The sequence below is a fragment of the Schistocerca americana genome, chromosome 3 (assembly GCF_021461395.2).
Source record: "Schistocerca americana isolate TAMUIC-IGC-003095 chromosome 3, iqSchAmer2.1, whole genome shotgun sequence".
Classification (NCBI taxonomy): Eukaryota; Metazoa; Arthropoda; class Insecta; order Orthoptera; family Acrididae; genus Schistocerca; species Schistocerca americana.
In genome coordinates, this window is record NC_060121.1 from 626,219,384 (window position 1) to 627,372,816 (window position 1,153,433).

General features: G+C 42.5%; 5 protein-coding genes, 1 non-coding gene and 2 pseudogenes across 6 annotated transcripts; 5 read left to right on the forward strand and 3 right to left on the reverse strand.

Moving 5' to 3' along the window:
• Nucleotides 1-105,817: 105,817 nt before the first annotated feature.
• On the reverse strand, nucleotides 105,818-105,891 carry Trnak-uuu. Its single transcript has one exon. It is a non-coding gene; the product is annotated as a tRNA-Lys (tRNA).
• A 268,023-nt stretch (nucleotides 105,892-373,914) lies between these two features.
• LOC124606261 (dual oxidase) lies at nucleotides 373,915-902,036 on the forward strand. The gene is made up of 22 exons (XM_047138239.1): nucleotides 373,915-374,029; nucleotides 608,654-608,737; nucleotides 749,107-749,268; nucleotides 760,507-760,694; nucleotides 768,905-769,109; nucleotides 777,990-778,156; nucleotides 792,227-792,463; nucleotides 801,961-802,157; nucleotides 808,314-808,562; nucleotides 821,459-821,660; nucleotides 831,368-831,679; nucleotides 836,496-836,633; nucleotides 848,436-848,735; nucleotides 855,993-856,342; nucleotides 862,375-862,538; nucleotides 867,461-867,835; nucleotides 868,546-868,763; nucleotides 891,509-891,805; nucleotides 896,566-896,730; nucleotides 898,779-898,934; nucleotides 899,334-899,462; nucleotides 899,959-902,036. The coding sequence occupies exons 1-22, from the start codon at nucleotides 373,915-373,917 to the stop codon at nucleotides 900,085-900,087; spliced, it is 4,539 nt and encodes a 1,512-aa protein (XP_046994195.1). The 3' UTR covers nucleotides 900,088-902,036.
• On the forward strand, nucleotides 497,319-497,436 carry LOC124607685 (annotated as a pseudogene).
• LOC124607654 lies at nucleotides 832,902-833,019 on the reverse strand (annotated as a pseudogene).
• Nucleotides 902,037-961,950: 59,914 nt separating the features above from the next.
• Nucleotides 961,951-1,007,459, forward strand: LOC124607153 (probable serine hydrolase). Its single transcript, XM_047139364.1, has 3 exons — nucleotides 961,951-962,043; nucleotides 992,657-992,806; nucleotides 1,005,713-1,007,459. The coding sequence occupies exons 1-3, from the start codon at nucleotides 962,037-962,039 to the stop codon at nucleotides 1,006,552-1,006,554; spliced, it is 999 nt and encodes a 332-aa protein (XP_046995320.1). The 5' UTR covers nucleotides 961,951-962,036; the 3' UTR covers nucleotides 1,006,555-1,007,459.
• LOC124606262 (probable serine hydrolase) lies at nucleotides 1,007,245-1,015,184 on the forward strand. Its single transcript, XM_047138240.1, has 2 exons — nucleotides 1,007,245-1,007,275; nucleotides 1,014,343-1,015,184. The coding sequence occupies exons 1-2, from the start codon at nucleotides 1,007,245-1,007,247 to the stop codon at nucleotides 1,015,182-1,015,184; spliced, it is 873 nt and encodes a 290-aa protein (XP_046994196.1).
• A 24,312-nt stretch (nucleotides 1,015,185-1,039,496) lies between these two features.
• Nucleotides 1,039,497-1,040,123, forward strand: LOC124606263 (probable serine hydrolase). The gene has a single exon (XM_047138241.1). It carries the CDS (start codon nucleotides 1,039,497-1,039,499, stop codon nucleotides 1,040,121-1,040,123), a length of 627 nt encoding a protein of 208 aa, XP_046994197.1.
• Nucleotides 1,040,124-1,040,682: 559 nt separating this feature from the next.
• LOC124607154 (transmembrane emp24 domain-containing protein 5) lies at nucleotides 1,040,683-1,065,854 on the reverse strand. Its single transcript, XM_047139365.1, has 4 exons — nucleotides 1,065,593-1,065,854; nucleotides 1,052,052-1,052,248; nucleotides 1,048,664-1,048,730; nucleotides 1,040,683-1,041,208 (listed from the first exon to the last, which is right to left on the reverse strand). The coding sequence occupies exons 1-4, from the start codon at nucleotides 1,065,794-1,065,796 to the stop codon at nucleotides 1,040,978-1,040,980; spliced, it is 699 nt and encodes a 232-aa protein (XP_046995321.1). The 5' UTR covers nucleotides 1,065,797-1,065,854; the 3' UTR covers nucleotides 1,040,683-1,040,977.
• Between the last annotated feature and the right edge of the window lie 87,579 nt (nucleotides 1,065,855-1,153,433).

Genomic DNA, 1,153,433 nt, shown 5'->3' on the forward strand with positions numbered 1-1,153,433 from the left:
AGGAAAAAAAGTACAAATACTTACTGAACCTTCTACCATTTGTGCCTCCTGTGCATGACAGTTTTTACACAGAACACAGTTCTGCAGTCCATCCACAATAGGAATGAAATCAATTAATCCTGCAGAGGGAAACCACAAGAGAAACTAATGAGTATCAGCCCTTGTCAGCAGCATGTGCGGCACACCATCAAGAACAGTCGGTAACAGAGAGTGATAACTTGGAAGGTGAAAATGACAACATTTTTGACAGTGATTCAGATTAAGAATGCAATAATAGAAGAAAATTTTTATAGTTGTTTCCATTACTTTCCTTAATTTATTATTTTTTAAATCAAAAGGAAAGATTAGGCATTTTCAGTTTTTCTATAATTTGCAAAGAAACTTTTTTCTAGCTTTTTTCATTTAATGTTGTTACAAAGCCTGGTAGTGTATGTAAGGGGCACCTTTCAAACTCCTATACTGCTTCCTCATGTGTTATCTCTCATGCTACCATTTTTCAACATGGCGAAGCTCATCTGCTGTATAAACTGTATAATGTTGAGGACCCCAGTGGTCAACAGGATTCCAAGATCTGTTCCCAACACAATATGTGTTGGACAAGCTGTCTTTACACAACATGTTACTGATTTCAGAGTTATAGACCTACAGATCCATTGTAAGTCATCTCCTGACTGTCCAACCAATTATTTATGACTGGATAATGAAGGAAGCTGATTGGAACATATCAAATATATAGGCCTATTATTAATTTGAGTGATATATTACAGTATTACAGTGTCCATTGTAGTTTCTCTTTTTTTAGTTTTGTTTACCTCTTACTTGTGATAGCCTCATAAAATTCAACCAATATATTTTTAATTTTTTTGAAGTTTTGCCTCATATTTAATACACTACCTGACAAAAGAAGTATGAGAACACACCATGAGAAGCTATATAAATAATTAAAATTGCAGTTCTCTCTGACAGGTAGAATGTCCACCACAGTGCATTAGTGTTGCTCACATTTAATGTTGTTACAAACCCTGGTAGTGTATGTAAGGGGCTTGGACAGCATTAGATGTTGAATGATCACTGTGAAGGAGACAGAGATGCCATGTACTTGTGTGAGATAGTATTATCAGAACCTGAAGGAGTTTGAAAGGTGCCTCATTGTGGGTCTTTGGATGACTGGCTGAAATATGCAGTATGCAGATTTGTGGAGCCTTCCGATGTGACAGTGGCCCAGTGTTGGATATCATGGGAATGTGAGGGCAGACATACTTGTCGTCAAGATTCGGTCAACCACATATGACTACCATATTGGAGAACTGACATACTGTGCACCAACCACGTTGTAACCTCTCACATTTGCAACAGTCATCCAAGAACAAATAATTGACTAACTGCATCATTCTGCGACACCTCGCACCATTGGTCAGAAACTATCAGCAGCCAGAAAAGAGAATTACTGTCCCATGCATAGACTGTTGTTAACACCCCAACACAAACAGCTACAGCTGGAATAGTGCCATGACCAGGAAGGATGGACTGCTGATGAATGGTATCACATTACATTCAGTGCCGAATTGTGGTTCTGCACTATCCCAGATGACCATAATCACCGAGTATGATGGCGACCTGGGGAGATGTCCCATTTCTCCAGTGGTTTGGAGAGATATAGTGGTGTCACTCCTGTGTCAGGTGTGGGGCATCATTGGATATAACTTCTGGTCACAGCTGGTAGTGTTTCAATGAACTCTAAAAGCACAGTGGTACATACATAGACATACTGCATCCTCATGTGTTATCTCTCATGCTACCATTTTTCAACAGGGTGAAGCTCATCTGCTGTATAAACTGTATAATGTTGAGGACCCCAGTGGTCAACAGGATTCCAAGATCTGTTCCCAACACAATATGTGTTGGACAAGCTTGGATACTAACTCCATCTGAGTGCCAGCATCCAGGGTGTAAAGGACTGGATAGAACAGTTGTTGACCAGCTTGTCTCAGCAGAGAATGCAACATCTTTTTGGTATTCTTCCAAACTGATACAGCGCATTCACCCAGGCCAAAGGGGGTGTGATGTCATGACTCAATTTCGCAATCACAGAAATAACATCACATACCCTCTCAACTCTGTGAAGTTCCATTTTGTTTTCTCCCCTCTTCTAAGTGTTTCACTTCTTTGTTAGGCAGTGTACTCCATCGTTTTTGTGCCTTACATTCCAACATAATTTTTAATGTTCTTCTGTGGCAAAACTTTGCAGGTATATTCAATTTCGTCCTTTGTGGTTTTCCCACATATCATATTTGCACATTATAACATGTAAAAATAAGTAAACAAGTTGTTTTGATCAATGGAATTTATAGCCTGTAGCCAAATGTGGTGGATGTCTTTCATCAACATTTTAGCTGCATGTCCTGTAACCATGTTCTAAAAGACTATAGATTGAGTCCAGGCAGTACTATTTTGTGTACTCAGCCAGCCAGAAAATGCACCACATTTATCAAAAACTCAGACTATGCTATCTGAAAGCAATGATATAAACAACTGGTCAAATACATTGCACATTATTTACATCAAAGGACAAACCAAAGACTAGACCTGTCAAAGTGATAATAAAATATCTGTGGATCATGAATATATCAACAGAACGACACTGTCCCTTCACTACCAAAGAAAATATAGTTAAATAACTCTGAGAGCTCTAACACGGTGTTGTTGACCTACTCCTAAATTACCATAATGAGTAGATTGCTACTCACTGTAAAGATGAATGTTGAGTTACAGACAGTAACAACGAAGAGGATCAAGTAGGTAAAAAGACGAGGGCTATTAGAAACCCTTGGGTAACAGAAGATATATTGAATTTAGTTGATGATAGGAGAAAATATAAAAATGCAGTAAATGAAGCAGGCAGAAAGGAATACAAATGTCTCAAAAATGAGATCGACAGGAAGTGCAAAATGGCTAAGCAGGGATGGCTAGATGACAAATGTAAGGATGTAGAGGCTTATCTCACTAGGGGTAAGATAGATACCACCTACAGGAAAATTAAAGAGACCTTTGGAGAAAGGAGAACCACTTGTATGAATATCAAGAGCTTTGATGGAAACCCAGTTCTAAGCAAAGAAGGGAAAGCAGAAAGGTGGAAGGAGTATATAGAGGGTCTATACAAGGGTGATGTACTTGAGGACAATATTATGGAAATGGAAGAGGATGCAGATGAAGATGAAATGGGAGATATGATACTGCGTGAAGAGTTTGACAGAGCACTGAAGGACCTGAGTCAAAACAAGGCCCCCGGAGTAGACAACATTCCATTAGAACTACTGACAGCCTTGGGAGAGCCAGTCCTGACAAAACTCTACCATCTGGTGAGCAAGATTTATGAGACAGGTGAAATACCCTCAGACTTCAAGAAGAATATAATAATTCCAATCCCAAAAAAAGCAGGTGTTGACAGATGTGAAAATTACCAAACTATCAGTTTAATAAGTCACAGTTACAAAATACTAACACGAATTCTTTACAGACGAATGGAAAAACTGATAGAAGCCGACCTTGGGGAAGATCAGTTTGGATTCTGTAGCAATGTTGGAACACGTGAAGCAATACTGACTCTATGACTTATCTTAGAAGAAAGATTAAGGAAATGCAAACCTACGTTTCTAGCATTTGTTGATTGGAATACTCTCTTTCAAATTCTGAAGGTGGCAGGGATAAAATACAGGGAGAGAAAGGCTATTTATAATTTGTACAGAAACCAGATGGCAGTTATAAGAGTCGAGGGGCATGAAAGGGAAGCAGTGGTTGGGAAGGGAGTGAGACAGGGTTGTAGCCTATCCCCGATGTTATTCAATCTGTATATTGAGCAAGCAATAAAGGAAACAAAAGAAAAGTTCGGAGTAGGCATTAAAATCCATGGAGAAGAAATAAAAACTTTGAGGTTCGCTGATGACATTGTAATTCTGCCAGAGACAGCAAAGGACTTGGAAGAGCAGTTGAACGGAATGGACAGTGTCTTGAAAGGAGGGTATAAGATGAACATCAACAAAAGCAAAACGAGGATAATGGAATGTTGTCGAATTAAGTCGAGTGATGCTGAGGAAATTAGATTAGGAAATGAGACACTTAAAGTAGTAAAGGAGTTTTGCTATTTGGGGAGCAAAATAACTGATGATGGTTGAAGTAGAGAGGATATAAAATGTAGACTGGCAATGGCAAGGAAAGTGTTTCTGAAGAAGAAAAATTTGTTAACATCAAGTATAGATTTAAATGTCAGGAAGTCGTTTCTGAAAGTATTTGTACGGAGTGTAGCCATGTATGGAAGTGAAACATGGATGATAAATAGTTTGGACAAAAAGAGAATAGAAGCTTTCAAAATGTGGTGCTACAGAAGAATGCTGAAGATTAGATGGGTAGATCACATAACTAATGAGGAGGTATTGAATAGAATTGGGGAGAAGAGGAGCTTGTGGCACAACTTGACTAGAAGAAGGGATCGGTTGGTAGGACATGTTCTAAGACATCGAGGGATCACCAAATAGTATTGGAGGGCAGTGTGGAGGGTAAAAATTGTAGAGGGAAACCAAGAGATGAATACACTAAGCAGATTCAGAAGGATGTAGGCTGCAGTAGGTACTGGGAGATGAAGAAGCTTCCACAGGATGGAGTAGCATGGAGAGCTGCATCAAACCAGTCTTAGGACTGAAGACAACAACAACAACAATGAAGAGACTGTTACACACTAAGCTTTCAGTGAGTCTTCTTCAGAAAAGAAAAAACACACACACATTCTCACAATCAAGCATAACTCTCTCTCTCTCTGTCTCTCTCTCTTTCTCTCTCTCTCTCACCCACCCACGCACACACACACACACACACACACACACACACACACACATGTCTGCTCTCTTTGGCGAATCCAACCAGAATGCAACTGAAGCATGTTGAAAGGGAACAACATTCTAGAGTGGGGTGGCAAAAGGGGAGGGATAGTGTGCAATATGAGTGGGGAAAAGGAATCAGTGCTGCCTGATGGAGCATGCCAGAAATAGAGGTGGTAGGACAAGGCTGCCAGGAGCAGTGTTAGGAGACTGTGGGGGAGAAAGGTGGGTGGAAAAATCTGAGCAGAAAGGAGAAAAGTTGAGAAGGTGAAGAGACCAGAGTACATTGGCTGAGAGTGGTTCACAGTGAGGGCAAGGGGATGTGAATTAAGAGGCGATGATGGGACAGGGGAGTGGAAACAGTTGGGTGGTGGGTGCAGGGACTGTAGGTTACTGTGGGTTGAGGCAGGATGATTACAGGAGTAGAGAATGAGTTGTAGGGGTGACTCCCATCTGCACAGTACAGAAAAGCTGGTGGTGGAGGGGAGGATCCAGATGGTCCCCCTTGTGAAGCAGCCATTGAAATTAAGCATGTTATGTTAAGCTGTTGTTGTGCTGTAGAGTGATCCACTTTGCTCTTGGCCACAGTTTGGCAGTGGTGCTCATCCTGGTGGACAGCTAGTTGGTGGTCATACAAAAAGTTGAGCAATGACTGTAGCAGAGCTGGTGCATCACATTGCTGTTTTCACAAGTCATGCAGCCTCTGATGGAGTACGACAAGTCTGTGACAAGATTGGAATAGGAATTTCTTGGTGGATACATCAAGTAGGTCTTGCACCTGGGTCTGGCACAGGGATAGGATCCCAATTGCAATGGGTTGGGTTTGGAAGTGGAATAGGGATGGATTAGGATGCTGTGGAGGCTAGGTGGTGATGGAATACAGCTTTTGGATGCATGGACAGGATCTTGTGCAGGATGTCCATTTCAGGGTATGATGAAAGATATTCAAAGCCCTGATGAAGGATTTGCTTTAGTTGTTCCACTGCACAGTGGTACTGGGTGAAAAAGGGGGTGCTCCTTTGCAGCAGGTTCATGGGGGTTATGGGAGGATTAAGGGTGTGTGGGGATATGGTGGCATAGGAAATCTACTTGCAAACTAGATCAGGGGGTAGTGCTTATCTACAAAGCCTGTATGAGATCTTCAGCAAAGTGGACAAGGGATTTTTTGTCACTGAAGATATGCCATCCACACATGACTGAGCTGTATGGGAGGTATTTATTGGTGTGGAAGGGGTGGATGCTGTCAAAATGTACCAGCTCTCAACCACAACCAGCTGTCTACCAGGATGAATCGCAACTCTCATGTACCTCAACATAATATGCTTGATTTCAATGGCTCCTCACAATCAGGGCCATCTGGATCCTTCCATCCATCATCAGCATATCTGAACTGTGCGGATAGGAGTTATCCCTACAACACATTCTCTGGTCCTGAAATTATCTTGACCTCAGCCTAAGGTAACATACTGTCCGCACACCCACCACCCACTGTTTCCACACTATCTGTCCTATCAACTCCTCCCAGTTCATGCCCACTTTGCCCTCATTGTATACTGCTCTCTTCTCTGTCAATGCACTCTCTGGTCTCTTCTCTTTCCCTGCCTCTCTCCTTTCCGCTCCCTTTTTGCACCACCCCTCCCCTCCTCACAGCCTCCTCAGACTGCACATGGTAGCCTTGTCCTGAAACCTCTAGTCACTGCATGTTCCACCAGGCAGCACTGATCCCTTTTCCCCCACCTGTACCCTTCTATCCCTCCCTCTTTGCCACCACACCCCAGACAGTTGCATTCTGACCAGAGAGGCCAGAGACAGTGGTCATGTGTGTGTGTGTGTGTGTGTGTGTGTGTGTGTGTGTGTGTGTGTGTGAGGTGCACTTGTTTGCGTGAATGTGTGTATGTTTTTTTTTTTTTGTGTCATGTCCGTGGTGAGTACTACACACACACACACATACAGAGAGAGAAAGGGGGGATTTGCAATATCTTCAAAACCTAAACAGCAATAATCAAAATATAGGTTATTAACAATATTATAAAGAGGAAAGTGGCCACTCACCATATAGCAAAGATGCTGAGTCACAGATAGGCACAACAGAAAGACTGTCACAAATAAAACTTTCAGCCAGTAAGGCCTTCGTCAACAATAGATGACAGACACACACATACACACTCACGCAAATGCAACTCACACACACGATTGCAGTCTCAGGCAACTGAAACCACACTGTGAGCAGCAGCATCAGTGCATGATGGGAGTGGCAACTGGCTGGAGTCAGGAGGAGGGAGGGATAGTATGGTATGGGTAGCAGACAGTGAAGTGCTGCAGGTTAGACGGTGGGCAGGGGAGAGGTGGGGAGGGGGGGGGGCTGAAATAGTGAAAAAGGAGAGAAATAAGAAGTGTGATGATGGAATGACAGCTGTGTAGTGCTGGAATGGGGACAGGGAAGGGGATGGATGTGTGTCGATAGTGACTAATAAAACTTGACGCCAGGAGGGTTAGAGGAACGTAGGATGTATTGCAGGGAAAGTTCCTACCTGCACAATTCAGAAAAGCTGGTGCTGGTGGGAATGATCCATACGGCATAGGCTGTGAAGTAGTCACTGAAATGATGGATGTCATGTTTGGCAGCGTGCTCAGCAACAGGTTGGTCCACTTGTTTCTTGGCCACAGTTTGTCAGTGGCCATTCATGCGGACAGGAAATTTGTTCATTGTTGTGTCCACATAGGATGCAGCACAGTGGTTGCAGCTTAGCTTGTAGAGCACTTGATTGGTTGCACAGTTAGCCATGCCTTTGGTGGGATAGGTGATGTTTGTGACCAAACTGCAGTAGGTGGTGGTGGGAGAATGTATGGGACAGGTATTGCATCTAGGTCTATTACAGGGGTAAGAGCCATGAGACAGGTCTTGCATCTAGGTCTATTACAGTGGAATACACTGTGGGAGGGGTGGGAAGGATAGTGGGCAGGACATTTCTCATTTCAGGGCATGATGAGAGGTAGTCAAAACCCTGGCAGAGAATGTAATTCATTTGCTCCAGTCCTGGATGGTACTGAGTTGTGAGGAGAATGCCCCTCTGTGGCCGGAGGGTGGGACTTTGGGAGGTGGTGGGAGACTGGAAAGACAAAGCATGGGAGATTTGTTTTTGTACAAGGTTTGATGATAATTACAGTCTGTAAAGGCTTCAGTCACTCCTGAAATATACCGAGGGTCTCACTGAAGCTTTCAAAGAACATAATGATCCTCCCAACTTTGTACAAAAACAAACACAAGGTGGCATGGACTCGACTAATGTCTGAAGCAGCACTGGAGGGAATTGACATCATGAATCCTGCAGGGCTTTCCATAAGTCTGTAAGAGTATGAGAGGGTGGAGATCTTTTCAGAACAGCATGTTGCAATATGTCCCAGATATGCTCAATAAAGTTCATGCCTGGGCAGTTCGGTGGGCAGCGGAAGTGTTGTTTAAACTGAGAAGAGTGTTCCTGGAGCCACTCTGTAGCAATTCTGGCTGTGTGGGGTGTCAGATTGTCCTGCTGGAATTTCCCAAGTCTGTCAGAATGCACAATGGACATGAATGGATGTAGACAGGATGCTTACATACATCTCATCTGTCACAGTCATTTCTAGATGTATCAGGGGTCCCATATCACTCCAACTATACAGGCTCCACACCATTACAGAGCTTCCACCAGTTTGAACAGTCCCCTGCTGACATGCAGGTTCCATGGTTTCATGAGGTTGTCTCCATACCTATACATATCCATTTACTCAACACAATTTGCAATGAAACTTGTCCAACTAGGCAAAATGTTTCCTGTCATCAACAGTCCAATGTCGAGTCATAAAGCTTTGTGTCATGCAATCATCAAGGGTGCACAAGTGGGCCTTCACCTCCAAAAGCACATAACATGATGTTTGGTTGGATGGTTCACACACTGACACTTGTTGGCCCAACATTGAAATCTGCAGCAACTTGTAGAAGGGATGCCTATACCAGTTTCTTTGGCACTTCAGTGTATATCTTTATCACAGGTAGATAGCTTAACAAAATTTGGACAAAAATCGTTTAATAAACAACCAAAATACATTTTTTAATAATATCCTAACAGAATGAAAACAGAACACATGCATGGAGACTGAAATAAATTAACTCAAGTGAACTTTGTTGACAGAAGATCTGTTTACAAAGTTCTCAACAGCTTTCAAAACATGATTTTATTTCACAAGTTTTCAAAAACATCTATGAAGTTTTGCTTTTTTCAGGGGCTGCTAGTAATACAGAAGAGGAAGAGGTATACTTAGAAAAGGCCAGGAGATACAAGAAGGTTTCAGTTAGATTAGTTTCACTTAGATTTACCATGAACAGACAGAGAATCTGGAATCAGATATTGAATTTTAAGGGCAACTCTGAACTAGATGTAGACTTAGATCACAGTTAGTAATGATGACGAGTAGGCTGACGTTTAACAGACCACTCAAGAAGAATCAATGTACAAAGAAGTGGGGTGTGGAAGTATTAAGGAAAGAAGAGTTGAAGTTCTCTGAGCCTACAATAAATAGCTGTGATAATGAACTGTGATAAAGGATAGAAACTGTGATAGTGAATAGCTCATTAGGCAGTTCAGCCAAAGAGGTATGGACATCTGTAAAAGAAACCAGTCACAGAAGCTGGAAAGAAAGACATAGGCACAAGAAAGGTAACTGCAAGCGAACCATGGGTAACTTAAGAAATACTTCAGTTGATTGACAAAAGAAACAAGTACAAAAATGTTCAGGAAAATTCAGGAATACAGAAATATAGGTCACTTAGGAATAAAATAAATAGGAAAGGCAAGAAACCTAAGGTGAACGGCTGCTTGAAAAATGTGAAGAAATCAAAAAAGAAATGATCATTGGAATCACTGGCTTAGAATACAGAAAAAACAAAACAACCTCCAGCACACACTCCGCTGCAGAGTGAAAATCTCATTCTGGAAATGTCCCCCAGGATGTGGCTAAGCCATGTCTCCGCAGTATCCTTTCTTTCAGGAGTGCTAGTTTTGCAAGGTTCGCAGGAGAGCTTTTGTAAAGTTTGGAAGGTAGGAGACGAGATACTGGCAGAAGTAAAGCTGTGAGGACTGGGGGTGAGTCGTGCTTCAGTAGCTCAGATGGTAGAGCAGTTGCCTGTGAAAGCCAAAGGTCCCAAGCTCGAGTCTCAGTCAGGCACACAGGTTTCATCTGACAGGAAGTTTCAACCTCCAGTAAAATTAAAAGCAAGGTCAATGACATTAAGGGTGCAATAGGAATTTCACTGATAAATACAGACAGTGGACAGATGAAAGCAGCACACTGAAGGCCTATATAACAAGGAAGACTTGTCTGATGACATGACAGAAGAAGAAACAGGAGTTGATACAGAAGAAATAGAGGATCCAGCATTAGAGACAGAGTTTAAAAGAGCTTTGGATATCTTAAAATCAAACAAGAGATAGATAACAGTCTATCAGAATTTCTAAAATCATTGGGGGAAGAGGCAACAAAACAGGTATTCATGTTGGAGTGTAGAATGAATGGGCCTAGCAATATACCACCTGACTTTCAGAGAAACATCATCCAAACAATTCCAAAGATTGCAAGAGCCAACAAGGCTGGGCATTATCGCACAATCAGTTTAACAACTCGTGCATCAAAGTTGCTGATAAGATTAACATACAGAACAATGGAAATTAAAATTGAGGAAGTGTTAGATGATCAACAGTTTGGTTTTAGGGAATGTAAAGGCACCAGAGAGGCAGTTATGATACTGCAGTTAATAATGAAACCAAGACTGAAGAAAAATCAAGACACATTCATAGGATTTGTTGACCTGGAAAAAGCATTTGGCAATGTCAAATGATGCAAGACGTTCAAAATTCTGAGAAAAACAAGGATACGTCATAGAGAAAGACAGGTAATATACAATATATACAGGAGCCAAGGAGGAATAATAAGAGCAGAAGACCAAGAATGAATTGCTCAGATTAAAAAGGGTGTAAGACAGGGATGTAGTCATTTGCTCCTACTGTTCAATCCATACTTTGAAGGAGCAATGACAGAAATAAAAGAAAGGTTCAAGAGTGGAACTAAAATTCAAGGTGAAAGAATGAAAGGATATCAATGATCAGGACTGGTAATTATGAAGTAGATGAAGTTAAGGAAATCTGCTACCTAGGTAGCAAAATAACCCATGACTGACGGAGTAAGGACTAGGAAGGAGACTGGCACTGGCAAAAAGGGTATTCCTTGCCAAGAGAAATCTGCTTGTATCAAACATGGGCCTTAACTTGAGGAAGAAATTTCTGAGAATATATTTTTGAAGCACATCATTGTATGGTAGTGAAACTTGACCATGGGAAAATCAGAGCAGAAGATAATCAAAGCATTTGAGGTGGTGTTAAAGAAGACTGTTGAAAATTAGGTGGACTGATAATGTGAGGAATGAGGAAGTGGTCCACAAAATCAGAAAGGGAGGACATACATGAAACACTGACAATAAGAAGGGATAAGATGATAGAAAATCTGTTAAACATATTCCTTACACAATTTTGTAACACTCTGTGTGTAATACATGTGTAATTTATGTATGAATAATCTTTTATGAGGCACTAGCTGTAGTCGTTCTATATGTCAGTTGTGCAGTACATTTTATTTTGATGAACATGACTTAAAGATGGTCTGAAATGGACCAAAGACAATAGTCAAAAATAAAATAGTTATTACAGGCATTTATTGTATAATGTAGGTCTTAACACATAAAATGTGTCCAACACCACCTAAAAAGTAAAAGAAAAAAAATTATTTTGTAGATTAATGAAAACTGTGAACTATCAGCTGGTAATTATGTGTGGTTTTGTGATAATAAATGTAAATGTTTATGTTCTCAGGGTGTATTAACTGATCTATAAGATTACAGAATTCTGCCACAATCATCTTTGCCGTATGCTAATATTTTGGCTGAAAACTGTCCAAGTCGCTCAGACAATGACTGGATGCTAACACTTGTCCAAAAGAACAGATATTACACATGAAAATATGTACATACAGATATATGCAACTTGGTTGTGAAATGATATCTTCCATGTGGATACACTCACTTATCCAAACCCTTGCAGGACTCGTCTGAATAGTTGCCAACAAATAGGGGTAATGGACAGAGGAACATTCCACGTGGGAAAAATATATAAAAAAACAAAGATGCTGTAACTTACCAAATGAGAAAGTGCTGGTAGATAGACACAATAAAAAACACACACACACAAATTTCGAGCTTTCGCAACCCAAGGTTGCTTCATCAGGAAAGAGGGAAGGAAAGGGAAAGACGAAATGATGTGGGTTTTAAGGGAGAGGGTAAGGAGTCATTCCAACCCCAGGAGCAGAAAGACTTACCTTACGGGGAAAAAAGGACAGGTATACACTCGCGCACACATCCACACATATCGATCCGCACATATACAGACACAAGCAGACATATGTAAGTGCAATATGCATCATTAAACATTCTGTTCATTCATTATAGACACTGAGATCATAGTTTTGAGACATGGAATCAATTAATTAATTTTTTGAATTACACATGCATTTTTCACTGTATGTACTGACCATTAGGTGCAATTATATTCTTGAATGAGTTCTGTTGCCTTTGAAAGAGGCTAGGCCACAACAACCTGCATTTCTGTTGAGATAATGTTAAAATTTCTACTTTTGATTTCTTTTCTTTTCTCAATTCACTATTTTCAGTATTTAACATCTAATCCTCTCATAGCAGGTTCATACATTTCAACAACACCACCTCCCTCAAGGGCAATGAAACTGATGTATGAAAGTAATTCCACCTGATAATTGGCTCACAAAGCTCATACTGCATTGTGTAGTTCAGTAAATGATATTTGTGACTGGCATAAATATGTGTGTGTGTGTGTGTGTGTTTGTGTGTGTTTGGGTTTGCATAACAAACAAGTGAAGCTCAGTGACTCAGGTTACAGTGCACCTGTGATCACTATGGTTTAGTGCAGCAGCTGCATTCCAATTATATAAACACCACCACTCATTTATTTCAGCTTTCATATTATGATGGTTACCTAATTTCAGAGTCCACTGTCCTCAACATAATAGTACATACTAAAATTAACAATCACAGAATCATTTTTTTGAAACGATGGTTCTGCTTACAGTGTGATTCCACATTGTTGTACATTAGAATTCATTGTAGTTTCCTATGACTAGTGGGTTCACCATGAGGAGCTGTGTCAAAGTTTAAATCTTAAACTGTATATACTGTTTAATTTTATGAGAATTATAAGGTGAGAGTAATATATTGAGTTCAGTAGCATGGGTATTATTCTAGTTTTGCACTCATGAGCAATATAATTAAGATACTTTGCAGATGTGAAAAGCATATGGAGTCATAGAGACCCAGAACCACTCAAACACTGTCCACAACTCATGGAGTTTTGTCTGATGTGTCAACATCTCACTTGATTTCGTTCCATATATGGTCAGTATGATTGAGGATAGGTGACCAAGGGTGCCATATAAGCATACTAGCATCTGTGGAGTGTCCCTCAAACCATTCAGGACCAATTTGGAGAGAGGGGGGCACACTGTAATGCTGAAGGTACAGGTCATATAGGGGTTGTGATAGGTGAACAAGCAGAAGGACCTAACAGGTTATTATTTTTTGTTTTGGTGAGAGACAATACCAAACTTTTCAGAGTCATTGTTTCATCTGACATAAACATCCTTCACAAGAGAATAACTTCACCACCTGCCTGAATGGTGCCTTATTAACAAGTGTGATGTGGTTTTCTATGTCTCATTCTCTGACAATGACAAATTTTAACACACACTCTCTCTTGTCAGATCAGGTGACCTTCTGCGATGATTTAAATATCTAAAGATCATATCCTGCAGTCAAGTCAATCTCTAATTTTGTGGCACATGGTGAACTGAGATACAGGAGCAGGGAGGTGCATTATGTACCCCATAAAAAGGAGGTGTTTCTAGATAGTATGATTGCTCACCAGGTGTTGTTGCCCACCACTGAATTGATAAGTGATTTGCTGCACCATGATCCATCTATACATTGTTAGAATCTCCATCTGCGTCTGAAACTGTACTTCAGACCACCTTACACGCCTGCCAGAAGGAGGGTACTTGGTTTACCACTACCATGCCCATCTTTTGCATTCTAGTTGTGAGTGGTGTGCAGGAACATCAACTGTCTGTAAGTCTTCAAGTCTGATCAAATCTTTCTAATTTTGTGCAGTACCAGTATTATGTTGTCATAAAGGACAAACAACTTGGTTTACTTACTGTTTATTTAATTTTCCATCACAGTTGCATATAATCTTCACGGTGACTAGTTTCAAATGTTTTCATACATTTTTCAACCATTGCCTGCATCTCTAATATTTTACTATAACAAAATTCCAATGCAACATCTGAAATACTTGTACATACACCAGGGGAACACGACAAAATTGTTGTGATGACCTGGTGTATGAACAAGTCTTTCAGATACTCCATAAGAATTATTATACAGTCAAATATTACAGATGCAGGTGATGGTTTGAAAATGAACACAAGAGTTCAGTACTAGTCATCAACAATGATTATTTACAGCTGTGACAGAAAGGCAAATAAGCAGTAACTTTCTAATTTAATCTATATATACTGATGAGCCAAAACATAATGACCACCTGCTTAATGGTTTGTTTTTCCATCTTTGGAACGAAATACATCACTGATTCTGTGTATCTGGGGTCCAACAGTTTGTTGATAGGTTCTTGGAGGTATGTGATATTAGATGTCTACACAAAAGTCATGTAATTCACATAAATAACGAGCCCCTGATCTGTGTAAGACGGGTTCCACAGGATTTACAGCGGGCATATTTGGTCGTTGAGACATCAATCTGAGTCCACTATAATGCTCTTCAAACCACTGTAGCACTGTTTTGGTCCCGAGACACAGACAATTATACTGCTGAAGGATGACATCACCGACAGGGAAGACATCAGGCATGAAAAGATGCAGGAGGTCCACAGCTGTCAGCGTTTCTTTGATTACCACCACAGGTTCCATGCAAGCGCACGAAAATGTATCCCATAGCATAATACCACTCCCAGAGCCTGTGTCCATGGCGCACTGCACATTTCGAGCCACCTTTCACCTTGATGACGGCGTTTGTGGAGACGACCATCGACCTAGTGTAGCAAAAATGTGATTCACCCAAAGAGCCGACAAGTTTCCATTGATCAATGGTCTAATCTGTCGTTGAGACATGTGAACACGTGGGGGTGGTCTGCTGCAGAGCTCGATGTTCAAAACTGTTCAATGAATGGTTTGCTCCAAAACGCTTGTGCGTGCACTAGCACTGTGCTCTTTTGGCAGAGATGCCCTAGATCACCATCTAACCTACTTTACAGAGCAGGTAAGTCTACGAACCCCACGTTCTCTGAAGAGTCGCGGACGTCCAACCATTTAGCTCCTAGTGGTGGTTTCACTGTCATTCTACCTCCTTCTATAGATGCTCACGACAGTAGCACACGAGCATTCAACCAGCTTCGCTGTTTTCGAGATACTCGCTCACAGGCTCTGCGTAATAATAATCTGCCCTTTGCCAAAGTCGCTTATCTCAATGTATTTCGCCGTTTGCAGCCCATATCTTCGCTAGGGTGTGTCTGCTCGGCTTACATACTTTTGTTACCACGCCACACGCCTACGACGCCACCAGGCATCATCCAACGTCACGATGGCAGTGGTCATAAGGTTTCGACTTATCATTGTACACTTGTGTGCAAACTTAAAGAGGAAAGTAACTGTTGCACTGGTAAGTAATGTAGCTTGACGAAAGTTGGACCATACATATGAAAGAACGCTACAGTATAGTATAGAAGGTAACCGAAAAAAATTACAATGAGGCAGATAGAAATAACACTTTTGTTCATAGACAAGAATTACATTGTAGCCCCTGCGTTTCTTGATGGACCCCTGGATATTAAAAAAAAAGGCGAGACAACGCTCTTAATATGCCCTGTGATCGCCATGGAAGGCAATGAGTGCTCTGTAATGTGTTCCCATGTTGACCACAATACTTGTAAGCAGCTCTTGATGTAGGAGGTTCCTCTCCTGACCTGGTGCAGTTGACAACTGTTGCATGGGCGTCGGCGTATGATGGCATGCTGTAATACGTTTATCCAGCGAATCCCACAAGCACAGGATGGGGTTTAAGTCGGGGGAACAGGCAGTCCAGTCCATTCCCTAAATATTCTCTTGTTGCAAGAGCTCCTTTATTTACTCTGTTCCATGCGGTCGCTTATTGTCACCCAGGACCACTGAAAAGACGCACACAGGGAAGAAGTAAAGTGTCACAATAACATTGACCAGGGAGTGTACCATGTTCAAAGATTTGGATGCCACTACGTCCAGGCAACATTATGCCTGCTCACACCATAGCACCTGGATCAACTGAATGATCATGTTCGACAATGTTTCTGGGTGTCTTACGTGCTTCCACCTCTCATCACACCAGTTTACGTCCAACAACGTGGAACATAATCGTTTTCGTGGTGCAGGTGTTATGATGATACAGTTGATACAGTTCCCCACAATCGTTTAATGAACAAAGTAAGAGCATATGGACTATCAGACCAATTGTGTGATTGGATTGAAGAGTTCCTAGAAAACAGAACGCAGCATGTCATTCTCAATGGAGAGAAGTCTTCCGAAGTAAAAGTGATTTCAGGTGTGCCGCAGCGGGGTATCGTAGGACCGTTGCTATTCACAATATATATAAATGATCTTTTGGATAACTTTGGAAGTTCACTGAGGCTTTTTGCGGATGATGCTGTACTAGGCCTATATCGAGAGGTTGTAGTAATGGAAAATTGTACTGAAATGCAGGAGGATAAGCAACGAATTGACGCATGGTGCAGGGAATGGCAATTGAATCTCAGTGTAGACAAGTGTAACGTGCTGCGAGTGCACAAAAGAAAGATCCTTAATCATTTAGCCACAATATAGCAGGTCAGCAACTGGAAGCAGTTAATTCCATAAATTACCTGGGAGTAGGCATTAGGAGTGATCTAAAATGGAATGACCATATAAAATTAATCGTCGGTAAAGCAGATGCCACACTGAGATTCATTGGAAGAATCCTAAGGAAATGCAATCCGAAAACAAAGGAAATAGGTTACAGTACACTTGTTCGCCCACTGCTTGAATACTGGTCACCAGTGTGGGATCCGTTTCAGATAGGTTTGATAGAAGAGATAGAGAAGATCCAACGGAGAGCAGCGCGCTTCGTTACAAGATCATTTAGTAATCGAGAAAGCGTTACGGAGATGATAAACTCCAGTGGTGGGCTCTAATCTCTCTGATTTTATCCTCATGGTCTCTTCGCGAGATATACGTAAGAGGGAGCAATATACTGCTTGACTCCTCAGTGAAGGTATGTTCTCGAAACTTCAACAAAAGCCCGTGCCGAGCAACTGAGCGTCTCTCCTGCAGAGTCTTCCACTGGAGTTTATCTATCACCTCCGTAACGCTTTCGCGATTACTAAATGATCCTGTAACGAAGCGCGCTTCTTCTCTATCTCTTCTATCAACCCTATCTGGTACGGATACCACACTGCTGAGCAGCATTCAAGCAGCGGGCGAACAAGCGTACTGTAACCTACTTCCTTTGTTTTCGGATTGCATTTCCTTAGGATTCTTCCAATGAATCTCAGTCTGGCATCTGCTTTACCGACGATCAACTTTATATGATCATTCAATTTTAAATCACTCATAATGCGTACTCCCAGATAATTTATGGAATTAACTGCTTCCAGTTCCTGACCTGCTTTATTGTAGCTAAATGATAAGGGATCTTTCTTTCTATGTATTCGCAGCACATTACACTTGTCTACATTGAGATTCAATTGCCATTCTCTGCACCATGCGTCAATTCGCTGCAGATCCTCCTGCATTTCAGTACAATTTTCCACTGTTACAACCTCTCGATATACCACAGCATCATCCGCAAAAAGCCTCAGTGAACTTCCGGTGTCATCCACAAGGTCATTAATGTATATTGTGAATCGCAACGGTCCTACGACACTCCCCTGCGGCACACCTGAAATCACTTCGGAAGACTTCTCTCCGTTGAGAATGACGTGCTGCGTTCTGTTTTCTAGGAACTCTTCAATCCAACCACACAATTGGTCTGATAGTCCATGTGCGCTTACTTTGTTCATTAAACGACTGTGGGGAACTGTATCGAACGCCTTGCGGAAGTCAAGAAACACGGCACCTACCTGGGAACCCGTGTCTATGGCCCTCTGAGTCTCGTGGACGAATAGCGCGTCTTTTTCGAAACCCATGCTGATTCCTACAGAGTAAATTTCTAGTTTCCAGAAAAGTCATTTTACTCGAACAAAGTTACTTTCGTGCTTAAATTTCACACACCATTGTATTAGCTGACTCTTCTAAGAATGTACACTCTCCGAATTTTAACAGTCAACGCACTGAGATGCATATTACCTCTCTTGTAGCGTATGCTACTGGAGTTTGAGCAGCATGTCTGTGATGCTTTCATTCTTACTGAATGAACCCATGACGACATATACTGTTCTTCTGTGGAGCTTCTTCATTTCCTGTATCTATCCTGTCTGGAAGCATTCCGCGCTGAAGAGCAATAATCATGTATCAGTCAGGCGAGGATTTTGTATTGCTATCTCCTTATTCAGAATGCTTCCAATGAAGCTGTCTGGCCTCTAAATTTTCTATGAGTAATTTTATTTAGTTGTTGTACTGTAAAGAGCTCAGTACGCGTACTTCCAGGTAAAGTAGGTGCGCCAAATAAGGCCACCTTAATGTTTGGCGACTTTCCGGGGCGAAACGACTCATCCGGTTAACTTGAAACTTCACATACCTATAGGCCAGCTCTTGAGCTACCAAGGAAAAAACTGTTCCTTTAAAACAGTTCACGCATGTTATAAACTGAAATATCAAAAACGTAGAAAATGTTTCTTTTGGGGTACATGGATGCCCAATAACACCACTCCACAAGGCTATGTCAAGGTAAGGATGGATTTGACACAGTGAACTGCTGATTAAGCAGTGAAATTTTTTATTACATATTGAAAGAAGAGTAATGAGAAAAATTCAGGTCTGCGGACTGTGACTAGAACAATGCTTTTTCGCAGTGGGAGCACAACTATTTCTCAGCACCGTCTCTTTCTTTGATCCCAGGAAAGCTTACAAACATATTGAACACAATGTGAACAGTGAATCATATCTTCTACCAAAGTATCAGTGCAGACGAAGCAATACCAGGATATTGATGCATCCAGTTTTGAGATACTGGGGCCTACTTGAGAGGTTTTCCCCGAAGTTTTTGTTGTTGTCTTCCGTTATACTAGTGTTAATGTCCGATATTTATCTTAGAATAAACTTCATATTAGTTTTTTCTACATGTGATTCAAACTTTTTCTTCTGTGGTTGCGACTCCTCTTCATTTTAGGGGTTTTTAACATGTCAGTGAAGGACCACCTGCCAGATGAGGAAGGAGGGCCGAGGGTTCCATTTCAGAAGGGGATTCACACTTATCTTGCGAGATCGGTTGATTGACTTTCACCCCATCAGCTACCCGTATGTCAGCTTCATCAGGTTCCACTGCAGGCATAGCTTGCATCTCAGATCCATAAAGCAGACCAGGAGCGTTTCCATCACCACATAGGGACTCTTCATCCCCCTTTTTAAAGTCATGAAGCCTTCCATGCCACCAGTTGCTGTTTGTGTAGGTGGATAGTTTCATTCTAGAAAATTCAAGAGGAACGACATTGAGGTCAAAGGGGCAAATCCCTGTGTTTCAGAATATAGAAACTACATTGCTCAGTGTCAAAGCTAGGTCACACTTTTGAGAAAAGATTCCTTAATGACACTTTTATTATTCTCTTGTCAGGGTTAATAAATAAATGTCGTGTGACTAGAGGATTGTTTTCCTAGTATCACAAGACTTCATCGCCCCAAAATGACTCTAAGTGCTTGAGCAAATGCTCGTCCGTTGGCCGCAGGGCGTGCTATGTTGCTCGGCAGATGGTAATATCATTCTCCTCTGCTGCATCACGATGATGAGCCGAAGTTCCATCAAAAATTAACAAAGCCGTGCAAGTCGTTTTCTACTTCGCAAAATGTTTTATCCATTCAGTGAAAACCAAGGACGTCAAAGAACGTGTGTCATCAAGGTTTTTGACTCAGAAGCTAATTTTTCTGTCCATTCAGTCTTTAGTCTCTGTCCTTTGAACAGTATGATGGGAGGGGTTGATTGGCCAAGAGCCTTCGCACAATTCACAAAGTTACATTTTCTCTGTGTTCTGGAGCCACTACATGTACAGTTTCGATCTGTTTTTGGACGGAGCCATAGCTCGTGGTGTAGTTTAAGTCTGCACCCTTTTTCATCCATATTGTAAATGTAGTGTGGTTTGTTCATCACACAGGTTTCTCTCATCACTTCATGTAATTTCGTGAAGTGGTCATAACCTATCGAACAAATCAGTTTTATTGCACTTGCAGGGTTCAGGTTCTGTGCCTTTTTTTTTTTTTTTTTTTTTTTGAACACTTCTGGATTATGAATCATAAACTCACGAAATCACTTCGTTCCAGGTAAGCCTCTTACAAATGAAACTGAATGAAGAATATTATTTGCTGCACAGGACATGGACACTGACTGCCAAACAACCTTAGGTGTGATGCGCATCCAATATCAGCCATCCTGATAATCCCGAACTCAGTTCTTTTTCTTTGTCGAGAGTGAGGTATGGTAGATGTCTTACCCTTTCTACCAGAGCCCCAGAACTCAAATGATTTGTTAGGTTCTGCAAGGAATGTCGTAAATGCGAGAGGTACCTTTGACGCTAATCTTTTGTCCATAGTCCTCTTCTTGAAGGGTATTTCTTCCCTCTGACGCCATCACCTGTGAACACAACAATAAGGAAACAAATAAACTCCTAGATAAAGATATCTATATTAATCATAGAAAACGAGTTAAATAAATAAAAATTCAATTACTAAATCATTGGAGGGAAAAACAGCCGTGAGAACCCAGTAAGACCACCCTGGCCCTAATGAAAACACGTTCTTATTGGTTTGCCTACACGCAATTCTTAGTCCTTCCCTCGCATGTTTCTGCCATTTCTTACAAGACCATCTTAAAATAAATAAAAAACGCCAGTTCATAAAGCAGCCACAAAAATTAATTAGTCCAGAGCTTAGGAAAAAAATTACTTTAATAGCTTTGTAAAAAGTTCAGAAACCAAAATTTACGCCTTCAACTGAATAACATAAAACATGGCGCCTTTTCTTCTCTTTTCTCACTAGGACGTCATTTCCGGTCACGTAGGTACTGCCATCCGATGGATTTGACTGAAAGTTTCTAAAATGAAGAGAGTCGCCTTATTGGGAATACCCTGCTATTTGGCGCGCCTATGCACTTTATTTAATGGTAGTGACGGTTCCCAGTGATTTTTAGGCACTCGTTTAATGGAACAATAACAGGACTTCGAAGAAAATCATGTGAACAACTGAGAGTTGTTGATGAAACAGTCATTTATTCGCTTCCATCTGTGGTCGAAACGATTATTGTCAGGCAAGATAAAATTGTTAACCTTTAGCCTGTATAATATTATTCGTATTGTTAACGACAATAACAACAATAAAATTCATAATACAGTTACAATGGGACAGAGCTGTTGCCTATTTATTCGAAATTTACATGTTTTAATGTACATATTCGCCTTTTTTGTGCTCCAATAGCAGTGTTTTTCCGCTGGTTCCCTTCTTTTCTGTGCCACGGCAGAGCTTGTCACTCATATGAAAAGAATTTTATGGGTTGGTAAAATTTTGATAGTTATTTATGTGAAATTGTAATAACAGAAAACTAATTTTACACTTCTGAACAGACTTTAATTACACAAAAATTTTGCGTGTGCTTCAATACTGCAGTGACATAGGGTTCTCAGAAACCTTCTAATGATAACGGAAAAGACACTTTAAAGCATGTTTGTCAGTGCTACGTCACTTTATAAAGTACGTTTTCGCCCCTCATACCTGATTTTACGTGCTTATTTTACGTGTACAGGTAGAATAAATTGTTCGAAATCGTGATGTTAGGAATACAAAGTAAAAACTTCAGTCATTTTCTGTGCATAGCTGTCTTGGAATCCGCAGCTCAGTTCTTTACGAAAAAAATGTAAAGAAAACCATTGAGGTTTTCTAAAGAATCGCCCATGAACTGATGGTATCTCTATAAGCTCCCTAAGACCCACCGTAGACCGAATGCTAGCAGCGGCGATCACGAAAAAGGACGAACGCAAAATGACCGGGCTCCTGACGGCCACATGGCACTAACGAGAGGAACGACCATCGTGTTAAGACTTGGGGCTCTGTGGCATCGTTCTGCATCTGCACCAGCAATCTGAGCAGCCGTTGGCACCACAGTGACACAACGAACTGTTATAAATCGGTAACTTCACGGATGGCTCCAAGGCAGGTGCCTTGTAGGGTGTATTCCACTGAACCCCACTGCCACTTGCGACTGCAGTGGTGTCGAGAGGGAGGTCACTGGAGTGCAGGAGGGGGGGGGGGGGGGGTGGTCTGTTGTGTTTTCTGGTGACAGCAGAGTCTGCCTCAATGCCAGTGATGGCCGTGTTGGTTAGGAGGAGGCCAGTTAAGGGCCTGAAACCATCCCTTACGTGTGCTGGAACCTGTCTGTTTGCTAGACACACTGGACCTACACCTGGAGTTATGGCATGGGGTGCGATTTCGTATGACAACAGAAGCACTCCCTTGAGTATCCCACCAACCCTGACTGCAAGTTTGTACACCAATCTGGTGATTCGACCTGTTGTGTGTGCTCCATTCACGAGCAGAATTCCAGGGGTTGTTTTCCGACTGTGTAACACTCGTTCACATACCACTATTGCAACCCTTCATGCTCTACAGAGAGTTGGCATGTTTTCTTGGCCTGCTCGATCACCAGATCTGTCTGCGGTCGAGCACATGCGGGACATCATTGGACGACACCTCCAGCGCCATTCACGACCCGTATTAACCGTCCCTGTATTGATCGATCAAGTGCAACAGGCATGGAACTCCAACCCACGAACTGACATCTGACATCTGTACAGCACAATGCATGCCTGTTTGCATTCAGCATTCTGGCGGTGACGCCGGCTGTTAATATACCAGCGTCTCCCATTTGTAGTGGCCTCTCTCGCGCTTATATTAACCTGTGATCTTGCAGTGGTAATCGCCTCAATGTTTTACCAAGACAAATGTAGCCCAGAAATTGTAGAACGGCAGGATAGATGTAAGAGAGCTCCTTAGGACCGTTGTCTTGGCAAGCGAAATTACTCTACATTAATTATCTTTTGGTGTTGCGATATTCTTTCTGTCTGTGTATTTAGTATAATTCTGCCTATTACGGAAATCTTGATGAACATTTAGAGTAACTGCTAACCTTTGCTCTCTCCATTTTCCACTTCTTCCGATTATGTTTAAATTTTAAACAGTGGTATGGTGGAATGAAAAGTACCATGTATCATTCTCTTTACAACAATTTGGGGAATAGAGATTTAAAAAAACAATTATTGTTTTATTTCGCCTGCCAAGACAACGGTCCTAAGGAGCTCTCTTACATCTATCCTGCCGTTCTACAAAATTTACGTTATGGTCATAACGATTCACATGTTACAAAAAAGACTTACAATGGATACAAAAAATAGCACTTACAAGGAAACGTTACTGACTTAACCTCATATATTAAGGAGAAAAAAGCAGACTTGCAAGATATCAGTCCCAGAAATCGATTCTGCGTGAAAATTTGGCCCATACTTTTGCTAGTAAGCAGTTATGATCTCCTGAACGTTTGGCTTTTAAACATGTGCACGCATCGGCTGTCACTCGCTGCGCCCCACAACAGTCTCTTATTTCTCAAAAGCGAACTACTGTACAGTGAAGTGACTAAGAAGATTGAGAAATACTTGTTTTAGAATGGCTAATATGCTTTGTTCATTGACCCAAAGCCCGCGGTATTTCTACTGCAGCTGGTACCAGGAAGCCCTCTGCTTTTATTATTTTTATATGGTGATTCACAAATACAGTGTAAACGAGTGAAACTATTGACTGTGTCATGAGAGAAGAAGCGCAGCGCTACTTAATTATAAACATTGCTGTGATGTGTTACTTTCTTTGGATGTTAAATCTGGCACTATGAAAGTGAAGTACATTAGCAGGGGATGGGCTATTCTTCAACGTGACTTGCATGACCAAAAGTACATTGCAAATCATTGACGTAATTTCATAATAACTTAAAAATGTTCAGATGTGTGTGAAATCTTATGGGACTTAACTGCTAAGGTCATCAGTCCCTAAGCTTACACACATCTAAATTATCCTAAGGACAAACACACATACCCATGCCCGAGGGAGGACACGAACCTCCGCCGGGACCAGCCGCACAGTCCATGACTGCAGCGCCCTATACCGCTCGGCTAATCCCGCGCGGCTCATAATAACTCTTCAGTTGCTCACCTTCATTCAAAAAAAAAATAAAAAATAAAAAAAATAAGGGGCTCTGAGCACTATGGGACTTAACTTCTGTGGTCATCAGTCCCCTAGAACTTAGAACTACTTAAACCTAACTAACCTAAGGACATCACACACATACATGCCCAAGGCAGTATTCGAACTTGCGACCGTAGCGGTCGCACGGTTCCAGACTGTAGCGCCTACCTTTATTCATTTTGATTTTTAGTTTTGTATGAAGATGCAGAATATCAATACGAGAATATTGTTAAAAACATATGTGCGTGACGTTGACATATTAGACCCATATTTCTCGCGTAGAATAACATACGTTCTCGAACACGGTTTCAAAACATGTTGAGCAGATGTGTGCGCCTCCCCCTCCTCTTCTCTCTTCTTCAACATATCGCGGAGGGCTCTCGTTGTCACTCCTCCGCAAAGTACTTTGCACTCTGGCATTAGGCGGCTACAGTGTGGTGGAATTTGGCATAAACAACCGGTGCGTGCGAAGTTTCAAAGCTATTCATTCAGAAGGTCATAATTGCGTACTATCAGAAATATCGTCCAAATTTTCGCGCGAGATCGAGTCCTGGGCTAATACCTCGCAAGTGCGCTTTCTTCCTTTTAAAATATGAGATCGAGTTGATGACGCTACCTTGTCAGGAATAACTATAGTAAAAAATAGCGATAGCTATAGCAGAGAAATCCAGAGTTTATATTACTTTATGAAAAGTAGGACAACAAAGACAGAATGCAGTCAGTTAGGCTTCATATGAGGTCACTGGCAGCAATGGACGAGAGAGAAGTGGTGGTGGAGGGAAGGAGAGGGAGACGTTCTGTTGAACAAGAGCAGAGAAAAGAGAGAGACGGGGGGAATAAAGTGACGTGATAGATTAATAAAGAAAAGAGAAAAATGATGGGAAGCAGATGGAAGCATTTGCGTTACTGCTTGACCAGGGGAGACTGGTCATACGTATTAATTTTTTAGGAAAAAATCACAAGGATAACAAACGAAAGGGCTTCAGACTTTTCTTAAACGCAACAGAGCATTAAACTAAGCACAGACGGCAAGGTAGCTTGTTCCTGAAGCAAAGTTACATCCAAGTTCTTCACCTTTTTGTGATATGTTATTTGGATAGTGCCGAGAAGAATGGGAGATAATTTTTTAGTGAATTCAGAACTAATTGGGTGACACGGCGGTCGGATGGTCCCGATGGGCCACTTGTGGCCTGAAGACGGGTGCTTCAGAACTAATTAACTTTGTGCGGAATTTTAAAATTACTCGTGACTTCTTTTAATTTAAATCCTAGGATTTCAGGTCCACCTGAGACTGAAGACATGTCGTCATTTATCTGCACGATCGCAATACTGATATCTTCGGGTTTGGCACTTCAGTACATTTTCAAGTCGTCGGCAGAGACAGGCAGGAGGGCAGAGTTGACGAGATGTCGTTGACACGCAAGGAGAACAGTAGCGGACCTAACACTGAGCCCTATGGCGCTGCTGAGAGTACACTACTGGCTATTAAAATTGCTACACCAAAAAGAAATGCAGATGATAAACGGACACATATATTATACTAGAACTGACATGTCATTACATTTTCACGCAATTTGGGTGCATAGATCCTGAGAAATCAGTACCCAGAACAACCACCTCTGGCCATAATAACGCCTTTGATACTCCTGGGCATTGAGTCAAACAGAGCTTGGATAGCGTGTACAGGTACAGCTGCCCATGCAGCTTCAACACGATACCACAGTTCATCAAAAGTAGTGGCTGCCGTATTGTGACGAGCCAGTTGCTCGGCCACCATTGACCAGACGTTTTCAGTTGGTAAGAGATCTGGAGAATGTGTTGGCCAGGGCAGGAGTCGCGCATTTTCTGTATCCAGAAAGGCCCGTACAGGACCTGCAACACGCAGTCGTGCATTATCCTGCTGAAATGTAGGGTTCGGGATCGAACGAAGGGTAGAGCCACGGGTCGTAACACATCTGAAATGTAACGTCCAGTGTTCAAAGTGCCGTCAATGCGAACAAGAGGTGACCGAGACGTGTAACCAATGGTACCCCATACCATCACGCCGGGTGACACGCCAGCATGGCGATGACGAATGTACGCTTCCAATGTGCGTTCACCGCGATGTTGCCAAACACGGATGCGACCATCATGATGCTGTAAACAGAACCTGGATTCATCCGAAAAAATGACGTTTTGCCATTCGTGCACCCAGGTTCGTCGTTGAGTACACCATCGCAGGCGCTCCTATCTGTGATGCAGCGTCAAGGGTAACCGCAGCCATGGTCTCCGAGCTAATAGTCCATGCTGCTGCAAACGTCATCGAACTGTTCGTGCAGATGGTTGTTGTCTTGCAAACGTCCCCATCTGTTGACTCAGAGATCGAGACGTGGCTGCACGATCCGTTACAGCTATGCAGATAAGATGCCTGTCATCTCGACTGCTAATGATACGAAGCCGTTGGGATCCAGCACGGCGTTTCGTATTACCCTCCTGAACCCACCGATTCCATATTCTGCTAACAGTCATTGGATCTCGACCAACGTGAGCAGCATTGTCGCGAAACGATAAACCGAAATCGCGATAGGCTACAATCCGACCTTTATCAAAGTCGGAAACGTGATGGTACACATTTCTCCTCCTTATACGAGGCATCACATCATTTCACCAGGCAACGCCGGTAAACTGCCGTTTGTGTATGAGAAATCGGTTGGAAACTTTCCTCATGTCAGCACGTTGTAGGTCTCGCCACCGGCGCCAGTCTTGTGTGAATGAAAAGCTAATAATTTGCATATCACAGCATCTTCTTCCTGTCGTTTAAATTTCGCGTCTGTAGCACGTCATCATCGCGGTGTAGCAATTTTAACGGCCAGTAGTGTATAAGCTTTTCATTCCCGAAGAGAACATGGTGCTGACAGCTTTCGTTTCGACGAGCGGTCTGTACTGCAATTAGCTATTTCTGTGTCAAATCAGTTTGGTGCAGTCAGGGTAATTTTGCTAAATGACTGTGCAAGTATTGTGCCAATCTTATCACGAAAAGAAAGCAAGCAACAACAAATAAATAAAAATAAAACCGAAAGGGCGTTCTGCTTAGTCCTGTGCAGGTAGCAGGCGTTCACACGCTCCAGTGGACGCCTCGGCTGACAGTTCACCGGCAAACGGGGATGGCCGGTGTATCCGACGGCCGAGATTAATGGCCCGGTCTCGCGCCATCGCTTACGGACGTTGTCCAGTGTCCGCGGCGAACCGCGCCGCCTCCACGGCTCTCGACACGCTGTGCAGTTTTTCACCTTGCCGCAGCGTTCTGTTACGAAACACGGTGTGGATGAACACACGTTGTGGCCATGCATCACTCGGAAAATCGCGACGAGCTCTCCTTCACCAGGAAGACCTTTCTCGGTCAGGCTGTAGAAGGCTGGATCATTAGGGCCAGGAAACAAAAAAAATCGGAGGAGAAGGAGGTAAGTAAAGGCACCAGATTCTTGATGAATGTATCAGTATACATTCACAAACTGGATCATAAGAAACCAATGAAAATAGAAATCTGGTTGAATGGAGGTGGATTCAATATCGTATCGAATGAGAATGCGGTATACGGGTATTATGCGTTTCACCATTTTTCTGTGTGCGTGCTTCTGTCGATCTTGATTCGCCCTCTTATCCTGCCAGCTAACAATATAAATCACTGATACCTCACTTGTAGAACTAAATATTACCTCCTTTTATACATTTTTCGGTGCAGTCAGATGCTTCACAAGACGCCACCATTGTAATGACAGACACCTTTAAGTTAAAATCGGCCTTCTACAGTAAAGAATAATTAATGTTGATTGAATAAGCCACCTATAGACGTAATCCATCCGTCAACTGATCGGAATGTCGGTTCCAGTACGTTGACGCTATGCGTGGTCTATATCCTTTGTGGTCTAAGTTAGATATTATACGCGCAGTACCAGTTGGCATGCGGAGAACAGATATACTGTACAGAGTTTATCCGCTTCTTTAGCAAATAACACTTTTCGCATTTTCGCTGTATAGCAGTATTTTGTAAGTTGTGATTTCACTTTCGACTGTGGTAGGTGCAGTGTTAAGACATAAGGAGATTGTAGAGGATAAAACTCAGGACATTCTGCAATAAAGAACCTATAGCCGGAAATGTGAAATAAAGTTTGTACAGCGCCACGCACGTATACATCTATAGCTACATCAATACTCCACAAGCCATCTGACGGTGTGTGACTGAGGGTACTCCTTGTACAACTGACACCCAACTGTTGCACTCGCGAATGACGCTAGGGAAGAATGATTGTCGGTAAACCTCAGTATGAGCTCTAATTACTCGAATTTTTTCATCTTGGTCATTTTACGAAATATATGAGGGAGGAAGTAATATGTTGTTTGACTTTTCCCGAAAGTAGTCTCTCGAAATATCAATAGTAAACCTCTCTCAGCGATGCGCAACGCCTCTCTTGTAACGTCTGCCAATGGCGTTTGTTGAGCATCTCTGTAAAGCTTTCGCGACAAATAAACGATCCGGTCACGAAACGCGCAGCTGTTCGCTGGATCTTCCGTATCTCTTTGTCAGTCCTACCTGGTAGGGATCCCATTTTGATGATCAGTATTCAAACGCCTCGTAAGTCACTAAAAAACGTCGTGTGACTAGGGGCACCCTTTGTTCGCGGGGTGCAAGTCTTTCGATTTGACGCCACTTCGGCGACTTGCGCGTCGATAGGATGAAATGATGATGATTAGGACAACACAACGCCCAGTCCCTGAGCGGAGAAAATCTCCGACCCAGCCGGGCAGCCGGGAATCGAACCCGGGCCCTTAGGATTGACATTCTGTCGCGCTGACCACTCAGCTACCTTTTTTTTTAATTGTTCTCATTTTGTTCGATTTTGTTCGTTGCATCTGTTCGGTGCGGATGCCCCATGACACCCGTTCAAGTTTAGTGTTGAGCCGTTGACTCATTTGTTTATTACAGAGGGCAGCAAACTCTCTGACCGAACACGCTAAGCTATCGTGCCGGCAACTATCGGGGGGGGGGGCACTGTATGTCACTTCTTTCGTGGGTGAACTACATTTCCTTAAGACTATTCCTATCATCTCAGTCTGATTTTCCTACTTTTAAGATCGATCTGGGTAGTTACTCTTAGATATTTTGTAGTGGATACTGTTTCCAGCAATTTGTCGTCAGTAATGTAGTTGAGCAGCAGTGGATTTCTTTTCCCACGTTTGCGCAATATGTTACATTTATTTACGTTCAGGGAAGCTCCAGAGCTTGCACCATTCATCAGTCTTCTGTGGGCCAGTTTGAAAATCGATACTGTCTTCTGCCGTTGCTACTTTCTTATAGACAACTGCACCATCTGCGAACAGTCTTAAAGAGCTTCGGACGCTTTCTACTGAATCATTTACGTATGATTATTACCTGATATTGTCACCTGTATTCTAGGCGATCACAGAGTATAAACATACAAATACACAAAATTAAAAATGGCTACTAGTTTCGGCCAAATTAAATCGCCATCTTCAGATCATTTGTATAGAAGAAATTTTTACACGATTAATCCATTTCGTCCTTATTGACACCTCAACAAGGACACAACATGAAAGCCGCCGCGGTGGCCGAGCGGTTCTAGGCGCCTCAGTCCTGAATGAAGCGGCTGCTACGGTCGCAGGTTCGAATCCTGCCTCGGGCATGGATGTGTGTGATGTCCTTAGGTTAGTTAGGTTTAAGTAGTTCTAAGTTCTAGGTGACTGATGACCTCAGAAGTTAAGTAGCATAGTGCTCAGAGCCATTTGAAAACAACATGAAAACATTTTGTACACGTCTTACCTACTTATTGGGTGACGAGAGACTGTACTATGAAATGTTGTGTCTCTAATTTGTGTTCAGTTAATGTCAACAGTCGACGACGTGGACTGGCCCTGAAAAAATTTTTCTATGCAAATGGTCTGAAAACGGAGGCTTAAATTTCTCTGAAACTGATAATCATGGTGTATTTTTGTGTGAATAAACTTCTGTCAAAGAAGAACAACCATGTCCATTTCTGCGTATTGTAAACAGTAACGATCTTATCACGGTTCTTTGGGATTACAGCTGTAGATTTTGTTCCTTTAAGAGCTACATGTTTAGTTCTATGTGCAAGAAAGTCTTGAATTAAGTCGTAAATCTGGTCCGATACTCGATAAGGTCTTTTTTTCCCACTAGACGGCTGTGCTGGGCGGTGTCAGGTGCTTTCTTGAAGTCAAGGAACACGCGGTCAACCTGGGCGCCGTTGCCTACAGCACTAGGAACCTCAAGGAGGAGCAGAGAGAGCTGAGTTTCGCAAGATCTCTATTCCCGGAATCTATGTTAACTTTCATAGAGAACATTTTGGTTCTCCGGGAACGCCACAATGCTTGTGCGTAAAACATGTTCTATACTTATATGACAGATTGGCGTCAACGATTTAGGGCTATAATTATGTGCGCCTCTCCTACGTCCCCTATTGAAAATGGGGACGACCTGCACTTTCTTCCACTCGCTAGACATCCTTCCACGCTCCGGCGAACTATGAAAAACTGCTGCTAGAGGGGGAGGACTTTCTGCTACTCGGTAGGCTTAATCCCCTTTGAAAAACGTTAATTTATTGCAGAGTACAATCAAATACTGTAAACCGAATCCGAGGCTTCACTGCTGTAGAATAAATGTTCTCTGTGACGACCATCAGCTTGTTTACCTAACGCACAAGGACGAACTGTGTGTAGTCTGATTCCCCGTAAGATCCCACACTCCCCTCTGACGGTACCAAGAGCTCTAAAGATGTGCTCAGTAAGCTCCGGTACTCTTCCCACTGGTGTTGAGTACACAAGGAGCTCTACATGAACCTACAGGTACAAGTCAAGACGGCTGACTCAAGGGAGTGCGAAGGACAAAGGACTGGGGAACCTCTTCCAATTACCTGTAACATATGCCCTGGCGCGACGATCAAAGTGCTCTGGACAACCATCGCTCTGAAACCACGAACTAGTCCACAATTGCAAAGGATCGTCCTCCAGAAGTTCTGGCTAGGCATTCTCCAGGAAGTTCGAATACAATGACACCCCGTTCAAACGACCTGGCAATATGTCTGCTCCAGTACAGTGATGACCAAGAATTCCAGCCCGAATTTTCACTTAGAATCTCACCTGGTAACTTCTTGTATAGTTAATTGGTGGATTTTCTACAGCCAAGTGGTGGCTGTGGAAGATTTCACATTTCCGGCTGTAGGACCCTTGTATCAAAACTTTCAGAATTTCATCCTCTACAATCTCCCAAATTTTTAAAACTTCATACTGTAACATCCTGTGTAAAGTCATTTAAGCTACGTCACTGCCTTATGTCACTAATGCTTGCGTAGAGAGACAGGTGCTTGTTTATTCTACATGCTGTCTACCCAAGCCAGCAGCCTTGCCGCAATGAGTCCTTTCAGATCACAGAAGTTAAGCGCTGTCGGGCTTGGCTGGCACTTGGATGGGTGACCGTTCGGGTCTCCCGAGGACTCTTGGTAAGCGGAGTGCACTCTGTCCTTGTGAGGCCAATTGAGAAACTACTTGATGAGAAGCAGCGGCTCCGGTCACGAAAGCTGACAACTACCGGGAGAACTGTGTGCTGAAAACATGCCCTTCCATATTCGCATCCAGTGTCGCCTATGACGCCAGGATGACACGGAATTCGATCGTTACCGTTGGCCCTTCCCAGGACTTTTCGTACGGAGAGCGAGAGCAGTCTGCCCCCACAACGACACCTGTATTTGTGGGAACTCCCGCGCGAAGTACCAAGTTCCACTGTGCATTTAGTACGATTTAGATCGATACCCAGGGTGCACTCTTGTGCAGGCATCTTCATTATCAGCGCAATACGATCGTACAACCTGTTCGGATAGCTAAACGCGCCGGGAGGTAGCCAGCGAGAGGTGAGCTAGCCGCGGTGAGTTAGCAGGCGTCTATCTATCCATCGCTCAGACTCAGTGTGGTAAATAGATGATTTCCCACATTCGTGTAGGCAAAAGCAGACCGGTCTCCAATCTCTACCTCAGAGAATACGGTGCCCAAATAGGTAAAATACGCTAACACACAGAACAAAGTTTACACGATTCACAGACAGATGGCGCGCATGGCTTCTGCTCTTAGGTTACTTCCACAGCTGTGGCGTTAGGAGGGGCACGAATGTGCCAAATCATGGAAGCTATGACCTCATACGATTGTATAAATGCCAGGAAATACAGAGAAAGAGAAAGAGAAAGAGAGAGAGAGAGAGAGAGAGAGAGAGAGAGATAGTGTAATACACTCACAAAGGTTATTATGATAACGAATTGCTTTCTAACAGTACTAATCAAGCTCTCAAAGTTTGTCGGCTGTATTCGGAGATATCCTGTATTTCCTCTCTATATATAGGTCATGTGTCGTATTATCACTGATTTTAACTGAAAAACACATTCGTACTCCATTTAAAAATACGCTAAGTATTTTGTTTGTGTACTTTGTACATTACGGATGTTTTTCCTAAGTGTGAAGTTTGTGGAACGCCAGCCAATTTTTCCAGTACCTTCTTTATTTTATTCATTTATTCTTTTATTTTACAAGTCTAGTTTTGTAGGACCAAGATCAGGAACAAATAATGGAAAGTGCCAGGACATGAAATTACAACTGAAGAATAATAATAGATACAATGAAATATTTATGAATCCTAAAAAGACGTCAAGCTATAAGTTGAAATCAGCTTAATTTTTCTAGGAACTCCTCCATAGAACAATGGAGTGACCCATGAGGGAACTCCTCAGTTTAGATTTGAAATGGTGTGGATTACTGGTAAGATTTTTGAATTCTTGTCATAGTTTATTGAAAAATACTGCTCGCCTTTCTGTACAAGAGTCAAGGAAGTGCGATCGAAAACCAGATTCGATTTCTGGCTAGTGTTAACTGGTGAAAGCTGCTAATTCTTGGGAATAAGCTTATATTGTTAACAAGAAACAACAGTAGAGAATATATATATTGAGAGGCCAATGTCAGAATACTCAGACAAATGAACAGGGTATACAAGAGGTTCGCCAGCTTACACCACTTATTGGCCAAACCACGGTTTCTGAGCCGAAAATATCCTTTGAGAATGGGAAGATTTACCCAAAATATAATAATATTGTGGGTCATAAGCGAATGAAAATAAGCAAAGTAGACTACTTTTTGTGTCGAACTATCACTTACTTCAGATACTGTTCTAATGGTGAAAATGGTAGCGTTAAGTCTTTGAACCAGATTCTGAACGTGGGCTTTCCATGACAGTTTACCATGTATCTGAACACCTACAAATTTTAAATGTTCAATCAAACTAATCATATGCCCATTCTGTGTAATTAAAACGCCAAGTTTTATTGAACCGTGTGTTAGAAACTGTAAAATCCCAGTCTTATGTGATTTAGTTTGTTTTCTGCAAGTCATGAGCATATGTGTTGAAACAGTGCCAACGTTGCGCACGACGTCCTTTACTACCAAACTTATATCATCAGCAAACAGAAAATTTTTTAGAGTGAGGGGAGTATTGGTCTGATATGATAGAAGAAGAAACAGGAGCCGATTTAGAAGAGTTAGGGTATCCAGTATTACAATCAGAATTCCAGAGAGCTTTGGAGGACCTAAGATCAAATAAGGCAGGAGGGATAGATAACATTCTATTAGAATTTCTAAAAACATAGGGGGATGTGACAATAAAAATACTGTTCACGTTGGGTGTAGAATGTATGAGTCTAGCGACATACTATGTGACTTTCAGAAAAATATCACCCGCACAATTCCGAAGACTGCAAGAGTTGATAAGTGCGAGAAGAATTCGCACAATTAGCTTAATAGCTCGTGCATTAAAGTTCAAATGGTTCAAATGGCTCTGAGCACTATGGGACTCAACATCTATGGTCATCAGTCCCCCAGAACTTAGAACTACTTAAACCTAACTAACCTAAGGACATCACACAACACCCAGTCATCACGAGGCAGAGAAAATCCCTGACCCCGCCGGGAATCGAACCCGGGCGCGGGAAGCATTAAAGTTACTTACAAGAATAATATACCGAAGAATGGAGAAGAAAATTGAAGATGTGTTAGATGACGATCAGTTTGGCTTTAGGAAAGGTAAAGGTACCAGAGAGACAATCCTGATGTTACCGTTGAAAGGGGAGCAAGGATAAAGAAAAATCAAGAAACGTTCATAGGATTTGTCGACCTGGAAACAGCATTCGACAATGTCAAATGGTGCAAGAGGTTCGCAATTCTGGGAAAAATAGGAGTAAGCTATAGGAAAAGACGGGTAATATACAATGTGTGCAAGAGGCAAGACGGATTAAAATGAGAGGACGACCAAGAACGGAGTGCTAGGATTAAAAAGGGTGTAAGACAGAGTTGTAGTCTTTCGCCCGTACTGTTCAATCCGTACATCGAAGGAGCAATGATGAAAATAAAAGAAAGGTTCAGGAGTGGAATTAAAATTCAAGGTGAAAGTATGTCAATGATAGGATTCGCTGATGACATTGCTATCCTAAATGAAAGTGAAGACAAATTATTTGATCTGCTGTATGGAACGAACAGTCTAATAAGTACGGAATAACAACTGAGTGTAAATCGAAGAAAGATGAAAGTAATGAGGAGTAGCAGAAATGAGAAGAGCAAGAAACTTGACATCAGGATTGATGGTTACGAAATAGATGAGATTGAGGAATTCTGCTACCTAGGCAGCAAAGTAACCAATGACAGATAGGACAAGGAGGACATCAAAAGCAGATTAGCAATGGCAAATAGTACATTCCTAGCCAAGAGAAGTCTACTAGTATCAAACATAGACCTTGATTTGAGAACGAAATTTCTGAGAATGTACGTTTGGAGCACAGGATTGTATAGTAGTGGAACATGGACTGCGGGAAAACCGGAACAGAAAAGAATCGAAGCATTTGAGATGGGGTGCTACAGACTAATGTTGAAAATTAGGTGGACTGATAAGGTAAGGAATGAGGAGGTACTGCGCAGAATCGGAGAGGAAAGGAATATGTGGAAAACACTGACAAAAAAGATGATATAACATCTGTTAAGGCATCAGGGAATGATTTCCATGGTACTAGGTGGAGCTGTAGAGGGCAAAAACTGTGGAGGAAGACAGAGATTGGCATACATCCAGCAAATAATTGAGGACGTAGGTTGCAAATGCTACTCTGAGATGAAGAGGTTAGCAGAGGAGAGGAATTCGTGGTGGGCTGCATGAACCAGTCAGAAGACTGATGTCTCAAAAGACACTTCTAAAATGAAACTGTGCATTTGACAGCAAATTATGTGAAATGAAATGATTAATTATCCTTCATGCACAGCACTTTTAATAACTTTAGCAAACACTGATGGATAGAAAAAGGTCTAAATTTGTCTATATCATCCCTTTCTAGCTTTTTATTAATCGTTTTTACTACATAGTACTTTAATCGTTCAGGAAACGACCACTCCGAAAGGAAACATTACAAATATACCTAAGTACAGGGCTAACACGTGCAGCACACTAGTTTAGTGTTCTGCCAGATACTCCATCAAATCCATGAGATTTCTTAGACTTCAGTGATTAAATTGTTGACTCAGTCTCCCACTTGCCAGTATCACAATTTCAGATATCAGTCTCAGAAAGGCATTTTTCAAGAGAGTTGTATGATTGTCCGTAGAAACTAAGCTTTTGTTTAATTCACTAGCTATGTTCAGAAAATGATTGTTAAATATTGTCCATACGTCTGAATATCAGCAACAGAAACATTTTTACTACATACTGACTTTATATTCTCGACCTTGTGCTGCTGACCAGACGCTTCCTTCACGACTGACCATATGGTTATAATTTTATTCTTTGAATTAGCTGTTATATTTGCGTACCACATACTCTTTACCTCCAGAATAACATTTAAGTATCTTACAGTACTGTTTGTATTGGGCTACTGTAACTCGATTGTGCCTACTTCTAACATTTTGATATAATTTCCATTTCGTCCGCGGCTCGTGGTCGTGCGGTAGCGTTATCGCTTCCCGCGCCCAGGTTCCCGGGTTCGATTCCCGGCGGGGTCAGGGATTTTCTCTGCCTCGTGATGACTGGGTGTTGTGTGCTGTCCTTAGGTTAGTTAGGTTTAAGTAGTTCTAAGTTCTAGGGGACTGATGACCGTAGATGTTAAGTCCCATAGTGCTCAGAGCCATTTGAACCATTTTTTAAATTTCAATTTCCTTCTATATGAAATCCCACTAGTGAAACACCCAGGTTACGTTTTACTGCTAGTGCTGTGTGTAGAACGTTCTAATGGAAAGCAGCTTTCAAAGTGCATGAGAAATCTGTTGAGAAAGGTATTATATTTATGATCTATGTTATCAGCACTATAAACATCCTGCCACTCTCTTTTCTTAACGGCGGTTAAAAAATTCTCAGTTGCCTTTGGATCAGTTTTTCTATGTAGTTTATACAGGGTGTTTCAAAAATGACCGGTATATTTGAAACGGCAATAAAAACTAAACGAGCAGCGATAGAAATACACCGTTTGTTGCAATGTGCTTGGGACAACAGTACATTTTCAGACAGACAAACTTTCGAAATTACAGTAGTTACAATTTTCAACAACAGATGGCGCTGCGGTCTGGGAAACTCTATAATACGATATTTTCCACATATCCACCATGCGTAGCAATAATATGGCGTAGTCTCTGAATGAAATTACCCGAAACCTTTGACAACGTGTCTGGCGGAATGGCTTCACATGCAGATGAGATGTACTGCTTCACCTGTTCAATTGTTTCTGGATTCTGGCGGTACACCTGGTCTTTCAAGTGTCCCCCCAGAAAGAAGTCACAGGGGTTCATGTCTGGCGAATAGGGAGGCCAATCCACGCCGCCTCCTGTATGTTTCGGATAGCCCAAAGCAATCACACGATCATCGAAATATTCATTCAGGAAATTAAAGACGTCGGCCGTGCGATGTGGCCGGGCACCATCTTGCATAAACCACGAGGTGTTCGCAGTGTCGTCTAAGGCAGTTTGTACCGCCACAAATTCACGAAGAATGTTCAGATAGCGTGATGCAGTAATCGTTTCGGATCTGAAAAATGGGCCAATGATTCCGTTGGAAGAAATGGCGGCCCAGACCAGTACTTTTTGAGGATGCAGGGACGATGGGACTGCAACATGGGGCTTTTCGGTTCCCCATATGCGCCAGTTCTGTTTATTGACGAAGCCGTCCAGGTAAAAATAAGCTTCGTGAGTAAACCAAATGCTGCCCACATGCATATCGCCGTCATCAATCCTGTGCACTATATCGTTAGCGAATGTCTCTCGTGCAGCAATGGTAGCGGCGCTGAGGGGTTGCCGCGTTTGAATTTTGTATGGATAGAGGTGTAAATTCTGGCGCATGAGACGATACCTGGACGTTGGCGTCATTTGGACCGCAGCTGCAACACGGCGAACGGAAACCCGAGGCCGCTGTTGGATCACCTGCTGCACTAGCTGCGCGTTGCCCTCTGTGGTTGCCGTACGCGGTTGCCCTACCTTTCCAGCACGTTCATCCGTCACGTTCCCAGTCCGTTGAAATTTTTCAAACAGATCCTTTATTGTATCGCTTTTCGGTCCTTTGGTTACATTAAACCTCCGTTGAAAACTTCGTCTTGTTGCAACAACACTGTGTTCTAGGCGGTGGAATTCCAACACCAGAAAAATCCTCTGTTCTAAGGAATAAACCATATTGTCTACAGCACACTTGCACGTTGTGAACAGCACACGCTTACAGCAGAAAGACGACGTACAGAATGGCACACCCACAGACTGCGTTGTCTTCTATATCTTTCACATCACTTGCAGCGCCATCTGTTGTTGAAAATTGTAACTACTGTAATTTCGAAAGTTTGTCTGCCTGAAAATGTACTGTTGTCCCAAGCATATTGCAACAAACAGTGTATTTCTATCGCTGCTCGTTTAGTTTTTATTGCCGTTTCAAATACACCGGTCATTTTTGAAACACCCTGCAGTTATGTATAACATTTGTTTGAGTACAAAATTGTTGCATCATGTCGGCAAGGCCATTAACCCTTTTAATAACGTAATGTTTATCTAGTAATGAAAAATGAATAAAAGTATTGTCTATACTTGCACAAGTATAGACAATATTTTTATTCATTATTCATTATTAGATGGATATTCTGTTACTAAAGGGGTTAATAGCCTTTCCAACATGATGCACCAATTTTGTACTCAAACAGATGTTATGCATAATTATAAACTACATAGAAAAGCTGTTCCCCTGCGCCCTGGTTGGAAAAAATACAGTCTGCATCAGATCATATGAATTTAGGAGAGCTCCTAACATCATTTCTCTTGCGCAGTTGCGTACAGAATTATTCTTGAAGTCACCACAGAAAACTAATTTGGTACTTCCTACAACGTGAACCAAGAACCCTATCTAGTTTGAACAGAAATGTTCTGAAGTCAGAGTTAGGAGACATATAAACAACAACAACAAAAATGGTTCAAATGGCTCTGAGCACTATGGGACTTAACATCTACGGTCATCAGTCCCCTAGAACTTAGAACTACTTAAACCTAACCAACCTAAGGACATCACACAACACCCAGTCATCACGAGGCAGAGAAAATCCCTGACTCCGCCGGGAATCGAACCCGGGAACCCGGGCGCGGGAAGCGAGAACGCTACCGCACGACCACGAGCTGCGGACATAAACAACAACAATTAGAAGTTTCGGTTTACTAAATTCAACTACCCCTGCATAGCGTTCAGATACCTGTTCAGTGCAGTGTACTGATACATCTGCAGACTCAAATGGAATACTGTTTTTTGCGTACATGGCCACCCACAGAGACGTTTTGCAATATTTGAAGTCTAAATTAGATTAAGGAACGAGAAATAGCTAACGAAAGCTGAAGAAGAGGGTACATACAGGGGTAACAAAAATCATGAGATACGTCCCAATATCGTATCGGGCCTCCTTTTGCCCAGCGCAGTGCAGAAACTCGACGTGGCATGGACTCAGCAAGTCGTTAGAAGTCTCCTTCAGAAGTACTGAGCCATGCTGCCTCTAAAGCCGTCCATAATTTCTTAAGTGTTGCCGGTCGTGGATTTTGTGCACGAACTGACCTTTCGATTATGTAGTGTAAATTGTCCGTCGATCTGGGTGACCAAATCATTCGCTCGAATTTAGCAGAACGTTCTTCAAACAAGTCGCTACCAAAACTGGCCCAGCGGCTTGGTGCATTGTCATCCACAAAAATTCCATCGCTTTTTTGGTACATGGAGTTCATGAGTGGTTACAAATGGTCTCCAAGTACCCGAACATAAAAATTTCCTGTCAATGCTAGGCTTAGTTGGACCAGAGGATCCAGTCCGTTCCATGTAAACACAGCCCACACTTTTATGGAGCCATCACCAGCTTGCACAGTGCCCTGTTGACAACATGGGTCCATGGCTTCACATTCGAACCCTGCTATCACCTCTTACCAACTGAAATCGTTGACTCATCTGATCAGGCCACGGTTTTCCAGTCGTCTACGGTCCAATCGATGTAGACACGACCCCAGGAGAGGCGCTACTGGCGACATCGTGCTGTTAGCAGAGGCATTCCCGTCAGTCGTCTGCTGCCATAGCCCATTAACACCAAATTTAGGAGCACCGTCCTAATGCATACGTTCGCTATACGTCCCACATTGATTCTGCGGTTATTTCGCTTAGTGTTTCTTGTCTATTAGTCCTGACAACTTTACGCAAACGTCACCGGTTTCGGTCGTTAAGTGAAGGCCACTGGTCACTGCGTTTTCCGTGTTGAGAGATAATGCTTGAAATGTGATATGCTAGGCACATTCTGGACACTGTGGATCTCGGAATTTTGATTTCCCTGACGTTTCCTGAAATTGAATGTCCAATGCCTCTAGATCAAAATACAATTCCACATTAAAAGTCTGTTACTTCCCGTCGTGCAACCATAATCACGGCGGAAAACTTTTCACACGACTCACCTGAGTACGAAAGACAGCACGGCCAATGTACTGCCCTTTCATACCTTTAGTACCCAATACTACGGCCACCTGTGTATGTGCGTATCACTATTCCTTAAATTTGTCTCCTCTGTGTAATATTCACACCGGCAATAGTAAGAAAGGCGTTTCTGCAAAAGAGAACTTCCTTAACGTCGAATATAAATTTAAGAGTTAGGAAGTCCTTTCTGAAGATCTTTGCGTGGGATGTAGGCCTGCAAGAAGTGGGACGTGGACGATGGAGCAGTCCCCTAGAAGAGAACAGCGTCTTTTTGAAATCTGGTGCTACAGAAGAAAGCTTCACATCAGATGGGTTAATCTCCATCTGCATATACATGATTACTCTGCAACTGACAATTAAGTGCCTGGAAGAGTGTTAATCGAACCATCTTCAAGCTATTTCTCAACCGTTGCCTCTCGAGCAGCGCGTGGGAAAAATGGACACTTAAATCCTTCTATGCGAACTCTGATTCTCTGATTTTATAATGAGGGTCGTTCCTCACTATGTAGATGGGCGCCAAAAAATATTTTAACACTCTGAAGAGGAAGTTGGTGATTGAAATTTTACGACAAGGTCCTGCCGCAACGAAAAACACCTTTGTTTTAATAATTGCCACCCCAACTCACGTATCACATCCGTGGTGCTCTCTCCCACATTTCGCGATTATACAAGACGAGCTGCCCTGCTTTCAGCTTCTTCGAATCCTCCGTCGGTCCCATCTGATGGAAAAGAGGACGTACAAGCCTAGTGTAGGCAGGCTCTTTAGTAGACCTGTTACATTTTCTCGTTGTTCTCTCAAGAACCGTAGTCTTTGGTTTGCTTTACCCACAACATTATCATGTGATCGTTCCAATTTATGTTATTCGTAATTATAACCCTTAAGTATTTAGCTGAATTTGCGGCTTTTAGATTTGTGTGATTTATCGTGTTACTTACATTTAGCGGATTCCTTTTGGTACTCATGTGGATATCTTCACACTTTTCATTATTTAGAGTCAATTCCCAGTTTTCCTACGATACAGGTATCTTGTGTACATCGTTTTGCAATTTGTTTTGATCATCTGATGACTTTATAAGACGGTGAACGACAGTACGATCTACTAAATCGTTTCTGTAGATCGGGAGCAGAAGGGGGCCTATGTGATTAGAAGTGTCTCGTCAAATACGGTGTCAGAAATCTGGAAATCTAAAAATATGGAATCGGTTTGCATCCCCTGTCGATAGGATTCATTACTTCGTTAAAATAGAGAGCTAGTTGTGTTTCACAAGAACGATATTTTCTGAACCCCTTGTTGACTGTTTATCAATGAATCGTTTTCTTCGAAACAACTCACAACGCTGGAACACAGTATATCTTCCAAAATTCTACTGCAAATCGGCTTTAGCGGTATGGGTCTGTAATTTAGCGGATTACTCCTATTTCCTTTCTTGGGTATAGGTGTGAACAGTGCAACTTTCCAGTCTCTGCGTAAGGACCTTTCAACAAGCGATCGGTTGTATATGATTGCTAAATATTGTATAAGTACACTCTAAGAGGAATCTGACTGGTTTACGCTCAGCGCCGGAGGCCTTGCGTTTATTAAGTGTTTTAAGCTGCTTTACTACACCGAGGATATCTGCTTCTAATTTACTCATGTTGGTAGTTGTTTTTGGTACGAATCCTGGAATACTTGCTTCTTCTTCTTTGGTGAAGTAATTTCAGAAAATCATGTTTAGTAACTCTGCTTTCGTGGCACTGTCATCAGTATCATCATCATTGTTATCGCGCACTGATGGTATTGAATACTGGGTAATTAATGAGGAGATAGTGAATGGATATGGGGCGAAAAGATATTTATGCCAAAACTTAATTAAATGAAGCGATCGATTAGTGGACACATACCGAGACGTGAAGAAAGAGTCACTTTCAGTATGGAGTGAGCTGTGGGAAATAAAAATTACAGAAGGAGGCCAAGGCTGGTCTAGATAGGAATGTTCGTCGATGTAGGTTGCGGTAGTGATAAAGAGCTTTGCACAGGATAGAGTGGGGAGCTGCATCAAAACGGTATTCGGACTGAAGTCCATAACATCAACAGCAAGAATCACATGCTCACAATTAGTTAATTTCAGTGTCAAGTTCTTCAAACTGTTTCTGTCTCATGAAGTACTGTACACCTTTAACGACACTATGCAGTTGGGAAAAATGAGGTTAATTATTATATTACATACAATTATTGTATTTACTCTGATTGTGACTTTTTCACTATAGTGCCTGGTTATACAAGATTTCCACTCCCATTTGCATACACCTTCTCACCGTCACAATTTCGCAACTCTGAATGACCACTCTGTCATCCTTTACAATGGCTATTACCAGCACAGCACGAACGGACATATACGGCTCGCGTGGAACAATCAGAGCAATTTGACTTTCCTTTCAGGGCAGTGCTGTTTATACCGTGCTATATTGCTCAAGCACAGTTACAGAAAGCAGATAACCCACCTACGTGCGTGCCGGGCTGCAGATAAATTGCCTGACCGGTCAGGTTTAATGTTCAATGCTGTACCTTATGCCTCCGTATGCAAATCTGAGTGGGCAAATTACTCTCGGCGCGTATGTAGCAAGGTGATGTTGAGGCACATGTTTCACGCATTTTTATTTTATCGTGTATGGAGTACAAAATGGGGCCCTTATAGGCACAAATCCTCGTGTTTGCCAAGGATTATGAGCTTACGTAACAACGACAGATCGCTTTGCAGGCGCATTTCATGCAATCCAGCTCAGCTGAATTTAGTCAGTTGCGCTGTCTACCGAAAGGAAGTGGCACGACACAGCGGACGGTCCATTAAACAAGCTCTATGTTCAAATACGGTTTCATGGTAGCCACTGACAAGAATTTATATTACATACGCAATTAATTTTCCAATTATTTTGTACCTCGTAAGCCAAATGAAGGAGATACCCCGCAGAAATTTTTGTAATGTCCTCTTAAATTTGCATCCATGCTACGTGATGAACAAGTTGACGGTCTATAGAAAAGAGCAGTCCATGAAATCGCTAGTACCCGTCATTAGGCGTTCATAACCACCAGCAAGACAACGCGTCACACAACCGCTCCTAAACTGCGTAAGAATGATTTGAGGAATCCTATATTCACATTAGGGTGCTTATGTTCATTAAGCCTCCATCGCTTCCGCAACGATCACCTCAGCTCATTCCCGTTGACGGCATCTAGGATGCCATCAAGCAGGAAATGCGTGCGTTGTATTCGCCACCGACAAATGATTGTGAGCATAATGCTTCCTGTATGTGATAATATAGTTTGTTTTCATTTTCTCTTTAGTTCGTTATTTCGTCATCTAAATTACTGCGTAGCTAGTGCTACTAGCTCTATCTTCTGCCCCTTTGTTGTGCTTCATATGTTACCAAGGAGGTAGGGAGCTCGAAGTGGGTTTACGAGGAGATCCTGGAAAATCTTCAAATTTTTAAGTGAAAATTGTTAAAGCCTTCCAATTTAAAAAGAGCGGTGTTAACATTCCGTAGCTTCATTCAACATATCTACATATTTATTTCTCAGCATAATATGTATAATCAGATAAAAGAAATTATTCAGGTAGTGAAGGGAGACGAAAATTTAATAGTCATGGTGACTGGAATTCAAGAGTAAGAAAAGGGACAGAAGGAAACATAGTAGGTGAATATGGATTGGGGGCAAGAAATGAAAGAAGAAGCTGTCTGGTAGAATTTTGCATAGAGCATAACTTAATCATAGTTAACACTTGGTTCAAGAATCATAAAAGAAGGTTGTATACATGGAAGAATCCTGGAGATACTAGAAGTATCAGATAGATTATATAATAGAAAGACAGAGATTTAGGAACCAGGTTTTAAATTGTAAGACATTTCCAGGGGCAGATGTGGACTCTGACCACAATCTGTTGGTTATGAACTGTAGATTAAAACTGAAGACACTGCAAAAAGGTGGGAATTTAAGGAGATGGGACCTGGATAAACTGACTAAACCAGTGGTTGTACAGAGTCTGAGGGAGAGCATAAGGGAACAATTGACAGGAATGGGGAAAAGAACTACAGTAGAAGAAGAATGGGTAGCTCTGAGGGATGCAGTAGTGAAGACAGCAGAGGATGAAGTAGGTAAAAAGCCGAGGGCTAGTAGAAATCCTTGGGTATCAGAAGAAATATTGAATTTAATTGATGAAAGGAGAAAATATAAAAATGTAGGCAAAAAGGAATACAAACGTCTCAAAAGGAAGATTGACAGGAAATGCAAAATGGCTAAGCAGGGATGGCTAGAGGACAAACGTAAGGATGTAGAGGCTTATCTCACTAGAGGTAAGACAGATACTGCCTACAGGAAAATTAAAGAGACCTTTGGAGAAAAGAGAGCCATTTGTATGAATATCAAGAGCTCAGATGGAAACCCAGTTCTAAGCAAAGAAGGGAAAGCAGAAAGGTGGAAGGAGTATATAGAGGGTCTATACAAGGGCGATGCACTTGAGGACAATATTACGGAAGTGGAAGAGGATGTAGATGAAGATGAAATGGGAGATATGATACTGCGTGAAGAGTTTGACAGAGCACTGAAGGACCTAAGTCGAAACAAGGCCCCGGGAGTAGACAACATTCCTTTAGAACTACTGACGGCCTTGGGAGAGCCAGTCCTGACAAAACTCTACCATCTGGTGAGCATGATGTATGAGACAGGCGAAATACCCTCAGACTTCAAGAAGAATGTAATAATTCCAATCCCAAAGAAAGCAGGTGTTGACAGATGTCAAAATTACCGAACTATCAGTTTAATATGACACAGCTGCAAAATACTAACGCGTATTCTTTACAGACGAATGTAAAAACTGGTAGAAGCCGACCTCGGGGTAGATCAGTTTGGATTCCGTAGAAATGTTGGAACACGTGAGGCAATACTGACGTTACGACTTATCTTAGAAGAAAGATAAAGGAAAGGCAAACCTACGTTTCGAGCATTTTTAGACTTAGAGAAACCTTTTGACAATGTCGACTGGTATACACTCTTCCAAATTCTAAAGGTGGCAGGGGTAAAATACAGGGAGCGAAAGGCTATTTACAATTTGTACAGAAACCAGATGGCAGTTACAAGAGTCGAGGGGCATGAAAGGGAAGCAGTGGTTGGGAAGGGAGTGAGACAGGGATGTAGCCTCTCCCCAATGTTATTCAATCTGTATATTGATCAAGTAGTAAAGAAAACAAAAGAAAAATTCGGAGTATGCATTAAAATCCATGAAGAAGAAATAAAAACTTAGAGGTTCGCCAATGACATTGCAATTCTGTCAGATACAGCAAAGGACTTGGAAGAGCAGTTGAACGCAATGGACAGTGTCTTGAAAGGAGAATATAAGGTGAACATCAACATAAGCAAAACGAGGATAATGGAACGTAGGCGAATTAAGTCGGGTGATGCTGAGGGAATTAGATTAGGAAATGAGACACTTAAAGTAGTAAAGGAGGTTTGCTATTTGGGGAGCAAAATAACTGATGATGGTCTAAGTAGAGAGGATATAAAATGTAGACTAGCAAGGGCAATGAAAGCGTTTCTGAAGAAGAGATATTTGTTAACATGGAGTATAGATTTAAGTGTCAGTAAGTCGTCTCTGAAAGTATTTGTTTGGAGTGTAGCCATGTATGGAAGTGAAACATGGACGATAAATAGTTTGGACAAGAAGAGCATAGAAGCTTCCGACATGTGGTGCTACAGAAGAATGCTGAAGATTAGATGGGTAGATCACATAACTAATGAGGAGGTATTGAATTGAATTGGGAGAAGAGGAGTTTGTGGCACAACTTGAGAAAAAGAAGGGACCGGTTGGTAGGACATGTTCTGAGGCATCAAGAGATCACAAATTTAGCATTGGAGGGCAGCGTGGAGGGTATAAATCGTAGAGGGAGACCAAGAGATGAATGCACTAAGCAGATTCAGAAGGATGTAGGTTGCAGTAAGTATGGGAGATGAAGAAGCTTGCACAAGATCGGGTAGCATGGAGAGCTGCATCAAACCAGTCTCAGGACTGAAGACCACATAATCAACAACAACAACATAGTCACCCTGGCCATAAACACATTTCTGCCAATGAGAGACCAGTTAGTTGGTACCGTCTCCGTTTGTTATGGTTCACGAGGCTACAACCTCTCTTCTGCCTGCGCCGCTCCATCACTATCAAAGTGAAGTACTCGGAGGTGTTCTACAGTTTTCAGAAATGGATCAAAATCGCATGGGGCCAAGTCGAGGCTGTATGGAGAATGGTCGATGACAGTGAACCCAAGGCGTCGCATTGTTGCCCGGCACTGTCATTCTGAAGGATAAGGTGCTCCATGTGTGGATGAACTCTTCGAATTCGAAACTCGAATGCAACAAGCATTTTCTCGAACAATGACATATTTACGTTACACATCGCCATGTTACACTCTGCAGTTCAGAGTCCTATAGCGACAGAGGGCTGCAAATATGTAAAAATGAAGAACAAAAACGTAGAACGTTAATAACGGTTGTTTTACTTAAAAAAATTTTGAGTTCTCATGTAAATAATGCGAATCGCATTACTTTTTAGCACGCCCTCATAATTTTATTTGTAGAAGATCGAAGTGTCACTGCAGATAAATGGATGGCAGTTGCATAAGGGGAGAAGGGATAATACGTTATTAATTTGAAAACGGGCATCTGAACACGTAAATAAAGCAATGATAACGTATTAGCAGTCCCATAGTTAGATACGGTAATTGCTTTTGAAAGAGGCTAATTGCGCCAGAAATTGTTAAAGAAGTTACTGTTCCCATGGCTGAGAATGCTGGATGCAATGTGGGATCGTCAAGCAGTGCACGAGCTCTGTCACGACAGCTGAACATTCCATGGTCCATCAATCGAAAAGTGCTGCGAACAACTGCGAAATGGTATCTTTAGCACGGTTCCAGGCTGTCATGGGCGCAGATGGTCGTCACACTGAGCAATGTTTGTAACCAGTAGCGTCAACAAATGTTACCCTCTCACGTGGAAATTAAAATGTGTTTCTTTCAATGGTTTTATAAGTAGGCTGTTTATGTTTTCTTATTGGCAACTTTACGTAGTGCTCTGTATGAAAATCACTGGCTGTGCTAGGCTGTTTATGTTTTCTTATTGGCAACGTTACCTAGCGCTCTGTATGAAAATCACTGGCTGTGCTGTGTGCAGTCTGTGGCTAGTTTGCATTGTTGTCTGCCATTGTAGTGTTGGGCAGCTGGATGTGAACAGCGCATAGCGTTGCACAGTTGGAGGTGAGCCGCCAGCAGTGGTGGATGTGGGGAGAGAAATGGCGGAGCTTTGAAATTTGTAAGACTGGATGTCATGAACTGCTATGTATATTATGATTTTTCAACACTATTAAGGTAAATACATTGTTTGTTCTCTATCAAAATCTTTCATTTGCTAACTGTGCCTATCAGTAGTTAGTGCCTTCAGTAGTTTCAATCTTTTATTTAGCTGGCAGTAGTGGCGCTCGCTGTATTGCAGTAGTTCGAGATCGAAGATTTTTGTGAGATAAGTGATTTGTGAAAGGTATAGATTAATGTTAGTCAGGGCCATTCTTTTGTAGGGATTTTTGAAAGTCAGATTGCGTTGCATTAAAAATATTGTGTGTCAGTTTAAGGACAGTCATTTATAATTTTTCAAAGGGGATGTTTCATATGGCGACCCTGCCAGGATACCTCACTGGAATCTTCTGATTTTTTCTTGTAGTTTGTGTAATTAGTGTAGCTATTGTTTATTGCTAGTGTGTAATTGTAGAGAGAATCTCCTTTGTAGTTGCAGTCTTTCATTGTTGTTGTGGCATGCATGTAGATTTGCACCAAGTATTTCGCAGCTGCACTGGCAATTAACTAGATATTATTTTCAGTGCTATGTTAATGTGTTTTCTTATTTTGCTCTTCAAATTGTGCTTTTCTGTGTTGTCGTGTGAAATATTGTGACAATAATGGCGTGTGAAAAACGTAATACTAGGCTCCAAAGTAAACTGTCAAATGACAGTGAAGACGAAATCTGTGTGGTTAGTACCGCCGAGTAATGAATTAACTAATGTTCAAAGTAGTAATTTGGTAATTGTGCATAGGGAAATGGAGCGGGCTGCAAATAATGGCGTAGACAGTGAAACAATTAGTGAACAGGGAAGCATTATCGATCGATCGGTTTTCAATAGCTCACCTCAGGAATCCGAAAAGACAGGACACAATCTCGCAAATACTGTAGATTCAGGTTTTGCGTCCTCACCGTTTTCTCAAATAAGTCAAGACACATTTTCTGCTTGCCAAAATGTGAATGTTGCTGGTGCAAATTCACTGCCAAAAAGCACTGAGGAACATGTTTCAGACACCAGTGCATTGTTATTACAATTAATACAACAAATGGGACAAACACAGCAAAAGCTTCAAAAGTTAGACACAATGGAACAAGATCTTCGAAAGTTAGACACAGTGGAACAAAATCATAGACAAACACAGCAAAAGCTTCAAAAGTTAGACAAAATGGAAGAAAATCTTCAACAGTTAGACACAATAGAACAAAATCTTCAGAAGTTAGACACCACACTTGAACAAACACGTGAAGATTTAACTACTGAGTTACATAACATTGAATCGAAATGTCAAAAAGTCTGTAATGACGTAAAAACACAAATTTGTGAGCATTTCCAACCTATTTTTTCGCGTCATGAAAATACATTACAGAATCACAAAGCAGCCATAAAAGAACTGCAAACCATTATTCATAAAAATCATGAGACCTTGTGGGCTAAAATTGACTCAGTTGCATCTACCAATTCAGTTACGCAACTTGCAAAAACTCAGGAAAACTTAAAGGACACAGTAGATACGATTTCAACACTAATGAACACTCTGAAACTTGGTTCAGAAAAACACACAGAGGAAATAATTTCACTATCGGATAAAGTAGCTGAACTTTCAGATCAGTTCACTAACTTGTCTACAAAGGTAGATGATGATCTGAATGACACAAGACCTGTAGCCTTCATGGAGACTGAAGAGTATGAACAAATTAGAAAATTCAAACAAAATCAAAATCAAATCAATACACAGTACAAAAGAGAAATCCGGGAAGTACAAGATCAGTTGGCACAAGTAATACAAGAATTACATATTTCAGAGGACACTCGCGCTCCAGTACGGGAAGAGAGACATAGAAATACGGAACAACCACAAAATAATAACACAGGACATTTCGGAAATTATGAAAGAAATTGGCAAGGTGCACCGAATTTTGAAATGGAATCGCCGAAACGACGTAACATTGACCGATATGCGACTCGCCGACATGATGATTTTGACTATAAGCTGTTCATTACTACACATAAATTCAAAACATTTAAGAATTCCGGCAACGACATTCATCCACAAGCGTGGCTTCATCAATTCTCTCATTGTTTTCCTCCCAACTGGTCATCAGAGCACAGATTAGAATTTATGTGTTGCTATTTAGAGAATGAACCAGCTGTAAGAATGCGATCGGTCATTCACGATTATCACAGTGAAGGAGAATTTTACCATGCCTTACTCTCAGCATATTGGTCTCAAGCTACACAAGACCGAGTGAAACATAGCATCATAATGATGAAACACTTCGAACAATCTGAATTTTCCAGTCTTGTGAAATATTTTGAAGAGATGTTGCACAAGAATCAGTACCTGTCAAACCCATACAGCCCCTCAGAACTCATCCACATTTGTTTAATCAAATTACCTGAACATTTACGACATATTATTTTGACAGGACGTTGCAAAGACGACATTGAAGCTTTTCAGGGACTCTTACAAGAACTGTAAGTTGACACTGACAATCGCGGGACGCGAAAACAGCAACAACAATTACAGGTCACATCTGTCACAATTCCGCGATGAAAGAAATAATAACTGGACACGACAAAGCTATTCTTACAACGCAAATCGTGAACAAAACGGACACCTCCCATATGACAACCACTGGCAGAGTAATAGTTACACAGAAAGATCGCATTTCCGTAGTAATGAATACGACACAGACAATCACAGAAACAGACAATATGGCAACCAGAACTATTATTATCACGGGAGACAGAATAACTTCAGACACAACGGTCCACCATGCACTGATAATTCAGGGAGAAATTCTCCACCACATGACCGACAAACAAGAAACTATGTAAACTACCGACAAAACGACAGACCTGAATTCCATCAGAACTGGCGGGATTCAAACAGAGCAGGGCACTCTCGACAAGGTGAATTTGTAGAAGTTAGGTCTCCTAATCCCAATAACGACGCGCACCAACAAAGAGACAGACAATGACCCGAACCGCAGGCAGCCACGTGCGCCGGCTGGCTCGGCGGAAAATAACATAGACGCTAACCTTGAGAAAAATTTTAGCATTCCATACCGACGAATACAACATGATAATTGCTTTGAAGTTTAAACTCTGTCCACTAGGAAGAGTAAAAGATTGCCCCACATTTCACATGTAAAACCATTTATTGAGAGATAATCTGCCTTTTTAACTTAGTCTTTGAAATAAAATTTTTCACTTCACGCTACTAGTACGCGTTGTCAGACTTACAAACTGTTACCATGCAACAATGTTTGAAGTTAAATATCCAATCAAGAACCAAGAGAACTTCTTTAAACAGAAATTACGAATGCATTGTTAGAGTGAACAGACGTCACAGTGTTATTCTGTGTGTACATTCTTGCTTGTTAGTTGCACGATTATGTAATGACTATAACGCTTACATACTTAGAACATATACTGGTACTGCTAATGAGATTTTAATACAACATTTTGGTTTACTTGAAAATACATTCTGGATTTAAAGTATTTTCTGTGAGATACCAGATGACACAGTGGTTAGTTTATGTGATAGCTACACGATTTTATCACGACGCTACTAATGAGTGACAATATGCAATGATGCTTTTGCGGTGTTTCTGTTTTATATCTGCACAGTTTTTCTGAATTATTCTGGAAAGTAAAACATGTTTCAGTAGTAACTTTTGTGGTATAGCTACAATGAGACAGCCTTTTCCGTAGCACAACAATACGTTAAAGCACAGTACTTTCTTCATCACGGCAATAAGTGTAATAACTAAGATATCTATACGCAAAGCATTTCACTTTTGTTTATCATGAGGTAAGTACATTGGGTTCTGCAGAACTTAGCTTTCGGAGGACAATAACTATGACACTTCCACAGAGATTATCTTACAGCAAGACGCACATTTAGCGGTACAGGACACGTATTTGAGTGATTAATTTTGCACTTAAATCATTTATTTTTAAAGATATTTGAAGTACAATGATACAAAGGTTTTCCGTGATACATTTCATTCCATTGCTGTAATCTGTAACACCTGAGGGTATAATTACATTAATCCTCAGGGGGGTACACGCGTACTTTGTGTACCAAGTGTTTGGCAAGCACAAGGAGCCCTAGCTAATATGGTATTTGCTTATACAACCTTACACATCGGTACCATATTTCTCTAACACACAAATTACACAGCTATCTGATCATTTAAGTGAGAGGTAAACATTTTTTTTACTGCATCAGTGACACATGTTTACGCAATTACACAGTTGGGTAACTTCACACTTATGAAATTGTATTTTGTCTGTACTTTGTGAACTGTACATATTTTTTCGGAACCATTGTGATACTATGAGAGCTTTGACTGATGTATTTGGTAAGGGAGCATGATTTCAAAGTACGTTTGAGGTATGTGACACTATTGAAATGAGCAGAGAATTTTTTTATGTTTTGACATTATTGCAGAAAGCTACGACGTTTTTGAGATTTGACTGAGGTGTTATGATGTTATTTTTACGACGACGATGTGTATTATGCTGTTGAGGTATGTTTATGATCAATAAGATGATGCTACCATAAATGAGGAATTTGATTATGCTACATATTTATTTTGATGAAATATTGAAGAAGTGTCGACGAATACGGATATGAATAATGAGTAGTGTTTAGGGACTCTGATTTGTGGAAAAGGATGTTGGAAACCAAGAATCGTACTTTAAGAGTTATGAAATGCGTGTAAATGCACGAATGTATCACAATGCCGATGAAATCTTTTTGAGCACTGTTATATTCATAGGATTTTGTTTCTACACATTTGCAACGCAAATTCTCGACCTGTGAAATTTTTTATATGAGACTGTCACTGTAATGCAAACTGGTGTTGTAAATATTTCAATAAGAAAGTTAAGTGACCACCTTCACGTAATGAGTCGTGGGCACTTAGCTGCGTGACAGTCGCCTGGAAAAAGCCATTAGTGTGTGCCTTTCAGAGGCACAGGTGGAAAAAAAAGAGAGACCATTATCCTTGCTATTGACATTCCTTTGTAGAAAGCATCACAAATACGACACGCTCATTACTTGGAAACATATGATTACTCATACTTTGTGCTACTTATGCTTATGAATTGATGGGAAATATTCGCACATCTGCAAACCTGATTAGGACAAGTGTCTTTCTGCGAGAATTGAGAGAATTTCTACTAACTTATGAAATGAGTAATGACTACTGAATGATGTTTTTATGCTTTACTTTGTACATAGTTGCTTATTTCATTTGATATCTGGTTTCCAGCTGTCTTGCAGCATTGGTTTCATAAAATAAAATTAAATGCATTTGCTAATGTGAACATTTCTGTCAACAGATCTATTAAATAATTATTTTATTATCCACATTCTTCGAAAAAGGAGCTCTTGGAATGGAAAGAACAATAAGAAGGGACTAATAACAGTAACTGCATATATAATTTTCTTTTCAAGTACTTGGTAATTTTTTGTAGAATTAGTTTTTGTGGTGCACCACTTTAATTACATAGACATTACGATGTGAATATACATTTCCCTCGTCTGCATTGTTGTCTTTAGTGTAATATTTTTTTTTGCTTGAGCTATGTCATGTTTAAATATAAGTTATTCCATTTGCTGCTGCTGTTTGCCAGTCATAGTGCTACTAAATTACACTTTACATTACTCTGTTAAGCCAGTTTTACTACTGATTTATTTTTCTTGTATGCTGCTCATTGCCTTATATTAGTTGTAATATTGCTGCTTGCTTTGCCAATTTGCATTTTTTTTGTCATTGCTGTTTGTGTTAGTTGTTTTGTGCTGCTGCATTGCCTCGTCCCTTAGTTTAGCATCTGAGCTCAGTTGATTTCAGTTAGCTTAAGATGGGGTAGGCCATATAAGAGAACAAGTTGTGATGAATTGGAAGAAATGCATTGAGAAGCTATAAGAAAATGGTTTGGCCAAAAAGTATTTTGAAAGAGGATATGAACCAAAAAAGTAGGGTTTAGGGACAACAGGTCTAGGTAGGATTTTCTTGGAAATAAATGATGAGGTAAGATAATGGAAAATAAATAATGAGGTAAGAAATGTGTGAACATATAAATACAGAAAGCATGATTGGATAGAATTTTTTTGGTGGAAACAAATGTTGAAATAAGAGGAAAGATATATGGAATGAAGTTTTGGGGTGGACTGCAGTACCAAATGTCACACTGAAAACAAACCCTGTCCTGTATTTTTGTGTTATTACACTATGTGAATTTGTGTTTTTCCTGTCTTAATGTGTTTAGCTAATAAGAGTTATGTTCTAGAATTTTTCTGATAATATGTTATTTTCTTTGTAAAGATGTTTAGACATTATTTATTCTGTTCTGTTTTAATGCTCATGTGTGAAGTCGATCTTTCGAAAGTTATTCTGATCTTTTATGTATGTACTCATGTCATGATTCCTGTAACACTGATGTATATGTTATTTCGATTCTTTTGTAAAGCCTGTACTACAAATGTTATCTGTATTGTTATGTTCTTTGATGATGTATTTTGTACCTTTGTAATTGTATTCTTATGTTATAAAATTGTAATGAAACACCAGTTCATCATATTAATAACTTGTAAGTTCCATTTCACTGCACACGTTTCTGTTGGTCATAGTATATGGACAATATGTGAGAAGTAGGGACTGTTAGTGTTTGCACGTGTGTTAATAATTCAGCAAGGGACTGGATAACAGCATTGCTGGTTCTAAGGACAATTCCAAGAACTTTGTGAGTGGACAAGTGGTGGTTTATGGACTTGCTATATTCTCCGCAAGACCCTTCGATGGTGATTGTGCACCTGCACAGTCGCAGCAGATGGCTGCTGGCCATCTCTACAAGGACTACACTGGGTCTACACCTTTGATGATCGATCAATACCATTATTTCTACAAGGACTGCGGTGGGTCTGCACCTCTGGTGGCCCACCAATACCATACTCTCTACCAAGACTATAGTGGGTCTGCTCTGTGATGACGTACCTACCAATATTCTTCAAAACGTCGAATGACTCTGCTGTGGGTTTGCTCTGTTGTGGCCAATTACCCGTCAACATGTCAAGAGTCAGCACTGTCTTTCCGTTGGAAGGACAACACTACTTCTTCAAGACTGCATAGAAATCCACTACTTCCATGTGCATTGTCTTTTACTGCTCAGACATTGAGAAAATAAACGGCAATGTTACTGTGATGAATGATCAGGACTGTCTTTATGGACTGTGAGAAAATTTTAGCTTTTGACCAACATTGTATCAATAAGTGTGTGCATTTGATATCTTTGTTATTGTAATTATGAAAAATTTTATCAAATCATTATTGGCCAGTGCCCAAAACAATTTGCAAAATTTTTTGTGGGGAGCATGGGGGCTATGTAAGTAGGCTGTTTATGTTTTCTTATTGGCAACGTTACGTAGCGCTCTGCATGAAAATCACTGGCTGTGCTAGGCTGTTTATGTTTTCTTATTGGCAACATTACGTAGCGCTCTGTATGAAAATCACTGGCTGTGCTGTGTGCAGTCTGTGGCTAGTTTGCATTGTTGTCTGCCATTGTAGTGTTGGGCAGCTGGATGTGAACAGCGCATAGCGTTGCGCAGTTGGAGGTGAGCCGCCAGCAGTGGTGGATGTGGGGAGAGAAATGGCGGAGCTTTGAAATTTTTAAGACTGGATGTCATGAACTGCTATGTATATTATGATTTTTCAACACTATTAAGGTAAATACATTGTTTGTTCTCTATCAAAATCTTTCATTTGCTAACTATGCCTATCAGTAGTTAGTGCCTTCAGTAGTTTCAATCTTTTATTTAGCTGGCAGTAGTGGCGCTCGCTGTATTGCAGTAGTTCGAGATCGAAGATTTTTGTGAGGTAAGTGATTTGTGAAAGGTATAGATTAATGTTAGTCAGGGCCATTCTTTTGTAGGGATTTTTGAAAGTCAGATTGCGTTGCGTTAAAAATATTGTGTGTCAGTTTAAGGACAGTCATTTATAATTTTTCAAAGGGGACGTTTCAGTTTATTCGTTTTTTCTCTTCAGCATGTCCTTAAAAATACATCCACGAAATTTGATTGTCCTACGATCACACGTTTTTCATAAGGGCGCCTCGAGTAATGAAAGTTGTTATAACCACTAGGTATATACTTTGTACATCAGGATTCTTAAATATACATGTGCTTGTACATGCCTTTTTAGAAAAAGGAATAGCGTTGTCGGTATGGAGTGGGCCACGGTTTTGAGACGCGGTCGTAAGATTTGAGATGAAAAATTTAGTGACGCCATGTACAGTGATACAGTGTTCGCAACTTGTGTCAGTGGTTGAACCATTATGGGTCAAAGTGGTTCTCCAACGCTTTAGGCTTTCCGTAGAATCTATACTAGGATACATCGCAGCCAAAAACATAGCATCACTTAGTAAATGCCTCCTGTTATGTTTTTCATGGATCCATTTTATAATACACAACTGTAACAAAAAGACACAGCTCACAAAAAAAGTTAACACTAAATTTGTGGCCGCCTGGTTAGCCGTGCAGTCTAACGCATGGCTTTACAAACTGGGAAAGAGCGTCTGGTCACCGGCACGAATCCGGTGAGCCGACCACTCTGTGGATGATTTTTAGGCGGTTTTCCATCTGCCTCGGCGAATGCGGGCTGGTTCCCCTTATTCCGCCTCAGCTACACTATGTCTGCGATTGCTGCTCAAACAAGCTCTCCACCTACGCGTACACCACCATTACTCTACCACGCAAACATAGGTCTTGTGTGAGACGTTCCCTGGGGAGGGGGTCCAACGGGAGTCGAACCGCACAATAACCCTGAAAGAATGGTTCGGTGTGTGGGGCGGAGGGGTGAAGTGGACTGCCGTAGTCGTCGTGGGGTTGCGGACCACTGCGACTGCGGCGGGGACGGAGCCTCTCCGTCGTTTCTAGGCCCCCGGTTAACATACAATACAATACAACATTAAATTTTGCTGATAAGCTGGCTTTACTGCTGATGACAGCGTAAACAGGAAAAAATGTATGAAAATCAATACAACAAATATTTTTACAAGAACGTGTACGATATTTTCCTTAAAGTTTATATCATGTCTCTGAAATGTTTAGTGCTGGAAATAAAACTCACCGAGAAAACAAGCGCAAACAACTGATAGACTTATGAAATACGAATGCACATAAATATCAGTGCATGGTGTCTCTTCTTTCGGACATGTCTGAAAGAACAAACACCACGCGGAATCTGCAGCAGTGATACATTCATGTAAACTGAAGGTGGAGGGCGGATAAATGAAAGGGAACGATGTAGTAATAACAGCTGTATCGGGAATTTACACGGAATCAGCAGCAATGAGTGAAAATGTGTGCTGGACTGGGATTCGAACCTGGCATCTCCTGCTTACCAGGTAGTCGCGTAAACCACTGCATTACCAAGACGTGGAGTTTGCTGCAGATGCCAGGACTATCTCTGCAGGCTCCCCTGCTGATCCACACGCCCACCTAGTGCTACCTATCCACATCCACGTCTCTGTCCTCGAAGCTCGCTAACTTTAGATTCCCGCTGGAGGTAGAACGTAAATGAGCGTCCACACGGAAGGTTGTGCATTTATTGCCATTCAGACATCTACATCTTACTGCATCATACTCCGCAAGACTTCGAACGGTGTGTTGCTGAGGGTACTTTCGGTATCACTATCTGATCCCTCCAACCCTGTTCCACTCCCGAATAGTGTGTGGGAATAATGATTGTCGGTATGCCTCTGTACTAGCTCTAATTTCTCGGATTTTTTCCTCGTGGTCAATACGCGAGATGTATGTGGAGGGAAGTAATATGTTGTCCGACTCCTCCCAAAAAGTGCTGTCCCGTAATTTCCATAGTAAATCTCTCCGTGATGCACGACGCCTCTCTTGTGATGTCTGCCAGTGGGGTTTGTTTAGCATCTCCGGAACGCTCTCTCGCCAGCTGAACGATCCCGTGACGAAACGCGCCGCTCTTCTTTAGATCTTCTCTCTCCCCTCTCGTTCCTACTTGATAGGGATCCCGGACAGATGAACAATACTCAAGAATTGGGCGAACAAGCGCCTTATAAGCCACTTCTTTCGTGGATGAGTTATATTTCCTTAAGATTCTTCCGATGGATCTGAGTCTGGTGTCTTCTTTCTCGACTATCGGTTTTACACGGTCTTTCCACTTGCGGTCGCTCTGGATAGCCACGCCTAGATATTTTACGGCAGACGCTGTGTCCAGCTGTCTGTCATTTTGTAGACGAGATGTTCATTTTCCTAAAAGTCATAATTCTTGAACAAAAAACATGTTCCATAATTCTACAACAGATTGATGTCAACGATATAGGTCTATAAACGTGTGGATTTGTCTTACGCCCTTTCTTAAAAACGGGAATGACATGCGCTTTTTTCCATCGATCTACGATAAATTACTGTTAGAAGGGGAGAAAGTTCTTTCTCATAAGCTTTATAGAATCTTATAGGGATCTCATCTGGCCCTGAAGCCTTTCCACTACTAAGCGATTGTAGCTGCTCTTCAATTCCGCGATCGGTTATCTCAATATCTGCCATTTCGATGTTCGTACGACTATTGGAAGGAGGGACATTGTTACGATCTTCAGCGGTGAAACAACTTCGGAAGACCGAGTTCAGTATTTCAGCCTTCTCTCTGTTATCTTCCGTTTCGGTGTCGGTGTTTTCGCAGAGAGAATGAATAGATGATTTTAACCCACTTATTAATTTTACATACGACCAAAATGTCTTAGGGTTTTTACTCACGGTCGGTTGGTAACGTCTTACTTTAAAAATCATTGAACGCTTCTCTCATTTCTCTTCTTACGCTCGTTTTCGCAACATTCAGATTCTGTTCGTCAGCTAGGTTTTTACTCCTCTTGAATCTGAGATGAAGTGCCCTTTGATTACGTAGCGCTTCTCTAACACGGCTATTAAACCATGGTGGATCTTTCCCATCCCTTAAAACCTTACTCGGAACATACTTGTCTAGGGCATATTGAACGATGCCTTTGATTTTTTTCCATTTGTTCTCGCCATCTGTGTCCTCATCACCGAATACTTGATGCTGTCTTTTGAGATATTCTGAAATTTGTATCCTGTCACCCTTGCTGAGCAAATATATCTTCCTACCTTTCTTAAGATTCCTTGTAGGACCCGTCGTCATAGATGCTGTCATATCCTCTACGTTAACTAATTCTAGACTGGGCAGGAAAATCGTCTGCTGGCTCAACAGGAGAGGCATCCCGTGCTGGCTCAGAGTTATCATCAACACTGGGAAGCACCTCGTACCTGTTGCTAAGACGTAGGGAGCCAGCCGCACGGCCTGCTCCCTCTTTCGCCTTCCGCCCAGTGACACGCGAACCCACCTCTGTCTGCCACCCACTCTGGAGTGGGGACGGACCGGTCAGAAGCCGCAGAACGACCGGGTCACCAGAGGAATCCAGTGGCACCAAAGGTATCGCAGATCTCGTCACTGGCGTCCCGACATCACCGCAACTTTGAGCATTAGCTAGAAGCTTGTCGACGGTAGCCAACGCAGCTTCCAGCTGTTTACGCACAGCAACCAACTCTCCTTGTATTTACGGACAGCAACCAACTCTCCTCTTAGATGCTCACAACAAGCACAGTCACTATCCGTATCGTGCTGTGTATAAAATAGTACAAGGTCTCAAACAGCGTTACTAAGTTTGAAAAAATACCAAAGGAGAATAAAGTAACACTAAAAGTTGCTGTGCAGATTTCTCCTGTATTCTGAGACCGCAAGCTATTAAACAGAAACAAATTTGTCTACTGTAGTTGATCTATTTGCGGATGCCTGTTTGCCGAAAAGTTACTGCACGAGACAAATATTCAAACAAGAACGCACTGATCTAAACTGTGTACTGTCTACTAGCACAAAATTAAAACTCAGTGGCATGACGGAGTTTCTGGCGACGGGAAAATTTACACTATGGAGCCGCCCTACACAATGATACTCAGAAAACTTGGGCAAAAACAAAAACTACGATTAATATTGAGAGGCACCCACATGCCTTGCTCATACTGTGGCATCAAGCAGTCAGGCCTGCAAGATGAGTGGTCTGCCAAGCGAGTGGATTCATTCTTACTTATCGAGTAACATGAACTCTAGTACTCACACTTAAGTTACAAGTTATCCTCCTATATGATTAATACGCAACGGAAACACGCATCTGACTATCAGTAATTTACAGAACTCTGACCGTACACTACGCACTGGCAATACCACATTTTCTTTTTGTCTTTTTATTTAACGGCTTTTGTCAACACGTGGCCACCACACTGAATATTAATGGCGCACACATTATAAATTCGGGACATCATGACAACATACAATTCGAAGGAAAAGTCCACCAATCTTTTTCTTTTCACTATCTTATTTATTCCGATAAATTCTCAAACCTAAACACACAAATTCTATAACCTACAACAATAACACATGAGAAATTCCGCCCAGTGGGCATGGCTTTACAATGGTGAATCTCTATATTATGCTCTCGTAATTATTTTTAACACTACAGTGCACTTTCTGGATAGGATGTTGGATCTTTTATTATACCTCACACTTCGACTCTCACAATCATCATCACTAAACTTTCCTCCAGACCGAGCGGTACTGAAGGAACAAGCATAACCCACTAATCTTTTGAAACTACCTCGCTACTCTCCCATGCAAACCACACATACCCAAATTACATGACATACACCACACTACAACATGAAATACTACACAGAGAATAGTCACAACATTATCGCCTTCAGCTTTCCCACTTCAATCAATATTTATCCCAGTTTCACACGACACTGCCCCACTTCGTAATTCTACTTTCCTACTATGAACTCTGGAGATATATGCACGTCTTCCTGTGCAATGCAAGCCAAGTGGCGTTGCTGGATAGATGGCCGACTCACCTTGCTTCTCTCTCAGAGTTTGACTCTAGCGTCACACGGAATCATATCACGCAAAGTAATTTTAAGAACGTATTCATCACACACGCGAGTCCTCAACTGATACCACGGACGAGTACTTCTCTTTATCTTTTGTCTCATACAAAGTTTGAGACTCACACAGTACTCACCACGTGGAAGTACTCGTCTCTAATTTCAAGTCCTGCACACGCCATTTCATAAATATTTCAACTTATGGTACACACGCTATTGCTTAAATATTTCAACTTATTGTACACACGCTAGTAATTCAGCTTAACTTAAGCACACGGAAGTATTTCAACTTATTGCTACACGTGGTTTCATTGTGACCGTTGGTCACTTCCGGAGATTACTACAATACTATTAACATTACCTGCCTGACATTTAATTCTCCCCACAAAAGTTCCTGAAATAGAGAAATTAATATTTCAAACTACTCTTAAATATTCCACATGCATACTATGTCTCCACTCTTTCGTCATTACGGAGCACAACTAAAACAGGTCTTAACAGCACAAGATCCAGCGGCAGAGTGCTGAAACATGGCTGTTCTTGAGGTTCTCTCCCACCTCTGTCGAAGTGGGGGAGCACCTTTCTACCGCGTTGGTCAGCCACATTTCAGGCGCTCAAAGCTCAGGCAAATTTCATCTCTTTGGTCCCACCAAAGGTGGCCAAAGGATCGACTCAAAGATGATCATATATTCACATTCACTATCTGCGGTTACCAGACGACCATACATTCATTCATTTCACAGATCTCACCAAACTGGATGTAGGGATTTACTTTGTGGGAGTGCACATGTGATCAATTAAATAAATAAATTGTCATTCTTTCCCACACTGGTATCCGGCTTCGCTGTATTAATTGAAATTGAGTTATTTTACAAAAAAAATGTGTTCTTCTGACAAAAATAATGAAGTATGTTGTACCTATTTTCAATGTCGGGCGGTACTGTACCCTTTCAATATTCTTACCGCTAGTCAACAGAGTAAAGTACAGTTCACATCTCTGCAGAAGCAGGTTGTAACCTCCCAACAGTAAAAAGTATATAATTACATATAGCATTCACATTCAGTGTGACCTAGCAACAGTTTATTATTCCATAACATACCAATAATAAAAAGGTGACTAACCTCCTAATAAAAACTGTGACTCATATATAACCTTTCAATAACTGTGAATTTAAACTGGTAAATTTGGACGTCAGCAGTGCTGCATCATGGCCCTGAAAGATCACACTCAATAAATTGAAAATTCTTACCTCAGTAAGTTCAAATGGCTCTGAGCACTATGGGACTCAACTTCTGAGGTCATTGGTTCCCTAGAACTTAGAACTAGTTAAACCTAACTAACCTAACGACAACACACACATCCATGCCCGATGCAGGATTCGAACCTGCGACCGTAGCGGTCGCGCGGTTCCAGACTGCAGCGCCTAGAAACGCACTGCCACTTCGGCCGGCTTACTTCAATAAGTTCGCCGAATAACGCATATATATCTGCTCCTATAATAAATTTTTCTGGTACAGCCCAGTGCAATCCTGGCCGATAGTTTGTCATATATAAAAAGAAACAACTGATTTTTCTTTACAATAATCGAGATGACCATGGATTGGAGAAATTAGTGAATTCTTTAAATTGAGATGAATGACTGTCAAAAGTCAATTTTTGTAAGAAGGATTATTATTAAGAGACTTAAAAAAAACATTTACATGGGACTTGATATAACAATAGTATATATGTGCGAGGCTGCCTTTACCTTACACTACATCGCTCAGGCACCGACATCGCTCCCCACGACCGGCCCAGCCAACTCCATACACACGACTCCTCGCTACTACTTCTCCTACTGCTACTGACACTGCTCTTACTGCGTACAACAGTGCTCTTTGGTCTGAGATTCTCTTATAGCTTACATATCTCAGGCAGAGCGTGAGAAATCCATCGAAATTACATCTGCACGAGTGCACTAGCAATAAATTCCTTAGTCATGGACCTCTTACAAGGTGAACAAAAAACAAAGACTTAATTAATTTACAGTTTATCAGAGATGTGCTGCTGCTGCCCTGTTCGCGTCCTCTCGGCTCGGTGGCTTCCGTTATACTTTTCTGAAAGAACAGACATCACGCATTCATACAGTTGACTCGCCCACGGGACGCTCCCCGGCTGACTCACGCACATTCCACCTTTCCACAGCCCCTGCCCATGTCCTCCATGACAGCTGATATTAGTTTCCCTCTGGAGGTCGAATGTAAGTGTGGATCCGCACTGAATGTTGTAGATACATTGCCATTCGGACATATCCAAAAGAACAGACACCACACATTAATATAACTGATTCTTCTCGATGGACAACGAATCCGTAATCTTCGGTGCAGGTGCACGCTTACGTCCGACCTCCAGTGGGAATCTAACACCAACGAGCATGGAGGACATTTACGTGGACTGCGTATAGGTGGCGCTATGTGGAAGACTGAGTGAGTCAGCTGGGAGCGTGCTGAGACAGTCCACGCATGTGCAGTAAACATCGTGACTGGGTGGCACACTGGTTAACGCAACTCCCTAGTCTGCCGGCACGGTAGCTCAGATCGGTTTAAACCAGACACACCTTTGTGTAAAATGCCATCTGGTGGATACACTCGTCCACAGATTCACCTGTGGCGGCTGTGTGAACAACTGGTATTAGATCAGACAACAAATCGCCTTTCTCACCAGATCCTCGACGGAATATATAACGCCATCGCTCCTCCTGAGACCAGACATAACAGACTTTCCAAAATTAAAAACCAACACCATTAGCTGGTTACTGGGAAAATATGTTAGTTATGTCATCAACAAACTTGGGTCGGACAACGTGATAGAATTCCGCATTTACATGAAGTGTGAATATGCAAAACTCAGCACGTATCGCAACCACAAGAAGCACTACGGCAACATGCTGAAGATCATTTTTGAAAGAATGGGTGTCGGTTTAATATGTGGAACCACTACAACACCTTGAACGAGAACGAACATAAGAAAATTAAAAGTCACTTGTGTTCTTATTATTATTTACTATTACCTTGCTTCCGAAAATTCTATGTTACACGAAGAGTTTTTTTTTCAAAACATTTTGTTCAGAATTACTCGTGTTCGACTTCCAAAGTATTTGTGTCATTCAAGAAGAATTGTTAAGTTTTATCAGTGTTCAGTTTCTACTCAGAGAAGAGGTTTCTTTGTCTTTCTTACATCGGAGAATGGGTGTTTTGTGTTAAGATTTCTGCACACTTAGTGCTATGACCCAACAGGGGACATGAAAAAACATGAAAAAAGGGATGGGAGGCGTTTGGGCCTCGACGCACTGGCAATGCCGTGAAGAGACCCCACTACTAGTGCGGCGTGTACCACGCCCTGACCTTTCAAAAAAAAAAAAAAATAAATAAATAAAAAAAGAGAGAGAGAGACGGAACATCTACTGTATATGATTAATGCGTTGTTTGACAGTGTACAATTTTCTGAATAAAAAAAGAAAAAGGAAAAAAGTAGTCTCGCGGTAGCGTTCTGGCTTCCTGAGCACAAAAAAAAGTTGGCAGAGCACTTGCCCGCGAAAGGCAAAGGTCCCGAGTTCGAGCCTCGGTCTGGCACAAAAAAAGAAAAAAAAACTGGACACAAGTAGGCATTGTGCGTTTTGTACACAAAAAAGGGTGTTCGGTCAGAGTGCCGCTAGTCCTCTGTAATAAAAAAACTGAGTAAAGCAATCAACGATCAAATTGAACGGATGTCATGTGACATGTGACGTCCGCCGAGACCAAACGCAACAAAAAAAAAAAAAAAGGAAAAGCAGGAACTCCTGGATTCGAATCCGCATCTGACATACATTTTCACTCGTCGCTGCTGATACCACATATCGTCAGTTCCTTCCCTTTCTCCTTCCTTCACTTCAATTTATGTAACACACAGATAAAATTGGTGATTTAAGTAAGAAACAAGCGGAGATAAACCATTAAGCAGAAGAATCTTCGTTCAATAGTACAATAAAATTGACAATTTCTTACCTCCAATAAAACTAAGTTGTAAAATCTTTAAATTTCAGACGTTGGCACGTTTTACTGACTAAAACGAGAAAGATTGATTGCAGAGAAGTCTGGCAGAAGTAATAGCTGATGTTTAGTTCGCAGAGGTTTCGATTAAGGTTATTCGTGTTAACTGCACTTTCAAAACGAAATTTGCTGTAAATACTTAACCACAAATCACCGAGCGAGGTGGCGCAGTGGCTAGCACACTGGACTCGCATTCGGGAGGACGACGGTTCAATCCCGCGTCCGGCCATCCTGAGCTAGGTTTTCCCTAAATCGCTCCAGGCAAATGCCGGGATGGCTCCTTTGAAATGACGCGGCCGACTTCCTTCCTCTTCCTTCCCTAATCCGATGAGACTGATGACCTCGCTGTCTGGTCTTCTCCCTCAGACAACCCAACCCAACTTAACCACAAATCGAAAGGAATGCCCACATTTGCGATACTAGATGGACATATGCCCATATATCACAGGTGAATTGTGATTCTCAGGTAAAACACGCGAAAATATCTCTTCTTGACAACTACGTCCCTTATATGAGTCCGACTTTGTTGTACAGAAATTGTAAGGTTATGCTTTGTGAAAGGAATGATATTTACTTACTGTTTTTAAACTTGCTTATTTTTACGTACATATCGACAGCTTATTTCAGTCTATGAAAATTAATTACACCATACACATAATTAGAGTCCATCACAAAACTGATCTATGAAACGTACGTGAAACCTAATTGTAGCACCTACGTCGAGTCCTACCATAACATTCCAAAATTCTTTGTTAGTGTACAATATTACCTGTAGCACTGACACCTAGCACTGTCAAATTATTCTAAAATTCTTTGTTAGTGTACAAAATGCTCCATACCATCTTCACATCCTGGGATTGAATCTTTTGCTATGCCTTCCTTTGTTCAATTATTTTAAGTCGGTTCTGTTGCCGGTTTTCCTCCGTAATCTCCTCTGAACTCACGGTCGTAAATAAAACGAGATAAATTAGCTTAATTTCTCTTTATTGAAACATTGCCCTCGTTAACATATGTGATATGTAGTGTCTGTTTTAAGATATTCAGTGGGAAAGATTTACAAAGAGCGAGTGCGCCTCTTTCGTCTTATGCACGTTAGAAAATCAGTGGGAATACGGACGGAGTACGATTACAGCTCCACTTACACCTCTCCTCTAGGTGCAGCACAAATTACCACGTCGGCAGGACGACGCCACCGGTTAGAACCTGTGTGGGAGGTAGTTACCACAAGGAAACGTGCCCACACATCACGGAGCGTATGCTTTATGCTTCCACTTACGACGGTGGTGCCTTAAAAACCGACAGCCGGACGCCTTCCGTGGAGCAAGTATGCAAATCACTGATGATTATTAAATTTACCAACGATAAACTATAAAACCTATCGTGCTGAATTCCCAGCGCCGCTCAGATAGCTCTTTCATTACCACTTACGATCGAGAATATCTGCCTCGTAAAAACAGGCCAGTAGTACAAAGTGTTCAAAGTGGCGAAGCACATGTAGCTGGTACTCCGATATTCCCACGCTGGTGGAATATATCAATTAAAACTTCTTCCTTATAGGAGCTTATTTTCCGAGCAGAAATAGCGATGGTGTGACTAAATGTCGGCTATAGCTTTGGTCCAACGGCAATGGAGATCGCCACACAGCACGCCCACAGAAGGTGCACCTGCGTCTAATCACAAACATTCGGACATTCTGAAAGGTAGAATCATTGGCATGAGAGCCGTGACAGCGTTATACCGACAATTAACGCAAGAAGTTGGCTGTAGTGTATTTACTGCGCAGAGCGTGGTGGCGAGGTAGACCCAGGAAGGCAATATGTCGAGGAGGGTACACATTGGTCTATCAAGAAGGGTTAGACCAGGGCTACATTTCAGCCGGAATTGCCTTCCGGCTCCTCCCAAGGAATTTTTTAACTCAGTGGAACAAGTCGGCACCGGATATTTAATTTTTTCTGACTGGTTTGATGCGGCCTACCACGAATCTCTCTCCTGTGCCAACCTCCTCACCTCAGAGTAGCACTTGCAACCTACGTCCTCAATTATTTACTGGATGTATTCCAATCTCTGTGTTCCTCTACAGTCTTTGCCCTCTACAGATCCCTCTAGTACCATGGAAGTCATTCCCTCATGTCTTAACAGATGTCCTATCATCCTGTCCCTTCTCCTTATCAGTGTTTTCCACATATTCCTTTCCTCTCCGATTCTGCGTAGAACCTCCTCATTCCTTACCTTATCAGTCCACCTAATTTTCAACATTCGTCTGTAGCAACACATCTCAAATGCTTCGATTCTCTTCTGTTCCGGTTATCCCACAGTCCATGTTTCACTACCATACAATGCTGCACGCCAGACGTACATTCTCAAAAATTTCTTCTTCAAATTAAGGCCGATATTTGACATTAGCAGACTTCTCTTGGCCAGGAATGCCTTTTTTCCCATAGCTAGTCTGTTTTTCTTTGTCTTCCTTGCTCCGTCCGTCATTGATTATTTTACTTCCTAGGTAACAGAATTCCTTAATTTCATCTACTTCGTGACCAACAATCACGCTGTTCCCGTTTCTGGTACTTATCATTAACTTCGTCTTTCTTGGATTTACTCTCAATCCATACTCTGTGCTCATTAGGCTGTTCATTCCGTTCACCAGACCATGTAATTCTTCTTCGCTTTCACTCAAGATGGCAATGTGATCAGTGAATCGTATCACTGATTTCCTTTCACCTTGAATAATTCCACTCCTGAACCATTCCTTTATTTCCATCATTGCTTCCTCGATGTACAGATTGAACAATAGGGGCGAAAGGCTACATCCTTATCTTACAACCTTTTTAATGCGAGCACTTCGTTCTTGGTCGTCCACTCTTATTATTCCCTCTTGGCTGTTGTACATATTGTACATGGCCCGTCCCTCTCTATAGCATACTCCCACTTTGTTCATTATTTCGAACATCTTGCACCATTTTACATTGTCGAACGCTTTTTCCAGGTCGACACAGCCTATGAATGTGACTTGATTTTTCTTTAGTCATGCTTCCATTATTAACCGTAACGTCAGAATTGCTTCTCTCATGCCTTTACCTTTCCTAAAGTCAAACTTATCGTCATCTAGCGCATCCCCATTTTTCTTTTCCAATCTTCTGTATATCATACTTGTAAGCAACTTCGATGCATGAGCTGTTCAGCTGATTGTGCGATAATACTCGCACTCGAAATTGTGTGGATGATGCTTTTCCGAAATTCAGATGGTATGTCGCCAGACTCATACGTTCTACACACCAACGTGAATAGCCGTTTTGTTGCCACTTCCCCCAATGATTTTAGAAATTTTTATGGAATGTTATCTATTCCTTCTGCCTTATTTGATCTTAAGTCCTGCAATGCTCGTTTAAATTCTGATTCTAATACTGGATCCCCTATCTCCTCTAAATCGACTCCTGTTTCTTCTTCTATCACATCAGACAAATCTTCCCCCTTGTACAGGCTTTCGAAGTATTCTTTCCACGTATCCGCTCTCTCCTCTGCCTTTAACAATGGTATTCCCGTTGCACTTTTAATCACGCTTGCTTTTAATGTCACCGGAGGTTGTTTTGACTTTCGTGTATGCTAAATCTGTCCTTCCGACATTCATTTCTTTTCGATGTCTTCACATTCTTCCTGCAGCCATTTCGTCTTAGCTTCCCTGCACTTCCTATTTATTTCATTCCTCAGTGACTTGTATTTCTGTATTCCTGAGTTTCCCGGAACATTTTTGTACTTCCTCCTTTCATCGTTCAACTGTAGTAAGTCTTTTGTTACCCATGGTTTCTTCGCAGTTACCTTCTATGTACCTATGTTTTCCTTCCCAACTCCTGTGATGGCCCTTTTTAAAGATGTCCATTCCTCTTCAGTTGTGCTACCTATTGACCTATTTCTTATTGCTGTATCTATAGCCTTAGAGAACTTCAACCTTACCTCCTCATTCCTTAGTACTTCCGTATCCCACTTCTTTGCTTATTGATTCAGTCTACTCTTCATCATTACTATATTGTGATCTGAGTCTATATCTGCTCCTAGGTACGCCTTACAATCCAGTATCTGATTTCGGAATCTCTGTCTGACGATGATGTAATCTAACTGAAATCTTCCCGTATCACCCTGCCTTTTCCAAGTATACCTCCTTCTCTTGTGATTCTTGAACAGAGTATTCGCTATTATTAGTTGAAACTTGTTACGAATCTCAATTTGTTTTCACGTCTCTCGTTCCTTGTCCTAAGCCCATATTCTCCTGTAACCTTTTCTTCCACACCTTCCCCTGCAAATGTATTTCAGTCCGTCATGACTATTAGATTTTTATCTCCCTTTACGTACTGTATTACCCTTTCAATATCCTCATACACTTTCTGTATCTCTTCATCTTCAGCTTGCGACGTCGGCATGTATACCTGATCCACTGTTTTCGTTGTTGGTTTTCTGTCGATTCTGATAGGAAGAACCCTATCACTGAACTGTTCACAGTGCACGCTATCGGCCCTACCTTCCTATTCATAACGAAACCTACACCCGTTATACATTTTTTGCTACTGTTGATACTACCCTATACTCATCTGACCAGAAATCCTTGTCTTCTTTCCACTTCGCTTCACTGCCTCCTACTATATCTAGATTGAGCCTTTGCATTTCCCTTTTCAGATTTTCTATTTTCCCTACCACGTCCAAGCTTCTGACATTCCACGCCTCGACTCGTAGAACGTTATCCTTTCGTTGATTATTCAATTTTTTTCTCATGCTACCCTCCCCCTTGGCAATTCCTTCCCGGAGATCCGAATGGGGGAATATTCTGGAATCTCTTGCCAATGGAGACATCATTATGACACTTCTTCAGTTACAGGCCACATGTGCTGTGGATACATCTTACGTGTCTTTAATGCAGTGGTTTTCACTGCCTTCTGCACCCTCATGCTGTTGATAATTGTTTATTCTTCCTCCTTTAGGGTCAGTTTCCCACTCAAGGACAAGAGAGTGTCCTGAACCTTTGTCCGCTCCTCCGCACACTTTGACGAGGCCACTGGCAGAATGAGGGTGACTTCTTATGCCGGAAGTTTTCGGCTACGAATGCAGACAATTAATCAAGATTTATTTGGTGGTGGGCTTCGAAAAGTATTGTCAACAGTAACAATGCTGTAGGAATCGAAGAGTACAGAATTTGGATTAAAGGACAATGCAGTTCCGTTTGCCAAAACCTGCGCCTTTCCACTTGGTGAAATGACCACAGTACGTGTAGGGATCGAAGAGTGCAGAATTTTCATTAAAGGACAATGCAGTTCCGTTTGCCAAAACCTACGCCTTTCCTCTTTGTGAAATAACCACAGTAGGTTCGTCACGTAGTCGTGGAATAACAGTCGGTTTACAAATAATTTTTCCGAGTAACGTCCTAGACAGAATATGAACCTGGGTTAATCAGGTTAAGTCTATAGTGCCATGCCTCGTTTTCATGTTGCTTTATTTTTTTCGGTGAGTTCCCTAGTTTAATTCAGTTTTTATTGCCTGATTACGCGTCCGTTTCCAGAGTTTCCGTATGCAGCCGTTAGTTTTCTTGAACTGAAGAAATTCAGGAGGAATTTCGAAGATATAATTTGTGCGCCGGAATGGGGGAGGGGGGCAAGGTGCTGAGGTTTGCAGTCGTGCTCAAAAGGTCGGTAAATAATAGAACTTGCAGGTCCAGTTCTTCAAGCGTTTGTATATGAGGGATAACGTCAATTACTGTATGATGTCGGTGCTTGTGTATTTCCCAGTTAACGTCCCTTAGCGCGGCTTAATTACCTCTCTTCCTGGTGACGTACCTCCCATGGATACTAATAACGGATTATGATCAGAATTTAGGGTACAAAGAATTTCAACAGATATATATGTCGGCCCCTTTTTATAGAGAACGGTGTCTAGGAAGTCTTGTATGAACGCAGTTTTGCCGACATTTGTGGCCGAGCGGTTCTAGGCGCTTCAGTTCGGAACCGCGCGACCGCTACGGTCGCAGGTTCGAATCGTACCTCGGGCATGGATGTGTGTGATGTCCTTAGGTTAGTTGGGTTTAAGTAGTTCTAAGTTCTAGGGGACTGATGACCTCAGATGTTAAGTCCCATAGCGCTCAGAGCCATTTGAACCATTTGAACATAGTTTTGTGGGGTAATAAGTTGGTTTATATGGTGAAATAATCGCTAGATCGGAGCTGTTGTAATAGGTAACCAATATATTTCGACATTCCGGCTGAAGTGTGTCTACGGGATATAAATAACGTAAGGATTGTTTGAACATGGGCGTCTGTATAATGACTTTCCACGAAGTCTTGTTTCTTCCGTGTCATAATTTAAGCTGTAGCTGCTTATCAACAACGCTCATGGCTCAAAGTTGATTGCCTTTCGATCAGATGCTTAAACATTCTTCCACTACTTTTGCCCGTGGCTCTCAAGATGTTTTCATTTTTCCCTGCCTCGCACGCTTGTTAAGACAGGTCGACGCTCAACTTTCAGAAAGCGAAACTCGTTATTTTTGTGGCTGGGGGTGGGGGATTATGATTGATTTTAGAAATTAAAATTTAAAAATTAAGATATTAACAACAAAAAAGGAATGGTACTTTTGGAAAATTTTCCTAGAAGGACTAAGATAGCCATTGAAAAAATAATAGAACAGGCGTCCCATTTCCAATATTTTAGAAGCGACATAACTTTTGAAGAAGAGAAATAAATAAATAAGAAAACTGACACCTATCAACACATATGTGGCACAATAAGAAGAGTACTGAAGGATAAAACTGGAAGGTAAATCCAAATGAAATTTTATAGTCGTGACATTACTCACAGTACTATAAGGAGCAGGAAATTGGACATTTAGGTCAAAAAGATCTAAACCAACTTGAAATCAGAAATGAAGTTCCTTATATGAGTGAAAATCTGCACATTAGAAGACAGAATAAGAAATGAGGAAAGAACTGGGGGTACAATTACTAAATGAAAAAGTAATCCAACGAAAACAGGTTTAGAAAGAGGATTTATTGCGTCTGTCACCTCAGAGAATTTCTCGACAAGCGATGAAATACAATCCTGCTTTCGAAGGAGTGTAGGAAGGTCGAGGAAGAATTCTCGAGGCCGGAACAGGTCATAAGGCCTAATTAAGGATTGACAGGAGAGGAAGAAGCGGCACTGGTGGACTACATCGCGAGAAGACTGTGAAATTGTTCAGCTGGCTCTGGAGAATAGCCGGGTGGCAACTGCTGAAATCCGGACAGAGGTTAACCGTCTGGGACAGATTACTGAGTGCCGGGTTGAAATCTCACGTTGAAATATGTCGTTTACCGCTGGCGCCATACCACAGCCTGTAGAGATTTGCGCGGTACAGCCAGCCAGTGTCATATTCGACACCGAGTAGCATTTGGCGGCGATCAACGACGAGTCTCGCTTCTGATGGCCAAAGAGACGCCTACGTGTCCGTAGGCAACAGGAAGAACTGAACCCGAAACACGTATCTCTCCAACTCTTGGAATCATTGTTTGGGGAGTTATTGGATATGACAACAAGGCTGATTTGTTAATTGTTGAAGGAAGGCTGAATGCTCGCCGGTATTTAGTAAGAACGGTAAACCCTGCACATTTTCTAAGACCAAGGCACCAAGTGGCATGCTTCATCTAGGTAATGCAGGACCCCACACTGCAATTCACAGCATACATGCTTTGAGGAGTGTGCGGATCCCTGAGTGGCCTGTTCGGTCCTCCGATTGTTACCCCTAGAGCACGTGTGGGATGCCAAGGGCAGACGTATACATTTATGCCAGCCTCTAGCCAGCAGTCTTCAAAAACTGACGCCGCACGTGCTTAAGGCATGGCAAGACCCCTCCGAAGATTAAAGTCAGAAGCTGTTTGCTTCCAAGACACAACGAATGTGGAGTGAGTTGATGCCCAGGACAGAGAGGGGTGGGGTAGCAGGGACGGAAGTTAAATCTTAGCTTTCCGCTAATAAGCGTCTCCACCGAGCTTGATTACTACCAAACTGGTGAGTCTTGGTGTAATATTTTCCATTTTAGAGTGTGTATTAGCAATAGCACACCGAAAATTCATTTGCACATCTATTAAGAAAGCACCTATTTTGAATTTAAAATCCCGTGATATATACATGGTTTTAGGGGTATAAGTGAAGGTATTTGTATTGGTGACTGAGGCCATTGAACTTAACATTAGATCAGTACTTACTTCCTTTGCAGACTAATAATTATTGCTATTAGGAGTAATATGTTCGCCGGCCCGCGTGGCCGAGCGGTTCTAGGCGCTTCAGTCTGGACCCGCCCGACCGCTACGGTCGCAGGTTCGAATCCTGCTTCGGGCATGGACGTGTGTGATGTCCTTAGGTTAGTTAGGTTTCTAAGTTCTAGGGGACTGATGACCTCAGATGTTAAGTCCCATAGTGCTCATAGCCATTTTGAGTAATATGTTCTTGGGTCTGTTAGAACCTCCAAGTACATGTAGCAAGAGCAAACTATTATTGCTTATTTTTTCCCTGCGAAGCAGGTCAGGTGTTGAAGCGTGGAAGCAAAAAGTTAGTCTACACTGACAGACGTAGTGCACTTAGTGATAGAGTCCCAACTGCGCAGAAAACATCCGGTAGTAAGTTATGTGACACGTTTGCGGGAAGACTGTTAGACGCAGAGAAAAAAATCTAACACTCCAACATAGTATATAAATTACCAATGATCGCTATAACTGCACTTTGCCCCTATGTACTGAATATCAATAAATCGTTAACCTCGTATACGTAAATACTTAACCTTGCAAGGATTCGTGGTATTTCATATGATCTCATTACGAAGTTTAGCTGTCGTAGTATTAAATAGTCTTTCGGTGCGCCTTCCGTAGACATTTTCGCTAGCGGCGAACGTTTATTAGTCAAAATGTTCGCTTGAAATTCAGTCTAACAAATATTTCATACCTTGAGTGATTGAACGCTTTTTCGTTGATTCTCAATAGATGTAAATATTTCTGAAGACCAGCCAGGCATCTTTTCCTCTTCTGTGGCGTCATTCCGATATTTGACGGTAAAATTGGATCAGCCGCAGCTAGTAGTGGTATCTGTTAACACTGTAAGATGAACAAAGATATCGCACTTAGAGTTACTGTAATTACTTAATTTTCTTTGCTTCTGCAAAAATGAGAAAATTATTTTGGAGTGAAGGTATCTGCGCCACAGTTTCCGAAAACAACTGAAAGAACAACAAAACACATAAAAGGAAAGTCAGAGTTGAATATACAAAAAGATACTATGGAGAAACGTCGTATCTACGTGCGTCAACGATGGAGATAAACGCAGTGATATGAAGTGCTGTTCGTCCACTACAGCATCTTCGACGACGGGCTGCAATACCCCAACCCTCCTAATTTTCCTCTTGAAGCGCTCTGTTGTGTATAACGTACTAAAAATTAGCTGAGAATCACATTAATATGTCAACACGTATTAATACCCATCGTAATATTGTATGAAGATGACAGAAATGTGGAGAAAATAAAAAGCAAACTGGCAATAACAATGAAAAATTTTCTGAAAAAGATAAATACGTTAAAGTCAAATATAAATGTAAATGTTCAGTCTTTATTTCTGGATGTATTTGTAGGGCGTGTAGGATTATATCGAAGTGACACTTGGTTGATAAGTAGCACGGACAAGAAGCTTTTGAAATGTGGCAGGTTGAAATTGATGACAGTTGCAGTAGCTATACAGAGGTGAAGAGACTTGCATAAAATAGATTGCTGGGGAGAGTTGCATCAAAACAGTCATTAGACCATAGCCACAATATTTCGTGTGATCTCGTTGCAAAGTTTAGCTGTCGTAGTTTCAAATAGCTTCTACCATACGCGAACCAGCAGTCACGTACATGATCATTGCTGAAGCAATGCTGTTCATTTCTCAATTCCCATTAATGTACTTGGTAAGATTAAAAAATTGTTCAAATGGCTCTAAGCACTATGGGACTTAACATCTGAGGTCATCAGTCCCCTATACTTAAACCTAACTAACTTAAGGACATCACACACATCCATGCCCGAGGCAGGATTCGAATCTGCGACCGTAGCAACCGCGTGGTTCCGGACTGAAGCGCCTAGAACCGCTCGGCCACCGCGGCCGGCCCTAAGATTAAAAGATTCTGCAGTGGTTGTCAGTTGCTATCACGCTTTTGTGCTAGTGATACAGTATCACTGCTTTTTCATGTATTGTTCTCAAGACTTGATAACAATTCTGAAGCCTTTCTCTGTGGTTAGTTCGGATGCACTCTGTAAAAACGTATGGGGAACACCAGCAGCTATCCGGTAAATGTATTCATGAAGTTTTACGCAATTTGAGATTTCCTTCGTTCTGGTTGAAATGCAGTGTACTTTACTGATCCAGTTTGGCGAGAAAACTAAAAATATTGTTTATATTCTTGTTTGATTATAATATTATGTTGATCTTCTAAAAGATTTTATAATTCTTTTTATGGTGACGTTTGAAAACATACATAAAAAAAACTTTGATTTTACTCTATAAATGCTAATTTTTCCGCTTTTCGTGTAACAGAGGGGTAGGATACCCCGTCAATGGCATTAATCAGTAAGTTTTATATGAAACTCGAAACGTAATCGGTTTTCAGTCATTTAATATGCTCTTCAAATACGAGTTTCCACTGATAAATATCAGTATTACAACACATAAATGAATGTTGTAAGTAAACGAAGATCTTGAAATAATTGTTTTAAATTACAGCTGCAATTTTATGAATCGTATATCTTTTAATAGCGAATCAATAGATTTATTTTTAGCAGAATCGTCGTGAGTCTGTAAACAAGAGAAAGAGAAACCACTAGAATCGAGCGGGGACTCCGCCTGCCCGCGTGCATTACGAGGCGCGGGCGCTCTGTTCCTTTGCGCAACGCTGAGGTTAACCCACATCTGCATTCACGCGTGGACAAGGGTATTCTGCTGCAACGCCCTCTATCGTCAGCAACAATGATCGCTGCCTTCTCTTATACCGGTTCTTTACGGACAACGCGGGCTATTATGTATGGAAATTCGTTTCTTCTTTATAGCACAAGATTGTAATTTTCCCCTCCATCGCAAGCGAGATACGCTAAATGTCAACATTAACACTAACCCCAATATAGAGTTGAAAGAAACCTGTCATTCATCTAGGGCTTTCACCTGTGGAATATTGGCACAGGCTGTATTAGACTACAGCCGAAATGAGGTGCAAACAGACACCGACGTACTGAGATATCACCGTCAACCGCCAGCTAAGACCGCGTTACAGCAGAATGCCAGAAAGCTGTACGAATCTCATGGCTTTCTAGGAGCCAGTACTTGCGACTCTCCCTTTATCACTTTCTAAAGACCTGACGTTTACGAAACAGACGACTTTCGACGAATGCTAGAACAAAAATCACGATCGTCCATGAAACACCAGATTTCCAGGCAACGTAGACATTGTTGAACGAAATACCTTCACGTCCGTCCTATTCCACTTTTGGCAGCAATCTAGAAAATTCTAGAGAAGATAATATACTCGTAAAAACGGCGTCTTAACCGTCTGCCTACAAGTAGTGTATTACGAAAGTCACAATCTGAATTTCTAAGGAATTCTAATGTTGAGAAAGCAATTCAAACATACAGTGAGAATATGTTTAATTAGTTACACGAAAAGAGACTACTTGCATGTTCTGTGACATTCAGACAATTTACTGGGTAAATCATATCATACCAAGTAAATTAGAATATTTCAGGTAGATTGCGAGCATATTAAGTGAGTTGAAAAATTTAATACGCAATTTCCACCGTTTTGCTAGCGATTGTAGACCCATTCATATGCTGAGGAACTATAGGACCATAGGATGGTAAGGTAAGAATAAATTTGTGTTGCCAGTAAATCGCATTGTTAAAGAAGTCTTAAGATGGCGTCGGTAGCTAGACGAAAAGAAAAATCGTTTGGTTCAAATTTGTTTCGTGGCCACGCTGTCGCAGAAGAACACTCTTTTACTCTGCGCCATAGGGTTGGCGCCAGAATGGAATAGTCAGCTTAAGAGCTTTGAAGACGTCCCTGCACCGCAGCAAGGAAGGGCCGGGAGACATCAGAGCAGCAGCCTGCTATGTGACACTGACAGCATAGTTTTTATTTAAAAAAAAAAAAAAAAAAAAAAAAAAAAAAAACGGTGGTGACACTCAACCAACGTAACAAAACTAGCAGAGACACACTTTCCGCCACACTTTTACGCAGTCTTTCGTGGCGTCTGTTCGGTGTTGATCGTTTGTGAAGAACCTCCCGAAAGGCTGCCACCGTCTTATCTTCAGCAAGTTCTAACCTCTACCACCTTGAAGTCAGAATTGCAGAGATCAAATCGCGATAACAATTCGGTCACTTCGTGAGAAAATGCACTAGGTTACTGTGGATACCGCGACAATGTGAGCCCGCAGTCTGCTCTGTGGTCGACCGCGAACATCACTTTGAGACACTGCAGGGAAGCTCGTCACATACGACACCTTCTCAATGAGTGTTGATTTTTCTCAGGACAACCAGTGTCCTCACTATCTTTCTCAGAGTAATTTTATGTGCTTCAAGTCCATTTAGAACTCTAGAGGGGCTGGAACAACTTGTTCGTTAACACTACTTAGTTATCTTTTTCCCGTGGAGATAAGGTGCATGGGGGCTTAATTAAATATTAAATTTGAAAATAATTTTTAATTTTTAGTAGCTGTGTGTCGGATTGCGCTGTGTCTCGTAAACGGTTGGCCCTGACTAGTATTATTACGCTATCTGACTGCATAGAACAACAAAAAAGAATGAAATTAAAATTTTCGTTAACACAATTAATTAATTAAGTCCCCAGCAACTATGAAACCTACGAAACCAAAGCACAAGTATAATTGTTCTGTGTGTGGGAGTGTGACTCAACGTACACATCTGGCACGGTTCTTCTTCAACAAGACAAGAAATTTTAAATACCATTTATACTGACGTGATAAAAAAAATTAGAAATACTATAACTGCGCAAGAAAACCAGAATTACACTCTAATACAAGAACACATGCCAGATGCTTTGTTGACTGAACCTGTAATGACGCATTATTCAGGACACTGAAATAATGAGAGAGAAAAGAAAATTTTTTTTTACCTTCGTTTATATTGATGAAAAGCACTCTAAACATTACAATCTCTCCACACCGACTCGCTAGTACCACATCTCAACAAGAACTTTTCAGTATCACATCTCAGGAAGCACTCTCTGCTACGAGTTCTCGACCAGCACTCTTCACTAGCACATCTCAACAAGCACTGACTACTACGACATCTCAGCACAGACTATTACGAGTTCTACCCAAGCAGTGACTACTACGAGTCCTCGACAGGCACTGCCAGTGGAGGCGGCTGAATAATACTCTTTGGCGCAATCTCTGGCGCTGTGGCTCAGTGTAGCCACCTTTCAAAGGCTCTCACCACTCATAATCTGCCATTGTGAATAAGTATTTTTCCCACACAGTAAAAGCTGTCTCGCATTTCTTTTACTTAGTGAAATCAGTATAACCAAGTATTTGAATATCTGCCTATCTGTTACTTGTCTCTGATCTCACCCCCAGCCCCTAATTCTCGAAACGCTTCGTGCTTGAAACATCTACTACAGGTTCCGATTTCCGATACAGACATGGTCAAGGTGACAGGAAGATCTTTCCATCTAAGCAAATATTTACTCAAATTTACAAAGAGGAAGTAATTCTTAGCGCAGCAGGTACGATTGTCACCTTGATTAATACACCAATGAGCCAAAACATTATTGCAACGTGTTTAATAGCGTGTTGTTCCGCTTTTCAAACACAGTACAGCAGTGATTCAGCTTGTCATGCATTCTGTAAGTCCTTGACAGGATTTCAGAACTATATGGCACCAGTTGTCTACGCATAGATCAAACAATGCTGTGCTCCCGTGAATACAGATCAGGCACATTAGCTTGCCGAGACATCAATGTGAATTCACTGTAATGCCGTCCACTGGGGGCCGAACCGCACAATAGCCCTAGGTTCCTTGTGGGGCGGCAGTGGGATGAGTGGACTACTGTATCCTGTCGTGGGGTTGTGTACCGCTGAGGGCTACTGCTAGGAAGAAGCCTCTCCATCGTTTCTAGGTCCCCAGTTCCAGACAGTACAATACAATCACTGTTATTGTAGTACTGAACGCAAGAGTCATGGAAACGTGTAAAGTGGGCTTTATTTTTGCAAACAGCGAATACCGTGGGTGAATGGAACTATTGTGTTTGTAAACAAGGCACGCAGGGCATACCGTCGACATTAGCATCGTTGTGCAGATAATTTCAGACATCCAGATACAAAGATAAAGTAAGGTAAGAAATCCAATGAAACGCAATTACTATGCAACGGAACACCGGCAACCAAGTGTCCCTCATACGAAAATACTCAGAAAATATTACCGAACGGGGTCATAGCTTGAAAACATTTCCGGGGGCAGACGTATATTTTAACCATAATTTATTGGTTATAAATTTTAGATTAAAACTGAAGAATTCCGTCCTCCGCCCCATATATATATATATATATATATATATATATATATATATATATATATATACAGGGTGGCTCATTGATAGTGACCGAGCCAAATATCTCACGAAATAAACATCAAACGAAAAAACTACAAATAACGAAACTCGTCTAGCTTGAAGAGGGAAACCAGATGGCGCTAGGGTTGGTCCGCTAGATGGCGCTGCCATAGCTCAAACGGATATCAACTGCGTTTTTTTAAAATAGGAACACTCATTTTTTATTACATATTCGTGCAGTAAGTAAAGAAATATGAATGTTTTAGTTGGACCACTTTTTTGCATTGTGACAGATGGCGCTGCAATAGTCACAAACGTATAAGTACGTGGTATCACGTAACATTCCACCAGTGCGGACGGTATTTGCTTCGTGATACTTTCATCATCATCAGTTATCTGCTATATTAGCAGGTCCTTTGCCTCTCCATTTTCTGCGATCCATTGCTTCCTTCTTAAGGCTACTTTACCCGTGTTAAAATGGACCGTTTATCAATTGCGGAAAAGGTCGATATCGTGTTTATGTATGGCTATTGTGATCAAAATGCCCAACGGGCGTGTACTATGTATGCTGCTCGGTATCCTGGACGACATCATCCAAGTGTCCGGACCGTTCGCCGGATAGTTACGTTATTTAAGGTAACAGGAAGTGTTCAGCTACATGTGAAACGTCAACCACGACCTGCAACAAATGGTGATGCCCAAGTAGGTGTTTTAGCTGGTAGCCGCTAATCCGCATATCAGTAGCAGACAAATTGCACGAGAATCGGGAATCTCAAAAACGTCGGTGTTGACAATGGTACATCAACATCGATTGCAACCGTACCATATTTCTATGGACCAGGAATTGCATGGCGACGACTTTGAACGTCGTGTACAGTTCTTCAACTGGGCACAAGAGAAATTACTGGACTATGACAAATTTTTTGCACGCGTTCTATTTAGCAAGGAGGCGTCATTCACCAACAGCGGTAACGTAAACCAGCATAATATGCACTATTGGGCAACGGAAAATCCACGATGGCTGCGACAAGTGGAACATCATCGACCTCGGTGGGTTAATATATGGTGCGGCATTATGGGAGGAAGGATAATTGGCCCCATTTTATCGATGGCAATCTAAATGGTGCAATGTATGCTGATGTCCTGCGTAATGTTCTGCCGATGTTACTACAAGATGTTTCACGGCATGACAGAATGACGATGTACTTCCAACATGGTGGATGTCCGGCACATAGCTCGCGAGCGGTTGAAGCGTTATTGCTTAGCATATTTCATAACAGGTGGATTGGCCGGCACGTTCACCGGATCTGAAGTCCCCGAATTTCTTTCTGTGGGGAAAGTTGAAGGATATTGGCTATCGTGATCCACCGACAACGCATGACAACATGCGTCAGCGCATTGTTAATGCATGTGCGAACATTACAGAAGGCGAACTACTCGCTGTTTAGAGGAATGTCGTCACACGTATTGCCAAATGCATTGAAGTTGACGGACATCATTTTGAGCATTTATTGCATTAATGTGGTATTTACAGGTAATCACGCTGTAACAGCGTGCGTTCTCAGAAATGATAAGTTCACAAAGGTACATGTATCACATTGGAACAACCGAAATAAAATCTTCAAACGTACCTACGTTCTGTATTCTAAAGAAACATTTTTAATTAGCGAAAATATAAATATAGCTTATAGTAAAAGTAGATATTTGGAGAAAGGAGAAGCCGTGGTATGAATATCAAAATTCCCCCGAATAACCGCTCATATTAACGCTACCGCTTCCTGGATCTGGAGTGAGAGAGGGGGGTGCGAGGTTTAGAGGGCGGGGTATGCAGACCCCGGATCGTATCCACCCAGTGAATTAAACCAAGGTTCAGTGTGCCGGCCAGCCTGGAAGTGGGTCTTAGACGATTACCCGCATCCCGCTAAGTGAATATCGGATTCTTCTCCACGCTACGCGAACGTTTATAACATGCACGTAGAGTCTACTCTGTATGCAGATGGACTGGGTACACTGCTTCTCTCTTGGTGGGTTTATGGGAGACTAATAACCTTAGCTGTTGGGTCACCTTAAACACTTACTCAGCGCTAATCAAAGATGGAAAAGGTGAAAGGAATATATAGAGTGGTTCTATAAGGAAAATAAATCTGAATGAAGTATTATAGAAAGGTGAGTGGAATTACATGAAGACGAGATGTCAGATACGATACTGCGAGAAGAAAATGACGGAGTACTTAAAGTCCACACAAGCTCCTTGGAGCAGGAAACTTTGCCCCAGAATTACTAATTGTCCTTGGAGAGTCAGACACAGCAAAACTATTACACCTGACGCGTAAGATATATTAGGAACGAAATGCCTTCAGACTTTATGAAGAATGTAATAATTATAATTCGCAGGAAAGAAAGTGCTGTCAGGTGTGAATAGTAGCGAACTATTAGTCTGATACTGTAAGTTATGGTTGTAAAATACTTACACGATTCACTTACAGCAGAGTGGAAAAAGTGTAACATGAAAGATCACTATGGCATCCGGAGACATACAAGAAGACGATGTCTCTTAGAAGACATGTTAAAGAAAAGCAACCTTCGTTTGTAGCATTGTAGACTTAAAGAAAGCTTTTGATAATGTTGACTGAAATACACTGTTTGAAATTCTGAAGGTAGAAGCAATACAATACAGGCATTGAAAGGTTATACACAATTTGCGCAGAAAGGAATTGAATTTCAGGGAGAAGTGCTGTTGAACGGAACTGACAGTGTGTTGAAAGCAGGCCATGAGATGAACAAAGACAAAATCAAATCAATGCTAATGAAATGCAGTCGGATACAATTGGGCAATGCTGGCTGGGGGTATTAGATATTCTCGATACCGGCGCTGAATAGAGTCGTCATCCAACCTGATCACACACAAGTTCTGCCGGCGACAGATCTGGGAATCTTGATGCCACGAGAATACTTCAGAATCACGCAGATAGTTCATAGAGACACGTGCAATGTGTCGACGAGAATTGTTTTGCTGAAAAATGGCAACGCGATAATGGTGCATGTCAGGTAACACATGAGGACGCAGCATGCCTGTGACTTACCGTTGTGCCGTCAGAATTCCATCAATCATCACCATCCCTGGCCTGAAGTCATACCCAATGACTCGCCACACCACGTTGCCAGAAGTAACACCGCTGTGACTCGCCAACACATTGGAGATGGGACCTCTCCCCAGGTCGCCGTCATACTTGCTGACGACAGGCGACCGATGTAGAGCAGAACCGTGATTCATTGGTGAATACGACACGACGCTATTAACTAGCAGTCCGTGCTTCGCGGTCACGACACCATTCCAAATATAACCATTTCTGTTGTCGTGCTAACGGCAGCCTACGCGAGGGACTGTAATTCTGTCTAATGCTACGGGATGACACAGAATGTGTCTATTACTTATTCTGGGACGGTAGGCGCAGATGTGAAGGGGTTACGATGTGCTTGGCGCACAATATGGCGATTCTTCCTTGTGGTGATCGAAATCTTGACAACGAGTATGCCGGCCTTCACGTTCCCACGCAGCGCAACGTCGGACCACTTGTAATGTCTCTTGCAGCGGTCTCAACGCGATATTTTCAGAAATTTTATAAATTATATAACTCAGTACATATCTCGAAATATCTCTTCTTATCTTACCGATTATCAATGCAAAGTAGTTTCAAGCCCAATTATTCCTTGGAGCGTCCATTTACTCCATGGAACAGCTTCTCTGCTATCCATGTTTTCTCTTATGAAAAGAATGAAGGACTTCTTGCCGATTAGTCGTGAAAGAAGGAGGATGTATATGTACGTATTGTTGAGCTAGTCGCCATCTTGATGAGATTCTGTATGAGAAGGAATTTAATACATGAACTAAACTAAAGTAAGTGAGTTCGCGTATTATTTAACTGATTATTATTGACAGTGTCTGCTTACTACGCTGTGTTGCACGGGATCAGTGGAGAACGTCTGATTTACACTGGACGAACCTGCCGTTTTGTATGCTCAAGATATCGAGTTACTTCAAATAAATAGGCTAACACGGTCTTACCAGCAGATCTCCGGTCTTCCCCATGTGATCACCGAAACTTAATAATTATTACAAATGTTTCCAGAAGGTCGACTGACAATTTTCGTCTCACCGAGACTTCGAAATTGCTTCACTGCCTTATGGAATTTAAGTTAAGCTCAATTCAATCAGGATAGAACAGTATTGAACTGTGTGAATGTGATAAGCCTGCTTTGTGAATGAAAATTCCCTTAACATACGCATGTTTTTACTATCCTGATCAGTGAAGCTAAATCAGGCCGGTGTGAGAGAGGTTTTTAAATTTTTAGATCCCACACACAAAAAAATATTAAATTTGGCTTCACTGTGACAGGACACATTTTTGAGCATTACTTAAACATTGTGTGAATTTTATGTTGTGTGTGCACGAGAGAAAAGAAGACGAGGCCTGTTCCAGAAGTCACAATTTCGGCTCAACCTACGAGAATGTCGTTCAGGCCAGACAATATACAATTAAATTTTTGTAGATAGAAATTTAGAATAACTATTTAAATGTCTATCGGTTTGAATCAGATTGATTAAGTGAATGTTGGGTTGAACTTTAGACAGAAAGTGTTTATTATAAGTGAGTATTATGCAAAGTTTAGGTCTGTGACATTATTAACTCAGATGCGAGTGACTTTATATATTTGTTGTTCTGTGTATTAATGGTTCTTACTAGGGCGGCTTATAAAATGGCAATGCAACAGCAGAGCGAATCACAACAGCCCTCAGCTGTTTCTGAGGTTAGTGAAACATTAGACGCTAGCTTAACTGAAGTAGTGCCTAGCGGCAGCATTAGTCAGGCCCCACAACAAAGCTTAAGTGTTTAGATGTCATCTGAGCAGGACGAAATAAACCCATTGACTGTAATCATGCAGCAGTTAACACTGTTAGCCAAAATTGTAACAGACTTAACTAAAGCGCAAATAGAGACTAAGAGGGAATTGAATGAACAATTAGCAGCCAATCAAGTCAAAGTCCAGGAGCAATTATAAGCTAATCAAGCGGAATTAAATAATAAATTAGTAGAGAGTTTTCAGAAACTTGATGATAAATTAAATAAAACTGCGGAAGAATTGAAAATTCAGAATGAAAAGACAAAATAAAAATTAGCTGCTCAAATTGAGCAAGTCACTCAGCAGTGTAATGAAAATGCGAAGAAGTTACGCCTAGAGCTAACCGAGTATGTTGCTACTAAGCTTGATACTATTAAAGAGCAGGTCGAGTCAATCCCACAGATAGTTCAAGCACAAGAACAGATGCAATGTTCTATGGCGGTAATTCCGGTATTAGTTGAAGTTCAAGATGAATTAAAGCAACAAGTAAATGACATGTCAGCAGATATGCAAGATTTGAGACAATCACAAGACAATATCCCGAAGGACATCCAAAATTTGGATAAATTCATAAATAACATAAAGGAGAGACAAGACGAGGTTGGTCATAAGGTAAACATTCTCGCGGGAAAATTCTCGCAGTTAAGCCCCGAGAGTTCTGAAGAAAATTTATTTAATCAAGGATTTCGAGAAGCCAGAGAACAACTAGGCGAAGAACTTAAACATTGGAAAGAAAACATTGAGAGATCTTTAAATCCATCTCGAGAAGATTTGCGTTCCACGCAAGGAAATGAACCCATAACAAGATCTATCAATGAAGCTACATTATTCAACCGATCAAGTACAGGCAGGGACATTAATGCACACGTTCGTTTTTGCAATCAACATCAATCACAACACTATGAGGGTAGTCATAATAACTGTAATTGTAAACGCAATACTGAGGAGAAAATGCTGAAACAACGTCAATTCCAGATCTACAACCTAGACAAGAAAAATGTTCATCCCGTAGTGTTTATAAGAAGTTTTAGGGGAGTATTGCCAAAAAATTGGAGTGAGTGGCAAAAGGTTAGTTTCGTGACCGGTTATATTCAGGGAGCAGGAGCTATATGGGCATCTGATATATCAACTTGGGACACATCTGAAGATTTTGAACGAGCATTTTTATCCAAATACTGGTCCGAAGGAGTACAAGAACGTTTAAGGCAGGAGGTATTATACCCGGAACCTTTTCACGTGGGTCTTTAAAGATTGGCATATTAAAATCTCGCCTTCCGGCCAGCATCAGAAATAGAATGCTGTATATTAATGAGCATGACCTTGACTCTTTCATGACTACGCTTCACACTATAGATATGATCGAGGAAGATGAACATCGGCCAAGACAACCGGTTATGCAGAGGAGAGCGATTGAGGCGCCAAACGCAAACCGGAACGGAAACGGATTTAATAATTATTAAACTAGGAATAGTCAGAGATTCAACGGAAACAATTGCAACGGAAATGAAAATTTCAATAACAGTGCTGCGAGGGGCAGATTCAGAGACAATCGAACAGGTCGCAGATACAACCCAAAGTTTGAAAATGCAAGAGATTATCAGAACCAGCAGTTTTCAAATAATAATAATGCGTATAGAAATTCTGATCCTCGATTTGAAGCAAATAACACAACCAGTCATCAACAACAACCAGTCATAACAGAAGTATTAGATGATTCAAGAGGAAATAATAATCGACGATTAAACTGAAGAGGGCCGCTTTATGCTCCGTAAAGTCGGCCGGGGAATACAAAAGGGGCAAACCTGTTTTAAACGAAATTAATTCCGTGGCAATGTTGAGAGATAACGAAGGCGAATTAATGACAGATGAATTGACGAGAGACTTAGAAGCCTGTGTAGTCGAAGATAAAAGGGTTCCTGTGTCTGAGATCATCACAGAAGTGGGAGGAATTTTAACCAATGTTGTATTGGACACAGCTTCATCTACAGACGTAGTATCCGGAACTTTGTTTCGCAGAATTAGTAAAATTAAGAAAATCCCTGTCCTACCAGTAAAAAATTGCCAAGTTATAGGTGCAGTGTGAGCAAAATCCCGGAACGTCAAGATACAAACGCTTATAGAGATAAAATTTGGAAATGCAGCTAAACAATGCACATTCCTTGTAGTGGAAAAGTTGTTAGTAGATTGTATTCTTGGCATTGGAACTTTGCAAGCCTGCAATTGCAAGTTGGACTTGGTAGAAGGAAAGGTGCATTTTGAAATCGAAGATCAATTTGTTACACTGATCTTACTGAGAAAGGAGGCAGTGTATGAGTGATATTTCCGTGGTGCTGCTCTGCAGTTGATTTGTGCTGAAAATGATAATATGTACCGACTACCGACCAAGTCAATTCAAGTAGAGTATTTCAGACAAACAGTCGAACAGAAGATTGCTGAGTCAGATTGCCTAACGGATAGTCAGAGGGAACAACTATCAATATATTAACAGAGTATGAGTCAGTTTTCGATGAAAAGCCCGGAATTATTGGAGGATATGTTTGTACATTACAGATTAAGCCCCATAAGACATTTTGCCGCGCACACTATCCCATTCCCTGGCGATTAAAACAACCAGTTCAGGAAGAGATACAAAAAATGTTAAACTGGAATCTTATTGAACCGTCGAACAGCCCATATTGTTCTCCGTTGCTTGTTGAACCAAAGCCAGAAGGAAAAGTTCGATTGGTATTAGATGCAAGGGAAACTAACAAAACTATAGTACCTGTGCGCACACATCCGGAGAACATCGATGAGTTAATACAGAAATTTCAAGATGTATCGTATTTAACCAGTATTGATTTGAGAAGTTCGTACTGGCAAGTCCAGTTAGACAAGGACTCAAGAAAATATATTGCTTTTATATATGGAGGGAGAAGCTATCAGTTCAAGGTCGTTCCGTTTGGTCTCAATATCAGCTCTGGAGTTTTTATTTCTGCGTTGGACTATGCCCTAGGACCAGAACTACGTAGTCGAATAACAATTTTTGTGGACGATCTATTAATTGCTTCTAAAACTTGGGAGGAGCATGTACAACTTATTAGGAGGATTTTTGCTGTGTTCAAACAAACTGGTATAACTGCAAATCTAAAAAAAATCCCAATTTTCTCTACAGAGAATTAAATTCTTAGGACATATGATTAATGCAAAAGGCATTCTTCCAACAGAAGCGAAGATTAGTGCGATAAAAAATTTTCCAACTCCAAGAAACAGAAGACAACTGAAAGGCTTTATAAGCTTGGCTTCATTTTTTCGTCGATTTATTAAAACTCAAGCAATGAACTCTGAAGCACTAAACCGGCTCCTGAGGAAAGATGTACCATGGCAATGGTCTAATGATTGTGAAAAGGCTTTTTGTGAAATTAAGGATCAACTGATGAATGCTCCGTTATTATACCACCCTGATATCAATGTCGGATTCTGTTTAGCCACTGATTCATCAGATGTGGGATTAGGATCTTGTTTATTTCAAATTAGGTACATCGATGGTGTAAAAACCTTTTGTCCAATTGCATTTGCTAGCAGAGTTTTATCCACCTGTGAAAGAGCGTATACCGCTACGGAATTGGAAGCTTTAGCAGTTATTTGGTCTTTGAAAAGGTTTAATTATTATGTATATGGCTCAAGGATAGCCGTTTATTGTGACCACCAATCACTAGCCTTTTTACAAGCTTATAAGTTGCTGCATCCTCGCTTGTCAAGGTGGACGCTGGCGCTGCAAGAATATCAGTTTCAAATTATTCATGTAGCCGGAAAAGAAAATATTATAGCTGACGCGTTGTCAAGATCTCCAGAAGGAATAACACCTGAACTGGATGTAAATAATAAGGCAGAATTTCCAATGCTTCTTCTTCAAGAAAATAATTACAAGTTATATTATATTCATTTATATAAGACAATGGCTCAGCTTCAGAAGAAGGATCGACGATGGAGTGCTATAATACGACAATTCAATCAACAAAATCCTATGGTCAATTTGGAATACTACCGGATTGTGAATAATATTTTATTTTTTTAATCTGGGAAGGCTGAGAATCCAAAGTGGTGTGTCTGCATACCCGAAGAATATGAAGAACAATTAATTTGGTTTACACATTTGACCTGGGGTCATGTTGGTGTTGTAAAGTGTGCTAATAAGATTAGATATTATTGTTACTTCCAAAATATAAGGCGAAAAGTGCACAAAGTCATACAGAAATGTGTTCTTGTCAAAAGGCTAAGCCGGACAACAAGGGAAGTAAAATTGCGCTTCACTCAATAATACCTGAAGCACCAAGATCACTTATATCATGTGATATTTGTGGACCACTTCCTAGAGCCAGAGGTGGTGTTAAGTACATTATTGGATTCTGTGATGTGTTTACAAAATATGTTAAACTATATCCTATAAAATCAGCAACTGCAAGAGCTGCCGCAGTAAAGTTTGTAAATGACTACATTCCTCATGCAGGGATTCCAAAATCTGTAATCTCTGACAATGCGAAGATATTTACTGGATATTTATGGAGAAAATTAGTATCACAACTAGGAATAAAACAGATTTTTACATCTTGCTATCATCCACAAGGGAATTTAATTGAACGTGTTTTTCGAGAACTAAACAGATTCATGAGAACGTACTGTCATGATAAACAAACTACCTGGATAAACTATTTGACCGAGTTTGAGCAGATTTATAATAATTTACCTCATAGTTCTACAAACTTTACCCCGAATGAACTGATGTTCAGAGATAACGAAAGAAACTTTTGGGTAGATAACTTGCCTAAACTCGAGGACACCAAAATGTCATGGGAAGAAAAAATTCGCATTGCTCTCATTAATATTACGGAGAAAGCAAGACAGCGAAAGGAAATCCATGACAGAAACATCAAACGGATTCAGACTTTCAATATCGGACAGAAAATTCTTTTAAGAAGACACATCAAGTCATCAAGGTTGAAGAAGACCATCAGAAAATGGAATCTAATTTATACAGGTCCATATATAATAGTTGATATACCGAATCCTGGTGCGTATTTATTAGCATATCCGGATTCTGGAAGAATAAAAGGATTATTTCCCCATGTAGACCTAAAGAGGTACTTTTAAGGAAAGTGTTTCAAATTAAATGAAAAGTCTGTATGTTGAAAAAAAAAAATTGAAGTGCGAAGGACAGCATGCCTCAGCTACTGTGATAGGTTAAATGACAGCATGCCAAGCATCTGTGATAGTTTAATGAACGGTAAGCGATTGCTTCTGTGATAGTATAGGAATATTTAGAAAAGTAAGTGGAACTGTAGCTATTGATGCTGTGAAGACTTACGGATTATCTGTCTACACGATGACCACCAAAGAAGCTTGTGCGTGTGAAATAATATACATTCAGGGAGTGCTAATCTCCAGTGAGAATAAGTTTACTGAAACTATATGATCGAATACGGCGCTTGCGTGTAAAGTTTGTGTTTGTAAACTGACAGTTCACAGGAGAACAAACCGCGCTAGGAAATTAGAATCGATTGCTACTGTCCGCAGATATAAAGACTCGCTGGTTTTTTTTTTTTTTCTGGCGCGAACTAAATTCTATTCAAGAGAATTTAATTAACTAGCTTAGTGTGTGTTTATAAAATTAGAGTTAATAAGAAAGTTCTTCATTGAGTTTATAATAATGTGTCATTTTCCAGTTCGATTTGTTTTTTGTTATATTGCATTCATATATGTTCATGAGAAAATGCGGCAATCGGAGTATAAAAGAGAAAAATTTGATTGTCAATCAATAATAACAAAGATTAATTTCAGCTGGAGAGGTCATGCAGCAAGACTTAATTAAACATTCTCTTTCAGCAAAATTTCATTTTAATCATGTATGAGTAAGACATAATTTTTTTAAAAAATTGTCTCAAATAATAAAGTTTTTAACATTCTGACATGCTATCCACATTCGACTTGAAACCAAATTAGGAAAGATTCAGATCTACTTCCACCTGGAAAAGACAAAAAAAAATTTAAACCAGGATTAGAACCTTTCGGCTTACTCAAGAAGATGGAAGAAATTATCCATGTTTTCAAAATTGTTTTCCGATCTGGAGTTGTGATATTGTGCAATTACAGTATCGATTAAGACACCTAGGAGTGGAAAGTATAAGACGAATGGATTTTCCCATTCCTCAGATGGAAGACTGGATGGATCAGGTCCATATTTGAGTTCAAAATGAATCTGGAGAAATTCGACTAACCCTTCTCTTCCAGGAATCTTTAATAGTTGACCATTCCTTAGACGAATTTCGATTGTTTCATGCCACAATCCTGAGTACCTGTTCCTGAGGTTCCTTCTGGTCTCTCAAATCCGTTACGTCTCCTGTCCGGTACGCCAATGCGACGCCTGTCCTCCGTGCCGTGTCCCATGTTCATGTTCGATCAGTTTCACCGCAGTTCAGCAAGACATCGATGAAGAAAATTTTTCAGAAGATTGTAAAAAAAAATTTGCATGTGTAAAGATTTTTTTTTTTTGGCTATGAGGCACATTTTATCTTTCCTATGAATTCTAGAATATCTCTCAAATTTCTAAATTATTCTGTCTTTCCTATCATCTGTAATACCTAGTTGGGGTCTAAGCCTCCAGCTTTTCCTGGGTTTCCCTGTGAAGGCCAGTTCCTGAATAGGTAGACCTGATTAACAACTATATAAGTGCATCTTCCCTGGTTGTGTACGTGGGATGCGGGTATGCCCCAGTACACGTGAAAGCAACAACTAGGTATATAGGTAACGAAGATACCAAATCTCTTTCAATTCTTGTAATCAAAAAAATCTTACTAACTTCTTAAAATTTATAGGAACGTATGTTCCACAAATTCTAACGAGTTAGCTAAGCCAATACTTAGCTCGCAAAGTGGATACATATCAACTTTGCTCGCTGCGAGGGGCCATGTAATGTCTCTTGCAGCGGTCTCTACGCGATATTTTCAGAAATTTTATAAATTATATAACTCAATACATATCTCGAAATATCTCTTCTTATCTTACCGATTATCAATGCAAAGTAGTTTCAAGCCCAATTATTCCTTGGAGCGTCCATTTACTCCATGGAATAGCCTCTCTGCTATCCATGTTTTCTCTTATGAAAAGAATGAAGGACTTCTTGCCGATTAGTCGTGAAAGAAGGAGGATGTATATGTACGTATTGTTGAGCTAGCCGCCATCTTGATGAGATTCTGCATGAGAAGGAATTTAATACATGAACTAAACTAAAGTAAGTGTGTTCGCGCATTATTTAACTGATTATTATTGACAGTGTCTGCTTACTACGTTGTGTTGCACGGGATCAGTGGGGAACGTCTGATTTACACTGGACGAACCTGCCGTTTTGTATGCTCAAGATATCCAGTTACTTCAAATAAATAGGCTAACACGGTCTTACCAGCAGATCTCCGGTCTTCCCCATGTGATCATCGAAAGTTAATAATTATTACAAATGTTTCGTCGCACCGAGACTTCGAAATTGCTTTACTGCCTTACGGAATTTAAGTTAAGCTCAATTCAATCAGGATAGAACAGTATTGAACTGTGTGAATGTGATAAGCCTGCTTTGTGAATGAAAATTCCCTTAACATACGCATGTTTTTACTATCCTGATCAGTGAAGCTAAATCAGGCCGGTGTGAGAGAGGTTTTTAAATTTTTAGATCCCACACACAAAAAAATATTAAACACTGTCACACTCGAATGCCCCACATATCTGCATACTACATCATTCGACCCGGTGGTCAAATGTAGACCCACAAGGACACCCTTTTCAATCCTCTTCATGTACTGAAAACGTCGTGCCTGATGCTGACATTTTATTGTATGATCAGCGAAAATGACGTAATTGACAAACCGTCATTTATTTTGTGTTTATGTAGGGGGGGGGGGGGGGAGGCAGGAGGGATCTCAGTGAGAAAAAGTTTCGAATATATTTGAAATTGTGTGTTTAGTTTGTTGGAAGACTAAGAACGAAGTGCTCAGATTTAAAAGGTTGTAAGGCAGGGATTTTCAATCCATAACTGAAGAAGTAATGACGGAAGCAAAAGAACGGTTCAAGAGTAGGATAAAATTTAGGGTAATAGGATATCAGTGATAAGATTCGCTGATGAAATTCCTATCCTCAGTGAAAGTGAAGAAATAGGATCTGTTGTATGGAATGAATAATCTAATGAGAATGAGTACAGAGAATGGATTGAGAGTAAACCGGAAAAAGTCGAACGTAATGAGAAGCAGCATAAATGAGAGTAGCGAGAAGCTTAACAGCAAAATTTGGGATCACGAAGTAGACAAAGGTAATGATTTGTGCCATCTTGAAAGCAAAATAACTCGTGGCGGACGAAGCAAGGAGGACATAGTAAAGTAGTTCAAATGGCACTGAGCACTATGGGACTTAACATCTGAGGTCATCAGTCCCCTAGAACTTAGAACTACTTAAACCTAACTAATCTAAGGACAACACACACATCCATGCCCGAGGCTGGATTTGAACCTGCGACCGTAGCGGTCGCATGGTTCCAGACTGAAGCGCCTAGAACCGCTCGGCCACTCCGGCCGGCGACATAGTAAAGAGAAGAGGAAAAGAGAAATCTACTGTTATCAAAGATAGGTCTTAATTTGAGGAAGAAATTTCTGAAAATATACGTTGGAGCACAGCATTGTGTGATAGTGAATCACGGATAGTGCAACAGAAAATAATCCAAGAATTGTGGTGCTACAGAAGAATTAACAACTGCAGGCGTAGTAAGCAAATGCTACTCTGAGATAGAGAGGTTGGCCCTGGAAAGGAATTCATGGGGGCTGCATCAAAGCTGTCACAACACAGATGATTCAAGAGACATTTTTTTTAATCGATAAGTGCTCTCATTGTCAAATACTGAATGAATATAGTCTGCGCAGTATGCACGCTGTGAGCTACACTGCTTCTAGACATATACACGCTTCTCAACTTTAATGCACGGTTTATTGTGTGGAACCTGTTAATGAGGAGATCATAACAGCATTTTATTTTTTTTATTTCAGCCAATAAATAATTGGAATACTGGAATGTTTTTGTTGCTCCTGAAAGCCATTAGATAGCAACCTGCATCAGGGATCGTGCACCTTTTAAGACGCTCTTACTGAAGAATCTCTCTTCCCGCGCCATTATTCATTCAGAAAAGCCCTAGTTTGACCATCTGACGAGGCTGCAACGAGGCTCATCCTTGACACGATGTTTCAATGCAGCGAATACGTTTCATCACTCGAGAGCAACATGTGTCCAGCGCAGACAGGTAGTTAACGGCCTCAGAAACGCGGCGTGTAAGAACCGCGCACATTCCGTGTAAGGCTGTTCCCCGCCGGACAAGACGTCCGTGGGTGTAGTCTGATGCAGCCGGGCGAAGCCCAGTGGCGTTCTCGGTGGCCGTGTTTTCGAACGGCACCCGCCTTGACCCGCAGATACGAGATTATGTGATGGGGGCAGTGATACAGCCCAGAAAGCAGGTCAGGTGCGGCGGCGCCGAGGGGGCCTCCAGGGGACCGGAACAGCCCGGCCCAGCACCCGGCGAGTGGCGTGGCGCGCGATTTACGCAGTCGCAAGACACTTTCATATATTTTTGTTGTGCAAAATCAAAGTCGACCTCTTTTCTTCTAATTAAATTCCACGAAATGCTTCTCTTGTTAAAAGAAAAAAAAGGCCCGTGAGTAGATGTCTGCTCGGATATTCGTGAATACATCCACCGGTCGTGAAATTAAGTTAAAGAGATTAGAGTCCACACGGAGGCTTACCAACAATCGTCCTTCCCGCAAATCATTCGGGACTGGAACGGGAAAGAGGGTGTAAAGGGATATCCTCCTCTAGCATTATTTTTCCTCGACAATAGTAGTCGATACCAGAAATATTTTTCGAATTTTGGACAGGTCAACATTCTCTCAGCTGTTATCCTGAAAATTTTCATGTAATTTTATACGCAACATGTTACATTTCAAGCTAAAATTTATGAGAAGGAATTACTGTATTATCGGCGTGTGAGACAATCGACATGTACTAGCTCTGAGTGAACAGTTAAAATTGTTTTTTTTTTTTGTGAAACATTTGAAATTACTAAATATCTGTCACACTTAAAATTTATATTATTAGTTACGCAATGTAGTACTGTTTAGTATATTTATTTCTGGATTCATTTATAAGATACTATTTAAAACTAATAGAAATTCATTTGTCAAGAAATATTGTAATCCCTTTGGAATATTATTTTTACCGCAGAGTGAAGTAGTAGGTAAGCATGCCACTCATGTAATCGCACGTATACGTTGATCGTGACCGGGCCAAATATCCCGCGAAATAAGCGTCAAACGAAAAAACTACAATGAACGAAACTTGTCTAGCTTAAAGGTGGAAACCAGATGGCGCTATGGTTGGCCCGCTAGATGGCGTTGCCATTGGTGAAATGGATACAACTCCGTTTTTTTAAATAGGAACACCAATTTTTTATTACATATACGAAAAGAAATATGAATTTTTAGTTGGACCACTTTTTTCGCTTTGTGATAGGTGGCGCTGTAATGGTCACAAACATATGACTCACAATTTTAGACGAACAGTGGGTAACACGCAGGCTTTTTAAATTAAAATATAGAACGAAGGTATGTTTGAACACTTTATTTCGGTTGTTCCAATGTGATGCATGTCCTTTGAGAACTTATCATTTCTGAGAACGCTTGCTGTTACAGCGTGATTACCTGTAAATACCACATTAATGCAATAAATGTTCAAGATTATGTCCGTCAACATCAATGCATTTGGCAATACGTGTGACGACAGTCCTCTCAACAGCGAGTAGTTCGCCTTCCGTAATGTTCGCACATGCATTGACAATGCGCTGACTCATGTTGTCACGCGTTGTCGGTGGATCACGATAGCAAATATCCTTCAACTTTCCCCACAGAAAGAAATTCGGGGACTTCAGATCCGGTGAACGTGCCGGCCGTAGTATGGTGCTTCGACGACCAATCCACCTGTTATGAAATATGCTATTCAATACCGCTTCAACCGCACGCGAGCTATGTGCCGGACACCCATCATGTTGGAAGTACATCGCCATTCTGTCATGCAGTGAAACATTTTGTAGTAACATCGGTAGAACATTACGTAGGAAATCAGCATACATTGCACCATCTAGATTGCCATCGATAAAATGGAGGCCAATTATCCTTCCTCCCATAATGCCGCACCATACATTAACCCGCCAAGGTGGCTGATGTTCCACTTGTCGCAGCCATCGTGGATTTTCCGTTGCCCAATAGTGCATATTATGCCGGTTTACGTTCCCGCTGTTGGTGAATGACACTTCGTCGCTAAATAGAACGCGTGCAAAAAATCTGTCATCGTCCCGTAATTTCTCTTGTGCCCAGTGGCATAACTGTACACAACGTTCAAAGTCGTCGCCATGCAATTCCTGGTGCATAGAAATATGGTACGGGTGCAATCGATGTTGATATAGTATTCTCAACACCGACGTTTTTGAGATTCCAGATTCTCGCGCAATTTGTCTGCTATTGATGTGCGGATTAGCCGCTACCAGCTAAAACACCTACTTGGGCATCACCATTTGTTGCAGGTCGTGGTTGACGTTTCACATGTAGCTGAACACTTCCTGTTTCCTTAAATAACGTAACTATCCGGCGAGCAGCATACATAGCACCCGCCCGTTGGGCATTTTGATCACAACAGCCATACGTCAACACGATATCGACCTTTTCCGCAATTGGTAAACGGTCCATTTTAACACGGATAATGTATCACGAAGCAAATACCGTCCGCACTGGCGGAATGTTACGTGATACCACGTACTTTACGTTTGTGACTATTACAGCGCTATCTATCACAAAGCGAAAAAAGTGGTCCAACTAAAACATTCGTATTTATTTACGTACTACACGAATATGTAATAAGACATGGGGGTTCCTATTTTAAAAAACGCAGTTGATATCCGTTTGACCTATGGCAGCACCATCTAGCGGGCCAACCATAGCGCCAGCTGGTTGCCCCCTTCATGCTAGACGAGTTTCGTTCTTTGTAGTTTTTTCGTTTGATACTTATTTCGTGAGACATTTGGCCCGGCCACTATCAATGGATCACCCTGTATTTGTATTTTGTACGAACAATGTTATTTCTGGTTTGTTAATATGAAAATTCAAAAAACAGTGTGATACAGTAAAATGTGAGACAATAATTTATCGTGAAAACAAAAATTCTGCAAAGACATTATTCAAAATTATTTAGATCAACTGAACGACGAGAACCTAAAATGTGATAATTTCAGCTTCAAGAATCATACCCCTGGATATGGAGGACTGGAGCCAACTGTGCGAGAAAAGATAAGTAAAAAGCTTATTGTAAATCTTACTCCTCTCGAGAAAGACTTAACCATCATGGACAGTAGCAACAACAAGAAATGGAGGGGTAGAATGAAGGGGAAGCGACAGTGATTCACCAAGTACCCTCCGCTACACACTGAACGTTGTCTTGCAGAGTATAGCTTTAGATGCAGACATCCACAGTAATACTCTACTTTTCGAATAAAATACAGCACCGAAGTGAATATCCCCTGGTATACATGCCCATCTGCAATAAGAATCGCTTTGTGGTTCGATGAGTCTCATAAAAAAGCAAGAAAAAAGTTTGTTTCGTAAATAACTCACCTTATTCCTCTGCATAGTGTCCTGTGAGGTACGCACACTTGGTGCAGCAATCCTATATCTTTTCCATCCCATCGAAAAAGTAGGTTCTGTCAAACTCAGCAAAATACTCTTTGACTACAACTATGATTTCCTCAGTTGATGACAATTTCGTCCCAGCAAGCCGAAGTTTCAAGTTATGGAACAGGAAGGAGTCACCTGGGACAAAGTCTAGGGAAGATGGTACAAGAGGAACCAGTTCAAAACCCAGTTCATCAACATTCGCCATTGTTGTCGCTAATGTGGGATGGTGCATTATCCTGGTGAAAGAGCACGTTTTTGCGTGCCGACCTTGGTTTTTTTTTCGGCCAACGCAAGTTTCAAACGATCCAACAATGAAGCATGGTATGCAACAGTTATGGTTGTGCTTTTCTGTGCGTAATCAATGACGATTATTCCTTGAGAACCCAAAAAAAAACAGTGTCCATGACCTTGCCTTCTTTGGCACATGTTCACCGGCCTTTGTCCATTCTTTTGATTTCTGTTTTCACTCTGTCGTGTAATAATGGATCCAGGTTTTAATAACAGTCACAAATCTGCATATAAAGTCTTGTGGATTGCGATTAAACACCGCCAGACGTTGTGCTGAAACATTGTGCCGTATGCGCTTATGGTCGACTGTTAGCAATCGCGGCACTGCCTCACAGACAGCTTCTTCATAGCCAATAATCCTTCATGCAGGATATTATGCAGTCGCTCAGTTGAGATACCTACAGTCCGAAATCTCATTAATTTTTACTCGGTGGATTTGCATTACCATATCATGTATTTTGGCGATTGTTTTCCCTGTGGTCACCTCGGACCGCTGTAGCGCGCTTCCTTTTCGACGCTTGACCAACAATGTCTAAATTTATTAATCCAAAAATAAATGGGTGGAGCAGAGTCCGGGTGAAATTTATCCAATTCTGTTTCGATTTCTGTAACAGTCCAACCCCGCGAATGAAAATGTTTAATAACGGCACCAAACTCAGTTTTCTCAATTTTCAGTCGCAGTCGACGGCTCACTGACCAATAGTATGGCATTTATTGGCCGGTATATCCCCTTCGGGGTTCGGCCACCGTATTGCAGGTCTTTTTAGTTGACGCCACTCCGGAACTTGCGTGTCAATGATGATGAAAATGATGATGGACACAGAACATCCAGTCCCTTGTCGGGAATCGAACCCGGGCCCTCTTGCGTGGTAGGTGGTAACGTTACCGCTGCCCTACGGAGGCTGACTGTCGACAGTAAACTGTCTGCTCTACATTGGTGAAATTCTTTTTATGATTCTTGGCATAATCGAGCCCACCAACTATGAATTTATTACTTCTTTACTTCATTTGCAACACATTTTGCTGACAGAATTCACATATACTACTGAATTTACCTGCAAACTTACATCATTAAAAGAAATATAATTTGGGAGATACATTTTATACATGGAAGTTCGATTCTTTGAAGAATCGGGGGCAGGAAGGTATTTCCTAATGGCACAGGAAAAATTCCTTGTAGAGGCATACGACCGTCTTTGATCCAGAATCTGATGATCTTCATGGAATGCTGATAATTCCCTCCGACCCCTCCCCCTCTCTCTCATCCTATATCTATAGTTATACACACGCCACAGTGCATCCCGCGAGATGTGGCAATGGGCGTCGGGAAGAGTGGATGGCCGCCGTTTCTGTCGGAATGCAGTTTTATGCAGGCGATAAAAATGAGGAATGGCAAAGGGAAAGGGGAACAGGGAGAGGGAAGGATAAGGAGGAATAATGATATGAAGAAGAAAGAGAAGAGAAATAAGCCCTATGGTGGAAAGGGGGTAGACATGTATAAAAGGAGATCATGAGGAACTTTAGACGACATTACGCTGAGTAATAATTCCGCAAGCCCAATCTCTCCCTGGTTGTCAGCCACTTCATGTCAAGTGAAAAAGAGCACCAAAACTTTAAATAGAATAGATAGCGTTCCTTTCTTTGTTTCTTACGGCTTTCCAGTGACCGCAAATAAAACAATGAAAAAGGAATCGCGAGCGTCTACATCTACATCTATATCTACATGATTACTCTGGAATTCCTCGCATGGGATTCATCAAACAACCTTCAGATAATTTCTCCACCGTTGTACACTCAGAGAGCGAGCGGGAAAACCTACGCTTAAATCTTCCCGTGCGAGCACTGATTTTTATCATTTTATTATGATGATCATTTCACCATGTATAAGTGAGCAACAACAAAATATTTCCACATGCGGAGAAGAAAGACGGTGACTGAAATTTCGTGAAAAGATATCTCCACAACGAAACTGTTGCTGCCCGAACTCACGTACCATATCCATGATACTCTCTCCCTTATTTCGCAATAATACAATACGAATTGACCTTCTTTGATCTTTCTCGATGTCCTCTGTCAATCTTACAAGGCAAGGATCTTGTACCGAGCAGCAGTACTCCAGAAGAGGACGGAAGAGCGTAGTGTAGGTATTCTCTTTAGTAGATCTGCCGCATATTCTATACTACAAATAAGACGCAGTGTTTCGTTCGTCTTTCTCAGAACCTTTTCTTTGTGATCGATCCATTTTAAGTAGATCGTAACGGCAGTCCATAGCTATTTGCTTGATTTGGCAGCTGTTAGATTTGTGTGATTTACCGTGTAACCGAAATGTGACGGATTCCTTTTAGTTCTCATGTGAATGACCTCACATATTTCATTATTTAAAGTCAATTTCCATTCTTCCATACCTCGTCTAAATTGTTTTGCAGTTTTTTAGTCTTCTATTGACTTTACCAGACGCTAAATGACAGCACCATTGTCCGCAGCTCGTGGTCGTGCGGTAGCGTTCCTGGGTTCGATTCCCGGAGGGGTCAGGGATTTTCTCTGCCTCGTGATGACTGGGTGTTGTGTGATGTCCTTAGGTTAGTTAGGTTTAAGTAGTTCTAAGTTCTAGGGGACTGATGACCATTGATGTTAAGTCCCATAGTGCTCAGAGCCATTTGAATCATTTTTGAACAGCACCATTTTAAAACAGTCTAAGAGGGCTGCTCGTATTGTCTCTTAGGTTGTGGATGTAGATTAGCAACAGCAGAGGTCCTGCAGCACTGTTGGTATATAACACTACGATTTCGGACTGTGTGTTGTTCTATATTTGGAATATTATTGTATAAAAATAATTATTGAAATGCGTATCTTTTACTTGATTGTGAAGTTACGTTGATCTAAATGAACGGACAAGATACAAACAAAACATTGGGTGGTGATGTCGACATAAGAAGGGGGCGGAGGAGGGGGGGTTAGAGGCGCAAAGGTGAAGCTCCCTTTGGGAGCAGTTTACGCTAGTTAGACCATGGCATGTATCACACACACACACACACATTTCTACTCGGTAAATGTTAAGTGCACAACGAGCATCTTTAACTCATATTAAGCGAATAGGAGTTCTGATCCCCTTCGGGCCACTCTGGCTTAGTGTCACGCAAGGTCACTGTATTATGTAAAGTAAATATTGAAATGTAAGAGACCACAGACACCTCCTTTCCCATTTCAGACCAACCTAGTGTTCCGAGCAAGTCGAACTTTGCAGTACCATCAAGCTTCGTGTGAACTGCATAGCCTATAATTTTTACTGTTGCATTCGTTAAGCTTTCATGCTGTTCTCTTCAGCGATGGTTTGTGGATGGAGTAAGCACAGGATCAGTAGTTTGTAGATTCCGCATTGAAATTCGGTTCACGGATATTTTTACATAGCTACCGCATGGTATAAGGAACCTTTCTTCAAGTGTGCAGAAGGTGATATACAACACTGGGAGCATAGCAATTGGGATGTCGTTTAACCACATCTTTAATACAAACCCTCCTTCTTCTCGCTAAATACAGATACAGGTAACCATAAGGTCTAGAGGCCAGTTTATATAAACATGCTATGATGCTAGAGGACAACTGAAAGGATAACGTATTTGTAAAATAATTTAATCAAATGGCTCAACTCAGTAATTAATTTTACACTACCACTTCAATGCAATACTGTAGTTCGTAATATACAATGACATAATTTTTCCTTGTACCTAATTAATTCTATGTTTTGTGAGAGAGGTTGAAATATATATTATTTAATTTAACTTACAATCGTAAAAATATACTGCAGTGCTAACAAATATTAAAAATGTAAATTAAAAGCCGAACCAGTAGAAATACAATAAAATAACAGTAATCAATAGCTGTTAATTCATATATGTACATTAATGAAGTAATTGAGAACTGTGATGTTTTGTATGTGGCTATCATGTTTGTGTGTACTTTGGGTTGTTTGTACTGTCCATTAGAAACCTGAGCGACAAATGGACTTACTAACGAATATCGTGATACAAAACGCCTACACGACACATCTGCACTTTTAGGGTCTGCTGGGTATCATTTAATCACTTCGTTCTATAACCTCATTCGATTCGGATGGATGAAATATAGCAGAAGTAATATTAGTTATGTGTGATCGTTCTAGGAATGAAGATATTGATAGGTCAAACACGTAGTCACACTATGATTTCTAAGGCAAGTACCTGCATATGGATTCAGAGACCTCAAATGTTTCCATCATATTAATTTTTAAGGTGTTTGTCCTATTTATAGATCATACTATTTACAGCTGTGAGACATTATTATTCTCAGGGTGCCTACGGACAAATAATTTCTTATAGGCAGAGGAGTTTGAAAAGGGTCAGGCTGTTTGCTCAAGTGATGCAAGTGTTTATACGTTTATACACTCTGAACAAAAAGAAAAAAAGAAGACGCATCACGAAGGACTTATGAAAGTTGGTCACAAATTGAAATCTGTACATGTATCGACGGAAAATGCAGAACTGTAAACATTGACATCCAGTAGATAAATGTGTGAGGCTGCAGCGCAATTTCACCAAGCGGCTGCAAGGATAGTAAACAGGAGACATGTCGATAGGAGGGCATAAAGTCTTTGCGAATTTCATTCCGTGTACTCAGTTGGACAGTAACTATGCGTCGCAGACAGGCGAGCATACAATATACACAAATGTCACCATTTGAGAGAGGACGCGTAATTGGGCGCAAAGGAGCCAGTTGGAGTAATCGGTGAGTCGCTCGACATTTGTATAGGAATGATACCACTATTGTTGACAGGGATGGGTGAACCAGAGTCAAGAAAGAAGCGATTGAAGTACAGAAACGACAGAATGTGAGGACCGAGCAATAGTCAGAGAGGCACTTAGAGCTCAGGGTTCATCATTATCATAGATCTGACGTGAACTGGTGCTCCAGTGACCACAAGGTCCACCAATAGGCGGCTCACAGAAAGGAGGCTGAGCTCACGGTGCCCCTTGCGCCGACTACCATTGGCCTTTGAACACCATCAAACTCATTTGCAGTGGTCTCGGGCACATCCAACCAGGAATCTCATTTGCTGAGGCAGGATTATCTTCAGTGATGAGTCCCGCTTCGAACTGAGTCCCGGTAAGCAACGAAGACGTATCTGGAGACCTCGCAAACAACCCTGGGATACCAACCTTACTAATGTACGCCATACGGCCCGAAAACCGGAAGGTATGGAGTGTCATTTCATTTCAATGCAGGCCACCTACATCTACATCTACATCTATACTCCGCGAGCCACCTTACGGTGTGTGGCGGAGGGTACTTATTGTACCACTATCTGATCCCCCCTTCCCTGTTCCATTCACGAATTGTGCGTGGGAAGAACGACTGCTTGTAAGTCTCCGTATTTGCTCTAATTTCTCGGATCTTTTCGTTGTGATCATCACGCGAGATATATGTGGGCGGTAGTAATATGTTGCCCATCTATGGTTGTTACTAGTGGAACAAAACGGTTCAAGTGGCTCTAAGCTCTATGGGACTTAACGTCTGAGGTCATCAGTCCCCTAGACTTAGAAGTACTTAAACCTAACTAACCTAAGGACATCACACACATCCATGCAAGAGGCAGGATTCGAAACTTCGACCATAGCAGCAGCACGGTTCCGGACTGAAGTGCCCAGAACCGCTAGGCCACAGCGGCCGGAATTAGCGGCACCTTTACAGTACAACTGTGCTTTGACGGTGTTCTTCGCCTCGTTACACTTCATGGCAAGCCTTCCTGGCCTTACATTTCAGCAACATAATGCCCGTCCTTACACGGCGAGTTTTTACTGCTTGTCTTCGTGCTTGCCAAACCCTACCTTGGATTTCAAACCAATTGAGAACGTTTGGAGCATTGTGGCTAGGGCCCAACAATCAGCTCGGGATTTTGACGATCTAACGCACCAGTTGGACAGAGGACTTCCAACAAGCTCTTTATCTTGAATAAATCATCCATTTTTTTTGAAACTGTAGACATTTGTTTATACATACATGTACGTCACATCTACTGATATCCGTCCCATTCAGACATGATGATCACATATGTCATAATGTATCTCTAATAATGTAATTACGATTAATTGTATTGGGTCTGCATGTTATATTAGGCCGGTAAGTTAGAAGAGTGGCAGCGAGCCTATACGGCAACCAGCGTCCTGTTAGCCAGTGGATGGTGCCCTTAGAGACAGACTTCCTCGTGCTACAAGAGCTGCGTCGGGGCTCCAGTGGGTTTTCCCGCCCACTGGACTCAGGCCAAGTGGTCGGTCACCTCACTCCTGACCGTTGTATACCCTGGTGAAGGAAGGTGAATTTTTCACGGAAACTGGACAGTCGTCTGGCAGTCGTTGTCACAACATACAGTGAAGATCCAAAGCAACAGGTACACCTGCCTAATATCGTGTAGGGCCCCCACGAGCAAGCAGAGGTGCCGCAGCACGACGTGGTTTGGACTCGACTAATGTCTGAGGTAGTGCTGGAGGGAACTGACACCATGAATCCTGCAGGGCAGTCCATAAATCCGTAAGAGCGTGAGGAGTTGGAGATCTCTCCTGAACAGCACGTTGAAAGACATCCCAGATACGCTCAACAATGTCTGGGGAGCGCAATGGACATGAATAGATACGGGTGATCAGGCAGGATGCTTACGTACGTGTCATTTGCCAGAGTCGTATCTAGACGTTTCAGGTGTTCCATATCACTCTAACTACACATGTCCCACACCATTACAGAGCTTCCACCAACTTGAACAGTCCCCTGCGGACATACAGGGTCCATGAGGTTGTCTCCATACCCGTACACGTCCATCCACTCGATACAATTTGAAACTAGACTCATCCGACCAGGCAACATGCTTCCAGTCTTCAGCAGTCCAACGTCGGTGTTGACAGGCCCAGGCGAGGTGTAGAGCTTTCTGTCGTGCAGTCATCAAGGGTACATGAGTGGGTCTTCAGCTCGGAAAGACCATATTGGTGAGGTTTCGTTGAATAGTTCGCACGCAGACACTTGTTGACGGCCCAGCACTGAATTCTACAGCAACTGGCGGAAGGGTTGCGCTTGTGTCACGTTGAACGAATCTCTTCAGTCGTCGTTGCTCCCGTTCGTGCAGGATCTTTTTCGGCCGCAGCGATGTTGGAGATTTGATGTTTTACCGGATTCCTGATATTCATGGTACACTCGTGAAATGGTCGTACGGGAAAATCCCCACTTCATCGCTACCCCAGAGATGCTGTGTCCCTTCGTTCGTGCACCGACTATAACACGATGTTCAGACTCTCTTAAATCTTGATAACCTGCCATTGTAGCAGCAGTAACCGATCTAATAACTGCACCAGACACTTGTTGTCTTATATAGGCGTTGCCGACCGCAGCTCCGTATTTTGCCTGTTTACAAATCTCTGTATTTGTAACTTGCAGCATTGTGGAATAACGAAATAGCTGAAACTTCAGGTGATATGTGCATTTCTTTACACTTCGTCCTATTCATCCTATTCAGCTAAATTACCCTCTGTACTGCTTGCTGGCCAGGGGCCGAACGCTGGTAATAAAAGCACAGAGTCGGCCAATCTGGATTGGCAGTTCCTTTTAGAACCGGCGTGACTTTGTGTTGTCAGGACATGATGGTTGTTGACCTGAGTACTGACGTAGGGAGCTCAACACAGGATGACTGGACGATTTCTAAAAAAGTAGAAATAATGGGAAATTGAGCATAGTTTTCTAGGAAAGGGAAGTATAGGTTTACTCACATTGGTCTGAGCAACATCTTTTTTCGAAAGGAAACGAGAGGAGGATTGTGCTACCAGACAGATTGTAATTTTTTTAGCTTGGAAAACTAAGAGAACTGCTACGGAGTTTGCTTCGTTGTATCCCCTTGGAAAACCAGTGGCTTTTTTTCTTTTTTTAAGCTTGTCCATGGAGAACTGGGAGGAGCATTGCTTTTGAGGCACTTCTGCTTCTCAGTGTGTAGACGCACTTACCTTTCGAGTTCCATCGAGACTTCTTTGGCTCCTGGACAGCTCTTCAACTTCAGCTTCTGTGGCTACTTTGGTGCAGCTCACTTCCTCATACACAGTATTGTCGTTAGTTCAAGCTGCCTGGTGGAATGCAGGCGAAAGTTTCTTTCTAAAGTTAAGGAGATTAAGCAGACATTGTGGGTAATTACGTGGTTTTCGGTCGTTCACTCACGACTGAAGTGTTTGAAATTAGAATTATATATTAATACCTTCAGCTGCTGACGTTCGTTGATACATATCAACGGGGACAGGTGAAAATGTGTGCCCCGACCGGGACTCGAACCCGCGATCTTCTGCTTAAACGGCAGACGCTCTAACCATCTGAGCCACCGAGGGGACAGAGGATAGCGCGACTGCAGGGACTATCTCGTGCACGCCTCCCGCGAGACCCATATTCTCACCTTATATGTCCACACACTACATTTGTAGTGTCCCCACCCAAATATTCATTACTTGTGGAAGACATTCTTTCCAAGTCCCGTAAGAGTTCGGGTAATATGTGTGCATCCGCACAGAAGAGGAAGGTCATTTCCGGTATTGGCAGAACTATATAATTATATGGATATGGTGTCTGTTCTTTCGGGCATGTTCGAGAACAGACACCATATCGATATAAGTATGAAGTGTTTGAGGTTCGTGTATGTGCTTTCCTCCATTCCGCAGAGATAGATGCAGTCATCGTGTCCATAATGGAACCCTGTGTTTTATTCATTTCGGTGGGGCACCGGCTAGTTGTCCGCCTGCTTAGCTGTGTGGTAACTTGCTTGCCTCCATGCAATAGGCCTGGGTTCGATTCCCGGGTGGGTCGGAGATTTTGTCCGCTCGTGGACTGGGTGTTTGTTGTATTCATCATCACTTCATCCTCATCATCGGCCGCCAGTCGCCCAATGAGGAGCCGAATGAAATAAGACTTAGACTTGGCGGCCATACCCGAATGGGACGCCCCGGCCAACAATTCTTTTTTTTTTTTTTTCCCCCATGAACCATGGACCTTGCCGTTGGTGGTGAGGCTTGCGTGCCTCAGCGATACAGATAGCCGTACCGTAGGTGCAACCACAACGGAGGGGTATCTGTTGCGAGGCCAGACAAACGTGTGGTTCCTGAAGAGGGGCAGCAGCCTTTTCAGTAGTTGCAGGGCAACAGTCTGGATGATTGACTGATCTGGCCTTGTAACAATAACCAAAACGGCCTTGCTGTGCTGGTACTGCGAACGGCTGAAAGCAAGGGGAAACTACAGCCGTAATTTTTCCCGAGGGCATGCAGCTTTACTGCATGGTTAAATGATGATGGCGTCCTCTTGGGTAAAATACTCCGGAGGTAAAATAGTCCCCCATTCGGATCTCCGGGTGGGGACTACTCAAGTGGACGTTGTTATCAGGAGAAAGAAAACTGGCGTTCTACGGATCGGAGCGTGGAATGTCAGATCCCTTAATCGGGCAGGTAGGTTAGAAATTTAAAAAGGGAAATGGATAGGTTAAAGTCAGATATAGTGGGAATTAGTGAAGTTCGGTGGCAGGAAGAACAAGACTTTTGGTCAGGTGAATACAGGGTTGTAAATACAAAATCAAATGGGGTAATGCAGGACTACGTTTAATAATGAATAAAAAATAGTAGTGCGGGTAAGCTACTACAAACAGCATAGTTAACGCATTATTGTGGCCAAGATAGACACGAAGCCCATGCCTACTACAGTAGTACAAGTTTATATGCCTACTAGCTCTGTAGAGGATGAAGAAATTGATGAAATGTAAGATGAGATAAAAGAAATTATTCAGGTACTGAAGGGAGACGAAAATTTAATAGTCATGGGTGACTGGAATTCGAGAGTAGGAAAAGGGAGAGAAGGAAACATAGTAGGTGAATATGGATTGGGGTTAAGAAATGAAAGAGAAAGCCGCCTGGTAGAATTTTGCACAGAGCATAACTCAATCATAGCTAACACTTGGTTCAAGAATCATAAAAGAAGGTTGTATACATGGAAGAATCTTGCAAATACTAGTAGGTATCAGATAGATTACATAATGGTAAACAGAGATTTAGGAACCAGGTTTTAAATTGTAAGACATTTCCAGGGGCAGATGTGGACTCTGACCACAATCTATTGGTTATGAACTGCAGATTCAAAATGAAGAAACTGCAAAAAGGTGGGAATTTAAGGAGATGGGACCTGGATAAACTGACTAAACCAGAGGTTGTGCAGACTTTCATGGAGAGCATAAGGGAACAATTGACAGCAGTGGGGGAAAGAAGTACAGGAGAAGAAGAATGGGTAGCTCTGAGGGAAGAAGTAGTGAAGGCAGCAGATGATCAAGTAGGTAAAAAGACGAGGGCTAGTAGAAATCCTTGGGTAACAGAAGAAATATTGAATTTAATTCATGAAAGGACGAAACATAAAAACGCAGTAAATGAAGCAGGCAAACAGGAATACAAACGTCTCAAAAATGAGATCGACAGGAAGTGCAAAATGGCTAAGCAGGGATGGCTAGAGGACAAAAGTAAGGATGTAGACGCTTATCTCACTAGGAGTAAAATAGATACTGCTTACAGGAAAATTAAAGAGACCTTTGGACAAAAGAGAACCACTTGTATGGGTAGCAAGAGCTTTGATGGATACCCAGTCCTAACCAAAGAAGGGAAAGCAGAAAGGTGGAAGGAGTATTTAGAGGGTCTATACAAGGGCGATGTACTTGAGGACAATATTATAGAAATGGAAGAGAATGTAGATGAAGATGAAATTGGAGATACGATACTGTGTGAAGAGTTTGACAGAGCACTGAAAGACCTGAGCCGAAACAAGGCCCCGGGAGTAGACAACATTCCATTAGAACTACTGACGGCCTTGGGAGAGCCAGTCCTGACAAAACTCTACCATCTGGTGAGCAAGATGTATGAGACAGGCGAAGTACCCTCAGACTTCAAGAAGAATATAATAATTCCATTCCCAAAGAAAGCAGGTGTTGACAGATGTGAAAATTACCGAACTATCAGTTTAATAAGTCACAGCTGCAAAATACTAACGCGAATTCTTTACAGACGAATGGAAAAACTGGTAGAAGCCGACCTCGAGAAGGTTCAGTTTGGATTCCGTAGAAATATTGGAACACGTGAGGCAATACTGACCTTACGACTTATCTTAGAAGAAAGATTAAGGAAAGGCAGACCTACGTCTCTAGCATTTGTAGACTTAGAGAAAGCTTTTGACAATGTTGACTGGAATACTCTCTTTCAAATTCTAAAGGTGGCAGGGGTAAAATCCAGGGAGCGAAAGGCTATTTACAATTTGTACAGAAACCAAAAAGTTATAAGAGTCGAGGGACATGAAAGGGAAGCAGTGGTTGGGAAGGGAGTGAGACAGGGTTGTAGCCTCTCCCCAATGTTAATCAATCTGTATATTGAGCAAGACGTAAAGGAAACAAAAGAAAAATTCGGAGTAGGTATTAAAATCCACGGAGAAGAAATAAAAACCTTGAGGTTAGCCGATGACATTGTAATTCTGTCAGAGACAGCAAAGGACTTGGAAGAGCAGTTAAACGGAATGGACAGTGTCTTGAAAGGTGGATATAAGATGAACATCAACAAAAGCAAAACGAGGATAATGGAATGTAGTCGAATTAAGTCGGGTGATGCTGAGGGAATTAGATTAGGAAATGAGACACATAACGTAGTAAAAGAGTTTTGCAATTTGGGGGGCAAAATAACTGATGATGGTCGAAGTAGAGAAGATAATGTAGACTGACAATGGCAAGGAAAGCGTTTCTGAAGAAGAGAAATTTCTTAACAGTGAGTATAGGTTTAAGTGTCAGGAAGTCGTTTCTGAAAGTATTTGTATGGAGTGTAACCATGTATAGAAGTGAAACATGGACAATAAATAGTTTGGACAGGAAGAGAATAGAAGCTTCCGAAATGTGGTGCTACAGAACAATGCTGAAGATTAGATGGGTAGATCACATAACTAATGAAGAGGTATTGAACAGAATTGTGGAGAAGAAGAGTTTGTGGCACAACTTGACGAGAAGAAGGGACCGGTTGGTAGGACATGTTCTGAGGCATCAAGGGATCACAAATTTAGCATTGGAGGGCAGCGTGGAGGGTAAAAATCGTAGAAGGAGACCAAGAGATGAATACACTAAGCAGATTCAGAAGGATGTAGGCTGCAGTAGGTACTGGGAGATGAAGAAACTTGCACAGCATAGGGTAGCATGGAGAGCTGCATCAAACCAGTCTCAGGACTGAAGACCATAACAACAACAACAACAACAGGCCAACAACTTCATACGATCATTTCATACAGGCTGGTTACCAGATATTTACACCACCCATCTCACCACTTTTATCTCCGTTGGTTTGGAGAAGATACTGTTTGCTTATAAATAATGATTTTATTCCCCTTTTGCATTGTTATAACAAAAAACTACCCTCAAAGCAGACCTACCTTTGAATTCAATAGATATGTAAAGCCTGTAACTGCATTTAGCAGTACTCATTTTGGCAAGGACTACGCCCACGACTCAGTTGTCAGGGCCATTAGCTTCCAGATTGCTTCCGCAGCACATCACTACATCACTAGCCGGAGCGGAGGGATGGGGCGGTAGCGACCTCCATTTCAAGATGGTTCATTAGATACAGTTCAGAAGCACTCTTTATATTTAGTCGTAGCCCACTGGATTCTTGCATTGGTTTAGCGGACCCTGTCAGCATGCTTGCATTTGGTACCCTCCGGTCGCGTCAATTACATTTACGTCCTATTACATTGTCAATTATTCGATTTTTGTTCCTTTTCCACTTGATGACAGCGTAAATGATAATTATAATTGTGGGGATGCCTTTAGCACTTCGCATGCAAGATGGTGAGAAATTTGGTTTCAAGAGTATTAGTAAAGGGTAATACTACATAATTGGGGGTAGATTAATTATGTATAGTTGAAAAGCTAACAGAGAATTTTGAGATTGAGTTTAAAGAACTTTGTAAACGGGCGAGAAATAACTTATTTAGGTGGCGCATTTTATTTAATTCACGTGTTCGCTTTTCAGTTTTCTTAATTGTTTGAGGTGAGTATATCTAGGCCATCTGTGTCTGATCGACTTTATTGCGGCACTGTGATTTTGGAAGATTGTTATAATCTGGGATGTATTCAACAGATAGTATTGGTAAGGTGTACTAAGTGTGACAGCAGAGAGAACCTTAGTTTCGTTCAGAAGAAATACGTGATCCTAATTGAGAATTTGTAGGAGATAAATGTCTCAGTAACCAAAGTTGAAGAATGGACTAGTGGTCGAAAGATTAGATGAAACTATAAGGAATTTTGAAGGAACACTAGAGAAACAGATGGCAGACTATATTGTATTAGGTATGGGCAATGCAATTTAACCGGACATCGAGCGCCCTGCACTCAGTCCATGCCACCACACCAGGACTCAATACGATCTGTAGGAGATATGGTTACCTTGCTGTACATTGTGGGGAATGCTCCCGGATGAATAAGCGCCGAAGGAAATAAGAGTTACGGACGAAAGACACAGAAAGTGGAGAGGGAACTGAGGACGCAAGAGAGGCTGAAGATAAAATGCTTAACATGTAATAAATAATCGTAACAAACTTATTTAGGAAGTTCAATCCATGGTGCTCTGGGGATTACCCCCAAGTGCAATATAGCCAGGCTCCCGATGAATCAGGACGATGACAGGGGCCCCATTACACAGTTTTCTCCTTGGGTTCCTTTATGTTACTGAATAAAGTATTTAGAGTCTCAGCATAGTCATTCCTAGTGTTTCGCCTTAGTTATTTAATTTATGAGTATTATTGAACCGGCAAAATTCGATGTCATATTCTGTGAGATGCTCACAACCCCGATGAGTTGTCTACATATCGCGAGAGCATTCGGATTTCAAAAAATTTGGGAGGAAAGAGAGAGAGAGAAAACAGATCGACCCCAGGACCATAAGATAATACGCGTGGGGATCAGTGAGAAGTATGGTCTGAATGATGAGCTGAATAGTGATGAATAGACTGGCACTGTCTCCGGCTGGTTATGAGACCACATATAAGCAAGAAAATGAAGACGCAAGGGCAGATCATCTCGGGGCGAGCACACAGACAGATTCTCGCATGCGTGATGGCAGAAATGACTTAGTAGAGTCTATGGACGTGTGATTGCCAACGTGCCTGTATCTCTTAAGGTGGTTGCAGACGCAGCCCCCAGAGTTATCAACATGGAGAGCAATGGGGGAGAATCCTATCAAGTTTCTGGTTGGACGTTTGAGCGGGACCCGAGGAAGGGAACTCAAGGCTGACTTAATAACGTTGGTGCAAAACTGGATAATGGAAATACGGAGTGAATCCAAAGATAGATGGTCACGGGACGGGAGGACTGGTCAGAAGCAATAGGACTTGAAGTGAAATAAATCCTCCAGTGGTAGCAACAGATTAGCGAGGTAGGGCGCTTACAGTTTGCTCTCAATTCATACTCTGCACTCATTAAACTGTTCATTCCGCTCAGCAGATCATGTAATTCTTCTTCACTTTCAATCAGCGAATCATATCACTGATATCCTTTCACCCTGAATTTTAATTCCACACCTGAAACTTTCTTTTATTTCCATCATTGCTTCCTCGATGTACAGTCTGAACAGTAGGGGCGAAAGGCAGCATCCTTGCTTACACCCTTTTAAAACGAGGACTTCTGTCTTGGTCGTTCACTCGTATTATTCCCTCTTGGTTTTTGTACATATTGTATATGACCCGTCTCTCTCTATAGCTTACCCCTACTTTTCTCAGAATTTCGAATACCTTGCACAATTTTACATTGTCGAATGCTTTTTCCAGGTCGACGAATCCTATAAACGTGTCTTGATTTTTCTTTAGTAACGCTTCCATTATTAACCGCAACGTCAGAATTGCCTCTCATGTGTCTTTTCCTAAAGCCTAGATGATTGTCATCTAGCGCATCATCAATTTTCTTTTCCATTCTTCTGTATATTATTCTTGTAAATAACTTGGATACATGAGCTGTTAAGCTAATTGTGCGATAATTCTCGCATTTGTCAACTCTTGTCGTCTTCGGAATTGTGTGGATGATACTTTTCCGAAAGTCAGATGGTATGTCGCCAGACTCATACATTCTACACACTAACGTGAAAAGTCATTTTGTTGCCACTTCCTCCAATGGTTTTAGAAATTCTGATGGAATGTTATATGTACCCTCTGTCTTATTTGATCTTAAGTCCTCCAACGCTCTTTTAAATTCTGATTCTAATACTGGATTCCCTATCTCTTCTAAATCGACTCCTGGTTCTTCTTGTATCACATTGGACAAATCTTCCCCCTCGTAGAGTCTTTCAATGTATTCTTTCCATCTTTCCGCTCTCTCCTCTGCATTAACAGTGGAATTCCCGTTGCACTCTTTATGTTACCACCGTTGCTTTTAATGTCACCGAAGGTTGTTTTGATTCTCCTCTATGCTGAGTCTGTCCTTCCGACAATCATTTCTTTTTTTATGTCTTCACATTTTTCCTGCATCTTTTTCGTCTTAGATTCCCTGCACTTCCTATTTCTTTCATTCCTCAGCGACTTGTAATTCTGTATTCCTGAATTTCCCGCAACATTTTTGTACTTCCTCTTTTCATCGATCAATTGAAGTATTACCTCTGTTACACATGGTTTCTTCGCAGCTACCTTCTTTGTACCTATTTTCTCCTTCCCAACTTCTGTGATGGCCCTTTTTAGAGATGTCCATTCCTCTTCAACTGTACTGCCTACTGCGCTATTCCTTATTGCTGTATCTACAGCGTTAGAGAACTTCAAACATATCGCATCATTCCTTACTACTTTCGTATCCAACTTCTTTGCGTATTGATTCTTCCAGACTAATGTCTTAACTTCAGCCTGCTCTTCATCACTACTATATTGTGATCTGGGTCTACATCTGCTCTTGGGTACACCTTACAATCCACTATCTGATTTCTGAATCTCTGTCAGACCATGATGTAATCTAACGGAAGTCTTCCTGTATCACACTGCCTTTTCCAAATAAACCTTCTCCTCTTGTGATTCCTGAACAGTGTTCGCTATTACTAGCTGAAACTTGTTACAGAACTCAATTAGTCTTTCCCCTCTCTCATTCCTGGTCTGACCCCCATATTCTCCTGTAACCTTTTCTTCTACTCCTTCTCCTAAAATTGCATTCCAGTCTCCCATGACTATTAGATTTTCATTCCCCTTTACACACTGTATTACCCTTTCAATATCCTCATACATTTTCTCTATCTCTTCATCTTCAGCTTGCGATGTCGGCATGTAAACCTGAACTACTTTGTCGGTGTTGGTTTGTCGTCGATTCTTGTAAGAACGACCCTATCACTGAACTGTTCCCAGAAACACACTCTCTGCCCTACCTTCCTATTCATAACGAATCCTACTCCTGTTATACCATTTTCTGCTGCTGTTGATATTACCCTATACTCATCTGACCAGAAATCATTGTCTTCTTTACAGTTCACTTTACTGACCCCTGCTATATCTAGATAGAGCCTTTGCATTTCCCTTTTCATATTTTCTAGTTTTCCTATCACATTCAAGCTTCTGACATTCCACCCTTCGACTCGTAGAATGTGATCCTTCCATTTATTATTCAATCTTTTTCTCGTGGTCCTCCCCCTTGGTAGTCCCCTCCCATAGATCCGAATGTGGGTCTTTCCGGAATCATTTGCCAATGGAGAGATCAACATTGCGCTGGCAGAATGAGGCTGTCTTACTATGCCGGAAGTTTTCGGCCGCCAATGATGGTTAAAAATCAAAATTTAAGGAGCGGCGGGATTCTAAGCTGGGGCCGAAGACTTTTAGATTCCGAATCAAAGACGCTACCCGTAGGCCACTTTTTTTTTTGTATGATTACAATTTGGAGGAATAGAAATGATATAGGGCATGGATGGGAGGTATTAGTAGAAGAACGTAGTTGTTGTCGATTGTTTGTTTGTCTTTTGTTTTGAGAAGTAGCAACTCTGCTTTCTCTGTAAGGGAAGCATCAGTATTATCCGCTGAAACCAACCGTTCAGAAAAATCCTATTCCAATATAACCCGTGGACGGAATACCGCGTTTCCCAATTCCTGTTCCTATAATATTTACTACTTACATTGCCTTATCTATTAACCACATCTCACTGTGAATGTGTAATTTGAGTAGCAACCCTCTACCTACCAATGATACACCTGGCTTACTACCATCTAGTAGTGTTCTTTAGTGTCATCCTTGTCCCTGTAGAGAGGCAATTACCGTCTGATGTACCATGAGAAGGATGCTGAAGCCAGAGTATTATGTCTTGTACCAGTCCTAAGGACCATGACCCTGCTGCAACAATGATGGGCACCGTCGAGCCGTTGGAAATTACAACCCGAGGTGAAGGTAGCATTGGAGTAGAAGACATGGTCTGTTGAAAAGATCATCATCTTCTACGCTAATGCTCTCTTCACCTCAGGCTGTGATTCCCCAACGGGTCGAGCATGCCCTGAGGCAATGAGAGCAGTAATCAAAGATAGAGAAACACATACTTTCGATGGACGAAAGGACAATCTTCAGACCCTTGCCGTATGTCTGTGCCGTGAGTGTCATGCATGTGGAATTCCAAATCGTACCGTAGTACGTTTGAGACAGGGCAGTTGATACAAATGCATAAAATAGCTGAGCGGGCTGAAGGACTCTATATATTCACTCGTGGACGAGTCTGGTGTGGCAAAAAAAACATCAAAAGAGAAACTGAAATTTTAAATTTCGCGTTTAAGAAATCATTCACGTAGGAGGATCATACAAACATATCGTCTTTTGTCCGTTGCATAGACTGACAAATAACATACCAGGTCCGAATGGAATACTAGCTCATATTGATAGAGAGTATGCTGGAATATTGGCCCCCCACTTAAGTTGCATTTATCACAAATCTCTAGCACAGTGCAATGTCCCAAACGACTGAAGAAAAAAAGCACAGGTGACTCTTGCAAATATAAAAAAAGGAAAAGAACACACCCACATAATTACAGACCAATATCCGCAACATCGCCTTGATGCAGAATTCTTGAACACATTCTCAGTTCGAAATAATAAACTTCCTTGAGAAGAAAAGCTTCTGTCTACAAATCAGCACGGATTTAGAAGCGTCGTTCATGCAAAACCAAACTAACCCTCCTCTCGCATGACATCCTGAAAAGTGTGATGAAGGGCATCAGGCAGTATCCATATTCTTACATTTCTTGACTGCTCTTATTCTCTATGTACATAAATGATCTGACGGACTGTGTGAGCAGCAATCCGCGGCTGTTTACTGATTATGCTGTCGTGCACGGGAACGTATCGTCATTGAGTGATAGGAGGAGGATAAATGATAACTTAGAATTTATAGTTGGTGTTATGACAGTCAGCTTGCTCTAAACGTAGAAAAATGTATGTTAAAACAGATGAGTAGGAAAAACTATACTGTAATGTTCTAATACAGCATTCTGTCAATAGCCTTCTTTTGTGATTTACTGAAAAATTGAATTTTCATCACTCAGGAACACTGTCCTTCTAAATGATTGCAGTTAAACTCACAAAAATTGGTACAGATATTTCGAATGACCTCCTCTACCTCCCTTGCCTACTATTTCCTGAAAAATTTATAACATGATGATGATGTCGGTGATATTTGAGCTACATTTTGAAATATATTTGTTGTAGTAAAAAAATTACTTGTCTTTTCACAGATCAGCATCAGGGAAGGAAATTGGAGGCATAAAACAGTTATGTGAATGTTGTTTGTACTCTGACTCTTTCTCCAAGCAGGGCAGCCCAAAGAAAATGGTACCACAGTGAAACGGTTCAAATGGCTCTGAGCACTATGGGACTTAACATCTGAGGTCATCACTACCCTAGAACTTGGAACTACTTAAACCAAAACTAACCTAAGAACATCACACACATCCATGCCCAAGGCACGATTCGAATCTGCGGTCGCGCGGTTCCAGACTGAAGCTTCTAGAACCTCTCGGCCACATCGACCGGCACTGAACTAGTGTTCCGTTTTTTATACTATTATAAATATTGTTGTCAGTACCAAAATATAATAAATATCTAAATGATTTTTTGGAAAATGCTTTGACTAATGACCCTAATTGTGTCTAAGAATTTTGAGCGATCTCTCATTTACAGATCAGTTGCACTATGAGGGTGAAGGTAATGCTAAAAATTCAGCCTGTTCAGGGACGTGTCCCCTTAATTTGATTATTTTTACGCTTTTATAAGGAGTGTTTCCAGGTGTCTAATTTTTAGTATGAACAATATGCCACTCTGATAATTTTCTTAATGTCGTAAGTTAAGAATCTATCGCATATGTACCTGATGGTTACAACTAAACTGATGGTGTTCCGAGTTCTGTAGTGTGTGGTGTAAACATCACAGGAATCTGAAACATCGTAGGTATAGTCATTAATTAGTGCGCTTTCGGAGTATGCCGAAAAAAGTAATAATTACACTTTCTTCCACCAGGTGAAAATTTGGCTCTGTAACCAGTCAGAATAGTTGCATGAAAAGAGTAGAAACGATCAAACATTTGACAACAGTGGTTCTGGCACGTTTGTGAGGACATGGTCACAAGTTGCAATTTGTGCTCCCAACTCAGCAACATGCTGACGTGGCATGGTCGACAGTTGCTCGCAGCATATGTGGTTTAATCAGAGTGATAAGTCGTTATATGCTATCCTTCAGAATAGAAAGAATCTGGATACATCCATGATAGACATGAACTTTCAGATATCCTCACAACCAGAGCCACATGGATTTCGGTCGGAGGATATGGAAGGCCATACGTCCTGAAATTGACAAGCGATTACACGGTTGTTACTGAGGGTTTCTCGGAGCAAAACTTCCACGTAGCAAGCGACATGCATGAAAATAAAGACCCTGATTAACGTGTATAACTCACTGTACACCTAACAGGGCCGCGAGGTGTCATCTCCTCCAAGAAAAAAGGACCGAACATGAAAGATCTTGTGAAACCACACTGCACAGGGGCACCCGTACCCACATGCAAGGAGGTCCGGTCCCGTCCCCTAGCTCTCGCGAAAAGGAAAAAAATATATAATGCTGTCAGTTGTTTTTCTTTAAAGAAAATGGTTTAAAGTCGGTATTACGCAGGTTTTAGAAGGATTAAAACTGAAACATTTTTATGGCTACTTACAAGACTATGTTTGTCTACCAGAATATTAAATATACTCCATATGCCCAGGTCTAGTCCCCCTCACTACAAACTATGGTATGGATTCCCTTGCACAGAGTCACACAGTCACGTAATCTGAGTGCAGAGGATGCTCCTCCGCAACATGTGGCATAGTAGAGCAATAGGGCAAAGCAGCCATAAGCGCAGTTTGCATTGCTGCAAAATTTTGTCCTCCTCCCCCAGCCTGATACAGGGTTGTAGTTGTAGACGTGGCAACGTTGCAATTTAATTATGCAACTTAACCAGTTTAATTATGCAAAGTCGCCCTCCCTGCCCCCTCCCCTCCACTCCCATTCCCACTGCTCCACCTGCCCTATTGACAGGAGTTTCGAGATTTGGCGGGAAATTCAAAAAATGGTTGGAATTTCAAAAATTGGAGGAATTTCTTTGTCCCAAGGCCGTGCTGATGTCACACTCGACGCCCCAACCGGGAACTGACAGGAAATTCAAAATGGTGGGTGTTCGTTTCGGGACTCGAATCCCAGTCCTTCTGGGCAGAAAGTCTAAGTGCACTCCCTACACAGGAATACAGTCAGTCTCTGTCCAGCTGCAGGAGAGGAAGATTAGGTTAGTGTACTTTGTTTATTTTGGTTGGGAAATTGTAGTAAAGATTAATCCTAATTACGTAATTAATAATAATCTACATGCATAGCACTACACAAGAAGCTCCTAAAATCGCAATACAGCTCAAAAATATATAATCTCATGCAACTGGTATTACCTTGCTGAAAATAAATTCACAATACCACTCAAAACTAGTACTAGACATACGAGGTCTGTTCAAAAAATTCTGGAACTTTGTCCACAAAATGTTTCTCCGCTAACCTTTTACTTATTGTGCGTGATCTCCTTCAAAATATTCTCCTCTACAATTGGTATACTGCTCCCAATTCCGTTTCCACTTCCAGAAGCAGTCTTGGGATGCTCCTTGCTGGATCGCGCGAAGCGCTGTCTCCGAATTTTCTTTTATCTCGTATATCGTTGCAAATCTTCGTCCTTTAAACAGTGTTTTCAACTTGGGAAAAAAAGTTGGCGGAGGCCAGATCTGGTGGGTACGGAGTATGAGGCAGTGCAATAATTTTGTTTTGTGTGTAATAGTCACGCTCCAACAGGGATGAATGTGCAGTTGCGTTATCATGACGTAAGAGCCATCAAGCGTTTCGCCACATTTCAGACCGTTTCCTCCTCAATTTTTCTTGTAGGCGTCGCAACACATCCCGATAGTACCATAAATTAACATTTTGGCTCTTTGGAGCGAATTAATGATGAACTAGTCCTTCAAAGTCAAAGAAAACTATCAGAATCGCTTTTACATTTGAGCTGAACTGACGAGCTTCTTTTTGGTCTTGGAGAACTTGTCCGAACCGCATTGTGAAGACTGAACCTGTGTCTCAACATCATGTCCGTAACCTAACGTCTCACAACCAGTTATGATTCTCTTAAGGAACATCTCGTTCTCATTTGCGCGATGCAAAAGCTCTTCACAGACTTAAAGCTGAAGGTCTTTCTGGTCTTGTCATGAGCCGTGCGTGCATGGCAGCATCACAGTTAATTCCAAGATGTTACGTCAGAAATTATGGACATGATCCATTTTAGGTGTTACATTCTAATGCAATCTCTCGTGCAGTCTGTCTTTGATTGGCACACACAGTTTCGTTGACTTTTTTCACATAAGCGTCATTGCAAGATGTCGAAGGGCATCCTGAACGAGGGTCATCTTTAACTTCCGTCCAGCCATTTTTAAATCGTGTGAACCATTCATAACACCGATTATGGCTTAAGTACTCGTCACCGTGGGCTTTCTGCATCATTTAGTGTGCCTCTGTAAAGGTTTTCTTGAGCTTCACGCATAATTTGATGCAGACGCGTTGGTTCTCTATCCCCACCACCTTGAAATTCGCAGACTGTGTGACACAACCTGCTTCTCCATACAGCACTGAACAATAATTAACAGGTATACATCAGTGAAACTTCCAGCAGTTACCAATGGATGCCAACCACATTGCACTCCACCACACCACTGGCAAGAAATCATGAATGTTGCAGAATTTATTAAACAGATATCGTACACAAAATAGACAGTCAGGCTACACAGGATGATCTCCTTAACTATAAGTCGAAATAAACCTCTCTGCTCCACTTACGAACTGACGGGGAATAGGCTGGAGTCGAAGGTACTAGCTTTATTTTTGGTGGGAAATGTATTCAGCTGACGAGATGCTGGACAGAAGCTTAATAAGTGTAGAATGCAGCTCAGAACTGTGTCTATAGCCCCCTACACAAGGAATGGAGAGGTGACTATGGACGAGAATAGAGTGAATGAAATGAAATGAGCGTATCGCATCGTTGGCCTGGAGTCCCCATTCGGGGAAGTTCAGCCGCCAAGTGCAAGTCTTACTTCAGTCGACGCCACATTGGGCGACTTGCACGCCGGTGATGATGATGAAATGATGATGAGGACAGCACAATACCCAGTGCCCGGGCGGAGAAAATCTCCGACCCGGCGGGGAATCGAACCCGGGCCCGCTTGCATGGGAGGCGAGCACGTTGCCACCCAGCTAAGCAGGCGGACAATAGGGTGAATACTCTTCAGCAAATATTGGTAATGCAGTGGGATGGTCTGAAGGTGCCTTTCACAACTGATAGAGACTACTGCCAGTGCTGGAGCGATTGTATTTCTGAAATGCCCAGACAACCCACGTTGCAGGAGACGACTTCGCGTGCCCACCACCATCCATTTTACTGACCGCATGTGTGTCTCACTGTTTGACATCAGAGTTCGCTACAGACGGCTGCCGCTGCATTGGCGTATGCCCTACCCGACAAACGCCCCATAGCCTTGTTGCTCAAATTTCAAATAAATGATGCTCCCTTTATTTCTCGACAAGATCGTCCTATTCCACTGTCCCCGAGAGGTCGGCCTCATATAGATCTGCCGAGTAATTTGGACACTGATGCATTGTAGAAGGAACAGGGCAGCAAATCATGACTGAAGTGTAGGAAGGCCAATAAACGTTAACACAACCAACAGAAAATATTTCATTGTTATAATTACATATCGAAAGTGTAAAAAAACAGCACTCGTAAACAATGACACATAATACAATGAACTGAGAAAACCATTGTAATAACACGACTACTGCAAAAATTGACCCCAAAAGATGGCACGAGGAGAGAGTGGTAGTAGCTGCACCTGTGTTCCCCTCGATGTGCGGTCACAGTTTAACCATCCTAGAACCAGTCTTACCCCCCCCCCCTCCTTCCACTCCTCATCCTTCTCTCTCCTCACTGTAGGTAAGGATGCAGGCTTGTTCTATCCTGTCGCCGATGGTAAACAAAGAGATCCGTCTGGTGACAATCGTATACTGTTTCTGGCCTGTGGAAAACAGTCATATAGGAACAAAAGACTCAAGGACAGGACGGTTACTGCAAGGTATTAAACGAATTTTTCGGAAAGACGTTACCCCCCCCTCCCCCCTGGAAATTCTGGAGAACTCTCTCGAACACATTCTCTAACGTCTGCTGGTTGGGAAATGAGCCGCCGTCACCCACTGCTGTAGCTGTGAGCAGAGTCTTCGCGCCGAGGATGTGGCTCAGGAGGCCCATGCTATCGATGCAGACAAAAGCTACACATACGCAAGAGGCCGAAACTCCAGCAGGGCACAGAAGTGACATAAGTTGTGCCCCCCCCCACCCCCCCCCACCCCCCCAAACAAGGACAACTGTGTGTGGTGTGTCTAAAGGTGTAGTTCAGGCCACCTAAAGAAGGCACACACCATTAGCACTCGCCGCCACAAGCGCCCGCCGTTCTGAGAGAGAAAACTTTTCAGTGTAACAATTGCATGAGTATTTAATGTCAATGCAGCTCTTACAAACGAGCATCTATTAAAAACTACAATTACGATGATGATAAAACAGTCCTGTTTCCACAAAAGTAGACACAATACATTTTCTTTTAGTTTTATGAGGAAAATCGGTACAGTTTGAGCGCATTCATCGTGCAAGAGGCAATTACACTCATTTCAGAGGAAAAGCTGTATTCTCTAATCTTCGTTCACATGTTTGAAACGTTTATGATAACCACATGCATGACAGTTTATTTACAGACACTGATTTGAATGCGAGGGACGTTCTCAAATCATGTAGTTTTGTCCATCAATCTGAAAGAAATCGTTAAACATTGGTGTGTGTGTGTGTGTGTGTGTGTGTGTGTGTGTGTGTGTGTGTGTCGAAGCTTTTCCGATTTTACGCAGGGTGGACATGCGTAGAAGATGTGAGATAAGTTAATATATCTGTCAGATGTATCGCTATACATCTCCAACCTTTGTAGTTTCATCATCTGTAACTGGCGGCAATGCTGTAATATGTTCTTCACATCGTTGGATGTTACAAAATGGTGGGTGGCAGGGGCTAGTGTGTGTGTGTGTGAGAGAGAGAGAGAGAGAGAAAGAGAGAGAGAGAGAGAGAGAGGGGGGAGAGAGAGAGAGAGAGAGAGAGAGAGAGAGTGAGACGGGGGGGGGGGGGGGGGAGATGTGAATTGTATCCTGCAATCTAACGTAAAAACTGTATAGATCCGTACTATATTGATATTTCAATCATCTAAAATGAGCGTAATGCTATCTTATACAATGAATGCTCTCAAACTCTACCGATTTTGCTCATAAAAGGAAAATAAAATGAACTGTGCCTATTTTCGAGGAAACAGCTCTGCTTCATAATCATCACAATTGTGTTTTTTTGAAGCTGACATTAGATACAATTGTTACACTGAAATGTTTTCTCTCTCAGAATGGCAAACGTTTGCATGGGCGAGTGCTGATGGCTAGGTGGGCTCAGCTGTATTTTGTTCTGTGGCCTGCTGGAGTTGCGGCCTATTGTGTACGGGGTGTTCAAAAAGTCCCTCCGCAGTGCCGTGTGATTGTCAGCCGCGCCTGCTGTATACCGCAGTGAATATACCGAAATGAAACTCAGTGAAATACAAGTTATTAATTTATTGAAAATTCAATTTCTTCTTACAAATTTTCACATTAAATGTTGAAAGTGTCCCCCCTGTTGTTGAATACACAATTCAATTCATCTAATCATGTTTCCAAACACAAGCTGTAACACTTCTTCTGTAACAGAAGCAATGAAAGTGGATATTACAGTTTTCAATTCATCGATGGATTTTGGGCGGTTTTTATAGACAGTTACTTTCGCTGCGCCCCAGAAGAAAAAGTCAGGTGGTGTTAAGTCAAGCGATCGTGGAGGCCAAAGTCCCTGTGAAATTATGCGAGCACCAGAAACATCAGCAAGTAGTGACATTCAAACGCGAGCTGTATGCGCGGTTGTACTATCTTGTTGAAAATAACCGTTCAGTATTTCAACTAACACAAGTTCTCCTATGAATGGGTATAGAATATCACTGCCGTATCGTTGTGCGTTTATTGTTTCGTTCGAAAATATGGGACCCACAATCCGACGTCTAGAAATTGCAACCCAAACTCCTATTTTCACAGAATGAAATGGTTCCTCATGAATACATAATTGATTTGCAGTACTCCACATACGAGAATTATGCGAGTTCATGTACTCGGACAAAAGAAACCACGCCTCATCAGTGAAAAACGTTGCATTAATAATATCCCTTCCATTTTGTTGAACGAAATTTTTGAATCATTGACAATAATGCAATCTCTTGCCATGATCAGTATTTTCCAGTTCTTGCACGACTGTCACTTTTTATGGGAAAAGTTCTAATTTTTTCCTTACAGCTCTGCGGGCCGTTCCTTGGCGTTTTCTTACTGACTTCTTCGGACTCATGGGCATTTAGTCGGAAATATCGAGTAGTTTATCCTCAGACAAAACGCTAGAACGATAACTTCTCGGTGTATCTGTCACTGATCCCGTACTTCGAAATTTGTTAATCAGATCTCGCACAGTATCGTGATGTGGGAGTGTTGTCTCCGGGAAAACTAAATTAAATGTTTGACGAACTGAAACTGTGTATTTACAGCCAGCTTTAAACACTTGTTCGACTAAAAATACACGTTCTTCAATGGTTAGCATTTTAACAGTGACAAAAACGAAACAAACGAACGAAGGAACTAAACTTAAACGTTCGCGTCAACACGTAATGACACACACCAACGATACTACTGACGCTGGCTGGGATAAACCAAACAGTGAGATGAAACTTCCTGGCAGATTAAAACTGTGTGCCCCACCGAGACTCGAACTCGGGACCTTTGCCTGATACTGGCAGAAGTAAAGCTGTGAGTACCGGCTGTGAGTCGTGCTTCGGTAGCTCAGATGGTAGAGCACTTGCCCGCGAAAGGCAAAGGTCCCGAGTTCGAGTCTCGCTGGGGCACACAGTTTTAATCTGCCAGGAAGTTTCATATCAGCGTACACTCCGCTGCAGAGTGAAAATCTCATTCTGCAAACAGTGAAATGTTGGGAGAGTCCACTTGAAGGGAAGTAACTCAGGTAGGCGAACAATCATACGGCACGCGCGACTAACAATCATACGGCACTGCGGAGAGACTTTTTGAACACACCGTGTGTTGTGTATGTGCAGCATTTGTCTGTACGAATAATGCGGGCTCCCGAGCCAAATGCTCGGCCGCTGACGCCGTCTCCGACTGCAGCTGGCCAAAGACTCTGCTCGCAGCTACTATGGCAGTGGGCAGCGCCGGGCCGTTAGATACAGCGGCTCATTTCTCAACCAGTGGGCGTTGGACATAGCGTTCTGGAGAGTTTTCCAGAATTTATTTATTGTTCCAGGGGGCCGGTATTTCCAAGAAATATGTATAACACTTTGCAGGAAGCATCCTGTTCTTGAGTCTTTTGTCCACCTGTGACTGATTTCCACAGACTAGAAACACTGTATCACTGCCACCAGATAGCTCTCTTTGTGTACCACCATTAGCAACAGGATTGAACAAGCCACTATCCCTGCCTACAGTGAGGAGATGGAAGGATGAGGGGTGGTAGTAGGGGATGTAAGACTAGTTCTAACCTGGTTAGTCCATGAGCGCACATTGAGGTGAATACATGTGCAGCTGCCATCCCTCTCTCCTTGTGCGATCTTTTTGGGGCGGTTTTCGCAGTACTTGTCTTATTACAATGGTCTTCTCAGTTCCCAGTACGTGTGTTGCATTATGTCTATGAGTGCTGATTTTTCACAATTTCGACGTGTAGTTATAACAATGACGTATTTTCCATCAGTTGTGTTAGCGTGTATTGGCCTTCCTACAATTCGTTGATGGTTTGTTGCCTTATCCCTTCTTACAATGCATCAGTGTACAAGTTATTCAGCAGTAGTACGAAGGTGACCTCTCAATGGCAGTGGAATAGGACGAAGTTGTCGAGAAATAAAGAGAATTTATTTGAATATTGGGCAGCAGGGCTATAGGTTGTTTGTCGAGCAGAAAGTACACCTATGCAGAGGGAGGCGCCTGTAGCGAACTCCGTTGACGGACAGCGAGGCACACACGCACTCGGTAAAAAGGGATGGTGGTGGGAATGCGAAATCATCTACTACAATTTAGATTGTTTGGCCATTTCAAAAAGACAATCAACTCCTGCACGGGCAATAGTCTTTTTGAGTTGTGAAATGCATCTTCAGCCCATCGCCATTATTTGCTGAAAAGTATTCACTCTTCTCATCCAGTATCACCTCCTTCGATTCCGCATAGGGGAGGCTACAGACACAGTCTTCGCTGCGTGATTTCGGGTAATACACTTATTAAACTCCTCTCTGTGTTGTACCAGCACCTCATCAGTTGAATACATTACCCACTAAAAATAAAACTATTACCTGCCACTCCAGCCTTTTTCCCATCAATTCACAAGTGGAGCAGAGAGATTTATTTCGTCTTGTTGTTAAAGGGTTCACTCTAAGTAGAGTGACTATTCATTTTGAGTGCGTCCGCTACTAGTTTCGAGTGGTACTGTGAATTTTTTCCAGCAGAATAACACCATTTGTATGACATCATCAATATTTGAGCGGTATTGCGAATTTAGGCACTCCAAGAGTAGCGCTATGCATATAGATACGTAATTAGGACTAATCTTTATGATTAACCATGTAATTAAGACTGATCATTATTTCAGTTTCCCACTCACTAACCTAACCTGACCTTCCTCTTCTGCAGCAGGACTGAGAATGACCATTTCCCTATGTAGTGTGGTGCACTTGGATCCTCCGCCCAAAAGCACTGGGATTCTAGTCCCCAAAAGGGCACTTACCATTTTGAACTTGGGAGTTGGAGTGTGATGTCACCACAGCCTCAGCACAAAGAAATTCCGGCTATTTTGAAATTCCACCTTTTTTTTTAATTTGCTGCCAAAATTCGATTTTTCCTGCCAGTAGGGCAGGTCGAGGATGGGGTGGATGGGAGGGGAGGCCAGGAGGTGGGGGAGGACGATTATGTACAATTAAATTGATTTATTTGCATAATTAAATTGCGACAGAGCCACATCTACCACTACAACCCTGTACCAGGCTGGGGGAAGAGTAGAAAATTAATGCAGACCGTTCTCGTGGCGGCTTTGCCCTAGTATGTCTCGTATGCGACATTTCTGTGCATTCACAGCATCGTGAAAAGAAAGAATATTCGTAAGGCACATGATCTGTTGCTAAGAGTATCCAAATACGAATGACAATGTCGCGACATTGTAGCCTATCTTGAGGCTTCATTTGATGCATATTCTGAATGTTGTAAAGATTTCGTTTCTGAGTCATCAGTCTTCTGACTGATCTGATGCGGCCAGCCAAGAATTCCTATCCTGTGCCAACCTCTTCGACTATCGCTAGAAACCTACGTCCTCAATTATTAGGTGGATGTATTCCAGTCTCTGTCTTCCCCTACAGTTTTTACCCTCTACCGCCCCCTCTAGCATCAAGGACGTCATTCCCACGTGTCTTAAAAATGTTATAACCCTGTCCCTTCTCCTTGTTAGTGTTTACCATGTATTCCTTCCAGTTATGATTCTGCACTGGACCTCCTTATTCCTTACTTTATCAGTCCACGTAATCCTCAACATTCGTCTGTAGCACCACATCTCAAATCCTTCGATTCTCTTCAGTTCCGGTTTCCCACAGTCTATGTTGCACTACCATACAATGTAGTGCTCCAAACATGCATTCTAAGATATTTCCTCCTCTTATTAAGGAATATGTTTGATACCAGTAGATTGCTCTTGGGCAGGAATTCCCTTTTTGCTTTTGATGTCCTCCATTGGTTTTTTTGCTGCCTAGGGAGCAAAATTGCTTAACTTCATCTGTATCGTAACCATCAATCCTGATGTTAAGTTTATCGGCCGGAGTGGCCGAGCGGTTCAAGGCTCTACAGTCTGGAACCGCGCGACCGCTACGGTCGCAGGTTGGAACCCTGCCTCGGGCATGGATGTGTGTGATGTCCTTAGGTTAGTTAGGTTTAAGTAGTTCTAAGTTCTAGGGGACTGATGACCACAGCAGTTAAGTCCCATAGTGCTCAGAGCCATCTTGATGTTAAGTTTCTCGCAGTTCTCATTTCTGATACTTCTCATTACTTTCATATTTCTTTAATTTACTTACAGTGCGTGTTCTGTACTCATTCAACTATTCATTCCATTCAGCAGATCGTGTGATTCTTCTTCGCTTTCACTTAGGATAGCAATGTCATCAGCGAATCGTATCACTGATATCCTTTCATATTGAATTTTAATCCTAATCCTGAACTTTTAATTTATTTCCATCACTGCATCATCACCATCATCATCACCTAATACATCCTCAGTTCTATTTTCCATTCTTCTGTATTTATCATTGTCAGCAACTTGGATGAATGAGCTGTTAAGCTGAGTGTGCCATAGTACTAGCACTTGTCAGTTGTGCAACCTTCGGAATTACTTTTTCTGGGACCAGTCTTTGTGTTGATATTCCATAGATCGACGTTTCGCCTCCAGGTCTTAATGGTGTACCCACGTTTTGTCTCATGTCACTATTGAATGGAGAAAGGCGTCACCTTCATTCTCGTAAAGCGAGAGGAGCAAATTTCAAGCTTGAGCGCTTTCATTTCAGGAATTAGCATTCAGGGTACACATCGTGCACAGATCTTCCGATAGCCATAAAAAGCAATAATGTGATCCACACGTTTTTTGAAATGCCAGTTGTGCTTGCAATTTCTCTCTGAGTGATACGACGATCGTCCTGAATCAATCTGTCAACATTTTGCTTGTGAAACTCGTTGGTTGCTGTCACAGGTCGTTTGTGATGCACGTCAGATGTTCCCACCCCAACATCTTCATACTTACTCACCCAACGACGCACAGTACCACATCAACAGAATCACGATTAATTGCTTTTATTCTCTGATGAGTCTCCTTTGGGGTGATACATTCTGCTGTCAAGAATTCAATTACTGCATGTTGGTTAAATCGCATTTGCTGACCGCCTGGGCAGGGTTCCATACTTTACACTGTAACAACACAACCGTTCAATGCTTAGGCTTCCTGCCAACTGGAGCTGTGGAGAAGAGGCTATGAAACAAGCCAGTACCTGCCGCATACCAATGCTGCCAACTGTTGAAGAGTTACGAAGGTGGAGGCATTACTTTTCAGTCAACCCTCCTAATCTGTTTAATTTTTTCCTTATTTGGGGCTTCTCCTCAGATAGCTCGCGGAGGCATCGCTTGTGAGACAGGTCTACTTCTTAGTGTCTCTTTAGAGACACTTATCCTTAGAGTTCCGTCGAGACTTCTTGGCTAGAGTTCTTTGGGCTCCAGAACGAGTTTTTTGCTTCTGTGGCACTCAGACTCAGTCCACTATCTCATACACAGTATTATGGCAAATTCACGCTGCCCAGTTGAATGCCGGATGAGACTCACCAGACGGTGGTGGGAGCGTTTTTGTCTAAAGATAAGGGGTCCTTGTATGGAAAGACAAAGCATTCGATTTCTGTTCACGATTTAGGCATTTGGAGGTCAGGCATGTACTTTCCTTCAGCCCTTAAACATCTGTACATTCATCATGTTCAATACGGAGCCACGTATTTGATTAGTTTAGGTGGAGCGTGAGTTATATATCAGATTCTTTTCCCTACCATTTCCCCATAGGCCTTGCCGTTCAGTAATTGATTTTAGTTTCATTCATTGTAAAGATTTTTGTGTTCCACTTTTCTTTTACCTTCGATGATTTGGAAGATATAGTTTCATTTATAAGTCATGTTTTTGGTTCATTTCCCATTGTTATAACAATGAACTGCTGTCAAAGCAGACCTATCTTTCATTTCAGTTGATAGTTGAACGTCTCAACTTCGTGGAGTAGTATTCAAAAATGGTTCAAATGGCTCTGAGCACTATGAGACTCAACTGCTGTTGCCATTAGTCTCCTAGAACATAGAACTAGTTAAACCTAACTAACCTAAGGACATCACACACATCCATGCCCGAGGCAGGATTCGAACCTGCGACCGTAGCGGTCTCGCGGTTCCAAACTGCATCGCCAGAACCGCGCGGCCACTTCGGCCGGCGCAGTAGTATTCACACAATACTGTGCATGATATGGCCTCTACTACTTTTTCTGAAAGTGAAAGGGGAAAGAAAGGGGAAGGGGTAAGTGGGAAATTACTTCCAGCCACACAGGATATTGCGGCATTGTAATGGCGAGAGTTGAAATTTGTGGCAGACTGGGACTCGAAGCCTGATGCTCCGTTACTCTAGAACGGTCGTCTTAGCAGTCTTTTTTCTTTGTGCTAGTCAGAATTGCACCGTGATCTGGGGGTAGAGTCTTTGATTCATAATCAGAAAGTCTTCGGTCCCAGTTTCAAATCCCGCCGCAGCTCAAATTCTGATTAATAATCAGCATTGGCGGCCGAAGACTTCCGGCATAAGAAGTCACCTTCATTCTGCCAGCGGCCTTGTCAGAGAGGGCGGAGGAGCGGACACAGGTTCAGGGCACCCTCTTGTCCTGGGGCTGAGAAACTGAACCTAAAGACAGAAGAATGAGCAACGATCAACGGCATGAGAATGCAGAAAGCAATGGAGAACACTGCACTGAAGACACAAAACGTGTATACTCAGGATATTTGGCCTGTAACTGAAGAAGTGTCATAATGATCTCTCCAATGGCAAAAGATTCCGGATTAGTCCCGCGTTCGGATCTCCAGGAGGGGACTGCCAAGAGATAGGTTACCATGAGAAATAGACTGAATAATGAACGGAAGGATAACGTTCTACGAGTCGGGGTGTGGAATGTTAGAAGCTTGAAAGTTGTAGGGAAACTAGAAAAACTGAAAAGGGAAATGCAAAGGCTCAGTATAGATATAGTAGGGGCCAGTGAAGTGAAGTGGGAAGAAGACAATGATTTCTGGTCAGATGAGTATAGGGTAATATCAACAGCAGCAGAAAATGGTATAACAGGAGTAGGATTCGTTATGAATAGGAAGGTAGGGGAGAGAGTGTGTTACTGCGAACAGTTCAGTATTAGGGTTGTTCTTATCAGAATCGACAGCAAGCCACAACCGACAACGATTGTTCAGGTACACATGTCGACGTCAAAAGCTGAAGATGAAGAAAGAGAGAAAGTGTATGAGGATATTGAAAGGTCAATACAGGGGTAAAGGGATACGAAAATCTAATGGTCATGGGAGACCTGAATGCAGTAGTATCGGAAGGAGTAGGAAGAAAAGGTTACAGGAGAATATGGGCTTCAGACAAGGAATGAGAGAGGGGAAAGACTAATTGAGTTCTGTAATAAGTTTCAGCTAGTAATAGCGAATACCCTATTCAAGAATCACAAGAGGAGGAGGTGCACTTGGAAAAGGCCGGGTGGTACGGGAAGATTTCCAGTTAGATTACATCATGGTCAGACAGAGGTCTCGAAATCAGATATTGGATTGTGAGGTGTACGCAGGAGCAGACATAAACTCAGATCACAATTTAGTAGCGATGAAGAGTAGGTTGAAGTTTAAGATATTAGTCAGAAACAATCAATACGCAAAGAAGTTGGATACGAGAGTAGTAAGGAATGATGCGATATGTTTGAAGTTCTCTAACGCTGTAGATACAGCAATAAGGAATAGCGCAGTAGACAGTACAGTTGAAGAGGAATGGGCATCTCTAAAAAGGGCCATCACAGAAGTTGGGAAGGAAAACATAGGTACAAAGAAGGTAGCTGCGAAGAAACCATGGGTAACAGAATAAATACTTCAGTTGATCGATGAAAGGAGGAAGTACAAACATGTTCCGGGAAAATCAGGAATACAGAAACACAAGTCCCTGAGGAATGAAATAAACAGGAGGTGGAGGGACGAAATGACTGCAGGAAAAATGTGAAGCCATCGAAAAGAAATGAATGTCGGAAGGACAGACTCAGCATACAGGAAAGTCAAAACAACTTTTGGTGACATTAAAAGCAATGGTGGTAACATTAAGAGTGCAACGGCAATTCCACTGTTTAGTGCAGAGGAGAGAGGGGATAGGTGGAAAGAATACACTGAAAGCTTCTATGAGGGGGAAGATTTGTCTGATGTGATATAAGAACCAGGAGCCGATTTAGAAGAGATAGGGGATCCAGTATAAGAATCAGAATTTAAAAGACCTTTTGAGGACTTTGGGTCAAATAAGGCAGATGGCATAGATAACATTCCATCAGAATTTCTAAAATCATTGGAGCAAGTGGCAACGAAACGACTATTGACGTAGGTGTATAGAATGTATGAGTCTGGCGACATACCATCTGACTTTTGGAGAAACATCATCCACACAATTCCGAAGACGGTAAGAGCTGACAAGTGCGAGAGTTATCGCACAATCAGCTTAACAGCTCATGCATACAAGTTGCTTACAAGAATAATATACGGGAGAATGAAAAAGAAAGTTGAGGTTGCGCTAAATGACGATCAGTTTGGCTTTAGGAAATGTAAAGGTACTAGAGAGGCAATACTGACGTTGCAGTTAATAATGGAAGCAAGACTACAGAACAATTAACACACATCCATAGGTTTTTTCGACCTGGAAGTAGCGTTCAACAGTGCAAAATCCTGCAAGATATTCGAAATTCTGAGAAAAGTAGGGGTGAGCTATAGAGAGAGACGGGTCATATACATTATGTACAACAGCCAAGAGGGAATAATAAGAGTGGACAACCAAGAACGAAGTGTAAGCTGGGATGCTGCCTTTCGCCCCTATTGTTCAGTCTGTACATCGAGAAAGCAATGATGGAAATAAAAGAAACGTTTAGGCGTGGAATTAAAATTCGAGGTTGTAAGGATATCGATGATATGATTCGCTCATGCCATTGCTATCCTGAGTGAAAGTGAAGAATAATTACATGATCTGCTGAACGGAACGAACAGTCTAATGACTAAAGAGTATGGATTGAGAGTAAATTGAAGAAAAACGAAGGTAATGAGAAGTAGTGGAAATGAGAAAAGAGAAAAATTTTGCATGAGGATTGTTGGTCACGAAGTAGATGAAGTTAATTAATCCTGCTACCTAGGCAGTAAAATAACCAGTGATGGATAGAGAAGGAGGATATCAAAAACAGACTATCAATGGCAAAAAGGGCATTCCTGGCCAAGAGAGGTCGAATATCGGCCTTAATTTGTGGAAGAAATTTCTGCCACACAGCATTGTATGGTATGGAATGCCGGAACAGAAGAGAATCGAAGCATTCGAGATGTGGTGCTACAAATATCATCTACATCTATATCTACATGGATACTCAGCAAATCACATTTAAGTGCCTGACAAAGGGTTCATGGAACCACCTTCTCAATTCTCTATTATTCCAATCTCGTATAGGGCGTGGTAAGAACGAACACCTGTATCTTTCCGTACGAGCTCTGATTTCCCTTATTTTGTCGTGGTCCTCGTTTCTCTCTATGCATGTCGGTGTCAAGAAAATATTTTCGCATTCGAAGGAGAAAGTTGGTGATTGGAATTTCGTGAGAATATTCCGTTCCAGCGAAAAACGCCGTTCTCTTAATGATGTCCAGCCCAAATCCTGTATCATTTCTGTGCCACTCTCTCCCATATTTCGCGATGCTCTTCTTTGAACTTCTTCGATGAACTCCGTGAGCTCTATCTGGTAAGGATCCCACGCCGCGCAGCAGTATTCTAAAAGAGGACGGACAAGCGTAGTATAGGCAGTCTCCTTAATACATCTGTTACATTTTCCAAGTGTCCTGCCAATACAACGCAGTCTTTGGTTAGCCTTCCCCACAACATTTTCTGTGTGTTTCTTCCAATTTAAGCTGTTCTTAATTGTAATACTTAGGTATTTAGTTGAATTTACGGCTTTTAAATTAGACTGATTTATCGTGTAACCGAAATTTAACGAATTCCTTTTAGCATTCATATGGATGTTGAATGTTGAAAATTAGATGGACTAACAAGGTAAGGAATGAGGAGGTTCTGCGCAGAATCGGAGAGAAAAGGAATATGTGGAAAACACTGATAAGGAGAAGGGACAGGATGACAGGACATCTGTTAAGACATCAGGGAATGACTTAAATGATACTAGAGGGCGCTGTAGAGGGCAAAAACTGTATAGGAAGACAGAGATTGGAATACATCCAGGAAGTAATTGAGAACGTAGGTTGCAAGTGTTACTCTGAGATGAAGAGGTTAGCACATGAGAGGAATTCGTGGTGGGCCGCATCAAACCAGTCAGAAGACTGATGACCAAGAAAACAACTAAGGAGCACAGTCAGCGTCAGGCTGGAGGACGCACGGCAGGCAGAGGTCGAATTCCGAAATCTGGTCACGATGTCTCTCCCCCTCCCACCTCCAAGGTGCACCGTCACAGTTTTTTTTATATTAATTAAAAATCAACAATATATGGAGCCATATGCCAAAAATCGTGATATCATGTGAACTAAAAGGAGCCGTCTTGCCGACTGGTACCAAATTATCGAAGTGGGCAGCCGGTAAGATGCGGTCGTCATTTCAATGGTCATCACCAGTCGTCAACCGTCGGAGTGTCTATGACCACAGCACACAGTCAAAGACTGTTTCTGTTGCTGTCTGGGGATCGTGGAAACATCACGTCTCCAACCCAACTTCTTCTGACACCTGGCGCACCCCAGCTGTGTGGTGGGTCCATGAATGACGACCCCAAATACTTAGCATAAAGGTTCCAGTTTGCGTTCTGTTCGTTAAGATCATGAGCTCGATCATTATGTATTGCCACAAATCAAGTACATCCTTTTCACCGTCGCGGTACATGTAAAGTATCGCCGTTCCCGTTATCCAACTGATTGCATTCATCCAGGTCGTCGGGAAATAGACGGTGCGTAAAGGAGGTCCATGGGCACAGTCGGAGCAAGGGGTTGGAATTGGAGGAGAGCCAGTATCTGGCGGATCACTCTCCAGCACTCACGTGCGAGCCCACAGTGTAATCTGTATTCGTCCGTGTCTAAGGTCGCACAGCTGGGCACATGGGATCTTCAGTTAGACGAATGGCATCGAGCCTTCGTCGGACAGCCCTGTCTGACGAGCCTATTGACACGGATGGAGACGTAACGACAGCTTTTACCATAATCCTCGTGACCGCCCCATAGATCAGACGAAGCACAACAAAGCTCGTTAGTAACCACACATCATGTCGACCGCACCAAAGTGGACAGGGTGGTGCGTGGATCGCTCGCCAAACACGCGTCCAGTGGACAGTGGAGTATCGTCGTACAATGTCGTTAGCCGAATTCCAGCACTGGAGGACACTATAATAAATCTTTGCCGTCGGATTCCGTGTCTCCGGTATGACTCCCAGCGTTTAGCTGTGTTCCAAGAAAAACGTCCAAAGATGAGATAGCGGGGGCGACAAATGACTGGTATCAGTGGGCACAATGTGTGTGGGACCACCTCAGCTATCAGGGTACCAGTAAGGTTGTCTTTTAGTGCAAGCCAGAGTCGCCGCATTGAGCGAAGGTACAACGCCAGTGCTCTGTGCTTGACGTGAGTCCAACACCTTCTTTGTGATGAGTAACAAAACGGATCTTAAAACCTGCACCATCGTTCTCTGTGTGTCCAAGCACTGCCTGTATCCTGGAATCCCACGTTTCTCTCATTGGTAATACGTGGGGGTAATGGTTAAGCTGAGAAGCCATGTACACATTGACATACCGAACCCACTGCATGAAGTTCAACGGTCTAAATCTGTTAAGGCGAGCCGGTGTTCGGAGTCGTTATAAGACCTTACGATACGTAAAGGCCGCCGTACGTTTTGTTTGTCTATGGAACGATATCCCTAAACATACGAGCATTGGAACCTTTGCCAGGGGTACATCCAGTACCGCAGGCACGCCTCATACCATCTCCATGTAGCGTGATTTCCGTAAGTTGATCACACTGTTTGCCGCCGCCCCATACTGTAGGAGCCGGGAAAGCGCCGTACGTATTTCGTCACCAGTCCGCGCTAAGAACATCACATCATTAGGCATAGATGCCACATCGGAAGGTTACGGAGCGGAGGTTAAGTCCTTCCAAGCGTCGCCGCAGAGCTGGTTCGAGTGCAATGGTGAATAACATGGCGGAAAGAGGACAGTCCTGTCTGACAAACCTATTGACACGGACTGGGGCGTACTGGTATCTTTTACCATAATCCTCGTGACAGCGCCATGGATCAAACGAAGCACGACAAACGTCACACGTGTGACACCTATGTGTTCCATAACTGCATGAAGGAAGCCATGATCGACGCAATCGAAATCATGGTCAAAATCCAGGGCAACAAGAGCGCCATGGAGACGGTATGTTTGCATCAGCACGACTATGTCTCTATAGGGGCTCAAAGTTGTAAAAACTTTAGTGTTGCCTCCACGACAGGTTTTGTCAGTGTGAATGGCCGCCATTACCGTAGATTTGAGTGTCGGTGTTTAGCATTGTCAATGGACGAAAATCGACAGGGAGACAGCCTCCGTCGGGTTTGGGCACCGGAATCGAGAGCCCCTCGGTGAAGTAAGATGGTACTTGAAAAGCGTGATTCAGGAGTTTTCTATACATCTTGACACACAGTGGGCCCATAAGATCAAAAAACCGTCTTAAAGGCAGTTTTTCAGGACCTAGGGTCTTCTTGAAAGCACCACGCAACGTAGCCTCTTGTAGTCACCTATGGCAAGAGTGTAGCATCGTCTTGTGGCTTCCGAGAGACGGGTAGGTCGGGTAGGACTTCCTTGACTGCAAAATCCATGTTTAATCTCACTTATAGAGAATTGCATATGACAGTGCAGTGTGAACGCTAGGACGATATCCATTTGTGTTTCGACTCGCCATCCATCCTCCGTCTCGACTTCTATAATGAGCTGTCTCTTGCGTTATCATCATGCCGTCCTAGGCGTCTGTTACCGTCAACGTGGCGCGGCCAACGACATCGCTATATCGTCAGGAACGTGAAACGCACTCTGTATCTCCATCTCCTGCGGCCAGTCGCCCACGGAGGTCAATACTGGATCTTGAGAGGCAGACGTAGACGTGGGTGCATCCCCAGGGACGTGGCTTCAGTGATCTCCTGCATCTCCGCAACGCGCGGTCTCGACGGTAGCGGGGGAAGACATCGAGCCATGTGGTACTTTAGGATCGGCCGTGCCGGACCGGTGTGTTTGCTGACTCAACTCATCGTCGATCTCCGCTTTCTCGAGCTGCTCTACTGTCTCGGTCGCTTTGCGCCGTTTTTTTTTATGTCGCTTCAGCTATTTCTCTTTACGCTGTATCGCCTCTGTTCCGGCGCAGGGCAGGGGCTGAATGTGGCGTCCTGTTCTTCGGCTTCCACAACAAAGTCGTCTTCTTGCAGCGGTGCATGCGTGCGGTCTGAGCTCGACGGGAGGGTAACAGAGGCATCGGCGCTAGAAGACACTGGCGGTTTCTGAGGAACTGTTGCAGAATCCTCCAAGACTTGTACCAACATAGGAGAGTCGTAATAGACATCTGCAACGTACGTAATCGGCATTGAGGTCAGTATCGACGGTCGAATCCGATCGTCAGACGGTGTTGCAGGCATTCTTTATGTACATGGCCTATCTGTCCACATCCGGAACCGACCCAGGCTTGACCATCGTAAATAATTATCGCCCGGCAACCACCGATCGTGAGATATAAAGGTATATGCCGGCGCAGCTTATTGCGGATATGTCGTTTCGAAGGTCTTCCATTTTTCGGCCGTATGGTCGAGCACTGTGCCACAGCAAGGGCGACTGAATCCATCGGAACTTCAAATGGTAGCTCAGACACATGTGAGACGTTGGAAACAAGCTCATGGATACTTCAACTCAATAAAGACAAGGCAAAAATTACCAAACACAGATCCTGGCTTGCAATTTCAGATTTTATTTAACAACTGAATGACAATAGCAAACAGTTGTTACCCCATAATAATATAAAGCCCACCCCAAACAATAAATAATTTTAAAACCCTCTTTACATAAATCGTAAGAATCATACGACAATAAATCGTTTACTGAGGAAAACGCCCACAGAAGCAGGACACCTTTTAAGATATAATAGCATAAACAACTCAATTTCTCTTACAGGTATTAAAATTTCAGTGACAAGCACATCAGAGGTGCCCGAAACCTACAACTCAGATCGAGCCTGAATGAAAGCTTACATGAATGGTGGAAAAGGAAAGACGGACGCCTCGGCATCACCAGGGACAAATAACAAAATACTCAAATTCGCCGAACAACTGTCGTCTACTGATAAACACAGCGACCGCACTATCGGTTACAATTCAATTACAATTCAAACTGGCCGCCGTGAAGGCGTCGTCCCCCAGTTAAACGACCAGCTACAACGGACGATGCGCAGCGCCGATTATACCACTGAAACAATAATATAAAACCACACAGCAACTGGGGAGTATCTAGAGTAACACAGAAAAATTTTAAAACAGCAATACAATTACTCTTTGCAGCCAAATTAAATTTCTTGCAATCGCTGTCTACAACAGTTCACACTCCATTTGCACAGGAACCACGATAGATAAAAATTCACCATGAGAACACTGCAGAATGTGTAGAAACCAGAATGCATACTCTGTCTTATATTCCTAAATAATAATCACATACAAGAAGAAAAATGTCATAAATCTCTTAATTTTACAAACGAATGTCAATATAGGTGGATTACATTTAATAGCAAAAGGCACAAAGAAATATATATACTCCTTGCCAGTATCTCAAGTGCGTCCAAAAGAGGCAAACCTCATTCTCACAGGTAACCACTGTTTAGTAAGTTTTGCACCAGTGGTCAATACGAAGCAGATAACATGGGCGTCCAAACACTGGGAGAGCCGGTAATGCAAACAGCACGAAATTCAACATACATACAGGGTGTTACAAAAAGGTACGGCCAAACTTTCAGGAAACATTCCTCACACACAAAGAAAGAAAATATGTTATGTGGACATGTGTCCGGAAACGCTTACTTTATATGTTAGAGCTCATTTTATTACTTCTCTTCAAATCACATTAATCATGGAATGGAAACACACAGCAACAGAACGTACCAGAGTGACTCCAAACACTTTGTTACAGGAAATGTTCAAAATGTCCTCCGTTAGCGAGGATACATGTATCCACCCTCCATCGCATGGAATCCCTGATGCGCTGATGCAGCCCTGGAGAATGGCGTATTGTATCACAGCCGTCCACAATACGAGCACGAAGCGTCTCTACATTTGGTACCGGGGTTGCGTAGACAAGAGCTTTCAAATGCCCCCATAAAGTCAAGAGGGTTGAGGTCAGGAGAGCGTGGAGGCCCTATAATTGGTCCGCCTCTACCAATCCATCGGTCACCGAATCTGTTGTTGAGAAGCGTACGAACACTTCGACTGAAATGTGCAGGAGCTCCATCGTGTATGAACCACACGTTGTGTCGTACTTGTAAAGGCACATGTTCTAGCAGCACAGGTAGAGTATCCCGTATGAAATCATGGAGGTGAATCGAGGAAGTACAGTACATACTGACGAAACTAAAATGAGCTCTAACATGGAAATTAAGCGTTTCCGGACACATGTCCACATAACATCTTTTCTTTATTTGTGTGTGAGGAATGTTTCCTGAAAGTTTGGCCGTACCTTTTTGTAACACCCTGTATATACAGCAGGACTTCAAGAACCTGAATAATTCCCACTGTTTGATTCTGTAGCGTATCCAGTTGCACGCTGATACATTTCAAAGCCACTTTCACATGTTCACATCGTTTAGTAACACAGACGAGACCATCGCCCTCTCACTAGACGCAGCACACTCTCGCCGACCGCACCCACGTCTCCGTCCGCAACCCCATTGCCCACGTGGCAGTAAGAGGCAGAGCATACGCAAAGACCGACCGCCGGTAACCAGACTGCACACCGGAGCGCCAACCAACCGACCAAAGCTGGCCCTCTCTTCGTAGCGTCGAGTGCTTAAATAGCCGAAAAGGGACCAAAGAGGTAAACCGCGGCAACGCGATACCGAGTCTATCGCAGAGATCTTGAATACAGAGAACCTACTGGCGCCAATTACGCCACATATCAACGTGTACATTTTGTATCCCCAGTCCAGCACGTTCCAAGTGTTACCAAATCCACGTTTCCGTCAAAGTGGCAGAGTCGGTAACTTTCCGGCGAGTGGTTCAAATGGCTCTGAGCACTATGGGACTTAACATCTAGGGTCATCAGTCCCCTAGAACTTAGAACTACTTAAACCTAACTAACCTAAGGACAGCACACAACACCCAGCCATCACGAGGCAGAGAAAATCCCTGACCCCGCCGGGAATCGAACCCGGGAACTCGGGCGTGGGAAGCGAGAACGCTACCGCACGACCACGAGATGCGGGCTTTCCGGCGAGTGGCTGAGAAGTTTGTCAAAGGCCTCAGAATGGATCAAATGGCTCTGAGTACTATGGGACTCAACTGCTGAGGTCATTAGTCCCCTAGAACTTAGAACTAGTTAAACCTAACTAACCTAAGGACATCACAAACATCCATGCCCGAGGCAGGATTCGAACCTGCGACCGTAGCGGTCTTGCGGTTCCAGACTGCAGCGCTTTTAACCGCACGGCCACTTCGGCCGGCTGTCAAAGGCCTCATCGTCAGTAAACTTCAGATGTACAATGCTGGAGACGATAGACAATTGGATACCCAGGAGCTCTTTAGGATCTATGTGTACCACATCTCATAAAAATCTCTCTACTTCGTGGGTTTGTGTCTGGCGTATGGTGCATCATGGCTTTCTGATACGAAAGAGCCATAGGATGTCAAGAAGTGACAATACAAATGCGGTGGCATGGTAAACAACAACAGACACGGAAATGTCACAAAGAGCGGCCAGGGATGTCCGCACCGCTCCACAGCCAAAGGTCGACTGCCTCGGCCATCCTAATATGCCTTCCTTGCGACCCTTATTCACAACATATCGTTCGCTGCATTGAAATGTCCCTTGTCCATTATACCTCCTACTCCCATATTATTGTTTCAGGGCACAAGTACTGTTCGAAACCATACGGAAACCAATAATTTGCGAGTAGGAGGTGTAATGGATGAGGGACGCTGCAATGCAGGGTGCAATAAGTTGAGAACTTTGGTCGGAAAGAAGGCGGTTTTGGATGGCTGAGACTGTCAAGTAATGTTCCAGAGAATTGGAGCATATGGATTTGAATCCCAGTCTGTCACAAATTCTGAACTTTCATCATTGCTGTACTGCATTGTCCCATGCAGCTGGGAATTATGATTCCACATTTACCGACTTCCCTTTCTGCCATCTTCCTCTATTTCAGAAAACTATTGGTTTTGGCAAGGATAACTCCCAGAGCACAGCTGTCATGGCAATTAACTTCCAAATCGTTTCCACTGCGCACAATTTGTAGCATCATGTCTCATTTGGGGGGGGGGGGGGGGGCAGTTGCATATCGAAAGAGTTGATTCAATGCAGATCAGGGACATGTTAGCGTTTAACCATAGCCTAGTGGCACCTTGCAAGCTAAACATTGATTTCATATGAACAGAACCGTTCAATGAAGATTCCATTTAACTGCTTTTGGAACTAAAAATATCAGAATGTTTTGCTCGACTAGCAGCACTGCGAGAGAGGATACGGCGAAGTACAGCTTAATCGCATCTTAGTGTAGTACCAGATATTGTATTTCATGTGTCGACTGCCAAGAAATATTTCTTCACCATATCATCCACTGGATAACTTCTTGTTATAATTTCCCAGTAACAGTAAAGCAAACTTCGAACGTTTATGGGTTAACATTCAATGAGAATAAACAACAGATGAATAAATTAAGTAAAACATAAAACTATTGTGAAACAAGAATAAATCTATTATCAAAATAAAGGTAGTCTGTTCGAAAGGACACAGCTTTTCACTCCTCCAAATTAAAACTTGCCTGTTAAATTACAGCGAAACCTTTACAGCTGCACCACGTCCACTGTAACATGCATGATTCTTCCTTGACTTGCTGTCCGACAATACAGTCGTGACGTTGCTGCTCTAGTAAGGATGCTGGTTATCACTAAAACATCATAATTTGCTGTAATAATCGTAGAAGTCGAATAAAGATTGAAGAATTTCGACTCACTAAGTTTCAGGTCACGTAGAATCAAAATATTAAATTAAATAGGCAAATAAAACAAAACTTAGTCCATCTACCGTTCGCTGCTTTTCTCGAAAAGTGATAAGTGATTGAATATTACAAAAAATCAGCAGTATTCTCCTACTGGATCTAATTTTTTGAAATTGTGTTCAAAAATTATGTTATGATGGGATCATACTCCTATTAGGGCAGTACGAATAGTCAGTGCTAAAGGGTAAAAACTGAAGTTGAAAAACTATATTATTCCTGTTAATTTGTCCGTTTTCAAGGGCTACAAGCAGATAAAGGCGTATTATGTAGACAAGTCAGCAATTCCACTACTTTCTATTATTATACTACACTGAACAGCCAAAGAAACTGATACGCCTGCCTAATATCGTGTAGGGCCTCCGCGAGCACGCAGAAGTGCCACAATACGACTTGGAATGGACTCAACTAATGTCTGAAGGAATGCTGGAGGGAACTGACACCATGAATCCTGCAGAGCTATTTATAAATCTATAAGAGTACGACGGGGTGGAGAACTCTTCTGAACAGCACGTTGCAAGGCGTCCCAAATGTTCATGTCTGTGGAGATTGGTGGCCAGCGGAAGAATTTAAACTCAGAAGAGTGTTCGTGGAACCACTCTGTAGCAATTCTGGACGTTTGGGGTATCGCATTGTCCTGTTGGAATTGCCCAAGTCCGTCAGAATGCACAAGGGACATCAATGGATGCAGGTAATCAGACAGGATGCTTACGTACGTGTCACCTGTCAGAGTCGTATCTAGACGTATTAGGGGTCCCGTATCACTCCAACTGCATACGCTCCTCACTATTACAGAACCACCACCAGTTTTAACAGCCCCCTGCTAACATGCAGGGTCCATGGATTCATGAGGTTGTCTCCATACCCGTACAAATCCATCCACTTGATACTATTTGAAACGAAACTCATCGACTAGGTAACATGTTTCCAGTCATCAACAGACCAATGTCGGAGTTGACGGGCCCAGGCGAAGTGTACAGCTTTGAGTCGTGCAGGTATCAAATGTACACGACTGGGACTTTTGCTCCGAAAGCCCATATCGATGATGTTTCGTTGAACGCTTCGCACGCTGACACTTGTTGATGGCTCAGCATTGAAATCTGCAGCAATATGCGAAAGGGCTATGCTTCAGTCACGTTGAATGATTGTCTTCAGTCGTCATTGGTCCCGTTCTTGCAGGAGCTATTTCCGCCCGCAGCGATGCCGGAGATTTGATGTCTTACCTGATTCCTGATATTCACGGTACACTCGTGAAATGGTCGTACGGCAAAACCCCCACTTCATCGCTACCTCGGAGATGGTGTGTCCTATCGCCCGTGAGCCGACTGTAACACCACGTTCAAACTCCCTTGAATCTTGATAACCTACCGTTGCAGCAGCAGTAACGGATGTTACAACTGCACCCGACACTTGTCTTATATAGGCGTTACCGACCGCGGCGCCGTAATCTGCTTGTATCCATATTTTCCATGCGTATTTGAATATGGATGCTTACACCAGTTTCTTTGGAGCTTTAGTGTATTTCGTAAGGGTATAAAATACATAATGGACTAGTACTGAACAATGTACGGTTCTAATTATGTGCAAAACGAACAAAGAAAGAAAGAAAAACAGGTCTTCTCTCACACGTTCATTTATGTTTCCTCACTACCTGCGCTATCAGTACTACCAGTAATTTTGTCACTTTCTGTTTTATAGAGCGGGAAGCCTCGAACCTCCACGTTCTGTGACGAAGCGTGGACCTCCAACACCTACTGGTAAATTCAGCGTCTTTCCGTAGAGGCTCACGACAATAGCATACAAACAGCCGGCCAGTTCACCTGTTTCCATGACAGTCGTTCCCACGTTCACGGCAATAACAATCTTCCCTTTTTCAAAGTTGCTTCTGTCAGTGGTTTCCCACATTTTCTGATCTTATCGTCGCTAGAATGATTCCTCGTACGGTTTTAAGTCCCATCACCTCAGGATAACTTCATTGTGTCGGGTTAGGTAGGATAGGATTTCTTTATATCTTCCCTTTGGGGAGGGTGTGGAGGGTCTTTGTGGTCCGTATACCTACCACCACTGGTATGCATCAGCTGAAGGTAGCATTAATATTGCAGAATAAACGCTCACGGACTTTTGTAGAAGTGCTCCGCTACTCCCATGTCCCTCATAGTGGCTGATGGTACCTCTTAGAAACTCAGTACGTTGGTGGAAGTTCAAGAACGTTACTGAATTATTTCATAGATGGTGTTCATGATCACTTAGGTTTCGGAGTGGAGATCCACTATACTGGTGTGTCGGTGCGCTCGCAGTATCCTGCGAAGGAAAGTGATCTGTAGGACCTCTATCTTTTTGATTCGTGTTGGGTTATCTAGTCCTCGCACCGACTATCGTAAGGAATCTGTGCCAGAACGGTGGCCTTATAAAGCTAAACCGGAGCTATTGAAGAGAGGCATCAACTATCTCACTACCGCTGTGGCCATAGTGCGCAGATCCTCGACGTGGGTGTGGAAGAAGAGGAGCTTCTGAAGGAGAACGCCGAAGTATCGAACCAAGGGGCTCCGTGGAATGTCGTTATCTTGCAACTGGAGGTGGTCTAGGCGCGACGGTCTCTTGTTACTAAATTATACCACCGCCGTCTTCTCCGGGTTAAGTTTTGCTTTGTTGTGAAGGCACCATTCCCGGTCAAGCCTAATAGTCTCTGAAGTCGTCATATATTGATCACATGGAGTAAACCAGTCGTAAAGAAAGAGGTACCATCCACACACTGGGTCAGTTGGACATTTCGGGTAGCAGGTATGTCACTGACGTAAAGTGCGAACAGTATATGAGATAAAACTGAACCGTAAGACAGTTTTTGCACTCAATCTCTTTTTGGCAACCTGCACAATCACGCGCCTGTTGTGAAGAAAGGTGATGAGCAGTCGTTGGTGCCAGTTAGGTACTGTGGTCTGGCCGGCCGATGTGGCCGAGCGGTTCTAGGCGCTTTAGTCTGGAACCGCGCGACCGCTACGGTAGCAGATTCGAATCCTGCCTCGGGCATGGATGTGTATGATGTCCTTAGGTTGGATAGGTTTAAGTAGTTCTAAGATCTAGGGGACTGATGACCTCAGATGTTGAGTCCCATAGTGCTCAGAGCCATTTGAACCAACTGTGGTCTGTTCCCGTATCTTCCGCGGAAGGTTCTCACTCCACGGCTTGTCACACAGACTCACTATCAAGGAAGATCGTGGCCGTCGACTGAATCCTTCTGTTGAAGTTTGTTCTGTGGATGGTGTCGTCTGATATTAGAGATTCTTCAGTTCGCTTCAAAAAATGGCTCTGAGCACTATGCGACTTAACTTCTGAGGTCATCAGTCGCCTAGAACTTAGAACTAATTAAACCTAACTAAACTAAGGACATCACACACATCCATGCCCGAGGCAGTATTCGAACCTGCGACAGTCCGCTTATTTGAGATGCTCTTCAGTTGGTTGCTCGGGCTACTGAGCAAGATTATTGGTCGGTAGTTGTTGAGATAACTGCAGCCCTTCGCCTTCTTGGAGATTTGGATGACCAGGAAATTGGAACCGCGCGACCGCTACGGTCGCAGATTCGAATCCTGCCTCGGTCATGGATGTGTGTGATGTCCTTAGGTTAGTTAGGTTTAAGTAGTTCTAAGTTCTAGTGGTCTGATGACCTCCGATGTTAAGTCCCATAGTGGTCAGAGCCATTTTTTGAGCCAGGAAAGTAATAAGGCTGCAAATACGCGTAACTTGCACGAGCTACTAACGTGGCAATCTCTTGAGGTGGAGATTCGATAATCGTCAAGCCAAGGGACTTTGATACGATTCACTATTCCCCTCTGCTTCGCTTACACATTTCCTTCCCGCGCCACGTGCCCGCGAAGCAACGAGACTGCATTCATTCTCGCAATGGGCACTGGGCATAATGTTTTGGCTCATCAGTGCTGCGAGAAACGGCTGCAGCAGCCTTGTAAATATCCCCACTGGCCGTCCCGTAGCCATTGAACCACCGCCAGCCGTATGTTTACGTGGTCAGCATCTGTCAACGCAGTCCATCGCTGTCTCACAAAATGCAGAACGTTGTCGATCCCGTCCAGTGACTGTTCCCTAGCTCTGCTTACGTGGGAGCCTTCAAACGTTTCGCACAGACATTTTATTTATCATAAAATGAAAACTTTCACGGTTGCAATGTCACAATTAATAAAATATTCCGGGCTATAACACCGTTGTCGGGTGGATTTCCCATTTAAACCTCACATTTCGTCCCCATCTGCGGAGAACACTTTTAAGGGAGATCGTAGCTTCTTTGAATGTCCTGTTTACAGCATGCCTCGCTACTGACATGTCTTATACCCTTGTTTTCACATGTCCTACATCCTTGTTTTGACATGTCCTATATCCTTGTGAAAAGAGATCTACGGATGAATAAAGCTACTACTACTAGAATTCCGTTTAAGCGTTCTCCAGAGCAGTGGTGTGACGTCACAAGCTTTGAATATCTGGGCGCAACTGGCCGTTGTCGGTTGCCATAGTCCACTGTTACCATTACCAAATGGTGGAAGACTAGTACACATCTTTTTCGGCACCAGGATCAAGATGTCATTCAATTTCACGCCCTTCTTCTTCCTGCTGAGATTCATGAGACATTTCACAATCTCTATGGACTCACTGTATACTAACATTTTATTTTAATTTTCACTTACGAAATAATAAGAAATGCAACAGATACGCATATTTGCATTAAAAATCCCGAAAAAAGTACATTATTCACTATTTTTTTATTTTCACTCACAAAAAATATGAAATACGATAGATAAGCGTACTTTTATGAATAAAAAAATAGGAGTGCGGGTAAGCTACTACAAACAGCATAGTGAACGTATTATAGTGGCCAAGATAGACACGAAGCCCATGCCTACTACAGTAGTACAAGTTTATATGCCAACTAGCTCTGCAGATGACGAAGAAATTGGAGAAATGTATGATGAGATAAAAGAAATTATTCAGGTAGTGAAGGGAGACGAAAATTTAATAGTCATGGGAGACTGGAATTCGACAGTAGGAAAAGGGAGAGAAGGAAACATAGTAGGTGAATATGGATTGGGGCTAAGAAATGAAAGAGGAAGCCGTCTGTTAGAATTTTGCACAGAGCATAACATAATCATAGCTAACACTTGGTTCAAGAATCATGAAAGACGGTTGTATACATGGAAGAATCCTGGAGATACTAACAGGTATCAGATAGATTATATAATGGTAAACAGAGATTTAAGAACCATCTTCTAAATTCTAGGACATTTCCAGGGGCAGATGTGGACTCTGACCACAATCTACTGGTTATGAACTGTAGATTAAAACTGAAGAAATTGCAAAAAGGTGGGAATTTAAGGAGATGGGACCTGGATAAACTGACTAAACCAGAGGTTGTACAGAGTTTCAGGGAGAGCATAAAGGAACAATTGACAGGAATGGGGGAAAGAAATACAGTAGAAGACGAATGGGTAGCTCTCAGGGATGAAGTAGTGGAGGCAGCAGAGGATCAAGTAGGTAAAAAGAAGAGGGCTAGTAGAAATCCTTGGGTAACAGAAGAAATGTTGAATTTAATTGATGAAAGGAGAAAATATAAAAATGCAGTAAATGAAGCAGGCAAAAAGGAATACAAACGTCTCAAAAATGAGATCGACAGGAAGTGCAAAATGGCTAAGCAGGCATGGCTAGAGGACAAATGTAAGGATGTGGAGGCTTATCTCACTAGGGGAAAGATAAATACAGCCTACAGGAAAATTAAAGAGACCTTTGGAGAAAAGAAAGCCACTTGTATGAATATCAAGAGCTCGGATGGAAACCCAGTTCGAAGCAAAGAGGGGAAAGCAGAAAGGTGGAAGGAGTATATAGAGGGTCTATACAAGGGCGATGTACTTGCGGACAACATTATGGAAATGGAAGAGGATGTAGATGAAGATGAAATGGGAGATACGATACTGCGTGAAGAGTTTGACAGAGCACTGAAAGACCTGAGTCGAACAAGGCCCCGGGAATAGACAACATTCCATTAGAACTACTGAAGGCCTTGGGAGAGCCAGTCCTGACAAAACTCTTCCATCTGGTGAGCAAGACGTACGAGACAGGCGAAATACCATCAGACTTCAAGAATAATATAATAATTCCAATTCCAAAGAAAGCAGGTGTTGACATATGTGAAAATTACCGAACTATCAGTTTAATAAGTCACAGCTGCAAAATACTAACACGAATTATTTACAGGCGAATGGAAAAACTGATAGAAGCCGACCTCGGGGAAGATCAGTTTGGATTCCGTAGGAATGTTGGAACACGTGAGGCAATACTGACCTTAAGACTTATCTTAGAAGAAAGATTAAGGAAAGGCAAACCTACGTTTCTAGCATTTGTAGACTTAGAGAAAGCTTTTGACAATGTTGATTGGAATACTCCCTTTCAAATTCTAAAGGTGGCAGGGGTAAAATCCAGGGAGCGAAAGGCTATTTACAATTTGTACAGAAACCAGATGGCAGTTATAAGAGCCGAGGGACACGAAAGGGAAGGGAGTGAGACAGGGTTGTAGCCTCTCCCCGATGTTATTCAATCTGTTGTGGCGTAGCAAGACAGCTACGCCACACTGAAGTAGCCGAAAGGCACGCGTTAATCTAGAGAGGTCTGAAACAGGATACGTAATAAGTGGTAACAAGAAAAGTACGTAGCTGTTTTAATACTTAACTTTTAATCATCTTTGTGTACATCGTTCTTGATGAGACATTTCATACGATAACTATCAAACTATGTAAGGTTAATGGCGCCTTGCTAGGTCGTAGCCATTGACTTAGCTGAAGGCTATTCTAACTGTCTCTCGGCAAATGAGAGAAAGGCTTCGTCAGTGTAGTCGCTAGCAAAGTCGTCGTACAACTGGGCCGAGTGCTATCCCGTATCTCGAGACCTGCCTTGTGGTGGCGCTCGGTCTGCGATCACACAGTGGCGACACGCGGGTCCGACATGTACTAAATCGACCGCGGCCGATTTAAGCTACCACCTGGCAAGTGTGGTGTCTGGCGGTGACACCACACAATCTGTATATTGAGCATGCAGTAAAGGAAACAAAGGAAAAAATTCGGAGTAAGTATTAAAATCCATGGAGAAGATATAAAAACTTTGAGGTTCGCCGATGACATTGTAATTCTGTCAGAGATAGCAAAGGACCTGGAAGAGCAGTTGAACGGAATGGACAGTGTCTTGAAAGGAGGGTATAAGATGAACATCAACAAAAGCAAAACAAGGATAATGGAATGTAGTCGAATCAAGTCGGGTGATGCTGAGGGAATTAGATTAGGAAATGACACACTTAAAGTAGTAAAGGAGTTTTGCTATTTGGTGAGCAAAATAACTGATGATGGTCGAAGTAGAGAGGATATAAAAATGTAGACTGGCAATGGCAAGGAAAGCGTTTCTGAAGAAGAGAAATTTGTCAACATCGAGGATAGATTTAAGTGTCAGGAAGTCGTTTCTGAAAGTATTTGTATGGAGTGTAGCCATGTATGGAAGTGAAACATGGACAATAAATAGTTTGGACAAGAAGAGAATACAAGCTTTCGAAATGTGGTGCTAGAGAGAAGAATATTGAAGATTAGGTGTGTAGATCACGTAACGAACGAGGAGGTATCGAATAGGATTGTGGAGAAGAGAAGTTTGTGGCACAACGTGACTAGAAGAAGGGATCGACTGGTAGAACATGTCCTGAGGCATCAAGGGATCACAAATTTAGCATTGGAGGGCAGCGTGGAGGGTAAAAGTCGTAGAGGGAGACCAAGAGATGAATACACTAAGCAGATTCAGAAGGATGTAGGTTGCAGTAAGTACTGGGAGATGAAGGAGCTTGCACAGCATAGATTAGCATGGAGAGCTGCATCAAACCAGTCTCAGGACTGAAGATCACAACAACAACAACAAGCGTGCTTTTATTGAAAACCCAGAAAAACGTATATTCAGTATTATTTTTTATTTCTTCTTATATTTTTTCTTTCTCTCACAAAACATGAAATACAATAGATAGCTATGTATTAAAAAATCCATGGAAGAAATTACATTTCGGCCTTGAGCCAGTTTCTTAAGTTAGGTACAAGCGCGGAGCAGCTTATGCGAATAGTGTCTGCTAGGTGGGCGTCCGTTAATCTTGAGCGATACTTGCTCTTCAAAAATTAATTTTTGAAAATGAAGTTTCACAAATATATGTGGAGCCAAACATAGTAGATAGGTATACGGCTTTTTTTTTTCTTTTTTTTTTTTTTTTTTTTTTTTTTTGCAATTTTCACTTTCTTCTGGGACATATTTACTCGAAAATTCTTCAGTGGATGCAGTTTTATACTTGTGCAAGTTACTGTCTTCCTACAAGTCTATCATCTCCATTTAGAGTAAACGCTTCGAAAGCAGATCAACTTCGCAACCACTCTGCCACTGGAGAAACTTCAAATGTAGATTTTAAGAGTCGCGACAGCTTCTCTATTTCTGAAAAGTGTTAGACTCTTGCTCCAAATTCCTTCCTCAGATGTGACATAAAATGTGAGAATATTGAAATGTCTTTTTCTTCTGTCTGCAGTGTTAACTTGTTCGCTAGTCATTTCTTTTCCAGTCTATTATGACGATAGGAGCGGCAGAACTCTGTAGCCTACCTCTCACTACTGTACGAAGTCACACACGACACATACTAATTCAGATCATCCTTGTGCACGAACAGGAGTAGACCTCTGCGCCACTCCCCTTCTCTCCGCGGATAACATCTGTGCGTGGCGCGGCTCCAGCAGGCGCGGAGAGGCAGGGTGAAGGGTGCGGCGCGCCGCCCTCATAACTCGGGAAGGCGGCCGCGGCCCGCGGGGTCGGGTGACGGCGGCGCCGCCCTCTCGCCGCTCTCCGTGCTGTGCTGGGCTGCGCTGCGCTGCGGCCTTCGCAGCGGGAATCGAAGCCGCGGGCCACGGCTGCCGCTCGAGCCGACGCCAGCCGCACTAGAGCGGGGACGCGTTTCTCATCGCGAAACACGGCGTTCCCGGTTTCCACCGTGGTTGATACACGGCTAGAAACGAGCTGGTGCACCACACGGAAAGCGTTCCTCATCGCGATTTGCGACTGTAGCGGTCTCCAGTGGAGTTGTCAGCTGTATCTGGCTCGCAAATCAAACAGTCTATTTACAAAAAAAGGACATGCCAAAAATGCTACGTTTTCTCTGTTAAAACTAATATTTCCTCGCTTGTCCTTCGACTACCCAGTTTGTTCTGTTCGTTGTATACATAAATAATAGCTTCAATGTTGATGACTTGAGATGTCACCAGGAGGTGAAAACTCGAATTGCCGTAGCGAAGAAGGCATTCAACAGAAAGAGGAGACTCTTATGTGGCAAATTAGATAAATGACTAAGGAAAAAGCTTGGCAAATGTTTTGTCTGGAGTGTGGCACTATATGGGGCAGAAACATGGACGCTGAGACGAGAGGATGAAAAAAGGTTTGAAGCATTTGATATGTGGATGTGGTGGAGAATGGAAAGAATAAGCTGGATGGAAAGAGTGAGTAATGAAAGAATATTGGAAAGGGTTGGTGAGAGAAGATGTCTGCTGAAGGTTGTAAGAGAAAGGAAAAAGAACTGTTTGGGACATTCATTGAGAAGGGAGTGCTTGCTAGCAAATGCTTTGGAAGGATTGGTTTGTGGGAGAAGACTGAGAGGAAGGAGGAGATACAAGATGATAGACGACATAAAGGGAAGATGAAATTATGAAGACCTGAAGAGGATGGCAGAAGACCGGGCAGCCTGGAGAAGTACCATGTGAAAACCTGCCTTTTGGCAGAACACTAATGATGATGATCAATATTGATCAACGTGGTACAAGGTAAAAATCCAAGTTCCATATCCAGTCAGAATGAACAAGAGTTGCACTCTACCGAAACTACGGTTCGGAAGTTTTAGAACACTACAAAGTTGACGTAGTAAATGGTAGAATTACCGTTATTATTGGTGGATTTGGTAGGGAAATAAACATAAATGAATGTGTAGAAGAGAAACTGGGAGCTGACGATATCTCTTTGTTTTTTGTTTGGTTGGTTCTTTGGTTCACACGTAATGAGAATAAGACATTATCCATTCCTAGTACATTGGGTATTTTATGCCTTTACAGAATTTAAATTGCATTTTGTAAGAAATAAAAACTAAATTATCGCCTAACTTCTGCGCTTTCATGTAATCAAGATTTTACTTTTGATCCAAGTATAGGTTGCATGCACAAATAGTTGTTAAAAAAATGCTTCAAATGGCTCTGAGCACTATGGGACTTAACTTCTGAGGTCATCAGTCCCCTAGAACTTAGAACTACTTAAACCTAACCAACCTAAGGACAGCACACACATCCACGCCGGAGGCAATATTCGAACCTGCGATCGTAGCGGTCGCGCGGTTCCAGTCTGTAGCGCCTAGAACCGCTCGGCCACTCCGGCCGGCAATTCTTGTTAGTTTGTACTCAGCAGAACGTTCTTCATCATGATCAAAGGCAAGAGTGTCCTGTTACTATTGATAGATGCGAAAGTTGTTTACGGATAACAGAAACGTGTTTTGTATAAGTTCGACGAAGCAATGCAATATATCAAACCGTGTTTGATATATTTATGTTCTGCGATGTTTCTTATTTTACGTTATTGTTGAGAAAATTGTGTTTCTAGTGCTTATAACAAATCTGTATTGTTTTCTGTATTCACTTTCTGTATTTTCACATTATTAATCAAAAATTTAAGTAAAACCTAAATTAAACACTGACGAGTTCAATTTTACTATAAATACTGTTTATTTTTAAGTAACAGACAGGAGGATAACGATGTAGAACAAGAATGTTCTGGAAGATTTTAGAGGAATCTAGTAAGACACTGACCGTAAACGAAAAGAAAGCGATCGTTGCGAGGTAATCCATGATAGGCATTCAACAGCAATGCGAGTATGACCTTACGTGATGGAAGTTGCTAGTAAAACTACCATGGTTCATGCTTGGTTATGATATTCTACGGAAGTCTATGGTAGTTTCACAACTCTTGGAAGAACATTACCTTCTAAAACTGCAAATACCAATAGTCTTCCACATAAGGTTAAAATTATTTCAATATTCTCTCCTTTTAGCACAGCTCTAATGTCATTCTCATTAGATCACTGCTTCTCTTCAGTAGCAGAATATTTAGAACATGTGATAGGCATCATTCATCTCTCTCACTGCAGTGCAAGACTTCTAGTGGCTGAAGCCTCACTGGCTTCATGTACTGTAAAACTACTACTAAATTTTCTGTGCTTAATTTAAGTGTGTACATACGCGCGTGCGAGTGCGTGTGTGCAGGTGCGTGTGTGTGCGTGTGCGTGTGCGTGTGTGTGTGTGTGTGTGTGTGTGTGTGTGTGTGTGTGTGTGTATGTGTGTGCGTGTGAGTGCGTGTGCCACCGCGCAATCACTCTATCAATCACCAATTTAAAAAACGCCTGAATTAAACACTGAAGAGTTCAATTTTGCTATAAATACTGTTTATTTTTAATTAACAGAGAGGAGGATAACTATATACAACAAAAATTTTCCGGAAGTTTTCAGAGGAATCTAGTAAGACACTGATCGTGTAAGTAAAGAAAGCGATCGTAATCCCCAATAGGTATGCAACACAACTAACATACTGGCAACGCGGGTACGATGTTAACTGACCAAAGCAGCTAGTAAAGTTAACATAGTCCATGCCTGTAAGTGAGTAGTTGTGCACATAATTACACACAATATTTATAAAGGAACTATACATCCAACAATCTGCGAAATGTTTTGGTTGAATAAATAAATAAATCCCGAACTGCGATTCGAATCTGGCAGTGGCGTTGTGTTGGTCAATGTTCCGTGGCTTGTTCATAAAATCTAAAAAAAGTCACTCGAGAACTCTATGGGTAGTGGGAGGCGACCCAACTACATCTGCCTTGACAACTCTGCACTTCTCTCCACTACACCAAATTGGACTTGGGTTTTTAGATGACTGTGCCTATATATGTCTTTATTACTGTATCCTGAAAGCTTTAATCACCAAATGTCGCTGACTGACTTGTAATTATAACAAATCGTAACAGGAACAACACGTTTTTGGCAAATCTTTAGTGAGTCTTTGTACTGAGACAATATACTTTCAAAAAATGCAAGCTGTAATACGAAAACAACAAAATACGAAAATTCCTTAACAAAAAATATGATGTTTCCCATTATATTATTACAACAAATCGTGTCAAAATCGACGCTCTTACCACAGGTTCTCAAAGGGCTGGTGCTCTGAAACACCATACATAGGTTGTTAAGTTATAATTCAAAACCAAACAAGTACGGATTTCAACTGTAAACGAGGTAACTCAGTATAACGTCTCCCAGATTCTCCTTGAGATGTAGAATGCATTCTTTCTTCTTATTGACCAGGTTGCTCTCCACGAAACAGAAATCTCAGTTTTCTTTCTCAGGCTTTCACGCTTCGGAATGGTATGGAATATAAGTCCACGTTGTGACGTCACTAAATTTCACCAGCGCCTCATCCCCGAAAGCTTTCACGCCCCGTGTGACGACAGTTTAGCTCTACTCTCATGACACAGTGGTTGTTACAATCTGTATCCAACATCCACTGCTGTGTTGAACGACTCTTCTTGGTATAATGTTAATTTCAGCAGTATGTCGAAGAAGTGGTCCTGGCTTACATTCGTAGCACCTGAAGGCATAAAACAAACGATAGCTCAATACCCTTGTTCTGCCCTTATTCGGAGATCATAATATTAAATTATATTACGAAGCTGTCACTTGTGCGTTTCATTCTGGCATCAACAGTGATAAAATATTCGTATTAAAATATTGCAGTTTCATTTTTCACAGAAATTAGAGTACCATATTTCTCTTCCAAAGACGATCGATAAGATAGATAGATAACGGTAGTACTGATAATTTAACATCCATTGTTCTTTTAATAGCCGTTTTGTTTTAATAGGCTTGGTTGGCTGGCCTAGAGAGCCCATATAGGCTCTCTAGATTAGCCGGATTTGTTCCATCTACATAGCGAACGGCGTTGGTCATTTAGTCAAAGCTTATGGTTCATTAGAACCGGCGAACGTTTTTGTATTATCTCTCGTGACGCCTTTCTGCACGATAATTAAGAATTATGTACAATTTAGAACTAAAAATTACTATAACTCAATCCCAAAACGTATATACTTTTCCTTTCAATAGACAAATAATCACTTTTACTGAATAAAGTTGCAGCTGTAGTGGCAATAGAGGAATATTGTAATCTCAAATACAGGGCTGCAGCAATTGAACAGCATTTAATAACAACAGCTACTACACAAGAATGTTAATCAAATATTCACTGTACTTTTTGTCACAATACAGTAATAATGTCTACTGATGACGTTTATCCCGAAGCTGATCTTTTTGCAATTACAGACTAACAACGCATGTTCATACAACGGCCAGCTCTCTGGCCGTTTCTGGTCTACTCAAGTTGTACCTTGCTCGACTGCAATCTCGTGCTGTGGACATGAAATATAAAACAGCACAAAGCGAGAAATCAGTTCTTACGTTTTGCAGAAATCAATAAAGAAAATACATATTTTTTTAATTACCGGGTATTGCTGAAACGAGAAAAATAGGAGTGGCATACTATTTCATTCAAGATTGATGTACATGGGTCTTTACATAAAATCGCAGAAGTGCTGCACGGATATTCCATACGCGAACAAGTGGCACTGCTGTCTGTTTTACATAGACAAGTACATACAGGATGTCCCAAAAAAACACCGACAACGCTTATTATGTTTTGCGGGAGAGCACACTGATCGCTTTTCAAGAAGGAATCCACATCCGGAGTTGCACGGCTTGGGGGCTGGAGAGCGTCGAAGTCAGAGATGGGTGTGTGTTCCACACTACGTTAATAAACCGAACCTGACCAGCACATTGTGCTGTCTACATTACAGACGGGTTTAGAACCGCGTACCCCCTACGTCAATGCAGAGCCTACATCAGAGGTGCTGAGCCTCACACACATAAACCAATATATGCGGATCCATTTGACGTATTTCAGTCGCTCCGTGGACTTGAGCAATAAAGCTCTCCGCTGATGTAACAGGCGTGCTATACACCATACTCTTAATACTACCGCACAGAATATACTGGAGAGGTGTTAGATTGACGACCATGCTGGCCAAGAAACTGGTACCCCCCCTACTAATCCATCGACTGGGATATGTGATGTTGAGATGATTCCGTACGTCGAGATCAAAGTGTGTTGGAGCTCGTGTTGCAGCCACACGTCCATCCGAACTTTTACTGGCACTAGATCCAATAGTGTATGCAAAACATCTCTAATAAATATAAGGTAGGTGGCCCCTGTTAGTTTGTTTGGCAGTAAATATGACTCAATGATATAGTCACCGTTAATAGCGACCCTGTGATGGTGATTTTTGGATCACCTGAACACTCCGATTTCCGTCCTCCAAAACAGCTATGTTTTTTAAGTTTAATATGGCATCTCTAGAAAACTTGCGTTCACCCATGAATAGCACCAAGCTCGAGAATTGTGACTGGAGTATGCTTTGTTGTAAATACCACTGCACAAACTGTACCTGTAGTCCTCCTCCTGTAATGCCTGAAATTTCTGCAGATGGTATGCATGCAGCCGGTTCTAATGGACAACACGCCACACGGCACTCTCACCTGTGTGCAGCGCCTGTGCCACCTACCGAGTGACTGGACTCGCATTCGGGAGGACGACGGTTCAATAATCCCGCGTCCGGCCATCCTGATTTCGGTTTTCCGTGATTTCCCTAAATCGCTCCAGGCAAATGCCGGGATGGTTCCTTTCAAAGGGCACGGCTGACTTCCTTCCCCATCCTTCCCTAATCTGATGAGACCTATGACCTCGCTGTCTGGTCTCCTTCCCCCAACAAACCAACCAACCAACCTACCGAGTGCTGCCGTCTGGCATCTCATCGAACATTGTTAGCACGTTCTCCTTTAACTGTAGTGTTCATTCCGAGCCTGGACGATCCGCATCACGTTTCTGCATCTACTGTAGTAACAAGCACAAGGCAAAAAATACCTATGTGCAACTTTTTGGCTTCTCTGAGGCGTGTCTCGATGGCCAGAATGTGGAATGATGCGGCGTACATCTGTTTGGGAAATGTTCCGCATACAATCTCCAATTGCAATCCGCTTTGCCATATGCAAGCACCACGTTGGTCATTTCTGCAGCTGTGCTAGCCGGCCGTCGTGGCCGAGCGGTTCTAGGCGCTACAGTCTGGAACCGCGCGTCCGCTACGGATGCAGGTTCGAATCCTGCCTCGGGCATGGATGTGTGTGTTGTCTTTAGGTTAGTTATGTTGAAGTAGTTCTACGTTCTAGGGGACTAATGACCTCAGATGTTAAGTCCCATAGTGCTCAGAGCCATTTGAACCTTTTTTTTTTTTTTTTTTTTTTTTTTTTTTTTTTTTTTTTTTTTTTTTTTTTTTTTTTTTTTTTTGCTCTGGTACAAGTCGCACTATTATCAACTATGTTACTGTATTGGTGCACCACATAAGATCCACAGTAGCATCCGCACATTGGCTGTGTGGAGGAAAGTAGCGCATGAGCAGGAATGTTAGTCGGCTCAGGTCGTCCATCCTCAGTACAAGGGTTGCATAGTTTCCATTTTCAGACACCAAAACGAATCGGAAAAAATGGTTACAACCGTTCTTTCTCAGATTTCGCCGCTCTCCAGCGTCAAAGACATAGGTCCCTTCCTGGAAACGATCACTTTGTCTTCCCGCACAACATACAAAGCGTAGTCTTCGTTCTATTGGGACACTTTATTTGATACGACTACTCCAACAGGTTCAGAGGCAGCTAATTAGGCACTCAGTGACATTCGGATGCAGGAATATCCTGTTCGCGGTTCTTTTCATTCCACATACATGAAGAGCATCAAAAACACTTCCACGTATGTGGTATAAAAATATATAAATCATTCGCGTGCAAAATGCGAGGTGGCATCAAAAACATTTCAATTCTGTGCGCAACTGGTTCAGAGTACATTGCAATACCGCTGTGCGTCTCCCTATACGTCCTGCTTTAATCAGTGTGGCAAATAGTAGCGAGCTGAGTCGCTTCGTAAATTGTTGGTGAGCAGTTGTTCACTATCGTTTCTCCGTGAGGTTGAAGTTTGCGACGGCTGACCTCAAAGACTAGCATATCTGAATCACGTTTTGTTTCAAACTTGGGAAACCGCTACAGAAAAGCAGCAGCTGCTGACTCAAGATTCTGAAGACAACCGTTTAGATAAGCTACAGCAAGAAAAGCTCCGCTTTCTGGCTGTGAAAAGTCAGTCGGGACCGACCGACCGCCGTGACATCTTCTGGCCACGGCGGCATTTGATGACGCATGGAGAGGCTGCAAGCGTTTCAAAAAAAGAGCAGCGGCTCATGATGTTACTGTCGACCGTTAATCACACTAGAAAGTGAAAGATCTGATTTTCAACATCGTACACAGATCGTCCAAGACCTCTGCAACACCTTGGTAATAAGTTGTGGTACACGTGAACGTAATCTGTCAGAGGAATTCATTGTGAGGAGAATTGCGGAAATGTTTTTGTTGCCATCTCGCGTGAAAATGTCTAGGGAGCTTCAACAACTGCTTCAAGGCGAACCAGACTCCCTTTCGTTGGACGTCACTGGAAACGAAAGCTGGGTTTATGGCTGTGGACCTTGAATTAAGTAGCAATCATTGCAATGGAAGTCTTTCTTCCCTTCAGTCAAAAATAGCTTGACATATGAAAGTAACATTAGGTCTTCTTTGGTCTTTTTTATCTTCACGATCAATGAAGACTTCTCTTACGATATTCCACGACGATTTAGGGAGCACATAAGAAGAAAAAGTCCACGGAAGAAGGTTTACGAACGAGTGGGCGATCCACCACGACAATGGACGCTTACATTCGGCCTCCATTAATCAGGAAATTTTTACTAAAAGCAAGATGACAGTTACACCCCACCCATCTACATCTACATCTACGTGATTACTCTGCTATTCAGAATAAAGTGCCTGGCAGAGGGTTCAACGAACCACCTTCAAGCTGTCTCTCTACCGTTCCACTCTCGAGCGGCACGCGGGAAAAACCAGCACTTAAAATTTTCTGTGCGAGCCCCGATTTCTCTTATTTTATCGTGATGATCATTTCTCCCTATGTAGGTGGGTGGCAACAGAATGTTTTCGCAATCGCAGGAGAGAACTAACTAGTGACTGAAATTTCATGAGAAGATCCCGTCGAAACGAAAAACGCCTTAGTTTTAATGATTGCCACTCCAATTCACGTATCATGTCTGCGATTCTTTCTCTCATATTTCGCGATAATACAAAACGAACTGCCCTTGTTTTTACTTATTCGATGTCATCCGTCAGTCCCACCTGATGCGGATCCCACACCTCACAGCAGTACTCCAGAACAGGGCGGACAAGCGTGGTGTAAGCAGTCTCTTTTAGTAGACCTGTTGCACCTTCTAAGCGTTCTGCAAATGAATCGAAGTCTTTGGTTTGCTCTACCCACAAATTATCTATGTGATCGTTCCAATTTAGGTTATTTGTAATTGTGTTCCCTAAGTATTTAGCTGAATTTACAGCCTTCAGATTTGTGTGACTTTTCGCGTAATATAATTTAGCTGATTTCTTTTAGTACTCATGTGAATAACTACACACTTTTCTTTATTCAGGGTCATTTGCCACTTTTCACACCATACAGATATCTTATCTAAATCATTTTGCAATTCGTATTGATCATCTGATGACTTTACAAGACGGTAAATGACAGCATCATCTGCAAACAATCTAAGACGGCTACTCAGATCGTCTCCTATGTCGTTAATATAGATCAGGAACAACAGAGGGCCTATAACACTTCCCTGGGAACGCTGGATGTTACTTCTGTTTTACTCGATGACTTTTCGTCTATTACTACGAACTGTGACCTTTCTGACAGGAAATCACGAATCCAGTCGCACAACTGAGGCGATATTCCATAGGCACGCAGTTTTCTTAGAAGATGCTTGTGAGAAACAGTGTCTAAAGCCTTCTGGAAATCTAAAAATATGGAATCAATTTGACATCCCCTGTCGATACCACTCATTACTTCATAAGTATAAAGAGCTAGTTGTGTTTGGCTCAAATGGTTCAAATGGCTCTGAGCACTATGGGACTTAACTTCTGAGGTCATCAGTCCCGTAGAACTTAGAACTACTTAAACCTAACTAACCTAAGGACATCACACACATCCATGCCCGAGGCAGGATTCGAACCTGTAGCGCCTAGAACCGCTCAGCCACCCCGGCCGGCTAGTTGTGTTTCACAAGGACGATATTTTCTGAAGCCGTGCTAACTATGTGTCAATAAATCGTTTTCTTCGAGGTACTTCATAATGTTAGAATACAGTATATATTCCAAAACCCTACTGCAAACTGACGTTAATAATATAGACCTGTAATTCGCGGGTTACTCCTATTTCTCTTTTTGCGTATTGGTTTGACTTGAGCAATTTTCCAGTCTCTAGGCACGGATCTTTCTGTGAGCGAGTGGTTGTATATAATTGCTAAATATGGAGCTATTTTATCAGCGTACTCTGAGAGGAACCTAACCGGTATACAATCTGGGCCAGAGGCCTTGCCTTCATTAAGTGATTTAAGCTGCTTTGTTACACCGAGGATATCTGCTTCTATGTTTCTCATCTTGGCAGTTGTTTTTGATTGGATATTTATTTCGTCTGCTTTGGTAAAGGAGTTTCGGAAAACCGTGTTTAATAACTCTGCTTTAGTACCACTGTCATCATTGACTTCACCGTTGTTATCGCCCAGTGAAGGTATTGATTGCGTCTTGCCACTGGTGCGCTTTATGTATGACCAGAATCTCTTTGGGTTTTCTGCCAGATTTTGAGACAGAGTTTCGTTGTGGAAATTATTAAGAGCATCTCGCATTGAAGTACGCACTACATTTCGAACTTCTGTAAAACTTTGATACTCTTGGGGATTTTGCGTTCTTTTAAATTGGGCATGCTTTCTTCGTTGCTTCTGCAACAACGATCTGACCCGTTTTGTGTACCATGGGGGATCAGTACCATCACTTATTAATTTATGTGGTATATATCTCTCAATTGCCGTCGACACTATCTCTTTGAAATCATTCCACATCTTTTCAACGCTTCCATGTTCAGATCGGAAGGAGTGGAGACTGTCTCTTAAAAAGGCGTTAAGAGCATTTTTATCAGATTTTTTTAAATAGATGTACTTTGCATTTCTTTTTGATGGTTGTAGGTATTACATTATACAGCCTAGCAGCAATTGCCTTGTGGTCGCTAACCCCTGTATTCGTCATGATTCTCCTTATTTGTCCAGGATTATTTGTTGGTAAGAGATAAAATATGCTTTCGCAAACATTCATGCTTCGAGTGGGCTTATAAACTAATTGTTCAAAATAATTTTCTGAGAAAGCATTCAGTGCACTTCCGGATGATGTTTTATACCCGCCTCCGGCTTTAAACGTGTAATTTTTCCAGCATATCGAGGGTAGATTGAAGTCACCACCGACTATAATTGTATGAGAGGGGTACTTATTTGAAATGAATCTCAAGTTTTCTTTGAACTATTCAGCAACTATAACTTCTGAGTCGGGAGGGGGGCGGGGGTCGGTAAAACGATCCAATTAATAGTTTAGTCCGATTGTCAGGTATGACCTCTACCCATATTATTTCACACGAACTATCTACTTCAATTTTGCTACAAGGCAAACTACCTCTGACAGAAATAAATACTCCACCACCCACTGTATTTAATCTATTCTTTCTGAACACTATTAGACTGTTTGAAAAAATTTCGGCTGAACTTATTTCCGGCTTTAGCCAGCTCTCTGTACCTACAGATATTTGAGCTTCAGTGCTTTCTATTAGGGCTTGGAGCTCTGATTCTTTCCCAACACAGCTATGACAATTTGCAACTACAATACCAATCATTTCTACAACTACCTTACTGTGTTTTACCTGCCCACTTTTAGACGGACGTCCCTTCTGTGGTTTCCTGAGACCCTCTAACCTAAAAAGCCGCCCATTCCCTTCCACACAGGCCCTGCTACCCGTGTAGCCGCCTCCTGTATGTAGTGGACTCCTGACCTATTAAGCGGAACCCAGATACCCACCACCCGACGGCGCAAACCAAAGAATCTGCAACCTACACTGTCACAGAATCGCCTGAGCCTCTGATTCAGACCCTTCACTCGGCTCTGCACCAAAGGACCACAGTCGGTTCTATCGACGATGCTGCAGATGGTGAGTTCCTCCTTAATCTCGGAAGCAAGACTGGGAGTCTTTATCATTTCCACTAACCGCCGAAACCAGACAGAATCTGCTCCAATCCAAAGCGACACACGTCATCGGTACCGACATGAGCCACCACCTGCAGTTGGCTGCACCCTGTACTCTTCATGGCATCCAGAAGCAACCCTTTCCTCATCCGGAATGACTCCCCCCAGAATGCACACGTAGTGCACACTGGCTTCCTTCCAATCCTTAGCAGCCATTTTCCTAAGGGGCCCCATTATGCGCCTAACGTTGGAGCTTCGAATTACCAGAAAAGCCACCCTCTGTGAGTGCGCAGACCTTGCGGGCCGAGTAGTTTCCTCTGGAACAGGGTGGACGATTGGATACGGCTCAGAGACATCGTCAGCCACAGGTAACGCCCGAAACCTGCTCGTCAAATGAATCGGGGAGGCCCTACGATTGGCCCCCCAGAAAGTTTTTCGCTGCCTGCCAGACTTTGGAATGATCTCCCACTCGACCATGGGTGAGGGGTCAAGCTCAGTGCAGGCAGTACTCTAGGTGTTCACAGCAGTGGACCGATCGGAGGAAACATGGGACATGCTCGACGTCCCTCGCATCCCCGCGTTCGATCCCCCACAGTGACGCCCCTTGGCAGCAGCCTCAAGCTGTGTGACGGAAGCCAACACAGCCTGGAGCTGTGAGCGAAAGGTCGCCAACTCAGCTCGCATCTGTGCACAACAATCACAGCTCCTATCCATTACTGCAGTCGCTCCTGTTTTAAGCTCGTAAAAATGTGCAAAAAACGGTGTACTCGCCTTATTAGCAGTGGGAAATCGAAGTGCTCTCTCATTGACAGTCTAACTGACACTGAGCTGCTCCAACCAACCAAACAAAAGCGTGTACGATACGAGGATCGATACAATGGTCGATAGCAACGGCATTACTGTACACTACACTGTTACTGAAATAAAAGGTTGTGCCTAGTAAGCACTCAGATACACAAGAAATTACAAATATAAACCAATAACTACACAGGTAACTGAAAATAAGTCGCTCCTGTTTGAAGCTCGTAAAAATATGTTACAAGCGAACGGTGTACTCGCCTTATTAGTAGCAGGAACTAGCGGTGCACTCTCGCTGACGGTCTAACCGACACTCATAAAGTGTAACTCCAAGTGACTTCTTCTTTCCCAAGATGAAAATCAACTTGAAGGAGCGAAGACTAGATACTCTATAGAAGTTCTAGTGCAGTTGTAGGACATACCGAGTAATGTAAGAAAGAAAGCCTCCTAGACTGCATTTTAAAAGTGGCAGAAACGTAATTGGTGTATACTCTCCCAAGTGGAGTACTCTGCGAGTGACAGTATAGAACAGAATCTACGGACAGCATAATAATGTTACGCAATAGGAAGAAGGCCACCATCTGTTTATTGGAGATAGGTCTCAGGCATTGTGTAACTAACTTCAGCGCTGCATGACTGCAAGAACGTAACGAGAATCAGGAATACAATGTAAATGAAAACCACGTCACAATTATATCACCTTGTACAAAGTAAATTTTTATAAATTATATCCAAGTCTTAGTGACTTATCGTAAATATAATAGCACATGGTAGCACTTGACATTACAGATACCAAACATCACATAAACGGAGGTTGCTGTTTACATTTCCATGCAGATAACCTTGGCATGTTACACCAATAGTTCAAATGGTTCAAATGGCTCTGAGCACTATGGGACTTAACGTCTTAGGTCATTTGTCCCCTAGAACTTAGAACTACTCAAACCTAACTAACCTAAGGACATCACACACATCCAAGCCCGAGGCAGGATTCGAACCTGCGACCGTAGCAGTCCTGCGGTTCCGGACTGAAGCGCCTAGAACCGCACGGCCACCGCGGCCGGCTACGCCAATAGTAACTAGCTCTCTCTTTATTAATAATTTGTGTTCTACATTTCAAAAAAGTATTTAAAATGTAAAATACAATAAAAATACATTAAGTTAAAATTGTCTCTTTTTTCCCTTTATTGTTATTTTATCCCCCTCGTGCGATGTGGAAGGGGGTGGGGTGTCAACAGTACAACTGTCTGTTCTTCAGCCAAGCGAAAAAAAAATTATAATAAGAAATAGAAACCAAAGTTGGCGCTCTTTCCTATCTTAAATTAAAAATCAAAGGTGCAGATGGTTGGTCCCATAATTATTGAGAGTGGTCTCATTAAATGAAACAACAAGTTTAATGTCACCAGTCACTGTTTTTAGTTATCTCCCCGACGCGTTTCGAAGGTTTAAACCTCCATCATCAAGTGGATTTACATTTGTTAGTATGACATTTGTGTGTGTGTGTTGTGCTACGATTTTTTGGAGGAACTTGTGGCACTGTCTAGTGGAGAAAACAAAACAGTATTTCAGAACATTTTTTTTTGGGGGGGGGGTCTGTTTTGACAAAAAATTAAACGTATATCTAACGGTAAACATAAAATAAGTAAAATAGAGTACCTCCAGTGGTCACAGGCTCCTTTCGCTGTCGTAACACATCGCATGTATACTGTCATACTTTGTAAGCAAATAGGGCGTCCCGAAACTGTTGGGTGCCAGGATCGTATAGCAGAAGACATAACATTATCGCTAAGTACAAAGAATACACATCGTATTTGTTTATAAAGTATGACAGTCTACATGTAATGTGTTATGACAGCGAAAGGAGCCTGTGACCACTGCAGGTACTCTATTTTACTTATTTTATGTTTACCGTTAGATATAAGCTTAATTTTTTGTCAAAAGAAACCCAAAACCACGTTCTGAAGTAGTGTTTTGTTTTCTCCACTAGACAGTGCCACAAGTTCCCCAAAGAATTGTAACACAACACACACACACACACACACACAAATGTCATATTAACAAATGTAAATATGCCTGATGATGGAGGTTTAAACCCTTGAAACGCCTCGTGAAGTAGTTAAACAGTAACTAGAACAGTAAACTTGTTTCGTTTAATATCAGTAGTAGACACCGTAAAACCTAACCTAAAATGTTAGCATTTAAAGTTAATCTACCCAGTCAGGCAATCAAGGCTATTTTCGAGTACAAAAACAGTGCAGAAAAGCGAGCAATGACGACACAGCATAATCACTTCAATAGAAATTGTCTCAAAAATAACGTCATTCCAAATTATGTCAAGAGTGACATCAAAACAAACACGACAACTGCAAAGAAAACATTAGAAAACGCACGAAAACTCTGGGTGAAAAACGAACTGAAAGAACTTTATATTAAAAAACAAATGTTCAACACACAGCTTTATAATGCAGAATTACAGTTCGGAAAGTTGCTTCATAGACTATAATATGATTCTATAAACTAAAAAGTCAGAACGTACAGCGAGTTCATCATACAGAAAACAAAAGCTATACAGAAGAAAAAACTAGCCAGTCTTATAAAGCAACATTTACCTCCCAAACTGAACTAAAACAGCCGAAGGAAACACACATTCTACACACCTTTCCTCAACAACACGAACATAATATTCACTGCAGAAGAAGAGGCACTACCCTGCAAAGGTTTAAAACACAACGTTCAAGCTCCACTGGACCAAAAGAACGAAGAAAAGCTCATCACTAGTGTCACACAGATCTCAACCATCGTCTTTGAGAAGCAAAAAGACAGAATAGCAGCATGCCACAAAATTAACGAAATCATTGAAACGGAAATTGCAAAACAATTCCCAGCATAAGAAAGAAGAAGAAGCCCTTACACGTACTATTGAGACTAAATTAAACACGAATAATGTAATAATTGTAAAAGCTGACAAGGGTAACACAACTGTTGTAATGAACAGAGCAACATACATAGAAAAAACTTTAGACTTCTTCCAAACCAGTAACATAATAGAAATACATAAAGATCCAACAGCCAGAATACAAAAAGAGACTAAACACATTTCGAACAACAACTTTCTACTCACCATCCAAGAAGCAAGAAACATTGTAACAATGAGCTCTCAAGCACCTTGCCTTAGATCACAACCAAAGATACACAAAAATGGGACCCCAATCAGGCCTATAGTGAACTGTAGGAACAGCCCACATTGAAACTCAACAAAATGCTCTTCAGAATTCTCAAAGAAGCATACACATTCAATAATAAGAGAACACTTAAAAACACAACAGAATTTACACAAGAAGTCAAAAACACAGAAGTACTTGATAGAGCCACACTTGCCTCATTTGACATACAAAACCTTTATTCCTCTGTGCCAATAAATTACACACTACAGATAATCAATGCCAACCAGCAAAAGCACAAAAAATCCCTTCAACTCACATTACTGAACTAATGGACCCGCTTGAATTCACACTTTCACACAACTATTTTAAATTTAACAATAAAATCTACAAGAAAACAGATGGTCTGGCAATAGGCTCGAATCTTTCCAGAATGGTAGCAAAAACATTTATAAGTAACTTAGAAGACAAAATCCTGAATTACAATCACCACCTCCTCAAAAATATCATCTACTACTACAGATACGTAGATGACGCCATCATTTTAATCAGAGGCACTAAAGATTACATCAGTGAGTTGAACCAGTTTTTCAACAACTCCCATGAAAACATAAAATTCACAGTTGAATACCAAACAGATGATAGTATAAATTTCTTATAAGACCTTACCATGAGAAGAAAGAATAACAGACATCAGTTTGAAATTTATCGGAAACCTACCACAACACACACTACAATCCATAACTCCTCTTGTCACCCCACGGCCCACAAAATGGCAGCATTCCGTTGCATGATCAATAGAGCTATCCAATTATCACTCTCTGAAAACAAATGGGATCAAGAAATTGAAATAATAAAACAAACAGCTATTGCAAATAGTAATAACAGCTCCATAGTAGACACCCTAAAACACTCAATAATGGCAAAGCAATCACAACACCAAAAACAAAAAGAAAATAACATCTTCCATACAATCCCCTTTCTAGGTAGCATTTCATATCAGATTGCCAATGTCCTCAAACGAAAAGGCATAGGAACATCCTTTACCACAGACGACAAAATGTTCAAACGTGTGTGAAATCTTATTGGACTTAACTGCTAAGGTCATCAGTCCCTAAGCTTACAGCCAGCCGGAGTGGCCGAGCGGTTCTAGGCGCTACAGTATGCAACCGCGCAACCGCTACGGTCGCGGGTTCGAATCCTGCCTCGGGCATGGATGTGTGTGATGTCCTTAGGTTAGTTAGGTTTAAGTAGTTCTAAGTTCTAGGGGACTGATGACCTGAGATGTTAAGTGCCATAGTGCTCAGAGCCATTTGAACCATTTTGAATCCTAAGGTTACACACTACTTAACCTAAATTATCCTAAGGACAAACACACATACCCATGCCCGAGGGAGGACTCGAACCTCCGCCGGGACCAGCCACACAGTCCATGACTGCAGCGCCTTAGACCGCTCAGCTAATCCTGCGTGGGCACAGATAACAAGATTGGACAGAAGTATCCCACAACATCAGCACACAAAACCCACAGGTGTGTACAAAATTGAATGTTTGGACTGTGATTGCTTCTATACAGGCCAGGCTGGCAGATAATTTGACATTAGATTCAAAGAACACATTGCAGCACTAAAAAACAAAAGATACCACACATCAGCAATAGCCACCTACCTGCATGAAACAAAACACCATGTTAACAGCACAAGTATCAGCATCCTACACATCCAACCAAAAGGCAGAAAACTAGACATCCTTGAAACACTCCAAATATACAAACACCAAACAAAACAACCTGAATCCATATTAAATGACAAAAATTAGAATATTTACAATAGTATCGTCTCTGTTTTCAGAAACTGCCTACATCATTAAAATTGCATGCACGCACACACACAGACACACACGCACACACACACACACACACACACACACACACACACACACACACACACACACACACTCACTCACACACCTACCTTAATATTTACGATAAATATTTAGTAATGTTACCATGTTGGCTGCCAAGAGATTGACCTCATTTACATATATATCATCACACCAACAGCTTGTACCCCATTGTCCGCTTGAAACTATATGTACATCAACTACTGGCACAAATTGTACATCTATCTGCATATTTTAAAGCATTAACCAATGTATTACCCCAACCTTTAGGCAGTTATTGCGTGTAACAGATATAATCTTAAGACCCCATGCCATGTAAAGTTTGATCTCATACAATCACTCTTTCCACCCTCTCTCTCCCTCTCACTTTGTCTTTCTCTTTCTGTCACTTTGCCTCCAACTTTTCATTTATAACTATTAATCGCAACCAAAATTGTTATTTATGCATAATTGTACCACTGTACTCAATATGATTATTGTACTTAAAGCTTGTAACATGTCACCTGTCTGTATAAACAAGTATGAAGTTTAAGCTATTTTAACATTTCAACTGATTGTATATACGAGTATGAAGTTGAAGTTGAAGCTATTTTAATTTGTCAAAATCTGAAATATTTATTCCAACACATGTATTCGACACCTCAAAACAAACACCTCCAAACGCTAAAAAAATAAAAATAAAATAAATTCTGCAGTAATGTTGTACGATGTATATTCTTTGTGTTTTGCGATAATGCTTTTTCTTCTGCTATACGATCCTTGCACCCAATAGCTTCCAGATGCCATATTTGTTTGCAAAGTATGACAGTATACATTTGATGGGTTACAACAGTGAAAGGAGCCTGTGACCACTAGAGGTACTCCGTTTTAATTATTTTATGTATACCATTAGATATACATTTAATTTTTTGTCAAAAGAAACCCAAAACCATGTTCTGAAATAGTGTTTTGTTTTCTCCACTGGACAGTCCCACAAGTTTCTCTAAAAAATCGTAACACAACACACACACAAATGTCATACTAACAAATGTAGATCCACCTGATGATGAAGATTTAAAACTTTGAAATACGTCGTGGAGATAAATAAACAGTGACTGATAACAGTAAACTTGTTGTTTCATTTAATGTCAGTAACAGTCACGGTAAAGCCTGCCCTAAAATGTTCACATTGAAAGGTGGTCTTATTAACTATTAAAACACATCCAGTAATTACGTTAAAACAATAATAAGAAACCACTAAAACCAAAAATCCGAAAATATACACATTTTAGAAACACGTTTCAGGAGGTTGAAATTCTTCTAAAAATAAAAAACACTGAAGCATTGCACATTTACTTAAAATCCTAAGGGCCTGCCCTAGGGTAAAAAGGATGGTTGAGGAGTGTGGGTAGGAAGATAGAGTGGGAATTGAGGTAGCTAGTGGGAAACAGTCGGGGGAAAGACATGGGACGAGGAGTAGTGTGTTGTGTGGGTATGGTAGTGGTTGCAAGAGGAAAGAGATGGGTATAGATGGAGAGAAAAAAGGAGACAGGAACGTTGACTTGGAATGGGATATGTCGTGAGGAGTTGAAATTGATAGAAGAGATAAATATTGTGGCGAATCTCATTGTCTAGGAGAGGGTGTTGATTGAAGTTACGTTGGGGTAGGATATGGAGTGTGTGTGTGTAGGTGTATGATTGGAGATGTGTGTTTGTGAAGGTGTGGCAGCATACGAGGGTTGGTAATCAGTAAACCGCGGATTTTAGGTAAAAACCTATTTTGTTCCTGAGTTCCTATCTGCTTAAAAATTTGTACTTATGCGTTTCATGACTATTTACACTTAATAGTGTTGATTATATAGGACCTAAAAAGCCTATTTCGACGTTAGTGCCTATTTTTGCCTATTTCGGCTTTAATATCCTAAAAATTGCCTATTTCATCATATAAGACAGTGGCTCCACGTTTTTCCACACTATACGACAGATGGAAAAAAATATTTTCTGCCCAGTGTGCAGCAAGGTGGCTAGTTGATATGCGTTCATGCTTCGTATTTGCCTAACACTCGCTCTTTTTTTATTTTTTTATATCCCTATTCCTGTTAATACCAGATACTCTTTATAGGTGTTTTATTATTCATATGTAAAAAATAGATCACGGATCTTTAGGTTAAAACCTATTTTTGTCCTAAGCTCCAATTTGCACATAAGTTGGTACTTAGGCGTTTCGCGACTAACTAAACTGAATACCGTTAGTTCTATAGGACCTAAAATTGCGTATTTCGACGTTGACGCCTAATTTTGCCTATTTCGGCATCAAAATCCTAAAAAGTACCTATTTCGTTAATCTGACATAGAGTTCTTGTGTTTTCAAAGATTAGAAAAAGGAAGTAAACTTAGGGCTTTACGTCTCGTCGAAAGCGAAGGTCGTTAGAAACTGTTTACAATTCCTTTGCTTGCCTTACTACCAACAGCACTCGGCACGGTTGAATGGTCATCCATCCAAGTACGCGCCGAGCGCAACAGTGCTTAACTTCGGTGAGCGAATGGGAACCGGCCAAAGACTTGAGTTACACACTAGAACCGAACCTGGGAGTACTACATGTTATATTTGAAAATATTTCGTTCGTAGGATTCTGGCCAGCCGTGTATTTTCGCAAAGAAACGGTTTCATAGGCCTTAAGATGAGCACGGATTAAAAAATCACAATGTTAATCGTAGACGCCCTCTATAGCTAAATTACTGCCTTTCGCCCATTTTCTCGCTGCTGTCTACAGGCAGTCCTATCAAACTACTCTGTTTCGTGAAAGGTATTATACGTGAATTTTCCGGTTCGAAAAATAATTTGCCAGTAGTGAGATGTTTTCATCTGAAGCACCGGTAGATTCCATTCGCTTGTTCAGAAGGGGCGGCCATCTGTCAGGTGCCATATGTTCAGCAACGAGTACGGTACTTCCCCTACCGCTCCCATGCACCGCAGTAAAAGGAAAAAAAGAAAACAGGTCATCGTTCACTTTTTCCCAGCGAAAACAAATCAGTACATTGTGTAGCGACCGACGTGTCAAGTGTTACTGACGTTCTAAGCGCAAAATAAATTCTAGTTTCTGTGTGAGAATACTACGCCATGCCGAAAACAGCTAGTTCAAAGTCTACTCACATAAGGCAGTGGCTGCAAGATTTTCCGCATTATACAACAGAAGGAAAAATTATTTTCTGCCAAGCATGCAACAAGGGGGTTAGTTAATGTTTTTCTTAGACTTCTTATTTTCCTGTCACTTAGGATTCTTTTTTATCGCTATCCTTTAGTAATATGAAATACTATTTTTATATGCGATTCTAAACTGCATTTCCCTTTTCTCTCGTATTAGGTTTCGAATTTTAAGAAATCTCACTTAACTCAGCATGCAGGTGGAATCGCACATAAAGCTAAGCTAATGCTGAACGAAAGTCAAAATTGAAGCAAACTGTTTTAAGCAATAAATCTGGTGAATCCTCCAAAAAAAAAAAAAAAAAAAAAAAAAAAAAAAAAAAAAAACAAGTTCTGCAATGATTTGTGTCATGCACTTGTGGCAGCAAACATCCCCATTCGGAAATTAGAAAACCCTATTTACTTTATGTAAGAATTATGTGGATTCAGCTTACAATGCTGCATTGCACACAATCCGAGAAGATGTTGGAGAATCTTGTATATGGGTTTCTGTGGATGAAACTACTGACAGTCTTGGCCGTTACATTGCAAACCTGATTATTGGCAAGCTAGATCCAGATGCTCCATCCAAGGCTCATTTGATTTACTCAAAACAGCTTGAAAAAACTAACCAACAAACAATAGCACAGTTTGTGAACAATGGGCTTAAGGTGCTATACCCAAACGGAGTGGATGAGAATAAGGTGCTTCTGGCCGTCACTGATGCTGCTGCAAATATGGTAGCAGCGTTTCAACTATTAAAAGTATTCTACCCACTGATGCTGCACGTAACTTATGTAGTGCATGGGATCAACCGCATAGCAGAGCAAGTAAGGCTACAATTTCCTAAAGTAAATAAAGTAATATCTATGGTGAAGAAAAGTTTTGTTAAGGCATCATCAAGAATACAGGCATTCAAAGAACAGATTCCAGATGTCCCATTGCCGCCAGAGCCTGTTGCCACCCGCTGGGGCACGTGGCTGATAGCCACTATAGTACGCATCTCTCAGCTGTCCAGAAGGTGGTTGAAAATATACCGGAGGATGCTGCATCCGTAACTGCAGCAATGGAGTTACTCAAAGACTCTTCTTTAAAACGGGTCTTATCTTAACCAGGGCCCACTACACATTTATGGCAAGAATAATTTCGCAATTAGAAGGGTCAGGGAGACCTACATACGACAATATTTCTTTGCTTGAAGAAGTCAAAATGAAAATTAATGAAGCGCCAGGTGAAGTAGGGGAAAAATTACGGGCAAAAATGCAAACGGTTTTGCAGAAGAACACTGGCCTGAAGGTGTTGTGTGCAGCTGCCGACATACTTAGTGGAAAATCCAGCACTCCTGACTGCAGCATTCCTGTCCAACATGTGCCGAAAATGAAGTACGCCCCTGTCACATCTGTTGATGTAGAACGTTCTTTTTCAGCGTATAAATTGATTCTGACTGACAAGCGCCACAGTTTTTCACTAGAAAACCTAGAAAAGATTTTGGTTATTTTTTGTGAAGCCAACCATGCTCAGAATATGTGAAACTACGAATGTATTAATTAAACCATTGCCACACCTTCTTTATGGAGATCTTTATCTTGCAGGAACTCAAAAATATTTGGAGTTATGTTCAACATTAATGTTGTGGATTGCTGTGCTCTGTAACTGTGTAAATATTCATTCTCCTTGTTTTAATGACTAATAAGATGTTCATACTGTCAACATTGTGTATTTTAATTTATTTTTATTTTCTGTCCATCATTTTTATTAGAGCCTATTTTAGGTTTTATATAGCCTAAATGAACTACTGAAGGAGCCTATTTTAGGTGCCTAAAACACACGTTTTTACGACCTAAAAATCCGTGGTCTAGTAATCAGATTGGAGACAAGGGGTGATTGTCATCTAGTTTGTGGATAGTATAGGAGAAATGGTGTTTGATATGGCTGAGGAAGGGTGGGAATTTTATGAGGAATGGGGTGGGGGTGGGGGACGGGGGTGAGGGAAGGTGAACGGATGCAGAAAGTGAGACGGAGTGCATGTCGTTCGAGGACTGGAGGGACTTGTAGAACTTTGGCGGGGTGGAGATCCATGCAACATTTGAATCTGGGTTTTGTAGGTGTGGAGAATAGCGGAGGGGTAGACTCCAGAGTTTCGGCGTGTTAGTAGTTTTAGTTTATTGTGGGCCTTCTGTTGCGTGGTTAATAAGCGAGGTTTCCACGTTAATTGCCAGTCGATGGGTAATCCAAGATATTTTAGTGTTTTAGTTAGCTGGATAGGTTGGTTGTAAATGGTAAGGTAGAAGTCATGGAGGTGGAAGGTGCAGGTTGTTCGTCCATAATCATCGATAGTGGTCTCATTAACTATTAAAATACATCCAGTAATTATGTTAAGAGTAAGAATCCGCTTGTAGGTAGATACTAATAACAGTTTCTTTTATACAAAACTGAAACCAATGCTAACATTAAAAAAGAAATTATATGTTACAGATACATAATGCAAGCTGAGTGCATAATTATCTCGTCGATATTGGCTCACATTATGAAAATAACTTCTGTGGTTACAAGTATAAAAAACTGTTACGATCTCAAGGAAAAGGCGTATAAAAATCTTATCCCTGTTTGTTATATAAACTTATGTAACTTGGTTTGATGTTAACAATAATTCAGACAAACGCACAGTCAGTGGCTACTAGGAGAACTGTTTGATTCATGGGCTATAAATTCTGTTCTCACTTAGTGAGCAGTCGGTATAGCACAACATAGAGCCGTACTTACGAGGGGTTGTGTGCCCCTCTTTGGACATTTAAAGCCCCTTCATTATATTAATGTGGTGGCTTCTGAAAAGCTTCCTAAATTAGGTGTTTATCATTACCAACTGCTCACTGAGTAAGGTGGCATAAGGAAATCTCTGATAATGAAATATCTCCATCTCTTCAAAGAAACCCGAAAATCTGCTGTTATCCCTTATATACGTAACTTGAAGAGATACAAAAATTTTTCTCAAGCACAAATACCAGAGAGTATCATGAATCTTAGTGAACCTTTTTAATATCACAGAAATCTGCGAAACATTAAGAGCCTTATAAAATACGTAAATATGGACGCTGGTGAAGTCGAAGTGCCAGAGATTATCAGAATTACATAAAATGCATTTAAAAGAATAAGCAGTTTCCCCCATTGTTTGACACGAACGAGAGGGAATAACATATTATAATAAACATCATGTAAGAGTCTAAAATCATGTACACCAAAAAAAAAGAATAAAGTACAAAATTGTTTAAGCCAAGTTACGAACTTCCTGAAATATCAAAATCGGGAGTGCCGAACAGGTATATAGACGCGTTTTAGACTCTTATGCGTTATACATTATAATATTTTATTCCCTCTCATACGATCGAATGAAACAAGAAGCAAAACTGTTTATTCTTTTAAATGCATTTTACGTAATTGTGACAATGTCTGGCACATTGACTTCATCAGCCTCCATATTTAAACATGTTGTAAGCCCGTTAAGGTTACGTAGGTTCCATGACATAAGAAGGCTTCATTAGGTTAGGTCTTTTTATTACGTTTTTACTGGTCAGATGATTTTCGCCCTCCCACCTCCTGCCTCTCCTGGCTACATAACCCCCCCCCCCCTCCCCCTCGTGATCCTTTCTCTCCACTGCCACACCCTATTTTTGTAGCTACACTCTCATACGTTCGAAATACATAAAAAGAAAAACTGTCTATTTCTTTTCAATTAATTTTATAAAATTTTATCATAGCTTAGCTATTTGACTCCATCGACGTCAATTCTACACATGTTACAAGCCTATTAATGTTATGTAGCTCCCTATTACTTCAGAAAATTTAACAAGTTTAAATTACTTTTTTTACTAATGTTTCCAATGGTTTGGTTTTTCCCTCCCCATCCCCCTCCTGGCTGCATTTCCTTTTGGGCTTTTACTCCATGTCCTAATTCTTCTTTGCCTATACTACACTACAAGAAGTAGTTATCCTTCCATTACGTAGGCACGTTCCGTAACTAAGGCCCTACGAGGCCATGCTTAACCGACTTTTTGATTTTGAGAGGCATTTTTATGCTGTTATAGCTTTTCTACCGCCAATGAAGTAATCTTTCGAAACCTATCGCTGTTCCCCCTTCCCTCTCTCCTCTCATGGTATCCTCTATTTCCATCTTCCCCTCCCGCCCCCCACCCACCACCCTCCCCTCCTCCCATTCGGCTATACACTATTTGTAATGTTTATGATCTTCTTTTGCTTTTTGCTTGAGGAAAATTTTTGTATATTTTATTAAAGTCCTACATGGCTATGTCTTCCTATCTTCTGTTACCTGCAATTTATATGTCAATCTGTACGGCTTATGCAACACAAATGATACCACCTAATGGCTAGTTTGTCAGTTTACGTGGCACATATTGCCTCAACTAGACAATGTCCTCTTGGAATACGTCTAAGTTACATGACTCCATGTTACTCACCTGTGGGCCCTATTCATGTATGTACTATTGTATAACTTTTGTACCACGTTGTGAAATATTCATGTAATAACTTTTTCAGTTATCAATTTGTTTCCACTGTGTTATTTGAGTTTTGTAATTTTTTCACATTATCTGCGTCTTTAAACAAATCAATCACCGCAGAACCTGAGACTGCTGCACACTTTTTGTAGTGTTCATATTAGCACACTTTCGTAATGTTGGCTCGTAAACTGGTTGAGATTGACCTGAATTCGCCGATACCAGCAATTCCGGTTGGGTTTGGAACCGACTGTCATGACGGGGCGTGACACTTGTCTCCGGTCGCTGTCGGCTAGGACCTTTGTACGACCACTGTCCATACACCGTGTTAGCGTGTTGCATGGCCGCAGGTCCTTGCAGACATGCTGGACCGTCTGCGTTGATACGCCAACAAATCGCGGCACTTCATTCACGATATTGTCATGGGAACTTTCAAAATGTGATATCTCTTTTCTGCCATTCTGTCACGTCTCCAGGTCGACATAGCTTAGGTCCTCATTAGCCGAGGGGCACTCGTAGCGCCACTCGACGTCCCGAGTAGCGCCGCTAGCTGCCGCAGGTTTCATGACCGAGGCAACTGGTGGCGCCACTTTTGGATAATATCTCACTTCGCACTGGGAAATAATTAGTTGAGAGAATGACGTCGCACGAAAAACTACTTCTTCTCGCTCGCCTGTTAAAAAAGAAAAGGCGTTAAAATCAGGAAAATGAAAACATCTAAGATACATGCTAGACTCCTTCCTAGCAGATAGTCTCCACTCTTCCCATTCTGACTATGTACGCATCGACGAGATGTGGTTCAAATTCAAAGAAATTGTATCGACGGTAGTCGAGAGATATATACCGGTTAAACTAATAAGAGATGGTACTGATACCCCATGGTACAGAAAATAGGTCGGAAAATTATTGCATAAGCAAAGGAAAAATCAAGCCAAATTGAAGAAAACCCTAAAGCCCAAGATTGACTAAGTTTTACAGAAGCTCGCAATTTAGCGCAAATTCAATGCGAGAAGTTTCTATTAATTTCCATAACGAAACACTGCTTCGAAACCTGGCGCAGAACTGAGATTCTGGTCGTATGTAAAGTACGTCAGTGACAAGACGCAGTCAATACTTCACTGCGCGATAACAATGGTGATGTTACTGATGACAGTGTCACTAAAGCAGAATTACTAAACATGCTTTTCCGAAAATTCCTTCCCCAAACGGAGTAAATATTCTACAATTCGAATCAAGAACAGCGGCCAACATTACTAACTTAGTAGTAGACATCATCGCTGTAGCGAAGCAACTTAAATCACTTAATAAAGGCAAGGTCTCTGGTCCGGATCTAGTACCAGTCAGATTCCTTTCAGCGTATGGTTCAAATGGCTCTTAGCACTATGGGACTTAACATCTGAGGTCATCAGTCCGCTAGATTAAGAACTACTTAAACCTAACTAACCTAAGGACATCAAACACACCCATGCCCAATGCAGCATTCGAACCTGCGTCCGTAGCAGCAGCGCGGTTCCAGACTGAAGCGCCTAGAACCGCTCTGCCACAGCGGCTGGCCAGCGTATGGTGATACAACAACTCCATACTTAGCAATCATATTCAGTCGCTATCTAGTAGAAAGGTCCGTACCCGAAAACGGGAAAGAAACACAAGTCACATCAACACCCAAGAAAGGATAATGGAGTAAACCACTGAATTACAGACCCATATCATACGGATATTTGCAATATGATTTTGAAACATCTCGTACTGTGTTCGAACATTCTGAATCACCTCGAAGATAACGATTTCTTGACAAGTAGCCAACATGGATTCAATGGATTCAAAATAGCTCTGAGCACTATGGGACTTAACATCTGAAGTCATCTGTGCCCTAGACTTACAACTACTTAAACCTAACTAACCTAAGGACATCACACACATCCATGCCCGAGGCAGGATTCGAACCTGCGACCGTAGCAGCAGCGCGGTTCCAGACTGAAGCTCCTAGAACCGCTCGGCCACACCGGCCGGCCAACATGGATTCAGAAAATACAGTTTACAAGATCAAGAAATCGTTTTCTTCGAGCTGATTCATACTGTTCAAGTACAGTACAACCGGCTCTTTATTCTCACCAAGTAATGAATGCTACCAGCACGGAACATAAAACTGATTACATATTTTTAGATTTCGAGACAAGTGGTTTCAAAATAAATTGCGTGCCTGTGGAGTGTCGTCTCAGTCGCGTGACTAGATTCGTAATTTCCTATCGGAAATGTCACAGTTCGTAGTAATTGAGGGAAACTTATCGAGAAAACCGTAAGTAATATCTGGCTTGGTATAGGCCCTCTATTGTTTCCGATATACATAAAAGATTTAAGAGACAATCTGAGCAGCCCTCTTACATTATTTGTGAGTGATGCTGTCATTCAACGTCTTGTAAAGTCATGAGATGACCAAAAAAGTTATAAAACTATTTAGACAAGGTATCTGCATGGCGCAAAAAGTGGTAATTGACTCTAAATAACGAAAAGTTTGAAGTCATATACATGAATACTAAAAGGAATCCGCAAAATTTGAGATACATGATAAACAACACAAATCTAAATGCTGTAAATTCAACTAAATACATAGGGATTACAACTGCGAATAACATAAACTGGAACGACCACAGAGATAATTTTGTGAGGATGGCAAACAAGAGATAGTGATTTATTGGCAAAATACTTAGAAAATGGAATAGGTCTGCTAAAGAGACTGCTTACATTACAATTCTCCGCCATCTTCTGGAGTATTACTGTGTAGTGGGAGATACGCATCAGGTTGCATTGACAGAGGACATGGAAAAAGTACAAAGAAGGGCAGTTTGTTTTGTATTATTGCGAAATAAGGGAGAGAGCGCCACGAATGTGATACACGAACTGGGGTGGCAGTCATTAAAACAAAGGTGTTTCTCGCTGTGGCAAGGGTCTTCTCATGAGATTTCAATCACCAACTTTCTCCTCAGATTTTGAAAATATTTTTCAGGGGCCCAACTATGTTGGGAGAAATGATCATCATAATAAAATAAGAGAAATCGGAGCTAGCATGGAAAGATTTAAGTATTCATTTATTCCTCACGCAGCTAGGGAGTGGACGGAGGAGAAGTACGTAGTTTAAAGGTGGCTCGATGAACTCTCTGCCAGGTGCTTAATTGTGGATTGCAGAGTAATCATGTGAATGTAGATGTAGATTGATCCAAGTATTGCATCATACGCTGCCTGCAAACATCAAGAACTTTTTCAGTTACCTTTGAATGTCGCTATCGTCGTTCTACGAGTTCTTTGGCTATATGGGGGGTTGGGTTGTTTGGGGGAAGAGACCAAACAGCGAGGTCATCGGTCTCATCGGATTAGGGAAAGACGGGGAAGGAAGTCGGCCGTGCCCTTTCAAAGGAACCATCCCGGCATTTGCCTGGAGCGATTTAGGGAAATCACGGAAAACCTAAATCAGGATGGCCGGACGCGGGATTGAACCGTCGTCCTCCCGAATGCGAGTCCAGCTTTGGCTATATGTAACGAAGACATGGATGTATGTTGTTTCAGCTAGCGAGGTGCCCGGTATCACTGAAGATATTAAAAAGAAACGATGCTAAAAGAATACTGTAATTGAATGGACAAAATCGTACAGAATCGTCTACTTCTTGTCTGCGCTTATATATTCATAAATAGTAATGCTAATGATCAGTTTGGCTTGTTCGTTGATACTAGCGCTGTATATTTGCATTCAAGAATCGACTGACAGCAATGAAAATAATATGAAACCAAGTATCGAGATGACGGCAGTTTGTATAGTAAAGTACTGAAATAAACACAAAACTGATCTAAGACTTTCTCATCTCTCGTAGATTTCTCCTCGAATTCTAGAATGAGACTCTTCTCGGTATTGTACCAAAGGCTCAATTTTTGTTCTGTCAAGGTACGCTTATGTTGTGGCATCGCAAATTTCAGGCTTTCTCTCAGTCTCAGAAATGAGTTCTTCTGTATGCATCCTACTTTCCAAAGAATTATTCATTTCTCTCACTTCTCACGCTACCGTATTTGGTGTTCCATCTTACGCACGTATTTCCATCATTTTGGCAGGCATAGTGCAGCATCTCGACGTGGCTTGGACCCAACAAGTCGCTGAAAGTCCCCTGCAGAAATATTCAACCATGCTCCCTCTATAAGCCCTCCATAATCGCGAAAGTGTAGCCGGTGCAATACTTGTGCACGAACTGACCTCTCGATTATGTCCAATAAGTGTTCAATGGGATTCATGTCGGGCGATCTGGGCGGACAAATCATTCACCCGAATGTCCAGAATGATCTTCAAACCAACTGAGAACAACTGTGCCCCAGTGACATTGCGTATCGTCATCCATAAAACTCTATCGCTGTTTGGGAGTATGTACTCGTAGTCCATGAATGGTTGCAGGTGTTCTCCAAGTAGCCGAACTTAACCATTTCCAGTCAATGATCGGTTCAGATGGGCAAGAGGACCCAGTCTATTCTATGCAAACACTGGCCACACCACTATGCAGCCACCACGAACTTGCACAGTGTCTTGTTGACAGCTCGGTTCCATGGCTTCGCGGGTCTGTGTCACAGCTCTTACCAACTGAAATTGGGATTCATCTGACGAGGCCACAGTTTTCCAACCGATATGGTCACGAGCCCACGAGGGGCGCTGCAGACGCTGTCGTGCTGTCAGAAAAGGCACTCGCGTCGATCGTCTGCTGCTAAAGCCCATTAACGCCACATTTCGCAGCACTGCCCTAACGGATACGTTCGTCGTTCGTCCCACATTGATTTCGGCGGCTGTTTCACGTGGTGTTGCTTGATTGTTAGCACTGACAACTCTAAGCAAACACAGCACTTCTGGGTCGTTAAGTGAAGGCGGTCGGCCACTGCGTTGCCCCTGGTTGAGGCAATGCCTGGAATTCGGTATTCTCGGCACAATCTTGACATAATGGATCTCAGAACATTGGCTTCCTTAACAATTTCCGGAATAGAATGTCTCATGTGTCAAACTCCAATTATACCATCGCACTCAAAGTCTGTTGGTTCCCGTTGTGCGGCCATAATCACGTCGGAAACTATTGCACATGAATCACAGTACAGTACCTTGCGTACCCGATACTACCGCTGTCTTAATATATGCTTATCGCTATCACATGACTTTTGTCACCTCAGTGTCTCACAGTCTTGGGCAACTCCAAGCGGACAGAGCTGTTGCCGGGCCCGATATGTAGTGGTACAGTGGCTAACTGCGGTCCTCTAACAGGCTCCCGCCACTGACCGGATGACATAATCTACCGAACCGACTGCCAGTAGAGTCCCTCGGCTAATAAGGCGCCTCACTGCTTTGGTTCCATGCAACCGACTGTCACATACAACCGACTTATTGTCATGACACGTCAGCTGTGGGAGTCATGGCTGCGTAGTACACCCTCAGCGCTGCAAAGCTGTCAGTGTGCTCTTTCATGGGGTGATTATGGTGAACATATTCCAGTTTAATGATGTTAATTACAGCTGTGGGAAAGGTACAGTGCCAGTCGTCCAGTCTTCCTTGTACATCGTGCCATTTTGCAATCCACGTCGCGTACCGTATAAGACGCAACTGGACGCATGAATCCAATAACGGTGGCAGTGGATTCCACTTCATCGTCAGAAATAGTCGCATGCAAGAAGGGCGTCAAGCACGAGCAACTGTGCAGTGACATACAGCTCAACTCTCGGTATCATTTTCCAGGGAGCATAAAATGACTGCAAATATTTGGTATCGGTTAGGAGAACGCTGAACAACGCAGGATACATTCACACTTTCTCCTGCCAGTTCGTTGCCGTTCCTACGACGTCTCCCTGTAGCAAAATTATCGTGCACACGCCTCTCGCGTAATCCGGCGTTGGCCTCGAATACGACTGTTTTTATACTTGCTAACACTGAACCGGTCCCCCATAGAGCTTGATTGGTTCATGTCCATTCCACTCTGCATTACCTACAACACGCGTTCGCCATTTGCTACATCAGGTGGAATTCTGTCTTCCAAGGTTACAACAGACAGCCTTAAGTCCTGCAACACTAAAATTGTAAAACGATTGTAGCCTACTGTCGACTATCATAAATAAGCTTTAATTATAGTAATCTTCTTAGTAGTCTTAGTTAAGATCGTAGCCGCGTTACCTGTAAGTTAGGTGTATTGCGTACCCGACTGGATTTGCCTTTCTCGACCCCGTAATTTGCGTATACAATCAGTGTCTTACTAGATTCCCTAGCAACTGGAAGCGGTGAACCGTCTGGAAACCGAGTCAGGATACATGAAGTGCTACATAACCTACGGAACATTTTTGTTCTGCATAGTTATCCTCTTGTCTGTTACTGTAGCAAAATTGAAACTGTCAACGTTTAATTGTTATATTTGAAAATTGTTGACTCCAAACGTGAAACAGAGGGATGTCGTAGTAAAAGAAAAAAGAAATAAGGATTTACCATACAGCGCTAGGAAATGCAGTTACCTCAAAAAAATGATAAAGTTAAGAAAAACTTGAAACATCGCTTCAGTATTTCATCGAGCCTATATAAAACGGGTTTCTGTTATTCATACATAACTTTTGCACTTATCAGTAATGATAGGAAACTCTAGCTTTTGATCAATATTAAGAACGTCCTGTAGAGTACAAAAAAAAAACAACAAATATTATATTGATTTTTTTAACTTCGTGTACGCAAACTGTATTTGGGTCAAATGGATCAAAAGTAACTGATTTGGTTACACGAAGGCGCGGAAGTTACGTGATGAAGTAATTTTTGTTAATTATAGAATGCTATTCATATTTTGTGAGGATATGAAACACAAAATGTACTAACACTGAACGAAGTACCATTGTAACCACTTGCAAAACAAATAAAAGACAAAGAGAAGTCGTCGACCCCCACTTTCTCTCTCACTCACTCATCTATGTTTATATTCCTACTAATGCTACCAATACCGCCGGTAAACCTACGATCTACTAAGTCATTTATGTACGTACCAAAACGATCGAACTGTAGTTTTGGTAGAACTCAACTTTATGGTTCAAATGGCTCTGAGCACTATGGGACTTAACATCTATGGTTATCAGTCCCCTAGAACTTAGAACTACTTAAATCTAACTAACCTAAGGACATCACACAACACCCAGTCATCACGAGGCAGAGAAAATCCCTGACCCCGCCGGGAATCGAACCTGGGACTCAACTTTATGCAAGACGGTACTGTAACTAAAGAAAGCCGAACGAAACACCGAAATTACTCAAAAGAAATGTCGGCACGCAAACACTACGGAGATGCCCAACAGACTGCAGGACTAGACTCTACGAGAGAGGTGTTCTGCATCACGGAAATTTCTAGAGCCTACATTCGAAGAAGAGTCGAGCATGTTATTACTTCGTCTCACGTACGGTTCTCGAAATGGCCACGATGGAAAATCAGCGAAATTAGGGCTAAAGCTTGAATGAAACAGAAAGTGGGCAAAGGATGGTGGTAACAGGAGTACTCTCCGCCACAAACCGTAAAATGGCTTGCGGAGTGTAGATATATATTTAGGTGTATGACAACCTGTAAAACACGTGAAGGAATGCTTATTCGGGTGATTACGTTACTACAGAGCTCTCTCTTTTAATTTCTTACTAGTGCTTAGGTTACGTAGTTCTGAACTTCGTAAAGTGAAATGAAAGTTATTCAGTTCCATAAGAACGATGATTATTAAAAATAATGTTATGTTATTTGACTTGTTATCACTTGTTGTCACGGGGTTAGCATGCATCTCTTACACTGTTTTAAGTGTATGGGTGTATGTGAGGAGAAGGGAAATTTGGATCGTAAAGAAAGAGAGAGAGAGGCAGATAGAGAAGGTATTTTTTAATCTTTTGTTTTAGTAGTTCATTATGTGTACGCAATTACTTACTAAGTTGGCCACATAAACCGCAGTCGGTTTTTGGCCTCAGCAGTCAGCCTCCTCCAACCTCCTCGGCCCATATCCTCTCTAATCCACCTGAGCCGCCGTCTTGCCCTTGGTCTGTTGCGCCTGACGTCTTACTCCAGCACCTGGCTCCCTCGCAGCATTAGGCGCCCCCGCCACCTTAGTCTCCTCTCTCCAATCTCAGCCGCAATGTCCAGCGTCTTGTACAACTCCCGCAATTCTCTGTTCTTCCTTTTTCTCCAGTCGTTTCCGTCCTTGATTGGCTCGCAAGTCTGTCGCAGAACAACATTCTCAAATATCAGGAGTTTTTTTTTTTGGTCATAGTCCAGGTCTCTGCTCTGTGTAAGAAGTCAGGTTGTGTTATTGTCCTGTAGATCCTAGTCTCCGTTGATCTCGATAGAAGCAACAACTTCAGCAGTTTTCCGAAAAACCTTTACCTGTTTCCTGCCTGGATTCTTGCTATTATTTCCTGGTCTATCTCATTCCTTTCACTGATTACTGCACCAGGATATTTGAACTCTTTTACCATGTCAAAGATTTTACCATCTACATCTAGAGGTCTGTCATCGTTCTCTCTATTCACAAGACACTAGAACTCTTTTATCATTTCAAAGATTTTACCATCCACATCTAAAGGTCTGTCATCGTTCTCTGTGCTCACAATGATGTATTTGGTCTTATCAACATCTATCTTCAGGCCTGCTCCCATTGCCTCTTCTATTAAAAGTGCTGCCATATAAGCCAGACGCTGTTCATCCTGTGCCCTTAAAACTGGCGCACAGGCCAGAGTGTTGATCCTTCTATGTAGCTGTATTCCCGTCTCCAGGCTTGTTACCTTCCTCAGTGCTCTTTCCAGAACCATATTAGCCAGAAGGGTTGAGAGGGAGTCTCCTTGTCGTATTCCAGTCTTCACCCTGAATTCATCTTATATTTTTCTGTGATGTCTATGCAATCACAGGAAAGAAAGAAAGATAACTCTGGAAACCATTGTCTAAAGGCTTGTGGCATATAAAAACTTAGCTATTGCACTAACATCTTTACATACAGAGCGTGCTAGCGCAAGCGGTGAAATTGTCCCTTTTCTGGCTCGTGTGCTGGAATATCACTTTGGCACTAAGTCGCACGTAGGCATCGCTCACCGCGGTTCAGCGACGTACAAAGGTAGACTTAAGCCTGGTAGAAAGTAAGGCCGCCGTATAACACGCGTCTTGTTTGTGTGTGGCCGCTACTGCCGTTGTGGGCCAGAGCTGTCGGCTGTACTCGTTTGTCTGCGCCGACAATAGCCGCTGTCCCACTTGCGTTACGCAAGCAGTGCTCGGACAACGGCTACAGCCAGACAGTTATTATCTGCAGGTGAGGCCATGCTGCGAGAGCTTGTATTGTGTATTGTCTGTGGTTACCCGTTCATTGAAACGAGAGGCCAATATTTCATTACACAACGCTGAAGGGCACGATCACTGATTAACTGCCCTCAAGACTATTAATAACGATCTGGAAATGTGTCGCACTAAGACGCCAGAGCTACGGTGAGGTATGACTAATCTCGATATATACGCTCCTCTGATTGTACAGGGTGCGGCAACATAACTTCTTTCTTTCAACAACGAATAAAACCCATTTTATCAGTCAATTTTTTAATAATGTAAGTACATATCAAGAGTTTTGTCTTAAACGGTCCTGGAAATCATATCAGATAGGTGACGCCCCCCCACAGCCAATATACCGAATAAACCGATTTCTGAGGTTCCCATGACTCTTCCTACCATAGCAGCGAGTATGTTGGCAATTTCTACCCGTGTGTTGGCTTTCAGGTCATGTAGGGTCCTTGAACAGTTGACATAAACAGAGGATTAAAAAAATTGTTCAAATGGCTCTGAACACTATGCGACTTAACATCTGAGGTCATCAGTACCCTACAACTTAGAACTAAAACCTAACTAACCTAAGGACATCACACACATCCATGCCCGAGGCAGGATTCCAATCTGCGACCGTACCAGTCACGCTGTTTCGGACTGAAACGCCTAGAACCGCTCGTCCGGCCGGCAATTTAAAAAAACCTCACAAGAAAGCTAGCCACTCCAAATGGCCCATTACTGTTATGACGTGCTCTGGAACGTGTTCCCTCAAAACAGTCATTGATGCCCTTGGCGTGTGAGCCGTTGCTCTGTCCTGTTCGAACCAAATGTACCATAAGACCAGTTCATCAAGTCGTGGAACAAAAAAACATTCAACACGTTCACATACCGGTCACTGTCAGTGTAACAATTTGATCAAAAAACCAGGGACCAACAATCCCAACTGAGGAAATTGCAACCACACTGTGACTACAGAGGCCTTTGATGCAATTTTCGGGGAAGTGCCGACCCATCAGCGCATGTTCTGTTTGTTGACGCTTTCAGTCACGTGAAAATGGTCTTCATCACCGAGGGAAAAAAACGTGTCCTCAGGAACGTTTTCGAGAAGTGCCTCAGATGCCTACCTCCGAGTACTGAAGACGCATTCGGAGAGTTCGTGCACTGCCGACAAGTTGTAGGGACGGTAATGAAGGTCATCGTGAAGAATCCACCTCACTGAACTATCGGAAAGTCCAAGTTCTGCGGGCAGAACGCCGGGGTAATCGCGGGACTGAAGCTCTCACTGCCTCAGTGTTCTTCGTGATCTGATGGGCCTACGGACACCAGTTCTTCGTCTTGTACTCGAGGTTTGTCTGAACGTATTCATCCAAGTAACAATTGATTTCCGGGGCTATAATATAGCGATTTAGGAAGGCGCGCTGGGTTGCGATTACAAAGCATGCGTTCGGAAAGCAAGCCTCGACGCAAATGCACCCTCCTCACGCATGATGGTGACTGACCTGGAAGAAAACAACACTTTAGAACTACGCCTGTCGAATGAAACCGCGTCCGCCCGGCTATGACCAGTGTCCAGATGACGATATGTTCCGGCTGGAAACCTGACACGAATACAACCAATTATTAAGCCGGGAAAGTTTAGGGAGCCACACAAGGAAGTTATGTTGCAGCACCTGGTACTAATCAAGAGACCCATACGACAGTTTGTAGGGGTGCTTCACCTGGGAGTATGGTGGGGGGGGGGGGCGGTTCCTTGCCCCCAGGTACGGACGCCCTTTCCCTATTTACCTTTGTTTCTGTAGAAGTGCCTTTAAAACAGTGGAAAATCCTTTAATATGCAATCACCAAGACCTACAACACAAAACACAGAGTAACGCAGTACCCTAGTCTGTCGAAGTACTGTGATGTGGTCACAGCTGCCGCGGTAACAGCTCAACATAGCGTCGTAGCGGCACTCTTCCATAGCATTTCGTGAAGCCGTACAGGAGGTGCATTTCGAACAACTCTTCATTGGTGAGCTTATCCGTACTTCTGTGTATCACTGTTAATACCAGGTTCTCTAAATTATTTTCTGTATCAGGAACCCACTTTGGAACAATCTTCCTCAAAGTATTGGAAAAACTGAAGTCCTTTCAGACTTCAAAACACGGCTAAGTGCCCACTTGCTACCGCAATATCCATCTTTTCCTGCAACTCACTCTCACTAATCCTCCCTCCCCTACTACTCTATCCTGCCCTTGTCTACAGAGTTCTCTATTGAAATTCTCTTATTTCTAGCAGCCATTGTCACTCGCCTTTCTTCCTCCCTTCTTATTCTTCCTATAGAAAACAAGGTTTCAAAAGTTCTAAATTAATCAATATCAGTCTTAATGCCTCCATTACTTTGTTATTATTAGTGTTATTATTATTATTATTATTATTATTATTATTACTCCAAATCATTACTTTTTCTTAATAACACAAATTATTATTGTTGAGTTTATATAATAATAATTAATGTCTAAAGAGTTCTCCATTGCAATTCTCTTATTTCCTAGCAGCCATTGTCACTCCTCTTTCATTATCCTTTCCACTTATGGTAAACCATACTAGGTTTCAAAAGTGCTAAACTAATCAGCATCATTCTTAATGCCTCCATTACTTTGTTATTGTCAGTGTTATTATTACTACAAATCATTACTTTTTGTTATTAACACAAATTATTATTATTGAGTTTATATAATAATAATTAATATCATTCCTAATTCCTCCATTATTTATCGTCATTATTAGTGTTACTATTATTATTGCCAATTACTGTTTTTCTTAATAGCGCATATTATTATTATTATTGTGATTGTTATGTAATATTTTGTTTTGCACGTGTAATTCCTGATCAGATGTAAGAGAGAGCACTAATTCCCCAATCTGGTCTAGCGAAATGAAATAATTAAATAATTTACAACATTGCCGGAAAAGCTGAACCGAACAGTATTGATGCAAGCCTGAGGGCGAAGAGTAAGTGGACATTACTGTTGCCAACAAGTACCGTGAGTGAATCGCACAAGTTGGTTTCCAAACAAGATACGCTTCAGATGCTGCCAATATTTGCCCCACTGTGCAGATATTTTCTATGAGACACTGATACAATGATAAATGGGGATAAGAAATGCAATTGCTCTGTAGTGAGCCATGGTAAACCACGCGTCCCTTGTACCAGGTTACTCGTAAAATATCTCAAACATCCTTGGAAATTTTGTAAGCTAAATGCTTATGCGTATCGAAATGTGTTCACACAGCCTACGTGATATTGCGTTCAAGTTCGAGATCTTCAACAATACTTGCGCTGAAGTTGGTATTACTGAGCTACATTTGCTTAGGTGTAACGGTAATGCATTCTTGTGTATACCGTTGGCGTGCGTATTCTGGGTCGTGTAGCACAGTTAATATGTTATTCATTTGCTTTCTTTGGACTTTAACTAACTCCAGAAAACCGAAACGATACTGCATTTTAAGTCCGGAGTTTCAGGAGAGCTAAGTAACGTATTTACAATCCTAGGTCGTAAACAACATGATACTACTCCGTTTTTAATTAAATCCGATTTTGGTAGTCAAACTTAGATACATTATACAGTTTATCTACTTTTAAAGAGGTATCCATTCATAATAAAGAGAGTTTGGAATTCTATGACTTCTTAAGTTAAAAAAAGCAAATTTATTGAATCCAGTTTATTCATCACAGAATTATAGGGACATGAACAACTAAGTGTTAAAAGCTGTGTGTAGCCACCAAAGCAAGTGCTGTGTCCAGTGTACTAAGTTTTAATATTTAACTAACTATTAAGATTTAAGTGTGTTATACGGTAACTAGGAATGTCCCTACGTTTTAGATTATTTTTATTACGTTGTCATTTGGTGCCTGCTGTTCATTTCGTTGTAAGTTTTAGTAACGTATAACAATTGCAGAGCACTGAGCCATTATAAAACTGGTCCCAGTGTCGATACCGTGAAATATGGTCATCTTTAATATTTTGCTCCAACTTAAGTCATTCTGTAAGTCAAAGTTGCTAAGAACATTGTAATGATTTTTTAAAGCAACGAAACACGTAACTCACGAACAGGACTGTGCAGAATATGTATACTGAAACGTTAACAGCATTTAAGAGACGAACTGAATGTGATTTGAGCTGATTTAGTAATTATTAACGAAATCAGTAAATATCGGAGTGCATGAACAATGTACGCTCTCTGCACTTCAGACCGGTTTTTCGTAGTTCACGTTCGCACAAGATAAATTCTGTAACAAGAGCGGCACGTTCTCCGCCACCTGTGGAGCTCAGGCACCGAGCGAACGGGCGAGTTTGCGCAGTAAAGTTCCGTTACGCATCGATCCTCAGCGGCAGAGCCATCTATCAGCGAAAGAATAAACAGGTGAGATATGAGTCGCATTAGCCAGTGTTTTTAGAGATGCCAAGATATGGAATAACCATCTTAGAATTCAGACAGGTTCTAGTCCCTGAGTATATCAATGAAATAACTGACTATGGCAAATGTAAGAGTATGTCGCGAACGCGAAGTACCGAAGCGGTGCAGTCCGCTTTCGGCTGGGAGCGTTGGCGTGCTCCTGTAATCCAGCTACTTGGAGGCCAGGTGTTGTGGATGGTCTGAGACCGGGAGCCCTGGTACCCAGTTTCCCATGTCGATCCGGCGTCCGCACTAAGCCTGCCATCAATATGGTAACCCTTGATGAATCAGAGGTTACCAGGTTGGCTAAGGAGGGACGCATCGGGCCAGGGGGGAAACTCAGCAGCCAAAAGTCCCCGTGGTGGGCAGTAGTGGGACAGCGCCGGCGAGTGGGAGCTGGGTAGCAGCCCGGCCAATATGGCGAGACCTACACCTATTTTTGTATTTTTAATAAATAGTTAAATTTCAAGACAACTTTGCCTGGCTTTTGTGCCTACACCTACAATTTGTTATTATAACTACGCTGGGCAACGCGGTATTTTGCTGTCATCTTCCACAGCCTCGAGTATTGCAGATCAGCCATTGAACTGTTCCTTCATTATTATACTAACGAGCCTGGCAACAATTAGCAAATTCTAAAATTTTTAAGGGAGTTATATGTATGTCTAAATCTCTTTCTGTCCTCTATCCATCCATTTTCTCCCCCTTTATGCATCCATTTTCTCTCCCTCCGCCTTTCTGTCTATCTCTTGTTCACTCTCTCTCTGTGACCTTGAGCCTTATTTATTGCTATTGCAAACGAAACCTCAATTGGTAAATGAAGCCACGCAAAATGAATGGGTTGGGATCACTAATATAAGAGGTCCACGAGAGACCTATCCAGCTGTTGCATCTATGTTCACAGTGTTTTAATCTGTGAATGGGTAGTATTTTAATGTTCCGTATGATTCACATGGCGTAGTATTATTGTAATCATAAGTCGGTCAGCCATAAATACAACATTACCATTTCGTCTTAAATCTGACTGCAAACAAGCAGCACACTGCTGTGTATAGAATTTTTCTCTCTAATTATATATAAAGAGAAAAAATATGCGTGGAGGAAACAATGTCATATGGTTTAAATCCTGTGATATCTAAGTTATAACTGAGTGCGAAACTCCTCATTTCCAAACTACAGCATTTTCTGTCTCTCAGTCTTTTTTAACAGAAAATCTGTGCGTTCTTATTCAAAAAAATAAATAATGTATGTCCGTCTGTAAGTTAGCAGAGTACTGTACAAATATCTGAAGTGAAACGGCCAAGAACTTTTCGAGATTTTTCCTAACAACGTTTCGCCATTATATATAAGCACATATTTATGTATTACATGTCTTTAAAAATGTCTGTCCGAATGTTTATTAGAGCATCATGAAAAATTGGTAATAAATTGGAAATTTTCGAGATTTTTTGTTAAAAACGCTTCCCCTTTATATATTATGTATATACTTACTTCCCATGCGTACTTACAAAATATGTACCCTGTGACCGTCCGAAAGTTTATTACAGTGTCGTATAAAAATAGGAAATAATTCAGTCAAGAACTTTTCTAGAGTTGTACTAACAACGATTCCCAATTACATATTACCATACGCTACACACGTTCAAAAAAGTATGTAGATTATGTCCGTCGGAACATTTATGAGAGACTTGCATAAAAATTTGAAGTAAATGGGTCGAGAACTTTGTGAGCTTTTAGTAAAAACATTACCTCTGTATGTACTATACAAATATTTAAAACCATATATATTAAATATATATGTAGCCCACATCCATCCTAATGTATATCAGAGTTTCAGGTAGATATTTGAGTTAGATTGGTCAATAACTTTCCAAGTTTTTTGTTAACCAGAGTTTACTCTTTATGTACTATATATATAATTTGTATTTACAAATATACTGCCTATATCTGTCTGAACGTTTATTACAACATCGTGCAAAATTTGATGCAGTTCGGTAAAGAAATATTCGATATTTTTGGTTTCAACTTTAAACAACCACTATTTTTATGTAGTATTACAGATAAATATTTATGTATACCAACTATATTTGAAAATGTGTGTGTGGTCTGTGTCTGTCTGAACGTTTATTAGAGTATCAGGTAAAAATTTGAAGTTAATTGGTAAGTAACATTTCGACAGTTTTGCTAATTACGCTTTACATATTACATATACATTTATTCCCCATATATACTCAAAAATAAGTAGCCCATATCCATCCGAAAGTTTATTAGAATATGGTGTAAAAATAGGAAATAATTCTGTGAAGAACTTATCGACATTTGTACAATCAATGTTTCCCCTTTGTGTTTTACATACAGATTTATGTACCAATACACTAAATAACGTAGTCTACGTCCGTCTTAACATTCCTTATAGTATCGTATAAAAGTCTGAAGTAGTCGCGTCAAGAACGTTTCGAGATTTTTGGAAACAGCGTCAAACTTCAACTTGTCTTTATATGTTAGTATACAGTAAATATTTTTCCACTTCTGCACAAGGTATCTACCCAGTAAGATTTACCATAATACTACAAAATCGTCTCCCAACTTCTTCCTCCAGCCACCCCCTTTTTCCTGCGAGCACATGCTGCTGAGCAGTCCCTTATGAAAGCTGTGACACACATAGCACCAGGTGTAGACTACTGGATCACCAGGGGTCAAACCAAGGGCATGAAGAATTTTTAACATTTTGGAAGATGAATGAAGACTTGCAATTAGCCGTAGAAAAGTTCCAGTTCCGACACTGTTACAAACCTGCTTAATACCGGATATCAAATCATTTTCTTGAAAGAAACCACCTGCTTACTGTATGTCTTTGCTTTCCCCGAAAGCTAGAGGGGAGAGGGTTTCAGCGGCTGCCTATTGCCCTCCGGGTATGAGCGCTTTTGGTAGTATTTGATTTGTCAGTTCCTCTGTACAAGAAAAATGGTTATTATCTGTGCCTTAAACATCTATAAAGTGATGGAGTGCGCATAAATAAATTCGCAAATCAATATTAGAAGTAAAAAGGTCAAGGGTAATAATTTTCTATCACATAAACTGGCGTGATACAGCTATCTGTTGATATTTTACCATAATGGATAAATGTAAAAATTGCGTAAGTATGATTTCAGCAGTGGTAGACATCTAACGCCTGGGTCAACAGATGGGTCATATTCACATTACCTACAAAATGAGACACAAAAAAATTGTTACTGGTAAGTTGACAACAGTGGGGATATTTTACCATAAAAGTGTACTGGGTTGTAGACCAGGTCGTGTTGTAAAACGACGTACCAGCGTTTTGGCCACTATTGCAACTGAACTTCATCAGGGTGTGTTTTCATTATATAATATGCCGTGGTCTACAAACCAGGCAAATTGTATGAAAAATGATACTCAAAAAAGTTGTATTGTAAGGAAACAAAATTAGGATTTGCAGTCATTGTTTTATAAGTTGCTAAGTGATGTGACGCTATTCAGATATCAGCCCATACAACTATTAGAAAATCCACTGATTGTCACTGCTAACATAACACCGTTTTTCAATACATATCTATATTGTTGTATTTTAAATGATAAAATATCAGCACCCGTCTTATCTAAGGCATTTGATGTGTCAGTCAGAGAAAAATTAGGCTTTTGTGGAACACATACTTCAGCACAAGCGTGATTTAGTTCTTATGTGAGGAACGAAGCGCTGAGTGTTAACCTAGTCTACTCGAGTAATACAAAGACAGATGCCGTACCATAAGCATGGTAAGAAATTACGATACAAGTACCAAAGACTGCAATCCTTGGCTAGCTACTGCTCTTGGTTTATGTTAATGATCTTCCATTTTATTTGAATTTGTGTCAGAAGGTATAATTAATCATCTTTGCATATCATACAATCGTTATTGTGAAGCCAAGAAAGGAAGTATCAGAGAAAAAATTATAAATATTTTTATGAAAGTTACTGGCTAGCTTCACTCAAATGGGCTTGCTTTAACCTTTGAAAATCAAACAAACTTCAGCCAAATTTTTACTTTCAAAATTATCCTATGTTCTGTTGATCTAGTATACTAACAACAATTAGAAAAAAGAGTTGGAAAGTTCTATGTTCTTAAATGTGCATGTCAATGAAAGCATGGAGATAGCAAATAGTAGGCCTGCTACAACATTTAGGTTCAGCTATTTTTGTCATAACAATATTTGAGAACCGTAGGGACACAGAAACAAGTACGTTAATATATTTTACGTATTTACATTCACTGATGTATTTCTGGGTAAAATACTAGAGTAAGTCCTAACTTAAGCAAACAATATTCATGGCTCAAAAGAAAGTAATTACAATTATGTGTGATGTTCACACATACGAAACTTGCAGATATCTCTTTAAGCAGGTTCTGCATCTACATGGATACTCTGCAAATCATATTTAAGTGCCTGTCAGAGGGTTCATCCAACCAACAATCCATCTAAGTTTGTGATTGCACAACCTAGAAGGACTAAAATTGTCTGTGTTACCCTTTAATGAATCTGTGACACAGAAAGGGGTGAAGTATACAATTATAAAACGTTTTGGCAATCTACCTACGTTAAGCAGACAGTACTCATGGCACAAAAGAAAGCAATTAAAACTACCTGTGATGTTCATACATGTGCAACTTGGAGGTATCTCTTTAAGCAAGTCATCAACAATCCATCTATGTTTGTGAGTACCAGAGATTTTCACAACCTGGAAGGAGAAAAGTTGTCTGTGTTACCCTGTAATGAATCTAACTTCGACACAGAAAGGGGTGAAGTATACAATTATGAAACTTTTTGACAATCTATCAATAGAAGTAAAATGTGTGACAGACAGAAGAAGTGTTTTCAAATGTATGCTGAAAATGTTTCTCCTTAGCCGGCCGAAGTGGCCGTGCGGTTAAAGGCGCTGCAGTCTGGAACTGCAAGACCGCTACGGTCGCAGGTTCGAATCCTGCCTCGGGCATGGATGTTTGTGATGTCCTTAGGTTAGTTAGGTTTAACTAGTTCTAAGTTCTAGGGGACTAATGACCTCAGCAGTTGAGTCCCATAGTGCTCAGAGCCATTTGAACCATTTTTTTTGTTTCTCCTTAACAACTCTTTCTGTACCAGACGGTAATTACTGAACACAAAAATTTAGTCATTTACACAGAAATTAAACCTGTAAGTTGTCAACACACGGTCTCTTCTTTTATTAACTATGGGCTATATATTTGTTTAGTTTACACATTCTACCTGATAACGTTTATCGTGAATATGAACAATCAAATACATAACTAACGAACTAACAAAGTAATTAAGTGTTTTTGCATTCAACCACTTAATTATTTATGTTTACTGCATCAATCATTGCGAAAGAGGCTATTGTAAAGATACTTCTCTCGCTCCCCACCACCGACCACGCATTTGAACGTACTCACTTGTCACATTTATTTTCTAGCTCGTTGTGAATTTTTACGCGCTCTCGTGTCACCTTGAAATCGCATTACCTACCCTGTTACAATAGTGCAATAACAAGTAACAAGTTATTGTTGTCGTAATCCATTTTGGTGAGGAAATAGTACCTGTTACTGCCTAACTCTTTAGTTTGTCTTGAAAGACGCAAAACGAAATGTTTATGAGAAAAGTGTTTTTACTCTAACGGAGTTACGAAATCGTCCTATTGTCAGCGTTCTTATCTCCAAATGACATGTTTACTGCCAATTCATTTCAGACCCTTGCCCCTTCAACCCCTCCTCTTCTTCTTCTCTCTCTCCTATTCTTGTTACACTGGATTTCTAAAAAAAAATTTCCACTAATTTCCAATGTGGTAGAGGACGAAAAGTAATTTTTATCGGACTGCTACGGACTAGTAAGAAACTTCTCTTTTATTTCCATCATTGCTTTTTTGATATGAACTATGAACAAACGGGGAGAAGGACTACATACCTGTCTTACTTTCCTTTCTATCCGAGCTCTTCTTTCTCTCGTTTCTTCCATACACTCTTCATTACCACCTTTCCCTACATATTATATCAATTTTTTTTTAATTTCAAGCATCTTGCAACATTTCACGTAGTCGAACACTGTTTACAGGCCGTCGAATCCATTGAAGTATCTTGATTTTTCTTGCTTCCATTGTCGAGCGAAACGTCAGAACTGCATATTCTGTGCCTTTGCCTTTCCTAAATTCAAACTGAAGAGAGCTTCAGTTTTTTTTCCATTCTTCTGTACATGCTTCTTGTTAGCGTCTTTGATGAATGAGCTGTTTAGTTGATCATACGATATTTCTCACATATATGTACCCTTGCTCTGTTCGAGAGAACTTTATAGTGGCTTTCAATGTGCTGTTCCCATCTGTCTGCTTCTTCCTCTGTGATCAGCAATGGCATTCTTTGAGCTCTAAAAATCGACTCTTTTGCTTTTAATGTCACCCAATATTGCTTTGGCTTTTATGTGTGCTCAGTTTTTCCTTCCGGTGACCATATTCTTTTTTATTTCTTCATACTTTTCGTGTACTCGTTTCACTTCAGTTACCCACACATGCTACCGATTTTGAAACGGGGCTGTTCCATTTGCCACGACGATTTTCAGGAAGTTTTGGCCATAAATGTGAATGAAATGGCGAATTTGGTAAATGTACTGAACCTCTGTAATATCGATTATTCTTTGTAAGCCTGTGTTTGAGACTAGAGATATTAGTCAGAGAGGTTACTTGATTCTGAAGAGAGTGTGTTGTAGCAGTGTGTGTTGCACATCCTGGCAATGTACTTGGCTGAAGCTGAACTTCCGTGTAATGGAGGCAGTATCGTTTAAATAGGGGTTTTGCAATAACATGCTTTGAGGGAAGATACTTAGCAAATATTAATGGAAGACTAACAGAAGCCAACTTTTAAGGTAATCCAGTTTTTTATATAAATAACTGTACTTTGCATTCTTAGAACATTACGTATGGCTGCAGACTGCTGAATAAATTTCATAATGCAACGTATGATTTTGTGTTACAGTTGAAACAACTCTCAAGGAACGCAATTGTACATGGGAGAGTTTTTAGGAAATATTTTTGCTAATTTTTCTAGTTGTGAGAACTTAATGAAAAGGTGTATTTTTGCTATAGCTTAATGAAGCATAGTTAGACTTGGAGTCCTTGCTTTCATTTATTAGTCGTTAAGATTAGCTTTCCATTTTCATTTATACTTTCACGACTGTATTTGCATACTAGCGGTGTACACGGAGAGTTGCGTGCTGAGAAGCATTTTATGAAAATTGGTAAGATACGGTCTTGGTTTGCACATCGCAAGTACGACAGATAGAGAGTGATTTTTCGCGTCTCATCATTATCCTATTAGTGACAAGTTGTAGGGCACACGACCATTCCGTGCGCATTGGTGGGCCAATAAATTTAATTAACATGAAGTTCGTATCCATTGTAAGATACAGTGATTGTCAGAGAGTATTAGTGAAAATGTCATATCAGTTCAGCGGCTTAATTCCAGTAGAAGGTTTCAGTAAAGTCCTATATTGTGAGTTTTCAAGCAGCTTTATCAGGAAGTCAGTCGCGTTAACTGTTATATTCTTTTGCTGTGTAATTGCAGTAACAGTTCTGGTGCAGTGATTGTTTGCACGACTATAAGACAAAGATTAGAAATATCCAGGGCCAACACTTTAGTGTTGAGTTATTTTGTCCTGCAGTCAGATGGCACATGTAAATTTCATTAGAAATGGAAAGATTTTGTGTAGACGGATTGTTTGATGTACCAGTTAGTTTGGATTTGGCATCGTGTAGGATGTGCACCACATAATTCCATATAAAATTAAATTTTAATTTAGTTCTGTTGCCCTGTACCGAAGTTTACACATTTCCATATCAAAATAAGTTTTACACATTTCTCAGATACCAACTTGACACATGCAAACATGAGTCTAAGTATTACAATAAGCTGGCAGTTTCATTCCTTAGTAACTTTCAGTGCTGTATTTCTTCGTTATTCTAGGTTACTTCACATTTACCTTCTTGAGATCTATACTGAGTACGCACCTCTGCCCAAGTCTATTTAGTCCCATATTCTTTTAGTCCATCTTCTCCTTCCCCCTCTCTCTGCCCACCTCCCTCTTCCCACCATCCTACGCTCTCTGTCCATCACGTCCACCCCACTTTTTGTCTATGTCCGCCTCCCCCCTCTCAGTCCATCTCCTCCTTTGTCTCTCCACATCCATTTCCTACACCACCTCTCGTCGATCATCATCTCCTCGCTCCTCTCTCTGCTCATCTCCCCGTCTTCCCTTTCTGGGCCCTTTCTCTCCTCCCCTTCTCACTCTGTCCATCTTCTCATCCGTCTGCTGTACATTTCTTCCCCACCCTGTCTCTGTCAATCTTCTCTGCTCCCTTGCCCTGTACATCTCCTCCTCATCCCTCTCTCTGTTCATATCCTCCTGCCCTCCTCCTCCTCTCTATCTATGTCTATTTCCTCCTCCCACTCTGTTTGTCCATCACGCCCTTCCTCCATCTCTCTCTACGTTAAGACAGCCACCCTAACAGGAGGTATTGCCTAGACTATTGCTCTTCATATTTTAAATAATATGTGTACTGAATTTGACTGAAATCGTTCCAGGGGTGGCTCTACCCACATACGCACATATAACATATACTTCACATATAAGTAACATACACTCCTGGAAATTGAAATAAGAACACCGTGAATTCATTGTCCCAGGAAGGGGAAACTTTATTGACACATTCCTGGGGTCAGATACATCACATGATCACACTGACAGAACCACAGGCACATAGACACAGGCAACAGAGCATGCACAATGTCGGCACTAGTACAGTGTATATCCACCTTTCGCAGCAATGCAGGCTGCTATTCTCCCATGGAGACGATCGTAGAGATGCTGGATGTAGTCCTGTGGAACGGCTTGCCATGCCATTTCCACCTGGCGCCTCAGTTGGACCAGCGTTCGTGCTGGACGTGCAGACCGCGTGAGACGACGCTTCATCCAGTCCCAAACATGCTCAATGGGGGACAGATACGGAGATCTTGCTGGCCAGGGTAGTTGACTTACACCTTCTAGAGCACGTTGGGTGGCACGGGATATATGCGGACGTGCATTGTCCTATTGGAACAGCAAGTTCCCTTGCCGGTCTAGGAATGGTAGAACGATGGGTTCGATGACGGTTTGGATGTACCGTGCACTATTCAGTGTCCCCTCGACGATCACCAGTGGTGTACGGACAGTGTAGGAGATCGCTCCCCACACCATGATGCCGGGTGTTGGCCCTGTGTGCCTCGGTCGAATGCAGTCCTGATTGTGGCGCTCACCTGCACGGCGCCAAACACGTATACAACCATCATTGGCACCAAGGCAGAAGCGACTCTCATCGCTGAAGACGACACGTCTCCATTCGTCCCTCCATTCACGCCTGTCGCGACGCCACTGGAGGCGGGCTGCACGATGTTGGGGCGTGAGCGGAAGACGGCCTAACGGTGTGCGGGACCGTAGCCCAGCTTCATGGAGACGGTTGCGAATGGTCCTCGCCGATACCCCAGGAGCAACAGTGTCCCTAATTTGCTGGGAAGTGGCGGCGCGGTCCCCTACGGCACTGCGTAGGATCCTACGGTCTTGGCGTGCATCCGTGCGTCGCTGCGGTCCGGTCCCAGGTCGACGGGCACGTGCACCTTCCGCCGACCACTGGCGACAACATCGATGTACTGTGGAGACCTCACGCACCACGTGTTGAGCAATTCGGCGGTACGTCCACCCGGCCTCCCGCATGCCCACTATACGCCCTCGCTCAAAGTCCGTCAACTGCACATACGGTTCACGTCCTCGCTCATGCGGCATGTTACCAGTGTTAAAGACTGCGATGGAGCTCCGTATGCCATGGCAAACTGGCTGACACTGACGGCGGCGGTGCACAAATGCTGCGCAGCTAGCGCCATTCGACGGCCAACACCGCGGTTCCTGGTGTGTCCGCTGTGCCGTGCGTGTGATCGTTGCTTGTACAGCCCTCTCGCAGTGTCCGGAGCAAATATGGTGGGTCTGACACACCGGTGTCAATGTGTTCTTTTTTCCATTTCCAGGAGTGTATTTCGCAAGTGTTTCTACACGTATTTCCCTTGTATTTCTAGCGACTTTCGCCCTATAGTTTCATCTTCACGCAGGTATGACGTATCTCCTGAACTATGTGTCGCGCTATGATGTAATTTTGATGGGTACATTTAGTGGTGTATGGGCTACTGTCTACAAAATGTGTTGTTAATGGAGTTAGCAGTAAAGAGTAATAAATTAATACGTCACGCATGATGCGGCAGTTTTTCACACATCTCAGTATTTGTCGTCATATATTCACACGCTGTTCACAAACTTGTTTGTGCACTGAATTCGAATGTTAAATTTAATAGTTTTCAATCGTTCATCCAAATATTAGCAGTGTGTTTACATTTCGTGGCGTGCAGTTGCACCTGCAGTGGTTCTTACGTTCTGACGAAGTTGTTTGTGCACTGTTATACAATTATTAATTTTAGTAGTTTTCAGCGGTGCCTCGTTCTGTTTCTGGCGAAATAACGGTTTAATAAGCTTTCGGAAACTTCCACCCACTGTGTTTTTTAGAGTTGCTGTGCGTCGTAGTTGTTTAGTAAATTTCGTGTGGTAGTTTTTAGCTGACGTTTCTGATTGTTTCTAGTCAAATACTTAAGTAATATATTCATTCACAGTTTTAATTTCGCTGTGTGTTCCAGTGGCCGCTTGAATTTTTGGTTTTAGCTAAGAAATTGTGCGAAGTTTTGGTGGTATTGGTATTAGTTATGGTTTAGTAGTATTAGTAAAAGTTATTGCCTCCTTAGTAGAGAGAGAATTTCGAGATCACTATTGTTGGTTCATTAAATAGTTCGGCTATTGTAATTGAACTTAGGTAACGTAGACGTCTAGTTTTTTCAGTAACTCTTAAAATTTTACCACGAGTAAGAAGTGTGGGCTTTGTAGTACTTGTAGGAGGTTTGGAGTAGTGGATTGGGTGGGGTGTGGGATTTGTTCATCTTCATGGGGGGGGGGGGGGGGATGCAGTGAGGAAGCCAGTGGGCATTCTGGCGAGATCTTCTTCTGGAAATGCAGAATGTGTAGCAGAAATAAGTTGATAGAGGAGGGGGAGCGTAAGATCTGTGCCCTTCAGGTGCAGTTTCAAGACGCAAAGGAGGAACTAGACAGGATAATGAGGGTGAAGGGTGCTGGAGAAGAGGAACTAGCAGTTGCTAAGAAGGCAGCTAGTAGAAGGAGATATACAGACAGTTGTACTATGCGTATAAACAATAGATTTGACCAACTGTCAGAGTTAAGTGGAGAGGAGCCTCTTGTAGCTGTGGTTGTAGGAAGCATACGGCAGTCCTCAGCAGTTAGGAAGCCTAAGTCAGTTGCAAATTCTAACAGAAAGAAGAAGGTACTGCTGATAGATAGTTCGCATCGCAGAGGTGTGGGCCAACAGTTGCAGAAAATGTTGGTGAGTGAGGACCAGATCACCAGCATTGTGAAACCTAGTCCAGGGTAGGCTAAGGTGACTGACAGCGTAGGGAGTTACGTAGGAATTTTACGAGAGAGGCTGAGGTAGTGACTGTGAGTCGAACAGGAACGGTCTTGATAGGGACAGGTAATGTGATGTAGATGGCGACCCGGTAAAATAGCTACTCAAACTGGTGGCACTAATGTATACTTCGTGCAACTGTTTCAGCGTCATGATCAGCCTCATCTTAATTCTGCTGTTAGGCGTCTTAACAAGCGGCTGGAGAAGGCACTGATAGCGGAGGGCATGGCTCACGTTTCAGTGGTGCCAGTTGAGTCTGTCAATACATTGGGTTTCATTAGGCATGACCTACACCTCAATAGGTACTGGAAGGGGAGGCTAGCAAAGCTTGTAGGTGACAGTGCAGCGGGTGGTGGTGGGATCACTCATGGTAAGATTCCTGTAGTTGTTGGTATTAAAGCTGCAAAATGGTTCAAATGGCTCTGGGCACTATGGGACTTAACTGAGGTCATCAGTCCCCTAGAACTTAGGACTACTTAAACCTAACTAACCTTAGGACATCACACACATCCATGCCCGAGGCAGGATTCGAACCTGCGACCGTAACGGTCGCGCGGTTCCAGACTGTAGCGCCTAGAACCGCTCGGCCACCCCGGCCGGCTTAGAGCTGCACCTTTTTTTAGACTGAAGTCAGCTGATAGACACACCTGCTTAATGGAAGTCCCTCTAACAAAGGAGACACATTCAGAGGGGGTCAGGTATCCAAGTACAGAAAGAATTAGCATATTTCATCAAAATGTGTGTCAGTGTCGTCGTAACTGCCGTCTGCTTCACGTCTGCTGTGCAGCGAGCTACCTTAATTTAAGTATTAACTGCATTATTCTTACTTGTCACTTCTTCTTCCGTGTGTTTTTGCTTTTAGGAAGCTTTAATTGTCGAGTGCTAGTAATAGTGTTCCATAGATTTCGTGTTTGTTTTGAATACAGTGAGAGAGAGTCCCTTTAGTCAACCATAGTGCCAGTAGTGCTAGTGTTTGTTTTCAATACAGTCCAGAGACAGGTAGTGCTATTTTCATTGTTTTCTACAAGAAGTGGCTAGCAACCACAGTTTAGTCAACAGTCAGCCGCCTTTAGTGAATTAGCAGTCTAGTTAAAAGTTGATTAACTCTCTACAGTAAACTAATTTCTTAGGATGGATAGGATGTGTGACTGCTGTGTACGGACGCAGGAGGAGCTGGCCACTTCGCGAACAGCTGAACGTGTTGATGGCCGCGGTCAGTCGTCTTCAGGCTGCTGCCTCGGAGTGTAGCGGCAGTGGGGAGACTGGTGCGTCGCATGGTACACCCCAGGGTTTACATGCTTCACCCACTGTCCCTGTTGTCGAGACATCTTCGCGGGTTTGGCCACCCTCTCCCCGAAGGGAGTGGCGGGTTCAGCGGCGTTCGCGGCGCACGAGGCGGAGCGTCAATGTGGAGGCTGGCCGTGAGGCATCACCCGCTCTGCCTGTGAGTGGACATGTGGCCGCTCCTTCAGCGAGGTCCGAGCTGGCACAGGGGGGATGGGTTTATTAGTTATTGGGAGCTCCAACGTTAGGCGGCTGATGGAGCCCCTTAGGGAAATAGCGGAAAGGTCGGGAAAGAAGGCCAGTGTTCACTCTGTCTGCTTGCCGGGGGGGTCTCATCCGAGATGTGGAGGAGGCCCTGCCGGCGGCGATAGAGAGCACTGGGTGCACCCGACTGCAAATTGTTGCTCATGTCGGCTCCAATGACTCCTGCCGTCTGGGTTCAGAGGAATCCTCAGTGCGTACAGGCGGTTGGCGGAGTTGGTGAAGGCGGGAAGCCTCGCTCGCGGGGTGGAATCTGAGCTAACTACTTGTAGTATCGTTCCCAGAACCGATCGCGGTCCTCTGGTTTGGAGCCGAGTGGAAGGCGTAAACCAGAGGCTCAGACGATTCTGCGGAGATCTGGGGTGCAAATTTCTCGACCTCCGCTATCGGATGAAGAAATGTAGGGTCCCCCTGAATAGGTCAGGCGTGCACTACACGCCGGAGGCGGCTACAAGGGTAGCGGACTCCGTGTGGAGTGAACATGTGGGTTTTTTAGGTTAGAGAATTCCCTCCCTAGGCCCGACAAGACGCCTCCTGAGACGCGGCAAGGTGTGAGTAAGCAAAACGCAACAGCGAATAACAATATTAACGTGCTAATAGTAAACTGCAGGAGCGTCTATAGAAAGATCCCAGAACTGCTCTCATTAATAAACGGTCACAACGCCCATATAGTACTAGGGACAGAAAGTTGGCTGAAACCAGGCGTAAACAGTAATGAAATCCTAAACTCATGTATACCGCAGAGACAGGCTGGACAGTGAAGGGGGAGGCGTGTTTATAGCGATAAGAAGTGCAATAGTATCGAAGGAAATTGACGGAGATCCGAAATGTGAAATAATTTGGGTGAAGGTCACGGTTAAAGGAGGCTCAGACATGGTAATTGGATGTCTCTACAGGCCCCCGGCTCATCAGCTGTTGTGGCTGAGCACCTGAAGGATAATTTGGAAAATATTTCGAGTAGATTTCCCCACCATGTTATAGTTCTGGGTGGAGATTTTAATTTGCCGGATATAGACAGGAAGACTCAAACGTTCACAACGGGTGGCAGGGACAAAGAATCCAGTGAAATTTTTTTAAAGTGCTTTATCTGAAAACTATCTTGAGCGGTTAAACAGAGAACCGACTCTTGGCGATAACATATTAGCCCTTCTGGTGACAAACAGACCCGAACTATTTGAAACAGTTAACGCAGAACAGGGAATCAGCGATCATAAAGCGGTTACTGCATCGATGATTTCAGCCGTAAATAGAAATAACAAAAAAGGTAGGAAAATTTTTCTGTTTAGCAAAAGTGGCAAAAAGCAGATTACAGAGTACCTGACGGCTCAACACAAAAGTTTTGTCTCAAGTACAGATAGTGCTGAGGATCAGTGAACAAAGTTCAAAACCATCGTACAATATGCGTTAGATGAGTATGTGCCAAGAAAAATCGTAAGAGATGGAAAAGTGCCACCGTGGTACAACAACCGAGTTAGGAAACTGCTGCGGAAGCAAAGGGAACTTCACAGCAAACATAAACATAGCCAAAGCCTTGCAGACAAACAAAAATTACGCGAAGCGAAATGTAGTGTGAGGAGGGCTATGCGAGAGGCGTTCAATGACTTCGAAAGTAAAGATCTATGTACTGACTTGGCAGAAAATCCTAAGAAATTTTGGTCTTATGTCAAAGCGGTAGGTGGATCAAAACAAAATATCCAGACACTCTGTGACCAAAATGGTACTGAAACAGACGAGGACAGACTAAAGGCCGAAACACTAAATGTCTTTTTCCAAAGCTGTTTCACAGGGGAAGACTGCACTGTAGTTCCTTCTCTACATTGTCGCACAGATAACAAAATGGTAGATATCGAAATAGACGACAGAGGGCTAGAGAAACAATTAAAATCGCTCAAAAGAGGAAAGGCCGCTGGACCTGATGGGATACCAGTTCGATTTTACACAGAGTACGCGAAGGAACTTGCCCCCTTCTTGCAGCGGTGTACCATAGGTCTCTAGAAGAGTGTATCGTTACAAAGGATTGGAAAAGGGCACAGGTCATCCCCGTTTTCAATAAGGGACGTCGAACAGATGTGCAGAACTATAGACCTATATCTCTAACGTCGATCAGTTGTAGAATTTTGGAACACGTATTATGTTCGAGTATAATGACTTTTCTGGAGACTAGAAATCTACTCTGTAGGAATCAGCATGGGTTTAGAAAAAGACGGTCGTGTGAAACCCAGCTCGCGCTATTCGATGTAGATGTAGAAAATATAAAAGCCCTCACAGATAACGTTAGTGAAGTGCTTATAGATGTTGACCCTGGCACTATTGGTATATTAGAGCGCTACTTAAATAATTTTACAGTGCAGAGGTTTCCTTTACCAGGATACAGATTAACTGGCTATTTTCCAAGGAGTTCTTTGATGAGTGGGGTAGTGGCCACGCACGTAAAGAAACAGTATTCCATTTGCGACTGTAGACGTATAACGGCACTGCACTGAACAGGTATCTGAATGTTGTGCAGTGGCAGTTAAATTTAGTGAAACTAAACTTCTACTTGTTATTGCTTATAGGTCCCCTAACTCTGACTTCAAAGAATTTCTGCTCAAGCTGTAGAGGGTTATTGGTTCACTTATAGGAAGTATCTAAAATTACTTTTATGTGGTGACTTTAATATTAATTTTGTATGTGATTTAACAACGTGAGAATTATATCAAAATCTTAGAAGTAGTCACAATCAAGCTACCCTAACCCATTACAAATAGTATTGTAAGGTGCTTAAAACTGTTATTAGCAAGTCAAAGAGTATGTGGTATGCAAATAGAATAGCTAATCCACAGGATAAAATTAAAAGCGTATGGTCAATTGTGAAGGAAGTGTCTGGTCACCAGATAAGGTCGACGGCATGAAGTCAGTTAGTAGTAAAAATATTTCTGTTATTGATAAGTCTGATGTATGTACAGTATTTAACAATCATTTTCTTAGGACTGCTAATGAATTAAATAAAAAGTTTCTACAGGGAATCATATAACTCTCTTGCAAAATACCTTTCCGAAATTGATATCTGAAATACTCCTCTGTGATACTAATGAGGGCGAGATTGAGTCAATAATTATATTACTAAAGACTAAAGACTCTCATGGATTTGACTGAATGACTAGCAGAATATCAAACTACTGCGCTGCACATGTTAGCCCTGTATTTAGCCAGTTATGGAATTTTTCATTTAAGAATGGTCAGTTTCATGAATGATTAAAGTAATTAGGGTAAAGCCGGTTTATAAAAAGAGAGAAAGGGATAATGTAGACAATTTTACACCTATTTCCATGCCATCAGTGTCTGCTAAAGTTATTGAAAAGATTGTGTATGCATGGATAATTGATCATTTTATATCACTCAATTTGCTGTCACATGTACAGTTCGGCTTAAGAAGTGGTTTAACAATTGAAAATTCTATATCCTCTTTCCTCTGTGAGGTACTGGATGGATTAAACAAAAGGTTTCGAATGCTAGGCACCTTTCTTGATTTAACTAAGACGTTTGATTGTGTTGATCACAAAATATTGGTACAGAAGTTGGACCATTATGGAACATGGGGAGTTGTTCTCAATTGATTCACCTCTTATTTTAAGAAAAGACAGCAAAATATCATTATTCACAGTGTTGAGAATGGCTATGATGTGAGGTCTCAGTGGTGCACAGTGAAAGGGGAGGGGGGAGGGGATGTCCCAGGGATCAGTGCTGGGGCCACTCTTGTTCCTTATTTATATAAATGATACACGCTCTAGTATTACAGGCAATTCTAAAATATTTCTGTTTGCTGATGACACAGGCAACATTGGCTCTGTTTCGAATAGTGCAGTTCGTAACATAAGTTCATAAACTTGTATAAAATAAACTAATGCTAAATCACAGTAAGACTAAGTTTTTACAATTTCTAACACACAACTCAACAAAACCCGATATTTGAATTTCACAGAATGGGCATATGGTTAGTGAAACTGAAGTTCGAATTTCTAGGTATTCAGATAGATAGTAGACTGTTGTGGAAAGCTCACGTTTAGGATCTTGTTCAAAGACTTAATTCTGCTATTGTTACTATTCGAACACAATTTGAAGTAAATGATCGTTCGACGCGAGAAATAGTCTAGTTTATATATTTTCATTCCCTTATGTCGTATGGTATTATATTTTGGGATCACTCTTCCTATTCTCAAAGAATATTTTTGGCTCTGAAATGGGCAGTTCTGGCAGTAAGTGGAGTAAGTTCACGAACCTCTTGTCGACCCCTGTTCATTAGTCTGGGTATTCTGGCATTGACCTTCCAGTATATATATTCTTTACTTTCGTTTCTTGTTAACAATATCAGCTTGTTCCCAAGAATTAGCAGCTTTCACACAGTTAATACTAAGCAGAAGTCCAATCTGCATGTGGATCGCACTACCATGACTATTGTGCAAAAAGGTGTGCAGTATACTGCTGCTTCCATTTTCAGTAAACTACCACGAGAATTCTAAAATCTTCGCAGTAATCCACGCGCTTTTAAATCGAAAGTGAAGAGTTTCCTCATGGGTCACGCCAATTCTGCCGAGGGGTTCCTTGAAAAATTAAGCTGATTCCTATATTATATTCTTGATTGCGTTTACTTAAGCTTATGGCTTGTCCTTTCTGGGTTCATAAACATTTTATTTTGTCTGTTATTACCTTTATGTCGTAATTTCATGTACTGACACGTTCCATGACCTTCGAGCTTTGTCCCTCAATTTGGTCCTACAGAACTAATGTAAAATGAAAAATAATAAATCAACGAAGTATCTTTCATTCAGCGACGTATCTGGATGCTGTCTGTGAAATGTGTTGTGAACGGAGTAAGCAGTAAATAAGTCATAAATTAAAATGTTGTCAAGCACTATACGACAGTTTTTCTTGTCTCCCGATGTTTGACGTCATATCTCGTGAACTGTGTATGAAATGTTATATTTTTGCCTGTACATTCAGCAGCATGTGTGGATACTGTCTGTGGAGCGTATTGCGAATAGAGTTAGTAGCAAAGAATTAATAAATCTGATGCATGCATGATGTGACAGTCTTTTACACATCTCGGTGTTTATGAGATCATATCCTCTGAACTATGTGTCACCCAATCATTTACTTCTGCTATTACGAGTACATTAAGAGGTAAATGTGAATACTGTCTGTAATACGAGTCGTGAATACAGTTAGTACCATGGAAGTAATAAAGTAAAATGCCATGCACCATGTGGTAGTTTTACTGCATGAATAGTCGGAATGTAGGAAGCGTTAACTTTTGTTATCATTTCATTATATTGTGGGGGCTGTCAGCAAGAGAAAGTTTCGTAAAGGTTCGAAATTATGTGTAAAGTTTGTTTCAGGTCTTTAGCGCTCTCATTCTCGAATAGTTGAATATGGATCTTTGTACAAGACAGGCTACACTGCTTTTTCAACCCTACTTCCTTTCTATGTAGGAGGGCCTACCCCCACAGCTATTCTTTCTAGATAGTAGGTGATATGTGTACTACGTTTCGATTAAATCGGTCCAATGGTTTAGGAGTAGATGTGGACCATACATCCATTTTTATAATATGTACGGATCTGTCCACTCAGTTTCTGTGGCTGTCCTTCTTAGAGAAGTCCATTCCTCTTCAACCGAACTACCTCCTATGATATCCATTACCACATTATCTTTAGGAACATAAAAGAAAGTACGGTGGATACTCCAAAAGCAAAGCAAAAGAAAGATATCAATAACACATTCAGATATAAAATGTACTCCAAATTCAGTGGGAAAACTTTAGATTACAGTATAAGGACGTAAAAAAATAGGAAACTGAAACTTAACACCAAAGCACAGAAGATGACACTCAAATATATTTCTCAATGGAGGAAATATATAGTGCAATGAAAAGACTTACAAACAGAAAATCTCCAGGATCAGTTGTGTACATAATGAATTAACAAAACATGGGGGACATCTATTATATCAACAGATTAGTATTTTATTTAAGGTAGGGTATCAAGAGAATGGAAAGAAAATATTAAAATTCTGGTATATGAACAGGAGATCAAAGAGTGTTAGATAATTACTGGGGAATTATCTTCTTGGTACCACTTTAAAACTGTTAATGTCACTAAAGAGAGACAGAATACCAGATTATGTAGAAGTAGCACATTTCAAAATCCTTTGGTAAGATTGGAAAAAAAGAATATAATTCAAACATTAATCGACGAGAGCAGAGAGAGATAATGGTTATAGTATATATATATATATATATATATAATTTCCGGACGGGAATTCCCGGCAGGAATCCACCCGGCGGATTAGCGTCGTGGTCCGGTGTGCCGGCCAGCCTGTGGATGGTTTTTAAGGCTGTTTTAACCCTGGCTTCGGTGTGGGGCGCCGATGTGGTTATTGGACTGCTGTAGCCTGTTGTGGGGTTGTGAACCACTGAAGGCTACGGCGGGGACGAAGCCTCTCTGCCGTTTCTAGGTCCCCAGTTCCAAACCCATACAATACTATGGGGTGTTGAAACACACAAATGATTGACAGTTGAAATTATAATACATAAAGATAATAGGTAATAGACGGAGGAATTATACTAGGAAGCTCATTAACATCATTCCTGTTCAACGTAATAATGGGGCATATCACTAATGCCGCAAGAATGAAACCAGGATACAAAATGGGAAATTATGTTATGCTGATGATACTGTACTAATAATAAATAACGAAGATGATTTCCAAAGGTTACGTTTTTCAACAACACAGCTAAGCAATATAACTTGGAAATCTCATCTAAGAAAATCAAGGAGTATGATAAGATCAGAAACTCCTGTAAGTTGTAATTTAAAAGCAGGTAGTGTGTCAGTTGAAGAAGCGATGAGCTTTGAAGGTAAAAATGCTGTATGAAGAGACAAATTTTTGACAACTGAGGGGTATTAAAAACATATAAAACAATAGTGTGTCCTGTAATGATATCTGCAGCAGAAACTAGAGCAGGACAATCTATATCCAAAGTGAACGGCAATGGAAACGAAGATACTACGACAAATCCAAGGAGAACTATATGGGACAAGACAACAAATTTATCGATAGAGGATCACTTTAAAATACAAAATATAAGTAAATGGATGAAGACAAGGAAAAGAAATTAGAAGGGTTATGCAGAAAGGATGAACTGACAGAACTCTTTAATATTTGTAAACAAGGACGACTGCAAGATAAACGGCACAGGTGACCACCCAAGAGATGTGATAACAGTTGGTTCAATACATCCACAGAATGAGGTCGACAGACACGGAGAACTTCAACTTGTTCAATGCTTTATGATCCCATTTCTTTCCACGTCGATTCTTCGTTACGATTTTCTTAAACTTCGGCCTACTTTACGGTATTACTAAATTGTGAATTAGGTCTATAACTGCTCCATACAATCCCATACCTGATTTCGGAATCACTTTCGTACCATGACGTAATCCAACTGTAATCTTCCCGTGCCCTCATGACTTCTCCTTGGATACCTGCACCCCTATCGATTTTTGAACAGTGTATTTGTTACCACTTGCCCAGATTGATCGCTGACCTCAAACAGTCTTTTTCCTCTCATTCGTACTGCCAAACCCATATTCTCCCGTAACTTTGTCTTCTATTCCTTCCCATACGACAGATTTCCAATCCTCCATGGTTATTAGATTGTTAACACTATTTTACACACTGAGTTACCAGTCCAGTCTCCTCAATATTCTCGCTCTCTCTCTCTCTCCCTCTCTCTCTCTCTATCTCTCTCTCTTCATCTTCTGCTTGCGACGTCAGCGCTCGCAGTACATGAAAGTTATTTTTGTGTCTTATATTGCGGGTCTGTAGGTTGCTGTTCGATTAACGCTGGTTTTTATTACTTCTCGAAAACCATGCAGATTTCCCGCGAACACGAGGAAAGTTATAAAGCTTTAATTATCACTTTGGAAATACGATGTTAAATAATAATTGTTTGTTTACGGGTTATATGTCTACCGTCCCGGTAGATATTGAAATTCTGGCGCTAAAGTGACTTGGCGCGCTAATAGAGGATCCAAAACGAAATGACGCAGCCAAAATCCAACTTAGCAATAGGCTCCGCTTTTCAGTGTGATTAGTCGGCCACAATGTTACTGCACTTGATTGCGAGGGCACTTCGGTTGGCTTATCGTGAGTTTTTATCGTGTTATTTCTCGAGGACACGCTGAACAACTTGATAGTATATGTACAACTGTCTTCAAATCATTCACAGCCACTGTACTTGTTTACATTATGGTAGAGTTGTGAAACCACCGTACACTATCATAAGTAACCGTTGACTGCGGCTGTTTTTCTAGTAGCCTTGGCCAGTTGAGGTCGCAACTTTGTCATCTGTACGTTAGGTGCACTGCATACACGTCGGGCGTTACCTCATTTCGATCTCTTTGCTTATTCTATGAGTGTCTTACTAGATTCCCTAGAAATCGGAAGCAGAGAACCATCTAAAAACTGAGTGAGGATATATAAAGAGCCGCGTAAGCTATGGAATATTTTGGTTCTTTGAAGTTATCTTTCTGTCTGTTACTTAAAGTAAACACTATTTATAGCAAACTTGAAACTGTCGATTTTTTAGGTTTTATTCGTACACTGTTGATTTCTCACGCGTAACATAGGTATGTTGTAAAAAATTAACAAAATAATACAGATTCTCCATACAACACTAGAAAATACAACATTAAAAGTAAAGTAAAGTTAAAAAGCACCACAAACTAAAAACATATCAAACATCACTTCAACACTTCGCCGAGCTTTTATAAAATATTTCTGTTATTTACAAACAACTTTCGCACTTATCAGTAATAACAGTAAACTCTTCCCTTTTATCAGCATGAAGAGCGTTCTATTGAGTACAAAATAACAACAATAATTATATGGATTTTTTTCTGTACGTGCATGTAAACTGTACTTGCATCAAAAGTAGATGAGTTGGTTACATAATAGCGCTGAAGATACTCGACCAACTAATTTTCATTACTTGTAAAATGCCATTTATATTTTGTAAGGATGTAAAAAGCACATTTGACTCACACTAAACGAAGTGCGGTTGTAATTATGTACAAAACAAACAAACAAACAAACAAAAAACAAAGAGAAGTCGTCGGCTACCAGTTTCTCTCACACATTCATTTGTGTTTCTTTCCATATCAACGCTACCAATACTACCCGTAATCCTAGCATTTTCTGAGACACTTATGTAGTGTACGAAAACTACAGAACCGTAGTTTTGGTAGAGTGCAACTCTAACGTCACTGCGCGTTCCCGATAACGGTCGTGGAAGGCCAAGTTCAGTATTACCGTGGTCAGGTTAATACCAGGGCTGCACCTACGGCACATGCAAACAAGTAAAACGTGAATCACACAACTTTCTTTTTAGGTAGTACCCAAAACTTTCTTTGGGTAAATACTAATTACTCTGCGCAGTGAATGTAAGATTACCTATATCTTTGATGAGGCTTCCACAAGATGTAGAGTGTCTACGAAAATTTTTTTCTTTCTCGCTTTTGGTAAATACATACCTTAATACTTTAGCTGCACAGATCCGGTAGATATAGAAACTGTGAAAAAAGAATCTAAAATCCTTATTCTAAAAGCGTGATGAGAAATATTTGAAACTGCAAAACATGCGGAACTGAGAGTGTTGTTTTCATCCTTGTGCAGACTTCCTTTTCACTTGGTATCAAGATTAATTTCAGACATTTAATAATTTAGTGTATGACCAATAATGCCTTTTTATGGTATCACCATATCACTTTTGCCTCTTAGAAATTGCTGCTTATGGGTTAAGACGTTGTTTTCTGTGAATTAAGACTAGGTATGTTGAGATATAGCTTGTGAATTATCTGGTATTGTTGACGGTCGGTCCTCAGAAAACATTACTTTTTTTAACAGAACATTTATCTTTGAATCTTCTTTTATGTAGGTTCAGCACAGAAATTAACCAGGTAGTGATATTCCTGAGACTACTTCCTTCCTAAATACTTTATTTCGTGTTAAAAACTAGAGCGAATCCGCCACTGTGACATTAACAGTGATAAAAAATATCTCGAGCTGTAGCAATGGTTTATTTGATGGTTACGCCTTGATCCTTGTTACTTTCATTATTAAGCGATGACAGTCGAAGGAGGCCCGAATACTGTCTACAGTTAACTACATATAGGTTAGAAAGAACCATTAATACACATAAGGATGAACTGCGTTATTAGACTCTAAAAAATCAATGTGTTAAGAATCATAGTACAGTATTGTAAGACGTTCAAAAAAATTAAAATCAGCAGTCAAGGAGAATGAAATTTCTACCTAGAGTAAATACGTTCTCAAATCACAAAGACTACATTCAGATAAAAATCATAATAAGAAGTTCCGAGTCTATGATTATGCGATCGACGACTTGAATGTGGCAGGAACTGGACGCTCACATGGAATTATGGCGAGATGCGGTCAATGGAGAATGTGTGAGCGAGGCTGTGAAAGGAGGGTGCAAGAGGTCACCCAGTTAACAAAAAGTGACTGAATTTGAGTCTTATGCACAATTTTCCGATCTAAATTTAGATGTACTTATGTGATGTGGTTTGCCAAAGTAACCCTTCGTCTCATTTCATCAAAATATCTACACTTTTGCTAAGTTGGATGATGTTAACGCCTGAACATTTTTGGTCTATCAAGTGAATTTTAAAGGCATATACCTTCATAGGTCTTTTTCAGAAGAATAATTGCGGAAGTTTAAATGAGGACATGGACTACTTCCACTTTCTCGGCAGGTTTAATACACTACTGGCCATTAAAATTGCTACACCAAGAAGAAATGCAGATGATAAACGGGCATTCATTGGCCAAATATATTATACTAGAACTGACGTGTGATTACATTTTCACTCAATTTGGGTTCATAGATCCTGAGAAATTAATACCCAGAACAACCACCACTGGCCATAACAACGGCCTTGATACGCCAGGTCATTGAGTCAAACAGAGCTTGGATGGCGTGTACATGTACAGCTGCCCATGCAGCTTCAACACGATACCACAGTTCATCAAGAGTAGTGACTGGCGTATTGTGACGAACCAGTTGCTCGGCCACCATTGACCAGACGTTTTCAATTGGTGAGAGATCTGGAGAATGTGCTGGCCAGGGTAGCAGTCGAACATTTTCTGTATCCAGAAAGGCCCGTACAGGACCTGCAACATGCGGTCGTGCGTTATCCTGCTGAAATGTAGGGTTTCGCAGGGATCGAATGAAGGGTAGAGGCTCGGGCCGTAAAACATCTGAAATGTAACGTTCACTGATCAAACTGCCGTCAATGCGAACAAGAGGTGACCGAGACGTGTAACCAATGGCACCCCATACCATCACGCCGGGTGATACGCCAGTATGGCGATGACGAATACACGCTTCCAATGTGCGTTCACTGCGATGTCGCCAAACACGGATGCGACCATCATGATGCTGTAAGCAGAACCTGGATTCATCCGAAAGAATGAAGTTTTGCCATTCGTGCACCCAGGTTTGTCGCTGAGTACACCATCGCAGGCGCTCCTGTCTATGATGCAGCGTCAAGGGTAACCGCAGCCATGGTCTCCGAGCTGACAGTCCGTGCTGCTGCAAACATCGTCGAACTGTTCGTGCAGATGGTTGTTGTCCTGTAAACGTCCCCATCTGTTGACTCTGGGATCGAGACGTGGCTGCATGATCCGTTACAGCCATGCGGATAAGATGCCTGTCATCTTGACTGCTAGTGATACGAGGCCGTTGGGATCCAGCACGGCGTTCCGTATTACCCTCCTGAACCCACCGATTCCATATTCTGCTAACGGTCATTGGATCTCGACCAACGCGAGCAGCAATGTCGCGATACTATAAACCGCAACCGCGATAGTCTACAATTCTACCTTTATCAAAGTCGGAAACGTGATGGTACGCATTTCTCCTCCTTACACGAGGCATTACAACAACGTTTCACCAGGCAACGCCGGTCAACTGCTGTTTGTGTATGAGAAATCGGTTGGAAACTTTCCTCATGTCAGCACGCTGTAGGTGTCGCCACCGACCGCGATGCAACGTACTCGAAAATTATGATTAAATAATGGAGATATACGTCCAGTGATTTTATTAACTGTAAGATGATGGCACCCGCGTGTGCATAAATTGATTTAAATGAGGTGACGTTGTAATTTCTGCGCACAGTCCGACATGTTGGCTCCTACATCATCCTGGAGCCTGCTGCAACTTGACAGGTCTCCGCAACTTTTCAGACACTTCGCACGTTATAAAAAGTCCGCTAAATTGACAGCATTTCTAGCTTCTCAAACTTTCTACACCGTAATAGATTTAAGCAACTCAGTTACAGGTTATAAGCCAGGCTCAAATTCCAGCACAGGATACCGGTTTCAGAGCTTTTTTCTGGTAAAAACGCACAATATTAGCTTTACCGTAATGTACTAGAAAATGTGGTGAAGACAAAGAAAACGTGAACCACATCTTCATATGAAAAAAAATGGATGTCACAGTGAATTATTAGTGGTGCATTTATACGAGGGCGTAATGAAAAGTAATGCTTCCGAATTTTTCTAGTAAAAACTCTTAAAGCTTTTTAAATACAACAAACTTGATTAACATTCTAAATGTCTACCCTTCACGACTCGTGAGGAACGGAGCTGAATTCTAAGAGTTCGAGCACACATGGAACACCCTCTTCTTCAGCATGACATTGCCAAATATCACACACGAGCTGTGCGACATCTGCGACAACCCGACGCCTGGGTTCATTGTCATCGAGCAGTCCCGGCTAAGCCCCCTTCGAGTTTCATCTGTTTACAAAATTTTAGGAACAGCTTCGTGGACTTCACTTTGATAATAACGGAACGGTGCAAGCAGAGGTGATGCTGCGGTTCCGGCAGCAAAGTCAAACCATCTACAGTGGCGGCATCACCAGACTGGTCACTCGTTGGCATAAATGCGTTAGTCGCCAGGATGACCACGATGAGAAATAAATATTCACGTTCGCTTCATTAAAAGAAAAAAAAACTTTTAAGAGTTTTCACGTAAGAAATTCGGAGGCATTATTAGTTTTCAGCACGCCCACATACATTTATAAGCCACTGTACAATATGTAGCTGTGGATACACATAAGCCACTCTCCTCTTGTCATACTCACGATAAAGCACAAAAAATGTATCCTGCCCTTGCCACAGAGCATAATCTAATATCCCTTAATATTTTTATAAAGTGGCAAAGATGTGTGTTTGGAATACAAGTTCAAGCATTATCGACTGCATAAGTAAAACAAAAAACTTTTGTGCAACGTACTAAATGCAATTTATTATTGACTGTGTAGGGAAAAATGCCGAGAGACGTGTTCCAGCCGGCCGATGTGGCCGAGCGGTTCTAGCCGCTTCAGTCTGGAACCGCGCGACAGTTACGGTCGCAGGTTCGAATCCTGCCTCGGGCATGGATGTGTGTGATGTCCTTAGGTTAGTTAGGTTTAAGTAGTTCTAAGTTCTAGGGGACTGTTGACCTCAGAAGTTAAGTCCCATAGTGCTCAGAGCCATTTGAACTATTTGAACATTTGAACGTGTTCCACAGGTACCTCACTGATGAACTATCTTCTCCAATAGTGACTGTCCCCACCCCAGGTATTACACGGGCCAACACTACTCGTCCACCTGACTGCGCATGAAGTGGGCACGTCAGATTTAGATCTAGAGACCATGTACGGGGGAGGCAGCGACAAAGGAGATCTCAGGCTATTTCAACCACTTTTCTGTAACGGCTGCCTCAGTATCGGCTTAAGTATCAGACTTACGTATTGTGATATGGAGTTCTCGATTCATGCCTTGCTCCTGGATGAAATTAATGGTAACAGAAGCTTCTAATTTACCTTTTGGCAGTAGGCCTCGTAACATTAGTTTCCGTACGGTTGCTGTTCTGTCTGTTTCCGCATTAATTATGTTATTGCTACTGATAGAAAGTGGTATTTGTCGTCAGGAAGAATCACCTATAGCATTTTGATAAGAGATGTGGTTATCATGCGGTGATTATGTAGGACTTAAGTAATGCATGTAGGAAGTAACCGATTCAGATGCTATGTACACTCTAAGGAAAAAAAAATGCACCCCATGAAGGAATTGTCCGACTGGCACGGAAATCGGTGAATGTGATGTACATATACAGCCAAACAAATGATTACAATTTCAGAAAAAATGGGTGATTTTTTTCAAGAGCAAGAGCTTCAAAAATTGAGAAAGTAATTGCGCATTGGTCCACCTCTAGCCCTTATGCAAGCAGTTCGTGGTGTTAATGAATGGAGTTGTTGGGCGTCCTCTTGAGGGATATCGTGCCGAATTCCGTTCAATCGTCAGAATTCCGAGCTGGTTGGAGGGGTTGCCCATTATGCTCAAAACTTTCTCAGCTGGGGAGAGATTCGGCATCCTTTCTGACCAAAGTTGGATCTGGCAAGCGCGAAGAGAAGCAATAGATACTCTCGCCGTGTGCAGTCGGGCATTATCTTGCTGAAATATAAGTCCAGGATGACTTACCACGAAGGGCAACAAAAAGGGGCTTAGAATATCGCCGACGTACTGCCGCCGTGTAAGGGTTCCGCAGATGACAACCTAAGGGGTCCTGCTATGTAAAAAAAGAAAAAAAAGAAAAAGAAAAGTGGCGGTCTCCTGGTTGTCGGGCCGTATGGCGGTCGACATTCTGGTTGGTATGAGACTTCCTGGCAGATTAAAACTGTGTGCCGGACCGAGACTCGAACTAGGGACCTTTGCCTTTCGCAGGCAAGGTGGAATTAAAGCTGTGAGCACGGCGCATGAGTCGTGCTTGGGTAGCTCAGTTGGTAGAGCACTTGCCCGCGAAAGGCAAAGGTCCTGAGTTGGAGTCTCCGTCCGGCACACAGTTTTAATCTGCCAGGAAGTTTCATATCAGCGCACACTCCGCTGTAGAGTGAAAATTTCATTCTAGAAACATACACCAGGCTGTGGCTAAGCCATGTCTCCGCAATATCCTTTCTTCCAGAAGTGCTAGTTCTGCAAGGTTCGCAGGAGAGCTTCTGTGAAGTTTGGAAGGTAGGAGACGAGGTACTGGCGGAATTAAAGCTGTGAGGACGGCGCGCGAGTTGTGCTTGGGTAGCTCAGTTGGTAGAGCACTTGCCCGCGAAAAGCAAAGGTCCCGAGTTCGAGTCTCGGTCCGCCACACAGTTTTACCCTATCAGGAAGTTTCATATCAGCGCACACTCCGCTGTAGAGTGAAAATCTCATTCTAGTCAGGTTGGTGTCCCACGGCTATTCGGGGTGTCTCCAGACACGTCTTCGGCCTGTAACCTCATTGACTGGAGTAGAATTGTCTTCAGTGATGAGACGCGTTTGGAATTGATTACTGATTACCACTGAAGACGTATCTGAAGAAACGCCAGACAGGTGTGTGGTACCAGCCTGAATGTCGCCCGCTATACGGCTCAACAACCATGAGTGATGGTCTGGGACGCTATTTCTTTTCTTATTATTCTTTCCAACCTTACAGCGCAGCGGGACATCGACGATATTCTACGCCCCGTTTTATTGTCCTGGGCTTACATTTCAGCAAAATTTTCCTTCTGCACAGTGCAAGAGTTTCTACTGCTTGTCTTCACGCTTGCCAAAAACCTGCCTTGGCCAGAAAGGTCGCCAGATCTCTCCCCAAATGAGAATGTATGGAGCATTACGGGTAGAGCCCTTCAACCATCTCGGGATTTTGACGATCAAATGTACCAGTTGGACAAAATTTGGGGCGATATTCCTTAGGAGGACATCTAACAGCGCTGTCCATCAATGCCAAGCCCAATAGCTGCTTGCATGTTTATTCACCAGTTTAAGTTCTTCACAACACTTTTCTCTTGCCAGAAGAGTCGCTAATACACGGCCGCGGTCGTGTTCACACTTCAGCCTCTCGAGCGAGACAGGTAACAGGTAGACCCTAACCAATGGAAAACCACATTCTCAAAGATCCTGACGATAGCCGCTTGTAGGATGTTCCATATTGTCAGGATAACTAATACTGGATTCAGTCAACGACCTGCGTGTAATATCCAACTCTAAAAATGGTAGAAATCCTCTTAATTACTGTACTCTGCCAAAAATTAAAAGAAACACATTAGAAAGTAATAATTTCGATACACTCGTCACAGAAAAGTGTGAAACAAGATTCCAGTCTGGAATAGTTCAGAGAGGTGATGCGAGACAGAATGAAAAACTTGCAGTACTGGTCCGTAATAACAGTCGAGTTACTTTCATTCGGCACGCTGCTGATAGTTATGCATTCAAAATGTCTGCTGTTGCTCTCTATGGCAGGACTGGATCGAGCGTGACGAATGCCAGTGCGTTGGAATGTTTGCGCTGCGAGTTGCGGAATGTTAATCTGGCCTCGATGGTGACGACATGCAGTAAGCCGACACACCCACAGTGGCCTCATCAGTCCCAAGGATCGTCGTCGCGGAGTACAACAGTACCGCGACCTCGCCCGTCACCTGTGGACACCACCCTTTCTGCAGCCGGTTCGCAGCGCCGTGCTTGTTCCTTGTCAAAAGTCCACTGAAACTCTGACAGGTGCACTGCAGCTATGACCTCACCAGAGGTCCGTGACTGTATCAAAATTAACTGGCATGGTGTCCTGAAGTAACGGCGTGTCAGTGGAACCTGAGGTGAAACTTAATACACCATATCTCTTCGAACGTATTTTTGATAAAAAAGCTACTGTTTTTAAAAAAGGTTAAAACCCTGCATGATATGTTGGAAAATAATTGAAGAAAGGCAAACCTACGAGCACTGCGTCTGCAGATTTAGAGAAAGCATTTGACACGTTCGTTGGAATACTATCATTGAAGGTAGTATGAGTAAAACACAGGGAATGAAAGTTATCAACAACTTAGAGTACGCTCAGAAGTTTTGTGTCAGCTATTACAACAGTAGATTTATGGTTAAAACAAGGAATTCCTTTTGAATAGTCTATCACATTCTCGTTCTGATAATAAAACAAGTATAAACATTTAAAGAATAAGCGCGTCTCTTGTGTCTTTGAATGGTTCTTCGTATAGAGTGTAAGTAGCGTGAATATAAGGACGCTATGTGCAAGAAGCATGAAGCACCCTTTGAATGTATCCTGATAGCTAAAAGAGCCACGCGCACTTTGAATAAGAAAATGCTACTTGACACTGAAATCAATATAAAAGATAGGGTCGCCACCAACTCTAGCCACACGACAAAGAAGAGGTAGCACTGAGTCGGAAAATTACTTAATTTATTAATAAGAAAAACTCACAAAAGAACATTCATTGTAAAGTCATTGATAAAGAATGGGATGTAATTATTAATATGATCCAAGCATTCTTCCCGTGAATCAAATATTGAGTAAAGTGAAGAGGGTGTGAACACCATGCGTAAGTGCAGCCTGCAGTAAGATTCGCGAAAACACGATCTATTCCAGAGCATTTGTTTCAGATAAAAAAAAGGGACACTAATCACTACACCTGTGTACATGGAAACGCTATAGATGGGTCAACAAGGAAAACTACAAGGTAAATGGCGAAGGTAACGGCGACGTAACATCGGTACACAAGATAAGATTGAAGGCAAAATTATTTATTCCTTAAAACATTGATGTAGTGCATCTATAGACTGCTGTTGCATGCTAACTATGTACAATTGCTTGTGAAATACTATACGTTTCATAACAGACTCGCGTGCCCACTCGGTCTGCGGAGACAATTTCTATGGACCGTGGCCAAATTTTAATCACATGAGACAAAGAAAATTCACAAATACACAAAAATTACCAAGATCCGGAAAAGATTAGAAGCATACACTCACAGTTGTAGGCACATAAACATTCACACTGAACCGAGGGCACTTCAACATATGCAACTCCTTTGTGCTGCGTTCCTCTCACGGATCAAAGTCAAGACTGCATTGGGAATCAAACTGAAAGTCTACAAAAGCCTTGCATTCCCTGCTGCAACCCAGCAAATAAATCTTTATAAGACGAAATTCGAGACCAAAAGCTAAAAGCTCCCCTCTCTATGTGACAACGCGCCACGCGGTCAGTCCAACTCACCCTTCTTCGACTGGAGCACAGCTGTGTACGCTTCCCGTACCGGCGGCAGACTGCCTCCCGCTTCTCCAGCCTCTTCCACGCTCCGCGTGGACCGGAAAACCCCAGGATGTCATTTCCGCCACCAACCTAACGCAGGTGGATTTCTCACAAGTAGCGGAAACCTCTTTGCCGACTTGACCACGACGAGAGTTGGCAATGAAAGGTGGCTACAGGACACTTTCAAGAGCGACGCCGTTGATGTATCCACAACGACACTGACGTGCGTTTACCTAATGCTGTTCCTTTCGACTAGGCACCATTACTTCAGCTACCTGTGTAGCAATCACTTAGCGTTACTTAACAGTACATTGTGTGCTTCTACTGGTGTGTTTGTATATCTGATCAGGTTCGTGCCATATTACCACCAAATGGGACAGTAGCAGGAGAGTGAAAGTGAAAAACGCGCTGTACTTGTAGCTTTGCATCAGGAAGTCTATTCTAGTTGTGCAGTAGCAGCAAAGGTTAGCGTAGATCGATCTACAGTGGTGTATACAGTGCAGCAGAGCAAGCAAACTCGTGCCAACGCAAGTGTTTGGCGATCCTGAAGACCACGGGTAACGTAATAAAGAGAAGATCAGTTCATATGTATACAGAGCAAACATCCATGGGCTCTTACTGCACTTTACATTCGCAAATAAGTAAATAGGATGCCAGCAAATCCAGTCTCTGTCTCAACCGTGTTTAAAGCGGTGCATAGCGGCCAAAAATGCTTTATTATGGAAACAAAACAAGACGAAACGATTGCAATGGGTCCGGGAATATAAAAACTGGAGGGTGCAGCAGTGATTCAAGGTGCTGTTCAGGGGCAAATCTAAGTATGAAGTGTTTGAAATCCATCATCGAATGCTTCAGTGAATTAGAAATAGCATCCAACTAGCTGCAAAATGCAGGTTTATTAAATCTTGACCATGGTTCCGATGGTTTTAAAACCATCTTCTTCAGAAGGTATTGTATGCAGAATCAGATTATCTATAGCCATTATCGGAGTCGTTGACTCTGTCTACTCCATCTCATCCACTTAATCACCATTTAAAATACAGCATATTATGGTGATTAAGTGAATGACACGTTGTAGATAGAGTCAACGACTCCCACAGTGGCGATAGATAATGTGATTCTACGTACAATATCTTCCGAAGATGATAGTTTTAAAACCTTCGAAACCACGGCCAAGGTTCAATAAACTTGTATTTTGCAACTGGTTGGCTGTTACTTCTAATCCATTGAAGCACTTGCATGCACAGTTGCTGAAGCGCAGCCATCTTCAAAACCTTGAAAACCATCTTCAAATGCTTGTTCGTGGACTTCGTGGAGAATATATGAAAAATCAATGTGTGACGCCACCGGTGAAGCATGGCGGAGCTTCGGCCATGGGGTGGGGATGTTTTGGTAATAATAAAGTTGTTTACCATGTGAGAATTAATGGAACATTAAAGAAGAAAGGACATCACATGGCACTGATTAACAATGCAGTGTCATCTGACAAGAGACTTACTGTGGCGGGTTTCTTCTGCAGCACGACAATGGAAATGAGCGTTTGGCGTCATTGGCTGGGAGGCTCCTTACGGGGCAGGTCCGGCCGCCTTGGTGCAGGTCTCATTACATTCGACGCCACATTGAGCGACCTGCGCGCCGGATGGGGATGAAATGATGATGAATACAACACAACACCCACTCCCTGAGCGAAGAAAATCCCCGACCCAGCCGGGAATCGAACCCGGACCCGTAGGACAGCAATCCGTCACGCGGACCACTCAGCTATCGGGGCGGACAGCATGACAATGACCCCAAACATGCTTCTGAGTTGTGCAGAGGATATGTCAATAGGAAAGAGAAGCATGGGGAACTGAAGAATATGATTTGGCCAACTCAATCACTTGATCTAAATACCATTGAAGTCTTATGAAATGAACTGAGGTCATTTTCTGTTGAAGATCTATTGAATGATATAAAAAGGTATTGGAATGTAATACCCGCCAAAATATTACAAAACCGTATGTCCAGAATGGCAAGAATTTGTGCAGCTATTTTGAGGGCAAGGGATGGATACTTTAAAGACGCTAAAATCTAAAACATATTATAATGTGTTTAATGACACAGAGAGAAAATATTTATTTTGTTGGTATATTTAGTTTTTACGATGTTTTTTTGCATGAAATAAAGTATATGTTTTTTATTATGGCTGATAAGAACTTTTGACCCGACAAAGCGTACAGAAACCAGACGGAAATTATAAGAGTCGAAGGGCACAAAGGGGATGCAACAGGTGAGAAGGGAATGAGACAGGGTTGTACCCCTATGTTATTTAATCTTTACATTTGGCAAACAGTAAAAGAAAGCATGAAGAAACCTGGAAAGTGTATTTTAAGGTTCAGGGAGAAGAATTAAAAATTTTAAGGTTTGCCAGTACATGGTAATTATCTCAGAGACGGCAAAGTTCTTGGAAGAGCAGTTGAAAGGAATCGATAGAGTCTTCAAAAGAGGTTATAAACTGAATATCAACAAAAATAAAATAAGGGTAATAGATTAGGAGCTGAGATACTAAAAGTAGTCGATGGTTTTTGTATTTGTACAGCTAAATAACCGACGATGGCCGAAGTAGATTAACAGTCGCAAAGATTGCGTTACTGAAAACAGAAATTTATCAACATCGTATATTAATCTGAGTGCTCGGAAGGCTTTGCTCAAGCTGTTTGTATGGAGCGTAGCCTTGTACGGAAGTGAAACGTGAGGAATAATCAGTTCAGACAAGGAACGAATATTGAAAATTAGATGGGTAGATCGGTTAAGTTATGAAGACGCACTATAACAAACTAGGGAAAAAAGAAATTTGTGTCACAACTTCACTAAAAGAAGGAATTGATTCATAGGGCACTTTTGGAGGCGTCGAGGAAGTGTCAATTTGACAGCAGCAGGAAGTCTGTACACTAAAAATTATGGAGAGAGAACACGGCTTGGAAACGGTAAGCAGGTTCATATTGATGCTGCAGTAATTATGCAGAGGTGACGGGCCTTGTGCAGAATACACCTGTGTGAAGAACTGTATCAAACCAGTACTTTGACGAAAGACCACAAGAACAGGTACTCTTAATTTCTGTAGAAATAAAGATTCCTAACGTACAACAGAGCTAAACTACGGCATTTCAGGCAGTGACTGAATGCCTCATTCATCTCCATCTCCACTAACATTTACTGAACAGTGGCGAATACTGCTATAAAATCGTTTATGCTGTTAATGTGATCATTTTAGCTTCAATCTACCTGCGCCTATTGGGAATATCAATTGAAATTCACAAAAACTGTAATCAGTCCTGTTACCTTTCCACCGTCATTATCGTAGAATTATACCTTCAACCGACAGGGTCGCTTAAATTAATGTACTTTAATATCATCCATCTGAAGGACCGGAGGTAGCAGATGAGCAGATAATTGTTACAATTACTTCAGGAAACAACCTCAGTAAAGCGTTTCGGGAGTCAGGCTCCAATCGTCTGGCTGTCTATGTTGAACCTACATAAACACACACTTAAAAAGACCACAAAGTCAAAAAGTAAAAACAAATGACTTTATTCGTACATAAGCTCCTTGCCATACTTTAAAAACGGCAGCACCAGATTCTCTGCTTCACTTATCCATGTTACCGCCCGTCTTATATTAGTGGCTACATGCTAAAGTAATTACTATTGAATTAATGAAACAGAAACCGTTTGTACGTATTACAAGCCATCTTTAATATTGACTGGCAACAGAATGTGGAATAGTTTTGTTTTCACCTTCTGCTTCAGAAAGTGACTCTGTTTGTCAGGAAAATCTCTTATATTTACCAACTACCTCCTGCTAATTTAATTCAGTACACCTGATGATTCTCCGAAACGCTTAATGGGAAAACAAATAAGCGACTGGTCAATCTGATTTGCGTACTGCAATTGTTCTTCAGGTGTGTTTTGCTGGCTTTTGTATGTGTCTTGTAAGACCAAGTGCTGCTTCACATCTACATCTGACCAGTGGAAATAATGATGTGGAGTCCTTCAACTACACTCATGCATTAGCCTCAATTATTCTGCCGTCATCGCAGCAACATCTCTCTGTGTTTGGATACCTGAAACTTGCTTTTGCTTTGCTGTCATAAAGTATTTATATCATAAAGGAAGTTTATATCCTTTTTGTAGTTTTATGGGCACTAGATTTTGAAATCTAGAATATATTCTCTTACCACTTCTGTGGCGATGAATGTATTAGTTCTATGCTGCTTTGGAATATGTGTGATGCCTTGTTCTTTTTCCTCTTTTTGTGAAATCGAAATTCCAATAGCATTCATTGAATACAGATGGAAAAATAATGTATCCTGCGATATGCTGCGTCATTGTTAGCAAAGCTCGAGGAAAATGTTATTTGTACTGTCCAGGGAAGTAGCGAGGAAGCACATAAAAATATACTACTGCTTCACATCTCAGAAAGAAATTCTGAAACGTTTCAGTCCCTGAATATCTTAGTACTCCAACTCATTCTAAGAACTTTGCTGGTTCCCAAAATACTTCTGTTGATGGTATATGATTCTTATTCTACTAAATAATGCATACATATATAAAAATAAGGTTGTCCCAACCGATAAATTGAAAGATGAAATGCGGCAGGCGACTTTGCATGCCTTTTTCATTTAATCTGTGATTGGTTGTGTAATTAGAGATTAAGATCTTCGACCACAGTGACTGGTAGTACAGTGCTCTATGTAGCTTCATTTCCGCTCTCTAACATGGTAATGGGCTCACTAGTTTCCGAACGCCTCGACTTTTTACGTGCTTGAGACGACACAGTGCATTGGAGCTGTGACGGTGTGAACAGCGACTGCTATGGAAATCGGCACTTCGCCGGGAGCAGAGACCCGAAACTCAGGTGGACTCTGCGGAACTCGGGCTGCTGAGGCGTCCCGTTCCATGGGGTAACAAACAACTGTCCAGCTTTACGACTTGCACTGCCTAATGTCTGCGGAGAGGCGCCACGAGCAGAAGGCTACTTCCTCACGTTCTGCCGACCATCATTTCCGACGAGCGCATGTATTTGATTTCAGGGGAGTAGCCACCTTTAGAAATTAAGTTAAAATTGCAGAGCCTCCAAAAGTTGCATCTAACTTTTTATTTATTTTATGTTTCACTCGACCAACGCGAGAATCTTCAGGAATTACGTGGCCAAGTGCCACAGCTTCATATTTGTGATGAGTGGCCCTTACTGAAGATGCTCTTGCTGGTCGTTTTGAAACATGCAACATAAATAAAAAGTTATATGCGACTTCTGGCGGCTCTATGATTTCTGTCATTATTTTTGAGTTGATGGAGCTTAATATATCATGCATCCGAGTAACACTACTGTCCAAAACTAATCAGAATTTTCACACAGATGACAGATTGTGATTGTTTCCCTTTCATGAGTCGTGATCATCTACGTTTTAATGAATGAATTACACAGTGTTTAAATGAAAGATTGTTTTTTCAGACACTTAACTGTCACTCTAAATTATTGTGTAAATCACCCTCTATGCCTAGGGGCTGAAAATAGCGTTATCCATTAGAAGTTGTGCACATTGACTTAATGTGACAGATAACAAAGGAGTGGCTTGCCCACAATTAATTTTCCGGGTTAGGGAAATTTTCTACAGAGGGGCGGACTGTACAAGAAAAGTAGTCATGGCTCCTTCTGCAAGTTATCAAATATTTCAAATGGATTCGTGATAAAAACAGATATGCCGCGAACAAATGAATTTTACTTCACACATGTAAACTCATTATTTTTTACGAAGTTTCTATTCCTCGTCTTTCTAGTGCTGATCTTTCCGTACTGATGGGCTAGTGGCAACATGTTCCTACAAGAACATCAGTCTTTGCCGTATTTTATTCTTCTTCATTATAACTTTCCATTGCCATGCTGGGATTCTTATTTTCCCTGTGGATGTTGCTCTAAAAACTGGATATTTTCGTAAAGATTCTGACGTTCTTAACAACAGCACAACAAAAGTATTATGTCCTAACTCTCTCTTACACTACTTTTCTTCGGTAATCTTGATTCTCACTGCATAGTGTGTCTTGTATCGCCTTTTAGAAAAAAAAGAACAGTTCAAATGTATTTGACCAGCCCGGTCACATAAGAGGGCATCGTTAGATCAATGGGCTCGCCACCTGTCTGCCATTTAAATCACTTGTTATGGTTCCGTCTTCTACACTTCCTAGTATAGTGGCGCGTTGCAGACCATTGCATCTCAGTGTTTCACTCTTATGGGACTTAACTGCTAAGGTCATCAGTCCCTAAGCTTACACACTACTTAACCTAAATTATCCTAAGGACAAACACACACACCCATGCCCGAGGGAGGACTCGAACCTCTGCCGGGACCAGCCGCACAGTCCATGACTGCAGCGCCCAGTCCGCTCAGCTAATCCCGCGCGGCCGCCTTTTAGAAATATGCTGCCCGCTAGTCTGAATGCTGGGGGTCATTCATTCACCGTCTGCCTTTCTTGGCAATGATGTTAGTGAATCATGACATTTTTCTCCTCTTTTGACCTGTGATATTTTTTCTCTTTGCTTATCGCTGCTTCATCGTACAAGTGTTATTTTAGTGTCAAACTTACTTGAAAACTTACTTTACAAATTATGAATATTTGCACCCAAGTATTTTCTTTGTATAAGTAACAAGCAAATAGTTTCACGTTGATGGAAATTTTCAATGAATTTCCTGGTCGCTTTGTCCTGACCAATAGGATATTCATCGGAACGTAATATGTCGATGAAACTACTAACTGATAGCAAAACGTTTTACTGTTAGTGAATAAGCACATCATAGGTAACAACGCCGATAATGCAAAACAGAAAGTTAAACTTCCAAGAAATAAAAGTGAGACATATCTTCCTTTTCTTTACCCTAATTACTGGAAATGTTTTACTGTAGTAGTGTGCCTGCCATTCACGATGCAAAGTGCGTGCGAAGAAAGAAACTTATCAGGCAGTCACATGAGGGTTCTGTTCGTTACAGTATTTTGTCACATATGGATAAGGTTTCAACTGGTGCAAAATTGACAGCTTCGTTTAAATTTTCAGATCTGTAAAATTGTGCACTTCGCTATCACACACAGGCCTCCTTACAGAGTTTCAAGAAACAGTATAAGTGATGAACCTAGGAATACACTACAACTCCCTACATATCGACACCTACGATTGAAGTATTTGTATCTCGTATACCTAAATATTGACCGACACAAAGCTCAATAAGTACTGAAAATACAGCGTTTCATACAAAGTTTTCTTCACAAGTTTACATCGTTAAAAATGGATGACGTAGCAAATAAGTGTTGCTTCCAGCAATATCTCCTTTCCTGTAGCCATGGGCTCGTTTACGACTCAATCCGGAGACGTCATTCTCTAGTATATGTGATAAGATCACCTCCGGCTGCCACTTAGCTGCGCGCTCATCACGTGACAGAAAAATAGAAATACATACTTTTTGTAGTTTTCAATAAAATTTTAACATTATTTATAGAAAAGTTTCATTTACTATCTAATACTTAAAATTAATAGGCAGTTACTGGCACTTACCATATGTCGTTACTACGACCAGACTCATAATGGCCGGCCGTTATGGCCGAGCGGTTCTAGACGCTTCAGTCTGGAACCGCGCGACCGCTACGGTCGCAGGTTCGAATCCTGCCTCGGGCATGGATGTATGTGATGTTCTTAGGTTAGTTAGGTTTAAGTAGTTCTAAGTTCTAGGGGACTTATGACTTCAGATGTTAAATCCCATAGTGTTCAGAGCCATTTTTGAATCATAGAGATACGGCGAAATAATCTGTATTGTCACAGTTTACGCGCCACAATACGGGTAAAGGGAACGGAAGACGGGCATCGCTTCACCCACCAGTGGAGCCAAATGTAGCTGTGGATAGACACGCGACGAACAGCTGGGTGACTGGTTGTGATTGTCACAGCGCGGAACATCCAAACAGGATGCGGTCCGGCCAGTGGCGGCGTCGGGCGATCTCGCTGACCTGCTGGGGCAGCCCCCAATCTGCAAGTCAATGAGCGGACTGGCTACCGGGAAGTACGAGCCGTCTCGGCCTTGGCTGACAGCTGCATCCCGCGGGGGCGGCAAGGAAGCGGCGCCTCCTCTAGAGGGACACCTCTGAACCAACGCCGCAGCCGTTTGGGAAAAGTGTAACGCCAAGACCGAGTGATGTGATCACAATGAAAAGCATTCCGCCGATTAGCGACATGACACTACACAAATGACTTGCATTACAGACCTTTACATTCACTGTGAATATGATAATTCAGTACACAGTAGCGCCACCACATGATGCAATCAGGGCCGCTAGACGCCGTCGCACGGAATCAAAGAGCGCCTGAAAATGCTGCTGGGAATACTATGGCACGTGGTTTGTAGGTGCGTCCAAAAACCATGAACTGTGCCTGCAGGAGAACCTGTACGAACAATTTGCCCACCTGTCATATCCCAGACATATTCTATGATCGCCATGCCACAGGCAAAGGAAGCAGTGGCACCTATCATTCTTCGAAGAAGGCTTCCACATTCCTCGCCCCATGCGTCTGGGCTTTGTCCTGCTGAAATAAGGCATGTGGAACGGCCTGCAGAAGAGACAGTGCGTCGGCCTGTAGGACCTAAATGATATAGCGGTAGATGTTCAGGTTGACCTCAAGACATGGGAGATGAAATCGCATGGTAGAGGTAATGGAGCCGCAAGCCATCACACTTGTCGTCTGTTCGCCATGCCGCTCAACAGTACATTCTGCCCGATTGCGTTCACGATGGCAGCATCGAACACGCACGCAGCCATCACTGTAGGACAAGCTGACTTGTCTGAGAACAGTGCATTTTGCTACTCAGCATGCCAATGTCGGCGTCCACGTGCCCATGGCAGTATGCGGCATTGGCAGGTTATGGGCAATGGAAGCCGACGCAACGGCATACGTGTCACCAGTCCACTCCACAGAAGACAGCATCAGACCATCTATCCAGACATGTCCACACCCGTTATAGTGTTCCAAGATTGTGCCAGCACTACGCACGAAGTTGTTCTGTCCGGTGGCCATCTCACTGTGTGGTCACACTGTGTCGTCCAGTACCCTGTCGGCGCTGCGTACGGCCCTCTTCTCTCCATTGGTTCCACATACACGTCATTGTTGAAGCAGCATGCCCTGTACGAGCCGTAGTGTCACAGAACGACAGACCTACCTCCCGGAGACCAATCACTCTGCCACGTTCGAAAAAGTTCATATGACGATAATTCACCCAGTGATGTCGACGAGGCATCGTGGCAATAGGTTGCACGTTTCCAATGCGTATGGCGCTCCACACCGACTGTGCGTTCGGTAACACTGATCTGCGCAGTCACATAAAAGAGGGCACTGTTACGTCTATGGGCTCGCCACCTGTCTGCCATTTAAATCACTTGTTATCGTTCCGTGTTCTACACTTCCTCTTATAGTGACGTGTTGCAGACCAATGCATATCAGTGTTTCACTCTTTATAAACAGTAGTGTATTAGATTTCACATTTGCTACAATGATCTTCTACGCTTTCCTCTTCAATAAATATTTCACAGTTCACCACACATAGGAGGATGTAGCGCTGTTTACGGGAAAAAAGCCCCTGGTAATTAAAAGTGCAGCACCATCAAGGACATACAGTAGCATCAAACTAGCATGGAGTGTACGATGTAGTCAAATTAAAACTTCAAAAGTGCAATTGAAAATTGACATTTCGCGCCATTGTTCTGTGAGTTGGCAGCACTGTTACCAGTGACGTAAGGAATGCCCTACAGGCGACAGCATACTACAGACAAGCGAAACGCCGCCACAATTCCAGTTCAAAATGGCTGCTCTGCTTGCGACGTACACCAAGGAAAAACAGCTTTCTATCATACGTTCTCCGAGCAGTGAAGGTAGTAAATCTATTGAAATCCATCGGAAAATGAAGGTCTAGTATGGTGATGCACGTCTATCACTGCAGAAAGTGTATGAGTGGAGTCGGGTTAGGCGCACAGCGTCATGACGCCAACGTAATCCGCAGCTGTTGAAGTCACTGTGTAGGAAAATCGCAGTGAGACGGTGGATAAAATAGCCGCAGATCTGGCTCAGCGCATCACATCATTCACTTCACAAAGTGTCTGCAAGATGGGTGCCACAGAAGCTCGCTTCAGAACTGAAAGAGCGACGCATTGAAGTCTGTGAATAACTCTTGCGGTGTTTTGAAGCAGAAGGTGTGGTTTCTTCATGAGAATAGTTACAGGAGACGGAACCTGGGTACACTGCCACCAACTCGAAACAAATAGAGGAAGAAAGGAATAGCGCCTTCCCTTATAACGAAAACCCAAGAAGTTGCAGATGAAGCCACCTGCAGGGAAAGTTTTTCTGACTCATTTTTGGGATGAACGAGGCATTGTCTTGGAACACTAAACGACCAGGGAAAACAAGTGTCACATTCCAAGAGGTTGAAAAATCAGCTTCGGCCTGCAGTAAGATCAAACACTACAGATGTCATTTTGCAGCACAACAGTGTTCAGTCTCATACTGCCGTAGCAACAGTTGCAACCATCGATGACTTGCCCTTTATTACTATGCAACGTCCGACATGTTTCCCAGACCCTGTAACAAGTGATTACCATATGTGTGGACCACTGAAAGAGGCGATGGCAGGAAGGAAATTCGTTACGATGAAGAGGTGCAGCAGGCGGAGCATGAATGGATGTGTATCAGATCAAAGAACCTCTTCTTTTTTTCCAGTGGAATCCACGTACTTACAATATGCTGGAGGAAGTGTGTTGAGCGACAGGGAGACTACATCGACAAATAATACACTTGTGCTTGTGTTCCACTTTTGTTAAATAAAAAAATGAAAAATATAATACAGTTTTCATTTTACTGCTCCCTCGTACATTCTTGGAGACGCAATGATTACCATTTCATTGCAACCGTACAAAGTAATGGAACTCCTATGCGTAAAACAGATTCAAACATTTGATTACCTTAAAAATGGGTAAATATGTTAAATATTAGTCATTAAGCGAGAAAAAGCTTGAAAATATGTGTAAAGCTTGTTGAGAGTCGCTAAGTGCTTTCATTATCAAACACTGGATGAGTACATAGGATGGATAATCTGCACATCATTTTAAGTAGAAGTTAGTTTTTCTCGCATCTCACTGTTTATGGCGTCGTACATCCTGAACTACATACTGTGCAGTGACATTCAGTGGTATATGTGAACAGCAAAATGTGTCGCGAACAAAGTTCGTGGCAAAGCGTAATAAATTAAAATTCCATGCTTGGTGTGGCAGTTGTACGGCATGAACAGCGAAAAACTTTTTTCGTTTCATTATGTTGCAGAGGGTGAGTCAGCGAGAAAAAAAATTGTGCAAATATGGTATGTGAATTTATGCACTGTGAGCTAAGCTGCCTCAAGGCAAGCACACAGTTTCTTACTACGTTAAACCTTTAATGTAAGATTACACCTATTAATAAGTAGATTATGACAGCATTAACATTTATGTTTAATTTCAGTCAATAATTATATGAAATATTGATAATCAAACTTTTGTTGCCCCTTGAAAGTAATTAGACAGGTAACCGGCCATTGGGATCGTGCACCATGAACCATGAAGTCCGCAGCTCGTGGTCTCGCCGTCGCGTTCTCGCTTCCCGGGCACGGGGTTCCGGGTTCGATTCCCGGCGGGGTCAGAGATTTTCACCTGTATCGAGATGACTGGGTGTTTGTCTTGTCCTCATCATTCATGAAAGTAGTGATTTTGGACTGAGTAAAGGTTGGGAATTCGTACGGGCTCTGATAACCGCGCATTTAAGCGCCCCACAAGCCAATCATCATCATCATGAACCATGAAACGTGGAACAGCCGAAACGTTATGACCACTGCCATTTCGAGGCTGAATGTTTCCAGGCGTCGTGTGCAGGTGACGCGGCAAGTGAGATGGGACAATATTTTTCCAAAACTGTCCTGCAACTTTTATAAATCAGAGTTAAGAAGATCAGTCAAATCAGAATAATTGATCTCCCAACCGATAAACGAGATGTGTGTCATTACCAGTACTCAATTAACAGAGTTTACATTTTTATACAGAACGGCGTGGTTCACTGTGGAAGCATATTAAGTTGAGCTGCAAGCGCACAGGTTCATAGCAGGTCACAGTAGCCAGACAGGGGAGCGCGCCTCTGGGGGGGGGGGAATTCTCAGGAGGCAGTACCTGGCAGCTGCAGAGATCAGCGCCACTCTGTCAAACGGCCTTTCTTCGAAGAGCCGCCACTGTGCCCTTGTCACTGCACTCACAGTGCAGACAGGCCATCAGCAAAGCCTGTTTCACAACTTGAAAATGGAAGGAGGTGAAATGCCGTTTCTAGCGACGTCCGAAAACACGCTTTTGTGAACAGGACATAGAAAAAAGGGCTTTATTCGAAAAGTAGAGTGAGAACCCATAGTTAAGCAAACTGTGAGGCACTGCGCAAACCGAATGATTAACACACTGTAAGAGTCGCCAGGACTGTGAAGTGAATTAGAAGTTACGTAGAGGGAGACTCGACTGTGCTGCTGAGGACCCACCTCATTGGCCATACAAATAAAAAGAGAGCAGGACACAATTTTGCAGCATCATATGCTAGGGCTTGTGTTACTGGTTAACCACCTTAAATCAGACAGAGAGGGCACCAGCTTCTTTTAAAGCATCTTTTCAGTGGGCGGCACTTGGAAGTCTAAAGTTTAGTCAATCAAAATCACAGCCACTGAGGCGGCTGCTGCAGAGGCGTTTCGGAAATGCTAGAATTATCATCCGTCATTTCCCTACAGCCTGGCCATCCACATTATCTGATCTTAACCTTTGTGACTTATGACTGTTGGGTTATGTGTGAGATGCTAAGATGTTGTGTTGAGTTCTCCAATTAGGAACATAGCTAAGTTGAAGGCAAGCATTCCGCAGTGCATTCTGAGTGTGACACCAGAGACACTCAGAACTGTCTGTTTCTCGATTTCTACATGTGGACAGCATGTTGGACATGTCTTGCGCCAGTCTCAAAATTAGAAAACGATGTCATTTTTCGTTTTTATGTGGCTTCTGGCCCCAGGACAACCAAAAACAATGTCGTTTTGCTTTTTATGCGGTTTTTGGCTCCATAACAATTAAAAACCGATGTCATTTTGCTTGTTATGTGGGTTTTGGCCTCAGGACTATTGAAAACTAATTTTTCGCATTAGATGTGGCATGCTCTTGCCGTAGTATATGGGCTTACCTTACTAACAGTACCATAAATTTTGACTGCCAGACTTAAGCAGTCATGCACATTGAACAGTATGGATGGCATAATGTGCAACTCAAAGCGTTGCCATCGTATTACGATTCATCTGTCATTTGTAGCCGATCTCATTTACGTTAAGACGCTTACAGCGACAGCTATTGATAAAATTTTCGTTAATTTTTTTTGTCCTGTAACGATTCGCCCTAAGTCAGTAATATTCTGTTCAAATACGTGGTTCTCTTTCTACTGCATTTTGAAACTGGGGCTTTAATTATGGACACCTTGTAGTTTAGCAGATGGTCAGAAATCTGATAAGACCAGACAAGTTTATATTCAGTGATGAAGTATAGTTTTGGATGTGTGGTTAGTAAGCTATAATTACTTGAATCGTTCCTCGCCGAGGTATTCGATTGTGTGTTTCCACACAATGTAGTAGGTGCAAACAGGTTGCTTATTCATAATTACTTGAAATCTGGAAAGCACGTAACTAATGATATTATTCAATTTCGTACTGTTGTGTTCTGTTAGGACGGCGTTGGATCTATGGCAGAAAATACAGACTGAAAAACACAGACACTGGTACAAGTATAATATAACTGTATATGTAGCTGGGTACAATGATTTCACTGACTGTCTTGATATAAATGCAGGTAATAGCCTGAATTATGTACAGGTATTGCTACTAACAACCAAGTCTTATTTGAACATTAATCACTGTTAGATAGCAAGCAGAGGCCAACGTCTGTTACACTTGTACTCGCAACTCTATCTGCACTAAGCTGATGTCGACGTAGACCGAAGACTGAAGATTCTGGAGACTCCAACACTGTAGCCCGAACGATGGAGCCCGAACTCTGGAGTCTGGAGGCTCCTTGAGGCGGCCTCTTATCGGTATGGTGCGTGACGCTGGCGGCGCCGATTCAAGGGGGCGTGTCCCTCAAGCAGCCGGCGGTTGGAGGAAGCGGTCGCCTGTGGCTGCCTCTCGCGACAACCTGCATAAAGGCTACTGCCAACTTCGTATGACATAATGATGCCCCCTGCGTGATTTCATTTGCCGATGATATACAATAGTGGAAATCATGTAAATACAGGGATCCTACAAAACTAATTTACAATGAAAGTAGTAGAAAAATATGACATAAACAGCCGTGACGCAATCACAGTTTCCTTCTCAACACGAGTAATAAAATAAGGCGTTCGCATTTCCTGGATAGAAATCGGTATAAAGGCACTCACTGTTCTGTTGTATTATTGCATTGTTAGTACTTTTTTCAATCACCGTTCTTCCTCATTACCTAAAAAATTCTCTTCGGTATTGATTTTGTTCTCCTCGTATCGCCCTTTTCAGCTCACATATGACCTGAAATTGCGTTCCATTTTAATAAGCTCACCTTGGAAGTACTCTTCAAATTTTTCCATGGGGGCCCGCATCTCGTGGTCGTGCGGTAGCGTTCTCGCTTCCCACGCCCGGGTTCCCGGGTTCGATTCCCGGCGGGGTCAGGGATTTTCTCTGCCTCGTGATGGCTGGGTGTTGTGTGCTGTCCTTAGGTTAGTTAGGTTTAAGTAGTTCTAAGTTCTAGGGGACTGATGACCATAGATGTTAAGTCCCATAGTGCTCAGAGCCATTTAAACCATTTTTTTTTTCCATGGGGTTCAAATCCGGGTTATGATCAGGCCAGGCCAATACGTCGATATCTCCAAACCACATTTTGGTTGTAACATAAATATGCACAGATGCATTGTCTTTTGGAATCATTAGGCTTTTGTCTCATAGGTCCACACACATTCTGATCAGTTCTAACAGCTCAACATACATGTTACTGTTCATTCTAGTGCTCAGCCAAGCAATGCGTGACTTACTTTTAGTGCGGAAGGCTGGCAAAATCATAACATAACCACTACCAAAATTTCTGCTCATTCTTACCTGCTGCTCTTTTCTCAGAGCATGCCAATAATACTGAAACCCATCCAGCCCATCTGAAATACACTTCTTCCTATTACTGAAGATCACTTTATCCCATTCAGAAGCCCATGACATAGTTCCTCAGCAAAATTAATCAGGCCTGTTTATGTTTGGGTGTTAGAGCAGGTTTCTGCAGTCGTTTCTTAACTGCTAGATATCTGTGTTAAGAAACAAAATTCGTCCTCTATGTCTGGCAGTTACTGCCAAATGTAAATCAGCGACAAGCTGGTAAGAATAACGGTTTGTGGACCCTGCTTTGCCCAAAAGTAACCATTTCCATGCGTTACATAATTTTCTACTTTGACGATATATTCCCTTCTGTCCATATCGTGTGCCCAATCTAGCGAAGGTATCAATCACTGTACCTGAATAGTTCAAATTTTTGGCGATCTGATGATTACAGCGTTCCATTTCTTTGTAAGCACAGATTTTTGCTTCTTCATCACATGACAACTGTTGTTCGCATGGTATTGTCACAATCGTAGTTTATGTACACAACACGCGCTGTCACTAATGGTGTCTGTTTCCTGTCTGTAGTAGAGGAACACGAGCGCACAATAACACCGCACACTGCCGACTTCCTTTATAACGCGGTCCTCTCTCTACTACCTGAGCCGTTGATGTCTTATTATATACTGTACTACTGACATCAAATGCGATACAATCTGACTGCATTTGTCGGTATACTGGGTCTCATACTACTGCATCTACACTGAGCACAGGTATTCCAATCAACAGTGTTAATTTTCCTACAGATAATCCATACCACTATACTGAGCTCCACTACGGTAAGTATTATCATAAATTCATCGACGTTAACTGCTCATGGAGTGTGAGATGATTTCATGTGCTGATGATTCTGGATTCTGATGATGTTTTCTAGGTATGTAAAGTTGCAGGTAGGTTGTACTATTCCTAAGAAATTGTAAAGTGTTTCAACTGTCTTTTGAAGTCAATACATTTCTTGTTAAAATCACTTGTTGTGAATTTAATTCTCAGAAACGTATGAGTCTTTAAACTTGCTTTATTTAAATGTGCCATGCTACAGAAGTCCAATACGGTATTCAGTCACGTAAATAAATTTCCATTCAGCTGCAGAATAGGCACTGGGAATTATAAATGACAATCAGCAGAATCGCTGTGCATGCTAATTAGCTTCCAGGAACCGAGCAAGGCGAGGCTACATGTGATGTCTTCCTGGGCGCTGATATGAGAATTGAAGTTGCACTGCTTCACAGAACTGCTACGATAACATGTCCGTTGGAACTTCGACTTTTATTAAATGACCGTTTAGCTAGTTGACTATTTCGTGCATTTGCATTCTGAATTAACGCGTACACAGCAGGAGAGACTGAACCCTAGCACAGCTGGACACTATAAGCAGAGAGCTCACACATCTTCAAAACTATCTGTTGGTTTCGTGAAGCCCCGAGTCAAATTGCGTTAATAGTTTCAAAAATGGTTCAAATGGCTCTGAGCACTATGCGATTTAACTTCTGAGGTCATCAATCGCCTAGAACTTAGAACTAATTAAACCTAACTAACCTAAGGACATCACACACATCCATGCCCGAGGCAGGGTTCGAACCTGCGGCCGTAGCGGTCGCTCGGTTCCAGACTGCAGCGCCTAGAATCGCACGGCCACTCTGGACGGCATACTAGTTTCATTCTCTTGGGAACTGTATGTATACATATAGGGTGTTTCAAGAAGAACATACGTATTTCGATTGCATATATTTATTAAACTTTAAGACATACGAATATGAAACTTTACACACATATTTACGAACCTCTGAAGTTCAGATTGCAGATGTTCAATATGTCCTCCATCAGCGACTTAAAGAATATCACATCGATACTCAAATTCCTCCCGTACTCGGACAAGCATGTCCTCCGTCACTGATGTTACGGCAGTACGGATTTGGTTCTTCAACTCTTCCAGGTACTGTGGGAGTGGTGGTACATAAACGTTGTCTTTAACGAAACCTCACAGGAAGAAGTCAGAGGGTGTCAAATTCGGTGACCGTGGAGCCCAGCTGAGACATGCTAAGTCGCTGGGTCCTTGACGATCAATCCAACGGTTCGGTAGAGTTTCATTCAGATATTCACGTACTTGGCGACTCCAGTGAGGGGGTGTCCCGTCTTGTTGAAAAATGAAGTTGTCTTCGTGCAGCCTCGGAAACAACCGGTTTTGTTACTGCTGACCGTTAACAGTGTTTCCATCAAAGAAGAAAGGGCCGTAAACAGATGATCGGGATATCGCACAAAACACATTGACTTTGGGGCAATCTCGTACATTTTCAGTGACTTCATGTGGTTTCTGTAGGCCCCAAATTCGAACATTGTGTTTCTTTACCTAACCACTAACAAGGAAAGTCGCTTCATTACTGAACACGATACGTTGTGCGAAAGTGTCATCATTGTCAATAGCATCAAGAATCTCATTACAAAACACCACACGTTTACGTTTCTCATCAGGACGCAGAGCTTGTAACAGTTGTAACTTGTACGACTTCATAACCAACCGACGTCTAAAAAACACGCCAAATTGTTGTTGTTGGCAGTTGCAACTCCCGACTGGCACGGCGAGTTGATTTTGAAGGACTACGTTGGAAAGCCGTTTGAATTCGTGCAACATTTCTTCAGGAATACGAGGGTTGCCAGGACTCTTTCCTTTACATACACATCCTGTATCTAGAAACTGATGATACCATCTGCGAATGTTCCACCCATTCGGAGGATCAATTTGGTACCTCAACCAGAAACGTCTTTGCACTGTAATCACGGAATTCCACTTCGCAAACTCGAGAACACAAAATGATTTCTGCTGGGGAGAAACCATTTTAAACACACGACGGTTACCAAGCAAAACAGAAGACAACTGACATCTAGCGGTTATTACTATAAACTAGACTATGTATTCGTTTCTCCAATAGCTGAGCCGAGGCGCAGCGATCGATAGTTTAGACAAAATAATACATTGTAACACGTATATTCTTTTTTAAACACCCTATATTATTTCTAAACGGTGTTTTTTTGTCAGTACGCCATATCTTTCGTATTACTTAATCAGAGTCAACGATTGAAACCTCATTTTCAAGATTTTGTTTACTGCTAATGACGAAAAATACACAAATATTTTAAGGTTATTGTTTTCCTTAAAAAAAACTTTCTTTGAAAAAATTTTAATAAAAACAACGTAGAAGGTGTCATCTATTGACCATCTGTTTAACTAACATGCGCGAAAGGTAGCCTCCTTGATGAGAGCCGTTGCAGTTCTTTAGATTCTTTACGCAAATGCAGTTTGTCACGCGATTTCAGTTACACATGTCGATGAAAAGAATTTAGAAGGCGCCATCTATGGTCGACCTAATTTTACTATAGGCAAAAGTGGTTGGAATTGTTTACTTCCTTTAATCGAGCGTTGTATACGTTCATCATCATAGGTTCAAATGGTTTAAACGGCTCTGAGCAATATGGGACTTAACATCTGAGGTCATCAGTCCCCGAGAACTTAGAACTATTTAAACCTAACTAACCTAAAGACATCACACACATCCATTCCCAAGGCAGGATTCGAACCTGCAACCGTAGCGGTCGCGCGATTCCAGACTGAAGTCATCATAGGTACATCTACATCTACATGACTACTCTGCAATTCACAGTTAAGTGCTTGGCAGAGGGATCATCGAACCACAAGCATACTATATTTCTGCCATTCCACTCCCGAACAGCGCGCGGGAAAAACGAACACCTAAACCTTTCTGTTCGAGCTCTGATTTCTCTTATTTTATTTTGATGATCATTCCTACCTATGTAGGTTGGGTTCAACAAAATATTTTCGCATTCGGAAGAGAAAGTTGGTGACTGAAATTTCGTAAATAGATCTCGCCGCGACGAAAAACATCTTTGCTTTAATGACTTCCATCCCAATTCGCGTATCATATCTGCCACACTCTCTCCCCTATTACGTAATAATACAAAACGAGCTGCCCTTTTTTTGCACCCTTCCGATGTCCTCCGTCAATCCCACCTGGTAAGGATCCCACACCGTGCAGCAATATTCTAACAGAGGACGAACGAGTGTAGTGTCTCTTTAGTAGACTTGTTGCATCTTCTAAGTGTCCTGCCAATGAAATGCAACCTTTGGCTCGCCTTCCCCACAATATTACCTATGTGGTCTTTCCAACTTAAGTTGTTCGTAATTTTTACACCCAGGTACTTAGTTGAATTGACTGCCTTGAGAATTCGAGTAATCGAATTCCAACGGATTTCTTTTGGAACTCATGTGGATCACCTCACACTTTTCGTTATGTAGCGTCAACTGCCACCTGCCACACTATACAGCAACCTTTTCTAAATCGCTTTGCAACTGATACTGGTCTTCGGATGACCTTACTAGACGGTAAATTACAGCATCATCTGCGAACAACTTAAGAGAACTGCTCAGATTATCACCCAGGTCATTTATATACATCAGGAACAGCAGAGGTCCCAGGACGCTTCCCTGGGGAACACCTGATATCACTTCAGTTTTACTCGATGATTTGCCGTCTATTACTACGAACTGTGACCTTCCTGACAGGAAATCACGAATCCAGTCGCACAACTGAGACGATACCCCATAGGCCCGCAGCTTGATTAGAAGTCGCTTGTGAGGAACGGTGTCAAAAGCATTCCGGAAATCTAGAAATACGGAATCAACTTGAGATCCCCTGTCGATAGCGGCCATTACTTCGTGCGAATAAAGAGCTAGCTGCGTTGCACAAGAACGATGTTTTCTGAAACCATGCTGATTACGTATCAATAGATCGTTCCTTCGAGGTGATTCATAATGTTTGAATACAGTATATGCTCCAAAACCCTACTGCAAACCGACGTCAATGATATAGGTCTGTAGTTCGATGGATTACTCCTACTACCCATCTTAAACACTGGTGCGACCTGCGCAACTTTCCAATCTGTAGGTACAGATCTATCGGTGAGCGAGCGGTTGTATATGATTGCTGAGTAGGTAGCTATTGTATCAGCGTAATCTGAAAGGAACCTAATCGGTATACAATCTGGACCTGAAGACTTGCCCGTATCAAGCGATTTAAGTTGCTCCGCAACCCCTAAGGTATCCACTTCTAAGAAACTCATGGTGGCAGCTGTTCGTGTTTCAAATTCTGTAATATTCCATTCGTCTTCCCTGGTGAAGGTTTTTCGGAAAACTGCGTTCAATAACTCCGCTTTAGCGGCACAGTCGTCGGTAACAGTACCATCGGCACTGCGCAGCGAAGGTATTGACTGCGTCTTGCCGCTTGTGTACTTTACATCTTTACATACGACCAGAATTTCTTCGGATTTTCTACCAAATTTCGAGACAGTGTATCGTTGTGGAACCTATTAAAGGCATCCGTACCAAATTTCGCGCGTCTGTAAATTTTAGCCAATCTTCGGGATTTCGCGTTCTTCTGAACTTCGCGTGCTTTCTCCGTTGCCTCTACAACAGCGTTCGGACTTGTATTGTGTACCACGGGGGATCAGTTCCATCTCTTACCAATTTATGAGGTATGAATCTCTCAATTGCTGTTGCTACTGTATCTTTGATTTGTGCCACATCTCGTCTACATTTGCATAGTCAGTTCGGAAGGAATGGAGCTTGTCTCTTAGGAAGGCTTCTAGTGACACTTTATCCGCTTTTTTAAATAAAATTATTTTGCGTTTGTTTCCGGTGGATTTGGAAGAAACGATATTGAGCCTAGCTACAACGACCTTGTGATCACTAATCCCTGTATCAGTCATGATGCTATCTATCAGCTCTGGATTGTTTGTGGCTAAGAGGTCAAGTGTGTTTTCGCAACCATTTACAATTCGCGTGGGTTCGTGGACTAACTGCTCGAAATAATTTTCGGAGAAAGCATTTAGGACAATCTCGGAAGATGTTTTCTGCCTACCACCGGTTTTGAACAAGTATTTTTCCAACATATCGAGGGAAGGTTGAAGTCCCCACCAACTATAACCGTATGAGCGGGGTATTTATTTGTTACGAGACTCAAATTTTCTCTGAACTGTTCAGCAACTATATCATCGGAGTCTGGGGGTCGGTAGAAGGAGCCAATTATTAACTTAGTTCAGCTGTTAAGTATAACCTCCACCCATACCAATTCGCACAGAGTATCTACTTCGACTTCACTACAAGATAAGCCACTACTGACAGACACAAAAACTCCACCACCAATTCTGCCTAATCTATCTTTCCTGAACACCGTCTGAGACTTCGTAAAAATTTCTGCAGAACTTATTTCAGGCTTTAGCCAGCGTTCTGTACCTATAACGATTTCAGCTTCTGTGCTGTCTATTAGCGCTTGAAGCTCAGGGACTTTCCCAGCACAACTACAACAATTAACAACTACAATTACGACTGTTCCTTGATCTAAGCACGTCCTGTATTTGCCATGCACCCTTTGAGATTGCAGCCCACCCCGTACTTTCCCGAGGCCTTCTAACCTAAAAAACCGCCCAGTCCACGCCACACAGCCTCCGCTACCGGTGTAGCCGCCAGCTGAGTGTAGTGAACTCCTGACCTATTCAGCGGAACCCGAAACCCCACCGCCCTATGGCGCAAGTCAAGGAATCTGCAGCCAACACGGTCGCAAAACCGTCTGAGCCTCTGATTCAGACCCTCCGCCCGGCTCTGCACCAAAGGTCCGCAGTCGGTTCTGTCAACGATGCTGCAGATGGTGAGCTCTGCCTTCATCTCGTAAGCAAGACCGGCAGCCTTCACCAAATCAGATAGCCGCTGGAATCCGGAGAGAATTACCTCAGATCCAAAGCGGCACACGTCATTAGTGCCGACATGTGCCACCACCTGCAGCTGGCTGCACCGTGTGCTCTTCATGGCATCCGGAAGGACCCTTTCCACATCAGGAATGACTCCACCCGGAATGCACACGGAGCGCACACTGGATTTCTTCCCCTCCTTAGCCGCCATATCCCTAAGGGGCCCCATTACGCGCCTAACATTGGAGCTCCCAACTACCAATAAGCCCACCCTCTGTGATTGCCCGGACCTTGAAGGCTGAGAATCATCCTCTGAAACAGGTCAGGCAGCTGCATCTGGCTCAGCCAGAGACAGTGCCTGAAACCTGTTTGTCAGACGCACCGGGGAGGCTTTCTGATCAGCCTCCGGGAACGTCTTTCGCTGCCTGCCACGCCTTGGAACGACCTCCCAATCAACCACAGGCGAGGGCTCAGCCCCACTGCGGGCAGCAACCGGGGCAACCGCAGCGGCAGACCGATCTGGGGACGTGGCCGTGCGGTTAAAGGCGCTGCAGTCTGGAACCGCAAGACCGCAACGGTCGCAGGTTCGAATCCTGCCTCGGGCATGGATGTTTGTGATGTCCTTAGGTTAGTTAGGTTTAACTAGTTCTAAGTTCTAGGGGACTAATGACCTCAGCAGCTGAGTCCCATTTGAACCATTTTTGATCTGGGGACAGGTTGACATCCCCGTGATACCCAAGTCCGGCTCCCCACAGTGGTGCCCATTGGCAACGGCCTCAAGCTGCGCGACCGAAGTCAGTGCCGCTTGCAGCTGTGAGCGAAGGGATGCCAACTCAGCCCTCATCCGAACACAGCAATCACAGTCCCTGTCCATTCTAATCGATGTTGAACAACAGTTACTGAAACACGAGTCCGTGCCTAGATAACGCAAGGGAAACACGCAAAAAATGTATTAACTAACCTGTACAAATGCCTAACGACTGCGCTACAATCTGCCTGAATTTACGAATATAGTAACTAAAACTCGAAATTACACCTCCTATACGAAACTCACACGCAATTTAAATAAGAATCTACTATTCAGGTACTAAGGCGCGATGCTACAGCTCTCAAATACTATAATACGCCCGAAATTTAAGAATTAAACAATGCAAGTACCCAAAAACACGCAAAGAAATTGAGAATTAAACTATGTAACAAATAAGTAAGCTAGGGGTATACGAGTTGCTGCTGCAGCTGCTAATCCAACGGCGGCAGGGTAATACTGTATACCTTTATTACTTGATTTATTTAACTATTAATTCATTTTTACTTTAAAGCGTTTGAAACGTTGCCATTGATCTAAATATATATAAACTAATTTATCCCTAACATACGGGCTTTGAAACGTTACGTTACGCTTCTACTTCAATGAAGCGATCAAAATTCCTAAGCAATGTTACTTTAATTACAATAGTTTTGTTACCACCATATCCAACGCCACAGGAATCAATGAACAAAACGTGTTTCAGTTCTAATCAACGGCGGCCTTATGTCTAGAAAATGGTAATTGTGAAGCAATTAATGGGTATGACATTTTCGATTTCTTACCTGGAGAGATAAATTTTTATCTCAGTTCTGATTCCATCCCACTTGAAGGAATAAAGAATGTTCAACTGTACCTGCAGAATTCTTGAACTCTTTAAATCCGTCCGGTTTACCATGTCAATTGCTATTAAAGAAAAATGCTAAAATTATGTTACTTAGAAATGTTAATGCTAATCAGGGATTAATTAATCGTGCAAGATTTGTTGTAACTCCCTTAGTCGAGTACATCATCACAGGTAAATGCATTCACTTCGATAAAACTCCCGGGTTCGATTCCCGGCGGGGTCAGGGATTATCTCTGCCTCGTGATGGGTGGGTGTTGTGTGCTGTCCTTAGGTTAGTTAGGTTTAAGTAGTTCTAAGTTCTAGGGGACTTATGACCACAGCAGTTGAGTCCCATAGTGCTCAGAGCCATTTGAACAATTTTTTTTAAAAAACTCCGGTCATTTCCCGCATTAATCTCACACCTTCTTATCCAAGAATGATTTTCCTGATAAGAAAACAATTGTCAATAAAAGTAGCCTTTGCTATGACTATTAATTTATCACAAGATCAGAGGTATCGAAGAGCAGGAATATATTTACCAGAACTGTTTTTTTCGCCTGGACGGTTATGCATGGCTTTTTCACGAATTTACAAATTCAGTGATGTGTTTGTAATAAGACAAATACAACCAAAAAGTGAAAGATGATTACGTTATAACTGCTGAAATTGTTTTCAAATAAGTCTTGTAAAATAGACGTTCTAAAAAATTAAATTAATCTGATAAACACAATAAAATATTTTTATATGTTTCACAGTTAATCATATTGTATATAATGATACAAACTTTTTACAATGACACTAATATTTATAACTACTATCGAAAATGTGATAGCTTTTATTAACAAAGACTTGCATTTACTTATATCTCTATCACAGTTTCACCTATCGATGACTGATAAGGACAGGTGCGAATTATTCACATGGGTCAACCAATCAGAGCCTGTTTTATGATTACCTTGAGGGTAATTTGTATTTAATATCTCTCTCTCTCTCTCTCTCTCTCTCTCTCTCTCTCTCTCTCTCTCACACACACACACACACACACACACACACACACACACACACACACACACACACACACACACACACAATACAAGGTTTACCTATAGACAGTGTGTCCCAAGGTTCTGTTGGCTTTTCTTCTAACCTTGACACTCTGCTATGTGACTATCGTAAGTCGTGTCTTTCATCGGTAGCTATTGTAATCATCTAAAGATTTCGAACAGCTGCTACGAAGGAATACTGTCTGACTTAAATAATGACATCCGACTGCAAACACGAGAAGTATGTTTGCACATATCAGTTAGAAAAGACTGAAAAGCCGCAGCAAACACTAAGCCAGTTGCGTAAAAGATTGCGGACTGTTCGTGAGAACACCACAAACCGACGTTAAATGTCTACGGTATTGTATCCGGGCCCGCGAACATGGTTTTATCTCTCCACAGCAATGACCTCGCGGCCTTCAAGAAGCGTTAAAAGGCGCGAAGACCATTCAGCCTCAAGTCCGCCATCGGAACGATCCCTTTCAGACGTATTTTTCAGCTGGTTATACGTTCGACTGCGACACCGTGGCACTCGAATCGCTGGTAAGACTCCAAACACGTTCAGCTCTCCTCCTCCAGACACTTACATGGTCATTTTATACAGTGGGGAACGTCATATTGCAGTGATGTCACTGGGAATCTCGTTGGCCTGCTTGCATTCTATCCCTAGTGTCTTTTCAGCTTCAGATTTAGTTAGTAGATGTCTCCTTCAGGTCAAAGTACTTTTAAAGTCTATCAGTGTTATTTTATGAAATGACTTTAAATCTCCAATCAGCCAAAATCGTCTACTTTCGCATTCTACGCAGGGGCTGTATTCCTATGTCATACCTCGGGGAGGAAGTATATAATGGATAATAATATAGCCAGAGGCTGAGGGTTAGTTGTAACGTACGTCTTTCAGTATACAGTGGGTTGTGTGCTGTTGTCCAAAGGTCCAGGTTGTATACCTATTCAGCATACAGATTAAATCTTTTCGGGGAATTGCTTCGTGACGTGTCAGCAATTCGTAGATGTTGAACTCGAGCCACTGATGGTTGAACCGAAGAGTGATCATATTCTATAAAAAGTCCAGTTGCCTATGTATTTTGCAAACGGGAAAGGCAAGTAAGAAAAGGTTTCATATCAGAACCATCATATGGCTGCATTTTGTCCTGTTATCGTATAATGCAGGTAGCATGCGAAGAAGCAGTTGAAATTTCGTCCTTGTAACTCCAATTAATAAATGTTTCCTATTAGAAATGTGTTGTTCGAAGACAGTCTGTTGATAAATGCTAATTCGCAGCGCCACCTGCGTGCTGTTCTCTGAATATACGCAACAGCAATAAGTCACAATAATAAAACCATTTAAAACTACGGCATACAATGACAGTTTGTATGTACGAGTATTAACTATTTCCCCATTTTCTGTTGCACACTGATTTTATTATCTTCTTGCTTATATACGACCAGTCTCGTTTCAGCCATATACCATTTTCAAGTAATCCTGCAATGTAGAATATATTGATTTTTGTATAAAATTATAAAAATAGAAGTTTGATGGCTTACGACTATTTTGGTATTTACCTTTTATGGGTTGCGGAGTGTCTGTTGAGATTGTTTCTCAGTCCTGCGTTGTGGACATTTGTCAGAACTTTGTATATTCTATTCACTTTTTTATTTGAGCTTTTGTGCCTGACAGCACAACCCGCAATATTGACTTATACATCTATGTTTACATTGACATTACAGTTCATATTCTTGGAGTTTCAGTGATAGTACCTAAGTATAAAGATCTTATTTTTCTGTGCTTTCATGTATTGTGCAAAGATATAATCTCTGCTGAGTGTTCTACTGTTTTGATTTATATCTTGGCATCGTGAGATGCTGCAAAGTATCCTGTCTCTTCTAGATTTTTCAAATATTGTTGTGCTTTAGTTCTGTTTGTTCACTACGAATATTTTCTGGAAGTAGTCCTGCGTGAATATGAATTTCGAGTTTCTCCAAAATATTCGTTATGACTCCTCTGGATACCAGATGTAGAATTTTCATTGCATGTAAGTATGATGTATGGTGTTGTTACGTAAGTATACTTTTAGATTATTTTTCTACTCTTATCAGCGTTATGTCTGCACCTATGTCTCCTGTTTGGGGTTCTATGTATTGATCATATAGCATGAGTATTATTGCTAGGTTAAAAGCATTCTATTGTGTTATGTTTCATAATGTTTCTATTTCTTTCTGCATTGTGTCGGTGTTAAGCGGTAAGATCGTAATTCAATTGATCATTGATTTAAAGAATGCAAGTTTATGTGAACCTGTGTGATAGGAGTCACTGTTAATAAGTCTGTCATGGTATGTTTCCTATACAACTCAAATTTATTATTGCTTATTGTTAAGTCTATTGTGAATTTTATTTTAGAGTGTAAGCTGTTTTATTTTTGGTGGATCATTTGAATGTTATTTTCGTTACTATTTACAAGTAATAGGGTGTCCTCTCTCTGTGTGGCAGTATTTGATTTTATCTGAAGTGAGCCAGTTTGAACTGAAACTTTTTAATTCTAACTTAGTAATAAATACGAGGGTTCGAACTTTAATAGTGGCAACTATTTATTTACAGCTCGTACAAAGTAGATACATGTTTCAAAGTTTTACTGACCTTCAAAGTAAGTTGGACTATCAAGGCAATTTTAGGTCATATTGGGTTCAGTTCTTTGGAATTTTGGGCTGTGTTCATAAGGATGAAGTTTGGTGTGGTTGTAACACTGCATGCTTTCTTATCTTTAAAGTTTTCAGCGTTTGTTTTGCCTTTTCTTTAAATGTGGTGGTTGGGATGTGCTGTATCCTTGCGATATTGTCATTTTTAAAGAGGTCTAGCACCTTTATTACATAATTTTCGTTTCATAACAACCACAATATTACCTTTCCGGCTTTCAATGTAATTGAGTTATGCGCCCTCAGATTATTATTTATAGTTTTAAGAATATTATATTCGTTATGTGTAATTTTGTTGAAGCATTTTCTGGTTTGAATTTCTCTATGAGTTTTGCTGTTTTTGTTGTATGTTCATTCTGTACTCATACTGACATTTTTGTCATGTATGTTCAACTTAGTTGTAGTAATTAGATGTTTTATGGTTATACTTTCTATGTATTATAATTAAGATACTTGCTGAATAGTTCTCTTCAGTAATTGTAAACTAGATTTTAGTAAGGTTTTTTACACATTTGAGAAATTGGAATGGTTATTTCATTTACCGCTGCATTTCATGTTTGTCATAGGGTCGTCATACTACAATCAACTGATTAATTCTCTTTTTATATGTAATACACATTTTATGACTAGTGTACCAGATGTACTGGTCTAACATAAGTAAAGATTGTAAGTGGCACACTTCACCATAACTTTAGATGTGCTACAACCAAGTCTTGGTTTATGCTGTCATTCTTCTTTAACTTGTTGGTCTTTGTTTGTTTCATCCAGATTTTTGCCACAAACCTCCTAATATGTTGTGCTAATGCATACAGCAGACTCATCTGAAAAGAAAATGTGTGTGTTCACATGGTTTTGAAGTAAAGTAAAAAATGGTATGAAGAATAACAGTTCTGCTAATGATCAGTGCAGTCTATTGCTGTTGATTTGGAAAACGAAAAAACTACAAGACAGAGAAAAGAAACAACGGAATAGAAGAACATATATCGCAGACACCAGGGGTTGTGGCCTAGCAATATACACTTCATTTACAGCTGACGGTTGGTTGCCAACATCCTATTGCTATTCCCATTGCTATGCTGTCCTGCAAGTGTGGCACTCCGAAAATCTAAAGCCTTTGCTCATCTGTTTAGTGCGAACCTCTTCATCTCAGAGTAGCTTGCATCATCAGTTATTTGTAGGATGTATTCCAATCTACAGTTTTTACTCTATACAGCTACATCTAGTACCGTGGAAGTTATTCCCTGCTGTCTTGGCACGTATTCTATCGTCCTGTCCCTTTATCTTGTCAGTGTTTTCCATATGTTCTTTTCTTCGCCGATTCTGAGGGGAACCTCGTCATTCCTTATCTTTTCAGTCCATCTAATATTCAACATTTTTCTGTAGCACCACATCTCAACTGCTTCGATTCTCTTACCTTTCAGTTTTCCCACAGTCCATATTTCGCTACCATACAATGCTGTGCTCCAAATGCACATTCTCAGAAATTTCTTCTTCAAATTAAGGGCCATGTATGTTACTACAAGTCTTCTCTTTGCCAGGAATGCCCTTTTTGCCTATGTTTGTCTGTTTTCTATGTCGCCCTTGCTTCGCCTGTCATGGATTATTTTGATTCCAAAGTAACAGAATTCCATAATTTCGACTACTTTACGAACAATTTCGATTTTAAGTCTCTTGCTACTCTTATTTTCACTAGTTCTCATTACTTTTTGTCTTTATGCGATTTACTCTCGCAATCAGTCCATATTCCACACTCATTAGGCAGTTTATACCACTCAACAGATCTAATCCTTCCTCACCATGCAGGTGGACAGTAGAGCCATCAGCAAATCTTGTAAGTGATATCCTTTCACTCCGAATTTTAATCCCTGTTGGACATTTCATTTATTTCCAGTATGGTTTCTTCGATGTATGACTTGAACAACAGGGGCGAAGGACTGCATCCCTGTCGCACCCCCTCTTTGATCCAAGCACTTCGTTACTTGATTTGCCCGTCTTATTGTTCCTTCTTGGTTCTTGTACATACTGTATATAACTCGTCTTTCCCCATAGCGTACTTCTATTTTTTTCAGAATATCGAATTTCTTGCACTGTTTACATTACCGAACGCCTATTCCAGATCAACAAATCCTATGAGCGTGTCTTAACGTTCCTACAATCATGCTTGCATTATCAAGCCTAACATTAAGACTGCCTTTTTGGTAACTGTACCTTTCCTGAAGGCGAACTGATCGTCATCCAGTACATCCTCAATTTTCTTTTCCATTGTTCTGTATGTTATTCTTGTCAGAAACTCGGATGTATGAGCCATAAAGCTGATTGTGCAATAGTTTTTGCAATTAATTGACCTTGTTGTCTTCGAAACTGAACGGATGATATCTTTCCGAGAGTCTGACGGAATGTCGCCAGTCTCATAGACTCTGCACACCAACTTGAATAGTGATTTGGTTGCAACTTTCGCTGATGGTTTTCTAAATTCCGATGGAATGTGATCTATCCCTTCTGTTGTATTTGATCTTAAGTCTTTCAAAACTCTTTTAAATTCGGATACAAACACGGCTGACACAGGATACATTATCCCTTTCTTATCGACTCCGGTTTCTTCTTCTATCACAGACAACTGTCCCCCCCCCCCCACCCCCCCCCCCCCCAATCCTCCCTTCTCATAAACATCTCCAAGGTACTCTTTCCACCTATCAGCTCTCTCCTCTGTGTTTAACAGTGAAATTCCATAGCCCCTTTAATGTTGCAGCCTCTGTTTTTAATTACAGCGAAGGTTGTTTTGACTATTCTCTAGGATGATCAACCCTACTGATAATCATCTCTTTTTAAATCTTCACATTTTTCTTGCAGAAAGCCTTGGCTAACCAGCACTTTCTGTTTATTTCATTCCTGAATGATTTATGTACTTCTTCCTCTCATCGGTGAATTGAAGCATTTCATCTGCTTCCCATAGTTTTTTCGCAGTTACGTTCCTAGAACCTACGTTTGTCTTTCCAAAATCTGCCATTACTCTTTTCAGTTATGTCCCCTCCTCTTCATCTCAACCGACCGTCGCAGTATCCACATCTTTACTGAACTTCAAACAAATCCCAATATTTCTCAGGACTTTAATATTCCACTTCTTCCCACACTGTTTCTTCTGTACGATTCTCTTAAACTTCTGTCTGCTCTCCATAGTTACTAAATTGTGATCTGAGTCTATATCTGCTCCTGGGTACGCCTTACAATAGAGTATCACCTTTTGGGATCTACTTCTGACTATGACGCGATCCAACTGGAGTCTTCCCGTATCTCCAGGCCTTATCCAAATATATATCCTCCTGATTATCGGACAGTGTATTTGCTAGTAATAACTGAAATGTATTGAGGAACTCAATTAATCATTGTCTTCTCTCATCCTACTGCCGACCTTATATTCTCTCGTAATTTTTTTTTCTATTCCTACTCCTACAACCGCATTCCAGTCCCCCTTAATTATTAGATTGTCATCTCTTTTTACGTATCGAATTAACCGTTCGATATCCTCATGTACTTTCTCTTTAACTTCTGCTTGCGACGTGGGCGTGTATGCCTGAACTATTTTCGCCGGTGTTGGTTTAGTGTCGATTCTGACGGAAACAACTCTACCTATGAACTGTTCAGAGTAACTCACTTTTTGCCCTGCCGTCCTATTCTTAACGAATCCTACCCGCGTTATGCCATTTTCTGCTGCTTTTGATATTATTCTTCATTCGTGTGATCAGATATCCTCATCTTCTTTCCATTTCACTTCGCTGGGACCCAATATATCTCGACTGAGCCTTAGCATTTCCCTTTTCTCAATTTCTAGCTTCCCTCCAACATCCATTCTTCTGACACAATTACGCATGTGTTTAATGTGTCTTTAATGCTGTGGTTTCTGATGCTTCTGCATCTTCATGAGCAACTTCCCATCCCAAGGGCAAGAGTGCGCGCAGAATGTCTCTCAGCTCCCCCGTCATCTTTGATAAGTTCGTTGGCAGAACGTGGTTGACTTATTATTCCGGAAGCCTTCGACCGCCGTTACTGATGATTTTTATTCAGAATTTAAGCTGCGGCTGGATTCTAACACTGAACCAACGACATTCTGATTACTGGTCAGAAACGCTACTTCTAGATGACGGGAGAAAACCTGACAGTAATCTATAGTTACCTGAACCTAAGTGTGTGGCCATCACTATAAGATTGAACAGCACTTCTTTTTCTGTCGTTGTTGATAGTTGTAAGCGCTATTTTTGGCGAGAATGTTGACACCTAATGATGCGGATATGGGTTCATATGCACAATCCATCACTTAGCACTTCGCTCGCACTCTCTGTAGACTCCGTCTCCCCGTTATTTTGAACACGCGGCATCCTTTAGAAATAGGCGGCAACACCTTTATCTGTATCCTGCTAGAAATATGCTATCACAACTGTAGGTGAAAGCATAAGCGGTCAAAGACACTGCTAGCGCATAACCACACGTGGCGAGCTAACATACATTCACAAGCGACAACATCGGCAAGCCCCTGCACATCAGCAACATTGGCTGTATATGCCAACTGCCATCACAGCCAACCAACAGGCTACCGCAAGAAAGCCTACAAGTTCACACCATGACGCACAACAACCGCCAACGCTACCCTACACTGTGAATCCGATATAAGACCTATCGGACACTAACGATGATGAACCCAACTCTTACGGTATTCTGATGCTGACCGAGAAGCCAACACCAGACTCAGCTGCAGCCACTGAGTAACATCGCTCCACAACATCAAAGGTATCCGCTTGCATGATACTAACAAAACTTACCCTTGCATGACCTGTCACAAGCAGCAAGAGAACCGCTACTGCTCCTACAACCCGACCCAACTAACGCAGAGGTTTTTTTCCCTTGGCTCTTGCCTTGGAACTTTTTCTTCCACTGCCCTTCAAATCGCTACTCTTCGTCCAACTTTCGTTCCAATCTAATCTATCTCCAGATGAGCGCGTATTAATGGTTAATCATAACCAGACGTACGTAAACGTCGTAGTATCCACATCCTGCGAGACCTCCCTTAGTGAAAATTAACCAATATCTAGAAATGGCAATAGACCTTTTGTGTTGGCCACCAAGGCGGCGAGAGTGTAGAGTGGCTCCACCACTGTTATACAGCAATATGCCCAAGGCATTTTTCTCCACGTCATTAATTATATACCAATCTTCGGGGCCCCTTACAGTCACGTATATATTATATAAACATACTGTTCTGTCTAGAAGAATTAAATAATGCACAATGGGAGACAGTTCTGATATTTCAACGTTTAGAAAATCGTACTGGAGGAATGACAAGAGTAATGGGGGGCTGTGTCTTGGATGTTATACGCAAGTCAGTTAACGTTCAAATGTGTGTGAATTCCTAAGGGACCAAACTGCTTATGTCATCGGTCCCTAGACTTACACACTACTTAAACTAACTTACGCTAAGAACAACACAAACACCCATGCCCGAGTGAGGACTCGAACCTCCGGAACCATACCGTTGCTTCAGAACACGCTTGATCGTCTTTTGTCATTGTAGTATCTGACGGTGATACTGATTCCGCGCAGCACGAGTATCGACATGGGGGACAGGTGCGGGATAGTCGGGGTTCACCCTTCCGCCGCCGCTTGCTCCCACGCGAGGGGCCGTGAACGTCCACCGACGCGAGAGTGCCTGTGAACTCCGCGGCCCAACACTTTCCAGTTAAGCCCCTTTTACACGGTCGATTTTCGTCTCAGTTGCCTACTTGAGACAAGTGAGTCTACTGCAGCGCCTCTGCAGCGCCCCCTCTTTCGAGTGGTCATTTTCGTTTACACGTCAGTTTGTTGTGAGAACTGTTTGCTGTGCAGTTTAGCATCCTGACGGCGAAAGTGAGTTATGAGGAACTACCCTTTTCACGAAAATACCGAAATATAGTACAAAATCTAGGAAGAAGCAATGATAATAGGGTTTATTAACGACCAAAGCGGAATTCATAGTGTAGGTTCCTGTCAAAGGGCAAGTGATACATTCTTTGCACTCCTGGGAACTGAAAGAATACGAAAGCTGTCTTCCAAAAACTTCAGAACGTAAACATTTATTTGTCCGAGAACATACATATTTGCAAAGAAATCAAACAATATCTAGAACACTATAAGTAGCGCCTTTTTGTTTTATCCTTTGTATCTTCTTTTCTTCGTAAGTGCCAAATAACATCGAAAATTACTTTTCTCGTCAAATAATTCTGACTTTTCCGCTGTTCAAATAATTTTCACTAAAATACGTTCATCTGTTTACGTTCTTATTTATAAATAGTGTAGAGTTTTTCTCTGTAAAACGCAAATGCATTTTTGTTTTCAGATGTTTTATCTCTCTGGTAGAACACTATACGGAAAAAATAGCAGGAGCTGGTGTAGCATTTCAGTGTGTCACGGAAACAAAGCAGGTAACACAGTAAAAATTTGTAAGACACGAAAACGCAAAATCGATTTCTGTAATTGGACTGAGCTTGGCCGGAATAGATTGACTTCGGATGTTACCAGACGCCCCCACAGACCCTGGTTTCTGCCCTTCAGCAGCATACAGCATACTCGGAAATTTATAACTACATACTCGCCACAATGTACATATCACTGACGTCATAGACACACGCGTGTCGTCGTTGTTTGCTGATTTACACGCAGACACGAAAGGCGCACACATGTCGAGTAGTCAATTTAGATCAGAAAGTCGCTCGTTGGTGTAAAATGGACTTTAGTTTCGGTAGTTTATAGACGCCCTGAATACGCGCCACGGACTGCTGCAGAGTTTCACCTTGCCTGAATTACATTTTTGATTCGGAATGCTCCCTGTTAAATTTGCGTACGCCTACTGCTTTAGTTACTCTCTGAAGTTTGTTCCTGGCTAGCCGATCACTTCGTGAACTTCGCCGTCGTCTTCGATCTCAGGAACAGCCTTTTTGTACCACTGGGCTCTAAGGTATCGGTAGTGAGGGTCACCATTAAGCGTGCAGAGTAGGACAAATGGCTCTGAGCACTATGGGACTCAACTGCTGAGGTCATTAGTCCCCTAGAACTTAGAACTAGTTAAACCTAACTAACCTAAGGACATCACAAACATCCATGCCCGAGGCAGGATTCGAACCTGCGATCGTAGCGGTCTTGCGGTTCCAGACTGCAGCGCCTTTAACCGCACGGCCACTTCGGCCGGCAAGAGTAGGACAGAATATCCATCTTATTTGTGTTGCTGTACAGCCAAGTTGAACTTAATACTTTTCCATCCTGTCGGTTAGTCGTAGGTAATGGGAGTGTCAGACTTCGGTTCGTTGCTAGGACACTGGGAACTTCAATGCCTACGAAGGACATTCCTTACAAGACACACGTACGAAAAATCCTAAAATACTGCTCAAGTGTGTAGGCCCCTTATCAAATAATCGGTGTCCCAAAAAAGCTATGTACTATTTTTATGACTGTAACACTAATATTTACTAAGATACGGAAAAATTTATAAATGCAAAATAATGTGAACAGATTTTAAAAACTATTCATTCATCGAATGTGTTCAAGTTGTTAGCCGTTGTGGTCCAGACACCCCTGATAACACTGACCGATGGAATCCATTAGGTTATTAATCATTGTAGTTGGTATTTTGGCACATACGTTTTCAAAGGCTTTCAGCTTATCGAAAGTAGCTGGTCTCTCCTGAGGATTCTCAGCTGCCCAGTAGATACAGTTGAGACAGTTAATTGAATCATTTAACTTAAAAGTAGCCTCATCCCTCCAACCAATCTTGTATGGGACCTGTTTTTCGAATTCCTGTCTCACGAGCCTCTTGCCGCACAGATTTTCTAGGAGATTGCTGAAATCTTCCGATGACTCGTTTTTCTCTTGTGGAGTCGGTGGATAACTGCGATCTTCCGCAATGGTTCTTGTGGGCGTTCTGGACAGTTCCTTCTTCCTCAGACTTATCTCACAGGCAAGTGAACGTGAGCCGCATTTGTGCACCTAACTGAAACTTCATTATGAACTGTCTTTACACTTGATTTACTTTCTCAGTCTTCGAGTGGCACAGCAGAATGAACTTACTTTTTCGAAGAACCAGCCTGCCTTCAGCCATTTTTCAAGCCCTCACACCCGAAAATGAAAAAAGATATTGTAGTTATGAGCTGTGAAGAAGTGTATACATTTTTGGGATACCCTGTCGAATTATCAGCTGACATTGAACACAGGTCAACACCTATGGTCATACGTTTGTTTGACCCATAGTAGTCCTCCACGGACATCCTGAAAAATCTGAAATGGTAAACGTTTTAGTCTACAGCCCGCGAAAGTGTAATGTAGGACTTTCAAGAATAAGTATCAGGTAAGGTAAACTCCCTTCGTATCGTTCCCGTCGGAACCACACAGACAAGATTAGACAATTACAGAGCACACAGAGATATTTTAAGTTATCATTCCCCCCGCTCTCCATAACGGAACATAAAGAGGCCCTAATAAGTGGCAAATTGGGAAGTACTTGGAGGTACAGTACTTCAGTGTTTTGCAGAGTATAGATGCTGATATAAATTATGATTCAAATCTTGGTCTTCCAGAAGGCAAATGTAGGAGTTCTGAATTTCTTTCTACATTCGAATGCCAAACTGCACAGCAGACGGATCTCACAACACACACAATTTTGTGCTGACGTGAAAACGAAAATGACCACTCGAAACAGACGAGAGTCAGCACAGGAATAACATCCCAGGGGGCGCTGCAGTAGCCTCACTTGTTTCGAGTAATCGATTCAGACAAGAAAGTCGATTATGTAAAAGAGGCTTAACTGGCAAGTGTTGGACCGCATTTCGAGCAGGTACAAAATGGCTCTGATCACTATGGGACTTAACATCTGTGGTCATCAGTCCCCTAGAACTTAGAACTACTTAAACCTAACTAACCTAAGGACATCACACACATCCATGCCCGAGGCAGGATTCGAACCTGCAACCGTAGCAGTCGCGCGGTTCCGGACTGAGCGCCTAGAACCGCTAGACCACCGCGGCCGGCTCGAGCAGGTACACGCCGATTAGCCAAACACTACGATCATCTGTGTAATAGCATGTTGATCCACCTGTGAAACGGAGCACAGCAGCTTTTACGAGTGGCACGAAATGGACAAGACGTTGGTAGACTTCGTGCGATTTATGCCACCACATATCATAGGTCAAGCAATTCGCGTAAATTAGGGGCCTGTGGGTAGCTGGCGCCAGATAACCTCCCAGGTGTGTCCAGTGAGTTCAGATAAGGCAAATTTTGTGACAAAGACATCAACGTGAGTCATGTTTCTCAAACCACTGTAGCACAAATCCAGCTGTGTGACGGACGGTTATCCTGCAGGAAGATATTGCCGTCAGGGAACCTATGAAGCATGAAGAAATAAGGGCATATGCAATAATATTGACGTAGTTCGCAGCTGTCGTGGTACGTTCGGTAACTACCACATGACCCACTGAAGCACTGGTGAATGTCCCCCCATGAGGAATTGGCGGCTATCCGGTCGGTCTCATTTTCAAATACGCGCGCCCCCGCATTTCCTACAGCCGCCACCGCTGGACGATACAAGCATCCCCTCGCCGGAGCTCCTGCGGCGGGTGTACTTAAGCTCGGACATTCACGCACTGACCCCATTTTGTTTGTTTGCCAGTTGAATAACATTTACAGACTTTCATAGTTAACAGGACTCGACATTTTGTTAATAGACATTGTATCGAAGAGTTACAGATTGATAAATCTCTTGTATCTGTAAATGTTTCAACATTCAAAGCTACTGTTAGCAGCTACCGCTGCAACAAGAGCAATAAAGTTATGAATTATTTTTACTATTTGATTTTAGAAATAGAATAATTCTCCGTTCATAAACAGCATCTATTCCTCGCGCCTGTATTTACTAAAGAAATACACAGCGTGCAAGGAAGTTATAACACCCCATATCATAATACTGCTCCCAGCGGTCTGTGGCCATGGCGTGATGCATGTTTTGAACAGCCGTTCGGATGGTTGACTGCGTTTCGGGTATGACTACTAACTAGAGATGGGTTGTTCGCGAACTAACGGGTTCAAAGGAACGGTTCACCAAGTTGAACGGAACGAGTGAGGAACGACTTCTAAGGAACGGTCTTTCATACTTCACTTCGGTCGCGGCTTTCTACTTATAGGTCCCGGAAACAGAAACGGTCGGTCTCGTTCCCACAACGGCTCGTCGGCCGGTGTCGTTCCAGGCTGTCTCGGTCTCGGTCTCGCTCGGCCGTCCTCGTCCTTCTTCGCGTGGCCACCCGTCGCAGTTCCACTGCCGACTGCTCTCAGTTAGTTCAGTATCGAGTTGTTGTTCCTTTCGTTAGCTTCGCACGTCCATTCTAGATCTGTTTCAAACCTTTTTTGAACTCTGAACTTCTGGTTATTTTCGTATTCTATTCAGCGTCCACGACCGGTAATTAAAATTAATTTTATAATTACGTAAATTACACAAAAATTACGTGGTATGTAATACATACATCTTTCCAGGTAACAAAAAGACGTATCGGCTTACTTCACTATTTCGATAAACAGTAGAAGAGATACTTCTAAAAAGGCAAGATTTTTTGTTATTACACATGCAGTGGACGTCGGCATAGCTCATACGAGTGGCCATTTTCCGTCTTTTTTTGATCCAAGGTAAAACAGCATGTTCATTGTTATGGAAGGAGATCGACTTAGAACCGAATGAAGCCCGCGCTTCGTAATCGAGTGTGTGGTGTCACATTTTGTAAAAACAATATGATAACTTCCACAATATCATTTCAGTGGTACAGGGTGGTGCACGAAAAATTGGCCCCGAGTACTAGACTGTTCATTATAGCTTACCAGTCATTATCTATTGTTTCGAAGTTGTTTGCATCAGTTTATTTGTTATTTCTTCTCTGCCTAATTATCACATGTTTACCGAATCTGCTCGTAGCGGTCAACAAATCGTGCATAATTGGCGAGCAGTTTGTATTCGGGGCCGGTTTTTGTGGGCCACCTTACATTATTTCACTGCGATCAGCCACATAACTCTACAGTTGGCTAAATGAGATGTTTTGCAGAGTCACGAAATTAGAAGTGTGTGAGAATTCTATTATGAATAAAAACTGTGTACTCCAGGGAGGAGGCAAGTGCCCCCTCTTGGCGCCTTCCTTCATCAATCACCTATGCTACTAATTTTCAATTTTTATAAGAACCGTATACCAAGCACAATGAACGGTGAACGAGTAAAAATGAATGGTTCCCAAAAAAGAGCGATCACCAGTGAACTAGTTCCCAAGGATGAACGACTTTTCCCATCTCTACTGCTAACCTGATACAGTAGCAAATGTGATTCACCAATCAAGCAAAACGTTTCCATTGATCCACGATCCAATCTCTGTAATGAGGTGCCCAGTAACATCGTAACTGATCATGTAATCGGGTCAACATGGGTATACACGGAGCCGCATAACCAACAGTGTGTGCCGAAAGATGTACTCCGAAATGCTTGTGACTGCAACAGCAGTGTACTCTGTTGTCAAAGCTGCCACAGATCGCCGCCTATCCTCAGGGCACGCCATACTGCATTCTCGCGCAGGCTAGCGTCGAAAATTCGTGACATTATTAGGAATATGGAGTGCGAAAAGCGGGAAGCGAGATCACTCACTATACATGCGTTGTTAATGCAAGCAAAGTCCCCGATCCCTCTGTTGAAATAAATATAATATAGACTACTGGCCATTAAAATTGCTACACTAAGAAGAAATGCAGATGATAAACGGGTATTCATTGGATAAATATATTATACTAGAACTGACATGTGATTACATTTTCACGCAATTTGGGTGCATAGATCCTGAGAAAACAGTACCCAGAACAGCCACCTCTGGCCGTAATAACGGCCTTGATACGCCTGGGCACTGAATCAAACAGAGCTTGGATGGCGTGTATAGGTACAGCTGCCCATGCAGCTTCAACACGATACCACAGTTCATCAAGAGTACTGACTGGCGTGTTTTGACGAGGCAGTTGCTCGGCCACCATTGACCAGACGTTTTCAGTTGGTGAGAGATCTGGAGAATGTGCTGGCCAGGGCAGCAGTCGAACATTTTCTGTATCCAGAAAGGCCCGCACAAGACCTGCAACATGCGGTCGTCATTATCCTGCTGAAATGTAGGGTCTCGCAGGGATCGAATGAAGGGTAGAGCAACAGGTCGTAACACATCTGAAATGTAACGTCCACTGTTCAAAGTGCCGTCAATGCGAACAAGTGGTGACCGAGACGTGTAACCATTGGCACCCCATACCATCACTCCGGGTGATACGCCAGTATGGCGATGACGAATACACGCTTCCAATGTTCGTTCACCGCGATGTCGCCAAACGCGGATGCGACCATCATGATGCTGTAAACAGAACCTGGATTCATCCGAAAAAATGACGTTTTGCCATTCGTGCACCCAGGTTCGTCGTTGAGTACACCATCGCAGGCGCTCCTGTCTATGATGCAGTGTCAAGGGTAACCGCAGCCATGGTCTCCGAGCTGATAGTCCATGCTGCTGCAAACGTCGTCGAACTGTTCGTGCAGATGGTTGTTGTCTTGCAAACGTTCCCATCTATTGACGCCGGCTGGGGTGGCCGAGCGGTTCGAGGCGCTATAGTCTGGAACCGCGTGAACGTTTCGGTCGCAGGTTCGAATCCTGTCTCGGGCATGGATGTGTGTGATGTCCTTAGGTTAGTTAGGTATAAGTAGTTCTAAGTTCTAGGGGACTGATGACCTTAGAAGTTAAGTCCCATAGTGCTCAGAGCCATTTCAACCATCTGTTGACTCAGGGATCGAGACGTGGCTGCACGATACGTTACAGCCATGCGGATAAGATGCATGTCATCTCGACTGCTAGAGGTACAAGGTTGTTGGGATCCAGCACGGCGTTCCTTATTATCCTCCTGAAGCCACCGATTCCATATTCTGCTAACAGTCATTGGATCTCGATCAATGCGAGCAGCAATGTCGCGATACGATAAACCGCAATCGCGATAGGCTACAATCCAACCTTTATCAAAGTCGGAAACGTGATGGTACGCATTTCTCCTCTTTACACGAGGCATCACAACAACGTTTCACCAGGCAACGCCGGTCAACTGCTGTTTGTGTATGAGAAATCGGTTGGAAACTTTCCTCATGTCAGCACGTTGTAGGTGTCGCCACCGGCGTCAACCTTGTGTGAGTGCTCCGAAAAGCTGACCATTTGCATATCACAGCATCTTCTTCCTGTCGGTTAAATTTCACGTCTGTAGCACGTCATATTCGTGGTGTAGCAATTTTAATGGCCAGTAGTGTAGTTGCTTGTTAGCTATTCTTATCGCTGGCCATTTTGTAGTACAACGAGCAAAAGTAGAAATCACTGTGCTATTGCTGAATGCAGAACTGCTTCATATAACACTGCGAATGTTGTTTGTCATCGGCTTCCGAAAGACAATGAACCACGGCACAAATAGTTTCACGCCGTAAAAGATTTGATCCTGTTAACGTGAATAATTCAGGGATTTGTTCAGATCATTTCCTCCCTGAATATCGTGAACGGAACTTAAAAATAAGCTACTAGGATTAGTTTTGGAAAGAAAATTAGAGTGTCGTTGTTCCGTCACAAAAATTTCCAAACTAGTTCGGAGATGCATTCGAAGTTGTCGCAAGCACCAGCAAGAACAAAGTACACGTAATTGCCAAATATTCGTCCTCTTTGAAAATACGTTTCTATGAATTATTGGTGTTGAATTGTCATTGTTTTTTTATATGTAGCGATCACAAACTTTTTGTTTCTGCAACATCAATAATAATAATATTCTAAAATGCTTTTGTTTTATTAATACCTAACATCAGTAACAGATCGCCGATGTGGAAAGAGAAGAGTACGACAGAGAGCGCTATGTCCTTTAGAAGTTTTATCTCAAAAGAACTACCCTTTTGCTTGCTGGTCAACACTTCATCAGATGATGTAATTTTGCGACCAAACAAAACCGTTATGGTGTTCATGTTTCGTGCTTTGCTGTCCTCGTGGAAAAAGCCTGTATTTTGACTTCGATAGTATAGTGACTAGTGAGCTACTCCCAAACGTAATAAAGCAGTTGGAAGCAGCTGGAAACCAAATTGCAGCAGTAATTTATGATACTGGAGGCAAGAACTCAGAAGGAGTTTGAAGTTTCTATACAAAAATACTACTTTCCAAACTCTGTGAATCCAGCGAAAAGAGGATGGTAATTCTGTGATGTCCCGCATTTTTCTTAAATTGCCTAGAAACCAGAAACTCTGCCAACAGAGCCAACCCCAGCTGTTTTGAAAATCTGTTAGGAGCACTGAGCAGAGATATGAGCAACAAACATCACATTACGGAGGCTCAACTAGAAGTAAGAGGACGAGCTCAGCAGAATATACGAATGACAGCACAGCTGTTTTCATACCATTGTGCCCGAGCTCTTAAATACCTGGTAAACAAAAGACCGGGAAGAAAATTTTATTGAACCGATCAATGACAGTTTGATGTCTTTGACTCAAGGATTCCTACGGACGAGAATTCACCTCTTTGATTTAACTATGGCTTTAATTTTCAAGGACGAGAAAACACACTAAAACGCTTCCTCGAGGTTTGATCTAAAATGCGTTGTGGTAAAAGCAATGTCTCTGCCATTAGAGAAGGGGTTTATAAACTCTCGACTGGAAGTACAAAATAAATATCTTCTCGACAGTTATATCTGTCATGGAAAATGCTAGAGAGGTGCCAACACATGTTTCTACAACAGAAGAAATCGCGCAGCACTTCATAAAGTACAGCACAAGCGAGCTTTGTATTAACGTATCTGGAAATATGACAGCTCATTTAGACTGCACTGCTTTCAGTGAACAAGAGCTAGATCGGTTGCAGTTTTCTAGTTATGTGGCAACAGGTAGTGATGACTACGAATACAAAGATAGGGTGAAATATCTTGTTCGTTAGATAGCATTTAAAGGCAAGGACATTGACAGTTCTTAGCGTTTAGTTTCAGAGAAACTTATTCCGGATTCGGGTTATTCACAGGTAATGAGTGGATCTCTCTTTCAACTGATTGGTTCAATAAAAGAAGGGAAGTTAAACTGATATTTTGCTATTTTCGTGAGGGACATGTAGCTGTAATGAAGTGATGCAAAAGGAAATTTCTGTAATAACCTCAAAATTTCCGGAAATGTATAACAAAGTGGACTCTCTATGTAAGGACAAGAATCTCCATTAGAGTAATTTGTAGCACGAAAGCTAAAAAATGTAACATAAAAAAATTTTGCAAAAAAAAAAAAAAAAAAAAAAAAAAAAAAAAAAAAAAACTTCTGTGCGCTGCGTTCTCGATGACTCATACACGTAAGACAAGGGTACGACCCCCTCCTCCCCCCCCCTCCCCGGAGTGGCCTACATGGTATATGTATGTACAGGGTGTTTCAAAAATGACCGGTGTATTTGAAACGGCAATAAAAACTAAACGAACAGCGATAGAAATACACCGTTTGTTGCAATATGCTTGGGACAACAGTACATTTTCAGGCAGACAAACTTTCGAAATTACAGTAGTTACAATTTTAAACAACAGATGGCGCTGCGGTCTGGGAAACTCTATAGTACGATATTTTCCACATATCCACCATGCGTAGCAATAATATGGCGTAGTCTCTGAATGAAATTACCCGAAACCTTTGACAACGTGTCTGGCGGAATGGCTTCACATGCAGATGAGATGTACTGCTTCAGCTGTTCAATTGTTTCTGGATTCTGGCGGTACACCTGGTCTTTCAAGTGTCCCCACAGAAAGAAGTCACAGGGGTTCATGTCTGGCGAATAGGGAGGCCAATCCACGCCGCCTCCTGTATGTTTCGGATAGCCCAAAGCAATCACACGATCATCGAAATATTCATTCAGGAATTTAAAGACGTCGGCCGTGCGATGCGGCAGGGCACCATCTTGCATAAACCACGAGGTGTTCGCAGTGTCGTCTAAGGCAGTTTGTACCGCCACAAATTCACGAAGAATGTCCAGATAGCGTGATGCAGTAATCGTTTCGGATCTGAAAAATGGGCCAATGATTCCTTTGGAAGAAATGGCGGCCCAGACCAGTACTTTTTGAGGATGCAGGGACGATGGGACTGCAACATGGGGCTTTTCGGTTCCCCATATGCACCAGTTCTGTTTATTGACGAAGCCGTCCAGGTAAAAATAAGCTTCGTCAGTAAACCAAATGCTGCCCACATGCATATCGCCGTCACCAATCCTGTGCACTATATCGTTCGCGAATGTCTCTCGTGCAGCAATGGTAGCGGCGCTGAGGGGTTGCCGCGTTTGAATTTTGTATGGATAGAGGTGTAAACTCTGGCGCATGAGACGATACGTGGACGTTGGCGTCATTTGGACCGCAGCTGCAACACGGCGAACGGAAACCCGAGGCCGCTGTTGGATCACCTGCTGCACTAGCTGCGCGTTGCCCTCTGTGGTTCCCGTACGCGGTCGCCCTACCTTTCCAGCACGTTCATCCGTCACGTTCCCAGTCCGTTGAAATTTTTCAAACAGATCCTTTATTGCATCGCTTTTCGGTCCTTTGGTTACATTAAACCTCCGTTGAAAACTTCGTCTTGTTGCAACAACACTGTGTTCCAGGCGGTGGAATTCCAACACCAGAAAAATCCTCTGTTCTAAGGAATAAACCATGTTGTCTACAGCACACTTGCACGATGTGAACAGCACACGCTTACAGCAGGAAGACGACGTACAGAATGGCGCACCCACAGACTGCGTTGTCTTCTATATCTTTCACATCACTTGCAGCGCCATCTGTTGTTGAAAATTGTAACTACTGTAATTTCGAAAGTTTGTCCGCCTGAAAATGTACTGTTGTCCCAAGCATATTGCAACAAACGGTGTATTTCTATCGCTGCTCGTTTAGTTTTTATTGCCGTTTCAAATATACCGGTCATTTTTGAAACACCCTGTACATAGCCATTGAACTGGGGACTTCGGAACGACGGAGAGGCTTCCTCCCCGCCGTTGCCCGCAGTCGTTCACAACCGCACAACAGGCTACAGCAGTCCACTCACCCCACCGCTGCCCCACACCGAACCCAGGGTTATTATGCGGTTCGGCCCCCAGTGGACCCCCCCTGAGCCGTGCGTGGCTCATGTTCCCGCCATCATGTATTTTACACCCTGTTTTTAACGTACTTCCATCTCACTACGTTAACTAAAATAACTGGTGTCACTGAGTTGCTGCTTTGTCTGACCGCGCACAGCGCGTATCAATATATTTCCTGTCACAGAGGTCACAGTTCGTAGTAATTCACGGAAAGTCATCGAGTAAAACAAAAGTGATTTCTGGCGTTCTCCAAGGTAGTGTTATAGGCCCTTTGCTGTTCTTTATCTATATAAACGATTTGGGAGACAATCTGAGCAGCCGTCTTCGGTTGTTCGCAGATGACGCTGTCGTTTATCGACTAATAAAGTCATCAGAAGATCAAATCAAACTGCAAAACGATTTAGAAAAGATATCTGAATGGTGCTAAAAGTTACAGTTGACCCTAAATAACGAAAAGTGTGAGGTCATTCATATGAGTGCAGAAAGGAACTCATTAAACTTCGGTTACGCCATAAATCAGTGTATTCTAAATGCCGTAAATTCAACTAAATACCTAGGTATTACAATTACGAACAACTTAAATTTGAAGGAACACATAGAAATTGTAGTGGGAAGGCTAATCAAAGACTGGCAGGACACTTAGAAAATGTAACAGACCTACTAAGGAGACGGCCTACACTACGCTTGTCCGTCCGCTGTTAGAATACTGTTGCGTGGTGTGGGATCCCTACCAGATAGGACTGATGGAGTATACCAAAAAAGTTCAAAGAAAGGCAGCAAGTCACATCCGGCACCTGTACGACACAACATCCCATTCAACATTCTGGAGGTTACACCGGCTATTTATATAGCAGAATTTCACATTTGCAACGACCTACCTCGTGCGTACATTAACCTGTGATCTTGCAATGTTAATCACTTAAATATGTTACCTAGACAAATGTATTCCAGAAATTACATTACTCTACATTAATTATTTTTTAGAGTTGAGATTTTTCCGTCAGTGTATATTGTATTGAACACTGCTATTTGTTTGCGTAGAAAGATTGCATTAAAAATGTGGATATATTTGAGAGTAAAGGTTCTAGAGCAACGAAGTGTATCTTTCAGGATTATTTGCAGCAGTGCTTGTCTACTAACAAGGGAACCTCCCCATCGCACCCCCCTCAGATTTAGTTATAAGTTGGCACAGTGGATAGGCCTTGATAAACTGAACACAGATCAATTGAGAAAACAGGAAGAAGTTGTGTGGAACTGTGAAAAAATAAGCAAAATATACAAATCGAGTAGTCCATGGGCCACATAGACAACATCATGGAGAGCGGCAGCTCAGGAGCGCCGTGGTCCCGTGGTAGCGTGAGGAGATGCGGAAGGAGAGGTCCTCGGTTCAATTCTTCCCTCGAGTGAAAATTTTACTTTCTTTATTTTTGCATAGTTATTATCTGTCCGTTCGTTCATTGACGTCTCTGTTCACTGTAATAAGTTTAGTGTCTGTGTTTTGCGGCCGCACCGCAAAACCGTGCGATTAGTAGACGAAAGGACGTGCCTCTCCAATGGGATCCGAAAACATTTGATCGCAAGGTCATAGGTCAACCGATTCCTCCACAGGAAAACACATCTGATATATTCTATACGACACTGGTGACGGCATGTGCGTCACATAACAGGAATATGTTGTCGACCAACCTAACTTGTACACTTGGCGAATGGGTAAAAAGATTCTTCTACCTTGCCCGATTTACGTTTTCTTGTGAATGTGATAATCACTCCCAAAAAAAGTGATGAAAACATAAGAGTTTGTCACATAAACTGAAAATAAAAAATTAAACTTTTCACTCGATGGAAGATTTAAACCAAGATCTTTTCGTTCCGCAGCTGCTCACGTTACCACGAGACCACGGCTCTCCTGCGCTTCCAGTGTCCTTGATGTTACCTATCTTCCCATGAACTACTCAGTTTGTATATTTTGCTCATTTTTTCACAGTTCCACACAACTTCTTCCCGTTTTCTCAATTGACCTGTGTTCAGTTTTTCAAGACCTATCCACTGTGCCAACTTATAACTAAATCTGAGGGGGGTGCGATGGGGAGGTTCCCTTGCAAGAGACGGTAACAACTCAGATTCCTAATTTCTTGTACGACAGTCATTGGCTCGCAGATTGGATGCGTATTCATGTGACGAATGGACTCTTAAGTATGTCCAAACAAAAGGGTACATTGTCTTGGCTCAAATTAATCTAAATCTATGTTACCTGAAGCGCAGACGCCATTATGAAGTGAGTGTGTGCGATGCGTTTGACGTCGGACGGCGCCAGAGCGATCGCCTCTCTCGCAATTCGCCTGCGTTGGCGGCAGAGACCCATTCAGCAGCCTGCCTGAATATTCATTGACGTCCTCCGTGTCAGGTAATCTCCAGGCAGGGTCCGACAATGAGAGCTGCGAGTGGGCGTGCCCCGCCTCGGCGCACTCAGCCGACGTGTGGCGAGGTCATCAGTCTCACCTTCTGCTGAAGCTGAGTGCTACACAGTGCATGAGTTGTAATGAACGTTCTGGGCTGTGGAGTTCCGAGAACTTCCATGCGCCTCGTGAACTGATGCAAAATGAAATAAAGTAGCAGTTTAATTTAATTAAAATACATGCTGAGGTGACAAAAGTCATGAAATAGCGCTATGCACGTATACGAATGGCAGTAGTATCGTGTGCACTAGATATAAAAGGGCAGTGTATTGGTTGACCTGTCACTTGTGTTTCATGTGGAAAGGTTCCCCCTGTGATTATGCCCGCAAGACGTCTGCAGCTCGGGGTCTAGTGGCTAGCGTTGTTGTGTCGGAAGTTCCATGCGGCTTTCCGCGGATGATGCTGTAGTATACAGAGAAGTTGTAGCATTCGAAAATTGCAACGAAATGCAGGAAGATCTGCAGCGGATAGTCACTTTGTGCAGGGAGTGGCAACTGACCCTTAACATAGACAGATGTAACGTATTGCGAATACATAGAAAGAAGGATCCTTTATTGTATGATTATACGATAGCGGAACAAACACTGGTAGCAGTTACTTCTGTAAAATATTGGGAGTATGCGTACGGAACGATTTGAAGTGGAATGACCATATAAATCAGTTGTTGGTAAGGCGGGTGCCAGGTTGAGATTCATTGGGAGAGTCCTAGGAGGTAGCTTACAAAACACTCGTTCGACCTATACTTGAGTATTGCTCATCAGTGTGGGGTCCGTACCAGGTCGGGTTGACAGAGGAGATAGAGAAGATCCAAAGAAGAGCGGCGCGTTCCGTCACAGGGTTATTTGATAAGCGTGATAGCGTTACGGACATATTTAGCAAATTCAAGTGGCAGACTCTGCAAGAAAAGCGCTCTGCATCGCGGTGTAGCTTGCTGTCCAGGTTTCGAGAGGGTACGTTTCTGGATGAGGTATCGAATATATTGCTTCCCCCTACTTATACCTCCCGAGGAGATCACGAATGTAAAATTAGAGAGATTCGAGCGCGCACGGAGGCTTTCCGGCAGTCGTTCTTCCCGCAAACCATACGCGACTGGAACAGGAAAGGGAGGTAATGACAGTGGCACGTAAAGTGCCCTCCGCCACTCAACGTTGGCTGGCTTGCGGAGTATAAATGTAGATGTAGATGCCTCTGGATCACGGGGTTCTGGGTTCGATTCCCGGCCGTGTTGGGGATTTTCTCTGCCAGGGGACTGGGTATTTGTGTTGTGTTCATCATTTCATCGTCATCCCCATCGATCGTGACAATGGGCAGATTGGACTGTGTAAAAATTAGGACTTTTTAAGGACGCTGATGACCCCGCAGTTGAGCGCCCCACAAACCAGACGTCAACATCATGACCGCAAGTCGGGAATTAACAGACTCTGAACGCGAATTAACAGCTGGAGCTAAACATATGGGACATTCCATTTCGGACATCGTTAGGGAATTGATTATTCCGAGGTCCACAGTGGCAAGAGTGTGCCGGAAATACCATATTTCAAGCATCCCCTCTCACCACGGCAACGCAGTGGCCGAAGGCCTTCACCTAACGACCGAGTGCAGTAGCGTTTGCACTGAAATTTCCGTGCCAACAGACAAGCAACACTGCATAAAATAACCACAGAAATCGATTTGGGACATGCGACCAACCTATCCGTCAGGACAGAGCAGCGAAATTTGGCGTTAATGGCCTATGGAAGCAGACGGCCGACGCGAGTGCCTTTGCTAACACGACATCGCCTGCAGCGTCTCTCCTGGGCTGGTGAGCACATCGGTTGGACCCTAGACGACAGTTAACCGTGGTCTGATCAGATGATACCCGATTTCAGTTGGTAAGAGCTGATGGAAGTGTTCGAGTGTGGCGCAGGCTCCACGAAGCCTTATACCATATCGTCAACAAGGCAATGTGCAAGCTGGTGGTGGCCCCATAATGGTGCGGGCCGTGTTAACATGGAACGGACTGGGTCCTCTGGTTCAATTGAACCGACCGTTGATTGGAAATTGTTACGTTCGGCTGCTTGGAGACCATTTGCATCCATTTATTGACTTCGTGTTCCCAAACAACGATGGAATTTTTATGAATGACAATGCTCCATGTCATCAGGCCACAATTGTTTGCGATTGGTTTGAAGAACATTCTGGACAATTCGAGCGAATGATTTGGTCTTCAAGATCATCCGACATGAATCCCTTTGAACATTTATGGGATATAATCAAAAGGTCAGTTTGTGCAAAATACTGCACCTGCAACATTTTCGCAATTGCCGACGGCTGTAAGAGCGGCGTGCTCAACACTTCTGTAAGCGGACTTCCAGCGACTTGTTGGGTCCATGCCACGACGAGTTTCTGCACTGCGCGAGCAAAAGGTAGTCTGACACGATATTAGGAGGCATCGATTACTTTTGTCACCTCAGTTTATCTAGGTACTCGGTTTTGCACCTCATTAGGAAACTTCTAAACCGTAAATGCAATGGTCAACCATCGATCACCAGACGTTGCTATAGTTTTGACTCTCATCACATTCACCTTTGATGATGTTTAATTAACGTGAAAATTGCCAAGCTGTACCGTGGTCCGGAGCCCACGGTAAAATGTAGGTTGTCCCGTAACTGGTGGGGTGAGACAGCTCTAAGTTCAGAGGAAGGAAACGGCGTACAACGTTGAGCAGTGCCATCCCTAGTAAAGACCTGTGGTCTTCGTAACGATCTCCGGATTAAATGTGTACATTCGGATGTTCAGCGGGTTGTTGAATCCATTTTTCTGCACATTATTGTGGCAACCGATCCAATCCCCTTCTTCAGATACTGAAAATGGTGTCAGCGCACTATCTGTCTGGCTGCTGTCAAGTCAGCGTCAGTGCGTAGAAACACTCCTCGCAACAGCTAAAGGAGTTAACTGGTTCAGTCGTCGCACAAAAAATTAATCGACAACTCGGCTGAACACCAGAAGAACGCTTGGCACACTTCAATTGCAGTCGAAATCTCTATCACAGCTAACACCAACTACTACCTCTTCGTACAAGTGTCATTCAGTAGATGCCTGGATTTCTTCTTAAAGAATGTATTAGCCGCGCAGGGTAGCCATGCGGTCTAAGGTGTCTTGGCACGGTCCAGGCGGCTGTCCCCGTCAGAGGAACGAGTCCTCCCTCGGGCAGGGGTGTGTGTGTTGTCCTTAGCGTAAGTTAGTTTAAGTTGGGTTAAGTAGTGTGTAGGCTTATGGACCGATGACCTCAGCAGTTTGGTCCCTTAAGAATAAAAAAATCTATTACGAGAATGGGAATAACACTCACTAATTTTTCAAAGTAATCTCACTCAAATTCTATGCACTTATGCCAGCCCTGGACAAGCTTCTCAGTTCCACCTGCAAAGAATTGTTGCGAGCGTGTGTGTTACCAGTTATGCACTATTGGCTGGATTTCTTTATCACCAGCGAACTTGGGACCACTGACAACTTCTTTCAATGGGTTAATAATGTGATAATCTGAAGGTGCCAGATGCAGCGAATACGGCGGTGGGGCAAGCAGAAGGAGCTCTCCCTGCACACATCCATGGGAGTTTCTTTAATTTTTTATGTCAAATGTTTTGGAACCCACCTCTCGCACACATTCTTGAACATCAGTACGTCACGAGCAATATGGAGGGCTGATCCTGTACTAATGTTCATATCCGTTGCAATGACAGCGTAACTCGCCTGTTTTCCAGTATCAACTCAACTCTCGCAGCGCTCTTCTCCATGATTATACAGAAAGAGCGTCCTGGGCGTGGCGAGTCTTCAAGAGTTATTACATCCCGTTTGAACTTACCTGGCCACTCCTACACCTGTGTTCGATTCAGCCAACTTTCACCATATTGCACTTCCAACCGATGGTGAATTTCGGTTGGTTTCAACCATTCAACCAACAGAAATCTGACGACATTCCGCTGCTCCACGTTGTTGCGAACCTAAAAGAGTGCCGCCATCTTGTTTCACTGGTTCCCAGCCTCCCGTTCGCGTGGTAGGCCTGCCAGCCCCATCTGATAATAGATCTAGGACACCACCAAAAAATAAGAGAGAAACGTAAACTCTGTTAAGTTTTGTATTATTTATATAACTTTTCCGTTTATTTAACTGAACGGGCCTCGCACATCTCAAGAAAATACCAGACGGAGAAGAGCTCATAAAAAAAAAGCCTGTTCCCCAATGTCAAAAGCGTCTGTGATGATAATGCTGAGAACGCAGCACAGTAAATAGGAATACGTACACTATCTAATCAAAAGTATCCAGACACCCCCGAAGTACTGCAGTAGTGGCTACAAGATATCAGTGGAGGTGGAGGCGGGGAATATTGAGTTGCCACTAGAGAATCCGCAGCAGCAGAGTGGGTCGATCAGGAGAGCTCAGTCACTTCCAGCGTGGTCTAGTAACAGATCTGCCAGGCACGTTTCAGACATTCTGGAACTGCCCACGTCTGTTGTTGTTGATGAGAATGTGAAGTGGAAAGGCGAAGGAACAATCACAGATAAAACAATACCAGACACACTTCATTTACTGACGAACAGGAACCGCCATGCATTAGAGAGACTGCTTGTAAAAATCTACATGTAATTAGCGGAAGGAATCAATCTTAGGTTCCAAAGTGCTACCTACAGTCCAGCTAGCACAACGACTATGGGTGGGAGTTAAATATTACGGTGTACGGTGGTCGAGAAGCTACTCGTGAGCCACACATTTCTGTAGGTAGTGCAGAGTGACGCTGGAGGCGGTGTAAAGAGCGACGCCATGTACACTGTACCACCGGAAACGACCGATCTGAAGTGATGAACCATGCTGTACCGTGTGACAAAAGGGCGAATGCCGGAGAAAGTTACCTGCCATCACACGTAGTTCGAGAGCGAATTACGGAGGAGGAGGTGGCTGCGATGTGGCGTGGAGGTGTATTTCGTGGTTAGGGTGTCATCCCCTGCTTTGGCTTAAGAAAACGCTAAATGTGGAAGGTTATGAACACTGTGTACTACCAACTGCAGAGGAACCATTCGGTGTCATTGATTGTACCAGAATGACAATGGTCTGCACAGAGTCCCTGAAACCAATGGAACGTCTTTGAGATGAAAATCAGACTAAGAGCAGCCGACCAGTTGCAAAGGATAAAGTAATCTTTACCTAGGTTTCAATAGATATAAATCTATCTTCTTCAGAAGACGGCAGTATTATAACAACATGAAGTGATATGTCCTTATCGTTTAGGCAAACATCTGCATAGTTACATTAATTATATAAAATATAGCCCTGAAAACAGGGTTTGTCAGACAAATAAAATAGGTACATAGAAGTTGCAGATGAGCTCCAGATCACAGCGCTCAAATATCACTGCCTTCTCTGTATAACGAAAAACCAGCCCAAAGTTGCAAATCTTACTTTTTTTATTCACTCGATGACTAGTTTCGGGCCGAGACCCGTTTTCAAATCATCGTAACACAGTCGAAAATAGCATTTCCTGAGATACCATTCCGTAAATGCCATTTTCGAGAGTGTTGCAATGATTTGAAAATCGGTCTCGCCCTGAAACTTGGCATCGAATAAATAAAAAACTAAAATTTGCAACTTTGGACTGGTTTTTAGTTCTACTGATTAACGGAAGTTGCTGACCCGCAGCTACTTCAGCAAACTGGAAGTTCATAAACTATCTTCGCTGTTTCCGACTCTTGAGGAAGAATGTGCTACCGTTCCTCCGCAGACTTTCAGATACCTGACTGAAAGCGTCCCTAGCGGATTTGAAGCCATCATAAAGGAGAAGGATGGTTGCACCACATGTCAATGACCACAAATAGGTGTCCAGATACTTATGAACAAGTAACGTACGCCTAGAGTTCATACTGATTCGCATTTCTGTCGCACTGCGTCGGCGTAAAGAGCAAACACCGCCGTCTGGAAGACATTTCGCCTCGGACGACGGCAATGATAGAGATTTACAGTATGATCTTGAGCTAGTAATGCTATTAGGGATCTCCACAGCTTGTATAATCGCTACCGCTTCGACTTGTAAAGATCAGTCTGCGAGGTGATGCAAATCTCTGTCGATGGTGGCGCTTGCAAAACAGGCAGACGGTGCGCGACCGGGTCGTATTGGGTTGGGGTAGGTGGATAGCGGCGGGAGCGCGTTTCCCGACCGTGTCGCGCCAAAGCCGTGGCGCTCTTGCGCAGCCTGCTGCATTGCCCTTCCTCTCGTGTATCCAGCTGCTTTTTGGTTCCTGTGCAGACGATGATTACAGTATAGCTGCCCGATTTCTTCTAGTAGCAGAAAAGAGAGCTTTGTTCGTAATAATGTTTTAGCACGGAACAGAGAAGTGAGTGCGTCTGCTGAAAAGGACAGCACGATTGAAATGTTATAATGGTAGCGACACACCAAACTCACAATAGTAATCCGTTGTAGTTGCTACATATTTTATTACAATCAAAAGCATTATAAAATTACAATCACAATAATTCAGGAGACCGCCTTACAAGACTAGATCACTTGGACAGTAAGAAATAAATTTCTTTAACCGGAACAAGACCCATAAAATTTGAATATGACTAGGTAAATATACTCAGGTAAAGCTTTACTTAAATACTACAAATGTTCATACAATTACCATTAGACCTCTCATTACTTCCAATCAGCTGAGGTACAGATTAAGGGTAAGAACACAGATCTTTTAAGGTTTGGCTAGCCAACTTTCCTAAACAAAACTATATACAAATGACAAAACAATTAAGGAGGTGCTTTAATTTTTACCAAACCAGTCGTCAAATTTACTTACTCAGTTGATCAATCAACAATATTCTGAGAATGATTACAACTATAACATGGCCATATGACAATACCCCTAAAATGAGGTTGTTTCAATATTCCGTGTGAATTAGCGATAGATGCGAGCAGACCAAGAATTCAGATCAATACGAGAGATCCACGAGACAGGAAATGACATAGAAATGTACCCAACCTTGCACTGCAATTGAACTTCAGATGCTATAATTCAGCCCCGGAAAGATGGAATCACGCCACAGTGACAACATAACCCAAGATGTAAAGGAGAGGACAGGGCCTTAAATATCTCTCTGCCTCCGTGGTGCTCTGCTTCCAGTATGCTCGCGTCGACCGCTGCCAATTATCTGTAACACAACACACACCAACGGCAGACAATATTCTGACACAGATGCTACACAATCTTATCTAAAGATCAGGTCATCAATACAACTGAATAGAAACAAATTAGCCTCCATGAGTTACTTGTCCAGTGCCAGCCCTTAAACTTTGATGACAAGAATTATCTCGGCGCACATTTTTCACGCCAAACTACCATATTAACTACAAAGGAGAATAGATGACGTCTCTCAGCGTGTCTTGAAACGCCAGAGCCGGACTTACTCACTACTCGTTGCACTTCTAGCTACGTCTTTAACCACGCTTCATGTCGGTTGGCTGGGCGTAGCCACACTTCCTCGACTGCCGTCAAGATAGTCACGACACCGAGGTAAGTGATAAACAACTAAAACGAATACAAAGGATTCTTAGTACGCTGGCATATTCAATTGAGCCGCACGCAACCCACCGAAGCAACTCGGCAACTCCAATTCAAGCGGCCGGCGTAGGTCATAACAGACTCGAAGGAGCTTGTCCTTCCGACCTTCCGACCTTAGCACAGATCCATGCCAGAGGCAGGATTCGAACCTGCGACCGTAGCAGCAGCGCGGTTCCGGACTGAAGCGTCTAGAACCGCTCGGCCGGCGCTCATAGTCAGGATTGATTCCTAGGGATTTTTGATCTAGAGAAAACCTCCAAAAATGTCCTTATAAGATTCAGGCTAAGGTCACACTCGCGTTCTTCCAGCGGCGTTCGAGGTGGAAAAATCAGGAGGGAATTCTAGCAAGTGTGCTGGTCTCACAGGGTAGGAAGAACTGCCGGCGTTGCCAGTTAACGGCGAAAGTGGCCATAGTGTCTGTTCCTTCGGGCATCCAGGCACGTACGAAAGTACATTTCCAGCGTTCTTCTTAACACTTGCACTGCAATATCGTATTTATCCGCCGATATCAGGCAGCCACGTTCAATTTAAAAAATTTCCACACTCACGAAATCGAAAAGTTACCCCACCGTTGGTAGACTTCTGTTAATAGTGAAGGAAAATATATTACTAATGACTAAAGTCACTATTCTGTGTATCTGTTGCGTTTATCGTGCGACATTTGCATGCAATGGAGAAGGTTCAACAATCAGGCGTACGGGTACCGCATGCTCCAAGACAAAATCACAAAAATCAGAGGGTGGCCATATGTGCATTTCTGCTTGTTCGTCATCAGTTGGCTCGGAAACAACACCTGCCATTCCTACCCTGTAACGTTACTTGTGTCGAGAAATGGCTTCTTTACGCTGTTACAAGCAAAAGAAAGGAATGGTTGAACCCAGACAAAGCAGCTGTTCCCTGTACAAAAACTTGCACACAACCACAAAACATAATAGTAAGCATCTGGAGGAACAGCGTGTATGTGTGATGTACTACGAACTGCTTCCACGAGGTGCAACCATCACTGCTGGTTTTTATTGTCTACAGCTGAGACGTCTTGCAGTCGCAATCCAAGAACACGATAGCGCCCGCCTGTATTCTGCCGGACTGACGAAAAAATAAAACATTACACAGGAGTAGGGGTGGGAAGTCATTCCGCATCCGTCTTAATTCACCTGATCTCGTGCAATCAGATTTTCACCTTATCTCTCTATAGAACAGTTTTCAAAGAACTTACTTTCCGGATGAAAATGCGCTCCGGTCATAGTTCGACGAGATCTTCGCCTCAAGATCTAGTGATTTCCACACTCACAGAATCGAAAAGTTACGCCACCGTTGGCAGGCTTTTGCTAATAGTGAGATAAAATACATTAATAATGACTTGAGCCATTATTATGTGTATCTGTGGCGTTTATTAATCTCTTGGAAAAAACGCTACGAACTTTTGCACCAACGTAATACATAAAGTGTGTACGAGTGCAGGTTCTGACTCAGCAATGACGACATATGGAAATTTGAGTCTGGCCGTGAGTCGCACACGGGTAGCCAAAGCGATTAATGCAACCGCTTCCGTAAGGCGGAGGATCGGGGTTCGAATCCGCTCTGGTTCAGATTTTCTCTCCGGTCATTCCCTTGAACAGTTGATGGCTGTTCGTATTAGCAACTGTGAATTCATTTCGTGTATTTCATAATGGCTGCAGTCAGCGCACGTCCTTAGCACCCTATTCGGTACACTGTCACTGCATTCGAAGCCTGTCTGTCTCTCAAAGGAGGATCACCGAGTGACATTATTTGTAGAAAACATTCCGACGTCAAAAACAGCGCTGTCGAGTGGCACACCTCGCATTTCTTATACTGTAGATCTACGAGTTAGTGTGACGTAGTTTGCTGGCAGTTGGCTAGTTTCCTGAAACTCCAAATGTGTCGGCGCAGTAAGCGTAGCGGCTGAATCACCGCCGGCTACCCATCGGCACGACCCACGCACGCTGTCCCCGCACGTCGGTACCTGTACCTGGTGCAACGGCCGGAGGGGAAGGAGAGCTTCCCGTTCCATCGCGAGACTAAAGCTTGGAGAGCAACTGCAAACATGATCCCCGAACCCAACTTCAACTACGACAGCTACAACGCTTGTGGGAGGAGAACGTGTCCAAACTGGAGACAGACAACTCTTACGTCATCTACTTCATAGTTAGTAATGATTGTTTACTATCGACAAAGATATTAAAATGATATATGGAACCAAGCTACAGTTAGATTGGTTATACACTACTGGCCATTAAAATTGATACACCAAGAAGAAATGCTGATGATAAACGGGTATTCATTGGACAGATATATTATACAACAACTGACATGTAATTACATTTTCACGCAATTTGGGTGCATAGATCCTGAGAAATCAGTACCCGGAACAACCACCTCTGGCCGTAATAACGGCCTTGATACGCCTGGGCATTGAGTCAAACAGAGCTTGGATGGCGTGTATAGGTACAGCTGCCCCTACAGCTTCAACAAGATGCCACAGTTCATCAAGAGTAGTGACTGGCATATTGTGACGAGCCAGTTGCTCGGCCACCATTGACAAGACGTTTACAGTTGGTGAGAGATCTGGAGAATGTGCTGGCCAGGGCAGCAGTCGAGCATTTTCTGTATCCACAAAGGCCCGTACAGGAACTGACACATGCGGTGGTGAATTATCCCGCTGAAATGTAGGGTTTCGCAGGGATCGAATGAAGGGTAAAGCCACGGATCGTAACACATCTGAAATGTAACGTCCACTGTTCAAAGTGCCGTCAATGCGAACAAGAGGTGACCGAGACGTGTAACCAATGGCACCCCATACCACCACGCCGGGTGATACGCTAGTATAGCGATGACGAATACACGCTTCCAATGTGCGTTCACCGCGATGTTGCCAAACACACATGCGACCATTATGATGCTGTAAACAGAACCTGGATTCATCCGAAAAAATGACGTTTTGCCATTCGTGCACCCAGGTTCGTCGTTGAGTACACCATCGCAGGCGCCCCTCTCTGTGATGCAGCGTCAAGAGTAACCGCAGCCATGGTCTCCGAGCTGATAGTCCATGATGCTGCAAACGTCGTCGAACTGTTCGTGCAGATGGTTGTTGTCTTGCAAACATCCCCATCTGTTGACTCAGGGATCGAAACGTAGCTGCACGATCCGTTACAGCCATGCGGATAAGATGCCTGTCATCTCGACTGCTAGTGACACGAGGCCGTTGGGATCCTGCACGGCGTTCCGTATTACCCTCCTGAACCCACCGATTCCATATTCTGCTAACAGTCATTGGATTTCGACCAACGCGAGCAGCAATGTCGCGATATGATAAACCGCAATCGCCATAGCCTACAATCCGACCTTTATCAAAGTCGGAAACGTGATGGTACGCATTTCTCCTCCTTACACGAGGCATCACAACAACGTTTCACCAGGCAACGCCGGTCAACTTCTGTTTGTGTATGAGAAATGGGTTGGAAACTTTCCTCCTGTCTGAAAAGCTAATCATTTGCATATCACAGCATCTTCTTCCTGTCGGTTAAATTTCGCGTCTTTAGCACGTCATCTTCGATGGTGGAGCAATTTTAAAGGCCAGTAGTGTAGTATAGCATGATTGGCCGGCAGACCATGAGAGATAGGCTGAGCTACCTAATGGGAAATCTATTTTCGTCTTTCGTGCACAAAGACGAGTTTCCTTCGCTAAGTGTGAGAGGTGTGTGATAATTGTCTCTTGAGTGCTAATAACTATAATGTGTTGTATAATGTGGCGTCATGTTTATGTTGTATGGTGATTAGAGAGGGTACAGGTAAGATCTAGAGCCTGCAAACAGCTTATTCCTCTCAATTAGCAACAGGCGGCAGCAGCGCTTAATGTCGCCATACGACAGACCTATGACCATCAGCAGTATCACATGTCTTCACTTCAAGAGACTGCAGAAAATTTTGGAATTTAATACAGGACTTTAGTCCAAAGCGTGGTGATCGGGAACTATATGCAACCAGCTCTCCTCTACTTGGCTGAAGCTACAGCAGAGAATGCATTGGCTCCACATTCTCTGCTACAAGTTGATAAAACTCCATTCTCGACTTCATGTGATGCTTCAAATAAAGGATACATGAAATTATTTGCAGTTGCCATCCCGTACTTCGACCAAGATTTCAGCTGTTATAGATTCTTACGAAGGCGATGACGAAACGTCAACTTCTATAGCCAAGAAGCTTAAAGAGAGCATAATTAAGACTGGTCTTTCAGGATCGCAACTAGTTTCTTATGGTGTGGACAACTGTTCAGTCAATTACTGGAAAAACCGATCTGTTTTCGTGGAATTGAAAAACATTTTTGAAGCACAACATCCTATTGCAGGACATTCTCACATGCATATACTGACGGTACTGCGAAATATGGACTAAGACTATCATACGATGTTGAATCGTTAGTGGTTAAGGTATTTAATGAATTTTCTTCAAGTGCGAAGAAGATGGGTTATCTGAAGAACTTCTTGTAGACAGTTCTTTAAACAGCAGTCAGAGTACTCCGGCATGTTCCTACATGGTTTTTTTTACTCTTTTTCTTGTTGTATATATACTGCTCCAGAACTGGCCTCGTTGACGTGCTATTTTCTATGCCAGGGTGAAGACAATACTGCCTAGACTGCTCCAGAACTGGCCTCGTTGACGTCCTATTTTCTATGCCAGGGTGAAGACAATACTGCCAACCTCATTTGGACATTCGTAGCCCATGAAAACGACAAAGAAGTGGATTTACATATATTTTGTCCACAATGTCTTGTATTTATTTAATACAACCATAAAGCACGCGGAAAGTGATTATAGAGAGATAACGGAAATATATTCTGTATTCCTGAAGTTACGTACAGGAATTATTAATAGACAAAGAAATAATTTATTCAGATTCAAGGTATTACAAGAGCTGAAAAAATGTCCGCAGCGTGAACAAACAGAAATAGTCAGAGAAGCTCAGCAAGTCTATACTAGGATTCTAGAATATCTAGAAAAATGATTTCACTTCAGTGAAGATTCAGTTTTCAAACTTAGCTCTGAGTTAAATCTTGAACAGCCCCTTAAAATGGAGAACATAATGAAACTTATAGATTATTTCAACATAAAGACGAACTAGTTTCTGAAATACGTGCACCGAATGACGTCTCGCCATTCATTAACGACTTACAAGGCTCAAGTATTTCGAACAAACGAGTGACATTTTTTGAGATGCTGAACACATAATTTGCTGAAAACTGTTCAACGTGTGCCAGCAGTGTTACCGTCCAATGTGTTTCCAGACCGGATTTTCGGTGTGACGCAAATATCAGGAGCAGTGAAAGAAACAGACTGAAATTGGAAATGCTGAAAGCCGAACTATTTGCGAATTTTAACTAACGTATGAAATGCACTGAATTTGGTAAAATTATCAGATCCGACAAGGGGTAAGAACTTGTTAGTGCTGTGAAGTCAGAAAAAAGTATAATTCCAAAATATAACTAGCAAAGAAACTAGAGGCGCGCTGAAATGGCTGCATTCGCAGTATTGGCAGTGAATGTCGTGCTAAATAAATGCATGTTTCCTATTGTAGTAGATATAATAAGCTATAATATATCGTGTAATGTGTTGTGAATAATAACAACAACAATAATAATAATAATAAGAAGAAGAAGAAGAAGAAGAAGAAGAAGAATAACAGTAATACAATAATAATACATTTTTGAGTTGTCCGGTTTTGGTTCCATTAACTGGGACCCCATTTCGGTGAAGACATGATGACGAAACTGGGACTTCGAAACGTACCTTAGCGAAGTAAAAACGCTATCGGAATAACAGTAGGTGAATTTAATTATTAAGTTGTCCATAGTACGCCTAATTGTTTAAAGAGTTGTCTACAAGAAGTTCTACAGTGGACACCATGGGCACCTGATACACTTCAATGAACTGAAATGGAAAGAACAATATTTAGTGATTAATTGAAAAAAAACTGGCGAAGTGGGAGGTGGGAGCAGGACTCGCGCACAGAGGATTTCGTACAAACTTAACGATGTATACAGACAGTTCATCCATCACGAGAATCGAGAAACTCGACGATTTTTGCCTGTTATAAATATAGGTACTGGCAAAATATCAGTCCGGGAAATTCGAAGATCTTATCAAAATGTCTTTAGTACCTCGCAAGACTAATCCCGATGTACAAAAAGAAGTGAGCTGGTGACTTCAGTTTACATATTTAATAATTTATTTTTTATTTACTTACTGCAACATGCAGTAATATTTTTCTATCAAGCTTTTGGCGAGTGATGAATGCATTGTAAGTATTAATGGCAAAAACATACTTATGTGATATAAAAAGCTGTATCTTTTGATTGCATTGGCTTAGAAGCTTAAATTTCTTCCACCACCAAGCAACCGCAGACCTTAGTATGCGAAATAAATTTTAACTTGAGCCGTAAACCCGTTCCTGAGAAAAAGGGTTGTTGACAGTCGGAAAGACAGACAGAGAGGGACATCAAAGCGGTGCCACAAGGGATCCGCTTTTACCGACTGAATAAATTCCTGATAGTTGCAAACTTCTGTTCAGATTTGCGCATAGGAAACTGAGACGTGGTCAGGGTCGTTACCAGGCTGGAACTTGAATGATGATTACAGTTTGGAAAAAGTTTAGACTGATGTACAGGTAGAGAGACAAAGGGCGCGTATATTTGATTTACTTGAGTATTTTCGCTCATCAGACGCGACTATCGTAAGATTTTCATCTCCCTGGTGGTAACGTATGTTGTCGCCTAGACAGAAATGAGTATTCAGTTTGGTGCTTGTGTTACTTCCCGTAAAGAAATTTCTATATTCAAGATAGAATATGGGTTTTCTAAGACTGCACATATTACAAAGGCTACAGTGGGAGTAGTAATGCTCATGTTTAATTTAAAGTGAATGATCTTCTTCTTGTGGCTTCACAGCCCTGTGAGAATCTTTGCCTTCTTGACAATTTGCTTCCATCCTACCATCTCGTTTACTATCCTTCTCCATCTTCTGATTCCCAGGGTTCTGATGTTTTCTTCCACGTCGTCTAGCCATCGCTTACTTGGTCTTCCACTTAACCCTTCCTGTCGGTTTCAGTGGAAGACCTTTAGTTCTTGTGCCATATATCCTTAGGACATGTCACAGCCAGGCTATTCTTTCACTGTTAATTAGCTTTACAATATCAGCTCACTGTATGACGCGATCCAAATCATAACTGGTCTTTGCTCTCCAGGTACCATTATTATTTCGGATCCCTCCATAAATTTTTCTCACCATTCCTCGTTCAGATATTCCGAGTTGTTCTTATCAGTGCTGGTTAGCGTCAATGCTTCACATCTATATATAACCAGTGCCCTAATCAAATACAGTCAATCTGAGCTGTCGGTTTACATCCTAGATGATATTAGATTTTTTAATGAAAAACCTATCACCACTTAAAGCACTGGCTTTAATTTAGTTATTGTAGATTCATATAAAGCGTCCCACTAAGCCGCAATACGCGCTCTGTTACCTTAAATTTTCCCGTTCTGATGAAACTAGGTGCGTAAACCGCTGTAGGAGAGCGCTAAGTTGTGTGATGGTTGACTGTGTCAAAATGTGGCACAATGAAACGAAATATGTCGCAGTGCCCAACAAAATTTATCATACTGCAGGTTCTGAAAGAGAGAACGAAAATATGCATCTGATAACAATCGGACGGTGCATTGTCACATCACCAAACTATCGCTTTCCAGAGGAAATTATCATCTGAAACATAAAGATTGCTAATATAGATCTTAAATGATAATTAAGGTTTGCACTGAATCAACCAGAAGTATTCAGAATTAAGCTAGAACTACAAGCATGGAGTACAGCATTCCTGCCATAAGGAAGGGAAGAAGGCACGTGAAGTGCAAGAAGCACTCTTAGTCAGTCTCCCATTGTTTTTTACAACAGAAGTCGAAAATATTCCATACACTTTTATACTGAGTCAAATGATATACGTACTTTTCATTGTTGTTGTTGTTGTTGTTTTGGTCTTCATTCCTGAGACTGGTTTGACGCAGCTCTCCATGCTACTCTATCCTATGCAAGCTCCTTCATCTCCCAGTACCTACTGCAATCTACATCCTTCTGAATCTGTTTAGTGTATTAATCTCTCGGTCTCCCTCTACGATTTTTACCCTCCACGCTGCCCTCCAATACTAAATTGGCGATCCCTTGACGCCTCAGAATATGTCCTACCAACCGATCCCTTCTTCTAGTCAAGTTGTGTCACAAACTTCTCTTCTCCCCAATCCTATTCAATACCTCCTCATTAGTTATGTGATCTACCCATCCAATCTTCAGCGTTCTTCTGTAGCACCACGTTTCGAAAGCTTCTATTCTCTTCTTGTCTAAACTATCTATCGTCCATGTTTCACTTCCATACATGGCTACACTCCATACAAATACTTTCAGAAACGACTTCCTGACACTTAAGTCTATACTCGATGTTAACAAATTTCTCTTTTTCAGAAACGCTTTCCTTGCCATTGCCAGTCTACATTTTATGTCCTCTCTACTTCGACCATCATCAGTTATTTTGCTCCCCAAATAGCAAAACTCCATTACTACTTTAAGCTTCTCATTTCCTAATCTAATTCCCACAGCATCACTCGACTTAATTCGACTACATTCCATTATCCTCGTTTTGCTTTTGTTGATGTCCATCTTATATCCTCCTTCAAGACATTATCCATTGCGTTCAACTGCTCTTCCAAGTCCTTTGCTGTCTCTGACAGAATTACAATGTCATCGGCGAACCTCAAAGTTTTTATTTTTTCTCCATGGATTTTAGTACCTACTCCGAATTTTTCTTTTTTTTTTTTTTTGTTTCCTTCACTGCTTGCCCAATATACAGATTGAATAACATCGGAGAGAGGCTACAACCCTGTCTCACTCCCTTCAACTGCTTCCCTTTCATGTCCCTCGACTCTTATAAATGCCATCTGGTTTCTGTACAAATTGTAAATAGCCTTTCGCTCTCTGTATTTTACCCCTGCCACCTTCCGAATTTGAAAGAGAGTATTCCAGTCAACACCGTCAAATGCTTTCTCTAAGTCTACAAATGCTAGAAACGTAGGTTTGCCTTTCCTTAATCTAGCTTCTAAGATAAGTCGTAGGGTCAGTATTGCCTCACGTTTTCCAATATTTCTACGGAATCCGAGCTGATCTTCCCCGAGGTCGGCTTTTACTAATTTTTCCATTCGTCTGTAAAGAATTCGCGTTAGTATTTTGCAGCTGTGACTTATTAAACTGATAGTTCGGTAATTTTCACATCTGTCAACACCCGCTTTCTTTGGGATTGGAATTATTATATTCCTCTTGAAGTCTAAGGGTATTTCGCCGGTCTCATACATCTTGCTCACCAGATGGTAGAGTTTTCTCAGGGTTGGCTCTCCCAAGGCTGTCAGTAGTTCTCATGGAATGTTGTCTACTCCCGGGGCCTTGTTTCAACTAAGGTCCTTCAGTGCTCTGTCAAACTCTTCACGCAGTATCATGACTCCCATTTCATCTTCATCTACATCCTCTTCCATTTCCATAATATTGCCCTCAAGTACATCGCCCTTGTATAGACCCTCTATATACTCTTTCCACCTTTCTGCTTTCCCTTCTTTGCTTGGAACTGGGTTTCCATCTGAGCTCTTGATATTCATACAAGTGGTTCACTTTTCTTCAAAGGTCTCCTTAATTTTCCTGTAGGCAGTATTTATCTTACCCCTAGTGAGATAAGCCTCTACATCCTTACATTTGTCCTCTAGCCATCCCTGCTTAGTCATTTTGCACTTCCTGTCGATCTAATTTTTGAGACGTTTGTATTCAGTTTTGCCTGCTTCATTTACTGCATTTTTATATTTTCTCCTTTCGATATATTATTTGAATAAGCGAGATAATGTAATATATTACAGGCTGGGCAATATTAACGATGAATAACTAAACGGACTAAGCCTTCGAAGCTTGAGAGCCAAATGAAAATTTGAAATGAAACAAGAGTGTTCGGCTAGGAACTGACCTGCCACCGCCTCGAAAACTACACGTTACGTTACACAAGCACTTTCAGTCGGTGCTAGATGAGCTCACTGTCTAGCAAGACATGTTCTAACATGTTCATTCCCGTTTTAGGACTAAGGAGATTAAAGAATTGGTTTTCATTTCGTCATTATCAGTTCAGGTTTTTTATTTTTACTTTTTATTTTATTTATTTATTTATTTATTTATTTATTTATTTTTGCATGTGATATTAGAAGCCGCGCGGGATTAGCCGAGCGGTCTTACACGCTGCAGTCATGGACTGCGCGGTTGGTCCCGGCGGAGGTTCGAGTCCTTCCTCGGGCGTGGGTGTGTGTGTTTGTCCTTAGGATGATTAAAGTTAAGTAGTGTGTAAGCTTAGGGACTGATGACCTTAGCAGTTAAGTCCCATAAGATTTCACACACATTTTAACTTTTGAAATTAGAAACAAGGAAATCATTAGTGTCATTAAATTATTCGCCTTGCTTAACACATTCGAAATATAATTCTAGGTTTCGTCTTGCAGGTAGTGAAAAAGGAGATTTTATGGAAGTTTTGTGGTTTGTAAAAATGGGTAAGTTGAAAGATCATTGTCCACTAAATTCTGGTGCCCAGGTTAGAGAAAAATGAGTGTTCAATTGGACCTTAACCATAACTCTACACTTTGCGGATACAGTGGAATCTTGCGGCATTTACTGTTGGTTCATTTGGTATACGTGCTTCCATAAGTCTTTTCACGATATGAGCATACGGATATGCCTTTATAATGATAGACCCAGGGAGAGAGAGATGAGAGAGAAAGAGAGAGAGAGAGAGAGAGAGAGAGAAGGAGAGAAACAGAGCGATTACGTCTTTTACAACGGTAAAGCGCTATCTTACTGACAGGCACCCATATATACGAGGAACAGAAACTGTTTATCGCTTCCATCCGATTTTCTCACGTAAATTTTCTTGCCCTTTCCGACATTCGCTGGTTCGGCGTCCACTTTAATACTAATTCTTCCTATGACTAGCTGGAAAAGTTGTTTCAAAGGTCGGAGGAAGACAACGGCATGCCGGTATCTCTAACAGGACCATGCTTGCTAAGCGCTGCGGGCTGAAATCAACCTTCTGCTCGACGACAGTTTAGCTGAGCCTCACAGAACTGCCGTGCGAGGTGGCGCAGTGGTTAGCACACTGGACTCGCATTCGGGAGGACGACGATTCAATCCCGCGTGCGGCCATCCTGCTTTAGGTTTTCCTTGATTTCCCTAAATCTCTTCAGGAAAGTGCCGGGATGATACCTTTGAAAGGACACAGCCGACTTCCTTCCCGATCCTTCCCTAAAACCAATGAGACCCAACCCCCTCACAGAAATGGAGACCACAACAGAAATTAGCGCCAGTATTGCAACAAAAATGTGAGCTGAGAGCGTCGAGAACAGGTATCAGGAATGGGCTTGACTGAACGTCGTTTGCAGGTGTGACCAGCTACTACGTGAGTTAATCGGGCTGCGACTTTCGGAATGAACTCCAGGCTGCGTAGTGGCGAGAGCCATAATGTACAATGTCGGCACGACTCTTGCGTTTGTTGATGTGGACGTCACAGTACAGGATACCTCCTGACAATCATCTAGACCTTACTGGGGACGTACCACAGAAAGATGGGGTGTAGAACCAATGGGACGGCGCTCGATACCGTCTGCGTTACCGACACCCCGCAGTATAAGAGGCTTAAATGAAATAATGAAATTGTTATAAAAGGCAAACTCACAGCAGTGCATGAAATAATAAATGTGAATCACTCATTTATGGAGACCTATTGCCTTCCACTGCTTGGGTAGAAGCTGAGAGAAAAAAGGTATTTGATAACAGATAAACACTTTTTTTTCGAAACGAGAAGCTTCCTCATTGTCGTTATTCATCTATGACTAAAGTTCACATTTCGTGATAACAGGGAACCTTGGAGGCCAATCGTGCAATGCGAGTGGCGTACGTCCATTATGCTGTAGGAACTGCAGTACCATGCTTTCGACGAAGATCACTCCTCACAGCTGTATCCAAAATTCTCGTTTTGGAATGGAGAAGGAAAAAAACCCTTTTCTTACTGAATGGCCGTCATTTTGATGCGATGCAATACAATTATGAACGAACGAGTTGCTCCATGGCCGCCGACCAAATGAACCCGCAACTTACGGCTGGCGCCTAGGTAAACTTTTGGTTTCGGTGCGTAAATTAAAATCACCTCAAGTTTCTATCAGTTTCCACCTTCATTCGTGTTGAACATATGGTTTCCTGAAATCCGATGAAACTACTTGAAGTATCCTGTACAAAGACCTCTGCTGAGAGACTGTTGCAGACGCACTAAGCAGTCCCTTGCTGGTACGTCACGTATGTGAATCTTCCGGAAGTTCGTCAAATAATTTCCTTCTATGTGCTTCGGTAACCAGTGTCATTTTCCACATCCTTGGAGGCATTGTTGATTGTTCTCTATCGAACCGACCGCGAACTGTTTGGGATGGAGCGTCACTATACTACGTGCAATCATTCAGGTGTAACAAGAGAAATGATATCTTTTGTAATCGTCGTTGTACTATGGCTTCCGTAAATGACTTTGACATCAGGTGCTATCGTAGACATGAACGACGGTGTTTTCCTTCCATATATTTGTCCTTTCCGTTCTCTATCTCTATCGACTTCTATGTCGTCGTGGATATAAACTACACTTTTCTTTCGGCGGACATATAGTTGATCATATCCACTACCTCTTCTCCACGGTAAGCTCAGTTTTGCAACTTCATGCCCCATTGTTTATCAACCAGTTGTAATACCTTTTTAGTTGTGCTTTTACTTTCCTTATTATTTTTGGTGGAACTAGTTAATTGAGTAAAAGTACAATGACAAACATGTTGACTGCCTTGGTGCAATCACTTTGCGAAATCGAATAAACTCGAAGTATTAGGCTGGTGCATAAGTTGGTAGCGTTTCTCCATAAGTTTAATAAACACAAAAGATACACATAACAGAGACTTTATTCACCAATAAAGTATTCTCCTTCACTATTTACAACAGTCTGTCAACGCTGAGATAACTTTTCGATTCCGAGACTGTAGAAATCACGTGACTTTGGGCGAAGAACTCGTCGAGTCACTTTCGGAGCGTATTTTCATCCGGAAAGGAAGTTTCTTGAAGGTTGTTCGATAGTGAGCGGAAAAGCTGAAAATTTGAGGGCGTAAGATCAAGTGAACAGGGTGGGTGCGGAATGACTTCCCAGCCCAACTCCTGTATAGTGTTTTTTGTCAGTCTAGCAGAATGCGGGCGGGTGTTATCGTGGAGTGGCATTACTTCACGCAGTCTTCCTGGTCGTTGTCCTTGGAAAGCGACTGCAAGACATCTTAGCTGTTGACAATAAATGTCGGAAACGATGGTTAAACCTGGGGAAAGCAATTCGTACACCGTCGCTCTTCCACCAGATGCATAACATTATTTTCCGTGGATGCACGCAGCTCTATATACGAGGAGTTGCTACTTCGCTTGATGTGAGGCGCATAGAGCGTTGGCCAGTCAGAGTCGGGCTGCGTACCACCATTGCTCTTCATCACTTCCTGGAACTCTGGACGTCCGGGACTTGCCTCTGCTAGGTACCCTGAAGTTTTCCTGGGAGCCTCCCGCTGGTCAGTGTGGGACCCTTGCGATCTGGGAGTGGCCCACGGCATCTCGTCCGAGGCCACACGGCGGTCGGGTAACCCGCTATTGACCCACTTCACGCGACACGCAGCCGATCTCCTGCGAAATCCCAGCTGACACGGGTGCGCTCTCACAGCTACTGACTATTCAAGTCACGCGCCTCGAAATCGAAAGTGGCTGTGTGGCCGCTCAGGGCCAGCTGCGATTCATACCTTTCCTTTAACCATCACAATCACTTTTGAGAAAACGACCACTGTAGACGAGAGGCATTAAGACGAAGCCCGTGCTCAAGAATACCTTTACCGCCAAAACAAGGTATTGGAAACATCGTGTCGTATTTAACCCTGAAATACACTGGGTATTTAAACTGATATTAATAACTTTGTGGGGTATCTTTTGACCCCAGAAAGAAAAACCATGTGAAAGGTATTCCTCTAAGTTTCTCTAAACTACTGTTAAAGACTCAACAAAGGGAAGAGTTCAATTTATGAAAAGTCAATCATTGAAAAAAAGAAGTACATGATCTTCAGGCTCTTACGTTGACATTCACTCCTTGAACCGTTTTCTGAAATAACTTAAAAAAAAAAAGAAAATCTACTTCAACAATGTTCATAAACATGTTTTGAGATCAAATACTGATCAATTAAGTAAACTATATATAAAAAAGAAACAACTACTGTCAATAAAAAAATGACAACAGGAACATGAACGAATCAACTAAGCATTTATTTTCGTTCACGATGGTCAAGACGTACTTTTTACCAATTGAATGCATTTTGCACACATTTGGAGTTTATTTTGGTAGTTTTTGTGTCCTCTAGGCGTGGACATACGTGACATCATGACCGCTTTCAGTTCTTTTGGTGACGCGCTCCCGCTTAGATCTCCACTGCAGATTCTTCGACCCTGCTATTATTTTCTAAATTTTTGCATAGAACTTTGTCCATTGCAGTTTACAAGTCCCTAGAAAAATTTATAGAATTTATTTTCCTCTCTTTGATACTTTCTTTGACCAATACCATCTCGAGCTGTTTTATAACATCTCGATGTACCAACTTGCTAATTTTATTTGTAACGACTTTTCCCCATAAAAGTAGCCATAGCGTCTTACTATTTCTTGGATTTCTGCTCCAACAAGCGCTTCTTCTGCCTCTTCGTTATCTTGTATTTCACTGTCACTTTCATGAACAGATATTTCTGTTTCGTCACTATACTCAGCTGAGTCTCGCAAGAAATCTGGTTTATCCAATGAGTCAGCAGTCTTCCATTTGATAACTCTCTAAATATTGGCTTAATTCGTTCCATAACTGCTGCAGGTAAATTGTATTTGTGTCGTAGATTTCTCCTGTATTTTTCAATTTGTTGTACTTACACCATGACGATGGACCAGGTGGACATAAAATCTGCTCAGGTTTTGCGTCTGTCGGCATCGTATGAAAAATTAGTGCCCAAATTGCCTTTCTCATATCACCTACACATTTGGTAGTCTACCTTATACAAAGCCCATAATATCTCTGCAATCTTTCTACGATATCGTCTGTGAGCCTGTTTCTACCTTCAATAGGCTTTCCATCAGCGAGCTGCTTTCTTCCTAATTTTGTAAGCTGACGTACCGTTGTGCCATGGGATAGACCTTTCAAACATTTTCTTTACCCTTTCAACGTCCATACCACTACTGCTTCCACTATAACTAGCTTCACACCTTTAAGAATGTTTATTTTTAATTCTAACAGGACATGTGCAGCATTTTGATAAAATTACAACATCAGTCACCTTATCAATGTTTCATTAGTGGCTGTTACCACAACATTCAGTCACTGATGCCTTCTCGTTTGCCAGGAACCATATAAGCCTATAATAAGGCCCCTTTTGTTGACACTGACATTGACAATAACAGCTTCTTAAGCTGCCTCCTGCATGGTTTCTTGTGCAGTATCTTTCACTACAGCCTCTAGTATTTCATCGTAAATACTAAATTTTGTGGGAGGCTTTGGTAAGCTCAGAAGACCACACATCATTTGCCCTGCGACTGCACCTTTCCCAACAGCGCGGAGGGCACAAACCATTCTCAAATTAAGTTCAAATAATTTTCCTGACTCACTTTGCCCAGAGCGACAATTAAAAAATGATACTTAGTTATCATACATATCACATGATTGCATTATTTCACATACAGGGCCAACATGTCGCTTGACTTGAAGCTCAACGCCTTCCTGATTACAATCCTTACACCTAATATAGTTTTTAAAAATATCTGACAGTACACTTATTTAAAATATTTCATGTACACTGAGACATTTTACTGTAGCTGTCTTCACTAGTATTCAGTTTCCTCTTGGATGCACTGCACTGGAAGGAAGAAGCATCACTATCTGCTTCAAACCTAGTCTCTACGTTTGCTGAAAAGTTCTGCCAAACATGCTTCTTCCCTTTATCTTTCCGCTTTTGAAATGTTCTATTTCTGACTCGCGGCATTTTCGCTAAAAAATGGTATTCAAACAAAAGTGCACCCACTCTTTCTACCTACTCAATACACTTCAGAACAACACGCTCAAAACCGCGCTCGAAAACCATACAACAACGACGTCGATTTGCAACTGCCTCATTTTCTGGCAGAGCTGCCAGCCTCTGCACAGAATCTCACACAACCCAAAATTCCTATCCCTATCGACGAAAATAGAGGGAAGTTCAAAAGATGTAAAAATCTTTCTCCGACAAACAAACAAAACGCCCACAAAGAACAGCACAGACCCTTTTTATGTATTTATTTTTAAATACCTAGAATTAAGGTAGATGAGTGATTCTTGAAGCAAATTAACCAAAAAAACTTGGTAAAATGTTAACATTCAAAAACAAAAATTCCATATTTTTCACATTTTCGCCTTCCGGGTGCCCCTGAGCAAAATAATTCCATAAGCGTCTTAACACTGAAATGGGGTTAGAAAATTACTCGTTTATACTTTAAATATTCAGAGAAGGGATGGTCGGGCAACAAATAGCTTTTACCAGTCGTGTTAAAGGATACTAAAAGGATATTAAAACATTAAGCAGTGACAAGAAATGTTGAACAGATAGAATTCGAAAGTGAAATTCTATGTACCGACTTGACAGAAAATCCTAGGAAGTTCTGGTCTTACGTTAAATCAGTAAGTGGCTCGAAACAACATATCCAGACACTACGGGATGATGATGGCATTGAAACAGAGGATGACATGCGTAAAGCTGAAATACTAAACACCTTTTTCCAAAGCTGTTTCACAGAGGAAGACCGCACTGCAGTTCCTTCTCTAAATCCTCGCACAAACGAAAAAATGGCTGACATCGAAATAAGTGTCCAAGGAATAGAAAAGCAACTGGAATCACTCAATAGAGGAAAGTCCACTGGACCTGACGGGATACCAATTCGATTCTACACAGAGTACGCGAAAGAACTTGCCCCCCTTCTAACAGCCGTGTACCGCAAGTCTCTAGAGGAACGGAGGGTTCCAAATGATTGGAAAAGAGCACAGATAGTCCCAGTCTTCAAGAAGGGTCGTCGAGCAGATGCGCAAAACTATAGACCTATATCTCTTACGTCGATCTCTTGTAGAATTTTAGAACATGTTTTTTGCTCGCGTATCATGTCATTTCTGGAAACCCAGAATCTACTATGTAGGAATCAACATGGATTCCGGAAACAGCGATCGTGTGAGACCCAGCTCGCCTTATTTGTTCATGAGACCCAGAAAATATTAGATACAGGCTCCCAGGTAGATACTATCTTTCTTGACTTGCGGAAGGCGTTCGATACAGTTCCGCACTGTCGCCTGATAAACAAAGTAAGAGCCTACGGAATATCAGACCAGCTGTGTGGCTGGATTGAAGAGTTTTTAGCAAACAAAACACAGCATGTTGTTATCAATGGAGAGACGTCTACAGACGTTAAAGTAACCTCTGGCGTGCCACAGGGGAGTGTTATGGGACCATTGCTTTTCACAATATATATAAATGACTTAGTAGATAGTGTCGGAAGTTCCATGCGGCTTTTCGCGGATGATGCTGTAGTATACAGAGAAGTTGCAGCATTAGAAAATTGTAGCGAAATGCAGGAAGATCTGCAGCGGATAGGCACTTGGTGCAGGGAGTGGCAACTGACCCTTAACATAGACAAATGTAATGTATTGCGAATACATAGAAAGAAGGATCCTTTATTGTATGATTATATGATAGCGGAACAAACACTGGTAGCAGTTACTTCTGTAAAATATCTGGGAGTATGCGTGCGGAACGATTTGAAGTGGAATGATCATATAAAATTAATTGTTGGTAAGGCGGGTACCAGATTGAGATTCATTGGGAGAGTCCTTAGAAAATGTAGTCCATCAACAAAGGAGGTGGCTTACAAAGCACTCGTTCGGCCTATACTTGAGTATTGCTCATCAGTGTGGGATCCGTACCAGATCGGGTTGACGGAGGAGATAGAAAAGATCCAAAGAAGAGCGGCGCGTTTCGTCACAGGGTTATTTGGTAACCGTGATAGCGTTACGGAGATGTTTAACAAACTCAAGTGGCAGACTCTGCAAGAGAAGCGCTCTGCATCGCGGTGTAGCTTGCTGTCCAGGTTTCGAGAGGGTACGTTTCTGGATGAGGTATCGAATATATTGCTTCCTCCTACTTACACCTCCCGAGGAGATCACGAATGTAAAATTAGAGAGATTAGAGCGCGCACGGAGGCTTTCAGACAGTCGTTCTTCCCGCGAACCATACGCGACTGGAACAGGAAAGGGAGGTAATGACAGTGGCACGTAAAGTGCCCTCCGCCACACACCGTTGGGTGGCTTGCGGAGTATCAATGTAGAATGTCGATGTAGATCTTAGGCCAGAATTAAGCACCATAAAACCGAAGCTATAAAATATGATTACACAACCAAAACAATTGACAGTTCAGCTATAAAAATATAAAAATAATTAAAAAACAAATTACAATTTAGGGAAGAAGGAAAAAATGTACGCTGAATCCCATATCTGCATCTGCCTCACAAAAAAACTGAAAAGAGATTGAAAAAGTGAAAGAGGTTAAAAGAATGTGGTCAAATTAAATCAGGCGATGCTGAAAGAATGTATTACCAAAATTAGTAAACGATTTTTTCGTTACTTGGGCAGCAAAATAGATCACGATGACAGGAGTATATGAATCACAAACTGGCACTAACAAGAAAAAGTAGGCGAGAAAGAGAAATTTACTTGAATCCAAAATAATTTTAAGTTTTAGGAATATTTCCTGGAGGTCTTTAACGGGTGGCGTGATCGGAAGTGAAACGTGGGCAATACGCACTTCAAACAAAAAGAGAACTTTTCGTAACAATGCTGGCAGGTTGGGAAAGAACGCCAGCGTCTGCTCTGTTTGCTTCCGGGAGGTCTCGTCCGAAATGTGGAGGAGGAACTACCGGCAGCGACTGAGTGCACTGGATGTACACAGCTGCAAATCGTGGCTCATGTCGGCACGAATGACATCTGCCACCTGGGCTCAGAGGCCATCCACATTCCCTATAGATCTACTGTTTATGTATCGAGAGCGTACGTTTCTAGAGGAATTAATCATATATTGCTTCCTCCCACGTATATCTCCAGAAAAGACCGCTTGAAAATGAAATTACAGAGATTCGAGCCATCCGGAAGCATGCCAGCAGTCGTTTTCGTCTTGAACCATACCCTTAAAGTGATATACAATGATTCTTTGTAGCTTGGACAACTGTCCTGTAAGGCGATTCAGCCAGCGATGGAGAGATCTGATTCTTGGTCAAAGATAATGTACTCGCCTCGTGAAACAGTTTTCGTCGCTGAGATATCTACATAGTAGTGTAACACAACTGGTATATCTAACATGAGCTCCTTTGGAGTACAGCTTTTTCCCATATGATAGTCGTCATGACGCATCATGAAGACGGAAATGTTTTTCGCCCTGTTCCAGTGTATGGACAGGAGTTACTGTGTCAGTGGCAATTCTGACTGAAGACGCCTTGGGAATGACAACAGACGGCGTGCAGGTGGTTTCAAATGATGGACGAATTGTGTAGTTAGAAACAAATGAGCCAGCTGCAACATTATACTCGAGTCACTTGTGATACACACTGATTTACTTGGTATGTAAACCAAGTTATCTACGTTCACGTTGGATGTGGTATTGTTATCCACAGCGCTTTCATGTAGCAGTGGTTACTTCGAGTACCATCGGAAGACAGCAACGACGGCCTTGAGTGAATGCTCGGCGAGCCTCTCAGTTTCGTAGCCAGTCGTTCCCATCTTCCAGGCAATCACAGTCTGCCCTCTGTGAAGCTACTTTCTCCATTGTTTTCATATTACGTCTCGGCATTCCCGACACCTGTTATATCTCTGAACCACTGCACCTGGCCTCCACGTGACCTACAATTGCTCATTCCCACGCCATATCAGTTCAGCCGGTATGTGAATCGGAGAAAGGGCAATATGTGGAGTAGCTATGAGACTGCTGTTTATTTATGTCCACCACAAAAGGGACGAACGTACATAATTAGATATTGTACGGTTTCTAGTTTATTTTTCGTATTCAATGGAAGTAATGTGAGCTCTATTTTCATCCGATGTGTCATATTTCACTGGATATTTTTCGGACAGAAATCTTAAAAAGTCGATATTAACGCCACATAGGTTCTGGAAACAAGTAATGTCATCCTTCACCCTTCGGGCCGTGCCACCTAGGACAACCTCTAATACGGCGACGCTGAAAAGTTCGGACTTAAAAAATATTCGGCCCCATCTGCGGCTTCCGGTGACTTTTTCGAATTTAAATATTCTGGATGCGCTGTTTTACTTCGTTTCGAAGCTTACTTATTACGACCAAACTAATATTAGAGTGATTGGATCTGATTTATTATTTTTGATGACTTTTTGAATTCCTCAGAGAGCTTTACCTTCCGTGACACAATCTCGAGAACATATATACAAGTATGAACATGTTATCAACGAGAAATTTTGGTGTTATTGCATCAGATACTAACCATATAAGTGCACGTCGAGGACCGGAGGCTCCAAGGATTAAAAGTATATTAATTGCCTTAAAAGACATCTATTATTGTATTAATATGAAATATGATTGACGTACTATTAACAATGTGATTAATGGTGTGTTACTTGAGATAGGATAGTATTTGGCCTAGGGGGTAGGCTGGTGATAACATATTCTTTGCAACACGTGATTTTCACAGATTAATTATGTTTGAAGAGTTTTTTTGGGTAAAGGTTGAAAGTGCACTGCCCGGAATTGAAGAGGTTGTTTGATGGAAAGTAATTTGCAATTAATCAATTAATATTAAGCATGAACCGAAGAAAATAAGATTTACTTGTCCTCATATTATTGTTTCAGTCGGTTATGATATTCATGATTGTGGTAAATGCTGAAGGACTGTACCGCTTTGAACAGTTTCAAACAGTTTGAACAGTTTCCAGTTTTGAGAGAAGTTAGTGAGTGAGTCGGGTGTTGGTCACAGTACTCAGCGGTCTGAAAATTGCCAACAGAGCGCAGAGATAAATATGCAGAGGATGTTAAGTTTTGGAAGTTGCTACAGGTAAGCCATCAAAATTTGTTAGGGCTTGTTGAACATCACAGTCAGAACACAGTGAAATGATTTACAGTTGATCATTGTATTTCAAAATTCTTATCAGATTCAATTTAGATAAAGCTTAGTGCAGATCTCATTTAAGCACAGCCTTATCCTCATAGTGCAGTGTTATAGTCGTCTGTGCATTATTTAACGTTTGGAATTTTATTTAGTCTGTTTGCCTATGTAAATTTACAGGGGATCTTTACTGACGCATTTTGAACATTTTTCATCAAAATTCGTTTTTAATTTTATGTAGAACTGTCATTCTATTAGTTTTCTGTGGTGGAACAGCAAGTCACATACTGTGACTTGCACACATTGTGGCACTATTCACTGCACCGCACAATACAGAATTTCACAGGACAGCTTATTCAGTATACAGTTTTAAATTTGCTAGTCATTTTGGTGAAAGTTATTTCAAGTACAGTTACACAGTTTCAGATAATTTTGGCGACATATTTTACCAAATAGCGTTTACATAATTACAACACTTGTACTGTTCAGGATTACAAAACAACCACGTACGAAGTTAAAGAACAGGAAACCAGTTTAGTTCAGTTCACAACAACAAAATCAGTTTTTTTAATAAACTCGTTATAGTATATAGATCTGTGACAGTTTCAGTATCAGTAACTTAGGGTCAGCAGCACAATTTCGCAGAAGTTGCTGTTGTCTGTAGGAGAGAAGTGCCCTTGGACGATTGAAAATTAAATGCAGGAAGATATGTATAACATTTGCGTTTAGTGTAATGAATCGCAGCTCTGTGAATAAATTTAAGACAACTCCTATAAAAAAAAAAAGAACCCGGCAGTTTGATTACAGGATTGCTAGTGAACATGTTGAGCAAGTCAGATTGTGTAAATATTTGGGGAGTAATACTAAGGAGCTACATGAAGTGGGATGATCGCTTGAAGTCACTATTCCGGAAGATAAATGGAAGACTTAGATTTGTGGTGTGCCTTCTAGGAAAGTGAGGGGCGTCTGCAAAGGCAATCACATACAAGATGATAGTGTGGCCAATTCTAGGCTGTTGTTCCAGAGTTTGGAGTCCTTATCAAGCAGGCTTAACAACAGGCGTACTGCTAGGGCTGTAACAGATCAGTATACCCCACATGAAAGTACGAGAGTACCGTTCGGGGATCTTAATACGGGAATCCTTGGAAGAAAGACGACATATTTGTTGCAAAACTGCGTAGGATAAAATAACCTGTATTTGATGATAGTCTGACAATCTATCACCTCCGTATTATGTAGAGGTCTTAAAATTAACGTAAAAGAGATTGGGCGACCATGGAGGCAGAGACCTTCACTTTCCCTTGCTCAATACGCGAATGAAAAAGGGCAGAAAATCTATAATCTTGATACGAAATTCTCTCCACCATGCACTGCAATGCCATGTAGAGTACGTATGAAGATGTCCAAATCAATCAGTCACAGAAAAACTTCTTCTACTAAATCGTAAAAATTGGTGAGTGATTATACCGTTATAAAGAATTAAGGGAAAATGTCTATGAACGTCCGATATGTTAAATCTATTTCGATAGAGGCGGTACCTGTGGTCTTATTGAATGACTTGTGATCTTCGCTTTCAGCGTAGCCAACAATTAAAATCATTCGGCATCTGTTGGCTGTGTTATGCAGTACAGTGTCAGGTGACCCCACAGTAGGTACCTGTGTCGCAGGGTTTTGTAGTGAGATACACAGATGGCAGTTTCATTTCTGAACGTTGTTTTCAATCAAGCACACGCAGTGCGACATCTTAAAGCAGTGAAAGTTGCAAGGGCGGTCCGTTTGATCCTACAAGGATGGACTTTCGGTCATGTTGCTGCAGATGGCAATGCCTCTCCATGTGTCATCCAAGCAGCGGGGTGACAGGTCAGTACACAAGGCAATTTGGACAAGGTCGCCGAAGCACGTGGAGAGGGATGTCTGGCCATCTCTGTGTTGCAGCGTCGTACGGATATCGCCAGAGCACTGCAAGACCGTCTCAAAAGGACCGCTGCAGCCGCTGTGTCCGATCAGTCTGTAATGAACAGATTACGAGAAAGGATCTTAAGACCCAGACGTCCTTCTCGAGTACCCGCCTGACACGACAACATTTTGCATTTCGCCTTCAGTTCTGCCGTTCTATGTAAACTAGCAACTTCGTCACTGACGAAACGTGCTATTCACAGATGAGTCCAGATATCCTCTGACGCAAACTAATGGCTGTGTTCGTGAGCGGAGACTTGTAGTAAGCGGTACCTGCCAAATGTTGTCCAGGAAATAGACAGATTTCCAAGGTTCTGTGATGTTGCAGGGAGGCTTCAGTTTTAGCAGCCATACGGATCTTGTTGTTGTCCATGGTCGCCTTACTGCCAGGCAGTACATCGAAAAGATTCTGCTGGACATTGCAGTGGCTGCTGCCAGGATCCATGTTGCGGGCGACAGCAGGGATGTCTTGCGAAGCCTGGACATTGAAGTAAGCCCAGCGGTGAGCCTCTATCTAAACCTCATCGTGCATATGTGGGACTGCTTCACAGACATGCTGGTGGTCGTACGGTACCACCACAGACTCTCCACGAACTCTCCTTTGCTCTCACTGAAGAATAGGACCGTATACCATTGGGCGATCTACATAGACTTATATGGAACAAGTCGTGTAGGTATCAGGCAATGAGAAACGCTCACGGAGGGCATACGCGCTATTGAAGCTCCCAACGGGATGAATGATTGTTTCCACTTGCTTTTCAACACCTGTCGGACATTTCAGTCCCTTTTGGTGTAAATGATCGAGGATATAATGATGTTTTGTTGTGTACTTAATTTAGGAATGATAAAGATATCGTTTGATGGAGTATGGTAGACGCGCAAGAATGTCGCTTGGCTCTGTCAAGAACTTGCTCGCTGGAATCCATACAGCAGCTGACTCTTACTCCAGGACCTTCAGCCCCAGCCCGCCGTTATGGAAACCTCAGATACCGCGCCAATCCAGCAGCGCCGCAAATTTGCCCACCGCTTGCACCTCAGCGACGGTGTTGCCCTCCAGAAGATGTTGCTGGTTCCACTGGCTCCACCTGACTACACCGCCATCCCTGCTTGCCAGCAGCTCAGCTACGGCGGCGCTCGCGGCGATCACGTCCCTCGCCAACCGCCCCCTAGCGGCTCTCGCGGCTCCTGCGTCACACGCCACTCAAAACGACTCTTTTGGGGCCAGTAAAACAATCGTGCCTCTTCATACGGCACAATACGCTTACAATCAAGAATAAAAACAGGGATGGAAAGTTCTCTGTTAACATGTCGCAACCAGTTCGGATAAAATTCCGAACTTCTGATGACTGTCTCAATCATCATCGTTAAGTATGACTGTCCTGAAACCGGCGAGGCTCCCCCTTTTATGCTCAAGATTTTTGTCAGTGGAGTCCATCGTGAAAGACTTGGCAGCCATATAGAGTGTCGCAAAGTTTTTGGGTCAAAGTAAAACAGTTGATAGTAAAACACGTGAATGTAATGAGATATGGAACCGATGGTCGGAAATGCATATTTATTGTATTATGGACGTACACAGCGTATACCACATAGCAAAAACATAGCCTATAGCAGTTTTTGAAGGCGATGACCACCAGTCGCAATGCATGCACTACAACGGCACACACAGTTCTGCTGCACTCTCACAAAAATCCCATGTGTGTATTGTACACTAGAACATGCAGTGAGTGAACAGACTATTGTACACAACTTAGTTCATAGCACACGTGTCATATAACGACCGCGTGCAACGCACCAGCACATTAACCTGTGCCGCGTGCACACTACAATCACTGGTGTCAGTTGTCCTTCTCATCAGATAGCTTGTGATGTGTCCATGGTGAGGTGTTTTACTGAGTAGGCCTACAGTGCATGATGCGAAGTCAAACATGCAACGTTACTCGGTACGAGAGTTGGCAGACATGCATTTAATGTCTGGCGCAGCACGCTGTAACGGCCATAAAGCAGCACGAATGTACAGAGAACGCTTTCTCAAGAGGCATCATCCTAACTGGAAGAAGTTTATCTCAGTGAATACAAACTTACTAGAGATGGTCAAGGTTCTCGCCAAAGCCATGTCCGAACGCCAGACTTTGAAGAGATGGTGTTATGGCGTTGGCTCTTGTGGCTGACCACTCAGCAATAAGCTCCCTTCAAGCTGCCCATGAAATGCACACTTACAAGGATACAGTGTGGAGAGTAATGGTGGAACAAATATTACACACCTATCACAATGAACTGTGCAAGTACTAGCGACAAAGGATTTTGTGCCCCACATTCACTTCTGTCAATGGATTATCCACCACAAAGCTGTAATGTTGAACTTTGCACATTTTGTATTGTTCATGGATGAGGCCTCATTCTGCCTTGATGGTGTTTTCAACAGCCGCAGTAGCCATGACTGGAGTGAGAACAATCCCCACGCCATCAACATCGGTGGCCACCAGCAACGATTCTGTCACCGTGTGGGTGGACTTTGTCAAAGATCATCTAATAGGGTCTTATTTGCTGACTCCCAGTTTGACTAGCCCACGTTAGCTGTTGTGAGATGTGCTGCCACAGTTCATGGAAACTGTATCCGCTGTTGCCCGCGAAAGGATGTGGTTTCAACACGACGGTGCACCACCCCACTTCAATGTTAATGTCCAAGAGCACATGAGCTGCATGGGAGATACTGTCCCATGGTCAGTGCGATCACTGGATCTCACACCTCTGGATTTTTTTCCGATGAAGTTACTTCAAGATGTTGGTGTACGAAACCCCTATAGAAATGGATGAAGATCTGATTGCTAGGGTCCAAGCTGCCTGTCTTTTCGTGTAACAGACACCAGGAATCTGTGAGAGAGAGCAGCAGGATTTCATGTACTGATGTAACGCCGGAAATGCAATCCTCCTATTTCCATCTATTGTACTATAAATTCTTTTCCTTTATTTGTTACCTGAAGATATGACATTTCTGTGTCTTTACATATTGTAATTGTTTTACTATTTGTATATATATATTTGCATTTATGTCGATGTATAATTGGTTTGATTTGTAAATATTATTTGTATTTTTACGCGGAGTCAGGCCTAGGAAAAACTATGCTGTCGAACGATTACATCGATAGGTCGTGTGGAGAGCCAAAGTGTTTAGGATCTTCGATAGTGTTAACTCTGCCGCATGGAGCGCGAACGGAGAGAGTCTGGCTGGATTAGGGCGGTGGAGTAGGTGTGTGGTGTGACGCTCCCGCGAGTTGCCGCGCTTTCGGGGTTTGGTAGCATGTAATTGCGCTCGACTTGCTATGATAGCTTCTGGCACGGTGTTGCGGACGGGAAGCGTTAGCTGCCGCACATCAAGAGCCCGTTTCGCCTGGTGACCGTGTCGAGAAGAAGGCGTACCAACATCCAGCTTCTGCAACAGCGACGGCCGACAATGAGTGACTGTCGCCACCTCCTCGATCGACGGCTTCAATCAACCAACAAGGAAGACTGAAAGCACATAAAGTTTTAGAACTGTATGGCAGACCTCAGCTTTTCAAATTATTCCATTAGCAAAATACAGCAACTTAGCATGAACCTTTGTTGGTCATTGTCCCAATTGCATTACCAAGCAGGGTCCCTCCCTTTTCCGGAATGAACCCGAGTGTCGTTGAAATTCAAACGCCAGCATTAAAGTAATATTATTCCATTTCACTGCTTTAATTTCAAAGTTCAGTTAAAGTATTCATAGCTGGCTACAATATTTAGATTACACAAGCACAAATAAGAGTGCGAGTTTTGTTACCATATTTTAGCTTACCTGTGACTGCAGCTCGGCTTGGTACGTACTAAATTTTGCTATTGTTATTTGTTCAGAATCATTTAATTCAAGTTCAAAGTTAAATCTCTTATTTCTAAATTGCGTAGATTCAAGTAGCTTTTGAAATGATTTTTGAGGTAGCCCAAGACTAACCTTATTTTATTGAATTTCGCAGTGCTTCAGAAACATATCTCACTATTAATTTCAGTCACTAAATTAAATTTCAATTTTCCGGTTTTATTAATTCTTTTGCTAAATTAAGTCAGACTGTAGCGAAATTTATTACTTCTGACAAACATTCAGTTTTCACACAGCACGTGTCAACCTTCAGTTGCCACGCTTTTAGTGGTAATTATATGTGCATTAATCTTTCATTTTCAGTTATTATAGTAGTTGTCCATAGGACTGGCGACCGTAATTTTCCCCAAATCTCAAATATCTAATTAAGGCCAATTAATTGTTAACGTAATGACCGCACATTTACTTTCTTTATTAATTTTACCCTTTTCTCAAAATTAATTTTCACCAATTTCATTTGCATTTTTCCTTTCATTTAGAAGTAACCCTTTTCTCTCTCTTTACCGACAAATTAACTTCGGTGACTATTGCTTTTCCCAAATTTTCGTTAGGTGCACGCAGTTTAATTTTTCACAGTCATTAAGGTCGATAAGTGAGGGGGAGGTTACACTGAGACTGGCGTTCGTCATTGTGAACAAATATTATGAGCTACTGCTACATTGTTGTTATGTGGTGTAAGCTGAATGTGTGCATAACAAAATTATTTCCGATCATTCGTTCCCTGTCTCAATATAATCTGTTGTAACCACTATCGCTTGTTTCAATTTGTGGTGTAAGCTGGATACGTCCATAACAAAATAAATATGTATTTCCGATTTTTTTTTCCTTTATTGTAATTTTCAGCACCTCATTCAAGGCGGGCTGGCAGCAGCTTAATACGCCGCTCTTCAGCCTTATGGGGTACAATAATATGAGATAGGTGACACAGAAAATACAAAAAATGGTGGGCAAAGAAAGTAGTTACAAAAAAACAAAAAACAAGAAGCCGTTCACGTTGGACGATAAAAACACTAACACTTGTTGACACGGCGCACAAAACACGGAGAACTGCGACGGCACATGTGAACAGTTGAGTTGTAACTGCACGAAACACAAAACGAAGCACACACACTAGACACTGATGGCGATGATCTCCGGCGCACGAATGTTCACTATGCGTGTGCGAGTCCGGGGACCTGCCAAGAGAGGAGGAGGAGGAAGGAGAGTGGGAGAGGGAGAGGGGAGAGCAGAGATGCCACGGGCAGGGGAGAAAGGGGGGGAGGGAGGAAGGGGGAGGGAAAGCCCGGGGGGGAAGAGTGGTGGAGGGAGGGGACGGGGGAAAAGGAAAGAGAACGGGAGGGAAGGGAAGAGAAGGGAGGGAGGGAGGGTGCCTAAAGGAAAGGACACCGGAAGTGGGTGGTGGGGCAGGGTCAAAGTTGATAGGAGGGGTAGATGGAGGGGAGGAGGACATCATCAGGGAGGGGGAGATGGCGGAAGCCACCTTGGGAGAGAGTAAGGAGGGTGGAGAGATGGAGACCGGGCGGGACGTGGGAATACAGGCGCGACAGCGGGCGGGGATGGGAGAGGATCGGGGATACGAGCGGGTGAGGAGGATCAAGTTTACGGGAGGTGTACAGGATCCGTATCCTTTCAAGGAAAAGGAGGAGGTGGGGGAAGGGGATGAGATCAGACAGGATTCGCGTGGGGGAGGGGAGACGGATGCGATAGGCGAGGCGGAGAGCATGGCGTTCAAGGATTTGGAGGGATTTATAAAAGGTAGGGGGGGCAGAGATCCAGGCTGGATGGGCATAACAAAGGATAGGGCGGATGAGGGATTTATAGGTGTGGAGGATTGTGGAAGGGTCCAGACCCCACGTACGGCCGGAAAGGAGCTTGAGGAGACGGAGTCGGGAACGTGCCTTGGCTTGGATTGTACGGAGATGGGGAGTCCAGGAGAGACGACAGTCGAGGGTGACGCCAAGGTACTTAAGGGTGGGAGTGAGGGTGATGGGACGGCCATAGACGGTGAGATAGAAATCAAGGAGGCGGAAGGAAGGGGTGGTTTTGCCTACAATGATCGCCTGGGTTTTCGAAGGATTGACCTTGAGCAACCACTGGTTACACCAAGCGGTGAATCGGTCAAGATGGGATTGGAGAAGGCGTTGGGAGCGTCGCAGGGTGGGGGCAAGGGCAAGGAAGGCAGTGTCATCGGCAAACTGGAGAAGGTGGATGGGGGGTGACGGCGGCGGCATGTCCGCCGTGTACAAAAGATACAGGAGGGGGGAGAGGACGGAGCCTTGGGGCACACCGGCGGAGGGGAAAAAGGTGTAGGAATCTGTGTTATGGATGGTGACATAGGAAGGACGGCGGGAGAGAAAGGAGTCGATCAGACGGACGTAGTTGATGGGAAGGGCGAAGGTTTGGAGCTTGAAGAGGAGACCGGAATGCCATACGCGGTCATATGCACGTTCGAGGTCCAGGGAGAGGAAGATTGCGGAGCGACGGGAATTAAGCTGTTCAGAAAGGAGATGAGTGAGGTGAAGGAGAAGGTCGTCGGAAGAGAAGGACGGCCGAAAGCCACACTGGGTAACGGGAAGAAGGCGGTGCTGGCGGAGATGCTGGTGGATGCATCGGATGAGGATAGATTCCAGGACCTTGCTGAAGACCGAGGTAAGGCAGATGGGACGGTAGGAGGAGACGGCGGACGGCGGTTTGCCAGGTTTAAGGAACATGAGGATACGGGAGGTTTTCCACAGGTCGGGGTAGTAACCGGTGGACAGGACTACATTGTAGAGCCTGGCCAGGGTGGAGAGGAAAGAGACAGGAGCTTCACGAAGGTGACGGTAGGTGACACGATCGTGACCAGGAGCGGTGTTGCGTTTTGTGCGGAGTGTAGCAATGAGATCCTGTGTAGTGATAGGGGCATTGAGTTCCGTGTGTGCAATGTTGTCCAAGTACTGGAAACCCGGGGCGAGGGGAGGGACGGAGGTGTCAGTTCGATCGCGGACATCCGGGAAGAGGGAGTAATCGAACTGGGGATCATCGGGGATGGAAAAGACATCGGAGAGGTAGGAGGCAAAGTGATTGGCCTTACTAAGGGTGTCAGGGAAAGGGTGATCATCATGGAGAAGAGGATAATAGGGGGAGGGTTTAGTTCCGGTAAGGCGACGGAAGGCCGACCAGAACTTGGGCGAGTTGATTGGCAGGGTAGCATTTAAATGGGTGCATGTCTGTCGCCAGTCCCGGCGTTTCTTAGCCGCGAGCAAATTACGAATGTGTCGCTGGAGTTGCCAGTGGCGTCGTAGTGTGTCCGGGTCACGCGTGCGGAGGAAGGCACAGTAGAGACGACGGGATTCATGGAGGAGGAGAACAGCCTGTGGGGGTAAGGTAGGACGGTTGGTTGGTTGGTTGGTTTTGGGGAAGGAGACCAAACAGCGAGGTCATCGGTCTCATCGGATTAGGGAAGGACGGGGAAGGAAGTCGGCCGTGCCCTTTGAAAGGAATGATCCCGGCATTTGCCTGGAGCGATTTTAGGGAAATCACGGAAAACCTAAAGGGTAGGACGGTGGGGGTGGATGGCGACAGTAGGGACGTGGGCCTCCACGGCCTCAGACAAGGTCTGCTGGAGAAAGGAGGCGGCATGGGTGACATCGTCAGGGTGGTGGTAGCGGAAGGGGTGGCTATCGACCTGGGTGGAAAGGGTAGCCCGGTAGGCATTCCAGTCGGCACGGGAATAGTCGTGGACAAACTTAGGGGGAGGGTCAGTACGAGGGTCGGGGCGAGGGCGACGACCGTCTGAAACAGAGGAGGACAGGGAGATTGTCGCTACCAATAGGCTCCAGGACATCCACCGTTATGCGGCCAAGGAGGTTGGGAGAGGAGAGGATAACATCAGGAGTGGAGTTGGATTCGGGACGGGTATGCTGGGGGATGGGGATCAGGTCGCCTTGAAGGGTGGAGAGGAACCGATGCCACCGCCGTAACTGGGCAGCGGAACGACTATGGATGTTGAGGTCGGCGGCGATCACGTAGGAGGAAAAGGTACAATCGACATGGGAGAGGAAGTCGAAGGGAATAGGAGCGTTGGGGCGGACATAGATGGTGGCGCAGGTAACGGTAAGGCCGGGGAAGAAGAGACTAAGGATCAGGTGTTCGGTGGGGTCGGGAAGGAGAGGTTGGAGCCGAACGGGGATCTGGCGGTGGTGACCAATGGCAACTCCGCCACGCGCAATTGGGAGGGGATTATCGGAGCGGTGGAGGAGGTAGGGCGAAGTGTGAATGGTGTGGTGGGGTTGGAGGAAGGTTTCATTAAGGAGGAAGGCATCCACGCGGTGGGTGGCAAGGGTGTGCAGGAAGAGGTTCCTGTTGGTGGGTAGGGAGCGGATGTTGTTGAAAAGGATACGTTGCTGTCGTGCCATGATAGGGATTTAGACGAGGGTGTCAAGGCGGGAGAAGGTGAAATGGGCCTGGTTGTTGGAGTAGGTGGCGTACATCTTGAGTTGGAATATGGAACGGGCGGCAAGGGAGATCTGCTGGAGGGTGTGGGGGCGCTGAAAGGGATGAACATTCTGGAGGACGATGGTAAGGAACCTGATGATGTCCTCAGCGGTTGGGTTCAGGAGTGGTTGGAGGGGGTCGGGCTTTACACTTTTGGCAGTAGGTGGGATAGGGGAGATTGCAGGTATTGCAGGAAGGAGGGGTTGGAGGTTAGGGCACTGCCTGAGGAAGTGCGCTTGCCGACAATGCGGGCAGGTGGGGGCCTCGCGGCACTCAGCTGTGGGGTGCGCGTTATAGCGCAGACACCTCTGGCAGTGCAGGGATTGAGGAGGGGAACGGGAGGGGTCGACCTTGTACCGCTGGTTAAAAAGGAGGGCACCCTCCTTCAGGGGACGGTCAATGGAGGGGGCGTGCTCAGAAAAAACCCGCATAAGGCGGGTGGGGCCGGCAGCGTTATGTATGCGGCGAACCGCACGCACCTCCAAATGGGGATGCGCCTTGAGCTCCGCCAACACCTCCTCCTCCGTGATCACTGGACTAAGCCGAGTGATCACGGCGGTGAGAGTTGGCGGGCGACACGGAGGTTGGGGTTGGCGGGAGGGAGGTGGTGAAGGAGCAGGGGTGAGAGAGGCATGAGGGCCAAAGCGGGTGACAGGGATGCGGGAAAGGAGGTATGTGTGGAGGGTTGGGCTGGGGGAGGAGATGAGGACCGAATCACGGCGAGGAGTGAGGAGGGAGATGGAGGCACCAGGACAATGCTGGCGAAGGAAGAGGGTGAGGTTCCGGGCTTCAAGGAGAGAGGGATCAGGACGGGAGAGGAGGTAGCGGTAGGAGGAGGGGGTAGAGGAGGAGGATGAGGGGGCAGGGACAGGCGGGGAGACATCTATGGCATCATGGGTGGGGAAAGGAGGACGAGGCGGAGCCTTTTTGGAAGCAGAGGAAGCAGGGGTGCCACTGGGGCGCTTGACGGCGGTGGAGGAGGTGTGGGGGATGGGAACAACGGGAATGTGGCGGGGAGGGGCAGGTCCCGGGGCCGGAGTCGGCGCCGGAGATGGTGACGGTGACGGTGAAGGCGAAGGCGACGGCGACGATGACGAGGACGGTGGCAGTGGCGGCGGTGATGGCGAAGGTGACGGGGAGAGCTGGGTGTGGAGAGTGGCCCGACGGGCCACCACCCGAGCCGGAGCTGCAGTGACAGGCTGGGGGAGTGGGGGGGAAAGGATCAGAACGAGAGGAGCGAGAGGAAGAAGCGGGAGAGGGGGCGACAAAGAGAGAGGGTGACGGGAGAGTGAGGAGAGGTGGGATGGAAGGAGGGGGGTGGGACTGGGCACACCAAGTTATAGTGGTGGAGGCAGCGGAAGGGGAAGTATAAATTATGGCGGTGGTGGTAGCGGTGGCAGCGGTGGTGGGGGCGGACATGACGGTAGAGAGAAACAATAACGAACAGAACGAAGAGGAAAGGACAGAAACTGGGGACAGACAAAGACGAAGACGGATGAAGACGGCCGTAGACCAGGGTCAGGACGGCGGCGACGGCGGCGACCAGGCGGCAACGGCGGCGGCGGCGGCGGCGGCGGGCACCGGATGGCGGCGGCGGCGGTGGCGGCGGCGGCGGCGGGAACCGGCTGGCGGCGGCGGCGGGCACCGGCTGGCGGCGGCGGCGGGCACCGGCTGGCGGCGGCGGCGGGCACCGGCTGGCGGCGGCGACGAACAGACGGACGGACGGACAGCAGACGGCGGCGAACAGGCAGACGGACGGACGGACGGACAGCAGGCAGCAGTGGCGGCGGCGGACAGCGAGCAGGCAGGCGGACAGACGGACGAACAGCGACAGCAGGAAGCGACGGGCAGGCGGGCAGGCAGACAGACAGACAGACACAACCGCCGAAGACGGAGATTACAACCTGAGAGTAGCCCAGGCGTTGCAACCTGACGTCGTCGACTGAGGGGATCCAACCCTCTGATGTGTATTTCCGACTGTTGGTTCCCTATTTCAATATAATCTGCTACAGAACCACTATCGCGTGTTTCAATTTGGCCCAAAAGGTTTCAGACAGCCTGTATGGTAGTGGGTAAAACCTCGGCTTCTATAAGGGGCTGTCACATGAAAACGAAGCAGATGGAAAAAGTAAGTTGTGGTGTCACCGCCAGACACCACACTTGCTAGGTGGTAGCCTTTAAATCGGCAGCGGTCCGTTAGTATACGTCGGATCCCGGGTGTCGCCACTATCTGTGATTTCAGACGGAGCGCCGCCACACGGCAGGGCTAGAGAGACTCCCTAGCACTCGTCCCAGTTGTACAGCCGACTTTGCTAGCGATGGTTCACTGTCTACTTACGCTCTCCATTGCAGAGACGACTGATTAGCATAGCCTTCAGCTACGTCATTTGCTACGACATAGCAAGGCGCCATATTCAGTTACTATAATTACTTCAAGAATGTATTCTGAACAGATAATATTGTGAATCATGTACCGTCAAGAGCGACGTTCATCGGTAATGGATTAAAGTTAAGTATCAAACTAATTACGTCCGCTTTCTGAATTCTCATTCCTTGGCATGTTCCAGACCTCACGTTAGTATAGTTCTTCCCTCCTCACGCCAGCCTGCGTGAGCTAAAACGCGTGCATTTCGGCCTCCATTCGTAACATGGTGTTGGCTCTTCTGCTAACACAAAATAAGTAAACTTTTATTATTTCAAAAATAATCGTCATAACTGTTAACACACTTATCCCACTGTGAGACAAAACTGTCAGCGCCTTCACTGAAAAACGTTTGCGGTGGCCTACAGTACAATGATTGTATTCAGGCGTGCACCTCTTCCTCTGGAGCGAATCAACGGTCAAGAATGTTCTTCAGGCTCCAAAAATATGGAAATCACAGGGGAAGAGACCGGGCCTGAATGGAGGATGTGTAAGTGCCCCCCAACGAAACTTCTCTTGCTTACTCCAAATAACCTTGGCAACATGTACATGAGCAGCAGTGACGAATGTCCGGATTGACTCACTTCATACAGAATATGTATGATACATCTACAATAAAGGACTTATAAACTAATACACTGGAATATGTCATGGATGAAATAGCATACTTGGGGAAGAGAAAACAACTATTTTAAACATTGTCTCCAAGAATTTCAGAAAAATTCTCAATGAATTTATTTTATAATTCGGTTTCATCATGTGTGAGATTACCTGCTTTCCTAGCCTGATGCTCATAAATCTTTTTCCATCACGCTAATATTTGCGTCTTAGTTTTAAATTCGTCTAGCTGGATTGATGTCAGATATATATTTTTTTATTTGCTCTGAGATGCGCGTTTAAGCTACACTCCTGGAAATTGAAATAAGAACACCGTGAATTCATTGTCCCAGGAAGGGGAAACTTTATTGACACATTCCTGGGGTCAGATACATCACATGATCACACTGACAGAACCACAGGCACATAGACACAGGCAACAGAGCATGCACAATGTCGGCACTAGTACAGTGTATATCCACCGTTCGCAGCAATGCAGGCTGCTATTCTCCCATGGAGACGATCGTAGAGATGCTGGATGTAGTCCTGTGGAACGGCTTGCCATGCCATTTCCACCTGGCGCCTCAGTTGGACCAGCGTTCGTGCTGGACGTGCAGACCGCGTGAGACGACGCTTCATCCAGTCCCAAACATGCTCAATGGGGGACAGATCCGGAGATCTTGCTGGCCAGGGTAGTTGACTTACACCTTCTAGAGCACGTTGGGTGGCACGGGATACATGCGGACGTGCGTTGTCCTGTTGGAACAGCAAGTTCCCTTGCCGGTCTAGGAATGGTAGAACGATGGGTTCGATGACGGTTTGGATGTACCGTGCGCTATTCAGTGTCCCCTCGACGATCACCAGTGGTGTACGGCCAGTGTAGGAGATCGCTCCCCACACCATGATGCCGGGTGTTGGCCCTGTGTGCCTCGGTCGTGTGCAGTCCTGATTGTGGCGCTCACCTGCACGGCGCCAAACACGCATACGACCATCATTGGCACCAAGGCAGAAGCGACTCTCATCGCTGAAGACGACACGTCTCCATTCGTCCCTCCATTCACGCCTGTCGCGACACCACTGGAGGCGGGCTGCACGGTGTTGGGGCGTGAGCGGAAGACGGCCTAACGGTGTACGGGACCGTTGCCCAGCTTCATGGAGACGGTTGCGAATGGTCCTCGCCGATACCCCAGGAGCAACAGTGTCCCTAATTTCTGGGAAGTGGCGGTGCGGTCCCCTACGGCACTGCGTAGGATCCTACGGTCTTGGCGTGCATCCGTGCGTCGCTGCGGTCCGGTCCCAGGTCGACGGGCACGTGCACCTTCCGCCGACCACTGGCGACAACATCGATGTACTGTGGAGACCTCACGCCCCACGTGTTGAGCAATTCGGCGGTACGTCCACCCGGCCTCCCGCATGCCCACTATACGCCCTCGCTCAAAGTCCGTCAACTGCACATACGGTTCACGTCCACGCTGTCGCGGCATGCTACCAGTGTTAAAGACTGCGATGGAGCTCCGTATGCCACGGCAAACTGGCTGACACTGACGGCGGCGGTGCACAAATGCTGCGCAGCTAGCGCCATGCGACGGCCAACACCGCGGTTCCTGGTGTGTCCGCTGTGCCGTGCGTGTGATCATTGCTTGTACAGCCCTCTCGCAGTGTCCGGAGCAAGTATGGTGGGTCTGACACACCGGTGTCAGTGTGTTCTTTTTTCCCATTTCCAGGAGTGTAGATACTCTGCTGTCAATCACATTGATCCATTTGTGAAGTGTGTTTTGTAATTATCACCAACCGTCCCCAAGTACACCTTCTCCCAGGCATAATAAAGTATCTTACACACATATGAATCAGACATGTTCTGACAGTTGAAAGCGGTATACCGGATGTTATGGAAACTCACCTTGCAGTTCGTATTCTTAAACATCTGAATAGTTTGCGTAGGTACAGAATACAATTACATTTTACTCATCTTAGATAAAGTGCATCCATTGCCATTTTTTAAGATCTTAGTTTATATTCACGATATGAAACGTCCGAACTCCTTGTGTCATATCCGTTATTCATAGGAGTTGCACGATGTTTTTTTTTTAATTTTTAAACAAAGTTAGTCCTAGGAAAACACGAAAAGTTGGAGATGATCGCGTCTATGGTTATTCTTTTTCCGAAAAACATAAAGAACAGTTTAGTGAGATAAACATTTGTTGTTGCCAGATTCAGCAAATTAATGTGTACCACATATTCCCGGCAGATTTAATTTCTTTTGTGACTGTTAAAGAGGTAATGTAATTTATTATCTTCGCTGGTATCATTGAACATTCGTAAACAATACAGTGGAGACAAGACAAAATGTGAAAGGTCTGACCTGCTTCGAAAGTAACATTTTATTGGATGTTGAAGCAAAAGAAGTGTCAGTGTAAGTTCCTAGAGATGCAGAACGTAGTTTATGATATTTGTTACACAGAGCTATCAGCATAAACCTGGACTATTTCAATGGGTCATAATTTCCCTCCGAAAGCACATAGAAACAGGAAAGTTGTTTTAATGATCTCAGTAGCTCTAGGAGATTGAGAAGCACCGTCCGTTGTTACCAAGCTCAGGTCCTTAGCACGGTATAATGCCGCGCTTTCTCGGCTCCCGTTAGTTCGTTCATAGCCCCGTCGTCGCAGTTCATAAAGTCTGTGTGTAGTTCGGGCCGCGTGACAATAACGATCAAAGTAGTGATTCATTCGCTATCTTTAGCTGGCAGAAACATGCAGTACGCTCTTCGAGAGCGGGATTTTATTGTGAAAATATTTTTAAAGACATACTCACTGGTTACAAAATAATGGGCATTCCGGAAAGAGTTCAATGTGAGCGATGCCCCAAGAAAGGCAATTTTATCGCTTGTAAGGAAGCTGAAGACAACTGGTGTACTAAGCAGTGACAGAGGTTCACATAGACCACCACTGAGTGCAGAGGTTATAGATAATGTTCTAAGACGCTTGGAGAACCAAGGAAACAGTAGCGTCGACTGAGCCGTGAGACAGGAATTTCGTATAGCACATGACAGCTTAGAAGAAATCGGCATTGCTAGCAAATAAAGTGCAACCGATGTAAGCACTGCAAGAAACAGATTATGAGAAAAGAATGCATTACTGTCGGTGGTTTCGGGAGATTCTACAACGTACAGACCTTCTCTCTAAAAATTAGTTTACAGATGAGGAATGGTTCTATTTGTCAGGTTACATCAACACACAAAACAGCAGGTACTGGGCTGGTGTAAACCCATATATCATCCAGAAACCATCGTCGTATGATTGAGGTTCGAGCCCTCCCTCGGGCATGGGTGTGTGTGTTATCCATAGCGTAAGTTAAAGTTAGACTAAGTGGTGCGTAAGCTTAGGGACTGATGACCTCAGCAGTTTGGTCCCATAAGACCTTACCACAAATTTCCAAATTTGTGGTACGCGATATCAGCTTTCAGGATTGTTGGCACCATTTTCTTTGATACGACCGTATACACTGCATGTTATACAGGTAACTTCAATACTTTTGTGGAGCAGCTAGATGACGTCGAGCTTACAGGAGGTAATTTCCAACAAGATGGGAACAACGTGTCACTCGTCTAACTCTTCCACGCAACTTGCAACTAGCTTCGCTAGTGACCGAATAATCTGAAAAAAAATTGTGACCCTCTCAATCTCCCCCAGAATTTTTTTTTCCTGTGGGGGTATGTTAAAAGCCGACTGTACAAGAATAGACCACAGACAACTGTAGAACTCCGTGGGGCTGTTACACATGAAATAACCAACACAGGCGAGAATATACTTCACAGAACGTCGTGAAATATGGTGAAACGAATACAGTTGTGTATCGATGCTGGTGGAAGGCACTTGTAACATTTCCTATGAGGAGTTTGTATGTATTTATGTAATCTCCCAGTTCTGTTTATCATCTCCCAAAATTGCAGATGTGTCCCATTATTGGTTCAAAAGTTATGACATTAAACTAGTTCAGATTTATATGGATCGCACTGAAAGTGTGACTCGGTAATTCAACGGTTAAATGACAGGCTATAAACCTAATGGTCATGATTCAACCCCATTCGGGCCACTAATTTCTTCTATCATTTATCGCTTGTTTCAGCTCGTAATGATTCGTATATCACAAAAATGCGAAGGCGCATAGTGGCTAGGAGTGCACGTTTAATTATAAGTCCGCCTATAGATAGCAGGGAATATTCAGTTCTAAGATCGGAGGAAGGCAGTCCAATAGGACTGTGACTAATAAAGCACAGCAGTGGTTCAAACTACCCCTCAGATTAAGGACAGATTTTGTTTTAAAGAAAAGGAAGCATTCTTCAGCAATTTGAGCTATGATGAATTTCATCCATAGTGGATGCTGTTGAACTCCGTGACAGTTCCTTTATGGGGTGTAGAGAAATTTCCGCCGCCAGTCACAATAAAAGGCTATTTATTTGTCACATGACCGATTTCGCGCTTGCACCCATCCTCGTGTGTTTATACATGCATGTACATGTCTATATTGCTGGAGATCACTGTATAAATAAAAAAAAAAAATTTCTGGTGACTAAACAGATACACGTGGGACAATTGCAAGTGGCAGAATTTGTCGAAAATATATCTGTACTTACATAAAAGTGAAGCATCATTATTATAGTTACGCTGTGGTGACAGTTTTTCCAGTTAGTTGCACACTTATTATCATTTTCACGTCCATATTTAGGTTTTATGAAGTTTAGCCGCATATTTCACCATTACGATGTGCACTCGTGAAATACACTATGTTTACATACAAAAATGTGGGCTATGGTCAAAGAACTTAGACGTAGCAGGTGTAAAGATATTTCTCATACAGAAACATCTTCGTTATGGTCAAAGAACTCATTAGACTTTATTCTCAACGACCAAGTGGAGCTTGCAAAATGGAAATGTCGTGTGGCTAGGGCCTCCCGTCGGGTAGACCGTTCGCCTGGTGCAAACAAATCGTATCTTCACAAATTTCATGAAATATTCAAAAACTAAAACTAATTATCCTCTGATATAGTAACAAAGCAATATTATATGGAAATTCGATGTGGCAGTCATACGACAGTTCAAGTGTCATTATCGTAATTTGTAACAGTCATATTGCAAACTCAAGCTGTAACTGTCATTGTATAATTTGTAATAGCTTTCAAAATTTCATGTGTGTAACATCATTGTACTTCCTAGATCTGAGTTATCTGAGAACAGTGTGGTTCAAAACAGTTCTAGCTGTCTTTTTTTAATTTGTGATAGCTTTTAGGAATTTCTTGTACATATAACATCATTGTACTTCCTACATCTAAGTTCTCCGACAAAAATGTGGATCAAAAAATTTCATAATATGTATCACAAAATTTCACTGTCTATAATAGCTTTTTAAGTTTCTGTATGTGCAACACCCTTGCACTTCCTGTGGCTAAGCTCTATGACCATAACCTACATGTTTCTGTATGAGCAACATCTTTACACCTGCTACATCTAAGTTCTTTGACCATAGCCCACATGTTTGTATGTAAACATAGTGTATTTCACGAGTGCACATCGTAATAGTGAAATATGCGGCTAAACTTTATAAAACTAAAATATGGGCGTGAAAATGATCATAAGTGTGCAACTAAGTGGAAAAACTGTCACCCCAGGGTAACTATAATAACGAAGCTTCATCTTTATGTAAGTACAGATATATTTTCGACAAATGCTTCCTTGCCACTTACAATTGCCCCTCTTGTATCTGTTTAGTCACCAGCAAATATTTTTTTTTGTATTTATACAGTGACCTCCAACAATATAAACATGTACATGAATGTATAAACACCCGAGGATGGGCGCAAGCGCGAAACCGGTCGTGTGACAAATAAATAACCTTTTATTGTGACTGTTAGCAGAAATTTTTATGCGCCCTATAATTTGAGCTATGTTAACAAGCTATTGATTTTCGCCAGAAACGTCTTCCAGGGTCGCTGGAATACTGTAGAGGTTTACGCCCGTTATGGGCCAGCATCTCTTCAGAGAAGAGCGCGCAGCTCTTGCAGAGGATTGCCCGTAAAGTGGCGATCCCAAGGAGAGCCACCCTCAGCCGCGAACAGGCCAGCACCGTCTCCACTCCGATCACGTGATCGCGCACTTGCCGGCGAATGCGATACACGTCCGCGAGTACCGTTTCAAGTCGAGTCAAGTGTCATTATCTTCGCCTTTGCCTTTTTCTGGGCGGATTCAGGATGCCAGGTGCCTCCTGCTTGTCTTTCAATCACTCGTTTTCAAGGAGTGTTTGCCAATTAACTCTGATCTCATCTACTTCGTTCATCTCGTCACTACCTCACGTTCCCTTCGTCTGCCAGCGCTGACTCTTAGCATCCTTCCTTCCCCCCCACCCCCCTCTCTTAAAATCTCTGTACCATCACTACATTATCTGGTCCCTGTCTGCAATGGTTATTGTCGACGGCTAAAATAACGGCATCTTTTTGTAAAATGTAGACATGTTCAGTGAGACCGTTACACTTCATTGTCGTCGTTATAAGTGATAAATCATAAGAGCTCTTGGTTGTGGATGAAGGTTTCGTATTATATTAAAACAAAACTGCCATCTACAAATATTATAAATGTGGAAGGAAGCAGGTGAAAGGAATGGTGCTCGGCACATTAAATAAAAAAATAAAAAAAAACATTTAAGAGGTAATCAAGTTCTAGACAAGACTCACAAGTAATGGTTAAATGGTTCAAATGGCTCTGAGCACTATGGGACTCAACTGCTGTGGTCATTAGTCCCCTAGAACTTAGAACTAGTTAAACCTAACTAACCTAAGGACATCACAAACATCCATGCCCGAGGCAGGATTCGAACCTGCGACCGTAGCGGTCTTGCGGTTCCAGACTGCAGCGCCTTTAACCGCACGGCCACTTCGGCCGGCGTAATGGTTAATTGCTGCAACGTTTCAGAACCAGAAGAAAGAACTTCAGGACAAATAACAATCATTAAGACAATTCTTGAATACGTAATGTAAACCTAAGGAGGACTGAGCCTTAAACGTGACGCAAGTCTCTTCAAGCTATCAATGCAATAGACAGGTATCAGTACATAACGGTCACTTATATTAACGGCTTAATGGCCTTTTGAGTGTCAGCCATTTTCTGTCACTTTCACCCAGTCCCAGCCGTTTTTACAGTACTTTGTCCCTTTGGTACAGATTCAAGAATAATCATAAATATCTACATCTACATCCATACTCCGCAAGCCACTTGACGGTGTGTGGCGGAGGGTACCTTGAATACCTTATCGGTTCTCCCTTCTATTCCAGTCTCGTATTGTTCGTGGAAAGGAGGATTGTCGGTATGCCACTGTGTGGGCTCTAATCTCTCTGATTTTATCCTCATGGTCTCTTCGCGAGATATACCTAGGAGGGAGCAATATACTGCTTGACTCCTAGGTGAAGGTATGTTCTCGAAACTTTAACAAAAGCCCGTACCGAGCTACTGAGCGTCTCTCTTGCAGAGTCTTCCACTGGAGCTTATCTATCATCTCCGTAACGCTTTCGCGATTACTAAATGATCCTGTAACGAAGCGCGCTGCTCTCCGTTGGATCTTCTCTATCTCTTCTATCAACCCTATCTGGTACGGATCCCACACTGCTGAGCAGTATTCAAGCAGTGGGCGAATAAGTGTACTGTAATCTTCTTCCTTTGTTTTCGGATTTCATTTCCTTAGGATTCTTCCAATGAATCTCAGTCTGGCATCTGCTTTACCGACGATCAACTTTATATGATCATTCCAATTTAAATCACTCCTAATGCGTATTCCCAGATAATTTATGGAATTAACTGCTTCCAGTTGCTGACCCGCTATTTTGTAGCTAAATGATAAGGGATCTTTCTTTCTATGTATTCGCAGCATATTTCACTTGTCTACATTGAGATTCAATTGCCATTCCCTGCACCATGCGTCAATTCGCTGCAGATCCTCCTGCATTTCAGTACAATTTTCCATTGTTACAACGTCTCGATATACTACAGCATCATCCGCAAAAAGCCTCAGTGAACTTCCGATGTCATCCACAAGGTCATTTATGTATATTGTGTATAGCAATGGTCCTACGACACTCCCCTGCGCCACACCTGAAATCACTTACTTCGGAAGACGTCTCTCCATTGACAATGACATTCTGCGTTCTCTTACCTAGGAACTCTTCAATCCAATCACACAATTGGTCTGATAGTCCATATGCTCTTACATTGTTCATTAAACGATTGTGGGGAACAGTATGGAACGCCTTGCGGAAGTCAAGAAACACGGCATCCACCTGGGAACACGTGTCTATGGCCCTCTGAGTCTCGTGGACGAATAGCGCGAGCTGGGCTTCACACGATCGTCTTTTTCGAAACCCATGCTGATTCCTACAGAGTAGATTTCTAGTCTACAGAAAAGTCATTATACTTGAACATAATATGTGTTCCAAAATTCTACAGCTGATCGACGATAGAGATATAGGTCTATAGTTCTGCACATCTGTTCGACGTCCCTTCTTGAAAAAGGGGATGACCTGTGCCCTTTTCCAATCCTTTGGAACGCTACGCTCTTCTAGAGACCTACGGTACACCGCTGCAAGAAGGGGGGCAAGTTCCTTCGCGTACTCTGTGTAAAATCGAACTGGTATCCCATCAGGTCCAGCGGCCTTTCCTCTTTTGAGCGATTTTAATTGTTTCTCTATCCCTCTGTCGTCTATTTCTGTATCTACCATTTTGTCATCTGTGCGACAATCTAGAGAAGGAACTACAGTGCAGTCTTCCTCTGTGAAACAGCTTTGGAAAAAGACATTTAGTATTTCAGTGTGTAGTCTGTCATCCTCTGTTTCAGTACCATTTTGGTCGCAGAGTGTCTGGACATTTTGTTTTGATCCACCTACTGCTTTGACATAAGACCAAAATTTCTTAGTATTTTCTGCCAACTCAGTACATAGAACTTTATTTTCAAATTTGTTGAACGCCTCTCTCATAGCCCTCCTCACACTACATTTCGCTTCGTGTAATTTTTGTTTGTCTGCAAGGCTTTGGCTATGTTTATGTTTGCTGTGAAGTTCCCTTTGCTTCCGCAGCAGTTTTCTAACTCGGTTGCTGTACCACGGTGGCTCTTGCTGTGAAGTTCCCTTTGCTTCCGCAGCAGTTTTCTAACTCGGTTGCTGTACCACGGTGACTCTTTTGCATCTCTTACGATCTTGCTTGGCCTATACTCATCTAACACATATTGTACGATGGTTTTGAACTTTGTCCACTGAACCTCAACACTATCTGTACTTGAGACAAAACTCTTGTGTTGAGCCATCAGGTACTCTGAAATCTGCTTTTTGTCACTATGTTTCTCTTACACGGGAATAAAGGTTAATATTTCCTCTTCAAATACATAACCTGCTTTGCATCTTTTCATCACCACAATGAAAACTAATTAAGCTGTTTTCAGGTAGGGAAAAAATAGCTTTTGGATGTTCTGGGTTACTTATTTATACAAATGGCAGAGGTTATTTATCTATATATAGAGAACATGATCGTCTTGCACGTTTTCTCCCGCTTCCACTTGATGTCTGCGAACGCTCCAGAGCTTCTGAGGGCCCAGCAGCAGCAAGTGGCATTTTGCTTTCATATCAGTGCTCGATTCTGAAATTGTATGTGTAGGTTGAAAGAATGTGAACGACATTTACATCTAGCGTAAGTGCAAAGAAATCAGGAAAGGACATACCACAATAAAACGTTTCTTCTGAGAACTTGTCGAGGAAATATAAGAAAAATGTAAAAAAAATTACAGCAATTGTCTCACCTGATCCTGATATAGCATAAGTTGCATCTTCAACCGTGTCATCGCCGTACAAAAGATCACTCAGATTATTTTACGACCCTTCAACAATGCTGTGGATTTCAGCGTCACTCTGTGGGCTACCGCTTCTCATGTTGCTTCGAGTGAGAATACGCTCGCCCGGTGTCTCACACTCGACTGCAGCATACGCTTGTTTCGCAAAGCCAAAATCTTTGCAAAAATGGTTCAAATAGCTCTGAGCGCTATGGGACTTAACATCTGAGGTCATCAGTCCCCTAGACTTAGAACTACTTAAACCCAACCAACCTAAAGACATCACACACATCCATGCCCGAGGCAGGATTCGAACCTGCGACCGTAGCAGCAGCGCGGTTCCGGACTGAAGCGCCTAGAAGCGCTCTGCCACAACGGCCAAAATCTTTGCGGCGCCTCTAAGTGGAGGGAAGTGTGTACAAATGTTTGTCTCCCTTCTGAGAACTGCCGGACCAGTAATATTACGAGCAGGAGCTAGGAGTTGAAGGGCCGTCCGTAATATTAGAGCGCGTCAGTTCTCGCTAAGGCGCAGCGAACGTAATATAAACGGACCGGCGTTGTTCGCACCGCCGGCACCAGCGTAGGAGTATATTACGGCATGGCACTCTAAGTGTGAAGTAAAGCGGAAAACAAGCACTCAGTATACTGTATCTGTTTACACTATTTAAGGGAACAGTAAAAATTGTTAATTTTTGGAGGAACAAACTAAATGGGGATCATGACTGGTTACCTCAAGCACGGAGATACCAGAAGCAATTTTCAATCTCGTAACCCCTTACTCACAGTAACGGCCAATAGCCAGCTTTAAGTTTTAGAAAAGTAGGTGAGGTTCGAGTCCTTCCTCGGGAATGGGTGTGTGTCTGTCGTCCTTAGCGTAAGTTAGTTAAGTTAGATTAACTAGTGTGCAAGCTTAAGAACCGATGACCTCAGCAGTTTGGTCCCATAGGACCTTACCACAAAGTTCCAAATTTCCAAAAGTAGTGACCAATATCGTAAGTAGCAAGAGGATCGGCTACAGCTATAAAGTAGCTCCTTACGGTATTGACACGGCTAGTAAGATTTCATTACATAACCGCGCTACCACAAGATCAACAATTTTGAGGCGTTATTTATAATCCAAAACTTTAGAAGTGAAAGAGGCGAGGCCGGCCGCTGTGGCCGAGCGATTCTAGGCGCTTCTGTCTGGAACCGCGCGACAGCTACGGTCGCAGCTTCAAATCCTGCCTCGGGCATGGATGTCGATGATGTCCTTAGGTAAGTTAGGTTTAAGTAGTTCCAAGTTCTACCCCCCCCCCCCCCCCCCCCCCATGAACCATGGACCTTGCCGTTGGTGGGGAGGCTTGCGTGCCTCAGCGATACAGATGGCCGTACCGTAGGTGCAACCACAACGGAGGGGTATATGTTGAGAGGCCAGACAAACATGTGGTTCCTGAAGAGGGGCAGCAGCCTTTTCAGTAGTTGCAGGGGCAACAGTCTGGATGATTGACTGATCTGCCCTTGTAACATTAACCAAAACGGCCTTGCTGTGCTCATACTGCGAACGGCTGAAAGCAAGGGGAAACTACAGCCTTAATTTTTCCCGAGGACATGCAGCTTTACTGTATGATTAAATGATGATGGCGTCCTCTTGGGTAAAATATTCCGGAGGTAAAATAGTCCCCCCATTCGGATCTCCGGGCGGGGACTACTCAAGAGGACGTCGTTATCAGGAGAAAGAAAACTGGCGTTCTACGGATCGGAGCGTGGAATGTCAGATCCCTTAATCGGGCAGGTAGGTTAGAAAATTTAAAAAGGGAAATGGATAGGTTAAAGATTGATATAGTGGGAATTAGTGAAGTTCGGTGGCAGGAGGAACAAGACTTTTGGTCAGGGGATTACAGGGTTATAAATACAAAATCAAATAGGGGGAATGCAGGAGTAGGTTTAATAATGAATAAAAAATAGGAGTGCGGGTTAGCTACTACAAACAGCATAGTGAACGCATTATTGTGGCCAAGATAGACACAAAGCCCATGCCTACTACAGTAGTACAAGTTTATATGCCAACTAGCTCTGCAGATGATGAAGAAATAGATGAAATGTATGACGAAGTCAAAGAAATTATTCAGGTAGTGAAGGAGGACGAAAATTTAATAGTCATGGGTGACTGGAATTCGTCAGTAGGAAAAGGGAGAGAAGGAAACATAGTAGGTCAATGTGGATTGGGGGGAAGAAATGAAAGAGGAAGCCGCCTTGTAGAATTTTGCACAGAGCATAACTTAATCATAGCTAACACTTGGTTCAAGAATCATAAAAGAAGGTTGTATACCTGGAAGAATCCTGGAGATACTAAAAGGTATCAGATAGATTATATAATGGTAAGACAGAGATTTAGGAACCAGGTTTTAAATTGTAAGAAATTTCCAGGGGCAGATGTGGATTCTGACCACAATCTATTGGTTATGAACTGCAGATTGAAACTGAAGAAACTGCAAAAAGGTGGGAATCTAAGGAGATGGGACCTGGATAAACTGAAAGAACCAGATGTTGTAGAGAGTTTCAGGGAGAGCATAAGGAAACAATTGACAGGAATGGGGGAAAGAAATACAGTAGAAGAAGAATGGGTAGCTCTGAGAGATGAAGTAGTGAAGGCAGCAGACGATCAAGTAGGTAAAAAGGCGAGGGCTAATAGAAATCCTTGGGTAACAGAAGAAATATTGAATTTAATTGATGAAAGGAGAAAATATAAAAATGCAGTAAATGAAGCAGGCAAAAAGGAATACAAACGTCTCAAAAATGAGATCGACAGGAAGTGCAAAATGGCTAAGCAGGGATGGCTAGAGGACAAATGTAAGGATGTAGAGGCTTATCTCACTAGGGGTAAGATAGATACTGCCTACAGGAAAATTAAAGAGACCTTTGGAGAGAAGAGAACCACTTGTATGAATATCAAGAGCTCAGATGGCAACCCAGTTGTAAGCAAAGAAGGAAAGGCAGAAAGGTGGAAAGAGTATATAGAGGGTTTATACTTGAGGACAATGTTATGGAAATGGAAGAGGATGTAGATGAAGACGAAATGGGAGATAAGATACTGCGTGAAGAGTTTGACAGAGCACTGAAAGGCCTGAGTCGAAACAAGGCCCCGGGAGTAGACAGCATTCCATTAGAACTACTGATGGCCTTGGGAGAGCCAGTCATGACAAAACTCTACCATCTGGTGAGCAAGATGCATGAGACAGGCGAAATACCCTCAGACGTCAAGCAGAATATAATAATTCCAATCCCAAAGAAAGCAGGTGTTGACAGATGTGAAAATTACCGAACTATCAGTTTAATAAGTCACAGCTGCAAAATACTAACGCGAATTCTTTACAGACGAATGGAAAAACTGGTAGAAGCGGACCTCGGGGAAGATCAGTTTGGATTCCGTAGAAATGTTGGAACACGTGAGGCAATACTAACTTTACGACTTATCTTAGAAGAAAGATTAAGAAAAGGCAAACCTACGTTTCTAGCATTTGTAGACTTAGAGAAAGATTTTGACAATGTTAACTGGAATACTCTCTTTCAAATTCTGAAGGTGGCAGGTATAAAATACAGGGAGCGAAAGGCTATGTACAATTTGTACAGAAATCAGATGGCATTTATAAGAGTCGAGGGGCATGAAAGGGAAGCAGTGGTTGGGAAAGGAGTGAGACAGGGTTGTAGCCTCTCCCCGATGTTATTCAATCTGTATATTGAGCAAGCAGTAAAGGAAACAAAAGAAAAATTCGGAGTAGGTATTAAAATTCATGGAGAAGAAGTAAAAACTTTGAGGTTCGCCGATGATGTTGTAATTCTGTCAGAGACAGCAAAGGGCTTGGAAGGGCAGTTGAACGGAATGGACAGTGTCTTGAAAGGAGGATATAAGATGAACACCAACAAAAGCAAAACGAGGATAATGGAATGTAGTCAAATTAAATCGGGTGATGCTGAGGGAATTAGATTAGGAAATGAGACACTTATAGTAGTAAAGGAGTTTTGCTATTTAGGGAGTAAAATAACTGATGATGGTCGAAGTAGAGAAGATATAAAATGTAGACTGGCAATGGCAAGGAAATCGTTTATGAAGAAGAGAAATTTGTTAACATCGAGTATAGATTTAAGTGTCAGGAAGTCGTTTCTGAAAGTATTTGTATGGAGTGTAGCCATGTATGGAAGTGAAACATGGACGATAACTAGTTTGGACAAGAAGAGAATAGAAGCTTTCGAAATGTGGTGCTACAGAAGAATGCTGAAGATTAGATGGGTAGATCACGTAACTAATGAGGAGGTATTGAATAGGATTGGGGAGAAGAGAAGTTTGTGGCACAACGTGACTAGAAGAAGGGATCGGTTGGTAGGACATGTTTTGAGGCATCAAGGGATCACAAATTTAGCATTGGAGGGCAGCATGGAGGGTAAAAATCGTATAGGGAGACCAAGAGACGAATACACTAAGCAGATTCAGAAAGATGTAGGTTGCAGTAGGTACTGGGAGATGAAGAAGCTTGCACAGGATAGAGTAGCATGGAGAGCTGCATCAAACCAGTCTCAGGACTGAAGACCACAACAACAATAACAAGTTCTAGGGGACTGATGACCTCAAATGTTAAGTCCCATAGTGGTCAGAGCCATTTTTTGAAAGAGGCGCAGCAGTATGAACCAGTCAGGTGAAGGAAACCGTGCATCTGTACAAGGAACTAATGGGGTCGACAGCAAACATATTTAATTAAAATAATAATAATAATGGTATGGCGCACTATATGAAAATAGAGCCCCTGAGGTCACAGAGTTTAGTCACGCATCTCAGCTAGCAATTTATCCCAAAACCTACCTAAAGACTACCCTAAATATACAACATTAAATAATATACAACATTAAATAATAGTGAATGTTTCAAAAACATTCGTCTTTTGTGATACCAGCAGCTGCAACAGATAAGCAGCCTCAAATGTACAATCTGTAAGACCACTCGTTTAAAATATCGGCAGCAAATTTTAAAGTCAGTAGTCTAAGTACAAATTGTGCGAGTCGAAAAGTTGATGGTTCAGATTCTTAATGCTTCGGCTGCCTGAAATTTAAAACATGAATTACACACACGAAAGAAGCAACACTAAAGTATTGGAAACCGACGGTCCCAAATGGTATAATCGCCACACACGCACATAAGCGCACAGTTAACTGCTCTCTAAAATTGCGAGCGTATTATAACAGTAATGCAAGTTAATGCAAAGCCTTAAAGCGCCGCCAAGTGCTGTTTACCATCTGTTCAATGTACGTAATAATGACATCTAGTGAACAGAATGCTGAACCATTAGACAGACTAAATGCGCAGATCGGTCATTCATCACAAAGTGCAGTCGTGAGCGAATCCACTGTGCTTCCACTCAACGGGCCTTAACTTTAGGTAAGAGGGTAGGCTGAAATTTTTCAAAATATTAAGTTTTAGTTTTTTGCCTAATTAGATAGTATGTTCTTTTCTCTACATTTATATGTCTCATTTATTTCTCTCTACCAGCTATAACTGCACTATTTTTTTAAAAAAGAATTAGTTATCGCTGTCATTCTGTCAAAATTTTCCCCCTTTCCGAAAAAAGTCTTACATCCCCTGCTTTTTTACAGTTAGAGTGTTTTTTTTTTGTGTGTTTTGTAGATAAATGTACGGGTAACCTGCTACAGTGCATTTCGATAGCCGAATGTCTGCAAACGGTGCTGGTCAACAAAAGTTGTTTTCTAGGAAAAATCGTGTCGTGTTCGTGGCTGTTGATTGTGAATACGAAGCTTCTTGCAAGTTTTAGTACTGTGTACAGTAATCTGTGTTTCTATAATGACGAAACCAAGAATCGCAAATTCAAAGGAAATCATTACCGGAAAACTGTAGAAAAAGAAGGGCAAAATCAGTGCAACAGCAGCATGCCTCTTTTGCATGAGAAAGAAGATAACAGTTGATGCGTGTCCCGAGGTAGACGAGAGATGTGGAAGTACTAATATTACGGTAGATCTAAGATTATTGCAGTGTGCTAAGTAAAACGGAGGCCTGCAAATTGCGTAATGTTCAAGTCACACTGTGTGAAGTTGCATGTGGCATAGGACTAGTATGTAAAATGAAAATAGTGTGCAGTGTCTGCAGCAGTGGAAAGCTATTTTACACGTAGCAACAGTGTTCTAAGAATGATTTATATGACACTAATGTGAAGTTAGTGAATGGTCTTCGATGCAGAGGGAAGTGTCTTACAGGTGGTAAAGTGTTATGTGCCGTATTTAATTTGCCAAAAACTCCAATAAAATGTTACAGGAACACTGATAACATATTGGATGGACTCACTACAGCAGCAGAATACTCAGCGCCTTTGATGGAAGCTGGCAGAAGAGAGGGCACATTTCAAAGAATAGCTGTTCTACAGCAACAAGCGTGGACACAAGTGAAGTCGTTAACTTCCATATACATACTAAATATTTCGAAGGATGCTCAGTAATAGGCACAGATCGAAAGAGGATGGCTCTTCAGAAACCCATCTGTGTGAAAAACTATGAAGGCTCAAGAGGGGGATGGAAGTTTCTGATGCTGTAGCAGTCTTCAGTAGATCTGAGTTTGAGAGTGTACTGTATACTGAATACCTAGGCGATGAAGGAAGCAAAGTATTCAATGCTGTCTACCAGAGTAAACCTTATGATGTTCCAGTAATAAAATCAGACTGTGTGAGGCATGTTAGAAAGAGAACAGGCAGCCGCCATAGTACACTCAAGGGCAAGCTAGGTGGAACAAAACTTTCTTATGCCCAGTCTATAACGTATAGATTGACGGACAAAATTATCAACGAGTTGCAGGAATATTATGGAAATGCCATTAGGGAGAATTCAGGAGATCTGGAGGCAACGAACAAAGAAGTGTGGGACACTTTCTTCCATTGTGCAGTATATCCACTGACGAGAAGCCAACACTTTTCCTATGTCCGCCATCCCTTGATGCATGGTGCAAGTTTAGGAAGGCACAGGCAGCTGACAATCTCAACACATTCACACACAAGCACTCTATCCGTGACTGAATTATGGACCAAATCAATCCAATCTACGAGACCTTGCCCACCCTGACCTACTGAGGGAGTGGTTGCACAGCGAGACTCACAAAGTAAATGAGGCCTTCAGCAACATCGTGTGGGCCCGCATCCCTAAAACCATGTTTGTTGGTTACAGAACTTTACAACTAGGAGTGTCAGATGCTGTGATAACGTGAAACAACTGAAACATTGCCAGACTAAAAGTTTTAGAATAACAAAGGCATTTTTCGCTGCGACAGAACCTTGTCATGAAATTTCAATATCCAACTTTCTCCTCAGAGTCTGAAAATATTTTGTTGGCGCCCATTTTCAAAGGGAGAAATAATCATCATAATAATATTAGAGAAATCTGAGCTCGCACGGAAGGATTTAAGTGTTCGTTTTTTCCCGTTGCTATCCGAGAGTGGAACGGTAGAAAAGTAGCTTAAAATGTGGTACGATGAACCATCTGCCAGGCACTTAATTGTGAATTGCTCAATAATCATGTAAATTTAAGGCTCATACTGTTTGATTACCTTTCAGGCGAAAAACCTATATGGAATGCAAACTGTGATATGCTAAGTAAATTGTTTCTATTTAAAGTGTGAGACTACCGTTAAGTGCATTACTTTTTCGTATATTGTGGTAAAAGATGTTTAGCAAGGGAATCAATGAACTTTTTTAAAACTTCCAGTCACCTTTTTCATGAAGAGATTTAAGGCTTGTATATTTTAATCATTCTGCAAAAATTCCCTTTGCCAGTGATGCACTGCGTATATCGCTAAGGACATTATTAAGTTGGAACGACTTTTCAAATTCTGTTTCGAATTCCAACAACAGCACATGAGTTTCTGTTATTTAGAATTTTCACAAGGCATCCAACCGCACTGAAGGATGTTGGTGGTAAATCTATTTGCTTAAAGTCTTGTGGAATGACATTTTAAAAATATGTTCTTGCTTCTTCAACTGAATCATTTATCTTAATTTCGCTGCTACATTTACTAAATGATTGTTAAAAGTTCTCGCAACTTGTGAATTATCAATCACAACATTCCCATTTAGTTTAACTGTTATGATATCTTGTACAGGGCTGTCCTGTCTTCCATTTGACTATATCTCATTTAGTTATAATCTTATTTCTGCTTCATTAATTTCTGCCAGGACATGCAAGCTTCTGAATATTTTAAGGGCTTTCCTTAAAATACTACAGAATTTTTTGTAGTTTGCAAGTAATTTCGGATCTTGACGTACTCTGGCCTTTACATAAATTTCGCTCCTCCTCTTACATGAGATTTTAATTCCCTTAGTTATCTACGACTTACTTATCTTTTTAATGGATCTTTTGCATAATTTTTTAGGAAAGCAACTTTCAAATACTCACACAAATTTACTATGGAATTAATTGAGTTTGGCAGTAGCATCTCTTTCTACATGTACCTCATCCCATACTACCTCTTAAGCTTACTCTTAACACATTGTATGCTGTTGATATGGATCTACCTCAGAGCTGTAAGGTTCCATATTGTTTATTTCCATTAATTGTGCGTCGTGGTCAGATAGTCCATTAACAAGTGGGCGTACATGAATTGTTTCAACCTGAGTATTCTCTATGTTACTATCTTCCTTGCACACAAGTTGCAAAAATGACTACTGAAATTAGACTGAAACATCCAAATAGGAGGGTACGTTGGAACCGTTGAAGGGTAAGTTGGAACCGTTGAAGGGTAGGATAAAGGGTCAGGAAGGCGGTGCCATCAGCAAACTGGAGGAGATGAACAGGCGGGGGAGGTTTGGGCTTACCAGCAATGTACAGGAGATAGATAGAGGAGAGGGGAAAGGACAGAGCTTTGGGGCACGCCGGCAGAGGGATGGGCAGTACAGGAGTTTGAATTGTGGATAATCATATAGGAGGGACGATGGGAGAGGAAGGAAGCAACGAGACGGACGAAGTTGATGGGGAGAGCATAGGTCTGGAGTTTGAAGAAAAGCCCAGGATGCCACACACGGTCATAGGCGTTCTGGAAGTCAAGGGAAACAAAGATAGCGGAGCGACGGGAATTAAGTTGGAGGGAAAGAAGATTGGTAAGGTTAAGGAGCTGGTCGTCGGTGGAGAAGGAAGGATGGAAGCCACATTGGGTAAGGGGAAGGAGGTGATGCTGGTTAAGGTGGTGGTGAATACGGTGAGAGTCGATGGTCTTGAAGACCTCACTGAACAAGGAGGTGAGGCAGATGGGACGATAGGAAGAGGTATCAGAGGGGGTTTGTTGGGTTTGGGCAACAGCAGGACCTGGGAATTCTTCCACAGGTTGGGGTAAGATCCAGTGGCGAGGAGGACATTGTACATGGTAGCAAGGACAGCCAGGAAGGATGGGGGGGGGGGATTCCTTGAGGTGGCAGTAGGCGACGCCATCATGACCAGGGTGGTGTTGCATTTTGAGTGGAGGACATGTGTGTGGTGATGGGAGCGTTGATGTCTGAGGGGGGTAAGCGATTCAAGTACTGGAAGCTAGGGGCGAGTGGTGGGACAGAGGTGTCAGTGCGGTCAAGGACGGTGGAGAAGAGGGAGTAATCAAAATGGGGATCGTCAGGAACGGAGAAGGCCTCGGAGAGGTGGGAAGCAAAATGGTTAGCTTTACTGAGGTTGTCAGGAATGGGTCGATTGTCATGGAGGATGAAAGGCAAACCAGTACTTGAAGGAGTTGACAGGGAGGGTGGAGTTGAGGCGTGTGCATGTCTGGCGCCAGTCCTGGCGTTTCTTTGCTGTAAGGAAATTCCGGATGTGTTGCTGTAATTGTCGGTGGCAGATGAGTGTATCCCAGTCACAGGTGCAGAGGAAGGAGTGGTAGAGCCTGCGGGATTCACACAGAAGAGGGACAGCCTGTGGAGGAAGCACAGGGTGGTGAGGGTGGATGAGTTTGGTAGGGACATGAGCCTCCACAGCATGAGTATGGTCTTCTGGAGGAAGGAAGAGGCATGGGTGATGTCAGCAGGATGGTGAAAGGTGAGGGGGTGGCTTTCGACAACAAGGTCACTATGGAGGGTGGCAAGGAGCTGATGCCATTGCCGAAGGGTGGCAGGGTCACATCTGTGGATGTTGAGGTCAGCAGCAATCACATGCGTGGAGAAGGTACGGTCCGGTCAACATGGGAAATGAAGTCGAAGGGGAGAGGAGCTGAAGGGCAGATATAGATAGTGGCACAAGTGATGGTGAGGGAGGGAAAAATATGCTGAGGAGAAGGTGTTCAGTTGTGTCATTGAGGAGGGGGTGCAGCCGGACAGGGAGATGCTTGAGGTGGCCTATAGTGACCCCGCCTCAAGCAAAGGCTAGGGGATTGTTAGTTCGGTGAAGGAGATAGGGGGAGGTGCTGACAACATGGTGAGGTTGGAGGAAGGTTTCATTAAGGATGAAGGAGTCAACCTGATGCCGGGATAGTGTATGCATGAAGAGGTATTTGTTGGCAGGGAGCGTGTGAATGTTGAGGTAGAGGAGATGATACTGGTGACACGCCAGAAGGTCAGAGGTGGGAAGGAAGGGGGATGAGGAGAGAGGGGCTTAAACGAGGGCGTCGATGTGGGTGAAGGTAAAGTGGGCCAGGTTGTGGGAGTAGGTGGCGTAGGAGTTTAAGTGGAAATCAGAGTGAGCAGCATGGGAAATCTGCTGGAGTGTGTGGGGTGCTGTAAGGGGTGGATGTTCTGCAGGATGATGGTGAGGAACTTGATGATGTCTTCTGCTGTAGGGGGAGGGCAGAGGGAATTGTTGGGGTGGATGGGCATGTCAATGGGATGAATGGGGACAGTGAGCTCAGGGTTGGTGGAAGGGGTTTGGCTTTGCATTTGGAGGAATAGGTGGGGTGAGGTGGCGGTGGTTGAAAACCAGGGCTCCCTGTGTGAGGAGGTGGTCGATGGAGGAAGTGGACTCTGTAAATATACGCATGAGGAAGATAGGGCCCGAGGTTTTGTAAATACAGTGGGCCAAACGGATGTCCAGGGCAGGGTGGGCGTTCAGTTTCTCCAACACTTCAGCCTCTGTGACCACAGGGCTGAGTTTTGTGATCACAGCCGTGAGGGATGGCGGAGAACGAGGGGGTTGGGGCTGATGAGGAGAGGAGAATGCAAGGAAAGGGATGAGGGATGCGTGGGGGCCAAAGGTGATGTCGGGAAGGCGCCAGAAGAGATCAGTATGGAAAGAGGGAGAGGGGGCTTGGTGAGAACAGAGTCTCTGTGAGGGATAAGTTGGGTGATGGGTGCACTGGGGATGTACTTCCAGATTTCAAGGGTGTGTGTGCGGGCATCGGGGAGTTTTGGATCAAGGTTGGCTAGGATGAAGGTGTACAGGGAGGGGGCTGAGAAGGAGGAAGGTGGCGTGGTATCCATGGTGGGATCAGAGGGAAGTGGGGCAGGCAGTGGTTTTTGGTGGATGGGGTGAGGAGATGTCGCCACTGGGGTGTAGGGAAGACTTTTTGGCGGGTGTGGCCTGGTAGGAGGGATGAGGGACTGGTTGGATGGGGAGGTTCTGTGAGGCAGGGCCCTCCTGTGAGGCAGTGGCACCAGGTAAGAGGGTAGGGCACTCTGTGGTGGCGACTGTGGCGGGGCTGCAGTTACTCGGGCAGGGGAAGTGGGGGTAGTTGCAGGGGGGAGGATGGGAAAGTCGTCTTGGTAGGAGACAGGAGTGTGAGGGGGGCAGGGGCAGGGCTAGGGGCAGGGGAAGGAGTGACATACAGGTGGGGATACAGTGATGAGGAGGAGATAGAAGGGGAGGAGTCCATGAGTAGTGGAGGTGGATGAGATGGGTTAATCCCAGAGGAAGCATTCCACGATGTTACAGTTGGGGCAGGTGAAGGGGAGGTGTACATGATGGTGGTAGTGGGGGTGTCCATGATTGCAGGCAGTGGTCACGGGCGACATGAGTCGTCGAAGTACGAAAGGAACTAAAACGGGGGTGCAGCGACGAGCACTGGGCGGCGGCGAGCACCGGGAGACGGCGGCGGTGGCAACAGCAGCAGCGAGCACCGGGAAACGGCGACCAGGCGGCGGCGGCGGCAGCAATGGCGGCGGCAGCGGCGGCGGCGGCGAGGTCCGGACGGCGGGCAGCAGCGACGGCGTGCAGACAGGCGATAATACGACAGGAACGGTTGGGGCTCTTCCAAGTCGAAGATACACCCTGAGTGTAGTCCAGGTAGTGTTCTCGATTAGGAACTGAGGGGATCCAGCCCTCGAATGTTGAGGTAACACCTACCATCTTGCCAATATGTAGCAACCATTTGCATTCTACTGTACGATACGATTAGTATAATTCTGAACCAACAGAACTTCTTCCATGATATGTTAGGTCAGGTGCATAAACAGTATTATTAACAGCAATTCCATATATTGGTTGTTTTATATTTACAAGGAAAATCGGCTTTAAGGAAGAAAGAGGTGAGCACCCTCTTTATCTTTAGCGGAATAGCCAAATTGTAATAACCATGCATCTGACTGATGTTTGGCGCCATCTATGAACTGTTTAGTAAATATGATGAACAATATACTTATTATTTTTAATAAAGGGAAATATAATATAAAAATAAATATATTTAAGCCATATCAACCAACAGACGTATACAGCACGTGTCTTCCAGTGTTTTATAAATTTAATAATTTTTTTTAAATTAAACCATCTGACATAATTTAAATGTTTTAATAATAATAACGGATTCACAAGGAGTGAACATGGAAATTTTATTACTTGATGATAAATATGAAATAAGTCAGACAACAATGCAAGAATTTTACTTATGTTCCATTTTATGTAATTAAATTTGAAGTGGTTCACTTCCATTGACGTTTATATGTAGTTCACATAGATGGCGCCATGTAACAAACCGATGTGTTCTCCACACAGCCTGACATCCACAAACTTTAGTATTCAAGGAACTGTGGATGAAGCCCAACCAACAGGCATTACATGCATTCATCAAATATGATAGTGGTATGTAATATACAAACCATATGAGTTAAGCATTTTTGAGGACATCATCTAACTATGTACCTAATATGTTGTTAGCATTGAGAATGGCTAGTTTCTAGCTGAAATGTAGATCTGCCAATAAAATTTCAAAAGGACGACTTATAGCTGAAATCTATTATTTACAAGACTTGCAGATTGCTTGTCACTAAGGAACTGTCAAAGTTATTCATGTAATGGCCCACACATTATTCACTTACTGACTTTCACTCTGATTTTAGCTTCCCTTTTCCATATTTCGTCATTGCACATGCAATGTTATTCACACAACACATATTTCATTCTGTAGCTGTGCTAGTGCTACTGATCTCCAGATGTCCTTGTTGGACTTATGCCCAGGGTGGATAATTACCTCTCCTACACACATGTCGCTGTTTGGAGCTATCAAAAAATATATATAGTCTATGGTGCACTCATAAATCGAATCCTCATACCATAGTGTCTTGACTCACTCTCTGACGAAATACTGATGAAGACACGATCATGGAACTCGTAGAATATACTGGCCACACAAGATGAAATTAAACCCTCAAACTCCTTCAGCAAAAAGTTAACACTTTTCTGATTAACTGTACTGTCCTTATGGATAACAGAGTATACATAAGTCCGAAACTCACATAACTCAAACCCTAACATTGCAGCGTCAAATATACAGCGTGTATTGGGTGGAAGTACAGATATTTCTGAGTTCTGAGGATGGTGTACTAAACAACCTTTCACAGTACTTATGTCATTTGCAGGCTAATAATTGTAGCTATTACAATTATGTTTTTAGGTTGGTTAGTACCTCGAAGTACATGTGGCAATAGCAAGCCATTAATGCTTATTTTGCCCTGGGTGATGAATGATGGATATGTGGGCGCAAAACGCTTAGTCTATACTGACGGTGTGGTCTACTTAGTGATGCAATTACGATCATGCAGAAAACATTAGGTACTAAATTATGTGACGTATTTGTGGGAAAACCACTCGACACAGAGAAAAAACAAGCAACACATGACGTGTGTACATATTAAGGTGTTGCATATAAGAATAATTTCTGCGCTTAATATCTGTTACATACTACATATTGAATAACATTAATGGTCACAGATTTAACAATTTATATCGACACGCACCACGCCACAAACGTGGTTTCTATCCTTTTTCCTCATGCAACGTGGTATCTGCAAGATCCACACAGAAAAACAAACTTATACAACACAAATTATTGGATTTCTAACGTGTATACCTTCTACGCATACTACCGTATGAAGACAAGTCGTTGTTTAAAGTTATTACCAAAAATCTCTAAAAGCTTTTGTCACAAAGAATTTCGAAAATTTCTAGGTCGATTTACTTCTAATTTTTCCTCAACGCTCGAATAAACATGTGGGCAGACATAGTATAAAGGGGAACATTGTTAGCAGGAATCTCGAAAGGTTCTTGACCAACTTACTTCAAATATTTCTCGACACTCTAATAGACATTTGGGTGAGCATACGCTATGTATAATTTGAATTACATATGGTATATAAATATATATATCCACTGTATATTACAATGTCCAGTTACGTTAATGTGACCACCTTTTGCAGCGCGTAACACTGAAAGTGAAAGAAGAGAGTCATTGAAGTTCTGGAAGGTAGCGAGAGAAATGTGTAGCCTTGCCGACTCCAGTGCTGTGGCCAGCCACGCTAGATTTCTCGGCTGGGGATCCATGGTATCAAGATCCCGATGGAGACTGTCCAATAGATTCCCGATTTGGGGGTTTGGTGGCCAGGGGAGTATGGAACTCATCCTGGAACTATTGGAATCGCACATTTACACTACGACCTGTGTGACACGTAGCACTGTTCTGCTAGTAGACGCCATCGTTTGTTCGTTCCTGAGGGCTTATTCCCGCTTCATCGCGGGGTCGGCCTTGTTACTATTTATTTGGCAATGTTAGTTGCAGAGGGTGTCCAGATGCCCTTCCTGCTGCCACCCCGAATCCCTTGGGACGGAATAAGTGTACCCCAGCCGTCTGCGCCTAGTGTAAGCCATGGAATTGCGCGGATGCGTTTCAAATGTCTGCGATCGTGTAACTGAGGCGGAACGTTGGGACCAGCCCAGTACTCACCTACCTGGATGTGGAAAACCAGCTAAAAACCACATCCAGGCTCCTCGTGGTTAATTCGCTGGGCGGATTCGATCTGGGGCCGGCGCGCCTGCCTAAGTCCAGGAAGCACCGCAACAGCACTCTCAGCTACCCTGGCGGGTCACCAGTAGACGCCCTGGTATCGAGGAAAAACGAACTGCATATAGTGGTGGACACAGTCCTCAATGATAGATGCATATTTGTGTTGACCCACTGTGCCTCCCATATTGACAACATCATCCAGGGGGTGCCTTCTGACTATTGCTGCAGCGTGTTCGATTTCAGACTTTTCAAGCTATACACGCTAATCTGTTCGCTAACGCGATCTTTTCGTTGGAGCATAAAACGTGATTCATCTGGAAAAGCCACCAGCCCTCAGTCAGTGGCCATCCAGTAGCGGTACTGCCGAGCAGATTAGCTGATGAACAGCAGTGAGCTTGGGTGCATGAACTAGGCACCTGTTGCAGAAGCCCATACGCAGCAACGCTCGCTGAACACTCGTTGAGGAGACACCCTGGGTTTATCTGGGCGGTCAGTTCTTGAAAAGGTTGAACGTCTGTTCGTCCATACACATCTGTGCAACCGTCGTTCACCCCTCTCATCTATTAGTCCAGTCAACGAAGGTAAATTAGGGGAAAATTCATGTTGTTGTTGTTGTGGTCTTCAGTCCTGAGACTGGTTTGATCCAGCTCTCCATGCTACTCTATACTGTGCAAGCTTCTTCATCTTGCAGAACCTACTGCAGCCTACATCCTTCTGAATCTGCTTAGTGTATTCATTTCTTGGTCTCCCTCTACGATTTTTACCCTCCACGCTGCCCTCCAATACTAAATTGGTGATCCCTCGATGTCTCAGAACATGTCCTACCAACCGATCCCTTCTTCTAGTCAAGTTGTGCCACAAAGTCCTCTTCTCCCCAATCCTATTCAATACCTCCTCATTAGTTATGTGATCTACCCATCTAATCCTCAGCATTCTTCTGTAGCACCACATTTCGAAAGGTTCTATTCTCTTCTAGTCTAAACTATTTATCGTCCACAGTTGACCCACAATTCACGCAGTCGCAAATTTTTGTGCAGTGTTAGGGGAGAGTATCATGAACGCCCTACTGAAAATCCTTACCTGTGGGGCGTGAGCGTTAGGGTTGTGGGCATTTAAAGATCACTTTTTTGCGTTTTTCTCGAATAACTCGAAACCGCGGCTTCTGCAGATAATGTGTCTCAGTACAAAATCAAACTACAATAAATTTGCTACAAAAATGGTTCTATTCATTTTTTCTCTAGAAGTAATATTTTCTGCGTTACAGGGGATGGAAAAACCGCCAATTATTAAAAATAGTGTTTTTATAGCATAAATTTAATGTTTTATGTCTCTTGAACTTAGAAGTAATAGAAAGTCTACCTCAGTTATAAATAACATCTTAACTTGAATTGCTTCATTTCAAAAATCATCATCATCATCATCATCTGATTACAGATCGAATACCGTAACTGTACACCATTCGAATACCTACCGTGGCACATGTAATACCGGCTTTTCGGCATCCACATCGCCTTACTGTTCCAGTAGAACATCGACAAAGGATGAACATAGATCAGTATAGCTTCAGGTGCTACTGAATTTGATTGTCACTGAGTACAGCTATCCACCCTCCCCTCGATTCCATCCCCACTCGGTCTGTGGTCGGGGTTTATTGAGCCATTGTCGTATTTGTATATAAGTAATCAAACACTTTAAGTAGCAAGAAAAGGTGTTGTAAAGGCGTTATATAAAAACAGAAAATTAATGAAATTAATGTACCTGTAAATAAAACCTAAAAGCGTGCTCGTGCGCAGCTCCTGTGGTTGGCGGCGGTGAGGCGAGCTCTGGATTTAATTTGCTGATGCTTTTAAGAATGTAGCGTGCTGGAGTTTATTCAACTTTTGCTGATATTCAGGCGCTTGGTAAATTTCCAGAAACATTTTCTCACCTGCCTCTGCAGCCTTCTCTGCGGGTGTCAACGGGTTCGTGAAGATGCCAGATACTGGCTCCATTTGTGTAGGAATTTTATTGACCTATTCCTCCATTGCTTTTGTTGTAAATGGCGGAGGTCGTCTCACAAACGCTAAGCGCATGGAAGAGGAGGATCGTTTCAGCAAAACAAAGTTGTTGAAGTTCGCTGAAAACAATTTGGATTCAACCTTGCCCCTACCAGGTTTCATGAAGTATATGTAAGTGACTGATCGTGAAAAAGCGGTGAGTAAAAGAATCAAGTCGACATACTTACTACCTTATTATCGCGACGGCGTGAACAGAGCAGCTTTCTCTAACACACATACCACTACAGTACATCAGATCGCTTGTAGTAACAACTGTTTCTAGTCCCCTCGTTGTCAGTTTCTCACTGAGGAATTGTGTAAGCCTGCTTTTCTTTTCTTTTCGTTTACGAGGAAAATGTTCCTGTTGAACAATGGTAATCATGCATTCATTAAAATTGAGATTTGTGGGGACCCCTCTCTTCTGCTGTGCTTGTTTTGTACTGTTAACATCACCACAATCATCAAAAACCATAGTACAATTTTCACCATAATGTCTGAGTACATAGACTGTGTATTGATTGCACAGTATGGAAAACTTGGTGCCCACATTCCATTTCACGTGGTGATGGAGACTTTCTTCATCTACAACACAGGCGCTCGTTTTTAGGTCATGAGTGGTGTAATTATGCTCTGGAAAATCATTGTAGAGAGACGATTTCTTTCCTCTCCTCATTTCCCCTTCATTAAAAACAGCTAACAGGAATGGAGATAATTTATGTTCCACAAGCTTTGCAACATCTTCATCACTCTTTCCTTTTTTTGCAATGGCTGTTCTTTGGAAAATTGTCAGAAGTCTACGGGTACTGTTTCACCGTGCACTTTTACGTCACTGTTCATACTAGCCAAAGGCAACACCTCATTCTTCTTTTATGTCGTCAGACATAGCTTTGAATAGTTCTGCTACAAGCTTCTAGGGCCTGGTGACTAATTATTTTCGGGTTGCCGATTATCCCTGTCGACAGAGACATCAGTGAATTCATTTTGGGAAAAGGTGAACGGCTATTGAACCACTCACAAATCTTGTCCGTCTTGTCCAGTCCCATTTTGTCGTGATACACGTGGATCAGCATGCTGCTCCCCACTTGAAAGATTCACTCCAGTAAACTCCTGTAATGACGAGCTGATGGCGGTTGATCCAGGCGGAATCAGTTAAGCCTCTCCCTCGCGCCAGGCCACCTGCGCTTTTAATGGAGCGAATTTGAGTCCGCTCTGTGCTCAATTGTAACCAGACTCCTGCCCAAGGGGAAGCAGTTCGATTTCAGTTGAAATAACCCTTTGATGCAAAATCCTTGATCACATGCAGGTGGCTAGTTTTTAATGCTATCGTGGGCACATTTCCATGCTGAAAATGACCACTTGCGTGAAAGAATGGTATCATTTTCCTAACAAAGACCAAATGGCCATTCCAATCACTACGATGCTCAGAACCCACCAACTTCTTCATTAATGAGCCCATGTTGAAATACTCCACGCACAAAGCAGCAGTACGTCCATTCACCTTAGACGAGCCAGCTCATTCTTGAATTTGTTTAAAATTGGTGCCAAACAAGCATCTCCCTCAGTTCTTTCTATAGCAGTTTCCGCTATATTCCTCAAAATGCTGATAACATACCTCTTTTCTTTTTCTGAGACACTGGCATCTCCCAGAATTATCCGAGCTAAAACAGATTGAACAAGACCATGTTCTCGAACACCTCTGGTGTAAGCGTGTCCAATTAACATGTTGTCAACTGAATTTGCAGCGTAAACTAAACTTAACTCTTAGTAAACATTATCTGTATTCCATTTAATATTAAGGCATTTTGTGCAAGATAAGTACTTCCCATACGTGTCTGCTTACAACGCAATTTGTGGAAAATAAACGCTCTCCAGGTGTGTCTGCGCACTGCGTCACCAATCACCTACAAGATGTGCTGCGGAAGGGTCGATATGATCGAGAAATGGTGTGTTGTTGTTTCCTGCGACGTAGTGTTGTCGAGAGAGTGGGACTAACTTGTTCACTCTTCGTTTTGTAGACGCAGACATGAGAGAAGTAAGTGACCTTATTCTGGCTACCTGTGTTCCCTCACTTTTATACCTTCCAAGCCACTTCCTCCCACTGCCACCAGTCGCATCTTCAAGACACGAAGTATCCCTCAATGCTGCTCTCCTGTACTTAGATATGGTACAATCATTTAATAACTGGTCTTCAAGCACTTCATTTAACAATAAACATTAATTTTACACTGTTCAAAAACATTTTTAATAATTTACGATTTTTCCATCCCCTGCAGAGCGGAAACTGTTACTTCTAGAGAAAAAAAATGAGTAGGAAATTTGCTGTAGGAAATTTAATGTAATTCAGTTCTCCACTGGAAAACATTTTCGCTAGAAGGCGCAGTTTTCGAGTTATTCAAGAAAACCGTAAGAAAATCATCTTCAAACGCCTCCCTCCCCACCCAAACGCTCACGCGTCACTGTTGGGTATTTTTACTATGTTGTTCAAAACATTCTCCTCTACCACTCCATAAAATTTTGCGACTACACGAATTTTTCCGCTGTTCGCCCAATTTTATTCTTCGTTGACTCTGCTACATGGCCCGTGTTGCACCAAAGCAGACTCGGTGACACCCGTTTAGGATAGCCGTTTTGCATGCACGGTGTCCTGTACTTACTTCGGCGCACACGAACAGTTTACAGACTTAGCCGTTTCGGAAACGCTTCGATCCTTGGCCCGAAAGGCAATGACTATGCCCTTTTGGACGACAGATAAATCGAGTCTGTGTATGTCCATATTTTCACAGACTGTCGCAGGACCTCGGTTGTTCAGTACAGAATATCAAATCAAACACCTTTCAGCCGTCTAAATTTCCGAACTGTTATTGGTCTATATACAATGGTAATATGTAGTGACATCTAGTAACACCAAACTGCACACGAAGTAACATCTAAATTACAGCTCAATTAAAGAATAAAATAAGAGAACAGTTGCATACTATATTATGTAAACCAGGGAACAGAATAAGATGCAATATTGACCTTCGTTTAGTAGGTTTTTTTTACGATTACATGGCGTATAGATTTTGTTCCCTAGTTTATATTAATATAGTGTGCAACTGTTCTCTTACTTTATTCCTTAATTTGTCTGTAACTTTGATGCTACTCCCTGTACAGTTTGGACTTGTTAGATATCACTACATATTACCATTCTGTATAAGATTTGCACCCTTTTGCAATGTATTTCATACTGTTATCGTTGTTGTCCGTACAGTGGGGCCTGAAGATGGCGAAATATATCGCCGAAAAGCCCAATAAAATAATAATCTGGAAATTAGAACTGCTGAAAGGTAGTTTATTTGACATTCTGTACAGATAAATTGTTCCGTTTTCGCATTACGACAGCAACTGCTTCGTTTTCTGCGTCCGCCCTGTGCCGGATATCAATCGTTGCGGCTGCTGCACATGGGAATGCTGATCGAGGGAGCGTCATCTGTCGTGCACATGTGGTGCGCGGCCGAGGGGAGGCTCTGCCTGTCGGCCCAGTGACCTTGTGCAAGTGAGAACTTCCTGTTCATCGCTGAAGCAATGTGCTGCTCGAGCTAACAGGATGGTGTCCGTGGCCAAGTTTTGATCTGCAGCTCTCGAATCTTGGTTCGCAACCTTGGTTCCATCATCGGTTTGATACGAGTGATATAATAGTGTACGGAATCATTGACGCAAAATGCAGATATCCGGTTACTGAATGAACACCGTCCGTTCATGTTGAATTGATTGGTTTTGTGTCGTGCCTTGGGTCTGGTGTTGTGCCAGTTCAGTGTCGTCGCCGTAGTTGGTGCTAGTCTTCTGTATACATGCTCTGTTCGTCGAAACTGTGTATCGTGTGCAGTTTGGATTTTGTCCAGCATTGCTGTTACTGCGAGCTCCTGGGCTTCGCTGTTTTTGGCCAGAATTTCCTATTGGTTACAGAAAATGTTGTGGTCTGGGGGCGTTCGCTCTAATGAAAACCTCGCTGCCGCTGTAAAAGACTAACAAAGATGTACTTGTAGGACGGAATCGTGGGTTCTAGGACAGTACACAGATAATGAAAGTAACACAGAAGAGTAAATAGTAAAATATATTACTCAACTTTGGTAGTGCTGGTTACAGCGTTCGTAGAGTACAGGTTGAGCTTATCTGTTTTGCGTTGATTGCATTTCTATTAACATAAACTAAATAATGTTCTCTGAACTAAAGTCGGAAGAAAACTAATCTTCTGTCTTGATGTACTGCTCGAAGAACAGTTCCAAACTAACAGTACTCAGTTAAATCTCTAGGAGTTCTGTCTCTGTCCACACACGGTAATTCTATGCACTGTTCTGTTTCTATGGAAGACTAACGACTGTCTATCTATCGGCCACTGTTTCTGTTTCACTCGACGGCTTAAAGACACTGAACGTTCTGCAGGAAGTCCCTAGCGAGACTCGGACTGACACCTTAGAGCTAACAACTTTTGACATGTTACTTAAGCGCGCTTCTCTCTTCCTCCTCGGGCATGGATGTGTGTGGCGTCCTCAGGTTAGTTAGGTTTAAGTAGTTCTAAGTTCTAGGGGACTGATGACCACAGCTGTTAAGTCCCATAGTGCTCAGAGCCATTTGAACCATTTTCTATCTTCCTGCCGGCGCTGCCGCTCCAGGGAGGGTGATTGTTGTATGCGCTGTGATGTTTCTACTGCGGACGGACGTCCATGGTACTTCTGATAGCACTTGCCGCAAACTCTTCTTCTGTGGTATCTCAGTACATCACAGAAAATGTAGTGAAAAGAGGTGCTATTGCGTGTGTAGCAACCAGGACTGTAATTTTGTGGAAGCTTCTGGACAGCAGATCCTACAAGCTAACTACGTTCTTTGTGTGGTGGGTTATGTGCATCATCAACTGCTTGAGGGTAACAAATAGCAAGTGGGTAATTAATTCTCTCCTCTATCTCTCTCCGTGCTCATTGCTATAAGTGTCCCACAGTTGACGCTTTACACTCCCGCGGCGAGAGGTGATTCAGATTTATGCACGTGAGTTTATCGTGCAAGATTGTATTTGCGATTCTTGTTCAGATTTTTTTTTTTTTTTTTTTTTTTTGCGCCACACACGACATAAAACTTAAAAGCGGAGGATTATCCCCTATTTAATCAAAAGTACGAGTATAAGAAATTTTCTTTTGCTCAACAGGGCTGCCTCATATTTCTAAGTTAGTTATAGAGCAACACGCTCCCTTAGGCTTGTTTATCGATTAGTTACCAAACAAAAGCTGTATCTATGCACATCTAGTGCTGTTGAGCTGGCGCGCGCTAAGATATTTAAGATCTGCTGCGCTAAAAATATCTAGTAGGCCTGAAGCTTTAGCATGTAGGAGGCATAGTGCGTAACACTGTACCGTCACGGTGGTGCACTGGGTGCTCGTAGTTTCGTGTTGGGTTGTCCTGTGGTGATCGGTGACGACAGGTGCGCAATCCGCAAAATGGCGCCTCAAACCACGCATCGTCAGTCACTGAGTCGCGACCATTTTTGACCTGCTCTAATCATTTGTAAATATTTGCACTATTCATACAACCTTCACCTCAAACTTTAGACATTCTGCAATATATATTCACTGGTTTCTCGCCTTCAGCAAGTAAAAAAAAAAAACCGATAACAGAACGTTTTTCAACTAATGTGGACGTTTCAAGCGGACTCGCATCTTCAAATGTATTTTTGAGGTTATAAACGAAACAATGTTGATACATCAGCTGACCAGGGATCATCCCAGTGATGCCAATTTAAAGTCATAAAAATACCAAATTTTCCCTAACAGCTTTTTCTCCAAACCAATTTCTCTCTTTAATTATTGAATGATCCTTGTATTTTTCAGCTGCGCAGAGTGGCCGCACGGTTTGAGGCGCCATTTCACGGATTGCGCGGCCCCTCCCGCCGGAGGTTCGAGTCATCCCTCTGGCATGGGTGTGTGTGTTGTTCTTAGCATAAGTTAGTTTAAGTACTGTGTAAGTCTGGGTACTGATGACCTCAGCAGTGTGGTCCCTTAGGAATTCACACACACACACACGCACGTTTTTTATTTTCTTCATTGGTAGTGCTGCCGTCTGTTCGTGGTTACTGCACGCTAAGGTCGAGCATATGCAATATGGCAGGACCGTGTACTGTTTAACGACAAATTATCGTTTATTGTTATTACCAACAATCTTCAAAAACTCCCCTAAGCGAGTTATTCGAGTTACATGCGATACCCCAATTTACATTTGAATGAACATGGATTGACGATTGGAATAGGCTCGTAATTGTAAACACAGGCCTCTTAAGCATACAATTTTTTTTAACAAACTATGTTATCCGTAACAACCGACTGCGAGAAAAAAATGCTATATTGCGCAATGAAAATATGTGGTATCGTTTTCTTTCTCGTAGTCATTTTAACTACAATAGCAGGGCATTTAAACCATTAGAGAAAACGCTTCCAAACTACGCTGTTTGGTTTTCTTCCTTGCAGTCGGTTTTAACAGAAAACAGTGAGGTTGTAGTAATGAGTATGTTTGTAATAATACCCGTTCTCATATTATAACTATGCAAAATATTATTGTAACTAATATCCTCAAAGGTCTTTTAGCTGGAGAAGCCTCTCTCATACCTTGTATATCAGTGATGCCAACCGATTTACCCATTCAGTGAAACAGGTTCAGTTATTCTTCATGCTTTCATTTTCAATAACAATAAACAAGACTCAGCATCAAAGAGAGGGAAAGATGAGATGAACAGGGAAGGGTGCAGGAGATGGACAGGGGGGAGGAGATTTTGACGTATATACAATACCCATACATATTTAGCAACTGGGAACCGTTACTTAGTTCGTCAATGTATGTTTAATTACATTTAAACACATACTTTGTTAATTGACAGTTCTTCCACGTGCTATCATAACATAAAATATAACGTAAAGTTCTGTTCACAGGTTTTGGCAGGCCCGTCGGTACCGACTGATCGCCGTGTTATCATCCGACAATGACTTCATTCGATCATTCGGTGCGGTAGTATATAGGTATGCATCAGTATACCACTCTCCCGGCCGTTGTCAGTTTGTGTGACCTGGAGCCGCTACCCTGGGTCTAGCAGCTCCTCAGTTGGCATCTTGAGGCAGAGTGCACCTTCCTCTAGTCCTCCTACCAAGGAAAAATACTTCACACTACCGGAAATCGAACTTGTGTCCTCCACATGGTAGACAGCCGAGCTGATCACTCAGCAACCGAAGCGGACCCACAGGACATCACTCCCTAATAACTTGCTATAGCCTTTCTTTGCGCCTGTTTCATTTTTCTGTTTCTCTATTTCCCTTGCTATACTGAATTTATTGTTCACCCACCAACCTGGTATGAGAGCTTTATTGGTTGGAACTTACCTAGGATCTTCGACTGTCCACATTGAACTCCTGTTTCTTCTTTCGACATACGCACTGAACTTAGATCCTTGTCATCCTCCTCGGATATGAAAGCACCAATTTCTTCCTCAGTAGCATCGATAGCAGTAGTAACATCAGCCTCACAACTATCAGTCTCATTTAATCCATTTATTAATTCTACCACTGACAGCATCAATCTTTCTCCAATGCCATATTATACTCTTTTTGCTGCTAGAAAATTACTGGCCGAAGAGTCACACCCCACGTTTGTCACCTCAGGCATATTGTAGTTTAAAATAAGTCAGTCACCCACGTGAAATACTTTCTTATTTGGCAGGATTTAGCAAATTTTTGCGAGTTTGGTTACAGAATGTGGCCGACTGCTAAGAATATTTTAGTATCTGTAAGCTAGCTTTGAACTTAAACGTTTTTCCACCAGTTTAGAGTGATCGATTTTAGGATCGATTTTAGGCAGCGTCAGAGACTTCAAGTTTTACGATTGCCACCGTGGCCTGTGATTTTACGTGTGTTTGTTATGATCTACTCTGCTTATACAGTTTGCAAATTTCAAAACGCTTAACCTAGATTTCCGGTCTTCATTTAGCACACTTTAGTGTGGTAGACCATCATTCACGGCATGTTCTCGAACTACTTTACGTAAATCTCATTTCATTTAAAATATATATGTTTTGGTTTGGCCTACTTCAATACTCTTGGCTCCCAATATTACTTGTATGAACCCTGATTACACAAACAGGAGGTCACCGTATCATTTAGATCTCATACACCACTTCCTCGTATGCTGCAGCAATTGTAGGAACTGTCTGTCAACGGACGCTGTATCTCTCTCCGCCACTGTAACAAGGAAATTACACATCCACGCTATATATGTCCGCTGTAGTTTTTCTCCCCAAAGGTAGGTCAGCATGTATGACGACTACACGCCGATGAGCTTGCACTTACAACAATGTAATTTTTTTGCCTTTATTTCATAATACAGCACACAATCGATCTTAATTTTGAGTTTTATTTATTTATTGTATCCAAGACATCACCATTTTACAAAAAAAAATTATATTACAATGCAAGAGAAGCAGTTATGATGCAATAATACATGGTTATAAGGTAAATTAACTACAATAATATAGAAAAGTATGTAACATATAATGATAAGCGCTAAGGATGCGAAACAGAGCGATTTTCATATCCCACGTGAAGCCCAATACACTGCAGCTTGAATAGCCTTGTCATTTGTTTCAAATAGGCCTTGAGTCGAATACGGGTTGTTTAGTTTCCTGCAGACCAGTAGGTGTTTTGGGTCTTGCTGTTCTCCACACTCGCAGGGCTCGTCTGCACTGATGTAGCCCCATGTTTCCAAGTTTGCTCTGCATCTTGATACGCCTGTTCGTAGTCTATTCAGGGCTTTCCAGGTCGTATATGGGAGTTCAGAGCCAGCTGTGGGTTCTTCCCTGGGGCTATTCCCTGGTCTTCCTGGGTCCACATTGTATCACAGCTCTTCTCGTCGTGCTCTAGGCGATAAAAGAGTTGCTTCAGTTGTTCGTAGGAAACTCTTCCTTGATTTAAGTCGGCGAGGTTGAAGATTGTAACCGAACATTGGATGCCTGGGATCTGTCACTTGTTTATGTTTCTCGATTTCTGCGGCAGTCCTTCTTCTGATGTCTGGCGGGGCTATGCCCATGAGGTGGTACAGCTGCTTTGTGGGAGTTGGGCGGAGGCATCCTGTCACGATGCGTCCAGTCTCATTCAATGCTATATATACTTGTTCAGCGTGGGTGGAATTTTGTCAAACGGGTGCCGAGTACTCCGCAGTGGGGAAACATAAAGCTAAAGCTGACGTGCGGAGAACTGTAGGTTGCGCTCCCCATCTGCTATTTGTTAGTTTGCGGATGATGTTGTTCCTGGCACTCACTTTCATCTTTGTGGTCAAACAGTGTTCCTTGTAGGTGAGAGCACGGTCAAGTTTAATCCCAAGATATTTTGGTGTGTCGCAGTGAGATAGATTTTGTCTCTTCCAGCTTATGTTGAGTTTCCTCCTTGCTTCCTTATTACGTAGGTGGAAAGCACAGACCTGGGTTTTTGCTGGGTTTGGCTTGAGGTGGTTATTATCATAATAGTCACCCAGCTTTTCAATCGCTAAAGTTAATTTACTTTCTACCTCTTCAAAGGTTTTTCCCTGGGTGGCAACGATTGTATCGTCTGCATAGATGAAGGAGCGAGCGTCCATGCTGATCGGTTGGTCATTGGTATAAATATTATACAGCAATGGGGCGAGGACGTTACCTTGAGGTAGGCCGTTTCTCTGGGTCCGCCATCGGCTCTTCTTCGACTGCAGCGTGACAAAATACCGTCTATTCTGCAACAGGCACTGGATGAATTGCGCCAGTCGGTAGTCTTTTGTGGTGTTATATATTTTTGATATTAACTTACTGTGGTTTATGGTGTCGTAAGCTGATGTAAGGTCGATAAAGGCTGCACCAGTAATTTGCTTCCGCTCGTATCCATCTTCTATGTACTGTGTAAGGTTGAGGATTTGTCCACAGCATGACCTTCCTGGGCGGAATCCTGCTTGCTCTTTAATCATATTCTTGTCTACATGTTCTGAGATGCGGTTAAGGATCATTCTTTCTAAGACTTTATAGAGCTGACAAAGCAGGGAGATAGGCCGAAAATTTTTAGGGTCTGTGGGGTTTTCTCCAGGTTTTGGTATAGCTACTATATCTGCCTTCCGCCAAGTCTTGGGGATTTTCATTTCAAGAACACATTTGTTCAATATCTAGTAACCACCGTCTGGTAACAGGTCCGAACATTTTTATTTGTTCTGGGCGTAGATCATCTAGGCCAGCGGCTTTATTAATTTTCATTATGGAGATGGATTTTGAGTTGTGCGCGCTGTACGCAGCATTCATTACTGTCCGAACTTTAAAATCAGTATTTATTCTCATACGCTCGTACAGGTTGACTCGCGAGCATTGTAATATCGTATCATGTTACATTGTCTGTAGATGGTGTACGAAAATCGACTGTAAACAATTTTGTAATATTTCACAAAAGCGAGTTCCGATAGGCCAATGTTAGTAGATGAATCGAAAGATTATGCCAGCGACACCAAAGACGAACATACTGTAATAGACACGAACACAAGAGACAGGGGTTGTAACTGTTAAGGAGAGACTCTGTTGTTGACTGCTGTGGACTGTGTATGTGACTCAAGATCGGTCCAAAAATAATAAAGGATGTCCAACGAAGGAGTCCCCGATTTCAGAATTAAATATTACGAAAACTAAGATCGACAGACGACTGCAACAAACGGTTTTTTTTTTTTTTTTTTTTTTTTGTGAAAGCTGCAAAATACAGAAGTTTCGAAATAGTTCGAAGAGCTGCTAATAGATGGCGATGTAATCGCAATACGTAGTGCATATAACATATAATGTGCTGCAGCTCAGAGCAATCGGTTACACCGCTGAAATGTCAAAGGAGGTTGAGATGATGCAGTCCACTGACCAACAACTTTTCTGGTACTGGAATACCACAGGTTAGAACATAGTCATACGACTACAGGGCATAGTTTTCAAAGCGATTTAATGTTCCAAAACAACTCTATACGAAAACGAATCTCAAGCTCTTCCCCAAATTCCAATGGCCAAGTAGTGTGGCTTATGATGTAGCTTGGAAGTTGGCCCCAAGCAAATTGCAGTTACTTCTAAAACTGTCGCCACAATTTCTGCTATTATTTAGCAAAATCCAACGAAGTCCGTCCAAAGAAACGCAGCAGAGACTGCTTTCAAGAGTTCCAGCACGCAGAAAATATAGAGGCAGAGCCCACACATGTTTCCATTCAAAATCCAAAGCTAACAGGCCACACTTGTACGAGCTGTGCGACAACGGGCTGACTTTGCGAAACGAGATCCTCGCAGTGGTTAATAACGAAGGATGTGATGTTGGCTGCATCTGGTTCACAATGAAGGACACATCTCTGAGTGAAGTCATGAATAAAAAATACTGGCAGTTTTGGCCATCTGAAAATAGCCATTTGCGTGAAGCGAAAACACTGTGTTCTTGGGCTGCGGTATGGCCCTTTCTCATGCGAGAAGCGATCACTAGCGAACGTTACGTTGCAATTTTGGAACAGTTTGTCGCCACACTGCTAGTGTTGGAGGATCGATCAGGCACTTAACTGGTTCTTGCAAGATGTGACGAGACCACATCGCACCGGTGTTTCGCCTTCTTGACTAACACTTTCAGAATAGTCAGTAGGCTGAATTATTGCAAATTTATTGGCGCAGGGAAGGAATGGCCTCCATATTCACCCGACCTGACTCTTTGTGACTACCTTTTGTGGGACACATTAAAAGATATTGTCTTCGATAACCATTAAACCACGCTGGACGGGACTGTATCGCTGCTCTGTGTGGCATCTGTTAGTAGGCGGTGGCCACCGCCTACCAACATAGTATGAGGTCTGACGGTGGTCAATAACGACCGAAAGCGGTAACTACAAAAATGAAGGTTTCTCGCGATCGAGCCTGTTTATGTTCCTTTTAAAATCCTTCTTTCCCTTCCTTCTTATTTCATGCTAATAATTTTTATTAATTTATATTTGTATTGCCTTTTCCTGAATTACTCTACTTCTCGGTACACTCTTCGTTTCCCTTTTTTAGTGTTCTTAGTGGTGTGTAAGGTACCAGGGAGTTCCAACAGAATTTTCTACTAGAAGTTAACCAATGCTACTTCAGCTTTTCCTCCGGATACAGAATTCCTTCTGTCTTTTCCAAACCTCTTCTTTTACCTCTTCTGATTGCAGAGGCTATCGACACCAGCCCGCTCAAAGTAATTTCATTGATTCTTCGATTTCCTTCCCTCTCATACTGAGCTCTGATAGTATTTCAACTTCACAAATCGTCATCATTCTAAACGACTTCTTAAAAAGCAGAACTAAAGCAGTCATCGTATCCATTGCTGCCCATAATGCTTTAGCAGACATGTCAGACGTCTTTTGAGTTGAGAATTGTTCACTTTACTCATTATACGAGGATTTACAGTCAATATGGATTGCATACGATGGTGCATTTGGCTTTTTTTAATGTCCTTGCCAAAGGTAAATGTAAGGTAAGTAAAGCAAAAAACGTTGCTGTCTCTGGGAAGTCGAAATCTACGTATTGTTTTGTGCCACTGAGTTATCATGTCACGTGTTCATGTATTATAAATAAAATGCTGACTCGTTAAATCTACACTACACTCGAAATAAAAAAATATAATATCACATATTCTTCCCAAGCTTCATTACATTTCACACTGATTTGTTGAACTTTGTCAAATTCCCCATAGCTGCTCAACAAATGCTCAGTCGTGATCTCTTACTTGTCCCCTACTATTTTCAGTCGCGGCACGTTGTCACACTATCTTAAAGAAAATCTTCCCATCCCAGCCAGCGCCGGGAAGTTTGCCAAATACTGTACGACCGTTCCTCCTCCACTGCACAGTAGGGGCCCAGCGAGGTCACGCATGGTAACTAATGTTAACATGCTGCTAGCCTTTAGACCACCCTGCAAGTTCTGCAATATATCTGAATGATATTCTAAGTAGGATAAGGTAACTGTCTTTTGAATAAGACATACGCTTTACACCGGCTCCAAATCTTCCCTTCGCTACCTCGTCCGCAAAGTTACCTTCATGTTCTCAGCTGGTTTAAGACAGCCTATTTCGTTCCATTATATGTCAGTGCCAATCCATTTATCTCAACACATCTGCTACACTAAGCATCTCACATAATATTTGCTATATATTGTAATCTTGTTTGCTGTCGTGGCCAGTAATTCTAATGTATAACTTGCACACTGGCGGGCTAATCAGTTCGGAATGATTTAGTGCGTCCCTCCGAGGCACCTCTTCTGATAACACTTTCCCACGGATTGATTTCTATTAGTAGTATGCTAAATACGCCTTTATTCAGAAACTAATCTGTCCAGTAATTTTAACATCTCCGAAACTCCACAGGAATAGTGAAACATGGACTGTTGGTACATCGGAACAGAAAGAATCGAATCATTTGATATGTGGTGCTATAGACGATCATAGAAAATTAGGTAGACTGATAAGGTAAGGAATGAGGAGGTTCTGCGCAGAATCGGAGAGAAAAGGAATATGTGGAAAACACTGACAAGGAGACGGGTCAGGATGATAGGCCATCCTTTAAGACATGAGGGAATGACTTCCATGGCACTAGGGGGAGCTATAGAAGGCAAAAACTGTAGAGGAAGACAGAGATTGCAATACATCCAGCAAATGATTGAGGACGTAGGTTGCAAGTGCTACTCTGAGGTGAGGAAGTTGGCACAGGAGATGAATTCGTGGCAGGCCGCATCAAACCAGTCATAAAAAGAAAAAAAATCTCCATATTTCAAACGATTCTCGTTTCCGGTGCTGCCCCCGTTTACTTCCAAACAGTTCTGGCATTGATCTCCAGTCTATAGACCTCGATGTCTTTCAATTAAAAACATTTGATCCTTGTCTTGCTTGCTTTTAACGAGAAGTCCAATGCCAATTGCGATCCTTTTCTTTGGCATATGATCCCTTGCACTTTTTTTTGCTACTTGTTTTCTGTTTGTCATTGAATCTTTGTAGTGTAAGTTAAAGAGTAATTACGATAATTTGTTACCCAAATGTCCAATCTGTTTTAATGCAACATGATAATATTGCATTTGTGGACAGTCTGAAGAAAACAGAACTCAAATCTAAAAGGAGAAAAAAGAAATTCATAAAGGCACGATGATGACGTGGAACGTAGGCATAAAAGTTATAGATGATACCATAGGCAAGACAAAACTACAGTTTTGACGGAAGGCAACTGAGCCTCACAAGAACCGTAAAAAAACTTGAGGGAAAATATTAACGAGCAAAAGAATGAGATTTTCACTCTGCAGCGGAGTGTGCGCTGATATGAAACTTCCTGGCAGATTAAAACTGTGTGCCCGACCGAGACTCGAACTCGGGACCTTTGCCTTTCGCGGGCAAGTGCTCTACCATCTGAGCTACCGAAGCACGACTCACGCCCGGTACTCACAGCTTTACTTCTGCCAGTATCCGTCTCCTACCTTCCAAACTTTACAGAAGCTCTCCTGCGAACCATGCAGAACTAGCACTCCTGAAAGAAAGGATACTGCGGAGACATGGCTTAGCCACAGCCTGGGGGATGTTTCCAGAATGAGATATTCACTCTGCAGCGGAGTGTGCGCTGATATGAAACTTCCTGGCAGATTAAAACTGTGTGCCCGACCGAGACTCGAACTCGGGACCTTTGCCTTTCGCGGGCAAGTGCTCTACCATCTGAGCTACCGAAGCACGACTCACGCCCGGTACTCACAGCTTTACTTCTGCCAGTATCCGTCTCCTACCTTCCAAACTTTACAGAAGCTCTCCTGCGAACCATGCAGAACTAGCACTCCTGAAAGAAAGGATACTGCGGAGACATGGCTTAGCCACAGCCTGGGGGATGTTTCCAGAATGAGATTTTCACTCTGCAGCGGAGTGTGCGCTGATATGAAACTTCCTGGCAGATTAAAACTGTGTGCCCGACCGAGACTCGAACTCGGGACCTTTGCCTTTCGCGGGCAAGTGCTCTACCATCTGAGCTACCGAAGCACGACTCACGCCCGGTACTCACAGCTTTACTTCTGCCAGTATCCGTCTCCTACCTTCCAAACTTTACAGAAGCTCTCCTGCGAACCATGCAGAACTAGCACTCCTGAAAGAAAGGATACTGCGGAGACATGGCTTAGCCACAGCCTGGGGGATGTTTCCAGAATGAGATTTTCACTCTGCAGCGGAGTGTGCGCTGATATGAAACTTCCTGGCAGATTAAAACTGTGTGCCCGACCGAGACTCGAACTCGGGACCTTTGCCTTTCGCGGGCAAGTGCTCTACCATCTGAGCTACCGAAGCACGACTCACGCCCGGTACTCACAGCTTTACTTCTGCCAGTATCCGTCTCCTACCTTCCAAACTTTACAGAAGCTCTCCTGCGAACCATGCAGAACTAGCACTCCTGAAAGAAAGGATACTGCGGAGACATGGCTTAGCCACAGCCTGGGGGATGTTTCCAGAATGAGATTTTCACTCTGCAGCGGAGTGTGCGCTGATATGAAACTTCCTGGCAGATTAAAACTGTGTGCCCGACCGAGACTCGAACTCGGGACCTTTGCCTTTCGCGGGCAAGTGCTCTACCATCTGAGCTACCGAAGCACGACTCACGCCCGGTACTCACAGCTTTACTTCTGCCAGTATCCGTCTCCTACCTTCCAAACTTTACAGAAGCTCTCCTGCGAACCATGCAGAACTAGCACTCCTGAAAGAAAGGATACTGCTGAGACATGGCTTAGCCAGAGCCTGGGGGATGTTTCCAGAATGAGATTTTCACTCTGCAGCGGAGTGTGCGCTGATATGAAACTTCCTGGCAGATTAAAACTGTGTGCCCGACCGAGACTCGAACTCGGGACCTTTGCCTTTCGCGGGCAAGTGCTCTACCATCTGAGCTACCGAAGCACGACTCACGCCCGGTACTCACAGCTTTACTTCTGCCAGTATCCGTCTCCTACCTTCCAAACTTTACAGAAGCTCTCCTGCGAACCATGCAGAACTAGCACTCCTGAAAGAAAGGATACTGCGGAGACATGGCTTAGCCACAGCCTGGGGGATGTTTCCAGAATGAGATTTTCACTCTGCAGCGGAGTGTGCGCTGATATGAAACTTCCTGGCAGGAGACGGATACTGGCAGAAGTAAAGCTGTGAGTACCGGGCGTGAGTCGTGCTTCGGTAGCTCAGATGGTAGAGCACTTGCCCGCGAAAGGCAAAGGTCCCGAGTTCGAGTCTCGGTCGGGCACACAGTTTTAATCTGCCAGGAAGTTTCATATCAGCGCACACTCCGCTGCAGAGTGAAAATCTCATTCTGGAAACATCCCCCAGGCTGTGGCTAAGCCATGTCTCCGCAGTATCCTTTCTTTCAGGAGTGCTAGTTCTGCATGGTTCGCAGGAGAGCTTCTGTAAAGTTTGGAAGGTAGGAGACGGATACTGGCAGAAGTAAAGCTGTGAGTACCGGGCGTGAGTCGTGCTTCGGTAGCTCAGATGGTAGAGCACTTGCCCGCGAAAGGCAAAGGTCCCGAGTTCGAGTCTCGGTCGGGCACACAGTTTTAATCTGCCAGGAAGTTTCATATCAGCGCACACTCCGCTGCAGAGTGAAAATCTCATTCTGGAAACATCCCCCAGGCTGTGGCTAAGCCATGTCTCCGCAGTATCCTTTCTTTCAGGAGTGCTAGTTCTGCATGGTTCGCAGGAGAGCTTCTGTAAAGTTTGGAAGGTAGGAGACGGATACTGGCAGAAGTAAAGCTGTGAGTACCGGGCGTGAGTCGTGCTTCGGTAGCTCAGATGGTAGAGCACTTGCCCGCAAAAGGCAAAGGTCCCGAGTTCGAGTCTCGGTCGGGCACACAGTTTTAATCTGCCAGGAAGTTTCATATCAGCGCACACTCCGCTGCAGAGTGAAAATCTCATTCTGGAAACATCCCCCAGGCTGTGGCTAAGCCATGTCTCCGCAGTATCCTTTCTTTCAGGAGTGCTAGTTCTGCATGGTTCGCAGGAGAGCTTCTGTAAAGTTTGGAAGGTAGGAGACGGATACTGGCAGAAGTAAAGCTGTGAGTACCGGGCGTGAGTCGTGCTTCGGTAGCTCAGATGGTAGAGCACTTGCCCGCGAAAGGCAAAGGTCCCGAGTTCGAGTCTCGGTCGGGCACACAGTTTTAATCTGCCAGGAAGTTTCATATCAGCGCACACTCCGCTGCAGAGTGAAAATCTCATTCTGGAAACATCCCCCAGGCTGTGGCTAAGCCATGTCTCCGCAGTATCCTTTCTTTCAGGAGTGCTAGTTCTGCATGGTTCGCAGGAGAGCTTCTGTAAAGTTTGGAAGGTAGGAGACGGATACTGGCAGAAGTAAAGCTGTGAGTACCGGGCGTGAGTCGTGCTTCGGTAGCTCAGATGGTAGAGCACTTGCCCGCGAAAGGCAAAGGTCCCGAGTTCGAGTCTCGGTCGGGCACACAGTTTTAATCTGCCAGGAAGTTTCATATCAGCGCACACTCCGCTGCAGAGTGAAAATCTCATTCTGGAAACATCCCCCAGGCTGTGGCTAAGCCATGTCTCCGCAGTATCCTTTCTTTCAGGAGTGCTAGTTCTGCATGGTTCGCAGGAGAGCTTCTGTAAAGTTTGGAAGGTAGGAGACGGATACTGGCAGAAGTAAAGCTGTGAGTACCGGGCGTGAGTCGTGCTTCGGTAGCTCAGATGGTAGAGCACTTGCCCGCGAAAGGCAAAGGTCCCGAGTTCGAGTCTCGGTCGGGCACACAGTTTTAATCTGCCAGGAAGTTTCATATCAGCGCACACTCCGCTGCAGAGTGAAAATCTCATTCTGGAAACATCCCCCAGGCTGTGGCTAAGCCATGTCTCCGCAGTATCCTTTCTTTCAGGAGTGCTAGTTCTGCATGGTTCGCAGGAGAGCTTCTGTAAAGTTTGGAAGGTAGGAGACGGATACTGGCAGAAGTAAAGCTGTGAGTACCGGGCGTGAGTCGTGCTTCGGTAGCTCAGATGGTAGAGCACTTGCCCGCGAAAGGCAAAGGTCCCGAGTTCGAGTCTCGGTCGGGCACACAGTTTTAATCTGCCAGGAAGTTTCATATCAGCGCACACTCCGCTGCAGAGTGAAAATCTCATTCTGGAAACATCCCCCAGGCTGTGGCTAAGCCATGTCTCCGCAGTATCCTTTCTTTCAGGAGTGCTAGTTCTGCATGGTTCGCAGGAGAGCTTCTGTAAAGTTTGGAAGGTAGGAGACGGATACTGGCAGAAGTAAAGCTGTGAGTACCGGGCGTGAGTCGTGCTTCGGTAGCTCAGATGGTAGAGCACTTGCCCGCGAAAGGCAAAGGTCCCGAGTTCGAGTCTCGGTCGGGCACACAGTTTTAATCTGCCAGGAAGTTTCATATCAGCGCACACTCCGCTGCAGAGTGAAAATCTCATTCTGGAAACATCCCCCAGGCTGTGGCTAAGCCATGTCTCCGCAGTATCCTTTCTTTCAGGAGTGCTAGTTCTGCATGGTTCGCAGGAGAGCTTCTGTAAAGTTTGGAAGGTAGGAGACGGATACTGGCAGAAGTAAAGCTGTGAGTACCGGGCGTGAGTCGTGCTTCGGTAGCTCAGATGGTAGAGCACTTGCCCGCGAAAGGCAAAGGTCCCGAGTTCGAGTCTCGGTCGGGCACACAGTTTTAATCTGCCAGGAAGTTTCATATCAGCGCACACTCCGCTGCAGAGTGAAAATCTCATTCTGGAAACATCCCCCAGGCTGTGGCTAAGCCATGTCTCCGCAGTATCCTTTCTTTCAGGAGTGCTAGTTCTGCATGGTTCGCAGGAGAGCTTCTGTAAAGTTTGGAAGGTAGGAGACGGATACTGGCAGAAGTAAAGCTGTGAGTACCGGGCGTGAGTCGTGCTTCGGTAGCTCAGATGGTAGAGCACTTGCCCGCGAAAGGCAAAGGTCCCGAGTTCGAGTCTCGGTCGGGCACACAGTTTTAATCTGCCAGGAAGTTTCATATCAGCGCACACTCCGCTGCAGAGTGAAAATCTCATTCTGGAAACATCCCCCAGGCTGTGGCTAAGCCATGTCTCCGCAGTATCCTTTCTTTCAGGAGTGCTAGTTCTGCATGGTTCGCAGGAGAGCTTCTGTAAAGTTTGGAAGGTAGGAGACGGATACTGGCAGAAGTAAAGCTGTGAGTACCGGGCGTGAGTCGTGCTTCGGTAGCTCAGATGGTAGAGCACTTGCCCGCGAAAGGCAAAGGTCCCGAGTTCGAGTCTCGGTCGGGCACACAGTTTTAATCTGCCAGGAAGTTTCATATCAGCGCACACTCCGCTGCAGAGTGAAAATCTCATTCTGGAAACATCCCCCAGGCTGTGGCTAAGCCATGTCTCCGCAGTATCCTTTCTTTCAGGAGTGCTAGTTCTGCATGGTTCGCAGGAGAGCTTCTGTAAAGTTTGGAAGGTAGGAGACGGATACTGGCAGAAGTAAAGCTGTGAGTACCGGGCGTGAGTCGTGCTTCGGTAGCTCAGATGGTAGAGCACTTGCCCGCGAAAGGCAAAGGTCCCGAGTTCGAGTCTCGGTCGGGCACACAATTTTAATCTGCCAGGAAGTTTCATATCAGCGCACACTCCGCTGCAGAGTGAAAATCTCATTCTGGAAACATCCCCCAGGCTGTGGCTAAGCCATGTCTCCGCAGTATCCTTTCTTTCAGGAGTGCTAGTTCTGCATGGTTCGCAGGAGAGCTTCTGTAAAGTTTGGAAGGTAGGAGACGGATACTGGCAGAAGTAAAGCTGTGAGTACCGGGCGTGAGTCGTGCTTCGGTAGCTCAGATGGTAGAGCACTTGCCCGCGAAAGGCAAAGGTCCCGAGTTCGAGTCTCGGTCGGGCACACAGTTTTAATCTGCCAGGAAGTTTCATTAACGAGCAACTTTATAGGAGAATAAAAAAATTACATTTCTAGTAAATGGTGAAAGCAAAGAAAAAGCGAACAACAGATGTTGTGTAAGATGACGAAAAGAAAAATATAAATATTGGGAATTAAGAACCTGGATACTTCAAAGTAAAATACCTAACTACAGCAGAAAACAGAAGAAATATTGAAAGCAGTGAAAGAGAAAAACTGGAACCTCATAACAGATATTGTATAAACATGAGGATGCTGGAATGGACACAAAGGTCTCTACAGTGATAAAGAAATAATGACCCACAGACAAATTCAGAAAATGTAGAATTTTCATTCTATGCAACTAACTTCAAATCTCTGATATGAGATGATGTTAAATAATGAGGAACTTACAGGATGTGGTTGTGCTGAGTGCTTGTTAGAGACGCCACTGCATATTGTTCTTTTAACACCGCTGGTAGTGTAACATAATTTTCGGTGTGATACAGGTGAGTGAGGTAGTTTGGTAATGCTCAGGTTGGCGAAATCAGCTAGTCGCTAATAACAAAGAACAGTATTTCGAAAAAAAAAGAAACAGCTTCAGCCAGGAAACTGCCTCCTTTCGAAAAGTTCACACTGACTGGACACGCGCACACAAAAAAATGATTTATTATTATGTGGGTTTCCTAAAATTTGCCAACTTGTTTGTTTAAATCAGGTTATATAGGATATTCCTTGCAGAGAATATCCTCTACATAATGGCATTTTGTTATTCTAAGTTGTGCGCTCGATTTTTGGCGGTTGGGAGTGGAGGGCTGGGGAAATTAACTGCCGAGACAGAGACGAATACTATTTCATATCAAAAACATCACAGTACTCTTTGCTGGCTACAGGGCTGCCGGCCTCGCAGCCGCAGGGCCGTCAGCTCAGGGTTGACACCCTGGGCACCACGGTTTCTACAGTCATAAGCACCGATCTCAACCTGCAACGAAGGCAGGTATAAGGCAACGGGTCACTTACAATGTTCCCGCAGCCTTTAACCACAATGAACACTAGTTAATCTTTAAAGTATATCCATTCTTTAATAAACGTTTTACTCAATAACACATTAATTAATAAAACTAGTCAGAAATAAAAATACTGCTGTCCCTTACCACAGTGAAGAGAACAGAAAAAAAAGGAACAAACCACAACTTTCCGTAACTTCGGGAAACTAGAGTATTAGGAGCAAGACACACGACAACGACGGAACAACTAAAAGGGCCACGTTTCGTGCTACCACTTGGCATCAGACTCGACACTAACCTTGTTCCGCGCCGATCGGCACTGCACAAAACCCGTAGCACCCAGCAGTTTCTGATCTGTAGCATAGACTGTCCAGCAGATTCCGCAGTTCTCAACGTCGGCTGTCGGTAATACAATCAGGCCACCTTCCACTACCTGTCCCTATTCCGTAGACAGAAAGGAACACTCGGAAACACTAAAAGCATCGGTAACGGATCACACTGTAATACATGCATCTAAGCATCACCCAATATCACCTTAGAAGGCGTGCCTGGACAAATCCAACCGACTGCTACAACGACGTCAAGAAGTATCACCGACGCACTGTATAAATCACCAGTCAACTACAACATTTGAAAAGGCAATGTACAGTCGTGCTCAAAAGTATCCGAACGACCTGAATTGCATTTAGCCACATTCGCATGCAACCCACATAATGCAGCTGTCTAGCAGGTCCTCTAATCGCTCCTTGGTACAGTCGTTGGACTATTGAAAATGGCTCCAACAAGTAACCATTAGAAAACTCGGCTCTGAATCGCAGTAACTCAAGATGTAAAGTAATACCACGGTACTACAAATATCAGGGAGCACCTCATCACAGTTAAGACTGTCCTTAAGGCTTGTAAGCTCACATTTATTGCAATAAATGACATACCTGATATGTTACCACTCTCGTTATTACGTCAGATAGGTAATGCACGCAGTAAGTTCGTCATATTCATGATTTCTTTTTCAAAGTAACATACCATACTTGTTATTTAACAGAAAATGATATTAAAAATTTGAGTTATTCACGAGCAGCTAGTTGAGAATATGTATGAACTTCAAATGACATGACGAACCGTCTCGTTCTGCATTTGGATTCAAACCCAGATCATGCGGACTAAGATTGCGTGACTGACGGAAACTAACAGTCATTCATGACTAGGCATACAGAGAGTGATATACCTCGATTTTAGACCGTATCAACTTTAAATTACATAACTAAAACATTTTTAACGGACGCGAATTCCTACCCTTCCCTGTTAACGAACTACGAGAGATGTTAAATATTGCTTCTTCACAAGTGACTTTCTTGAAAGGCCGTGATGTAAAGCTTTGTGTTGGACAGGGATTCGAACCAAGAACGTAATCGGATTGTTATCGAAGCACAATCAACTGTGACATATCGGATTTTCTCGGCGGTAGCTAGATGTTTTAACTGAAATGACGAGACGAAACATTAATTTTTTCCTTCCCAGGACTCCAACCCGGAACCTATCGCTGTTAAATATTAGAGAAAACGAACGTTAATATGGGTTTGTTACATCAGCAGAGACATGTGAGCATGTTTGAGCTAGAAATAATATGACGAAGAGTTCAATGCTGACTGGGAATCGAGCCCCACACATGCCGTTGTTGACTACGCACAAAGAGACGTCAGCTACAGAATTTTTCTTCACCAGCAGCTCGGAATAACATCCGTGAACTTAGAGTGATCTCTCAAATAGTTCTGTGTCTCACTGGGAGTCAAAAAAGTCAGATATCGTTAGTGTTGACAACGAATGAAAATGCATTAAAAATCAAAATTATTATCCACCAGCAGATAGGCGTTCTCATGCTAGACCATGACAATACATAATGAAAACTTTAGTGCCGGGCCAGGATTCTAACCCATCCACGTGCAATTTGTGGAGATGTTGAGGAATCTGCAGTTTTGAATAAACAACAAATTGTAGTCGAGCTGTACTGTCACGAAGGGATCAAATTCCGCGTTAAGTGCGGTCTGTGTTGCATGCCAAGTTCAGAACCAATTTTATCGACATACAGAAGCTCAAGTAAAAGATGGAATAGGGGTCCTATGACTCTACATAGCGTTTGTTTCGTCACTATAAATAAATAACTAGAATAAGAAAGGTTACTGGTGACAGAGTTCCCACATTTCGCCACTCCTTACTTTATTGTGGTGCAACCTAGCGACTACTTGGTAGAGAAGGAATATCATGTTTAATGTGAATTTCAGACCACAATGCCATTATACCCTCTTCACTTGGCGTAGCCAGAAGAGAACAGAATCTGTCTCTCCCTATTAAAAATCATTGGCGGAAGATGGAATCGATCCCAGACCATCATCATAGGAACCTATCATCAATCCAACAGACCACCAAATCATCTTCTGTATAAATCATTATTCTTTCATAACACCGTTGCGGCACACTCGATGAGAATTCTGACACACAGGCTCCCTGTAGTGGTTTGCAGCATGTTCAGTACATTCATTTACTTGGTTGACCGAATCGCCATGAACTAGCTGCCTCAGCTACCCAGTGCATACATTCGACTCTATTTTGTAATCACCGAAATAAAATCATGTAACTGCCACCTATACAGAACTGCCAACAGTGTAGGATGCAGAAATTTAAAGAGGAAGTGTTCCTTTCCATTTAAGCTACCCTATTACGCTATCTGTTTGTTGAAAACGTCGTGCAGTGCAAAAGAAAAGCTGTAACTGTCTGTCTCTCAAAAGTCTAGATCCGGCCATATGCATTACCTCTCAGCACTGTGAAATGCGGAAGTTCTGGAGGAACTTTGTTGACTTCTGGAGGTGCTGTAGGTAAATGACAGCTAGTAGCGTCACGGCAAGTCTCACACACTGTAGATAGGATATCGTGAGTCCCATTTCATTCGCTACTACATTTTTTACAACGCAATTCTGCTGTCTGCTGAAGTTACCAATTTTATGGAACTTTGAACATAATTACCTTCACTTCTCAACACAAAATAACCGCATGTGGGAAAAGGGCTAATTTCTGTGACATTTTGTTCTTTTCAGGTTTAACAGACGGCCAGGTAGCAGCTGCATCTCAAACCTTTTGTATTATGTATGGGGAGAGCGCATTGTGCCAATATAGTCAGAAAGTTATTTTCTACATTAGCTATCGTCTGGTAGTGGCATTTTATTCTTCTTCAAACCCTGTTTAACAGCATAACTCAGAACAAGTTTTCTACATGCATGTAATCAATAAAGTGCATGTGCAGTGTCCGACTGTTACAGATCACATCAGAGAATTCGCATATATCGTTGATGATTAATTTCTCTCTCATGTTTAGTATTGTTTTAACAACACTAAACGAAATCTTACGAAAATTGTGCACTGTATTAAAAGAAATGAAATAAAACTAACCACGATAAACTTACGACGAAAGTCAGTTTTGATAAAACTGAGTATCTGTACACAAGCGTGCCTCTATCGGCACGAATTAGTAAAATACTACTCACTTAGATTTCGATTGGGTCTGTGTTTAATTGGTATGTTGTGTCATACTCAACAGGTATGCAGATAACGTTATGTATTCCCAGAAACCCAAAATTTGTTTGTCAGCAGCGGAACGAGGCGTTGCCTGCTGTGCAGCATTGTAAGTTTTTCACCATTGCACTATGGGCTGAAAGTATTTTCTTGCGATTTCCTTATCGATGTTTGATCTGACTGCTTGTAGCTCTTTCACCAAAGGGATAAAAACTTTACATTCAGCGAGACTGGAACCGCGAACCATAACAGACGCTTTTTTAGAGGTCAGCACATCACCACAGAGCTAGCGAAGAGGCATGTATTGCGCATTTCTCCTACGAGATCAATAGAGTCTAGAACTCGTAAACAGCTAGTTAAAGGACGAGTTTAGTTTCGATTTACACATGCATGACTTTTCTGGGCTGAAAACCGTAAATTTACAGTCTTTTGTTACACCTGAAGCGATAATAACTCAGATTATTCAATGGAAATGACAGGAAAAATCAAGTGCACTTGGAGGCTTAATTCCGTGCACACCAGGAAGTAACTCGTCGATCACAGAGTTGCCAAATATACCTTGCCTTGTTGCCAAATCTCATATACGGTACTAGCAGGAAGAAGACGAACTGATGTGATCCTACAGCGGGCTGGGAAGTGACCACGGCTGGCCTTTCAAAGACGCGGCTGCGACGGTCTGGAATACGTAATGCGTCTGATCCGCATTTCTGTAACCAGGTTTAGGGACTGGAGCGTAGTTACTAATAATACTCAGAACTGACTGCAAACTAAGCATAACAAATCAGTAACTCTCATAATTGGTTTTATATTTCTTTCGTTACTGTACTCAAACCTAAGAAACTCATTCACGGACGTTTTCGTGCCTCGCCGATAGTCGAGCACACCAAACTAATAAAAGTAAAAGAAGAATGTGTGTGTGTGTGTGTGTGTGTGTGTGTGTGTGTGTGTGTGTGTGTGAGAGAGAGAGAGAGAGAGAGAGAGAGAGAGAGAGAAAGGGAGAGAGGGAGAGAAATAAAGAAGAATGAGAGAGAGTGTAAAAAATTGTTGTAAAGAAATTGAATACCGGTATGTAAAGAAATCTTTCATTAAAATAACATGTTCCACATCATTACAAATTGTCGTATTCATGATCTATGGAACAAGTATTAATCCAGTCTAATCTAATCAATCATATTGCTGACTAGCCGTGAAGAGTCATGAATTACCGAAATATTCGCCAATATCAGTAACCAAATCCAAACTTGAAAATAAAAGACGACAGTTTTTGTAATATACCGGGACTCCTATCAAGATCCTTTCATCCCTGTTAACTAACCACGAAAGATGTCTGATATACCTCCATTCAGAAATAACAAAGTGTGTATACATTTAAAGATGAAGCGCATGATGTCAAGTTCTGTGACAGAGATACGAACCCAACACGTAATCGGATTGTTAACTAAGTAAAATCAAATGTTATTATCTGTTTTTCTTACCAGCTGCTAGGTGTTTGAATCTAAAATAAGGATACAAATTTTTGTGCCTGAGCGACAATCGAGCCGCACTCCTATCATTCTTCTTTATCGTCCACGAATATAGCTTAAGTATCAATTGCTTACTCGCCAACAGTAAGATGTGTGCGTGTTTGACCAGAAATTGTTGGCAACACGTGAACAGACACTAAAAATACACGTTAATTTTCACTAGCGGGTGGGTGTGAACGTGATAGGGCTTGAAATGAAATTATGAATATTTTTGTACTGGATCAGGAATCGGACCGACATATTTATCTTTAGAGGTGACCTAGAGAAGATTGCAGTCTTGGAAAAAGGAACGAAATGATTGAACTATCCTGTTCCGAGAGATTCAGATCCTCGAAAGAGGAGATACGAATTCGAATCATAGTCGAGGACCTAATTTTTCAACGTCTCTAGTTCACACAAGTACAAGTAAAATAGGAGCCCTGTTCCTTGAAATGGCTATTGGTTCATCAAATAAAATAAAATTTTGTAATGTAAGTAAGTTTACTGGCGACAGTATTTCTGTTTACAGTGACCTCTACCAAGTAGTCGCTAGGTTGCACCACAATAAAGTAAGGAGTGGCGAAATGTGGGAACTCTGTCACCAGTAACCTTTCTTGTTCTAGTTATTTATTTACAGTGACGAAACAAGCGATATGTAGGGTCATAGGACCCTTATTCCATCTTTTATTTGAGCTTCTGTATGTCGATAAAATTGGTTCTGAACTTGGAATGCAACTCAGACCACATTTAACGCGGAATTTGATCCCTTCGTGACAATACAGCTCGACTACAATTTGTTGTTTATTCAAAACTGCAGATTCCTCAACATCTCCACAAATTGCACGTGGATGGGTTAGAATCCTGGCCCGGCACTAAAGTTTTCATTATGTATTATCAAGGTCTAGTATGAGAACACCTATCTGCTGGTGGATAATAATTTTGATTTTTAATGCATTTTCATTCGTTGTCAACACTAACGATATCTGACTTTTTTGACTCCCAGTGAGACACAGAACTATTTGAGAGATCACTCTAAGTTCACGGATGTTATTCCGAGCTGCTGGTGAAGAAAAATTCTGTAGCTGACGTCTCTTTGTGTGTAGTCAACAACGGCATGTGTGGGGTTCGATTCCCAGTCAGCATTGAACTCTTCGTCATATTATTTCTAGTTGAAACATGCTCACATGTCTCTGCTGATGTAACAAACCCATATTAACGTTCGTTTTCTCTAATATTTAACAGCGATAGGTTCCGGGTTGGAGTCCTGGGAAGGAAAAAATTAATGTTTCGTCTCGTCATTTCAGTTAAAACATCTAGCTACTGCCGAGAAAATCCGATATATCACAGTTGATTGTGCTTCGATAACAATCTGATTAGGTTCTGGGTTCGAATCCCTGTCCAACACAAAGCTTTACATCACGGCATTTCAAGTAAGTCACTTGTGAAGAAGCAATATTTAACATCTCTCGTAGTTCGTTAACAGGGAAGGGTAGGAATTCGCGTCCGTTAAAAATGTTTTCGTTATGTAATTTAAAGTTGATATTTGCTAACTGATACTGTCTAAAATCGAGGTATATCACTCTCTGTATGCCTAGTCATGAATGACTGTTAGTTTCCGTCAGTCACGCAGTCTTAGTCTGCATGATCTGGGTTTGAATCCAAATGCAGAACGAGACGGTTCGTCATATCATTTGAAGTTCATACATATTCTCAACTAGCTGCTCGTGAATAACTTAAATTTTTAATATCATTTTCTGTTAAATAACAAGTATGGTATGTTACTTTGAAAAGGAAATCATGAATACGACGAAGTTACTGCGTGCATTACCTATCTGACGTAATAACGAGAGTGGTAACATTTCAGGTATGTCATTTATTGCAATAAATGTGAGCTTACAAGCCTTTAGGACAGTCTTATCTGTGATAAGGTGCTCCCTGATATTTGTAGTATCGTGGTATTACTTTACATCTTGAGTTATTGCGATTCAGAGCCGAGTTTTCTAGTGGTTACTTGTTGGAGCCATTTTCAATAGTCCAACGACTGTACCAAGGAGCGATTAGAAGACCTGCTAGACAGCTGCGTTATGTGGGTTGCATGCGAATCAGGTGAAATGCAATTCAGGTCGTTCGGATACTTTTGAGCACTTTTGAGCACCTTGAACGCTTTTGCATTATCAGTATCACTGGCATAATCAGACAATTCCTTTAGGAGGATGGTCGAAAGAATTAGTTGGAATCCGCAGTTCGCTATTGGCGGCCAACGCTGTGTCCCCGAAAGATAAACGTTTAACACTCCATGCTACGACGTCGTTCTAACGTACTCCACGTTCAGCGGCACTGATGTCAGAGGGGATGGGTCACATTGCACTGGTGCCAGCTGAGTCTGTCAGTAGATTGGGTTTTACTAGGCATGGCCTAGATATGGGAAGGGGAGGCTGACAAAGCTTATAGGTGACAGTGTAGTGGGTGGTGGTGGGATCTCTCATGGAAAAACTCCTGTAGTTGTTGGTGTTAGAGCTGCACCTTTTTTAGACTGAAGTCAGCTCACAGGTATACCTGCTGAAATGAAGTCCCTCTAACTGAGGAATGACCTTCAGAGGACATGTTTTCAAGTGGAGAAGAGATTAGCATATTTCATCAAAATATAAGAGTTATTAGAGATTAAGTTAGTGAACTGCTTATGGATGTTGACTCTCAAATTATTGGTATATCGGAGCACTACTTAAATAATTTGACAATTCAGAAGCTTCCTTTACCAGGATACAGATTAGCTGGCTGTTTTTCAAGGAGTTCTTTGCGGGGTGAGGGAGTGGCTATGTAAGTAAAAAACAGTATTCCATTTAACTCCATAGACGTATCACGGCACTGTACTGAACACATATTTGAATGTTGTGCAGGGACAGTTGAATTTAGTGAAACTAAACTTCTAATTTTTGTTGTTTATAGGCCCCCTAACTCTGACATCAGAGCATTTCTGCTCAAGCTGGGGAGGTTTGTTGATTCACTTTATATGAAGTACCAGAAAGTAGTTATATGTCGTCACTTCAATATTAATTTTGTACATGATTGTGTAAGAAAAAGGATGTTGGTAGATCTCCTAAATTCATATGATCTGATGCAAAGTGTGTTTTTTCCAACTAGGGTGTAGGGGAACAGTAGCACAGTCATAACTATATTTTTATTCATTCTTCGTTACTAAATGGGCATTCTATTAGTAGAAGGGTGAATGGCCTTTCAGACCATGATGCACAAATTTTGACACTAAAAGGCTTTTGTACACAAACAAATGTCACATGCAATTATAAACTATGTAGGATGTTTATAGTGCCGATAACATAGTAACATAGATGATAAATACAATGCTTTTCCTAACACATTTCTCATGCTGTTTGAGAGCTGCTTTCCATTAGAACGTTCTAAACTGAGTACTAGCAGTGAAAGACAGCCTGTGTGGCTGACTAGTGGGATAAGGATATCATGAGACCAAACTGCTGAGGTCATCCTTTGCTAAGCTTACGCACTACTTAATCTAACTTAAACTAACTTACGCTAAGGACATCTCACACGCCCCTGCCCAAGGAAGGACTCGAACCTCCGACGAATAAGTTCATGGCTTGTAGAAAATAAACTAACGCTAAATCACAGTAAGACTCGACTTTTACAGTTTCTAACACATAATTCAAAAAACCCCGACGTTTTAATTTCACATAATGGGTATATGATTAGTGAAACTGAACAGTTCAAATTTCTAGGTGTTGTGATAGTAAACTGTCATGGAAAGCTGTTCAAACACTTAATGCTGCCATTTTTACTATTCGAATCGTATCTTAACTAAGTAATCGCTCGACACGGAAATTAGTCCACTATGCTTATTTTCATTCGCTTATGTCGTATGGTATAATATTTTGGGGTAACTCTTCCCATTCTAAAATGATATTTTTGGCTCAGAAACGGGCTCTTCGGGCAATAAGTGGTGTCAGTTCGCGAACCTCTTGTCGACTCCTGTTCGCTAGTCTGGGTATTTTGACATTGGCGCCTAAATATATGTATTCTTTACTGTCGTTTCTTGTTAAAAATATCAGCTTATCCCCAAGAATAAGCATCTTTCACTCAGTTAATACTCGGCAGAAATCCAACCCGCATTTGGATCGGACTTCCTCAACTCTTGTGCAGAAATGTGTGCAGTATACGCTGTATCCATTTTCAATAAGCTACCACAAGAATTCAAAAATCTTAGTAATAATCCACGTGGTTTGAAATCGAAAGTGAAGAGTTTCCTCGTGAGTCACTCTTTATATTCTGTTGAGGAGTTCCTTGAAAAAATTAAGGTGATGCTTATGTTAAATTGTTGACAGCGTTTACTTAAACTTATGGCTTGACTTTTTTAGGATTCATAAACATTGTATTTTTTTCTTTTATTACTTTTTTGTTGTAACTACGGGCACTGTCACGTACCATGACCTCGGAGATTTGTTCCTCAATTTCGTCCTACGGAACTTGACGTGTAAATAGGAAGTAGGAATGTTCTGTAATCCTGCCCTCCCTGTAGTCGATGTTTTCCTTATGTTCCTTTCCTCGCCGATTCAGCGGAGTCTCGTACACTCCTCTTGAGCACGAATGCATTCTTTGCCTGTGCTAGTCTGCTTCCTGTGTCGTCCTTAGTTCGTCTGTTATGGGTTAGTTTGCTTCCATGTAGCAGAATTCCTTAACTTCGTCTACTTCCTGACCACCGATTTTGACGTTAACTTTTTCGCTACTTCTAGATGTGAAAATTACCGAACTGTCAGTTTAATAAGTCACGGCTGCAAAATACTAACGCGAATTCTGTACAAACGAATGGAAAAACTGGTAGAAGCCGAACTCGGGGAAGATCAGTTTGGATTCCGTAGAAATATGGGAACACGTGGGGCAATACTGACACTACGACTTATCTTAGAAGCTAGATTAAGAAAAGGCAAACCTACGTTTCTAGCATTTGTAGACTTGGAGAAAGCTTTTGACAATGTTGACTGGAATAATCTCTTTCAAATTCTGAAGGTGGCAGGGGTAAAATACAGGGAGCGAAAGACTATTTACAATTTGTACAGAAACCAGATGGCAGTTATAAGAGTCGAGGGACATGAAAGGGGAGCAGTGGTTGGGAAGGGAGTGAGACAGGGTTGTAGCTTCACCCCGATGTTATTCAATCTGTATATTGAGCAAGCAGTAAAGGAAACAAAAGAAAAATTCGGAGTAGGTATTAAAATCCATGGAGAAGAAATAAAAACTTTGAGGTTCGCCGATGACATTGTAATTCTGTCAGAGACAGCAAAGGACTTGGAAGAGCAGTTGAACGGAATGGACAGTGTCTTGAAAGGAGGATATAAGATGAACATCAACAAAAGCAAAACGAGAATAATGGAATGTAGTCTAGTTAACTCGGGCGATGCTGAGGGAATTAGATTATGAAATGAGACACTTAAAGTAGTAAATGAGTTTTGCTATTTGGGGAGCAAAGTAACCGATGATGGTCGAAACAGAGAGGATATAAAATGTAGACTGGCAATGGCAGGGAAAGCGTTTCTGAAGAAGAGAAATTAAACATCGAATACAGATTTAAGTGTCAGGAAGTCGTTTTTGAAAGTATTTGTATAGAGTGTAGCCATGTATGGAAGTGAAACATGGACGATAAATAGTTTGGACAAGAAGAAAATAGAAGCCTTTGAAATGTGGTGTTACAGAAGAATGCTGAAGATTAGATGGGTAGATCACGTAACTAATGAGGAAGTATTGAATAGGATTGGTGAGAAGAGGAGTTTGTGGCACAACTTGACTAGAAGAAGGGATCGCTTGGTAGGACATGTTCTGAGGCATCAATGGATCACCAATTTAGTATTGGAGGGCCGCGCGGAGGGTAAAAATCGTAGAGGGAGACCAAGAGATGAATACATTAAGCAGATTCAGAAGGATGTAGGCTGCAGTACGTATTGGGAGATGAAGAAGCTTGCACAGGATAGAGTAGCATGGAGAGCTGCATCAAACCAGTCTCAGGACTGAAGACCACAACAACAACAGTTGTTTTTGTCTTTTTCTGGCTTACTCTCAGTCCATGTTCTGTACTCATTATTGTTCATCCCATTCAACAGATCCAGTAATTGTTCTTCACTTCCACTGAAGATAGCGATGTCATCAGTTAATCTTATCATTGATATCCTCTCACTGTGCATTTTAATCCCACTCTTCTCTGATGAGGTTTCCGACGTGATTATGGCCACGCGACAGGAATTAACAGGCTTTGAATGTGGAATGGTAGCTGAAGGTAGACGCATGGGACACTCCATTTCGGAAACCGTTATGGAATTCAATATTCCGAGATCCGTAGTGTCAACTTTAGGCGTTATTTCTCAGACAAATTGTGGCCCTTGGCCTTCACTTAACGAACGGGAGCAGCGAGTTTTTGGTAGAGCCGTAAGTTCTAAGAGTCTAATAGACAAGCAACATTGCATGAAATATCCACGGAAAACATTGTGGGACGTACGACGAACATATCAGTTGGGACAGTGCGGCAAAATTTGGCGTTAATGGGATATGACAGCAGACGACCGAAACGAGAGCCTTTGCTCAGAGCACAATATTGCCAGCAGCACCTCTCCTGGGCCCGTGATCATATCGGTTGGGCTCTAAATTAAAGTAAAATGGTGGACTCGTCACATCAGTCCCAATTTAAGTCGGTAAGAGATGATTGTAGGGTTCGAGTGCGGCGCAGACCGCACGAAGCAATGGTTCAAATAGTTCAAATGGCTCTGAGCACGATGGGACTTAACTTCTGAGGTCATCAGTCACCTAGAACTTAGAACTACTTAAACCTAACTAACCTCAGGACATCACACACATCCATATCCGAGGCAGGATTCGAACGGGCGACCGCAGCGGTCGCGCGGTTCCAAACTGTAGCGCCTAGAACCGCTCGGCCACTCCAGTCGGCTGCGCGAAGCAATGGACCCAGTTTGTCAACAAGGCATTGTGCAAGCTGATGGTGGCTCCATAATGGTGTGGACTGTGTTTACGTGGAATGGACTGAGTCCTCTGGTCAAAATGAACTGCTTAGTGAATATAAATGGTTATGTTTGGATACTTGGAGACAGTCTGCAGCCATTCATAGACCTCACATTGCCAAATAACGATGCTCCATGTCACTGGGCCACAATTGTTCGCGATTGGGTTGTTACGATTCGGTTTGCAAGCTGTATGGTTCTTGAGTGGATGCAGAAGCGAGGAACAGAAGCCGTCCATGAACAGAGAATTCAGATATTAATTTATGTACATCTAATATCAAATATTAAAATCATACAAATCTTTGTTGCAAAACTTGCAGCGTCAGTTGCTAACAGTGGATTTAAACGCAGAAATATAAGAGGCCCGCTTAAAATATTCCGAAACAGTCGTAATTTCGTGCCAATGGTGAGTTGGAGCGAAATACAGTTGGCATCCCTGCACACGCTTGTGTTCAATGTGTAACTGCAGGAAGTTTAATTGTTGTATGTCTGTTAGTTATTGTTCAGCGGTGTATTGAGTAGGACGTTGTGTCTCACAGTTTGCGAACTTCGATGTGGCAGAGTTAGAGGAGGACAGCGCCTGCATTAAATTTTGCGTGACTCTCAAGGAAACCTTTACAGAGACAGATCAAACGATGCAGGAAGAGTACAGTGGTGAGTGCTTAAGCCGTACTAACTACGTGTTACGAATGGCTCACACGATTTAAAAATGGTCGTACGGTAGTTAAAGATGACCCCCGTCCTGGACGCCCTTCGACGTCTACTGACGACGCTCATGTTAGGAACGTTAATGAAATTGTGGAAGATAAACGAAGATTGACTGTCCGAAAGATTGCAGAAGAATGTAACATTTCAGTTGGATCTTGTCATGAAATCCTGACTCAGCATCTTGGAATGCATCGTGTTGCCGCCAAGTTCGTCCCACGGCTCATGAGTCAAGATCAGGAAGACCGCCTCGCAATCTGTGAAGAACTTTTGGATCGCGCAAATGAGAACGAGAGAATCATAACTGGTGATGAGACGCGGTTCGGCGGCTGTGATGTTGATACCAAGTTTTAGTCTTTACAGTGGGTCGGGAAAGTTTCTCTAAGACCAATAAAAGCTCTTGAGGTCGGGTAAAATGTCAAAGCCATGCTGATAGTTTTCTTTGACTCTGAAGGATTAGTCCATCATGAATTCGTGCCACAGGGACAAACTGTTCATCTGTGGTACTATCGGGACTTGCTGCGACGCCTGCGAGAAAATCTGAGGCTTGAAATGTGGCCAGACAATTCATGGCCCTTGCATCACGATAACACACCCGCACATTCATTCCTTTTGGTGCTTGACTACTGCACAAAAAACGAAATGACTGTGCTGCCTCATCCTACGTGCGCTCCACGTCCTCCGGACCTGGCCCCGCTGACTTTTTTTTTATTCCCAGAGTTGAAAACCTCGTTGAAAGGACGAAGATTTTTCTGGGATAGACGAAAATTCACAGACAGCGCTTCACGTAATCCAACAAGAGGAATACTAAGACTGGCTCCGGAAGTGAAAAAGTTGTTGGGAGCGGTGTATCAATTGTGGAAGACAGTATTTTGAAGGAGACCATGCGCAATAAGTAAAATGAAAGCACAGAAAAATTTTGTGGACAAAAAAAAAATGGTTCAAATGGCTCTGAGCACTATGGGACTTAACATCTTAGGTCATCAGTCCCCTAGAACTTAGAACTACTTAAACCTAACTAACCTAAGGACATCACACAACACCCAGCCATCACGAGGCAGAGAAAATCCCTGACCCCGCCGGGAATCGAACCCGGGAACCCGGGCGTGGGAAGCGAGAACGCTACCGCACGACCACGAGATGCGGGCTGTGGACAAAATTCCGGCATTTTTTGAACAGACGTCGTATAAAGATACAAAAGATTTGTAAATCTGTCACTCTTCAATATGATGTTCATTCTGAAGATGACAGCCCTGGGCCCTATGGAAGTCTGTAAATGAAGTACACAAAAACACCCTGAAGGTCGCTTGCAAACAGAGACCGAAACGTCGGTAGTATATATATTGACGACGCGGTCACAAACGCAGAAAAACTTCAGTGAATGTGACAACTCCCGCAGAAGCCTACGTTTATATTCTGTAAATATTATGTAACAGGCAAACACACAAAATGGGCCCGCTTCATGAATGTACACCCGCCACTGGAGCTCCGGAGAGGTGATGCTTACATCTCATCGGCAGCTCCCTCGTGTCGCCGTGTTGGCTGTAGGAAACGCCGCTGCGGAACTAGCGGCGCGCGTGTTTGACCGCCTGGACTGCAGCAGATACCGCCGGTTTGAAGAACGTCCTGGACAATTCGACCCAAAGATTTGGCCATCCAGATCGGCCGACATGAATCCCTTCGAACATTCACTGGACGTAACTGAAAGATCAGTTCGTGCACAAAACCCGGCACCGGCAGCACTTTCGCAATTATGGACGGCCATAGAGGCAGCATGTCTCGGTATTTCTGAAGGGGACTTCCAACGACTTATGGAGTCCATGCCACTACGAGTTGCTGCCCTACCTCAGGCAAAATAACGTTTGACACGATATTAGAAGGTATCCCATGACCTTCGTCACCTCAGGGTAATTCGAGTCAGAATTTTGAAAGTATAACTTATTAAACTGGTAGGTTGGCTTTAGAAGACTTGTAGGCACACGATAAACAGTATTCGGCTTACGATTTAACTCTAGAGAAAAGACTAAGGAAGGCTCGGGACACATTTATTGCCTTCGTCAACTTAGAAAAAGCATTTGATTGGGTAAACTGGCGACGTCTTTTTGAGATGCTGAGAGAGAGTAGCATAATGAATCAAGACAGAAGATTAGTGCAGAGACTGCATAAAGAAGAGGTGGCTGTGACATTATGTGGAGAAGATAAAGAAGAAGCTACTATTAAGAAGGGTGTACAACACGGCTCCTCACCCCCTCCTGTCTTGTTAAATAAATATATTGAGAGAGCAATAAGTGAAGTTAGGGAGAAACTAGAAGCGACAGGAGGAATTAAAATCGAAAGTAAGAAAATAAACATGTTGAGATTTGCTCTTGACATGGCAGTGGTAAGTGAAGATGAGGATCTCTTACAAACGATTCTGACCCAGATGGAAACCACTCTCAGACCATCCTGTTAGACGAAAATTAATAAAGGCAAAACAATAATCTTAGAGGTAAGCGGACAAAACATCGTTGTCCAATGTTCACTTAACAATGAGCTATTAGAGAACTACGAATCTTTTGTTCCTCTGCTGAGTAAAATTACATCAGACCGAAGATCAAGGAAGAACACTGAAAGCTGAACCATCAGCTGCTTTTAACAAGAGAAGAAAACTTTTTGCATTAAGCTGCATAGATAAACATCGCAGGAAAGACCTAATAAAGATTTAGTTTGGAGTGTGCTGCTGTACGGAAGTCAAACATGGACGCTCGGAGAAGCACAAAATACCTTTCATGATGTGGTGCTTCCACAGAATGCTCAAGATTTCCTGGGTAGACAAGATATCAAACGAAGAGGTCCGCCATAGAGTGGACAAAGAGTACCAGGTGTCTTGAAGCTTATCGCTCAGAAAAGAGACACGTGGATCAGCCATCTCCTGAGACATGATGGTATCATTAAAAAGGACCACTAGAAGGGAGTAACACAAGAGGCAGACCGAAACTATGATAAATAAACCACGTGCAGGGTACGAGCTGCACCAACTATATCGCTCTCAAGCGGTTAGGCTGAAGACAGGAATTCATGGCGAACTGCTGCTAACCAACCTGATGGTTGAAGACCTGAGAAGAAGAAATAGTTTGGTAACTTTCACAGTTCCAGCAACAGCCATATTTGGAACAGGAATCAGTACATTCTTCTTGAGGTCTGAGAGTGTATAAGCTTGAGGCACGGGGATCACAGTGTCTTCGAATGGTGAGAAACAGTCAGTCGGGATGGATCTGCAGTGGGCAGTAGCAGGAGTGCAGCCTTGGGCGTGAGCTGGCGGTGGCTACCGCTGCGTCCTCGGAGTCTGGCGGAAGAGGCAGCGCCGTCCCGTCCCGTCCGGGAAAGTGGCGAGCTGGGAGCGTGTGGGCCGAGCACCTGGCAGGGGAGGGGGAACTTTCTCTCTGTGGGCCGCGTCGCGGCGCGGCGCGCCGGCACCGCCGCCTCAGTGTGTGCCATGGCGAGTGCGCGACGTGGGCCCGCAGACCCGCGACCACCCAAGCCTCCTCCTCCGCGGCTGCCGCTGCTGCTGCTGCTCGCCGCAGTCCTCGCTGCCCGCACCACCTCTGCACGTGAGTAGCTGCAGTGAACAAGGAAATACTCCCGCAGTCCGGCTGTCTCGCCAGGCAGAGAACGAGACGTCTGGTGTTCCTCAAGGAATGCTACTGGGGCTCATACTGTTTACACACTGCTTATGTAGGTCGGTGGATCATCCCCCACTCAATAGTGTGTCTATCTCAACAGCTGCAGAACGTTGCATCTAATGTTCCTCGGGGAAGAATGTTGGAGCCGGTATTATTTACATGCTGCATATATAATTTAGTAGATCATCCCCCACCCACCAGTGCATTAGTCTCAATAGCTAGAAAACGTAGCATCTGGTGTTCCTCAGGGAAGAATGTTGGGGCCAATACTATTTACATGCTGCGTAGATAGTAGATCATCCCTCACCCATGAGGGTGACTGACTCAACAGCTAGAGGATGTAGCGTCTGGCGTATCTCACATACCAATGCTGATACCATTGATATTTACGTTTTGCTTAAATAACGTAGCAGATCATTATCATCCTACTATCAGTGGGTCTATCCCAGTAGCTAGTGTCTGGGGCTTCTGTGGGAAGAACGCTAGAACCGTTCTATTCACATTGTGAAAAACAAATTCAACAGATAATCATCCTCCAATTATGAGCGCGTCTATCTCACTGGCAAGGCATTTTACTGTCTGGTGTTTCTCAAGAACGAATACTATGGGCGTTACTATTTACATGGTGCCTAACAAATGCAGCGGATCATCATTCCCCATTTAAAGGTAATGTCCTGTTATTTTTTAGCAGTCTCTCGCGGCCACTAGCCATCTGCAGGGTGAACCTGACCTCCACTGACAAATTTTGGACTTTAGGGATATATTCTGAGAATCCTGGTATAAGAGGCCAATGGTCTCCTGTTACTAATTACAGAATAATTGCATTTCGTTTACGTCACGTCACGGAACTTCTGTATTCCTCACACCTAAATACTCATAAAATAATCCTGGACAGCCCCTGTAAATTTGTTGGTCTAGCATGGGTTCGCCATGTGCACGAATCAGTTAAAGCAGATGTAGTTGGTTTGTATAAAATACTGAGAGAAGGAATTTCAATAAAGGTGTGAAATTCATAAATGGACACAATTCGTGTTTGTACAAATATGTAGTTGATACTGCACGTCAGTATAACTTACATGCATTAGTAGGTGAAAAGTTTTAAATTATTTCAGCAGTTTACAAGTGATAAATCAGCTGAAAAGCTCAGAAATTTTGGTGTAACCTTGTAACAGTGAAATCAGTAACAAAATTGTAATTTAAGAGCAATACTTATGAAAAAATGTTATATATATGTAGAGGATAATAGCTTGTCGAGCCCATTGTGGAACTCCACTCATTCGTCCATCAGGGATCCGTAGCAAATATAAACGTGCCCATGCAGAGGTGAGTCACGAAAATTCGTTCAGGAATTTGTGTCTAGGAAGATATGAATCAAAACTAGTGTGTAGCATGAAGACTTGCACTTGTTATTCCGTGAATCTGTATTGAAAGACAAGCAAAATGGCATACAGACAAATTCGTGATAGAAAGCATGCACCAGCCTTGAATTCAACACGAATGTAAATATATGACACAGCATACTTCAGACAATGTGTATGGTGCAGTGATTTGTGGAGAATGAATGAAGAGGGGGACGGCTCCCGCCGTGGTGACTTCGTCTGAGGTATGAGAGTCTACCTTCAGTTTTCTCATGTTTTCGGTATAGTTAGGTATGGTAGACTATAACATTTCAAAGCGCGCCACATTGGTAGAAAAATGTCATTGACTGAAGATTTGTTAAAGATCTTGAATGAATAACTTCATGCTTTCTTCTATCTAATAAGATGTATTTCAACGAGGACAAATGTATTCCATATAATTTCCATTACTAAAGTTTTATGTATCACATTTGTGGTAGTTTTCCGGATGATCCTGCGAGGATATTATTTCAACGGGGTACGACGACTGTAGACTTTTAGTTCGTATTCCACTCATGTAGTCGACTGTTCTCAGAGCAAAGCTATTACCCTACAATATCTTACGAAAAGGAGCGGTTAACACCCAATACATTAATGACATTTGAAGGGGCATGTTATTCTTTCCTCTCCAAGTCCGACAGGAAAACACACAACCAAGGAAGTTTTCACGTCAACTTTGCACAGTCACCCTCATTTCATTCTCATTGAAATCAAGAGACAGCCTTACCTCTCATTTTCATTTTTTGGAAACGATAAACGGAGTTTGTAAGTGACGTGTGAATTCGGCAAGCAACGCTGCAGAGTGGAAATCTCATTCTGGAAACAAAACTTTGTCCAAAAAAATACTTTTTGCGGTGGGATGCGCTGAGATTGTTTTCGTAATTTTCTTTCTTGCATTTTTGCGGATTACATGGGATGCGAAATGTTTCCGTACTTCATCAACAGTTCGGGATTGAAACGACGAGAAAATGAAACGAAATATTTCATTTCTCTCTAGGTAATACCTGTATTAGAAGCCATTGTGATTCAGAAAGGTTTCCTTATTATTTTTTCACCGCTATGATTACATAATGTACAAAAATTGTCTATATAGTGCAGTGTAGAGACAGATAACTCCAGCAACCATCCGTAAAGTGATCAACAGTATGTAGATTCTGGAGCATTTACGTCTGTGGGCCGCATGAGGACATTCCAAACATACTTGGTGATGAAAACTATACGGCTGTACGTTCAGATATTAAAAGTCAAATATCTACTGTATAATTAGTATTGGAAAACGCGTATTACACAGGTGGGAGATCGCTCTATGGGGTTAAATTTGATGACTTAATTTTGCATTCTCAGATTTCTCACAGTACTGCATAGCTCCAATGACAAAATAGGAATGAAACTGTGAGCGTAATATAACTTTCTTCTCACATTTATGTGTCTTAAAACCTATGTTGCATGATAGAAAAGTTGTGGTGAACACGCACACAGCGGTCCCCATCGTTCGTCGCTGCTCAAGGCTAGGGTGGAGGTGTTGCTCATCGGCGTCACGGGCGCTTTGCTGTCGCTTTCCAGTGAAAGTGAGTCAGCTGAGCGTGCGTGCCTCCGTCGCCTACTTTTGTGCCGTCCGATGCGCCACAGCCTGGCGGACAATTGTTGAGCTGTCCGCTGCCTTCCGAGAATCTGGAAGGTGTGTTCGCGTAAGCTCTCCTCTGGGCTCTCATTTGATCAGGGCTTTCAAGCAGCGTATGACTAGACCGACATGCCCCTCGACGTGATCTCAGACGAGAGGATACTTCTGCCAAAATAACCCATTATTCGATCATGCATTAACGACAACAACAATTCAAATGGTTCAAATGGCTCTAAGCACTATGGGACTTAACATCTGAGGTCATCAGTCCCCTAGAACTTAGAACTACTTAAACGTAACTAACCTAAGGACATCACACACATCCATACTCGAGGCAAGATTCGAACCTGCGACCGTAGCAGCAGCGCGGTTCCGGACCGAAGTGCCTAGAAACACTCGGCCACAGCGGCCGGCCAATAACGGTTCCTCTTCCGATACTTCGAATGTGAACCTTACAACATTCGTGAGTCAGACATTTAATTTCAGCTTTTATTTACGAGGGCGTGATGAAAAGTAATACCTCCGAATTTTTTATTCTGTTCTCAGTATTGGTTGTGTCATTAAGTGTCTTGCTGTCTCGCTGACGCAAGTTGGAGCCCTCTGTCGCGGGAGGGGTGTAACGTAACTTTGTCGGTGCGTGAGAAACAGCGTGTTGTAATCGAATTTCTAATAGCACGAAATGTGCCTCCAATTGAAATCCATAGAAGAATGCAATCTGTGTACCAGGACACTGCCAGACCACTTACGGGCGCTACGACACCTGCAATAATCCGACACCTTGTGTTCATTGTCTTCGATATCCTCCATACAGTCTCGACTTGGTCCCATCTGATATTCATCCGCTTTCAGAACTTAAAGAACGTCGTCGAGGACTACACTTTTATACTGATGAAGCGGTGCAAGCCGAGGCGAGGTTGTGGCTCCGTCAACAAAGTCAAACATTCAGTCAAACATTATACAGTGACGGTATCAACAACGGTCCTCTTAGTGATTAAAATTCTTCTGGGTATTATGCCGCGTCATTACTAAAAACGTCATTACTAAAAACTAACAGCAATAATAAACTAAAACCGACGTTTCGGCCGAATTGCAACGGCCTTCCTCAGGGCACGATGTACCCTCTTTTTCCATTTCTCAACGTCAGACGTTTTTGACTGTACGGTCAATAGTAAATTATGAAAAACAGCTACTTACCATTTTTGGACGGGATAGACATTGCAATCCAAAGAAGGAAGACTGGAACTTGGCGTCCAGTTCGCACTGCTGCTATTGGGCTGGAGTGGAAGAAGAAGTCAGTCATGATCATTCGAGACAACCATTCTGGAATTTGTCTCTGTGATTTAGAGATACTATGGAAAACGTCCAATTTAACTTAAACCGTCAAATAAAATCTATTATCTTTACCATTGCGCCATCAATTTCATATAATTGCGATAGAAAGAGTATGTGAAATCTCACTTATAAGAGGCAATCGAAAAGTTTCCATTTGTGGGCACTAGGGCAGCGAATATGCAACCCAGCGCGATTCTGATGTGCGTATTCAGGGTGTAATGGGCATAAGTGCAGATATTTCTATTGGTGACTGAGGATGGTCTACTGGGCAACATTACATCAGTATTTGCGCCATTTGCAAACTAATAATTATAGCTATTACAAGTCAGGTGTTTTCAGACTGGATAGTACATCAAAGTGCATTTGACAAGAGCAAGCCATTAAGGTTTATTTTTTCCCCTGGGCAGCAGGTCAGGTGTTGAAGTGCAGACACATGGCCGCTTGCTATTGTCTGAATGTTTGAAATACATCGCACAGCACATTATACAATACTAGGGGCGATCAAATAGTTCCCTTTTGAAGGCAACACTAAGCCCTTGCCTACACCTCGGTGCTTATACGGTGTGTAACGAGTATACTTTTTTTATAAGTGGTGCCTTAACATGTACACACATCAGTGCATTCGTTGTTTTTTTTTCTGTGTCGAGCAGTCTTCCGGCAAACAAGTCATCAACTTTACGTCCTGATGTTTTCTGCGTGGCCGTACTTTGGCTGCGAAGTGAACGATACCTGCCAGTAGAGACTAACCGTCTTTTGATCGCCAGGCCACTTGTATTGTATAATGTGCTGTACAATGTATTTCAAACATCCTTTGCCGGCCGAAGTGGCCGTGCGGTTAAAGGCGCTGCAGTCTGGAACCGCAAGACCGCTACGGTCGCAGGTTCGAATCCTGCCTCGGGCATGGATGTTTGTGATGTCCTTAGGTTAGTTAGGTTTAACTAGTTCTAAGTCCTAGGGGACTAATGACCTCAGCAGTTGAGTCCCATAGTGCTCAGAGCCATTTTCAAACATCCTTTACTTGCACTATCTTGGGAAATCGCAACCAAAATAACAGGAAATCTGACGAATACGGATACACACAGGGTATTTCGTCTGTGACGTCTCTATTCACAGCAGAATACGTGTATGTTTAATTATGGGCCCTTGTTAATCAATAGTTACAGGGGTATTCGATCATCACAGAAGTCCGTTCCACGAACGGAAAGTGAGCTAGAAATTTGGCAAGACCACGATAGTGAGTAACAGTTCGTTAGTGAAACGTTTCACAGTTCATTTGCACGAAATATCGAAGTCATAGATGAACGCTAGCTTTTGACACACCATGTTTTTATTCGGGGGTAAATTTATCTATAGATCAGTAATAACAAATAAAAACTGTTAAAAGTTGAGCAGGAACAAGTGCAAAGTACGCTTGCTGTTGTCTGTGGAACATACAGTGATCCCAAGACACCTGGCGTTTCGTCCAGGACTGAGCTGGGTATCCTCAGAGGCGCTCCTCTGCTCAGTTCAAAATGGCTCGAATGGCTCTGAGAACTATAGGACTTAACTTCTGAGGTCATCAGTCCCCTACAACTTAGAACTACTTAAACCTGACTAACCTAAGGACATCACACACACCCATGCCCGAGGCAGGATTCGAACCTGCGACCGTAGCGGTCACGCAGTTCCAGACTGTAGCGCCTAGAACCGCTCGGTCACCACGGCCGGCCCTCCGCTGAGTCTTGCCGACAAGATTCAGAGGGGGAGCGCCTCTGACAATGTCCAGCGAAATTCCTGGATGAAACGTCTTGGGCCACGACCTCACATCCCGAAAGGTTTACCACCAGCTATTAATTTTTAGAACATTCCTTAATGGTATTTATTCAGCTGAAAATATAAAAAAAGCCGTAATCATCTTGCTGAGGTTCAAAACTGCTGTAGCCGTTTCTTCTGAGTTAGCGACTTACATTTATTCTAAAAAAAAAAACAAATTTAACGTTAGAATTTTTTTGTAGTTCACTACCGGTTTCGGCCTTTGCATTAGGCCGTTTTCAATTGCTTCTGGAACTTGCATAAATACAGAAAGTTATTTGCTCAATGGCGTGAGTGCCAAGAGCGTCAGCGTAGCTTGGACGCATTGTGGACTCCTTACAAAAGCCTGTTTACATACATATGGATACAGCTACGAACTTGCGGTTTAACTTTAAGGAAATTTAATAATAACAGGGTTGCAGATCTTCGGAATAATGGTGTTTCTAAGAGTACATTGGTCACTGAGTATCCTTTGCTCTCGATGTTTCAGGTGGGTTTAGATTTCTAATTGTTCATATATGCCCCTAAAGTACCCTTTCTTCATTGTATGAAGGATCACGAGGTTTTCTTCAGCACTGTGCATCATGTGATTTTCTTGTATGGGGTGAACTGCGAAGGCGGGTTTACTTCCTATCTTTGTATTTTTTTAATTCTGTGTGCTCCTAATATAGCGTTTTAAAACTCTTTTCTGTGTGTCCGGTGTAGCCAGCCTTATAAGCAGAACAGGAAATTTTGTATACGTCACGATTCTGATATAAGTCCTGCGTTATATTTAGATCGCATATTAAAAGATGTAACAGTGAGGGTGACCACAAGAAGGAAACGATAGAAATTGTTTTTTATGCAGCATCTCCATTTTGGTGAACTGATTCCTCTTAGACATCGTGAAATTGTAAATTTCATCAACACTCATGCTGTGATAATCGTTATTTCGCGCTAGATTTCTCACTTTTTACTACTTGCTGTGTGTGTGAATGAAGTATTCCTTCTTCATTGCATGAAGGATCACGAGGTTGCTTTTAACACTGTGCACCACGTGATTAAGTGAGCCACGTTTCTTTTCCGCTGTGTTGGCACGTAGTAGCAATTTAAAGTGTATTTTTTTGGAGAATGACTAGGATGACACGCTGCAGCAGGAATAATTTATTAATATAAAAGGTTTAGGCGCTTTTAATACGCCTTTGTTTCTTTAACAGTGTACGAGGGCATGCTGAACGGTAAGGCCTCTGAATTTTTTATGTGAAAACTTGAAAAGCTTTTTAAATGGAACAGACGTTCTTAATATTATATACATTTATTCATCACACCTAATACTTATTCCTGAACATAACCTGGTGACGTAATTATTTCTGCCAACGAGAGGTCAGTTTGTTGATACCGTCATCGTAGAATGCTTTTCATTGATGGAACCACAGCTTCACCTCTGCTCGCACCGCTTCATGAGTATCGCAGTGAAGTCCTCAAAGGCTCTCTTAACGTTTTGGAAACAGTTGAAAATCGGACGGCGCCAAGCTGGTACTGTATGGAAGATGATCGATAACAAGGAACCCAAGACACCGGATTGTTGCAAATATCGCAGGGCTCGTGTGTGGTTTGGCACTGTTATGCTGAACGAGAGGGTGCTCCGTGTCTGGACGAAATGCTGGAAATCGGAACTCGAGTACAGTACGCTGTTTCTCACGCAGCTACATATTTACGTTACTCTCCGTGAAGTTGCGCGCTACAATTCGGAGCCCTCTAGCGGCAGAGGGCTGTGAATACGTAGATATGAAGATGTACACTACTGGCCATTAAAAGTGCTACACCAAGAAGAAATGCAGATGATAAACGGGTGTCCATTGGACAAATATACTAGAACTGACATATGATTACATTTTCACGCAATTTGCGTGCATAGATCCTGAGAAATCAGTACCCAGAACAAAAAAATGGTTCAAATGGCTCTGAGCACTATGGGACTCAACTGCTGAGGTCATTAGTCCCCTAGAACTTAGAACTAGTTAAACCTAACTAACCTAAGGACATCACAAACATCCATGCCCGAGGCAGGATTCGAACCTGCGACGTAGCTGTCTTGCGGTTCCAGACTGCAGCGCCTTTAACCGCACGGCCACTTCGGCCGGCGTACCCAGAACAACCAGCTCTGGCCGTAATAACGGCCTTGATAACCCTGGGCACTGAGTCAAACAGAGCTTGGATGGCATGTACAGGTACAGCTGCCCATGCAGCTTCAATACGATGCCACAGTTCGTCAAGAGTAGTGACTGGCGTATTGTGACGAACCAGTTGCTCGGCCACCATTGACCAGACGTTGTCAATTGGTGAGAGATGAGAATGTGCTGGCCAGGGCAGCATTCGAACATTTTCTGTATCCAGAGAGGCCCGTACAGGACCTGCAACATGCGGTCGTGCATTATCCTGCTGAAATGTAGGGCTTCGCATGGATCGAATGATGGATAGAGTCACAGGTCGCACGTAAAACATCTGAAATGTAACGTCCACTGTTCCAAGTGCCGTCAATGCGAACAAGAGGTGACCGAGACATGTAACCAGTGGCACCCCACACTATCACGCCGGGTGATACGCCAGTATGGCGATGACGAATACACGCTTCCAATGTGCGTTCGCCGCGATGTCGCCAAACACGGATGCGACCATCATGATGCTGTAAACAGAACCTGGATTCATCCGATAAAATGGCGTTTTGCCATTCGTGCACCCAGGTTCGTCGTTGAGTACACCATCGCAGGCGCTCCTGTCTCTGATGCAGCGTCAAGGGTAACCGCAGCCACGGTCTCCGAGCTGATAGTCCATGCGACTGCAAACGTCGTCGAACTGTTCGTGCAGATGGTTGTTGTCTTGCAAACGCCCCCATCTGTTGACTCACGGATCGAGACGTGGCTGCACGATCCGTTACAGCCATGCGGATAAGATGCCTGTCATGTCGACTGCTAATGATACGAGGCCGTTGGGACCCAGCGCTGCTTTCCGTATTACCCTCCTGAACCCACCGATTCCATATTCTGATACCAGTCGTTGGATCTCGACCAACGCGAGCAGCAATGTCGCGATACGATAAACCGCAATCGCGATAGGCTACAATCCGACCTTTATCAAAGGCGGAAACGTGATGGTACGCATTTCTCCTCCTTACACGAGGCATCACAACAACGTTTCACCAGGCAACGCTGGCAACTGCTGTTTGTGTATGAGAAATCGGTTGGAAACTTTCCTCATCTCAGCACGTTGTAGGTGCCACCACCGGCGCCAACCTTGTGTGAATGCTCTGAAAAGCTAATCATTTGCATATCACAGCATCTTCTTTCTGTCGGTTAAATTTCGCATCTGTAGCACGTCATATTCGTGGTGTAGCAATTTTAATGGCCAATGGTGTAGAATATTATTGATCTTTATTTTGTATAAAAAGCTTTAAGAGTTTTAACATAATAAATTCTGAGGCATTATTTTTGAGCAGGCCCTCATAAGAGCTGTATACACTTGCAGAGAGCAGCTTTAAAACCTATCTACACTCCTGGAAATGGAAAAAAGAACACATTGACACCGGTGTGTTAGACCCACCATACTTGCTCCGGACACTGCGAGAGGGCTGTACAAGCAATGATCACACGCAGGGCACAGCGGACACACCAGGAACCGCGGTGTTGGCCGTCGAATGGCGCTAGCTGCGCAGCATTTGTGCACCGCCGCCGTCAGTGTCTGCCAGTTTGCCGTGGCATACGGAGCTCCATCGCAGTCTTTAACACTGGTAGCATGCCGCGACAGCGTGGACGTGAACCGTATGTGCAGTTGACGGACTTTGAGCGAGGGCGTATAGTGGGCATGCGGGAGGCCGGGTGGACGTACCGCCGAATTGCTCAACACGTGGGGCGTGATGTCTCCACAGTACATCGATGTTGTCGCCAGTGGTCGGCGGAAGGTTCACGTGCCCGTCGACCTGGGACCGGACCGCAGCGACGCAAGGATGCACGCCAAGACCGTAGGATCCTACGCAGTGCCGTAGGGGACCGCACCGCCACTTCCCAGCAAATTAGGGACACTGTTGCTCCTGGGGTATCGGCGAGGACCATTCGCAACCGTCTCCATGAAGCTGGGCTACGGTCCCGCACACCGTTAGGCCGTCTTCCGCTCACGCCCCAACATCGTGCAGCCCGCCTCCAGTGGTGTCGCGACAGGCGTGAATGGAGGGACGAATGGAGACGTGTCGTCTTCAGCGATGAGAGTCGCTTTTGCCTTGGTGCCAATGATGGTCGTATGCGTGTTTGGCGCCGTGCAGGTGAGCGCCACAATCAGGACTGCATACGACCGAGGCACACAGGGCCAACACCTGGCATCATGGTGTGGGGAGCGATCTCTTACACTGGCCGTACACCACTGGTGATCGTCGAGGGGACACTGAATAGTGCACGGTACATCCAAACCGTCATCGAACCCATCGTTCTACCATTCCTAGACCGGCAAGGGAACTTGCTGTTCCAACAGGACAATGCACGTCCGCATGTATCCCGTGCCACCCAACGTGCCCTAGAAGGTGTAAGTCAACTACCCTGGCCAGCAAGATCTCCGGATCTGTCCCCCGTTGAGCATGTTTGGGACTGGATGAAGCGTCGTCTCACGCGGTCTGCACGTCCAGCACGAACGCTGGTCCAACTGAGGCGCCAGGTGGAAATGGCATGGCAAGCCGTTCCACAGGACTACATCCAGCATCTCTACGATCGTCTCCATGGGAGAATAGCAGCCTGCATTGCTGCGAAAGGTGGATATACACTGTACTAGTGCCGACATTGTGCATGCTCTGTTGCCTGTGTCTATGTGCCTGTGGTTCTGTCAGTGTGATCATGTGATGTACCTGACCCCAGGAATGTGTCAATAAAGTTTCCCCTTCCTGGGACAATGAATTCACGGTGTTCTTATTTCAATTTCCAGGAGTGTATATGATTATTTTCGGCGCTTATTTCTGGTATATCTTACACATGTTCGAAAAATATCGTCCCCGCCTTGGGTCAAAGTCAGCTGTAAAGAAAAATGAAGCGGGCCTTCGTTTTCCTGCTTCTGTGGCAGTCAATCAACATTACGAGAAGAACTGCACACGAGGCCTTCGCCGACGCCGCTGCGGCGTGTTGTGCAGGCGACGTGAGGAGGCGAGCAAACGCAGGCGTCCTCGGATTTGCGCGAGTGAAGACGAGTTGGGCACGCAGCGCGCTGTCCCGTAGAAAGCGCCGACCGCGCGCGGTTGTGCAACTGGAATGCGGGTGCGTGCCGGCGCCTGGGCTGCCTCAGCACCGCCGCACACCACACACCGCCGCCGCTGGGGACGGGTTCGGCGAACGCCGCGGCCTCAGCTGTCGTCCGCGCGGGCCGCCAAGGTCTCCGTCAGCCCGTTCCACTTCCCTCTCGGGCGTCATTCGCTTCACGCGACTCTCGGTGCCGGGGCCAACGGAATATAAGGGCCCTGCAACGAACTTGTGACGTCACACTAGTCGCATTGTCTCCCACACTTCGTGAACACTCGGCTCCGCGCAGGGCCCACGGGAAATCAATATTTAACTTAAATGGTGCCTCATAAAGTTCTTCATTTTGTGCTATCGAGAACTTCCAACCATTTAACTGTGCAGTCAAGAATTGCTAAATTCTTCTGAAATAGTTACTCATCCCCTGCCGGAGACGGCTGCTGGCACTCGTAAGGCCTGCAACGTCACGTGCTGTGACGTACGCGCCACGGCCTGTCTTTCTCGTAGGCCTCGCTCGATGCAGAGTGGCGTCAAAATGACGTGTCTCCTGTAAAACTTGATGCAAGCCGACACTCGATAGCAATCCGTAAAGGAGATTGAAGTATCCCTAACTCTCTTGTGGTTCCCTTTTTAGGCACTCCACGTCGACGTGTGCTCGTAGATACGTAACATCGGTAGATTTTTCGGCTTTACTTCCCGACGTGACAGCGACGACTCTCCGATGAAGTGCGGGCCTTGTGTTTTGCTATTATTGCGAGTCTTGTAAATATCGCTTTTATTTAGTAATTTGCCCGTCTAAAACTCTCCCATTTTATGATTAAGACAGCCTGCGCCACGCTTCGGAGGGAGTGGGGACGTCAAAGAGTCACAAAAGTTCATATTAAGCAGTCCGTAAAACACGTAAACGTTCACTTCAGATAGCGTGTTAGTTAATGCCTACGATTTCCGCTAGATGGTGCTGACTTACTGCTGAATAGCTTTGGTTCCGTAAACCTTCACTCGTTAGTTATAGGTAAATGAAATAAGTACAACACTCTTGTATTTCACTTTAACTCTATATTCAGGGATTAAAATGGTGATGGATGATGGTCTATTTAAAAGGTTCCTAGCCTGGAGGAATCTAAATAGTCCGCAAATGCCGATATGCACGCGCTCTACGTCCAGATTCGCAACTAACGGCACACGACACTTTCAAAAGTCCACGTGTTAATATCTGAATACCGGTACCTCTGAATTCACTTGTAGCAGCAGATAATTTGAGTTTCTGTCGTCTATATGTCCGTAAAGTTCCAATCTAGCCCTAAAGTCCTAAAATCCCATTAATACTCCGTTGCCACCAACAGTCAGAGATCGTACACCACATCACCTTTAATCTCCGTAATATTCTAACAGATTATTGTGAATCTTAACACGATAAAGTCCAATCTAATTATTGTCTCGCTGACTGACACGGGTTCCCCGCCCTTTAACGAAACAATCAAGGAAAAAAAGGGGGCAATAATGACGATCAGGCCTTTTTATAGTTTTTTCATCACAAGAGTTTAGCGTTACTGCCTTCTCCATGACGGAGCTTCTGTGGCTTTGGTGTACGTAGACGTTAAACTACTTGCTGATATACTATAATTTTGAGCTGCAGTTACCGAACTCTGATTCTACACTATTTTCCCCTCTAAAAATTCTATTGTTAATTTTAAATTATTCTTTCTATAGCTTTTATCACTGTAAACTGAACCGAGGTGTTACAAGATGTCATATTGGATTTACGTATTTCGTTGTTTTTCTCTTATAACTTTCGTGTTACGGCAGTATGCCGTTCCAGGGCAACGACGCAATGAAGATTTATCATAAACATGTTATTCTTGGTACGATTTGTAATAATTAAATGCCAGTTAATGATAAGTATGTGATATTAGCCTTCAGGACAAGATGAGATGAAACAGTAAGCCCAAAGATGTACGGCCTCTACATAGAGTACGGTTTCCCAAACCGAGTTCCGCAGAACATTGTTCCGTGGGAGTTGAATAAGTGACACGAGAAAGCTATTGATAATATCCCTTTTTACCTTGACATTTTGACGATATATTTTTTATAATTTCATTACGACTCTATGTTATTAGTCATGATTAATGGTTCAAAAAAATGTTCAAATGTGTGTGAAATCATACAATGTAGGCTTTCACGGCCGGTGTTGTCTTCAGTTAAAACTTCCGGGCTGAGAGGCCGTGGTCGATGTATAAAATTTCCACATGACGTTTCGTCTGCATCTGTGGGAGGCATCTTCTGAGGTCGTCCGGCTACTGCCGGAAATCTTATGGGACTTAACTGCTAAGGTCATCAGTCCCTAAGCTTACACACTACTTAACCGAAATTATCCTAAGGACAAACAGGACTCGAACCTCCGCCGGGACCAGCCGCACAGTCCGCGACCGCAGCGCCCAAGACCGCTCGGCTAACCCCGCGCGGCTGATTTATGGTACTATTCATTGTAATGAAATGTCAGTTTATGAAGAAAGGGTGATTTATCCTTCAGCACATGTTAAGATGGAACATGAAAGTTTAGAGATGTATGACCTTCACACTGAGTACGGTTTCCCAAACTGTGTCCTACGAAACACTGCTATTCGAAAGGAGGTGAATAAGTGCTACGCGAAAATTATTAATAATACGCCAGTTTTTGTGACCTTCTGATGGTACTATAGTTTTATAATCTTATTATGATTCTGTACTATAGTAGTTACAATTTAAAACTGAAGTAATCGCTGAATGAAACTAGTTTTTCTCAAACCTTCAAAGTAAACAAGGTTTCCCATCAAAGTATCACAAGTCTCACAATTCTCTAAATTCTCAAAATGCGAATCCCTAGCACAGAGAAATGGATAGAGACCTTGAATTGCAGATTGTTAGGGAGTAGGTATGGAGTGTTTGGGATCCCTACCAGGTCACTTTAAAGGAAGACATCGAAGAAATTCAGTGGCTGGTGCTAGATTTGTTACCGATAAGTTCGAACAGCAAGGATTGCAAAAATTCTTCCGGAACTCAAATGGGAATCCCTGGAGGGAAGGCGACATTCTTTCGGAGGAACCGATCGTAAAAATTTAGGGAAGCGGCATTTGAAGCTGAATGCAAAACTATTCTACTGCCACCAAAGTACATTTTACGTAATGACCACGAAGTTAAGATAGAAAAAATAGGGATAATACAGAGGCATACAGACAGTGGGTTTTCCCTCGCTCTATTTGAGAGTCGAACAAGAAATAAAATGACTAGTAGTGGTACAAGGTACCCACCGCCACGCATCGTACAGTGGCATGCGGATTATGTATGTAGATGTAGATGCAGATCAGGTACCAAAAGTGTTTCAAACATCTAGACCTAGAAATACCACGAGCGTTCGTCCAGAACACAAGGACAACAAACGGAAATGAGCTAGACAGTCCAATTAATCGTGCTACTTATTACACACAATAGCATCGACCCACAGCAGTAGAAAGTAACATGAACTGATCATGAACCTGGCATTTTAGTTTCAAATCTCGACTCGCCTGAGTTCTAAGTAGGAGCACTAGAAACGACTCGATTTCTTAGCTCTCGGGAATCGTTAAAGCAATCCTAATTTATTTTTCATCAGATTTTTCGTAATGGCCACCATTACGACTTATGTTATAATTCTAAACTTTTGCAGCTCTCTCAGGCCCAAGTATAGGTACGCTCCGCCGTCCTTCACTTATGAACGAGTAGAGCTGTCTGAAAATAAAACGAATACCAAGTTGAAGTTTAATATCTATTTGTAAATGTGGTGCGACATCCCTGGATAATTGATAAACACTTTGCAAAACATTTTATCAAAACAAGCCTTAAAAACCATTGTAATTTCTTTTACAAACTCCTCGTCACATTAATTACAGATTACATCCATTTTCTGTTCTTCTCGGGGTAGCCATATATCCTCTGTTAACTCTGCTTCCACACTCCTGTTGTTCAGCACAACGGATATACAAGCTATTAGATTAGAGGCTGCCATTTGCACCACTCTTCTTCCGAGGGAGTTCAAGGTTTCCTTTCACTCACTTGCTGATAGTTCAGATGGATTTCTGCAGAACTACCTTTCCTTGTAAATGCCGTTACTGATGTACTTCGTGCAACCTTGTAACCTGTAGCTATGACGTGAAAACCTTTGATACACAAATCTAGCAAATACACCAAAATTATCAAATGACTGTAGGAGTATCTTCTCATATGTGTGATTGGCTCGATGAATAATTGAGTAATAAACCCAGTACGGCTGTGGCTCTGAGCACTATGGGACTTAACATCTGTGGTCATCAGTCTCCTAGAACTTAGAACTACTTAAACCTAACTAACCTAAGGACATCACTATCACTCACATCCATGCCCGAGGCAGGATTCGAACCTGCGACCGTAGCGGCCGCGCGGCTCCGGACTGAGCGCCTAGAACCGCTAGACCACCGCGGCCGGCAGTACTGCTGTATTGGACAACGAATGTTCAACAAAACGGATAGTAACGCCACTCATGCCACAAAGTATAACGCAATCTGTAATGTTTTCACTATACATAAACGATTTCTCAGATAAGGTGAGGAGCACAATAAGATTGTTTACTCACAGTATTGTTGTCCACTCTAAGTAATCGACGTTCGACTATAGTAAGGAAATGCAGAAAGACTTGGAAAAAAATATCTGCGTGGTGCAAAACTACCACCTCACTTTAAATGTCGATAAATGCAAGAAAATCCTACAACGAAGAGAAACAACAAGTTAGTTTTCGATTATAAGTACACTGGCGAACAATTTGAGCATTTCCCACAATATGAGTAATCTATTTGGGAATATTACTTTTTAAGAAGCGATAGGAAATCTGACAATCACATATACTTGGTATTAGGGGAGGTGAAATGATTAGATTTTAATGAAACGGTTCTGGGAAGGTGCAGCATATCTATAAACGAAGTTTCATACAAACCGCTAGTGCGACCTATTCTCGTGTATTGGTTCAGAGTTTAAAACCCATGTAAAGTAAGCAATGACAGCAGACCTCGAATGAATTCAGAGCCCTACTGCTTACATTGTAACACGTCGGTTCAGCCCATATGCAAGTGTAGCAGAAATGACCGAGGAACTTCAGTGAGAATCTTCGGAAGAATGGCGACGTAGTACTCGTGAAACACTGTTGGGTAAATTCTCAGAACGTGTATTCAAGGTAGACTGTGCGACTGCGCGCACACCTCGGATGGGAAGTATCAACTTAAGACAGAGTCATTTTCCCTCGCTCAGAACGCATATTGAATAGGACAGAAAACCGATAATACAGGATGTCCATAAACAATGTTACAGTTATAAATTTTAATAGTACAAACTGTAAGTATTGCAGAGTATTGGTTCAAAGTCACAATTAAAGAGTAACTCAAACAGTTTTAGATAGGGACGTGCACGAGTGCCGCTTCGTTGTTTCCCTGATTGCAGAGCCACATACGTTACATACGCAAAATCGCGACTCCCCAGCGTGAAGCGTTTCGTGTTCCGCAGTTTACTAAGAGTGAATCTGTAATTACAGATCAACGTTCGTTTCTTTTAAAGTTTAATTTTGATCCCCATTGTGGCTAAAGCATCCACCGATGGTATAGTCAATTTGAAAAGACCAGTTGTGTGTGTGTATAGGGAAAAACACGGACGACCAAAAGTGTCGAAAGAGTTGTTGATCATGTGAGAGCATCTTACTTTCGTAGTCCTAAGAAGTCTGTTTGGAAAGCTTGTCTTGAACTTCAGTTGCCAAAGACGACAGCGTGGAAGTTTTTAAGACAACATCTACACATACCGGATGCAGTTGGTACATGCCTCAAAGCCACATGTCCACGAAGTACATCCAACATTTCAAGTGAACTGCTGCAGCGGGAAGATTGCTTCCTTCATCGTGTGGTGTTCAGTGATGAATATCAAAGAGATTCCCCAAAATCAAATGTTTTCTGCACTGAAGCTACCATAACAGGGGTGGCTTATCTAGACATGTTGCAAGAACGGCTCTTTCTCCAATTGGAAGGGAGATCTGAAAACTTTATTTGACAACAAGATGGAGCCCCTCCCCATTGGCATCACTTTGTATGAAAGTGGTTAAATCATTAAGTCCCTGACCGTTGGATTGGTCAGCACGACAGACCTCTTTTCCGCTGGCCTCCACCCTCACCTGACCTCGCGCCATGCGTATTTTTCCTGTCGACTTTGTAAAATATCGTTTCTACATTCCGGCATTAACTAATGATGTGCCAGAGTTGAAACACAGAACTGAAGAGGTTACTGCTTCCATTACTCTGGATTTGTTACCAAAGCGAGAGGCGATTTGGATTTTATGTTGGATATATGCTGAAAAATCAAAGGTGTACATATTGAACATTTTTAAGGAAGAACACGTTAGTTCAGCTTCAATTTTATGTATAATTTGTTGTAAATAGTCTTAAACTGTTATAATATACCATTGAAACTGGGGCATTCTTTTATGGACACTCTGTATTTCCACGAAGTTCCCTCTACCATGCACTGTACAATGGCTTTCGGAGTGCTAAAGAGGATTTTCAGGTTAACAGGATAGCGCGATATAGTTTAATCACGCACCGAAAGTTCGACGCTGTGTTGTTGCCTCTACTATCGGAAATCGGTCTTACAAGAATAACAATCTTCGTGCGATTTTCTGGGTTCCTGCTTGCGTATTTGCTCCTTCAGTTAAGTCACTATTAAGTGCTGACTAACGTGACTCGAGAGAGACATGTCTCGAGGCTTTGAATAACAAATAATATTGACAAAAACTATTCATGAGTTGCATACTGACGAGAAGAGCTGGTGCTTACGGATGTCAACGCTTCTGCAGATGCCAGTCTAATCAGGTACTGTAATTTCTTCGTCCTTCTGTGTGATCAGCCTTCGGTAAAGAAACTCATAGTTCAGCAGTAACTTATGTACACAGTTCTGTAAGTAACTAGAAAAAATCGCTCTTGAAAAATTAACCATTGTACACTATTCTTCCGCACCGTTCAAACCACCTTGGAATGTTTGTCAGTAAACGAAATGTACGAGGTAAGGTGAACACCGGTGATACGTCGCAGTATCCCTCGAAGGCTGTACTTCATCTTCTAGAATGAAATGTACACTGAAGGAGCGGTGCAATGCAAGACGCGATACTGGATGATGTGTCGATGCGTTAACTAGGTATGTCGGCCACCGCAAAATTTATGTTGTTGCGAACCGGTCTGGTTGGTCTAGCTGTACGCGGCGCTTGCGGCGTTACTTTGAGCGCATCGTAGTCTACAATGGGTCGCGGTCTGAGCGTATTTCTGTACGGAACGTTCTCCAGCTCCATAGGCATATACTGCATTCTCATCGGCTGTTGGAAAAAAACACGACCAAGTCAAAAGCGAATTGAACATCATGTTTGTTTCATGTCATCACCAGTTTCAAAAGAAACTCAATCGTCAGACATCGGGGAGCAATCAGATCATACAGCCCATGAGGACAGTGTGAAAACTTTTTGAACTCGCGCAAAGATTTTGTATGTTGACAACTGAAATGGATAAATCTGGGTACTACTTTCGTTCCTTAGTAGCTACGGTGTTCCACCATCAGAAACTACAATTATGTTGTTAACGTAGGGAAGCCTACTAAATGTAAATTTTTAGCGTCCTGTTTATGCTCAGCACCATAGCTTCTCGCTCTCTATTTCTGTACAAATAAGCTAAACAAACAGCCTTCATTTAGCAAAGCATTTCATGCGACATCTTCGTCATAAAGAGATAATTAACGAGCCGGTCGTGTGACCGAAAGGTTCTAGGCGCTGCAGTCCGGAACCGCGCTGCTGCTACGGTCACAGGTTCGAATCCTGCCTCGGGCATGAATGTGTGTGCTGTTCTTCTGTTTCTATATTTTTTAGTAAATTAATGTAGAGTCTCGCAGATTTAACGATAATATGTTGGAAACAGTGGGGAAGGGTAGTATTAATTTAATCGATATCGAGCCAGTGTGACTGATGTCGATGTTTTGAGTATAGGAGGCTGAATGTGTATCAATCATTTGCTGCGTTAAACTGCTGACTGACGGAATGGCACACGTCGTCACGTCTTCAGTAGTCTTGAAGGTGCCAGTTTATTCCTTGATAATTTGCTTCAATTTGATGGGCAATGAGCAGAGTTCAGATAGTGAGCACCAGTTTCTACATCAGTCTCCTACCAAACATTCTAAACACGGTACGTTCTGGAGAGACGGTCTGAGCCTGTCTTGACGGCAATCAGCTGCATGTAAACATTAAGCAAGCTCTTTGATATCTGTCAGTGGCAGTGAGTCATGTGGTGGCTTTAACTTTCTCTCTCCCCATTTCTCTCGCCGGTCGAGGCTTAATTGTGAGGACGCTAAAGACGCACGCAGTAGGTGGTGTGTTCAAATCTTCGCGCTGCGATCTTGATCTCAGTTCGCCCTGCATTTCCTAAACCACTTCAAGTGAGTGCCGAGATGTTTCCTTCAACAAGCCGACGGACGCCTTGCCTTTCGTCTTTCGTCATCGTATTAATGCACACAGGGTGTGGTACGCTTCCCAGCGTACTCGTCTCTTTATGAACACTTTAGAGAGCATTTAAAATCAGTGTCGAGAGGGTGCATCTTTTTTACATCGCCAAATCCTGAAACAAACTAACAACTGGAATAAGGAATAATTATGATTCAGATTACAGAATTTGCCGTTGCCCTGCTCTTCAGTTACTGAGGGAATGTTGAACAGGGAAAACCTGAAGATGGTTCAAATGGCTCTGAGCACTATGGGACTTAACATCTGAGGTCATCAGTCCCCTAGAACTTAGAACTACTTAAACCTAACTAACCTAAGGACATCACACACATCCATGCCCGAGACAGGATTCGAAACTGCGACCGTAGCTGTCGCGCGGTTCCAGACTGAAGCGCTTAGAACGCGCTCGGCCACTTCGGCCGGCGAACCTGAAGAGAAAGATGCTTAACAGAGGCACTGACTCCCGTATAGGTGACGTTATTAGCGCTGAGTGGGAAGCATCGTAATTTACAGCGCAACCTGACTCGTACGAAAGTACATGATATTAGAATCAAAAAATTTCCAATAAACATGGGTCCGCGGCTTGCGAGATAATTGCCAATGTGTTGCTACAAACCGCCACAGACTTCAAGATGACACATTGTCTTACTATAAATGAATTCGAAATGCAAGATTTTTGATTATGCACCCATCTAATTGGGCTCATATTTCGCCCAGTAACACGCTTGGGAAATGTGGTACACGCATATTGGGGCACCGGCACATTTTGCTGTTGATGTAAGACAGAATCTGCAGCGCCAATGAGGTCCAAGATGAACAGGTCGAGCACAGCCTGCACCTACCAGTCTAATATCACCTGACCTCAGTATTTGTAGTTTTTCTGCGTGTGGTCATCTCTAAAATGTACAGCAATGCCGTTGATATGGTTGAAGAAGCGGAGAGTGAATTTTACAGAGTCAAGGTTTACGAAATAGTCTTGGAGGCGGTGAAAGAAATCGTAACTCACTGAAGAGATTAAGGAGATACTGCATCCAAATTTGAGGGTGACACCAGGAACACCTACAGGGCTTGGACAAAAAATATGGAAATACTCTGAGAAATGCATGCTTCAACATAAATGCAGATGATAGCCAAGCCGGCAGGTTGCGCTGTTGTATTTGACCACGAATGGCACCTTTGCAGGTCTTCATTACGTTTACAAGTGTCTGTTGTTGGCCAGAACAGTATTCTGTGTAGTTCTGAGTGTATTATGTCGGAGCTAACTATGGTGGGTGCTTCCACAACCAAGTGGAAAAACATCTTCTGCTGCGGAGGAAAGTGTGTGTTGAGTGATCGTGACGAGGAGGATTCTGACGAAGAACAAGGGGACGACAGCTACAAAAGTCAATGCAGAATTGAACGTCGCACTGGCGAACTCTGCCAGAAAAAAAAACTTGCCCAGTTTTGCAGGAACAATGGGAGAAGATTGGCATGAAAACCATACAGGACCTGAATTTATCCCTTCGAAGACGACTAGCGGCTGTTCTGAATGCCAACTCTTTTCTACACCGTACTAAGCATGGTATTGTATTGTGATTTTGCTATTTCTACAATTTTGTCAACGCCCTGTACCTTAACAGATACGAGAGAAAATTAAATCGTAGCGTAGAAAGCGCTGAACTAATATTATATTATCTTTCTTTAGGTAGGCCTTGGGTGGAATTTGGGTTCATTTGGATGGGGACTTAATCAAAAAGTTTACAGTTCAAAAATATTTGTATTAATGCGGGTAGTATTTCAGATAGAAGTTAATACAGGTTTCGGAACCACAATGTCATAGTTATCTCACGAACGGTTCATTCACGGATCAATGATTACGGGAACACTTTTGCTTCTACTATAGCGTGCTTCTACCGTTGTCGATTATCGCTGTCGATTACGATACGTCCTGTATAATTCGATCACGTACATTTTTGCCGTTACGGTACTATCGCCCAGACACAGTGTAGAAGAATACACCGAAAATTTAAGTCTTCAACAACGTAAAGTGTACAACGTATAACGGCTAAAAATTACGATTTTCAGAACGAGCAAGTATGAGAGCGCAGCAAATAAAATGCCGGTACCTTAACTACCACTCGTTGATATATTAGGATGAATCCCACACGTGGACAGTTCTACACACCAACCAACCAAGAAGCGTTATCCTACGGTGAAGAACAACGGACACCACACGTTCGCCACAACTACCCATCAGCGAAAGACGCTTTCAAGGAGCAACCGCACATGACCTTAGGTGACGCCTTCGCGGAAATTCCGTTCAGCGAGTAGACGAGAGGTTCTGTTTAAAAATATGATTCTCGCGCCTAGGTAAAGAGTCGAGCTGTCGGAGGAATGCAAACAAGACGAGTGAACAGGTGAGCAGCAGCGCATGTTTTTTCTTCGCCTAACTGCCCCTGAGTCACAGTTTGCCTTTAACGTCACAACTCGAAAAACTGGCTGCAGTGACGTCGAAGAGACATCCAAACATAACAGTAAAACCTCAAGAAACTTACGGGAACGTACTGTCAAAAAGCGGGGCTTTTCAAGTTTAAAAACAACAGTCCGAATTTACACATTGAAGATTTTCTATTGGTTCTCCAAACGCAGAAGTTACAAGAATTTTTGGTATCATGCTACAACGTTAGCGACTGTGCTAATATAAACAAACAATCATCAGTCCAAATCACTTTAAATTTTAATTACTAACGATAACCAGCTCTGTTTATACAATCACATCATTCGAGACGTCAATGCACGAAGCAGCCATTTCATTAACGATTGGTATCCGTCACCGTTTGCTCGCAGAAACACGGTGCAACCCGGTATTTGAGAAAATACACTTAGCAGGTGAGTTTCCAAAATGAGAGTAAATGTAAATGGTAGTGTGGTTCTGTCTTCCTTCAGGTGTGGTGGCCCACTAAACTACCTATATATTGTAGTATTGCAACGACCACCAGGCAAAAGACCTAGGAAGCATTCAGACAAAGTTTATAAAATTATTTCCCATTTTTTCCGACGTTATCACATGTTTTTTGAGGCGTCGACATCCCATGAATGCCCATGATAGATCTAGCATTTCCGTTGGCCGGATGCCCTGAGACATGGTAGCGGTATCAATCTACAGCGAAGGAAGATTTTCACATTGTTATATTCTTTTTGTGTGCTGTCGTTTTGAGATGGAATATCAGCTTCTCATTTTTCTAAACAGGTGTAGTAAACCTCTTGACTCGTTACTCTCTTCTGCCTTCATCTGTCTCACCTTCCATGTCTCCCATGTTGGAATAAAATGCATTACCCTCCCTATTAGACACTGAAAACTTGATTGATTGTGTGCTGGTGTCAAAAACGGTTGCTATTGAGTATCAAGAGAACTAAAAGTAGAGTTAGATTACCTGTATAAGGAAGACATTTCCGATTTCGTCTGTAAAATTGGCTACTTTTTAACGACCTTACGTAAGGACATTTGCTGTTTTCACATTTACTGCAATAGCTTTGATGGAGATGAAACAGAAGCAGCACTCGTGTTATTGGGCTACCGACCGACCGCCGTGTTATCCTCAGGGGTAGGCCTCACTGTATTCGTATATGGAGGGTATGTTGTCAGCACACGTCTCTCCCGGGCGTTGTCAGTTTGCGTGACCGGAGCCACTACTTCTCAAGGTCCTCAATTGATCTCACAAGGGCTGTGTGCACCTAGCTTGCCAACAGCAATCGCCAGACCCAAGTGCTAGCCGAGCGCTACCGTACAGCACTTAATTCCATTGAACTGAGGAGAACCGATGTTGCCACTACCGGAAGGCTTTTGGCTTCGGTTTGTTCAAATAAAGGCTAATTATGGCAGATGAGCAACAACTAGGCTGATCAAAGTAATCTGGGTCGATGAAGTAAGATTCCTAATGTGTTTTTCAGCATGGAGGTGACTGGTTCGCATTGTGGTGGTAGAGGACATTATTACCATCAATACTGGTCGACAGGGAGAGAACAAGTGGTATCATAAGAGTCTTGGATTAGGTCTCAAAACTGTTGGCACAGCTACACGTACCGAGTCTTTTTGGATTCCCTTATTGCCCCGAACGTTCACAGAAACAAATTAAACTTGCTGCGAACATAATTGGAGTATTAAAATTGCGTGCCAGACAGGTACTCGAACATGGGAGCTTCGATTCTTGTAGGAGTGCTAGTCCCACAAGATATGCAAGAGCATTTCGGCGAAGCAAAAAGCTAGGAAATGTACTGCCGGAAGTGAAGCCGTGAGGGTGGGTCCTGGGTCATTCTCGGGAAGCTCAGCTGGTAGAGCACTTCCCCATTAAAGGCCAAGCTCTATGATACGAGTTTCAAATCAGCACTCAATTCACTGCGGAGTGAAAACTCGTTCTGGAAATAATTGAAACCAGATGTTCCAGTTTCTTGTTTCATCCAGCCTGAGCAGGGAGAATCTTCGCTTCTGTGCAAGCGACACATAGACGAGCATCATATTATACTGCTCGCAGACTGTCACGTGACGCTAAGTGAGATGCGGAAAGTGGGAGAGTGACGCAGAATTAGCCAGCTGTTGTAACGGCTCCGGGCGAGCTGTCTCGAAACGGAAAGCGGGAGGGCGGGCGTGCCGGCGTCTGGGGGCTGGAGGTGCAGCAGCTAACATAACGGTAACAGCCGGGACCTTGGCCAGCCGCCAGGCGGAAATCAAGAGCGCTGCCACTTGCCGATAGCCTTGCCCACTCGCAGCTGCTCAGCTGGTCGCTTTGTCTCTCCTACCTGGCGGTCGATAACCACGAGCGTGTTTCCTTATCGGCTAATCCCATAGCAATATGGACTAGGAGAAGAGGTAGAGAAAACCCAACGAAGGTAAGTGCGTTTTATCAATGGTTTCTTTGGTAAGCAAGACAACGTACAGGGACGTTGTCCATCACGGATGAAAATCCGAAAATATACGTTGCAACAAGGTGGACATTTGTCTCGTGAAATTACCACGACGAAGAAATGAGACAAATTTTAGCTCACGCAGAAACAAAACACCAGCCATTTTTGGTTCAAATGGCTCTGAGCACTATGGGACATAACATCTGAGGTCATCAGTCCCCTAGTACTTAGAACTACTTAAACCGAACTAACCTAAGGACATCACACACATCCATGCCCGAGGCAGGATTCGAACCTGCGACCGTAGCGGTAGCGAGGTTCCGGAGTGAAACGCCTAGAACCGCTCGGCCACACCGGCCGGCGCAGCCACTATTCCCATGTTCGATTCCGGAAGGAAATAAGGAAGGGGAGGGGATCGATACGTGCTTCAAAAGTACCCTCTGACACACAGTGTAAGGTGGCTTGCGTAGAATATAATATCTGATCAAAAATATCCAGACACCTACTATTGGACGTTCATATGGTGTGTGTCCACCAATTGCCTTTATGACGGCTTCAGCTCTGCTGTCCACACTTTCAACGAGGCATCTGAAGGGTGAGGAGGAATGGTAACACATTCTTCCTCAGGAGCCGAAACCAGAGGTAGTGACGCTGGACGCTGGATACTGTAGCAAATGGACCTTCTAAATCATTCTAAAGGTGTTGCATTGGGTTCACGTCGGAAATCTGCGCTGGCCAGTCTCTTTCAGCTCTGCTGTGCAGACTTTAAAAGAGGACATGAATGTCTGAAGAGGAATGGGAAGCCCTCCTTCCAAGGGCAGAAACCAGAGGTAGTGACGCTGGACAACTATACTGGAGAACGTTCCATTGGTTCAGATAGGGACTCTGGTTGGCCATCCCCTTTCAGGAAGGTTATTATCCAGAAACCATTGTCTCACACATATGACGATGATGATGATGATTGGTTTGTGGGGCGCTCAACTGCGTGGTTATCAGCGCCTGTACAAATTCCCAACCTTTACTCAGCCCAATCTCGCCACTTTCATGAATGAAGATGAAATGATGAGGACAGCACAATACTATATGACGCGGTGGGTTGCCATGATGATACAGTCACATTCTCTGGACTGTTCCTTTTATGAAAGCACTAATAAGTGCCTTCAAATGTGTTCATTGCCTTCCACATTTAGCGTTTTTTCATGGGAAATAGCGAGACCACATCCTGCCACGAAGAACACCCCCATATGCTGTAACACTGCATCCTCTGTACTTCGCTGATGCCACTACACATGATGGCAGGTAACGCTCTCCAGTCATTCGCCAAACACAAATTTTTCTACTGGATTACCCCGGGGTACAGTTTGATCCACCGCTCCAAATCACTCGTTTCCAGTCATGCACTCTTTTCTGGCGTCGTTATTTAGAACACCTCAGGAGTCGCTTAGCATCGATTGCAGTAATGTGCGGCTTATGAGGTGCTGCTCAACCACTGTACCGCATTATTCTTAACTCCTGCTATCTGGACTGCTGGTAACACTTGGGAACTCACGAGTGATTGCTTACGCTGGTAAGGCGGGTACCAGGTTGAGATTCATTGGGAGAGTGCTTAGAAAATGTAGTCCATCAACAAAGGAGGTGGCTTACAAAACACTCGTTTGACCTATACTTGAGTATTGCTCATCAGTGTGGGATCCGTACCAGATCGGTCTGACGGAGGAGATAGAGAAGATCCAAAGAAGAGCGGCGCGTTTCGTCACAGGGTTATTTGGTAACCGTGATAGCGTTACGGAGATGTTTAATAAACTCAAGTGGCAGACTCTGCAAGAGAGGCGCTCTGCATCGCGGTGTAGCTTGCTCGCCAGGTTTCGAGAGGGTGCGTTTCTGGACGAGGTATCGAATATATTGCTTCCCCCTACTTATACCTCCCGAGGAGATCACGAATGTAAAATTAGAGAGATTAGAGCGCGCACGGAGGCTTTCAGACAGGCGTTCTTCCCGCGAACCATACGCGACTGGAACAGGAAAGGGAGGTAATGACAGTGGCACGTAAAGTGCCCTCCGCCACACGCCGTTGGGTGGCTTGCGGAGTATCAATGTAGATGCAGATGTAGATTTCATGAGTATTGTTCAATGATTCCTCTCCTAGTCCCTCAGTACGTGAGGTCTTCCTGGTCTTGCTTTACGTGTTGTGTTCCTTCAATTTTCCATTTCGCAGTCACATCACTAACAGTCACCTTGGGCAGCTTCAGAAGTTTTGAAATGCTCGTGATGGTTTTATTACAGAGGTAACATCCAACGACTGGTCCACGTTCGAAGTCACTGAGCTCTCCTGGTTGATCCATTCCGCTGTTATTCCCTGCCTCATTTCAAACAGCAGGACCGCCCCTTGTGATATCTAGTGGTCAATTCCGCATTGTGCAGGAGTGTCCTGCTACTGCTGATCAGATATTATGCGTGTAGATGTAGATTTCATATTGGTTCACCGCACAGGGCTTCCAGATTAGATTATTTACTTACATAGACTGGACATACTGTCCTAAAGAGACAGCTACGTAAAAAAAATTTATTGCATACTTCTGTCTCAGATCGGTCAAATGGTAGCATTAACGGTTCCCTCTTTTTACCAAGTTACCATAAAATGATATGTTTAAAACGGAAGAAAAGTGTAATAATGTAATACCAGGAAACTAAATTATAAATCAAATTAATTTCTATGAGCTATCATTAGTACTTAAAAATGTTTCGTGTTAACTAGAAAATTGAAAAAAGCGCCCACAGTGCAAAAGTATATATGCTCTAGTTGTTGGAACTGACAGCTGCGGTCTATCACGTAACAGTATAAAGTTGGTAACTTAAATCGCGGGCGATGCACAACACCTACCAATATGATCCAAAAAGCTGCGCTCGAAAATGAGATTTTTCAGGCGGTCATACATCGAGTTCTGTTGGTCACAGAGATGAAGGCTCAAGTGTTTTGACTAGCCCTCGAGCTAGTGACCATTCCCTGCTTATCATAAGAACGGGCATATTGTTAGCTATCCTACAGTATAGGGTCGAAATTTAAACATTGCACACCTCCTTCAGCCAAGGTGAGTAGAGCAAATCATTTGGTTCTTTTGCAGTTTTTCTTATCTAGGGTAGACTTTAGGTGGTTTATAAAAGCACCATTTGTTCGTGAGCGTTCCTAAGAAAACCTTGAAGAACCATGATGTTTGGTTACGATAAGTACCAGCTATTCTTTTTTATTTCTGTACATGGCAAATCGTCGAAATGTTCACTATATGTTTTTATGATGATGTCCTCTGGGAACCTTGAAACTTTTTTTTATTTAATTATCTGTTACCGAGAACCAGAAGTTCTTTGATTTCATTACCTGTTACCGACATCGAGAGGTTCAAAGTTACCGTACCTACGCCCGTAACATCCGGTCTGAGGCGTTAAATGACGTAGTGAACACCCGGTAAGGCTTCTGGGGTCATCGCAAGTGTTCTGAGGTCAACAATTATGTTTTAGTAACCACTTTTGACCAATAAAACTTAATGATGCGCTGTCTCTGTACAACATGTACTTCAGGCCTATGCAGGATGTTTTGACACGGAAATTATTCGATGGTGCCATCCGGCAGTGCAACCACATTACGAAAAATGATTTTGTCATACGAAATTCTTCGTACTTGCAAACAAACATCGTATTTTTGAATATATTGTGGGGGGGAAGCCTAAAAATTCTGTGCATTTGTATGTAAAGTAGTCTAAATTCAACTTACATTGGATGGGAGACTGTTTGTATTGACCTCGTATTATGCGTAGTTATTTTTTGTTCATATTTGTCAAAATGTGTAAATGTGTCGATGCACATAAATGAATTCTCAAAACTTAAGCGACTTATAGAATTCGTTTTACGTAAGCAGCACACACTGCTGTAACATGGAAAAGCAGTGGAAAAATGCCCATGCCGGGCCACAAAAAATGCGAATATGCTCCTCTTTAAAAGATTCTGGCAGCAGACTGGGGGAACCAGCTGCCTAAATCCTCATTCCGCTTACTCACCAACATTTTTGGCATGCGAACATATTCACGGTTTTTTGTGCTGAAAGAGAGCAGCAGAGAGACAGTGTCACTGGGAGAGAAAGAGAGAGAACATGGTGGTAATGGGAGAGATAAATTGGCAGCTAAAGAGAAAGAGGGATGGATGAAGACAATAGCAGATGGGAGACAAAGATGAAGCAGATAATGATCGTCAGTGAGAGGCAATGCCATTGAAAGAGAAAGAGAAATGGATGGAGATAGAAGCAGTGAGAGCAAAAGCGAGAGGACAGCGGAAATGAGAAATAGAAACATAAAGATAGGTGGAGACCATACACAGGTTTGGGAGATTGGGGACGGAGTATGGATTCTCCCAGCGATGTCTAACATGTATGTATAAGGGAGGGCACATTTTGGAGCGAAATTAAAAAAAAAAAAAAAAAAAAAGAAAAGAAAAACGTAGGTTTGAGGAAAATAAGTTGCCCCCTTTCTCCCTCCCCCTGGCCCCTACCAGAAATTTTGAGCTTCCAATGCTTTATGATGACGTCCTCTGGGAACCTTGAAACTTTTTTTTATTTCATTATCTGTTACCGAGATCCAGAGGTTCTTTGATTTCATTATCTGTTACCGAAATCGAGAGGTTCAAAGTTACCGTACCTACGCATGTAACATCCAGTATGAGGCGTTAAATGACGTAGTGAACACCCGGTAAGGCTTCTGGGGTCATCGCAGTGGGAATGAAAGTCAAAAGGAGACAGTGTAAGAGAGAGGAGACGTTAGCAGTGGAATATGCTGTGCATCGACGAGGGAGATAGTGGGCAACAGTTATTTATAGACAGCATCAGAACAGGTAAGGGGATTTAGAACGTTACAGTGGAAATACACTCCTGGAAATGGAAAAAAGAACACATTGACACCGGTGTGTCAGACCCACCATACTTGCTCCGGACACTGCGAGAGGGCTGTACAAGCAATGATCACACGCACGGCACAGCGGACACACCAGGAACCGCGGTGTTGGCCGTCGAATGGCGCAGCATTTGTGCACCGCCGCCGTCAGTGTCAGCCTGTTTGCCGTGGCATACGGAGCTCCATCGCAGTCTTTAACACTGGTAGCATGCCGCGACAGCGTGGACGTGAACCGTATGTGCAGTTGACGGACTTTGAGCGAGGGCGTATAGTGGGCATGCGGGAGGCCGGGTGGACGTACCGCCGAATTGCTCAACACGTGGGGCGTGAGGTCTCCACAGTACATCGATGTTGTCGCCAGTGGTCGGCGGAAGGTTCACGTGCCCGTCGACCTGGGACCGGACCGCAGCGACGCACGGATGCACGCCAAGACCGTAGGATCCTACGCAGTGCCGTAGGGGACCGCACCGCCACTTCCCAGCAAATTAGGGACACTGTTGCTCCTGGGGTATCGGCGAGGACCATTCGCAACCGTCTCCATGAAGCTGGGCTACGGTCCCGCACACCGTTAGGCCGTCTTCCGCTCACGCCCCAACATCGTGCAGCCCGCCTCCAGTGGTGTCGCGACAGGCGTGAATGGAGGGACGAGTGGAGACGTGTCATCTTCAGCGATGAGAGTCGCTTCTGCCTTGGTGCCAATGATGGTCGTATGCGTGTTTGGCGCCGTGCAGGTGAGCGCCACAATCAGGACTGCATACGACCGAGGCACACAGGGCCAACACCCGGCATCATGGTGTGGGGAGCGATCTCCTACACTGGCCGTACACCACTGGTGATCGTCGAGGGGACACTGAATAGTGCACGGTACATCCAAACCGGTATCGAACCCATCGTTCTACCATTCCTAGACCGGCAAGGGAACTTGCTGTTCCAACAGGACAATGCACGTCCGCATGTATCCTGTGTCACCCAACGTGCTCTAGAAGGTGTAAGTCAACTACCCTGGCCAGCAAGATCTCCGGATCTGTCCCCCATTGAGCATGTTTGGGACTGGATGAAGCGTCGTCTCGCGCGGTCTGCACGTCCAGCACGAACGCTGGTCCAACTGAGGCGCCAGGTAGAAATGGCATGGCAAGCCGTTCCACAGGACTACATCCAGCATCTCTACGATCGTCTCCATGGGAGAATAGCAGCCTGCATTGCTGCGAAAGGTGGATATACACTGTACTAGTGCCGACATTGTGCATGCTCTGTTGCCTGTGTCTATGTGCCTGTGGTTCTGTCAGTGTGATCATGTGATGTATCTGACCCCAGGAATGTGTCAATAAAGTTTCCCCTTCCTGGGACAATGAATTCACGGTGTTCTTATTTCAATTTCCAGGAGTGTATGTTCATATGATAATTCAGGCAGCTGGTCCCCCACATTCCTCTCAGAGTCTTCTAAAGGCGAACATATTCGACTTTTTTGTGCTCCGACAGGGGCATTTTTCAGACGGTTCCCTAGATTAAGCACATTCATAACATAAAGCTTATTGTGAGAGAAAGCCTTGTGAGTGAAAACTAGTTATATATTTACTCAGTTACTGGTGTAGATGGGATAGATGCTCATAAGAAGTAGGATAGGCGACGTCCGCTTCTCACATACAAATTCAAGGGATACAGCGGGAGCAAAGGTGTTTTTATGTCGTTGTACTGCACTAAAATTATTTGTAATGGATGCTGATATCAGATACGGATGGATGTACAGACTGTAGAGTGACGTCCTATTCTGGGAGAGATCCGGAATCCTGGAAGAACGGTACGGAAATACGAATGCAGAACCATGGGAGAATGGGAAGTGGCAATGTTCAAAACACGGACACTCATCAGTCATAAATTCTAAACCAAGTGAACAATCCTACATGTCATTTTCCTCTTTGTGAATAACACGGGAATACATCTTCTTCCCATTGTTTCTTCGTTACATCAGAATTATTTTAATCTTTTTGATTCACTTTGAAATCGTCATTTTGACTGTTGTTAAGTCGTGAAGAAATTCCTTCATAGCAATTTTTGTGATTCAGGGATGAAGATTTTGGTTAGGTGTGTCTTGTTTCAAGTTAGTTGGATGTGTCATTCTTGCATGATTAACAGCGCAAAGTCAGGAAGAATTACTGGATCATCTTGGTAACTCCTAAGAGTGTTCAGTCAATCAGCGTTCACAAACAGCTCGTTGTCAGTCACTCTGTTCTAGAACACTTCTTTTTCATGTCATGTGATTCACGTTTGTAGAAACAGCAACCAGTTACTTCAGTGCCTTCAAAGTTCATTTATTTACGTGTAAGGGACCCTTCAGTTCAGTTTTCCCCATCCTGGGACGAGGGAGGGGGGAAGGGGGCGTAACTAGCCCTGAAGGGTAAAACGAACTTTTATGAGAGGTCGGAACGAGTTCGATTGTGTTTCGGTCAAGAAACTAATTTTTTTAAAGGTTAATATTGATCACAAGGTATCAACAATACATTTTTAAATACCAGCATTACAATGTGGTGGAGGCTGTAGCTTATGAGACGAATTTATGAACATAATCGTTCTCGCACAGTCCATCAACCAGACACATGCTTTGTACCATGCATCTACGGCATGAAAGTTGAGATGTAGTTCACATATGCTTAAATATCGCCTGAAAATGCCTTCTCCGGTTTGTAGGTAGTTCCCGTAGAGGGCCAAAATTTGCTTCATTATTTACTTCGCAACAGGAAAACCATCTATTTGACAGCACAACACAACAGTAAATATGTAATGGCTACTACACTACTGTAGGGCCTACAGGGCGTTATTATTATTGTCATTGACATTATTACTGGTAGTGGTCAGACACAAAGCATAGGCAGCCTGAAGCCTTCCAATTTCTGCCTGCTTGAAAGTGAAAAGTACAGCGATCAAGGGATTTACAAACAGTAAGTATAGTGCACACATTTATGTTCGGCTGAATTTGAATGGAGCTGCCGGGTGTGGATGAAGCAAACGTCGCTAGGGAGAGGGGTTGTTTTGGAGCAAGTGTAACCTCAGTGTGGACATTCTGTTTATTTTCTGAGGAGGAGTTGAAGATAGTACTCGCGAAGCACTGGGAATTGCTTCGATATTGCATAAAAACATACAGTGAAATAGGCAGTACCGATTGTCTGACTGCCTGGTTTTCCCGTGGTTTAATAAAACACCTAGAAAAACTAAATATTATTTATCTGTCCTCCTTTTAAAAATGAAAATGTGCAAAAGATTTTTTTAAATTTTGAAGCTTACTTAAGCTTACTTAGGATGGTGGAAGGAGGGTACTAGTTAACATGTGTTTGCACTCACGGATAATACTCTGAGTATGGCTGGAAACCCTTGCTTTAGTATCTTCAACATTTAAATATCTTCAACATTTCGCGGCCCTGTCATCAACTGCATAAATGTTAATTTTAATTTTAATAATCAACAGCCTCAGTTGCACCGTTTACCTAGAACTTACGTAGGTTTCAGTCGGGATAACCCAACCTTCTTCAGAATAACAGTAACTACCGTTTGTCCATAGTGGACATCGTCCAGCTAAAATTACAAATCCATAAATTATCGTCAGACTGTAAAAACTTTTCTGAAACTCCCTCGGCTCCACTTCGGGACCGCGATGCGGCAGCATCGAGTGCTGTACTGCTGTATTGCCAGGTAAATTCTGGGTAAACGGTACAAGTTAATTCATTGGAAGAATCCTAAGGAAATGCAATCCGAAAACAAAGGAAGTAGGTTACAGTACGCTTGTTCGCCCACTGCTTGAATACTGCTCAGCAGTGTGGGATCCGTACCAGATAGGGTTGATAGAAGAGATAGAGAAGATCCAACGGAGAGCAGCGCGCTTCGTTACAGGATCATTTAGTAATTGCGAAAGCGTTACGGAGATGACAGATAAACTCCAGTGGAAGACTCTGCAGGAGAGACGCTCAGTAGCTCGGTACGGGCTTTTGTTAATGTTTCGAGAACATACCTTCACCGAAGAGTCAAGCAGTATATTGCTCCCTCCTACGTATATCTCGCGAAGAGACCATGAGGATAAAATGAGTGAGATTAGAGTCCACACAGAAGCATACCGACAATCCTTCTTTCCACGAACAATACGAGACTGGAATAGAAGGGAGAACCGATAGAGGTACTCAAGGTACCCTCCGCCACACACTGTCAGGTGGCTTGCGGAGTATGGATGTAGATGTAGAACTGCGGTTATTAATTATTAAAATTAACCCTGCTTTTGATCTTATCCTCTCACCTACGTAAAGCGAATGTACCACATTCCTGCCATCTGGTGACAATATGATTTGGTGTTGTGATGCCAACGGCTTCGTTCCACTTCAGAAAAGTCGTATTTGGTACCCGTTTGAACAGAAGACCATATTAAGTTATAATAATTCTACTTCACTCCCGTAGCGACCAGATTGAGCCCAAGAATAAATAACGTCTTTATCACATGAAGATTAAAAAAGTGTTGTAGTTGCACAAAGAAGAGAGGTAGACCACTATTTGATGTTCAACATCTTCCAATTCAAGGTACGTGTGTCAAAAATGTTCAAATGTGTGTGAATTCATATGGGACCAAACTGCTGAGTTCGTCGGTGCCTAAGCTTACACATTACTTAATCTAACTTAAACTAACTTACGCTAAGTACAGCATACACACCCATGCCCGAGGGAGGACTCGAACCTCCGAGCCGTGACAAGACGCCCACACACCGCGCGGCGGTACGTGTGTCAAATAACATGTTATTCTGACGATGAACTGACACTCCACAGAAAGCCGCTTTGAGTCATCTCTAGGAAAATCCCTCTTGGCGTAATATGTTTCATGCTGATGTTAAACCGACAAACATAACGGATTCTACTGGTCGAAGACGTCATGTGTCACTATACTTCCTCCTGGTTTTATGACGTATTGACTGCAGTCCTATACTACTGCACGCAGTGAGTTCTTTTCCGTATTAATAACGTATAAACAGCAAAACCCGCGAAGCCATCAACATACACTTCGATATCACAGTCATTGGTATAGCTACAGTTTAAATGTTTTCGAGAAAAAGTTGCTGTTTCTGAAATTTTAGCGCAATTTAGTTAGTACAGTTTCGCTAGATATTGATTTGGCACCAGCGTACCAGAACTATATGGTGGACAGAGACTTTGATTTTAAACATCACTGCACAAAACGCCCAGTCACCCAGGACTGATGCTGCGCTCCACCTCCCTCTTTGGCGACGTCCGTTCGAAATTGTCATCCAACTTTCTAGACAGCCAAATGATCTACTTAACGATAAACCAGCCGAAAAGCTGCCATCCTCTTATTTATCTGAAGTACCATCTCAAAAGGAATAAACAGCTGTGTAGCAAGTAAAACACTCGTATTGTTGGCAGTAGCCACATATATTGTTAAGTATATTCGCTGCACGTTCAGTTTCATCATTACAGTTGCTGCAGTTGAGAAATAGTTTTCCAGGGAAAATAACAATGAAACGAAACTTATTTGAAATCCACATCGTCTTTCCTAATACACAAGATACGAAGACGCCTGATTTCTATCATTATCAGAATCACTAATGATTTGAATTCTTATGCTGAAGGTTTCCACCATTAATGTGTTTTCCACCATTATGACTCAAAATTGTAATGTACTGAATGATACTTTTTTCTCATACGAAACGCTAATATGTGACTTCTAGTATGTCTTCCGCTCTGATAATGAAATACTCGTGCGTATAATGCCGTTGCCTCCTAGATTTGTTTCGTTTGTTTCTTGAACAAAAACGTGACTATTGCTTAATGCACAGAATACATTAAGAAAAAGAGCGGAGGTTTAGCGTATGCCGCCTCGTCAAAAGACGCGCATGTTTTGTCAGGATACATAAACGCTGAGCACTAGCGGAAACGGAATCAGTTTCGCGTGCTTTTCAGTCTATAGAAAAATAATTTGTGTACTGCATTAAGCTTAGTAATCTGTTTGGCTGGTACTAGAGATTTACTTTCTGGGGCTTTCCTCCTCTTAGCAGAAAGATGAACTAAGAAGCAATCGATGGTGTGGTGCACATTCAATCTCTTAACAACACGGCATCGCCCTATGTACGCTGCCTATGCAGCTTTAGTATTATTATTTCTCCAATCTATGTAAGAGATGTGAAGCTTGAGCCGGTGTGATATACTCGTACATAACGACGTTACTGCATGATGGATAGACGTCCAGAAGGTCTGTCTCTCGTAACCGACATTTTTCTTAGAGCCCTGTATGGTATCTTTAAATATTATGTCATAGAATAATCCCACCGCCGCAGGAATACTGAACTATTAAACATGGACGGCACAGTTCCAAGCGAAACTGTGAGTACAAGATACCAACAGCACAGTAGAAGTCGTACTACGTACGTAAGAACATGTGTCGTAGACGGCGTAGGCGATGGATGTTACGTGCTGTGTTGTTCAGTGCTCTTATCGACTAGTGTGGAGGACGGACGGAAATCCCGTGTCTCACCGTGCCTACCGTCGCAAACAGCTGTAAAGGAGCAGTCCATCTGTGCAACGTAAGCTTTTGCGGAAATACTCGTATGTATCAGATGTCAGCTGAATAAAGAGAAATGAAAGAACAAGCTAGTCTTTTTTAGGATAAAATGTTCTCGGAAACCCGGACAGTAACCGCAAAGGTGATCGATGGATGAATGCTCCGTCTTCGTGACGTAATCAAGCCTATCAGATTCCGTCGTCTGGAGAAAAGTGGGAACCTCGCCAGTTTCACAGGAGTCAGATTTAGACGCCGACGACGATGATGGAGGCAGTCATCGAAAGCTTTGGATTTTATTCTAATTTGAGGCAGCAAGTTTCCCGAGAACATTTTGTCCAAGGACTCTGTCGCGCCGGCCTATAGTGGCCGTGCGGTTCTGGGCGCTACGGTCTGGAACCGAGCGACCGCTACGGTCGCAGGTTCGAATCCTGCCTCGGGCATGGATGTGTGTGATGTCCTTAGGTTAGTTAGGTTTAATTAGTTCTAAGTTCTAGGCGACTGATGACCTCAGACGTTAAGTCGCATAGTGCTCAGAGCCATTTGAACCATTTGACTCTGTCGCGAAAGACTTCGCAAAACATATTAGCCTTCTCATCATCTCCTATCTTTTGATTTCCATGTAACTATACCTCTCACAACCGATATCCTCTATGGTCGGTTTCTACTTTCGTACATTCTACTTTTCTACATCTGCATCGATACTACTAACGGTGGGCGGCGGAGGGTACTTCTGGCACCACTATCGGATTTCCCCTGCCCCCTCCGCCCCCCCTCCCCCACCCCCTTGCCTGCTCGATTTGTGAATGTCGCGTGTGAAGAAACTGTAGGTAAACTCCGTACTAGCTCTAATTTCTAGAAGTTTCTCGTTGTGGTCATTTCTAGAGACGTATGTGGGAGGAAGTAATACGTTTCTTCATCTCTACCACTCCTTCTAGCTCCAAGTTAACTATACTGTCACGCTGTAGCATATGTCCCGGCACTTTGTGTCCTACCTGAAGATAAGCTTCTTCCACAAACTTCTTTCCTCACGAATTTTTTTAGTTCTTCTTCGTTTCGTTTCTTATCTGCACTAGTTCTTTAGCGTTCTTCGGTAGCACCACATTTCACATTCTTCTTCTCCGGATTTACAATGGTCCTCGTTTCTCTGTGCTCCAGACGTAACTTGCAAGAGCGTCTTTTCAGTTTCACATCAGTACCTCACACAAGAAAAGCTACTCTGTTGAAGGAGGCTTTCTTCCCCTGCGCCAACGTACTGATATCTTCCTACCAAAATCACACACTTTAATCTCCTCTCCCGATAGTGATTCAATATCTGAGGTTGCTTGTGGTCATAGATAGCAAGCGACTTATAATAGACTCGAAATTTAATTCAGGAGACCGGCTCTAACTTAACTGAGAACAGAAAGGAGGTCAACAACGGTAATAATATTTGCAGATACAGATTTCAGACAGTGCAACTATCGTCATTATATTATAGATGGCCATGTAGACGCAACGTAATTATAACGACACATATTCCGATATAACTTAGGTATCTACAAGCATTAGTGCAAATAACAACAGCTGGTAGGATGGCTGAGTGGGGTTTCAGGCCAGCTTCTTGCGCCGTGATTCAGATCTTCCGTGGTATTACTTCAGTACGTCAGACAGACGTCGAGACAGTTGTCCAGTACCAACTGGTGCGTAGAGTCCAGTGATCTAGACGTCGTCGTCTTCTTTCCATACCCATCGCATTTCTGAGGCCATCTTTCACAACAATCTGTTCTGTTCTGTTTAATTTCCCGCATACTCCTTCTCATTGGTTATTCTTTCCTGCCGCTGCTTGTTTTGATTCTCCTCATCCAACTGCCGCGTGGTTCCGCTGTACTTTCACCGACTGGTTGTTTCAATAGAATAGCATGGTATAGAAGTCAGCTAAAAGAAATAGGTTTGCGTTTCTGTTATCTTATGTCGTTGCACGTTTTGTACACTATGTGATGAAAAGTATCCGGACACCTGAAAATGACTTACAAGTTCGTGGCGCCCTCCATCGATAATGCTGTAATTCAGTACGGTGTTGGCCCACCCTTAGCCTTGATGACAACTTCCACTCTCGCAGGCATACGTTCAGTCAGGTGCTGGAAGGCTTTTTGGGGAATGGTAGTCCATTCTTCACGGAGTGCTGCACTGAGGAGTGGTATCGATGTCGGTCGGTGAGGCCTTCCACGAAGTCGGAGTTCCAAAACATCCCAGAGGTATTCTACAGGATTCAGGTCACCACTCTGTGCAGGTCATTCCATTACAGGGATGTTGTTGTCGCGTAATCACTCCGCCACAGGCCGTGCATTAAGAACAGGTGCTCGATCGTGTTGAAAGATGCAGTCGCCATCCCCGAATTGCTCTTCAACAGTGGGAAGCAAGAAGGTGCTTAAAACATCAATGTAGGTCTCTGCTGTGATAGCGCCAATGAAAAAAAATAAGGGATGCAAGCCCCCTCCACAAAAAACACTACCATACCATAACACCACCGCCTCCGAATTTTACTGTTAGTACTACACTCGCTGGCAGATGACGTACACCGGGCATTCGCCATACCCATGCTCTGCCATCGGATCGCCACATTGTGTGCCGTGGTTCGTCACTCAACACAACGTTTTTCTACTGTTCCATCGTCCAATGTTTACGCTCCTTATACCAATCGAGGCGTCGTTTGGCATTTACCAGCGTGATGTATGAGCAGCAGCTCGACCATGAAATCCAAATTTTCTCCCTCCCGCCTAAATGTCATAGTACTTGCAGTGGATCCTGATGCAGTTTGGAATTCCTGTGTGATGGTCTGGATAGATGTCTGCCTATTACACATCACATTACGACCCTCGTGTCGGCAGTCTCTGTCAGTCAACAGACGAGGACGGCCTGTACGCTTTTGTGCTGTGCTTGCCTCTTCACGTTTCCACTTCACTATCACATCGGAAACAGTGGACCTAGGGATGTTTAGGATTGTGGAAATCTCGCATGCAGACGTATGACACAAATGACACCCAATCACCTGACCACGTTCGAAGTCACTGAGTTCCACGGAGCGCCCCATTCTGCTCTCTCGCAGAGTCTAATGACTACTGAGGTCGCTGATATGGAGTGCCTGGCAGTAGGTGCAGCACAATTCACGTTTGTTTTTGGGGGTGTCCGGATACTTTTGATCACATAGTGTATATTATTATTCGAACTTTTCAGTTTCTTTTCCACTTTTTATAACCTATCTGTATGAAACTCAAATCATGTGTATTTAAATTAAGAATAGTTATTAATTTTCGTCGCAAAGGTATGTTAAAAACTGATATAAATTTTTTATATTGTAAATTTCGTGCGAACCGTGTTGATACATACGGTAGTTTCCAGCTTCTTGTGGAAGCTTTTCTATTTGTCATCACTTTGGTGGACCAAGTGTCAATATTGCTCATTTATTCAAGAGGCTTCATAAAGGTCGATGTATCTCTTCCAAATCTTCGCATCACGGAAAAAATCTTTGGCGCTAACCGAAAATCGAACTTGGGACTTGTGCATTTGTAGCCAACGACACTAACCGCTAGACAACAGAGACAACGTTTGATGATGACATTTTACAATTGTTAAATTACCGAAAACAAAACAATGATCAGAATCCTATTATAGGTAGTATGCTAGTGCGCAATTTTAGTTACAGTCTGCTACTCTCTCCTCCCCTCGAGATGAAGTAGCCTGTGGCTGGAACAGAAGGTGGGTCTGTGAGTGTGCACGCCGTCCGCGGTCCGCCGTGGCGTCGCATGGTCGCAGGAGGCATCCGGCATTCTAAAGAGGGGCGGCGGTGTCTCTGGGAAATACCCCGGCCCCGGAGGAAGCTCTCAAGCACAAACGATCATCCCGTACTGATGCTGGTCAGCATTCGACGCTGCTCTTCTTCAGCGCAGACGGAAACGTTCAGCTTTAGAACAAGACGTGGTATGGGTTTGAGCCATTGTATTTACGACTTCCATAATCTACCTAACTCTTTCCATGATAAAGGCGTTTGAAGTACTGTAAATTACTATATAAACCTAGCACCTCAAATACCCTTGACCCTCGTGACAGTCCAGGACGTCAGGCTATTAACACGTTGTAATCACTTTGTCTACTTCTCTTAAATTTTTCGTAATGGAATTAAAATTTCAGCAGTAGTGTGCAGTTTATTCCTATCGCAATCGGTGCGTACATCGGTCTCGGAGAGATCCTGTTATGATCACCACGCACATTACCGTGAATCGATGTAACGAAGGTTTCAGAAACAAGATACGACCTGATGATCTACCCACCGGATAAGAGAAATATCATTTTAATCGAATAAACTGCGGGTTCTTGGTGAAACATTGTAAACTAACTAAACATACACTGTTTTCTGCCTCGGTTCACAATTTTATTATTAATTTTACTGCACAACCTAGGTTTCGTGTTATAAGCCCATTTTCAAGTACACTACTGATTCCCAAAGACGATAATGCACAGATAAACACGATGACAAGGCAAAGATAATCATCCCAACTTCTTAAGGTATCGATCCAGAGCTTAATGTAAAATTACGTCAATGAACTTTTTTAACAAATTACATACATTATTACACAATTCCGCAATCACACTAACAGAATAGGACTAAAGCTATGCATCAGCCAATAACTTTTTAACTACGATGGACTGGGGCCAAAAGTTTTGCTTCTATCCTGGGGTTGTGATATCATCTGAAAGGGGTAAATAGCTGAATTGGGTTTGCTCCTTTAATTATAGGTGTGGGAACACATCTGTCTTTTAATTTCTAAAATTTCTAATTGGTTGAGTTTAGCCCCTTTTTCCTCTGTGTATGAGACTTGTACATCTATTATGTATTTGTGGGTATTGTTCAGGCAATGTTCTGCAAAGACTGAATCAGTCTTCTTCAATCCTCACCATCACTGATAAAATTTTAGTTAAAAAGATGAAGAAGCAAACCAGGTCCCTGCAGTTCCCAATGAAAAACACAGACAAACAGGAAAAGAAATGGTGCAGATTACCTTTTATAGGGAAAACATCAAATAGCATAAGTAACATTTTGAGGGAAAAGGGTTTCTCTGTGTTTTTCTATGTCCCTCAGACAATAGGTGGTTGACTGTTCAATACAAAAGACAAACAACCAGCCATCACAAAAAGTGGGGTTTATAAAATCACATGCCATGAGTGTCAGTCTTGCTACATTGGACAGACGGGGAGGACAATCTGCACCAGGCTTAAAGAACACCAAAGAAGCTGTATGTAATTTGTTAAAAAAGAGTCATTGACGTAATTTTACATTAAACTACGGATCGATCCCTTAAGAAGTTGAGATGATTACCTTTGCCTTTTCATCATGTTTATCTGTGCATTGTCATCTTTGGGAATAAGTAGTGTAGTTGAAAATGGGCTTATAACCCGAAACGTAAATTTGTGCAGTAACATTAATAATAAAATTGTGAAACAAGGCAAAAAACAGTATTTGCTTAGTTACAGGTATATATTTTCACTTAGCGGGCCAAGGGCCATCCCTATATGATCTGTTTGTCGCAATCTCTGGAGTCGCAGCAGCCAAAAGAGGAACTACTTGCCATTCCAAATAATATCACCATTACCAACCTATTCCGCTTGCATATCTCTGGAATGACGGGATTAGATAACGAGATAACTATTTGGAGCTATGTTCGTGAAGTGTCAGACTGTGACAGATACTGAGTGTTTAATGTCAGGAAGGAGGCATTTTTATTGAATTTAGAGTTTCTAGCGATAGTGATGTATTTATTGTATGAATTGGACGGAGACTGCAACCTGCTGGCTCCACTGTTAATGGTGGTGATATTATGCAGTTAGTGACAACTCATGGTCCAGTGTACGCACGGAATAACAGCTGACTGTGTTGTGGCTTTTTAATTATCACGTCTTGCACGAACTGTCACGAGAAAAGCTTGTAACGTTGTCGCGATAAGACTCATTCGACGACGATGACCTCCCAAGGACTGCCTGCAGGTTGTTCAACGACACACGTTTTTCTGAAGACCCACAAGGTCTTGGCCCTTGTTCAAACTGAAGTTCAGGTTTAACAAAAAAGGAATCCTATTAAAAAACACAAATGCAAATAAAGATATATTTCATGGCGGTCTTGTCGAGCACTGCGGAACAAAATTTGTTAGTTCAATAACTGTATTGTTCCACGGGGAAGGAGCGTATGTTTTAGACATCACAAGAGAATCTATCACTTAAATGTTGATCTTCTCTGTCGATAGGCACGGCCAGGAAAGCTACACACTGTTCCGTTACCGTTAAAGCTGTCTGTCGCAATGAGCACACCTCATCTCTAGTGAGGCTACAACTGACGCCCCACAACACGTTATATTAAAGGCCATTAGAACCAGAGGTCGCAATAGAACAAGACGCGAAGGGAAATAACATCCTTATGAGTTCGAGACCAAGTATCATGTGGTGTTACGTCTTCGAAGGAACACGGCTTAACATCAGTCGTTAGAAAAACTATCACATTTGTACTCAGAAGGTGACAGCGGTAATATTGTGAGACTGGCACTTCATTTAATTCATCATTGCCAGGAGTGAAATACCCTCGTATCTGCTGAATGGGTAAGTATCCTTTCGTATAACTATACGGAAGTGCACCTCTCGCGAGGTGTAAAAGAAAGCTTCTGTTTCGCAAGATCGGATGAGAAGTCAGGAACAGTGCGTTTTTATCGAAAAATGTAATATCGTTTAGCTCTTATGATTCAATGCTGCGTTACTACGCATATAACATACAACGAGGTATACTGGTAACAGGTACACATCGTGAAAAGGAAAAGTAAAGAGGTCATAAAGCGAACGGGTCGAGTTGACTGAAGGAATGTATGCGGGGAAAAAAGTTATTCCAAGAGATTCGTTATTACCAGGAAACACCATGTCCGTGCATTTCTCGGTCCAGTGGTCGGATCTAGGAAGTTTTTTGGGAATTCAAATGGTTCAAATGGCTCTAAGCACTATGGGACTTAACATCTGATGTCATTAGTCCCCTAGACTTAGAACAACTTAAACCTAAATAACCTAAAGACATCACGTACATCCATGCCCGAGGCACGATTCGAACCTGCGACCGTAGAAGCAGCGTGGTTCCGGACTGAAGCGCCTAGAACCGCTCGACCACAGCGGCCGGCCTTTTGGGAATTTTTGGATTGCTACAGGGCATTTACACAGTCCATACACATCAATGTGACTGACTGCCTGTCAAAAGCTTGAATAATGATCTTTTGCACCGCAGACGTGCAAGAAGAGAAGCTGTGGATGAGGATCCATGGCGCTACAGCTCGAGTGAGCTGGTTCCACAGACTCTCGATTGGGTTTATATCCTGGGAGTTTGGCAGCCAGGGAAGTACGATAAACTCATCCCAGTGGTCTTCAAACTACACACGTACACGGCAAGCTGCGACACGTAGCATTGTCCTGCTCACAGATTCCATCGTGCAAAGGAGAAACAGACTGCACGTAGGATGGAAATGGTCCCCCAGGACAGGTGTATAATTATGTTGATCCATTGTGCCTTCCAGAATGATGACATCACCCAGGGTATGCCACGAGAACAATCCCTACAACATAACACTCCCTCCTCCAACCTGGACCCTTCCGACGGTTTTTATAAGGTTTTACTATCAGACGTTTCAGTTCGTACTCGCCAACGAACATCTGTCCGATAGAGTATAAAAGGCCACCAGTCGGCGTTCAGTGGACCTCCAGTTCTGGTATTGACGAGAAAATTTCAGTCTTCGTCGCCAATGAACGGCAGTCAGCGTGGGTGCATGAGACTGGTGCCTGCTGCGGAGGCCCACACACAGCAATATTCACTGAATTGTCCTAGAGGAGACACTGCTGCTAACGCCTTGGTTCATGTGGGCGGTCACTTGCTCAAGAGTGGCAGTCTATTTGCCTGTACATACTCCACAGCTGTCGTTCAATAGTGTCATCTATGGCCCACGGTGCACCACAATTGCCTCGGCTCCGATTTCGGATAGCGCCATTTTGCCGCGCACGGTATATTTTAACCATGGCGGAACACGAACAGTTTACAAACTTAGTCGTTTTGGAAATGTTTCCACGCATCGCCCGAAATCAAATGATCAGGCGGTTTTGGTCTCAAGCCAATCTCTCCGTTTCCTCATTACAACAAAGACTTCATTATTTTCCACGTCCCTCCGACATGTTTTATATAATGTTCTCTGGTAGTGCAGCTATCTGCACTCTGAGTGCGCTTATTGCACGTTTACGGCGAACATAGGCGGTGGTCACATTAACGTGACTGTACCTTGTGTCAGTAGTATAGGAGTAGTAACAATTTTAACGCTGTCTGTCGGAATAAATGTTTCCTACTGCTTAAGCTGCAGGACATCCTGTAATTCGCCCCGCCGGCAGCACACCACAGAGTCAGTTGCTTTATAGCGGGGGTTACGCTTGGGACTTCGCATGATTCCCCAAACCTCTGAGGTCTGTGGAAAGGGACGTTTCTACGGTAGTTTCGAAGCCCGAAATGTACAGACGTACCCGTGAGCAGCTGCTGAGGATGTCGGAACCAGTAGTAGTGAACCAGCTGGAGGCTGGCGAATTGCACTTGCTGTGTGGACGGCGAGCGCTTGTCGGCGGTTGCTTTCGCTCTCCCTCCCTCTCCTCTCTCTCTCTCTCTCGTTCATTGTTCTCGCTGGCCCGGACCCGGATTTACTGTGCGGAGCTGACGGTCTGGGCGGGCCGCCCACGATCTACACGTGCGAACGGCGGCCGGTTCCACGCCGGGCCTTACCGTCAGGGAAAGTAGCGCGCTGCTCCTGAGAACTCTCGCTGGAAAACATTGTCTCGCACTGGGGTTGCAAGGCTTTCAAAGTAAAGGCCGATGTGCTACAAAATATCACAAGAGCCTCTTCGCCAGACTGACCTCTAAGGGACTACCTGACTACGTCTACACATTTACCTCGCCCTCCCCCAACCTCCCCTCTCTCCGACTTAAGCCTGTTACTTACAATGATGCTCTCAAGCGTAACTGATTTCCAGTACCCACTGTGCAATAAGCGTCCCGGTAATGATCCATCTTCAGCACGGGAGAGAGGCAGAAAAGTAGTAACAGAAACAAAGAAAAAACCAAAAAAATCCGAGTGTGAAAATGAAAAATGGTTCCACTATTCATTCCCTCTAACTTACTTGAAACATGAAGAAGTAATAGACCTGTTTTATGCCTAATGAGCATCATGCCAGAGGTTCCACAGCTCGCACAATTCACTGTCTATTGCAGAATAAATTGTAAACATAAACACCACTCAGGGAGTAGACCTTATGTCTTTTTCAGCTGGCCGATTGCTGACTACAATGCAGTATGGCCATTGGACATGTAATCAGCAAGTCACCAGTCCCTTCAGCCGTTATTGCCAGTAGCTGAATCCTGAGAATGCTGCCGCTTTCCTATCCAAGTAGCTCTTAGCTCTTCATTTCCCCTCCCAGAGCTGAGTGAATCCCATTCCAGATCTCTCTCTCAGAAGAAAGCGAAGAGGTACTAGCAATAGAATCTCGGGTCCTACCATGCTGAAGGCAGCACCGTTAAGCATTTGAATACTGTCATAGAAAATTGTACTGATGCGTGTGAAAGAACCAAGATTTAGGCCAGTTTGGCAAAATGAAGCATTCGATACGACTTTTGGTTTTGAAGTTTTTGGTACCACTTTAGTTTTGAAATATGTAGCTGATGGTCTTTGAAGAAGCATACGATACGTTCGAGAATTTTCAGAAATAATGTTTCCCTTATTTGTTTGCAATTAATCAGGGCACTTTCGCAAATTACAACTCGTAAATATGACATTCCAGAGGGTTGGTCATCCTTTTAATTGCGCTTTAAAAATAGAGGAATATGAACTGAAACATAATTTCAAAGAGAAATGTTGCATTAAACAATGTAACTTTTCATTATTTAGTTTGTTTGAAACGTAATACACGTCTCACACAAATCATGAAATTATGACTAGGTTGTTCGCAACAGTAATTCAATACTGACTGTCTAAAAAATTACGTTTATTTACAAAACTGGAGTTAGCTTCACGAAAAATCTTTTGTTCAGCGTAAAATGAATTTCTAGCAAAACTTGAACAATGACTCATGGGCCAAACATTCTAGTACCTGCGATTTTTAATTCGTTATTAATTATAAGATCCTTGATAACCATTTTTGTTATCGGAGTTTTCTGCTCATGAAAACCTATTAGTTTATTCAATTTTCACTAGCAGGAAAATATTTTATTAATATGATAAATGAGGTTTCCAGAATGTCCCAGCCGGCATATATATAACATTGAAAATGCTCCCCAGAATACCTCAGTGTAGTTTTGTACTTCTTTGCAAACAATTCGCAGATTTAATACGTATCTTGTTTCTACAACGCGCGCAAGAATACAGTTATTTGTATAATCAGTTTGGGTTTGCTCGTTTTGCACCATCTAATAACATTTCAGAACTGAAAACTTTCACAGTGGTGTCTTGCTACGTTAAAAAGTGTGTGATGGTTTATCAAGATATGAAGCAAAAAAAATTGATGATTGGAATTGACGCATTGTGTCCCTTCTGGAAATTATCAGCATTGGCTATCTATGGATAAAGTTCTCTTTTCTATAGATATCATCAGAAAAAGATGAGTAATCAAATTTTTTAATTCTATTTTATTTGGAGCAATTACCCTTAGCCACGAATGTAAAATATCCGAGAGTACCAATATGTTTGCTACAAAGGTGTAATGATCTGTAAAAAGCTTTTCCAGCACCACTGTTCAAAAATACATTGGTTTTCATACTTACATTCCAAAATAAAAGAAAGTAATAGTTAAATGGGAAGGGGATGGTTTAGCGAGGAAAATGCGTCATTTTCTCCTCGTATTTGTGCAGACGAGTTCTGTGGGCTTTGCAGAACAACAAATACGTGCGAGAGTTTTCATTCTTGCTCCAACCCTTTGTTTCGCTTGCCTCTGCCACCAGTTGCAAGCTACAGCTGTTGGACAAAAATATCGAAACAGCGCCAGAATTGCATGTTTGAACATAACGGCAGATGCTAAAAAAGTCTACTGTTTGTGCTGTTGTATTTGGCCAAGAACGGCACCTTTGCAATGTACTCAATACGTTGCAAGTTTCAGTCATCATCAGAGCTGTGTTCTGCGTTGTTGTGAGTGCGTTATGTCGGAGATATGTGGGGCAACCTGTTGGTGCTCGTATGGTGGTGTAACCTCCCCCTCACTTATCGACCTTAATGACAGTGAAAAATTAAACCGCGTGTACCTAATGGAAATTTGGGAAAAGCAATCGTCACCGAAGTTAATCTGTCGGTAAAGAGGGACGAAAGGGTTACATCTAAATGAAAGGAAAAATGCAAATGAAGCTGGTGGAAATTAATTTTGAAAAGTGGTAAAGTTAATAAAGAAAGTAAATCTGCGGCCGTTACGTTAACAATTAACTAGCGGTAATTAGATATTTGAGATTTGGGGGAAATTACGGTCGCCAGTCCTATGGACATTTACTATAGTAACTGAAAAAGAAAGGTTATTACACATATAATTAGCACTAGAAGCGTGGCAACTGATGGTTGACACGTGTAGTGGGAAAACTGAAAGTTTGTCAGAAGTAATAAATTTCGCTACACTCTGACATAATTCAGCAAAGGAATTAATAAAACCGGAAAATCGAAAGTTAATTTAGTGACTGAGGTTAATAGTGAGCTTTCTTTCTGAAGCACATCGAAATTCAGTAAAATACGGTTAGTCTTGGACTACCTCAACAATCATTTCAAAAGCTACTTGAATCTACGCAATTTAGAAATAAGAGATTTAACTTTGAACTTGAATTAAATGATTCTGAACAATTAACAATAGTAAAATTTAGTACGTACCAAGCTGAACTGGAGTCACAGGTAAGCTAAAATATGCAAACAAAACTCGCTCTCTTAATTTGTGCTTGTGTAATCTAAATATTGTAGCCAGCTATGAATACCTTAACTGAACTTTGAAATTAAAGCAGTGAAATCCAATGCTTTTACTTTAATGCTGGCGTTTGAATTTCAACGACACTCGAGTTCATTCCGTAAAAGGAAGGGACCCTGCTTGGTAATGCAATTGGGACAATGAGCAACAAAGGTTCATGCTACGTTGCTGTAATTTAGTAAAATGTAATTTAGTAAATGTAATTTTGTAAAATGGAACAGTTTGAAAAGCTGAGGTCTGCCATACAGTTCTAAAACTCATCGTGCTTCCAGTCTTCCTTGTTGGCTGATTGAAGGTTTGAAGCCGTCGATCGAGGAGGTGGCGACAGTCACTCATTGTCGGCCGTCGCTGTTGCAGAAGCTGGATGTTGGCGCGCCTTCTTCTCGACACGGTCACCAGGCGAAACGGGCTCTTGATGTGCGCCAGCTAATGCTTCCCGTCCGCGACACCGTGTCAGAAACTATCTTAGCAAGTCGAGCGCAATTACATGCTGCCCAACCCCGAAAGCGCGGCAACTCGCGGGAGCGTCACACAACACACCTGCTCCACTGCACTACCCCAACCAGACTCTCCCTGCTCAGCCCGCGCTCCACGCGGCAGAGTTAACACTACCAAAGATCCTAAACACTTTCGTTCTCCACACGACCCATCGATGTATTCGTTCGATAGTATAGTTTTCCCTAGGCCAGACCCAGCGTATAAATACAAATAATATTCACAAAACAAACCAATTATACATCGACATAAATGCATATATATATATACAAATAGTAAAACAATTACAATATACAAAGACACAGAAATGTTATATCTTGAGGTAACAAAACAAGGAAAAAAATTATAGTACAATATATGGAAATAGGAGGATATGCATTTCCGGCGTTACAGTGGGTGCTTCTATATCGAAGGTAGCTGAAATGTTTGCCGTTCCAACATATCGAAGGTTTATAGAGCATATAGAGAACTGGAAAACATCATCAGCTAAGCCGCAACTCGGACGAAAGTGTGTGTTTAGTGACAGTGACACACGGTGATTGAAAAGGATTGTGACGAAGAATAAGGGGACTACAGCTGCAAAAGCCGCTACACAACTGCATGTCGCACTCGCGAACCCCGTAAACACAACGTGAAGGGAGCTTCATAAGCATGGAATGGTAGGGCGAGCTGGAAATCCAGAACCACGGCCACTGATGCAAATTCCCGTAACAGAAAAACGTGGTGCCGAAGCCATAAAACCTGCTCCAAGGAGTAATGGAAGAAACGCATTTGGTTAAATGAGTCTTTTTTCACACTGTTTCCAATTTGTGGCCAAGAGTGAATCATGACGCGGGTTCGGTGATGATTTGGGAAGCCATATCATGGTATTCCACCGGCCTATAGTTTCTACGCAAGGTCACATTATTGCCGAGGATTATGTGACTATTTTGGATGGTCAGGTCCATCTCATAGTACAATGTTTGCTCCCCAGTGGCGATGCTGCGTTCCAAGATGGCGGGGCATCGTCCAGGACTGAATTTGTGAACATGAGGATGAATTGTCGCATCTTACCTCCCCACGACAGTCACCAGGTTTCAATGTTATTGACTCATTGTAATCTACTTTGGAGAGAAGGATGTGTGATCGGTAATATACCTCAATCATCATCACCTGAAGTTGCCACTATTTTGTATAAAGAATTGTGTAAGAGTCCCTTGAAGCCCTTACAGGACCTCTATTCATCCATCCCGAGACGCGTGGAAGCGGTTTCGAATGCCACACCGTATTAGCCATGATAATGTGTCGTGTACTTTGTATTTACATATTTTTGTCCATTCCCCGTTATACGAGTCTTGTGATATCTGTGTAAAACTAGGTGAGGACAGCTGTCTCATATGAACCTCTCGATACCATTCTTATTCTAACATTTCTTGGCATTTGCCAAATTTATTTATTCTGTGGGCCTCTGCGGATCCATTTTGATGCTTGATGATTATTTTTTGAGATTTCCTTTACTATATTACATTTTTTGCTTTATGTTTTGAAAATCCGTTTCTTCATATCTTCGCCTTTCTTCTGAAAACATTAGTTATACCATCTGATCAGTCTTTCTTTCTATGCCGGCAATCAGCAAACACTAGTTACTAAAAATTTGTTATAAGAGTTTCATTTAAAGATTTCGTAACAATTTATGTTATACAATACGTGCTTGTCATTCGAATAATATGCTATACATAAAACATATTGCAGTTGGATTGTATCGATATCCGTGAAACTCTGTGCACTGTTGAAAAGTATCATCTTTGTTTAACTTTGTTTTACTCTGAAGTTAGTGAGTTGAGAGAAAGTCTGTATGATGCGTTGATAGCGGAGACGTGGGAAGGCAACTCTGGGACATGTCCCCATAGCAACTCTGTGGTATGAAACTGTAAAAATTTGACACCGTTTGCAAACCTGTTGCGACTTATATAATTGTATACGAAAACGTATATTATAATCGGGTTATATAAAATCCACCGATATTATTTAACTGCGAAGCGGTCGGTGTTTTCAACTGCATCATTTATGATGTTCGATTGAATCTCGAAACAGACGACTGATTAGCTTTTTGTTCACATGTGTATATCTGCCACTATGTTACGATTTATGAGATCATGTAATCATGTACATGATTTCCTTCTTTCGAGGCGCCTTTGATCATTGGTTACTGTTACCCCAGGATAACAGACAAACACTTTGTTAAACCGTGGTGATGCCTGTGACAGTGTTGAACTATGGTATAAATACATCAACGGTCGGTATACAGTAAAGGCTCATTTGTAATTGTTAAAGTGACTGGAACTAAGAAAAACAAGTGTCAGTCGTATATTGCTCAAATTGCAAGCTGTTGTGGTTCAGGCAGAGAGTCAAGTACAACATATTATGTCAAATATCTTCGGAAATAAGGAATGCAGTTTGTTTGGCCACAAGTGCTAGATATTTCCTCGAAAAATGAAGAACAAATAACCTTAGTCCTAAAGGCAATAGATTTTTTGAAATGAGGATTTAGGTCTAAGGTGGGTGAAAGTGAAGGTATTATGCTAACCTAAATTTGGAGCTATGTGTGTCACTGTGGTATTCCACCTATCTGTATTTATAATTTTGATGATAAATTACACTGTTTCATTTATGTACCGTACAACGTTTTTCTGTTATGATACTCACTAATGCACTTAAGAAAACTTTAGATCAATGTACTTATTTGGTTCAAATGGCTCTGAGCGCTATGGGACTTAACATCTGGGGTCATCAGTCCGCTATAACTTAGAACTACTTAAACCTAACTAAGGTAAGGACATCACACACATCCATGCCCGAGGCAGGATTCGAACCTGCGACCGGAGCAGTCGCGCGATTCCGGACTGAAGCGCCTAGAACCGTTCGGCCACCTTGACCGGCTGTACTTATTTCTTGGTGGTCAAAGTTACATTGTGTTTTTGAAATATTCACCACAAATAGAATAGTAGCTGACAGTTGTGGTGGAAGTATAGGTCGGTTAGTGTATCCCCGAATTCATGCTACCTAAGGCCACCTACATTTTTTCCCTTACTTCCTGTGTATTTTAGAAAATGTATTGTGGTAATTAGTAAGTAATCCTTTGATACAAGCCCCTATGTACACCAGCATTAATATCACAGAAGTTAAATAACTGTCCTGATAGTCACAACTGATCTGAAATCGGTCAAAGTATACAAGGTTTACGGTATGATTTCTTTAAATTTCTGGTTCTTCAATAGTCAACACAGACGTTCCGTATCTGCATTCCATGTCCCTTAAAATGAACGACGTACATTGCTGTGTCTGTTTCTCTAGACAGAAATGTCGAAAAGGTAGTTTTTTTATTAGTTACTGACTATCATTTTAAATTAGACTGTTGGTATGGCATGTTTAGATCCTGTTCAAAAATGGCTCTGAGCACTATGAGACTTAACTTCTGAGGTCATCAGTACCCTAGAACTTAGAACTACTTAAACCTAACTAACCTAAGGACATCACAGACTTCCATGCCCGAGGCAGGATTCGAACCTGCGACCGTAGAGGTCGCGCGGTTGCAGACTGTAGCTCCTAGAACCGCGCGGCCACATCGGCCGGCTTAGATCCTGTATCTAAGCATTAGGTGACGGTGCGGTACGCACCTGTTTGGCGAAATACGCGCCCTTGTACAACAACGACAAGTTGTGGAATAAAGGAGACGGTACCGGTGTCCCTTCCTGGACGTCTTACGAACTGCAGAGCTGACGTCTGCCCACGGCGACGTGCGCAGCGCCCCGCACAGTGCCGAGGTGAGGTGTGAGGGCAGCCACCGCGCTCTCGCAACGCGCCATCCAGCGGCTTTCTCCCGGTGCTGCAACGGCGCCACGCGACGCGACGTGCCTCCGACAGCAGAGCGCCCTGCCCTGTTGCGTCCGACGCTCACACGCACACTACGTTTACATGTGGTATAGCATCCGGCAGCTTATGACGCCCAAATGTTGCGGGTAGATGATGTTTACGGTTCAAATGGTTCTGAGCTTTATGGGACTTAAAATCTGAGGTTATCAGTGCCCTAGAACTTCGAACTACTTAAACCTAACTAACCTAAGGACATCACACACATCCATGCCCGAGGGAGGATTCGAACCTGCGACCGTAGCGGTCGCGCGGTTCCACACTGAAGCGCCTACAACCGCTCGCCCACAACGGCCGGCGATGATGTACGGCGCGAATGTTAGACATGATATCTCAGCAGACTGTCACGGACAGTTATGTGGTGAGCATAGCGACAAGTAAAGAGTAAAGAGGTTTTGAACGTCGGATTACGCTGCAAAACGCATGGGTCAAAGGATGTGGGAGATTACACAAGAATTCGGGTTTTCGAGGGTGCATAGTGTGGAACTTCAGTATTTTCGCACGTGTAAACCACAAGCGTTCGGCGAACGGAAGTCGTGTACACTCCACAGGATCCACAAAAAATGGCCGTTGCTGAAACTTTAATTGCCCGCCATGATACGCAAGAACCAGTCACACTACGCGATTTACTAATGTTCCCATTTAAGTAAAGAACGCGTTTAATTGTGAGTGTTAGCAGCAGGATTAACACGTTTTTCGCACTTACCGTAAGTATGCACCCTCAAAAACACGCAAGAAATCGGCGCCGAGTCATTCGTAACGTTGCAGACCTAGTAAAGGCACTGCATTTCGTAGAACAGTAAGAAGTATCTAAACGTCGGCAGATATAGCATAACGTGTTCGTGCTCAGTGTCGGCGCAGGACTGGGAATCTTCTGTAATAAAAATTAAAAAAGTAAATAAAAAGCTAAGTGATATTCTCCTCGAGAAAATTCAAAGATGTCATGCAACATCCTCCCGGAACCACTGACGAACATACGAAAAAGAAACAAATCGAAACAGAGACGACAAAAAAGTAAAAAACAGAAGTGTCGTAGTCTGCGGCTTGGTAAGCAACTGGCTGCTGACAAGGATAGGTTCGTATTTATTTAGTGCAGTTGTCTTGCTTTACTCATTTGTTTAATCAGTACAAATACGAAATTGATAGAGAGAACAGCTCGCGGTTCTTGTTAAGATACTTTCGATTCTGAAAAGGTAACAGCATGTGGCTTCTTTGGCGCTTTATATCCCGTCCAAAGGCCTTCAGTTTCAATGATTGCAAATTGCGAAGGGAGTCTACGGGATGGGTGTTTAACCTCTCATTTTCTGTCACCTTCTCCCAGGCAGCAAGGTTGAGGTTCCATAGACCATCACTGGCGCTTGGCGCTGGGTCAGGCCAGTTTTCTTCATGGTCCATTTCGTCTCTGTCGATACTTGTACAGTAGGCTTTAGGTCTGGTGCAGATGGTGGCCAGAAACGTCCTTCGTTTCTGCAAACCACTCCTGCTCCTTCGCTGACATGTGTATACGAGATTGGTCCTGCTGTAAACAGATTACTCACTCAGGATATAGCTGTCGCACGTGGGTGTACTGGGAAGCATCTACCCTGTGAAGCATTCCACCCCCACGACAACACCAAAAAATGTTTCAAATTGCTCTGAGCACTATGGGACTTAACTTCTGAGGCCATCAGTCCCCTAGAACTTAGAACTACATAAACCCAACTAACCTAAGGACATCACACACACCCATGCCCGAGGCAGGATTCAAACCTGCGACCGTAGCGGTCGCGCGGTTCCAGACTGTAGCGCCTAGAACCGCTCAGCCACCCCGGCAGGCACGACAACACCTCCAGCTCCAAACAGCCACAGACAGACGGCCACTGCGAGATGACTGATGGCCATATTTGGGCCTGGATGCTCTTACTGGACCAACTGTTGCTGTTGACGATGAGGTTATGGTGCATAAATAATGTGACTAGACTGATGTGGTGCATTTATTTGGCCTTGCTCGTGAACTGCCGTTGTCTTACAACGAGTGGTTCGCTTGCAGACCTAACTCTCTGCAACAGAATATCAATTACAATGTAATATCACTGAAATCGTGTGAAAAGTTTTTGTCAATAATTCTCACATATTATGTCAAACAGAGATAGTGAGTTTAATTTTTCGACTCCAGGGAGTTCGTACTCCACCAGAAGTGACTCTCTTTGATTTATAGCAAAAATTCCGTCGCATCCTCTGTGGGAAATTCACTGTACATCATCGAAATGTGTCTCGTACAATACATTAAATGGCTTCATAGACAATTAATTATTGAACCATAAAAATTTGTGTCTTATAGCGCAAAAAAAAAAAAAATTGCTCATGGATTCGAACATGAGACACTTTACATATGATGTCTGCACATTGTTCTTCTACACTGACCGTTTACGAACTTATATCTATCCAGATAATGCGTATTATATCTATCGATCATACCAGCATATTCTGTTTGCAAAAAAAAAGTGCCTTTTTGGACCAGATTTTGAACGCTGACAAGATGAGTTTATTGTTATTTTTGAAGTAATAATTCTTCCTCTGCATGTTCCCAAGACCAACAGAAAATATAGCATAAGTGGAGCTATCGGCGGTCTATGGGTGTGAGATAGTCACTGATTTGGATGTGTGGCGCCAAGATCTCATTTCTACCAGGACTCTACTGAGGCATACGCAAAGCACCCGACGACAGACTCGTGTCCCTTCGCTGATATCTCAACACGGAGCTCAGCGACTGACTTCGTCACTGGGCTGTGTTGCATATCCGATAAATGCCGCATGCGTGAGATTGCCCCTTACAACCTAGGACTCAGTATGTCAAAAGGATGCGTCCAGGCATAAGTTGGCTCATTTATGGTCAGGGTCGTAAAAAGGCCCCACTACTAGGATGCAGGCACCTGTCATGGTGCACGTCATGTGGAGATTCGTACAGACCATCTGCATCCTTTTCTGGCATTACGGTACCGTGATAGAATGCCAGGTTTCACCATTCTTTGTTTGCACGCAGATGGCTTGAGAAACACTCCAGAACATTCACGACCATAATTTTCTCTGCCTGCGCCCCTCTCCCCCAAACACTCTCTCTCTCTCTCTCTCTCTCTCTCTCTCAGACTGTAATACAGTCGAGCATTTAGAGAATGCTTCTTCGTATTGTTGCAGCTTTCAGCCCAGACTGTTAACGTCACATTCAGTGCCTTACTACCACTGTTTCCTAAGATCTACTGAGCCCATAAAACATATTCGTGTACATTTACGTTTTAATTAACTTTTATAACAATAAATTTATATTTTACACACTGGAATTACTTGTTTAAGAGCAAGAACCTGTATCTTTAATAAATACAAGTACTAATAAATTACAATATTGTAGTTACGCTTTCATTGACTTTCGAAAAGTAGTCACGTTTTACATGTTGGAAGGACTTCCGTAAGTGCAACAACCTATTTTTTTCATAAATATTCACAAATAAAAATTATCTGTCAACTTCAGCGGTAGATGCTACAAACACACACGCTGTATCACAGTGTTGTTTACTCCTTAAAATTCTGATAGGAGTCACCAATATATTGCTCCCTACTACGTATATGTCGCAAACAGACCATTAACGCAAAGTCAGAGGGACTGAAGCTCACATGGAGGCTTACCAACACTCGTTCTTTGTGCGGAACATTCGGCACGGGAAAGAAACGGTATGAAGTAACAGCGGCACACAAAGTTTCTTCCTCCACACGCCCTACGGCAGATTGCGGAGTAGAGATGCAGGTTTACGTTAATACAGTAGAGCGTCGGTCAACCGAAAGACCGCTTAATCGAACTGTGTACTCGCTCGCACCTGTTACTCTCCCACCCTACCGTCCATCATCCCCCTCACTCCCAAACCAAGTTTCCCACAGTAGTCGCCGCACTGGACCACCGCTGGCGGAACATTGCTTCTAATGGGGCCTTCACAAGGCGCTGCTGACCTGCCAAGCACCCAGTCACTGTGTTTCAACAATCAGCACACTTCTGTCGGCTTGGCACTGGCAGTAGAAGTAGCGGCAGTATCAAAGCTGTTCACAGCAACAGCTGCGCCAGCTTAGAGTTGAGGCGTGCCGCTCCGCGCAGTTTGAAGGATTGCGCGCCCCCCAAGAAGAGCTTCTCACGGTGCAAACAGTCACCTTCTATTCTCTGTTACGACCACTTGTGTGCTGCTGCGTGAAGAAGTGAACTTGACGATAGAAAATGCTTAAACGTAAACGTGTTGTCTTTTCTATGAGGGACAAGTACGAGATTATTAAAAAGTTAGAAGAAGGTGAATCTGCAACCACTTTATCCAATGAGTACAAGCTGGGGAAGTCGACAATTACGGATATAAAAAAACAAAAGACGAGCATAGCAAATTTTATAGCTATGCTTGATTCTACTGATGGATCAACAAGCTGTAAAACTATGAAGCTCACCACTAACACAGATCTAGATGATGCTGTTTACAAGTGGTTTACACAAAAGAGATCGGAAGGAGAACCTATCTCAGGTCCCATTCTGTGTGAGAAGGCAACGCAGTTCAACGAAAAACTTGGAGGGCCTTCGAACTTCAAAGCGAGCACGGGCTGGTTAAAACGCTTCAAGTCAAGACACGGCATTCGTGAGCTCACAATACAGGGAGAAAAACTGTCGGCTGATTCTTCAGCAGCTGATTCTTTCAAAGTCAAACTAAGGGATGTATTAAGGGAAGAAGATTAAACGTTTACAATGCTGACGAAACTGGACTTAACTGGAAAGCTTTACCGATTGGTTCAAATGGCTCTGAGCACTATGGGACTTAACAGCTATGGTCATCAGTCCCCTACAACTGAGAACTACTTAAACCTAACTAACCTAAGGACAGCACACAACACCCAGCCATCACGAGGCAGAGAAAATCCCTGACCCCGCCGGGAATCGAACCCGGGAACCCGGGCGTGGGAAGCGAGAACGCTACCGCACGACCACTAGATGCGGGCGCTTTACCGATAAAAACTCTTGTTTCACGTCATGAATAAGCAGCACCCGGTCCTAAAACAAGGAAGAACCGTATTACTGCTTTGGCTTGTGCTAATGCTACTGGAAGTCACTGACTGCCTATGTTCGTCATTGGTAAAAGTAAAAAACCGCGTTGTTTCAAGCACGTTAATACGTCAGTCTTGCCTGTTGTGTACACCTCACAAAAGAGTGCCTGGATGGATAGTACGATTTTTATGAAGTGGTTTCTGGACGTTTTGTACCCTCTGTAAAAGCTCATCAGCTAAAGAGTGGGAAGAGGGAGAAAACACTACTTCTCCTTGACAATGCACCAACTCATCCGTCATGTGATATTTTAAACGAAAAAGACGAGTTCATAAAGGTAATAGTTCTTCCACCTAACGTAACCTCCTTATTACAGCCCATGGATCAAGGCGTTGTTGAGACTTTCAAACGATATTACAGGAAAGAACTGTTGCGTAAGTTGTTGTTAGAAAGAGAAGAGGATGGAGAAGAAAGTCTCTTAAGAAATCATAAGAATATTGACTTGAAAGACGCGTCCTACATGATCAGCGCAGCATGGAATAGTGCAAAGGAAGAGAATTTGAAGAAAGCCTGGAATAAAATTTTGGACACAGAAGAAAATTCACAAGGTATGATTGAAAATGACGAACAGAATGATATGTCCAAAATTCTCGGTATGCTAAAAGAAATAGATTGCCACGAATGTGATGAAGAAGACGTTCATGAATGGGTGAATATTGATGATGCAGATCCAGGACACCAAATTATGCAGGACAGCGAGATTGTAAACGTCGTCACTGATAAAGATGACGCCGCCAGCATCTCATCAATCAGTGCTCCAGAAAGTGAAGATGAAAGTATACCAACAGCTTCTGAGGCGTTCACTTGTTTAGATACTGCCTTGCCATGGTTTGAAGCCCAAGATGAAAGTGACCAGTTTCAGATATCTGTAATGAAAAAAGTACGTGACTTAGCTGCTCGTAAGCGTGTAGGCTTGCTTAGACAGACCAAAATAAAGGACTTTTTTAAACGTTAATTTTGTATACTGTGTGTATGGTTCATGCAAAATGCGTATGTAATATGTATATATTTTTGTTTAATAAATTGTGCCACATGCTATATATTCCTACTGAAGCTGCATTTGTATGTTACTTTGTAATACTAAAACAGATTCCTGTTTTTATGAATAAATTTACTGTACTGTACTTCTTTTTGGCAAATAAACATGTACAGTTCGATTATCCGAACAAACCAGTTTTCCGAACACCTATGTCCTCCAGTTACTTCGGATAATCGACGCTCTACTGTACTTTATTACATTTAGGAAACAATTCAGCAGCCATCGACCATCGTCATACCAACGTACTAATTTCCCACGTACCTTGGCCGTTCACAAGGATTCGAGACCCACCACATTAGTGTGCGTTAGCTACCTCGGCCGCGGAGCGGCGTCTTTACATTGTAAAATTTCTGTACCCGCAATGACTGGATAACCAGTGCCCCAGCGGCTGCATTCAGCTGTCAGCGGAGTCATTACTCTCAGTTACTATGCACGCCTGTTATTGTAAGTGCTTGCAGAACAGGTAGGCGAGGCTTTTTTGTTCGAGTGCGTTCCGCCAGCCGCGTGGACCTTAATGAAAGGGTGTGAGTGGTGGTTGTGATGGACGCTTGGCGCCTGCTGACACAAGTCAGGTAGGCCCGCTGCCTCCGGGTCGCCTCTGCGCGGGCTTGGTGGCCGCCGCTGCTGCCGCTGTTCCCGCTCGCTGACGCAACCCGCTAGGTTAAGCAAGACGTTACCGGCGCTCGCCTTCAGCCAGTCTGGTGGCAGGCAGGGGCTCTGGAAGCGGTGCCTGAGGTCAGTGCCGAGCGCAGCCGTCACTCCGTCGCGTTTCCTGTGACGTCACCAAGCTGCGTGCTGCCGCGGTGAACAGTGCTTTCAGTCCAGCGCTGCTACTATTCACAGGATCTTTCTTGAAAACAATTCACCTCTTATCCGTTCTTCGCAGTTCGCCTTAAGCTGGCTGCCCGCGAGTCTGCAGGTGTTATCCAGAACAAAACTTACATCCTTCCGAATCTGTTTACTGTATTCACCTCTTGGTCTCCCTCTACAATTTTTAACCCCTACCCCTCTATTTCTCTCCAACACCAAATTGGTGACCAATTAACGTCCCAAATTTGTCATATCAACCGATCCCTTCTTCGGGTCACGATATCCTACAAATTTCTTGCCTCCCTAATTATAATCAGTACTTCCTCATTAGTTATGTGATCTACCCGTCTAATCTTCAACAGTCTTCTGTAGCACTACACTTCAAAAGCTTCTGTTCTCCGATTGTCTACACTGTTAATCGCTCATTTTTAGTTCCATACATGGCTCTACACTCCAGACAAATACTTTTGCTGCCCAAACGGCAAAGATCATCTACTTTCAGACACTCGTTTCCTAATATTATTCTCTCAGAGTCACTAGAATTAATTCGACTAGATTCCATTACTCTTGTTATCCTTTTGTTAATGTTTGTCTCATTTCCTCCTTTCAAGACGCTGTCCATTTCGTTTAACTGCTCTTCCATGTCCTTTGCTGCCTCTGGCAGAATTATAATGTCAACGGCAAGCTTCAAAGTTTCTATTTCTCCTCCAAGGACCTCAACTGCTACTCCAAATCTTTCATAGGTTGCCTTTACTGCTTGTTCATTGTACAGATTGAATAACATCGGCGATAGGGTAAAATCCCATCTCGCTTACTTCTCAACCATTGGGTTCTCCCTGTATTTTACCCCTGCTACCTTCGGACTTTCAAAGGGTGTTAAAATTGTCAAAAGCTCTCTAAATCTGCAAATGCTGTAAACATAGCTCTGCCTTTCCTTAACCTACCTTGTAATATAAGCCATAGGGTCAGTATTGCCTCGCGTATTCCTATATTTCTCCTGAATCCAAACTAATCTTCCCCGAGGTCGCTTCTGCCAGTTTTCCCAACTTCTGTAAAGAATTTGTGTCAGTGTTTTGCAACCATGAATTATTAAACTGATAGCATGTGCTTTCTATGGAACTGGAATTACCCTTTTTGAAGGTTGAGGGTATTTCGCCTGTCTCATACATCTTGCTCACCAAATGGAAGAGTTTTGTCATGGTTGGCTATCCCCAGGCGGTCAGTAGTTCTGACGGAATGTTGTCTAATCCCAAGGCCTTGGTTAGACTTAGATCTTTCAGCGCTCTGTCAAATTCTTGTCGCAATATGTCAACAGACATTTATCTAATCAGAACAATGCAGAAAGTTGTAATTACTAATACAAACTATGTAATCAGTGGAGATTTTTCTGACTGGATAAAAATCACTTATGGGGTTCCACAAGGCTCAGTCTTAGGTCCGCCACTGATACTCATGTATGTAACGATGTTCCATCTAATATATAATAATTATTAGCTCTTTTTGCGGATCACATTAGAACTGTAATCAGCTCAAGCAAACATACAGAAATAGAAGAAAAGGTAAACTATTCTTAAAACTATCATTGACTGGTTTTCTGTGAATGTTCTGTCTCAGTTTCAAAAAGACACAAAATATTCAGGTCTTTAGACGTAGTACGCCAATGGTAAGTGTGGCATATTGTGAGGAAATAATAAATAAGGTGAAAACTTCAAAAAAATCATCGTGTCCGAGCTGATGAGAATTTAAACTGAAAAAGTACATTTTGGATCTTCTGAAACAACTTAATCCACCTATATTTACGTGTAAAATCATTGCAAATCTTGGGCAGAGACAATCAGTGAGACGGTATATTTTACATATTTTCATTCAAAAGTATCATATGGAATCATCTACTTGGGTAACTCATTTTAGAAAGTAATTCTTCATTGCTCAAAAACATGTTTTAAAAATAATATACGCTGCTCGCTCACGGCAATTTTGTAGACATCTGCTTGAGGAGTTAGGCTTTTTCACTGCTGCTTGACAATATATTTGTTTTCTCACGAAGTTTGTTACAAATAATCCATTGCAGTTAATAATGAACAATGATTTATATAATTAAAAAACCAGAGGAAATGACTTTCATTACTCCTCTTTCAGGTGGTCTTTAATACTTACCAAGTGATATAAAATGTGTAGCTAATAAGAAAATATAAACTGCTCTTCAAAACCAGCAGTGTAATGGAGGTAAAAGTAAACTTGCATTCAGAGTACATTTCATTAAAGTTCACTGTCTGCATTGTGAACAATATAAGGCGGCAAGTGTAGTATCGGCCGTCTTCCACAGGCCTTGGAAGTTCATTTAAAGCTTAGGCCGTGTGTATACTATCACTTCACGGTATGACTGTTTGTCATTAAAGTTGTTGCACTCTGAACTGATATACACCGCAGCGATGTCATTCGAATTTTTAGCTTGTTTCGTGGGACCATAAGACATTGAAAACCGACTAGCAATGGTCGACCGCGGTCAACAAAACCAGCCGATGACCGCTAGCAACAAACAATGTTTTCTTTCTATTTAAAAAAAAAGGAACCTGGAAGATCTGTATCGACCCTCTATTCACTCTATGAACTGCGAACGACATTGCTAACAGCCGGCATCGCGGTGCGTGAAATAGTTACACTGGATTACACCTCGAATGGAACATCGATTACTAGCGGGAGATTCTTTGCGCGGAAAAGGACAGGATTTGTGTGACACCTGATGTCGAAGACGCGTAGTGTGAAGAAGGCCTGATACCAATAGACGCCTCAGGTATGTAGACTTGGCAGGTGATCGGTGACTCATACTTTCGGCTGGTTTTATGTACAGATGCTGAAGCCTCTGATGTCTTTCTTTATAAGATTCTTCTGTATGTCTCTTAAAAGTGCTCAAAAATTTAGTAAGTAGATTTCTCCCGACCTAACAGATATATTTCCGTCTGGGTCCCTCATATTTTTATGACATATTTTCACTACTGACACAAACCTGTGTCAGTTGATACTTTTCTGAGATATGAACCATCACAACTTTACTGTTATACGCAGTTATAGTAAGATAGACTTCTCCTGGGTGGGAACCACAGCCTTGATAAATTTGGAGAAAGACTTCGTTCTACCAGGTTCCATTTTAATAAAGTACTTAACTAAGTGCTTAATAACGTACTATTGGGTTGTTGCATACGTTAGTAGCGTTTTTCCATGTTTAATAAACACAACATATACACATAAAAGAGACTTTAGTTATCAGTGATATAGCCTCCTTCACTGTTTACAATAGTCTGCCAACGCTTGAATAACTTTTAGATTTGCGATTGTAGAAATCACGTTTTCTGAGGCGAAGAACTCGTTGAGCTACGTCCGGAGCGCATTTTCATCCGGGATGGAAGTTCCTTGAAGACGAAAATCTGAGGAGGCAAGATCAGGTGAATAAGGTGGGTGGAGAATGACTTCCCAACCCAACTCCTGCATAGTGTTTTCTGTCAGTCTAGTAGAACGCGTGTGGACGTTGTTGTGGAGTGGCACCATTCCACGCACTCTTCGTTGTTCTTGGGTTGTGTGCAAGACGTCTCAGCTGTCATAATAAATGTCAGCAGTGACGGCTGCATAGCGGAGAAGCAATTTGCAGTACACCACACCGTCGCTGTTCCACCATATGCTTAACATGATCTTTTTTGGATGCCGTCTTTGTATGGGAAGTTGCTGATTTGTTTGGGCTCAGTCATTCCTTTCTTTTTTCTTATATTAGCATACAAATCATTTCTCGTCACCAGTAGCGATACAGGATAGGAATGATCGGTGTTTTTCACAGCTAGTTGATGACGAGGAAGCAAATATCCACTTAAGACCACCCGCTGATTTTTGTGATTTTGGCTCAGAGCATGCGGTACCCATACACCCGATTTTTGAACCGTCCTCATTGCATGCAAATTTCGCAAGATGGTGGAATGATCACAGTTCATCACATTTGCCGTTTCTCGAGTACACGGACATGGATCATTATGGGTAAAAGCGTTTAAATGATCATCAAACTTCGAAGGTCTTTCTGAACGTGGAGATTCCTAATGTCTAAATGATAGTCCTTAAAACGAGAAATCCATTTTCTTATCGTGCTCTGTCCAGTGGCATTATCCCCATACATGGAGAAAATGCTTCTGTCTGCCCCGGCTGCTGTCACCCCACTACTGAACTCAGACCAAAGAATATGTCGAAAATGTTCCGATTACTCCACTTGGTACTCCATTTTTCAGCGTCCACAGTTCCGTTCACTGGCTACAAATGACAAAATGATAATGTGAACTGAAACAGCAATAGTGAACTACAAATAAAAAACATTAAAATCGGTAAATAAACCCATAGAAACCGGAAGATCAACACGCAAAACAAAAACGCTACGATCTTCTCCACCAACCTAATAGTTTAAAAACACGTACAATACAATCTTTCACAAAACTGCTGGTTCCGTTCATTACATCTCCTGTGTATCTGCTGCACATAACCTTTAACCTTTTAACTACCTCTTATTACACAATAGAGAGAGCTTCCCAATCGTAACCCCCTCCTCCCCCCTCATCCCAGAAGCACAAACTCTTAATCTTCCTTCTTGTGAGGCAAACCAAGACTTTGTAATAGGCACACTACTGACTACTTTAACCATCATGACGAATTGTTCTTACTTGTGCCACGAAATTGTATTTCGAGGTTTGGTTGACTTCATTCCCACCCAGTCAGCTGCGACAGCACTTCTCTTTGACTGAATTTTCTCATTTTGAGAATCCGAAGGAGCGATCTGTTTTACTTGCTAAAAACATTCAACAGCCTGGACCTCATAAAGAAACAGTTATGTGATCTAAACTGTTGAATGTTTTTAGCTCTGACGCTTGTAGTTTGGCTAGAGAGCACGGTTGAGACAAAGGTGCAGCAGCCGAAGCTGTCCGTATTGGCAGTCTGTGATGGTTGTGACGGTCAGTAGGACGCGGAGATGGGCCACGCAACACACACTGTCGGATTTCGTTGAGGCCAGCAGTGGACGAGTCACGGGGCAGCGCCGGGGCTGTTACGGGAAACTGCCCACACTCCTGGGTGTGGCGCACAACTGGAGGGAACGAGGAGGTCGGTGGACAGCAACCGAGACCGAACTACGAGTCTGGAACGTGGTGTGCTGCAGAGCCAAGCAGTCGTGGCTGTCGCCTACCTGGAGTGTGCACAGTGTTTTCCCTGGTGAAAGAGAAGATAGCAACCACAGTGATTAGTGGGCTGCTGACTAAGTGTCAGGCTGGACGTATTGTGGTGCGGTGCTGAGCACAGTGAGAAGGCCAGCGGCTGATCTGTGTGTTAGAATATTAAGCTTTTATTATACTTGTGATGTTGTATGACGCAGCCATGAGGGTGCAAGAAAGGGCGTTCTATATTGTTTTAATTTCACGCTGAGGGTGTGTACAACCAAATTCAAGAGAGGACTCTGTATTATGTTCTGTAATCACGTTGAAGGTGCGTCAAATTGTTCTAAAGAGCTATATGTTTTCTGTATGCTATGATATATTTGTAGTCCATAGACTACGTAGCCATGGTGTAGTCCTGTCGGCTGTAGCGGCAGTGAGTAGCTGCTTCACTCTCTTGGTAGTACAGGTAGCTTCTGATTTCATAGTATTCGTTTATTATATTGTGTTGTTGTGGTTGCTGAATTATAACTGGCTGAACTAGTGAAGATTGTGATTTCTATTCTGTTGTACTTGATTGGTGCCGACTTGTTTGTCATAGGGCTGAATCCGATTGCCGTCAGAATTTTTACGTATTGGTTGGTAGAAAACTTGCGTCGAACTGTCTTTCAGTGCTGGTCTAAACATAAATAACAAATTAATGTAGTTTAACTCACAACCACTAATACTTTATTTGTCCTGTCTGATATATGACCATATTTTTGGAACTCGGTTATTCCTCCTATTACGCGCGAGCAGCTGACCAGAAGGTTAGAGAAAATCTGGCCATGGTTGTATCATCAGTTTTATGCTGGCGCCGAGCAAAGTAATGAGGTTTACGGAGTCGACTCGTTTCTGATGGGAGGAGAATCCGAATCCCCATCCGGTCATCCTGATTTAATGTCTCCCTAAATTACATCAAATTTTTTGATGGTTCAAATCCTCTGTACTTCCTTGCTTTACCCGATGAGACGATACTTCATCTCCATCCTAACAATGACGTCCCTCATTCTGTTTACTGGATCGGGGATAAGTCTACGATGTACTGCATAAATGGAAAGCTGAACAAGGAACAGTAAATTCCGTCGATTTTCCTCGGGCTGTAATATTCAAACATTAAAAGTGATTGATGAATGAGAGAGTTGTCGACAAATGATGTTAGAGTCGAAGTGTAACGTTTCTTTCATTCAGATAAGTTTTGGTATGAGTTGAAAAAGCAATTTTACTTTCCACGTAATAAAAATCTTCACACATTGTTCCCTCGCATTCATTCTTTATGTCTCTCATGGAAATCCACAGCTTTAAAACTAATAGCTTGTAATAACACAGTAGTTTTTCGTAATTCTTCTACGAAGGAGTGGCTTACAAAACACTTTTGACGTATCTTGAATTTTTTCATCTGTCTGAACACCAGTTCAGACTGCCACACGAATAGATGAGAGGAAAAAAATTTGAGATTTGGCGTCCCGAAAACGATTTTGACATTAGAGATGAAACGCGAGCTCGAATTGGACAAAGATGGGGAAGAAAACTGACCGTTTCCTTTTCGTACAAATCACGCCAGCATTCGCCTCAGATGAAATCACAGGAAAACTAAATTTGTGTGGCCGGACGAGTATCTGAGCCAAAAGAGAGACCAGTGTATTGACTGCCGGCCGCTGTGCCCGAATGGTTCTAGGTGCTGCAGTCCGGAACCGCGCTGCTGCTACGATCGCAGGTTCGAATCCTGCCTCGGGCATGGATGTGTGTTATGTCCTTAGGTTTAGTTGGATTTAAGTAGTTCAAAGTCTAGGGGACTGATAACCTCCAATGTTAAGTTCCATAGTGCTTAGAGCCATTTGAACCATTTGAGTGTATTGACTACGGCACCTCCTCGCTTACTGATTAACAGAAGAAGCAGAGCAGATCTGCTCAACTGCTGTGTGATTCATTTCTATTTTGTTCAGTCAGTGAGTTAGCGGCACATAAATGCTTTGGTGGAAGATGATGCAAGAAAACCGGTGTACATCATAAAAATTTCACTTCCGATTCCAAGATTGTAAGTTCTGAATCAAAAAATCTTACTTTCTCTCACATATATTTAGCCAAAGACCATGTATGTCAAATGAAAATTTTGGGCTTATACGGAGGTATACCGGGAGTGGTCCTTCCAGCGCGTCATCTGAACACAATAGGAAAATACCTGTGTTTGTGTGTGTGTGTGTGTGTGTGTGTGTGTGTGTGTGTGTGTGTGTGTGTCTGTGTGTGTGTGTTTGCGAGAGAGAGAGAGAGAGAGAGAGAGAGAGAGAGAGAGGCCTGTGTGCCAGTGTGTTTTGCATATATTTTCCTCCGTTCTGTAGAGTATAAGAGCCAAAGAGTTGATTTCAACGTCGTTTACTAACTTGGACGGAATGTCTCAGAATGAGTTGTATCTCAAGCCTAAAAGACTAACTGCGTGGAATGTGGCGTCCAAATGAGTGGTACTACCGGCATCAGTTATCAAGACCAAGAGAAGACCAAGCACTTGGCTCAAATTGAAACAATTCACCTGAGTTCTCTGTGACAAAAAGATGCGCCAACAACTAAAAGATTCGTCATAAATCGAAGATGCCTCGATAGAGTCTTTGACTGACTACATGACTACATAAGGTGGTGGTGGTTAGTGTTTAACGTCCCGTCGACAACGAGGTCATTAGAGACGGAGCGCAAGCTCGGGTTAGGGAAGGATTGGGAAGGAAATCGGCCGTGCCCTTTCAAAGGAACCATCCCGGCATTTGCCTGAAACGATTTAGGGAAATCACGGAAAACCTAAATCTGGATGGCTGGAGACGGGATTGAACCGTCGTCCTCCCGAATGCGAGTCCAGTGTGCTAACCACTGCGTGACTACATAAGGAATGAGGATGTTCGACGATTTGGCCAGCGCTTCCATTTTGGATAAAGTGAAGGATGCCCAAGACACTCTGGTTTGCGGCCATGTAATGACAAAGTGGGACAACTCTGTAGCAAAAACAGTTCTCTAGTTTGACCCATCTGGTTTACGACACCGCGGAACGCCAACAAAGCGGAGGACTGGCATCGGATACGACACGTACGACGTTTGTTTAAAACCGGAAAATGTCAACAATAGAATGAAACGGAGGAGATATGGCAAATCGGCGAACCCAGCACTTTTGAGATAAACGCTAAGAAGGAGAGAGAGCGAAGAGTTTAAGGAAAGAACCATAAACATATGTCACACGTGGCGTGGTCCGCTTGAAAATGAGCCCCCAGCATTTTACAGTTACGTCAAGTCCCTCGTCATAGACTTGTCCGTGCTTTGACCAACAGAGACCGATGTGAACATCGTCAGCTGCACAATGTCGCTACCTCCACACATTGCCTTTTTGTGCGGTCGTCTGCATTGCGTAATGCTCAACAGTTTGTGAGTCCCATCGAGAGAGCGAACCATAATCGTTAAGCCGGTCATTCGGTACTGTGAAAATTTAACTATACTTGTAAACACTTTCTGATGGGAGAGACAAAGAGGGACGCGGACGACTGCGGTGAACTCATATTGCGGCAACGGAATGTTAAATGAGCTCGGGAGGCGCAGAGGCAGGAAGATGATGTCACAGGGTCTAGAAAGCGGGCCGTGGTGCTGTGTTCTAGATACTACGCGGCTCACCTGCTAAATATCTTTAATGGCTGCGTTTTTTTCTTGGCGCGATGGAGGTGCTAGGGAAGACACTGAACGTGTTCACAGCAACTATCTAAACATGCAGTGTCCTACTGTCTCTGAATCGGAAATTCCACTAGAAAAGTCGGATTAAGGTCGGTGCGATAAGTGGGTCAGTTACAACACAATATATTACAAGCATGCCTCCAAGGAATTTTATTTTACCCGTTGCAAGCCACTGTTCTAGATAAAACATTTACATGACTTACAGAAAGCTCTATATATAGTGAATTTTTACGCACGTTGTTTATTTTGCCCATTACTACAAGTAACCGTGATTGTAAATAAATATACTTACATAAATGAAAATAGCTGTTCTCCTCAGATATTTGAAGGTTTTTTTTTTTTTCAGTCAAACTCGCTCAAATGACTCTATTACTAAGTGGCGTCGTCCAAGCTTGGAAAAGATAGAGATTCATACTATAAATAGTGCTAACCATTAGAGTTATTATAAAGTATAAGTAACAAGTTGATAAAATCGAGATAAACAAGCAGTTTCGAAATTCATCTCCTTTGTGTGCTCACAGCAGATTTACAGAAAGACAAACGAAACAGACAACTAAGCGACTGTGAAGCTGAGTTGGTATACATGTCAGAAATACCGGAAAGAACTCGGGAGATATAAGTCAGAACCGGGGGAAATTGAATTCTTTATTGCAACCGGTATGATTCTATCGCGAGAGAGAGAATTGCAAAGAACAAAAGAAAAAGGATTACTATCATAGACAAGTGCAAACAAGAAAATAAAAAGAATGAACAGAGCTAAATACAGCAACCGCTAGACGCTTATTTCTCAATTTAAAACGAAGGAACGAAGGAAGGGGTACTTTCAGTAGGATGGAGCGAGGAAGGACTTGTACAGAAGAAGAGACCAGAAAGATGAATGAATAGACAGAAAGTTGCAGAGAGACATCGTAGATAGTTTTATACACTCCTGGAAATGGAAAAAAGAACACATTGACACCGGTGTGTCAGACCCACCATACTTGCTCCGGACACTGCGAGAGGGCTGTACAAGCAATGATCACACGCACGGCACAGCGGACACACCAGGAACCGCGGTGTTGGCCGTCGAATGGCGCTAGCTGCGCAGCATTTGTGCACCGCCGCCGTCAGTGTCAGCCAGTTTGCCGTGGCATACGGAGCTCCATCGCAGTCTTTAGCACTGGTAGCATGCCGCGACAGCGTGGACGTGAACCGTATGTGCAGTTGAAGGACTTTGAGCGAGGGCGTATAGTGGGCATGCGGGAGGCCGGGTGGACGTACCGCCGAATTGCTCAACACGTGGGGCGTGAGGTCTCCACAGTACATCGATGTTGTCGCCAGTGGTCGGCGGAAGGTGCACGTGCCCGTCGACCTGGGACCGGACCGCAGCGACGCACGGATGCACGCCAAGACCGTAGGGTCCTACGCAGTGCCGTAGGGGACCGCACCGCCACTTCCCAGCAAATTAGGGACACTGTTGCTCCTGGGGTATCGGCGAGGACCATTCGCAACCGTCTCCATGAAGCTGGGCTACGGTCCCGCACACCGTTAGGCCGTCTTCCGCTCACGCCCCAACATCGTGCAGCCCGCCTCCAGTGGTGTCGCGACAGGCGTGAGTGGAGGGACGAATGGAGACGTGTCGTCTTCAGCGATAAGAGTCGCTTCTGCCTTGGTGCCAATGATGGTCGTATGCGTGTTTGGCGCCGTGCAGGTGAGCGCCACAATCAGGACTGCATACGACCGAGGCACACAGGGCCAACACCCGGCATCATGGTGCGGGGAGCAATCTCCTACACTGGCCGTACACCACTGGTGATCGTCGAGGGGACACTGAATAGTGCACGGTACATCCAAACCGTCATCGAACCCATCGTTCTACCATTCCTAGACCGGCAAGGGAACTTGCTGTTCCAACAGGACAATGCACGTCCGCATGTATCCCGTGCCACCCAACGTGCTCTAGAAGGTGTAAGTCAACTACCCTGGCCAGCAAGATCTCCGGATCTATCCCCCATTGAGCATGTTTGGGACTGGATGAAGCGTCGTCTCACGCGGTCTGCACGTCCAGCACGAACGCTGGTCCAACTGAGGCGCCAGGTGGAAATGGCATGGCAAGCCGTTCCACAGGACTACATCCAGCATCTCTACGATCGTCTCCATGGGAGAATAGCAGCCTGCATTGCTGCGAAAGGTGGATATACACTGTACTAGTGCCGACATTGTGCATGCTCTGTTGCCTGTGTCTTTGTGCCTGTGGTTCTGTCAGTGTGATCATGTGATGTATCTGACCCCAGGAATGTGTCAATAAAGTTTCCCCTTCCTGGGACAATGAATTCACGGTGTTCTTATTTCAATTTCCAGGAGTGTAAATTCTCTGATACTTCGACAGATATTTATTGGGAGATAATTGTACGTTTAAATACCAACAACCTTGAATATCTTTTTACGTTATAATGCTGTATTTCTTTCGTTCGTTAACATTTTCTGAGACACATTCTTTAGAACTGTTTTTTTTTTTTTCTTGCTGTGATGTGCTGACGTCTCTAGTACATTTGGAAGACATTACTTTACTTCGTTTTCAAATTTTCCTCATCGTTAAAATTTCAAATTTGTAATAAAAGCGATAAGAAAAGTGTTTCACAGGAAAGGTTCGGGTGTCTTAGCATTACTCTCAGTAATCTTCTGCTTATGGTAAAGATTTATCTTCTCGTATTTTCTGACGCATCTTACTCTCTTCTTTTGGCATTTTATTTTCTAATTTATTAAATTCCTTCTGTTGAACTACATTTCATATTGAAACCACAGAAAAAATTTCACATGAAATGTTAGAAAACGATTTCATATCCTAAATTTTAACTGTGTGTTCTCAAGTAAACAGATACTATCGTTAGTACAAATTACGGACGAAGATTATCTGTTACCAACACAGCTACATATAAATAAGAATTTATGTCTCTTGTTATGTTTTATTAGTTTGAGAGGTATGTAAGACTATAATTCCAAAAGGTCTGGGTTTCAACTCTGACTCAACCCTAGAATTTATTCTGTCATTTGCTGTTTATTCTTTAGAAATTACGTGCAAATGCAAAAAACAGTAAGCTTCACCGTGGTTCGGAGTCATTGTCAAACAGTACGTCTTCCTATCCCAGTATGACTCGACCAAGTAAAGAACGGCAGTATTTAATCCTACCTATGGGTTGCGGGAAATTTTCCCTTTCATATTTTATCACCTCTAACATCGAACAAAGCTTCGAGTAATAATGAAATGAAGTCAAGTTATCCATTCTACCAAAGTTCTCATATAGCGGTTCAAAGACATGAAAACAGTTACAAGTACGAGAATGTAGTAACTAGGCATAAAATAGCAATCAGTTCCAAGGATAGGAATAGATTTACTCTATGAAAATTGTCTGCGTTATTAGTGGTCCGAGCCAGCTACCTAGGATTGTTGCATACTCATTTACTAGCTACTAATAATGAACTGTATTGTCATATTAGTAACTATGTAACTTCCCAAGACAATAATAAAAGTTTCCTAAAAAAAGTTTTGGTGAATTTTGAACTTACAAGTTTCTCCGCATCTTTTCTACTCAGCTGGCCGGGCAGGGTTAATGAACAAGCTATGAAATCAGATTTCCCTATGAAGTAAAGGGCTTCAGACTCGCACCCATCACTACAAGTCTGAATTTAACCCACGTTGCCTAGTAACTAAAGACTTACAGCAGTTCTATTAACGCTCTTGTGAACAGAACTCGGAGAAGAGAACAGGGATTTAGTTTAAGGACACCATGTTAGGTCTGTCCGCATGTGAATGTTGAAGATGCAGCAATGACAAACGATATGGGAATGCAGAAGGAAACGTGAAAACACCACGTTAAATATACATGCAGTCTTCTAAAATAACATATTAATCTTTATTTTTTCGGTAGAGACAGGCTTGCCAAGGACAATAGGCTCTCCTTCTCAGCCGGAGTGAGAAGAGAGTAATTAAATTGGAGGATGCAGCAGCAGCGAATGAATGTAAGACCAGCTGGCGACCCAGAAAATGTGGAGCGACAGGTGCCCAGGTTGATGACTCGAGCGTGGCGTCACCCTCTATTAGGACGATATCTTTCGAAAATGTCGCTAGCAGACTGAAAGCTCTGATTTTTATTTGGAAACTTACCATTTACCGACATCGCTTTCATAAATTTTTTATTATCGGTCAACGCTAATCTTTTGCGTACAGTATACAAAAAAGTTTCTTTATTGAAGTCGCACTTTACTGGAGGAAATATCAGGTAATATACAATAAGTTACGCAAATGTTCACTCTGACCTTACTTGCTTTCCTTGATATTCTATGGTGCGTTCCTAGAATGAATTGAGTGAATGCCTACGTTACCGCCGGTCGGGGTGGCCGAGCGGTTCTAGGCGCTACAGTCTGGAACCACACGACCTCTACGGTCGCAGGTTCAAATCCTGCCTCGGGAATGGATGTGTGTGATGTCCTTAGGTTAGTTAGGTTTAACTAGTTATAAGTTCTAGAGGACTGATGACCTCAGAAGTTAAGTCCCATAGTGCTCAGTGCCATTTGAACCCTTTGAACCTCCGTTACCACCATGATTGTTAAACCTCCACTTGGTATCTTGGGACTGGAGTGCTTTGCGAACCATTAAATGGAGAATCAGTTATGTTTCCACTGATGTTTTGTGTTTATATGCTACGAAAAAATGGCTCTGAGCACTATGGGACTTAACATCTGAGTTCATCTGTCCCCTAGAACTTAGAACTACTTAAACCTAACTAACCTAAGGACATCACACACATCCATGCCTGGGGCAGGATTCGAACCTGCGACAATAGAGGTCGTGCGGTTCCAGACTGAAGCGCCTAGAACCGCTCGGCTATGTGCTATGAGTTTGTAGAGAAAATGATCGATCAACTATGCCTTGCATTCACTTGTAATCCGATCTGTTACTTGTACTCGCTCACAGTTACAAAAGCATACCTGTATTTCGCACAGCACGGCAACAAAAGGAACCTCATCCATTTGTACACTGTCGTACGAATTTTCTCCAGCTCGTTTACTGCTACACTTAGGAAACTGTATAGGTCTGTCACGTTTCTGTCCATTTAACAGATTTGCCTCCGAAATAATTTTTAGTGTATTTTATCAGTTCAGACTGTCTGTAGCACAATACCATGCCGCGGAGTTTCCCTGCGAAGGTGGAATCTTCGGCCTTACAAATTTCGCCAGTTTAGAGGTTTATGATTCTAGCTTTGTATTTTCCCTAGAACTTTCTACATTCTTTTCTTGGGTGTTGTTACCCAGCTGAAATTTATTGTAGACTAATTTTCTCAAAGTCCTCTCCAGCCAGCATCAAGCGAGACCAGCTCCCCATGCTGCAATCAAAACGACAAACAGTCACAAAGTAGACATTGCGAAAAACGAAACAAATGCAGAAAAGACTGCCTCACCTCACGCAAGTGAGAAGCTTGAAGTATAATCTCAGCAGTGTGACGTAAGTCAACAGAAGCCATTACACGATTGTAACTGCTCAACCTGATTTCGTAAAAGTTTCGCAAGAACACTTATCAGCCAGCTGATATTGCCGAAAAGCAACAAGCTAAAGCTCTGAAAGGCATTCTTGCGAAAAAAAGAGAGTGGAGAAGACCACTGACGAACCCAGAAAAGAAGGTTACACTCGCACATCACTGGCCCAACATAATGTCACTATCTCAAGCCAGCAGTAATAAATACTCAGGCTTCCGAGTGATTACATCCATTCTTTACGTTGAAGTACAGCAGCTACGTGGCCGAGCCTATGACGTGCTGCTACCAATAGCCAACCTGACTTCCACCACTGAGACTGCTGCCTGACTGACCTACCAGACTGACGCCGTGAGCTGCCAGTCTCACACCCTCTGGTGAAAAGACTTGGAGCCTTCTACCTACTCCTTGTTGCAACGAACTGATGATGCTTGACGCATTGCGCAGCTGTCGCAGTGTTCGGGAGACGTGCTATTTGCAGTTGCCTCTGACACATGCCTGTAAGCAGTCACTGATATCCCGGGCCTTCTTTGGTGCAAGGGCTGTGCTGTGGACCATCTCCACACCATACAGAGCTGCTGAGAGATGACACGAGCACAACACCTCCGATGTCAATGAGGGTGATTTGGTAATTCGCATTCTCCATGCGGGTCAGCCTCGACTGTTGTAGGGCTACGCCATTCGCTGCCACACACACAACACGCACACACACACACACACACACACACACACACACACACACATACGCGATACCACGATTACGTGAGCCGCACACCGAAGGCAACGCCCGTCAGACTTCGCTGAGACAGCATCAATAACTTCGGGCTAGGCGCCGGCGTAGAGTACACGATTGTAATCTTTAATGATTAAATATTTGTTCGGTTAATGTCTTGTCATCAGCGCCCAGGGCACCGAAAGACCAGCTCCACTGCACGGCACACTCCGTCGTCCTGAAACAGTAGAGGTCTGACCCCAGACTGCTGATGAGAGCTGAAGTATTTAAGAAAGGCTTGAAAGCTATCCATGAAGAGGATCAGCCATACGCGACGAAAAGAAAATCATTGTCGTTCTGATATAACTATGTGGTTTTCTCATCCTCCCTGCGACACTGTCACACCAAGTGACTTTCATCTCTTTCATGAGCTAAAGTAGTTCACTTTTGATCAGCAGTCTGAGAAGAAGGATAATTTCACAGGATAGTACAACCGGCAGCGAAACATTCTGTGTTGACGGAGCAAGAAAACCTGACTCCACGTTCCAAAAATTTGAGAAAGGTGGAAACTACGTAGAAAAATACAGGGTGCCTAAAAAGTGCACTATCACTTCAAAATATCGTAACATGGAAGTTATTAGAGAGAGAGAGTATCGTGCTTTTTTAAAACGTGTAATAGCTATCAGAGTCTTTTATGTTATGCCAGAATTTCAATATGTGCCCCACTCGTCGCTTATATACCACTAAGGTGATATTCCAGTTCTGCACATGAATTGGTCAGCATTCAACATCAACATTTCTGATTGCTTCATTGATTCGTGCTCAAAGGCTAGCAATGCCATTGACTGGTGTTGTGTACACGAGATCCTTGACGTAACTCCACAGGAAGAGATCTAATGGCATGATATGGGGAGAGCGCGGGGGCCAAGTGAAAGGAAATGTATTAAACACACCCCACACGTTCAAACTTCGCTGTGGGATCGTAACATCATGCTGTAAGATGATGAAGGGCTATATTTCTTCATCTCTGATGGCACGAACTGTTTGAGCGTGTCCAGGTAAACATTTCACGCTCCGATTTTCTCTGTGAATAAAAACAGGCGTAACACTCTAGGCTACATCAAACACTAAGTGGATGTGTTTATGTGTTTTTTTGGAGCACAAAATCCTAAAGTTGCGGTTATTCATGTGTCCAGAAATGTGGAGCGTTGCTTCACCTAAAATAGAAATTTTTCCAGATAGTGTCTGTCAGCATCTATGGAGGCCGGCATACAGCAAAGGACTATCGTTTGTATCGTTTGGCTACAATGCTTCGACCATTTGCTCTTTGTACACAAAAAGGGCAGTTAATCTCGATTCCTGCAGTTAGCGTTATGTATGACTAATTGACTTCTGGGGGGAGGGGGGGGGGGGGGGGTGGACTGCAATGCATCTTGCAGTGTGTCAGCATGTGCTTGAAATCCAGGGAGCGTCCGCTTCGAGGAAGACCTTGAACACCACTCTTCTGAAGTTTTTGAACTACCCCTTCATGCTTGTCGTTGCCGGTGGTGCTCTCCCATCCGCAGTAACGTTGTCACAGATTTAAACTTTGCGTACCAGACGGCACATTGCGCCTTCATCTGGTCTGTCGTCATTTTCATTCATTCCAAGACAAATCTACAACAAAGGACAAAAGAAAAAAACGTCGGGAACTCCTAAACGTTTTACAACAAATCACGATTCTCTCTCGTATAGTTAAGATTTTTGTGAAACAATTGCGCGACTTCATGGACCTTGCAGTTTAATTTGTGCGCAATGCAGTTAATATATGTTACGGAAACTAAAGCTGCCTTTGATTGAAATTTTTTATTCAGTTATCGGTTTCGATCACTTTTATCGGATTCTCCTGTCTTCTTAAACTAATAAATAAAACATACAAAAATTTGTAGCAAAGACTGGCACCGTTAGAAGACAGAAAAACATAATAGTACTCTGATAAACACACACGATCCGTAATGTAGGCTCATCATCTGCATACTGTCAATGGAAACACGCTGACGCTGTGATAAATACGCGACTCATTATGAAGGGTCACAGTCACCATACATAAAATTATCACATTTTTATATCCTGCAACACGTGTTGGCTAGAATTTTTATTTGTTTTGTTTATAAGTTTATGGAAACACATGAATATGATGATGATCTAACTGGTCAATACTCATCATTAATGTAAAGATACTTATGATCAAAGACTATTATAGATTTAATGCATTCTTCAGTGTGATCATGTCACTCTTCAGCAATTATTAAGATTCGTTTCTCAGAAAATTACCGTTATAATCATTTCAGTACTCACATCACTATTATCCGATTAAAATGTTAACCTCACGTTCGAGCCTCTTACATGTGCATAACCAGTTGTGTCCGTATTAACGGCTTCACGCCGGAGTAATATCTTAAATGCACTGCAGTTAGAGAAATGACAGCGGCTGTAAATTCATTGGCAAGCTAATGCGCCGCTAAATAATCCCTTACCGACAAGTCACTGTCTCGAAGAATTAATACCGGCGTCATTATTTATGTGCGTGTTTGCGACTGTCGAGACAGCAGTTGAAAATCTAAGTGTGGGCCATAGGAGTCTGTCGAAGTGGAAGGGAAAGTTCATCTCGTTCACATCCTGGAAACCTACTTAGCGGTAAGCTAATCAGCTATAGTGGCGCCGCGCGCGGTGAAACGCGCAGGTAATTGGCGCGAGGAGGGAATGCAAAGGGAGAGGCAGCGACAGCCCGTGAGACAGCGGGGCGGCTGGAACAGCCCGGCTGTCCCGTCCCGCGGGCAGCCAATTAGCGCACGGCGCCGGCAGCGGCCGCTTACGTCTCTACTGGCAGGGCTCCGCGGACGACGGCTTTATCGCCGACGGCTGCCGGTTCACTTTCAGGGCATTTATCTCCGCCCTACCGGCCGAGCGATAGGGGTCTCAGGGTTGAACGAAATAAGCTAGTGGAAAACGAAAAGAATGTTTTTTTTCCCTAATGACGGAGAAACATCATCCACGTAATTCTGAAGACTGCAAGTGCCGACAAGTGCGAGAACTATCACACAATCAGCTTAACACCTCAAGCATCCAAGTTGCTGACAAGAATTAGATTAGATTAGATTCAGTTTTCATTCCACAGACCTAAAAATGAGTTGATTCTCGCGGGTGTGTAACAAGTCAGAAAGTAGAACATACAAAACATAAAACATCTGAATGTAATACTCACTAACCTGACGATTTGTCGGGAGATTGTCAGAATAGGTAAGTACGTTACAGTAAACGGGGATTGCTGTTATTTACAGAATTAATACTCTGTCAGAATGAAACATAGTTACGCACTTTTAATAAATTTATCATACTCAAAATACCAAGGGTTGTCAAAATTGACATTTTTACTCCAGCTGGTGTAACAGTCCCTGTTAAGATATTCATCTGTAGAGTAGAATGAGATTGAGATATTGGTTGGAAATAGAGATATACTACTTATAACAAATTTCATTAAGGAATAAATATGTTGAGAAGCAGAGCTTAGAATACCAAGTTCCTGGATCAGGTTTCTACATGATGTTCTTGAATTTACATCACAAATAAATCTTATTACACGATTTTGCACGCTATAAACTTTTGCTCGGTTTCGCGAGCGTCCCCAGAATATCATCCCATATGACATAACAGAATGAAAGTAAGCACGATATGCAAGTTCTTTTATATTTATATCTCCTACATCTGACATCATTCTCACCGCAAATATAGACTTGTTTAGATGCTTCAGAAATTCTGTGTAATGCCCTTCCCAACTGAATTTAACAATGTAAACCACTTCGATCTGCATGTATTCATATGTTATACACATGCTGGAAGGAAATCTCTTACAGGTTCTCAACTGCACATAATGGGTATTTTCAAAGTTTAATGACAGTGAACTAGCTTCAAATCATTTATTAGTATCGATGAAAATTTGATTAGCAGAATTTCTAAATCAGCACTTGACTAATTTTCTCATTGCAAGTTTTGTATCATCTGCAAACAAAACAAACTTAGCATCTGGCAGTGTAACAAACGAGGGGTCATTAATGTACACAAGAAAAAGCAACAGACCCGATACGGAGCCTTGAGGAACATCACATGTAATTAATTCCGTATCAGACGAAGACTGACTGCCTTCTGCACAAGTATTTCTCAATACCACCCGTTGTTTTCTGTTAGTTAAATAAGACTCAGACCATTTCGCAGCACTATCGGTTGCACCATTATATTCAAATTTACTTAAGAGAATGCTGTTATTCACACAGTCAAAGGCTTTTGACAGTTCACAGAAAATGCCAGTAGCCTCTAATTTCTTGTGTAATTAATTAAGTACATTATCGCTGTACGTGTAAATAGCTTTCTCTATTTCAGAACTCTTATTGTTGTGGTCTTCAGTCCTGAGACTGGTTTGATGCAGCTCTCCATGCTACTCTATCCTGTGCAAGCTTCTTTATCTCCCAGTACCTACTGCAACCTACATCCTTCTGAATCTGCTTAGTGTATTCATCTCTTGGTCTCCCTCTACGATTTTTACCCTCCACGCTGCCCTCCAATACTAAATTGGTGATCCCTTGATGCCTCAGAACATGTGCTACCAACCGATCCCTTCTCTTAGTCAAGTTGTGCCACAAACTCCTCTTCTCCCCAATCCTGTTCAATACCTCCCCATTAGTTATATGATCTACCCATCTAATCTTCAGCATTCTTCTGTAGCACCACATTTCGAAAGCTTCTATTCTCTTCTAGTCCAAACTAGTTATCGTCCATGTTTCACTTCCATACATGGCTACACTCCATACAAATACTTTCAGAAATCTATACTCGATGTTAACAAATTTCTCTTCTTCAGAAACACTTTCCTTGCCATTGCCAGTCTACATTTTATATCGTCTCCACTTCGACCATCATCAGTTATTTTGCTCCCCAAATGGCAAAACTCCTTTACTACTTTAAGTGTGTCATTTCCTAATCTAATTCCCTCAGCATCACCCGACTTAATCCGACTACATTCCATTATCCTCGTTTTGCTTTTGTTGATGTTCATCTTATATCCTCCCTTCAAGACACTATCCATTCCGTTCAACTGCTCTTCCAAGTCCTTTGCTGTCTCTGACAAAATTACAATGTCATCGGCGAGCCTCAAGGTTTTTATTTCTTCTCCATGGATTTTAATACCTACTCCGAATTTTTCTTTTGTTTCCTTTACTGCTTGCTCGATATACAGATTGAGTAACATGGGGGATAGGCTACAACCCTGTCTCACTCCCTTCCCTACCACTGCTTCCCTTTCATACGCCTCGACTCTTATAACTGCCATCTGGTTTCTGTACAAATTGTAAATAGCCTTTCGCTCCCTGTATTTTACCCCTGCCACCTTCAGAATTTGAAAGAGAGTATTCCAGTCAACATTGTCAAAAGCTTTCTCTAAGTCTACAAATGCTAGAAATGTAGGTTTGCCTTTCCTTAATCTAGCTTCTATGATAAGTCGTAGGGTCAGTATTGCCTCACGTGTCCCAATATTTCTACGGAATCCAAACTGATCTTCCCCGAGGTCGGCTTCTACTAGTTTTTCCATTCGTCTGTAAAGAATTCGTGTTAGTATTTTGCAGCTGTGGCTTATTAAACTGATTGTTCGATAATTTTGACATCTGTCAACACCTGCTTTCTTTGGGATTGGAATTATTATATTCTTCTTGAAGTCTGAGGGTGTTTCGCCTGTCTCATACATCTTGCTCACGAGATGGTAGAGTTTTGTCAGGACTGGCTCTCCCAAGGCTGTCAATAGTTCTAATGGAATGTTGTCTACTCCCGGGGCCTTGTTTCGACTCAGGTCTTTCAGTGCTCTGTCAAACTCTTCACGTAGTATCATATCTTCCTTTTCATCTTCATCTACATCCTCTTCTATTTCCATGATATTGTCCTCAAGTACATTGCCCTTGTATAGACCCTCTATATACTCCTTCCACCTTTCTGCTTTCCCTTCTTTGTTTAGAACTGGGTTTCCATCTGAGCTCTTGATACTCATGCAAGTGGTTCTCTTTTCTCCAAAGGTCTCTTTAATTTTCCTGTAGGCAGTATCTATCTTACCCCTAGTGAGATAAGCCTCTACATCCTTACATTTGTCCTCTAGCCATCCCTGCTTAGCCATTCTGCACTTCCTGTCGATCTCATTTTTGAGACGTTTGTATTCCTTTTTGCCTGCTTCATTTGCTGCATTTTTATATTTTCTCCTTTCATCAATTAAATTCAATATTTCTTCTGTTACCCAAGGAGTTCTACTAGCCCTCGTCTTTTTACCTACTTGATTCTCTGCTGCCTTCACTACTTCATCCCTCAAAGCTACCCATTCTTCTTCTACTGTATTTATTTCCCCCATTCCTGTCAATTGTTCCCTTATGCTCTCGCTGAAACTCTGTACAACCTCTGTTTTAGTCAGGTTATCCAGGTCCCATCTCCTTAAATTCCCACCTATTTGCAGTTTCTTCAGTTTTAATCTACAGTTCATAGCCGATAGATTGTGGTCAGAGTCCACATCTGCCCCTGGAAATGTCCTGCAATTTAAAACCTGGTTCCTAAATCTCAGTCTTACCATTATATAATCTATCTGAAACCTGTCAGTATCTCCAGGCTTCCTCCATGTATACAGCCTTCTTTTATGATTCTTGAACCAAGTGTTAGCTATCATTAAGTTGTGCTCTGTGCAAAATTCTACCAGGCGGCTTCCCCTTTCATTTCTTAGCCCCAATGCATATTCACCTACTACGTTTCCTTCTCTCCCTTTTCCTACTATCAAATTCCAGTCACCCATGACTATTAAATTTTCGTCTCCCTTCACTAGCTGAATAATTTCTTTGATTTCATCATACATTTCTTCAATTTCTTCGTCATCTGCAGAGCTAGTTGGCATATAAACTTGTACTACTGTAGTAGGCGTGGGCTTCGTGTCTATCTTTTCCACAATAATGAGTTCACTGTGCTGTTTGTAGTAGCTTACCCGCACTCCTATTTTTTTATTCATTATTAAACCTACTCCTGCATTACCCCTGTTTGATTTTGTATTTATAATCCTGTATTCGCCTGACCAAAAGTCTTGTTCCTCCTGCCACCGAACTTCACTAATTCCCACTATATCTAACTTTAACCTATCCATTTCCCTTTTTAAATTTTCTAACCTACCTGCCCGATTAAGGGATCTGACATTCCACGCTCCGATCCGTAGAACGCAAGTTTTCTTTCTCCTGATAACGACGTCCTCTTGAGTAGTCCCCGACCGGAGATCCGAATGGGGGACTATTTTACCTCCGGAATATTTTACCCAAGAGGTCGCCATCATCATTTAACCATACAGTAAAGCTGCATGCCCTCGGGAAAAATTACGGCTGTAGTTTCCCCTTGCTTTCAGCTGTTCGCAGTACCGCAGTACCAGCAAGGCCGTTTTGGTTAGTGTTACAAGGCCAGATCAGTCAATCATCCAGACTGTTGCCCCTGCAACTACTGAAAAGGCTGCTGCCCCTCTTCAGGAACCACGCGTTTGTCTGGTCTCTCAACAGATACCCCTCCGTTGTGGTTGCACCTACGGTACGGCTATCTGTATCGCTGAGGCACGTAAGCCTCCCCGCCAACGGCAAGGTCCATGGTTCACGGGGGGTCAGAACTCTTAAGAAACCCAAACAGTGACTTGGACAATATACTGTCTGCAGTCAGATATACAGAAGAATGGAGAAAAAAATTGAGGATCTTTTAGGTGACGATCAGTTTGACTTAAGGGAAGGTAATGGCGCGAGAGAGGCAGTTCTCGCGTAGCGGTTGGTAATGGAAACGAGAATGAAGAAAATTCAAGACACGTTCACTTTAATTTGAGAAAAATATGGGTAAGTTATCGGGAAAGACGGGTGATATGCAATATGTACAAGAACTAACAGGGAACAATTAGACGTATAGTTAAAGAACTAAGTGATCGGATTCAAAAGGGTGTAAAGCAGACGTGTAGTCTGTTGCCCCTGCTGTTCAATCTGTAGATCGAACAGGATGAGGGAAATAAAAGAAAGGTTCAGTAGTGGAATTAAAATTCAGAGTGAAAGGATATCGATGATAAGATCAACTGATGGTTTATGTGGAACCATTGGTTCAGAATGTCCAACTTTTATTCCACAATGATTTCATATCAGCATTATTTGTTCACATTAAACGCCCGGAGATTGCTTCCTGATACACAGTGCAATTATGCTTTCGTTTTCACTTTACAAAATCTCAGGAATTGTTCTGAACCGGAAGCACGTCTGTGACAGTTGTGGCAGAGTGTTGATTTACCTACATGAAAAGCAGCGAAAGTTACGGCTTAATGATGCATCGCAGATGACGTCGCTACGGACAGAGCACGAGTTCTGGTTGGCAGGAGAAGGAAGGAAACCGGCTGACCTTATCGAAGGAACCACCTCGCCATTTGCTATTTAAGGCAGCCGGCAACCACTGTGAACTTACATTTGGACAGTCTAATGCCGTGTCGTAGCAATGGCAGTCTCGCACAGTTACATCACACTTCCAGGCTTCCAGCGAGTGTAAACAGTCGTTGACCATACAGCTGATGCATCTACTGACAGTACCCGCCAAATGCAGTATTGGCAGCACGGAAAGTACATGGGAAAAGGTCCCTTTCTGAACAAAATGGTGGAAGTAGAGTGAAACTTAGTGATAGACATTTAGTACACACCATAAGATAAGGTATTGAAATGTATAATAATTGTTTTGGGAACACGACGCGAACGAAAGCCAAGAACTACGTGTACAAAAGAATGTCTGCTAGAGCTGCAGTTCCCAAAGTAATCCGTCTGAGTGCAGAGGATGAGCTATAGTAGGACGACGAAAACGACGAAAGCTGGGTTTATAGATTAACTAGATATGTTGGCTTCAGAAAATAATCTACATGTACACTGCTTCCTATCGCTGGACTCGTTTACACAATGCAAACACAAATGGAAGGATAGAGTCCACACCAAGTTCTTTCAGCTGTGAGCTGTTACAGAGTAATTTTTAGTTGATTATATGGTCATTCTGAAAGGAAAGATGCCTGCAAAGGCTTATACAAGCATACTAAGGTGCTCATGAACATTTCGGAGCGCAAGTAGGGTTCGCTGCTGGGATTACGTATTTGAAAATCATAATGCCACGTAGTTGGAGATTCCAATACTGGTTTGGTAAGGACACAGGTGATATATCAGCGCTTGCCTAGTTTCCATAATCGCCACGTTTTAGAATTATGGAGTCATGGCGGTCTGCACTGGAAAAACAGTTAAAGGATCGCTAATCACGCCTCAAAAAACAGGAACAGCTTCTTCCTGAGCAACGGCGTACAAACAATTTGACCAACATTTGGATGTTATACGTGTCCAGTAACAGAAGAAACGTCCGTTTAGGGTGCCTCTACTGGTCCTATGCATGTTACGTGTGGCTGGCTTACTTTATGTGATTAGGTTTAAAATTCCAGTCACTTTTCAACATGTGTAACCTGGATCCTCTTACGCGGTACCGACGGCTCTTCTCCACCTACTTGCTTCCAGTTGCTTGCAAGCTGCGTGGGAGACACATAACATGTCGTAAATTTAACTAGCAACCAATAAATCCTTCAAGGCCACTGGAAGCATTGCACAGACACTGCCTGCGAAATAACCTGTTACTCAGCAACAGCTTCTCCAAACCCACTCACTTTACTACCTACACAAACCACTGTTTGTGAAAAATAGCAACAACGAGGAAGAAAGAATGCAGATTGCGTTATGCGTCCTGTAAATTTCAAATAGGGCATGACATCACACAACATACGTGTGGACACTTTCCTTCAGCACATTCGTCGAGCTGTACTCTAACTGGACAATGTTCGTTCGCAACTTGTGAAAACGTTTTAGACTGCTTGCCTTTGGGAAAATACCATTTCTTCCATGGCTTGCCTGTTCCGCATTCGATCGCCGGAAGAGTCTGAAAATTGTTTTCATGTTCGTTCACAAGCCAATGCAAATGAAATTTCCATCTGGATAGAAAGTATCTCAAGCGCCATTGGCAAATCTCTTCAACTATTCTCAAGATACCTATTACATCTAAACATAATGAATCCAGTGCTTAATGGACTTCAAGGGCCGTATGATTCAAAAACTGAAATACAGTTATGCATTTTTTTCGATTTAGGACAGTTAATTCTGGTCTCTTTTTGTGACTCAATAATTTGTTAACAGTAAATGTAAAATCTTTAAGCTTAGTACATATGTTCATCAAGAATCACACAGATCGGTAGATTATATAAGTTTCACGTTTTGTTATTACAGAAATAATTTTTTTTTTTACGGTCTAGGACTACAGCATCATCACTACAAGCAGTTTGATCGAGTTCTTCTTTCTGTTCAGCATCTTCATTGCCATCAACTTGGTTGCTTCACTGTCCTGCTGTGTTTCTGACACCAGTTTCTTCCTCAGCTGTCTCTTCCACTTTCAGCATGTAATGTCTAAGAACATGGTTCTTTCCTCTCTTTCAAATTTCAGTGAATGCCTGTTCAAAACTATAAGTGCCGCTGGCAATGAGATTAACTTCCAGAAAGTGATCAGACACAGCTCTGTCGTCCACCTCAGATGCTTCCTTTTTTTCCTTCGAAGCATATATATATATATATATATATATATATATATATATATATATATATATATATATATATGCGATTATACCCTGTTGGATCATGCAAAGCTTCTTGATTCTTTTTCCTTTTTTTCCACACTGCTCTCATTTTTTCCTCACGGACTCTCTTTTTTTCTCTGTTCATTTTGTTCCTGCTTTCTTCGGTGCTTCCTTCCCTGAATTAACTTCCCATCCGTCAACTTTCTGCTTAAATACCTTTCTGTCCAAAATATCTGAATAATTTATCTGAGCTTTTTGTAGGTCCTTCTTGACGTCTTGTATCCAGGATATAATTTTAAGTCCTAGTATGTAATCAAGAATTTTGTGGGTAAGTCTTGTTTTGGGAAGCCTCGAGGCGTGCCCATAAAATTTGAATCATCTTTTTCTAACGTCTGCTGCAAGGTTGGAAAATATCTAAGTTGTTTGACGAGATTTTAGTCTATGGCCTTCTTCTGTTTCTTTGGCCCTAGTATCTTTCTGATGATTTTACTTCCTTGATTTAATAAGTTTTCTAGGTCACCTTTTATGTGGGCTGTCAGCGTTTCACTGGCATACAGGACTTCAGGTTTTAATGCTTTATTATGCTGCCTAGTTTCAGTGTGTTTGGACAACCATTTTTTATCGTACACCCTGTAGGTTCTTCCATAGGCTCTCTTTAGTAAGAAAATAGCACAAAACATTCGCCTCCAAAAACTAAAGAGAGCCTATGGATGAACCTACAAGGTGTACGATAAAAAATGGTTGTCCAAACACACTGAAACTAGGCAGTATAATGAAGAATTAAAACCTGAAGTCCTGTATGCCAGTGAAACGCTGACAGCCCACATAAAAGTTGACCTAGAAAACTTATTAAATCAAGGAAGTAAAATCATCAGAAAGATACTAGGGCCAAAGAAACAGAAGAGGGCCATAGACTAAAATCTCGTCAAACAACTTAGATGTTTTCCATCCTTGCAACAGACATTAGAATAAGATGATTCAAATTTTATTTGCACGCCTCGAGGCTTCCCAAAACAAGACTTACGCACAAAATTCTTGAATACAAGAAATTCACCTAAGTATTTGAAATATGGGACTTTATTGATATGACCGTATTTTGTAGTCTTTGGGTGTCAGTTTTGTTCCGATGAACGGTTGGAACATTAATAGTGGCAACTGTTTATTTACAGCTCATACAAAATACATACATGTTTCAAAGTTTTACTGACCTTCAAAGTAGTCACCAGCATTATGTATAACCCGTTGCAGGTGATGTGGAGGTCGTAGGGTACTCTTAGCAGTGCCAGTTGTGTTGACAGTTCGAGCGGAGCGGTCTATTGCCCGACGAATTTGTAGCAATTCTGAAGCAAATGCCGTGAAGTGTTTCCTTCAGTTTAGAAATCTAGTTGAACTCACGAGGGCCTAAGTCAGGAGAGTAGAGTAGGTGGTATAGCACTTAGCAGCCCCATCAGTAAAACAAATCAGTAACAGCTAGCACTGTACGTGTTTGAGCATCGTCCTACAAAATGATGGTCAGGCCCTGCAGAAAGTGTCATCACTTCTCTCTAAGCTGGTCGTAGGTTGTGTTCCAAAAATGAACAGCGCAGAGACAGTGCCGTATTCTGCCTGTTTACATATCTCTGTATTTGATTATGCATGCCTGTATCTGTTTCTTTGGCGCTTCAGTGTATATTGAGAAGGATCATACAGGGCAGAGAGTCACCTGACAGTGCCGAGTAGACGAACAGCACCTTGTCCATGCGTGAAGTTCTGCACGCCTTGGCTGACCCGGACATAATGCGACGCTGGTTGGAGTTCCATGGACTGTCAGTATGGCGACCACTGCAGCTTTCCTTCGTGTGGCAGCACAGAAAGAGGTGCAATGGTGGTGACTCAGCGATACCACAGGGCACTGTGGCACTGCATCATGTCTTCAGACAAGTCTCATTCTGCATACAACACGACGATTGAGATACCTTTGTGTGGACACTCTGACCAGAAAAAAAGTTGTCAGATTGCACTGGACATTGGCATGTGTGTCCGTCCACCAGGTGTGATGATATATGGAGGTTTTTGGTGCATAACACGATACCCTCTTCTTCACACAGCTGGTAATTTGGAGAGCAGCTGTTGCATTTTTGACGAGTTCAGGTCTGTAGGTCTTTCTTATCTTCAGAGTCTCCATGACATCATCATTCAACAAGATAACGAAAGACCACATGCTGACCGTGTTGTCCTGACCGACCATGATGCAGAGGATGCTCGACCATTGGCCTGGACATCACGATCTGCAGATCTCTCACAGGGGTTGCTGAGAGACTGGCGAATCACCACTCACCAGGTTGTGCAGTTGAAGCAGCATTGAATGCAAATCTTTACCTCTCATCCAAGCGCATTTTGACTCCATGACCAGCACAGATAAAGCCATTCTTACTGCCTGCGGTGGCAGCTTTGTTTATTACGAGGGCGTTCAACAGGTAATGCAACACATTTGAGGGACATCGTGGAATATTCCCACCGCAGCCCCAAACTTCCGATAGCCTTCAAAATGGCGTCTGTTACAGATGTGCGTTTCCATCAGAGAGCTGACATTGAGTTTCTTTTGGCCCAAAACCATAGCGTCTCTTCCAGAATGTCTACGGAGACCTGGCAGTGAACAAAAACACAGTGAGTAGTTGGGCAAGGCGTCTGTCATCATTGCAACAAGGTCGTACAAACCTATCCGATATCTCACATTTCGGCCGGCTGCACACAGCTGTGACTCTCGCAATGTTGGAATGTTGGAACCTCCTTGCTCAACTGGACGTCTCCACTGCTCGTGCTGACACACTCGTCCACAAGTTCGGGCACTCAAAGGTGTGTGTTCGCTGGGTCCTTCGCCGCCTAACAAAAAGCCATAAAGAGCAACAAAGGACCGTTTGTACATAATTATTGTGTGTTATGAGGCTGATCGTGACAATTTTTTGTCGAGCCGCGTCACAGGCTATGAAACATGGATTCATTTCGAACCGGATACAAAGCGGCAATCAATGGAGTGGCGCCATACTACCTCTCCTCCGAAGAAAAAATTCAAAGCCACTTCCTTTCCCCCGTAGCCAGTAAAGTCATGACGACGGTCTTTTGGAACTCTGAAGCGGTTGTTCCGATTCACGTCCTGCCTCATGGTACAACGATCGACTCTGAAGCGGTATTGTGCTACCGTCAGGAAATTGAAGATACGCGTTCAGTGCGTCTGTCGCCACAAAAATGCAAACGAACGTTTCCTCCTGCGTAACAGCGCAACATCTCACGCAAGTGGCGCTCCAGAGAGGAGCTCACAAAACTTTAATGAACTGTTCTTCCTCATCCCCCTTACAATCCGGACCTAGCACCTTCCGACTTCCGTCTGTTTGGCCGGCTCCGCGGGAAGCAGTACATAGGTGGTAGGGAGGTTATCAACGCAGCAAGGCTTTGGCTCTGGCGACGGTCAGTAGAGTGGTACCTTGCAGCACACAGACCCTCCTATTAAGGTGGCGTAAGGCCGTCGGGTTGAACGGAGATTATGTTGAAAAATAGTGTTTTCTAGCCAAAATAGAGAGTACATTAAGGGTTTTTTTTCAGAAAAAATGTGTTGCATTACTTGTTGAGTGCTTCCTGTAAATGTAGCACCCTGCCACACCTCTAAAGCATCTACATATTTAATCGTCTTTTTGCTGTATGTGCATGGTAAGTAAAATTTCGTTATTTGCCGTCATACCTTGTGTTGCAGTTTTAATGGTCAGGTGTGTACCTCATTGTCAGGAAAGTGTGTCTGTTGCGATTTTAAGTTACTCTTAAACCTAAATTATCTGCACATGTAGGAGATTTTGATTTATTTCTTGCTGCAACTCGTAAACTCGTGCAAGAAATGTCTTGAGTGGGCCGAGAAGAGGGAAAACACGGCTGTAGTCGGCAGTAACAAGAGAGCCGACTTTTACGGCTCCGTGGTAATTCTGTTGGCGGGGAGCTAGGGGCGATCGCCGCTCGTGGTTCCGCGGGCCGCAGAGCGCGTATTTATTATCCTGCTTAACAAACGAGCGGCGAGCGAGAGTCACGGAGCTCGTTAGCCTGCAGAAGCAGGGGTCTCCACCAATCAGGCGCGTGGCATCGCTTCCCGTACCAGCGGGCCGTATTGCAGCTGTGTCAAATTAGCCGAGGTGCCGGGCGATAAACTGCGCAAATGCGGGTTAATAGACGTATTCCCAAGCAGGAGGGTCAAGGGGTCCTCAAGATCGCTCTCCGCACAGAATCGTAAATTCAGCCTTTGCAGTGAAAAGAGTGATGGCGTTTTCTCGCTAGAGGCACAACGAAAGCTCCTGTTATTCCAGGCGATTACCGCTAACATCGCTGGGTAGGACTATGTCATTATATGATAAATTCGTCGTATCAAATGCCCAAGTGATTATATTATTCCGATACCTGAGTTTCTCCTGTCGTACACAATGTTTAAATAACTTAGGGAAATGCAGCCGGGTGACGTCCTCAACAACCGCCGATATTTCGACAACAGAGCACATTAGTCTTGAAAATGGCTCCAGTCGAAATATCGGAGGTTGTCGCGGACGTCACCCGCCTGCTTACCCGAAAGTCGGTTGGACTTATTATTGCTCCCCAATAGCGCATACCGCTGAAAATTACGAGGATACATTAAATGATCAAATGCACATGGTGGAATGAGTTATGCTTCCTGACGAGCATACCCTATTGCACGGCGATAATACTCCGTTTCATAGTGCTAGCTCTGTCTATACATAGTGTTCTTAGCATGCGGATGACCTTTCAGCCTCTTCCCTGACCGATCCAAATGTTAGCTATATCACGGCATACACAATAGTACAAATTTTGAAAAACTGTAGCAAGCGAAGAGCTGGCAGTGACAAGGTACCATGTCACAAAAATATAACATGTCTCTCAGAAAAATACTGTATTTAACAAAAACTTTACATTTCTATGTTTGCTTTTAAACACATCAATTGCGATTAATGTAAGGAAACAAGCAAGAAAAGCACATAAAATCGAAAAACTATCAACTGAATTTTGAGAGAGCTTTAACATTTCCAATTAAATGTAAGAAAACAAGCAAAAGTTAATTATTGAAGATTGAGAAACTTTCTGATGATGTTTGGAGGCACTAGATGGCTTGGGCTTTCTGTCAAAACTATTTCAAAAGGAACAGTATGAAATCTAGGCCTTACTAGAGGACAATAATAATTTTTAAGGTAACACATGCATTATTAGGAACTTGCAAGTTCAGCAAATGAAGAGAAGGAATGGGCAATCGTAAAATATAAGCCTAGCAAAATCAAGGAAATATTACTTAAACTCTTTAGGTAAAATGCAAATGGTTCAGGCTGGTTGCTTGAAAGAATAGATAAATACTAGGGTTGATCAACAAAGACTGAGACTGATTTTTTCCTGTGGCTTCCCTGATAGTTTCCTGTGTGTACCAAGAATATTTGAAAAGAGCAGGTTTATTATGTATGATTTCCATAGGCGGTATCACTCTCGTATCGGTAGGTTGGTAGAAATGCTCTATTTTGTATATGCACTTTGTATTCCGTATACCAAACAATGGAGGAGACGCAAGAGGAGCAATACGGTTCAATAAAATTCTGTGTTCGTTTAAACCAGGGGCGGCCAAGATCTTGGCTTGCCCCGACACGAGTGGCAAAGCGCTCAGCCACGCTTCACATTCTCCCACCGCCACGCCATGCTGTGTTAGCACGAGAAGAGAGAAGAAGGGAAAACTGCTATTAAATGGCAGCACGCTCGCACTGCATACTACTTGGTTTTATATTTCACATTTCTCAACAACATAGGTCACAAACAAAACAAATGTTCAATATCATTTAATTATTTCGGAGCACTGAAGACATAGTTTTTATCTTATACAATCTGTCGGTTTACGGACAGACAGAAAATTTCACATATTTTCGCACTCAAGTTGCCACGTATTTGCGACTTAGTTGGTTCCACAATCGAATAATGATCTTTCACACATAAAAGTCGGTCGAAATATTGTAGTACTTTTGCAACCTCGCCATGGAGACTCGGAAACTCTACCTGAGGAACGCAATGTAGACGTCCTGAACAGTTTTAACGTAAAAAGATTTATCTTTAGAACTTAAATTACCTTGCAGATCAATCCGCTACACATGCACATGCGCTTGCACATGCGCATGCACATACACACAGAGGTACTTTGAACTGAAACGGCAAATGGTCTCGAAAACAACTCGGAAACAGCTGTAACGTTGACAATGCCTTTAAAATCCTGATAAAAGTATCCTTGTAATTCTTTCTAGCCCACAATGAGTTCTTCAGACCTCGCGTTTTCTTTACCGCCAGTGAGCTTAGGGACATGGACTGCCTTTTTGTCAGGATGTGTCCCTTCTACAACGCGGTTTTCTTTTTAAATGCATCCTCATAAAATCAAAATCGTTACCTTGAAATGTCTTACTGTGGGTAGTGAGCAGTCAAGGCCCCTTAAAATTCGAAGGCTGTTGAATCCTGCCCAGTCGTCAGTTGTTGGGTGTCTAGGAAACCTACTTTCTCGGATTGCTAGACCAAAAAATTCATACAGTGTGTTTCGCTTGTTAGAAACTACTGGGTATTACTATGAGTTATTTCTATATCAGCTGCGTGTGATGTAACTTCTGACACTAGAACAGCAAATGGTTTGAGCGCTCCCCTCCTTTAATCTATTTTTGCACTACTTTTGGAAGTGTTTTAGTTTCGTGTGATGTGTAAGCTCTTTTGTAAGTAGAGGTTTCCACCTCTTAATGGAAGTTGACCGATCAACTCTTCGTCTAGAGCAGGGCTTCCCAACCTGTGATCTGCAGACCCCTTAGGGGTCCGCCGGCTCTTTCAAGGGGGGTCCGCGGCCACCTTTCACCAAATAGTGCAAAATAATGAGTAAAATTATTGAATAAAAATGTGAAAATCAAATTCATCACTATTTTTTTCGTGTAAAAAACCTGTGTACTTTTACTTCAGGTCGTATCCCCAAGCAGCCTTTGCGGTTCCTAAGTGAGAGAGTATACACAGTGTAGTGCCGGAGAATGCGGCTTCTTTGATCGACTGTTTCGCTACAATACGAGGGTTGTTTGTGCCCCGGCTCACGGCGCTAGATCGGCGTTGGCTAGATGCGTTGAAACCTTTTACACATGCGCGGAGCGAGCTTGGTCGACCAATCACAGCGCTCGCTGGTACGTATGCGGCCCCAGGCGTCATTAAATGCTAAACTTGCTTTGTCAGTGCACTACCTACTTCATAAGTCGATTTTTGACCAGTTTATTACTTCTAACATGTATCGGCGGCTGAAGTCAGGATCACTGAAGGAGGCTGCAGTTTCTCCATCGCCTTCACAACAAGGGAAGTTTCCAGTTGGAATGAATGAGGTGGGAGGACGACAAAGGAAGACTTTACATACATTTGAACATTTTTCTTCGGATTTCACGAAAAACCACACGCACACACACGCACACACACACACACACACACACACACACACACACGACTGTTACTAAATATGCATGCTCCTTACACAGCAGTAGCCAAATAGTGGAAGTGAGCAGACCACAAGCGGCAGCTTGTCAACAGCGAACAGTTTGGACTTGATGTTGATTGCTCTTGGAGGAAGGCAGCTCCAACGTGTGAAATGTCAATTGCCAAGTAATTTTAACCAGGCTATAGTGTGTTGAACAAAGGGAGTAAATCCAATAGTAAGTGTCTGGGCACAGTGGGAATTTAAATTCGATCGTTAATTTCAAGTTGTTTTCATTCATCTCTAAACTAAAGGCTATTGATACTTCGGGAGGGGGGGGGGGGTCCTTGGGAACATGGCACTAGCATTAAGAAGCTTTCAGTTCCCATGCGTTTAGCTCTGAAATTTAAAGTTACTGTGCTCTTGACTGACTAGGGGTCCGCCATGGATTTTCAACTGAAGAAGGGGTCCGCCAGCTGAAAAGGTTGGGAAGCCCTGGTCTAGAGTATGCCACTACTTTCAGTTTTTATTCAGTATTATTTCTATTCGTTGTTGAAAAATACTTTAACGCATGCATTTTTGTAGATTTTGTTTGTAAGTCAAATTTAACTGTTTGAAGGTTTACATGCTTGATAAATGACCGTTCAGTCCAAATTCACCTCGTAATACAAGAACTGCGGCTGTCGTAAGTGGGAATCAATATCATCGGCGTTTACAGCAGCAGAATAGTAACAAAAGACGCTGTAAGAAGTTCATTCAAGTAGGAAGGTATAACTTGACACAACGGCGTTTGGTAGGTGTGTAACAGCAGCAAACCGCTTCACAGTGTCCAGTATCCTGATTGATCGTTTACATTTTAAGATCAAAACTTAACGCATCATCGACGGCTTGGCCGTCAGAGACATCGGCAGGAAAAAATACACAAATATAAGGGGGCAAAAATGGTAGAGTTCATCACTGCGACACATCAGGTACTGGTAGACGTTTTCTAATCTGAAGAACACCGCCGTGGCTGGCCGGAATGTTGTTTCGCTCAAGGTTGTTCATTCACTATAGGCACACAGAAATTAGGTTCATGGTCTTTATGCGGCTCCAGCCAATAAAGGTTTATGGCTTCTAGCCCAACAGGGTAAAACCGCTCTCCAATTAGCAACGTACACAGCGGTTCCATTGCGGTACTAACTTTTTAATTGCGTCAGATCCCGTATAAAGGCTATTGCGTCTTGGGTAGTCTACTGACATTCTGTTTTATAGCTCACATTTTTTTTCCGTGGAGTCACTAGATCTAAAAAGCATCTGCGGCATAAATTTCTACGCTCTCTGCACCTCTGACGCGTCGACCGTGACCAAGATCTTAAATAAATAACAGCACTGAAAAACATTAGAAACTCGAATCTAGTAAATTTTCAAAATAAGTTTTGAGAAAGGGAGAAAGAAGGGATGCTTAGGGCGTAACACAAGCTTTAATTAAAGACGGTGGAGCAAATCGGCCGTAAACTTTCGATGGATCCATCACGGTATTCGCCTTATTAGATTTAGAAAAAGCATGGAAGACCGAAATGTGGGTATCCGGACGGGAAATTAAACCACCGTCCTCTTAAACACCAAATTGTTGTCGATGATGTTCAACATGTTGTCCTTCAAAGCTGGGTGTCATCTTTTCAGCCGAATTTTTTAGTCATAATAGTTTTAACCGATCTGCGATATATTGAAGTAAAGAGTGAAAGTTATAGCCTCTTTGTTAATAGAACTTAATTTGCAGTAATACAAGACGAGCTAGTGCAATGCTCGTTGGCTTCACAAAATAATAAGTAAATTATTCTTGTAGTTCTACACAGTGCACAAAGTGAGCCAGTTGGGTATACAAGAAGTTATATTTAAATGGGTCCCTTAACCATGACAAGTTGTAGAACACGTTGAAGGATCTTCAAATCTATGTTAAGACATAGATTAAGAGATATTTATTTGTTACATATGACATAAATCGTAATGAAATTAACTGAAAGAAAAGTTTTATACATCTCAGATCAAATTACAAAGTGACGCTAACACTATGGGAAGATATCAAAAAGTATGGGAGAGTATATAGAGCTGTGCTCGTGAAAAATCTTTTGCTCAAGAGCCGATACCGACGTTGTGGGTCGGTACCTCGGGTTGTATATGTACCGATCCTATTAGTAACTGGTAACCTACATAAATTAGTACGCTACGGGCCCCCAATAGACTAGCTACAGTGAGAACTCTGTAAGTTGGCAGCTGGTCCCCAACTATTGTTCACTGAAAAAATGGTTCAAATGGCTCTGAGCACTATGGGACTCAACTGCTGTGGTCATAAGTCCCCTAGAACTTAGAACTACTTAAACCTAACTAACCTAAGGACAGCACACAACACCCAGCCATCACGAGGCAGAGAAAATCCCTGACCCCGCCGGGAATCGAACCCGGGAACCCGGGCGTGGGAAGCGAGAACGCTACCGCACGACCACGAGATGCGGGCTGTTCACTGAAAGTCTGGACTCATCTTGTCGGCTGTTGGTTGACATTTCTACCACCCTCACCCACCACAAAGTTGCGACACTAATTTCCTGATGTGGCGTTGCGTTTTCTGCGTGAGCAGATGATTAATTGATTAATATTAGTAGTTGTACTTATATTCAAATGCATTACTCAATAAGAGACAGGATCACAAATGTTTACAGAATATTTTGAATGACATTTTCCTTCTACTCATTGCGTTGTATTACAACAGCCTCAGTTTAATTTCACATTTCTTGCTGTACATAAGTATCGCATTTGAAGATGACCGTCTGTGTAATGTGCAATCACGAATCCACGTAACTTACGTGTTAAAACTTATACCAAGTAGCTGATATGTATTTGATATTTCATTCAGTCACACTCCTTTGCGACATTTAGGCCGAAATAAAAAAAATAATATATTAAATCAAAATAATCACGTTTTAACATTTTACTGTGTCTGTAAGTACTTTTTGTTACTGTGCACTAAAACTACACCCTTGAGAAGTTCTTGAAGTCTTTTGGATTCGGCTGTTAGTTGCTAGACGCAATATTATTATAAAATGCGGCTGAGCACCGCGGTCCGTACAAATACGTGATTAGTGCAGCATGCGGCCAACGGGTATCAGTTTGACGACCGCTGATATAGATGAAGCACAAGATCTGCTAGTCTGGGCAGCTCGCAGAATCAAAGCTAACATTGCAATAGGAAGCCACAAGTTATAACTAAATTAAGCAACACCAGTTGCAAGGCAAAGAGAACAAGTAACCACGTGCATAGTATGGATCGAACTACTGCAGTGGCGACACTTGTATTTCCATAAACAGCTATCGTGCGCCTACCACTGTCAGACGGCTGTCGATGATGACCCCCTCTTTGAGACGGCACGGGGTAGAATCCGTGGAATCTTACACATAACTTAACTCTACATGGTGGGGACGACCCATGCTTTTTCCAAGGTGACGGGCATATTTCAAAGCAGGAGAAAGCAAGTGCAGCTTCCCTCCATTTTCATAAAAGACGCACATTTTTAAGCACCTTGTGGCCACTGGACTTCATGACCGGTCAACGTTATGCACCAAGAACACTACCCAGAGCGGGGCAACACTATTGGCTGCGCCACATTTTTAGAGTGAACACAGCTGACTCTCCCGTGCTGGTCGGGCGGTGCAGCGTGCGTGCCTCTTTAAAGTACACGCAGGAAGGCAAATACGTAGTGCTCTAATATTCTCTGTGGTGCAACGCGGAATTCACTGGCCACAGGAGTGCAGGTGTCTGCCCGGCATTCAATATCCACGTAGCAGCTCGCTTTCCGACTTCCGCGGAATTGTCCGTATCCTATGAGGAGACCCTCTTCATCTACTGAGAATAACATACTGTTATCTGCTGACAAATCGCTCGTCGCTTGCTGAAGGGCATTCTGAATGACCATTACGTCGTTCTCTATGACTCCCTCATTCAACAATGTAATCAAAATGTGTAAAACTACGAGAGGACTTTTAGAAAATAAGTTACATAAGCCGTTCCACGCTAAGACCAAAAGCAGGAAAAAAACAAGACAACCAAAAAGCTATTGTTTTAATGTCAATTTTTATTATTGAAGGCGTAGCCGCATGGCTTGAACTTCTATTTTCAGACTGGGCAATCCTAGATGCCCCAATATATTCTGCAGCGGCACGCTAAGACCACTGCGCACCAAGAGAGACAAATGTCAGAAGAGAATGCATGATCTGGGTTTCCTGCAGAGACAGTCCTGCTGCTTTACGGATAACAGCTGCATGACTCTGTGGGAGTGAATAAGACGCCGCAACTGAAAAGGTACACCAAACTTGGAGTACGCCTGGCAGAATATTTCTTATGCGCAAAACGTCTAAATTGCACACAGATTCATGGCGATATTCTGACAGTTCTACAAGCGCAATGTCGTGTTCATTCGACACACACTTATCAGTCACGTTAAAGTGACCATCTGTCAAAAGCCTAAATAACCATCTTTTGCAGCGCGGACCACTGCGAATCGTGCAGAAGAGAGCCAGTGAGGTTCTGGAAGACAGATACAGGGATGTGGAGCCATTCCGACTCTATTGACGTGGCCCGCTGCGCTAATTTCCTTGGTTGAGGATCCACTGCACGAACTGCCCGATCGAGGTGATCTCGACTGGGTTCGTAACCCGGGAGTTTGGTGGCCAGGAGAGTGGGGTAAACTCTTCCTGGTGGTCTTCGACCCACGCACTTACGCTGCGAACTGTGTGACTCGTTGTATGTTCATGCTGGTAGGTGCTGCCATGTCGAGAAAAAATAAATTGCATGTAGGAGTGGACATGGCCCCCGAGGATAGATGCATACTTCTGTTGATCCACTGTGCCTTCTAGAATGGGCAGATAACCGAGGGAAAGCCACGAAACCATTTCCCAGATCGTAACGCTCCCTTCTGCGCCATGGACCCTTTCGACGACTGTTGCAGGGTATCTGCTATCTGTCCGGTGGAGCATATAACGTGATTCATCGGAAAAGGCCACCAGTCGCCTCTCAGTGGACTTCCAGTTGCGCTACTGGAGTGCAAATTTCGGCCTTCGTCGCCGATGAGCAGCAACCAGGACGAATGCATGAACCAGGTGTCTGCTGCAGAAGCCCATAAGCAGTAACGGTTACTGAACATTCGTTGAGGGCACTTTGTTGTTAATCCTTTGAGTCATCTGGGCGGTTATTACTCAGCGGTATCAAGTCTCTTTGCCCGCACGTATTTCCCCAGCGTCGTTTATCACTAAGGCCCATGGTGCATCACAGGTGCCTCAGGATCGGTTTCGGATAGCGCCATTTTGCCATGCACGGTTGTTTTAACCATGGCGGCGCGTGAACAGTTTACAAACTTAGCCCTTTCTAGAATATTTCCACCTTTGGCCCGAGAGCCAAATATTATGCCATTTTGGACCTCAGATAAATCTGCCCGTTTCCGCATGACGACAACGACTGTACTGTCTTCAGCGTCCTCCCGCCCCCCTTCCGTCAAATGGCTCTGAGCACTATGGGACTTAACTTCTGAGGTCATCAGTCCCCTAGAACTTAGAACTATTTAAACTAACCTAAGGAAAACACACACATCCATGCCCGAGGCAGGATTCGAATCTGCGACCGTAGCGGTTGCGCGGTTCCAGACTGTAGCGCCTAGAACCGCTCGGCCACTCGGCCGGCCACCCTTCCGTCGATTGACTACCTTGTGTGCAAATTTCGCTGGCCTTCCCTATTCTGAGGTTTCTCGATAGGCTCTGTTCGACGTCCGTAACAGTCCTATTGAAGACTGCTTCGGTATTTATAAAATGAAAGGCCTGTGAATGCTTCCCCTAAGCCTGTTCGCGTGCACAGAAATAATGTACATGAGGTGGGACAGTATGCAGTTGAAATGAACTGAAGACCACTCAGTTTGCAGCAGACGTGCAGGCAGAAACGCGAGGAGTCGACACGGAAGTTTGTCGCTATAGAAGACCGCTGGCGGTGAGCCTTGGAGGAGGTGGCTGTCGGCTCCTTTCGCCGTGTACTCGCGAGGGTGAGTGCCTCGCCTCGGCTCGCCGGCATAAGTGGCATTGAAATGCCGGCTGCTGCTGCTGCGGCGCCGTGACCTTTCGTTCCTCGCATATCTCGACCTCCGCTCCGGAGCTGCCGCTCCGCGCCTCGGTGTGCACTCGGTAAGCGGCGTCCGTCTCTTTCTGAAAGAAGTCACGTCTCCCGCTACATAATGTAAGTGCTCTATTACGGCGTCTTACAAGACGTATGGCATGCGACAATTGTTTCAGCTACTCTCGTTGTCATACCGAGACAAAATTTTCTGAACACTTTACGTAATTCGTAACTTTGTAATAAAAATGAATATGCACAACAATTTACGGCAGGTGATGCCGATCTCAATCCAGACACGAAACTTAACGATCACTAATCAACCAAGTTAATGAATAACGTGGAATATAAAATACATTACTGGCCATTAAAATTGCTACACCACGAAGATGACGTGCTACAGACGCGAAATTTAGCCGACAGGAAGCAGATGCTGTGATATGCGAATGATTAGCTTTTCAGAGCATTCACACAAGGTTTGCTTCGGTGGCGACACCTACAACGTGCTGACATGAGGAAAGTTTCCAACCGATTTCTCATACACAAATAGCAGTTGACCGGCGTTGCCTGGTGAAACGTTGTCGTGATGCCTCGTGTAAGGAGGAGAAATGCGTACCATCACGTTTCCGACTTTCATGAAAGTCGGATTGTAGCCTATCGCGATTGCGGTTTATCGTATCGCGACATTGCTGCTCGCGTTGGTCGATATTCAATGACTGTTCGCAGAATATGGAATCGGTGGGTTCAGGAGTGTAATACGGAACGCCGTGCTGGATCCCAACGGCCTCGTATCACTAGCAGTCGAGGTGACAGGCATCTTATCCGCATGGCTGTAACAGATCGTGCACCCACGTCTCGATCACTGAGTCAATATATGGGGACGTTTGCAAGATAACAATCATCTGCACGAACAGTTTGACGACATTTGCAGCAGCATGGACTATCAGCACGGAGACCACGGCTGCGGTTACCCTTGACATTTCATCTCAGACAGGAGCGCCTGAGATGGTGTACTCAACGACGAACCTGGGTGTACGAAGGGCAAAACGTCATTTTTTCGGATGAATCGAGGTTCTGTTTACAGCATCATGATGGTCGCATCCGTGTTTGGCGACATCGCGGTGAACGCACATTGGAAGCGTCTATTCGTCATCGCCATACTGGCGTATCACCCGGCGTGATGGTATGGGGTGCCATTGGTTACACGTCTCGGTCACCTGTTGTTCGCATTGACGGCACTTTGAACAGTGGACGTTACACTTCAGATGTGTTACGACCCGTAGATCTACCCTTCATTGGATCCCTGAGAAACCCTACATTTCAGCAGGATAATGCACGACCGCATGTTGCAAGTCCTGTACGGGTCTTGCTGAATACAGAAAATGTTCGGCTGCTGCCCTGGCCAGCACATTCTCCAGATCTCTCACTAATTGAAAACGTCTGGTCAATGGGGGCCGAGCAATTGGCTCGTCGCCCGCATCTCGTGGTCGTGCGGTAGCGTTCTCGCTTCCCACGCCCGGGTTCCCGGGTTCGATTCCCGGCGGGGTCAGGGATTTTCTCTGCCTCGTGATGGCTGGGTGTTGTGTGCTGTCCTTAGGTTAGTTAGGTTTAATTAGTTCTAAGTTCTAGGGGACTTATGACCACAGCAGTTGAGTCCCATAGTGCCATTTGAATTGGCTCGTCACAATACGCCAGTCACTACTCTTGATGAACTGTGGTATCGTGTTGAAGCTGCATGGGCAGCTGTACCGGTACACGCCATCCAAGTTCTGTTTAACTCAATGCCCAGGCGTATCAAGGCCTTTATTACGGCCAGAGGTGGTTGTTCTGGGTACTGATTTCTCAGGATCTATGCACCCAAATTGCGTGAAAATGTAATCACATGTCAATTCTAGTATAATATATTTAACCAATGAATATCCGTTTATCATCTGCATTTCTTCTTGGTGTAGCAATTTTAATGGCTAGTAGTGTATATTCTAGTCAGTGAATGTTCAATTTTTCGTGTGCCAGTCGCTGTTCCTTGATCGTTCTTATTTTAAAGGCATTCTATGTGTATAAACTACATGAAAGCATCCTTAGAACAAACTTAAATTGTACAACGAAGGTTTTCACTACTGGGTGTATTAGCTGCTGGTGAAACTCGCGGGTTGTACGGTCGTGGTCCATGAAACTTTTCGTTCCTAATGATTTATCTTCAGAGCTGCACTTCGTTCCGCTCAAACTTGCCAACTGTAACATCAGACGTTGGAGAGCGACATAAATAATACGGGAAAGGGGCGCGGTAGAAGTTTAAATGTGATCGATAGAGATGGTACCTGACAAAAACTTATCTATTGTCTCTGTCAAAGATAAAACTTTTCTATCGATTTCATAGAGTAACTGTCTATATATCACTAAATTTCATGGCTTCTTTGTTTCTGTTAAAATTGTCTCCATGTTTGCGCACTTCGATGGCTTCTCTATATAGCCGTGTCTAATAATTCGTCACCGTAGATAAAATTTTGGTTTCGGAAACCTTTACTTCACGATTTCCCGACTGACAAGCATGGTATGCTACATCTGATTTTTTCTATTTTCCCTAGTCGGCGAAGACTGTATGTTCCTTCATCCGTGTATTTATGCTTTTCTTGGCAGTTCCAAGAGATCAGACTGACTGTATATCCGCTGTATATCCCTCACTGTTGTTTTTACACAAAATTTTCCGCTTACTTGCATCCATCATCATGCAGAAACTTCGTAATTTGATTTAGTTTTCCCTGATTTCCTTTTCTGTAAGAAAATCTTTTCATTGTTAAAATAATTTTTTTTTGGCTGACATGATCAACTCTATAATTTTCAGATTACGTAAATACGCTACATATTATGAAATTTCGACAGTTTTTTTATACTTGTGAAGCATATTGGGCTGAAGATGAACTCTTGATAGGTCGAAAACAGTAATTTGGGAACATCAATACGGCTGTGTGGAATGAAAAAAAAGTTTATTTAACAAACGTAGCATTCACGGGCGTCTCCGGACGGTAATTATGCCACCCCTCATAAAATTATTTTTATTAGTTTCATGCACCCTAGACAATTTTTCAAAACTATCTGAATCTCCATTTCTGCTTACAGATTACACACAACGTTGTCGTTAAACAGTGTCGCATACTAAAAACTCTTCTCGCCTCCTCTGATCCCTGAATTAATCTCTGTTGCCGAGGTTCACTGTTGCTTCATAGTATGATGGTGGTTGACCGAAAATTGGGACGATAAGAAAGGAATAGAACATCAAGCATTTCCTTATTAACATGTTATATACCTATGAATCTCCCTGCAGTGTTTCATAAACTGAGAATATACACTTTTTTCATCCCACATTCAAATAAACAAACTTAAAGATACTGGCAGTCATCGACGTCATGTATTTTCGTACTTGATACTCTTTATACAGTTTACAAAAAGGCAATTTACACTAATTTTCATTATCAGACTAAAAGATTTGATCGAGGAGTGTAGGATTTAGTTTTACTGCTTCCACAGCACTAATGCTGTGATATCGCAACAAATGTCCCACCAATATGTCCCTTCTTTTACTTCTTTCCTACAACTTATTACCATGGCCGTTCCTCCTAATCTCCATTTATTACGAAATTTCGTCATCCACTTGACTTGTTTCAAAATTGTCACCTTCCAAGTTATACCGCATTTAAGGCGTGTTCTAAAAATGGAAAAGAAACAGCCTTTCCATATGTCTATCTCATTCTGCTTCTATTTTAATATGATTAATCTGTAATCGTTTATACTTTCATTTAGACACCTTTGTACTATTTTCCATGTTTCTAAACATCGGCACCACCAAATATCATTGCATAAACTTGTTTCACTGCAGGAAACGTAGGTTTCAGTCCATGAGACTGTGACTGTTGACGCCACAGAAACAGAAGAATTTAAACTGTTCACATTCTTCAAGATTAAGCGATAACGAACTTAGTAAGAAACGAACAACGTACGGATATTTTATCTGTTGCTGAATTAAGAGATGCAGTCGTACAAAGGACAGCAGGAGAACTGCATGCGTACTTGTACTATTGACTTCTAGCAAAATACAATATCGGTTGATGGCGGTTTGAGTGAATTCTCCATCATTTTGCAATAATTATGAGGCATCCAGATTCAAGTTTCCTAACTGCGTAAAACCTACACCGAGAAAACGTTCAGCAAGTCAGAAACACTGTGCACTTTAGAAGACTACGTAGGAAACTCGGTGTGTGTAGTTTGCCTGTAACATGAATTGACACTTTTCTTTAGTCTTGCTCTTGACTTCTGAGGGGATCTAGGTTAATTGCAACAGTCATAATAGAGTAAATGCATCTGCTGTCATAAATACAGAGAGCAATTGTTGTAAGTGTAATATACAATCATTACACTCCATGTAACCAAAGCAGAAATGTTGTCGCACCGGTGTTTAAGAAAATAGAGTTAATACACAATGAAGACAGGACTTTTATTCGTAACTGCACGAGATAAACGTATTACATACTATGTTGCGGTACAAGAGCATATTACGCTAAGGTCATCGGTCCTGTAGAGATGAGTCCAACAGTCGAGGAATCGGCAATGAAACTGTTTACCCTGATTTTTAGGGTAGGAGTGATATTTTTATTCACATAAATAAGAACATTAACTAGTTTTGAAAAATGGACATTTAATTTCAAACTCAGTAATTCATTTCTCGGTGTTTTCAAAAATAAAGAGCTGTTATTAAATTTCGACTTGCCAATAACTGATAGCGAAACTAATTACATATCCTGATCTTTTTCTCTGATTCTTCTATATGCTGACGAAATGTTAATTTTTGACGCTATTTTATGCTTTCCACTACCTATATCCATAATTTCTGAATTGTACTATCTAAACATTTTACAATTTAAATTTTTCCATCTCTTATCTAAGCATTTTACTATTTATTTTTTTCCATCTCTAAATGCAATCTTGCCAAATAACTTGATCAGAAGCTGAGTCACTTGCTGCACAGATCGGCAGACTCCTGAAAAACTGTGTTTGAAAAACCTTCGCCAATTCTAACCAGGAGCGCGAAGCGCTGGAGAGCGCGTCTCGGGCAAGTGAACTGTATGAGAGAGAATCGAGCAGCTCAAGGCCACGGCCGGCCATTCGTGTCCGGGTTGCTGTTACTATGGAGCATTGAAGTCTCCGCCAGCTAGCCGTCCGCTGACTCAGATCGCCAACGCCATCTCGCTCGTATCCGGTTTATGCCACGGGATAAGACGGATGTTGCTCGTTCATACTGTGGTCATCACACTTCGCGGAATCCGGCAAATAATAAAAGAAAAGGTGAAAGACCCTGTAGGTCCACATCGCCGACGCAAATTTTAGTTGCACTAATTTGGATTAAGCCTTGAAAGTAATGGTTACTTTGAAGACGAGTCACACGTGGTGCAGAAAATCTTCTTACGGAGAAGGTGTAATGTTTGCCTCCAGGAAATACCGCTCGCGTGTTTGGGATCCCCCACACTAAGCGCAGTTGTACTCACCTAGACATGCGACGAACGACGTGGCGCTTTTAAACGCGGTTTTAATGTGTTTTTTTCACGTTCGAGAAGACGAATGCCACACTGGCTACAAAAACTCGGTCTCATCCACTTCCTTCGAACACGCATATGCTATGACGAATACTGTAAAAAAAACTTTTATATATTTGTTTCAGTACCATTACAACTGGCTTTTCCTATTCCTATAACTACCCATCCTGCCATCTGAAGTAGGAAAATCATTCTGTAGCTGTTCGATCTATTACCGCTTTCCCACTTGTATGGGAACGTTTTTATCGGTGTTAAGTAAATGTTTTTATGTGTAAGATAATACAGTTATATAAAATTGAACATTTGACTGTCGCACCCTAAATTAAGGGCATCATTTGTTTCTTCGGTAGGCATAACTCCAGCGTCTGTCCCACCGTTCCAAGTCTTTTTCCCTGAAGATTTCTTCGCGCCGTACAAGATTTTTACTGGAGAGATGATCTGAAACACGATCCTGTCGCTGAAGATTCTTTTAAACAGTAGCCAGTCTCATTAGCTCAGTTTTATTTATTTATTTATTGCGTTGTAACTCATTTTCCAGACAGGAAATTTAACGCTACATTAAATTTTAAATTACCATTACAGCGTTTGAGTTTCTATAGTTTCAATATTGTTGTGTAGGATGCATACAATCTAATATACACTCTCTCATGTTTCAGTATTGGTGACAAGTAATATTTATTTTATGCTTAGCTTGTTCTCTGCTTCCTTTTCAATACCCGTAATCTAGTTTGTAATTTCACCAAACGCTTCAGATAAATAATCAGCCAAAAATGTTCTTAGAATTAAGATAAAATGGTTGCCAATAAAGAATTCTTGCTATTTGCAACAGGCTTTTTGCTAACTTTGTCCTCTGGCATATTTGATTAATCTTACATAACTAAAGTAATTCAATAGCTTGACATGAATTTTCCTTTTGAAATTCTGTGTGTATACTTCGCTTTTCTTTTTAGCGTAACAACACAATTGTTCCTTTTTATTTATAAATGTAGTATAATTTTGGCAATTAAATTTATACTATGGCTGTTGAATGGTGTTATATTGGAAAGAATTCTTTAACGTCGAACGACATAGTCTAGTGATGAAGTCTTTGGACATGTATTCTGGAGAAATATTCAAGCCCTTTCCGGAAAACGTGATTTAGTTTCGATCCCGTGCTGCTTTATTCAGTAAACCCAAAGGCGATTTTTTCACTCGTCATCATCTCCAATGACCTCGAGCTCGACGAGACCTTGAACCATAACCTTTACTCTTCTTCCCACTTTCTCTAGTTCTGCCAATCTCATTATGTCTTCCTATATCTGTCCCTTTCTTTCTCTAACTCCTTTCCCCTCCTCCCTCTCTCATTCTATCTGTTGTTTTTGTCACACACACACACGAGCACGAGCGCGCACGTGCTCGCGCACACACACACACACACACACACATACAGTCACAAAACACCCTCTTTGTCTTCTGGGAGCGTAATTACGTTAATAACGGCGAGGGTCATTTTTTTGCAAGCGATCCTGCCCTTCACTTTTGCCTGCTGCGGGACGGCACGAAGCTCGCGATCTGTTGAGTCAGCCGGGAATGAGAAGTCAAATTTTGTGCTCACGTGATGGAGCAAACAAGGAAGAGACTTCAGTGTCTGTTTGTCTTACTGATGCGACCGTTCACTGTGGTTTCACGAAGGTGTTTGTGAAGAGAAAAACACACGTTCCCAGCTGTGGAGTGAGTAGCCGACAAAAGCATTTAACTATATTACGAGAACTGAAATGGAATGACAGTTCGCTCCTGGAATCGAAGGTCTACTTCTAGTGGTCACCGGCATTCCAGGTTATTTAAGAGTAGTTTATTTAAATGAGTATCCATGATAATTATGGAAGTACAAATATACTTGCAGTTGCATCAAACACCTAGTGGTCAAAGCGCTCTAGTGCTCGTTTAGAGGTTTGAAAGTGATGGAATAGGTTCCATCGTCGCGTGCCAGCTAACAGTGCCATTTTTATGATTTTAGCATTAAGACCAGCAACATCAGTTGCTGCTGTTCATTGTCTTCAAAGAAATTGCATATTGAGAGATTCTAAGTTTGTCAAACAGGGCAATGAACCTTCAAAGTCTAGTATATACACACAAAAATTTGATAAATAAATGATCATAATTTCAGAAAAATTGGATGATTTATTCAAGAGAAAGAATTTCACAAATTGAACAAGTCAGTAACGCGTTATGCAAGCAGTTATTCGGCTTGGCATTGACTGATAGAGTTGTTGGATATCCTCTTGAGGGATATAGTACCAAGTTCTGTCCAATTGGCGCTTTAGATCGTCTAAATCACGAGGTGGTTGAAGGGTCCTGTCCATAATGCTCCGAAAATTCTCAATTTCGGTGGGATCGGCGACCTTGCTGGCTCAGGAAGGGTTTGATAAACACGAAGGCAGGCAGTAGAAACTCTCGCCGTGTGCGGGCGGACATCATCTTGCTGAGATGTAAGCCCAGTATGGCTTGCCGTGAAGGGTAACAAAGTAGGAGTACAATTTCGTCGACGAGCCGCTGTACTGTAAGTGTGCAGCGGATTGCAACTAAAGGGATGGTGCTATGAAAAGAAATGGCACCCCGGACCATTACTACTGGTTTCGGGCCGTGTGGCGGGCGATAGGCGGGTTGGTATCCCATCGCTTTCGGGCGTCTCCAGGCACAGCTTCTAATTGGCTCTCGACGACCAGCGAATACGGAATTAAGCCAATATCTCTCAGCACGACATCCAACAACTATGTCAGTCAAGGCCAAGTCGAATAACTGCTTGCACAAGTGCCAGAGGTAGACAACGCGTTTTTGACTTGCCCTTTCTCCTGAATAAATCATTCTACTTTTCTGAAACTGTAATCATTTGTTTGGCTGTACATGTACACTACATCTAATGACTCCCGTCCCATTCGCATAATTCCTTCTGAATACGTCGTTATCATTTTCTTATTTTTTTTTTAAGTGTGTGTTAGTGGGACAAGAGAAAACAGATCGATGAGCAGATGCCCTATGCACATCTAGATATTTCTAAGGGAAACAGACCGTGGAACCTGCTTATTTAGTTTAACAGACAACGTGATAGCTTATAACCAGAGCATTGGTGCAGACCCAGGTTGAATCCACGAGTCAGAAAACGACCGTTGGTCTTGGATATAAGTCAGCCTATGTGTAGTTTTTAACCGTTTTTCCACACATCTCTAGGCAACTATTGGGCTAATTTACAACAAACCAACAGTTACACTGAGGACACACGAAGGACAACTTTTGCACACTTGATAGATACCTGGTGTTCATCTTCTTTCTTCCCGTAGGGTAAGTGACAAATTAGAATGAAATTAAAAATAACTGATAAATAATCCTTGGCCTGTTGTCAATTATTTCCCTACGCTGCGACGGCATACCAACCACTGGAGAAAATGAAGAGAAGGAAACAAACAATAAAACCAGACAAGTAATGACGTGTTATTTGTAGTCAACGGCACCGTTCCTATTCCTGGCAGATTCTCAGAAATCACTGAGACTAGAATGACTACCCTGCAGAATGATATCACCTCTTCCTGTACATTTTCCTCCCGAAAACATTCTGTGAAATTTAAAGGGAAAACAAGGTCGATGGCTTACTGAAACTTCTGCACAGTATTTCTTGCCTTTTCCACTGTTTCCCGGTTTTGTTCAACTGGCGAGAAAGGAAGACGTATGAAACAACGCACCGACGATTCACTGTGAACTTAAGGAGGTGACTTTTATCAGCATTTCTTGTCACGTGCTAAAGGATGAGGAACATAGGGTGAAAGAAAAAAGTAAAGAAGCAGCTTCAGAATCAAGTGAAATATGGCTAAGTATAACGAAAAAAAAAGGTGTTCAATTTAAACGTAAGAAGCATTTCTTGCAGAGAAAATGGAAAATTAAGTTGAATGTTCTTGTGCATACTTAGAAACACAGCGGTACCTCGCAATTAAGGATGATATTGAATTGTACAGACACTAAGGTAAGACAGAGAAAGGTGGCAATCAATATTCGAAGCTCTCGTGGAGATGCTGAGAAGAATGATTTGTAACAGAGCGAGGAAGATGATGGAAAACATACGAGTACCGACTGTTTGAGATATCGATATATGACTGACAGAAAGCAATAAGCGTACAAAACTTATTTCGTGGATCTGCTGTTCAATTTCTATCTCATTCATGTATTCACTATTTTTACTTTGATACTTCACTGCAGTTATTGCACAACCAAAAAGGTTCTTTGCGAAGAAACCAAAAGAACTCCTATGGTTGTAAGTTAGTTCCTGCTACTACAGCCATGTGTATGACAGTGAAAGCAAGCATGTTGCTTTGATAAAATTATCGATCCTGTACAATGAAAACCAAAATTTTATCTGATCACGTTTGTAAGTATCCTACCCAGAACCGGTGAATGGTCTAAACCCCGTGAAGGGTGTACTACTTTTATGTTTTACTGAATACACACATTTGGTTTCTTTGAATGCTTCTTTCTATAATTCAGATCAAAGAAACGTAAACGATCAGTTCACACGAAAGTTATCGAAAATAGGGGCGGACTAACAAATAGCCTAATAAAATTGCCTCGTGTTACAATAAAGGTAAATATTTCAAAGAAATAATGACAACAATACAAGTTATTAGACTAGAATGTTAACAATACGTCTTCTGTGCTTCGAATATGCGTAGGTTGTAAAAAATGAACATCGTATATTTTTCAGAGATTTTTCGTAAACAGCAAACCAATACGATAGAAAAAATGACGTATTACTGTACTTGTATGAGGTAGACATTTTTATCACTTCTGGTCTCATCGTTACCACTACTCCTGGATGTAAGTACCCGCTTTCATTTCTATATTTTATGAGTTTTGAAAGGGAAGTGTGAGTGTATGTGTATGTGTGTGTGTGTGTGTGTGTGTGTGTGTGATGGAGGAAGGGGTCGACGGTCGTGTACCTCCCAGGCACCATTCCTCTTCTTAATTGTCAGGTGTCAAGGGCTCTTTTGCTCTCTCAGTTTGTATCACACTCGGAGGGTTTTCCCACTCCCTCTTTATCTGGGACATCATTTCAAGTAAATGAACGAGTGGGGAAAACCGCTCATCTCGTATAACAGATCAGCCAGAAATGCTACATACCAGCCCTTCATCACCATCTAGCATTTCATATCTAGGATTTACCTTGTTTCCTTACATCCGCAAAGCCGGATGCCGGGACGCTTTCTACGAAATGCATCTGCCAGTATCCTTCCAATTCTTGCCTCATCCATTCTGCTGCTCCGTCTCGTAGCGGATGGGGCATTTGACGCTAGTAAGTCCGTTTTTCTTTCCTTCCTTCGTCACGCTTATCACAGTATCATTCTTCTGACTGCCGTAATTTTCTCTCCCGTGCCAATCTTTTCGTCAGCAGAGTCCCACTTAACCAGACGTACTCAAGTGTCTGTTATAGACACTCCAGTCTCTGTTACCACTACACTTAGTTTACGCTATCCTTTTATAATACACGTCAAACGCTTCAGTTTTCTCAGAGAAATTTCTTACTCAAATTACGGTCTGTCATGCTGGTAGACTTCCTCTGATGAACAACTATCTCTTTCCTTGTGCTAGTAGACTTCATCTTACGTTTGCCTCGCTTTGTCCGTAGGGTAATATGTAATTTCCAAGACAGCAGGATTCCATCATTTCGTCTTCTACAAGGGTTGCCCAGAAAGTAATGCACCGCACTTTTTTCTCAGCCGAAAATATTGCTACGAATGCGGAGCGTCACTTATGTATTATTTGACGTCTCCTGAGTGAGCGCGCCAAGTTTCCGTCACTCCTGACAAGGGAACCTCCCCATCGCACCCCCCTCAGATTTAGTTATAAGTTGGCACAGTGGATAGGCCTTGAAAAACTGAACACAGATCAATCGAGAAAACAGGAAGAAGTTGTGTGGAACTATAAAAAAATAAGCAAAATATACAAACTGAGTAGGCCATGTGCAAGATAGGCAACATCAAAGAGAGCGTGAGCTCAGGAGCGCCGTGGTCCCGTTGTTAGCGTGAGCAGCTGCGGAATGAGAGGTGCTTGGTTCAAGTCTTCCCTCGGATGAAAAGTTTATTTTCTTTATTTTCGCAAAGTTATGATCTGTCCGTTCGTTCATTGACGTCTCTGTTCACTGTAATAAGTTAAGTGTCTGTGTTTTGCGACCGTACCGCAAAACCGTGCGATTAGTAGACGAAAGGACGTGCCTCTCCATGGCAACCGAAAACATTTGATCGCAAGGTCATAGGTCAACCGATTCCTCCACAGGAAAACACGTCTGATATATTCTATACGACACTGGTGACGGCATGTGCGTCACATGTCTGCCCACCTAACTAGTACACTTGGCGAATGGGTAAAAAGATTCTTCTACCTTGCCCGATTTAGGTTTTCTTGTGGATGTGATAATCACTCCCAAAAAATTGATGAAAATATAAGCGTTTGTAACATAAACTGAAAATAAAAAGTTAAACTTTTCACCCGAGGGTAGGCTTGAACCAAGGACCGCTCGTTCCGCAGCTGCTCACGCTAACCACGGGACCACGGCGTTCCTGAGTTCACATTAGCCTTGATGTTGCCTATCATACGCATGGACTACTCAGTTTGTATATTTTGCTTATTTTCTCATAGTTCCACACAAGTTCTTCCTGTTTTCTCGATTGATCTGTGTTCAGTTTTTCAAGGCCTATCCACTGTGCCAACGTATAACTAAATCTGAGGGGGGTGCGATGGGGAGGTTCCCTTGTGAGAGATAGCGTAGCTGCAGGACAGGTTCGAAATGGCGCCTGTAGGTGATGTACGTTACAGGCAACGTGCCGTCATTGAATTTCTCAATGCAAAGAAAGAAACTGTGGGGAATATTCAAAAACCCTTGTGCTGTCAACAGAAGTACAGTTAGTCGCTGGCACAGGGCATCAGAAGGCGGTTCGGCGGAGCTCCACGATCTGCAACAGTCGGGGAGACCATCCATGGCTGTCACACCTGACTGACATGTTCCAACGAGCTGATGTTATTCGCGAGGACAGACGCATTACGACTCGGCAGTTGGCGCTGCATCTGTCAATCAGCACAGGAAGTTCACACAGTGAAGCACTGCCTCCGCCACCAGGACAAATGGTTCAAATGGCTCTGAGCTCTATGGGATTTAACATCTGAGGTCATCATTCCCCTAGAACTTAGAACTACTTAAACCTGACTAACCTAAGGACATCACACACATCCATTCGAACCTGCGACCGTAGCGGTCGCGCGGTTCCAGACTGAAGCGCCTAGAACCGCTCGGCCACACCGGCCGGCATCACCACGACAAGGATTGCTACCGTCAGGGCATACAGGGCCTTGTTTCGCGCTAGAGGAAGGCCATAGAACGGGACGGAGATTACGTGGAAGAATAGGGTCTGTAGATAAAACACCATTCTTTCGTGTGTGTAATTCTCACTATGTTCAACAAAGAACTCTTGAAGAAAAAAATGCGGTGCATTACTTTCTGGGCAACACTCGTATGTGTTCTCCAATTCTGTTGTTAAGTTTGCAATTGCTCTCATTCCTAGTATTCATTACTTCCGTCTTTCGTGTAATCCTGAGAAATTTAGTACTTGTTTTATCTGACTTTATATCATAAAAATACGAAAGACTTTTATACACCTTAATTTGAGAATGGAGGCATGCAACAGACAGCTCTCGTACTGTTGTGCATGTAAGGGAGTCAAGTAGTGGTAGTTTTTCTTCTTATTTATTTATCGAAATGAAGTCTTAGTTTTTCTCCTGAATATTTGTTCTCATTTTCAAAAATGGTTCAAATGGCTCTGAGCACTATGGGACTCAACTGCTGAGGTCATTAGCCCCTAGAACTTAGAACTAGTTAAACCTAACTAACCTAAGGACATCACAAACATCCATGCCCGAGGCAGGATTCGAACCTGCGACCGTAGCGGTCTTGCGGTTCCAGACTGCAGCGCCTTTAACCGCACGGCCACTTCGGCCGGCCTTCTCATTTTCATTTTTCGACAGAAGGCTACAAAACACTTTGTCAGGGCACAGTATCTGCACCTTCATAAATATTGATTTCTAGATATTTAAATTATGTGTATTACTTAAACTAAATAATTAAAAGATCGTAAATATTAATATTCAAATCTGAAATTATTCCGTGACTCTAGCTCGGAGCAATAGTCACCCACGGAAGCTATACTAGTTTTCACTGACTAGTCATTATTAACGGCGCATAAATGCTTCTTAGCTGATGGCTGCGTCAAAGCATTTCGTTGAGGATCCAAGTAAAGCACTTGTTGGACTTCGACAGCATTCCTTTAGTAGAAATCTCAAGGTAATATTAACTCCTACAATTCCATAGTCAAGAAATGTTTGTGGGCTGTTGATAATGAATAAGTAGTGGAAACCAATGTAGATATTAATGTACCAGCGGAAAAATTTTGTCATGCGAACAAATTCGCGCTCTTTTTAATACGCAACTCATATCTCTTTCCCATAAGTTCCCGTAACTGCTACTCACTTACATCCACTAGTCCATCACTGTGAGTATCTCATACCCATCCATTCCGATTTGCCTATTCTCACTCACTCATTCAGCCCAGCTCATTGTCATTACTTATTTGTGTCTCTAACTGTCACTATCTCCTGCCTCACATTTACAGTCTCCTTCTTTCTGTCCTACTACTGTGTCCCCTTCCTGCTCTCTTACTGCTACTATCTCATTCATTCCTTCCCGCTCCTGCTGTCTCTTCTCTATCTCTCTCTTCCACGTTGTCGTTGTCATAGACTCTGTCTCATTATCACTGGATCTTACCCACTTCCACTTTCACCTTCTCTTTATTTCTCTCTCTCCGGCACTGTCTTTACCCCGCACTCATCTGTCACTGTCGACTATGTTCCACTGTCACTGTGTTCCTCTGTTTCTCTCATGCAGCCATTGTCTCCTTTACGCTTTCTATGCTACAACCACTGTCTACTATCTTCCAGTATTTACTACTTCTTCGTTTCTTTCCGACTGCCAGTATCCTTCTCTCTCTTAGAATAAGAAAAATTGAATACGTTGGCATGCCAAAATTTTTAGGAAAAATTTTGGAGGTGCAGAGTGAGGTAGAATGACGCCGCCGACACCCCACTTTTCAGTCAGAATCTTTTGAAACAGGTGCATATAAGTCATTTTGCGCTCCGATAGGTGCATTTTTACACGGGTTCCGTTCTTTAAACTGCTACGGTAGGGCGTTTCACTCACATGAGAAGAACTTTTGCGTCAGTAAAATTTTCATAATTTACGTATTTGAAACCGAAATAACGCAACACTGATTTTACGTGCACAAAAATTATGTGCGTGCGTTAGTACTACAGCCTGGGCTTCCCAGAACCGTTCTGATGATAACGGAGACACTTTGCAGCATATTTTTCCGTGTTATGTCACTTTATGAAGTACGTCTCCTATCTACATCTAAAATCACGTGCGTATTTTACGTGTACAAGTACGGTAAGTTCGAACATGCGTAGCTCGGAAACGGATAAATATTTGTAGAAAATTTTCCAGGCTGTTCGAGATCGCGATCCTACGAATACACCATAAGAATTTCAGCCATTTGCTGTGCGTAGCCAGCTTTCTCGTTTTCTCAGGAACTGTACAAGAACTAAATGGTGCCTCCGTAAGCCCCTTAAGGCACACCGTAGACCACATGTAATGCAAAAAGAACCAACCGATTTGCTCTATTAGCCTAAGCTGGAGAAATATTCAAACTTTAACCTGCACTGTTCGAAGTCGAGTCTTCTGTTGGTTATACAACAGGTCCTTAGCCTAAGTGCTATCCAAAGGACTTGACAATGCCTTTCTATCACCAACAGAACCCAAGCTACGAGCCTCGGAAAAACCCATTTTTTATGCACGGCCTTTTGGAACAGATTAGGGCCAGAGTCAAGAATTCAAAAACAAAAGATATCAACTGGGAACATTTTTAAACGTGTTGGACAGGAGATCTCGTAGCGTAGCCCGGAGACAGGTGGGCCGGCAGCTCTGGAGCCAGGCTCCCAGTCTTGGTGGAAGCCGCTGGCGCTGGCGCTCGTCCTTGTGCAAAGCACACACGGCGGCTTTCACCAGCGACCTTGAGACGGCCGAGCACGCCGCCGCCGCAGGCAGTCTCTGCGGCCGCCGCCCTCGGGCGCTCCTTCAGTAGCGGGTACAAACCATTCCGTTTGAGTCTCTCAGAGGCGTGAAAGATCTAACAGCCAGCGATACGGAGCCGTACTCATCACAGTGGCTCTGATATAATTTGCTCCACTTACGGAAGCTGTAGGCATAGCAGGCGCGGCAATCACATCGCGTGTGAGAGACGTTAGTCCCTTACGTAAACTAAATTCCCGGCATGGGAGGTTGATCGGGGTGGTTTTTGCGTCATCGTCGAGTCGCGGGCCGCATATTCGTGGGCTCGGAGTTAGCACTTTGTAACATCCATAAAGAGTTGGATCGGTTTCAGATCAGGCGAAATTAGCGCCCAAGACAAGATCGTGAGCTCACTGTGACGCTCCAGACCACCGAGATATGGTTGCGGCCTTGCGACACTGATGGTTATCATGCTGGAAGATGCTATCACCGTCGAGAAATATATCAAAAAAAGACTGAATCCTAGGCAACAATATTCACAGCTGTCACGGTATCTTCGATTACTACCACAGGTCTCATGGAAACTCAGGCGACTGTCACCCATAGCATAATACTCTCCCCACGGGCTTGTGTCATAGCGTGGTGTATGTTTCGACCAGGCGTTCCCCTGGATGACGGAGTATTTAGACACGACCATCGACATGCTGTAACACGAAATGCATTTCGTCCCATCAGCCGGCACGTTTCCTTTAATCAACGGGCCATTTCCGAAGATTTCGTGGCCACTTCAGTCGAAATTGTCGACGTCGTTGAGCCAACATGAGAACACTTCGAGGCCGTCTGCTGCGAAGTTCCATGTTCGACATGTTCGCTGAAGAGTGTATTCCGAAACACTTGTGTCTATATCTACATCTACACCAACATATCTGCAAGCCACCGTATGTACCGTAACTAGTCATATCCTTTACTTTTCCATTCGCAGATAGAGCGCGGGAAAAGCGACTGCTTACAAGTTTCCATACGAGTCCTGATGTCTCGCATGCTATCCTTCTGGTAAATTGCGCATAAAAAGGCTTAATATGGAGGAAATCCACAAACATCACCAGTGAATTTTATGCAGATGTTCTGTAGGACGCTTTGGTGAAAGAAAATATCAAATTATAGGACTAATACGAACATGTTACACATTTTTTTATTTTTTATTTCCTCTCCAACAATAATAAAAACGTGGGGTCATTTACAAACATTAAAAAGCCCGTAAAATAGATATATTTTAAATTAATACGTTCGTTATTTTTTCAAACTTTATTGAAAGGGCTCAAGTCTGGAATTCCTGAGATGTAATACCATCATCATTCTGCTCAATATGAAAGATTTTAAATCAATCATGCTCATTAAGTGTGGTAATACTGTGTTCTGGAATGGAGAATACGGAGAAAACTTATGAAATGTAGTAATAAATAACGAGTCCCACATCGGATACAGATGATATGTGATTCTCAAAAATGTTTTAAAACTGTCGAAACTATAGTCAATGTTTAATAAACCTGGATTTTAAAACTGTTTGGCTGTTATTTCCAATCCATTGAAGCTCTTGCCATGCTGAGTTGCTGAAGTGCAGCCATGCTCAAAATCTTAATAAATAAAAGTTTACTTCATACCCAGAATTCATGTTGCTGGGCATCTGCCATCTTAACAAATGACTATTCAAATGTGTATTAGAGTACAATGATCTAGACGTAGATATAGTTTCCTGCAACAGCCCGAAAGGTAAACAAAAGGTCGTGCTGTAATCGGGATTCTCATTCATCTTTCGTTACGGAAGCGGGCGAATGGACTTCTGGCGGAACTGATGGGCTTACCAGCAAGCGTAGCGAAATGTGAAGAAGAAAAACAAAAGAAACAGCCGAGGAAACAGCGATGCAGGGTCGATTAGGCTTACGACAAGAAAGACGGCGAATAGACAGGCTGAGTCACCGACTGCAGAAGCGGTTCCTTTAGGCGTGAGGAGCGAGTAGTATTGGCACGTGCACGTTTTTCGCTTCCTCGCCCTTAAAAGAGACTGCGGTAGGCAGGAAGGAACTAACTGTCAAGTTTGAATACATTTAACTAAATCGCCTTCTTGGCGTGCACTAATTTTCAAACTCAAGAACAACAATAAACACAATAATTCTTGTGGTGGCAAAAGTCAGTTAAAGTTGCAGGACAATGAATAGAAATAATAACAACCAAAATAATATGCTCTATAATTTCAAAGTGGCGTTAATCCAACAAGATACAAATTTCTACGGAAGACTTCATCGAGTGTCTACTGAGCTAGAGCCGGCGTAGGTACTGGCCGGAGCTGTCCTCGCTGTAGGTACACACTGCCGGTCTGACTGTGCTGGCGTGCTTATAACACGATTCTGCGCAGTGCTACACTTGGTCACATTAGTTCCAATTGGTGGATGTCTTTCACATGGCTTTCCACGAAGTAGTGCCGTGTTTATGAGGAATGTCTGTTGATGTTTACATTCACTGGCGATGTTTTGATATGCGCTCTTGAAGGGAGGTCGGCAGTTCACCTTGCTTGTCTGTTGTGCAGACCCTCTGACTGATAGGGGGCCGCTACGACAAAACATCTACATATCACCGCCGATTACAACGAAATACCTGTAAAAGAACAGTGATATACCTTTATGAAAGGAAACCTGCTAGAATATATACCGTCTAGTCACATTTATGTCGCCAGAGGAGTATGGTAATCTCAGCCTGGTACTCTTCGAACTATGCATATACACTTTGAACTGTGTGACACGTTGTGTTGTCCTGCTGGTAGATGTCATCGTCCTGAGGGAAAGTCAACTGCATGTAGGGATGGACCTTATTCCCAAGGATAGATGCATACTTGCGTTGATCCATTGTGCCTACAAGAATGACGAGATGACCCAGGGTATGCCCTCCAGCCTGAAGCCTTCTCTCACTCACTACGTGCAAACTATTAGTCCTACAGAAAAAAAATGAGCAGGACCTCTTTGTAGGAAAATTAAGGCAGTAAAATTTTGTACTGATATACGTTTCCGCTGAAGGCCACCGTTTTCGAGTTATTCAAGAAAACGCATTTGAAGGTCACTTTTGTATGTTTTTCTTCAAGAATTCGAGAACCATGGCCTCTAGCGAAAACTCGTCCCAGTACAAACTTTAACTGCATTAAATGTCCTACAAAAAGACCCTATCCATTTTTCTTGTAGAATTAATAATTTGTGTGTAGCGAGTGAAAGAATATACCTTGTGCATGGTACTTGAATGCATTGTGGGTTGCATAAAAGACAGTGACAGAGACTGCTGATTCACCCTGTATGTGATACGAAGACTCTTACCACAGCCAGGTAATTTTTCTTTAATTCTCTTGCGACCTGAAACAGCTTACCCCCTGCGATATTGCAAAATTTTGTATTTTTTGTACTGATTTAACAAGTCAATTTGTCATTTCTGTGTAACTCGAGAAATGAATATAACTGAAAATGTTAGTATTGTGTCCATTGCACTATGGGGAATAAGCACTTAGTTCTACTAGACAAGTGTCAGACCGAAGTTAAAGTTACACGAATTTAACAATGTACAATGGATCCAAATCATTTTCTAGAGAGTAGAAAAACTGCGAAAGGTTTGTTGATGCGCCCTGTATTTAACAACGGGCTTCCACTGCGTGAGAAGACACTAATGAGGTTTGATAACATAAATTACGCGATCAAAAGTATTTGGACACCCCCAGAAACATGCATTGTGCCGCCACCTACTGCTAGGTACTCGATATCAGCAACCTCAGTAGTCATTAGACATCGCGAGAGAGCAGAATGGGGCGCTCCGCGGAACTCACGGACTTCGAACGTGGTCAGGTGATTGGGTGTCACTTGTGTTATCCGTCTGTACGCGAGATTTCCACACTCCTAAACGTCCCTAGGTCCACTGTTTCCGATGTGATAGTGAAGTGGAAACGTGAAGGGACACATACAGTATAAAAGCGTACAGGCTGACCTCATCTGTTGACTGGCAGAGACCGCCGACAGTTGAAGACGGTCGTAATGTGTAATAGGCAGACATCTATCCAGACCATCACACAGGAATTCCAAACTGCATCAGGATCCACTACAAATACTATGACACATAGACAGGAGGTGAGAAAACTTGAATTTCATGGTTGAGTGGGTGCTCATAAGCCATACATCACGCCGGTGAACGTCAAATGACGCCTCGCTTTGTGTAAGGAGCGTAAACATTGGACGATTGAACGGTGCAAAAACGTTTTGTGGAATGACGAATGACGGTACACAATGTAGCGATCCGATGGCAGGATGTGGGTATGGCGAATCCCCGATGAATGTCATCTGCCAGCGTGTGTAGTGCCAACAGTGAAATTCAGAGGTGGTGGTGTTATGGTGTTGTGTTTTTCATGGAGGGTGCTTGCACCACTTGTTGTTTTGCGTGGCGCTATCACAGCACAGCCCTACATTGATGTTTAAGCACCTTCTTGCTTCCCACCGTTGAAGAGCAATTCGGGGATGGCGATTGCATCTTTCAACAGGATCGATCACCTGTTCATAATGCACGGCCTGTGGCGGAGTGGTTACATGACAATAACATCCCTGTAATGGACTGGTCTGCACAGAATCCTGACCTGAATCCTATAGAACACCTTTGTGATGTTTTGGAACGCCGACTTCGTGCCAAGCCTCAACGACCTCATCGATACCTCTCCTCAGTGCAGCACACCGTGAAGAATGGGCTGGCATTCCCCAAGAAACCTTTCAGCCCGTGACTGAACGTATGCCTACGAGAGTGGAAGCTGTGATTAAGGCTAAGGGTGGGCCAACACCATACTGCATTCCAGCATTACTGATTGAGGGCGCCACGAACTTGTAAGTCATTTTCAGCCAGGTGTCCGGATACTTTTGATCACACAGTGTATTTATGATGTAGAGTTCACGGGAAAATCTTTACCATTACACGAAATATTTCAACGCCAGGTGACCATCATAACGTTGCAGAATTATCAATTGGTGATTTTCTGTGGCTGGAAGAGATAATGATGAAGGTACTGACAGGAGTTGAATATCGTGTAGATCTCTACGTATTAAAAATGTAAAAGGGGAACAGGAAGTCAAGAAATCGCAACAGAGCGGAGAATGAATAAGCTCTGATTGTAACGCATGCAAGCTAACTAAAATGCTTAAACAAGAAACATTACAAATCATTTTATAATCCAAGGAGCGAAGTGCAGTTATGCTTATTGTGATAGAAATGGACCATTAATTTTCAGTCAAGATTACTGGGGAATTTTCACATAAAATATGTGCAAGCTTTCAGCATCAAAATTAGGCAGACAACAGGTGATTCTAAAGGTTATTACAGATCAGAATCAGAATGTTGCGTCGGGAAGACCAACGGCCGAAATGGCGCAGAGGAGAAGCATTAGTATCATATTCGGGAGAGCAACGATCCAAGCATTCAGTTCCATATTCCCTGTTATTTACCTAATACAGTGAAGGCGAATGCCATGATGGTTTATTTGAAATCGCACGACATATTTCCCTCCCTTATCTGTGTTCGTGCACCGTCTTCAACGACCCAGGAGTCGAAGATAAATAAAAGTCTGTTCTTCTTTACTAAAGCCTTAAGTTTCGGAACACTTACCCCTACAAATATCTTCCTGTGGGGTTAAACAAAATCATTGGGCTATCAAATCTCAGTGGAAACCATAGAGGTGCTTTCTGCATAAAATAATTCTTGGTATTGGACCGCGTTATTGTAAACTATATTTTGTTGTTTTAGTAGTTTACAATAACGAGACCCAATACCCAAAATTATTTTGTCCAAGATGACAGCGGCCTTGGAAACCTAATTAACTTATATAAAGAAACTGTCTGGTAGGGTTATAGGTGCCTGTATCATGGATCAACAGACAACTGGGACATTTAACAGAATGCATCACAATCTTCTACACTATTGCAAATTGTATGCACGTTTAGGACTGGCGGTCGTCTCTGTTGCTATAATGTTAAATTTTAGCTATAAGGCGTAAGTTATGTCCCTCTTCCAAAAGTACTCGTTTAAGGGTCTTCTATGATTTGACTTATTTTCACCGTAAGGGTATGGTACACCATATACGACGATTCCGTACCAATGGTCCGTTATTATTATGTATTCACTACTTCTCTGCTAAGAAGCAATATAACCATCGACGCAGCTGCTAATTTTTCCTTCATAAAAGATTTGTTCAACACTTTAGAAATACCACAGCAGAGGTAGTTCAAACAATGTACGAAATACGGTAACAGCGAAAGTTGTGAGCTAGTTTACAAACCACAGCAGAGGTAGTTCAAACAACGTACGAAATACGGTAACAGCGAAAGTTGTGAGCTAGTTTACAAAAACTATCACCTGACGAGCGCCTTTCACCAAAAACAACAGATTGTTTTGCAATGTTCTAGGCTTGTGACTGGGGACTACAGCTCTGTAGCACTTTAATTACGAAACTACTCTGAGATCGCAAAAGTACCGCGTACACAAGATGTAAAGGGCAGTGCACTGGCGGAACTATCATTTGCGCTCAGGTGATCAATGTGAAAAGGTTTCCTACGTCATTGTGGCCGCACGACGGGAATTAACAGAACTTGAAATGCGGAATGACGAGCGGGACTTTCTATTTCGGAAATTGATAGGAATTTAATATTCCGAGATTCACGGTGTCAATAGTGTGCCGAAAATATTAAGTTTCAGGCATTACCCGTCACCAAGGACAACGCAGTGGCCGACGCTCTTCGCGTAACGACCGAGAGCAGCGGCATTCGCGAAGAGTTGTCAGTGCTAGAAGACAATCAACTCTGTGTGCGAAAACCCCAGAAGTCAATGTGGGGCGTACGACGTGCGTATCCGTTGGGATAGTGAGGCGAAATTAGATCTTAATGGGCTATGGCAGTAGACGACCAACGCGAGTATCTTTGCTAACGGAGCGACGTAGCCTTCAGCGCCTCTCCTAGGCTCGTGACCATATCAGTTGGGCCCTAGACGGCTGGAAAACCTGGTCTGATCAGATTAGTCCCGATTTCAGATAATAAGGGCTGATGGTACGGCCCAAGTACCCCATGGACCCACGTTGTCCACAACACACTGTATAAGCTGGTGGTGGCCTATAAGGACTCTAGGCGAATTAATATTGTTAACTTATGGATCATAAGACACGAGCTCATTTGGCAAAAGGAGCCGCCATCCCTGATCAAAGAAAACAGCCAGCTGATAAGGTCATATTCGTTACGGGAAACACTGCTTTATACAACTGCTGCAGTTGCAATACTGTCTCCGTTTCTCAGAGGTTCGTGTCCGTCACAAGACGTTATCTTTTTTCTTGTGTTACTTGTCGCATGGTACAGTGACCGCCGCTAAGCAGCTTCTGGCTATTTTTGGAGTGACAAGTATTAACCTCGTCCTTCAGTCCGAACGTTGGCACAGTTCTCAGAACCTGAAGTCGTAGTCTCTTTGTAGCCTCGTGAAATCCCAAACCTCTCTCACTGATGCAGAGTCACCCTCTTAAGAGGGACAGCAAATTCGTGTCATCTTTATTCATCGAAACGTTTCCTTTTTTCCGTGTGCCTCCACATGCATATTGCCTGCTATTCATTTTTATCCTCAATAAACGGTCATTTCATGCAAGCTCAGTGACATCACGGCCTCAAGCGTATCTAGCCACAAATATTGTACAGTAAGTGCATTCCACACCACAGCAGTGTGTGATATGAGAATGAAAATAGCATTACGCTGTTCTGATTTGTGCTGGATCTACAAAATTCCATCACCACACAGATGTTGCCCCACGATGTTAAGTTAACAAAGCTTGCGATAGGAAGAATGAAAGGTTGGGGAAGATATTCTACGCTAGAGAATCTATGTGGTGGAAAACAAAGTAAACCAGGTTTGGTAGGACATTAAAACAGAATATGCAGCTAGGATGATTATTTGGATGGCAGTATCTTGAAGCCGATGGTGAGTTGTCAGTGGGAGACTTAGGAAGTTATTTGTAAGGAGGTATGAGAGGAGGTGGATATGAAAGGGAGTGTATGATGGCAATGGCCGCATGAAGCGGATATACTTGGCGATGCTGGGGTAGAGTAGTATTTGAGGAAATAGCTTCCTTTTGAATGAGGGCAGTTCACGGGTTAACTGGTCACTGTAAAATAGGGAACTTTGGCATTAATAACTTGAAGATTTTATATAAAATGTTCTTCAGTCACGTCTCTTTTTGTGTGAGAATGTTAAATCTCATGTAAGTGGACACCTAAAAATGGTTATGAAATAAGTAGGTTGTCTGGTGGATAGGCAACGGTTTTGCCGCAGTGGATGCACCGGTTCCCGTCAGATCACCGAAGTTGAGCGTTGTCGGGCGTGGCTGGCATTTGGATGGGTGACCATCCGGGCCACCATGCGTTGTTGCCATTTTTCGGGGTTGGATAGGTCTTTGCGCGTTTTCAGATCAAGATGTGAATTTCAGTTTCATGCGGCTACCTCCACTGTGAGCTCAGCATCTACAATTTTGTTCAAGCGATAGTAATGGTAGGTTGCCTGGGACTCTTGGACGGAATTTTGTGGGAAAAGGAGTAAGTTCGCGTGAGTTCAAAGCTCATACGAGTGACGTCCTTTACAAACTGAGAGAGGAAATTAGGATTGAAGAATTTAATGAAAACTGATTTTTTTAATGAGATGAAGTGGCTGACAGTTTTTCTTCTTACACTGGACTCGCATTCGGGAGGACGACGGTTCAATCCCGTCTCCGGCCATCCTGATTTAGGTTTTCCGTGATTTCCCTAAATCGCTTAAGGCAAATGCCGGGATGATTCCTTTGAAATGGCACGGCCGATTTCCTTCCCCATCCTTCCCTCACCCGAGCTTGCGCTCCGTCTCTAATGACCTCGTTGTCGACGGGACGTTAAACACTAATCTCCTCCTCCTTTTTCTTCTTACTTTAAAGTAAAAGTGTTCGAATTAAGGAAATTATTTTCAGAGAGTTACTCAACACACGTGAGAATTTTGGGTATTTTGCGGAGAATGAGCAAGTTACATCGTCACTGTTGTATTCATGGTCATTATCCTCAGTTTGGAATTATTTGGCCGGGGTTCCCAATGTACTTTGAAGACTGTAGCATTTTGTAGATAGTTTGAAAGAAAAGGAATGGTGAGACGTGGTAGTTGTGAGGCGGCTTGTGGAACCCGGTGACTTTAGGCTCTGAGCACTATGGGACTTAACTTCTGAGGTCATCAGTCCCCTAGAACTTGGAACTACTTAAACCTAACTAACCTAAGGACATCACACGCATCCATGCCCGAGGCAGGATTCGAACCTGCGACCGTAGCGGTCGCGCGGTGCCAGACTGTAGCCCCTAGAATCGTTCGGCCACTCCGGCCGGCGACAGACTTTGGGGCACAAGCTGCAGGTCGTTAGCAGAGATGTGGTGGTGGTGGTACTGGACGATATTTCGATGTGTGTGCAAGTGATAGATTTAAGTAAAGTTGCATTGCTTCTGGATTCTCACACCCTCCAAATGTGCCCAGAGTTGTTCGTTACATTACCTCGAGACAGAGACTACATTCCCGAAACAATATTCGGTAGCAGGGAAAGATAAATCAATAATTCGTTCAATTTTTCCAGTGCCGTGATGTAATTTTCACATACATACACGGAAATGCATGAAACTTGTTTTAAATAAAAGACCAATTCCTAGAATATCTATAGTTTACTTGCCTTGAGTCAGCAGTTTCCGCCACACATCATAACAAAGTGTATTCACTCTTACAATGAGAGACAATAAAACTTATTCGATCGATAGATCCAGACTAATTTCCATTCATACCAAACAGCACTCATGTGGATGACTTTACACTTTTCATTATTTAGGGTCAGTTACCAATTTTCGCACCACACAGATACCTTATCTAAATCGTTGTACAATTGTTTATGATCTTTGATGATTTTACTAGACGATAAACGACAGCGTCGTCTGCAAACAACCTAAGACGACTACAGATATTGTCTCCTAAACCGTTTATACAATAAGGAACAGGCAATCACGAATCCAGTCGCATAACTGAGACGATATTCCATAAACGCTTAATCTGATTACAAGCCGCTTGTGGGGTACGGTGTCAAGAGCCTTCTGGAAATCTAGATATACGGAATCATTTTGAAATCTCTTGTCGAGAGCACTCAATGCGCGTGTGAGGAAAGAGCTAGTTGTGTTCACAAGAACGACATTTTCTAAATCCTTGTTGACTATGTGTCAATATACCGTTTTCTTCGAGGTAATTTATAGTGTCTGGACACAATATATGTTCCAAAATCCTGCAGCATATCGACGTTAATGACATGGGCCTGTAGTTTAATGGATTACTCCTATTGCCTTTCTCGAAAATTGTTGTGTCCTGTGTAACTTCCCAGTCTTTGGGTACAGATCTCTGTTCTTGATTCGAATTTTGATATATTTACTTCTTCTTCTTTGCTGAAGAAATTTCGGAAGGCCGCGTTTAATAACTCTGCTTTAGCAACACTGTCATCCACAGCATCTCCATTGCTATCGCGCAGAGAAGACATGAATTGTGTCTTGCCGCTCCCATATTTTACATACGACCAGAATCTCTTTGGATTTTCTGCCAGGATCCGAGACAAAGTTTCGTTTTGGAAAGTATTATAAGCATCTCGTATTGAAGTATGAGCTAAATTTCGCTTCTGTAGAAGATCACCAGTCTTCGATATTTTTCGTTCGTTTAAATTTGACATGCTTTTTTTCGTTCGTTCTGCAACAGTGTTCTGGCCTGTTCTGTGTACTACGGGGATCAGCTCCGTCGTTTGTTAATTTGGTATAAATATCTCAATTTCAGTCGATACTATTTGTTTCAATTCAAGCCACATCTGGTCTACATTACACTGTTCATTTTGAAAGAGTGGAGACTGTGTCTCAGGAACACGTCGAGGAAATTTTTATCTGCTTTTTTGAATAGTTATATTTTTCGTTTGTTTTTGGTGGATTCGTGAATTACGGTATTCAGTCTCGCTGCTACAACCCTTTGTTCACTAATCGCTGTATCCGTTTTGATGCCTGTTATTAGCTCAGGATTATTTGTTGCTAAGACATCAAGTGTGTTTTCCAACAACCTTTTACTATTTGAGTGGGCTCATGAACTAATTGCACAAAACAATTTTCAGAGAATGCCTTTAGCACAATTTAGGATGATGTTATATGAGTATCTCCGGATTTAAACATATATTTTCGTCAACATATCGAGGATAATTAATGGATTAAAATCCATGGAGAAGAAATAAAAACTTTGAGGTTCGCCGATGACATTGTAATTCTGTCAGAGACAGCAAAGGACTTGGAAGAGCAGTTGAACGGAATGGACAGTGTCTTGAAGAGAGGATATAAGATGAACATCAACAAAAGCAAAACGAGGATAACGGAATGTAGTCGAATTAAGTCGGGTGTTGTTGAGGGTATTAGATTAGAAAATGAGACACTTAAAATAGTAAAGGAGTTTTGCTATTTGGGGAGCAAAATAACTGATGATGGTCGAAGTAGAGAGGATATAAAATGTAGACTGGCAATGGCAAGGAAAGCGTTTCTGAAGAAGAGAAATTTGTTAACTTCGAGTACAGATTTAAGTGTCAGGAAGTCATTTCTGAAAGTATTTGTATGGAGTGTAGCCATGTATGGAAGTGAAACATGGACGGTAAATAGTTTGGACAAGAAGAGAATAGAAGCTTTCGAAATGTGGTGCTACAGAAGAATGCTGAAGATTAGATGGGTAGATCACATAGCTAATGAGGAAGTTTGAATAGGATTGGGGAGAAGAGAAGCTTGTGGCACAACTTGACCAGTAGAAGGGATCGGTTGGTAAGACATGTTCTGAGGCATCAAGGGATCACCAATTTAGTATTGGAGGGCAGTGTGGAGGGTAAAAATCGTAGGGGGAGACCAAGAGATGAATACACTAAGCAGATTCAGAAGGATGTAGGTTGCAGTAGGTACTGGGGGACGAAGAAGCTTGCACAGGATAGAGTAGCATGGAGAGCTGCATCAAACCAGTCTCAGGACTGAAGACCACAACAACAACAACAACATCGAGGATAAATTAAAGTCACCACCAACTATAATTGTATGAGTCGAGTATGTGTCTGAAATCTGAATACGTTTTCTTTGAACCTTTCAGTAATTGTATCGTCTAAGTTTGGAGGTCGGTAAAAGGATCCAATTATTATTCAGTTCCGGTAGCCAAGAAAGACCTCTAACTATACTAACAATTATGAACTTCAGTTTTGCTACAAGGTAAACTACTTCTAAAAGCAACAAACACGCCACCGTAAAATGTATTTAGTCTATCCTTTCTGAACGCCGTTCTGTCCCTCGCAAAAATTTCAGCTGAATTTATCTCCAGTATTACTCAGCTTTCAGTGTCTACATCGATTTGAGCATCAGTCGTTTCTATCAGCGCTTGGAGCTCTGGTACTTTTCCAACACAGCTTCGACAATTTACAACTGTTATACCAGTGGTTCCTAGATCTTCATTCAACTCCAGACCTATTTAGCAGAACCAGAAACCCGACCGACCTAAGGCTCAAAACGGGGAATGTGCAGCGTACACGGTCGCAGAACGGTCTGAATGATCACTGCAACATATAATAAAGGCACCTTGCGATTGGCGGGCTTTGGACGGCTGTCGGGAGCTTGATTTTAAACCATTATTCTTCATTACGATAGTGAAAACTTCTCTACGTACACCTTTCGCTTTTCATTTGGAAAATACGTAGTTCTGGAAATACTTGACGTCGATAATTAATTAAATTCTCAGCCACCATACTATCAAGCGACAAATCCATTTTATAGGGATTTCATCAAGAAACAATGATGGATTACACTGGATATTGTCCATTACAGGAATTTGGTCTCAGGGTTCATTTGCACTGGCACTGTGTTCCATTTACCGTACAGTAAGTTGAAAAGTTTGTTCATAAAGTTATATTTATTACGTAGACATAGTTGACAGAGGCACAACATCAGAAGCCATCGGCCATGTTTTTCCAATAATGTCAACCTAACTTTGGTAGACATATTGTCAGCCACACGACCAACTTCAGAGTTATCTCAACCTGAAGTGCCTCTTGACGAATTTCAAAACTCTGTTTATAGTCATCCCTCTCTCCATCAATGTAAAGAACGTGAGGTCAAAAAACGAATTACAAATTAAATTGTCTGGCGGCCAGCACTATTATAATTTATATTAGTTTTTATATAAAACAGTTTGTCACTTATGTATTAAATGAATCCTAGTTTATATTAATGTGGTAGCAACTAAAGTGCAAAATACCTCATCTTAAAGGAAATTTTATGCTTACACCAAAACTGGTATTAAATTTTAAGAGTTTTCGAATTTATGGAGAACTTATAATTATGACTAAAATATCATTAATATTAGTTCACCTGGTTGGAGATGTGTGTGTAAAACGTGATCTTTTGTTCTCTAGCTTTGGTTGAATGATGAAATGAAACTAAAACGTTCTAAAGACCTTTTAAAGTCTCAAACATCTGTGATGCATATATGTGCACACGAAGTGACGAATAAAAATTTGTACCAAAGCCATGATGGAGCCCAGGTCTCTTGCTCACTAGGAGGATGTGCTAACCACTGTACAACCCTGGCAGAGTGGCTCTGCACAACTGCAGAACTACACTAGCGTACCTCCCTCCTCAATCCTAATTCCAAAGCACACCTCACCCCTCTTGGTATTCCCACTAAACATGTACAGCTCTGCAGAGGCTCACCATTCTGCCTACTGAGCAGCAGACCCAGGTCCAAATTTGTACACAATTTTATTCTGCGCTTTATTTGCGTATATACATCATAGATTTTTGATACTTGAAAAGGTTTCTAGAACCATTTGGTTTCATTATATTTAAGCACCTATGCCCGGGTTTCAGACTTCGTTCGATGCTGATGTGCTATCCCAATACTGTAAGAGAGCCTTTGCAATGTTGTTCAAGTTTAGGGGCAATACCAATTGGGCTGAAACGTCTTAGGAGTTAGGATTGAGGAGAGAGGCATGTTAGGTTACCCTGTGCAGTTGTCCGAAGATATTGTGCCAGGGTGGCTTACTGGTTAGTACATTTGTCTAGCGGGCAGAACAGCTGGCTTCAAATCCCGGTCTTGGTGCAAATTTTCATTCCTCCATGAAACCTATTATTGTATTAGGATGTTTAGTAAGATGGTAACAAAATATGAGGTGCTAAATTTAACTGATTTCATCAAAGAATATGAACTGGTCTTTGTGGAATCGGCAAGCATTCGGCAATGTTCTCCTGCTGTTATAAACAAGTCTTATGAATAGAGAAATAGAATTTATGTAACAAAAAGTCCACTATGAAATTATATCACATACAGTAGTTTCTTATCATGGACAATGCGGATAAGACACTACAACAAATTTTTCAGTTGATGCTTAGTTGTACATGTATTGTGCAGTTTATGGCCGACCTACTTCTTCTTCCCTCGCGACTCGTCAGAGTCCAACAAGACCTTGATGGATCAGCCGGTATAACGTTAATAGTTTCTGGAGCAGGTTCAAGGTAATCGGCATAACGGCCTTCGGCTACAGGCTGTAGAATGGAAAAAAGAAAGAGAACTTAAGCCGATACTCTCAATTCTGCAAGTCCCGAGGCAGATGTCGGCCTTGAGACGGCCTCCAGCGAGTGACGCGTAGGGATGCAAAAACACTATGGCGAGAGGCAAGCGAGAAGAGTAGGGAGACGGGGAAGGGACACAGTACAGATGCGTGAGGCTCGCGTGAACGGTGCAGCGCCATAGGCGACTGCAGCTGGTAGGCGACGAGGCAGCGAGGCGATAGCGTGAACAGGGAGTCGCCGATTCGATTATTCGGGTTGCCTCAGCGTCCTAGTTATGTATATAAAAAGAATAAGATAGGGTGGATGAGCGTCAAGAATCATTAGCGTGGCAGTTCCCTGCCGATCGCCACGTATGAATACGGAACCAAAGAAAACTACGTAAGGTCACTGAAGCGACAAAAGTCACAGGATGCCTCGTAATAACGATTCGAACCTCCTTTTGTCCGGCGTAGTGCAGCAACTAGATGTAACTTGGAGTCAATAATTCGTTGAAAATCCCCTTCGGAATATTGAGCCCTGCTGCCCCAATAGTCGTCCATAATTGCGAAAGTGTTGACGGTGCAGGATTTTGTGCACGAACTGACTTCTCTAGTATGTCCCAAAATCTGCGAGGGGGTTCGTGTCGGGCTACTAGCGTGGCCATATCATTCTTTCGAACTATCCAGAATGTTCTTCAAAGCAATCGCGAAAAATTGTGGTCTTGTGACATGGCGCTTTGTCATCCATAAAAATTCCATCGTTGTTTGGGACCATGAAGTCCATGACTAACCGGAGATAACAATTTCCAGACAATGATTGGTTCAGTTGGACCAGAGGACCCAGTCCGTTCCATGGCTCACACCATTTGGAACCATCACCAGCTTATACAGAGCTTTGGTGGCAACTTTTGTCCATGGCTTCGTGGGGTCTGCCTCACACTCGAAACCTACCATCACATCAGCTCTTACTATCTAAAATCGGGACTTGAGGCCACGGTTTTTCAGTTGCCTCTGGTCGAACCGACATCGTCACGAGCCCAGGAGAGGCGCTGCAGGTGATCTCGTGCTGTTATCAAAGGCACTCTCGTCGGTCGTCTGCTGCCATAGCCCACATCAAATTTCGCTCACTGTCCTAACAGATACGTTACTCGTATGACCCAAATTGATTTTTGCGATTATATCACGCAGTGCTGCTTTTCTGTTAGCACCGACAACTCTACGCAAATGCTGTTGCTTTCGGTCGTTAAATGAAGGCCGTCGGCCACTGCGTTGTCCGTGGTGAGATGTAATGCCTGAAATGTGGTATTTTCGGTACGCTTTTGACACTATCGATCTCAGAATCTTGAACTCCCTATCGGTTTCCGAAATGAATGTCCCATGTAGTAGCTCCAACGACATTCTTTTCGAGGAACACTATTGAGAAAATGTAAAGAAACCGGAATCGGAAGGTTATTACAGAATGATTGTATTGCCGGCACATAATGATCACGAAAATAAATTCGGCGGCATATAGAAAGTCGTTTTTCCCTTCCTCTGTTTTGGAGTGGAATAGGAAAGCAAATGACTAGTAGTGGTGCAAGGTACCCTCGATCACGCACCTTACGGGCGTGTGTGGAGTATGTATACAGATGTACTTGTAGATACAACCCCTCCCCCCCCCCCCCACCCGCCCCCCAGAAAACTAATAAAAATGACAAATTTCGTTTTTTGAGAACTCCTGATAAAACTTACAATGAGAAATCATTTCTTTAAAAAAAAAATTCTGTTCTGAAATTCAGTTGTTTAAACCATAATTTCTTATAATCAAAACAGTAACACCACGAGATTGAATAAAAAGGCGATATGTACCGGTCACAACTTCGGAAAGAAGCCCAACTTATACTGGTTATAATGAAGATCTCTGAGGTTGCTGGCAGTCGTAAACAGAAGATAGTCGACACGAATGTTACCAATATGCACCGAACAAAACTTCGAATCGAAGCTCATCTAGGGTATAGTGTCCTCCCCTTTCTCCATTCATACTCATAGTGCCTCACCTCAGGTCAATGCCCAGCGAATGATGGTGGTAACCGATTGTACGTTCACTGGCGCCGGCGCAGCGGCAACTTATGGTTACGTTGCGATCTAATATATGAGTACTCTTTTACCTCTCCGGTGAAACTTGTCCCAATGAGTTTAAACACAAAAAAAGTTCCTTGTGAGGTGCCGGAACGCCGTTACGCCGCGTTCCAGCCAAAATTAGCCCTGGTCTGCCCTGAAGTAGATATGTGCATTAATAATTACTTTGGGAGTAGGGTCTATTTGGAGTGCGTTCGATCACAGTAATTATTGTTTCTATTTTTGTTTTTGTTGGATGTTCAGGACGGATCACCACTCTGTCTGCTGTAATGCACAGTATCGTGGAGAGGGTATAATACCTGTGCGTTGTTGATCTCTGTAAGCGAAGATGGGTGTAGGCTTTTTTCCCTGCTTTTCGGCATAATTACACGAACATCCGATTTAGTCGCTCCTTTTTCGTTTGTGTTAACAGCTTTCACTTATGGAATTACCGAAAGCTGCTACAAAGTGGTATGAAGGCTATTCTGGGACACTCCATCGTTCGCAACGTTCGATTCGTGTCCTGATTCGTGTTTGTATTTCTCATACGATACGAATAACGTACGATATAATAGCACTGAATATTTCAACGTTTCTCTCAAATATATTTACAAGTACACATTACAATGCTTATTACACTGAGAAGGGTAACGTGTTAACATGATTTAATATTATAATGCATTAAAGAGTATTTGATAAAGAGACTGCATAACAAAGATTTGACGATGTGCAATATATAACGACAACTCATAACAAGTAACTACTTAATTTGACCTTCCAGTACTGCTTAAACGTTTTTTACGAAACTGACACTCATGGAACAGAAAAATTGCATACTAGGCTCTATTAGAATCTCGATCGTGATCGGCCCATAAGTGAACACAAATTTGATAACGAGGAAACAAAAAATTCCGTTTTCACTAGTGAAAAGTAGGAATATCAGTAAATGCTGAGTCGTGTGAAAGAGCGTTACTACGACTCACGGATGTAAGGAGCAAAATAATATGTTAGTCAGATCTTGCATTCGGTATAATTCCTTTCTGCAGTTGGTATATTCAGTCACGTAACCAATGGACTAGTTCTCACCTTCAGGAGACTGCTGTTTGTCTCTGCAGAAATTCAAATGGCTCAGAGCACTATGGGACTTAACATCTGAGGTCATCAGTCCCCTAGAACTTTGAACTACTTAAACCTAACTAACCTAAGGACATCAAACACATCCATGCCCGAGGCAGGATTCGAACCTGCGACCGTAGCGGTCGCGTGGTTCCAGACTGAAGCGCCTAGAACAGCTCGGCCACACCGGCCGGCTGTCTCTGCATACTAGTAAAAGGTTCAAGAGGATAAAACATTTATATTGGTAAGAACCACATCGCCTCTTAGTTCGAATACCTCATTTAATTCTTTCTCATCGTTTAGTTACAGGGGGTGGACAACGGGGACACCAAAAACTCTACACGTTACCATGCCTAATACGGTGTAGGAAAATCGTTGGAGTTCAGAACAACTTCGAGTCATCTCGGTAGGGGTAAATACGGTTCCTTTATGGTTCACAAGAGGATAGTGCAAGACAGTGGCAAGTTCATGTAACGATGAAGGAAACTGATAGCCTCCCAAAGTAGACGAGACATGCTGCGGATGATGTTTCTCCGCTTCCCCCGTATTCTGTATAAATCTTCTATGCGGTGCCTCTTGGAACACCAAACACTTAGTCTATCTTGGTTACGGAAGCGCCCACCGCTACGAGCATCAACAATTTACTCGTCTTCGAATTCACTCTATTCCGACATAACGCATTCACAGCCACACAGAACACTGATCTGGCCCCGACTCACACTTGCAACGTACCGAGGACGTTGCACAGTTGCCGTTCGTGGTCAAATACAATGGCACAACCTGCAGGATTGGCTAACACCTACGTCTGTGTTTAAGCACACATGCCTCGCGGTGTTTCCATATTTTTTATCAAGCCCTGCACCTTTTAATACGGGAACGGAGCTTTCGCGACGATAGCTGCCTAGAAAACATTCTTGGTCTTTTTTTGCCGCGTGGAAGTAGAGTAAAAATTCGAGGTTTTGTGCATCATTTCTATCGTCTCCATCAGGAGTTACTGACTCGTAACTGCTGCTGTGAAGGCCTTCTATAACGAATACTTGTCATGTGTTTTGTAGACCTTCGCTATCATTAATCATGTTGCCAGACCTTCTAATTTTCCATCAGTGTCAGAAGAGCTAACTCATTTATTCGACGCGAAATTTTAAATTCTTCTCACGCTTTAGCAATGCCGCGGTTGTTAGACTTCCGGGATCGTGATAGTTCCACGTCTAAATTGTTTCAGCCGATGTAATCTGCTCCCAGAAACTGTAATAACAGCATGCAGATACCTTAGCTTGCTCGTCACGTTTCACAACCTCGTCGTTTCGGCTGCAGGGAAAAGGCTGCAAAATGAACGACGACAAGATGACTGAAAAAGATAGAAGTGCTGTCAAAAAATCTTATCAGTTTTTCAGTACCGGCGACAAGGGAACAGCTTCGAAGTTCATCAGGTTTGACTTCATGGGAATGATTTTATCCCACGACTGTCATGTACTTCAGGACAGGAAGAAGGTAAGCATCGGTCACAATATCATCTGTATTTATTCCAGATCTACAGTTCAGCTAAAGCGCAGTAACTAGTAGTGCGTTATAGAAAGTCATGTAGACTCAGCATATTTATAGCGATACAGTCCGCCTGCTTCGCTGAGTGGTACTGCGCTTGCCTGCCCTGCAGCAGGCACGGGTTGGATTCCCGGCCAGGGTGGAGATTTTCTCAGCCCGTGGACTGAGTGTTGTGCTGTCCTCCTCATCATTTCGTCATCATCGACGAGCAAGTTGCCCTATGTTGTGTCACCTGAAATAAGACTCGTAATGCGGCGGCCGAACTTCCCCGGATGGGACCCGCCGGCCAACAATGCCACACGATCATTTTTTTTTATATAACTATACATACTACAATATAACTGTAAATGTACAATCAACAAGTCTTGATTGATGCTTGTACATGTAAAAGTTATTTTTTAATATGTTTCGTTATAACTATGCTGAGTCTGCATGTCTACTTATAACGCACTAATGATAGCTGCTCTGTTAGCTGAAATATATATCAGGAATAAAATATAGATGATATTATGACGGATGTTTACCTTCTTTCTGTCCTAGACTCGTAGTTGTCTAATGTGTTCCAACGAGTAAGCTTATTCTATTCCCTGTGAGCTCCCACATGGTTTTATAAAAGCGGTAGAAAATTCCTCACACACACATTCACTTCCCTCCTGTCGAGGTGTGCGCCCCGATCAAGCTGTCGTACCGAGCTTTATCATAAAATAGCATATGTAAATGAAGTTTAAAGCACGTCATTTTTCTTACTGATATACAGGGCTATCGAAATGAATCGATTCTTGAAATTTCGAACCAAACCACAATGTTAAAGCTATGCACACAACGTTAACGCTATGCAACGGCAGTTCGGCGTTGTGTTGAGGACATTATGATCCTTTGTGACAGCTGTGACATGCTGAAAAGTTCCCGTACTACATCATTCAGAAACCACCGGCAGAAATGTCCACGTGTTTGTTGGTTCAATAGAAATTTTTAACAACAAGGATAAGAATCATTTTGCATGTTACGTCTTACCTATTTCATAATGTGGTCCTTGCACTGCATTCCTTTACGTATCTTTCCATTAACATTCCTCTATTATTCTGTTAAGGAGTTCCACATATATTATACGGCCAATAAATTGCACTCTTCTTTTGATAACTGATTTCCACAGGTGTCTCTTCTTACTCATTCTTTGAAGGTCCTCTTCGTCTGAAACGATGTTCGTCCACTTCACTTTGAGCATGTGTCTGTAACACCATTTCTCGAAAGAATTTGTTTTCTCCTCTTCCTCCGTACTCAGATTTCATAGCTACAGCATGCCACACTCGAAACACAAGCTTCAAGAAACCGTTTCCTCATTTGATGGATGGAGCAGTTTGATGCTGAAATGTTCTTCTCGTTGTTGAAGACAGTTTTTGTTTGAGCAGTTTTGACTTCTGCTTTGCTCCGTTCATCCCTGCTGATCTTACCACATCAACAAATGAATGAGTGAACTTGTTCAAGAAGTTCGTTAGGTACGTAAATATGGACTTTGGTTTCCTCTTCTTTACCACATACCATTACTTTCCTTTTTTACATATTTTCGTATTACAACGTATACTATTCTCTCGAATATTTTGATCAAGATGACTTCAAGATCTTCTGGACTTGCAGTTATGACAGCTATGCCGTCAGCATATCTTGTTAACACAGTTATTCTTTTGCCATTTACTCCCATCTTCTCTGACTTTCATGTGCCTCTTCTATATGCAGGTTAAATATAATGCACAACTTCATTATTTTAAGGTTCCATATTATTCTTCGATCTTTATAGTGTATTCCTGCTTTGCCTCAAGAACTCAAACGCATTGTCCCGTTTGGCAGTATCAAAGGCTTTTTGTATGTCTGTGAAAGCTAATAATGCACTTAGATTCCTTTCCAGTCGGCTATCTGCAGGTACTTTTGGAGCTAGTATTGCTTCTCCATTTCTCCTATTTTTCTAGAATCCAGATTGATCTTCTGAAGTGTAGCTTCAACTTCCTGCTCTGTGTAGTTTAGGACAATTGTGGTTGTTTTTTAGATCCATGGACTAATAAAGTCCTGCAACATTTTATGGCTTTTGTCTTCTTGGGGAAGGATACCATATTACCGGCTAGTTACAATTAAAGTGCAGCTATTTGCGAAAGTCCTGTCTGGGCTGTAACTATCGTATGGCAGCGAAACTTGGTAGATAAGCTAATGAGTTAGTGGGGAACCGATTCACAGTGGAAAAAAATCATTTCAAAATTTGTCCACCAGGTGAAATTCTGGCGCTATATAGCTTCTCATCGACGACTCCAGTGCACATATTGAACAAATTATCTAAGCAGCGGTTGATAATAAAAGGAAAATTTTACCTTTCTCACTTGTTAGGCATTTTTCTGCCCACGTCCCATTCCTAATTCATTACATATTGAAACATTTCTATACGTCTTTCTTGCATTCACGGCGCCAATTTTGCAGTTTTGCATGTGAAAATCGATTCTGCATTAACGTGTTAGAATATCTATCAAGTCTAACTACCATACGGTAATTACAGCTCACACCGGATCTATACGAGTAGCTGCATTTTAGTTATAACCAGCCACTATTTATCTAAGAATCTGTGGGCACCTTTCCCCGTTCGTATATATTGTCCACAAGATTAAGCATCTCATGTTTCACTTTAGTTCCCCATGATTAAAGAAGTCCAGATGTTTTTCAGCTTCTTCAGAGTTACTTGGAACTCACCTTTCAGGATAGGTTCACCTAAGCTGTTTTCTTCTGTTTCTAGCCCAACAGCTAGCCCAGTTCTCCTCCACTGGATAGGTTTCTGAAAACTTTCTTAAATAAGTCTACCTCCAACTCTTTGATGCTTGAATCGAAGATACTCAGCTCGCGTCAGTTGTCGATCTCCCTTCGCTAACGGCACTTTTCGCAGTAAAATCTGGACTTATATACATTTGTTTTCTGTCATGCGGAAGTTCCGACGCTGTCGTGTGATCTGTACTCAGGATGATAAGGAGAGTGTCTTACTATGATACGGGACTCTGCCTCTTCCAATTACGAGCACAGTTTTATTGTCAGATGCTGTTGGAAGAAAACGTCTTGCCGGCACACTTCCATTTGTCGCTATCTAAGGTCGCAATCAGACAGCAGAGAATAGCTCTACTCTACCGCTGAGAAAGCGAAAGGCTGCCAATGTTGTTCTCCTCCAGAACGGAGGGCTCTCTCTTTCACTTGGCGGGCGTTTCACAGTTCGAGCTCCGGCTCCCCAGAGAATTTTACACCACGAAAATATAAAAGCGTTGATTGACATTATCATTTGAACTTGATATAAAAATGATTGTAGTGCTTTAAGGCAATTAGTACCTCGATAAGAACATTTCTACACAAACGCGTGGCATACAGTGGGTCGACTTAATCATTTATAAAAGAAATTGCTGGAATACAAAGTAATAATACGGTTTTATTTGTTTAAAGTGTAAGACATTGTGGCATGCTACAAAACTGCAATTAGACAACTATATTTCTTACTAGCTGAGAATCCGCCATTGTCCAGGTAAGTATTTATTCCAGTCTTTTATTAGTCCGTCTTCTACTCCCCCCTCTCCCTGCCAATCTTCCCCTTCACCCCGACTCTGTCCATCTCCGGCAATCCTTTTCTCTGTCCACCTCCTTTATCTCCATCCATCGCTTTCTTTCCAACTCCCCTCTCTCTCTGTCCACATCCACCTCCAGCTCTCAATGTCCATCTCCTCCTCTTTCCTTTCTCTGTGCATCTTCTCCCTCTTCCCTCTCTCCATCCATCTCCTCCTCTTCCCTTCCTCTGTCCATTTCCTCCTCCTCCCCCAACAGTGTTGCATATCTCTTCCTCCCCCTGTCTCTGTCCACCCTCTCTTCTTTTCTTTCTCTGTTCATTTCTTCGTCTACCCCCATCTCTGTCAATTTACCTTCCATATTTCTGTGGTTCTAGGCGCTTCAGTCCGGAACCGCGTGACTGCTACAGTCGCAGGTTCGAATCCTGCCTCGGACACGGATGACTGTGTTGTACTTAGGTTAGTTAGATTCAAGTAGTTCTACGTTCTAGAGGACTGATGACCTCAGATGTTAAGTCTCATAGTGCTCAGAGCCATTTGAACCATTTTTCCCTCTTTCTGCGTCCACCTCTCTCCTATCTCTGCCAATCTCCTCCTTCCCCCAGTGAGCCCATCTCCACCCCGCTTCTCTCTCCACGTTATCACTCTCACATCAATAGCAGGCTCATGGTTCACCCAACAGTATTTGTTTCCAATGAGGTACATACGCTGCGTTATGGGGCTATCGGTATGGTTGACAATGAGCACTCTTCATACGCCGCGATCGCAGTGTAGACACATTTACAGCTCTAAGATGACCGTTTCAGTAGTCTTGTACTGGCATCATCTGATTTTATGGAACATGCTATAAAATTTCCGTGTTACGCTGCTTGAAATCAAAGCATAAAATAACTCCTCACGTATACATGTCTTGTGCTTTTTATTGTCTATGTGCATTTCACCAAGTGTGTGTATCTTACCGACGGGATTTTTATCGAGGCATATATACGTGGGGCCTGATTTTTATGATTTGACTTCAAGGTAATGTGACATGGCAATTTTATAACAAGCTCCGGAAGATCAGACGATGGCAGCATAGGACTTTTGAAACTGGTCACACTGGAACAATAAATGTATCTACATTGCCATCGCTGCGGATGAAGTGTGTTCATTGTCATTTTTTTCCAGATCGTAAGTAATATGTATACCAAATTTGGTTGAGATCGTTCAAGGGATTTAGGATGAGGCTTTTACCCTCGGCTGAGCTCGTGTAGGCATTTGTAAAATATATTTCACATATATTTAACATATTTCACATGTATTTTATTATACATATTCCACCAGTATCTCTAGTGAACGTCGCCCTGACGTTTCATTTTCACGCAGCTGACTGTTTATGAAGTCTCACCTCCCGAACTATGTGTCATAGAATGATAATTTTGCTTGTACATTCAGTGGTATACATGAACAATGTCTGCAAAATGTACCGCTAATTCATTTAGTAGTAAAGAAGCAATAAACTAAAACGTCGTCCTTCATGCCACAATCTTATTGCTTGAACAATGTAGTCAGGTATAAGCTGTGTTCTTATCATCATTAAGTTTTTTCCTTTAATCATTTTGTGGTGGTTGGTAGCGAGAACAAGTTTCGTAAAGTTTTAAAATTACGTGTAAAGTGTGTTGCAAGTCATTATGTGACTCATTCTCAAATATTTGTCCACCCCCGCCCATTTGATAGGCAGATGGTTTGTATTCGCACAGTGATTCTTTCCACACAGTAAGTGATATGTGCCGCAAGGTTGGTTTAGGAAGTGATTTTTATAATATGTATGGGTACGGACTGACGACAGCCTTTTCGATTTCCATTTTCTTTATTAAAAGTCTCAAATTTCCTGTTTTGGTTATTTCTTTGTGAGGGCATATAATGACAGTATATCGGGCAAGCAGCATTCGACTTTTGTCCTTCCCCTCAGTAACTTATTTTGTTATGCAAGTTTCTTTTTTTTTCTCAGAGTATACACAGCGTTTCAGATCCGCTGTCGTTCTGTATCCTTGCTCTTGTTTTGCATGGAGTAACGATTGGTGTTTTCGTTAGTTGTCAGTTCTCTAAAAAAATGTTCCAGTATATTGTTCACACACCATCAGAAGTTATGGTTTTGTAGAACGTACCGATTGAATAATTGTTGTATATCACACTCTTGTTTTCATCCAATGCAGAAATTCTTGATGTAACAGATTTAGATTTTCAGAATTCGAGTTCACTTAATCCACTAAATATAGCCATAGTTCATCAGAAAAACAGAACGTTTCATGGTCAGTCTCTCCATCGCTCACTCAGCAACATTCAGTAGCAGGTACGACGTTGAGCAACGATTGTGAAGAGGTCAGTCGATACACGACGTTCCACATAACTTAAGGACGAGATAGATAAAGTAACATAACGTATTAACAACTTTGTGGAAACGAATGAAAGTGGGAGCATATTGCCAGAAGTTTCACAGCCGTGCACAGAAAGTTGGACATCTCTGGCTTGAGGTCAACGTGTCTACCGCAGCAAAGGGTTTGGCCCCGCAACTGGAGGCAGTTAAAGGAACGGGAAGAGAAGTTGTGTGTCAGTCAACGAGCACTTACGGTCCTCTGTGATAGTGTTCTTCATTACAACATGAGCCGGAGATAACATTTGGATGCCTTCGCATGGGGAAGAACCGTCGGGAAACTGGAGCAAGGACGAAATGTGACAAGTGATTCCAAGCAGTTTGGTATTGCTCAATGCATTGTTTCACGTGTACGGGGAAACTGGTGCCTGAAGAAGAGGGGGTGGTCGACCACGACAGACTAGCAGTTGACCGCTACATTGTGCAACAGGCAGGAAGGGACCCACGTCAAACAGTGCGTGTAGTTCAAACAACTGACTGAACTCTCTACAGCTGTACAGAGACTGCACAGAGGTGTTTTTTCTGTCCGACGGCCAGTTCGCTGTTCTCTGTTGACACCCGCACATTGGCGGCACCTTTTGCGACGGTCCCAAGAACAAAGGGACAGGACCAAAGGAGAGCGGGGTCGCGTGCTCTTCTCGGATGGGGGCAGATTCAGTCTGAGTAGTGTTTCTGAATGTACTCTCATATGCAGAGAAGTGACGTACAAGTAATATTCCCACGAACATTATCTAAGATGTGATTCTTTATTTTCTCCCGGCGTATTTCTTACTCGAACAGTCCACTGGTGTACTGCCGGTCCATAGTGTCCAAATTTCCAAATGGAAACCTACTTGTTTTCTACGTTATGTGAATGACACGTTCGTGATCTGGCCCCATGGAATGGCCAAGCTCGTAGACTTCCTTACACATCTGAACTCCATACATCCGAACATCAAATTCACTATGGAGACCGAGGCAGAAGGAAGATTACCAATCCTGGACGTCGTGGTCAATAGAAGAGCGGATAGCACCCTGGACCACGGAGTATACAAGAAGAAAACGCACACCGACCTTTATTTGCATGTGGATAGCGGACCACCACCCTGCGCAGAGGAATGGGATGCTAAAAACGCTGGTGCACAGGGCGCGCACCATCTCTGACGCAGAGAGTCTGCCCCAAGAGCTGGAACACCTCAAAACTGTATTCCGGAAAAACGGGTACTCGGAATGGCATATCAGACGCGCTCTCTGCCCCACCTCCACAGTACAGCGTGTGGAGATGGAAGAAGTCATTGAGAAAGAGATAGCCACTGCCTATATATCGAATACTGGCGCACTAACGGAGAAAATAGGACGAATATTGAGGAAACACCGAGTAGGAACTGTCTTTTGCCCACCAAATAAAACACGAGCATTTTGGGAAGTGTCAAAAACGATCTCGGTTTGCGGAAGGTCGGCATATACCAGATTCCGTGTCAATATGGGAAGACTTATATTGGACAGACAGTGCGTACCATCGAAGATCGTTGCCGAGAACATCAGAGGCACACTCAACTTGGGTACCTCAACAGGTCGGTGGTCGCAGAGCACTGTTCGTCCGAAAATCACAAAATGGACTACCAACATATCAGGATCTTGGCACAGACATCTAAATACTGGGGCAGCGTCCTTAAAGAGGCTATCGAAATTCGTACCAGGGACGGACTCATCAACCGAGATTGCGGCCACAACCTCAGCAGGGCATCGGAAACAGCATTGAGTCTAATTGACGCTCAGCAAAGGAAGCGAACGGGCGACTAGGGCGGACGAGGCAATTACACCGACGCCACCACAGACGCCGACGCCAGCGTCTCAGCTGCGGAGAGAACGCCTTGCGAGGGGAGGGGATTTAAGACGGCCGCCCGCCCTCAGGAGCTCAGTTCGTCAGCGCACCTGACGATGGCGACATGTCTGATCACCGAAATACTGTGCTCGTTAGACACTATGGACTGGCAGTACACCCGTGAACTGTTCGAGCATTATCGAATATGATCGTTGGTCCAGTAGCTATGGTGTTGAGAGGCATAATGTTGCATTGGCGCACTGACCTCCAAATCTTTGAACACGGTATACTCATCGGTCAATGTTGTTGTGACACAGTACTGCTTCCTCAGTTGCGACTTTTCAGGGGTACATTCGACGCTCCTTACATTTTTATGGATGACAGTGCAGTTGTAGGAGCTCTCGAAACGGAACCACAATAATTCGTTAACAACATTGTGACGTTGCGAAGCTGGCACTACCGCTCCTGGTGATCAGACACCCTATTAAGAAACATGTCCCAACTCTTGTAGCGTCCAGAGGGCAATAATAAAATGCAATGATTCTAGTGCAGTTATTGTTTTTGAATTAATGTGTTATTTCTGTTCGTCTCATTGCGTATTTCTTTCAGTTACCTTCTGTACTATACTATAGCAGTTCTTTGATGGTCAAACTTTCATCGATCTGTACTACTTGGTAGTGACACATCATATCGAAGTTACTGGCGTCGGTAAGTTTTGCACATCAGTCTACTACCGTTACTTGTCAAGGTTTCAGTTTGGTTCATATACAGCTCTGTCTAAAGTGGCTTCTGACACCCCAATTTGAAGTGCTAATAATGGCCCCAATACTACGTCAAAATCGTTACGACGCCGGCATTTCTTCTCGCACAACGCCGGACACAGCGCTTGCGCTGTACGTTAGACACCTTGCATTTGGCAGTCCCTTTCGAAACATCGTTATGGAAGAGCAGCGCAAACGAGCGCGTGACAGCACAGACAATAGATTGTGTGGAACAGGAAGAGAAAGTCTACATGTGAAATACGTCACGTTCTCATACAGCGTAATACGAAAATTATCACACACTACTTCCACATCGTATTACTCAAGAACATTCTCGTCTCGTTGCAAATGAGACGTGTAACAGTACAATTGCCTGTCTGGAAACTAAATCCTTACAGTTGCTTTCTGACAGAGCAGTAATACGAATATCGCCACCATTTTGTTTTGGTGCTTCCAAATAAGCAACATGTGCGAATATTCTCTCCATAAGTACAAATCTGTACATCTTTCTGTGTAGGTGGCCAAATTTTCTATGGCAGATGGCGGAAGAGTTTTTGTTTAACTAAGTTGAAAACTGGACCCAACCTGTTTGTAGTGTCAGTATAAAGCTATTAAATCTGAACCCCAATACTCATAAAAAGCGTAGCCTAGCTCCCACTCTCCACGTTTCTAAATTTTGTATTGCTCTCAACTAACTCAAAAACTGTAATGTTCATCGAAAGTTATACGTATAATGCGCGTGTGCGTACGTGAATGTCTAACTTATAGTGTGGAATCTGACGGATTTATAATTCAAAGCGCATGTCTGAGGATGAAATCGGCGTGAAGAATATTGTAAGGTATCCGCAGTCATATGTGTGCTGTTTCCACTGCAACAGTTTGTACATTTTTCTGTAAAAGCGTAAGGACCAAAGGAAAAGAAGCGTCGCCTAGTGGAACATATGTAAATGTGAACAACTGTTTCACCTTATATCTAACCAAATACAGGCACTTTACAATTTTTTGTTAGTATCGAAACGACATATAATGCGGCGCTAAATGTCAAACATTCAAATATTCCTGAACAGCACAGGAGCAGACGAAATGCTGCTGACGGAAAGATTAACGTAATCGGAAAAAATGGTTCAAATGGCTCTGAGCACTATGGGACTTAACTTCTGAGGTCATCAGCCCCCTAGAACTTAGAACTACTTAAACCTAACAAACCTAAGGACGTCACCGACATCCATGCCCGAGGCAGGATTTGAACCTGCGACCGTAGCGGTCGCGCGGCTCCAGACTGTAGCGCCTAGAACCGCTCGGCCACAACGGCCGGCCGTAATCAGAAACGTTAGCCGTCTGAAGATGGGAGTGATAGATCGAAACCGGTTGTGGCATGGAAATAAAGCATTTTTAAAAGTATTCGCGCCTGGATGCGTTCTTTACCAACAGTTATTAAGTAGAGTGAGATTAACCCTGATGTGGGTGGCAGCACGTCTGCTTCTGTTTGCCACTATACTTACCACGTATATTTTATTGAAATTCGCAACAGAAGCCACTGAAGTACACTCAAATCCAGTAACATTTCTCTCGCTAACATTGTTCGACCACTTAAAGGGAAAGGCAATTTATTATGGGTAGATGTGTAACACAGGCATCAGTCATATTTGAAATACGATTTTATCGTCGAAGACAACAGAGTTAAGGTGAAACTGTCATCTTATTGTCCGTTAGATATTAATTCTGGAAGACGAAATCTCTATTTGTGCACAGAAAATTGTACGTCAATGACATGAAGTTCTCGGCAACTGACTGCCTTGCAAATTTTAGAGTGTACCTGAAAATTATAACAATAAAAAGTTGTTTTATAGTGATGAAAAGGCAAGGAGGAGCAGATTTTACGGCGTAGCGTCCCGTCGAGGACGAGTACCTAAGTGACGGAGCACAAGCTGGGACTGAGGAACTGTGGTTGAGGAAACCAGTATCATTCTTTCAAAAGGAACCATCTCGACATTCGTCTCATTCCAAATCATGGAAAATGTGCGCTGGAAGGCCAGACAAGAAGTTGAGCCTGGGTTCTCTTGTAAATGAGAACAGTGTCTTGACTGCTCCGGCACCTCTCCCCGACCGCTCGAGATGTTCGGACGAGCTTTCAACGTGCAGTAAGCAAATGGCCTTGAAATTATTCCTCGCAGTTTGTTTTGAAAGGTTGACAAAGTATTTGGAACTTTTCGCTGTACATGTTAATATCAGTTTTTTGTCTTATAGAGAGACGTTCTATGGGAAACGACACAAGGTTTACAATTGTTCTTGGGTTTCAAGATGAGGATGTGTGACATTTCATTTGTTGTCTCTTATTCTCTTGAGTGTCGAAAACTACCAAAGTTTCGTAATCTAGAAATTTCTTGGTCTACAAAACGCGCATAAAGTCTTGCTGTTGGTGTCAGACGGTCTCGCTTGTGATCTCCCGTCACACAGTATGGATACACAACTGTCTGCTAAAATACTTTCTTCATTCTTTGGATTTTATCAGTAACTACGGATGGTCTGACAATCCTCTCATAACAGGCACAACACCTACCAACTTCCTAGGATCATTTCTCTACTTTCCACGTACTAATAACGTTTTTACTGTCAAGAGAAACGAGATAGCAACGGGCTTCAGCATGGGGAAAACGAACAGCTCTTCTAACTTAAGAGAATTTTAATTCAACACGGCCATTGTGAACTCACTTTTAGAACACAGCAGTGCATGAGGTCTGGCGTATTGTCACACATCGCCGAAGAACAGGAAAAAGTATCTTTTCTTCCATTCTAACTACACGTCGGGTAATGATGGAGTTATCCCACTGCCGCGTAAAAGGCGTTTGTGATATTTATTAGTAACAAAGACCCGCTCAGCTAAAATACACACATCAAAAAAAGCTTTGCATCACCTCGGTTCCGAGAGTTCCGGAACCTGTACAGAAAATTGGAATAGAGATCAACATAGACATCATTTCTGCCCTTTTTATTGCTCATGAAAACCACACATTCCATGTTGTACCACCATACTGCGAGACCTTCAGAGGTGGTCGTCCAAATTGCTGTACACACCGGTACCTCTAATACCCAGTAGCACGTCCTCTTGCATTGATGGTCCGCAGCTCGTGGTAGTGCGGTAGCGTTCTCGGTTCCCACGCCCGGGTTCCCGGGTTCGATTCCCGGCGGGGTCAGGGATTTTCTCTGCCTCGTGATGACTGGGTGTTGTGTGATTTCCTTAGGTTAGTTAGGTTTAAGTAGTTCTAAGTTCTAGGGGACTGATGACCAAAGATGTTAAGTCCCATAGTGCTCAGAGCCATTTGAACCATTTCTTGCACTGATGCATGCCTGTATTCGTCGTGGCGTACTATCCACAAGTTCATCAAGGCACTGTTTGTTCAGCGGGCATGCTGGCCACTCTAGTCGAGCGATGTCGTTATCCTGAAGGAAGTCATTCACAAGATGTGCACGATGGGGGCGCGAATTGTCGCCAATAAGCTGCCGATATGACTCCGCTATCGGTCGGAGAATAGCATTCACGTATCGTACAGCCGTTATGGCGCCTTCCATGGTTGCGAAGATGGACCTCGCCATGGACGTTGGGAGTGAAGTTATGCATCATGGAGCCCATTGCGCGCAGTTCGAGTGGTAACACGACGTCCTGTGGCTGCACGAAACATGGTGGCGTTGCTGTCAGGGTTCCTCCGAGCCATAATCCGTAGGTAGGGGTCATCCACTGCAGTACTAGCACTTGGGCGGCCTGAGCGAGGCATGTCATCGACAGTTCCTGACTCTGTATCTCCTCCACGTCCGAGCAACATCGCTTTTGTTCACTCTGAGACTCCTGGACACTTCCCTTGTTGAGAGCCCTTCCTGACACAAAGTAATAATGCGGACGCGATCGAACCGCGGTATTGACCGTCTAGGCACGGTTGAACTACAGACAACATGAGCCTTGTACCTCCTTCCTGGTGGAATGACTGGAACTGATACGCTGTCGCACCCCCTCCGTCTGATAGGCGCTGCTCTTACATCTTCGGGCGGGTTTAGTGACATTTCTGAACAAAAAAAATGGTTCAAAGGGCTCTGAGCACTATGGGACTTAACTTCTGAGGTCGTCAGTCCCCTAGAACTTAGAACTACTTAAACCTAACTAACCTAACGACATCACACACATCCATGCCCGAGGCAGGATTCGAACCTGCGACCATAGCAGTTGCGCGGTTCCGGACTGAGCGCCTTAACCGCGAGAGCACCGCGGCCGGCATTTCTGAACAGTCAAAGGGACTGTCTCTGTGATACAATGTCCACAGTCAACGTCTATCTTTACGAGTTCTGTGAACCGGGGTGATGCAAAACTTTTTTTGATGTGTGTGTATTTCGTAATGACACGGAAAGGCCGGCCGCGGTGGCCGTGCGATTCTGGGCGCTTCAGTCCGGAACCGCGGGACTGCTACGGTCGCAGGTTCGAATCTTGCCTCGGGCATGGATGTGTGTGATGTCCTTAGCTTAGTTAGGTTTCAGTAGTTCTAAGTTCTAGGGGACTGATGACCTAAGATGTTAAGTCCCATAGTGCTCAGAGCCATTTTTTTGACACGGAAAGTGTTGAACACAAACGTAAACTGAAAAGCAAGTCGAGTCCAGCAGCTTTGTCAGTGTGATTCGATACGTTAAATGTTGATTTCAAACTTTTTATCAATTACAGAAATTCTTTGAGCTTATGGACTGGAGACTGCAAAACCAACGTATATGTGGCTCTAGACACATCTTCAGATTTTCTCTCCAAATCGTGTTGAACAATAAATGTAAGCATTTTTCTTGTCTCAATTCAAAGTACGTAATTTTTAAAATGTCTTTATTTCTGACTATGTGTGGATTAGAAACATATTGTAAGTCATGCTCATTACGCTTGTTAAGTACAGTGTTCTGCTGAAAAACAGGAACTGGTAACGCCAGTGACTTCATTACGATATGCCACGGAAACTGCAGTATCAGTTTGCGTAATCCTGTTGCATCTTTCCTTGTTACGTCAGAAAGAAGAATGAGACAGGACGAAAGTTTGGTTGCGAAACTTCACCTCTGCGGTGAGCAGCATTTCTCGCAGAGCCACAGGGTGTGAGGACGTGTGAGGCGACAGGTTTGCGGCCGGAAGCGGTGACCGATTCGGCCGCAGTAAGCTGACTCGGGGTTTCGCAGCCGCATTGCATAAGCCGGTGCGCTTTCAGCTCGGCCAGCTGGTCTCGACTAGCGACCAAGAGTGTTGGGTATCCCCGCCAGTGGGCCACTAACGTGCAGCTGCTTCCAGGTCGGAATACACGTACGAAAGCACCGAAATTAATCTCCTTAGTGACGGCGGCACTGTACGAGTAACAGTGACTACCAGGGCACCCGAGCGAAACTATCACACACTCTATAGGTTTAAGTGATGAAAGTATTCCGAATAAGTCGTTGGAATAACGGTAGCAGTGGGAATGAAGACAAAACATCTTTAAAAATGAAGCGAACGGCGCGAAATAATAATCACGAATTTATGGTACATCCTTGTATATCAGTTTCCAAGCACATAATTTTGAACAAAACTCTTCACAGGGCAGTACAGATGCTTATATGGATCAGATGGCGTAAAGTTTATCCATAGTCTTACACCAGTTTCCCCGGTGCCAATCAGTTGAGCATTAATTGTAACATAATTGAGTTTTTTTATAACCATGCTTGCTCAATTGGCTAAGCCCTGTTTAGCGTTCAGCTTTCTTATCAGCAAAATAATAGTGTTTTTCTTTAGTATAAGCCTGAGTGGTGGTAACCCTGATGGATCTAATGAATGTAAGAATTGTACAGGACACAACTGGCTGTCAGTCCCCTCGTCGAACTGGAGTCACAGCTGTAGTAAATACGAAATGTATGGGTTGGAAGGTAGTTTTCGCTTCTTGCATGGTATATCACTAAGGCCACAACAACCTCTAACTGTATTTTAAAATTTTAATTGCACTTTGTAGTTTATGTAAGCACGTTAGACCGTAGCAGCAATAGGTAAATCTATTGTGTCTAGGAATCCAGCAAACTCTGCTCGTATTAACGTGTTATATTAGAAAAAGAAAATTGCAGATACTTCGGAAATTACATAGTTGTGTCGCAAGCAAAGGGCGACATACGAAATAATGTCTTTGCAGTAACTGCCCATCTCTAAATGGCGAAAGTCTGTCGTGAACTGCTATCGAAGCCGCTATCGTTGACGGTGCTCTACCAGTGGTCCTTCACCAGTCGGGCGAGGCGCTTATGTCCTCTTCAAGTAGGGACCGCTGCTGTCGCGTTGTTGTCCTGGAAGGAAGGTCGGTCAGCGTGCGATTGACTGACTTCTCACAGCCTTCTCTTTCCTGTCGTTCCCGACAAGCTTGCCGGTGCTGACTTAACGCTATAACAAAATCAAAATTCAAGGCGACAAATACAAATATGTTTGTCGTTTCGGAAAATGTATTTGTCTTTTTATTGTCTGTGACAATGCTGTAAACAAATTATCCATGATGTCCTTTTATCTATGATAGTTAAAAGTCTCTTTTATGCACATTTTTCACATTTCCACACATTTCTTAGGACTAAGTGGGGATACAAAGTCAAAAGCCGTTAAAAATCCTATCTTACGATAGCACATTCACCTCTGTGCGATTAGTATGTGCTGCGAAAATGGAATGTTTGCTTGATAAATAATATATATGACTGTGGTTCTTAGACATTCTCAAGTTACGAATAAAATAGATTACTACCTCTAAGACACTAAAATGTATATTGGAATGTACCTTCTGCCAATATCAGCAGCTGTACGTTTTATCTCATTTATGTATGTGCCAGGGACAAAAAATTACTGTGTAAATGCTTGCCATAATCTTTGCCCTTTCGCAAGCGCCCGGTGCAATCCCTATCAGTTATAAGAAGAGAGTCTACAAGAAGGACAGCAGAGGTAATCGACAAAATTGCCTTACAAGTCCTTGGCATCCATTTCTTGTAGAATCTTAGAAGATGTTCTGAGCTCAAACGTAATGATCTCCACCATTCGCAACAACATGGATTCCGAAAATATCGATCCTGTGAAACGTAACTAGCACTTTTCTCACGTGATATCTTGAAGGGCGTAGATAAAGGCAGTCACGCAAATGCAGTATTTCTTGTTTTCCGAAAAGAATTTGATTCAGTACAACATCTACGCTTATTATAGGTACGATTATATACGGTATCAAGGGGAATTGATTGGATTGAGGATGATTTGTAGGGGGTGCGTAGCATGTTATACTGGACGAAAAATCTCCAGCAAATGTAGAAGTGACGTCCTGTGTGCACCAGGGAAGTGTGATGGGACCCTTTCCGTTCGTGTTGTACATTAATGACTTGGCATACTATATTAATACACTACTGGCCATTAAAATTGCTACACCAAGAAGAAATGCAGATGATAAACGGGTATTCATTGGACAAGTATCTTATACAATAACTGGCATGTGATTACATTTTCACGCAATTTGAATGCATAGATCCTGAGAAGTCAGTACCCAGAACAACCACCTCTAGCCGTAATAACCGCCTTGATACGCCTGGGCGCTTCACTCTGGACGCGCGCGACCGCTACGGTCGCAGGTTCGAATCCTGCCTCGGGCATGGATGTGTGTGATGTTCTTACGTTAGTTAGGTTTAAGTAATTGTAAGTTCTAGGGGACTGATGACCTCAGATATTAGGTCCCATAGTGCTCAGAACCATTTGAACCATTTTGATACGCCTGGGCATTGAGTCAAACAGAGCTTTGATGGCGTGAACAGGTACAGCTGCCCATGCAGCTTCAACACGATACCACACTTCATCAAGAGAAGTGACTGGCGTATTGTGACGAGCCAGTTGGTTGGCCACCATTGACCAGACGTTTTCAGTTGGTGAGAGATCTGGAGAATGTGCTGGCCAGGGCAGCAGTCGAACATTTTCTGTATCCAGAAAGGCGCGTACAGGACCTGCAACATGCAGTCGTGCATTATCCTGCTGAAATGTAGGGTTTCGCAGGGATCGAATGAAGGGTAGAGCCACGGGAGGTAACACATCTGAAATTTGACGTCCACTGTTCAAAGTGCCGTCAATGCGAACAAGAGGTGACCGAGACGTGTAAAAAATCGCACCCCATACCAACACGCCGGGTGATACGCCAGTATGGCGATGACGAATACACGCTTCCAACGTGCGTTCACCGCGATGTCACCAAACACGGATGCGATCATCATGATGCTGTAAACAGAACCTGGATTCATCCGAAAAAATGACTCTTTGCCATTCGTGTACCCAGTTTCGTCGTTGAGTACTCCATCGCAGGCGCTCCTGTCTGTGATGCAGCGTCAAGGGTAACCGCAGCCATGGTCTCCGAGCTGATAGTCCATGCTGCTGCAAACGTCGTCGAACTGTTCGTGCAGATGGTTGTTGTCTTGCGAACGTCTCCGTCTGTTGACTCACGGATCGAGACATGACCGCACGATCCGTTACAGCCATGCGGATAAGATGCCTGTCATCGTGACTGCTAGTGATACGAGGCCGTTGGCATCCATCACGGCGTTCCGTATTACCCTCCTGCACCCACCGATTCCATATTCTGCTAACAGTCATTGGATCTCGACCAACGCGAGCCTCAATGTCTCGATACGATGAACCACAATCGCGATAGGCTACAATCTGACCTTTATCAAAGTCGGAAGCGTGATGGTACGCATTTCTCCTCTTTACACGAGGCATCACAACAACGTCTCACCAGGCAACGCCGGTCAACTGCTGTTTGTGTATGAGAAATCGGTTGCAAACTTTCCTTATGTCAGCACGTTGTAGGTGTCGCCACCGGCGCCAACCTTGTGTGAATGCTCTTAAAAGCTAATCATTTGCACATCACAGCATCTTCTTCCTGTCGGTTAAATTTCGCGCCTGTAGCGCGTCATCTTCCTGGTGTAGCAATTTTAATGGCCAGTAGTGTACTTTATGGAATAAGAAACATTATTTCCGGTGAGCTTATAAATTTTTCTAGAGCAACTATTGAATAACTGATGCGGCGAATTAGGCAGCAAGAAATAAAGAATACGGGCGCGGAAGATTGGAAAAGTGACGAACTAGTTGTAGAAAAAGCATTAAAGAGCGCTGATACGAGTTGTTTGTGTCAGTGGCACACGAGGCATTTATTGGCGTTATAATGGCCCGCACGAGTAAGGAAGAGAAGAAAGCGAAACCCGGCTGTCGTGAGTGCAGCAGGCGCGACGAGAATCGCCGCATGCAGGGTGGGCGGCAGGCAGGCAGGCCGGCGGGACGCTCGCTGCTCGTTGCGCAAACAGCGCGAGGGGCGATGGGCGCAACCGGTGGGGCTTCTAGTGCTCAGCGCGAGCTGCGACCGACTCGCTCTTGCACAGCCGCGGTGGAGATACGGCGCTCCCGTTTCCGAAGCATGTCGAATCTGTTCCACTCCGTGCCTGTACACAGAGGAAGCTTGTGGTGGCCAATTAGCGAGCATCGTATTGGGAACCTATCCTATGCAGGGTGGTCCATTGATCGTAACCGGGCCAAATACCGCACGAAATAAGCGCCAAACGAAAAAACTACAAAGAACGAAACTCGTCTAGCTTGAAGGGGGAAACCAGATGGCGCTATGGTTAGCCCGCTAGATGGCGCTGCCATAGATCAAACGGATATCAACTGCGTTTCTTTAAATAGGAACCCCCATTTTTTTTTACATATTCGTGTAGTTCGTAAGGAAATACGAATGTTTTAGACGGATCACTGTTTTCGCTTTGTGGTAGATGGCGCTGCAATAGTCACAAACGTGTAAGTACGTGGTATCACGTAACATTGCGCCAGTGCGGACGGTATTTGCTTCGTGATACATTACCCGTGTTAAAATGGACCGTTTACCAATTGCGGAAAAGGTCGATATCGTGTTGATGTATGGCTGTTGTGATCAAAATGCCCAACGGGCTTGTGCTATGTATGCTGCTCGGTATCCTGAACGACATCATCCAAGTGTCCGGACCGTTCGCCGGATAGTTACGTTATTTAAGGAAACAGGAAGTGGTCAGCCACATGTGAAACGTCAACCACGACTTGCAACAAATGACGATGCCCAAGTAGGTGTTTTAGCTGCTGTCGCGACTAATCAGCACATCAGTAGCAGACTTATTGCTCGAGAATCGGGAATCTCAAAAACGTCAGTGTTGAGAATGCAACATCAACATCGATTGCACCCGTACCGTATTTCTGTGCACCAGGAATTCCATAGCGACGACTTTGAACGTCGTGTACAGTTCTGCCACTTGGCACAAGAGAAATTACGGGACGATGACAGATTTTTTGCACGCGTTCTATTTAGCGACGAAGCGGTAGCGTAAACCGGCACAATATGCACTATTGGGCAACGGAAAATCCACGATGGCTGTGACAAGTGGAACATCAGAGACCTTGGCGGGTTAATGTATGGTGCGGCATTATGAAAAGAAGGATAATTGGCCCGCATTTTGTCGATGGCAATCTAAATGGTGCAATGTCTGCTGATTTTCTACGTAATGTTGTCCCGATGTTACTACAAGATCTTTCATTGCATGACAGAATGGCGATGTACTTCCAACATTATGGATGTCCGGTACATAGCTCGCGTGCAGTTGAAACCGTATTGAATAGCATATTTCATGACAGGTGGATTGGTCGTCAAAGCACCCGCACGTTCACCGGACCTGACGTCCCCGGATTTCTTTCTGTGGGGAAAGTTGAAGGATATTTGCTATCGTGATCCACCGACAACGCCTGACAACATGCGTGAGTCCATTGTCAATGCATGTGCGAACATTACGGAAGGCGAACTACTCGCTGTTGAGAGAAATGTCGTTACACATATTGCCAAATGCATTGAGGTTGACGGACATCATTCTGAGCATTTATTCCATTAATGTGGTATTCACAGCTAATCACGCTGTAACAACATCCGTTCTCAGAAATAATAAGTTCACAAAGGTACATGTATCACATTGGAACAACCGAAATAAAATGTTCAAACGTACCTACGTTCTGTATTTTAGTTTAAAAAATCTGCCTGTTATCAACTGTTCGTCTAAAATTGTGAGCCATATGTTTGTGACTATTACAGCGCCATCTATCACAAAGCGAAAAACGTGGTCCAACTAGAACATTTACGAACTACACGAATATGTAACAAAAATGGGGGTTCCTATTTTAAAAAAAGCAGTTGATATCCGTTTGACCTATGGCAGCGCCATCTAGCGGGCCAGCCATAGCGCCATCTGGTTTCCCCCTTCAAGCTAGACGAGTTTCGTTCTTTGTGGTTTTTTCGTTTGATGCTTATTTCGTGAGATATTTGGCCCGGTCACAATCAATGGACCACCCTGTATACGAGGACGATCAGTAAGTACTGGAACACTTTTTTTCTGAAAACAGGTTGGTTTTATCCAGTACTCCAATATACTTTGTTGACGGTTTTGCTACGAAATCCAGTTTTTCAAATAATCTCACTTGAAGGTGTCAGCCTAACGCCACGTTACTGTCTGGGTCTGTAGCCTCCATGGTACCACTCTTCTGGTACACGTCAGAGCCAATGTCTTTCTGCATCAGTAACCTCCCAGTCATCCACGCACTGCTTACCACAGAATGTATCCTTGATTGGGCCAAACAGATAGAAGGTCAGAAGGTGTGAGATCTGGACTGTGGGGTGGATATCCCAACTGGTGGACGACTTTGTCAGCGCCACCGACAGAGACGTCCAGTTGAGCAGCGAGGTGTTTGATTGTGATATGTCGATCAATGAGAATGTCCACTCATTCCAATACTGCAGGAGCCCCAGCTACGTGTGGCTGGCTGTGACGCAGGAGGTTGCGACCTCTTTGTGATGATGACAGACACCTCGCCCAACTGTTCACCGTGCTTTTGATCATTGCCAGGTCTCCGTAGACATTCTGCAAGTGCCTATGAATATGTGTGATTCTCTGGTTTTCCACCAAAACAAATTCAATTGCAGCTTCCTGCTTGAAATCCGCCTCCATTACAGGTGCCATTTTAAGGCCACGTATAGCACCGCCACGTACAGGAACTTCATGAAACTATAGCGGGAATTTTCCACGATGTCCCACAACTAATTACGCATTTTTCCAGCTAAATTGACCGAGAACAAATTGTGTTCAATACTTATTCAATGCCGCTCGTACTCACACAAAACGTTCTAGGTTTACACGGCCTATATGAATTTGATGGTTCAAATGGCTCTAAGCACTATGGGACTTAACATCTGAGGTCATCAGTCTCCTAGACTTAGAACTACTTAAACCTAACTAACCTAAGGACATCACACATATCATTGCCCGAGGCAGGATTCGAACCTGCGACCGTAGCGGTCGCGCGGATCCAGACTGTAGCGCCTAGAACCGCTCGGCCACCTCAACCGGCCCCGTCTTGGTCTTGTGATTTTTTCTTCCCCATCAGTGTAGCAGCAGTGCGGTTCCGGACTGAAGCGCCCAGAACCGCTCGGTCACAGCGGCCGGCTATGAATTTGAATCAGACCAGTTGGGTGTTGGAGTGCATCATTATAAAACACAAAAGAACAACACTATCCTATCAAAAGTATCCAAAAAACTCCTAAGTAATGCGGAACGGACCACTAGATGTAACGAGAGGTGGTGCCGCCAATATAAAAGGAGGCGGGAAGTATTGTGTTGCTGGTGGAGAGTCAGTAACAGCAGCATAGGGCGGCCAGCAGAACTAGGAGGCTTTAAACGTGGACTAATATTGGATGAGATATGAGTAACAAATTATTCCTTTTGGATGACTCAGAACGTCGAGTTCGCTGCAGACCAGCAATGACGAACATCATCACATCCTTTCCCGTGTCCACTCTTGAGAACGAATGTGGTGCCATCCCTCAACAAATATTCACACACCTCATTGAAAGTGTCTCCAGCATAGTTCTAGCTGACGTAAAAGGGAAGGCTGGACGCACCACATATGAATGTTCACTAATACGTGTCCAGATGTTCTGAGCAGAGAGTGTAGGTTCAAATGGTACAAATGGCTCAGAGCACTATGGGACTTAACTTCTGAGGTCATCAGTTCCCTAGAACTTAGAACTACTTAAACCTAACTAACCTAAGGACATCACACACATACATGCCCGAGGCAGGATTCGAACCTGCGACCGAAGCAACATCGCAGTTCCGGACTGAAGCGCCTAGAACCGCTCGGTCATACCTGCCGGCTCAGAGAGTGTAGGTATAGAAGTATTGACATATATCTGAAATATTTTGTTAATTGTAAACACCTGACATAGTCGGCTGAAGACGACCAATGAGGCCAAAGTAAAGTAACCTTTACATAAAGGTTTTTATCATTCTTAGGCATATATTGGAAATTGTACACTGACGGGTAAAACATCGCAACACAAGAAAATAATCAATATAGAGCAGTCAAATTTCGGGAGTACACTTATCTAGATTCTATATGTAAGTGATTAACATTTCAACATCATAAGATAAAGTAAGGGCGAGAAAACCATTGCAAATGTGAATTGCTGGCACTTAGTAACTGGCGTAACCGCCAGGCTGTTGAATGCAAACGTGCGTATCTGCATGCAATGTGCTGTACAGATGACGGATGGCTGCTAGTGGGATGGAGTTCCATGCCTGTTGTACTTGGTCGGTCAATGCAGGGAGCTAATGCTGGTTGTGGACGTTGCTGGAGTTATCGTCCAATGATGTCCAATATGTGCTCCAGTGGTGATTAATTAGGCCAAGGCAAAATGTCGACATTTTGTAGAGCATGTTGGGGTATAACAGCAGCGTTATCCTCTTGGAAAACACTCCCAGGGATGTTGTTCATGAATGGCAGCACAGCAGGTCGATAACCACGAGTGTACTCCTGCTGGCATCCCACATATAAGTCCAATGTGTGTAGCATGCAGACAGGTTGGTTGCAGGCCCTCAGCTGGCCTTCCAGTGAACACAAGGCCATCACTGACACCGAGCAAGAGTCAGATTTAATCACAAAATACAAAAGACTTCCATCCTGCTGTCCAATGAGTTTTCTCTTGGCATCACTGAAACCGGAAATGGCGGTGGTTTGGGGTCAGTGGGATGCACGGTGCAGGGCGTCTAGCTCGGAGCTGTTCTTGAAGTAACCAATTTGTAACAGTTCGCTGAGACACTGTGACGTCAACAGCTGTTCATATTGCTGCTGCAGGTGAATACGATGCGGCAGGGCCATACGCCTAACACAATGGTCTTCCCTCTCGGTGAAACCACGTGGCCGTCCAGAGCCCGGGCATCTTGGGACCATATATTCTCGTGACAACCGCTGCTATCAATCATACATTGTGGCTACATTTGTGCCAAGTTCTTCTGCAGTATCGTAGAAGAAACGTACAGCTTCTCATATCCCTATTACACCACCTTGTTCAAACACAGTGAGGTGTTGATGATGGCGTCTTTGTTTGCTTAAAGGCATTCTTGGTTAACGTCAGTAGCCTAAGTCACATCCCAAAAGTAACTAACGCTCACAACCATTATACCGTATATTTAAAGTAAAGCTGACTTGCATTCTCATAGTGACGCTATTAACACGACTCCTATGCGACTGGCGAGAAATTTGAACAGGAATCATCTTTCAGATGTAGAAACGTGCCTACCGACTTTCGCTTATGTCGCACAACCCCTTCTTGGTTCAAAATGGCTCTGAGCACTATGAGACTTAACTTCTGAGGTAATGAGTCCCCTAGAACTTAGAACTACTTAAACCTAACTAACCTAAGGACATCACACACATCCATGTCCGAGGCAGGATTCGAACCTGCGACCGTAGCGGTCGCGCGGTTCCAGACTGTAGCGCCTAGAACCGCTCGGCCACCCCAGCCAGCCCCTTCTTGGTCTTGTGATTTTTTTTCCCCCGTCAGTGTATATTTACTTCAGTAACTTACGTAAAGGTAATTATATTCAAATTTACAGTCCGTTACGATGGTACGAAAACAAATCTGCGGCTTATTACACAGTATGATCTGATAACCTGTAGATTGTGGGTACACCAAAATGAAATTGTGTAAAATTGATAATTTACGATTACAGTTACAACCATGTAAGTGTTGCAAAATTTTGTACATGGCTGCACGTTCAGAGCCCGTGAATAGTTACAATTGAAAGAAAAACAGCCCTCGGTCACTATTTTTGACAAATTAACCTGGTTTCAACACTGCTAGGAGTGTCTTCTTCAGATTTTAAATCAAAGAATGATCTATATTCTATAACATGGTCACGTTTTTTGTCATAATTCTGTGACCATGTTATAGAATATAGACCATTCTTTGATTTAAATTCTGAACAAGACATTCCTAGCAGTGTTGAAACCAGGTTAATTTGTTAAAAATAGTGACAGAGGGCTGTTTTTCTTTCAATTGCATGTAAATATTCTTGTAATTTTTGTACCGTTTCAGATCTGAAGATGGTAGCTTAGTTCTGACCAGTGTACCTACACTCGATCAAGGCAATAAAATCTTTATTCCTGCAGCTTTCTTTACATTTTATTACTGATAGACGGCGTTATACTAAATAACTTGCTGATATGGTTCCTTTGAAAGAGATGCGATCTGTTTCCTTCCTAAGCGTTACCCACTCTGAGCATGTCCTCCAATTACGTCGCCGTCAACGGGATACTGCGGGATACTACCGTCCTTTGTGTCACGGAGTGCAGGCAAACGTATGCTGCGGCCCGGCGCAGCAGCAGGGGCAGCGGCTGCAGCCCTCCGCGTGACGTCAGGAGGAAGCAGCGGGCTCCCGCTAGCCGCGGCTGCAGGCGCAGCGGCGGTTTTGCTGGTCGTGGAGTGTCGGGCGCAAGGCCGCGCCGGCCACGCCCGCACCTGCCGTCACGTGCGCCGCGGAAGTGGGCGAGGCGGAGGCACCACGCCGCCGCTGCGGCCTTCGCCTGCCGCGACCGCTCTCGCCGTCTTCAGGGCTCATCCGTCACTGCCCGCGACCCATGGTTCCTCCCTCCATTGCAAACACGACACAGCTGAATTTCATTTTCATACTACACAAGCCGCAGCGTTTCGTAATCTTAGGATACTAGAGCGATTCACAAAGGGCTATCAAGCACAGTCAAACGCGCCCGTACTCTGAGGCAAGCGGATGTGGGGCGGAGGAACCCCTACCTCTCAGGCAAAGGAAAAAGTATACCATTGTTAGGTGTTTTTCTTCCAAGAAAATGATTTAAAAGTCTGTATTACGTAGGTTTTCACGTGAGTCGTATATGGAACTTCTGTATAGGTACCAAGGCGCCATTCGTCTTCCAAAATACACTACTGGCCATTAAAATTGTTACACAACGACGCGAAATTTAACCGACAGGAAGAAGATGCTGTGATATGCAAACGATTAACTTTTCAGTGCATTCACACAAGGTTGGCGCCGGTGGCGACACCTACAACTTGCTGACATGAGGAAAGTTTCCAACCGATTTCTCACACACAAACAGCACTTGACCGGCGTTGCCTGGTGAAACGTTGTTGTGATGCCTCGTGTAAGGAGCAGAAATGCGTACCATCACGTTTCCAGCTTTGATAAAGGTCGGATTGTAGCCTATCGCGATTGTGCTTTATCATATCGCGACATTGCTGCTCGCGTTGGTCGAGATCCAATGACTGTTAGCAGAATATGGAATCGGTGGGTTCGGGAGGGTAATACGGAGCGGCCTGCTGGATCCCAACGGCCTCGTATCACCAGCAGTCGAGATGACAGGCATCTTATCCGCATGACTGTAACGGATCGTGCAACCAAGTCTCGATCCGTGAGTCAATACATGGGTACGTTTGCAGGACAACAACCATCTGCACGATCAGTTCGACGACGTTTCCAGCAGCATGGACTATCAGCTCGGAGACCATGGCTGCGGTTAACCTTGACGCTGCATCACAGACAGGAGCGCCTGCGATCGTGTACTCAACGACGAACCTGGGCGCACGAATGGCAAAACGTCATATTTTCGGATGAATCCAGATTCTGTTTACAGCATCATGATGGTCGCATCCGTGTTTGGCGACATCGCGGTGAACGCACATTGGAAGCGTGTATTCGTCATCGCCATACTATCGTATCACCTGGCGTGATGGTATGGGGTACCATTGGTTACACGTCTCGGTCACCTCTTGTTCGCATTGACGGCACTTTGAACAGTGGACGTTACATTTCAGATGTGTTACGACCCGCGGCTATACCCTTCATTCGATCCCTGCGAAACCCTACATTTCAGCAGGATAATGCACGACTGCATGTTGCAGGTCCTGTACGGGCCTTTATGGATAGAGAAAATGTTCGACTTCTGCCCTGGCCAGCACATTCTCCAAATCTCTCACCAATTGAAAACGTCTGGTCAATGGTGGCCGAGCAACTGACACGTCACTATACGCCAGTCACTATTCATGATGAACTGTTGTATCGTGTTGAAGCTGCAGGGAAGCTGTACCTGTACACGCCATCCAAGCTCTGTTTGACTAAATGCGCAGGCGTATCAAGGCCGTTATTACGGCCTGACGTGGTTGTTCTGGGTACTGATTTCTCAGGATCTATGCACCCGAATTGCTTGAAAATGTAATCACTTGTCAGTTCTAGTATACTATATATGTCCAATGAATACCCGTCTATCATCTGCATTTATTGTTGGTGTAGCAATTTTAATGGCCAGTAGTGTATTAAAAATACTCCATACCACTTGGTCTAACCCCACGCCCTACAAACTATCATATGGGCGCCCTTGAGCACAGTACGTCGTTTCTCACACTCACTTCGTACTAATGGAACTAATTAATCTACGTAATGTTGATAACGTTACTTACATATTAATTTGGATTTTTCTTTTGCAATTAATAATAAAAACGGGACTATATGCGCAAACTTCACAAATACCCTTCCTGTACGCCATTGCTCATAGGCACGTCAGCTGGCGCCAGCGCTACGACCTTAGTCGCCAATATCACACTTGCTACATTAACAAAGAGCTAACTGATGTTGGCAACTAGGACTACATTCCCAGAAAAAAAATGCAGCACCCACAAAGACTGTGCTCAGTGGCGCCGGATTGTAATATGTGAATACTGAGGGATTGTAGTGTTAGCGACTGTTCTGTCGTGGTCATCGGCAATCAGATGGTGCTCAGGAGGCATGTCTTTGCGTCCTCTATTTCGACTCTGCAGGTTGTAACTGTGCTGCGTTTAGAGACGAACAGTGTTTTGTAACATTCATTCTACGATACAACAGTGCGCCGCTGACGAGTACGTACCCCAGATGAACAGCTTCAGCCATTTGAACGGCGTCGCACTGTGGACCTGCGGAAAACTGGATGGGCGTATCAACGGACTGCTGCACGAGTTGATGGTATGTCGCTGCTTTCAGTTGTGGCCTACGGAAAGATCTAACACCTGGTTCTGGGCGTCCATGTAGTGTAGACGCACGACAAGATAGACGTATCGTGTGAGCAGTGGTGGCCGACTGAACATCATCCAGGGAAGAAATCCGGGCACGTGTTGAATCTGCTGTATCTCCAAAGGACCATTGGGAACCGTATGCTAGCAGCAGGACAAAGACTTCGTGTGCCACTGGCTAAGTTAACAATGACACCACGACACCGCCAAATGCGGCTACTTTGCTGTCGTGATAGACTGGAGAGTTTAACGTGCGCTGTTCTTGTGGTGTCACCGCCAGACACCACACTTGCTAGGTGGTAGCCTTTAAATCGGCCGCGGTCCGTTAGTATACGTCGGACCCGCGTGTCGCCAGTATCAGTGATTGCAGACCGAGCGCCGCCACACGGCAGGTCTAGGGAGACTTCCTAGCACTCGCCCCAGTTGTACAACCGACTTTGCTAGCGATGGTTCACTGACAAAATACGCGCTCATTTGCCGAGACGATAGTTAGCATAGCCTTCAGCTACGTCATTTGCTACGACCTAGCAAGGCGCCAGTACCAGTTACTATTGATACTGTAACAATGTACCGTCAAGACCGACGTTCACCATTTATGGATTAAAGTTAAGTATTCCACCAGCTACGTCCGTTTTTTCTAAAGTCTAATTTCCCTGTCCTGTTCCAGACCTCACGCCAGCCTGTGTGAGCTAAAACGCGTGCCTTTCGGCTTCCTCTTGTAACCCGGTGTTGGCTCTCCTGCCAACCCACAACAGTTCTTTTCAGTGATGAAAGTATGTTCTGTTTGTATGCAAATGACGGACGTTTACGAGTATGGCGTAGACCAGAGTGCGTCTTCCGACGACACATAGGTCCAATTCCAGGCTTCATGACGGGGGAGGCCATTAGCTACAACTTACGTTGACACCTGACGTCTGTGCAGGGTAAAGTAATTAGTGCGCATTATCCAATAGGAGGGATCGACAACTCAGTCACTTCGATCAGTGACACACGTACGTGACACATACAGTCACCGATACTTATAAAACATTCATAAGCTTTCCACATAAACGAATTTTAATATTTGGCTGGGACAAGTTCTTGACGAAGCACGATGTCCCAGAAATAATAAGGTTCCAATTTCCCGGTTCCGATCAAGGTTTTTTGGAAGTTTCCCTTGGTTGCAAGACGAACGTCGGAATGATAAGCCCCTCCCATTTACTCCCAGTTAGGAGCCTCTCTGCCCCAATATCAGCTCGTCTGATACTTGGCAGAATAGAACCGCGACTCTCAGAACAGCCCGGCACCTTTGTGATCGCTTGCATGCGAGGATACCCGCCTGCGTTGCCGCCAGAGGGGGCACTTTTGAGTACCTTTACTGTGTCATGTGTGTTTCATTTGGCCTGAATTTATTATCATATACTTCTACAAGGATGAACTACCGGTCACATCACCTCACAATAAAATGACCTCGTTCTTGAGGACGCTGCGTTTTTATTTTCCTGCACTGTACATGCACCTGTGGCCCTTTGTTCCTACCACACCCATCGCCCCTCTGACAGCGAACTACTCCTAGTGTGACCATAGCAAACACAGTATATTACAATCATTTTCTTTCACGTAGATGCGCTGCTTTCGACCACTGATATTTAAATTCAATTACCCTGTGAAAATACAATTGTGAGACTGTTACTGTTTTCCCATCAATATGTTTAAAATAAGAAACAATAATATGCCCTTTTTTCTTCTTGTTTTATTCCCGGTTCTTTGCTTTATTTACACGGGGTCAGCATGTTTATTATGGGATTTGACATTGTTAACGACATAGGGTGGCCAAATGCTCTTCCTGTCGCCACCTCTTTACTCTCCGGGACGGAACACGAGTACCCGAACTGCCTGCGTGTAATGTTTGCAAATCGTGTTAGTGAAGCGGTACGTGCGTTCCAGCACGGTACTCACCTAGCAGCATGTCAGGAAGCGCCTAGAAACTATAGAGCTATTCGGACTGACCGGCACACGGCCATCGTTGTTAATCCGCCCGGAGCAGCGTGCAAACAATCGCGGCTATCCGGGCGGGTATCAATATGTGCTTTATATAAATAATATGAAAACAAAGATTTAGTTGTTGTTTCTCAGAGACAAACAGAGCATTAACGGGCGGACAGCGACTGGAGTGCTCAATCGTTCAGTAGATACTGCATGGTAAACAGTTGACATCGTCAGATTTGTTGCGGCGTGTTCCTAACGACGGTAACAGGTCTTGTACCTTTGTGGCCCAAGTGGGTTGGAACCTTCGGACTAAACTGTTCGGCTGGGACTTTAGTGTGGAGTTAACACATCCGTTAAGTGACGTTTCCACGGAGCTTGTGACTGGCTTGGAAGCCAACGAATGTGAAAACAAAATATCTTATTGTGGTGGCAGATAGTCGTGTAGCGTAGCCTGAGGTATAGGTTAGGTTGGAATGAGACAGTACTGCTACGAGTCGACGAAGCCAACGAATGTGTAAGCGGAAAACTATCTGGGGTGTCTTGGGCTCCACAGAAATGACAACACATTCCGCTATCGTACAGCTGTCACAAATTCTTACCGGCAGTGACTCTGACAGTTATTAAATGCTCAAGCAATGTCTTGCGTGATTTCCCAGAAAAGGGCGAAGTTTATGTAACATCAAGAAATGCAAATAAAACAAACCTTTATTTGCAAATAAGGTTTTGTTTTGCTGGTAGCTCTCGGTGACTTTCTTGCAATATTTGCCAACTGTAGGGCACCATCTGCACAAAATAAACAGAGTGCTGAAATAAAATATTCCATATCTTGAGAGATGTTAATATGAAAAAAAGAAACTTGGCCAGGAGCGAATACGACTAGCACCCTAAGGGTCCAGTACAAACTTAATTATGTATACACACAGTTTACCCATTCTGGGAATCAACGATATTGACGATTTTCGCCTGTTATCGACATTTATACTGGCAAGATATCGGTCCCATGGATTCCTAGACTTTCGAGAATGCTTTAATTTCAAGTCTGTATTCGGATAACAAATGAGAAAAGAAATATATTTTTCTTGGGATATAATTACAAAGTAACAGTTACGAATTTTTCCTTAAACTGTATTGCGAAATCTCGCTTCTTGCCAGATTTCATGATTCTAGGTCAATTGGAGGAACCCTATAGGTTTTGATGAGTGAGTTTTCGAGTATCAAAGGATGTTACGTAATTGCCGTATCTTACGATTGCATAAAATGTTTACACCGCCAAGGTAGCATAGACCTCAGTATTGTACATAAATTTGAACTTGATACATCAAAATATTCCAAAGGAAAAGGATCTTAACAGACAAACAGACAGAAGAATAATTTTTTTTTTAATATTTGTGTTATGTTATTACAAATTAAGAATTTCGGGATTTTTTTTTATCTTTTCCTTGTACTGTAAACACTGCTTTTTGCCTTATTTCATGAATCTAGGTCAACTGGAGGTACCCTATAGGGTACAGGCTTCGATGAGTTAGTTTTTGAGTATCAAAATATGTGACATAAACGGCCGTATCTTTTGACTGAATTGACTTAGAAACTTAAATTTTTTATACACCGCCAAGCGTCCATACACCTAAATATGTGACTTAAACTTGGGCTTGATACGTCTATTTGCTCCAGAGAAAAGTGGTTCTTAACAGTCGGACAGACAGACAGATAGATAAATGGACAACAAAGCGATTCTGTAAGGGTTTTGTTTTTACCGAAACAAAAACAAAAATACCCAGTAGAATGGACTCTAAAGTGCATACCTTAAGAGCTTCATCTTCGTTACTGTGAAACACATCTATTTTATCGCTCTTTGCTATTTGAACGATCTACAGAACGCAGTAGACAGATGAGAACACATTTCTCTGGTGCTGTCCATGGATATAGCATGCAGTAAACACTACCGTATTCACAGTTCTGAATATTGCAGCGCACACCTTAGTTCTAATGGAACCAGTTCGTGTTTTGAAAAGTTTATCAAATAGTTTTACATTGTAGCTTATCGTTGTACTTAATAGCGTAGTGAAAGCCTATTATTCGACACGGGAAATGGACACCCGGTTAAGCGATGGCTCGCATGTGCGGGTCGTATGTAACAGCAAGCTGATTATATTAGAAGCTCCATGATAATGTGTTCTCATTTGTTTACTCATATGTTTATTGCGTTCTGTAAGTCATTCGAAATAGCAAAGATGAAAAACAGCTCATAGCTCTTACAGTATGAGCCCATGTTTATGGATATTGGTCCCTAATAACACCTCTAAAAATATGGATTGCTTTTATTTCACACCCTGTATCTCATTATCCAGCTTAAGCTCTTCGTCTTGACGATCGAATTATTTGATAGAAACTTATGCTGTTGCGTTTTCCCACGCTATAAGACACACACACTCGCCAGAAAGGTTTTCGTATATAACTATTCCGTCGTTAGCGTTAGCTGCGTTTTGATACACGAATATCTGCAAGAAAAATGTCAGTTCCAAAAACACTTGTTGGTGCTTATCCGCCACTTCGGTCGAACAATGGCCCTTCCCGGCGTTTTCTTTTTTCTCGGTTCCTCGCTGAAAGCTCCAGGACCTTGGTGGCTGTAGTCCTCACCGGTCGACACGACACAAATTCCTTTCGGATTGACACTAAATTGTTACGAATACTGAGGAGAAATTCGCTAGATTTCTGGAACACAAGGTTGGAGAATAGGTAAATTCGCGACACTTTGTAAAAGCCAAATTTAGCTGTTCTTACAATGAGAACGTTATTCAAATTCTGTACCACTGATACTCTGAAATTGTTTACTTGTGATACATTCCTTGACATCAAATGATATAATGTTTTCTGGTATCTTGATTTAGGTAGAAATACCAGTTCCATGGCAAGTTCGAGCCATCCATATCGTATATGGTGAGACCAAATTAAACGTTGAGCTTTAATAACATGACAACAAATATTTTAAATTCTCTTTCCAAAATTAATCTTAGTAATCATAGTAACAAAGGAATACAAGAACAAATGGTTAAAACGAAAACAATGAATTTTTTTAGGAGGTGGTTTCACTTCAAAATAAGTGGGACAAACAGTTTTAAGAAGCCCATCATTTCATGTGATATTTGTAAAAGCAATTTGGTACTTTTCCTGGACACAATCCCACATTTAATCTCTAACTGGTATATTTCTAAATGACTAAAGTACGGATATTCGCGCGTCGTTGGCTACACGATTTTTTAAGCCCCACCCCTTTGATAGGCAGGTGATTCTTAGCCTCATAGCGATGGTCTCCGGACAGTAAGTGATATGTGTACCAAGTTCGGTTGAAAGTAGTCCAGTAGTTTAGGAGAAGACATACGTACATGCATATATGTATACGTAAATCCATTTTTATGATAGGTTTGGATTCCAATCTCTTGTCTTCGTCAAAAAAATTTGATCTCTATCGCTTTCTCCAATGCCAGCGACTATTTCCTGATGCCTTAGAACATGTTGTATCGATCTGTCACCCATTCTGCAGAATATCTCACATTTCTTATGGGCCCAAACTATTTTTAGCATTCATCCGCAATTTCTCATGTCAGACATTTCTTTTGTTTCCTGGTGTACACACAGCCCATGATTCAGCGTTGTGCTCCTGACTACAAGAGGAACTTTCTTATGTTTCTAATCTGATAATACCTATCAGTATAAGGTTAGCGATTTATACAGTTGCAGTTCGTCTGAAGTCTGCCGCCTGGAGACAGACTCGTAAGAGGCATGCTGGAACAAGTGCGCGTCTGAGGCCATAAACAAGACTCGCGCGCCAGCAAACCCAGCGGCAGAATCAATCCGGGCACAAGGCTGTGCAGTCGTCAGCGCTGCACAGCCGTCCCCAGGTCTGAAAAGGCGAAGGCCGCCTCTATAACCACGTTATGTGCACCGGCGCTTGTCTCGAATGCGGCATTAAACCGACAAGCGCGTACGCAAGGGACGATAAAGTCCTTTGAAAGCACAGCTAAATCTACTTTACGTGTGCACGCTGTCTTCTAGAATACCTTACAACTTACGAAGCACTGTACACGGAACATTATCATTACAATTGTCTGAAAGTACTGTAAATCGAACGAGGATGCCTTTACATGTTAAAAAAAGAAATACTTGTCTTTTGAATAGACAATAACAATGGCAGAAAGTTAAAGCGGCTTCAGGGTTTCTAGTGACTATCACCATTATCTTCCTTGAACTATTGTCAACAGAACATGGCGGCAAAATACAAAAAAAACATGATGCTATTCAATCTATATTTTATGCAGTATACCTAAGTACATATTATAGTCTTCGAGAACCACTTGATGCATAATATATTATCACTTTACGTGAAGAAACAGTTTCTGCATTTGGTTGCGTTACTAGGGATTGACAACATTCGAAGTTTTAGTAGTGACACGATGGACGCCACTGGAACAATTATGAATATGTATATTTTAAAATTTTGAACATGGCTGGAACAGTAACTATAGGATGAAATCTTCGTGATGAAATAATAAATAGCCTGTCAGTTGTAAAATGGAAGGTTTATTTAAACACAGGAGGAAATAGTGTCAACTGTTACATGTTGTTGTGGAGGTACGTTAAACATAGCGGAAAGGCCTCAGTAAAAATATTATGGATTTGAAATTGTACATTTTAATGGCGCCTTTCGGCTATATTTTAATGTACCTCCCCTACAACATGTACCCTGGTTGCCATTATTTGCTTCTGAAGAAGACGTTTTTACAAAATGCACGTTTAGACGAAAATGATAACAGAATGCCATATTAAATTTGAGGAGACACAGTGGGAAAAATGAGCTAGCTATCGTAGAAGAATCCAGTTATATTCACTTATGTTTATAGGACACGTTCGTGTTTTTTAGAAACATTGTTTTTGTCGGGTACAACAATTACTATAATCACAATATGGACATTTTTTCACTATAGTTACACCACAAACAATCCAATGTCATCACCTCAGATGTGAAAAGTGAAGCAGCCAATCAACTGCTGTCAGGAAAAGCCAATTTATAACAAGACAACAAGCAAACCACTGTTCCGCCTCTGCATACATTTGAGATGGTCTTTCTTCACTGCTTCAACCAGTATAGCATGCGTTGCAATGGATTGGGTATGTTAGAAGTTTTATACATATTTCTTTACATTATTTATTTTTTGATGCTGCAGACATTTTTTATTCTCTGGGTGGAGCCATGCCTCGAGGAAAGTGATGACAGTCTAACAAGCTGCTGAATATTAAAACTTGATGAGGCACATTAGCAGAAATGGAATAACTCTGATACCATAGAAGAAACCCATTATGTCCGTTTTATTTATGAATCACAATCGCATTTTTTATTTAGCGCTGTGTTTATTGGTTACTTTCACCATCTGGTGGCGATTTATGGAGCACATCCCATGATCAGTCCAAAGGTGTCGTTTCCCACGAAGTATCCAGACAGCTACTAGCTGATACATAATTATAATGATGAAAAGGCCATTTGTTGATGAAATTAACTGTCAAAACTAGTTGTCAGAGTACTGATGAAAAATGTTGATTGGCTGGTTGCTTCTGGAGAAAGGATCAAACAGGGAAGCTATCAGTCTCATTGGATTAGGCAGTGATTGGGAAGGGAGTCAGCTGTGCCCTTTCACAGGAATCATCCTGGCCAGTGATTTAGGAAAATCTCGGAAAACCAAAATCAGGATGGCCGGACACGGGCTTGAATCGTCGTCCTCCCGAATGCGGTGGAAAATGTGACAAAAAAGTTAATGGCTGATCTTTTTCTTTTTTCCTGGGCTTATCCTGTGTCAGCATGTTTATCTGCATTCAGCAATAATAATGTCAGAGGGTGGCTGGATGCCTTCTACACATATTATGCAAGCCACTTTACAGTGTGTTGCAGAAGATATTTATCCAAGCATAAATTATCTGTGAACAGAAACGATTGGGCATTGCTCGCCTCATTTATTATGTTCTAGTACTTCTTATTATTTCTCTGCAAGAAAACTGCCCGTTAGTCAAATATTAACATAATTTCATTGGTGTGTAGTGATTGGATCTTAAAATGTGCTTTCCTACAATAGAGCCTGCAGGCTCATTACTAGTAACGCGACCGCGACAGAAAATGAAGCCAGCTGCTTACCCGATAGATACGCCTATGTAATGTTGTCAAATGCAGTCAGCTATGCACCAGCAGAAGAAGAACGTGGCAGTTGCTAAGAGAGCAAGACTCTTACAAGAATGGACAGGATTCTGAACAGTGACGCAGCAAGACGCGAATCCATTACTCGTCAGCCATATATTATACTATTGCTCCTACGCCTCAATGTGTGCTACCTGGCTGATGCAATACAACAAGGCAAGCCGTCATACTGGTATTGGTATGTACGTATAGCCCAACCAAGTAGAGTGTGCACCTGGAAGGGCCACATTGTACTCGTACTTTGGAATTAGTGGTGCAGAGAACCAGTCTACGTAGTCGAGATCATTGATACATCCTAATCCTCGACGCCGCTTGTAACAGATATCATTATAAAGGAATAAATGTAAATGTCGTGTGACTAGGGCCTCACGGCGGGTAGACCGTTCGCCGGGTGCAAGTCTTTCGATTTGACGCCACTTCAGCGACTTGGGCGTCGATGGGGATGAAATGATGATGATTAGGACAACACAACACCCAGTCCCTGAGCGAAGAAAATCTCCGACCCAGCCGGAAATCAAACCCGGGCCCTTGGGATCGACATTATATCTCGCTGACCACTCAGCTACCGGGGACGGATATTCATTACATGTACTTGGCCATGAAGAGAAAGAGAGCACGTGACAAAAAGATTACCAAGTGTGCTTGAACGCTTCGTTATACCACGAACCTCTACACAGTGCCTCAAGGAGAGCGAACGCATGACACTGTCGTTGGTAATCTAGGATGGGGTCGCTAAGCTCCAATGGACTCTTTAGTACTGTTGGAGAGCATAGGCTATGTGCTGTCACTGACCTTTATCCTTTTAATCAACTTCCAACCATATAACTCAAACATAACACTACAAACCGCTAACACTGAGCGCAGTCATCTTTGTGACAGATACACGCTTCACGCCGCATGGTGGTTGGAAGAAGCCATCTCCACTAGTTCCATGCTGGATAGAGCAACGCGACATTCCTGCACTGTTGCAGTCGCTCAAACCACCCAGTGTGTGACTCGTTTTAACGTTTAGCTTCAGTCTGCCCTTGATATCTTTAACGGATTTTATTCTTTGATATTTTTGAGAACCAAAGACCATACGCAGTGTTCTGTGTTTCATTTGCGCTGATTACAAGAATACCATCTACTTTCTGCTGAAGCTGCCACGTTTGTCGCTAGCAATTATCTTCGCTTCTTCTGATTACTACACTGACGAGTCAAAAAATCATGAAGCAGCCCATAGCGAGATTGACTATCATGTGGTGGCACTCGGTAAGGAAAGCTCATATACACAGCGGAGAAAATTGGTGAGTCATTATAGCGACAATATGGGCCGTAAATGGGGAAATCCACTGATAATAAGCGACTCTGGTAAAGGGCAGACTGTTATGGTCCTTTTTCCGGTAACGAGCACCTCGGAAACAGCGAAACTGATCGACTGTTTGCGTGCTATTATCATGAGCATCAATGAAAAGCGGTGGAAGGACGGAAAAACCAGGAGTAGGAGACAAAGTGTTGCATATCCATACTTGATTACAGAACGTGGAGGTCGGAGGTACGTACGTTCTGCAAAGAGGGATAGCCGGCGATGCCTGGCAGATCTGACAACAGAGGACAATGGTGGCGCAGGGACAAGTGTTTCGAAGCGCACTGTCAGCACATATTGTTTAACATGGGGCTCCGCAACAGACGACTCCACCACATGGGATATTGACTTAACGACGTCATCAGTTACGATCCCAGTGGGTACGAGATCATCAAGATAGTGGAGCAATGGTATCGTGATGCTAGTAGGATAAACCACGTTTCTTGTTACACCAGATCGATGGCGTCATCCAGGCGAACGCCTGTTCGAAACTTGAACCCGCCACGGACTTAGGTTGGTGGGGTCAGTAATATGCTGTGTGGGCATGGATGTGACCTGCGGTAGGAACTGAAGGCACCCTCAGAGCTGTGGACTACTTCAACATGTTTGCGAGCCACTTACATTCCCTTGACGAACGTGTAAGTGAACTCTTGTTCTATATCACCAGAATCGCTATATCAGATTCAGTTGGAACACATCTGGGACGCTATCAAATAGCAACTCCGCGGCCACAACCCGTAATTTAAAGGAATTGCGTGACCCGTTTCGTAGACGTCTTGTGCCACGTACCTCCAGAAACTTACCAAGAACTTGTCGAGTCCATTCCACGTAGAATCACTGCTGTGTTGGATTCCAAAGGTGAACCAAACAGCTATTAAGCAGGTAGTCATAATGTTTTGGCTCATTAGTATATTTATTTCTAATTACTACTGACAGTTTCTCTCCCAGCAGGAGGAGAACGAAACAAACTAAAGACACCATTGAAGACAATCAACAAATGCCAAGACCAAAAATCAAATTAAACAGGGAGGCGCAAGACCTTGTGTCTTCCAATTTCAACCGAACCAGCGTGTGAAGCCACCACTACGAATATCCCTACGACACGTGGTGCGTGCTTTCACGTTGGTAAACCTAGTCAGTTCAGTCACTAGAACGTCCGGAGGTAAGCAGTTCGAAGTCCTGTAGACCGCTAGACGAAAGAAATTGCATTAACTTTATTTAGCCAGCAAGTGGGGAAAATGGCTATCCGCCGCTCCAGATCATTACATTTGGACCAAAATCGTGTTTTAAACCAAGATCTTTTCTCGTGGTCTTATCAAAAACGAGAGTAATCTGTCAGCATTTCTTTTATGATAGTCTTGCGACTGGTCGAATCCATCCCCCATCCCTTCCTATATTGTGCTTATTTCCGCGTCAGTAAATAATTACGACACCCATTTCTCTTGTCACATCTGTTTGTAGCAGCTTGTTTCAGTTATTTCCAGTTTCTTCTTCTCTGGTGTTTCAGCGATGTACGGCTCATTTCCGTAAAATTAGTGTTTTGCAGCATCTTTTTAGTCATTTCGATGTCGATTCTTAATACTACTAGAACACTTCTATTAAACCTTTGCTCGTCTCCTGCAAATTACTTTTATACATTTCTTGCTGTGGACATCTTGTGCACTCTTGCTTTCAGACAGATAAATTATTTAACTACTTATCGTGTTTCTTCAACAGTTTTGTTATTTAGCAAATCAATGTTTTTCTCTCGACTGTTCTTAATCTCCCTTATACCACTGTTCATCTTTCGGAAAAATGATAGTCATAATGCAATCCAAAGTCTCATTACTTTTGCGATGAAGAGGTATATGGTCTGGGAAACTTAATTTTTCTATCTGTGTATTTCTCTCCTCCTGTAATTTCCTTTTGTTTGTTTAATTGCTTCTTTTACTTGCTACTTTCACAACATAGGCGATAAGCTGTAATCCAGCATTATATCTTTTGTCGTTATTAATGTGAGTAGACGTTAACAACCAGTTTGCTTTATCAGGTACGGTCCTGTCGAAGTTGGTTACCTATCTCTGACCTGCGATAAAACTTTCCCAGCCAGTTTATAAGGGAACCTACAGTTTCATGTGTAATCTGAAATATTGCTCATGCCTATACATAGAGATCAACACTGAGAGAAAAAAATCACTCGTTCAAACCCCGAAGTTAACTGCACTGGCCATCTCAACTTGTATGGAGTCGTCAATTCTATCACCACCTGTTTTCCAGTTAGTAGGATATCTCTCAACGGCAAATTGTATCTTTTCCCCTATCCCGCTTTCATTGGCGACACTGCTCTTTGCCTAAACTAATGAACTTATCCGACTGTTCCACCTGAGAAACACAGCTGACATCCCGAGAAGGAAAACTTTTCAGAATCGCGCGACTACCAACTCCATATGGCCTTACAGCTAATAAGGACATCCGAAGTCACTTTAAGTAGTTCCATTGCCCGTTAAATAATTTTTTTCGGAAATAAGCGTTCTGTAAAACAATTCCATTCTCCATCTTGGCTGCATTGCGATCGCAGACATTTACATTCAGCTGATATGATGTTCCATTTTCAGGTGCTTACAACTAAACTGTGCGTCAGTCACTTATGAGTAGAAGCATTCGAAAATAACAAATGGCCAAAATCAGCCTATCGTGTGATGTAACTGATCCTGATTGTAATCAGCCGAACTGCAAAATGAAACTGTCTGTTCATAATTTTTTGGCTGTGGCACAGGACATCTAAAAAAATTTCTTGAAATATTCTGCCGTTTAGCTTGATACTGGAAGCAAGTCAAGAAATTACCCCTCGACCTAGAAAAAGAGTTCGATAATATAAAATGCCGCAAGATGCTTGAATTTCTCACAATAATATACTTAGGCTGTGGGGAAAGATGTGTAATATACAATATGTACGAGAATCAACACGGAGAAACAAGAGTGGAGAACCAAGAACGAAGTGCTCCGATTTAAAAAGAGTGTAAGAAGGGATGCAGTGTTTCGCCCTATAGTTCACTCTATCGAAGAAGCCGTGCCGAAAATAAAAGAAAGGAGTGGCATTAAAATCCAGGGTCAGTGAATATCAACGATATGATTCGTTGACATTGCGATCCTCAGTGAAAGCGAGGAATCATTACAGAACAGAATCAATAGAATGAACAGTCTATTGAACTCAGAATATGGAAAGAGAGAAAAACGAAGAAAAACGAAAGAATGAGGAGTAGCAGAAATGAGATTAGTGATAAAGTTAAAATCAGATGGTGATCGCAGCGAATAGAAGAATCCTCCCCTTGTGTTACAGAACTGCTACATTTAGGATTTATCGCGGTCATTATCAATTTGGAGAAATGAAGAGCCAGCGGCGTACCCATGATGGGTCCTGTAATCGATGCAGGGTACAAATCCTCAAAAGTGCAACACTGCGGAGCAACTGAGCGTTCAGTAGAACTATATTCACTGATAATCATGCACCACACGTTCACACGTACTAGCAGTCCCACGTCACTCGCGGGTCACACTCATTGATCAGCGATAAAAAAAAAAACTAGGCCTGGGTGAAGAGCGCGACACTTGGACGTTTTACGACTGCAGGAAGGTCTGTGCTCTGATGAATCATGGTCTTTACGCCCTCCGTGAACGTGTTTGGCATCCATCGCATAAGGCAATGAGTCCAGGCGCATAGTGTCGACAGAGAAGCTCGGCGGTGATGGTTGCATGTTTACACATATAACATTTGATTTTACGAAATACTTTCAGCCTAATTTCACTGTTGCGTATACCATTTTCTCTCACGGCTGGAAATAATACGAAAATACTATCAGTACAAGTAGACCGCACATTAATTACTGATTGCGTTCCTTCCTGGATACTATAAGTTTACTGTGATCTCAAAATGTAACTAAAGACACTCTAAGGCAGAGATTCATACCCTATGCCACAGTAACACAAACGGTCTTCCATGTCTACATATAGTCGTATATATTGTGTCGAAGTGTATGAACTAATCAGAAAATATTTGAAACTCAGTTAATCACAAATCAGATCATTAATTACATCAGAGTCTTCCACGCAACACAGATGCTAAAGTCTTTTCTGCGTCGTTCTAGAAAGGAAAAAAAAAGAGTTTAACTTGCCTTGTCGACGAAGTTATTGCGGTTGGAGTAGAATCTCGGATTGATAAGGAGGATGAATAGGACCTTGCCCTTTCCAAGAAAACGTACCAGCGTATACCTCAAACAGTTTAGGGAAATTGCGGAAAAAAATGTTGATGGTTGTATTGGTGATTGATCCACTCTCCTCCTTGATGCACAACATCTATCATGAAAAAACTTCAAGATATCGCTATTATATTACATGTGAACGGAGGGGACAAAAGTCATGGAATACCTCCTAATATCACATCGCATCTCCTTTTGCCAGGTGTAGAGCAGCAACATGACGTGACAGGAACTCAACAAGCCCCTGCAGAAATATTGACCCATGCTGTCTCTACAGCCGTTTATAATTGCGAAAGTTTTGTCGGTGTAGGATTTTGTGCACTAACTGACCTCTCGATTCTGTTCCATAAATGTTCGATGGCATTCACATCGGGCGCTACGGTTGTCCAGAATGTTCTTCAGACCAATCTCGAACAACTGTGGGTCGGGGACATTGCGCAGTGTCATCCATAAAAACTCTATTGTTGTTTGGAACATCACGTCATGAATGCCTGCAAATAGTCTCCAAGTAGGCAGACGTAACTATTTCCAGGCATCGGTTCAGTTACACCAGAGGACCCAGTCCGTTCCATGTAAACATAGCCACCACCATGATGGAAGAACCACGAGGTTGCACAGTACCTTGGGTCCATGGCTTTGTGGGGTCTGCGCCACACTCGAACCACACAATAAGCTCTCTGACAATACCAGGGTTTTCCAGTCGTCTAGGATCCAACTGATATTGTCACGAGTCTGGGAGAGATGCTGCAGGTGATGTCGTGTTGCTAGAAAAGGCACTCACGCCTGTTTGGAACATCACGTCATGAATGCCTGCAAATAGTCTCCAAGTAGGCAGACATAACTATTTCCAGCCATCGGTTGAGTTACATCAGAGGACCCAGTCCGTTCCATGTAAACATAGCCACCACCATGATGGAGGAACCACGAGGTTGCACAGTACCTTGGGTCCATGGCTTTGTGGGGTCTGCGCCACACTCGAACCACACAATAAGCTCTCTGACAATACCAAGGTTTTCCAGTCGTCTAGGATCCAACTGATATTGTCACGAGTCTGGGAGAGATGCTGCAGGTGATGTCGTGTTGCTAGAAAAGGCACTCACGCCTGTTTGGAACATCACGTCATGAATGCCTGCAAATAGTCTCCAAGTAGGCAGACATAACTATTTCCAGCCATCGGTTGAGTTACATCAGAGGACCCAGTCCGTTCCATGTAAACATAGCCACCACCATGATGGAGGAACCACGAGGTTGCACAGTACCTTGGGTCCATGGCTTTGTGGGGTCTGCGCCACACTCGAACCACACAATAAGCTCTCTGACAATACCAACTGTCCTAACGGATACGTTTGTCGTACATCCCACGTTGGTTTCTGCAGTTATTTCACGTAGTGTTGCTTGCTTGTTAGCACTGACAACATTACGCAAACGTGGTTGCTCTTGATTGTTAAGTGAAGATCTTCGGCCACTGCATTGTTCGTCGTGAGACTTAGTGCCTGAAATTTGATATTTTCGGCACACTCTTGATACTATGCATCTCGGAATACTGAATTTATTAACGATGTCCCAAGTGTATGATTTCGCTTCCACAGCTTGTTAATTCCCGTCGCGTGGCCATAGTCACGTCGGAAACTTTTTTCACATGAATCACTTTAGTTCAAATGACTGCTCCGCCAATGCACTGCCTTTTTTATACCTTATGTAAGCGACACTACCGTCATTTGTATATGTGCATATCGCTATCCTACGACTTTTGCCATTTCAGTGTATATTAGTAGCATTTGATAGCTCGTGATATAGTATATACTAGTATTCATGGTAAAACGTTTTGCAAACTTAACCGACAAATGCGATAAACTGACTTCGAAGATTAGGAAACGAGACACTAGTCGTAGTAGACGAGTTTTCCCTTCACCCCGTAGAATAAGTGGCAGTGGCCGAAGTAGTAAACATTTAAAGTGCAGATTGGCAAAGCAAGAAAATCACTCCTAAGAAGAATAACATCTTTACGTCGAATGTACATTGCCTGACAAAGAACGTGGAGCACTCAGAAGAGGAGGAAACGTCACGAGGTGAGAGTATATGTGATGTTATTTCAGTGATTACGAAACGGAGTCAGATCTACGAGGAACTTGGCAGTATGAGCCCCTTACTTGTTAGTATGGTTTTGTACCCCCTCTGGTGTAGATTCTTGCACTGATTCTACATATCTACATACTTACATCTACATATATACTCCGCTAGCCACCAAGCGGTGTGTGGCGGAGGGCACAATTAGCGCCAAAGTCATATTTCCCCCCCCCCCCCCCCCCTTCTCTGTTCCACTCGCGGATCGCGCGAGGGAAAAACGACTGTCTGAACGCCTCAGTACGAACTCTTATTTCTCTTGTCTTTGAATGATGATCATTACGTGATTTGAAAGTTGGTGGTAATAATATATGGTCTACATCCTCGGTGAAGATCGGATTTCGGAATTTAGTGAGCAGCCCCTTCTGTTTAGCGGGTCATCTGCAAGTGTGTCCCATTTCAAACTTTCTATGAGATTTGTAACGCTCTCGCGATGGCTAAATGTACCAGTCACGAATCTTGCCGGTCTTCTTTGGACCTTCTCAATCTCTTGAATCAGACCCAACTGGTAAGGGTCCCATACAGACGAATAATACTCTAAGACTGGACGAACTAACGGATTATAAGCTATTTCCTTTGTTGAAAGACTGCATCGCTTCAGGATTCTACCAATAAACCGCAATCTAGAGTTACTTGTGTAATTCGATCATTCCATTTGAGATCATTTCGAATAGTCACACCCAGATACTTGACTGATGTTACCGCTTCCAAAGACTGATCATTTATTTTGTACTCATACATTAATGGGGATTTTCGCCTTTTTATATGCAGTAGGTTACACTTGCTAATATGAGATAACTGCCAGTCATTATACCACGCATTTATTTTCTGTAAGTCCTTATTGATTTGATCACAACTTTCGTGTGAATCTACTTTCCTGTAGACTACAGCATCATCGGCAAACGGTCTAAGGCCGCTGTCAATACCTTCAACCAGATCGTTTATGTAAATCGAAAAAAGCAGAGGACCTCTTACGCTGTACTGGGGCACACCTGAAGTTACTCTTGTTTCTGTTGAAGTTAACCCGTTCAGGACAACATACTGCTCCCTGTCTGTTAGAAAACTTTCTATCCAACCACATATATCATTGGATAGACCGTAAGCGCGCACTTTTTGTAGCAAGCGACAGTGCGGAACTGAGTCTAACGCCTTTCGAAAGTCGAAAAATATGGCATCAACCTGGGAGCCGGTATCTAAAGCCTGTTGTATATCATGCAGAAAGACGGCCAGCTGTGTCTCGCATGACCGCTGTTTCCTAAAACCGTGCTGGTTTCTGCAGATGAGCTTCTCAGAGTCTAGAAAGGTCATTATGTCTGAATACAAAAAATGTTCCATGATTCTACAAAAAATCGATGTCAGTGAAACTGGCCGGTAATTGTGTGCATCCGATTTTCTACCCTTTTTATAGATTCCTATGACCTCGGCCTTCTTCCTGTCTTCGCTTAGGAAGGGTTTTATAAAGCCGTCGCGTCTTCTCCTGAGGCAATCTGGCCTACAATTGGTGTAAGTGGTGACTGATATCCTGGATACTGCCGCTGAGATGACGTTGACGTACGAGCTAGTGTCACACATGTTCAATTGGGGGAACCTCCTGGCTGCGGAAGTCCTTGTATCTACATTAATACGGACAACACTAATGGCTGTTCTGCCTCTGACAGAGAATTGCAACTCTGCCCATTTCACATACCCGTCGAGGATGTGTACGTATATGAAATTACATTGACACCCGACTATCTCTTCTGGGTGCTTCACTTCCTTTTGTCAGATAGTGACTTCTAAACAATTGCCGAACAACCTTCAAAATTTTGTCGGTGGAGTTCAGCTTCAGCTCGCACAGGCACATAGTAAATCCGCGGTGGACATACGTAGAGAATCGGTCACGATGTGAAGTGTACTGGGGAATAGCAGCTGGCGGTGGAGACCAGAGAGGGCAGTGTGTTCTCACACACATTCGGCGGCCGCGGTGTTGGCGAAACAAGGGGCACTGCGAACGGCGTGCCGGGCGCACCACGCGTCAGCCACGCCTCACCCTGCCACTCAGCTGACCGCCATCCGTCACTCGGGCACGCCGCTTATCTCCGCCTCACCTTTCACTTCGCAGCTGGCTAATTCCACTTAACGCGTGACCAAGTGCACTGTGCTCAGTGACAGGACGCCTGTCTCGCTCCGGGCGTACAGTAACAAAGAACCCCTTGAGCTACGGATCGAAAGTTTAGTTTTTAGTGAAGCTCATTTGAAAGAGTTGTGTTGACATTTATTACAGGAAAAATATTAGCTACTAACGACTCACCATGTGCATCAGGAGGACGGGAGGTGCACAAATCAACCTTCTATTCGATGAGTGTATTACACTTCACAAAATAGACATCGCTGATATTCAAGAAGCGTTCAAAACAAACCATTAACTTGTACCATGAACAAATGAAAAATGCCGCGCAACAGTGGTCATAAAGGTTCTCACCATTAAAATCGAAGTGGAACTCCTTGAGAGGACGTTCAGCTAGGCACCCAATCTTAAAGAATGCAAACAGAATAATATTCGTGTACCGGGGCGATGAGAACTGACCTAGTGTGATGCATGCAACTGAAGGCAAAACAGCCTGTCTTGGAACTTATCGTGAATCTGGCAATTCTTTAAGGAGTAGCTGCAGACTGTGCGATAATATGTTTTATGGGCACGGAAAACAACAAACATCCACACACTGAATTTGTCCAGTAGTTCCAGGTCGTATGAACTGTAATGTCACAGACTTTAGAGGAATAATTTGCTCTAAAGAAGAATGATTTTTATATGCAGACCAGAAATTAAGCAAAAGTGTTATTTTGACCAACTATTGGTCAAAAGCAGAGCTCATACCATAGTTGTAGTTCCATTACGCCCATTTTCCCACTTTTGTTTGTTGTGCTTAAATATTCCCTACTGCTCTTATGAGATCACGCACACGAGAAAGAACCGTAGAGGGTAGAGGACCTCCAACTTCTCGCAGCACAATGAATAACTTTACAGCCAATTTAAAATTCACATTAACAGTAGGCATAATTGTATATGAGCGCGTCAAGGGGATATAAGTTAACTGATCCTGATGCAACACTCTTGGTACATCTACTTTCCAGGGTTCATTCCACAGGCATTTCTCTTCAAATTCCGTTTGCCGCAGACCGATAAGTTTGTATATTACGTCTATAAATTTGCGGGCCGATTCCGCAGCTTGCTGTGCATCGCCAAGTTGTTGCTTTGGCTGGTTCAAATGGCTCTGAGCACTATGTGACTTAACTTCTGAGGTCATCAGTCGCCTAGAACTTAGAACTAATTAAACCTAACTAACCTAAGGACATCACACACATCCATGCCTGAGGCAGGATTCGAACCTGCGACCGTAGCGGTCGCTCGGCTCCAGACTGTAGCGCCTAGAACCACGGCGACTCCGGCCAGCAGTTTGTTTGACATTTCTTTATCTTACGTCTTCCAGTACTGTAGCACTGTTTGGAGTTCTGCAACCATCCCGTGCTTCCCTTGAGATAACTGTAATCTACGTCGTGCGAAAATTGCTGTGCATAACGTAGTAGGTCACTATCACGCACGTCCTGTAAATTGTATCGAACATCCTTGAAACCTGCAAACACCACTGTTGTGTACGTAGTTCCACGCAGTCTGCGCGTACACAACTTTCCCACTAGAGTGCGCCCTGCTACGCACAACAGCGCAGGGGCAGTGCTCGTCCGTCTCCGAACTACGAGATGGCGCTGCCTTAGAGACGGACCAAATTCTGCTTCCGCCGATCCGCATATTAATATGTAACGCAGCCAATGAGATTTCTGCTAATGTAGAACCTTATCTCCTCGTGGGTCACACTCGCGCAGTGATACCTGAACGCGCGAGGTATTATAACGAGTGTACAGACCTCCGATTAGTCAGTCAGCATTAGTCTGAATTTATCTTCACCTGTCTGTACCAGTCTACATTAGTCTGTACCAGTCTACAGTCAAGTTTCAGTCTGCACCTAAGAAGATTATCATATTCCTGTACATAGCCATAAAGATAAATGTATAGACACTTTGTCAAGTACCAGAGATATGTGAGAATAAGATTAACGTACCAAGACCAAAGGAACTTCAGATTGTCAATTGTAAACAGCATCCAGAATCAAGTTACGTAATGTCTATGCTTTTTATTATTTTAATAAATGTGTGTGAAAATTAATCAAGTTCTGTTTAAAGTTGGTCACTGTCAATCTGCTACTCTAAGCGTGCAAGTGGCTTTTCTATCGTCTGACCTAACGGCAGATGCTAAACACGCCACGATAAGACCACGAGACATATTGCTGACACTCGGCTGCTTCGTTAGAGCGACAGGTCAAATAATCTGATGGTGTGTGTACCGAAGGTCTTACAGTACGCACACCACAACCACTTTTTGTAACAAGTGCGCCTCGTCCTCCCTTGAATATAAGGAAGTCTTTCTTATGCACTACACGGTCATATTGATGCGGACTTATTCGAAATACGTTCGTAATTGTTTTTTTTTTTTTTTACTTTGCTGCGGATAATCTTCGTTGTGCGTACAACACGCCCCTATGGCAAAGATGGCCCTTTAGTGCGTTTCACTGGCGACGGGATTTGCAGCTCCTTGCCTGACAAGGATGATGAACTACATGGCTCGACACCTATTACTCTCACTTAAGCACGTACCGTCATCGTTGCACTCCTCATGTACATTTTACGCACAATCGAGTGTGTACGACACCACAAATTCCACCGACTCATCTTCCAGATGGGCTAATATTCCATGTGACACGTCTTCCCTACTCTATGAAATTCCTTGGCTGCTTTCTGATGACGTATCACCTTCGGTAACTGTTGTTGTAGATATAATGCAATCTTTGCTTTCGTTATCGTTGTCACTTCTCTGCTTTGTACCAACACCACTAGCATTGAAACATTGTTGTGAGTTACTGGTCGACTAAGCAGTTCAACAACGCTCCGTAGCCTCTTGCTTTGCTCACCATTGGATACCTGTACTCCCGCCCCTGTTGCCATTAGCATAAAATATTTTGATTGTGTGGTAGACAATACGTGGGGCACCGAATGCCGTAAACATCATTGGCCTTTTGCGACCTCGCGCTCAACGGGTTCCTTGTAAGACGCATGGACGTGCAGGTCCTATCGCTGTCCTCCTAGTACAAGCGCGTTCATCTATTCGTCCGGTCACTCGCGACAAACGTCACAGTGGTCGCCCGGGCAAGAGTAAAGGGTCGATGATCTACTCCACCTGACATTTCTGAGGAAAGGCTGGTGCTCGACATGTCATGGTTACAGAGAGTTTATAATTTGCAATGAACACGCAACGGAATTTTTACTTTATCTGAAATCACCTACCCAGTGTACTGTATTATGTGAAGGAAAAATAATAGTGCAGCTCACTATTGTTTACAAAAATGGTAATAAATCGCCAACAAAGGATTACAGACCAGTATCGCTGACGACCGTCTGTTGCAGAATCTTATAGCACATTCCAGGTTCAAACATTACAACGTTCCTGGAGAAAAAGAAGCTTGCAGCGGAATACTTGACATTCGGCGATAAAAGAATTCGATTGAAGTATGTGATACACCAACCGAAGGACTTCAGTCAATCCTTAATGAACAAATATTCATACAGTCGTGAAATAATGATAACAAAAAATAACACAAAGTACCATTCATTCAGTCAAAATTAAATAATTCCCCAAAATTTATAACAATGCATACAAATGTTGTTGTTGTCGTGTTTTTCAGTCCTAAGACTGAATTTTTCCAGTCAGCTCTCCATGCTACTCTATCAAGTACAAACCTCTTCATCTCCGAATACCTATTGCAATTTACATGCTTCTGAATCTGCTTAGTGTATTCGTCTTTTGGTCTCCCTCTACAACTTTTACCACCTCCCCCCCCCCCCCCCCCCCCCCTCCACACTTCCCTCCAATAATAAATTGATGATCCCTAGATGTCTCAGAATGTATCCATCAACTGACTCCCTCTTCTAACCAGGTTGTGATTCAAATTATTTTTTCTCTTCCTCATTAGTCAAGTGATCTGCACTCCAAATTTTCAGAAGTATTTTGTAGTGCCACATGTCAAAAGCTTCTGTTCTGTTCTAGTATAAACTGTTTATCGTACATGTTTCACTTCCATACATGCTACACGCCATACAACCAATTTCGGAAAAGCCTTCCTATCACTTAAAACTATATTCGATGTTAACACACTTCTTTTCTTCAGAAACGCTTTCTTGTCATTGCCAGCCTATATTTTATATCCTCTACTTCGCTCATCATCAGTTATTTAGCTGTCCAAATAACAAAACCTAGGCACTACTTTAAGTGTCTCGTTTCCTAATCTAAATCCTTTAGCATCGCCTGATCTAATTCCACAACATTCCATTATCCTCCTTTTGTTTCTGTTGATGTTCAACTTATATCCTCCTTTCAAGGTACTGCTCATTACGTTCACCTGCTCTTCTAAGTCCTTTGCTGTCTTTGATAGAATTGCAATATCATCGGGTAACCTCAAAGTTTTTATTTCTTCTCCCTCAACTTTAATTCCTGCTCCAAATTTTTCTTTGGTTTCCTTTACTTTTTGCTCAATAAACAGACTGAATAAAATCGGTGATAGGCTACAAGCCTATCTCATTCTCTTCTCAACCACTGCTTCCCTTTCGTCCCCCTCGACTCTTATAACTGCTGTGTAGTTTCTGTACACGTTGTACATAGCCTTTTGCTCTCTGCATTTTACTCTTGCCACCTTTAGAATTTGAGAGAGAGTATTTCACTCAACATTGTAAAAGCTTTTTCTAAGCCTGCAAATGCTATAAACGTTGGTCTGCCTTTCCTTAACCTATCTTCTAAGAGAACTCGTAGGGTCAGTATTCCCTCGCGTGTTCCTACATTTCTCTGGAACCCTAAGTGATCTCCTCCGAGATCCGTTTCTACCAGTTTTTCTATTCTACTGACGTTTTAGTATTTTGCAACCATGACTTATTAAACTGATAGTCGGTAATATCGCACATGTCAGCACCTGCTTTCTTTAGAATTGGAATTATTACACTCTTTTTCAAGTCTGTGGGTATTCAGCCTGTCTCATATATCTTGCATGCAAATATAACCAATAATTAATACAATTCGTAACTACCAAGAATCCTGTCATGTTCTTGTATGTTTCACTTTTCTCACGTTGCGAAAGTCATAATTTAAATAACTAATTAGTTACTTACACTAAAATTCTGCACACTAAATCCCAAATTTCGATAGTTACAAAATATATGTTAGCAACGTTGCTCACTAAACGTTTTTGTTAATAAATTGGTTTCTGAACAACTAAAGAAGCATAAGAACACTCTACTTGTTAATTTAAATGAGACCGTATTTTTTTTTTCAGTATCATTATTCAAAAAATTAAGGAAGAATTTTCTGATGGTTGTCAACAATAAATTTTCATTTGCATAATTGTGTCATTATTTCTCTTCGGTAAATATGCTAACAACATTTAAAGCTCAAAAGTTGATTTTACTTCGGATTTACTTCCTTCAAAAATAAAATAACCACACGAGAACACAAATCACGAAAACCGCATAGATAAGATTTCGATTCTCTACCAGCATTCGCTTCAAGTTCCTATCCACCACTCTCTCGCCTAACTTACCTCTCTCGATAGGCCACACTCTATCAGCCTCACGATAGTTCCCAGTTGCTCGCTTCAGTTCGAAGTCAGGTTCCACCCTTCAATGACAAAAACAAATGTCATCTGCTCTCGACTTACGAACGTCTTCTTACGTTTCAAGCTTCTGTCAAAGAATACGTATGGATTTAGCAAAGAGAACTACTCGTGTGAAATACGGCTTGCTTTATATCAGCAAGCAAACAGCAAATATAGGAGAGCAGGCAGATTCTCCAGTCCTGAATTTCCGAAAAAGTTTGACACTATTCCGAATAGTCGACTACTAAACACCACACGATCATACGAAGTGTCTTCGGAAATACGTGTACATTTTAATGGACGGAGAACGTTTCATAGGAACGAAGGTAACATTGGGTGCACCGCAACGAAGCGTAATGTCATATCTATAATGTTTTCAGTCTACAAATAAACGTCTAATACACCTATTAACAAAAAAAGAAAAACACATAAAAAATCCGTTTGACGCCTTCCTAAAAGGGACTCGCCATTTAATTATATAAGCACAGATCAGATGTAGTATGGATTCAAAGAAACAGTATCGACGACAGTTGAAAGGTATAAAGTAAATAAATTAATGAGAGATGGTGCTGATCCCCCATGGCACACAAAACATGTCAGTACACTGTTGTAGATGCAATGAAAAAGGCATGACAATTTTAAAAGACCGCAAAATCGTCAAGACTGGCGAAATTTTACAAAAGTTCAAAATTCTTACCGCTTTGGTTTTGTTAAATAATAGGTCCGCAATTTTATCATGTGAATTAAACTTTCAAGAAGGAGGAAAGAAGTGAATGTAAAATATTGTCTCTATGTATGTGCTAACTGCAATAAAATTAAGACATACCTTCCCCCCCCCCCCCCCTTCCCTCTTTCTCTCTCTCTTTCTCTTTATCTATTTATCTCTTCTTCTTCTTCCTCTTCTTCCTTGTGCTTCTGCCACTCCAGGATTGGGCCTAGGGCCTGTTCTAGTTTCACCATCTCTCCGTCGGTCTTCCCACACTTCTCCTGCAGCATGGTTTATAATCCACTGCTATGGTAGAAAGCCTTTGTGGTGCCATACGAAGTACTTGTTGTTCTTCATTTTTTCTGCTACTGGCTTTTGGGTTCTACCTACTACATCTACATTTATACTCCGCAAGCCACCCAACGGTGTGTGGCGGAGGGCACTTTACGTGCCACTGTCATTACCTCCCTTTCCTGTTCCAGTCGGTATGGTTCGCGGGAAGAACGACTGTCTGAAAGCCTCTCTAATTTTACATTCGTGATCTCCTCGGGAGGTATAAGTAGGGGGAAGCAATATATTCGATACCTCATCCAGAAACGCACCCTCTTGAAACCTGGCGAGCAAGCTACACCGCGATGCAGAGCGCCTCTCTTGCAGAATCTGCCACTTGAGTTTGTTAAACATCTCCGTAACGCTATCACGGTTATCAAATAACCCTGTGACGAAACGCGCCGCTCTTCTTTGGATCTTCTCTATCTCCTCCGTCAACCCGATGTGGTACGGATCCCACACTGATGAGCAATACTCAAGTATAGGTCGAACGAGTGTTTTGTAAGCCACCTCCTTTGTTGATGGACTACATTTTCTAAGGACTCTTCCCATGAATCTCAACCTGGTACCCGCCTTATCAACAATTAATTTTATATGATCATTCCACTTCAAATCGTTCCGCACGCATACTCCCAGATATTTTACAGAAGTAACTGCTACCAGTGTTTGTTCCGCTATCATATAATCATACTATAAAGGATCGTTCTTTCTATGTATTCGCAATACACTACATTTGTCTATGATAAGGGTCAGTTGCCGCTCCCTGCACCAAGTGCCTATCCGCTGCAGATCTTCCTGCATTTCGCTACAATTTTCTACTGCTGCAACTTCTCTGTATACTACAGCATCATCCGCGAAAAGCCGCATGGAACTTCCGACACTATCTACTAGGTCATTTATATATATTGTGATAAGCAATGGTCCCATAACACTCCCCTGTGGCACGCCAGAGGTTACTTTAACGTCTGTAGACGTCTCTCCATTGATAACAACATGCTGTGGTCTGTTTGCTAAGAACTCTTCAATCCAACCACACAGCTGGTCTGATATTCCGTAGGCTCTTACTTTGTTTATCAGGCGACAGTGCGGAACTGTATCGAACGCCTTCCGGAAGTCAAGAAAAATAGCATCTACCTGGGAGCCTGTATCTAATATTTTCTGGGTCTCATGAACAAATAAAGCGAGTTGGGTCTCACACGATCGCTGTTTCCGGAATCCATGTTGATTCCTACATAGTAGATTATGGCTTCCAAAAACGACATGATACTCGAGCAAAAAACATGTTCTAAAAATCTACAACAGATCGACGTCAGAGATATAGGTCTATAGTTTTGCGCATCTGCTCGACGACCCTTCTTGAAGACTGGGACTACCTGTGCTCTTTTCCAATCATTTGGAACCTTCCGTTCCTCTGGAGACTTGCGGTACACGGCTGTTAGAAGGGGGGGCAAGTTCTTTCGCGTACTCTGTGTAGAATCCAATTGGTATCCCGTCAGGTCCAGTGGACTTTCCTCTGTTGAGTGATTCCAGTTGCTTTTCTATTCCTTGGACACTTATTTCGATGTCAGCCATTTTTTCGTTTGTGCGAGGATTTAGAGAAGGAACTGCAGTGCGGTCTTCCTCTGTGAAACAGCTTTGGAAAAAGGTGTTTAGTATTTCTGCTTTACGCGTGTCATCCTCTGTTTCAATGCCATCATCATCCCGGAGTGTCTGGATATGCTGTTTCGAGCCACTTACTGATTTAACGTAAGACCAGAACTTCCTAGGATTTTCTGTCAAGTCGGTACATAGAATTTTACTTTCGAATTCCCTGAACGCTTCACGCATAGCCCTCCTTACGCTAACTTTGACATCGTTTAGCTTCTGTTTGTCTGAGAGATTTTGGCTGCGTTTAAACTTGGAGTGAAGCTCTCTTTGCTTTCGCAGTAGTTTCCTAACTTTGTTGTTGTACCACGGTGGGTTTTCCCCGTCCCTCACAGTTTTACTCGGCACGTACCTGTCTAAAACGCATTTTACGATTGCCTTGAACTTTTTCCGTAAACACTCAACATTGTCAGTGTCGGAACAGAAATTTTCGTTTTGATCTGTTAGGTAGTCTGAAATCTGCCTTCTATTACTCTTGCTAAACAGATAAACCTTTCTCCCTTTTTTATATCCCTATTAACTTCCGTATTCAGGGATGATGCAACGGCCTTGTGATCACTGATTCCCTGTTCTGCACATACAGAGTCGAAAAGTTCGGGTCTGTTTGTTATTAGTAGGTCCAAGATGTTATCTCTACGAGTCGGTTCTCTGTTTAATTGCTCGAGGTAATTTTCGGATAGTGCACTCAGTATAATGTCACTCGATGCTCTGTGACATCCTCATTTCTCCCTTATTTCCGTGCGGCTCCAAAAACGTTCAAATGTGTGAGAATTCTTAAGGGACCAAACTGCTGAGGTCATCGGCCCCCTAAGCCTACACACTACTTAACCTAACTTAAACTAACTTACGCTAAGGACAACACACACACCCATGACCGAGGGAGGACTCGAACCTCCGACGGGGGCAGCCGCCCGGACCGTGGAAAGACGCCCTAGACCACAAAGCTACCCCGCGCGGCTCCTGGGGCTCGCCCCGTCGGAGGTTCGAGTCCTCCCTCGGGCATGTGTGTGTGTGTGTGTGTGTGTGTGTGTGTGTGTGTGTGTGTGTCTGTGTGTGTTGTCCTTAGCGTAAGTTAGTTTAAGTTAGATTAAGTAGTGTGAGGGCTTAGGGACCGATGACTTAAGTACTTTGGTCCCATAAGACCTTACCATAAATTTCCACTTTTTTTCTTCCCTTGCTACTTCAGTTCTAATTTTGTATCCCGTAGTGCAGCCTTTCACATATCTTAGAACTTTAATTTTTGATGTTTTCAGTTGCCGTAAATCTTTATTTTTGAGCCTCCAAGTTTCTGCCCCGTTTAATAAAGTGGGAACTTCCATGACGCTATAAAATTTCAGTTATGTATCTTTCCTTGTTTCTATCCTTAACTGTTCTTATCGTGGCACATATACTCTCGTAAGTATTACTTCTGTTTATACACTCCTGGAAATGGAAAAAAGAACACATTGACACCGGTGTGTCAGACCCACCGTACTTGCTCCGGACACTGCGAGAGGGCTGTACAAGCAATGATCACACGCACGGCACAGCGGACACACCAGGAACCTCGGTGTTGGCCGTCGAATGGCGCTAGCTGCGCAGCATTTGTGCACCGCCGCCGTCAGTGTCAGCCAGTTTGCCGTGGCATACGGAGCTCCATCGCAGTCTTTAACACTGGTAGCATGCCGCGACAGCGTGGACGTGAACCGTATGTGCAGTTGACGGACTTTGAGCGAGGGCGTATAGTGGGCATGCGGGAGGCCGGGTGGACGTACCGCCGAATTGCTCAACACGTGGGGCGTGAGGTCTCCACAGTACATCGATGTCGTCGCCAGTGGTCGGCGGAAGGTGCACGTGCCCGTCGACCTGGGACCGGACCGCAGCGACGCACGGATACACGCCAAGACCGTAGGATCCTACGCAGTGCCGTAGGGGACCGCACCGCCACTTCCCAGCAAATTAGGGACACTGTTGCTCCTGGGGTATCGGCGAGGACCATTCGCAACCGTCTCCATGAAGCTGGGCTACGGTCCCGCACACCGTTAGGCCGTCTTCCGCTCACGCCCCAACATCGTGCAGCCCGCCTCCAGTGGTGTCGCGACAGGCGTGAATGGAGGGACGAATGGAGACGTGTCGTCTTCAGCGATGAGAGTCGCTTCTGCCTTGGTGCCAATGATGGTCGTATGCGTGTTTGGCGCCGTGCAGGTGAGCGCCACAATCAGGACTGCATACGACCGAGGCCCACAGGGCCAACACCCGGCATCATGGTGTGGGGAGCGATCTCCTACACTGCCCGTACACCACTGGTGATCGTCGAGGGGACACTGAATAGTGCACGGTACATCCAAACCGTCATCGAACCCATCGTTCTACCAATCCTAGACCGGCAAGGGAACTTGCTGTTCCAACAGGACAATGCACGTCCACATGTATCCCGTGCCACCCAATGTGCTCTAGAAGGTGTAAGTCAACTACCCTGGCCAGCAAGATCTCCGTATCTGTCCCCCATTGAGCATGTTTGGGACTGGATGAAGCGTCGTCTCACGCGGTCTGCACGTCCAGCACGAACGCTGGTCCAACTGAGGCGCCAGGTGGAAATGGCATGGCAAGCCGTTCCACAGGACTACATCCAGCATCTGTACGATCGTCTCCATGGGAGAATAGCAGCCTGCATTGCTGCGAAAGGTGGATATACACTGTACTAGTGCCGACATTGTGCATGCTCTGTTGCCTGTGTCTATGTGCCTGTGGTTCTGTCAGTGTGATCATGTGATGTATCTGACCCCAGGAATGTGTCAATAAAGTTTCCCCTTCCTGGGACAATGAATTCACGGTGTTCTTATTTCAATTTCCAGGAGTGTATATAGGGTGAGTCACCTAACATTACCGCTGGATATATTTCATAAACCACATCAAATACTGACGAATCGATTCCACAGACCGAACATGAGGAGAGGGGCTAGTGTAATTGGTTAATACAAACCATAAAAAAATGCACGGAAGTATGTTTTTTAACACAAACCTACGTTTTTTTAAATGGAACCCCGTTAGTTTTGTTAGCACATCTGAACATATAAACAAATACGTAATCAGTGCCGTTTGTTGCATTGTAAAATGTTAATTGCATCCGGAGATATTGTAACCTAAAGTTGACGCTTGAAACCTCCGACGTTCAGTTGCGTATTGTAACAAACACGGTCCTCAGAATGTGACCACAAAAAAGATCCTTTTCTTTCGTATAGTATCAGTGATGGGCTCTAGTTCTCTGTATACCACTTCATTTGGAACTATCCGCCATTGCCCAGCTTTTTGATATTTCTTATTTATGCATGTTCTAGCAATTCTTCTCTCTACTTTTAAAATTTTGTCAATTCTGTTTTTCTGGGTGACTTTAAAAAGAGTTTCACTTCCTTATGTAACCTCTGGTTGAACCACCGTCTTGTAATGTTTTAATTTTGTTTTAATTGATAGACATTTTTTATTGTACGTAGACCATGTTAGTTTTTGAGCTTTTATCATTTTATTAGTTCTTGCTCGCCATGCAGGTTTCTCGTCCAATTTATGTGTTATAATTTCACCCAGGTATTTGAATTGTTTCACTATTTTAATTTCCCTATTGTTCACTGTGATGTGATCTATTACAAGTGGATCCGTTACCATTATTTCAGTCTTTTCAAATGATATTTGGAGTCCTAATTTTTGTGCTATATTTTGTAAGCTTGTTATTTGTTTCGTGGCTTCCTGAATATTATTAGCTAGTAATGCTAGGTCATCAGCAAATCCCAAGCAATTTAGGTTTATTTTATCTTTCTTAGTTCCAATTTTAATATTCATAGGATTTTCCTTGTACCATTCTCTCATTACATATTCAAGAGCACAATTGAATAGCAATGGTGATAAACAATCTCCCTGTCTCAACCCCGTTTTAATCGTAAATGGTTCAGATATTTCTCCTCTAAATTTTACTTTGGATTTGGTGTTTGTTAAGGTTAACTGTACCATTTTTATTATATATATATATATATATATATATATATATATATATATATAACTATTTGGTACGATATGTTACGTTCTAAATATTTGAAATGAACTACATGTTCTTTCAGTTTATTAAATTATTTTTGTTCGTACTGGGTGAATACGTAGAAATGCCATGGTTTTAGTTTTATTTATAGATGTAGTAAAATTGTAGCTTCCACTTACCTCATTCAGTTTATATACTGCCATTTGCAATTTACCTTCGATGTCTTGTATGATAACTTGATCATATGCGAATAACATCGCGTTAATATGTTTATTCCTCTCAGTATTTATGCCTGGTGGCGTCGTATCTCTCTTCCATTTTTTTTTTATCATGTCATCTACGTATATATTGAATAATGTTGGTGACATGCTACACCCTTGTTTTCATCATTGAATTGTTTGAATTTCAGATGTTATCTTTTTTCCCCTGTCAGTTCTAATTTTGATGTTCATATATAGGCTTCCTGCGACCTAGATCAGATATTCAGGGATTCATTTTTTCCTTTTACTGCCCATAGCTTATCACTGCGAGTTACGTCAAAAGCTTTTTCATTTTCGCATATACTAAGCGAGTTTCCAGATTAAATTCTCATCTTTGCTTAATTTTGCCCTATCCTCCACTAAAATTACATCCGATATATTTCGCAGCTTTTCATTTATTATTCTGCTATGGATTTTGTAAGCAATATTCAGAATACTTGTACCTCCATAGTTTGATGTGTTAACACAGAATAAGAAATCGTGGCGGACGCATCAAACCAGTGACAACATTAAGTAAAGAAATTAAAAAATGAGATGAAACGGAAGCAAAAACATAGTCACCTAGGAGGGGCCTGGGTTGGTGGTGCTCCGGCGTGTCAGCGTGCAGAGTAGCGGCGGAGGCGTCCAGTCAGGAATGCGGCGGCTTCTGCACGTGCGGAGACTGGATAGGCGGCCCCGCAGGCTGTCGACCTCGGAGGCTCAGCACGTGCAGCGCGTGAATGCGGACTCCTGCCGGCCACGTGGCGCTTCACACCGATGAGCGGCGAGCCACTACAAGCCAACACGCGGCTGGTGTAGCTCTTATCTGGTGCCGACAACCTCCTGTCCGCCGAAGAAATTGCGAAAGCCATGCCTGCATCCACCGTCGTGTTTTCAAGAGGGACACGACGCGTCCAAAATCGCTTCTCGGAAAGGAAACATTCTGAATGACAGCAATATATCACATTGTCTGCCATTAGTAGCATCGAAGTATTCTTTTATTTTGTCTTTTTCACTACTGTACAATTTCGGCTATGAAACCATTTTAAGTGTACTGCGCAGAGATGTAAAACTACCTTAGGCTGACATAGACTAAGCGGTACACCACCGTAATTTTCCTTGTAGCTTTGGTCATTTAAGATCGTAGCCACATTACCTATAAGTTAGACGTGTTGCATACCTATCGGGCTTTACTTCAATTCGATCACTCTGCGTACGCAGTCACTGTGTTACTAGATTCTCCTAGAAACCGGCAGCGGTACCGAGCGAGGTGGCGCAGTGGCAAGAGCACTGGACTGGCATTCGGGAGGACGACGTTTCAAACCTGCGTCCGGATATCCAGATTTAGATTTCACTTGATTTCCCAAAATCGCTCCATGCAAATACCAGGATAGTTCCTTTGAAAGGGCAAGGTCCTCATCCTTGACGCAGTCCGAATTGTGCTCCGTCGCTATTGACCTCGATGTCGACGGGACGTTAAATCCAATCTTCTTTCCCTGTGGAAGTGCTGAACCACCTATAAAATGGGTTTCGATATATAAAGGGCTGTGTAACCAACGAAACATTTTTGTTCTACGTAGTTATCATCCTGTCTGTGACTTAGCAATAAATAGTATTTATAACAAATTGACATTGTCATTGCTTGGTTCAGGTTTTATTCGAAAATTATTTACTTGTAACTTAAAGTATGTTCACAACAGTAAAAACTTTCGTGCAGTGTGTGGTGTTGTAAGGCTAAAATATTAATAATAATAGTTACAAAATAATTCTGTTATTAATAATACAATATTCCAACCATAAAATGACTCAGTTCTCCTCTTCTGTATTATGTGACTACTATGTTCCTCTCTGTATGACTATTGTATGTTTTTTTAGTGTTTTTGATGCATACAAATGTACCAGGCTTATACATCTACACACTAGAAAGTTGTAGAAAATGTGCATTTCAGTAAATACAGGTAGTTTTTGGTTTCTGATGTGCACAAGAGCTCCTACTATTGTGGTCAGGTAGCACTGATTTGAAGCTCCAGAAGGCAGTATGTACGCTAGGCAGCACGAAAAAAAAAGTGGTACAAAATAGTTTAGGACTACAGCTGTTTGTGCATTTATCCTTGGGTTGGACACAGATCAAATGAGGAGGTGATATGTTGCACAAACTAACTAGTGTAGGAAGGTTTCTTGAAGTTACTGCAACCAATCGCCTTTTGTTATGCTCTCCAGTTTCTTTTATTATTCCGTCACCGGTTTAGAACTGCCTAGCGATTCATCATCAGATGGTATGATTTATTAATTGTCTGCAGCAGTGTGGGAGTCGTGTAGAGTGATTAGTATCCGTTGGTTGCAGACAAAAAATATGCACCCTCTGATGATGAATTAGCAAGCGGTTCGAAACGGTAATGGAATAATAAATAAAATTGAAGAACATAACAAAAGACGACTGGTTGCAGTAATTTCAAGAAACCTATGTTCATCTCAGTCACAGTGTTCATTTTGCAGTAAAAATAAAAGAAAAACAAATAATACAGATTTGTCATATTGCGCTAGAAACTGCAATTTCGTGAAAAAAAGGTAAAATGTAAAAAATAAGGAATGCTAAAAAAACATATCAAACATTGCTGACGTAGACTTAGCGTACACTACGGTAGTTTTCCTAGTAGATTTCGTCAGTTAAGATCGTAACCACATTACCTGTACGTTAGGGGTGTTGCATACCTATTTGGCGCGGCCTTAGATCATGATTAATAATATTGTATTTATTACAAAATAACAACAGTAATTACGTTCACAGCAAGTAAAGAAATAGAAGTCGTCGGCTCCAAGTTCCTCTCTCACATTAAGTACCGTTTCTTCCCCTACCAATCCTACCAATACTACCAGTAATCCTACCATTTATGTAGTGTGACAAAACTACGTAACCGTAATCTTGGTAGAGCGCAACTCTATAACGGTGTGACCCGTCCGATGGACATACATTACTGTGGTAAACTTAAGGACGAAAGCAACTGTCGCGTGACGTATCACTCTCAAGTAAGATAACTCGACGAAACTTGGACCACATCTAGTAAAAACTGTTACAGTATACTACAGAAGGTAACGTAAAGAAATGCACAGTGACTCGAACATGAATGACACTTCTATTCCAAGGCAGTAATTACACTGAAGTCACCGCGATTTATGATGGTCCCCCCGACATTTCGAAAGGTGGGACGTGGTTCTTAATGGGGTGTGTAATCACCGCGGCCGGTAGTGCACGCTCTGCGACGTGCTCCCATGCTGGCCGCAAGACTGGTAAAGAGTTGTGGTGCTAGAGCGATCCGTTCCTCCACCAGGGAAGTTCAGAACTGTTGGACTGCCGATGGTGCATGTGGGCAGCTTGTGTCCCCAACGCATGCGCTCGAAGTCGGGGGAATGGGCAGGCCTGTCCATTCGCTGAATATTCTCTCGTTCTACAAGCTCAGCAACTTGCGCTGCTCGGTGCGCTCGCCCATTCCCACCATAAAAATAGATTAAGACGCAGACGGTGAGTGTACATCACTATGCATCCCCGCATCATAACACATGAATCACCAAAATATTAGGTGTTAACGTTATCTCACAACTCGTCGAATGAGGGTACACCCAGAATCGTTACTCAGACTGAATCTGCTTTCATCCGAGAAGAGCACACAACACCACACGTCGTTCATCCGGTCGCTACGCTCTTGGCACAATAGCAGGCGCTACCGCCGAAGTGCGGGTGGCAACGGAACACAACATGCTGGTCGTCGGTCGTGGAGATCACCCACAGGCAGTCACCGCCCCACAGTGGAGGGTGAGACTGCGTGCCTTTCTGTCCCGTTAAATGCCTTTGCAGCTGCACGTGCTGATTGACAAGTGTTCCTTCTTGCCTGCTGCACAATGTGACGGTCATCTGGTGCTGTAGTTGAGAGTGATCGACCACCTCCTCTCCTTCGGGCAGCAGCGTCTGTAGTTCGGAATGCTCCCCATGCACGTGAAACAATGCAGTGAGCAATACCAAACTGCTGGACTGCTCCCGCCACATTTCGTTCTCCCTCCCAGGGAGAGATGTTCGATGCTGGAGCCTGAAGCGAAGTCGCGAAGGATCTGAAAAGCTTTTCCAATTAGGCAGCTGAACCTGTTCTTCGGGGACTCCCAGCCATCTATGCCGTACGACTCTAATTTTTTAATCTACATCTACATCTACATTTATACTCCGCAAGCCACACAACGGTGTGTGGCGGAGGGCACTTTACGTGCCACTGTCATTACCTCCCTTTCCTGTTCCACTCGCGTATGGTTCGCGGGAAGAATGACTGCCGGAAGCCTCCGTGCGCGCTCGAATCTCTCTAATTTTACATTCGTTATCTCCTCGGGAGGTATATGTAGGGGGAAGCAATATATTCGATACCTGATCCAGAAATGCACCCTCTCGAAACCTGGACAGCAAGCTACACCGCGATGCAGAGCGCCTCTCTTGCATAGTCTGACACTTGAGTTTGATAAACATCTCCGTAACGCTATCACACTTACCTAATAACCCTGTGACGAAACGCGCCGCTCTTCTTTGGATCTTCTCTGTCTCCTCTGTCAACCTGACCTGGTACGGATCCCACACTGATGAGCAATACTCAAGTATAGGTCGAACGAGTGTTTTGTAAGCCTTCTCCTCTGTTGATGGACTACATTTTCTAAGGACTCTCTCAATGAATCTCAACCTGGCACCCGCCTTACCAACAATTAATTTTATATAATCATTCTACTTCGAATCGTTCCGTACGCATACTCCCAGATATTTTACAGAAGTAACTGCTACCAATGTTTGTTCCGCTATCATATAATCATACAATAAAGGATCCTTCTGTCTATGTATCCGCAATACGTTACATTTGTCTATTTTAAGGGTCAGATATGTATCGGCCTACTCTTTATTAGTATTGTAGAGAGAGAGATAGAGAGAGAGAGAGAGGAAGAGACAGAATCGACTAGCGTGGACGGCAAGCTTGAGGGCGAATAGTAAAGTAGCCACCACCGTTGTCAGCAGCAAGTGCCGTGAGTGAACGGACCAGGTTACTTTGTAAAGAGGCACTCACCCGCACACGGTCGATATTTCCCCTGTTGCGCAGATACTCTCTGTGCAATATAACACAAAGGAGGATTCAAACTAAAGGCAATTAGTCTTTAACGAAGCTCTGGAGACCACGGGTCTCATATACCGAAATAGAAACCATCCCTGAACTACTTACTAAATTTTGCTGGAGTTCAGTACCACACAATAACAACGCACTGTATGGACCTGGTGTTATTGTATCCTACCAATGTCGTTCGACATAACATCTGTCTGCTTTTTCTATCTGTCTTCTGTACATATATAGAATGAAGTCCCCACCACAGTTCTGTCTGTGTCGTTGGGATACTCTCGTAAACTACTATAGTGTTTTTGATTTGGTTTTCATTGATAGAAAGGCTGACTTACGAGGAAGGTTAGCCTACGCAATTTTTAAATATTTCGTACAAATTGGCTGAACTATGATGAATCAAAGTGCCCCACGACTGTGAAAGCGATTCTATTGTCATCTAGCGGTGAATGACAGAAATCCTTGGAATCGCGATAACCCGCGAGGTGTTCCATACCAATGTTACGAGGCAAGAGAAGCTTCGTACCAATACTACATGGTAGTTCTGATTTGTGGCCCGATCAGCTCTCCGTAAATTTCATGAGTACATAGGTTTCTAGAGAGAAAACAAAATTGAATGCTTACGACTAATCTTAGAGTTTATTTATCAAAGTAATACAGACCTCTATAAATTACGTGAACCGACCACTAATAGTGAGAAACATTTCAATCTGACGTCAGTATGTCCAGCGAGCATTATATGTTTCTCAGAAAGTCATTCATTAAAGTCAAAAGAGAACGTAAACATGAAGGAAGATCAGGCAAGTTTGCTGGTGGAGGCGCCCTGTGAGGGTAACGCATAAAACTGGCGTTTTATGGTCTTTGTCCCGAGGTTATACTCGCTTCGTCCTACGCAGCATCTTAATTAAATCATTACCGCTTTAAAATCCGTCTCGGTAGGAGAAATCTGGCGCGTTAAATGCTTCAAAACATAGCTTCATAGAAGTTTATGGCTCAAACTACAGCGTCAAATATTTTCTCTCCTGATACGGTACCCCTCCAGTTCGAAAAAAGTCTCGATACTACATTACTAAAAAAAAGAGAGATAAGTTTAAGATCGTGGTTTAAATGCTTCACGTGTTTTATGTAGCCTCTCCTCACTTGTCCGCCCCTGGCGGTTGAGTGTCAGTGCTATGGAATGTCATGCCTAACGGCCCGGGTTCGATGCCCGGCTGGGTCGTGGGTTTTCTCCTCTCAGGGGCTGGGTGTTGCGTTGTCCTTATTATCATCGTTTCATCACCATCGACATGCAAGTCGCCACAGTGGCGTCAACTCAAAACTCTTGCAGCAGGTGAACGGTCAATCCGACGGGAGACCCTAGCCACACGGCATTTCCATTTCTCCTCACTTGAGTCCAACGCATAAAACGTTCATACAACCATGTGAAACTGCCAGAAAAGCTCTTCTTCGGGATGTCGTTCAACGCGAGCGTCACACTGGATTGAATGTCGGTTATGTCATCAAAGTGAATTTCTACACTTTGACATTTTGTGGTAAGTTTTAACACTTTAATACGGATATACGTGTTTAAATTTTTTCCTTTTATGTACTACAAATATTTTATTTCGATTTTCTTGTAAATCTTAAAAGCTATTTGTATGTATACAGAATGTTTTTAGATCTGTGTAAGTAATAACGTAAATAACTCTAATTTATACTGAGGCAATGCTGATTACGCAAATGTTAGGAAAATGTTAGGTACATGTGTCAAAGAGTAAAAACTCACTTTTGTGGCGGCATTTGGAAGCGAGTGATGTGGCGTCAGAGGGCGCGCATGCGCTCTGACGTTGTGTGCTAAGTCAAAGTGAGTAGCTGTTTTAATTAGCGACACGACAGCAGCTGACGAGCGTGGGCAGATGAAAAGGCAGCTCCATTCACATCAAGATTTTGCTCCGCCAAGGGTCATTGATAAGCAAATCTGTGCTCGCAAATTTTGTCTGGAGCTGCTGCAGCATTGTCGAAGAAGGCAGTGGCTTGATTTCTTCCGTAATGAGCAACTGTAAGAGTGTTCTACTTAGTTTATATTTTTTAGAAATGTAACGGCATTACCCGGTTATATTGGTGAGCTTTTAGTTTCAATAATGATTACTACAAAAACTTAGAAAATTTAAAGTAATAATTATCCCAAATCATTATTACTAAGTAGGTTTCATATCCATTCCTGTTAGTGAAACCATCCGAGAGCCGTTCATTTGTAAATAAAAGAAATATATCAAAATTAATTTCAGTGCCAGTTCGTTTCTGTATTTTTTAAAATTTTGAAAACGAAGTAAAAGTATTTTTTTAATCTTCCTCTCTATCTTCCTGTTGAGATAAATACTGTTTATAGGCAAAGCTATTCTTGCAGATCAAAAGCAAATTTAGGTATATGAAAGTAAATTAATTCCTGGTGCTTCAAACCAAAGATTTTATTTAAAAGAAAACAATTATTCATACTTGATAATTTTACGTAAACTTGTGTTGCTGTTTTGTATGTTGGCCGGGTTCGCATTTCGACGTTGCTTTTATTTGAATAGTTATAAAGTCAACTGAAGTTTTCTTTCATGTTTAATTACCTATTTCCAAGTTAGCAGAAGTGAGTAAACGCTTTTGTGAGGGTACGCAACTGTTTAGAATAACAGTAGGCATCCTCAAGTTAGTCAGAGTGAAATTTACTTATTCATATTCATTTCAATGTGTCTAATGACGAGTGTAGTAAAACTGAAAGACTTTCTCATTACTTTTTCGTAACACGTTTTGTTACTGCGAATGTGTGTAGCCTTGTGTTACCGCACATATTCAAATTATTCCTTACTCATTGCTGTTCGCAATTTTAATTATTTCGTGAACGTGCAGTGCTCAATTGGGCTGGCGTCCGGTACTTTTTCATTTATTCCAAAACTATTAGTAAAGTTTGTTTTGTATCCCAGTTCCCTTCGTATGCCTTTTATTTGGAATAACACGTGAATGATTGCTGTTTTTGATAACTGAACTAAATTTAACCGAAAGCAGGGTAGGCGGAGTAAGTTGTCCTCAGAGACAACTTGTTGTAAACCTCTCCCTCACTAATCGGTGTTACATTTTTCTTCGGAAGCGACAGCCTTGCCAAATTTTACTTTCTGTTACGCACATGCGAACCCGGTGAAATATTTTTTCCCAAATGCCTGTTATGTAATGGGGGACGTTACACATGGCGACCCTGACACAACGGTTTCAATCTCGGAATTGTCTAGTGACAGAATTTTGCACCTCGTGCGAATAAAACCTATTTTCGCAATGAAGAAAGAGTCGTCCACGTACTGCTATCGCAAGAGCAGAGAAAAAATCAAGGGGGGGGGGGGGGGGGGTGTGCAGAATTATAAAATTTGTTTTAAGAAAGCAAATTAAATATTAAATATGTTGGAGAATGCTGAAACAGGGAGTTTGGTCAACTTTAATGAGCACCAGGCGCTCGAACAAAGGATACCGCGTGGCACGGAATCTGTTGCTGAGGACCGGGTGGCAGGCATTACAGAAATGGCAGAGGAATTTCATGCTCTTGCAAACGCCACAGAATATGGTCATTCACTAAAACCGAATGATGCATACGAAGCAGTTAAAAAGGAACCGGGATCAGTGGCACAACCGAACCCTCAGGGAAAAATAAATAATTTCTTAAGTATTTTACTTGCTAAAATGGAGGTACCAAAAAAAAAAAAAATAGATGTGCTGAGTACCTCGATCAAAAGTGATACGGAGAGACAGTCGACGAGATTAGGTGCATCGATTAACATTGTCAATAACAATATCGTTACAGTGAACAAAAAGTAGGTTCCTTAAAGATTGAAATGGAAACAATGACGACCAAAATCGGTCTTCATCGCGAACTGACGACAGTGCAGTCGCAAGTTCAGGATATAAACAGTCAACTTGACTCAGAAATAGCTAAGATGCAAGAAAAGGTTGACCCTATTGTCAAAGACAAAGACGTTCTCTTCGAGGAACATTACTGAGAAAATTTAGAGCACCGATATATGAAGCTGAATGCAAAACGACTCTGCTACAGCCAACGTATATTTCGCCATCATAAACGGCTTTATACTAGGTTGTAAGTAGGCTGTCTAGTTTTTTTATTGGTAACGCCACGTAGCGCTCTTTATGAAAATCACTGGCTGTGCTGTGTGCAGTCTGTGGCTGGTTTGCATTGTTGTAATATTCGCCATTGTAGTGTTGGGCAGTTGACTGTGAACAGCGCGTAGCGTTGCGCAGTTGGAGGTGAGCCGCCAGCAGTGGTGGATGTGGGGAGAGAGATGGCGGAGTTTTGAAATTTGTAGGACTGGATGTCATGAACTGCTATATATATTATGACTATTAAGATCCGATAAAAAAAATTATGATCTACTTCCAAGAAAACGAGGTAATATAAATAGACATTTCCCTTCACAGCAACTGCATAAATAATTTTTTTTACAATTTGGTAACTTGTCTGCTAGAGTAAGTTCTCGTGATGCATCACCCTAGTGTTAAGATGTGACATAGGTATTAAACATGGCCATTTTTACTGTAATATTTTTTCTGCTTGAGCTTTGTCATGTTTAGATATAAGTTGTTGCATTTGCTGGTGCTGTTTGCCAGGCATAGTGTTACTGAATTTGATTTTGTATTACTCTGTTAAGCCAGTTTTACTACGAATTTATTTTTCTCGTTTGCTGCGCATTGCCTTATATTAGTTGTAATATTGCATTTGCTTTGCTAATTTATGCTGCTTGCTTTGCCATTTGTATTTTTTATCATTGCTGTTTGTGTTAATTGTTTTGTGCTGCTGCATTGCCTCGTTCTTTAGTTTAGCATCTGAGCTCAGTAGATTTAAGTTAGCTTAAGATGGGGTAGGCTATATGAGAGAACTAGTTGTGATGAATTGGAAGAAATGCAATGAGAAGCTATAAGAAAATGGTTTGGCCAAAAAAGTATTTTGAAAGAGGATATGAGCAAAAAAGTAGGGTTTAGGGACAACAGGTTTAGGTAGGATTTTCTTGGAAATAAATGATGAGGTAAGATAATGGAAAATAAATAATGAGGTAAGAAATATGTGAACATATAAATACAGAAAGCATGCTTGGAAAGGATTTTTTTGGTGGAAACAAATGTTGAAATAAGACGAAAGATCTATGGAATGAAGTTTTTAGGTTGGACTGCAGTACCAAATGTTACACTGAAAACAAACCCTGCCCTTTCCTCTTGTGTTATTCTGCTATGTGTTTGTGTACTCTTGTATATTTGTGTTTTTCCTGTCTTTATGTGTTTGTCTGATGAGAGTTACGTTGTAGAATTTTTCTGATAATATGTTATTCACTTTGTAAAGATGTTTAGACATTATTTATTCTGTTTTGTTTTCATGCTCATGTGTGAATTGATGTTTCAAAAGTTATTCTGATCTTTTATGTATTTACTTATGTCATAATTCCTGTAACACTGATGTATATGTTATTTCGATTCTTCTGTAAAGCCTGCATTACCACAAATGTTATCTGTATTGTTATGTTCTTTAATGATGAATTTTGTACCTTTGTTATTGTATTCTTACGTTATAAAATTGTAATTGACACCAGTTCATCAAATTAAGTAACTTGTAAGTTACATTTCACTGCACACGTTTCTGTTGGTCATGGTATATGGACAATATGTGAGAAGTAGGGACTGATAGTGTTTGCACATGTGTTAATAATTCAGCAAGGGACTGGATAACAGCTTGCTGGTTCTAAGAACAATTCCAAAAACTTAGTGAGTGCACAAGTGGTGGTTTATGGACTTGGTATATTGTCCGCAAGACTCTTCGATGGTGATTGTGCAACTGCACAGCTGCAACAGATGGCTGCTGGCCGTCTCTACAAGGACTACAGTGGGTCTGCATCTTTGATGGCCCACCAATACCATTATCTCTACAAGGACTATAGTGGATCTGCATCTTTGATGGCCCACCAATACCGTAATCTCTACCAGGACTACAGTGGGTCTACTCTGTGATGACCTACCTACCAATATTCTTCAAAACTTCGACTGACTCTGCGGTGGGTTTGCTCTGTTGTGACCCATTACCTGTCTGCATGTCAAGAGTCAGCACTGTCTTTCCGTTGGAAGGACAACACTACTTCTTCAAGACTGCATGGAAATCCACTACCTCCGTGTGCATTTTCTTCTACTGCTCAGACTTTGAGAAAAACACTGCTATTTTACTGTGATGAACGATCAAGACTGTCTTTATGGACTGTGAGGAAATTTTAGCTTTTGACCAACATTGTATCAATAAGTGTGTGCCTTTGATTTCTTTGTTATTGTAATTATGAAAAATTTTATCAAATCATTATTGGCCACTGCCCAAAACAATTTGTAAAATTTTTTGTGGGGAGCATGGGGGCTATGTAAAGGCTGTCTAGTTTTTTTATTGGTAACGCCACGTAGCGCTCTTTATGAAAATCACTGGCTATGCTGTGTGCAGTCTGTGGCTGGTTTGCATTGTTGTAATATTCGCCATTGTAGTGTTGGGAAGTTGGCTGTGAACAGCGCGTAGCGTTGCGCAGTTGGAGGTGAGCCGCCAGCAGTGGTGGATGTGGGGAGAGAGATGGCGGAGGTTTGAAATTTGTAGGACTGGATGTCATGAACTGCTACATATATTATGACTATTAAGGTAAATACATTGTTTGTCCTCTATTAAAATCTTTCATTGGCTAACTATGCCTAACAGTAGTTAGTGCCTTCTGTAGTTTGAATCTTTTATTTAGCTGGCAGTAGTGGCGCTCGCTGTATTGCAGTAGTTAGAGTAACGAAGATTTTTGTGAGGTAAGTGATTTGTGAAAGGTATAGGTTAATGTTAGTCAGGGCCATTCTTTTGTAGGGATTATTGAAAGTCAGATTCCGTTGCGCTAAAAAATATTGTGTGTCAGTTTAAGCACAATCATGTTTAATTTTCGCCATCATAAACGGCTTTATACTAGGTGAGTCACGTAAGTTGTAACACCCATATTATTTTGTGAACGGTTCCAGACATCAATTGATAATGTGCTGAGGGGCACGTAATGTTTTGTATGGATAATGCTCTGAATGCTGGTATCAAGCGAAACGTTAAAACAAGTATGTTTTTCTTTTTTAAATTTTTTTTAATGGCACCATATGCTTTCGTTCTAGCACCCTGTAGTGGTCTTCTCTGTAGGTGAACCACAATTTCCTAAAATTCTTCCAATAAACCGAAGACTACCATTTACCTTCCCTACTGCAACAATCCTTACGTGCTCCTTCCATTTCATATCGCTTTGCAAACGTACACCTAGAAATTTAATCGAAGTGACCGTCAAACAGCACACTACTATTGCTGCAGTCGAACATTACGGGTTCGTTTTCCCCTTATCATCAGCGTTAACTTACATTTTTATACATTTAGAGTTGGGTGCCATTCATAACGCCGACAAGACATTTAGTCTGACTCATCTTGTGGGCTCCTACCGTCACTTAACGATGACACCTCCCCGTACACCACAGCATCATCAGCAAACAACGCAGATTGCTACTCACCCTGCCTCCCAGCTCATTTATGTATATAAACTTGTATCACCAGACTCGGTAAAGGACATGAGCTATATCCTAATAATTCCAGTTAAGAGAAGTCAAAAGTATGATGCAAAATAAGACAGAAAGCAAGTAACGTAATATTGCTACATAGTTACTACTGTAACTGATAATGAAAAAAATGTCTAATACCAACAGAAGAATCCCAATCACCAAACAGTTCATTAAAAATAAAAGTAATTTGTTAGAAAATAACCCCTTAATGTACAATTAAGTAAAACATTTATGGAGAGACTTATTTAGAAATTATGGTTGAGGAGGCTGGACTCTGACGAATAAAAGTAACGTAAAGATTAAATATGACATACATGTGGATACTTAGAAGAGTAATCAAAATTCCCAACCGGAAAGAAAACTCAATGAGCAACTGTTTAAAAAATTCATGTAACCAGGTACCATCGAGAGAAAAAATAAATTAAGTAGACACCTAATTCGCCGTAGGGAGTTCATAAAGATTATCTTCCAAGGAAATATCCACAGAAGAGAATCAAGAGATAGGGGCCAACAACAATCTAAACTTCAGAATTTACAGTCAAATCCTGCAAATGATAGGAGACTGTAAAATATAGCTGCATCCCCATGACACTGCCATTACTTGATGAAGGTGATGAAGTTTCTGGTATGTTTCGTAACTGCTAGGCTCTTATGTATATTTCGAACATGCTCTAAATTATTTATGCCATGGACGTTCACCATCTTATTCCTGATTTGTCACCATTATGGATTCTGCTTATTCCCCCCCCCCCCCCCCCCTACCGACCCCCTTGTTTTGCTCTAGCTATACCTTATATATCGAAAGATTATGGACAAATAAAAAAAATTGCCATTTGCATTATAATTTACTGTCAACGTTTTAAGACCATCTAGTACGCATTCCAAATAAACGAAACAACATAAAGAAACGGGCTTATAACAGTCGCTTTTATATCGTAGCGCGCCATGCAGGGATACCGTATGGAATGGGCAAGTCCAGCTCACTTGACGTGTGGCCACTGAAGCGGCCGCCAGCCTTGAAGTTCCGGAGGCTGCTCCCTTTTTTCTTTTTTTCTGTGATCCCGCTGCGGCTGAGTGTTGTAATGCGAAGTTGTCCAGGAACAAGGGGCAATGCTGGGCTACTGGTCTCCCGTGCCTACCGGTGACTGTTCTGAAGTCGCTCTCAAAGTCGTGTTATTTCGTGCTAATTTCTTTACCTACGCATACCTACTACACAAGCACCCTCAACAACCTGTTTTACGTATTTTAACTTTGTTCCCCCAACGTTTTTCCCCTCCCTCTTGTTTGTTCTACTATCGAACCAGCCATTTTTTAATGTTCCACTAACTCCGTTCCTCTTTTTCAAAGTGAATTTTTAATATCCTTTTGTAGTAGGCAACTTCAAACGTTGCCAGCTTCTTTTTCTCTCGTTTTATCATGATGTCCACTACGTATCCACACAGTGGTGAGCTATTCCTCAGTTCTTCGTATTTATTCGATATTAATGGAACTCTTACGGAATTCTTACGGCTTGGCGCCGTAAGAATTTTTCATAAATGAACAACATAAAGAAATTGGTAATTTTACCCATATACGACTATTGTACGAATCATTCGAGAGAAAGGAAACTTCTGTATACATTGCTCTAGATGTCTGTTTGCAAGTTAGTACTGCGTTTGTACATGTACAACATTACACAAAAAGTTTCAGAGTTACTATCTCCACAAAATAATTATTGTGTTCATAAAACGGCTGTGATCCCTTTTTGTACTCGCTGTAGCGCAGTCTGGTAGAGTGGTACAAAGCAAAATATTCTTGAACGTGAATACTTCTTTGCCTTTTGTCAAAAATCGTGCTTCAGTGTTTTGCTTTTTTAGCTAGCGTGTACTGTAATATCGTGCTACGTCTGTAATTACCATACAATGCACCGAGAAACAATGGGAAGGACAGAGATGTACTTCCGATTTAAGGAACAACAATGTATAAGGCTTTGCCAGAAACGCAGATACACGGCAAAGCTTACGTGCTTGTGTATCTTAAGATACGGAGTAACACGAACTTTTTTCTGTTCGTGGGGTGGTTCCTTTAATATTGCAATGTTTTTGAACCGATTCGGCTGAAAATTCGTTACATTATTTACGCCATTCTTCAGTGTAAAACAGAGAACATCAACAAAACTTAATACATTTAATGCAATAACATTTCCAGTGGCCTTCTGAGGAACAGAGACCTTGAGCACCACGAACGTGGGCGATTATAGCTGATATATGAGCGAAAAATTTTGTGGAATGTAATTTAAAGCCATACTGGCTGTTATTTGACCGTGATTGTTTATTACATTTTTTTCATCAACAGGTTGTTCAGAGACCGCTTCCAGTCACAGTTATTTGTTAATTTCCTCTAATTACTCAAACCTTAAAATGTTGCGAGGCAACGAACCAATGTTAAATTAGTTATATGTACAGACCTGAGGATGCGATTAAATCATTCGGAAGCCGGTTGTGTTTATTCCTCTAAAAAAGGAAATACTAACAGCTGATGTCGGCTACCAAAGGTTTTTTGGAACATTTTAATGGTTTTCTAAACGTTTTTTAAATATTCCTCTCTTGTATCTAAGCTGTGTATGCCCAGACCGTGAAATCAGATGTTTCGAAGTACAGCCTCATTAACAGGAATAAAAAGCAATATAGAACATTAAATATGAATACAATAGTTCTTAATGTAGTAGTTCTCTGTCTTGGCATGTTCCATGGTCTGTCTGCGAAGAAAGAGAAATGTATAAAGCATGTGAGAGGCCATTTACTACGTTTGCTGATTCTTGATAACGTAAATTATCGTACGTAATCACTTATTTGTTCATTGGCAATGGTTGTCTTCTTGTGGTCCTTTCACGTCCATCAGCTGCTGTCGCTGTTTGGACTTTTGTTGTCAACTACTAAAAGCTTGTGAGGAACATTTACGATCTATTCTTTAATATGATCATCGCCACTGTGCAGTATAGAACTATTTGCTATTACTAACGACAACATATAATTACTCTTAAAAAGCTGAAATTTCACAGCCGATTCCCTCTTCCAGCCTACCCTTCCCGAGAAACTCCCTTGTGTCTAGTGATCTCGACATAGGCGATAAGCTATCTTCCTAATTTCAGCTGAACCAGCGAATCATACCCTACTATAGGCCTAAAGAACGCCCTGAAAACGGGGTTCTTAAAATACACTTCATGATGGTTATTCGCTAATTGTACTGTGATACGTTTTCCTTTGGTGTAGATACTATGGATTATATACATTTATCGACATTGGTTAACCTCTGATTGTTTAAATAAATCGTCCTGCAGCGAAACTTACGTGATAATAGCCGTTAGTTATCTTTTACAAATTGGCTGCCTCTAAAGGTGTACAACTTTTTGACTCTTTCTCTCACCTGTGACTGCAGCCATGAGACCGGTTGACGGAGCTCGCTTATCTCTGGCTCGGCAGGTGTTTCCGATGGCGCGAGAAGCTGCTAAGATGACTAAGTGTTGTCTCGAAAAATATGGAACATTAGTTGTAATACATTACATGATTAAAATTTCTGCTTCTGCGCTCCATCTTGCTATTAAAACTTTTTCGGGACATTGGGACGGAATATTTAAGTGGGATCCATTGGGTTAATGCGTGAATACACGGTTTTAATTTTAGCAACGGAAGCCCACAACACAATATATTCAGACAACTTGGCGTCGAATTATTAAAACTTTCATAATAATTTCAGCGTTGAAGACTGTATTTCCTAGCATAAAGGACAACATAATAGTCACTTCCTGCTCACACAGCGAACTATCGTTGTAGTTAACTGTCTTTCCACTTCTCTAAGTCAAAATAGATAACTATTATCTTCTCCCCATACACAGGCCCTGTCAATAGTACGTACTTTCACTTGCGTTTCTTCGGCGAGAATCACTCAATTCTCTTCCTTTCGAAGTCTTTAATTCTTCTTGCTTCTGTCGTCTTTTCGCCGATCTTCTCAATAAATCTTCAGTTCTTCCATCTTCTCCCTAGTTAGGCTCTCTTCTCCGTAGAGAGCTTCAAAACTCCATGGTTCTTCTTAGAAATTAATGAACAACTTACACCAGTGCCGCCATCACCCATCTATGGCTTCTTCATTCTGCTTCAAGAGACTGTTCTCACGGTCTCATTACTTCGGCTCTCCTCTCCATATTTCACAATTCAATCGTTACTACAAAGAAGTCAACTTCTTTCCACAACATACCACTCTTTTCTCCACGAATAAACTGTCCTGTCCTCCTTTCCACATCAGCTTCCTGATATATACTATATATTTTTATTAATTTGATTAAATCAACATTAAATTCTTCTTTCATGACTGAAAATAACTGTGTTAATTTGTATTGGAGACAAATTTCCGTCACATCTGCTGTTCTTAAATGAAATCTATAAACTACGCAAACATTTACTGTTCTGGTCATATTAACTGCGCAAATAAAAGCTACCAGTTGTTTGTATCTTTGCTAATAATTTTCATTACGGCGTGGGGGAACGTGATGAATATTACCTTATCCTTGCTCTCAATCAGTTTCGTGCCTGTAACACAAGTCACAGATCTCAGGTTAACCTTATTTCCTACAAGGGCACTTGCCACGAATCACTGAAGCCCATATACAGCCGTTTGGGTGGGACAAGCAGCCGCATTAATTTAATTAGAAGCGATAGCTCAACATAACCGCTCTCGTATCGAGAGTGCGCGCAAATGTTTCAGACCGACACCTAGGTTACTTTTGCACCAGAGAAAGTTTTCATTCCATAAAAGAGACTGAAAAGAGGCATTTTTTTTTTCATCGAAGGAAGTTTTCATTCCATTAAGTTCATTGAAACTTCACTCTTAAGTTATCCACAAGAAATTATACTGTGTCTCTTACGAAATAGTGAAAATCAGTAACGAACAGAAAAATCTGTTCGATACCGAGCAATCTGTTTGAACAAAGGGAACATAATCGATAGGCACTGGATCGAAAGATTTGTCCCACCATTGTGATTTCGGTATCCCTTGCTGCCTCCATCACCAGCTATTGCCAATTTCCCTCCAGCCATACAAATACTTTTCCAACTGGACTAGCGCTCCGTCTCATATCATGGAGCAGTTTACCCTTTAAAGTCCAAGATTTTATGTCCAAATATGATTCAAGAACCGTATTATTTCTTCATATATTAAATGACTTTGATAGTAAAAGTAGAGAATTTACACCTTATATGGAGGTGACTGAAGCAAGGAAGATATCATAAGTAAATTGGCACAGGCGAAAACAGTTTTCTTACTTGCAAGAGATGTACTGGTTTAAGCTATCCACACGGAAATCCTTTCTGTAGGAGCAACATGGGTTTCCGAAAACAGTGATCCTGTGAAAACCAGCTCGTTCAGTTCATCTACGATACAACGCAGACGCCAAGGTTGATACCGCATTCCTTCAATTTCGATACGTTCGATGTAGTTTCGTGAGGTCACCTGATAAACAAATTCCGAGCACAAAAAAATCAGAACAACTGATTTGTGACTCTACTGAAGAATTCTTAAACGGAAATCCTCAGACGTAAAAACACATATAGACTGGTATACCCAGAGCAGATTACAGCGGTTTCTGGGTATAGAAGTTATTCAGAGATGAAAATTTAGCTCAAGGTACCACCTACGAATGAAAATAGAAAAGCGAAGTAATGGCGTGCTATATATCTTCAGTCGACAGCAGAAAATGAGTAACAGTGTCTAATTGTCAGATAATAATGGTATTGTTCAGCCTGTTTGAGAGTAAAAATTGTGAAATCCGAAAGGAGCAAAGTCAGTGACCAACCATTGACGTGAACCCATTGTTCAGTGAAAAAGCTTAATCTCAAGTATCGTCCCCTTAGTGAAGCCAAAGGCAGGAGAAAGGCTTCAACCCTAGCAGGGCAGAGATAAACGTGATACCACAAAAGAGGAGGCGCCCCCCAGGAAACAGTCTGTCACTTAATCACCTTCCCGTAGGAACTGACTGACGTAAAAGTGGGGAGTGTGCGATAACTAAGATGTGTCCAGTGCGTGTGGTTCAAAATGGTTCAAATGACTCTAAGCACTATGGGACTTAACATCTGAGGTCATCAGCTCCCTAGACTTAGAACTACTTAAACCTAACTAACCTAAGGACATCACACATATCCATGCCCGAGGCAGGATCCGAACCTGCGACCGCAGCATCAGCGCGGTTAGGGACTGAACTGCCTAGAACCGCTCGGTCAAAGCGGCCGGCGTGCTTGTGGTCCTTCACTGCTCCGTTTACACCATATCCTCAGTCATTGTGACGTATGAGGATCTGGCATCAGGAAAGTCAACAACAGTGCACCTTGCTGGGGCGCTACACTTCATTGAAATTGTAGTCACTGACAGGTTAAAAAGAAAAACTGGCTGACATTGTTTAATGAAATGCATCTCATTAAAGGTTGTTATAGGGTATTATGCGTCAAGACAATAAAGACTTAATACTTCCATAATTTAAAGCTATAGAACTGTTTTTAAAATGATTATGCAACTAGGGGAAAAATATTCCTAGCGCAGTGGAGCGCATTAACAGACTCTGACCGAAAAGTGTGACATCAGCTGCCTCATTTTACCTTCCTGAATACCTTTAAAAATATTCCTCAGAATTTTTTGCACGTGAACGTATTAGTGGCCTTTTGAACATGCAGTTCACTTCTCCCTCCCACATGCTCCTCTAACTGTAACTCTCTAACATGCTCTTGTCTATCGCTGTAAGTCGCTCATACCCATACACTCCCACATCCCCCTTCTCACTCACTCATTAAGGCCAATTCATTGTCACTATTTGTTTGTGTTTCTCTGTCACTGTTCCCTGTCTCACAACCACAATCTCTTCGTTCTGTCAGATTAATATCGTCTTCTCTCAACCTCTCCCTGTTACTCTTTCTTACTGCTACTATTTCATTCGATCCTTCTCACTGCTGCTGTCACTATCTCTTTCTTCCTCGTTGTCATTATCATATACTACGTCTCTCATGATCACTGTCTCTCACCCACTTCCACTTTCTCCTTCGCTTTATTCATGTCTCACTAGCACTGTATCCTTCACTCTTTCCCTAGCTCTGTCCTGTTACTGTCAACTATGTTGTACTTACACTGCGTCTCTCTCTTTTTCTCACACTACCATTGTCTCCTTCGACCGTTCTATACCAGAACCAATGCCTACTTACTATCTTCCAGTATTTATTTCTTTTCTGTCCCTTTCCCATTGTCATTGTCTCCTTCTCTCTCAGCATAAAAACACCGTGAATATGTTCGCGTGCTTAAATCTTTGGGAAAACCTTTAATGGTGCTGAGGAAGGTAGAATTAGGCAGCTGGTAACCTACTTTTCAGTCAGAGTCTTTTAAACAGGAGCATATTCGTCTTTTTTTGCGCTCCAATAGGAGCATTTTCCCGCTGGCTCCCTTCTCTTCCCTGATACAGCAGGACCTGTCACTCATACACTCCTGGAAATTGAAATAAGAACACCGTGAATTCATTGTCCCAGGAAGGGGAACCTTTATTGACACATTCCTGGGGTCAGATACATCACATGATCACACTGACAGAACCACAGGCACATAGACACAGGCAACAGAGCATGCACAATGTCGGCACTAGTACAGTGTATATCCACCTTTCGCAACAATGTAGGCTGCTATTCTCCCATGGAGACGATCGTAGAGATGCTGGATGTAGTCCTGTGGAACGGCTTGCCATGCCATTTCCACCTGGCGCCTCAGTTGGACCAGCGTTCGTGCTGGACGTGCAGACCGCGTGAGACGACGCTTCATCCAGTCCCAAACATGCTCAATGGGGGACAGATCCGGAGATCTTGCTGGCCAGGGTAGTTTACTTACACCTTCTAGAGCACGTTGGGTGGCACGGGATACATGCGGACGTGCATTGTCCTGTTGGAACAGCAAATTCCCTTGCCAGTCTAGGAATGGTAGAACGATGGGTCCCTAATTTGCTGGGAAGTGGCGGTGCGGTCCCCTACGGCACTGCGTAGGATCCTACGGTCTTGGCGTGCATCGGTGCGTCGCTGCGGTCCGGTCCCAGGTCGACGGGCACGTGAACCTTCCGCCGACCACTGGCGACAACATCGATGTACTGTGGAGACCTCACGCCCCACGTGTTGAGCAATTCGGCGGTACGTCCACCCGGCCTCCCGCATGCCCACTATACGCCCTCGCTCAAAGTCCGTCAACTGCACATACGGTTCACGTCCACGCTGTCGCGGCATGCTACCAGTGTTAAAGACTGCGATGGAGCTCCGTATGCCACGGCAAACTGGCTGACACTGACGGCGGCGGTGCACAAATGCTGCGCAGCTAGCGCCATTCGACGGCCAACACCGCGGTTCCTGGTGTGTCCGCTGTGCCGTGCGTGTGATCATTGCTTGTACAGCCCTCTCGCAGTGTCCGGAGCAAGTATGGTGGGTCTGACACACCGGTGTCAATGTGTTCTTTTTTCCATTTCCAGGAGTGTATGAGAAGAACTTGATGGATCAGTAAAACTTTAATAGTTTACTTTTGAGAAGCTGAAGTAACACGAAGTATACAATTTTATACCTCAGCCCGGATTGCACCCGCACAAAAATTTAGCATGTTCAGTACAACAGTGGTTCCCAGAACATGTCTGATGATAACGGAGACAACATATTTCTCCACGCTTCGTCACTTTGGAAACTACATCTTCGCCTGACACTGGATTTTACGTGAGTAGTTGAAGTCTATATGCATTGTAACTTTGAATATCAGTATCTCCGAAACGGGTAAATTTCAAGAAAATATTCAAGGTTGTTCCAGGTCGGGATCTTAGGAATACATCCTAGAAATTTTAGCCATTTGATGTGCACAGCTGTCGTGGAATCCGGGGCTCAGTTTTGGTACCCGAAAACCATGTTTTTCGAGTTTTTCCAAGAACCGCCATGACCTAAATGGTGCCTCCATAAGCCCCTTAAGGCCACTTCTAATGCAAGAAGAACCAACCGATTTGCTCCATCTATGCTGGAAGAAGTGTGTAATATTCAAACTTTGACCCTGTACTGTGGGATTGTTACATCAAGAGATCGTTCTATTGGGTATACATATAATCCCCAGGCCAAGGGGCATCCAAAACGTTTGGCCCTACCTATCCATCACCAATAGAACCCGAGGTACGAGTCAGGAAAAATCCGGTTTTTATGCGCGGCGATTAGGAACATACTAGGTAGCGCATGCTGTCGTATCGTGCCGATGTAACGGGCAGTTTTATGTAACGCAATACAGACGAAGAATTGTTACAAAAATATGTCTCATTTGTGTGTGTGTTTGGGGGGGAGGGGGGGGGGGCGTGTGTTAGAGAAGGGGAGAACATAACGAAATCATCAGCTATAACCCATGCCACATTTTTAAGCAGAAGAACAGCGCCGCAACTTGTGTAGTTTCAGGAAGAGGACAAGGTTTGCTTCTTCTGCCGCTGCCCACAGGCGGCAGAACGCGCCAGATGCCATGGCCGCAGACGAGGCGTTCGCGGACGGATTGAATTGTTAGCCGTTAGTACAACAGCCTTGCTGCTACAACTGGGACGAGAGCTGCCGTCCTGCAAGGCAGTGGAATTCCTCATCTTTTTGCAACCGGTTCGTTAGGATCTGTCGTCCGTCAGCTGTGTCTCGGGAACGGCCGTTCGCTAATGAGCGGACTGCGGGTCGTATCGTACGTGAGACACGCCGTGATTGGCTCGAATTTTTGTCGCTTTCCGTGACCTGGATCGCTCGGTCAGGCTGCCCTGTTCGTTAGGACTTTACTTCGCTGAACGCACGTGGTGCTATGGGGAAGATGTATGTGGCATCTTCTATTGCAAAAATGTTTTCGCGCTACTTGTCTGTTGCGCTGGTGGCGTAAATCAGAGCTGGGACGTAAACAACACTACTTCCACTTGTAAAAACGTTGACGTATTGTCGCAGACAAGAAGCTGACAATGTAATGGCAGGTACGAGTCCCGTCCTTTGCTGCAGCAGTTCGCAACATCCGGTTGTATTCAACAGGTCTCCTCGAGGATCAGTCTAGTTCAGATATCTCTGCAAATGCCGACGGTAAGATATTACAGTGGCTGTCTTGGTAAGGAGCACGGTGCTTTGTTCTTAGCAACACTGCATTGTTCTTAACAACACAGGCACTGCAATATCGTATCTATTCTCCGATACTGGGCAGCGACTTTCAACTAAAACGTCCTCTCCTGTACGGCAAATTACATGATGTGTATACGAGTACAGGTTGTGACGCAGGAATAACGACATACGGAAGTTTTGGTCTAGCAGTGAGTTGCGCACGGATAGCCAAAGCGGGCGAGATGACCGCTAGCATAAATAGGGAAATACGGATTCTAATCCAGGCCCGGCATAAATTTTCATTGCTGTCATTCCCTTACACAGCAGATGGATGTTCGTATTCGCAACTGCGAATACATGTCATGTATATGTAATACTGTACTTCATCTTTAGGTTTACTTTTTATTTTTTATACTAGATACACAAGAACGTGTGTAATTGTAACGAACTGCGATATTATGGATGAAAAGTATGCAATTATTATGTTCACAACAGTAAACTTTTGTATGACCCATATTCTTCTGAAGTGGTGTTTCACAATAATACGTATCGTAATGCCCTTGTGAAGTTTTCAGGTAGAACAATATTTATGCTAGCTTCAAGTAACATAATTATTCTAGTGCTGGGAAAGGTTATTAGTTGCAATACAAAAATATGTGAACGTCATTCATGTTTGCTCCTGTTGAAACTGGTTTATCGGCGGCCTAGTTGCATTCCTTTAATGTAATACTCTTCTGCTGTGTGCCTCTGTCATTATTAAAATCGCAGTGCGACCATAAGAGGTGATGTACTGTTTGATGGCCCTTTGCGCAGGTGTAATCAGCACTTGGGGCTGGCCAAAACCGGTGATAGTAAGACCGTAACTATTCCATGACCGGTTAATGTTGCTAGATAAGGAGTGACTCGGCATGTAGAAAAGTTAAAACAAACTTTGGTGAAGTTAAAAATAATGGTGGTAACATTAAGAGTGCAATGGGAACTCCACTGTTAAATGCAGGGGAAAGGGCGGATATGTGGAAAGGGTACACTGAAGACCTCTGTGAGAACGAAATCTTGTCTGATGACGTCATGGAAGAAGAAACGGGAGTTGATATAGAAGAGAGAGCTGATCCAGTATTACAAACAGAATTTAAAATAGCTATGGAAGACTTGAGATCGAATAAGGTTATAGGGATAGATAACATTCTATCAGAATTTCTAGTCATTGGAAGAAGTGGCAACAAAATGTGTATTCACGTTAGTGTGTAGAATAAATGAGTCTGGCGACATACCATCTGACTTTCGGGAAAACATATCCAAACAATTCCGAAGATTGGAAGAGCCGAGAAGAGCGAAGGTTATTGCAAATCAGCTTAAGAACTCACGCATCCAAGTTGCTTACAAGAATAACAAACAGATGAAGGGAAAGAAAATTGAGGATGTGTTAGATGACGATTATTTACGCTTTAGAAAACATAAAGACACCAGAGAGCAGTTCTGACGTTGCGGTTGATAATGGAAGCAAGACTAAAGAAAAATCCGTACACGTTCATAGGATTTGTTGACCTGTAAAAAGCGTTCGACAATGTAAAATGGTGCAAGAATTTCGAAATTCTGAGAAAAATAGGGGTAAGTTATAGGAAAAGACGAGTAATTACAAAACGTACAAGACCCAAGATGGAACAATAAGAGTGGAAGATCACGAAAAAAGTGCTCGAATTAAAAAGTGTTTAAGACAGAGATGTGGTCTTTCACCCCTACTGTTCAATCTAAACATCGAGGAAGCAGTGACGGAAATAAAAGAAAGATTGAAGAGTGGAATTAAACTTCAAGGTGAAAAGATATCAGTGATGAGATTCACTGGCGATATCTATCCTGAATGAAAGTTAAGAAAAATTACAAAATTTGCTGAATGGAATGAACAGTCTAATGGATACATAATAGGCGACTGAGAGTGAATCGGAGGAAGACGAAAGTAATTAGAGGCAGGAGAAATGTGAACAGCGAGAAACATACATCGGGGTTGATCGTCACGAAGTAGATGAAGTTAATGAATTCTGATACGTAAACAGCAAAATAATCCATGACGGACGGAGCAAGGAGGACATCTAAAGCAAACTAACATTGGCAAAAAGGTCATTCCTGGACAAGAGAAGTCTGCTAGTATCAAACATGGCTCTTAATTTTGAGGATGAAATTTCAGAGAATGTACGTTTGGAGCTCAGTATTCAGTATTGTACGGTAATGAACCATGCACTCGGGGGACCCCGGAACAAAAGAGACTCGAAACGTCTGAGATGTGGTGCGACAGAAGAATGTGGAAAATTTGATGGACTTGTAAGGTATGGAATGAGGAGGTTCTCCGGAGAATCGGCGAGGAAAGGAGAAAACACTAACAAGAAGAAGGGATAGGATAGTAGGACAACTGTTATGACGACAGGGAATAACTTCAGTGGTACCGGAAGAAACCGTAGAGCGTAAAAACTGTAGAAGAAAACAGAGATTATAATACGTCCCGCAAACAACTGAGGACGTAGGTTGCAAGTGATACTGTGAGATGAAGAGTTTAGCACCGGCGGGCCGCATCAGATCAGTTAGGAGACTGATGACTCGAAAAAAATGATATAACGTGGTGACTTTATAGAAGTACGACGTTGAACAGTCAGGAAAAATCGTTTATGATCACCTTTTTTGTAGTTTTAGCCCATTCTCCTTCACATCTTTTTGTCGACGTCCATCTTAGTTTTCTTTTGACCACAGGCGGAGAAATTCTGTTGAAGTTTTCTGTAGCGTTTTCTCGAGTTGATCGTTTGGTAAGCTTTCCTCGTGCTGCTTCTTTAGTGAATTTGTCTACCTTTTATTTCCTAAAGTTCGTACATGAGCATTTGTCCTTTCGAAGTTAATATGCGATATTCTCTGACGCAATTTGCTAATTATGTTTCTGATCTCTTCCATTAAATATTAATGTTTTCTAGACGCGTTTAACGAATCCAGCGAAACCAGTCACCTTGATTTAGATTGCCTGTGGTACAATACGTAGCTACATCGCTTGGTAACTCAGTAGGTAAGTATTGGTGTTAAACTCTCATTCGGTCCTTTTTCTATCAATTATTGCTTACTTCACTGGTGCAGTGATACGTATATCTGAAAGTTCCAAGGTGCTCCGTGGCTCCAGTCAATGTTAAACTATAGACTCCTCGTAACAGGCTGGGTAAGACGTTTGAAAGAATGGCGTAAACAAAGGCACACCACCTTCAACAGTAGCGTGGCTAATAAAGCATGGAGGTGTTCAGGCCATCTTTGGCGATGAGTACAGCTTTATATTTTACAGTAAGAAGACACACACGGAACATATTATATTCTAGTGTATACAATATTCTTGTTCCATTGGTTATCCACATCTAAATCTATATGCCGATTTGCGATTGACAATTAAGAGCTTGCCAAAGGGTTCAGACCATTTTTCCACCCTTCCACTGTCGAATAGCTTGCATGCAAAACGAACAGTTAAATCTTTGTTTGCGAGCTCTGATTTGTCTTATTTATCGCCATCTAGGTGGACGTCAACAAAAAGTTTTCGCATCCGAGGAGAAACTAGGTGATTAAATTTTCGTTGAAATATCTTACCGCGACGAAACTCGCAGTTGTCTTAATGATTCCAATCGCAGATCCCTGTTCCATTACTTCAACAGAGGTAAGCAAAAGGCATTGCAAGCACCTTAGTTCCCTGCAACTGCATTACTCATCAGAATGACAACAAATTATTGTTATGCAGGAGACTGGAACAGACTATGTTCCATATTTCTACCAGTAATAACGAAACAATACAATCCCCGACGTGGATTACGGTTAAAATCATTATCTGCCCTGCGTTCTTTAAGCGTCTTGTAAAGAGAAATCCGAACATCCTATGTATTTCCAGAATATTTATTTCATTCTCTAACGGCGTATGCTGTGAAGCTTTACGGTAGATGATTTTACCGACTGTGTTATCCACGCACGATTTACTGCCTTCCTCACAGCTTCAATTCTACTGGCACGTCTTCCTTGCTTTACACACTTCACTGAAGCTCGCCTGCAAACCTTGCGGGACTAGCATTTCTGGAAGGAAGGATACTGTCGTCGATTGGCTTCGCCACAACCTACGAAACTGTTTCCAAAACGACCCTTTTACATTACACGTTTTATGAGCTAAAGAGAACTGGTAAGCGAACTCTATTCTAGAGATGCCCATTTATCTGATTATTCCGAGTTGTTACCTGTCCTTGTAAATCACAGAAGAATTTTCCTTTCTGCTTTGTAGATTATTCCTTTCGTTTGAAGTCTATGATATCGTCAGACGTTATTTAAAGCTTCCATTTTATTTGCATCCCACAGAGCAAGGAACAGATGTGATGCCCAAAGTTATTCTGGTGGCGTGTAAGGAAAAAATTATAAAGAAACGGATCAATGACCTACAAGTGCCTGACAAAAAGAGTGAAACACCCAGAGGACATGGCCGGGTGTCTGTGTAACTTCGTGCATATACACACCATCGGTGGGTATGTACGAGTAGAGCAGCAGTACTTTGTGACACTTAGAACGGTCATGAGAGTGCTTTGGTGACGTTTGTGTCAAGTTTCGTTGGCAAACCTGGTAGGATATGTAAGGAACGTGAGCAGCGTCAGTTTTGAATGATCGCTGTGAAGCACATGGAGATGCGAGACAATGTTATCAGCAGCTGACAGGGTTCGATGGGTGTCTCATTGTGGATCCCCATCTGGTCAGCTGGTCGAATAGTGTAACACACGGATTTGCAGGGCGTTTGGATCTGACAGTGGCCTGACGTTGCATTGCATGGACAAGTAAGGGCTAAGATACATATGTCAAATTTCCAGACGACAAGGTCTGACCAAAACAATAGAGGATCGCTGTATTGTGTACCAAGCACATCGTAACGCTAAAAATCTGTTTTGTAGAGGTACAGTGGTGTTATTCCCGGTGCTGTGGTGTGTGGAGCCACGGCTGGTAGTAATTAAGCTCCAATGGTACAACGGTACATAACGGGTTTTCTCCATCTTTCTGTTACCTCTAATGCGACATTATCGTGGATCAATTTTTCAGCAAGACAGTGCTCGTCCGCAAGCGGCACGTGTCTCTAACAAACTCTCTACGTGCTTCTGGAGTACTATCGTGGCCAACGAGATTTCTAGATCTGTCAATCTAGAACATGTGTGGAACCATCTCGGACATAATCTCCGTCCCAGTGCCAGCGTTCAGAATATCAAGGGCCATTACAACAGTTGTGGGCCAGCTTGGCTCAGGGGAGCCAGTGCATGAATCCACTCCAGAGGGTACTGATTAGAGCGCTCATATTCCCAAATTTATTGTAAATTTGATTCTATGTCACAACCAGTAAAATAACACCACACATCTTCCCGTCTCTTGAAGTTTCGTTTCGTTTCCTCCTCCCGTTCTGGATGCTTCACTTTAGTGTCAGGAAATGTACAGTTCCGTTACGTTGCTGCTACCGTCTTCAGTCCAAAGGCTGATTTTACGCATCTCTTCACGCCAGTATATTCTATACAAGGCTTTTCATTTCTGACTACTGCAACCTTCCAACTACAACCAAGCTTTGGTAGTCAAGCCTTGGTTTCCCTCTACAATTTTACCCCCACATTTCTCTCCGTTAGGAAATTTACAAGTTTTACTCGATGTGTCTCATCAACCAAACGTTTCTTTTAATCCAGATGTGCCATAAACATGTTTTCTCCCTAGTTCGACTGAGTACTTGTTACATTCTCTAATACTTTACTTACTTTCGTGTCCGGGCAACAACCTCTAAACTCTCTTCTTCCACCGAGGTGGCGCAGTGGTTAGCACACTAGACTCGCAGCTGGGAGGATGACGGTTCAAACCCGCGTCCGGCCATCCTGATTTAGGTTTTCCGTGATTTCCCTAAATTGCTTCAAGCAAATGCCGGAATGGTTCCTTTTAAAGGCCACGGCCGATTTCCTTCCCATCTCCCCTAACCCAGTGGGACCGATGGCCTCGCTGTTTGGTCCGCTCCCTAAGTCAGTCAACCAATCTCTTCTTCTAGAACGCTAAAACATTAATGGCCGTGTCATTACTCGGAAACAGAGCTTACTCTGTGAAAAGAAATTCCATCAGTGGAGACACGAGCAAATGGTGAATCGTCTGTGTTTTCCATATTCGCACTGATCCACGTTTGCTTTAGGTCTTGCGATTTCTGTTCTTAATCTATTCAGCACCGTCCATACCGTATTTGACACTCTTGTGTGATTTCCACTTTGGGGTCTAGGTTTGTATTTTGCAGAGAGTCCAAACATAACGATAGGCAGCGGGTCTCAAGTCGGCCTTATAGCTGTACTGTCCGCTGGATAAAGCTCTTCCTTAACTTAACACGAGTTGTAACCGTTTGGTGGTTGTACATTAAGTGGCGTGGGTCGGTGTTTTGCACTTTGTCTGATATTTGGTGGTGCTATGGCCACATGTGGGTAAATTTTGTGGACTTACCCACCAAATATCGAACGCAAAGTAGTCAGTGAAATGGACCGGAGAAAGCAGCAAACCAGCCAACGGCACTTAATCAAAAGAATTCTCTAATCTACCTGTCCCATGAAGGACTCTTAGCATTCCGTGTTCCGTAGAACTCCAGTTTTTGTTTTTCCTGATGACAACGTCGCTTCGCGGACACTGTTCACCTTCGTAATATTTTATTCGGTAGGATGGCATCATCGTTAAACCATACAGTAAAGCTGCATGACCTCGGGTAATATAACGACTGTAGTTCCCCTATGCTTTCAGCACAGCAAGGCCATGTTGGCTAATGAGACAAGGACGGATCAGTCAGTTATCCACTTTTGCTCCTGCTGCCAATGAAGCGATTGCCGCCCCTCTTCAAGCACTGGCCTCTCCACAGCGGTTCCCTTCTAGAAAACGTGCTGTACAGTAAGCGTCGTGCAGTGTCTGCCGCAGACAGCGTCCTCCAGACGGCGTGGGGCGCGAGACCTCTGGCTCTGCGCCCTGTTTGCAGGCTGACTAATAGCCGTTAACAGCCGGATGGTGTGTGGTGTATACGGTACGTCCGGAACGCAGCGGCCTCGCTCGCTTTCTCAGCCTCCTTTCAGGAAAACAGCTTGCATCACACGCGCCTAGCGGGGCCAGAAAGAACGTTCTAAATCGGCCGAGCAAATTATCCAATCACTCGCCGTTACAGTACTCGTTGTTCCGTCTTACCGACCCAAACGTTTCCATTCGAAAAGATTCTCCTCTATCAATACTACGGCAAATGTCAGCAAATGCAATGTCCATCTGTTTAAAAACTGTGGTTTTGTTATACTACATTCGTTTTTGGCTGGTCGATAAATTATTGTTTTTAGAGGAGAATCGCTTTTCTGAGTTCGAAATGACTAGCGTAACTCGTTTACAAATTCTTAATCCAGTCATGCCAATAGTCCCTCAAACCTAGAGTGGCATTCTGGCTTCTACTTTCGCCACAAGAATTTTGCAAACTCTTCATTGTCATATTTATCTTACTGGAGCTGGCGCTCTTGCACGCTCAAATTGTTTTTAAGGTAACTGATAAATTTCGAACAGGCCTTTATGGAATTCCCGGACATTTAATCGATTTTTGCAGAAACCTATACCCTTTTTTATAGTATTCAGACAGACGTAAGACAACGACGCACTTAGTCGCTATTCCTTTTCGCATTAGTCGTAGAATTCGTAATGAGAAAAACTATGGACAACTCCAACGTGGATATACTTTTGAATGACCAATTTAGTTTTACCGATCTAGATTTTGTTCATGACATCGTTCGTCTGGGCAGAAACACCAAAAGTCCACAAATTATGACTGACAAACTGGATGTAATGGCCAGTTCTGTAGGACTAAAATAGATAGAGATAAAAGAAAAACAACGTTCATAAAAGTGGAAATGTATCTACTCAAATAACAATGCAACAGAGGCACTACAATACCGATTTTCCTATGCGACAACCTTATAATTAGGAAAGCTTCCACAGTTTTCCAACGAATGTGATCCATATGACAATTAGAATCCATACGTAGGCCCACCAAGCTGCGGCTGTACTCTTGTCACCCAGCCGATGGCCATATATGTGCGTGAACCTGGAAAATATAAGAAAAATCAGCACAAAAGCTTAATGTTTTTCACCTGCGATGCTTGAAGCGAATTTTTTATATCAGCTATCACGACCACGTTTCAAATGGTGAAGTGCTGTCAGAAATTGGTCTACGCTGTATGCATATAATCGTTGCTGGAAGAAGACTGATGCTTGCTGGGCATGTTCTACGCCTGGAGAATGGAAGACTCCGAAATCAGCACTGTTTTGGAAACCTCCAGATGGACACGGCAGTAGAGGAATACCTCGTGGCACCTGGAAACGAACATCTGCAATGCGTCTTAAATGCTTCCATATGAACTTAGAGGAAGATAAAACCTGTCAGCTGATCGAATTCGCATTAGGAAACCTGTTGGACGATATGCTACGTAGCGTTGGAGAAACTAAATCAAATTAAGTCAGTATATTAATTCAAGCTAAAAATTTATTCATGAACTTTCAGTCAATGCTCACAGAAACAGATTAATTAAACAGGTTTCATCTGACTAGGGATTATCAATAGCCGATAAACGTAAGGACTCCTCTTGCAGGAGACTCAGAAATATGTTGACTCGTACCATGCTTTGACGCAGCTGCCAGCTAAGAAATGTTTACGGGGCGTTGATAATCACTAGTCGATTGAGACTGGTACTGCCGGCCGGTGTGGCCGTGCCGTTCTAGGCGCTTCAGTCTGGAACCGCGTGACCGCTACGGTCGCAGGTTCGAATCCTGCCTCGGGCATGGATGTTTGTGATGTCCTTAGGTTAGTTAGGTTTAAGTAGTTCTAAGTTCTAGGGGACTGATGACCACAGATGTTAAGTCCCAAAGTGCTCAGAGCCATTTGAACCATTTGAGACTGGTACAACATTTACTCAATTTATGTGTGCATTGACTGAAATAAATTTCATAGATAAAATAATATGCTCACTGGTGCTCTTTGGCAGTAACTTGGTATATGTAGAAAATTAGTTTCATTAGATTGGTATATGTGATCATGATTGTCTAGTGGATAGAGTGCTAGGCTCTGGCTCTGGAGCACTTTCCCACGAAAGGCAAAGGTCCCAAGTTTGAGTCTCGGTCCGGCACACAGTTTTGATCCGCCATAAAGTTTCATATCAGCGCACACTCCGCTACAGAGTGAAAATCTCATTCTGGATTTAAAGTACAGTAATATACCGTTGGTGTTCAAGGTCTCGATAACCATCTAAGCTCTGCAAGCACTGTACCATCTGTGAGGAAATTTAGTAGTAGTAAGTATCTAGCACTTTCACCCTGCCCTACTCCATTCGCGAGTCTCCAGGGACAAGAACCACAGTTGCTACACTGTCCAGTTACAGCAATGCGAAAAGCGCTTATGTTCGACGTAAACGTGCAATAACCGCTCACAGAGAGCGCAGGCTACCACTAGCAGTATATAAAGCATGTCGGGGGGACGCGGAAAACATCGCTGTCGTTGTCGTACTGCGGAAACCGAGTGATTTATCTGACTGCCAAAACGGCGTGATCATTGGCTTTCGGGCCACTGGTGGCAGCATCTCCGAAGCGACTAAGATCGTAAACTGTTCGCGTATCGCCGTGGTAAAAATGTACCGTGCGTGGCAAAATGGCGCTATCCAAAACTGGCACCGAGGCAACAGTGGTGCAGCACGGGGCACGGGCCATAGATAACAGGAGAGAACAATGGTGCGGGGATGTGTATGGGCGAACAGACGTGCAACTGTTGAGCAACTGACCACCCAGGTGAAACAAGGGGCTACCAGCAGTGTCTCCAAAACGACCGTTCAGCGAACGTTGTTGCGTGTGGGCCTCCGCAACAGACGCCTGGTTCATGCACCAGTGCTGATCACTGTTCATTGGAGACGAAGGCTGAAATTTGCTCTCCAGTATAGCAACTGGACGTCCACCGAGTGGCAAAATGTGGCCTTTTAAGATAAGTGACTCTTTGTGTCCAAGGGCATAAGATGCCTGAAAGCAAACACCGTGCAACAATCGTCGCATGAGTTCAGCACATAGGAAGGAGCATTATGGTCTGAGGAATGTTATCGTGTCATTCCCTGGTTGATCTCGTCATTCTAGATCGCACAATGTATCTATCCTTGGGGACTGCGTCCACTCCTACATGCAATTTGTTTTTCCCCGGCACGATGGCACCTACCAGCAGGACAATGCAACGTGTCACACAGCTCGTAGAGTCCCAGCGAGCACCAGGAAGAACCGTTCTCCCCTGGCCATCGTACTACCTCGGATTTAAACTCAATCAATAATCTATGGGGCCCTCTTGATCGGGCTGTTTGCGTCGTGGATATTCAACCGAGAAATCTACCCCATGTGGCCACGGAACTGGAGTCGGCATGGCTGGTCATCCCTCCCGATATCTTCCACAATCCCACTGATTCTCTTCCTGCGCGTCTCGCAGCAGTCCGTGCTCCGAAAGGTGGCTTCTGACAGGTATTCACATTACTTTAACTGGACAGTGTATTTCCTCATGTATGAATGATTTTCTCTTATTTCAAAGTCAGGGTCATTGAAGCTGGTTCCATATGGAGAAATACAAGTTTGTTGACCTTTAGACGAACGATTGGTTCAAATGGCTCTGAGCACTATGGGATTAACATCTGAGATCATCAGTCCCCTAGAACTTAGAACTACTTAAACCTAACTAACCTAAGGACATCACACACATCCATGCCGGAAGCAGGATTCGAACCTGCGACCGTAGCGGTAGCGCGGTTCCAGACTGAAGCGCCTAGAACCGCTCGGCCACACCGGGCGGCATTTAATGGAACGGATGCTCTCGGAGTTTCAAGAGCGAAATTTTCCTCGTGGGGCAGTAGATTTCCTATAAGGCCCTCCTAGTAGATTATCGAATGAACACTTTAGTTTCGCTTTTGCATTGACCAGTCAAACAGTTGACAAATGTTGCCTATCTCTTCCGTTGATAAGGCTTCCAGACTCATGAACAGTATTCCGAAGTCGTTTGAGAAGAGAGTTATTTACAAATTGATTTGTTTTCATGACTTTTAGGATTATTCTAAATAGTGTCCGTGTAAGCTACGCCTTCTTCACAACTAGATTTATATGTTCAATGTATGAAGGACGCTTCAGGGCTATTGGCACCTTGGTTGTAGAGCACATATAACGCATGTAGCTGAGACACACCAAGCGAGGTGGTGCTGTGGTTGGCACCATCGACTCAAATTTTGGTGGACGACGCTTCAAATCTCCATCCGACCATCCCGATATTAGGTTTCATGATTCTCCTACATCGTTTAAGGAAAATACCGGGGTAGTTCTATGAAGGGACACGGCCGATTTCCTTCCCCACCCTTCACTAATCCGAGTTTGTGCTCCGTCCCTAATGAACTCATTGTGCCAGCAGGACATTAAACGCCAATCTTCCTTTTCTTGTAGACGAGAAGTACTCCAACTAGATTGAATAATGTAGTTGCACCGCAATCTGCAAAGTAGCTGACTTAGCAATTTACTGACGCAGGAGATAAGAGTACTTCAAAATTTACAGCCCCAATCGACCCTAAATGGGGAAATGTTACATTGCTACTAAATCATCGTAAATTTTACTGTTCCAAATTTCATTCAAAGGAATTCATAGTTTATGTGTTATGCACTGTTTAATTGGAAATACTAGATCTCCAATGATATGTTATATACAAAATAAGTACGAAACGTCCGGTTTTATGCCCTATAATGACAATTTTATTGCTCAAAATGTTATTGGAAAAGAATCATAATTAATGTTATGCACTAGGACGTTAACTCCAAGAGTATTTTAGACACAAAGTGAGTAGAGTCTTCTACTTTAGACAGTATTATTAGAATCTAAGCACGACCTAGCTCAGTGTTCTGTACAAGACGCTGTTGAGCAGTGGTTACAAAATGTCATCATTCTCAATTTTTTCGAAGGAGAAAACGGGCATATTTTTCTCCCTTAAGGAGCTGCTGCTGCTCGGGTGAAGTTTCCCAAGCAAATCACCCGATATGTACTGTCAAAACCAAACTCAGCACCATCCATATTGCGTAATTTCAGTAGCAGAAGTCAAGATTAGCACTGGAGAGCGTCAACGGGATATACGAAGGTAATCCCAAAAGTAAGGTTTCCCATTTTTTTATAAGTACAGAACTCTGTTTGTGTAGCAGTTGGTCACACTGTTATGAAGAGTGCTTCACGCGCTGTGTGTAAACATGCGCACGCCGCGCTGAGGCGCTCAGTCTTGGCTTGGCAGCCGTTGAGAACGAAGCTCCCGTTGGATGTTACCGCCAAGTGCGAATTGCGCGCAGTTGTTCGATTTTTGAACGCAAAGGGCACTGCGCCGGTTGAAATCCATCACCAATTGACGGAACTGAATGGTGAGTCGTGCATGGATGTCAAATTCAATTCAAAAGCGGAGAAGAGAAATGCTGAGCAAGGGCGTACACATTCTCCATGACAACGCTCGCTCACACATCGCTCGGCAAACCGTTGCTCTCCTGCAACAGTTTCAGTGAAACATAATCACCCACCCACGCTTTAGTCCTGACATGACACCCAGTGAATATCACCTGTTCCCTAGGTTAAAAGAACATTTGACCGGAAAGCGATTCAGCTCCGACGACGAGGTGAAAGAAGAGGTTCATAACTTCCTGAACAGCATGGCTGCGAGCTGGTACGACATGGGCATACAAAAACTGCCACAGCGTCTACAAAAATGCATCGACAGAAATGGTGATTATGTCGAAAAATAGCTAAATGTTCAAGCTGTAAACTGATGTAAACCACTGTGGAAATAAACAGATCTATGTACTTAATAAAAAAATATGAGATCTTGCTTTCGGGATTACCCTCGTAACACTCTTCTAACTGTGACGCTTGATATTTCATCTAAGGTGCCACTCTCAGGTTAATTGTAAGTAATAAAACGAATATTCCAATTATTAAAAAACTAAAAATTCGTAATATTATTTTATTCATGGCTGTAATTTTCAGCAACTGTAGTATATATTGTTCACAATAAAATAAAATTATTCTGAAAAATTCGTAATATTTACAAAAGACCAGTGTCAGCAAACTGCCAATAAATAATTTAACCATTGTTAACAACAATATTTGACGGGAAGCTAATCAAGAGTGCGTTTTGCTCATGTGTCCAGGTGGGCGGGAACCGCGAAGTGATACAGACTACAATCATAAATTTTGCGATGTTTTACTAATCTAGGGTTAAGTTCCATTTTAAAATAATACAAAATTTTCTGTTGGTTCCTATTCCTTGCTTCTGCGATCGTTGTAGCGGTAATATAATGTCTATAGTTCTCTCTCCATGCTGTAAAAGCCAAGTGAAATGTGTGAAATTCGCTCACATTAGTAAAGATTACTTTCACTCGCCTGTTTACGCAGGATGGCACATTTTCTGTCAGGAAACATCGAATAATATTTTGATCGTGAAGGGCTGGTTGTATTTTATAATATAAGAAACGTTGTATCCTAATGATCTTAGTCTAAATTGACAACAGTCGCTAGTGCCTACGCCTTTCTGGATCAGCAAAATTGCGATCACCACTGCTGTTTCACTGCAAAGAGACTGCGCTGGAACGCAGCTCTCAAACTGTAACTCGCCACGACAACTCGTCCGAATATAGCTGCAGCTAAATTCCAATACACATTACTTCCTTCCTTACTCTTCCGAGCCACTGTTACACGGTGTTCCAGCGTCTCTGGAGGGTGGAAACCTCCTTCCATTATAATATTGCTGGTTGCACGCTTTCAGCAGGACTCTACACATTTTAAGCCATTTCTTATCGATGGCTATGAATGCCTGTGTTCAGCATATCTCTGATTTTCGACACTTTGATCATATTTCATCATCATATGTACAGCTATCTTGGCTGCATGCAGACAAGCTCAGAGATTTCCATACTCTGTGTTCTCTATTGTCTCATCAACAAACAGTGTCCCTCATATCTTCCGTCGACCTTCGCGCTCCTTTCTGAACATTATGGCAGAAACACCCATGAAAATCATTTCTGTCTCACTTCATCATTCAGCTACTTTCTTGAAGTCCTTCTCAGTAGCAGGATCCAGACTCGGGAATTGCGTCCCGCATTATATTAGAGAAGTGAAGAACATCTCCGGCTTCAGAAGACAGTTAATGGCGGATTTACTAAAGCAAAAGCAACAATAAGGATTACCATTGTCCCTATACGCACACGTTATCCTTGCACATCCTTCTTCTCAACTAGTTCTTCCTCTTTTTCTAGTATTCTTAGCTGGTGCAGTCTCCTTAAATTTCCTTTTCCCAGAACTCTACACATCTGAAAACATCTATCTTGTACACTATAAATTCTTTTTATGTCTGCCGCTATCATTAATGTTATTTTTGTCATTATTATTGTCATTATTACTACTATTATTACTATTAGTGGCAGCAGCTGCAGTAGTGCAAGTACTGCCAGCATTAACTTTGTTAGTTCATAGTTAGTATTGTTACTCACATTGCCACCTGAGACACGTAAATCATTTTAATACTATTCGTCCTATTAAAATTGTTATTTCTTAGGAGACCATGATGTAAAAAAGACCGTATGTGTGAAGTCTTAGTCCGAGGTAAGAGAGGGGCTGCTGGCCCTAATACGTTCAGTTTGAAAACATAAAGAAACAAAATAGTTCTTCAGAGATGTAAAGTCATGCACTTCAAAAACAGGCAGAAACATAGTGACTGTGAGTCACAATTTGTATGGATATGGAACGGAATGATTACATAGACCCAGTCATAGGTAAAACAAGTGACGGACTTCGAGTCATTGTTTTGGTACTATTGTTGATAACAGCATAGGCACAAATGTCAGTAACAGGTATTTATTACTCACAACATCACTTAACAGCTTTAATTTCTGATCCCAATGTTGGCCACTTTATAATTTTAATCGCTGGTTATTTTGGTTCGTGCTTCGCGAACGGTCTCCTGTGATGAGACGTTTATGTTCATGCTTACGCCTGTATCCTACGGTTGTAAACGGAACCCGTATAATCATTTATTATGTGACACAATCGCTGTACGCACGTGAGAAAACATCTAGTGCTGAGTAACCATTCCCAGAAGAAAACATCCAACAGAAAAAATAAATATTAATACTGTCCACTGAAATGCTGTTCATTAAAAATAATATACAATGACGCATCTGGATTCCTTTATTGCGCGTAATCGTTATTGAGAACGTAGCCTTGGCACGCAACCACCGTCACACCTATGCCGCAACCAGAGTAATGACATGCGCAGAAGCTGCCAGCTGCGACGTTCTAAACACTGAACGGCACTCTACCTGCCTGAATGTGCAATTTTTGCAATTTCTGCATCGGTAGCGAAAGTCATACGAGTGTGCTACACGTTGCGCCATTCGGCCTAATTGTGTAAAACGATCCCGGGCCTCGGTAACGGGCTGAAGATTGAAGCTGAAGTGGCCAACCTGAATATACCTCCCACTACTGTATGTGCACAACAGTACCGACTTCTCAAAAACAGTTCATCAGAGATTTTGAAAAATACCGCATGGTTATAATTACAGTGCAGCTGCTCACAGAGGTACAATGTGGGCTGTAATTATCGTATGGCAGCGAAACTTGGTAGATATGCTAATGTGTTTATGCGGAACCGATTTACGATGGAAAAATGAGTTCCAATTAGTGCCACTAGGTGCAAATCTGGCGCTGTACACTATTTGTATCGCGCTATGACACCCACACTATCATTTGACAAGCCAAAACGCGAGTGAATGGCATAGTTGTCGAGTAAAGAGACCATGCGCTGTTAGTGAAACTCTTTTATGTGAAGGGCAACAATTACAGCGCTGCATTGAGAGAGTATCACTGACGGAAATATCCGAGGAGATGCCCGATGTTGTTAAATGGTTTAAAGAACATGATAATGAAGTACGAAAACATGGGTGAGCTTGGAGTTGCACCTGGAATAGGAAGGCATCCTACCCTGGTGGCAGTTATTGACGAGGTGAATATAATGGTGAAATATGATTAAAGAGGCGAACATGAGAGATATAACGAACATAGGGATTCGTAACCATCTACGAGAAATGGCTTGAAACGTGTACAGTACTGCTGAAAGTATGCAACCAGCAACACTATTTTGGGACCAACTCGAGTAACCGTCTGCAGCAACGTTCTGAATTTGCTTTTCGATTTTTGGCACTGATCTAATTTGACGACATGAGGCCGAGTAATACACACACATCGATAAAGGTTTGACATCACCTCGTTTCCGAGAGTTCCGAAACGTGTGCAGAAAATTGGAATAGAGATCAACATAACCATCATTTCCGCCCTATGAAAACCAAACATTGCATGTTATAGCACATACAGCGAGATCTTCAGAGGTGGTGATCCAGATTGCTGTACACACAGATACCTTTAATACCCAGTAGCACGTCCTCTTGCATTGGTGCATGCCTGTATTCGTCTTGGCGTACTGTCCACAAGTTCATCAAAGCACTGTTGGTCCAGATTGTCCCACTCCTCAACAGCGATTCGGCTTAGGTCCCATCCCTCAGAGTGGTTGGTCGGTCACTTCGTCCATAAACAGCCTTTTTCAATCTATCCCAGGCATGTTCGATAGGGTTCACGTCTGGAGAACATGCTGGCAACTCTAGTCGAACGATGTCGTTATCCTGAAGGAAGTCATTCACAACATGTGCACGATGGGGGTGCGAATTGTCGTCCATGAAGGCGAATGCCTCGCCAATATGCTGCCGATATGGTTGGACTATCGGTCGGAGGATGCCAATCACGTATCGTACAGCCGTTACGGCGCCTTCTATGACCACCAGCGGCGTACGTCGGCCCCACATAATGCCACCCTAAACCATCAGGGAACCTCCACCCAGTGTAAGACCTGCTCAATATAATCTTTCATGAACGTGTTACCTCAAGGGATTTTCCAGATGCGTGGCCTGCAAGATCACCTGATCGCAATCCATTTCACGTTTGGCTCTGGGAAATATCTTAAAAAATGCGTTCACCACAGACACGTTCGGTCTCTACCTGATGTGAAGCCCGTTATCAGTTCCACGGGAACTGCTGAAAGCAACTGTTGAGCACGTCGTTTTACGGATGTAGCATCCCGTTGAGGTCTCCAGTGCTCACACAGAAAAAATTGAGTAAGTGGCAGGTGATACATTATGTGATCCACTGCAAGTACTATGACAGTTGGGGGGGGAGGTGAGAAAACTTGGATTTCATGGTCGAGCGGCTCCTCATAAGCCACACACCACGCCGGTAAATGCCAAACGACGCCACGCTTGGTGTAAGGAGCGTAAACATCGGACGATTGAACAGTGAAAAAACGTTGTGTAGAGTGACGAATCACAGTACACAATGTGGCTATACGATGGCAGGATGTGGGTGTGGCGAATGCCAAGTGAACGTCATCTGCCAGCGTGCGTAGTGGTAACAGTAAAATTCGGAGGCGGTGGTGTTATGGTGTGGTCGTGTTTATCATTGGGGGGCTTGCACCCCTTGTTGTTTTGCGTGGACGCTATCACAGCACATGCCGACATTGATGTTTTAAGCACCTTCTTGCTTCCCACTGTTGAAGAGCAATTCGAGGATGGCGATTGCATCTTTCAACACGATGCGGCATAATGCACGGCCTGGGGCGGAGTGGTTACACGACAATAAAATCCCTGTAATGGACTGGCCTGCACAGAGTCCTGACTTGAATCCCATGGAACACCTTTGATATGTTTTGGAACGCCGACTTCGTGCCAGGTCTCACCGACCGACATCGATACCTCTCCTCAGTGCAGCACTCCGTGAAGAATGGGCTGCCATAGCCCAAGAAACTTTCCAGCACCTGCTTTAACGTATGCCAGTGAGAGTGGAAATTGTCATCAAGGCTAAGGGTGGGCCAACACCATATTGAATTCCATCATTACCGATGGAGGGCGCCACGAACTTGTAAAGTCATTTTTAGCCAGGTTGTCCGGATAATTTTGATCACATAGTGTAGTAAAATCAACAGTACGCCTTTCTCAATTGTTTGACCTTTTCTGCTAGTGTCCCATTCCTAATCCATTACATATGCAAACATTTCTATACGTCTTTCTTGTAATCACAGCACTAGATTTGCACCTGGTGGCCAAGATTGGATTTTTTTTTTATTTTAGTGTGCATCTGTTCCGCCATAACGCATCAGAATAACTACCACGTTTCGCTGCCATACGATAATTACAGCCCACTGTGGACTTCTGTGAGTAGCTGCACCGTAATTATTGCCACCCGGTATTAGGTGTTACGCTTTTGAGAGAAGCACAGTGCTGGCTTTTAAAATATGAATACTATGAAGAAGGAATGTAAACAAACGTCAATCGGACATGACGTGTGCCACAGGCTTGGATATGCAAATGACAAGTGTTTCAAGCGCAATTGTACAAAGTATCTAGAATTAACACCGTCTACTTTCTGTGTACAAGAAAACCTTTCATACTGACTCTCTCATTTCAATGTTGTTTGTATAGGAGAAGATCGTGTTATGTCTCGCATTAAAGCAGGTTCCAGAATTCGACGTCTAGGTTCTTAGCCAATCGAGATTGCTGTTATTGATTCTGCGAAACTGGTGCTCGTGTTGTCCGCGAACACTCGACTGTCTTGCGAAGAATCGACGGATTCTGGAGGAAAACAATAACACCAGGCGGGTTCTCAACGGCCACACGTAACTAACACCAGAGAAGACAGACACTTCATTCGCTCCACTGCAGGATCGTACAGCCACGTCGCGTGCCTGGGGGCACGAGATGGGTTGGTTTGCGGCAAGACAAGCACCCCCACGGACAGTGCGACGGCGTCTGGAGCAGCCCGAACTGCCAGCACAGCGACCCTCGATGCGGTAGCGTTGAAAGGTGCCAGATTAGTTGTGCACTCAGCAACAACAGAGGATACACTCATTGCTCAATGTCTTTTTCTTACAAATCAATTGGTATAAAGGGCAACCACAACTGTGGTAATACGTTTCGACGGATGAAAACCGCAACAGCTACGCAAAAATGATTTAGTTATCATGGAACTTCCTGACATTATAGTCACATCTTCAGGGGACAAACTGTGGACCTAAAGAAGATATAAAAACCGTGATTAGAACTACCTTAAACCAGGACGTACCGAATCGATACAACATTCATTAGCAAGTAAGGAATACAGACCTTTCAGTACACAACTCAGAGTGTCATTCACCCATTGGAGACAACTGGTGACGGGTTACCAAGAGCAGAAGCGGTATGGAACGACGTACCCGTATCTCTCATCCGAGCTCAATTCGACTCCTTTCCGAAGCAGATAGAGCCACTGTTGCTTTTGGAGATGGCAGCTACACATATTAAATTTCGCACCCTGTATATCCACGAATCACCTGCACATTTACTCGTATATTCTTTTTGCTACATTTTAATATGCGCTTTAAGTAAAATCTCATGTTTCAATTTTAATGGCGAGCAGTGTTGTTCCTGTATAACAACAGACACTCGGAGTGTTCGTAGTGGCTCTGACCTCCAGCACGAGAGGCTTGTTAGTAACTTGGCAGTAATCTAGTTTTCATGTCAGCCTGTCCGGGCGCCGCAGAGGGAATCTCTGCGGACGCAAGAACTGGCTCTGTCAGCGGCAGCGGCGGTCGGCATTGACGCGCGCCTCTCCCTTGTTACAGAGCAGCAGCTGTACAGCTTCACCGAGAAGCAGCGCTACGATGGCTGGTTCAACAACCTCGCCCATCCCGACTGGGGAGCTGTCGGTAAGTCGCTGAAACTCTTCATCATCTATTTGTCTCAAAGCATCTGGTCAGAGCATTTGGCTAAATGAAATTCTACCTTAAAGTGCATAATTTGTCATAAATGTTTGAAGACGACGATTTTTCCTTTACTCACTAATCGAATTTGTCAACCCTAACGGAAAAACTTCTACATTTGAAACCGCAGGTGGTATCTTCTAGAAAATTAATAACTGTTTTTCTACAAATGGAGTGTCCCTGAACCTTGATAACACACAATACATTCCATTCACAACACTGCACAAAGCCTGACCACACCATTAGAAATAAAGCACGGGATTAAATTAGTACACGAAACAGAATATTCTACATTCTTAGATAATTGTATTGATAAGAATTTGAACTGGAAGTCACGTTCTATGGATCTCAAACGACTAAGTTCTGTAGTTTTTGCGTTAGGTTTAATATATTTTGTAGATGAAAATTTCGAAATTATTTTAATTTTCCCGTTTTCATTAACTAATGTTCTGTGGCATCACAGTCTCGGATAAACAGAAGGTAGAGTAAGTCTGGTAGAATTGGATCAGTTTTTTTTTTTTCTTTCACCATAAAATTTGTGTGCTTTTTTACCCTTTTTCTGTTTCTGGCAGCATGTTCGTCCAGAGTCTTATACAAATTTTAATATACTATAGTTTTAAGTGCTGAAGATTAGATGGGTAGATCACATAACTAATGAGGAGGTATTGAATTGAATTGGGGAGAAGAGGAGTGTGTGGCACAGCTTGACAAGAAGAAGGGACCGTTTGGTAGGACATGTTCTGAGGCATCAAGGGATCACAAATTTAGCATAGGAGGGCAGCGTGGAGGGTAAAAATCGTAGAGGGAGACCAAGAGATGAATACACTAAGCAGATTCAGAGGGATGTAGGTTGCAGTAAGTACTGGGAGATGAAGAAGCTTGCACAGGATAGAGTAGCATGGAGAGCTGCATCAAACCAGTCTCAGGACTGAAAACCACAACAACAGCATAGTTTTAAGGCACTGCCACTTAAAATACATGACATATGGTAATATTAAAACATACATGAGTGGTCCATCTTACTCACAGATGAACCGGCGAGATGGACCAGTGTACTGAGAAAGATGGACCATATACACTGATCAGCCAGAACATTATGACCACCGACCTGCTGAGCGAGGTGGCGCAGTGGCTAGCACACTGGACTCACATTCGGGAGGACGACGGTTCAATCCCGCCTCTGGCCATCCTGATTTAGGTTTTCCGTGATTTCCCTAAATCTCTCCAGGCAAATGCCGGGATGGTTCCGTTGGAAGGGCACTGCCGACTTCCTTCCCCGTCCTTCCCTAATCTGATGAGACCGATGACCTCACTGTTTTGTCTCCTCCTTCAGACAACACCAACAACCCTCCAACAACCCTCCAGCCACCAAGCTACTATCGACATAAACGCGTCCAGGCTGTAGCAGCGTCACCGGACAAGATGCCTACTAGTCAGTTACACACACTGTGCGTGTACTATCAGTGAGCGTGCTGTCCGTGTGTAGAATGGGGAAGGCGATCACAGGCACAGTGTGAAGGCCTGGGGCCTGGACGCTCGGTACAAGCATTTCGAAAACTGTACGACTTGTCCGATGTTTGAGCAGTTCTGTGGTGACTGTCTTCAATATACACTCCTGGAAATGGAAAAAAGAACACATTGACACCGGTGTGTCAGACCCACTATACTTGCTCCGGACACTGCGAGAGGGCTGTACAAGCAATGATCACACGCACGGCACAGCGGACACACCAGGAACCGCGGTGTTGGCCGTCGAATGGCGCTAGCTGCGCAGCATTTGTGCACCGCCGCCATCAGTGTCAGCCAGTTTGCCGTGGCATACGGAGCTCCATCGCAGTCTTTAACACTGGTAGCATGCCGCGACAGCGTGGACGTGACCCATACGTGCAGTTGACGGACTTTGAGCGAGGGCGTATAGTGGGCATGCGGGAGGCCAGGTGGACGTACCGCCGAATTGCTCAACACGTGGAGCGTGAGGTCTCCACAGTACATCGATGTTGTCGCCAGTGGTCGGCGGAAGGTGCACGTGCCCGTCGACCTGGGACCGGACCGCAGCGACGCACGAATGCACGCCAAGACCGTAGGATCCTACGCAGTGCCGTAGGGGACCGCACCGCCACTTCCCAGCAAATTAGGGACACTGTTGCTCCTGGGGTATCGGCGAGGACCATTCGCAACCGTCTCCATGAAGCTGGGCTACGGTCCCACACACCGTTAGGCCGTCTTCCGCTCACGCCCCAACATCGTGCAGCCCGCCTCCAGTGGTGTCGCGACAGGCGTGAATGGAGGGACGAATGGAGACGTGTCGTCTTCAGCGATGAGAGTCGCTTCTGCCTTGGTGCCAATGATGGTCGTATGCGTGTTTGGCGCCGTGCAGGTGAGCGCCACAATCAGGACTGCATACGACCGAGGCACACAGGGCCAACACCCGGCATCATGGTGTGGGGAGCGATCTCCTACACTGGCCGTACACCACTGGTGATCGTCGAGGGGACACTGAATAGTGCACGGTACATCCAAACCGTCATCGAACCCATCGTTCTACCATTCCTAGACCGGCAAGGGAACTTGCTGTTCCAACAGGACAATGCACGTCCGCATGTATCCCGTGCCACCCAACGTGCTCTAGAAGGTGTAAGTCAACTACCCTGGCCAGCAAGATCTCCGGATCTGTTCCCCATTGAGCATGTTTGGGACTGGATGAAGCGTCGTCTCACACGGTCTGCACGTCCAGCACGAACGCTGGTCCAACTGAGGCGCCAGGTGGAAATGGCATGGCAAGCCGTTCCACAGGACTACATCCAGCATCTCTACGATCGTCTCCATGGGAGAATGGCAGCCTGCATTGCTGCAAAAGGTGGATATACACTGTACTAGTGCCGACATTGTGCATGCTCTGTTGCCTATGTCTATGTGCCTGTGGTTCTGCCAGTGTGATCATGTGACGTATCTGACCCCAGGAATGTGTCAATAAAGTTTCCCCTTCCTGGGACAATGAATTCACGGTGTTCTTATTTCAATTTCCAGGAGTGTATGATGAAATCAAGGTCAAACCACGCCCAAACGTCATGGAGTTAGGCGGCCGTCGTAAGCTGGTCAGATTGGTATAACAGGACTTGTGGCGAACTGTGGGAGAACTAACATCAGACTTTATGTTGGGCAAAGTATAAGTGTGTCTGAACACTCAGTGCACCGAACACTCCTAACGATGGGCCTCTGCAGCCGACGATCCATCCATGTGCCAATGTTAACAACACGACACTGGCAACTGCGAATGAAATGGGCACTTGAACGTCGGCATTAGTCGTTAGCGCAGTGGTAGAGCGTTTCATGGCCTGATGATGGGAGAGAGCGAATCGTCGTTTTCCACGGCACCAGCTCCTTGATGCCTGTACTGCGAGACAGAGACAAGCTGGTGGCGTCTCCATTATGCTCTGGAGAATATTTGCGCAGACATCCATGGGTCCAGAGGAATTTTTGCAAGGCACCATGACGGCCAAGTTCACTCGTTGCAAACCACGTATGCCCCTTCATGACGATAAAGTTTCCCGACAGCAGTAGCTTTTTTCAAAGACTAGACAACGAGCCATGTCACAAGGTCAGGTGTGGGATGGAGTGGTTCCAGGTACACAGTAGCGAGTTCCATTTGATGAGCTGGCCCGACAACCAGCCAAATCTGAACGCGAAAGACCACATCTGGAATGGTATTGAACGTGACATCGGAATTCGTCGCCTCCTCCCCGTAATCTACAGGGGGTGTGCAGATGTGGTGCCACCTCCCTCCGGCGACCTACCAAGGCCTCGTTGTTTCCATGCCACGACGCGTCGCCGCTGTTATCCGTGTCAGGTGGACATACCAGCTGTTAGGTAGGTGCTCGTAATATTCCGGCTGATAAGAGTAAAAATGGCTGTATATGACGAAAATAGTCAACTAAAAGTGCATATTGCTTATTTGGAATAACGTTATAATGAATACAGAATTATACTGTTATATATTTTAGTCCAAAACCTGTTGTTGATTTTGCTCAAGAATTAGTCCGTATTTCTCTTACCACAGCAAGTACACTTGTTACCAAATGTTGAACAACACTCGTCTGACAATCATGAATAGGAAACAGACATAATCCAATAGTCTTTTTTTACTAGTTTCGTAACAGATTTCACCACACCCAGCACATTCATCTTCATCCCATTCATCAAAGCTACTTTCATAATCTTCTACAATGTCTTCATTGTTGTAGCTTTCTCTTTTTCTTCGCGGTTTCTATATTTTCAGCAGAGTTTATTACTTTAGATTCGGTTCTTGTCTCCGTCTTACAATTCGTGGTTTTATCAGCAGAAGGAACAGGTCAATATTTCGTCCAAAATTGTTGTCGGTGTTGGCTTAGGAGCAGTCAGTTTTCAAATCATAATATTAGAAGTTTGAGGTTTAGTAGAATTGGAATCTCAAGCTGTTGAGTTGTACAGATAACTCTGGTCTTTTGATGTGCTTGGGATCACTAGCTCTTTTGATGAGCTTCGAAGTGGCTGGTTGGACTGTTTCTGAGATTCTTCTCTTCGATTTGTTGGCACAGATGTACCTTCTGACAAAAAACTATAGTCTAGGACTGTGGCCATATTGAATGAGATTATTCTACAGCCGTGAAGCCACTTGTACCACTTTCAAAGGTGGCTGATTTAGCCCATACTGGATAGAGAAGTTTTCCAAATTGAAAACGGTTAATTTTCTGGCTGGATTATTCATCACGATAGTGTTGCAGGCGCTGTAAATATAGATTTTCAGTTTTGAAAAATGTGCGCTCCAATATTGGCCCCAGTGGGATATGTGTTGAGGCAGACTCATGGAAATAATCCCTTGTTCCTCTGCAAACTCTGACATTTCCAAACATCTCCTGCGAGACTGTATCCATTAAGTAAAAGCATTATTTTTCTGGTTGGGTTCTTGGGTGTTTAACCAATCCAGGAAAATACGGTTATTTATTCAGACTAGTAGGACGTTCTTACAATTGCACCAGGTAACAGTCCATCCATGAGTTCTTGCTTCAGGTTTTTCCCCTTTCGTTACAGAAAAGGGCAGAAGAAATGTGCCTTCGGTGTAGACATAACAAAGAACGGAGATTGTTTCCCCTATTTTCGCCAGATGTTACTGAAGTAACATTTCTTGAGCCTCTGATTACCATAACACTACCAGGTTTGTACTTCGGTGGCGGATCGGTTTCATCTGTGTTGTAGGCTTGCCAAACAAATCGTTTTCATACGTCACAGTTTCAAGGAGTTTGAAATACTGTTTTACAGTGGCTTCAGTCATCCCTTTTGCTCGAGCGACTGCCTTTCTTGTAACTATATTTTGATTATGTCCAGTCGTAACCGGCTTCTTTCGTATTGAAAGTTTCTGGTATATTTAGCCTGCTAATTCAGTCTCCACATAGTGTGAAAGCTCACTCTTGCAGTTTCTTAATATGAGCATTTAGCTTACATTCATTCTCAATCACCAGTAAAGGGTGCAATCCCAAACTAGCCTTAAAATAGTTGTTTCACTCGAGTTTTCTTTTTAGGATTGTTTTAGGTAAACAGGAAGCTTTAGGTGCAGCACTGACACCTATTAAATTGCCCCACAAAGCATTCATGGATTTCATCAGTCCATCTTTAGTCTATTCCCCTCGCTCACTAGACCCAGTTCTCTCTTTAAGTAATTTTCTGAAACAGTAAAATATCATCTATGAAAATACACATATTCTCCCATTCCTTTTCAGAACATGAATTAAATCTCCATGAACACATTAGCTAACTTTAACGGTGGTTCACCGCTCCCGATTATCTGGGAGAGATTATACCCACCCCCACTTCTGTCTGCAGTAACTTTTCTTTCTTTATTGTGTTTCTATTCTCCCCTCCCCCCCCCCCCGGCAGAGGGGGCGGGCTGGCAACAGCGTCATACGCCGCTCTGCAGCCTACAGATAATGTTAAAAACACATATGAGTAGATATAACAATAAAAAGCGGTGATAAAATGGAAACTGTTTCAAACTGGTACATGGTGAAAAAGTTGGGAAGAAAACATAAAAAAAACAAAAGAGGTCAGTGATGCTGATTAAAAACATTTAGGAGATAGACAGGCACAATTAAAAAACACGGTGACAGTCTGGTTTCTGTTCGCAACACTTTAGAAAAAATGTGTGAAAAGTCTTATGGGACTTATCTGCTAAGGTCATCAGTCCCTAAGATTACACACTACTTAACCTAAATTATCCTAAGGACAAACACAAACACCATGCCCGAGGGAGGACTGGAACCTCCGCCGGGATCAGACGCACAATCCATGACTGCAGAGCCTTAGACCACTCCGCTAATCCCGCGCGACCGAACTTTAGAAAAGGGGATGCACAACACTGGACACTCACGGAAACCACTGCACTATATAGTATTAAGGCATATGGGTATGGGGTGGGGAGGACCTGGACAGATGAGGGAGAGGAAAAAGGGGGGGGCCGATGGAGGGAGAGGGATCAGAAAAAGGGGGGAGCAGCGCGGACGCAAGAACAGATTGGAGAAGACAGTGGAGGGGAAAAGAGAAAGGATTCGTGAAGAGAGAATGGAGTCAAGTAGTGGGTAGGTGGAGAAAAAACAGGATGGAAGGGGGGAGAGAGGGAGCCCAGGAAAAGAACAGAGGGAGGGAGGTGAGGATCATGTCTGATAAGAGGGATAAATGGAGGGAGAGAGGGCATCAGCCGGGAGGGGGAGTTGATGGAAGCCACCTCGGGTAAGGAGATGAAGGGTGTAGAGGTGGAGGGTAGGGGGGACGAAACAGTGAAAGCGTAGCAGCAGGTGGTTGTTGAAGAGGAGAGGAGCAACCAGGGGATGAGGGGGATCAAGTTGGCGGTAGGTGTAGAGGATGCGGTCATGTTCAAGGAAAAGGAGCAGATGGAGAAGGGAATCAGGTCATATAGGATCCCTGTGGGGGACGGTAGGCGTATATGGAAGGTGAGGCGGAGTGCATGGTGCTCGAGGATCTGGAGGGACTTATAGAATTTGGGGGGGGGGGGCGGATATCCAAGTGGGACTAGTGTAACAGAGGGTGGGACAGATTAAGGATTTGTAGATGTGGAGGATGGTAGAGGGGTTCAACTCCCATGTCAGGCCAGAGAGGAGTTTAAGGAGATGGAAGCAGTTGTGGGCTTTGGATTGGATAGAGCAGAGATGAGGGATCCAGGTGAGGCGACGGTCAATGGTGAGCGAGGTAGATGAAAGGCGGACAGGACGAGTGCAGATGGTAAGGGAAAAGCCAAGGAGCTGGATGGAGCGAGTGGTACGACCTACGATGATTGCCTGGGTCTTGGAAGGACTGATTTTGAGGAGCCACTGGTTACACCATGTGGCAAAAGGTAAGGTGATTCTGGAGAAGGCGTTGGGACCGTTGAAGGGTAGAAGCGAGGGCAAGGACTGCGGTGTCATCGACATACTGCAGGAGGTAGACCGGAGGGGGAGGGGTTGGGACATAACCTGCCGTGTACAGGGGAGAGGACAGAGCCCTGCAGCACACCCGCAGAGGGGTAGAAGGTGCGGGAATCGGCGTTCTGGATGGTAACATAGGAGGGGCGGTGGGAGAGGAAGGGGGCAATCAGACTGACATAGTTGATAGGAAGGGCGTAGGTCTGGAGTTTAAATAGGAGACCGGGATGCCATACACGGTCGTAGGCCTTTCCGAGGTCTAGGGAGACAAAACTTGCGGAGCGATGGGAGTTACGTAGGAGGGAGAAGAGATGAGTGAGTCGTAGGAGTTGGTCATCAGCAGAGAAGGAAGGTCGAAAGCCACAATGGGTGTGGAGGAGGAGGTGGTGTCGGTGGAGGTGGTGATGGATGCACTGGGTAAGGATGGATTCCAAGAGCTTGCTGAACACCGAGGTGAGGTATATAGGACGATAGGAAGAGGCATCAGATGGAGGCTTGTTGGGTTTGGAGAACATCAGGATAGGGGAGTTTTTCCACAGGTGGGGGTAGAAGCCAGTGGCAAGGATTACGTTGTAGAGGGCGAAAAGGACTGCAAGAAAGGAGGGAGGGCAGCGTTTGAGATGGCGGTAGGGAACGCGGTCGTGGCCAGGAGCGATGTTGAGTTTAGTGCGGAGTGTGAGGCTGATGTCATGTGTATCTGCGGGTAGCGAACTCAGTGAGTATTTTAGGTTAGTTTAATGCCTAAACATGCGTCAAGCAGTAAAAAACTGCATCAATATTGCGCAGACGAAGTACTGATAATAAATTACGTAACTACATGATAAAACTTTTCGGCTTACCAGACCAGAGAACGTGATTCTTTTCCAGAACTAACAGGAAAAGAACAGCAACAGTTTTGCACCGCGTTCGTTCACAAAAGGAGCTTCCTTACAAGTGGCGGCAGCTGCTCTCTAGCGGAGCATTTGTGAAATTTGCCACTGGTCCGTCTCACCAAGTGGTCCCACTCTCCCGGACGTACCCTAATCGCAAGTTATCGAATTAAGTCAGGCGATGCTGAGGAAATTACATTAGGGAATTCACATTCAAAGTAGTAGATGAGTTTTGCTATTAGGGGAACAAGATAACATGATGACCGAATTAGAGAGGATATAAAACGCAGAAGAGCAGTAAATAGAAAAGCATTTCGGAAATGAGGAATTCGTTAAGATCTAATGTAAATTTAATTATAAGAAAATCTTTTCTGGAGTGTAGCCTTGCACAAAAGTGAAACGTGGGCAATTAACGGTTCAGACGAGAATAGAAGCGTGAAATGTGGTCCTACAGAATAGCTCTGAAGATTAGATGGGTAGACTGAATAACTAATTACGAAGTACTGAACCGAATGGGGAGAAAAGAAATTTATAGACAACCTCCTTAAAAGTAGTGATCGGCTGTTAGCAGACACTGACAGGCATAAAGAAATAGTTACACGTTTTTCGTGACGAGAAATCCACAACTGCTATTCATGATCAGTGATGAAATCCTCTACAGTTTTAAAAATTATTGATTTCTATGAGGAAAAGCACAACCCTTTTTCAGGACATAGGTCCCATTTCCATATGCATCTGTAAAATTACAAATTAATAATAACACCTATTAACACGGTTAAAATAATCAAAGCTAAACAGATCTAACAAAAATTCTTAGAAAAAAATCACTATACTTACATTGAAGAGTGAGTTCACAAGCGGTGCCTAACTCTGGTTAAATTAGGTTAAACCGTTTTAAAATAGTGCGTCCGTGTTACGTAACATGCAACAGAATATTTACTTCCGTCCTAGGTCTGTCAGTAAGCCTCTTGCAGAAGGGGAACTACATAAAAGGACAAAGATCTCCAATTGGAAGAGCGGAAACCACCATTAAATGGAATGATATATATAAAGTATTAATGACCCAACATCGCAAATCCTCCATTACAAAACTTACAACGGTCCGGGAAATTTTGGAAATTTGTGGTAAGAGCCTATGGGACCAAACTGCTGAGGTCATCGGTCCCTTAGCTTACACACTACTTACTGTAACTTACGCTAAGGACATCACACACACCCATGCCCGAGGGAGGACTCGAACCTCCAACGGTCCGGGCCTAGTGGCGCGCCACACATGAATCCGCACGCAGATAGATGGGAGGTTTTTCGAACACTGAAACATCCATAAACAGGGTTATATAGGCCGTGCACCAGCGGGGATGAGAGGAAAACAATTTAACCTCTGAGTAAAGTTTGCGACTCACCAGTGCTAAATAGACGCCCACGAGACCCGTACGAAGCACAACACAAAATTGGAATGCCGACGGAAGCGGTCGTGTGTACTCGTAACAATAGGAGCAGATCGCACACGTCATCTGACGGTCAAAATTTGAAGTAATGTACCGCCAACAACAGGTCTAAGAAACCCCAAACTGTCATCCATTGTAGTGAAAGCTAACTTCTCTCATGTACTAGCGGGGCATTAATTAAGATTACCGCGTCTGCACGTGAAAGGCATGGTAATGCCTAATGTAGTGCAACTTGCCCTTTATCCTCATTATTCACGGCATTGCGCCCATTCCCATAAGAATTCGAGCCTAGTGTGCACATAAAATATGGACATAATTTACAAACTGAGAGACATATTTATATAACTGGTCGCATCTGCTGTGATTTCCAAGAAGTCCAAGGGGTTTCCAGGGTGAGATTTTTGAGGGTACTCTCCAACAATATGTCCGACAGTCAGTCTTGTAAAGCCACAAGTGCACTCCTCAGTGTTAGTATTTCCGTATTCAGTTGAGTGTATGCCATCGAGCAGATGAAGTTCCCATGGTCTATTTTTGGTTTGGAGAAAGCTATGAAGCTATGGTGGAGTGTTACCGTCATATTTTTTCATCTAAGCTTTGTGGAGATTGAAGTTATGGTCCATCAGATTGCTCGCTGTTCTAATTGGGGGATGTCTGGAGCGGAATCTGTTGTCCTCATGAATTTGCAACTGCTGGTTGTTACAGATTTTCTTATATTCCCTCAGGAGGCTATTCTTTCTTCTCAGGTGGAATGCAGCTCAGGTCAAGTAGCCAAAATACCGGAGTACACTTGATGGTGCCCGTAGACTAACAGTCCGCATTTTTAGATTTAGTTTCTTACCAACCAGCTTCGTTGACTGCTGTTTATCCAGACAGGGTTGCAGTATTCTGCCAATGAGTAGACAAGGCCAAGGGTAGATAATGGTAATGTCGAAGCAGCAGTACCCCGTGTTGCACCAAATAATTTTTACAGAATATTATTCTGAACTCAATTTAGCTGCAGTCTTTGTTAGTGCTGTTTAACTGACAGCGTCGGGTCAAGTATAGCTCCAAGGTACCATGCGTATTTGCTAGGGCCAGTGGATTACTCTCGAAGCATATGCGCAGTTCACAGTTGACTAGGCTATTATTCAGTTGCAAGTAAGTGGATTCAGTTTTGTCACGGTTCGTCTGATGTCCTCATTCCCGAAAACATTACCTCGTTTTACCGAGTGTTTCAAAATGAAAATCGGGATTTTAAGAATTTGTAGCATTTATTACATTCAAGTTACAATCATAAATAATACGTCAAATGGAAGAGCAACTCAGATAGCTTTTCTTACAAAAGTTCTGTGTGAGCACCATTCGTCACACGGGACTCATCGAGCTGACAGGCGAATTCTTCGCCAGTCTTGATCAGTGGAGTAATTGTTGCAAAAATTGTTTCCCTCTCGCTTCTTAGGTCGGCTAGGTCAGCTAGTAGCGGAGGCACGTACACATGTTCTTTTATGAACCCCCCCCCCCCCCCCAAAGTTAAAAATCGCACGCGTCAGATCAGGTAAACGTGGAGGCCATGCAAAACAAGCTCTGTCATCCGGTGGCCCCTTGCGGTCAGTACAGCGGTCGATTATATTGTTGTTTATGCAATGTGTGCTTTTTACACCAGTGGGGAGGAGCATTATCTTGACGCCAAGAAAGCTCTCGGTTTCTGCTTCTTCCAATTGACGAAAGAGCCATAGTTCTAGTGCATGAAAATAAGAAATACCAGATAGAGTTGCTTCACTGTAAAATAAGACCGATAAACTTTCCGTCGGAATATGACACGAAAAAAATTCATTTTAGGGGAGTCTTGTTGCAACTGTACCATCCCCTGTGGATTTGCTGGTCACATTTCCATTTAGGTGAAATGTCGGTTCATCACTAAAGAAGACACACAAAGAAAATCCTCACCGTCATGCAGCACCATGCTACTGGTGCTCCCTCATGGTAGTCTCAGGAAACAGCGCATGCGCATACACAGAGGCAGGCCGGCCGTAGTAGCCGAGCGGTTCTAGGCGATTCAGCCAGGAACTGCGCGACTGCTACGGTCGCAGGTTCGAATCCTGCCTCGGGGATCGATGTGTGTGATGTTCTTTGGTTAGTTAGGTTTAAGTAGTTCTAAGTTCTAGGGGACTGATGACCTAAGATGTTAAGTCCCATAGTGCTCAGAGCCATTTTGAACACACAGGCATACAAACAGAATTGCTCGAGTTCAAAAATGGTTCAAAAGGCTCTGAGCACTATGCGACTTAACTTCTAAGGTCATCAGTCGCCTAGAACTTAGAAGTAATTAAACCTAACTAACCTAAGCACATCACACACATCCATGCCCGAGGCAGGATTCGGACCTGCGACCGTAGCGGTCACGCGGTTCCAGACTGAAGCGCCTAGAACCGCCCGGCCACACCGGCCGACTTGCTCGAGTTGCTCTTTCCTTTGATGTACTATTTAAAATTCTAAGTTGAATGTAACAAGTGCCACAAAGCCTTAAAAACCCGATATACATTTTGAAACATCTTCAATAACATCGATTTGTTTGTGTTGTGTTGCTATCACCAACTCATCAACATAACCAAACTTCCTCGAGGGCGTGGCTGGGGTATGTGCAAGCTAAATAGTAGCGGAGCGAGGGCTGAGCCTTGAGGAAGACTATTTATTGTTGATGGTCTTTTGGTCACCCGTGGTATTGCCTTTAATATGGCGTAATGACCATGCGTTGCCGGTAACTGCTCTACAACGTTACTATTCTCGTGCCCGTAAGTGCGTGTTCGGCTACTCTAACACGGGACGTCGATGAAACACAGACGCCGAGCGTGTCGGTGGTGTCCACCTGCTGGACTGCGACTGGCGGTGTCGGCTATTGCTAGATACGAGCGGCTCGCGCGGTGAATAATTCACGAGCGGAGCGGCCCCAGCCACCAGCCCCAGTCTTGACGTACTGCCGGCCGCGGCGCCACACACCGGCGCCGACAGTCCATAAACTGCCCGCCGGACAGACACGTGCCTCTCCCCACACAGGGCGTCAGCTAGAGTCGTCGCTCTCCTTACAAAATCATACCGAGGTGTCGAGTAGGCGCCGAATCGAGCAGACCTGCTCTACCAGTCTGTTATCACGTTTTCACTGTATATACTGATGGCATGTGTTTCCAGTTGCATACATCTTAAGCACACCGAACGAAAAAAATAAGTCACCGCCAGGAGACATCACTTTACTCTTGTGTAGTACCGCCTCTAACTTTGACAACAGCTTCATTTCGGGGAGGACGACAGCTATACCATATGCAAACGAAGCCACTCATTCATCGTCAGATCCGGTAGAGCTACCAAATTTAGGGGATGTGGTTACTGTGTTACAACCTCTGTTCCAAATGCTCCCAGACATTTTCTGTGTGATTAAGATTGGTTGATACAGCGGGCCAGTCCAAGTGCCTTAGGCTGACTGACTAGGAGAACATGATAAGTGGCATAACCTGATTACCCATAAACTTCGCTCAGTGGAAGAGGAGCCAAAATAAGACGACGCGTGTGTCGGCTTATCCGTAATTCTGGACCGTTTCTGAGAAGACGATCATCAAAGTTTTCCATGTAATTTAGAGGCCTTTCAGCGCACACCGAGCTCAGCCCAGGTGGTGGCGTAGTGGTTAGCCTTGCGGCCTTTCAGTTCTGGTTCTCTTGCTAAAAACCTGATTGTTGTTTTTACTTATTTTATTTTATTTTGCATATTTTTTCTCATTTACCTTCCCATGTCTGTAGTAGGTTACTACACGAATATTAGGGGATACAGGGGCGTTCTATTAATTGTAAAATTAAAACCAGGTTTCGCAATATATCTCATACATCTATTACATAATATATGTGTGTGTGGTATTTTCAGGAGTTGCAATTTCTTTAAGTCTCTTATTATTATATTCCATTCTTATCTCATTTTTTTATATTTTATTCTTATGTTTATTATTCACGAAGATTTTAAGCGTCCGCTAGCAGTCCGGGCGCGGTGGCCGAGCGGTTCTAGGCGCTTCAGTCTGGAACCGCACGACTGCTACGGTCGCAGGTTCGAATCCTGCCTCGGGCATGGATGTGTGTGACGTCCTTGGGTTAGTTAGGTTTAAGTCGTTCTAAGTTCTAGGGGACTGATGACCTCAGATTTTGTCTCATAGTGCTCAGAGCCATTTTGTTCACTAGGATGATGTCAATCGTAGAAACGTTTGAAACGTGGAAATTCCGAACACCACGAGTATCGCTCAAAGGCGGGTTTGCCACAACGACATGTCTCCGTATGAATCTCTTCGGGAAAGAAACGCCGTTTACAATGCTGAAGATGTCAAGCGTTGGTAATAATTTCGCGGCAAACCACACTTAAGAATCACTTGGCCAGAAACTAGCGCTTGCAGTTGGTTATGTATAACGGTACACTATAGGAATTTCGCCGACAAAAATTTCAAAAAATTTTCAACCATTTATTGCTCTTCTTAAGTCATTCACAAGACATACAATTAATAGGCGAAAAAAGACAATGTTATTTCAGTGTACAGTGGAAAATATTCGTGTAGTTAAAGGGTTCAAGTGGCTCTGAGCACTATGGGACTTAACTTCTGAGGTTATCAGTCCCCCTAGAACTTAGAAATACTTAATCCTAACTAACCTAAGGACAACACACACATACATGCGACTGTAGCGGTCACGCGGTTCCAGACTGCAGCGCCTAGAACCGCTCGGCCACTCTGGCCGGCTCGTGTTGTTGTCCTTTACCGACATGGGTAGATAAAGGAGAAACAAAAATAAAAATAATAATCTGGTTTCGAGCAAGGGGCACAGAATTGTGAAGCCGTGACACTAGTCACACTCTGATATTGGCCTGCTTTCTCAATAAAAGGCACGTAAACTACCTCAGAAACTTTGACTCTCGTTCTCTCAGAAAAGGTCGAATATCTGTTGATAAGCCGAGCGACGTGTTCGCTTACTTTGGTTCCTCTTCCACCGAGACAAGTGTCCTGGAAATCGGTCATGGCGCTTTTCGTGTTCTCCTCGTGAGGGTTCACCAAACCACGACTGCGACCACGGCTGTGGTCACGTCTGGTGTTACCTCGACAGATGCATGTGTTCGTAGTGAATTCATCACGAAAATATAGGACGAAGGAAAGTACCCTCTCTCACACAGAATATTGAAATAAGCTTCCTGGTTCATAGTCTTAGTGAGTTGACCCAAACCACAGTGCGAAAAAGACCCTCAAAATACCCTAGAACTACGTTCGACCTGCTCTCTTCACGAATTGTGGGTAAACGCCGGGTCGGACCGTTGCTGCGCTCGAAGCCTTGCTTCAATTGGAAAGAGGAAAAATCGTGACTCGCTGGATCACGCTATGCACCTCCAGTTAGCTACTGTCCGCTTTTAAGTGTTGCTTTTCCCATTGGAGATCTGCAGCTTTACCTGTCGTTGTGAGCAATGACCTTCAGGGAGCTACCAGACTCTAAACGTCTATTGGAAGCATCTCCTTTCGCAATATTCATTCATAAACTAGTTGAGGAAGATCCGTATTCACTGACAGCATCAGTTCCTTCCGGGACGGAAACCTATTGTCAGTGACAAGGCGAGACAGTGGTCTACCGCCCCTGTCTCTTAAGGCTTTTTGCGTCCACCGTTTCCAAGTGACATACCTTTAAGCATGCAGACGTTGGAGAGTTCGCGTTCGTGGCTAAATGGCCCTGAGCACTATGAAACTTAACTTCTGAGTTCATCAGTCCCCTAGAACTTAGAACTACTTAAACCTAACTAAACTAAGGACATCACACACATCCATGCCCGAGGCAGGATTCGAACCTGCGACCGTAGCGGTCGTGCGGTTCCAGACTGTAGCGCCTAGAACCGCTCGGCCACCCCGGCCGGCCGCGTTCGTGGCAATGGCGTCGTTTTCAAAACCTACTTTCGATTCTGCTGAATTCAGACGGATTATACGAAACATTTATAAATTATATACAAAAACCTTCCTCGAGAACCTGTGTTCCAGTTAGTTAAAATCGTGTCAAAATCCCTACAACGGTTCCTGCGATTAGTCTGCACATAAAAAAGGACGCGAAAATTTGATTTGAGTTTATATAAAAGAGGGAATGTGGTTTCAACACTTCTGCAGTAACGTCCGTGATTGCCTGAACAACAGCCTCACCATTGCATTGGAAGGGCCAAAGCGATCGGCAGATCTCATTTCAGTTGTTTCTTTCTTTCTCAAAAAAATGGCTCTGAGGACTATGGGACTCAACTGCTGTGGTCATAAGTCCCCTAGAACTTAGAACTACTTAAACCTAACGACATCACACACATCCATGCCCGAGGCAGGATTCGAACCTGCGACCGTAGAGGTCGTGTGGCTCCAGACTGTAGCGCCTTTAACCGCTCGGCCACTCCGGCCGGCTCTTTGTTTCTCATTCCCACTGATTTTTTCCTGTTGTGTTAAAGAAAGTCGTTAGTGTATAAAACACCATCAGAGATAAGATGCTAGCTGCCTATTTTGATGTACAATAAACAGCAGGGATATTTCAGAGCGTGCGGCAATATACTGTCTGACGTATTATGCTCGTAGATATACTTTGTGACTGCCGATCGAATATTTGAACAGTGCAACGACCTTAAGTCGTTATCATATGATGTAATTTGTTTGTGTTAATAGATACCTAGACATTGATTAATGGTTAATATAGCTACCTTATCTCTAAGGTTTGGGATCTAACATCTGTGTAATTTTAACTCCAAAGTAATACGTTCTAACCGTTTTAACAAGTGTATCAGAAGCCAAATAAATAATCATTACTCTAATTTTGGAATACACTATCGCCAGGTCACAAACAATCAAAATACCCCGTAACAGTGGACTCAGTAGCTACCTTTGTGTTATAACGTTGAAGACGCAAACTACTTGTGAAAGAAAATGCAGCTTTTTTGTAACACTTCAAAGCATCCTCATACTATCGTGACTTCGACGGAGGGAGCTGGCACAGCGGCAGCACACTAACCTCGGCGTTGAGCGCCCATAGGTTGATTCCGTTAGCATGCTGGACTCGCATTCGAGAAGACAATGGTTGAAATTCCCGTCCGATCATCAAAATTTAGATTTTCCTTGATTTCCATCATGTTACATATGCCTTGAAGTACTGTGAAATACTTTTTTCAACAGCTTGGTGCCATCCACAAACGAAAAAGTAAAATATATTGACTCGTTTTAGCATCAGAAGTGAAGATGATTTCATTCTGTTACTGCATTGCACTTTTTTTTCAGAATTAAAAGCTCGTTGTCGATTTCGAAACTTCACTAAACTATTTCTAACAGTCAAAGTTTTTGGCATCAAAGGGACCCAATAATCCTATAATGTAAAATTCCAACAACAATAAAAGAATTTCTGTTGCTCTGAAATCGTTAAAATATGCAGGGCGTCCACCCTGCAGATTTCACTCTTAGTTAACAGAAGGATACGATTGCCCATGGCGACCAGGAACAATAAATTACATATGTGCTGAGATGTGTGGGATGTAGCTGCGTTATTAACTTGTATTTCGTCAACTTATTGATGCGATACCATCACTCCTTACTGCCTTACACATTGTCGCATTGGCGGTTTCGACGTGAATTGAGTTGTAACTGGCTCTAATGACACATAACTACTGGGAGACCATCGTCATAAGCTATTCTTCTTGCATGCTGCCTGTGGCACTAACTGCGGAAAATTGCATTCCTGTGATGAGATATGTGCGCGATTACGCGTGCCGCACCACTCGGCGTAATACGAGCCGAAACGTTGCGAAGCTTTCCCTAAAGGCAGCTCTTTGACAGTCAAAATCAAAATGAATGATTTGAGTATTATGCTAATTAGCTTTGTTAAACCACCGTGTCGAACAAGTCAAACTGCAGCGCTTTTAGGTCAAGACGTTTTCTGAAAATTTCTCTCAGTATTACATTCCTCGGCCGTCTTACGAAGTAGCTAAATTGCTGATGCGGACAGTGTGTCAGGGCAAGAAATATGAGCGTAAGGTTCGCCTGAGTCACGCTGTTACTCGAAGACCATTAATTACGCTCCGGAAGATATGCTTCATTATGCGTTACGACCTTACAAGTCACCTAAGACACTACTAAACGTCGACCGAAATTTTGCGTAATGAGAAACGTAGCCTACTTCAAAAGGCTACACCAGCTGCAGCGTGAAATATTCGTAAACAACAGTGAAAGTCAGTCCGACTTTACGTTGATAGGTCTTGTTTACAAACAATAAGATCAGAGTCCACTCTGTAACGAATCCTTCTGGTCCACATCTCATATCACTAACGTCGATTTGCATTTGTATATTGGAATTTTATTGTGTTCTAACATAAAATTCGATTTCTTGGCAAACAGCCAATACGTATTCAGAAAATATCGTTCTTGTGAAACACAACTAGCTCTTTACTCTCACGAAGTAATGAGTGCTGTCGACAGGGGATGTCAAATTAGTTCCATATTTCTAAATTTGCAGACGGCTTTTGACATAGAGACTTCTAATCAAATTGCGTGACCGAGAAGTATCGTCTCAATTGTACGAACTCAGTTGTCAGAACTGTCACTGTTCATAAAAAATGGCTCTGAGCAGTATGGGACTTAACATCTATGGTCATCAGTCCCCTAGAACTTAGAACTACTTAAACCTAACTAACCTAAGGACATCACACAACACCCAGTCATCACGAGGCAGAGAAAATCCCTGACCCCGCCGGGAATCGAACCCGGGAACCCGGGCGTGGGACGTGAGAACGCTACCGCACGACCACGAGCTGCGGACTCACTGTTCAGAGTAACTTACGGAGTGTCAGCGAGTAAAGCAGAAATGCATTTCCGAAGGAAATGATATAGGGCCTCTGCTGTTCCAGATCAATATAAACGTTTTAGTAAACAATCAGAGCAGCCCTCTTAGAATCTTTTCAGATGATACTGTATTTACGGTCCTATAAAGACATCAGGTGATCAAAGCTAATTCCAAAATGATTTGGACAAGATTTCTGTACGGTGCGAAAGTGTGAAGTCATCCACATGAGTATTAGGACTCCACCATATTTCGGTTGCACAATAAGTTCAAATGGTTCAAATGGCTCTGAGCACTATGGGACTCAACTGCTGCGGTCATCAGTCCCCTACAACTTAGAACTACTTGAACCTAACTAACCTAAGGACATCACACACATCCGTGCCCGAGGCAGGATTCGAACCTGCGACCGTAGCATTCGCACGGTTCCGGACTGCGCTCCTAGAACCGCGAGACCACCGCGGCCGGCGCACAATAAGTCACATAATTCCAAGCACTGTGAATTCACCTAAATACTGGGGAACTAAAATAACGGGTAACGTAGATTGGAACTATTGCGTAGATAATGTTGCGGGAAATGTGAACCAAAACTGACAGAACACTTAGAAAATGCAACAGGTCTGCTAAAGAGACTGCGTACATTACGCTTGTCCATCCTTTTCTGGAGTACTGTTGCGCGGTATGGCTTCCTTATCAGACAGGATTGATGGAGCACATCGAGAAACTTCAAAGATGGGTAGCTTGCTTTGTATTATCGCGAAATAATCGAGAGAATGCCCTGAATATGATACATGAATTGGGAAGCAATCATTAAAACAATGGCGTTTATCTTGCGGCAGGATCTTCTCATGAAATTTCAATCGACAACTTTCTCCTCCGAATGCGAAAATATTTTGTTGCTGCCCACCTACATTTAGAGAAATGTCATCAGAATGAAATAAGACAAATCAGAGCTCGCGCGGAAAGATTTATGTGTTCGTATTTCTCGCGCGCTGTTCAATAGTGCTACGGCAGAGAAACAGCTTGAAGTTGGTTCGATGAACCCTCTGCCACGCACGTAATTTTGAATTGCATAGTAATCTTGTAGATGATGTAGACCGTTACAATAGCTGAGACGGAAAAAGCAGTAGCTAAGTAACTGAAAGTCGAATTTATACAGTCAAAGAGACGCCATAGATGAGAATGTGGGGTTGTGTTTCAAGGCATTTGCACGGACTCCGTCACCATAGCGCACATTATGCAGATTCCTTCAAGAGTCACAGAAATATGAGTCAAATCTCACCACCATACGAGCTGTCGCAGTGATATTTTGGAAGGTATTTGCTTAAAATCCCAGTCCGGCATTCGGATAAAGGCTTTACGACGTCTTCCTTAGCCATTCCAAGTGAATGTCTGTACTGTGACTCGGTATAATAGCTAAACTGGAGTTTCGTATCTAGCGAAGTAAATGTCGTCACGACCTATTGAAAATATCCTCGTAGAGCAGTCTTAGATAGCTTTAAAGTTAGTTAAAATTCACGCAAAAAAATTTACCAGCTCGTGGACATCAGAACCATCACAGGACTTCACAGTATGGTTGCGGTAATGCAATTTCTTGGTAAATACTGGAGCAATACGGCGCAGCGCTTGAGACGATGTATAACACTACCGTCCGCTACTACTATACCATAACCTTAAAGTTGAGGGCAGAAAGTGAAATAAAACTATCTTGTTAAAGCAATTATGGTATAACGCAACAGAGCAGTGTTACCCTCTGAGAGGGATTTTGTTATGTTGACCGTGTTGTACCCAACGGAGGTAGCATATCGGAAGTGAAAGACAGAATTACGTAAATATTTAAACAGTAACAAACAATATTTTATCTATCTACACCGTTCAAAGAATAAGGAAAACGGTCGCCAGCCTAATTAGGCAAGAGAATGATTGACATTCTTGTTCAAGAAAATAAGTATGAGTAACTTTAACGGACAAACACAACCTATACGTTGCCACATGCGAGTGCAATGAACTCTGACACCTGCGTATGTTCACGGTAAGATTGGAGCTGACAGATCAGAACAAACTATTTGCGTAAATGTAACAGATAACAATACACACTATTACTTTCATGGATTATTCAAACTGAATGGTCTTTATAACATTACTATTAATATTCACTGTAGAATCATAAATTGGACATAGTTTCAGTATTACTTCTCAAACATTTTCCTAGCTGACATAAAATTGTAAATGTAGTTCATTGCAAAATTATGAACTGGTCATAGGTTAAGTCTCTCTCAGCTAAATACGTTTCTACTTAGAATGAAAGTTAAATGGAATTCACTAACAGTTTACTTCTCACTGTTTTTTGAATTGAATAAAGGAATTATTGTTTTCATAGATAGTGGTCTCTCTGTTAATTGTTATTTATCAAGAGCATAAAGGATAAACTATGGATCCTATTACACTTTCAATATGCACTTTCAATACACAAGAGGAACAAGTGCTTAGCAAGCATGAGTATACAACTTTCAACTTTTACTACAGTGAGACACAAAATTGACATATTTGTAAGATACTGACTCGCCTTTTACGATTTACAACAGGCAGAATTGTGATCATTCACTAAGAAAAACATTATAAGCCTCAGTCTTAAGAACTTTTAATTCTGAAGTTGGCAACAGCTTATTAATAAGCACTTTTAATAGGAAAATTATTTTCAGTAAGCATCATTTACGTTAACTCACTCTCATGCCACATTAACTTTAACTTTCTTTTTACTATGTTCAAGAGGCATTAATTAGTTAAACACTAGGATTTAATGTTCTTTCAATAAGGACACTCGGTAATCACTTTAGTTCAAACGGAGAGGAACATGAGAGGTGTTATGATAAGGAAAAAAATCGAGGTAGGTGTATAAATTCAATTATAAATTACCATATATTTGAGCACACTAACACATCCAACAAGCTGATCCTTCACCGTACTTTACTATAGTGTTCCATTACAGTGATTGCGCAATGTGGTGGCGATTGCATGTTGGTAGGTGGATTTGCAGGTAGACTTGCTGGACTCTGTCATTTCTTGGTGGCGATGATAGACATCAATTCCAGAGTAGCTCCAGCTCTTTATCCATCCATCCGAGGCATTGGAAAGGGCCAGGAAAAGCCTCTCTCGGCATCAGCAGGATACACAACTTTTACATGTGCAGTTGACATTTTGGTAGCTCGTCCCCAACTGACTCTTGGTTCCACCTTTTCTATCTAGGCCAACCACAATTTGCGCGCGCTACACAGTTCCGTTCCCGAGGGGAACCACAACACCTATTACATACAAAATAACTAAGAACCCTAAGTCAGCAATTACATAACAAGATCCAAACATATTAATTAAAACAGAACATTTGCACATATTGGTATTTCTACAAAAAATTATTCAAACAAAATTATTCCAAATATATACAGTAAGTTTTGTCACCCTTCAATTGGGACAAAGAATTTAAATGACAGATACACTACATTGCATAGAATCAAATCATGACATCAAAGTTTTTACAAAGAAAGGAGTATACAATTTTGTGTTATCTATTCAATCAAACACATTTACCGAAGCTCAACGATGTAACATTAAACAAAACAAAAGGCAAAATAAATCAGTAGAGTATTAGAGCTATGGTGTTACAAATGGAGAAGAACGACCCACTACCCCTACAGCATAGGCGTTGGGAAAAAATGTGTGAATACCGCAATGCATGGTTGAACATAAATTCAGGTGCCAGCCAAACCTGAAGGCTGCGCTTTTGTTGTGACCATATGGCTGATTTGTTAATCCCGTGGTGCAGTGTTTGCTCCCCAGTGGTGATACCGTGTTCCAAGGTGACAGGCCTCGGTTCACACTTCTCAGATCGTCCAGGACTAATTCTGAAATCACGAGGATAAATCACCGCATCCCCCGTGGCTACCAGAGCGACCGAATCTCACTATTATTGAATCTTTGTGGTCTACGTTGGAGAGGTGCGTGGTCGCTGTCCACCTCCATCATCCTTACACAGACTTGCGACTAGTTCACGAGAAGAACGGTGCAATATTCGTCCGAAAACCATACAGCGCGTGCATTTATCTATGCCGAGACGATTGTAAGCATCTTTAAACGTCAATAATTTTCCTACAGTAATAGACAGCGAAATATGTTGTGTTTGTGCCGTTTCCATATTTTTGACCCCTCCTGCAGTTCACGCGAATGCTCAAGACGGCCATAAGGTTTTCGCCGACGTACTAATGCAACGACAATTTGAAGGCTATTTTGTGTATTCATTTTGTGAGGAAGAAATTTAGGGGTAGGTATGGAAATAGTCGCATGCACACCAATATCGGATGAGAAATCCACTTTCTTCATGGTTTAAGAGGTCCCCTTTACTAGGACATAGAACTGTCTGTCGTTCAGTAAAGTGTTTCAAACGAGACATAACGGCTATCTCCCTCTTTATCAAGTAGCAAAGTCCCTGTAGCCAGGTTCCGATCACTGCATGACGCTCGGATAGTCTTTACTCGAGGTCTAGCTGAAACCTTGCAAAGTAACGGTACTGCATCGACTGAGCAATTCACGTATTATTAGTTTCTTTATGTGCGGATACACTGCCTGGACGTAATTTGTGAATGCTAAAACCTTTTTTTACAAGCATCAAAAAAAGTTTTGCATCACCTCGGTTCTCAGAACTCCTGAAGATAGACGTTGACGGTGGACATTGTATCACAAAAAAATGGTTCAAATGGCTCTGAGCACTATGGGACTTAACTTCTGAGGTCATCAGTCCCCTAGACTTAGAACTACTTAAACCTAACTAACCTAAGGACATCACACACATCCATGCCCGAGGCAGGATTCGAACCTGCGACCGTAGCAGTCGCGCGGTTCTGGACTAAAGCGCCTAGAACCATATTGTATCACAGACACAGTCCCTTTGACTGTTCGGAGATGTCACTAAAACCTCCTAAAGATGTAAACAACCATACACGAGCAGCGCCTATTAGACACAGGAGGTCAGACAGCCGATCAGTTCCAGTCATTCCACCAGGAAGGAGGTACACGGCTCGTGTTGTCTGTAATTCAGCCATGCCTAGACGGTCAATACCGCAGTTCGATAGCGTCCGCATTGTTACTTTGTGCGAGGAGAAGCTGTCAACAAGGGAAGTGTTCAGGCGTCTCGTAGTGAACAAAAACGATGTTTTTCGGACATGGAGGAGATACAGAGAGACAGGAACGGTCGATGACATGGCTTTCTCAGGCCTCCCAAGGGCTACTACTGCAGTGGATGACCGCTACCTACGGATTATGGCTCGGAGGAACCCTGAAAGTAACGCCACCATGTTGAATAATGAGTTTCGTGCAGCCACAGGACGTCTTGTTAGGACTCAAACTGTGCGCAGTAGGTTGCATGATGCACAACTTCACTACCGACGTCCATGGCGAGGTCCATCTTTGCAACCACGACAAAATGAAGAGCGGTACAGATGGGTCCAACGACATGCCGAATGGACCGCTCAGAATTGGCTTCACGTTCTCTTCACCGAAGAGTGTCGCATAAGCCTTCAATCAGGCAATCGTCGGAGACGTGTTTGGAGGCAACCCGGGCAGGCTGAACACCTTAGACACACTGTCCAGTGAGCGCAGCAAAGGTGGAGGTTCCCTGATGTTTTGGGGTGGCATTAAGTGAGGCCGACGTAGGCCGCGGGTGGTCATAAAAGGCGCCGTAACAGCTGTACGATACGTGAATGCCATCGTCCGACCGATAGTGCAACCATAACGGCAGCATATTGGCGAGGCATTCATCTTCAAGGACGACAATTCTCGCTCCCATTGTGCACATCTTGCGAATGATTTCCTTCAGCATAACGACATCGCTCGACTAGAGTGGCCAGCATTTTCTCCAGACATGAACCCCTCGAACATGCCTGGGGTGTATTCAAAAGGGTTGTTTATGGACGACGTGACCCACCACTGAGGGATCTACGCCGAATCGCTGTTGAGGAGTGGGACAATCTGGACCAACAGTGTCTTGATGAACTTTTGGACGGTACGCCAAGACGAATACAGGCATGCACCAATGCAAGAGGACGTGCTACTGGGTATTAAAGGTATCTGTGTGTACAGCAATCTGGATCACCACCTCTGAAGATCTCGCTGTGTGGTGGTATAACATGCAATGTTTGGTTTTCATAGGGCGGAAATGATGGTTATGTTGATCTCTATTCCAATTTTCTGTACACGTTTCGGAACTCTCGGAACCGAGATGACGCAAAACTTTTTTGATGTGTGTGTATCAAACATTGGCTGTCACAAAATTTTTTTTTACACTGTGTGTATTATATTACAGGTCAGTGGCTATAGTTTTGAAGTGTTAGGGGTATAAGTGCAGACTGAGAACAGTGTACTGAACAATGTTACATCAGTATTTTCTTCATTTGCAGACCAATAATTATAGCTAGTAGTATGTTTTTAGGTTTGTTAATACCTCCACGTACATGGCAGGGGCAAGCCATTAATGTTTATTTTCCCCTGGGCAGTAGGCCATGTTTGCGCACTTCACCGACGCAACTCTATTTGAAAATGGCCACAGGCCAAAAGTAGTCAGTGACGTAATACTCGGTGTAATAATGTATATCTACATAAAAGAATTCTCCACCATACAGTGGACATATATTGTTTTTGCATTCAAAAATACAAATACGACGTCAGTACTGCATCTATCTTTCGCCGTCTGTGCATAATGGAAAGGCTGACACCGAAACGTTCCTTTTACCTGACTTCCTTTACTGGGATAAGTGAGCTCCAGGAACAATCAGCGGGAGATTTCAGTTGCATCATGACCCTCTGTATGATGTGCCAACAGTAGAGTGGTGTTCAGTAAGTGAAGCATGAATCATTGCACCGACCTTTTTGCATGTATCCATACGTATGTAAATACGTTGCTATATCAGGTAACGAGAAGACCTACGGTTATTTCATGTAGGACATGCAGGACAGAGCACACACATCGCCTGTGTGCCTCACAACGTTATGTGTTATATTTGGTTGTAGGATTGTTTTAGTTATCACAGAATAGTTCCTACAGTCTTAGTTTAACTGTTCAACATGTCGCGAACTTGAGACTCTGCGTTATTCCAGTACTGTGATGCCTGTAACACATGTTTTTCTAACAGTGTTTGTGCCTTTAATAAGTTCTTTGATAGAAGCCAAGGTTAACGCTTTCCGGAGCGAAAATGGATAACGAATCCTAAGTCTCCGCGTGGACGAGACCTTAAGTAGAAATGGCTGCGGCAAGTCTGCAGACTGCAGTTATTGAAGGAGAGGTATTGGAAAGGTCGGTCTAATAAGCGCACAAAACGCCGGCAGTTAGCCGCTCGGCTGTTTATTAACGTCTCGGAGTCTGACACTTTAGAAGTAATCGGCCGACCTAATCTGGCGTTCGGCCCGTGTAATCGCGCCCGCTGGAGGCCGGGCTACCAGCCGCTGTTCACGCTACTCGGCAGGGCACAGCGTCAGTGGGTTCTCTTGAGCAATGCAGTCGCTTAGGCCGTTCACGTCCCCACCAGGTATGAGGCGCGTTGCGTCACTGCAGCCCACTTTTTATACTTTTCAGACGAGGCTTATAGACTCATAATGCTAACAGATTTAGTTCATAATGAAGGAGAAGAAGAGACCGCAAGCAATCACTGTACTTGGGATTTAAGTTAATCACAACTCGTTTCAGAGGCTACACCTCTTTTTTCGGGCGATGCACAAGCCCCACATTTCAATTATTTTTTTCTTATTCTGATTTCACAGTTAAGTAATATTTTGTAGAAGAACGATGTTTTTGCCTTTTACTATCAAATTGTGTCCATCACCGTGGGTACCACGCCAATACAAGGTCATCTTCAAGAGGAAAATTTCGTGGTTGAGTGAATTTAGGCACCCTCCGGCACATATAAATACTTCATGCTATAGCCAACATTGTTCGTCTCCGCCAACTTTCCTGCAATATATAAGCATCATTTACTGACATGTTTGTTTAGCATCTCGATATAGTCGTTCGTTTTGCATATATCAGGAGTAGCCTCTCCTAGCTGCCTCATACCACATAAAATAATAATAATAATAATAATAATAATAATAATAATGACAACAATAATAATAATAGCATAAGGATAGTAATTATAATAATAGCTAATACTTAGCATTATTAACACACTTGTAGGAAAAACTTAGAGACGAAAGTAACTTTCGCGTGCTGTGTCAGTGCCAAGTAACAGCTCGATGAAAATTGACCATACATAGAAAAGACTGTTACAGTATAGTACAGAAGATAACTCAAAGAAATCCGCAGTGAGACGAACAGGAATGACACTGCTATTTCCAGGCAAAAAGTCACCGTAATTTATGATTGTCCCCTGTTAAACGTAATCACTTTGTTGGGCTACGTGAGTTAATATTCAGCTTAGATTTTCGGTGTTTGAAGATAGAAGGGCATCTGTTCGCTGCAGTCTGCTCCACTTGTAAATTAGATCCTGCACTCGCCGCAATATTCAGACTATGTTTGTCTGCACAGAGAGCTGTAGTGCAACTGTCAGTCCAATTCCGCGCATACCAGGAGGAAAACTTGCCGACCAGAAGCCGAACGCTGTGTAGCGGACAGCTACCAATCGTTGACGACATGGACAAATAGCCTCTTTCCTTCCATCTTCCCTTATGTCATGACTAGCCAATCATATTAGAGTGCCAATTTAAAGTTTTACAACAGTGACGTAAGACATAGATAGTCTGTAATAAATAGAAGCACCTATCCCCATGCAAAACGAGTCGTGCCCTGAGGAAGACCGTTGCAATTCGGCCGAAACGTCGGTTTCAGTTTATTATTGTTGTTAGTTTTCAGCAATGACGCGGCATAATACCCAGAAGAATTTTAATCACTATGACACCGGCCGCGGAAGCCTACGTTCTTATATCAAATTCATTCACAGTTTACAATAAAAATAGAAAGTAGCTTATCGTCTACCTGAGCCTACATAATACGCTTTTATCAACTTGTAGCCCTTGAAAACGGACAAATTAACAAAAGTAGAGTTCTTCAACCACAGTTTTGACCCTTTGGCACTGATTATTCATGAAATAGCGATATGATCCACGATTACAATATTATTCTTTGGGAGTTGCAAAAAGTTAGAGTCAAGAGAAGAACGCTGGCGATTTCTTGTAGTATTCATCCACTTATCACTTTTCGAGAAGAGCAGCGAACGGAGGACGAACTGTCTTTTTTTTTTTACTTGTTTATTTAATTTAATATTTTGATTTTATTTATCTTGAAACTGAGGGAGTCAAATTTTTCAGTCTCTGTTCGATTTCTACGTTTATTACAGGAAAGGACAGGAATAAAGCACCGAAAATCAGTTGTTTCAGAAACGGGTTATTTTGAGGTGCTTTAACGGTCAGGTTAATCTGGCGTTGAGAAAAAAAAAAACCATGATATAGCCGCGCAAATTAAATTGGAAGGGAAGTTACGCGACGGATCTATGCTGGTGACGACGAAGTAGGAGTGGTTTTGGACAAATGGAAGAGTGGCATTGATGGAACTCTTTTTCATGTTTATGGGGATCCATAGCATTCAAATCTTTAATAAACGTAAACATGGTCCGTAGTAGGCTGTAATGCGATTTTTATTAACTGTACGATTAGCTAATTTCGACTCGCGTCATTGTCAAGCACATTTGTAACATCTGAACTTCATGTCATTTTCAAATCACACTTAATTACGAGTAAAATGAAGGAATGTAGCTACTTTTTACTTGTAATTAAGACTGATTTGAAAATGTCCTGAAGTACAGATGTTACAAAGTGCTTGACACTGAAGCGTAGTTGAAATTAGCTAGTCTCACGATTAAATAAAAAAATGCATTACAGCCTACTACGGACCTTGTTTACGTTTATGAAGCATTGATGGAAACTGGATTTATCACGGACGGGTGCTCTTAGCTCAAAAACTGGCGAGGAACAAACCCGGTCGGCCGAAGTGGCCGTGCGGTTAAAGGCGCTGCAGTCTGGAACCGCAAGACCGCTACGGTTGCAGGTTCGAATCCTGCCTCGGGCATGGATGTTTGTGATGTCCTTAGGTTAGTTAGGTTTAAGTAGTTCTAAGTTCTAGGGGACTTATGACCTCAGCAGTTGAGTCCCATAGTGCTCAGAGCCATTTTTTTGAACAAACCCGGGTACAGGCAGGGACTGCAGCGGCGTGCTTCCCCACGTTGCTAACGCGCTGACGGAGATGGTGGTGGGATAACCGCGGTCTGCCGCTCAAGACAAATGGAGGCAATCGACTCCGCGCCGCCAACGCCAGTGTTGGCAGACGGTGGCCCCGCACGCCGTTTATCCCAGCAGGGAGCATCGTCCGCTGAAAGCCGTCAGGTTGAGTGGCCCACCTCCGTACTAGGCGGTTCTGCTAAGTGAACTTTACCTTTCATTTCTGTGTTTGTGTTCGTGTTAATCAGGGACGGCTCGAGTTCACGAAGACCACGTAAAGCTGATGAACTGCAGGGCACCTACAGTGCCGGGAAAAAAATTAGTAGATCCTTTTAGAGGTTTCCAATTAACTCAAGTTTTATTGTTGCAACAGTATATATGTTGTGTATGAAATGACTACAGTTACAGATCAGTACCACAAGCCGTTCTGAAGAACCAGGTATCGACCCATGCTGAAATACTCATACTAAACGTGTTGTAGCCTCCGACGACGACAACGCAGGCGCTGATTGTGGCATCCAATCGATCATACAGATGCCACGCCAGTTCGACTCGTACACGTACACTACTGGCCATTAAAATTGCTACACCACGAAGATGACGTGCTACAGACGCGAAATTTAACCGACAGGAAGAAGATGTTGTGATATACAAATGACTAGCTTTTCAGAGCATTCACACAACGTTGGCGCCGGTGGCGACACCTACAACGTGCTCACATGAGGAAAGTTTCCAACCGCTTTCTCATATACAAACAGCATTTGACCGGTGTTGCCTGGTGAAACGTTGTTGTGATGCCTCGTGTAAGGAGGAGAAATGCGTACCATCACGCTTCCGACTTGGATAAAGGTCGGATTGTAGCCTATTGCGATTGCGGTTTATCGTATCGCGACATTGCTGCTCGCGTTAGTCGAGATCCAATAACTGTTAGCAGAATATGGAATCGGTTGGTCCAGGAGGGTAATACGGAACGCCGTGCTGGATCGTAAAGGCCTCGTATCACTAGCAGTCGAGATGACAGGCATCTTATCCGCATGATTGTAACGGATCGTGCAGCCACGTCTCGATCCCTGAGTCAACAGATGGGGACTTTAGCAAGACAACAATCATCTGCTCGAACAGTTCGACGACGTTTGCAGCAGCTTGCACTATCAGCTCGGAGACCATGGTTGCGGTTACCCATGACGCTGCATTACATACAGAAGCGCCTGCGATGGTGTACTCAACGACGAACCTGGGTGCACGAATGGCAAAACGTCATTTTTTCGGATGAATCCAGGTTCTGTTTACAGCATCATGATGATCGCATCCGCGTTTGGCGATATCGCGGTGAACGCACATTGGAAGCGTGTATTCGTCATCGCCATACTGGCGTATCACCCGGCGTGATGGTATAGGGTGCCATTGGTTACACGTCTCGGTCACCTCTTGTTCGCATTGGCGGCACTTTGAACAGTGGACGTTACATTTCAGATGTGTTACGACCCGTGGCTCTACTCTTCATTGGATCCCAGCGAAACCCTACATTTCAGCAGGATAATGCACGACTGCATGTTGCAAGTCCTGTACGGGCCTTTCTGGATGCAGAAAATGTTCGAGTGCTTCCCTGGCGAGCACATTCTCCAGATCTCTCACCAATTGAAAACGTCTGGTCAATGGTGGCCGAGCTATTGGCTCGTCACAATACGCCAGTCACTACTCTTGATGAACTGTGGTATCGTGTTGAAGCTGCATGGACAGCTGTAGCTGTACACGCCATCCAAGCTCTGTTTGACTCAATGCCCAGGTGTATCGAGGCCGTTATTATGGCCAGAGGTGGTTGTTCTGGATACTGTTTCCTCAGGATCTATGCACCCAACTTGTGTGGAAATGTAATCACACGTCAGTTCTAGTATAATATATTTGTCCAATGAATACCCGTTTATCATATGCATTTCTGATTGGTGTAGCAATTTTAATGGCCAGTAGTGCAGTTCCCCAACAGTTGTTGGATGACGAGTCACTCGAGTGCTCGAATGGAGACAATTCAGGAGATCGCCCTCTCCAGGGAGGTTGCTCCACGCCTTGCAGAGCATGTTTAGTTTCACGGGCAGTATATGGGCGAGCATTATCCTGCTGGAACCACACATGACCTTCTTATCGCAAGAACGCCAAAGGAACGGGTCCAACAATATTCTGCATGTATCGAGCGCTTCTTATCTTTCCTTCCACAAACACCAATAGTGACCGATGGTTGTAGCTTATCGCACCCCAGACTATAAGGGCAGCGGTGCGGCCATCGCGCATTCGACGAATACAGTCTACGAGATAGTTCTCACCAGGACTACGCTGTGCGGGCAAACGACGACCACCTGGCTGCAGGCAGAATCTGCTTTCATCGCCATTCCATCTACCAAGTCATCCTCTGACGGCACCAGTCGAGCCGTCACGTCGACAGTGTGACGTCACTGGAGAACGAGCTATAGGTGTACGTGTCCATATTCCTACCCCTAATAACCGGTTCGCAACAGTTCGTGTCAAAACGTTTGGGCTCACAAGCCCTCTTATCTATGCTTTTGCAGCTGTATGATCTGCCACCGCTGCTCTCTAACAATAGGACGATCCTGGCGGGCGACTGTGCAGCGTGGACGATGAGAACCTCGTCTACGGGTGTAAGAATGTTCACGTGACTACTGATAGCAGCGTCATTGCACAACTGAGGCAGCACATTCAACTTGTGTGGCAATTCTGATAAAGGACAACCCCGCCATTTGGAAGCCCACAGTTTGACCGCTTTCAGTTTTTCAGTTGGCTGAAGGAAGCACGAACGCGCGTGCGTGGCATGGTTGCCCACTTGCTTCACACACGCGCATACACTGAGCTTCTTCGCTGTAAGCGTTCCTTATTAAATGGCAGCTATGCCATCTGTTGGCGGACGACGTTGAAACCATTATTAGTACATCCACTATCCCCCGAGTCCTGCCGTCATCACATCAAAATCCACATCATCTTGCCAGGTGTACTAGTTTTATTTTAGGGAGTGTATATTGTGACGGCGATTCGTAAAAAACGTCATATTTCAACTACAAAGAGCCTCTGATGAATAATTCTTTATTCTCAACCGATTTAGATCTTCCGGTCAGCTTCGGCTAAGTTATTCATAACAGCTTACCTGACACTAGTAAAACACTGTGGTGTCAAATAATATAAATGCCACCATACGTCATTGCCGTCAATTGTCCAATGCATTACCCATTCAACAGTAAAACGCATCAAAACTGCTGATCTTGGTACAAATACCGCAGGCGAGGTTTCGCATTTTGGTGTGCAGGTGCATGGAGAGCGTCCGACCCACTGTTCGGGTCTCGCCTTCCTTTATCCTAGTTTGACTCTCAGCGCTCTGTACTACGTTTCTGCGACGCGTGACCAGTATTCCGTGAACTCTATATCCCTGTCGGCGGTTTTGAGTCCTCCATGAGGTGACCGACAGGAGGTTAATAAATTGATTTTGGATCCAAATACGTACTCTAAATTAAACGCTTCTACTCATTCACATCCAATATGGTATGACTGGAGTCCTGACAGAGCTTACACTTAACATTGATCGCAGCACCTAAAGAATTCTGCCTAAATGCAGAACGATGGACGCATATATTTCTTTGTACACCACACAAATACTCTGCATCGATTTTTGTATTAAAAACGTTTGAGAACCTCCTATAACATATTTCGAAAATACGGAAAGAGTAAAAATGTAATTAGAAGTTTTCGCCGGAAACCTTTTACGTGTTAAATCCATTTATATTACTGCATCAATAAATCTGCTGCTTTATTCGATTCATGTTTCGAGACGGCAATGAGAACTGCTAGTTGATCTCGAAAATAATAACAGAGACTTTCTCGTAACAGAGAGCAAAGGCAAAATACGAGCCATTGTAATATTGTAGAAGATCATTGTTCTGTGATTTAATATTTAAGCTTCACTGTATCTGGGACCTGCCGTGTAAGACAATCTAAAACAAAGTAATTACCGTAGTTAATTTTTACTGTCACATTAACTACGAAGCGAATACATTTAAAATACAACTGTGGAGATGTGGTTCAGACAACGGATTCGCGGGATCACCCTACCTCTATCTTCCCATCCATATTCGGACAGCAGCAGTTATTCTATCTTATACAATTTAAGACAGAAAACTATGCACCACGAATTAATTATCAGAATGAGACGGAAATCGGTAAATGTGGTGTATATGTGCAGACAAACAAATGATTACACTTTCAGAAAAACTGGATGATTTATTGAAGAGAAAGAGCTTCACAAATGAAGCGAGTCAATAACGCGGTTGTCCACTTCTGGCCCTTAAACAAGCAGTTATTCGGCTTTGCTTTGATTGATAGAGTTGTTAGATGTCCTCCTGACGGGCGTAGTGCCAAATTCTCTCCAAATCCCGAGGTGGTTGGAGGTTCTGCCCAGAATGTTCAAACGTTCTCAGCTGGGGACCTTGTTGGCCACTGTAGAGCTTGACAAGCGAGAAGACAAGCAGTAGAAACTCTCGCCATGTGCGGTCTGGCATTATCTTGTTGAATTATAACTCCTAGGATAGTTTGCCATGAAGGGGTACAAAACAGAGCAGTAGAATATCGTCGACTAGCACAGTGCTGTAAGGATACTACGGATGACAAGCGAAGGGGTCCCGCTATGAACGGAAATGGTACCCCAGACCTTCACTTATCGTTGTCGGAACATATGGCGGGCGACAGCCAGGTTGGTAACTCGCCGATGTCCGGGTCGTCTGCAGTCTTCTCCTTAACTGGAGTGTAATTGTTTTCAGTGATGAGTCCCGTTTCAAATTAAGCGCCAATGGCCACCGAAGATGTGACTGGAGACGCTCTGGACAGTCGTGTATATCAACGTGACTGTCGCCCTCCATACGGCTCGACAACCAGGAACGATAGTTTCTGGTGCCATTTCTTTTCATAGCAGACCCCTTTGGCTGCCATCGGTAGCGCCCATTCAGCACAGCGGTAAGTTGGCGATATTCTACTCCCCATTTCGTTGCCCTTCGTTTCAAACCACCCTAGGTTTTCATTTCAGCAAGATAGTGCCCGTCCATACACGGCGATGGTTTCTACTGCTTGTCTTCGTGTATTCCAAACCCTACTTTATATAGCAAGTTCGGTGGATCCCTCCCCAACTGACAACGTTTGGAGCATTAGGGGCAGGGTCCCCCAACCATATCCTGATTTTAATGATTCAACAAGTCATGTGAACAGAATTCGGCACGATATTATGTCAGGAGGATGTCCAACAATTCTATCGATCAGTGCCGAGCGGAATAACTGTATGCATAAGGTTCAGAGGTGGAGTAACGCGTTATTTACTTCCTCAATTTTTGAAGCTCTTTCTCTTGAATAAATCACCCAATTTTTCTGAAATTGTAATCATTTGTTTGCGTGTATATGTACATTACATCTCCAGATTTCCGTCCAGTTCGGATAATTCCTTCATGAAGTGTCATGTTTTTTGTCTTAGAGTGTATATAGTAACGATACACCATCAGCAATATTTACTGGTTTTATTTATACGCTATCTGTTTCGGTGTTACAATAAACCATCTTCAGGCCCCTCCACGCCTCTGGATAAGCTTGTTGATTACGGGAATCATCACCATATTTTTTGTACAAGATAAAAGAAGTCGGCGTCCGCAAAATATTTTATCCTATGTGGTGCGTGTGGTGACACACCATCAACTCAGCTATTTTTAAGAAGTGGAAAGTTATGCCCTACTTCCTACCAACAGTTGTGCTGATTTCCTACCGCCATACACACCACAGCCGATAAGAAGCTTTGAGGACGCCGTTTTTTTTTTTACCTTCTGCAAAAAATATGCTGATGATTCCCTATATTAATGTGATCATTAAGTGTCATAGGAATAAAATAGCCTGAATATGGGCAATAGGTAATAAGTACTGGTAGAAGCCGACCTCGGGGAAGATCAGTTTGGATTCCGTAGAAATATTGCAACACGTGAGGCAATACTGGCCTTACGACTTAGATTAAGGAAAGGCAAACCTACGTTTCTAGCATTTGTAGACTTAGAGAAAGCTTTAGACAATGTTGACTGGAATACTCTCTTTCAAATTCTAAAGGTGGCAGGGGTAAGATTCAGGGAGCGAAAGGCTATTTACAATTTGTACAGAAAAAATGGTCCAAATGGCTCTGAGCACTATGGGACTTAACTTCTGAGGTCATCAGTCCCCTAGAACTTAGAACTACTTAAACCTAACTAACCTCAGCACATCACACACATCCATGCCCGAGGCAGGATTCGAACCTGCGAGACCGTAGCGGTCGCGCGGTTCCAGTTGTACAGAAACCAGATGGCAGTTCAAAGAGTCGAAGAGAATGAAAGGGAAGCAATGGTTGGGAAGGGAGTGAGATAGGGTTGTAGCCTCTCCCAGATGTTATTCAATCCGTATATTGAGCAAGCAGTAAAGGAAACAAAAGAAAAATTCGGAGTAGGTATTAAAAACCCGTGGCGAAGAAATAAAAACTTTGAGGTTCGCCGATGACATTGTAATTCTAACAGAGACAGCAAAGGACTTGGAAGAGCAGTTGAACGGAATGGACAGTGTCTTGAAACGAGGATATAAGATGAACATCAACAAAAGCAATACGAGGATAATGGAATGTAGTCGAATTAAGTCGGGTAATGCTGAGGGAATTAGATTAGGAAATGAGACACTTAAAGTAGTAAAGGAGTTTTGCTATCTGGGGAGCAAAATAACTGATGCTGGTCGAAGTAGAGAGGGTATAAAATGTAGACAGGCAATGGCAAGGAAAGCGTTTCTGAAGAAGAGAAATTTGTTAACATCGAGTATAGATTTAAGTGTCAGGAAGTCGTTTCTGAAAGTATTTGTATGGAGTGTAGCCATGTATGGAAGTGAAATATGGACGATAAATAGTTTGGACAAGAAGAGAATAGAAGCTTTCGAAATGTGTTGCTACAGAAGAATGCTGAATATTAGATGGGTAGATCACATAACTAATGAGGAGGTATTGAACAGAATTGGTGAGAAGAGGAGTTTGTGGCACAACTTGACAAGAAGAAGGACCGGCTGGTAGGACATCTTCTGAGGCATCAAGGGATCATAAATTTTGCATTGGAGGGCAGCGTGGAGGGTATAAATCTTACAGGAAGGTCAAGAGGTGAATACACTAAGCAGATTTAGAAGGATGTAGGTTGCAGTAAGTACTGGGAGATGAAGCAGCTTGCACAGGATAGAGTAGCATGGAGAGCTGCATCAAACCAGTCTCAGGGCTGAAGACCACAACAACAACAGGTAATAAGTGAATAAAGCCAATAAAAACAGCTGATAGTTTATCTTTACTACCTATAAGAATTGTCAGGATGGTTGCCTAGTAAAGGACAAGGCTGATTTCCTTTCCCATGCTTCCCCAACCGAATTTGTACTCGTCCGTAATGATCTCGTCGTCGAAGAAACTTTTATCGTCCTTCCTTCCGACCTTATGTATTTAAAACTGCGTGCTGAATTTAAAACTGTATGTCTCCTGGTATCTTAGTTCTCCCGTACGGCCGGGAGGTAATGAGTGTTGCTTACTTCCAGGCGCAAAGTTTTACGCGGTGTCGACAGTCTACAAATACAGTTAGTGGCATATTTCTTGAGGAAAGATAGGTTGTGAGGTTCTGTTGTTTCGGCAGCACAAAATAATCCAGCGACTGATTAAATGCCCACCTATTATGTACTACTATATGAAGACAAGACGTTGTTTAAGTTCGTTGCCAAAAATCTCGAGTAGGTCTTGATCGACTTATTTCAAAAAGGAAACGATGCTAGCAAAAACTCAGAACGTTCTGGACCAATTTATCAGATTTTTACACGATACTCAAAGAAACATTTGTACAGCCATAGACGATATATTTTTAATATACATATTACATATAATAGCGATACATTGTTAGTAAAAAATCATGAAAAATGTTTCACCAATTTACTTCAAATTTTTACATTACACTCAAAGAAACATTTGGTCAGACATAGACTATGTATTTTAATATACTTATTAACGCATATTACATAAAACAGGGATACATTGTTAGCAAAAACTCTTGAAAAGTGCTTCACCAATTTTCTTCAAATTTTTAGGCGCTGCTCGAATAAAAACTCATACTGACGTAGGAGACATTTTTTAAACAACAATTTCTGGTTTACTGCTAAAAATTGTTGTTAAAAAATATGTATCCTACGTAGTATGAATTTTTATTCGAGCACCGCGTAAAAATTTGAAGTAAATTGGTCAAGCACTTTTCAAGATTCTTTGCTAACAATGTATCGCTATTTTATGTGATATGTATATGAAAAATATATAGTCCATGCCTGTACAAATGTTTCTCCGAGTATTATATATACGCTCGAAGAACCATTTGTACAGACATGGAGAGAGAGAGAGAGAATATATATACATAATTTTTCACAGAACATGTTTGCACAAGAATGTGCTGTTTTGTTTTCTTCCTCGCAGTTGGTTTTGACAGAAAATTGGGAAGTAGTTTATATGGCGCATTGACTTATGATTAGAATACTACTACGGAATCTGAATCGTCCGAAATGTTGTTATGCAACCCGTTCGCAGATTAAAACTGTGCAAAATACTGCCGTTGAAGCTACTATCTTCACATCCAGCAGCTGGATGATATCCCGTATACCACTCATTGCAACCATTTGCCCGTTCATTTTAAGCGACTTCAGCTCCCAGTCAAGGTTCCGTTTGCAATAAGAATAAACGAGGCTCAACATCACAGAGAAGGTAGAACAGGAGATGGACAGGGAGGTAGGGAGGAAATGGGTATAAAGAAGACGCGTGAGGTTACGGAGAGTAAGGAAGAGGATATGGACAGAGAGGAGGGAAGGGGAAGATGGACAAAGAGAGAGGGCAGAAGGACATTAGGACATGTATGCAGTTCCCATACATGTTCAGCAATTGAGAAGCAATGCCAGGTTTGCTATTTGCATATACATATAACTAACAGATTACGTAACTTACGAAAATCTAACATAAAACTGAACATTTTTTCTCATTTTACCAGTCAAGTGACTGATACAGTGACAAAATTGCATCGAAATGTCGAACGGAAGTATTGGTTTGGCCTAAGGTCTTCCCCATGCGTCAGATGTGGTGAGAAATTTGCAGACCTGAGAAGGTGTTTGTAATCTTTTCACATTTCGTAGAAGCTATTTACATTCAACGTGACATCATGTCTGATATATCTTTGCCGAGTAATTTTACACAAACAAGGAAACAGGCAATTTCTGAACAAAACTACAAACTGTAGCAACTTCAGTAATTGAAAAATCTGTAGACTGAGATATGCATCCTTAATGTTGCTCTATGCAGTGCATTCGTTCTCTGTTCGTTCTCAATCGAGTGAAAAAGATTCGTCCCAGTGGCCTTTCACAGTGCATCTGTACATAAATTGCAACAACAGACCAGCATCACGTGTTCTTACAGTGTGCCAAGTCACGAGAAGCAGAATACGAAAGTCAGCCATAAATATGCTGGGCTGTCTCCAGTAAAGGTGAGCCCACGTGTATACGCTTCATAATAACAGCCGCAACGAGTATTAAATTTTCAGAGTTTCGTAACATTGTCAGCTCGACAGTGCTGTCTTCACAAGCTACTAATACGTTATGTCAATATTGTTTTAATGCATGCGAAATATGCAATATCTGAACGGGACTGGATGTTAATACGTGTCAGGCCTGACGAAGAGTGGAGGAAGGTACAGACAGCTCAAAGCTGCCGCCAGCCACCGCACTAGATGAAAGGTTTGGACGTGCAAGCGGATTCGGCGCAAGGCTGTGACGATCTTTGTGCGTGATGTAGCGGCAGGCGGTGAAAGGAAGCATCGACATCTCGTTTGCATGTGAAATATATGCAAATGGAACATGATAACCTGATGGGAAATTTCATCTCGAAGCTTCGACAGGCAGTAACCGCATAAACCGTGTATCCCTCATCCATGAAAGTGAGTACGAACTTTAACACCGTTTCTTACAGATGATTTACGTGTATATGAGCGCATCATCTTTTTTTGTATTTCACCTTGAAGTATTTTTCTCTCACAAAAGCATTATATGTTTTTAACTTATAGATGTTCCACTCTTCATCAACACTCAAATATTAGCTGCCGTCATTGTTTAACGTGATTTCTTGTTGGTTGGTTGCCAAATGGAATTCTAACACATATTTTATAGCCGTTGCTTCCTCCGCCCATTCCTTCAGCATTGTTTAACCCATTCTGCTGTATTTAAACTCTTCCCATCCCCTGTTACTACTGTTCCGAATTGGAGGCTACAGCTTCTGTGTGCAACGTGCAAATAGTGGCGTACGTGGGGACATTTCTCAAACTCCGAATGATTTTCCGTTTGGCTCCATGTCATCACTCAACCTTTCCTCGTCATTGTTCTACCTAAACTTGTGACTGGCTATAGAGCAAAAATTGTTATCATAGATGTGGACTCATGGTCAGAAATGGTTCTATTTTCACCCATGCTCCATAGTTCCTTAGTCATGTAGCAGGAAAGATCAACGAGAAAGAACAGCAGTACCTACAGTTTAAAAAATTCAAAAGGGAAAATACACTACCGACACTTAACAGACGAATATAAGTGATATCTTCTATACATCAAAATTCAAAGACTATACGTCTTAGTCAACCTCTAAAGTTGTGAGAAGAAGAACAGGAAGGCAAAAACAATATTGTCTATTGATGGAAAATAATGAGATACTACAAAGGGAAGACCTACGTAACCATTATTTTGTGCACTCCTAAAGACTGTTGGGGAAGAATAAGGGCCGAGAAGACCCAAAGGATGGTCTTACTACCAGTAATGCCTATATTTCAGAAGTATCAGTACAGTACATGGACGAAGCAAGAAAGCCTCAGTTTACAAGGTTGGATTCCTTCTCAGCTAGCTTACGTGCTAGGTAAACATTCGTGAAAAAAAGTAGAACATTTTCCAGAAAAGTAAAGTTTGTTTCTGCAGAATATTAAGGGGTTGAAAAACAAGGGAGATGAGCCTCTCGTAAGTATAGAAGATGTCAAAAAATCTGGATAGATTTTCTGTGCCTCTGTGAAACCGTTAATCACAAGTATAGAGAAGTTCAGTATAAGGGATTATATTCTACCATCTTTTTCTTGCAGAATTAACGAGCAAAGGAGAGGAGTTCCGACATAAGTAAAAGTTGGACACAAAGTCGAGAATATGAAATCAAGAGTTTTTCCTCTAGATCACAATCTAGAAGCATACGCTTGTGAGCTGTTGCTGCGCAGCACTTTTCTTGTAACTGTAACGGTTTACAGATACACCATATAGGAAATTTTCAGTTATTTATAAAAAATATAGATATATTACTGAGATACCTGTCAGACAAGAAGAAACAGTTTGTAGCTTCTGGATGTTTCAGTGTAGATGTCTTAAAAGATTCTGACAGGAAAAATTAACCAGAACCATTATTCTGCTGTTTCAGTCTGGTTTCAGTACTGAAACTTCAGCTCATGTACAGCAAAGGAGCAAGATCCAGACTGATAGCATTTTTACAAACAGCGGTGAAGCTGAAACAATTAATTTGTACCCAACCGTTAATGACCTAAATGATCACGATGCAGAATTAATGTAAGTAAACAGTGCAACATGTTACAGCTCTGAAGCATATTCGTACCAATCAGTGGGTCTTATTAACGAGGCCAGACAGAATATTTGAAGAATACATTAAAAGAGGTAATATGGGATAAGGTATTTGTAAAGGCCACTGCATTTGAATATATTTTATAATAAATTTGAGCCAATGTATGAAAGCAGCTTTCCCAAAAAGTTATCCAGAAAGTCCATTAAAAATAAGTAACACATAGATAGATAAATGGATTAAAATATCATTTAGGAAGAAAAGGAAAAATCATATGAAGACTAAAATAAGTCAAGTGCCAACGTTATTTGCATTCTACAAAAAATAATATAATATTTTAAGAAAAGCCATTAAAATGTTCAGAAATATGCACGCCTTGACAATTTAGTAATGTATTTAGGCCTAATAAGATTAAAACTACGTGGGATATTCCGAAACGGGAGGTAAGACAACCACTTCGTGTACAAGATACCATAAGAATGAAACCAAATGACAATTTTGTGAATAATTCTAAGCGCAGGGTGATCGATGGCAGTGAAACCAAGGCGTCGGATTGTTGCAGATGCCGCAGCGCTCGTATGTGGTCTGGGATTGTCATGCTGCAGGAAAGGGTGCTCCACGTGTAGATGAACTTCTCCAATTCGAAACTCGATTACTGTAGTGTTGGCAGAAAAGCCAACACTGTTTTTCTAGAGGAGGCCGAAATGCACGCGTTTAATTGCACGCTGAATGGCGTGAGGTCTGGAACAGGACAATATATTGAGAATTGCAAATAAAGTACGTAGTTGATATAATACTTAACTTTAATCCACAATTGTAGACCATCTCTCGTTACGGTACATGCTTCATAATATTAATTATCAATTGAATACGGCGCCTTGCTAGGTCGTAGCAAATGTAGCTGAAGGCTATGCTAACTATCGTCTCGGCAAATGAGAGCGTATTTGTCAGTGAACCATTGCTATGAACGTCGGCTGTACAACTGGGGCGAGTGCCAGTACGTCTCTCTAGACCTGCCGTGTGGTGGCGCTCGGTCTGCTATCACTGACAGTGGCGACACGCGGGTCCAGCGTATACTAATGGACCGCGGCCGATTTAAAGGCTACCACCTAGCAAGTGTGGTGTCTGGCGGTGACACCACAATTACAACACCCTGTTTCTCATGCACCGACATGGTTACACGCCGCCATATTACATGCCACAATTCGGAGCCCTCTAGCGGAAGAGGGCTGCAAACAAGTAGACATGAAGAACAAAGATGTAGAAACTCAGTGACGTTTGTTTTGTTCAAAAACACTAAAGAGTTTTCACATAAAAATGCGAAGGCGTTGTTTTTCAGTAAGCCCCCGTAGAAATGGCACTCCACATAACTATAAGTAACTAGGATGCGTCAACATTCTAATTGAAATTAACACAAAAATAAAAGTTCTACAAAGAAAATGTCATATGGTATTGATCAAAATAAACGGGATCTTCTTGTAGTAAACTTAATGTAGTTAAATTTTGTACAGAACTACGTTTTCGTCGGAAATCACGGTTTTCCATGTTCAAGATAGACGTAAGAAAATGACCTTCCGTCATACCTCCAGCCCCACACTCAACACTTACCTGCAAGAATTTCTAGTATGTTGTTCGTGGTACTCCCTCTTACTACTGTGGAAGAATTTCCCATTACACGGCCTATTCCTGATATTCGACCTCTCTTGATCTCTGTTGATTGTGCTATTACGGTACCAGCATAGTCGGCTATTACGTTAACTTTATGGTACTGGTAGAGAAACGTGTTTTGTAAACGTTACTGTAAAACTAATTACAGTGACAATTTTATCCAAACTTAACCCTCACAAACACAGTACTTTCGTAGTCAGCTGGCACGACGAATACAGATATGAAATTGTTGATTTTTGCTGTTAAAATTCAAAAATTTGTTAAGTATTATTTACAGAAAGGTCGACTTTACGGGTGTAAGTACGCGACTAAGCCGATGAAATAATAAGACCAGTCAATGAAGACCAAGAAAGATCGAATGTGGGAAATAATTCGTGCGGTCGCAAATTTTTGTACAATAGTAAAAGGGAGTGGCGTGAACAACATGCTAGAAAAATTGATCGATGTGGGGCTGAATGTGTGAGTGTGGGTGGATTTGACTGTCACATTTGTTCGTTTTTCTTCAATAACTCGAAATGAAAGTCCTCTAGCAAAAACGTATTCCAGTACAAAATTTAACAACATTAATTTTCCTTCAAAAAGGTCCTGGTCATTTGTTTCTGTAGGACTAATAGTTTGCTCGTAGCGATTCAGAGAATATGAAAATCTCGCATGTGGTTTTTGAAAGCCAGATGCAAAATTGCGGGTTGCATAAAACGACATCGGTAGGGGCAGCTGACTCACCCAGAATAACTCAGAAAGTACGATAGTAGCTGAAAAGTTTTTGGGACAAAATTTTCATGGGACAACGGGGGCCATAAATGACGTTGGTTTTTTGTTGCTAGGTGGGATCGCTTCAGATATATGAAGGTCAACTTTGCTTTTTTAAGTGGGATGCTATAGTTTGGTACTTATTTTCTGATAACGGCTATCGAGACGAATCCAATGATGTGTATCAGTAAGGTCTTTGAAGGTCAACGAAGGTCAAAAAGATGGCATGAACGTCCATATACAGAAGGTGTTCGAAGTGATGACCATTGGTATCAATGCAATGTTGCAATCTTTTTATCATATATTGCAAGGTATTCCTTATCACTTCGGCACTTATCGAAGCGCCGGCCCGAGTGGCCGTGCGGTTCTAGGCGCAGCAGTCTGGAACCGAGAGACCGCTACGGTCGCAGGTTCGAATCCTGCCTTGGGCATGGATGTGTGTGATGTCCTTAGGTCAATTAGGTTTAATTAGTTCTAAGTTCTAGGCGACTGATGACATCAGAAGTTAAGTCCCATAGTGCTCAGAGCCATTTGAACCAACTTATCGAAGCACATGCTCTGACAATTCTCTCTCGTATACCGCGCAAATATTCGCCGAATACGGCGTATCCAACTAACGTGCCATTGACATGTAAACACCATTCGACGGTTTCGCAAGACAACACTAATAGGAGCGGTAAACTAGTATCGTAGAATCAAGCGAATGTAATGGTTCAAATGGCTCTGAGCACTATGGGACTTAACATCTGAGGTCATCAGTCCCCTAGAACTTAGAACTACTTAAACCTAACTAACCTAAGGAAAGCACACACATACATTCCTGAGGCAGGATTCTAACCTGCGACGTAGCGGTCGCGCGGTTCCAGACTGACGCGCCTAGAACCGCTTGGCCACACCGGCCGGCCAAGTTAATGCGAATGATGTATTCCTTCGAAGAGCAATTCGAAATGCTTCTCATTTGCGGAGAATGCCTAGGAAATTCAGTGAGAGCTAGAGACTTATACGCTGAAAGATATGCTCAACATACACCACACGTCGTAGATTTAAATATGTGTATGATAAATTGAGAACAGTTGAATCTTTAACCCATCGGAAACATATCCGGCAAAGGAAAGTTACAAACGAGGAAACGAAAATTGGTACTCTTGCCACTGTGGTTCGAGATCCTTGTGTTAGTTCGCGTCGAATCTGGCATGAGCCAGAGTAGTGTTGTTCGTGTTTTGTATCGTCATAAATATCATCCTTACCCATCAGTCTCCACCAAGAATTAACTGGTACGGATTGTATGCGTCGCATTAAATTCTGTCGATGAGCTCAACTTCAGATTCAGAGGGACGACACATTTATTAATTAGATTTTATTTTCTGACAAGTCAACATTCAAGAACCATGGAAACGTTAATTTGCATGACATGCATTATTGAGCAACTCAAAATCCATGATGGCTGCGGCAAGTTGCACACCAAAAACCGTGGTCGATGAATGTAAGGTGTGGGATTCTGAGGACAGAATTATAGGCCCCTATTTCATCGAAGGAAATCTTAAGAGGTAGGAAGTACACCACATTTCTGCAAGAAACATTAGGTCTGTTATTGGAAGAAATTCCTTTAGGAACAAGGAACAGAGTGTTGTATCAACACGATGGGCGTCCGGCAAATTTTGCCCTGATGGCTAGAAATGAGTTGCAGAGAATGTTCCCAAATCGTTGAATTTCGCGCTGAGGAGATGTGTCGTGGCCATCTCGTTCGCCAGACTTGTCGCCTCTAGATTTTTTGTTATGGGGATTCGTAAAAGACATTGTTTATAAAGACGTTCCAACTACACCTGAAGATATGCGAGAGAGAATTGTCACAGCATGTACTACGATAAGTACCGGTATGATGAGGAATGCCACTCAGTCTATGATAGGAAGATTGCAGCACTGCATTGATACCAATGGTCATCACTTCGAACGCCTTCAGCAAATGGACGTTCAATGCACCTTTTTTAACTTCGTTGACCTTCAAAGACCTTACTGTTATACATCATTGGATTCGTGTCGATAGCCGCTATCAGAAAATAAATACCAAACCACATCATCCCATGTAAGAAAAAAAAGTTGGCCTTCATATCCCTGAAGCGCCCCACCTAACAACAAAAAACCCCCGTCATAGTATTGCCCCTGTTGTCCCATGCAACATCCGTCCCACAAACTTTTCAGCTCTCATCATACTTCGGGAGTTATTCTTGGTGGAAATGGTTAGTGACTCACCCTGTATAACGCATCGCAGGCATGGCGAATTTTTCCAGACAGTTAAAATATTCCTTTTCTATATTTCTTTGCGAGAAATGTGACAAGAAAGACATAATTATCGTCCTATTTCTTTGCTGATGTTTTTTCCAAAAAATATATCCAGTAACTACTTGCGTGTAGATGCTACATACCTCGAGAAACCTACACGGACTTATCGATTTCAAGCCACGCAGAGTCCCTGCTGTATTGTGTTCGAAAAATGGACCAAGACGCTATTAAGGACTTGGTGGTAATGTTCTGTGTCAACAACGTACCATGGAAAGCGACGAACCCGAAAAGAACCCTGTGGCACCCCAACTTCGCCAGGCCTTATATAAATAGTCATTTTGTTGTTGTGATCTTAGTCTGGAGACTGACTTGATGCAGCTCTCCACAATACTTTATCCTACGCAAGCCTCTTCATCTACATCCTTCTGAATCTGCTTACTGTATTCTTCCCTTGGACTCCCTACGATTTTTACCCCTCACACTTCCCTCCAGTACTAAACTGGCGATTCCTTGATGTCTCAGAATATATTTCATCAACCGATACCTTCTCTTAGCCAAGTTGTGCCACAAGTTTCTTTTCTTCCCCATTCTAATCAGTGCTCCCTCATTAGCTACGCAATCTACCGATCTAATCTTCAGCAATCTTCTGTAGCATCACGTTTCAAAAGCTTCTATTCTCTTCTTGTCTAAAATATTGGACTGCCGTGTTTCATTTCATACATGGCTACACTCCACACGCTTAAGTCTATATCCGATGTTAACAAATTTCTTTTCTTCCCAATGTCAGTCTACATCTTATGTCCTCTCTTCTTCGGCCGTCACCAGTTACTTTGCTGCCCAAATATCGAACCTCTCTACTACTTTAAGTGTCTCATTTTCTAGTCTAATTCCCTCAGCATCACCTAACGTGATTCGACTACATTCCGTTATCCCTTTTTAGCTTTTGTTGATTTAGACCTTATATCCTCATTTCAAGACACTATCCATTCCGTTTGACTGTGCTTCTAAGTCCTTTGCTGTCTCTGATAAAATTACAATGTCATCGGTAAAGCCAAGTTTTCATTTTTTTCCCTTAACTTTAATACCTTCTCCAAATTTGTCTTTTTTTTCCTTTATTGCTTGCTCAATGTACAGATTGAATAACACGGGGAGTAGGCTACAACACTGTCTCACTCCTTGCACAACCACTGCATCCCTTTCATGTCCTTCGACTATTATAACTGCCGTCTGGTTTCTGTACAAGTTGCAAAATATATTGGCCCTACTACCCTCAGAATTTCAAAGGGAGTGTTCCAGTCAACATTGTCCAAAGCTTTCTCTAAGTCTACAAAGGCTATAGACGTAGGTTTGCCTTTGCTTAACTTATCTTCTAAGAGAAGTTGTCGAGTCAGTCTTGCCTCACGTGTTCCTACATTTCTACGGAATCCAAACTAGTCTTCCCTGAGGTAGGCTTCTGCCAGTTTTCTATCCTTCTGTAACGAATTCGCGTTAGCATTTTGCAACCGTGACTTATTAAACTGATAGTTCGATAATACTCATAGCTGACGGTATATGCGTTCTTCGGAATTGGAATTATTATATTCTTCCTCAAGTCTGATGGTATTTCGCCTGTTCAAATGGTTCAAATGGCTCTGAGCGCTATGGGACTTAACTTCTGAGGTCATCAGTCCCCAAGAACTTAGAACTACTTAAACCTAACTAACCTAACGACATCATACACATCTATGCCCGAGGCAGGATTCGAACCTGCGACCGTAGCGGTCGCGCAGTTCCAGACTGTAGCGCCTAGAACCGCTCTGCCATCCCGGCCGGCATTTCACCTGTCTCATACATCTTGTCACGGCTGGCTCTCCCAAGGCTATCAGTAGCTCTAACGGAATTCTGTCTACTCCCGAAGCGCTGTTTCGACTTACGTCTCTCAGTGCTCTGCCGAATTCTTCTCGCAGTATCATACCTCGCATCTCATCTTCCTCGACGTCCCCTTCAATTTCAATAATATTGCTATCAAGTCCATTTCCCTCGTACAGACCCTCGATATACTCCATCCACCTTACAGCTTTCCCTTATTTGCTTAAGGCTAGGCCGGCCGCGGCGGCCGAACGGTTCTAGGCGCTTCAATCCGGAACCGCGCGACTGATACGGTCGCAGGTTCGAATCCTGCCTCGGGCATGGATGTGTGTGATGTCCTTAGGTTAGTTAGGTTTAAGTAGTTCTACGTTCTTGGGGACTGATGACCTCAGATGTTAAGTCGCATAGTGCTCAGAGCCATTTGAACCATTTGAACTTAAGGCTGGTTTCCCATCTGAGTTCTTGTTACTCATACAGCTTCATCTCTTTTCTCCGAAGCCCTCTTTAATTTTCCTGTAAGCGGTATCTATCCTTCGACTAGTGATACATGCTTCAATCATAATAAAAAGTAAACACTCGATTTCTGCGGAGTTGTGATGTGTCTGTGGGCAAAAAAAGGCAGCTCATCTGTCGTTTGCCCTCGAGGGAGAATGGTGCTTGACGGTCTAAACGACGCCACCGCAAATACCAGCGCGAGGTCACGAGCTGGGTCGGTAGACGAGAGAATAGAGCGGTACCAACGGAGCCGCTCCTGCAGGCGGATCGGGGGCGCAGGTTGGCGAGGTTTGGCGTGATCTGGTGGTCACGGCGCGGCTGACGTCACTGGAGCGCCGCCTGTGAGAAAGGCGAGGTACTGGCCGCCCTGGTGATCGAGGACTCGCTGGGCCCACAGCCGCGCGTGCGGCCGCCTTTTGCGAAACATTGCGGTAGGCGCGCCGCCGCGACACTGTACTTGTGTCCGCGGGGAGCGCTGTCGGCTGTAGGTAAATTTCATCCCAGGAGCAGCTGCCAGACGTAAGGAGGTGTCACTTGCAGAAGCTCATGAGGCAATATCGTGAGTCATCAGTGGTGAGATCCGCAACACTTGTGATTTTTTCTTTTCTTTTGTTTCCTAAAATGAAAGCACAGCCCGGTTTCGGGACGTGTGTCCCATCTTCAGGTGCATCTGCAAAGTTATAAATAAATAATGACGTCCATCCAATTTGTTAGCTTTAAAAAGAAAAGCTAACTAGAACTTACACTAAAATTTTTAAGGAAGAAACCCCATGTGCGTACATGAAATGTAATTCCATAAAAGTCGAAAAACAGTGCGAATATAGTGCATCCCTACTATATGGCATCAACAGGAGACTCCCTCAATTCCTAGGCCTGCAGAAAAATCTCTCGCATAGCAGGAGCGACATGAAAAGACATACATCCCAAAGTAAAAGAGTGGAACGACCGCAAATAAAATCAAAATATAAACTATTATACGGCTCACATTCCATGATCCCCATCCCAAAACTTACAAAGGTCCCTGCTCAATGGCGTGCCAAATATGGATCCGCATAGATAGGCGATCTTTCATACACTGAAACGAACAGAAAAGGGGCTATATAGTCTGCAGGCATGTGTGAATACACAATGTGACTAATGAGTATAGGTTGCGACCTATCAATGCTGCATACACACCCAACAGGCCCGTGCTACGCACTAACCAAAGTTGAATTGCCGCCGGGAGGAGTCGTATGGCTGTTACTGGTACAGGTTACCCTCCGCCATGTGCCGTAAGATAGATTGCGGATTAGATGTAGAGTGTAAGCAAGTGCACTCCTCGCGCCAAGTGATGGTCAATATCTGGTCTAAGAACTTTTATACTAGCATTAACTGCAGTGAAACCTAAATTCACTTAAGTACCTGAGAGTCACTAATATTATAGATTACGAACGAACGAACGAACCGGGCTTCAGCAGGGGCCCCCCGGACCCTGGTTGGCGGAGTCCTAGTAGGCTTGCCCTACTTTGCCTCCAAGTCTTCTTTCTTTTGGAGTGGTTAAGTCTTCTCTTTTGATTTGTGTCTTCTTGTGGCCCTTCTCAGGTTGGTTAAACTTCTTGGTGTCTGCACAGCAGACACCGGGTGGGCCCATGACAGGCCGTCTTCGCTGCTCCCGGCGCGGACGGTTTAGGGAGCGCCTTATTTCGACGGCTGCTTCCGCAACTCTCTGCAGTGTGTCGGCAAGGTGTGTCACCTTGTCGATTGCCGCAGAGAGTGCGGAAATTGCTGCAGCCAGCCCTCCTTCTTGCGCTGTTGTAGTGTCGCCTTGGCTGGTTGCTGCTGGGTGACGTGTGGCAGCTGGCGCGTTACCACGCCTTTCGAATCCCGTCGATGCGTGGTCTTCTCTGCGCGCCTTCCCTTGGACGTGGTAGGCGCGCTGGTCTTCGGGTGTGCGCTCGCGCGCACGTTTTCCGACACGATTGCGCCGGCCTCTGTTGCCCCCTTCAGTGGGGACGGAGTTGGCAGCATTGGCTGCCGGCGTCTGTCTTACGTGTGCCGGCCGCCTCGCCGGTTTTGCGCCTGGGCGCGGACGGCGGAGGGAGCGGTCGGCAGTCGTCGTGGCCTGCTGCCCGTTTTGGCGAGCTATTGCGGCTTTGAAGACTTCGCAGCCGCGGTAGCTCGCCACGTGTGGGCCGCTGCAGTTCGCACACTTGGGCGCGTGCACACAGTCTGCTGGCGTGGGCCCCGGCACACTTCACGCACTTCTCGGGGAAGGAGCAGTGGCGAGCCGCGTGCCCCATCCCCTGGCAGCGGAAGCATTGTACCAGGCCCCTCTTCTGCTTCAGGTTTTCGACGGTGACCTTCGTGTTGGCCACCCTCGTCACCTGGCAGAGCCGCCTGTTTTCCGGTGTATCGGTGGCGATCACCAGAAGAGACGGAGACTCCTTGTGACTGACGTGCGACTTCACGCGCGTTACGTTGCGCACGCGGATGTCGAGTTCCGTCAGTTCTTCTTGTAGCAGCTCGGGCTGAGCTGCCATGGGTAGTCCTTTGAAGACTATCTTCAGTAGTCGCTCGGGGACGGCGGCGTGTGTGTACCAGTGGAGGCGCTGGTTTGACGCCTCGCTCGTCACCCGGATGTAGTCTTCCGTGTTGGCGACCTGTAGCCGCACCAGATTTCCTGTTGCAGCTCGCAAGGCGAAATCGGCAGTCGTCCACTGCCTCACGAGCTGCAGGAAACCCTTGTAGTCTTCTGCCACCTCGAAGACTATGGGCGGCGGCCTCCGGTGTGATCGTCCGGTGGTGGGGTCGGCTTCTTCGTCATCATCTTCATTTGAACAGCCTGCTTTGGCGGCGGCCGTGGGCGCCGACTGCTCGGAAGTAGGCTGTTCAGTCGTATTTTCGACCGCAAGTGCCCCAAAGCGGTTTGCGGTCGATGTGGGCGGCGATGAAGGCGTCTTCCTGGGTCTGGCCGCACGTCTCGACGTGACGATCGTCCAGGTCGCTCCCGCACCGCTGTCATCAGGTAGGGCGCGTCGTCTGCCCCCGTTTGTAGAGACAGCGAGCTGCCTCCTCTTCTTGGGCATCTTCTTGGCGCCGGTTGTTGCGGTTGTGTAAGACCTCTTGCGCCGCTCGCCCGCTGGGCGTTGCTGCGCGCTGGCCTTTATTCTTCGCGCCCTCTCGTCGGCCGGGAGTGCGTCGTGCACTATGATGTCGTCTTCTCCAGATACGTCGTCCATGTCGTAGCCCGTGGACGGTGGCCGGGTCGTTCTTCGCGGCGGATCAGACGGGGCCGCCGGGGTAGCACGCTCCTGCGGACGGCGGTCTGCCACACCAACATCTCCAGTCGTCTTAGTTGGGGGGCCGGATGGGGCCGTCGACCGAGCGGGCTCGGCCGAACGGCGATCCGCCACACCCATTGCTCTGCTGAGCGATCCTCGAAACTCCGGGCATGCCCACGACATCACTGCTCACTGCCGGAGCGACGACTTGGTATAGATTACAGCGTGTGCCTAAAACCATTACAAACCAGCAAATGAGTCCAAAGCCAAGTACATCGACATAACTTCTATAAAGTCACTCAATAAATCATTTAGCCCGCTTTGGGAGCAGAGCCCAATTGTCGCTGATTTTTACCCATTCAGAACAATCGTGAAACTAAAGCGAATGGAAACAAACCTATAACGCACTTTACCAACAATCTAGATGAAGCACCTAAAAAATTGTGCAACATTTGTCACGCTAACAATAGCCATTGCAATAAAAACCAGACTGAAATATTTCAAAAGAATGTTGCTCAGAGCAACGACAGCTACACCAATAAAAACCAAAATGAATACCAGATAATAAAAATCACTGATAAAATTCAAATCAATAAATTCCATGGTAACCTCCAGTAGGGTAGCTCGTAACTGTGCTGCGATCCAAAGGCCACAAGCCCCCCGCATGAACTTCTTATTTCATTTTTATGTAGAACACATAGTAACCATGTAGTTAACATACGGCAATGGCAAACCCTTGGGGACCAACGGAGGGCGACGTCGTGAAGAATCCTAACGTGAGCTCTGTTTTTCGACTCTTGTGGACTCACAATTTATGTACGCACATGAGGTTTTTTCTTAACAATTTTAGTATAAGTTCTGTTTAGCTTATATAATGCTAACAATTTGGATAGGCGTCATTATTTATTTAAAAGCTTGCAGATGAGACTCAGGTCCCGAAACAGGGTTGTGCGTTGCCTTTAGGAAATATAAAAACAACGTTTTTACAACTGTAGTGGATGTTGTCTTTGATGTGATCAACAATTGTGGTTCAATTGGTTCAAATGGCTTTGAGCACTATGGGACTTAACTTCTGAGGTCATCAGTCCCCTAGAACTTAGAACTACTTAAACTTAACTAACCTAAGGACATCACACACACCCTTGCCAGAGGCAGGATTCGAACCTGCGACCGTAGCAGCCGCGTGGTTCCGGACTGAAGCGCCTAGAACCGGTCGGCCACCACGGCCGGCTCAACAATTGTGGATGACACGTCAAGAGAAACAAATATCGTGAGTGTGTGATACGCAACTATCAAATGTCTGGAGATATGATCCGAATAATTTAGGATAAGGCAAATATATGGCTACATCTTCATTCACGATGTAAGTGCGTAACATCAAACGCTTTGAACCGATCAAAAATGTGTTTTAAATAGAAATCACTCATCCCAAAAACGATTGTATGAGGGATTCGCATGCAAAACTGCGCGATTTACTACGAGAGCAATTTGAATTATCACCAATTAAAGAACTCAGAGAGGAACATTGGTGACTCGAACAAATCAAATATCGATATAATAGGCCCAAAACCACACATATTTCAGTGCTGAGACATATGCTCATATTTCCCTCTGCTTAAAATAAGAGCTCTGTGTGAATAACAAACTTTTTATACTGACTTGTAGTAGGATTCGTTATGAATAGAAAGGTAGGGCAGAGAGTGTGTTACAGTAAACAGCTCAATGATAGGGTTGTTCTTATCACCATCGACAGCAAACCAATACCGACAACGACAGTTCACGTATACATGCCGACGTCGCAAGTTGAATATGAAGAGATAGAGAAAGTATATGAAAATATTGAAAGGGTAATACAGTACATAAAGGCAGATGAAAATCTGGGGACTGGAATGCAGTTGTAGAGGAAGGAGCAGAAGAAAAGGTTACGGGAGAATATGAGCTTAGGACAAGGAATGGGAGGGGGAAAAGACTAAGTGAGTTCTGTAATAAATTTCAGCTAGTAATAGCGTATACTCTGTTGAAGAAGCATAAGAGGAGGTGGTATACTTGAAAAAGACCGGGTGATACGGGAAGATTTCAGTTAGATTACATCATGGTGAGACAGATTTCAGTTAGATTACATCTTGGTCAGGCAGAGATTTCGAAATCAGATACTGGACTGTAAAGCGTACCCAGGAGCAGATATAGACTAATATCACAATGTTGTAGTGATGAAGAGTAGGCTGAAGTTCAAGAGATTAGTCAAGAAGAATCGATAAGCAAAGAAGTAGGATACGAAAGAACAAAGACTTGACGAGACTCGCTTGAAGTTCTCTAAGGCTATAGATACAGCAATAAGGAATACCTCAGTTGGCAGTGGAGTTGAAGAGGACAGGACATCTCTAACAAGTGCAGTTACATAAGTTGGAAAGAACACGTAGGTACAAAGAAGGTAGCTCCGAAGAAACCATGGGTAACAGAAGATATACTTCAGCTGGCCGATAAAACAACGAAGTACAAAAATATTCAGTGAAATTCAGTAATACAGAAATACAAGTTGCTGAGGAATGAAATAAATGGGAAGTGCAGGGAAGCTAATACGAAATGGTTGCATGAAAAATGTGATGAATTCGAAAAAGAAATGACTGTCGGAAGGACTGATTCAGCATATAGGGAAGTCAAAACAACCTTCGGTGACAATAAAAGCAAGTGTGGTAGCATTAAGAGTGCAACGGAAATTCCACTGTTAAATGTAGAGGAGGAAGCGAATAGGTGGAAAGAGTACATTGAAGGTCTCTATGAGGGGGAAGATTTGTCTGATGTGATCAGTTTAAAAGAGACAGGGGATCGAGTATTAGAATCAGAGTTTAGGAGAGCTTTGGAGGGCTTAAGGTCAAATAAGGCAGGAGGGATAGATAACACTCCATCAGAATTTCTAAAATCATTGGGGGAAGTGGCAACAAAACGACTATACCATTTGACTTTCGGAGAAATATAATCCACAGAATTCCGAAGACTACAAGAGCTGACAGGTGCGAGTATTATTGCACAATCAGCTTAACAGCTCATGCGTCCAAGTTGCTGACAAGAATAATATATAGAAGAATGGGAAAAAAATTGAGGATGCGCTAGATGAAGATCAGTTTGGGTTTAGAAAGGGTAAAGGCACCCGAGAGGCAGTTCTGACGTTGCGGTTGATAATGGAAGCAAGACTGAAGAGAAATCAAGACACGTTCATAGGATTTGTCGACCTCGAAAAAGCGTTCGACAATGTAAAATGGTGCAAGATGTTCGAAATTCTGAGAAAAATAGCAGTACGCTATAGAGAGGGACGGTAATGTACACTCCTGGAAATGGAAAAAAGAACACATTGACACCGGTGTGTCAGACCCACCATACTTGCTCCGGACACTGCGAGAGGGCTGTACAAGCAATGATCACACGCACGGCACAGCGGACACACCAGGAACCGCGGTGTTGGCCGTCGAATGGCGCTAGCTGCGCAGCATTTGTGCACCGCCGCCGTTGGTGTCAGCCAGTTTGCCGTGGCATACGGAGCTCCATCGCAGTCTTTAACACTGGTAGCATGCCGCGACAGCGTGGACGTGAACCGTATGTGCAGTTGACGGACTTTGAGCGAGGGCGTATAGTGGGCATGCGGGAGGCCGGGCGGATGTACCGCCGAATTGCTCAACACGTGGGGCGTGAGGTCTCCACAGTACATCGATGTTGTCGCCAGTGGTCGGCGGAAGGTGCACGTGCCCGTCGACCTGGGACCGGACCGCAGCGACGCACGGATGCACGCCAAGACCGTAGGATCCTACGCAGTGCCGTAGGGGACCGCACCGCCACTTCCCAGCAAATTAGGGACACTGTTGCTCCTGGGGTATCGGCGAGGACCATTCGCAACCGTCTCCATGAAGCTGGGCTACGGTCCCGCACACCGTTAGGCCGTCTTCCGCTCACGCCCCAACATCGTGCAGCCCGCCTCCAGTGGTGTCGCGACAGGCGTGAATGGAGGGACGAATGGAGACGTGTCGTCTTCAGCGATGAGAGTCGCTTCTGCCTTGGTGCCAATGATGGTCGTATGCGTGTTTGGCGCCGTGCAGGTGAGCGCCACAATCAGGACTGCATACGACCGAGGCACACAGGGCCAACACCCGGCATCATGGTGTGGGGAGCGATCTCCTACACTGGCCGTACACCACTGGTGATCGTCGAGGGGACACTGAATAGTGCACGGTACATCCAAACCGTCATCGAACCCATCGTTCTACCATTCCTAGACCGGCAAGGGAACTTGCTGTTCCAACAGGACAATGCACGTCCGCATGTATCCCGTGCCACCCAACGTGCTCTAGAAGGTGTAAGTCAACTACCCTGGCCAGCAAGATCTCCGGATCTGTCCCCCATTGAGCATGTTTGGGACTGGATGAAGCGTCGTCTCACGCGGTCTGCACGTCCAGCACGAACGCTGGTCCAACCGAGGCGCCAGGTGGAAATGGCATGGCAAGCCGTTCCACAGGACTACATCCAGCATCTCTACGATCGTCTCCATGGGAGAATAGCAGCCTGCATTGCTGCGAAAGGTGGATATACACTGTAGTAGTGCCGACATTGTGCATGCTCTGTTGCCTGTGTCTATGTGCCTGTGGTTCTGTCAGTGTGATCACGTGATGTATCTGACCCCAGGAATGTGTCAATAAAGTTTTCCCTTCCTGGGACAATGAATTCACGGTGTTCTTATTTCAATTTCCAGGAGTGTACAATATGTACAAGAGCCATGAGGGAATAATCAGAATGGACAACTAAGAACGAGGCGCTCGAAATAAAAAGAGTGTAAGACTGGGATGTAGTTTTCCCTCCCACCCCCCCACCATCCCCTTACTGTTCAATCTTTACGTCCAATAAGTAATGATGGAAATAATAGAAATATTCAGGAGTGGAATTAAAATTGAAGATGAAAGGGTATCAATGATACGATTCGCTGATGATATTGCTATCCTGAGTGAAAGTGAAGAAGAATTACATGTTATGCTGAACTGAATGAACAATCTAATGAGCACAGAATATGTACTGAGAGTAAATCGAAGGAAGACGATAGTAATGAGCAGTAGCAGAAATGATAACAGCGATAAACTTAACATCGGGATTGATGGTCACGAAGTAGATGAAGGAATTCTGCTACTTAGGCAATAAAATAACCAATGACGAACGAAGCGAGGGGGACATCAAAAGCAGACTAGCACTAGCAAAAAGGGAATTCTCGGCCAAGAGAAGTATACTGGTATAAAACATAGGCCTTAATTTGAGGAAGAAATTTCTGATAATGTACGTCTGGAGCATAGTATTGTATGGTAGTGAAATATGGACTGTGGGAAAACCAGAATAGAAGAGAATCGGAACGATTGTGATGCGCTACAGGCAAATGTTGGAAATTAGGTGGACTGATGAAGTAAGAAATGAGGAAGTTCTGCGCAGAACAGAAAGAAGGGACAGGATGATAGGACATCTGTTAGGGCATCAGGGAATGACTTCCGTGGTACTAGAGGGAGCTGTAGAGGGCAAAAACTGTAGACGTGGACAGAGATTGGGATACATCCACCAAATAATTGAGAACGTAGGTAGCAAATGCTACTGTGAGTTGAAGAGGTTGGTACAGGAGAGGAATTCGCATCAGACCAATCAAAAAACTAATGACAAAAAAGAAATAGTGTGGCACAGCAATGCAGAAGTACTTTAATCAGATGTGTATATGGTTTTGTTCAGCTTTGCTTTGACCACTTCATTGAAATTCCACACCTGCACTTTGAAGATTGAATAGCTATACATCAATATCAGGTCAGTACAAAAAGTTTGTTGTTCAGGCAGTGCAGTTATTTTAAGCAGAGGGAAATATATCAATATGTGACGACATTTAAATATGTGTATTTGGTCCTATTAGTCGATATTTTGTTCCATCACATTACCAAAGTTCCTCTCTTAGCCCAGTTTCGCATGTGAATGATTCATATCATCCTTATTTTGGTACGTTTATGAGCGTTCAAGCACACGCAGTTCCTCTGTTTCTTAATGAAAGGTTCTCGAATCCTTAAAAGGTGTTAAACGCAAGTTTACGAACTCGTGGCCCCAACTGAGATATTTGGCTGATAAGAATTACCAGCTTCTACAACAGTCCACCCTGCACTCATAGGGGCAGAATGAAAGATATGAAAAAAATCTTTTACATATGATTCAATGTGAGGTCGTGGCTGCACTCAACTTCAGAACTATGATTTTGGAGCAACCACTCGCAATGGAAAAGCCTAATTCACGTGTTTCAAAGGTACATGCAATTATCAGTAGAAACGCCTTCACATGAGAACCTTCGTTGTAACGAAACCATTTACGAGCAAACCTTTCACAGCAATCCCATTATTGTATTTAAAAACACAAATGTAGAAGCCAGTAAAAATATTTTCATTCTTTCGGAGTGCGCACAGAATATTTTTATTTTATTTTTTACATGGGTTTTTGTCTAGATGCAATGACATCACAGTGAGCACTTCAAATGAATAAACTTTTGTAAGTGCTTTCGATGCGATGTGAAGTTATTTCTGATGATGACATTTTCACGAAACGCGTTAAATTAACATTATCACTGGCCGAATCTCCATTTCAGCCTTAAATTAGGTACGTCATGAATATCCCAGTATCTTTTAAATTTGTAGATTGGTTTCCTCTGACTGTAAAGGGCTAGTCTAAACTATATATCCTCTCGTGAATACATTGCTGGACAAAAAAAGTGAAGCACCCAGAAGACATGGTCGAATGTCAGTGTACTTAATGAACGTAATTTCGTACACCATGTAACAGTTCTCTGTGACAGGGCGAACGGCCACCAGAGGGCACTAGTGTTGTTCGCGTTTAGTGTTGTTACGAGGACTGGTAGGGTATGTAAGAGGCCTGAACAGCGTCAGACGTTGGGTGACCACTCTGAAGGACATGAAGATGCAATTTACTTTTGTGAGACAGCGTTGTCAGCAGAGTCTGAAAGGGTCCTCATTGTGGGTCACCATGTGGCCAGCTGGCCGAATCGTGCAACATCCAGATTTGTGGGACATTTATATATGACAATGGCCCGATGTCGGACTGCGTGGCATTCTCGGCGTCAAGGTTCCAGTCGTTCCCGTCTGACCACAAAGACTGCGCCCGCCATCCGAAATAAGGAATAGACTCCCTGTAAAATTTTGTGTCACTCTGCGTATTGTTCGGAGACTAGCAGCAGCCGGGCAAAGGAATTACCGTTCCATGCATAGGCTGTCGATAACGCAGTAACACAAACGTGACAGGGAAACATTAACTGCTGATGCCTCCGGCAACGAGCTACAAGCTTCGATATCTGTCCCGCATAGCGTTACGCTATGCCGACTGAATAACGGTCTTTCTAATTTTCAGGAGACTGAATATCTGCAAGTTATTATTGCTTAAAACAATTGCAAGTGCAATTAGGAAACAATATAGTCAGTTCAAGTCACTTAACATTTCTGTGACTGTCTCCAGTGGGTCAATTAAATCTGTTGCCATTAGTACTGCCCTTCTTTATACGCTCTATTACCAATTAGTTCCATTTGGTGTATGTCTCACACACTTCACCAGTATCTAGGGTGCTCCTTTGTAGACTGACTACATTTTTTTGGTATGCTAGCAATGAACCAAAATCTACCGTCTGCTTTATATACGATTGAGCCTATGTGATCGACCCTTTTCATATTCCTACATAGTGTTACACACAGGTATTTGTATGAGTTAGCCGATTCAAAGTGTGACTCAATGGATACTATCGTTTTGCTTTTTGTGTAGTGCATAATTTTTCATTTCTGAGGTGCCAAAGCTGTAACGCCAGACTTGGCCTTCATTCAGTATCTGTTTTGCAGCACCATTCCTGACGTTTGGAATTTTGTAGTAACAGAAGAACATTTTTCTCACTATAAACACTGATGTCGAGAGAATTCCTCCAGCAATAGAACAGTGAAAAATTATTTTAGAAATAATTTTTAAGCATTTCGCTTATGTTGCTGAAATCTAGACTCCCAAAAGCCCGTCCAACAACAGTTCAGCAGTCTGGATGAACTTCCTCTTATTCATGTGAAACATTTACAATACTAAAGTCTCAGCCTACTGATCGTCTTGCAGTAACCTTCCTTTGGGCGTAAGCCGTGAACCCATTAATGGCTATTTTAGTAGTCTGTTTCATACTAGGTGTTCCAAGCCACGCGTGGTTGAATGGAAAAGAAATGAAAGAGAAAGCACACGTTTCTAATATGTGTGGGAATTGGATATACATCCTAATCACATTCTTCTCCCGTCTCTGTCCATTACCTCATCCCATATTTCTCCGTTCATCTTCTCCTCTCCCCTTTCTATGTCCATCTTCTTCTCCTTCCTTCCTCTTTCTCCATCTCCTCCTGCCCCCTCTCTCTGTTTATTCCTCCTTTCTATTTTCTATGTCTGTTTCCTTCCACTCCTTTGTCCATCTCTTAGTCCCCTCCTCTCTGAAAATTCAGATTTATAGTAAACTATTTATTTACCTCGTACAAAATAGATACGTGTTTCAAAGTTTTACTGAGCTTCAATGTAGTTACCAACATTGTGTATAACCCGTTGCCAGCGATGTGGAAGTCGTAGGACACTCTTAGCAGTGCCACTTGTGTTGACAGTTCGACCGACGCGGTCTATTGCCCGACGATTTTGTAGCAGTTCTGAGGAGTATGCCGTGAAGTGTTTCCTTCAGTTTAGAAGTCGAGTTGAACTCACTATGGTTTAAGTCAGAGGAGTGCAGTAGTTGGTATAGCACTTAGCAGCCCAATCAGTCAAACAAATCAGTAACAGTTTGCACTGTACGAGCTTGAGCATTGTCCTGCAAAATGATGGTCAGGTCTGCGGAAACTGTCATCACTTCTGTCTCTATGCCGTTCATTTTTGGAACACAACCTACGACTAGGTGGCAACAAATCGTTTGTGACAAGTAACGGATGGCTGTACAGGTCAAATCTCGTCATGGAATTCGCGAATTGGAAATAAAACCTGAGAAACTGCCAGCTGATAAAGATTTAGCCAATTATTTTAAAGATGGTTTTAAAAAAAGAATTAGACGAAAATGTTTGCGACTTGGACGTTGTTTACAGCGCTGATGAAAACAGTTTAAATTAGAAATTATTACCGTCAAAATTTTTAGCTTCTCGGCGAGAGAGCTCAGATCCGGGATATAAAATTAGTTAAAAACGAGTAAGAGTGTTAGGTTGTGAAAATGCTGCTGGGACCCATAAAATGCCTTTGCTTCTCTTCGGAAAACCCAAACACCCCACATGCTTAAAAATGTCATGGTTCCCTTAAATTTTAAAAACCATAAAAGTGGATGGATAAACGCCGAAATATTCATTGACTAGTATGGCAACACCTTTATTGCTGAAGTAGATATAATTAAAGGCAAAACTGGTAAAAGGGAAACGTCCTACTTCTACTGGATAGAGCGACAGCCCATCTTTCGGCTGAACTGTTAGAGAGAGAAAATGGAATGTTAACAGTAAAATTTTTGCCTTCTTGCTTCAACCAATGGAACAAAGTGTTACTGAAACATTAAAACAACATTATAGAAAATACCTTTTACGTTCGAGATAACGTATAAGTCTTTTTGTCACTTTTAAATCAAATGAATTTAAATGAGAGTTGTTACATGGTAGTAGATGCGTGGGATTTGATGGTAAGGAAGATTTTGAACCAAGCTTGGAACGGAATACTAAAACGGGAGCACGAAAACTCAAGAAGATACGGGTGATTCCGTTTTGGAGGGTATATGTAAGCTGATGACAAATAAATATACTAGGTGTGTTATTCCGGTGATATGAAACAGTGGCTCACCTGTGAAAGGAATGGTAATTGTTGTAAACTTATTGCAGGCAAACGAACAGCAGAAAGTGCAAGACGATGAAATAGAAGATAATAGATGCACACAGGATGCAGGTCCATCTCATGTGGAGGCGTTTCAAGCACTGGAAATAGCTTTCAAATGGTTCGCACAACGGAGTGATACCGTGAGTTTACTGCAGCTAAAACGAATTCGCGATGTAACAGCAATGAAGAGAAAAAATTGTTTGCGTCAAAAGATAATTATCAAATATTTTAAACAAAATTAAATTACAGTGTCTGTCCTCTGTGACTTTTGTAAGGTTTCAATAGTTTAATAATTTTAAAAATATTTATGTACGTACGAAAATATCTGTATTCTATTAATAAATACTAACTTTTGTTAATTTTAATAAGTTTAATTTTTTGTTCTTTTGAATAAACACCTAATATTAGGTATTAACCTTGAAAAGATAATCATATGACAACTTAGCTGCCGGCCGAGGTGGCCGAGCGGTTCTAGGCGCTACAGTCTGGATCCGTGCGACCGCTACGGTCGCAGGTTCGAATCCTGCCTCGGGCATGGATGTGTGTGATGTTCTTAGGTTAGTTAGGTTTAAGTAGTTCTAAGTCCTAGGGGACTGATGACCTCAGAAGTTAAGTCCCATAGTACTCAGAGCCATTTGAACCATTTGAACAACGTAGCTAAAAGACAACCATACGTACGACAACGTATCTCAAAGGCAACCATATACGGGCAATGTATGTTATCTTTCTAGAATTAATAATACAAAAATCATTATTCTTCATACATTCAGTTATCCTGATTTTCGACTATCCAAATGACGTTAATTAATCTGGTTATAGCGTGATGAGTCACGTAAGACATAACACATCTTTTATTTCGTGAACGGATACATACATCGAAAGGCGGTTTTCGACAAATGTTAGAGCATCGAGAACCATTTATTTTTCTGTTTAGTTAATGTTTTTAGCGCTGGCATCAACGGAGATACTGAAGCAAGTACGTTTTTTCCTTAAATGGAAGATAGATCTTGAGAATACATTTACAGTGATATAGCGTTTGTTAATGCTGAAATTGAAACCTGTCGTACAAAAATTTGAGGAGTGTCCAATAATATGAAAACACTGTGGCCGGAATCGGCAATAGCGGTGCAAACACCGCCAAGCAGAGCTCTAGTGTTACGTTGTGTCAGCATGTCAATATTTCCTGTTTACTGGTCTTCAATCCAGGCCGCTCATTTCTGCTTCAACGTTCTTTGCGTGCAGACTTGTACACCAATGACGAGAAGTTGTATATACTACTTTTGTATGGTAAATGTAAAATAAATGCCGTAAAAACAGTACAGCGATATGCGGATCACCAGTGTCCGACGCGCCACGCAATTGCACGAATTGTTAAGACTCTAGTGCGGGCAGGTTGCTTTAACTTCAAAAAGAGGACAAGAATGAAGATTGCAACTGACAGAGAACACGAACAAGCTGTTCTGGTTACGACGCTAATGAATTCGCACAGGTTTATGAGACATATCACCAAGGAATATGGAATCAGCCGAACGAATGTCATTCGCATCTTGCATCGACAGAATTTCCGTCCCCTATCATCTGTCACTACATCAGGCAATCGACGACCGTGATTTCGAACGTCGTTCAGAATTTTGTCGGTTTAATCGGTTTACCCTTCAGCATCCGAGAGCCGACCCTATGAGAGCGACGTTTACTATCACACAAATATAAAATTGCATAAGATGCATTACTGGGCAACCGAAAATCTACACTGGCTTTGTCAGGTGCAACACCAACGGCAGCGCAGCCAAACGTACAGTGCGGAATCGTAGGAAATTACATTGTGGGAGCTTATTTCACCTCTGGCGTCCTAAATGAACATCGTAAGCACACTTTCTGACAAACATTCTGCCGACTCTGCTGGAAGAGGTACCACTAGATGTTCGATTGTGTATTTGGCTGTAACACGACGGTTGTCCAGCCCTCTCGTCCCGTGTGACAACGCAAAAACTGAGTGGGAACTTTCCTGGACGTTGGATAGGATGAAATTATGTTGTCAAATGACCTGGGAGGTCCCTCGATGAACTCCTCTTGATTTTTTTTTCTTTGGGGAGCACTCAAAGGTGCAGTTTATGATGAAGCCTCAACTGCGCCAGACGATAAGCCGGCCGCTGTGGCCGAGCGGTTCTAGGCGCTTCAGTCTGGAACCGCGCGACCGCTACGGTCGCAGGTTCGAATCCTGCCTCGGACATGGATGTGTGTGATGTCCTTAGGTTAGTTAAGTTTAAGTAGTTCTAAGTTCTAGAGGACTGATGACGTCAGATATTAAACCCCATAGTGCTCAAAGCCATTTGAACCAGACGATAGGTGTCGCCGAATCGCCAGTGCATGCTTTACACCATGTCATCCATTGTAATTGCGTCTCTTCATAGTTCTCTCGAACGGCGATTGCAATTGTACCTTCCAGTCCATGGTCAACAGTGAACACACGCATATGTATAGGATAAAATTATGTTTTTGGAAGACAAAATTTGTTATTTGATTTGGGTGGTTACCAAATCATTGTTAGTAAATTGTTATTTCACGCACAAGTGTACGAAATTGTATTTCAATGTCAAATAAGTCGACAGACTCTATTGCACGTAGCCGATATCACTGTCATTACTCGCTTACGTTCAGCATGAAAGGGCGTTTCGTTAAGAAGAATATTTATTTCGCAATAAACAGTTGGTCACCAAAGTATTTTTAATAAAATGTTAGTTCAACGTATGTACCCCATATGGTACGTGTTATATAATTTAGAGCCGTGTAGGTAGAGCCGGCCTTAGTGGCCGAGCGGTTCTAGCCGCTACAGTCTGGAACCGCGCGACCCCTACGGTCACAGGTTCGAATCCTGCTTCGGGCATGGACGTGTGTGATGTCCTTACGTTAGTTAGGTTTAAGTAGTTCTAAGTTCTAGGGGACTGATGACGTCAGAAGTTGTCCCATAGTGCTCAGAGCCATTTGAACCGTTTAGGTAGAGACAGTTATTCGGCAGCACATATTTTGCCTCTAATAAACACACAGCTATGTACAGGAAAAGTTAGGTCTAATCTTCTTCTGACATTCAGATACTTAATACAGTAGTTGCTTTTTGCAGCGTATAAGACCTCTTCATTTCAGAAGGATTTCTCTGTTTCAACTCACGTAAATCTTGGAGGATACACAAATATGAAATAGTTTTCCTAATCCCTTTGTGATACACTATATTCTAGCCCATGTCGTATTTCCATAAACAACAGTCGTAGGTGAACCTGCATCTAGGTCGTAAGTTGGTTCAAAGCGAAATAAAGCTTTATTCTCGTAGCTCGGCCCTGCCTTAAAGTATACAACTGAGGAGCCTGATTGGTTCAGGATGTCTATTTGGTAGTGGTTGCACCTTAAATGCCGTTTCCGGCCACCGTGCTCTCGCATTCTAGGGCGTTTCTCGAATTTTTTACTTGTTTTAACGTAGACATTAAGAAACACAATATCACTGTAATTGTCTTTTCAAGAGCTATCGAATGCAGATGTAAAAAGTATACGGTTTCATTTAAGAAAACGGACTTACTTCAATATCTTCGTTGTACCAGCGCTAAAAACATTAACCAAACAGCCAGCGGGTGTGTCCGAGCGGTTCTAGGTGCTTCAGTCTGGAACCGCGTGACCGCTACGGCCGCAGGTTCGAATCCTGCCTCGGGCATGGATGTGTGTGGTGTCCCTAGGTTAGTTAGGTTTAAGTAGTTCTAAGTTCTAGGGGACTGACGACCTCAGATGTTAAGTCCCATAGTGCTCAGAGCCATTTGAATCATTAACCAAACAAAAATATACGTACTCTTCGACGCTCCAATATTTCCCGAAAACCGCGTTTCGCGTAACTGTAACCATTCACGAAATAAAAGAGGTCTTACGTCTTACGTGACGATCCTGCAGTAGGCATAGTCTGTTAGGTACGAGTGTGGTCGGCATTACACACAGATAGTGGAAATATCGGCTTAGTTTTTTCACAGTCCAATAGAGAGAAGAGGGAATCTTTGTCCTTCATGCAATGTCAATAAAGCATTAGTTTACTTTGAATTATTGACTAAGATCGCAAGAAGAGACTTGAGCGCAGCGCATTGTCGAAGTCATTAACGGTTTTAACCAATTTATAGCCTGTTACTTACTTTTGTACAAATGATTTTGATTTTCCCATATATTTCGACGCCACACCACGACTCACCTTTCGGACCTTTGGCGTGGCTACAGTGAAACACCGCCTCAAAACGTGACGCGTAAGCTGCACTCATATCTCTTCTTGTAAATCACAATCAAAGGATTCAAGATAAACTAACACTTTCTGGACAGTGTATGAAGGACAAAGGTTCCCTGTATTAGTCTGTGAGAGAACTGAGGCGATATTTTTGACCATCTTACTTACAGACTGTATATAAAAATAGGCTCGTATTCGAATACAAAGTTGTCTCAAAATTTCAAAGGAATAGGTGAAGAAATTTCTGAGATACACAATTTTTTTATATATAGATTGTGCCGCGGCAGTAAACCCAGAAAGGATTTGAATGCAATTGATAGCAGTTGCGAAAACCCACAAGTTACACTCGATTCATCGATTTCAGAGTCGGAAGACCGAAAAGATTTGACACGCTGAACATTGAGATCTGTTGACAGGGAATGTGGAGTGACGTGGACATTGTACAAGAATGAGGCTCGGATCACCAGATGTCGGTCTCCGTCTACGGAATCCGGTCCAGAAAATCGCGGCACGCCTCGACGGTGGTCAAATACGGAACTGGGTCAAGAGCGACCATTCCACCAAGACCGGGTCTAACAAGTAGCCGAGTAAAAAAAGTTGCAGCAGGCTGTGACTTCCAAGATTCAGAGCAGTTTACGTCTGTTTTCGTCGTTTAGTGTAAATCGGGCACGATTATGCAAGACAAATAATGCTGAGTGCAGCGTGCTACAATCGTGACCCCTCTAATGCGAGGCACTGTATTTAAACACCACAATACTCATGTCGCTTAATACTCATGCTGCTGTATTCATCAAAACAAGTCTGATGCCCAACATCCAAGGTCCAGCTCACTTGCGCGCTAGCAACAGATGTGATCACAGGGCGTTATACTCAGAATACATGTAATATGGGCAACACTAAATGACACAAGTAATAAACATTTATTAAAACAAAAAATAAGTGAATGCAGACGAGTAGGAAATACAAACCCATAATATTCGAATGCCACATTAATAATGAGCTGCTTGAGAAAGTCACGTCGTTTAAATATCTTGGCGCAACGTTGCAAAGCGATATGAAATGGAACGAGGTCTGTAGCAGAGATGGTGGTGGACTTCAGTTTACTGGGATAATTTTAGGAAAGTGTGGTTCATCTGTAAACTATAACTAACTATTCTTGAGTACTGCTCGAGGGTTTGGGATCAGCACCGTGTCGGATTAGAGGAAGACATGGAAGCAGTTCAGAGGCGAGCTGCTATATTTGTCACCAGTAGGTTCGAACAACATGCACCTATTACGGAGACTTTGGAAACTCACATGAGAATCCCCGAAGGTACCGTGTTGAGAAAATTTAGAGAACCTGCATTCGAAGCTGACTGCAGAACGATTCTACTGCTGTCGCGTCGCGTGAGGACCACAAAGATAAAAGAAATTGGGGCTCATACAGAGCTACATGGATAGTAATTTTTCCGTCGCTCTTTATGCAAGTGGTACAGCAAACGAAGTGACTAGTAGTGTTGTAGGATACCCTCTGCCTTGTGGGGTATATATGTAGATGTACAATAAAATACTCAGCTTTGAGTGATGAAAGACGCGTCTCTCTGTAGTCAAAGTCCAAAATGATGATATAAGCTACCGCACCGAAAGAGAGCTATCTAATTGAGAGATGTTCAGTCACGACTGCTGTACACAACAGTTAGTAAGTCTGGCTCTGAATATGAACATCACTTAACACTGCTGTCCAGCTATCACTGTTTTATTCGTACTAGCTATAACGGCGGCAACGGATGATCTGTTGTGGCAGGCGATAACTGTATACTGGGCCTGTTGCTGGGACTGCAAGATCTGATGTACCGCAGCTGGGCGGGTGTGGCCGTGCGTCTTCATTTATCCGCAACCGCGCGATCACATCCACGTGCTCTCTGTTTTGTGGATGAGGAAAGAAGATGAGGTATCAGCGCCCTCTGTGGCGGCTGACGCAATTAGCGGCGGGTGGAGCTGACTTTCAGAAGGTCTCCTGGCGGAGGCATAAATAGATTTCACTTTATGACTGTCCTCTAAGTGGCTAAAGATAGGAACTGAGTGCCTCCTGCGTTGGATGATAATACGTATATGGTACCGTCCTAGAGTGCTGATGCAATGTATCGTATCAGTGACATAGTTTAGAATGTCAATCTGTACGTGTGTTGATAACATTCTCCATTATGTTTTTGTTGCAGTGCGATACTTACAACGAATTTTCTCCAAAAAAAAAAACTGCATTATTCACTTTGTAGCGGTCCTTCGCAGTGTCATCCTACCACAAATCTAGTCCTGCTACAGCAAGACGATATAAAAATTTACAAGATTACCTCCATTTTCTTCGTCAGAATGTTGTCATTGACACGGGGTGAATTATTTGACACTTGAACCCCTTTTATTTCGTGAGTGGTTCGAGATATCTAAACGAGATTTTCGAAAAAATTGAAGTAGACCGAGTGAAACGTAGTAAGCAGCGCAGCTGGTCAGCAGATCCTGTTAGTTTTTCTGAAATCTCGTCGTCATAGGGCCGAAGAATGCTAATGGACGCCTAGCTGCCCCTAACAAAAGTTGTTCCCTACGACGTGATCTAACAGACATAGAACTTTGCTACAAAGACACTGAAACACGCTGCATGTGCATCTATATGTGTCTGCGGTGGCGGAAATCGGGTAAATGGAGAATAACTTAAATTCGAAGACGTGACGAACTTAACGCACGTATCGATACACTGGACCTGCAAATAAACCAAACATCTATGAGTAGCAAGTGACACACAAAAGCGTAGCCGAGCTACAAACAAGCCAGATTCTCGAACTTTCACGGAATTGACAAGATTATCGTGGTAGTCCGATAACATTCGACGCAAAATCAAAAAGTACAGGCAGAGTGTTATCAGCAGAGTGACACTCCGCGAGACACGAGTGCAAATTTTCATAAACGACAGAGAACCGGTCCGGTCTCATGGCGGCGACATACACTTGAAGACGAAAGAAAACGAAGCACCACGAAGGGACGAAAATCGATAGATGTGATGTAAATGTACAAACAAACAAATTTTCTCTGCCTCGTGATGGCTGGGTGTTGTGTGCTGTCCTTAGGTTAGTTAGGTTTAAGTGGTTCTAAGTTATAGGGGACTGATGACCATAGATGTTAAGTCCCATAGTGCTCAGAGCCATTTTGAAACAAACAAATCATCATAATTTCAGAAAAAAATGGATGATTTGTTCAAGAGAAAGAACTTCATATGTTCAGCAAGTCTACAAGGTGTTAGTGCACCTCTGACCCTTATGCAAGCGGTTGGCGTCGACGATAGAGTTGTTTGGTGTCCCCGGAGGGATATCGTGCCGATTCCGTCCAGTTGGCATGTTAGATCGTCAAAATCCAGAGCTTGTTTGGCAATCATGCCCATAATATTCCAAACTTTCTCATTTGGTGAAAGATCATGCGACCTTGTTGGTCAAGGTAGGGTTAGGCAAAGAACGAAGACAATTAGTAGAAACTCTCGCCACGCGTTGGCGGGCATTAACTTCCTGAAATGTAGGCTCAGGATAGTTTGCCATGAAAGGCAACCAAACTAAACGTAGAATATCGTCTATGTACCACAGTGCTATTAGGGTGCCGCCGGTGACAACCAGAGATCGTGCTGTGAAATGAAATGGCACCCAGTCCATCAGACCTGGATGTCGGGTCGTATGGCGGGCGACAGTCAGGATAGTATCCCACCTCTGTCCGTGGCGTCTCGAGACACGTCTTCGGCCTGTGGAACCTCATTGACTGGAGTACACAGTCTTCAGTGATGATCCCACTTGGAATTGAGCCCCGATGGCCAGCGGCGTTTTTTCCGTCTTATCAATCGCATTGCTCGGCAGGGATATCGCAAAGCGAGATATTATTTCCTGGATAGTAAGTCACTAGGTTTTCAGAATACTGGAACCTTAGCTAGAATTCATTCAGATGCAGAAGCTAGACATTTCAACACCTGACAAAACTGTTGTATTCTCTCCACAAAAATACAATAGTTAATAGGAATTTTGTTACTTTTAGGTGCTTAATTATATTGGCAACGACAAGGCCTGCTGTCTCGAGGTTCAAGACTTCTATTGGCAGTCGATCCCATTCCTAAGAGAGAGCTGCGCAGCGAGTTGATGAGGCCTTTGTGGTAGTTGGTTGGCTGCAGTTTATTTCTCAATTCATCCCGCACGTGGTATACACCATTTAGATCCGGAGACATTGATGGTCAATCTGAATGAAGGGAGACGAGATAAATGTATTCATCAAAAAAACCTTATTTCTTTCCGCCCAGAGTTTTGATAATCCCGTCCAAAAGAGAGCAGTTTAAATTCATTGGTACACAGATCACAAAATGTTTCTGACGAGGACCAATTGCATTCCGAAATTAATCATCTGAGGTATCTAAAGAACAGCTATGGTTCACATGATATGAAGTCAGCGTTCTCCAAGAAAAGGAAACGTAAAAATGTTGAACATTCACATGATGAGCTGCCGATTTCATTCCTTTCTTTCTGTGGCGCTACGTCCAACAAAGTTGGCAGAGTTCTGGGAAGACGAGGCGTAAGACCTATTTTCAGACATCCTAAAAAGGTAAATGAGTTGCTACGCTCTATTAAGGACAGTCTCAGCCTCAGGATCCCTAGGACTTACAGTATCCCTTATGAGTGCAGACGCGACTACATCGATCAGTCCGTCCGTAGCGTTTCCGACCGATCTGGGGAACATCAACGGCATGGTGAAAAATTAGAGCTGGAGAAATCTGCAGTTGCTGAGCGCAGCCTCTCTAACAAACGGAAAATACTGTTTGGTGACTCAAAAATCTTGTCCCAGGCTTCTACTTACTGGAATTTTGTGACTAAAGCGACTGTAGGAATAAGAATGTGCGAGTAGAACTTCAACCGTGACAATGGATATAATCTTGGAAATGTATGGAAGCGAGGTCTCGATGCAGAGAAGAAACAGAGGTACTCGTCACAAAGTTTACGCTACAATTACGAGCGTTGTCGTCACCAGCGCAGACGTTGTTGACATCTGCGACAGCATTTCGTAATTGCCGACCAATCAGAAGCCGTCTACGGACCATGTAAGGCCACCACGGCAGCACTTTAGACAGTCAAATGCTCCTGACGAAGGCAGTGGAGGTAATCGTCGGAAGTTCGAAGTTTAACCCTGAACTGACGTTGCAAGAAGTCCGAAAATATTTTGTACAACGCCGCGCGGGGTACCCGTGCACCGGTCGGTGTGGCCGTGCGGTTGTAGGAGCATCAGTCTGGAACCGCGTGACCGCTACGGTCGCAGGTTCGAATCCTGTCTCGGGCATGGATGTGTGTGATGTCCTTAGGTTAGTTAGGTTTAAGTAGTTCTAAGTTCTATCCCGTCGGAGGTTCAAGTCCTCCCTCGGGCATGGGTGTGTGTGTTGTCCATAGCATAAGTTAGTTTAAGTTAGATTAAGTAGTGCGTAAGCCTAGGGACCGATGACCTAAGCAGCTTGGTCCTTAGTCCTTACCACAAATTTCGAATTCGAATTTTATACAAATGGCGGTGTAAGTGTTTGTTGTCGTTCCCCGAACTTACAGTGAAACTAATCCGGAGGGAATAGTGATGGAGAGGGACAGGAATTGTCGTATTTCAACTTTTTCTCCGTCCCGAGTGTCGCTCGTAACAGTCACACTCTCACGATGATGAAATGCTAATTTAATCGACAAATCACAGCAGCCTAGTACTTACCTACGGATAATAATCAGCTTTAATATTGGCTAGTAATATGGAGATATTCTATTAATTAATCCAAGACGCGTCTATAACACCGAGAGCATTTTGTAACATTACTAATATATTTTAAAATTATATATTTGCACACTTTATACAAATCGTCGAATGCTCACTCGATTTCGGGTACTATCCAGGTTATTCCTAGAGAACAAAAGTGACGTTTTGGATCTAGTGTTTCTTACTATGAGCCTCATCTTTATTGTCGTTTCCAAAAGCTTCTCTATCAGTTTGCAGAAATATTCTGCCAGTTCAAGCTAAACTTATCTATTAGAAAAACGACCTAATATTACAAGCCATTCAGCCTAAATTTTAAAAAAATGGAGGTATATGTAATGCATAAAGAGTTAGTTATATTTTTATACTATACGATGTGATGAATTTCACCTACCAACTCGAAAGGTGAGAAGCAGTGGCAAAAACAAGGTGAATACACACTAAAGAAAGTAGATGAAAGTTGGGATTGTTTCTCACCAAATACTCTACCTCATAGAGCGCAAAACTACACAGTCCTTGTCTGTATATTTAAGGAGGGTACCAATATTACGTTGCAGAATTGAAACGGAATGATAAAGAAGTGTTAATTTGAGCAGACTCATGTAATGGATAAACTTACCTTCTTTTTGGAAACAAGAATTTATCGCTCGGCATACACTGATCTTAATATTATGAACAAACTAATTACTCCATGTATTTCATATGTTCTTCAGCAGGTTTCTCTTAATTAGGTACTTTAGATTACTGGTTAACATTGATCAACGAAATCCTGTTGCTTCTGCCTGTGAAATGTTACAGTACATGACAGTTTCTGCTCTTCTTTAAAAACATCCTTTGCTGAAGTAGTGTAAGGAAAGAGCAAGTTTCTATAGCACTCGTTCTTGACACCCTTTCACCTGTTAGCGAACTACTTATTGACGTCGTGATAATAAGCGTCTTAGAAACTTTCACTACAAGGTCTCATGTCGTTGGACTGCATGGATCTATAATGAAGAGACTAGAATTTTTCAAGCAGTTATTATAATATTTTCAGTACAAATCACATAGCTTGATTTTACGTGTCCTCAGTTCCTGATCCATCATAATGACTAAAACTGATATGTTACTGAGTCAGTAACGTGTAGGTGTTCAAAGGCAGAAATAAAGAAAAAAAGTCATCCAAAGCTGTAACAGTTTACACAAATTTCTTTCCCTTAGCAATGTGGCCGCGTCATGTTGTGACATATAGTCAGTGTTTCACCCACTCTTCACCGCGTCATCATCAGGGTGGTGACGTGTAAGACTTGGCCATTATAGCTAGTACAGCAGTATTTGTCGCATGTTGTAGGAATAGCCGTTAGACAAAACAGACGTCTGCCGCTAGCAGCACCTCATTAAGTCTGGGACCCTGACGCCCGTACACGCAGAAGGTAGTAGGCCACAAATTACGTACACAGTTGCCGGTGGCAGTAAGAGAGAGTTTTCACTTGGCGATAACGGCAGCTCACTTGTTGCTTGTCCACCAGCGCCGCCGTTGCTTCACGCACTCCATAAGAGGTGAGCAGTGCGCGTAGGGCAGCCTGTACTTCTGTCTTCATGGAACTGGAGGCTCTTGATGTCCGCACGAGATGACCGCAACCCACGGCACGGCGGCTTCCCTTTGATCACTGCCCACGATGCCTCGCTCTCTTTATTACTCTGTTCATTTCTCTAACCCGGAGGAAAACTTTGCGTATCTAACAGTCTCGTTAACATACCGAGGAACTTGGTACCTTTCAGAAACACAGTGCTTTCTGTTAAAGTGGCAACACCAAAAAGCGTAGCAAATTACGAAATATTATTTATTCGTTCATTAAAGGAAATACTGCAACCAGTCACAAGTTTTTTTTATTTTTTTATCGTACTGTTACTAGTTTGGGGCCGGAGCCCATAGTCACATAGATTCGTTTACTCCCTTACACGTTTAACATTAGCGTCCTAAAATATAACAAAATTTTCTTGATTGCACTGTTTACAAGAGCTTTTACATACGCGTCCTAAAATATAACATAATTTTTTTGATTACGTACAAGTGTAAAACTATGTAATAACAAAAAAAGTTATTATATTTAAGGCCGCAGATATAAAACCTTGTGTAGACCATGCAAGCACGCAAACGTTATTAAATGTGAAACTAGCAAGGAAGTTAACGCAACCATGTGACAATGAGTTCAAGCACGAGACTAGAAACGGTAGCGGTCGCACGGTTTCAGACTGAAGCGCCTAGAACCGCTCGGCCACACTGGCCGGCGACTAAATTTGTATACGGCTTAGGAATACATAAGCTGCGAGATTTATTAATTTGAGCTGCCACCTCTGGCAACAACCGCTGGACAATACCTCCTCCCCCACCTTCGTGGACGTGTAGTCTAAATGGGCTAAAATGACAGATAATATCAAGCTGTAGTGGTTGCCGAGGGGTGGCGTGGGCAGCTACCGAAAGACAGCCAAGCCCGTCCACCTGAGTTGGGTGGAAACTAAGGCCCATTGTGACCAAATTAAACTTACTTTTAATTACCGTATATGCCGAGGATGAAGTCCGTCTGTGGTAAAAACAGCCTTAGAGACACCTTATGAATACCCTGCCTTCATCCGTAGAATTTCTGTTGCCACAGTTCTTGAAATCACAAGCTGAATACAGTCTTATAAATCTTTCAGTGTTTGCGGATTGCTTCCACCTTTTAACATCCGCCAAAGATATAAATCAGCCCGGTGTGATGTAGGAAGCAAGAGGGTCAATCAACTATCGTATTGTTAAAAAACACACTTCTTAACACAAAAATTTCCATTATCCACTACAGGGTGCCACAATCATTTTACAAGGTGACTTTTAGTGCGCCATGTCACTCGTTACATTATTGGTCAGTTTCGGTATGACGCCATTTTCAAATGCCTGTAATAACGATTCCAACAAAGTACAGGGGTTGGAGAAACGTAGAAACACGGCCGTAAAGGCATGCTTGAGAAGGAAACGCAAGATCCTAGACAAGCCTGCAGACTGCGTAGTTGTATTTGACTATGAACGGCACCCACGGCACCTGCATAATGCGACGAAAGAGGACGGACAGCTACAAAAGTCAATGCAGAATTGAATGTCGCGCTCACGAAACCTATTAGCACCTAAAAAACGTGAAGGAATCTCGTTTAGCAGGGAACTGCATGGCGAGACGGAATTCAAACCCACTCAACTGTATGCAAGTGCCCCTAAAGGGAAAACGTGGTGCCAGAACCATAAAACCTAGACTATGGAGTACTGGAAGAAAGTCATTTGGTCGGCTGCGTCTTGTTTCAAACTGCTTTCAACGTCTATCCGAGTTTAAGTCGCGAAAATGAAGCACGGCGAGGGTTCGGTGACGATTTGGGCAGGCATATCGTGGTATTGAGTGCACCAGTGGTCTAGGGGTCCCAGCACGGTAGCTCAGCGTGTTCGATCAGAGTGCTTGTTTCCCTCTGTAATAAAAAAAAACTGAGTGAAATATTCAACGATGAACTTGAAGAGATTTCATGTGACGTCCGCCCAGACCAAATGCCGAAACCAACGACGAACAAAAAAAGGGGTAGCTTCTTTGACTAGAAATAAAAACGTCCTACGTCCCTGTTAGAACCTCTAAACTGCTTAAATTTTGAATAAAAATCATCAGCAATGGCGGCCAGAAACTTCCGGCACAAGAAGTGACCCTTGTTCTTCAGAGTGTGAATATTATTGGGGACGGTTTGATCTCTTCATGTGATGGCATTTTCCAGCAGAATGACTACGCGAGTCAGGAGGACAGAACTGTGCTACATCGATTTGAGGAGCATGATTGTGAACTCACCTTCATTCCTTGTCCGCAAAATTCGCCAGGTTTGAATCCGATGGAACACATATCGGGTACGTTATGTCGCTCCAACTCCGCACCCACAGAACACCGACCTCTAATTCAAGGGAAATGCAAGACCTGTGGGCAGATATCTGGTGCCATATGACTCCGGAAATCTCACTGATGGTGACAATGTCTGTGTTTATAGTGTCTGTACCTCCACAAAACAATGCCACTGACACTGCCATAGACAGTTACAGCTGAGGTAAACGTTACGAAATAAATTCGCATTCTGCGACTATGCATTGCCGGACCAGGATAGGAACCCGGATTTCCCGCTTATCGCGAACGTTCGCCTTAACCACAACGGCTATCTGAGCATTCCTCCAGAACCGATCAAAACTTTCATATGTTACGCAGTCACCACCCTTATGCTAGAGTATTTGCTGATTCCCGCACTTGGATTGTCCGTAGCTCGTGGTTGTGCGGTAGCGTTCTCGCTTCCCACGCCTGGATTCCCGGGTTCGATTCCCGGCGGGGTTAGGGATTTTCTCTGCCTCGTGATGACTGGGTGTTGTGTGCTGTCCTTAGGTTAGTTAGGTTTAAGTAGTTCTAAGTTCTAGGGGACTGATGACCATAGATGTTAAGTCCCATAGTGCTCAGAGCTATTTGAACCATTTGAACCCGCACTTGGAGTCAGATAACAAATCGTCATTTTAGCCCACCGAGGTGTGGATACATCATTGATGGTTACAATGTCTGTGTTTAAATACCATAATTTATCCTTCCTTCGATGGTCTAAAGTAACCAACCAAGAGCAGAATCGCAGGCGCATTGCGTTCCAAAGGCGGACCAACGTGCTCTAAAGATTTGGATCATCAATAGGTGCAACAACTAGCTGAACACTTTGGGTGGCGCCACACGAGGAGATCGGCGCAAGAGACTAAATCGTTAAGGGCTGCATAAAACTACTAAGGCGCCGACAAAATCGAAAAGAGGTATTTTAATATCTCTCTCCGAAATCCCATTGACTGTCGTTTATATTATTCCATTGACAGGTAGTTTCAGGCTGTTTTGGGAACTAAAGTGATCCGTTAGCATCTTTGCTAGGTGATCTGTAAATCAGTCCGGAACATAGAATGCAAAAATTACAGTACAATTCGAACAAAACCGTTAACCCGGTTAGGGAGTTCAGAAAACTTCTCGCTATTCTTGTATTAGTCGATCACAGTATTAATGCCTTAGGAGTGAGAGGGCTTCGGTGGACTTATCGTAATTTTTTCATCGTGATATTACACGTGGACACTTGAAACTACTTGATAGTATACACACAACTGTACTGAAATCGTTCACAGTGCGATGCGGTTTCCTTAGTACCACTTTACTTACATAAGAATGCAGGCTTTCAAGGCGAATCTCGATGAAGAAATTTTCTCAGGTTATCAGCCGAGTCAAGGCGTCGCTCTTGAGGAACGTTTCGAGAAGTTTCCTACTCGTGATCTTCAGGTTGAAATGGTTCTTTATTTACGTGACCATTACGGCACTCCAACCCCAGTTCCCGATACCAGTAATATCGTACTACTTTTCTGCTAAGTAACAGACATATTTTTGTGACAATATTCACATTTGGTTTTATTAATGTGTAGGTACTCCGATGTATCGATATATTACAGTGATATGGTTCTTGTGTGTATTCATTTCTGTGAGACTGTCATAATCTTTGACTTACTTGTAACCGTTTTGGCACGAATGCGCACAGAGCAGTCTTTGTTTCACTTTGCAGAAGTTAAGTTGTTATTTCGCTTTGTAAAAGAACAGTCAAGTCTTGTGTTTGGTTAAAGTGGAAATTAAATATATGAAGATTCATACAAAACTGCTTTCTTGATGATGTGACAATTAAGAAGAAGTATATGTGAATTTACAAGAAGTTTATTAAAAATGTGGATCGTGTGAACACTAAGTCAATAATTATTTCTACCATACCATTGTCTGATCTGGGATTGCTTGATCATTAAGAATTTCCTGAAAAACGCATTTGTTAGGTCTTCAAATATTGCGAAAATACAGATCTGGACCTTCTAGCAGTCAAAGTGGAATCACCCTAGAATCAATAAGATGAGCCATAACAACTTCGACGAAATCTACGTGGGAATCCATTCAAGATAAGTGCCAAAATTAATGACTTTTTTGCAGTGACTTCATTATTTCCATTCTGACGATACCGTCCACAGTCAATAACTTTGTTGTTGCCCGATAAAGTGAACATATGCTGCGTGAGCAACATTATTAATCTGATTTCTAACCTACTTTGCAAGTGGTGGTATTGTTAGAAGGTGAAGTCTCCACCTGAAGATAACAAATGAGAAACATGTCGAAACGTTTCCGCAGAACGGTCTCTTGACTCGGATGATAACACGAGAAAACTTAATCACTTGTTTACTGTATCGACACGGCGTGTTTCCGCTGACGACCGCGGAAGGCCAAGTGCAATAATATCGTGTGAAAGGACGTGGAGCCCACGTGTAACGTGTTGACAGAGTGTACAGCAGCGCCAGGACGGCTGTCGTGTCCATTTGGAGACGCCACTCATCACTGTCGCGTAGTGTGGGCCGGCCGTATTAGCTAAGCAGGTCGCGCTCCCGAGGCGGCGCCGTAAGTGCTGGCGTGTGCGCGCATTCCGCGCAGAGATTCCGCGCTGCTTGTGTCCCCACCTGCTGGCGTCGCATAGCCCCGCAGGCTGCTCAGTTACGTCGCACACTCTTTCGTAGCTGGTTCCAGCAACAGAAACTAAAAAAAAGGGAGGGGGCGAGGGGAGAAGAGCCGCTACTGAGCACTTCCCGAATGCTGTGTCTTTCTTGTTGTCTCCAGTCCGAAGACAGGTTTGATATAGCTCTCCCCCGCTAGTCTGTCCTGTGCGAGTTTCATCTCCGAACCTACGGGGACTGAACAAAGATATGGAAACACCAAAAACATAAAACATTGTTGTTGTGGCCTTCAGTCCAGAGACTGGTTTGATGCAGCTCTCCATGCTACTCTATCCTGTGCAAGCTTCTTCATCTCCCAGTACCTACTGCAACCTACATCCTTCTGAATCTGTTTAGTGTATTCATCTCTTGGTCTCTCTCTACGATTTTTACCCTCCTTGCTGCCCTCCAATACTAAATTGGTGATCCCTTGATGCCTCAGAACATGTCCTAGCAACCGATCCCTTCTTCTAGTCATGTTGTGCCACAAACTCCTCTTCTCCCCAATTCTATTCAATACCTCCTCATTAGTTATGTGCATTCTTCTGTAGCTCCACATTTCGAAAGCTTCTATTCTCTTCTTGTCCAAACTAATTATCGTCTATGTTTCACTTCCACACATGGCCAGACTCCATACAAATACTTTCAGAAACGACTTCCTGACACTTAAATTATACTCGGTGTTAACAAATTTCTCTTCTTCAGAAACGCTTTCCTTGCCATTGACAGTCAACATTTTATATCCTCTCTACTTCGACCATTATCAGTTATTTTGCTCCCCAAATACCAAAACTACTTTACTACTTTAAGCGTCTCATTTCCTAATCTAATTCCCGCAGCATCACCCGATTTATTTCGACTACATTCCATTATTCTCGTTTTGCTTTTGTTGATGTTCATCTTATATCCTCCTTTCAAGACACGGTTTTGTTGCAACCCGTGTTCACTCAGGTACGAGCAGCCCTTAGCTGCTCGCCATCTTATCTTATTTACAACTTTTCATGACGTCGCCTTTCCGGCTTAGATTTTTTTAGAATGTGACTTGTAAGTACTGTATCTCTTTCCAGTCAGTACACACTTTAGTTTATTAATGTCTTATATAACTATTCTGTTTTAGAAAAGTTAGTTTAATTCTGAAGACGACGCTCATAGTAGCGTCGAAACCTGGTCAATTTTGACTTAATATTTGTGACCGAGGGCTTATTTGTTCTAATATAACGGTACATTCCGTTCAGCTGTTCTTCCAGGTCCTTTGCTGTCTCTGACAGAATTACAAGTCATCGGCGAACCTCAAAGTTTTTATTTCTTCTTCATGGATTTTAATGCCCACTCTGAATTTTTGTTTTGTTTCCTTTACATTATCAGCCCTAATGGATAATAAAGGTCCTATATGGCTTTCGTGGGAATATTATATCATTCTTTTTGTAAAGTAGCGGCAAGCTCATGTGACGACGAAGGAGGTGGATAGCGATAGCCGAGGGCCACGCGACAGCTCATTCTTGTGGTCAGAAAACCAGACGTGCATCATGCGAGCTGTGTGAACAGGGGCCATGTAATACAGCATCTCCACCGGGGAACAAATATCGTAACATGCGATGGACCTGATCAGCAAAATCGTCACAAAATTCTTGCCAGTAATGCGACTCTGCAGAATAAGCATGCTGCCCAGGGTGTAACGCAATGTGACTACCCAAATCATCGCCACGCCTCCGCAATGTTTTACTCTTGGTAAGTTGCAAACAGTGTGAAGCAAAACTCTTCCGACCAAATGACTTTCTTCCATTGTTCCATAGTCCAGGCTTTACAACTTCGCCAACATGTTTTCCTGTTGCAGGCATTTGCATCACGGATAAATAGTGTTGAAATTCCATTCGCCCTGTAATTTCCTCGTTTTGGATCTCCCGTCGTGTTGTTTAAGACCTAACAGGCTTCGCGAATGTTACATTTAGTTCTGCTGTGACTTTTGCACCTGTTGTGACTTTTGCACCTGTTGTGCTCCTATTTTTCGTCAAATCCCCTTCAGCGATCGCCTTTCACGATCAATCAACAAACGATTTCGTCCCCATTGTGACTTAGCGGGTGATGTTCTTCCCAATACTCTTGTTTGCGCTACAAATCGTCGGTACGGTGCCTCCTGATGCATCGGCGCTCTTCGTTACGGAAGCACCTGCCATACTAGCACCAATTGGCCACTTTCTAATTCATTAAGCTCCGCCACAATGCACTCAGAACTGCAAATAATACTTTCATAAAACACATTTTAATCATCATTTGTCCCATTACTTAACTACTGGTTTTGGTTACACTGCTGGCCATTAAAATTGCTACACCAAGAAGAAATGCACATGATAAACGGGTATTCACTGGACAATTATATTATACTAGAACTGACATGTGATTATATTTTCACGCAATTTTGGTGCATATATCCTGAGAAATCACTACCCAGAACAACCACCTCTGGCCATAATAACGGCCTTGATACGCCTGGGCATTGAGTCAAACAGAGCTTGGATGGCGTCTACAGGTACAGCTGCCCATGCAGCTTCAACACGATACCACAGTTCATCAAGAGTAGTGACTGGCGTATTGTGACGAGCCAGTTGCTCGGCCACCATTGACCAGACGTTTTCCATTGGTGAGAGATCTGGAGAATGTGTTCGCCAGGGCAGCAGTCGAACATTTGCTGTGTCCAGAAAGGCCCGTACAGGACCTCCAACATGTGGTCTTGCATTATCCTGCTGAAATGTAAGGTTTCGTTGGGATCGAATGAATGGTAGAGCCACGGGTCGTAACACATCTGAAATAAAACGTCCACTGTTCAAAGTGACGTCAATACGAACAAGATGTGACCGATACGTGTAACCAATGGCACCCCATACCACCACGCCGGGTGGTACGCCAGTATGGCGATGACGAATACACGCCTCCAATGTGCGTTCACCACGATGTCTGCAAAACTCGGATGCGACCATCATGATGATGTAAACAGGACCGAGATTCATCCGAAAACATGACGTTTTGCCATTCGTGCACCCAGGTTCGTCGTTGAGTACACCATCGCAGGCGCTCCTATCTGTGATGCAGCGTCAAGGGTAACCGCAACCATGGTCTCCGAGATGATAGTCCATGCTGCTGCAAACGTCGTCGAACTGTTCGTGCAGATGGTTGTTGTCTTGCAAACGTCCCCATCTGTTGACTCAGGGATCGAGACGTGGCTGCACGATCCGTTACAGCCATGCAGATAAGATGCCTGTCATCTCGACTGCTAGTGATACGAGGACGTTGGGATCCAGCACGGCGTTCTGTATTACCCTCCTGAAGCCACCGATTCCATATGCTGCTAACAGTCATTGGATCTCGACCAACGCGAGCAGCAATGTCGCGATACGATACACAACATTCGCGATAGGCTACAATCCGACCTTTATCAAAGTCGGAAACGTGATGGTATGCATTTCTCCTCCTTACACGAGGCATCACAGCAACGTTTCATCAGGCAACGCCGGTCAACTGCTGTTTATGTATGAGAAATCGGTTGGAAACTTTCCTCATGTCAGCACGTTGTAGGTGTCAACGTTGTGTGAATGCTCTGAAAAGCTAATCATTTGCATATCACAGCATCTTCTTCCCGTCGGTTAAATTTCGCGTCTGTAGCACGTCATCTTCGTGGTGTAGCAATTTTAATAGCCAATAGTGTATTAACCATCACCCAGGATATAGGGTACAACAGATTTGTTAAATGTATCCCATATTCCTTTGAAGCCAAACATTATCGAAATCATCGAGTATTATTCAGCTTAAAAGGAATATGGGATGTTTTTAACTAATCTGTTGTACCCTACATCCTGGGTGATAGTTCATAACAGAAACAGTTGATGGTTAAAATGCATTTTATAAAATACTATACGGCTGTTGAACCTCACCTAATGGAAACATTGCACAGAATATTGTTCTGACAACGAGTGGCATATTGACGACATCGTACAGGTGCCGTTCGTGGACAAATACAACAGAGCCATCAGTAGGTTTCGCTAGCATCTGCATTTATCTTCAAGTGTTTCCATATTTTTTTCCAACCTATGTAGATACATTTAAACCTGCTCACTTTACTACATTTATACCTTTGTATTCTCTACCGTTATAACATGGCCATTCTTCGCTGTCTCGGGAAGTTCCCCATCAAACGGTACCCTAGTTTAGCCACGCTGCACCATTAATTTCCTTTTTCCGCAATTAGATTCCGTATCTCATTAAGTTCGAATTCAGTCACTGCTTAAATTTTGAATGAAGATCATCAGCATTGCTGGCCGAAGACTTCCGGTATAAGAGGTCACAGTTATTCTGCCAACGACCTTGTCAAAGAGAACAGAGGAGCAGACAGAAGTTCAGTGCACTCTCTTGCCCTTGGGGTGGGAAACTGACCCTAAAAAACAAAAGGATCAGCAATGATCAACGGCATGATGATGCAGAAGGCAATGTAAACCACTGCATAAAAGATACATAACGCGTATCCACAGGACACGTGGCCTGTAACTGAAAAAGTATCAGATGATCTCTCCACTGGCAAAAGATTCCGGACTAGTCCCCCATTCGGATCTCCGGGAGGGTACTGCCAAGGGGGAGGTGACCATGACAAAAAGACGGAATAATCAACGAAAGGATAACGGTGTACGAGTCGGCAGATGTGGAAAGTCAGAAGTTTGAATGTGGTAGGGACGCTAGGAAATCTGAAAATGGAAATGGTTCAAATGGCTCTGAGCACTATACGACTTAACTTCTGAGGTCATCAGTCGCCTAGAACTTATAACTAATTAAACCTAACTAACCTAAGGACAGCACACACATCCATGCCCGAGGCAGGATTCGAACCTGCGACCGTAGCGGTCGCTCGGCTCCAGGATGCAGCGCCCAGAACCGCACGGGCACTCCGGCCGGCAAAATGGAAATGCTAAGGCTCAATCTAGATACACTGGGTGTCAGTGAAGTGAAATGGGAAAAGGACGAGGTTTTCTAGCCGGCAGCGGTGGCCGAGCGGTTCTAGACGCTTCAGTCCGGAACCGCGCGCCTGCTACGGTAGCAGGTTCGAATCCTGCCTCGGGCATGGATGTGTGTGTTGTCCTTGCTTAGTTAGGTTTAAATAGTTCTGATGACCTCAGGTGTTAAGTCCCATAGTGCTCAGAGCCATGTCTTTTTGATTAGTTAGCGAAGAAGTCGTCTTGACACAGCTGCAACATTTCCACTACTGCTCGTTTCGACGGGCTTTTAGAATGGGTGTGAGCAGACGCGGAAACCCGCGGGAAGCATTCACTGGCACGTTCAAGATGTCGTACGGGAGTTGAAAACAGAACCATTACTGATCACTTTCTCCACTATCGCCTCGATTGTGATACGATCGACTTAACGAGCGCCAGCTCATCCACCTCTCTTGCGATTCCCGGTTCTCCACAGAGAGATGGTCTGCCGCTTACTTGTTCATCATTCAGTATCGTTTGACCACAATGAAAGTGTTTGCCTTACCTAAATACTGTGTCGTGTGATGGTGAGCTATAGCCGCACACTTCTACCAGTTCGGTGTGGATTGTTCTACATCGACATATTTACTCCGCTAGCCACCAAGCGGTGTGTGGCGGAGGGCATTAGTCTCGCCAAAGTCATATTCCCCCCAACCCTCTGTTCCATTCGCGGATCGCGCGAGAGAAAAACGACTGTCTGAACGCCTCAGTACGAGCTCTAATTTCCCTGATCTTTCTATGGTGATCATTGCGCGATTTGAAAGTTGATGGTAATAATATGTGCTCTACATCCTCGGCGAAGATCGGATTTTCGAATTTAGAGCAGCCCCTTCCGTTTAGCGGGTCGTCTATCTGCAAATATGTCCCACTTCAAACTTTCTATGAGATTTGTAACGCTCTCGCGATGGCTAAATGTACCAGTCACGAATCTTGCCACTCTTCTTTGGACTTTCTCAATCTCTTGAATCAGACCCTACTGGTAAGGGTCTCATACAGACGAACAATACTCTAAGACTGAACAAACTATTGCAAGCAATTTCCTTTGTTGAAGGACTGCATCGCTTCAGGATTCTACAAATAAACCGCAATCTAGAGTTCGCCTTACCCATTACTTGTGTAATCTGATCGTTCCATTTGAGAACATTTCGAATAGTCACACCCAGATACTTGCGGATGTTACCGCTTCCAAAGACTGGGCATTTATTTTGTACTCGTACATTAATGAGGATTGTCGCCTTGTTATACGCAGTAGGTTACACTTACTGATATTGAGAGATAACTGCCAGTCATTACACCATGCATTTATTTTCTGCAAATCTTCATTGATTTGTTCACAACTTTCGTGTGATACTACTTTCCTGTAGACTACAGTATCATCGGCAAACAGTCTAATGCCGCTCTCAATACCATCAACCAGATCGTTTATGTAAATCGTAAAAAGCAGAGGACCTGTGTGCCGGACCGAGATTCGAATTCGGGACCTTTGCCTTTCGCGGGCAAGTGCTCCACCAACTGAGCTACCCAATCAGCAGAATATCTCGCGTATGTTGTAGACCGTCTCAAGAATAGTACCCTTTGAAAATTACAAGATGCTTCACGCATTAGACAAAAAGTTACCGCAGAAATGAGAAGCCTTTTTGTAAATATGTTAACTGAGAAAAAGCAGCTTCGAAGTTTGAAAACGCTTTCTCTGTGGTATGATGGCTTCTGTGAATTGATCTGCCATGGTGGATAGTATACGTTTTGCTCTTCCTCCTTCCTTGTTCCATTTGGTAGTTTTAGACTCTTTCTCGATATCCTTGTCTCCTTGGTGGATCATTCTGTCTTTTTTTTGGAAGAGTTTATGGTTCGCATGTCTTCATTCTTCAAACAATTTATTATAATTTGTCCTATAGGTATTTTGATCCTGTCAATAACTTTTAATCCGCCATCATTCCACCATTCAAAGTAATCTCAGCATCACAAGTCCCTATCTGCATCATTTTTCTTCTAACAAAGCTAGTCCTTGGATGTATCTTGAAAATTTTGGAGCGGAATCATTCATAGCATTCTGAGTGAATCCACCCACACCTTTTTATTTCCTTAAATATTAAACCTTTATTACAAATCACATTTGCATTATTTGCTGTAGGATTTGTAGGAGTGAAATTGGTTTTAACTTTTTTTATCGAAGAGCTTGGCCTGTCGTTACGATTATTAGTATTACCCTGTACATTACGACGTCTGTTTCCTTGGGAGCAATCCTTCTTCGTTTTATAAGATGCTTTGAGCTTTCCTTTTCTATGTAAAAAATAATCATTTTAAGTTCACACAGAGAAGCTACAGAAAGTATTTCAATAACTCAACATAATTCAGTACTAAGGCGAACGCCTGAACGACTGAACTATGCCTAACAGGTATGAGATCGCTATTACAGTGACGTTCTGCAACACAGAAGCATGGAAGATGTATGTCGAAGTACAATTCACTGTCAGAAAACTAACAGTTAGTAACTAATGGGTAAATAGGGCACAGAATGTTCAGATGTTATAAACACAATAAGATATACATTCCACTATAACTCAGCAACCGATAAAGATTTTGTATTGAAATCTTCAAGCACATAGAGATAAAGGAACGAAAAAATTTTGGGGGACATTTTGAAAATTTCATTTTTTGAATTATTTACTCCCTTAAAGAATCGCAGGTTTGCTGGTAAACAACTAAAAAGCCTACAGTTGATTCATGCAGAATAATTCAAGACCTTACAGCGTTAATGTCTCTGTGACACGGTATGTTATGAGGTGTTTTCGATTATAGCATAACTGCTATCTTCTAGTTGTTATAGGATAGTTTCGAAAGGATTTTGTTCAAGTTGATATTGGTCATGAAAGCCTACGTGCTTGTTTTTCAATTTTTATTTGTGTATTTGACCGAGTGTTATGATTAAAAATATCTACTTTGAGAATTTTTCAGGCCACTCCATCACTTCGGTACTTGAGTGAAATAAGAAGGACTACTAACAAAGCGTTATCAAGCTGTTATCTTCTCATATACTAAATAGGGACGATCATACGTAATAAACGGTTCGAGGTTTGCGAAGGAAAACGAACACTTTAAGTGTTTAGAGCAGTATAATTCAGAACTGTAAAGTAATCAAAAGTGCCCTTTCTTAAATTCTCATGTTAACCGAATGTCATATGAACCCCTTCTGTAGCTCGTGAAAATGTTTTTCAGTGTACAATGAGTTACTAACGACTTATACCGAAACTCTTTCGCAAAAATTCCGAAAGAATGATGGATGCTGTAGTACTCGCTCAGTAAGATAAACATTCACTGTATTAATGACCGATTACCAGCCGAGCTACTGACTGTAGTCAGTTTATCACACCAATAGATAGTTAAAAACACAGAAAACAGCGTGCGTGTCTTAAGTGATGCACAGAAAGGTGACACACCCGGCCATTATCTCGTTACGAAGCATCGCTAGTGTCAGAATTTAAGTTTGCATTTAATAGCGAACGTCCAACCAAGAATCGCAAGATTTCGTGGGTAAAGAGATCAGTAAAAACAAATACATTAGGAAAGTAGCAAGTGACGCAGAGAAATTGGATATTTTACATACAAATACTTTAAAATATTATTCCTTCAACCGCTTGTATTTTAAGATGCCTCAGAGGTTAAGAAGCAGGACTGACCCGAAAAAACAGTGTTTAAATCCCCGTCCGAGGCTTTAAGCTCTTCCTTCCATATCCTGCATTGAATACTTTCCCGCAAGAAACGTATGAATTAGAATGAGAGTAAAGGACCAGAGCAAACACCTGTTATTCGTGCCACGAAAACAGTTTTTGCCTTGCGTTTAAGGCAAAAAGTACGCCAAGAATTGTGTGTAGGCGTATTTGTAGTGCAAGCAAAGCACCTGCATTTTGGAAGGCATTTTGTTTAACTCAGCGAAGGCTACTTCATTCCACTTTCCTATAAGTAGGACGCAAGATGAACTGGAAGTTTCCACTCTCGCATTTGTCCTCGCTGATCGGAGTACACGATTGCTGCACCCGCTTTTTACGTCAACGCGGGTGAAAGGACTGTAAGCTTCAGGTAGTTCACAGGTACACGTGAAAGGGGAATATACGGATACGTGTGGGAGGAAATACGAGCAAGAACACCGATGCCGCTATGTTTGCAATACCATAAGTCAAGAGCCCGGGAGTACTGATTCACCACAGAAATGAGGTTAAGTAGGTCTAGACATAAAGAGGTAGCAACACAGTGTGTGTGTGCGCGCCCGCGAAGAAAAGCTTACATGAAACGGCTGACTGAGTCCATTACTTACGACCTCGATGAGTCTGTGCCCGAGGACTGCGAACGCTGCTTGTCCACACAGACCTTCAGCATATATGATCATCTGCTCGCGGATGGACGTATGCCGACAGAGATAAACACTTCTATTCACCTGTCGGGTGCTCTTGAGATAGGTATCCGTTCGAGAAGTTTCTTGCCACCATTGGATATGCTGTATGTGACCCATGCAGACCGGTTGCTGGGTACTAATGAGAACAACAGCTACTTCATTTCTGTGTCTGTGAGAAGAGATGAACTGAGCTACATACAGAACAATGCACTTTTTGTCTCCCTTAAACGTAGTAAATTACGGTTGACACACAAGAGACAGTCAAGACTTCTAAATAACAGCCGATATTTCTACGTGTATCAGTAGTCAGGTGTGACTTCTGAAACGTTTATTTCTTCATCAGGTCATTGTCAAATATCAACAATATCTTCAAGAGGTGACATTTACAGAGGATTTGATTTAAAACAGTATGCAAATCTTAGTTAGTTATACTACAGGTAAAGGTAGATACATTTGAAGCGAAACAACTACTAAAGTAAGAAAGAACAATTTTTAGGGTCCGAATCGTCCATAAAGCTTGTGCAAATGAGAAAGATATGCGAGAATGAATAAAAAAGGCAGCATAAAATAATTCCTTAAACTCCAGTGTTCAGAAACAGCATCCGAGAAAACTTAATTTGGTCACGGCGGAGTATGAGCAACGCTAACACTTTTGGTGTCCAAGATATGATATTTCGTCACTTCGGGATCTTTGATACATCAGTAATATACTGAATTTTATTTAACGCAAATGCAGTTTTGGTTGTACTTCAGTCATTGTCCTCTGTAATCCAGATACATTTTTAAGACGGCCAGCATCAGAAAATGGACAAACAAATGAAGAGAAAACATTTGTTTGCATATCACATTGCCTTTTAAAGCTGAAGTTACATAAGCAAGTTAATATAGAAGTACAAACTCTTTCTCTTTGTAAACTTTTGTATTACATTGGTATGTTTTTCCGTTTTCGTTAAGATTCACTGTGTCGTTAACACAGATTATGGACTATTGAATGTGACCAATGGGAACAACGGGCCATGTAGTGAAGCGTAATGTGAACATTTTATTCGGTTTCGTCTGATAATGAAGCCATCAGTATGGTGTAAGTCCCCGTGACATAAATATTTTCCTTTCGTTGCTGTCTTGGGCTACAGCAGAACATTTGTCTCAAGCTGCAGCCAAAATTGCCAAGTAAGGATACTTCAAGAAACTCCTTCTGAATACACCAGAATGGCTAAATGTCTGAAGCCTATCAGTCTCAAGAATCCAATACAGGCTCTGTGGCAAGACTTGCTGCAGCTCGAGAATGTCGGGCTTTAACTCGCTCTTTGGAAACTTTCCGGTAGGAAGGGGCGACGTAGCTCTGACGAAAATCGTCACGCATTATGTCGCTCCTCAGAACCTTTCACTCACAAAGGGTTAAAGTCACTTCACTCCAACGTAACATCATAGAAGCGAGTTTTTGCTTCCCGAATCTCGTTTCTTCCTAACAAATTAGCATTTCGCTTTAAACGTGTACAGTTTCCAGTGAGCTCGTGTCAGGTCCTGACCATAACAAAGTACAAGGTCAGACGCTACATGTTGCAGTCGTGAACCTCAGTGTCAGTTGCTTTTTGCACGTGCCTCTCTCCCATGTTAGTAAAGCAAACAAGCTCTTCGTTCTAGTCCCCAATCGTGCTACTTCAAATATTTATACAAAGAAGCTTCATAAGGCAAAAATAAATTGTATGAAATCTCGGCACTGTTACAGATAAAAACCCAGCAACTCTGGGTTACTCAGCTGGTTCCTAATAATTTTATCTAGTCATTGTAGATAAAACAGTATATCTTGAGATCAGCATTAACATGTTACTTTGTTACTTTAGTTTAAAGTCTAACAGAACAAATCTAACCTGCATACATTTATTTATCAACAGATAGTGGACGAATTTGTAATCATAATTTAATTTTCCGGAGGCATCGCAAAACTTTATGATAGCGAAAGGGACAGAAAAAGTGGTGTGCTTTGGGAAGAAATTGTAACCAGTCGCTTTGTAAGGTTCTGAGTTGGTTTAGTGTTTCATTAGTTATTGCAGTAACATTGGTCGACATCGGATATTAATACTAATGTAAACACAAACTGCCACTAGCCGCGTATCATTTGCTTTTGTTCTTGTATCGCTCTACAGACATCTTTAGATATTGTTCTGATGGCAACACGTTAAAAGCTCAGAGATTCGCTCGATACCAGCGGCAAAAACATTGTTATTGCATTAAGTAGAAGCTCTATTCTGTAGATCAGGAGCAACTAGTCACTGTAGCTGTGATGCTGGCAAAAATAACTGAACGTAATAAATGCATACAAAAGGCATTACATCCAAGCCTTGTTATTATTTGCGAACGGTTTTTATGTCACCAATCTTCTAACTGATCTAATGTGGCCTGCCAAGATTTCCTCTCCTCTACCAAATTTTCTTCTCAGACCAGCACTTACACCTAACATCCTCAATTTTTTTTAAACGCCCTATTTTCTAAAAATAGAAGAAAAATTAACATGCAGGGTGTCACGAGTAGAAGTGCAGATATTTTTATTGGTGTCTGAGGACAGTGCACCGGTACTGAACAACAATACATCAGTGTTTACTTCACTTGCAAACTAATAATTACAGCTATTAGGAGTAGAACGTTTTTAGGTTGGCTAGTGCTTAGTGCTTCCTGTAGCCCCCCCCCCCCCTCCCCGTGTTGAGTCTTGTACCGCCAGAAAGCAAGGAAGGGGATGTTGTTATGGGTGGCCAGTACCTTCGTTTTGCAACACAAATGCATAGGTGGATTAATATGGGCTTTATTTACATGAACATTTACTTAACTGGAAAAGAATCTGTGTTCTGTGCTGTCGAAGCCCGTTACGAAGTAAACGCACACGGCAAGAATACTGACAGCCGCCAACTGGAAGATTTAGTCAGTGACGACACGTTACGCCAGCGCTTCAAAGTACACGCGCCATTAACGCTTATTTTCCCCTGGGCAGTGGCACTTGTGGCCATTAAGGAAACATCATATAGTAAGCTATGTGATGCGTTTGCAGGAAGACAGTTAGATGCAGAGAAATAACAGCTAACACAATAAAGAGGGTACGTACTTAAGGTACCACTGAACACAAATCTGCACTTGTACCCTTATCAACCCGCATACTCCATTGTATACTTCCCCTACAATTTGTGCTTTTCAGTCTGTCTAGTACCATGGAAGTCATTTCCTGAGGTCTTAACATGTATCATATCAGCCTGTCTCTTTCTAGTTACTTTTTTCCGCATATTCCTCTCCTCTTCGATTCTGCAGCCAGTATCACATATTATCGTATTAGCTCAATTAATTTTCAGTATCATTCTGTAACAGATTGTCTTCTTTTCCGATTTTCCGATAATCTGTGATTCAATTCCATAAGAGCTATGCTCCATAAATATCTTATTCAGATTAAAACTTGTGTTTGATGTTAGTAGACCTATTTGTGAAAGGAAGTCTCTCTTGATCTGCGCTAGTCTGTTTCTTACATCAGCTTGCTACAAGGAGCAGAATTCCAGCACTTAGTTGCTGTGTGGTGCTCAGTTCGGATGCTAAGTTTTTCGCTGATCCTCTTCCTGCCTCGTCAGTGCTTCCAAAAAATGTTCAAATGGTGGCCGAGCGGTTCTAGGCGCTACAGTCTGGAACCGCGCGACCGCTACGGTCGCAGGTTCGAATCCTGCCTCGGGCATGGATGTGTGTGATGTCCTTAGATTAGTTAGGTTTAAGTAGTTCTAAGTTCTAGGGGACTGATGACCTTAGAAGTTAAGTCCCATAGTGCTCAGAGCCATTTGTTCAAATGTGTGTGAAATCTTATGGGACTTAACTGCTAAGGTCATCAGTCCCTAATCTTACACACTACTTAACCTAAATTATCCTAAGGACAAACACACACATCCATGCCCGAGGGAGGACTCGAACCTCCGCCGGGACCAGCCGCAGAGTCCATGAATGCAGCGCCTAGACCGCTCGGCTAATCCCGCGCGGCTCAATGCTTTCGTCTTCCTTTGCTTTCACCTCAATACACGTTCCGCGCTCAGTAAACATTCCATTTAGCAGGTCCTGTAATTCTTTTTCTCTTTACGTAGTGGCTAGAATTGCTATCAGTAAATCATAAATCATATCGCTGATATCCTTTCACATCCAATTTTAGCTCCACTTCTTAAAATTTATTGTAATTTCCTTCATTCCTTCTGCATAGCTTACACCTCATAGTCTCAGTGTAGTTCTGTGACGTGCTCCATGATAGTACATGTTTTCCCCTAGCGTGGAATCAGTCAAGACGACGGACATTAACCGATTGTACTATGCTCATAACAGTTCTCTATTTTCAAGTTATACTATATATGGTCCAAAGAGGGACAGAAAAGCGATTTATTCTTGTGTGGTTAAGTTTCTCATTACAAAGAAATGCAGGAAAAAAAACTAAGGCAATAAAATAGTGGATAGTCGTATTTCAGATTCATCTATCACGTTCCGAAACGTAGAACTCTTTGTAAACGCTTGGACTGGGCGACTCCCAACTACGTGGATGAGGACGACTCAACGCCAAATACAGTGCTGTTAGAAATGTGGAAAATTGCAGGTCGAGCTGCGAGACTGGACGAATGGCGCATTAATTAAAACAGTGGAATAGTCCAGAATGAAGTTTCTCTCTGCGGTGGAGTGTGCGCTGATTTGAAACTTCCAATCAAATTAAAACCACGTGTCTAACGGGGGCTCGAACGCGGGACCTTTGACTTTCTCGGGAAAGTGATCTACCGACTGCGCACGACCTACTACCCTCCCTCAGAGATCGCCTATGGCTATCGTTCAGCCAAGTGTCCGCAGTATCATTTCTTCCAGGAGTGTTTGCTAGTTCTACAGGGTATGCAGGAGAACTTCTGTGATGTTCCTGTAATAAAGCAGCTGGATTCTTCCCCCATTTTTTTTTCAAATATTTTCAGTTGTGTTATTTATACGACAATGAGCACAATAACTTAAAGCGTGAATTTAACTCAGAACTTAGACAATTTCACTTTATTATCCATCACATTCTTTTAGTAATTGGAACTCATAAGCATAATTAGATATGCCGGCCGGTGTGGCCAAGCGGTTCTAGGCGCTTCAGTCTGAAACCGCGTGACCGCTACGGTCGCAGGTTCGAATCCTGCTTCCTGCATAGATGTGTGTGATGTCGTTAGGTTAGTTAGGTTTAAGTAGCTCTAAGTACTAGGGGACTGATGACCTCAGATGTTGAGTCCCATAGTGCTCAGAGCCATTTTAACCATAATTAGATTACCTAGAAACAGTCCTAATTTCAAAATACCAGTAATAGAAAACTTGGTTGTCATTGTTCTTAAGTAAATATGTACCCAATTACTGACTTTCAGATACATCAAAAATCTGTATAAATAAGTGAAGTATCGAGACAGCTAATGATGAGAAAATGTTAGCAACACTTGCTCTCATTTAGTTTCAGACAAATTAGCATTCATAGTTAAAACTTAGTTACTGAAATAGAATTCAGTATTTTGGCAAATTAGAGGTTGTAAGTCAACAGCAGTTAATCATCAGTCAAGCAAATCTGATCCCACTATTCAGTTATTCAGAAATAGAAATCTTTAATTGAACTTATAAAGACAGTGGATAGCAATAAGTGAAACTAGTTTTAATTATTTTATACTTATAAAAGAGAGGTTGGCTAGGGCAATTTTAGTCAGTTTGCGAAAAGGTGAGATATAAGGGAGATATTTTCCCGGAAGTTATTGCGCATTGCATGCAGAGGAGTAAGTACAAATTACAAGTTGTAAGAAGGTGTCGAGTTTTGTACAAACTCCTTGTCCGAAACTTTGTACCGTAACTGCTTCTAAGTGATTGACTCGGAACTTGCAATTACTTTCAGGAACTATGTTAATATTCGATAATACCGACTGTGACAACAAGATCAGAGGGTGAACTATGTTATTTCCGAATGATATTTGCTGTGCACATAGTTTTCGTACACTTGGAAGGACAGTGTAATCAGGGAACGTGTTAATGATTTATTTGCCACACGTAAACTTTTGGGTCACTTCAGTGTTCGGTTACTGCACTCGAACAGTCTCATTATAGAATATCAACAGATTGCAGTACGTGGCTAACCGGTTATCTGTGCATAAACTATGACATTTGAGACACGATCTGGCCGTAAAGAGTTATAAACAGTAAGTTATTTAATATCAAAGTGCAATTAAAGTATTTGGACTGTAAATCTGGTGTGGACCATATCTTTTGAAGTAGCCTACTAGGTACAATCACTTTTCAGCCAGCTTCGACGGAGGTGGAGCTATCGATGGCATATTAGTACAGGTAAGTAGGGTAATGTTACATACTGATGAAACAAAGCTGTTAGGGCGGGTCGTGAGTCGTGCTTGTATAGCTCAGTTGCCAGAATACTTGTCTACAACAGGGAAAAGTCCCAAATTCGAATCTCTGTCCAGCACAGATTTTTAATTTGTGAGGCAGTTTCAGTGGAGAATGTGGTGTTCAGACCACCGTACGTCATTTCGACATGGCTTTTTCGTTCTTTTCCCAAACTACTCTATTCGAATACCTGAGGGGATTCCCTTAACAAATCTACGTCAGAATTTATCTTGCTTCCTTCTTCAGCCAAACTAGTGCTTCCTCCTCTCGATCTCAGTTTCAGTAAGTCTACTCCATCATATACATGTCTTACAACTAATAATTCACCTGCAGAAAACGACGACCGTCTCAGTTAATACTGCCGCTACTGACGATTCCTGGCCTCCTTGGCCTCTTGATTCTTGCGACTGAGATCTGACCACTAAGAAAAACCACTTTTACGCAATGCTGGCAACCGTGTTGAAACGGCGCGGCCCTGGCGGCGCAAAATGCCAGGTGATTAATCTCTGACATCGTTGTTCACTTATCTGTTCGGAAAACTGACGTAATTCAATTACCGTATAAGTCAGACTACAAATCTTCAGTCTCTTCGACCAGTCGACCTCCTTACAATACCCTGCTCTTCACGTAATCTGCCAGCATTCACTGACCTTAATTTTTGGTTTTCTCTTGTGCTGTGATCGCTTATGGAAATTTTGTCCCAGCGTTATGGCATGCGAATTTACGTGCGATGTTTTATGGTGCTTCCAGAATTATCAGAAGAGATAAGTGTTTTAATAACAACGAGTAGAAATGGAAACCTAATGGAAACGAGTAGAAATATTGTGCGAAATTAAGTCCACAAGTCAGTTTGATGCCCAGGAAGCTTCTCGTATATAACGAAGAAAGAGTTTGCAGAGATCATAAACGAAACTAAATGCACCTGGTGGAAAATTTTCTGTTCGAATACAGCTCTAACAAGGAAAATTCCCCATCACGCCCCCATAGATTTAGAGGTAAAATGGAACCAGTGGAAAGCTCGTCAAAAAATGAAAACAGATCAAGCGGGAAAACGGAAGACGGTATAATGAACTGCGAAAAAAGACGCAGAACTGAAACGGTGAACGGTCCCAACTCAAGATGTGCAACATCGTACGAATTACAGGAACCACGACGTCGTGGTTATGTGGTCACGATGTTGGACTGTAAAACGGGAAATCCGTGTTCAAATCCATCTCATATCCCATTTTTTCCATAAAATTATGGAAATTATGAACTGCCCGTCCGGTCATTGACGTATGTGTTCTCCTTCTGTAGTCTTGGCAGTTGTCATACTATACATTGGTTATAGAATAATGTGGTAAGACTGTATTACCATAATGTGATGAATCGTGAGAGCAGGCAGGAAGCCACATAGACGTCTCACAAAAATGAAAACAATAGATAAACGGGTGTGAACTATGTTACAACAAAGGAATTCAAGAGTCAAATCTTCCAAACAAAACGCTAGAGACGTAACATGTGGTACTTGTGTAGAACAAATAGGAGGTACGTACGTCTGAAGGCCCCTTCCTTACACCTCGCTGTTGCAAATGGACGTTACACCAAGACACAGACACAAATTTGAATCAACATAAGATTAAACAGCCAACCGGTTGAAAATAAACGATAGGTGCATTGACCTAGGTTTCGACACCTGCTAGGGGCGTCTTCAACAGAATAAATACTGCTAAATCGTAAAATTACATTGCTAAAAAGCAGTAGTCAGAACTGGTTTTTAGCAAAGTAATTTTACGATTTATGAACATTTATTCTGATGAAGACATCCCTAGAACGTGTCGTTCAATGTACCTGCTGTTTATGTGCAACCGGTTGGCTGTTTAATCCTATGTTAAAATTGGTATACTGTTGCTGAATAACAGCCATGTTCAAAACTTAACAAATTTGAACACAGCAAACACACACGTCAGCGGCCGGACGGACAATTGATAGTTTTCCGGAGAAAAAAAAAAAAGAATGGGGCACGCAGGAGATTTGGACCGGATCTTTTCCTTTGCATTCCAACACCGTGATCACACAACCACGACCCATTGGCTACCCAAACTAACTCTATGTTGGACATCTTGAGCTGAGACGTTCACTGTTTCTAATTTGCCTCTTTTTTCACAGTTCAGTAGGTCTTCTTCATGTTTTCAAGACTGAGCTGCATTCAGTTTTTGACGGGATATCCACTAGGCCATTTTACCACTAAATCTGAGGGTGGGGATAGGCGGAGGGGGGGGGGGGGGTCTCGATGGGGATTTTCCCTTGTAAGTATAGTGTTTATGTTTCGAGCGCCCTTTCCATTTTTTTTATCTTGTTCGATTTAAATCAATTCAAATCAGAATACATTTTCAGTCGTTTCAATCAAAATCTTTAATATTATCTAAAATAAGAAGAGAATCCAATTTTAAAAAATCAGTGTAGTAACTTCTATGCTTGCCATGTTCCGTATGGACGGAAACTTCGAGAAAAAACTACTGTTTATTAAAAGCTTTTTGTGTATGTAATGAAATTGTCTAATAATATAAGTAAACGTCGCTGCTTGAGCCAGTGTAGACGAAAAACTGTTTACAGTATGGGTACCCAGCTTTGTAAGAATGATGTTCAGACTGTGCGCTTCAGGGTTTGCGTTCTTAGTACTGTTAGCGTCATGACTTGCCTTTAAGCTCCACTGCTGGTACGGCGACATTGAGGATGAAACACAAGCACCAGTGAGCATTATAGTTGCAGACAGCAGACATGGGCCTGCACAAGGTGAGCAGGGCTTTACTAATGAAGCTGTTTTATCAAAACAACACCAAAAGTGTTGTTGCTCTTCAGCAGTATCGATGCATTAAAGGAATACAGAGAGACTCTCTTTCCACACTGCGGATAAAGAACATGATTCGAAAATTCGAATTAACTGGTGATTTGGAAATTGCTCCTGGAAGATGCCGACGACCAGCTGCGACAAAAATTGCTGAAGTTTTTGTTGCCATGGCTTAGAATGCTGGACGGGCACGAGCTGTGTCACGTTACCGTCAGCAGTAAAGCAATCCCTAGTGCGGTTCCAGGCTGTCGTGGATCCGGATGGTCGTATGTAACCTGGAACATAAGCGTGGTACACAATTAACAAATGTTCCTCTCTCATGTGAAAATTTGAACACAGCAAACACACACGTCAATGACCGGACGGACAATTGATAGTTTTCCTGAGGAAAAAAAAAGAATGGGGCACGCAGGAGATTTGGACCGGATCTTTTCCTTTGCATTCCAACACCGTGATCACACAACCACGACCCATAACTAACTCTATGTTGGACAGTGATTTATTCAATATTTCTCTTCAGCGTGTCCTTACATATGTTCCCACAAAGTTTCATTGTCTAACGATCACTCATTTTTCATTGGGGGTCGTCTCTAGTAGCGGAACTTTGATTATAACCACTCTGTACATTCTTGATAGTCAAACTTTTACTGGAGAGGAAAATCCAAAAACCGAGTAGAATTAATGACTTCTCCTTCGAGACACGTCTTCGAGATACGACTGCGTGTTTTCTAATGGTGCATCCTTTAACCTACGTCGAATTTATAGACTACTGAATATTAAAATCTTTAAATGACATCATTTTCGTCTTAGTTGTAACTGTTTTTATTGCGCCGTCGCAATTTCGGCTTCTGTGCCGCTGTCAACCATAAGTTCTGATGTAATTTGACAGCAAAGAAAGAAATTAAAAGCAACAACGTTCTCATAAGACTTTATCAGTCTTGTTGGCAATAGAGTGAATGAGTGCTATCAGCAAGATGGACAGATTTGTGTTATTTACATGCAGGGACAAATTAGTCAACATGGGAAGAAAGTTAATGAATATTCAAAGACCCTCTCGTTAACTTCGACACTGAAATATATAACGAACTAGCAAATATTATATGATATGCAAATGATATGCTTGCTAATTGGAACACCACTGAGAGATTATAAAAATTAATAAATTAAGCCAGCTGTGGAATGGAAGTACTATATGTCATTTTGAAGTTGTACCTCAGTCTATGAGACGAGGTCGGCAAGCTCAACTGAAGGGGTGCTGCCTACATAAAGGAGGTGCCCGGGGTCGAGTCTCGCTCCAAAACTTAATCTAATTTTTATGAATTTTGACATTACCTCCGGTGTAATAAAATTTGATGTGACAAGGAAACAAATTTATGGTCTGTCACAGCCCCTAGAAAATTCAAGTTTTATATATAGCATTAACTGGAACCAAAGTGTAAAGAAAAAATTACTTCTTGGGCACTTGAATTGCGAAAAATCTAACCCCAGGAATGTAAATCATATCAGTAGAACGAAAATTACGATTAGGTCCCATACTCCGAGGAGCGTAGGGAACGATGCGGGAGACCCGCACCGCCGACTAGGCAAGGTCCTAGCGGAGATGGTTTGCCATTGCCTTCCTCCGACCGTAATGGGGATGAATGATTATTATGAACACGACACAACAACACCCAGTCATCTCGAGGCAGGGAAAATCCCTGACCCCGTCGGGAATCGAACCCGGGACCCCGTGCGCGGGAAGCGAGAAGGCTACCGCAAGGCCACGAGCTGCGGACTCCATATTGCAAATTATTACTTTTTATTCATTCGACGACTAGTTTCGGGCCGAGACCTATTTTCAAACCATCATAACAAAGTCGAAAACGGCATTTCCGAAGATGTCAAAACTGTGCAGTAAACATTTGAAGTGCATACAGTCATAGAATGAATAAAAAGTAATAATTTTCAACTCTGATTGGTTATTCGTTCTATTGATTAACTGAAGTTTCTGACCCAAGCTACTCCAGCATGCTGGAAGTTCGTAAATAATTAAAATCATATGTCGGAGGGACAACACAATGTCATATCTCACACAAATAGCAGCAGTCACTTAGCTAAGATTGGATCACATAAGAGAGAGGGGGTGAGAGAGAGAGAGAGAGAGAGAGAGAGAGAGAGAGGGAGAGGGAGAGGGAGAGAGAGTAGGACGTAGATCTTGGATTTTAAGAAATACATTAGTAAACTGCTTAAAAATTTTGAAATGTCAGTTCAACCAAGACCGTACAAATAATGAAGGCAGTGCTAAACAAGCAAGAGGGGAGAACTAAGCCGGCCGGTGTGCCCGAGCGGTTCTAGGCGCTTCAGTCTGGAACCGCGCGACCGCTACGGTCGCAGGTTCGAATCCTGCCTCGGGACTGGATGTATGTGACGTCCTTAGATTAGTTAAGTTTAAGTAGGTCTAAGTTCTAGGGGACTGATGACCTCAGATGTTAAGTCCCATAGTGCTCAGAGCCATTTTTTTAGGAGAACTAAATACAGTTACAACAAGAAAGAAGCCAAGATACCTCGTATCCTTGCGTAAATAAGTCGTTGGATGATTCTTATTTACTTCAATTGTTATTGGAATGAAAGTATGTGGAAAGCCTGTGATAATTTTGGGAAATTAGAAACAAGATAATCACTACCAGAGTAATCACCAGCTTTCTGGATACTCGGAAAGTATTGAAGAGGGCGAAAAGAAGGAGGAGGAGGAGGAGAAGGAGGAGAAGGAGGCGGAGGAGAGGATAAGATGGAGAAGGAGAAAATTATAGTCTGGGGGGGGGGGGAGGGGGGGAGTCAGGGTACTTGTGTTAAAAGCATAACATTGTCTAAACTAGAGTTGTAAAAGTATCGTAGGCTACTGTAAACTATCGTAAGTAAGTTTAGACTACGGTAGCTTTCCTAGTAATATTGGGAAGTTGAGATCGTAGCTGTATTACCTTTATGTTAGGTGTGTAGCATACCTATCGGGTATTGCCTCATTTCGATCGCTTTGTTTGCGTATGCGATCAGTGCCTTACTAAATTGACCTAGAAATCGGAAGCAGTGAACCAGCTACAAACTGAGTGATGGTATATAAAGGGCTGCATAACCTACGGTATATTTTTTTCTACACGTTATACTTCTGCCTGTTACTTAAAAATAAACAGTATTTATAGCAAAATTGCAATTTTAATGTTTAATTCAGATTTTGTTTGAAAAATGTTGATCTATAACGTGAAACAAAGAGATGTTGTAGTAAAAATAAAAACCAATACAGATTTATCATATAGTGCTAGAAAATGTTACTTCCTAAAACCCAGTAGCTACAATTTTAAAATAAAAAGCAAAATAAAAGCATACCAAACATCGCTTCAGTACGTCTCCGAGCTTATATAAAACACATTTTAGTTAATCAGTTTCACACTTATTACTTACGAGGCCTGTTTGAAAAGTACGGTCCGATCGGTCGCGAAATGAAAAACACAGTGAAAATCAATTTTTCTCCGCAACAGTTAGCAACACCTTCCAACTACGTCTCTAAATAGCCACCGCTCCGACTTAGACATTTGTCGTCGCGTTGTAGAAACTTTACAGTGCCCTGGTCAAAGAAAGCAGTCGCCAGTGCTCTCTGCCAATTCTCTATGCTGATCTGCCTGTCGTTGTTGTGCCAAAATGTTGTCTTTGTAGCAAGTGGTTCATGTGAGCAGAGATGAACAACAGAGAGAGCCAATTAATGGCTTTATTGTGGGTGATCAAACACTTCCCATCGAAAACGATGCAGGAGCGTCTTCATTGCCCCTGTAGACTGCGGCTGAAAATTGTCTTGAAGAAAGAAACGCATACATTTGTTTTATGTGGGCTGCATAGCTTCAGACGAAATCTCTCACCATATCGACATACTTGGTGCGAGACACTGCTGTTTTAGGCATTTCTACGTGATCAATGAACTGAAAAGAGCAACGTGAAGCGATCGACAGGCACACTAAAGACACCACCCGATACGTCAGTACAAAGTTCCATCGGATTTTCATAGTGGTTTCCATTTCGCGCACAGTCGGACCTTACTTTCCGAACCTTACTTTCCAAATACGCCTCGAGCAAGAGGAAACTCTCGCCTTTGATAATGATGAAGGACGTTGACCAAAAAATAGCAACAATTATATAGACTTTTATGTTTGTACGATGTAAACTGTACTTACATCGAAAGTAACTGCTTTGGTTACATAAAATTGCAGATGTTACATGATTAACTAATTTCTATTACTTAAAAATCCAACTTATATTTTGTAAGGATATAAAATATACAATAGACTAACAATGTGCAGTTCTAATTATGTGCAAAACAAACAAAGACAAATCGTCGGTTTCCAGTTTCTCTCTCTTATGCTTCTTTCCCTACCAATGCTATCAATTCTACAGTAATTACCATTTACAATATCATTTATGTACCGTACCTAACCTACCAAACTGTAATTTCGGGCCGGCTGGAGTGGCCGAGCGGTTCTAGGCGCTACAGTCTAGAACCACGCGACCGCTACGGTCGCAGGTTCGAATCCTGCCTAGGGCATGGATGTGTGTGATGTCCCTCGGTTAGTTAGGTTTAAGTAGTTCTAAGTTCTAAGGGACTGATGACCTCAGAAGTTAAGTCCCATAGTGCTCAGAGCCATTTGAACTATTTTTTTGTAATTTCGGTAGACTGCAACTCTAGTCTAAACGTAAACATGGCCACTGAGAGGAAGCTCGAGGCATCCCTGTTCTGGAATATTGCTGCGCGGTATGGGATCCTTGCCTTACAGGATTACCAGAAAACAACGAAAAAGTTCAAAGAAGCGCAGCTCGTTTTGTATTGCTTTGAAATAGAGCAGATAGTGTAACGGATATAGTACACAAGTTGGTGTGGCAGTTATTAGAACAACGGATTTTTCGTTCCGGCGAGATCTCTTCACGAAATTTCATTCACCACTTTCTCCTTCGAAGGCGAAGCTGGTTTGTTGGCGCCCATCTACATTTAGAGAAATGATCATCGTAACAAATGAGAGAAATCAAAGCCCGCACGAAAAGACTGAAGGCTTCGTTTTTCCCAAGTGCTATTCTGGAGTAAGAAAATCGAGTAGAGACAGAGTCTGAAGGTGGTTCGATGAATCCTCTGTCAGCAATTTGAGTGTCAATTGCAGAGAAGACAATGGATGTAGATGTAGGTGCAGAAATGGTTCTAAACGGCTAACAGAAGCCACATTTGTTTCACTAAATCCATATTGGTGTTCAGTTGCATCAACTCCGAAAAAAAATTGTTAGGTGTGTACCACAAGCACCTGCTGACCGCTCAAAGCTTTCTTTGGTGCCTTTTTCCACTAGAATCTGCAGCAGCAGTCCAGTTCCCTAGCTGGGGTCAGCTCTGACTGGAGCCCACAGGCATGGTGGAAGGTGACCAGTGTGCCGGTAGTGAGGAAAGGCTTGCGATGGTCCGTGACCCATTACTGTGCGGGCAGACCGCCTTCGCAGCCGCCGGGGCGTGGCCTGCGTCCCGCGGACACAGATTGCAGCTGTCCTAATGGCGGGCGTCGCACTTGCACAACAGAGCGGCTGCACGCAGCAGGCGTGAGGCGTGGCTGGTCGCTGTTGACCACTGACTGGCGTCCACTAGCAGTGGCAGAGACCCGCTACTCTGCTTCCCATATAGTCCTCTGTCTGCGCTCCTGCTGCAACCTGTGAAGCTGTGTCAGTGGAGATCCAGAAATCTTCTTGTCCCTCAATGACCAAGGAAATTTTGGAATAAACACACGAGGAAAGACGGATAAACTGGAAATTGTGATACTAGCCGTCGGCTTTTAACAGTAGAGCATCTAACATGCGTCAGGCGACATAAACGTGGCGACTTAGCGTCAAATTCTTGTCCACATTTTAAAAACGTGAATAAAACAATTTAGATAACTAGTAGAACTGATCGTAACAGAATGATCTACAGCGTAGCCCGAGGTCTAAGGTGGGTTCCAATGTCACAGTTTGGTTGCGAGCTGACGAAGTCAAGGAATGTAAATGTAAGAAAATCGACTGTTGTGCCTGATTCATTGATTGATAGCACAGCGCGAGGTCTAGGTTAGATTCGAATGTGACAGTTCGGTCGTTCACTCGGAGCAATCACATTTGAAATGATCGTTTTAAATATTTCTTGGTATTTTCAGGGTGTCTCTATTTCGAGGCGGTGGTTAGGCAGGGACCTAAGAAAACAGTTTAAGTTTTACGGAACATTCCGTTTTATATGATGGCATTCTCTACTCATATATCTCACTATGTCAACCGGTATTTTCATACACTCGACATCATTATGACGTATATCGAACGCTACTTTGTCACTGGTTCTGCCGTATTCTCTAATCAATCAACTACTCTCGCGTATTTTTTTTTTTTTTAAGATACAATTTTCAGCGCACTTTAGGGCGACTTTTACGATCTACTCGTACATTACTTCAGTACGCTACATATGATTCTAATTTATACCAATATCTTTTAATTGTCTATGAACGTATTCTTAAGGTATAGGAATTTACGGTAACAACTACAATGTTCAGTCACAGATTAATCTAACAGCACCATTTATCGGAAAGAATACATATCCAGTGCCGGCGTGGAAACGAGCTCTACAGTTGGAAAGGATACCGCGATACACACAGTACGAACTTAAGAAAAGAAGGTGAGGTTATCGTAAAGAAATCGAATCGAATATCAAAAAATACACTTAAACCACGTGGCTCAAATGGAGAGTGCGATACTTAGCGATCTGTATATGAAAAGTTCATTTCCAAAAGGTACCAAATCCACAAAATATGATTGAAAAGGAGAGCCAAAAAAATGTTTTACAACCACAGTAGCATCAGAATATGTTCTGTACCTTTTTGTTGTATTCAGACAGATGCTGAAGACATTACGCCAAGTATCTCTGTTAAATTTTTATATTTTAATTCTTATTGCGTAAATAAAAATGGTTTGGTACCTTTCGACAGAAACTTGTGTTAAGTTTGGTAACTGCCGTTCTGTAGTTTCTGTTCGTGATTCACAGTATTCATCTGACATATCAGACTCCATAATAGAATTATAAACCCACAATGAACAAAAAAATGCCAGACACGTCTTTAATACATACCATGTCATGTTGACAAATGTCGGCCATGTTGTGTGTGACGTAATTACTAAGAAGAACAAGACTGATGCCGGGACTTGGTACTTCTTGAAAACTTAATAAGACTGGATTTGGTACTCCTTGCTATGAACGGCAAGTATTAAGGGGAAAGAGCCAAAGAAACTCATACACCTACCTAATATCAGTAGGGTCCCCGCGAGTACACAAAAGGGCCGCAATACTAATGTCTGAAGTAGTGCTGTAGTGAACTGACACCACGAACCTTGCAGGGCTATCCACAAAGGGGCCAGGGATCTCATCTGAACAGCAAGTTGTAAGACATCCCAGATATGCTCAATAATGTTCATGTCTGGAAAATTTGGTGCCCAGTGGAAGTGTTTAAAATCAGAAGAGTGGTCCTAGAGTCACTCTGTAGCAATTCGGGACGTGAGGGGTATCGTATTGTCGTGCTGGAATTGCACAAGTCCGTCTGAATGCACTATGGACATGAATGGTTCAAATGGCTCTGAGCACTATGGGACTTAACTTCTGAGGTCATCAGTCCCCTAAGGACATCACACACATCCATATCCGAGGCAGGATTCGAACCTGTGACCGTAGCAGTCTCGCGGTTCCAGACTGTAGCGCCTAGAACCGCTCGGCCACACCTGCCGGCTGGACATGAATGGATGCAGGTGATCAGACAGGATGCTTACGTACGTGTACGGCTATTGAGACAACCTCATGAATCCATGGAACCTGCATGTCAACAGGGGACTGTTCAAGTTGGTGGAGGCTCCGTCATGGCGTGGGGCATGTGCAGTTGGAGTGATTTGGGACCCCTAATACGTCTAGATGCGGCTCTGACAGGTAGTTGCCGTGTTTCTTGACTTCCGCAAGGCGTTCGATACAGTTCCCCACAGTCGTTTAATGAACAAAGTAAGAGCATATGGACTATCAGACCAATTGTGTGATTTGATTGAGGAGTTCCTAGATAACAGAACGCAGCATCTCATTCTCAATGGAGAGAAGTCTTCCGAAGTAAGAGTGATTTCAGGTGTGCCGCAGGGGAGTGTCATAGGACCGTTGCTATTCACAATATACATACATGACCTTGTGGATGACATCGGAATTTCACTGAGTCTTTTTGCAGATGCTGTGGTGTATCGAGAGGTTGTAACAATGGAAAATTGTACTGAAATGCAGGAGGATCTGCAGCGAATTGACGCATGGTGCAGGGAATGGCAATTGAATCTCACTGTAGACAAGTGTAATGTGCTGCGAATACATAGAAAGATAGATCCCTTATCATTTAGCTACAATATAGCAGGTCAGCAACTGGAAGCAGTTAATTCCATAAACTATCTGGGAGTACGCATTAGGAGTGATTTTAAAATGGAATGATCAATTAAAGTTGATCGTCGGTAAAGCAGATGCCAGACTGAGATTCATTGGAAGAATCCTAAGGAAATGCAATCCGAAAACAAAGGAAGTAGGTTACAGTACGCTTGTTCGCCCACTGCTTGAATACTGCTCAGCAGTGTGGGATCCGTACCAGATAGGGTTGATAGAAGAGATAGAGAAGATCCAACGGAGAGCAGCGCGCTTCGTTACAGGATCATTTAGTAATCACGAAAGCGTTACGAATACGATAGATAAACTCCAGTGGAAGACTCTGCAGGAGAGACGCTCAGTAGCTCGGTACGGGCTTTTGTTAAAGTTTCGAGAACATACCTTCACCGAAGAGTCAAGCAGTATATTGCTCCCTCCTACGTATATCTCGCGAAGAGACCATGAGGATAAAATCAGAGAGATTAGAGCCCACACAGAAGCATACAGACAATCCTTCTTTCCACGAACAATACGAGACGAATAGAAGGGAGAACCGATAGAGGTACTCAGGGTACCCTCCGCCACACACCGTGGCTTGCGGAGTATGGATGTAGATGTAGATGTCACCTGTCAGAGCCGTATCTAGACGTATTAGGGGTCCCAAATCACTCCAACTGCACACGCCCCAAGCCATGACAGAGCCTCCACCAACTTGAACAGTCCCCTGCTGACATGCAGGTTCCATGGGTTCATGAGGTTGTCTCCATACGTCCATCAGCTCGATACAATTTGAAACGCGACTTTTCCGACCAGGCAACATGTTTCCAGTTATCAACAGTCCAATGTCGGTATTGCCGGGCCCAGGCGAGGCCTAAAGCTTTGTGTTGTGCAGTCATCAAGAGTACACGAGTGTGCCTTCGGCTCCGAAAGCCTGTATCGATGATGTTTCGTTGAATGGCTCGCACGCTGACACTTGTTGACGACCCAGAATTGAAATTTGCGGAAGGCTTGCATTTCTGTCACGTTGAACGATTCTCTTCATTCGTCGTTGCAGGATCTCTTTGTAGCCGCAGCGATGTCGGAGATTTGATGTTTTACCGGATGCCTGATAGTCCCGTTACACTCGCTACCGCGGAGCTGCTGTGTACCATCGCGCGTGAGCTGATGGTCTGAAACACGTTCAGACTCACTCAATTCTAGATAACCTGCCATTGTAGCAGCAGTAACCGATTTAACATCTGTACCAGACACTTTTCACACATAGGCGTTGCCGACCACAACGCCGTATTGGTGCCTGTTTACTTCTCTCTGTATGTGAATATGCATGCCTATACCAGTTTCTTCGGCGCTTCAGTGTATATAACGGATACGGATATGGTACCTTTTGGCACATATAACAGTTATTATTACATAATTAATGGTTGTACGTAGTGTTGCCACTTGTTATATCAATATTCAATTTTTCGGATTTGATCATGAGTAAATCGAAATGTTAACTATTTATCGGAAACTACACGAATCGAGTAGCGTTGAAAAAATGTACTTCATCTGCAGTGGAGACCACTATAAATAGCACAAATTAAGTAAAAAAACGCTTATCACAAAGAAAAAAATGAAAAATCGACGAAATATTACAATTCCAGCCGACACGGAAGCAACGGTAATTTCTCACTCACAGAAGAGATTTAGAAAATAATTTATCTCGGAACCAACGAAAATATGAAAACGTATAGTGGTATAAGGATATTCCAAATGCGTACCAAGAAGTGACGTTACAGTAGCCATTGCCGTTACGCCATTCGTCAAAGCCGACGGCAGGTATCGCAAATTCCCGGAGAGACCACTTACTACGTTCCTGTCGTCTCCTGACTTCCAAGAGCGACAGAGGCGGCCGCGGCAGCGCCCCATCAGAGCTTTCTCGACTCTCGCAGCTGGGCGGCCACGCACGTCTGCGACCAGTCGGCCACCCGGGGGCGGTCCCGGACCGAAGGCTGCGCTCGCAACCCGAGAGGCCGATCCGAAAGCAGAGCCGAACCGCGCCGCGCCACAAGCGCAGCGACCCAATTATTTGCAGGGCCGCGTAACTCCACGGCCCAGTTTCGGCACCCGGCTACAGTTACCTCCGTCAGCGGCCAACACTGTGAATACCCGAAGCCGCCCTCGCAGTTCCCAGAAGAGTCCATTACATGCCGACTCCCGCATTCCTGATGTCCCTGTCCCACTAACGTAGCACAGCCTTGCAAAGTGGTCGGCACAATTTGATGGTGCGAGCGTTATGCGATATCTGACTTCATACATTGTGTCTGACAAGTCACTTTACGTCTGTATGTCGAAATAATATTTTGTACACTGTGTGGTCAAAAACATCCGGATACTACTACGTAAAGTGGGATCAACCACTCACTAGATGCTACGAGAGGCGAGCCTACCATAAAAAGAGGTGGGTAGTATGTGACACCACAGATCGATACAACGCCACAGGTGTTTTACAGCTGGAAACGGAAACGCACGTTTCCGACAGTCGCCGATAGCAGTCGTTCAGGAACCTGGCGGATCCAGTAATGTGCGTCCGTCGACCCACGCCTTCAGCAGCTCCGACTACGACCGCTCTCTGCCGCAATATACACTACTGGCCATTAAAATTGCTACACCAAGAAGAAATGCAGATGATAAACGGGTATTCATTGGACAAATATATTATACTAGAACTGACATGTGATTACATTTTCACGCAATTTGGGTGCATAGATCCTGAGAAATCACTACCCAGAACAACCACCTCTGGCCTTAATAACGACCTTGATACGCCTGGGCATTGAATCAAACAGAGCTTGGATGGCGTGTACAGCTGTTCATGCAGCTTCAACACGATACCACAGTCCATCAAGAGTAGTGACTGGAGTATTGTGACGAGCCAGTTGCTCGGCCACCATTGACCAGACATTTTCCATTGGTGAGAGATCTGGAGAATGTGCTGGCCAGGGCAGCAGTCGAACATTTTCTGTATCCAGTAAGGCCCGTACAGGACCTGCAACATGCATTCCTGCATTATCCTGCTGAAATGTAGGGTTTCGCACGTATCGAATGAAGGGTAGAGCCACGGGTCGTAACATATCTGAAATGTAATGTCCACTGTTCAAAGTGCCGTCAATGCGAACAAAAGGTGACCGAGACGTGTAACCAATGGCACCTCATACCATCACGCCGGGTGATACGCCAGTATGGCGTTGACGAATACACGCTTCCAATGCGCGTTCACCGCGATATCGCCAAACACGGATGCGACCATCATGATGCTGTAAATAGAACCGGGATTCACCCGAAAAAATGACGTTTTGTCATTCGTGCACCCAGGTTCGTCGTTGAGTACACCATCGAAGGCGCTCCTGTCTATGATGCAGCGTCAAGGGTAACCGCAACCATGGTCTCCGAGCTGATAGTCCATGCTGCTGCAAAGTCGTCGAACTGTTTGTGCAGATGGTTGTTGTCTTGCAAACGTCCCCATCCGTTGACTCAGGGATCGAGACGTGGCTGCACGATTCGTTACAGCCATGCAGATAAGATGCCTATCACCTCGACTGCTAGTGATACGAGGCTCTTGGGATCCAGTACTGCGTTCCGTATTACCCTCCTGAACCCACCGATTCCATATTCTGCTAACAGTCATTGGATCTCGACCAACGCAAGCAGCAATGTCGCGATACGATAAACCGCAATCGTGTTAGGCTACAATCAGACCTTTATCAAAGTCGGAAACGTGATGGTACGCATTTCTCCTCCTTACACGAGGCATCACAACAACGTTTCACCAGGCAACGCCGGTCAACTACTGTTTGTGTATGAGAAATCGCTTGGAAACTTTCCTCACGTCAGCACTTTGTAGATGTCGCCACCGGCGTTAACCTTGTGTGAATGATTTGAAAAGCTAATCATTTGCATATCACAGCACCTTCTTCCTGTCGGTTAGATTTCGCTTCTGTAGCACGTCATCTTCGTGGTGTAGCAATTTTAATGGCCAGTAGTGTGGGATGGCTGGTGTCAACTATACGAACCAGTAGCCGTGCGGGATTAGCCGAGGGGTCTCAGGCGCTGCAGTCATGGACTGTGCGGCCGGTCCCGGCGGAGGTTCGAGTCCTCCCTCGGGCATGGCTGTGTGTGTGTTTGTTCTTAGGATAATTTAGGTTAAGTAGTGTGTAAGCTTAGGAACTGATGACCTTAGTAGTTAAGTCCCATAAGATTTCACACACATCTGAACATCTGAACGGACCAATCTCAGTCGCAGCCTTCGACAGTCTTCAGTCTTGGTCAGCCTTCGACAGTTAGCTCGTGCATTGGTAACGGGAGCCTCACACTGCACGATGCTCTTTTGCGTCCTGTAATAAGTAGCTGGACTCCATTGCTTTTTGTTCTTCTGTAAAGTGTCTCGCTACTCTTGGAGAAAGCTCTTAGTTAAGTAAAACGTCTTTACTGTATTTACGTGGCTGCTAGTAATTTCTGCTCCCTCCAGCTTCCCTACAACGACAGCTGCTGCACCACTCTGCAGCCCACCTCTCCTTGCCGTTGTACACATAGTAGTACACAGCGGAGTATTATGTTGTCAGCACTGAAGCACTGACAACAAATAGGATCGATAAATAGAGCACTGAGACTTCAACTGTGAGAATTATTCGATGTCACTTGAGTAACACATCCCCGAGGGCCGTTTCAACTCTTCTAAAGCCGTCCAAGCCGACTGCTGGTGATGTGATTACGCAGCGAAAACTCAAAGGAACAACCACAGATAAAGCAAGACCAATGTACTGACAGACGGGACCCGTCGAGCATTCCGGGGGACAGTGGTGAAAAAATCCCATGAAATCAGCGGAAGGAACCACTCGTGAATCCCAGTGTACTAGCAGCGGTCCAGCTTGCACAGTGCGTGCTGGAAGTTAAAAAGAATGGGACACAATCGTCATAAGCCACATATGTCTGTAGTCAAGGCTAAAACAACACTTGATGTGGTGTAAACAGCACCGCCACTGAAACTAGTGATTTGGTCGATGAATCACGGTATATCCTCTGGGAATCCCAAAGAAGAGCAGTTTGGCGAAGACCTGGAGAATTAGTTCCCTGTAAACCTTCTCTGTACAAGACGGGTGCGGGACTTCAACTGTTCAACATAAAATATAAAATTAAAAACCGCCTTCAGCCACGTCCGTAGACTTCTGGTTTCTACAACAAACGCCGGCTTCTTTGACCGAGCGGTTCTAGGCGCTTCAGTCCGGAACCGCGCAGCTGCTATGGTCGCAGGTTCGAATCCTGTCTCGGGCATTGATGTGTGTGATGTCCTTAGGTTAGTTAGGTTTAAGTAGTTGTAAGTCTGGGGGACTGATGACCTCAGATGGTAAGTCCCATAGTGCTTAGAACCATTTTGTAACAACAAACGAAGAGATCACGCTGTTGAAACCAAAAGCCTACGGTGACCAGTTACTGAATGCTCGCCCCTAATGTGACAGCATATAAGGTTGGATTTCCCTTGCACGTTGGTCAGAGAGCCTGAAGATAACGTAGTGAAAAGAGGAAATTGGTCGCGTAAAGAAATTGTCTTCAGCATGTAGACGGCTGAAGGTATTTTTAATTTTACGTTTTATCTGTAGAATTGTCCTATAGACTCTACTTACCGACTTGAATAGTCGTTAGGTTGCGCTTTCCCCAACGATTTTAGAAACTCCGATAGAATATTGTCTCTCACTTCTGCATTATCTGACCTTAAGTCTTCCATCCTCTGCGTTCAGCAGTGGAATTCCAATTGCACTCTTAATGTTGACACCCTTGTTTTAATTTCACCGAAGGTTATTTCGACATTTCTGTATGCTGGTGCCGACATTCCGACGACCGTTTATTTTTCGTTTTCTTCGCTTTTTTCTGCACTCATTTTGCCTTAGTTTCTCTCACCTTCGTATTTACTTCATTGGTAAGTGACTAATGAGTGTATTGCTGTATTCCTATCCTTTACTTTCTTCTTTCGTCTACTGATCAAGTATTTCTTCTATTATCCAGTGTTTCTTCGCCGTTAGCTTCCTAGTTCCTACATTTGTCTGTCCAATTTCTGTGACTGCCATTTTTAGAGATGTCCAATCGTCTTCAACTGAACTGCTTACTCTGGTATTCATTACCGCAGTATCTACATACCACCTGCCACAATAATAAAATCTAAATACTAGTACAGGGAACAAACCGATCAGACAAGTAATAAGATATCAAAGTGAACACATTCTGCATGAAAATGGAAAGTTATTGAAGCAATTTGCAACCTAAAATCAATTAAAAATAAGTAATACCATTTTTAAGAAGAAGGACATCCATAAATATAAATGACCTGCAAGAGTTAACGTTTTTATAAATTCGTTTTCCAGGTATTTACACAGCCTATTACATGGCGATGAGACGAGAAAGTACCGTGGAAGCTAACGTATACGGCTAACAAATACAGACGTCTAACAGAGAATATTTACATTTTCAACCCTGAGATTAGGTTCGGGACCCCGGCATTGCTTTATTGGGGCCACTAGTGGACGTAGAACGTGGTACGTTAGTGGGGATCGATGCAACAACCACTGATGCCTAAACCCTGGACGGCAATTGGGCTCGAATCTGGTACAACAGCGAGACTTTCCCCAGGACTCCCTAGTGGAAGGCCAGGGGACGACTTCTACTAGGAATAGCACCACTTTGTTGTTTACAGCAACACCATTTACATTTTTAACACAAAATTAATTTAAATTTTACATAGCATGTTTAAATCATTTATAGTTCTGGTGTATAAATTAAATTATTAAACTAAAATAAAACAAAATCATAATGTAATCAGTATGTGTGTTACAGCTAGTTCTCGCTATGTAAATTAAGAAAAGAGAAAGAGAAAAACAACGAAAGAAGTTAAAGACGAAAAGAAGGAATGTGTAGAAAGAAAAAAGAAGTACAAAAGAGAAGGAGGAGGAATATGATACAGCAAAAAAAGAATTAGCAAAGAAAAGGAGAAGGGGTATAAGGACAGCAAAAGAAAGAACTAGAAAAGAAAACGAGAGGGAGTGTGGGAAAAGAATCGAAATTAGAAAAGAAAACAAGACGACGAAAGAGAAAAAGCGAAAATCTTGAAGGAAATTATTTTCCCACATAGCCTCTCTTTATTTTTGCAATAATCACATTATTTCATGGTTTAGTTATTAGCTAATTTCTCCGCCTTTTGGGCATTTTCAAGCTCCCTCTGTTACTCACATGACAGTAAAAAGTGGTAATCATACACCGTCTTATATTCCGCACATATCTGCGGTCGATACAGCATCTAATGGCGTCCGTAACAATGTTTTATTGTAGTCATAGTAGTTACGGGCACAGCTATGAATTCCGCATAGAAAAGGAGAAAAATGTGACCCTTATACAGATTTTGTCATTGTGCCAACATACGACATATTAAAATACGTTAGTTTCACATTACAAATAAAACTATACATGGTGTAGTCATTTTGAAATTCAGTTATAACGTCCTCTAACCAGAATTGGTAACAGCCTCGATGAGAATTGTTGCATAAAGTGTCGCTTCCGTGTACCGTTCCAGAAGTTAATGCGAATTACAAACGACTGTGTGGTCTGGGCTTTCGCAGCTGTGATGGTATATTTTGTAGCAAGAACTCCGCAAACAGCTGTATTTAAACTACCGGTTTCGTAGCTTGTAGCCGAAGTATCAGTTGCATATAAACATTCAAACATGGTACACAAGTTAGCAATAAATGTAGAACGTCCAGGCTTCTTAATTAACACAATAACACCCGTAGAGTGGACAGTCAATGAATAAAAAGTTGGGTGAGGGAAAACGTGTGCATGTAAACATTAAAATAAGGTAACCATCATGGTGCAGAATGCTGAAGGCCCAACCTTCATAGTTAAAACCATAGTCCGCCCTACGGACATTATAATTTTAACTAAGAAGATTGAACTATCTAAATTCCTTGCCATGTTGGGTACTATGTCTTAAAGTTTACACGCTCCTGACAATGCGTCTACAAGCCACGTAAAGGGTAGTGCCTTAATAAAACTGATTTAACTACAGCTGTCGGTGGAGTTCTTCTTACAAAAAATAAAATATAAGAATTAATAGTGAACTGTCAGGCATTTCATCTTCTTATTCAAGATCCACATTACAGAAACGCCACTTGCGAGATGACACAGTAAAAGTACAATACAAAAAACGGAAGCGCCGACGGAGTTCCGGGAAAGACCGGTACGCTGACTGAGGTGCGCGAGTGACTGGCAGATGACGCAGACATTGAGTACTCTCACAACGAAATGGCTTTCGTCGGCACAGCGTGAGCTGCAGTGCTTAGTAGGCCAGCGCGCGAGCGCGGACGTCGCAACACGACAGTTAAAACAGTCGAGTGCAGTAAACATCGCGAAACAAAGACATTTCAGTGGGAACGCTGGAACTAAGTTAATGTCAGCCGAGTCTCTCTCCGTACCCCGCGTACAAAGGTACGCCTCCCATTACGGTACCGGCGAACACGGGGGTACATTGGCTGTCGGACGCGTGCATACGTCAGCCTGCTGCCAGTAGCACGTGTTCGCCGCTGTAATGAGCATGTACCAATTAGCTGACAAGCCCCAACAGTAGGATGCCAGCCGACCGCGCCCGCTCACCGAGCCTGCGACTAGCGCTGCCAATTTTACTTGCAAAACTGCACTGATATATTAAATTTTCGCCTCGCCACGGCCCGCCGGCCACGCCCCGGCCTGAGTAACTGCGACGTTTCCCTTGCGGCGTGCCTCTGCAGATTGCATCTAGCGCCGCTCCCGAACAACACCGCGCGCTGCAGCGCGCAAAGTCTGCCTTCCAGAGGCGGTCCTTGATCTGCTTGCAGCCTTCTGTGCCTCATTACATGACATCACGGTTAGGCGCCGCGCTTACACAACTCGCGACTGTTTTCCGCTGCTCGACGAAGAAAAAAGGAGCTACACGCAAATCGTGATCGGAGCTACCCTTCCCTCTAGGCCGAGCACAGACGGCATTCTGGTTAATCGCCTGCCTGAACTAGTTGTTCTGCGCAAAAACCGGAAAAGGAGGATGACATTTAACTCTGCAGCCTACTGCAATGTGGATCGTATTGACAGGAACGACAGTGTAAGTACCTTGCGAAATGCAGTTGGTATTTCTTGAAAGTAAATATGCCAGGCTAGTTGTATGCCGGTGCTTCGCAACGTAGGCTATATACGGTAAAGTCACATTAAAGTGGCCACCGCCTATGTTCGACGTCAACGTGCAATAACCACCCACAGCACTAGCAGTGGAGGGGATATAAAGCGTGGTGGGGAGGGGCGGGTGGAAGGACACCGACAAACAGTGCAGTCGTTGCCTTAATGCGGAAACGGAGTTGTTTATCTAACGTGCAAAAGGGCAAGAGCATTGGCTTTCAGGACAAGGTTGGAAGCATTTCCGAAACGGCTAAGTTTCTAAACTATTCGCGTGCTGCCGTGGTTAAAGTACGAGGGTCACTCCAAAGGAAATGCACACAAGTTTTTTTAAAAATACAGTTTTCATTCTGCATGTGTGAAAGTTTTACAGTGTGTAGATACATCCTTCCCGCTTGTTTTCAAACTTAGTTCAACCTGTTCCCTTGAGTGGCGCCGCCACAGAATGTCTTCAAGATGGCTGCTACACTTGACGTTGGTCAGAAGCAACGTGCTGTCATATAATATCTGTGATGTGAAAACAAGACAGTGGGAAACGACCACAAGAGGTTGAAAAAGGTGTATGGAGATGCTTCGGTCGATTGCAGTACGTCCGCAGCTCGTGGTCGTGCGGTAGCGTTCTCGCTTCCCGCGCCCGGGTTGCCGGGTTCGATTCCCGGCGGGGTCAGGGATTTTCTCTGCCTCGTGATGACTGGGTGTTGTGTGATGTCCTTAGGTTACTTAGGTTTAAGTAGTTCTAAGTTCTAGGGGACTGATGACCATAGATGTTAAGTCACATAGTGCTCAGAGCCATTTGAACCATTTTTGATTGCAGTACAGTTAGTCGGTGGGCAAGCAGGTTACGTGGTGAAAGCGGACACGGCAATATTGAGGATTGTCCTCGCAGCGGCAGACCTCGCACTGCACACACTCCAGACAATGTGCAGAGTGTTAACGAAATGGTGACTGCTGACAGACGCGTCACAGTGAACGAATTGTCACGCTATGTTGGGATAGGGGAAGGAAGTGTTTGCAGAATACTGAAAGTGTTGGCGTTAAAAAAGGTTTGTACCAGGTGGGTTCCCAGGATGTTGACAGTGGCTCACAAAGAAACAAGAAAAACGGTATGCAGCGAACTTTTGGAACAGTACGAGAATGGTGGAGATGAATTTCTTGGAAGAATTGTGACAGGTGATGAAACATGGCTCCATCATTTTTCACCAGAGACATTAGACAGTGGCATCATGCAAATTCACCCAAGAAAAAAAATTCAAAACCACACCTTCTGCTGGAAAAGTTATGGCTACGGTGTTTTTCGATTCCGAAGGTCTCTTGTTGTGGACACCATGCCAATTGGAACCACCATAAATTCTGATGCATATGTGACAACACTGAAGAAACTTCAAGCTCGTCTGAGTCGTGTTCGACCACATCGGCAAAAGCAGGATGTTTTGCTGTTGCACGACAATGCACGGCCACATATCAGTCAAAAGACCATGGAAGCGATCACAAAACTCAGATGGACAACACTGAAACACCCGCCTTACAGTCCTGACCTGGCTCCATGCGACTATCATCTCTTTGGGAAACTGAAAGACTCTCTTCGTGGAACAAGGATAGAAGATGATGACTCCCTTGTGTACACTGCCAAACAGTGGCTCCAACAGGTTGGTCCAGAATTTTACCGTGCGGGTATACAGACGCTGGTTCCAAGATGGCGTAAGACAGTTGAGAGGGAAGGAAATTATGTGAAGAAATGAAAATGTTGTTCCTAAAGGATGTATCTACACACTGTAAAACTTTCAAATATGTAGAATAAAAGATGGATTTAAAAAAAAAATTGTGTGCATTTCTCTTGGAGTGATCCTCGTATACCGTGCACTGCAAAATGACACTATCCAGAACCGGCGCCACGAAGGCTGGAATTTGCCCGACCATACTACAACTCGAAGTTCACTGTAAGGCGACGTGTGGTCTTTTCAGATGAACCACGTTTTATGCTCCATCCGACGGATGGCCGTTGACGTGTACGACGTGAAACATCTGAAAGCGAACGTCTTGCAACAACTTTCGGAAGGGTCGAGGCAGGAGGAGGGAACGCTAACGTCTGAGGAAATTTTCGTGTCATTCCGTGGGTGATCTTGTCATTCTGGAAGGCACAATAGATCAGCGGAAGTATGAATCTATCCTAGAGGATCGTGTCCACCCCTACGTGCAATTTGTTTCTCCTCGGTAGGATACCATCTTCCAGCAGGACAATGCAACATGTAACGCAGCTCGCAGTGTAGGTGTGTGGTTCGAAGAGTACCAGGATAATTACCGTACTCCTCCCGGCCAACGGTCTCCTCGTATTTAAACCCATTGAGAATCTGTGGCACAATGTCCATCGGTCTGTTCAGGACACGTGTCCTCAACCGAGAAACCTACCGCAGCTGGCCAGCAGTAGGAGAGCGCGAAACAGGAGGGATTGAAATCCATAAATAAACCCTTTGCCGCTTCGTATGGTGTCCAAAATTCATCGAATGGTACTGAACGGTCCATAGAGGTTCCGCCCGTACACCAGAGGAAAGATGCGGTCATGCTACACTCCAAAGGGGTGCTGTCACGTTCAGTGGGATTGCAGACTCATGATGTCCTTAGAGAAGTACGCGTAGGAACTTGCAGCGGTGTACCGTAGGTCTCTAGAAGAGCGTAGCGTTCCAAAGGATTGGAAAAGGGCACAGGTCATCCCCGTTTTCAAGAAGGGACGTCGAACAGATGTGCAGAACTATACACCTATATCTCTAACGTCGATCAGTTGTAGATTTTTGGAACACGTATTATGTTCGAGTATAATGACTTTTCTGGAGACTAGAAATCTACTCTGTAGGAATCAGCATGGGTTTCGAAAAAGACGATCGTGTGAAACCCAGCTCGCGCTATTCGTCCACGAGACTCAGAGGGCCATAGACACGGGTTCCCAGGTAGATGCTGTGTTTCTTGACTTCCGCAAGGCGTTCGATACAGTTCCCCACAGTCGTTTAATGAACAAAGTAAGAGCATATGGACTATCAGACCAATTGTGTGATTGGATTGAGGAGTTCCTAGATAACAGAACGCAGCATGTCATTCTCAATGGAGAGAAGTCTTCCGAAGTAAGAGTGATTTCAGGTGTGCCGCAGGGGAGTGTCATAGGACCGTTACTATTCACAATATACATAAATGACCTTAAGGATGACATCGAAAGTTCACTGAGGCTTTCTGCAGATGATGCTGTGGTGTATCGAGAGGTTGTAACAATGGAAAATTGTACTGAAATGCAGGAGGATCTGCAGCGAATTGACGCATGGTGCAGGGAATGGCAATTGAATCTCAACGCAGACAAGTGTAATGTGCTGCGAATACATAGAAAGATAGATCCCTTATCATTTAGCTACAATATAACAGGTCAGCAACTGGAAGCAGTTAATTCCATAAATTATCTGGGAGTACGCATTAGGAGTGATTTAAAATGGAATGATCAATTAAAGTTGATCGTCGGTAAAGCAGATGCCAGACTGAGATTCACTGTAAGAATCCTAAGGAAATGCAATCCGAAAACAAAGGAAGTAGGTTACAGTACGCTTGTTCGCCCACTGCTTGAATACTGCTCCACAGGGTGGGATCCGTACCAGATAGGGTTGGTAGAAGAGATAGAGAAGATCCAACGGAGAGCAGCGCGCTTCGTTACAGGATCATTTAGTAATCGCGCAAAGCGTTACGAATATGATAGATAAACTCCAGTGGAAGACTCTGCAGGAGAGACGCTCAGTAGCTCGGTACGAGCTTTTGTTAAAGTTTCGAGAACATACCTTCACCGAAGAGTCAAGCAGCATATTGCTCCCTCCTACGTATATCTCGCAAAGAGACCACGAGGATAAAATCAGAGAGATTAGAGTCCACACAGAGGCATACCAACAATCCTTCCTTCCACGAACAATGCGAGATTGGAATAGAAGGGAGAACCGATAGAGGCACTCAAGGTACCCTCCGCCACACACAGTCAGGTGGCTTGCGGATTATGGATGTAGATGTAGATGTAGATGTAGAAGGTTTGAATCATGCGCGGGTGTCTGCAGTGTCAAAGAATGTCAAGAACGTAGTAGACCTGTTGCTCATCGCTCTGTGAACTGTCGTTTTCGACTGCGAAATTTGTGGGAATCAACGCTTCAAGGGAAGGGACGTTTCATTGAACCCTTGAGGCATTTTTCGTGTCGATTCTAGGCATCTATGTATCTAATATGTTTTACTCTACCGCCCACAACAAAACTGCGTGATTCCGACGCTGGGTGTCGCAGTTCTAACCTCCATCTCAGAAGCATCAAGAGAAGGGGTGAAATATTGGTAAGAGAGGGGAATCACATCCTTCTCATCGTGTGACACGTCCCCGGTGGCTTTGGATAGAATCGTGATGGAATTTGGTCCCAAAGTGAAAACATTAACCCACCGAACACTTCACATGAATTGAGCTCTGGCCTTTTTGTAGCATATGTCAACACCTTGCTGTTTGTAGCGTTGCCGATCCCGAGCGCAATGTTGCAGAGCGCCACGCTTTTGCACCATCGCAGAGCAAGGTTGTACGCACTTTTGAGCCAATTGCGTGACAATGGGAAACAATTAAGGGATTTAGAAAAAAATCCCATTAAGTATGTTTCACAGTACAAGTAGGAAGAATAATTAGTTTTAGACCACTAAACTCTGATTCTTCACGCCAGATAAATTTTTCATAGCTCCTATTCCGGTACAGTGAATAAACGGAAAATGGTGCCTTTCGCGGGCAAATGATTTATCGGCTAAGCTATCCAGGCAAGACTCACGCCCCGCGCCAACAGTTTTACTTATGAGAGCACCTCTCCCCTACCTTCCAAACTTCACAGTTCTGTACGTCTTGCGGCACTCTCTCTCCTGGAAGAAAGTATACTGCGAAAAAATGGCTCAACCACAGTCTGGGGTTTACATAATCTTGGAAATTTTTTTAAATAATGGCAGAAGCAGTTGTTAACTAAGTTGTTTTTGTTATCTACTGTGTTTTTTTTAATTTAACCAAGCTTCTTATAGTGCACTGGTGAACATGAATTTCAGGGTTCAACTCTGAAATATAACCTACATTAACGTCTACTAACCCTGGATCGCCAAATCCAAGTTTAGAATCCCTTTAGTTTCCATTTCCTCCCCTATAAAACTGTTCCAACCATCTTCCTTCGCATATTTTACCAAATCCTCTTTCCCAGAATGAGATTTTCACTCTGCAGCGGAGTGTGCGCTGATATGAAACTTTCTGGCAGATTAAAACTGTGCGCTAGTTCTGCAAGGTTCGCAGGAGAGCTTCTGTAAAGTTTGGAAGGTAGGAGACGAAGTACTAGCAGAATTAAAGCTGTGAGGACGGGGCGTGAGTCGTGCTTGGGTAGCTCAGTTGGTAGAGCACTTGCCTGCGAAAGGCAAAGGTCCCGAGTTCGAGTCTCGGTCTGGCACACAGTTTTAATCTACCAGGAAGTTTCATATCAGCGCACACTCCGCTGCAGAGTGAAAGTCTCATTCTGGAAACATCCCCCAGACTGTGTCTAAGCCATGTCTCCGCAATATACTTTCTTTCAGGAGTGCTAGTTCTGCAAGGTTCGCAGGAGTTTGGAAGGTAGGAGGCGTGGTACTGGCAGAAGTAAAGCTGTGAGAAGGGGGCGTGAGTCTTGCTTGGGTAGCTCAGTTGGTAGAGCACTTGCCCGCGGAAGGCAAAGGTCCCGAGTTCGAGACTCGGTCCACCACACAGTTTTAATCTGCCAGAAAGTTTCAAATCCTATTTTATTTCAACACTCTCTCCCTTTTCTTAGCGCTAGTCTGATATCCCTTAAACGTTTTCATTGGTGGTTATCGGTGGCTCAGTTTCAATCCTCAGAATAACAAATCATTTGCTGTGTTCTTAATAGTGACTCCCCCCATAATTTACCTTCCTATTCATAAAAATGCCAACACTTCTTACACCATTCATTGAAACTGTTGCTGTTATCCTTTAATCAGGTGACAAGAAATCTTTGTTCTTTTTTTGTTTATTTTACTATCACATACCACGTAAAACTTCAGTATGATCATTTATCTTTACAGATTCCGCCATCTTCTAATAACACACAGACTTCTGGCATTTCATGCTCCGGCTTGTGCAACTTTGTAGCCTTATTCTTCACTTATCTTTTAATTCATTCCTAGGCAACCCTCACCTGAAGATTCAAATGGGGGACTTGTTTCCTTCCGGAATTTACTGCGAAGGAAGTAGTCATCATGATATGGTTTTAGAGGGCTACAAGCCTTTTATATCTTCCTGCCGTAGATCATTGGCGATTCTTGCATCTTTAAAGAGAGCTTCTCATCCCAATGGCAAGATGATGGTTCGAAGATGTATCCACTCTTCCATCTCTGCGGACAACGCCCTTGCCATAGTCAGAGAGACTCGTTTTATCGGAAGTATTCGGGCACTGTAGCTGAAAGTTTTATTCTAAATCTAAGCAGACTCCATAACGTTTGGTTTAGTAACCAAAGGCACTATGACTAGACCACGAGTCAATGCCTTTAACTTGTTTAATGAAGTCAACGTACTTAAAAAAAACTGTTTGGTTATGAACAGAATGTTCCACAAATATGGAAACAGTGCTGATTTATTTAATAATAATAAACTCGTAATATTATTACCCATCACGGTCTTCATATTTGGCTGTAATGTCCTATTTCGAAAAGCTTTGAACTGATCATTTCCGAACAATGGGTGCGTGTTAAGCACAGTTTTAAGGAACAGCGTATAAGTATTGCGAGGACTTCAATTATGTTGAATATTTAAAGCTTTTACTCACTGTTTAATCATTTAGTGGGAATTTCTTTATAATTCACTTGCAGTTAGTATATAGCTAACGTAAGACCTTTTTTTCCAAGCTGATTACGTTCTTGTGTTCTCTAAAGAAGCGAACAAGGCTCAATAAGGTGGTGGTAGCGAATTAAGAGAGCGTGACAACTTGACGGTCCGACGAACATCTGGATCTCCATACTCGTTCGCATTCAGTAGAAGCCCGTGACTAGCTGTTACTGAGTGCTATGTAACGCTGACACGCACAAGCGACACTCCATAAGTGTGGCAGGGAGCCACCAGCTAGGTGGTCGGTAAAGAAATGGAATGATGACAAGGAGGACTTGTCCTCCACTGAGGAATACTGAATGATGCAAGCCTTAAACAGTTTTCTGCACCAGTATCTCACTTTCCTTCAACAAACAATCCAAGCGCCCATGAAAAATTCAGATTTTACTTCTGTTCGTCACTCGCATTTTTCGCAGCACTTTTGATAACCCTGTTATCTCACTTGAGCTAACGACCTTACGGCAGTGGTAACACCGGCTCCCGTCAGAGCACCGAAGTTAAGTACTGTCGGGTTTGGCTACCACTTGGATGGGTGACCGTTCAGGTCTGCCAAGTGCTATTGGCGAGCGGGTAGCTCTCAGCCCTTGCGAGGCCAATTGAGGAGCTCCAGTTACGAAACCGGAAACTGAAAACGGCCGGGAGAGCTGTGTGCAGACCACATGCCCTTCCATATTCGCGTCCGGGGTCGCCTATCGTCTGAGGACGATACGGCTGTCGGTCGGTACCGTTCGGCCTTCCAAGGCCTGTTAGGATGGAGACAGAGTAACCCACTTGCTGTAATTTAACCTCTCTCAACTCCACTAACAAAGTGGTAGATGAAGTTACTGTTCTTTATCACTACTATTATTTAGCATGCAAAGTACAGATACACGGAATGGTACCCATAGCTATGCATTTACAGAGTCAAGCTCCCATCACGTGGCTGACTACACTTAAAAATGCATAAAAACAGTTATGATAGGAAACAAAAGTATTCAGACATCAAGTACACGCCGGCCGGAGTGGCCGAGCGGTTCTAGGCGCTACAGTCTGGAGCCGCGCGACAGCTACGGTCGCAGGTTCGAATCCTGCCTCGGGCATGGATGTGTGTGATGTCCTTAGTTTAGTTAGGTTTAAGTGGTTCTAAGTTCTAGGGGACTGATGACCTCAGAAGTTAAGTACCATAGTGCTCAGAGCCATTTGATCCATCAAGTACACGTCCTACTTTACAACGTGCAACTCTTGTCCCTCTGTTTTGCTTTATCATACGAGTACTACTACCCGTTCGCCAAAGTTTTTCTTATCTGTAGCAGCGCCACCGATTGCGTCTGCTTAAGGGCACACCATCTGTCTTTCCGTACACTGGCTTTTTCTGTAAACATAGAGTATACGTCGCCAAATGACTGCACTGAGCCAACAACCGTTCCAGTTTATTCCAAATATGACACGGAACCATTATCAGATTTATTCCAGTGAGTGATATTCCTATTGCTTCGAGTAGGTCAAGTTTCCTCCCTTTCTTAGCCACCTCTAAATCCTTCTCAACTCCTTTTAGTCGGCTGTCAGTCTCACACAGGGTTATTAGCTAAACTGCTAAAGACTTTCAAAAGACGACTGCTTTTAGACTGCAAGCCATGACACTCAGTGGACAAAGCATTTCCTCAAGTTTCGATTTGTAATGTACTAAAAAAAAGGACCACGAAGGATTGTCCGAATGGGTAGATGTGATGTACATGCACAGAAAAATTGAATAATTAATTCAAAAGAATCAGCTTCACAAATGGAGCAAATCGATAACGTGTTAGTCTATCTCTGGGCCTTATGCAAGCACTTATTCGGCTTGGCATTGATTGAGAGAGTTGTTGGATGCACACCTGAGGAATATCGTGCTAAATCCTGTCCAATTGGCGAGCTACATCGTCAAAATACCGAGCTGGTTGGAGGGCGCTGCTCATAACGCTCGAAACGGTCTCAACTGGTGAGAGATCCGACTACCTTGTTGGCCAAGGTACGGTTTGGCAAGCATAAAGACAAGCAGTAGAAACTCTCACCGGACGGGCATTATCTTGCTGAAATGTAGGCCCAGGATGGCTTGTCATCAAGGGCAACAAACGGGGCACAGAACATCGTCGACGTACCGCTGTGCTGTAAGGTTATCGCCGATGACAACACAGTGATTCTGCTATAAATGTAATGGCACCCCAGGCAATCGCTCGTGCTTGTCGGGCCGTGTGGCGGGCTACAGTCTGGTTGGTATTCCACCGCTGCCCAGGGCCTCTTCAGACTCGTCTTGGCAGGTCATCGGGCTCAGTTCGAAGCTGGTCTAAGCACTGAAGACAGTTCCACTCCAGTCACTGAGATTCCAGGCCAAAGACGTGTCTGGAGATGCCCCAGAGAGCGGTAGGTTACCAATGTGCCAAACAACCAGGAGTGTTTGGTTCCCAGTGCATGAATTTACACGTGGGTATTTTAAATGTACTTATAGAACGGAAATGAAAAGCGTTGTTAGCGCCAAGTCTGAAATTTGTAATGAGAATGAAAAAAACAATGTAGCCTATTTATATTTGCATATAACTGTCTTGTATTGCATGAACTACGGTGTTCTGATACCACAGAACTATGCTGATCACCGCAAAAAGTAATGACACAAATTAGAAAATAAATACTTCAGCTAGAACGCTCTAAGTGCCATATCAAGAGTCTGACTGGTTCTCAGTGCCAATATGGAAGCCGGCCGCGGTGGCTGAGTGGTTCTAGGCGCTTCAGTCCGGAACCACGTGACTGCTACGGTCGCAGGTTCGAATCCTGCTTCGGGCATGGATGTGTGTGAAGTCCTTAGGTTAGTTAGGTTTAAGTAGTTCTAAGTTCTAGAGACTGATGACCTCAGATGTTAAGTTCCATAGTGCTCAGAGCCATTTGCACCATTTTTTTTTTTTCTTTTTTTTTTTTTTTTTGTAGTTTCTACGATTCGTCGAAAGAAGAAAACCACAACCAGCCATTGCTAATATTGCTGTTTACTTACACCAATTACGCTATTTATTTACCATATTAGAACAGGTTCATCTTTTCAGACGACTGTTCAGTTTTATATAACATTAGCTGGGGTAACCGGCTTTTCTCAGGTACTAGATATGAGATTGTGTCGCAGTTGGAATAAAAGGATAAACTTTAAAATAAAGAGGGAAAAAAATTATTGAAAATATATTCTATTTACAGCACTTGTTTACAAACAACATTTTTAATTTGGTTATCTTGGGTATATATGAAAAAAAATTTCGAATTTCCTACTCGAGGGCGAGCTACGTATAGTTAGTTAAACGTGGCAGAAGCAGGAGTCTTTGAGGTTGGTGCCGCAATATTTTAAAGTTTGTCCTTGCGCTTTGTTAATTGTAAAACGGTAGACTAATTTGATTGGAAACTACAATGTTTTAATTTGGAATGGCAGTTCAGTAGAGATCTGGGGATATATCGTGTGTCTCCTCTGTACTTTCCATACATAAGTTCGACTTAGATGAGTTATTTGATATCTGTTTGACTATCATCCCTGTTCCATTGCATAGTTTTGGTGAATTGAGATTTTTGAGCAGTATGATCAGGGATCCAATTTTAAATCTAAGGCAGCGTAATGGCATTCCTTGTACTTGCAAAGAGTTTAGAAATTCTGTAGGTAAGTTTACACTTTTTTCAACGTTTACCATCGTGTCGATAGATTTGTATATTCTCTCTTTACCGGGAATTCTCTTTTGAATATTAAAGTTGATACCGTCGGCAATATTATTTTTAGTTGCCTAAATTACCCTTTCAAATAGCCAGTCCGGATTGGTATAGTTGTGAACAATGTTTGGATAAATTTGGTAGATGACTTCTTTCCAGCAGTGGCTATGTTGCAGAAATCACTGTTGAGTTTAATGAGGTCGGTCGTCTGGTCAGTAGAATATGTGCCTTCGTCTATTTGTAAAAGGTGTTTAGCAAAATGTGCTGTTGTTTCGTCTTTCTATAGTTCAACTCTCATATTTTTTTGTTAGTCGCAGTATTTTTATGGGAGACCACAGATCTGATTTTTTTAAGCGTGCATTGATCTCGTCTGCTGGTGTTGACGTGGGGATAACTAGAATAGCCTACATTGTATGATAACTGGAATAGTTCGTCGAAAATCTCCTGAGAGTATGAATGGGGTTCCTCCTATCACTTCGGAGTTTCCAACATGACTTGTAATGTTCTGTCACCGGCTTCGAGTGATTTTTTTATGTGCCGTTGTGCAGTCGTCCCAGAAGATAATTTTAGCTCGCTTTAGAAGTTCACCCCGCCTAAATGCTCTTGAGATTTTACATATCGGCAATTATTCTTCGGCTACATTCAATGGTAGTTTTGGGGTGGAATGGGAAGCTCGTCCTCGTTCCATAAGTGAGGCTGCAATACCGGATGATGCCAGTGCGAGTGCGATACGTGTTTAGAACGTATTTCCGCCAGCAATAGATTTATTAGAAACGTTTTCCCGGCGCCGCCTGCTGCCTCCAAGTAAATAATTCCACCAGTGCTGTTATCGATCCACTTCATCATAACGTTGTAAATTTCATGTCGATTGTCACTGAGGAATGGTTTGTTTTGAGCAATGCATGGAAGTAGTTCATTGATGTTTCAGCTTTTTTCCTTTCGAATTTCGAAGTTTAGCTCACCGATAGCATCCTTTCGTGCTGCTTGCATCCCAAGCTGTCCTAAGGTCTGATTGCTTACTGCTAAACATTTATGAGCGTTTCATTGAAGATGTCGTCGTTGAATTCGGTGGTTATTTCAGGATAAGTTTGTCGGATTTGCTATACTGTGTCATCAGTCATACTCTCTGTGAAGCAGTCCCATAGCTGTTTTGGATTCGATGAATTCATGTTGTTAGAACCATGGAGAATAAGTCTCTCATTTGTTGAGCTGACGCTGTCAGTGAGGTTTCTTGTAGTGTTAACTCCCAGTGTTTGTCGTTTTCCGGTAGTTCTAAGCGTTGGCATGCTTCTCCGTACGTCTGGCGTAGGTAACCGTCAGCAATCTTGAGATCTGTGAAACTTGTTAGTCCCTGTATTTCGTGTAGTAACATCCAAAGATAGAAACATTCGGTGTTGTTCAGAAGTACGGTGTACATTCGGCCTAGTGATCCAGTTTTCGTGATTTCTGGATGACCTTCTACCGGATTTCTTTGTTTTCGTCGTAGAAAGATGTGTCTTGTTGTGTAGGGACGTCGACATATAGTAATGTTTTCGCGAATGGATCCGTTTGGCACAGTCGGTAAAAGCTGTTAATGCTGTGTTCTGAGGTGGTTCGCTTGCAAAGGTTCTGATGGTGTCTTTTGTGAAGTAACCTCTCTGCCCATTCTCCAAACGTGCTGCCAAATGTGTGACAGTACGTTCGCGTTCGTGTGTGGGAAAACTGAAAACCCGGCACACTGCTTCGTTACTATTGTATCTTCCCATATGATACGTGAGGATCTCGTCGTTTCTGTTTTGTTGTTCTCTGTCTTCGACTGTTTGAAATACTGCCATATCACTGCCTTTGTATACGTACTTATACACTAGGGGATCAATAGTGACGTGAAATGTTGACAAACTTAGCGGTTTCGGAAATGTTTCCGCCCATGGCCTAAAGCCAATGACCATGCCCTTTTGGACGTCAGGTAAATCGATCCGTTTCCGCATTATGACAACGGCTGAATTGTTTCCGCGCCCCCGATACGCTTTATATATTCTCTACTGCTAGTGGTGCCACCTGTCATCTGTGAGTAGTTATTGCACGTTGACGTCCAACACAGGCGGTGGTCAGGCTAATGTCACTGAACCAAGTATGTTCTTCTTGTAATTGACACCCTTTGTAAGATGCATGTATACTCGATGGAAAACGTTTTATAGGGCAATATACACAGTTACTGTATTCACCTTATGTATAGTTGTCCTACTTTGGTACAGATGGGTCTAGGAAGGTCAAAATGTGACCAAAATCAGTAGTCAAAATAAACACCAGTAAACTGTGAATTCCGTGATGCAATTCCTTACGTTAATGTTCTTCTTGTCTGTCCTCACATCCCACGATGCATACTGTATCTTATATACTCCTGCTGATCCTACTTTACTTTTCGCTTTCCTACTCTCATACCTTAAATTAAGGGGCGAGCGTAAACTCATTCCCTCATAAAAAAATGTCTAAAGGTCTATTCTAAATACATCTACGAGGTTTGTTGTAAGTGGTAGCTTAATTCATAATTTTTTTTAGTTCTAATACTGGATTCATTATCTATTCCTATTCGGTTCCCATTTCTTGTCTGTCACGTCATCAGACTAGTCCTCTCAGAGGCCTTCGGTGTACTTTTCCCATTTACCCACTCTCTCCTCTGAACTTGAGAGTGGAGTTCCAATTGCACTCTCAATGTTGACATCCTTGCTTTTGATTTCACCGAAGGCTGTAATGACTTTTTTATATGCCGTATTTTTTTCCCAGCCATATCGCCTTCACTTGCCTGCAATGCCTGTTAACTTCACTCCTAAGTGATTTGTATTACTGTATTTCCCCGAATATTTTTGTACTTCCTTTTTTCGTGTATCAGTTTGAGTATTTTTTGTGTTACGCAAGGTTTCTTCTCAGTTACCTTCCTTGTACACACAGCACAACTCCTGTGATTGCTTTTTTTTCAGAGATATCCATTTCTATTCGACGGATTTTTGAAAACTTCACAGAACGAAGTGATTGGATGTATCAATGAGGAGATTTGTGACTGTATACACTCAAGTTTGGATAGAACTACATGAAATAAAATCGTCATAACTTCTGAACGGTTTGCGTTAGGACGTTCAAACTGCACGGTTGGCCGCGGGGTATGAGTGGCATTAGCGTGGATTGGTTTAGCGACAAATCTCACTTTAATTTGGATGTGTTCGTCAATAAGCAAAATTGGCGCATTTGTGGACTGAGAATCCGCATTTCGCGATCGAGAAGTCTCTCCACCCTCAACGGGTGACTGCGTGGTGTGCAATGTCCAGTCACGGAATAATCGGTGAGATATTCGGTGATGGCACGGCGACTGCCGAACGGTACGTGAAGATTTTGGAAGATGATTTCATCCCCGTTATCCAAAGTGACCCTGATTTCGATAAGATGTGATTCGTGCAAGACGGAGCTCAACCTCATTGAAGCAGCAGAGTGTTTGATGTCCTGGAGCAGCACTTTGTGGACCGCATTGTGGCTCTAGGGTACACAGAGGCCACTGGCATGGGCCTCGATTGGCCGCCATATTCTTCGAATCTGAACACATGCGACTCCTTTGCGTGGGCCTGTGTTAAAGACGAGGTGTACAACAATAACCCAAAAACCATTGCTGAGTTGAAAACAGCCATTCAGGAGGTCATCGACAGCATCGATGTTCCGACACTTCAGCGTATCACGCAGAATTTCGCTATTCGTCTGCGCCGCACCATCGCCAATGATGGCAGGCATATAGAACATGTTATAACCTAAATCCAAATATCTGTAGTGACAATTACATGTTGAATAAAGTGTGTGCATGCTGTAGTTTGTAACTAATTTGCATTTTTTTTCATCTAGTTCAATAATAGTCACCCTGTACTTGCATAGTGGGCGAAACAACAGATGTTTCAGACGTGTCACAATACTCTATTGTTGTCACACAAGTGGACTCCAAGGGCGAAATTCAAAAACACTTTCTTGATTTTTATGACGTTAGTGAAGGTAAACTGCCGCTGCTGCTTTCTTTACTGTGCTGAGTACCGTGTTTCAGAAGTGTGATATGAAGAACAAACTGGTGGCCCACACCTATGATGGTGCTTCCATTCTGGCAGGAGAATTAAGGTCTGCAAGTTAAGGTCCGTGAAATGGTTTCACAAGTTCTTTTTACTTACTGTTTTGCACAGCGTTATACTTAGTTTTGCAGCAGAGCGGTTATTGTATAAAACAGTAAGAATTTTTTTCTCCACGCTTCAGGGTATACCTGTTTTCTTCCACCTGTCTTCCAAATGCACAGCAATTCTCGACAGTATTGTGCGTAAACGCATTTCTTCAAACAGTGAAACGAGATAGAACTGCAATGCTAGAATAATATCAGCCATTCACGAAAACCGACTGTGGTTGAGGTTTTGAATGAAATAATTGCCAGTCCAGGCTGTAGTGCAACGACTAGAAGAGAAGCGCGTCATTTGAGGAACGGCTTTCCAGACTTTGACTTTTTTCTTCTCCTCTTTGTTTTCGAAAGCATATTTTTAAAGACTGAACTGCTTTTCAACATTCTTCAGGAGAAAACCAATGATACTCAGTTTTGTAACAGTACTGTTTCACAGTGCGTAGCATACATGAGAAATTTAAGAAATGAAGGCAAATTAATCGATCTTTAAATTCCACGAAACGCTTCACTAATTCACAAGCTGAAGCTTCCATGACTGAGGCTGAATTGATAGATGAATACATTGGCAATACATCGATGTCAAAATACAAACAGGTGTACTTCGATGTATTGGACAACGTTGTAACAGAATTGGAATCAAGATTTTTACATTGTGATAAACTGCTCTTCCCTAAATTAGGTGATACTACTCAGTTCGCCAATTACGCTCAGCATTTCCGTGAAGACGGTGTGTGTCCATTATTACAAACGTATTTTACATTATTACATTCACTGTCAGTTTTGTGTAGAACTGGAGACTGTATTTCCTTCCCAGTATAAAGAAACATTTCACTCTGTCAGTTTGGGAGACTTTATCAAAAGAATGTCTGAGAATGAAACGGACCAAATTCTTCTGGAAGCCTTCAAACTATTCGTCTAATTGCTAACAGTCCTGCAACAAGTGCTTCAGTTGAAAGTACTTTTTCTTGTATAAAATGAATGAAAACATATTTGAGGAACAATGTGGACCAGGATCACTTATCAGCTTTTGTTTGTACCGCAACTGAAAAACCAGTACTGCGAATAACTGAAAGCCGAGACATGTGGTATGACACTGTTATCGAAAGATTCGGGGAGAAGTAGGATTGTCGAGTTGTTTTACAAGTAACAACGCAAAAACACTCACTCTACCAGTTTTCTGCAAATAAAAGCAAGCGTCACTCTTATTATTATTGTTATTATTGCAAATAAAAGCAAGCGTCACTCTTATTATTATTATTATTATTAGCAGTCGTAGTAGTAATAGTAGCCATGGCGGTAGTCGTTAGGAACGCTAGATACGCGTACGTTAAAAGAGAAGGAAAGGGGATTTTCCAATATTTTTCCTGGCCTCCCCAGAATTTAGACCCGTGATCCGCCATTGGTGGTAAGTTTCTGTGTTATTTGTTGCACAGTGAAGGTATATTATCTTCTGCCCTTTACGAAGCAACTTTGTCCTTCCAGAAGTAACACTTCTGTAGTAATCTTTAATTTGATACTTAATACTCCTAAATATATTTCATAGGAAGTGTTTAATATGCTGATGCCCCCATAATTTGGAGTTTTACTGCGATACCTCTTTTAAGAGAGTGACAACACTTTTTCTGTAAGTGAATCTTCAGGAACTTCAATGTTAAGCCTGCAGATAATTATCAAATATAAAACTTAAGCAGTGATCTCTTATTGTGGAAATTATTGGACGTAATTCTTTCCTTCATCATGGCTGTGCATTGATGTTCTTCAACACAGTTGTATAACAACATACACTGACGAAAAAATCGCAACACGAACTTGATTTACACGTGTGCAGATTGGAATGCCAAAGTAGATAATAGCCCTATAAAGGACACGGTGGGAAATTACGGAGAATATACAATAAATGGAAACGATAATCAGATGAGAAGCTTCCTTACTTAACAACAACCTCAAAGTAATTAATACGTTCTTACGAGAGAAAAATACACACAAAGACACATAGGCTATCAGAGCAAGTAGAACAGTTACAGAATATGTTGTAACGAATATGAAATCTGTTTCCATAGTGCGAGAAATTAAAATTTTCAGAGGACATGACATTTTGAGCGCCAGTTTTTTTAGTTACGGCTTTATTACTAAGGAAGATACTCAACGTCTCATCCCCTAGAAACAAAGAAAAATCAATCAGTTTTAAACTAAGATTGTTAATAAATCTTTCAATTTCAGATCTAGGTCTCTACCAACAAAGGTTAATTTAATAAAAACACCCACAAAAAATGATTTGAACTTCGAAAACATCAAGTATTGTATAGATAAAGGAGCAGGTGAAGCCATAGGAAAGAAATCTAAATGGCAAAGGAAAATAAAAGGGTTTAAAATTTGGAGTAAAGAAACTGAAGAAATAATTAAAGGAAAGCAAAGGCCGTACGAGTTCTTCTGCAGTCTCCCAATGACCAAAAGAGGGAAAACTACTCTTCGTTATCCTTACTACCACAGCGACTCTTTCTTCTGTTCCTTCAGCTACTATCGCGTTTAATACTCCAAGGTTGTTAGATTATCAAATGGCTCAAATGGCTCTGAGCACTATGGAACTTAAGATCTGAGGTCATCAGTCCCCTAGAACCTAGAACTGCTTGAACCTAACTAAACTAAGGACATCACATACATCCATGCCCGAGGCAGGATTCGAACCTGCGACCGTAGCGGTAGCGCGGTTCCAGACTGAAGCGCCTAGAATCGCTAGGCCACAACGGCCGGCGTTAGATTATCCTCTCCTTTTACATATTGAATTACCTGTTCGCTCTCCTCATATACTTACCCTGTCACTTCATCTTTTGATTATGACGTCGGCAGGTATACCACAACTATTACTATATTAAACGTATTTGGAATTGTGAATATGGACAACCATCAGCGCATGTCCAAAGGACAGAATAACACAGATATTGCAATATCGTATAAGTTGTCGGTTTGCTACCAATTCTGTTGAGAACAACCCTGTCATTGGTTCACTCTCTGCCCTAGTTTCCTTTTCATAACGAATCCTACTCCCATTATACCATTTTCTGCTGCTGTTAATGTTGCCCTATATTCATCTGACCAGAAATCCGTATCTTTTTTCCATTTCATTTCATTGACTCCCAGTATATCTGGATTTAGCCTTTACATTTCCTTTTTTAGATCTTCTAGCTTCCTCCCACATTAAACCTTCTGAAATTCCACCCTCCGAGTCGTTGTATGTTACCCTTCCATTGGTTATTCAATTTTTTCCCATGGCCACCTCCCCTCTGGTAGTCCCATACCGGAGATCCTAATAGGAAATCTTACGCCAATGAAGAGATCATCATGGCACTTTTTCAGTTACAGACCACATGTCTTTTGGGAACACACTGTGTGTCTTTAACGCAGTGTTTTCCATTGCCTTCTGCATCCTCAAGCCGTAGATCACTGCTGATTCATCTGTCTTTTAGGGGCAGTTTCCGATCCGAAGGGAAAGAGGTTGCCTTGAAACTCTGTCTGCTCCTCAGCCCTCTTTGAGAAGGCCTTAGCAGAATGAGGGAGTCTTCAACAGCCACAGCTAATGATTTTTATTCAAAATTTAAGTTATGGTTCGGTTCTAACTCGGAACTCCGATGTTTTGATTACTAGTCCAAGACGCTTCGCCTAGACCAAAGCAAGAATCAAACACCTTTTTTCCCCTTTTTCTAATTATATTTTCTTACTGTAGTTATTTTCTCCTCTTACTTAAATTACCCCTAGACCCGGAATCCATCTATAATATTCGATCAGTTCAGAGCTCTACCACTGCAGAAATCTGGTATTTTTCGTTTCCCAGGGCCTCCATCCATCTCATTGCCCCATCCCCCCACCCCCATCACCACCCCCACCCCCGCTTCTAGCCGGCCCTTTCACTCACAATATCTTGCCTTCTCGGTCTGGCTTCGGTGCTGTTATCTCTGTGTGTTCTCTTTCTGATTCCAAGATAATGACGATTTCTTGTTGTAATTGTCACAGAGCGAGATTGTATTGTATTGTGTAGATGTAGAGTAATAGGACCTTTGAAACATTGCCACAGAATCGTTAGATACATACCTAAATTCGAAGAAAGCCCTAGTACTAATTTCATGAAATTCTTTTAACAATAATAATAATAATAATAATAATCTGTACAACATTTTAATTGCGAATTGTTAAACAAGGGCGAAAAAGGAGAAAGTCCCATTGAGCCTTCAGCATTAAGATTCAAAAGCTGGCCTACAATACCCTTCATGAAATATTCATCAGGACAGTCAGACAGAGTGAAGACACAGCAGATACACTGCGTGAAATACTTGGTCAAATGTCTAAAGTGCTTTTGAAACAGGTAGGCATCCTTTAAAATTAAGAGCAGCCTTCACGCATATTCATTACAAATCAGATTCCCACTTGCGTCATCCGACAACTACTACCTTGCATTTCTCTGCGAAGGACTACACAGTTTCGGCATTCGAAGTATTCCAAAAGTAAGTTAGCGACTCATACGGCATTCCACACATGTGACGTAGGAAGGTAAGCATTCCTATTATGCCAGTGAAGTTACAAGTGACAGCTATTACTCTTCAAGGAAGACTTCTCTGGAGAGACGCTACTCTGTGAGGTGACAGCTGGCGAGATAAATGCTGTAGGAGCTGGCGAGTGGCATTTTCTAATTAACAGGGCTCTGCAGGCAGGACTGCTCAAGAAAACGGCAACAGCATTACTGAATGCACCTCTGTGTGGAATGACTATAGAACGAAAGTTACACCCCCGTTCGCGAAACTCGGTTGAGACGAATGATGAAAGCAACCAGTCCACGCTGTGTAAATTCTAATACCGTTTCTGTGACTCTGCTTTGCTGCCTTTTTAGCACTTTTGTGAATAATACGAGGAAAGGCTTCAGTGGTGTGACATAAAAATTGATCTTGTATTTTACTAGCTTTGAACAAAAGTACTGCATAAGTTTAGCTAAATAAAGTGTGAAATGAAAATGAAATGCTCGTATGACGTTACTGGCCGGTAGAACCCCGTCTGTGGTAGATCTGCGGCCTAGTTCAAGTCATCTGAAGTCACACTGGCGCCCTGCGCATCTATAAGACGAAATGATGAGAACAACACGAACACCCAGGCAGCAACCGGAAAAAATATGTATCGAGGACCAAACGACCTAAAAAAGCAGCACTTCCCACTACAAGCACGGTGTGTTGATCATCGTCTCTTACAAATCACATACAAGAGGCTGCAACTGTTAGTATCTCGCACTCCGATGCACATGCATATTTCTGAAATAACCAGGGACACATCTTGGTGTAAATAATAGTAATATCAAAGTTAGAGTCTAATCAACAATATTAGGTACATCTCCAATCTATTGCAGGTCCATATGCAACCAATAAAGTATTTTAACAACAGTTTCACATTACATTTACTCCCTCCTGATTTTGTTGGTCAATAATAGTCAAAAATGGTTCAAATGGCTCTGAGCACTATGGGACTCAAAATCTGAGGTCATCAGTCCCATAGAACTTAGAACTACTTAAACCTAACTAACCTAAGGACGACACACACATGGATGCCCGAGGTAGGATTCGAACCTGCGACCGTAGCGGTCGCGCGGTTCCAGACTGAAGCGCCTAGAACCGTTCGGCCACTACGTCCGGTCAATAATCGTCACCTTTCATAAACATGTCCATATAATTTTCGTTATTCACTATTTCATTTTAGCACAGAACGAATCTGTATAATGCAGTCACAAAAATATTTAACCACATTCTCAGTGAAATTATAGCCAGTTCTAAATACCAATATGAGATATATTTCCCTTCCTGTTCCTCCTCACTCTCTTCCACCGCTTCTCTCTCTCTCTCTCTCTCTCCCTCCCTCCTTCTCCCTCTCAGTGTATGTAGTGTGTGCGGGCTCGGTTCCAAACCACAGGCAACGTTTATTGTAGGTCAGTTCAGTGTCAACCAAGAGCATCCAATCCAGGTGTGATAGACGGCCTCAGACGAACCAGAAGTATCTGAAAGACAGTTGTATACAAATCGATCTGCTTCCTCAAGACTTGTACATGGGGTGATTAAGAAGTTTCCGTTCGAAGGCCGCACAGTCCAGAATCGTTATTCAAATCTTGTAAAATCGCCGTTACCGACGGACCATTTTGAAATTACCCTTTTGATAAACGCAGTGTCCTGCTACGTGAAAAAGTCTTTAATTGCCTGCTGCACATCCTCGTCCGACAAAAACGTCGACTTTTGAAAGCCTTTTTTAATGTACAGAAGGCGTGATAATCGCATGGGGAAAAATCAGGATATAGGGGGGATGCTCGAATATCTCCCACTTGAGTTGGCATACCTCCTGCATTACGACGTTCCCAATTTAGGGACGTGCGTATTCATATAGCAGCAGCACCCTTTGGCGCACAATTCCACAACGGTGGTTTTCGACAAAAGTGCTGCCTCATGGAATTCTTCTTTCTCCGTTGGATATCTACCGGCGTTCGTCCTTCGGCAGCCAAGAAAAGAATAACAGCACGTTGGTCCTGTTTGGACGCATTTGGTAATAACATCGCCATTGTTCACGTTCCCGCGTATACCGCACGCACGTCGGGAAGGTGGGAATGCCACATTAGCCGCTTGCCTGCATGTAGGTGCTTATTTACTCCCATCGAAGTCGGCTACGTTGCTTACACGTTGCAGAAATCCCCACGCGTGGAAATTTTTTGTTTACAGTTTCCCGACTACTGAATACCGGAGGGTCAGATCAGTTTGCCAGTTTGACACAAGTGCGACAGAGTAGGTCTCGCTTGCGGAAATGCTAAGTCGAACCTGGTTTGTTGTGAACTTTGCAAAACCGAATAAGACCATAAGAACAATAGCAGTGACATCCTCTGCGCAGATGAATCCCATTTTAGTTTGCAAGAATGACCCTCGTCACACTTTCGTCTGCATGGACACTATTAACCAGCACCATCACAAGAATGGTTTTCAGTTTGGAAAGTAGGAGAAATCTACCAGCAGAGTGAGACGGTGAGGACAGATCGTGAGTAGTCTCTGGCTGGCACAGTCAGTAAGAGTATGCATACAATCAAAAAAATTAAAAAAAAAAGACCGCGAGTTAAGTGAAGCTGGATATTTACTAACGCCGTTGAAAAATATGACATTTGAGATACGTACGTGTCTTAAATGTCAATATTGTCAATTGTGATACATAATTACGCAACGCAGATAATTTTAGCAATATCAGAAAAATTATATAAAATATGACTGAAAGACATACATATCTTTCCCATGCTGAATCTGTATACCATGCTGAATCTAACGTAAGTCAGACATTTGAATGCCTGAGTATTTTTTTTTTTTTTTTTTAGTTTTACATTTATAGTTTTGCAGAGATCTAATTTTCATATACAGGCAATTTCCGGTGTAGCTTCCTAATTTAACTTTAGAAATATGTTAACTTTTTTACGTGACATTGATGAAATCAAACAAATTTTTAATTATTTTTTCTCCGCAATTATTAGTCTTTATAGCGCATAAAATTTGCAATAAGGCTAGTGATATTTTTTATGTGAAAAGAATGAAAGATTTTTGGAAAATATACAAAAACAGCAACGGTGAACTAATTTTCGAATACCGCAGCAAATGCAGACAGGAAGGATAATAATTTCATTATTAGAGCGTGGCTCTCTTTGCCTTAAATTTATTGGAAATTTTAGGTTTTAAATTTAAAATACATATAAAAAGTTGTGAACGGCGTAATATGAAAGCATTGTCAGTTTAACATTGATTACTGAAAAAAAAGAATTCGAAGTAAAAAGTTGTGATCCTAAATGAGTAAGCTATGTCAAAATCATTGTAAGTAATGGAACGAGAAGTGTAAATAAAGAGTGTCACAGGATTCTGAAACTACAGACGTATGACTTCAATAGGTGTGATAAATTTGTGTCAAACATTAGGAATTTACCATAAATTAGATTTTTACGTCCAAATAAAGCTGTCACGATGCCTAGTTCTGACTGAAGATCGAAAAGGGGTGTCCGCTCGCTCTTCACGCAGCTACGCCACAAGGAGCACCTGCTAGTTGTCTCACGAGGTTTTAAACACCCTTCATTTTGAGGCGACTTGGTGCACAGGCAAGACCTGGGAGCATTTCTTTTCCACTAAATGCGTTAAAACTATACGGAATACAGAAATCAGTAGATAACATAACTAACAGAAGAGACGCAGATGATCAAAATCTATGTAAATCATCGCACTGCTTGAATGGAAACTGATTCTTAGTCATCTTGTAGTGCGATTGTAGCGCTCTTGCGTTTTGGCCACGCCTCCCACCAAAAGCGCTTCGCGTCTTCGTTTTACGACACTGTATCATGCATTGAAAGAGAAAATTTAAGGATTTTGTAATCTAGTTTCCAAGTTCCACATACAATGATATAGAAGTATTGCGAATGTGGAGGCTGCAACATGTTTGTGAATACTATTGTTTGGTGTTGTGAAGTAAAACTGGAGTAGTCTGAACTGAACTGGTTTCTTTTTGTGTTGTAATATTGAATAATGCGAGTCGTGCAATTATGTAAGCGCCATCTGATAGCTCAGCCGCTAAAACTATCTAAAACTGTACAGCTCTATTTGAATTAACTTTTACCGAAATAATTAGAAAACATGAAGCTGTATGCTAAGGAAACTGTCCTATGAAATTCTGTATTCTGCAGTGCAGTGAACAGTGCTACAATGCACACCGTCACAGTACGTGACTTACATTTTCACTATACAAATCAGGATAAAAATGCTTCATGAAATTATAAGACGGATTTTGAAAGAATAAATAATAAAATGTTTATGCGAAAACGTTCCGTAATTTTACGAAAGGAGACTGAATAAATAAATGCCAGTCATTAAATGATTAAATGATACACACTTAAATGTAACACTGTAAGAATAATTCTGTCTGCATAAGAAATGAAATCTGAAATGACCTTACCTACATTTTACCTGATAATGATTTTGAATTGCAAAGCTAACTGTAAAGTATCCTGCTATGTTTTGACAGAGATGTTACACTGGTCCTAACTAACTTCCATATGGCTTACCTATGTCAACAGAAACTCGGTGCTGATCCAAGTGATCAACATGAAAAATGCAGCCCAGCAGCAAACTAGCTAAAGGAATGAAAGCCTTGTACAACACAATGCAAAGAGCTGCAACTATGAGGTCTGTTCAAAAAATTCCGGAACTTTGTCCACAAAATTTTTGTCCTCTTACCTTTTACTTATTGCGCATGGTCTCTTTCGAAATACTCTCTTCCACAATTCGTATACCGCTGCCAACGCCGTTTCCACTTCCGGAAGCAGTCTTGTTAGCCTCTTGCCGGATCGCGTGAAATGTCGTCTGCGAATTTTATTTTACCTCGTCTATCGTTGCAAATCTTCATCCTTTCAACTCTGGAAATAAAAAGGAATCCGCAGGGGCCAGGTCGGGAAAGTAAGGAGGATGAGGCAACACAGTGATTTCGTTTTGTGTGCAACAGTCACGCTCCAACAGAGACGAATGTGCAGGTGCGTTATCGTGATGCAAGAGCTATGAATTGTCTCGCCACGTTTCAGGCCATTTCTTACCCACATTTTGCCACAGTCGTCACAATACGTCCCGATAGTACCATAGATAAACAGTTTGTCCTGTGGCACGAATTCATTATACTAATCCTTCAAAATCAAAGCAAACTATCAGCATGGCTTTGATGTTTGACCTGATCAGACGAGCTTTTTTTGGCCTCGGAGAAGACTGAACCTTGCTCTCAACATCATAACCGTAGAACCACGTCTCATCATCAGTTATGGTTCTTTTAAGGAATATCTATGAACTTATTGACAGTTTGAAAGATTTAACGGTACCACCTCAAGCCAAGCTTCTATCCCTAGATATTGTTAACCTTTACAGCAGTATACCTGTAGATGAAACAGCTGAGATAATAAGAATGAACCTATTGAGAAACAAGACAATGAGCAAATCAGAAATCATAGAACTTGTAGATGTATTTCATCTAGTGCTCTCACATAATTACGTCTCTTTTAACAATAAAATTTACAACCAGGACCAAGGACTAGCAATGGGAAGCCCTCTTGGTAGCCTATTAGCTGAAATATTTATCAACCATACAGAAAATAAAATTCTAACACTAAATGGTAACATCACAAGCAAAGTTAAATTCTATAAGTTTTTTAGGCTGTAATATAAATAGTCAACAACAAAGAAGAAAACCAGAGGAAGACATCACTGATTTCGATTTCTACATATACACTGCCCCCCCTCCTGCACCCCAAATGCCACACCAGCAGCTACAATAAAAAAATTAAAAACAGTGGACAAAGTGTTCTAGACTAATCTAGTTTAAGACTGTTTATTTTTAAGCAACATTTCTCTATGTATATATGTATGTATTAACGCTTGAAAATAGACAGAACATGTTGGAAACGCGTTGCATTATGTTAGATTAAGCATAAAATAAAATAAAAAGTGACTGGTAGAAGAAACTTGAAATAAATAATAATCCCACGCAGTCACGGTCCACAAACATAGCCATTATGGCTGAAAATAATTATATCTAATCCTCATTTGCAGGATCCAAAAGCTCTTCACAGATTGCGAGGCGTCGCTCTTTCTGGTCTTGAATCATGCGCCATGGGACGAACTTTGCAGCAACACGATGTGTTCCTAGATGCTAACATCCGTCCGGCCATTTTTAAACTGTCTGAGCCATCCATTATACCGATTACGGAGTAAGCACTCACCACGGTAGGCTTTCTGCATCAATTGGTGTGTCACTGTAAAGGTTTTCTTATGTTTTACGCAAAATTTAACGCAGAGGCGTTGCTCCTATAACTCTGCCATCTCGAAATTCGCGAACTGTGCGACATAATGTTCTACACAATGCAGCACTGAACAATAACTAACGGACATGCAACAGTGAAACTTGCGGAAGTTCACATAAAACACAGGCACATCGCTCCAACATACCACTGTCTCGAAATTACGAATGTACCGAAATTTTTTGCACAGACCTCGTATTCTAACCACACTAAACTTCAGTTTTCAGCACTGTGATCCGCAGAGTGCAATACAGTGACACACAGTTAAAAATCCACAGTTTCGTGAGGTGACAGTGCAGGGAATTTCATTCGCTAAATGATGCAGAAGAGAGTAGCATCCGGAAACTATATTGCAACTCTTATACTTTAACAACTGTCAGCATGTTTACAAAAACCACTTAAACAAAAATATATCGTCTGCCATGAAATCAATTGGTAGAATGTTAAAGGAGTGGTTAGTCTATAACTTCTGAGTGCAAGCCATTTCAACCGATAAATTCGTTTAATCACGTCAGAACAATGAAAGTAACTAACACGAAATAGTAAAGAAAAATTCGACAAAAACTTTCCGTTTTTCAGACACATCATAAATTACGCGCAAGCAGCAGTTCAACAACAACGTTGCTTGAAAATCTCCACACTTCTCAGTTAATTTTTACCAAATCAAATTTCCAGAATACGACATCATCTGTATCTTTATCTCTGCTAGCAATATTCAGATATCTCAGTAGCTTGACCTACATCCGGCACTTGTTCCTCACAAAATACTACTGCAACAACAATGCTGCTGAAAAGTAGAGGTCATAATGCTTGTACTCACAACCGCCGTGGGGTGACACATTGACTATTGAAGAGTACTGTGTGAACAATGTCCAGTGTACAAATATTAAGTCCGACGTATCGAATGAAAGGAATAGAGCTAATATCACATCCCTTGAATACCAAAAATAGCTTAGAAACATTACAATGCGAGTAGGCAATTGGTACCGCTGCGTGCCTGACGTGTGTGCGTGTTTTGGTGTTGCAGACAACCAGCTGACCCGCAAGACGCCGCCGTCGTACGCGGACGGCGTGTACATGCTGGCGGGCCAGAGCCGGCCCAGCCCGCGCCGCCTCAGCCAGATGTTCATGCGGGGGCAGGACGGCATGGCCTCCGCCCGCAACAGGACAGCGCTGCTCGCCTTCTTCGGTCAGTAACCACGTACCTTACGCACTAACAACCGAGTCACTACGTCCCTTATCCACTAAAAAGGAACCATTCTTTACGAACCATTCTTTACTCAGTCGCCACATAACTTAGCCACCAACAAGGAACGATTAATTAATCAGTCACCATGTCCCTTATCCAGTAAAATAGACCATTCCTAGTCAGCTGCCGTCTCCCTTATCCACTAACAAGCATCCATTCTTCTCTCAGTCACCATGTCGCTAATCCACTAAAAAGGAACCATTCTTAGCTCAATCGCCATATATGTCACCCACTAACAAGAAACCATTCTCTAATCAGTCGCCATGTCCCTTATCCACTAAACTGGACCATTCTTCTGTCAGCTACTATGTCCCTTACCCACTTAAAGCGAACATTCATCAGTCAGTAGCCCTGCCCCTTACGCACTAACAAGGAACAGTATTTAGGCAGTCGCCATGTCCCTTATCAACTAAAGAGGAACGAACCATTCTCCAATCAGTATGTCTGTTACACACTAAAAAGGAACCATTTTTCTATGACTCACCACTCTAACTACGGTGAATCAATTAATTATCACGTTCTGAATAGTGTGTCAGGTTACAAGTGACTGTCACTGTACCCTAAGAAAAGTGACATAGCCATTAACTAACAAGTACAGTGACGTGCACAACTTAACGGTAAAAATAACTTACACGTGATGTGTCACTGTCAAGTAATATAAATAGATGAAACATGGACCATCCATAGAAAGAACTGCTACAGTATAGTGCAGAAGGTAACTAAAAAGGCCGGCCGGAGTGGCCGAGCGGTCTAGGCGCCGCAGTCTGGAACCGCACGACCGCTACGGTCGCAGGTTCGAATCCTGCCTCGGGCATGGGTGTGTGTGATGTCCTTAGGTTAGTTAGGTTTAAGTAGTTCTAAGTTCTAGGGGACTGATGACCTCAGAAGTTAAGTCCCATAGTGCTCAGAGCCATTTGAACCATTTTTGTAACTGAAAAAAGGAGCAGTGAGACGCACAAAAACGACACTTTTATTCAAAGATAATAATTGTAGTGACGTCACAGCAACTGATGATGGTCATCTGGACGTTACAAATAATGGCACATCGTTCCTAATAGTGTGGAATCGTCCAGAGATCGCGGTGCCACACTAAAGTAGGCAATGTATATCGATAGCACAGACATTAGCGAGGGCTCGCTGCAGTCCGCAACGAAGTGTGGAAGACACTCCTGAAGGCGACACCTCTCCCCCAGTACTACAGTCGCACTGAGATCGAGACAGAGCCGAGCCTGGAAGAACTCTGCCGTAGTTCGAAATCTCAGCTACAGCAGTCAACATCATTGTGTAGGACCAACGATTTGTTAAAGTTTTAGATGAACTTATACCGTTCTAAATGAGCAAACATTGCTACCTCAAGACAACAGTTTCTTAATCTGTGCATCAAGTGATGGTTTCATAGTCCACGACAGTTGCAAATTGTCAAGCAGTCCTGTTGCAAAGAAGTGTATCAAAGTTAAGTAAAACTTCCATTCATTTGCGTAATAAAGTGAACTAATATTTCATGTGTACTAGTTTGATGGGCCTTCTCCCAGAGCAATCAAAGAAAGCACAGTCATAGCCAGACAAAAGTACACTACTGGCGATTAAAATTGCTACACCACGAAGATGACGAAATACAGACGCGAAATTTAACCGACAGGAAGAAGAAGCTGTGATATACAAATGATTAGGTTTTCAGAGCATTCACAGAAGGTTGGCGCCGGTGGCGACACTTACAACGTGCTCACATGAGGAAAGTTTCCAACCGATTTCTCGTACACAAACAACAGTTGACCCTCGTCGCCTGGTGAAACGTTGTTGTGATGCCTCGTGTAAGAAGGAGAAATGCGTACCTTTGATAAAGGCCGGACTGTAGCCTATCGCGATTGTGGTTCATCGTATCGCGACATTGCTGCTCGCGTTGGTCGATATCCAATGACTGTTAGCAGAATATGGAATCGGTGCATTCAGGACGGTAATACGGAACGCCGTGCTAGATCCCAACGGCCTCCTGTCACTAGCAGTCGACATGACAGGCATCTTATCCGCATGGCTGTAACGGATCGTGCAGCCACGTCTCGATCCCTGAGTCAACAGATGGGGACATTTGCAAGACAACAACCATCTGCACGAACAGTTCGACGACGTCTGCAGCAGCATGGGCTATCAGCTCGGAGACCATGGCTGTTGTTACCCTTGACGCTGCACCACAGACAGGAGCGCCTGTGATGATGTACTCAGCGACGAACCTGGGACTTTAGCAAGACTACAACCATCTGCACGAACAGTTCAACGACGTTTGCAGCAGCTTGCACTATCAGCTCGGAGACCATGGTTGCGGTTACCCTTGACGCTGCATCACAGACAGAAGCGCCTGCGATGGTGCACGACTGGCAAAACGTCATTTTTTCGGATGAATCCAGGTTCTGTTTACAGCATCATGATGGTCGCATCCGTGTTTAGCAACATCGCAGTGAACGCACATTGGAAGCGTGTATTCGTCATCGCCATACTGGCCTATCACCCGGCGTGATGATATGGGATGCCACTGGTTGGACGTCTCGGTCACCTCCTGTTCGCATTGACGGCACTTTGAATAGTGGACGTTACATTTCAGATGTGTTACGACCCGTGGCTCTAACCTTCATTCGATCCCTGCGAAACTCTAGATTTCAGCAGGATAATGCATGACCGCATGTTGCAGGTCTTTCTGGATACAGAAAATGTTCGACTGTTCCCCCGGTCAGAACATTTCCCAGATCTCTCACCAATTGAAAACGTCTTGTCAATGGTGGCCGAGCAACTGGCTCGTAACATACGCCAGTCACTACTCTTGATGATGTGTGGTATCGTGTTGAAGTTCCATGGGCAGCTGTACCTGTACACGCCATCCACGCTCTGTTTGACTCAATGCCCAGGCGTATCAAGGCCGTTATTACGGCCAGAGGTGGTTGTTTGGGTACTGATTTCTCAAGATCTATGCACCCAAATTGCTTGAAAATGTAATCACATGTCAGTTCTAGTATATTTGTCCTATGAATACCCGTTTATCATCTGCATTTCTTCTTGGGGTAGCAATTTTAATGGCCAGTAGTGTAGTTTCATCTGGTCGCAACAACTAGGATGTGTGAGCGCGGGGACACCAATGCATGCTTTGTAGCGTGCTTCCATGCTGACTGTAAGGCTGGTAAGGAAGTTGCTTATTCTAGGATGTTTCATTCCTCCGCCAGCGTGGCTGATAACTGCTGGGTGTTCTTTGGTGCATGCGGCCATGCTGAAATAAGTCACCACGGCGCAATCCACACGTTCTCGATGTTATGTAAGTCGGATGAACGGTCAGGTCAGTTCATTCGCCGAATATGTTCTCATTTCAAGAGCTCCTCTACTTGCGTTGTTCGATGAGGTCGCCCACTGTCAGCCATAAAATAAAGCAAGGGCCGAATGCTCCCCTGAAGAAACGCACATGAGAAAGGAGTACAGTGTGACAATAACGTTGACCAGTGATTGTACCGTGTTTAAAGATTTGAACATCAGTACGCCCATACAATATTATGCCTCTCCACACCATAACATTTAGACCACCAAAACGATCGTATTAGACAATGGGTATATTATGTGTTCCCACCTGTCGCCATATGAGGGAACGCTCACGTGCACCAACGACGATCCATGACTTGTCAGCCGGCCTCTATGGCCGAACGGTTCTAGGCGCTTCAGTCCGGAACCGCGGTGCTGCTACGGTCGCAGGCTCGATTCCTGCCTCGGGCATGGATGTGTGTGATGTCCTTAGGTTAGTTAGGTTTAAGTAGTTCTAAGTCTAGGTGTAACGTCCACCCTCGGGCGTACGTTAACTCTTTAAAGCCTGTACTATGATAAGTTGACAGGCTTCTCCTTATAGGAAAGGATTTTAGTACATATGTTGACCGCGTGTACCTGAATGGAAGCAAAATCGGACTTGTACCCAGTCAGTAACAACAATGATACGTCAACCAAGTATAAGTGCAACTACACCTTAGGACAGGTAAGAAACACACATCGCAGATGCTACCAATGGTTAATAATACGGTCGCCAGCCTAATTAGGCATTGAGTGAGTTTTTCCCTTGTACAAGTAGATGTACGTGCAAGCATAACCACACGTAGTAATACTGTATTATATGGTGAATTTTAGTGCCAGAAAAATCTACTGAACTAAGATTTTGCCTTTCTGTACTAATTTGAACAAGCTGTAAATACACAACATTACACTACAATGATTACTACGAAATGCGTTTTGTCTATTGATCCGACTGAAATCGGGCATAGACTACCCTAGAAATAGCACTTTTGAAACACGCATACAATGTCAATTTTAATAAGAGTAAACACTGATAAATTTAGGTTTTATATTGACTTTAACTTTGCAGATCAAATCAGTTCAGTACACTCCAGAATTTAATCGAATAGAAAAGAAAAGAGTGGAAGGGAGGAGGGGGGGACCCTGAAACTGTTATGATCACTGTGTTGAAACCATTAATTATTGGAAACAGCCCGCATCTCGTGGTCGTGCGGTAGCGTTCTCGCTTCCCACGCCCGGGTTCCCGGGTTCGATTCCCGGCGGGGTCAGGGATTTTCTCTGCCTCGTGATGGCTGGGTGTTGTGTGATGTCCATAGGTTAGTTAGGTTTAAGTAGTTCTAAGTTCTAGGGGACTGATGACCATAGATGTTAAGTCCATAGTGCTCAGAGCCATTTTATTGGAAACATTAAGCACTCAAGATTTACAAAATATGAGTTACTACTCTTTTAGTCTTATAACTTCCTCATTTAACTACCATTATTTTTGTCTCAAATTAATTAAGCTTCCTTACTAAGCCAATTCCAAAATTATCTTACAACTTTGTCAGACCTTTGCTCTTTACTTATATTTTCATTAACCATAAAGCTCCTTAAAATTCATTCTAGCATAAACAGGTCTGCAGATAATTCTTATTAACATAAACTTTAAATCTTCATATCGGGACACTCGTATTGCACAACATGTGGAAAGGACCCTGTCTAGGTTAGTGACTAGGATAATTAATTGATAGGACAATTCTGGTAAAAGTTAAGCTGTTATTGAACAGTCAGAAACAAAATTAACACTGGTCCACACGAATACAATTCTAAAGATTCAACCTGTGCGAGTCGATGCGGTGGTTGGCGGGCGGCGAGATGCCGAGACGCACAGCGCACATACAATCACAGCTATGGCTTTTGCTGTAGCGGCACTTTGCTTCTTCTTGGCGTCGTAATCCTTTTCAATCCAGTGCCATTAGAATATAGCCATGCTGTATAGTCGTCGGACACGGCACATCCGAGGCTCAATGGAACCACTTTTTCCAGGATAGCCTCCTCGATCCGGTACGTGTTCCTCAGACCGATGCCCAACTCCGACTGTACCGCTGCTGAGCCCGTTATGCCGTGCCGCGCCCGTGTGCATTTTCCCGCGCTCGCCTGCCATCCACCTTTTTCCGCTCCCCTACAGATAGGGTATTCACCAAAGGTTTACATTCCACATATCTTAATACATTGCCTACGCATGGACCAGCCACACAAATACAATTTCAGACATGTTACAACAGATTCAACAGGGATTACACCTCAATTTTGTTATAGCATTGCTTGAAATCTGACATAAATATTAATATTCACATCTAAAGTTGCTTACATTTTCTTTAACATAATGACACGAAAAGAAAAAGAAATGAAATTAAAACATTACGTACATTAATTCATCGAAATTCCAAAGAAAAAATTTATTATATGTTCAGTAGTTGTTGTTACATAGGGGACTAATGACCTCAGATATTAAGTCGAATAGTGCTTAGAGCCATTTGAAATCACTTGTCAAAGCGATGGTGGAGCAACGGAACGCCCTACCACAAGAATTCCTTACCACTCTTGTGTTCAGCATGGGAGTATGTTGCGGTGTATGCAGCACCGTCCTCGGTGATCACACACTCCATTAAGAGCAAGTCCTGCTGTTTGTTATGTCCAGGAGGCCATCACGAATCGCGGTGACTTGACTGTAATTACTGTCTTTCAATAAAAGTCCCATTTATCTTCGTCTAATTGCTTATTTCTTTCAGTTATCTTCTGTACTATACTCCAGCAGGTCTTTTATGTATGATCCAAGTTTCATCGAGGTATGTTATTCAGCCAAGTTACTTTCGACTTTAAGTTTTCCACATAAGCCTATTTTAAATCTGCATCCGTACTCTGGAAACTGCTATCAAGGGCATGGTAAAGGTTACTTCCCATGGTACCGTATATCAGAGTTTATTCCCGTTGCATCCATATATGAGCGCAGGAAGAATGCGTAGTGATGTTTAAGATTTATGGCTACGGGGAACGCAGTCTTCATGTCATTATATAACGTTCGATTTTGAGGGATCTAGCCATATCATCCGACATTCATCGAATCGATGTGCGATATTTTGCAGAAACCGGCAGCTGGGGGTATCGTTTCGTGAAGGCTGCTGTGGGTTCCTAGTTGGACAGAGCATGTTACTGAAAGACAAAACAGTCAAACATATTAAAATGAATACGTCGCAACATCTATACGATATGTATGTATCAGGTACATCTGGTGATGAGGCTGCAAGCGTCAAAATTGATCATGGTATAAAATTTAGAGATCCTTTATGAGCACCACATAACAACAGAGTTAGATAAGTATAAAAGATTGCACTATAGCTCCTCATGAAACAATGCATTCGCATTGCTAAAATCAGGCACGCTCGCTCCCTTGTACGCAGAGATCTGACGCCCACGACTCTATGGAACAATCTCCGTAGTTTGGGGGTCGGAAAGGCAAAATCGGAAACTACTTTTCATGTGTCAGCTAACGAATTAAATGAATTCTTCTCTGCACCTCTGCATACCCACACGGCTGATAATTACCGTCCACAAGAATCCCCAAACAGGATAACTATCAACGATACCTTCCATCTAAAACATGTAACAATAAATACGGCAAGAAAAGCAATAATGAGAATCTCTTCTGATGCAATAGGCAATGACAGTATCGGTATAACCATGATTAAGAATGTTGCCGATATCTTAGTACCAGTCTTAACTGACATATTTAATTTTTCCCTCGTGAACGGAATATACCCCACTGCACGGAGAAGAAGCATAATTCGACCCATCCCTAAGATCGAAAACCCGCTACTGCCTAGTGATTACCGATCAATTAGCATACTGCCTGCTGTTTTTAAAGCACTTGAATATATTGTTCATGATCAAATCACTGAACACCTGGATGAATTCAGCCTATATGACAAATTTCAATCCGGTTTCCGTAAACATCACAGCACAAACACTGCTCTAATTAAAGTAACTGATGACCTGAAATACGCCATCGACAACCGAATGGCAACAATATTGACGCTACTGGGCTTCAGCAAAGCTTTTGACACTGTTAACTTTGACATATTGCTCAGAAAAATGCAACAGCTTAATTTCTCAGATAGTGCAATGAGATGGTTTGAAAGCTACTTAAAAGACAGACAGCCATGTGTTGTCTGCGTAAATGAAAAATCTTCCTGGAAACATGTTTCCTCGGGAGTGCCACAAGGATCAGTCTTAGGATCACTTTTGTTTTCTTTATATATCAACGATATTTCGTCGGCTTTGTCCTCCTGTAAATATCATTTCTATGCCGACGAACTCCAGCTCTACCTAAGCGTCAGACCTGAAGATGTAAACACTGCAATCGCTCAGATGAATGATGATCTGTCTTCAGTAGTGACATGGGTGAAAAACCTGAGGCTTAAACTAAATGCAAAAAAGACGCAAGTAATCTTAATAGCCCATCAGAAATTAATAAGTTCAGATTTCCGCGAACGGCTACCTCCTATTCTGCTCGACGGTACTCCAATACCATATCAGAAAACAGTTAAGAACTTGGGTGTAACTTTGGATGAGCATCTCAACTGGGCGGAGAATACAGTCGCAATGTGCCGGAAGACGTCTGCTTCTCTCCTTGCTCTCAAAAAGTTTCGGAACATATTTCCACAGGACTTGAAATGCCAGCTCCTGTAAGCACTCGTTCTACCGAACCTCCACTATTGTGATGTAATTCAACAAGGCATGAGTAGTGAAAACAAAAGACGGCTAGAACTAACCATGCGTTACACCTGCAACCTTGACTGATATGATCATGTTAGTGCTTCATACTCCGAGCTAGGGTGGCTGCGGCCGGACAAATTGCGTGACTACCACACTCTATGTCTACTTCACCGACTCCTCGTCGTGCAAGCACCCCAGTACCTTGCTTCAGAGATTGAAAACCTGTCATGCCATCATAATCGAAACACGAGGCCACTCTTATTTGGTATCCTAACTGTGCCCACTCACAAAACAAAAACTTTTGCGAACTCCTTCTCAGTTGCCGCTGTTCGCCTCTGGAACAAACTGCCCCTTACCTTGCGCAAAATTCAATCCCCTGCTGCTTTTATGAAGAAGTTGAAGCTTTTCCTACTATCATCCTCATAACGTTCTCCACAAAATTAATGTACATGGCCAATCCTTTCATCTGTCCAATAGCAAAGCTAGCGTTTCCTATCTTCCTCCTGAGATGCCTTCCTCTTCATCTATCTCTATTAGCCACGTAATCTTCTTTTCCTTTATATTTCCTTAATTATGTTTCATCATGTCTCTATTCTTCTCCTCCCTTCACCATCAGTCTCCCTCATACTGCCTGCTGCTAGCACTCCTATCTAAAATCTGTCTCTTCAGTAATGTCTAATTATAACAGTACCTATGATCTACGAATATAAACTCTCTATATATGTATTTTTCCAGGTGTGCCTTTGTAATTGTTTATTTCAGTTTTTGTACTAGATGTAGTTTGACATGCCTACTAAAACATATGAATGTAAAATAAGTAGAATGCCTGGTTAGATGTAAGAGAGGGCCTGATGGCCCTAATCTTGCCAGGTTAAATAAATCAATAAATAAATAAATACATAAATAAATATAGAAAAATGTGAAGTTGTTACATATACATGGGCTGAATAAAAAGTAGTGGCAACACTGTTATAGTTCATACGAGAGTTTGTTTTCAGGCGTTCACCGTGTCACATGCTCTCAATATAATCGCCCGCATCTCGATCACCTTCCCCCACAGAGATCGAAGGTGTGGTATAACGTCAGTACGTCCATCTCCGTCCGTGTCTCGCAAGAGCCGCCCTCTGGTACGGCGGCACGGATGCTGCAGTACATGCTAAGAAGAGGTCCCTTCATTTTAGCGAACAGGTCGTAATCGCACAGACTCTTGTCGGGTGAATACGGTGGATCCACCCCCACGTACGCAGAATCTGCTGCATGGGGTTCGCCGCGTCTTATCGCGCATTGTGATGAAGGATGACGGAATGCATTATCAGAAGGCATGCCGCCACTTTCTTCTCAGTGTGGGACAAAGATGATGTCGGAAGAAATTGCATTAGTAAGCTGCAGCGACCGTCTGTTAGGGCGCTTGAACTGGCTTCCCGCTCTTTCAGACAGTACACACTGCAGATGGTTCAAACACAGCCGTCGCCCGCCAACTGTCCTGCTGCTAGCTGCAGGCCATTTGATGCACATCCTTCATGTTATGGTAGTGTTGCCACTACTTTTTATCCAATCCTGGTATTAAGACATTGGGTTTCCGAGGTGTTGCTTTGCTGAGAATGCCGTTTACATAAAAGCATTAAATAATAAAATAGCGCTGGTTGGTACTTTCTGCGACCTATCTAAGGCATTTGACTGAGTGAATCACAGTATTCTCCTAGATCAAATGAGGTTTCATGGAATTGATGGCGTAGCCAAACGATGGATAAAGTCATATCTAACCAAAAGAAAGTAGGAAGTTATACTTAGTAATCCAGCCAATATAGTCTGTGGACATGAATGTAACTGGAGAAATCACATATGGTGTTCCCCAAGGCTCAGTCTTAGGTCCACTATTGTGTCTCAAATATATAAACGATCTCACACCATACAACAAGCAGAATTAGTTCTTGAAAGTTTGAAAGTATCACTGACTGATTTTCTGCGAATGGCCTCACCCTCAATTTTAAAAAGAGACAACATATTCAGTTCTGCACTCTAGGGGTACTACACCAATGACAAGTGTAACACGTTGTGAGAAAACAAAAAATAGGGCAGAAACTTCAAAGTACCATTGACTGGTTTTCTGCAAACAGTCTCACCCTCAATTAAAAAAAATATATATAACGTATTCAGTTCTGCACATCTAGGGGTGCAACACCAATGATAAGTGTAAGACATGGTGAGGAAACAATACATAGGGTAGAAACTTAAAGGTATCATTGACTGGTGTTCTCCAAACAGTCACACCCTCAATTTTAAAAAGACATAACGTCTTCAGTTCTGCACATCTAAGGGTACTACACCAATGATAAGTGTAACATATGATGACTAAATAATAAATAGGGTAGAAACTTAAAAATTCCTAGGTTCCACATTGATGAGAATTTAAATTGAAAATATCACTTTTTGAGCTCTTAAAACAACTCAGTTTAGCCACATTTGCACTTAGAATCATTGCACATCTTCGGGAGAGCCAACAGTAAGTTGAAATATTCTGCATATTTTCATTCAATGATGTTACATGGAATAATGTTGTGGGATAACTCGTCTCTAAGAAAGAAAGTCTCCATTGTACAAAAATTGCTGCAAGAATAATGCGTGGTGCTCACCCACGATCATCTTGTAGCCATCTGTTTAAGGGGTTGAGCATTCTGACTGAACTTCACAGTAACAACATTTATTCCCTCTTGAAGTATGATCTAAATAGTCCAGTACAGTTCAAAAGGAACAATGATATACGTAATTACAATAGCAGAAGAAAAAATGACATTCATTACTTCACATTAAGGTTATCTTCAGCACAGCAAAATAGAACTTGAAGACAAACAGAGGAAGTTTCTCCTTGACAACTCCTGCTATTCCATAGAAAAATGCTACATACTGCTACCTGTAGGGACCGTAAAGATACAGTTAGACTAAAAAAAAAATATGTGTATAGTCTGCAAGGCATGAGACTGTGTGCGTGCGTGTGTGAATGTGTGTGTGTGTGTGTGTGTGTGTGTGTGTGTGTGTGTGTGTGTGTGGAGATGACTTGTTTTGCGGGTACCACGCTTGTCCGGCTGTTAGCGACAGACGACTGTTCAGGCCAGGTGGTGAGCTCCGAGGTGCTGATGGCCAGCGAGAGCGGCTGCCCCATCGAGGTGCACCACATCGAGGTGGAGAAGTGCGACGAGATGTACGACCGCGAGTGCGAGGGCGGCAAGTCAATCCCCTTCCACCGCGCCGGCTACGACCGCCGCACCGGCACCAGCCCCAACAGCCCCAGGGAGCAGGTACGTCTCACGGCCACAGCCCACTCCTCGAAACAAAAGTTACCACAAAGAACATGCAGTCTCGTAGCATTCGTCCTGCTTCTACACTTCGTAGCTTCACCGTTTTTATTGGATGCTAATTTACACTACCGGCCATTAAAATTGCTGCACCACGAAGATTACGTGCAACAGACGCGAAATTTAACCGACAGGAAGAAGATGCTGTGATATGCAAATGATTAGTTTTTCAGAGCATTCACACAAGGTTGGTGCCGGTGGCGACACCTACAACGTGCTGACATGAGGAAAGTTTCCAACCGACTTCTGATACACAAACAGCAGTTGATCGGCGTTGCCTGGTGAAACGTTGTTGTCATGCCTCGTGTAAGGAGGAGAAATGCGTACCATCATGTTTCCGACATTGATAAAGGTCGGATTGTAGCCTATCGCGATTGCGGTTTATCGTATCGTGAAATTGCTGCTCGCGTTGGTCGAGATCCAATGACTGTTAGCAGAATATGGAATCGGTGGGTTCAGGAGGGTAATTCGGAACGCCGTGCTGGATCCCAACGGCCTCGTATCGCTAGCAGTCGAGATGACAGGCATCTTATCCCCATGGCTGTAACGGATCGTGCAGCCACGTCTCGATCCCTAAGTCAACAGATGGGGACGTTTGCAAGACAACAACCATCTGCACGAACAGTTCGACGACGTTTACAGCAGCATGGACTATCAGCTCGGAGACCATGGCTGCGATTACCCTTGACGCTGCATCACAGACAGGAACGCCTGCGATGGTGTACTCAACGACGAACCTGGGTGCACGAATGGCAAAACGTCATTTTTTCGGATGAATCCAGGTTCTGTTTACAGCGTCATGATGGTCACAGCCGTGTTTGGCGACATCGCGGTGAACGCACATTGGAAGCATGTATTCGTCATCGCCATACTAGCGTATCAGCCGGCGTGATAGTATGGGGTGCCATTGGTTACACGTCTCGGTCACCTCTTGTTCGCACTGACGGCACTTTGAACAGTGGACGTTACATTTCAGATGTGCTACGACCCGTGGCTCTACCTTTCATTCGATCCCAGCGAAACCCTACATTTCAGCAGGATAATGCACAACCGCATGTTGCAGGTCCTGTACTGGCCTTTCTGGATACAGAAAATGTTCGACTGTTGCCCTGGCCAGCAAATTCTCCAGATCTCTCACCAATTGAAAACGTCTGGTCAATGGTGGCCGAGCAACTGGCTCGTCACAGTACGGCAGTCACTACTCTTGATGAACTGTGGTATCGTGTTGAAGCTCCATGGGCAGCTGTACCTGTACACGCCATCCAAGCTGTGTTTGACTCAATGCCCAGGCGTATCAAGGCCGTTATTACGGCCAGAGGTGGTTGTTCTGGGTACTGATTTCTCAGTATCTATGCACCCAAATTGCGTGAAAATGTAATCACATGTCACTTCTAGTATAATATATTTGTCCAATGAATATCCGTTTGTCATCTGCATTTCTTCTTGGTGTAGCAATTTTAATGGCCAGTAGTGTATAACATAAGGTTGCAGCAATCTTGCTGGCCTAACTAGACCAGATGCTGAAAAGAGCGTTATGCTACGGGTCAGTATAGGTACTTAAATGATTGTCAGTATTGCGATGTAATGATTTGAGTTCCCTTGGTTTATAGCACTTTATTATGAGATAACATAGTCGCGAAACATGTGATACATATATCACACATTCGACAAGTGGTACGTAATATTCTCAGTACTGATTTATGAGACAGTTCTACGACGGCTTCACAACAGATAATCTATGTTACTTGCTATGTGATACTGTTTGTAAATCAGAAGGCAAATTGTTACACATATCGTCGTGGGCTTTCTGTTATCTACACAAGATCCCTGAACGAGGTACTTGCAGTAACTTTGTTGTTGTTTTACAGTTATGTCTGCTATAATTTTATCTTTGTTTGTCAGAGGCTTCATAATAGCAAATAGTGAGATGATGAAATAAATATGATCCCAGTATAAATTCACGATTATAAATTCGGGTTGTTACGTATCACCTGATTATTTTCTTGTTTTCTTGCATGTACAGCGTAGTTGTCTTTCTTAAGGTGCGTTTACACTGCGATTTGTATCGGCACATGTATGAGATACATGTATATGCGACTTTGCGACATGTATCGCGATTTGTATGAGCTGACAAGTATCAACCTCATACATGTATGAGCGTGCGTTTACACTGGTTGATATGTATCACTGTGCGATGGCTTCCGACGACGATTTGGAAGATTTCACATTTTTATGTGCTGGTACACTTGCTCTTTTGGAAGATGATAGGAAGAAAAGGCGGAGGAAGCGTAGATGGTGGCACAGAGAGTTTCTCGTGAATTAATGCCATATTTTAGAAATTATGTTAGGATGAGTATGGAGGATTTCCGCGGTTTGTTATCACTTGTGGCTCTTCTTGTGTCCAAAACCAACACAAACTTTCGGGAAGCGATTCCACCAGAGGATCAGTTGGCAGTAACACTCCATTTTTTAGCCACTGGGGATTCCTCGTAAAACGAAGATTTCATGACAAAACATTTGCATTGTCGCGCGATTGCTAATGCCGACGTCTCACACACGATTGTCGGCATCCGTTGTCAACATTATCACGCGAGGCCGCCGGAATAACAGCAAAACATTGATATACGTGCCAGATGCATGAAAAAATTATTTAATGTATGACATACTCTGATATATATAAAACTTTTACCTTCACTTCTTGGGATAAAACTTGCACAATGGCCTCGCAAACACGAAGAATAATGTTGCATATGGCACTTTTTGATATTTTATGCAGATACATTAACGTCGAAATGACAGTCGGCACCTTCAAAACTCAAACAGCCGCCAAAGAGCCTGGTACTACGCATACGCTAATCGTCGAAATAAGCGGCAGTCGACAAGACGACAGGAAATGATAGTACTGCGCATGCGCGAGTTCTTCAAATGTCGCTCATACATGTCGCGTATATGGCCAAAAAGCGATATACAAAATGTATACGCGACATGTATGAGCTCGAGGGTCCGCATACAAGTTCCGTGAATTTTTGTATGAGGTGATGTATCGCGACATGTCAAATTGACATGTCGCTCATACATGTCGCGATACATGTATCCCAGTGTAAACGTACCTTTACTCGGCAGTAACATAATTATTGCAAAACTTTTTTGACAGTTTACTGTGTTAGCAGCATTTCAACGTTCCCGCTGTTACTACTGACGCTGTTGTTTTAATTCATCCCATTATGTGTTTGTGTAATGTGTAAGTAAGCCCGCCCGGTTGGCCGTGGGGTCTATTGCGCGGCTTTCCGGGCGGGAAGGAGCGCCCGGCGGATTTGTGTCGAGGTCCGGTGAACCGGCCAGTCTGTGGATGGTTTTTAGGCGGTTCTCCATCTGCCTCGGCGAATGCGGGATGGTTCCCCTTATTCCGCCTCTGTTACACCGTGTCGGCGATTTCTGCGCACTCCACGTACGCGAACACCACCATTACTCTACCACGCAAACATAGAGGTTACACTCGTCTGGTGTGAGACGTTCCCTGGGGGATTCACCGGGGAGCGAACCGCACAATAACCCTAGGTTTGGTGTGGGGTGGCGGAGGGGTGAAGTAGAGTGCGGTAGTCGTCGTGGGGTTGTGGACCACTGCGGCTGCGGCGGGGAAGGAGCCTCTCCATCGTTTCTAGGTCCCCAGTTAACATATAATACAATACAAAACAATATGTAAGCATCCTTACGTATATGTATGTATTTTTTCGCATATAAGAAAGATTAGAAGTAGTTGTCATTGTAGGACTCTATGTCAAGTTAGAAGAGCATATCAATTCACGCGAAGGACTCGATAGTCAAATCACTGTCAGATAACGCCCTTTTCCTGTGTACCAGTGCACACGTACGATTTCTAGTTCGCTGCCTTCAGCGTTGCCTTACTATTTGTGTTACAATGGCGTCTGTACTAATTGTATCATGAGCTTATACGACTCAATGCGTTTTGATATGTGCCACAGCGTTTCACAAGGTCGCACGTACTTGTGAGTACTGCAATGTTATGAAATATTATTAATACTTTTATTTTACAGTGATTGATATGTACACTGATAAGGCTAAACATTATGCCCACTGCTCACCGCGAGCTTGAATGCCACCTATTGGCGCTGCGAAGACGAGGCGCGGTAAGGAAATTACGTAACCGGAACAGACACGAATATGGAACCATTCTAGCAACGATAAAGGTCATATATAGGGCAATCCATCGACCTTACCCTGTTTCAAGACGGGCAAATTATTATGGCCCGGTGCCTGGAGGACGAGTATCTCGGAAACACCAAAGATGGTTGACTTTTCGCGTATTGCTGTCGTGAAGATCTATGGCAAGTGGTCGAAGGACGGTGAACATACTATTAGGCGACAAGCTGAAGGACGCCCATCCCTCATCAAAGAACGTGGAGGTTAGAGGCTTACCCCCTCTGTAAAGCAGAATAGGCGATCTGTGGCATATCTGAAGAGAGAGTGTAATGTTGCTGCTAGCACACGTGTTTCGGCGCACTCCGTTCATTGCACACTGTTGAACTCCGCACCAGACGATCGCTACGTGGCCCTGCGTTAATGAAAACGTGTCACCTGGTTGGATGCAACATGTTTCTTGTTACAGCAGGCTGAGGGTCGCGGCCGGATAAGCCGTCATCTAGGCAAACGCCCGCTCTAAACATTCTCCCCGCCACGGACGCAGGCCGGTGGGGGCAGTGTAATGCTATGGAGGACGTTCTCCTCGGCTTCCATGGGACCTGCAGCAGTAACCGAAGACAACTTTGCAGATGTGGACTATATGAACATTACGGCATACCACCTGCATCGCTTTATGCTTGACGTCTTGCCCGAATATGATGGGCCAGAATTGTGCTGAAGCGGTTTGGGGAGCATGATATTGAACTAACGACGATGTCTTGGCTAAAATATATGGCCGATCTGATCCTTATAGAACAAACCTGGGACGCTAACTGGTGCCAGCTTCGCGTCAGTAAACCAGCGGTCCACAATTTACTGTTGTTGCGTGTGTGTGCGTAGATATTTGGTGTCACATTCCTCCGGTAACCGTTGCGTGACGTTTGCGTAGACATTTTGTGTAATATTCCTCCGGAAGCCTACAAAGTGTTTGTCGAATCCATACCAGGCACCATCACTGTAGTATTGCGTTCCTGAGGTGGAGCAATACTCTATTAAGCAAATCGACTTAATGTATTGGCTCATAACAGCATTTCGAAATTGATTCGCATTTTCCGAACCGGAGTGTCATCAGCTGTTTTTGACGAATGAATAACAGTACCGGACCGGTACTCGAAATTGGATTTCCCAATCATCACTACAGGTCGTCTTAACCAATTCGGCTATGCTAGCACATTTACAGAAACGACGCAAACTTGTGTAAGACAACAAAAGGCGCACCACGGAAGATTTATCTGAATGGGGCGGAAATCGTTACATGTGATTTACATACACGAACATATGATTACAATTTCAGAAAGAGTGGATGATTTATTCAAGAGAAAGAGCTTGGCAAAATGAGCAAGTCAATAACGCCTTGTACCACCTCTGGTTCTTATACAACCAGATATACGGTTTCGAAATTTATTGATAAAGTTCTTGGCTGTCCTCCTGAGAGATATCATGCCAAGTTCTGTCCAATTGGCGCGTTAGATCGTCAAAATCCCGAGCTGGTTGGAGAGCTCTGCCCATAATACTCCAAATATTCTCATTTTGTGAGAGATCCGGCGACCTTGCTGGCCAAGGTAGGGTTTGGCAACCATGAAGACGAGCAGAAGAAACTCTCGCCGTGCGCGGGCGGGTATTATCTTGCTGAAATGTAAGCCCAAGATGACTTCCCATGAGGGGCAACAAAACGGGGCGCAGAATTTCATCGACGCATAGCTGTGCTATAAGGGTGCTGCAGATGACAACCAACTGCGTCCCGATATGTAGAGAAATGGCAACCCAGACCATCACTCCCTGTTATCGAGCTGTACTGCGGGCGACACTCAGGTTGGTATCTCACTGCTGTCAGGGGCGCCTCCGGACAAGTCATCGCCTTTCACCGGGACTCAGTTCAAAGCCTCATCACTAAAGGCAGTTCTGCTCTAGTCAGTGAGATTGGAGGCCATGCTACAAATATACATATTGGACTTCTTCTTGCCAATATGAAAATGAACCTGAAAATGATCGAAAATAATGGAATGCAAGAAATATTTCATAAGTGATGCAGTTACTTTCTGTTAATGTGCAGTCAAGTTATTCTACACTTTCCCTAACGGATAACCTCAATCAATTCTTTTTGTGACTCAAAGGCCCTTAATTTTCCATTAAAAATAGTTCCTTTACGTAGATCAAGTGATGGAAACGGGCCGTGTTTTCTTTTCTGTGTTAGCGGCGCTCACTGTACTGCTGCAGCAACAACATCTGTGCCATTCAAGATTGTATCTGCCCTCACGTTCCCAGTTGACATGAGAACTCAATTCGCCTTTCAGAATTTTTAAAACCCTTTTCATTTTTCCGGGCAATTTTTCTGTGGTTTGGGACATTTTGTTTAGTAGAACAGAAAAATCAGTTCAGAGAAACCAAACGACACGACGAGAGCAAATCACAACAGTTACTTACGTGCCAGCTATTGTGGTCTGCATCTGATTACGGCACCTGGGGCGTGAGGACACAGAGCGATTCGACAGTAGTGAACAAAACGTGCGGCTAGGATCCTCTGACTGGTATGAGATAATCAGTTAGCTGTCAGTCACGCCATTTTTCTGACCAGGGTATAGCTACTGCAGTAACGGACATGCGCATTACTTTCTTTGTAGCTGCTGACAACTTCTTTTTTTAATAGACATCATATTCACCATTGTCTGTAGAATATATTTATTTTCGCAGCTGCAATTGGTAAACTGCAAAACTTATAAAAATAAAGAATTTATACGTGGTGATTCATCTGCCCCTACCGATAGGTTTATGCAACCCACAACGCCTTCAAAAAACATGGACGAGACTTTCATACTCTTTCGCTTGCTACACGTAAAACCATTAGTACTACAGAAAAAAATGAATAGAACTTCTCTGTAGGAAATTTAATGTACAAAATGTTACTACACTAAAATTTCCTACACAGAGATCCTGCGCATTTTTCTCTGGGACTAATAGTTGGAATGTAGCAAGCTTGAGAATATGAAAATCTTGGATGCGGTATTTGAAAGTGTTGGAGGTTGCATAAAATCCATGGGTAAGGGCAGCTGAATCACCCAATATACAGAACGGTACGAATATGCCGTGTACACTTCCGTACATTACAAAAATGACAGAAATAATACACCACCACTGTGCTTCAGCACAAGCAGAACTTCAATAATTCTGCAACATTGCGCGTGCCATAGTGGTGCCTGAGACTTTTAAGTGAAAGGACACAGTGACATTAAACGAACTTGTTTAATGTTGCTGTACGCTTACAGTTAAACGGCTCAGACACGACTATGGTGTGTGTGTACTTGTCGAAGGATGTTTGAAGACTGACATGTGCTGAAGCAACTTGTTGTCTTTGCAATTTTTGTAATTTACTTTTGCATTATACCACTAGACAACGGCCTTAATGCTGAAATTCCAATAGTGGAAACAAATAATTTATACAGTCAGTGGCGAATATGTCTTTTACGAAATTCTACACGAGTGTGAACCCCAATCATGACACGTTAATCAATTTCTTTGGTAGTCGCAACGACAAGAGTGACGGTGCGTCGCGGCTCAATTTTAATTGCGCGCTCCGGTAAGACATTCGTCCCATTGGGTGAAGAAACTAAAGCGATAAAAAATAACAAGACAGCGTACGATTTTGGACCGATATTCACTTGTTTCGGGTCGTTGCCAACCTCAGCAACGCAGTGCACACTGGCCATTACTGTCACGATATTGTCTTTTCTTGGCTGTACTGAGTTTCGCTTGGTGTGTCGGTAACTCGACTTGTCACGGCTAAATTCAGTGCTATGTGCTACCAAAATCTGGGTTGATTGGGGGCAAGGAGAAGCTGTCGTTGCAGGTCGAGTGCCTTTTGTGTATCGATTGAGCTGGAGTACATCAGTCAACGCACCGAGTATCTTCGAGGAGTGCGCGAATAATACGCTAGACGAAGTGTGCTGTGCTTGCAGACGAACCGGATGACGGCGTGGATCGACGGCAGCTTCGTCTACAGCACGAGCGAGGCGTGGGTGAGCGCGATGCGCTCCTTCCAGAACGGCAGCTTCAAGACGGACGCCTCCGGCCGGCTGCCCATCCGGAACACGATGCGCGTGCCGCTCTTCAACTCGCCTGCGCCACACATGCTGCGCATGATGAGCCCCGAGCGCCTCTTCCGTAAGTACCAGCAGCCAGTCGGCACTGCGCGGCGCTCACGGCGACGTGGCGGACGCTGCGTACTTACTGGCCCTCGTCCGCAGCTCGTGGTCTAGTGGCTAGCGTTGCTGCCCCTGGATCACGCGGTCCCGGGTTCGATTCCCTGCCGGTGCAAATGGTTCAAAGGGCTCTGAGCACTATGGGACTTAATATCTGAGGTCATCAGTCCCCTAGAACTTAGAACTACTTAAACCTAAGGACATCACACACATCCTTCCCCTAGGCAGGATTCGAACCTGCGACCGTAGCGGTCGCGCGGTTCCAGACTGAAGCGGCTAGAACCGATCGGCAAAACGGCCGGGCGATTCCCTGCCGGGTTGGTGTTTTTCTCTACCTGGGAACTGGATGTTTGTGTTGTCCTCATCATTTCATCATCATCATCATCATCATTCGTGACAGTGGCTAGAATGGACTGTGTAAAAAATTGGACTGTGTAAAAATTGGGACTTTGTACGGGCGCTGATGACCGCGCAGTTGAGCGCCCCACAAACCAATCATCACATAATTACTGACCCTCAGAGACGAAAGTAATATACACTCAGGTGACAAAAGTCATGGGATAGCGCTACACGCGTACACAGGCGGCGGTAGTATTGCGTGCACAAGCTATAAAAGGGCAGTGTATTGGCAGAGCTGACATTTTCGTTCAGCTGAAATATGTGAAAAGGTTTCTGACTTGATTATGGCTGCACAGCGGGACTTAGTGGAATCTGAACGCGGAATGGTAGATGGAGCCAGACTCATTCTATTTCTGAAATCGTTAGGGAATTCAATACTCCGAGATCCACAGTGTCAAGAGTGTGCCAAGAATACCAAATTTCAGGCATTACCTTTCATCATGGACAATGCAGAGGCCAACGACCTTCACTTAACGACAGAGAGCAGCAGCGCTCGTGTACAGTTATCAGTGCTAACAGACAAGCAATACTGCATGACATAACCGCCGAAATCAATTCGTTAGAACAGGGCTTAGAAATTTGGCGTTAATGGGCTATGGCATCAGACGACCGACGCGAGTGCCTTTGCTAACAGCACGACATCGCCTCAGCGCCCCTTTTGGGCTCATGACTGCATTAGTTGGACCCTAAACAACTGGAAAACTGTGGCCTCGTGAGACGAGTCCAGATTTCAGTTGGTAAGAGCTGATGGTAAGGTTCTAGTGTGGCGCAGACCCAACGAAACCGTAGAACCAAGTTGGCAACAAAGCACAGTGCGAACTGGTGGTGTCTCCATAATGGTGTGGGCTGGCTGTGCTTACACAGAATGGACTGCGTCCTCTTGTCCGACTGTGACGATCATTCACTGCAAATGGTTAGGTTCAGTTACCTGGAGACCATCTGAAGCCATTCATGGTCTTCACATTCCCAAAAAACGACGGCATTTTCGTGGATGACAATACACTGTGCCACCGAGCCCAATTGTTCGCAATTGGTCTGAAGAATATTCTGGGCAGTTCGAGCGAATGATTTGGCTACCCGGATCGCCCGACATGAATCCCATCGAACATTTATGGAACGTAGTCGAGAGGTCTGTTCGTGCACAGAATCCTGCAATGTTATGGATACCTATAGAGACTGCGTGGCTAAATATTTCTCAGGGCGCTTCCACCGACTTGTTAAGTCAGTGCCACGTCGAGGTGCTGCAGTATGCCGAACTAAAAGGAGGTTCAGCACGATATTTGGAGGTATCTCATGACTTCTGTCATTTGTCACCTCAGTATGAATAAAGAGCACTCAACTAATAGCAAGACAGATAAAAAAAAGTAAGTAATCTGTTTATTAATCCAAAAATAATCGCCATATGTATTGCACTATGAGACAAGACGGGCAATGCCTACATGGAAAATGTTTGCGGTTGCCTACGTAACCATAATTGTACCTACGCGTCCACGTCTTCGTCTGAAGCAAAGTAGTGACCATAAATGTCTTTCTTCAGGCCACTAAAATTATGGATATCGCATTGGGAGACACCGGGCCCATAGGTTGCCAATGTTGTTTTGACTACGCTGTAGAAGTTTCACTGTAAAGCCCTTATACATCCTCCATACAGATCCGATCTCTCCACATGCGATTTCCGTAGTTTTGGTGCCCCCTAGAAAGAGATTCGTGGCCATTTATTTGCTTCGGACGAAAAGGTGGACGCCTGGGTACAATCTCGGGTCCGTACGCAACCGCAAACTTTTCCCATGGAGGCATTGACCGTCTTGTCTCACGACCAGACACGTAAAACAATTTTGTTTGAGTCTGCTGTTGCCCAGTTGTACACTGTCTGGTCAAAAGTATGCGAGCACCTATTAGTGAACGTTTATGTTCGGTATGTGCACCCTTCGCCTTTTTTAGTGCTTGAACTCTACTGGGAACACTCCAGAGCGGTGTCTGAAAGTCTGTGGAAGAATGGCAGCCTATTCTTTCTCAAGAGCAGAGATCTAAGAAGGTAGTAATGTTCGACACTGGGATCTCGGGCGAATAGACATTCTGACTTATCCCATAGGATAGGACAGGACAGGTCATTCCTTTTCAGGAATGTTATTGTGCACAAACCGTTCCCTCACCAACGCTGTTTTATAGCAGAGTGCATTATCTTGCTCATACAAGTATTCATAGTCTCCGGACTGTTTCTCTATTGCACAAATTACAATGTAAAATGTGATGAAATCATTCTGAATTTAGCGTTCTCTTAAGCACAATAAGGGGACCACACCTTAACAACGAAAGACGCCACTTTACCACAATACCACCTCTTCTGTAATTCAGTGCTGATTACAGATGGCACGTAACCTTCTCCAGGCATTAACCAAACCGAAACTGTTTAGCGACTGTTTGAAACAGAGGCTGAAATGCAGTAGTCAGCATCCTGTAGTTTAGTAGCTCTACGGTTATAATTACCAAAACATGTATTCGCAATTGCGAATACAGCGAGACTCCAGCTGTATAATTTACTGGCGACACTTGAAAATTTGTGCCAGACCGGGACTCGAACTCGGATTTCCCGCTTTACTCGAGCGTTCCTCTTAACCACTTCGGCTAACCGAGCACGCTTCCCAGCCTAACCCAAAATTCCTTATGTCACCGTGAATTCAAGTCCTGCATTTCCACAATCACAAGATTCCCACACAGGAAAAGACTTGCTTATTGTCGTCACGACCTTTGCCTAGGCATGTAAATAATATACTATTTGCAGACATGCATGGAGGTTTGTAGGACATTGCAGAGTACACCGTTTTATAGAGACACTGCCAATGGCACATTCTAACACAAGAAATCCCGAAGGAAATATCCTAATGGATCGAAAATTGCTAGATGTGCTGTACATACACGGACAAAAAAAATAGTTACAATTTCAGAAAAAATTGATGATTTATTGAAAAACAGCTTCGCAAATTTGTCAAGTCAATAACATGTTAGATTTCCCGCAATGTGTATTTCAACGGATTCTTTGATAATGGAGTCCCCAAAAAGTTTTTGCTGTGGCCAAAATCGAAGTTCTGTTGTACTCCATTGAATGTCCGTTAGAAATACAATGTTCCGCAACTACAGACTTACTGGGTTGCCGTAGGCGAGTGCAACGTTGATGTTCTGAACAACGCTCTTCCAATGTACGCGTTGTCTGTCCTATATATAGGCCATACCACATTGATACGGTATTTTGTAAATTCCCTCCTTCCGTAATAACAAATCATCCTTCACTGATCCCAGCAAATCCGAAATCTTAGAAGACGGACGAAAAACCGCTTGAACATGAAAATTATTAAGAATCGCCGCTATCTTGAAGGAGATATTTCCAACGAAGGGAAGAAAAGCTAGGGACTTGGCTGGCTCATTCTCCTCTTTATCCACTTCCCGGTTCCTGGTTCTAGTTGAGAAGGCCCTGTTAATTTGCCAGGTCGAGTATACATTGTCTCTGAACACCGTCCTTAAATGTGCAAGATCCTTAGGCAAATTCTCTGCACAGGACAAATACGGCGTCCACGGCATTCATGCAGTGATATGTCATTCCAGTATTCGTGACATCGTAGAGATGACGGAACAGTAGAAAAAAAGCAAATGTCGGCAGGCTTACTTGAGACGACAGATCATATAAGCGCCAAGAAATCTGAACAAATGCGAGGCTGTAATAATAAGGCGCTTGTTACTTAGTTTGTAGCCCCGCGGGATTAGCCGCGGCTGGTCCCGGCGGAGGTTCGAGTCCTCCCTCGGGCATGGGCGTGTGTGTTTGTCCTTAGGATAATTTAGGTTAAGTAGTGTGTAAGCTTAGGGACTGATGACCTTAGCAGTTAAGTCTCATAAGATTTCACACACATCTGAACATTTTTGAACTTAGTTAGTATGGAGATCCGCTTGCTGAATTATAGAGCTACATGAGAGACCTTTCAATCAGTCGCTTCTGTATCTGTAACAGCCTCCTGTTTCAGTTTTAGAAGAAGCAAGTAAAACACGACACACCTTTCAAAGAGCCTCAGCACAACTGTTTAAGTACTTGCAAAATAAATCATATCGAAAAACGTGTGAATAAGCTAAAAAAATCCTCTCAGTCTTGAATAGCAAAATAAAACCAATACCATTACATGCAGCCGGCCGGAGTGGCCGAGCGGTTCTAGGCGTTTCAGTTTGGAACCGCGCTACCACTAAGGTCGCAGGCTCGAATCTTGCCTCGGGCATGGATGTGAGTGATGTCCTTAGGTTGGTTAGGTTAAAGTTGTTCTAAGTTCTAGGGGACTGATGACCTTAGATGTTAAGTCCAACAGTGCTCAGAGCCATTTGAACCATTACATGTAACAACAGTTACAAAATGACACGCACTACAGATGGAACAATATAATTAAGTATTTATATTGTGATAAGCCTTGTTGTATCTAGAAGTGATGTATTTGGTGTACCCTTGCTTATGTACGGTAAAATGCCAGACTGCAGATAGTCTTCTCAAAAATCGCGTTCCAGACCACAGAAAACCTAACGCGGAATTTGATCGATCATTGACGTCTAGCAGCGCTGACAAATACGACACCGATCTCCTGTCCATCTGTAAAGAAATGAAGAGAACCATGCCTGTGCCCCATCCATGAAAACCGCAGGAAACGCACAGCCTGAATGACAGAGGATGACGTCCAGCCATGGGGTGCGGTAACGAAGGACAGATGGACACCTTTAACTGACCATGTCCAGCTCATGCACTCTTCGTGGTGCGTTTATCAAAGCATTAAATGCTTCAATATTTACATTTTGTCTTACACGCTAAATTAAATGCACTAACTGCAACAGGGACACAAATTGTGGAAGACTGCTTGCTCTTGCTTTTCTTATAAGAAGAACTAATGTGTCCAGTTACAAATTCAATAGTTTGCAAGTTCATTGGGATCAGTAGTAAACTCGTGTAGCCTTACAGCTCGACTTGTGTTGACCATCAATGAAACTTCGGTTACCTGTCACTGAAACCGTTATCGATCGCCACCATCCGGCAGCTTAATAGCGATATAAATCACGTACCGGCCAGTCTCACCGGCTTACTCTGCCACAGTTGTTTACAATCTTACGACATAGCCTTCGGACTGCGACGAAAAGTGAAACACATTCAGCTCAATAGCTACAAACAACACTTATTTATGATAGTGAGATCAGAGTCGTTCGTGATCTTTAGTCAGCAAGTGTCACATTCAGCCGCCTTTGTTGCATGGACATCACTGTCAACAATTTATCATTCACCGCTGGAAATGCCCGCACCATCTGTCTCTGCTTATTGTGACCTGATTCCTTCATTGTTCGTAAAGGTTTGTCCTGCCTGCATCCTGGAGTTCTTTACCAACTCTCCATTTAACTGCCGTATGTCCATTCATTTGATAACAATCACTACAACATCCTCATCTCTTGACTTTTCTCTTGGTGACTTATTTGCCTCCGAAATCCTTTCCTTCTTTAGATTACCTGTTCAGCATCTCAGTTTTGGAGTCGTATGCATACGTATGCCCCTCATCCCACTACTGTCAGTATAGAAAGATGTTCCGTTCCGAGCAAAAAGCAGTTTTGAAATCGGTATTTAAATCTTCTCAGAAGCTCCAAGCCACTTGTACCCAGTTCTGTACTTAGCTCCTCTATTATTTGTTTGGATGTATGCAGTGAAGACAATTCTTTTCGATGGTCAAAGATCGTTCTAATAATATTCGTTGACAGTTCAATGGTTCACGGTGTATCCACATGCAGAGACCATGCTTCCGGTGCACAAGTTTTGCAGAAGCATATTGAATACGCCATGTTTCTCTTCTCCCCCACATCACTCATCCATATACGTATATAACGAATCGAAATGTAATAACAGCCAATACCTTCTTAGTTTTTCTTTAGCACCTTTGAAGAACGATATGGCTGCCAACTTATTGCCACGGTTGTTTCGACTACGCTGCAGAAGATTCGCTGGCTACGCCTAGCACGTCCTCCATACAGTCCTGATCTTTCCACACTTGATTTCCATATTTTTGGAGCCCTGAAGAAAGGCCGTGCGGGGTAGCCGCGCAGTCTAGGGCGTCTTGTCATGATCCGGGCGGCTCCCCCCGTCGGAGATTCGAGTCCTCCCTCGGGCATGGGTGTGTGTGTGTGTGAGTGTGAGTTGTCCTTAGTGTAAGCTACATTAAGTAGTGCGTTAGCTTAGTGACCGATGACTTCAGCAGTTTGGTCCCATAAGACCGTAACACATATTTCCAAATTTTCTGAAGAAAGACATCCCTGGCCGTCGATTTGCTTCGGGCGAAGAGCTGCTCACCTGGACGTAATCACGGTTCCTTAGGGAACCACAAACGTTTTTCCATGAAGCCACTGACCGTCTTGTCTCACGGTAGGATAAATGTATTAACAGTAATAGCGATTACTTTTGAAATAATAAACACTTTACTTACTTCATTTTCATCTGTCTTGTTTTCATTCGACTGCCTCTTATATTTTTCAGTCAGGCATGTAACGGTAGATACATGTGAATGATTTCTACATTCACGTTTTTGATTGATTTTAATGTTGGTTGCTAACATTAGGATAGGTGCTTTAGAGAGGCAGAGAAATCATCGACTTTCATTTCTGAAGATAATATCGGCATTCAAAATGCAGTCAGTGTAATGAAATTTACATTTTCAAAGCCATATGAACACTAGTGAAAACTCCTAACGCACTGTAATGAAATTTGGGCCATAAATTGTAGTTGGTGTGAATCCTCAATGAAATGCACAGCTACGCTCTTAATCGTAACCTGTAGATAACACAATGTGCTGTTTTGCTTTTGAGAACAGGTTATAGACAAGAGCCAGTGTAAATCCCATGTCACAAGGAGTACGATTTGCTGTAAGTTTGCAAGAGGGATTCCGTGACAGCTCCCAAGACTGCAACATTCATGCTAGGTGCTTTCCTGCAGGCGAGCATTTCATATTTTCGAGTGATAGATACTGTGCTATTTTCGTGGTAAGGTTCTTTGAATGCTACCTGCGCTGACCAACATGGTCTTGCTGTAGAGGCGATAGGTGGGATCTTAGCTTCACTGTGTCTTGCCATTATTGCGGATGGCTCCACAGTGAAGTAAAAACACATTTTTGCTTTAATTGATGTATAGTGGGAGGAGTATCTCTTACATACGGAGAAAATTCCAGTTACTGCTACAAACACCTGGACTTGAAGCAGATGTGGTTCCACCAAACGGCTTACCGCAGAACTAAAGGGGCTTAAAGCGTTCAATTTAATTGGGCAGTTTCTGATGCGTGACGTCATGCATGAGTGATAGACTGTACGAATAACGGAGACAACTGCGCAGTTCAGATAGAATGTAAACTGCACAGTTCCCTCTAGCAATCGCAAAATTCACACAGCCTAGTAGTCGCCTGTCACCGGAACCTCGGCCAGTCCCAATTATGATCTCAACGAAAAATATGACGCACTTTTAGCTTTTAATTGAAGGCTGACGGAATCTTCCTGAACTTTGGGATGTGGAAGGTGTTTCATATTCGAAATGGAAGAGAGAGGGACACCGATCGGTATAAAATATTAAAATTCACTAAAACAGCCTCGATCGCAACAGACGTTTATTTTAGTTGGCGACCGGTTTCGGTCTATAATTTAGACCATCTTTACACCGTAAGCACTGCAGTACAGCAATAAATACATATTCACAGGGATTTCTATACAAAGAGATAGTAACATGGCTAAAAACATCTACAATAAAAGCTAAAATAATAACGAAATGAAATGTTATACCAATGATGGCAGCTGATGGCGGAGGACGGAGCAAGATCCGTGAGAACACGGACGTCAACTGCTGAACAAGGCAGCATTACTCGAGGACATATAGTGTAAACCACCCCAGCCCACACCATGAGCCGTACGGCGTCAGACACACAAAACCAATCAAATCGTGTGTTACTGCGTTTAAACAGATTATGATAGCATTTGTTGTGAACCACTATACATATAATATTTGTACATTTTTTGTATCTGTTTTTCTTGTAAACTTCAATTATGCCACTTAGTGTAACATACATCAAGTAATGCGTACATCATTGCTTGTCACTGATGTAGTGCCGTACGCGTGGCGGCAAGGGGGGAGGATCTTGTAGTATGCATTCTGGAGTAATGCTGCTTTATTCATCAGTTGATGTCCGGACAGATGACTCCACCGCTAAATTGGAGGTTTATAGGTCTCATTTACTGCATGAGACAGCTTTAGTAGGTGGAACAGCCATCCCCACTGCCTTATAGCCGGCAGTCAGCCGCTGTCTAGCAAACTTATGACGGAACTTACTCCTTGTGACACGGGCCAGGCTAGAGATAGCAGTGTGGCTACCACGTGGGAGTAGAGTGTGACGCGTGTGTGCAGTGCTGGGAGACCCGCGCACCAACCAGAACCCGGCGCTGCTCACGTTCGGCATCCTGTTCTTCCGCTGGCACAACGTGGTGGCGCGCCGCGTGCAGCGCCAGCACCCCGACTGGCCCGACGAGGAGGTCTTCCAGCGCGCCCGCAGATACGTCGTCGCCACGCTACAGGTAATCCTGCAGCGCGCCACAGCCTTCATTCCTACGTCAGTGGATTCCTGTGTGCTATACTCCTTGAACGGTCAAATATTTACTGAATAACCCCACCCATGTGATGGTTCCAGGATTCTGTACTCCACTGACGGCTTGTGGACACACAAATCTGTCTCTGTTGTGTGCACACTTATTGCACACGCAGAAGACTGTGGCACAAGCCTGTAACTGTGCTACTCGCTTGACTAAGTGCAGCTTCTTTTCGCTGTGGCACTAGGAGGGGGGTGGTGAAGGGCCCAACCCCCTATCTCCTTTTAGCCCCCCTCCCCCCCCCCCCCCCACATAAAGATTGCCTATACTCATTTGATAGGAGACTGAGTGGACCTGGGAACTGTCCTGGAAGTGATGAGGAAAAATACTCAGCGCTAGCTGCAACTGCACCCAGGACCTCCAAGACAGGTGTCTAGTGCTCTACCATCTAGACCACCGCCATGCAAAGCAGGCCAACACAATTCCAACACTACACACCTGCCATGGAGGGCAACCTTCATTTTGGCGTTTGGAAAATCGTTTCTTGTCCCTGACATGTAGGCTGCCCTACAAAGCAGGTTGATTTAACAGGCTTATAAATTCCCACACAATACACCGGTTGTGCATGGCAACCTATTTGCTAGGGGCTTGAAAAGCTCGTTTTTGCACGTATATCTGCTCCTATTACAGCTGGGACATTAAAAACTGCACAGTGTTTATACTCGTGAGGCCTGCTGGTTCTGTGCCACATTTGGTTGAAATCGATACCAGGGTTTTGGACGCTTTATATACATTTAATATCTAAAGATGTTGGAAAATGGGCAGGTTTTTAACTGTTGCAATATTTATGAGATGGATAAGCCAAAACATACATTAGATTTAAAGGTGTTAATTACATGAAATCCCCTTGTGGGACTTGAAATTTGGAGTCACTTGTGTTTGGTGGATAGAAAGAAGCCCATGTGCTAGCATATGACACCAGAACCTTCACAAACCAACTGTTTTAAGTCTGGTATCCTGTGTAAAATGGACTCTGGTGCAATCTGGACGTGAGAGCTAAGTGATAAAGCATTCCCAAGGTCTCAGAATTCAATGCATCTTAGAAACAGCTAGATCTAAACCGATAGTGAAGCTGCAGTAACAGCAAAACACAACACAAGGAGAAAGCATCTGTTTGGAAGGTAGGTTCTTGTAAGGATCTCACTGTCTGTAGAGTTTGCCTGAGTAGTATTACTCGTACCTTCAACCACAATAAAAGTAATTACAATGCAGCTTTTAATCAAGGATGGCATTTACTGGATACAACATATTCTTAGAAGTACTACATTGCTGTACTACATCCAATCCAACAGTAAGTAATAAAACGTTATTGCAGTCACTGTTCTCTTAACTCACATCCTCCATAGATAAGTAGCATTTGTAAGTTTTCTTCGTTGGTGTGCATTGTACTCGCATAAACCGTCAACAGAAGGCGTTTGACTGAATGTCCAGTGTGCATTTTGCTTGTGTTTCCATTTGTTTACTGTCAGTTGCAGCACGTGGATGAGCTACATTACTCAGGTTACCTACAGTGCGTGCTAGTACAGGAGAGTCAAAGTCAATTTTATGTTACGTAAGTTTTTAATAACGTCATGTTTGTAATTAATGGTACGTTGTGATATGTTTGCTAAAGGGTGTTCAGGAGAGGAAGGGGATTACTGAATATAAAATACACTCCTGGAAATGGAAAAAAGAACACATTGACACCGGTGTGTCAGACCCACCATACTTGCTCCGGACACTGCGAGAGGGCTGTACAAGCAATGATCACACGCACGGCACAGCGGACACACCAGGAACCGTGGTGTTGGCCGTCGAATGGCGCTAGCTGCGCAGCATTTGTGCACCGCCGCCGTCAGTGCAGCCAGTTTGCCGTGGCATACGGAGCTCCATCGCAGTCTTTAACACTGGAAGCATGCCGCGACAGCGTGGACGTGAACCGAATGTGCAGTTGACGGACTTTGAGCGAGGGCGTATAGTGGGCATGCGGGAGGCCGGGTGGACGTACCGCCGAATTGCTCAACACGTGGGGCGTGAGGTCTCCACAGTACATCGATGTTGTCGCCAGTGGTCGGCGGAAGGTGCACGTGCCCGTCGACCTGGGACCGGACCGCAGCGACGCACGGATGGCCGCCAAGACCGTAGGATCCTACGCAGTGCCGTAGGGGACCGCACCGCCACTTCCCAGCAAATTAGGGACACTGTTGCTCCTGGGGTATCGGCGAGGACCATTCGCAACCGTCTCCATGAAGCTGGGCTACGGTCCCGCACACCGTTAGGCCGTCTTCCGCTCACGCCCCAACATCGTGCAGCCCGCCTCCAGTGGTGTCGCGACAGGCGTGAATGGAGGGAAGAATGGAGACGTGTCGTCTTCAGCGATGAGAGTCGCTTCTGCCTTGGTGCCAATGATGGTCGTATGCGTGTTTGGCGCCGTGCAGGTGAGCGCCACAATCAGGACTGCATACGACCGAGGCACACAGGGCCAACACCCGGCATCATGGTGTGGGGAGCGATCTCCTACACTGGCCGTACACCACTGGTGATCGTCGAGGGGACACTGAATAGTGCACGGTACATCCAAACCGTCATCGAACCTATCGTTCTACCATTCCTAGACCGGCAAGGGAACTTGCTGTTCCAACAGGATAATGCACGTCCGCATGTATCCCGTGCCACCCAACGTGCTCTAGAAGGTGTACGTCAACTACCCTGGCCAGCAAAATCTCCGGATCTGTCCCCCATTGAGCATGTTTGGGACTGGATGAAGCGTCGTCTCACGCGGTCTGCACGTCCAGCATGAACGCTGGTCCAACTGAGGCGCCAGGTGGAAATGGGATGGCAAGCCGTTCCACAGGACTACATCCAGCATCTCTACGATCGTCTCCATGGGAGAATAGCAGCCTGCATTGCTGCGAAAGGTGGATATACACTGTACTAGTGCCGACATTGTGCATCCTCTGTTGCCTGTGTCTATGTGCCTGTGGTTCTGTCAGTGTGATCATGTGATGTATCTGACCCCAGGAATGTGTCAATAAAGTTTCCCTTTCCTGGGACAATAAATTCACGGTGTTCTTATTTCAATTTCCAGGAGTGTATGTGGAACAGGAAGCGAAAAGGGAGCTCTTGATGGAGAAGTAAAATTTACAGTTCAAGCAAAAATTCTTCGATAATGTCTAAAATGTCTATTTTTCCTTTTTGTATGTCGTAGTAAATTTCTTCATCCTGTGCAAGCTTTTATCGATTTGAAAACAGTTTGAATCCACCGACAGTGAATAATACCACTAACAGCAATCAATATCTTCTGAAAACGAGCATCTTATCATTATGTGGATCAACATGAAATCTCACATCAGCGTATGCAGTGATTCACAAAATCAGTACCTACTAAATTTTGTAGCCATTTAGGAGGCTTAGACTAGATTTGTATAAAAGGAGACTTTTGTAAATACAGTAAAACCAAACAACACAAGTGGTTATCTTTTACATGATAGCTATAAACACCAATAGACGTTACCAGTTTGTAGTTGGCAGCCCTTAAAAGCCAGCTGATAGTTGACGTTACTGTAGCAACAAAAACCTACATCTACATCTCATGTTAACTCAATTGTTGCTGCTAGAAATGAAAAAGGTGCAATTTCTGTAGATATGCATCACTGGCTAAATGTCTTGAAGAATAATAATGCTAACAAAGTACTCACATAACTAAATATATATAATCTGTGTTAATAGTTAGCTACAAAGATTATGCAGTCTGCGAAATGGACAATCATGAAAATGAATTTGTACCTCGTATCCTTCCCGAAGAAAATGAGCCAATTGGGTTTTCTGATGCAGTAATTACAGCCAGGGTGGCAAGACAACAAGAAGGTAACCTTTTTAAAAACATCAGTGCCCATTGCAAAGAGGAACAAAATGTATTCTGTGTCCAGAAGTGGAATCAGAACCTGGACCAAAACCTCAAGGATCTTGGGGACGTGACCAGTCAAATCAGTCAAATATTCTAGAACAAAAAAAAGGAGTGAAAACATTGTTTATGAACGATCATGAATCCATTCACATATTAGTATTTTAGAAGTAGAAAATCACACACTTTGTTTGACCACTATAAAATATAGGATCTCAGCAATCTGGTTTTGGGAGTTTGTGAAGTCAAAATGTTAGATTGTTCTAAGCCCATTCACACCTTCAGAATCAAAATTTGTTTTAAAAGATGCCATCGTGTAGAATAAAAATACCAATATTCTTCCCAAAAAATTCTGAGCAAAGTAAGCTATTTTTTCTCAGTTTGGGGTCAATTCATTTGGTTTTAAATGTTTTGTACGCTGTAATGTGTTATATAGGTCTGAAGGGGTTAACCACTATATGTGCAATGTTAACTTAAAAGAGTCAGTATCATTTGACAAAGTACATTTTAAGGGTAATATATATGCCGAATTTATTTTTTATATTTGTCCAAGCTAAACAATGGTAATAAAGTGAAACTTTAAAACCCGTTATCTCAAAACATTTGTCTTTCATGAGCAATATTCAGCCAGTCATAACTCACTCAAATTTTGAGATAGAATTGTATTTTGTTACACATGGTTCAGATTTAATACTGAACGTAAAAATTACAATAGTGCATAATCCAAAATTTGCGACAAGAGGTCGCCTTTCGCTTTCCGTCTCATAAATACTGTGCTATTTGCTGTGCTGCAGCTGTTAGTATCTTTGTAACGAACAACGTTACAAGAAAGGCAGTTATGTTATGTTGGTCAATGTTTCCTTGGGCGCAGGTTCGAATCCTGCCTAGGGCGTGGATGTTTGTGATGTCCTTAGGTTAGTTAGGTTTAAGTAGTTCTAAGTTCTAGGGGACTGATGATCACAGATGTTAAGTCCCATAGTGCTCAGAGACATTTGAACCATTTTTTTGCTTCCTTGGTAGCTAAACAACAATTTGCTTCTAAATTCGCTTCTGGACGAAAAGTTAGTTCATCTCACTCCGTTTAACTAAGCTGAAGGGATTTTATCAGCTGCATCTCTAATCTGTTATCCCAATTATGCTACGCCGTTAATCTTCACCTGGTACACTTCAGCCTTTATAAAACCACACACAAAGAAACCTCTGGGAATAAGGTCTGGAAAGCAAGGGACCTGACATCTTTGGGAACTATGTCAAATCCACTACTGGGAAAAGTTCCATCTAAATAATTATGGACAACTAAGGCAAAAACAAATGAGTTCCTAATACCATCTTATACCAAAAAAAGAGTCCGTAGAAAGCAGCCCTAGCCACGCATTCATTTTGAGAATATCTCATTGCTTGCGGTGTTTACGGTTGGGAATCGGCATTTGTGTCCCTTCACATGCCTAAAGGTGTGCGATATTGCTTCATCACTGGGCAACACACGTGCCACGGTGTTCTCCATTTTTCCAGCCTCTCGATCAGTACAATCCTTAGCCGTGGCCGTGGTACGTAAGTTTCTTCAGTGTGAAGAGTTTTCAAAATTGTGGATTGTGAATTACCTAGCTCCCCATTCAGTCTCCTGGTAGGTGCAGAGACTTTTCGTGCGATCGAATCACCAATATTACCTGTGCGTTTAAGTTGGTTAACAAATTTGATTGCCAACCTTGTGGGATTTGGCTTCCTAAATTTACGCAATTGTTCGTATGTCATTCGACGCAAACGGGAACAAACAACAGATGTTCCTTCTTTTGTGTGAAATTCTGTCATAGCAGCTACAACAAAACTAAATTTAGGTATAATATTACCCACAAATGTACAGAGACTTCATGTTTATACATCAAATGTATTCGCATTCGCAGTTCCGAATGCGAACAACTATCAGCTGTATAAGGGAATGACGACAGTGAAAGTTTTCACCGGACGCGGACTCGAACCCGGATTTCCCGTTTTACGTGAGCGGTCGCCTTAACCGCTTTGGCTGTTCGTGTACGACTCACGACCAGACCCAAACTACCATATGTCGTCGTTCCTGCGTCATAATCTGTACTCGAACACACATTATGCAATTACAGCGAGGACATTTAGCTGAAAGTCGCTGCTCAATATTGACGGATAAATACGATAATTCAATGTCTGCGTTGTTAAGTAGTAAGGGGTAGGTTATAGAGATACCACAGGCTGCGAGAAGTAGTTGGGGCAGACATATAAGATTTCTTCTCCTGGGGTGGTGGATGCGGTGGATGAGCAGCATGACCTCAAAAATATTTTAATCCACTCACAAATGTCAGCAACAGGTACAGGAATTAAATCCAGAATTTCCATTCATAACAAGTAACCAGGGAAAAAAGATAAATTTACATTCATAATATAGTACAAAGTTATTTATTCAAATATACCTTACGGAATTCAACCGCAATCAACATTAACTTTATGCAAACCCAGTTATGTTGTTAGCATTACCATAAATTATTAATAACTATAAACTTACAAGTACAAAAAATATATTATTTTCAAAAAATTTCTATCAAATTTTTCAAACTTTACAGCGTTTTGTTCGTCAAATGTCACTCATGACCAATTGCATCTGAAGATGGATAATGTAGGGCGAAACCGGTTATGACTGTCGCATAGAATATTGTGTCTGAAATAAAACGAAGTTCACAATACATCCATCACTGATATCCTACAACGGAAAGTTGTTTTTCCGTAAACCATTAGTTTCATGATACTGAACATATTTTTCACAAATTTATATTGTCATATCAACGCTATCCCATTAATACTTCTCGAAATTTTGTGAGTTCTCAAAGGAATAAATGTTATCCTGGCACATGCTTCAGGCCCCTACATATTTTCTTTAACTATGGGTAATGCAAGTGTTTCCACGTTGTATGCAATATCCCACGTTTCTTTATTAATACTAAAAGAAAATACTGTTGTTTCTTTATTTATGTTAATTCTACTTTTCTTTTTGACTTTGATTACGATTATTGCTTATCTACTTTGTATCAAAATGATACTTCAACAATTAAAAGAGCCAGTTTTCAAAGTAACACCTGTGTGGCTTATCACTAGCTCAAATTCCAACTTTGTGATCTAGCTCCATAAGTGTTCGTAGACTAAAGTGAAATACTGAAGCAGGGTCTCGCGTTTCACGTATTCTAGTATATCTAGTTTCTGTGCGGAATAGTCAGGTGTGGCTTTGCAGTCAAGTGTTATGTTTACATATCTATTTATTGTGGATGAGTTTTGAACGCAAGGAAAGTTGGCGTCATTAATACTGGTGCATAATCTGCTCATCTAACATAGTGTTAATGGCATTACATAGCTTGACTTTCCCATCGGTCAGGAGGATCACAGTCAAAACTATTACGTACCCTCATCGCTCATGTTGCTGCCAATAGATTTCGGTATTGATCTAGGACACAGCAAAATTTCTGTTGATTTTAAGGCACAGAAATACGAATTGTACCACGGCATAATACTCATAAAACAAAATTCACCAAGGACAAAAGATTTATGTTATTCGGTAACGCTCCCTCCCTTTATTACTAAGAACCCATGTCTAAATTTACTTCGGCCGTTATTGATTCGATAAACATAGCGATTGCGGAAGCGACGGCGGGCTTCGGCAAAACAGCTTGAAGCAATCAACCCCATCACTTCCGTAAAGTCTCACTTTCCCTTCTGATACCAATTAGCTTCCCCAAACACATTAGGGTCGTTAGGAAACTTAAATAACAGCCTGTCTATAAGAAAGAGTAAGCCTTTAGCATTCTCTTGAAAAACTGAAACTCGTTATTATCTGCTTAAACTCACCAGGTATATTTACAATGCCGGCTGCTGTGTCCGAGCGGTTAGGGCGCTTCAGTCCGGAACCGCGCTGCTGCTACGGTCGCAGGTTCGAATCCTGCCTCGGGCATGGATGTGCGTGCTGTCCTTAGGTTGGTTAGGTTTAAATAGCTCTAAGTCTAGGGGACTGATGACCTCAGATGTTAAGTCCCATAGGGCTTAGAGCCATTTGAACCATCATTTACAATGGAACAATTACTTAATGTCGCATACTACATTCTAGAAATACACTCACAGCTCCCACTATAAAAGCAAACGTCATCAGTGTTGGGCTAACGTTCATAAATGCTTCAGCTTAACATAAATCTGTGGCTTTCGATTACAATTAACACTGGATGCGTGTTAGTTTGAACATCTTTCCAACGTGTGGACAGTGTACATTCAGCGTCCGTGGAATCCCGTTTCCAGTGGCAACAGGGCACTTCTACTTTAGCGGTTGACTCAGTTGACTAGAGTTGCTTCATAACGATATAAAAAAGCCAAAGTGCTCTATCATTTATCAATTCCAATTAATGAACATAACATTAAAATTGAACACAGTATTTGAAAAAGAAAACAAAAGGATGATCTGTTTATTATGTTCCGAAGGCACATCGCAAAGCTGCTGTTGAGGCCCAGGGGTGGTGTGGCGCAGAGATCAATATTTCAAAAACTGGAAACCGCTTAATGTACAAAGAAGTGGAACAAACTTTATTACTACGTGTCAGCCTTGGAAGAGAATTATTGTGTTTTATTTAACCACTCTTTTTTTACTTTTAAGTCGTTGATTATTATTATTGTTATTGTTACTATTATTATTATTGTTATTATTATTATTCAACTTCAGTTTAAGTTAACTTCGTATTCAATGTTTCTCTTCGTAGAAACTGTGGAAAGAAACCTGAAATTAATTACTGCCGTAACGATTGTCTCAAAGATCTCTTTGATAAGCTGGAAAATTGTTAATAATTACTCAGCCGCCTGGAAAAGTAAAATGATTTTTTACTTTCACTTGAGAGCTTTCGGAAATTGCCAGAGTGTAATGCAGTTCACAAATGAAACGTGAATCTCCGTCTGGTAGCGTAGGAAATTCACAGAAAATTATTGATGATTTAATTAACTTCTCGATGTATTGACCGCGTCTGTAGATTCGACAGGGAGCATCGAACAATCATTGTCCGAAAGCTCGCAGAGCCACAATTGTATGTAAGTCACTTTAAATGAATAGAAAGTATCATTTATGTTTTGACGTAAAACTTTGTGTTTATGTAATTATGAAACTCGTTTGCAATTAGAACACTCTGAATCTGACATATTATTATCGTACAATATCAAACAAAATTCGACAGACTTTAATGGCTGCCTTTACAACAAGCCTAATTACTCCACGAGGCCAAATCTATAAACATGCTTTATTTTTCACGCGAGACTGGATAGAACTGGATAGAACTGTATTTAATACAATCGTTGCACTTACTTAGCATAAAACGATGCTCTCCACAGAAAAGCACACCGGAATATGTGCTGCGTACTCGCAGACCATTTACAGCAATTCTATATCAGTCAAGGATTTCGCTGAGTAATGTAATGTCGACGCGTAAAATCGTAAGCAATTCTCTCTCAATACCAAATAAACACGAATACATGTAAATATATGTTACAAAACATCTCGTCACTTAAACTGTAATGGTACGAAAGAATATTGTATGATTGTTTTATAATTTTACCAAGGTATTAATAGTGCAAATAATTCTGATTTTTGCTTCACCTTCAATGGCATCTCAAGAATTCCTCTTACGGTATATTTTCGCTGTAAATCGAGATTTCCTTACATTCCACACCTTCTGTACTTTACACAACTAATTTTCCAACGGTATTGTGTCCCATCATTTACCCTTACTGGTATGACATTTGTTTAAATGGTTGCCTATAAATACATTTGCAGTTTTTACAATAAACAGTTGGTTTTCGTCAAAATAGTGTTCTAACGGTAGATCCATTCACTATTGGTTCAACATTTTCGGTGTCATAAAATACGAAAAATTGTCTCACGCCTCAAACCAGACTGGCACACGATAATTGTTTTGAAATTACTGTTCTTGAACGTAACTTTATTTTTACTTTTCATGCAATAAGTCAAGCAAAGTAATGTGAGTGTCACACTCGAGGTGATATTAGACACTTCAGTACTACAGTGACATCGGATACCACATTGATTTCTAACACATCAGTTATATCTGATACTTTATTTCTAATACTTTATTTTTACCGGAGATGCTTTTCCATCTATTTAAGGATGACAGCCGCCAACCCCTGGTTTTTTTTTTTTTTTTTTTTTTTTTTCATTCTACAGGATTGCTGCGACTGGTCACAACTTCTTCTCCTCTCTCCTGTGGCAACCCCTTCATGTAGAATAACACACTTCTCACTTATTTGTTGAATACATTCCAAAGTCTGTCTCGTCTCTATCTTCCACTACAATTTTTTCCTTACATGTACCACGAGCACCTTGAAGTTATTCGCTGATGTAGGAACAAGTATTCTCTCGTCCTCACCCTCCTATTGCCCACATTTGCATTTCCTTACAGATTCTGCGGATCATCACCTCTTTTCTTACCACTCCATCCAATTTTCAGTATCCTTCCATACCACCCCATCTCAGACGTCTCAGTCTTTTTTTCCGGTGGTCCGAAGTACACGACACAATTCCATACAATGCTATAATGCAAACGTACATACTCAAAAGTTTTTCCTCAAATTATGGTAAATGTTTACTCCTGGAAGATATCTTTTGCCCAGGAATTCCCTCTCTGTCTGTGTTGTCAGTTTCTTATATCCTTCTTGCTTCGTCCGTCATGAGTACCTTTGTTTCCAAGTTAACAACACCTCTCATATTCCATTACTGGTGATTCCAAATTTCTAAGTTAAATTTATTTCTAAACTTCTTTCTGCTACTCTTCATTACTTCCGTATTCTATTTTTCCTGAATCAATAATTTTTGCTCATTTGAGTGTTCAATGGGTCCTGTAATTCTTCCCCATTTTCAGTTAGGATGAGAATGTAATCATCAAATCTAATCACTTCACCCTTAATTCTAGTCTCACTCATGAAGCTTTCTTTCATTTGCGTCATTGTTTCCTCGATTAACATAGTTAACCACAACGGAGAAACACTACATTCGTCTCTTACACGCTTTTCAGTCCGATTCCTTGGCTATTGTTCTTCCAATTTGACGTCGTAAGCTGGTAGATGGTTGCCGGAGAAGGTGGTCGGATGCAGCGAGCATGTGGAGCGGACCTGGTTTTTTTCAGTTGTTTTTATGTTGTTATCATCTTCCTTCCGAAGTGTTTTGATGAAACTCTCCCCGCTAACTTGTCCTGTGCAAGGCTTTTCATATCTACATAACTACGGCATCCTACATCCACTTTAACTTCCTCACTGTATTCAAGCGTTGGTGTCCGCGTACAATTTTTAACCTCCACATTTTCCTGCAACACCAATTCACGATTCCTTGATGCCACGGGACATGTCCTATTGACGTATGCCTTCTTTCAGTCAATCTGTAACATCAATTTCTTTTTCTCCGAATTAGATTCAATACTTCCTCATTATCTATTCGATCTACCCATCTTTTTTGCTATTGCTCGTTTGCATTTAAAATCCTCTCTACTTCTGCTATCATCAGTTATTTTGCTGATGAAATAGCAAAACGCATCATCTACTTGAAGTATTTCATTTCTTAATCTAATTGTCTTATAATCTCCTGATATTATTTGACTACACTCCTGTACGCTTGTTTTACTTCAGTCAATGTTCATGTCATAAGATCTTTTGAAGGCATTATTCATTCCGTTCAACTGTTGTTCCAAGTGCTTTGACGTCTATTGCAGTCATAAACACGTAGCGAACACAGTCTAACATATACAGTAGTGACACTCAGTGCTGTGAAAGCTGTTACCGTCTGACAGATGGAACGACACTACCGCTCCTATTGAGAAAAAGTCAGGTGTAAGATTAATATTCTTTTTTAATTTTATTTTTTACTTGATTAACGGAACAGATGTTATGTTTTTGTGTTCCACGCGTTAGTAAATGATCAAGAGCGTGAATGCTCGTAAAATAAATGTAAAACCAGCCAAATCTCACTGAGTCATTGTTATCAGCTACAACGTAATAATGAAGAAATACTTCGAACATGCATATAACTGCAACCTACTCTGCTGAAAGTAAGAGAATAGAAACATTCATTTGATGTATGAAAAGCACATATTTCTGTTGTTTTCTGTTCTTGTCATGAACGGTACTTTTCTTGACACTTAACAATTGTTTATGGAATGTAATGATTTTCACATTCACATTCCTCACACCAGTTTCTAATAAAGAAATATTTTTGTTAATGTAACTGCTTTTGCTTTAAAAGTGTGTGAGTCGAAGATTCTTGCCGTTTGTGGCTCAAATGTATCAACAATTGCGAAACTGGTTTTTTCTGTGTTGAGAAACGTTCGTATTGCTTTTGACGTTTTATTGTCACGTTCGTGTGGCTTTCCCTTCGGCTACAGTTGTGGTGGTTTATCTGGTATGTTAAAAAATGCAGGCATTTCATTCCATACAAACAATCTAGATTCCACATTCAGTGATTTCACTGGAAGTTTGGTGAAGAAAACATCACGTTATTGAGCAGACGTCTTTTTGCAAAAGGTGAAGTCTTCTCCTGTTTAGTAGTCACTTTTTTCTTAGTAAAAGGAACCGCCGCTCTACATTAATTATCTATGCGTTAGAAGAGAAACGCAAACAAGATGCCCTATAATGCACCGTTCAGTGACGTCTTAACAGATGTCCTACCATCCTGTCTCTTCTTGTTGTCAGTGTTTACCCTACGTTCCTTTCCTCGCCGGTTCTTACTGGATGCCTTACCAGTCCATCAAATTTTCAACATTTTTCTGAAGCACCACATCTCAAATGCTTGGATTCTCTTCTGTTCCGGTTTACTCATAGTCCAAGTTTCGCTACCATACAATGCTGTGTTCCAAACGTACATCCTCAGAAATTTCTTCGACACAATGAGGACGATGTTTGATAATAGTAGACTTCTCTTGGCCAGGAATGCCCTTTTTGTCAGTGATAGTTTGCTTTTATGTCCTCCTTACTCCATCCGTCGTGTGCTGTTTTGCTGCCTAGGTAGCAGAATTCCCTAACTTCATTCACCTCGTCATTGCCAATCCTGATAAGTTTCTCATTTCTGCTACTTCTCATTGCTTTCGTCTTTCTTCGACATACTCTCAATCTATATGCTGTACTCATTAGACTGTTCACTCCATTCAGCAGATCCTGTAATTCATCTTCACATTTTCATCAGCGGATCATGTCACTGACATCTCTCTTCTTCAATTTTGTCCGCCTGCTTAGCTGGGTGGTAACGTGCTCCCTCGCAAGCAAGCGGGCCCGGGTTCGATTCCCGGCAGGGTTGGAGATTTTCTCCGCTTTGGGAGTCGTGTGCTGTGTTGTCCTCATCATCATTTCATTCTCATAACCGTCGCGCAAGTCGCCCAATGTGGCGTCGACTGAAATAAGACTTGCACTTGGCGGCCGAACTTCCCCGGATGGGGCCTGCCGGCCAACGATGCTATACGCTCATTTCATTTTTTCTTCAATTTTAATTCCACTCCTGAACCTTTCCTTTATTTCCGCCATTGCTTCTTTGATGTATAGATTGAACAATAGGGGTGAAAGACTACATCCCTGTCTTACACCCTGTTTAAAGACTTAGGTCTTTCACTGCTCTATCAAATGCTTCTCGCACTATCATGCTTCTATTTCATCTTCACTTACGTCCTCTTCTCCTTTATAATATTGCCTTCCTTGTGTAGAAAAGTAATATACTACATACCATACGTAGTACTTTGCTATATTTTGTGTAGGCGGCCAATTCTTCATTGATACCGTACAAAACCTGTATCCCTATACCACTCTAGAATTAGAAACACGTGGGAAAGCTGTGAATTTTTCCCTCCATGAACTTTAATTTTCTTAGCAAATGTCATTGTTTCCATTACTGTTTGCTCAACCTACAGAATGAATAACATCGGTGACAGGCAAAACCCTGTCCCATTGCCTTCTCAAGTACTGCTTCCCTTTCGACTGTTTTGCTGCCTATGGCCACAGTTGCCAGGTCAGTTTGTGCACGCACTATTTGGGAAGTTCGCCCTGCATTACCAGACCTGAGGTGGCTGCCTGCCTTGCAGAACATCATCGCGTACGAGTACCTGCCGGCGTTCATGGGGGAGGCGCTGCCGCCGTACGAGGGCTACAAGCCGGACGTGCACCCAGGCGTCAGCCACGTCTTCCAGAGCGCCGCCTTCCGCTTCGGCCATACGCTCATCCCGCCGGGCATCTACCGGCGCGACGCCGCCTGCCGCTACCGCTCCACGTCGATGGGCCACCGCGCCATCCGCCTCTGCTCCACCTGGTGGGACTCCAATGTGAGTACAACCGACCAGGCGATCTGGCCTGCGCTCTAGGAACGGCACCATACAAATCTAAAATAAAAAAATTCATATCTGTCTGTTTATTTGTTCGTCTTTTGTGCGTTCCTGTACCATTCATCCGATTCCTATGAAACTTCGGTGATAGCATACTCTTTGAGGGACATCCGAAGTTGTCAAAGTTTGTGGTGACGCATAAATCCACACCAGTTATATACGGGGCAAAAGAAACGAGCTGGAGGCATAATTACAGGAACCAGTAGCTGTATGTTACAAGTATTGACCCTGGCTGTTGAGACTCTTGTCCCACTGTGACACAAGGCGGTGAATGGCTGTCTCATAAAATTCCCACGGCTGCAATGTTAGCCAGTTCCGTACGTCGTTCGAGGTGAATTGTTTGCCCCTCAGAGCCCTTTTGAGGGGATCAAAAATGGCGTAAACACAGGCAGATAGGTCCGGACTGTATAGAGGGTGGCCGAGAACCTCCCACTTGTATTTCTGCAGGAGTGCTGCGACTTTGTTGGCCGTATGAGGCCTTGCATTGTCACGGAGCAGAATGGGTTGGGTTGTTTGGGGGAGGAGACCAAACAGCGAGGTCATCGGTCTCATCGGATTGGGAAGGACGGGGGAGGAAATCGACCGTGCCCTTTCAAAGGACCCCGGCATTTGCCTAAAGCGATTTAGGGAAGTCACGGAAAACCTAAATCAGGATGGCCGGACGCGGGAGCAGAATGATCCCATGGGTGAGATTGCCTGGTCGTTTTGATTTGATCGCTTGGCGAAGGGTGATCAAGGTTTCCGAGTGATGCTGGGCATTCACTGTTGTCCCGTGCTGCAGGAAGTGAATCAGAAGGGGGCCATCTTGGTGAAAGAAGAACGTCAGCATTACCTTTCCTGCACCCGTGTGGATGGCCTTGGCTTTTTTCTGGTGGTGGTGGCGCTGGATGCTTCCACTGGAGACTTTGTAGTTTTGATCCCGGTTCGAAGTGATGACACCATGAGTCATCTCCAGCCACCACTCGTGCCAGAAACGCATTCCCTTCCCGATCATAGCGCTGCAGATGAGCAAGACAGTGGGCCATTCGACATGCTTTCTGGTTTGGTTGAAGACTGTGGAGCACCCACTGGGCACACACTTTGTGCATGTGCAATCGTTCCTTCATGATGGTGTGAACACTTCCGACCCTCAATCCGACTACGGTGGCTATGGCTTTCCCTGTCACTCGGCGGTCCTGGGTAATGAGTGCATCCACCAGCTGGACGATGTCATCGGTAATGCAGTGTGGTGCTCCACATCATCAGCTAACGACACCCGTTCTTCCCTGAGGTGTTTGTTCCACGCCCTGACCCTTGCAAGGGACATGCAGTGTTCGCCGTACACTTGTAACATTCGTCGATGAATGTCCTTTCCTCTTACACCTTCCGCTGTCAGAAAACGAACAACACCTCTTTGCTCTTCTTTTGACGCCTCCATGTCACTGTTTGCAATGCCGCAGGCAGCACTTGACGATTAATGCATACTGCTGCTAGCTCTGTATAGTCACGTGACGTGCACGTGTGCCCTCTAGCGACGGGCTGTGAACTTCCACGCTCTGGTCGGAACCACACCTCGTTACACACGCCATCATATTACCCCCCTGTTATCGGTTTGCGCATTCCAGACTCCGGTTCGTTTCTTTTTGAACTACCCTTATACTTGACAAACCCTTAATTTGTATAAAACATGGACCATGATTACGTAGATTACCTTATACGTTGTGTTACACTGTCCGCATCCATGCACTTGTACTCTCAATATGACACACTCTGTATATTTGACATACCTTCCACTAAGATATTTAATTTGTGGTGTGTCGGTTTGGCCACCTTTATATTCTGCACTATGCTTTTATTATTTTTATTCCTTGAAAATTTCATCATACATTTTTAATATTTTTGTTTCTTGATAACTGCTTTATATATCACACGTTTTACCTTTATTTTTTGCTCTATACCAGGCCTAGCTCAGTTAATAACTTTCATACAGTAATATGGATTTAGCGCTCTTAGTAGCGGATGGCGTTTGGGAGAAAACGTGGGGATATGGCCATGTTGTTAGCTATGATTCGTTCGGTTCTCGCTTCCGCCTTCGGTAATAGTTCTGGTGGTGGACACTCTATAATGTATATGTGTATTAAAGCTTTCCATTGCCGTTCGCGCGGCAGTCCGTTGACCGGACTTGCGGCGAGCTGGGATCTTAATAGTAGGCTACTTTTGAGATTCAAAACTTGGGATTCTGTGGGATTTGTGCCCTCATTTTACTTTAAGCCTGTGCCACATGTATGTCCGTTTGCAGTTGGTTCGTAGATCACATTACCCTGACAATAAGTGTTTACACTGACAAGCCAAAACATTATGACCACATGTTCAATAGCTCGTTGGGCTTCCATGTAACGCAATATATCAACGATTCTGCGCATCATCTATTCTACAGTTGGTTGGTAGATTTGTGGAGCTATGTGGCACCAAGTGTAAAACATTCCCGTAAACAACTGGCCGCTGATTTCTGTACGTGGTGATGCCACTCGAGAGCGACCCATATGGAAACCACCGGATTTACGTCAGGCGAATTTGGTGGCCGAAATATTAACACAATTTCCGTATTATGCTAAGGGAACCACTGTAGGACGATCCTGGCCTCGATACAGATACAACTGCTGAAAGATGACATCGTCGTCAGGGAAGACATCAAGTATAAAGGGATGCAGGTAGTTCGTAGCTGACTTGGTGGCTTCGATTACTACCGGAGCAGGAGAATGTCTCCCATAGAGTAATAATGCTCCCACCAGCCTGCGTCCGTGGCGCGCTGCAGGTTTCAAGCCGCCGTTCACTTTGATGGACCTAGTGTGGCAAAAATTTTATTCACCTGAAGAGCTGATTCGATTTCATTGATCAACGGTCGAATCCCGATGGTCCCGTGCCAAGTGAAATCATAACTGACGACGTCGTTGGATCAACAAATGAACGCGTGGGGGTGGTCTGCTGCGGAGCTTCATGGTCAGCACTGTACGATGAATGGTGAGCTCCGAAACACTTGCGCGTGCACCAGTACTGCACTCTTTCGACAGAGAGATCTACCCTGCTTTACAGAGCAGACAAGCCTTCAAACTCCACGCTCTGTGAAGCCTCGTGGATATCTAGCGCCTAGTGGTAGTTTCATTGCCTTTCTACCGCTTTCCGTAGATGACCACGAGAGTAGCACGTGAACATTCGACCAGCTTCACCGTTTCCGAGGTACTCGTTCACAGGCTCTGCGTAATAATAATCCCGCCCTTCGGCAGAGTTGCTTATCTCGCTGGGTTTCTCAATTTGCAGCGCATATCTTCGCTATTGTAATCCCCTATCCCTCTCTGCTCGGCTTACATACTTTTCTTTCTGCGTAAGCACCACCTGGCGGCATCTAATCTTGTAGTGGGCAGTGGGCATAATTTTTTGGCTTACCAGTTTGTTTCCTGACTCTTTCATGGTTTCTTCGGTTAGGCCCCGTTTACGCGCTGTGGTGCTGCTTGACTCAAAGAATCTTCACATGCCTCACCCGCACGAGATCTCGCATGCTACTTCACAAATTTGCTGGATTTCGTACATGACTGGGGCGATTCTCTCTTACACAATCAAGATATGACCGGACGTTCACATTTTGTGGAACTCTGATTTTCATTAATTTTTTACAGTATCCCTCTTAGTTTCCTTGTTTTTTGAAGCGCCTGAAGATGGGATTTACATCCTGAAACCCGGGTCGTATGTACGATTTTATCCAAACAAAGGATTTTTCACTTAAAACTGGAGCAGATTTATTCATGATGAAAAACTTTTATGAGTTGTGCGTATGCCTGCGAGGGTTCCTCTGGGGGAAAGAACCACCTACCCTCATAGGCATGGGGCTGAAGATGGGGAACATAGATGCTTCATTCAGGAACACCTCCATCAATTTTAATCGAATATTGTATACATATTATTTGTACAATTATTTGTACAAAAATATTCTAGAGATAATACACCACACGTAGCGGTAGGGGTGAGTTTGTGATGATGTCACATGTAAAAATATTCGATAACCACCGATTTTATTATCAAAGCCATAGTTTTCAGTGTCACTAGACTTATTGGTGGCAGTCGCGATGACGTTTCAGCTCTAGAGTAGGGGTAGGGGGACTGGGTGTAAGGATAGTGACATATCAACATATCCCTATTAGATTCTCTGCCAAAACTGGCACACTTACCACCGGTTGTCTGTAAAAAGTTACTGTGGCAGATATCCTAGAACGCCTATTGCTAAGGGCTTGGGAAGATAAGGGATGACATAAAAGCATAGCTCATGAAAGCCTGGAGCAATGGGAGCCAAACTGACTCGTTATTTGTATAGAAATTCTGGGAGTAAGATACCTGTAGTACCGCTAGAGTTGGGTGTGAGGATGAAAAGGGGTAACGTGTAGAAAGACCGAAAACGAACTGTCGGTATTTTTTTCCATCTATCAGTAGAACTGGAATAATTTAAAAATATAAAGCGCCATCTGTTTCTCATTGGCGTTGTTCAGTGCCTCAACCACATCATGAGAACGGCACTGCAGTGAGCCAATGATTTTGCCAGCCTGCATCGCGGCTAAAGATTATGCCACACGGCCCAGCACTCTTTGGAGTCGCTCGGCGTATCAGACAGTTGCCAGCAACAGTCATTTTTTTCGAAACTACAACGAGTTACTGGCAGAATTAAAAGTTTCCTCGAAACTCAGAGGAAACTACAGCTAGGAATTCGCTAGAGATACAGATGAAATAAGTTAGATCTTTGTAGTGTCTAGGAAGCCTGCATACTCGGTTCACTAGACAAACTATCAAACAAGACGTATTAATGAGTTTTATTACAACAAGAAAATTACAATACATAACTTTGGCAACTACACAGATGTGTCTAAAGCAAAGGGCGACATGCAAAATAATCAGTCATCTTAATTATAAACAATCACAAGTCTGTGCTACATAGAGAGTAAAGGCGAAGTAACTAGAGTTGACGCTGCTGTCGAAGTCGCTAATTTTGAAGCTGCTATTGAACTGGGCCGTCACTAGTCGGTCGCTGCGCTTTTGTCCTCTCCACATAGGGGCTGCTGCTGTCGCGTTGTCGTCCTGGAGGAAGGTCCGGTCAGCGGGCTATTGGCCGACTTCTTCTCACAGCCTTCTCTTCCCTGTCGTTCCCGTCTGGCGTGCCAGCGCTTGACTTTACGCCGTAAGAATCTTTGTGAAATATTTATATACATGAGAAATACAGGGTGAATCACCTAAAACTTGGGCCACATTTCGACTGATGTGCTGTTTTCATAGAATGAACTGGTAGTCAGGAGCTCGTGTCGTTAGCCAATAAACAGATTGTAATACTGTTTTTTCACAAACATACACCTTTTTGAATGAAAGAACGCCTGCTGACACTAACAAACTAAAAGTAGGTTCAATAAGAATATCAGTGGAGTTTGTTGCAGGACTAAAATGCGATCGTTTACGAAGTATCGTATTTTGGAAAGTTTCAACGCCGACACTTATTTGTGCCAATCAGTCTGCGCAGATTATAGGTACGATGTTATGTTTGCTTGCCGTTTGCTTGTGTGTTTCTTGAGTGCACTGCTGCTTGCTAGTCAGTTAGCGTGTGACAGTCCGAGTAGTAGATCATGAGTGGACGATGGGATTTACCAAGGCAGAAGAAGCCGACATGCCCATGGTGTATGGAGAGTGCAGGAAGAATGTAGTTTGTTCTTGTACGGTGTATGCGGCGAGATATCCCAATAGACGTCAACCATCTCGGAAATTACGTGAAAGTGATAGTGTAGCACATAGACAACGTAACAGAGGGAAGCAAATGACGACAGAAGAGGGGCGATTAATGTTCTAGCTGCCATTGCAGCCGGTCCGCACGTTCAGTCCCGCGCAATCACACGAGGTAGTGGCATGAGTCGGGCAAGTGTCCTACGCATTCTCCATCGATAGGGCAGAGTGACTCAGTATCACTCACTGTGCGGTGAAGAGGCTTCGTGGTTTGTAACGCTTAGTAGTAGTAGTAGTAATTTGCATTATTAATAATAATATTTGAAAACGTACTGATTATTTCTCAGGAACAGAATGATGCCGATATCCAGCGGAAATGCGATTAATAAGCATACTACGTACAGATAAAACATCACAATTAAACATGAAATAATTCTCTCAGAGTTACTCTAGTCACAAGAGCGGAATTTTCAATTGCTGTAAGTTCTGAAACAGTTACTTATATTAAGTGAAATACTATTGGAAAGCAAATTGATGTATGGAAGTTAATGGGTTGTCAGTTTTATAGTTTACCACAGACTACTATTTAGGCCAGGTTTCTGACAACAACTATAAAGCTTTATACTCCCCTTAATTACCTGATATTAAAATGCTCAACAAACAACCGACACTCCATCTTTGTTTGGAATTCACTGTAAAAATAAATTACTGTCTGTGAGCTACCTAGCACTATGCATGCTTCCCGACCTCAGCCACAGCTTCCAGGAACAGAATCGACTGTCGACAGCGCTCTGAGACACTTTATAGACAGCATGCCATTACGATATCAAGCACACGTGGTAGCTAGAAGTAACCACACATCCTATTAACTGTTGTGTTTTTTTGGTTTTTAGTACGGTGGAGCAAATAAAAGTGGCTCTGAAAACAGAGGTCCAGGGTAAAAAGAAACACAGCAGAGAAAAGGAAATACGGTATTGACCTGACTCTAGCACATGTTGAAAGTGACCACCAAATCATCTCTTGGCACTTCTGGGCCCTGGTCAACAAGTTGCTGAAGGTTCAAAAAATGGTTCAAACGGCTCTGAGCACTATGGGACTTAACTACTGGGGCCATCAGTCCCCTAGAACTTAGAACTACTTAAACCTAACTAACCTAACGACATCACACACATCTATGCCCGAGGCAGGATTCGAACCTGCGACCGTAGCGATCGCGTGGTTCCAGACTGTAGCGCCTAGAACCGCTCGGCCACTCCGGCCGGCTGCTGAAGGCGGATCGAATTTGGACAGCCGGAATTGCTGCAGTCACATCCGAAATGTTCTGTCAACAAGTTGCTGAAGGCGGATCGAATTTGGACAGCTGGAATTGCTGCAGTCACATCCGAAATGTTCTGCTGCAGTTCTTGAATACTATGAGGGTTGTTGCAATACGATACACCTTAGACCAGAGGGCTCACCACACAAATTAATCGCACACTGACACTTCAAGTGACCTGAGTAGCCAGCTAGGGCCGCGACCTGACTGACCTATGCTAACAACTCCGTGAGGCGTGAGATTATGTAAATATGCTCCAAGATTAGGCCGGCTGTATAGGCAGTTGCTCCATCCCGTTAGATTTAACTGCTGCAGGTCTTTTCCTCCTCCGTTAACGCTGCCACAAACTCACGTTCAATCGTATCCACTCGTTCGGGCCATTATTATTTGCCCCAACCTGTATTTGCATTGCCCTAATATGAGCATTTATACCTCCAACATGTTAACATGGTGAAATATCTGTGCGGGCCTGATCCCTCTTTGTATTCATTTGACTACATTGCATACCTCAACGAGCACACTGCGCACTGTTTCCGAATATTTGACGAGGGCAGTTATTTGCTGTGACATTTTGTATACTCCGTACCCATTTGCCTAACACCATCTAATATCAGCCAGTCTGAAGATGCGTGAATCAGGCGAAAAGCGTCATTGGTAAATGAGTAATAATTACAGCACTACTACCAAGACTATTTGCTTCTTCATTATATATTACTGGTGGCAGTACCATCCGAGATAAGAGCAGGAAAAAGTTTAATCTCCTTCTCTTTTGGCCGGCCGCGGTGGTCGTGCGGTTCTAGGCACTGCAGTCCGGAACCGCGGGACTGCTACGGTCGCAGGTTCGAATCCTGCCTCGGGCATGGATGTGTGTGATGTCCTTAGGTTAGGTAGGTTTAAGTAGTTCTAAGTTCTAGGGGACTGATGACCTAAGATGTTAAGTCCCATAGTGCTCAGACCCATTTGAACCTTTTTTTTTTCCTTCTCTTTTCTTTTTCTGTCCATTCTCCCTACCCTCTCTCTGTCTTTCTCCTCCTCCATAGCTCTGTCTTGCCCTCCTTTCCCTTCTCTGTCTGTCCATCTCGTTGTTCCCCCTTCTCTCTCCATGTTATCACTCCCACCCTAATAGGAAGTTGCTGGTCGTCACCCCCTCAGCATTTCTTTCCAGATAGTAAGTAATGTGTGTACCAAGTTTGGCTGAAATTAATCCAGGGACTTAAGAGGATCTTTTACTCGTAGCTTTAGCCGCTTACTGACATGTCTCATATATCTTTCATTCGATATTTAATGTATTTCACATATATTTCACCTGTATCTGTAGCAAATTTGAGCATGCAGTTTCATTTTTACTCATCTGAATGTTTATGCCGTCATATTTTCTGAACTATGTGTCGTACAATAACATAATTTTGTAGATAAATTCAGCGACATGTGTGGATGTTACCTGCGAAGCTTTTTGCGAATAGAGTTAGTAGCAATGAATAATAAATTAAAACGTCGTACCTGCTGCGGTAGTTTTACTGTACAAACAGCGAAAATGTAGTTAGTGATAAACTTTTTTCCTTTTCATATTTTCGAAAACATTTTCGGAAAACAGCCCTCACTTTTACAGTTGTACTGAAAAACCAGTCTAGATCGCAGAAATCACATTTACTCTTGACCGGACGCAGTCCGAAGGTGGACCATCTTCCCACCGTACTCCAAGGTTAATGTGTGGAGACGGATCGATGGAGCAGGAACTGCCGAAGACTCTGGAGACTTCTGCAATTCCTTCTGGGTGGATCCGTCTCCACAGATCTGTCTCCACACATTAACTATGGAGTACGGTCTCGAGGTGGTCCGTATTTGGACTGCAACCGGTCACGAATAAAAGAGATTTCTGCGATCTACACTGCTTTTTTTTCTTTAAGTATTTCTTTTCCTTTTACCATTTTGTGAAGTTGTCAGCGAGAAAAAGATTCGTAAAGGATTAAATTCTGTGTAACATTTCTTGTAAGTCACTAAGTGCTCTCATTCTGAAATACTGTATAGCTAAAGTGTGGTATTAGCACGTCGTGGGCTACACTCGTTTTTACCCCCACCCCTCTGATAGGTAGGTGGCTCTTACCCCGACAACGATTCTTTCCAGACGTAAGTGGTGTATGTGTCACGCAAGGCTGAAATCGGTCTAGCGGTTTACGAGGAAATTTGGAACATCTATCGATACATTTTTGTAATATGTATGGACACGAAATACGATCTCTCAGACTGTCTGCGTCAACTATGAGGTTACGTATTCTAGGGTTCCGGTTTGCCCACAGATGTTTGCGTCGTTGCTTGTCATATTAAATGTGTTACTTGCAGAACGCTGTTCGACAAAGAAGCGAGGACTGAAAAGTGAGTGTTTTTGCCGCAGGACGTGCTGTCGAACAGCTCGCTGGAGGAGCTGCTGCTGGGGATGGCGTCGCAGATCGCGGAGCGTGAGGACACGGTGCTGTGCTCCGACGTGCGGGACAAGCTGTTCGGCCCCATGGAGTTCTCCAGGAGGGACCTGGGCGCGCTCAACATCATGCGCGGCCGCGACAACGGCCTGCCCGACTACAACACCGTCAGGTCAGCTGCACAACACGCGCCTGCCGCCTAACCAGTCTCAGTTTCTAAGACATTCTTCCGATTTCACATGAGTGCGACTCTTACAGGAATGTACACTGCGTCACAAGAAAAGCGAAGCACTCATAAAGGGAGGAGGAAACGAAATGAAGCTCCCCGGTTTGAGAGGGCATGTGATGTTATTTCAATAATTAAAAAATCTAGTGAAATTTCTAAATAACTTGGCAGCGTGAGCTCAGTTATCAGTATGACTTATGCCTATTCTGGTCTGGATAAGCGAAGCAGCTTAAAAGACTCAAGAAAGGCAAGGCTTCCGGTCCAGACTGTATATCAGTCACGTTCAATTCACAGTATGCTGATACAATAGCTCCATAGTTAGCAATCGTATACAACCGCTACTCGGAGAAGGTTCCGTACCCAAAGACTTCACAAGCGACTTCTAATTAAACTGTGTGCTTATCTAGTATCGTCTCAGTTGTGTGACTGGATCCCTGATTTCCTGTGAGAAAGGTTGCCGCGCCGAGCGGTCTAAGGCGCTGCAGTCATGGACTGTGCGGCTGGTCCCGGCGGAGGTTCGAGTCCTCCCTCGGGCATGGGTGTGTGTGTTTGTCCTTAGGATAATTTAGGTTAAGTAGTGTGTAAGGGACTGATGACCTTAGCAGTTAAGTCCCATAAGATTTCACACACATTTGAACATTTTTTGAGAAAGGTGACACTTCGTAACAACTGACGGAAAGTCGTCGAGTAAAACAGAAGCAGTATCTGGAGCTCCCCAAGGAGGTTTTATGCACCCTATGTTGTCCCTGATCTACTTAAACGATTTAGAAGACTGTCTGAGCAGCCCTCTTACATTGTTTGCAGATGATACTATCATTTACTGTCATGTAAAGTCATCGGCTGATCAAAAACGAACTGAAAGATTATTTGGACCATATATCCCTATGATGGAAAAAGTGGTATTTGACTCTAAATCATGAAAAGCGTGAAGTCATCTACATGACCACTAAAATGAATCTGCTGAATTTCAGTTACACGATAAATCACACAAATCTAAAGGCTGCAAACTCAGCTAAAGACTTAGAGATTACAATTACAATTAACTTTAATTGGAACTATCACGCAGGTAACGGTGTAGGGAAATCAAAACCAAAGACTGCGATTTACCGGCAGAACACTTGGAAAATGCAACTGGTCTGCTAAAGAGACTGCTTACACTACACTTGTCCGCCCTCTTCTGGAGCAGTATGGGATCCGCAACAAATAGGACTGATGAGAGACATTGAAAAAGTTCAAAGATGGGCAACTTGTTTTGTATTATGTCAAAATAAGAGAGTGCACGGATATGATACACGTACTGGGGTGGCAGTCATAAAAACAAAGGAGTTTCTGGCTGCAGCAGGACCTTCTCATGAAATGTCAGCCACCAGCTTTCTCCTCATTGTGTGAAAATATTTTGTTGGCGCCCACATATACAGAGAGAAATGATCATCATAATAAAATAACAGAAATCAGAGCTCGCACGGAAAGAAGTACGTGTTCATTTTTTCTTCACGTTGTTCGAGAATGGAACGGTAGGAAAGCAGCTTACAGGTGGATCGATGAGCCCTCTGCCAGTTATATATTGTGAACTGCAGAGTAATGATGTAGATACACCCACTGATTCCATTGGGAAGGATGCCATAATGATGCTGCGCCCCTTACTGAGGCAAGCTCGCCGAGAAATGGAACAGGCCCATTCTAATGGAAGACGACACTGGGATTAAGGATATACGAAATGACCGTATGATGTATATTGAGTATCCCCTCTCGACATGCAAATCGCCCCACTATGTTTCGCAAGTATGGTAATGATGCACGTGCAGGGAAACAGAATGGATGATTGGGCTTGACAGAGAAACCGTCGCTGTAGATCTCGTATTAAATTAATAAACAAGAAAGTATCGTAGGGGACAGCTGGCTACTGGAATAAACAGGAATTCAGAACCATTATAATTTATTGACAAGTTAATCGAATAAATGACGAAAACAAGCAAACAAATTCTTTCTCTTATAAGAAATTAGTGTGGAACTTATGTTCATGGAAATAATCACGTTGAACTGTTAGGACGAGCGGTGTAGCTCATGAGGGCATTCAGATGACTTTGGTAACATACTTCAAGCAAGGTCTAATTGAACGTAAAAGTGGAATCGTTCTTGTGATGTAGATTGCATACATTCGATAAGCATGCATGAAAATCCAACAATAAAAGGTCAAATGCAAAGCGTGACCTATTAAAATTAAGTAATATCAAATGGTGCCTATTCCCTTGCGAGACTTATGCGTAAACTTAAACGGAGCCGAGGTAATGGACTGCTAAGTAATGCTTCGCATCAATTTCGACCGTTTGCTCTCTTTCCTCCCCAAGTGTCTCCGAAGACGTCTGCGTTGCAAACGTCTCCGAAAAAGGCTCCGCCCATTTTGTATCTAAAAATTTGTGTTCTGCTACTTCAGCCCTTACGACGCGACGCCACCAAAACTGCATGTAAGCAAGTCTAAATGAATATCTCTAACTCTCTTCTAATTCTAGTCTCAAAAAGGCACGCTCACGATGCGAAAAAGACTGATTGTTTTCGGGAAGTTGTGAGCTCCAACGAATGGTAAGCCACCATTCCCATAGTTTGCGAACACCGACCAACCGTAACTCAGCCTTCGTTCCCGCCGATATTCCATGAAGACTCTGTTTCTAATAGTGGCACCAGGCGGCGGCAAGCTACAAGGCATATTCTAACGGTGAAGTTTTTCTCTTCCCAAGTTACGAAGCAATCTTCATCTTGCCAAGGTGCCTGGCGTCACACGGTTTCCACGGCCTGGTGTCCGAGAACAGCCGCCAACTATGCGTGTGGTCACTGGCACTTTGGAGACGCTATATAGAAAATATCGCGGCCTCGCGAATATTCTGGAGACGGCAGGTAGACCGCGCCAGCCCAAGCGCCACCAGTTCAGGAAAACGTCAATCCGCTCGAAGAAGCCGCCAACCTACCTGAATGACGGTGGCGGAATGACCAGCGGCCCTAGCCGATACAATGACTCGGGGCGATCGGTTCCCCTTGTGCCCCTTCCTAACGGCATCCTTTAGCCTCCACTCTGCTTTTCTTCCCTCTAACTACGCAGAGAATCAGTATAACAAGGTTTATTAAAATTAGGAATGGGAAACCTCAGCAATCATCTCTCCTCAGTCAAAACCTGCATTTCGCATGTATTACACTCTCAAAAACGAAATCCAACTATCGTGTTACTAACTAAATATATATGCTTAATCAGAACGAAGCGCGAGGCTGGCTACAGCCTAATGCGTTTGACGTTGATCTAGCGGTCTTGCTGGTGACGTGAGTCCCTCAACATCACACAAACAGTTCATAGAAAAGATACGTATCACCTGTGGACGCGTTGTCCTGTTGAAAAATGGCACCACGATGGTGTCTGCCGATGGAGCTGGTTGAGCATATCGATAACGCTCTCCCGCCGACGAAACGATCCCGTGACGAAACGTTTTGCTCTTTGTTCGATCTTCTCTATCGCTTCTATCACTCCTACCTGGTAAGGACTCAAGAGAGAGTCGAACAAGCGCCCTATAAGTGCCGGCCGGGCTTCCCGAGCGGTTCTTGGATCTACAGTCTGGAGCCGCGCGAACGCTACTGTCGCAGGTTCGAATCCTGCCTCGGGCATGGGTGTGTGTCATGTCCTTAGGTTGATTAGGTTTAAGTAGTTCTAAGTTCTAGGGGGCTGATGACCTCAGAAGTTAAGTCCCATAGTGCTCAGAGCCTTTTGAACCAACCCTATAAGCCACTTCCTTCGTGAAGAGTTACATTCTCTTAAGACTCTTCCTATGAATCATAGTCTGGCATCAGATTTTCCCACTTTTCGTTTTATGTGAACATTACATTCAAAGTCGCTCTGGTTAGTTACCCCTGCATCTTTTACAGTAGATACTGTTTCCAGCAGTTTCTCTTCATCAGTAGTGTAGTTGTACGACAGTAGATTTCTTTTTCTATTTATGCGCACTACGTTACATTTTTTTTACGTTCATGGTCAACTGGCACCACCTGCACCATTCATTCAGAATGGGCACTAAAGACCTTATTGTCGTTTGCCCTCAGAATCTTATCACACACGATTCAGTAATCCTCTGCAGGTCATTCTGCAAGTCAGTACTGTATTCTGGCCTTGCTATTTTGTTATAGACGACCGCGTCATCTGTGAACTTTCTTAAATAGCATCCGGCGCTTTTTACTAGGCGATTTACACACATTGTAAACAGTAGCGTTCCTGCCACATTTCCTTGAGGTATTCTGGACATTGCTTTAACGTTTATGTCGATTTTGTTTCATTCAGTGCGACGAGTTCCATCTGCTCGGAAGTCTTGAATCCAGTCGCCAATTTGATCCGACACTCGGTAAGCTCGTATGTTTTTCACTAAACGGCAGTGCGGAATGGCGTCAAGTGCCTTCCTGGAGTCAAGAAATACGGCATCGACCTGAGCACCGTCGTGTACAGCGTTATTGATATCATGAGCTGAGTTACCCAAGATCTCTGTTTGCAGAACCCATGTTGATTTTTAAGGAGGAGATTTGCGTTCTCCCAAAACGTTATAATTCCAGTCTGCGCTAAAAATCACGAACTGTCATTACTTTACCGATCAAAACACGTTCATGTCGGCCTATGTCATGCAACAGACTATCGCCCAATAGTAACGTTTACGAAACTTGAGTCGACAATTCAATGGTTTATTCGCACAATCACAGCAGCCAAAATTCGTATCTCTGACAAGTTCATCGCAACCCAGAAGAAGAATAACAAGAGACTGACTTCTAAACCAAGCTCTAGACATGGACCCGCACCAGGAGAACAACTTCGTGCTCTGTATGACCAGAAGTAATAAAAGAAGTAAAAACATGTCAGTAAAGAAAATAATTTCTCAGTAATTAATTCAGAAAACGTAAGCAAAATTGAAACGGATGCTACACTAGCTCTCAAACAGGCGATAATCTTGAAACTTCTTGGCAGGTTAAAACTGTGTGCCGGGCCGAGATTCGAACTCGGGACGTTTGCCTTTCGCGGGCAAGTGCTCTACCGACTGAGCTACCCAAGCTCGACTCACGCCCCGTCCTCACAGCTTTAATTCCACCAGTACCTCGTCTCCTACCTTCAGTTGGTAGAACACTTGCCCGCGAAAGGCAAAGGTCCCGAGTTCGAGTCTCGGTCCGGCACACAGTTTTAATCTGCCAGGAAGTTTCATATCAGCGCACACTCCGCTGTATAGTGAAAATTTCATTCTAGAAGCTATAATGTTTTCTTTTTACCTTTAAAATTTTTGGATGTTTAAATTCACTGTGCATCGAAGCGATACACTAGCTATGTGGAAAGTGACGATTTATTGCAAAAAAATTAAAAAAGAACAAAAAAACCACAATTTCTGACACAGTAGCTGAGAAACAGCGTGCAAAATTGAAAACTTTGAATCAACAAAGTCTATAACATTATGACTGACGTTTTCTGTTTAGTATCTTTTTGCTCAACATCATCAAATAATGGCCCTTTTAGAGGTCCGTGTATTCTGATTTAAAGTGTACCTTGCAGGCATCATATACATGAAATCATTCGTTTCGCCGTCTCTGTTCTGCTGTGATCGCCACGCTGCTCCGGTCACCCAGTGCTCAGCCCCCCCCCCCCCCCTCCCTCCCACTATAACTGCAACCTAAGGTTACAAAACCCATACAGTTTTATCACTATATGATGCCTAGATTAAGGAACTTCCTGACAGATTAAAACTGAGTGCCGGACCGAGACTCGAACTCGGGACCTTTGCCTTTCGCGGGCAAGTGCTCTACCAAGTGAACTACCCAAGCACGACTCACGCCCCGTCCACGCAGGTACTGGCGGAAGCAAAGCTGTGAGGACGGGGTGTGAGTCGTGCTTGGGTAGCTCACTCGGTAGAGCACTTGCCCGCGAAAGGCAAAGGTCCCGAGTTCGAGTCTCGGTCCGGCACTCAGTTTTAATCTGCCAGGAAGTTTCACATCAGCGCACACTCCGCTGCAGAGTGAAAATCTCATTATGATGCCTAGATTAATTCTGCGAGTGAAACGCAAGCGGACGCTGTGAGACGAGTTCTTGTGCCGCAGGTCGTACTTCAGGCTGCCCCGCATCAAGGAGTGGTCGCACATCAACCGGAAGCTGTTCGCGGCGCGGCCGGACCTGCTGCGCAGACTCGCCTCGGTGTACAACAACCGGCTGGACAACGTGGACCTCTACATCGGAGGCATGCTGGAGTCGGACGACGGCCCGGGCGAGCTGTTCCGCGCCATCATCAGGGAGCAGTTCACCCGCATCCGTGATGCCGACCGCTTCTGGTTCGAAAACGTCGAGAACGGGTTCGTACCTGGCACAAATCGCCTATTTCATACTCCATCACGCCACTAATGACTACTACTCTTCACATGTCTCACTGGGGCCCCCTAGCGCTAACCTGGTGTTTGTGCCTCTGACACGGGTCTGGATGGGGCCGAATTTACTGCATATGATCTCTACCACGACGTTGTACTTTACTCATTTAAGACCATAATGTTGGCATTCTCCGGATTATGTCCTCGGTAGTGACATAATCAAGGACAAGTGAACAGTGGTTTGAGTTTGGCTATTGCTAAATTCGTTGGTAGGAAGGTATCTTGGACCCTCCTCGCCATCCAAATTTCTTTCAAGAAATTAATTGTTATAAAGAATCTGAAGCAGTCAAACGAAGTTCTCATTTGCATAATTGAATCAGGAACTGGAAAAGGGGATAAAGTCACCGTATTTCTGAAATCGAGTTAGTGGTTGTATGGCACTCTGTAACGCAATATACATCATTCTGTGGGAAAAGGACGCAGATCCCGTGCATATATACCGATCAGGCAAAACATTATGACCACTGCGCACCGCGACGTTGGATGCCACCTGGTGACGTTGCGGTCACGTGACGCGGTAACCAAAGTATGTAAGAAGAGCAGACACGGACGGGGATCACCCTAGTGAAGATATGGCATGCAAATGGGAAAATCCATTTAGATAAGTGACTTTGACAAACAGCCGATTATTGTTACGCAAAGCCTGTCAATGAGTATATCGAAAACGGCGAAGCTGGTAGAATGTTCAAGTGCTACTGTCGTGAACTCTACGGAAAGAGGTACAAGGATAGTGAAACTCCGACACGGCGCTAAATGGCTGGACCTTCATGACTCTTCACAGAACGAGAGGTTCGGAGGCTCGTCTGCTCTGCCTGTGCATAGACATCTAATGCCATATACATCCGTAAATCTACCGACAACCTGTCGAATCTCTAACACGCGGGCTCAGAGATCTGTTTCCTTCCAAAGATAGACAAAAGATGGACAAACAAGCTATTAAGTAGGTGGCATCTCTGCCGAAAGAGCACAATGCTGGTGCACACGCAAGTGTTTCGGAGCACACCGTTTGTCGTAAAGTGCTGACCGTGGAGCTCCGCAGCAGACCACCCCTACGTGTTCACATGTTGACCCAACGACATCGTCTGTTACGATTGGAGTGGGCACGGGACCATCGCTATTCGACTGTTGATCAATGGAAACGTGTCGGCTCTTCAGGTGGATAACAGTTTTGCTACACTAGGTCGATGGTCGTCTCTACAAACGCCGTCATCGAGGTGAACAGCGGCTCGAAACGTGCAGCGCGCCACAAACGCAGGCTGGTGGGAGCAGTATTGCGCTATGGGAGACTTTCTCCTGCACTTGCACCGAACTTGTGTTAGTAAACAAAGACCTGATTACAGCTGCGAACCACCTGCATCCCCTAATGCTTGATGTCTTCCTTGACGGCGTTGTTATCTTTCAGCAGTGTAATTATCCCTGCCTCGGAACCAGAACCGTGCTACAGTGGTTCGAGGCGCATTATAGCGAGCTCACGCTGATGTCTCGGAGACCAAGTTTGCCTGATGTACACCCTTTGGAGCCCATATGGGCGCATTCGGGCGCCATCGCCGCTTCGCAAATCAGCCGCCCGTTATTAACGCGAATTACATGACCTGTGCATAAACATCTAATGTAACATTCATCCACAAATCTACCGACAAGTTGTCGGATCTCTGACACGCGGAATCAGAGATCTATTTCCTTCCAAAGATAGACAAAATATGGACAAACAAGCTATTAAGTAGGTGGTCATAATGTTTTGGCTCATTGGTGTACATAAGGCATTCGTCCCGCGTAAAGTCGATGTCGTCTGAAAACAGGTTGCAAGTCTTTCACAGATTACGCAATGTCTATAACTTCAAAAGAGGAAATTCTCGTGAAGGTCAAGCGAAAAGGGATTGTAACGAAGTTTTTTCGTTTATAAAGATCTGTACTGACAGTGAAATACGTAGTAAGGAACAGAGTCTTACACTTGTTTTTAGATACTTGCCCCATACAGAATCGGAATCATTCAGTGGTAAGATTCCTTCTCTCACTTGTAGATATAGGTAGATTCAAATTAATGTCTCATTACTTGCCTGTAAGGGGTCACTCCCACTTCCATCTGACAGACAATTTGGATTAATAAAGAAGATAATCAGGAAATCCGACAGAGTTCACACTTTAAAACAATATGTAGAAATTTTTTTCAGCACGTACTCTAAGATGTATACTGTTACTTCGGTGAACGCAAGTGACATTTCTGACTTCAAAGTCTGCTGGCCTTCCTACTATAACCAGACATGCCTGTCTTTAGAAAGTGTTTCTGAAGATGTACCTAAGGATAGAAAAATCATATTCAGCATCGTATCATTTATATCTTTTGAGTACCATTTAGGAAACCCACGAGCTTGCCAGCAGTCCGAAATATCCAACTGTCTTTGCGACCATCATATCCACAAAGACGTGTACCGATTAATGCAAAGAAACTTGAAGACATTAGGAAAGTAATGAAGTATGTTGCAGAAGCTGTTGCTTTGGAATGGCCAACAACCTCGGAGGACACTGAGTAAAATATTACTACGATATTTAAATAAACTGCACCACATCAAATAATGTTTAAAAAGTCCACCAAACACATTATACTCAACTGAAACCATTTATTTTTCTAATATGCTAGTTAAAATATGATGTCTGAATGATACCTGAAGTTTAATAAATAATTATCGTGTCTTATTCACTGGAAAAAGGCGTAAGTCCACCAAATAAATTGTGGGAGATACTACACTGTTTGCTTGAAAACACTTATCATTTTTATGCAGTCATTCCACAGTCCCCTACCTTTTAAAAAGCATTCCAGGTTAAAACTGTTAACAAATACTAACAAAAACAGTTTTATCTCATTATCGTGAAAGTAGCACCAATTGACTTAACTCATTTTTTTACAACTGCCGATTCAATTTAATTCTAAACTGCAATCTTCCACTGACTATCTTTAAGACAATATTAAATTAGTTAATTTATTAGATTAAGCGTCTCATCAGTGTTTTCGGTACTAATTATAAGTGTTGTTTGCAGTAATATTTACCCCTTACTAATTTAGCTTACGTCTTTCAACATTATATTGAGGAGTATAATACATGTTACCCTCTCATAATAAAAGAGGTCGTTTGATACCATCTTATGTAATTTTTAATGCATGTAATTTTATTTACTTTTTTATCCCCTCATTGTAATACTTAAATCAGGAACCCCATTGTACACAGCCACTTGTAATTTGTACCAACAACATTGATGACAGCTTTGTATTAATCTATTTCATGACATTTTGAGATGGCCAGTGTCCGAAACTGTCCAGGAAATGAATAAATTATTTTGTGGTCAAGACCGACTTACAATTAATTTACGAAGGCTATTGTTTTAACCTCCGATCGGTCGCGGAATAAAAACCTCAGAGAAAACTCTGTGATGCTCTGCACAGAAATGTTGCATATTGTCTCTGGTATGCCCGTCCATGGCGTCATAAGCACTTCTCAGTTCTGAGTGCACCGTGAGCACTTAATGTCTCCAGCCAAGTGTGAAGTGGCTGCTGAAAGGTTTCGCCTGATTTCATGCAGCTCACACAACGTAGCTGTTATGCGTTTCCTTCTTCATGACAATTCTCGACCGCACACTGCAAGCGCGACGAAGACGATCCTGCGCCGTTTTCGACGGGAAGTGTATGATCACCCACCAAACAGCCCGGGCATGGTGCCCTGAGATTTTCATCTCTTCGTTCACTTGAACAGTATAAGCCGCACCCCGTAGTATTAATTGATTTAATGCTGATTTCTCTTGCTATAGACTGGCTAGTAGGAAAATTAGGCATGAGACAGATACAAGTAACCAGTTTTGGAGGGCGAACAAGGAACATGCGCCGGTAAGTAATGTTCTGACAGTGAGCCTACAGGGCATGCCCTATGTGTCCTCCCACAATGTCCTACGATTTATTCCCTTCCAAGATATTCTAACAATAACGCAGAGGTTGTAATATGCGAACACTTTTGTTAGGCACAGTTAATTTATTCCACTTTTAATTCAAGTAACGCGTCCCTATTTATTCTGATTGCATTCACACAACAATTACAGTCACTCATCTGTCACGAGCTTGTATGAGTTTACCGTTACCGATTCTTTGTTGTACGATCGTCACTTAATTATATAACAACTCCCCCGGTACGAAGATAATCCTAAAATTTAAAATTCTCACTTTGCCCACTCACATACACGTTCTACTCGTTTGATGGCTGTGAGACGATTCTCTATATTCTTTCCACAGAATGCTTCATTCTTTTTGCGCGATTGTGGAAGCGCGGTCAACCGAGATCTGTTCTGCTGCCATGCCCCGGCACTAATGACTCACATCTTCGCGCCAAACCATCTCCTAGTGCCATCACCAAGCGAAAAAAGTGGTCCAACTAAAACATTCATATTTCTTTACCTACTACACGAATATGTAATAAGAATGGGGGGTTCCCATTTTAAAAAATCGCGTTGATATCCGTTTGACCTCTGGCAGCGCCATCTAGCGGGTCAACCATAGCGCCATCTGGTTTCCCCCTTCAAGCTAGACGAGTTTCGTTCTTTGTAGTTTTTTCGTTTGACTCTTATTTCGTGAGATATTTGGCCCGGTCATGATCAATGGACCACCCTGTATAAGCAGAGAGTAGATTATTGGGGAATCATCGAACATACATGTCGCAAATTGGAAAATCCACTGACGTAAGAGACTTTGACAAAGGGCAGATTGTTATGGCCCAACACCTGGAAACAAGCAATCGCGTACGGTGAACCTGATCGGAAGTTCGATTGCACCTGTGGAAAGTGGTTCAAGGACGGTGAAACGAGTAGGCGACAAGGAGTTGGGCATCCTCACCTCATCGTAGGACATGGATGTCTGAAGCTTCCCCCTCTCTAAAGCTGGATATGCGGAGAACTGTGGCACATCTGACAACAGTTTACAATGCTGGTGCAGCACAAGTGCTTCGGATACACCGTCCAGTGCACCAGTGCACATTGTGGAACACGTGGTTCTGCAGCAAACGAATCCTACGTGTTCCCATGTTGGCCCAACGACACCGTTGGAATTAGATCATCGAAATTTCACCGTGGATTGATTGAAACGTATCGCCTTGTCGGATGAATAACGTTTCTTGCTATACAAGGTCTGTGGTTGTGTCAGAAACGACGTCATTCAGGCGAACGTCTGTCCGAGACATGACACAAACGCACGACGGTGAGGACAGTGTTATGCCGTGGGGGACAGTCGTCTGGAATTCCAAGGGACCTGTGGTAATCTAATAAAATTCGACAGTTTTTGACTACGTGAAAATTTCTGCGACCCAGTTACATCCCTTCGTACTTGATACCTTCCCAGATGGCAATGGAATCTAGCGCCACGTTTATCCTGGAACATACCAAGGACTTCTCGCATCTATGCCACTCATAATCGGTACTATATTGTATTCCAGAGTTAACCCTATTAAGGAGACGGCCATAATGTTTTGCCTCATCAGTGTATTTCGAACGCCTTATTCTCCTACCTCAATACATAAATATTACAGTGGCTGCATATTTGACATGGCGTCATTTCTCGTTCAGAACTGATACTTTCATATTACTGCGGATCAGAATATAATTCAGCAGGAATTGTGGTTTGTAAGCCGCTTAGCTTCGTTTCACTCGATAGCGCCCACTGTTTCTTTAAATTTCCAGTTTCTGTCTTCAGCTATCATCTACAGTTCCCTCTAGTACCATGGAGGATATACTCTGATGCCTCAACACATGTTTAAGCATCCTGTCCATTCTTCTTGTCAGTGTTTTCCATTTGTTCCTTTCTTCGTCTATTCTGCGGAGAACCTCGTCACTTCTTATCAGTCCACCTCACTTTCAACATTCCAGTGTAGCACAACATCTCGAACGCCTCGATTCTCTTCTGTTCCCGTTTTACCACTATCTATCATTCACTATCAAACAAGTCTGTGCTCCAAACGTACATTCCCAAATTAAGGCCTACGTTTGATACCAGTAGATTTCTCTAGGCCAGGAACGCCCTCTCTGCCTGTGCTAGTCTGCTTCTTATATCCTCCCTACTTCGTCCGTCATGGGTTATTTTGCTTGCGAGGTAGCAGAATTGCTTAATTTCGTCCTCTTCGTGACCACCAACTTTCACGTTAAGTTTCTCACTATTTGCATTTCTGCTGATTCTCATTACTTTTGTCTTTCTCCGGTTTAGTCTAAATCCATATTCTGTACTCATCAGATTGTTCACTCCATTCAACAGACCCTGTAATTCTTCTTCACTTTCACTGAGGATAGCAATGCCATCAGTGTATCTTATCAATGACATCCTTTAACCCCGAATTTTAATCCTGCTCTTCACCTTTCTTTTATTTCTGTCATTACTTCTTCGAGGTATAGATTGAACAGTAGCGGCGAAACACTACATCCCTGTCTCACACCATTTTTAATCCGAGCAGTTCGTTCTTGGTCTTCCATTCTTATTGTTCTCTTATATATGGTACATATTTTACATATTGCATATCATGTGTCTTTCCTTGTACCTTACTCCTACTTTTCTCAGAATTTCTAACAACTTGCACCATTTCACTTTGTCAAACGCTTTTTCTACATGCACAAATTGTAGGAACGAATCTTTTCTTCAATCTTACTTTCATTAACAAGAGCAAAGTCGAAACTGCTTCTCTGGTAGCCTTACTTTTCCTATAGCCAAACTGATCGTCATCTAAAAGATCTTCAGTTTTCTTTTCCATTCTTCTGTATATTATTATTGTCAGCACCATGGATGCATAAGAAGTTAACCCAACTATGTGATAGTTTTCGCACCCATCTGCCTTTGCTATCTTCAGAACTGTGTACATGGTATTTTTTCCGAAAATCTGTAGGTACATCGCCAGTCTCGTAGATTCTACACACTAACTTGAACAGCAGCTTGGTTGCCATTTCCCACAATTCAGTTGGAATGTTATTTCTCCTTTGTCTTCCCTCCCAAGGCTTTTTTATGTTCTGACTCTAGTACAGGATCCCCTATGTCTCATCTATCGACTCCAGTTTCTCATGTCAGGCAGTCAGACAAGTCTTCCTCCTCGTAGATGCCTTCAGTGTACTCTCCTCTCTCCATCTATCTTCTTTTTACTCTGACTTCAGTAATAGCATTATCATTGCACTCTTAATGTTACCACCCTTAGTTTGAATTGTATCCAAGGTTATTTTCACTTTTCGCCTTGCTGAGTTGAGAACTTCCGACGATCAGTTATTTTTCGATTTCTTCACATCTTCCTTGCAGTATTTCGCCTTGGCTGCCCTGCACTTCCTGTTTATTTCATTCCTAAGTCATTCATATTGCTGTATTCCTTTCTTGCCCTGATCATTATTATACTTCCTCCATGCGTCGGTCAGATGAAGCATTTCTTTTCTTACCCAAGGTTCCTTCGGAGTTACCTTCCTTGTATCTATGTCTGACCGTACCACATCTGTGACTGCCATTTTTAATTATATCACTCCTCTTCAAGTTACCTGCCTACTGTTATTATTCTTATCACAATATCCACATCCTTAGCGCACTTCAAACGCGTCTCATCAATCCTCAGTACTTCAGTATCAGTTCCTTCCACACTGTATCTTCTGCGCGATTCTCTTAAACTTATGTCAACTCTTCATCATTACTAAATTATGATCCGGGTCTATATCTACTCCTGGGTAGTCCTTACAGTACTATGTCTGGTTTGAGAATCTCTGTCTGAGCATGATGTAATCCAGTTGCGATCTTCCAGTGTCTATGGGTTTTTCCCAAATATACCTCCTCCTCTATGATCATTGAACAGCATATTAGCTCTTACCATCTAAAATTTATTGCAGAACTCATTTTGTCTTTCTTCTCTCTCATCCTACTGTCTAGACCATATTCTCCAGTAACCCTCTTTTCTATTCCTTCCCCTACGACCACCTTCTAATCCCCCATGATTATATTCATCTCCATTTAGGTGCTGAAATACTAGTTCAACATCATCATTTACTTTCTCTATCTCTTCATCTTCAGCTTGCCACTATATCTACTAGGGCTATTCGGAAAGTAAGGTCCGATCGGGGGCAAAATGGAAACCGTACTGAAAATCCGATAAAACTTTGCACATATGGATTGGGCGGCGTTTCCAATATTCCCGACGATTTTATCACATCACTGTTTACAGTTCTGAACGCACAGCGAACACGTAAAGATATGTAGGAAATAGCGTCTCTCGCCAAGCATGAGGGCCTGGCAAGAGAGAGCGCTTGATGTCATGCAGCAGCCCACATAATATAACTTCATGCATTTCCTTCGTCATGACAACTCTCGGCCGGACTCCACAGGGGCAATGAAAATGCTGCTACAGCATGTTTTGTAAATTTGTGGTAAGATCTTAAGGGACCAAACTGCTGAGGTCATCGGCCCCTAAGCTTACGCACTATTTAATCTAACTTCAACTAACTTACGCTAAGAACAGCACACACACACCCATGCCCCAGCGAGGAGTCGAACCTCCGACGGGGCGGAACCGCACGGACCGTGACAAGGCGCCATAGACCGCGCGGCTACCCCGCACGGCGCTCCTGCAGCGTTCTCGATGGGAAGTGTCTGATGACCCACAATACAGGCCGTAATTGGCTCCCTCTTAGTTTCATCTCTGCTCACATGAACCGCTGGCACAGATAACGAGCCATAGACCAGCACAGAGAACTGGTGGAAAGCACAGGCGGCTTCCTTCTATGACGACTGTATTGGAAATTTGGTACAACGGTACGACAAATTTCTAAGTCGTAGCAGAGACTATATAGAAATGTAGCTGATAGGTGTAGCTGACTGTTCCAAATAAAACATTTTTGATTTTCACTGTGGTTTCCATTTCGCGACCAATCGGAAATTACTTTCCAAATAGTGCTTGTAAATTGAGCTTTTGTATTTCCCTTTTCAGAATTTCTAACTTTCCTACTACGTTAACATTTCTGGCATTCCATGTACCAGGTCGTAGAATGTTACCTTTCCGTTGATTATTCCATCCTTTTCTCATTGTCATCTCTCCCTAGGCAGTCCCCTCCCGAATGAGAGTCTAATTAGGAATCTTTTGCCAATGGAGACATCATCATGGCACTTTTTCAATTGCAGATCATTTGTCCTGAGGATACACATTATTTATCTTTAAAGTAGTAATTTCCATTGCCTTACGCATTCTCATGCCGTTGATCATTGATGATTCTTCCGAGCTTTGTGGCTGTTTCCCACCCCAAGGGCAAGAGAGTGCCCTGAACACCTGTCCGCTCCTCTTTGAAAAGGCCGTTGGAGGAACTAGAGTGATTTCTTATGCCGGACTTCACCCGCTATTGCTAATGACTTTTATTCATAATTTAAGCAACGGGTTCGAAGAATCTGAGAGTGGCTCTATGAGCCCTCCGCCTAACACTTAAGAATGTATTGTAATCACGTAGAGATGTGCCTTTAGCGAGAAGATCCACTTGCAATCCGTTACACGCTCACGTTTGGTGCCGAAAGGGTAGCCTATCTAGCAGGCGTTCGCTCTATCGAAGGCCTGTAGCGCCATTGGATGACATTTCTGAAACAGCGCTCATCCTCAGTTAGTTTTTGAAAACACCACCTACGATCACATGAAGTTTGTCAGTTCATTATGTACTGGTGAGGAAAGCGCCCTCTTGCTGCTCCTGCGCTTCCTAAAAGACGCCAGTTGGATCTGTTGTGATTAACTGGCCTGCCATTCCCACACCTATGACTTAACAAACCACTGTATGGCACCCGACGATGGAGCTAAAATTCACCGAAAGTAGTCATCCAATGAAATATCATTCACAACTGAAGTGGATTTACAATGGAACCCTTTGTTCTGTGAGTAATCCTTACCATAAATTGTGGCAGACTACACATAATTGTGCTGAGACAACCATGGAAGATGAAATTGCCAATGGCAAGAGCCCTAAAAGGATATAAAGTTGACTAATGAGGTTTGAAATAAGTAAAATATAGTACTGAGGTGCTGAAGCCGTTGAATATCGGTAACGTATCATAGACCCACTCTGAGACTATTTTTCAACAGTTCACTCTCAAACAGTACGTGCTAAAAGTGGACACATAAATCTTGCGGCGCGAGCTCTGCTTGCTGTTATTTCACCACGATGCCGTATCTCCCTCTGTAGGAGGAAGTCAGCACAATATTTTCGTAGTTTGGAGGGGAAATTTGGTGGTAAGTTTCGTGAAAAGACCTCGCCGCAACGAAAACGGTCTTCTTTTTTTTTTTAATGACTGTCCCCCGACAAGCTTTCATATTCATTTTACCCTCTCTCCTGTATTGCGATAACGCAAAACGAATTGCCATTCTTTGAACTTTTTCGATGTACTCCGTCAATCTTATCTCGTAAAGATCCCATAGCGCGCAGCGATTTCCTAGAAGAGGATGCACAAGCGTAACGTATGCGGTCTCTTTAGTAGATCTGCTCCACCTTCTGCCAAAAAAGCGCTGTCTTTGGTTCGCCTTCCCCACAAAACGCAAAATTTACTATGTGATGGTTCACTTTACGTTGTTCACAATTGTATTCCCTATGTATTTAGTTGAATACCTGACAGTATTCAAGAAGATAAATGTTGCTGAATTCGTCCACGCCCTGCTCGCAGACCATTTGCCGTCTACATCTGCATTCCGCAAGCCACTTTCGGCGTGTGGTGGGGGGTACTTTGTGCACCCTTTCCTGTTCCAGTCGCGAATAGATAGCGGGAAGAGAGTTGCCAGTAAGCCTCTGTGTGGGCTCGAATCTCTCTTTATCTTCATGGTATTTTCGAGAGATCCACGAAGAAGAAAGCAGTATGTTTGTTAACTCTTCTGTTAACGTGTGCTCTTTGAACTTTAACAATAGTCTGTATCGTGATGCAGAACGATTTTCTTGTAGCATCTGCCACAGCAATTGCTCGATCATCTCTGTGACTCTTTCGTGCTTACTAAATGAATCTGTAACGAAACGCACTACTATATGTTGTGGCCTAGCCTCTGTAACATCGTTGGATGGCGTTTCCCGGGCAAGACTTCCTATCCTCTGTATAGCCCCCCCCCCCCCCCCAGGCATCCTCTACAACCTCTCGAAATTTGACAGTGTCGTTTTGTTACGCTCAGTATGCTTTCTACTACCTCTTCATTTTGTTCTTTATCCATACCCTTCGTTTTTAACATTCGTTTGTAGAACTGCTTTTCAGATTGCAGTTCATAGGGAGTCATGATTTCTTCACATCTCAGGATCAACTGATCTCTTCCTTTATTTGAGTTTTTTCACAAATTTCTTTTTCCCCCGGTTCAGTTCAGCATCTACTCTGGAGTTATTGGATCTATCCATCTAATTTTTAATATTTTACTATAGCACCACAATTCGAAATCTTCTGTTCTCTTCTTGTCTCAAGAGTTTTTCGTCCACATTTCACGTTTGTAAAACACCTCTGAAAAGATTTCCTAACACTTAATTTTATATTCAATGTTAACAAATTTTCCTTTTATTACTATTGCCAGTCCGCATTTTGTATCCTCTCTACTTCGGCCATTCTCAGTTATTTTGATGCATAAATAGCAAAACTCATTGACTGCTACTGTTGCCTCACTTCCCTATTTAATCCTACCAGCATTCCATTACCCGTGTTTTGCTGTTGTTGTTATTGTTGTTGTTCATTTTCAGTTCTCCTTGCGAGGGACTGTGCATTCCGTTCAATTGGTCTTCCAAGTCCTTTGTGTGGACATCGGCAAACCTCAAAATTTTTATTTCTTGTCCTTCAACTTTAAATCCTACTCCATATTTTCTTTGGATTCCCTTACTGCTTGCTCAATGTACAGATTGAACAACAGTGGGAGCAGCCTGCAACCCTCGCTCCCTTCTCAACCACCGCTTTCCTTTCACGCCCTTCGCTTCTTATAACTGCTATCTGGTTTCTGTACAAGTTGCAAATAACCCGTCGCTCCCTGCATTTTACCCCTTCTATCTTCAGGACTTCGAAGAGTGTTTTCCAGTCAACATTGTCAAAAGCTTTGTCTAGGTCTACAAATCCCTTTCCTCAGACTATCTTCAAAGATAAGTCTTCGGGTCTTATGGCCTCGCATGTCCCTACATTTCTCTGGAACCCAAACTGATCTTCTCCGAGGTCTGCTGCTACAAATTTCTCCATTCTTCCGTATATGGTGCGTGTCAGTATCTTGCAACCATGACTTATTGAACTGACGGTTCGGTAATATTCACATCTGTCAGTACCTGCTTTCGTTGCAGTTAGAATAATTACATTCTTTTTGAAGTCTGAGGCTATTTCGCCTGTCTCATATATCTTACATACAAGTTGGAATAGTTTTATCATGGCTGGCTCTTTCTTTCCATATGTAACAGACTAGGAAAAGGACATGGGCGGAAATAGTTGCAATACATGTGTGATTCACTTATTGACTTTTTTCTGTTTAGTTTTAAGTCTCGGATTAACATCAACAAGCCCACGACCACCCAAGCATTATAAGGCGAAATTAAACGAAATACCTCTACATTTATATAAAACCGCTATTAAAAATTTCACGACAAGAGTGCCAATAAAGCTGTGAAGGTCATTTACCGTGTTTGTTGCTCACTACATAATTCTCAAATGTCTACATTAAAAATCAGTAAATATTACCATGCTTTGCTACAGAATGCCCTGTTCCGTTTAAGATTCACATCTTGCGCTCTTATTGTAACAATCATTTGTACTGGACACGAGTTAGTCGCTGTGTCGTGGTTGTAATGCTATCGTGCTGGTGGCGGTGCAGCATTTTCAGCGAGGAGGAGATCGCGGAGATCCGTCGCGTGCGGCTGTACGACGTGATCGTGAACAGCACCGACGTGGGGCCCGACGACATCCAGCGGAACGTCTTCTTCTGGACGGCCAGCGACCCCTGCCCGCAGCCCGTGCAGCTCAACGCCAGCCTGCTCGAGCCCTGCAAGTACCTCAAGGGACACGACTACTTCGAGGTGTGCCACAGACTACATTTTTTTTTTTTTTTTGTCATCAGTCTACTGACTGGTTTGATGCGGCCCGCCACGAATTCCTTTCCTGTGCTAACCTCTTCATGTCAGAGTAAATGGAAATGGCTCTGAGCACTATGGGACTCAACTGCTGAGGTCATTAGTCCCCTAGAACTTAGAACTAGTTAAACCTAACTAACCTAAGGACATCACAAACATCCATGCCCGAGGCAGGAATCGAACCTGCGACCGTAGCGGTCTTGCGGTTCCAGACTGCAGCGCCTTTAACCGCACGGCCACTTCGGCCGGCATGTCAGAGTAGCAATTATTTGCTTGACGTATTCCAATCTCTGTCTTCCTCTACAGTTTTTGCCCTCTACAGCTCCCTCTAGTACCATGGAAGTCATTCCGTCATGTCTTAGCAGATGTCCTATCATCCTGTCCCTTCTCCTCATCAGTGTTTTCCACATATTACTTTCCTCTCCGATTCTGCGTAGAACCTCCTCATTCCTTACCTTATCAGTCCACCTAATTTTCAACATTCTTCTATAGCACCACATCTCAAATGCTTCGATTCTCTTCTGTTCCGGTTTTCCCACAGTCCATGTTTCACTACCATACAATGCTGTCCTCCAGACGTACATCCTCAGAAATTTCTTCCTCAAATTAAGGCCGGTATTTGATGTTAGTAGACTTCTCTTGGCCAGAAATGCCTTTTTTGCCATAGCGAGTCTGCTTTTCATGTCCTCCTTGCTCCGTCCGTCATTGGTTATTTTACTGCCTAGGTAGCAGAATTCCTTAACTTCATTGACTTCGTGACCATCAATCCTGATGTTAAGTTTCTCGCTGTTCTCATTTCTACTACTTCTCATTACCTTCGTCTTTCTCTGATTTACTCTCAAACCATACTGTGTACTCATTAGACTGTTCATTCCGTTCAGCAGATCATTTAATTCTTCTTCACTTTCACTCAGGATAGCAATGTCATCAGCGAATCGTATCATTGATACCCTTTCACCTTGTATTTTAATTCCACTCCTGAACCTTTCTTTTATTTCCATCATTGCTTCCTCGATGTACAGATTGAAGAGTAGGGGCGAAAGGCTACAGCCTTGTCTTACACCCTTCTTAATACGAGCACTTTGTTCTTGATCGTCCACTCTTATTATTCCCTCTTGGTTGTTGTACATATTGTATATGACCCGTCTCTCCCTATAGCTTACCCCTACTTTTTTCAGAATCTCGAACAGCTTGCACCATTTTATATTGTCGAACGCTTTTTCCAGGTCGACAAGTCCTATGAAAGTGTCTTGATTTTTCTTTAGCCTTGCTTCCATTATTAGCCGTAACGTCAGAATTGCCTCTCTCGTCCCTTTACTTTTCCTAAAGCCAAACTGATCGTCACCTAGTGCATTCTCAATTTTCTTTTCCATTCTTCTGTATATTATTCTTGTAAGCAGCTTCGATACATGAGCTGTTAAGCTGATTGTGCGATAATTCTCGCACTTGTCAGCTCTTGCCATCTTCGGAATTGTGTGGATGATGCTTTTCCGAAAGTCAGATGGTATGTCGCCAGACTCATATATTCTACACACCAACGTGAATAGTCGTTTTGTTGCCACTTCCCCCAATGATTTTAGAAATTCTGACGGAATGTTATCTATCCCTTCTGCCTTATCTGACCGTAAGTCCTCCAAAGCTCTTTTAAATTCCGATTCTAATACTGGGTCCCCTATCTCTTCTAAATCGACTCCTGTTTGTTCTTCTATCACATCAGACAAATCTTCACCCTCATAGAGGCTTTCAATGTATTCTTTCCACCTATCTGCTCTCTCCTCTGCATTTAACAGTGGAATTCCCGTTACACTCTTAATGTTACCACCGTTGCTTTTAGTGTCACCAAAGCTTGTTTTGACTTTCCTGTATGCTGAGTCTGTCCTTCCGCCAATCATATCTTTTTCGATGTCTTCACATTTTTCCTGCAGCCATTTTGTCTTAGCTTCCCTGCACTTCCTATTTATTTCATTCCTCAGCGACTTGTATTTCTGTATTCCTGATTTTCCCGGAACGTGTTTGTACTTCCTCCTTTCATCAATCAACCGAAGTATTTCTTCTGTTACCCATGGTTTCTTCGCAGCTACCTTCTTTGTACCTATGTTTTCCTTCCCAACTTCTGTGATGGCCCTTTTTAGAGACGTCTATTCCTCTTCAACTGTACTACCTACTGCGCTATTCCTTATTTTTGTATCTATAGCGTTAGAGAACTTTAAACGTATCTCGTCATTCCTTAGTACTTCCGTATCCCACTTCTTTGCGTTTTGATTCTTCCTGACTAATGTCTTGAACTTCAGCCTACTCTTCATCACTACTATATTGTGATCTGAGTCTATATCTGCTCCTGGGTACGCCTTACAATCCAGTATCTGATTTCGGAATCTCTGTCTGACCATGATGTAATCTAATTGAAATCTTCCCGTATCTCCCGGCCTTTTCCAAGTATACATCCTCCTCTTGTGATTCTTGAACAGGGTATTCGCTATTACTAGCTGAAACTTGTTACAGAACTCAATTAGTCTTTTTCCTCTTTCATTCCTTGTCCCAACCCCATATTCTCCTGTAACCTTTTGTTCTACTCCTTCCCCTACAACTGCATTCCAGTCGCCCATGACTATTAGATTTTCGTCCCCCTTTACATTCTGCATTACCCTTTCAATATCCTCATACATTTTCTCTATCTGTTCACCTTCAGCTTGCGACGTCGGCGTGTATACCTGAACTATCGTTGTCGGTGTTGGTCTGCTGTCGATTCTGATTAGAACAACCCGGTCACTGAACTGTTCACAGTAACACACCCTCTGCAATCCTACACCTGTTATACCATTTTCTGCTGCTGTTGATATTACCCGATACTCATCTGACCAGAAATCCTTGTCTTCCTTCCACTTCAATTCACTGACCCCTACTATATCTAGATTGAGCCTTTGCATTTCCCTTTTCAGATTTTCTAGTTTCCCTACCACGTTCAAGCTTCTGACATTCCACGCCCCGACTCGTAGAACGTTATCCTTTCGTTGATTATTCAATCTTTTTCTCATGGTAACCTCCCGTTGGCAGTCCCCTCCCGGAGATCCGAATGGGGGACTATTCCGGAATCTTTTGCCAATGGAGAGATCATCATGATACTTCTTCAATTACAGGCCACATGTCCTGTGGATACACGTTACGTGTCTTTAATGCAGTGGTTTCCATTGCCTTCTGCATCCTCATGTCGTTGATCATTGCTGATTCTTCCGCCTTTAGGGGCAATTTCCCACCCCTAGGACAAGAGAGTGCCCTGAACCTCTATCCGCTCCTCCGCCCTCTTTGACAAGGCCGTTGGCAGAATGAGGCTGACTTCTTATGTCGGAAGTCTTCGGCCGCCAATTCTGATTATTTATCAAAATTTAGGCAGTGGCGGGGATCGAACCCAGGACCGAAGACGTTTTGATTATGAATCAAAGCTTAAAATGTAGACGCTATCTACATTATAAGGCATGACCAAAAAGTTTCCATATGAGGGCATCACAGCAGCTTACATTCAACTCAGTGTGACACCGATGCCGGTATACAAAAAATGACCTGTAGGCGAGGGGTTAGTGTGGCCTTCCAAGGAAACTTTTTCGTCAACCCTTATACTAAACGGCTAACCCAGCTCACGACACCCAGTACTGTTTGCAGGCTGCCTCTCACCCTGCTTACACAGGCAACAAAAATTTGATTTTCAATTATTTGTTTGATTATTGACCGACTCTAAAAATTGAAAATGCAGTCATAATCTACTTTTTAAGCGTTATAGTCTTATGTTTAAGGTTTTAACAGGAAGATAAGTATTACAGTTAGAAACTGCGTTTCTCTCAGCGCACAAATACCCATATTATATTCAACCAGTATTTGACAATGGCAGTACTTACTTTCAAACCTTAACGAAACATTTTCCCGCTGAAAGCTCTCACAAAATAAGGAAAGAAAAAATGTTTATCCCTTACTACATTTTTGTTGTTCATGCAATTAAACTGCCACATCAGGCATGGCGTTTTAATTTACGCTCTAAGACAAGAAAACGACACATTACGGAGGAATTATCCGAATGGCACGAAAATCGGTAGATGTGATGCACATGTACAGACAAACAAACGATTACAATTTCAGAATAATTGGATGACTTATTCAAGAGAAAGACCATCACAAATTGAGCAAGTTAATAATGCATTTATCCATCTCTGGTGCTTATGCAAGGCATTGTGGCCCTTATGCAAGCACTTATTCGGCTTGACATCGACTGATAGAGTCGTTGTATGCCGTTGAGATATCGTACCCAATTCTGTACACTTGCCGCTTTACGAGGCGTGTTTTTTAAGTTAAGTACCGTTTTGAAATTAAAAAAAGACGTGCTAAGATATCTCAATCATTTTATTTTTACATGAAAACCTGTACCTTAATCCACTTTTCTACATAATTTCCGTCAATATTGAGGCACTTGTCATAACATTGTACCAGTTTTTGAATACCCTCCTCATAGAAGTCTGCCGCCTGACTTGTTAACCACTGCATCACCACTGTTTTGACTTCGTCATCGTCCTGAAGACGCTGACCGCCCAGGAGTTTCTTTAAGTGCAAGTCACTGGGCGCAAGATCGGGGCTGTACGGAGGATGATCTAGAGTTTCCCATCGAAAAGGCGTGATGAGATCTTTGGTCTGATTCGCCACATGCGGACGGGCATTGTCTTGCAGCAAAATGATGCCCTTGCTCAACTTCCATGGACTGTTTGCTTTGATTCTGGAGAGACGTAGGCCACCCATGTTTCATCGCCCGTAACAATTTGGCTTAAGAAATCATCACCGCCGTTGTGGTACCGCTCAAGGAAAGTCAATGCACTGTCTAAAGGTTTGGTTTTGTGCAGATCCGTCAACATTTTCGGTACCCAACGTGCGCACAATTTGCGGTAATTCAAGTGCTCGGTCACAATGCCATACAAAACACTACGAGGAACATTAGGAAAGTCATTCCGCAAGGAGGAAATCGTAGAGCGTCTGTTTTCTCTCACCTTATTGTCCACTTCCTGCACCAAACATTCATTAACAACCGAAGGACGCCCACTCTGTTGTTCATCATGCGCATTTGTGCGGCCATCTTTAAATGCTCTCACCCACTTTCTTACCATTCCATCACTCATAATGTTTTCTCCGTAAACTGGACAGATCTCACGATGAGTATCGATTGCTTTTAGGCCTTTAGCACTAAGAAATGTTATATCAGCCCGTACTTCTCAGTCGGCGGGACTCACGATTATCGGAGGGATCTTAAACACTCAGTACACAACGTAAACAAGGAAGAATCAGACTGTAATGGCGTCAATGCGTAAAGTACAGGCTTTCATGTAAAAATAAAATTATTGAAATATCTTAGCACGTCTTTTTCTTAATTTCAAAACGGTACTTACGTAAAAAAACACCCTCTTACGTCTTCAAAATCCCGGAATAGTTGGAAGTACTGCCCATAATTCTTCAAACGTTCTCAACTATGGAGACATCTGGCGACCCCTCTGGCCAAGGTAGGGTTTGGCAAGCTCGAAGACAAGCAATAGAAATTCTCGTCGTTGCGGTCAGGCATTATCTTGCTGAAATGGAATCCCAGGATGGCTTGCCGTGAAGGGTAACAAAACGGGCGCAGAATATGGTCGACGTACTGTTGTGCTGTAAGGGTGCCGCGGATGACATTGAAAGGGGTCCTGCTATGAAAATAAATGGCAGCCCTCACCAACACAGTGGCTGTCGGGCCGTATGGCGGGCAACAGTCCGGCTGGTATCCTACCGCTGTCCGGAGCGTCGGGACACGAATTCGGCCTGGAATCTCATTGACTGGAGTGGAACTGTCTTGAGTGATGAGTCCCGCTTCGTACTGAGCCCCGATGACCAGCGAGGACATGTCAGGAGACGCTGTCAGGAGGACATCCAACAATTCTATGACGCCAACTGCTTACGTAAGGGTCACAGGTGGACCAACGCGTTGTTGACTTGCTCATTTTGTGAAGCTCTTTTTCTTGAATAAATCATCCAGTTTTTCTGTAGATGTACAACACATCTAACGATTTCCGTCCCATTCGGATAACTCCTTCGTGGTGCACCTGGTTTTTTTTTTTTTCTTAGTGTGTAGTACTTCTCTACTACTTACTCGATTCGCAACACGTTTTGTGGGCAGTATCCGCATATACCACTGAATGTGCCTGCAAAACTACATCATTGTCGACTTATAGTTCAAGAAATATGATGTTATAAACTTTGAGCCACGAGAATAATTAGCTTTTCCTTAACATAGAGCGCAAATTACTCAAACTATACTCACCCAGCGCGTGATAATGAGACCACTAAGATACTTGCAACAAACTTTAAACACAGTTTCAAACCTTATCTAAACTTTTTCTCGCTTACTTGCTTAACGTCATAGATTTCACACATTAACTCATTTGTAATCAGAAATTAGAAGCTACTTTATACATTGTATTTCGATTCTGTTCAGTGATATCAACGACACCTATCCACTAGATCCGTTTCTTAATAAGCATGTCGTCAGTGAAGGCTGTACCTCGCTTCCGTGTTTCCTTTTTAGTCAGTCAGATTGGACTAGTTTATTTCCAAAAAGCATGAGTTTGTAACATACCATGAGATTATTCAGTATATCTGCAGATGTACGGGCTGTCCCGCCTAAGGCCTGCAAGAACTATGTTAATTTTGGCATGATGGATTGCGTCTTGAAAAAAAAAACCAAGATGAACGTAAACGAAAGTTAAACAGTGGTAAAGGAATATTGTCCAAATAAATCAGGCGTATCTGTGGGAATTAGGAAATGACACACTAAAAGTAGTAGACGAGTGTTGCTATTTCAGCAGAAAATATATGGTGGACAAAGTAGAGACGATGTAAATTACAGACTGGCAAAAGCAAGAGAAGTGTTTCTGAAAATAGTAAATTTACTAACATCGAATATAAATTTAGTATTTAGGTAGGCTATTGCCAAGGTATTCGTCTGAAGTGTTGCCTTGAACAGAAGTGAAAAGTGGATGACAGACAGTTCAAACGAGAAGAGAATTGACTCCTTTGAAATGTAGTGCTACGGAAAGATGCTGAAGATTATATGGGCAGAGAGAGAAACTAATGCGGAGATACTAAATCGAACTGAGCAAATATAATCAAGGGAAAACTTGACTAAAAGAAGGTATCGGTTGATAGGACATGTCGCGGGGTGTCGAGAAATCGTCAGTTTGATAATGGTGGGGCGTGTGCGATGTCTTGTAGAGGGAGTCCGAAGCTTGAATACGGTAAGTGGGTTGGAATGGATGTAGGTTGAAGTGGTTATGCAGAGATAAAGAGGCTTGCGCGGTATAAGCCACAAAAACAACCAGCAAGAAAATATTTCAGACAAAGATTGTTTGCTTCCAAGAGCTCTAAGCTACCGAAAATTATTTCAACGACATATTCTAAAAATATAACGGCTGCAAGTACATCTCCTTGTATTTTTTAGAATGCATCATTCAAGTGATTTTCAGCAGCCAGGTAATCTTTGTCTGAACCATTTTCGAGTAACGTCGTAATTAAGCGACTCTTGCAGATACCAGAATTACGTGGGGCATCGTTTACGTCTGGAGTTGTACGATTCTACCAGCAGGCCAAACAATGACCTAAGTACAACAAAGCCCCTTTTGTACTCTGCCAGGAGACGATAGCGTGGTCTCACACAAGTGTACGGCAACTCCACAGAGTCCACTCGTCGTCTATCCCATCCTGTCTGGTAACAACACCAAACAGGAACAACACTAATGCCATCTGGTGACCGTTCTACCTGTCTCTGAGAAGTGCAACTCTAAATCATTTACATATCCGCCAGTGGAGCGTATTTGTACAAAGTTAATTTGACATCTGACCATGTCTTCTGGATGCTTCATTTTTTTTCAGGATGTGTATATCCCACGTGCATTATTTGATGAAAAATAACATCGAAACCTTTAATTACAAAAACAGTTATGTTGTCTACGCAAGCGGTAGTCATCAAGGACCTCAAACGAAAAATACGCTAGAAATGAATCATCGGAATGTGCTGAATCTGTACTTCGACTCTCGTGCAATACTTGTTACACATTAACTAACAGCCCCTCCTTGTTTATCATGTTGCTTCTTCATAATACACCGATTATGCTTTTCAATAATAGATCATTCGTGGTGATCTGATGCAAAGATTTTAATAGTAATAACGATAAAAAAGTAAGCTCAGGCTTCAGTTAAGGCGCTTTTATTGTATTTATTTCTTCGCTCCATACTATTGACATGTAAACTTCTGCCAAGCGATTTTTATCGAAGATAACCAAACATATTCTTTTAATGCGAATAAAGTACAAATTTTAAATTTTTAAGAGAAGGGTTCTTTTGAGTATGTTGGCGAGATGAGTTTCCTGGTGGTTTACACTAAAACAAATTAATAGTCTATTTATATCGTCTGAGAAAAGTGAAGATCATGGCTGTTTATTTTATTCAAAAGGCCTGCAAGGGGCAGTCAAATGAAAACCGAACTCCCGTCACAACGGAACCACAGTGCGGTTCCATTCAAACGTTGTCCCCACACGAGTTAAGACATTTGTCCACTGGGAGACGAGGCGATCAGTCCCTGTTTCGTGGGACGCGATCGGCCGCTGACGAATCCACAACCGCACTCTTGCACTTCCTCGTCCGACTGAAACTGACGTCCACTCATGCCTCTCTTCAGGTCGCAAAAGATGTAAAAATGACGCAGTAAAGCATCCGAGCTGCACAGAGGATATTCCGGCGTTTTGACTTTATGGCGTGTCGTTGTTTGTGCGAAATGTCTTCAAAGCGCTACACATTGATTGTGGTTCGACGATCGAAGGACTAGGCGAGCAGAAGGACCTTGCCGTCTAAGAATTTCATCATCGTGGTCTTGTTGGAACATGAATGATTAGCTCTGGATTTGTTTGGCGGGGAAGTTTCCACAGTTTGCTTTGCCCTTTGCTCTCGGACTGTTGGAATACTGTCGGACGGCATCATCTAGTTGCACGTTAACGCCCTCCCAACACCGCTAATGGGGCGAAAGCTCCACTTCAGCGATTTGGTTGGGAAACAGTGCAACATCCTTCGTGCAGCTCAAGTCTTTCATCATGTGATTTTCACATCTTTGGCGACCTGAAGAAAGACGTGTTCGGATGTCGGTTTCAGTCGATCGAGGAAGTGCAAGAGTGGGTGCAGTTGTGGATCGCTCAGCGGCCGACCGCGTTCTATGAAACAGAAATTTATCGTATCATCTCGCAGTGGGCATATTGACTTAACGCATGTGGTGATTACTTTTGAAGGAACCGTTCCAGGGTCCCACTGAGTCGAATGTTCGGCATTATTTGACCACCCCCTCAAATGTGGTCGATTAATTTGTATTTGGAGTTCTGACGTTATGCGACGAGTTCAGATGTAAGAGGGTACGTAGAGATAGTTTGGATCTTAAGTCAGTGTTATTAGAATGAAGTCAGGGTATGAGGAACAGGGAGATGCAGGGATAGATGTAGTGGTCTGCCAATAGCCAATTTTCGTTTGGAGAAGACAATAGTGTATTAACACTGTCTTTGAAATTTTATTGGAGGTTGTAGCCAGCGCTTAACTTTCAACCTGTTCCGCAGGGCAGTGAGGTCCCGTACATCTACGCGTGCCTGTTCCTGGGCTTCGTGCCCATCTTGTGCGCTGGCTGCGGCTATGGGGTGATCAAGCTCCAGAACAGGAGGAGGCGGCGTCTGCGCATGCGCCAGGAGGAGCTGAAGCAGCGCTGCGTGGACAAGATGGCGGTCCGCGAGTGGCTGCACGCCAACCACCGCCGTCTGGTGAAGGTGCGCTTCGGCCCAGAGGCAGCCATGCACACAGTCGACAGGAAGGGCGAAAAGCTGCGCACCGTGTGCTTCAAGGGCTACGATGCGCTCACCGTCGAGGAATCGCAGGTAAGATACATCTCTGTGGACAGGCACTTAATGCACGATGTAAATGTCTTTTCTGGGCTTCAGAAATTTGATATTTGTGCGCTTTTGTAGCTCTAATATAGTTTCAAACTCCAAATTCCCCGTCAACCTCTATACAACAAGTCATTCCTTTGTCCTCATTCCTTCAGTTTACAAGAGCCATTTCACAAAATGTATGTAGTGTCTGTTGGCATCGCTGACTGACTGACTGATCAACTGACTGGCTGACTAAAGTGCCTCTTGGAGGTCTTCTTAGTTTAGCTGTTGCTAAGTTACATGGGGAGACGTATGAAAGTTGGGCACTTCAGACAATAAAAAAAACAGCTAAGAGATACTTCTGTATGGACGATACTTTCGTTCCCTATGGTGATGACGAGTGGAATGTCTTCTGGGTACATATGAATATCATAAAGGCAAATATTCAACTTTCTAAAGAGAGAGCAATGGGCAGCTTATTGCAGGATGTATATATAGTCAAACATGTGGCACAACTCTTGGCCATAAGATGTACAGAAAACCAAAAATACAGACAGAGACCTCTGTAAAGAATCTTACCATCATCCAAAAAAATTGATTAATTAAAACAGCTGTGTAGGAGAAATAAGGTAAGTGAGCAAGAGGAGGTGAATCATCTACAGTCATCATTTACCAAAAACTGTGGAGAAATATCGAATGTCAAATCCAGAAGGAATATTGTTCATCCTTGAAACTATTAGACGTATAACGTCTAACAACAGCCAGAGTGTATAAAAATCCATGAAGTTCTGTCCAATTATATAGGCCTCTTGGCCTACTGGAACCGCAAAAAGAAGTAAGCTTACATTCGTGAAAGGGCACAGTAGTCGCACTAGAACGCTGTAGATGGTGTGAAACTAATACCAAGAAGTCATGTGGCCCTTAACTGCTGACGCAACTCTTGAGAGTGAATTAGTGTGTATTGTCAGAAGGTTGTACAGAGTCAGCAGTATCTGATGGGTTGACGTAGAGACATGACACAAAAAAAGCACTCTGTCTTCAGGCCACGAGTGGCCGACCGGGACTATTCGATCGCCATGTCATTCTCAGTGGAGGATGCGGATAGGAGGGGCGTGGGGTCAGCACACCGCTCTCCCGGTCGTTATGATGGTATTCTTGACTGAAGCCGCTACTATTCGGTCGAGTAGCTCCTCAATTGGCATCACGAGGCTGAGTGCACCCCGAAAAATGGCAACAGCGCATGGCGACCTGGATGGTCACCCACCCAAGTGCCGACCACGCCCGACAGCGCTTAACTTCGGTGATCTCACGGGAACCGGTGTATCCACTGCAGCAAGGCCGTTGGCCAGAGACATGAAACGGCAGCAGAAATTAGCTGTCGCATTTGGGTGTGTCCTTTACCTCATTATGAACGAAATCACGGGTGGTGAAAGATGGATTCACAGTTTTTATCCCAAAAACGAGAGCCTCAACGGAAATCGTCCACAAAGGATCACTGATGCCAACAAATTCAAGACTATGCCGTCAGTAGGCAAAGTCATGCCCACAGCGTTCTAGGATATTCAAGGTGTGGTGCGTTTGGAATTCATGCAAGGTACTGCAAGGCCCTCAGAAAACAGAAATCACGAATTCGAAGAGTTCGTTTATACGTGGAGCAACCTCTCCCTTAGCATGGCAGTGACAGAACAAAAACGAGCACTACGACATCTGTAACAATCTGACGCCTTGAGTTCACTGTCATCGATCAAGCTCCATACAGTCGCGATTTGGCCACATCCGACTTTCATCTCTGTCCAGAACTTAAAGAACACCTTGGAGCACTTCATTTTGATAGTGATGAAGCGGTACAAGCAGAGGTGAGGTTACGCCTTCCTCGACAAAGTCGAACATTCTACAGTGACTGTATCGTCAAACTGGTCTCTGGTTGGAAAAAATGTATTCACTGCCAGGTTGCTATTTTGAGAAGCAGGAGGGCATGCTGAAAAGAAATTCCTCCGAATTTTTTATGTGATAACTCTTACCACCTTTTAAATTTTAAATAATACAAACTTTATTAACATTCTACATGTTTATTGTTCACCTCTATATATTTATTTCTGAACGTAGTCACCCTGGCGACGAACACATTTCTTCCAAGGGGAGACCAATTTCTTGATACAGTCACTGTAGAATATCTGGCTTTGTTGATGGAGCGACAACCCCACTTCGGCTTGCACAGCTTCATCTCTATCAAACTGAAGTCCTCGATGGTATTCTTTCAGTTTCGGAAACAGATGAAAATCGGATGGGGTCAGATCGGGACTGTATGGGGGATGATTGACGAGAGTAAACCCAAGGCGTTGGACTGTCGCAAATGCCGCAGCGCTCATGTATCGTCTGGCTCTGTAATGCTGAAGGAGAGGGTGCTCCACGTGTGGACGAACTCTTTGAATTCGAAAGTCGATTACAGCACACTGTTTCTCATGCACTGACATAGTTACGTTAAACACCGCCACGTTACACGCTACAAATGTATAGACGTGAAGAATAAAGATGTAGAACGTTAATAAAGTTTGTTTTCACAAGCTGCGACATTGTCGCGAATAAAACAGTGACCCGTATATGCAATAAGTTTCCTTTACTTTACGTCTACGGTCACAAACTTTTTGTTAACAGATTACCGGTTTCGGTCTATAATGACCATCATCAGATCTGCAGCAAAAAATATGAAAAATAAAACATAAATACACTCGCAGATTGTCTACAGCTTAAAAACAATACATAGACCATAATGAAAATTACTACTGACAATATATGCATGTGTGCGCTTTAAGTATGAAGAGGCGTACCTGTTTCATAAAAACAAAGTCCTAATGTACTGCAGCCATAGTGGCATCGTCAAATGTTAAATGCAGAATCAGCACAAGCATCGTCAAATATATATAAATAACATCATATGCACGAGTCATGTTGTCAGTACCACTACAGTTCAAAACAAGCTGCCGTGCAGTAGCCACAAGACGTTTGTGTTGTAAGTTCACCAGACAAGCGCACACATGCATATATTGTCAGTAGTACTTTTCATTATGGTCTATGTACTGTTATTAAGCTGTAGACAATGTGCGAGTGTATTTATGTTTTTTTCCCCATGTTTTGCTGCAGATATGGTGATGGTCATTATAGCCCGAAACCGGTAATCTGTTAACAAAACGTTTGTGACCATAGACGTAAAGTAAAGGAAACTTAAAGTTTGTTATATTTAAGAAGTTCTCTCTTTCAAATTCTGAAGGTGGCAGGGGTAAAATACAGGGAGCGAAAGGCTATTTACAATTTGTATAGAAACCAGATCGCAGTTGTAAGGGTCGATGGGCATGAAAGGGAAGCAGTGGTTGGGAAGGGAGTGAGACAGGGTTGTAGCCTATCCCCGATGTTATTCAATCTCTATATTGAGCAAGCAGTAAAGGAAACAAAAGAAAAATTCGGAGTAGGAATTAAAATCCATGGAGAAGAAATAAAAACTTTGAGGTTCGTCGATGACATTGTAATTCTGTCAGAGACAGCAAAGGATCTGGAAGAGCAGCTCAAAGGAATGAACAGTGTCTTGAAAGGAGGATATAACATGAATATCAACAAAAGCAAAACGAGTATAATGGAATGTAGTAGAATTAAATCGGGTCGGTCGATGTGGCCGAGCGGTTCTAGGCGCTGCAGTCCGGAACCGCGCGACTGCTACGGTCGCAGGTTCGAATCCTGTCTCGGGCATGGATGTGTATGATGTCCTTAGCTTATTTAGATTTAAGTAGTTCTAAGTTCTGGGGACTGATGACCTCAGATGTTAAGTCCCATAGTGCTCAGAGCCAATTAAATCGGGTGATACTGCGGGAATTAGATTAGGAAATGACACGCTTAAAGTAGTAAATGAGTTTTGCTATTTGGGGAGCAAAACAAAAGATTACGGTCGAAGTAGAGAGGATATAAAATGTAGACTGGCAATGGCAAGGAAAGCGTTTCTGATGAAGAGAGATTTGTTAACATCGAGTATAGATTTAAGTGTCAGGAAGTCGTTTCTGAAAGTTTTTGTATGGAGTGTAGCCTTGTATGGAAGTGAAACGTGGATGATAAATAGTTTAGACAAGAAGAGAACAGAAGCTTTCGAAATGTGGTGCTACAGAAGAAAGCTGAAGATTAGATGGATAGATCAAATAACTAATGAGGAGGTATTGAATAGAACTGGAGAGAAGAGAAATTTGTGACACAACTTGAGTAGAAGAAGGGATCGGTTGGTATGGCATATTCTGAGGCATCAAGGGATCACCAATTTAGTACTGGGGGGCAGCGTGGACGGTAAAAATCGTAGAGGGAAACCAAGAGATGAATACACTAAACAGATTCAGAAGGATGTAGGTTGCAGTAGGTATTGGGAGATGAAGAAGCTTACACAGGATAGTGTAGCATGGAGAGCTGCATCAAACCAATCTCTGGACTGAAGACCACACACACAAGAGTTTTCACATAAAATTTTTGAAGGCATTACTTTTCAGCACACAGTGGTGCATAGACATGAAGAATAAAGATGTAGAGTGTTAATAAAGTTTGCAAACTACATTGAAGAGCTGTGAACAGAGATTATAAAATAAATAGATATACAGGTAAACAAAAAAATTGAGCGCATTGTTTATTAGACGATCCTGATGCGTAAGTATTCACGCCACTCTCGTCCTTGCTGTACCGCTCAGTATCTCTGAAAACGACGAGTAGGAGAAACTAGTTAGAACTTTACACGTACAATAAAATAATTTACTTATTAGGAGAGCAGAAAGTACTGTGACTGCCCCCACTGCAGGCGTGCGGCAGCGGCGGGAAGCGGCCGCTGGTGCTGGTGCGCGTCCCTCACGACCACGACCTGGTGCTCGAGTTCGACACGCTCGCTGCGCGCAGAAAGTTCGTTTCGAAACTCGAGGCCTTCCTCGGCTCACACAAGGTAAGCGCTGCTAGCTTCTGCTCCCAGCAAACGTTCATAATAAAATCGCTTCCTCGTGTCCACTTTCCACAGTTTAACAGAAAACACATATAGGGTGTTTCAAAAAGGACTTTACAACTTTAAAAATTCATATAAATTTATTGAAAGACGATATAGAACTGGATTTAATGATATTTTGTAGGGAAACACATCAAGTTTTTTTTTTTTTTTTTTTTACATGGAGCTGAAGCTGTTGTACGTGGCTTCCGTTGCTTTTCCTGCACACATTCCATCCGAAGTCAATTCTTCCCAAACTCGCTGTAGCTTTGGTAACTTGCTCAGAAGCAGTCACCGGAGGTACAAACACGATATCCTTAGGTTTAAGCAGTTCTAAGTTCTAGGGGACTGATGACCTCAGAAGTTAAGTCAACTAGTGCTCAGAGCCATTTGAACCACGATATCCTTGATGAGTCCCCGTAAAAAAATCGAATGGTATCAGGTCTAGCTAGCACGCTCTGGTCCAGGCATCTTAACGCAACTGCCGCTAGCGCTCCTTCGGTGCGATTCGGCACTAGCGAACTACGCGAGACAAAACTTAATGTATTTTCCTACAAAGTGACACTACAGTCACCTCTGTAGGTACTATGAATTAATTTATATGGATTTTCAAAGTCGTAAAGTCTGTTTTGAAACATCCTATATACCCTACTGGCTAAATGTTATTTATATTTAACCAAGTCAACGCCATATGCTAAAATGAAAACGCTTCCTCTTTAAACTATTTAACGTAAGTTTATATTCTAGAATGAAATTTTCACTCTACAGCGGAGTGTGCGCTGATATGAAACTTCCTCGCAGATTAAAGCTGTGTGCCGGACCGAGACTCGAACTCGGGACCTTTGCCTTTCGCGGGCAAGTGCTCTACCGACTGAGCTACCCAAGCACGACTCACGCCCCGTCCTCACTGGCAGAAGTAAAGCTGTGAAGACGGGGCGTGAGTCGTGCTTGGGTAGCTCAGTCGGTAGAGCACTTGCCCGCGAAAGGCAAAGGTCCCGAGTTCGAGTCTCGGTCCGGCACACAGTTTTAATCTGCCAGGAAGTTTCATAAGTTTATATTAATGGTGTGTTTCAGCGTGATCAGCCGAGTTGTCTCCACGTTATGCACAATATTTCGATGACCGACCCAGCCATCTTCTTCAGCTGCTGCAAGTTTTGCTCCTACGTCTATGTTTACTTTGTTATTTTACGGTGTCTATTCCTTCAGACATGCTTGGATGTTTGAAGTAATAGACATTGTTGACGATCTGCAACTGTATTAATATTACGATGATGTCAAAATACTTCGCAATTTGCGAATAAAATCCGTAATATTAACATAGCTGCAGATCATCGTCAATGTCTGTGCCTAGACGCGTAAAACGAAGATAATAGTACAAACGTTGAACACACATCATTGCTTGACACTTCAAACAGTGAACAGTTTTTTTTTTTAATACGGGTGTTAAATCTATTAAAATGAAACTGAATGAAATATCTAGTGGCCCGATGTAGATGTATTTGTTCAGGACGCTTATAAACCCATACAACAGGTTTCGCGACTTTTCAGCTGCATCTTCCGGTGCAAATATAAACACTGTATCACAGGCTACAAAATGTCACAGTGTAACAATTGTAGCAACTAGGTAAAGATTTCAGCACTCCTCAATTGATAAAAAACCGTCGTCACACGATGAAAAGACCACCGTCAATCATGAAACTCATGTCTGTGCTAAGTCGCGATCAGTACACATTCCGGGCGGCCTGGGTGGCCGAGCGGCTCTAGGCGCTACAGTCTGGAACCGCGCGACCGCTACGGCCGCAGGTTCGAATCCTGCCTCGGGCATGGATGTGTGTGATGTCCGTAGGTTCGTTAGGTTTAAGTAGTTCTAAATTCTAGGGGACTGATGACCTCAGAAGTTAAGTTCCATAGTGCTCAGAGCCATTTGAACCAAGTACACATTCCGATTAAAATATGCTCTTGTCGGACTATGTCAAGCAACAAAATGCCCCTCATAGATGCCCTTCAGGCCGCCGGAAGCATATTTTAATCGGGTGTGTACAGTTCTCGACTTAACACAGACTCGACTTTCATCACTGACGATGCTCTTTTTATACTTTGACGATGGTTTTTTATCAATCGAGGAGTGCTGAAATATTTACCTAGCCACGTCAACTATTACATTGCGGCATTCTGTAACCTATGACACAGTGTTCATATTTGCACCAGAAGATCCCACTCAAAAGTTGCGAAACCGGTTTTGTGGGTTTATTAGTGACGTGGACAAATACATCTACAGTGGACCATTGGACATTTCATTCAATTTCATTTTAATAGTTTTGACATCTGTATTTTCAAAAACTGTTCACTACATGAAGTGTCAAGTAGTCATGTATAACTATTTTCGATGTGGTTGCCACAGTTTTAAAATTATCTGTGATGTTGAACATGTCTGCCTCGCTAACTCTGTTGCGGAAATTCAAGCAACGTTGCGAGCAATAGGGGCGTAGACAGTGTTGCACATGGAGGTCTGGATCGATCGACGAAGCGTGCACAGATGGCCGAGACAGCTACGGCGACCGCTAGCGATAAGCGGCAAATCTAGGGTCGATTCGCGGGCCGGCGCAAACTTTCGTGTGTCACACTCCCATAGCTAATTCAGCTGATATCAGAGGAGTTCGCAATTGTTGAATAATTTCGTGTTTATTAGGTTTCCCAACATCTTTATGTCGATAGACTCCATAATTATGGTGTACCAGGAAGTTGGCGCTTGCAGCACGATACTGATCTCGTCGTGTTTTATTTGATGATTGTACTCGAGGCAGTGCTCGCCGACAGCAAATTTGCCCGGTTGTTTCAGTCGTGTGCCTAGCATCTCTTCTCGACTGATCTCACAGTCTACCCACGTAAGAAAAGCCGCATTCGCTCAGAATGCGATATACACCCAGGTTTCTGAGTCCTAGATCGTCTTTAACGTTAGCTTTCGGAACAATATTCGTAGGTGGTGCAATTTTTCGGCGAGGCTCTCCTCGTCTGAAAGCGTTCGAGCTCTATTGACTATAGTCTTCAGCACCAAAATTCTTTGTGACGGATGATGATGGCTCGCGGCTTTGAAACAGAGGTCAGTGTGCGCAGCTTTTCTATATACGCTGTGATCCAGGGATCCGTCCTTTCTTCTTTTAACCAATATGTCGAGGAAAGAGTATCAATGGGTGAAGACCGCGTCGGAAATCGAACCCGGATATAAATAGCTGGGTGAGGTCGACAATAATTCACAAGTTTTATTAGAGTCCAGTGAGTGAGTACACATAACAGCAAACTCGCAGCATCTGAAGGAGACGTCTGTATCGGTCGTCGAAATATTGTGCAGAAAATAGAACTAACGCGTAGAGCAGATGGCAGCGCACCATTAATCAACTTTTCCGAGGAACCTTAAGAGATCACATAGGCTTATATCCATTTGCTCAGATTAAGATGTCACTATTCGCTGTAAGAGAATCAGCCTATGTCATCGTTTCCTCTTCGCAGACTTACTTTTAAGCATTTCGATCACGATATTCTTCGATGGAGTGGATTGAATAGCCCAATGGAAAGTTCTTTAATTCAGTCTTGAATTTCAATACACTACCTACAAGAATTTAACATTCCGTTTTCAGGATTGTTGAATACATCTTGGGGTACTGGACTCTTATCTGTACTAATTTAACATCTCATTGACATGGTTGTACAAGTTTCTTGGGTCTCGCTTTTATGCTTACGCATTTTACTATTTTTTGAGAAAAGAGAAATATTAGTAACGACAAAGGATATCCTCCTTGTTAATTTACTGCACAAGGCTAAAGATTGAGATGGATCCACTCTAATTAATACCGCTTCTCTCCTCCTCCCCCTTTATATATATATATATATATATATATATATGTTTAAATATAAAGGTGTTTATTTTAACTTGAGGCAACTAGATATCTCGAAAACGACACATCGCACCAAAAAAAAAAGTTTTAGCTGAATGGATAATATTATTAAAAGGGACATCTGTCTATGTTACAACTGGTCACCATCTCTCCTGCGTGGGGAGGGGGCGGGAGGGGTCAACTTCATATTCGGAGACTCCCATTTTTATTGTGTAATTTGGTTCTTGGCCAAAAAGTACGTGCAGTTTACTTGAACCATTGTTTTCCATTCGTGGTAGATGGCGCTGAAATTGACGAATGTCTCGTTTGCAAACTCGATTGTACAATACAATATGTTTAGCCATTTCAGTGGTCGCTTAAAAACTACCTTTAGCGTGATCCAGGAACACTGGGGTGGATGCAATGGTTTTCTGATCCCATCACGATGCTTTATCATGGTGAGTCCCCTTTCCTCTCCCACTGGGGTGCTTGGAATCAGTGAGTCCCCTTGCGTCTTGCCATTTGGGTGCTTTATTTGTGTGAGTCCTCTTGTCTCTCATTATTTAGGTGCTTGATTTCAGTGGTTTCTTTTGCCGCTCACAGTCAGGATGTTTGATTTCGATGAGTATCCATTGCAGGTGTGCCTGTCACTACCACTTCATGGACATTTTAGCTTATTACAATGGTTGTGCTTTGTATTCCTCCGGTAGCCACGTAGAGTTTCGGTGACTGGATGGAGATACACTACGAATTCAATCACCGTGATGGCGGACTTCGATTGTGGCCACCGAAATCAAGCATTCCAGTGGTTTGGGGAGTCACCACAGCCAAACCCGCAGGGAACAAGAGACTATGTTACCATATAAGTAGCTTGTTTGCCAGAAATTCCATTGTCTAGCCGTTCTATTTGTACAGTACAATAACATTTGCGACACTCATGTAACGTATGAATATCAATTTCAATCGTTAGAACACAAAGATTTCCATTTGCATCGTAAATGAAATGTAGGCTCACACGAGTCGGTTCTTAATTGCAAATACTAGGCAAACTTGATATTTGTCGATTACAGCGCCATTTCCCACTAATGTCAAACAATGGTTTGAGTGAATCGCACGTATTTTTCGGCGTAGAACATGAATATACATTAAAAACGGCGTTTCCATTTCAAAATACAACACTGACCTGGCCCTCAAGGAAAGGGTGGTTGTGACGTAGCCAGTGGTACCACAGACAGATGTCCGCTTTACTAATATTAACTTTTCACATCGAACATTGTTTTCTTACAAGAATGATTCTAATGGCTCTGAGCACTATGGGACTTAACTTCTGATGTCATCAGTCCCCTAGAACTTAAAACTATTTAAATGTAACTAACCTAAGGACATCACAGACATCCATGCCCGAGGCAGGATTCGAACCTGCGACCGCAGCGGTCGCGCGGCTCCAGACTGTAGCGCCTAGAACCGCTTGTCCACTCCGGCCGGCTGTTTTCTTACAAATTGTATTTTTGTCTGTAAGTGTATTTGTGTGTATGTGTGTGTGGGTGTGTGTGTGTGTGTGTGTGTGTGTGTGTGTGTGTGTGTGTGTGGAAACGGAATGTGCTGTTGATGTGCAGTTTTCACAGAATAGGCAGTCAGGGGCTTGCATTGTTAGCCAATCAACAGATTATAATAATACTTAAAAAGTTTATTCTGTGTGCAAACACACACTTTTTCAATTGGAAAAGTATGGACACTAACAAACTAAAAGTTGGGTAAATTAGAATTTCAGTGGTGTTAATTGCAGTTTTTAGTGCACTTCGTTTACAAGATATCGTATTTTGTAAAGTTCCTACACTGACACTTATACAACACCTGTGATGTACACGCTAAAGAACAACCCAAGTGGATACACTAAGTTCGTGAATTCTGACCAGCAGCCAGACAATTGACCATCACAGGTTGGGTTCAAAAAGAGCACTGTCACGGTCTAAGGCGCTGCAGTCATGGACTGTGCGGCTGGTCCCAGCGGAGATTCGAGTCCTCCCTCGGGCATGGGTGTGTGTGTTTCTCTTTAGGATAATTTAGGTTAAGTAGTGTGTAAGCTTAGGGACTGATCACCTTAGCAGTTAAGTCCCATAAGACTTCACACACATTTGAACATTTTGAGCACTGTTAGGGGCAGTACATGCTTCCAGTCTGGTGTGGAACGACTGCTGCACATGTGCTAGCATTTCAGCTTCCCCACACAAAAAAGTCACAGGCATCAAATCTGGGGAATGGGACAGCCGCCATACAGGTCCTCTGTGTCCAGTCCAAGGATTCTGAAACAAATCGTGAAGACATGCTGAAGTACTCTATGCACTATGGGCTAGACAGCCATCACGTTGGTACCACAGGTTCTTCCTAGTCTTCTGAGGAACATCTTCTAGCACCTATGGAAGATGGTCTGTTAGGGGGCTACGATACTTGTGCCCATTCAGTGTTCTGTCTATGAAAAGCGGGCCTGTGAGCTGATGTTGCACTGTCCCACACCACACGTTTACAATGCATGGTCGCTGATGTTTCAGCTGACAAACGCAACGGGGATTGCCAGCAGACCTGTCCATGATTGGTAAACGTGGCTTCATCACTGAACAAGCTGCATGGTACATCTCGGGTATCCTGTCCAGAAGTTAACATTATTCTCATAATAGTTCCCATTCAGCTCTTGATGGGGAGAGATGTGATGGAGATGGAGCCTATGTCGATAGGGAATGTGTAGGACACTTACCCGACTCCTGCCACTTCCTCTTGCGATTGCACAGGGGCTAACGTGTGGATCAACTGCAACAGTAGCAAGGACATTAATCCCCCCTCTTCTGTCGTCGCTTGCTTCCCTCTGTTACATTGGCTAGGTGGTAGACTACCACATTCGCGTAACTCGTTGAAGAGGTCGTATACTCCTAGCTCACTCATTTCTTACATAGTTTAATTCTTAATTTCTTTGCGTGTTTTTGGTACTTTCATTGTCTAATTCATAAATTTCGGGCTTATTATAGTATTTGAGAGTTGTATCATCGCGTTTTAGTACCTGAATAGTGTAAAATCGCGTAGTCTCCTTCCGCCGCCGAGCAGTGTGTCAGCAGTGCGCAAGTAGCAGCATTTCTGCATTTACTAGGCAATCTTGTATTTTAATAACCGTTTAAATTTGAGTCGATTTGTTTGCGCTCTCTGTAGATTAGTTCAGACGTTCTTTGCACAACAGTTTTTAGCATGGGTAGGGACTGCAACTGCTGTGTTCGGATGCAGGCTGAGTTGGCATCCCTTCGCTCCCAGCTTCAGGCAGTGTTGGCTTCGATCACACAGCTTGAGGCTGTTGCCAATGGGCATCACTGTGGGGGTCCGGATGGGGGTTTGTCGGGGACGGCCAGCTCGTCCCACGCATCCCCCGATCGGACTGCTACTCTGGTTGCCCGGGATACTGCCCGCATTGAGGCTGATCCCTCACCTGTGGTAGAGTGGGAGGTCATCTCAAGGTGTGGCAGGGGGCGAAAGACATTCAGGAGGGCTGAACGGAAGGCCTCTCCAGTTTGTCTGACTAACCAGTTTCAGGCTCTGTCTCAGGCTGATACTGATCTTCGGCCTGACATGGCTGCTTGTCCTGTTCCAGAGGTTGCCCCTCAGTCTGCAAGATCCGGGCGGTCGCAGAGGGTGGGCTTACTGGTAGTTGGGAGCTCCAACGTCAGGCGCGTAAAGGGGCCCCTTAGGGATATGGCAGCAAGAGAGGGGAAGAAATCCAATGTGCACTTCGTGTGCATACCGGGGGGAGTCATTGCACATGTGGAAAGGGTCCTTCCGGATGCCATGAAGGGTACAGGGTGCACCCATCTGCAGGTGGTCGCTCATGTCGGCACCAATGATGTGTGTCGCTATGGATAGGAGGAAATCCTCTCTGGCTTCCGGCGGCTATCTGATTTGGTGAAGACTGCCACTCTGAGACGGTTCTGCGACCGTGTGGGCTGCAGATTCCTCGGCTTGCGCCATAGGGTGGTGGGGTTTCGGGTTCCGCTGGATAGGTCAGGAGTCCACTACACGCAACAAGCGGCTACACGGGTAGTAGGGGTTGTGTGGCGTGGGCTGGGCGGTTTTTTAGGTTAGATGGCCTTGGGAAAGTACAGAAAGGGCAACAGCCTCAACGGGTGCGGGGCAAAGTCGGGACATGCGGGGACCAAGCAGCAATCGGTATTGTAATTGTAAACTGTCGAAGCTGCGTTGGTAAAGTACCGGAACTTCAAGCGCTGATAGAAAGCACCGAAGCTGAAATCGTTATAGGTACAGAAAGCTGGCTGAAGCCAGAGATAAATTCTGCCGAAATTTTTACAAAGGTACAGACGGTGTTTAGAAAGGATAGATTGCATGCAACCGGTGGTGGAGTGTTCGTCTCTGTTAGTAGTAGTTTATCCTGTAGTGAAGTAGAAGTGGATAGTTGCTGTGAATTATTATGGGTGGAGGTTACACTCAACAACCGAGCTAGGTTAATAATTGGCTCCTTTTACCGACCTCCCGACTCTGTAGCATTAGTGGCAGAACAACTGAGAGAAAATTTGGAATACATTTCACATAAATTTTCTCAGCATTAGGTGGAGATTTCAATTTACCAGATATAGACTGGGACACTCAGATGTTTAGGACGGGTGGTAGGGACAGAGCATCGAGTGACATTATACTGAGTGCACTATCCGAAAATTACCTCGAGCAATTAAACAGAGAACCGACTCGTGGAGATAACATCTTGGACCTACTGATAACAAACAGACCCGAACTTTTCGACTCTGTATGTGCAGAACAGGGAATCAGTGATCATAAGGCCGTTGCAGCATCCCTGAATATGGAAGTTAATAGGAATAAAAAAAAAGGGAGGAAGGTTTATCTGTTTAGCAAGAGTAATAGAAGGCAGATTTCAGACTACCTAACAGATCAAAACGAAAATTTCTGTTCCGACACTGACAATGTTGAGTGTTTATGGAAAAAGTTCAAGGCAATCGCAAAATGCGTTTTAGACAGGTACGTGCCGAGGAAAACTGTGATGGGCGGGAAAAACCCACCGTGGTACAACAACAAAGTTAGGAAACTACTGCGAAAGCAAAGAGAGCTTCACTCCAAGTTTAAATGCAGCCAAAACCTCTCAGACAAACAGAAGCTAAACGATGTCAAAGTTAGCGTGAGGAGGGCTATGCGTGAAGCATTCAGTGAATTCGAAAGTAAAATTCTATGTACCGACTTGACAGAAAATCCTAGGAAGTTCTGGTCTTACGTTAAATCAGTAAGTGGCTCGAAACAGCATATCCAGACACTCCGGGATGATGATGGCATTGAAACAGAGGGTGACACGCGTAAAGCTGATATACTAAACACCTTTTTCTAAAGCTGTTTCACAGAGGAAGACCGCACTGCAGTTCCTTCTCTAAATCCCCGCACAATCGAAAAAATGTCTGACATCGAAATAAGTGTCCAAGGAATAGAAAAGCAACTGGAATCACTCAACAGAGGAAAGTCCACTGGACCTGACGGGATACCAATTCGATTCTACAGAGAGTACGCTAAAGAACTTGCCCCCCTTCCAACAGCCGTGTACCGCAAGTCTGTAGAGGAACGGAAGGTTCCAAATGATTGGAAAAGAGCACAGGTAGTCCCAGTCTTCAAGAAGGGTCGTCGAGCAGATGCGCAAAACTATAGACCTATATCTCTGACGTCGATCTGTTGTAGAATTTTAGAACATGTTTTTTGCTCGAGTATCATGTCGTTTTTGGAAACCCAGAATCTACTATGTAGGAATCAACATGGATTCCGGAGACAGCGATCGTGTGAGACCCAACTCGCTTTATTTGTTCATGAGACCCAGAAAATATTAGATACAGGCTCCCAGGTAGATGCTATTTTTCTTGACTTCCGGAAGGCGTTCGATACAGTTCCGCACTGTCGCCTGATAAACAAAGTAAGAGCCTACGGAATATCAGACCAGCAGTGTGGCTGGATTGAAGAGTTTTTAGCAAACAAAACACAGCATGTTGTTATCAATGGAGAGACGTCTACAGACGCTAAAGTAACCTCTGGCGTGCCATAGGGAAGTGTTATGGGACCATTGCTTTTCACAATATATATAAATGACCTAGTAGATAGTGTCGGAAGTTCCATGCGGCTTTTCGCGGATGATGCTGTAGTATACAGAGAAGTTGCAGCATTAGAAAATTGTAGCGAAATGCAGGAAGATCTGCAGCGGATAGGCACTTGGTGCAGGGAGTGGCAACTGACCCTTAACATAGACAAATGTAATGTATCGCGAATACATAGAAAGAAGGATCCTTTATTGTATGATTATATGATAGCGGAACAAACACTGGTAGCAGTTACTTCTGTAAAATATCTGGGAGTATGCGTGCGGAACGATTTGAAATGGAATGATCATATAAATTTAATTGTTGGTAAGGCGGGTACCAGGTTGACATTCATTGGGAGAGTCCTTAGAAAATGTAGTCCATCAACAAAGGAGGTGGCTTACAAAACACTCGTTCGACCTATACTTGAGTATTGCTCATCAGTGTGGGATCCGTACCAAATCGGGTTGACGGAGGAGATAGAGAAGATCCAAAGAAGAGCGGCGCGTCTCGTTACAGGATTATTTGGTAACCGTGGTAGCGTTACGGAGATGTTTATCAAACTCAAGTGGCAGACTCTGCAAGAGAGGCGCTCTGCATCGCGGTGTAACTTGCTCGCCAGGTCTCGAGAGGGTGCGTTTCTGGATGAAGTATCGAACATATTGCTTCCCCCTACTTATACCTCCCGAGGAGATCACGAATGTAAAATTAGAGAGATTACAGCGCGCACGAAGGTTTTCAGACAGTCGTTCTTCCCGCGAACCATACGCGACTGGAACAGGAAAGGGAGGTAATGACAGTGGCACGTAAAGTGCCCTCCGCCACACACCGTTGGGTGGCTTGCGGAGTATAAATGTAGATGTAGATGTAGAAATAACTGCCGAGACATTTGACTTCTATTAGGATATCTTTCTTCTTACACTTTCCAAACAAAATGAGCATATCGGCTTTTTCTGCATTGTTGAATCCCATCATTCACTCGCAACATACTGCTTGTACCGTTACTCCCTAACTGACTAGCAAGTCGCAATGCACTCAAGGAACACACACGCACACTGTAAGCCAACATAACAACATCATACCCAACTCCTAAGGAGGTTGAATGGCATAAACTAGTGTTGCTGTGCTGTGGAAACTTTGCACGATACGATATCTCGTAAACGACTCGCACTAGACTCCTGCAACAAACGCAACTGACATTCTAATTTACCCTACTTTCAGTTTGTTGATATCAACAGGCATCATCGCATTTAAGAACGGGTATGTGTGCACAAAAAACACTTTCTAAGTATTACTAGAATCTGGTTATTGGCTAACAATATGAGCCCCTGACTACCAATCCATTCTGGACGAGCAGCGCATCAACACACACACACACACACACACACACACATATATATATATTACGCAAACATTCCTCGTGAATCAGTCAGTTGAGATACAGAAAGAAAAATTTTGTAATATATATAGATACGTATGCTGCTCCATAAATAAAAATAAAAATATTAGTAACGACAAAGATGATTTATCGGGTCCTCTTTCTCTAATAGTGTAGAAATTGTTTGTATCAAATTTGCATTTCATGAAATAGGAATTGATTAAACTGGGTCCATCTTTTTTACTAGCCCCTAGTAGCAATCTAGCATGAAGAAGTGGGGTGAATATTAAACAAGAGAAAACCTGTGGTAAGTCGGTACAGTAGGGGAGGGGAGACGACAGGTGGAAGTTAGACCCGAGAGCCGTGCTGTGATCAGAGGAGATGTGGCGGCGGTGCGCAGGTGCGGCTGGTGACGGTGCCCGGGCAGCGCGACGCGATGCTGGCCAACGCGGAGACGCGCGAGCGGCGGCAGCGCCGGCTGGAGCACTTCTTCCGCGAGGCGTACGCCCTCACGTTCGGCCTGCGGCCCGGCGAGAAGCGCCGCCGCTCCAACATGGCGGGCGAGGTCGTCACCGTGATGCGCACCTCGCTCTCCAAGAGCGAGTTTGCCAGCGCACTCGGCATGAAGCCCGACGCCGTCTTCGTGCGCAAGATGTTCAACATCGTCGACAAGGACGGCGACGGCCGCATCTCCTTCCAGGTAACGCGCCTGCCTTCTCTCAGTTAAACAGCGAGTAACAGCTTACAACGTTCCGTTTCTGACAAGGTAATAGGAGCCAGAAAGATATTGATTATTCGATAGGCTCCGCGTAGTCCCTGAAGTACGCTGAACCCAGCGAAATACACTCTAAGACTACATAAAAAAAAAAAAAAAAAAAAAGCGACGCACCACGAAAGAATTATCAAAATGGAACGGAAATCGGTAAATGTGATTTACGTGTATGGACAAACAAATGGTTGCAATTTTAGAAAATGTGGATGATTTATTCAAGAGAAATAGCTTCAGAAACTGAGAAAGTTAATAACGCGTTGGTCCGCCTCTGGACCTTACCCAAGCGGTTATTCAGCTTGATGGATGAGCACCTGAGGGATATCGTGCCAAAATTTGTCCAACTGGCGCGATAGATAGTCAAAATCCAGAGATGGTTTGAGGGCCTTGCTCAAAATGCTCCAAACGTTCTCAGTTGGAGAGAGATCCAGCTACCTTGCTGGCCACGGCAGAGTTTGGCAAGCACAAAGACAAGCATTAGAAACACTAGCAGTGTACGGGTGGATATCGTCTTCCTGAAATGGAAGCCCATGATCGCTTGCCACGAACGGCAACAAAATGGGGAGTAGAACGTCGTCGACGTACCGTTGTGCCATAACGGTGCCGCAGATGACAACCAAACGGTCTTTCTCCTACTATGGAGAAAAATGGCACCCCAGACCATCACTCCTGATTGTCAGGCCGTATGGCGTGCGACAGACAGGTTGGTACGCTAGCGCTGTCTGGGGCGTCTCCTGACATGTCTTCGCTGGTCATCGGGCTGATTTCGAAGCGGGACCATCACTGAAGACAATTCTACACAACTGGCCATTAAAGTTGCTACACCAAGAAGAAATGCAGATGGTAAACGGGTATTCATTGGACAAATATATTATGCTAGAACTGGCATGTGATTACATTTTCACGCAATTTGGGTGCATAGATCCTGAGAGATCAGTACCCAGAACAACCACCTCTGGCCGTAATAACGGCCTTGATATGCCTGGCCATTGAGTCAAACAGAGCTTGGATGGCGTGTACAGGTACAGCTGCCCATGCAGCTTCAACACGATACCACAGTTCATCAAGATTAGTGGCTGGCGTATTGTGACGAGCCAGTTGCTCGGCCACCATTGACCAGGCGTTTTCAATTTTGACAGATCCTGAGAATGTGCCGGCCAGGGCAGCAGTCGAACATTTTTTGTATCCAGAAAGGCCCGTACAGGCCTTGCAACATGCGGTCGTAAATTATCCTGCTGAAACGTAGGATTTCGCAGGGATTGAATGAAGCGTTGAGCCACGGGTCGTAGCACATCTGAAATGTAACGTCCACTGTTCAAAGTACCGTCATTGCGAACAAGAGGTGACCGATACGCCAGTATGGCGATGACGAATACACACTTCCAATGTGCGTTCACCGCGATGTCGCCAAACACGGTTGCGACCATCATGATGCTGTAAAAAGAACCTGGATTCATCCGAAAAAAATGACGTTTCGCCATTCGTGCAACCGGGTTCGTCGTTGAGTACACCATCGCAGGCGCTCCTGTCTATGATGCAGCGTCAAGGGTCACCGCAGCCATGGTGTCCGAACTGATGTTCCATGCTGGTGCATTCGTCGTCGAACTGTTCGTGCAGATGGTTCTTTCTTGCAAACGTCGCCATCTCTTGACTCAGGGATCGAGACGTGGCTGCACGATCCGTTACAGCCACGCTGATAAGATGCCTGTCATCTCGACTGCTGGTGATACGAGGCCGTTGGGATCCAGCACGGCGTTCCGTATTACCCTCCAGAACCCACCGATTTCATATTCTGCTAACAGTCATTGGATCTCGACAAACGCGAGCAGCAATGTCGCGATACGATAAATCGCAATCGCGATAGGCTACAATCCGACCTTTATCAAAGTCGGAAACGTGATGGTACGCATTTCTCTTCCTTACACGAGGCATCACAACAACGTTTCACCAGGCAACTTTCCTCTTGTCAGCACGTTGTAGGTGTCGCCACCGACGCCAGTCTTGTGTAAATGCTCTGAAAAGCTAATCATTTGCATATCACAGCATCTTCTTCCTGTCGGTTAAATTTCGCGCCTGTAGCACGTCATCTTTGCGGTGTAGCAATTTTAATGGCCAGTAGTGTACTCCCGTCAAGTGGCTGGAGCCGCCCCAGACAGTGGTGGGGTGCCAACCTGACAGTAGCCCGCCATGTGGCCCGACAATGAGGACTGATGGTGTCGAGTGCCATTTCTTTTCATAGCAGGACCCCTCCGGTTGTTATCCGCGGCATCCTTACAGCATAGCGGGACGTCGACGATATTCTATGGCCCTTCATGGCAAACCATCCTGGGCTTATAATTTAACAAGATAATGCCCGCCCGCACACGGCGAGAGTTTCTACTGCTTGCGTTCGTGCTTGCCAAACCCTACCTTGGCCGGCAAGGTCACCGTTTCTCTCACCAACTGACAACGTCTGGAGCATTATCGGCAGGGCTCTCAACTATCTCGAGATTTTGACGATCCAACACACCAATTGAACAGAATTTGGCATGATATCACTGACGAGGACATCCAGCTACTCTATCAATCAATGCCAAGCCGAATAATTGCTTGCTTACAGGCCAGAGGTAGACCAATACGTTACTGACGTGTTCAATTCGTGAACCTCTTTCTCTTGAATAAACAATCCAATTTCTCTTACATTGTAATCATTTGTTTGTCTGTACATGTTCATCACATCTACCGATTTCCGTCCTATTCGGCTAATCCCTTCGTGACGCTCCTTTTATTTTATTTTTTCCCTCTTAGAGTGTATGTAGTGATACCCAAAACTTCCCATAATTATACTTTTCGCGAAAATGTTTATGAGCACACTGAAAACTGCTAGTATCTTCCCATACATCCTTCTTGAACCAGTGTGGCAACTGACTACGAACTGAATTGTTTGTTGGTTAAGATGTCACTCTCACTTGGAGAGGAAAAATTTAATACACTATCTGATCAAAAGATTTCGGATATCTAATAGTGGCCATTAGTACGGAGAGTGTCCACCATTCGCCTTGATGACAATTCGCTGGGGACGCTTCCATTGAGATTTGTGGGTGTGTGTGGATGAATGGCAGCGTATTCTTCGTTGGGTCAAAACCAGAGTAGGTAGTGATGTCCACAAACCACTGCTTTGCAGATGCTACTTTATGACAGGGTTCACGTCGTCTCCAAAAATATTGTTTCACATTACTCAGCACACAATGCTCTAAACTACGTTCAGATTGATATGTCCGGTTCTGCTAGAGAGACGGGTGGTCACAATATAACAAGTTTATTTCTGGAGCACAGTTTTAACAAAGTCTTATATATATTATGAAAGTAAAATTTCTTAAAGTCCGGAATTAACCAAAGTTCTTTCACAAGTAAAAACTGCACAATAGTTAAAGTTTCTGATTTTAAAAAAATTAAGTTTCTCAACATGTGTCCGTAGCTCGTGGTCTCGCGGTAGCGTTCTCGCTTCCTGAGCACAGGGTCCTGGGCTCGATTCCCGGCGGGGTCAGGGATTTTCACCTGCCTGGAGATGACTGGGTGTTGTTGTGTCGTCTTCATCATCATCGTTCATCCCCACTACGGTTGGAGGAAGGCAATGGCAAACCACCTCCACTAGGACCTTGCCTGGTACGGCGGTGCGGGTCTCCCGCATCGTTCCCCTACGCTCTGTCAAGGAGTAAGGGACTTCATCATTTCAACACGTAAAAACAATCAGTTGATAAGCGAGAGCACAACGCTCCTTAAAGGTGACCAAATGCGTGAAGTCTGATCGAAGTTAAGGTTGAACATAAAACAAGTTCCTTAAGTTTTGTGTTTGAAAATAAACAAGGTCCGCATTCTAGCATAAATAGCAGAAGCAAACACTTTCAAAATATCTTACAGTCTTCCAGTTCCGACGATTTTCTGAAGCATGATAGGACCTCATCCTAACCGCGGAAAACACCCCCATACCGTAGCAGCACCTCCTCTGTACTTCACTCTCGACGGTGTACGTGTTGGGAGGTAACGGTCTCAAGGCAGTCACCAAACTCAGACCCTTCGGGCGGATTGTTGCAGTGTATAGCGTGATTCATCACTCCAAATCATTCGGTTCCAGTCTTCCACTGTCCAGTAACGCTGCTCTTTCATCACCTTAGACGTCGCGTAGCACTGGCTAAGAAACGTGAGGTTTATGAGGAGCTGCTTGACCAGTGTACGCCATTCTCCTTAACTAACTACACACAGTCGTTGTGCTAGCTGGACTCTTGATAGCAATTTGGTACTCACGAGTGATTTCTTTCACTGATTTCATGCGATTTTTTGCAACCACTCTCTCCAGCGCCTGACTTTCCCTGTCCGTCAATTCATGAGGTCTTTCTGGTCTTGGTTTAGATGTAGTTGTTGCTTCTGGTTTCCACTTCACTACTAGGTAACCAAAAGTGGACTTGGGCAACCTTGGAAGGGTTGAAAGTTCCTTGATACGTATGTTTCACGAGTGACATCCAATGGTTATCCCACGTTCAATGTTATTTAGTGTCCTAATCCAGCCACTTTGCTGTCACTGCTTCACTAATGACATCAAGATACCCCCGCCTTTTGTAGGGGGAAGGGAATCCGCCTCCCATGACATCCAGTGGTCAGTGCCGCTTTACGTAGGGCTGTTCAAATGGCTCTAAGCACTATGGGACTTAACATCTGAGGTAATCAGTCTCCTAGACTTAGAACTACTGAAACCTAACTAACCTAATAACATCACACATGAGGCAGGATTCGAACCTGCGACCGTAGCAGCAGCGCGGTTCCGGACTGAAGCACCTAGAACGTAGGAATGTCCGGACACTTCTACTCAGGTAGCGTACGTAGACGATTATTTGGGTAATTAAAGCACAGAAAGCTTTTGAGGTCAGACGCAACATAAAAACTTTGAATTAATTACTGACTGTTTTGTATTTTGTATTATTAATTTTATGTGTGATGTGTGGGCGGACGAGGGATGACACAAAGGCGTAGACGTATTTTTACATACCTACTGCGGATCATTATTCCATTTCATTAAGAAGTTAATTTCCCCTTTTCCATTAAAAGTATTTCCTTGTAGGTAACTGAACAGTGTGTCTCACGTTTAGATACCCCAGAGAGGTACTGTCATGTGTAAAGAGATGTCATTGTCTGGTAATCTAACGTATCTGAGCAGTATTCCCAAAGATATGCAAATGAATGGAGTTAGATTGAATGTAAAAAGTAACCACTCTCACTACTGTCGACTGTTTTCGTTGAGTACGAACATTTTAAATAGCTCCCAAAGGTAGTGGTCGCTTTCATTTCTTGATTGGTCTCCTGCAGAATGTTAGTACGGTCAGGCTCCATTCCATAAGGGGTCTCCATGTTGCAATGATTTACCTAAGCTGCTAAAGGCAATGGCCGTCAAACTGCAGCCTGCGGGTCGAAGTCAAATATTCGTGCGGCCAACAGTTCTCAGCCGTATTTCATAACAAGTTGCATCTAGCAGCTACCAACGGAATCCAGAAAACATCAACTAACTTAAGAGCTCCTTAAGAGTGTAACTTGCCTGCTCAGTAAGAAACAAAAGTACTTACAGAAACTAATATCTTAAGATGTGCTTCATTTTAATTGACGCTGGCTGCCATTGTCCTTTAAGGAGAGTAAAGTTGGCCGCTTACCTCAGGGGCTGAAGGCTAAGCAGCGCGGACACAGACTCGGTAGTCCACCATGACAATGCACGACTGCATACGGGCTACACTATACATATTTTTTTTACTAAAACTATCACCAGAGCTAGCTCCATGAGACTTCATCCCCTTATCATAGTTGAAGGGGCGAGTATTTTATACAGTGGAGAATTATTTCAAGTGGTACCCCAGTGAGTACTAAACACCTTCACAAAAGACAGATTTTCGGAATGAATTTCAGAAGTGTTAAAAAACGGTTCATACTTAACTGGAAGAATGCAGAAGGTTGAAATTAACGGTACAGATAGTCTACAAAAACCAGCATGGTCTTCTAATTGGGGAGGTATCAAGAATGGTGTCCCACAGGGTTCAGTCTTGGGTCCCTTATTGGTCTTAATATATATTAACGACTTGCCACTCTATATTCACGAAGATGCAAAGTTAACACACCCAAGATGCAAAAACTAGCTGAGGAAATTGCAAATAATGTCTTTCAGAAAATTATTAAGTGGTTCTCTGCAAATGGACTCTCACTTAATTTTGAGAAAACACAGTTTATACAATTCTGTACAGTAAATGGCATAACACTGGAATTGGAAGAAACACATTGATGATATGCTGAAATGGTTAGGTTCAACTACTTATGCTGTTATAGTTATTGCAAGTTTTGGTGATAAACATATAAGTAAATTAGCCTAATATGCCTATTTTCATTCACTGCTTTCATGTGGTGGCATATTTTGGGGCAATTCATCACTAAGAGAGAAAGTATTCATTGCGCAAAAGCATGTAATCAGAATAATAGCTGGAGCCCACCCGAGATCACCTTACAGACATTTTTTTAAGGAACTCGGGATATTCACAATACCTTCGCAATCCATATATTCACTTATGAAATATGTCATTAATAACCCATCCCAATTCAAAAATAACAGCGAAGTGCGTAGCTACAACACTAGAAGAAAGGATGATATCCACTATTCTGGATTAAATCTCACTTTGGCACAGAAAAGGGTGAATTATGCTGTCACAAATATATTTGGTCATATGCCAAATAGTATTAAAAGTATGACTGATAGCCAACCAGCATTTAAAAGCAAATTAAAATAATTTCTGAATGACAACTCCTTCTACTCAATAGATAAATTCTTAGATATGAAGGAGTAATTCTAAGAAAAAAAAGTAATGAATTAATTACTTTGTGTAAAGAAAACTTATGTTAAAGTGACACGCTCCACATCATTACGAAATGGTTCATGATCTATGGAACAAGGATTAATGTAATGTAATGTAATGTGGGACCAGTGTCTTCTGTTGCAAGAAACTGATTTGAAGATGATAGTGCAGAATGAGATTAACTAGGATGTATCAGTTTCAGCTAATATGGTCCGAGAACCTTTGCATACCACCTCGAATAAAACCTTTTGATTACGATTCTGTTCTATGAACTGCTGCTTGACCTCGCAAAGGCTACACTGTTCACTGTAATGCTTATTTACAGGAATTTCTGGACACCGTCGTCTTGTTTTCGCGCGGCAAAACAGAGGACAAGCTGCGTATCATCTTCGATATGTGCGACAACGACCGCAACGGCGTGATAGACAAGGGCGAGCTGTCGGAGATGCTGCGGTCCCTGGTGGAGATAGCGCGCACCACCAGCCTGTCGGACCAGCACGTGACGGAGCTGATCGACGGCATGTTCCAGGACGCCGGCCTGCAGCACAAGGACTCCCTCACCTACAGCGACTTCAAGCTCATGATGAAGGAGTACAAGGGCGACTTCGTGGCCATCGGCCTCGACTGCAAAGGCGCGAAGCAGAATTTCCTAGACACTTCGACCAATGTCGCCAGGTTTGTACCGTTTATTACATTATTTTTGCACTTCCCGTGCAAGTAAATGAACGTCTTACACGGTGTATGTCCATGTGCCTAAAGCCATTCAAACACGCATAGCGTAATCAAAGAAAATGGGTAATGTATTCAAGCAAACAAACAAAAAAATCGAGAACTGTGGCAGCTTTTATCGGTGGAACAGAGTGACTATTGACAACTGTGTACACAACCACCTGAAGTTGATTTCCTTAATAATCTGTATGGACCTGATGGCGTGTTGCCACACCTCATTCTACATAGTGGTGAAACTAGGTGCAATTGACCGAGTGGCCTGCAGGTAAAAAGTTAAAATATTAGAAAAAGATTATATGCAAATGTTTTGTCTATAGAGTGACTGACTTCCGTTGGTTGCCACATTCCAGGAGAACGCAGTTTTTAGCTAAAGTGGAAGTACCAATGGAAGTGGATCGGACGGTCTAGGACAGCTCAGTTCAGACGAAAAGAGTGTTTTGAAGAGCTAGCTACTCAAATTCCTTGAGAAAAATGCAGTATAACGCAACTATCTTCATATTATGAGAACTGCACAGCTTCAATAACTTTTCATGGGTAGAAATACCTTAGATTCACTCAGTTTTGTTATGACAACAGTAAAAGATTGGGAAGTACGACACGATACAGCCATATATTAATCGATCTAGTTTCTCTGACTTGAGATTTCACGATTCGTCGAAATCATTTCAGGTGATTGTCAGTATGGTTCCTGTTAAAATAACATGGGTGACAGTTTCCATTCTCCTTGCTCGTTCTTGAGAAGTGGTAATGAAACACTCATAACAAGTGAGTTACACTGATCAAGACTGCCTGTAATAGTATCTCAGAGACAGGTAATTTTTATCGTGTCGTACACGGTTACAAACCCAGGAACAATCTCTGAAATGGGTTCTAGCCACGGAGAACTACGTCCTTATACTATCTGACCCCATTAACAAGAGGCTTATCCACCCTTCATGACGGCTTGACCTCTGCTGGGGACACTTCCAATGAGGTGTTTGAATGTCTGTGGAGGAATGGCAGCCCGTTCTTTCTCAAGAAACCAGAGGACAGTGATGTTGGACGCTGCAATTTAGAGCGAAGTTGGCATTCTAACTCATCCGAAAAGTGTTCCATTGGGTTCAGGTCGGGACTCTGGGCAGGCCAGTCTATTTCAGGAGTGTTATTATCCACAAACCATTTTCAGACACAATGACGAAGAGTATTTGTCGGATACCCATATAAAAGACATTCGCTTACTGATTTTTCGCGGTTAATTGAATGTGGCTTACTCACTCATAGTGATTCCTCCCATAAAACTGTCACCCGTTGTGTAGCAATTATAGAACTACCACAATACGCGTGCCTCTTTATAGCTTTAGCCACTGTACGGTATCCATTGTAACCTCTTTCCGTGACGAGCTGATTGTCCATATTGATTTTATACAAGCTGAGTAAAAAAAAAAAAAATCCTGCACTTTATATTTTCATTTTCACTTAGTCAACCAATGTGTGCTTTTCCTTCATGACAGACAGGGCTATGGAAAGTCAGGATGGACGCTGCACTAGGTCTCGTTGGATTCTATGACTTGTCAAAAACAAAACACTACTCCACATTTTTAATATTTTTGAAGGCGTGGAAGTGAACTACGAAACAATTATTCCGGCAAAAGAAGCACTGCTTTATAACAAAGCTTAAAATTTGAGTATAGTAGTGCGTGCACAGCAAACAACTCACATATCATCGAACAATGGATGATATATGGGGTTACACTAGAGTTAGTACGGCGAAGATTAGCCTTGGTTGGTTGGTTGGTTGCTTTGGGGAAGGAGACCAGACAGCGAGGTCATCGGTCTCATCGGATTAGGGAAGGACGGGGAAGGAAGTCGGCCGTGCCCTTTGAAAGGAACCATCCCGGCATTTGCCTGGAGCGATTTAGGGAAATCACGGAAAACCTAAATCAGGATGGCCGGACGCGGGATTGAACCGTCGTCCTCCCGAATGCGAGTCCAGTGTCTAACCACTGCGCCACCTCGCTCGGTAGGATTAACCTTGGCAGTTAAAGTACGCTTGGTGCAGTTGCATCGCGTGTTTACCACAACCAGTATTACATGCGATCTTCTTTTTTCTTTTTTTTTTTTTTTAATCCTGTCAGAGGGACGATTCCAACCCTATTACAACGTTTTGCTGATACACCAGAACATTATAATTTACTTAAGAGGATATAGTGATTTAAAGAGTCAAAAGCCTTCGAAAGAACATAGAATACACAAGCAGCCTGTTCAATAAATGTTCAAATGTGTGTGAATTCCTAAGGGACCGAACTGCTGAGGTCATCGGTCCCTAGACTCACACACTACTTAAACTAACTTATGCTAAGAACAACAGACATACCCATGCCCGAGGGAGGACTCGAACCTCCGGCGGGAGGGGCCACGCAGTCCGTGACATCAAGCAGCCTGTAACCTCCTGTCTAACGTACTAAGTACACGCTTTCAGTATATGTAAAGAGCCTTCGGAACACTTTAGAAATCCAAACTGTGACTTTGACGATAAGTTACTTGCAGTCAGATGGTTAAGAAGTAGGTTGTACACTGAAATGGCAGAAGTCATGGGATAACGAATACACATTACAGATGGCGGCAGTATCGCGTACACAAGCTATAAAAGGGCATGTGAAAATGTTTCCGACATGATTACGGGAATTAACAGGCTCTGAATGTGGAATGGTAGTTGTAACTAGATGCATGGGACATTCCATTTCGGAAATCATTAGGGAGTTCAATATTCCGTGATCCACAATATCAAGAGTATGCCGAGAATACCAAATTCTAGGCATCATCTCTCACCACGGACAACGCAGTGGCCGACGGCTTTCATCTAAGACCGAGAGCAGCGGCGTTTGCACAGAGTTGTCAGTGCTAACAGACAAGCAATACTGCGTGAAGTAACCGCAGAAATCAATGTGGGACGTGTCCGTTAGGACAGTGCGGCGGGATTTGACGTTTGTGGACTACGGCAGTAGAGAATGACGCTAGTGCCTTTCCTAACAGCACGGCATCGCCTGCAGTTCCTTTCCTGGGCTCGTGACCGTATCAGCTGGACCCTAGACGACCGGAAAACCGTGGCCTGGTCAGATTAATCCCGATTTCAGTTGTTAATTGGAAATGAGCGTATGGAACCGTTGGCCGGGAGGCCCCTATTAGGGGAAGTTCGGCCGCCAAGTGCAAGTCTTATTTCATTCGACGCCACATTGGACGACTTGTGCGCCGGTGATAAGGATGAAATGATGATGAGCGGAGAAAATCTCCAACCCTAACAGGAATCGAACCCTGGCCCACTTGTGTGGGAGGCGAGCACGTTACCACCCAGCTAAGCAGGCGGACTTCAGTTGGTGAGAGTTGATGCTACGGTTCGAGTGTGACGCAGACCGCACGAAGCCATGGATCCAAGTTGTCAACAAGGCACTGTACAAGCTGGTGGTGGCTCCGTAACTGTGTGGCTTGTGTTTACATGGGATGGATTGGGTCCTCTAGGCCAACCGAACCGATCATTGACTGGGAATGGTTATGTTGGCTACTTGGAGACGATTTGCAGCCATGCATGGAATTCATGTCCCGAACAACGATGGAATTTTTATGGATGATAATGCACCATGTCACCGGGGCCCAATTGTTCGCCATTGGTTTGAAGAACATTCTGGACAAATCGATCGAATGATTTGGCAGCATCGCTCAATATTTCTGCATGGGACTTCCAATGACTTGTTGAGCCCGTGCCACATCGAGATACTGCACTACGCCGAGCAAAAGGAGGTACGATATATTAGGGGATGCTACCTCAGTGAATATTACCTTTTCTAAAACCGCCAAGGAGTTGGGGAAAGTGAAATTGGACGTTAAGTGATGAAATATTTGTATCTCTTTTCTGCTACAGAAGCTGACTCCAGCATATTTCAGCCGGTCGAGATGTGTTCCAGTGGAAAACAACTGGTTAAACAAATAACTTAATATGTTACCACACTCAGAAGAACACTATTGAATAATTTGTTTAACATCTTACGATTCCACTCATTTCTTTTTATTTTAAAGATTTTATGGTTGAAATTACTACTCATGGTGTAGTGGGAGTCATATTCATATTACTGATGTTATTTGTTGGGGCTGCTTTGAAACATGCCATGGCTGCATCTAATGAACCTGACAACTCAGTCCTTTGAATAACTGTTATAAAATTCTTATAATAATGAACGAATCTCCTACCAATGTATTATTTACTCTTAAATCTATCTACTCCTCCCGATCATGGTTTCAGCAGACTCCTACTTCACTATATCTCGTACTGTAAGGACGGTTTGGGATTTAATTGAGAACTTTAGTGCAGGAACTGACGGCCAGGAATATCAAGCCAGCCCCACTTCACCGCTAATGATGAAGAATTCTTCCGCGTCCACACCTCGAGTCGACTACGCCCCAGTCAAACGCCATCAAAGTAACGTGTGTTGGCCGTTGACAGCCATGTGAGGCTTCTCCACAAAAGCGTTCCAGGGACGTTATGGTCTCAAACGGCAGAATCATTCTGCATTTGTAATCTGCTTGTCCCGCCTGCTTTCCATTGTTTCGTACTGGTTTCATGAAGCTCCAGTCCAAAGTACATGTCACGCTTAATAAGAGAAGCGGTACTATATATGCTTTCACTGATCAAATATTAAATGCAAGGAATAACCGAACATCACCCATTGGGATATTTTGTGATCTCTCAAGGCTTTTGATTGTGTGAATCATGAAATTTTCTAGATGAGCTTAACTATTGTGGTATGAGTGGGACAGTGCACAAATGGTTTAATTCATACTTAACTGGAAGAATGCAGAAGGTTGGGAATTAACAGTACAGATAGTCTACCAATACCAGCAGAGTCCTCTAACTGGGGAGGTATCAAGAATGGTGTCCCACAGGGTTCAGTCTTGGTTCCCTTATTGTTCTTAATATATATTAACGACTTGCCACTCTGTATTCATGAATATGCAAAGTTAGTTCGTTTTGCTGATGATACAAGTATAGTAATCACACCCAAGAAGCAAGAATCAGCTGAGGAAATTGCAAATAATGTCTGTCAGAAAATTATTAAGTGGTTCTCTGCAAGTGGACTCTCACTAAATTTTGAGAAAACACAGTTTATACAATTCTGTACAGTAAATGATATAACACCATTGATAAATATGGATTATGAACAGAAGTCTGTTGCTAAGGTAGAATACTCAAAATTTCTGGATGTGTGCATTGATGAGAAATTGAATTGGAAGAAACACATCGATTACCTGCTGAAATGGTTAGGTTCAGCTACTTACGCTATTAGGGTTATTGCAAATTTTGGTGATAAACATATCAGTAAATTAGCCTATTATGCCTATTTTCATTCACTGATTTCATATGGCATCATATTTTGGGGCAATTCGTCATTAAGAGAGAAAGTATTCATTGCGCAAAAGCGTGTAATCAGAATAATAGCTGGAGCCCACCCAAGATCACCTTGCAGACATTTATTTAAGGAACTCTGGATATTCACAGTGCCTTCGCAATACATATATTCACTTATGAAATTTGTTATTAATAACACATCCCAATTCAAAAATAACAGCGAAGCGCATAGCTACTACACTAGAAGAAAGGATGATATCCACTATTCTGGATTAAATCTCACTTTGGCACAGAAAGGGGTGAATTATGCTGCCACAAAACTCTTTGGTCATTTGCCAAATAGTATTAAAAGTCTGACAGATAGCCAACCAACATTTAAAAGCAAATTAAAAGAATTTCTGAATGACAACTCCTTCTACTCAATAGATGAATTCTTAGAATTGAAGTAGTAACTGTAAAAAAATTAATTATTTTGTGTAAAGAAAACTTATGTTAAAGTGACATGTTCCACATCATTGTCGTATTCATGATCTATGGAACTAGGATTCATGTATGTATGTATATATGTATGTCTCATATCAACTACATTTCTCTGTTTCAGAATGACTTCTTTCCACATTGAACCACCACAAGAGCAAAGACGCAACTGCCTGCAGCAATGGTGGGACAGCATAACTACATATTTAGAAGAAAACCGACAGAATATATTTTATCTCTTCGTGTTCTACGTCATTACAGTGGCACTCTTCATTGAAAGATTTATACGTAAGTACACAACACCAACCACTTTATTATAGAAGCGCTAAGTTCACGTTAACGTTTCCGCTATCACTCTCGGCTTGAAAGATGCAAATGAAATTTTGACTTCTTTTCCCAAAAGTAGTCCGATGAATATCAACTCTGTACTCAGTGTGATCTCACTACCATAATTAAAAATGTCTTTTGCTGTAATGACTTACAAACTTCGTTGTATCCTTTTCTGAACTTTAAAAGACACGTCATTATTATTCCAGAAAGTAATTGTTTGTTTAATCATGTATGCTTTCCTGAACTTTAAAAGACACGTCATTATTATTCCAGAAAGTAATTGTTTGTTTAATCAGAAATTAATCATCTGAGACATTCGGAAAGAAAAAAAATAAAACAAATTATCTATGAAAATATAAATGAATGATAACAGCGAACAATTTCAAACAAAACAGCGAGCAGAGAAGCTTAAGATGTTTAGGATTCATACCATCTAAATACACTGTCCAGTCACATCAGTATGACCACCTGTCAAAAGCCCGAATAGCCACTTCTTGCTGAGCAGGCTGCTGCGGGTCGTGCAGGAAGAGAGTCAATGAGGTGTTGGAAGGTTCCGACAGTGATGAGGAGCCATGCCCACCCCAGTGTCGTGGCCAGAAACGCTAGGTTTCTCGGTTGACGATCCACGGCGTTAACAGCCCGACTGGTTCAAAATGGTTCAAATGGCTCTGAGCACTATGGGACTTAACTTCTGAGGTCATAGTCCCCTAGATCTTAGAACTACTTAAAGCTAACTAACCTAAGGACATCACACACATCCATGCCCGAGGCAGGATTCGAACCTGCGACCGTAGTGGTCACGCGGTTCCAGACTGAAGCGCCTAGAACCTCTCGGCCACTCCGGCCGGCAACCCGACTGGGGTGGGCCCACAGATTATCGATTGGGTGCTAATCCCGACAGTCTGGTGGCCAGGAAGTACGGTAAACTCATTCTGGTGCTCTTCGAACCACCCACGTACACTGTGGGCTATGTGACACGTTGCATTGTTCTACTGGTAGATGCCATCGTCCCGAGGAAAAACAAGCTCCATCTAGGGCTGGACGTGGTTCCCAAGGATAGATGCATACTTGTGTTGATCCATTGTGCCTTCCAGAATGACGACATCACCCAGGGAATGCTATGAAAACATTCCCCAGGCCATAACGCATGCAGGATGTTTATTTTCGGATGTTTCACGCCGTACCCGCCAACAGATACACGCCAACGGACATCTGTCCGTTGGAGAATAAAATATAAATTATCTGATGGAGCCACCCGTCGGCACTCACAGAACGTCCAGTTGCTGTGAGGACGTTCAGTTGTTGTACTGGAGAGCAAATTCCAGTCTTCGTCACCGATGAACAACAGTGAGCATGGATGAATGTACCAGGCCTCTGCTGTGGAGACCCATACGCAACTGTTAGTAGCCCCTTGTTTCATCTGGGCGGTCAGTTGCTCAACAGTTAAACGTCTGTTCCCCGCAGTTGTCCTTCATCCCTGTCTTCGATAGCCCCTGGTGCACCACAATTGTCTCGGGGCCGTTTTTGGATAGTGAAATTTTGCAATGCACCGTACACTTTAACTGTGATGGCATGCGAACAGTTTACAAACTTAGCTGTTTCGGAAATGCTTCCACCACTGGCCGAAAAGCCAATGATGAAGCCCTTTTGGACATCAGATAAATCGCCCCGTTTCCTCGTAACGACAACGACTGCAGTTTTCCACGTCCCGCAATAAGCATTATGCTGTATACCCTCCACTGTTACTGCCACCACCTACCATTTGTGAATAGTTATTGCACGTTGACATCGAATATGGGCGGTGGTCGCATTAATGTGACCAGACAGTGTAGTATAGAACACATTTGTTACAAGGCACGAAAGTGGTGAAATAAGCAATGAAATCCTACATAAGAATTTAATTAAACATGAAAGTTACAATTCGTAACGTCACTAAGCTCGATGTACAGAGATGAGCCAAAATGTTTTAACCACTTGCTTAATAGCGCGTTGATCCTGCAACTCAATAAAGGACTCCGGTACGTTTCCGGAGGTATGTGTTACCTATGCTCTATGCACGGTTCACACATTTCCTAGGAAACAGTCTGCACTCTTTCCAGTCTGTCTATGTAAGCGTAGACAAAACGTGGTTTAAATTCAAAGAAATCAACGGAAACTGAGAATACATACCAAACATATCAATAAGAGATGATACTGATCTCCCATGGTACACAAAACAGGTCACAGCACTGTTGCAGGAGCAACGAAAAAAGCGTGCCAAATTTAAAACAACGCAAAATCTCCATGATCGGCGAAGTTTTACAGAAGGTCGAAATTTAGCGAGAACTTCGATGCCATATGCTTATAATAGTTTCCACAACAAAACTCTGTTTGGTCGTATGTAAACTACACCAGTGGCAAAACACAATCAATACCATCACTGGGCGGTAACAACGCTAATGTTACTGATGACAGTGCCACTGAACCAGAGTTATTAAGCACAGTTTTGCAAAATTCCTTCACAAAAGAAGACGAAGTAAATATTCGAGAATTTGAATCAAAAGTAACTGCCAGTATGAGTAACTTAGAAGTAGATATTCTCGGTATAGCAAAGCAGCTTAAATCACTTAATAAGGGAAAGGCCTGCGGTCCAGACTGTTTGTCACTCAGCTCCATACTTAGCAACTACACACAACCACTCGCTAGTAGAAGTAACAGTACCCAAAGACTGAAAAAATGGCACAAGTTACACCAGTACTCAAGAAAGGAAATAGGAGTAATCCGCCTGAATTACAGACCCGTCCACTAAAGTCGACTGCAGTAGGATTTTCGAATATCATGAATTACCTCAAAGAAGATGATTTATTGACAAGCAGCCAACACGGATTCAGAAAATATCACTCATGTGAAACGCAACTAGCTCTTTATTCTCACGAAGTAATGAGTGCTTTCGACAGGAGACATCAACTTAATTTCATATTTTTAGATTTCTAGAATGCTTTTGACACAATTCCTCACAAGCTAATGTTAATTAAATTGCATGCCTATGGAGTATCGCCTCAGTTGTGTGGCTGGATACGTGATTTCCTGTCAGAAAGGTCACAGTTCGTAATAACTGACGGAAAGCCATCGAGTGAAACAGAAGTACGTCTGGAGTTCCCCAGGAAATGGTTATAGGCACTCTGTTGTTCCTGATCTATGTATACGATTTAGGAGACAATCTGAGCAGCCCTCTTAGTTAGTTTGCACGTGGTACTGTCATTTACCGTCTCGTAAAGTTATTAGATGGTCAAAACGAATTGCCAGATGATTTAGACGAAAATATGAGAAGTGTGGAGTCATCTTCATGAGTACTAAAAGGAATGAGTTAAATTTCAATTACATGATAAATAACTCAAATCTAAAACTGTAATCTCAATTAAAAACTTATAGAATACAATTACGAATAACTTAACCCGGAACGATCACATAGATAAAGTTATGGGAAAAGCAAACCAAAGACTGCGATTTACTGGTAGAACACTCCGAAAATGTAACTGATCTAGTAAAGAGACTGCTTACACTACGCTTGTCCGCCCTCTTCTGGAGTATTGCTTGCGGTTATCGCGAAATGAGGGAGAGAGAGTTACGGATATGATGCACGAACTGGGGTGGCAGTCACTAAAACAAAGGGGATTTTGAAACTTCCTGGCAGTTTGAAACTGTGTACCGGACCGAGACTCGAACTCGGGACCTTTGCCTTTTGCGGGCAAGTGGTCTATCACCTTTTCTTTTTTAAAAACAAAATCTCGTTTTGTTCGTCATTGTTCGTTCCATTTGTTCGGGCGGACGACCCATGACACCCATTCAAGTTAATCGCTGATCCATTTACTCAGCTTTTTTGTAGAGGGCGACGTATTGTTAATTGTTAAGGTGAAAAGATGAGTTGCCTTTATAGTAGATGGTAAAAGCACTCTCCATCTTACCACATAATTTCAGAATAAAATAATTTGTCGTATTCGAGTTATTTAGAAAAAAAATTATTCAACAAAACGAATTTTTTCACTTCTCCACATCGCGACTATTCTTACTTCCCTTGCCGAAGAGTGCTGGTTGTAATTGAGCACTATTAAGGACTCTCCATTACTCGAACGCGCACGCAAAGGAAGTCATAATAGCTTTATTGGCGAACATATACTACGGGCGTAAATGTTGGAGCTTGGATTACGAGAGACAGTCTCAATACACAAAAAATTTGCCACTTTCCGTAAAACATCCATACATGCATTGAAAACAGAATTTAATTTAAATGTTCGTGTAATCCCGGTGGTACGAATTTTGCAACATTTAGCCTGTCGAACTGATTTATTACTGCAGGACAAAGAATTTGTGGTCCTCGCTCACTGCTAGGGACACGACGCGTTTTGCTGCATTACAGCTGCTGCATACGAAGCGTTCGTCAGCAGCTCCAGTATGTCAATTTCTTTCATTTTGTGAATAAAATCTGTACCATTCGTTCACTTTTAGGATGTCGAGTTTGACACGATGTCTGTCACCATCATTTCACAAAAAAATGGGTATTATGACTCTTGCATCTAGACGACCCATTTTCCAGAGTTCTCTTTTATAAGTATTTTAAGGAACGTTCTGCAGATCACTGTAGAAAATTTCAACAAACTTTTATCATACATAAATATATTATGTGGCAAAGTGTATCTCGCTACAACTAATGTCACAGGGAAAATACGGGTAACAAACAACATCCATAAGTAATGCACTTACCTAAAGGAGTTGCAATATGTCACTTCATCTCTCCAATGCACTCTAATGAATACCTTCTTACGTTTGGTTAGTGTAAAATAAACTTCTTATTTACCAGTATGATTACTGTGCTACATACAATAAACTTGAATCTGTTTCAGATTATTCTTTCATGGCTGAACACACAGACCTGCGGCACATTATGGGCGTTGGGATTGCCATAACAAGAGGATCAGCTGCCTCACTCAGCTTTTGCTACAGCCTGCTATTGCTGACTATGTCACGAAACCTTCTCACAAAACTTAAAGAATTTTCTGTGCAACAGTATATACCTCTAGATGCTCATATACAGTTCCATAAGATTGCTGCGTGCACTGCGTGCTTTTTTTCACTTGTACACACTGTTGGTCACATTGTCAATTTCTATCATGTGTCAACGCAGCCTATTGAACATCTTCGATGTCTTACATCCGAAGTACATTTTCCTTCTGATTACAAACCAGGAATAAGTTTTTGGCTCTTCCAGACTTTAACAGGTAAGAAACTCTGAAAAACCATGTCTTTTTCATTTGACACAATAACTGCCTAAATTCCATATATCACGAAAAATAAGATTTTGCTTCTTTTTAAATATAACTCATCATAGTATTTGTAATAAAAGTTCCACATATTAAATCTATGACAGCATGTATTCATGTAGACCAAAATATTTATTAAGGAAATCATAAAATGAACCAGCACTGATAGCATGCAAAGAGGTTGAAGATGAGTGCTAGCTACTGTGACCAAATGATTCAACTTAGAACTTTAGCTGTTAAGGACAAATGTAGCCACTCTTTTGGAGTTTTTAGAAGAAATTATTGTACAATTTTTAGCCATATGGCTTATATATCATTTTAGTTTCATTTTGAATTGGTATATGGCAACTAGGTAATTTTGTCAATTTACAATAACCAAATATAAATTAATTAGCAGGTCAAGAGTAATTCATGTATAATATAATGGTGATGAATAATTTTTAAATATCAATGAAATACATATTTTACAAAATTTGTTTATGATTGTGAATCAACAAAACTGAAGGGTAATATCATGAAACAATTGCTCAGCATAAACCCTGTTCAAAAGAATGTGAGGCATATTTGATATCAGCTTTCCATCCTTATTAGTTTACTAATTTTCTGTTGTCATTAATTTTGGTTTGATACTTGGATGTTATTGCTGATTTTAGTGTATTTCCTTCCAGGTATAACAGGTGTGCTGCTGTTCGTTATAATGGTTATAATATTTGTCTTTGCTCACCCAACAGTTAGAAAAAAGGCATACAATTATTTTTGGACCACTCACAGTCTATACATTTTGCTGTACTTACTTTGTTTAATACATGGTCTGGCGAGACTCACCGGTTCTCCAAGATTCTGGATATTTTTCATCGGTCCTGGCATTATTTACGCCCTTGACAAGGTAGGTAGAAGCGTCTGTCTCTTCTCTGTACTGTTTAACTTCCATTGGCGAAGTCTACACAGATGGATAATAGCCGTATTGACTTTATTGTATAGTTTCTATATTTTAAATAAGTTATTTCATTAAATCTAAATCTTTGCATGTAAAAAGTATTCATGGTGTGCTTGGTAGGTATTACATTGCTTGGAATCTGTAAATTCTTTGCTGCCTGTCAAAAAAATTTTTTAACCATCAGGCACTTACAGTATATCACAGGAAATAAATAGTTGCAAACCATTAGAAATATGTAGGTTTAACCCCAACCACAATCCTCACCTCAACGTTGTGAGTACTGGTGTCATTGATAGTCAAACATGGGAGTAGTCAGTACACATTGTTCTTTCACTCTTAGAGAGTTACCTATATTTCACTGGAGAAATAATGTCTGATAATCATACTCAATGAAAAATAAAACTGCGGAGTGTCGCTATGAATACAATGTAGTCGTGATGTGTTTTCTTTGTTCTACACTAGCCTGTCTTCCTGCACTAGATAGTTGGTTTTTTACCAGTCTGGATCAGAAAAAGCATATCAAAATCTTCAGTTGTAAGAAGTGTCTGCAGCCTGGAAATTAAAACAGTTTTATACTGTTTATGGTGTATGAAAGCTTGTTTGAAGTATGTACTTCTCATCTACTGTTGTTATATATTAGATGAGATCATTTAACTTATAAAAATAGCAGTCATCCATGGTCCTCGTATTATAATGACGCACATCTCTGCTTCTCAAGTCAGTTCAATACACATTTAGAAACGTCCATCTCCTCCTCCCTACTTTCATTAATTTATTTAATGCTGAAAATCAAAAGAACTTCATTTTTTCCAATAAGTTTTTTATTACTAATCAGTATTAGGATTATTACTACTATTAATATTACTAAAGAGACAGCCTACATTACACTTGTCCGTCCTCTGCTGGAATATTGCTGCGCTGTGTGGTATCCTTACCAGGTGTGATTGACGGAGGACGTCGAAAAAGTGCAAAGAATGGCAGCTCGTTTCGTGCTATCGCGCAATAGGGATGAGAGTGTCACTGATATGACACGGGAGTTGGAGTGGTAGTCACTGAAACAAAGGCGGTTTTCTTTGTGGCGAGATCTATTTACGAAATTTCAGTCACCAACTTTCTCTTCCGAATGCGAAAATATTTTGTTGAGACCCATCTGCGTGGGAAGAAACGATCATCACAATAAAATAAGAGAAATCAGAGCTCGAACGGAAAGATTTAGGTGTCCTTTTTTCCCACGCGCCATTCGAGAGTGGAATGGTATAGAAGTAGTATGAAAATGGTTCGATGAACCCTCTGCCAGGCACTTAAGTGTGAATTGCAGAGTAACCACATAGATGTAGATACCGTTATTTGATCCAGGGGCTTGGGAGGAGTTCTTACACACAAACACAGTCGCTCATCTTATACATTGAGAGAGAGAGAGGTAACAAAAGTCATGGGATACCTCCTAGCATCGAGTTAGATCTCATTTTGTCCGGCATAGCGCAGCAACTCGATGTGGCATGGACTCAACAAGTCATTGAAAGGTCGCTGCAGAAACATTGAGTCATGCTGCCAGATTTTGTGCAAGGACTGGCCCTCAATTACGTCCCATAAATGTTAGACGGGATTTATGTCTGGCGATTTGGATGGCCGCATCTTTCACTCGAATTGTCCAGAATGTTCTTGTGGCCCAGTGGTATGGGCACATTGTCATTTATAATAATTCGATCGTTGTTTGAGAACATGAAGTCCATTAATGGCTGCAAATGGTCTCTAAGTAGCCGAGCATAACCATTTCCAGTCAGTGATCGTTTCAGTTGAGCCAGAGGACTCAGTCTATTCCAAGTAAACACAAGCCACACCATTAACGTGCCTCAACCAGCTTGCACAGTGCTTTGTTGACAACTTGGGTCCGTACTTTCCAGCAGTCTGCGTCACATTTGAACCGTATAAAGTCGGGACTCATCTAACGAAGCCACGCTTTTCCAGTAGTCTAGAATCCAACCGATATAGTCACGAGCCCAGGATAGGCATCGCAGTCAATGTCGCGCCGTTAGCAAACCACTCGCGTTCGTCTTCACATGTCATAGCCAATTAACTCCAAATTTTGCCGCATTGTCCTAACAGATATGTCCGTCGCAACATCCCACATTGATTTGTGTGGTTATTTCACGCAGTGCTGCTTGTGTGTTAGCACTGACAACTCTATGCAAACTCCTCTGCTCTCGGTTGTTAGATGAAAGCTGCGTTGTGGTGAGAGATAATGCCTGAAATTTTTTATTCTCGGCACACTCTTGACACTGTGGGTCTCGGAATATTGAATTCCCTAACGATTTCCGAAATGTAATGACCCGTGCGTCTAGTTACAACTACCATTCCACATTCAAAGTCCTAATTCCCGTCGCGCGACCATAATCAGGTCGGAAACCTTTTCTTTTTACATGAATCATCTGAGAACAAATGACAGCTCCACCAGCGCACTGCCCTTTTGTAGCTTGTGTACGCGATACTACCGCCATCTGTATATGTGCATATCGCTGTCTCAAGACTTTTGTCATCTCACTTTATACACATGTAAAGGTGATCCTTATTTATCCAAATTTTGTGTTTCTTCATACTCCCTGGATTTTTCCCCTTTTAAGAAGAATTGTAAGACCTGGTTTGTTGAAACTGGAGACGAGGACCTCCAGATTGAAATTTTCTTTCTGCAGCGGAGTGTGCGCTGATATGAAACTTCCTGGTGGATTAAAACTATGCGTTGGACCGAGACTCGAACTGAGGACCTTTACCTTTTACAGGCAAGTGTGCTACCGACTGAGTTACTCGAGCACGACTCACAACACCTCCTCACGGCTTTCCTTCGCCAGTATCTCATCTCCGACCTTCCAAACTTCGCCGAAACTATTCCGCAAAACTTGTGGGTCTAATATTCCTGGAAGAAGGGATATTGCGGAGATGTTCCAGAATGAAATTTTCGCTCTGCAGCGGAGTGATAACTTCACTGTAATCAAGAGTTTGACATGTTGAAAAAGTTGTGCATATATTTAGATTTCTTAAGCAAGATTCTTTTTTCTTGGTATTCAGACACCGAGGTGCCAAAAAGGCTACGAAAGATCTTAAGGTGGCATATAATGTAAGGGAAAGAGAAGTTAATGTAAGATATCAATGGATTGTTATCAGCCGATAGTAGTCAAGCACACCTGTGAGCAGTAATAAACAACGTGTAGTTACATGAAGCAAATTATTGGCCACTGCACCAAGGGTTCCTCGTCGACAGTTATAATAAAATAGGTCTTAAAATTCTTCTTAAAACAAAGGGGAAAAACTAGTGTGTATGCATGAAGAAACACGAAATTCAAAAAATGAGGACCAACCTAATATACATAGACGCATTTTCTCCGCAGCTTCGCCTACCTTTGACCCATCTCCTCCTCCTCCTCCCCCCTCTCTGTCCATCACTTCCTCGTCTCCCTATCCGTCCATATGCTTCTCCCACCTCTAAACCCATCTTTCCTCCCCCCACCCCTCCCTCTGTCTATCTTACCCTTTCCTGTCTTTGTCCATTTGCTCCACTTCCTCTCTCTTTCTTTCTCTGTCCATGTTCTACTCGTCTTCCCTCTCTGTATATCCCCTGCCACCTCCCTCCCTACTGATCCTCTCCTGTCCCCATCCTCCCCCCCCCCCTCTCCATCTCCTCCTCTATCCATCTCAACCTTCCTGCAGGCGTGTCCAACCGTACGTGTAGACCCTGCAAAAGAGATCGGCCAAGTGAGCCAGTACTGTTTCCACAACACGCCTCTGGTGCAGCGCACCTTATAGGTCAAGGGCTTGGAAACCCTTTTTTTCGTATGACGTGTAGGCTGCCATGGAAAGCAAGCTGATTAAGTAGGCCGATACTGCTTCAACACGACATGCCTACACTGCTCGTCAATGAGCTGAAACAAGTTAGCAATTACGGAATTTTTGCCATCTTCACTTAGAATTCTTATCCACACATTTTATTATAACAGATCGCCTTTCTCTCTGTTTGACAGTATCATGTAACAATGTAGACCATAAATGCTTTAGTGGCTTAGGGTACTGCCTCAGGTCCATGGAAGCTCACGGAAATGTTCCCCATAACATAACAAGCGACTACCGGGTATGCGTCCATGGTGCAGATTATGTTCGAGTAGCCGTTCGCCTTGATGACGTCATATCTAGGCATGAGTATCGACAAGGTATAACAATAACTGTGATTCATTCGACCAGGCTTAGTGTTTCCTTTGATGCATTGACAGATCACAATTGTAATTGACGATGTCATTGGATCAACATGGGAACACGTAGAGGTCGCCTGCTGTTCAAATGGTTCAAATTGCTCTGAGCACTATGGGACTTAACTGCTGAGGTCTTTAGTCCCAAATGGCTCAAATGGCTCTGAGCACTATGGGACTTAACTTATGAGGTAAACAGTCCCCTAGAACTTAGAACTACTTAAACCTAACTAACCTAAGGACATCACACACATCCATGCCCGAGGCAGGATTCGAACCTGCGACCGTAGCGGTCGCGCGGTTCCAGACTGTAGCGCCTAGAACCGCTCGGCCACTCCGGCCGGCCGCCTGCTGTCGAGTCCAAAGTTCAACAATGTGTTGTATGAATAAAACGAAGAACACACTTTATTCTCAGGTTTGATTGAATAAAGGGAGTCGGACAATAAGCTTCATCTGAGAATGTTCACAGCTTGAGTAAAAGGGTGGGGGAAACTGCTCAATGCGAGGAACGTTCTCAGATTTCGTGTGAACAAAACTAAAGAACTTTCTCGGAAGCAGATAACTTTTTTTTTTTTTTTGTTATAGGGAGCTCTGTAGCATACTTTGAGCTGAGTAAGTTCTATTGAGGTTAAGTTTTATCGAGCTTTTTTAGTAAAAATGGCAGAACTTAAGTTGCTCAGAATGTAAAAAAAGATATTCGTAGCCTGAACAAATATTGATGGGAGAAACTACATAAGTTTATAAAGTTTAACAATAAAAACATTATTTGGCTGCTGAAATTCCTTCCCGAAAAAGTTTTTGTGCTATTTAGCAGACACAGGTTTTCAAACAGGTGTAGAGGATGACTTAGGTATACACCAGAGAACGGTGTCACTGACATTTTCAGATGTTCATCATCACGTTTTATTACAGCATAAATCTTATAGTTTATTATGTCAGAAATAAGTAGGCAAGTCAGAATAATTAACAACTGGTTTATTAAAAACTTAGCAGTCTGTTTCTTGTAACGAAACCGCACGGGTGGCGCCTAAGTACTTGTCACACGAGCAGACTATTATGCGTCACATTTAACCAAAATTATCTCGTATTAGAAAACTCTGACAGAGTTCGGATTTGGAGTAGATGAAAATGTGCTATATGCCTAGGATTTCGTTTCACAATGCGTTCACCTAACTTCGAAAACAAAATAGTTTCCTGTGTGTTGAAAATTCGCTAACTTCGTCAGAAAATGCACTTTCGCAAACTGTCCGTAATCGCTTTAATAAGCCGGCCGGAGTGGCCGAGCGGTTCTAGGCGCTACAGTCAGGAACCGCGCGACCGCTACGGTCGCAGGTTCGAATCCTGCCTCGGGCATGGATGTGTGTGATGTCCTTAGGTTAGTTAGGTTTAAGTAGTTCTAAGTTCTAGGGGACTGATTACCTCATAAGTTAAGTCCCATAGTGCTCAGAGCCATTCCCTTTAATAATTTGTTGCCGCACATAAAACTAAAATCGAAACGTAGTGCAACTCTTCCAGAACACATCGATGCTAGTTCCATATTTTTATACTGAATAGTTTACCTGTCTGAGCGAGTTGAAGTGAAATGCAAGATAACGCACGTATTCTGTGCCGGACGCGGCGTACGACACACATAGAGAAACTTCTCAAGAAGGAGGGGAGATAGTGAGAAAGAGTTCTCTCGTCAGAGAATAAACTTCGAATTTTTTATTCACACGAAACTAAGAACTGTCTCAAATAATTTTCTTTTGCTCTGAGAATCTTTTGCAGAGAATGTTCTCTTTTTTTATTCGTACAACCAAATGTGCGCTGAATGGGTATCCCGAAACATTTGTGCCTACATCAGTATTACCCTCTGTCGTAAAATGTGCCAGACATCCCCTCCAATCCTGCTGCACGGGAACAGCCGGCCAGCTTCGCCGTTTCCCAGATGCCAGATGCCCAACCATCGGTCTTAAGAATCTGCCTTTGTCGAAGTGACTTACGTCAGATAATTTCCACTTTGTATCGTATCGTCGTTAGAGTGATTCTCCATTCACCTCTGCTCCGCTTAAATACTTTCCTTATCGTGTCACGTGCCGGCATTGACACTTGGCAGTACCCAATCTCGCGTGGACGGTGTTCCTGAAGCTACATCTTATCGGAGTATGATCACTGGAAAAACGCCAGAAGCTGTGAAATCTTCACTTTTTACATCAAATTTAGGTGGAAGGGGGACATAAATAAATAATCGCTATAGCCGTGTGTCATTTGGCCCGGCGGAGGTTCGAGTCCTCCCTCGGGTATGGGTGTGTGTGTTTGTCCTTAGGATAATTTAGGTTAAGTAGTGTGTAAGCTTAGGGATTGATGACCTTAGCAGTTAAGTCCCATAAGATTTCACACACATTTGAACATTTTTGTGTCATTTGGTCCACTAATGGTAGTAGACTTCTAGAGCAATGTGGCAATAAGAAGAGTTAAAAGTTTCGCAAGATGCACTTTGCGATAGTAATGTTGGGGCTAGACCAGAAGACTGGATTACAGTCAGGCTTTCCTAACCAGTGAAAAGATCCAGGAGCAGCTGCAAAGTCTGGTAGCTTTAGTCTAGCCTGCAGGGACTGGGCAAGTTACGGAAATATCGCGACAAACGTATGTTTGAAAGTAAATACACATGCTAGCGAAGCCTGCAGGTGGTGCTGTTATATTTGACCATGAACGACACGTGTGCCATGTGTCAGCGCCTTGTAAGTGTCAGTCGTGGTCAGAACATTGTTCTGTGTAGTTGTGAGTGCTTTATGTCGCAACTAAGTGGGGCAAATTGTTGGTGCTCGTATGGTGACAGCTTCCATAACCGAGGTAGCCGAAGTGTTGGACGTTTGAAGAGGCACTTTACAGAATATTTATACTGCATTCACACACATGAATCGGGAAAACATAATCCGCTAAATCACAACACGAACGATTGCGTGTGTTGAGTGATCGTGAATACGGTCACTTGAGAGCATGTGACGAAAAATAAGGGAACGTCAGCTGTAAAAGTCACTACAGAACTGAATGCCGCACTCGCAAACTCAGGGCGTCAGTACCAAAAAACGATGGGAGCTCTATAAGGAGGCAATTGAATGGCGAGTTGGATTTCTAAAAACCACTCATCAGTGATGCAAATGGCCACAACAGGAAAACATGGCGATGAAGCCAAAAAACGTAGATTGTGGAGCAGCGTAAGAAAATCATTCGGTCGGATCAGCCTCGATGCACACACTGTTTCCAACTTCTCGTCGGGTTTACGCCCCAAGAGTGATGACTTGGGCAAATATATCGTGGTATTCCACGAGCATCAAGGTTACTCTCTAAGGTCGCATTGTTGCCAAGGGTTATATGACCTTTTCCGTTGATCAGGTCCATCCCGTGGTACAATGTTTGTTTCGCAATGGTGATGCTGTGTTCCTGGACGACAGGTCTCATGTTCACACAGCTCTCATTGTCCAGCACTGGTTTTGTGAACGCAGGTATGATCTCCTACATCTATCTTGATTACCACAGTCACCAGACCTCACTGTTATTGACCTTCTGTGGACTACATTGGTGAGAAGGGTGCGTGATCGCTATCCACCTCCAGCATCGTTATCTGAACGTGCCACTATTTTGCTGGAAGAAAGGTATAAGACGCCCTTGAAATCCATACAGAACCTGTATTTATCAATTCCAAGACCCGTCAGCGTAGCCGAGAGCGCTAATGCGCTGCTTCCTGGACTCGGGTAGGCGCGCCGGCCCCGGATCGAATTCGCCCGGCGGATTAACGACGAGGGCCGGTATGCCGGACAGCCTGGTGGTTTTTAGGCTTTTTTCCACGTCCCGCTAGGTGAATACTGGGCTGGTCCCCAAGTTCCGCCTCATTTACACGACTCAGAGACATTTGAAAACGTTCGCACTCTTTCGTGACTTACACTAGATGCAGACAGCTGGGGTACACTACATCCAGCCCAGGGAGTTTGGGGTGGAGGCAGGAAGGGCATCCGGCCACCCTCTGTAATGAACACTGCCAAGTCCGTCATAACAAGCCAACCCCACATTGGAGCGGGACAAAGGCCCGAGAAAGAAAGAATTTATCGATTCCAAGACGAGTGGCATCTGTCTTAAATCCCAACGGTTTTCCTACACCGTATTAGCTACAGTTATGTGTTGTGTCTGGTGTTTCTATATTTTTGTCCATCCCCTGTGTATCCAGCACCGTAGCGTTAATACCTTGGAGATTGTGGACGAAAGAAAGAACACCAAGAAGTTCGAGAGCAGACGTACAAAACAGCCGGAATAAATTTTCACTCCGTAGCGAAACCCTTTCGGATACAAAACCATTTCAGAAGTAATTTCCATGTAACTAGTAATTTTAAGTTAAGTGCAGCGCTCAGCGATGTGACCTATGATTTAGGCTCTTTTGAGAAGGATCTCGGAAAACATGATTAGATGCACTGATCAGCCAAAATATTATGACCACCTACCTAATAGCTGGTACGTCCACCTTTCGCACAGATAACAACAGATGGAAGCAATGAGGCCTTGGTAGCTCGCTGGAGAGAGTTGGCACCACATCTGCACACACAAGTAACCTAATTCCCGTAAATTCCTGAGAAGGTGGCTACGAGCTCTGACGCCACGTTCAGTTACATCACAGATGTGCTCAAATGGGCCGGCCGGGGTGGCCGAACGGTTCTAGGCGCTACAGTCTGGAACCGCGTGACCGCTACGGTCGCAGGTTCGAATCCTGCCTCGGGCATGGATGTGTGTGATGTCCTTAGGTTAGTTAGGTTTAAGTAGTTCTAAGTTCTAGGGGACTGATGACCTTAGAAGTTAAGTCCCATAGTGCACAGAGCCATTTGAACTATTTGTTCAATCGGGTTTAGATCTGGCGAGTTTTGGGGGGGGAGGGGGGGGGGGCAGAACATCAATTGAAACTCGCCACTGTGTTCCTCTACCACTCCATTATACACACCTGGCCTTTTAACATGGCGCCTTAGCTTGTTGAAAATGCCAGTGCCGTCGGGAACCATGATTCTCATGAAGCGATCTACGTGTTCTGCAACCAGTGTACGATACTCCTTGGCCATCATTGTGCCTTGCACTAGCTCCCCTGGATCCATGGATGCACACGTGAATGTAATCCAGGCATAATGGAGCAGCCTTCAGCTGCCTCCGTCGCACAGGGCAGATGGTAAGGAGCTGTTTCCCTGGAAGACGACGGATTCGTGCCCTCGCGTCGCCATGATGAAGGTATCGGGATTAATCGAACCATTGCAACGATCTGCCACTGCGCCATGGTTCAGTGCCGATGGTCACGTGCCCATTTCAGTCGTATTTGCCGATGTTGTGCTGTTAACATTGGCACATGCATGGGTCATCCGCTGCGGAGGCCCATCGTTGGGAGTGTTCGGTGCACTGTATGTTCAGACACACTTGTACTCTGCCCAGCATTAAAGTCTGATGTTAGTTCCACCACAGTTCGCCACCTGTCCTGTTTTACCAGTCTGCCCAGTCTACGACGTCCGATATCTGTAATGATGGGTGGACGCCCGACCCCACAACGTCTCGACGTGTTTCACATTGGTGTCGCCATGTTTTGAAGACACTCACCATAGCACTCCTAGAACACGACAAGTCGTGCAGTTTCCGAAATACTCGTGCCGAATCTCCGGGCCATCACATTCTGCCCTCGGTCAAACTCAGATAGATCGCGCACCTTCCCATTCCACACACGGACAGCATGCTCACTAATACTACATGCACCGTGCACGTGTCTGACTAGCAGTCATTCCTCGCCAGGTGAAGCTGCTATCGTCTGGACGGGTTTATATCGATAGTAGGTCGAGCCGGCCGTTGTGGTCGAGGATTCTAGGCGCTTCAGTCTGGAACCGCGCGAACGCTAAGGTCGCAGGTTCAAATACTGCCTTGGGCATGGATGTGTGTGATGTCCTTAGGTTAGTTAGGTTTAAGTAGTTCTAAGTTCTATGGGACTGATGACCGAAGATGTTAAGTCCCGTAGTGCTCAGAGCCATTTGAACCATCATTACTGCTACAAAAGAGGCTCAGTGTGGCGCCCATCAGTGTCCAGGAGAGTCTGAAACGGCAGGATTGCGTTCTGCACACCAGAACAAAGCGTTTCCGTAGGTATGCTGGCTACATCTCTTGATATGCTACGCTTCAAATCAGCACATGTGTGAATGTTTCCCTGGTAAACCCTGTCCATCAGGTAACCCCACAACCAGAAATCACAGGGAGTGAGATCAGGTGATCGTGCCGGCCAAGCATTTGGAAACAATCGGCTGATAATTCAATCGTTTCCAAAGTGTTTCGGAGAAGAGGGTGAACTTCATGAGCGATATGCACTGGGGCCCCATCTTGCATGAAAACTGTTGAGTTCAATGCGTCTCTCTCCTATAGAGCAGGTATGACATGCTGACGAAGCATATCGCAGTAACGCTGGCTGGTCACTCTGCACGTGTTTGATCCCTGAGCGCCAGTCTATTCAAAAAAGAATTGGCCAGTGACGAACGTAGCCGTGAAGCCAGCCCACACGGTGACACTTCACCATACAAAGGAACTTCATGCACAGCGACTGGAGGAGAAGATCCCCACACTCGTCAATTCTGTCTGTTCACCTCACCTATCAGAGAAAAATGAACTTAGTCTATCCATAGGATGGACCAGGGCCAGCTCTCTTCAACTTCAATCATTGCCAGAAAGTGGTGAGCGAATTCAACACGTCGTTGTGCGTCCTGTGGTGCAAGCTGCTGTACGATATGGATCTTGTACGGATACCATTTGAGAATGGTTCGAAGCACCTTCCGTACAGTGGACCACGGGATGTTCAACTGTCGTGACACAGCACGTCCACTGCCTGACGATCAGAAATTGCACGCATCGTTGTCTGCCATAGCAACAGTGATTTCATCAAATACCTGTGGCGCAACCGATGGTCGGCTGCTTCCCGGAGCGACGCCCATTTCTCCAGTTGATTCGAACTTCATCATGCTCCTCACAGCAGGTGGAGAAAGAGGACCATTCCTTAATCCTTTCAGCCGACAGTGTTCTCGAAGTGCAGCTGCAGCATTAAAGTTATAGAGCTTCACGAATAATGCCCTGCTCCTTTTGTCCAAACTCATGTTGACACGTCAAAAAGTGCACTGCGACTGATCAGGTGTGTGAGAGTATAAATCACGATGGCTGATCATGGCACCTGTGGTCATAGTTGGAATTGGACGGCGGCGCTGTGACGCATGGAAATCGTGCACCCCATACTTTGGATATAAATGGCACCAAGTTTGATACTCATACGGTAATTAGTTTCCGTCTTATAATATATTAAATAGGGAATGTTTGATTATAAGCACCCGATGCTTACAATTGAAACAGTTAACATTGTACTGCAGTAGAACCGACAAGAAGAAATGTGAAAAATAGAGTTAAGTCGCACGCCCTTCATGTTAACGCGTCGTGTATTGAAGAGGTCATTGAACACTGAGCCGCAATAGTGAGTCAGAGGCTAGTACTACTGACGCTTATGGGTCACTAGTTGGAAGTATCTGACGCTTGATAAAGCAGCCAAAAACAGTTTTAGTAAGTTTATGCAGACTTTGAAGAAACATTGTTTGTGAAGAATTTAATGTCGATTTTCTGTCAAGTAGTACTGAATGTGGGCTCCTAGAATTGTTGATGTCCAGCTATGTGCTATTTTCCACGACAAAATTCCCTATGGGGATTGAAGGGTATAGTGCAATAGGTTTCAACTGCTTGTTTGTGGACCCAACTATCAGCAGAGATTTTGCTGTAAAACCATTCGTCAATTTACGTGAGTCGCAACTTAGATCCAGATCACAGGAGAAAATTCTCGAGTCAGAAACATGTATTTATATTACATGTGCCCAGTACTTTGCAACCTCCAAGGCGCTTGGAGTGGCTTGCAGGAGATCAATCTTCGTGCAGGATGTAGGACACAAGAGGCACTGGAGCATGTGGCTTGTGGTTTGTTCTTGTCCACAATCACGGGACGTATCTTCTGTTATGAAGCCCCAACTCTTCAGGTTGTCTCTGGATCGTCCAACTCAAGAACAAAGACTCGATCACAGTATTTAGTGAAATATTACGGTAAGAAAGCTGGAGGGGGATTTATAAATGAGCCTCCTCCCCCTCCTACCACTTCCACATTCATCCTCCCAAAGAAGCGTAAGAAATAAGAGTAGATGGAGATCATACTATCTAATAAATAAAAAATGTTACATAGTACCAAAATTTTATCTCCCTTAAAATTTGAACGTGGTGGGAGAACATTCCTGCTCATCGCTCTTTACTTCAGAGCAGGATCTACCTGTTCGCACATTAGCTTCCCTCTCGCATGATCATTGTCATCTTGAATGACAATTGTCACCGTGGACATGTCATTCCTTAGACATCAAACCATCGCTTCTTCAATTAATGATAGCGTATCAATAACTACCAAGTTTTGAAGTGATAGTTGAACAGTAAGTGCGCAGGTTTCCAAAGCGCATCAACTCCACTTGCTATAAAACCTGAGTTCTTGGCTTATACATATAATAGTTTATGTGGTAAAGCATGTTATTTCACAAAAATTGTTCCTAAACCCATTTTATCCCCGTGCAGATATAGCACAAAGTCTGATGAAGTTACCAAAAGCTGCCAAATCCTAAAATATTGTTTCCAAAATCCAAGTTATTCAAGTATGACTTACTGCAACTGGAACGTTTGCCAAACATAACATCATGAAGAGAATGTTCATACAATGTTCATGAAGTTAGGAACTTGCTGTAGATTCTTTGGAAGTGTTTGTAGTGCAGTAGTAGTCCGTTTATAGCAGCAGTATCTAGCTTGCATATAGCGTTTAGCTTAGTCGTTGTATTGCGTACTTCTGTGAAGAGGTGCTGACTAACTGTCTTAACTCTCTGTGTCAGAAAAACGTAGTTCCTCGATCAGGCCAGACCACTGCACGATGCCTATTCATTAATTTTTATGATTGTGTGTTTTGCGAGCGTTAGTATCGGATGATCTGACTCGGTAGTGTAGTGCTTCCTTGTGTAGATCGGCTGGTTCACTTGTATTATTAGATGCTTGTAAGTGATCTGTAGATATTGATTTATTGTCTATGCTGAGCAGTGCTTCTCATTTTCCTCATTGTTTGCGTAGCTCACAAGTATTGTTGTGGAGTTATCGGAGTCAGTAGGGTAGTTTCACGCTACCAGAGCGTCACATCCACCTGATTCAGTTAGAATTAGAGGCCGTTGCAAATAGTAGGGCTCCAACCCTTGAAGGTAGAGCAACACCCAGAAACAGCATAGCACTAGTATTTAGATGATAAGTAGTGACTAGCTTCTCTGGGTGGAAGGCCAAAATGGCTACTGGCCGCACAATTGTCATCTTACAGTTCAAAAGCAGATTTGACATATTGCACATTGCTGAGAGGACATTTAAGGCACAATGAGAGGCGTCGTCTGTAGAGGCTGAGGCCAATGTCCCTGAAAGGTCTGAGTAGGTTTGCTGGTCACTCCAATGTTAGGAGAGCGATGGAACCCCTCAGGGAAATAATAGACAGGTCAGAAAGAAAGGTCAGTAACCAACGCCCTCTTCAGAGATACGGAGCATGGTCCACCACGCCTGCCGCCTGGATTCTAAGGCTGTCCTCGGTTCCTACACACGGCTGGTTACATTGGTGAAGACAGTCAGCCTTGCACCCAGGGTGAAAGACGAGCTAGCATTTTGCAGCATCGTTTCCTGAACAAGTTGCGGTCCTGTGGTTTGTAACCGAGTGGAGCAGATGATTCTGTGATGACCTTGGCCGTGTAGTTATCTACTGCTGCTCTCGAGTGAAGAGAATTGTAGGACCCTCTGGCCCCCTTGATAGGTCAGGCGTACATTACGTGCAGGAAGCAGTTGCTAGGATAGTAGAGTACGCGTCGTGTGCACATACAAGTTTTTAGGACAGAGAACCCCTCCAACAGGGAGTGGAGAATTCAGTTCCGCTAATTGCAGAGTGTAACATTCTTCATTTCAAATCAGAGAAAGACTGTGTTAATATAATATTAGACGGCAGAAGTGTCCTCTGAAAGCTAGCTGATGTGAGAAGTAGCAGTGACTGTACTGACAGGGCGATTAAAGAAGATGGACACAGTTTCTATTGCCTGTATTCCTGAAATATATGTTTCATATTAGTTCTGTAAATTACATTTGATCATACATACATGGAAGTTTACATCTTCAGCATGCTCTCTCCAGCTGTACGGATAACATCTAGATGATAATTGAATTCATCCCGCTCTCCATGACAAATGTCTTGCATCACTGCGTTCACTGTAGCTGTGATACGTTTTCTTAGGTCATTCAAATCTATGGGAAGGGGTAATATGCAAATTACATCTTTCACAAACCTCAACAAGAAAAAATCACAGGGTGTGCGATAAGGAGCCCTTAGAGGCCAGAAGTGAAGTGCTAAGCCATTCCCCGTATGCCTTATACATTGTCAGGAAACATCGACCATTGAGATGCCGGGGAGGGGGGCGGGGGGCAGGCTCCTTACTGCTACTGCTGGACTGCTGGAAATGTAGTCTCCTGAATCTTCATTCATTTGCGGAACAAGCCAGGTCCAAAGCTCACTCGAATCTGCTCCACGTTTTCCTCAAATATACGTGGTTGTCCTGGGATTTTACCTTTACACAGATACACAGAGAGCCAGTTTCATCAAATTGTTTATTCCAGCAACCAGTGCTCCTTTTCCTCGCTGGAGGTCCAGTGTTAAACTTACGCCAAAATGCACGGTCTACCGCAGTCGTAGACGCAGTTTCACTGAACTCACAAATGCAAAACATCTTTTTTGCGTACTAGCTTCCGGAGCCAATATCTTCGTCTCAGAGTAGCACTTGTAACCTACGTCCTCAGTTATTTCCTGGATGTATTCCAAACTCTGTCTTCCTCTACAGTTTTTGCCCTCTACAGCTCCCTCTAGTACCATGGAAGTCATTCCCTCATGTCTTAACAGATGTCCTATCATCCTGCCCCTTCTCCTTATCAGTGTTTTCCACATATTCCTTTCCCTCCGATTCTGTGCAGAACCTGCTCATTCCTTACCTTATCAGTCCACCTTAATTTTCAACGTTCGTTTGTAGCACCACGTTTCAAATGCTTCGATTCTCTTTTGTTCCGCTTTTCCCAGTCCATGTTTCACTACCATACAATGCTGTACTCCAGACGTACATTCTTAGAAATTTCTTCCTCAAATTAAGGCCTGTGTTTGATACTAGTAGACTTCTTTTGCCATTGCTAGCCTGCTTTGATGTCCTCCTTGTTCCGGCCGTCATTGGTTATTTTACTGCCTCGGTAGCAGAATTCCTTAATTTCATCTACCTCGTGACCATCCGTCGTGATGTTAAGTTTTTCGCTGTTCTCATTTCTGCTGTTCATCCCATTTAGCATGTAATACTTGTTCACCTTCACTCAGGATAGCAATGCCAACAGTGAATCGTTTCACTGATGTCCTTTCACTTTGAATTTTGATTTTACTCCTGAACCTTTCTCTTATTTCCGACATTGCTTCTTCGATGTACACATTGAACAGTAGGGGTGAAAGACTACATTCCTGTCTTACATCCTTTTTAATCCGAGCACTTCATTCTTGGTCGTCCACTCCTAGTAGTCCCTCCTGGCTCTTGTACATATTGTACCAGGTGATCAAAAAGGCAGTATAAATTTGAAAACTGAATAAATCACGGAATAATGCAGATAGAGAGGACAAATTGACACACATGCTTGGAATGACGTGGGGTTTTATTAGAACCAAAAAAATACAAAAGTTCAAAAAATGTCCGACAGATGGCGCTTTATCTGATCAGAATAGCAATAATTAGCATAACAAAGTAAGACAAAGCAATGATGATGTTCTTTACAGGAGATGCTCAATATGTCCACCATCAATAGCTGTAGTCGAGGAATAATGTTGTGAACAGCACTCTAAAGCACGTCCGGAATTATGGTGAGGCATTGGCGTTGGATGTTGTCTTTCAGCATCCCTAGAGATGTCGGTCGATCATGATACAGTTGCAACTTCAGGTAACCCCAAAGCCAATAATCGCACCAACTGAAGTCTGGGTAAACATCGTATGTTCCAGCAGGTGTTTATCAGCCAGGCTGGGGATGATGTGATTCTGTAACGTATCGGCGTACCTCTCACCCGCCATGGTAGCAGTTACAAAACCAGAATCATGCATTTCCTCGAAGAAAAAAGGCCCGATAACGGTAGATATGGTAAATCCAATGCATACCGTGACTTTCTCGTCTTGCAATGGACAGTTCTAGGATTTTTGGTAGCCCAAATGCTGCAGTTGTGGGCGTTGACAGACCCTCGGAATGTGAGATGAGCTTCGTCGGTCCACGACATGTTACTCAACCAATCGTCATCTTCTGCCATCTTTTGAAACGCCCACACCGCAAATGCCCTCCACTTCACTAAATCGCCAGGCAACAGTTCATGATGCCGATGGATTTAGTACGGATAGCATCAGAGGGTACGTCTATGTGCCAACCAAACAGTAGTGTATGGAATGCCGGTGCAACGTGCGACTGCACGAGCGCTGACTTCCCCGTGCATAGACGAATCCGCTACAGTTTCCATTTCTTCCTGAACTGTCTCAGCAGCATTATGCCATGTGCTCGGTCGGCCACTATGGGGTCTATCGTCTAAACAACCCGTGACTTTGAACTTCGAAATCATTCTCGCCACAGCTGCATTTGTCAACGGACCTTTACCCATTCGATTCCCCTTCCTATGGCGATAGGATCGTAACACTGAACTAGCACATTCCCCATTCTGATAATATAGCTTCACTAAAAGCGCCTTCTCAGGTAACGTCAACATGCTGCAACTGCTGGCGCATCTGATTCTTTCTCTCATTACAGCTCCTTTTATACACAATTGTCATGCGCAGTCACTGACGTTTTGCTGTCCAGCGCCATCTGTCGGACATTTTGTGAACTTTGTTTTTTTTTTGTTCTAATAAAACCCCATGTCATTCCAAGCATGTGTGTCAATTTTTACCTCTTTATCTACATTATTCCGCACACAGGCCCAATCTTTTTGATTCACATGACTACGGGTGTCAATAGGAATGTTGACAAAGATAGGATGCTATTTCTGTGTAAGTGTGGTAATAACATATTTCACATTCCCTGAACAGTCAACATCAAACATTCATCTACAGGCTGATAACGTTGAGTATAAATGAATTAAGTCGAGTGTAACGCACAATACACCTTATGTGACGAGCAAAGATGTGAGGGATAAGAAATAATTGCCACTGTTCAACTGCCATGTTAGCAAGTTGCTCCAAAAGATAACTTTGTCACAGATATGTAGCAAAAGCCTTGTTGGCATACACATGTTAAACAATGTCAAAATGAGAACAAGAAGATGTTTAAAATAAATTTTAATGTAAAACTCTGTCTCCCAATCTGACTAATGACACAATTGCTGATCAGTTAGCGGAAAATATTACATCTCTTACATATCCAGAAGTATGAGTATGGAGTGTTTTAATATGTAACAACCACACAAAACTATCCCGTATTGCAATTTATTGGAAGAAACCCTAGGAAGTGCAGTCCACCCATCAAGGAGGTAAAGACAATACCTCCACTTCGTCCTTAGTCTGCAACCCTTACCAGACAGAACTGATAGAGGAGACAGAGGTGATCTAAAGAAGAGCAGCATGAATCATCATGTGCTTGCTTAGTAAGCTCAAAAGCAGCAGAGTTACGTTAAATGCAACTCCAGCTGCAGTCACTATAAGAGAGACATTTATGACTGAATGATTTACAGCTGAAATTTAGGGAGCACGTGTACATAGAGGACTCCACTAATGGATTTCTTCCACCAACGTACACCTCACAAGAAGACCATGAGGACTAAATGAAGGGATTTGATCTTATCGTAAGTCTCCTAAGTGTTCTTCCCAGCGCACTATTAGCAACTAGAACAGAAATGTGTGAAATGATAGCGGTACAAGATGTGTATTCTCTGGTATGCACCATAAGTTGGCTTGTGGATTATATGTGTAGATGTTATTGATTATTCTCCTTCAGTTTTATAAGAATACAATTCAGTGGGAAGTACTAGCAGGGTGTCGAGACAAAGAAAAACAGTACACATTTTACTGGTATGGAAAGACACACATGCTGGAGTACATTCATAAAAGGATAGAAAAAGGACCAGAGAGTGTTCAAGATGGTTAAAGAATGTTCATTAAAAAAAAGTGAGAAAACATGCTTAACTACACTTTGCTTTTAAGAGTAATTTTTCAGCAGTCTCATTTCTCCTTTGTGAAGGCCACAATAATGGGTCAGTTTAATATGAAAAAAATTTGAACAAAAATAATAAAATTTAGTTGAAACAACAAATGTGTAGATGCTTTTATAAACTTTTTTCTTTTTCCAGTTTTGCCAATTTATCAATTCCATAATTACAACCAGTCCTGAAGGCCTACAGAGTTGAGATAAATTGTAACGAGTTTTTAGATTATGTTCAGCTGACAGTTCTGCAAGCACTGAAGTTACACAAAACTAGTAATTGCCCAAATGTAGTGATATTTTCTTACAGTAAAACAAAAACTGAAGGCAGTTATAGCTGTAAACACAATGAAATTAGACATCCCTTCATGTAAACTATTAAGCTAATTTAGGTAACCAGAGCAGTAACTTAATATTGAGACCTTTCTCAAGACAAGAGTCACTCTGATCACTGCTTGGGAATTTCAAACTAATAGTAATTTAATGATGTGTGGTATAAGCCATCAACACAACATATTGAAGATTAGTTGGTGCCTGATTATTGTGGCTCAATATCCCAGATGGATTCCAATTTAATGACAGAATTAAATTAGGGCAGATTCTTCTAGAAAATCAATGTTGAGGTCACCACACATTAAAGCATCATTGGAATTACCGTATTTTGATTTTTTTAGTAAAGAAGGTAAGGTTATGAGGAAAACAGATATGTGAATGTGATATACATGGCCTGACAAAAAAGTTATGCACCCATTAGTGGAGGAGGGAACCCAAATGATACTTCAAGAGTTGGGAGATTGTATTATGTTACTGCAGTAATTAATAAACTGAGGCAAATTTAGTAAGGACTTGGCATTATGAGTCTGCTTATCAGTATGACACTGCACACCCTCTGCCCTGGATGCATGCTCTGATTCGTTTGGGAACAGTATCATAAAGCATTGTATCCTCTCCCAAAGTGAGCTGGCCCATAGCTGTTCTAACTAGTTCGTGATATCCTGGATACTGGCACTGAGATGGAACTGGCATCTGAGATGGTCCTATACATTCTATCATGAACAGATCTTGGAATCTTACTGACCAAAGGAGTACCTCAGCATCAAATAGACAATTCATAGAGGCATGTCCCATGTGTGGATTAGCACTGTTCTGTTGAAAAATTGGAGCATGTGTTGCATGAGATGTAACATATGAAACCCAGGAAGTTTGTGGCTTACCATTTTGCTGTGAGAGTTACTCAATCACTATCAGCCATGACCTGAAATTATACTTGATGCTTTCCCATATGGACACAAGAAGTAAAACCTCATTGCCTCTCCAAAACACTGGACAAATGGAACTTCTCCCATTTCACCACCATCCTCACCGACAATGGTCATCCAGGGTAGTGCAGAACTGTTATTCATCAGTGAACACAATATGATACCATTCATCAGCAGTCCATGCTTCCCAGTCAATGCACCTCTGGTACCACCTGCCGCGGAATTTGAATCCCCGCCAGATGTCGTGGAAATCGAAGACCCATAGATGTCTCTGTACCATCGCGCCATAAGCTGTGGCAGTGCATGCCTCCTGACCCACATTTAGAGTGAGGGTGCCACAGTGGAACATGTGGTTGCAGCAGCCAATAGCGGCGTCCCCGATCGAGTACTTAAGCACCTGCCTGTCGCTCAGCCTGCCAGTGTGACCTCGCGGGCGTCTCAGGACATATCGCCTCGCATTAGACAGCATATTGACTTTTGTGTTGCTTTATGAGTGGAGGTGGTTGTCTTGTTTGGTTCATGACTCTGTTGTCTGTTCTTGTTTTGTGTCGTAAGGTCCTTCATTGGTCGTGTCCATTCTCCCCCGTTGTGTTGTTGTTCGCAGGCCGCTCTGTGGGTCCCGCCACGTTTCTGTCACTACAACCCCATGACCATTCCGGTCGCTGTTACAACAGCACCCATTTGTGATGTGGTGTTTATGGCAGCCTACACATATGACAGCAAATCTCTAGTCTAACTGCTGCTAGTCTCTGACCAATGGTGTAGGATGCTGAATGTTATAGTGTGTCTACTAATTGCCTTTGGGTGGCAGGTGTGGATATGAACGGGTTCAGTGTGCTTGGTGCACAATCCTTCTGCGTGGTGGTCAGACACGGTTGACGGGAACCTACACAGCGAATATACCTGCTTTCATTTTCCTGTGATTTCCAACATCAGATATTGCACATTTCAACCAGCCAACAAAATTGAGGCCCACAATAAGGTCCCCTTCAACCTCTGTCAGCTGCCAATAATGCTATATCACATGAGTACTTGGCATCTCCATGTCCTTCCCAGTAATCGCTCACCATCTGGTGCTGTTCACACCCATTATATACACTACCAGGCCTACAATAAAACATGAACAGTACTGATACACTCTAGTGGCTTTTCTACCTGTCACAGAGTCCTGAAACTATGATAATTTGCATACCTGCTAATGGTGTGTATGTGTGTAAAGTTATATTGACATCCATCAGTGCGTTTTTGGGTGTTCACATTTTGTTGGGCAGTGTATTTAGTTCCAGAAGGTTTTTACAATCACAAGAGTTTTTGTTAGGAAAGTAGTGGTGATTCCAATTATTTTATTAACTTTATAGCTCTCACTTCAGGCTGATAGTTCATAGGTACATCATTCATGACTAGATGCTTCTGTCACTTTTTTGGTACTGGAGGTGCACACGTACAGAAGCAAATATAGCTTTCAACCAGCTGTATGTATATTGTTAGATTATTTCTTATAAAAACTTTAATTTCATGATTACAGATGGGCATGAAACTACAGCCTGTGTGCACTCTATATCCCCACATTATCTGAGGCAAATTTCATTCGAATTGTACAACATTTATGCCCATCAGTGTTAACATTTTTATTCATTTGTTCATTTATATTTTCTGCATGTTTTGTTAAATTTTGACAGCCACTCAAGAAATTAAAAAGAATTACTTCCATGATTTCTACAGATATATTCATAGTTATAAGTCCAGTTTTCACAGGACACAGAACATGCTGCTGTCTAACTAATTAAGGAGATAATACTAACTTGCACTGGAAACCTCAGGTTGTAGAAAAACTGGAAATCTTTATAATAACTGAATGATAAGTAAAATCTTTGGCTTATGTATCTGGGTTCTCAGTCTAATAACTACAGGTGCTGAATGCTTTTTTTAACTTTTTGCACTGGATCATGTAACTCTGGTCTGTTTCTTACACAAAGATTCAAAGTTTAAGTGAAATTTTTATTATACTATTGATTTTACTGTTTTCACATTTATTTAATAGTTAATTGGAATTTGTCTTTTATTTTAGGACTTGAATACCATTACATAGTGAATTATAGACCCCATAACATTAAAAATACAAATGTTCTTGAAGATGCCTTTCCACGATGTTTAGTTACATTAGTGTACTATTTCCTTTCAACTTTTCCTACAAGACCTACAAATACAAGACAGCATGAAGTGAAATATGAAAAGTGTTCCAGTGTTTGTGAATATCTACTGCAACTGAGAGAGATGTATTGCTGAATGCAAACCATGCTAAACTGTATTTTTCAGTGCAGTGGCAAATTATTTCATGATATCAGTATATCAATCACATTTACTCCTTTTGCCCAGCTGTTTTAATGATCAACTAAATGAAATATAAATTTGTTTTGCACTATTATTTCTTTTGACAAAATGTCCTGAAAGAAATTCAGTTTGTCAGCTCCTCCTTCCAAGTATCACTCTATCTAACTCTGCCTCACAAAATTTAGTGTGACATTTTGATTGAAACTTCCTAGCAGTTTAAAACTGTATGCCAGACCAAGACTCAAACTCGGGACCTTTGCCTTGCTCTAGTACAACACTTGCCCAAGAAAGGGAAAAGTCCCGAGTTCAAGTCTCGGTCCAGCACACAGTTTTGATCTGCCAGGAAGTTTCATATCAGTGCACACTCCGCTGCAGAGTGAAAATCTCATTCTGGAGACATTTTGATGTTCATACACTCCAATATAATTAGCAACATTCTGAAACAGCTTGCAACTCAACTATTTTTGTGAGTAGATGTATAAGTTACAGTTTATAACATGAAGAAAACTCAAAAAACTTAAAGCAACACATTATGTATGGAAACTTTATTTTTCAGGTTGTTAGCCTGAGGACAAAATATATGGCCCTTGACATTATTGAGACTGAGCTGCTGCCATCAGATGTCATAAAACTAAAGTTTTACAGGCCACCAAATTTCAAATATTTGTCTGGCCAATGGGTCCGACTCTCTTGTACTGCTTTCAAACCAGAAGAATTCCATTCATTTACATTAACATCAGCTCCACATGAAAACTTTTTATCCTGCCACATAAAAGCACAAGGACCATGGACTTGGAAGCTAAGAAATTACTTTGACCCCTGTAACTTTAATCCTGAAGAAGATCATCCTAAGGTAAAGTTACAAAACTAAATCATAATCTAATTATTATAAAAATAGCCATCATTATTTGATGACTACACTATTTTGTTGCTGTTTATGCTAGCTGTGTGTGTTCTGACGTTTTTGAGTAAACGTAAAGCCACCATCAACAATTTATTTACCTACAGTAATGATGAGATGATTTGGTAACAATTGTGCCACTCTACATCTACATCTACGTGTACACTCTGTAAACCACAGTGAGGTTCTTGGCAGAGGGTACGTCCCATTGTATCAGTTATTAGGATTTCTTCTTGTCCCATTCACATATGGAGCACAAGAAGACTCATTGTTTCAATGCCTCTGTCTGTGCAGTAATTATTCTAATCTTATCCTCATGACCCCTATGTGAGTGATACTTAAGGCATTGTAGTATATCCCTACAATAATCACTTAAAGCCAGTTTTTTAAACTTTGTTAATAGACTTTCTTGGGATAGTTTATGTCTGGCTCCAAGAGTCTGCCATTTCAGTTTCTTCAGTATTTCTGTGACTCTCTCCCATGGATTAAAGAAACCTGTGATCATTCATGCTGATCTTCTCTGTATACCTTCAATATCCCCTGTTAATCCTATCTGACAGGGGTCCTCCACACTTGGGCAATATTCTGGAACTGGTCACATGAGTGATTTGTAAACATTCTCTTTTGTAGACTGATTGCACTTCCCCAATATTCTATCAATAAACTTCAGTCTACCACCTCCTTTACCCATGGCTGAAACTATGTGGTCGTTGCATTTCATATCCCTACAAAGTGTTACACCCAGGTATTTGTATGCCGAATCCATTGGTGACTCTTAGGTATTATAGTCATAGGATACTACATTTTGTAAAGTGCAAAATCTTGCATTTCTGAACATTTACAGCAAGTTGCCAATCTCTGCACCACATTGAAATCTTAGCAGGATCAAATGAATATTTATGCAGCCTATCTCAGATTGTACTTCATTACAGACAACTGCATCGTCTTCAAAAAGCCTGATTTTAATATTAATATTTTCTGTAAGGTCATTAATATATAACATGAACAGTAAGGGTCCCAATGCACTTCCCAGGTGCAACCTGGAGTTACATCTGTTGATGACTCTCCATCCAAGGTAACATGCTCTGACTCCTTACCAAAAAGCCCTCAACTCAGTCACAAATTTCATTTGATACCCTGTATGATTGTACTTTTGACAATAAGTGTAAGTGCAGTACTGAGTCAAATGCATTTTGGAAATCAAGAAACACTGCATCTAACAGATTGCTTTGATCCAAAGCTTTGAGTATGTCATAGGAGAAAAGTGTGAGTTGGGTTTCACATGACTGATGTTTTCAAAATCCATACTGGTTGGCACTGAGTAGGTCATTCTGTTCAAGATACCTCATTATATTTGAGCTCAGAATATGTTCTAAGATTCTACAACAAATTAATGTCGAGGATATTGGATGGTAGTTTTGTGGATCACTTCTACTACCCATCTTGTAGATGGGTGTGACTTGTGTCCGTGTGTATGAATGTGATCCACCTGATGTAAAAACAATTAAGAAATGGTATAGGAAGTTTCTGGCAACAGGAAGTTTTCTGAAACATTCAGGTGGTGCACAATACGGAGTTTCAGAAGAGACAGTGGAGGACATCAAACGTTTCTCAGAATCCCACGTAAGTAAATTCATCAAGCATCTAGACAACTTGATGTACCTCAATCAACATTGCATCATGTAGTTCACCAGCATCTTCGAATGTGTGCTCACAAAGTGCAAATTCTGCAACATCTGACGCTGAATGCCAAACCATGCTGACAACCATTTGCTGCAGATATGCTGCAGTGTATTGATATGGATTCCAGCTTCCTGGAAAGATGTTTATTCTCAGATGAGGCAACCTTTCATCTATCAGGAAGGGTTAATATGCATAATGTTTGGATTTGGGTTTCGTAAAATATGCATGTTGTCATTGAACATGTTCATGATAGCCCTAAACTAAACATCTGGTGCGGGGTAATGGACAACAGGACTGTTGGACCGTTCTTCTTTGCAGAACAAACAGTGAATGAGTCAGTGTATCTGGACATGTTGGAGCAGTTTGGGTACCCTCAGATGCAAGACTTGCAACTCAACAAGATGGAGCTCCACTGCATTGATCAACAGCTGTTAGCAAGTTCCTAGATAGGAAATTTCCCAGTCATTGGATCAGACGCAGAGGACTCGTTGCCTGGCCACCACATTCACCCGACATTACACCACTTGATTTCTTCATATGGAAATTCATGAAGGACCACGTGTCTGCGGCCAATGTGGATGATATTCCTACATTGTGACATTGTATCACTAATGCGATTGCAATAATAACAGAGGAAATGTTACCAAGAACATGGCAAGAAATTGAATTGTTGTTGTTGTGGTCTTCAGTCCTGAGACTGGTTTGATGCTGCTCTCCATGCTACTCTATCCTGTGCAAGCTTCTTCATCTCCCAGTACCTACTGCAGCCAACATCCTTCTGAATCTGCTTAGTGTATTCATCTCTTGGTCTCCCTCTACGATTTTTACCCTCCACCCTGCCCTCCAATACTAAACTGGTGATCCTTTGATGCCTCAGAACATGTCCTACCAACTGGTCCCTTCTTCTTGTCAAGTTGCACCACAAACTCCTCTTCTCCCCAATTCTATTCAATTCCTCCTCATAGAAATTGAATATAGACTCAATATTCTTCATGCTACAAATGGTTCACATGTAGAGGTGTATTGATGATAAATAAATAAATTCTTTGAGACACTCTACAATGTGGTGCTTTTTTCATTGTCATATCTATTGTGGCTCCCCCCCCCCCCCCCCCCCTCCTGGTTCTTTGAAATCAAAGAGGTTTGAGTGGGACATCCTGTAGTTTTACTACAGCTTTCTTATCATCTGATAATGTCTGTCAAGAGATTTAGATGGTGATCGGTACATATTTAGAATATTTGTCACGTATATATTATTACAGTGCCTTTGTTTCTATCCAGGCAACATGATTACATTCTATCAATTCTTCCAGTAACTGCAAAATGTGGACCAGTGTCATCCACTTAATAAAAATTTATAGGAATTTTAGGCCTGAGCCAGCTGGGCTGCTGTTACATTGATGTTTCTGATGTTATCGTCTGTTGCACCATTTTAGTCATATTGCTATTGCTATCTCCTTCTCTTATTGTTCAGTTTGTATGAGAAATCATTCTGGTCCACTGGCTATTATTGGTATGGAATCTGTGTTACAGGCATCACTCTGTCTCTGTCAAATATCCTGTGTGATCCATTCATAAGTGTTGCTGGATTCATCCTGTTCATGTTTTCATTGTTATAGTATATGCTGTCCTATTCAGTGACAATTAATATTAAATGCCTGCTCTCATAACTATACTACACCACTCTAAATAACTAAAAAGCCATTATCAAAAGTAGCAGCTTCCTTTCTAATTTAGTTGATTAAATTTGTCTGGCACAAGTATGAATGCCATTAAGCACTAGCGGCCTACAACGATATTTTATTGTTAACACACTATACAGGTTAAGTCTCTCTTTTTTTTTTTTTGAATGTATATACGACTGTTTCACATCCATGAGGATTCTCTTTCATGATGGGATCTGCAGAATACAATACGTGAATGAATGAATGAATGAATGAATGAACAGTTGTCGTCCAGCATAATAAGCATATGTATGAGACTCTCAAAACATAGAAATAGATGAACAGCAAGAGACTACTAAAATTAGAATATCAGGAATCTTTATTTTTAAGTACTAGCTTTTCTGAAAATTTGTGAAGACACTATCCAGCCTTACTAAATGTTGGTTATGTGTGGGAAATGTCACTGGTAAATAACATAAGCTATGTATTAAATATGATCATTTCCTGTTCATGTACTCTACAGAAACAGTTTACCATCTCTCTGTATCTATCTGACTAACTCTAGAACACCTGTGGTGAAAGAGTTATTTTGAAACTTCATTTTATAACTTTGGAAAAATCCATAGAATTCAGTAAGTATTTCATGTCTCTCTCAATATGAAAATGGTCACAACTTTTTGATTATTTTGGTTTTGAATTGCTTTTTTCATGTATTTTTAATTTCATTCATAATTTTTTATATTAAATAACTACAGTGCTCATAATGCAATTTCAATCTTCATTTATTATTAAATCTCTGATTACCGTATTGTCTTTACCACAGAAATCTCTAAATCCCTTTTACTCATGTTAGTTTTGACCTACAAGAAAACTAGGTTCAAAACAATTGAAAAACAAGTTAAGAAATCTATTAAATATCCCACTCACATCTAAATTCTTTTAATGTTGATGTGCACTTATGATAGAATGTAATAATTGGAAAAGAGAATAACTGTTGACACTTGCATATGTCACAAAAATTAGTATTATTAGTCTCCATTTTTATCATTCTCATTTTTAATAACCATAATTAATTTCTTAAGGGAATCTAAGAAAAATATACATTGGAAGCTTTATTGTCATTATCATCTTCCATGCATTACACTGGTATGTATATGTTCATTGTATGTTGTCCTACATAGCCTTTCACAGTATGGTATGCTATTTTGTGTGTGAGTGGAGAGGGAGGGGGGGGGGGGGAGGCTGGGTATTGGGTGCACATGTTTGCTAAGAAGTTATTTTGCCAAATGTCCATTATTGTCAGCACACATTCTGTCTATTTTTAATCAAAACTTTAGTAAAAAACTGCAGCTTCTGTTTTTACAGATTCGTCTTGAGGGACCTTTTGGAGGTGGAAATCAAGATTGGTATAAATTTGAAGTGGCTGTTATGGTAGGAGGTGGCATAGGAGTAACTCCATATGCATCTATTCTAAATGACCTTGTCTTTGGTACATCCACCAACAGATATTCTGGTGTTGCATGCAAAAAGGTAATAGCCTGATAATATAAAAATTTGAATCTATGTGTTTAAGCAAACAAAGATGAGGTGACTTACCGAACAAAAGCGCTGGCAGGTCGATAGACACACAAACAAACACAAACATACACACAAAATTCAAGCTTTCGCAACAAACTGTTGCCTCATCAGGAAAGAGGGAAGGAGAGGGGAAGACGAAAGGAAGTGGGTTTTAAGGGAGAGGGTAAGGAGTCATTCCAATCCCGGGAGCGGAAAGACTTACCTTAGGGGGAAAAAAGGACAGGTATACACTCGCACACACGCACATATCCATCCACACATACAGACACAAGCAGACATATGTCTGCTTGTGTCTGTATGTGTGGATGGATATGTGCGTGTGTGCGAGTGTATACCTGTCCTTTTTTCCCCCTAAGGTAAGTCTTTCCGCTCCCGGGATTGGAATGACTCCTTACACTCTCCCTTAAAACCCACTTCCTTTCGTCTTCCCCTCTCCTTCCCTCTTTCCTGATGAGGCAACAGTTTGTTGCGAAAGCTTGAATTTTGTGTGTATGTTTGTGTTTGTTTGTGTGTCTATCGACCTGCCAGCGCTTTTGTTCGGTAAGTCACCTCATCTTTGTTTTTATATATAATTTTTCCCACGTGGAATGTTTCCTTCCATTATATTGTTTAAGCAAACAGCTATTTATAAGAGGTGTTCAAAAGGAAATGAGCCGGAGGCATAATAACAGAAATCATGTTAGAAATACTGACCCTGGCTGTTGAGACCTTTGTCCCACTGTGACACAAGACGGTGAACGGTCATCTTATAAAATTCCCAGGACTGCGATGTTAACCAGTTCTGCACGTACAGCTAGATGTCATCATGCGAGGTGAATCGTTTGCCCCTCAGAGTCTTTTTAAGGGGACCAAAAATGATTCACTTCTGATTCACTTCCTGCAGCACGGGACAACATTGAATGCCCAATGTTACTCACAAACCTTGACCACCCTTCACCAAGTGATCAAATCAAAATGACCAGGCAATCTCACCCATGGGGTCATTCTGCTCCATGACAATGCAAAGCCTCATACAGCCAACACAGTCGCAGCACTCCTGCAGAGATTCAAATGGAAGATTCTCGGCCTCCCTCCATTCAGTGCAGACCTCTCTCCCTGTGATTACATCATTTTTGGTCCCCTTAAAAAGGCTCTGAGGGGCACATGATTCACCTCAGATGATAACGTCCAGCTGTATGTGCGGAACTGGTTAACATTGCAGCCCCAGGAATTTTATGAGACAGCTATTCATTGCCTTGTGTAACAGTGGGACAAGTGTCTCAACAGCGAGGGTCAATACTTCTAACATACAGGTACTGGTTTCTGTAATTATGCCTCTGGCATGTTTCTTTTTGAATGCCCCTTATAATACAACACAGCAAGAAACAGCAGTGGTTTTTCAAAGTGGTATATTTTCTTCTAACTTATCATGTAACATTTAACTAGCATAAGTACAAACAGTGTTGAGCAGTATAGCACTAGTAAATATTAATGTTCTCAGTAAACGGAAGAAGTTAAGTCACAGACAGGCACAACAAAAATACTGCTATACATGTGAGCTTTCAGCCTAAAGACCTTTTTCTGATGTAGAAAACTCACACAGGCCTCGGTGGTCAGATACAGTGGTCTTGTGTGTGTGAGAGAGAGAAAATTGTCCTTGCATGAATTTTTGTGTTTTTTCTACATTAGAAGAAGGCCTTTTGGCCAAAAGCTCTTATGTATAGCAGTCTTTTTGTTGTGCCTCTCTGTAAATGGGCTTCATCTCTATATGCTGAGTAGCAACCTATTCTTTCCATAACACTACCATTATTCTATCCTGGATTTTCCATAGTTTAATTATTAATAAAGTGTATACATCTCTATGAGTTTCTTGCCCTTTGTTAATGTATTACTTGATTTCTTCCATAGTCCTGAAATTTACCCTTCTATATGGATTTACAGAACATAATGTGCAAATCAAAATAACTGAAAATTCCAAACTGTCTGAAGAAGACATTAACAAATTATTTACTTTTTTTCAGGTATATTTCTTGTGGATCTGTCCTTCACATCGACATTTTGAATGGTTCATTGAAGTGTTGCGAGATGTTGAGAAGAAGGATGTAACAAATGTTTTAGAGATACACATCTTCATTACACAATTCTTCCACAAGTTTGACCTAAGGACTACAATGCTGGTAAGACAGAATTAAGGGTCTTTAAAAGTCTACATGTTATCACTTACCTATAATAAGCTGACATTCATTGCCACTGAAATGTTGACAAGATTTTTAGCTGAAACTGTGTAACAAAATTTACCAAGATTGAAGGGATTAGCTGCAGGTTTTAGAAGTATCATAGTATCTCAGGCTTACAGCCAAGCAAAATGGAGTTCAAACAAATTGAAACAGTAGGAAGCCCGAGATGATTTTACTCAATCATTTTGTAGTGGGACTGTTACTGTATATTGTAATAAAATCTGAATTTTATTGTGTATTTACAAAGACTGGCATAGCAGGAGATTTAAAAGTACACATAGTTAGTTATTATTACATTCTTTGTATACTCACTAATACATTGTGACAAATCTCTTACAGTACATTTGTGAGAATCACTTCCAGAGACTCTCAAAAATGAGCATGTTCACAGGACTGAAGGCTATAAATCATTTTGGTCGACCAGACATGTCATCTTTCCTCAAGTTTGTGCAGAAGAAGCATAGCTATGTGAGTACAATAATAAATTTGCCACTTAGTATTATGTGTATTACATATATTCGAACTCCCTATTCTATGTCTAAAGGAAGTTCACAGTACATCACACCAACATCTTTACTTTATAATACCTCTATTCGTTTTACATAAATTCTGAAACATATTTTAGATAATAACTCTGTTTCATAGAAATACATTTTAAACTTCCTTGAATCTTTATTATTACCATTGTTATTCCAACATAGTAATCTAAGAGACAACTAATAAATATTAAACTTAGTGTAGTGTTAAGGAATGACACTAACATACATCAACACCGAAATTCACATCTTATTAATACAGAGTTCCAAAAGGTTCAATATCGTCTTTTCTGCTATTCCTGATACATGGAGATGCCCTTTTATTTAACACATGATAAGCATAGTATCTTTATTATTATCATTAATCTGCAGGATATTATTATGGTTATTATTATTATCATCAATTTTTGTATTTTTTATGTTTGCAGGTAAGTAAGATTGGAGTATTCAGTTGTGGGCCTCGACCTCTTACAAAGAGTATAATGGCTGCCTGTGAAGAGGTGAATAAAGGTCGCAAATTGCCTTATTTCATCCATCACTTTGAAAATTTTGGATAGTGAACAGAAGTAAGGCATTAGTGTGATTTGAGAATGTGTTACCAAGCTACATAATTTATTAAATACTGTCATATACAATGTTGCAGAAATTCTTTAGAAACATTGTAAAATAGCTGAATATTGTAGTTCTCACCTTAAGCAAGATAATTTCAGAATTTGTGTTTGAGAACCCATTCTTCTCTCACTGTTATTTATTTTTGTGTGTCATTTTGTTATTGTAATTCAGTGCTGAAACTGGAGAAAATATTTTGATGATATGTGTAGGTTACCTTTCACAGTAAGTATTACACATAGAGAATCTCTATGCAGTCCCAGAAGAAGAAAAAAATGCTAAAAGTCTTACTTCACTAGATTAAAAATAAATAAAAACAAAGAATTACATCACTCCTTGCTGAGGCTTATATGATGTAGATGAGGAGGAGGAATATATTGGATACATGCTAAAGACTGATTCTATTTTTTACTGAACTGTTGTTTGATACATAATGGACTAATGCGTGCAGATTTTTATGTATAACAGGCAAATGAAACTCTACAAAAGTGAAATGGCAATGATATCAGTAGTGTGTAACAAATATATGGTTATTTTCCATGGCAAAATGTCTGTTGTGGCTTTGAAACAGAATTCAATGCCTTTTAGCCAATACAAACTCTTTAATTCAATTTTAGTGTGATAAGAGTTAGCAATATGATATAATCTGTTACTTTCACTTCTTTTGTCACAAGTTAGATTGCTACATTGCACAGGCCATTTATATCCATGTCTAAAAACAACTATTGTAGGTATTTTTTCCTCTTGAATGGCTCATGTTTCAGTTCCATGTTACCTGATACAACAGTGAGGAATAAGTGACTACACTGCTGAAATAATTTCTATGTACTATATTCAGTGATTACTGAAGGAAATTTCAGAGTAAATGGTCATGAAAATTCAATAACATGAATTTTATAACACAAGAAGTTTAGAGTATGTGTTTAGTTATTTACTTGTGTATCTTACGGGTGGTGAGATGATAAAAAATTTACTCCTTACATATTATTTCTGCTGCAGAACTGAAGTGTTAAGCATCTTAAAAAGTTAAGTAATATTTCATTACTTGCTGAAAACAGAACTTCATTTCTTCATACATTAAACCTTATGCTGAGCACTATGTGGAAGACCTGTAATGAAACAACACGATTACCTTTTTAGAATTTCATGCAGGGATCTAAAAACAGCTATTTGTCTGCTCCAGTTTCATAAAAAGAAACATTTTTCAATTAATTAATCAGGTATAATTAATATATTTTGCATTTATATTGACAAAACACATCATGGCCACCACTGATCAGTCTTTAAATAAATATATTTTTGGTTTAATAAGCGATAATGTCATCCAATACATGATTGTTAAATTGTTAAACTTGAACCATCTTCCACAAAGAGAAAGTGAAACTAATTTCTGCATTATTCCAATTATGTTATTATCAAAGTAATTGAAATCTAAAGTTCATACATTTGATAGAGTAAGTTTTATATACAATAGGTTCACAGTCTGTTATACTTGCTACAGCTGTTTTCTACAAGTGCAGAAGTGCAGAATATTCTGTGAAAAGAGAGGCAGCATGACTCTAAATCAGTATTGTCATAAAATAAATTTTTACTATATTTTTGTATTGAAAGCAGATCTTTGCCATGTAATAGGTGAAAGTACTGTTTGATTAGTGTAACGATTAATGTTCCTGACTCTGTTGTGTAAGGCTGGAGATCAGTATTCTGGTGTGAATGAGGTATTAGGATAGGAATCAACTTTATTTATTTATTTCTGTTAATGGTAGAAATGCAGTGATGATGTATTTAAGAGAAAAACATAACCCTGTGTATATGATCATTCTGTAAATATAACATATGTAATTACATTGCTGTAAATAATGTTACATAGTGCAAATAAAATGTGTAAATTACTGAAGTTTCTTTTTTTTTTTAAATCACAAATGTTATTTATTGTTTTGATAACTAATGATTACAGGAAGGTATAATTTCAAGTGCTCACAAGATATGTTGGTTCCATTACCAATCAGTAATCAAGTGTAGTTCTTAACACTACATTTCACCTGCTTCTTCACATCTAAAATCATGTTGTTTACTATAGGTAATTGACTGGGTAGTGAAAGCTACTTTACAGTGCAAAAAAAATAGTAATATTTTTTAATGAGGAGAGAGAAGAACAGATTCATTTTGATGAAACCTTTCATAATGGGTGATCAAAAAGTTTCCATTTGAGGGCACTGCTTCAGTGTATATTCAACATAGCACTTCTTACATGTGTGCCGTAAATGTGAAAATGTGAACTGTGCCAACATTATTACAAATTGTGTCCAAACAGTACCATGTGTTGTTATTCTTTTTTGTCTTCCAAAGAATAAACACTGGTAGACATCCACTGGAGAATGAAGAATGTATATGGGGCAATATGTCTATCAAAAATCATCATTGTGGAATCATGTATCAAGTTCCATACTTGGCATGATTCAACACAAGTTGCTGATTGAGCTGGAAGTCCTCACTCATCTATACTGATTTCAAAGAACTTGGTGTCTCCATCACTGGGAAGTATTATGGTACTGCATAATGCTGGAGAAGTTACAATGTGTAATTAAGGCAAGATGCCTGGAAAAACTGTGAGAAGGGGTGCCGCTGCTTCATGATAACTCATTACCGGGTATCACAAATGTTGTGATACAGATGTTACACCAACTTAAGTGGGAAACACTCGACCACCTGCCCTAGACTAGAGTTGTGACCTCTCCCCATGTGATTATAGTATTACACATTCAGTCCCTTAAAAAAGGCCTTGCAGGGTTGATGATTCCTGTCAGATGAGGACGTGCAGCAATCAATAACAGACTTCTTCATGCAGCAGGACATGATGTTTCACCAAATGGGTATCTTCAACCTGATGTGTTGGTGGGTTAATTGTCTCAATTCTCAAGATGATTTTGCCTGATTGACACACCAAATATGGACTGCATGGCCTCAGAACAGAAACTTTTTGATCACCCTTTACATATGTACTGGTATTGGCAAATTATAATAAAAAAAATTTCTTGGATCAGAAACACACAACTTCATAGATGAAATACAAACTAGTGAATACACACTTAGATGCAAAAACAGAATCCCGGGTATGTGCAATGACTTCATGTCACATGTGCCCCAGGATCTTGTGGTAGCCTGCAGGAAATCATCTTCCACATAGAGATTTGTCTACAATGGGCACTAAAACATGTGATTTCTAGTTTTTTGTTGTGCATATGCACATTTATGTTCTTCTTGAACCTTTTGAGTGTCATACACACCAACCTGTTGTAGTTGCACTCTCTGATTAATTATTTGGCTGTTATGAGATGTCATCTCCTTAAATAGTTGTACTGTTCATTTCTGAGATGGAATGGTGAACTCTCTAAATGAAATTTCCTGTTACATTAACTGGAACTTGGGACCTTTGCCTTTGGCAGGCAAATGCTCTACTAACAGAGCTACCCAGACAAGACTCATGATCCATCCTCATAGCTCTACTTTTGCCAGTACCTCACCTCCTACCTTCCAAACTTCACAGAAGTTCTCCTGCAAAACTTTGAGGAAAAAGTGATATTATGGAGACATGGCTTAGCTGCAACCAGAGGGATGTTTCATGAGCAAATTTTTCACTCTGAACATGGCTGTGACTAGGCCATTTCTCCACAATATCCTTTCTTGTAGATGTGCTAGTCCTGCAAGTTTTGCACAACAACTTCTGTGAAGTAGGAAGGTAGGAGATGAGGTACTGGTGGAAGTAGGGCTGTGAGAATGGGTTGCAAGTTGGCTTGGGTAGATCAGGCAACACAGCACTTGCCTGCACAAAGCAAAGGTCCTGAGGACAAGTCTTGGTCTGGTACACAGTATTAATCTGCCAGGAAGTTTTGTATTAGTATACACTCTCCTGCAGAATGAAAAATACTAATTTTGTGCAAAGTGGAGGAAACAAAGCATGATTTCTTAAAAAATGAAATTCAAAACCATTTAAAAAGTCTGTTCATTAATATCCAAACATACTAGTGCTATCACTTCACAACAGATAAGTACACCTTCCGTGCACTTCATTATGAGGAAGTAGTTTGTAGGGCATTTGAACACATTAATATGCCCTTAAACAGGTAACATTTTGACAGATGTGAATACTTTCTATATTTGTGGCAATGGTGATACAAAAACATGACAAACTGAATTCAGCTGAAGGTTTTTAGCACCCAGAAAGCTCTGACTTTTATACTGCAAGGAGAATAGTAATGACTGATGGATTAGTTTCGAGATGGCTCTGAACACATTTACTACATTGGTCAATACCCACGTTAAGACTTTCTTTAAACTATTACTGGACTGATACATATATCTAATTTCTTTCTACGTTAGGGAGGGACAGGTGATCAGGTTACTGAACTTCATTGGCCTTTACTGGGTGTGCCCTTGGATATAGCCACTTCACTAGTCTTATGGTTTATTTGCTAAAGTAAACTTCAAACAGCCTGTAATCAGCTTACATGCTTTGTTCAGAAGAGCACCTATGTATATAACATGAGATGACATGTATCATACTGTGTAGCCAAATTCAGCCACAGAAAAACGCAGAGCCAATCTTGGAGCAATGGCTGTAAAAGGACATGGGCCCCACTGGAAACCTGCTACTTTGAAAATAATAATTTTATTTTGGAATCCATAAATTGATTCTTTAATATAAAGGCTCAGTGAAGCACTACTGTCAAAAGTTTTGGAGTGTTACAGTCCAGTAGTTGGGTTCCTGTCCATTCTACGTTAAATTTGTGCTGGACTTCACTGTTCCATAGACTCAAGTCACACATATGTCTTTGTTGGGTTTGGCCTTATATGGTTCCTCTCATAGATTTCCTTTCACACAGGTTAGATTTCTCTCCACAGACCCAAACTTGTACTACATACAGCAAAGTCCAGATGATCTACAAAATAAGGACCTCCTTGTACTTGGACTTATTAGTATGTAACTCATGTATATGCTAAAGACAAATGGAACTAAATATGTCCATGAGATAAGTCACTTTTCTGTGAACTTCAAACACTGCACTGCCCTTGGACACTGTGATGCATCTGTAAGAGAGGTCAACCCAAGATGCCTGGAGGCAGACAGAGCAACCATTTAGTTTCATTGAACAATACCACCTCAGGCAGACATGCTACTCAACTACTGTAGTTGCCTGAGAGACCAGATGTGCACACTCAGCTTAATTTTATCTGCCAGATTAGCAGTAACAATACAGAACTTCTATAAATGATTCATTTGCTTTAATAGCTATGTGTTTTCTGAATTATTGCCAGTACAAAAATGATTGGTGCATTTTTAAAACTGTAAACTCACTAAGTTTGCATTCTACACTCTGAAAATGTTCTATGAGTGCCCTCCGACCACACAACACACATCAAAGCAGTAGTCAAGTTTATTTCATACCTTTCCTAACAAAATCCTGTCAATGGTCATCATAGCATCACTGATGTGTTCACTTAGCTTTTTCAGTATTCCTGACAGTGGAGGTAGTACACAAACACAACTCTTAGTGTACCCTCAAAGGGAAAAGTCACAAAGCATTAGGCTGGGTGACTTGGAGGGCCAAGGGAAAGAGGCACATCATCTTTATCACCACACTCAATCCAGTGATGCAGATGTTCACTGTTTAGGTAGTGATGAACATCAATAATCCAATGAGAGGATACCTCATCTTGTTGAACAATGAAATTCTCAGAATCAGCAGTGAGTAGTGGAAACAACCACAACTGCAACATTTAAAGGTAAGAGGTACCTGTCACAGTCTATTCACAGAAGACAACCAGCCCATGTAACTTTGTCTGGAACACTGTACAGAAAATATTAATCTTCAGTGAATCTTGTTCATGTCGCACAATTTCATGAGGACATTCACTGCCCACACAATTGCATTGTGGCAATAACCCTATCCAGATAAATTGAAGGTTGCTTCATTGCAGAATATTAGCTTGGAGGCAAAATGTTCATCCTCTAGTACTTACTGCATTGTGAAGCAAAGCTGAAGGGTCAACCATAATCTTCAGGTTTTCGTTGTTGCACAAGCCACAGATGGTAGATACTGAAATGTAACCACCACTGCAAAATCTTCCACTGTTTCATGATGTATTAAAAGTTTGTGGTTTTGGCAGACCATTGATGTTTTGGGACTGCGTATGAACATTTCTCTCATCCTCTCCACCATTGCATATGGTACATTTCATTGACCGGTGGTTTTCTGTTTACAAAGATGACCAGAGATCCTAACCTCTCAATAACAATGCACAGTTCTCTACTTACACAGTGGTTCTTTTCAATAACTCCTTCTTAATACATGCTGCATTATTGTAACAGATAAACAGCTCCTGTATTCCAACCCAGATCATGGTTTCTTATGTGATCTGGGATTCCAACACACAAAAACTATTTTCTTGCTTTGTTACCATTTTGTCAAGGCACTGCTTTCATAATGCTAACTGATGAGCACAATGCAAATTCAATGATGTTATAGTTCTATACATGTAGAAATTATATTTGTACATGTAATAAAAAATAGAACTTGGAAAATGAATAAATTGTTTATAGTAGCCCTGTATAATGGAGAAAACAGAGGAACTCGACAAAATTTATGATTCAGTAGGACACAAGTGTTACCAACACTGGTAGATAAAAATAAAAAATGCCGTGTGGCTAGGGCCTCCCATCAGGTAGACCATTCACCTGGTGTGAGTCTTTCGAGGTGATACCACTTCGGCAACTTGCGTGTCAATGGGGATGAAACAATGATCATAAGGACAACACAACATCCAGTCCCTAAGCAGAGAAAATCTCCGACCCAGCTGGGAATCGAACCCGGGCCGTTAGGTATGACATTCCGTCGCGCTGACCTCTCAGCTACTAGGGGAGGACTATTGCTAGATTAAAGGTTATTCTTGATTATACAGAGGGGCTTTTAAAAAGAAAATTTGTGTGTTTCCTTTAGTTTGTGAAGAAGGACTTTGTGAAACAACAACTGCAGTCAGATGATGTCAACATCTTGCCATAATATTTCAGCTGACAACTGTTCTTCAAATGAGTGTGAAGAAATCCTCCATTGAGAAAACTGTTTGCAGAATGTGTTTGCAAACAAGAAGCCTTTAGTTTTAACTGATTTATTCACTCAATAAAATAAAGAACACACAATATGTGACATACATAACAACAACATGTGAAAGCACACACTTGGTGTAGAACAAGACAAAGGCCTGTAAGAACTCAGGTTAGGACAGGTGCAATATGATATGACATGAATCAATGCATTAGAGTTCACTAATTTATTTACATAATGTATGTACTCTGTTGTGGACTTTATGTCCAAACCTAACAGGTCGAGTCCAGACTAGACTGGCAGAGAGTATCTACTCAGTGCTGCTCAATAGAGATGTTGTGTTGGGGAGTCTTACCGGTGAAGTCCCCATAGAGCCCCCCCCCCACCACCACCACCACCCCCCTCCCCTCAAGTGTAGAGCACTGGAGCACAGGATGAGGAGAGAAGAGGGGTGGAATGTTGTTATGGCCATCTTTGTGCAGGGGTATGTGAGCATCCGGTTATGGCTGGCCGTAAAGCAGGGCAGGCATGGATCGTTTCTTGTGAGCTGGAAGTGCCATAAGCATTTGGGGTGAGGCATAACTGGAACATTTCTCATGGGATATGAGTTATCAGGTTGAGAGATCATAACTGTGGCGGGCAGCAGATCATGTGCCCTGCACTGCACTCATCATCTGTTGTGAGAGAGGATTGCTTGAAACCAGCATATTTTATGTCATGATCTGGTCACACAGCCATTGCAGTCGTGCAGGAAGGAACACATGTTGTGCAGATGGCTTCTTATGTGTAACAATTTTTCCACCAGATGTTGCTGGAACCATGGTATGCTACTGGAATGCCTTGTTCAATGCAGTAACGTTGTTCTCTAGGTGACGCAAATGCTGCAGTTTGCAATCATTGAGGGCATATTCATATCCTGTAGATGAGTGTCTTGGGTAGCATCTATGATTTAGCTTTCACAATGTGGGTCACATAACATGGTGGCAAAATGTGCACAGCCTTTGGCTCTTATGAGCAGAAGTGCCGAAATGCAGGTGGAACCAGCATAGACTTGTGGCACCTGACAGGAGATCACCATCCACTATGTGACAAGTTGTTATGTCATCTGGCAACTGCTGCAGGGAAATATCATTCACTTGTGAGATTTGATCAGGCCGAGTGATGTCATCTCAGTGTCATTTGGACAGAAGTGTGTCATAGCGGCCAACTGCCATGGCAAGGAGGGGATGCCAGCTTCTTTGTCAGCTGTCAGGCAAAGTCATGATAATCAGCCAGCTGGGATGGCATGGTGATGAGGCTGTCTTGATAAGTGATTTTGATTTGATTTCATCCAAGTCTGAGTTCTTGCCATCACGAGGTGAGTGAAGAGTACGGTAAGACAAGATGGCTACCATTGTTGTGAGTGAAGAGTACGGTAAGACAAGATGGCTACCATTGTTAACTCCTGTTACACATTGACAGTTGTACAAAATAGTAGGGTGGAAAATTACATCTGAGCATTGTTCGACTGATTGAGCAGCACAATCATGAAAATGTTTACTGTCAAATGTTTAATGGTCAAAACAGTAGCATCAATAAGAGCATGCTGTCTACCTGGTTGGATAGTGTGTCTCAATCCCGCACTGTAATGACACACCATACTTGAATTTAAGTCCCATGGAGAGTCTTGAAAGTGCCATTGCAGAGCACCAAACATGTCAGTTTATATTCCATGTCCAAACAAGCCCATTCTTGCACACTGATTGAGGGTGGGACACCATAGATGCACAGGGTGGCTGGTACACTGCACAATTGTGTCATTCTTTCAGGTTTGAACACAGTTTGATGCCCTGCATATGAATGTTCTATGTCAGTTCAGGTGAAACGCATAGTGGCAGAGTATGGTAATGGCAGCATTGATGTTATGCAGTAACTGGCTTGGGAGTAAAGTGAGAAAATATGGTGTGACAAGATAGTCCCAGGTCTGCAATATAGGAATTTGGGTATGTATGAGTGTGATATGATATGACACAAATTTATACATCAGAGTTCATTAATTTATTTACATAATGTAGGTTCACTGTCATGCATCAAACATCCTAATGTGACACATGTCGATACTAAACTGGCAAAGAGTATCAGTTCAGTGTCACTCAATAGTCAGAGATGTTGTGTTGTTGAGTCTTGCTGGTTGAGTCCTACAGACTTCATCATCAAAGATTAATTCATGTCAAGGGGATCATAAGGAGATTGGTATAGATTAGCTGTTCCTTCAACCTGGGCCTATAACCTGATAGAATTTGTTGGTGTTAATGATGGGCATGATATTCTACATTATTCATAACATTTGTATTTACTATCAGCATTAGATTGTTTACACAGAATGATAAAGAATAACAACACAAAGATAGTCCACTGCCATATAAATGGTTACAGCAGTAATGAAATATGGTGTCAGGTTACTAACATAACAACAGTACTTGATTCTTGAAGTTTTCTCAGCATTATGATTATTCTATGAGGTTCAAGATTGTAGCACCTGAAGATGTCTGAATTGTTGTCGTTCGAAAAATCATGGCAAGATACAGATGTCATGCAGCTGCATTTCCAAAACATCATTGAATATTAATTATTCTAGGAACACTTTAAGAATCAAGTACTGTTTTTATGTTGGTAATGTGGCATATCTTTTCTTCTTTCTGTAACCACCTTTGTGGTGGTAGACTATCTTTGTGTTGTTGTCACCTTGTCAGTCTTTGTCTGCAATGTAAGATAGATGTATGAATAAAAGTGTTATGATTGATGTAACTATTTACATATCCATCCCATCACAAACAGCAGCACATTCAAACAGGTGAGGAGCCCAAGATGGTAAATCTGAGCAGTGAGCTGTGTATGTTATGCTGGTAAGAATATAGATCACTGAGCAAGTGTATTAGAAAGTGTGATCACATTGTTTGTGGTAACTGTCATTGTTTAGTGTTTCATCAAACTCATCAGTGCTTGAACTCATTCTTTAGGGAGAAAACAGTTGTGTGACTTAGTGCCTGAAAATTTGGTTTTCAAATTTAAGTCTGATGAAAACTATTACTCCAGTGTAGACAAACTGAAGTGCAGTGAAGATTAAAATACATAGAAGTTTGAGAAAAAACTAATGCTAAAACATGAAAAGGTATGGGAATATGCTGTGGGTGTAAGTGCTCCTGTGAATGCAGAAAATGATAAAGACATGTAGACACATGCTTTTGCATTTGGGTAAGTTTCTGTAAGTACATTCAAAAAACACAGTAAAGACAAAGAAAGCTTGGGATGCCCTGGAATATCTGACTGCAGAGAAGAATTCATCTAGTTGGATGAGTCTCTGGGATGCTCTGTTGGACATCACATTATACAAAACTGGAAACAAATTTTTTGGAATTATGTAACTCATATTCCAGATGTAGCAAACAAACTGCAGAGTATGGATAAACCAGTTGTTGGACTAATTGCAGCCATTATGCTGAGAGGTTTACCAATAGTTTGTCTGCCTTGCAGGATAGATATGGTATCGAGTACATTGGATGAAAATTTCAGATCACAAAAGAAAGAAAAGTTGCTAAATGGAAGTGTGTAACAATATTTCCAGTTGAATGAATATGGCAGTGATGGTGCTTTATTCACAAAGCATTGTAAGAAATTGCAGTATGGTTTTTCCAGGGGCAAATAAGAAAAGAAGAAAACAAATATTTCAGTAGTTGGAAGAATAGCCATTTCCAGGCCAATGTGCCCAGAGGCAATAATTATCAAAGAAGGATTCCCAGGGAGTAGACAAGTCACTGTTTAGTGCTCTTGGTATGTTGGATTTCAATTGGAATGAGTGAACCATTGATTCCATAGCATCATCACATGTGACTTCAACAAGGGATGGCTTCAAGATTTTGCACCAGAAAATAGCAGACAACAATTGTGAATTGTACTGATAGTGTTGAACTAATAAGTGAAGGGAAATGAAATATTATTGTCAATTCATCAGGTATATCTTCAATCAGATGTGTCATTCTTGTTTCTGGTTTAGCAACAAATTTGTTGTCTGTTTATGCTTTGGTTAAGAAAGATGTAAATGTTGTTTTTGGCAAAGACAGATGTAAGACTAGATTAGATTAGATTTACTTTCACTCCAATTGATCCATAGTGAGGAGGTCCTCCACGATGTAGAATATGTCAGAAAAACAATAATACATGACAAATATTTACAACTGAAACAAGTAAGCCAATGTACCTTCCACAGGTCCCAAATGGAATGATCATCATTTTTTTAATGAACACTATATGAAAGAATCATTTTACAAACACTCATTTATTAAGATCACATTAATTCACTGAATTTAAAATTAAAATTTCTATTTTATTTATAAGGCGATAAACATACAATAGAACTACTACAATACTTATTTACAATGAACACATTACTGCACTGAAATGGTGCAGAAGTCAGATTGTAATATATATATATATAAGTCCAGAAGAGGTGAGCTACTTTGTTCTGGCTCAGAGCTAAATGGTACTTATAAACTAAAAAATGTTAAACCTAGGTCAGTAGACCATGCTCTAGCTGTCTGTAAAATTAGTAACATGAAAGAGTTATAGCATCATAGACTTCGTCATGCTAAGGTTGACACTGGACTTAAGTCAAAGTGGAGGCATAAAGTTCGAGTGTTGTTGTGCAGTGAATGCATGACCTCATTGGAGCTCTAATATTAATTGTATCTGCCCTATGTCCATCTCTGGCCCATTGTTGGGAGGCCAGTGGAAGCCAGGCAACAAAAGAACACATGTAAGCAGCATCAGATGTGGATACTGTGTCAAGTTTGGATAGCTAAGTGGAAGCGACTTGTTGGCAGCAATGAGTAGTTGGAGGTCTGTGTTTACTGAGGACATGTGGGTCCTCTATTGGGCCAAACATTGCTGGAAGGCAGTGGCCTGCTCTGTGAAATGGTATTGGTGCCATCATGACAGTTGGAGTTTAACTGTCAGTTATTCAACTGTTGAAGGGAGCGAGCCTGCACGAGGAATGGTTGTGTGCCCTTAATGTGGCCTATACGGTGGGAACTTTTTGTAATTGGCAGTATTTTTTTTCTCAGACTTTGTATGAATCACTGCATCCTGGTTCCTTTTTAGCCTAACTAGTTTGTGTGTCATTCCTCCAGTCTGCTGTTGTGAGCAAAAGGTACCAATGTTTGTTTTGATACTTGGCTGTGTCTGGTTCATTTTATGGATGTGTATTCACAATTCCCGATTTTCTGTCATATCATTCTATAGTTTATCTTCCCTCATTCTTTTATGTCACGCTTGTCAGCCTTCTTTGAAGTGTCTTGTATTTTATTAAAGTAGTGTTCAAAGCACTTACTGTTAAGCTTAACTGTAAACTACCTACATGGTATATTCTCTAGTGTCTTGTATTTTATGAAAATAGTATATATTCAGTGTCTTTCCAGCCTTTATTTTATGATGTTTTTAGCATTTAATTTAAATAGTATTTAGTGCCTAGTGCTTACCCAATTGGCTTTACTCATCAGCCTCCTGTAGTTTGTTAGAATACTGTTTAACACTTTCAGTGCTTTTCAAACTTATTTAATGTGTTCATTTTATATTTAATTAAAATAGTCTTTAATTTTATTATATGTGTGTGTTACAGGTCAAGTCATTGTTTTATGCATTATTTGTCAGCTGGCACCATTCCACATTATTTTGTAATACACCTTTGGAAAAATGTATGTGATTTTCTAAGACAGCGGACTAGTTAGTTACATCAAGTCTGCATTTCTTATCATTTTCTGAACTGGCCATTTGTGTGTGATAACTATCTTGTCATTTGTTTATTTACTCTTGCTGCCCACCTGGCATAGTTGATTAAATCTGAATATGTGATCAGCTATTGCCCCTGTTTATTTTCGAGTGACCACTGGAATCAACTGCTTGCTTTAATGTTTTATACATCAGTTGTAGATGATTTAATTCAGCTGATCTTTTCTAAATTTCATTTGAATAAATCTAAGTGACACTACCTAGAAGTCTAGAAGTGGGCTTTAGTGTAAGTTTAACCTGATGTTTTGGCTGACCATTGCACTGTAAAGCTCTCTGTGTTTAATTTACAGTTCTCCAAAACAGTTACGGATTTTTGTAAATCCCAAAATGCCTTCACCAATTACAAAATTGTCACATGGCCACCTGCTGCTTACTCTTTTATCCCAATATGAGTCATAAATGCCATCAAGGTTCTTTGATGTTTTTCTGTCCACTTAAGTTTGGTAGGTGTTACTGGCAAACTGGTCTTACGGCCAAGGTAATCTGTACCTTAAAAGAAAAATGCATGTAGAATTACTTGAAATGGCTTCACCATGGTAGACATTTATCACTGGGCCTTAAGTCCTTTTTGCAGCTGCTAAGTATAATTTTTTATTGGTCTTGATCTCTAACCGCTTATTAAATACTTGTACTGCAACTACTTAAAACTTTAAATTATTTTTGGCTTTGCTGTGAATACATATGAGGAATGCTGTAGGCTGATTAACAGTTTTCTAGCAACTGCTTAGTACTTGAACTATTTGGTAATGTCATTTTGGCCCTCCAACGTGGAGTAACCCCTGTTGTTTTTAATCATCTTACTCTCATCCATTTCAGGGATTGTTTTTAACTGTGTACTTTTTGACTACATGAACTTTAATATTTTGTCAATAAATCTGTGTTCTAGTATATTTTATTTTGTGGTCCCAGTAACTACCCACTTCCCAACCAGATCCGTGCTACTTCAATCGTGATTCTTAACCTGTTGACAAGAGTAAACCACACGTGTTTCATAAGATGTCCAAATTTCCATTTCCTAAGGCTGCAGAACAGCGTACATAAAGTCCAGGACAGAATGGTGCTGTGGGAAGAACACTCCACTGCAGAGTGAAAATCTCATTCTGGAAACATCCCCCAGGCTGTGACTAAGCCATGTCTCTGCAGCGTCCTTTCTTCCAGGAGTGGTAGGTCTGCAAGTTTTGCAGAAGAGCTTCTGTGAAGTTTGGATGGTAGGAGGGAAGGTACTGTCCAAATTGAAGCTGTGAGGATGGATCGTGAGGTGTGCATGGGTAGGTCAGATGGTAGAGCGCTTGCTTGTGAAAGGCAAAGGTTCCGAGTTTGAGTCTCAGTCTGGCACACAGTTTTAATTTGCCAGGAAGTTCCATATCAGTGCACATTCCACTGAAGAGTGAAAATCTCATTCTGGAAACATCCCTGAGGCTGTGATTAAGCCATGTCTCCACAATATCCTTTCTTCCAGGAGTGCTAGTTCTGCAAGGCTCGCAGAAGAGCTTCTGTGAAGTTTGGAAGGTGGAAGGAGAGGTACCAGCAGAATTGAAGCTGTTAGGAGGAGTCGTGAGTCATGCTCTGGTAGCTCAATTGGTAGAGTACTTGCCCGTGAAAGGCAAAGGTGCTGAGTTCGAGTCTCGGTGCAGCACACAGTTTTAATCTACCAGGAAGTTTCATGCCAGTGCACACTCTGCTACAGAGTGAAAATCTCATTCTGGAAACATCGCCCAGGCTGTGGCTAAGGTGGCTAAGCCATGACTCTGCTATATCCTTTCTTCCAGTAGTATTAGTGCTAGTTCTGTAAGGTTTGCAGAAGAGCTTCTGTGAAGTTTGGAAGGTAGGAGGGGATGTATTGGCATAACTGAAGCTGTGAGGATGGGTTGTGACTCGTGCTTGGTTAGCTCACGTGGTAGAGTTCTTGCCCTCGAAAGGCAAAGGTCCCAAGTCAAGTCTCAGTCCGGTACACAGTTTTAATGTGCCAGGAAGTTTTTTAAAGAAACCTTTTCACCAGTTGTCAGATGCAGAATTCTTAGAGTTCTCATTAGTTTAGCTGTAATTATTGACTTCATATTGTAATGGTTTTTCTATATTGGGACATGGCTGAAACAGTTCTCATGAGACAACCAGATGGTTTTGTATTAAAAGGTAATGTAGGTAAAATGCATAAACTATCCAAGGCCTTTTACTGTCAGCTATATAGTGGAACAAAGAAGCAAAACATTTGCTTTTAGACATAGGTTATGTTGTGAATACTGATAAAAATTGTGTGTTTATTAAAAGATCAGATAAAAGTTTTGCAATTATTGCTTTACAAGTTGATGATTTTTATCTCTTTTGTAGCAACAGTGAGATGAAAGATAAGTTGCATCGGGGATTATATGAGAATTTTGAAGTTAAACATCTAGTAAAGGCTTACTCCCTTCTAGTGATGTGTATAACTAAACACTGAGGGAAGGTAATTTAAAACCTGACCAGGAGGATTTATTGCAAATTTGCTGAAACAGTTTCATTTTTTTATTATTCTCCCATAGGAACAGCAATGGAAGTTGGATTAAAGCTTTGGGACATGCAACCTGATAAAGTTCGAGTGCCACATTAGGGACTTGTGGGACATTTGCAGCATGTCAGTACAAATGTAACACCTGACCTATCTTATGCGGCAAATATTTCAAACAAATATAATTGTAACTGTACCAGTGTGCATTGGAGGGCAGCAAAAAGTCTTTTATCTCAAGGGTACTATGAACTACAGATCTGTGTTTAACAAGGCATATCTTGTACTTATTGTTAATTATCTATTTGATTATCTATTTGTCATTCACTGAACTATGTATTGCTTTTATCTTGTTTAGATTAGATTTACTTTCATTCCAATTGATCCATAGTGAGGAGGTCCTTCAGGATGCAGAACATGTCAGAAAAACAATAACACATGACAAATATTTACAACTAAAACAAATAAGCTAATGTACTTCCACAGGTCCCAAGTGGAATAATGACCTTTTTTTATGAACTGTATATGAAGGATGATTTTACAGCACTCATTTTTCAAGATCTCATTGATGCTTTAAAATGTAAGAAACAAATGTTTTTTTTATTTATAATGTAATACACATATAATAGAACTACTACAATACTTATTTACAATGAACATGTTACTACATTGAAATGCTGCAGAACTTAGGTTGTACTTTACACACACACACACACACACACACATACACACACAGAATCAGTTAGTTCTACTGAGTTGGCCACCAGTAAATCCTTTAGGCTTCTCTTAAGCCGAATTTCATTGGTTGTTAAGCTTTTTATAGCCGGTGGCAAGTTACAAGCGTAAGTGATGCTAAATCCTTGTGAAGCTTATTCTTATTTCTAGTATTAACTCCATGAACTGAGCTGTTGGTTTGAAAAAGTGATATATTTTTAATGACAAATTTCATTCAAGAATAAATATATTGGGAAGCAGTAGTTAGCATCCCTAGTTCCATAAACAGGCCTCTGCAGGATGTTATTGAGTTCACATCACATATAACTCTTATTGCACATTTTTGTGTCCAGAAAACTTTAGTTTGACTTGATGAATTAGCCCGGAAAATAATTCTATATGACATTGTGGAGTGAAAATAAGCATAGTATGCCAGCTTTTTCATTTTCATATCCTCTTTGTTTGACAGACTTCGCATTGCAAATAGAGATTTGTTTAGATGCTTCAGCAGTTCTGTGGTGTGCTCTCCCAGTTGAATTTATTATTTATTATCAAGCTATAATCCCAGGAATTTTTCTATCTGCTTGTTATCATATGTTAGGTAAATACTTGTGGGACATCCCTTACAAGTTCTGAACAGCATGTAGTGCGTTTTTTCAAAGTTTAGTGAGAAAGAATTGGCTAGGAACCAGTGATTAATGTCCACAAATATTTTATTAGCTGATCTTTCTAAGACTAAACTTGATTTGCTATTTATTACAATGTTTTTATCATCGGCAAACAAAACAAACTTGGCATCTGGTACTGTTACTGATGAAAAGTCATTGATATACACAAAAAAAGTAAGAGTGCTAAGATGGAGCCTTGTGGGACCCCACATGTAATTAGTTCCCAGTTGAATGATACCTGATAGCTTAATACATGTCTCTTTCCTAATAACACCCTTTGTTTACTGCCAGAAATATAAGATTTGAAACTTTTTCCAGCATTTCCTGTTACACCATAATATTTTAATTTACTTAAAAGGATATTGTGATTTACACAGTCAAATGCCTTTGACAGATCAAAAAATATACCAGCTACCTGCAATGTTTTGTCTAATGAATTAAGTACATTTTCACTGTAAGTGTAGATAGCTTTTTCAATGTCAGAACCATTTAGAAATCTGAACTGTGACTTTGACAGTATGTTATTTGTGATAAGATGGTTATAAAGGCAATTGTACATTACCTTTTCTAAAATTTTTGACAATGCTGGCAAAATTGAAATCGGGCAGAAATTTGATGCTATTTCTTTATCTTCCTTCATAAACAGTGGCTTAACTTCAGCATATGTAAACCATTCAGGAAATATTCCACTGATAAATGGCTGGTTACACAGAGAGCTTAATATGTTACTTAACTCAGAATCACATTCTTTAATTAACTTTGTTGATATTTCATCATCCCTACTAGACGTTTTTGATTTCAAAGATTTTATGATGGACATAACTTCTGTTGGGGCACTGAGGGTCAAAGTCACACTTTGGAAGTTACTTGAAATGTCTGGTCTGAAGTATCCCATAGCAGCATCTACAGAACCTGACAACCCCATCTTTTCAGTAACAGTTATAAAATGTTTGTTAAAAAGTTCTACACCACTATACACATATGTCACCAATGTATCATTTACTCTTAATGCTATTTGCCTCTTCATGTCTGGTTCTATGTCTCCTCCTTCACTATATCCCATATTGTCTTTATTTTCTTATTTGATATGACTATCTTTTCCTTGTAATATATTTGCTTTGATGTCCATATTACAGTCTTTAATATTTTTCAGTATTTCTTGTAATGTGCTACAGCATCAACATCAGAACTGTTTTGGATTGACTGATACAGTTTTCTTTTTGTTTAACAAGATACCTCTATTCCTTGAGTAATCCATAGCTTCTTTGTAGACTGTGCTCTCTAACCTTGGTTAGGTTTGGGGAAGAATAGTGTTCAACTAAGGTAATCACTTTGTTAGCAAGAGTGCTATATTTTTCATTCATACCATGAGCATTGTAAACATCACTCTAGTGAATGTCTCTGAGGAGTGTCCTAAAATTATCAATTTTTGGCTTATTGATTATCCTCTTGAGTTCAAATTTAACAGATTTTATAAGCTGTCCAGTATTAACATTAAACAGAAGGAACTCCATGTTAAGGTCTGAGAGGCTATTGACTGGTGGTTTTGTAATATAATTTTGTTTCCGTTGAACTTTTCTATAATGATATTATCAATGGCTGTTTGTGAGCAATTACTTACCCTAGCGGGAAACTTTACAGTGGGACTTAAGTTGAATGATAGTGTTACTAATTCAAATAAGTTCTTATTGGGAGAGGCTTAAGGAAATCTACATTGAAGTCACCAGCAACCACCATTTCTTTGTTTTTGGTTGTTAAATGGGTCAGTACAGTTTCAAGGTGGTTTATGAATAGATTTAAGTTACCTGCAGCTGTTCGATATACACTTAATATTATGAAGGATTTTTTTTATGATACTCTACTTATGTTGCACATGCTTTCATATGCTGTTCTCGGCAAAAGTTATGAATGCCTATGTTATTAAATTTATGACAGTTCCTGATGAATGCAGCAACTCCTCCTTTCTCCATTTCTGCTCCACAAAATTGAGATGCTAACCTAAGTCCTGTACCACTTAAGAGTTCTATACTAGTTGCCACACAATGTTCAGAGAGGCAGATTATGTCAGCTGGGTTTGAGAACTCTAATTCATCCATGAAGATAATTAATTCATTAATTTTATTTCTCAGTCCTTGAATATTTTCATACAATAAAGATAGCTGACATTTCACACTGACTGAGTTAAAATTGGGTAAAGTTGAAATTTCTGCTGATTGTTGAAAATTCTTAACCAACCACTGTTTATGCTGATGTAATAAGCTAGAATTATGTTTTTTGGTTTCCTTCTCGAACTGAAGGTTTGTCTCAATCCTAACCTCTCTTAAAACCTAGTTTCTTTCTGTCCTCCCTATCTTAAAAAAGGGTCTTTTCTGAACCAATTGGTATTTTATTGCTCTTGACATCCCCCCTTTAATTTTCCTGCTATTTTCCCAACCAGTTTACCTTTCCCTTTCCTGTTAAGGTGAAGGCCATGCCTTGTAATTGATCTGTTAGGAAGCTATTTGTTGTTATTGATATTTGCATAAATATGTATTGTGTCCATTTTGTATTATTATATTGTTAATTATTATATTGTAGTTAATGACTTTTGTCCAAGTTTATGTTATTATTATTGTTATTATTACTGTTATTGTGTTAACACTGATGACACCAATTGCATTTAAGTATGCTCCAAGGTGGAATGAAACATTTGTGTTTGTAAACATCTTCAAGTAATTCATTTTGTTGACTCAAATTTTGTAGATGATTTAATGACTGGGATTGCTTTTCTGTTGGGAAAAGATATAACTTCCCGGGACAGCAAGAAACTAAAGTATGTTGCCGCTTCAACTACTGAAGCCGAAAATAATGCTTTAAATTCTGTAGCCAAAGAGGCACTGTATTTGGGACAACTGACAAGAGAATTCTTAAATAAAAAGGTTCAAAATCTAATAATCATTTTAACTTACAACTAGAGTTCTATTAGACTCTCACAAAATTCTGTGCTGCAGTTTGTTCTGAAACATGTATGTGATAAAGACAATTTGTGAAAGAAAGGATGATTCTTCTTAGGTACCTGCTGAAGTATTAACTACGCCACTTGTCAGAAAGAAACAACATGTGTTTTATTCATAAGCTAAAACTGTTGCCACATGGTAGTGTTGTTATGTTGGTAATCTGGCACCTTATGTCATCTTTGCTATAACCATCTATGGGATGGTTGGCTGTCTTTGTGCTGTTGTTGTTTCTTTGTCATCTTGTATGTCCAATGTAATGCTGATGTGTGAATATGAGTGTTCTGAACAACATAATTGTTATATATTCACCTGGACAGGTATGGGTTCATAGTTTTTACAGGCACCTTTACATTGATGGATGAGTCTGCATAATATGCCTGCAGCTGTAGCAGAATCTGCCACAGGAGCAAGTTGCATCCAATGTATGGAGCCTGAGTATATATGATCTTTGCTCTAGATCAAGACTCAGACTGGGTGGAAAACCCAATTCACTGTCAGATATTAAACACCTCCATCCTTTAATTGGATATCATGCCAGAAATGGTCTGGTCTGTGCTGACTTCATCAAGGAAAGGAAGAAATGAAGATGCTGGTATCCCCACCAAAGGCTCATCACAGTCAGCCAGGTTGGAGGTCAGCTCAGTCTGGGGAATTACCAGCTGATTGATGGTTTCTGGGGCACTGCTAGGTCCTGCCTACAGTGGAGTGAGTGCTAGCCATAGTTCAGACAGGGACAGTGGTTCAGCCTCCTATGCTCACTCAGTAACCTCTGCCGATTGTTTTCTGAGGTTTCTCTGATTTTGGTGGGAGCCAGAAGTTGTTTAGGATATCAAATTAGTTCTACATCCATTGGCTCCAATTGCAACCCCCCGTTGCCACATAAAATGTGGGTGGAGGTTGCAGCAGTGGCAAGCAGGCTTGTCCCTGGCATGATTGCATGAGTCATGCCCTGTCATCTGCTGGGGAGAAAGTTGGAAGGGGCTGTGAATTATGTTCTTCTGGTTGGCCACAACTGCAAACATTTGCCACTTCCTATTGGTGATGGCACCTAGGGCCCATCTGAGACTCTAACAAGAAGTGAAAGAGCTACATGTGAGCCCTTGCAGTAATATGTCTGTGTGCAGGGGTAATGGGCCAGCTCATCCAGGTACAGCAGATCAAACAGGTTGTTGGGTCTGTGCCCATGTAGAATTTCAGCTGGGCTAGGTCCATTTATCGACGCGGACCGGTAGGTTATGTGAAAGATGTTGAATTCTTCCCCATAGTCGGTTGTTGTCATTATCTTCCTCACCTTTGTTTTGAAGGCCCTAACCTTCTACTTGGCTTCCCAATTGGATGCTGGATTGAAAGGGGTGCTGATTAGGTCAGGTGTCCAGTACTTCTGTGTTTACAAAAATCCTGAAATGCCGATGCCATGAATTGTCAGCTGTTGTTGGAAACTAGAGCTGAAGATGCTCCTCCCATTGCAAATATGATAGAGAAAGAGCATGGATCATAGCTGGTATGATGGTGCTAGCCATCCACACTACATACGGAAATTTAGAGAGGGTATCGACAAGTAACAGCCACATTGCACCTCAGAATGGTCTTGTGAAATCAACATATACTCTTCACTAGCTCATGGCTGAGAGCTGAAACGCTGCATTAGGGGTGACTGACTGTGGGCCCATGCCTGGCAGTTCCACACCACATGTTATTTGGCAGTATCACCATCAGATCAGTACACAAGATGCCGTGCTACTCCCTTCATTCTGCACTTTTCCTGGTGTGCAATGTGGAGGAGCACAAGTATGTGGGGGCAGAGCGTGAGCAGAATTACCACTCAGCATTCAGATTTGTCTATGGCTAACAGTAAGATACCATTTGTTGTGTTAAGCTGTTGTCATAACAAAAAATACAGGGAATAGGCAAAATAATGTGAACAGTAGATGATTGCATTTAACGGTCAGCAGCACAAGTAAGGCAAGTGTCTTGGTGGACTGTGCATGTTCAGTACAGACTAGGCATCAGTGCAGGTTGTTTATGAGTAGTGCTCAAATGATTCAAATGGCTCTGAGCACTATGGGACTTAACATTTGGCGTCATCAGTCCCCTAGAACTTAGAACTACTTAAACCTAACTAACCTAAGGACATCACACACATCCATGCCCGAGGCAGATACGAACCTGCGACCGTAGCGGTCGCGCGGTTCCGGACTGAAGTGCCTAAAACCGCTTGGCCACCGCGGCCGGCTAGGAGTAGTGCACACTTCTTATTTGCATTCAATGGTCGACATGCAATGAAAGACCTAACAGAGTTCCAAAGAGGGCAGATATTGGGAGGCCGATTAGCTGGAGCAATAGTAACTAAGACAGCCAACTTACTGAATGTTTCAAGAGGAACTGTTTCAACAGCCAGTACAGCCTACACAAAACATGGAAAGATGTCATCGTATAAATGTAATAGAGGGCGTAAATCAAAACTAAATGACAGAGATCGTTGTAAGCTTACACGAATTGTGTCAAAACAACACAAAACTAAGGTTGCTAAAGTGACTGCAGACCTCAATAGCCATCTTCAAGACCCTGTATCTATCGACACTGACTGCCGAGAACTCCATAAAGCGAATATTCATGGGCGAGCTGCTATACCAAAACCATTAGTGACGACAACCAACGCAAAGAAGGGTAAAACATGGTGTGAGGAGCATAAATCCTGGACGGCTGATCAGTGGAAACAGGTCATACGTTCCTACAAGTCAGCGTTTTCATTATTTCAAACTTTGGGCTGGGCTTACGTCTGGAGAATGCCAAAAGATGCCTACAATCCTGACTGCTTGATTCCAATGATTAAACATGGAGGAGGAAGCGTGATGGTGTGGGCAGCCATGTCATGGTATTCTGCTGGTCTCATCATTACTCTCAAAGGCCTTGTTACAGCCAACGATTATGTAAACATTTTAGGTGATCAGGTGCACCCGATGATTCAAATGTTGTTCCCCAACAATGATTCCATATTTCAAGACGATAATGCAGCCATTCACACAGCCAGGACCAATCGTGGTATGAGGAGCATGCACCTGAACTTCAGCATCTTCCTAGGCCAGCTAAATCCCCGGACTTGATCATTACTGTTCCATTATTGGAACACAGACTCTGGAGCAGATTTCCTCCTCCCTCGTCTCCACCGGAGTTAGAAGAGTTTCTGATCAAAGAGTGGCATAACATTCCACTGGAGGCTATGCAATCACTATAGACCAGTTTTCCAAGAAGAATCGCAGTTGTAATGTGGGCAAATGGGGGTCCAACCATTCCCAAGTTAGTACAGGTGTTCACATTATTTTGCCTATCCCCGTGTATGTCCAATGCTGGGTCAGTGCCTTTAGGCTGGTGGTCCAATCAACCTCTTCATACAGTCGACAATATCTTGCAGAGCAGAGGATCATGACCTGTTTTTGTTGCTATTTCACATGCTGTAATTGGGAAATCATCATGGGCGTATCGCTGATTGGCGTCTAAGGGAAAACCCAGCACTTCATGCCAGTCAAACTCTGCATCTGGGCCGCGTAACATGTGGTAAAGTGCGTCTGCGTTTCTTTGCTGCTATGTAGGCAGATATTGGATCTTGTAGTTATACAGTAGTTGCCAAGGAACAGTACCCACCACTCACCATCTTGTCGGGAATTTTCGACTGGGGACCAAATAGCGAAATGAGGGGCTAATGATTGTTAACACGGTGAAATTTTGTGCCATAAAGTTATACATGAAATTTCTTGACAATGAGTCTAGTAGACAATACCTCTTTCACAATTGGCGAGTAATTTTGCTGTGCATTATTTAATGTTTTAGACCAAAATGCAATGGGCTGTTTTGTGTCTTACATGTACCTGTAGGACAGCATTGCATCAATGGTACGATCTGACCCATAGATGGCAAGCATTAAGCGTTTATCTGGGTGGAATGTTGCTAAACAGTTTTTATGCAGTCGATAAAGCAGGCGCTATGGTCGCAGGTTCGACTCCTGCCTCGGGTGTGGATGTGTGTGATGTCTTTAGGTTAGTTAGTTTTAATAGTTCTAAGTTCTAGGGGACTGATGACCACAGATGTTAAGTCCCATAGTGCTCAGAGCCATTTGATAAAGCAGGCAGTAAATCTGGGCCACGTTGGGAATGAATTTCACATAATAATTAATTTTGCTCAGGAGTGAGTATAATTCTTGGAGGTTCTTGGGGCCTAGTACCTGTGGGAGCGTGAGCTCTTCTTCACTGAACACATGCCCTATGCTCTTCACACTTGGCTCAAAAAACTACTTTTGATGAGATGCTAACACAGCCCAGCTTATCATCTACATAATAACACAACTGGGGATACCTTGAATAAGTAGCTCAAAGTATGTCCGAAATATTGCAAAAGTGTTTGCGACCTGAAATGTCAGTCTGTTGTGATACATGCCAAATGGCGTATTAATCACCGAAAACTATTTTCTCAGGTCATCTACAGACAATGAAAGTAGCCGTTAGTGAGATCTGTCTTGGAATAATAATGGCTCCCTCAGCCAATTTTGCCAACAATTCTTCCTCAACATATGCGTGCAAGTGATTCCATTCACACTTATGTTCACACTGGGAGCCTCTACTTCCGTGTGAGGACAATCATCTTATTGCTTTGAAGGAAGGAATGTGCTTCACAAGGCCTCTTCAGCAACGTTTTAGAATTCGCCCGGCGTACGAATAAAACTACAAAGTGGAAGCATTCAACAATTTGAGCGATAATTGCACCACACATTTATTTTGCAGTAACAGTTTGTGGAAGTTCGCTTTCCTGTCTGTGTCTCTTCGCAGGCTACAGCAATTCTCTGCACTGGGAATCGTGTCAGTGGTTCTAACTGGGATGTCTTGTATGGCACTTTTGAAACGTTCTACCCTTGTTGTGGAGTCAGTGGATCGACTGCTCGTTTTTGTAATAATTGTACGGAATCAGCATGTGTCGTAGCACCAGGGCCGGCCAGAAATTCTGCAACCGTGCGGTGCTCCTGCACATGTGCAACTTCCGGGTCACAGCGTGCACCCCGCAGCCGTCAGCGTTCATGCAGTGCATTTTTCTACGCACAGATGTCGCTCCTCTGTTACACAAAGTGCGTTATCGATACCTCGTATGTATATCACAACCTGGGCTGTATCTGTAAGATCTGTTGCTTCATCGAGCGCAACAGAGAAAGCAACAAAGTATTTAGCCTTATTTATTAGCTGCCTGTGCAGATCGCCGGCCATAGCACTGATACGTCTTGCCACTGTTTGTTTGGCTAGACTGATTTCTTGAAACCTGCTAACGTTCGTGGGACACACAAGTTCCGCAGCATCAATCAGACACCGTTTCACAAACTCCCCTTCGGAAAAGGGTTTCCCAGATTGTGCAATTCTTAATGCGATTTTAAAACTTGCTCGCAGTGAAGATTTAGAGTGGTTGTCATTCTGGAAAACTGAAAACAGTACATTGTACAGCGTACAGTAAAATACACATAAATTTAACACTATAAACTAAGAGCTCAAGAAGTATCAGTTACTTTGACGCATAGTAAAATCGAGTTGATGTGTCTCATCCATTTTCTGAAAGACATTTAATTTTACTTGCCGTTCTTCACTGTTAAGTACACTACACTCGTCTTTGTGATATGTATTGTAATGTCTTTCAATTGAAAACTTACGCTGGCCGCCTATTATTCGGCGGCACAGCAAACACTGTGAGTTTTCACCAACGGCTACAAAAAAGAATTGCAGTTCCCAGTCATTTTTAAACGACGGAGAACATAGATCTCCCGTCCTTTGCTTTTTCACAGTACTTGCCATTACTCAGTACTTCTCTGTTAAGGTTACGGTCACCAGGGGTAAACGAGACTGGATATGTTGCGCTCTTGCTTGTACCACAGGGAAGTGGAGCCGCCGCCGTTCATTTAGGACACATGTCTAATAACAGATGTCGCTGTAGCTCGCTGCCGCACACGTGCGCACATGCGCAGCACTTTCGCACGTCTGCACACTGTGCAGCGTTTGGCCGGCCCTGTAGTACGATTGAATACCGACAACAAAAAATGAAATGAAGAGTGCTCTGATTTCAGACAACGCCTTCTTGCTTGGGTAATTGTACACTACGGGCCATTAAAACTGCTACACCACGAAGATGACGTGCTACAGACGCGAAATTTAACCGGCAGGAAGAAGATGCTGTGATATGCAAATGATTAGCTTTTCAGAGCATTCACACAAGATTGGCGCCGGTGGCGACACCTACAACGTGCTGACATGACGGAAGTTTCCAACCGATTTCTCATACACAAACAGCAGTTGACCGGCGTTGCCTGGTGAAACGTTGTTGTGATGCCTCGTGTAAGGAGGAGAAATGCGTACCATCACATTTCCGACTTTGACAAAGGTTTATCCTATCGCGACATTGCTGCTCGCGTTGGTCGAGATCCAATGACTGTTAGAAGAATATGGAATCGGTGTTTCAGGAGGGTAATAAGGAACGCCGTGCTGGATCCCAACGGCCTCGTATCACTGGCAGTCGAGATGACAGGTATCTTATCCGCATGGCTGTAACGGATCGTGCAGCCACGTCTCGATCGCTGAGTCAACAGATGGGGACGTTTGCAAGACAACAACCATTTACACGAACAGTTCGACGACGTTTGCAGCAGCATGGACTATCAGCTCGGAGACATGGCTGCAGTTACCCTTGACACTGCATCACAGACAGGAGTGCCTGTGATGGTGTACTCAACGACGAACCTGGGTGCACGAATGGCATAACGTCATTTTTTCGGATGAAGCCAGGTTCTGTTTTCAGCATGATGATGGTTGCATCCGTGTTTGGCGACATCGCGGTGAACGCACATTGGAAGCGTGTATTCGTCATCGCCATACTGGCGTATCATCCGGCGTGATGGTATGGGGTGCCATTGGTTCCACGTCTCGGTCACCTCTTGTTTGCATTGACGGCACTTTGAACATTGGACGTTACATTTCAAATCTGTTACGACCAGTGGCTCTACCCTTCATTCGATCCCTGCGAAAACCTACATTTCAGCAGGATAATGCACGAACACATGTTGCAGGTCCTGTACAGGCCTTTCTGGATACAGAAAATGTTCGACTGCTGCCCTGGCCAGCACATTGTCCAGATCTCTCACCAAATGAAAACGTCTGGTCAATGGTGGCCGAGCAACTGGCGCGTCACAATACGCCAGTCACTACTCTTGATGAACTGTGGTGTCATGTTGAAGCTGCATGGGCAGCTGTACCTGTACACGCCATCCAAGCTCTGTTTGACTCAATTCCCAGGCGTATCAAGGCCGTTATTACGACCAGAGGTGGTTGTTCTGGGTACTGATTTCTCTGGATCTATGCACCCAAATTGCGTGAAAATGTAATCACATGTCAGTTCTAGTATAATATATTTGTCCAATGAATACCCGTTGATCATCTGCATGTCTTCTTGGTGTAGCAATTTTAATGGCCAGTAGTGTAGTAGTTTGTTGAAATGTAAGCTCAATTTGCTGCTGGCATTGTACAAGAGACTTTATTTTCTGTACACAACGTGCACAGTTCTCGATTTAAAATTCCATCTCACCTTGGAAACAGAAGGGACTTCCCTGTTCACTGTGTCAGCATAGATGTTCGTTGTGAAAAACTACGGAAAAAACTGTGACTGATACTAAGATAACAACAAAAAATTTTAACGTCCGTATTCTGACTCATTGCTTGGGCTATAATCAGAGTCGACTTATGGGCATGTTTAACATGCCTTTGAGAAGAGAATGAACACTTGAACGACGACGAGTCATTACAGCTGCACCTTTGTAGCTCTAAGAAATAAATATCTGAATTATCCACAGCATCCAGCAAAGTTTCTTCAAGCGAGTCTCCAACGTTTTTGCATCATGTTCACGAGGAGTGATGAAAGTTCAAAACTTCCTGCTACAGCCTGACTGCAACGGCCCGCGGAGATGGCAGAATGTTGGATGACATCAGAATGCGAGCCGATGAGTAGGTGTGCCTTGTCCAGTGGTGAGTGGTAGCGTTCTGCAGAGATCAAACAAGGGAGTCGCATGCATTGCTAACCGACTTCATACTGGAAGAAAATGCATTTCGGAAAATCGAATTATTCAGCGTAGGTATATGTTAAAGTTTACTAGTGAAACACAGAGAATTGTTTGGAGAGTGGAACAAAAATGTTCAAATGTGTGTGAAATCTTATGGGACTTAACTGCTAAGGTCATCAGTCCCTACACACTACTTAACCTAAATTATCATAAGGACAAAGACACACACCCATGCACGAGGGAGGACTCGAACCTCCGCCAGGACCAGCCGCACAGTCCAGAGAGTGAAACATGTTCTGTGAGAGTTTACGATCAGATCCTAATAAATTCCATGAATCCATGATAGTATCTGTTTCCACACCAGATTATACAGTAAAACGCGGTCAGAGTGCACGTGTATAATTCGGAAATCTGCGCAAACCGTACAAGCAGTGCTGTTTTTCTGGGGGAACGCTGGGGGATGCGTACCCCTAAACTTTTTCGTCCACAAAGAAATTTTTTTACGATGTTGAGACGAGAACTTGGAAGAGTGCAAAATATTTATTTCACGGACCTAAATTTTTTATTTCATTTTTTCGTGTTGGTAATTGCAATACGAACGATACCAGTGAGGTTTTAGTGGGAAAAGCGATGTCATTGACTGTTTCAAACATTCCGAAGCTGCGGCTACCGTTCTCGACAACTGATCGCTGGCAGCCAGTTCGACAAGCACGTAGTGTCCTCGCCCGCTAATAGTGGGCGGCGGTAGTGCTAAACGGATATGCGTACGCTCAAACACCGAGCTACCGATAGATGTCTCTGCGGTGCCGCTACCATGATGCTTCGCGATTCATAGACAATTAGCCCGGTCCACACGCAAAGATCTGTCTACGCAGACATCGGCGCAGATGTCTGTACATGCAAAAGATCGCTGCAAATGTGGTGTGTTCACACGACACAAACCCCAATCTACTACTCGCCCGCCATCTGTCGGTGTAGAAAAGAAATATCAGTGGCAAGCGACTACGCTCCCCGAAAACGTCAAAATTTAATTCAGTTATTTTGAAAAATAGAAATGGAGGAAGTTCTGTTGTGGTCTGTGTTCGCAACTTGTGTTGCAAAAAACATTCAGACCAACCGCAGGAAACAGAGAAAGCGGTCAAAATGGTGCAGACAGTGGCTGCTAAAGCGAAAGCAGTTTTGTCACGTAAATTTACTGCGAGAGTTGCAGGGCGAACCTGTTTTGTTTTACATAAACTCGTGTTCCATTTCCTCGCACGTTGGCACTTCAATTTCATCTTCAATTGTACTCCTGCTTGGTCTTGGCGTTTCTTGATCACTAAGAAAGCCAAGCAGATCAAAATACCATAACGTTGGCTGGTATACTTGATCTACTCCTACACTAGATCTTCTAGATTTCTGAACTTTGGATAACTCTTTTCGGTAAACAGTTCGCTGACAGACTAATTTACTTGACTTGCCTTCATGAACTCATCCTTCAGGAAAGCGTAAATAGCTTCACATGTGTTGGGTATTATTTCACTCAATGCTTGTTTCGATATTGCAGATGAAAAATCCAAATCATTGTAGCTCCTTCCTGTTGCTAGGAATCTTAATGTTACTGCCAGGCGTTCATGAGGAGAAATTGCCCTTCTCATACAAGCATTTTTTCTCATAATATGAGGGGTTACATGCTTTAAGAGATAATTATAAGTTTCGACATCCATCCGCAAATAATTTCGCCCGTTCGCAACGTAATTATTTTTTTATTACCGTTTCTCTGTTTGCCGAGGCGCCAACTGCCCGCAATTTTTCAATTAGAGCATTGTATGCTGCTGTCTTTTTGTCTTGGTCACTATTTTCTTTACTTTTAATCTTCCACAAACATGGGTGGTTTCTGTATATTTCAATGAATTCACTTACAAACTCTCGAGAACACTGACGAGTATCAGCCATTTTAATGCCCTGTGCACACAAATACAAACACTAGACTGAGCAAACAGCTGTTTCGCGCCAGATTTGCGACGATCTCCTGTCCACACGCTCCAACTTGTCTGCGTAGATGTGGTTTGAACAGACAGATTTGAGAGCTTTCGCTCAAACCTCCAACTCCAACTTCCAGGTTTGCACACACCTCAGGTTGGTGCAAATCTTCTGTCCACACGCAACGATCTGTCTGCGCAGATGTTATGTGCGCAGACATTTGCGCAGACAGATCGTTGCGTGCGGATGGGCCTTAATAGACATGTTTGTTTTGCAATTTGTTGTTTGCGAACTTTTACAGTGTGTCCTGTCTTTCGTTGCAACTTGTAAAAGTTGGAGGTGAGAGATGAGCAGAAAACTATTTTACTTGTTCTTCTGCATCTAAAAAACCAAAAACTGTCAACAATTCGTGTGCGAATGAAAGACCAGGAAGTTCAACATCAATGGATGACGAAAGTGAAACTGTAAACCTGAGCACTGAATCTACGTGTGAAAATGCAGTGAACGAACTTGTGCATGATAGAAAATTAAATGATAGTCCAGAATGTTGGACTATGGAACAAGAAAGCGCAATTTGTGAGAAAAATGACTGGTTGATCGTTTCAAACAAAAAACTTGACTGCAGAATTTGCAAAGAAGTAGGAAGTTTAGGTGTAGAAAGAAATAAACAAGTCATGAACATTGCCCAGCCTTGGGCTACAGTATATGTGTCATCTTCAGGTGGTTCCAGAAAAGAAGAAATGGTTTCTTTGCGTAAAAAAATATTTAAACATAAAGAAAGTTCCGCTCAAAATGGCTCAAATGGTTCAAATGGCTCTGAGCACTATGGGACTTAACTTCTGAGGTCATCAGTCCCCTAGATCTTAGAACTACTTAAACCTAAATAACCTAAGGACATCACACACATCCATGCCCGAGGCAGGATTCGAACCTGCGACCGTAGCGGTCGCTCGGCTCCAGACTGTAGCGCCTAGAACCGCACTGCCACTACGGCCGGCCCGTTCCGCTCATCAAGCTGCTGCCCAAATAATACTTCGTGCCGAACAGAAGGCTATGGAAAACGCTTGCATTAGTGCGTTTCAAAATGAACAGGAGGTGACAGCAAATATATTTCACACCGCTTATAAGGTTGCGGAAAAGAACCAAGCATTCAATGATTTTGAGACCGAAACTGACTTGCAAGAACTTACTGGAGTTGACATGGGCCGCATTTTTTTGTAGTTCGACATGTTGATGACGTCATGGCTCAAAGTAGACGTGTAGTATCCCATGCTTCCGTTACAAGTAATTTTCGCTGCATTATATCCAATGTCGGAGTACCCTCAAACTTTTTTTTTTTTTTTTAGAAAAAAAGCACTGCGTACAAGTATTTCAGTCCCGACGCATTCAGTGCACTTTTACATGCTGATCTTTTGTATAAAGCGGAACGTGCCTAACGCGGAAACGGAAAGCAAATCTTAGAACATACTTAATAATTCATTGTATAATGCGTAAAAGAGCCTGTACAGTACTACTGTATTACAGTTCATTAGTTATTCAAGACTAAAAGGACGTAATACATCTGTTAAGCGGCGCAAAACCAAGAGGTCCGGCACAGCACGGCGCTGCAGTTGTGGACCTAAAACCGCGCCGCTCTGTGCGACAACGAAAACGTTACGCTCAGTGTCGGTGCAGTACATCAAAGGAAGCGGTTCGTTCGTCAACGTTAAGTTTGTCGGCTTTTTCGTTTTCCTCATTATTGACGCACGCCAGTGCATGCAGGAACATCGGTACACATCTACCAACACTCTGCAACAATGTGCGCAGTGAAGAGGTGGGTATTTTGTTCCGTTAAACAAAGGTTTTACCCGGCAAGGCCATTATTTTCTACCTGTTTCAGTTACTAGAGCACTTTAAGAGATACATTAACATAATTTCGAGCAAACGGTATGTGTCGTTAACGCTTACCGAAAAGGTTAATGTAATCGAGGCGAGTGAGAAAGACAAACTCTCTGTGCACGAAATTATGTTGCGTTTCAAATGCGGTAAAACACAAATTTCTGAGACTTTAAGAAACAAGGATAAAATTCGGGACGAATGGGTAAAAGGAAACGGACGGATGGAAAGAAAGGCGAAGAAGGCCGGAAATGAAGAAATTAACGGAATAGTATCGGTATGGTTCGTAAGTGCGCGGCCAAAAAACTTACCTTTATCTGGACCCATGTTGCAGCGTGACGTTCTGAAAGTCGCTAAAGAGCTTAGAAATACGCAGTTTAAGGCATCCACATAATGGCTGGACAGTTTGAAAGCTAGGCACAACATCGTGTGGAATGAAGTGTGTGGGGAAGCTGAGGATGTGCAGGGAAGTGTAGCAACAGAATAGATGACAATACTGTCCAACTTAAATGTGAATTGTGACCCGAAAGACAGGACTGTTTCATCGCGCGCTGCCATCACTAGCAATTCGAGGTGAAAAGTGCACCGGCAGAAAAATGTCCAAGGAAAGACTCACTGTACTACTGTGTGGAAACATGTTAGGTGAAATGAGAAGCCACTGGTGATCGCACAGGCAGCAAAACCGCGTTGTTTCAAAAACCTAGATGTCACAGTAAGCTTCTAGTCACATGGCATAGCAATAAAAAGGCGTGGATGGTGAGTGGTCTTATGGAAGAATGGTTGGGCTCTCTCAACGCCAAAATGAAAAAAGGAAATCGTCAAGTTCTCTTTTTCCTAGACATTGTAACATGCCACCCGAAAGTAACGTTATCAAACGTGAAATTAGCTTGGTTCCTTGCAGGTTCAACCAGCCTCACACAACCCATGGACCAGGCAATTATTTACACATTCAAGTGTCATTATAGGCGATTACTGATACAATCTCTTATTCTTAGTGTTGAAGAAGCTGAATGTGTGTTTGCTCTTGCATGGTCAGTTTCAGTCCTGGATGTAGTAAATTGGATTGGCTTAGCAGTAAAGGAAATAAAGCCTGAAATTGTCACCAAGTGTTTCAACAAAGCAGGGTTTGGGGGTGAAAAACAAGACGCTTCTGTGGCCATCTAAGTTGAAAAAAATGCAGCAGCAATTGCTGAATTAATGAAAATGCGAAACATTTCATGTAAGTGCAGAGGATTACATTCGAAGTGATGATTTTCTGTCAACTAACTCCACTTTCACTTCAGCAACAGATTTAATAGAAATCCGCAACACAGAGGATGATGAAGAACAAACAAAGGAAAAAGAAGAGGAGCAAAATGATGTCCGAAGAAAAATTAATACGCCTGAAGAGGCCATTACATGCATAAACGATGTTATGCAATTTGCAGCACACGCAAAATTCTCCCTACTTGTTGGAACTATTGTCTGGTGCAAAAAATTGCCTAGAAGAAACAATTTTGAAGAGGAAATTAAAACAAGTTTCCCTCCTTGATATGTGCCGAAAAAAGTGAAACGTAAAGCAAATTAACCTGTTAATAATATGTATCTAAATGCAATAATAAACGAATTTAGAGTAAAAATATAGAAATGTTATTTGTCAATTAGTATGTTATTTATCACTTAGTGTAACAGTCTATCGTCCAGTAGCGTATTCAGTAAATGAACATTTACTGTGCTGGAGTGAAGGTACACAAATACAGTATATACGTAATTAGACATTTTTACTATACTTTTGTACATGAAACTTGACAAATTTTACCTAGCCCAGAGTTTTGTGTAATCCGGAAGCTTGTCCAATTTGGAAAATTATTTTAGTCCCAGATGATTCCATTTTGAGCACGTTTTACTGTATTTGGAAAAAGATCGATGCACACTTGAGAATACCCTGCATAAGTTCACCACTAGTGACAAGAAATGTGCGCGGCACGTTTGTGAATTATTTTTGGCAGAATATAATAAAACGATTAAAACGTTTGCTTACCTTCAGTATTAAGCTTCATTGGTATTTCACTCCATATATACTTCCTGAAAACTGGAAAATTCAGTCAAACAAGTTACTTTAGTGATGTGCAGATTTTTAAGGCCGGGTGTCTAGAAACAAGCCCCACGGGAACGGTGAAGTTGGGCGACCAACTGTGGAAAGTGATTGATGGACACAAAAATCATGACCATCCGACAAGGAGTTTGGACGTTCACGCCCCATAACAGAATGTGGAGTGCAGACCCTTGCCCGATCTGTAAAGCAATGCAGGCCACTATCTGTGACAGATTGAACGGCACAGTACAATGCTCACGCAGATACAAGTTTTTCGGAACACGTCGTCCAGCACTTATTGCTGAACAAGGGGTTCCAACTCAGGCGACTTCAGTTTGTTCGCATGTTGAACCAGCAACATTGTCTCAATTGTGATAGCAGCAGGCAAAAGTACTGAGAAGCTGTTTACTGCAGCATTGCTAATATTTCTTTCTGTCTTGTATTCGACGCTTTCAACCTAAATATGTGAGAAAAAGAAGGTCGAATTGCTAAATGATGTCGCATTGTGTTTCCAATGATGATATCTTGTTTTGTAAGGTTGATTACGCACAAAATACTCACAATAAACTTGTAATTTGTGTCTATATTTTTAAGAGAAATATATATTGTTTTTAACAGCACAGGTTGCAAAGTCATTTCCAGCTAGATCATTTCCTTTATTCATGTTTTGGTTAAAAGCACTGACCATAGGGCGCGACCCTCTTGTTTCTATAATTTTAGACAAACATTAGCTGAAAAGAAAGTTATTTGGTTTACATTATGTACCTCGAAGCGAGGTTGGAGACCGATGATAGATTCTGGCACATTATCTCTGCTTGGTAGTTAGTTATTTTCAGTCATCAAATAAGGTATAGCGAAATAGATTGCTGTTGCTGAACTTCAGACTGTTATGCATAGTAACACTGCATCACAGAGTCGTATTCATTTTATGTACAAGAAATAAGGGAGTGCTACTGAACAGTTCTTATACGGATGCTAAGCTATTACATTCACTGTGAATGGATGAACGCATACTCAAGGAACACTATCCACTGTGTTGTGGATTGCTACATGTAAAAAGCTAACACAAATTTGTAGTATCTGTTGGTTTCATGGCTCTGTTTACTTACATTTCCCGTTGTATACTTAGATATTCAGGCTCTTCAACGTCTCTTGAGCTCTGTTATATAAGGTGTCCCACATACAAACTGTATGCCAGTAACAGTGAAGTAACTAAAAAATAGATAATAGTAAGGATAAAAACATGTAGTTACTTGTTTAAAGAGATGCTGGAAATGGTGGCTGAGGGCATCCAGGCATCACTGACTGTGTGATGACGTTACCAGCAACATACTGTAATTCTGAATGTGCGATGTTGTTAACTTCTCTAGTACTGTTCCATTTAAGACCGACTATTGTGCGAGGATTGTCAGCATACACTTTGCTTTTTAGTGTGCCCTCCAAAGAATTGCATGTTGTTAAGTCCAGGGATGAGTTGTTGATGTGGGCCATACTTTGGCTAGATGTGGGAGCGTTTGCTCCATCTTTTTGGAATACTGCATGCAGCAGAGTCAAATATCTATAGAGATCTGGCACTGTTTAGCGTGTAATTGAAAAATGTGGGGCCAATAATTCACATGCCAGAAAATTAACACCAAACGCTTATCTTCTCTGAGTGGAAAGGTTCTTCATGCAGAATATGTGAGCTGTATAGCTGCCAGTATCTGCAATTCTCGGAGTTTACATTACCTGACAAACGAAACTGGGCCTCATCTCATATGAAGTAAATCAAGGGGTCCAAGTAACCATTAGCAATTGACGTTAGCTGCCAGTTACAATAATAAACTCTTTTTTCTCCTGTTCCTCAAATTTCAACTATTTCACCATCTCTCACAATAATCTTTTAATTCCATATCTTTTAGTACACATGACACAATGTACGAGATACTCCAGCCTGCCATGATGATGTCCTCACAGACTTGTGGGGACTTGTCATAATTTCCATGTCAATTCTGTTTATAGTTTCAGGGATCGTCATTGCTGGTCGCTTACTCCTCTGCTCATTCTGAACAGATCTTACAGCCATCCATTTCTTGCACAGATCCCGAATTCAGCTCATTGAGGAAAGTTTCCTACCAGGTCTTTAGGTAACACTCCATACTATCAGTTCACTGTTCTAATGCAAAGTGCCTCATTTTTGTAACAACTTGTAACTATTCATACTGAATGTTACTTAAGTTTCTTCTGCCTGGTCCATTGATGAATGAATGCGAAATTTTCATGCTCCGCAAAATTTATTCACATTAATTGACATCCGAACTGCACATTCGACACGTAAACAATACACCAAAAAATGGTTCAAATGGCTCTGAGCACTATGGGACTTAACATCTTAGGTCATCAGTCCCCTAGAACTTAGAACTACTTGAACCTAAGGACATCACACACATCCTTGCTCGTGGCAGGATTCGAACCTGCGACCGTAGCAGTCCCGCGGTTCCGGACTGCAGCGTCTAGAACCGCACGGCCACCACGGCCGGCAACAAAACACAGACGACTTCACTGATCTCTTTGACTTCCAAAAGTAACTTCAAAACTGACTTGTCACAGCATCACTTCATCGCTTTATATAGAATTTCAACAATAACTTTCAAAATAAAGCATTATTAATTTTGTACAATTTTGATGTTACAATTAAAATTTACAAAACGTAAAGAAACTGATGTTACAGCCGAATAAGGTATAAAATACAATATTGAATGACAATCTTTTATAGTAATAGCTTTAGTTTTCCGTAAGAAAATCTTTCTGAAAGAACATTTATTACAGAGGAACACATAAAAATAAATAACAAATGAAAATACATCGCTTGGATATAACTTTTAAGCTGTTTCACAAGATAGTGAGGCCTTCTGTTACTGGATTTTTAGATTACCATTTTGTTAATTAGAAGCATTGATTTTTCATGCTAACATCTCTGCAGTCTCTAGTTATTGCTAAGGACTTACTACTTCAGTTTCTTGATTAGTTACTTAATTTAGTATATGTACATAATTTTATCAATGACAATCCACCGATAATTACGACAAGACACGTCCTTCCAGAACATTCCACACGCCTTCACAATGAATATCAAGGTCTTTATTAAACAGGACAGAATTATATATATATAAACACAGTTACAAGGCCTTAGGAAGGACTGACTTGTCTGATAACTATCCAGATGCATATAAGAAAAAGGTGGTATCGGACTTTTCAAATGAGTCCTGGAGAAGGCTGTACCATCATACACCCCCCCCCCCCCAACCACTCTTACAAGTATTACTTGTATGAATGGTTGCTAAAGACATATATCCAACAAAAAATCAAAAACGTTTTCTTTTCTTAGCTGTCACTCCAGTCACTGGTTCACATTGCACATCTTAAGGAATTGGCAGCTCACAAACATCAGTCCTTTTGCACTGTCCATCTTGTGTCTGCAACTCCTCTTTTTCTGGCAGTCTCTACGCTGCAATAGCACAGTCCACTATTAGTGCACATGCACATTGCTCATTTCTTAAACACTTACTTCTAAACCAGACTGCATTAGCATCCTCAATGGCCACGATATCCACATCACTGTCGACACCCCTCCTGATACAGATTACACACCTGATGTCATTACTGTCTCCTCTTACCTCTTGAGGCGAACCAAAGTAGAAGTTTTTGATCCCACTGGCACTGATCATCTACCTGTCCCACCCCAAATCTCATACTGTGTACCAAACCCAACCCACCACACACCTAACCATCCAACCCAACAAATCCATGACTATTCCCATACAGACTTGAGTGTATGCTGTGCCCAAATCCAGTGCTGTTGTTATAGCCTTCAGTTCAAAGAATGGTTTAATGCAGCTCTTCATGCTACTCTACTCTCTGCAAGGTTCTTCATCTCAGAATAACTATTGCAACCTACATCTTTCTGGATCTGCTTACTGTATTCATCTCTTGGTCTCCTGCTACGATTTTTATCCCACCATCACCACCACATACACAGACACATGCACTTCCCTCCAATACTAAATTGGTGATCCCCCGATGGACGTCTGGCACATTTTTAGCTGATGGCTAGAAATGAGTTGCAGAGACAATTACCAAATCGTTGGATTGGATGCGGAGGAGATGAGTCGTGGCTGACTCGTTTGCCTGACTTAACGCCTCTGGATTTTTTTCTTTTGGGGCTTCGTAAAAGACATTGTTTACAAACACATTGTAACTACTCCTGAAGATATGCGAGAGAGAATTGTCAGAGCATGTGCTTCGATAAGTGATAAGGAATACCACTCAATCCGTTATAAGAAGATTGCAGTACAGCATTGATACCAATGGCCATCACTTCGAACACTTTCTGTAAACGGATGTTCATGCCATCTTTGTGGCCTTCATTGACCTTCAAAGACCTTACTGTTACACATCATTGGATGTACTACAGCCGCCCTCTGCCACCAGGAGCCAGCTACTGAGAGAACAGTTGCAACCAGGCAGCGAGACAGAAGAGCGGAGCCTCATACTGTGCCAACCCGCCACACGACATATTCCTGACAGAAAACATCTTTGATTGGTATCGGTTACACCATGGATAGCACCAATCATTAACCTTTTTGAGTTATAGTGAGCTGTGGTGATTGGAACAGTCGTCGCCCAGGGGTCTGAATACCAGGCATGTTCTATGTGGCTGAGCTGTGGCTTATATTTAACTAAGACAACTCTGCGGGAGGGGGAGTCCGAAAACTTGTCATGCTACCCATACATACTATATGCAGATGGTTATTTTCGTGTCCCTTCCACAGACAAATTCTGATAGTTGTTATCTTTTGTAACTGTTTGCACTGAGCAAAGATAGATGAATGAGGAACTGCAGTAATTTTGATAGGATGAGCGCATGTGTCGTATTCACTTCTGTTTGTTAAGTTTTTCTTGGGCAAGGTACCACATTAAATTAAATTAAACGTTTCATTGTATAGCTTTTTTTACATATTGTTATAAAACAATTATTTCGTGTTTTTAAAAGTTTGGTTTTAAGAGTATCAGTGGATTTTACTGGATGGTTAGTTAGAATAAAATTATGCTTATAACTGTTGTATTACGCCTCCCTCCTCTCCTCCAGCCCTTCCACTTAATGCTCTGTTACACTATGGTTAGCAGAGAGCGTGGTTGTGGTGTGAGGACGTCGGGGTGGTACAAAGTATATATATATTTTTTAATGACAGTTCACTAAGATTGAACTGTTATATTTTGTAATGCCGATAGTACTTTGGTGTTGTGTTGTTTCAGCACAGCAGCCAGAGAGGCGACTGGGGTGCCAGAGTTGTGGAAGTAGGAACTATTGTACAAAGTAAGTGTACTGGGTGCTGATACATCTGGCAGTGTGGCCGAGTTAGCGCGGTGGCTGTGGGAAGTTGTTGACCTTTCGGTTGTACCGCCGCAGCTGGAGGAAAGCAAGGTGAGTTATGCTGTATCCAGTTACAGTCAATAGTTCCCTTCTTTGAATTCAGTGAGCCGTCACGGTCACAGATTAATAGAGTGAGAGCTCAGATTATACATTACATTGGTAGGGCGAAGGACTTGTGTACCGCCAACCCACCCAGCACACAGTTTAATAATTGTCTGAAGAGTTAAACGCATTATTAGGATGTACCCAGGTGACTTAAGTACATGGAAGAGACGCCATGGGCAGGGAATTGTCTCAGCCTACCTTAGCACATGTAGCAAGCGAGGCCCCTTCTATTCCTCCTATGAAAGGTAATGATATTTTCGCTAAGTTGGCAAACCATTAATTATTACAGGAGACAAGTACGTTAACACTACATTCAACTGATCTGGTTCTTACTGCTTTGCATTTTCTATCAAGGTTACAGAATAGAAGTGAATTTTGTGACTTGACTGTTTGTCATCTTTATCAGTTATTGAGTTATCCAGTAGTGAGTGGGTGTCTGGAACAACTGTTAATGGACTCTAGGCGTTGTGGGTTGTCGTATTGCAACGAGGGCGCTCTCACCCCAAAGTACCATTATCCAAGATGGCGGCGATGACGTCATCCAAGATGGCGTCGTGAAAACTTGGCAACAGCGCATGACGTCATCCGAGATGGCGGCTGTGACATCATTCAAGATGTCGGATTTTGGCGGAAAGTTTGAATTTTGGCTGGAATGTGATATGCCCCTTCCACCAGAGAAATAGCTGGAAGTTCAAATACCAACAGAATAATGAATCACACCACAGTTATCTCACCCGACCGCCACTTCCTCCTACGAACTGCCACCAAGTTTGAATTTTTGTGGTAAGCAAATGTCACTTGAGGTTTCGCTACCAACCTAAGAAAATTGTGCGAAGATAGGTCACTTGCACTAACCTAAGTCATCCGACCGCCACCTCCTCCTAAGAAATGTGTTCCAAGTTTCAATTCCAACAGGATAATCTACCACACCCTGGTTATTTCTACTAAGCTAAGGAAATCGTAGCTCACTTGGCCTACCTCCACTAATGTAAGTCAGCCGACCGCCACCCTTTCCTATGAATTTTGGTGGTACGCAAAGCTCAATTCACATATCTCTACTAAACTAAGAAAATCGGCCGAAAGAAAGGACACTTTTACTAACCACAGTCGCCTGACTGGACCTATTCCTAAGTATTTGTGGGAAAAAGGCACTTGGACATAAGTCTTTATTTAAACAATTTCATGCATGTGTGTTCACCACAAGGTCTGGACTTCAACTTAACTTAGTAAACATCACCACCACCAATTTGCGCTCTCATCTGTGACGTAATCCAAGATGACAACACCCAGTGTGTTCACCACGAGGTCCAGGGCCCAGCTGACTTAGTACATTTCGTCACCGTCAGATAGCGCTACCACGACGGCAGATGATGACGCAAGTACCGTTATTCAAGATGGCTGCATACATTTTGTTCACCATGTGCTCTAGGACACAGCCACTGCACGATCCCATTATGTAATCCAAGATTGTCTGCTTTCTCTCTCACCTGTTTACAATGGGATTTGCGGCGCATGTACAGCCAGCGAGCGCGTGACTGTTGACATCACAGTCTCTCGCCCACACGTTCATACTCGTGCTACACATAACCTTCTGGAAATATCCTGATGAATGTAACTGAACACATGTGACATCAACATCGTGGATCTAACGTTCAGTTACCTAAGTACTTAATTCCATTTCAATGTTAATCATATTCAATAACTGAATGCGCCATTTCGATATTCAATGATCAAATGAGAAGTTCCGCATTTTCCCATTAGGAGCGCCGTGTTCTTTCATGATGTAGCGCCCCTCACCCCTAGAATGCTGCTCTCCTATTAGCTACTGCATTAGTTATGTGATTCCACGTCACAATACACAGTCTGCAGACACGCAAACAACTCCTAGTTTTCCGATATTAATTTCAGTATAGTCCTGTAAACTGTCCCTAAATAATGCAGTACACAGATGTGCAGAAACGAAATCAACTCCTAAACTGTCCAAATACCGCACAGCACAGCCTACAGGCCTGCTCACAAAATAATACAACAAAGACATGCATTCAATGCTCACCACAGTCCATGTGAAGTTACGTGGCCGTCAGCTGTCAAAGCACACACAGACGTCCATTCAGGACCGCAGCACCATCACAGCCGCGAGCTGCTGCCGAACGCAGGTGCAAGTTGCCGGCCTCTATTTTCGTGTATATAGTCACGGTTATACCGACGTCACAGAATTCCAAGGCGTGCTCACACGAGACACATGGGACACATGTCTTTACCGCCGATGACAGAATAGCACAGGGCGCATTGTTCCTAGCGCTACATGACACACCTGTTTACTCATACTTAATTACCCAGCGTGGCTCTCACCTCGCCGCAAAAAGTCTGCATCATGACTCGACATCTAAAGGCTTCTCAATCTTATTCTTATGTCACATGGCTTTGTAAAAAAATAAAAAAATAAAGAAATAAGAGCCAAGTCGACCTCTCGAGAATTGTATAGTGTCCCAGAAATAGTTAAAACTCGCTTTCTTGATGTCCCAGCTCGTATGAACGCAAATTCCTGCCCTAAAAGAACCGGTTTACGAAAATAGCGCGGAATAACACCGTGGATCTTAAGTGGTCTCCCAATCCATCACATGTTACCCTTCCCGCTTTCAACACACACAAACATTCCCTCTGCTATGTAGAGGTTCCTATATCCCAGCACAAAGGATGTCAATGAATCGAGCATTATGATTGGTTGTTGTCGAATTTACTCATCGAATTACTGATACCAGTGATATCTAAGCACTGTCTACCTTTTTTCCTTCTGCAGATGTGACTTTCAGCAGTTATTTTACACAGATCGCCACTGACAATTAAATCATACAAACTAGTCTACCATACATATCGTCAAATACGGAAACACTCTTAATATAGGACACACAGTCATGTTCCCTAGTCATGCCATAACATAAACCATAATAACTTTACAATGCGATATATACACATTGTACGCAACGCAAGCCACACTAACTTTACAATACAATATATACACATTTTACACTACAGTACAGTTATCTTTTATATCTGTAGAGCACCCGAAAAAATTATGCTATGTTTACACTCACACAGGCTATATATCACCATGTTCCCCAGTCCTAGGGAAGCACCGTCAGCCTTTTTTTTCTTTCTACAGATGTGACATTCAGCGCCATACAAAATCATCCCTTTTACATCAGAGCACCCTCAGCGGGCCGAAGTCGCTCTCAGAACTCTTCTACAAATTCGAGATCGTTTCCCCTCAGCACATCCGCGTTACTGCACATGCGCGTTACTGTTTCTGCTCCGAACCTTCTCGCTTTTCTACAGACATCTCCAAACTCGGGGATTACAGGAACACACATATTTTCGCATGGTTCACCATAATATTATACCATTTTCGCGTTACTTCTCGGTATCAAGCACTAGGCAGCATCCCACCGATCGCTAGCGCAACATAATTCCCAAGATATAGAATGGAAATTATTTCTCTACAAACACCATACTTAAGCGAGGTGCAGCACGCTGTAAACCACTGAGAAACTAGAAACAAATAGAGGAAACTGATATTTCCACTCTTGTATACCGATGTCGGTGATGTAACATTCCAAATCATCCCTATAAACTATAAGCCAACTAAGGTCTTTCCCATGTCTAGAGAACAAGTAAATGTGTCTTCCACATGCCAGATGCACACACCACAATCGATCTTCTCTCAACTAAATAAAGGCGCGAAATGTGCAGAAGCAGTCAACCAAACAATTTACATAGAGGGAATAATAGTCCAGCATAAACGCACTTCGATACACAATTTTCTCAAATTTCCACTTGATCACTAAAGCAGCCCAAGACATACTAATTATTAGTTCGTTATTCGGTCGTCTAGAGGAAGCTAAAGTTAACTCACATACATTCCTACACTCCAACAGGCCTCTGCATTCGGACAGCTGCTGCCGTTAACGGGAGACGTGAATCATTCCCACCACAGGCCTTGCATACATGGAATTATTCGCCAAAACTGGTCACGTATATGTTTTATCATTATACTTACAATTAAATACTACGATCCCTGTCTAAACTGAACGGCATTCGACAATGAGCGAAGTATTGGAAATATACCCTGCTGTCGGCAGTGACTCTGGAAATAGAAATATCACTACCATTCTTATGACTTGATATACTCTTCCCTATGCTACCACAGTACTCCAAGTCAAATCCATACCATCCTATAAACTTGATGCTCAAATGCGAACATATCACACACACACCACTACTACTAAGTATAATACTTCGTCAATAACTGTTTGCCTATAATACGAAATAACACTGGCCGAAAATCAACGATGGGTGGGCATGTCTCTTATGTTTTTCTTGCAAGTGCTACCACTGTGTCTTAGAAACAGAGACGTAATCGGCCAGATTTTAAAGAAAAAGCCAATCGCAACAACTACCCTACGTTACTGTCACAAGAGATCTTGGTTCTGCAAGAGCACACAAGTATCCAGGTTAAAAGCTATACCCGCTTTATGAATCTAGATACGACATTAGTTCTGAATGAGTTGGTTTTTTTTTTCCAGACAAATACCGTGACGGTGATCGTAGGAGTGTGTAAGCACCTCGGGATAAAATTACTGCATTTTGAAAGTGATTCGTCTAAGGAACATAGTATGTAAGCGGTATTTTCGATTCCTTCACACCGCCGCAACTAGATAATTCTATAGTATTTCCAGCACATTCTGTCTTGATACCATGTCAGAGATTCTGCTATACATCCACTTAGTTATAGGCGATGACTGCTTGAGAAGGAACATAAACAGTAGTAGTAGATGATGTACCAATTGAAGTCGTAATGAAATGTACACTAGCTTCTCAGAAATGATGTCTGGGATTTGGAAACAGCACTTACCATTGAAGCACATACCTGTGTTGTATCCTACTGACAATTCCTTTAATGATTACAACCACTACTCAATCATATTTCTGGCACTCTCATATCTCGCAAGGAGTCACCTTCCTCGAACCTGTCTGCTACAGTAAAATTAGAACCTGGTTGTAGCCAGTCCCTACACATCCTCCAGCTACGCCCTTATCTACAGCTTTGCGCATGTGTTCGTTACATTTTACGTCAGAACTGAGCAGAAGTCAGAGCAAAACATACCCACCACCTTCTGGAACCCGTGTAGAAACAGAGCGACCTGAGTTAGTGCGCCAGGAGCATGTTTTGATCATTCGATGGAAATGCACTCAATCTGATACATCTCCACACTACATACAAGTACTAGAGATCCGCTTCCATTCAAATCAATCAGTCCAACATGCTATCATCATTACTTTCTACCCCTAAAGCTCAACCGATTTAGAAGCCAACTAGGCACCGATGCTGACGCAATTACGCAAAGCTGTGGTGGGTGGGGCTCCAGCGCAGGGAAAGAGATTTCGCAATGCTCCCCCAGAATACCGCAGCATGCTACTGCCGCCTATTAAATATACAGGCGTTGCAGAGGCCACTTTAAAGTTTGACCAGCTATACTCTAGGCGAATGATCGTTTCCCCCTCTAGTCCTGTTTACTTGTTTCAAACACTGTTTTCTAACATGTTTTTGTACAATGCCAAACATGTCGTTTTTTTCTGCCGTGACTTCGAGGTCTGTGCCAGGTGCTAAACTGACATTAAGAAGTTCTGATCCACGGCCTTTCACAGGAAACTAGGCGTTGCACGTTGTAAATCATATTCTTACAGCTAATAGCATAACACTAGATGATTTTAAATAAAAGACGGTTACAACATAAGCAAACTGGAAGAGTTTTACGGCGTTGGCGTAGGTCTCCAAATTACAGTCCAAATGTCATTCAGAAGCTCTACATCTAGACTCGTCTCTCACACTGACGACTCTGCGTTCCCTTTCTACTGATTCCTCACATTGCACTCATGTACGCGATCACTGTTTTGCTGCTAACAACCCCAGAAGTTTCTGTCCATCCACGATAACTTTTTCCCCAACTCAAACATGCCATATCAGTCAATCATTATGTGGTAACCAGTGCATGGAAGGGATGGAAAAGATACCGTCGATGTACTCAAATAATAAACATCACAGCTGATAGCATGAAGTATTTTACAGTAACTTCAACACCGGCCAATCATGTGGCAGTATATTTCCCCAATTTCATTATCATAGCTAAACTATCCCCTCTCCACTTTGCAAGTATCATTGTGATCGTGGATAGATCACCGAGCAGTACATCCATTCAGTGTTAATTCTCTAACACATAAATCATTAAAGTATACCACACAGCACTCCACATATTTCTATCACCTCGAACATAGTGTTTAATTTACGAGCTATCTCTATGCATATGGGAGTCACAGAGCATTCTCGCTGTCTTAGGGTAAAATTAGAGAGTGAAAGACCCTCCTCACACTGTCATCGACCAACCAGCCCTGCAGCACCGTTAGCGAATTAATCTGCAACCAACTGGAAGAAGACTGCTACACTCCACGTCTCCTGAATGAATCGACCTTCCCGAGTCCTTACCCGTCCAAGTGCACGAGATTTCTCGAGATGCGACCTTGTCGAGGAGCTTAGCACTCATTGATGTATAGTAACAGATTTCAAAGTGTCATGATGTAATAGCAGACAGTTAATGAGAACAAGAAACTACTGATTTCTATGCATGATGTAGATCGAGACGGCTGGAGTTCGACGCATTTTTACGTAAACCAACAAGCTATCAACTGTAAAGTATTGTTCTAGAGTCTAGGATCTGTACCTGGAAGGTATCGGTAAGAAAGAACATAAACACACGCGCTCCTAAGGCTACAACCTTCTCCAGTTAAAACAAGCTATAATGTTAGATCGCCTGCGTCCCCAACCTATCAGTTGTATGGAATGTAGCTGCGTTAATATTCCAATGTAAGAGACATACACTCCTGGAAATTGAAATAAGAACACCGTGAATTCATTGTCCCAGGAAGGGGAAACTTTATTGACACATTCCTGGGGTCAGATACATCACATGATCACACTGACAGAACCACAGGCACATAGACACAGGCAACAGAGCATGCACAATGTCGGCACTAGTACAGTGTATATCCACCTTTCGCAGCAATGCAGGCTGCTATTCTCCCATGGAGACGATCGTAGAGATGCTGGATGTAGTCCTGTGGAACGGCTTGCCATGCCATTTCCACCTGGCGCCTCAGTTGGACCAGCGTTCGTGCTGGACGTGCAGACCGCGTGAGACGACGCTTCATCCAGTCCCAAACATGCTCAATGGGGGACAGATCCGGAGATCTTGCTGGCCAGGGTAGTTGACTTACACCTTCTAGAGCACGTTGGGTGGCACGGGATACATGCGGACGTGCATTGTCCTGTTGGAACAGCAAGTTCCCTTGCCGGTCTAGGAATGGTAGAACGATGGTTTCGATGACGGTTTGTATGTACCGTGCACTATTCAGTGTCCCCTCGACGATCACCAGTGGTGTACGGCCAGTGTAGGAGATCGCTCCCCACACCATGATGCCGGGTGTTGGCCCTGTGTGCCTCGGTCGTATGCAGTCCTGATTGTGGCGCTCACCTGCACGGCGCCAAACACGCATACGACCATCATTGGCACCAAGGCAGAAGCGACTCTCATCGCTGAAGACGACACGTCTCCATTCGTCCCTCCATTCACGCCTGTCGCGACACCACTGGAGGCGGGCTGCACGATGTTGGGGCGTGAGCGGAAGACGGCCTAACGGTGTGCGGGACCGTAGCCCAGCTTCATGGAGACGGTTGCGAATGGTCCTCGCCGATACCCCAGGAGCAACAGTGTCCCTAATTTGCTGGGAAGTGGCGGTGCGGTCCCCTACGGCACTGCGTAGGATCCTACGGTCTTGGCGTGCATCCGTGCGTCGCTGCGGTCCAGTCCCAGGTCGACGGGCACGTGCACCTTCCGCCGACCACTGGCGACAACATCGATGTTCTGTGGAGACCTCACGCCCCACGTGTTGAGCAATTCGGCGGTACGTCCACCCGGCCTCCCGCATGCCCACTATACGCCCTCGCTCAAAGTCCGTCAACTGCACATACGGTTCACGTCCACGCTGTCGCGGCATGCTACCAGTGTTAAAGACTGCGATGGAGCTCCGTATGCCACGGCAAACTGGCTGACACTGACGGCGGCGGTGCACAAATGCTGCGCAGCTAGCGCCATTCGACGGCCAACACCGCGGTTCCTGGTGTGTCCGCTGTGCCGTGCGTGTGATCATTGCTTGTACAGCCCTCTCGCAGTGTCCGGAGCAAGTATGGTGGGTCTGACACACCGGTGTCAATGTGTTCTTTTTTCCATTTCCAGGAGTGTATTTCAAGCGGGTGACATACATCCTTCTTCCGGGTTTGTCTACGATAAACTATGTCACCCAACCGTAAAACGAAAAAACTATTTCCGTAAAACATTTCCTCTGGGTGATACGAGCACAATGTAGCTTCCCGGAGACATATAGTGTCCACTGTTCAGATCCAAACACTGTTCAGAAATTATACTATGCCTGGAACAGACCTATATAAAATGATCGTTAGTAGAGGGGGATACATCCTACAAGGAAACAAATAAACGCATAGCTGCAGCGTCCGACATGTGAAAATTACAAGTCATTCCATCATTAGCTATGTAAACAGCACATCTGCCGGGCAAATGGGTACACGCAGATTGCAGCGCCTCACAAGCTCCTATCGCTAACTTAGTTTTGACGCTGAAGCCTCGATTTCAAACCCAAGATGCGATAGGGGGATGGAATACATCACATAAATCAAAGTTCGTTTAGAGCAATGTGTCAAGTTTCATCACACATGAGATGGAAGTCCTCTGATGACCGACAGGTTTACCGTTAACGGTCGCAAGTAGACAGTGCTTTAAGCAGCATACAGAACACATGGCTGTATAACAGTAGAACGCAGGCTATGTCATGTGACTGATTCATCCGGACAGAACACTGGAAAAAGATTGGCCTGCAGCAACTTCTCCTTCTCTAGAATAAATCAGTCAACCATTAAATCGTACTTCGTTACAATTCTATCCCAATCGATCACCCCGTCCACTCTCTGTTACCCTTTCATGCAGATGCAAGTCAGTTTAGAGGTGAATGGTTCTCTGTCCTCCTGAAAAGCATCAAGTACAGTGGTCAACTCACGTGTATCACTGGTACCTCAACAGACATACAGTATAATACTGCCTCGCCAGAAAAAAAATTGACTACCTCCTTCATTCCCTCCGTTTCGATGTCGACGTTTTCCCGGATTCCTCCTGTTGCCGCATACTTGTTCCCATGCACAAACTGCTCAGCGCGAATGAGAAGGTAAGCAAGTACTACGTCAATTTCATAGCATTTCTGTGTATATTGTGTCAATTTATAGCTATTCCCTCGTCATTTTTAGCAATTCTATCGATTTTAGGTCAGATTTATCCATGCGATCACGACATAACATCTCGTTCTGTGTTCTAAAATTGTCTATAAATGTAGCACAGCTGCCAACACCTAGCCCAGATGCACTGATCGGAAGGCGTAATATAGCACTGTACTCGATTGTATCCAGACACATCCACGTTTGGACAGCGTTTGCCCTGTTTTCCGTCTGTCTGTGTATACGCATGCCTCATTCTGTTAGGGCAAGAATTTGCGTTCATACAAGCTGGGACATCAATAAAGCGAGTGTTAACTATTTCTGGGACACTATACAATTCTCGAGAGGTCGACTTGTCTCTTATATATATTGCAAATCCATGTGACGTAAGAATAAGATTGAGAAGGTTTTAGATGGCGAATCGCCATGCATACGTTTCACGGCAAGGTGAGAGCCACACTGGGTAGATAAGTATGGTTACACAGATGTGTAATGTCGCGCTAGGAGCAATGCGCCCTGTGCTATCCTGTCATCGGCGGTAAAGACATGTGTCTCGTGTGAGTGCGCCTTGGAATTCTGTGACGTCAGTATAACCATGACCATATGCACGAAAATAGAGGCAGGCAACTTGCACCTGCGTTCGGCAGCAGCTCGCGGTGTGACAGTGCGTCCGGCCCTGAACAGACGTCTGTGTGTGCTTTGACAGCTGACGGCCGCGTCACTTCACAGGGACTGTGGCGCACGTTGAATACATGTCTTTGTTGTATTATTTTTGGAGCGGGCCTGTAGGCTGTGCTGTGTAGAGATGGGGGATCCGCTCCTGAACTGATTCATAGAGTTGAATCTTTCAAAGGAGTGAACAATCAGTGACTCAGAAAAAAAGAACGGTAGCTCCAAACGTTTCCCACAGCAGAGAGAGAGAGAGAGAGAGAGAGAGAGAGAGAGAGAGAGAGAGAGAGAGACGGAGCATATCAGCGGGGCCTCTGCTGGTCAGAGCACACTACACGCCACACAACACAGCCAGCGCTGGCCTCTGCCCTGCTTCTACCTTGGCTGCCTGCATTGTGCAGCGCCCCATTGGATTTTGTGTTTCATATATGCCGTGCCGTCTCTGTGCTTCCTCTGCCAGGTGCAGTGTCTGGCGCAGCTTAGCATCGCACTCCGTCGGCGATCGTTTTAGTCGCACGTCCTCCCCTCTGGGTAGTTGATACGAGCAACAGGACAGAGAGCCTCCTAGCGGAGAACATAAGAACTACTTGCAACAACCTGCTCGCAAGAGAACGGAATATTTGCCTCAGAGCGGGTGACTGGTGACCATTCACTGCTCCCCCCACCAATGGAACTCGCCCGTTCACCGCTCCCCCCACCCACAGAACTCGCCCGCTCAACGCTCATCCCACCTTTCTCGACTCTAGCCAGAGCGTTGAGCAAAGCAACTCAGGTGTCACTCTGGTCTCTGCGGTCTTAGCTCACGCAGTAATACAGTTCGGGGCTCGACCTGCTTGACTCAGCGCCTCTGCATCGGAGTTCGTCTCTACTGGATATTGCTCTTCGTAGTAATACCGCTGTGTATATTACATTATTATGTTATGTATACATCTTTTGCTTTTATTTTACTTTTATTTGTTTAAACTGATCAGATTAGGTTCCAGACGAGTCGACTCCTCTTACTATAGGATTTTTATTATGGACACTCGAATTTACGCTGTAATTACGAGCGAACCGATAAACGTATCGCAAATGTGATACACCAATATTTTCCTTGTTTTATTCTGCGTAGGGCTATATGCAGCACTTTAGTCTTACAGTCACATTTATATTTTTTTTTTCTTAGTCTGGTACGGATTTTGCGATTTTAGGCGTCTTCAGAAGGAAACGTTCACTTTAAAAATATATGGCTTACGATGTATTTGTACGAGGTTAATGAAATTTTAATGCATTATAGCCAAATATATTGTTAATGTAAATCTCAAGTTACAACATTTTCCGATCACCCAAAAAACCACGATAGTGCAAAATAAATCAATAATCAAAAACTTTGTCATATTGTGGAAATTTCAATAAACAATGCAAAATTCTTACTCATTATCTGTGTTACTGCAAAATAGAATCAAATAAGATCAAAATATAGGTATAGTACTGAAATAAACCAAGTTTAAAGGACGATGTGCCTTCCATTTATTTTCTATTGTCAATGAGTGGTGAGTCATGAAAAAGAGCTAGTTCTTTTCAGGGAGTGAACAGTTCTGATCTGATCTCTGAAAAGAACAGTTTTGCCCATCTCTAGTGCTGTGTGCTATTTGGACAGTTTAGGAGTTGATTTCGTGTCTGCACATCTGTGTACTGCATTATTTAGGGACAGTTTACAGGTCTGTGCTGAAACTATTTCGGAAAACTAGGAGTTGTTTGCGTGTCTGCAGACTATGTATTTGTGATGCGGAATCACGTGACTAATGCAGTAGTCAATAGGAGAGCAGCATTCTAGCGGTGGGGGTGCTACTCATGAAAGAACACGGCGCTCCTAGTGGGAAAATGTGGAAATTCTCATTTGATCATTGAATATCGAAATGGTACATTCAATTATTGAATATGATTAACATTGAAATGGAAATAAGTACTTAGGTAATTGATACGTTAGATCCACATGTGGATGTCACATGTGTCCAGTTACATTCGTTAGGATATTTCCATAAGACTATCTATGGCGTGAGTATGAACGTGTGGACTAGAGACTGTGACATCAGCAGTTGCACTCGCTGGCTGTACATGCGCCGCGTATCCCATTATAAACTTATGAGAGAGAAAGCAGATGATCTTGGATTACATTATGGGATCGTGCAGTGACTTTTTCCTAGAGCACATGGTGAACAAAATAACAAAATGTATGCAGCCATCTTGAATAACGGTACTTGCATCATCACCTGACATCACAGTAGCGCTCTCTGACGGCGACGAAATGTACTAAATCAATTGGGCTCTGGACCTTGTGGTGAACACACTGGGTGTCGCCATCTTGGATTATGTCACAGATGAGAGGGCTCTCTGGTAGTGGCGATGTGTACTAAGTAAGTTGGAGTCCAGACCTCGTGGTGATCAGACCTGCATGAAATTGTTTAAATAAAGACGTATGTCCAAGCGTTTCTTCCCCACAAATGCTTAGAAGGAGGTGGCGGTCAGCGACTGAGGTTAGTACAAGTGTCCCTTCTTTCGTGCCATTTTCTTAGATTAGTAGAGATCTGCGAATTGACCTTTGCTTACCACCAAAATTCAACTTTGGTGCCAGTTCGTAGGAAGGGGCGGCGGTAGGGTGACTTAGGTTAGTACAAGTGACCTATCGTCACACAGTTTTCTTAGGTTGCTAGCGAAACCCCAAGTGACCTTTGTTTACCGCAAAAAATTCGAACTTGGTGGCAGTTCGTAGGAGGAAGTGGCGGTCTGGTGTCTTAGGTTAGTGGAGGTAGGCCAAATGAGCTATCTTCCTGCGTTTTTGTTTACTTAGCAGAGATAACCATGGTGTGATGCATTATCCCGTTGGAATTTGAACTTCCCCACCATTGTTCTGGGGGAGAGGGGGCATGGCACTTTCCCGCCAAAATTCAAATTTCCCGCCAAAATCCGACATCTTGAATGACGTCACAGCCACCATCATGGATTATGTCATGCACTGTTGCCAAGTCTACATGACACCATATTGGATGTCGTCATCGCCGCCATCTTTGATAACAGTACTTTGGGGTGAGAGCAGCCTTGTCCCAATACTGTTGTTTAGTGCACTTCGGGAGTTAATCTGCCATAATTATTTGTCCCCTCGAGTGTGACATGAAGCTATTTATAGGGGATATCTTGAAGTTCAGCATGATAACGAGCCATTAGAGGAGTATGTTAAAACGGTAAAGTACAGTGCCAGAAGCTTATCTCTTAAATATAGTGAAGTGCAGGTAATCAACAATATTATCCAGGGATGCGTCCTAGCAACCATTGCAGGGCTCTGTTTTGTGAACGCCCACAGAGCTTTAGACAATTAGATGAATTGATCAATAGGGTACAAAGTCTCGTCTATGCTGACCAACAACGGGATACAGGAAAAGGTTCTCAACAGCAAGAGCTGGATAATTGTAGCCTCATATAACAGCCAGGTTCCATGGGAGTAAAGTGGTTTGAATGTAAGAGCAGTGGGCATTTTGTTAGGAACTGTTCTACAGTAAGATGTTTCAAGTGCAAGAATAGGAGACGTATTGCCGAGAGATAGGGGATAGGAGAACTGAAGCAGTCCCAGCGATAGAGTTCCTTTTGCTAGGACAGCACTAAATGAGGAACCTGGGTGTGCTCTGCTCGATACTGGTAGTTCCGCATCTTTAGTGGCTGAAAGATGGGTGTCTGCACACTGCGGACACTGCAAGTTGCCAGACTTATCAGACAAAATTGGCTATTGCCCACTATCCAATCAGAGCAAATACAAATTTTGGGGACAATTAAGGTTAAGATCCGAATCGGTGAGTTTACATGGAAATTTCCTGACCAGGTGGCTTGTAGTCTGTCGGTACCGCCTATATTGGGTGCCGATTTTATTGGGAAGGTAGGCCTGGTGCCCCAGTGGTGTCAGAGGAGGTTTTATTCCGAGTTTTTCAGGGAAAATCCCTACTAGTTCTGTAAACATCATGTACATCACCGTACCAACGGTTCCAGACACGTAATGAACAGTGGAAACCGTTTCTGTGTATGACCTGGAGCATTTGTTGCCAGAGCAGAGCAGAGACAGCAGATTGTCGAGTTATGTAATGAGTTCAGTGATGTGCTAACCAATCAGTTAGGTGAGATTAAAGAAGGCGAGTCTAAGATCGAATTAACGAACAACATTCTTGTAAGGTGCCCACCATATAGGTTATCCCCACCTCGTATGAAAGCATTAAGGGAAACTACTCGGGAAACTATTCAGAGTGATTAGACCGTCTAAATCCCCGTGCTCTTCACCTACATTCGTGGTGCCCAAACCGCAGGGGGGAGTGAATATGGTGATGGATTATAGGGCACTTAATAAAAAAATTGTGCCACAGTCTATACCTCTCACTGATTTGCATTCGTGATTTTCCTGGTTCCATAAGGCAAAGGTATTTACTACCTTCGACTTGAATCAGGCATACTGTCAAGTGCCTCTAGCGGTAGAATCTAAACTGGTGACAGCCTTTGCGACCGACTGGTGACTTTATGATTACAATAGAGTTCCGTTTGGGTTATCGACAGGTGCAGCTGTGTTGTCCGGTATCCTTGACAGAATTTTTTCGGATCTTAAGATTGAGTGTGTGTATCATTATTTGAATGATTTGGTGATTTTTAGTGAGACTTTTGAAGAGCACGCTGTGCATGTTCGCGAGGTACTCCAACGGTTGCGAAAAGCCGAATGTACTGTCAAACCATCTAAAGTTAAATTCGCGCAGCCTGAAATATTGTTTGTGGGGCATATCGTCTCCCAGAGCGGAGTGCGAATTGGCCAAAGTCGTTTATTCGTTCGCAGCCCCTAAAAATGTGAAGGCCATGGCTCATTTTATAGGTGTAATTAATTTCTTTCGAAAATTCATTCCTAATTTTGCCCTGTTAGCTGCCCCCTTAAACGAGCTTCGGAAGAAGAGTAGAAAATTTGAGTGGGGACCTTCGCAGCAGACATCATTCGAGAGTTTAAAGAAAACGTTGGTCGCCGCAACAAGGAGTTTATAGTTCAGACCGGTACCTCCATGTCGCCAGTTGCTGCACTTTTGTTACAAGAAGAAGAGTCAGGAAGACGCCCAATCACTTACGCCTCACGTTGTCTTTCTCCGTTAGAAGCAAAGCATTCTGTATACGAACTTGAGGCCTTAGCAGTCCTGTTCGCGCTCGAAAAATTTGAATTATATCTGGAACACCAACCATCTGTTGTAAACGGACTATCAAGCGCCTGGTTTGGCGCTTGCAAGACCGAGGCGAACAGGCAGAATAGCGAGGTGGGCGATACGAAATTCGGCGTTAAAGTTCACGGTTAAGCATATTAGGGACTCGAAGAATGTTGTGGCTGACAGCTTAAGCCGAATGTTCGAACCAGAGTTCGAGGAGCAGCAGGCCCGCGGTCGGGATAACTGCAACTGTGTGGTTCTGGGTGATGGGGTTTTGTCATGAGAGTTCAATGAGCTCAGTTGTGCCATTTTGAGTGGGTTGCCATTGCTGTTCAAAGATGTCGCTCTGCAGCAGGAATAAGACCTCATACTGCACAAGCTTAAACAGAGAATGCAGCATGGGGAGGTTGCTAGTCTCTATTGCCTGAAGGGGAATATTTTGTGTTGTGTGACACGTGGGAAGAGTAACCCCAGGGTAGTGCTGCCTAAACTTTGACCACTATGGTCTTCAAATAGTATTACGAAACACCAGTAGGTGGACACTTGGGGATTTTTAAGACTCACATGAAAATTAAGCAGCATTTTACTTGGAAAGGCATGGAGCAGCTGATTAAGCAAATGGTATCAGAGTGTAAAACGTGTGAGCTTAGCAAGCCATTGGGGAACGCCAAGCAGGGGCTCTTAGCTTCGGAAGAGGCGAGGGAGCCCATGGGGAGGTTGTATATTGATTATGTAGGACCCCTTCCGCGTTCAAAAGATGGAAACCGTTATATCTTTGTTTGTGTGGATGTGTTCACGCGTTTTTTCTGGCTGATGGCTACCCGCAATGTAACCTCACAAGACTCCATATGGTACTCACACATTTTGTTTGAAGTGTTCGGATCCTGCCATGTGTTGGTTTCTGACACTGCAACAACGTCCTTTAAGTCCACTGCTTTCCATAACTTTTGTTTTGAAGTGGGAGTATCTCATACTACCACCACACCATATTATCGAAACCTGTCTATGGCAGAATGGGTGAACCGGAACTTGAGGGCAGCACTGATCGCATTCCACCATAATGATTAGGCTCGCTGGGATAGTTCTTTCTGATGTTTTGGGTATGTCTTCAATACTCCTACCCAGGAGGCCCATAAGGCCACGAGATTAATGTTTGCTTTTAAACCTAATTCGCCCCTGGCGAATTTGTGGTCACTTAGTGATTTGTTGCCAGAAAGGGTGGACGCTGCACAAATCCATGCCAACTGGAAGCCTGCAAGGAAGAATTTGCAGAAGAGTCACTAGCAAATGAAAGGCATTATAATGCTGGTAGATGGCCAATCACAATGAAGGTGGGAAACCAGGTTTGGGTAAAGAATTTTGGTGCAGTAAGTCAAGAGGTGGATAAAATTATGGGGGAGTATTTCCCCAGTTCGTCAGTCCTGTACAAATCTTGCACTTCGTCATCCCAGTCATCTTGCTGGTGAGAAACCCGCAAAATAAAAGAATTTTTCATGTCCGCATATCGCAGGCTAAGCCGTATGCTAAGGCCGATGCAACCAAATAATTTTGTTACGTTTCAGTGCTGAAAATGGTGAATCTTGAATATGTGGATCCTTAGGGTCGTTAGCCTCTTAAAACATAACGTTAGTAGGGATACGCAACATTGTGTTGTAGTGAACTGAATCATCTATGCTTTTCTGCGCAAAGTCAATTTAAACTTGCTATCATTGACCCTCACTCAAAGATAACCGTAGAGATTCTCGATAAACCTTGTCTCCCATGTGAATAATTTCACGTGGAGTCATTTGGAGAGCATGCACATTGCCCTCTCAGTCTACTCTATGAATATGTGTTACCAGCCAGGCCGGTGAGACTAATGCATGGTCCAAGTTTCAGAAGTGCCCAACTCCGGTGGACTTGGTATTGGCAGCGGAGGATGTGCCAATGGTATCATCGCCACAGGTCCGCCACCTTTGAATGCAGCGTGCAACCTTCCCGCACTGGTACTACAGTGTGGCGTGACCAGTGCCACTTGAATGTTGCCCTCTGCCAACTGCCATGAGGGACGGCAGGAGCCAGCTACTGAGAGAATGGTTGCAACCGGTGAGCGAGATGGAAGAGCGGAGCCACATACTGTGTCAACCTGCTACACGACATGTCCTGGCCACAAGATGCCTTTGGTTGGTATTGGTGACACCGTGGGTAGTACTGATCATTAACCTTCTTGAGTTGTAGCGAGGTGTGGTGATTGGAACAGTCATCGCCCAGGGGTCTGAATACAGGGTGTGTTCTATGTGGCTCGGGTGTGGAGTATATTTAACTGAGAGAACCCTGTGGGAAGGGGAGTAAGAAAACTTGTCATGCTACTCATATGTACTGTATTCAGATGGTTATTTTCGTGTCCCTTCCACAGACAAATTCTGATAGCTGTTTCCTTTTGTAACTGTTCGCATTGAGCAAAGATAGATGAATGAGGAACTGCAGTAATTTTTATAGGAAGAGCGTTGTGTTATATTCACTTCTGGTTGTAAAGTTTTTCTTGGGCAAGGTTGTTGTGGTCTTCAGTCCAGAGACTGATTTGATGCAGATCTCCATGCTACTCTATCCTGTGCAAGCTTCATCTCCCAGTTCCGACTGCAACCTACATCCTTCTGAATATGTTTAGTGTAGTCATCTCTTGATCTCCCTCTACGATTTTTTCCCTCCATATTGCCCTCCAGTACTAAGTTGGTGACCCCTTGATGCCTCAGGACATGTCCTACCAACCGATCCCTTCTTCTAGTCAAGTTGTGCCACAAACTTCTCTTCTCCCCAATCCTATTCAATACCTCTTCATTAGTTACGTGATCTACCCACCTAATCTTCAACATTCTTCTGTAGCACCACATTTCGAAAGCTTCTATTCTCTTCTTGTCCAAACTATTTATTGTCCATGTTTCATTTCCATACATGGCTACACTCCATACAAATACTTTCAGAAACGACTTCCTGACACTTAAATCTATACTCGATGTTAACAAATTTCTCATCTTCAGAAATGCTTTCCTTGCCATTGCCAGTCTACATTTTATATCCTCTCTACTTCGACCATTATCAGTTATTTTGCTCCCAAAATAGCAAAACTCCTTTACTACTTTAAGTGTCTCATTTCCTAATCTAATTCCATCAGCATCACCCGATTTAATTCGACTACATTCCTTTATCCTCGTTTTCCTTTTGTTGATTTTCATCTTATATCCTCCTTTCAAGACATTGTCCATTCCATTCAACTGCTCTTCCAGGTCCTTTGCTGACTCTGACAGAATTACAATATCATTGGCGAACCTCAAATTTTTTATTTCTTTTCCATGGATTTTAATTCCTACTCCAAATTTTTCTTTTGTTTCCTTTAGTGCTTGTTCAATACACAGATTGAATAACATTGAGGATAAGCTATAACCCTGTCTCACTCCCTTCCCAACCACTGCTTCCCTTTCATGTCCCTCGACTCTTATAACTTTTTGGTTTCTGTACAAATTGTAAATAGCCTTTCGCTCCCTGTATTTTACCCCTGCCACCTTTAGAATTTGAAAGAGAGTATTCCAGTCAACATTGTCAAAAGCTTTCTCTAAGTCTACAAATGCTAGAAACGTAGGTTTGCCTTTCCTTAATCTTTCTTCTAAGATAAGTCATAGGGTCAGTATTGCCTCACGTGTTCCAACATTTCTACAGAATCCAAACTGATCTTCCCTGAGGTCAGCTTCTACCAGTTTTTCCATTCATCTGTAAAGAATTCGTGTTAGTATTTTGCAGCCTTACTTATTAAACTGATTGTTCGATAAATCTGTCAACACCTGCTTTCTTTGGGATTGGAATTATTATATTCTTCTTGAAGTCTGAGGGTGTTTCGCCTGTCTTATATATCTTCTTCACCAGATGGTAGAGTTTTGTCAGGACTGGCTCTCCCAAGGTTATCAGTAGTTCTAATGAAATGTTTTATACTCCTGCAGCCTTGTTTCAACGTAGATCTTTCAGTGCTCTCAAACTCTTCACGCAGTATCATATCTCCCATTTCATCTTCATCTACATGCTCTTCCATCTCCATAATATTGTCGTCAAGTACATCGCCGTTGTATGGACCCTCTGTATACTCCTTCCACCTTTCTGGTTTCCCTTCTTTGCTTAGAACTGGGTTTCCATCTGAGCTCTTGATGTTCATGCAAGTGGTTCTCTTATCTCCAAAGGTCCCTTTAATTTTCCTGTAGGCAGTATCTATCTTACCCCTAGTGACATAAGCCTCTACATCCTTACATTTGTCCTCTAGCCATCCCTGCTTAGCCATTTTGCACTTCCTGTCGATCTCATTTTTTAGACGTTTGTATTCCTTTTTGCCTTCTTCATTTACTGCATTTTTATATTTTCTCGTTTCATCAGTTAAATTCAATATTTCTTCTGTTACCCAAGAATTTCTACTAGCTCTCATCTTTTTACCTACTTGATCCTTTGCTTCCTTCACTATTTTATCACTCAAAGCTACCCATTCATCTTCTACTGTATTTCTTTCCGCCATTCTTGTCAATCGTTCCCTAATGATTTACCTAAAACTCTCTACAGCCTCTAGCACTGTCAGTTTATCCAGGTCCCATCTCCTTAAATTTCCACCTTTTTGCAGTTTCTTCAGTTTTAATCTACAGTTCATAACCAGTAGATTGTGGTCAGAGTCCACATCTGCCCCTGGAAATGTCTTACAATTTAAAACCTGGATCCTAAACCTCTGTCTTACATTATATAATCTATCTGAAACCTTCCAGTATCTCCAGGCCTCATCCATGTATACCACCTTCTTTCATGATTCTTGAACCAAGTGTTAGCTATGATTATGTTATGCTCTGTGCAAAATTATACCAGGCAGCTTCCTATTTTATTTCTTACCCCCTGTCCATGTCACCTACTACGTTACCTTCTCTTCCTTTTCCTACTATCGAATTCCAGTCACCCATGACTATTAAATTTTCGTCTCCCATCACTATTTAAACAATTCCTTTTATCTCATCATACATTTCATCAATCTCTTCGCCATCTGCGGAGCTAGTTGGCATACGAACTTGTTCTATTGTGGCATACATGGGCTTCGTATCTATCTTGGCCCCAATAATGCGTTCACTATGCTGTTTGTAGTAGCTTACCCGCGTTCCTATATTTTTATTCAATATTAAACCTACTCCTGCATTACCCCTATATGATTTTGTATTTATAACCCTGTATTCATCTTACCAGAAGCCTTGTTCCTCCTGCCACCAAACTTCATTAATTCCCACTATATCTTACTTTAACCTATCCATTTTCCTTTTTAAATTTTCTAACCTACCTGCCCGATTAAGGGATCTGACATTCCACACTCTGATCCATAGAATGCCAGTTTTCTTTCTCCTGATTGCGACGTCCTCCTGCGTAGTCCCCTCCTGGAGATCCGAATGGGGAACTATTTTACCTCCGGAATATTTTACCCAAGAGGACGCCATCTTCACTAAATCATATAGTAAAGCTGCATGCCCTCGGGAAAAATTATGGCTGTAGTTTCCCCTTGCTTTCAGCCGTTCACAGTACCACACCAGCAAGGCCATTTTGGTTAGTGTTACAAGGCCAGATCTGTGAATCAACCAGACTGTTGCTCCCTGCAACTACTGAAAAGGCTGCTGACCCTTTTCAGGAACCACACTTTTGTATGGCCTCTCAATAGATATCATTGTGGTTGCACCTACGGTACGGCTATCTGTATCGCTGAGGCACGGAAGCCTCCCCACCACCAACGGCATCGTTCATTGGGGGGGGGGGGGGGGGAGCTTGGGCAAGGTACCACCTTAAATTAAATCAAACATCTGATTGTAAAGTTTTTTTGACATATTGTTTTAAATCAATTATTTCGTGTTGTTTTTAAAAGTTTGATTTTGAGAGTATTAGTGGATTTTAGTGGATTGTTAGTTACAATAAAATTATGCTTAGAACTGTTGTATCACGCCTACCTCCTCACCCCCCAACCCTTCAACTTAATGCTCTGTTGAACTTTTGCCTCTGTAGAACTATCATTCTTCTCATTCATCTGATTTTATCCTTTGGAACTCACAAGAGGCTTGCACTCTGTATGTCACTGTACTGAAAAAGACAGGTTTGGTGAGGTGGGGTCAAACAGTTTCACCATGTAAACAACACGCAAAGGATGAAACACTAAAACAACCTGAGATGAGTGGCAGATGCAGGTATAATACTTATTGGAATTAAATGAACGACTAGACCAAATAAGCGACATTTTCAGGTGCAGGTAAATAAAGTACAATGTCTAAATTCAGTAATCTTTAAAGACGGTATTATTCATACTTCATCCTTTCACGTGGAATGCAGGGGTGGGGAGTAAGCATTCGATCGTCGCCTAGCCTAATGGCTGCTGCAGGATGAGGAGAGGTGGCTTCCTCCTCCTAGGGAAAGCAGCAAACTATTCACAATGCTTGCTACAGTGCTGCAGTATGTTGCCAAGTTCACCTACTAGGGATGGCAACGAACGAAAGCATTTCATATCTGTCTGAAGTGGTCAGACTTCCATCCACCGATTCTTCTGCTCCCATACAAAGGCGAAGTTACATTTTGCACTGTACATTTGAACAGAAGCCACACTGATGCATGTATGAATAGTTGCTGTTCTGGGTAAGGATACATAACAAAAGCTCACTGAAACCAAAGTGCATTGCAAATTACTTTAGGCTGTTCAGAAAGTAGGTGCTCATCTACGTAATTATAAATCTAGAGCCAGTAGATGATGTTAATACTATCAAGTTTGGATATACAAAAGAGATGTTTAATATACTAGGCCAACAGCTGGTATAGACGATGCTGACGTATAACACGAAACTTAAAAAGTAGTAAACGGGATTAATTTGGATGTCAGCACATAACGATATATTTGAGTTTTCAATAAGATCATTGGAAAAAACTGACGTTTAAATATTTCCATGATATGGTGTGCTAATATTTGGTGGTTGTAGAGCGCCAAGAGTAGTTGAAACTGGAAAAAATTGTTTTAGTCAGAAAGGTAATACATGTTCAAGTACTAAGTTGAGCTCATTAGGTGAGAGTTAGCAAATTTTATACATACAGTATTAATTGGCAGTCGTACCAATTTCTCTTCTTTACCGTGTGATGCGGTTTCACAATTCTTTGAGACTGTAACATTAACACACTTCTCTCTCTGGTGTGCAATAAGGGGCATTCGCAAAAGATTAATGAAGGCCTAGGGAAAGATCTTAGTCCCGGCCACCTCTACTGAAACCGACGTCACCTACGGAACGAGTGGTGTTTGGGCGGCCGTGCTGGAGTAAATGTGGATATGATTTCATGCAAGGTGTTTGCGTAATAATATAGGAATTTCAAGCTTTCGTATTCACATTAAAATGATGACATTGATAACTACAAGGAAAAGGAAATAAAATTTGAAGTTTTAAACGTTCGTATAAGACTGACATTTCAGTGTTAGCAGTAATAATAAGCAAAAGATGTTTTAAAATAAAAAAGCAACGTGCACATCTGCTCTACACAAATATATTTCTATCCAAATTTGTAATTAATTGTGTTCGACGAATTAAAATTATCGTGTGAGCATGGCGGGGGAAATGCCTTGGGTGTCAGTATTTATGCGGGCTGTTATCATGTGTAACTGGTAACACAGATGAAGGATTAGTAAGAAGTAAAATGAACTTTGCTCCCGACCGACCGATTACAATCATCAGTTGAGAAGGTGGACAGCAGCCTTGAACAGGTACGACAAAAGGATTGAAACTTTTTTTCCCCCCTTGTGTATAACCCGTTGGGGCGTGCAGAGCCAGTAAACAGGCGATTCAGTGTCTGAAACATTCAGATTCTTTATTAGTCATTCAGCATTGTTACATGCATGTCATCAAAAGTACGAAAATTTGACAATTTCCCCCAACATAACTTATTTAACTGCGAAGAAATAAAGTAATCACTCACCCGAACTTTACTGCTCTTGAATCTTTTTATATTACGTGAATGCTTACATGATCCTAAAGCATTATGCCGCGAAAAGAAATATAAGCGACGAGGAAACGATGCCTTTGAACATGGGAAATTTAAGATATCCCTTGTAGTCACATTATTTCCTGGATGTTCTCGGTAACTGGCATTAATTTCGCAGTTTAGTTAATTTGAATTTCTTTATTTCTTGCTATTCACTTTCATTTCACTCGTAAATTCCATACCTGTTCCAGTGTAACATGCTTCATACAAGGTTTTTGTAAGTCATGTACATAATTCATTACATGCTGCTGCTGTGCTTACAGCCTTGTGAACTAAAACAATATTTTGTCCCTTTGAAGTAATATTAATAGCAAATAAAACACAAGGAAAACTCAGTGCAGATGATAAGTAGACTACTTGCAACACCTTCTTTAACACACATTGTCCTACTATCCTTATATTATAAATAATTCGAAAACAATGAATTATCACTAGCATATTACAAAATCCTTTACTAATTTATCTGTTCTGAGTTCTGTTGATTATACATTCATAATCAATGAATAATTGCACAAATATGCTCCACAAAGAATAGTTTGTGTGTCAGATGTGAAATATGAGCAGTATCTTACTTCATTGGAACATGAAAATATATCTTATCTAGTGTACTTTTTATTTCAAAAGCTGGAATATTGAACAGTGTTAAGCAGAGTGAGTGCTATCAGTACTTCAGTCAGTCCAGTCTATTTCCCATAACTATAACACTAAGCTTTTGCATTGTTATTAATATGAATTTTGATTGTAGATCATCATACTGTAATTGATACTGGAGGAAAGAGTTAGTGTGGCACTTACTGCAATCATTTCTGTTACACAGTTTAAGAAGCTGCTCTGCAATATTTTTCCAGGCACTCAGAGATGATGATAATGAAAAGTCTTATTGGAGTGAAGTCAAATAATTTGTTAAATGACAAGAGATTTGGACTAAGTACTGTACCAGATAATAAGTCCAAGGTTGGAAGTATTCATATGAACACTGCCAATAGAGGCTATCAGTTAGTTGCCTGCTCTGATAAATTACATGTGGTTGCTAGGATCTTGACTTTCCCTAATACTTCAAATATACGTGGGCTATTTATCAAGAAAAGTAATCACCATGATTTACAGTAAGAGTTTCTTGTCTCATCTGCACTTAAAAAGGCTTAGGGAAATTCCATTCAGTGACTGTTACAGCAAGTCAGCCAAAGATCTAAATAACACAATGATCTGCAACAGTCAAGCTAAAATATAGAAATTTGTATCACAGTTCATTGCTTTACAAGTCCATTTTCTCATAACACTGGTACAACCTCAAATCTTGGGCACATTCAAAATTCATCTGACAGTCATAAAGTACATATCAGAATGAAATCTATCAATGAGATATGAATAGCAGGGTAGTGGCTGGGGACCAAGCTGAAAATATATTAAAAACACAACCCAGGAAAGAATTTAACGCTCTAATTAGTCATTAAGAATTTGTTCATTAGAAGTTGGGCTACTATAGGCCTACTTCTGTGCACAAGGATGACAGAAGCTCTCACTGGACTGAATATTATTAAATAAAACAAGAACAGAGAAGAATTATTTTGTGGAAAGGTATTTGTGTGGGTATAATGGAATTTTGTGCCATGATTTTACAAAGAACCACAGTGTTTCTCTAGCACGAAAGAATTTTTACATGATGTTAAAAATTTACCTGACACATGTATTGCATTTAGCCAGAAAATGGTTCAGAATTTTTGCTTGCAAAATGTGTGTGTAGATATACAAGTGGAAGAGGGACCTCTTTCATTTTTAGAAAAAATTTTGAGATTATAACAAGGACATATAAATCCATCAAATAGCCTTTTACAGGTAGTCTCTGGTAGTAATTCACAAATACCAAGTATGAAACACTTAATCGTGGAACACTATTGGTGCTTCAGTGGTAATCAATCCACAGAGCGTCATGACTTTCTGCGAGGGTGTGCTGTCTTTCAGAGAAGTAATGGAAATGGACATTAAAGATCAGCAGCATGATTACAAGAAAGAAGAGATGCCCGAGGCAAAGATTAAAAAGATATATTTGAAAGAACACCTGTCTTCATTTTAATATTCAGTTTGTAGTGTTCTCCAAGGTTGTATTAATGCAGGAATTATTCATTTGGAGGTGAGGCCGCATATTCTTAATCGTGTATGTTGTTTTAGATGCCAGTAACATAGTTACATCACTTTAATGATACAGAATCGAACAAAAAATGTTTGGTGTGGCAGAAGCACAAGTGAATCAAGGATCAAATATTTGTCTTCCCTCTCTCATATAACAGCTAATCCTTATGTCATCAAGTCATCATTTGCCAAGGTCAAAATACTACCACAGAAAATAGTTGGTAGAAAATCAAATTATACCAGATCACAGTAAACAGTGGTCAAATCACAATCTACATGGTACACAAGTGAGGTGCATTGGTGATAGCTCTCCTAGGTTATGCTGCACTGACACTTGTGAGGTCGTCCCTCGTGACCAGTTGCTGGTAGGCTGGCCATGTGGTACTGGACTAGTAGTGGCCCTGATATTGGTTCTTGAAACCTGGATGCAGTCAACATATTTAACAGTTTGTTCAGATCATCTCCTGAGTCAGATGTAATAGTAAGTATGGGTGACATTTAGGTCACCTCACTACTCAATAGTGTTTATCTTTCATTTCTGCCACATATTTTTTTGAAAGAGAGAGAATGTGTGTAGGAGAAAAAGTTTTTAAAAAAATCTACAAAATACCAAAAGAGTGCAGATGAAAAAAGCCTGCTGTGGGCTTTGAAATGTGTCTTGAAGAGGTAAATAGTCCTCCCTTCAACTAATCATTCTTGGAAGTCCCCTCTCACCTGTACCACCTCTCCTAACACAGAGGGACAACACAAGTCATATTAATAATATGGCTCCCATATTGCAAATAGATTCAGGACCAGTGTGGAAGAACTAGAAGTTCTGACACAGGAGAGGCCAATCCGTGTAACCTATGCCTCAGTCATCTAATTTCTAAGCAACCTACACATGTAGATGAGAGGCCACAAACTCTGCACAAGTGAGAACCATGATAATGACAGGCTAAGAGTCTGTGACATATTCATACCTTCTCTTAGCTATAGAGGTCAACGTGTTCCTGATACCTGTTCCTACACGACTTGCGAAAAGTAGTGCTGAATGATCTGCTGAAGGAACTCCCATGTTCACTTCTCATAAGTTGAGACTTCATTGCGCACTGATGAGCCAAAACATTATGACCACTGCCTACTGCGATGATGGACGCCACTTGGTGGTGTTGCAGGCACGTGATGCAGTAACAAAAGTTTGCAAGTGGAGCAGACACTGATGGGGGATCACCCTAATGAAGATACGGGCTGCAAATCAGGAAATCCACTGAGATAAGCAACTTTGACGAAGGGCAGATTATTACTACACAGAGCCTGTGAGTGAGCATCTTGAAAACGGCGAAGCTGGTTGAAAGTTCACATGCTACTGTTATGAGCATCTATGAAAGAGGTAGGACAGTGTAACTACAACTAGGCACTAATGGTTGGATGTCCATGAACCTTTACAGAACATGGGGGTTTGGAGGCTTGTCTGTTGTATAAAGTAGGATAGATGGTGATATGGGGCATGTCTGCTGAAACAGTACACCTCTCATTGTGCACTGTTGAATGTGGAGCTCCACAGCAGACCATCCTTAAGTGTTCACATGCTGATCCAACAACATCATCAGTTACGACTGCAGTGGGCATGTGATCAACGGGATTCAATCGTCAATCAATGAAAAAGTGTCTGTTCTTGTGGTTGATCATATTTTTGCTACACTAGGTCACTGGTCGTCTCCACAAATGCCGTCATCGAGCTGAATAGTGGCTCGAAACATGGAGCGCGCCACAGATGCAGGCTGGTGGGAGCAGTAATATGCTGTGGGAGACATTCTTCTGCACTTGCATCGGACCTCTGGTAGTAACCAAAGACACGCTAACAACTACAAACCACCTGCATCCCTTCATGCTTGATGTCTTCCCTGACTGTGATGTCATCTTCCAGAAGTATGATTGTCCTTGTTTCGGAGCCAACACCGCGCAACAGTGGTTCAATGAGCATTATAGTTAACTCATGTTGATGTCCTGGTGACCAAATTCACCTGATGTAAATCCTGTGAAATCTCTGGGTCACTATAGGACACCATCATCACATTTGCAAATGAGTGGCCCATTATTTACGTGAATTGCATGACCTGTGCATAGATATCTAATGCCACATGCCTCCACAAACTTACTAACAATCTGTCTGATCCCTGATGTGCAGAATCAGTGATGTTTTATAGTTGTAAAGATAGACATACAAACTATTTAGAAAATGGTCATAATGTTCTGGCTCATCAGCATATTTCACTATTGGATCAAGCAATTGCGAAACTTGTTCAGTTAGGTAACGTGCCTTCCAAATTTAGAGCAATTTTGGCAGCAACATACTCACTATCTGCTGCAAGTCTTTCCTACTTTCACCAATATTGCTGTGTGTCAAGTATCCACAGGTACGCAGTCTAGTGGTGAGTTTGCAGTGCGGAGAACAGAGGTGTGGCTGAAAGGAGGATGTCTTTCTTAACATTGTTGCTTCACACATATAGAGTTCTATGTTCTATCATCCACAGAAATGTGAGCATGGAAATGTTTAGCCAGATATCCAAAAATCAAGGAAACTGGTAACTTCATGAGGAGAATGGTACCACCACAGCAACTGTCTGTCTTTGTGTTGCAGCTGTTTTCACAGTCGAGATCCACAAGATTTAAATCAGTTACTGTACAATTCAGAATTTTGTTCACACTACGTTACCAATCCAATAGCGAGACGCACTAATAATGGTATTTTCCATTGCCCATTGAGACGCACTAATAATGGTATGTTCCATTGTCTATAACTCAAATCGTCGTCGCCAAGCACAGGAGGGTTGGGAGGATATCGTAAGGACTGGCTGTCACCTGATTTGCGCACTCGGAGAGCTTTCAGTGAATGACTTCATAGGAAAATATTCTCAAATACAACACCAGAGATTGTGTGGTAGCTGGAGACAGTTTATTAACTTTCCAAACACAACCACCTGTGTATTACATTGAAATATTGTCACATTGAAGAAAACATTCATTCACTTGTAATTTATTTATTTTGCACTAACATTAATATAAATGCAAAAAAGTTTCATTTAAAGCTACTATTTTCACAATTACATTGTAAATTGATTCATCTGTTTAATATTTTAGTATAAAAGGGGGTAACATATTGTCTTGAGAAATGCACCACTGTATAATTTTTTTAAAAAATATTTATTCTAACAGTCTAATTGCAAGCAGGACTGTTACAAAAAATATATAAATACCAACAGAAATTCCTAGAGGTGTCTCAAAACATGTTGCAATGAAACACAGGCAAAGGGAAACCATGAAGCAGCAATTAGTCAAATAAAGTGGTCACTACTATAGTCAAACTTTCTGACATGCATTGAGTTATTGGCCATTAAAAAAAATGTTTCTGTGCAACATGGTACATTTTTAATATCAGATAGGTTGTGAAGGACATTAGTCAGCACTGAAAATTTGAATCACCTGTGGTAATAGTGATGGAACAAAATCAAGTGAAAGATGTAAGGGCTTATTCCAATGCGGCTAGCATATTTTAGATCCACAGGACTGTGTATTCAGCATATTACAAAGTTCATCTGAAGGTAAAGTGCAATACAACAAAGATAAAATTTTAGTCATCCACAACAGATTTAATAGGCCTTTTGCATAGTGATCATATTCTTCTATTTCACCACATATGTCTCCTGCAGAAAAGGCAGGCATCTCATGCAAAATGTATCTGTGGTCCAACATAGATTATTCAGAGCAGTGATACCCAGTGCACGTCTTTCAAATTGCCTGCTGAATATGTGTATGGGTTGCCTACTGAATATGCAACTAAGTGTCTGTTAATGCTGCTGTTTGTTTCAAGTTGCTCCAATGTCTCAGATTGCTGTAAGAGAACCCAAATCACTCATTTTTAAGGTGGGTTGTAGGGTTTTATGAAGGGCTGTTATGAAGTTGACATAATAATAGCATTGAAATTATTTTTGGTCCAAATATAATGATTTGTCTCAAGTCAAATCAGTTTCTTTATCAGAAGCAACTTCTGTGTGCAACACAACTCCCTCTCTTAATTTGTGGAATCCAGAAGATTGTAGGTGATGGTGGTCAAATGGCTGAGTTCTTTCTTAATATATGAAAGACTTTTGATAAGTTCGTGAACTATCAGTTAATAAAATATGTGTTTGAAAATTCATGTATTTTAAAACTTGATTCTGAATACTGTTCTGGGTGGAGTCTTGTAAATGGAAGCAAATGTCACACTGAACACACATCAGAAAAATATGACAGGGTCATTGCTATTTACAACATACATAGCTAACTTAGATGTCAGCAGTTCTCTTATAAGATTGTGGATGACACTGTCATTTACTGAGAACCAATCACTCGTAAAAGTCGTTTTGAAGTTAGAGAGTAGTTGTAACAGATTGACACAATGTGTAGTGAGTGGCAACTCTTGTTAAACATCAGTAAACACAAAATAATACACACAAGTGGACAGAAGTCACCTGTATTCTCTCTGCACAGCACCACCAATAAATTGATGGCATTGTAGCATCATTTAGATACCTAGGAAAGAGTGCCTGTGGAGATATAAATGGAAAAAGTGTGAATATTATAGTAGATACATTAAATGTCAGACTATTCTGGGATGACGTAAATATTTTAGAGGCGAACTATTTAGAAAGACTCACGACCCCCTATTACCTCGATTTCATATCAGGCCATATCAAGTGCGTAACTTGAAACTAACGTAAGAGCTAAGTGACCAGTTTAATAGTGCAATATCTAAGCTTTACAGAGATGTATTGGAAAGTTCAATAGGCATCTCACAACACCTGAACAACTTAAACAACCTGCTTCACATAGTAATTTGCTACTCGCTATTATGAAGAGACTAGTGGGAAATTGAGACATGTACAGTACCATAAAGAAACTCCAGTTTTTCTTCCCAGTATCACGGAATGGGATGAGGGGAGAGGGGGGAAGGAGGTCAGATAATACAGTTTTAAATTATCCATAGTATTATGAGGTGGCTAACAGGCCATCTATATGTGTGAAGCAATTTAAAAATCCTTGTTAACCACGTTTCTCTTGGCTTTTTGTTTTATGTATAATCTCAATTCATAATTGATTTTTTTGTATCACTTCATCAGCATAATGGCACACAATGATACCTATTTTATAATAAAAGCATAATTTATTTCCTCCTCTTTTCTTTATAAGCTCCAGCCACAAAACATGTAGATATAACATTTTCTAGGCTCCTACCTGACAGAAACATTTTGAAATTTCTAATTCATGGTCTTAATACGCTTCAAATTACTCAGAATTTAGCACTTCCTCCTCAGAAGGGATTCTGATGTGTTAACTTTATCACACATCTGGCGTTTCTGCCACATTTGGGTACTTTTAGAGATACTTGTAAGTACAAATTTCTAAATGGAAATTTTATGCCTGTAAGATCTTCACTCTTTAGTTTCCCCAGCCATTGATCTCTCAATTCACTCAACTTGGCTGACACAGTAATCCTATTTTGTTTACATTATTTTTAATATTTTTGTACCTACTAATCAGTTTCGACTCATACTCATTCACATGTTGTTGTATTTAATTATTGTTTCATTCTACTTTATTTTCCAATGTTTGTACTTGTAATATTTTCTTCTTCTTCTTCTTCTAGTACCATCCCATTGGAACGGGGTCCATTTTTTAGGTCAAAGTGTGCCCTTTCTTATGATCTAATGCTTCCTGTGGATATAGGCTTCTTGATTTTAGATTTGCATTTAGTGTGTCTAGCCACCATAATTTAGGTGTTTCACATTGTCTCCGGCCTCCGACAGTGAGATTATAGACTGAGCTGATGACTGAAGTAGGTGGTGTCCGTAAGATTTGTCCACACCACTGAAGTCTTTTTTTGTATCTTTTTATTGAGTGGAGCCACTCCCGTTAGTTGTCGGATCATTGTATTGGTGTGGTTGAGCAGAAAATGCCTAATCTATTTCTATGACATAGTGAGTGCTCAGCTTTTCCGGGTGTGTGCCAACACTCAGTAGCATATAATGCAACTGGAATCACCATTGTGTGGTATATCTTTGATTTTAGAGGTATAGACATCTTCTTTTCTCATGGAATATCAGTGATGTCTCCAAGTCACATCGAGATCAATTTGATCCTTGCTTGCACATCCTCATTCACGTAGCTATCAGTCTGTAGGTGAGAACCTAGATATCAGAATGTGTCACCTTGCTAAGGGGCACTTCGTTCATTTGAATAGTTCCAGGAGGTGGAATCTTTTCGAGGTCTTGTGGATGTTTAAATGAAGGCCCAATCTCTGTAGATGATGAAAACATAACATCAGTTTATAGCATTGTCCACTGTGAACACTTCTGTAATTTGTGCGCTATGTATCCATTACTGTAACCAAGAGCAACAGTGACAGAGCTGAGCCTCGATGAATGCCATCCTGTCAATCTCGCGGAGCATAACACACGGCTGCTGGTGTTTTTGTATGGCATTTTTTATGTAGTTGGTGGAGGTTTCAGGAAATTGATGATCAATATCTTAACTTATATATTATACTATTATATATTATCTCATTATCTTTATCTTATTATATTGTCTTAACTTATCTACATCTGTACTCTGCAAACCACTGTGAAATGCATGGCAGAGGATGTGTCTCATTGTACCAGTTATTAGAGCTTTTTTTCCTGTTCCATTCATGTATGGAGTGTGGAAAAAATGACGGTTTAAATGCCTTTGTGGGTGCTGTAGTTAATATAATCTTATTCTCACAATCTCATATGGGAGCAATACATAGAGGTTAAAGTATATTCCTAGAGTCATAAAGCTGGTTGTTCAAACTTTGCCAGTACACTTTCTTGGCATAGTTTCTGTCTATCTTCGAGTCTGGCAGTTCAGTTCTTTCAGCATCTCAGTGACACTCTAGTCAAAGAAATCTTTGAACATTGGTGCTGTCCTTCTCTGTATGTATTCAATATCACCTGTTAGTCCTGTCTGGTACAGGTCTCACACATTTGAGCAGCATTCTAGGATGGGTCACACGAATGATTTGAAAGCAATCTCCTTTGTAGACTGATTACATTTCCCTAGTATTTTACTAGTTAACCACAGTATGCTACCTGCCTTACCCATGACTGAGCCAATGTGATCGTTCCACTTCAAGTCCATACTACGTGCCACACCCAAGTATTTGCATCAGTTTACAGATTCCAACAGTGATTAATTGATATTATATTTATACGATACTATGTTGTTGTTTTTTCTTTTGTGATGTGCACAGTCATTTTTGAACTTTTAAAGCATGTTGCCAATCATAGCACCACTTTTGAAATTTTATCAAGGTCTGACTGAATATTTATACAGCTTCGTTCAAACTGCACTTTGTTGTAGATAATTCCATGACCTGCAAACAGTCTGAGGTTACTATTAATGTTGTCCACAAGATCATTAATGTACAATACAAACAGCAAATGATCCAACACACTTCTGTGTGGTATACCCAAAGTTACTTCTACATCTATCAATCATTCTTGTACCAAGAAATCCTCAATCCAGTCAGGCATTTCATCTGATACCCCATATGATCACACTTCTGATCATAAGCATAAGTGTGAGTGTGGTGCTGATTCAAATGCTTTATGGAAATCAAGAGACACTGCATCTATCTGACTGCCTCGATCCATGACTTTTTTAAAGATGTCATGTGTGAGCAAAGTTTAAGTTTGGTTTCACATAACCTATGTTTTTTTAAAATCCATGCCGGTTGGCATGGAGGAGTTCCTTCTGTTCGAGATACCTCATTATATTTCAGCACAGAACGTCTTATAAGATTGTACAACAAATGGATGTCAAGGCTATTGGACAGTAGTTTTGTGGGTCCCTTGTGCTACCCTTCTTATAGACAGGTGTAATCTGTGCTTTCTTCCAGCTGCTGGGCACAGTATTGTTTTTATATATAATTTATTGTCTTCAGTTTTCTTGTGAAGTGTGTGCAATTTAACAAATATTTGTTGAACTGTGTACTTCAAAGAACGTGGATCCATGTATTGAACTTGTCTTGTAAATGTAAGCATGTGCATTGTTATGCAATTCAACATCTAATTTTATGTGTGTGGACATCACTAGTCACACAAGATGCTTTGTTAATGTTTGTGACAAACCTTTATTTCATTTTTAACAAACCTGTAAGTAATGTGCTACATACTATCCACTATAACGCCAACATAGCATGTGTTACAGTCATAATGGAACAGGCTGTATAACAACAAGTTTTTTGAAGATCAGAAGATAACAGTCTTAAATGTTGAAGCCAGTCATCAGGAATAAATAGTACTGAATGTGATCTTCAAAGCAAATACAGGTTGTTCCTTCCTATCTCTAATTATGAGAAATTTCAATTCTAACAAATATTAACTAAGCTCAACTACCCAGAAAAACTTTTCCACCACCCTCATCAGTTCAGTTTCTTTTTTTCATCATGATCAGAGCTTCTTTCTCACTGCTCTTTGTAACTGCAGGAAATCATTAGGTATAGCAGCTGTATAATTGTGCAAAACTAAACTTGGATTGTCAGTACAGTTGTGTTAGAGTTCTGTGTCTCCAATTGTTAGTGGTGCAGTACACAATGTGTACACAGTTCAAAAGTTGTTGCGCCTCAAAGAATCGCTCCAAGTTGAGACTGCGCAAGGATTTTTGACACAGGGAGTTGATGTCACTTGAACACTCAGCTATTGCCATGAGAAAGGCAACACTAGAGATCTCAGTGGTGGCCAGTGCTCATTTTCATTGGTGGGACCCAAATAATGGAATAGCTCTGAACTGTTTGTTATATCAGCTCCATTTTCATCATATTGCTTAAAAAACACTAGAAAAATAGTAAATGTGGTAATTATACACTTGTAAATTTAGGCCTCATCCAAAAAATATTGTAGCTACTAATAAAGCATACACAGAAGTGGACTCAATTTTTGTTTTGTTTTTTGGGTTGTGTGTGTAATATTGTAGTTGGCTGATGAATGCTTAACAGCCTAGTTCCTGGCTTCTCTTCCATATTAAATAAATTAAAGGGGCGTTTTAGCAAGCAGTCCACTTTATGCATTTTAAAATCACTGTAAGTATACATGTTTCAACCCCACAACTCCAGAATATGGAGCATAACTGAGAGATGGTCCCGCATTATACATTTTCCCTTCACGAATGGCAATAGGAGCGGAGGTGGGTGGGGGGAATGAATGCAGGACCAAACATGAGTCACTTTCATTGTGTGTCGACACTGTGCTTAATTCACACAGCTGCTGCCAAGACAGCTAGCTCATTTCAACAATGGAGCTTTTCTAGTACTTCACTACCTTATTGTTGAATCTCAAAGGTTGGGCAACAGGTCTTGAAGCAAATAATATGCTGTTTAACTGTAAGCTTTCTGTTTTTGCGAATTTCTGCTACCTGAGGACTGGAGTGGAACTGTTTAAGCTAGAATGTTTCAAAATATTGGATAGAATAGTGAGTGACACGGTTAACACATCTCACATATAACATGTCATTTCATTTCACTTTAACTCCCATCCAGTAAAGTGTTAGAGCTGTGCACCTTATTTTGAAAAATATGCAGCAGATTTTAGTGCCATATGTTGACACAAAAGAGCTAGTTAACTAAATAGCTGCTTTCAAACTCCAGTAGAAAGAGTTGATGAAGAGCATGGTCACAATTCCCATTTGAATATTTTAAAATTTTTGTTTTCGATGTATGGGTTATGAGATGCTTATCAAAACATTGAAATAGCTATGAGGATATTTATGACAATTTCAGCAAATTAAAGATGATTAAAAAACTACTTACAATCAACCAGACTGTCAAATTAAGTTATCTTGTCAATGCAGTATGATACAGCTGCCATATTTGACTTCATTGCCATCATCAAGGAGTTTACTGCACTTAAAGCAAGGAAATGGAAAGTAATAATATAATAAGAACAAAATTCTTAGAAAAGAATGTGTTTTTAAAACTTAATAGTAGCCCTTTTTCCTTTATTTCCAATCACGGGAAGAATGATTGTTTGAATGCCTCTGTGTGTGCAGTAATTATTCTAATCTTATTCTCATGATCCCTATGTGATTAATATGTAGGGGATTGCAGTATATTCCTAGAATCATCATTTGAACCTGGTTCTTGAAACTATGTTAATAGACTTTCTTGGGATAGTTTACATCTATCTTCAAGAGTATCTCTGTGATGCTCTCCAACAGATGAAACTAGCCTGTGACCATTCGTGCTGCCCTTGCTGCCCTTCTATGTGTACGTTCAATATCCCCTGCCCTATTTGGTGCGGGTCCCACACATATAAGCAGTATTCTAGAGTGGTCACACAAGTAATTTGTAAGCAATCTCCATTGTAGACTGATTGCACTTCCCCAGTATTCTACCAATAAATGACTGAGCCTGTGCGACCATTCCGTTTCATATCCCTAAAAATTGTAATATCCTGGTATTTACATGAGTTTACTTATACAGCAGTAACTCATTGACATTATAGTCATGATACTACTTTGTTTTTCATTTTGTGAAGTGCACAATTGTATATTTCGGAATATTTAAAGCAAGTTGCCAATCTTTGCACCACTTTGAAATCTTATCGAGATCTGACTGAATATTTATTCATATAATAGAGGGAAACATTCCACGTGGGAAAAATTTATCAAAAAACAAAGATGATGTGACTTACCAAACGAAAGCGCTGGCAGGTCGAAAGACACACAAACATACACACAAAATTCAAGCTTTCGCAGCAAACTGTTGCCTCATCAGGAAAGACGGAAGGAGAGGGAAAGACGAAAGGATGTGGGTTTTAAGGGAGAGGGTAAGGAATCATTCCAATCCTGGGAGCGGAAAGACTTACCTTAGGGGGAAAAAAGGACACACTCGCGCACACACACACATATCCATCCACACATATACAGAAACAAGCAGACATATTTAAAGACCAATGAACATTTATTCAGCTTCTTTGAGATAGTACTTCATCACAGATAACTACATCATTTGCAAAAAGTCTGAGGTTATTATTAATATTGTCTGCAAGGTCATTGGTATACAACATGAACAGCAAGGGTCCCCAACACACTTCCCTGGGATGCATCCATAGTTACTTCTACATCTGACGATGATTCTCCATCTGAGGTAACATGCTGTGTCCTCACTACCAAAAATTCTTCAATCAAGTCACAAATTTCACTTGATAGCCCGTATGATTGTACTTTTGGCAGTAAGCATAGGTGCAGTACTGGGTCAAATGCTTTTTGGAAATCTAGAAATACTGCATCCATCTGACTGCCTTGATTCAAAGCTTTCAGTACATCATGCAAGAAAAGTGAGAGTTAGGTTTCACTTGGTCGATGTTTTCGGAATCCATGCTGGTTGGCACTGAGGAAATCATTCTGTTCAAGATACCTGATGATGTTTGAGCTTGGAATATGTTCTAAGATTCTACAACACATCGATGTCAAGGATATTTAACGGTAGGTTTATGGATCACTTCTCCTACCCTGCTTGTTGACAGGTGTGACCCCTCTGTTCAAGGGATTATAGTTAGAAAAGGGGCTAATTCAGCTGCATATTCAGTATAGAAGGGATTCCATTGAGTCCTGAAGCTTTGTTCAATTTTAACGATTTCAGCTGTTTCACATCATTGACATTAATACTTATTTCATTCATATTTTCAGTGGTGTCAGGATTAAATTTGGGCAATTCTCCTGTGTTTTCCATTCTAAAGGAACATTTGAAAATGTCCAGTGTTTCAACTTTTGCTTTGCTAGCCTCCATTTCAGTTCCTGCCTTATTCGCTAGGGACTGGACACTAACTTTGTTGCCAATAACAGCCTTTACATACGACAAGAAGTTCTTTGGGTTTCGTGAAAGTTCATTTGACCATATTCTGCTATGTTCAACACACATACCTCTCTTGATAGCCACACACATTTCATTCAGCAGCTCTTTATGTATAGCCCTACACTTTATTTTCCACCTATTATGCAGTAATCTCTGCTTCTTTGGAAGTTTCTTTACAGTGACTGTATACCATGGAGGTTACCTCCCATTATGAACTGTTCTACTGTGTATTTATATATCCAGTGCATGGTCAACTATATATATATATATATATATATATATATATATATATATATATATATATATATATATATATATATATATATATATATATATATATATATATATATATATATATTTTTTTTTTTTTTTTTTTTTTTTTCGAACTTGGACCATAGTTCCTCTACATGCCTCTGACTTGTGCTGTAAGTTTCAAGTTTCTCATTGAGACATGACATTACTGATTTTATATCTAGTTTACTGAACATACATATCTTTCTGATGTTTCAGTTGTCCTTTATACTTTAGTAATCATTGATTCCACAATCACATCATGGTCACTGATACCAGTTTGGACAACATCAGAGAGATCAGTTCTATTTGCCATTAGAACCAATATATTTCCATCATGAGTCGGGATCCCACCTATCTGTTCTAGATAGTTTTTAGAGAAGGCATTTAGTAATGCTTCCCAGGATGTCTTATCACATCTACCACTAACAAAACTGTAATTTTCCAGTTTAATTGTTGAATGATTACGCCACTGATGATTACAGTACGATTGGGGACTTACTTACAAGTGAGGTGACTTACATACAAGTGAACTGGGGTTTCCTTTAATATTTTTGGTTACATCAGGAGATGAGTCTGGCGGGCTGACTCTGAATCTTGCCCAAACAATCTCGCATGCATCTTCAATTTCTACCTCGGTCAATTTGAGTTTCTAGTCTACTGCGACACATACACCACCTCCATTGCCTAACCTTTTGATATACACACAAATTTTCCCCCCAAATCTCACTGCTGTCAGTTTCATGTTTCAACCAGCTTTTTGTACCCAGTATTACGTAAGCTTCACTGCTTTCCAAGAGTGCTTCAAACTCTGGCCCTTTATTGTGAATGCTTCAGAAGTTCACCAATTAGGATTTTAATACTCTCACCTGTGGGAGGCATTTCTTCCAATCTTAACAGATACTTCCAGTTTCTTACAGCTATCATCATCTGGATTGGATGGAGAGTAAATAAAAAAAACCCTTGTGTGCAGCCCCCACACAGTCAGCTACCTGAGTAGCAGCACCTGATGTGTAGTGCGCATATGACCCATTAAGGGGGAACCCTACAGTTATCAACCCTATGATGCAAGTCCAGCAAGTCACAGCCTAGCGTGTCACATAATGTTCAAAGTCTCTGGTCCAGTCCTTCCACTCAACTCAGAACCAAAGGGTCACAATCAGTTCTATGGACAATGCTGCAAATTGTGAGCTGCATTGAAACTCCAGGCACAAGGCTGGTCTTCTCAACCTTCTCTGCCAGTTTCTGGAATGAACAAGCATGACCTCGGAGCCCACACAATAGGCATCATTTGTTCCAGTGAACACCACAGTCTGGATTTTGTTGCACCCTGTTCCCAATGGCTGCTGGAATAGCCTCTTCAGCACACTGGATGATACCCCCAGCCATACACAATGAATGCACCTGGTGTCCTTTCCTGTCCCTTGCTGCCACTTCCCTAAGGGGTACCATCATTCTCCATACATTTGAGCTGCCAATGATTGATAAGACACCTGCCCTTTTGTTTTTGCCTCCTCGTTACACCGGACACAACAAATTTCCCCCAAACAGCTGAAGTGAGTCCCAATGGCTCACTTTCAGTTTAAGTTAAAAACACCACCTTAAATTTGTTGGTTAGAGGGATCTGTGTAACACCCTAAGCTCTCCCTGGTCCCTATCCACCCTGAACAGGATGGCTAGATCAACCATTGACATGCCACTCACAGTCAAGTGAAATAGTAATGACAGATCCTGTACTACATGCAGAGGAGACGGGATCCACAGGAGAGGAAAGTACTTGAGGTACCTATGGTACTGGTATCACAGGTATAAGACTCTCAGGAGCCCTTCCAACACACCGATTCATAACAACTCCCAATCATTTGATAGTAGTCAGGGCATTTTTCAGCTGCTTACGAACGACAACCAACTCACCCCGTATTCGAAAACAGCACTCACGATAGGGCTGGATTTTGGCTGTTGTGATGTATTATTAGTAATGAACAAATAATTTTAAATTACACCTGATGGTTATCCTTTAATCTGTTGACCTACAAAGTTGCAAATTCCCTATAAGAATTGAAGCACATTCCCAAAACAAGATTTCTCTTAAGGTAACACAAAAACCTGTGGTAAAGATTTCTAGTTTCCCAACACATTTAGAGGTTAAATACAGTTGTTAGCGAACTCAAAAACTGAGTTACATAGATAAATGTATATAGTACTTTGGGCGACTCCTCTTTATGGGAAAACTTCATGTAACGCAATATGTTTGTTAGATCACCTGCTACAGTAACCAAATCACAAATGCCAATCCACTACAAATTTCTCGTAGATCATACAAGGGGCAAGGGTAGCTTCTGAAAATTCTCAAATCGCATGTTCATTTGCTTTGATATACAATGAAATTCAGGGTGAAGTATCCGTTGTCAACACTGCGAATGACAAACGCTGATTTGCTGCGAAGTTACATATCCAAAACACCCGTACTGTAAATTACAAAAAACATAGTTTTGTACGCGTCCGAAAATTCTCAGAAATAACCTATTTTCGCGTAATTGTACAGTGAAATTAGAGACATTGTTTTGAACAAGGATAGGTCCACTGCCCTCAAAGATGTAAGAGGAGCTTGATTTAATGTAAGCCTTATAATTGACGAAAAGCGTACGAGTTTATCGCGGCACTCGCGAATGTTCGAAATTTCACATGTAGCAAAATACAAACGGGTATTGATACAATCAATGAAACATTATGCAGAAGCAACGCAAACAGTAAAATACGCGAATCTAGAACATCAAATCGACACACGAATCTTGTATTCGCGCTCTCACACAATGGAAAATTCTGAAATTGGCCTTTATATATAAATAAACGTGCGTATTGCTTGGATTTTTCTATTTCTGTGCACACTTCTACACTGGCGTGCTGAAGAGAAATCCTGCAGCGTGAGTTTATCTCGGTCAAAATTGCTAAAAATGCAGCACCAACAATGAACGTCCTCTGCTGTTACGGCTATGATTACAATGCCTAATTGCAACTGTCAATAATTTAATTGGTACAAATAAAATCTGTTCTTTATTATACATCACGATAAAGCCAATGTAACTGCCACAAACAATAAGACATAAATTTTGTTTTACTTTCAATTCATTTGTACAGTTTATAATTTATTTAGTACAATGATACATTTAATGTGTCGTGTGCAATATTTTTCGTCTATATAGCTCATTTAAATAATATTTTTTCAATAAAGCTTCATTTTTATTGAACCTGCTCTAAAAATTACAAAATTGCTTATATGTTTGTAGAAAAAATTGCAGAACGATAGTTTCGGAAGGCGCAGCTTTAGCAGTTCTGCCAGGGGCATAGGACAACGCATAGGATCGCCATGCTACAGCTCTGGCCGCAGATCTTTGGCGCGTGGCCTCAAACATCGTGTGAATAAGGGCGGCAACGCACAAGGCAGCCTGGCTGCGGCAGCCAGAAATGTTGAGCAGCCAGTTTGTGGCAGCAAGCTGACAGTCGTGATCGATCAGCCGAAAAAGATGTACGTGGAGGATGTAATAATTGCGTACCTTCTGACTCGAAAGAAACGCAAAGCCAAAAAAAGAAGTGGATTCATCCTCTACTTGTGGAGCGTCCTTAAGGATGAAGGAGCTCAACAAACGAGAAAAGAATCTTTAACTACCGACTTTCTCGGGCTAGGCGTTTTATAAAATGCACTTTTGGCATTCTGGCAAACAAATGGAGAATTTTTCATCGCCCAATGGACGTTCGAGAAGACTTCGCAATTGCCATAATAAAAGCGTGCGGTGTTTCACACAATTATGTGCACGAAAGAGATGGTTATAAATTTGAAGACACGTTGTATGTACCTCCAGAACTGGAAATTCCCCCAGGTCGTACGGGCACAGGGTGCCACTCATCATCAGCATATAGGGATTTATTTGCGGATTATTTTACAAATGAAAATCCGTTGGAGTGGCAAAACAGAATTGCACTGGGGTAGTAATTATCTGTGTAGATCGTGTATGTAACTATTACTGCTTCCAAGTGATTTAGTATCAATTATTGTTAAGTGTAAATTGATACCCTCTTTTCCATTATTGCACGTATAACAAATGTTCATTATGTAGTAAATAAAAAAAAACACCGAATTCATTCTTCTCATTTTCACTCATATTCTGCTCACACATTATTTTTGTTATTTCCTCCCAACTCCTCTTCAAATGACTATCACCGTATTCTGCTCATGAAATATCCCAGATTGCTCTTCGGCTTTCAACCTCACGAGTAAATTTCTCCGTATCGAAAGTCGTGGTGTATTTCGTTTCTCGGTCACACAAACACACGGCCTGGCTGCTTGGACGAGTGCGCAGAGACTGCAGGCAGCCACATATGCTCACTGCAAGACACGCTGTTGCCACCTGGCTGCCGTGCAGTTGCCCACGTTTCTCTGGCTGCCCAGTGTGCGGCCTACCATACGCTGTCATTGTCTTACAGGCTGCCGCAGCCAGGCTGCCTAGTGCGTTGCCGCCGTAAGTGGGGAGGAGGGCAAGAACGGCAGAGAGACAGCATGGTTTGCTTTGCTGTTGGGAAAGTGTTGGGTATGCGTGAATTGCTTTCCGTCCAGCAGGTCCACCCAAGCTGGCCCTACACTGTGCTGTAGCGGGGAAGCGAAGCAGAGAACGGGAATGCTTGGTCGTGTCACCGTGACTGCAATTTTACAAGCCTCGGTTGTGGAGGGCGTACAGGCCACTTTACTCTGGCCCCTGACACTGGATCAATAGCGTACCTACAGACAGCACAGAGTGACATCATGTCTCTGCAACAGAGCACTGGAAAGTGGGCCTGATTACATCTGGTCTCTGTCACTTGTACTATAGCAAAGTTATGTTGTACTCAAATTATTCGAAATAATCCCGAAAAAATACAGAGAGTAGAATTATATCACTAAATTTCCAGTGGGACTAGTCCCCAATGTCCGTGCGAGTGAACCACAACTGAGAGATCTACTTCGTAGTAGTTTCCCACACTGAAAAACACCAGCTGATGGCTACTACATAAAAATTATGGTCAGTACATAGTCTGAGGAGAATGCAACAGAACTACATACAGGATTTTTTGAGGGAACTGGGAGGTCTATGTCAAAGCGCACAGCGTACAACCATCTTCACACTATCAATTTTGCCTCTTAAGTATCCATTATAAACAACTGGACTTGAACATTGACCTAAATTTGTGTGACACCTGTTAAGTGTCATAGAAGAGTGTGTAGGCAACCAGGTCCTGTGCACATCTCTGGCATGCAGTCTTGAGAGTTCAGCAGGGAAATGTGCCTGTTGTATGTTGAGCTAGTATTGTGTAGTATATATGTCAAATACCTCTAGACCCTACAGTGGGGGGGGGGGGGGGGGGGGGGATTTGTAGACCGTACAGTTTGGCCTGTTGTCCAGTCCAGCAGCTGATGTTTTGACAATACGTTCATAATTCAAGACAATAATACATGAGTACATTGCACCCATATCAAGAACACCTTGCTCCAGGAGGAAGGAGCAATCAAACTGAATGGTTTGCACATAATGGTTTCACCTCACGTGGGCTACCATCAAAGAGTGAAACAGCTTTTGTAGCAATATGTTGACCATCTTGTGGTGGCTTATTGAGGAGGATCTGAGCATGTTAAAATGCATAGTACTGAATATTACTCACCAGCAAATTTTGATTTAACTCATGCAAAAAGATGTGCACTTTCAAACAGGCTACCTGTATTTTGTTTTTATTTCACAGTAAAGCTATGTTTTAGTTTTGTAAGACTTATTCTTTCATTTCTTACTCCTGTTGAATCTAAGCCTGGACATATTTGCAAAGATGCAGGTGGTTCTAAACATTTTTTGAGCAGTTTATTTTATTTTTTCCATTTATTTTGTTCCAGTTTATTACTTATTGTGAACATAACTGATTTGAAAAGTGCAATCTTAATTTTTTCCTTTCCATATTCTTCTCTCTTCGTGGTGCTGTTACTTTTGCGTAGTATCTCCAGTAGACTTTCATCATTGGAATTTAATTTATTTATATGTTTGTCTCTGTGTATGTTTTCATGAATTGATAATTATATACCTCTGTTTCTGGCAGTAATTTTCAGAACAATTTTTTTCTAATAGTATGAAATATGTCCTAAAAATGCTTACATTTCATTCAAATTTGTAATCGTCCATAGAAGACACTCTATATTTCTCACTCGGCTCTTTGAATAAAAAAGTTGACAACCATACCAGATTTAAAAAATTAGGAGTCCTAGGAGATACCATGTAACACCGCCTCTATACTTCATATGCTAAACAAGCTGTGGCATCTGGCAGCAGTTTTTAAAGCTTTCAAATGCCAAGTGCAAAATGCTGCTGGCAAAATTAGTAGCCTTCTATAGAAATACAACAACACTGAGAGACCTATAAAAAATCAGATTATATGATTGGTCGTGGCAGGTATGCAAGGTAGTCGCTGCAGAGACTACCACAACTTTCAGCACTCTTCTTTCAATGTACAGACTGTGCTTTATAATGGCACAATAGCCTCAGTTTGTCAAAGAAGTGTGTCCACAAATTTCGTCAGGTATGTGATAAGCAGCTTAAGCCACTCACTGATGATTAGATCCTGTAGAGCTAATAGTCGTGAGAGTGTTGATAGCTACATTTCATCAACTTTTCCAAACAGTCCCAGACATTTTCTACCTGATTTAGAAGGCCAGTTGAGATGACGTAAAGTGCCTGAATGTGTGTCAAACCAGTAAAGTTTGTGTGCAGTCCTGTGAACTTGGCTGCCGTCATCTTGGGCAACAGGAGTATACAGAAATGTCAACAGTTGCTCACTAATAATATTGAAATAAACATCTTGGTTCATGTTCACACTAATCAGCCAGAGTGGCTTCCAAGTCATGGTAGTATGAAAAATGCCTCCATAACGTCACAGAACCACCTCTGGCCTGAACTACAGCCTCCATGTACTGTGGGTTAAACACCTCATTTGCCTGTCTGTGCACGACACCTTGCATCACTTTAGAAAAAGACAAAATTGTCCCTTGTTGGATCCAGTTACACACCTCTCATCAGCTATCATCCAGTTTTCAGGTTGTTTGGCCAATTGTGTAGCACAGTGAGCAGTTGTCTTTTGTGAAGTACCTAACTCCAGATGTCTGTTGCAAACAGTTTCCTCCACACTGTTCACTCAGAAACTGGTTGATTCGAACCTGTATTCACCGACAACATTAATTCGATTCAGGTTTAAAACCGGTTGCCATTGACAAGGTGTGACACTCGTCTCCTGTCCCTGTCAGCTTTTCTTACACTATGGTACAGGGCTGCAAATGGTGCACCATTCCCTGTAGACACATCAGGCAATCTGTATTGATAAAACAACATATCAGGCAACCTTATTCAAAGTCGAGTCATGTATATGTGCAAACATGATAGCTATGTGCGAAGCATGCAACAACCACCACCACTGTCATACCTTAGCAATAGATCTGGCTGAGAACCTGAGAAGATTCTGACCCTACATAAAATCACGAAGCGGACCTAAGGCTTCTATCCATACACTTGTTGACCAGTTTGGTGTGGCAGTAAAACATAACAAAAGGATAACCGGAGTTCTCAATTTCACATTTAAGGAATCATTCAGTCAGAAAAATCATACAAACTACAGTAAATTGACCATCACACCGACTCCCTTATGGACGACGTAGTAATAAGCATCCCTGGCATGGAGAAACAACTGAAGGAGTTGACAACAAATGTCTCCAGATCTGTATGGAATTCCAGTATGGTTTTACAAAAAGCACTCTTCAGCATTGCCCCCTCACTTAGCTTGCATTTAATGTGAATCTCTCACCCAGCACAAAATCCCAAGCAACTGGAAAAAACTGCAGGTGATTCCTGTATATAAGAAGGGAAAAAACACTGGATCCATAAATTACAGACCAATATCCTGAAAATTAGTTTACTGCTGAATTCTTGAATGTATTCAGAGTTTGACTACAATAAATTTCCTTGAAACCATAAAACAAAAAGCAAATCAGCTTCGTTGCAGAAAGCATCACTCGTGCAAAACTCAGCTTGCCCTTTCCTCTAATGACATACTGTGAACTACGGATGAAGGGCAACAGCCAAGTTCCATATTTCTAGATTTCCAAAAAGCATTTGACACACTGCAGACTGTTAATATAGGTATGAGCATATGGAATAGGTTCCAGATATGATAGTGGCTTGAAGACTTACTTTGGAATCCATATGTCTCTGAGTGTTCATCAGAGACAAGAATATTATCCTGCTTCACACAGTTATGACATTCAAATACCAGGGCATAATGTTGCAAAGCAATGTAGAATGGAACAAGCACTTGAGGACTGTGGTAGGGAAAGTGAATAGTACTGCACGATCTTCGGGATATGGACCAGCTCGGGTTAAAGGAAGACATCGAAGCAGTTCAATGGCAGGCTGCTAGATTTGTCACTTGTTGGCCTGAACAACAGGCAAGTATTTTGGAGATGCTTCATGAGCTCAAATGGGAATCAGTGGAGGGAAGCCAACTTTCTTTTTGAGGAACACTGTTGAGGAAATGTAGAGAACTTGCATTGAAGCTGACTGCAGAATGATTTTACTGCCGCCAACAAACATTTCACGTAAGAGCTGCAAAGCTAAGATTTGAGAAATTAGGGCTCATACGGAGGCATACAGCAATCATTTTCTCCTCATTCTATTTGTGAGGGGAATGGTAAAAAATGAGTGGTGGGGGTACAGGGTACCCTCCACAGCATGTGCCATTTAGTGGCTTGGAGATTACACTGTTCTACAAAAAAAAAAACTTTTTCTCTATTTCTGATAAAAAGTATTGTGATCCTAGTTGTATTTTGAGTGCTGAAGTGAAAACTGTTTTCGGTTTTTCTCTGTCAGGGATAGTTTATGAGTAATCACAATTTTATTTCTCTTTTCAGTTTCTGATATAGTGCAGCAAACGTGAGGTGAAATTCAACAAACAAATGCACATCTTTATGATGTTATAAGTTCATCACATTAATGGAGGGTGGGATCTAACTTATAACACAGTAACGTTTGTGTATACACTTTGAAGCATTTATTTGACATGAGAAATTACAGAAAATTGACAAACAATGAGCCACTGCCTTGTAATGCACATCACTTTTTTCTCTTGTATTGTGAATCTTTCTTCTCTCGAATGATATTCTAGCAATAATCTGCTAACATAGAAGGTACCCACTTCCCTTCATAGCACCTTTCTATGGTAGAAATGTCTTTATGGAATCTTTCCCCATGTTCATCCGATACGTCACTACAACTCTCTGTGAAGTAGTCCAGATGAGAGTCCATCATATGTACCTTCAAAGACATATTGCACCCCAAATCCTGATATGCTTTGATCATCTCCTTCACCACTGCTTTGTAGTTAGTAGTTCTTCTTCTTCCGAGGAAGTTTTCTGACACCATCTTGAAACAGTCCCATGCAGGTTTTTCTTTATCAGTTAAACATGCTTCAAAATTTGCACCTTTCTGCAGCTCCCTGATTTGTGGGCCCACGAATACACCTTCCTTTATTTTTGCAGCTGAAAGACAGGGGAATTTGGTAGCTAGATATGCAAACCCACAGCCTGTTGGATCCATGGCCTTCACGAATTGTTTCATCAGGCCAAGTTTGATGTGAAGCGGTGGAAGTAGTATATATTCAGGAGCTACCAGACTTTCACGTTGTACATTCTTTTCGCCAACTTTCCATCTTTGCCTAGGCCATTTCTTTTTCACGTAGTGAGAATTTCGGTCTCGACTATCCCACTCGCAAAGAAAACAGGCATACTTTGTGTAGCCTTGTTGCATTCCCAGTACCATAGCAATTACCTTGAAATCTGCACATATTTTCCATTTGTGTTCATTGTATTTTAATGAATTTAGCATCCTTTGTACGAATTCGTAATTAAAGCTACTGGAACAGAGGGTATTTTATTTCTGTTATGGAGCGAAACACCCTTCAGACTTGTTTTCGATGCATCTATGAAAAGTCTCCACTCCTGTGAAATATAAGTGAAGTTCAGCATTTTCATCAGGCCAGCAACGTCATTGCAAAATGTCAGTGCTTCGTCAGTTGAAAAATAAGAAATAAAGGCATGTTCTCTGTGCCTGAACACACTGATTTTAGTACTTTGGTGCAGCAGATTACACTCTTGTAATCTTGAACCAAGCAGCTGCACCTTTTGTTTACTTAGTCCTAGATCACGTACTAAATCATTTAAATCTGCCTGTGTTAACAAATGTGGCGATGCCTCACTTGTGCAGTGATATAAAGAATCATCAGCTGTGATTTCTTCAGTACTACTTAATTCACTGTCACTCGGAATTTGACCTCGAGTTCTTGAAGGTACTGGAAGGTTGTCGGAATGCTGCACTGGCATTCTCACTGAAGGCAGATCTGGGTAAACAATGTGCCTCTTTGACTTTTTGTTTGTGAAACCCTGAATTTTTGTTAGACACAAATAACAATCAGTAACATGGTCCTTAGGCTCCCTCCACACCATGGGAACAGCAAGCAACGCCACATTCTCTTTACCTTCCTATCACCGAATTAGTTAGCAGCAACATGTAGCACAACAGAAATGTGGTGCCCATGCTTTATCTTGGTCTCCTACCTCTATTCCAAAGTAATGTTAGTATGCTTTCTTTATGACTGAAGAAATGTTCTTCCTATTTCTGGCAAAAGTGAACTTCCCACAGATGTAGCAGAAGTTGTCCGGCTTATATCGACCTCCACGACGACGTGGCATTTCTGCAAATTTAAAAATACCACTTTGGTAATACACCTGTATTAAATTAATAGAAGGGAACTAGAGGAACGCTGATGTGTAAAAAAAAAAAGCAGTCATTTTACCTTCAGCACCAGGCTCAATCAGTTTACACACAGGAACTAAAAAATTCAACCGTGCTCGGAAATATGGCAGACAGTTACATGTCAGCCAAAACACCCACTCGTTAAGACTGACAGAAATTGCGACTAACACCACTGTTGTAAACTCAATGCACCTGCCCCTAGGAGGCGTGAAGCTTTACTGCCGACACAGCGACCGGCTGTTGCCGTTCGAGTCAATGAGATGTTTCAGGTGGTCTTAATGACATAGGTGTGGCGGGGGATAACCTAATGATGTCTAATTCTTCCCACCTGCTGTTGCACAAAAAATTATCACGTTCTATCACTACTGGATGCGGCAACATACCCGTATTTCTCTATAACGTCTCTGTGTTTGCCATGAATTGTGAATATACATATATATGCATATTACATAAAAAGTATCCCTGACAACGATATTTTGTTTACATATTTGAATTTCCCATGGTAAAATGGTCTAGAAGCACATACTTTAATATCAGAAATAGAACCCATGTCGAACAGTGTTATATATGTAAATTGTTGTGTCTAGACAAGACAGCCTAGACACAATGAGAGGAAGCCGAAAGGCACGCGCTAAGCTAAAGCAGGATGACGTGAGGTCTGAAACAGGATACGTAATGAATGCTATAAAGAAAAGTACGTAGCTTCTGGAATACTTAACTTTAATCCATCCTTTTGGTACATCTGGAGATTGTGGCGATACAAGTGAGACTCTTTAGATACATGCAATGTTACTAATGGCGCCTTGCTAGGGCGTAGCCATTGACTTAGCTGAAGGCTATTCTAACTATCTGCTCTGCAAATGAGCGAGGCTTCGTCAGTGTAGTCGGTAGCTAAGTCGTCCGTACAACTGTGGCGAGTGCTAGTCCGTATCTCGAGACCTGCCTTGTGGTGGCGCTCGGTCTGCGATTACACAGTGGCAACACGCGGGTCCGACATGTACTAATGGACCGCGGCCGATTTAAAGCTACCACCTAGCAAGTGTGGTGTCTGGCGGTGACACCACATTCCTCCCCCGCAAATCGGCGAACGGTCGTGTTATAAGGCTTCCGCCCGCCGTGGGGAGGACCCCATGTTGACGTATGCGATGAGGTGGGGAGCCTAACAACAGGCGAGGCTGTGCCACCCGCACCCGGCCATTCGGTCCGAGGGGATCTAGGAAACGCCTGAAAACCTAGTCCAGGGTGCACGTCAACATGCGGTGTATGCGCCCGTAAAGAGACAGGAGGGGCCGAAGGGTCGACCTCCATTGCGTCGGGGTATCCGACGCGCGAAGACGCCATGTGGTCCGGAGCGGGCAAGAGTTCCATGGCGGAGGACAGCTGGTCACGGGAAGCGATCAGCGGCGCGTGACCCAGGGAGGCGCTTGGCGGCTGCAGCGAGGTGTCCACCACGGCCGGCGCCGGCGGGAGAACAGGTGGAGGTGGCGGCGGCGCGTCGCCATGGGGCAAAATGGAAGGCATCGTCGGTAACACCTGGGGATGAGGCGAGCCAGTAGATGGGTCCCCAGGGTGCTGACCGGACGGCACCGTCGCTGCAAGCAGACGGGGAGTGGCAGAACCCGTGCGACGACAGAGGCGCAGCTGATTGAGATGCCGACGCACCTCACCAGAGGCCCCCAAAACCAAATACATCGCGCGGCCGAGACAGCGAAGAATGCGCCCTGCGAGCCAACACCATGAACCTCGATAGTTGCGATAGAATACAACGTCACCTGGAGCAAAAGCAGAAGTCTGCCGCTGCACAGGAACCTGATGCGGCGGGTGCAGCAAAGACATCAAGGTGCGATGAGGACGACCGTGGAGCAACTCAGCCGGCGAGCGACCATCTCGGGGCTGAGAGCGATACGATGACAAAAAGAGCAACAACGCGTCCTCCCAAGAATGCGACTCTTTCAACTTCAACATCTGTGACTTGAAAGTCCGGACCAATCGTTCAGCGGCACCGTTTGACTGAGGCGAAAACGGCGCGGATGTCAGATGTTGAATACCATTGGCCCGGCAGAATGACTGAAATTCTGCGGACATGAATTGTGGGCCATTGTCGGAAACAATAGTCTGCGGAAGACCTTCAATGCAAAAGATAGCAGACAACGCTTGGATGGTGGCAGATGACATCGTGGAAGACATCCGGACAACAAAAGGAAAATTACTGAAGGCATCTACCACAACCAACCATCTAGCATTCCAGAAGGGACCAGCAAAATCGATGTGCAAGCGTTGCCAATGGGAAGTGGCTTTTGGCCATGCAAAGACTTTCCGCGGCGGTGCGGATTGTTGTTCGGCACACGCCATGCAAGAAGAACACATATTCGTAATCACAGCATCGATTCCGAACCAAGTACAGTGCCGACGAGCAAGTTGTTTCGTTCGCACTATACCCCAATGTCCTTGGTGAAGAAGCCGTAAGACAGAGGACTGTAACGAACGTGGGACCACGACTCTGGACTGATCATTATCAGAACGCAACAACAAAACACCACGTCGTACAAAAAGTCTCTCCTTTTTGCAACTACATTAACTGTTTCCTTGAAATAGGCATCTAAAGCAGACAAAATTTCTTCGTAGGACCAAGTTGCTACGGCGCGTCGGGGAAATAATTTCACTATCACACGGTACGTTTGCACGCCGACACAAGACAATAAGTGAGGCTGCCGCTCGTTACCTTGAATTCTGTAGGCGGCGAGATGAAATCCAAACTGGCGTGACCACTCTGTCCATGTTTCCTTAGATGGTTCACATTGCCGGAACGTGGGTGCAACAGCATGTTGTGGCTGCGGTAGCGGTGAAGCGGCGGCGGCCGCATCGTTTTGCAGTTCACGTTGACCCTGGACGAGCTGTCCAAGGGCATCCAATAACGCCTGCGTCTGCTGATTCTGCAAGCGATGAAATTCAGACAGTACATCTGGCGAAGCCATGACACAATTAAATTAGAGCAATACGAACACGAAATCCTCTTTTCAGCCTCGTCGCCAAAAAATGTTGTGTCTAGACAAGACAGCCTAGACACAATGAGAGGAAGCCGAAAGGCACGCGCTAAGCTAAAGCAGGATGGCGTGAGGTCTGAAACAGGATACATAATGAATGCTATAAAGAAAAGTACGTAGCTTCTGGAATACTTAACTTTAATCCATCCTTTTGGTACATCTGGAGATTGTGGCGATACAAGTGAGACTCTTTAGATACATGCAATGTTACTAATGGCGCCTTGCTAGGTCGTAGCCATTGACTTAGCTGAAGGCTATTCTAACTATCTGCTCTGCAAATGAGCGAGGCTTCGTCAGTGTAGTCACTAGCTAAGTCGTCCGTACAACTGGGGCGAGTGCTAGTCCGTATCTCGAGACCTGCCTTGTGGTGGCGCTCGGTCTGCGATCACACAGTGGCGACACGCGGGTCCGACATGTACTAATGGACCGCGGCCGATTTAAAGCTACCACCTAGCAAGTGTGGTGTCTGGCGGTGACACCACATAAATGTAGATGTAGATGTAGCTGTAGCTCTAGCTCCTCTCTGCCATTCTTTCATCTTCTTGTCGACTTATCTTACTGTGCTGATTCCATACAACTGAATGTGGTCTACTGTTGATAAATGCCTTGTTGGCTGAAAGCTCATTTTGTGACAGTATTTTTGTTATGCCTATCTGCAACTCAGCATATCTGTTATATGGTGAGTAGCAACTACCCTATTCATAATATTGTTACAGTCCATCCTTGATTTTCCATTTTTTTTTTTTTTATATGTTTGGTTGATTTTTTAATGATGTTGTACTAGTTTAACATGTCACTACATTAAATGGAAATAACAATTATATTCAATAACAATAATAATAATAATAACAACCGCCACTTGTTACATTACACCCCATGTTTCACAAACAAATAAGAGAAATTGTCTGCTTCACAGTTTACACTGCATGTGAAATGTTTAATGCTGCAGTTAGCAGAGGCTTACAGTGCTCATTCTCTTTATATGTTACAGATAAAAGAAATTGTTAAAAATTGATGGAATGAGATTGCACATATCCTCAAATCACTTTGTGTAATTTGAATGATATGCTGAGACCTTATCCTAAATTAGAAACCTTTTTGATTTCCAACTTTTGATTCAAACTGTCACTTATTAGCCTAACTAAATGAGCATTATTTTTTAAGTGATACCACTTTGAAAGCAATAAAAAAATTACTACCATATGACAGTGTAAATAAAGGTATTTGTCTCTCTTAAGCATAATTCCTTAATTTGATGTTGTTCATTTTTCTTTGTCACCCGTCTCAAACACCTGTTGAAGCTCATTTCTTCTATTCAGCTACAAGCATATGCTTACTGCTACATTTTGTTTACATCACCAAATCCTTACCCATGATGAGAATCATTTGCTTGACCTCTTTGACAATAAATTTAAATATTCTCACTGTTGACTGCTCTTCCTTCCACAAACTCAGTATTTTAGTAATAATTAAATTTAAGTAAAAAAGTTGATGGTTGCAACAAAATCATATAAAAATTACTTCCGTATTGATTTTTCCATGCATAACCTATAAACTATAGGGGTGAACCCAGCTATTGATGGAAATACCAAAACCATCATTCCAGATACTGATTATTTCAACTGGTTTGATTGTTAATATTTTCCTTACATAAGTCAGTGATGACAACATGATATTTGTTTGAACTCCTTCCAGGCATGAATGCATTAAGGACCATTGCTGGTGTACAGAGGAAGATTCCACATGTTTTAGCATGTTGTGGGTGCAACAAATTTTTCAGTACAGAAACTGCAAGAAAAGAACCAGAGGAGATAAAAATACCAGTACCGTGGGGGCATATTGCAGGTACGTACACGTTTGCACGTGATCTCTCATGCATTAGTTGTGTTATGTAATTTTGCATTAGTTGTGTTATGTAATTTTCTACACACACACACACACACACACACACACACACACACACACACACACAGAGAGAGAGAGAGAGAGAGAGAGAGAGAGAGAGAGAGAGAGAGAGAGAGAGAGAGAGAGAGATATTAATCTCATTTACATTGTGTGATACAAATTACAAGCATGAATACACAACCATGTAATAAGTTTCAAAGCAGAACTGTTGGTACAACTGGCTTGCATATATCAATGTAGCCTTGGTCTTTAATTTATATAGCATTTACTGCTATAGAGCCCCCTTGGGTTAAAATGTGGCAGGTGATGGAGAATGCGAACTGTACTTGTTTGTAGGAAACGAACAGTCAGAAACATGTAGCAGGGGTGAAATGCAATGAAGAAAGGGAAGCATAGTCCCTTTCCCTACACTATCATAAAAATGTGGTATGATTCCAGACAAACATAATCATAGATGGGAAATACTCCTTGACATGTCCAAGAATTTGTGTGAGTATGGATTAATTGGAGTCAAGACTCAAGGAGGTGGTTTTGAATTTTGAGGAGAATTACTCACAACAGTGGCCAGTATATTGCTCACATCAAACATGGTTTTAAACTCAATCTCTAACATATACAAATAGACTATAGGAAGTACAACCATCTTAACTGTTGTTGTCTACATCATTCACCAGTATTTGTGTTGATTTTCAGTTCGGTTAATAAATTACAGCTTTTTGTCAAGTTGGGGTGGTGTGTGTTTCCACAATGGTAAATTAAGGATTAAAATAAATTTATTGTAATAATTGATTAACTAAGCCTAGTATCTGACTATGTAATGAAACCTGAAACTGATAGCAGTGAGATTTTTTGGAGAAAATTTGAGTGTGCGAGTATATCAAATGAATAGGCAAATGGATAATGGAAATGGTGTATTTGCCACAGTAGACAAGAAATTCAGACCCACCGAGATAGAAACTGAAGCTGCACTTGAGATTGTCTGAGCAAGACTCATTGTCAAGGGTGGGCATAAATGGTAATTGGATCCTTCTATTGCCCACTAGATGTGTATCCTGGTGTAACCAGAACTTTAGAGAAAACTTCAGCTCACTTATACACAAGTCCCCAATCATAATGCAATCAGTGTTGGAGACTTTAATCATGCAACAATTAATTCTACATCTACATCATACTCCACAAGCTACCTAATGATGTGTGGTGGAGGGTTCTTTCGGTACCACTATCTGATCCCTCCAATCCTGTTCCACTCATGAATAGTGTGTGGGAAGAATGATTGTCATTAGGCCTCTGTATTGGCTCTAATTTATCGAATTTTCTCCTCACGGTTGATATGTGAGATTTATGTGGGGGAAAGTAATATGTTGTCTGAGTCCTCCTGAAAAATGCTGTCTCGAGTTTCCAATAGTAAATCCCTCCATGATGCACAATGTCTCTCTTGTAACATCTGCCAGTAGAGTAACAAGTGCCTTATGAGCCACTTCTTTTGTGGATGAGTTACATTTCTGTAAGATTCTTCCAATGAGTCTTGAGTCTTGTGTCTGCTTTTCCCACTATCTGTTTTATATGGGCATTCCACTTAAGGTCACTCTGGATAGTTACGCCTAGATATCTTATGCAGACACTGTCTCCAGCTGTTTGTCATCAATAGTGTAGCTGTACAGTAGTGGATTTCTTTTCCTATGTATGTCCAGTATGTTACATTTATTTATGTTCAGGGTCAACTGCCAGTGTCTGCACTATTCATCAATTCCCTGCAGGTCATTCTGCAAATTCTTACTATCTTCTGGTGTTGCTACTTTGGTATAAACAACTGCATCATCTGTGAATAGCCTTAAAGAGCAACCAAAGCTTTCTACTAGATCATTTATATATACAGGGTGATTCAAAAAGAATACCACAACTTTAGGAATTTAAAACTCTGCAATGACAAAAGGCAGAGCTAAGCACTATCTGTCGGCGAATTAAGGGAGCTATAAAGTTTCATTTAGTTGTACATTTGTTCGCTTGAGGCGCTGTTGACTAGGCGTCAGCATCAGTTGATGCTAAGATGGCGACCGCTCAACAGAAAGCTTTTTGTGTTATTGAGTACGGCAGAAGTGAATCGACGACAGTTGTTCAGCGTGCATTTCGAACGAAGTATGGTGTTAAACCTCCTGATAGGTGGTGTATTAAACGTTGGTATAAACAGTTTACAGAGAATGGGTGTTTGTGCAAAGGGAAAAGTTCTGGACGGCCGAGAACGAGTGATGAAAATGTAGCACGCATCCAGCAAGCATTTGTTCGCAGCCCAGGAAAATCGACTCGCAGAGAGCTGCAAATTCCACAATCAACTGTATGGAGAGTCCTACGAAAAAGGTTAGTTATGAAACCTGAACGTCAACTACCCGAGGCGATGGATCGGCCGCCAGGCAGCCCGTGACAGAGCACTTCATCACTGGCCTCCAAGAAGCCCTGATCTTACCCCCTGCGATTTTTTCTTATGGGGGTATGTTAAGGATATGGTGTTTCGGCCACCTCTTCCAGCCACCATTGATGATTTGAAACGAGAAATAACAGCAGCTATCCAAACTGTTACGCCTGATATGCTACAGAAAGTGTGGATCGAGTTGGAGTATCGGGTTGATATTGCTCGAGTGTCTGGAGGGGGCCATATGAACATCTCTGAACTTGTTTTTGAGTGAAAAAAAACCTTTTTAAATACTCTTTGTAATGATGTATAACAGAAGGTTATATTATGTTTCTTTCATTAAATACACATTTTTAAAGTTGTGGTATTCTTTTTGAATCACTCTGTATATTGAACAGCAACAGGAACGCTTCCCTGGGGTACTCCAGATATTACCTTTATATCTGTTGATTTAGTTCCATTAAGAGCGATGTGTTGAGTTCTGTCTGCAAGAAAGTCTTTAATCCAATTACAGGTCTGCTCCAATACTCTGTAAGCTCGTATTTTTTTCATTAAACGGCAATGCGGGACGGTGTCCAATGCCTTACTGAAATCAAGGAACACAGCATCCACTACGCTGTGGATCTTATGGAGGAACAGAGCGAGCCGAGTTTCGCAGGATCTCTGTTTGCAGAATCCATGCTGATTTTTATAGAGGAGCTGTTCATCTTCCCAGAAAGTCATAATTCTTGAGCATAAAACATGGTCCATAATTCTGCAACAGATTGATGTCACCATAGGTCTATAATTGTGTGGATCTGTCTTATAGTCTTTTCTTAAAAACGGGAATGACCTGTGCTTTTTTCCAGTCGTTAGGTACCTTTCATTGCTCAAGCGATCTACGATAAATTACTACTAGAATGGGAGCAAGTTCTTTCACATAATCTTTATAGAATCTTATAGGTGCTCATCTCATCCTGAAGCCTTTCCACTACTAAGCAATTGTAGCTGCTTTTCAATTCCGTGATTGGTTATCTCAATATCTGCCATTTTGACATTCGCATGACGATTGAAAGGAGGGACAGCGTTACGACCTTCCGCAGTGAAAGAACTTTGGAAGATGGAATTCAGTATTTCGGCCTTCTCTCTGTTTTCTTCTGTTTCAGTGCTGGTGTGGTCGCTGAGAGAATGAATAGATGATTTTGACACACTTACTGATTTTACATATGACCAAAATTTCTTAGTGTTTTTACTCAGGTCAGTTGACAACGTCTTACTTTCAAAATCATTGAACGCTTCTGTCATTGCTCTCCTTACACTCATTTTCGTTTCGTTCAGCTTTTGTTTGTCAGTGGGGTTTTTACTTCTCCTGAACCTGAGATGAAGTGCTCTTTGTTTACGAAGCACTTTTCTAACACGGCTATTAAACCATCGTGGATCTTTCCCATCCCTTAAAACCTTATCGAAACATACTTGTCTAGGGCATATTGAACGATGCCTTTGAATTTTTTCCATTTGTTCTCCACATCTTCATCCTCATCACTGAATATTTGATGCTGACTGCTGAGATATTCTGAAATTTGTATCCTGTCACCCTTGCTGAGCAAATATATCTTCCTATCTTTCTTAACATTCCTTCTAGGATCGGTCGTCATAGATGCTGTCACAGCCTTATGTTCACTGATACCTTCCTCTATGTTAAATGATTCAAAAGTTCAGATTTGTTTGTTGCCAGGAGGTCAAAGATGTTATCCTCACAAGTTGGTCCTCTAACTAACTGCTCAAGATAATTTTTGGACAAGACATCCTGAACAATGCCACAAAGTTCCCTGTCTCTGGCACCAGTTTTTGTGGTATAATGCTCCCAATCTATACCCGGCAAGATGAAGTCATCCCCTATTACAATGGCGTGATCAGGAAAATTACTAATGCCTGAAGTGCTGCCATCACTGGTGACTAACCTATCCTTACAATAAACATTCCAGTTGGAACTTAGGATTTCATTGTCTTTGATGTCTGGCTTCAACCAGCTTTCAGTTACCAATACTATCTGTGCATTATAACCTTCAATAAGCGATACTAATTCTGGGACCTTTCCTTGGATGCTCTTGCAGTTTAATAAACTCATATTAAACTTTTCTCTCTCTTATCTGCAAGGACCAAGATTCTCTTAGGTCGCTGTGGCTGGTCTAACAGGCAAATTGTGTTTGCTCCCAAGGGAGGGGACCTCTATTGTAAAAATGCCCCATGTGCATGTCACATGTACTCCGCTACCCTAGTAGCCACTTCCTGCGTGTAGTGCACGCCTGACCTATTAAGGGGAACCCTACAATTCTGCACCCAATAGTGGAGGTCGAGAAATTTGCATCCGATAGTGTTGCAGAGCTGCCTGAGCCTCTGGTTTAGACCTTCCACTCTGCTCCAAACCAGAGGACCGCGATTAACCCTGCGTATGATGCTACAAAATAGTCAGCTTAACCTGCACTCTGAGTGTGTTGCTAGTTGCATTCACCAAATCAGCCAGCCACCGAAAGGAGCTGAGGATGGCCTCAGAACCCAAGTGGCAGGCGTCATTAGTGCCGACATGTGCCACTACACGCAGCCGGTTGCACCCAGTTTTCTCATTAACCACCGGCAGGGCCTCCTCCACATCACGGATGAGACCTCCTGGCAAACAAACCAAATGCACACTGGAATTCTTCTTCACCTTGCCTGCTATCTCCCTGAGGGGCTCCATAACTTGCCTAACATTGGAGCTTCCGATGACTAGCATACCCACCCTATGTACTTGTCTGGTCTGGGCAGGAAAATCGATCACTGGCCCAAAAGGAGAAGCATCCCGTGCTGGCTCAAAGTTATCAACACTGGGAAGCACTTCATATCTGTTGCAAAGACATAGGGATCCATCCGTACGGCCTGCTCCCTCTTTCGCCTTCCGCCTAGTGACATGCGGACTGACCACTGTCTGCCACCCACTCTGGAGAGAGGATGCACTGGTCAGATATTGCATATCGGAAGCCACAGTGATGTCCAAGCCACCAGGGGATCCCAGTGACACCAAAGGTGTCACAGGTCTCGCCCATGGCTCCCCGACGTCACTGCAACTTTGAGTATTAGCTAGAAGCATGTGGACGGTAGCCAACGCAGCTTTCAGCTGTTTATGGACAGCAGGCAACTCTCCTTGTGTCCACTCACATAAGCAGAATCCCTAGCCATATAATACTGTGTATAAAATAGATATAAAGTCTCAAAAGGTGTTACTGAGTTTGAAAATATACCAAAGGAGAATAAAGAAACACTAAAAGTTTGTGTGCAGCTTTCTCACTGAACTCAGAGCGCAAGCTATTAAACAGAAATAAATTTCTCTACACGCGGAAAATTTACACTAGGAAGTTGCCCTATATGATGACATTCACAAGACTCGCGCAAAAACGAACACTACAGTTAGTTTTCTAATCACGGTAAAATACACATGTACAGTTCACTTTTTTGCAGAAGCACATGAACAAAAAACAATGACTAAATTAATTTACAGTTTATCACACAAGTGCTGCTGCTGCTCTGATGCGGGTCCTCTTGACTCGGTGGGTGCCACTATACTGAGTAGTTCCTTTAGAATGGAAAACCCAGGAGAATTGTCCAAATTTAATCCTGACACCACTGAAAATATGAATGAAATAAGTATTAGTGTCAATGACGTTGAGAAACAGCTGAAATCGTTAAAATTGAACAAAGCTGTGGGGCCCAATGAAATCCTTGTCAGATTCTGTACTGAATTTCCTGCTGAGTCAGACCCCTCTTCTGAATATAATCTATCACAGATCCCTCGAACAACAAACCATGCCCAATTCTTGGAAAAAAGCACAGGTCACACCCATCTACAAGAAGGAAAGCAGAAGTGATCCACAGAACTACCGTCCAATAGCTTTGACAAAGATTTGTTGTAGAATCTTGGAACATATTCTGAGGTCAAACATAATGAGGTATCTTGAACAGAATGACCTCCTCAATGCCAACCAGCATGGATTCTGAAAACATCTATCATGTGAAACCCAAGTTGCACTTTTCTTGCATGACATACTGAAAGCTTTCAATCAAAGCAGTCAGGTAGATGCAGTATTTCTATATTTCTGAAAAGTGTTTCACCCAGTACCACATCTATGCTTACTCCAAAAGTAGGATCATATGGGATATCAAGTGAAATTTGTGACTGGATTGAAGACTTTTTGGTAGGGAGGATACAGCGTGTTATCTTAGATGGAGAGTCATCAGATTGAGAAGTAACTAAACGTGTGCCCCAGGGAAGTATGTTGGGGCCATTGGTGTCCATGTTGTATACTAATGACCTTGTAGACAATATTAATGGTAAAATCAGGCTTTTTGTAAATTATGTACTTATCTATGATGAAGTACTATCTCAAAGAAGCTGCATAAATATTCAGTCAGATCTTGATAAGATGTTAAAGTGGCGCAGTGATTGGCAACTTGCTTTAAATGTTCAGAAGTGTAAAATTGTGCACTTCACAAAATGAAGAAACATAGTATCCTATGACTATAATATCATTAAGTCACTGTTGCAATCAGCCAGCTCATACAAATACCTGGGTACAACACTTTGTAAGGATGTGAAATGGAATGGTCTTATAGGCTCAGTCACGTGTAAAACAGGTGGTGTACATTAGTTTATTGATAGAATACTGAGGAAGTGCAATCAGTGTACGAAGGGGTTGCTTACAAATTACCTGTGCGTTCGGTTCTAGGATATTGCTCATGCGTATGAGACTCGTACCAAGTAAGACTAACAGAGGATATTGAATGTATACAGAGAAGGATAGTATGAATGGTCACAGGTTTGTTTGATCTATGGGAGAGTGTCACAGATATACTGAAGAAACTGGACTGGAAGATTCTTCAAGACAGATGTAAACTATCTCGAGAAAGTCTATTAACAAAGTTCCAAGAACCAGCTTTAAATGATGACTCTAGGAATACACTACAACCCATTATGTATTGCTCACGAAGGGGTCATGAGGATAAGATTAAAATAATTACTGCATGCACAGAGGTGTTCAGTCATTCTTTCTGTGCTTCATATGTGAATGGAATGAGAAGAAAACCTAATAACTGATATCATGGAACATACCCTCTGCCAGGCACTTCACAGTGGTTTGCAGAGTATAGATGTAGATGTAGAAATAATGCAACAGCTTTATGACACACCGACAATAAGTGATATCTCACAAGTTAACTTAGGAACATGTACTGATGTGTAGCTAGTCTCACATATCACCATCAGTAGCAGTTGTAGGAAATAACAGTGTGAGCTGCAAAGGACAGGGGAGGGGAGAAATTACGAATGTATAGTAGTAGTCTGTATGGAGCATAGAGTATGTATGGTAAGCACTGCACAATAACATGTGTTGTGTAATTTAACACAGTGTTCAGTGAAATGATGATATGATATTTATGCTTATGTTTTAGCCACGCCAACAATGTTTTAAAAGGGAATTTACCTGCAGCCCCCCACCCCCTAACCCTGCCCTCAGTTGCTGCATCACTTTTGTTGACAATGAACAACACTCACATTGCTTTACAGTAAGGACTAGTCACACAGTTTATCACAAAGAGTTAAAGTTCATTTCTGTAAATCATTTCAAACGAGTACATTTATACTGATAGTATGTTAAATTCATCCCTTCCTTTTTTTCTACAAAGGCATGTACATAATCCCTCCTGGACCTTGTATCTCTATTTTGTGTTGTTATCTCAAGATAATTTTTGTCTCCAAGTAAAAAATAATTCCATATGACTGATGTACTATAAAACTGTGGACTATTGATTATGAAGTAGTAGCTTAAATGATGATTTTGTAGCCAGCTAGTATTCACTCAACTGCTCACAGATATTAATAGTTGATTTTAGTTTTGTGTGAAATACTTTGCCCCTAATGTACTGGCTGTTGATCAACTGCTGTGAATCTTATTGCTTGTCTGTGAAATTGTCATACATCTCGTACACTTCCTTACAAGTTATCTCATCAGCAGTGAACATTTACAGACTTCCGCTGGTAATAATGGAAAAGATTGTCATGTAACTGATATTGTTGTCTAGAAGCATTTGACATGAAAATATGTTTTAGGGATGATTGTGAGTGAAGTAAGGAAAACTACTTCTAGTTCCAGACTTAAATACTGTTGTCTCTTTGCTTGTGATTATTTCTTAAAGAACATATCCCTCTTCGCAGTAACAGATCTCCATATAAATGTTCTGTGCTTCAGTCTGTAATTTTTGAAAATGTAGTAGATGTTCTACACTGGATTCTTCATGCTAGAGATAATGTTACATTAGTACACGCAGTTGTAAACAAGTCCTCTTATTCCTGATGCTAGTGAGCAAAATAAATTCCTTGACTCTATCTGAATGTGTGTACTCCCTATCAAGGTTTAAATGGCAGTTTTGCTGTCTCTTTGGTAGAGAAATCAGTCTCCTATTGAACTTTTTTTTTTTTTTTTTACTTGTGCCCGAAGTCCTGCAATATTTTAGAAGTTGCAACAGTTTTTGGCCAAACAGTTGTTCAGTGCATTTATTTGGAATTGCGATTTTGTCCTGTTATGTCATTCTCCCTCCCCCCATGAACCATGGACCTTGCTACCCATAAAATGTTGTATTCTGTGTCAAGAATCAACTAAAGACCCACATGAAACTGACGAGCTACTAATGGAAAGCTGTTGTCTACAGGCTCATGCTCAGGGAAGCAGTGAGTGAGATGGTGCAACACTAATGAGAAGGATGGTTCAGATCCTCATCTAGCTATCAACGTTTAGGTTATCTTAACTGGTTTTAGTAAATTCCAGGATATTTCCTTTGGAAAAGATCGAACATGACCCCTCCTCTTCCTCAGAATGGCACTTGTTGTTTGCCCTCTATGTACCTATGAGATGTTTCTCCCTTCATTCTAACTTGAGAAAACATTCCAAATACAGTAAAACTTCATAGAATACTGCAGTCAAGTAATTAAAAAATTTCCAGTTCTGATAAAAAAAATAGTTGCTGAACTGAAATCACTCTCCGTTTGTTAACATTATACCTATTTTAAACTTAAGATATTTATTGATAGTCTCCATAGTACAAGGAGAAATAAAATTAACAAAATGAAATGTTTACATTAATTGTTACCTTCACTTCCATTTTTGCATGCTGTCTAAGCTGTCTGTATGCGGTACCACTATTTTTCATCACCATCACCACTGGGATGATAGTTTCACCTAAGCCGGTGTAAGAAGAGACAAAGTATTTCTGTGTAAAAGCAGCAATGAAATTTATAATCTAGGTTGTCAAAAATATTTGGTTGTTTCTTCCGAATTTGTTGCAGTTTCTGTGGTTGTGGTTCCGATGGACCCTGAGAATACAGCTGCTTTTTTTCTGACTACATAGCATGTTTCATGTCTCTATTAATGTGAGGATGTGACAATATTCCTTTGTCTCTTGCTTTGAAACCTGTCATCTGTTCACTGCTCTCTCACTGGCTGCATAGAACCTGCAGCTGACACACCCTCTTTTGTTTCCATCATACTTCACAGCTGCATTGCTGCATGAAACACATATGTACAGCAATGGCTGCTATCTAGACTTCTCTCATCTCCTGCAGAAATGTATACAATAGTTAAGTATTTGTCCAATTTTAAAGTCAATTCTGTTAAAGCTACAAATAGATTCAGACAAACTGTAGTTTAAAGACAAAAAATAAATCTGCACATGACTTGAATTACACAAGTTTAATCTGTAAACGTAATATGACCCCTATATACACCTATTACAGACTGTAAAAATGTTCACCTCAGCAGCAGTAGTTTAATCTGCAAATATGACACCCCTGTATTTTTCAAATGAGGAATTCATATATGTAGTTTAGGAAAAAAATAGCTACTGTGGGGTTGGTGGGAGGAACCAACACTGTTCTTCCTTATATACTACTCAGCTGCTTTTATTATCTGTTACTTCAAACAAAGCATTTCATATTTATGCAGACAACTACCAGCTGTCTCTATACTGTCAAAATCAGGATATATTTGACTCAAATGTTACAGTTATGCAGAATTTAGATTTGTGAGTCTGAGTATTTGGGTTTACTCTGTGTTTAATTATGTGGGACACCCTATTAATGACTTCTGCACCATAATATAAAACACCATTCTGATTCCTAGAGAAGGATGCATAGTCTGTATGGAAGTGCAGAATAATCTGACTGGGGGCTGAGTGTGCTGTATTTGGTCATATGTGTAGTTTCAAAGAGCAATATGCTCATGCTACGATGTATGTCTGCTCTTGTTACTTCTTCTGTTAAATATACTTCTGATGTGCCAGGACATTACTTAAATACATAATTTTTCTTTGCACACATAATAGCTATCCTCTTGAGTAAAGCTATAATATCAAGCAAATAGACTAGTAACTCGTAATGTGATATGGTAATTATAGGTTTTTCTCTTAATTCTATAAAATTGTGCTGTATCATTTACCTGAAATGTCAGCATTGTCCTCAGAAACTTCAAATATGTGAATCTTCCCTGAGGAGAAAAAATTTCATGTTCTGATTATACATACCAGTATGGCTAACAAAATCTATAATCGTATATATCTTGTCACTTTTATTAGAAATCTAGTAAATTTGCTGGCCTTAGATAGTAGGATACATTCTTGTCTTCTTGTGCTCTACTAATAGCACATTGTTGTCAACTCCAGTGCACAAAGATAAGAACTCAGGGAATGGAAGACATTTATAACTGAAATTCTTAAAACAGGTTGACTAAAAATTTCATAGGTGGTTGTTACTGATGGCCACAACTATTTGGTTTTGTTCTAAAACTGTGCTTGTTCTCTTGTGTTCTGAAACAGGCATGTTAATGGTGGCATATGAAGTTGTGTGTTTTATTCTGAAAAAGTGTTGAGCGGTTATTAAGCTGTTGACTCATTATTCAGTAAAAACTCTTTTCAGCCATCATATCTGAATGCCTATCTATTTGTACATATTCAGCAGGAAGAAAGAAATAAATAGTACTATGCAAAACTGTTTTAAAGATTTTTCAAGCATGATATATTTTGCATCGAACTACTTCAAACTTCACTCTTTGTTGTTATCGAATTCACTCAGAATTATCAAAGAACTGGATCTATAGTCCAGAGCTAAGCACCATAGTGGCAGATTTTATTAATGCAGCAGGCTAGTAGGACCTGTAAGTATCCATGCGAACAGTTCCGAGACGGACTTTGTACAATGACATTAGTACAACTGGGAAGCTTTATTTCAGACTACTAAAAGAAGTTAAAGGACAACTTATGTCCATCAGTTTATTTTCCAAAAAAAAACTATTTTAAACGTTAAGACTGATTAGAAATAAGAATCAACCATTTAAGCATCAAAGCCCCTGGAAACCGGATATATAATGTTACAGTTGAGAAAGCCAAGTGTTGTCTTTAATGAACTCCATCACTTCATAAATGTGTGTTTTTAGCAGGAGACATTTAGAAACTTATTTTATCATCCTCTTTCAGGTAGTGATTACTTAATCGAGGTTGAGGTCAGGCAATTTGTGCAGCACATAGTAATGAAACAAATTAAGGGAACTATAAATAATTAAAACAATAAAAGAAGAAAAATGCAGTACACATTCCAGATTAATTGACTTGTACGCAGGTATCTGGCATGGCATTCTGTTGGATATTTCTCTGTTGTGTAAAATTTCGAACTACAGCAGAATAATTCAGTGACGTGGTGTCAATGTTGCACTCCCTCCAAAAGTCACTGTTGCATACTATAAGTTTCACACATTGGCTAGAAGGTAGTAGTAATGTTCCTCTGTTGTCCATAACAGACATTTTCTTTAGAAGTTTGATTAGAAACTGATTTTACAGACTCATCAGTTTTTAACAATTTATCATTAGCAGCAAAAGTTGATCTCACTGAAGAATGTCAGCCATGTCTTCTTACTACTAAATCATAATTGTAACAAAAAAAAAAAAAAAAAAGTGTGAACATACTGGCTATTAGTACTCAATATTGTGGCACAAGAATCAGTCATTTCTGTCAGTAATAATTTCTGTGCACAATGTTGCTGAGACATAGGAAAGACTATTATCTTTTAACAATATTGCTTATGATCATACAATGTAGGCTTTCACGGCTGGTATTGTCTTCACTTAAAACTTCTGGGCTGATAGACCGTGATCGATGTATAAAACTGTCCCCTGACATTTCGTCTCCAACTGCGGGAGACAAAACGTCAGGGGAGAGTTTTATACATCGACCACGGCCTATCAACCCGGAATTTTTACATGAAGAATATTACTTATACAAATAACAGCAGATTATGTTTTCACTTTGCGGTCAAGGTAAAACTAAAACACAAAAATTTGTGAATTACAATATTTTACAGATAACTTTAGCATTTCTTTCTTGACAGGTAAGTGGTGGGGACGGACGGATATCCAGCCAGTAATTGCTTTACATGGATATGAGGATAATGCTGGGACTTTTGATCCTTTAGTTCCTCATTTAAATGTGGATGGACTTTTGGCTATTGACTTTCCTGGACATGGACATTCATCTCATTTTCCAGTTGGAAAATTTTATCAGTTTGTAGATGCTGTGTTAGTACTACGTTTGATTACAAGGCATTTCAAATGGAAAAAGGTATCACTCATTGGACACTCTTTTGGCAGTGCGATAAGTTTTGCATATGCTGCAACTTACCCTGAAGAAGTAGACAAATATGTTAGTCTTGAATGTGCCAGGACAATGATGGCTGTGACACCAGATGTTGATGTTAAATCTTATCAGTTTGCTGACTGGATCATATCTGTCGAAGACAAAATGGAAAAAAATAAGCCCCCAAGTTACACTTATGAGGAAATACTGAAACGTCTTTATGAAGGTAGTGAAAAATCACCAACAATAGACTCGTGTAAAATATTGCTTCGGAGGGGAGCAGTTCGTGTGCCTCATTGTGATGAAGACAGGTATTACTTCTCACGGGACCCACGGCTGAGGATCCATGTCTGGGGCCGTCTCTCATTTGATGCTATTGTTAGCTTAGCTCAGAATGTGAAATGCTCCAACCTTAGCATAAGAGGTAATCAAGGTTCTATTGTTGGTATACATGAGGAAGTGTACATGAAGACTGTAGAGATGATGAAGAAGAATGGCAGCAGAGTGGATCATTATAATGTGGATGGCACTCATCATCTTCATCTAAATAATCCAGAGAGGATATCACATCTCATCAACAAGTTCCTGTTATCATGACCATAGTCATGTTTACTACACTAAGATTAATTGTATAAACTAAAGGGAAAAAAAAAGAAAAGAAAAGAGGCGTGGCAGATGGTTGTAAATTAAACTGGAATGGTAGTGTTTGTTATTAACAGATTATTTAATCTGGTCTTCTGCAGGGAAAAACTCACTAGTTATACATAGTATGTATGTATAAGTTTTAATGAAATGTTATTGAGTACTTGCTGGATGCCCACAGAGACTTCTGTATAGCCTTATATTTTTAGCCTCTTGTTTAACTGTGGTGTTCTGTAGATCTGATTTATGTTTGGTCCATATGAAATGTTTCAGATCAATGCTTAAAAAATAATCTTCCTATGCTCTAGCCCTCAAGAACATTATTTTTCCCTATGTAGTATGTAGTAGCAGAATGCAACACACAAACTTGTTTCATGAGGACTCATTGTCTTCTCCCATTGATGTATGTAAAAATGTTTTGCGGAAGTAGACCACAAATTTAGGCATTAATAGGATTTTTATGTGTTTTCTCTGTCACTGAAATGATATTAATGGTTCAAGAAAAACTACAAGGAAGATAGCATCAGTTATCATGTCTGTGACAAAATTGATTAATTCTAGCTTTGCAGTTGATGTTTTCAGAACAAAGTATTTTTGTTTTCGATCCAATATATATAGTTATGTAGAATCAAGAGTTGCATAAACATGATCATGAAGTTGAAGCTGATTGACATAGGTGAATCTGAATCAAATGTGGTACATTATTTACCAACTAAAGCAAACTCTCAAACTATTGTGAGCTGTTTTGACATTGTACGCACTGAATCTTGATGTTACATTAGTACACACAATTGTAATAAAGTCCTTTTTTCCCTTCTAAAGCTAGTGAGCAGAATAAATTCCTTCTTCCACCTGAGTAAGTGTAGTGTACTTTGTACTATGGTTTAAATGACAAATTTGCTGTCTCTTTGGTAGCAAAATTAGTCTCCTATTAAACATCTTTAAAAGGATTTTCACATAATGGCATGTATCAGATCAAAGAATGAATAATGGTGCCTCCAGCGTATTTACCATGTGACGGAATACATGCAGGCCTGATCTATGCGTTGTACCCAATGGTCTGTGCTACAAAGACCTGCAAGGTTATTCGGTGTTATGCTTTTAACATATGATGTGAGCACATACTTGCTTTGATTTATTTTACTATGTATGATGAGGGCAGTGTATTTTTTGGCCATTTCTCTAATCATGGTACCCAAAACCCACCTACCAACACTATACTGGTCAATCCGAAGATACCTTATATTAGGCAGAACACACATCTTGGTTAAATAATGTAAGTAAATCAAATCTGCAACCAATACTTCGGTTTTCACCACTTTTTGCATCCATAGTCGTGCAACATTTTAGAAAGAACATTATTTCTGATCTAGAATATTATCCAAAGTGTTTATTCAGTCATGATTTTGGCCTATTATACCATTCTCAAGTGACAGCAATAACAACATAATTATGTATACTATTGTTGAATACTTGTCCAAGTTTGAAGTCATGTCAATTTGGAGTTCAAATGGAATCAGCCAAAATGCGGTTTAACTGAGACCAAGGTACACGTTACTCATTCCCACAGTTGGAAATACAAAATTTGCTGTCTGCACTTCACTCCCCTCCCCACATTCATTCATATTCTCATCCAAGCTGGCGTCACTGCTTCCGCTCCAACCTTTCTGAATTCTTCAACGTAAGATTAGATTAGATAAAATTCTGTTTTCATTCCATAGACCCAAAAAATGAGATGATTTTTGTGGGTGTGGAACATGTCAGAAAGGACAACATGAAAAACATAAAATGTTTGAATATGATACTTATCACCCTGGTCATTTGTCAGGAGATTGTCAAAATAGTACATTACAGTAAACTGGAACAGTTAATATTTACAGAATTAATACACTGTCAGAATGAAACTAGTTATGCACTTTTAATAAGTTTATTACATAAATCTGCACATGATCTCAATTGTCAAAGCTTCATCTGTAAATGTAAGATGACCCCTATATTAAATCATCAAACAGTGTAAAAATGTTGACCTATGAATGTAAAATTATTTTATATTTTTCAAATGATGAATCTGGGATAAAAACTGGTATAATAGAGTAAATACGGTAATTGTAGATTACTTTTTCTTCAGTAGAAAGACAGCTACTTTGGAAAAAAATGTCACTGATCCTCCTCCTTACTTCTCAGCTGCTGTTATTATTTAATACTCCAAACGACCCATTTTATCTTTATACAAACCACTATTAGTTCTCTATATGCTGCTAAAATTGGGATATATTTTATTCAAGTATTAGGGAAGCAGAATGTACATGCCTGAATTCATGTATTTGTGTATATTATAGAATGATTGGTTAATCAGATGCTCTTTTACTTTATTTATTTGAGGATTTCCAATTTCTTGCCTGGTGTCCGCTGACAACCTGTTATTGACTTTAGTACAATAATATAAAACCCTGTTCTGTACCCTAGAGAACGATACATAGTTCATATGGATGTACAGAATAACCTGACTGGAGACTGAGTGTGCTGTATTGGTCTTTCATGCATATTAGTTAACAAAATGCATATGATACATACCATATCTGCCCTTCATTTGAAGAATATTTAACAGAAAAGGTAATGATCAGTCATCCAACTGGTACTGAGTTACAATGACAATTGCCAGGCCATTATTTAAACAAATAATTTTTCCTCATACTCATAATGTCTATCCACCTTAAGTTGTAATATTAAGCAGGTAGATTAGTAACTCGTAATATGATTTGGTCATTATAGAATTTTTCTGATCTATAAAATAATGCTGTATCATTGATCTAAAACTTCAGCATTGTACTCACAAGGGAACCTCCCCATCGCACCCCCCTCAGATTTAGTTATCAGTTGGCACAGTGGATAGGCCTTGAAAAACTGAACACAGATCAATCGAGAAAACAGGAAGAAGTTGTGTGGAACTGTGAAAAAAAATAAGCAGAATATACAAACTGAGTAGTCCATGCACACGATAGGCAACATCAAGGATACTGTGAACTCAGCGGCGCCGTGGTCCCGTAGTTAGCGTGAGCAGCTGCGGAACAAGAAATCCTTGGTTCAAGTCTTCCCTCGAGTGAAAAGTTTAATTTTTTATTTTGAGACAATTATTATCTGTCCGTCCGTCCATCCGATGCGAGGTAACTGCGTAGTATGGGGACGCTACACCTAAACAAACATCGAAACACACATATTTCTGTCATGTCACGCACATGTCGTCACCAGTGTCGTATAGAATATATCAGACGTGTTTTCCTGTGGAGGAATCGGTTGACCTATGACCTTGCGATCAAATGTTTTCGGTTCCCATTGGAGAGGCACGTCCTTTCGTCTACTAATCGCACGGTTTTGCTGTGTGGTCGCAAAACACAGACACTGAACTTATTACAGTGAACAGAGACGTCAATGAACGAACGGAAAGATAATAACTTTGCAAAAATTAAAAAAGTAAACTTTTCACTCGAGGGAAGACTTGAACCAAGGACCTCTCGCTCCGCAACTGCTCACACTAACCACGGGACCACGGCGCTCCTGAGCTCACACTCTCCTTAATGTTGCCTGTCTTGCACATGGACTACTCAGTTTGTATATTTTGCTTATTTTTTTCATCGTTCCACACAAGTTCTTCCTGTTTTCTCGATTGATCTGTGTTCAGTTTTTCAAGGCCTATCCACTGTGTCAACTTATAACTAAATCTGAGGGGGGTGCGATGGGGAGGTTCCCTTGTCAGAAACATTCTAACATATAGATTGTGACACGAAAGGAAAAAATCACAGTCTAATTCTACACATGTCTAACAAAATCTCTAGTCTTACATGTCCTGCCTCTTCTTTTAAGAAAACCAATCTATTTGCTGGCCTTAAATAGCTGTGCACTATTTTTAACAATAATGGAAATTCCTGGAGGGGAAAATGCATAAAATAACGGAAAGTCAACCACTCACTTTTAGCAGACCGATGTGGGAGTACAGAAATACATAACAGAGAGCAGTGTTCACACTAGCTTTCGAGCTCTAGTTTTTCGCTAGTAAAAGTACACACACACACACACACACACACACACACACACACACACACACACACAGTTGTGATAGACTGATTATTGACTACCAATTATAAGGTACAGTTGCCTGGACAGATGGAGGGTTAGCTAAGACACAAAAAGTGCGGAGGGGGGGGGGGGGGGGCACCTAGAGGGATAGTGTGATTCAGGTCTTTTGACAGATGATGGCTCCACAACAAGTCAAAGAGAGTTCAAAGTGTAGAGCATATAAGTAATTAAGAGAGGGGGAGAAGGGAGGGGAATTTGGCAATGAAGAGGGAGGGAGGGGAGGGGAGGGAGGGAGGGAGAGAGAGTGGGTGTGTGTGGGCGTGTGGGTGTGTGGGCGGGCGCACTTGGAGGAGGGGAAGTGTTAGTAGATGATCTGGGGGGGGGGGGGGGGGCAGGCAACACTGGTGTGAACAAAAGAGAGAAGGGAAAGCATAAAGGTGAAGCGGTGTGAAACAGGTTAGTGGAGGTTTAGGTCAAGAGGATTGAGGCAGTGGAGGAGATGCTGAAGAGATAGTTCCTTCCTGCATACTTGATAGAAAGGAGTAACCAAAGGGCCATGTAGTGAAGCAGCTGTTGAAGTCATTTGTGTAGTGGGGTGCAGCATGTTCAGCAACTGGATGGTCAAGTTTGTGATTTGCCACAGTTTGGATGTGTGCATTCATCCACATAGACAGTGGTTAGTTGTCACACCCACATATAATACTGTACAGTGATTGTAGCATAGCTGATGTATAATGCAGCTGCTTTCACACATGGTCCTGCCTTTTGTTGGATAGGAGATGCCTGTAGCTAGACTGTGGTTGGATGAGCTAGATAGGATACCATCTGTCAGTAATGGCTCTGGTAAGATTACTGGTACATTGCAGCATTCCTGCTTTCCACTGGAGATGGGGCATTTGCAGATGGCGAAGCTTTAAGAAAGATACTTTTTGAGATGGAACAACAGCTGTCAAATTGAAAGTACTTTGGTGAACAGAGGTATTTGTAAAGCCTTCTGAGAAGTGGAGATCTACATCTATGAAGATGGTTCTTTGAGTTGAGAAGGACCAGATGAAGCGGATAAGGGAGAAGGTGTTGAGGTTATGGAGGAAAAAGCAAAGGTTGTCACTGCTATGATTCCAGATCATCAAAATGTCATCACTGAATCTCAACCAGACAAGGGGTTTTAGGTGTTTACTTGATAGGAAGGATTCCTCCAGATGGCCCATAAATAAGTTCACATAGGATGGTGCCATGTGAGTACCCAAGGCAGTAATATAGATTTGGCTTTCAAAAGTGAAATAACTGTGGGTCAGAATCTGTTTGGCTGGGAGGATTAGGAAGGAGGTGGTGGGTTTGGTATCAGGAGGATGTTGGGAAGGGTTGTGTTCCTTGGCTGCATGGGCATGGGGGATGTTGATGTACGAGGGTTATTCCAAAAGTAAGGTCCGATTGATTGCCAAATTGAAACCACAGTGAACATCAGAAATGTTTTACTTGTAACAATTAGCTACACCTTTCAGCTACTTCTCTACGTAGTCGCCGTTCTGACTTAGACTTTTGTCATAGCGTTGTACCAACTTTTCAATAGCCTCATCATAGAAGGCAGCCGCCAGTGCTTTCCGCCAATTCTCCACGCTGGCCTACACCTCGTTGTCTGTGTCAAAATGTTGTCTTCAAAGACAGCGGTTCATGTGACCAGAGATGAAACTCAGGGGGAGACAATTGCGGACTGTATTGTGGGTAATCTAACATTTCCATTTGAAAACGATGCAGGAGCATCTTCATTGCCCCTGCAGAATGCGGCTGAGAATTGTCGTGAAGACGAAACAGCACGACAGTTATGTAATGTTGGCTGCATAGCTTCAGGCGAAATTTCTCACCAGGCCCTCGTACTTGGTGGCAGACACTATTTTCTAGACATCTTTACGCACTCACTGCGAGCTCAGAAATGAGAAGAGCGACGTGATGCTAACAGGGGTTATACTAGAGACACTACCCAACACATCTGTGCAAAGCTTTATCGGATTTTCATAGTCGTTTCCATTTCGCGACCGATCGGACCTTACTTTTGGAATAACCCTCGTATTAAGAATGTCACATCCAAGGTGACCAACAAGGGATCTGGTGGTAATGGGATAGGAACTGCAGAAAGTCGATGAAGGAAGTGAGCAGCATCTGAAATGTAGGAAAATGTTCTCATGGAAATATGCCTTTGGGTGGTTGTGTGGGTGTAAGTGTGTACTTTTACTAGAGAAACAGCAAGAGCTGTTTTCTGTTGAATGTTTCTGAGCGCTATGCATTGGTCCACTATGAGTGAGTGGTTGTCTTTCCCTTATTTCACATGTTCCTGACAACCATCATGCATCAAGATAAGAAATCCTAGAAGCAAAGATATTCATAACTGAAGTTTTGAAAATAGGTTGACAAAAAATTTCATAGGTGATGGTTCCTAATTGCTGCAGTTATTTGGGTTTGTAATAAAATTGTGCTTGTTCTGTCGTATTATTATACAGGTATGTTAATAGTGATGTATGAAGCTATGTACTTTGTTCTGAAGAAGTGTTGAGCAACAATTAGGAGTCTAGAGTTTTATCTGAGTAATTCTGTCCATATACATACAGTCCAGAGCTACGCACCAGAGAGAGATATTTTATTAATGCAGCGTGCTAGTAGGACCTGTAGGTATTAATGTCAACAGGTCTATGACAGACTTTCGTGCAGTGACTCTTCCATGATTCAAGTGAGGATGTTTAAACAATGTGAATAGTTTTCTTCAGACTACTAAAAGAAACCAAAGGACATTTCATATACATCAGATTACATTCTGAAAACCTCTTTTAAGCATTAAGACTGTCAACAAATAAGAAACAACCATTTAAGCATAAAAGCCTCTGGAAATAAAATACATAATATTACAGTTAAGACAACCAACTGTATGTTCCAATTTATTAGCAGGAGGCATTCAGAAACTGATTACCTCATCCTTGTTCAGGTAATGATTGCTTAAGTAAGATCGAGGTCAGATAATTTATGTTGTACAAAGTACAGGAAAAAGGAACTATAAATAATTAAAATAAATAAATAAAGTAAGAGAAGAAAATATTCAGTACACATTCCTGTTTGATTGACTTGTATGTAGGTATCTGACAGGTCATTCTGTTGGATATTTCCCAGGTGGCTATAACTCTGTTCTTCAGCAAAATAATTCAGTGATATGCGGTGTCGATGTTAAGTTTTCTCCAGTAAGTCACTATTCAATGGTATACATTTAACACTTGACCAGAAGCTAATAATTGTGTTTTTCGTTGACTACAACAGATACTTTCTTTAGAAGCTTGATTTGCATATGATTTTGCAGATTGATCACTTTTTAGCAATTTATTATTAGCATCAAAAATAAATCTCAGTGAGAATTTCAGCAGTATCTTTTTTTATTATTAAATCTTATTTTCATAACACAAAGTGGGAACACACTTGCTGTTAATCCCCGATTATATTATTATGGTACAAGAAGCAATCATTTCTGTGCACAGTATTGCTGAAACATAGGCTATTGTATTTTCACAATATTATTCATATAATAACAACAGATTGTGTTTTTACTCCACTGTCATGGTAAAATTGCAACACAAACCATTAGTAAGTTACAATATTTTGCAGACTACTTCAGTATTTGTTTTTTGACAGGTAAGTGGTGGGGACGGACGGATATCCAGCCAGTAATTGCTTTGCATGGATATGAGGATAATGCTGGGACTTTTGATCCTTTAGTTCCTCATTTAAATGTGGATGGACTTTTGGCTATTGACTTTCCTGGACATGGACATTCATCCCATTTCCCAGTTGGAAAATTTTATCAGTTTGTGGATGCTGTGTTAACACTACGTTTGATTACAAGGCATTTCAAGTGGAATAAGGTATCACTCATTGGACACTCTTTTGGCAGTGCGACAAGTTTAGCGTATGCTGCAACATATCCTGAAGAAGTAGACAAATATGTTAGCATTGAATGTGCCAGGACAATGTTGGCTGTGAGGCCAGTAGTTGATGTTAAAGCTTATCAGTTTGCTGACTGGATCATATCTGTCGAAGACAAAATGGAAAAAAATAAGCCCCCAAGTTACACTTACGAGGAAATACTGAAACGTCTTTATGAAGGTAGTGAAAAATCACCAACAATAGACTCGTGTAAAATATTGCTTCGGAGGGGAGCAGTTCGTGTGCCTCATGGTGATGAAGACAGGTATTACTTCTCACGGGACCCACGGCTGAGGATCCATGTCTGGGGCCGTCTCTCATTTGATGCTATTGTTAGCTTAGCTCAGAATGTGAAATGCTCCAACCTTAGCATAAGAGGTAATCAAGGTTCTATTGTTGGTATACATGAGGAAGTGTACATGAAGACTGTAGAGATGATGAAGAAGAATGGCAGCAGAGTGGATCATTATAATGTGGATGGCACTCATCATCTGCATCTAAATAATCCAGAGAGGATATCACATCTCATTAACAAGTTCCTGTTATCATGACAATAGTTGTATCTACTGAACTAAAGTAAAGATACAGACTGGGAAGAAAAGTGGTGTGACAGAGACAGGATTTTGGATTTGGTTGTATAATCAAATGAATTGGTAATGCTTTTTATTAATGGCTTATTTAAGCTGGGTCTTCTGTTGAGGAATACACACTAGTCATATAATAATTTTTTTTTCCTAATTTGGGGCCACAGTCAATTTCTTTAAAGTCAGTACCGCCATTAGACTGTCGTTTATTTACAGTGTTCCATTTACACTTACACAATCATGATTTCGGCTGCGAAGTGCCATTATCAAGTGCTTTAAGTGTTATAAATTTCCTAAGATGGCATACTGTCATAGTGTATTTTAATACAACAGTATGCCATCTTAGGCAATTTATAACACTTAAAACACTTGATAATGGCACTTTGAAGCTGAAATCATTATTATGTAAGTGTAAATGTAACACTGTAAATAAACAACAGTATAATGGTGGTACTGACTTTAAAGAAACGCTAGTCATACTTAGAATGTGCATATGTATCAATTTTAATGAATACTCACTGGATGCCTGCTGGAAACTTCACTACAGCCTTATAGTTTTACCCTCTAGTTTAACTGTGTTATTCCATAGATCTCATTCATAATGTCTGGTCCATATGAAAAGTTTCACATCACTACTTAAGAAATCTTCCTGTGTTCTAACCCTCACAAAGATTCTTCTTCTCTAATAGACACACATATAGCACATTGTGATCCTCCAGATGCTGTGTAGCAGCTGAATGCAACACACAAACTTGTCTGTTGTGGTCTCCTTCTCCTCTTCCTCGGATCTATGTAAAAATGTTAATGTATAGAGAGCACATATTTTGGCATTATGAGCTTTTTTATGTATCTGATTCATGTATTGCTTCTGTCACTGAAATTATATTAATGGTCCAAATAATACTATGAGATAGATATCACCGGTCATCATGTCTGTGATAAAGACAGATTTATCCTATTGTTACGTAGAGTAACAGCAGTTCCATAAGATGTTTTGGATTAAAGTATTTTTGTTTTTTATATATAGTCTATTCTATGTTGTTCTGAAGAGTTGAAAGTTGCACAAACATAATCTTGAAGTTGAAGCAGATTGACATAGGTGGATTTTAATCAAATGTGGTGCATTATTCAGTTATTAAAGCAAACTTTCAAACTGTTGCAACTGTTTTGACATTATACTCCCTGAATACTGATTCTATCCTTGTCTTAAGTTCTATAGAAAAATGTATATATTATACTTTTAACAATATTTTAATGGAAACTAGCAATCATGTAAATATCAATGAAACATATGTCATTGAATCACAGTTAAAAAATAATCCTGTACCATTTCCAGTTTTATTTATACTTTTCAGCAAGTTCATTATTATATTCACTATAATTCTGAAGAGGAAAGCTGTGTTCATGTGGCGTTAAATTTTATTGCCTTCATTTATTATGTAATTTGAATACAGAGCTCTCTATCTTGATGTTTTAGCCAATTCAAAAATATTAATTTACATTAGTAGAGCAGTCAAGTATACACACTGACAGTGTACGGGGGCAGCAGAATGAGTAGTAGGATCCGGGTCATGCAATATGGATTCACTGTTGCCCCTGCACAAAACAAGTATGCACAAACTGCTTTGAGGAAGGACAGTCATTTGTAATTCTGGCCTTGTGAACTAATTCTGGCCTTGTGAACTTCAGAGCATTGAGACATGTTTGTTTTGAGTCTCTCATCACAGTTCACTTCTCTTTCATCACCATCTGCATCTTATGTAAATGAGAATAGTCCAGGACAATGAAGGACACAATGAACCACTGACCAAGTGTAAGAGGCATGTCAACCACTCATCCAAAGCTCACCATTCTGCTGTCAGTCATGCATTGGCACTAACAATGTCAGATTGTTTCCTGCGGCACATTATCTGTGATAACCTCTGCTTGCACACAAATTGCAGGTTGTATGGAAACTAAACTAACAAATTAAAGTTGTAATGAACCTTGGCCTTGTGCTTCTTGGAACAGGTACTGTGTGCCACATAATGAAGGTAATCTTTGCATGGATAACCATGCACTGTGAATGTGGTACGGTGTAGCTTTGGGTTGGCCTTTTTAAACACTGCATTTGATTCCAACAGGGCAAGGCAATGCCCCAGCAGTCCCTGAATGTCTTGCAGAATCATTTTCCTGTTCAATTGGTTTCTAGGTTTGAAGACATTCAATGGCCACCACAGTAGCAAGATTTGGCTGCCCCTGGCTTCTTCTTGTGGGTATACTCAAAGAATTAAATTTATGCTACACAGACTCAACCATGTTTGAACTCAAGGAAAGGATATATACAGCTGTGGAGGAAATCCCATTAAACATGCTGAAGTGGGTGCTTGAAGCTTTCATTTGCCAGCTAGAGGATTGCATGGAACAGGATGGTGACCATGGTTATAATCAGAATCAAGTAAATGGTATATATGATATATAAGGGCATGTTGTTTTCAATATGTGTTTCAAAATATTTATCAACTTGTTTCACATTTTTGTTCTTTTTATGTCCTACTATTAATTCTGCCAGAGGCTGTATCACGCAAGTTTCATTCTGTGTATTTTAGTGCCTTGTCCTTGTCATCTGCAAATGAGGAAGCAGCCCACATCCATTACACTGACATCTAGACTGACTTCTGTAACACATCACTCAGAATTAATTAGCCAGCATCAAATTTTCACCCTGCAGCAGAATGTACCATGTTGTAAAAATTCCTGCCATTAAAACTACGCCAAACCAGGTCTTGAACACCGACCCTTGTTTTTCTTGGTCCGTGATCCTACTGACTGAGCTATCCAGATGTAATCTGGAGGCAACTTCTGGTATACAATTTTAGTCTGTCTGGAAATTTAAAGAAATTGCACACATTTTGTGACTTGTAAACTTTACAATAAATATATTTTATTGCACACAAATTGCAGGTTGTATGGAAACTAAACTAACAAATTAAAGTTGTAATGAACCTTGGCCTTGTGCTTCTTGGAACAGGTACTGTGTGCCACATAATGAAGGTAATCTTTGCATGGATAACCATGCACTGTGAATGTGGTACGGTGTAGCTTTGGGTTGGCCTTTTTAAACACTGCATTTGATTCCAACAGGGCAAGGCAATGCCCCAGCAGTCCCTGAATGTCTTGCAGAATCATTTTCCTGTTCAATTGGTTTCTAGGTTTGAAGACATTCAATGGCCACCACAGTAGCAAGATTTGGCTGCCCCTGGCTTCTTCTTGTGGGTATACTCAAAGAATTAAATTTATGCTACACAGACTCAACCATGTTTGAACTCAAGGAAAGGATATATACAGCTGTGGAGGAAATCCCATTAAACATGCTGAAGTGGGTGCTTGAAGCTTTCATTTGCCAGCTAGAGGATTGCATGGAACAGGATGGTGACCATGGTTATAATCAGAATCAAGTAAATGGTATATATGATATATAAGGGCATGTTGTTTTCAATATGTGTTTCAAAATATTTATCAACTTGTTTCACATTTTTGTTCTTTTTATGTCCTACTATTAATTCTGCCAGAGGCTGTATCACGCAAGTTTCATTCTGTGTATTTTAGTGCCTTGTCCTTGTCATCTGCAAATGAGGAAGCAGCCCACATCCATTACACTGACATCTAGACTGACTTCTGTAACACATCACTCAGAATTAATTAGCCAGCATCAAATTTTCACCCTGCAGCAGAATGTACCATGTTGTAAAAATTCCTGCCATTAAAACTACGCCAAACCAGGTCTTGAACACCGACCCTTGTTTTTCTTGGTCCGTGATCCTACTGACTGAGCTATCCAGATGTAATCTGGAGGCAACTTCTGGTATACAATTTTAGTCTGTCTGGAAATTTAAAGAAATTGCACACATTTTGTGACTTGTAAACTTTACAATAAATATATTTTATTGCACAGTTATGGAGAAGTTTTGTCATCTAACAGGGCAACAGATTTTCTGATGATTAGTAATGTCACAATTATTGATGATCACGTCTATACAGATGAACATATTGCTATATGGGACACAGTTTTAAAAGTCACTTTGCTCATTAAGAAATTGTTATCTAGTGCATTGTCTTCTAATTTCAAGATGAAGAACCACTTCTCAACTGCCAGACAGACTCTTTAACCAAGCAATATTTTTCAGTTGAACAGGCGAGATAATATTCTTGTGTACTTTACTACCATAAAATGCCATAACAGCAGTTAAAAAAAAAAGATTAAAGCCACTGGTTTAATATATATCTCAAAACAATTAAAACTATTTGCTTATACATAAGCAAAAGGTAGGGACGTTTTGGTGCTGTTTCTGCTGAAGCAGAAACGGTGGAAGGTCACAACTATAATCAACAGCAAATTGTATAGGTAGAAATTACAAATCTCATCCCACCTGAAGACAATCCCCAGCACATATGAAATGGCCAGCCAAAATATGACCCAGTCTTTTTAACTTTAACATATTTGTAATTGTTGAGACTTCCATGGCCAAACTTACACATACTGCTTTGAGGCACCTGCATCAGGTTTTTTGGCAGATTTTTCTCTCAGGATGAGTGAGTGGCATTCTCAAAGACTTATCCTCAATTGCAAATGGTTCATCCCATTCTTTGAGAAAGTCAGCCAGTCATCTTGGTGAAAATTCAGATCATCATCAGTCAGCCAAAGAACTCAAAACAAATACCTCCAGGCTACATGTCATTAACTTATTTATCTTAAATACTGGAAACCTTTTAAGGATTAGCTGAGTAGGTTAGTTTTCTTATGCAAATTTAACAATGGATAATGTAAGATACATTTTTAAAGCCTGGTTGTGGCATTGTGATTGTGTATTGATAATAACAAAATTAATATTTGGGCAGAAGTTACTTTAAGGTACAAACACTACCCAGCTGGACCAGCAGTGTCTGGCACTTATGGTTTCTTTCACCAATGAATTTAAAATGACTACCCTTTCTAGTTGAGAAATGCCTCCTTTCACACACTTGGCTAAAAGGTGTGTGTGAACTTTCTCTCTAAGAGAGTGTAAAGAAAGATTAGCCAACATCTGTTCATAGACCATTGTCATTCATTAGAGATGATGGAATACTCACTAACTCTGTCAAACAGAAGTGGGAAGGAAGCTGCCTGTGACATTTTTGAAGGAATTATCCGAGCATTTGCCCAAAAAATCTTAATTTGAGTGGACTTAAGGAAACTCGCACTCTGCTCCTCCATACTTGGCAAAATTAACTGAAGCATTCCTTGTTATTACTGGAAAAACATGTAAAGTGTCATTTTCTACATAAGAAATTCATATTAAAAAACTTTGTTAAAAAAAAGAAGACTGTTTTCTCTTCTTCAAACAGATCACAGATTAAGGCTACTGTAACACACGCTGGCAACCAAATTGTTCCTGTTATCCAGTCTTGCAGGTACTGGAAAACATGTGCACACTTGATTTCTCTGTAGAATCCAAGCATAGATGATTTGTTCATTGCCATAAAATTACTAAAGTGTGGTTTTTTTAAATTTCTCAGCCATAAAACATCTTGCAGCTGTAAGAAATGTTTGCTGAGCTTTGCTAAATAGTGCATTCAGGGCAAATACTCTAATGATGGATGTTCTATACATTTTTAATTTTGTCATAATATTGTTATATAGCAACTGTTGTAGTTCTTACAAAGAGTTGAATCTCTGAGAATTAATCTGTTATGGAAGTTACGTTAATTAGGAAAGATAATATCTTATCAGGATCAACACATGCCAAAGATATTACAAAATATCCATAATAATAATAATAATAATAATAATAATAATTGGAATTAATAATGATAATAATAATTGACAATAACAATAGTTGACACTAATAATAATGATAATTGAGTGATACAGATTGGTTTAGCAGATCTGAACAGGCATTTAGTATTATGGAAGAGGAAGGGGTAAAGAAGATACTGAAATGACTGTACAGTGGCTGTTAGTAAAGAAAATAAGTTAAATAGAGAACTCTGCCAACAAAGGGGAGGGAAAAAATTATGGGGGATGGTGGACTGACAAGAGGGAGTTGCAGGCTAGCTTATGGGAGACATGGGTATCGTGATACAAGGTTGTCCATTAACTGTCTTTTGATGTCTGGAAGGAGTTTAATTTCTCTGATTTTTTGGGGAATATTGAACTAAATTTGGGTTCCTGGTACAGAAAATGATTTAGAGAACATCACAGTCTTATGTGATGGTATAGAGAGAATTTTACTCATTTGAGAATAAGTATTTCTGCTGTGCTATTCAAACAGCAAAGTAAGAGTCGAAGAAAAATAACTGGGAAAGCAATGATTAAGAAGACAATACAGCAAACAGAGAGTATCATAGCCTCTATGCTCATCAGCATGCAGCCATGATAATTGTTCATGGGCAGGAGCGATATGTCAAAGTAGCACACCTCATTGCATACAAGAATTCATTGCCAGTTCTAGTGTGTATAAACTTTTGTTTGAAAGTCCTTGGAGAATAACATCTCAATAGTCAAGTATGGGTAGTATTAGTGATTCTATGACCTTCTTTTTAAGCTCAAAATGAAATACTTTTTTATATTTTGGTAGTGAATGAAGTGACACTGACAATTTTTTGCAGTTGTGTTTTCAGTCCTGTTTAAGTGACTGTCCAGAATTGACATAAAGTTTTTTGCAGAAAAAGAAAAGATTATTTCTGCACTTGTGGGATTTAAGGGTGGAAGAGATTCTTAGAACTGCATTGCAATGAGTCTTTTTGTGAGAAATTAAGATTGCTTCCATTTTAGATGGGTTATGTTTCAAACATATGTTCTGTGCCCACTCAAAGAAGATACATACATCAGCATTTATGTGCTGGATGGTTGTGCACAAGTTTTTGGTCATGCATTTAGATATAACTAAAAGAATCACCATAGAGGTGATATTTGCAGTGGGGAGAATAGCTGACACATCATTAAGATATAATAATAAGAAAAGTATTGGGCCCAGTACTGATCCTTACTACATCCCTCCATTGTGACCATATACATTACACACTGTTGGCAGGATGCAAAGGATGATTGGTACAATTGCACAGCACTCGAAGAAAAATTTTAACTTGTGAGTTTAACATGTAGAATATCAAAGTCAACAGTGTCGAAAGTTTTGCTAAAATACAAAAAATACACAATAGTCACTTGTTGTTTATCCATAGCTTGTTTCACATCGACAGTCATTTTTACAAGCTTGATCATCATGCTGCAGTTTTGCTGGAAACCTGACTGATATTCATCTAAAAGGTTATTTGATGTTGAACATTTTGTAAAAACAAAGATGAGGTGACTTACCGAACGAAAGCGCTGGCAGGTGTGTCTATCGACCTGCCAGCGCTTTCGTTCGGTAAGTCACCTCATCTTTGTTTTTATATATAATTTTTCCCACGTGGAATGTTTCCCTCTATTATATTGAACATTTTGTAAGCTGTTTGTGGACTATGCATTCTAAAGACTTCGATAATACTGATAGAATGCAAATGCCCTGTAGATGGTTTGTAAGATCCCTTCTTGGGTAATGGTTTTATGAGTCCCTTCGCCCAGGATGTTGATTGTCACAATGGTTGAAAATGACTTTAGGCAGTAAAAGACAGAAAATTTTTTGTTTGTACCAACCATTGATTCTTTAAAGCAAGTTGACTGTTTCTGCCCTTATGTGTTTGTCAAGTAAAGATGTTGGCATGTCACAGTAGTTATTTAGATCCTCAATAGAAACCAGTGGTTGAGCTGCTGATTTAAATTTGCATGTTCCTAGACCTCTTTAGACTTTTCCACAGGATGCTACATCTGTGAAAGTTATCAGTTAGCAAGTGCCACCTGAGTTTTGCATTCCCACAGAATGACTCATTTGGTTGTGTAGTTGCTTGTAAGTGGGATGATTATCAGAGGTCAGGTGCCTGTTTCAGGTGTACAGTCATGCATTATTGTTGACAAAACACCAAATGTCATTTTGAAATGGAACATTTTTCTCAAAAAACCACAGAAGCACGGCAATACCACAACACCGTCACAGACAGTCGTTACACACAACTGAAAACCCAAAGAACAAAACTCTGATGACCTGTGAGAGACAAGAGATTATTAATACACATATAGATAATACCATTGAAAATGCTAATACTTTCACAATTACATATTTGAGGTAAGTGGCAGGTAGGCTTAAACTAACTACTGAGGACCCAGATTGGGCAATTTTAGATGGAAATGGAACATTTTTCTCAAAAAACCGAAGAAGTACAGCAATACCACAACACCGTCACAGACAGCCGTTACACACAACTGAAAAACCAAAGAACAAAACTCTGATGACCTGTGAGAGACAAGAGATTATTAATACACATATAGATAATACCATTGAAAATGCTAATACTTTCACAGTTACATATTTGAGGTAAGTGGCAGGTAGGCTTAAACTAACTACTGGGGACCCAGATTGAGCAATTTTAGATGGTAGCCTAGAGAACACAAGAAAGTAAGCCAAGAAGTGTGAAAAAGAGCCTCATCTGCCAGTGAATACGAGATGTGTTCAAAAAATTCCGGAATTTTGTCCACAAAATTTTTTCCACTCTTACCTTTTATTTATTGTAGGTGGTCAAATACAGGGAGTGAAAGGCTATTTACAATTAGTACAGAAACCAGATGGCAGTTATACGAGTCGAGGGGCATGAAAGGGAAGCTGTGGTTGAGAAGGGAGTGGTACAGGGTTGTAGCCTTTCCCCGATGTTATTCAGTCTGTATATTGAGCAAGCAGTAAAGGAAACAAAAGAAAAATTTAGAGTAGGAGTTAAAATCCATGGAGAAGAAATAAAAACTTTGAGGATTGCCTTTGTCATTGTAATTCTCTCAGAGACAACAAAGTATTTTGAAGAGCAGTTGAACGGAATGGGCAGTGTCTTGAAAGAAGGATATAAGATGAACATCAACAAGGGTAAAACGAGGAGAAAGGAATGCAGTTGAATTAAATCAGGTGATGCTCAGGGAATTAGATTAGGAAGTGGCACATTTAAAGTAGTAAATGAGTTTTGCTATTTGGGGAGTAAAATAACTGATGTTGGTCGAAGTAGAAAGGATATAAAATGTAGACGCTATGGCAAGGAAAGCATTTCTGAAGAAGAGAAATTTGTTAACATAAAGTGTAGATTTAAGTGTTAGGAAGTCCTTTCTGAAAGTAATTGTGTGGAGTGTATCCATGTATGGAAGTGAAAAATGGATGATAAATGGTTTAGACAAGAAGAGGATAGAAGCTTTTGAAATGTGGTTCTACAGAAGAATGCTGAAGATTAGATGGATAGATCACATAACTAATGAAGAAATACTGAATAGAATTGGGGAGAAGAGGAATTTGTGGCACAACTTGACTAGAAGAAGGGATCGATTAATAGGACACATTCTGAGGCATCAAGGGATCACCAATTTAGTACTAGAGGGAAGCATGGAGGGTAAAAATTGTAGAGGGAGACCAAGAATTAATACACTAAGCAGTTTCAGAAGGATGTGGGTTACAGTAGTTACTCGGAGATGAAGAGGCTTGCACAGGATAGAGTAGCATAGAGAGCTGCATCAAAACAAGTCTCTGACTGAAGACTACATCACACAGTGGTCTCCTTCAAAGTACTCTCCTCCACAATTGATGTACGACCCCCATCGCTGTTTCTACTTCTGGAAACAGTCTTAGTACGTCTCTTGCTGGATTGTGTGAAGCGCTGTCTGCAAATTTTCGTTTATCTTGTCTATCATTGCAAATCTTTTACCTTTCAATGGGGTTTTAAATTTTGGAAATAAACCAGTCCACATGGGCCATGTCTGGAAAGTAGAGGATGAAGCAGCATAGTGATTTCAGTTTTTGTGTCCCAACAGGGATGAATGGGCAGGCATTATCATGATGCCAGAGCCATGAACAGTCTCACCTCATTTCAGGCCATTTCCTTCTCACATTTTCTCACAGGTGTTGCAACATGTCCCGATAGTACCATCAATTAACAGCATGAATTCGTGATGAACTAATCCTTCAAAGTCAAAGAAAACTACAAGCATGGCTTCGTCATTTGACCTGACCTGCGGAGGTTTTTTTGATCCTGGAGAACCTTTCCTGACCCACTGTGAAGATTGAACGTAAGTCTCAACATCATAACCATAGACGTATGTCTCATCACTGGTTATGGTTCTCTTAAGGAACACCTCATTCTCATTTGTGCGATCCAAAACCTCTTCACAGATTGTGAGGTGAAGGCCTTTCTGGTCTGGACTCATGAGCTGTGGGATGAACTTGGTAGCAACACGATCCAGGATGCTGTTTCAGGATTTCATGATGATCCAGCTGAAATGTTACATTCTTCTGCAATCTCTCAGATAATCAGTCTTTGATGGGCATGCACAATTCCGTTTATGTTCCTGACATGAGAATCATCGGTGGGCGTTGAAGGGCACCCTGAACTAGGGTCAACTTCAGTTTCCATCTGGCTATTTTTAAACCGTGTGAACTATTCGTAACACTGAGTAAGGCTTAAGCACTCATCCCCGTAGGCTTCCTGCATCATTTGGTGCCTTTCTGTAAAGGTTATCTTGAGTGTCACGCAAAATGTAATGCAAATGTGTTGCTCATCTAACTCTGCCATCTTGAAATTCACAGACTGTGCGACACAATGTTCACCTTAATATGGCATGAACAATAACTAATAGGCGTACAACAATGAGACCTCCAGTAGTTACACATTGAACACAAGCATGTGCAGGGATGCCAACAGTATTTCGCTCCAACACACCATTGGCACAAAATTACGAATGTTGTGGAATTTTTTGAACAGACCATGTGCAGTTGCTGTATGCTAACACTTTCATTATGCTGAGAAACCTGCATAGTGTTATGCTCCCAGTAGCTCCCAGCTCTCAGAGTTCTGGAACTTGCTGTTATAGTCTGACAATTTTTTGTTTGGATGAGGGTGGTAGACACTGTTTATGCAGACCCATTAACTTTACATGCTCTCTAAATTATAATTTCAACAGAGCACAAATTTGAAGGATAAGTTTGGTTGTTTGGGATTGAACAACTGCAGCTGGATTGGGAGTACTTGTTAAAATTTCAGTCCAAGATCGATATTGAGTAGTACTCAGGTTTTAGAAGAATGTGTGTTGCCAAATATTTGATCTCTCCATCCACCTCTTCACAATAGTAGCAGTATTAACAAACAAAAATGAGTAAAAATTGGCTCAAAAGTATTGGTATTGGAATGGCCACACCCTTTGAATACTCAGTAATGTGTTTTTAATTTTTTGTTATTTTTTATCATTGTTTTACAATGACAGGTCATTATATTAAATACTTTTTTCAATGGCATGTTTTACAATTCTATTTCAATATAGTTTAATTCAACAATAAAGGAAATAATGCTCACCTGGACATTCAGTTTTACTTTATAACAACACATTTCATCTTCATATTGCTCCATCCAGGAATCTCCATTATTGTTATACATATAATATTCATATAACCATGCTCACAGTTGGCAGTTTTATTAAAACAAACAGCACAGTTCAAGGTTATCAGATATGTAAAATAGGCTAACACATGCAGACTTCTTAAATATAAATTGACAAGATGGAAAACATGAAATTCTGTTTGTTGATTATTATTTTGACTCTACATCTACGTCTACATACTCCGCAAGTCGCTGTATGATGCATGGCAGAGGATACCCTGTAGCACTACCAGTTATTTCCTTTCCTTTCCTGCTCCATTCAGAAATAGAGCAAGGGAAAAACTACTGCCTTTATGCTTGCACATGACCTCTTAATTTCTCTTAGATTATCTTCATGGTCCTTATACAAAATGTATATCTGCAGCAGTAGAATTGTTCTGCAGTCAGCTTTACATGCGATTTCTCTAAATTTTTTCAATAGTGTTCCTCAAGAAAAACATTGCCTTCCCTCCAGGGATACCCATTTGAGTTCCCAAAGCATCTCTGTAACACTTGCGAGCTCTTCGAACTTACCGGTAACAAATCCACCAGCCCACCGTTGATGTCTTCTTTCAATCTGATCTGGTATGGATCTCAAACACGAGCAGTGCTCTAGACAGGTTGCACTAGTGTCCTATATGCGGTTTCTTGTAGAGATGAACTACACTTACCCAAAATTCTCCCAATAAACTGAAGTCGACCACTGACCTTCCCTACCACAATCCTCACATGCTTGTTCCAATTGATATCACTTTGCAGTATTACACCCAGATATTTATATGATGTGACTATGTTAAGCAGGACACTATTGAACTGTATCTGAACATCACGGTTTTGTTTTTCCTACTAATCCATATTAACACTTACCATGCTAAGCCCTTAACTGCATGCCACTCCCTGTGTGCTGGCTGATTTTTTCTATTTTCAACAGACTTTAAATAGATGTAAAGGACGTTTAGTTAGAGATACATAAAAACTACAGGTGTGGTTTAAAACTTTAAGGTTTCAACTTTACATGGGTTAACAGTCATGTGTATGGGGCATATACTGTTTCCAAGAAGTGATGTGGATTTCTCCTCGATTTTGCGAAAATAAATTTTTGTCAAAAATTTATTTTTACTACTGTATTCAATTTAAAGAAGAAATAAATTTTGTAAAGTGATCATTTGACACTGAAAGGACATTTGTTATACCATTTGCACATAACGCATAGCTACATACACATAAGCTATTTTGCATAGTGAACAACAGTGTGATAAAGCTTGAAGCACGGGGTGACACACAAACCTACATTACACTCACTGCACTCATAAGAAGTATCTCTCCTCCCAGCTTTCCCAGTAATGTTCTTTTGTTTTCCACTACACACTACACAACGTCTTTGTGCTTTCTTCTTCCTTTCTGCCATTTCCACATGGTTCGGAAAATGTTTCTGCAACAATCGAGCAATCGTTGCAGATCCATGAGAATCCTCAATTCTCTCTCCTCTCTGTAACACTAACACAGTGCAGACCTCCTGTATAAACTTAGGAGTGCTCAGTTTCTTCTCATTGATGTAATTGTGCAAAATACAACCATTGGAAACTGCCATAATTACACAGTGGAAGGCAAGCTTTCTTCACCAATTCACTGTTTTGTGATCAAGTGCTCCATATGAAAGACCCTGATCATTTTTCTTGACTTCCGGAAGGCGTTCGATACAGTTCCGCACTGTCGCCTGATAAACAAAGTAAGAGCCTACGGAATATCAGACCAGCTGTGTGGCTGGATTGAAGAGTTTTTAGCAAACAGAACACAGCATGTTGTTATCAATGGAGAGACGTCTACAGACGTTAAAGTAACCTCTGGCGTTAAAGTAACCTCTGGCGTGCCACAGGGGAGTGTTATGGGACCATTGCTTTTCACAATATATATAAATGACCTAGTAGATAGTGTCGGAAGTTCCATGCGGCTTTTCACAGATGATGCTGTAGTATACAGAGAAGTTGCAGCATTAGAAAATTGTAGCGAAATGCAGGAAGATCTGCAGCGGATAGGCATTTGGTGCAGGGAGTGGCAACTGACCCTTAACATAGACAAATGTAATGTATTGCGAATACATAGAAAGAAGGATCCTTTATTGTATGATTATATGATAGCGGAACAAACACTGGTAGCAGTTACTTCTGTAAAATATCTGGGAGTATGCGTGCGGAACGATTTGAAGTGGAATGATCATATAAAATTAATTGTTGGTAAGGCAGGTACCAGGTTGAGATTCATTGGGAGAGTGCTTAGAAAATGTAGTCCATCAACAAAGGAGGTGGCTTACAAAACACTCGTTCGACCTATACTTGAGTATTGCTCATCAGTGTGGGATCCGTACCAGATCGGTCTGACGGAGGAGATAGAGAAGATCCAAAGAAGAGCGGCGCATTTCATCACAGGGTTATTTGGTAACCGTGACTCTGCAAGAGAGGCGCTCTGCATCGCGGTGTAGCTTGCTGTCCAGGTTTCGAGAGGGTGCGTTTCTGGATGAGGTATCGAATATATTGCTTCCCCCTACTTATACCTCCCGAGGAGATTACGAATGTAAAATTAGAGAGATTAGAGCGCGCACGGAGGCTTTCAGACAGTCGTTCTTCCCGCGAACCATACGCGACTGGAACAGGAAAGGGAGGTAATGACAGTGGCACGTAAAGTGCCCTCCACCACACACCGTTGGGCGGCTTGCGGAGTATAAATGTAGATGTAGAGATCAAAAAGGTCTACACCAGCTTTATGTTTGTTGTAATCCAGCACTGCTACTGGTTTCAACTTCTCATTGCCTTCTCTTGTAGCAACAGGCAACATTGAGGATGTGTGCCTGGTACTTATCATCCACACATCCCTCTTGTCTTTCCATCGCAATGCTAGCACATCGTACTTGCGGCGAAATATTTGTTCACTGTTCACCCTTTTTGAGTTTACCCTCTTTGAGAGCCTAGGGCAATCCTTTTCTGTTGGCATTGCAGTCCCTACAAGACCAGTGTTGGCTCTAGCCAGTTCTTCGGCTAGCTGAACACTGGTGTAAAACCTGTCAACATATACAGTGTGGCCCTTACCTTGGAGTGAGCCGAGCAATCGCTTTACCACTGCAGAAGCACTGTTGTCCAGTTTATCGTCCCTTCCGTGATAAACTTCAAAGTTGTATATGTACCCAGTTTTGGATTCTGCAAGAATGTATAGCTTCATGCCATATTTGTTTGGTATATAAACTTTGAAACCTACACGCCCTCTGAAAGGACACATACCTTCATCAATGGTTAGTGCTTCACCTGGCTGATAACTTTCTTTGAAATTCCTTACCAAATACTCCAGAAGAGGCCTGACCTTATGAAGGGCATCAAAGTCTACTTCACCTTTCTTTTTTGCTTTGAATTGTCATTTATGTGGAACATAGACAAAATATTCAGAAATCTGTCCCTTGGCATAATACTGAGGCAAAAATTGCAGCTAACCACTGGATCAGTACACCAGTGACTGGCCATACTTGGCCTCTCACTGATTGACATGTGGAGGATAATAGCCAGAAACTTCTTTGTTTCAGCAATTGTTAGCGTCCTCCACTGCTTGAATCTAGAATTGGGCCCTAATTTGTTTTGTGCTCTCAGTGTGGCCAGCTTCTGTCTAGGATATAGATTTGTTTGTTCCTTCATAATTGAAATAACCCTGTCATTTATAAAATGAGAAAAAAATCTAAATATTCACTAGACTGACCGAGTCCTACATTATTTAGCGCACAACACACCATGAGACCCTGTAAATAACAAAATGTTTGGTGTTTGATCCACTATAGTCCAGTCATCCTGTGAAACGTCACTCAATCTTGGCCTCTTTCGATGATGAGTGGGGGGGAACACAGACGGGGGCTCACCTTCATCTGACGACAAATCCCTGTCTGAAATAATACAGAACGTAACAGAACAAATCTCAACATGAACTGTCTTGTTCTGCATCGATTTAGTAAGATGTTAGACTTACCTGGACTATCGTTATTTTCCGGCATTTCGTAATCACTGTCACTATCGAAATCCGAAAAATCATCATCAGGAGCTTCAGCAAGTACTTCTTCAATCATTTTTCGAAGTTTTGCATCCTCATCACTCGCCATTGTGAGTAAAAAGAAGATAAACAAGCTAAAACCAAAATACTAGCGCCAAAATCAACGGTAAACAAACGACAGGACACAACAGAACACGTAACATACGCGTGAGAAACACACGTGAATTCGTTCGGAAATATATACGGATATATTGCATTACCTCACTAGGTGCTGCTATCTAGCGCTAATATGATGAGCTACAAGCGTTACAGGACCTACAGGTTGTAGCGGGAACGCTAACAATGCGTTTGAAAAACTAAAACAATGTGGAATGCGGCGGGACGTAATATTACGGCGGCCGCATTTTCTTCGTTTCCGCCCGCGACGTAATATTACGGCAGCCGCACGCTAAGTGTTAACTTACGTTTTTCAACATACAGAGCTAGCTGCCATTCAACACACCAACTGCAATTTATGTCAAAGTCATCTTGTATCCTCCTACAGTCATCTAACTTCAACACCTTCCTGTGCACCACAGTATCGTCGGCAAACAACTGTAGATTGCTGTCCACCCTGTCTGCCACATTATTTGTGTATGCTGAAAAAACCGCAATAGTGGTCTTATTACATTTCCAGGGGCACCACTGACAATAGACTTATCTCTCATGAACACTTGCCATTGAGGATAACATACTGAATTCTAGTACTTGAGTCTTCAAACCACTTATATATCTGGGAACCTACTTGATAAGCTTATATCTTTGTTAACTGTCTGCAGTGGGGTACCATGTCAAATGCTTTCCAGAAATCTAGAAATATGAAATCTGCTAGTTGCCCTCTATCCATAGTTCATAGTATATCATGTTAGAAAAGGGCAAGCTGAGCTTCACACGAGTGATGCTCTCCAAAATTCTGCTGTTTTGTGGACATAAGCTTCTCGGTTTCAAGATAATGTATTGTATTTGAACTGAGAATATGTTCAAGGATCTGCAGCAAACCAATGTTAGGGATATTAGTCTGTAAATGTGCAAATCTGCTCTTTTAGCATTCTTATATACAGGAGTCACCGGCACTTTGCACTAGCTGAGAGATTTGCTAAGTAAGGGGTCAATGCTGTAGAGTACTCTTGGTAAAACCGAACTGGATTCCATCCAAATCTGGAACTTATCTGTTTTCAGTTGTTTCTCTCTATCAGGGATATCTATTACAATGGCATTCATATAGGAATCTGTTCATGGTCAAATGATGGTGTGTGTGTGTGTGTGTGTGTGTGTGTGTGTGTGTGTGTGTGTGTGTGAGAGAGAGAGAGAGAGAGAGAGAGAGAGAGAGAGAGAGAGAGAGAATGATTCTCCTGTGTGAACAATTTATTAAATGTGAAATTTAAAACTTCAGCTTTCATTTTGCTATCTTCAACTGCCACACCAGATTGTTCAATCAGTGACCCAGTAGATGAAAGCCTTAGACCCACTTAGCAATTTTAAAGATAACCATAATTTTCTCAGGTCCTCAGCAAGATCTTTCGCTAAGGCATGACAGTGGCAGCTGTTGTATGATTCATCCATAGATCTTTTCACAGACGCACAGATCCTAACCAACCTTCAGCTGTCATCTTTTGTGTGTTCTCTTTTGAACCAAGAGCACAACAGCTTTCGCTTCCTCAGCACTTACCAAATTTTATTGGTAAATCATAGTGGGTCTTTTCCGTCTTCAGTCCTTTTACTAGGCACAATGTTCTCCAGACCATGATTTAAAATCTGTTGAAACTTTGCTCCAACTCCTCTATTTCCATCTTACTGGAACTAAGTGACATCACTTCACTGTCTAAGTGAGATGCTAACATCTGCTTATCTGCTCTTTCTAGCAGAAACACTCTCCTAGACTTCTTGACTGATTTACTAATTTTCATGACCTTAGCTGCTATAACGACAATACAGTCACTAATCACGCTGTTGCTAAGGTCTGGCCTGTTTATAACCACAAGGGCTAAGATATTTCTGTTGTGCGTGTGGACTGCTGAACTAGCTCCCCTGCAGAATCACAGTGTGTGGTCTTCAAATAGGTAAGTGTAAAGTCTGGGTCCCCTAACAAAATGTTTTGTTGCTCCTCGTGACTTGTCCCATTTCCATATGTATCATCATATGAGGGTCAATTCAGAAAGTAAAGAACATTTTTTACAGAAAATTTTATTTGATAGGGACTGCGAATGATGCCATCCCATTCATTTTGTTTCTGGTATGAAATGTGATACCCAAGTCTCATCACCAGTGACAATGTGATTCGAAAATTCATCACAATTCTTTTCCTAGAGACTGAGAAATGTCAATGCAGCTGCCATTCGTTTGGTTTTGTGCTCATCTGACGAAATTCAAGTAATCCACCTGCCACACACTTTTTTATATTCTAGAACTGCACTAACAGTCTCATAGAACACAATTCTTGAAATTTCTGGAAAGAATGAGTGTAGTCCACTAATTGTGAAACACCCATCTTCTTCAATTTTTGTTTCAATCCTTGCTTTGAGCCCATCAACCACCGCTGAGGCCAATCCCAGCAATCTTCATTGTGAACGTTCTTCTGTCCACTATTAAAAATGATACACCAGTTCCAAACTGATGCTTCGTTCATCACAGTACTGTAAACCTGAACTACCTGTCTATAAATTTTGATGGGTTGGACTTTCTATGTATTTGAAAATATGATAACACTGCACAGCTTACTCTTGATGGGATCATCAATTTTGTCACACAGCTAAGCACTAAGCAACCATATTGGATCATAGTTATTGCCAAACTGAAGCAGATGAGTACTAAGGTCAGTGGTCGGTCATCAGTGGTGGCGATGGTGGTTGGATGCTGTCACATGTTAAAATAAAACATTCTTTACTCTCTGAATGACCCTTGTACAACTGGATTTCTGGGATCAGTAAAAATCAAACCAAATTGATAAAAATAACAGAAAGCCCCATTTGTTCAGAAACATTTTTTTCCCATTTAAAGCGACTTTTGATATGGAAGGACAGATGTGTCTAAGTGTCATACACACAGTGATTTAGTGAAATAAAAATAAACAAAATTATCAATATAATGGAAGTAGGACAACTTTGTAGAGTTGAGCAACCATGTCTGTGCACTTGTACACAATTTTTTTTTGCTGTTTTGGCACTCCATCACTCTCTGATCTACCGTAAAACAAAAAGTATGAACATCTGATGCACATTTTTTCACATATTACAAGAAAGATTTGTAATAAAAGAAAAAGGGATAAGTATGGGACACCCTTTACTTCGCCCGCGGCTCATAGTCTTGCGGTAGTGTTCTCGCTTCCTGCGCACGGGGTCCCGGGTTTGATTCCCGGCGGGGTAAGGGATTTTCTCTACCTCAAGATGATTGGGTGTTGTGTGTCTTTCATCATCGTTTCATCCTCATTCACTTGCAAGTCGCCGTAGTGGCGTTAAAGAACTTGTGGAGCGGCGGCCAAACCGCCCCACGAAGGGTCTCCCGGCCACCAATGCCATACGCTCATTATTATTATTATTATTACCCTTTTCTTCAAAATATAACAAGAAATAAGATATGCTCACAAACTGATGGAAGACTTTATATACGGGGCTATCACAAATGATTGAAGCGATTTCATAAATTCACTGTAGCTCCATTCATTGACATATGGTCACGACACACAACAGATATGTAGAAAAACTCATAAAGTTTTGTTCGGCTGAAGCCGCACTTCAGGTTTCTGCCGCCAGAGCGCTCAAGAGCGCAGTGAGACAAAATGGCGACAGGAGCCGAGAAAGCGTATGTCGTGCTTGAAATGCACTCACATCAGTCAGTCATAACAGTGCAACGACACTTCAGGACGAAGTTCAACAAAGATCCACCAACTGCTAACTCCATTCGGTGATGGCATGCACAGTTTAAAGCTTCTGGATGTCTCTGTAAGGGTAAATCAACGGGTCGGCATGCAGTGAGCGAAGAAACGGTTGAACGCGTGCGGGCAAGTTTCACGCGTAGCCGCGGAAGTCGACGAATAAAGCAAGCAGGGAGCTAAACGTATCACAGCCGACGGTTTGGAAAATCTTACGGAAAAGGCTAAAGCAGAAGCATTTCTTAAACAGGAGATTGGAAAACCGATGGATCGGTCGTGGTGGAGATCATGATCAACAATTCATGTCATGGCCTCCACGCCCTCCCGACTTAACCCCATGCGATTTCTTTCTGTGGGGTTATGTGAAAGATTCAGTATTTAAACCTCCTCTACCAAGAAACGTGCCAGAACTGCGAGCTCGCATCAACGATGCTTTCGAACTCATTGATGGGGACATGCTGCGCCGAGTGTGGGAGGAACTTGATTATCGGCTTGATGTCTGCCGAATCACTAAAGGGGCACATATCGAACATATGTGAATGCCTAAAAAAACTTTTTGAGTTTTTGTATGTATGTGCAAAGCATTGTGAAAATATCTCAAATAATAAAGTTATTGTAGAGCTGTGAAATCGCTTCAATCATTTGTAATAACCCTGTATATATGGGGTGCAATATAAAGATATAGCCAAACTGTCAGGAAACATTCCTCATATGTACAGGAAGAAAATGTTATATGGAGATGGGGAGGTAAGAAGGAAATGACAAGTATTTTGGACAGGTCAGGAAAACTGCTGGTGAATCCTGTGGATGCCTTGGGCAGATGGAGGGAATATTTTGAAGAGTTGCTCAATGTAGGTGAAAATACGATCAGTAATGTTTCAGATTTCGAGGTAGAATGGGATAGGAATGATGATGGAAATAGGATCACATTTGAGGAAGTGGAGTAAATGGTCAATAGATTGCAGTGCAATAAAGCAGCTGGGGTGGATGAAATTAAGTCGGAACTCATCAAATACAGTGGAACGTCAGGTCTTAAATGGCTACACAGGATAATTGAAATGGCCTGGGAGTCAGGACAGGTTCCATCAGACTGGACAAAAGCAGTAATCACACCAATCTTTAAACATGGAAACAGAAAAGATTGTAACAACTACAGAGGTATCTCTTTTAATCAGCATTGTGGGTAAAATCTTCTCAGGTATTGTTGAAAGGAAAGTGCGAGTATTAGTTGAGGACCAATTGGATGAAAATCAGTGTGGGTTTAGTTAGGCCTCTTAGAGGTTGTCAGGACCAGATCTTTAGCTTATGGCAAATAATGGAGAAGTGTTATGAGTGGAACAGGGAATTGTATCTATGCTTTATAGATCTAGAAAAGGCATATGATCGGGTTCCTAGGTGGAAGTTATTGTCTGTTATACGAGATTATGGAATAGGAGGCAAACTTTTGCAAGCAATTAAAGGTCTTTACGTGGATAGGCAGGCAGCAGTTAGAGTTGACGGTAAGTTGAGTTCATGGTTCAGAGTAGTTTCAGGGGTAAGACAAGGCTGCAACCTGTCTCCACTGTTTTTCATATTATTTATGGATCATACGTTGAAAACAATAGACTGGCTGGGTGAGATTAAGATATGTGAACACAAAATAAGCAGTCTTGCATATGCGGATGACTTAGTTGTGATGGCAGATTCGATTGAGAGTTTGCAAAGTAATATTTCAGAGCTAGATCAGAAAAGTAAGGATTATGGTATGAAGATTAGCATCTCCAAAACGAAAGTAATGTCAGTGGGAAAGAAATATAAACGGATTGAGTGCCAAATAGGAGGAACAAAGTTAGAACAGGTGGACGGTTTCAAGTACTTAGGATCCATATTCTCACAGGATGGCAACATAGTGAAAGAACTGGAAGTGAGGTGTAGCAAAGCTAATGCAGTGAGCGCTCAGCTATGATCTACTCTCTTCTGCAAGAAGGAAGTCAGTACCAAGTCTAAGTTATCTGTGCACCTTTCAATCTTTCGACCAACTTTGTTGTATGGGAGTGAAAGCTGGGTGGATTCAGGTTACCTTATCAACAAGGTTGAGGTTATGGATATGAAAGTAGCTAGGATGATTGCAGGTACTAGTAGATGGGAACAATGGCAGGAGGGTGTCCACAATGAGGAAATCAAAGAAAAACTGGGAATGAACTCTACAGATGTAGCAGTCAGGGCGAACAGGCTCAGATGGTGGGGTCATGTTACACGCATGGGAGAAGCAAGGTTACCCAAGAGACTCATGGGTTCACCAGTAGAGGGTAGGAGGAGTCGGGGCAGACCAAGGAGAAGGTACCTGGATTCAGTTAAGAATGATTTTGAAGTAATAGGCTTAACATCAGAAGAGGCACCAATGTTAGCACTGAATAGGGGATCATGGAGGAATTTTATAAGGGGGGCTATGCTCCAGACTGAATGCTGAAAGGCATAATCAGTCTTAAATGATGATGATGATGATGATGATGATGATGATGATGAGATGGGTCCGGAAACAGTTTATTTCCATGTTAGAGCTCAATTTCTACAACTCTTCAACATGTTAATCATGGGAAACATACAGGAAAAGAATGTTATCAGCACAGTATGAAACACTTTCCTAAATGAAATTTTCCAAATGCCCTCTGTTAACGATGATACATGTATCAACCAGCATTGCCTTGAAACCTTGATATGCCAATTCATTCCTTGGAAAATTGCTTATTGTATCACAGCCCTTCACAATGTAGATACTCTACATCTTGTACCACGATTCTAAACATGAGCTTTCAAATGCTCCCACAAATAAAAGTCTTTTGGGTTTTCAAGGGAACATCCACAACTGAGCATTGCAATAGACATGGAGATCACCACTTCCGTTGTAAGGCTTTTATTTTCATACTCTCGGCCAGTTTTGGGCTAAGAAATGACTATTATCAGGTGCAATTAGCTTTTTTATTTAAGTCATCTTTTTTTTTTTTAATATAAACATCTCATTTCCTTATTAATAACAGTTTTCATAAGCTAGTGAATATAACATGGTGAGCTATCGCCAATTCTATTGAAAAGTCTCTTGATACAAGTGGGAACTACATTATATGTTAGACATGTTTTGCTGAAATTGATGGCTGCTGATTTTAGTAAACGTCTCTTGTGTAAATTCAGAAATTGATAACATTTTCCAGTTTCCCTGTGCAGTAAAACTGGAATACCTTATCAACGTAAAATTTTAGTTTTTGATGTGTAACATGCACAAAAATACCAAAGTTACTGAATGTTTGTAATGACACTACTCTTTCATTTTAACAGTTAAAAAGACTAGCAACCAGCTTCAAGTAGGGTCATATTTTTCATGAGAATTAGATGAAACATATCTGGACCGCACAAGAAAAGTCATATTTCGTGAGAGTAATACACCTGCTCATGAAAGTGCTTTGGCAATAACGACAAATTTGAGGGATAAGAAGTAAAAATTATTTGAACATCCACTCTATTCATCAAGTTGCTACCTTACGATTTCAACCTATCCTCACATCACAAAATATATTTATGACTGCAAACTTTGAGTGTTCAGTAAAGATACTGACTCATATTTATACTTCAGTGGTGGGCTCTAATCACAAGAAACTTGTTTTTAACAAAGTGGTTGTCCTAAAAGGAGGAACATGAAAAATATGTGAAATTTTTTTAACTGGAACAAAAAGTCTCAATGCCAGGTTTACATTTTTCACTTTTTCCTCATAAGCAAAGCAACACAGAAATACTGACTATGTATTTGAGGATCAGTGCTCTCTTCAAGAGTAAAGCACTGTGATGATAAAATTATTACACAGATAAGAATTGCTTCAACTTCCATGTATCTCTCCTTGCATTACTGATATTCACTCAGACACATTACAAGACTATAACCTAACACTCTTTACTCCTCTGTGTCATATTTTCTGTACTGGACCTCCAACCTACTCAAGCTATTGTTTGCTAAAACACTTCCTGATGGCATCTTTTTCCTTCAGCTATTGTCCATTTCTTATCTGCAAATGTTAGCTGTGACCACTTTATTACTATTCTCTGCTGCCTTTAATATTGTTGAAAATTTTGAATACATCTGCTTGCCTTCTTCCTCTTTTACATTTACATTAAAAGTGTCTCCCAGAAACTGCACTGTAAAAAATTCCTACCAACATGTTTGTTTGTGGTCAACTAGCATTGTTAACAGCTGTTCTGTAGATGTCAATCATCCAATTTTATGCACCACAGTTATCTGTATATGTTGTACTGAAAATTACTATACTTTGCACTGGTACTCTGCAATGACTTTCCTGCCTGTTAATGTATAATGTAACTTGTTTCGCATTTCAGAAGGCTGTCCTTCATAATGAGATTCACGAATGGATGAATGACTGTAAAAGGGATCAAAGCTGTCTATACAGTAACTGATTATAGACTAGAATTGATTCACGGGTGGGGCATTATGAATTCTCATTTAACTGGGACTGGATTCAAGCCTTATTTTCTACATATCTTTTAGAGAGAATTTTGTGATAAGTTGACTAAAATACGAGTGTGCAGAATATGTAAAAGCAGCTTCTTTAATGCTTCTCGTCTTTCTTCAATGAAAGAAAAAAGTGTATTATTTGTTGGCAGGTCGTTGGTGGGGACCAAAAAACCAAACACCGCTCCTTGCTCTGCATGGGTGGCAAGATAATGCTGGATCGTGGGATACTCTAATTCCTTTACTGGACCCAACAATAAGTGTGCTTGCAATCGATACTCCTGGCCATGGATTATCTTCTCATCTGCCTCCTGGCATTCCGTATTATGGAAATGAATCAGTTTTATTTTTACGAAGAATAATGAAATACTTTGGGTGGGAAACTGTATCACTGCTTGGACATTCTTTTGGAGCAGCTGAAGGATTCATCTTTGCATCTGCATTTCCTGACAAGGTCGACTCTCATATAGCCTTAGATGCTTTGAAGCCATGGTCACTTGACATGAGCACTGAACCTAAAAAATTTGCCAAGAATTTGGACAAATTCTTAGATACAGTTTCTCTTAATGATGCGGAGACTCCTTCCTACACATATGAAGAAATGATTGAAAGGCTGCATGAAGGAATGATTACAAAATCTGTGACAAAAGAATCATGTGAAGTGTTACTGAAGCGAGGAATAATTCCCGCTTCTGAAGGAAAATACTATTTCAGAAGAGATAAAAGACTTAAGATAGGTAGATTTCTAGGATGGACACATCATCAGTTAATGGAGATGACTGCATCAATTAAGTGTCGTGTCCTTTTTATCAAAGCCATGCCTGGATTAAAACTAGAACCAGAAAATATCATTGAGGAAACTCTAAACATGTTGAAGAAATCGTCAAAAGAATTTGTTTATAAAACTGTAGAAGGAACCCATCATGTTCATCTGAATAATCCCGAAAGGGTAGCGCCAATTATAAATGAGTTTTTGGCACCAAAATGATATTGGAATGTAGGATTATAAAACTAAAGAACTGATTCTTTGACTCAGTATGAACGAACAACTTTTTTATAATATGTATCGTGTACAGTAAAAATAAAACAATCTATTTCAGTACTGCAAGCCATTTTCTCTGTTCCAAAGATTGTAGTAGATAAACTGATCTCTGTGTCTATTTACTGAAAAGATTGTAATCTGTTGTTGGGTGTATGGTGATTTTTACTTGTTACTTAACTTCACCAGGGACCACAACAATCAGAGTACTGCAACCAACAATATCCCTTACTAACCTAGTCCGCTGACAGATTTCCCCATATCTCGTCACCTATAAATCCATAACATTGACATTTATCATCCAAGGGGCTTTATTGTAGTATTAAATATTTGTACTTCTGATGGAGACTTTAGTAATTGTAATGAAGTAGTGCTAATGCATTTGGAAAGTAATATGAACATTTTGAACACTGTCCTTTAAAAAGTTATGTCAGATCTAACACTGGGGGTAAACTATGATCATTATTAGGTAGTGCTCAACCCTGCACCAAGAGAAAAAGAACTGCACTATGTCAAAAATATCTGTAATTCTGATGTATACAACAAATACAAAATAGTTTTTTTACATAACAGCACTGAAAGAATATTAAATATCATGAAAATAATGACTTTTTCAAAACATGAGTAATAACTTATATTACAGTCTTTTACCTGTACCTTATCTCAAAAAATACTGAACAAAAATGCGTAAGTAGTCTTATGCCTTTCAGAAGCCACTGGAAACGATGAAAGTTTATGTGCATAACTTTACTTTCTAAAACAATGTCAACTATCTTCTGGTGTCATAACTTAAGGACACAGTTTCAGGCACGAGGGCGACCACCTCTGGCATCTTTCACATCAAAGAGCTTCCGAACAAAGTAAACTTGCAGGGTTGTAGTACATGTTATGAGCAGAATCTGTGCAATTGACCAATTCTGAACATAACTGTTGTTATCCAGGAGAAGATTATAATCACGCGATTCACGACTCCGACTGTGATACTGCAACTGCAGCATCTCATTTATATTATGTTCCACCTTCTTTATAGACATCTGCAAAAAGAAATAAAGTTTCTGAATACCAATACAGTGTGAGTAAGTAATGCTGACAAACATGACCACATTATAAAGGACAGAAGTCAGTAATTCTTGTATTAATTTGCAATCAATGTTAATTGGCAAGTTGAGCAATTGATGCATCCTGAGACAAGTGGAAATGCTCTTAATAGTTGCTAGAATACTACTGTTATTACTGTTACCAAACAAACACAAACAAAAACACACACACACACACACACACACACACACACAAAAATTGAGGAAGAGCGAGGGACGTGGGCTAATAGTAATCTACAGTGGTCTTCCTCTTGATCTTTTTTGCCTTGGAGCCTCAATTCATTCATTTTCCTTGATATTGTATCATACGTCTTTTTTTATATGTCTGTATCACTTAAGCTTTGCTTATTCCATTTGTTCCTTACCGTCTCCCTGATCTTATAATTTCTTATTCTGCCCATCCCAGCTTCAGTGGAATTTCATTTTACATGCCTACCTCTTGCTTAAATCCCTTTCCTCCAGTGTCCAGCTTTCAGAAGCATAGGTCAGGGTAGGCACATAGGAATGATGTAATATTCCCTTGATCTTCATACTAATCCTGACAATTCTCAGAAATGCTACTGCTTGCCTCATTCTCTCATTGACTTCATCATCACTTCTATTACACTTAAAAGATATTCAAAGCTGTCAGTTTTTTTTCACATATCAGAAAGATTATTCTATTATTCCTCTCTCTCTTTCTCACATCAAATTACATATGATATAAACCAAACACCTCTCCCCGCGTATCTACGGTACTTGCTGGTGAACTTCATCTTTCTTATTCTCCTAAACTGGCTAAGACAAATGCATGTCTTTGTTTTAAACTCATTGTCTGCTTTGTCCAATCTGTTGCCTTATCTCCTGCTTTAACATTGTTTTTATTTCCATGTGAATTTCTTTCATCTTGTCAACTGATTAACAAAATCAATTAAAATGAGAAATTTTTATGCTGTAAGAGTCTTATCTGATCCAATACTGGGAATGAAAGTATCTCTATAGCCAAGTCATCTACAGTTCATTTCCAGAAAAATGAAGAGAGGTGATTCAGAACCATTTACACCATATCACACCTAATACCACACAAGGAGGGAGGAGGAGATTCATGTTTAACATCCTGTTATAACAATGCACAATACAGGGTGAACCAGAACTCCGACAATCTTTCAGAGATTGTTCAGGGATACCATCTGAGTATTTTGGTACAAGTAATAGTGTAATTATGATTTATTCAGTTTGTACCACAATCAGCTTTGTTTCTCTGAATATATGTTCTCAAGAGTGACAAAGCCTGTAATATACAATACCCAAAAGGTACAACACGAAGTACTGCAGCAACCCTTCTTCACAAAGGGGCTGTGCTGTGGTTGCTGCCAATGCAGGACCAGCTCTGCATAGTGTCACAGTGCCACTCTTCTGCTGCATTCCGTGAACCCATAAATAAGGAGCATATCAGCCAACTCTTCCATCAGTGAACCTGACCATAATACTACTGTTCATCACTGTTAACACACAACTATCAATGCTGAAAAACAAAAGAAAGAACAAAGCCATACTGAATTCTAACTTGTGGCCAGAATGTTCAAAAGGGGTTACTGTTGTAAAAAAAAAGGTACCATGAGTGAATGGAAACGCACTGCACTGCTGCGCACTATTTTTAGTGCTCCAAAGCTAATGGGGGAAAAGTTAAATTTATCTGTTGCTGGAGTCTTTCTATCATCTCCAAAATGTAAACTGACTGCATGGCTGCCCTGATCAAGTTCTCAACAGTGTAACTACCTTTTTTTTTATATGATTTGAGGGCTAGAAAGTTCTTCATGTCATTACAATTAAAAACAACACTACCTGTTTAAAAACACAATCTGCAGTCAACAAGACAAAGGCTATACATGTTGAAACTTCAATCAATTTTATGTTTGACTTATAAGTGACTGGTCTTCCTGTAACAGTGGCACAATAGCAGATGTAACACATTAACTCTGAATGCATAATCAAAAAATCCATTTCCAAAGAGACATAGCTCCAAATAACGAAAACTTTCAGAAAATACAAAATTTGCATAATCCAGTAAATTGTCATTCCCAGAGCCATTTTTTTCTGCATGACACTACTTTTATACTCTACACACAGACACAATGGATTTAAAAAAACCTGCTTCTTTTGATGTGGAAGATAATGCTCTTTGGGTTTTAGATTTCAGTCACTTTACAGCAGAACCAGACAATGTCTGTATACTGCTATTAAAAATAAATATACATTTAATATGAAATACCAATTGCAGTTTACATAACTTGTAATATTGTTTAATTTACTGTACTTGAGAAAATATAATTACATTAGGCAGAAAATGCTAAAAAAGAAGTGGTTAATTTCATACAATGGGTAAATAACCATTATTTGTTAGGAATGGCTCTCATTTGGATTGAAAATAACTTGCAATAAAATGGGTCTGCACACACTCCACAATTTATTAATTTAGTTAAAAAGTGACTCATAATATCCAGCTTCCAGAAAGTATAAGTATGCTGCAATAACTAGCACAATATACTAACCCCACCAAGTGTTCACATGAAATATGGCACTGGAAATTATCACCATGATTAGCATTCCCTCTAAATTTTGCGGTTTTCTGTACCAGGATAGTGTTGTTAATAAAAATGTTCTGTTGTGACTTAATGTTTTGTAGTCTTCTCAATGGAATTTCACTGCCTGCCAAGTCAATCATTCTTGCAAGCAATCACATCTCCGCCCATTACTCTTCTGTTATTTTGATGGATTATATGGCCTCTTTCTGGTATATTTATAATATTTTCTGTAATTTCTCCCCCAAATGCGACCATATTACAAATAATTCACAAAATCTGCACAAACTTAACAAATCAACACCAACTGTGCAGCTAATGGTCTCCTACGCACCAACAATGAAGTGTCAAATCTATGATATACCAAGCATGTGACTTAGAAAAATGTTTCTACTAGCTGCAAAAAATGACACATTTCCAGATACCATTGTAAACAAGATAAACACCACTATGAAAATAAAAAAAAACAAGCAGCACAACAGAAAAACATCTAATTGGACAGAGAGTCTTTCTTTCTCACCCTGTACGGTAAGTCTCCCCTGACCCATGGTTCTGAGTGACTTTCCCGAAATCTGCTCCTTTTCCTAGACTCTCCAGTGCTTTTCCTTCTCCTTCAATGCTTCCACCTGAAGACGGAGCCACTGGCTCTGAAAGCTTGGCAGTTACAACAGTCTTTTATGTGTGTGTTCTGCTGCCGCTTGGTGAGTAGATTTTTATCTATCCAATTAAATAATTCAGAAAAACATCTAAGCAACATTTGCCAGCACAAACTTAATACTGGTATGAGATGGGATGTGTCCGTTTGGAAATATGCTCTTCAATTATGCACGGAGTTCCACATCACATACTATTGAGGAAAGCAACACCAAAGGTATTAACTTATAAAATATGTTCTGGAACACTGGTACACCACCACAAAACAGGCTAGTAAACCAGTCAGTTGTATCAAATGAACATTCTAGAAAAATCTAATCAATTATGAGACACAATTGTTGGCAAGTACTCATCTTCAGAGGCAAAATGTGTAGTACTGCCAACAGAAACGCTTTCAGTTTTATGGATGTCTTTCATTAATACTAATAAAATAGCCACTACTATAAAAAATTGAAAAGTAATCCCCCACATGCTCACATACCAGCTGAAATGGAGCTGATTAATTTACTCTGCATTTCACCTGCTAAAATACTACGTATCCAATGTGAAATGTTTTGGAATTTATACATCTCAGAGCAGAATGAAAGTGAAATGATGTCTACTACTACCCAGAAAACAGGAATATAACGCAAACATGTGATTCATCTTTTAGGTTGGGTGTTATTTAAACAATGATTTATATTCAAACAGTACTGATTGGAGGCAGCTAAAATACACTCCTGGAAATTGAAATAAGAACACCGTGAATTCATTGTCCCAGGAAGGGGAAACTTTATTGACACATTCCTGGGGTCAGATACATCACATGATCACACTGACAGAACCACAGGCACATAGACACAGGCAACAGAGCATGCACAATGTCGGCACTAGTACAGTGTATGTCCACCTTTCGCAGCAATACAGGCTGCTATTCTCCCATGGAGACGATCGTAGAGATGCTGGATGTAGTCCTGTGGAACGGCTTGCCATGCCATTTCCACCTGGTGCCTCAGTTGGACCAGCGTTCGTGCTGGACGTGCAGACCGTGTGAGACGACGCTTCATCCAGTCCCAAACATGCTCAATGGGGGACAGATCTGGAGATCTTGCTGGCCAGGGTAGTTGACTTACACCTTCTAGAGCACGTTGGGTGGCACGGGATACATGCGGACGTGCATTGTCCTGTTGGAACAGCAAGTTCCCTTGCCGGTCTAGGAATGGTAGAACGATGGGTTCGATGACGGTTTGGATGTACCGTGCACTATTCAGTGTCCCCTCGACGATCACCTGTGGTGTACGGCCAGTGTAGGAGATCGCTCCCCACACCATGATGCCGGGTGTTGGCCCTGTGTGCCTCGGTCGTATGCAGTCCTGATTGTGGCGCTCACCTGCACGGCGCCAAACACGCATACGACCATCATTGGCACCAAGGCAGAAGCGACTCTCATCGCTGAAGACGACACGTCTCCATTCGTCCCTCCATTCACGCCTGTCGCGACACCACTGGAAGCGGGCTGCACGATGTTGAGGCGTGAGCGGAAGACGGCCTAACGGTGTGCGGGACCGTAGCCCAGCTTCAAGGAGACGGTTGCGAATGGTCCTCACCAATACCCCAGGAGCAACAGTGTCCCTAATTTGCTGGGAAGTGGCGGTGCGGTCCCCTACGGCACTGCGTAGGATCCTACGGTCTTGGCGTGCATCCGTGCGTCGCTGCGGTCCGGTCCCAGGTCGACGGGCACGTGCACCTTCTGCCGACCACTGGCGACAACATCGATGTACTGTGGAGACCTCACGCCCCACGTGTTGAGCAATTCAGCGGTACGTCCACCCGGCCTCCCGCATGCCCACTATACGCCCTCGCTCAAAGTCCGTCAACTGCACATACGGTTCACGTCCACGCTGTCGCGGCATGCTACCAGTGTTAAAGACCGCGATGGAGCTCCGTGTGCCACGGCAAACTGGCTGACACTGACGGCGGCGGTGCACAAATGCTGCGCAGCTAGCGCCATTCGACGGCCAACACCGCGGTTCCTGGTGTGTCCGCTGTGCAGTGCGTGTGATCTCGCAGTGTCCGGAGCAAGTATGGTGGGTCTGACACACCGGTGTCAATGTGTTCTTTTTTCCATTTCCAGGAGTGTAATTAACAAGCACCTTTCAAATTTTTTGTGTTATCCAATCAAAATTGGTGGCTCCAACTCAAGCAGATGTAATCCAACAATACTAAAAATGTGTATAAAATGTACCACTGTATTATCTAAACATAACAGTAAGGGAAGTTCTGTCAGAATGTAGATAATATAGGAGCACAGGAGAACACTCACTGAAAGTGTTGAGTCGTCAACAGGAACATATAAATGAGAACGAGAACTTCGCTAGGTTTCAGATCGTCAAAGGATTTCTTCTGAATGCTAGTGAAGTTTCCAGTTTCTCTCGTGTGTGCCTGTCAAAGAATAAACAGTTCTGCTACTCAGTAAGTGTTTCCCTTTACTCACGAATTATTACCATTGTACTGTCGCGAAAGATGTGACAAAATCATTATTGTGAAACTTTCTAAAAAGATGATCAAGATAATAAATATAGTTACTCTGTAGAAACTTAGGTAACATTTGATCAAATCATTTTGTGATAATAGTAGTTACATAAGAAAGCTAATAACCTTGTGGATCACCTCTAACAACACCATAAAGACACCTTCTATTACAGTAGGTTCAGGTAAATAAAATAGTTAAAAATCACAAATTCAACTGTTCCGAGACTTAAAATAACCTGCTATACATGAGCTACTGAAAGTCAACCTGGTTTTGGCTTTTACAGAAATGAGGTTCAGTTTAGTGCTTGAAATAGTAAAAAAAAGTTGTTTTTATTAAATTATGAAACTTAAAGTACATTAATGAAAAGCTATGTTGGAGAGAGACCACTCCTGTTACTCTCGCAAATGGAATAATTTGGCTATAGGATGTGCAATACATGTTATATCAGCCCCCTGGACTCAGTCAATCATGGGATCTCAATGCAAGACCATGCAGGCACCGAGCTTTAGACTTGCCACTGTGCCAAGGAGGTACCACATATATGGCAAATTGGGGAAAATCACTGCCACCAGAGTCAATTCTAATGGACAACAGTATTCCCACGACATGAGTTGTTGGCAATTACTGCAAATTGTAAAAGCACACAGACAAGGGACAGTGCTCTAAATCACTTGCCAATACAATGTTTGACAAGATACCACCACTCCACGCATTTACCTCCACTTTCCATGCATCACAGGACAGAGACCAGCCTGAGCACATGGCTAATAGTCACTTATCATGTAAAAAGGTTTGTTTGCTCTCATAAGTCACAGCACACATTGATACAACAATTGTACTGTAAAACTTCATCAGAAACCATACAAGATGATGCATAACACTTGCCAACAGAGTACCATTCAAGCACATATGAGGGTATACTCATGTGGAGAAAGTTTACACAAGCACAAAAAATACAGTGAAAGTAAGACACCCTAGTTCCAATAGGTAAGGGGTGGGTAGTGGCTGACATGCAAAAGTTACTGAATACTGCTTACATTAATAATGAATTCTATGGATTTATGTGGCTGTTTACCTCAAAACACTTCAATGTGTAGTGAGAGCTTATTTGAATTTCTCCCACAGGTTTGTATTACAACCAAGCCCTTTCAGCAACACATCGGAGACAATATGTATCAAAGGGAAAATTCAATCGAGAAAACTATTTCGAGACAAAACTGCTGGGAAGTTCTTATATTCTGCTGATAGACACCTATAAAAGTAAAAGAACACTGCACTACCCTAGTAAAAAAAAAAAAAAGGCTCTGAGCACTATGTGACTTAACATCTGAGGTCATCAGTCCCCTAGAACTTAGAACTACTTAAACCTAACCAACCTAAGGACATCACGCACATCCATGCCCGTAGCGGTCGTGTGGTTCCAGACTGAAGTGCCTAGAACTGCTCGGCCACACCGGGCGGCCCTAGTTTTCACAACTGTTAGTTCCTTTCTCAAGAAGGAGATAGGAATAGGTTGTGTAAGGTTAAAAAGGATAGGCAGGTCACTCGGACTCCAGGACATAAATGACCCCCTGTAATGCCGATTACATCTGGTTGCATTCTCATAATTTCATGTTCTTTAGGAGTGACATATTTTGGGCTGTAACATCTCTCAAATAAACTTACCGTGAAATTTTCCACACTTAAGTTCATTTCTTCCATTTCCTTGGTGAACTTATCCCATTGATCATACCTGCAATGAAATGAAACAGTGCAAGAGTGACATTACAATTACATGGAAAATTACAACAAGAAATTTTTTAAGTTGGTAGAAGTGGTACAGATTCTCCGTGTGCCAGACAGTTACATTTTAAGTCAAACTACCACTGCATTCTGTAAATAGGAGTGAACTTGAACATAAAACTTTGGTGTGCCGAATATACAACATCTGCGGGTGCAACTAATGATATTAGATACTGGAGTACAATTAAGGATAAATGAAGAAGTAGAATGACTTCTCATTGTGAAGTGCGTGGTACCTTTTTTTACCCTCAATACAGAAACGCTATATGGATCTCACTTCTGTACTTCGATAAGTATGAGAATAAGAAAACTGGTACCAAATGCTGATGAACAAATAACTACAGGGAGAACAACATTGCAATTGGTAGATGGCAAAGAGGAAGCCTTGATTTATTCTACTTTGTAGTAGAACAACTTCATCTAACTTTTATTGCAACTACCAGCAAATCACATTTCTTCCTATTTTCTCTTTTCCTCTCCTTATTCTTTGCCTCCCCTCCACTCAGACCATTGGATACCCAGACTGTACTTTCCTTATTTATAAAGAAAGTAACACATCAGAGTCCTCCTCTTTTTTCTTGACAAAGCAGGTACTCTAAAAATGCACTTAATGTTTGCCCTACTTCATAGGTTTTGTATTACAGCTATTCCCTAGTTTTGAAATAGTACGGCTTTTGATGGATGCTTTATTTGGTAGCTTCCCAGTCAATGAGTGTAACCAGCACTCTAAACAAAATTTTTATTTTTTACTTAACTTCATGGCTAAGGACTTAAGTAGAACAATGTTACTAATACACCGCATATATAATTAATAGGATGACATTGGAAGCAACTTGGGGGAGACCAGCATACCTACCTTCATCATAAAACCATATACTCATTATTGTCTGCTGTCTCAGACTGACACACAGATCCATTCCACACAGATCCATTATCACTTTGCCCTTTATTGTAAACATTCTCACATGCAAAATTAACTCAAAAACACACATCATCCAAACAGGCCTTGGAGGCCCAATGGTACTGACCAGCTGCCATGTCATCCTGCCCTTACGCATCACTGGATGCAGTTGCAGAGGGGGCCGTGGGCAGCACACTGCTCTCCTGGCCGTTGTCAGTTTTTGTGACTGGTGTCACAACTTCTCAATTAAGTAGCTCCTCAACTAGCATCACAAGGGTTGAGTGAATCCTGCTTGTCAACAGCACTCAACAGACCCACACGGTGACCCATACAAGTGCTATCCAAGCCCAGCAGCACTTAACTTCGGTGATCTGACGAGAACCCATGTTACCACTGTGGCAAGGCCGTTGGCAATACTGGAGGCAAGTTATTCGAAAAATCTACTCTAAGTACTGACAAATATCCACTTCTCATAAAAACCACTGATACACTGATCACCTCAGTTCGTCATCCTCATAAATCTGGCAATTTTTAAATGAGCACTCCACCATTTGACTCTATTGTTGTTTATTTAGTTACAACCAAGGTTTCGGCCTTTTATACTATTTTCAAGTGATTGAGTTTATGTCATTAACCTATATTGCAGGACATCACACTCAAAATTGACCACAAATTAAGAAAAAATATTTTACATTTGTCATTTCATGGCCAATTTTGAGTTTTATGTACTGCAATATATGTTAGTGACATAAACTCAATCACTTGAAAATGGCATAAAAGGCCAAAACCTGGGTCATAGTTAAATAAACAACAATACAGTCAAATGGTGGTGTATTCATTTAAAAATTGTTGTAATACTATTGCTCAGCAACATCAATAACTGATCTGATAATGTTAAGCAAATCCAAAAACCACATAACCCACAGAGCTATTTCATTTCTGTTCATCTAAGATAAGTGCCACCACTAAATACACGTGGCACAACCAAATAAACCAAACCAACATCTTCCACCTTGTGACTATGCAAAAATGATAGTATAGGCGGCGTCCCGGTCTAAAGTGCACTTATGGTATACTAATCTCTTTTGCTATGTGCTGTTGTTGGCATTTGGGTTCCATCGCTCATAGCCAATCAGGTGATACCATATAATGCCCAATGAGAATCACTGACACTAATTGACTCCTTTCAGCTGTACATGCATTGATTTGTTTTCAACATGGAGAGTGGGAAGAAAACTATATGTGCTGATAGACTGGCCTGTAGCAAAACCTGAGGCCTAGGTAAGGTCGGAATGTTACAAACTGGTTATGAGTGACAATCGCAATGAATCTCAACACTAAAACACAACTGTCATCATTGACATGTGTCATAGCCCTGAGAGATACATTTATCATTGCGATCACCTTTATTTGCCTGATTTCTGATTTCACTGAGAATTCTGATGATGTGATTAAACTGAGAACAAAATACCTGCTAACTTTAATTATGAACCATAGGAAATTATGAACAAGCATCTGATCTGCTACGGACAACTGACTCACAACTGTTTGTGTTAATTTCCCATTACTCACCACATCAACACTTACAAACAGCTGGAGGCAACAGAAAAGCTGCAGTACACCACAAGTGCAATTTTACCACAGCCTTTAATGGAACATACTTTTCAGATGATGTGTGAAACTACATATTAGTAGTGACAAAAAAGACCTGATACATTTAAGAAGAGTGTGTCTGAAAGTAGTTAAATAACTACTCTAGACACAATGTTCTTGAAGTAAAAACACACTATCATCATGGTAATACTGCTTCAGATAAGGCATGCAGAAGCATACAACATGCTATGTAACTAATATGCAAGACAGTACTTTCAAGTGTTTCCCCATCTTCTTATCAGAGTAACAAAACCAGCACAATGCTAAAAACAGGAGTGTTTAACTCCTGCCTGTCTTATCTGAAGATGAGCCTGAAAGGACTCAAAAACTAATTCATGAAGGTAAGGAAAAAATGTCATAAGTAACGAGTCATAATAGCTACCTGTTTCACATAAAAATTGTACATATACTGTATTTTACTATTCAGCTTTCATTCCTGATGTTATGACATCTATCAAAATTTCTGCATAGATTATCATAAGAATGTGATTTTTCCCACTATTTGTTGTTTCTTTAGGTATAGTAAGTGTACTGCTGGATGTCACAAGGTAAACAGTGCAATTGTTAAGCAAAAGCTAAAAGCAGGCAGTCTTACACTCTTAGAGGAGATGCTACTAATAATGACAGGAGGTTATCATCACACATCTAATTAAATCCACAAAGAGAAAGTGGAAAGAGGCAGAATACCACTTTTAGTTTTAACAAGCACTTGCTCACCTGATAACTGTGATGTACAGGTTGACGAGCTTAGCTGCAAACCTGGAAAACTGATTATCAATGCAGACACTATAGTATCCCCCTGTGGATGTTTGTTCTTGATACTCTGCACTAGGTCTCCATTGATATGGGTGAACTATCTGCCCATTTGGATGCCTCACAGCAAAGCCAGCCATCCCATCACCACCTCGTAGTACCTACACAAAAATCAATAAAAATAATTCTTTACAAGAAATAATATGCACTTAAACAAACATGTGAAACAGCAATAATTCCTGAAAAGACAAACACTGATGTGAAATTCTAATACTCATAATCTTACTCTCTTCATTAACATGTTTTATGAAGTAGAGAAAATAATGATGGGTTAATTATTATAAGCTACTTCAAAAAGCTTCAGTAACAATTAATTATAGTTACAGGTATTTTAATGTATTCCTTTTGTGCTCAGAAATATTAAAGATGAACACTGAGTGCATTTAGCAGAAAAAGTTTTTTTCCCCCCCTCTCTCTCTTTATGCTGTTCAGCTGCTGTATGTCTACTACCCACTCCTTGACATTTCTGTCAGTACACACAAAATTGCAAAGCATACATCATTTACTTATAGAGGGTGTTTGATTATTATAGTCACAAATGAAAGGGGCAAGTAGAGGACAATGAAACAGGCAAATAATCCTAATAAACATGAGTCTGGAAACCACTGGTTTCCCCAATAAGACATATTATGACTGAGTAAATGAACATCTTATAACAGAGAACATGAGGGGCCAAACTGCAGCTATGCACTTGAGAACAAACACATTATAATAAGTGTTGCATGTGGCCACCGTTCATGTGAAGGCAGGCTTCATCACATCTTCTCACAGATGCTCGTACACGTTCAAAAATCCCAGGCATGTTCCATATGCGTTGACAACCACTCATAATGCATTTTCACACTTCATTGATACTTTCAACAAGGTTACATTCCACCAAAGATTTTAAGTATCAATCCAATGGATTCAAGTCAGGGGCCTAGGACACTATGTTACTGGCGAACCATAACCAACACACTTGTTGTCGAAGATTCCATGCTATGTATTAGCAAACAGCCACGTGAAAGCATGCTGGTGCACCACTATGCATGTATCATTTCCTTGGAATCATACAGAACGCCATCCAGACAGACATTAACAGTATTGTAACACTGACATGACTGAATTTGTGTTTGCATCATATTGGGGAACCACTGGTTTCTGTACCTATGTTTACCAGGAATTATTTACTTGTTTTACTGTTCTTTACTCCCCGTTTTGTGTGTACCAATAATAGTCAAACACCTTGTATATATTATTAAATACCGAGTTCCATTTACAATGAGCGTTGATATTAACTGTGCTACTAACTGGAGTATCAGTAATGCTAGCTAGATAATCAAATGACTGAGTATAGAACTCGATCTTGGACAAAAAAAGAAAAAAAAATCCACAGAGAACTTAGTAAGAAGTTCACACAGTCCTTGGTGTGGCTCAGTGTAAGATAACAATCAAAGGTACAAGGTTCATTCCTATTATGGTCCGTAAGTTTTCTCTGGCAACACTTTGTTAATGTGGAAACTGCTAACTTGCCCTGTGTTTCAGAGTCAATGTTAAACTGTAGGTCTCTTCTTACAGATTAGGTCGGTCAGTTCAAACAGAGGAATGCACAGACATATCATTTCCAAGTATATAGTAAGGCACTATTCAAACCAACTTTCAGGATGACAGCTAGTTACCTCAGAAGAGGTCCTGACACTTTTTTTATCATGTGCTTTACATAATGTTCTTATTGCTTGCTTTTGAAATATAAATAGTTCACTTCCTCCGACTGCCTTGCTCCAGAAGGTGATTTCACAGGAAAGTGTTTCCTCATTATATGACTGCAGAAACAGCCACATGGTGATTTGTTATCCTGCACCAAGTACTTCAAAGCAGGTGAAAAAAGCAATGTGTTCCTAACGCCATGTGCTCCCGAACCTGCCTGTGACTGTGAATTCTGTAAGTCTGTCACAATAAGTGTGCAAATGATACATTGCACAATTTACAGACACAGGTGAAAGCAAACACAAGCAGTGCCTTTCATGTACACACCCAAACATACATTGTCAAACAACAGAAAATCATCCTTCCTATCCCTTCCACAGCGCTATTCTGCCACCCATTGAACATACACAATATCCTCAGCCACTGCTACACAACACCTGCTCCCAACCCCTTGTGCAAGACCAGTCCAATACATCCTCCCACCACCACTTACTCCAGTCCAGTCACAAGCATTACCTATCCCATCAAAGGACTACCTGTGAAATTGGCCATGTGATCTACAAGCTATGCTGCAACCACTGAGCTGCATTCTGCATGGGCATGATAATCAACAAGCAGCCTGTCCCCATAAATGCTCACCGACAAACTGTGGCCAAGAAAGAGCTGAACCATCCCACTGCTGAGCATGCTGCCCAACATGACATTCTTCATTTCAGTGACTACTTCACAGTCTGTGCCATCAGTGTTCTTCCCACCAACACCAGCTTTTCTGAAATGTACAGGTGGGAACTCTCTCTACAATATATCCTACATTCCCGTAACTATCCTGGCTTCAATCTTCATTAGTCACTGCCCTTACCCCTCTACCCCTTCCCTGTTCCCGTTCCAGCATCACACAGCCCTCTATTCCTGTATTCCACTAAGCCACCCACAGTTTTTTTACTTCTCTCCTTTTCCGCTTTGCCCCCCATCCCTACCGTCTAACCTCCCAACTGCATCTAGGTGCCCTACCCTCTCTCCACCTCATCCCTATATGCTCCCACAAGCAGCACTTTACTGTCCCCCACCCCTACCCTGCTATCCCACACCTTCCCCGCCCCAGCCTTCTCCTTACCCCCATTACCCAGTTGCTTCTCTCTCATGCACTGCTGTTTGCAGTCTGGATTCAGCACCCAGAGACTAGGGGTCATGTGTTTGAATTATGTTGGTGTGTGTGTGTGTGTGTGTGTGTGTGTGTGTGTGTGTGTGTGTGTGTGTGTTCGTGCCGAAAGCTCACTTCTTGATAGTCTTTTCATTGTGAAATGATAATTAAATCGACGCCCTAGCCGCATACAGGCGATGATATATATCATTGGGGACATGTTGAAAATGTGTGCCCCAACCAAGACTCAAACCCGGGATCTCCTGCGTACATGGTAGACACTCAACCCATCTGAGCCACTGAGGGGACAGAGGATAGTGCACTTGCAGGGTCTTATCCTTTGTATGCTCCCCGTGAGACCTATATTCTCAACATGTCCACACCACTACATTTGTAGTGCACCTAATAGATGTTTGCCCATCACACTCATTACTCATGGCAGATTAATCTACCAAGTCCCGTACGAGCTGAGGCATAATGTGTGTATTCGCACAAGGTCAATGGCCGGGTAGCCACATTTTAACTATATATGAAGGTAGTATCTGTTCCCGAAAGAACAGATACTATTGATGACCGTGCAGCTTCTCTAGAATGAAATGATAATTAAATCGACACCCTAGCTGCAAACAGGCTACCCGGCCATTGACCTTCTTGTGCGAACACACATGCTATGCCCAACTCGTACGGGACTTGGTAGATTAATCTGCCATGAGTACTGAGTGTGATGGGCAAACATCTATTAGACGCATTATGAATGTAGTGGTGTGGACATGTTAGGAATGTGGGTCTAACGGGGAGCGTGCAAGGGATAAGTCCCTGCAGGTGCACTATCCTCTGTGACCTCGGTAGCTCAGATGGATAGAGCGTCTTCCATGTAAGCAGGAGATCCTGGGTTCAAGTCCCGGTCGGAACACATTTTCAACACATCCCCAATGATGTACATCAACGCCTCTTTGGAGCTAGGGTGTCGATTTAATTATCATTTCATTCTAGAGAATCTGCACAGTCATCAATGGTATCTGTTCTTTGAGAAACAGATACTAAGATACTACTTTCATATCTTTTTGTTGTGCTTATCTGTGATTCAGCATCTCCATGATATGGTGGGTAGCAACTACCCTCTCAGTAATATTGACACATATATTTTAGTTTATTCTCACCACAGCCAGTCAACAAACTGCATTTCAATTGGACCCTGAAACAACAGCAAAACCCATTTCAGTAGTAAATTATGGGTTCTTAAGATCTGTACACACAGGGTGGTTTTCACCACACAAACCACCTCAAGTACATGACACACACACAAGAAGCTATGACAAACATTGTTATGTTGCATTCGTTTGATGCTTTGGGTTTTCTGTAGTCAATTTGAAGTGACGTGTATCTGAAATTATCCCACTCAACAAACTGAGCAACCTGTAAACAGAATTTCTTTCTCATTTCAGCAGAACCCCTGATGCATAAAAGTTTCCAAAGCAACATTTAAATGACAACTAAATTTCAGTAAGATTATTCCATAGAATGTGCTTCAACTGTTCATAAAGAGCTCAATCGCCTGGTCAAAGTAAGACTTCTGAGTCATTCCATGTGAAAGGTCCCTTCATAATAAAAAATAAAGTTTAAAAGATCTTAAAGTGTGGCATATCTTTCTGTAGCCAAAAGGTCAATGAAGCAGAAACTAATCCCAGTTTTCATTGTATCCTGGCCTGAAAGGCGTAAAACAGTTACAAACTTACTCTTGGTGTTAGGGAAAAAAAATGTAAAATTTAATGTGAAATGTTGGCAGCCCTACAGACTAGTGTCTTTGAAGTTGAATGTCCATGTGTTGTGCATATACACTCTGGATAATTGTGAAGCTGTAACTATGATTTTACATTTATAATACAGGTAAATAAGCTCTGAATCTTAAAAAAAAACAAAATACAGAATTTCTGTCACACCCGCAGTACAGAAATAGACATTTATTTGGTTATCAGTTTAGTTTCATGTTATGTAAAGTTGAAAGTTTGTAAAAGTGAGGTTAGTAACATGGGCTAAAACTTTGAATTATAATATTCTTTTTGTAGGAACACTCTATCATGTCAAGAAACGTGTTTCGGGTGTGACATGTCAAAGTGTTATAGCTGTTACCATGATACCAGAACTTTGTAACAAGGAAATTTGACTGTAACAACAGACACAGTTATTGTTATTGTTGATATTATTGTTGTGATTGTTATTATTATCAACCAGCTGAAAGTATTATTCTTGTAATTTATTATAGGACAAGCATATCATCCACTGAAAGGTGCCACAAGTTTAGGGAAAAACTGAAGCAATCTCCAATTCAGTATCAGGCAATGTTAGAAAAGAAACGCAAAAGAGATAAGTTACAGAGAGAAAAAAATAAAGCTGCCTTGCAGGATGATCAAAAGAAACATAAACTTAAATGTATGGAAGATAGGGAAAGACAAAGGAGGCATCAAGAAAAGAATAAAATTTCTGCTCAAACTCCCACTTCATCTTGCATTTTGTTGCCCTCTAAATCATATAGTTCCAAAAGATCACTTGGGAAGGTGGTAAACAAGGTGATGAAAAGCTTACCATGCAGCCCAAGGAAACGAAAGAATGTAGTGGCAAAGCTGTTCAACGATGAGCTGCCTGAAGTTGCAAATAAACTTAAAAAAGATATGTTCAAGAAAGGGAGTAAGTTTCTCAGTGCAGATACAGAAAATAAAATTAAGAACGTCTACCTTCGTGATGACATAAGCCGAAAAGAACCAGGAAGAAAAGATGTGGTTAGTGTCAAGAACCCTGAAACTGGAGAACGAGAACAGAAAACTGGAGAACGAGAACAGAAACAGAAGTGTTATATGATGATGACAATATCTGAAGCATATGAACAATTTATTCTTGAATATCCAGAGTGTCAGATAAAAAACTCAAAATTCTTCTCTCTTTGTCCACCTTTTGTATACCCTGTATCATTTATGCCACATAATGCGTGTATTTGTCGATACCATGCAAACATACTGTATTTGGTCGACAGTGTTGCAAGAGAAACCAATAAATTTCCAAGTAGAGCACAAGATTTAGTTAGCATTCTTGTTTGTGACACAGAAAATTATAAGTGTATGTCCAGTGCCTGTGAAAAGTGTAACACTTTAAATGCGAAGAGCCTTGTTGATGAAGAAGTACTGAACAATGAGCTTGTATGGACTCAATGGAAAGATGTTGAAGGTCGCCCTCAGCGTATAGAAACAGCTGGGACAGTTCTGAATGCCATTAAAGAAATAGAAAAACGGCTTCTGGGATTCAAACTGCACTGTAAGGTTAAGAAGAAGCAATCAAAGTACTCTGAGGATGCAAAAGTAACTTTCAGTAATCATGATTTGGTTTTGCAAGTTGACTATAATGAAAATTATATTTCTGTTTGTCAGGATGAGATCCAGAGTGCTCACTGGCAGCAACAGCAGACAACTATATTTACAGCTGTGGCCTGGATTAAAGATGGCACCATACGCAGCTATGCCATTGTTAACAATGACTTGTCCCACAATAAATATTCAGTTTGGACAATGCTTAAGCTGCTTTTTCAGGACCTAAAGAGAGAATTTCGTTATCTTCAAAGAGTCCAATGGTTGCGCAGCGCAATTCAAGAATCGCTTCACATTATCAAATGTTACATATTTACAAGCTGACTTTGGCATTACTGGTGACTGGAATTTTTTTGCTAGTTCTCACGGTAAAGGTGCAGTTGATGGCATTGGTGGTACCATGAAAATAACAGTGCGGAGAACTGTAAAATCACGGGGGGTTACTATTAACACTCCTTATGATTTTTTACAAGTGTGTCCAGGAGAAACTGAAAGGGATTACAACCCTCTACTTATCATCTGAAGAAATTAATTCAGCAATGGCTATGTTGGATGATCGTTGGAAAGGCGTACAGCCAGGACTGCACAAACTCCATTGCATTATAGCAGTTAAAGAGGGAGTTATAAGGGTTTCTGCTACATCTGCCCAAGAGATTACAACAGTGATATCACTTCATAACCATGAAAATGCACACAATTCGATGTGTAGTGTTGATAGTGAAGAATCCTTGAAACTTAGTATAGGAGACTTTGTACCATCAGAGTTGACTGTCACTGGAAAGTCCTGTTTGAAGAAGAAATACTTTGCAGAAGTTCTTCAAGTTAAAGAACAAGCTGAGCAGGTTTGCTGAAGTATATGCAACCCAGAGGGAAATGCTGGATTTGGCCCACAGAAGAAGACATATCTTGGGAAAATATTTCAGTAATCTCCCAGAAAGTAAATCCACACAAGCTGTTGAATAACAGGGGACAATTTGTTTTTCAGTAGTATTGAAATAGGCATAGTTCTCTCTTGTTTAGGTTTTTATCATTTTAACATAATAATCAAAGTATTTTCTTGCTGTTTTGTTTTAAATTTCACTCAATAATATTGACGTATGTGTGTGTCACACCCGCAACATGAAGGAAAAAAATATGTTGTCTTTTGGAAGTGTCTGTGAATAAAAGTTATCATATCTTGTATTTTATTACTCCTTTCTTCACTGTGTAAAAAATTATCAACCATCCTGATTCAGAAGTAGAAGACGAAACAACTAAAGAACACGGCTATGTGCAAATGAAGGGTAAAGTTTTGTCACGCCCGCAACACTTCACAATTTTTTTTTAGCAGGTTGAGTGTAAAATTAAGAGCTAAAATTTTTACAGGAACTTAATAACATGCTATTCTATTCACTAAATTAAAGTTACTCTGACACCTGAAGTACAAATAAATATAACTTTACGCGTGAAAAATGTGACAAAACGTCACACCTGCAACAGTGGAATGACCCTTCTGTAACACATTCCATCCAGTATTCTAGTAGGTCCCAGCATTGTTGTCCTTCATCAGAGGGTCACAGCAGCTGTCAGCATATGGTCTCTCCCAGATACATACTACTTGCCTAAAATGTAAGTCACTGCTCTTCAAGAACTGGTTTAGTGGAAGAGTATTTTCAGTTGGATCTTGCTGCAGCATCACAGAAATTTGGCTTGTGCTGATATTTTAAACTGTATTTCAACACTGCTTCCGGTGCTACAAAGAATGCATGAACTCCCTCAATATTATATTTTCTGGGACAGCTAAGCATAACTTCCAACTGCATAACTTCTAACACATAGCCTTGTCACCAGTTTCGGATATCCTTCTTGGTACAGCAGATTGGACTAATTTGCAACTTACAGGAATGCCTGTGCTTCCATGTTGTTGATTTCAGTGCATTTAATGGCACATTTAGTACAGTGGATGGTCATACCAAAGAGTCAAGTACTTCAGGAATATTTTTGGAAAGGAAAGAGTCTAGCCAACAAATTAGCTACCTACTTATAAAGCATTCAACAACTTCTGACAACGTGCAATATTAACTGTATAATAATCAGTACCCAACAAACATTAATTACAATCTATGATACAATAAATTTGTGTAATTGTAACACTGTTGAACGAACTACAGAATCCATATACCATTTGTCCATATGCCACAATTCAAATACACATTCAATCACAGAGATAGTGCACGATACCACACACTTTGCACTACACTGTTGTAGTTGTTGTTGTGGTCTTCGGTCCAGACTGGTTTGATGCAGCTCTCCATGCTACTCTACCCTGTGCAAGCTGCTTCATCTCCCAGTACCTACTGCAACCGACATCATTCTGAGTCTGCTTAGTGTATTCATTCTTGGTCTCCCTCTATGATTTTTCCCTTGATGCCTCTGAACATGTCCTACCAACCAATCCCTTCTTCTAGTCAAGTCGTGCCACAAATTTCTCTTCTCCCCAGTTCTATTCAATACCTCCTCATTAGTTATGTGATCTACCCATCTAATCTTCAGCATTCTTCTGTAGCACCACATTTCGAAAGCTTCTATTCTCCTTTTGTCCAAACTATTTATCGTCCATGTTTCACTCCATACATGTCTACACCCCATACAAATACTTTCAGAAACGACTTCCTGACTCTTAAATCTATACTCGATGTTAACAAATTTCTCTTCTTCAGAACGCTTTCCTTGCCATAGCCAGTCTACATTTTATATCCTCTCTACTTTGACCATCATCAGTTATTTTGCTCCCCAAATAGCAAAACTCCTTTACTACTTTAAGTGTCTCATTTCCTAATCTAATTCCCTCAGCATCGCCCAACTTAATTCAATTAAATTCCATTATCCTTGTTTTGTTTTGCTGATGTTCATCTTATATCCTGCTTTCAAGACACTGTCCATTCCGTTCAACTGCTCCTCCAAGTCCTTTGCTGTTTCTGACAGAATTACAATGGCATCGGCGAACGTCAAAGTTTTTGTTTCTTCTCCATGGATTTTAATGCCTACTCCAAATTTTTCTTTTGTTTCCTTTACTGCTTGCTCAATATACAGATTGAATAACATTGGGGATATGCTACAACCCTGTCTCACTCCCTTCCCAACCACTGCTTCCCTTTCATGCACCTCGACTCTTATAACTGCAATCTGGTTTCTGTACAAATTGTAAATAGCCCTTCGCTCCATGTATTTTACCCCTGCCACCTTCAGAAATTGAAAGAGAGTATTCCAGTCAATACTGTCAAAAGCTTTCTCTAAGTCTACAAATGCTAGAAACGTAGGTTTCCCTTTCCTTAATCTATCTTCTAAGATAAGTTGTAGGGTCAGTATTGCCTCACGTGTTCCAATATTTCTACAGAATCCAACCTGATCTTCCCCAAGGTCTGCTTCTACCAGTTTTTCCATTCGTCTGTAAAGAATTCACGTTACTATTTTGCAGCCATGACTTATTAAATTGATAGTTTGGTAATTTTCACATCTGTCAACACCTGCTTTCTTTGGGATTGGAATTATAATATTCTTCTTGAAGTCTGGGGGTATTTCACCTGTCTCATACATCTTGCTCACCAGATGGTAGAGTTTTGTCAGGGCTGGCTCTCCCAAGGCTGTCAGTAGCTCTAATGGAATGTTGTCTACTCCCGGGGCCTTGTTTCGACTTAGGTCTTTCAGTGCTCCGTCAAACTCTTCACGCAGTATCATATCTCCCATTTTATCTTCAGCTATATACTCTTCCATTTCCATAATATTGTCCTCAAGTCCATTGCCCCTGTATAGACCCTCTATATATACTCCTTCCGCCTTTCTGCTTTCCCTTCTTTGCTTAGAACTGGGTTTCCATCTGTGCTCTTGATATTCACATAAGTGGTTCTCCTTTCTCAAAGGTCTCTCTAATTTTCCTGTAGGCAGTATCTATCTTATCCCTAGTGAGATATGCCTCTACATCCTTACATTTGTCATCTAGCCATACCTGCTTAGCCATTTTGCACTTCACGTAGATCTCATTTTTGAGACGTTTGTATTCCTTTTTGCCTGCTTCATTTACTGCATTTTTATATTTTCTCCTTTCATCAATTAAATTCAATATTTCTTCTGTTACCCAAGGATTTCTATTAGCCCTCGTCTTTTTACCTACTTGATCCTCTGCTGCCTTCACTATTTCATCTCTCAAAGCTACCTATTCTTCTTCTACTGCATTCCATTCTCCTGTTCTTGTCAATTGTTCCCTAATGTTTATCTGAAACTCCCTACAATCCCTAGTTCTTTCTATTTATCCAGGACCCATCTCCTTACATTCCTACATTTCTGCAGTTTCTTCAGTTTTAATCTACATTTCATAACCAATAGATTGTGGTCAGAATCCACATCTGCCCCTGGAAATGTTTTACAATTTAAAACTTGGTTCCTAAATCTCTGTCTTACCCTTATACAATCTATCTGAAACCTTCCAGTATCTCCAGGCCTCTTCCATGTACACAACCTTCTTTCATGATTCTTGAACGAAGTGTTAGCTATGATTTAGTTATGCTCTGTGCAAAATTCTTACAGGCTGCTTCCTCTTCGATTTCCTAGCCGCATTCCATATTCATCTACTATGTTTCGTTCTCTTCCTTTTCCTACTATTGAATTCCAGTCACCCATGAACATTAAATTTTCGTCTCCCTTCACTATCTGAATAATTTCTTTTATCTCATCATACATTTCACCAATCTCTTCTTCATCTGCAGAGCTAGTTGGCATATAAACTTGTACTACTGTGGTGGGCATGGGCTTCGTATCTATCTTGGCCACAATAATGCGTTCACTATGCTGTTTGTAGTAGCTTACCCGCACTCCTATTTTTTTTATTCATTATTAAACCTACTCCAGCATTACCCCTATTTGATTTTGTATTTATAACCCTGTATTCACCTGACCAGAAGTCTTGTTCCTCCTGCCACCAAACTTCACTAATTCCCACTATATCTAACTTTAACCTATCCATTTCCCTTTTTAAATTTTCTAACCTACTTGCCCGATAAAGGGATCTGACATTCCACGCTCTGATCTGTAGAACGCCAGTGTTCTTTCACCTGATAACGACGTCCTCCTGAGTAGTCCCCACCCGGAGACCCAAATGGGGGACTACTTTACCTCCATAATATTTTACCTAAGAGCACGCCATCATCATTTAACCATACAGTAAAGCTGCATGCCCTCGGGAAAAATTTTGGCTGTAGTTTCCCCTTGCTTTCAGCTGTTCACAGTACCAGCACAGGAAGGCCGTTTTGGTTCGTGTTACAAGGCCAAGATCAGTCAATCATCCAGACTGCTGCCCCTGCAACTATTGAAAAGGCTGCTGCCCCTCTTCAGGAACCACACATTTGTCTGGCCTCTCAACAGATACCCCTCTGTTGTGGTTGCACCTACGGTACGACTATCTGTATCGCTGAGCCTCCCCACCAACGGCAAGGTGCATGGTTCATAGGGGGGGGGGGGGGGGGGGAGGGGGGGCACTACACTAGCTACTTATTTTTGAAAGAGATGCATCTGGATACTGCCTTAGTGTGGTGCCTCTACATCACAACCAAATGTATTTTAATAACATACTCGGAGTTACAGAAATAATATTTCTAGCCATTATCTTTACAATCCGGAAAAAGAATTCAGAAGTTTCTTGACTATAGCATCAAGTTCCATTCAAAATAGCTGTGAACAACAAGATGCTCCTGACGATTTTTCAGTCTCACAGCAGTCTCCTTGGGGGTGTAAAACTGTTTAGACCACAGGAGCTGGCATTAATCAACTACAAATGGAGCACTGTGTTTCATTCGGCATTCTGCATCGTTATAACGCCCAATGACAAATATTTGGACATCTAGCTAGAATTCTGTTGTCAGGTAGGTGATCTGCCTCTTGTGGAACTCACAAACCTACAATTAAATGCTCATCACATCACAAACACAATAATAGAGTACCAAAGCCTGTGGCATGTTAACACAACATATATGACATTCTAGCTACTGCTCACAACAATCAGACATTTCGGATTTATTTCTCCTTCATGATTTCCTAAGTTTCAGTCAAGGTATTCCTCTCTCCTCCAATAAATGAGATAAAGTTGTCACCCCTGCAACATATCAATTTAAGATCATGGCTCTCATTCATAAAGTGCAGTGGAAAGTGGATCGTACTGAACAACTTGCAAGGGGAGCCTACTCACTGAAGAATGTTTAAAGGATAACCAACCGATAAGCATTCTGCAGCATTTTCCTAACCAATGCTGCACCAGGATTTCATACCATGATAATAATAGGGCTCCTGAGACCATGTCAATGTAGATATTGACAGCCTATTTCTCTATTGCATGTGCCCACTGGTCTTGGATAGATCACTGCTTGCACTTTGAGCATGTACATGTTCTTCAAGGCAGTAGACACCACAACAAATGCTTTCCAAAGGATTATCATGAGTCTTCCATAACTAACCTCAATTATGGGTTTCACCTCTCCATACAAATTATGACATTTGTTTTCTTTCTTATTCATCATATAATTGCATAACTGAATAATTCTTCTAAAGATTCAGTGCAGAGATGATAAAAGACATTCAGGTAGTGGACTGCAAATCAGAACACAGCCTTATGAGTACTCTCTGCACAGTGCATATCAACAGGAAGAAACCACTGTAAATTCCACATAGGTGTCGGCCGGACCTGCAGTGCAACAAAAGTCTGGGACTGCATTGAGCATTGGGTTATCTCTGCCAGTGTCAATGACAGTGTCTGTGATGAAAAGTGGGTCAAGTGTAGGAAGTATATGGAACCACACGGATTATAAGGTTGGGTCTTTACTTTTTACGTCCAATGAGTAATATTACAAAATTAATTCTCGTTGATATTTCAGTTCGTCCTTGGCCTGCTCTAATATTTCTGCAACAAATTTGTATTACTATTCTCGACGACACACTCATGCCAGTACACCAATTTTTGCCACCTCCCTCTGTTGGGTTGAAGATATCAAATACTACGTTTTTTTCGCTAGGATAGAAACTTAAATCAATAACTCGAAAGAATACACCAAAATATTTTTCTTATTTTGCATAACTTCATGGGCAACATCCGCCAACACGTTTTAGAACTATCCATATGGTACCCATTTATTTTATAAAATTTAAGTATAAATAACGATCAAATTAGAAAATTTACTGTTAAAGAATTAGGTTGAATCGATAATTAACGTTCCTCTCAATAAAAATGGCACACTCACCTGAAAACTAACATAAAATGTTGCACCGGGATTCACGTACTGGAAATAACAGTCTTCCTTACCAGCGTCTATGTGGACTTTATAGTCCATCGCTACTGCCGGTAATGATTCGTACCATGGTACGGTGCTTTCGGCGTGACACTTCTCTCTTACGTTGATAACATCAAACACAAAAACAAGTAGCGTATAGTATACCAGGCGCATGTTTACGCACAGATGTTTACGTCAACAACTGAAGCTGGTTGACACTTACAAAGATATTCCGTGTAGAAAGTAGATACGACACGACTGCTACCTGTATTTACCGCTACACTGTATATTGTCGTCTTCTGAATAATAAAGTATTAGGATTTCATCGCTTTCATTAGTTGCCCACTCGTGGTTCACTTATAAAAGTTTACATCAATATTCGAACTTTTTGGAGTACCTGGATGAAACAAAACTTCCAAATTAAATTAATTTTCACGCAGATTTATATTTGCAACAGTTCCTCTATTTTTCCCCTGAAATGATCTAATAACTTACTTTAATGACATTAACTCAACTTTTTGTACTTGTTACATTGTTCTTCCTTGGAAGGTCGATTCACACTTGGCGGAACGAAACGAGAAAGAAATTGTAATTGAGCTACTTGTAAACGTCTATGATGTTAGTACATACATAATCATACGTATGGTTAACATATACAGTTACCACCCCTCCAATTTTCGTTGGTTGTCCTAGAATTTAAAGTACTGTCTAGGCGTAGGATCCTGGATAAAGGGACTCGGACAACTTTTATCCCGTCCTGTGCAAATTTTCAAACGAAGAGAAAAAAATGATGTGTGAATCTCCTTTCCCAGTCGCCATATATGATTCAATATGCACATTGGCATGTTGAATGAGGGATTATTGGGTAGTTAAGTTACGAGCGCGTTTAAAGTACACTTTCAGGATTTTAGAATCAGAAAGAATTGGCGTTCGGAAAAGATGTTTCGTCATTCCCAAAGGAGCCCATTCCCGGTTTTAAGGGAGAGGGAGCGCCCCCTCTCCGGTTTAAAAAAAAAAAAAAAAAAAAAAAAAAAAAAAAAAAAAAAAAAAAAAAAAACAGAGAGAGAGAGAGAGAGAGAGAGAGAGAGAGAGAGTAGTCAGCAGAAGAGCTTGTGTGAAGTTTGGAAAGTAGGAGACGAGGTGCTGGCAGAACTGAAGCTGTGAGAGCGGGTCGTGAGTCGTGCTTGGGTAGCTCAGATGCGGCGGCTGGCACGGTAGCTCAGCGTGTTCGGTCAGGGTGCTGCGTGCTCTCTCTAATTAAAAAACTGAGTCAAGAAATTAACGATCAACCTCAACGGATGTCTTGTGACGTCCGCCCAGACCAAATGAAACGAACTCTATCGAAAAAAAAAAAGATGGTAGAGTACTTGCCCGCGAAAGGCAAAGATCCCGAGTTCGAGTCTCAGTCCAGCAAACAGTTTTAATCTGCCAGAAAGTTTTATAGTCAGGTGTTTTCTTTCAAGAAAATCGTTTAAAAGACAGTGTTATGCAAATTTTTAACTGGTGAGGAACTGGAAAATTTTCATGATTACTTACACGTCGCCCTTCATACTCCAAAATATTAAAAATTTACCATATCCCCAAGTCTAGCCCTTCCCCCTCCCCCCCCCCCCCTCCCCACAGCAAACTATAGTATGAGCGCCATTGGTCCTTCCTCTAATGAAGAGCATATTTGGCACACACAGAAGAATCATATCATTTTTGTGTCTATGGAACGAAAACTGAATCTAATCTAATCTAACGTTTCATCTGTTCCAAAGAAGAAAGTGTTCAACAAAGACTGGTTAGAAGACAAAGAATTTTCCACATTTTTGATGAAAGAAAGCGACTTCACAACTAAGTGTATTATTTGCCCCTCGCGTTTTTTATAAACTTTGAAGGACGTAATGCTATAGTGGATTACCAGAAGACACAAAAACACATTCTGCGAAAACAGCAGTGTCTTAAAAATAAAACAATTACAATTTTCTTTGTGAAGGAACATATGTCTGAATAAGATTCCGTGATCCACGTGGTGATGTTGCATTTGTTACACTACTGGCCATTATCATTGCTACACCAAGAAGAAATGCAGATGATAAAAGAGTATTCATTGGACAAATATATTATACTAGAACTGACATGTGATTACAATTTCACACAATTTGGGTGCATAGATCCTGAGAAATCAGTACCCAGAACAACCACCTCTGGCCGTAATAACGGCCTTGACACGCCTGGGCATTGAATCAAACAGAGCTTGGATGGCGTGTACAGGTACAGCTACCCATGCAGCTTCAACACGATACCACAGTTCATCAAGAGTAGTGACTGGCGTATTGTGATGAGCCAGTTGCTCAGCCATCATTGACCAGACGTTTTCAATTGGTGAGAGATCTGGAGAATGTGCTGGTCAGGGCAGCAGTCGAACATTTTCTGTATCCAGAAAAGCCCCTACAGGAAATGCAACATGCGGTCGTGCGTTATCTTGCTGAAATGTAGGGTTTCGCAGGGATCGGATGAAGGGTAGAGCGATGGGTCGTAATACATCTGAAATGTAACGTCCACTGTTCAAAGTGCCGTCAATGTGAACAAGAGGTGACCGAGATGTGTAACCAATGGAACCCCATACCATCACACCGGATGATACGCCAGTATGGCGATGACTTATACACGCTTCCAATGTGCATTCACCATGATGTTGCCAAACACAGATGTGACCATCATGATGCTGTAAACAGAACCTCGATTCATCCGAAAAAATGACGTTTTGCCATTCGTTCACCCTGGTTCGTCATTGAGTACACCATCACAGACGCTCCTGTTGTGATGCAGCGTCAAGTGTAACCGCAGCCATGGTCTCCCAGCTGATAGTCCATGCTGCTGTAAACGTCGTTGACCTGCTCGTGCAGATGGTTGGTGTCTTGCAAACGTCCCCACCTGTTGACTCAGGGATTGAGACGTGGCTGCACGATTAATTACAGCCATGCAGATAAGATGCCTGTCATCTCGACTGTTAGTGATCTGAGGCCGTTGGGATCCAGCACAGCGTTCCGTATTACCCTTCTGCACCCACCGATTCCATATTCTGCTAACAGTCATTGGATCTCGACCAACGCAAGCACCAATGTTGAGATACGATAAACCGCAATTGCGATAGGCTACAATCCGACCTTTATCGAAGTCGGAAACGTGATGGTACGCATTTCTCTTCCTTACATGAGGCATCACAACAACGTTTCACCAGGCAAAGCCGGTCATCTGCTGTTTGTGTATGAGAAATCGGTTGGAAACTTTCCTCATGTCAGCACGTTGTAGGTGTCGCCACCGGCGCCAACCTTGTGTGAATGCTCTGAGAAGCTAATCATTTGCATATCACAGTGTTGTGTACATAGTTCAGCGTAGTCAGTGCGTACACAACTTTCCCACTAGAGTGCGCCCCGCTAAGCACAGCAGCGCAGGCACAGCGCTCGTCTGTCTCTGCACTACGAGATGGCGCTGCCACAGAGACGGACCAAATTCTGCTTCCGCCGATCCGCGTATTAATATGTAACGCAGCCAATGAGATTTCTGCTTACGTAGAACCTTTTCTCCTTGCGGATCACACTCGCGCAGTGATACATTAACGTGCGAGGTATTATAATGAGTGTACAGACCTCCGATTAGTCAGTCTGCAATTGTCTGCACCAGTGTGTATCAGTCTGCATTTGTCTGCACCAGTCTGTACGGGTTCTAGATTTGTCTGTACCAGTCTATAGTCAAGTTTCAGTCTGCACCTAATAATATTACCATATACCTGTACATAGCCATGACAATAAATGTATAGACACTTTTGTCAAGTATCAGAGATATATGTGAGAATAAGATTAACGTACTAATACCAAAGGAACTTCAGATCGTCAATTGTAAATAGCATCCAGAACCAAGTTAAGTAATTTTTATGCTTGTTATTATTTTAATAAATGTGTGTGAAAATTAATCAAGTCTGTTTAAAGTTGGTCACCATCAATCTGCTACTCTAAGCGTGCAAGTGGCATTTCTATCGTCTGACCTAACGGCAGAAGATAAACACGCCACGATAAGACCACGAGACATATTGCTGACACTCGCCTACTTCGTTAGAGCGACAAGTCATATAATCTGATGGTGTGTGTATGGAAGGTCTTACACTACGCACACCACACACAGCATCTTCTTCCTGTCGGTAAAATTTCGTGTCTGTAGCACATCATCTTTGTGGTGTAGCAATTTTAATGGCCAGTAGTGTAATTACAGTGTAAAACACGGCCTTGGCTACAAGTAATTCGATTGGCAAATGAAGTTGCATCATACCTTGTTTACAGACAGTAGTATTGCATCTAAAATTTCGTGTGTAAGAACTAAGGCAATGCCTGTCTTGGAAAATGTTCTTGGTCCACACAGTCAAGATGCAGTCATAGGCTAGCTTCACAAAGCTTTTGATTTTTCTGTGTCCTCAGATGTTTCTAACTGAGGAAATATAAAAGCTTTTCCTTATGTAGTTTAGTACTTTGATGTTAACCATGGGGTACATCAGAGATTTCTAGATTTTTATGAAGACTTAAATGAAGCATACAAAGACATTTCCCATGCAATAAAGAACATTACAGAATCTGTCGGCTTTTATCCGAATCAAGCAAGTGTATACAATGCTGGCAATGCTCCAATGAACTACTGCAAAAACATTTCAGTTTCTATCTGACTGAAAAACGAATATCTATCCATTTTGAGAGCAATTACCATGTTGTAAATAATACTGTAAAATATAGTCTTAAAACATTTCATTATGATGCAGAGACAATAGTTCTCAAAATCTACAGTGATTTTGGTTCCTCTGTATCAAATAACCAGTCACTGAGAGAATTTTCAGAGTTTGTGGAGATATAGTTTAAGGAAATATTACAACATGTCCATACAAGATGGCTCTCGCTTCTTCCAGAAATTGACAGAATTGTACACTGCTGACCTGTCATCAACTCGTATTTTATTTCAGAAATGAGGAAGACTGTTTACAATCGATCTGGAAGTTTATGACACCAAATCTAGAGCATGGCGCTGAAGAAACTGAACATTCACTTCCTGAACGCTACCTACATTTTCTGCGGCTTAAGTTAACATTGATGAAAAGAGAAAAACATAAAACTATGTGTTCCACAAAGTTTTCGTCTAATTACAAGTTACTGTAGAACCAATGAAAGTTATGCGGGTTCCTCCATATACAGGATGATTTTTTCCACTATGTACAAACTCTAGGGCTTGATTGATGAGAGTATATAGAAAAAAAGGTCTAATAAACGTATGTCCGGAAATGCATGGTTTCCATGCTAGAGACTATTGATTCTGTCTCACATTGCTACAGAAACTGCAGTCTAATACACACTGTGCCATGCAGCCACAGTTACAGTATGTGTTGAAAATGGTTTCCATGTGCCTCATGTAGCTTGTTCTGTCTCACAAGATCACATCGACCAGGCTACATCTGAACAGTGTCAAAGGCAGCATGAATACACTGCTCCAGTGTCTCCGTATCTGCAATGGACTCTGCATGCACGATACTTTTGAGATGGCCTCGTAAGCAGAAATTGCATGGTCTGAGACCCACTGAATGAGCAGGCCATACAACTGGATACCCTCGACTGATCCATCGACCAGGGAAGACATGACTGAGATGCATCCTGAAGCTAGTGGTGAAGTGGACTGGAGCACCATCATGTAGCAACCACGTAACACTTCGAACCATCAATGGCACTTCTTCTAGCAGGGGAGGCAAAGTCACTCACAAAAAACGCCTACAATTCCAACCTGTTAAGGGACGTGGAAGGAAGACTGATCCCAAAATATGGTCGCCAATTATGCCAGCCCACACATTCCAGCTGCACCTTTGGTGATGATTCGCTGTCACCGTACCATGGGGGTTCTGCATACTATCCCCCAGATGACTGTTGTGAATGTTGAAGAAACAACTCTTCTTAAAGGTGGCCTCATCTGTGAGTAGAATAGGTGACAAACACCAGAATCGTGGTTGTCTGGTGAAGAAACCAGTGACATAACTGCTCCTGATGTGGAAAGTCTGTACTGCACACACTGTAAGTGAAATTGATGGTAACAATTGTGATGAAGAATGTTTCACACGGTCTTCTGGCTTTCCCTGTACTGGTGGGCCAGCTGACTGGTACTGACACAGCGGTCACCTTCCACAGTGTTAATTCCTCCAAGTCTGATGTTCAAACATTTTGGGTAAACCCTTCATGGTTTCCTGCTTCCTGAAACGATCCTTTCTCAGACAAACAGCGAAACACTGTTGCAAACAATGAATGCTGTGGGTGTTGTTGGCGAGAATAGATCACCTGATATTACTTTACTGCCTACTGCCTGTTGCTATTTGCCTTTCCCCAAGTAAACACCATGTCGGCAAGCTCTTGATTCGAATAAGGGACAATTGTGTACACTGCTATATCACATCCACTACAAGGCGAGTCACCAAGAGAAATTAATTGAACACAACATCACCAACGACTATGGCAGGAGAGGGCACTAGTGCATGACATATGAGAAACAGTACCACTCTCTATGAGGAAACCATGCATACTGTAACTGTGGCTGCATGGTGCAGCGTGTATTAGACAGCAGCCTGTAACAAAGTATGATTAAATAAATGGTCTCTAGCATGGAAACCGTGCATTTCTGGATATAAATTCATTAGACATTTTTGTTATGTATCCTCTCATCAATCAATCCCCAGATTTTGTAATCGTGGAAAAAATCACCCAGTATATAAGTAATGATTTAGACCTGAAATATACAGTTCTAGATGTTAACGATGTGTGTATTAAAACTGTTTTTAAAAGCAGCTGTTAAGCTTCTAACAACAGTAAGGCTTACAACTGTTTCTGTAAATCACTCCCCTGAAAGTAATGAAGAGAAATTTACTCAGTGCTTACAAAAGCTTATTGTCTGTGTGCAGAAATATACCAAATACAATATACTAATTTTTGGAGACTTGAACACTGATGCTAGAAAAAATACAGCTAAAAATATTGACTTAGTAAATATGTTAAGATCATATAATCTTTTCTTTACAAATGAAAGTCCTACCTGTCTTCAATCCTGCCTTGATAGCTTCACAACAAATGTACATAAAAGTGAATTTGAACTAAGATTACTTGATGTTGATCACCTATCAGACCATAAAGATATATGGGTGAAATTAATTGCTGAGAAATTAAATGTTGATCAAGAACAAATTCAGTAATTGGATGTTAGTTTATTAACTGATAAGAATATTAACACCTGTAGGGAGTAACTAAAACTAGTAGACAGAAATACTGTCTTACTTTCTTCCAACAATGTAGAGGAAGACTTCAACAGATTCATGAACATTATTTCTAAAAGTTTTAATATCTGTTACCCAAAGATCAAAGAAGAATATAGTAATAAAGTCAGGAGACCCAGGCATCCAACAGAAATCAAATGGTTTATCCTCACTTACAAAAACTAATGCTTTTGGCAATTATTTTCAATGGAAAAGCAAAAAGTGGTAATGTGGACAATGACAAATATAACAGCCTCAAAAGACATTATATATCACAAATTACAATAGCCATACCCAGGGAAAATGAACATTACATCGAAAACGCAAATAATAGATGTATGAGTAAGATAGCATGGAGGATTATAAAAGCAGACATGGTTAAATCAGTAACAAAACTATGAAATTCAAACTCTGAGGAAATTTATGGCTAATCAGATTTTGTGGTTTGTACACTAATAAAGGGGATGCATGCCAATGGCCATTTTCCAGAGTGTCTAAAAAGAAGAGTTATCACCCTTATTCATAAAGAGGGTAACACGTTATGCACAAATAATTATTGTCCAATGTCACTGGTAGTTGTTCTCTCAAAAATAATAGAATTCTGCTTACAACAGGATATGTGCACAATCTCAATATGGTTTTAGATCCAAATTATCAACAGTGAAAAGCAGTAGAAGACATTATTTCTTTTATACAAAACTCATTGGGATCAAAGTTATCTGATGAAATCATTCTAGTCGATCTAAGCAAGGCATTTGACTCTGTCAGGGATATATGAATTATAATTTAGTATGTAGAAGTGGATGTGGCAAATTGTAGTGCACAGAGCATAATAAACCTCTACAACTTCTTTGTACACTTTGTGTTATTACCTTAATTACCGACTGTAGGTACGCTGTTCCATGTAATGGATGTTAAAATATGGCTTGCCTTATTCCTGCATTTTTGTGTTGAGAACTGCTTATTTTGCTGCGCTAGTTCCAACAGGTTAAGGACCAGTCACCAGTGAATGCGTTCACATTAAGCATTCTGACATACAGAAGTAAAATCGTGGGAATAGTCATGGAAGTGTGTAGTGAAAGCTATCAGGACGAGCCGATTGTGGTGTTGTTTAATAATGTCTTTACTACTAGTAAAAGCACTTGTGAAATTGATTGCAGCACAAATACCGCAAAGTAGAGAAACTTGTAGGTAGAGAGAACTACGGTACATGGAAATTTTCTGTGGAAGCATACTTACGTCTGGAGGACGTTTGGGACATAGTAAATGGTACACTGTAGTCCACTGAGCAAAATCACGCAAATAAGGACTGGAAGGCAAGATCGAAGCTTATATTATTGATTGATCCAGTGAACTATGTACACATAGAGAAAGCTGTAATGACAAAAGAAGTTTGGGCAACTTACAGAGCACATTTGAAGACAGTGGCCTTACAAAGAAAGTGGGATCAGTATGTGAACTTATAACTGCAAAACGTGGATGGGTAAGTCAACAAGACAATATCCACATCGAATCGATTAAGGAACATTGGGTTCGAGTTTGCCAATGAATGGGTAGGCACGTTATTGTTAGCAGGACTGCCCGAAAAATATGCAAGCATGATTATGAGATCAGAAAGTTTAGGCATACTGATTATGAGAGACAGCATAGAACTGAAGATCCTGCAGGATGTGAAAATTATGTCAGTTTCTCTTGCTTCAGAGAAGAAAACAGCTACAGAACTTTATTATAAGAAAAAATCTGTCAAATGCTACAACTGCCAGAAGATGGGTCACATTGCATCCCAATGCCGCCAAAGGCAAAGTACAAAGAAAATAAGGTATGACGCAAATAATCCAGTAGAGAGAACTGCTGATCAAGGTAAGGCACTCTGCATTTATTACTCTTTCTGAGTAACAAGTTATAGAAAACCAGAACGGTTATTAGATTCAAGAGCATTGGTGTATATCATTAGAGCCAAAGCAGCTCTTTATGACATTACTATAAAACGCATATGGGTATATCCACAGCGCATGGTTCCAAATTACAGTGTGAGCTTGCTGTGAAAGTTTATCTTAAGGTAACTGTAAATTATGAACAAGAAAATATTACAGCAGATGATGCTTACTATGTAAAATATATTGCAACTAACTTGTTATCTGTAAGTGAAATAGTCAAGAAGAGAATCAGAGTAACCTTCTATATAAATGGAGCAAAAATAGTCAACCAGCGACAAATGAAAAGGGAATTTTCAAGTTAGATGCCGCTAAAGATGTAGATGAAGTTGTAACCCATTCTACGTACTCTGCTAAAAGTTTCTTGTGGCATAGAAGACTTCAACACCTAAACAGAAAAGGCTTGTTATTATTGAAGGAAATGGTGACAGGAATGGAAGAGTGCGGTAAATGTATAGATATCTGTGAAATATGTGTACAAGGGACAGTTAACACAAAGAGACGTTCATGGACTGATAAGTGCTACCCTATAGGAGGAAGCTGTTATTTTGCTACCTTCATAAACGACTACTCATGGTATAACCATATTTTTTTAAGTTCTAAAGATCAAGTGCGTAATATTTTTAAGAACTTTCGTAATGCGGTAGAAAGAGAAATGGGGAAGAAGGTAACAATTGTCAAATCTGATAACTGGACAGAGTATACCAACCAAAAATTCAAGAAATGTTTGGAAGAAGTAGTAACTAGATACTGTCAGGTGGTGGATTTATAATAATAAAAACTATTTCATAATTAGTAGGAAATACTAGAATTATTGTTCGCTGTCTTTTATGAGAGCCTGGAAACTATTTCTGTGGTCAGCCAGAAAGTGATGGAGAACATATTGGCCATAGTTCCCAGTCTGCAAGTCCACATTCTTGTCCAGCCCACAGAAAGAAGCGTTTATACTCTCTATTTGCTCAACGGGATGAAGACTATGATTATAAATGAAGACTTTGAGTTCTAATTGATAGATATATTTGGTAAAGTTTCAAAAGCACGACATTGTAATATTCATTATGTTAATACTGATAATTAATCTCTCTATCCAAAACAGCACTATGAGCAGTTCAGAGGTGATCTCTACGAAAAGTTTTGATTAAATTGTCTTTCACCCTGACTTCCAATAATCAAATTAACTGCTCGCCACAAAAGTGGAAAATAATTGTCATCACTTGCCACGCAGATTTGTTAACCTTACAGACAGCACACTGACAGTTACTACCACGAATTCTAAACAATCCAGGATGGTCTACAGTCCCCGCCCTTTCGCTTTTTATTGTTAGTGAAAATATACGTTTAGGTACAGCCTGTCTCTGATGTTATCCAAGGCAGTGTGCACTCCAGCGTTTGACTGACGTGGACCGTACTGTAGCTGGGTGCAAAGAGAAGACTCACCTTGCCTCTTGGGCTATATTTATATACTGGCTCAATGGATGGCAAGGTAATACCTGCTTTTATCCGCTCTATGCCCACAGTAGCAGCCTCTGAACGGCCGCTTTCTCACACCCATAATATTTTATAACATTGTCATGAATCAAATTAAAATCTTCATAATCTTTGTGTGAATGTAGTCAAGTTGGTTAAAATCACAGAAAAAGTTTTAGCTCGTCTACATATAAACTTTGCCATCTAGAATTTTCAGAATGGAACTGACAGTAGAACAAGACCTCTGAACTAACTTTAAGAGACCTTGCATTTGTTATTATTTACATCCGGGCCTTGAAACTTGTTATAGCTCTATTATTTAATAGGTCTCACCACATGTTGTAACCAAAAGTTTCTAGGATTAACATAACAGATACTTAATCTACTACATGTAAGGATGTTTTTGTTCCAAATTTCGTTTTCAGCAAATTACTTGAAAACTATTAGAAGTAGCTCAATGGAGGTACATAATTAATATTTTTATACTAAACTGAAGCTTCAAACAAATTTTGATATTTCTAAGTCTAATATTAAGTGCTTTCAATTTTTCTCGAAAATGTGGATTCTGACCAAAATATTGCTTTAATCAAATTGAGACTTGTACAGTTAATGTTGACATATGTCTGCGCATTATGACAAATTTTTTAACTTCGTAGCTTTATTATTTAGCGTGACTTACTTTTTTATTAAAACATTGTATTTAGGGAAAATTATTCATCTGGTCAATCTGAGATGTGACAAGTTAAACGTTAATGTACTAAAGCAATTGCTGAAAAAGTTTGGAAAAGCAACTTTACGTTTTAATTCCATTCTTAAAGTTAGGTGCAATACTTGTATGCTATGCACAAACACTTTGTGGTGACATGGGGCTACTAGAAGTGAACTGGGGTAAGTCCTGGCACAATCGCTCGCCTCTGTATCTCTCAAATGATACAGTGCTTGTTTCGCCACGACACCAAACCACCATGAGATACAGTTCAGCTCAGAATGCTATTGCAGAGGGAGCAAATAGGACTAGTGTTGAAAAAACAAGAAGTATGTTAACTGATGATGGGTTATGTTTTTGGGTAGAGGGGTGTCGACAATCGATCGCCTACAAAAATGGAAAAAAATAGAATGCCCTAAGAAGTTTGGATAGGGTAAAAGCCAAATCTAAGCAACTTGAAAGTTTCTTGATACGAGGCTATGATACAGATCCTGAAACAATTGAGGGGAAAATGGGACCCAAAGTCTAATAAATATATTTTTGTAGGCTATTATGAAGACTAAACGGGTTACCAATTGATGAATCCCATGAATAAGAAGATACTGACTAGTAGAGATGTTGTATCCCATGAGAATAATAAAAAAGAAATATAAAAGGATCAGCAAGAGAATACAACACTTAATTAACGTCGTCAAATCCAAGAAATACTAATTCAGAAAAAAAACAGAAAGTGAAGAATAGGAAGAAGAAGAAGAAGATAGCAACAAAAACGTAGATACAGCCTATGAAGATGAAGTTCTAGAGGATGAAGAAGAGGAAGAAAATGTTTTGTCGTTTACCTGAACCTAAAGAATGCCCTGATTGAGAAATCTATGTAGCCTTATCTTTTAATGTTGAAGATACAGCAGTTCAAGAGGCTATGGGTGGCCTGAATTGCCAAAAATGGAGAGAAGCTATGGAAAGAGAATTAGAGTCATTTTATCAAAATGAAACTTTCGAAAGAGCTGAAATATCACAAAGGAAAAAGCTGTTACAATCACGATGGGTGTTTAGCTTAAAAAATATGGAGAGTACAACACCAAAATATAAAGCACGGTTTGTAATTAAGGGATATTCACAAAAAGGAGGGATAGATTACAGAGATACGTTTTCGCCAGTGGTAAAACATGAACCACTTAGATACGTTTTAGCCCTGGCAATAAAATAAGACTTACTAACTGACCAAATGGACGTGAAGACACCTTACATAAATGGGAAAAATAGATGAAGAAAGGTATGTGATCCTATTAGAAAAACTTAGAAAAACTTGTCTAGAAAGAGGGAAGATTTGGAGATTGAAGAAAAGTATTTACAGAATGAAACAGAGTGGCAATTGCTGAAACAGATGTCTACATTACATCTTGCTAAAGATGGGTGTGATACAATCTAAGGCAGATGCTGTTCTCTGTTATATAATAATTAATGAAGAGGTCACAATAATGGCTATAGGGGTGGATGGTTTCTCCATTCTAACTAAAGGTGAAGAACACATGAATAATTTTAGAAGACAATTAGAAACCAAGTTTAACATGCAGAACTTGGGAGGGGTAAAACAATACTTGGGTATGAAGATGTTTAAAAAGAAGAAGACAGAAGAGTTATGCATAAACTAATCGTCATACAAAAAGAACATTTTGGAGAAGTTTGGCATGAGTGAGTGTAAACTCATTTCTGCACCACTGGAACCATGAGCCGAGTTAACGACCAATGAAGAAGATATAGAGTCCACTGAAAATGTACTGTATTTAGAGGCAATAGGGAGCCTTTTGTATTTGTCACAAATATCAAGACCTGATGTTACTTTCACCACAAATGTTGTAAGCAGATTCTGCAACGACCCAAGAGAGAAACACTGGTGAGCCATTAAAAGGCTATTTAGATATCTAAAGGGACAACAGACTATAAATTAAAGTACTGTAAATGCGATGTAGCGATGGAGTGGCGGTGTTGAGGTTACAGGCATACGTAATGATATTCCAATGAAAAAAATTTCATGCTTTTATTACACGCAAATAATTAAACAATACTTCTTTCAAGAGATGAACTCCCAGTTTACCTCACGAGAGAAAAGATAAAACAATTTCATCAGACAATTTTTTTAAATATAACTTTTAAGATCAAGGAATAGGGAAGTTTTCAATTTAAATTTCCATTTATCTTTTACCTTCAAGAGCTAACGAGCCAGCATGACGTAAGTGTACTTGAAATCAAGCAAAACAACTTTCAAACTATGTACTGGGTTCACCCTCCTGCATTTAGAACAAACAGTTTTAAAAGGGCGCACAGACAATCTTTACATAAAAAACAAATCCCATCAACTAACATGACAGACAGAAATCACACAGATCTTACCAGCAATTAACAAGAACAAATTCAGATTTATGCACTGAGTTCACCATCCTGCATTTCAGAATAAATAATATTAAAATGGCCACAGGTAATCCTTACACAATAGACAAGTCCATTACTACAACGAACATTGAACTGATAGCACAGTCATTGATATTATCCATATACAGCCCTCTTTTCAAACTGTAAATGACCCCTTTTGCAACAATACTCAAGTGAATAACAAGATACGCAGTACCCAACCGAACAGCACATAATGTAATAAAGATGATTCTTGTCAAGGCAAGCACACCCATTGAAAACCACGAGAACACAATACAATAATCACAATGCACACCAATAATGTACTTCATTAACACCAACTAAGTCATACAATCGTCGGAGCAATAAATACGCCTTTACAAGCTGTAATGGCAACTCGAATCCACATAGGGTAAACAGCTACAAATGGCCATCTCAATCAACATGATCTTTTTTATGTGGTTGTTTAACGTCACTCAGAGTCTACTGTTCAGCGAATGGCGGTATGCAGCAGTTTAGATGACTCCTTCATAAAACTCTTCATGACCACTCGATCCCACAACGGCTTGGAACTTCTGGTTGACCAAACATGTACCCCAACCAGTGCAACAGAACACAACGGCAAAGACTGCGGCCACTCTTCATCAGCCCTCATTGTCACAGTGACAAGTTTACGTCGTCCACCTCCAGAAAGTTCTGCCCACACACTCCAGCAGCACGGGTGCAATCGATCCCGGAGCGCCCTCTCACAACCAGTCATTGCAGCCATCAGAGAAGCCACTCAGCAGGAATACAGAGTGGCAGCTGCTGGCGCCAGACTCGAACTGTCACAGTAAAAAGCGAAACATTAAACTCGTTGGCTATAGTGAGATAGATTGGGGAAGTGAGTTGGAAAGCAGACATTCTATTATTGAATGTTTCTTTAGATTAATGAGTGGACTTATATCCTTGTCCTGTAAAACACAAGAGACAGTAGCCTTGAGTACTGTAGAAGCTGAGTATTTGGGTCGGTCACACACAATTCAAGAAGCATTGTGGATCAGGACTCTAATGAGTGATATAGAGCCTAATATCAGTATGCAGCCACCAACATATTCTGTGATGACAAGGGAGCTATATATTTAGCCAAAGCGCCAGAACCAACCATATTGATATAAAGCTCCATTTTATAAGTGATCACGTAGAGCAAGGCAACATGGAAGTAGATGTTGGCTGTACTACTAACCGGACCATTGAACAAGGAGAAATTTCAGAAGGCAGTGAGTCAATAAGGTTCGACCTGTGGAAGTGACTCCAAAATATCTCTTCAGAGGGGGTGTTGGGGATATATGAACAATAATTTCGTATATGAATGTGTATGCTGCAAAGTGTAGTGCACGGAGTGTAATAGACATGTGATCTGAAGCTTTCCCGGCGAATGTGCTGTATCCAAGGTTCTCGGGTGTCCAGCCGGATCCGATCGTCGAAGTTCCACGATATTTCGGCGGATAACCGTTCGGCCATCATCAGGTGGTGCTGATGGAATGATCTGTCTGCGCTGTGTCCGTGGTATTTGTGCCCGCAGGGTCCCGAGTCGTACCCCAGCGCGGGCGGTCGGCGGGGCGCCGCGTGGTGGGAGGGGTGGGGGTAGCTGCAGCCACGCCCGGTGGTAAGCGCAGTCCATCTCCGTCCGCTGTGGCGGAAGGATCTCGCGTCCGCTCGCAACGTTGCTCTTTGATAGTGTTCAATAATGGTTTCCAGGCCTTGCTAAGTTGAAACCCGGTGTCCCTGTTGATGAGGTTAACTGTTACTCGAATTTCTATGGCCTCCTTGTAGATACTGTCCAAGTAGGCACTTGTGGCAGTCAGGATTTTGGTCTCTTCGAATTTCGCTGTGTGTCCGGTTTCAATGCAGTGATCTGCTAGGGCCGAATGGCTGGGTTGGCGTAAGCGGGTGTGACGTTCTTGTTCTTTGCATCGGTCCTCGACCGTGCGAACTGTTTGGCCGATATAGGATTTGCCACAGCTGCACGGGATTTTGCATACGCCCGCTTTCTTAAGCCCTACGTCATCTTTTGCCGTTCCTAGTAGGTCACGAATCTTTGCTGGTGGCCGGAAGACTGTGACAATCTTGTGTCGCCTTAACAGTCTCCCTATTTTTGACGACACGTTACCAGCAAACGGCAGAAAGGCCAGGGCTTGCTTCTCTTCTTCGGGTTGTTCTTCCTCTCGGTCCTGGCTGCACTTCTGTTGTCGGAAGGCCCTTTGGATTTGGCGGTTGCCATACCCATTCTTGCGGAACACGGTCTCCAGGTGTTTGAGCTCCATTGTCAAGTTCTGTTCATCAGAGATCGAGTGTGCTCTATGTACCAAGGTATTGAGCATTCCATTAAGCTGCGCCGGATGGTGGCAGCTGGACGCATGTAGGTACAGGTCAGTGTGTGTGGGCTTTCGGTACACACTGTGACCCAGTGAACCATCAGACCTACGTTCCACTAGGACATCAAGAAAGGGTAGTTTTCCATCTTTCTCAGTCTCCGTGGTGAACTGAATGTTACTGTGGACCGAATTTAGATGCTGCAGAAAAATCTGTAGCTGTTCCTGTCCATGTGGCCAGATGACGAACGTGTCGTCCACGTAGCGAAAGAAGCAAACAGGTTTCAGTTCGGCGGCTTCCAGTGCTTCCTCTTCGAAACTCTCCATGAACAGGTTGGCCACCACTGGGGAGAGCGGGCTCCCCATGGCTACTCCGTCGGTCTGCTCATAGTATTGACCGTTGAAGACGAAGTACGTCGATGTTAACACGTGCCTGAACAGTTGTGACAGTTCAGGCCCGAATTTCTCGCTGATTAAGTGGAGAGAATCTTCCAGCGGGACACGTGTGAATAATGAGACGACATCGAAGCTGACCACGATGTCGGATTCTTGTACTGTCATCTCCTTCAGGCGGCCAATGAAGTCCGTTGAATTCCGGATATGGTGCGCACATTTCCCCACATAAGGTCTTAGCATGCCCTCTTAGCATGCCCGCTAAGTGCTCCGCCTAAAGATACGTCGGTGCCCCTATGTTGCTGACTATGGGTCGCATCCCTTCTTTGTGCGTTTTTGGGAGACCATATATCCTCGGAGCTACCGCCGAACGTTGCCGAAGTCTTTTGATGTCCTTGTACTCGTGCGCGCCATTTTTCAGCAAGGTTTTACTGTTTATAATATTTGTAAGCGATCTTCCCACTAACATACTCCTTAAAACTTGACTTTATGCTGATGACACAACATTCATTAGCTCTGGGAAAGGCGTAAACAAATTGAAACTGGAGAACAAAGATACCTCAAGCTGTTTAAAACGTGGTTCAAAGACAATGAGTTGTCCATGAACTACGACAGTGTATCAAGCAGTGAAACTGAGTGCTCAACGATTAAGCTGTTTGGTATAACCTTTTTTCCAAATTAACTTCAAACACAGAGACCCTTGAGCCTTGTCAGCTCATATCGATTTTTCTTCTGGGTGACGTCCTCTGTTTGGTTTCTCTTCTGGTCGTCTGGTGGCGCTGCCGCCGTGCCGTAGTCAATGGACCGAATTTTCGTGGCGTGAGAGACTCGTTTGGACAGCACTGGGAGGAAGTTGGGGCTCCGAGCTGTAGCGGTTGGCGCGACAGCTGGCTTATTGTGCAGCAAATGATCAAAGGCTCTGTTCCGCAAGAGACTGATGGCTACTGGTTTTTCTTTGAAAGTGTGTAGCTGCTGTCAGTCATTGTGCTGCTGTCCTTCGAAATGACCTCTTGGTAACAAGCTGTCAGTTGGCGATTCACTGCAAAGTTTTCCCTTCCCCGTAATTTCATCAGATACAACTAATAGTTGGTTCGTCACTCATCTAAGCTACAATGTGTACTTAGTCTTTTGGCCATGTTTGTGTTCGGTGTGCCACTGATTACTTGCAATTCGTCCCAATTTCTGCATAACGACTGGTTTTAGTTTTGTTTGAATTGTTTGTGGTATTGTCTTTTGGTGAGTCTGTGATGGGGTCCAACTACTAGGAGTGCTACTGGGACAGACAGGACAATTGTTAAACTGAGTTGCTAAACTCTTTTTTTTAATTGTGATTTAGAATTACATTGGCCATACAAGGGGGTGTCCATTGGCCCTAGCCACACACACAAATGGCTGTCATGTAGCAGACAATGTTGACTATCAATGAATACCCCATATTTGTAGGTGCAGTATTTGTATCTAGTGAAAGTTTCGGATGATCAGTCAGCCTTACACACACACACACACACACACACACACACACACACACATATATATATATATATATATATATATATATATATATATATATATATATAACACAAGATAAATTCACCACTTGAACCCTCTGCAGATGTGTTTCCAGAACTCTCAATATATATAAGTGGTGAATTACTGTTGTGTTTTATATATATATATATATATATATATATATATATATATATGTGTGTGTGTGTGTGTGTGTGTGTGTGTGTGTGTGTGTTCCCAGAACTCTCTCTCTCTCTCTCTCTCTCTCTATATATATATATATATATAAAAAAAAATAGAGAGAGAGAGAGTTCTGGAAACACATCTGCAGAAGGTTCAAGTGGTGAATTATTCTTGTGTTTTACAAGGCTACTGCCTAAGTTGATCTAACACTAATATCAGGTTATCGGTTTTGCAGTCTGGGCTAGTTACCTGTGTTGTATTCTGACCCAGCTCCTGGTTATTGGACTGGCCAACAAATTGTTCTGGCATGCCTCATCAGCCAGCTGACTTGATGACGGGGGAGAAAGTGGGCGCAGCTCTGGTTGGAGGCTGGTACTAGGACCTCACTATGATCGCTGTTCCACGCCAAGTTGTGATTGTGAGTCGTTGGTCACTTAAGTTAAGTTCTTATGCTTATTGCGGCACTGTGTCCTGGGGATCTTAATTTTCCATTTCTCGTTAAATTTGCCCTTGCCTGCCTTCCCATCCCGGAATTAAGCCTCAAAATTGTGCAAATAGGAGGGTTCCAAGCCATCAGGCAGTTACTAAATTTCACCAAATTAAATTCTATTGTGAATCACAAACATATAAATATACATATTTGGAATTATTGCCAATTTACCAGACGTTTAAGTGCCTGTAGGCCTACTTGCTGTCACTGTTCTTACTTTTGTTGTATTCCTGGTAGCCATCACTGTGGCCTAGTTGTTTTGAAGTGGGACCTTCAATCTCTTAAATTGTTATAGAAGAATTGTAAAATGCCTTGATCTATTTCTTTTAAAGTGTTTTTTAATTGATTTAAGAGGGGATATTTCTAAGCTTTCTGGGGCTCTGTATTGATCTTCACCTTATTGTAATACTTAAAAATTTCAAGGCAATTTCTAAGCCTTCAGGCACTTGATGATCATTGATTTTGATCCAATAAATTTTTTAAGAGAGAATATTAGAGTAAATTCTAAGCCTTATGGTGCTCTGCGATTATTGATTTGATCTTCTTGTAATTTTTTAAAACAGGGGTCAATTTCAAAGCAAATTTTTAAGCCCTTCTGGCGCTCTATGATTATTGGTTCTTTTTAACTGATTTTTCGCTTCAGTCCAGTGTAGAGGAAAATTTTACATGGATTTCACAAAATAAATCTAGATATTGTCAACTACAAGTGATGTTGAAACTGGATCATGGCCCTTCCATGATTTCCTGTTGCCACCAACGAAAAAACATTTCAACAGTGTATGCAGTAAGCACTGATGCGTTACCTCTTTCTTGACTAAACTACAGGTGTGTGTAACAGCACCACCGTTACTTAACTCCTACTATTCTTTCTTTCATTGCCACCTACAATATAACATCCTTTTATGGGATAATTCTACAGGGACAAAAAAAATTGTTCATGTGGAAAAAAAGGCTATCTGGTCTATTTATGGAGTTAAAAACTCTAAAACCTCCTGCAGACCACTTTTTAAAGACTTAAAAGTATTGACAGTGCCACCACTTTTTGTATACTATACATTAAACAAAACTTAAAACAACTACACCTTAAGGTAAGCTGTACATCAACATAAAACGAAGCAAATGAAACAGATAGATATTCCCACAGGTATATTAAAGAAAACATAGTCTAATTATGAATACCTTGCATAAAATTAATTAATACTTTACCTTTACATGACCTGAGATGCTAAATTATTTCTCTCTGTAAACTATTTTGTATTTAATTAGTATGTCAGTAATTTATTTGATACTTCTGTATATTATTTTCTATGTACTGTAAAATTAAGAAATTGTTATCCACTGTATGTGTTTTGTATTATTATTAGAATGTATATTGAAAGTATGTCAATGCAATGTAATTGTACAACACATGTAAACTCCCTATGATGATGTCAATTGCATAAAATGCTCAAATGTCAATCAAAATATATAAATAAATTAATTAATAAGACTGCTTAGGCTTGAATCATACATATTTTCAGTTCCAATCAGTAACGTATTTTCTGAAAGAATCGTCAGTATGATGAGGAACTAGTGGTCAGAAGAAAGAAATCGGTGCTCCATAGTCTTAGTGAAAAGGTAACTTCCTATAAAACTGAACTGTTTGGAATACTGTGGCAAAATCATGAATTTTCTGAAACAAAGGGAAACAGTGAAAGATTACTGAAAACAGCAAAAAGCAATACATGCATCTGAAAATACAAAACCGTGATCCTGTACTGTTGGACACATTGAACTTCTTACAGTGTACATAAAAGTTCATTTAAAAATTCGTTTTATATTTAAATAGCAAATCCATACTTCACAAATAAGAATCAAAAAGAAAAGACATTTTTATTTTTGTGTCAACACAATATTACAATATATATAATATAATATATATTATATTGCTATATTACAACAGTATATTACACTACATATATTTTAAAATTATAGGTCCACCAATTTGGTTGTATTGCTTATGACATTTATAGTATACTATCAGCATTTTCTTCATTCTGTGTGATCGAGAAGTTATCCAGCCCAGGGTTTCTTGAAAGGTGGCATCCCTGTTAACATATATAGTTAATAACGTAAATACTTAAATAAATAAAATAACATATATAAATTGTGGCGACACAGCTAAGCGAATCCTAAAAACAATCGTTGAATGTAAAAAGCATTTTGTACTGACGACTTTGTCGTTCTGCGTTCTTGTGTTGTATGCTTCTGCATGTGCACAATAATAAACTGCAGTATTTCATCTGTAGGAGTTAGATAATGTTTTTATTATGGATAATGTTCCCACATGTGGTGACAAGCAAAAAGCTATTCATAACAGAAACGTACCACTGTGAATTTCTAACGCTGTTTACAACAGACGTCGCCCTACTGGATCAGTTGTTGAACGAATCCGACGGAATTACTACCAATCCTCGTTTGCAAATGCTTCCAACCGAGAGATATTTATTAGAATTTACAGGTTTCGTTGCAGCCACCAAACGTTTTACGAGCTGGCTGCACTACGTCTTCCATGCCAGGTAGCAAAGTCGTATTCTGCTGTATATGCCACAACAGCTGGACCTGTGGGACCACCATGCTGAAACTTTTCTTTGTTGTCTATGGTAAGTGTGATGAAAATTCACAGTTTATACTTATCATTGACACTTTGGACGCTTAAACCCCTGTATTACACTGAAGCTCCAAAAATGCTGGTATAGGCATGCATATTCAAATACAGAGATATGCAAACAGGCAGAATACGGCGCTGTGGTCGACAACGTCAATATAAGACAACAAATGTCTGGCGCAGTTGTTAGATGAGTTACTGTTGCTACATTGGCAGGTTATCAAGGTTTGAGAGAGTTTGAACGTAGTGTTATAGTTGGCGCCCGATCGATGGGACACTGCTTCTCCAAGGTAGCGATGAGGTGGGGATTTTCCTGTTCCATCGTTTCACGAGTGTACTATGAATATCAGGAATCCGGGAAAACATCAAATCTCCGACACTGATGCGGCCGGAAAAATATCCTGCTAGAACGGGACCAACGACGACGGAAGAGAATCGTTCAACGTGACATAAGTGCTACCCTTCTGCAAATTGCTGCAGATTTCAATGCTGAGACTTCAACAAGTGTCAGCGTGCGAACCATTCAACGAAACATCATCGATTTGGGCTTTCCAAGTCGAAGGCCCATTCGTGTACCCTTGATGCCTTCACGACTCAAAGCTTTACGCCTCGCCTGGGCACATCAACATCAGCATTGGACTGTTAATGACTGGAAAAATGTTGCCTGGTCGGAGGAGTCCCATTTCAAATTGTATTGAGCGGAATGATGTATATGGGCATGGAGCCAACCTCATGAAACCATGGACCTGCGTGTCAGCAGGGGACTTTTCTAGCTGATGGAGGCTCTGTAATGGTGTGGGGCGTTTGTAGTTGGAGTGATATGGGACAACAAAGAAAAGTTTCAGCATGGTGACAGGTGACAAGTACGTAAGCATCCTGTCTGATCACCTGCAACCATTCATGCCCATTGTGCATACTGCAGGTCAATGCGACACCCTGCATGTCCAGAATTACTAGAGTGGCTCCAGCAACACTCTTCTGAATTTAAATATTTCCACTGGCCACCAAACTCCCCAGACATGAACATTATTGAGCATATCTGGGATGCCTTGCAACAAGCTGTTCAGAAAAGATCTCCATCCTTTGTACTCTTGCTGATTTATGGACAATCCTGCAGCACTACTTCAGACATTAATTGAGTCCTTGCCACGTCGTGTTGAGGCACTCCTGCATGCTCGCAGGGGCTCTACACGATATTAGTCAGGTGTACCAGTTTCTTTGGCTCTTCAGTGTATTATCTGACATTATTCATGCAACCACTGTAATGGGTTAACGAGAGCGTTCGATACCCGCCTGTCAGCTCTGACTGGTGGCATCAAGTGAAGCCCTCAAAACAATAAACATCGAACGCAGGACCTTATAAATCCTTAACAATAAGTGTTGAAGGTAACTGAAAACGGGGGTTTTGGGAGGAACCGAGGTAAAAATCAGGAGTAACAATCGGAAAATCATGGTACTAGTAAAATATACAAAATAAAACGACATAAGCACGTATAACATTAGTTACAAAAATTTAAAACAAACACAGTTAAAGCGAACAAACTCTAACTGGTATTGAAAACATTAGTTGGATTGTGTAGCTCAACTTATGAAGTCTGAGACTGAATAAAAACACAAAAATCGACGGCGATACAAAAAGACAAAAAGTGATACAAATACATGTAGTGAAAAATCGTGGAAACTGATGGAAGGCATTATTGAAAGCAACAGCTGACTGATATAGCTCAAATATAATGTCTTCACGGGTTGTCAGCCGAGTAGAGTCGTCGTCCCTTTGCAACGTTTCGTCTCCATCATCTTCAGGTGAAGTGTCGGGATATCCTGCTGCTCTCATCTTTTACTTTCCCCTCTTTGGGGAAGTGTGAGGGGGAGTTTGTAGCCTTTCCGCTTTTACTCCCCTGTGTACGTGTGTGTGTGATTATTTCTGTAGTTTTTTGGTGTCTGTGATATGTGATGACTGTTCTGTATGTGTCTGGTATTTGCCTGAGGTTGGCGAGATATTTGGTGTTATATGGGAAGGAGCAGGATTTGGGATTTGGTATTGGGACATCTCATACCGACCTAGGGAGTGGATGAGGGTGTTTCCTGATCTGAAAGAACACTCATAGAAGGCACTTGCCAGATCTTGGAAACGCTCTCTCAGGAGTGGGGTTTCAGCTGCGGCGTGCAGATCATCTATGGGGAATCCAAGGGGTAAATGCAATGCCCTCCTGAGGGCGCGGTTCTGCAGCCTCTGGAGCAGTGTGCGATTTGCAGGGGGGATGGGGGGGATTTCCCCCCCCCCCCTCTGGATCAGACCATCCCCTCCTCTGGTTTTAGTTTATGCGTCCCAACCTGGGATGTTTATTTCCCACTTACTGGAGTAAAACTTTACACATAATTTAAATTTGTGGAGACGAACACTGAAAGTTTTCAATACAGTCTTACTATTATTACTATTAATATGTTTGCTTATTAATTTTGAAAAAGTGTTATGTAGTAGTTAAGCATTTCAAAACATTTAGAACTAAATCATCATTGTCATGTTGTCGCTGTTGCTTTCGTCTAAGGTGTGTCATCTGTTGACATGCGAGCTTGCGAGGGAAGTAGTGTGGCAGTCATACCGCAGCAGTCGTACCGCAGAGTTGGGAGAGCTGGGGGCTGAAATTCCCACCCGGGCCCTGACACAGGGTGGTGACCCGGTACCTGTGCGAACATTTACTGGTAGGCCACATTTCGACAACGGCATGGCGCAGACTAACGCGCCTGGGACGAAAGCACAAAGTAGTGCGAAGTGAGCAACGGCACTGGTCAGACGGGATCGGACAGTCTGACTTCGCTAGCCGCGAACCATGTGGGTGGAGCCCAAGGTTACTAAACAATAAGGTTGGGCAGTAAGCGCTCTGCTCTTCTATTGGCTGACCAAGTGACGTCAGCGTGGAAGCAAGCGCTCAGAAGCAGACGACACGGCATGCGCGTTTACTTAAAGTTTTTGGCGGAAGATTTTGTTTATACCAGAATTGAGATGTCTAAACTGCTTTTCTACTGCTAAAATATTACAGTTAAAACTGATGAGTTATATTCTTTCGCAGCTTATGCCTCACACATCGGTAAAATATCAGATCACAACCACACTGACACACACTTGAAATTCGAAACCTCGGCTCAGATGAATCGGAAACTATTCATTTAATCGCATTGAAATAAATTTAAGAGCTCGAAGTTGCACACACTTGTTTGTAAGAACAGCATTCCTTCTTTCTAAAGCCGCTATAGTATTCATCAAAGTAACTTTATCTGTGTCTGAAAAAAACTGTCATCTGTACATGTGCTCTTATTATGATGTTTCTTATTTGGTGACAGCTTTTCCAGAGTTTCCAGAGATCTCTCATGTAGTTCTCATTTCTTATACCGTCTGGTTCTGTCTTCTTGTTGCGGGTGACACATTGACAGTCGCACTACTGCACGGCAAATTGCACGAAGGAACTGCATCTGCCTTGAGCATTCTTTTTCGGGGCAAATTAAGCAATTAAGACTGTAAATACCTTAAGTAATCTGTTTCTGCGAAATGGCGAGAACACATTCGTGCATGCGCAACATTTACACTGCCTTTCCTACAACATTTCGACAACCATAGTTTTTGTAATGTTTCGTTAGGCGGGAAACTGTGAGATACATTACGTCAGTTACCTTTGTGCTCCGGTTGTAGGAAAAACAGCCCGTAACAGCACAGCCTGGCAATGTAAAAATTAATTTTCTCACTCACTTATAGATTCTCCAATAAGAATTTCACAGGACGAACCATAAACTATAGAGCTGGCGAACACAATGTTGATCCCGCTGTCCACCATCGCTAACTATTTCAGTTCCGAATCAAATATCAATTACAGCAAAAACCGTTAACACTCCCGAATTCCGAATGTTTCCGCTGTTGACTGAGTACCTCAGAAGAAAGAACTCCTTCAAACACAAAACAACACAAGAAAAACAATCACACACAATTCGAGCTGTGTACTGTTTGGCACAGCTGCTTCCACCGTGACGTCATGCGCACAACTGAGAAAACACGTTGCTTTCTGCGCATAGCTTTCTGCGCCCCCCTGGGTGGAGCCTAACACAGGCTCCCCAGCATCGCGTACTCCAAATTAATTGGTGTCGTGTGTTCGTTGCCTCGCGTCCGCCAAACACACGGCGATCTTCACACGTTCCCGATTCAGTAGCTTCATTAGTGAGTTGAGTGCGTCCGGGCCTGTAAGAACTACGGAATTTCAGGATGTCATTCAAACAAAGCAAAATTTCTGATTTCCTTCAGAGCAGTGCAATACCTGATACGTGTACAAACTCTGACAGTCAGGATACTAACAGTGGTGCTAAAAGAGTTAAAATAGACAGTGAATGTAAAAAAGAAAACGGTAATGATTGTGCTGATACAGGGGAAGACACTGAATCTCTGGTGACTAAAAACTGTGACACTTCTCAAGGTAGGAATGGGAGTAACAGTATTCTTGAGATTACAGTAGGAAATGGTGTTGCCTTATTACGTTTTCAAAACTGGCAAAAGACTAAGCCGTGGCTGTCCGTAAATGACAAAAACTTAGTAATATGCACAGTGTGTTCACAAGTTCGTGAACTTAAGGCGGAAACCAGTGAACGTGTGCGTATCGATAACGCGCTTATAGCTAGTGTTTCTGCTAATAATGCCAAAAAACTAAATGATAAAATCGGGGATCATGCAAAGTGCAAATTACACATGACGTGCGTAGAAATCACGAGTGTAAAAGAAAAGAAAAGTTTAGAAAAATGGGTGAGTGAAAGTAAAAAGTTGTGGGGAAAGAAGCATCAAGAAAAAGTAATCGCAACTGCTTCGTTGCTCAGATCTGCATATGTAATAGCTAAACAGAAGTTATCATTATCACAGAAATTTAACTCTTTTTAGCGCCACTGTTAGTATCCTGACTGTCAGAGTTTGTACACGTATCAGGTAATGCACTGCTCTGAAGGAAATCAGAAATTTTGCTTTGTTTGAATGACATCCTGAAATTCCGTAGTTCTTACAGGCTCGGACGCACTCAACTGAATCATCATCCTGCAGTAATCTAACTACAAAAGCTTAATGGTTTATGAGTCGATAATATGCTTCATTCTGACCATGCATGCCGAAATATCATTATATTTGTAGGAGAAGAAATGAAAAAGAATCTTGCTCACTTCCTTGCAGAATCGGGTACAAACTTTAGTATCATGATGGACGACAGTACAACGGTTTCCAGTAAAACTTGTTTAATAATATATTTACGTTTGTCCTTTGAGGGAGTTGCTTGCAATTATTTTTTTGACATTGTTGAATTAGAAAGTGGGACAGGAGAATGCATTTTCAGCACACTGTTGTAGCTCTTGAAAATTATGACATTACAAATGACGTTTTAGTACACCTTGTAGGTATCGCAACAGATGGTACCTCAACAATGCTTGCCTCTTACAAAGGCGTAGCCGCTCTACTGCATAGTCATCTATAGTCTGGGAGACGAGTCTTTGGTATTGACAGCTCGGTAGCGTCTTTCCGTTGCCTAGCGACCGCAGGCAGGCAGCCAATGACGGCCTGACTTTGAGCGGGTAGCAAGGGCCACGTTGCCGCTCTGGAACCCGGTCGCGCGCGCTTATGCAACTTACCAGTGTCTCGCGTGCAGGCGGTGCGGTCGTTCGTCGTTTGTCTGAAGTTGAATTCGCAGTTTATTTTGTTTTTGTTGTTTTTAGTGTTTCTTTGTTTATGTTTCTTTGTAAACAATGTCTAGTGCGGCGGGTAGTACCAGCCCAACACAAGAAGTGAAACGGAGGAAGAAAAGTGTGCTACACACCCAGGCCTGTGAATTCGTGTGCTCTGTGAGGGATTACTTTGAGAAAGAAAAGGACAAAGGTGGGCCCTTAATTCCTGTTGTTCACGTTGTGAAGAGAACTGCAGCAGCATTGAAAATAAGTAAGAACACTGTTGTAAAGATAGGGAAAGAACAGTATAGTGTAGATTGTGACGAGAGTGGCACAACAAAGCTGCACACACCAGGAAAGAAGCGACTGAGAAATAAGCAGGTGACAGCTTTGGACGATTTTCAGAAAGACGCTATTCGTCGTCATTTATACAGCTATTATAAGAGAAGAGAACATCCCACTCTATCTAAATTACAGGTGTCGCTTCAGAAAGACGATCTTTTTAAAGGGAGCAAATTTTCATTGCGTACAGTGTTGAAAGACATAGGCTTCAGCTATTCACTGTTTAACGGACACAAAATATTAATGGAAAGGACAGATGTAGTTGCATGGCGGTGCAGATTTCTGCGCAGGATCATGGGTGTGGAATTCGAAAGTATAGTGTGGTGCCAGCCATTCTTTACGTAGGGGCTGGAATGATGGAACGCCCGAGGGGACAATGGCAGTGCCTGTTGGCAAAGGAGGGCGTATTATTGTCTTACATGCAGGAACATCGAAAGGTTTTGTGCCAAACTGCTTGAAAATGTTTTGGTCAAAAAAGACGGGAGATTACCATGAAGAAATGAACAGTGTAGTATTTCAAGAATGGTTCGAGACATCGCTTATGACGAATCTGACAAGTCCATCAGTGATTGTTATGGACAATGCGCCTTATCATTCCGTTGTTCACGATAAGGCACCAACCTTGGCAACAAAAAAAGACGATATCATTCAGTGGTTGAAACGGCGAAAAGTAGATTTCAGAGAAGATTTAAGGAAGGCGGAACTGCTCGAAATTGTGGCACAAAAGAAACTCCAATTTCCAACATATGTAACTGACGAGATTGCTAAAAGGCACAGGCATGAAATCGTTCGGCTTCCTCCATGCCACTGTCACTTCAATGCAATTGAAGGAGTGTGGGCGCAGATAAAAGATTACATTGCTGCAAACAATAAAAAATTCACGATCTCTGAAGTGGAAACTCTCCTTCCAGCAACTATCAATAAAGTGACAAGCGAGACGTGGGCTAAAATTGTAAACAGCACTGCAAGTGCCATCAGACAGGCGGCCAAAACCGAAGGGGTTGTGGAAGAATGCATCGAAAATTTAATCATACATCTGGGAGAGAGCAGTGATAGTTCGAGTAGTGCTGAGGAAGACAATGTCAAATCAGATTCTGACAGTGATGTCAGTGGTGTTTTTCCATTACAGTAACTACAACGTATTCAGGAATGTAAGGAGGGAGTTTGCTATCGATCTACAACCAGATCATCATATTGTGAGTACTTTCTTCAGATTATAACTCTCAATACACTGACCAATTATTCTGTAGCTTGTAGTAGAACAAATTAATAATGCTAATACTTAACAATGGAAACCAAAACTGCTAATGTTCAACAACTTGCGAAAATAGTTTTCATTTCAGTTGTGAAGTTTAACAAATAACTTTATTATGTTTCAGCATCTTAGATACTTGTACTAAATAGCTCTTATCAGTTTTCGAGTTAATATACACTCCTGGAAATTGAAATAAGAACACCGTGAATTCATTGTCCCAGGAAGGGGAAACTTTATTGACACATTCCTGGGGTCAGATACATCACATGATCACACTGACAGAACCACAGGCACATAGACACAGGCAACAGAGCATGCACAATGTCGGCACTAGTACAGTGTATATCCACCTTTCGCAGCAATGCAGGCTGCTATTCTCCCATGGAGACGATCGTAGAGATGCTGGATGTAGTCCTGTGGAACGGCTTGCCATGCCATTTCCACCTGGCGCCTCAGTTGGACCAGCGTTCGTGCTGGACGTGCAGACCGCGTGAGACGACGCTTCATCCAGTCCCAAACATGCTCAATGGGGGACAGATCTGGAGATCTTGCTGGCCAGGGTAGTTGACTTACACCTTCTAGAGCACGTTGGGTGGCACGGGATACATGCGGACGTGCATTGTCCTGTTGGAACAGCAAGTTCCCTTGCCGGTCTAGGAATGGTAGAACGATGGGTTCGATGACGGTTTGGATGTACCGTGCACTATTCAGTGTCCCCTCGACGATCACCAGTGGTGTACGGCCAGTGTAGGAGATCGCTCCCCACACCATGATGCCGGGTGTTGGCCCTGTGTGCCTCGGTCGTATGCAGTCCTGATTGTGGCGCTCACCTACGACCATCATTGGCACCAAGGCAGAAGCGACTCTCATCGCTGAAGACGACACGTCTCCATTCGTCCCTCCATTCACGCCTGTCGCGACACCACTGGAGGTGGGCTGCACGATGTTGGGGCGTGAGTGGAAGACGGCCTAACGGTGTGCGGGACCGTAGCCCAGCTTCATGGAGACGGTTGCGAATGGTCCTCGCCAATACCCCAGGAGCAACAGTGTCCCTAATTTGCTGGGAAGTGGCGGTGCGGTCCCCTACGGCACTGCGTAGGATCCTACGGTCTTGGCGTGCATCCGTGCGTCGCTGCGGTCCGGTCCCAGGTCGACGGGCACGTGCACCTTCCGCCGACCACTGGCGACAACATCGATGTACTGTGGAGACCTCACGCCCCACGTATTGAGCAATTCGGCGGTACGTCCACCCGGACTCCCGCATGCCCACTATACGCCCTCGCTCAAAGTCCGTCAACTGCACATATGGTTCACGTCCACACTGTCGCGGCATGCTACCAGTGTTAAAGACTGCGATGGAGCTCCGTATGCCACGGCAAACTGGCTGACACTGACGGCGGCGGTGCACAAATGCTGCGCAGCTAGCGCCATTCGACTGCCAACACCACGGTTCCTGGTGTGTCCGCTGTGCCGTGCGTGTGATCATTGCTTGTACAGCCCTCTCGCAGTGTCCGGAGCAAGTATGGTGGGTCTGACACACCGGTGTCAATGTGTTCTTCTTTCCATTTCCAGGAGTGTATTTCAAGCATCAACTTTAAATAAATTCACGCGTACCAATACGACTTGTATTTTGTCTCGCTCTTATTTTTGCTGCTATAGAATGCGTGTAGCAGACAGGGCGCCGCGTGCTGTGAGCCACATTCGGCAACAGCGCCGTCTGCCCGCCGAAACTGTCAGTACCAATCACTCGTCTCACGGACTATACATTAGGATTTAACTGTCGTTCATTGTATGAACCACAAAATGGAATTAGCTGTCCACAATGTTATGAATAATGTACCAGATGTATACCATATACAGGTTTTTTTAGATTCCTTATATTCTGTGTTTTCTCGTTCGCGTACGTTGGGTTGCTTCCTCATTTAATGCTGTTCGAGCTTTTCTTGAAAACCACAGTTCTTTTGTCCATCTTTTTGAAAAACTGAGACATGATGGTTCCTGATCAACTCAGGAGAGATCTAAATTTGAAGGTTTACTAAAACATCTCACAAAGTGGTTGCTTGTAATGGAATTAATTATGCTTTATGAGGCCCTAGAAGTTCTGCAAGTATTATCATTCTTTATGCAGAACAGAAATTGTTCAGTCCTTAAAGCAAAACAGGAAATTGACGTGGCTATAAGAACTCTTGAAACATTGAAAACAAATGACTCGCCACGATTTAGGATGGTAGTACAAGAGTTGGAGGAAAAGCGCTCATTCAAAGGGGTATTAATTAAAGAACCATCTTGTGATGAATATAACAGATTTCAGACATTTTGGAAGAAATTTTTTGAGTCTTTGGTAGACAATATAAAGAACCGCTTTGAGGACCTGGATTTCTTTTCGGGTATAACCGTATTAAATTCAGATACATGGCCTTCGGTTGCTTATGAAGGTGTGTTTTATGGTGACATGTCAATTTCTCGCTTGTGTAATAAGGTTGATTTTAAATTACGTGAAAGCACGTGTGCGTCACTAGTTAAAGATCTTCGAATCTATAGAGAACGTCTTCAACACATGCCCAATTCTGCGAAGGAACTTCTGAAAACAGTCGAAGTTATACCTATATATACGGCTGAACGTGAACGCAGATTTAGTGCCATGAATTTAACACTGACTGATCAGAGAAATCACTTACAAATTTCGACACTTTCAAATCTACTTTTCATTTCAATAAATTGCCCTCCACTGCATTGCTTCGATGCAGAAAAATCTGCAGCAAGGTGGATCAAGTCTCAGCACCATAGCACCCTTGACAATCCAACAGGCAAACCCTCAAATCTTCAGGAGCAGTCTCATTCATCTCGTCTCTTCAACTGAACTCTGTAAGTTAAAATGACAATTATATGCTGTAGTACTAGCTGAACCGGCCACACTTTGCTGTAGCTTTGTCATAATACGATGATTTAACAAATTGACATTCACTTATAAATTCAGAGTGTTAAAATTAAGCACAAAACAAAACAAAAATTTTAATTTTACATTTTATTCATCTCATATTTTAGTATAGTTTGAGTATAGTATATTACATGAATCATTCACAAAGTTGTAAATTAACAACATATGAAGTATTATTAATTTTATAAATGAGGTAAATAAACTCGGCATTGCCCAGATGTCTCTACCTTCCCCTTATGTCCATATCCTTCTTTTCCCACTCCCCATTTCTTCCTGCCCTTCTCTGTCCATCTGCTTTTCTCCTCTATCACCTCCTACCTCCTCCGTCACTCTCCCCTTTGCTAAAGTCAATTTCTCTCCCCCTCTAAGTCGATCTCCTCCTCCACTCTCTTTCTGTCCCTGTGACATCCAACATTTACATATTGAAAGCAGTAATTTGCGTCTACAATTGCCATAAGGACAAAAATGAATGTTTTTTGTAGTTGATGTATTCACTTCCAGTATTCGAAGGACACATAATTTGCACATGTTTGCCATATATGGGTCCTATGCACTGAGGGAAATTCCACTTCACTTCGAAATTTCCTGCTACCTTCTGCCATTCTTCAGTATCCTTTGGAACCTGAAAAGTAAAACATACTCATTACTTTCACTATTTTTTCAGACTGATGACACAGAGGACACAGTACCAAAAGATGACGGCAATGTAGCTCTCGAAGAACATGTACATCGCACATATGTCAAGCACATATTTTCAAATGTTCTTTTTAAAGCGGCCTTGGGGGAGTATGAAGAGCAAACTCCGAGCATCGAAACATTGGTTCAAAAACCTAGCTGTGAAATTGTATATGTGGACAATAATAATTGTGACGAATTTGTTCAAACAGAAGAGCTCGAATTAATTCGATTTTAGAAATAAGTATTTTTAACAGTTCTTTAATATCCATTTTAATTTGCTTAAAAATGCCAATTAAACATTACTTAAATGAAATCAGTATTGAATGTTGCGTACTTACCTTTATGTAATTCTTCAACACCAATGAAACAGCTTCACATACTTCTGGCACTATGAGGGAAATAGCAGAATATGGTACTTTAAATAAGTACATTAGTGAATTGTATGAATCGCCAGTGGCTAAAAACCGTAATGTGATGGCCCATCGAATTCTTGGTGAAAACTATCTTGGCAGTTGTCATCTTTCTTTACAATAAGAGGTGTAGTTCACTGCAGTAAGTAATTAATGTCTTCAGTCGACATTCTCGTAAAACTACTAAATAACACATCATCGTCTGCTTCGAGTTCCTAGGATACTATTTCGTGGACTTTCTTTAAATACTCTTCTCTTCCACCATCGTTTTCTTTTCCGTTGTTAGCTGCACGTGCAAGTACCAAGCAGGCCGCCGCTGTGATCACTTCATCATCCATTATACTGCAAGACCGACACACGTGTGGCACAAATTCTGTTGCTTTGGTATAAATTAACCTGCCGCATGCAACATACGCCGTAAGATGTTGCCTGTTGTAGCATGCTACAAGACGACGCACGCAACATTTCCGTAGCATGCCACAATGTTGGAAGACGTCGACCCAGCGTAAACGAGGCTTTAGAGCCAGGTCTGTATTGTATGGTGGATGTGATGTGTTGCGTACGAAACTAAAACCTGCAATCAGATCCAAACGTCGTGGAAAACTGTGAAGAGGTGTCATGCTGCAGCAAGATAACGCTCGCCCACATTCTGCCAAACGGACAGCCGACGCAATTAAGGAGTTGAGATTCGAGGAGCTGGAACATCCACCATACAGTACAGACCTGGCTCCAAGCAATTTTCAACATGTTTGGACCCTTAACGGAAGCACTACAGGGAAAAAGATTTTAAAGTGATGAAGAGGTCATTACTGCCGTGCAAGAATGGTTACAGATGCAACTGAAAAACGTATTTTCTAAGGACCTAAACAAAAACAAAAATCTCGTACAACGTCGGGAAAACTGCATTGAAGTCCAGGGAGGTTACGAAGAAAAATAACGCATGTTTCAATTTCCTATCATCAGAATAAGTACAGCTTTTCACAAATGTGTCTTTACTTTTTGAATTCCCCTCGTATACTTGTATGTAGATGATTTTGTAATTAAGCTTTACCTATACTGTACTTTTAAAGATATAACAAGGGATGGCTTTTCTGATAGTGCATACGCGTGAATAGTGAGTTTCGGCTTTAACATCTATTTATAAACAACTGTTTAACCATGGGTAACGCCGCGGTCCAAGCTAGTAACATATATAATTATACTAACCCACTAAGACATCCTCCCCACTGGTAAAAGCACAAATCGCACACTGCTCTGGAGTTTGTCCAGGTGCTGCTTCGCTGCGTATCCCCAGACAGGACACGCATATTCCTTAACTGACCGGATCAGGGCCTGGTACACATTTACTGCTACTGGGCAGGGAAGGAAGCTGGTTGAGTTCAGGATTGGGTATAAGATGAACATTCTGGCGCAGACCTTCCTGTGGACCTCGTCTATGTGGGGTTTCCACATAAGACGAGAGTCCAAGGTTACGCCGAGGTACTTGGCGGTTCTGCGCCAGGGGAGCTGGGTTCCATTTAGGTGCAGGTGGAGCGGTGGGGGGGGGGCCTTGTGGAGGTTCGCACCTTCCGAGCTTCCGAGCCTGCAGGTAATCAGCATAGCTTGCGTCTTTTCAGAGTTGATGGTGATGCGCGAGCGATGGGCCCAGGTTTCGGTGTCGTCTAAAACCCTTTGTAGCCTACGAATGACCAGGTCCTTGTTCGCATTTCTTGTGTAGAAGGCTGTGTCGTCCGCGTACTGTGTAGTGTGCACCAGGGGGGGCATTGGAATGTCTGCAGTGTACAGACTGTACAAAACGGGCCCCAGGACCGATCCCTGTGGCACCCCAGCACGAATACGCTTTGGGTGGAGGTGGCAGTTTCTACTTTGACGGAGAAAGTTCTATTCGTGATATCGTCGGTCGCAGGCTGATATCTCTGCTGGACCGCTCTCCGCTTCCCGCCGCCGGCCAATCACGTGCCGGCAGAATCGTCCGATGCGCCTGGAGCGACCGGTGGGGGAGGGGGGGGGGAAGCGTGTGCAGGGTTCGTGTCCCGGCGTCCGTCTCTGTCTGATCCGTCCGTGGCCCTTGGTGGAACGGAACATTCTTCTCTGATTTTCCTGATTGCAGGCTCCCGGGCTGTGCTGAGATTGTATTCATTGTCGTGGTTGATTAGGTTGTCATGTAACCATATTTCTATGGACTCCTTGATTACTGAGTACCAAAATCCGTTTGTACTGCATATTTTCTTTGTTTCCTCGAAATAGAAGGTGTGCTTCTCGTCAATACTATCTTCCGTCACAACAGATTTGTTGGTCTGACCCAAGCGTACATGCCTGATGTGTTCACTGCGGAGGTGTGAGATGCAATGCTGTGTCTGTCCTATATATTGCATCCCACATTTGCATCCGATCTTGTACACACCAGGTGCCATCAGACCTAGTGGATCCTTGGTTGAACCGAGAAGGTCTTTGATTTTTTCCGCTGCGCGGAAAATGGTCTTCACTTTATGTTTCCTGAGAATTCTCGCTATCTTGGCCGTTGGAGGACCCGCGTATAGCAAGAAAGCACAGCCCATTGTTTCACCTTCATCCGGTCTCTCAAGGTGTCCTTGAGGTGTTGCAATTCTCCTGGCAAACTTGCCTTATCGCAGATGGACCTGGCCCTGTGCACTAAAGTGTTGAGTACAGAATTGCATTGCACAGGGTGGTGGCAGCTGTTGGCATTAAGATAGATGTTCCTGTGTGTTTTCTTTCTGTACACTATGTGTCCCAGCGTGGCGTCCATGTTTCTTGTAACCAGGATGTCCAGAAAGGGTAAGCTTCTGTTCTCTCCTATCTCCATGGAAAATGTGATATTTCCATGTATACCATGGAGATGTTGATGGAACTCTAGCAGTTTGTCCCTGTCATGTGGCCAAACGTACCTGTAGAAGGCTTTTGGCTTGTGTTTAGCAGTTTCAAATGGTTCAAATGGCTCTGAGCACTATGGGACTTAACTTCTGTGGTCATCAGTCCCCTAGAACTTAGAACTACTTAAACCTAACTAACCTAACGACATCACACACATCCATGCCCGAGGCAGGATTCGAACCTGCGACCGTAGCAGTCCCGCGGTTCCGGACTGCGCGCCTAGAACCGCTAGACCACCGCGGCCGGCTAGCAGTTTCCAGTGTTAGCTTTTCGAAGTGCTCCATGTATAGGTCGTCTATGCCTGGTGCTAGGGGGGAACCCATTGTTACACCATCTATCTGTTCGTAGAACTTCCAACCACTTTTGAAATAGTTGGTGGTTAGCACATGGCGAAAGAGCATGATGATATTCTCCTCGAAGTGTTCTTCGAGTAAAGCCAGGGAGTCTTCTATTGGTACTTGTGTCAATACGAATGTCACATCGAAGCTGACTAGTAGGTCTTCATTTTCCAGCTTCATGCCCTGTAGTACCTTGACAAACTCAACCGTGTTTTTCACATGGTGTGGACCATAACCCACCAAGGGTTTTAGCATCTGTGATAAATGCTTAGCAATACCGTATGTCAGCGAGTTAATAGTGTTCAAAATAGGTCGTAAAGGGATACCTTCCTTGTGGACCTTTGAGAGGCCTTAGAGACGTGATGGTGCCATTGCCCTCGGGTACAGCTTCCTGATGATATTCTTCTCTAGTCCCGAGTTGTTGAGCATCTCAACGTTCTTGCGAGTCACTGTTGTGGTGGGGTACTTCCCTAGTCGTTTGTAGGCAGGATCCTGCAGAATGGCGTCGATTTTTGCCAATAGTCTTCTGATTGAAGCAGCACCGTCGCATTCCCTTTCTCTGCTGCCAAGACCACTGGGTCCTGGTCCTCCCTGAGTGCCCGCAGTGCTTTGTGTTCTGCCATCTAAAATGTTACTCTTCGGCATCTTTTCTTTGTCTAGTACTTTGCAAACGTCTCTTCTTACTTCTTCTGCAGCCTCTTCAGGTAGTCTCCTTATGGCTTGCTCTACTCCACTTATGATGTCCCGCTTCGGCAGGGTCCTCGGAACCAGGGCGAAGTTTATCCCCTTGCACAGCACCTCTTTTGTTGGTCCATCCAGTTCCTTGTTTGTTAGATTAATGATCACCTTGTTGGGAGATGGTTTTTCTTTCTGTTGTCTCACTACCGGAAGTCGAAGTAATTTCTTGTGCTGCCTTTTGGTGGCTTTCTTCCTGGACCTTTCGCCATTGGCAAAGGTATTGCCTTCTATCCAGTCCCAGGTGTGTTCCGCGCTGCGTCGCCAAGTATTCACTATGTTACATAATCTTTCACATCCTGGTGCTAAGGCTACTACATGCCTTGATACAGAATGCTTTGTGTGACCAGGTGTGAAGATGGATTGTCGTACTTGGGCTCATGCTTGCATATAGTGCCAGTGCAGAATAGTCAGCAGGCACACACAACCCCCTCTAGGTAAATTCGACATCCCCAAAGGCCACTTCCGACATGTGCATCTGGACCTCGTAGGACCGATACCCATTTCTGATGGTTTCAGGTATATCCTGACTGTCATTGACCATGTCACACGTTGGGTGGGGGCGATACACCTGCAGGACATTTCAGCAGATTCTGTAGCATGAGTGTTTGTATCCCTCTGGATAGCTCGATTCAGTTGCCCTATTTCCATCACCACTGATCAGGGCAGGTAGTTTGAATCCCTGCTGTTTAACAAACTCTGCGTGCTCTGTGTGGTGAATAGATTCCACACTATGGCTTACCGTCCACAGAGTAATGGACTGGTAGAGCATTGACACAGGACTCTGAAGGTAGCTCTCATATAACACGGTGATGAATGGTCTGACGCCCTTCCCTGGTTTATGTCAGAAATACGCATGGCTTATAAGCCAGACCTCCAGGCTTCACTTGTGGAGCTCCTGTATGGCGAGACCCTATTTCTCTCCCAGAGTTCATCAACGATGAAGCAACTGTCGACCACTCTGATCTCCTGGCTCTAGTTGATCACATCCAGTCATACATAGCTGCAATCTGCATACCCCCTCCATGACCACACACCTGTCCTCAGGTTTTTCTGCAATCAGCTCTGGACTCTTGCGAGTTTGTTATGTTATGGGATGGCGCAGTAAACCAGCGTAACAGCCACCTTACTCTGGCATGAATCGAGTATTGGCTCACATGGACAATACTATGGACATTCTCATCAATGGCTGTCGGCAGACAGTTTCTCTTCAACGTGTGAAACCAGACTGGATGATCGAGGAATTTGTACCACAACCTCTCGAATCGAGTGCTCCTTCATCATGTGACAGCTCCGATCTCACATGTACCACCCACACCCCTATGTCCAAACTGATCATATTTGCACCAATCCTTCGCCTTTGGGCAGCATAGTTGTTGTGTGTGATAAAATTTTATCATCGTTTCACTCAGGCACTGCATGTGATGATCCACAACCTCAGGTCTACCACATGTTGTGTGTGAAGTTACCCTGTCACAAGCATGCCCCCACAGAGTGTTCTAGTGCTTCCCCAAATTACATTAATTTTACCCCCCCCCCATCCTCACTAGTACCCCCTACGTCCACTGTTGATTAAATTAGCATCTTAATCAATGCCTCTGGGTGTCCACGTGACGAGCTTTCCTTACAGCTCCATGACGGATCCATCTTCGTCCCCTGCATAGGGGATGCTTCGCATGAGTCAGCACCCATGTCACATATCACCATTCTGTGCTCAGTCCCTATCCCAAAGAGGGTGGATATGGAATCTTCCTGGCAGATGAAAAGTGTGTGTCGGACCGAGACTCGAACTCAGGACCTTGCCTTGCACGGGCAAGAGCTCTACCAACTGAGCTACCCAAGCACAACTCATGACCCGTCCTTATAGCCTCAATTCTGCCAGTACCTTGTCTCCTATCTTCCAAACTTCACAAAAGCTCTTCTGCGAACCTTGCAGAACTAGCACTCCTGGAAGAAAAGATATTGCGGAGACATGGCTTAGCCCCAGCCTCGGGGATGTTTCCAGAATGAGATTTTCACTCTGCAGTGGAGTGTGTGCTGATATGAAACTTCCTGGCAGATTAAAACTGTGTTCCGGATCGAGAGTCGAACTCGGTACCTCGGTCCAGCACACAGTTTTAATCTGACATGAAGTTTCATATCGGCGCACACTTCACTCAGAGTGAAAATCTCATTCAGGGTGGATATGGCTGCAATGTCCAGCAGTGCCAGGAAGCTGAAGATTCGTATCCGCCTCTCTGCCTGTACTTCAACGCCGATATATTCTGTGCCAGTCCAGTCTACGCGTGCAGGTTGACCAGTCCTTCCCAACCGCTGGCTGGCGGACTGTACCATCGCTAGTCCACCCTGCACAGACAGCATGGACTCTTTGCACATGCCTCTATCAACTGGCGAGCACCCCACTACAACACTACACTGGAAGACATCCATGCCCCTCCCCCAGCACTCCACACTCCCAAGGGGGGAGGGGGGTGGTCTCTGTGGCAACCATCGACCGCCAGTAACTGACACCTGCCAAGTGTAGAGTAAATTGTCTTTGGAATCAGTGTTCTTTGGACTTTTGTGCTTTTGCCGGTGGTGTAGATGTTTGAGTTGTTATTGTCTGTCTTTAATTTTTTCCTGTGTCTGGTGTAAGTACAAGAGCCACAATAAAAGTGCCTGATCTTAATCAATTGGAGTTTTCTCTGTGCAGCCAGTCACTATAGCAATAAAACCCACAAAGTCACCATTAATGTCTTTGGACAAATCTGTATGTCATTCAGTGATGTTATAAATCACACATTTTGCATGTTCTGGATCAAAACATGTGCAGAGTGACACAGAAAAACGGGAACATTTTCACAATCCAATAAAACTATAAGTGATGAAGGAAATTGTGGTGTCACCGCCAGACACCACACTTGCTAGGTGGTAGCTTAAATCGGCCGCGGTCCATTTAGTACATGTCGGACCCGCGTGTCGCCACTGTGTGATCGCAGACCGAGCGCCACCACAAGGCAGGTCTCGAGATACGGACGAGCACTCGCCCCAGTTGTGCGGACGACATTGCTAGCGATTACACGGACGAAGCATCGCTCATTAGCCGAGCAGATAGTTAGCATGCATTGCTTATTAGCCGAGCAGACAGTTAGAATAGCCTTCAGCTAAGTCCATGGCTACGACCTAGCAAGGCCCCATTTGTAACATTGCATGTACCTCAAGATAGAGTCTGACTTGTATCACCAAAATGCTGTATACCAAAGGACTATATAAAAAGTTAAGTGTTCTAGTAGCTACATACTTTTCTTTATAACATTAATAAGTATCCTGTTTCAGACCTCTATATTGCCGACTTAAGATTACGCGTGCCTTTCGGCTACTTCAGTGTGGCGTAGCTCTCTTGTTACGCCACAACAGTTGGCGACGAGGGAAAGGGTCTTGTTCTTTCTAATTGCCTACATTTACTTGTGTCATGGCTTCGCCACAATCTCCCGATGTACTGACCGAATTTTATCGCTTGCAGAATCAGCAGACGCAGGCGTTATTGGATGCCCTTGGACAGCTCGTCCAGGGTCAACGTGCGCTGCAAACCGATGCGGCCGCCGCCGCTTCACCGCTACCACAGCCACAACATGCAGTTGCACCGCCTTTTAGGCCCTACGACCCATACGTGGAATCGTGGACCGAGTGGTCCCGCCAGTTTGGATTTCATCTCGCCGCCTACAGAATTCAAGGTAACGAGCGGCAGCCTCATTTATTGTCGTGTGTAGGGGTGCAAACGTACCGTGTGATAGTGAAATTATTTCCCCGCCGCGACGTAGCAACTCTGTCCTACGAGGAAATTTTGTCGGCATTGGACGCCTATTTCAAAGAAACAGTTAATGTAGTTGCAAAAAGGTATACTTTCTTTCGTACAAAATGTACGGCCGGTCAAACTAATACGGAGTGGGTTGCAACTTTGCAAGGCCTTACTAGGGATTGTGCGTTTGAATGTGACTGTGGCCTTCCTTATTCAGATACAATGGTACGTGATGCAATAGCACAGAACGTTTCTGATGTTCGTATACGGGAGCAAATTTTGAAACTAGTCAATCCCTCCCTTCAACAAGTGACAGACATATTGGATAGGCAAGACACACTTGACTGTGCTCAGGACTCATTTGCAACTTCGCCAGCCGTGTGTAACATTAACCGGCCTGCCGGGCGCGCTGCGCGGCCTGGTCAACTGCCCTCGCGCACACCAACGCAGCTGCCGCCACGCTATAAACCAGGTGCGCCGCGCCAGCACACAAATGCAGTGAAATCATGCCCGCGGTGTGCAACTAGACATTCGCGTGAAAATTGCCCGTCACGCCAAGCTATTTGCTTTTTCTGTACTAAGAAAGGATATGTTCAAAGTGTTTGCCAGAAAAAGCTCAGATCAGACACTCTTAATCATTCCAGGCCCTTTGCTTCGCGCCGGAATCAAACCAAGAATACTCAGGCTCGTGGACCTTCCCCCATGGACATTCATGTAGTTAATTCCACTTCGTCCAGTGCCACTGTCTCTACCTGTGACTGTGTTCGTCCCACAAAAAGTGTGCGTCGACGTCGCCGGAAATCGCGTCAATTAGCAAGGGATGCTGTGCCTGCATCAGTTCAAATTGCACGAGACAGTCGCTCTTGTCGTCAGCAGGACAATAAACTTTTTGTAGATTTGGACTTTAATGGCAAGGTCATACCATTCCAGCTCGATACCGAAGCTGCAGTTTCATTGCTCAATCACGACACGTACAAACAACTGGGGCAACCTCCGTTGCATGCCGCAAATGTTCAGTTAAAAAGTTATTCCGGACAGCATATCCCTGTGTTAGGACAGTGCACTCTTCTTGCAACATATAAGGGACAAACAAAACTTGTGTCATTTTACGTTCTTCGTTCTTCTACTGCAGTGAACTTGTTTGGTTTAGATTTATTTCAGTTGTTTAACATGTCTATTGTAAATCAGGTCCTATCAGTGAATCAGACTGTGCCTTCAGACAGTGTTTCTCGTCTGTGTGAAGAATTTGCAGACATGTCCTATCAGTGAATCAGACTGTGCCTTCAGACAGTGTTTCTCGTCTGTGTGAAGAATTTGCAGACATTTTTGCACCGGATCTTGGTTGCGCTAAGAACTATGAAGCACATTTGGAACTGAAAGTCAACGCGCAACCGAAATTTTTCCGAGCGCAAAAGTCCCCACGCATTGCGTGATGAGGTCGCAAGATCATTAAACGATTTAGAATCACAAGGTGTGAGTGAATGTGCGCAATGCCTCTTCCATTTCAGCTCCGCTTCTTCGCTTACGCCGTACAAGTGTTCCGTTCGTCTGGACGACGGAATGCGAAGCGCGTTTCGCCAGTTGAAATCGGCGTTGCTTTCAAATACTTGCCTTACGCCATTCGATCCCCAGAAACCCCTTTTGTTAATGGTCGATGCATCGGATTTCGGGATCGGTGCTGTGCTTGCGCACAAAGTTGGCTCGCATGATCGCCCTATTGCCTTTGCGTCAAAATTGCTCTCGTCTGCGCAAAGAAATTATTCACAGATAGAGAAAGAAGCTTTGGCTCTCGTGTTTGGTGTTACTAAGTTCCATGATTTCTTGTCTGGTCGTCACTTTACCATCATCACAGACCACAAACCTTTGATGTCGCTTTTTCCTCCGCACAAGCCTGTACCTCCGCGTACAGCGCAGAAATTCATTCGCTGGTCTACACTCCTAGAAATGGAAAAAAGAACACATTGACACCGGTGTGTCAGACCCACCATACTTGCTCCGGGCACTGCGAGAGGGCTGTACAAGCAATGATCACAAGCACGGCACAGCGGACACACCAGAAACCGCGGTGTTGGCCGTCGAATGGCGCTAGCTGCGCAGCATTTGTGCACCGCCGCCGTCAGTGTCAGCCAGTTTGCCGTGGCATACGGAGCTCCATCGCAGTCTTTAACACTGGTAGCATGCCGCGACAGCGTGGACGTGAACCGTATGTGCAGTTGACGGACTTTGAGCGAGGGCGTATAGTGGGCATGCGGGAGGCCGGGTGGACGTACCGCCGAATTGCTCAACACGTGGGGCGTGAGGTCTCCACAGTACATCGATGTTGTCGCCAGTGGTCGGCGGAAGGTGCACGTGCCCGTCGACCTGGGACCGGACCGCAGCGACGCACGGATGCACGCCAAGACCGTAGGATCCTACGCAGTGCCGTAGGGGACCGCACCGCCACTTCCCAGCAAATTAGGGACACTGTTGCTCCTGGGGTATCGGCGAGGACCATTCGCAACCGTCTCCATGAAGCTGGGCTACAGTCCCGCACACCGTTAGGCCGTCTTCCGCTCACGCCCCAACATCGTGCGGCCCGCCTCCAGTGGTGTCGCGACAGGCGTGAATGGAGGGACGAATGGAGACGTGTCGTCTTCAGCGATGAGAGTCGCTTCTGCCTTGGTGCCAATGATGGTCGTATGCGTGTTTGGCGCCGTGCAGGTGAGCGCCACAATCAGGACTGCATACGACCGAGGCACACAGGGCCAACACCCGGCATCATGGTGTGGGGAGCGATCTCCTACACTGGCCGTACACCACTGGTGATCGTCGAGGGGACACTGAATAGTGCACGGTACATCCAAACCGTCATCGAACCCATCGTTCTACCATTCCTAGACCGGCAAGGGAACTTGCTGTTCCAACAGGACAATGCACGTCCGCATGTATCCCGTGCCACCCAACGTGCTCTAGAAGGTGTAAGTCAACTACCCTGGCCAGCAAGATCTCCGGATCTGTCCCCCATTGAGCGTGTTTGGGACTGGATGAAGCGTCGTCTCACGCGGTCTGCACGTCCAGCACGAATGCTGGTCCAACTGAGGCGCCAGGTGGAAATGGCATGGCAAGCCGTTCCACAGGACTACATCCAGCATCTCTACGATCGTCTCCATGGGAGAATAGCAGCCTGCATTGCTGCGTTAGGTGGATATACACTGTACTAGTGCCGACATTGTGCATGCTCTGTTGCCTGTGTCTATGTGCCTGTGGTTCTGTCAGTGTGATCATGTGATGTATCTGACCCCAGGAATGTGTCAATAAAGTTTCCCCTTCCTGGGACAATGAATTCACGGTGTTCTTATTTCAATTTCCAGGAGTGTATTTTCCTCTCGCAGTACCGCTACGATATCTTGTATCGGTCCACTGCTAAGCACGGAAACGCCGATGCGTTGTCCCGTTTGCCTGTTGCTGAGGATAAAGCATTCGATTCTTCCGAAATTGCTTGCATGTTCATTGATTCGGAAACAGATGAAGTGGTCGAATCGTTTCCGATTGATTTTCGTCGTGTAGCTGCAGCCACAGCTGCTGACCCTGTCCTTGCTACCGTTTTGCGTTTTGTTGCTACGCAATGGCCTTTGTCAAAGTCTCGGATCGAGGATCCGTTGGTTCGCAGATTTTTTGCTCATAAGGAGAGACTTTTTGTTCGACGTGGTGTTTTGTTGTTGCGTTCTGATAATGATCAGTCCCGAGTCGTGGTCCCACGTTCGTCACAGTCCTGTGTTTTACGTCTTCTTCACCAAGGACATTGGGGTATAGTGCGAACGAAACAACTTGCTCGTCAGCACTGTACTTGGTTCGGAATCGATGCTGCGATTACGAATATGTGTTCTTCTTGCATGGCGTGTGCCGAACAACAATCCGCACCGCCGCGGAAAGTCTTTGCATGGCCAAAAGCCACTTCCCCTTGGCAACGCTTGCACATCGATTTTGCTGGTCCATTTTGGAATGCTCGATGGTTGGTTCTGGTAGATGCCTTCAGTAATTTTCCTTTTGTTGTCCGGATGACTTCCACGACGTCCTCTGCCACCATCCAAGCGTTGTCTGCTATCTTTGCATTGAAGGTCTTCCGCAGACTATTGTTTCCGACAATGGCCCACAATTCATATCCGCAGAATTTCAGTCATTCTGCCAGGCCAATGGTATTCAACATCTGACATCCGCGCCGTTTTCGCCTCAGTCAAACGGTGCCGCTGAACGATTGGTCCGTACTTTCAAGTCACAGATGTTGAAGTTGAAAGAGTCGCGTTCTCGGGAGGACGCGTTGTTGCTCTTTTTGTCTTCGTATCGCTCTCAGCCCTGAGATGGTCGCTCGCCGGCTCAGTTGCTCCACGGTCGTCCTCATCGCACCTTGATGTCTTTGCTGCATCCGCCGCATCAGGTTCCTGTGCAGCGGCAGACTCTTGCTTTTGCTGCAGGCGACGTTGTATTCTATCGCAACTATCGAGGTTCACGGCGTTGGCTCGCAGGGCGCATTCTTCGCTGCCTCGGCCGCGCGATGTATGTGGTTTTGGGGGCCTCTGGTGAGGTGCGTCGGCATCTCAATCAGCTGCGCCTCTGTCGTCGCACGGGTTCTGCCACTCCCCGTCTGCTTTCAGCGACGGTGCCGTCCGGTCAGCGCCCTGGGGACCCATCTACTGGCTCGCCTCATCCCCAGGTGTTACCGACGATGCCTTCCATTTTGCCCCATGGCGACGCGCCGCCGCAGCCGCCGCAGCAGCCGCCGCCGCCGCCACCTGTTCTCCCGCCGGCGCCGCCCGCATTCGACGCTTCGCTGCAGCCGCCAAGCGCCTCCCTGGGTCACGCGCCGCCGATCGCTTCCCGTGACCAGCCGTCCTCCGCCATGGACCTCTTGCCCGCTCCGGACCACATGGCGTCTTCGCTGGTGACGCAATGGAGGTCGACCCTTCGGCCCCTCCTGTCTCTTTACGGGCGCATACACCACATGTTGACGTGCACCCTGGACTAGGTTTTCAGGCGTTTCCTAGCTCCCCTCGGACCGAATGGCCGGGTGCGGGTGGCACAGCCTCGCCTGTTGTTAGGCTCCCCCCTCATCGCATACGTCAACATGGGGTCCTCCCCACGGCGGGCGGAAGCCTTATAACACGACCGTTCGCCGATTTGCGGGGGAGGAATGTGGTGTCACCGCCAGACACCACACTTGCTAGGTGGTAGCTTAAATCGACCGCGGTCCATTTAGTACATGTCGGACCCACGTGTCGCCACTGTGTGATCGCAGACCTAGCTCCACCACAAGGCAGGTCTCGAGATACGGACGAGCACTCGCCCCAGTTGTACGGACGACATTGCTAGCGATTACACGGACGAAGCATCGCTCATTAGCCGAGCAGATAGTTAGCATGCATTGCTCATTAGCCGAGCAGACGGTTAGAATAGCCTTCAGCTAAGTCCATGGCTACGACCTAGCAAGGCGCCATTTGTAACATTGCATGTACCTCAAGATAGAGTCTGACTTGTATCACCAAAATGCTGTATACCAAAGGACTATATAAAAAGTTAAGTGTTCTAGTAGCTACATACTTTTCTTTATAACATTAATAAGTATCCTGTTTCAGACCTCTATATTGCCGACTTAGGATTACGCGTGCCTTTCGGCTACTTCAGTGTGGCGTAGCTCTCTTGTTACGCCACAACAGAAATAAACTGCATTCATGGCTGGCTCTGAGTACTATGGGACTTAACTTCTGAGGTCATCAGTCCCCTAGAACTTAGAACTACTTAAACCTAACTAACCTAAGGACATCACACACATCCATGCCTGAGGCAGGATTCGAACCTGCAACCGTAGCGGTCGCGCAGTTCCAGGCTGTAGTGTCTAGAACCGCTCGGCCACCCCTGCTTGCATTCATAGTACGGTAATTGAAACTTTACAACTTTGCTATTTACGAAACATTGAAGGTATACATCCTTTAGGTGGCGTCCTCTTGTATGAATACATTCGTGAAATCTGCTTTTGAGATTCCTCATTGACCGCTGCAACATATCAGATGGGATGCTGCGAATTGCATCCCGAATTCTCCGTTTTAACTCATCCAGAATTCTTGGTCGAGTCATGTAAACTTTGCTCTTGAGGTAGCCCCACAAGAAAAAATTCGCAAACGGATAAACCTGGCGATCCAGGGGCCCAGGGAATGTTAACGAATCGTGAAATCACCCGGTTGCCAAACAATTCTTGCACATGTGCCTTTGATTGCCGTGCAGTGTGTGATGTCAGTCCATTTGTTGAAACCAGGCTTCTTAAATGTTTGGAAAGTTGTTCAATGCAAGTCTAATGAAAGTTCATAGCATCTCTATGTAACGATCGGCATTGACAATTATTGTGTTTCCCTGTTCATTTGCGAAAAAATACGGCCCTATAGTGCCATGTGATGTAACACCACATCATACTGCCACTTTACTAGCGTGTAAAGGGCGCTCATGTACGTCATTAGGATCTGTTTGTCCAGTAACAGTAGTTCTTTTTATTCACATAACCTGTGAGATGAAAATGTGCCTCATCTGACATCCACAACTTGTTTAGAAATTCATCGTCATTATTTATTTTAATCATCATTTGTTGACAATCCTAATCGTAACCGGTAATCGTTGTCCTTCAATTGTTGCGTCATCTGTAGTTTGTACGGATGCAATTTAAAATCAAGATGAAGAATTCTGTGAACACTCCCCCAGGGCATTCCAACCACTGCTGCTTGCTTACGAATTGAACGCCATGGGCTCCGTAAGACAGACTCGCGTACAACCTCAATGTTCGCTGGAGGACGCACACTTCTTGGTCGTCCTGTTGGTTTCTTCTTGAGGGCAGATCCAGTCTCTTCAAAGTTATTAATCCAACATTTTATCGCGTGTTTCGACGAATTGGCATCATGACGTCCTAAATTATAAAAACGTCGGAACTTACGGCTAATGCACACTGTTGTCCGTTACACTGATCGATGATTACTGAAATGGCGGACTATTTACTCGCTAACTGTCACGAACTCTCAGAGCTGCCACCTGCCCATGGCTGCCACTACTCATTTCAAACATTCCCATTATTCTGTGTCACCCTGTATTTCATGGTACGCTCTATACTGTACCATCAGAAAATGAATTTGTATAGAACGAGTTTGTCACCATGTGATTGGCCTAGACGTCTGTGCTTCCAGAAACTTGCCCTACATTTTGAGTCATTTACTGAGCACTGAGCTCATGTATCTGTTCACATGATGTACATTTCGCACACAAGTGTGTGTAACTTATTCGCTATAACTCATTTCTGTAATTATGTCATATGTGGGTCTTTTGATCTTCTCTGTCAATTATGAGAATCTGGTTTCTCAGAGAGATGCAACTTCCATGCTATTATGATCTTATCGTGAATTTTTTTGTATTTAAGAAGGTATTATTGTGCTTTATACGATCAGTACAGATTCTCTACAGCATCTTCATCTGAATATGAAAAAGAGTGACACACTACAACATTTCGGTGTGGTTGGCAGTGGACATTGTGTACACAGCTCGTCTGCTTACACCTTAAACTTGTGTTTTCTCATCTAAATATTTCGGTGTGGTTTTCAGTGGACATAGTGTATGTAACTAGCCCCTGAGTCTGCTTACACCCCAAACCTGTGTGTCCTCAAATGAATATGTTAAAATTTCGTGTGGTTGTCAGTTGATATAGTATCAGTTATTCTGAGTCTGCTGCACCTAAAAGATGTGTTTCTTTACCTAGTTTGATGATGATGATTTTTACTCTCTTGAAAAACAGCAAATAACATTTTGTTATTTTGTCAAATGAACTAACGCCAATGTCATGACTTCACCCATAAGTGAATACTACAATCGGAATTTATCTTACAACGTCTACGACAAGACAAAGACAAACTCCCGTGCGGTAATAGGTAGGAACCCTCACCAGCAATAATAATCTCAGAAACAGGTATAGTACGGTAAGCTATATACTTATATATGTGCTTGACATCTACTGAGCAGCCCGAAGAGCATCCCAGAGTGCCCCAGAGAGCATCCCAGAGTGCCCCAGGGAGCTAAAACACCAAGAAGAATCGCTTCTCGGCTTTTGGCAAGATCAATGTGTAGTATTTGTGGCCCTTAAAAGGGCCGTTTTTTGAGAACTGCCTTCAATGATTATATAAAGTACAATCACCGACAATACGAAAATCTTCCAAAGAAGAAGGACCACTAGTCTTCACCCATAAGTGAATACTACAATCGGAATTTATCTTACAACGTCTACGACAAGACAAAGACAAACTCCCGTGCGGTAATAGGTAGGAACCCTCACCAGCAATAGTAATCTCAGAAACAAGTATAGTACGGTAAGCTAAAATTTCGCGAGTTTCAAAGGATTCCAAACCTGCTCTTCCTGCATTGTTACAAGCAACGAAAGCAACAGTTATCCATCCGTTACCCAAACTGGAAGAAGAAGAAACTTTCATTAAAGAAAAATTTAACTTCGCACCACAAAATAAAGTAGGTCCATGAATAAGAACAAATTGAGTAGTTTTACCTACTCCTCTTACTTCGTTCTTTTTACCCTTCGCTGAAGATGTCGAGGCACCAAGAGTGCCGTCCACATTAACAAGTGATTTGTAAACTAGCATTCGCCGGCGACGACGAAAACAACGTTTACGCATCATTGTAAGAAGCAGTGCCTCAGTGGCTATTCACTCAAACCGAGTGAATGCACTAGACAGAACAGTGTGCTATTTATAGCATCATTCGTCGCCGGCGTTGATTGTACTTTATATAATCATTGAAGGCAGTTCTCAAAAACCGGCCCTTTTAAGGGCCACAAATACTACACATTGATCTTGCCAAAAGCCGAGAAGCGATTCTTCTTGGTGTTTTAGCTCCCTGGGGCACTCTGGGATGCTCTCTGGGGCACTCTGGGATGCTCTTCGGGCTGCTCAATAGATGTCAAGCACAGTCTCTGATTGGTTGTTTTGGTTTTGGCGCGCGATTCAAATAACGTTGCAGCAACCTGCACAATAATGCCTTTATTTTTTCCTCTTTGCGCTATTTGCAATTCTGTGTAACATTTGGATCTACGCAACTGAAGGACATTTTTACACCCTTGGAGAAGTATAAATAACACTTTATTATCCTGTAATATGAAGTACTATCAATGTTATGTGAATATGAGTGCTTACATGCACAAGATGATACTTGTACATTGTTTCCCATGACCACATTGTACAGCTTATCAGTTTCCTATTATATACATAACTTATGTAATCTTGTGCTTATGTTCAAGAATTTTATCACTTTTGTAAGACATCTGATGCTATTTTTCTCAGTTTTGCTATGTAAGAATTTTGTGTTTGCTTCTTGTCAACATGTTAGGCACGAATGACTCCAAAAAATTCTTCAAAGTGAGGGTGGGAGTTATGAAAGTTGGACGTTCATACCCTTCTTTTCGGAAAGTTGCCTGCTGATTCTGTTGTTGTGTGGATACACAAACTCTGAGATATTATTACGAGTGGTAGTGAGTGAGCAGTTGTTGGTAGTAGTCCGACGCAGATGGACATGGAGAGAAGTTGCATTAGGGGAAGTCGCAGCCTACCCTGACCATGCTAGTAGCACCAGAGGAGATTTTGGTATTAGCAGAGGAAATTTAATAATTTCCCTTTTTTCCTCCACATAGCCGTTGCTTGCTTGCGCACTGGAGAAAATTTGTCAGATTTGTGTTTGTGTACATTGAGTTAAGTTTGTCAGTGTATGAATCTTCAATTTTCAGGGTACAGTAAATTAAAAGTTTTTATTGAATCCTTTCATTTTTCACACTGCTTAAGGCTTGTTGACTAAACCCCTTCTGACCATTTAATTTCTATAAAAGTAAATCAAAGAAATAGTTGCATCAGTAGTTGTGAGCATGCATAGCACTCTGCATGGCTTGCAATATTTCTTTTGAATTATTTTCGTAAGTTCCTGGATACAATATATGTATGCAGTTGCAGCGGCATAGAGAGGTAAGTAGTCTGTTGTGTGCAAGAACATTGCACTATAATCGTTAGGAGACATTATAGAACATTTTTGAAGAAATCAGTCAGATAGTAGAGACTTGATTTTTCATGATTTATAAGGAAGAGTATTTAATTTCTGTTTTTGCTTTCTATCAGAATACTGACTTGTAAAACAGTAGGAGATTCCAGAGAATGTTTGAATACTGACATGTCGGAATAAACATTTTCATAATACAAGTTGTACGGCTACATTCAGTTTTTAATGATAACGATAGTAAGTTTCACTTGACTGCATGCAATTTTAGAGAAAGAGTATAGATAACGATAATGTGTCAGAGATAGAACTTTACACATTTCTGTACGTAATTCACCATATTAATAATAATTACAATTCTTATAAAAGAATCTATCAGACTAACAATGCATAACCACCTGTGGAACAAGGGGGTATTCTGCAGGACTTAAATTCATAGAGCATGGATAGTAAGCACTATCAGTTGTCAATCCCACTAGTGGAGGAATGAATGATTTTCATACAGCCAGGCGATCGTGTTAGTGCACACACCTTTCGACATTTTTTTCATTGTCGAATTTTCAACAATTTTACGTATTCTCCACAAGTTTCGCAATTTCACCAGGTCTTCCGTAACTTCAACGCATTTTACCAGTTACTCAAGGTCCAAACCACCACGATCGACGAGTTCTCACGTCAACAAAACGTCTAAAAGCATCGATCTCGCGATGCTATCAGCCAATGACATTGCAGCATGGTTCTCAAGTTCTATATCATTGCCAAACCATCCCCTCCATTACTTTGCGAGGGTCATATATAAGTGGACATATAGCGAACCTTTTTACACTGCCTACGTCACATGACACAAATACTGTTTCTTTGTGTAGGAAATAGCCATTAGCAGAGAGGAGGGACAAAAAGTACATTCCTTAGCCGAAACACTTTATAGATTCAGTAAGGTTTTATTACGATTTGCCATCTGTCCCTGTGTGGATGGGAGTCATAAAGTATTCTCATGATCATAGAAAAAAGTCAGAGACTGAAAGATCTGACCAACACCTTTGATGATTACCATCTCAACAAACGAATCATATCCATAACAGCACTCCACCCTCTATTTCGAAACGCGCTCCCCCTTCTGTCTCCAGACTTCACCATTAGTGCTGCCTCATAAACGATCTCTCTAGATGTGTGCATGCTGAGGAGATTAGCACTCCTTATTGGTGTATAGTAGATATAAGACTGATACATTTGAGAGTGTTGGGTGATATAACAGAGAATTAAGAAGAAGAAACGTCCGATTTATGCATGATAGTGCTCCAGATGGAAGGAGTTTGAAACATTTTACGTAAGTCACTTCTGCTACCAACTCTGTAGTTTTGCTGTAGTGTTTGAGTTCCATGCCAAGAAAGTACTGGGAAGAGAGTACATAAAAATACAGCAGTTGCACTAGGTGTTGACAACTGTACTACATTTACAAGCAGAAGTTATATAAAATCGGTAAAATTACGAAAATTGCATGAAAACACGTATAAATTGAGGGAAAATAGACAAATGCGGAGAAATTGAGGTAGAATGCGAGACTGCTTACATCTCTGCTTGGTACAAGAAAATTTTTATATGTGGGAACGAGTATCTGACAGCAAGAGGAAAATGAGAAACAGTTGATACGGAAGGATCACGAACCAGGGAAGCAGTCATTTTTCATAGATAGCGATACGATAGCTGGAATAGATTGTTTAATGTGGATGACCACCAAATGTAGAGCAATAAATTTATGTATGTCGGATTACAAACGAAGGTTTGACCCCAGAATTATTGGCAACCACCAACATGGGTTTTTATGAAGTGACCTTAGCTGAAAAGCATTGTATTATCAACTTGGGGACTGCACTATACAACTACAGAATGGATCACATGTTTGACACTGTGCAAGACTATTTCTACGTTTTAAAGTCCAACGGTTGCTGCATAGCATTTAACAACATTCCGCTGTATGTTTATTGAGGTAATAGGGACACATACAAGTTGACTGCTGTCTGTGAAGCTTTCCTGGAAAAGAGAACCATCTGCCTCTAAAGTGACATGGATTTGTATTAAAGAATGATAGAAAGTCGATGGGGTAATCGGCTGAGAGTGGCTGTAACGAAATATGATTTAATGGCAGACTGATAACACATTCTAGAGAGGGGGAGATGTTGCGGCAGGTTATTTATCACATTTAACAATTTTTCTCCGTTATTGTCTTGGGGGTGTATCAGTTCTGTGGTATAACTTGCATTTGACTCTTATACAATTACGTGTTCTATGTGTGACCTAAAGCGATAGACAGATAGGCAAATTGCAGGGTGAATGTATGTCAGGTGTTGGAAATATATTTCGTCCATTGGAGTATTAACAGTGTTTCATTCCAAGTCACTAATATATCGGAAATCACGCTGCTTTAACGTAATAGCATGCTGAAGTGCAGAACTGTGTGGCCTTAGGAGTGTGTGTTTATGTTCTACAATAATTTCTCTCTTCCGAGTGCCTTCCACAACAGTACTATAGAATTGATAGCAGAAGTGATTTACGTGAAATGTTTCAAACTTCTTCCATCTGGAGCTCCATCATGCATAAACCATACGTTTCTTCTTCTTCTTCTTAACTGTCTGTTATATCACCACTACACTCTCAAATGTATCAGGCTTCTCAGCATGCACACATCTAAAGAGAGTGTGTGTCACGCAGCACTAATGGTGAAATCTGCAAACAGAAGGGGCAACTCGTTTTGAAATAGAGGGCAGAGTGTTGCTATAGATGTGATTCTTTTGTTGAAGTGGTAATCAACAAAGGTGTTGGTGAGATCTATCGATCTCCAACTCTATCCTACGAATGTGAGAATAGTTTGTGACTCCCATCCACATGGAGGCAGATGGCAAATTGTAATAAAATCTTACTGAATTTATAAAGCATTTCCGCTAAGGAACATACGAGGGCTATCCACAAAGTACATTACGTTTTGGAATTAAAAATAAATAAAGTATTGGAAATTTTTTTTATTACATACAGATGAAAGCCACACTTAAATACTACTTTTCTACATAGTTGCCATTTAAATTAAGGCACTTATCGTAGCAATGGACGAGCTTGGAAATTCCTTCGTCGTAAAATTCGGCCGCCTGCGCCTTCAACCACGTGGTTACCTCTTCTTGAAGCTGTGCGTCGTCATCAAAACGCTGCATAGCCAACCACTTCTTCATTGCTGGGAATAAGTGGAAGTCGCTCGGTGCCAGGTCGGGACTGTACGGTGGATGAGGAAACAACTCCCACTTAAAAGATTCGAGAACTTCACGAGTGGCATTTGCCGTGTGGACCCGGGCATTGTTGTGAATCAGCAAGATCTTTGAGCCCAACTTTCCCCTGCGCTTGTTTTGTATTGCCCTTCTGAGGTTGTGCAGAGTTTAGCAATACCTTTGAGAGCTTATTGTCGTGCCTCTTCCCAGGAAATCCACAAAAATCACACCTTTTCTGTCCCAAGAGACAGTCGCCATCACCTTCCTTGCCGACATTGTCTGCATGCATTTCTTGGGTTTTTGGGGGGAATTTGTGTGCCCCCACTGCATTGACTGCAATTTTGTCTCGCAGTTCACATGCTTAACCCATGTTTCGTCACCAGTAACGATGCGCTCGAGTAATGAGTCGCCATCTTTCTCGTAAGCGTCCAAAAACGTTAACGCTGCAGCCATTCGGTGATTTTTGTGAATCTCTGTCAAGATTTTTGGTATCCATCTTGCACAAAACTTGTGGTAACCAAACTTTTCGGTAAAGATTTCGTGCAACATACCTCGTGAAATTTGTGGAAAACTCATAGAGAGTTCCGTTATTGTGAAATTACGGTTTTCACGAACCGCAGCACCGACTTTTTCGACAAGTTCGGCAGTCACTATGCTGGGTCTTCCACTTCGCTCTTCGTCGTGAACGTTAGTTCGGCCATTTTTAAATTTTATGACCCATTGACGCACTCCACCTTCAGTGATTATGTTGTCCCCATGCACTTCACAAAGCTGCCAATAGATTTCTATCGGTGTACAGTTTTTTGCAGTCAGAAACCTTATTACAGCACGCACTTCACACTTCGAGGCATTTTCAATTAACGCTGACATTTCAAACGGTCACAGTAACACAACGGAGTACAGCACGAACCTCTCACTAGCACGGCAGGATGCCGACTGAGCAGCGGAATGTCATGACAACAAGATGGCCGCGCTAGCCCCACCCCTAACGGACACAAACGAAAACGCAATGTACTTTGTGGATAGCCCTCGTAGTTTTCGAACCTCCACTGCGGTGATGGCTATCTACTACACTAAGAAACAGTATTTGTGTCATGTAGTGTAGGCAGTGTAACGAAGTTCACTATATGTCCATTTGTATATGACCCTCGTAAGTAATGGAGGAATTGGTCTGGCGATGATACAGAAACTGAAAACAACGCGGCAATCTTATTGCCTGACATCATCACGAGTTCGACGCGATGAGACGTTTTGTTGACTTGACACCACGAGAGTGGTGGTTTGAACCTTGATTAATTGAGTAAAATGCGTTGAAATTATGGAAAACCTGGTGAAATTACGAAATTGATGGAGAATACGTAATATTGATGAAAATGCGACAAAAATGTGGCGGGATGCGCGTACTTACACGCTCGCTGGGCATATGAGAATCATTTCATTCCTCCACCAATGGAACTGACAACTGATGGTGTATACTATCCCTACTATATGGATGTAATTCCTTCAGAATACCCACTTGTTCCACAAATTGTTAACCATTATAAGTCATAAAAGTGAAAGATGCAGTGTCCAAAGATTAAGAGATCAGGATGACTACCACTTAGGGCACCACAACAAGGATTACATACCTGCGTGCAATACACACCATCAATATGAGGAATCAATGCTCCCAGTCTTTGCTAAAACAGAACACCGAGACATCTCCTGCCAGATAACTGTAGAAGATGAGATTAAATGCAGAAGTCATCACCATCGGATAGCTGTTAGGGAACACTCCACAGTTGCGCAAACTCTTCCATTTTCTATGTACTGAGATGACTTCCACATTGTTTTCAATAAGAAACACCGCCTCTGTCTTTTATTTCAACCATTCTGTGTGTTATGGGACAGCGTTCTGTGAGAGTCAATGGATCGAAACGTGTTAATTTTGGTTTAGTAACTGACACAGACCTCAAAGTCAGCGCAGAAAATCAAAATGTATCGCTGTGTACACAGCTATAGTGATACACTGCTTCGATATATTACAGCAAAACCGATGTATCAAACTGCACATGAACCAGCAACAGAAGAACCCTCTATTCTGATTGATAGTCTGTCTGATATTGTCTTTCTCTAGAACAGGCGACAAAACTTTACACAGGTCCATGGATGCGACTTCGATCACTGATCACCTGCTTCAATGGACCAATACATGTATATTTATTAGGATCACCACATATGGTCGATATCAATATGTCGATCGTATTTGTTTCCGATGTATCGGAAGAGAAAGATGAACTCCGTTGGATGTTACAAAAATAGCAAGGGCGGAGAGAGAGAGAATGAGGGAGAGGGAGAGAGTGTCAACGAAGACTCTGACATTGTTACATTGTCGTGTTTATAGCGTGATAATCGTAGGCACACGATAAAGGAGATTAGGACATGTACAACAGATATTTATAGACTGTCATTCGGTATGGATGAGTTGTGGGTGTTATCCTTCTGAATGTCTTTGTACAGTCTGCATATACTCTGCAGGGTTGTGAATTTCCTTCTTTAAGTTAGTGTGCTATTTTCTTTCCTTGTGATCATAGAGTAAATATCTCTGGAGTGAGCATTCACATGCGCAGAACAGATTTTCTGTTGTCAACATAACATTGCCGGCCTGGTCACGTGTTCTCGGGACGTCGTGCGTTTGTCCGTATAGCGCCCTGTATATTTCGAATGTCACTACATCCCTAGTACAGACGGATTCTTTTCGTACGTGTCGTGGATTATTTATATATGATGCGCAGACATTTTAACAGTATCCATTTGATACCGGGAATAAACCAGCTACGTAAATTTTAAGGGCAAGTGATATTGCATTCTGCTTCTTTGAGATAGGTGTCACAGTTCAGATGCACTCGATTTTTGGTAGTTTTCGGTATGATACGGCACTTTATAGTATTACAGACCCTGACGTACATTTTTGCAGTAATAGTCTTGCAAAATGACTTGACAGTAAGCTAGTACTTTTGCAAGTGTCCGAAAAACACCGAATTTGCCTCACATTAGTGATTATATCCCTGCTAATTCTTCCTTTTTTCTGCTATTTCTGCGTATTTATTTTCTCGTTTTTGCGACCTAAAGCACAATTTTTCGTACTGGTGACACGTTGAAGTGTTTATTTAACGCATTTTCGTACTTGCTCCCAGTTTATTAAATAAATAGTAGACTGAGTAAGAAGGGGGGGGGGGGGGGGGGAAAGGCGATCGGAGAATAAACGTACTGTAAAGCAAATACAGTTGGTCATGTAACAGTCAACCCATATAACACCATTAAGGGAAGTGGAAAGTGACACAAATGAAAGAGTTTGGGGACATGTTTCTAATATTTTACGCTCCTTAATCAAATGGTGAAGAAAATAAATTGAAGGCAAAATACACCAAAGAAGATGAACGTGTTCTTTGATTAGCTACACTATTGTGTTTTTTATTTGATTTGTGCAGAAAATGTATTTAAGCTGAATGCAGAAATTGGTAGTAGGTGCTGTGGAAAATTAAAAATAGTTGGTATAGCATCTACCTTCAGCCACACACGTCCAAATTTTTCTCTTTCTAAATATTCCTCTTCAAAGTGTTTTGAATATACTTTGGAATATTTTGTGGGGACAAAATTACTCCTCCTTATTTTCTAGAGCCACGTCTTTACTCATTGTTCATCCTTCGGAAACTAAAATATAAATCACACATAATCATTCTCCATGTCCTAGACACACTTAACATGGTCTTCTACTGTAACTTTATAGTAAACAAAAGGTTTGGACACACATATTATACGAAGACAATTACAGACTCCCACTCTATTGAATTTATCCCGTCTTTCAAATCTATATACATAATCGACAAGTCACTGATAAATGCATGGAGGATAGTATTTGCTGAAACAACTAACAATTCCCTTTCCTGCTCCACTAGCAAATTTACGAGAGGAAGCGGTTGTTTGTAATCTTTTGTACGAGCCGTAATATCTATTATATAGTCATAAATTTTTAAAAATAGTACCCATGATAAGTTACTATCCCTCCTTTCGTATATTTTTCTTTGCATCCGTAGCAATAACAGTAATTCACCATCGCTATTACACTATCAACAAACGATGAAAACACAACAAAAACTCTTGATAATATAAAATTCAAACTCTGAGGAAAGCACACGCGCACAGCGAAGTCCCGAAAACACGTGACAATCCTTGTTTAATGTTGACAACATGCGCAGAACGCAATGCTCACTCCAGAGAAATTTACTCTATGGTTGTGATAGTTCTCTACTTGTCAGCCTTGTAACTAATGGGACAGTGCTGTCGGAACATAATGGGATTTCGAGGGAATCAGCAGGGGGTCTGTGCCCTGGCTTGTGGTATCAGTCCTTCCTGCTCTGGCAAACGTCGATTATCGAGAAAGAATCTATGTAACGTAAATAGCAGTCGCGAAGGCTTTTTAATCGTAATTATGCCCCTTATTCCTCGACGAATATGTGATGAAGACGATGTGGCGGGAGGGTTTTGCTACTGGGAGGCTAAAGTAGGCCGTGTGAAACAACATCCAGCTGGTGTGAGTGTGGACACAACATAATTTTTCGGGCGCTATACACCTATAATCATAATCACACCACTTGTCGAGAACTTTATTCTGCTGGAGGCTAAAGTCACGTGGTTAGTGTTCCGACATAACACTAGACATATGTTGGAAGTGATCAGACTACTGCTCCTGTAAAAAATTACCTATGTCTAGCCATAAGAGGGGGACTGATTTCATGTGGGGAATTGTGATTTCAAAAATATAGCATTGCAAGGGTTCAACTGGATCTGCTGTAGAGTACAAACAGGACAGCCAACATGGCTGTAAAATTATGGATACAAAGAGCGTCCGCTCATCGGCTCCCGTTAGCAAACCTTACATGTGCTTTGTGGCACTATTGACTCTCATGTTTATTTACAGTACACCAACATATGTCAGTGATGTCTTTCCAACTCTTTCGTCCGCGGGAACGCTGTTGATTATAGCATAGTGCTGGACACCTATACTTTATAACACTTGTTTGAGAGAGTCTTGGAGAAATACAGCACCTTCCAAAAGTTCTGATTGAAAACACCTGCAGTCTACCCTCGAATCTAATTGGCTGGAAGACTTAAATGTCAAATAACTTCCTAGAGCTCAGGAGAATCGAGACACCTAGTGGGTGTGAGTATGGACATACCGTAATTTTTTCGGATGCTCCACACGTACAAATGATAATCAGGAATGTATATGTGCTGGAATGCAAAGTTACTGTGGTCAGTGTTCCGACATGTGTACAGAATAATGATGAGAGTAGGTGTGTGTGAATTGCGAAGGGACCAAACTGCTGAGGTCATCGGTCCCTAGACTTACACACTACTTAAACTAACTTATGCTAAGAACAACACACACACATATGCCTGAGGAAGGACTCGAACCTCCGGGGATAGGGGCCGCGCAGTCCGTGAGATGACGCGTCAAACCACGCGGCCACTCCGCGTGACGCTGAGGGTAGGACTACGTCCGTTTATATGGGAGCCATAGATCCGACGTGGAAAACTCCGATTTCACTGCATCGTTAGCCAAAAGGGGTATGAAAGATTTTACTAGGAAAATGTTCAGTCATATGAAGGATATAGATTTACGTGGAAAACTGATATTTCCAGAGCCACAGTCGTCTAGAGGAGGTATTTTCGATACTTTGCTCATTGGTCAATGTCAGCAGACTGAACCCATGATCGTAATATTTTACTGTAATTACACTGAAAATATGTGGCTGATTTCCTAGGTCGACACCATTTGGTGGGCGGGCATATGGCGAAGGTGGCTCGTAGCCAGAATGAATGGACATATCTGGCATAAGGCACAAGCTGCCACTGAGACTCCTGAACCGGTCAGGTGAGATATGGGAATGCAGTTGACCTCATCATGTCGCCCTCCAGGCGGGTGAATATTGAACTAATACTCAGAATGCATTGGGCAGCCTTCGTGAATATTCTCCGATTTTTATGTGGTTAGTTTAGAAGATTCAATATTGGTCACTGAAAAGTGTTGGCACTAGATGTACTGATAACATCTGAATTCTTACAATACAATCATCCTGGACACCTTCCACAGCCAGGCAGTCCACTCCAGTGGGAAGAGTCGAGCTGTAGACCTGGCGCAATCACTGAGATATGCATCCATAACACCAACTAGTGCTGCACGACCTCTGACATGGGGTGCTGCACGTGGACGTTGGGACATGAGTACACGGTACGTACGAATGTTACAGCAATCTCCAACACCCAACCAAGATAACTACTACCACAGAATGGAATGAGGTTTAAGTACATGATGTTTACTGCTTATCAGTCCAGTCCAGTGGGCTCTGCCTTGCAGTGGACAAGCAGGAGTCGTCCTATCACATGAACCCTTCTTCCTCCTCTTCCTCATTCTTCGCCCTGGTGTAGCTGAGAGAAGCAGTATATTGATTACATAGTGCTTTAAAACCCTATAGTAACGTCGAATTCCCGATTGATCAGCTTATTGTTTCCGATAGAGGTATTGTGAACACAGTGAGCAGTCCAGCCCCATGCTCTGTCCCATGAAAATTGTTTAAGGACATTGCATGCAACTCAGAGCTGAAATTTTAAATTTTAAGCTACCTTCATCATAACTGATTTCCTGCCTTATGACCTATCCGTGCCAGTATCCACCAACAGAATGCAAGTAAAATCCAGAAACGGGGGGGGAGGGGGAGGGAGAGTAGGGTTTGGAAACAAGGTGGATGTGGGATCGAATCCTGGATAGCCCCAGAATTTCCAGAAAAATATTTCAGTTCTGATACCGACCAACAAGAAGCATGGTACTGGTACCATCCCACACAGAGGGTACCAGTTAATTAATCAGTCAGTCAATTTTATAGAGTGAGATAGCATGAATGAACTATTTCCAAGACATCCACAGCTGGGGATTTACCACATGTCCACTACTTTGTTCAAGAGGAAAGGGTGTTAGTGTGGTACATGAGAGATGTTCGCTTGGCAGGAAATAGCCACTTGAGAAAGACAGAGGGAGAGAGAGAGAGACAGAGAGAGAGAGAGAGAGAGAGAGAGAGAGAGAGAGAGAGCATTGTTTCTACAGGAGTTTCCCAGGTACCAATATCAAAGCCTGTTGTATCAAAGAGTTATCGCTACCTGATGCTTTGTCTGGTATGTCCAGCAGGAAGTAAGTGGTGAGGTGGGGGGGAGGGGAGGAGGGGATTGGAGGAAGGAGGCATCGGGCATCCTCTGCTAGTGGTATTGTGAACTAAATCACTCAGTAATGCACAACAGGGCGAGCACGTAGAGCAGGTGCTTCCACTGACATGTTGTGGAAAATGTGTGTTTGGGGGCAGATTGGGCAGGTGCTGGAACGGGAAGTAGCCACTAAAAATGGGAATTCCCCAACAAAGGACGCCGTGAACAGAAGGGACCGTGGCTGTGTAGTGACATGGTTGCTGGATGGTCACAAGAAATGTGGCTTGCGAGTGCTATAGCAGGCAGCAATTTGAATATTGATCAACAGTTTGTGTATAGTCAGCATGCTAAGACAGGGAAGATTGCACGTAATGGTAGACAGCTGGCGGTCCCTCGCAGTGCAGTGTGGCGATGTGAGCTCAGGTGCACCACGGTTTCAAGTGGACAGCAACTACATGCCCCCCTGCCAGCTTGGAGGGCTGTGGTGGATACTGCACCTAATGCAGCCCAGCGGGTTGCATGTGTGTGAAGATCCGATTGGGAGATTTTTCTCACCTGAACTGAAACAGTGTACTTAGGTGTGGTAGGATATGTTGACATTGATTTCATAATGATATTATTTGCGCTATCCAAAAACAGCGATCTGTTTTCATATATAATTATTTCTTTTTGAAATATTTTACGAGATCTGCGTCTTCTGAAATTAAATAAACAGTAAAGAATGATGAGCTTTTCCTGTTAAATACATAGATCCAACCGTTGAAAGTTGAATTTTATAAACAAACAGTATATCCTCTGCTATGTAATTGACATTAATCTTAATTTTGTATCAAGAGATCCTTTCTATGCAGCACAGACTGGGTCTTTTCCCGCCAATTTCCATGTAGGGAAGGAGAGAGGGAGTGGGGAGGGAGGCTGGAGATTTCCCAGTGGGGAAGAGTTTAATTCATTTATCGATTTAATTAATTAGACTTAACTTGATATCAAAAGAGTGCTCATATTGGCGTGGGCGTGGGGGTTGGGGATTTCCAAGAGGGGCGTAGGAGATGGACAGGGAAGGAGAGGGGTAGGGGAGTTTTCTCAGAATCTCAGTGGTCGGTCGATCCACTTTGAAACATTTCCATTCATAAGATCTTGTCTTCTCATTCTTGCATATTTTCGTCGCTAGAGGAATGTGACGGAAATCTGACATGGACGTCTTTACTGAAAATCAAATGTAACTCACAGGATATATATATATATATATATATATATATATATATATATATTTGGACTAACCAGCAGTCGGGATGAGTACAAGAAAAACTTCAAGCATCACATACACATAAGTAGTGGAACAAAGTTCTTATGGCCCCACTCTCCATTGTTGCCAAATTTATTCAAGATGGCGGATCCAAACTGGCGGCAATAGATATGGCAACATCGCAATAACGTCATGGTGAGAAGTTCAAATTTTGGAAGAAAAATATGTCAACTGGGCTATCTCCACCAACCTTACCTCCTCCCTCCCCCTCCCCTCTCCGCCCTCAGAAAATGGTGGGATGTTCAAATTCCATCAGGACAATGAAACGCAACATTGCTACCTCCACTAACCTAGGAAAATGGCGGGAAAATACGTCACTTGGGCTACCTCCATTAACCTAGGTCATCCGACCGCCACCTCCTCCTAGGAATTGGTGGGAAAAGGACTCAGCATGTGCTGGAAAGGATGGATGTAAGTCTTTATTTTGCATGCAGTGTTTATTTAAACAATTTGAGGCAGTAGCTCAATCCAGTGTCTTCACCAGGGGTCTGGAATCCAACTAAACCGAGTAAATTGTACTGCCACCAGAGGGCGCTGTCATCCCTTCCGTGATGTAATCCAAGGTGTCGGTCTGGGGAGGAAAAATGGCGGGAAAAGGACTCAGCTTGTGCTGGGCTGGTGGATGGGATGGATGTAAGTGTTTATTCTCAGTCTTTAGTTAAGCAATTTGAGGCAGTAGCTCCATCCAGTGTGTCCACCATGAGGTCCAGAGTCCAACTGACCTAGTACACAGTACTGACACCAGAGTCACCTTCATCACATGGCAGTCTGGGGGAAAAATGGCGAGAAAACTACTCAGCCTGTGCTGGTCTGCTGGAGAGAGGAAGGAGGGAACTTCATTTACTTTGGAACAATTTATGTAGGGACGGATTTCACGTAGTTTATTCATTACACTGATAAAAAACACGTGCTCTGACGTGATTTGGGTCACAATCCACAGCCTACAGACCTGCAAGCTACTCGTAAATCATCGAAATAATGCAGTACACTGATGTATAGACACGCAAACAACTCGTAAATTATCAAAATATGCATGTATAATGCTCTGCAAACACGCATTCGAATTGTAAACTCTCGAAATAATGCATTGAACAGCCTACAGAATTGCAAACTACTCGTAAATCACTGAAACGATGCAATTTGCCGTGTGCAGACACGCTGACTAATTATAAACTGTCGAAATAAGGCATACAGTTTATTTAGGGACGGATTTAACCTACTTTATTTATTACATTGATACAAAACACTCACCCTGGCGTACTTGAGGTCACAGTAAATAGTCTACAGACCTGCAAACTACTCGTAAATCACCGAATAATGCAGCACACTGATGTGCAGAGACGCAAACAACTTGTAAATTGTCAAAATGAGGCATGTAAAAGCCTCTGCTAACACGCTTGTTAATCGTCAGCTGTCGAAATCATGCATTGCACAGCCTACAGACCCGTTCACAAAATAATGCCATAGACACGAAAACGACTTGTAAATCACCGAAGTAATGTATATATAACGCTCTACCAACACGCTCATAACGCTTAAATAGCCGAAAATAATGCACTTCAAAAACACTCAGTGCATGTAAAAGACGCTTTCGAACTATAGTCAAACGCGACGTATCAGCAAACTGCTCCCCTACAGAGCTCCAAGGCAAACACGGGGGGTGGCGCTCTCACGCTGGTCCCATACGCGAGACGCCTCTGGGCACACGTGTTCCAGAATAACGTCGACTGCCTTCTCCCTAGCGATCCTAATGGGACATGTGAGCTGCGCCTAGCCGTGCACGCGTGTTACCTCCCCAGCATGGCTGACACATCGCCGCGAAATGTCCGTGTGGCGACTCGCCATCTAAAAGGTTCTCAATGCTATGCTGTCGTCACATGACTATGTAAAATAAGAGCCAACTCGACCTCTCGGAAGTTGTATAGTGTCCCAGAAATAGTTAACGCTCACTTTTGAAGGGGTTTTCATGATGTCTCAGCTTGTCTGCATGGAAATTCTTGTCGTAAAAGAACCTGTTTGCGAAAATAACGCAGAATAACGCCGAATGCACTCCTCCTGATGGACCTAACGTGGCACCCCGTCCATCACGTGTTACCCATCCTGGAAATCGTTAAGTCCTGCTTTCAACACATGTCCCTTAGATGCAAACGTTCTCACCGCTATGTAGGGGATCCTACATCTCAGCACAAAGTATGTCTTGTGAATGAATGGAGCGTTATGATTGGTTCTTATTGAATTTACCCGCCGTATTACGGATGCCTTTTTTTTCTTTCTGCTGATGGGACTTTCAGCGGCAAAAACTATTTTGGTACAGATCACCATATTGCACTGACAATTAAACCCTGCAAAGTGGCCTACACATCGTCAAATATGGAAAGACTCTTATTCAATTACACTGCTCTGCCACTGAGGACAGGAGTTTGAATATTAGAGCGTGAAAGCGATCTCCGACCCAGCAATATATCACTGCATACTGTGTTGATGTAGTAAACATACAATTCGTATTCTTTGCCATACATAATCGCCTGTGTTACATCGTTCATATAGCTATCAGCTGCCAGACACTCGTACATATATCGCAAAGACAGCATAAGCAGATGCACGATAGGTATACTCCTCACTGCACTAGATATTTCCCGCGAGGTCGACCAGTCATCCACTCCCGAAGCGTGACTAAAGTGTCCTCAGTGGAGCAAAGTCACTCTCAGAACTGTTCTACAAATTCGGAGTCGGGCCCCCTCGGCACAAAAGCGTTACTGCTTACAGCCTCAACCTGCTTGCTTGCTTGCATTACTATGCCCACCTCCAGACTCTGGGGTTACAAGAACATATGTAATTTCGCATCGTTTGCCATAATATCATACCATTTTCGCGACAGTTCTCGATATCAAGCACACAGCAATATCGCTTGCATGGCAGTATCGCTCACACAACACAGTTCCGAAGATATAGACTGGAAATTATTTCTCTAGAAACCCGAAACTTAATCAAGGTGGAGTGTGCTGTAAACTACTGACAAGGGAACCTCCCCATCGCACCCCCCTCAGATTTAGTTATAAGTTGGCACAGTGGATAGGCCTTGATAAACTGAACACAGATCAATTGAGAAAACAGGAAGAAGTTGTGTGGAACTGTGAAAAAATAAGCAAAATATACAAACTGAGTAGTCCATGGGCTACATAGGCAACATCATGGACCATAGGAACTCAGGCGCGCCGTGGTCCCGTGGTAGCACGAGCAGCTGCAGAACGAGAGGTCCTTGGTTCGAGTCTTTCATGGAGTGAAATTTTTACTTTCTTTATTTTTTCATAGTTATTATCTGTCCGTTCGTTCATTGACGTCTCTGTTCACTGTAATAAGTTTAGTGTCTGTGTTTTGCGACCGCATCGCAAAACCGTGCGATTAGTAGACGAAAGGACGTGCCTCTCCAATGGGAACCGAAAACATTTGATCGCAAGGTCATAGGTCAACCGATTCCTCCACAGGAAAACATATCTGATATATTCTATACGACACTGGTGACGGCATGTGCGTCACATGACAGGAATATGTTGTCGACCCACCTAACTTGTACACTTGGCGAATGGGTAAAAAGATTCTTCTACCTTGCCCGATTTAGGTTTTCTTGTGGATGTGATAATCACTCCCAAAAAAGTGATGAAAACATAAGAGTTTGTCACATAAACTGAAAATAAAAAATTAAACTTTTCACTCGATGGAAGATTTGAACCAAGTACCTCTCGTTCCGCAGCTGCTCACGATACCACGGGACCACGGCGCTCCTGAGTTCATGTGGTCCATGATGTTGCCTATATGGCCCATGGACTACTCAGTTTGTATATTTTGCTTATTTTTTCACAGTTCCACACAACTTCTTCCTGTTTTCTCAATTGATCTGTGTTCAGTTTTTCAAGGCCTATCCACTGTGCCAACTTATAACTAAATCTGAGGGGGGTGCGATGGGGAGGTTCCCTTGTGAGTAACTAGAAACTTATCCCGTCTGTGAAGATCTTTACATGAAAACTCGAAAAAAATAGAGGAAATTGGTATTTCCACTCTCGAATACCAATGTCGCTTATGTAACAGATTTCAAATCATCCCTATAATTTACAAAGTCAACTAAGGTGTTTCTCATGTCTAGAGAACCAGCAAATGTGTCTTCCACCTGTCTTTCACCTGCTAAATGGACACACCGCAATCAATGTTGCCTCAACTAAATAAAGGTGTGAAATGTGCAGAAGCAGTCAACAGCACAATTAACATGGGAGGGAATAATGGTCCAGAGCAAACACACGTGCATATTGAACCTTTTCAAATTTCCACAGTATACGAAAGCTACCCAACACGTACTAAGTATTAGTTCTCTATTCGGCTACAGTCCTGCATCCCAACAGGCGTTTGGAGGCGGACGGTTTCTGCTGTTAGCTGGAAACGTGAATCATCCCCGCCACAGACCGCCGGCACTGCACGCCAAGCACGCATAGGCAGAATCATCATCCTAGGAAGTCGGTCACACGTATATTTGAGCCCTACACTTACAATTAAATGTTACGATTATGGTTTCAGTTGAACGACATTTGACAACGAGCGCAGTATCAGAAATACACCCTGCTGACGGCTGTGGCTCTGGAAATAGAAATATCTGTACCATTCTTATGACTTGACATACTCTTCCTTTGATATCACAATATTCCATGCCAAATCCATACCTTCCTTACGGCTGGACATAGTCATTTCCTTTGCACATGTCAGAACACAATACATACTTTATAAGGCGGGCGCTCAAGGCGAAACTATCACACATCCCTTACTACTAAGTATAATACTTAGTCAGTAACTGATTGCAGTCGATACGAAATAACAGTGACCGAAAATCAAAGATGGGTGACCATGTCTCGTAACTTTTCTTACGAGTGGTACCACTGTGTTTTAGAAAGAGAGGTGTAATCGTCTTACAAAGCGCCAGATGTTAAAAAACACAACCATACTAACATCACAAGCGGTCTTAGTTCTACAGGTGCATACAAGTATTCATATTAAAAGTTATATTGGCTTTATAAATCGAGGTATGGCAGTACCTCTGAATGAAGTGGTTTTTTCCAGACAAATACCGTGACACTGAATATAGACGGTGATATCTGGAGTGTATAGTATCTGACCAACAGTGCGGTAACACGTCACCGACGGTGCGACCTCGTAATAAAATTACGGAATTTAGAAAGTGATTCGGCTAAGGAATGTGGTATGAAACCAGTATTTGCAACTCCCTCACGCCGCCGCCACTGGATATTTATCCAGTATTTGTAACGCATTCTGTCTCGATGGCATGTCAGAGGTTCGGTGATATATCGACTGGGTTATAGGCGATGGTTGATTGAGAAGGGTCACAAACGGTAGATGGTCAGCTGATTTAGGTCGTAAGAAATGTACACCAGATTTTCAGATCTGTAGTGCTACACTATCCAGTAGAAATACTGTCTGGGGTTTGGAATCAATTCAAGCACATACCTGCGTTGGATCCTATGGAGAAGTCCTTTAGTGAATCATATATCTGGCACACTCATATCTCGAAACGAGTCGCCTTTTTCTAACCTATCTGCTACAGTAAAATTCCAATGTCGTTTTAGGTAGTCCCTATGCATCTTGCAACTGCTGCCAATTCTGCAGCTTTATGCATGTGATTGTTCCATTTTAAGTCGGAACTGAGTAGAAGTCGGAAAAAAGCAATATCTACCACCTTCTGAAACCCGTGTAGAAACAGGCTAAGCAGAGTTAGTGCGATAGGACTGTGTTTTGACCATTCGATGGAAACGGGAACATATTGTCGTAGCTCTACCAACTGTGCACGTTGTGTAATGTCAGCGCCAAACGAAGCCCACTGCTGCAACACGAAACAGTATAAAAGAGAGTATGGGAACTGGGAGAAGGACGAGGATTTTGCTACTGCATTGTGGTGCGTCCCCAAACTACATACAAGTACTGCTGCCTGAAGCAGATCCGCGTCCCTCAGGGCCCATTCACGTCAATCACCCCAACATGCTATCTTCGTTATTCTGTACCACCCAACAGAGAAAAATTACGAACTATAAAAGCTCCACTAACTTCATCCAATAAAGAACTCGATAAAATTTTTATCGCATCTCTCACCTCCCATATATCGAAAATAAATATCGTCTGTCTGCCGGCATCCAGCACATGTGAGGATCCTGTTAAATATACAGCTATTGATCCATTACACAGACCATTGTCAGGTGCATCGCCTGTACTGTAGGAGGATGACCATATCCCACAATCTAGTCAAAGAGACCCTCCCTGTGACCCTGTGTCGTTGTCTGAAACATTGCTTTTTCTGCTGTAACACGCTTTGTATACTGCCATACATATTATTTTTTCCGCCAAGAGTTCGAGGTGTGTCAGGTTCTAAACTGACATGAACACGTTCTAATCCACTGCTTCTCACACAAAACTAGACGTCGCACAGTATAAGTCATGTTTTTACTGCTGCTGCCATAACACACCACACACACTGGATGATTTTAAATAAAAGACAGCTACAACGTAAGGAAAGTGGAAGAGTTTGGCGGCGTTGTGGAGAGTTTCCAAACTGCTGTCTGAAGGTGACTGACGACCTCTACATTTAAACTAATCTGTCACAGTGACGGAATAGCTGATGGCTTTGCGTTCTACACTCCTGGAAATGGAAAAAAGAACACATTGATACCGGTGTGTCAGACCCACCGTACTTGCTCCGGACACTGCGAGAGGGCTGTACAAGCAATGATCACACGCACGGCACAGCGGACACACCAGGAACCGCGGTGTTGGCCGTCGAATGGCGCTAGCTGCGCAGCATTTGTGCACCGCCGCCGTCAGTGTCAGCCAGTTTGCCGTGGCATACGGAGCTCCATCGCAGTCTTTAACACTGGTAGCATGCCGCGACAGCGTGGACGTGAACCGTATGTGCAGTTGACGGACTTTGAGCGAGGGCGTATAGTGGGCATGCGGGAGGCCAGGTGGACGTACCGCCGAATTGCTCAACACGTGGGGCGTGAGGTCTCCACAGTACATCGATGTTGTCGCCAGTGGTCGGCGGAAGGTGCACGTGCCCGTCGACCTGGGACCGGACCGCAGCGAAGCACGGATGCACGCCAAGACCGTAGGATCCTACGCAGTGCCGTAGGGGACCGCACCGCCACTTCCCAGCAAATTAGGGACACTGTTGCTCCTGGGGTATCGGCGAGGACCATTCGCAACCGTCTCCATGGAGCTGGGCTACGGTCCTGCACACCGTTAGGCCGCCTTCCGCTCACGCCCCAACATCGTGCAGCCCGCCTCCAGTGGTGTCGCGACAGGCGTGAATGGAGGGACGAATGGAGACGTGTCGTCTTCAGCGATGAGAGTCGCTTCTGCCTTGGTGCCAATGATGGCCGTATGCGTGTTTGGCGCCGTGCAGGTGAGCGCCACAATCAGGACTGCATACGACCGAGGCACACAGGGCCAACACCCGGCATCATGGTGCGGGGAGCGATCTCCTACACTGGCCGTACACCACTGGTGATCGTCGAGGGGACACTGAATAGTGCACAGTACATCCAAACCGTCATCGAACCCATCGTTCTACCATTCCTAGACCGGCAAGGGAACTTGCTGTTCCAACAGGACAATGCACGTCCGCATGTATCCCGTGCCACCCAACGTGCTCTAGAAGGTGTAAGTCAACTACCCTGGCCAGCAAGATCTCCGGATCTGTCCCCAATTGAGCATGTTTGGGACTGGATGAAGCGTCGTCTCACGCGGTCTGCACGTCCACCACGAACGCTGGTCCAACTGAGGCGCCAGGTGGAAATGGCATGGCAAGCCGTTCCACAGGACTACATCCAGCATCTCTACGATCGTCTCCATGGGAGAATAGCAGCCTGCATTGCTGCGAAAGGTGGATATACACTGTACTAGTGCCGACATTATGCATGCTCTGTTGCCTGTGTCTATGTGCCTGTGGTTCTGTCAGTGTGATCATGTGATGTATCTGACCCCAGGAATGTGTCAATAAAGTTTCACCTTCCGGGGACAATGAATTCACGGTGTTCTTATTTCAATTTCCAGGAGTGTATTTCGACTGATTCCTCATATTGCAGTCACGTACTCGATCACTGTTTCGGTGCTAGCCATCCCCAGAAGGTGTTGCCTGTCCACCAAAACTCTTTCTCCAATCAAAACAAGCGATGTCAATCATTATGGGGTAACCAACAGTGTACCAGTGGATGGATGGGATGGAAAAGACACCGCCGATGTATTGAAATAATAAGCATCACAGTTGATAGTGTGAACAATTTTAACAATTATACAGTAATTTCAACACCGACCAATGATGCGACAGCATGTTTCCCAATTTCAGTATCATAGCTAAGCCGTCCCTTCTCTACTTTGCTAGTATCATTGCGAATGTAGATAGATGACTGTGCTGTACGTCCATTGATTGTTAATTCTCGAACGTATACATTGTCTAAGTATACCAGACAGTGCTCTATATATTGCTAGCACCTCGAGCATAGTGCTTAATTTTAGACCTATCACTATGCAGATGGGAGTCACGGAGCACTCTCGCAGTCTTAGGATAAAATTAGAGATTGGAAGACCCCCCTCGCACTGTCATTGACCAACCTGCCCTTCGGCACCGTTTGCACTCCACTGCTCGACTTGCACTCCGCTGCTCGACTTGCTGCGGCTCACTTCGTTACCGTCGCTCGCGTACTCCAACGCCACTAGGCCAACGCCATGTCCGGACGCGGAAAGGGAGACAAGCTGGCTGCTGTGGCCAAGCTTCTGCTCACGCTGGCGGGAGATGGCCGGGGCAACAAGAAGGTTGGGCATGGCGCCAGGAGGTGCGGGGATACGGCGGTGTGTTTGAAGTGTTCCAAGGCGCGTGATACACGCGACTGTGACAAACCGCGACACATCGCGCCTACGTGCGTGAACCGCGGTGGTGAGCACGCTGCAAATTCTCGCGGCTGCGCATACTTGGGGCAGCAGACATTCACCGCCACAAGGAAGAATGCAGCACACGGAGAAAAGGTTGCGGCCCCGCCACCCCACTCCATAGGGGGAAACGGACCGCACCACCAAGAAGACGACGTGGCTCGAGTTTCGCCCAGCGCCGCCACCGACGACGCAGTGGCCGCTCTCAAAGCCGCAACGGAGTCAGAGAGGGCAGCCATGCAGATGGAACTCATCGCTGTTCACCGGCATCTTCAACAGCTGCGGGAAGAACTTAGGATGATGCAGAAGAAGACACCCGCCCCCGACTCCGCCTTTACGGTGGGACGACAACTAGGGGTGGATGCGGCGGCGCAAACGGACGTCCCTCCGGCACTTGTAGCAATTCAGGAAACTGGGGAGGCTTCTGGTGAGGTTGCTGAGGAAAAGGAGGAGGTGGTACAGCAGCCGGACGAAGAGAACGACGAAGAGGCAGCACAAGTCGCTGCTGAGGCTGCCAAACACGGTAAATACGACCACCTGCCGCTGCCAGACAACCCGCGAGCGGCTAAGCTGGTGGTGAACATGCTAGCGGAGTCGCTGCGAGATGGTACAGACCCGTATCTTTACCATCCATACCCCTTTAACCCTCCTGATGCTCCCAAACCCCCTCTTCCCCAGCAGCCATATGACTTTGATTGGGCAGCCGCAAATCTGCTCAACGTCGTCTCCAAAAAGAACCTAGCTCTGATTAATTCCCATCCCATCTTCACGCCACGGGACTGGCAATGCATCATCGATGTAGTGCCAAGAGTGCGAACCAAGAAGAAAAATCGCTAGTTGTACTAGCAGTACCAGTTATTATATTCCTGCCTTGCTTGGGCAAACCAAGTTTTTCCCTTGTTCCAGTTTTACCCTTCACCCCATCTGTAGGGAGTAAACGTCTTACGACACAGACTCCTCTTTCTTAGGCATCCTCTGGTGAGTCTGTCATTTACAGAGAGCAAGAGAGTGCAACATCATTACCGATTTAATCTGCAGCCGACCAGAAGTAGACCGCTACATTCCGCATCTCGTAAATGAATGGAGCTAGCTGAGCCCTCGCCAAAGTGTACAAGATTTCTCCAGATGTGCCCATCTTGAGGAGGTTAGTACTCCTTACCGATATATAGTAACAGATTTGAAAGTGTTGTGATGTAATAGCAGACGGTTAAGAAGAACAAGAAATGGGTGATTTTTATGCATGATGGAGCTCCAGAAGAATGGAGTTCGAAGCATTTTACGTAAATCGTCTACCCTATCAATTTTAAAGTATTGTTCTAGTGTCTTGGACCACTATCAGGAGAGTATTGGTAAGATGGAGCATAAACACATGCACTCCTAAGGCTACACAGTTCTGCACATAAAACAGGCTATAATCTTAGATCACTTGAGTTTCTGACCTATCAGTCGTGTGGAATGCAGCACTGTAAATATTCCAAAGTAAGACATATATTTTCAGCACATGCCATACATCCTTCTTGCATGTTTCTCTACGATAAACTATGGAAAAAACTGTAAAACGAAAGAAAACTACTTCCTTAAAACAGTGTCCCTGTGCGATACATGCACAATACAGCTGTCCAGTGTCCACTGTTCACACCTGATCACAGTTCAGAAATCATACTATGCCCACATCAGTGCTATTTAAAATGATCGTTAGTAATGGAGAATACCTCTTACAAGGAAACAGATAAATTTATAGCAGTAGCGTCCAACATGTGAAACTACAAGTCATGGTGCAACTAACTCTGTAAACACCACATCTGTAAAGCATATTTCTATACGGGGATTGCAGTGTCTCACAAACACCTATCACTAACGTAGTTATGAAACTGAAGTATTGATTTTACACCCACTATATGACAGAGGGATGAAGTACACCGCCGGCCGCTGGTGGCCGAGCGGTTCTGGCGCTACAGTCTGGAACGCGCGACCGCTACGGTCGCAGGTTCGAATCCTGCCTCGGGCATGGATGTGTGTGTTGTCCTTAGGTTAGTTAGGTTTAAGTAGTTCTAAGTTCTAGGGGACTTATGACCTCAGCAGTTGAGTCCCATAGTGCTCAGAGCCACTTGAACCATTTGAAGTACACCACATAAATCTTCGTTCATTTAGAGGAATGTGTCATATTTCATCACACATGAGATGGAGGCCACTTTGCAGGATTTAATTGTCAGTGCAATACGGTGATCTGTACCAAAATAGTTTTTGCCGCTGAAAGTCCCATCAGCAGAAAGAAAAAAAAAAGGCGGACGGTGCTTGCACATCGGCGGCATCAGTAATTTGGTGGGTATATTCGATAAGAACCAATCATAACGCCCCATTCATTCACAAGACATCCTTTGTGCCGAGATGTAGGATCCCCTACATAGCGGTGAGAACGTTTGCGTCTAAGGGACATGTGTTGAAAGCAGGACTTAACGATTTCCAGGATGGGTAACACGTGATGGACGGGGTGCCACGTTAGGTCCATCAGGAGGAATGCATTGGGGTTATTCTGCGTTATTTTCGCAAACAGGTTCTTTTACGACAAGAATTTCCATGCAGACAAGCTGAGACATCATGGAAACCCCTTCAAAAGTGAACGTTAACTATTTCTGAGACACTATACAATTTCCGAGAGGTCGAGTTGGCTCTTATTTTACATAGTCATGTGACGACAGTATAGCATTGAGAACCTTTTAGATGGTGAGTCGCCACACGGACATTTCGCGGCGATGTGTCAGCCATGCTGGGGAGGTAACACGCGTGCACGGCTAGGCGCAGCTCACATGTCCCATTAGGATCGCTAGGGAGAAGGCAGTCGACGTTATTCTGGAACACGTGTGCCCAGAGGCGTCTCGCGTATGGGACCAGCGTGAGAGCGCCACCCCCCGTGTTTGCCTTGGAGCTCTGTAGGGGAGCAGTTTGCTGATACGTCGCGTTTGACTATAGTTCGAAAGCGTCTTTTACATGCACTGAGTGTTTTTGAAGTGCATTATTTTCGGCTATTTAAGCGTTATGAGCGTGTTGGTAGAGCGTTATATATACATTACTTCGGTGATTTACAAGTTATTTCGTGTCTGTCGCATTATTTTGAGAACAGATCTGTAGGCTGTGCAGTGCTAGATTTCGACAGTTGACGATTAACAAGCGTGTTTGCAGAGGCTTTTACATTCATTATTTTGATAATTTACAAGTTGTTTGCTTTTCTGTACATCAGTGTACTGCATTATTCATTGAGTTACGATTAGTTTGCAGGTCTGTAGGCTGTGAATTGCGGCCTCAAGCACGTCAGAGCATGTGTTTTGTGTCAGTTAATAAATGAACTACATGAAATCCGTGCCTAAATAAATTGTTCCAAAATAAATAAAGTACACTCCTTCATCCCTACAGCAGACCCGCACAGGCTGAGTAGTTTTCCCGCCATTTTTCCCCCAGACTGCCATGGGATGAAGGCACACTCTGATGGCAGTACTGTGTACTAGGTCAGTTGGACTCCGGACCACATGATGACTGAAAATTAAGACTTATGTTCATCCTATCCAGCAGCCCAGCACAGGCTGTGTCCTTTTCTCGCAATTTTTCCTTCCCAGACCGCCATCTTGGATTATGTCACGGAAGGGACGACAGCACCCTCTGGTGACAGTACTGTGTACTACATCAGTTGGACTTCAGACCCCATGCTGGAGACACTGGATTGAGCTACTGCCTCAAATTGTTTAAATATACACTGAATGCAAAGTAAAGACTTACATCCATCCTATCCAGCACAGGCTGAGTCCTTTTCCCACCAATTCCTAGGAAGAGGTGGCGGTCAGATGACTTAAGTTCCTGGAGGTAGCCCAAGTGACGTATTTTCCCGCTATTTTCCTAGGTTAGTGAAGGTAGTCGTGGTGTGTTGCATTGTCCTGATGGAATTTGAACTTCCCATCATTTTTTGGGGGAGGGGAGGGTGGTAGGTTGGTGGAAGTAGCCCAATTGACCTATTTTCCCACCATAATTTGAACTTCCCCCCATGACCTCATTGCGATGTTGCCATATCTATCACCGCCATTTTAGATCCGCCATCTTAAATAAATTTGGCAACAATTGAGAGTGGGGCCATACGAACTTTGTTCTACTACTCATGTGTATCATACTTAACTGATGTACCATATGGCACTTCTTTAGAAATGGATACAATCACATGTCTATGTTTCACTTTTCAATGTGTTTTAAAATAGATAAAGTAAATGAAAAACGAGTATGCTCTTGTATACAGACTTGCCACCACTTAATTAACGTAAGTATATTGTAGTAAATGTTCAAACAAACCACCGTTTTCATGCTAGCATAGTGCTGTAAATATTCAGCTGCGACTCCTGGTTCCTGTACCCAAATTCCTTCATTTTATGTTGTCTTTCTAATCTACACTTTTTGTCAAATTGCTTTCCACACCCTGTGTATACGGGATATTTGTTTTAAAGTGAGGCTTCTAAATATGTTTGAACATTCTCATTTTGAGAAGTTGGAAGGAGCAATCTGTATAACTTGCTAAAAATATTCTAAAGCTAAGATCACATAAATATCTCTTTATTCAAAAGAACCTGTTTCAACAGACTTTGCTGGCATCTTCTAGTCTTAAAACTCTTTTTGTTATGAAAAAAACATTTTAAGTTGGACCTCGTGCCAAGTTGTCATGTGGATAAAAAACAGTTCATTTTAAAAGGTTTGTCATAACTAAACTAATTAAAAACATAAAGCACTTTGTGCAAATGGCCCTGTCTACCTATATACCGCTCGCAGCTGATTGTTATGTTGCAAAATACAGCACATAGTAGCAAATCTGTTTGCATAAGCTGGAGATATTATAAATATTGAAAATCCAACTTAAATGGCGAGTTGTTCCTTATATGCCATTTAAGGCGAATTTCTGCTGTTTAGGATACGTCAGTTTACATGAGCTGGACATATTCTAAATATTGGTAATCCTCCTTAAATGGCGAGTTCTACCTTATACGCCATTTAAGATGAATTTTCAATCTTTAGAATATGTGCAGGTTATGTAAACAGATGTCTACTGTGTACTGTGTTTCTGTGATGTGACAATCATCTGTGTTCGGTATGTATGTAGACATGGCTATCTGCACGAAATGTCTTTTATAATGTGTTGTTTTTTATTCACATGACAACTTGGTGTGATTGTTAGAATTATATTAATACCTTCAGCTGCTGATGGGCGTTGATATATATTAATGAGGACAGGTGAAAACGTGTGCCCCGACCGGGACTCGAACCTGGGATCTCCTGCTTACATGGCAGATGCTCTATCCATCTGAGCCACCAAGGGCACGGAGGGTAATATGACTGCAGGGACTATCTCGCGCACGCCTCCCTTGAGACTCACATTCTCACCTTGTATGTCCACACACTACATTCGTAGTGTCCCACGCCAACACATTCATTATTCATGGAAGACATTCTTACCAAGTCCCGTAAGAGTTCGGGGAATATGTATGCATCAAACAGAAGAAGAAGCTCATGGCCGGTATTGCCAGAACTATATGCTTATATAGATATGTTGTCTGTTCTTCCAGACACGTCTTGAATTGCTCACACAAGGGTTTGCAAATTCCTACACTATCACAAATACCACTTCTACCACATCTCCAAGCATCGAGGACTTCATGGGAATGATTTTCAGAATCAGATGCAGTTTTGATATTGGGCACTGATGCAAATACAAAGAGACCAACAGTTCTTTTGTTAGGTAATTTTCTCTTACAAGTCGACTTTTACAGCAAAGTTAATAAGCATAACATGCATTACTGGAAACATGAGGTTGCTCGTCAGCTTCCTAGGTCTGCTAACATTTCCTGTGGTATCATAGGCGACAAACTAATCGACCAACTTGCTGAGGAAGGCATCTGAACATAGAAAGATATTATAAGTTATTCCAAGAGGAGCTACTCATTCTGCTGGAAGATGTACCCCTCCACTCATAGTGCAATGGAATACATGGTTGCAACTTGATCGTTATCCAGCACATTACTCCACAGAAGCCAAAGAAGCCCTAAATCTCCATTTCAATAGTCGCTGGATCGGTAAAGGTAGTCCAGTAACGTGGCCTGACTGATCACCCGACTTTACGTCGCCGGATTTGTTCTTGATTAGATTAGATTAGATTAATACTTGTTCCATAGATCATGAATTCGACACTTCGTAATGATGTGAAATGTGTCAGGTTAATAAAAGATGTCTGTACAAGGTATTACATTACACAAAATATTGCATGACACTAATGTTAAAGTTGTTTTTTTTCCTTAATTTATATCTAAAAATTCAGCCAATGAGTAGAAGGAGTTGTCATCTAGAAATTTTTTAAATTTATTTTTAAATGTTAGTTGGCTATCTGTCAGGCTTTTGATGCTGTTTGGTAGGTGACCAAAGACTTTTGTGGCAGCATAATTTACCCCTTTCTGTGCCAAAGTCAGATTTAACCGTGCATAGTGAAGATCATCCGTTCTCCTGGTGTTATATCTATGCACACTGCTATTACTTTTGAACTGGGTTGGATTATTAACAACAAATTTCATAAGTGAATATATATAATGTGAGGTTACTGTGAGGATCCCTAGATCGTTAAATAGATGTCTGCAGAATGACCGTGGGTGGACTCCAGCAATTATTTTGATTACACGTTTTTGAGCAATGAATACTTTTCTACTCAACGATCAATTACCCCAGAATACGATGCCATACGAAAGCAGTGAATGAAAGTGGGCATAGTAAGCTAATTTACTGAGATTCTTACCACCAAAATTTGCAATAACCCTAATAACATACGTAGCTGATCTCAGACGTTTCAGCAGACCATCAATGTGTTGCTTCCAGTTTAACCTCTCATCAATGGACACACCTAAAAATTTTGAAAATTCTACCTTAGCTACAGACTTCTATTCAAAGTCTATATTTATTACTGGAGTTGTGCCATTTACTGTACATAACTGTATATACTGTGTTTTATCAAAATTTAAAGAGAGTGCGTTTGATGACAACCACTTAATAATTTTGTGAAAAATATCATTTACAATTACATCACTTAGTTCTTGGTTTTTGGATGTTATTACTATACTTGTATCATCAGCAAAAAAGACTAACTTTGCATCTTCATCAATGTGGAATGGTAAGTCATTAATGTATATCAAGAACAGTAAAGGACCTAAGACCAAACCCTGTGGGACCCCGTACTTGATAGCCTCCCAGTTTGAGGTTGGTTGGTTGGTTTGGGGAAGGAGACCAGACAGCGAGGTCATCGGTCTCATCGGTTTAGGGAAGGATGGGGAAGGAAGTCGGCCGTGCCCTTTCAGAGGAACCATGCTGGCATTTGCCTGGATTGATTTAGGGAAATCACGGAAAACCTAAATCAGGATGGCCAGACGCGGGATTGAACCGTCGTCCTTCCGAATGCGAGTCCAGTGTCTAACCACTGCGCCACCTCGCTCGGTCCCAGTTTGAGGAATCAGCTGTTGTTTTAACATTACATGAACCACTTATTTCAACTTTCTGCATTCTTCCAGTTAAGTATGAATCAAACCATTTGTGCACTGCCCCACTCAAACCATAAATATTTAGCTTATCTAAAAGAATTCCATGATTTACACAAAAAATACCAATGGGAGATGTCCGGTTATTCAGAGCATTTAATATTTGATCAGTGAAAGCGTATATAGCATTTTCTGTTGAAAAGCCTTTCTGAAAACCAAACTGACATTTTTGTTAGTATTTTATTTTTACAAATATGGGAGGCTACTCTTAAATACATTACTTTCTCAAAAATTTTTGATAGAGCTGTCAGAAGAGAGATTGGGCGGTAGTTGTTGACATCCGACGTACCCCCCTTTTTATGCAATGGTTTTACAGTGGCATATTTCAGTCTATTGGGGAAAACACCCTGCTCCAAAGAGCTATTACATAGGTGGCTGAGAATCCTACTTATCTGTGGGAAACAAGCTTTAAGTACCTTGCTGGAAATGCCATCAATTCCGTAAGAGCTTTTACATTTCAGTGAGTTTATTATTTTACTGATTTCAGAGGGAGAGGTTGGTGGAATTACAGTTGTTTCAAACTGCACAGGTATGGCCTCTTCTATTAGTAGCCTTGCCTCTTCTAGTGAAGATCTAGTCCTATTTTCTCCACAACATTTAAAACATGATTATTGGAAATATTTTCAATTTCTGATTGTTTGTTAGTACACTTGTCATTCAGTTTTATGGCACTAAAGTCTTCCTGTACTCTTGGTTGCCCTGTTTCCCTTTCAATAATATTCCACATTGCTTTAATTTTATTATCAGAGTTACTGATCTCAGACATGATACACATGCTTCTGGACTTTTTAATAGCTTTTCTTAGTGCCGCACAATAGTTTTTATAATATTGAACAATTTCGGGGTCAGTACTCCCTCTTGCTGTTAGATACAGTTCTCTTTTACGGTTGCAAGATATTCTTATTCCTTTAGTTAGCCAAGATTTTTTATATGTTTTCTTGGAATTATGTTTAACTATTTTCTTGGGAAAACAATTTTCAAATACCCTTAAAAATGTATTGTGAAATAAGTTATATTTCAAGTTTGCATCGGGTTCCTTATACACTCCATCCCAGTCAAGCTGCCGTAGGCTTTCCCTAAAGTTTGCAACATTTATATTGTTAATTGAACACACCGCTTTGAAAGTCTGATTTGATATACTGCATGCAGCTATGTCATGTACTGTAACTAGCTGTGCACCATGATCTGAAAGACCATTCTCACCAGGATAAGCATTTATGTCCTTAAACTTATCTTGCTCTATAAAAAAGTTATCTATCAATGTGCTGCTGTTCTTTGTTATCCGAGTAGGGTTATCTGAAGGACTAAGTGTATGGAGAAGTATCACTGCTCGACAGAATATCATAGAGTGTGTCAGAAATGCTTGCATGAAAATTCCACCAGATGTTGGTTTTAAAATTTTCCTGGTGAATTAAATGTTCAAATAAATTTCGGGCTTACAACCACTCGCCCTTTACTTCGTCGCTCAATAGTTCAACTGGGCACGTGCTAGTCATCTCCAGGTGACCATCAAAGACTGGCGCAGACTTGCTCCGTTACACAATATATAGTTGCTGCAGGTATTCTATGTATGCATCAAAATCAAGTTGTCAAAAGGACCACACTTCCCAGCGGCAGTGCCCTAGTTGGTGGAACTCAACTGTCCCCTCCATTTCCCCTTTCTGTGGCCGTTGGCGCACTCTGTTGTCTTCGATTAGAGCCAGTCGCGGAGACTACAGGGTCCCAGCCACTATCACAGTTCACCAGCTACTCCGTCAACCATATTTCCACGAATTCTTTAATAATGGAGTCTCAAAAAGATCTTGCTGTGGTCAGAATCATAGTTCATAGGAGCAACAGAAAACTTCTCCAGTAATGAATTTCACCTCCTTACCTCAAGAGATCGTCAAGTGGTTAAGACCACATGATTGTGTACCACCAAGACTATATGGCCTTTCAAAAATTCATAAGGAAAGTTTTCCGTTACATGATATCTTGAGCGACATTGGAGCTCCTGTATCTGCTTTAGCAAAACATTCGCTTCTTTTCTGAGACCTTTGATGGAAAAATTCTCACATCACATCAGTATCTCAGCTGACTTTATCAACAGACTGGGGGCTCTCTGTCTAAGCAGTTATGACCGTTTGGTTAGCTTTCATGTGGTATCATTTTTTTTACAAAGGTCTCTCTCGCAGAGTCTTTGGCATTAACTGGGAGAAAGTTTCAGGCAGATGTCACTATTTTGTTTCAGCATCCTCTATCCTCAACCTATTTTGTGTTCAGACAAGAACATTTTGAACATACTGACGGTGTCGCCATAGGCAAACCTCTGTCTCCCTTGGTGGCCAGTCTTTTTGTGGAGGATTTCAAGGAGAGAGGCTGCCCTTGAGCCAACGATATTTTGGAGGTTTGAGGACGATACTTTCATAGTGTGGCCTCATGGAGAAGACAAATTGATGGGGTTTCTTCAGCATCTCAGCTCCATTGATAATAACATTTTGTTCACAACGGAAATGGAGAAAGATGGTTGTATGCCGCTCTTGGATGTTGTGGTTAGACGAGAGAAAGATGGCTCTCTGGGACATTCAGTTTGTCGTAAGCGCTCTCATACCAGTTTATATTTGCAAGTGTCAAGTTGTCATCATCAAACTATGAGCATGATTAAAACACTCATACACAGAGTTCACACTGTCTCAGATCTTGATAGTTTGCCTATGGAGCTCCCCTATCTAAAGAAAGTGTTCAGTAAAAACGGATATTCCACCCAGCAGATTAACAGGGCACTGTCAGTTAAAACAAACAATCAGGAAGTGGCTAAAGCGGAGAACACTCCGGCAAAATCTTGAGCTTTTCTTCCTTTTGTGGGCAGTATTCCATTTAAAATAGCAAAACTTCTCTGTACATTTCAGGTAAAAGTGATTTTCCGTCTACCATCTAAGACTGCATACCTTTTGGGATCAGTGAAGGAAGCCATGTTATTGCTGAAAGCCAGAATTTACAAAATAACTTGTTAGTGACTTGATTTTGACACTTGCTTGGAATACTCATAGTGCGCTATATATTGTGGAATGGACCACGTCGTCGTCAGTCTTCGATGGCTCACCTGAAGGTGATTGACAGTTACCTAGTAGAAATATTGTGTGATGAATTAAGCGACGACCGACTGCAAGCCCGAAATTTGTTTGAACATCCCACCAGATATCGTTTTAAGTTGTGTAGAACTATGCACGAATTAATAAATGTATCGAAATGGAAGTTCGTCAGTTTGAGAAATTATTGTGAATTACGGTTATGGTGAGAGGCATGGAGATTGACTAAAATCAAGCGCCACAATGGTGAGAGGCAAGAGACACAGAAACCAAGCACTCCAATGGTGAGAGAAAAGGGGACTCACCGAAATTAAGCACCCTGATTTTGGAGGCAAGGGGACTCACTAAATTTAAGCGTGCCAATGGTAAGAGGCAAGGGGCTGACCGAAAGCAAGCATCCCAATAGTGAGAGGCAAGGTGACTCAATGAAACAGAACACCCCAATGATTATAGGCAAGCAAATTCATCAATATCAACAATTCCAATGGGAAAATAAGACTGTTACATCGACATCGTCTTTTCTGGATCACGTTAAACATAGTTTCTAGCCAGACATTTGAAATGGCTAACCATATTGCACCGTACAATCAAATTTGCAGCACTAATGTAAATTTCGAACATAAATATCAACTGTTAGAACACAAAGGTTTACATTTACATTGTAAATGAAATGTTGTATCAAATACACCAGTTTTTAATTGTAAAAAAAATGCACACTTGATATTTATCGATTACAGCACTATACATCCTGAATGGGGAAAATATGGTTTTAGTAAACTGTACATATTTTTTGGTGTAGCATTCGATCATCCAAATAAAAATATTCGATTCCCCTTTTAAAATACAAAGTTGACTCTACCCATGCAAAATAAGTGGTTAGGCGGTGGGCAATAGTGCCACTGACAGATGTCCCCTTTACTGACATTAACTTTTCATCCAGAACATTTTTTTCTAATGATGTCTAATTTGAAATGAATATTATCGAAGAGGGGGGAATCGTTATGGGAACAATTTAACAAAATCCGTACCATTAGATGGCACTGTAAGCGGCAAAATAAAAGACACTCCGCATAACTGTCTCAATGCAGGGTCATGTGCTTTTGGTAAAACTCTTTTACAAGAACGGTGACAGTATGCCAGTAACTATGTAGGAGTTCTGGACACTCAAGGGTATGAAAAACGGCCTTGGTCCGCTGTCTGTCAAGGGTCTGGGGAACATGATTACGAAGTTCGAAAAGACAGGTTCTTTTGATGTGCAGTGTGGCAGAGGGAGGAAAACAATTGGTCCAATGTCAGTAGAAGATGTGACCACAGCACTGTAAGAGGGGCGCGCGGTGGTATACAAACATGCAATGCACAAGGAATTCCTCGAACTTTAGACATGCCAGTGAGTACCATGCATAAAATTCTACGAAATATCCTGTATTTGCTATCCATACAAAATTACCCATTCGGGAGCTGCTTCATCCTGACCTGTCACTAAGACAAACGTTTACTCTAGAATTTCTGATTTTATGGAAGTGGACAATGAATGACCATGGACAGACGAACCCCATTTTCATCTCCAGTGACATGTCAATACTCAGAATTGCTCAATATGGGCAACACATAATCTGCTCACACATCAACTGGTACCGCTTCTTTCCGCAGAGGTAACTATGTATTGTGGGTCGATCATCAACTATGAGTCTTTTGTGCAGTGTCTGCCTGCTTAGCTGAGAGGTAACGTGTTTGCCTACCATGCAGTGGTGTCGAAAAGGATGGAATACGGCATTAAATTCAAAGTTGTAAGCGAGAGGCTGCTTGGGAAGACAACGGAGGACTGAGTGCAATCGGATATTCAAACAGCGACAGACTGGCCACCATAGATACAGAGGCTAAGTACACATGGAACAGCCTCTGGTCAGCCAGTGTGTGACCGACATCCCATATAGCAGCTCGTTACAGTGACGCAAATGCCTCGTGAGTTCCCATATACCTGTATGGTAATATACACTCCTCGTTGGCGATGTGTGTCAGAGGGAATATTCAAGAAACTCGACGAGCGTTATAAAAAGGGGACCCGCCCCAACCCAAGGGAGAGCACAGTTGGTAGTCGTATGGGACGCTACCCTTGTGCTGGGCGTCGCCAGGCTGAGGACGTACAACAGTTGGAGTCACATCGGGATCGATATAATACGCAGAGGACAGTCCCAGAAGCGCGAGATAGAAGGCAGCTGACAGAGTTACGTGCAGCCGTATATCATAATTTTGTGCACTGAATAGAATAAGCTAAAGTCAATAGCACCGACGAGGACAGTAACGGAGGGTCAGTGAACATGAGTCCACCTAACGAGGCAGAGAGTGACTTCCCAGACAGTAGGGATCCAGAATTTTCAAGTTATAGTGAAGCAACCAAATTAGCGCTACGAAAATTTGATGTTGATCACGATAAATTGTCCGAATTCATAAGCAACTGCGATAACGCATAAGAGTTCGTGGATTCTAGTTGTAAGAAAGTATTTTTAAAATATATTATAGGAAAAATCATTGGGTCAGCTCGTAGTAAATTATTATTGCATGATCAAACGGAAACCTGACGTGCAATTCGTGCGATTCTAATTGAAAATAAGCGAACTTTAGACTATTGTGCTTGCAAATTATTTGGCAGTAGACAAGCACAGGATGAGAGTGTGGCTCAATGGGGAGCCAGAATAGATCAGGTGCAATTTCATTTCATGGAGGCCGTTGTTTTTGGGGAGGAGACCAAACAGCTAGGTCATCGGTCTCATCGGATTAAGCAAGAAAGTCGACCGTGCCCTTTTCAAAGGAACCATCCCAGTATTTGCCTGAAGAGATTTAGGGAAATCACGGAAAACCTAAATCAGGATGACCGGATGTGGGATTGAACCATCGTCCTCCCGAATGCAGAGAGGTCGTGAAAAGAGTAATTAACGCACAAGATGTCTCGGGAAGTAACGTCTTGATTGGAAAACTCGGATGGGCAGTTTATAGTCAAGGACTCTATGAAGATAGGATAAAAACGATTGTTAGAGCTCAGCGGGAGCGTCTAACATTGTCGGAACCATGATTTAGCGGCGATCGAAACGAGTGCCATGGCCTCGCATCGAGAAAAGTTCAAGGGGACAACCCCCCTAAAACAAAATCGTGGAGCGATTACCAAGTGTTTTACATCTGGTTGGGAGGGTCACTTGGCAAGCGACTGTAGGCGCAAATATCGTGTACGGCAAATCAATCAGTCTCAGATGCCTCCACCAAGACAAGATCAGAATAGAATTCCTTTAAAGAGATCGATGTTCGTCACTTCAGAGGAAACGGGTCCAAATCACAATGTCCACCTCCAGTACGGTGCAGTCATTGCAACCTGATGGGACATACTCCCCCGTGTACAGAAGCAAAAACAGAGACGTGTTTTACCTGTCACCGCTCGGGACACTATACTGGGACTGTACAGAGAGCCGATGGCTGAACATGTGCAAGAAGACTGGACAGGGAAACAAATGCAAACCACAACGGAGCAGTTACGTTACGCTGCATCTGGCATTAAACGAGTACGTGCCGCGGACTGCACCAGCAAGAATGATTTTATTCAATTGAACTACGCAGATTTGTGTAACCTTCAGGTAAAGTTAGTTTAACAAATGAAGAAACATTGATGCCCAGTAAAAATTTGGATAAAAGGAAAGCTGTCACTATTCGAAGTATTGCAGATGATGAATCTGAACTGAAGGCAGAACGAGATTAGTCTTTTACACGCCGCAGATGACAGAATGTGTACAAAATTTCCAGGTCATTCGGGCAAGCATTGATTTACCCTTTGATGGGCTATTGGGAAGGAACTTCCTGGACGAGTATACCACAATAGCTAAATTGGGAAGGTCGCCAAACAGAAGTAGCGGCATAAGAGTTACAAGCAACCAGAGGTACGCAAACAGGTGAGCGACAGCGCAGAAATCAGCAGCCGCATAGTCAAGGAGGAGATGCTTACCCAAGCAAGTAAACACAGGTGGAACTAGAGATACGGGCCCCAGGCAGAGGCAGCCAAACAGACCATTAGCACACGTTGCACTTGACCAAGCTAAGGCTATCAGCATCACAGAAAGAAAAGATTCGCAATCGCGAATTTCTCCAGAAGGACGTGTTGCCAAGCAGTAGAGGAATAACAGTAGTGAGATGATAAGACGCCAGCAGCAACAGCAACCACCGGTTAACACAGAAGTGCAGATAGGACCACGAGAAGAGCGTTTTGTGAAAGTAAAATTAACTCGAATAAAAGGGGTCGAAGCTATTACTCCGAGACAAAAAATGCGACTGGGTGTGTTCACCCCAGATGCAATAGTGATCTTGAAGGATGGAATGTGTATTACGAGCGTGATAAACACTCGTCAAGAAGAAGTATGAATGCCAATACCAGAGTTAATTGTGGAGCCTGTGCTTCCACCAACCGACTGCAAAAACAGACAAATACGAAGAGACCCAACCATTACTTTTAAGTCTAGGAAAAGCCTTCTGCTAGAGCACATGCGAGTAGGTTATATAAATAGTGAAGAGAAACAGTCGCTTACCGAATTGTGTGTTGCTTACAACGACATGTTCCATTTACCGGACGATCAACTAACGCATACAACAGTACTGAAGCACCAGATACCGCTACTACCAGAGGCAGCAGGCAGGATTATCGATCAACAGCCATACAGAAACCCACACTGAAGAGGCACTGAAGAAGGAGGTTGACAGTATGTTAGCAGACGGAATAATATCCCCTAGTAACAGTCCAACTTTCTTTTAATAACGTTACCAAAGAAATAAGATGCGAGCGGACAACAGAAGTGGAGATTGGTAGTCGATTACGAAAGCCAAATGAGATATCACTCAACATGGCGTATCCCCTTCCCCGTATCGACGAAATACTAGACGGCTTAGGGAAAGCAAAATACTTTTCCACGTTGGACCTGGCAAAAGAATACTACCAAGTGCTTATCGACGAAAAAGATCGCGAGAAAATCGCCTTTAGGACGCCCACAGGTCACATTGAATATAATAAAATGGCCTTGGGATTGAAGTCTGCACCATCCACATTCCAAAGATTGATGAGCACAGCGTTGACAGGGATACAGGGTAACCAAGTTTTCGCATATTTAGACAATATAGTCATCGTGGGAACTTCGCGCGAGGAGCATAACTCTCGATTAGTGGCAGTGTTCGAACGACTGAGACAAAACACTTTAAAGCTACAGATAGGTAAGTGCGAATTTCTGAGAAAAGAAGTCACTTTTTTGGGTATATGTTGACGGCCAAGAGATTTCAGCCAGCTCTATCCAAAGTGGAAGCCATCAGGAAATACTCACAACCGCAAACGAGAACACAGCTGAAAGCGTATTAGGGTCCGGCGGGATACTAACGGCGTTTTTTAAGCAGCTTCAGTAAGATAGCCAAACCGGTATACGAATTGTTGAAGAAGGGAGTTCCGTGTAGCTGGGGGACTCAACAGGAAGAAGCTTTCCAACAGTTAATGGAGAAAATAATTTGTCCACCTATATTACAGTCCCAGATTTTGAACAAGAGTGATCATGGACGCGAGCTTTTACGCTATCGGTTTCATACTCAGTCGAGAACCAATTGGCAAGGATCTACCAGTAGCCTTTACATCCCAAACATTCAACATAGCTGAACAAAATTACAGCGCAGTGGAAAGAGGACTACTCGCGACAGTGTTGGCCGTGAAGTGCTTCAGACCTTATCTGTTTGGAAGACGTTTCAAGGTAGTGACAGATCACAAGTCACTCTCATGGCCCGGTAGCACCTCTGATCCATCTTCCCATCTGATAAAATTTAGGCTGAAATTAGAAGAATATGACTTCCATATTTTGT

Coding starts and splice junctions, on each gene's coding strand:
- LOC124606261 (XM_047138239.1), top strand. CDS start 373,915: ATGGCGAGTGCGCGACGTGGGCCCGCAGACCCGCGACCACCCAAGCCT. Junction 769,110..777,989: donor GAGCCCCGAGCGCCTCTTCC/GTAAGTACCAGC, acceptor GCGTGTGTGCAG/TGCTGGGAGACCCGCGCACC. Junction 802,158..808,313: donor CCCGACTACAACACCGTCAG/GTCAGCTGCACA, acceptor CTTGTGCCGCAG/GTCGTACTTCAGGCTGCCCC.
- LOC124607153 (XM_047139364.1), top strand. Junction 992,807..1,005,712: donor ACCGTGGGGGCATATTGCAG/GTACGTACACGT, acceptor CTTTCTTGACAG/GTAAGTGGTGGGGACGGACG.
- LOC124606262 (XM_047138240.1), top strand. CDS start 1,007,245: ATGATCATGAAGTTGAAGCTGATTGACATAG. Junction 1,007,276..1,014,342: donor GTTGAAGCTGATTGACATAG/GTGAATCTGAAT, acceptor GTTTTTTGACAG/GTAAGTGGTGGGGACGGACG.
- LOC124606263 (XM_047138241.1), top strand. CDS start 1,039,497: ATGAAATACTTTGGGTGGGAAACTGTATCACTGCTTGGACATTCTTTT.
- LOC124607154 (XM_047139365.1), bottom strand. CDS start 1,065,796: ATGCGCCTGGTATACTATACGCTACTTGTTTTTGTGTTTGATGTTATC. Junction 1,052,249..1,065,592: donor CATTTTATGTTAGTTTTCAG/GTGAGTGTGCCA, acceptor ATTTTTGTGTAG/GTACTACGAGGTGGTGATGG. Junction 1,041,209..1,048,663: donor TAAGTGTGGAAAATTTCACG/GTAAGTTTATTT, acceptor TTCTTTTTGCAG/ATGTCTATAAAGAAGGTGGA.